General features: G+C 42.3%; 3 protein-coding genes across 3 annotated transcripts; 1 reads left to right on the top strand and 2 right to left on the bottom strand.

The window, feature by feature from the left end:
- Nucleotides 1-23,793: 23,793 nt before the first annotated feature.
- On the top strand, nt 23,794-40,987 carry LOC145349751 (histamine N-methyltransferase-like). The gene is made up of 6 exons (XM_080198285.1): nt 23,794-23,967; nt 29,374-29,430; nt 31,564-31,671; nt 34,467-34,597; nt 36,961-37,054; nt 40,358-40,987. The coding sequence occupies exons 1-6, from the start codon at nt 23,832-23,834 to the stop codon at nt 40,696-40,698; spliced, it is 867 nt and encodes a 288-aa protein (XP_080054411.1). The 5' UTR covers nt 23,794-23,831; the 3' UTR covers nt 40,699-40,987.
- A 5,370-nt stretch (nt 40,988-46,357) lies between these two features.
- Nucleotides 46,358-63,632, bottom strand: LOC145349750 (histamine N-methyltransferase-like). Its single transcript, XM_080198283.1, has 6 exons — nt 63,496-63,632; nt 57,655-57,710; nt 54,864-54,971; nt 51,064-51,194; nt 48,769-48,862; nt 46,358-46,698 (listed from the first exon to the last, which is right to left on the bottom strand). The coding sequence occupies exons 1-6, from the start codon at nt 63,630-63,632 to the stop codon at nt 46,358-46,360; spliced, it is 867 nt and encodes a 288-aa protein (XP_080054409.1).
- Nucleotides 63,633-213,536: 149,904 nt separating this feature from the next.
- Nucleotides 213,537-982,817, bottom strand: thsd7ba (thrombospondin, type I, domain containing 7Ba). The gene is made up of 28 exons (XM_080198282.1): nt 982,778-982,817; nt 963,135-963,309; nt 736,054-736,855; nt 718,032-718,280; nt 697,314-697,483; nt 655,824-655,979; nt 647,936-648,139; nt 577,921-578,112; nt 570,619-570,853; nt 565,731-565,846; nt 551,113-551,245; nt 547,870-547,973; nt 464,677-464,871; nt 453,875-454,129; nt 445,386-445,564; nt 340,407-340,540; nt 336,348-336,501; nt 323,041-323,182; nt 310,925-311,040; nt 306,041-306,158; nt 292,245-292,390; nt 262,101-262,272; nt 255,501-255,674; nt 243,076-243,171; nt 240,302-240,384; nt 231,647-231,839; nt 216,578-216,665; nt 213,537-214,981 (listed from the first exon to the last, which is right to left on the bottom strand). The coding sequence occupies exons 2-28, from the start codon at nt 963,274-963,276 to the stop codon at nt 214,900-214,902; spliced, it is 4,830 nt and encodes a 1,609-aa protein (XP_080054408.1). The 5' UTR covers nt 963,277-963,309; nt 982,778-982,817; the 3' UTR covers nt 213,537-214,899.
- Nucleotides 982,818-1,129,322: the final 146,505 nt, after the last annotated feature.

The raw sequence follows: 1,129,322 nt of genomic DNA, 5'->3' as shown, positions 1-1,129,322 counted from the left end.
AAAATTTATTTAAATAATACTTTTTCCCAAAGGATCAGTTGATGTTCTACATAAAATCATTTTTTGTGCTGTACGGATGCCTGTGTGATAAAATAGCAATCAGTTTCTCCTAAACATTAGAAAAATCATGAAATGCTACATGAGAGTGAGCGTGAAAGACAAGGCAGAGAGTTTGCAGAGCTCTGCAGAAAACAATTAATTAGCAAACTAATTAAGAACATGGTGTTATGTCCAAATGATAATTAAATGCAGGATATAAATGATGGCGTTCACTGCTGAATGCTTTTTCATGTGGACAGTAATGACTTATTCATTGACTTCATTTGAATTTGTAATGATTCCAGAGGAGAAATTAAATTTGGATCAGGGGTTGAGAAATCATCGCACAAGCTTTTTTTTGGAAAGAAGCAGTTTAATTCAGAAGAATTCAAAGATGTAGCAAAAGAATTTCTTTCACTTCAGGAAAGGAAAATTGCATATCTGCACATCAATCCCAGAACCTCACAGTAAAATTGAGCAGAAACGACCATTTTCAAGGAAGGAAAATGATTTTGTCCTGATGTCCCCCTTTTCTTAACCACTTATCAAAATTTACAATATGGTGCCTTCAATGTATTCATTTTACTTCCTTATATTAAAATAAATAATATGATTTTGAGTTAATCAAAACAAAAATCAATGATAATGCCATTTGATGATATTATATTGGAAATACCATTGCTTGCAATTGAGAGAAATTTGATTATAAATGTATCAGTAAATTACAATGAAAAATGTACAATTTAAAAAAAGAAATGAAATCCTAGGCGTTTTAATGCTACTTATTTATCCCTATTAAAGCTGTGATGTAATGAACTAATGGAAAGAAGCATTGAAGAGTGTTCTGTTTTTTTCATTCAGGTGAAATAGACTTTGAAATACTTGGCAAAATTCAGTCTAAACATCCAAGCCTTTCAATTCATAATGAGGTGCTGGAACCTAATCTTGTGCAAATCGCCAAATACAAAGGTACTCTTTCATAGACTTAACTTTTTAGTAAGGGCCATGTGTTCCCAATTGATAATAGTGTTTATGTGTGAGTGTGTACAGTTCTGGTCACCCTATTATAGAAAGGATATTATTAAACTAGAAAGAGCGCAGAAAAGATTTACTAGGATGCTACCGGGGCTTGATGGTTTTGATTTATAAGGAGAGGCTGGATAGACTGGGGCTTTTTTTCCTGGAGATTAGAAGGCTTAGGGGTGATCTTATAGAGGTCTATAGAATAATGAGGAGCAGAGATAAGGCAGATAACCAACATCATTTCCCAAAGGTAGGGGAATCTAAAAATAGAGGGCAATGGTTTAAGGCGAGAAGGGAGAGATACAGAAGGGTTTAGAGAGGCAATTTTTTCATTCAGAGTGTGGTGAGCGTCTGGAACAAACTGCCATATGTACAAGTAAAGGTGGATACAATTTTATCTTTTAAAAAGCATTTAGACAGTTACGTGGGTAAGATGAGTACAGAGAGATATGGGCCAAACAGAGGAAATTGAGATTAGCTTTGTGGTAAAAACTGGGTGGCATGGACAAGTTGGGCTGAAGGGCCTGTTTCCATGCTGTCAACCTTTATGACTCTATGATAGCGAATCTTTGATCTGTTTCTAGTGTGGTTGTGGTGTCATTCTCCTCTTGATCATAGAGCCTGTAATTTGAACTATCCACTGTAAAGATGGTAAAAATAAGTTAATTGTTTATGACTTACTATTTTCAATGATTATGTTATTATCCATGCTCAAAAATGTTAATGACCTTCAACAAAATACTTTATTGGATAAATCTTGACTTTTACCAATGTGAGATGATGGCCCCAATTCTCCGACTTCATCTGCGACTGAAATTATCCAGTCCCACTTTTGGCTTAGTGCCAAATTCTCCATTCTGGCTAGCAGTGGTAGCGGGTGTGTAAGACCGGAGAATTTTGGCAAATGTATAAATATTTGCAGAGAAAAAGAAAGAGAAACAGATAGGGAGAGCACAATGTTGTTGGACGAGGAACATTGACACTCTGAATGCAAAATAAAGATTTGATTTGATTTATTATTGTCACATGTATTAGTATACAGTGAAAAGTATCGTTTCTTGCATTCTATCCAGACAAAGATACCATTCATAGAGAAGGAGAGGAGAAGGTGCAGAATGTAGTGTTATATTCATAGCTAGGGTATAGAGTAAGGTCAACTTAATACGAGGTAGGGTCATTCAAAAGTTGGATGGCAGCAGGAAAGAAGCAGTTCTTCAGTCAGTTGGTACGCGGCCTCAAACTTTACCCGACAGAAGAAAGTGGAAGAGAATATGTCTGAGGTGCGTGGGGCCTTAGAGTAATAAAAATCGGTTCAATCCCTACCTTGGCAGAATGCTGCCTGGTTTGAAGGGTAGGTCATACAAGGAAAGGTTGAGGGAGCTGGGACTTCTCTCTTTAGAGCGGAGGAGGATGAGAGGCAACTTAATAGAGGTTTATAAGATGATGAGGGGGATAGACAGGGTGGACGTGCAGAGACTATTTCCTCATGTGGATGTAGCTGTTATTAGGGGGCATATCTATAAGGTTCATGATGGGAGATATAGGAAGAATGTCTGAGGTAGATTCTTTACTCAGAGTGGTTGGGGTGTGGAATGCACTGCCTACTGTGATAGTGGAGTCAGACTCTTTAGGAAGTTTCAAGCTGTTATTGGATAGGCACATGGAGCACACCAGAATGATGGGGAGTGGGATAGCATGATCTTGGGTTTGGACATAGCTCGGCACAACATTGAGGGCCGAAGGGTCTGTACTGTGCTGTAATGTTCTATGTTCTAACTGTGATGAGAATGATATCCATGTTTTTGGATTCTCCTCTCTTCTCAAGTTAAGTATTCATAATAGCCTGTGATGAAATTGTTATCTGCCAATGCAGTTGGACTGTTATATCTGAAATATTTGACAATATCATATTTCACTCAACTCTATCAGGGTTTAAGGGAAAATGAAATCTATATGGGTGTGAATTGTAAACTCCTCCAAAGAGCTGTTGGATGTATAATGGTTGAAATAACTTCCTTCTACGCTGTTTGATTCTCTGGGAAGTATCATACAATCTCTCTGGTGGGTTTACTGGTGGGGGTGGAGGGGTGAGCCAAGCCTGTCACATTCTTGTCCTCTCCCACTACAATTAAATGGGGGAAGGTGAGCTATCCAGTGACCGACTTGTCATTGAGTCTATTGAGGTCCTTAAGTGGCCATGTGGAACCTTATACTGTGGCCATGGCTACTCCACTTATGATGGATGGAGGCCAACTAGAAGTACGAAGGAGCTTGGCACCTTCAGCTCTGTGGACTGGTGTTGCTGAAGGAGAGTTCCTCCAGTCCAGGGTCTCCAGACATAATATAGGCAACCTCCATCCCACCTCACCCTCCACCCCCTCCACCAGCAGCCCCCCCCACCCCCCGCCACCTTCCTCCAACCAGGTCACCTCTCAATTCAATCTCCTTCAAACCCTGCACTCACAATAACCCTCACCCCTTGCACTGGAGCAGTGTTGAAAATCACCAGCAAGATCCTCAACTTCGCTGTCAATCTGTGATTGTTGGCATGATGTAGGGTTACCTGCAGTCCCAGTAGTGCCCACCGCTCTCAGTGACACTATTGGGACCGCCGGCCATTTTCTTTTTGGCATTTCTCTAAATCAGAACTTCCTCCCAAGAAAGCGAACCAATCCAAAGAAATACCATGTATTGCTGAAAAAAAGGACATAAAATAACAGGATTGGGGTACTTTCTACTTGATTTCAGGCCCTACAAACAACTGCATTTCCTCGGTCCAATGCTGGCCCAATCTCCTCCGGCAGCACGTTCCAGGCATTCACCACCATCTATGTGAAAAGCTTGCCCCTTCCACCTCTTTTAAACTTTCCCCAAACCTATGCCCCTGAATAACTGACCCTTTGACTCTGGGAAAAAGACTATCTAATCTATCCAAGCCTCTCATAATCTTGTAAACTTCTATCAGGTCCCTTTCATCCTCCCAGGCTCCAGTGAAAACAAGCCAAGTTTGTTCAACCTTTCTTCATAGTCCATATCCTCCAAACCAGGCAACATTCTGGCAAATCTCTTCTGCACCCTTTCCAATGCATCAACATAGTGTGTTGACCAGAATTGTACACAATGCTCCAAATGCGGCCTAACCAAAGTTACACAGCTGCAACATGATTTTCTAATTTCTATACTCAACATCCTGACAGTTGAAGGCCAGCATGCCAAACATCTTCTTGGCTATCTTGTCCACCTGAGTTGCCACTTAAGGGGACTGTGGACCTGCAAGCCCATATCCCTCTATATGCTAATATTTCTAAGGGCTGTACTGTATACTTTCTGTACACTTTCTTTCTACAGTAGATCTTGGGTTCTGTTGAATTTGAAAGGAAAGTATCATAGCTGGCCCCTTTAAAGGGCAGGGCAGTTACCAAGAGGATCATTTGACTTGGTCACCCAATGGGGAAGGAGTTTGGGGGTCTTGGTACAGACCGCAGACTTTTATAGCCAGAGTAGATCCTGGAGATGGAATTGCTAGCATCGCTAAGTACTCTGTATATTTATCTGCTTGTATATAAATCACTACCGTTCATTATAGACTAACTAGTGTTCATCAATCCTTCCAATTATTACATTGGTAATGAGGTAAATCACAGTAACTCAGTTTGCAGTGAGGAATTCAAAGAGAATGTTTTTGCAAAACCGCAGACTGAATCAGGTCAAAGCCTGAAAAAGTTTGGGAAGCCAGAAGCCTTCTATGTAACTACTGACAAATTACAACTGGGTATTGTATGTGGAATGGTTGGGGTATTTTTTTCATGGGTAATTGATTAGAGAGGGAGTATTAAAGGAAAGCCATTTCACTTACTGCATGCGTGACCCAGATGTGTAACATGATCTGAAATTTAATACCCATGAATGCTCCTGACTTAAGGCATTTGCAGAGCTCATTGAGCTAGCAAAAGGGCATTACCTACCTAATGCCCTGGTATAATTTAACTCAAGGGGGAAGGCTCCATGGAAGCCCATTGCACTTTCTTAGCAAAACAGAATGCAGGGCATTGCTATTTCGGATCTGCTTAAAAGAAATGTTAAGAGATCAGTTTGTATGCGGTGTAAGTAATACAGCTACACAGCGGAGACTGTTGGCCGAGTGTGAGTTAACTCAGGCCATCCCAATGTTATTTTTTGGAATGTAGTCTATATTATAATGTAGGAAACTTATTTGTTATTACCTTCCATTGTGCAAAGCTTGCATTTAGTGACATTATATTCCAAAGGAACATTTCAGAATAAATTGTTTTAATTACTGTTGATAAACAATTAAAGCCCATGATGTCATTTTGCCCTATTACCAACAACAGTACTTTTTTTATGCTAATACTGATTAGATGAGAGAACACCAACCAGAACACCAAGAAAACTCCCTGTTCTCCTTCCTAATGTGTCATGAAGTCTTTTAAGCATTCACCAGAAACTGCAGATTGGCCCTTGGTCTCAATCCAACAGGGTTCCTTTTCTACTTTACTGGGGGCCTCCACCTTTACATGCTTTCAATATCTTTGAACCTGCTTTTGATGGACATTTCGTGTTGGATTGTGATAATATTAACTTGTACTTGTTTGTGCACTGGAAATGGTGGCAGAAGTAGAGAGTACTGAGAAGGATGCCCAGGAGTTACAAAGTGAGCAAAGTATCACCGTGCACCAATTAGGGCAGGAGTAGTAGTGGTGCAAGAAGTCAGGGCTTAGGATCAAGCTCAAGCAATGAGCTGAAAGCAGAAGCGAGAAGGATCACTAAATACCGAAGATGTTTTTGATGTGGGGGAAGCCACTCCCGAGAAGTGTGTAGATTTAGAGGGGCAGAAGACTGCGGGGGCAGGGGGAGGGAATGGCCATTTAAGGTGCACATGTAAAAGCAAACAGGACCAGCCAATTGCAAGCGGAGTAAATAATCCAGCCCCAGTGCATAGTATGGAGGATTGTCCAGTGAAGAAAGAAAGGTAATGTCATTAAACAATGTGAAAGAGGGCAAGGTAGCCACCATCACAGTAGCATTGTTCGTGAACGGCTGGCCACTGAAGATGGAGGGAGATATGGGAGTATCAGCTATTGTTGTGAGTCAACAGACCTACTGATATCTCAAAGGAGTTCAAGCCCCTGAAGCTAATGGACACTGCAGGAAGACCAGCCACCAATTATACAAAAGCCATAAAGTTAGTGGGAACAGTTGCAACCCCTATAAGTTATATATAATCATTCATTAAATGAAACCACAGAAAGCAAGAGGCCTAATACGGGGTCCAGCAGAACATCAGTGGAATCAGCCATTGAGGCACAAAAAAAACAATCAACCATTAATTTTTGCTATCTGCAGTTGAGCTAATATTCTTGGTTTTGAGTCATATTTCAATTGATTTTTAACTTTCAGTTAAATATTTCACATTTTAAAAGAAACTAAACCAATGCATTAAAAATAGCCTTCCAAGGAACACCTCAATTTTGTGGATTGAAAAGGAACCAAAGAGAAAATGATGTTGAAGCTAATTCCAAAGAATAATTTCAAATTGAATGGGCCCTTAAAAACTAAAATACTGCTTACCTGAAACTCTCAAGCTGTCAAACGACGACAGAGAATGAACGGATGGAATAAACAGACACATCGGCCAGAACTCTACAACCTCAGCTGGCATGGAATCGGAGCACCCGAGTGAGGCTGTCAAATCCCATCCATCGGGTGTGATTTTACAGGTCCATTAGCCACAGGCATAAATCCCATCATTCCGCAACATATTGTGAAATGCCAAAAAGTGGGATTTTCACTGGTGAGATTGCCAATCATGATCTTTCCGGGCATCTCTTCCCAGACCCCTCTTCCCGGGCCCTTCTTCCTGGGCCCCTCTTCCTGTGCCTCTCCTCCCAAGTCTCTCTTCCCGGGCCCCTCTTCCCAAGCTCCTCTTGCTGTGCCTCTCTTCCCGGACTCCTCTTCCCAGGCCTTTCCCAATGCCGCAATCAGGTTGATGCCTAGGAAGGCTGAAAACCTAATTTCAATGCGTTGTGATGTCATTAACAAGATTCAGACCTCATTGAATCTTCCTGTCCACCAGGGTGATGCCACTTGGATACAAATTATTACTGGCTTTGAAAAATAGGAATGAGGTGGCAGGACATCTGAAAAGGGGGGGAAGGAGAAAAGAACACCGCTGGGTGTCAGGAGCTATCTCCGGGATGGGGGTTGCAGCTGGTTTGTATTCATTATCTCTCCAGGATAGGGAGGTCAAGTGGTGTTGGGAGGATCTGAAGGTGGCTGGCTAGAACACCAAACAGTCTCTCTCTCTCTTTATCCCTCGTAATAGAGGCGGGTATAATTTTGTTTTTTAAAAAGCGTTTAAACAGTTACATTGGTAAAATGGATATGGAGGGTCAAGTTGGCCGAAGGGCCTGTTCCCATGCTGTAAACCTCTATGACACCATGACTCTAATTTAACACCAACAAAACTGGAGCATGGCTAGATAATTCTTAAGACATTTGTAGATGAGGGTAATTGGTTATTGACTGAATGATTGAAATCAAATCAAGGATCAATCGCTATAGCATGCAAGCTTTCATTGAAAGTAATTCTCCCATTTTCCTCTCTTAAGTACTAAGGCTGGTGAATGAATCGAAGAAGTTCAACCTTCAGTTCTGTTGGTGCAGTTTTCCTGAATTGGATTCTTTGACAGGAATTTTACTGCCCTGCCCGCCACAGGAATTGGCACAGGAGAGAGGCAGACGAGAAGAAGGTCCGGTGACCTCAGGCAGGATTTTACGGTTTTGGGATGAGTAAGGCTGTAAAATCCTGCCCTTTGCATCAGGAAACCCAATAGACATGGCCCATTTTCATTCCCTTCAGTGAAAAACTCTGTGATATCCATGTCAGAGGAAAGTTTATAAATCCAACACTTCATCCTCATTTCATCAAGTGCCTCATGGACATCATGAAAAAGACGGTTGTCCAGAAACTGAGATATAACATTCTCCCAAAATGAATAAAATCCACTGTCATCTGTTAATAATTTTTGAATTATGTTGGCCAAAAAACACCTACTTAATCAAAGAGCTGATAGCATAGATGTTTTTCTGCTAGTTCTTTGCATGTGATTTAGTGGACCTGTTAGCCGTGGGCGCAAATTCTCTCATGGAAGCTAAATATCGCGAGAGGCCAAAAACAGTATTTGTGCCAGCAAGATTTCAGAATGTGAGCTTCCCAGGCCTCCCCAGTGATGTGGTCAGGTTGATGCCCAGGAAGGGTGCGAGACCTGATTAGCATGAATTTAAAGCAATTAGCATCTTCTTAGTGGGTTTAATGTTACAACTTCAGCCCTCATTGGAACTTCCCACTGTAAGTGACACTTCTTGGAAAATTCTGCCCTTTGTTTATGGACAGAATTTTCCCATCCTGTCCGCCACAGGAATCATAGTAGGTGGGACACAGATCATGCAAAGCTTTGACAAAGGGTTGTCTGGACTCGAAACGCCAGCTCCTTTCTCTCCTTACAGATGCTGCCAGACCTGCTGAGATTTTCTAACGTTTTCTCTTTTGGGACCATGCAAAAGTCCATTAACTTTGGGTGGGATTTTCTAGTCTTGGAGCCACTGTAGCTGGAAAATTGCATATATACACTGTAGTATTTATAGTATATATAAATACTTAATAGTATTTTACAACTGTACTTTGGTGTAACATATGAATGGCATGCTACCCACAGAGTGTCAATGCATATAAATCTTCAATAGTTCGAATACATTAGGAAAGCATTCACCAAGTGGTGTGTTCTTTGAATAACATTCACTTTGATTTGTTGAATTAATTAGGAAGACACAGCTGTCTTGGTTTCTCCAACCTCAAATATTGGAGAATCATTGAAAGTTTGAGCAGAAAAAAACACATCATTCAATCTATCACCTGCCCCCGCATCCCCCCACCCTCATATCTGATTCCATTCCTGCTCATCCTGTGTATTTTAACATTTACATTATTTAAACATTTAATTTCCTGTCGAAAGTAAACATAATTCTCCATCAGCAATGTCTTGTTCAGAGAACTGCACATTTTATTAAAAGATATTTTTGCCAGCCTTTTTTTCATTATTTTTAATATGTGGCTTCTTATTATCACCTCATTATTGGAAACATTCTATTAGTAGTTATTCTACCAGAAACTTGAAGATGACTTTATTCCAAATTCTAAACCCTCACCTCCATCAACCTGCCAAAGAAGTTATCCCACCAGTGGGAGGTGGTTTGCTGTTTACTGATAGCAGGATTCTCTGGTCTTGCCACTATTAATGGGAATTCCCACTGATGTCACCCAGTGCTGGTGAAAGTCCTATGGGCTGGGGTGTGCTGGCAGTGGGACCAGAGAATCCTGCCAGCGTCAACAGTCTGAGAATCTTGGCCAAAATTTTAGTTTGTTCAAAGGCAGTCACTGTCAACTCACCATGTTTCAGACAAGACTGTAATGAAGCCAGAGCTGAGTGACCCCGGTGGCAGCCAAACTGAGGGTCAGTAAGCAGGGTATTCCTAAGCAAACGCTGCTTGATTGGTCTGTTGATGACCCCTTCCATCATTTTACTTACAATTGAGAGTAGAACGATGGGGCGGTAATTGGCCAGGTTGGATTTGCCTTGCTTTTTGTGTACAGAACATACCTGAGCAATATATTCCATTTCCTGATAGATGGCAGTGTTGTAGCTTGGCTAGGGGCAAAGCAAGTTCTGGAGTGCAATGCTTCAGCACTATTGCTGGAATATAGACAGGGCCCATAATCTTTGCAGTATCCAGAGCCTTCAGATATTTCTGGATATCATGTGGAATTAACTGAATTGACTGAAGACTGGCATCTGTGATGCTAGGGACCTCCAGAGAAAGTTGAGTTGGCTCTACTTTGATATTTAGGTTTAAAAAAGAAGAAATAAAAAATTTGCTGTTCGTATTGCTTTATTTGTGTTGCATTTTCTTAGTGGTATACAAAAGGACAACAAGTGGCTGTCTTCAGTAATAATATTGCTGTATGACTCTCCCATGTTATTGGAGGTTGAAGTTACAGTCTGAAAAATAAAGTTCACACACTGATGTGATTGGACTGTTTGTATAATAATGCAGAATGTAATTATAATATACAGGGTACTGGGCTTATAGCAAATGTACATGATTTGATGGGTCTCATGATCAGTGAGCGAATCTAAATTCAGTATTTTGCACCTATTTAATGCACAGGTACTAGGTGTAAACTTTATGGTAGTTGTGATGGTCATAACGTTCTACATACAAGATTGTTTTTAACAATTACTGTCAAATATCATTTGCCAATGAACAAATTCCATGTTATTTTGTGTCATAGAAACAATCTAACAAGAACATGTATCCTTTTGATATCCACTTTAAAAATCCTTCTAAGCTATTGGTGTCCTGCCTGCTGCCTGGAAACTCCTGCCCGAGGTCAACAAACCTTTTGCTGGACAGTACAAATTATCTGTCCCGCCCACAACAATCTCCACAGCGGACAGGACCAGGAGATTTAGGCCAATGCAATTTTAGTTAAAGCTCCAGTACTCAACACATGCATTTAATTTATATTTAAAGTGTATTTATTACTGTCACAAGTAGGATTACATTAACACTGCAATGAAGTTACTGTGAAAATCCCCAAACTGCCACATTCCAGTGCCTGTTTGGTACACTGAGGGAAAATTTAGCATGGCCAGTGTTTGGTACACTGAGGGAAAATTTAGCATGGCCAGTGCACCTAACCAACATGTCTTTCGGACTGTGGGGGGAAACCAGAGCATTCGGAGGAAATCCACGCAGACGCGAGAGAGAACATGCAGACTCCGCACAGGCAGTAGACAGGCTGGGAATTGAACCCGGGACCCTGGCGTTGTGAGGCAGTAGTGCTAACTGCTGTACCACTATAATCTAATCAAGAATTATTTTCTAAGTTTGTGAGTAACTTAGAGTGAATCAAAGCCAAATTGTTTGATCTTAACACCACAAATCAAAAGCAAGAATCATTAAGAAAACTTCAAATGAAGTTAGTTGGTTAATGACTGATTGATAGAAATCAGATCAATATTCAACAATTATGGCATGAAAATTATTGTTGAAAATAATTCTCCCATTTTCCTCTCTGGAGCATCGAGGTTGGTGAACGTGTCGAAGAAATTCATCCTTCAAATCCGTTTGGCAGTTTTCCGGAAATGCCATATTTGTGTGAGAAATTTTCCCCATTTGGTGTTCCCCATTTTCATTCTCTTCAATGAAACACTCTGTGATATCCAAGTCAGAGACAAGTTTATAAATCTGATACTTCAGCCTCATTTCATTAAGCGTCTTGTGGACATCAGGCAAAATACAATTGTTTGGAAGCTGATGCATAACCTTTCCCCAAAGTGAATGAAGTCCACTGTCATCTGTTAATGATAATATGTGAACCATATTTATCAAAAAAACTTAATGATAATGTAGATTTCCTCTGTAAATTATTTCTTTATCATTTGATAGTATTTTACGAATTGCTTTTTTTTGGAAAAATTTGTGTTGATTAGGTTACTTGGACATACTAAGTTGCCTCTTAGTATCAGGGTGATTAGCAAGGTAAAAGAGTGGGGTTAAGGGGATATGGCCTGGATAGGATTGTTGACGGTGCAGACCTGATTGGCCAAATGGCCTCCTACGCCATAGTGATGAGTAAAAGTCAATCCGGATGCCTAGGTGATATTTTAAAGAGGTATCACTTTTATCAGAGGATATTTGGCAAACTGCAGTATGGGTGGAAAGGAGAATCTGAGGATATCATTATTATTACATTCAAATCACAAAATAATAAGGATAAAAGAGTCTCTGATCACAGTGGTTAACACTGCTGCCTCATAGCTCCAGGGATCCAGGTACAATACCCAGCTTGGGTCAGTGTCTGTGTGGAGTCTGCACATTCTCCCTGTGACTGTGTGGGTTTCCTCCAGGTGCTCTGGTTTCCTCCCACAAACTTGAAGACATGATAGTTGGGTGCATTGGCCATGCTAACTTCTCCCTTAGTGTACCTGAACAGGCAGCAGAGTGTGGCAACTAGGGGATTTTCACAATAACTTCATTGCAGTGTTAATGTAAGTTTACTTGTGATACTAATAAATAAACTTTAAATTAACTTTATTACCATCTGTGAAAAAATTGTAAAGTTGTTGCTGAGATCTAAAGGGTGATTGAACCAGATATTCTCATTCAGAGTGTTGAAGAGCCAAAGAGCTGGTTCACAATTCTGGCATGGAGTCACTTCTAAAACTGGAGTGGAAGCGCTGGTCAACCAGGCGTGTTGGCAAATACGAACTGGATTTTGAAATGCAGGTGGCTAAGTGAATGTTTTGCTATAAGAATTTGAAGCCTATTTCTGAAGTGGCGGAATTTAGACAGTCTCATATGATAAACATTTGGAGTGGATTCTGAGGAAAATTCTGCAAATATTGATTTTGGGGGGGCTGATGAGCCTATTGTAGCTTCAGTTGTATTGTGGCATCCGTAGTAGCCTTAAACCTGTGTGTGAGTGTTAAGCTAAAGGAGGAATAGACCAGGAAATAATACTTTTCTCTGCATCCCAATACACATGACAATAATAAATCAAATCAAAAATCCAATAGTATGGGAGGTGGCAGCTGTGTGAAATACTCATAGAATGGGACACCAGAGCTTGAGAAAAGGAAGAGAAGTCATTGGTCACACAGGTTTCATGTGTGTTATTGTTATTGAGGAGATCATCCCCATGATAGACACAAATGTGAAGAATTCATTTGTTTCAGATGCAATAGGAAATGCCACATACAAGCCAGATGCAGAATCAAATAGACTGCGCCTAGCTTCCAAAAAAAAATGATTCCAGCAAATAGGGTTGAGGAAGATCTGAAAGAAAAGTCCAAAGTTCATAAGCTCAACAAACTTAAATGAAATGTCTCCTATTGAAATATGGTTAGCAACGTCCATTAGGGGCCCGACGACAACCGTGGTAGAAGAGCAAACATACAGGTATTTACAGGAAGGGTTACAACCCTTGAAGTTTAGTAGCACAATGGTCAAGTTAGCAACCTATATGCGGCAGGCACTGAAGTTAAATGGGCACGACAGTAACACTAGTGTCTTACCAGCACCAGTCTGCTCGGCTAACCCTGATGGTAGTGAAAGGACAAAGGCCTAGTTTCATGGGGTGAGACTGGCTGAAGCAAGTCAAGTTGAATTGGCTGGAACTATTCAACTTCACAGATGGAGATTTCCAGGAATTCGTGTGCAAGTATTGAGAAGTCTTTCGGATAGAGCTAGTGTGCACTCAAGGAAGCAAGGCCAAAATTTTTGTTGACTCTGGGTCAACACCAAGACTCTTTTTGCCCAACATTAAAAAGTTGAGGTTGAATTGAAATGCTTGGAAAATCTGGGGATAATTAAACCTGCACAATTCTCTAAACAGCATGCACCAAAGTCCCAGTATTATAATCAGATTTCACAGTGAGCAATTGAGGCGATTGCAAGTTGACCATGAACAGGGCTACCCAAATATCATAGAGTCTCTACAGTACAGAAGAAGGCCATGCAGCTCATCAAGTCTTACCGATCAGGCTCCTACTCCCACAATTCCATGCATTTACCCTAACTGGTCCCCCTGACATTAAGGGACAGTTTAACATAGCCAATCAACCTAACCCGCACATCTTTGGACTGTGGGAGGAAACCAGAGCACCTGGAGGAAACACACACAGACACAGGGAGAATATGCAAACTCCACACAGACAGTGATCTGAGGCCGGATTTGAATCTGGGACCCCAGCGCTATAAGGCAGCAGTGCTAGCCACTTTACCATCATGCCACCCTTGGTTAGCACTAGGAAAGAAGGATAGAATACCTTTATGCAAAATTGGGCTTTGGATTTTTCTTTCAGGTCTTCGTCAAGCCTATTTGCTGGAATCATTTTTTTTGGAAGCTAAGCGCAGTCTATTTGATTCTGCAATTGGCTTGTATGTGGCATTTCCTATTGCATCTGAAACAAATGACCTCTTCACATTTGCATCTATTTGTCTCAAGTACACAAAATTGGTCTTAAGCCATGCATAGCAATAGTTTGAGCTGGAGGTAGATTCGAGGAAATGTGTCACCATTAATGCATACAAGGGCTTATTTCAATATATAAGGATACTTCTCGATATTTCATCTCCTTGCGCTATCTTAAAGAAATACTATGGAAAGCCATTTAAAAGGAATCGCAAGAATCTCAAGTTGTGTACCTGAATGATGTCTTATTAATGGGGGTGTCACTTGAAGAACATAGGGCCAATTTGTAGGAAGCCCTAAGGAAATTTAAATAAGCAGCTATTCGCCTGGAAGTGTAGTTTTCAGACAAATGAGGTTGTGTCTTTAGGATTCAGAATCGATGCAAAATGCTTGCATCCACTAGAAGACAAGGTAATGGTGATGAAAGGGGGTACCTGCATTGAGGAATGTAACTGAGTTAAAATCCTTTTTAGAGATGGTTAACTATTGTAGGCACGTTTTGCCAAACTTGTCTACAATATTGGTATATTTGCATCAACTTTTGAAGAAGCATTAATGCTGGAAATGGAAAGATTCTCAGAGACAAGCCTTTGACTGGGTGAAACAGGCTCTATAATGAACCTTACTCATTCATATTGACTCAGGCAAATATCAGTGATGTGTGATACATCTCCATATGGTGTCAGGGCTGTACTTTTCCAAAAGATGGAAGATGGCATGAAGCAGCCTGCCACCTTTGCTTCCAGGACCTTGTTGGATGCCAAAAGGAAATATTCACAGGCTGAAAAAGAGAGTTTGGCAGTCATGTGTGCCATCAGAGAATTCCACCAATATGTGTATGGCTACCTTTGCATCATCATCTTGGACCATAAGCCAAGGACTGTTCTGCAAAGATAAATCAGTCCCACTGTTCAAATCCACCAGAGAAAAGATGGGCCTTTTATTGGCTGCAGATCGGGTATGTAGATCTCTAAGGCCAATGCTCTAATCTCACTTCTACTTGCACATACTGTATCTTCGCTTCCCATTCCACAAGAGATGGCCCTTGCTTTGAATTTTCTGGACACTGCCCATTTTGTCAACTCACATCATGGCATGGACTGAGAGACACCAAGTTTTACTGAAAGCTAAAAGAATGGTCTTGACTGGCTGGCACTTTGATAAATCCGAGAAAATCAGGCCCTACTTGCAGTGAATGGATGAAATCAGCTGTGAAGATGGGGTGCCTTTGTGGGGGAGCCGAGTGATATTCCTGCCCCCAGGGTGATAAGCACAGCACACATCCTGGACAGACCAAGATAAAGACATTGGTCAGGAACTTAGTCAGTGCTAGTAGAACCCAATATTTCCCAAACAGAATCTTGTCTAGTCAGTGGAAGCAGAGGAAGAAGGCATCAACACTGGCTCAACTTCAGAATCTGTCAATCTTCCAACCACTTTCATAGACTCTGACACTTCAAATTGGAGAAACCAGTCATGAGTTTGAGATCTTCATAAGTATCCCAAACTCCCCAGTCAGACTGACATAAATTTTACCAAGTTGCCCCTTTTCTGGAAATTCAATTTTGACTGTACATAGTTGTGTATCAGAGGTTTCATTAATTGATAAAATTGATACTGCTTAACAACTATTAAGTGCAGTGGCCTCATAAGAAACATTTCCTGATGCAATGTGGTACTGGAGCCCAGAAATGATCTGGCAGCCAAGTTCCTCACTCCAGATTAAAAATTCCACCAGTCAAATGTTCAGTCTCATTTGTGCTCTTCTGAGAGGACTCAGAAAACATGAGAATTTTAGCATGTATGTGCACCCGACTGATCACTCGTACATCCATCAAGACTAAAGCATATTGTCTTGCCAAGCCTGGAGGCTGAAGCTGCCTGCAGCCAGACTGGCTTAATGCCTTGCAGCCTGAAGCATATAGAACCTGCGGCATGAAAATTCAGCACTGGTGGTTTTGAAGTTTCTTGGTAATTGACACCTTTGACTGTGTTGTTTTACAGTTAACCTCAGTAACAATTAGGAATGTTATTATTCCTTAGCTTCAATAGTGATTTGTTGTAGCATTGCCAGGATCAATCATTATGCCTAAATTGTGGATTTATTACTGCATTAATTGAAAAATTGCTTTGCAATTTCACAATAGTTATATATTAACCTCAGATAGTCGTCTATGGAAGCTTTTAGTACAGTTGTGAATTGTTTGCTTGTAATTTGTAGCATTACACAAGGCGATGATGGATTGATTGCTATTTTAATTTACAACTCTGATTATAATTTGTTAGAATGTGATTTGCTAATGGACTATTGAGATTCAGACCACAAGTAAGGGAAGATAGCAACCTTGTATTTATGTGCCTCTGTTCGTGCTGTAAAATGTGTCATGAATGCTAAGCTCAACAATGCCTCATTTAACTGAAGGTGAAAACAGAATGTTCTGAAAGGGGAGATAGAACAAAGAACAAAAACAGCCCGGGAAACAGGCCCTTCGGCCCAACGAGCCCGTGCCGCCATTTTAACATTACCAGTCCCCCCTCCTCCACCCATGACCCTTATCTACCGTTTTATGGCCATCCACATTGAGGGAAACTTATTTAGGGACAATTTATTACTGCCAATCAGCCTAATAGCACATCTTTGGGGTGTAGGAGGAAACCGGAGCACCCGGAGAAAACCCACGCAAACACGGGGAGAATGCGCAAACTCCCACAGACACTGGCCCAAATCCATGTGTCTGCACAGCAAACAGTGATAGTCACTGAGCTGTTGTGTTGCCCAGCATCTGGTCCAGTTTAAGCACACACTAACGACATGAAGCACTAGACCAATCTCGAACACTCAAGAGCAGCCCAAGTACGACCCATCGCATGCATGCCCCTCGTTGGACAACAAGGCAGACCGACTTAAAACCTGTGAATTAAAAGAGAAAAAACATTATTATCATACCATATCCTTTTACATTACCAGGGACGTCCCAATGCTAACGAACCTTATTTAAAACAATCTCCTATATCCTCCCATCTCCAACCCACTCATGTGTCTGTCTAAGTTACTCTTAAACAACTCCAGCGTGCTTGCCTCCACCACCTTACTTGGCAGAGCATTCCATACCCCCACTACCCTCTGTGTGAAAAACCTCCCTCTAATATCTGTGTTATACCTCTCCCCCCTCACCTTAAGCCCATGGCCCCTCGTACTGTGTGTCTCTAACATAGGAAATAGCTTACCTCTAATGATAATGAAGGCAAAGTAAGTGCCAACATTTGGAGGGATGCTCATGTGACCTAGTTGCTACTGGGGGAGAGGATCCCAAAAGGAAACTCATTGAATTGCCGGATATCAATTTAATGCCTGTATCACATGGAAAAAAAAAGGGCAGCTGCTGTTTAAGATGTAAAGGCAGAGGCAACTTCTTCTGGGGAAGAGGGGAACTCTTTTTGTGCTAAATATCAAGCATGATATAGAATTTGGTTTCTGTTCAGAAGAAAAAGAATGGAACAACTGAGGCTCATGACAATTTAAAGAATCGAGAGTCACCAGCATGTGCCTCCCTGAGGATAATTGAATCTGGAAAACTTAAACCATGAGTGAAACATGTGACATTACTGTACCACGAACATTTTTTTAAAAAATCATGTTCTTTGCAGTTATAAGCAGACCTTTTCAGTTTTCTTTTCTCATTGCTGCCAGGTCGTCTGCTAGAAGTCTTTTCATTGCTACTTCAATGTCTTAACTGGTGCTTTGTTTATTTTTACTATAAGCCTCATTTACTTTCTGGGATTAGTTTTTGATCCTGCATTGTTAGGAGGAAGACTGATTGGCAGATCAGGTGTTTTGGAAAAATTTTGCCCTTCCTAGTGAATTTGAAGTTTCATTTTCTATTTGGCTGCTGGCTTCAATTTCATCTAGAAGAGGGTGACCATCAGACTGGAAAGCAGTATTTTTTCCTCTCTCTGGTTTTGGAAATTCTGCTGTTGGCTGGAAGTAAGATTCCTGGCCTTCCTAGGGTACAAAAGCTGCTGTTGGTGGTTTTGCTTTGGTAGAGTCTCTCTCCCTGGTGCTTGGGAATCTGTTCTGACTCCAAGCTTGTCTATATGTGCATCAAGACAGCTGCAGCATTCAACCCAGGTTCAATTCCCAGCTTTGGTCGATGTGTGTGTAGAGTTGTACATCCTCCTCATGTCTGCGTGGGTTTCCTTTGGGTGCTTTGGTTTCCACCCACAGTCCAAAGGGGTGCAGGTTAGGTGGATTAGCGATGCTAAATTTCCTCTCAGTGTCAGGGGGACTAGCTAGGGTAAATGCATGGGGTTATGGGGATAGGGCCTGAGTGGGATTGTGGGCAGTGCAGACTCAATGGGTCGAATGGTCTCCTTCTGCATTGTAGGATTCTATGAGCCTATTAAGTATCTTTCAAACACATTTTTAAAAATTGACCAAACTAAAAATGAGTGCTGTCTCCACTCACTGCAGATAGAGAAGAAAAGATTGTGTAACTAAATAGGCATAAACACTTACCAATCACTGGGGCAAGTAAGGGGAGTTAGCACTGCTTCAATACTTCTCTTTGAGGGAGCTCAGTGCAGGCACAAAAAAACCCAATTGGAGCTTTAAAATTTCCATGCCAGGAACTTTGTATCGTTCCAGTGGTCATGTGCAACATAAAATCGCCATATACCAGGATTCTGTCCGGACATTAATGGCCGTTGTATATTTTTGCTCAGAAAGTTGTTTCCTTTTCATACCTCAGTTTTCCGTTTTGCAATTCATGTCTAATATTTTTCCAAGCCACATTTTTCAAAATTTTGCTCATTGGCCCTTGAGAGAGAAAAAGTTAAAAGGCAGTCCTTCCCCACAATTGAGGCAGTTCTAACTTCCCTTACTTACCCCAATGATTGGTAAGTGTTTACGCCTATTTAGTTACATATTATTTTCCGCTCTATCTGCAGTGAAAGGCGGCAACATTTTTAGTTTGGTCATTTTTTTAAAATGTGTTTTAAAAGATATTTAATAGAATCATAGAATCCTACAGTGCAGAAGGAAACCATTCGGCCTATTGAGTCTCCAACGCCCACAATTCCACCCAGGCCCTATCCCCATAACCCGTTGCATTTACCCTAGCTAGTCCCCCTGACACTGAGAGGAAATTTAGCATGGCCAATCCACCTAACCTGCATCCCTTTGGACTGTGGGTGGAAACCAGAGCACCCAAAGGAATCCCATGCAGATATGGAGAGAATGTGCAAACTCCACACAGACAGCGACCCAAGCCGGGAATTGAACCTGAGTCCCTGGCACTGTGAGGCAGCAGTGCTAACCGCTGTGCTACCATACTGCCCATTGCCACCGTGCCACCTTGTTTAAAATGTACGTAATGTGCATATATTTTAAATATGTATTTTTTTAACGATACATAATATTATATAAATATGTAATACAAATTACATATTTATATCATATAAATATGTAATTTTTAATTTTTTTAAGCTTTGTCCTTACATATTGTTAATTCCATTAAAAAGTGCTATCATGCATAACAAAGTGCATTTGGAGTGTCTGTAATAAGTTTAAGCCAAAGCCATTTGGATTTTGCAGTGTATTTTAAACAGCATTGCTTATCTCAATTTTAAGAGTCTCCCTGATGCAATGTTGATCCTTAGAAATCTCATCAGATATAGGGTCAAAGGAGTTCTGCATTTACAATGGAAAATATGGAACTCGGTCATTTCAAATGCTTTAGAAAAGCATCTCCTTAAGATGACATATGGAACTTCTTGTGAGCTGATGTGAACTATCTGTCTGATAAGTGTTGCAGAATCCAGTGGAGATTGAAAATCTGGAGTCATGATTCACCACAGCTACACATCACACTTCTAGCTTGTCTTCTTAAAATCATTGACATTCTTCTGAGGCTTTGACATAGGTCGAATGCCTATAAGAGAAGAGTAAGGCTACATGTAAAATGTGCTATTAATATGTCCAAACATTCCCCTTTCTCTTCCCCTCCCCCTCCTTTTCCTCCCCTCCTTTCCCCTCTCCTCCTTCTCCTCCCCCTCCTTCCCCTTACCCTCCTTCCCTTCTCCTCCTTTCACCCTTCCTTCATTCTTCCTTCACCTTCTTGTTTACAGAAAGATAGCAGAGCCGTTGTGTTAAAGTGAAAAAATGTGCTTGTAGATAATTTGGAAAGATGATGTCATTTAGCAAAATGTCAAGTTGCAGTTGCTAAAAATGTTTAACTAAACGTTAAAATGGTATCAAACTTTTGTATTTATAACATTATTTTTGTTAATAAATGTTTTCTGTTAAACTTTACAAAATTCTACAAATTTACAATTAAATTTACAGAGTACTTAAACATGTAATCACTATAAATGAATAACAGAAGTGAAGTAAGCAAAGCGGAAGAATACTAATGATAAAGACATGATGGTTTAGATTTTCTATGGCCCAAAATGTGAATTCTTCTTTGCTCAACCCCAAGCAATAAGGTATCTAAATCATGGCCTGAGAAGCTCTGACCTCTCTTATTCCCATTACGTTTTCAATTTCCATATTCTATATTAAACATACAAATTCTTTTAAGCATGCCACGCCTAAATTTAGATAATAAAATTATGCAGATTTAATTAGTAGTTTCATAGATTTGAAACAAATAACAAAACCTATGCCCAGTTATACATATTATTTAATACTCATCTTCAGTCATAAAAATAAGAGTAAAAATTATATTTAAAATGAGCCAATAATAATAAGATTAACTGCTCAAAAGAAATAGCAACAAAAATGATGAAAAACGTCAACATATGTTAATAATAACAGGGAATCCTTATGATTTCTCTGCCTTTATTTTAAAACTGCTGTTTCAATGGGTCTTCCCAACCTGGTCCAAAGGGGGCTTGGCTAGAGTCCTCCTGCGTCGCACTGAGGTCAGTGGGGATTGTCCCGTCGAAGGCTGAATGCAACTTTCTCCCACTGGGAATTAGATCGCGATTTTTAAATGCAGGTAAGTGCAAAAGAAATATTCCTGTTTTTGGCAGCCCATGGCTTTCTGTTGCTACTAGGCAAGTTATGGGCCAATATCGAAGCAATGTATCGATAAAGTTTTTTTAAAACAGCCGATCATTAGCAATTCAGGGTGTGTCTGTCTCAACCACAGGTTCACGGCTCTCACGCATTCAGGATTTCAATCGTGATTTTTTGAATGCAGGGAAGTGCCAAAAGAAATTCTCCCATTTTGGCAGCCCATGATTTTTTGTTGCTAGGTGCACACTATGGGCACGTCAAAGCAATATAATGATAAAGCTTTTATAAAACAGAATCATAGAACCCTACAGTGCAGAAAGAGACCTTTCAGCCCATCGAGTTTGCACCGACCACAATCCCACCTAGGCCCTATCCCCACATTCCTACATATTTTCCCCACTAATCCCACCATCTTAGGACACTAAGGGGCAATTTTAGCATGGCCAATCAACCTAACCCGCACATCTCTGGACTGTGGGAGGAAACCAGGGCACCTGGAGGAAACCCATGCAGACACGAGGAGAATGTGCAAACTCCACACAGACAGTGACCCAAGCCGAGAACTGATCCCAGGTCCCTGGAGCTGTGAAGCAGCAGTGCTAACCACTATGCTACCGTGCCACCCCACAATAAATTAAATTGTTCTTTAGAATTTGAGAAAGTGATAATGTGTGTATCTGGTTCACTCCCAGGTTCAGGGTTCTCACTCATTCACCTTACCCACTGTGTACTTGGCTTTGAGTGTATGTTGGTGCGTGTGTGATGATAGTAGTGGTTGCTGTATATATTATACATATATAATATATATATAGTTCTTTTTGCAGTTACAAGGAATGTTTTAAAATTCATTCTTTTCTATGGGAAGTCGGTATGTCTGGGGGGAATACAACCCGGATGTTGGGAGAGCAGGATATTTGTTGATTTTAGTCATGTAGTGTTTACTTAGGAGAGAGTTAATGGATTTTTGTTCATAGATGAATATTTCTCTTGGGGCTTTTAATTAGGCTGATTCACAAGGTTGTATGATAATGTGGTTACTAGGAGGGGCTAGGATTGTAGCAGAGAAAAACATCTTTCAGTTCCAGCTGGGGTTATTTTAAAGGCAGAAATCTGCAAGCTGCTCTGAAACTCGAAACCTCTCTCAAGGCTGACTGCATCTGTTAAGGCAAGTACGTTTATGGTTGCTAACTGTATTTAAGGTGCTTTTTAAGTCTGTATAAAGAATATTGTTCAATTGGAACTGAATCAGTAAAGTTTGAAATCAAAGTTTTTTTTTAACTATTTGTTCAACTGTTAAGGGCTAAGCTGCTTCATTTTGTTAAAGCTATACATGAACTGTGTGAATAAATAAAGTTTGTTTTATTGTTTAAAAAAAAACCCTAATTTGCCAGTGGAATTATTCCTGGAGTGAAGAATCCTATCCTCACAATAATGCCAAGATAGAAAAATTGTTGGGGTCAAGTCTGGCTTCCAATGTAATTCGGGATTGTGGTCCAGGGCCCTAACATGTATGGGTGAAAAAGAACCCTCAGACTATGAGTGAGCCAAGCTCACACACTCTCCTTTATCTCACATGTTATCACAAATTCTCCTTGCTCACTCCTCTCTCTCTCACAGGTACAGACAGCAGAAAGACACACACTTCCCGCACTCACTCACACATTCACTCTAACTCACACACTCTATCTGCACAGATAATCTCCTCTATCACATACATATGCTTTCGCTCTCTACCTATCTCTCTCCCACACACACAGACAAAAATGCTTGTTCTCTCTCACACAAGACGTGATTATCCTGCCCGTAGTCAATGCACCTTTAGCTGGACAATCCAAATTTACTGAGCAGTCTGTGATGATTCAATGGTGGGCAGAATTGGAAAGCCCCACCCATAAACTCCATTTTCTCACATGCACACTCACTCACTCATTCACTCACTCACTCACATACAAACACGTAGGCCAAAATTGTACCCTCCCGCCCACCACAGGAACTGAAATGGATCGGGGCGGACCATGGAAAGGTCTGTTGACATCAGGAAGGGATTTTAAAGTTTCAGGATGAGGGAGGCTGTAAAACCTCACCCATAGTCTCCTTGCATACACACACAAACATTCACTCTCTCTCACACGTATTAGTCACTATTCTGCTTTCCCATGCCCTCCATTCCCCACCCAATTTCTTCAGCCTCCATTACTTTCAGTTTTGGGCCCCACCTACATCCTGGGCCCTGTTCCTATTCTGGACCCCGCTCCCACTCTGGGCACTCCTCCGCTCTGGGCCTGACCCCAATGTGGACAATGAGGCATGGAATCAATCAGGGATGACCTTATTCATCACTGGGTGGAAATCCTGGAACTCCATCCCTCAGCATTGTGGGGGTACCTACACCACAGGGACGGCAGCTCACTATCAATTCAGGCATTTTGGGATGGGCAATAAATGCTGATCTAGCCAGCGACACACATATCCCCTAGATTAATGCTTCAAAAAATACAGGAGATGGTGAATGAAGACTATAATTGAGTAGAGATGACTCTCTGTAATGTTAATGTTTTCTAGCCGCAGAGAGTGCCAGAGTATTTCAAAGATTTACAGTCCAGGCAAAGGCAAAGTCCACAGCTGTTGTTTTCAAACAAAGCCTCAGAGTAAATTGAGCTTTCACTTCCTCTGAACATCGGGGTGCCTGAAATGGGGACATCTATGAAAGCTCTCTACTCAGACATTGGTCTCTGTATTAAGTCATTTAAGCTGTTTTTGGAATGTTCTACTGAGCATCAGTGCATGAAAAAATTCATTGATGAGAACCTGCCAGACATCGTCTCCAGGTGAGGAATGTTTTGGTTCAGCTTCAACATGAAAAGACTCTGAGCTACGTAACCTCTTACTTATGCAGTAGAAAGCTTTGTTTAGTAACTGAGAAACAGTTTTCTTCTATTTTCATGTGGTATGCCATTGATGGTAACATTCTTTCCTGAATTCGAACATGACAATTTAAAATTTCAACGTTGCTGTGTCCGTTCCTAGGCTCTACCCGGCCTCGTAAGCACTCAAATATATCCATGGTGCTACCTTCTCCTGGCATTTTTAGCTATCGACTCCTTAATTTCAAACTTTATTCAGTGTCCCCTCTCTTTCCTCACAGAATGCAAGACAAGACCTCAGCTAACAATGCCACAGTTTTCCTTTCCCTGGAGTGTTTTCTCTCTTGAGCAGTAGTTTTTCTTTAAGATGCCAAATCCTTTTTTCGTTTCTGTGAGCCTCCTTTCCTGCAGCCTGTTTTGCTTCACCAGCTACGTAATCTCTGCAGCTAGAAAGTCCACCCACTTTATTGAATAGTATTTGATTTGATTTGATTTATTATTGCTACATGTATTAGCACACAGTAAAAAGTATTGCTTCTTGCACGCGATACAAACAGAGTATAACATTCACAGAGAAGGAAAGGAGAGAGTGCAGAATATAGTGTTACAGTCATAGCAAGGGTGTACAGAAAGGTCAACTTAATGCAGTAGGGATGGCAGCAGGGAAGAAGCTGCTCTGGAGTTGGTTGGTACGTGACCTCAGACTTTTGTATCTTTTTCCTGACGGAAGAAGGTACAAGTGAGAATGTCCGGGGTGCGTGGGGTCCTTAATTATGTGGCTGCCTTTCCAAGGCAGTGGGAAGTGTAGACAGAATCAATGAATGGGAGGCTGGTCTGTGTGATGGATTGGGCTAAATTCATTACCTTTTGAGTAGGCTGGAGGCACACCAAGCTGTGATACAACCAGAAAGAATGCTTTCTATGACGCATCTGTAAAAGTTGGTGAGAGTCGTAGCTGACATACCAAATTTCCTTAGGCTTCTGAGAAAGTAGAGGCATTGGTGAGCTTTCTTAACTAGTGTTGGCATTGGGGTATCAGGACAGGTTGCTGATGATCTGGACACCTAAAAACTTGAAGCTCCCAACGCTTCCTACTTTGGGGGTATGCTCTCCTCTATGCTTCCTGAAGTCAATGACAATCTCCTTCATTTTGTTGACAAAAGGGAGAGATTGTTGTCACCGTACCAGTTCACCAGATTCTCTATCTCATTCCTGTGCTCTGCGTCATCATTGTTCGAGATTCGACCCACTACAGTGGTGTCGTCAGCAAGCTTGAAAATTGAGTTGGAGGGGCATTTGGCCACACAGTCATAGGTGTATAAGAAGTATAGTAGGGGGCTGAGAACACAGCCTTGTGGGGCACCAGTGTTGAGGATGATAATGGAGGAGGTGTTGTTACTTATGCTTACTGATTGTGGTCTGTGAGTGAGAAAATTCAGGATCCAGTCACAGAGGAAGGAGCCGAGGCACAAGCCACGGAGTTTGGAGATCAGTTTTGTAGGAATAATGGTGTTGAAGGCTGAGCTGTGCTCAATAAATAGGAATCTGGCATAGGTGTCCTTATTACCTAGGTTGAGTGCAGGGCCAGGAAATGGCATTGGTGTGGACTTGTTGTGGCGGAGGCAAACTGTAGTGGAGCCCGGTAGTCTGGGAGGCTGGAATTGATTTGTGCCATGATGAGCCTTTCGAAGCACTTCATAATGATGAATGTCAGAGCCACCAGACAATAGTCATTAAGGCACCTTTTCATAGGTATCGGGATGATAGCTATCTTCTTGAAGCGGATAGAGAGCTCAGATTGTTTTAAAGAGAGGTTGAAGATGTCTTGAATACTCCCACCAGCTGAGCCGTGCATGATCCGAGTGCACATCTGGGTACCCTATCAGGGCCAGTTGCTTTCCGTGGGTTGACCTTCGAGGAAGCTTCTCTGACATCTGCAATAGTGACTTCGGACATAGATTCATCCGAGGTTTATAGGGTGGAGGGCATGCCCTCGCTGACCTCTCTTGCTCAAAACGGACGTAGAATGCACTGAAGTCATCAGGGAGAGGTGCGTTCATCTTGTAGCCTGTTATGTCTTGCAGGCCTTGCCATAGTCAGTGGGAGTCTGTGTGGCTAATCTGGGACTCTAGCTTGGTCTGGCACTGTCTTTTAGCATCTTTGATGGATCTCAGATCATATCTGGTTTTCTTGAATAGGTCAGCAATGCCTGAGATGAATGCCTTAAACCTAGACTTCAGCAAGAAATGGATATCCCTGTTCATCCATGGCTTCCAGTTGGGAAACATGCAAATTTTCTTCTTTGGCACACTGTCTTCTACTCATTTACTAATGAAGTCAGTTACTGTAGTTGGGTACTCGTTCAGGCTGGTCATAGAGTTTTTAAATACTGACCAGTCCGCTGACTCCAAGCAGTCCCATAGGAGATCATCCGATTCCTTAGACCAACATTGCATGACTTTTTTGATGGATTTTCTCATTTCAGTTTTTGCTTGCAAGCCAGGAGCCAGAGCATAGCCTTGTGGTCTGATTTGCCAATGTGTGGGTGGGCAATAGAGCAGTAGACATGTTTGATATTTGTGTAGCAGTGGTCTAGGATGTTTGGGCCTCTGGTGGAGCAGGAGACTTATGGATGGTAACTTCGTAATCTGCTCTTGAGCTTGACCTGATTGAAGTACCTGACCACGATGAACAAGGCCTTGGGATATAGAACAAAAGAACAAAGATCAATACAGTACAGGAAATAGGCCCTTCGGCCCTCCAAGCCTGCGCTGCTCATTGGTCCAACTATTCCCTTTCTCTGTATCCCTCCATTCCCAGTCTGCTCATGTGACTATCCAGATAAGTCTTAAACGATCCCAGCGTGTCCGCCTCCACCACCCTGCCTGGCAGTGCATTCCAGGCCCCCACCACCGTCTGTGTAAAATACGTCCCTCTGATATTTGAGTTAAACCTCGCCCCCCTCATGTTGAACCTGTGACCCCTCGTGTTTGTCACCTCCGACTTGGGAAAAAGCTTCCCACTGTTCACCCTATCCATGCCCCTCATAATTTTATACACCTCTATTAGGTCTCCCCTCATCCTCCGTCTTTCCAGAGAGAACCCCAGTTTACCAAGCCTCTCCTCATAGCTAAGACCCACCATACTAGGCAACATCCTGGTAAACCTCCTCTGCACTCTCTTCAAAGCCTTTACATCCTTCTGGTAGTGTGGCAACCTGAACAGAACGCCGTACTCCAAATATGGCCTAACTAACGTTCTATACAGCTATAACATCAGATGCCAATTTTTATACTCTGTACCCTGTCCTGTAAAGGCAAGCATGCCATAAGCCTTCTTTACCACCTTCTCCACCTGTGCTGCCACCTTCAAGGATCTGTGCACTTGCACACCCAGGTCCCTCTGTGCGTCTATACTTTTGATGGTTCTGCCATTTACTGTATAACTCCCCCCTACATTAGTCCTACCAAAATGCATCACTTTGCATTTATTTGGATTAAATTCCATCTGCCATTTCCCCGCCCAATTTTCCAGCCTATCTATATCCTGCTGTATTCTCCAACAATGTTCATCGCTATCAGCAAGTCCAGCCATCCTCGTGTCATCCGCAAACTTACTGATCACACCAGTTACACCTTCTTCCAGATCATTTACATATATCACAAATAGCAGAGGTCCCAGTACAGAGCCCTGCGGAACACCACTGATCACAGACCTCCAGCCGGAAAAAGACCCTTCCACTGCTACCCTCTGTCTTTCGTGGCCAAGCCAGTTCTCTACCCGCCTAGCCACCTCTCCTTTTATCCCATGAGATTTAACCTTTTGCACCAACCTGCCATGAGGGACTTTGTCAAACACTACTAAAATCCATATAGACGACATCCATGGCTCTACCCTCATCAACCGTTTTTGTCACCTCCTCAAAATACTCTACCAAATTTGTGAGGCTTGACCTCCCTCTTACAAAACCATGCTGTCTATCACTAATGAGATTATTCTGTCCTAAATGTGCATATACCCTATCTCTAAGAATCCTCTCCAACAATTTCCCTACCATGGACGTCAAGCTCACTGGCTTATAGTTACCCTGGTTATTCTTGCTATCCTCCTTAAAAATGGTACCACATTCGCTACCCTCCAATCCTCAGGGACCTCACCTGTGTCCAATGAAGAGACAAAGGTCTCTGTCAGAGGCCCAGCAATTTCATCTCTTGTCTCCCTGAGCAGTCTAGGATAGATGCCATCAGGCCCTGGGGATTTGTCAGTTTTAATGTTCCCTAAAAAACCTAACACTTCCTCCCTTGTAATGGAGATTTTCTCTAACGGGTCAACACTTCCCTCCGAGACACTCCCAGTCAAGACGTCCCTCTCCTTTGTGAATACTGATGCAAAATATTCATTTAGGATCCAGGCTACTTCGTCTCTAGGCTATTTGTAGTGGTATACATTTCATCTAGCATAATCTGCACATCTGCATGGGGTGGGATGTAAACTGCTGTCAGGCTAACAGAGGTGATCTCCTGTGGAAGGTAGTAGGGGTGGCATTTTAGTGTCAGGTATTCTATATCCACGGTGCAGAAACCTGGCAGTGTTGCTAGGCACTATGAGGTGTTGACTGGAAAGCAGATCCCATCTTCTTAGCCTTGCCTGAGCCGCTGTATGATCCATTTGATGGATTAAGAAGCCCTCTCATTGTAGGTTACATTCCAGTGAAGCAGGAAGTGAGCTATGTCTCAATGAAACATAGAAACCCCACAGTACAGAAATCCCAGTTGGGATTAAGGTGGATGCTAAAATATCGTAACCTTTAACAAAAAATTGTGTATTTTCTTATCATAATGAAGAATTTTGACATTCGATGAATAAAATCAATCTTTCAGGATTAGTGAAGCTGATAAGCTGTTAAATGAGGGATAATTTTCCCAAACATTTGTTTGTGATATTAAAAGCGCGGGAGTGTGTGTTTTCAGCAGTCAGTTCACTGATTTCTAATTGGTTGCATTCTGCATAGACCTCACAGTGCAGCATCAATAGACACATAGAATCACTGACAACAACCTCTGGATTTCCATTTTAACTGTATATGTCGACTTCAGAAGTTGCTGTCAGTGTCATAGGAGTAATGATGAAATGCTGACAGTTTCACCATCATTGCTATTGTAAACTTCAGGTTATTTTCTTCTTCAATATTAATTAAAATGGTTCGAATGATTTGACAACTTTTGCTTTGCAGGTTTACAAGTGAACTGCTAGCCTTTTGCATTTTAAAATTAAGATGTTCACTGCCATTGTTCAGAGAAGCTGTTTGTTACAAAAGTCATTTCAGATTTTTTTGGGTCCTCCAAAAATATAACTAGATTTTCTTTGCTGCATTGGTAAGAATGGAGTTCCCTGTCTAAATGTCCTGGGGGTAGGAAGTGGTTCAGGTAAGTCCTGCAAAGTCCACTGTTCTGTATCTAATGATGTATCTATTTTATTCATGATACACATATTTTATCGTCCTGCAGAGGATTTTTAATCAAATATCGATTTACCATGACATGCAAAGTAATTAAAGTTGATGGATCCCCTATAGTTATTTATTAGAAATCACAACAATAATGAACACTGGATTGCTTTAAAGGGCAAAAACTCCAATACCAGGCAGTTCTAAAGTTTATTTACTAGTGTCACAAGTAAGCTTACATTAACGCTGCAATGAATTTACTGTGAAAATCCCCTAGTTGCCACACTCTGGCACCTGTTTGGGTACACAGAGAGAATTTAGCATGGCCAATGCACCTAACCAGCATGTCCTTTGGGCTGTGGGCAGAAATCAGGAACCTGGAGGAAATCCATGCAGACACAGGGAGAATGTGCAGACTCCTCACAGACAGGGACCCAAACTAGAAATTGAACCCAGGTCCCTAGCACTGTGAGGCTGCAATGGCTCAGTACTAAGGCAGATAATTGTCTAATGGTCATGCAATTGCAGATGTTCTCAGAAATGGCCGTGGCAATATTGCCTACCCTGTTCTTTCTGGCCAGTGGGAAGGGGCAGCCCTGTGGTCATGAAATTCTGCCCTGGTTACCCATTGTATAAAATTGTTACAAGAGAATGAGCAGAAAACTACAAATGGGCAGAGAATAAAGATTGCACTGCGAAAATCTAGCATTACCCACCCATGATTTTCAGAGTTGAATCAAATGTTTGATGATGACCGCCACTGTATCAAAAGCATGACTGACCAATGGTAATCCTAGTTGTGAGATATAGGCATGTCTCTTTGGAGTTGCATAATTATCAAGCTGTTTGTTGAGGAGAGCCTGGAATTGAGTCAACCATTTGTAGACTTAATATTGTCACTTTCCAGGTACCATTGACAGAATGGAATCATCACAATTGTCATTTCAACTCCTTCATGTATTAACTTTGAATATTTTATTCTAAATAACTGATGCGCTATATTGTTTTATGAATTTGTGAATTCAAACAAAACAAGATTACATTTCCTTGTAAATCATGTTTAGTATTATTAATTCAGTTGACATTTCAAACTTAACAGACTCATTTTTATGCTTTATTTTGAAGCTTGTGTGATATAGTATTAACCTGTCCTCTCTTAAATGTTTGAAATGAAATAAAATATTATTTGAGGCTGAGTGCAAAAGGCAAGACGTAGAGAATGCACAGCATTACTGAAATCAAGTAATTAGCTGATTCATTGAAACATGGAAATAGATAATTAAAAGCTGGATGTAAATGATTAACTTACTGCTGAATGCTTTCTCATATAAATGGCAGATGAACTGTACCTCAATAGCACTAACTTGTTCATTTGCTCCAAATTCCATTTAGAATGATTCCAGAAGACAAATAACATTTGGATAAGGTTTTAGAAATTGTTATTAAATGTTTCTCTGGAGAAATTCAGATCATAAGTCATCAATGTCAAATTCAAGAAATAAAGACAAAATTATGTTTGACTGCTCCAAAGGAACATTGCATATTTGTCCATCAGTTCCCATTCCCAAGAACCTCGCTGCAAATTTGAGAAAGACTAACCTGTTCAAGTAAGCTAAAGGATTTTGTTCTGATGTCAAATCACACTGAATTCTCCGGTCGCGCTTGTCCGAAAACTGGAAATTCCTGCCCGGCAGTCAATGGGATTTCACATTGTCCGTACCCGCTTGCTAAAATTCCAGTGGTGGGGGGATGGGAGAATTCGAGCCAATATAAGTTACAAAATCAAACCATTTTGCCCAACTACTCCATGCTGGTGTTTATGCTCCACTCAAGCGACCTCCAATCTTTCCTCACCTAAATCCAATATGAAAGCATTCTATTCCTTTTTCCCTCGTATCCATATCCTGCCTCACCTGCTGTTGGGAAAATAGCATTATTTGCAGTTCGGTGGAAAATGATTTGAATGATAAAGGAAAATTGAAATGGAAAGTAAGAAATTTGAAAGAAAAAATGAAATTGAGCAGTTTTAATGAAGCTTGCTTATTTCAATTGAAGGATTGCTGTCATCAGTTAATGGAAAGAAGCGTTCTGAAGTGTTCTGTTTTGCATTCAGGTGAAATAGACTTTGAGATTCTTGGCAGAATTCAATCCAAACACCCAGGCGTTTCAATTCATAATGAGGTGGTGGAACCAAATCTTCACCAAATCTCCAAATACAAAGGTATTGTTTTAAACCTAAATGTTCACATGCACCGCTTGTTTTCTGGTGGAAGTGACATCTTTGACCTGTTTCTGGTCATGATCATATGTGGGTAATGATATTTTCATTGATCCTAAAGCCAGGTAATAAGGGCTGGTAACCATTTTCAGCAAAAATAAGTTTATCATTTATGAATCATTATCTTCTACAATTCTATTCATGATCTTAAGTGAGATATTGTTGGTTTGGATGAGGTTTTTACTCAATGGTCTGTGACTGTGACTCAATAGCAAAGAAACAGAAGTAAAAAGAGATGGGGAGAACACAATGTTATGTGAGGAACATTAAAACTCTTAAACTGAAAATGAAGGATCAAAATCGGTTCAATACCTGTTTCTGAGCTGAATCTTGGTTAGAAGTAGAGACTGTAATGTCTACCTCAAGAAGAGAAGGGACGTTGCAATGGAAAATCATGTCCAAGTAATCGCCAACATTTCTAGACTTGTGTAGGATGTAGAAAAACCCTTCTGCACATCCATGGCTTAACTACTTTACTGCATACTGACTTATAATGACCTACAAAGACAAATTAGTAGAGTATTTTTGTTCAGTCATGGGGCATGGGGATTGCTGGCTAGGCTAGCAATTATTGCCCATCCCTATTTGCCCTTGAGAAGGTAGTGGTGAGGTGCCCTCTTGAAATAGTAGTGTAATGGAATACTTTCCAAATGTCTGAATGAGCACAGTTCCACCAATATTCAAGAGTCATAGACTCATAGACATTTACAACATGGAAACAGGCCTTTTGGCCCAACTTGCCCATGCCACCTTTTTTTCTAACCCCTTTATTTAAAGAAGCTCAACACCATTCAGGACAATGCAACAATTTTGATTGACTTCCCATTCATCACATTAAACTTGCTCTGTCTCCATACCTGAAGGACAGTAGTTGTACTATGCACCGTATACATGATGTACTGCAGAAACTTGCCAAGCCTTCTTCAACAACACCTTCCTAACCCATAGTCTCTACTACCTAAAAGGAACATGAGAGGGAACATCACCGTTTGCAAGCTTCCCTCCGAAGCACACTCCATCCTGATTTAGAAACACATTGCTGTTCCTTCACAGTCACTGGATCAAAATCCTGGAATTCCGTTTGTAACCGTGCAGTAGGAGTAGACATGCAGTTGTTCAGAAAGGTACCTTGGCACCATTTCATCAAAGGCATGTTGGAAACAAATGCTGGCTTGGCCAATGACGGTAAAATCCCATAAAAGAATAATGAATAATCACTGGTGATACACTGGTTTATTTAAAATCTATTCATGAAATTAATGATGATTTCCAGCACTTGCTGCTTAATTTATTTGTTGATGATGTGTAGTATTTGAGAAAGAAATCAATGATTTTCAATACAAGTGTAATGGAAACACATTGCTTGAATAAATGCCAATTTCTCGAGGCTAAACCTAATATACCAATGTCCTCACTTACACCCAGTAGGTAAAGAAATGTCTGTCTAAAAACAAGTTCCACAAAACTGCAGATAATGAAATAGCAAAAACAGTGGGGACAATCTTCCCAGAATTTGGCAAAGTGTAGGGATCTCACTGAAAACTGGCACATTTCTCTCTGCAAAAACAGGCCAGCTTTCTCACCTGATCTTTTGACACTGTCAAAAAACACATGTAGATGTGTTTCCCGCCTTCCTAGTGAGGGTCAGGGACTAATGATGCTAGTAAAGCCTGGCTGCACTGAGATCAGGCTGCCATATTTAAGGGGTGTCCAGATCATAGGAAACAATAACATCTCCTCCACCCTGGAAGTCTCAACGCTCCCCTTCCCATGATCAGAACCTGTGATCAGAATCGGCCCTCTCCCTCCTCTCACCTATCCTGCGGATCAAAGCCAGCACAGCCTCCCCCCAACCCTGTCCCACAGTCAAAGCCAGCATCTCTCCCCCATATGCCCTCCCCACACCACACAACCCCACACTATCAGAGCCAGTACCTCTCCCCCCGCCAATCCGCGGTCAGAACTGGCACCTCTCCCACCCCCCACATCTGCACCCCACCCTTGTCCGTGTTCAGATGCGACACCTCTCACCCCACCAATACCCTACCCTCTTCCATGTTCAGAGCCAGCACCTCTCCCCACTGCAATCAGAGCCAGCACTTCCCCTCCACCCACCCCACTCCCAAACAGCCATTGCTGGCATCACTGACTCCCATGTCCTCTCCCCACCTACCACCACAAATAAATTAACCCCTACCCCAATGAAGCTCTGCCCAGGGTCTTCCCCTGGCACTGCCTCTTGTCACAGGTTGGCATCATTGGGTTGGCAGTGCCAGGTTGGTACTACCATGGTGGTATTTTGCCCACCTTTGCCAGAAAGTAGTGCCAGAGGCCATTTCCAGGGCACTGCCTAGCCATGTCCCTCTCCCCTGGGGTCTATATTTAAACCCCTGGGGGATTCTTAGGACAGATTTATATCTGGGTGAACCTCACCAACAGAACGTCACATCAATGAAGTTTGAAAACATGGCAGGGGGCGCTGTTTAATGAAATAAACATTTACTCAAATGTGTTGAGTGTTTTGGGCATGAACATGATTATGATGCTGGTGAGGGGCAGCGAAAATCGGAAACCACAATTTCACCGGGGAGATTTGTGATTTCCAGGTTTCGCCAGAACTTGGGCTCCTGCCATCATTCCTGCAGACGGCAAGAGTGGGCTTGAAATCCCACCTGCAGTGTCTCCAATCCCTCAATGAACAACATTCTCTTTCTCCTTTAATTCTGCCTATTCTGTAGGGCTTGTGAAAGAAAAGGGTGAGGATCTCAACATCTCGTTCACTTGGAACCAAATGAGTTCGGAAGAATTTAAAAAGCAAAACAAGGAGAGAAAGGAAAGCAAAAAGTTTGATTTCATTCACATGATTCAGGTAACTGCAGTGAACTTTACAACCAGTGGATCAGGGAGCTATCCAATCTATCAGTCAGGGCTGAATGTGAACCCAATTCTAGCCAAATTGAATCATAGAATCATAGAACCCCTACAGAGCAAAAGGAGACCATTCAGCCCATTGAGTCTGCACCGACAACAATCCCATCTAGGCCCTATCCCCATTACCCCACATATTTACCTCACCATTCCAACCTACGCATCCCAGAACACTAAGGGGCAATGTAGCATGGCCAACACACCTAACCCTCACATCTGTGGAACAGTGTGTCATTCAGACAGGGATCTTCTGGAAGATAGGAACATAGAAACGTAGAAGATAGGAGCAGGAGGAAGCCAATTGGCCTTTCAAGTCTACTCTGCCATTCATTACGATCATGGCTGATCATCCAACTCAATACCTTATCCTGTTTTTTCCCCACAACTTTTGATCCCATTTGCCCCAAGTGCTATATCCAGCAGCCTCTTCAATGTTTTGGCATCAACTACTTCCTGTGATAATGAATTCCATAGTTTTCCATTCTTTGGGTGAAGGGATATCTTATCTCTGTCCTAAATGGTCTACCCTGAATCCTCAGACTGTGACCCCTGGTTCTGGACTCCCCCACCATTGGGAACATCCTCACTGCATTTACCCTATCTAGCCCTGTTAAAACTTTATAAGTCTCTGTAAGATTCTGCCTAAGACGACCCTCCCACAATGGGTTCCCCGGTGGTGTGTGACCAGCAGGAGATGCGAATGGCCATTCACACTCCACATGGGGGGTTGGAGCCGGTGGGGGATGGAAAGTAATGTGGTCGGAGACCTTCCATTAAATCTCCAGTTCTTAAAAACAGCTACAGCTATTTTCCTCAGGCCTCACTGGGGCTGGCCTGCGGGGTATGCTGCTGTCTCAGCCACCACATGGAAGAGACGGTGAGAAGGCAAGAATTGCTGGAACATCCCATCTTATTCCTTAAATAATTTCTATGAACAATGAGGTAAACGTTCAGTTCTGCTGTGACCACATGCAGTCATGGTGGTTTCAATGCCCATTCAAAGTAATGATATCACATTGTTCTTGGCCATTCTGGCCAATATACTCATTATATAAGATTCAGGAAAGGTCAATCCAGGACTCAGATTTTGGCAGAAGTGAGAAAGTCTGCAGAAGCTCAAAACAATCCCTCTGGATATTCTTGTTTCCATTTTGGTGAGTGCAGCAGAAGTATCTTTACTGCAGTAGTGTGCCTGCCCTGCAGATTAGTATTGATCCAATTACCATCACTGTAATTTGCGATGGGGACTGGGTCATTGCACTCTGATTTAAGGTCTTCACCATTACACTTTCAGCAGTGTAGAATCTCGCCAGGAAATTTAGTGTCCGAATATTGTCCCAGTAATTCCCATCTTGACAGCAGGCTGGACTATGGGATTATTGTGACCTTTCTCCAGTGAAAGGGAAAAAGACCTGAAAGGAAACCTTGGAGAAGGAAGTGACAAAACCTTCAACCTTTTAAAGAAATTTGGGACTGTGTGAAGACTCTTCTGTGATTCAGTGCCTTGGATTTAAAATCTGGTTCCAAAGCCTATAAGAGAACACGGCTTCTCAGTGCTGAAGTCTCAGAAGGGTATTTTTGAGTCATTCCCACAGTATGCAAAACTCATCTAGATGTAGATGTTTGGGAGAAGAACAAACATTTTCACATTTTCCATGAGAGGGAAGAGATTACACTGGAGAAAGCAGAGTGCAGTTTTGGCAACAATGATTCCTGCTCTGCCCAAGACTGCAAGAAACTACAAAAGGCCATGAATGTAGCCCAATCCATCTCGCAAACCAGCTTCCCATCCATTGACTCTGTCTTTACCTCCCGCCGTCCCGGCAAAGCAGCCAACATAATAAGGACGCCACTCACCCTGGACATTCTCTCTTCTACCTTCTTCTGTCAGGAAAAGATACAAAAGTCTGAGGACATGTACCAACCGACTCAAGAACAGCTTCTTCCCTGATGCCATCATACTTTTGAATGGACCTTCCTTGCATTAAGTTGATCTTTCTGTACATCCTAGCTATGACTGTAACATTACATTCTGCATTCTCATGTTTCCGTCTCTATGAACAGTATGCTTTGTCTGTATAGCGCACAAGAAACAATATTTTTCATTGTATCATAATACCCGTGATAATAATAAATCAAATCAAATCGAAATCAATCAGTCATCTGCAAGGGTTTCTACTTGGTCCCAAGCAGAATTTCAAAGCCATTGACTTTAGGCAATGTGAGGGACCTTTCGCAATTAAATTTGAGATTATCAATGTAGATTATGTGAGAATATGTTTATATTTCTGTTTTTTTGTCTAGATGTTGTATTTTGTGGACAGTATTCATGATACCATCAAGTACTTCCATAGCCTTCTGGAAACTAATGGCAAACTATTAATAATCCATACTTCAGGCATGTGATTGTCCAGTCTTTCTGACAACTGAGCACTCGCAAACCTCTGTACAAACTGAAATTCCACAATAAACGTGAAAAACAAATTTATTAAATTTATCTTCCTCCTAACATTTTGTTCTGTACAGCCTGTTATATACATAAAAGGCTTGCCACTTTTGGAGCAACTCATGGAATAAAGTAAATTGTTATATTGGGTGAAATCTTACCAAAAAAATGGCAGAGTGAAAGCCGAGTGTTTCCTACTGATGGCATCAACATGTTTACAGGCACTATGCTCATTAGCTATAGTTTTTATGCCCACGAGTTTAATGCCGCTCCAGCAGCCATCATACCATCACACAACCCTCACCCATCCCACAATGATTCAATTGCTGCAACCATTAGGGAGCTCCATATAAGTGACTCCCGACACTTGCTCCACAATGATTGCAGGCAGTAGCAGATAGAAGGCATTATCATGTTTTTCAGAGGGAGCCCTTGCCAGGATGCTGGGTGGAATGGAACAGAGGCGGGACAAACTCTATCCCCGCTCCAGGAGACGACCTTCCAGCTGGGTCACCACCACCTGCCCCCCACCTGGGATGCAGTGGCAGCCCTGGTAAGTGCAAGCGCACTCCAGAAGAGGATGGGGCAGCAGTTGGAAGAAGATGAATGATCTCCTTCACTCGGCCAGGGTAAGTGAACCACCCCCTCTAGTCTCCCACTAGACCCCCTCGTACACGTCTCGCATCCCCAACCCTTTCTCTCACTCAGCCACCTTGGCTTCTGCTAATATCAGGTGCCAGGTTCCCGGCTCACTCCCACAATCACCGTGTCCCCTCTATATAATCTGTAATGCATTGACACCATCTCCCTTCTCTTGCAGGTCAGCCAGTGGGACAGACAGCCCATCCTCATGCCCCCTGGACCCACCAGACTCCAGTAGTTCAGAGGGTAACTTCACTGACTCCACCATTGCAGAAGTGTCACGGCTGTCACCCACACCCAGCGCCTGTGCAGATACTCCACTGGCTTCAATAATCAGTCAGGTTTCTGGGTCACTCACCAGTGAGCACCTCACAACTGAAAGTTCACAGCAGGCAGAGGCAGAGACATCCCAGCAAATGGCACTTGGAGGGATGGGCCTCGTGCTGACGGTGTGCCCCTGGGTCTGGTCATTCCACAGCTGCTGGAGCTCCAAAGGTGAGTATTAGGAAGGAATGACAGCAGCCCTCCTCAGCCTGCAAGACTGACTGGAGGAATCCTATCGCCTTTTATCCAAGGAGATGGTGCCATCACTGCAGCGCACTGAGGCCAACACTGTGAGATTGGCATCCACAGAGACCTTGACGCAGGACGTGCACTCCATGGCTGGAGATGTCCTCACCATGGTGCAGGGCTTCGACTACATGGTGCAAGCATGGGTGGGAATCCATGAGTGTCATCACTATAGGAGGGCGGGGGTCCTGGATCCAATTCCAGCTGCCCCTCCGTCCCGTGGAAGAAGACAGGTGCCACTAGAAACCCTGTCCTGTCCGATGCCAGCTGAGCACACTGTGGAGGGGCTGGCTGCCTGAATGCTCACCTCCAAAACCCCCCTCAGAGGTCTACGCACTAGGTTCACGCTTACGTAGTCCTCTTGTAAATGGAACTGGCGTGATGTCACTTTGGTACCTGCTGAATATCTGGTGAGGGAGCAAGTCCTGGGGTGAGTGTTCGCTAATGACTTGCTAACTTATTAAAATTAGCTTTCTGAGGTCCCACAGCGTGTTTCATGCCATTCCAACAGCAAAGGGCCTGTAAGACCAGAAATCGGAATCTCGCCAGCACGAGTCACGCTCTCTGGATTTTGAGTAGGTGCTGCCACTCCCGCGGATGGAGAGTGTGGACTCCAAATCACCCCTTTGGAATTCATTCACTAGAACTGAGAAACAGGGTCCTGACCAAAATCTCCAATCTTATGATACAGTAACTCATGTTAGAATGTTTCCAACATTGAGGAGCAAGAAAGGGGCCATGTAATAAAGGAAATAACAGAACAATTAAAGTCTAAGAAACATATCTGCATGTAGTGAGGGGTGTTCTGCACAAACTGTGGCTGAAGCAGAATTGATGGGTACTTTCGACAAGGAATTAAATGCTTAAAAACTGCAAATGTTGACAGGCAAAGGAAATGAGTTGGAATGGAATTAGATCTGGTGTTGTCTCTGCTGTAAACCTTTATGATTCTCCAATATTTGAGATTAGAGAAGCCAATTTAAAAAATCAAAATGCCAACAACAAATGCTTCGCAAACACTTTCCTGTTATATTCCAACCGTTAAAGAAATATATGCACTCACATTTTAGGGGTAAGATGCAATGTATGTGTTATGTTAGATTATACCCCACCTGGACCCTTTTGTTTTCATTTAATTTAATTTTTAACTGTTCTCTACCTTTTACTTCTTTATTATCTTTCTTTATTTTTCTTCCCCCCCACTCTTCCCCTTTTTATCCACACATTCCTTACCTTTTCTCCTCCTTTGTCTCCCTTTTCCCCCTTTTTCTCCATTTTATCTCTCTCCCATCCATCTTCCCCCCCCCCCACATCTTCATCTGTCACAGCTACCCTCTGTTTTCAGCTTCTCTGTTGTTTGGCCATTCACACCTCCTATTCTCTCTGTGGACTGCCATTCGTGGCCCTTCCTCTTGTTTCTGTGGCTATGACTCATCTTTCATTCCTTCATCTTGTAGTATAAGTATCTTCTATTTTCTATGCCTTTTAGCTTTGGTAAAGGGTCATTTGGGCTCGAAACATCCAAAGAACAAAAACAGCCCGGGAAACAGGCCCTTCGGCCCAACAAGCCCACGCCACCATTTTAACATTACGAGTCCCCCCTCCACCCATGACCCTTATCTATGCTTATGGCATTCCACGTTGAGGGAAAACTAATTTATGGACACTTTATTACCTCCAATCAGCCTAATAGCACATCTTTGGGGCGTGGGAGGAAACCGGAGCACCCGAAGGAAACCCACGCAAACATGGGGAGAATGCGCAAACTCCCACAGACACTGGCCCAAATCCATGTGTCTGCACAGCAAACAGTGATAGTCATCCAGATGACCTTTGACATCTTTTTGCTCTGGATGCTGCCAGACCTACTGAGATTTTCCAGCATTTTCTCTTTTGGATACTAGATTATCATCTTCTTCAAACAAAAATTGGAAAATGCTATCATGACATAAATAACTTCCAAAGGGAATCTACACTATCAGAATTTCCATGAAATATGTATTTTTTTTACAAACATTGTTCAAATATTATTATTATTAACAGATGACAGTGGATTTCATCCACTTTGGAAAAACGTGATATCTCGATTTTCGAACGATCATCTTTTACCTGATGTCCGCATGGTGCTTGATGAAATGAAGATGAAGTATCGGATTTATAAACTTGCCTCCGACTTGAATGTCACAGAGTGTTTCACTGAAGGGAATGAAAATGGGGAGCGTATGTTGGATTTCATCACACAAGTCGCGCACTTCCGGAAAACTGCTCCGGCAGATCTAACAGCTGAACTTCTTCGATACATTCGCCAGCCTCAGTGCTCCAGAGAGGAAAATGGGAGAATTATTTTCATTAATAATTTGCATGCAATAGTGATTGAATATTGATTTGATTTCAATTCGTCAGCCATCAACCAACCAGCTTCCCGTAAAAATTTCTTAATGATTTGATGCGCTCGCTTCAGATGTGTTCGTTTGAAGATCAAACAATTATGCATTGAAGCTTTGCACTAAATTGTTCTTAGGCGCATAAAATATTTCTCCATAAGATTACAAATAGATATTAATGTGTTAAATATAGAAGCTTTAAAAATATATTCTTGTAAATGAATTACTTTGCTGAATCTTACACATGATCCTTCGGAACTATATTTTATCCTTGTGTCAATGGTATAATTTCCTTTTAGACAGCTTATTTTGATTAATCTCAGAATCGATTGTAAGGTTTTTTTTTCAGGAAAATGAATTTAGTTGCTCTCTTTTTACTTCTGGAATCTTTACTTCATTACCAGTTTGACTTGAAGATAAAGGTAAATAAATTTACTCAGTGAAACGGGGAGGCGATGGCCTAGTGGTATTACCGCAACACCATTAATCCAGAGCTCGGGTTCGAATCCCACCATGGTAGGTGGTGGAAGTTGAATTCAATATAAAAGTATCTGAAATTATGCATCTACCAATGACCATGAAACTATTGCCGATTGTCGGGAAAACCCGTCCGGTTCACTAATCCCCTTTAGGGAAGGAAATCTGCCATCTTTACCTACATATGACTCCAGAGCCTCAGCAACGTAGTTGACTCTTAACTGCCCTCGGCAATTAGGAATGGACAATAAATGCTGGCCAGTCAGCAACATCTATTTCCCAAGACTGAATTTTTAAAAATCTTCTGATATAAGGATCAAGAATTGAAGTATACAGTTCAGTAGATAAGGTTGTGTATTTGCATTCTTTTGTATGACAGTAGAGAATATTTCTGTGGGCTGCCAGAATTAACCCATCTTGATAAATATTAGTTCTTTTGTTTGGACATTCTCGTATAACATGTCAGACCTCACCAAACTCCAGTCGGTTTTGAAGCATTTCAGAAATCGATTGGAACTGTATTACTCATTAGTTTGGCCTATCTTTGTATACTTGCTGGGAGTTCACAAGGCAAGGAGTATTCTTTTACTGGTTAGAAAGTCAAATTTCTATTCGTAAATCTGAAACATCGTTTTATATATATATATATCACAATGAGGCGTCCATATGAGAAAAATTTTGGAAGACTAATGCAAGTTTTGTAAGTATATGTTGGTTTTCTTGTTCAGGCATGCTCATGTACAGTAGGTAAGACACCAAGAGCTTTGAAGAATTTTTAAAGCAGAGAACAAAAGGACAAACTTCCAGCTGTGTGACAACCAGACCCAGGGGCACACTGTCAGCAAGACACTCAGCAGATTCTTGGGCTTTGACATCCTTCCAAATGCCAGTTCCCAGGGATGTCCCCACTTCCACTTGCTGTGTATCTTCAAGCTGCGAAATGCTCACCAGTGAGTTACCAGAAGCCTGTCCGCATGGTGAACCCACCAAGCTGTGAGTATCTGCACTGGTGCCAGGAACAGGTGATACCTCTTCAATGGTGGGGTCGGAGAAGTCCCTCTTGGAACAGCTGGAGTCTGGTGGATCCATGGGACACGAGGTTAGTCTGTCCTGTTCCACTGGTTGGTCTGCAAGAAAAGGGAGATGGCATCAGTCCATTACAGGGAATATGGAGGGAACACTGATTACTCATTTGAGATGTGTGGAATGACAGCATTTGCACTGAAGATTCTCAAATCTCTCTGCTGCCCCTACTTTACCAGCAGTGCAGGCGAGCCCTTCTTCCTCCCTAACCAGCTTGAGGCCTCACTCCTCAAAGTGTGTGAGCGTTCTCAGCTTTGGCATGACTCCACATGGCTGTGCCTGCTGATGCCTGTTGTGTTCCAGTTTGTTCTACACTGGTATAGAGAGGAAGAGTATAGGTGGGAGTTTTGATATTTAAGCTGGTGATGAGGTATGGAAGGAGCGGGGCTCGATGGGGAGTTGGAGTGTGAAGAGTATAGCAGCCACTGGGGGAACATAATGATGATGGGAAGGAGGGGGCAACCTGGTGCTGGCAAAGACATGGTGGTTGAGTGAGAGAAAGAGTTGGGAGCATGAGGAGTATGCAAAGGGATCCAGTGGGAGACTGGGGGTCTTTCCTTTCCTGGATGAGAAAAGAAGATCATTCATCTTCTTCTGACACTGCTGCCCCATCCTCTTCTGGAGTGTGTTTGCAGTGACCAAGGCTGCCACTTGTTATGGTTCAGGTCAAAAATTCCAAAGTGTTTTATGGAGCGTGTCTGGATCATAAGGTTTGTACCTTAAATTTGGCTACAATAAGTATGATACGTTTCATTTCAGGTACGTTTCAAATGACTCACTAGGGAGCTTTCATAAAACAAAGTCGTCGGGACGGGATGGGATAGATAAGTCGCCGGGACCGGATGGGATATACCCCACGTTACTGTGGGAGGTGAGGGAAGAGATTGCAGAGCCTCTGGCGATGATCTATGCATCATTGATGGAGGTGGGAGAGGTTCCAGAGGATTGGAGGATTGCAGATGTGGTTCCTATATTCAAGAAAGGGAATAGAGATAGCCCAGGAAATTATCGACCGCTGAGTCTAACCTCAATGGTTGGTAAGTTGATGGAAAAGATCCTGAGAGACAGGATTTATGAACATTTAGAGAAGTATAGTATGATCAAACGTAGTCAGCATGGCTTTGTTAAAGGCAAATCGTATCTTACGAGCCTGGGTGAGTTTTTTGAAAATGTGGCTAAACACATTGACGAAGGAAGAGCGGTGGATGTGGTTTATATGGACTACAGCAAGGCATTCGATTAGGGCTCCCATGCACGGCTTATTGAGAGAGTGAGGGGACATGGGATCCAATGGGACGTTGCTTTGTGGATCCAGAACTGGCTTGCCCACAGAAGGCAGAGAGTGGTTGTAGATGTGTCTTTTTCTGCATGGAGGTCAGTCACCAGTGGAGTGCCCCAGGGATCTGTTCTGGGACCCTTGCTATTTGTGATTTTTATAAATGACCTGGATGAGGAAGTGGAGGGATGGGTTAGTAAGTTTGCTGAAGATACGTAGGTCAGAGGTGTTGTGGATAGTTTGGAGGGATGTCAGAAGTTGCAGCGTGACATAGACAGGATACAAGACTGGGCGGAGAAGTGGCAGATGGACTTCAACCCGCATAAATGTGTGGTGGTATATTTTGGCAGGTCAAATGGGATGAAGGAATATAATATTAAGGGGAAGACACTTAGCAGTGTGGAAGATCAGAAGGATCTTGGGGTCCGGGTTCATAGGACTCTCATGCTGGAATCAAAGGGGCTCTGATGAAGGGTCACCCAGGTTCGAAACATTAGCTCTATTCTCTCTCCACAGATGCTATCAGACCTGCTGAGATTTTTCAGCATTTTCTGTTCTTGTTTCAGATTCCAGTGTCTGCGGCACTTTGCTTTTATACACTGCCCTGGCCAGCCCCAGCGACATTTCCTTCATTTCCAATTGTAGTACTAACCATCAGCAGCAACTTCCTTTCATTCATTCCTGCTGTTTAAGAGGGACAGACTGCCATTGGAGCTTGAGGCGAGCAGAAAAACATGCTCATCTCACACAGTTAATGCCTCAGGTTAGTCTGTGATCAATGGGTAGCACCCATTACAGTTGGGTGACTCCTCCAAACAGACCAATAAGAGACAGCATGAAGTTTGCATGCTCCATGCCTCAGTGGGACCAGGTGCTGGTGAATTGTGTTTGGTACCCAAATACATCTACAGAACAATGTTCAGCTCTTAATTTTTAACTAAGAAGAAATAAGAAACTTGGCAGCCATATTACTTTATTTAAGTTGCATTTTGGCCATGTTATACAACAGTGCAGCAGCTTGCAATCTTCTGTCAATAATACTACTGCTGCATTATCCCAAGTTATTCAGACCAATGATGGAATTTCAGCCTTAAAAGTAAAGTTCACACTGTAGTGTATTTGAACATGAGTGCAATCCTGCTGCATCAAATTATGATCCTGGCTATAGGACTTACGATGTGGAGATGCTGGCGTTGGACTGGGGTAAACACATTAAGAAGTCTGACAACACCAGGTTTAAGCCCAACCAATTTATTTGATAGTAAGCTTATGAGTTTACTATCAAATAAATCAGTTGGACTTAAACCTGTTGTTGTCAGACTTCTTCTATATTGGACTTACACCAATTCTTTCTGTTTGAGGGTTCGCACAATGGCTGGAATTCTACCCACCCACCATGGGAATTGGAGTGGGTGAGGGGCTTACAATGGGAAGATCTGTTGCCCTTGGATGGGACTTTATGGTTTTGGGACAAGCGAGGCCGTAAAATCCTACCCAATGAGTGTGTTTAAATCAAGTATTTTGGGGATATTTTATTGTAATAGTTGTTAGTGCAGACTTTGCAAAAGTTATAACTGTTGTGACATCCTGCAAAGAAAACTGTTTTAATCCAATTCCTCTCAAACATCAGTCGCTGACAAACACAACTGAGGCATAAGACAGTTTAATTGCTTGTAGCACAAATCATAATTTAGCAAGTAGAATTGTCCCTGTACTATTTACTTTTAAAAGTTCTTCAAATCTATAAAAATATAGGGTATATATTCCTGCCCCGTCACCGGAATCATTGCAGGCGGGATGGGCAATTTGACAGACCATTTAAAGATCCATTGACCTCAAGCTGAGTTTTCCAGCCTTGGGATGGGTGTGACTGGAAAATCCTACCCACCATTTTAAACATCCACTGCTCTTCTGAAATGTTTAAAATGGCTCTGGCACATTAAGATTTATTATTGTTTCTTCCAATCTTAAAGTTACAAAGCAAATGAGTAAAGTGAACCAGGAAGATCCGAATCCATCTTCTTGCTTGCTCCAGAAAACCAAATTCATGATTGGATTTTTAGGGTTAAACAATAGAAAGTCACATTTCTAACCAGCAAAAATATTCCCTATCTAGCTTCTGAACTGATGCACACAAATAGGCTAGAATAATGCATATTATAGTCTGAACTCATTCATGCAGGTTTTTCAAAGCTTGAAGTTTGGTCAGTTTTGATACCAAAACATTGGTATCAATAAACAAATGTTTATCAAGTAGAATTGAAGTATACAAATCATTTATGATGCAACAAAAATATTTTCTAGGTATACATCAGACCTTATATAAAAAAGCACAACAGTTAGTACATGATAATGTATATTTCAGTTCATGATCCATGTATCACAAATATTACTGAATCAATTAGCCTTTATCTAAAAATGCAACTGATAATGAGATAAAGGGGCAGAAATAGAATGAGAATAAATGATACATTCTGCAGCAATTAAAGAACTCCGATACCACATCTTACATTAATTAACTAAAATGAGGTTACCATAATGAGCTTACCGCGTCAATACAACGGAAAATGTAGAACAAAACGATCATTTGTAAGATTTATCAAAATGATTCAGTTACAAGATGATATTTTAAAAGCTCTGACACTTAAACAGGAATTTTAATTTTAATTTTCATGAATTATTGTTTATAACACTGAGAGCCATACAATTCAAAGCACAATCTAATAATTACTTGATCTTAACAAACATGGAGCATTAATATATAAATACTTAGAAAATTCTCAGTGCATTTATTTGGATACTGACTACTGAACAGAAATCCAATTAATAGTCAATCACTATGAAATATAAATTATTGTTGAAAAGAACTTTCCCATTTTGCTCTCTTGAGCACTGAGGTTGACGTAGATAATGAAGAACTTCCTCCTTCAGGTCTGCTGGGGCAGTTTTCCTAAAATCAACTACATGCGTAAGGAAATCCAACAGACGTTCCCCATTTTCATTTCCTTCGATGAAACACTCAGTGATAACCAAGTCAGAGGATAACTCATAGATCTGATACTTTATTCTTATTTCATCAAGTGCTTTGTGGACATCCAGGAAAAGATAACTGCTAAGAAACCGGGATCCATATTTTTTCCAAAGTGAATGGTATCCACCATCATCTGGTAATAGTAATATTTGAAATTTATTTGCAAGAATGCATCTATCCAATCGATATACTGATATTATAGGATTACTGAGGTGGTCATAGTATCAAGAGGTTTAAGTTAGCAATGGAAAAAGAGATGTGACAATCCAGGGTAAAAATGACTAGTTGCTGTAACGCAACCTTCCATGGAATGAGAATGGATTAGGCACAGGTAAATTAAAATCAGAGATTGGCAAGATTGGAACAATGAGCTGCTTTGAATATTTCTCATCAGTATTTACTGTTGAGATCAGCATGGATATTAGGGAACTTGGGGAAATAAATAGTGATGTCTTGAGGAGTGCACCTATTACAGAGAAGGAGGTGTTGGTAGTCTTCAAGTGCATCAAGGTAGATAAATCCCCAGAACCTGATTAAGTGTATCCCAGGACATTGTGGGAAGCTAGGGAGGAAATTGCAAGTCTCCTAGCTGAGATATTTGAATCATTGATAGTCATAGGTGAGGTGCCTGAAGATTGGAAAGTGGCAAATGTTGTGCCTTGTTTAAAAAGGGCTGCAGGGAAAAGCCTGGGAACTACAGGCCAATGAGCCTCACATATGTGGTGGGTAAATTGTTGGAAGGTATTTTGAGAGACAGGATCTACAGACATTTAGAGAAGGACTGATTATGGACAGTCAGCATGGCTTTGTGAGTGGAAAATCATGTCTCACAAATTTGATTGAGTTTTTTGAAGGGGTAACAAAGAAGGTAGATGAGGGCAGTGCAGTTGATGTTGTCTACATGGACTTTAGCAATGCCTTTGACAAGGTATTGCATAGTAGGTTGTTGCATAAGGTTATATCTCACGGGATCCAGGTTGAGGTATCTAAATGTGTATAAAATTAACTTCTTGAAAGAAGCCAGAGGGTGGTTGTAGAGAGTTGTTTTTCAAACTGGAGGCCTGTGACCAGTAGTGTGCCTCAGGGATCAGTGCTAGGTCCACTGTTATTTGTTATTTATATTAATAATTTGGGTGAGAATACAGGAGACATGGTTTGTAAGTTTGTAGATGACACCAAGATTGGTGGCATAATGGACGGTGAAGAAAGTTCTCTCCAATTGTAATGGGATCTTGATCAACTGGGCTGGTGGGCTGACGAATGGCAGATGGAGTTTAATTTAGAAAACTGAGAGGTGATGCATTTTGGTAGATTGAACCAGGGCAGGACTTACTCAGTTAATGGTAGGGTGTTGGGGAAAGTTACAGGACAAAGAGATCTAGGGTACATGTTCATAGCTCCTTGAAAGTGGAATCACGTGGACAGAGTGGTGAAGAAGGCATTCGGCATGCTTGGTTTCATCTGTCAAGAACATTGAATTCAGGAGTTGGAATGTCTTGTTGAAGTTGTTAAAGACATTGGTAAGGCCACACTTGGAATACTGTGTGCAATTCTGTTCACCCTATTATAGAAAGGATATTATTAAAGTAGAAAGAGTGCAGAAAAGGTTTACTAGGATGCTACCGGGACTTGGTGGTTTGAGTTATAAGGGGAGGCAGGATGGACTGGGACTTTTTTCTCTGGAGCATAGGAGGCTGAGGGGGTGATCTTATAGAGGTCTATAAAATAATGAGGGGCACAGATCAGCTAGATAGTCAGTTCCTTTTCCCAAAGGTAGTGGAGTCTAAAACTAGAGGGCATAGGTTTAAGGCGAGAGGGGAGAGATACAGAAGTGTCCAGAGGGGCAAATTTTCACACAGATGGTGGTGAGTGTCTGGAACAAGCTGCCAGAAATAATAGTAGAGGCAGGTACAATTTTGTCTTTTAAAAAGCATTTAGATATTTACATGGGTACGATGAGTATAGAGGGATGTGGGCCAAATGCGGGCAATTGGGATTAGCTTCAGGGTTTTTAAAAAAAAGCCAGAATAGACAAGTTGGGCCGAAGGGCCTGTTTCCATGGACAAGTTGGGCCAAAGGGCCTGTTCCATAGTTTGGATATGGTCAAACTACGTTCCCAGCAGGGGAAAACATTAATTTGCATGTTCACACATCAGAAGGACTGGACGTGTTCACGCATCAGAAACACTGGCCAATCACCTACCTGCTGTCTGTATTATTAGAAACTTGCCATTAGTTTGCAGAAGGCTGTGGAAGTACGTGATGGTATCATGCAAACTTTCTACATAATACAACATCTAGAGAAGAAAATACAATGTCAGAAATGCTAATATACTTTTATTTAACCTATATTCTTCTCTCAAAATTAATTGCAGTGCATCCCTCATTGCGTTTAACAACCCTGGCATTGAAATTTCATTCAGACAACAGTGGAATTATGCATGCATCCAATTGGAAGGTTTGAAGGTGGTGTAAACTTTCTCCTGCCTGGATTAAACACAGTTTATCACTTTCTAGTCGCATGGAAATGTGAGTTAATGCAGTTAACGTAAGAAAATGAAGCAAATATTTAAGAAATTATATTACATGAGAATTAGCACAAATAAACCAGGCTGATAGTAACAGTGGCCCAGTGAAATCACTTTTATTTGCAGACTCAGAGTTTTGTGTGACTTTTTGGAACCAAATAATGCTTGTCTAAATTCAAGTTACAGTCCCATGTGGTTAACAAGCACATAACTAAACAGCATCAATTGATCTATGAGCATGGACAGTGGACAGTGAACAGTGACAACTTATTAACTGTTGGGTGGGGTGATCACAGCCCATGCTGCTCCTGTCCCATTTCCCACAAAAGGTAATTTCCAGTATGAGTCGCTGGATTGTTACCAGGAAGAGAAAATCTTTCTTCTATATCCCAAGTCTGCTAAAGCCAATTGTCATGACTCTCATTCCAGCTGAAATACACTAACCCAGCCTCAAAAGAACAAAGAAAATTACAGCACAGGAACAGGCCCTTCAGCCCTCCAAGCCTGCACCGACAATTGTCCACAAAGAAAATTATTGGGAGCGACTCTCCCAGACTGCTGCGCTGCTCTAGCAGCATAACAAGCCGGCAGACTCAAACAGAGGCCGTTTAGTGGGCTCCCCACTGGACATCACAGCCTCCACCCGTCTCCAGCTGCCATTGGCAAACCGGAATTACCTGCTCTGTACTAGAAACTGGCACAGAGCTGTAGAAATTATTAAAATGAGAATTTGCAAGTCGTCAGTGGGCTAGAGACTGAAGTATCCGGGCCCGTGGGCCTCTTGCCCACCTCCCGCAAAATCAGCACTTTTATGCAAAATCAGCACTTTGAATTTTTTGGGGAGAATCCCATCAATTGTCTCCTTTTTTGATGGAAAAAAAGAAGACACTCCCCAAATATATCTCACAAGCAGCATCAAACACAGGACAGTTTGCTCTGGGTTGGGTTTGAAATGAACTCCCAGGTGTGTGCCGAACAGACTGTTCCCAAAAGATTTGTTACCCTAAAAATTGCACCTTTTGAAACTTTCTCAATTTAATTTGTTTCCTTCTCCTAATCTGCTTTTCATTGACACTTTTAATTATGCAACTGGAGAAGACGACCATTCAGGACTCTTCTATGGCCTTGTTCATCCCGGCAACTGGAAAACCCTACTCAAAGTCAATGAACCATTCCATGGTTCATCCCTTGCACGCTTCAGTTCTCATGGTGGGCGGAATGAAAAAATTCTGATCGTTATGTCTGTTTTGGCTCTTTGAGAGCACCAACAGTTTCACACTTGAGGAACTTCTGATAATAATTTCACGTTCCGTTGCCCCTGAAACTCTGGTACAGCTAACTAGAATATAATAGTGAAATCCTCGGGTACAGGAGTCAAACTGGACAGGTTACATTTGAGAAGAGCATTGCTTTCTTCAGAGGGTATTTGGTGAATCCAATGTGGGGAGGGAGAAGAGTTATAGCCATTGTTTTCATCCTTGTTACATCACATAACAGCCCAAAGCTTGGATGAAAGGGAGCCCTTTAACCCATTTCAGATCATCCTTTCACATTTCCCATCCCAATGCATCTGCCCATCAATATCAACCTCCTGCTCCACTTAGTTTCTAATCTGAATGATTGTCAAATAGGAAACTTGTAGGGAATTTCTGTAATGGAAGGAAAACTGAGTGCCATGTCCAAGTGGTCGCTGGAACAACCTGGTAGATATTCATGGGCATTACCTGTCAATAAATTACCCACATATCCATTGATACCAGATGTGTCAAGGGCAGGCAGATCACCTTACCAAAGAATAATGACTAAAAGGATATTAATCCTAATGACTATGATTCATACAGTCATCAGTATATTGAACACAAAGCGACAGTTAGATGTTTGGCTGGAATTGGGTTTGCATATAGCCCTGCCTGATGGATTCAATATCTACCATTTATGCTGCTTGTAAATTTATCTTCAGCTGCTGTTACCTCAACCATGTGAATGAAATCAAACTTCTTGCTTTTGTTTCTTTCCTTGTTTTGTCTTTCATATTCATCTGAGCTCATCTGATTCCGATGGAATGAGATGTTTTGGTGCAAACACTTTTCTTCCACAAGTGCTGGAACACAGAATTAGAAAAAATCCACTTTTTAACAAATTGATATGTGAAGCATTATCTATTTTGCTATACCATTATTTAGTTCCTAGGAGCAGACATATAGGCCCAGATTTTAAACCCTGGTTTGGCTTTACTGAGTTGGGAGATTTCCCAGCTTGGCAATCCCAATCTTTAAAAATGTTCATCCTCAGGTTGAATTTTTGATCTGGTTTTGTGGAGCTGAGGAGGGTGGTGGGGCGGTTTGGAGATGGAGGATGGGGGTGTTCAGGCAGACTGACCACCCCCCACACCCCCACTGCCCCCAATGAGTCTAAGTGGGCAATCGGGCAATCCTAGAACGAATGCACATGTGCTGGGTGCAGAGGTGGGCTGGGCACAAGGCCTGACTCTGTACTCCAGCACAGCATTTAAAGAAGTTAAAAATAGTAATAAAACAAAAGATCTCTCCAACCCTCATCACTAACCTTCCTTCACCACTCTACATACTCCCTATGCACATCCATATCAACAAATGCCAAACCATGCACCCTCCCACGTCCCCATAGCCCCATGCCATCCCATGCCTCTCTACCTGCCCCATTACCTCAATACCTAATGCTAATTTATGCCAACCCTCTATTAACCCCAATTTCCCCTATATCACTGTGCAAATTCAGTGCACCTGCACCCACCCTGTTGACCCATCATCCCTCAGCTCTGTGCCAACTCATTCCAACCCATGCTCCAACTGATCACTACTTGCCATCACCTCCTCCATGCCAACTCACCTGGTATCTTTGGATAGTCCCATAAGAACATAAGAAATAGGAGCAGGAGTAGGCCATCTAGCCCTTCGAGCCTGCGCCGCCATTCAATAAGATCCTGGCTGATCTGTCGCTGCTCAGTTCCACTTTCCCGCCCTCTCCCCATAACCCTTAATCCCCTCTCTTATCAAAAACCCATCAACCCGCGTCTTAAAAATATTTAGCGAGGCAGCCTCCACCACTTCAACGGGCAGAGAATTCCAGAGATTCACCAAACTTTGAGTGAAGAAGTTCCTCCTCAACTCCGTTCTAAACCGCCCCCCTTTTATCTTGAGGCTGTGCCCCCTAGTCCTACTGTCTTTTTTGAGCGGGAAGAGTCTCTCCACCTCTATCCTATCCATCCCATTCATCATCTTATACGTCTCAATGAGATCTCCCCTCATTCTTCTAAACTCTAACGAGTACAAGCCCAGTTTATTCAGCCTCTCCTCATAGCTCAACCCCCTCAACTCCGGTATCAGCCTAGTAAACCTCCTCTGCACTCCCTCCAAGGCCAAAATATCTTTGCGCAGGTGCGGCGCCCAAAACTGCACACAGTACTCCAGCTGCCCTTGAAAGTTTTGATGTTTCTTGTACAACTTTGACAATTTTATAGCTGGACAGCTCTGTTAAATTTCCTGAACAACTGGGCAGTTCTTTGACAACTTGACAGATCAATGACTTTGTACATAAAATGTGCATAATCATGGTCCTTATTAATAATTCAAAAGGGCAATTTATGTCTCTGAAAGGTGTCCAGGCACCCCATTCAATAACAGTCCCTACCACCCCAATGTGCACCCTAACTATCCAAATGAATCTACCAAGTTCAGATTCGCACTTACCTGCTCTAATCTGTACACCCCTGATTCCACATTCCTGTTCTTCCAAAGTCTCACTTTAGTGGAAACAGCCAGCAATTTAAATGGCCAGGTGATTTTGAGAATCACACAGGTACAAACCCAAGTCCGACTCCAGTCCTGCCCCCGTGAAGACTGGAAATGCTGGGTTTGGGGTGGGACCTAGAATTTCCTGTCACAGCAAAAGTCTGGGCCAATTTCAGTAACCTCACTTTTAGGAGCAACATGAGAATGTTAATTTTAGACTCAGGAAAATAGCACAGGATTAAGCGCTGAAGTAATTTGTTTACACTTCAACATATCACACATAGCGTTGAAACTCATTAATTATTTTGTCAAATTAATAGATGGGTAACAGGGTGGGTCCAGAGGCACTAAGTCTCCATGGTAATATGGAAGAAATTGGGGTTAATAGAGGGGAACTAAGTTGGCATGGGGTATTGTCAAGCAAAACAGATCAAAGATGATTTCACAGCTCAAAAAAATCCATCTATCAGCATTGCCAGTTGACCCCAAATCTCATAGAAAGTGCTGGAATCCATCAGCAATGACATAAATTGATCCTAAATAAAGCAAGTGACTAAATCAGGCAGACATTTGGTAAATGGGTTTTCCACCAGAGATTCCTCTACCAGTTGTATTTTTTGAGCTCAGTTGAAAATCATCACTATTTTCTTAAATACCTATTCTCAATTTCTACCTACTGTGCTGACTCCTTGAGAGAACCATACAATTAGTCTTACTCCTGAGTTGGAATGCTTCCAATTTCTATTGTGCTCCATGACTTCAAATACAGAAACACAAATACATCAGTTGTCACACAACTGAAAAACAGCTCACATTAACTCATATTACACATGTGTACTCAGTCGATCCAAACACTAATGTTCTGCATGATTATATGGCTCTTATTACTGAGTGCAGGAAGCACATCTACACAAAATAGAATGCAATGAATTGATCAAAATATTTATACCAATTCTACCTCTTGATCACTACATTTGACATACTAATAGCAAATTACAAATCTCAAAAACATGCAGAACAGATTTCAGATAACATAACACCTACATCTTCAATCTCTCCCAATGAATCTGAATGTATAGAGAGTCTGCTCACAGGGACTACCTGACCATCTGCCAGGAAACTTTGGAAATTGCTCAGACATGTCCTCCCCTTATGAAATTCCTTCTCTCCTCCAGGAAAACACTGCATTCTTCACCTCTGGCCAGGGTTCAGCTCAGAAACAGGGACTGAATTTATTTTGTCCCTTTCTAGTCACGCCAGCAAGATTTTCCCATACTCCCGCTGCAGCAAATGGAGATTTGGCTTGCTGCCAATTTTTCCAGTTTCGCTGCAGCGGGAGTGTGGCATGAACAGGCAGTAAAATTGTGTCCTCTATAAGTTCGGAATTTTAATGCTTGTCTCCGAACAACATTGTGTCCTCCCTATCTGTTTCTTTCCAATGATTTATATACAGGCTCTGTGAACACAAATTCTTATCCATATTTTACTTAAGATAATGAACATTTTTGAACACAGATGACAACATAATCAGAGGACATAATAATAAATGATTGTTATTGTAGTAAATCCTCAGAGGTAGAATTCCCTTCACCAAAATCCCTTTATTTACAATTCTGACAACAGCGTACAGAGTGCTTTCAGTTAGCCATCTACACGATGAGTCCCAGGGGGACTGTCACTCCTGGTTAAGTACAAAACAAGAGGATCCCTGATTGGCCCATCAATTTGGCCCCTAATCAGGGACTTATTTTGAGGGGCCCTTAATCAGGGAGTTAATATTCTAACAGGCTGATCCCAATTGCCTGATTAAAGTTGTTACGGTTATCTTTGCTGAACACGGTTACCATCCATCTTTACGTCAGTTAATAGTAATAAAGTTTCTATGATCAATTAGAAAGGTTGTGATGTGTTCACAACCAGAAAAAGATCAATGATGATTTAATACCTCAAACAAAACTGCTGTTCTTCACCTGAAAATACTTATTTCATTAAAAAAATACCTTTGTACTTGGAGATATGTTCAGGATTAGGCTCAATCACCTCATTGTGAATTAAAAGGCCTGGATGTTTGGACTGGATTTTGCCAAGAATTTCAATGTCGATTTTACCTGAATGGGAAAACAGAACACTGAGTATGCAGGAAGATAAATGCTTTGAAATAAGCCAACACATTTTAGATAGAATAATAATCATTTGGGATTTCAACAACCTTAATATAAATTGGACAGAGGAATTAAGTAAAGTGATAAGGGAATAAATTTCCTATAATGTGTACAGGGCTCCTCTCTAAGCCTGAATATAAAAAAGTCCAACTAGGGCAGGTTTATTAAAGAATCTAGTAACAGTGAATTACCCAAGCAGATAAGAGAAGTAAAATTAGGGAACATCTAGGCAATATCTAGTAACAGTGAATTACCCAAGCAGATAAGAGAAGTAAAATTAGGGAACATCTAGGCAAGATCTAGTAACAGTGAATTACCCAAGCAGATAAGAGAAGTAAAATTAGGGAACATCTAAGCAATATTGATTATAAAGTAATATGCTATAAGAAGATAATAGAGAAGGATATAAATGTGACAAAACAAGATTAACAGATTGGGGAAAAACTCATTTTGAGGGGCCAAGGAGCAAACTTAGAAACACAAAATGATCAACTTTATTGGCAAAATACGATGTAGAACAATATTTTTGAATATCCTGTAAATGTTTCCCAGGGTGCAGGAAAATATCTTCCGTTAAAAGGAAGAACTAACTAAATATCAGTGAAGCTCTATGGAATGAATAAATGCATAAAGGAACAATTGTGTGTTGGGAAAGTATCATTTACTAAGTACACAGAGATCAGAAATGTGCTTGAGTTCCATACCCTTATCCTCATTCTCTCAGATGAAGATGGGATGTGAAGTATTCATACAACACTCTATGTCCTCTGGCCCCACCCACAAATTGTCCTTTGGTCCCTAATGTGCCCCACTTCTCCCTAGTTATTTTCTTCCCATTGATATTCTTAGACTATCTTAGAATTTTCCTTACATTTACCAGCCAGAACTTTCTTATATTCCTTTTTTTCTCTCCTATTTGCTTTCTTAAGCTTCACCCTGCATTTCCTGTATTCCATTAATGCCTCCACTGATTTGCTCCCTATGCTAAAAGCTACTCTTTTGCTTCTCATCATATACTGAATATCTTTAGTCATCCATGGTTCTCTGGGCTTGTTACTCCTTCCTAACAGCCTAGAGGGAATATGTTGTGCCTGCACCCTCCCCATTTCCTTTTTGAATACCCTCCATTGCTCTTCTATAGATTCCCCCACAATAACTCTTCCCAGTCTACTTTGGCCAGATCTTGCCTCATTTTACCAAAATTCGCTCTCCCCCAATCCAAACAAAATAGAAGCCTGTGATCTCAGTAGGGCTATTAAAGGTTGGACAAAATATTAGCACAGGTAATAATCGAGAGATGGCAGATATATTAGATAATGTTCTGCTTCACTATTTACCAGACAGACACTGAGCGAAGAACTATGTAAAATAAAAAAGGGAAAGTGCTGAATGATGTGGGTAGGGAGCAGAGATAAAATGAAATCCCCAAATTCTGTCTGTTTTGTCTGTAATCACAGTAAGAAGTCTCACAACACCAGGTTAAAGTCCAACAGGTTTATTTGATAGCACAAGCCACAAGCTTTTGGAGCACTGCTCCTTCATCATGTGAGTGGGAGTTGTGTTCACAAATGAGGCATATAAAGACACAAAGTCAATTTCCAAGATAATGGTTGGAATGCAGGTAATCAAGCCTTAAAGGTAAAGACAATGTGAGTGAAGAGAGGATTAAGCCAGGACAATTAGTGAGATTTTGCAAGTCCAGGCAAGTCAGGGGGGGTTACAGATAGTGTGACATGAATCCAAGATCCCAGTTGACTCACATTCCAACCATTCCCTTGTAAATTATCTTGCCCCGATCTGTCAGTCTCCCCATTTGCTGGCTAGCTCAATCGCTGGCCAGCTTGGGACCCCCACAGTGCTGCCTCTCCAGCACCCCCTCACCATGCCCCAATCATGGCCCCCACAGCAATTCCCGGGCCAGCTCCCTTACCCCTGTCCTGAAGTGCCCCAAGGCATAGCCCAACCAGCTCAACCCAGCAGACACCCTCCCTCTGACCTCCCCCCCCACCAGGTCAGACCCACCCAGAGACAGCCCCATTCCCCTCCCCCAGCGGACCATCTCCCCCCAGCCCGCCCCAATTGCTGTCCTCCTTCCATCCCAGACCGATTCAGTCTCCAGAATGGCAGTGGGACCCCACCCACCCTCACTGATTACCCTAGGCTCCGCCCACAATAGGCCCCACTCATTTGGCACTGCCCGATGCCCAGAAGGGTGGGGTGAAAGATTTCGATAATAAACTGATATACATAATTAAAACAAGTTACTTAACCGCCTTACCGCCAGTTTCCAGCGTGGTCTGACCGGCAACTGTTTGCCAGCTCTGGGAGATGCGCATGCGTTCCTGGCGTATCCCACCCTGACCCACCTGAAAAGTTGCGGGTCACAATGGGAGAATCGCAGCCCCAGTGTACAAGGATCCATCAACACACAGTAAATCTTTTAACTTAGTGTGTTGTAGTAAACATACATTTGATTAAATACCCCGTGTTGGACTCAATACTCATTATCTTGGTATGTTGTAGTAAGTATACATCTGATTAAATGCTGTGCGTTGTATGATAAATTACATCTCTAATGAATTAAAATATTTATCATTAGATACAGAACAATGGACCCGACAGGACCCACCTGAACCACTTCCTACCCCCAGGACATTGAGACTGGAGCTTCCTTTCTTCCCAATGCTGCAAAATAAAAAAAAAAGTTTTATTTTGAACTGACCTGAACCAACCTACAGTGACATTTATAACAAATGTTTTCACGAATTACAGTTCTGAAGATCTTAATTTTAACATGCAAAAACCTAGTGATTCTTCTAAACTTCCGCAAAGCAACAGTTGTCAAATCATTTGAACCATTTAAATTCATAATCAAGAAGCAAAATTATCACACTTCTCTGCAGTAACAAAGGCAAAACATATAGCATTTGTTGCAATCACACCTCTGAAGCTGATAGAACTTTTGAAGTTTAATATTTAAATACAGAAACCTGGAAGTTCCAATCAGTAATTCCAAGCTTGTCCAGAGTATTGGCCATTGTGATCGCTCCAGTTTGCAGTCAATTAGAAATCATTGAACTCATGGGAAATTTCCCTCCTGAATTTTTAACGTTGCAGACAAATTCTTTAAAATGTTCATCTTTATGAATGAGATTTAATTCAATTTTTAATGCCGTACTAGCTTTACAATTACTGCTCAACAGCCTGACTGACCCTGAAAGTTTAATTTTATATTTGGTGCAGGTCAAGTTTATCAATTTTCTTAGAACCATAGAATCCTATAATGCAGAAGGAGGCCATTTGGTCCATTGAGTTTGCACCGAACACAATCCCCCCCAGGCCCTATCCCTGTAACCCCATGCATTTACCCTAGCTAGTTCCCCTGACACTAAGGGACAGTTTAGCATGGCCAATCCACCCAACCCTCACATCTTTGGACCGTGAGAAGAAACCAGAGCACCTGGAGGAAACCCACTGCAGACGCAGGGAAAATGTGCAAACTCCAAACAGACAGTGACTCTGGCTGGGAATTAAACCTGGGTCCCTGTCACTAAGAGGCAGCAGTGCTAACCACTGTGCTGCCCCAGATTATTAAGAAATTCTACGTATTTTAGCTTTCACATTAACCCTGCCCCAATCATTTACTGTGCTATTTGTAAAATACAAAAGTTAAAGGACTCCATTGTTATTTCCTGATTTCCTGGAAAACTCAGAGCAGCTTATAGTCATCAGTTCACCAAAACACAGATTCTTTACTGCAGGATGTGCTTTCAGCTAACTGGTAAAAGTTTCAAAAGAAAAACATGGAGAGAAACTTTTTTTAGTTATGCTTCTAACACTGCAGCCAAAAAGAAACTCGAAACAACTGTTGTCATCTGACCAACCTTTTTCTCCTCCCACCCCAATGACATTACCTAAAGCTTTTCAAAAAAACCTTTTCTTAAAAGGGCACTAACGTCGCACCTCCCCTGTTAGAAAGAAAATAAACCATCAACATCCACAGGTGGTTTCATTTTTCAAACCCTTTTTAGTTTCACATTACTAGTACTCTATAATAAATATACATACATTTTATAAAATCAAAACATGCAAACATAACAGCAAAAGAGTCCATTTCCATTCTTGTCTTCCGCCATCAAACACTCCTTTTTTTATCACATTCGTGAAAAAGCATCGGCAGTCACATTTTCTGCCACGTGTATAATTTTTAGATTAAATGGCTGCAATAATAGACTCCATTGAAGCAGTCTGGCATTTTTAATCTTTAGTTTTTCCAGAAAGGTCAACGGATTATGATCGGTATACACAATTGTCTCAGACGAATTACTGGCAACATAGATGTTAAAATGTTATAAAGCTAGCACCAAACTCAAGGCCTTTTTTTCAATCATTGAATATTTCTTCTGGTGATCATTCAATTTTTTGACAAAATACCCACTAGACCACTCTATTCCTTTGTCATCATCTTGCAAGGGCACAGCACCTACATCCACATCACTCGCATTGATAATCACCTTGAATGATTTTGTGTAATTTAGTGTAACTAACACTGCAGCAGTGGTTAACACAGCCTTCAGGCCAGCAAATGCCTGTTGACACTCTGCCGACCACTGAAATTTCCTATCCTTCTTTAGCAAGTCAGTCAGTGGAGTAATCTTGCTGCTAAAATTCAGCACAAATTTATGGTAAAAACCACGCAGGCTCAGAAATCTGAGTATTTCCCTTCTTGGGAATTCCCCAATGACTTTTGTTTTCACATCCTGTGGTGCTGTCTATCCATGTCCAATTGTGTGGCCGGGGAATGTGACTTGGCCTTTTCCAAACTCACCAAGACCTCCTGAAGTCAATCAAATTATTCCACCAGATGCTTCAAATGTTCTTTCCACATCTGACTAAAAATCACCAGATCATCTGTGCACACCACACAATTGGGTAGTCCTGGAATGACTGTGTTGGTTAATCATCGATATGTGGCTGGGACATTTTTCATGCTAAATGGCATAACCTCAAAACTGCTATAAATCATTTGGTGTCATGAAATCTGAAATCTCCTTTGCCCTTTCAGATAAAGGTACCTGCCAGTAACCTTTGAGTAAATTCAGTTTGGAGATAAAAGTGAATTGTTCCGCCTCCTCAATGCAATCCTCCAGTCGTGGAACAGGATAAGAGTCTGATTTTGTAACTGCATTAACTTTCCTATAGTCTACACACAATCGTTGGATACCGTCTGGTTTCAGTACCATCACTATGTGGAATGCCACTTGCTGCAACTCGCTTCAATTATGTCAGTTTTATGTATACTTTCGATTTTCTTTTGAACCTGTGCCAATTTTAGAGGGTTAAGTCTATAAGGATGTTGTTTAATTGGAACAGCATTTCCCACATCTACATCATGTATAACCATTCTAGTACTTCCCAATTTATTCCCGCACACTTGTCCATGTGATTATTAATAACTTTTTCAGGTCACTTCGATTTTCCTCTGGAAGGTAACTCAGTAATCTATCCTAATTTTTAATAATGTCCTCGTTACCTAATTTAATTTGAGGAATATCAAATTCAGAGTCCTCTGGATTTGGTTCTTCCCTGAGTTATAACCATTAAAATCTCCTCCTTCTGCTCTCCTTCCCTATCAAAATATCTTTTAAGCACATTCACATGACACATTTTGTGAGTTTTCCTTCTATCTGGCATTCATATCAAATAATTCACCTCACTCAATTTCCTTTCAATTTGATAAGGCCTACTAAACCTTGCTTTTAAAGGTTCACCTATCACTGGTAGCAGTACTAAGGCTTTATCCCCAGTAGCAAAAACTACGAATTTTTGATATCTTATCTGCTTCCTGTTTCATCACATGCTATGCTACTTTTAAATGTTGTCTAGCCAATTCATCTGCTCTATTCAACTTTTCCTAAAATTTATACACAGTCTAATAATATAGTCCCAGAATACTGACTCACTAATTTCTCCTTAATCAATTTATGTGACCAAAAATCAATTGAAATGGACTGAATTTGGTTGACTCATTAGATGCATCTCTAATTGCAGTGAGTACAAATGGAATTCCTTTATCCCAATCTTCTGGATAATCTTGACAATAAGACCTCAACGTTGTCTTCAAACTTTGTTGCCACCACTCTAATGCTCCTTGTGATTCTGGATGGTGCACATTTGATTTAAATTGCTTTATTCCTAAGTTATCCATAACCTTGAACAAATTTGATGTTAAATTTGATCCTTGATCTGATTGCATTTCTGTGGGTAGTCCATATCTAGTAAAAAATGGAAGTAACTCCTCTACAATCCTTTTAGCTGTAATATTGCATAACGGAATGACATCTGAGAACCTAGTAGACACATTCATTACAGTCAAAAAATACTGATTCCCACTTTTTGTTTTAGGGAGGGGTCCAATGCAATCAATTAAGACCCTTGTGAATGGTTCCTCAAATGTTGGAAAGGGTATTTTGGGTGCTGATTTTATCACTGCTTGATGTTTCCCATTACTTGACATGTTTGACATGACTGACAAAACTTAACTATATGCAGTCCAGACCAATAAAAATGTTCTTTGGTTCCACATTACCCGTATTGTATAACCATTCTAGTACTTCCTAATTTATTCCCACTCACTTGTCCATGTGATTATTAATAACTTTTTCAGGTCACTTTGATTTTCTTCTGGAAGGTAACTCAGTAATCTGTCCTAATTTTAATTAATGTCCTTGTTACCCAATTTAGTTTGAGGAATATCAAGTTCAGAGCCCTCTGGATTTGGTGCTTCCCTGGGTTATAACCACTAAAAATTTTTATTGTATTTTGTAACTTGAGTTTTCCTTACTCCCAAATGACCTCCTATTGGTACCTCATGTGCTACTCACAACAATTCCTTTCTATACTCTACTGGCAATACCACTTGATGAACTTCTGCCCACTTTTCATCTGTCTAAGTATGTAAAAGTCTCCATTTCCTCATTAAGGCATCATTTTGAAAGTAATAACACTCTGGTATACACTCAAATTCCTCTTCTGTGTATGCTTTCTGATACAACTGTTTTATTTCTAGATTTATCTGTTGTAACTCTGCCAACTTTTCCAAACTAAAAATATCCACCTCATTCTCCACCTGTTCCTCTTTGCAAATATCTGAGCAAAATCGCTTCTGATAATTAAACTTCAACTTTCTTATCTTCATTCTTTAATTCCTCCTCTTGTCTTAACCTGTGACTGTGTGACCTTGTTATTACTCAATCAGGAAGAATCACGGGATATGCATCCTTCAACAACTCAGTTGTTTGATTTTCCACCAGCTTTTCAATCACAGTAGTCATGACTCCCACCTGCAATTCAGCTATATCAGTACCCACAATAAACTAATCCTGGACAAAATAATTTCTGAATTACTCCTAATACCACTTCACCACTCTTCACTGGTCTCTCCAACCTCACCTCATATAATGGAAGACTACTCTTCTCACTCTGAATTCCACATATTACCACCTTTTCTGGCAATACTCCTCCCAAACTACATAATGCTGCATATTTTACCATCAAAGATTGCTCCTGTATCTCTTAAAATCTTATCTTCTTTATCTTCTCCTCCTGGTATACATGAAAAAACTCTACTGACACAAGTAAATTCCTTCAAGAGATCTGACATCTTCTTATCAGTCAAGTCTTGATCAGTCTTTTGCTTCAATTGGGCTTTCCTTTACCACTTTAACAAACCCCACTGGCTTCTGCTGTTTTACCACATCAGTCTGCCCAATGCTTTTCTTAAACTACCAAGACTGTGAGTTTACATGGCCTAATTTATTACAGTGAAAACATCTGAGGGTTTTCATTTCTCTTCCACCCTCCTTTTTAACCTGAGATATACCATCTTTATTATCTCCCACAAGATGTCTTTTACATTTACTACTCGAGTGTTTCCCTTTTCCCATTTCTATCCCTCACACACTGAAACTGATGACAGAAACCAAACTTTGATTTATGGACTAATTCATTATCATCTGCCTTTCCTGCTGAGTGCCAAAATCCTCCATTCCCTCTGGCAGCGGGACAGGAGCAGAGGAGATTGTAGAATCCTATTGTTTAGAGTTTAACAGGACAATTGTATCTGTGCCAAACATCAAGTACCTATGGATTCAAATCCAATTTTCCAACACAATTTTCCAAGTCTTTCGCATTGTTTGTTATGTGATCTCTCCCTGTCTGCAATTTTGTACGGTTAATATTTGCCTTTGGAATAGGCATAGCCTTTATGAATCTTTCAATTTATAAACCAATCTTCTAACTCCCAAACAAGAATGTAATTGACTATTGCAAGCCAATGTGCAAATAAAAGCAGAACATTTATCTGTAACCAACATAAACTTTAAAATAGCTTTGTGCTGAATAAGTACAGAACTATATGGCACTAAACCCTTTTTAGATTCCTCATTTCAAAACAGGATCTGCAACATACCTGGCTATTACATCTGGCAGAATCTCGTCAATGAACTTTCCCATGCATTGATGTTCAGTGGAGCGTTCCAAAAACAGCTCAAATGACTTAAGATACCGATGAAAATCTAAGGGGAGGGGTTTCATCGATGACTCCATCTCTAGTTCTTGAAGTAAAGAAAAGGTAACAGTTCAGTTCACTTTGAGTTTTGAAATATATAAAAGAAAACTGGATATGGATGCTGCCTTGACCTGACTGAAGTTCAGTCATAACATTCTGAAACATTTCAAATATTGACTCTCACATTTATGCTCTGCTCAATTATCCTCTTCCTGTATTTGTTTTACTGTCAAGTCATCGTGCCCTGTCTCCACAAAGTTCATTACTCCCTGATCCTCCAATAATATTTCCCTCTGTAAAAACGCCCCGATTCATAATCATCACCATCCCGTTAAACTTGGTATTTCACATTGTTCTGTTGCTCCCACTGGATCAATCACAGATAAGGGTGCTCTGGGAACTGAGAAGGGGTACAAGGCAGGAAGAAGTGATGGGAGTCTCGTGCATTGAACAGCCCAAAGTTACTGTAATCGATAGGAGTTGTTTTTGGCAGATGCGCTCACAAACATTCACCTGTTGCGTGGAGCACTTGAACCTTTCCTGGAACTGCTGTTCGGCAACAGCACCACATTATGTTCATTGTGGTCGGCGCAACTTGTGGGCCGAAGGGCCTGTTTGTGCTGTAGTGTTCTATGTTCTAACTCCAAAGTCATTTGCTCTCATTCCTGGTGTTTTTCTGGTTCTGTGCAAGAATCACACTGCTTGGAGTGTACTAGAGCCCCAAAGAATGCAAAAAGAAGATAGAAGACCAACTATGTGGACAAATTGCCATGAAGTTTCAAGACAAAAAGACAAAAATGGTGATAGATTCTAACTCAGTTACAACAATCTAAAAAGCATGCTAAACTCAGAAATGTATACTGCATTCAAGAGAATGTTGGTCTATATCTGATATCAAGAACAAGAAAAGAAGAGGAGGCTTTGGATTTAGTTTCAGGAAAAGACACTGGGCAAATGCAAAGGATATTGATGGGAGATTATTTGGGTGGTGGTGATCATGAGCTGTAGGGCACCCCTAGGCCAGGATTGCAATGGGGGGGGCAGAGGGAAGCAAATGTGGGGAACATTTGGTAGAGGAGCAAAAGGATCTTGGAATACAAATGATTCAATCGCTAAATGTTGCATAGCAGGTTAGCAAAACCATAAAAAAATTAAGTTTTATTTCTAAAGGAATAGAACTGAAGAGTATGGAAGTTATAATAAAATGTCACCTGACCTTTATTAGACGACACTTAACAGCTTGCAGTTCTGGTAACCATATTATAGAAGGGATATACAGGCAGTGAATAGGGAACAGAGGAGATTTTCACAGATGATACATGTATGCATAGCCATAAGAGAAATGATTGACAGGCTAAGTCTCTTTTCTCTTGGAAAAAAGTAATCGGAGGGGTGACCTAATAGAGATCTTATTATGAAAGGCTTTCACTGAGTGGACACAGAAATAATTGCCATGATTCTCCTAAAAGTGCTGAATTGGCAGGAAACCTGATCTAAGTCCCTACTGTTTTCTCAGTTAGTATCCTTAAGTAAGTCCTCAGTAAGTCCCTTAGTATCCAGGGATGCGTAGGTTAGAGGGATTCGTGAGTATAATATGTAGGGATATGGGGATAGGGCCCGGGTGAGATTATGTTTGGTGCAGACTCGATGGGCCGAAGGGCCTCTTTCTGCACTGTAGGGTTCTATGGTTCAGCTGAATCTCTGCATTCTGTGCACTGCAGAGGTGCCAGTTGTGAATATCATTAAAATCCTGCGGAGGTGGGGCCTATTCACACCTGAGTTTGACAGTTCTGGAACTCTGCATGCACAGTGGTCCCGATCTGTCAGTCTCCCCGTTTGCTGGCCAGCGATTGAGCTAGCCAGCCTGGGACCCACACAGTGCTGTCCCTCCAACCCCACTTCCCCACGGTTCGATCGCAGCCCCCATAGAAATTCCAGGTCCAATTCTGAACCTTCCGTCCCAGAGCATCCCGATGCACAGCCCAACCCCCAGCAATGGTAATCCCCCAACCCCCTCACTCCAGCAGATCCCACCCCCTCCCGCACTGATCCCTCTCAGGGTCAGATCCTGCTGAGAGACACAGGCCCTCCTAGCAGACCACCCACCCAGCCCGCCCCAATCACTGCCCTCCCTCCATCCCACACCAATCCTGTCTGCAGAGTGACAGTGTGTGACCCCCCACTCTCACCGATTGCCCCTAGAATGTGCCCACAATAGGATCCGCCCCCTTGGCACCGCCCAGTGGGTAGTGCCAAAGTGCCCCCTGGGCATGGGTGCTTTGACTGTTGGGCAGTGCCAGGGGGCACAGGCTGGCACTGCTAGGGGGCCCATGCCCTGGGGCACCACCCCCCTGCCACCTGAGGATCCCGATTGTCCCCCTTCATTCTGGTGGGGTCACCCGCCCGTTCCCTGAATGTGGTGAGCTAGTGTAAACCCCGCTGGAATGAAATACTCCTGGTGGGATGGGAGATTCAATCGGGACCTGAAAGTTCCCGATAATGAACTGATAAGCATGTTTAAAATACATTTTTAAAAGATTCAAATGACTTACCTGCCTTCCCACCATTATCAGCATAGTCTGACAGACGACTCTTCTCCAGCCCTGGGAGATGCGCATGCATTCCCAGCGCAAGAGCAAATCCCGGGACAAGGCCGGCGATGAGCATCTCCCACCAGAAAAGTTGTGGGCTGCGATGGGAGAATCACGGCCAATATTTCCTCTTGTGGGGAAGAGCAGACAAGAGGCCATCAATATCAAAATCCAACAAGGAATTCAGCAGCAACTTCTTTACCCAAGAAGTGGTGAGGATGTGGAATTCCCAATCACAGGGAGTGGTTGATGCTCACAGTAAACATACATTTAAGCAGAAGCTTGTCAGGCATTTCAGAAAAAAGGGGATAGATGGTTATGGTGGGAAATTTGGATGAGGAAAGATGGGAGCAAGCTCAAGTGGAGAACAAATGACAGCATGGGTTGTTAGGGCAGAACGGCCTGTGTCTGTGATGTATATTCTATGAAATTTAATGTCCTTCTCTACAATGTTGCTAAATTGTATAGAATAGGCATCAGAACAACATCCTTTGGCCTGTTTGAACAGGCTGCTCCGGTCTTCTCAAATTTGCGATGAGCTTGTGAACTGATGGGCAGATATGCAATATCTCTTCCTTGCCATCAATTATGATTCAATCATTAAAATAAGCAAAATAATGCAGTTGTTGTAATCTGAAACAAGAACAGAGAGCACCCAGGAAAAACTCACAAGGCCACCCCATGTCAGGGGGGGAGCCCGTGGGCGGGGGTACGCTTCCAGCGGGACCAGAGAATCCCGCCAGAATAAACAGCCAGAGAATTCTGTTTCTCTCCAGTCGATGCCAGCAGACCTGCTGAGGTTTTCCCACATCTTCTACTCATAATTCAATCATTATTCTTTGATTGTGCCATTGTTTATTTGCAGTTGACTCTTATCCAGATGGTGCTGTTGAGGTACAATTTGTCTGTTGTTTATGTTCAAAAATAAGGGAAAAGGTTTAGAAGTGCTAGTGGCAGCCCATTGAGAGAATAAAAGGTGTGAATGGTCAAATGGCAGAAAAGAAAAATGAAGAAAGACCATAAAGAAATAAAAGGTAGAGAACAGTTAGAGATTAAATAAAATGAAAACAAAGGGGTCGAAGTGGGTTGCAGATAATCACCAGAAGTTGTTGAATTCGATGTTGAGGCTGAAAGGCTGTATGGGAATGACTTCAGCTTATATCCATTATGTTGCATACATAGTTCTTTTTGTAGTCACAGTGATGCTACAAGTGCTTGTTACTGACCTGAACAAAAGCTACCCACAATGACCTAGCAACCTCTGCATAGTGGATTCCCCCTTTCCTGATGTCAGTTTGAATCTGGCACCAAATTAAGGGGACCTTCAACTGTGCTAGCCGGAAAATGAGTTTTAAAAATTTGTATCAACTTGATTTGATTAGATTTATTATTGTCTCATGTATTAACATACAGTAAAAAGTATTGTTTCTTTTGAGTGCTATACTGACAAAGACTACCATTCATAGAGAAGGAAACGCGAGAGTGCAGAACGTACCCCCAGTTCCTTCAGTTTGTGTTGAGCTTCACTGGAACACTGCAGCAGGCCAAGGACAGACGAGTGGGCATGGGAGCAGCATTGTGTGTTAAAATGGCAAGCATCCAGAGGTCAGGGTCCTGATTGTGCACAGACTGAAGGTGCTCAGCAAAACGATCACCCAGTCTATGTTTGGTCTCTCCGATATAGAAGAGACCACATTTGGAGTAGCGAATGCAATAGTCTTTCTTTATTTATCTTTCCCCCTACGTTATCCCCCTTTGCTTCTCTTTCCTCTCCTTTTTCTCAATTTTGTCTTTCTCCCACCCATCTCCTCCCTCCCCCCCACATTTTCATCTGTCACAGCTTACCCTCTGATTTCAGCTTCTCTGCCGTTTGGCCATTCACACCTTCTACTACATTTTTAACATCGTACTACATTTATAATTACTGCTGAATTTCATTGCAGTATTGATGGAAGCCTACTTGTGACTGATAAGTAAACTTGAAACTTTAAACCTGATTGACTCTGAAGGTTTAATTTTGCACTTGGTGAATGGATTATGTTAAGAAATTCTACATATTGTTTAACTATGTTAACATTTTCACTTTGGCATTAATGCCTTAGTTCCCTCAATAATTTACTTCACTATCTGGAAAATCAAAAGGTTAAGGATTTTAGTTGTTCTTCTTTCCTGATTTTCCCTTTGCAGGAGTACAACTATGTGACTGGCTTTGGGACACAACTGCTGAATAGTTGAAGGTCCCCTTAACTTGGTGCCAGATTCAAATTGGCATCAGGAAAGGGGGAATCCACTATACAGAGATTGCTAGGTCATTGTGGGTAGCTTTTGTTCAGGTCAGTAACAAGCACTTGTAGCATCACTGTGACTACAAAAAGAACATAATGATATAAGCTGAAGTCATTCCCACTCAATGACAAACTTGCTTGACCTCATGTTTTGCTAACAGTTTGGACTAGACACTTCAGGCTAAGGTCTAGAGTGAACTTTTCCCAGCTAGCCCCTCTCTCTACACCTACATGTTGCTGGCTTTTCCCTCTACCTCCTCATTGTGTTACAGCAGTCACCAAAACACCATTGTGGTGTTTGCCAGGAGTCTTTGGTCAAAATGTTATTGTCCTCACACCCAGATATCTTTGTGGAAAGTTTAATTTCAGTTCCAACAACCCATGCAAAAGTATTAAAACAGCATACTGTCAGTCAAAATGAGCAAAGCAGTGACATCAGCTAAAAGCAAAGGGCCCGATTTTACCATTTTCATTCTAAGTGCTGAATTTGATCTGCCTTGTAAACCTGTTTTTAGGTGCTCCCATAAGCACTTAGCCTGAAAAAAAAAATCACAGGTCTAAATTATGCTGTGGGCAGGGCTTATTACACCCGAAATGCTGCAGCTCTGATCAGAGCTTTCAACTGCGCTTGAGTAGTGAAAAAAAATATCTGAAAAGCTCGCCCCTGTCACATCGCTTCCGGGCCACAAGAAGTGGATAAAGCGGCGCGGGAGCAATGGCCCCCACAGATGTCGCCCCACCCCCACAACATAACCGTCACCCTTATCCACCACTTCCCCTCCACTGATCACCCGCAGAATGTCAACGGTCCCCGCCCCCCCACCACCCCCACCCCCACCACCCCCCACCCCCATCCCCACCACCCCCACCCCCACCACCACCCCCACCCCCACCACCCCCACCCCCACCCCCACCCCCACCACCCCCCACCCCCATCCCCACCACCCCCACCCCCACCACCACCCCCACCCCCACCACCCCCACCCCCGCCACCACCCCCACCCCCACCCCCGCCACCACCCCCACCCCCACCCCCACCACCACCCCCACCCCCACCCCCACCACCGAATGATCGGGTCTCCCTCCTCCCTCCCTCCCCATCAGAGAACAATCTGATCCGCCTTCCCATCTCCCAACCCCACCAGAGAATGATCTGGCCTGCCTCCCTCCCCTCCTCCCCCACCACCGATCTGTGTCAGAGAGCTACTTGAAGCTCTGAACTTACCTTTTCAGAAGCTGGAGCCACAGAGGACACAGGTTTAAGGTGCTGGGGAGTAAGTATGGAGGAGATGTCAGGGGTAAGTTTTTCACTCAGAGAGTGGTGGGTGTGTGGAATGGGCTGCCAGCAACGGTGATGTAGGCAGATTCAATAGGGTCTTTTAAGAGACTTCTAGATAAGTACATGGAACTTAGTAAGATAGAGGGTTATAGGTAAGCCTAGTAATCCCTAAGGTAGGGACATGTTCGGCATAACTTTATGGGCCGATGGGCCTGTATTGTGCTGTGGTTTTTCTATGTTTCTATGTTAAGCCAAGACTGTCTTCATAGGATCCCAACTGTGCAGGAGGAGGCCATTTGGTTCATCGAGTCTACACTGAGCACAATCCCACCCAGGCTCTATTCCCATAATCCCTCACATTTACCCTGCTAATCCCCCTGACACTAGCATTAATTTAGCATGGTCAATCAACCTAACCTGTATATCTTTGGACTGTGGAAGGAAACTGGAGCACTCTGAGGAAACACACACGGATGAGGGGAGAGTGTGCAAACTCCACACAGACAGTGACCCGAGCCTGGAATTGAACCCAGATCCCTGGTGCTGCGAGGCAGCAGTGCTAACCACTGTGCCACCATGCAACCTCTTCTCATAACATACAAAATCTTAATGCCTCAAAAAAAAGCAGGTGTTCACTCAATGCCCCAACCAACATCATCAATGATTTGCATTGAGTTTCTCCTCCTCACCAATTTGTCTTCACTGGATTTACCAGGTTAGATTCTTGTCCAGAATTTTCTGCTGACACAATGTGTATGTTTTCAGCTCAGTGTGGGAGGTTCAAAGACACACGTAAACGTGGAAAGCGAGCAAATACTGTGCAAATGCATCATTATGACTCAAAAAGTACATAAACCTCAGCAGTGACCTTAATGGCAAGTTAATAACATGGAAATAAAAATGTTACACAAGGTTTGTAACTTAAAATATGAATAACATTCTCATTAATAACTCATCTCCAAAATCTGTGGTTCCTCCCTCTGTGACTGGTGGCACTGTAGCACTGCTGCTTCACAACTCCAGGGTCCTGGGTTCAATTCCCGGCTCGGGTCACTGTCTGTGTGGAGTTTGCACATTCTCCTCATGTCTGTGTGGGTTTCCTCTGGGTGCTCCGGTTTCCTCCCACAGTCCAAAGATGTGCGGGTCAGGTTGATTGGCTATGCTAAAAGAATTGCCCCTTTATATCCAGGGATGTGGAGTTAGAGGGATTAGTGGGCATAATATGTAGGGATACGAAGGTAGGGCCCTGGGTGGGGTTGTGTTCGGTGCAGACTCGATGGGCCGAAGGGCCTCTTTCTGCACTGTAGAGTTCTATGATTCTATGACTGAATCCTAGACTTCCTAATGTACAGACCACAATCAGTAAGGATGGATAACGACACCTCCTGCACAATTATCCTCAACAGTGGTGCCCTGCAAGGCTAAGCTCTCTGCACCTTCCTATATGCCTTTTTCACCTATGACAATGTGGCCAAATTCCATTCCAACTCCATTTTTTAGTTTGTTGATGACACGCTGTAGTGGGTAGGATCTCAAAAATGACAAGACAGAGTGCAGGGATGGAAGAATCTGGTGAACTGGTGCAATGACAGTAATCTCTACCTCAATGTGAGTAAAACAATGGAAATAGTCATCAACTTCAGGAGACCTAGTGAAGGCCATGCCTCTGTCTACATCAATGGTGATGAACTGGAAATGGTCATGAGCTTTCAGTGTTCAAATCACCAACAATCTGTATTGGTCCCGCCACATCAATGCTCTGATTAAGAAAATCCGCCAACGCCTCTAAGTTTTTCAGGAGGTTAAGAAAATTTGGCATGCCCGCTATATCTCTCAACAGTTTTTACAGATGCATCATAGAAAGCACCCTTTCCAGATGTATCACAGTTGGGTTTGGCTCCTGCTCTGACCAAGACTGCAAAAAACTATAAAGGATCATGAACAAAAAAAGCAGTCTCCCATCCATTGATTCCATCTCTACTCCCTGCTGTCTCAGAAAAGCATTATCAAGGACCCCACACGCCCTGGACATTTTCTCTTCCACCTTCTTTTGTCAGGAGAAAGTTACAAAAGTCTGAGAACATTTACCATACAACTCAAGAACAGCCTCTTCCCTGCTGCCATCAGACTTTTGAATGGACCTACATCATATTAAACTGATCTTTCTTTACACCCTATCTGCAACCCAATACATGTGACAATAATAAATTAAATCAAAACATTCTTTCATGATGATCAAGTTCAGAAAGGCAGATGAACTAAGGGCATGGATGGATACATGGGACTGGGTTATTGTAGCTATTATGAAATTTGGTTAAGTGGGGACAGGACTGGCAGCTTAATATTCCATGGTACAGATGCTATAGGAAAGATAGAACAGGAGGTTAGAGAGGAGGGGGATTTACATTTTTGATTAGGGAAAATATCACAGCAATACTGATAGGGGAGATATCTGAGGGTTTGCCCATTGAGTCTATATAGGTAGAACTGAAAAATAAGAAGGGGGAAATCACTTTGATAGGGTTGTACTATAGGCCCCTAATAGTCAGCAGGAAATTGAGGAGCAAATATGTAAGGAGATTACAGATAAAGAACAAAAAACAAACAACAAAGAAAATTATAGCACAGGAACAGGCTGTTCTGTCCTCCAAGCCTGCACCAACCGTGCTGCCCGACTGAACTAAAACCCCCTACCCTTCCAGGGACCAAATCCCTCTATTCCTATCCTATTCATGTATTTGTCAAGGCGCCCCTTATAAGTCACTATTCTATCCGCTTCCACTACTTCCCCCGGAAATGAGTACCAGGCACCCACTACTCTCTGTGTAAAATATCTGCCTTGTACATTTTCTTTAAACCTTGCCCCTCACACCTTAAATATGTGCCCCCTAGTAATTGACTCTTCCACCCTAGGAAAAAGCTTTTCTGACTATACACTCTGTCCGTGCCTGTCATCATCTTGCAGACTTCTATCAGGTCGCCCCTCAACCCCTGTCGTTCCAGTGAGAACAAACCAAGTTTCTCCAACCTTTCCTCATAGCTAATGCCCTCCATACCAGGCAACATCTTTTCTGTACCCTCGCCAAAGCCTCCACATCCTTCTGGTAGTGTGGTGACCAGAATTGAACACTATATCCCAAGTGCAGCCCAACTAATGTCCTATAAAGCTGCAGCATGACTTGCCAATTTTTAAACACAATGCTCCAGCCGATGAAGGCAAGCATGCCGTACGCCTTCTTAACTACCTTCTCCACCTGCATTGTCACTTTCAGTGACCTGTATACCTGTACACCCAGATCACAAGAAAAAATAACTCCAAGAAAAATAGGGTGGTAATAGTAGGGGATGTTAACTTTCCCAACATTGACTGGGACAGCCATAGTATTAGAGGGTTGGATGGAGAGAAATTTGTTGAATGTATTCAGGAGGAATTTCTCATTCAAATGTGGATGGCCTGACTAGAGAGGGGGCAAAACTTGACCCCCTCTTGGGAAATAATGAAGGGCAAGTGATAGAGCATTAGTGAGGGATCACTTTGGGACCAGTGGCCATAATTCCATTAGTTTTAAGATAGCCATGGAGAATGATAGGTCTGGCCCAAAGTTTAAAACTCTAAATTGGGACAAGGCCAATTTCGATAGTATCAGACAGGAAGTTTCAAAAGTTAATTGGGGGAGTCGGTTGGCAGGCAAAGGCAGGTTAAGTGGGAGGCTTTCAAAAGTGTGTTAACCAATGTTAAGGGTAAGCATATTCCTCTCAGAGTGAAGGGCAAGGCTAGTAGAAGTAGGGAACCCCGGAATTCTCGAAACAGTTGCAGCTTTCTGGCACATTGTGTAAACTAAGAATGGACAGATTAGAACATTTTAAACTTGCATCCCCTGCATCAACAGGAGATAAAGGTTTATTACCTCTCTCTCTACCCCAAAAATGGTCTCTGTTCAAAGGGTGGTGTGGGAGAGGGAAATCCAACATTGGCCCTCTACTAAGCCGTAGCCTCTCTTACACTGAGAAAGCTAAAGTTCTGTTCTGCCCAGCAACCTTAAACTGGGCCCACTTGTTCTCTCAAATTGCCTCCCTGATAGGCCTTGTAAATCAGTGAGCATTGCCATGCCATCTTTCCCACTGATCTTCTTTGGTGCTATTGTTCTACGGAAAATGGTTAACCTCTGCTTGACACCAGATACACACTCTGATGCCTTGAAAAAATGTCACAGCTCTCAGTTCTGCTGCCACTGGAAACTGGTAAATAATGTGTGCTCTGCAAATTGATTCATTCTCTCAAAATAGTAATTCTGTTCCACAATGGTTTCCACTCTCCCTTCTTAAAATAAATATTTAATGGGAGTATTTTGATGGTTTGTTTTGTTCAATGAAATAAAATAATGTCAATTTTATGCAATTACATTGATTAAAATACAAGATAGAAATGTGGTTGTTCTAAAATTAATATGAATTTTCTCCTCAATGCTTGCTTCACAAGGGTAATGGCAGTAAACTATTAAATGCTCCCAAATTATTAGCCAGCAGTCTGATAATATTATGTTTCTGTCACTATGTGTTTTTATCACATGTTGGTAATTTACCTGTGTGACAAAGGGGTTAAAGTTTCTAAATACTATTGTTGCCAGAAATGTGAGGTGAATCTGAAAATTGAATTCCTCCTTCCCAACTCCCCTCATCCCTTGAAGTTTCACATTCAGGTCAGTAAATTTTCAAACATGGAGCGGAATTCTCTCATTTTGAGGCTAAGTGTCAATGTCAGCAGGAATACAGGAGTGTTTCCCATTGGCATCAGTGGCATCTGTCAGGTGGGATTCAGAGTCCCAGGCTAGCCACACAGATCCCCGCCAACTATGGCAAGGACTGCAAGACAAAACAGACTACAAGATGAAGGCATGTAGAATTGCCAGCTCCAAATCACCCCTTCCCAAGGAGCTCAATGCATTCTATGCTCGTCTTGAGCAAGAGGTCAGCAAGAGCATACCCTCGACCCTGGAAGCCCTGGATGAACCTGCCTTCTCCCCATAACCCTGCAACCCATTGCCAATTAAAAATATGTCTAACTCCTCCTTAAATTTACTCACTATCCCAGCAACCACTGCACTTTGGGGTAGTGAATTCCACAGATTCACATCCCTTCGGGAGACGCATTTTCTCTCAACTCTGTTTTAAGTTTCCTACCCATTATCTTAAGAGTATGACCACTCCACACCCACTTTATCCATACCTTTAATCATCTTGTATACCTCAATTTGATCTTGTCTCATTCTTCTAAATTCCAGACAGTATAGGCCCAAACTTTTCAATCTCTCTTCATAAGACAAACCCTTCATCTCTGGAATCAATCTAGTGAACCTCCTCTGAACTGCCTGCAATGCCACTACATTGTTCCTCAAATAAGGGGACCCAAAACTGTGCACCAATACTCCAGGTGGGGCCTCACATCCCTTCAGGAGAAGCATTTTCACTCAACTCTGTTTTAAGTTTCCTACCCATTATCTTAAGAGTATGACCGCTCCACACCTACTTTATCCATACCTTTAATCATCTTGTATACCTCAATTTGATCTTGTCTCATTCTTCCAAATTCCAGACAGTATAGGCCTAAACTTTTCAATCTCTCTTCATAAGACAAACCCTTCACCTCTGGAATCAATCCAGTGAACCTCTTCTGAACTGCCAGCTATACCACTACATTTTTCCTCAAATAAGGGGACCCAAAACTGTGCACCAATACTCCAGGTGGGCCCTGTATAGTTGCAAGAATACTTTCTTACCTTTATATTCTATTCCTTTAGCTATAAATGCCAACATTCCAGTCGCTTTCTTTAGTACCTGCATGCTAGTTTTCTGTGAGTCATGAATGAGGACACCCAGATCGCTCTGCACTCAAACTTCCCAAAGTCTCTTCCCATTTAGATGATAAGCCGCCATCCCATTTTTCTGACCAAATTGCGCGACCTCATGCTTGTCCACATTAAACTCCACTTGCCACATTTTGGCCCACTCTCCTAACCTATCCATATCTATTTGTAAGTTTCTTATTTCCTCACTGCAACTTACTGTTCTGCCTAATTTTAGGTTATCTGTAAATTTGGCTATAGAGCCTGCTATCCCTGTATCCAATTATTAGTATAGATTACGAATAGCTGGTGCCCAAGGACTGAACCCTGTGGCACCCCACCAATTACTTCTTAACACCCAAAAAATAATTATCCCGACTCTGTCTTCTGTCCAGAAAGAAGTCTCACAACACCAGCATCTCTACATTCTGCCCCATAGCTAGTCACGGGTCCAAGCTAATAAATTACCCCTAATCTCACATGATCTAACCTTGTGAATTAACCTTTTGTGCGGCACCTGATCAAACACCTTCTGGAAGTCCAGATATGCTACACCTACAGGATCCCCATTATCCACTTTGCTTGTTATGTATATGTAACCAAACAGGCGCCGGGGTACGGCGACTAGGGGATTTTCACAGTAACCTCATTGCAGTGTTAATGTACGTCTATTTGTGACACAAATAAATAAACGTGAAAAAAATGTTGTGTTGTTAGTATTGGCCTGGTAGTATCTTAAGGGGCACATTTATGAATCCGTCACTTTATAAATCAATCTTTTCACTGCAGAACAAGAGTTGTTCCAAACTATTGCAATCCAATGTGTAAAGAGAAACACATTTATCAATAATTAAACACAGTAAATTAAATATAGGTTTCCATTGAATAAGTGAGAGGTGATATAGCTCTTATTTTTCTTTCAGACTCATCAGTTTTAAACAGGACTCTAGACACACCGCACCTGGCAATTACATTTGGCAGCATCTCGCAAATGAACTTTATTACACACTCATGTTCATTGCAGCATTCAAAGGTGACGTTGAGTGATTTACAATACAGAGCAAAATCTGAGAGGGATTTCCTAGATGATTCCATCTCTGGTTCTCGGAGTTAAGAAAAAAGTAAAAGTTCAGTTCAGTTCACTGAATTTTATTTAGTTGTATATTAAACAAAATATGAACTTTGCCTTGAGCGGACCAGACTGTAACCATGAATAAAAAACCAGCAAAGATGCAAACCTTTGGAATGTTTCAGAAACTTAAAGGTTCATTTACAGGATGTGGGCATCTGTCAACACTTATTACCCAATCCTTTTTTCTCATTAATAATCATTGCCGGTGGAAATGGGAGGGGGTCTTTTAGTTCCGGGTTCAGCCTTCACTCAAAAGAAATCACAGCCCCATTGGGATTATTGTCCCCTCCTGTGCTATAAATGTTCTGTTTCTACAGAGACAGGAGCTCTCTGTCATCCACTGTACAGAAGCCTCCAGCACCGTGTCCATCAATATAGTCACCCTCTATCTGTCCTGATCTTTCCTTGTGTCCAACACTGGAAGATCAGCAGTACCTCCCTCTAGACAATGATACTCCTTTTAAAGGGATAGATTGCCACAGTGGAAACACTGACTAATTTCATATACAGTCAGTGACCCAGATGAGCCCCCAGTTCACCCAGCAGCGTCAATCTAGCTTGCCTACATGTTCCAATCCAGAACATGAGGAGCGAGCATAACATTCCACTGCTCCCTATCTCACTGGGACTGGCCACTGATGAATCACAACAATTCACACCTCCAACAGAGTGACAGACTGATTTTTAGCCCTTCACGCTTAAAAAGGATGAGATTTGGCATTTATATTATTTTACTGGCAAGCAGTAATAGCAATGGGGGGATTTTTCTTGATTCTGAGGGCAGTAACCAGTGGAGTGCCACAGGGATCTGCGCTGGCACTGCGTCTTTTCGCAATATATGTGGATGATTTGGAGGAAGAAACAGAGTGTACAGTGGCCAAATTTGTGAATGATACAATAGTGGGGGCGGGATGTGGGGAGGGTGGGGGGCAGAATGGCAAATTGTAAGAAGGATGTAAATATTTCACAGAGAGATGTTGACACACTATGTGAGTGGCAGAAAACTGGCAAATGGAATTCAATGTGCAAAAGTATTTGGCCACAGTACACTATCACCAGAAACACAGCTGGGTTTTCTCACCAGATCTTCAGGGGCTGTGTTTGTTGCTATTATTCTGGTGGGTGGGGCCTGATACAGCTGGCAAGGTCGGCTCCTCAGACATCAAAGTGCAAAATCTGCAAAAAAAAACACTCCCTTCCAACCCCCCCCATCTCCATGTGGGACCACCTCTTACAAGGTTCAGGATGTTCACACCCCTCCCCCCTAAGCCATGGATGTATGGAGAGGCAATATTCCCCTCCCCCCCCCCAACCCTCCTGTACTGCCCTCAGCATGCACCACACTTCCCCCACTACATATAAGGGAACATCCCTCTTCTCAATGGAGCAGGACAGCCTCCCTGGCAGTGCACATCACGGTGCCCCAGAATTTCCTCAGCACTGGTGGGGCGCTAGGGGGCAATGCCCAGTTTTGGCCCTCAATTCATGGGGCCCCCAGGCACCTCCGCACTCCCCTGTTGTGGTCACCTTGACTAGCTTTCATTATCGAAAATTAATAGTGAATCAACATGGTGCCATGGAGAGAGCATTCCTTAGGGTCAGACATATAACAATTTTCAAATTCATTTAAATTCAGGCAAATCAGGTTCTCACTCCTTCTGGGATTAAAATAACCCCTTCATGTCAACTCTCTTTTTCCTATTAGACAATTTTCTACCTGTATGGATGGGGGCGATTTTGCTGCCACCTTCACCGTCAGATAGAGTGACAGCATGACTGCAAAACCACACAGGAATCGGGAAACAAGATTCTCACTGGCAAGATCTCATTTCCTGATTTTCCCCACACCTCACCAGTGATATAGCAAGGTTTGCCTCCAGAAAGGGCTAGAACCTGATTTAAATACTTTTAAATGAATTTACGTATCATTAAAGGACCTATCAGCGAGGTTCACAACACCTATAAGAAGGTGGGAAGCAGTCAAGGGAATCCCGTCACTAAAACCCCAGCAGGAGGGGATCATGCTTGGACACAGCCAGTCTGTGCCAACATGTACTAAGGAGTAGTGCTAGGGTGACCCAATTGGGGGTGGGATTCCCATTATGCATGTAAGAGGGGGAGAGTATTAAGACCTTTGAAAGGGGAAGGGGGCTCGTTAGTGAAGGAGTGTGGGGCAGTGAATTGGGGGAAGCTGGCATTGAGTGGGGGTCACGTGCAGTGAAAGGCCAGAGCACTCTTTAAAGCTCACACCCCAATGTCTGCGAGGCTAACTTTGCTGGTTCTATCAGGCCCCACCCCACCTGACTGATGGCATAAACTATATCCCTAATTTTTATTTGTCAGACTAATAAAGTTCTGGTCTGGAAACATGGTAGTGTATCTGAAGAGGTACATACAAATTTTTCAGTAACAGCCTGATACTCTGACAAATTATGGAAAAATTCCACCTAAATGCTACCAAGAGCTTTCATTTTTAATAATAACCTTTGATGTGGCACCTTATCAAATGTCTTTTGGAAATCTAAGTGCAGTACTTTATCAGTTCCCCTTTATCCACAGCGCATGTGACTCCTTCAAAGAACTCCAATAAATTGGTTAAATATGACTTCCTTTCACAAAACCATATTGACTCTGCCTGATTGCCTTGAATATTTCCAAATGTCCAGCTGCAATGAGTAGAACTTTCCAAAAATATGACTGTGCGATTTTGGGTGAGAATGCAGGCGCGAATCTGATAAAAATTTTGCCACTCTTAGTAATTTTTTTGGGAGGGGTAAGTTTTGCACTAATTTTGAGAGGGACAGACTGAAACATACAAGCCAGTCTGGCTTCACAGAAATTGGACGCTATTTTTAAAGAGTTTATCAATCTCAAAGCAAAATTGAAGACACCTCTCCCTCTCTCCACAGGCATCAGGAGGGACCCTCCCTCATTGAAGGCATGTTTCCCTACATAGTTTGAAACATATAAACATTGAAACATATTGAAACATATCTGAAACATATTGAAACTTATTGAAACATATAAGATGATTAGAGGTTTAGACAGGGTAGATAGTGATAGCCTTTTTCCTAGGATGGAGAAAGCTAGCACGAGGGGGCACGGCTTTAAATTAAGGGGGGGTAGTTATAGGACTGATGTCAGGGGTAGGTTCTTTACCCAGAGGGTGGTGAGGGACTGGAATGCCCTGCCAGCTGCAGTTGTATATGCGCCTAGTTTGGGGGCGTTTAAGAGATCTGTGGATAGGTTTATGGACGAAATGGGATTGGTTTAGATTAGTGGGTTAGTGTTGTTTTTTTTTTAAAAGCTGGTCGGCGCAACATCGTGGGCCGAAGGGCCTGTTCTGCGCTGTAATGTTCTATGTTCTATGTTCTAGTTTGAGTATACTTAGCTGATAATGGCATCAGAGCATGGCCATTTGTTACAAGCTGTCCCCAACATTCCTTCGAATCCTTTCTTTTACTCTCATTCTATGCTATTAAAACTGCACTCTAACTCTTATAAACTCTTTAACAATGCTCTACTTCAATCTCTTATATTAAGTTGATCTTTCTTCACACCCTAGCTATAACTGTAACATTGCATTCTGTACCGTCTCCTTTGCTTCTATTTACACGGTATGCTTTGTCTGTATAGCACACAAGAAATAATACTTCTCACTGTATTTTTGTGACAATAACAAATCGAATTAAATCAAATAAGGGGTAAACCTTTTAGGACTCAGGCGAGGAGAAATTTCTTCCCCCAGAGAGTGGTGAACCTGTGGAATTCATCACAAGACATAGTTGAGGCCAAAACATTATGGGATTTCAAGAAGAAATTAGATGTAGCTTTTGGGGCTAAAGGGATCAAGGAGGAAGGTGGGATCAGGATATTGAATTTGATGATCAGCCATGATCATAATGAATAGTGGAACTGGCTTGAAGGGCTGAATGGCCTACTTCTGTTTATATTTTCTATATATGTTTCATGTCCCCTTCATGCTCCAGTCCCTTCATCACCACACTTCATGACCCCCTTCCCTATAAGAGGATATAGCCTAGTGGTATTATCCCTGGACTATTAATTCAGAAACTCAGCTAATGTTCCAGGGATCCAGGTTCGAATCCCACCACAGCTAATGGTGAAATTTGAACTCAATAAAAACAAACCTGAAATTAAGAATCTACTGATGACTATGAAACCATTATTGATTGTTGGAAAAACCCATCTGGTTCATCAATTTCCTTTACTGAAGGAAATCTGCTACCTTACCTGGTTAGGCCCCTTACCTGCTCAGACCTACATATGACTCCAGAGCCACAACAATGTGGTTGACTCTCAACTGCCCTCCAAGGGCAACTGGCAATGGGCAATAAATGCTGGCCAGCCAGGACCATCCATGTCCCATGAATGAATAAAAAAACACACTTCACACTTTTCATGCCCCTGCCCCCCACCCCCACTTGTGAACCCCTTTATGACCCCCCTCAGGCCCCACCCTCCTGGCACTGCCAGCATGCACCCTCACTAAGTAGGAACCAGATTACATCCGGGGGTAGTATCTGGGAGAATCGCAACAGGCTTTTGTACCAGCGCTAAAAATTGTAGACCCTTCCCCGTGATTCTCCAAACTCACACTAACCCATTGTGATTTGCGCCAGGTGTGACGTGGCCATAACATCACGGTCAAATTCTTATATAATGGTTTCTAACATTTTCTTTATGGCAGATGTTAAGCTACAGTTTCATATTTTCTGTCTCGCTCCCTTTTTGAATAGTAAGAAGCCTCACAACACCAGGTTAAAGTCCAACAGGTTCATTTGGTAGCACAAACTTTCAGAGAGCTGCTGCTTCATCAGGTGAGCCTTTTTTTGAATAACGTTTGCAATTTTCCAATCTAATGCCACCTTCCTCGAATCTAGGGAATTTTTGAAAATTAGAATCAATGTGTCAACTATCTCACCAGCCACTTCTTTTACAACTCCAGGATAAAGTCCATTAGGACCCAAAGATTAGTCAGCCCGCAGCTCCAATAATTTGCTCTCTTCCACTTCCCTGCTGATTGTAACTTTCTTCAATTCCTCCCTGTTCCTATTTATGATCTTTGCATTATTTTGCAATTTGGTTGTGCTACAAATATTGAGATTCTATGCTGCTGGGATCAGTACCTTTTCATCTTCATTTTCAAAACACAAAGATGAATAATGAAGCAGGCCCAAAGGGCTGAATGGCCTGATCCTGCTTCTATTTTGCATTTTTCTAAGTTCTGGGACTATTAATTATGGAAAGTTCTATCAGGCAGGTGACTGAATGTATAAGGATCGCACCAGAATTTCTCCCATCTATTGACCATTTTTCACATGAGACCCAGGCAACTGAGCTAGGCAGAAAGACCCAGGCAAAAAGACTGCTTCTTCACCCTCCTCTGTTTTTTTTTCACCACCTCAGTCTGAGTGCTACAGCCTTGATCATGTTTAACATGGTTAGAGGTACGGTAAGAAGTCTCACAACACCGGGGTTAAAGTCCGACAGGTTTATTTGGCATCATGAGCTTTCAGAACATTGCTCCTTCATGCAGGGTGACATGAAGCCAAGGTCCCGGTTGAGGCCATCCTCATGTGTGTGGAACTTGGCCCATGATGACAGCCATAACTGGGGTCTTGAGTTCATGTCATACTACATGTAATCTTACCTTTTGGCCTAGGCTTGTAAAATCCTACTAACTGTCCTGGTTTGAGACAATTCACACCTCTTTAACCTATGACTATTCCTCCCTCCACTCACACTGTCTGTACCTGTAAAGACTTGATCACATGAAAAGACTCAGATTACAATCATTACCTTGCAATTATATCTTTGTCTATATATGCTGCATTTGTGAAATCTACTGCTCCACTCACCTGATGAAGGAGCAGTGCTCCGAAAGCTCGTGATTGCAAATAAACCTGTTAGACTTTAACCTGGTGTTGTGAGACTTCTAACTGTGCTCACCCGAGTCCAACTCTGGCATCTCCACATCATAATTAGAGGTAGATTAAAGTTTACATGTATTTCTCCCCCCAACAATATGACTCTGGCCTCAGGAACTCCCCACAATTAGAGGAGAGGTTCATTTCTTTCATCTGGGATAGATCTTAACTCAAATCCCAGTTGTGTTTCTAACAAAGAATAAGTTGTCCAAAGGAAATTGGTGGTTCAAATCAATTCTTGATGTTTTATTTCCACTTTTTTTTTGTCCAATTGCTGAATTAATCCCAGCTTTAATCTGCCTTCTCTTGACACCCAGAGTTATAAAACCAAACAGCTGAGAAAATGACAATTCGAGTCCATCTCCATTGCACCAACACTTTGAAAGAGCCATCCAATTGGTCTCATCCTCAATCTTTCTCCAAGCTGCAATTTATTTTTCTCTTTTAAGTGTTTATCCAATTCCCTTTTGAAAGCTACTATTGAATCTGCTACCGACATCCTTTCAGGCACTAAGTCGTAACAGCTCACTGCATAAAAAATAGAATCTCCTTCCACATGGGTTTGTGGGTGGCAGTCCTCAACACATGTGCTCAAGACGTGCTGGATGGTGTATTGGCTGTGCTATATTCTCCCTCGGTGTACTGAACAGGCGCTGGAGTGTGACGATCAAGGGATTTTTTGCAGTAATTCCCTTGCAGTATCAATGTAAGCCGACTTGTGATAAATAAACTTAAACTGCTCAGGCATGAGACTGCCTCGCTGTTCCCCTTCTCATTTCCAGGAAGACAATACCACCACTCGACTGAGCTCAGACAAAAGGATTGAAAGTATTTTAACAGTTCATTTTAAATACGCAGTATTAATGCTCTTCACACAACGTAATTGCAGTCTCAACCTGAACCATTTTGAGCACAGATGGCAACTTAATCAAAGATGATAATAATTCATAAGCTAACAATTAGCCTTTTCAAAAATGTTTCTACCCTACCTAACCTATTTTAGTACAAACCGTTGGTTTAATGATCAAAATATAGCTATACCTCACCTACACATGTTCGCTACTATAAACAGATCAAAGATCATCAAACAAACCTGAAAACACATGATGCATATTAATGTTTACGTTTAGATAAATCTTTGTATTTGGAAATCTGCACAAGACTACATTCTGTCAGCTCATTATCAATTGAAAGACCCAGATGTTTGGATTGAATTTTGCCAAATATTTCTTTTTCACTGGAGTGGAAAAACCGAACACTTGTGAATGCTTTTTCCCAATGAGTTCATCACAAAACAGCTTTAACAGGAATAAGTAAACAGCATTAAAACTGCTAGGATTTCACTTGTTTTTATTTGTTTACCTTGGAGTTTTCCTTTATTTTTCAAATCAATTTTCATTGAACTGCAGGTAATTATATTTTTAATAAAAGCAATACCTCCTAATCGTATTTTCATTGAATTTTGAAATTAGCACACTGGTCTCTTATTTGTTTTACTGCAGGGAAATAAAAAGAACATAATTGGAGCAACGCAATTCACTGCTCCAGTACAAGACTGGCATCTACCCAATGAAGTGGAAAATTGCCCAGTTGTGTCCTGTCCACAGAAAAGAACAAGCCAATCCACCGACACATCTGTCCCAATCGTCAGCAAAGTGAGGGAAAATGTGCTACCTAGTGGCACCTAATCAGCAACAATCTACTCACCAAAGCTCAGGTTGGGTCCAGTCAGGACCACCTGACTCCAGACACATTACAATGGTTTTGAGCGCTGGTGAAAGGTCATCAAACACTGGGGTTGGATTTTTAAATACCTCTCAGATCGTCTTCAATTTTCAAAGTGCTGGTGGGGTATGTGGGGAACCTGATCCCCTCTAACTAATGGCCTATGTTCCTTTGGGAATGTGTGAACAGGTCAGAGAGGCTGCTCCTGCAATTTTTAATGATGATTTCAGTGAACATGAACAGTCTGGAATAGGTTAGTGCACAGCTGAGAGGTTCATTCCGGATGATGTCTTTAGTGCTTAAAATGATTGGATCTTTGGCTATCCTGCAGCAAAACAGGCACATTATCTCGGTATAGCCCAGATACCCTGCATTTCATTCATTTCTGCTGTTGGTCCTCTGAGGAGCTGCCTGCTCTTGTCAGCTAGACAGCAGCAGGCACAATCATGGTTGCAACCTGTCTCTGCTGCTGGTAAGAAGTCTTACAACACCAGGTTAAAGTCCAACAGGTTTATTTGGTAGCAAATGCCACTAGTTTTCGGAGTGCTTGCTGCCCCTTCATCATATGAGTGGGAGACCTTTTCACAAACAGGACATTTAAAGGCGCAAATTCAATTTACAGAATAATGATTGAAATACGACTTTACAGCTAATCAAGTCTGAAAGGTACAGACAATGTAAGTAGAGAGAACATTAAGCACAGGTTAAAAAGATGTGTACTGTTTCCAGACAGGAAAGTTAGTGAGATTTTGCAAGTCCAGGCAAGTCATGGGGGTTACAGATAGTGTGACATGAACCCAAGATCCCGGTTAAGGCCGTCCTCATGTGTGCGGAACTTGGCTATCAGTCTTTGCTCAGCAACTCTATGCTGTCGTGCGTCGTGAAGGCCGCCTTGGAGAACGCTTACTCGAAGATCAGAGGCCGAATGCCCATGACCGCTGAAATGTTCCCCAACAGGAAGAGAACAGTCTTGCCTAGTGACTGTCAAGCTGTGTTCATTCATCAGTTGTCGTAGCGTCTGCATGGTCTCCCCAGTGTACCATCCCCCGGGACATTCTTACCTGCAGCGTATAAGGTAGACAACGTTTGCTACCAAATAAACTTGTTGGACTTTAACCTGGTGTTGTAAGGCTTCTTACTGTGCTTACCTCAGTCCAACGCCGGCATCTCTACATCATGACTACCATCTGCTGCTGGTGACAGGCAGGCAGTTCCCATTCCTGGAGATGCTTGGCAACACTAATTGGTGCTGAGCTTGTCTTCTTGCCAATCAACCTTTTACATTTAATATATATAATTGCACGAATTACCTGGCAATTATCAGGCAGGGGACGGGACTAGCCCATTGCACTTGGGGGTGCGCTGATGCCTGCGATCATGGTTTGCCGAAGCTAAGGTAGAGCAAAGGATCAGGGTAGCCAATGAGGTAAAACCAAAGATTTACCTGATGCAGTTTTTCAGAGAAATCTCAGCCTCTCGGTTCAGATGAAGTGTTGGATCAAGCCCGGGAAGTGGGTGCAATGCTTCATCCTGTCAGCTTGGATCTTGTTTGATCGAGCCAAAGATGGAATGCAATGTCTTGTTAGCCTGGAACTGGTTTGTTTCTCATTTGGGGGCCATGGTTGGACTTTATTTGAATTGGCTTTTTTGATAAGAATTAAAATATCAAAAGGTACCAAAATAAAAGAAGAAATAGTGCACCTGAAGCATGGGAGTCAGGATCTGAAATTTATCTAAGTGTCAAGGTTGTCTTTGAAAATCTGAAACTCTAACTTTGTTTCCTTTTCCACAGGTGGTGCCTGACATGCTGAGTATTTCCCACATTTTATGTTTATATTTATGATTTCCAATATCTGCAGCATTTTGCTATTGTGTTACTATAATTGGCTTCAGACTTTATTACAATCTTGGTCCAAAGTTGAATTCCAGGGGTGGACTGAGGGTGATTTGCCCTTGACATCAGGACAACATAAAGGATTCCTAGAAAATTGAACTCAAAAAAAATTGTGGGGAATAGATGTTTGGGGGAGGGGGGGAGGGGTTGCGGATGCAGAAATTCTCCAGTGGCTTGAGTCATACCAAGCAAAAATGAAAATAGAACATAGAACATAGAACATAGAACATTACAGCGCAGAACAGGCCCTTCGGCCCACGATGTTGCGCCGACCAGTTACAAAACAATGACCCACTAACCTAAACCAATCCCTTCTCGTCCATAAACCTATCCACGGATCTCTTAAACGCCCCCAAACTAGGCACATTTACAACTGCAGCAGGCAGGGCATTCCAATCCTTCACCACCCCCTGGGTAAAGAACCTACCCCTGACATCCGTCCTATAACTACCACCCCTTAATTTAAAGCCATGCCCCCTCGTGCTAGATTTCTCCATCAGAGGAAAAAAGCTATTACTATCCACCCTATCTAAACCTCTAATCATCTTATATGTTTCAATAAGATCCCCTCTTAGCCGCCTTCTTTCCAGCGAAAACAACCCCAAATCCCTCAGCCTCTCCTCATAGGACCTCCCCTCCATACCAGGCAACATCCTGGTAAACCTCCTCTGCACCCTCTCCAAAGCCTCCACATCCTTCCTGTAATGTGGGGACCAGAACTGCACACAGTACTCCAAGTGCGGCCGCACCAGAGTTGTATACAGTTGCAACATGATGCTGCGACTCCTAAATTCAATCCCCCTACCAATAAACGCCAAGACACCGTATGCCTTCTTAACAACCTTATCTACTTGACTCCCAACTTTCAGGGATCTATGTACACATACACCTAGATCCCTCTGCTCATCCACACTATTCAAAGTCCTCCCGTTAGCCCTATACTCGACACATCTGTTATTCCTACCAAAGTGAATTACCTCACACTTCTCCGCATTAAACTCCATCCGCCACCTCTCGGCCCAGCTCTGCAACCTGTCTAAGTCTTCCTGCAAACTATGACACCCTTCATCACTATCTACCACACCTCCGACTTTGGTGTCATCAGCAAACTTACTAATCCACCCAACTATACCCTCATCCAGATCATTAATAAAAATTACAAACAGCAGTAGCCCCAAAACAGATCCCTGAGGCACACCACTCGTAACCGAACTCCATGATGAATATTTACCATCAACCACCACCCTCTGTCTCCTATCCGCTAGCCAATTCCTGATCCAATTCCCTAGATCACCCCCAATCCCATACATCTGCATTTTCTGCAGAAGCCTACCATGGTGAACCTTATCAAACGCCTTACTAAAATCCATATACACCACGTCCACTGCCTTACCCCCATCCACCTCTTTGGTCACTTTCTCAAAAAACTCAATAAGGTTAGTAAGGCACGACCTACCCGCCACAAAACCATGCTGACTATCTCCAATCAATTCTTTACTCTCCAAATAACTATAAATCCTATCCCGAATAATTTTTTCTAAAACCTTGCCCACAACAGAAGTGAGACTCACCGGTCTATAATTCCCGGGGAAGTCTCTGTTCCCCTTCTTAAACAATGGGACAACATTCGCTAACCTCCAATCTTCCGGTGCTATACCAGAGGCCAACGACGACCTGAAGATCAGAGCCAGAGGCTCTGCAATCACTTCTCTTGCCTCCCAGAGAATCCTGGGGTAAATCCCATCCGGACCAGGGGACTTATCTATTTTCAGACCCTCCAGAATATCTAGCACATCCTCCTTATCAACTGCAACACTGTCAATTCTACTCCCCTGCAATCCAGTGTCCTCCTCAGCTATATCCATGTCCCCTTGCGTGAACACCGAAGAGAAAATGCTTGTGTTTATTGAAGACAAGTTATCTCAGCCCCAGATATCATTGGTGGAGCTCGTTATGGAAGTATCTTAGGTCCAACCATCTTCAATTGCCTCACCACTGACTTATTTTCTATTATATATTGAGATGTATGTGTGCACATTGATGATTGCACAGTGTTTGGTTCCATTCACAATATTTCAGGCAATTGCTGTGCCTGCATGCTGCAAGACCCGAACAACATTAAGGCTCCATTTTTTCTACCATCAGCTTCCTGGTGGGAAGTCAGAAACACTCGAACCATTGCCTTGCCTCATCATTTTGTGAGCCCTACAACTTAGATAATAAGACATAAGAGCAGTATTGAGCTATTTGGTCCATAAAGTCTGCTCCACCATTCAATCATGGCTGATATGATCCTCATCCCCATTTTTCTGCCTACTCATCCTAACCCTTGAACCCTTTATTGATCAAGAACCTATTTATTTCTGTCTTAAAGGCATTCAATGACCTGGCCTCCACAGCCCTCCATGGCAATGAGTCCCACAGATTCACTACCCTATGGCTGAAGAAATTCCTCCTCATCTCAGTTTTAAAAGAGTGTCCCTTCACTCTGAGTTCTAGTCTCTCCCACTAATGGAAACATCCTCTCCATATCTAGACCTCCCAGTATTCTGTAAGTTTCAATTAGATTTGCCCTCATCTTTCTAAATTCCATCATGTATGGACTTAGACCCCTCAACTACTCCTCATATGATAAACTTTGTTGATAGCTGGTAAATTCCAGCCTAAGGTATACCAACTTAGCCTTGGGACCACCTGCACCCAATCCATATGGGCATTGATCCCACCACTAAACTTGTAGGATTCATTTTTCTTGCACATCCCACGCAGACACTTATTGGGAGCTGAACACCTATTGTGAAGTCCCAATACAGTTAGAATTTTCAGTTACCCCTTAGGCTACCAATAAAAGGCAACTTGTTGAAAAAAAAATGACTTTTAAAAAAAAGTAGCTTGGAAGATCAGAACTGTTTTCCTTCAAACTTCTTCTGCTCACCATTTCATGTTTGCATATTTTCTGTGCTTGATTCAAATTTGTACCAGAATTTTCTCTGGTGTTCCCGCCCATGTTTTACTTTATTCTGGGCAGCTCATTGTCAAAAGTTCAAGAAAACATGTACATGCCCTGAAAGCTAGCAATCACTGATTCACGACAGTGGCAAATCAGCAATAACCCTAAAAACAAGTCAAATGACTTGTAAAATGAATAGTAGCACAAAAATTGTAATTTAAGTTGTAGATAACATTAGTACTTGCAGGGGGAAAGTCCACTAATAGCCTAAAGGGTAAAATGTCAATTTTCAAGGCAGAAATGGTGTATTTCTAATTCTAGTTAGGGTGCTCTTAGAGATTTTACATGAGAATTTCATTATTTTGGTTAATTTTATGCACATTGTATGCCCTTAACCTTAAGGAAAATGAAAAAATGCAAAGTATTAATTGGACTGTCAAGTTTGATAAGACCAGCTGTTCCCCAACAGTTGTCTCAGCAATCGCTCACCCACATTGAACTTTCTGTTCCTATTAACTCCAGAATTTCATTTGGGGAAAACACTGGAGCATGAGTCAAAAATGAGTTGGGATTCACATGCTGTGAAAGATCTAGGGACCAGGAATAGCAAAAGGAAATATGTTTTAATGGTAGCATTTTCAATAAAGTGGAGAAGCAGGGTATCATCTGAGCAAAGTTTTAGTTAAGAGATGTTAAACTTGTAGAAGACGTTAATTAGGCAACAATTAAAATATCACATTCAGTATTTCATTACAGAGAGGATTAAAAATCTATATCAATTGTAAGAGCTTTCAAAAACACCTGTGTAAGATGAGCTTGCACCAGTTTTCAGAATTTCCTAGCATTAATAAGAATTGAGAAGTGATTAAGGTATCCACTCTGCTCACCCAACATAAGGGGGGAAATCATTGAGCACTCCCTCCATCAGGGCCTCCCTGACACTGGGAAAACTGATTTCCTGCTTTGTGCAGCATCAACCCATTGGGATCCCCCCCTCCCAATCAAAATGCCCACTTGTTCTTTACAATTATCTGATTTACAAGCTGATTAAGCTCCACTGAGAAAAATAAACTCCCCAGCTAGTCATGCAGAAGAGTAAATGACTTTTGGGTGCTAGGTTTCCCTCTTCCCTATTATAGTTATGCACCCATCTCTGGTGTTTTTGGTAACTACAATATCTAAGGATTTTGTTTTTACTCTCTAATGGGATGTGGGCATGACAGGCAAGGGACTTACTGCCCATCCCTAATTGACCTTGAAGGCAGTGGTGAGCTACCTTCTTGAACTGCTGCAATCCAGTCGCCCGATACAGAGAGGTCTGGAGCAAACGTCACTGGCAGCCACTCTGCTGCTGCTGCTGGGAAGCTGGAAACATTGAGTTGTGTCCTGCAAATTGATTCATTAATTAGAAATAGCAACCATTTACTGAAATGGATTTCTATGCAACCTTCATCAAATAAACAGAAAGCATAATTCTTTTAATAGAACTAGATTGTTTTTTTTTGTTCATTGTAAAAATGGGTTAATGCAATGGAAGGGTATGAATTGAATAAAAGGAAGAAATTGTAAATGGCTGCTATAGAAACTAAATTAATATCTTCCTCTTTCATCATTGCTTCACAAGTTTAATGACAGTAAAGCATTAAATACTCATAAAATATTAGCTAGCCAACCGCCTGCTTTTTATCACACATTGGTCATTTATTTTGTGAAATGAGGGATAAGACTTCTAAATATTAATGGAGATAAAAATGTATGAAGCAAAACTGAAAATTGAACCACTGATTCCCCATTATCCTCATCCCTATCCCCTGAGTTTCCACACTCAAGTTAATTTCCAAGCCTTCTATTTTTTGCTAACAGGCAATCCTAAGATTTCTGATTTTATTTCTGGCTGATTTAGGGAAAACTAATGAGGGAAAACTAATCACTTGACAAAGGGGCTAACCCCAAAAGCTTGTGAGTTTACTATCAAATAAATCGGTTACTTAAACCTGGTGTTGTCAGACTTCTCACTGTGTTAACCCTGATGATAGCAGGGCAGGTAGAAAATGACAATTAAAAATGAATACAGAACTCTTTAGTAATATATTTGAGACTGGAGAAATTTTTGACTGACAACAGAGTTAAGGGACCAGGTAGAAAAGTGGAATCAAGTTCACATTCAGATCAACCATGATCTATTGAATGGCAAAGCAGGCTGAAGGGACTGAATAGCCTACTCCTGCTCCTGTTTTGTATGTGCTTATGTTCTTGTGAATACTATGAATGCTGGGGATCTAAAATGAAAACAGAAATACTCATCAGATTAGGCAGCAATTCTGCAGCAAGAAACAGATTTAGCTTTTCAGGTTATTTACTTTAGTAAAAAATATACTTTCCTTTATTGGCTGAGGTTAGAGTTTACAACCAGGATAATTATGCCAGAACTGTACAAAAAGACGAGTTAGATTACAGCTAGTGTAAATGACACCACATTCTAGGAAGTATATGATCACACTCAAGAAGGTACATGTAGGATTTGTGAAGATGTTGCCAGGAATGGATAACTTTAGCTATGAGGATAAATTGGATAAGATGGGGCTGTTTACTTTGAAGCAGAAGACATTGAGGGAGATTTAATTGAGGTCTTAATGTTCTTAATCTACTAGCACCTTGCAATCTCATGAATAAAATCACAATTAAATCTTTGAATATAATATCAGTTGGATAACAATTTGGAAAACAATGAACAATTTAGTTTCCAGCAAACTTCAATGATAAGTTCTACTTACTTGGTGATTTCAATATAAAGAATATAAAGGCTGACCTCATGGTGCCTACTAACCCTGGGTAAGTAAACTGAATGTATGAAAACCCTTCAGAAAACAGAAATTGTGAATCAGCGTCGAGTGTCTCTTACCCACAAGATGGTTTATTCCTTTTGCTAATCAAAAATTTCTCCCAATACCAGATCATGAGTAGCCAAACATTGTGAAATAGCTCTTAATTGGATCACAGTATATGTAGGTGCCATGTAATATACAATTCTTTATACTGAACGTCTCTTATTCTCAAGGTGTGCGATACATTCCTCTGTATTATCTTAGTGATCAGATGGTGGAGTTAAAACAACTGTGATCCAAATAGTTTCAAGCCATTAAATGTCCCCTACTTTTTTGGAAGAAATATTGAGAGTTCTCAATTTCACCGAGTCCTGTGCATTTTTCTAGTGAACAGGTTATGAAGAGAAGCGAGACTTTCACCTGAGAACTATCCTGATTCCATGTGAAAGGCTAGATCAATGAAACAACTGGACTTCTGCCAAGATCAAAGGAAGCTGTTAATCGGATGTGAGGATTGTAATTAAACCATGCCCAATTGTAACAATGCAGGCAGCGCACAAACTCTTGTTAACTGTAAATTTAAATGATATTGGCATGTCGGTCAGGGCTAAGCATGTTGCCGAGTGGCTACATGCAGTAACAAGGAGCCCAAGTTTGTGTCATCCCAACACCATTTCAAGCCAATTTGAACTACTTAAAGTCAGCTTGTGTCTCTTAAAGGCAAATTGCATTTTGGTTTTAGCAGGTGCTGAGATGGCTTAAAGAAGAAATTAAGATCAGGAAAATTATTGAAAAAAATAATGCAACAGGACGGACACCATGCCCCAGGTACTGAAAGTCTTAAGGACTTGGTGCAGAAGAAGGACAGGAAGGAAAGCCCACTTCCCTATAGGAACCAGGAAGTACATTAGACAGGAATTACGAAGGCAGTAGGAACAGATTCCTGTCACAGTAAATATCAGCAGTCTAGTTCTGGCAACCACAGGTGGCATGGTGGCACAGTGATTAGTAATGATATATGTATATAATGGATGTTGGGGTTTGAAGTGCATACTGCCCCTTTAAGAGTGCTAGTCAGGTGACCCCTGGTGGATTAGCTCCTCCCAATGTGGCACCCGATTGTGCAGTGTTAGATCTGACTGTGGAACAGTGCACACCAGCAATAAAGAGCTCCACAAGTTACCAAGCCTACTTCGTAGTTCTTCAGGCACTGTGGTTGGGATTTTCTGGCCTCACTTGCTCTGAAACCGGAAAATTCCGCCTGAGGTCAATGAACCTTTCCATGGAACGTCATCACCTGTTCTGATTCCTGTGGTGGGCAGGACAGTAAAATCTGGTCCCATAAGCCTGTAGATGCATACATAACAGATAGCACTGCTGTCTCAGTGCCAGGGACCCAGGTTTGATTCCAGCCTTGGGTGACTGTCATTGTGGAGTTTGCATATTTTCCCCATGTCTGCATTGGGTTTCCTCCAGATTCCTCCCACAGTCTCAAGATTGCAGGCTAGGTTTATTGGCCATGCTAAATTGTCACTTAGTGTCTCAAGATGTATAGATAGGGGGATTAGCAGGGTAACTATGTGGAGTTATGGGTATAGGGCAGGGGTGGGCCTGGGTAAGATGTTCCATAGGAGAGTCACTGCAGACTCCATGGGAATGATCTTCTTCTGCACTGTAGAGATTCTATGATTCCACGACCTGGATTCAGCACCACATGAAATTCAAAAATCTCTCACAAGGGATTAAGGGTTGCATCTTCACATATCCATATTCTTACAAATTAATCACTATACTCACATAGTCCTCCATCCTCTATCCCCCTCTTCAAAGACCTTCCGCAGTATTTACCACAGTATTTACCAAGCATAATTCACAACCAACAGTCATCTACTTAATTTCACACACACACACTCAGTTGCAAGCCCCACCTTTGCATTTGACATCTCAGTTGCACACACTATCAGCTATTGACCCATGACAAGCATAATGCCCATATATTGCATTGACATACTTCCCACTCTCTTGTGGAACAAGCTGTCTCATTATTGGAGGGTCATTTTCCTTTGAATGGAAAAAGAAAAAGAGTTAAATACATTTCAGTCTCACCTTATTGCCAGAAAGAAGCAAGTGGAACAAACACACAGTTTAATGCTGGTGGCCAGCCTTTTCCTGCGATGAATTCAGGGAAACACTGTAATTGAACTGAGTCCCAATCCCTCAGCATTCAGCTTGTGTGGAATCATGCTCAGCACATCATGCAGATCCATGCCAGTTATCCTGGCAGTAGCCATGATGCCTTCATCCTGACACAGTCCACTGCAGCCCCAGCCTTAGACCCACTATAACACTTCAGAGGGGGGATACTGGGTGACAAGGGGATTCAGCTGACCACTTGGCTCATGCTAATGCCAGGTACAAGTGGACAGCACTCATATAATGAAAGCCATATTGCCACAAAAAATGAGACTGAGAAATTCATTGTGTTACTTGTAACAATCTGGTTAGGGATCAGTAATTGTTTGTTTAAAGTAGACAAAATTTGAAATCCAAGTTAATTGTCCTTCTTTTACAATTACTGTAGCTAAGTAAGCTCCTCTGCAGTTTTAAGGCTCTTTTCTTTCTAACTGTTAACCCCTTAACATTAACATGTTAGTGCTTTAGTTGCATTTATCCCATTTCCCATTGTTAAACCTTAATCTTTCCAGAACTAAACATGACCTTTAGAATATCAACATGAACCATGAAATGGATGTTTGTTATAACAAATGAACAATGCTTGCACTTCTGACTGCTCTGGAGGAGTCCTGCAGCTCTCAGCATGCCAGGGTTTACTGTGGACATCACCATTACCATTAGGTTCTTATTTTATTCATTCATGGGACATGGGCATTGCTGGCTGGCCAGCAATTATTGCTCACCCCTAGTTGCCCAAGGGTAGTTATGAGTCAACCACATTGCTGTGGTTCTGCAGTCACATGTAGGCCAGACCAGGTAAGGATTTCCTTTCCTAAAGGACATGAGTGAACCAGATGGGTTTTTCCATCAATGACTTCATGGTCATGCCGGAGTTGAGGGGGTTGAGCTATGAGGAGAGGCTGAATAAACTAGGCTTGTACTCGTTAGAGTTTAGAAGAATGAGGGGAGATCTCATTGAGACATATAAGATGATGAATGGGATGGATAGGATAGAGGTGGAGAGACTCTTCCCGCTCAGAAAGGACAGTAGGACTAGGGGGCACAGCCTCAAGATAAAGGGGGGGCGGTTTAGAACAGAGTTGAGGAAGAACTTCTTCACTCAAAGGGTGGTGAATCTCTGGAATTCTCTGCCCGTTGAAGTGGTGGAGGCTACCTCCCTAAATATTTTTAAGACGCGGGTTGATGGGTTTTTGATAAGAGAGGGGATTAAGGGTTATGGGGAGAGGGTGGGAATGTGGAACTGAGCCACGACAGATCAGCCATGATCTTATTGAATGGTGGGGCAGGCTCGAAGGGCTGGATGGCCTACTCCTGCTCCTATTTCTTATGTTCTTATGTCATCAGTAAATTCTTAATTCCAGATATTTTTTATTGAATTCAAATTCCACCATCTGCAGGGCCAGATTTGAACCAACGTCCCCAGGATAATAGCTGGGCTTCTGGATTAATAGTCTAGCAATAATAGCACTAGACCATTGCTCCCCGCTATACAGCAACCAGTTACGGGATTTTCTTTGCATTCATTGCTACCATGCCGCCATTGGGCAGCATAGTTAGCACTGCTGCTTCACAGCTCCTGGATTCGAGTCCGGCCTCGGGTCACTGTCTGTGTGGAGTTTGCACATTCTCCTTGTGTCTGCGTGGTTTCCTCAGGTGCTCCGGTTTCTTCCCACAGTCCAAAGATATGCGGGTTAGGTTGATTGGCCATGCTAAAATTGCACCTCAGTGTCCTGAGATGCATAGGTTAGAGAGATTAGCGGGTAAAGTATATAGGGATATGGGGGTAGGGCCTGGGTGGGATTGTGGTCGGTGCAGACTTGATGGGCCAAATGGCCTCTTTCTGCATTGTAGGGTTTCTATGGTTTGCTCTGTTAACCTAGAGTTAGAAAGTAAATACAGTTTTAAGTATTAATTCAGTAGTGAAACACTTAGTGAATTCATGAGGACTTAAAATGCAGAATATAAATGCAAGTTCTTTGTTTGAGTGCTGACAGCATTTTGTTATCAGCAGCGACAAGGAGGTGAGCCTTCTCTGGCTGGACTTTAATCTTTCAACTTTGAAACAATTCAGCACTGTTGGTAGTTAGAATAAATTGACTTTCACATGCATGCCCTCCCAATTAACCTCATCAGACAGAGCTCCCTAATGATCAGTGGACTCAAGTCTCCTAATGATCATACCTGCAGCATCATGTAAGACTGTGAAATGTCAGGGAAAACTAATTAGAGAAACAATGCATTTGTATTTCCTAATATTGCAGTATGAAAAGGTGAACAACTTCTAATAATGTAATAATTGGAAAAATGTAAATTAAAAGTTCTTGTTAACATTTTTCAAGTTCTGAATGTTAGTTAATCTCCATAAGATCTTTAGAGATGGGAGCAAATGTATGCCATTCAGGCCTTCGAGCCTGCACCACCATTTCATGTCCTCAACCACAGGGAAGCAATGACCTAGTGGCATTATTGCTGGACTATTAATCCAGAAATAGTTAATGTTCTGGGGACCCGGGGTCAAGTCCTGCCATGGCGGATGGTAGAATTTGAATTCAATAAAAAATATTGGAATTAAGAATATCTTGATGATCATGAAACCATTGCCGGTTGTTGGAAAAACCCATCTGGTTCACTAATGTCCTTTAGGGAAGGAAATCAGTCTCCTTATCTGGACTGGCCTACATGTGACTCTTGAGCCGTAGCAATGTGGTTGACTCTCAACTACCCTCTGAAGTAGCCTAGAAAGTCACTCAGTTCAAAGGTACCTAGGCACAGGCAATAAATGTTAGCCAGCCACTGATGCCCATGCCCCACAAATGAATTTAAAAAAAAAATCCACTTTCTTGCATGCCCCCTAAAATCTGGAACAATTCATAAGAACATAAGAAATAGGAGCAGGAGTAGGCCATCTAGCCCTTCGAGCCTGCCCCGCCATTCAATAATATCATGGCTGATCTGAAGTGGCTCAGTTCCACTTTCCCGCTTTCTCCCCATAACCCTTAATTCCCTTGCCTACCAAAAACCTATCTACCCGTGTCTTAAATATATTTAGCGAGGTAGCCTCCACCACTTCAACGGGCAGAGAATTCCAGAGATTCACCACCCTTTGAGTGAAGAAGTTCCTCCTCAACTCCGTTCTAAACTGCCCCCCGCTCTTATCTTGAGGCTGTGCCCTCTAGTCCTGCTGTCCTTTCTGAGCGGGAAGAATCTCTCTACCTCTACCCTATCCATCCCCTTCATTATCTTACACGTCTCTATAAGATCCCCCCTCATCCTTCTAAATGCCAATGAGTACAAACCCAGTCTATTCAGCCTCTCTTCATAGTTCAACCCCCTCATCTCCGGTATCAGCCTAGTGAACCTCCTCTGCACTCCTTCCAAGGCCAAAATATCCTTGCACAACTGCGGCAAGCAAAACTGCACACAGTACTCCAGCTGCGGCCTCATCAGTGCCCTGTACAGTTGCAGCAAGACCTCCCTGCTTTTATATTCTATCCCCCTCGCTATAAAGGCCAACATCCCATTTGCCTTCCTGATCACCTGCCGCACCTGCAGACTGGGTTTTAGCGACTCATGCACAAGGACCCCCAGGTTCCTTTGCACCGTAGCATGCTGCAGCTTTTCGCCCTTTAAATAGTAATCCCTCCTACTATTATTCCTGCCAAAGTGGATAACCTCACACTTGCTCCATCTGCCATGTCCTCGCCCACTCGCTCAGCCTATCTAGATCCCTCTGCAGACTTTCCACACCCTCCACACAATTTACTTTTCCATTTATCTTTGTGTCATCAGCAAATTTCGACACCCTACACTCAGCCCCCTCCTCCAGATCATCTATATAAATGGTAAATAGTTGAGGCCCCAGCACCGATCCCTGCGGCACTCCACTAGTCACCAACCGCCAATCAGAATAGCACCCACTGATACCAACTCTCTGCCTCCTATTAGACAACTAATCCTCTATCCACGCTAACACCTTACCCCCAACTCCACGCCCCCTAACCTTCTGAAGCAACTTTTTGTGCGGCACCTTATCAAACGCCTTCTGAAAATCGAGAAACACCACATCCACCAGTTCCCCTCTGTCTACCGCAGAGTCTTGAAAGAGTCTCGGTTCAATGTTTGATCTGAAGGAAATTCCTTTTGAGATTGCCACAATCCATCAGTTTTACACTTTCATATTAGTTCAGGCCATTTGCTTAAGCTCTAAGTATGAAATCTGAATTGAGTTGCTGACCCAAAGGCAACTGTGCAAGTAAATAAGTTGATATTGATATCAGTTGAGTGAGTTGATATCGGTGTTACTGAGATAGGTAAAGGGTGGAAATTGTTGAAAACAAAATATAAAAAGCTGATCGATTTGGACTCCAAATTTAGCTTCAGAAATCAATGTTATGGAGTTCTGTTGACACACGTAGGAAATATGCTTAACGAATACACATTAGAGAAACAGTGTAAGGAAGAATCAGCACAAATGATCCTTGCAAAAAAGCGTACATGAAGGAGCTTTGCCAAAACAAAGCAGCTTGCAGCTATTACATCCTGTCAGCCTAGTAATAAAACAACTGGGGGTGGTGAATTTTCAGGGTTTGTTTTCAGTAGGTTCAAATCCTAATATGGCCGCAAACTCTCACAAGAGGGCTGTCACAGGAGTGCAACAGGGAGATCTCAGATAGAAATCCTGCTCACCTCCGCTGGCAATGCAATCAAGTTCACACCCAGCATGAACCTGAGATTGATTACATTTTAATATAATCAAATGGCTTAACTTTATTGTTTCCGGCAGCGTTGAATGCTACCCCTGCAACTGGTGCGATATCATGCCAGCTGGAGTCACTACTGATCTCTTGCTGAGATGACCACACTAGGGATATGAAGAACAGTATCAACCCCAGGTAGTCAGGGCCATGGCTGAGCAGTGTCCTGACATTGTCACTGGCACCCTGGCAGTGCCAACCTGCCAATGCTAGGTTTCACTGCCAGCAGTTTGGACCTGGCTGGCCAAAGGCCTCAAGGGAGCCCCATTGTGGGAGAACCCATTAGGTGGGGGGGGACAATGGGAGTGGGGTCCAGTGCCAGTTATTAAGGGCGGGGGCAGGAAATGATGCCGGTGAACAATGGGAGGAGGGGGCGGGGAGAGAGGGCAACATTTGTTGCCCATTCCTAAATGCCCAAGAGAAGACGGGGTGGGGCACTTCTTAAATACAACAGAGTCGCTTGCTCGGCCATTTCAGAGGGAGGTTTAGAGTCATTCACATTTTCGTTGGTCTGGAGTCTGTAGGGCAGACCGGATGAGGATAGCAGATTTCCTTCCCTAATGGGTATTAGTGAACCAGATGAGTTTTTGCGACAACTGATTTTCATTGTCACAGTCATCATTACTGAGACCAATTCTATATTCCAGATTCAGTAATAGAATTTAAATTCCAACAACTGTCATGGTGGGATTTGAACCCATCTCTCCAGACCATTAATCTGGGCCTCTGAATTATTAGTCGAGTGATCACCCCTACCCTCTCCCCCTACTAATAGTTAATATCTTGAGATGTTATTACTTAAAAGTAAAATACAACAGCTTTGCTAGAGTAAATAAGAGATTCATATCTGATCATTTCAGAGCAATATTATATTATTTTCAGTATTTGTGAGAATCCTTTCATAATATTTGTGAATAAGTTCACATTTGTCACCTGATGTCAATCTGCATGGCAAACTCAACGGTCATAATGGAAAACTTTATGCAGATAACATAATCTACGTTATTTTTAGAGAATATTAATTCAAGGAGTGAGATTTGAAGGAAACGGAATAGCAATTAAAAGTGGTTGTATTTATTTTAATGATAGTAACGTATCAGTTTATTTTTTCTAGTGTTTCTCTTCCTCAGGTTGCCTGTGTCAGGCCATGACTGAAAATTGCTTGAGTAGAAACTGTAACTGTATCCCTGCTGAATATGCTTTTAACTGTCTCACTGGAACATCAACATGCATGATGTACCTTCACTCATAGAAACTAGAGGCAGGTGTGGGCCATTCAGCCCTTTAAGCCTGCTCCACCATTCATTTTGATCATGGCTGATCATCGAATTCAATATCCTAAACCCCACCCCGCCCTCCCCGCTTCCCTCCTTATCCCTTGATCCCTTTCAGCACCAAGAATGATATCTAATTTCTTCTTGAAATCAGACATTGTTTTGACTTCAACTACTTTCTGTGGTAATGAATTTCACACATTCATCATTCTTGGAGTGAAGAAATTTCTTCTCACTTCAGTCCTAAAAGCTTTACCTCTTATCCTCAAATGATGACCCCAAGTTCTGGACTCCCTCACCATCAGGAACATACTTTCTGAATTTATCCTGTCTAATCCTGTTAGAAATTTATAACTTACTATGAAATCCCCCTCACTTTTCTGAACTTGAACAAATATAATCCTAACCAACTTAAGTCTCTCCTCATATGACAGACCTGCCATCCCAGCCTGATAAACCTTTGCTGCACACCCTCTATAGCAAGGTCATCCTTCCTTAGAGAAGGACATCAAACTTCACACAATACTCCAGTGTGCTCTCAAAAAATGCCCTATACATTTGTAGCAAAACATCCCTATACCTATATTCAAATTCTCTTGCAATGAAGGCCAACATATCATTTGCCTTCCTTACTGCCTGCTGTACCTGTGCACTTACTTTCAGCGACTGATTCACAAGGTCTCACTGAGTATCCACCTCTCTCAATTTACACCCATTCAAGTAATGATCTGTCTTCCCATTATTGCTACCAAAGTGTATAACCTCACATTTATCCATGTTATACTGCATCTGCCATGCATATGCCCACTTAGTCTGACAAATCACACTGAAGCATCTCTGTATCCACCTCACAGCTCACCCTCCCACCCAACTTTGCATCATCTGCAAATTTGGAGATAATGCATTTCACTTTCATATCATTAATATATAATGTGATGTGTTATGTGATACCTTGTCGAAAGCCTTCTGATAGTCTATATAAATCACAGCCACAGGTTCTCCTCAGGCAACTCTGCTAGTTACATCCTCAAAAAATTTCAATAGGTTCATCAAGCATTGATTTCTCTTTTGAAAATCCATGTTGACTTTGTCTGATTATTCCAGTGTCTTTCAAATGCTGAGTTATGAAATCCTTGATAATAGACTCTAGCAATTTCCCCAGTACTGACATTTGACTCACTGGTCCATAATTCCCTGTTTTCTCTCTACCTCCCTTTTTGAACAGAGGGTTTACATTAGCTATCCTCTAATCTTTAGGAACCAGTCCAGAGTCCAAAGAGTTTTGGAAAATAACCACCAATGGATCTTCCTTAAGTACTCTGGGATAAAGATTATCAGGACCTAGAGATTTATCCACCTTCAATCCCATCAATTTCCCAAAACCATTTCCCTACTAATGCTGATTTCCTTCAACTCCTCACAAACTTTTTTCTCTCAGAACTTCTGGTTTATTATTCTGCCTTTCTTTGTGAAGACTGAAGCAAAGTACAAATTTAATTCCTCGGCCATTTCTTTATTCCTCATTATGAATTCTCCTGTTTTTGGCTGTAAGGGGCCTTCATTCATTTTGTCAATTTTTTTTTCTCTTTACATACCCATAGAAACGTTTACAGTCAGTTTTGATGTTCCCTGCTAATTTGCTTTCATACTCTATTTTTCCCTTCTTAATCAATCCCTTGATCCTCTTTTGCAATATTTTAAACTGCTTCCAATCCTCAGGCCTATTTGCTCTTCTTGCCAATTTCTATGCTTCTTCCTTGAATCTGATACTCTCTCTAATTTCCCTCGTAAGCCATGGTCTGGCCACAATTCCCTTCCCACTCTTGTGCCAAACAGGAATAAGTAACTTTTGGATTTCACCTGTTTACTCAGCATCCTCCCTTCAACCCTTCCATCATTCCACTCAACGAATGCCTCATTTGTCCTGCTCCGTTCTACTTATATTTCTTTTGGATAACTTAGCTGCGCTTGAGAATTCAGCGTACACATACAGTAAAGTCCAGCCATCTGCAGGGAATCCTGTGAATTTGTGAATGGGGATCATGCCTTTGAACAGGACTCACTGAGATAGGTTCCAGCCATGCGCAGGTAGCATTAATTTGGGTAATATTGTGGTGCAGGATTTATATGCAATAGACTGGAAAACCTCTAAGCAATACTTTGGTGAAGATTTCAGGATGAATAGGGTAATAATTTTGATGAAAAATATATTGGTAAATGATATTTTTAGTTGGAGGGAAAGCTGGGGACTCAAAGGATTTAAGTATTATTTCATCGCAAGTGTCACTACAGATGACAATTAGATATTTTGCCCAGAGTATCAAATAAATAGTCTGACCTCCGCCTTTCTGCAAATCATTGAAAGCATGAACAAGGGAGGCACCGCTGATGAGACTTTACTTTTGATTTATTATTGTCACATGTATTGGGATACAGTGGAAGGTATTGTTTCTTGTGCATTATACAGTCAGAACATACTGTTTATAGAGTACATGGGGGAGAAGGAAAAGAGAGGATGCAGAATACAGTTTTGCAGTTAGAGGTTTTACAAGAGTTAGAATTCAGTTTTAAAAGCACAGATCAGGAGTAAAAGATGAAATTAGAGGGTGTACAGGGAACAGTTCACAAGAAGTCGCCTCGCTTCAGCACCATCTTTTTTCTGGAATTTGTGAGTGGAAATCCACACTTTTTCGATATAAGGTGGATCATATTAATATATAACATGTGTTTCCCATTCTCTCTTGCCTGACGTTACTTCTTGGTAATTCCCCATAGTCCTGTATTACAGTTAGAGTTAAGGCAAAATTACCGAAGGATTTCCAATAAGGTTAATTCAAGGGAGTTCCTGTACATCTTAGCGATGTAAAACATGCTGGGTGGGATTTTTCTGGCTGTGCTCGCCCTAAGACTGGAAAATCCCGCCTGAGGTCAACGGACCTTAGCATGGTCCCTGCCCCCCCGGCCCCTCCCCCACCCCTCCCCCCGACCACCCCACCTCTTGGGCTACGACTCCCATGGCAGATGAGTCAGGAAAAATCCCCCCACCACCTTTATCTGTGGATTGTTGCTCCAACAGGCAGATTCAAATGCAGTTCAGGCATTTATGCGAAATTATACATGCAAACTATTTCCATATTTGAAATTATTTGTTCTTTTAATTACAGTAACTTCAGACGTGACACAGTGTATTGATCCGTTAACAGTGAAACAATGTATTTTTCAGATTCCTTACCACAGCTTCTGATCCCATCCAAGTTCAAAATTGTCTGAGGAAATAGCATTTTAATTATTAATGCCACTTTTAGAAAAAAAACTGAAAATTGCTTTTTTTTAAAAGCTGATATATTTTTAGATTTCTGAATTAGATTTTAGCAAATCAACCATTACATTTCGCAATTTCATATCTACTCTGTTTCTGACTGGTTGTTGACTTGCAACTAAATATCCGAGATATTTTTCCATATTATTGCATTCCATCCTATAGGATTACTGGGTCCACATGAGCACACACTATTTATATACACTGCTGAGCTCTTTCAAATATCTCATTGCAACGGTGAGCCCCTTTGAATATCTGCCAATGGCTATAGGAATATATAATGGACAACTCACAGGTTTTATGATCTGAGCATTGTTGTTGTATAATAGAGGTGACAAGACAAAGGAAAACATAGTCATTAAAAAGTAGGAACAAGGGGAGTTATGGTCTTGATCAGTAATAGAGTGCTAGAAAAAAATGATAATTGGGACATCATAGAATCCTACAGTGTAAAAGGAGGCTATTCAGCCCATCAAGCCTGCAGTGTCCACAATCCTACCCAGGGCCTATCCCCATAACCCCATGTATTTACCCCAGCTGCCCCCCTCCCCCCCAACACTAAGAGGCAAGCTAGCATGGCCAATCCACCTAGCCCACACATCTTTGGATATCGATCTAAGATAAGTGGCAGAAGGTTTAGAGGAGACAGGAGGAAGAATTTTTTTACAAGGAGGCTGGTGCTGTCTAGAATTCGCTGCCCGAGTTGTTAGTTGGCGCTGCACCTTAGGTGTTGTAAGCCAGAGGGCTATGGGTAAGGTGCAGGAAGGTGGTATTAAAAATGACATGTGGGAGTCCTTGTGCTGGCATGGACAATATGGGCCAAATGGCCTTCTGTGCTGTAACATTTCTATGGTTCTAAATTGCTTTTACCTAATCAACACCAAAGAACCAAGGAATGCAAACTAAAGATAAATAATGTGAAGTTGTCATGGATAATGCCACCTCCAGTGAAGCTACAGCACTCTGGTGCTACTTCTGGCTACTCATAGCAGCCGCCAGTAACTTCCGACATGGCCTGTGGGTAAAGCATGGTCAAAACAGTGTATATGTGGATGTCTCCAATGAGCTGGAAACATGTGAGTTTCCTGACATCACACTCATTAACTGGCAGACAGTACATCAGCATCCCTAATTTGGGCAATGAATTTGAACATCATTCATCAAAGAACAGACCTTCTGCAACAAAATGAGACCTGTGGACCAGTGCCAACTAAAGGGCCACTCAAGTTGTAGATGAGGGATTTTTTTTGAGTAACATTTGCTCAGGCAGGATTGGTGAAAGCACTGTGATGGATGTTTGGAAGTGCCTTTTGCCAATTTCTGAATGTGTTTTAAAGCTGCAGTCAAAATGGAGGGACAGAGGTAAGGCTTACTGTTATACAGCAATGAGAATTCTGGACATGTGATATCCAATAAAACATTCACTGAATCAGCTCCACTGTCACACTTAGCTTCAGTACTCTATAGTTTGTACTGCTCAGTCAGCTGCCTATTGGTTCTCTGATGAAGCAATTATTAATCTAATGAAATTAAAAGTGAGGAAAGATAATTTTCCTAATTTCATTTATTGTGAGAAAGGTTTTTTTGTATCAGGCTTCATAAGTTCATAAGATATAGGAGCAGAATTAGGCCATTCGGCCCAAAGAATCCACTCCACCATTTGATCATGTCTGATATGCTTCTCATCCCCATTTTCCTGCCTTCTGCCCGTAACCCTTCAACCCATTACCAATTAAAAATCTGTCTAATTCCTCCTTAAATTTACTCACTGTCTCAGCATCCATTGCAATTTAGGGTGGCAAATTCCACAGATTCACAACCCTGTTTTAAATTTACTACCCCTTATCTTAAGACTATGATCTCACATCCCAGAATGCACCACAGGGAGAAGCATCCGCTCTACATCTACTTTATCCATACCCTTGATCATCTTATGTATCTCAATTTGATCTCCCCTCATTCTTCTAAATTCCAGAGAGTGTAAGCCTAAACTGTTCAATCTCTCTTCATACTCCTCATCTCTGGAATTAGTCTAGTGAACCTGCTCTGATCTGTTTCCAGTGCCACTACATCTTTCCTCAAATAAGGAGACCAAAACTGTGTCAGAAATATCATATGATCTGTCACTGCATAAAAGGAATGGAGTCAGGCCGAGATGAAGTTGACTTAAATTGACCTTCTTTCTTTTGATTCTCTGCCCATTTTCACATTAGAGTATGTGGAATATTCCAAACTGGCAACTTAAGAATGAGTTCAATGTTCTCGTTGGCTACTAAGTAATATTTTGTCAATGTTTGTGTTAGTTTGTTTGTTACAATAAAAATCTTAAACTATGAATTCCCATCATGCGATCCTTTCAGTCAATCATTTGGAAATTCATATCCCTTTTCAAAAGTCATTGGTTTCCACTGAGATCGAAAGAGTTTGATGTTAAATTTTGTCTAATGATGCTCTTGTGACTTGCCTCGGCATTTTCTTTATTAAACTAAAAGTGCTATTTAAAGAAAAGGTTTTTTTTGTTCTCATTAACCAGTTTCTGGCAACTTTTAACAAAATGTTTTTGTCACATACTGATCACCAAGTGTCCACTTGTAGTTTTATATGATTTTATTTCAGATGCCGCAACTTATTCTTACAAACAGCAGAATGACATTAAATAAGAATAAGTAATAAGGCGGAATGGTGACTTATCACTTCATTAAATGCTTACAATTCATTTAGCAATACAGCTGATCCTCTGAACTTCTTGCCTCAATGAGGATACTAGACTAATTTGTTAATTATTTATTGGTATAGCTTTCAGGGTCATGTAAGCTAACTAACAAACAAGGAAAAACTGAGCAACTAATACAAAAATCGTATGTATAAGATTGTTATGTTTTGGGACTGGCTCTTTCAATTGAAGCAAAATGGAGAAGTGAGGCCTATTCTACCTGACAACAAGTGTGGAGAGGCAGTGGCATATTGACTGGTAATCCAGCAACCCAGGGCAGCCGTCTAGTGACCCAGGTTCGAATCCCACTGTGGCAGATGAATTCAATGAAAGTGTGGAATTAAAAGTGTAATGATAACCATGATACAATTATCAATTGCTGTAAACACATCTGGCATGTTCTTTAGGGAAGTAAATTTGCCATCCTTAATTGATCTGGTCAAATATGACTCTAGATCCACAGCAATATCCTGTCACTCAGCTAAAGAACAATTAGGGATGGGCAATAAATGCTGGCTCAGCTAGCAACACCCACATGTGTGAAGAGAGAAACAGAGTTAATGGTTCGAGTCATTACTCGAAATGTTAACTGCTAAGTTATTCTGGCATTTTCTGTTTTTATGTTTATTTGGTTCATAGGCAGAATAGAATCCACAGAATCCCTACATTGCAGAAGAAGTCCATGTAGCCCAACGAGTCTGCACCAACTCTTCAGAAGAGCATCTTACCCAGGCCCACCCCACCCCATTCCCCCCACCTCCCCAGTGCTATCCTACTTCCTTTTTCCCTGTCCTGCAGCCACCTCTCTGTAATAGTATTTAGGTTATATCTGTTTAACCTCCATTTATGCCATCAATTCATCTACCTCTGATTAACATTTTCTTTATTGTTATCTTGCTCACTTGCCTTCTACTTTTTATTTAATCGCCCTCAAATGATCCCTTGCCTCCCTATTTACTTTGAAGCCTCTTAATGCGATTCAGACCCGCAATTTTTTTTTCAGGCTGAGTGCATATGGAGGCAACTGAGAGCAGATTTCCAGATTGGATCTGAATTGTGCCTAGATTCAGCACTTAGAATCAAAATGGTAAAATTGGGCCCTCCATGTCTAGTTATACTCAGTAATGAGCTGCTGTCTTTGTATTTCAAACTTTATGCACTTAGCAGAACTATCTGTATTTATACTGGCTAAAGATCTGTGGTCAGCACTGCTGGTTAGAGAAACCAATTCAAACTATTACCTAATTAACTAACTGTGGTTGCTTCTCCAGTAGAGTCCTTGTTTAACCCTAAGATTGAAAAAAACTCTTAACTTTGACAGTAAATTGGAATCAAATGCTAAATATAAACTGGGCTAGACTTTAGAGAGATATTTACCCTTAACATTTCCTCACTCATCAGATATCCAGACTCACTTTGTATCTAGCAGCACTCCTTGATGAGCTATTGCCTTTGTAGATGGGTGTGAGGGATTCAGATGGTTGTATTAGCTTTTTTTTTCCTTTATTCTTTCATGGGATCTGAGCATCACTGGCAAGATCAGCATTTGTTGTCCATCCCTAAATGCCCTTGAATTGTGTGGTTTGTCAGTTTGGGTGTTCTTATGTAAGTGGGAGTTCTGTTCACAAACAGGGCACATAAAGACACAAACTCAATTGACAAAATAAAGACTGTAAAGACTCACATTCCAACCATTATTTTGTAAATTGAGTTTGTGTCTTTATATGCCCTGCTTGTGAACAGAACTCCCATTTACCTGATGAAGGAGCCACACTCCGAAAGCTAGTGGCTTTTGCTACTAAATAAACCTGCTGGATTTTAACCTGGTGTTGTGAGACTTCTTGCTGTGTTTACCCCAGTCCAATGCCGGCATCTCCACATCTTGAATTTTCCAGTCAGCATGCAGCCCTTCTCACTTTCATGCCTCTCATTCCACTTCTGATAGGAATCCATAATACAGTCCTTGATATTTGCAGGTGAATTCAGAAACGGGGGGAATGGAGGCAGCCTCCCAGCAGTACACAAGTGGAAGGAAGGGCAATGCTGCATCTCTCCAGGTGCTACTCATGTACCATTGCTAGAGAGTCTTCAAACAGACCTCCAGCCTTGGGGCCTGTCCAATATCTTTAATTGGACGGTGACCACACTGGCCACCAATTGGTCGCACCTATGATAATCTCATATCAGATATCCGATGCTGATATACTACAGGATAGAAATCTGGAGCTTACCCAAAGTCAGGAATCCCACCCCCAGTCGCACCCCCAAAACAAAAATCCATACAATAGACATTTTGGATTTAGAATTTTCCATTCCAAATGCTCAGGCTTAACTAGATTGGGGTCAAAGCAAAGAGGATGATGCACTGTGTAAAGAAAATATCACCAAATCTTGCAATGACCTGGAATGTTTCTTTCTGATCACTAATGGGGATTGATACTGAGCTAATGAAAGCAATGTAACTATGTAAAAAGGATAATTGGAAGGGATTCAAGAGGACAAGATTAATTTTCATTATGAGCGTGTATCTTTGCTTAGCTTAATTAATATGTTTGCCTAGCCACAATTAATTGGATTCAGAATGTGTCTTAGATTTGCTACAATTAGTTAGCTATGCTATCACTTATGCATATCCTTGTTCATACTATGTACTTTTGTTTCATTACAATTAATTGGTCATACTGTCACTTTCATATATCTTTGTTTCACAATAATTTATTGGTGATATGCAAGAACTGTAGCTATCAAAGAAAAAACTGGTATGTAAGTGCCATCTGCGAAAGTCTGTACAAGGCAGAAGCTGGTAAGCAGAGAGGATGGAGGGAGGAAGAGATGGTGTAGGGGGAGGAAAACTCTAAGTAGGTTTGAGAGGACTTTAAACAATTAGACACTGACAGACTACCACCATTAAATTAAATGGCTTTTAAAACAAGAAAGTAGTTTACGCACATTTGAAATGCAGTAAGAGATTCAAACAAGAGATTATGATTTTAAAACACATATGATGATATTTTGAATGTAGTAATACATTTTTAAGAATCATTGCTCATTTTAACCAAAGGCAGTTTGCTGCGAAGCATCATGATAAAGTGCATCAGGACGGAGTCATATTCTAAAGAATGTTAAAGGCCTGAGAATATGCCAGCTTTATCAGAACAGTTTCTCATGGTTAGACGATTTGGAACACTTAATCAAATTTCATAAATAGGGTTTATTCACTGTCCAGGTAAGATGGATGCATGCCCAGATGTGGAGTCATGTGTTAATGTGGTTTGTCAGTGACCTGTAGAGGAACTCATGGGAACATTTATTTGAACTTTGGGCTAGTCTGAGGTTACTAGGCAACACAGGAAGTGGGGTCAGCCAGGACAGGAGTTCTTTTCCAGATTCCATGGATGAATAAAATGCCATTATGCCAGCAGGTAAGGTGCAATTGGCTAACGTATATGACAGGTGTTATTAATGACTATTGTAAACTGAAGATGATTGATTCTAAGTTAATGGAAGGAGGGAGAACTCGATAAGAAAAGCGTACAATTGATCTATCTTTGAATGTATACATGAGAATTCATTGGAGAGGTCAGGTTGCTTCATGTCTGGAAAGGCCTAGAATTCTTTGGTGACTTCTCCTAGCAGCCACTGGTCAAATAAAGTTATGTCTTTTAACTGGAACACTGGCTTTTGTGAGTCTTGTGGTCTGAATTTTTGCTGTTACCCGGCCACCTTGAAAACCCCATCAATAGATGGCTAGGAGGGGACCTGAAGTTTTGGTGGAGAGCGTTGGTTGATCATAATGTGGGAACCTGGATATTGTGGGATGACAGACAAATACGGCTGGTTAACAATGACAGATGAGATGAGTGATGATGACTGAAGGATCTGCCTCCCTTTCATTTATTCATTTATTTTATTTACTTACTAGTGTCACAAGTATTAGTATTTATTAGTGTCACATTAACACTGCAATGAAGTTACTGTGAAAATCCCCTAGTCGTCACACTCTGGCTTTTGTTCAGATACACAGAGGGAGATTTTAGCATGGCTATTGCACCTAACCAGTACATTTTTCAGACTGTGAGGGGAAACTGCAGCACCCAGAAGAAACCCACACAGACACAGGGGGAAAGTGCAAACTCCATACAGACAGTGACCCAAGCAAGGATTCAAACCTGAGTCCCTGATGCGGTGAGGCAGCAGTGCTAACCACTGTGCCACCATGCTGTCTCCTGGCTCATCAGCAATGCTGGAAAAGTATTACCTGCTTCCTCTTGTAGCTGCACTTTGTATTACCCATATTAAAGGCAGCCAGCATCCCTCAAATTTTGGTTCCTGATTGGCCCTCCTGCCTCCTCAGCAGGTTTGCTGTTCCTCATTGGATGATGATCATGCAGAAGGGAAATTAAGTGTCTGCCTCCCAGCAGATCATGTTCGAACTCCCACTGCTGCAATGAACAGGAGCCGCAAAAATGGCTCTGGCAGCATTGAAAGATTCAGCTTTATGGCAATGGGATAACTGTTAGAACCCACTGTATATTGTCCAAGTCTTTTATGATATGAACAACCTAACCTTTACAAAACCATTTTACTTTGCTAGTTTTACAACTTTCTAAATCTATGACTACTTTCAATCCCATTCATATTTATTTAGCCTTCAGTTAGTTACTGTGGCTGAATCCAAATAGCTTTTAAGTATATTGATAATTATTTTAATGTATTATTTGACTCATACACATTCATGAAGCAATAGAATTACGTATTTGCAAATGACATCTCTCAATTAATGAACAGGATGAAAAGGATTAATATAGTTGCTGGCAAACTAATGATCAGGGTTCAGTTATGAGTAGACCTATCTCATTAATTGAAAAGCCTAGATATTTGGGCCATATCACGCCAATTCTGAGTTTTCATGTTTGAGTTCTACATGGAGAAATTGGGTCACAATGCTCAACAAAACTCAAGTGAGTGACTTTGCCGCCCTATTGCGGAAACACTTCTGTCTTGAGTGTGCAGTTACTTCACTGTCTTCGAGTCAATTTTCTGTTTTGCTCAGAGAGCTAGTGATAAATTTAGTGGGAGGCAAAACTGCACCAGAAGTTTCATTTTATCCATAGGAGACTTAATTTATTGTTTTTAAACTGTATTTTTTACTGTTGACACATTTATCCCAGTCCCAGTGATAGATAAGGCCTTAGAATGCTTTCCCAGTCAAGCTGCTGATAGGCATGCAGCTACTACTACAATGTGATGGATAGCATATTTCATAGCAATACCAGAGTGCTGAGCTCAATCTTTTTATGAATTCTTTCAAACCATTTTTCTCTTTTCTGACTGCTACTAATGCTATTGGCTGATGTGCAAAATGGTACCTGCCAGACTTACAACTCTGACACATCTGCTATCCTTGAACAGTCTGCTTATGTTATTACTGCATGCAGTCACAATTGTGCACTTGTTTAACTTGGCAATGAAGTTAATATACAAGTTTGTGCATAATAAATTTAGTTTCTAATTTTAGCACTTTGACACATTTTTCAAAATGGCGTTTTTCTCAGTTAAAATGAAATAATATTTTGGGCGGAAGTGTCATAATGATGAGAATACCGGAGAGATTTGCACTGGTCTGTCAGGCGCTGTCCAGGCCACAATCTTATTGTCCCACACTTAGTCACCTTTTAGGAGAGTGGTGAGTTTCACACTAGTCCTGGGAGAAGCAAGGCCTAAACTCATCAGTGACCCAGGCTGCAAAACACTCAGGCACCATTTTGAAAGGATGTCCTGATCTCAAAGTGCACTGGGAGACCCCCTCTCTCCCCCTAAGGACATTGGGACCCCCCCTCCCACATGGCAACATGTTTCGTCCCCACCTTCTCCCCCCGAACCCACCCTCAACATGGTTTGCCAGCATTGGGACATCAGGACCCTCTCAATGGGTCCCTGTTCATGACCTACGACATAACCCCAAAATGCCACCTCATGCTCCACACCTGCACAATACCCCTGCATAACTTCTCTGCATAGCCCCATCCCATATTAAACCCTCTGCTTAGCCCCCTTGTAACTTAATTGAAACTTGATTACCTGTAAAGACTCGCATTCCAGCCATTATTTTGTAAATTGAGTTTGTGTCTTTGTATGCCCTGTTTGTGAACAGAACTCCCACTTGCCTAATGAAGAGGCAGCGCTCAGAAAGCTAGTGGCTTGTGCTACCAAATAAACCTGTTGGACATTAACCTAGTGTTGTGAGACTTCTTTCTGCGTTTACCCAGTCGAATGCTGGCATCTCCACACCATAGCTCCCTTATCACATCCTATCCCAGCGTAGCTGTGAAGAATTACAAACATACGGGCGGGATTTTCTGGTTGCACTCACCCCAAAGCCGGAATATCCCACCCAAAGTCAATGGACCTTTTCACAATCCTCCCCCTGCCTGCTATGATTCCTGGGCGAACGGGGTGGGAAAATTCTCCCCATTAAATCAGAACCTTTTACAATGTACAAAGCACACCATGTAGTTGACTTTTTATAATGTGCATGATTATGTTTTCTTTCAACTGCATCATTTTATTGCTGGCATATTGAGATCAATTCCTGATTCCTCAGTGACTGGCCTCAACCATGTTGCTGTAAGAAATCACTAATCAGAGGCACAGTGTTGCTCTCGGAGGGAAGAGATGGAGAAGAGAGAAAGTTGTTCAACGTATATCCTACAGGGGATTTCAGACTGGAAAGAGGTTCCCTTCACTGTACTTGACTGAGGACCAGAGTGACAGAAGAGCAAAACTTAATTCTTAATTAATAAACCTTGTGAAGTAATTAATTTAACAGCAGTGGAAATTTGAAAACAAAAAGACCACAAAGCCTGGACAGGACTTTTCACTCTCCTGTGGCATGTTTCATAGAGGCAGCCCGTCATTAACCAGGAGATGGATCTTCTGCCGGGATTTCCCATTCTATTACACCAGCCAGAACAGTCGGAAAATTCCAGCCCCTATCTTTCTGTGCTATTTATGTTTATGTAACATCCCTGCAGCATTTATAAATTAGCATGGACAGCAACTTTTTTTTCTGATTGTGGCTATTCAAGCAGTTATGCATTACTCATCTTAAGAGCTTATTAACTATTTGATTTGTATGAGTTTTATAGTTTGAATGCATAGAATTTTCAAACAAATCTCATAGTTTTTAGATATTGCGTGCAGTTAATAAGATACTTCTAAAAAAAATTCATGCAGGTCCACAATTAAACGTTCATTAAACAAGTGTACAAGCAACATCTTATAAATATTTTAATTTTACCTCACTGTATTAAAATATTGATTGTATTATGGATTTATTCAACTGTAATTTTATTGTTTATCAATTTACCCTGTGTAATTATATTGGATTAGTTTAATTATTTATTGCTAATAGCAGAATATGAATCATTCTTATTAGGTCTCGTATTCCAATCTATATTTGTATTAAGTGTTTCACTTGTATTCATAAATAATTCCTTCATTTAATTATCCTATTTAAGCTTTCTCCTTTGCAATGGGTATAATAGTATTATAAATCTCAGGTATTTTTCATTTAAACTTTAGAATTGTACAGTGCAGAAGGCCATTCGAGACTGAACCAACAACAATCCCATCCAGGCCCTATCTCTGTAAACCCACATATTTACCCCACTCATCCCCTGACTCCAAGGGGCAATTTGGCATGACCAATCAACCTAACATGCACACCTTTGGACTGTGAGAGGTAACTGGAGTACTTGGAGGAAACCCACGCAGAAACAGGGAGAATGCACAAATTCAACAGAGTCGCCCGGGGCCCGAATTGAACATGGGACAGCAGCGCTAACCACTGTGGCACCACGCCGCCCTTCATTTTTTTATTGATCAGTAGAATGATGATGAAAATTATGCAAACATTAATTGTAATGAGGGTTTTTGAAGCAATAGCTTTTCTGACTTGAGTCTGATTGTTGCTTGTAGATTCAGATTTTAACATTGTATTTTGCAAAAGGACTGACTGTTTACTTTGCTTAATTTATCAAATAGTACAAAGTTAAACTCCTTGCATGCAACATACCAGTGCAGAGATGAGAAAGTGTTCATCATACTTCAAGGTGTAATTGCGCTCTATGCCTGGGACATTTGCATTTTGATTGCTTGAGATGTGTTATTCATGAAGAAAGCAAATTCTGAGGATAAACTAAAGCTAAGAATGTTGATGTGTCATACAACACGTAGCTACAATTCAGTTGTGCAGGCAAAATGTTTCAGAATTGGGTTGTAAAGGCAGTTTTGGAAACTGAGTAAATGTTTAAGAGAGGCTGCAAAGTTTAACAAGTTCAGCCGGTTATGTGCAATTGTTTAATTGTATCCCTTAATCATAACAGTTACATTTCCAAAGACCAATGCCAAGGTTACATTGACACAAGTAGCAGCAGAGGACAGAGGAGAAAATAATTGTTAAAATGCAGATTTGAAATCAGCGTCAAGGGTTTTTCAGAGGCAAATATAAACATGCCACAGTGAATTGAGACAACCACATCTACGAGAGGCAATTCAAATGACTTGGCTGTACAAGATCAGGGAGTAAGAATGTGAGTGTTTAGGGTATCAGCAATTTGCTGACGTGGAATTAAACACACCCAAGGCTGCTATCATATCAGCTACTCATGAATAGAATTTGCAACTTTGCCTCTGGGGTGGTTAAATGGCAGAGCAGTTCTATAATGGATGACTGATTCACTCTGCCATGTTACTCCCCAGGTGATAAAGTTGAAAATTGGACCAGAATCTCAGCTTAAATTCATCGTTCTGACTTTACAACAAAGTTGGACACTCAGCATAACTTTATTCCATCAAAAGTGAAGTCCAGGTGATCTGAGTTATCGTAACCTGGACTCTTTGGATCCAGAATCTGGATTCTTTGGACCCAGAAGTATACTCCTGCAGTTTGTTCATACTATACAAGGACATTTTAGTATGAAGAGGCTGCTAATTTTGTGGATTAAGAAATGTTAACTTCTAATTGTGTTTCTATTTGATGACCATAGCAAGAAAAAGTGGAGTGAAAGCTTGCATCAAAAGAGACTTTTGTAAAAAGCTGGACTGGATTTCAGAATGCAAATTGCCAATGGAAAGTTTTATTAGGAGGGCTGATTTTAAAGCATATTATGGGAGTGGAGTTTGGAACTCTCACGTGACACTACTCGAGAGGGATTCTGAGGAGAAATTCAGGAACACTAACCTGGTTCAGAGCCGAGTGAGTTTTGACCACAGCCAATCTGTGTGCTTAAAGGAACTTTATGTTCATGAAATCATTGTAGCTTGAAGTATATTTTATAACCCATGTTAATCTTAAAATTTATGTGTATTTGTTAAACTTGGGAGGGGGGAGTAAGAACAGATTGTGTAAAAATTCAATGTTTCATGTTTAATATATCTTTTCTCACTGTTGTAACTAATTAGCGGCCCTGTCCCTCTGTTTTATAAAAAAAAGTAAAAGACTTTTGAGCCAGGGTTTCATTCTGGGATCTTCCAGTTATGACATCAACTGGGATTGTGACACTGACAATGCCATCTTCACTCTGCTCTGAGGCTGCAGCAGATGACAGGTGTCTGTGTACAAGTTTCTCATAAAATAGAGCTATCACACACACTGGGTTTGAGGTAGGGAGATGACCTTGAGTGTCTCCTTTTAAAAGTCTTCTTCAAGTTGCTTGTCCTCCTTTGTATTGCCTCCGCTAAAGCTTCCTGTCATGCTGCAGGTCATGAAGAACTACAGTAGCTATGCCTTGGTGTGCTTTCTGTTCTTTTTAAATTGGACTAGTTCCTTCAATGCTCACAACACGCAGTTTCATTACCTTTAAAATGAGGAGTTCCAAATTAAATTCCCTTTACATCATCATTGTGTGAACAGAAGGTGTGAAAAAATAACTTTCCAGATTCTACAATGATGACAAGTTCAAAACATCTGCACAAAGTACCTTCCCAAACAACAAAAAAAATGAGGACATAATGCGCACCAATTAGCCAAAGTTTGGAGAGTAAATCACAGGAGAGTACCTTGTGCCAAAATGAATAAAGCTCTCACTGTGCAGTTCGTTCTCAGTGTGCAGAAAAAAAGGAAAGTATTTCAGTTGCTCAGAAGCTATTTCACAGTCAACAGTGGAGTCAGAAAGCTGTTTATTGTTTAATTAGCAACTTAAATTAAATCCAAGTTTTAATATCAGTTAAAAGTTAATTGTGCAATTATAACTTTTGAGACCAGAATCTGACAGAGGCATGATCTTCCACCAGTTGATTACTTATTCGCATTTTATTCTCCACTCATAATAAATTACACTGTTTAAGATTCAGTAATATGTCTTGGTTTAGTTTCAAATGATCAATTTTAAATTTAAGATACTTTAATGTTGTATAATGTAACAATTAAACTATTAATTGATCCACATGATTGCCTAAGTTGCAACAGTGAATAAACATCAGAAGCAATCCATCAACTGTGAAACACTTTGGAACCTCTGAAGATGTGAAAGACATTATATGTACAAATTCCTTTACCCCTTCTTTAGACTCATCTATTAACACAATTCATCCACTGTAATTTATTGCTAGCCACTGCCATCAGGGCTTCTCTGAAGAATGCCATTCAGGACAGTATAAATATCCAGCATTCACTCAAACTTACCAACGTGTTTAATCATAGAATCCCTAATGTGCAGAAGAGGCCAATCGGCCCATTGAGTGTGCACCAACTCTCCAAAAGGACACCCTACCTAGGCCTGATTTCCCCCCAAGTCCCCTAATCCCGTGATCATGGGGTTAGGGTAATTATGGCCAATCCACCTAACCTGCAATTCTTTGGACTGGGAGGAAGCTGGAGCGCTTGGAGGAAATCGACGCATAAAACGGGGAGAATGTGCATACAAATGTTTACTCAAAGCTGGAATCGAACCCCAGTTCTGGGTGCTGTGACGTAGCAGTGCTGACCACTGTGCCACTATTCCTGCCCCAAACTTGTTTAACTTGAAAACAATTTTTTTTTATTATTATTTGTGATGTTGAATATTTGAAATAAGGATAGAAACATTTTGCAGAGATTTAGGCCTGGAGTTTCATTCTCAAGTCGGATAGCTCAAGTTGGGAAGTTTCCTGATTTACCTGTCTCGAGCAAAAGTTCCCCAAATGGTGGGATCATCTTTCCCAGAAGGGATGTATCATTCAGATTGGAGGCTGCTGCTATGGACACAGATTGAAAGTGGCCACAGGGACTGCCCACTGCCAAGTTGGGCTGTTCAAACAACCTGCTTCGGTTCTCTGGGACGTTGTCTTGGTTGTTTTCTTAAACATTCAACTTGCACACCATCTCCCATGCCCATGGTGGCACAGTGGTTAGCACTGCTGCCTCACAGCTCCAGGAACTTTGGTTTGATTCCTGGCTTGGGTCACTGTCTATGCAGAGTCTGCCTGTTCTCCCTACGTCTGCGTGGTTTTCTCCCACAGTCTGAAAGACGTGTTGGTTAGGTGCATTGACCCTAACAGGCACTGGAATGTGGCGACTAGGGGAATTTCACAGTAACTTCATTTCAATGTTAATATAAGTCTTACTTGTGACAAATAAATAATATTATGACCTGTAACACCCCGCATTGAATTCCTTTTGGTTCCTTACAGCCCCTATGTCAAATTAGGGCCAATTTATGCTAGTTCATTACTTTCCTCCCAATTTATGCCCTTGGCCCCTTATAGCCCCTAGTGCAACTTGTTGACATTTCATGCTAAGTCACGAGAAGGATACAGATTAATGGAGAACCGAATAATATTTTAAGTCTATGTACGATGTTATTTTGAATTATATTGAGTGAGGTGATCAGTGGGTGAGGAATGTCAGAGATAGTCATCTATTGATATGGTCCCCTATTTTGTGATCAAAGTAGACTAAATAAAGTAAACTGAAGGGTGTCATACTCCTCCCTGACTGACCTGTGAACATGTCAGGAATGCGTGGGACCATCCGTCTCATTAATATTTGTTTCTGTTGCTTCTTGCTAAGATAAAAGAACATTTCGATTTCTCCCTTGCCCATTTGTTAATGTCATGTTTCCATGATTGATATCTTGAGTACATCGTCTCAAAACCTCATTTATTTGATACTAAATCAGTCCCCTCAGCCTCTCTTCCCACCCTCAGGACTTCAGTGCCAACCTTGCACTGCCCAATATCTAACTGCATGGTTTATAAATATCCAGCCATTAAATGACAAGTTGCATATTTTACAAGATTTAACTTTCTCTTTTTTAACCACAATGTTTACAAACAGTTGAGCTGCATCCAAGGATGAAGGGAAAGAAAAGCAAACAAGGCTCTTTTGTAGAGAGTAAGTAATCCATATCTGTCAATTAAACTACTTCAAAGGGTGCAGACACCAGATGCTAACCTTCCACTTTAAAAGGGAACTGCCAGTGGAAGTGACCATCAAAGCACATCAAAGGGGTTTCACAACAGCTGTGGGATGTAAGAGAAAGCAAGGAATTCCCCTGGGAACTCCTGACAGGTCATTTCTATTAGAGCATTTCAAAAAGGGCTGTTAACATCTGAACTAATTCCTGTGGTGGAATGGAGAGCTGCAGTGATTTTGAAGGCTTCAGGTACCCAACGGACATGGATGCCAAAGCGACCAGGACACTTCAAAGGTTTCAGAGGACGGGAAATAATAAATATCTTACTCCAGAATGGTGTCAGAATTCACTATCCTAAAACTGAACACTACCTCCTCAGAGCAATTTGGACAAGTGCAGTCACCTGACCCCCATTCCGGGGAAGAGTCTTGAGGTCATGCCCTTTTCCCTACCCTGAGCCCACCGAACACCAAGATCCCTGGGGGTCCTCTATAGTTTGGCAGCAACAGAGATGGCCACATGGATGCACTACTTAACTCCTTGCCTCCCCTCAGAATACAACACACCAAGTCAGTGTTTATCAGGACCTGCACCAAAGCCTGGTGGGCTGCTGAATTGGGATTCCAGCCTACTAATTCAATATCTATGAGGGGTTTTGAATATTTATTGAGTCCCCACCTGCACTAAGTGGGAAAAAGATCAAGGTCAGCGGGCTGGGTTTGCTGGCTGCCAGGAATTCTGTTTTATACCCAACATCCTTTTCAATGGGCCACCAGGATTCCTGCAAGGGGCTAGCAATGTGTTTTCAGTGGACATAACTTGGAAGCAAGGCATTGGAGGACATTGATTCCACTGTTTGCTCCCAATACAGCTGACCAGTATTAACTTAGCGCAATACCATACCATAAAAGGCAAATTTGTATATCAGTACACTACTGAACTTATTTGTTTTCAAATTAGTACATTGTAACCCTCCAGGTCAGAATGCTTGGGACCAAGTTATTTCTGGAGTTTAGAACTTTCAGGATTATAGAATGTTATTAGAATGTCTGACCACAGTGTGTGAACTAGAAAATACTAGATATAAATAATGTATCTGTATTTAGATATCAATATTTAAGCATGAAACTTGAAATATGAAACTATGATAAGGCATTATAAACCAGTAATAAAACATATTTTACTCAAGTAAATATTGCGTGTTCCATGCGCTAAAGTGATGCCATAACCTTGAGGGAACTAATGATTCCATACACTGCTTTATTTCACCAAAACTTGGAAAGAGCAGAGAAGAACATGGGCTGATCACCAAGCACAAGAGTGACTAATTCTGGTTCCTGTGTTTCATTGACTGAGCTAGATGATAGGATTGAACTTAATGCTGTGAATAGAAATGTAGGAATTGTAAGCAAAAGTAGGCAAATTCAGCCCTTCAAGCCTGCTCTGCCATTCAATCAGATCCTGGCTGATCTCTTCCTGGTCTCAAAATCACCTCCCTACCTGTTCCCCCTATCCTCTTAATTTTTTTTATTAGAAATATTTCTATCTGCTTCTTGAAACCACTCAAAGATTCAGACTCCCCTGTGCAATGGGGCAGTGAATTCCACAAATATGTCAGCAGAAAAAATAACAGCAGGAGTAGACCCTTCAAGCCAGCTCCACCATTCATTAAGATCATGGCTGATCATCCAGCTTAGTAGCCTGTTCCCGCTTTCTCCCCATATGCTTTGACCCCCTTTAGCCCCAAGAGCTATATCTAATTCCTTCTTAAGAACGTACAATATTTTGGCCTCAACAGCTTTCTGTGGTAGAGAATTCTAATGGACTCATCCCTCCCTGGGTGAAGAAATTTCTTCTTATCTCAAATGGTTTACCCCATTACTCAAATTTTCACCTCTGAATTTGGACTTCCCCGCCTTAAGGAACATCCTTCCTGCTTCTGCCCTGTCTAGCCCTGTTAGAATTTTATAGTTTTCTACGAGATCCCCCCACCTTATTCTTCTGATCTCCAGTGCCTATTATCGTGACCAACTTAATCGCTGCTCATACATCAGTCCTGCCATCCCAGATATCAATCTGGTAAACCTTTGGTGTACTCCCTCTATAGCAAGAGCTTCCTTCTTTGGATAATGACACCAAAACAGCACACAATACTCCAAGTGTGGCCTCACCAAGACACTGACTGCAGTAAGACATCTCTGCTCCTCTCACTATGAAGGCCAAAATAGCATTTGCCTTCTTCACCGTCGCCCGCATGACAGGTGGTGATACTATCCAGTATTCCAACAATGAGTACCAAATCTAATGGCTCTGCAGAGGGGTAAGGTGAACAATTGTCCAAAAGAAGCATAATTCTGCAGTTTGCAGCAAACCCAATCCTATAATAATGTGCACGAGCCTCGGGGACAAAATGATTATGGAACCAGTTACTCATGATGACCTGGGTGACACATACACATTTGGTGGCTTCATGAAGACATTGGGCCATAACTTCCACTCAGTGCAGAAAGTCATATTCCACTGGAATTACAAGAGTTTAAAGCATACTTACCCACTCTGGAAAACTTTGTTACAATTTCTGCTGGCTTGAGCTGCTTGATGCCTCAGTGAAAGAGTGCCTGAAGGCTAAAGCACAGTGCAACTCCAGCAAATGTGGTGTGACCATGTCCCCTTTCCTACTCCTAGAGTGTGAGGAGTGTCCTGTCCTGGGCTCGGTCTGGGAGATCAAAATATTTGCGATGAAGTTAGAAGTGATTTTATTCTTTCTAACTTTTTCAGAGTAACAATTGGTGTAAAACTAGCAAAACCATTAAAAATTAACAACTTAAATCATATGGGTGGGATTTTACAACTTCCCTCATTCTGAAACTGTAAAATCCCACCCAAGGCTAACGGACCTTTCCATGGTCCACCCCTGGCCTGCTCTTATCCCTGTGGTGGATGAGCCAATAAAATTCCAGCCTGTGTGTCAGATGGCTCCCAGCACAGTGCAACTGTCCAGCGGAAGTTTACATTTCTGGACAATAGCCATGTAAAAGCTTAGTTGGGAACTTCCAAGAGGAATTCCCCAGGCATCTTTGGGGTACTCACAAATCCGACTCTGGGGAACCAGGAAGTTACGGTTTCATCCCTTTAAAACTACAAGGCTGAGCATATCAACCAATAACCAAGAGTTTGCATTTAGGTGTTCCAGCAGCATTTGTGTTTGCGAGCACAAAGAGGGCCTTTCTTCTGACTCACCAACGTCTCCGCAGCAGCAGCGAACACCTCAGAATCCACCCGTCTCATCCACGTGGCATATCTGTTGAAAGTTGATTTCCTCATCCTTCATGAGCTTCACAAATCCAGTATCATGACATTCATCAGTCTCTCTCTTTCTGCAAAAATTTGTTCAGTAGGAGCCATGAAATGGTGAATCCCACGCCTATGTTTTACAACCAGCCTTGAGAGTTCACACACACAGAGCTAATTCTCAAATCAGCGTGAAATTGTTTGGCCTTTTCATAAGCATTGTCCCTGAGATTGGAACCCTCCTGCTACAACATTGTTGGAACCGTTGATGCAAGACATTATCATGATCAGCAGACTGAGAACTATGCAGCTTTCTACACTAACTAATTCCTTTAATGGTGTCACTTCCTGAATAGAATCTAAACAATTTTTCACTTTGCTCCTTTCATGTCATAAATTGTGGAGACAGCCACACTAAATGCCTCACACAATTTTTTCGCTGAAGCACCCACCTTTACGACTTTCACTTTTTCCGATAATGTGATTATGCTTCCCTGCATTATTCTCAGATGCCAAATGTGAGGGTTTTGAAAAAGAAACAAAATTTGACTCTGGGAACGCTTGCATCTACTAAAACTGCAAATGGTCCGAGAATAGGCAATGGCAGGTGATGGGAGGATGCTGTTACTGGGCAGCACTGAAAAACACAGCGCGTAGTGGCAAATCCATTTAGTTCTGTGGTTCCAAGTGAGCCCAAACCTTCTTTTGAACAGCCGAGTCTGTGAATTGTTTGCGTCTGTTCGAAAGCTTTCCAGACAGTTGGTGTTTTCCAACCAAAGATTTCCGTGCTGGAGAGGTTACAGTGTACTAGGGCTCATTAAAATTCATTCTATGTTATAAAGCTGGTAATTTGTTGCCAGTCATATGTGAAATTAGTACAAGTGATTTCTGAGAATTCCTAAACAGATTTTCAGCGGTGAGACACACTCCGGTGATTTCTTCCCCTTCTCTCTTTGAAGCAAATCTTCCAGTGTCCTTAAATTGCTGCAGGTTCCTTCTCTTCGACAAGCTTTCCCCAGCATTTTGCCTGGTATTTACCAGAGGAAACAATCATTTTCCTCTGCAGATCTCAGTAACTGCTATTCTCTCTCTCTCCAGAGCTTTTGCAAACAAACGGCCTGACAGTTTAGGGGGGCATGTAGTAGCAGGAGAATCGCATGTGAGCCAATTCACAGGATTCACGCGTGCGTTCCCACCGTGTATGCATTTCTGGGCGCTAGATATCCAGACCATGCTGGAAAATGGCGGGAACAGCAGGTAAGTGACTTAAATCTATTTTTAATCTTATTTTAATGTGATTAACCAGCCCGGGACTGAAGCATCTCCCATCTCGTCCGTACAATTTCAAACCAGCAGGGTTCAGACTAGCACCCCACTTTCTGGGAAGTAGCAGGAGATCCTGCTGGAGTGAAGGGGGCAATTGGGACTCCCCAGGGGATTGGGCGATGGAGTTTGGTGCCACCTAGGCATGAACACCTTGACAGTGCCAGCCTGTGCTCCCGTCACTGCCCAAGGGGCAAAGTGCCCATGCCCAGAAGGCAACATGGTACTGCCCATTGGGCATCAGGCAATGCCAAGGGGGTGGGGTAGAGTCCGTGCCACTCTGCACGGGGATCAGTCAGAGGCTAATGATCAGGGCGGACCCAGGGCATGTGGTCTGCCAGGGGTTCTGCCTCCCATGAGGGGGCGGGGGAGTCTGCCAGTGTATGGGGGGGTGACTGTAGGGGGATCATCAATGCTGGGGGACAGCTGGAGATAGGGGTGCTTCAGGATGGGGGTGTCAGGACTGGTCCAGGAATGCTTGCTTTGGGGGGGGGCAGTGATCATGCTGTGAACGGGCTGGGGGCAGCACTGCGAGGGTCTTGGGCTGGCCAGGCATCAAGCTGGCCACCAAATGGTAGGATGACAGATAGGGGCCCCTGGAACTGTGTCTGAGTAGGCCCCGCCACCCCAAGCTTTTACTGATATTCACAATTGTGGCCTTTGCATTGCCCAAAGTGTGGGGGATTCGAGTGTGAACTCCCACTGAAAATACAATCATGATTTATATCAGATTTCCCCCATATTCAGCACTTAGAACTTTTTTTGGAACATCACCCCCTGGAAGTCCACACGAGGCAAAAACAGCTTCTTCTCTCATTTATTCATGAGTGAAGATGGCATCTGTTTTTTAAAGTTTATTTATCATTGTCAGAAATAGACACATTAACACTGCAATGAAGTTACTGTGAAAATCACCCAGTCATCACACTCGGGCACCCAGAGGGAGAATTTAACATGGCCAATGCATGTAACCAGCATGTCTTTCAGACTATGGGTGGAAACTGGACAACACAGAGGAAACCTACGCAGACATGGGGAGAACATGCAGACTCTGCACAGACAGTGACCCAAGCCAGGAATCAAACCCAGGTCCCTGGTGCTGTGAAGCAGCAGTGCTAACCACTGTGCCACCATCATGCGTGCTTCACACTACTTAAGTAAACCTAAACTTACTCTGATCTGCAGAACTGAGTCGATGTCTCTGTGAATGGAGATTGCCCTTGTAACCCGACCACTTCAACCTCATATTGGCCATTTCTACCTGACGCTGGGTCAGCCCCCACCCTCCCCAGCTGAAATGCCCACCAGGGCGGGCAGGATTATGACATCGGGCAAATTCAGATCTTCTAAACTCAGCCCGCATGATGAAAATCGGACGTTTTGGATCATTACAGCAGGAAATGGATGCTGTCCTTCTCGAAGAAAATGTTCCTCTTAAACCTTGACCAGCGCTGATTACTTACACAATCAAAAAGGCTGCAGGGCTAGAGTGAAATGTTGTGGGTAAGACTAATGGATACACAGCCAGAGATAGTGAAATGTGTTGCAAATTCCAATTTAACAATTAGTTACAAGTCTTTTGTTGCTAGAGATTAAAAACTTGACATCATTCTTCCTGAATGGTGTTTTAGAATAGGTAGAATATTTTTTAAAAACTCGTCCACCAAGATAGAGAAAGACCTGTGGACAGATGGGCATAAATTATTGAAGGTGACAAAGATAACTGAGAAATGTCTATCTAAGGCACATCCACCTGAGCATAGTTCCATCAACACTGAAGAAGCTTGAAACCAAGGAGAACAAAGCAGCCTGCTTGATGAGCAGCCCATGCACCACAATAAATATTTGCTCCCTCCATCACTAATACATGATGACAGCAATTTCTATCATTTACATGATTCAGTGCAGCAACTCACCAAGGCTCCTTTGACAGCACCTTCCAAACGCGTGACCTCTTTTACCTAGAAGGGCAAAGGCAAGAGACGCATAGGGACACCATCACCTGCAAGTTCCCTTCCAAGTCACACACCGTCCTGACTTGGAAGTACCCTGCCGTTCCTTCACTGTCACTGGGTCAAAATCCTGGAACTCCCTTTCTAATAGCACTGTGGGTGTTCCTACAGCATAGAGACTACAGCGGTTCAAGAAGGCAGCATACCACCACCTTCTCAAGGGCAATTAGGGATGGGCAATAAATGCTAGTCTACCTAGCAACATTCCCATGAATGAATATCCTAGACTTTATAAATACAACCACAACTAGTGTACAAAAATAGGGAAGTTAGGGTGAACGTTTGTAAAATAGTATTTCAGCTTCAACTGGAATTTTGTATCCAATTCTGAGAACCACACTTTTGGTAGGAATGTGAAGTCTTTAAGGAGGGCGCAGCAAAGATTTAGAGGAATGATTCCAGGGAGTCAAGACTTACAGAAGTTGGGTTGTCTTCCTTGGAGAAGAGAAAGCTGAGAGGAGATTTGATAGTTGTTTAAAATTATGACAGATGTAGTTAGGGTTGATGAAGACATAGAGTTCCCATTGTTGGAAGGACAAAGGATATCAGACACAGATCTAAGGTGAATGGGAAAAGAACGAATGGCAACATTAGGGAAAGCTATTTTTGTGTAGTAAGCGGTTGGAATTTGGAATTCACTGCCTGAGAGTGCTGCGGAGATGGATTCAATCATGGCTTTGAAAGGGAATTGGATAATCACGTGAAGTAAAAATATTGCAGGGCTACAGGGGAAGTGGGGTTAGCTGAGTTACTGTTGCAGAGAGTCAGCGTGCACAGAACGTTCTGCAATCTCATGGTTCATACATAGAAACTCTACAGTGCAGAAAGAGGCCATTTGGTTCATCAAATCAGCACCGACCACAATCCCACCCAGGCTCTACCCCCCATATCCCTACATATTTACCCGCTAATCCCTCTAACCTACCCATCGCAGGACAGTAAGGGGCAATTTTAGCTCCGCCAATCAGCCTAATGCGCACATCTTTGGATGGTGGGAGGAAACTGGATCATCCGGAGAAAACCCACGCAGACATGAGGAGAATGTGCAAAGTCCACATAGGCAGTGACCCAAGCCAGGAATCAAACCCAGGTCTCTGGAGCTGTGAAGCAGCAGTGCTGACCACTGAGCTATCATGCCATTCACAACCGCTATGCTAAGGTGCTGCCCATACATGTAAATAGTGGCTTTGCATATAGCAGTGTCTGAACTCTGGGCCCAAGATTTACTTACCACTTCTACATTACTGTGGGAGTCAAGAGCTTGTCTCAATTAGGGACTGTATATTGGTTTTAAAGTACTCATTTCTGTTTGTAATGCTTAGGTTTTATGTTTTATTACTTGATTGCACAATTGCCATCGTAGTGATTTAACAGCCTCAGAACACTTTTTAGCAATGACCTTCAGGATTCCATAGAGACTCTTCTTCCGAAACTTACTTCACCGCATGCCATCACTTCTCTCACCTTTATTTTTCTCTTTATTCAAGCATCTGCTTAATCTTCCCCTGACTCCATGGCTACTCCCCATTTTACTCCCTGCACAACCAGCATGTATCAATAAATTAAATGACCCATAGTAATTTGAAAAAAAGCAATTTAGGTATCTAATTGGAACAAGGTTTTTTTTATATCTTCAACATCCAGGAAGTTTCAGAAACAATGTGTGGGGGAGTAACATCTTCATTAGATCCACGAAGATGAGATGAGAGTTGACAGAGTTCTGCATAGATAAATGTGGTGATGGCACTGGCAGTTTCCATTTGTGCCCATTTCATTTTGAAAATTGATCTGCCATCAGCTGAATGTATTACAAGCGCTGCATTGAAATTCACGGTTTTACCCCAAAATGAAGAGGCTGTGTTTTGTGTACTGATTATGAATTGTGCAATCTTAAAACACAAAATCATTGAAGTGAATACACTCAATAGTCATTCCTACTGGAATCAACAGTGGGCAGAAGATGTCAATTTCCTTCCAGTAACAATTGATTCACCTTCTGAGATACTAAAGTAGAACATGTCTTGAAGTTAATTTAAAGCGATCGCTTTCTTTTACACTCTATCCATCAACTAGTACCACTAGTTGTCATTGTAGACATTTTAAACTTAAATTTTCGACGTTAAAAATGTGTTGTTGAAGATAGTTTGAACAAATAAACGGGCAATGACCTTATTCCATTTAGAGCAGCCAAATAACTATAGCTGGCGGCATGGTAGCACACGGGTTAGCACTGCTACCTCACCATGTCAGGGACCTGGGTTCAATTCCTGGTTGGGTCACTGTCTGTGCAGAGTCTGCATACTCTCCCTGTGTCTGTGTAGGTTTCCTCTGGGTGCTCCAGTTTTCTTGCATTGTCCAAAAGTTGAGCTAGTTAGGTGTATTGGCCATGCTAAAATTTTCCCTCCGTACTTGAACAGGCACCAGAGTGTGGTAACCAGGGGATTTTCACAATAACTTCATTGCGGTGATAAAACCTACATGTGACATTAATAAATAAACTTAAACTTATATGATACAGTGAGGCTCAAAAGTGAATAACTGTCATATTAATTGAACAACATGTTCATTTTTCCTGTTGCATATTAAAACCTTGAATTAATATGATCAGGACCCAAACTCAAAGAGATTTTCAGGTTGCAAATGATGCATAAGCTAAATTTATTCAAACAATTTTTGAAGACATTTCCAAGAAGGAAGGCTGAGTGGGATGATGCTAAAGATGCATTTGCAGATTTAAACCCTGGTGTATGGTAAGCACTGTCTGCACCAGGTCTGCTTCATTTGCTGATGAATGCTGGCTAACACACAGCACAATACATGACTGCCTTCTCATGACTGATTCATAGAACAGCATCATGACTGAAGACCATAGCGGAGCTCACAGGCTGGTTATCTGTCCTGACAGCCGGGTGCAGGCGTGGATGTCGATTGAAAGCAAAAATGGCAAAGGTGGACGTGAAAGATTAATTCCACGCATCAGGCGTTTCCACATGGAAGTTTTATGCAATTATTTTCAAAAAGTTACTGTCCTTTATCAAGACGTCTAAGATTTTGGGAAACCATTTACAGGCACTGGTCATAGAATCCCTACAGTACAGAAAGAGGTCATTAGGCCCATCAAGTCTGCACTGACCACAATCCCACCCAGGTCCTACCCCCACATCCCTCCATATTTACCCACTAATCCCTCTAACCTACACATCTCAGGACGCTAAGGGGTAATTTTAGCATGGCCAATTAACCTAATCCACACAGCTTTGGACTGTGGGAGGAAACCGGAGTATCCGGATGAAACCCACACAGACATGAGGAGAATGTGCAAACTCCACACAGACAGCTACCCAAGCCAGGAAACGAATCCAGGGCCCCGGAGCTGTGAAGCAGCAGTGCTAACCACTGTGCGACTGTGCCACCCGAAGTGGGGCATGATCATTCTGCTGGCCAGCTCGGCAACTCCAATTTCACTCATGGCTGCAAAATTGGATGAAAAAAATGGATCAAAGCACCAAGTCCCTGTTTTATTGTGTGCAAAGTTTTGAAAATTTAGAATGGATTGATAATGCTTGACAAATGTCGATCATAATCTTTTCATGCAGCACTCCAGATATGCAAAAGATTAAAAAGAACAATGAAATGATATCCAAAATTGAAGGAGATTGCAAACTGTTGTCCTGGTACAAAATTATTCCCTGCACTAGAAGCTAAATATTAAACCAAATCTACACATGAAGCATTTAACAATTATCATTGCTAAAGGTTGTGACATTGATTTCCTTTCTGTTAGCAGCTTAATGGTGAATCAGGAATGCTGCCATCAATGTAATCCACTGCTAACATTTCTCTGCAGGATGGGTTTAACACTGATGGGAGAGGAGGATGTAGGTTGATTAGGAAGAGCTAGCTTGGATTTCTAAAGGGCAAATCATGTTTAACTAACTTGCTGGAGTTTTTTGAAGCAGTAACAGAAAGGTGTGATAAGGGTAATTCTTTTAGTCTGGTGTATAAAGACTTTCAAACAACATCTGATGCAGTGCCGCTCAGCACACTTGTGAGAAAAGTTGTAGCTCATGGAATAAAAGGAATATTAGTGACACGGCTACAAAATCAGCTGAATAACAGCAAGCAGGGAGTAATGGTTAATGGATATTTTTCAGGTTGGAGGAAAGTTTCTGGTGAAGTTCACCAGGGGTCAGTATTGGGACCCTAACTTTTCCTAATATATATTAATGATCTAGATCTTGGTGTGCAGGGGACAATTTCAAAGATTGCAGATGACATGAAATTTGGAAGCATTGTGAACTGTGAGGAGGACTTTGTAGATCTTCGAAAGGACATAGACACGTTGGTGGAATGGGCAGACAGGTGACAGATGAAGTTCAATGTGGAGAATTGTGAGGTAATGCATCTTAGTTGGAAGAACATGGATAAACAATATAAAATAAGGCATACAATACTTAAAGGGTGATCATTGAAGGTGACAGGACAGGTGGAAAGAGCAGTTAATAAAGCATGTAGTATTCTAGGTTTTACCAGTAGAGGCATAAAGTGCACAAGCAAGGAGTTTATGCTGAACTTATATAGACACCAGTTAGATCTCAGCTGGAATATTGTGTGCAGTTGTGGGTGCCACATTATGGGAAAGGTCTGAATACATTGGAGAAAGCGCGGAAGAGGTTCACAAGAATGGTTCCAGAAATAAGGAACTTCAGTTATGAGGAAAGATTGGATAGGTTGGGACTGTTCTCCTTTGAGTAAGGAAGGCTTCTAATGAGCTCACAAAGATATAAATTAGTTGTTGTTGGCTCCTTCCTCTGTCCTTGGGGAAAGGGAAGCGGGCAGAAATGGAGATGAGATTTCTGGCTGTGTGGTTTGATGGCCATTTTCTATTCAATCCCAATTCTGGTTCTGTCCATTCTTATCTGGGAAAATCTTGCCCTATGAATTCAAATGCCCGATTTATCACACTAAATTCACCACAGAAGGTCCAAATTAACTCAAAGGACAACCCAGGCCAGTGTATCAGTTTAATATGGTATTCTCAATCCAAGCACTACCTAAACAAATACACATTGGGGAAGATTTACTCAGAATATAATGCTGTTGTAAATATTTTCCTGAAGATTTCCTTGTACTGATATCTCTATTAAAATCATTAAAGATTCCAAAATAACTCTTTTACAAAAGATATTAACCAGAGAAAATCTTCATGGACTCAGTCATATTGTTACCATCTATACCAACTGAAGTTCTGAAGAAGAGTCATACTGGACTCAAGGGGGTGAATTTTACTGTGTCACCTGCCAGGGGAAATCAGAGTGGGCGAAGGGTGGACAATGGAAAAATCCATTTACCTCGAGTGAGATTTTCCAGTTTAGGAGAGAGCGTAGCCAGAAATTCCTTCCCAAGTTCTTAACTCTGTTTTTCGCTCCATGGCGGGATTTTGCTATTTTTACCACCCAGCAAGATAAGTGCGTTCAGTCGAACTTATTATCATTTTAAATTCTCAACTAAAATAGGTACTAAGAGCTTAAGTCAGTTGTGCTAATTGTGGATGTGATCATAAAGTTAAATTTCTCTCTCCCAGGAGTATTTAGAGTAAACAAATGTATCTCGGAATAAAACATTTAGGCCGGAATTCTGTGGCCGTTCATGCCGGCTGGATTCTCTGGTCCTGCCGGCAGTGCACGCTGCCCATCGATTTCCCACTGGTGTGAGGTGATTCCATTGGGAATTCCCACTGGGCAACACATGGCTGGAAGGCCGGTGAATTTTGCCAAGACTTTACAGGTATTTGAGTGCAAAAATCTCTCTCTTGGGGAGTGTCTCCCAAAATATAGAATTTACTATTCGAGAATCCTAGAAGGGTTAGAGTTCTTGAAGTTTACAACGTGAGTCTATAACTTGTTATAAATTAATGGCTTTTTAATTATATTTCATTATCAGCTTAAATCTTAGATTACATTCTAATATTGTTTTGAACATTCCAGAATATAAATGCAAGTTAAACACAAAGTAGAAATGTACTTAAAAATAAATGAATGGTTCAAATGCACTTAGAAAGTAAAGGTAGAATATTCAAACAAATAATAAATCGTTTTTTATACCCCCAATCGAAAGTATAGCTTTCTAATATTTTTGTCTCAGCTTAAAGAGAAATCATATTAAGTATCAATTTTTTGACGATCATGGAAGGTTGACTGATATTTACATATGTTTCTAATTTAAAGAAAATCTGTTGCCTTCAGAATAAACTGACATTGCCTGTCACAGTGTTAAATCCATTTGCTTTAATTTTTCTTAAAGAGCAAAACAAAAACAGTTTTTTCTGAAATACAGCTGAAATGTTATTGCTTGTTTGCCTTTGTAGAAAATGCTTGTTCAAGTTTTTTGTGGATGCATATGTATGTGCAATTAATGTTGTTTCTCTCTGCTTTTTTGCAAAGGCCTTTTAAACTTTTTTTTTAGCTGAGCTGATGTTTTATTTGTTTCACTGACTGAGTTGAATGGGTTAAGTCCTTAACATCCACATATGCTGCCACACTGCTGAGGTTTTCCAGCATTTTCAGTTTTTATTATAGCCTGCCCTTATTTTAACGTTTTACCAGTATACTGGGATGGGTTTAAAGAAAATATTTAATAAGACATCCTCTGTCTAAAACAACTAGGAGTATAATCTAAGTTGCAAACAATTTACAAGGTTTTGCATTTTCTGCCTACGTTTGGATCAACCTGATTACTTTGTCCAGCCTATCAATTAATCTGATCTATTATGGAAATGATTAAGGAAAAATAATGGATAAAGAGAGGAAAGAGCAGAAAGGCGAATGGAGGAAAGACTGGAATGGATGGAAGAGGAATATTGAGAAGGGAATGAAAGAAGGTTCATATTTGTAAGAACATAAAGGATATTTACTCCAATAAACATTTCCTGGATAGTCTAGCAAGGAATAATGTTTCTTTGCATCCTTGTCATCCCTTTAGTATCCTAACTATTGAATTTGTAACTTTCCTGAAAGAAATTCCTGTTGAACCATCATTTTTTAGGGCTATATCAGCAAGAACTTGCACCCTTATGGGACAGACTATGAAGTAGAAAGAAATTGAAGAGGCAAATCATATCCTGTTGCGCTCACGTATCAAGAGGACAAATGTAATTCAGTGGCTGATTATTGGAAAGAGCAAGAAACCATGCTTTTTCCATTGACTTGGGCCTAATTTGCCCTAAATTCGATACAAAACAAATGGTAACTTCAACAATATTTTCCAAATAGCTGCCAGAAATCAATGATCATGCCAGTCCAGATACAGCAGCATTGCAACAATTAAGCATAACTGCACAGCACATTGACATCTCGCCATGAAAAATATGAACCTTATTTTTTCAGCTGAAATACACCATCATTGATACCGCAGATACCATCTTGGATTGATGGAAAGGGATAGCAAATTGAATTTTATATATCATTGATAATGGAAGGGAATCTTTACGAACATTTCCATAGCTAGCTTACATTGTAAATCAGTCAACAATAAAACTTAATGCTGATTGATAGCAGAGTTCATACAAATATGAACAGGATCAAAGGATTAAACAAAACATTGCTGTTATTTTATTGTTTGATGTGGAGATGCCAGTGTTGGACTGGGCTGGGCACAGTAAGAAATCTCACAACACCAGGTTAAAGTCCAACAGGTTTATTTGGTATAACGAGCTTTCGGAGTGCTGCTCCTTCATCAGATGAGCGGCTCACCAGCTCATAAACCTGATAAACCTGTTGGACTTTAACCTGGTGTTGTGAGGTTTTATTGTTTGGCACAGTATTTTGTATGCACTTGCATGTTAACTCCAGAACTAAAGCTGCAAACTGCCAACGGCATTAAATCTTCATGAATTTTAGTAAATTCTGACAAAAAAATCATTGACCTGAAACAGAGATTTGAATTTTACCCCAAGAATCGTACTTTGTATGATCTGGTCAATTGCTCTTTCATGTACTCTGCACTTTGAGTGGCAGTTAGGCATTTATTACCAGCAGATATCTTTTAATATGGCTATGGTTCCTTCAGTTCAAATAAACTGCATTTTGTTGGCATCATGAGATGCTCAGCTTATTTTTGCCAGGGTAACTAACATGTATTTCATTATAGCCCTTTTATTTTCACAATATTTTGAATGCTGAGCATTCTTGATATCACAACAGGTTTAGGTGCACAGTATGACAGAGTAAGAGAGCCACCCAGTGGAAATAAGTAAATGTTCAGTTCATGGCACTCCTGGTTTTGGCATTTTAGTACCAAATTATATCAGTGCTGCGTGCACACACCTACGATGGAGTTTGCACTGGACACAATTCTGGTGAGAACAAGCTAGGCTGTATACACTGACTGTATGTAAAATGGGCTGTTAGAAGCACCAGACAACATGCAAGTCTGATTTGATGTCACTGCTGTTCCAGTTAATATCCTCCCTTAAAGGTACAATATACAAAACTGGATGCACACTCAGCAGCAAGAAGGATGCCACACCAATGTATTTAAAGGATGCATCAATGACTTTAACATTAGTTTCTGATTTATGTCTCCTGGTTCTGATTGAGATTGTTGAAGGGGTGTGAGTTTCCTTGTGTTGTTTAAAGTTGGTGAGTCGACAGGGTGTGGTGTCACATGTGGTGAAGGTCTTGGCTTTGGCTTTTCACTTAGTTTCTCCCAGTCACGGGTGCTGCAGTTATCGTTCTCCTTGGTTCTGCAGCAGGACAGGGAGAACGAGCAGCAGTAGTGCAGAGTATAGAATCATAGGATGCACAAGAGGCTCTTCAGCCCATTGAATCCGCACGTACAAGAAACACCCGAACTTCCACCCAATCCCACTTACCAGCACTTGGTCCATAGCCCTTAATGTTATGACATGCCTAGTGTTCATCCAGACACTTTTTAAAGAATGTGAAGTAACCCATCTCCACCACTTTCCCAGGCAGTGCACTCCAGACCACCACCACTCTCTGGGTAAAAACATTTTTCCTCACATCCCCCATAAACCTCCTGCCCCTCACCTTGAACCTATGTCACCTCATGATTGACCCTCCAACTAAGGGAAACAGCTGCTCTCTATCCACTCTGTCCATGCCCCTCATAATTTTGTACACTTCAATCAAGTCACCCCTCAGTCTTCTCTGCGCCAATAAAACAACTCAAGTCTATCCAAACAAGACAAGTTGTTTTCAAGGGGAGGAGAAGGATGGGGAGAAGGGCATTTAGCAAAAGGTCTTAGCCATCCTGAGTCTTTCAATTTTCTGACCTTATGTTAGCCAGAAACAGAGTGTGACATTTTGTTTTAATTCATTCGTGGGACATGGGTGTCACTGGCTGGCCAGTATTTATTGCCCAACCCTAGTTGTCCTTAGAGGGCAGTTGAGAGTCAACCACATTGTTGTGGATCTGGAGTCACATGTAGGCCAGACCAGGTAAGGATAGCGGATTTTCTTCTTTAAAGGATATTAGTGAGCCAGATGAATTTTTCTGATAATCGATAATGGTTTCATGGTCATTAGTAGATTCGAAATTCCAGATATTTTTTATTGAATTCAAATTCCGCCATCTGCCGTGGTGGGATTTGAACTCGGGTCCCCGGAACATTAGCTGAGTTTCTGGATTAATAGTCGCCTAGTGATAATACTACTAGGCCATCGCCTCCCCACAGGTTTCTGGCTTATGAAGGAGGTGTTCACTGAGATCTGCCCTCTTTCAGGGAAACTGCCAGCATGAGAACTGGGCAATGATGGTGCTGCCTGTGGCTGTAAAGCTGATTATTTCTTTGAATTCCTGAATGTCAGGATGCTTTCACATTAGAGCAGGCAACACCTGTAAAACCTCTGTCTGCTGTCCACTGATGTTCTTCATGTGCCAGAAGAGGGGAGTACATTACAGTTTCCCTGTTCAGAGAGAAGCAGTCAGGTGAGACTGCTTCCCCCTGGTGGAGAGTGCCTTTAACTGCACATGTGGCTTTGTTTCTGTATGTACAGATGTACCGTAACTGCAAAGGGAGGGTTCTATAGGGTCCACCAGGGACGACACAGTGTTAACACTGCTACCTCTACAGCACCAGGAACCCCGGCTTGGGTCACTGTCTGCACAGAGTCTGCACGTTCTCTCCTCGTCTGCATGGGTTTTCTCCGGGTGCTCCGGTTTCCTCCCACAGTCCGCAAGGTATGCTGGTTAGATATACTGGTCATACTAAATTCTCCTTCAGTGTACCTGAACAGGTGCCAGAGTGTGGGGGCATTAAATGCACCACATCAAATCACAGCTGGACAACTAAGTCACTCTGCTAACCACCTGGCTCATCACCCCAGTGAACAGTTCAACAAAATGTATGCAGCACTCATATGGTGAGGGCCATGTTGCCCGATGAATCACCACTGAGCAGAACATTGAGATTCTGAAGCAGTATTTCCACTGATGATATTGCTCTGAGGGAGACCAGCAGGAATCATCAAAGCATGTGGTACAGTTTGCCATGGTTTGCTGTACCTGTCAAACATAGAAACATTGAAAATAAAGTAGGAGTAGGCCATTTGGCCCTCTCAGCCTGCTCCACCATTCATTTTGGTCATGGCTGATCATCAAAAATCAATATTGTGACCCTGCCTTTTCCCGACATCTGGACTATTTGGCTGACAAGTTGTGCTTCATGGTATCACCACCAGGGCCAAGCCTTGTTGTAGGACAGATGGCTGGATTGCCATGATACCTTGCATTTCCCTTTTGAAGATTAATACCTTCAACCATTATGGCATAAACCAGACCCTGCCGAAAGGTTAACTTATTTGAATGGCAACAAGCCGAGATTGTATCGCCACAATCTGAGCTTTCACTACAGTGTTCAGCTATTAGGTAACTTCTGCTTATTCTGCAATGAAAGTTGAGGCATCAGCCATCGGATTCTGCATCATGTTTGGGTCTGGGTGTTCACATGGAGTTGGCCATCACTTCAGGCTACGAAAAGAATCATTTCAGGCTATGAAAAGGATGCAATCTAAGATCTGGGCAAAGCTCGGTGCTAAGTTAGTGATGGACTCCGCCATGTTCCTTGACAGTGATGGTCTTTCAGGCATCCCTGCACCAGTTGATGGACTGGTGTACAGCATTCCTCTGGACACCAGCCCGTCAACTTCCTTGTTTGATTCCTCTGCAACAGAATTCTATTGCGACCCCATATTCTGGTGAACTGTTACCTACACAACCATTTCCCCCAGCTGACTGCAGGATATTATGATCAGTGATTCATCACATGCTGATTCCATGCTTCCCTCTGGACAATATTAAATCTGAGCAGGTGGCCGCAAGTGTTAGATTGAATGATAGTGTTTCATCATTATCACCGTCCAATTCCTCTTACACTTTACCTCTTGGATTGGTGTCTAGCCAGGTAGCAGTTCTTGGCTATCTGATAGTAGGAGAAATGCACAAAGGTAGGGTTATGGTGAAGAAATGTGGGGAGTGGGGGTGTGGTTAGAGGTGCATGCTGAGAACATCTGCAACTTTTAAATCAAAAAAGATAATTGGATGAGGGAAGAGTGGCATATCAGGCCTTTATCTGGGCTGCAGGGCTCCCGGGATTGCAGGGGTGGGGAGCAGTTTCAGGCTGCCTGCATGAGCAGGGGCCTGACAGCTCTCTCTTTTCTGTCAGACCCCTGCTACTGCTAATGCGCATCAAAGGCCTGCACATGTGCACTACCTCCCACTGCAGGTATGTTAAGCCCCGCCCACAGTGCTCTGCAGCCAGCAACAGGCTCACTCAAAATTTTGCAAGCAGAGGGCATATGGGGGGACCTGAAAACACACCCAAAAGATGGATCTGAAACTCTCCCAGTTTCAAGTCCAACCAGCACTTAGATTAAAAGTGGTAAAATCACCCCTAGAGACCGATGTATAAGCGAGGTGACAATGAAGAGAGTATTAATTACAGCTTGGGGGAGAGGTCTGTAAGGCAGGGCATGTGAAGGTGTGCTATTGGAAGCTGAAAGCTAAGCCAGCCATTTTTGTAGGGATGTCCGATGTTTTCCTCTATTCCAGCCTAGTTAAAGCAGAAGAAATGAAAACTTAGGGTTGGACTGCCCTGAAAACTCTGTTCACATCTTGCCCAGCTGTGTTATTTTCTACCTTCAAAGCTAAAAGCAAGTATTACTAGGGATTAATTGTCATGCCTATGGCACAGTGGCACAGTAGTTAACACTGCTGCCTCATAGCTCCAGGGACCTCAGTTCAATTCTGGCCTCCACACTGCCTGTGTGCAATTTGCACATTCTCCCCATGTTTGCATGGGTTTCTTCCAAGTGCTCCAGTTTCCTCCCACAATTCAAAGATGTGCAAGTTAGGTTGATTGGTATGGTAAGTTGCCCCTTAGTGTCAGGGGAGCGAGCAGGATAAATCAAGGTCAAGGGGATAGGGTGTGGGTGAGATTGTAGTCAGTGCAAACTCGATGGGCCAAATTTCCTCTGTCTGCACTGTAGGGATTCTATGGACTATGAGTAAAGAACCAGTTTCAGTTCTTAAGATGTAGCAGAAATGTGGAACTCTCCCACCCATATTCTGAGGTCCATTTAAAACCTTAATACTGAGATGAATAGATTATTGTTAGGCAAGGATAAGGGTTATGGAAGCAAGGTGGGTAAATGGCACCAAGTCAAAGACTTGATCCAATTGAATGTGAAACAGCCACAAGGGCCTGATTGGCCTACTTCTGTTCCCAAAATTATGTTAATAACTGTTGTAAAAAATCCGATCTGCAAACCAACTGAACTGTCTAAACTATTGAAAACACCAGCAATCAGATGGTTTAAAATTGCAATTTCAGTTTTAAGTAATGTGACACAAATATTCCACGTCATAAAATTACAATATTTTGAAGTTTATAGACCTGCAGGTCTAAACTTGAAAATAAATGGTCATACTTTGAACTTGCGGATTTACCATCCAATCTAACCTTAACACTTTATTTCCTATGATTTATGAGAATCATGAAACAAAATCCATTGACAAATGAGATTTACATCGCAAAACCCTTATTAAGTTCCCCTTTCATGCTGACTGAGCCATTTCATTTTCATTTACACAAACTGGTAAATGAAAAATAGATGCTCTGGTAATTTGGAAAAATGTGACAGCAAATAAATAGTAGCTCTCTGAATCAAAATGCTTGTGCAATCAACTGGAAACAATTGTCTTTGTGAAGATGACACTTCAATTTTGTGCATAATACAAGTATCTTGGAGTGGAATTATGAGTTTTTCTATTTGCTGTCCCCTGCAGATAGAGCCAAAATCAGGGGTAAAACTCGGAAACAAAACCAAAGAGCCACCTCAGTACCCTGACTTGAATTTTCCTTCTTCTTTTCTGCCACGACATTCCTGTAGCAATTCTCCTTCCATCTAATGTTATTTTCATGGACATGTGACCTGATTGTCCAATGAGGAATGAGCATGGGGATCTTGGGACAAAGCATGGGCTTTTGCAGCCTCGAGCAGATCCTGGAACTGGAAGAAAGAAAATTGTGAAAGGACTTTGCTTATATACATGTGTGTGTAAATTAACGGTTATAATTCATGGTACTAACCAGTAGTCACCAATCCTTGCAATTACGACACTGGCGATGAGTAAAATCACAATGATTCCATTTGCAGCGAGAAGTTCAAAGGGAACATTGTTGCAAATGCGCAGAGTGAGCCAGACCGATCCCAGCCAGGAAAAGAGGGAAAATAAGCACGCCTCTCTTTAGGAAGTTAGAAACCTTCAACACTGTCACAGATAACTGGGCACGTATCTGGGACATTTGAAATATATTTTCTGGGCAAATGGAACAGAATTCCAGAAGCTCATCACATTTAATGGTGTTAAAAATATCTGAACTATATCATACCAGCTCTCCTCAAATGGATTGGCTGAATGCACAATTCAGATTTGCAAGACTGGTATGAAGAAGCAATGATCTGCGTCACTTGAAACTAAAACTCATAGGCGATAGTTTCAGCTTGTAAAACCATCCCACATACCACAACTGGAATAGCTCCAGCTGAGCTGCTGATGGGTCAATACTTGTGAACCAGATTGAGCTTTGAGGTGGAGATGCCAGCGTTGGAATGGGGTGGGTACACTAAGAAGTCTCACAACACCAGGTTAAAGCCCAACAGGTTTATTTGGAATTAAAAGTTTTCGGAGCACTGCTTCTTCATCAGGTTAAGCCCGATAGTTCCAAATTTGGCAGGGAGACTGGAGACAAGGCAGAGTTGCCAGAAAAGGATCCATGATTCATCAAAAGTAAAAAAAGCTTTTGAGATCGATGATTCGGTCTTTGTGAAGAATTTTGGAAGTGGACTAAATTGGGTGGAAGGAATTGTCGTGGCCAGGATGGGGCCATTGTCCTATGAAGTGAAAATGCAGGACAAGTTCGTGAAGAAACACATGGATCATTTGAGGAGATGGGAAACATCCCAATAGCCTATAGCCCTGATCCAATTGTGACAGCAAGTAGTGTTGTTCTTTGTCCAAGGGATGAAGTGGCTGCTCAGCCAGTGAGTGGCAGGCTAAAGTGAAATTTAGGGAATAGTGGGAGGGAGGCACTGATTCCAGAAGACAGTCCAAGTACAACTGAAACATCCTCTACGGTTAAACCACAACGAGCTGACTTACATCACTCCAGAGAAAGAGGAAGTCCCCTGACAAACTAAGTTTCTGACAAACTGTCTTAAAACTGTTCATTATTGCTAATGTTTTGCAATTTGTTATTTATGCATTGTACAATAAGGACTTAAAGGGGGAGGGATGTAACAGTTGGCTCCTTTAAGGAATCTACATCGGAAGGGTCATTTGACCCAAAGGGGAACTAGCGTGAGGATCTTGGGACAGAGTGCAGGATTTTGCAACCAAAATGGATCTTAGAGCTGTGAGTGAGAACATTGTGCAAGTACTCTAAGTATAGGTATGTGTCCATAAATAAACCATTATAATTTGTTATACCAACTGGTGGTCACCAATGTTTGCAATTACCTTAGCAACCAATCTTTTCCAGCAAGGAAATGGTGGCTAATTCATTAGCATACTTCTGGATTCAGTGATGATGTTACATCTCATGTCTCTGCTTCCACTGCAGCACACGTCTTTTGCGCCAGAATGCTCAGTGTTTGAGTGTAAACTCAGCTTGAAGTCATGCAAGATCAGCTTGCTCCCAACAGTGTCCTCCAACACATCACTAGGATTGCTGTAGCACGACGTTGGAGGATTGGAGGCAACTGCATGGGACATGAATCTGTCTTCCTTCTCAGGAAGATTGCATTGTCCCTCTCATCCCTGCCTCTCTGCCAATATCCTTGCTGTTGCCTGTCACTAGGCCAGCCCACACTGGTCATGCCGAGATGCTGCAATCCAAAGCCAGGCCTTCTAGGGCCATAGCTGCTGGAGGGCACCCTTTAACCAGCCTGGCTGGCAGCCATTAGATTAGTACCACAAAGGAGCATTAGCACATGGAAGATACACAGCAAGAGAATGTACAAGACCGAGTATTTGACTTTTCAATACTGGATGATTTGATTTATAAATTTGGTTTGGAATTAATATTTTGTGTTGCCTTTTATTTCCTCATTATGGTGAAGCAGACATTATGACAGTCAATGACAGATGTGGAAAGGTTGATGATTGAGTAATTTAGTTTGCATTTACTGACGTTACATTCAGTTGAGTTCTTTACTGACAGCCTTGGACAAAGAGGGGCTGTCTAGATTGCCTCCTCTCTTCCTCTTGCTTCACTTTATACTCTTCCTCATGCACCTCATCATGTCCCTGCTCCTGAATTGCTTGCTGCGCAGCTGGTGATGAGGGCTATTCCTTCATTGACAACACATGCTGGAGAGGGGATGCAGCACGCAGCAGACAATAGTGAAACCTGACACCAGCACTCCAGACAGTGAACATATTGGGCAGAATTCTACCTGTTTGCCCGCCTGTTGACGGGCAGAGCGAGCGGGTAAAATCCCGCGAGAGCTGAGGAATCAGGATTATGCCCAATCTCTTGGTCCTTACACTTTTACGAGAGCCAGATTTCTGGTGAGAGGCTGATCTGGTCAGAAATGGGCAAGAGGATGATTAAATTATTCAAACTTGTTAAAATCTTAATTTACGTGTGTTTAGTGAGCCTGGCGCTCAATCCTCTGGGTGTCAATGGAAGAGGCTCCCTCTGGCGAGGAAAACACCTGCTCTCCGGTGGAGCCAGAGGCCATTAAAGCTCCCTGGGAAGGTCAAGGGGAAAGGGGGGGTGTCTCTTGGACAGTGCCAGCCTGTCACTGCCACCCTAGCACTTTGGCACTGCCAGCCTGGCACTTGGGTAGTGCCCACTTAGCACCTTGGGCAGTGCCAGGGTGGGGTGTATGGGGGTGGGGCTAAGGGACGAGGGCCTGACAGGGCAGGGCCTGAAGGTGGAGTGGGGTAGCCCAGTGCCACCCTGCAGGCAATTGGATTGGGAAGAGGGGGACCTGCTGCAACTCTGCAATGCAATTGAATTGGAGAGTTGGCGAGGGCAGCCTGGGAAACATCTTGGGTGGTATGGGGCTTACAAGCGGCTCTGGGCCCCCGTGATTATGTGTGTTTGTGGGGGGGTGGCTGTGTTGAGGCTGCCTGCAGCAACAGGGGCCTGACAACTCTCTCTCTGTCTGTCAGATCCCTGCTGTTGAAATTGTGCATGTGCAGCAACAGTAGTTTGCACATGCGCATTAGGTCCCTCTACATTTGCTATTGCGTATGTGAAGACACTGAGGTCTCCAAATGCGTAATAGTTCCCTCTGCAGGCTAGTTGGCAAATTAAGCCCACCCCACTGCCTACAGCAGCTAGAAACTGTTCAGGCCATATTTCCTATGACTAGGTGCATAAGATTGGACATGAAATCTCGCCCAAAAAACAGATCAAGAACTCTCCCATTTTTACACTAGCTAGACATTCAGGATCAATCTTGTAAAATTTCACCCATTGTTTCAGCACGCTTATGGTTTGTTCATATTTCTGAGTGGTGGAATTGCTGTGTATAAATTGCGCACTGGAGTTCTGAATCCTGTGTCAGAGCCCTTGGCGCCCTTTGCTTTGGCATGGTAGCAATGCAGCTAATGCAGCAGACTACCATAGAATTGAAGCATGCTGACTGCTGCCCAGATACTGGACATTGACCTGCATGACTCTCTGCCTATGATCACATACCAGCTGGACTTTGAATAAGTGGAATCCATTCTGGTTTCAGTATTGACATTTGGTGTCCTCAAAGCCCTGTGCATGCAGTCGATGCACCTTGCACACTGGGGTAATCTTCAGTTCTAGTGAAGTGAGGTTCCCAAATCGCCTGCTTCTCTCTGGTGAAAGAGAATAGGATGGAATTCACTCCGTCCCTTATGTGACAGCAAACAGTGGCAAGTATCTACCTCCAGCCTGGAAGGAGTGAGGTGCAGAGAAGTTCATGGTCACAGTCACCCTTACAACCACCAGCAATGTGCTCCTGGCTCCCAGGTTGTGGCTGTGACAGATTTAAGTGTCTTGCTGCTCCTCCAGGCTCATCACATTAAAAGTTAACTTACTTTTTGGACTGGATCCACACCAGAAAAATCTTACACAGCCTAGTTCCTCAGAGGGGTCTAAAGTCAAAGCACTGACCCCTAATTAACATCCAGTGGTTTGGACAACACTCAGAGCACCTGAACATCACCTCAGGTCAATATAAAATTGGATTTATTTTTAAATGTCCTTTGGACAGATGGTGAAATTGATCATTTTGATGCTGTTTTCCATTTGGAAATGGGCATAGTAAAGACTAATTTCTTTTGAAGCTGGAAAATGAGATGCCATGATTTAATCTGTGCTTTTGACATGTCCAATTTTCTCACTCCATTGTCTCTACTAAAGATAAATGGTAATTCTATTGCACCCAAAGGGATGAATTTAAATTCTTCTGCATTCAAACTGACCTCCAGGTTTAGGTGAATTGAGTTTGTAGATTTTAAGATGTCCAGCTTTGGCTGATATATTATAAAACACCACTTTCAGACCACTCACTTAAGCATACTAAAACCACTGATCACTGTCAGAATAAATAATTAATCATGATCCAATATCTGCACTTTATGGAAACAACTTCAAACTATGCCAAATTTTAACAGCTTCTCAAGTTGAATCTCAGAAAGACAGAAAGCTAAACTTAGCTGAGTGTCTTACCAAATGGCCAAATGACATACAGAATTTATGTTCTTATGAGGTCAACCTATCTGATTTGCCACATTGCTATACCGTTGACAGATAACCATCTTTTATCACAAGTGTTCCCGACTTTTAAACTTTAATGAACAATTGGTAAGTTAACTCTCTCACTGCTGAATTTATGCTTTCTCAAAAAGCTTTTACATAGAAACATAGAAAATAGGAGCAGGAGTAGACCATTCGGCCCATCATGCCTGCTCCACCACTCATTATGATCATGGTTAATCTTTCAATTCAGGAATCTGTTCCCACTTTCCCCCCATATCCCTTGACCTCTTTAGCCCCAGGAGTTATATTTAACCCCTTCTTGAAAACATGCAATGCTTTGGCCTCACTTGCTTTCTCTGTTCACGAATTCCACATGTTCACCACTCTATGGGAGAAGAAATTTCTCCACATCTTCATCCTGAATGGTTTACCCTGTATCCTCAGACTGTGACTCCTGGTTCTGGACTCCCCCAACATCTGGAGCATCCTTCCTGCATCTAGTCATGTTAGAATTTTATAGGTTTCTATGAGGTTCCTCTCATTCTTCTAAACTCTAGTGAATATAATCCTAAGCGACTCAATCTCTCCTTATAAGTCAGCCCTGCCATCCCAGGAATCAGTCTCGTAAACGTTTGCTGCATTCCCTCAAGAGCAAGAATTCCTCAGCTAAGGAGACCAAAACTATGTACAATATTCCAGGTATGGTCTCCCCAAGGCCCTATATAATTGCAGCAAGACATCCCTGCCACTGAACTCGAATCTTCTTGCTATGAAGGGCAAGTACCATTTGCCTTCTTTACCATTTGTTGCACCTGCATGCTTAATTTCAGATTTAATAGATTTGTCATTGCATAATTCTCTAAATATATCAAAGAATCCACTCATCATCTATCAAATGTTGAGGTGAATTTTCCAGACCCCTTGGGGATGGGCTGGGAGGTGATTGGGGTCAGAATATCGGGATAGAATCCTAGCAGTGTCACTCTGTTGTTGGATGGCCCCAATGAAGTTCAGCATAGTGCTGGAACACAGCAGGAAGGTCATTAATCAAATACATCTGAGAGCAATTTTACAGCGGTATTTGAGTTATGTAATGGCATATGAAAGCCATGGTGTTTCAAAGTGTCATTTGGTAATGCAACAAACAAGTAGGAGGTCAATGATGGCTCAAGTGATACATTTGCAAGAGTAACAAGAACAGTTTCAATTTAAACTGGATGAAAATGTGGCATCATGGATTAATGAGCATTGGCAAAATGGTCATATTATCACCTGCGGAGCTTTCAGGGAAGTGAAGAAAGATGATAGCCCAGAATTCAAGTTGAGTCCTGGCTATTGTTTGAGATTCATGAAAAGGCACAATTTAGTACTCTGCTACAAAATGAAAATTTCTCAGTTTCTGCCACCTGAACTCAATGGGTAGACTTTTAAAGATGGCGAGCGATTGGTGCTCGCCATCCCAAGAATTGGCACTAAACTCACAGCTGTCTCAATTCCCTAAGCCGCACTGCCATTGAATTTGAGCATTGATTGGGTGGAACTGGTTCTCAAACTTTCAAGATGGCAGGGGAACGAGGCGACTTCTTGCAAGCTGTCCCCAGAAGATCCTCTAATTCTATCTTTTAGTCTTGTTCTATGCTTTTAAAACTGTACTCTTTTAAACTACCTTCTGTACGCCTCTCTTTTCCTTCTCCCCTATGTACTCTATGAATGGTATGCTTTGTTTGTATAGCACGCAAGAAATAATACTTTTCACTGTATATCCCAATACACATGACAATACTAAATCAAATCTGATCAAATCAAATCTAATACTTCTGCCTGCCCTTAGAAAGAAGATTGGCCAACAGCTCTTTAACCACATCAGGCACAGTGCTGCAATGGTACTGTCTGGGATTAAGTCCTGGGGGTCCTTGGAGTCCGGAGATGGCAGATAGTGGACACAATTGCAGTGTTGGATGTAGTCTGGAAAGAGGGAGTGGGGTCCCAGAGCTCCAACAACCTGGGGGGTGGAGGACACCTCAACTCTGAGGAGGCCTACAGTGTAAGGCACCCCCATGCCCTCGCCCTTTCTGCCCAGGGTGGGGAAAAGTGAAAATGTGTAAATGCCCCTTTCCCATCCTCTCTGCACCCACCCCTAGCAGCCTAAATATTGAGGCTGGACAGGGTAAGGCCCTTAAGTGGCCATCAAGTGGTTGGGCCATCAGTCATGGTTGGCGGCAGGCTGGTTCCACGGGGAACCCTGTCTATTAAATTTTATTCTTCAGAACTCACCTCAGGGAGAGCATTAGATGTAAAGTCACCAAATTCCAACATTTTGTCTTTCAGCATCGAGGAGAAGGCAAAGCAATTGACCTGCACAGGAAAGATGGATGAAAAACCAATGAACTGTGACATGCCAGCAAGCAGAACCATTACTGAAATTGGTAAAAAAAACACCCTTGGAAAGACAACTGACCAAGACACAGTTCACAGTGATTTCATCAGACAGATCTATACTGTTCACCTCAATCCCTCCATTTGGAAGCAATTTTGGCATTCCAACCAGTTTCACAAATTTCTTTTTGTGTTGATTAATGATTATTTCATGTTTATGTTAATATTGGCTTTTATTTCCCAATGTGAAATGCATTCTTACAATTTTTAAATGTACATTATACAATATAATCCTTAAAAAATTGCAAGAACACATTCGTCAATCGACATTTTATATCTGAAAATGGCGGCACAGTGGCACAGTGGTTAGTACTGCTGCTTCACAGCACCAGGAACCCAGGTTTGATTCCGGGCTTGGATCACTGTCTGTGTGGAGTTTACATGTTCTCTCCGTGTCTGTGTGGGTTTCCTCTGGGTACTCCAGTTTTCTCCCACATTCTGAAAGACGTGCTAGTTAGGCGCATTGACCCGAATAGCCACTGGACTGTGGCAATTAGGGGAATTTCACAGTAACCTCATTGCAGTGTTAATGTAAGCCTTACTTGTGACTTTACTTTATCTGGAGAGACATGTGTTTAAAAGTTCAGAAAGTTTAATTATTTATTAGTCACAAGTAGGTTAATACTGCAATGAAGTTACTGTGAAAATCCCACACTCCGGCACTTGTTTGGGTACACTGAGGGAGAATTTAGCACGGCCAATCCACCTAACCAGCATGTCTTTACAGACTGTGGGAAGAAACTGGAGCACCCAGTGGAAACATACGCAGACATGGGGCGAACATGCAGATTCCACACAGACAGTGATTCAAGCTGGGAATCAAACCTGGGTCCCTGGCGCTGTGAGACTATGCTATCATGCCATGTTCTCTTCTGGGCTTTTATCCATGAAAATCACAAAGAGAAAGCTATTATTCATATCATATATGTTATATGTGTGATTTTCATAAATGATGAATGTGCTCCTTAAACATGTTTATCACAATTACTGAGGAAAACTTTCACCTTTCTGTTTACAGAAAGGTGCGCAATAAAATGTATAAAAATTATTTTCAGTTTTCTCTAGTGGTAATCCAAGTGTTAAACTGAAGGTGGCAGTAGAGATTCATGCTCTTAGAGGTTTGATGTGGAATTTTGCAAGATTAGAAAATAATTACAAGTGAGGTAAACTTTTCAGCCCTGGGCTCATCACGCAGAAAAATCCTGAGACCACCCCTCCCTCCATTGTGGCGCAAATTGTATTTTAAATGATTCTAGTGTTTTTGCCACAAATTAAATCAATGACTTCATTGCTAATGAGACAAAGTGCTACAAAAGCTTAATGGTTTCAAAACAAATAAATCCCAGGATAGATGATACTTATCCCAGAGTGCTGAGAGACAAAGGAGAAAATCTGGAAAGGCACTGATAAAAGTTTATTAGGGAGTCACTGAACACTCATGAGGTGCCAGTAAGTTGCCAAACAAGATAATGTGTGCCCACGTAATGAAAAAAAGAGATTTACAGAACAGACAATGAAACTTCATCTTACCTTCATCCTTATAGATTAATGGAATTAATTATCAGGAGCCAACTTCTGAATCATCTGTAGGATAACATATTTAAACATTTTGGTGATAGTGGGGAACCGAGGAACTTCAACAATCAGTAAAGGAATAGAATGGGAGAAATGGACGGAGATAAAAGCCAACAAATCCCCTGGAACTAAACAGTTACATTCTAGGTTTATTTTTAAAAAATGGCTGCAGAGATAGAGGATGCATTGATTTCCATCTTCCAGAATTGCTTAGGTCCTTAAACCTGTGGGTGAAAATCTGTTCAACTCAGTCCTAAATGCCAAGCCCTTATTCTGAGACAGTGGTCTCTGGTGCTTTGTACTTGGTTCTTTGTTCTTTGCTTGACTCACTTTCTGGGGAAACACGTTCCAAGAAATAATTTTTTATATTTCATGGAATCATCTCTAAGCACTAGGAAACAAAGGCCTAATCTACAAAATTGCTCCTCTTGGAGCAATCTCCATATCCCAGGAATCCATCCAGTCAACCTTTGTTGTGCTTCCTCTAAGGCAAATAAATCCTTCCTTAAGAGATCAAAAAGCTGTAAAAGATTCTCCAGATGTGGTCACACAATGGTGTCATATAATTGCAGTCAGTCTTCTGTATTTTTATACTCCAATCATGTTTGTCACAAAGACTAATATACTATTTGCTGTCTAAAATGCATGCTGTAACTGCTTACTAACTCGTTTGTGTACATGCTGGCCTTCATAGCGAGGGGGATTGAATATAAAAGTAGGGAGGTCTTGCTGCAGCTGTATAGGGCACTGGTGAGGCTGCAGCTGGAGTACTGTGTGCAGTTTTGGTCGCCGCACTTACGCAAGGATATTTTGGCCTTGGAGGGAGTGCAGAGGAGGTTTACTAGGCTGATGCCGGAGTTGAGGGGGTTGAGCTATGAGGAGAGGCTGAATAAACTAGGCTTGTACTCGTTAGAGTTTAGAAGAATGAGGGGAGATCTCATTGAGACATATAAGATGATGAATGGGATGGATAGGATAAAGGTGGAGAGACTCTTCCCGCTCAGAAAGGACAGTAGGACTAGGGGGCACAGCCTCAAGATAAAGGTGGGGCGGTTTAGAACGGAGTTGAGGAGGAACTTCTTCACTCAAAGGGTGGTGAATCTCTGGAAATCTCTGCCCGTTGAGGTGGTGGAGGCTGCCTCGCTAAATATTTTTAAGACGCGGGTTGATGGGTTTTTGATAAGCGAGGGGATTAAGGGTTATGGGGAGAGGGCGGGAAAGTGGAACTGAGCCACGACAGATCAGTTATGATCTTATTGAATGGCGGGGCAGGCTCGAAGAGCTAGATGGCCTACTCCTGCTCCTATTTCTTATGTTCTTAGGTTTCTCTGAATATCAACATTTCCCAATCTCCTATCGTTTACAAACTATTCTGCTTTTCTGTTTTCCTACCAAAGTGGTAATTTCACACATTATCGCCAAAAGATTCCAACCTCACCCACAGCTGGGATTCTCCAGTGCCAGCGCAATGAATGGGGCTTTGACTGAGTGCTAAATTCTCTATTCTCGCTGACAGCGGGGTAGGTACGGATGAGATCGGAGAGTCCCATCCTAAATTCCATTGATTATGCACTTGCCCATTCAATTGATCTATCTTCATCTCTCCAGAGTTGTTTTGCATCCTCCACACATCTTACTCTCCCACCTAGTTTTGTATGTATAGCAAATTTTGATATGCAACACTTGAACTTCTAATCTAAAGGTGTGGGGATGCCGGCATTGGACTAGGGTAAACACAGTAAGAGGTCTCGCAACACCAGGTTAAAGTCCAACCTGTTTATTTGGTCACACAAGCCACCAGCTTTCAGAGCACTGCTCCCTCAGAAACTTGATGTCAGTGTCGACATGCGTAATCTTCTTGGAGATCGTCTCCACTTGGAGCTGGCAGTTTGCAGTGTCGAAGATAGCCATGATGTGGAGATGCCAATGTTGGACTGAGGTAAACACAACCATTATTTTGTAAATTGAGTTTGTGTCTTTATATGCCCTGTTTGCGAACTGAAATCCCACTCAACTGACGAAGGAGCAGTACTCCGAAAGCTAGTGGCTTGTGCTGCCAAATAAACATGTTGGACATGTTTTGGGTGTGAAAACTTGGTAAAGTTAGGCGTGAGGCGAGTAGCGCAATCTGTGCGTGACTCCACGCCCATTCCCCAAGGGGCTAAAATGGCCATGATCGGCACCGCGCCCGAAATGGGCCCAATGTCAATTTAAATGCATTTGCATGCATCAGATGGACCTTTGCTGGGGGGAGCCGAAAGGGAGGGAGGTGGATCAATCATTCTCTGGTGGGCCAGACTGTTTTCTGGTTGGCGGTAGTGGGAGATCTGCTGCCACTCTGCTTGCGATCAGTGGGGGAGAAGTGGGGCAGGGGGCTGCAGTTGGTCTGGGCAGTGGGGGGGGTGGCGGTGGAGGTGGATGGGTAAGGGGACAGTTATGTTGTGGGGTGGGGCAATGTCTGTGGGAGCATTGCTCCTGAGCTGCTTTATGTGGCCCGGGAACGATGTGGCAGGGGAGCATTTTTCTATTTCTTTTTACTGCACATACATAGTCAAAAGCTCCGATCGGAGCTGTAGCATTTCAGGCACGATAAGCCACACCCACGGGCTTCTGCAGCACGATTCATAATCACTGCTTTTTTTTTCAGGCTGAGTGCGTATAGGGGCACCTGAGAACTGAGTTTATACGTTCGACCTGGATCACTCCCAGATTCAGCACTTAGGGCCTGATTTTACCATTTTCGTTCTAAGTGCTGAATTTGGACATAATTCAGATCCGACTTGGAAATCTGCTTTCAGACGCCCCCATATGCACTTAGCCTGAGAAAAAAATCGCGAGTCTGAATCGCACTGTAGGCAAGACTTAGCACATTCAGAATGATCGGAGCTTTGAACTGCAGTTGTGCATTTAGAAAAAAAATTGAAAAAGCGTGCCCAAGTCACATCGCTCCTGGGCTGCAAAAGCAAATAAAGCAGCCTGGGAGAGAAAACTAGGAGCCCGCGCAGACTTCACCCCTACCCCCACAGACATCACTGTCCCCCTTATCCATTCCCCCCCCGCCGGTTACCCACCCGATCATGACCACCTGCATCCTTCACCGATCGCCCGCACAGTGGCAGTGGCAGTGGCAGTGGCAGTGGACCCCCATGCCCCCCACCTACCACCCCCCCCACCCTCCCACCTACCACCCCCCCCACACCCCCACCCCCCCCACCTACCACCCCCTACCCCCCCCACCCCCCCACTCCCACCCCCCCACCCCCCCCACTCCCACCCCCCCACCCACCACCCCCACCCCCCACCCACCACCCCCCACCACACCCCCCACCCCCACCCCCCACCACACCCCCCACCCCCCCACCACCCCCCACCCCCCCCCACCCCCACCACCCCCCACCCCCCACCGTCCCCCCCACCCCCACCCCCCACCACACCCCCCACCCCCCCACCCCCACCACCCCCCCACCCCCACCCCCCACCACACCCCCCACACCCCCACCACCCCCCCACCACACCCCCCCCACCCCCACCACCCCCCCCATCCCCCCACCCCCCCACCCACCACCCCCCACCGTCCCCCCCACCCCCCCACCCCCACCACCCCCCACCCCCCACCGTCCCCCCCACCCCCACCACCCCCCACCCCCCACCGTCCCCCCCACCCCCACCCCCCACCGTCCCCCCCCCACCCCCCCCCCCACCGTCCCCCCCACCCCCACCCCCCACCACACCCCCCACCCCCCACCCCCACCCCCCCCCACCCCCCCCACCCCCACCCCCCCACCACACCCCCCACCCCCCCCACCACACCCCCCACCCCCCCACCCACCACCCCCCACCTCCCCCCCCACCCCCACCCCCCACCTCCCCCCCCACCCACCACCCCCCCCACCCCCCACCCCCCACCTTCCCCCCCACCCCCACCCCCCACCACACCCCCCACCCCCCCACCCCCCACCCCCCACCACACCCCCCACCCCCCCACCCCCACCCCCCACTTTCCCCCCCACCCCACCCCCCACCCCCCCACCCCCACCACCCCCCACCCCCCCACCTTCCCCCCCACCCCCACCCCCCACCACACCCCCCACCCCCCCACCCCCACCACCCCCCCACCACACCCCCCACCCCCCCACCCCCACCCCCCACCACACCCCCCACCCCCCCACCCCCACCACACCCCCCACCCCCACCACCACCCCCCCACCCCCACCACCCCCCCCACCCCCCCACTCCCACCCCCACCACACCCCCCCCACCCACCACCCCCCACCCTCAACACCCCCCCACCCCCAACACCCCCCCACCCCCCCACCCCCCCACCACCCCCCCACCACCCCCCCACCTCCCCACCACCCCCCCACCCCCCCATCCCCCCCACACCCCCCATTCCCCCCACCTCCCACCCCCCACCCCCACCCACCACCCCCCACTCCCACCCCCTCCACCACCCCCCCCCCAGCCAGTCAGCGATCAGGACTCCCCTCTTTCCCCACCAGTGACACATCTTACCTGCCTCCTCACTCCCCTTCAGAGAAAGTTCTGGCCTTACTCCCCTCCCCGAGAGAATGACTGGCCTCAGTCCCCTCACCGCCCCTCTCCAGAGAACGATCTGGCCTCCCTCCTCCCTCTCCCTCCAGAGAATGATCTGGCCTCACTCCCCTTGTCCACCCAAGAACAATCTGGCCCCATTCCCCTGCCCCCGCTCCCGAAAATGATCTGGTCTCACTCCCCTCCCCACCCCCCGAGAAAATGATCTGGCCTCACTCCATCCTCCACCAGAGAATGATCTGACCTCCCCCAGCGACCCCCCCCTTCCCCGCACAATGATCTGGCCTCATTCCCCCCCCTCCCAGAGAACAATCTGGCCTCACTACCATCCCTGCCCCCCCCACCCCTCCCAGCGAATTATCTGGCCTGCCTCACACTTGATATGAACATAGAGTGAAAATTGGGAATTGGGGGTTTGAGGGGTGAGAGTTATTGAGTGGGGTGGGTGTTCAAACAGCAAGGATTTGGGAAAAACAAAACATCTAAAACACCTCTGCTGGTGTGATCATGCATGATGGCACAATGGTTAGCACTGCTGTCTCACAGTGCCAGGAACCCATGTCTTGGGTCACTGTCTGCGCAGAGTCTGCACATTCTCCCTGCGTCCATGTGGGTTTCTTCCAGGTGTTTCAGTCTATTGCCACAGTCCAAAAGACACACTGCTTAGGTGTATTGGCCATGCTAAAATTGTCCCTCAGTGTGGGCATTTTCACAGTAATTTCATTGCAGTGTTAATGTAAGCCCACTTAGAATAAATAACCATTAAAAACATTGGATTGGACCAACCCCCCAAAAAAATCATGCATGTCTAAAGGTGCCTCACAGCCGTCCCTAGGATGGTCAAACCTGAATCTCCACTCAACTATCACCATTGCTGCCTCAGAGCTCAAAACCCACATTGCTTATCCTGTGGCCACACTGGGGACCATGAACTACAGTTGTGCCAGAACCCTTAAGGTCTTTCCAGAATATTTCAATGGATTATTTTCCAGACATCCTGAAGTTTACGCTAGACAGTCATTCCCATTATTTTATATGAATGATTGTGAATTGGATGGATCTGTAAATGTTAGTTTCTGTTTTGTGGAAGGTTTTCATTACACGGGCAACACATCAGCCTGTTTATGATCTACTGGCACCTCATGAGTGTTCAGTGACTCCCTCATAAACATTATCTGTACCTTACACATTTCTGCCTAGGTCACTTTCAGCACTCTGGAATAAATGCCATCTATCTCTAGGAGTTATTTGTTTTCAACCTATTAATTTTGTGTAGCACTTCATCTCATTTGTAATTAAGTCATTGATTTTACTTGTGTTGTTTGAATACTTGTAGGATGTAGCTACTCAGAATATTTATTACTTCATGCTGAGCATTAGTTTCAAGGAGGAAGCTGTCGGTTATGTGTACTTTCAAATGTACAGAGGACATGGGCGTTGAAGGAAGAATAACTTTATTCACTTTAGGAACTATGCAAAGTAAGGTTAGTTGGATATTTTATGATAGAAAGTAGATTGCTAAATCCAGCTCTTGATTGGGTTGCAAGCTAAGAGCTCACCAAACAGGTCTTTGTAGATTTTACCAGCACACCTATATTGCAGCAGGTTCCCTCTACAAGTGGCCACTTCAAAATTGTTATAGTATCATTTGAAAAGATAAGCCAACAACTCATAAATAACCTGCCTGCATGCTGCAAATTGAATTTTCCCAAAATTAAGTTGCAGTCTGAATACTTTCATCCCTTCTTGATTTTTTGATTTGATTTGATTTATTATTGTCACATGTATTAGTCTACACTGAAAAGTATTGTTTCTTGTGTGCTTTGCAGTCAAAGCATACTGTACCTAGCGAAGGAAGGGAGAGGGTACAAAATGTAGTGTTACAGTCATAGCTAGGGTGTAGAGAAAGATCAACTGAATATAAGGTAGATCCATTCAAAAGGGAAGAAGCTGTTCTTGAGATGGTTGATACGTGACTTCAGACTTTTGTCACTCTTTCCCAATGGAAGAAGGTGGAAGAAAGTATGTCCGGGATGCGTGGGATCTTTGATTATGCTGGCTATTTTCCTAAGGCAACAGGAAATGTAGACAGTGTTAATGGATGGGAGACTGGTTTGTATGATGGACTGGGCTTCGTTTGTGGTATGGCCCCTTTAAGTGGGTGTCCCCTCAGGGCCTCCTGGTTGACCAGACTTTATGGAGTGTTGAGATGAGAGGCTGAGATAATTGAGTGTGAGGGCATGTGTCAGGTTCCGGAAAGACCAACAGTTGGAGCTAGGGAGGAATAGTATAGTCACACAGTTATTCTGTCAGACCCTATGTGTATATATGATTATATGTTGCTTTAGCAATAAAGCCTTTGTGTTCTGAAGCCTCATTGAGTTGCGCTTGATTTATGACAGCACCTTGCTAACATGTCAACACTACTTTGTTCTTTCTGAATCAAGTGGACGCAGCAGACCCCAAATAGAGAGTCTCCTAATTTTAGCTCCCTCAGTTAATGTGACAAGGCCATGCTTACCTTTCTGCTGTATGAAAATATAAAATATGCCGTTCAATGTGAATTAAGATACATTCTTTAAACTTGGAGTTAAAACTATCTTATATCTATGATGCAGAATTTTATTCCGTATCATGTTTCTGATTGTTTACCAGGATTATTTTAATTGTTTAATGTAGTAATATTTTTTATAGTAGTGATATGAAAATATCAGGAAATTAGAATATTATCTGCTGGGTATACATTTTAAAAACTGTGGGAAAATGTAAGCTGGTTAAGGCTTAACTAACAAAGTTTACGTATGTTAATGAAACTCATGACTTTGATATGTTGATTAGCTTAGCAATGTTGCAGAGAGGTGTTTGGCAAGCAGATAACAATGGGTAAGAGAACATGAAGGGATTTGAATAAGGTGTTAAAGTACGAAGGAAGAGACAAGGAGCGTTGAGAAGGTCATTAAGTTAGTGTGTTTTCACTCTGAAAGCTAGATTCAAGAAATAAAGGTAATTAGGTTTGACTTCTGAAGTAGTTAGTTCAGACAAAGGAAGATCGAAGTGGAAAATGTATACAAGGAAATGATTAAACCTATGGAGAGAAGCTGTTATTTACATCTCAAATAGCAGCAGAAATTGCAGTTTAATTCCCAGCAAGCAGTGGCTGTGAAGAAAATCTGTCTTGAAAAGTAAGCTGTTTTGTTCTACCTCAGAAGCTACCGCAAAGGAGTATAACTGCCTGGTGCAGTAACTAATACTGAATTGTTACAGCTTTTAAAGTCTACAAGATATTGTGGAACATTCAGGGAGAGTTAGCTCTGAACATAGTGAACTGTGTAAAGTTAGTGACACTGTATATATCAATTGTCTTTTTTTAACTGGAAAAGCAAGAGTTTATTGTACAAGGAAAATAAATGTCATTCACTCACATCCAGCCTCAAAAAGTAAACAGGGAAACAAGTCTAATCTCTTAGTTAAGTGTACTTCTAGTTTATTTTATTGTTTTCCATTTTATTGCTTAATAAGCATTTGATTTATTTAAAATCATCACAAACCTTCGAGGACATCATTCTCTGGATTTCAAACACTTTTGTTACGTTTTACCAAACTGCAAAAATACAGTTGAGGGAACTTGTTTCATGTTTCCCTTCAAGGGTTTAGAACAACATGGCATTTACAAAGAAAGTGCTTGTTTTGTTGCTTAGAACTGACAGTGAGCTGCAAGATCTCATTAATCAGGTTAGCATCCCAAAGCCATGGTCCAATTAAAATACTGGCAAAGAGAGTTCCTTAAAGTCTGAGTTTTGCATCCCTTTGTTATCAATGTGAAACTGAATGCAGAAATAAGGATGAACAGATAATAGCTAAGGAATAGTGTAATAAAGGAATGAAATAAATATATTCACTTGATATATTCACAATAAGCAATAGATGTAGTGTTTGGACAACATTTGGAGTACAATGCACAATCTGGTCTCCATATTATGTAATGGGGACCCCATTAGTCCAATCCAATGCTGGTAACTCCACATCATATGTAAAGGAGAAAGTGGCACTGGCAAAAGTGTCAAAAAGATTCCAGAGGATCACGAGCGTTCTAGTTTCCTCCCATAGTCCAAAGAGGTGTGGGTTAGGTGGATTGTGCACGCTAAATTGCCCTTTGATGTCAGGGAGACTAGCGAGAGTAAATGTTTAGGGTTATGGGGATAGGGCCTCAGTAGGATTATACTCGGTGCAGACCTGAAGGGCTGAATGGCCTCCTGACTGTAGGGATTCTATGATTTTATGATTCTATGTACCAGAACTGAGAGGGCATACTCATCCTTATTAGGAAAAGCAAAACTGACTAGGCTTCTTTTCCCTGAAAAAGAGAAAGCTAAGTAGGGACCTGAGAGGTTTTTTACGTTTATGAAAGAATGAGGTAGGATAGTCATCGAGAGCACGTTTTCACCTATAGGGGAAAGCAAAACTAGGATAATGACCAAAATGCATCTTGTATTTATAATATATCTTTAATGCAGTAAGCCTAAGGCTCTTGACATCTTTGAATATTAAAGAAGTGTCAAACGATCATGCCCCAGCCTGACAGAGGAGATGCCAAAGAAAGACAACCTAAACTGATGCCATTGTGAATTATTTCACAGAGCTCAAACAAGGAGAAGAATGTAAAAGAGTGGAGAAGGACTTTACATCCTTCCTTAGCTATAGCGACCTAGGATTTGGACGAGAGAGTCTGCTTTTCAATGAAATAGCTATTAGAGCATCATGTTTTCTTCAATTATTAGAAAGAGTTGGCCAAGTCATACTCTGTAATGTTAGATAAGAATGTGAAGAATCCACCCGTCATATCTATATAGAAACACATGACCATTTAAAGGGAATTGATGTTCAAGATGAAACGAATAAAACTCCAGTTTATCGGCAGTGGAACAAACATAGTCAGAGTCAAAGGCGTTTCTTGTGAATGCTTAGCATGTTGTTACAATGGTGTTGGGTTTCTAGCAACCTTATTCCAGCCATGTTCCTGCCACTGAGCACTCTCAGTAAGAAGTCTCACAACACCAGGTTACAGTCCAACAAGTTTATTTGGTAGCAAAAGCCACTAGCTTTCAGAGCACTCATTGCTCCTTCATCAGGTGAGTGGGATTTCAATTCACAAGTGTTTGAAGTGGAGAGGATCTCCAAAAAGATCATGCATATCGACACAGACATCAAATTTCTACATGTGAACTGAAATCCCACTCACCTGACAAAGGAGCAGCAAGCGCTCTGAAAGCTAATGGCTTTTGCTACCAAATAAACACTTTGGACTTTAATCTGGTGTTGTAAGACTTCTTACTGTGTTTACCCCAGTCCACCGCTGGTATCTCCACATCATGACTGAGCACTCTGTCAGCATGTCTAATGATATGCATTGGAGCAGACCTCTGGGCTGCAGTGGAAGCGTGAAAGAACTGAATAATCCTTTCACCCACCTCCAGCATGTTGAAAAAAGATAAACAACGTGTTATATTTTAATTCTGATACTATTTTCAAGACATAAGCAGCCCCACTATCCCACACCATGGTATAATACATAAAACACCACAAAAATCTAATCAAAAGCATTATAAACAAAAGCGATGGTGGAATCTCAATTGAATCGACCCACATCTAGAAGGGAGAGTAACTGCGGGTGAGGAACTCATTTGCAATTGGAGGACACTTGAATTAAACAATAGCATTAGCAACCCACTTCTAGCTTTCCCAGTCAATCAGAGATGGAGGGGAGGATGATATGCTGACTCTGTCAACAGAAGGGTTTGGTGGTGAGGCAGGGGTCAGAATGGTTGAATTGTAAGTTGATCCCTATAGCTTTAGCAACTAGAAAAAGGGAAAGTGACCAGAGAAGGTTCACCTAGGACTCTGCCTTCAGCTTCTGAGCCTTTCTTTGGAACTTTATTGCTGGGGATTTCTCTCTGTGTGTTTACTTTTTAAGTTTTTCTTCAGTTCAGAATGCTTCTTTGATTTTTCCTTTGTTTTTTCCCAGATTTTAATTTTCTTCTGGTAGTCAATGCAAGGCTTTAAAATAAAAACAAAAGTGTTGGATAAACTCAGCAGATCTGACAGCATCAATGGAGAAAAAGGAATAGACTTAAAGTTTCAAGCTCATATCAGAAATGTGATGGATTTTATCTACATAAGAGGGGGTGGAGCAGGTAGAACCAGATAGAAGTTTGGTGATGGGTATGAGCTTGGTGAGATTGCACAAAGATATTTAGGGCACAAGACAAAGAAAATGTTAATGGCAGTATTAAGTGCATGAATCAATAAACCTGGTTAGCATCAGAAACTGTTTTGCTTTTATTTATGCAAGGTTTTAAGTTGTGCCAGTCGCTGTCACCAAGATGCAAAGTGTTGGATATGGTGTGGTAAGCCTGATGAAGGTATTTGTAGACTTAGGTCGTTCAACAGTAATTATTTATTAACTACTATAAATTATGTACATAAGTACAGTGAAGGTCCAAGCTAGGAACTTTATATATACTGGTCTGTCTAACATGACATTGACCCCTACGTGTGGATAATGTCTCTACATTATTTTGTGAGCAATATTGCATTCAGTCTCACATGAACCTTTTATGCGTCAGACACTTGAACACCAAGGCCTTGTTGTAGGATCTGAGGGATGAAAGCAAGGGCAAAAGGAAAACAGAGAAGTTTCAACAGCCAAGCAAGCATGACTTGAAGTTGTCTAGGAAGCAGCAGTAGGTCCTTCAAATCTGGAGACAGCGCAGGAGGATTAAAAACCTTAAGAGGACAGGAAAGGTAATTGGTGTAACATTTTCAAATACAAACGGCCACATTGTGACATTCCCAGTGTTCTTCTGCAAAGTACACATAAGAATAAAACACCTCATGGCCTAACAAATCATCCACTCTCTCTCTCTAAGCATCCATCTGAACAGCCATCTCTCACACTCATCCATATCCTACTTCCCTCTCATACCCACGCCTAACAGTCTTTCTTCACAAATGTTTCCCTTTTCTTGTCTCCACACAATCAATTTCTGAAGACAATGCATAGATTTTCCAGAATGATCCCATGAATGTTGGACTAGATAAGTTGGGAATCTGTTCCCCCACCCCAAACAGAGAATGTTATGGAGTGATTCAGAGTTCTGAGAGGTTCTAACACACTAAATAAGAAGAAACTTTTTTCATTGATCTGTAGATCATTAACCAAAGGATATAGATATCAAGAACCAGACGGCAGATAACAGGAATTTCTTTAAACAGTGAAATGTTATGATTTGGAATGCACTTCTCATTCACTGGTAACTTTTTAAAGGATGGTGGCATGGTGGCACAATGATAAGCACTGCTGCCTCACGGCACCAGGAACCCCAGTTTGATTCTCAGCTTCGGTCACTGTCTGTGTGGAGTCCACACATTCTCCCCATGTCTGTGTGGGTTTCATCTGGGTGCTCCAGTTTCCTTCCACTGTCTAAAAGGCGTGATGGTTAAGGTGCATTGGCCATAATAAATTCTCACTGAGTGTACCTGAATAGGGACCTGAGTGCGACGACTCAGGGAGTTTCACAGTAACCTCATTGCAGTGTTAATGTAAGTCTACTTGTGTCACTAATAAATAAGTAAACTTAATTGGAAAGAAATATTTCAGGATCCTAGAGAAAGAACATAGAAGTGGAACAAATTGAATAGCGTTGGCACAATTACAACGGGCCAATTAATTTCCTTCTGTACTGTTAGATGGTATGAGTTCAAGAATCATCCTGACTGACATACTGATGCCAATGGTTTAAATATTCACTTTAGTATGTCCTATTAGATTGCAGCTAAATGATAGAAAAGCACACTTTCTACAACAAAATATAGACAGTGAGGAACTAAGAAAAATTATTCAATCACCTGGATTAATTTATATTAGTAAATAATGAGAACCATAGGCAATTGATAGCACAAAATACACTTTCAAGCATGTATGTGCTTCTATACCCTTACCATCAGTTTTTATACCCATATAACAACCTTACTTACCCTTAAAGCACTCTCTAGGTTTTCACATACAGCAGAGGTATCACATGGGGGTGAATTTTTCCATTCTGCCAGCCATAGGAATTGTAGCGGGTGAGGGGCGGACCATGGAAAGGTCTGTTGACCTCAGGCAGGATTTTTGGGTTTCTGGACGAGTGCGGCTGGAAAATCTCGTCCATGGAGACTCTGATTGACAGCATCAAAAATTGTGTTAAATCGTGATTATACCATTCGTTGATCAGATTACATTCAATTAGAACACTTTATTCCCACACAGGCAATTGTATGAAAATTCCAGAGAAATTACAGAGTATTTTAGATACATTCTCTTGCACTTACATGAAAGATATCATGGGCCGAAAATGATACAAAGACTGAAAAAGGGAAGAGAGTTTGCATTTACTGAGTACATTATCACATTTAATCCAAAATAAATGGGTTAGAGCAAACCTGTAACACAGTAAGTATATGTCCATGAGTAATGTAAAACATAATTTTTAGGACTTAAATATTTTGAACCTGATTACATGCTATAATTAAATGTTAAGCTATCCCCTTATTTCTTAATGATGTGCAAACCAGTGCAGAACAAACGATTGCATTAGGAAAAGGTGTTTAATTTTTTGAATCTGCCCTCACCACAAGCAAGGCAGCGAGCGGAACATATAATCTTTCCCTGCCACCATCATGAACTGGGGAGTGCCCCTACCCTCAATATATTAATGACTCTGACAGGCGAAGGAATGCAAACAGGGGTGGGCGAAAGGTCTGCCTTACCACAGACCTGCTGCCATTGTGGTGAAGAGGAAATTAGGGACAAATGCATTCAAGTAATTTATGCATCAGCCAGAACCAAAATAAATGGTCCCAGATGACCTGCTGTCTTTCCTAACGTTTACAGTTAAGGAAATGGGCCATGGATAAATGTGGACACTCTGATAGTGAAATTGATGACAACTACACATTCACTTAACCTAAAGGTGTATCCTATTTCTGATGAGAAAGATAACCACAAAGCATTGTATAATAAGATCCATTTGATTAACTTCTCCTTTCAATTTCCTGCACAGTTCCATTGGGACCACATCATGCAACTTCATGGTTTAATGGTGCAATACATTTCCAACCGTGTATTTCCCTTTAAAGTATTTTTTTAAAGAAATAGAGCCATGATTGTGAACCATATTTACACCCTTTGCAACAACTTTTATTGCAACTTACGAGTCTAGCATTCCACAATTAACATAAGAGCATAAGAACATAAGAAATAGGAGCAGGAGTAGGCCAACTAGCCCTTCGAGCCTGCCCCGCCATTCAATAAGATCATGGCTGATCTGTCGTGGCTCAGTTCCACATTCCCGCCCTCTCCCCATAACCCTTAATCCCCTCTCTTATCAAAAACCCATCAACCCGCGTCTTAAAAATATTTAGCGAGGTAGCCTCCACCACTTCAACGGGCAGAGAATTCCCGAGATTCACCACCCTTTGAGTGAAGAAGTTCCTCCTCAACTCCGTTCTAAACCGCCCCCCCTTTATCTTGAGGCTGTGCCCCCTAGTCCTATTATCCTTTCTGAGTGGAAAGAGTCTCTCCACCTCTATCCTATCCATCCCATTCATCATCTTATACGTCTCAATGAGATCTCCCCTCATTCTTCTAAACTCTAACGAGTACAAGCCTAGTTTATTCAGCCTCTCCTCATAGCTCAACCCCCTCAACTCCGGCATCAGCCTAGTAAACCTCCTCTGCACTCCCTCCAAGGCCAAAATATCCTTGCGTAAGTACGGCGCCCAAAACTGCACACAGTACTCCAGCTGCGGCCTCACCAATGCCCTATACAGCCGCAGCAAGACCTCTCTACTTTTATATTCAATCCCCCTCGCTATGAAGGCCAGCATCCCATTCGCCTTCCTGATCACCTGCTGTACCTGCAAGCTGGGTTTTTGCGACTCATGCACATGGACCCCAAGGTCCCTCTGCACCGTTGCCTGCTGCAGTTTTTAGCCACGTAAGTGATAATCCTTCCTACCATTATTCCTACCAAAGTGGACCACCTCACACTTGCCAACATTAAATTCCATTTGCCATTTCCTGGCCCATTCGCCCAGCCTATCTAGATCCTTCTGTAGACTCTCCACACCCTCCGCACATTTTATTAGGGTAGTTAATGTTGTGAGCTGAAAATACATCTTTCTTTACTGTATGAAATTCCTAAATGTAAAGGCTCAAAACACTAACTGAAATCCTTCAGCACGATAATTTCTATTGCAGCAATTTTAAGTCTGGTCTCTAAGATTAGACAGGAGAGCAGTTAAAATTGCTGTATAGTACACACTGCTCCATTTTCACGAGCTATCATTTTAACAGCATAACTTCTGTGGATTGGGAAAAATTGCTTCCAGAGGGAGATGTGGGCCTCAGTGATGCGTGCAAGTCAGGGTCCTATGAAATACTTATGACCTTGGTGCCATTCTAATTCAACATCTTAGAACTATCCCTTTGTTTCATTTGGACATTACTGGACAAAAATGAAACAGTTCTCTTGACCACCTACCTAACATTTTCCCCTCAAGCAATGCCACCAAAACAGATTATTCGCACATGCATCGCATTTTTGTGAACAATATCACTGCCATGTTTGTCTGTATAACAAGGGTGACTGACACAGCGAAACAATTCACTGTTCTATAGACAAGGGTCACAGGCAATGTGCACCTTGCATCCTGAGTGCCAAATTCTCTGTTTTGTGCTGCACAGCAAAATATCGACTTCAAGAAAAAAATAAATGATTCTTGTAAAAGAAAACAGACTTTGTGGTTGGCAAAAATCATTGACTGCGCATGGCAGAGAATTATAGAAACTGTAACTGCATGACTGTGGATCAAAGAGCAGTGTGCTCCAGCTTTAACATCAACATTGGAACCGAAGTAATTGGGTGAAAATAAACCAGACATTGAAGGTATATCAAATTTTACATGTAAATTATTATGACCCCCACAGAAACTGTTAACTTTTAAAAGAAGTAAATCCCACAAAGCCAATGGAAAGAAATCCAAATTATAAGATCTCACTTTTTAAAACTTTTACTGTATCAAACCAAGTAGAATTAACATTATTCAAACATTAACAGGCAAAGGAAATTTCAAATAAATTTCACTTTAACTAGTTGATACAACAGAGATATACCTCACATAGTTACAAGCGCTTGTACTATTTCTTGCACAAAAGTGGGACTTGACCTTCATTTTATAGAACTTCTTACTTTTCATCCATTTACTTTGGCTCTTGAGTCACATTCACCAGCAAGCATATTCCATCCAGAGTCCTGGACACTATTACCACCAACAAGGCACACATCTATGACCCCTCACACACAGATCACAGGAACCTTGGTTGGCACAAAAACCCAAGAAACTTCTTTCTCTGACCTTTTTAAACAGTCTGGCAACACTCAAACAGCAGCAATGGGTCTTGTCCAAAATTTCTTGTCTATCCAGTCTTTGGTGTGTTGTTCTTTCCACCAATATAACACAGTGTCTGCTTTATTCTTGTCCTGCTTCAACACCAGGATCTGTCCAAAGCCTGCCAACTATTCCATTTGGAAACAACCTTGATTGTTTTATCTCACTTGAATGATGAGTGTTTTCTGAGCTGCTAAACAGAAAACATAGGCTGATGTAACCCCATTAACAATTAGCTTCCTACTTACCCTTTGCTTCTTTGCTGTTCCCTGCGAGGCAATCTTTAAGTTACATGGACATTTCTTGGAACTTAATGGCATCAAAATCAGAAAACCAATTAAGCCTCTTTCGGAAAACACCTGAGCTCACTTTGGTCTTGATGGATATAGCGCTGAAGAAAATATAGACATCTCAGTGCATGAATCATTACAAAATATAAGTACATCCTTGGAGTTTTTTTAAAATCATTTTTGGAGTTAGGCTATTATGAGCAAGCCTAGCATTTAAGTTTTTTAAGATTACATTTATTTATTAGTGTCACAAGTAGTCTTACATTAACACTGCAATGAAGTTACTGTGAAAATTCCCTAGTTACCACACCGTGGTGCCTATTTGGAGACACTGAGGGAGAATTTAGCATGGCCAATTTACCTTACCAGAATGTCTTTCAAACTGTGGGAGGAAACCAGAGTATCTGGAGGAAACCCATGCAGAAATGGGGAAAATGTGCAAACTCCATACAGAAAGTCACCCAAGCTGGCAATCATACTTGGGTCCCTGGCGCTGTGAGGCAGCAGTGTTAATCATTGTGCCACCCATATTATCTACCCTTAAGCTCCCTTGAGAAGGTGATGGTGAGATTTCTTCTTGAACCATTGAGTTCAAAACATTTTCCAATTTTCTACGATGCTTAGCTAAAATCCTTTGATGGCATAGAACATTAAAATAGTGCATTTCATTATTTCATTATTGCTTAATGCAAAAACCATCTGCAACATTTGATATTGTGGCAGCAAAAGCAGGTGATGCCAGAGATGCAGCCCAACTCATCATCTGTGTATCAATAGATAACTTCATCCCAAGTATCAACCCACAACATTCTCCATTCCCTGGAAAACTGCTGCTCCATCCCAAATTACCAGCCTCTGCTTTCCATAAGTTGGCGATGAAGTAGGCTCAGGCTGTGACTGGGGTCTGTTGGTGATGGGGGATGGATGGGTTTGGAACTTAATGTCAAGCATTCAGATAAGGTTAACGGGAAACATGTAGATGAGAAGTGGATAGACTCCAGGAATTAGATCCTTAAGGGACTCCAGAGATCATGGTATGGGGACTGGAAAGGATATAATTCAAAGCAATTTTTTGTTTAAGATTGAATGGATCCAAGTGTGGGCAGTCCAGCTTATAACACAAGAGGGACAAAACGCTGATTACCATGTTAATGACTGCAGACATGCAGGAAATCATAGAATCACAGAAGCATAAAACACAAGCAGCCCTTAGGCCCATCCACACCAACACATTAGGAACTACCTGAACTCCCACCTAATCCCATCTGCCAGCACTTGGCCCATAGCCCTGAATGTTACGATGTGCCAAATACACATCCAGGTACTTTTTAAAGGATGAGGCAACTCGTCTCTACCACTCTCCCAGGCAGCGCATTCCTGACCGTCATCGCCCTCTGGGTAAAAAGTTTTTCCTCACATTCTCCCCCTAAACCGCTACCCCTTACCTTGAACCAATGTCTGCTTGTGATTGACCCTTCAACTAAGGAGAACAGGTGCTTCTTATCCACTTTGTCCATGTCTCTCATAGTCTTGTACACTTCGATCAGGCCACCCCTCAGTCTTCTCTGCTCCAATGAAAACAAGCCAAGCCTATCCAACCTCTCTTCATAACTTAAATGTTCCATCCCAGGCAGCATCCTGGTGAATCTCCTCTACACCCCCTCCAGCACAGTCACATCCTTCCAATAACAGAGTGACCAGAACTGCACACTGTACTCTAGTTGTGGCCTCACCAAAGATCAATACAACTCCAACATGACTTCCCTGCTTTTGAAATCTATGTTTTGATTGATAAAGGCAAGTGTCCCATTTGTCTTTTTCACTGTCCTTCTAAAATGCCCTTCCATTTTCAGAGATCTGTGGACAAACGCGCCAAGGTCTCTTTGTTCCATAGAACTTCCTAGTTTCCTACAATTCATTGAATACTTTATTGTCAAATTACTCCTTCCAAAGTGTATCACCTCACACTTTACAAGGTTAAATTCCATCTGCCACTTATCTTCCCATTTGACCATTCCATCTATGTCTTGTAAACCAAGACACTCCCCCTCATTGTTAACCACATGTCCAATCTTTGTGTCATCCACAAACTTACTAATCCTGCCCCCCACATAGTCAGCACTGTGCTTTATATAAATAACAAATAATAGGAGGCCCAACACAGATCCTTATGGTACGCCACTGGACACTGGCTTCCAGTCACTAAAACTGCCTTCTGTCATCACCCTCTGTCTCCTACAACTGAGCCAATTTTGAATCCACTTTATCAAATTACCCTGTATCCCATGTGAAATTACCTTCTTTGTGGGACCTTGTCAAAGACTTTGCTGAAATCCATATGAACTACATTAACTGCATTACCCTCTTCTACACACCTGATCCCTTCCTCAAAAACTTCAATCAAATTTGTTAGGCAAGACTTCCCTGCTGATTATCCCTGATCAAGCTTTGCCTCTCCAACTGGAGATAGATGCTCTGCTTCAGAAGCTTCCCTAATAGTATTCTGACCACCGATGTGAGACTCACTGGTCTCTAGTAGTCCCCTGGTTTATCTCTACAACCCTTCTTAAATAGCAGAACCATATTAGCTGTTCTTCAGTGGCTGGAGAGAAATTGAAAATTTGGGTCAGAGCCCCTGCAACCTCCTCCCTTGCCTCCCACAACAGCCAAGGGCACAATTCATCTGAAATGCACCATGATCACATGAGACATTGTCTGGTAACTTTGTCTCAGGTATCTAAGTGTTGCAAGACCAAAGCTGATGGGCGATTCTCAAACAAAGAACTGTGGGAAAAGTAGACAGGAATTTCAGAGTGACAACACATTCAAGGGTGTTGAAAGATAAAGCAAACTAACAGGTGGGACCGAAATTTGCAAAGACAGAGCGGTCAACAGTGATTATTTTTTAAGGAGGACATTGGTGATGGTTATTCTGTAAGGGAGGGAGTCAGTACCTGAAAAAGTGAACTACTTGCAATCTCAGTGAGCACATAGGCTAGAACGGGAAGTTAACTGGTCAACATTGTTGTGAGAATCAGATCTAATATAGGTTTGCTAACTGTGATTAAATGTATTGCTGAAGGTTACATCACATTACTTACCCTTACACTCCAGCATTTGTCGGCCAACGCATCCTTCCTTGTGGTATGCTGCTTTCCCATGCTAATTGGAAAGCAAAAAGCCTCATTGCCCAATTTAGTGATGCTTGATTGTTAGTCAAACAACCTTTTTTCCCCCATTATTTAATATTCTCATATTTCGGAACAAAAAAACATTCAAAGAAAATTTTAATGTCCTGATGGTTTTTCTCCAGGTCTATGCACAGCTATATGCTAGAGATTGATCTTCTACCTCTGGACATTCCAAGTCATTCTCTGGACATTAACTCTAATGAACGCAGCAGGAGTTGGATCTCAGGGGTGAGATGAGTTTAGAGAGAGCTTTAGCAAGGGGGAGGGATTTGGGGAGTGTTGGCAGTGGGTGATGTATGGGTTTGGAGAGATCTTACAGAAATTAGAGAACATTACAGGATCAAGTCAAGGGCAGGGGAAAGCATTGATCTGGTGAGCAGCTAAATGAATGGTCCCTTTTCCGAAAGGTTCTGAGATATGGGACCATGTATCATTGGAGCTCTTTAATATCTGATCATAACTTCTGTTATTAATTTGTGTGCCTTGATTGTGAGCTCCACTATGTGATTCTAACCTGTGAAGCTTGGTGGCTAAGCCCAGCTCTATCTTTATTTGGCATCCATACATGCAGATTTTGCAGCAGGCATTACCGGAGCAATCAATGGATTTATTCCCCTCTGTAGTCAGTAGTGTTGAATCTTAATTGATTACAAAACTACTTCCCAGATGATATTAGGAGACGTTAAGATTTGACTCGACTCATGAATTCTGATGCATTATTCAGAAAATTCAATAAAGATATCAAAAATATGCATCACTTGGACAAAGATACGAAAACAATTTATTAGCCAACACAGGCAATGTGAAGAAAACATTGCTTCAGTTTAAAATGGGTGAACCCTGACCATGACAAGATTCTGAGTAATGAAAAGTGTGGTCTGCACTGGAACCCACAAGAGGAAACATTTCTCTTGGCTTCTGTCCAAACTTAACCAAACTAACGGAATTTAGACATGAAAGGAACAGAGATCATGCCCAGCCCTTCCGATTTTATAGCTTTGTCACTTTATTGGATATCTGATAACAGGCATTTGACATCTCGTTGAACCCAGCTGTAAATTGTACACCATTTCAATTGGAACCACTTGGGAACCTACAATACTATAATCATTTCGCTTGCATTTGTTTGTATAGAATCCACCTCTTTGTCACACTGGAAAATCAAATCTAAGATCTTTTGGTCAAATTCTTTTGCCAGAGTGCATTCAGAGGTGAGCAGGAAACCCTTTTGCAGATATTGGGTCAGTCATTTGGATTATTAAATAATCAACTGAGTTTTAACAGCAAGCATATAGGTTGCCACAAACCGTGGGAAGGCAAGAGGACACAAGGAACTATTGAAGACAGCATCAAATTCAACAATTTCACACCATGAAATTTTTCCCTCAAGTACCCACTTTTATCTTATTCTCATGTTCTTGCTTTCAGACAGCGCTGACCTTTATTTTATCATTAATACATCCTGCTATTTTCCTTTCAGACAGTGTTGACCTTAATTTTGCTATTAACATCTGTTTTGGACTGGTGCTTTGTACCTTTAATACCATCATTAGCATTTCCTTTGCCTGGTATACTGTGACATATTTGTCATTTTATCTCCTCTGCCTTCTAACTTGACTTTTCCTTTCGTTCTGCCTTTATCAAGAATATAAAACCCATCATATCACTATCTCTCCTCAGCTCGAAAGTGATCATTTTTGACTCATCTTTGGGCCTCTTCGCCCCACGCTCCACTGCAGCGAAGATGGAGATTTTGGTGCCCAGTCAAATTCCCTTTCACTGCAGCGGGATGGGAAAATCCAGCTGGCATGAACGGTTGGAACATCTTGGCCAAAATGTTAATACAATTTCTCTCCCCACATATATTGATTAACTGGCTGAGCTTTTTTCTGTATTTTCCCTTTTCATTTCAGAGATCACTATATTTGACCAAGTTAATTACATATATCCATAGAGGCACAGGGAAAGATCCTGAGCCTTCACTCTCCATCCGCAGGATCAGTGGCAGAGGCTCGAGATCCGGCAAAACCCGGAAATTGCGAATCTTATTGGTGAGACCATGATTTCCGACACCCCTCAGCGGTGTTGTAGTCAGGTCTATGCCCATACTGATATATATCCATTCAAATAAATTTGAATATTATTGAACACACCCTGCCAGACCACCACCCCCCTCCCCACACACACACACACACACACGCCACTTGCTCGATCTTCTCCCTTCACTAAATCTTTCAAACCTCTTTGGTGTGATGACACGTCAGTGAGATTTATAACAGTTTCATCCAGACGTGAACCTGTCATGGGAAACCCCCAGGGGGCGCAAAGGTGAGTATTGCACCCAAGGGAAAAAGACATGGCCCCTCAAAATGATGGCATGAATCAGGCCCCCTTGTGACAAAGTGCTGAGGGATCTGGGGAGAAAACCTACCTATTTCTCTGAAGAGTGACACACCAGTTTTCACAGAATCATAGAACAGAATAATAGAATCTCTACAGTGCAGGAGGAGGCCATTTGGCCCATCAAGCCCACACCGGCAATAATCCCACCCAGGCCCGATCCCTGTAACCCCACATATCAACCTCACTAATTCCCCTGAAACTAAAGGGTTATTTTATCATGGCCAATCCACCTAACACACACATCTTTGAGGTGTGGGAGGAAACCGGAGCACCCAGAGCAAAATACAAGCAGACACAGGGAGAATGTGCAATCTACACACAGACAGTAATCTGAGGGTGGAATTGAATCCAGGTCCCTGGTGCTGTGAGCCAGAGCCTGACATTTTTTCATTTTTTGGTAAAATTCCACCCACAAATCTTTGCAGCATGAAAAGAGGCTATTTGGCCCATTGTGTCTGCTCTGGCCATTAGGCATCTATCAATTCTAATCTAAATTTCCTGCACTTTGGTTCGTAGCCTTGTATGCAATGGTTTTTCAAGTGCTCATCTAAGTTCTTCTTAAATGATAGCACATAGAACATAGAACACTACAGCACAAACAGGCCCTTTGGCCCACAAGTTGCGCCAATAATATCCATACCTACCAGGCCTATCTATAACTCTCAATCCCATTAAATCCCATATACTCATCAGATGTGAGCATTCCCATCTCTACCGCCCATTCTGACAGTGAATTCCAGATTCTCACCACTCTTTGTGTGAAGAAGTTTTCCCTCAAATCCCCTCTACATCTCCAACCCCTTATCCTAAATCTATGCCCCCATTGACCCCCGTCTGTTAAGGGGAGATATTCCTTATCTATTATTCCCTATATTATTATATTATACTATATTATTCCCTATCTGTGTTCCTCATAATTTTGAACACAATCCAGTTTGACACAGAAGAAGTCAGTCAGTCAGGGAGGAATTTCTGGAATTCTACACTATAGGGGGTTCTTGACTGAACACATGTAGCAATCAAGCTGCCCTCAGGTTAACCCAGATCACTCATCAATCAATCATCAATCAAAGGGATTCCACTTCCTCAATAAGGAAAAATAAAAGCAAAATACTTCAAATACCGGAATCTGAAACTCTTCCTCAATGTTCAGTTCGTTTGTGACCACCAGACACATCTCTTTAAGAAATCCTGACGTCGGCTATGATTCCCGCAACATTCACATTTCCCATAGGTTTGCGCACTCCACACAGAGTGAGTAGGTGTCTCCATGGAAACAATGGTTGTCCCCTGAGGACATGGTTGATAATACGCATGGAGAGCCCAGCCACTGATACAGAGGAAAGGAACAACCACATGGCCACCAAGCAAGATCATTGAAGCAAAACACTGCACTGCTGAAAATATGTTACAGGTGCCTGGGCAGATCTGGGGACTTCCTTCAACATGCCCCAGTAATTGAGTCTGGTGAACAATAGCAGCCTGCTGGTTCGTGCATAATATTGCATTTCATAGAAGTGAAGCTGCAGGAAAAGGAAGATGCAGACCAATAGACACCATTTTCCAACAAGGAGGAATATGTAGAGGAGGAGAAGGAGGAGCCTTTGATGACCTTATCCAGGTATCCTGCAGATAAACTGAATGCCTAAAGCCGTATGGTCAAACAATGCTAAACACTCCACACATCCCTTCTACAGCACAAAACATTTCCACAGTCGTAAAGTCTTCCATCACATTTGCACACCTGTCTCATTCTCTACTCTGATCAAACCATTCTTTTGAAGGGTAAAGTCTATGTATATTCCAGTATACTACAATAGAGATGGCAGGACAATAGAGAGATTCAAAGGAAGTGCTTGGATTGTGTGCAGTTCAATGAACAGGACGACATTGATATTGGATTAATATCCAACTAAATCTATGTGCAATTAAGGACAGAAACCTCATGTGCTCCCTCGACAGGTTCAATAGTGGGTGCAGGTGGGGGGGATGCACTGGGAGGTTAAAAAATTGGTCTCACGCCAGCATGAAATGACAATGGGATCTTCTACTACTGCCATGGTGGGTCATAACTCCAAGCAGAGGCTGGCATGAAAACAATATGCATCTATTAATAGGATACAGATGAAGGCCCAACCCTCCCTGTCCTCGCCATGTTTGATTGTCCATGCCATCAATGGGAAATCATGTCAGTCTAGAACACATCTGAACCAACATAGCATGCACACATTGGGACTTAACTGCAAAAGGCCTGTGACAGCATCTGGAGTTTAGCATGGAGGCCATCAGTGACAGTGAACACTGGAAGGTGCAGCAGTAGACAGGCAAAGAATCTATCAGGTGAATCTTCCAGCTTCAGTGTGTTGCTGGAGGTTCATCTACTTTCTTCAATGGTGTGTCCATGATGTCTGAATGCCTTTCAAAAATGGCACCTGCATTTGATGGTGGAATGCAAGCCATCTGGCACATCTGTTGCATGAGATGTCAGGAAACGTCTTGCTGTATTATTAATGAGGCCAGTGTTAGGAAACCAAAGAGAGTTTTAAGGGATTTATATTTATATTGGTAAACATTAGAGATAAGGTATAGTGTACATAAGAACATAAGAATATAAGAAATAGGAGCAGGAGTAGGCCATCTAGCCCTTCGAGCCTGCCCCGCCATTCAATAAGATCATGGCTGATCCAAAAGTGGTTCAGTTCCACTTACCGCCTGCTCCCCATAACCCTTAATTCCCTTATTGATCAGAAATCTATCTACCTGTGACTTGAACATACTCAATGAGATAGCTTCCACCGTTTCAATGGGCAGAGAATTCCAGAGATTCACTACCCTCTGAGAGAAGAAGTTCCTCCTCAACTCTGTTCTAATCTGTAGGTGGATTTAATTTAATGTTTCTGCGCCTGGAAATGCCCAATAGATTCATGTCAGATAACAGTAGTTGTATGTGCAAGGGTTGGTTAAGTTCAAACTGATAAAGAGAGCTATGGGGTAAAGAATAAACATAGTTGTTCAGCAAGTAGCAGCTTGTAAGAACAAAATGCTTTCCTTTGTTCTTAAGTTTTAGCTGGAAGCTAGAGCAGTTGGTGACAAACAGCTAGATTGGGAACATCTCTCTCAGCTTTATTAGAAGAAAAGCCATACATTGGAGTGATGGTTAAGAAAGTACATGCCAGAAATCTAAAGGACGACCACTTAAGGAAACTAAAGAAACAAAGAGGTGTTTCCAGGGAGCCTTAAGTTAAAGGAACAAAGAGGAACTGGGAGGAGAACAAAGTACTGTTCATTTCAAATCACAGAAGTGAAAAAGAGCTGGCTAGTGAGAAGTCAAAAAGATATGAGTGGTTGTAAGATTTGTGGTATTTTAGTCCAGTTTGTGAGATGTTAATTGAAGATGTTATGACGCAATCGATGGCTGGATCTCAGAATTTGTGTTGGTAAAGCAGCCAAGACAAAGAAATCCTAAAAGAGGTAGTGTAAAACCTGGAGTGGAGTTACTGATAGAAGTGGAGTAGAAGCTCTGTTCAAAAGTGTCCTTTGGAAAATGTGAAGTAGATTTTGGAATGCATTCTGCTAAGTGAATGCATTACGATGAGAGAAGGCTTTAAAGCGTGTTTTGGGAATGGAATGTGGAAACTCTTGCCTGACAATCATCTGGGGGATTCTGAGGAGACAGCTAAAGGCACAAACTTGTGGTCAGAGAGAAGTGGGCATTTGACTATTGTCATCTTGCGTGCGTCAAAGGGACTTTCCATGTTAATAAGAACAATGTGGTTTCAAATGTACTTTGTTATCCATGTTAATTTTCAAACTTGTGTGTATTTGTTAAGCGAAGGAGGGAATAAAGGAATATTGAATAATAATCCAACTTTTCATGTTCATCTTTTTTTCTTGTTAAATTAATTGGCAGTTCTGTGACTCTGTCCCTTCATATGTGATGAATAAAAGTAAAAGCCTATCTCTTTTGAGACAGGACTCCATTCTGGGATCTTCCTGTCCAGTTATGACATAAACTAGGATTGTAACACTGGGGTTGTAAGATACTATGAAAATTCCCATTGATCTCCAAAGTGGGAAACACTACCCATTCCCATTTCCACAAGGAGGCTTAGCCCTGGATGGGAAATTTCCATCCAAAACATTATTCCTCTTCCACTTCCTCCTACTCCTATGTGGTGCTATCTCTGTAAATTCAGCAGAGTTGGTAGCCGGTTGTTTAATCTCCTGCTCAATAAGAGGAGATGCCAGAGCTCAGGAGAAGTCTTCCAGCTTTTGGAGCTCATGAGGTTTCCGCCAAAGACTGTCCCCAGCTGCAAATCACTGTAAGAAACAGCATGTGAGTTTCTGTCTGATGGGATGAACAGTGGGAGTATCTTGATCTACTGGGACTCAATGGTTTGAGTTATAAGGAGAGACTGGATAGACTGGGACTTTTTTCTCTGGAGTATAGGAGACTTAGGGGTGATCTATAGAGGTCTATAAAATACCAAGGGCTGTAGATTAATTAGTAGATAGTCAACATGTTTTTCCAAAAGTAGGGGAGTCTAAAAATGGAGGGTATAGATTTAAAGTAAGAGAGGAGAGATGCAAAACTGTTCAGAGGGCAATTTTTTTCACACAGAGGGTGGAACATGCTAGCAGAGGTAGTAGTAGAGGCGGGTACAATTTTGACTTTTAAAAAGCATTTAGATAGTTACTTGGGTAAGGTGGGTAAAGAGGGATATGAGCCAAATGCGAGGCAACTGGGACTAGCTTAGTAGTTTAAAAAAAAGGGTGGCATGGACAAGTGGGGTCGAAGGGCCTGTTTCCATGCTGTACACATTTATGACTTTAAAAAATCATAAAAGAGAACAAATAGTAGAATTGGATTTTCAGAAGGCTTTTAGAAAGGTCTCACACAGGAGGTTAGTAAACAAAGTTTGAATTCCGGGGATTGGGGAAAATAGAAGAACAAAGAAAATTACAGCGCAGGAACAGGCCCTTCGGCCCTCGAAGCCTGCACTCTCCATGCTGCCCATCTGAACTAAAACTCCTACCCTTTCAGGGACCATATCCCTCTACTCCCTTCCTATTCATGTATTTGTCAAGACACGCCTTAAAAGTCACTATCGTATCTGCTTCCACTACCACCCCCTGTAGCAAGTTTCAGGCACCCACCACTCTCAAAAACTTGATTTGGATTTGGGGACCAAATGTAATATTTTCAAATTTGCTAATGACATAAAGATTAATGGATTTGTGAGTTGTGAGGAGGATGCAAAGGGGTTTCAAGAAGATATAGACAGACTGTGAGAATGGGCAAAAACATGGCAGATGGAATATAAATAATACAGTAGAAAAATGCAAAGTCACTGGTAGAGCAATTCCAAAGGGCTACTGGTGGTTCCGTATTCTTATAGCTAGGCTGCCACATGATAAGATGCGCTCTGAGTTCTGCTCAGCTGGTTGCAGATGCTGAGCTTGAAGGGTCAGTCACAAAGAGAATTATGGAACAGCGATAAGAAATGTGTGTGGTTCTGTCAGCATTTCCAGAGGCACAGCGTATCGGTGAACAGAGATTGGAGGAGTTTGCCTCTAACTTGAGCATCTTGGTATGGCAGGCATTTGTGTTGATCTTCACCTCCATGTAAAGAGCAGGCAGTCACTTGTAGGAAAAACTAGATGTTGCAGGCAACTGAGCATTTTCTGTCTCAGAACAATGGCCTGTTCCCTCAATCTGTCCCTTAAATAGGAGGAGAGAGGTCTCCCCCTCATCATTCAATGCCTCACTGAAGTGCTGCAAAGTCCTTGAAGGCTAAATGGGAAGTTGACATGAACCATGACTGGGAAGATGAAGAAAGAAAACTTCGAGAGAGGAGGTGGGTGAAAGCATGGCAACCAATGGCAGGGCACAGGTAGGGAAATGTACAAAAGCTAGAGTAGAGAAACAGAGGTGCAAATGGTGGAGAAAGTTCAAGAGATATAAAGAAATGAGACCATAGAGGAATTTAAAATTTAGGGGCACTGAGTTTAAAAACTGACAAGTCATGTTGCAGATTCATGGAACCTTAGTTAGGCCACACTTGGATTATAGTGTTCAATACTGATCACCACACTACCAGAAGGATGTAGAGGCTTTGGAGATGGGACAGAAAAGATTTACCAGGATGTTGCCCCATGTCCCATGGATGAATAAAAAAAAGCAGGGACTTAACATCATCAGAGGTAGCCCCAAGATTCAAGACTAAAAGGAAAAAGGCCCTTGTGTGGAATACGAGGATATTGTTTGAAACCATATTTTACTGATATCTTGGGACAGTGGGAGGGGATCCTGGGATTCTGAGGACGTTGAGTAGGCAGTATCTAAGGACACTTAAGCATAACATTAGATCTTGGGTCACTGATAGATGCCAACCTGGGGTTGATCAGATAAGAGGGTCTGAGAGCTTTTCTACAGAGGTTCTGAGGTCTTAAATGCTGAGGGAGGGTTACTGAATCATCGCAGGATCACATACACTACAGGAGCACATTTATATAGAGAAGTAATTTGTTAGGTGAATACACCACAAGATGTGAGGCTACATATAGTTCATTAAAAAAATGCATATAGATGAAGAACAAGATTAGGGTGGCACAGTACACAGTTATTAGCACTGCTGACTCACAGCACCAGGGTCCCAGTTTTGAATCTTTGTTTGGATTATGTGTGGAGTTTGCACATTCTCCCCATGTCTACATGGGTTTCCACTGGGTGGGCTCCAGTTTCCTCCCAAAGATGTGCAGGTTAGGTGGGTGGTTTGGCTCATGAGTAAAGCTCATTTACTTTTATAGGATGCCTCAGTGACAAAATAAAAAGACTCAATGAGATGCAATTTTCTGCAGTTATAGTTATTTAGAAGTAATTGACTGAGCATAAGTCCTAGATTGTTATCATTGTGGGACAGCACGGTGGCACAATAGTTAGCACTGCTGCCTCACAACTCCAGGGACCCGGGTTCGATTCCCCGCTCAGGTCACTGTCTATGTGGAGTTTGCGCATCCTCCCTGTGTTTGTATGGGTTTCCTCCAGGTGCTCTGGTTTCCTCCCATAGTCCAAAGATGTGTGGGTTAGGTTGATTGGACATGCTAAATTAATCCTTAGTGTCCCGGGGTGTGATAGGTTAGAAGGATTAGCAGGATAGTTAAGCAGGGATAGGACCTGGGTGGGATTGGTGTCGGTGCAGACTCGATGGGCCGAATGGCCTCCTTCTGCACTGTAGGGGTTGTCTGATTCTAAACCAGCACAAACAAATGTTTACTTATTATAAAGAAAACTACAGCAAACTAACACCTATCATTACAGTTAGAAGCAGAACAGGCACATATGACTTTGTTGAGATATTCAGCTACCTGTTGGATAAGGACAACATTATAGCAGAGGGATTATTATCCCTTTCATTATTAAAGCCATTAAAGACAGCTAGGCACAAGAAACAATTTCATTTCTTTTAACTACATAGCCTTTCTTGGAATTGTAATCCAACAAATATCAGTTTCTATAATGCAGTCAGATTCCATTGCTCATAAAAATTCAATTGTTCCAGCTAACATTACTGTTACTATTATGTTTTGATAGTTTAGTGTTCTCAAGTGAATATGCACTCATGTGGATATTCTGAAAACAAAATTCTGTACTGCGGCTAATTCTTAGATAACTGTTTCAAAATAAAGAAAAAATTAATGTTGGCACAATATCAAATATAAAAATAATCTCTAGTCTACAGATCTGGGAAAAGGGGCTCAAATACGTAGAGCTTTAGTGAAGCTAAAGTGAGCATAAAGCACATATTACCTGAGCTGGCAATCTTAATCTGACGAGACACGCTTAACAACACATCAGCAGCTTTAGCCACAAAGGGAAAAGTGGACTCCTGCTAGATAAGGCTCCAATATTTACGCTCCATTGGCTTTAAGTGGACATTCAAGATCAGCTGTCATCTCCAAGGTCCTTAAGGGATAGACTTCCTGCAGCCATGGTCTGTTAGGATCTGTAAAAAAAGTCTAGGAAAGCTTGTTTTACCCCACCCAGCATAAAATAGAATTATTTATGTCAATGGATGTGATCATTAAGTTAATTAAATGGGAATAACCAATGGGAAAACAGGGCGAGTTAAGATTTTCAGCATTTACAGATTTGAGGCAGCACGATAGCACAGTGGTTAGCATTGCTGTTTCACAGCTCCAGGGACCTGGGTTCGATTCCCGTCTCAGGTCACTCTCTGTATGGAGTTTGCACATTCTCCTCGTATCTGCGTGGGTTTCCTCCGGGTGGTCCGGTTTCCTCCCACAGTCCAAAGATGTGCGCGTTAGGTTGATTGGCCATGCTAAAATTGTCGCTTAGTGGCCTGGGATGCGTAGGTTAGAGGGATTACCAGGTAAATATGTAGGGATATGGGGGTAGGGCCTGTGTGGTATTGTGGTCAGTGCAGACTGGCTGCGCCGAAGGGCCTCTTTCTGCACTGTAGGGTTTCTATGATTTCTAGGTTATGAATTGCAACTATGATGTTTAAAAACATTGCTGATACTTTGTTGTGAAACAGTTCTGGCTTCTTGATGGAAAGGAGGAAGTGTTCAAGGGACTAGATGCTGCCTAAAGCAAAGTTCCTGCAAGTAACTAAATTATGAAGGGACTGTTATTAAGTTCGCAGAAAGATATATAAAGAGACAGGTAGTATTGAGGAAGCAGGGTGGCTGCGGAAGGACTTGGACAGGTTAGGAGAATGGGCAAAGAAGTGGCAGATGGAATACAATGTGGGAAAGTGTGAGGTTATGCACTTTGGAAAAAGGAATGGAGGAGTAGAATATTTTCTAAATGAGAAAATGCTTAGGAAATCAGAAACACAAAGGGACTTGGGAGTCATTATTGAAGATTCTCTTTAGGTTAACATGCTGATTCAGTCAGCAGTTAGGAAGGCAAATGCAATGTTAGCATTCATATCGAAAGGGCTAGAATACAAGAGCAGGGATGTACTTCTGAGGCTGTATAAGACTCTGGTCGGACCACAATTGGAGTATTGTGAGCAGGTTTGGATGCCACATCGAGTGAAGGATGTGTTGGCCTTGATAAGGGTCCAGAGAAGATTCATAAGAATAATCCTGGAATGAAGAGCTTGTTGTATGATGAATGGTTGAGGACTCTGCGTCTGTATTCATTGGAGTTTAGAAGGATGAGGGGGGATGTTATTGAAACTTACAGGATACTGCAAGGCTTGGATAATGTGGATGTGGAGAGGATGTTTCCATTAGTAGGAAGAACTAGAACCAGAGGGCACAACCTCAGGCCAAAGGGACGTTCCTTTAAAACAACAATGAGGAATAATTTCTTCAGCCAGACAGTAGTGAATCTGTGGAACTTTGCCACAGAAGGCTGTGGAGGCCAGTCTTTGAGTATCTTTAAGAAAGTGATAGATAGCTCTTGATTAATGAGGGGGCCAGAGGTTAGGAGAATGGGGACAAGAAAAATATCAGTCATGATTGAATGACGGAGCAGACTCGATAGGCCGAGTGGCCTACTTCTGCTCCTGTGTGTTATGGTCTTATAGTTTTATGGTTTTATGATACAGAGGTGATGACACAAGCCGAATTGATCTTTTTCGTGATCCTGGCCAGTGACAATATGCTCTGATTAGCTTGAAAAATAAGAACCAAAAATATTTTGCCAACCCTAAAGCCACCCCACAAATCATATGAACTCCATTCTATAAAAATATGTCGGAGGCTGCCGCATGGCTGGACAGGAAATTTGTTTTAAAATGACTTTCAGAAACAAGGAACTGGGATTACTAAATTATATTCCAGTACCTAAGGAATGTAGAAAACTATTTATTTTATCAACATCCCACATACTTTTGTTAACTGGTTTTCCACTGCAATTATCTTGATTGCTTTGAATTTGGTTTTTGAAAGTGCTGGTAAGACATGTTATTAAACATAAAGCATCGCAACAAGTTTTGAACGTATGAAGGGAATAATTATAGTTGGCAATGTTTCACTCATTTCAAGGGAGGGTATATTTATATACTCCAATAATTAACCTCTGGTATCGAAATGTTTCCCTTTTAGTGAAAGCTTACCAAGTTGCCCTGTTCTGTATGTCTCTGTATCACAGAATCTGACATTAATAGGGTTCTGTGCAACTGATGCACAAGGACACCGAGGTCCCACTGAGTACCCACTTTTCTCAACTTACACCCATTCAAAAGATAATCTGCCTTCCTATTACCTCCACCAAAGTGAATAACCTCACATTTACCTACATGATACTGCACCTGCCGTGCTAATGCCCACTCACACAGTCTGTCCAAATCATGCTGAAGCATCTCTGCATCCTCTTCACAGTTCACTCTCCCATGCAACTTTGTATCATCTGTAAATTTGGACATAATACATTTAGTTCCCTCTTCCAAATCGTTAATACATAGTATGAACAGTTGCGGTCATAGCACAGATCCCTGTGGAACTCCACTAGTCACTGAGTGTCGATCAGAAAAAGATCCATCTATGCCAACTCTTTGCTTCCTATCTGCTAACCAGCTTTCCATCCATCTCAAGATTTGACCTGCAATACCACGTGCTTTAAAATTTTACAAATTTATCTGTTATGTGAGATTGTGTTGAAAGCCCTCTGAAAGTCTAAATAAAGCACATCCACTGGTTCTCCTCAGTCAACTCTGCTAGTTACATCCTCAAAGAATTCCAATAGATTCGTCAAGCATAATTTCCCCTTCGTAAATCCACGCTGACTTTGTCTGATTATACCACTGCCTTTCAAATGCTGAGTTATGAAATCCTTGATAATAGACTCTAGCAGCTTCCCCAGTACTGATGTTAGGCTCACTGATCTATAGTTTCCTGTTTTCTCTCTACCTCCCTTTTTGAATAGTAGGTTTACATTGCGAGAGAGACATACCGGAATCAAGCTGACAATTAGAGGAATCAAATCTGATCTTGGGCTTAATCTGATGCTTGACTTGGCTAAAAGGCTGAGAAGTGATGGTTTCACCCCTGTCACTTTATTACTCCCAATTTCATGTGCTCCAATTTTGTTTACTCACCTTCTATGTGGGACTTCATTGAAACACATTTGAAAATCCAAATACTTTGCTTCCCTTATTTATCTTGCAAGTTACTCCTAGGGATTCTCAAAAATTTCCAACAAGTTGTCTGATTTCCAGCACCTTTGCTAACCATAACACCACAGTTCTATAAAGGAAGCCTCATTTTACTTAAGATGCTGCATGGAAGAATGATAACAGCATGGTATTAAGCTAATGAAAACAAAATACTATGGATGCTAGAGATCTGAAAATAAGAACAGAATGTATTGGCAGAACCCCTTGACTTGGTAGCATCTGTGGAGAGAAAAATGGAGTTAACACTTCGAGTCCAAATGACTCTTCAAACAATTCTTTCTCTTCTGATGTTGGCATTGTTTCTTTGTAACACCAAATGTATAATAAGTATTAGAGTATATAAGTGCTGGAAAGGGCGATTAGAATAGATAGGTTCTTGATAACCAGTGCAGACATGATGGGCCGAAGGCCCTCTTTCTACGCTGTAAAGCTCTATGACTCTATAATAAGTAGCAAAAGTTAAATGCACAATCTTTAAACTGCCAGTTATGATGGTTGACATTTTAACATGAGGATTGCACGTTAAGGATTTTTCTTATGCTTTCCTGAGAAACATTAATGTACTTTGCGAAAGGAATATTAATTAATAATTAAATAGATGACTCCTTTGAACCCTTGTCCTTCATGTATAAACACAGCAAGAAGCACATTAATGCTAATTTTATTTAAACACATTTCAGCAAAGTATGATGTACAAGCAACATTTTTTTCTAATCAAATTTCAATTTTGTCTTGACTTAGGATGCTGCTGTAACATGCTCATCTTAATTCCCACTACAATGTGTGCAGCTTGCAAATTTATTCTCCCTATTCTGACCGTTATTCAGCCAAATAAATCAATGACAATGACAGTTTGCAATATTACCTGGATGTGAGATTAAAAAACAGCAATATTATATGAATCAGATTTTTTTTTAATGAAGTGAATGCAACGCTCATTAAATTGAGGGAATTTCCCACCTTAAGGAATGTTAGACACTTCTGAGTAAAATAAAGCAATCCAGTACTTTAAGGAGGCAATAAATGCTCAAAGTGAGAATGGACCAGGGAATCTGCATTCTCTGTTTTTGCACTATCTCTTTTTAGCACATAGGATTGCAGAATTGCTAAATTTACACTCTAGTATTAAAGTCTGAATGTTCCATTCAGGTTGAGAATTGATTTTCAAACATGATCAGACAAAAAAAATTTCTTCCTTTGGTTTCTTGGGTCAGCCTTCCAATGGAGGATCCTAAAGAATTGGCTCAGTACAAGAAATCTTGGAGAGAGCAGTGGACAGAATCCACATAGAAAACAAATCCGCTTCTGATGGCACTAGAGTTTAAATGTCCCAAAACTGCCGTGAAATGCCACATGGGGATGGTGAGTGTAAAAGAGGGTGGGGTGGGTAAGGCGAGTAAGGAGGTAGGGTGAGTAAAATAGGTGGGTAAGTGTAGCTGGTGGATACAGTGGCAGGGAAATACCTGGGCAAGGTGGTAAGTGGGTAGTGTGACAGAAGGGTGAGTATGCAGGTGGTTCAAAGGTAGGTGGGTCAGATTGGGAAGGGTTTGGGGCTGCACAGTGGCACAGTGATTAGCACTGCTGCCTCATAGCGCCAGGGACCCAGGTTCAATTCCTGGCTCAAGTTACCATCTGTTTGGAATTTGCATGTTCTTCCATGTCTGCATGGGTTTCCTCCAGGTGCTCTGGTTTCCTCCCACAGTCCAAGGTAGTTGGATTGGCCATGCCAAATTGACCCTTAGTGTCAGGGGGATTGGCAGGGTAAATACATGGAATACTGGATAGGGCCTGGGTGGGATTGTTGTTGGTGAAGGCTTGATGGGCTGAATAGCTCCTTCTGCACTGTAGGGATTCTATGATTCTATTCTATGATTCCATGCTTGTTAGGTTGAGGTCTACTGAGGTCTGACTCTAGGACTCTCTTAGCTATACATGCAAACGGCCTATTGCATTTTTCTTGTCTCCATCAATAACAAGGTAGTTGGTGAACCGCCTGCTTAATGTGAATTATCTTCTATCCATGGAGCAGATCCAGAGAACTGGACCTATTGTTCTATTTTTAAATAATATGGGCTTATTTATTTCTATAGATAATTTCTAGCTGTCAAATAAATTTGATTTTAAACTTTTTAGATGATTATTTATCTTGCTAATATGCAAGGATTACTTCATCTGGATTCCTGAATCTATTTTTGCAATGCTACTTTTTTAGCTCAACTTCTTCCCTATTACTGTTGACTGAAATTTAAGAAGGGTGTGTACAGATGCACACCCGCAAACTTCATTCATGAATACAAAAAGGATTTCTCAGTACGAATTATTGGTCAGCCTCATGGCTGCAGCTTGCTCCCTACATATCTTCTGTTAACAGGAATCCACCCCTGGTGTGATTCTCTACACTGAGTCTCAATGGTCCGCACATCAGTTGACTCTTAATCTGCTGTGTTGCCTTTAAAGGGATAATCAACACAAACATTAAGACATATTTCATAAAATCAACAGTGGTTAAGACTTGTGTAACATGTCGTTTGTGTTGAAAGTGTTTGCAATGTAGTCATAATGCACTAATAGCGTGACTGCAAGGGGTTGAAAAATTGAATTCTTGACAACGTCAAGTCATGATAATTCTATTGATAATCATTATAGCATTATAGCAATATCTTATAGCTGACAAAGATGATCCAGTTAACAACTCTCTGATAGAATCATAGAATCCCTACAGCGCAGAAATATTTGACCCATGGGGTCTGCACTGACAACAATCCCATCCAGGCCCTATCCTTGTAATCCCACATAATCCTTCTGACGCTAAGGGGCAATACCACCCAGACTTGTTCACAAGTATTTATCCCGTTAATCCCCCTAACCTCCACATCTTGGGACATTAAGGGCCAATTTAGCATGGCCAATCTACCTAGCCTGCACATCTTTGGACTGTGGGAGGAAATCCCAGCACCTGTATGGAACCCATACAGACACAGGGAAAATGCATAAAGTTCACACAGACAGTTACCCAAGGCCAGAATTGAATCCAGGTCCCTGATGCTGTGAGGTAACACAGTGCTAACCACTGTGTTACCGTGCCATCCTATCCATTATACCACCAGGCCGTCCCAAGCTTTTGTATCCAAAGACTATAAATCAAGCTTGTGTATTAGCTTTTAACTATTTCAAACTGCACTAGTATCCCTATAGCAAAATAAAACTTAACACTCCAGCTGTACTGTGATTGAGGCCTTACTTAATGTTCTGATACTGTTATCAATGTTTATCAGGAATGTGCAGACCTACAAAAGGAACAATGTTTACATTTTGATGCTGAATGATGACCTATATTTCTCAAATGGTAAAGGTGATTCCCATGGGAGATATTTAGTATTTAATCCAGTGCTTTCATGGTCACCTCCCAGCTTTCACCTTTCACAAACATCACATCACCCAAATTGTTACTGCCCACAACCTGTCCAGCACAAGGTTTCACTTGCCCATCATATCTCCTCACTCTTTATTCCCCAGTACCTGAAATTTAAAATTCTCCCCCTCATGTTCAAATTCTTTTATGGTCTCCCCCTGACCCATGTAACATGAGTGTACTTTTTAGAGATGTTTTTTTTTTAAAATCATGTTCTCTGTAGCTCCCAGCTCTCATTGCTGCCAAGTTGTCTTCTGGCATCTTTTTATTGCTACTTAAGAGGTTTGTTTATTTTTACTTTGGGATATTTTATGACTCTACATTGTTAAGAAGAAAACTGGTTGTCAGGTCAGTTGACAGGAGCTGTTTCGTTTTCTGTTTTAGTTTTAGTTTTAGAAGGGACATTAAGCTGGACAGAAGTTTCTCTCTCTCTCTCTCTCTCTTATGCTCTCCCCCTGGTTTTGGAGATTCTGTCGGTTAGCTGAAACCAGGGTTTATTGCCTTCCTAGAGAGAAGAATCTGCTTTTGGTGGTTTGCCTAGAGGCTCTCTGGTGTTCTGGGAAACTGTTCTGATTTTAAACTGTTCTGAGTCTATCAGGAGAGCTGCAGAATTCATCCAAAGGACTCAATTTCAATATCATGTGAGATGTGTTGACCCTGTTTAAGGACAAAGAAAAAAGAACAGTACAGATAGGAATAGGCTCTTTGTCCACCCCAACCCTGCACCAATCACATTTACCTATCCAGAACCAGCTCTTATATCGCTGAATCCCCTGTTTGTTCATATGTCTTTCAAGATAAATCTTAAGTGTGACTAACATAACTGCCTCAACCACCTCACCTGGTGGTGCATTTTAGGCTCTCATTGTAAAATAAAACCTCCCCACACATCTTTCCCGCCTTATCTTGAACTTGTGCCTCCTTGTAATTGTCATTTCTGCCCTGGGAAAAAGCTTTTAATTGTTCACCCTATATATAACTCTCATAATTTTATAAACTTTAATGGGGTGTTTATAGGATTGTTTTTGATTGGAACATCTTAGATATATTTATTGAGGGTATAGATTATTGTGTTATTTGTTTTTGTTTGTAATTGATAAAAGTTCTTGCTAATTTTCTTACTATACATGTTAACTATATTCTTAACTAAACTTAGAGTGTCATAGAAGTTTACAGTGTGGAAATAGGCCTTTGGCCCAACTTGTCCATGCCACCATTTTTTAACCACTAAGCTAGTCCTAATTGTTCATGTTTGGTCCATATCCCTCTATATCCATCTTAACTATGTAACTGTCTAAATGTTTTTTAAAAGACAAAATTGTACCCATCTCTACCACTATCTCTGGCAGCTTGATCTGGATACTCACCACTCTGTGTGAAAAAATTGCCCCTCTGGACCCTTTTGTATCTCTTCCCTCTCACCTTAAACCTATGACCTTTAGTTTTAACTCCCCTACCTTTGGGAAAAGATATTGACTACTGAGCTGATCAATGTCCTTCATTATTTTATAAAACTCGACAAGATCACCCCTAAGTCTCCTATGCACCAGGGAAAAAAGTCCCAGTCTATCCAGCCTCTCATTATAACTCAAGTCACCAAGTCCAGGTAGCATCCCAGTAAATCCTTTCTGCACTTTTTCTAGTTTAAACTTTTATCAAATCTTGTTTGAGAAAAGCTCCCTAATGGTCATTTGAATCATACCTGAGGTGAAGCAGGCTTATGCTAGCCAAATTCAAGGTGCAAAACTTATGATCCAGGTGAGCTCCATAGAACACTTTGGAGTTTCTGATCTGCACCACTCTATAATATCTACCAGTCGTTTATGACCCTTTATAATATGAATGTCATTGGCCAAACTTTTGTTTTCATTCTCTGTTTCAGTATCTATCCACATCTAGAAAGTGTAGCCAATATCAAAATGGCAAGTAGGCAATAACACTTTGTTTTTCTAGCTCCCATCAATGAAAGCTGTTCACAATATAAACAAAGTGTTTTGTCATTAGGAATGATACTTACATAATTGGTAAATAATTTACAAATGAAGTTCAACGTGGATACCATAGGCAATACATTTAAGTAGGGAGCATGGGGGGGTCACTTCTTACTTGACTGAGATGAGTCTAGGTGGCATAAACGAACAAAGAGTACAAATATACCAATCATTAAAGGTTGTGCCACAGATTAGCAAAGCTATTAAAAAGAAAACCAAAGCATTAGGTCTTTTTCCTGGAACGATAGAATTGAAAAGTAGAAATGTTATACATAAGACAGATTTGAACCCTAGTTAGGTCTCATTGGCTTTAACTGATCAGCCTGAATAGATGCAGCAGCAACTCACACAAAAGGCAATGCCAGTACATTACCTCCGAGCAGTAGACCAATGAATATGCAAGCAGTTTACTGAAGACATTTCTATGTTTGATACAATGATAAGTACTCTTCAGAAATACTTTGCATCAAAGAAAACTTTGATTATTGAATGACATATGTTCTATCAGAGTACCAGGGAGACAATCATGATCAGATACCCTCAACTTGTGAAGACACCCAATGATTCCCTGTAGGAGATGATTGTCTAGTGATATTATCACCAGACTATTAATCCAGACATTTGTCACATACACATTATTTCTGCCTTATCTTCCTCTAACTGTCACCATCCAGGGAGCCCTGCATTTAGTTATTCTGCTTTTCCGTCTCATGGGAATGTGCCTTCACTGCACCCAATCCATCCAATTTTAAAGACAGTCATTGCTCTGTTACAGTTTTGCTTGTTAATTTTTGGTTCCAATTTACCTGAAGTTTATCCACTGTTGATCAATCATTTTTGATTTAATTTGATTTGATTTGATTTATCATTGTCACATGGACTCATAGAGGTTTACAGCATGGAAACAGGCCCTTTGCCCAACTTGTCCATACCGCCTTTTTTTTAAATCATGAAGCTAGTCCCAATTGCCTGCATTTGTCCCCTATCCCTCTACACCCATCTTACCCATGTAACTGTCTAACTGCTTTTTAAAAGACAAAATTGTACCCACCTGTACTACTACCTCTGGCAGCTTGTTACTGACACTCACCACCCCCTATGTGAAACAATTACCCCTCCAGACACTTTTGTATCTCTCCCCGCTCACCTTATATCTATGCCCTCTAGTTTTAGCCTCCACTACTTTTGGGAAAAAATATTGACTATCTAGCTGATCGACACCCCTCATTATTTTATAGACTTCTATAAGATTATTCCTCAGCCTTCTACGCTCCAAAGAAAAAAAATCCCCTGTTTATCTAGTCTCTCTTTATAACTCAAACTATCAAGTCCCAGTAGCATCCTAGTAAATCTTTTCTACACTCTTTCTACTTTAATAATATCGTTTCTATATAGGATGACCTATTATACTGTACACAATATTCCCAAGTCTGGCCTTATTAATGTCTTGTACAACTTCAACAAGATGTCCCAACTCCTGTATTCAACATTCTGACCAATGAAACTAAACGTGCTGAATGCCTTCTTCACTATTCTGTCCACCTGTGACTACACTTTCAAGGAGCTATGGATCTCTTTGTCCTATAACTCTTCCCTACGCCTACCATTAACTGAGTAAGTTCTGCCTTGGTTCAATCTATCAAAATGCATCACCTCACACTTATCTAAATTAAACTCCAACTGCCATTCGTCAGCCCACTGGGACAATTGAGCAAGATCCCGCTGCAATCGTATTTAATCTTCTTCATTGTCCACTGTGGTATCAATCTTGGTGTCATCTGCAAACTTTCTAACCATACCTCCTATATTCTCATCCAAATCATTAATATAAATGACAAATAACTGTGGACCCAGCACAAAACCTTGAGGCACACCGCTGGTCGCAGGTCTCCAGTTTGAAAAACAATCCTCTACAACCACCCTCTGGCTTCTGTCATCAAACCAATTTTGTATCCATTTAGCTACCTTACCCTGGATCCGTGAGATTTAACTTTATGCAACAACCTACCATGCAGTATCTTGTCAAAGGCCTGGCTAAAGTCCATGCAGACAAAATCAACTGCACTGCCCTCAACTATCTTCTTGGGTACCCCTTCAAAAAGCTCAATCAAATTTGTGAGACATGATTTTCCACTCACAAAGCCATGCTGACTGTCCCTAATCAGTCCTTGTGTCTCTAAATACATAAGAACATAAGAAATAGGAGCAGGAGTAGGCCATCTACCCTTTAAGCCTGCCCCTACATTCAATAAGATCATGGCTGATCTGAAGTGGATCAGTTCCACTTTCCCGCCTGCTCCCCATAACCCTTAATTCGCTTATCGATCAGAAATCCATCTACCTGTGACTTAAACATATTCAACGAGGTAGCCTCCACCACTTCAATGGGCAGAGAATTCCAGAGATTCACCACCCTCTGAGAGAAGAAGTTCCTCCTCAATTCTGTTCGAAACTGCACCCCCCCCCCCTTTATTTTGAGGCTGTACCCTCTAGTTCTGGTTTCCTTTCTAAGTAGAAAGAATCTCTCTACCTCTACCCTATCTCACCCCTTCATTATCTTGTAAGTCTCTATAAGATCCCCCCTCTAGACTCTAACGAGTACAGGCCCAGTCTACTCAATCTCTCCTCATAAGCTAACCCCCTCATCTCCAGTATCAGCCTAGTGACTCTGTACTCTCTCCAAGGTCAATATATCCTTTTTCAAATGCAGGGACCAAAACTGCACACAGTACTCCAGTTGTGGCCTCACCAGTGCCCTGTAAAGTTGCAACAAGACCTTCCTACTTTTATATTCTATCCCCCTCGCAATAAAGGCCAACATTCCATTCGCCTTCTTGATCACCTGCCGCATCTGCAGACTGGGTTTTTGCGATTCGTGTACAAGGACCCCCAGGTCCCTCTGCACAGTAGCATGGTGCAACTTTTCACCCTTTAAATAATATTCCATCCTATTGCTATTTCTACCAAAGTGGATAACCTCACATTTGCTAATGTATTACTCCATCTGCCAGATCCTCACCCACTCATTCAGCCTATCCAAATCTCTCTGCAGACTTTCCGCGTGCTCCACGCAATTCACTTTTCCACTCATCTTTGTGTCATCAGCAAATTTTGTTATCCTACACTCAGCCCCTCCTCCAGATCATCTATGTAATTGGTAAACAGTTGAGGCCCCAGCACTGATCCCTGCGGCACGTCACTAGTCACCAACTGCCAACCAGAAAAGCACCCATTTATTCCATCTCTCTGCTTTCTGTTAGATAGCCAGTCCTCAATCCACCTTACCCCCAACTCTGTGTACCCTAACCTTCTGCAGCAACTTTTTGTGAGGCACCTTTTCAATCGCCTTCTGGAAATCTAAAAACACCACATCCACCGGTTCCTGTCTGTCTACCACACTAGTCACATCTTCATAAAAATCCAGTAAATTTGTCAAACATGACTTCCCCTTCATGAATCCATGCTGCGTCTGCTTGATTGAACCACTCTTTTCTAGGTCCTCCTATTCTTTAATGATGGATTCTAGCATTTTCCCAATTATGGACATTAAGATAACCGGCCTGTTGTTACCTGTAGACCCTGTGTCTCAAAATACTTTCCAACAACCTAACCACCACAGATGTGAGGTTCACTGGCCTGTAGTTCCCAAGCTTTTCCCTGCAGCTCTTTTTAAATAAAGGCACAACATTTGCCACGCTCCAATCTTCAGGCACCTCACCTGTGACTATCAATGATCCAAATATCTCTGCTAGAGGATACATTAGTATACAGTGCAAAGTATTGTTCCTTGCACACCACACAGACAGAGCATACCTTTCATAAAGAAGGAAGCAAGAGTGCAAAGTGTAGTGTTACAGTCATAACTAGGCTGCAGAAAAAGTTTAGGTCCATTCAAAAGTCAGATGGCAGCAGGGAAGAAGCTGTTCTTATGTTGGTTGGTACGTGACCTCAGACTTTTATCTCTTTTCCCCAACAGACGAAGGTGGAAGAGAGAAGGTCTGGGGTTTTTATTTCTGGCTTGCTCCTTCTCCTTTTCCATAGCTAACCTAAACCTATAAGACTATGATCAGTATCCCCTAGATGTTCACTGACTGCAATTGGTTCCATTGGACCCACGTCAATCCCCGGAAACAGATCTAGCTGTGCTCATTGGGCCAGGAAAACTGTCCTGAATGACTCATAAACTTATCCTTCTCTCTGTCCTTTACATTATGGGCAGGAATTTCTGGTCGTGCTCACCCCAAGGCCAGAAAATTCCACCTGAGGTCAATGGACCTTTGCATGTTGCGCATTCCTCCTGTTCCGATTCTAGTGGTGGATAGAATGGGAAAATTCCACCCTATTCCTATCACAGTCAGTATCAGATAATATAACTGCTTCACTCCTGCAACTTGCTCGAATTTCCTTGCAAGTCCATTGCTCCATATCTTTCCCACGAAATGGTGACCAGTAGAATACGTCCAGTTTTGTAATGGTCACTGTGTTGTTTCTTAGCTTTAACTAAATAGACTCTGTTCTGGACTCTGCTAAGACATCTTCACTCTAAAGTACTGCAGTATTCTCAGCATTGTAACTGAATTTACATCCAGAACTACAGAAACGCTTAATTATTCTCCTAGCTATAGAACCCATGTCATCATTGAATTCTTTATCTGCCTCCTGCTCCACTGTACAGCTGAGTCACATGTGATGCCATGGACTTCACTCTGCCGGCATGGTGGCACACGGGGACCCAGGTTCAATTCCAGCCTTGGGTGACTGTGTGGACTATCACGTTCTCCCTGTGTCTGTGTGGGTTTCCTTCAGGTGCTCCAGGTTTCTTTCCACAGTCCAAAGAAGTTCAGGTTAGGTGGATTGCCCATGCTAAATTGCCCCTTAGTATCCAAAGTTGTTTAGGTTAGGTGGATTAGCCATGGTGAAATGTGTAGCATTACAGGGATGGGGTGTGGAGATGGACCTGGGTAAAATGCTATGTCAGAGAGTGGTTGCAGACTCGATAGGCCGAATGGCCTCTTCTGCATTTTAGGGATTCTATGATTCAATGAATCATCATTCTCACCGGTATGTAAAATGAATACTAGTCCGAAAATGAGATATACTGAGGGGACTATTATACTACCTGCCTTTTGGCTCCTTATTGGTCACTTATTCTCTCTCAGCTTGAACCCCTTAAGCTGTGGGGTGACCACGTGCTATCCAAAGACTCTCAAACTCATTGATGTGACTCAGTTTCTGCTCAAGCTGAAAACCCTGGAGCTCAAGTTCCTGTGGCTAATAACATTTCCTATACATGCAGGGCATGAAAAATGTCCTAGGTTCTTACATGGAACAGGACGCACACTGTATGGGTCCATGCTGCCTTGCCATGCCTCAATTTATTAAATGATTGAACTTACTACTTAAATAAATAAGAACTTACTGCTGCATATCTATCAGCTATTTCTCTGCGCTAACATCATTTTATCTTAAAGGTAAGTTAACTGACATATTTTTACTTACCTCTTATCTATAGACCTAAAGTTTTAATTTTCTGAAAAATCAGAGCCCTTTAGAATGACCATCACCGTTATTTCATTTAAACTTTCCCCTACTTGGGACTGCACAGTTCCGCAGTGGTTAACACTGCTGCCTCACAGCACCAGGGACCCAGGTTTAAATTTGGCCTTGGGTCACTGTCTGTGTGGAGTTTGCACATTCTCCCCGTGTCTATACGGGTTTCCTCCCACAGTCCAAAAGACCTGTTGGTTAGGAACATTGTCCATGCTAAATTGCCCCTTAGTGTCAGGGGGACTAGCAAGCTAAATATGTGGAATTACGGGAGTAGGGCTTGGGTGGAATTGTTGTTGGAGCAGGGTTGATGGGCTGAATGGTCTCCTTTTGCACTGTAAGGGTTCTATGATTCAATGATTCTACTCTATGATTCTACATATGATTAATTGATTGAGCACTAATTGAATTGTAAAATTTGTTTCAGCTTTTAATATTTATGGTAATTAATGAATCAATCTTACCTTACCTTATAGTTGATACATATAGATTAAGTTAAAAGCTAACCAGGAAACTCACACCTTGTAACTCCTTGTCTTGTGACATCACTTCACAATAGCCACCCACCTCCGACTGAGCTCCCACTCTTTAAAACTTCGTAAAGTTTGTTGACTTACTTAACTTATTATCTACATTGATGAGTGCAAATGCAGATGGAGGCATGTAAATACTGCAAAGTTATTGCCTTATTGATTGCATCTAATTTAAATATCTGCACCCAAAGTATTCCAAGGCACCGTAATGATTTCTAAAATATTTGCAACATTTTAGAAATGGAACAAACAGAATAAAATTTAGCAGCAATTTCATTTTAACTTCCAGATGCACAAATTATGTCTGTAGAAAACAAATTCCTTTTCACAACATAAAACATATTGAATGTGTGCTCAGAGGGACAATGTTAGTGTTAATTGAGATAGGCACACATCCTGTTCATGATCATTACAAAGTTGAAACCATTAAACAAAGGAAATGTTTTGCTTTCCCTAGGGATGTTCAATTAAGGAATTGGTATTGTGTGAATATTTTGATATATCAAATTAAAAGAACATTTCTTTTCTGTGGGAATACAACGCTAAAGTTTCACTTGAAATTATACCCATTCCTGTGCCCATTCTACTGAAGTTAAAGTATGGTCAAAATTTTCTGCCATTCTCATTAGCAAGTGACTGGTCATAAAATGGTCATTAATGGCTGGCATGCTTTGAATGTAATTGAATGTTCAATGTGTTAAAGTGAAGTGCAGTAAAAGTGGGGGGGAAGAAGTCCCTCAAAATAGAAAGATGTAGACCAACTTGGCTATCCAGTTATGTACCAGTCTGGATTCATTTAACTGGGAAGAGCGATGTGTGACCAGGTACTGTGGGTCATCTGAATGTTAGCATGGTGGCTCTTTCTGCTGACATCACATTTGGGGTTCTGATAGAATGCCTTTGGTGCATTTTGCATTCCTTCGATTATTTACTGTCCTCTTGGGAAGCCAGCTCTCCTGTAAAAACAACACGTCAACCCTGATAACTTCCTTACTGCTACAGGAAAGAGCATAGTTACTTGCTGAATGCAGACCCCCACTATTTTTTGATTAGTCAAAGAACAAAGAACAAAGAACAACCCAGCACGGGAAACAGGCCCTTCGGCCCAACGAGCCCGTGCCGCCGCATCACCCTACACCTATTCTACCCTGCATGTCTACGAATGGAACCCCTAACTTAGCCAGATTCAGGGGAGAATAGTGTCAATTTGGTAAAACCAATCAGCCTAAGAGCACATCTTTGGGGTGTGGGAGGAAACCGGAGCGCCCGGAGGAAACCCACGCAACCACAGGGAGAATGCACAAACTCCCACAGACACAGACCCAAATCCATGTATCTGCACAGCTAGCAGTGCTAGTCACCGAGCTGTTGCGGCGCCCGTCTACCGGTCCAGGATCAAGCACACACACCGACACGAAGTACTAGGCCACTCCTGGAACTTCCAAGAGCAGCCCACGCACGACCCACCGTGTGCATGCCCCTCGTTTGACACGAGGTGGACCTCCACCTGCGGAATAAAAAGACAAAAACGTTAATCTTACAAGCCTGCTTTTCCGGTGTCTCCCGAGGTTCTAACCTTATTTAATAGCCCCTACCATAACCCTCCATCCTCGTTTCACTCATGTGTCTATCTAACTGAACCTTAAATGAGTCCAACGTTCCTGCCTCCACCACCCTACTCGGTAGCGCGTTCCATACCCCCACAACTCTCTGTGTAAAGAACCTTCCTCTCATATCCAAATTATACCTCTCCCCCCTCACCCTTAAATCATGACCTCTCGTGTTTGTACCCAGTCTAGGGAGCAGTCTCTCACTATTAACTCTATCTATTCCCTTCAGTATCTTATATACCTCTATCATGTCCCCCCTCAATCTCCGTCTTTCCAAGGAGAAAAGTCCCAGTTTCTCCAACCTTTCCTCGTAACCCAGCCCCTCCATGCCAGGCAACATCCTGGTAAACCTCCTCTGCACCCTTTCCAGAGACTCCACGTCCTTCCGGTAGTAAGGTGACCAGAACTGGACGCAGTACTCCAAATGCGGTCTAACCAACGTTCTGTACAACTGAAGCATTAGACGGCAGCTTTTATACTCTATACCCCTTCCTATAAAGGCTAACATTCCATACGCCTTCCTAACAACCTTCTCCACTTGTGACGCAACCTTCATGGATTTGTGAACCTGCACTCCCAGGTCCCTCTGTATGTCTATACTCCTAATCTGTCTACCTTTTATCACATAGCTCCTCTCTGCATTATTCCTTCCAAAATGCATCACCTCGCATTTGTCAGGATTAAATTCCATCTGCCACCTATCTGCCCAATGCACCAACCTATCTATATCCTGTTGTATCACCTGACAATCCAGTTCAGTACCCGCCAACCCTGCCATCTTGGTGTCATCAGCAAACTTGCTGATCACACCACCTACGCTCTCTTCCAAGTCATTTATGTATACTACAAAGAGGAGAGGTCCCAGTACTGAGCCCTGCGGCACACCACTGGTCACTGGCCTCCAGCCCGACAAGGTCCCCTCCACAACTACCCTCTGTCTCCTATTACCCAGCCAGTTCTCAATCCACCTAGCTACCTGGCCTCGTATTCCATGCGCCTTAACCTTTTCTACCAGCCTACCATGAGGGACTTTGTCAAACGCCTTACTGAAATCCATATAGATGACATCAACGGCTCTCCCATCGTCAACCGTTTTTGTCACCTCCTCAAAGAATTCCACCAGATTCGTAAGGCAAGACCTCCCTCTAACAAAGCCATGTTGCGTATCCCTAATCAGATCGCAACGCTCCAAATGCTCATACATCCTACCCCTAAGTATTTTTTCCATTAATTTCCCTACCACCGATGTCAAACTCACCGGTCTATAATTTCCAGGGTTATCCCTACTACCTTTTTTGAACAGCGGTACCACATTTGCTACCCTCCAGTCTTCTGGGACCTCACCTGTGTCCAAAGAAGAGACAAAGATTTGCGCCAGAGGCCCAGCAATTTCATCTTTCACCTCCCTAAGCAGCCTGGGATAAATACCATCAGGCCCCGGAGCTTTATCTGTCCTTACGCTACCTAAAAGCCCTAGCACTTCCTCCCTCGTAATAGATATTTCCTGCAACTGATCCTCAGCTCCCTCCAAGAGACTGCACGATTCCGAACCCCTCTCCTTCGTGAATACCGATGCAAAGTATTCATTCAGGAGAATGAATAGTCCTGTACATGTCTCCGGTGGAGATTGTAGATGTAGAAAGCTATTGTAGCCAATATTTCGACAGTCAAGGTTTTGCTTTAAGTCATCGTACAGCAAACCTCAAACTCATCCAGTGACCCCCTTTGCAAAGAGCAGCTGCCATACTATCAGTTCCTCAGAAATCTCCTCGAATATTAGTTGAGGCCTATAAATTCACTGGGCTGGGTACTTGCATTGTGATCTCCATTGGTGATGCATCGCTCTCTGGGCTTCCTGTCACTGTCCTGCTTCTCCTCTTCCACCAGCAGAGTTGCAGCTAACAAAAGAATATTGTTCTTATTTGTGAAAGGACTGGAAACTGAATACTGGTGTATGCAGGATAAAAATGCTTTCAACATTTCCTGAAGCAGCTGATTTGCACTTGCTTCAGATAACTAGGGATTCCTGTGCATTCTGATTGTAATTTAAAGAGAAAATCTGAATATTTGTCATTTTAGGCTATTTATGTACAGAGCTCTGCAGTTTGGAGGACAGACATTATTATTAGCTGAGATGCAGTTGATCGAAAGGATTGACCAATGCTCCTAGAAGACCAAAACGGCGATCTTACCAAAAGGATTCTACTTGACAAGCAAGCGTGAAAATGAAAGAGAGTCACACCAATTGTTTTGGGTAAGCTCCTAGACACTATATTATGGCATTTGGAATAAAAGATCATCGCAAATGTGATTCTCGCCAATGGAAGGGGGGAATATCTTATTCATGCCAGGAAGCTGGCTGCAGACTGCTGGGGACACTATTGTGCATGTGCCCTGATCTCCCAGTGCACTGTGTACACACATGCACAGTGTATTTTGAGGTCTGTCACTCTATCCCACCCCCACAGACATTGGTTCCCCCCTCCCCTCCACACCAATTGACCAGCATGATGAGCCAGTAAGATAGAACCATGCCACCACCCCCCCCAAGAATTTGGATGTATTATGTTTACTCACATAAATCACTTACCCCAATTTTTTATGATCTGCTGGGCCACAAATTTGCCTTGTGTCCTGATTACTGAGCTGGATTCTATGGGATGCTATATTGCCTGCCTTCCCAATGAAAGAGTAGTTCAGATGCCTGACCAATAAAATACCTTATAGTCAAGGAGGAATGGTGGGGGGTGGGGCTAAATTGGCTGAGAGTGAGACATTTTTGCGCCATCTAGGGAGGAAGTTTTGCCTTAGGGATTTGCCAGCGAATCAGATTGGCCAACAGCTCTGTAGACTCAGCAGCACCAGGTTTGAGTGGTGGCCATTACTGGGACTACAACCAACCCCTGAGCAAAATGAGGTAAGAGAGTCTGAGATATTGTTGGGACCATGTTTGGAGAACCCAATGACGGGGGTGGTGATGTTGGTGGTGCAGCTGGGTTTGTGAAACTAGTGGGGAGGATTAAAAGGGGGTACCACTTTTGGAAGGGTTGCCTCCGATAGACACACTGAACACTCAAAGTAGATAGCTCCCCTTCTGTACATCAATTCGCACAGCAAAACTGATAGGATACCCACCTGTCATTGGTCTTCCCTTGCCATGGGGAAAAGAGCGACAGACATGGTATAATGCATCTAAGTGGCCATTAATTGCCTAAGTAAGGGCCTCAATAGGCCCAAGAGTGGACTTAACATCTAACATCACTATCTCCCACCAGAAAAAGGAAGACAGGTGGGGGACAGATAGGAAGTGACAGGCAAGCTATGCACTATATTTTGTTCGCCCCCACCAGCTTCAAAACTGTCAGGGGTCAAAGTGTAAAATCCAATCCATAACTTTCATAAATGCAAATGGCAGTCCAGATCTTTGTACTTTATGCAAGTAGTGAAAAAGTTATGCCAATTCTTTAATCTTTCATTGCATGTATTTTGTACCCAAGTTTCAAAAAGGAAAGTCTTGTGTTACAATGGAAAAGTGCAATGGGAGACGTAACAGCTGTGAACAAGCTGTTCTAAGCGCAAATGTTATTTATTACAGATCATTAAGTTTTTCAAGTTTAATGTCTCACATTGGTCATTGATATACACTTATCAAACAAAAGATGCAAAGCATTCTTATTGGCATCTCATGTGTTGCCTCAATCAAGTCTCGTATAAGCTACACCTTTGAAATTATTGTCAACAGTATTCCCACTCAACCACTTAATGAGCTCACATCGCGTTCTTCTCCGCTATTTTGCCAGATGTTAACTCACTTACTTTCATTCATATAGCAGAGAAGAACTTGGTATAAACTTAAGTACTCAGAAGATTAACATCAGAAATTTCTGTCCTCATTTAATTGAAAACCTTGAGGGTAGAGTGCACCCACTGGTACATCACTGTGAACTTTTGATTTTACACACTTTCCAACTCTATGATCCCATGGAGCGTAGTTATGAATTCAATGTCGTTAAATGTGAACAAGTTAAAGGTTAGGTTGGATAGAGCTTGGGAGACAGCAGTGGAGGGCATCTAGAAGTTGGATCTGGTGGCTTTTTATTTAATTGACAGTAGTCTATACAATTATCACCAGCATTGATTGCCTGTAAAAAGATGACTTCCATCTCATTATATTGGGTTTCAACTTGATGAATGAGCACATTTGTCAAAAAACTTGTCAATGATGGGAGATAATATATCTTTAGTACAAGGAAGACTACAAGAGTTTGTAGAAGAAGATTTGTGGATATAAGAAACAAAAAAAATGGGATTGAAGATAGAAACTATCATCAGGGCCTGGAGGTTGTTCTATCTCCAAGTCTTTAAATAAATAATGAGAAATGGCAGAAGTTACTTATAATTCTCCAAAACTCTCCAGATTCAGATATTGAGCCTTTAGATTGGAAAATTTCAAATATCACTGCATTATTTATGAGAGCAAGGTGGGAGATTAAGGGGGGATTTTACAGCATAGCTCAAGCGAGACCAGAAATTCCCATCCGTGGTCAAGAGATATCTCTGATTCCATGACAAGCAGGGTGGTAGAATTCCCGCAATAGGTATCAACAAGCCTGAGCAGTGTAACATCAATTGTGGGGAGGTGACAAAAAGTTATCATCAGACATGGGGTGACTGAGCATTTGAATAAATATGAACCGATCAAAACTTTCAGCAGCAATTTGTGAAGGATGGTCAGTCTGAATCCATCTGGTTGGAATTTTTTGAAGTAGTCACTAGTATGCTGAGAGGGGAATGTAGATGGATATTGTCCATATGAACCTCCAGCAAGTATTTGATGAAATTCTGTGCAAGAACTTATCAGCGAAAGTGAAAGTACACGGGTCGAGATTTTCCGCTCCCAATCTCCTTGGGCAGGTTTGGTGATGGAAAATCGCACAAGAGGCCCAATTTGGATTTTATGTCAGTGGGAAGCCTCATCACAATTGTAACTGCCTCCCACCAGCAACATAACGGGACTCCCAATGCTCAACATGGGGAACCCCATTATAGTAAATTTGCATGTCATTATCAGGCCACTTTTTCAAGTGTACTTTCTGTTCATTACCATTTACAGATGCCCAGGGACCTTGAGTGGACTTCTGTATGGCTGCTGAGTCACCTGAAGCTCATTTTGACATAGTAACCTCCATGGGGCACCTCGGGCTTATAAAAGAGCAAGCAACTGCGCATATCTTCAAGCAGTTTGCAGGATTCTCACTGAGACAAGGGGTGGGTTTTCTTGGCTGTGCTTGCCCCAAAACCAAAAAACCCTGCTTAAGATCAACAGACCTTTACACGGTCCCGTGACAGACGGGATGGGAAAATCTCACCCAAGCTGTCTAAACTAGGGACTGTCAGTTAGAATATTTAATTCAATCTTAAATCATGTGTAGAAAGCAAAATAAAGGGAAAGAAAGATGGGATTAAGAGATAGGGTTAAAAGAGACAAAACATTTCTAAAAACTGCAACAATACTTAAATTGTTAAGGAATAGGGCTCCAATACCAGTGAGATTGTTAGGTAGCAATTAAGCGTTACCACAAAGTTAAAATTACAATTCATCTTGAAGCAACAAATGCTATCTTTTTCTGGTGAGCTTTGTGGATATGTAAAAGGGAAGTGCAGCAATTTCAAACTATTTTAGTTTCAATGCCAAATTTATGGGTAAGTTATCAGAGTAGTTAGTGAAACTTGAGGAGTAGGGCAGATTAGACAAGGTGTTTCTAATCCCAACGTTAGACTGAATGAGTGGATATTGGAGGTTGTTATCTGATTTACTCCATAAATGTGATAAACACTGACAGCTTGCTGTTTAATATTACTATAGAATCTGCCCCTGTGAATTGTGAAATGTTCCCCATATATCTAACTCCCCAGTTTTCCCTTGGGAGCTTCCAGAAAACCAGCGTGCACAGTTGAAATTGAATTGATATTCAAAAAGGTAAATAACAACACCTAAATGAATATGCCGTGAAATGCTATTGCCATGTAACAGTTAAACAGCTGAGGTCCGTTATTCGGTTGTAGGGAATAGAAACCAGTGCATAAAATTGATGATATGGCGATGCCGGCAGTGGACTGGGATGGGCATGGTATGAGGTCTCACAACACCAGGTTAAAGTCCAATAGGTCACTCACCTGATGAAGAAGCGATGCTCCGAAAGATCGTGATTCCAAATAAACCTGTTGGACTTTAACCCAGTGTTGTGAGACTTCTTAGCATAAAATTGGTGATCATTCAGCCCTTTTCTAAATCCCTCAGCCACCAGCCACACTAAAAACAAAATGAATATTTTTTAAGGCAGCGATGGATAGATTCTTGGTAAGCAAAGGGGTGATAGGTTATCAAGGGTGACAGAAAGTACAATACTCAGATTATAAAGTGTGAGATTGAAATAGTTTCATGAACATTAAAGCATTTGGTTATTTTGTATTTTTCCTATACTGAAATTAGCAGGTCTTTCCAAATTGAAAATGTAAATCAATCAAAACTTCCCATTTCTTCTCTCTAGCTGTCTGATTGGGTAAGAATTGGATTGAAATACAAGTAATTGTAGGGACCAGAATAAATATGATTTGAGGTTACTATCAGACTCGCCATGATCTTATTAAATGGTGGGACAGACTTGAGGGGCTGAAAGGACTATTCCTGCTTCTTGTCCGTATGCTTGCATTTGTTTTTTACACTATATATGTGAGAATGGGCATGGTGATTGCAATAAATGGTTAATATGTGCTTGTTGCTTCCAATGCAGACAGTATCCAAACTTCATGATGCTCATCGTAATGTGCAGCCAGTAATAGGTGTGCACTTATGCTGTGGAGGGAATGGTCGCTGTCGATAGTGGTTGAGGCAGGGGGTGATGGCGAGGGAAAGGTGTGCTTCATGGTGGCATCATGTGTTGCTGATGGTATTGGCAGAGGATGATACTTTGAATGCGGAGGCATGAGGGGGTGAAAAGTGAGAGCAAGAGGGACCCTGTCATGGTCCTGGGGGAGAGGGGAAGGGTAGGTTAGATTTTCGGGAGATGGTCGGACGTAGTTGAGTGCCCTGTCAGCCACAGTGGAGGGGAAACCTTGGCTGAGGAAAAAGGCAGACACGTCCAAAGCTGTGGTGCATCCCAATCAATGACTCACATCATTGAAAATTCCTTCCCCCACCCCTCCTCCCATTACACAACACCACCCCCCTTCCCGCTCCACCCCAACAAACTTCAGCAGAATGCTCAGAGAGCTCCATTGGTGATTGCAGAAGCTATTCCTTGGCATGGTGATTACTGCAATACATGCTAACATTCGTGATTAACTGAATATGATTGCACACCTAGTTGAGAGGGTAGAATCCTTTCCTGCTGTGCTACATCTCAGAGTGGTACTCTCAAAAGATTGTGCATGTGCAATGACTAGCGCCCCGCACCATGGGGAAGACTATAATCCTCACAAATCTGGGTGCTCACGCAACCTGATTCTCTCTGACACAGCTTGTGTTGTTCTTGCCATGCTTTAACACTGAAGATATGCAGAAGGTGGTGACTTTCAGCAAAAACCTCCTTGGTGAAGTGGATGTTCAGATAGGACACTTTCTCCAAGCAGTCTGGGCTCCAGGCAGTCTATGCCTTCTCTCTATCTTCCTCCCTCTTCCAACAGCTTGGCTTGGTTTGTGTTACCTTTGTTCATACCTTCTTTAATGTTGCAGACAAAGGAGATGCCGACTACCGCACCCATGTCTGGCAAGTGGTTTATGCAAACTTTTTGAAGTCAGGACTAAGTTCTTCAGCATGTGCCACATCACTGCCTGCAAATGGACTACAGTGGTTCAAGAATGCAACTCATCACCACCTTCTTAAGGGCAATTAGTGATGGTCAATGAATGTTGGCTTAACCAGCAATGCACACATCCCATGAATGAATTAAAAAAACGTCAGCAAGTTTAAGCAATTCTGAAAACCATCAAATAATATGACAATTGAAAGAAGTGCCAGTTAAAAAAAAATCACCAATCAACCTGAAAGCAATTAACGATCATTTTAATTAAGATTAGAGGGTTATCCTTCCTGCAGGTGAACATGTGTTCAGCTGTGCAGGAGTGTTAATTCAAGAATTGTGCTCTTCAATGACACTGAGAAATCAGTGTGAAACATCAACTCATATCATGATTTATCTACTTGGCACACATCTGGTAAAAAACCCATGTTTGTGCCCTCATCACAATCTCATTCTGTATGGTTTGCCTTGAACATAGCACATAGAACATAGAACAGTACAGCACAGTATAAGCCCTTCGGCGCTCGATGTTAGGCCGAGCTATGTCCGAACTCAAGTTCAAGGGCCCTCCGTTGGTGATCGGCAGCCATGGGTCCCTAGACAGTGGAGGGGGGTGCAAACAACGGGAAATCCCATTGGGAGCAGCAGACTGTTAGATCCCACTGCTGACCAACGGTGTCATGATGTGGATGTGCCGGCGTTGGACTGGGGTAAACACAGTAAAAAGTCTGACAACACCAGGTTTTAGTCCAACTGATTTATCTGATAGTAAACGCACAAGCTTTCGACGTTTCCCTCTTCGTCACCTGACGAAGAGGGAAATCTTGAAAGCTTGTGCGTTTACTATCAAATAAATCGGTTGGACTAAAACCTGGTGTTGTCAGACTTTTTACTGTGTGGACCAACGGTGTGCCATGTCTGCATGAAACACATCATTAGGAGACATGAAAAGTCCCACTCGAAGTCTGCACCCTATCCTTTTCATTTTCCCCAATGTACTCTATGAACAGTACGTTTTGTCTGCGTAGCACACAAGAAACAACACTTTTAATCTTAATATATGTGACAATAATGAATCAAATCAAATCAATCAAAATTTCACCCATAACACTGAGAAAATAATGCCAGGGGAGCTGAATTTTTCTCCTGTGTCATGTACTTACAGGAATAGATGCACTTTTTTTAAAAAAGAGCATGCTTCAATCACAAAAGCTGGAATTTATTTTTTTACTCTGTAATAGCGTAGAGTCCTATTGTGCCAGTCATAATGTAATTCAAGTGCTGGATCACTGTTTAGTAGTAAATAGTATCTGGAAGCAATGGAGACCAAAGGAGCCAGGAAGATATTAGGCTATTTTTCCTTCATTGTCACTTCATTTCAAAATAAGATCCAAGAGTTTGATGCCTCCTACTTAAACAGGGACAGAGTAATTTTTCAAAGAAGATAATCATCTAAAAGCACATCCGCAGCATAGAAAAATTTATATGGAGGGTTAATCTTGAACCTACAGAGCGAGGGATTATTTATTTAGTAGCTCCCTGATGTAAAGCAATCCTCAGCAATAAATATGAGTGAAATCTTTGATCCCAATTTATTCTCACACTTTAAATTCTAATAATTAACAGGCACAAGGGGTTCAGGGAACGTAACCCAAGTGACTCTTACTGGGCTGTGGGTTAAATTAAATTGCCTCAAGTCCTGAAATCCTGCATGTGCCACAATAAAGGGAAGGAAACAAATCCATTTATATAGCCTCCTTCATGACTTCAGCACTTCCATAAACAATTAAGTATCTTTAGTGTTATTGCTGTTGTAATGTTCTGCCATATATCAAATTCCATGCTCAGTAATTCGAATCAGTGGTTTGGTAATTGTTATAGTGAGCTGAATAATACGGCAGTCTTGCACTTGGAAGTCATCGACATTCTGACTTCAGGTCCTAGAGTTGGTGTATGCCCGATAATATGGTAAATGCCACCAATCAGTGGCAAGGTTGGGTTTCAGACCGTCACCACATGGGCTGCAGTGGTTGAAGAAACCAGCTCATCACCAGCTTTTCATTTGGGATAGATAATGAATGTCGGCCTAACCAACAACTCCCACATCCTGCAGACAACCCCACTAAGGTTATTTGAAGGCTGAGGCATCCAACTTGCATGTGAAGTTCTTTTGACTTATTTACGCTGTGGCAAAGTTAATGGAAGTCCTGAGACTCATTTTGAGATGAGCTGCCTACTTTTGAAGAGGATCTGGTGACTCAGTTCTGCACAAGGAACAAGGGACAGCAGTTATCTCTGGATTGGCAACATGACTGCAGAATGGAACAGAGGTGGCAGAGAGGTGAAGATTTGTGAAGAGGTTAGAGGAGGAAGGCTCTTCACAGAAGACCCTATCAATGACATTTTTTCTCTTCATTCTACCTAATCCAGGAAGTCCCTGAGCTTACTCAGGTTCAACAGGAGATGATTACAAAACTGTGTCACAGTTCTTTGTGCAGAGTGGTCCCTTCGCTGCTTGCACGCCAATCAATTCTCATGCTCCGACCAACCTTTGACCCCATCCAACCCAGCTTGATCCTGAATTGGATGTAGATATTCTCATGGATATTTATGAAATCCTACAACCTGAACAAAGATCTTTAAAATGGCTGAAACTGTTTTCTGGCAGTATCACGGGAAACTCACACTTCCCTATCTCTGAAAAGACACCAGCTGCTGTCTGCATAGACCAAATTCAGAGAACTACACAAAGACTAACTGCATTTCCTCACCCAAGTTGACCACCAGAGTCTAATCTTCTGCTCGGACAAAGAAACCCGCAACCTGCATTTCAATTCTTAATGATTGGAATATTTGACCATTTCTGAGGGATGCCCATCTCTTGTCAAAGACAATGTGAAAATGTGGGAGCCATGTAATGTGAACCCCTAATTGGTAGAATCAGTCACATTGCCTTACTGTTGTACAAACTCAGTCTACCATTTTACCATCTACAAGCAGCCTCACACAAAAGGGGTTCTGCACAGATTGAGTACCTGGTCCTTCTACACTGTTAGGAAGGTTAAGAGGTGAATTAATTGAGGCATACAAGATGATCAGAGGATTAGATAGGGTGGACAGTGAGAGCCTGTTTCCTTGGATGTTGATGGCTATCACGAGGGGACATAGCTTTAAATTGAGGGGTAATAATTATAGGATGGATGTCAGAGGTAGGTTCTTTACTCAGAGGATAGTAAGGGAGTGGAATGCCCTGCCTGCAGCAGTAGTGGACTTGCCAACTTTAAGGGCATTCAAATGGTCATTGGATAGGCATATGGATAATATTGGAATAGTTTAGGTTTGAGGGTCATTAGATTGGTTCCACTGGACGGTGCAACATCGAGGGCTGAAGGGCCTGTACTGCGCTGTAATGTTCTATGTTCCTACAGGAACTTCATGCCATCACCGACCTATAAGACTGCTTCATCTCTGCATGCCTATTCCATTACATGAAGTCAGTTCCACTGGAAATGTGAAATATACAGCATTGATTGTGAGCCTGCCAAACTTTGTGGAACAATACCTAATTGGACTTTGATTCTAGCATCTGGAAAGCACACAAAATCTCATTTATTTCCTCTGCGGTCTCTGCACTGTGAATGTTTCATTCCTCTTTTATTGCATGGGTGACAAGGAAGCAAAGATGTAACCCTTCTTTTGCACTTGAGTGTGTGCAAATAAGTTAACCCTTTGAGTTCATTTTGTCTCAAGTTGCTGTGGAATTACGACTAGAAATTGGATCACATTAAAACTGAGGGGTTGGGAAATATGCCAACACTTATAAAAGGGGGAAGCAAATCAATAGAGCTTTCTGATTGTGGGCATTGACAGGACAAATTAGTGCTGTTTCATTTAAGCCCTCTCATGTCCGTAACAGTAGGAAGAATATAAAAGCAGAATATATCTTACAACAATTGTATAGGGCCTTCATGAGACCACATATGGAATACTCCATAAAGTTTAAGTATTCACTGTTAAGGAAGGATGTACTTCCTTTGGGGACAGTATAGTGAAGGTTCACAAAATTGTTTCCTCAGGTGAGAGGCTGAATAAGGCTCAACTTCTCTGGAATTCAGAAGAATGACTGGTGACCTCATTAAAACATAAAGAGAGTGAAGGAGTTTTTCAGGGTAGATGCTGAAAGGTTGTTTCCCTTGGCTGGGGATGCAAAAACAAAGGGGGAGATTATTTAGGACTGAGGTGAGGAGAAACCTTTTCATCAAAAAGTTACAAATTTTTGAAATTCTCTACCTCAGCCAGTTGTGGATTTTCTATCATTGATTATATTCAAGATTGAGATAAACAGATTGTTGGTCTCTTAGGGAATGATAGGACATGGTTCATATATTCTTAGGACGATAAGTGATATTTTGCTTTTGACACAGTCACATCGTGTGTTATTGATTACTTTTTAAGAGTTGTTTCTAATGTGACAGAGCCTGAAATCTGCTTTGAGGAATTCATGATGTGGGGATGCCTTTGCTTTTAACCTGTGACCAGGAGCAAAGTCAGCAATTCCGAAATGGGATCAGCGTTCCCGCCTCTGGGCAACCTTAACAGAGGCGGGTGAACAGTGGCAGTGACTACCTGCACAGCAGCGGTGGGTAGCCACTTAGGTCAATTAAGTGCCTCAGGATGGGGACAGTGTGGACTGGGCTAGGATCTTCCTGGCATTGGACCGGGCTCCTGTTGAGATTGGAACACGGCATCACCATGGAGGCAGCCTCTGAGTCACAGGCTACTAGACGGGACTGGGGGAAGGACAGTAAGAAGTCTTACAACACCAGGTTAAAGTCCAATAGTTTATTTGGTAGCACAAGCCACAAGCTTTCCAAGAGCTGCTCTTTCATCAGATGAGTTGGAGTTCTATTCACAAACAGGGCATATAAAAACACAAACTCAATTTACAAAATAATGATTGGAATGCAAGTCTTTACAGGTAATCAAGTCTTAAAGGTACAGACAATGTGAGCGGAGAGAGCGTTAAGCACAGGGTAAAGAGATGTGTATTGTCTCCAGCCAGGACAGTTAGCGAGATTTTGTAAGCCCAGGCAAGTCGTGGGGGTTACAGACAGTGTGACCTGAACGCAAGGTCCTGGTTGAAGCCATTCTCATGTGTGTGGAACTTGGCTATCAGTCTCCGCTCAGTGATTCTGCACCGACCTCCTCAGAAGACAAACATGGGACCCGACGGACAGGGTACCCTTCGTCATCCAGTATTTTTTCAGAGTGGAGAAGCTACAACACCTTCTCCAGAGTCTTCAACCTGTCATCAATGAAGACAAACATCTCACCAAGGTCATCCCCACACCCCCACTTCTTGCCTTCAAACAACTGCACAACCTCAAACAGACCATTGTCTGCAGCAAACTACCCAGCCTTCAGGAGAACAGTGACCACAACACCACACGACCATGCCACAGCAACCTCTGCAAGACATGCCAGATCATCGAGATGGATGCTATCATCTCATGCGAGAACTCCATCCATCAGGTACACGGTACATACTCTTGCAACTTGGCCAACGTTGTCTACCTGATGTACTGCAGGAAAGGATGTCCCGAGGCATGGTACACTGGGGAGACCATGCAGACGTAACAACAACAGATGAATGGACACTGCTCGACAATCACCAGGCAAGACTTTTCCCTTCCTGTTGGGGAACACTTCAGCAGTCACGGGCATTCAGCCTCTGATTTTTGGGTAAGTGTTCTCCAAGATGGCCTTCACGACACACGCAACGCAGTCGCTGAGCAGAGACTGATAGCCAAGTTCCACACACGAGGACAGCCTCAACCGGGATCTTGGGTTCATGTTACACTATCTGTAACCACTATGACTTCCCTGGATTTGCAAAATCTCACTAACCGTCCTACACATCTCTTTAACCTGTGCTTAACCCTCTCTCCACTCACATTATCTGTACCTTTGAGACTTGATTACCTGTAAAGACTCACATTCCAACCATTATTTTGTAAATTGAGTGTGTCTTTTTATGCCCTGATGGTGAACAGAACTCCCACTCACCTGATGAAGGAGCACTGCTCCGAAATGTTGTGGCTTGTGTTACCAAATCAACCTGTTGGACTTTAACCTGGTGTTGTGAGACTTCTTATTGAGGAATTCAGACATAGAGATCCAGGAAAGAGGGTCATAGGATTGGAAAGTTACAAAACATTTGGACAGGAAAGGAGGCTGGGGAGGTGTGGCCCTTTGCCATGATCGTGAAGTCTAAGGTTAGTTTTTTTGAATTCCTTAATCAAACAGAGGTGTCAAACACACTTGTCCTTTGTGAGATTGAGGTCAGAGAATTTCTCCTGGAAGACCTTGAACAGTTATGGCCTTTTGCTAGGAGCTCTTCTCTGCCCCCTTCTGAACCACCATTGAACAGCTTGTCTTCCTCTGTGCCACCTTTGTTCATACTTCCCATCATGATGCAGGCCAAGGAAGATGGAAACTATATCATCCATGACTGTGGGAGCAAGTAGTCTGAGCAGAACCTTTGAAGTGAAAAGCAGGACCTTTCCCAGATGCCATACCATAGATTTTACCAACTTAACATAACAGGACAATCCAGCAACCACTTCCACAACATCAGCAACATCCAGGAGAAATAAATCAGCAACTAATGTGACAGTGATGGATAATCTCCTTAAATAGCATTGGTGGGAGGTCCTTCCCACTACTGAATATGCATTCAGATATATATGGTTAAAACTAGTCAATATCTGGAGGGTTGTCCTCCAAAATGGCACAACTGGGAATAAAATCAATGTTATGCTCTGATAGATGTCATAATCTGCTTACTCTGCAAACTATTGTCATGCATTGCTAGCATTGGTATTACTGATTAACCCGAAATGGAGTCTGGTTCGGCTTATGCCACAGGCATGCAATCACATTCCAAGTGGGGTGGGATACTCCCAAAAAAATTCTAAGTACTGAATCCCCTTTTTCAGCAGGATTTTCAAAATTAACGTTCCACATCCTGGCAGACAGACACCCCTCCAACTCCAATGGCCAGCTCCGACTGCTGCCCCCCCCCGTCACCCAGCCTGACTGTAGTGTGGCACTGGACTTCCAAACCCCCGATCTCCCCCTGAGACTCTGTCCCCCCTATCGGTCCGATGCCACCTCTAGCCCACACCCTTGGCACTGCCCCATGCTCAGTGGGCAGTTCCAAGTTGCCCCCTCTGTATTGCCACTTTGCCCCTTTTGCAGTGCCAGGGGGCCAGACTGGCACTGCCAAGCTGGCAATGCCCAGGGGGCACTTCCCCTTGCTCCCAGCCGCCTGAGAGGCCTCCATGGCCTTCCTTCACTCTAACAGGGTCAGGCCAGCAGCTTCCTACAAATGGGGAACTATTGTAAACCCTGATGGAGTGGAACATTCCTGGTGGGGGCAGAGACTATAGTGGGTCTTCAATCCCAAGTCCGCTAATGGGATGCTAATGGTCTTCTCCATAATTTATTCAGCTGTGCGCCGATTTCTGGCATGGAGCTGACAGCGTTGGAAATGCAGCAGCTGGAGACTTGTTAAAGGAATGCAGGGGGCTGGGAGAAACAACCCTATGGCTTCCGAACACAAACCACCCCCAAAGCACTGGGAACAGGGGATAGAATAGGGAACTGAATATGTAATCCAAATGTTTAAATGGAAAGACAACAAAGTGTAAAGCTTTCAGAGACTTCTCAAACCTTTGTAAGGGTCTTTAACTCTGAAAACAATTAGGAAACCTGCGCTGAAACAGTCAAAAATCTTTAAGAAACAGGATCAAGGCAACTTAAAACTTCACATGCTGGTTTTACATAGTGCAAAGGCTTCATATGAACTCCCATATTTTTCAATCAGCCAACCAAATGCCCATTACTGATTAACCTAGTGGAGGAGCCAAAATGGGATTCCTCTTGAGTTTAATTGACTTCCAAATGGCAAAAACATGTCAAAATGGAGCTTTGAGAGAGATTTATCAATGCAGTCAGAGGATCCTTGAGAAGCATTGATAGATGAAAGATAACCAAGAACAAGAAGCAGCAACTTTAGAATCTACAAGGGAGTTGGTCTTACTTTCACCTTGATGCTTAAATCAATACTTTAAAAGGGTATTTACTGATGATATCTTTAAGTTGTATAAACTATTTTAACACTTTTTTTGTGTTTGTTAAATAAAGGTAACTGATTAGTTAATGTGCAGAAGTGTGATTTTCTTTTGTACTCTGTCAGCTTCATGCATCATTCGAAAATTGTATTCCCACATCCCCTTAAAAATTTCAATAAACTCTCTCTCTTTCCCAACTCCTTATTATGGTAAACAATCCACACTCTGTCTGCATAAAGAACTATTTCATAACTTCTCCCCATCCCTTCATAACACACTTAAATTGATAAACTGGCTCCCAGAGGAAATAGAACTTTCCTGTTTATCCTAATACAGAATCACAGATTCATTTTGCCCTATCGAGTCTGCACTGGCTCCCTGAAAGAGCATTTTGCCTACACCCCTGTCTTATTCCTATAACCTTGCACATTATTGCCTTTAAGGTGGAAATCCTTTTGAATACCTCAGTCGAACATGCCTCCACGACTCTCTCCAGAAATTAATTCCAGACTCCAACCACCTTCTGTGTGAAAAATGTTCGCCTCACATCACTTCTACTCCTTTTGCCCATTATTTTGAATCTGTGCTCTCTAGTTCTTGAGAGGAAACAGTTCCTCAGTGTGTACCCTGTCTATACACCTCAAAGGTATCTTGAATACCTTTATCAAGTCTCCTCTTAGCCTTCTTCTCCCCAAGGAAAACCGTCCTAAACTCTCCAATCCACCCTCATAACCACAGTTAATTATCTTTGAAATGATTCTTTTGAATCTTCTGTGTACTCTCTCCAGTGTATTCACATTCAAACTCAGGCATGGCACCCAGAATCAGATACAGTACTGCAGATGAGGCATTTATCAAATGTATTTTTATTATTACATATTAAAGCACTTCATGATTTAAACCCCTCCCCCCCCAACCCACCCCCTTCAATATCCTCTCATCTATGTTTGCTCCGAGTTTGAACTTGTGATGACAATTTCTCATCCCTGGTATTATTCTAGCGAATTTTATGATTTAGAGTTCCTTTCTATAAAGGGTACACAAATTGAGTCTTAGCATACTGCGATTTAACTGTTACCGAGGACAAATTTATTAGAAGATGTCAGCATTTTGTGATAAAATTAATGTTGAGGTTTGCTCTGCTTACATTTGTTTAAGTGTGAATTGGCCACAGCTTCCATTAATGACACATGCACTGTTAACTGTGTAAATCAAGAAGTTACGACCTTAGATACCCTGCTCCTCCAGAAGTGGAATCTCCAAGAAGTAGTATCTCTCCAAGTGACTCACCACTAAATGACATGACATAGCTCCATTTTCTTGATATATGTACACACTAAACTTAGTCAAAACCGTTTTGAGTTTGTAAGTGCCCATTTAATGGCATGGCAATATCCCCTCTGACAATGCAAGCTCAGTTTATTAAGTGTGGAGTCTCATTCCTTTGGATTTCAATTACCATTGAAGGTTTAGTAAATTAAATATTTTCTTTTTAATTTTTATTTCCTATTTTATTTCCCTTAATCCCATTTTTATTTCCCTGTCTATTTCACATATTGTACCTTATTTGACATTGAATTAATATTCAAATCGATGCTGGTTTAGGTTTTGTAGTGCTTATTAAAAATCTTCAATCTGATTGGTAAGGAGATAACTTATTGCCCTGATCCAACAGGTTCAAGATTCTCTTTAGATGGCACTGTACCTTTTGAATGGTTGACTGGCAGGAACTTCCAATGTGAAAACTCATTAAATGCCTATGGGAAAATGCAAGTGAGAATGCAGTTACATATAAAACATGGTCCATATCTTTGCTGTTGCACTTTGTGTTTTCATTTATTAAACCCCAAATCCCATTGACATTTCTTCCTCCTTCCCAGATCAAGAAACAATCATAGGTCTCATCTGGAATCTGAGTAATAACAAAGGTCACCGACGAGGCAAGTTTTCTTACTTGTACCAGAGTCTGGATGTAACCCAACTTGGTATGGCTCCTGCTCTTCTAAGAGCATAAGAAACTACAAAGGGCTGCGAGCATAGCCCAGTCCATCATGCAAACCAGCCTTCCATACACTGACTCCATCTACACTTCCCGCGGTCTTGGAAAAACAGCCAGCATAATCAAGGACCTCACGCATCCTGAACATGGGGCTTGGGTCTCTTCCAAAATCTTCTTTCTGGAAAAAGATACAAAAGTCTGAGGTCATGAACTAACCAACTCAAGAGCATCTTCTATCCTGGTGCCATCAGACTTTTGAATGGACTTACTTTATATTAAGTTGATCTTTCTCTATACCCTAACTATGACTGTAACATTATATTCTGCACCCTCTCCTTTCCTTCTCCCTATGTACTCTATGAACTGTATGTTTTGTCTGTATTGTGAGCAAGAAACAATGCTTTTCACTGTATCCCAATACATGAGACAATAATAAATCAAAAGTCTGCAAATAGAATTATTTGTGATCTGATTGTGTTAAAAACAGGAAGGAAATTAACTGAGTGACAAAAATTAATTCTCCCACATTTCATCATCACTGGCAAAACATTACCAAAATGCAAATTTGGTCTGACAGGTTATTTAATGAACTGATTACCACATTAGAATACATCCTGCTACACATAACAAGGTATGGACCTTGGCAATTTAAGGTATGTGGTTGGGAAAGAAAAGCTTTAAGAAACGAGTCAAAGAATGCTGATAAATTTTGTAAACAAACAATGCTGGGACATACAACAAGAAATCCAATGGGCTTTTTAGTGTTACCTAGCGCCCACATTGAATTCAGTTTAAATGATTAATTTCACAAACGATGTGCATTTTCATAGGAGCTCACCTAGGACATTTATAGCAGTAAAAACAAATTTTATGCACTAGCATTTCCCAAATTTGCCACTATTATTATGAACTAAATAAGTTGAAGAGCTCTTAACTCAGGTCAACAACTTTCAGCTGATATACCAATGAGGCAAACCAGAAGTTGAATGTGGCGTGAAGCTCCCTCTTCCCAATTCAATACAGCCCAGTCGCAAATTTAGTAGCAGACTTGTTAATGGGTTGGTGAAGTACTTTCTAGTTTCCTGCATCAGCAATTTTGAAGTCATTCAGAGGGATATTGGTCAACTTAGTATCAATTAATAGAGAATGAAACGTAATTTTATGCTGTGGGACATTGGCAATCAGGAGGTTGACCGTACCAAAACTGTGTTTTATTTTTGCTCTTGTTTTTTGCTCAGGGTAATTTTATTAACAAAGAACCTTCTAAGGACATCTTTACATGTGGCACAGTAGCACAGTGGTTAAGCACTGCTGCCTTACAGTTCAAGGGACCTGGGTTCAATTCTTGGCTTGGGTCAATGTCTGTGTGGAGTTTGTATGTTCTCCCTGTATCTGCATGGGTTTCCTCTGGGTGGTCTGTTTTCCTCCCAGTCCAAAAGATGTGCTGGTTAAGTGCATTGAACTGAACAGGTGCCGAAGTGTGGCGACTAGGAGATTTTCACAGTAACTTCATTTCAGTGTTAATGTAAGCTTTACTTGTGACTATTAAATAAACTTTACTTGCATTAACAGGGAGCTTCGAAACAAACACTTCAGCCTCTCTGGTCTAAAACAATTCTGACTTTCCGTTTTCTCTAAATTCTGAGGTTCAGTTCTCTGAATTTGAAATTCCAAGGATCAGAAACTCAAAATATCCAGACTGACCACTGAAAAAGCATTCAGCATCCCATTAACGGAATGCCTAATGTAGTGCACAACAAGAGAAAACAAGCATCCAGCATCTAAGCACCTGCTTTCTGGTTTATTTTCAAGAAAATACATTGAATTGGTTCCCACCTGGAGCACTAAATACATTCCAAAATAACAAACACACTTTACCAGCTGCGATAACTGCTCTCTTGAGGCTCACGAATGAAGATCATTAAAAGCTATATTAATATTTGTGATTTGAACCGCACAACTACCGTAATAATAAAATAATTGTTTCCCAGGCAGGTGGCCAAATTCATTAAGCCAAATTTAAAGGAACCTATCTTTTGAGCTCAAACTATACTGAAACCACCATTGAAGTATCAACCTCCAGTGAGGGATTGTTTAATTTTATCATAAAACTTTTACAGGGAAAATTTTAAAAAATCATTATTTTACTGGATCTTGTCACTTTAAATGCACCAAGTGGATCAGAAAACAATGATGGAAAATCCGGAAAATATGCTAATTAAATGTTTAATCACTCAATGAGCTATTTCATTTGGTGTAGAGCCAGCACATTATTTACACTTGGTCATGTCTTACGCTTCATAAGAATTAGAAATGGAACTGGAGCCATAAATGCACGAACCATTTATTATTCTCTATTGAAAAAAAACATCTTCACTTGCCGAGGATTCTTACTATTCTATCAGGAGCACTTTAATTTCTAATTAAATGTTGGGTCTTATCTCATTTGAGAAAAAGATTCATTACAAAATACTCATTAAAGCTCCACAACATAACACTTTGCATCTCTTCTCTGATAAGACTAATACATTTCTCTTTCAGAGGAAGTCACTTGAGGAGACCAAGCTTTATGGAATATTAAAATCCTTGATACTGTACATAATCGGTTTGTGTTTGTTCATTAAATGCAGGAAATCACGGTGCACTAATATAGTGCAGAGTATTCCACAGAATGTTCAATAGTTCCTTTCTGATCCAAATACTTGTTAGGCAAAAAGCCACGTTTGCCTTCAGAAATGCTTTCACAGCTAACAGATTGTAAATGCAACATGATTCCGTTCGGGTTGTCTTCAGAACTGTGTGGTGGAAATTGTACGCAATCTTTTCTCCCATTTGTAAATGTGAAAATTGAACACTAGATGCTGTTTAACCAGTCTTGGTACTCATTTCATATGCTTAACATCTCAACGAATGAATGAGATTCTAATAGCCATTTTCAGTTGCGTTTGATTTCTCGACTTTCAAGTTTCTATATAAGAGCACATTTGGATCTTCTGAAAATTGTTTCTCTCCTCAGAAATAGAGTAGTTCATGAGACATTTCTCAAAGCAGCTTTTGAGGTTTGCCTTCATAGCTCGTGCTTGTGACACTGAAGTAAGGTTAAGGCTTCTGTCATCCCATGAATGTGAACAGAACAAAGGAAGAGTCTTTTCTCCTGAACTCATTACATGTCCATATCTCCATCATAGGCTAAAGTCAGAGGCTTTTGCTGGGGAGCTGGACGTGTCTGCTGCTTTGGTTTCTTGCTGCAAAAGGTAAGCAATAATAATAATGACTAACCCCGCACAACCTTCACTACTGCTGGTAAATAGAAACACATCTCAAACAGAACACAGATCCACCTACACAATTCATCAATCCTGTCTCAAAGAAACAAATAGTAGCTATCCGTTGCCTACATTTCTGATGGATGATACAAATAGTAAATAGAAACCAACATCTCTATCATGCAATGTTCAGCCAGTAATTTGAGTTGTACCATAAAGAGTTCAGCCAGTCTGCACACGTACACAAGATTGGACTTATAATAAGCAATCTGTTTTTTTTTACTTTATTGAACAATATTATGGGAGTGTCAAATTTCTCCTAACAGTGAAACAGTTTGATATTAAGCTTAAAAAAATTCAAACAAGCCATTTTTAAACTTGGCACTGCACTGGAATTACAGTAGCATCACAGACCGCCCTCTAACTCCAGGACAGCTAACTGGTGGGAGTGCATCCTGGAGGTATCAAGTGAAGTCGAGGCCTTTTTATTATCCAGGCCTCATTTAAACAGAGCTGGTGAATGATGTGCCCTTAAACAGACCTCCTAAAACAGCTCATCAGTGCAGTACTGGGCAACATGTAAGGTCGGTGTTTCAGGGTTCAGGATGGTTTGAGGAACATTGTAGAGAAGATGCATGGGACAGGACTAGCTTTGTCAGAGCACTCACGCTCTTCTTGTGACCAAAAACAACGATTTGTTTTACTTACTTTGGAGAACCTGAAAGCTTCTACTGAATGGAACCCACATTAGATTATACTGTTAATTTTTGGCATTTATCTCTGCAATAAGATCTCAATTAGCGTAAGTTCTTGAGGCTTCTACCTAGTTAGGATAGCCAAGGGCCAGAAAAATAATGAGAAATGAATTGCCTTGATTTCAATTCCTGCACTGTCTGGTTTCAGAAGGGTAGAAAGAGTTTAAATGCCCACCCATGTTGGAAATTTCCATATATATTGCCATGCAAATGGAAGGATTCCATAATGGGAGTACACAGGATTTATAAACTGCAACCCTTGTTTTGAAGGGTACTGCATAAGTGATCAATTCATGATTACATTTTCATTTTGGAATTAGGATAACATAGGGTGTATCACAGGCAGATTTGGATTGACAAAGTTATCAAAGCTCTCTGATACTATTCAACAGTTTGATGCATCTATCTGGTATGCCAAATAAATCAAGATCTCATGGAGTTAATAAACAACTGATTTTATATTTTACGGAGCAAACTATCAATCCCATTGATTCTGATCTAACTAATAAGAAATCTCATTCTGTGGCCACCATTTTAAAACAAAGGTACGGTTTGTCTTATTGTAAAACAGCATAGAAATGATTTATTTGCCTCAACTTACTGTATCTGCTTTACAGAGTATATTACCTTTCAAGATTTCCAAAAATAAATCTTGAAACTAGAAAGAACATTGTTGTCAATTAGTTGAAATGTTATTCCAATCATATAATACACCCTAGGCACTAAAATAATGATACAGTCGTGAAAATCATAATATACATTAATCATTAGAAGTAGAAATAACATTGAAAATATAAATTGCTTGGTCTACTAAACTTACCAGACCAGATATGACAGGAGAGTAACAAAGATAATGAGGACTACTATGGCAGCAGACACTCCATACACCCAGACCTTTGGTTTACCATCTGTCAAAGAAATGTCAAAAAAAAACAAAGGGTTCGATTTAAATAGATTTAACATTTAAGAATGAAGGTAGTTTTTGTACCAATCTGCAGAGAATATAACATTTTGGAGTTGATTGGCTTACTAAAAGATAATTGCAAGTGAGCGAATGCCCCACCATTCAGTGTTCTTCATGCTTTCTGCAAATAATATTATGCCCAAGAGTCGGAGACAATGAAGCATGTGCCAGATGGAACAGCTGTGAAGGAAGTTCATAGCTCACTGAGAATCAATGAGAAAAAAATAATTTTAAATGGTAACTTGACCAAAATCCTGCAACTTTCCATTCTTCTTAACGATTTGAGAAGTGGTATTTCCTTATAGTTACAGGGCAAATAATTCCTTCCATTCCAGGAATGAAAGCAAGTGAATTTTGAAAGTGAAATGGCTGGTGTAGTGAGCCAGAACACTGTCATTTTAGCTCAGAGACCAAGTTTGAATGCGGACAAGACAAGTAGAATAAAAACATTTCATCTGTGCTGACTGAGTTGTTTTTTTCCAGTGTGAAATGAGTGGTTATATCTCGTTTATTCTAAGTGTAGGGTCTGAACATTGAACTGTTCATTACACTGACAATCTCACACAGATATCAAGGTGGTGAAAGAACTGGAAAAATACGCACTGAAGAATTCTGAGCTTTGGGTAAATTTTACTACATTGGTACAACACTGGCATTTCCTCTCAAGATGTTATACTGGCTTTGAATAGTCAGTCTTAAGCAGTTTGATACATGATGAATACGACCAGCACGAACAGCAAGGGCATCACAGTAGTAGCGCTATCAACATTCAGTTTCCCTCCCATGTTACACATCATCTTGATGAGAATATATTGCCTCACCTTCATCATAGGTGCGTCAGTACTCGAGAATTCCCTAACCCCTATCAAAACTGCCCGCCATTGACTGGACATAATCCTTTCAGACTACAACATGCTATAATAAGATAACATTTTCACAAGCCTTATTCAAGCTTGCATTGATACCCGCAGTGCTGTGCTATGTATTTGTGGAAGATTCTTCCCCACCAACAATCATGCAATATGACCAAGGGATTTCTGACCATCAGAATTTCAGTGGTAGAATCATCAATTGTTACATTATTGTTAGGTTAGCAACCATTCCACAGACTCCAATGAATCAGCTTCACTTTGATTGATATCTGTGCTCTACTGAGCAATGCATAGAGTAACACTGGCATTAAAATATACATGGACCCGTTGTTGCACTTTTTATTTCATTGGCTCCAAAAGTCAACTAAACACTATTAAACACTGGTGAAGTCCTAGTCTCCTTGTTTCTGAATGTTTCTGGATGTTGAACACATTGGGCCCAATTTTACCATCAAGTTGCACCCGTTTTTGGGCTCAAAAACTTGGTAAAGTCGGGCATGAGGTGGGTAGTGCGATCCGCACCCACCTCTGTGCGAGTTTCCCGTTTACTAAGGCCCAAAAATGGCCGCAACTGAGCCCATACCCTAAATTGGCCCAACAGCCATTTAAATGCATTTGCATGCATTTAAACTGACTTAATGGGCTGCATGCCCAACCTTGCTGGCACTTCACCCTTCCCACTGCATTCACCCATCCAGAATTGGTACGAAACAGATATACTCGACAAAATTCCAATTTGGGTGGTCCAGCTAGTGAGGAGGTAAGTGCCGAGTGTCCGATGGCTCTCTGCTTGAGATTGGAGAGGTGGTGAGGTCGGGACAGGTGGGGGTGGGGGGTGGTGGGCAGGGCGGTAAGATGGGTCTGATGGCTTTCTGCTTGAGATCAGTGAGGATGAAGGGGGAATCCGCTTCCACTCTGTCTGTGATCAATGAAGCAGAAGAGGAGAGGAGCTCGCTCGCGATCAGTCTTAGTGGCTGGGGATAAGGGGGTCAGTAATGTAATGGGAGTGGGGCAATGTCGGTGGGGGCCGGGGGAAGCATTATCCGGCCCGGGTGCGATGTTGTAGAGGAATATCATTTATTTTCTGAGCATGCACAGTTGATGGCACTGATCAGAGCTGCAGGATTTCAGGTGCATTAAATCCTGCCCACAGGCTTCAGAATTGCTGATATTTTTTTCAGGCAGAGTGCTTAAGGGGCACCTGAGAACAGGCCTAAATGTCGGATCTGAAACACTCCCAGTTTCAAGTCCACCCAGCATTTAGAGTCAAAATGGTAAAATAGGGCCCATTCAGTTCACTTTATCACCCACCACCCAGCAATTCCCCCATCATCCCCATCACATACAACACACTCCCTACACGTTCCACTTCTGACTTTTGCCTTATTTTATCTCAACTGATTATGTTTTGAATGATTTTTGATCCTTGAAATACAATTAAACAGTAGTTATGAAGTCAAATTTCAAAACCATTCCCAACTTATGTGAATATAAAATTTTAGCCTTGCACAACACATTCGTTTAAAGTTTATTCATTAGTGTCAGAAGTGGGCTTACATTAACACTACAGTGAAGGTACTGTGAAAATCCTCTCATCACCATGCTCCAATGCCTCTTCACGTACACTGAGTGGGAATTTACCAAGGCCAGTGCAGCTAACCATTAGTTTGTCAGAATGGGGCAGAGGGAGTTTTGTTTTTATATTCAGACCAAGCCAGATTGAATATCAAAGTGCTTGAAGCCTTGTCACTGTACACAAAATATGCTCAAGTAAAATACTTGCCTTGCCTCAATTAACATAAATTTTCACTGACACCCACCTTCGAAGAGAACAACTGATATGACATTTGGCAGAAAGCAAATGGTAATGTGTAGACATGGGAAGATTGGAAAAGTTTGATCTGCTCCTCTGAAGGCATTGTGTGTAATTGTGAATATGACAGAGATTGACCCATCTGTCTAACTGCTTGCTGTGGAAAAACATCCTGTCAAATGTTACTACCATGTTCTTCAGGAGGAAACCGGAGCACTCGGCGGAAACCTACACATGCAGACTCCACACAGACAGTGGGCCAAGCCGGGAATCGAACCTGGATCCCTGGCACTGAGCTACCCCACTACCGTAAATAATGAATATTATTTTTCCAAGCACTTTCATTTCACGCACCCAAATTAAGCCTCTTGTTTAAGCCTAAACAACCAAGGCTCTGCAGAGCATTAAGTTACGCTATTGCTGAACTACCTGGAACATTTCCTTCATATTGTTTAAATCTAGTCTACTTCAAGTCTCGCAAGTTGATTGGTGCAACAAGATTCATACAAATTTTAGTGACAGGAAATACTGCTCAATTGTAGGAAATTGTCAATGAGCGTGAGTCATTAATTTTATACAATCTTCAGCCAATTCTGTTAGCATTATGGATTAGAAATAATTAAAGGCTGCAGAGTCTATTATGCAACAAATTTATACAAGGACAACCTATGGAAGCTCTGTATGACTCATCTTACTGCAAAGCATCTCTGATCTGTAATAAAACCAAGTGCCACCTCCACAAAAGAAAAGCAATATAACAAACAACATTACCTATAAGCAACATCATCTAGGCATTGTAATATGAGTCAGAACCCAGTGACCCAACAGCAGCTCTGTTCCTTTCTGTGTTTTGAATGCATACTGGAACATCTATTGAAGTTCAAGGATATAAAGTGCCTGGAAAAACTGATCAGTGACGTAAAATATCAGCAGATGATGGGTTGCTTGTTTAAAATGGAGATGAGGGGAATTTCTTCTCTCAGAATGTCACGAGTCTTTGGGACTCTCTTCATTGAAAGGTAGTGGCAGCAGAATCTTTGAATATTTTAAGGCAGGGGTGGATGGATTTTTGGTAAACAAGGGAATGATGTGTTATGAGGGCAGGTGGATGTAGATTTGGGGTTACCATCAGGTCACCCATAACCTTATTAAATGTCACAACAGGCTTCAGGGGCTGGTTGGCCTGCTCCTGCTCTTATATTCATGTGTTCTTCTGATAACTAAAATATTGTATGACACATATTAGTTCGAATTAAAGGTTGTGTACACTCATATTGGATATTTAGTGCCGTGAACTGCAAAGTTTGAACGTATTGTATATTTATAATGTATTATGTATTATGTTTATAATATAGAATTAAGTAATTAATTTAAAATGAAGGCAATACCCCTGGTGCTCTTCATGTTGCTGCTAATTCTAATAAACACATATAATTGAAAAATAATTCTGGTTAGAAGAATAGTACATAAAATAGCAAGGAAATGGCTAGAAAAAATGGATGTCAGATTCTCTGGAAGAATATTGCAATAATATTTGACAGGATGTCTTTCCACACCAAGCAGTTAGATGGGTGGATCAATCTCAGTCATATTCACAAATGCACGCAATGCTTTCAGAACAACAGGGCAAACTTTTCCAATCTCCCCGAGTCTATGCATTATCACTTGCTTTCTGCCAAATGTCACATCAGTTGTTCTGTTTCCGCCCTCCAAGGTGGACATCAGTGAAAATTTATGTTAATTGAGGCAAGGCATATTTTCTACTTGAGCATTTTTTGTGTACAGTATCAAGGCTTCAAGCACTTTGATAATCAATCTGGCTTGTCTGAATATAAAAACAAAACTCACTCCGCCCCATTCTGACAAACCAATTTAGCTCAATTCAGGAAAAAAACACTCCCCAACTGCACCAATATAGATAATTTGTGCACCCCCTATCCATCATTTAAGCTTCTCTGAGTGAGGTTGCTGTCTCAATTCTATCTTTTCAATCAAATTATAGCAAAATTCTTATGCTGGATTTAAATTGAGTTGCAACAGTGTTACCCCTGACCAATTTATTTTATCTATGGTTCGACAGCAACATCCCATCACTCTTGATAACATTCACATCCATGCGCAAGGTTGGCAGGGACTGTGCAGTAGAGTATTTTCCAATAGGAGTCAATGTCTTGCCACAGATGTAGTTATGTTGACACTATTTTAATTACATGTGATCATTTTTCTAATGTAACCTATGTACAAATACACAGTACATGTAAATTCTCTTCATTAATAGAGATCAATAAAATTTCAGGCCCCAGCTTGAAAATGACCCATGCAACTTCTCTGTTTCCTGTTAGGTTGGCTAATCATCTACCCATGCTAATATATTATCCCAACAATATGATCTTTCATGTGGCATCTTATCAAATTACCTATGGGAGTCCAGATACACTTCATCTACTGGTTCCCCTTTATCCATCCTTCTTGTTACATTCTCAAAGAACACAAATATATTTGTCAAACAAAATTTCCCTTTAACGAAACTATGTTGACCCTGTTTGATTATATGAGGTTGTAAATTATCAGCTTATTGGGAGAGCACAATTGGTGGGACTGGAAGTGGATGAGAGTTCTACTCCCAGCTTCAATTGGCACCTGGGAGCGATTACTCATTAGCTGGCCAATTAACAATGGGCTAGCATGAAACCTGTGCTGATAGGCTCAGCGTAGCCAGAGTGGAGTGTGGGTAGGGGTGTGGGAATGATGGCAGGTACCCAAATGTGTGTGGCAGGGGTCAGGGATTTAAACTGAGTTGCTCAAAGACTTGCATGTTGCAGGATCTGTGGAAGAGATTTTGTCAACCTTAAAGGGATAATGATGACTGTGGTCAGAATTGTGGGCAGGAAAATGAGCCTAGGATATGGAAATATCTTCAGCACTCAAAAGCTAATCATCCCCCCCACTTCACAGAGCCAGCGGTTTCCACTGGAGGCTCTCAGTAGTTGACAGGAAATCCTTACTGTCACAAGACAGCTAAAGAGCTTCCACATCTTCCACAAGAAAGCTTGGTCACAGGTGACATTTCTAGTCAGTGGCCATGGGTGGTCTGAAGGAGCCGGACACAGTGTAGGAAGAAGGTCAATGACCTTCTCCACTCTGCGAGGGTGAGCATTGAGATATCATCTAACCTTGATTAAATGTTAATGTTTTTGCTTGTACTTGATAAGGCTCTCAGGTATAAAGCTTGAGCTTCCTGTGCCCTTAAAGGCTGCAAGAGAGTAGACAGGATGGCAGACATATATGGAAGGGCACAGCAATGTGCTTGGGCTTGGTGGAGTAAGCACATTGAAAAATTAGAAAGTCCAGAAGGAATATAACAAAGTGGAGGTGGGAGCTTAAAATTGAGGTGTAGGTTTGTGCACTACTGTTCACTTAGTGAAGCATTCTGGTCATTGACATTATGTTCGGGCATGGAGTGGGAAAATTCATGAACTCACTGTTGTCCTTACAAGATAAAAGGAGCCACAATGCCCAAGAATGAGGGTGAACTAGCGCTAGAGTCCTGAATCAGGCCATGTTACCTTCGTAAAAAGTTTCACAACACCAGGTTAACGTCCGACAGGTTTATTTGGTAGCAAAAGCCAATAGCTTTCGGAGCGCTGCTCCTTCGTCAGGTAAGTGGGAATTCTGTTCACAAACAGGGCATATAAAGGCATAAACTCAATTTACAAAATAATGGTTGGAATGTGAGTCTTTACAGGTAACACGTCGTAAAGGTGCAGACAATGTGAGTGGAGAGACCGTTAAGCACAGGTTAAAGAGATGCGTATTATCTCCAGACAAGACAGTTAGTGAGATTTTGTAAGCCCAGGCAAGTTGTGGCAGTTATAGATAGAGCAGACCATCAATCTCTGCTCAGCTGAGTAGAGATTAGCCAAGAGATAGCCAAATTCCGCACACATGAGGATGGGCTCTGCCAGGATCTTGGGTTCATGTCACACTATCTGTAACCCCCACGACTTGCCTGGGCTTGCAACATCTCACTAACTGTCTTGGTCTGGAGACAACACGCATCTCTTTAACCTGCGCTTAACCCTCTCTCCACTCATATTGTCTGTACCTTTAAGACTTGATTACCTGTAAAGGCTCGCACTCCAACCATTATTTTGTAATTTGAGTTTGTGTCTTTATATGCCCTGTTTGTGAACAGAACTTCCACTTATCTGATGAAGGAGCAGCGCTCTGAAAGCTAATGGCTTTTGCTACCAAATAAACTTGTTGGATCTTAACCTGGTATTGTGAGACTTTTAACTGTGTTTACCCTAGTCCAAAACCTCCACATCATGTTAACTTCAACAGAGAAGCAGATCCAGGAGATGGCACTTGAGTGTGGAGCAAGATCCATTGGCTGGAAAGAGGCTGGGGTTTAAGAGGAAAGTATGACTCAATGGACAGGGAAGATACTCCGAGGAGGGCATGAGAAATGTGGGGCAGTGGGTGTTAGACTCCAGATAAAAATCCACTCATCCTATCGTTGCCTATTCGGAAGTGGTTGCTGACCCAGATTTCCAATTTGAGAAGCATGCATCCTCCAGACCACAAAATGACCCAGAAGACCCTCCCTTGATACTGAAGGATGATATTAAACCAGATTTACCAGTGTCACATCCTCTTTCTCCTGCCCTAGGGGAGATGTGGCTTCAGTTGCACCTCTCCTCTACAGGCATTCTTGGATGTCTGATTGATGTCATTAGCCACCTTTTGAAAGGCCATTCTTTGTCCCCCATCAGCCAATCATCCAAGCATCCAGGAGCTAGGAGCAACTTTGACACCTGGAAGTGACATAAAATGTATGCAATATGGTAACTCCCAGGATATCTGGCACAAACTTTGTGATGGTGCTCATACTACCTTAACTTTCAGTGACTGGGACCCCTTTCGATTCATTCCCACGTACCTTGATGGGTACATCTGTGGCTCTATTAATCCTTGGAAAATCTGCTATAGCTGTGAAACTTTTTGCCTCACTCCACCTGGCTGTCCTTATCTGTCTTACAGTGGATAAAGGCATTTACCTTTCAGAACAGTACTTCTATCCAATGTTTGATACAACTGTATGCTGTAGATTGTGACACTCAGCAAAGATCATCCCCAAACCCCTAGAATGACCCTGAGGCATAAAAATTAAGAACAACTGTGACCAACTGCAGTGCCACGGGCATTGGATAGTCACTTAAATAGTTTGAGGCTGCATCGGGCCATATCATATTAAGGTCAGTGTCTCCCTTGAGAGTGGAGTCTTCATTGGCACTGGACCTCTGTCATTTCAAGTTGGCTGGTTGTCAGCCTGTGCCCTCTTCCAGAGGTTTTAGTGACTTCTCCTGACTCTTCTCCAATGTAACTCCTGCTGGCCATTGACTCCTTCAGATTGTGCCTCTTGGTCCTGAGGGCAGACTCTATTATGCCGCCTGTGAGCAACCAGCCGCCTCTTCCTTCTTGTCCTCTGCTCCTCATCTGAGGAGGTCCTGCCAGCAGAGTAAACAATGTCCATCTCAAATCTTCTGCTTGCCAATTGTGAAGGGGTCTGTCTGCAGAAAGCCTCTATAATGTTTTCAGCCTCCGGAAGTAATGTCAATGGCCAGAATGCTACACTAAATGAACAGTAATACATAGCCTTGCACCTCAATTTGAAACTCCTACATCCTCACTATTGTATTCCTTCTGGACCTTCTAACCTGCCCTGCATCCAGAAAATAAATAAAATTTGAATCCTGCCTGTACGTGTGACATGTGCTGAGCAAAAAAGCGCATTGACCTCTCAAAATTCAGATCAATTGGACCTTTAATGGTCTTGATTGGTCCTCTCATAGGTGGCAGGTGCGCTTCTGACATTCGTGCACACCCCGCCAGCCTTAATATCGTGAGGCAGCGCAGTGATGTCAGAAAACTTTATAAGACCCTTTATAAGCTGCAACTTTATAAGACCCTTGTCAGGTCTCATTTGGAATACTGTGCGCAGTTCTGGTCGCCTCACTATAGGAAAGACGTAGAAGCTATTGAAAGGGTACAGAGGAGATTTACAAGGATGTTGCCTGGACTGGGAGGCATGCCTTATGAAGTTAGGTTGAGGGAGCTGGGTCTCTTTTCCCTGGAGAGACGAAGGTTGAGAGGCGACCTGATAGAAGTTTATAAAATGTTGAGAGGAATAGATAGGGTGGATTCTCAGAGGCTATTTCCCCGGGTTGAAATGGTCACTACGAGAGGACACAGATTTAAGGTGCGGGGAGGAAAGTACAGAAGTGATGTTAGGGGTAAGTTTTTCACTCAGAGGGTGGTGAGTGAATGGAATCGGCTGCCGTCAGTGGTGGTGGAGGCGAACACGCTGGGGTCTTTTAAAAGACTTCTGGATGAGTATATGGGGTTTTATGGGATTGGGGGTTATAGATGGGTCTATAGATTGGTAGGTGTTGATGTGATCGGCGCAACTCGTGGGCCGAAGGGCCTGTTTGTGCTGTAGTGTTCTATGTTCTAAAACCCTCGCAACCTCATGACACGTCATTTAGTGCTGAGTTGGGCATGGGCCATCAGAGACTCAGGCCTATGATTTTCTGAATGTCATTATTTCCTTAATAATGGATTCCAGCATTCAGCCAGTGACAGATGTTACGTTACCACATCCTTTGGGTATAGTTTTTATTTTAAGTACAAGTTATACATTTAAATCCTTCTTAAACACCAGGGGAGATGTTCCCTTGTTGGACCTTGGTAAGTAATTTATATCCCCTGTAAAAGCAAATCCCCCTGAGAATAACAATGTAGTGGGACCGTACCATTTTGCTTTTCTGTGTGGCTTTATCAACATGGCAAAGCAGTGCTGAAGTTATATTACCCAATGAGGCAGAAACTCAGCAACACACTTTATTAACAAACATGAGAAAAGCCAATCAATAATCACAAGTTGCTTTCCCTTGTTGCCAACAAAATGGCTCAGCAGTATTTGAAAATTTACGATTGCAGAGATATTTATCACTTTTTTATTTTTGAAGTATTAGACAACAACCTTCCTCACTAAATTGTACAGAAATGCACACAAGATATCACTGCTGCCCTTCCTAATATTTCTTTCAATGTCTTTGCTAAGAAAAGTAATAGGCATCATCTTGCTGGAAAACCTATATGTATGTATCGCACAAATCAGCATGATGATGGCAGCAACCCCACTACTCCAGTAAAGAACTGGAGTTCAGATTAAACTGAATTGTAGTCCAAGTTGTTTCCTTGGGTAAATTACAATGAAAAATTGATGTTGCTGAATCCTGGACATGAGTACTTTATTTTCCCACAATCTCTTCGAAAAGGTGTCTTCAGCTGGCACCATAGCACAGTAATTCAGGGGCTAACATATGAGCAGCACACGCTGTGCAACAATGCTTAAAGAGTATGTTCAGGATTTAGAAGTTCAAACATTATGGTTTTAATGAAGAACCCATTAACTGTCAGAAAGAAAAATGCCTGCTGTCAGCACCTTCAATGGACGATCGCACAGTATCTATATTTTGTCAGATTACCTCTGCTGCATACAAACATTTCAGTAAAAAATTAAACTGCAGACATCAAAATACCGTATACAAATGTTTCTAGTGTAAAATATCCCAAAACAGAGGTATACTTAGCATCGTGGTTAATACATTCATGTTGTAGTTTTTATCTATTAGTTCATTTAGATCTAAATACTAACAATTTATATCACTTTAGAGACTAAAGAACTGATTTTCTAAACGCTTTTGGACACCACCAGTCATTGATGACTTCCATGCGCTTGGAAGACACAATGAATTTGTGACCATGAATCAGAAATTTAAGCTTAAGGAGTGGGATTTCATGGCCTTGCTCAACCTGAGACTAAAAAATCCCACTAAGGTCAACATGCCTTTCCACTGTCCGCTCCTTGCCCACTCCAATATCCATGGCGGTTGGGGCGGTAGAATTCTGATGGAGAGCTCTGTCATAGAACATGCCCATTGGGTTTTCAATATAGGTGCTATTTTATAAACTTAACGTACCTTTTTGAACCAATTCTCTTTTCACAACATTTTGTGGGAGAAAACAAGTTCAATCATGTTTAGAGTTAAAGCTTAAATGAATGCTGAGGGATTTAATTTCACAGATTATTTTCTTGGGCAGGTTGCAATTGGAACGCAGCATATCAGAGCTGTTACAGACGTGGAAGAGATGGTAAGATGGTTCCTCCTTTCCCCACCTCTCATCTGACTGAAGACAGGTGCGCTTTGAAAAAAAAGTCTGAACGAACAACAGGTTTTCTCATAAGTTTTAAAAAGGAAGGGTAAGTGTTTATTACTCAACATCTAAAATGCTGTCACAATTGCAGCCACTTACACACCTGGACAGAAACACATACATTCAAAAAAAGGATGGTGATTACAAAAGATGTAGCCTGCAGTAAAGTATATTTACTAGTCATAAGTAAGCCTTACATTAACACTGCAATGAAGTTACTGTGAAATTCCCCTAGTCGCCACAGCCTGTTCGGGTCAATGCACCTAACCAGCCCGTCTTTCAGAACGTGGGAGGACAGCCACGCAGACACAGGAAAAATGTGCAAACTCCACACAGACAGTGGCCCAAGCCAGGAACTGAACCTGTGTCCCTAGTGCTGTGAAGCAGCAGTGCTAACCACTGTGCTATCGTGCCACACCACTTAGGTCTTTAAAAAGTTAATTCATTCACTTTCACACCTGCTTCTTCCAAGAAGATGTTTTCAGCGCTGCAGGTCTGTGATTACTTTTTGCTGCACTGAAGGAAGATTGGTGACTGATGAAGATTTGCTGCATGCAGTAACATGTTTCTCTTGCTTCACTCTGGTGGAGGATAGTCTAACCTCTGCAATGAAAATTGGTTTGGTTCTTCAAATAGACAGGTAAATGCTAACCCAAATTCTCTGCCTGCTGATGGATCTTCGACCGTGTTCCTTTGTTTGTCTGGATCTCATTCTCTCTCTGTCTGTCTCTCTCCCTATATCCTTGTGTTCTAAACAGGTGTCCTTAGTAAGAAACCTGGAATGAAACATCTTCCTCTTGCCAGTGACAGGTTTTGTGTTGAGTGGGAAATTCAGAGAGAGGCCAAAAATCAGTTTTCCACTGGAGGGAAATTAGTTTTGAATTTTCTCCATACCACTTTCATGGCAGGCTTCAAAAATTAACATATTTTATCACAGGAAGAGTTTGGACTTTTAAACCAGAAAGCACCTAAATAGGAGCTGTTGAAACAGTAATCTTAAGCATTTTGAAACAGTGTACTTTTAAATTTGAATACTCTGGTCTCTGGCAAACACAGCTTAGTTCACCATTTGGCAGGACAAAACTTGAGTATTGCTGAAGAAAGGTATTTTGTTGAAGTTTTTTACCTCGCACTCATTAGGACAGTCACAAGAATACAGCAACCTTATACTGCATGAGAAAAGTGTGCTGATTGGTCGGCAATTGGACTCTGACTAATAGAGGTATTGACATGGAGGATGCACCAGTTGATGGTGACTGACAGTTAGCTGCCAAGCATTGTTTGACATTTCAACCAGGCAGCCTGATTAGAATCATAGAATCTACAGTGCATAAGGAGGCCATTCGGCCCATCACGCTTGCGCCGACAATAATCCCACCCAGAGCTTATCCCGCAACCCCTCTGAGACCCCTGACAAAATGGAGAAATTTATCATGGCCAACTAACTTAAACTGCACATCTTTGGAGTGTGGGAAGAAGCCAGAGCATCCGAAGGAAACCCATGCAGACAGGAGAGAATGTGCAAACTTCACACAGACAGTGACCCGAGGCTGGAATCGAACCCAGGTCCCTGGAGCTGTGAGGCAGCAGTGCTAACCACTGTGCCACTGAGACGCCCACCAGTGTGCCACTCTGATTGGTCGAGGCATTTCCCTGTGGAATGAACCTGCGAATGGCTATCATTTATTCTGTTTAGCTGAAATAGTTCTTTCTGTCTGCAAAGAGTGGAGCTATGTGTGTTAATATATGTAACTTCCAGTACTCGCAAATATGTCAGACTGATCATCTTAAATTAGTTGTCAGCATAATTTTTAGCATGCTGAGGATTATGTTCTTACGTTCTTATTATTTAGTACAAGTGGCGCAATCACAGAATCACATCTAATGTTAAGATACCATGTTTTGCATTGCGCAAATACGGTCTGCTTGGGGATGCTCTGTATTTTGCCCACTGTGAACAGTGGAAGAGACATACTGTTTGCTATGATCCTCAGTCTTTAGGACATATGGCCTAGCATCACACTGGCACTGAAATCTGTACACCACATTATGACAAAAAGCTTTGACAAAATGTCTTCTTTCAGCAAAATGCAGCTAACTTTGATAAGCCCTCTGCAGTGCTGCAGCCACCTACAAGACCATACAGGACATTCAGGGACTGTGCTTTTCAGTACACAACAGGCACACAGGATCAGCAGCCATTTTTCCTTATACCTGCGTTGCACGTGCTGTTCAGGCATAAAACCCAGGGAGCAGAACAATGACAAAAGCCCTGCTGAGACAATCAAAGAACAAAGAACAGTTCAGCACAGGAACAGGTCCAGCGACCCTCCAAACCCACCCCAATCATGCTGCCTGCCTAAACTAAAACTGTACGCAATCACGTATCCTTCCATACCCATCTTATTCATGTATTCATCTAGTTGTCCTTTAAATGCCGCTATTGTACCTGCTCCCACCACCACTTCCCTGGGTACCGCATGCCAGACATTCACCACCCTCTGTGTAAAAAACTTGCCTTGTGCACCTCCTCTAAACATTTCCCCCCCCGCACCTTAAACCTGTGTCCCCTAGTACTTGACTTTTCTACTCTAGTAAAAAGTATCTGATTATGCACTCTGTCCATGCCACTCATAATCTTGTAAACGTCTATCAGGTCACCCCTCAACCTCTGTCGTTCCAGTGAGACCAAACTGAGTTTATCCAACTTCTCCTCATAGCCTAATACCCTCCAGACCAGGAATCATGGGTGGGCTGTGCGGAATTCTGGGATTTCCCAGGAATGCCCCCAGAGAAATATCCATAACATAGCTGTGAGGAATTACAGGAGTAGGCAGATGGAGCTCCTCCCCCGTAATGTAACACCACTATTTTTCTCCAGTGATTTAGAAACTGCAAATCCAGTTTTCACCCCGAATTGTGGTCTTCAAATAGACTCACACCCTTGTTTCACTTCCTTGGAACTTAAGATTTGTTCCTAAAAATACCTTTGCTCAAATGCTAAGTTTAGATGATTTGTTAGCTAATACTTTACAAAGGAAGGAAATTAACATTAGGAGAGACAGATTGAATACTGTAGGTTGCTTCAGTTGGAGGTGGGCTGCTTTGTGCCATCAAACTCAATAAGTAGCTTCTCTGAAACAATTTGCCCAATTATACTGTCAACTCTCATGCTTTAAACAATAATTGCTCATTTAAAGTATGAGAAGAATGTAAATAAATAAAGTTGCTGGAAAACATTTCTGTCCCATTTTAGAAGTATAAAAAATTGCACACATGCTATATGGCTGATGATGGTGGCTTGTCAATGCAGCGGAAGGTTTGGTTTTTGATATCCGCTCCCTTTAGAATATAAATCTGCAGAATAGACTTCTCAAAGAAGCTGAACATTTCAAAGAAGTAACAACAGAGAACTAGGTTGTTGAGCAAAACCAGTCATGATGATGACTGGAACTTTCTGGTCATTTACACCAATGAGATCTTCCTGTCCCATCGACAGTGCACCCCCTCCGGGTTTTTCCCAGGAGCAAGGGGTGAATCCAATGGGAAATTCCACCGACAGCACCAGGACCAGAAGCTCCGCTGCCGCCAGCCAATGGTGGACTGCCTCCTGTTACCGCGAAACACACATTGGGTTTTATGATAAATCCCACCAGGTTTTTATATTCCACCTCCAGCATTCCCATTATTCTCCCTTTCTCCAACCACCTACTTATGCCTGAATTCTCCGCTCCTTTGCGCCCTGCCATCGCTGCCAGCGGGATGGGAGAATTTGGCACTTAGCCAAATCTCCATTCACTGCAGAGCCTCCGGAGAATCCCAACTGCGGGCGAGATTGGAGAATGCGGTCCTTAATCAATCCAGAAATGCAGACAACCCTCAATCACCAACTCCAGTTAATACACATAGCAGCTTCACAACATGTCCCCTCCCGCTTATTTTGAATATAATTCTTACCAGGATCAAAAGGATCAATGGACCAGCCTTTAAAAAACGCCTGGAATTTTGAGTTGCTCAGTTTGTTCCTCCCCACACTAGTCTTAACGTCAGCTTTCTTTTCCTCTTGTCCAGGAATTTTAGTGCAGTAGTCAAGGAATCCATAAGGAGTCATTACTTCTACGTAACCTTTCTCGCAGCCGCACACTCCTCCCTGAGGATTGATTACAATACAGTCAGTTATTAAATAGGACAAGGTAATGGATTCCTAATCAACTGGGAGTGTATAGACCTCCTACCATAGTCATTAGTAAAGCAATACAAAAGATGATTTAACTCCCCCATATCTTTTCAATAGCAATAGCAGTTTAATCTGTGGTCTCTTTTCGATCATTCAGCTTTTGCTGTGCTTAACACCCAAGTTATTCCATTATTTCAATTAAGCAAAATGAGTAACAAAAGAAATTAGGAATTTTAAGCTAAATAATTCACCGAGTTGTCAGATAATTGGATCAAGCTATTTGGAATTCAGAATAAGGAATGGAACGGATAATGAATTGTTTTAAGAATGGAGCTTTGCTACAATATCATGAAGCTCTCAAAACAAGCCAGTCGGATGTTTCTGATAAATGAGTGAGTAACGAATTAGTCATCCATGACGGTGTAATTTAAAACTTTGTAACTCTTCTCCAGCTTTACTATCAAAAAAGAAGCCGCTTTATCTTTGAACGCTTTTATAAACACATTTTAGAAATCTGCAAAGTTCCTGGACTTGATTAACGTCACAGAAAGAGATTATTATCAAAAATTCATTTTACAGGATGTGAGCCACATGAAGGCCAGGTAAGGGTGGGTTTTTACGAATACCGACAATGGTTTTGTGGTCACCGTTAGACTTTCAATTCCAAATTTTATTGAATTCTAATTTCACCATTTGCTGTGATGGTGGAATTTGAACCCAAGTCCTCAGATCTTGCTCTGGGGCACTGGTTTATCCAATGAGAATGCCACTGTGCCACTGCCTCCTGCAGTAGCATAATAAGAAATATTGCTGACCAAGGTGACAATGGAAATAGAAATATAGATTGATATCAAACCGAGTGGAGTGAGTCCAGGTTTGTGCCAGAAACAATGCTTGGAAGTGCCCAATATTTCAATGTTTATCATCCTGTGTATTCATGTGCCTGCTCTCCTGTGACTGACATTGAGAGAAACAGGAATTCCTTGAGGAATTCGGGAAGTTGAACGGGAAGTTGAGATGGAAAGTCAAGGGCTTTGCTCCGTTAATCTTTGCAAAAGGAGAAGTCAAAACACTCGCACCAAATCGCAAAATGCATTTTTATTTTTAAAGAAAAGTCAATTGCAAAACCCTACAGAGTTGACAATGTTACAGCAGTGACTGTTTACAAAAATGGAAGTGCCATTAGGCCAATGCCATGAAGTGTAAGCGGATGAGGGAACTCAAGACTTGACAGCAAATTCTTGTCAGCTGCTGCAATGTCAAGTCAGGTCAAATAATAAAGTTAACTTTGAAGTGCATTCAAAAGAGAAAATGAAACGTAAAATAAAAAATGAAAATATTTGAAAATCTGTTCTACTGACCTAATGCTTAATTCTTATGGATTCTCATTTAATTTGGGATGTCCATGGCATTATAGAGGATCTACACCAGTTAAAGAGGATAAAAGATTAAGGAGCATGGGGTGGCACAGTGGTTAGCACTGCTGCCTCACAGCAGTCAGGGACCAGAGTTTGATTCATGGCTTGGATCACTGACGGTGCAGTCTGCACATTCTCCCCCTGTCTGTGTGGGATTCCTCCAGGTACTCTGGTTTCTTCCCACTGTCTGAAGGACGTGGGTGGGATTCTCCCCAGAAAAATTCTAAATGTCAGACTTGTGTAAAAACAAATTGAATCTCCCACTCTGCGTGCATTGCAGAGTGCACTGGTATGAATCTCGTGAAAAATCAGTGGACAGGACCTATTCCCGCTGGAGAAAACGGCAGCATAGCGCTAAGTGGGCCATGCATGTGCAGTAGCTGCACACTATTGGCCTCCTGATCGCTGATCAACTCCATGACCCTCGTATCCCCTATCACTGCCCCACCCTCGATGGCTGGCTCCACAGCCTTGGCCCCCTCCCACAGGCCCGCCTCGATCTCTGCAACCCCCCTTGCTCCGCTAACCATGATCACCTGAGGCAACAGTTACTGGACACCCAAAGCATCTCTGGAAGTGTGACAAAACCCAAGATACAATTAGGAGCAAAAATGGTTTATTTCGAAGGTGTTATGAGAAAGGAATGGAAGCGTGCATTATTTTATGTGCACATCAAGTGCCGTGGTACAATCCAATGATGGCAAAATCTGAAGCAAAATGTAGAACATGAAGTGCATGTTAAAAGTAATGGGTCTGAATTTTAGCTCCAATGTCAGGAGTGCAGAGTTGGGACAATGACCCATATTCACATCGATTGTGTTGTGGAGCATGACCACTGTGCTTAATGGGGCATATGGCAAACAAACCTGCAACTCATGACTGGGCAGCCAGGAAGCACTGTGAGCCATCAACAGCAACAGAATTGTTTACATCCACACTCTGTAACCTCATGGCACGGCACAGTCTGTGCTTTACCATTCCCACCATGCCTGAATTGATGAGGAGTGCAAGAAATAATGCCAGGAGCAGAAACCAAGCACACCAAAATATGGACTGTTAAAGTGCAACCAACTGATCAGGCCTAAGTTCTGCAGTCTTGCCACATTCAGTGGCGAATGGCAGTGGACAATTAAACAACAAACTGGAAGAAAAGGCTCCAAAATATCACCATTGTCAACAATGAGGGAGTCCAGCAAAACAAAATGTTGAAGCATTTGCAGCCATCTTAAGTCAGAAGCATCAAGTGGATGATCCAACTTGGCCTCCTCAAGAGGTCCCAGCATCAGAGATACTAGACTTCATGAAATTTGATTCACTCCACGTTATCAAGAAAGGGCTGACGGCACTGGATACTGCAAAGTCTGTGGGCCATGACAATATTCCAGCAATAGTACTAAAGATTTACGCTCCATATACAGACACAATGTCTCATGATAATGGCAAAACTGGAATCTAATCAGCAATACCCAGGTATATCTTGTCCACAAAAAGCAGGACAAGGCTAACCCAGACAACTACTGCCCAATCAAACTACTCACAATCATCAACAAATTGATGGAAAGTGTCACCAACAGTGCTCTTAGGCGACACTTACTCAGCAATAACCTGTTCACTGATGCTCAGTTTGGGTTCTGTTAGGATCACTCAGCTCCTGGCCTCATTACCGTCTTGGTTCAAACATGGACAGAAGAGCTGAACTCCAGAGGGAGGTGAGGGCCACATGGTTAAGTTGGATTCTATGGAATATCAAGGCAGGAAGCTGAGTCAATCTAGTGTGAGCGCATGTACCCAGGGTCAGGAAGGATTGGCAATTAGAGCCAGGGTAGAATAGTGTATAGTTGCATAGTTATTCTGCCTGACTCTATTTGTATATAAAGTTAATCCCTACATTAGAATCAAAGCCCTTTTGTTCTGAAGCCTCATTGAGCAGCACGGTAGCACAGTGGTTAGCACTACTGCTTCACAGCTCCTGGCTTGGGTCACTATCTGTGTGGAGTTTGCACATTCTCCTCGTGTCTGCATCGGTTTCCTCCCACGGTCCAAAGATGTGCAGGTTAGGTTGTTTGGCCATGCTAAAACTGCCCCTGACTGTCCTGAGATGCGTAGGTTTGAGGGATTAGTGGGTAAAATATGTAGGGATATGGGGGTAGGGCCTGGGTGGGATTGTGGTCGGTACTGACTCAATGGGATGAATGGCCTCTTCCTCAGTGTAGGGATTCTATGAACCTATGAGTTGCCCTTGATTTATTACATCCAGAGAACTAAGTTAATACTCTGGGGGACATCAGAATTGAAATCCCAATCATGGCAACTGGTGGAATTTACAATAAATTCAATAGAATTTGGAATTGAAAGCTAGTCTCAGCAATGGTGACCATGAAATTTGCACTGATTATCATTAAAAAGCCAAGTGGTTTACTAATGATAATGAGGGAAGGAATCTGCCACTCCTACCCAGCCTGACCTACATGTGACTTCAGATGCACAGCAATGTGGTTGACTCTGAAACATCCTACGAAATGGCCTAGCAAGCCATTCAGTTCAAGGGCCATTATGGATGGGAAACAAATACTGGTTTTGCCAGCGACACCCACATCCCGTGAAAGAATGAAGAATGTTGAGCCTATCAAAGCATTAGATTAGATTCCAGTTTTGCCATTATCCTGGGACATTGCATCTGTATATGGAGCGTAAGTCTTTAGTACTATTGCTGGAATATTGTCAAGGCCCATAGACTTTGCAGTATCCAGTGCCGTCAGCCCTTTCATGATATCATGTGGAGTGAATCAAATTTCATGAAGTCTAGTATCTGTGATGCTGAGACCTCTCGAGGAGGCCAAGTTGGATCATCCACTGATGCTTCTTAGAAATGCATATGCTTTCAAACAGGGAAGATATTTTTCTGTGGTAGTTTCTCAGTGTTCATTTGCTGAGGGGTACAACTGACATTGCACATCAAAATTAACAACAAACCAACTTCGTAGCTCAGAGATGTTAAGCTCGGGTTCTCTTTCCTAAACCGAATCCAAATCCTTGCTGTAAAATGATGACCAGACTAAGATGTCACCTCATTTATGAACATATCAGACTTATCAACTTCCTCAGGATTTGCCCACTCACAAACATACATATGTACAAACTGCCTGCTTCACCAGTCAAGTCAATCACCGTCATAATCTCAATTCCACATTCCTGATTGCCACTGATAGCCTTTCACCTTCTTGCTAATCAAACATACTGCAATTTAAAAAAAATTCAGGGTTCAGCATAAAAACTAAGTAGAAAGGGTAGAGAGCTTCATGTTTTTAGGTGTCCAGATCACCAACAACCACTCCTGGAACCCTCCCCCCAAATTGCGGACACAATAGTTAAGAAAGCACATCAACGTCTCTAATTTCTCAGGAGACTAAGGAAATTTGGCATGTCCGTTACGACTCTCACCAACCTACACAGGTGCACCGTAGAAAGCATTCTTTCTGTTTGAATCACAGCTTGATATGACTCCTGCTCTGTCCAAGACCGCAAGAAACTACAAAGGGCCATGAATGATGCCCAGTCTATCACTCAAACCAGCCTCCCACCCATTGACACTCCCTACGCCTCCTGCTGCCTCAGCAAAGCAGCCAGCATAATTAAGGACCCCGCACAACCTAGACATACACGCCTCCACCTTCTTCTGTCAGGAAAAAGATAAAAAGGTCTGAGATCACGTACCAATCGACTGAAAAACAGCTTCTTCCCTGCTGCTATCAGACTTTTGAATGGACCTACCTCGCATTAAGTTGATCTTTCTCTGCTATGACTGTAGCATTACATTCTCTCTCCTTTCCTTCCCTATGTATGGTATGCTTTGTCTATATAGCACACAATAAACAATACTTTTCATTGTATCCTAATACGTGTGACAATAATAAATCAAATCAAATCGAATCAAAAAACACCATGTAAAAATGAAAGCTGAAAAGATATTGCAACAAAAAGAAGGTTTTGACAGCAGTTAAAAGGTAAGTCATTGCATGTTGATTTTATTATCACCAGGGGGCAGTAAATACCTGTTTACTGTGAAAACACTCATCACAGTTATGGGCACATTGCTTTGTTTGTTGCTGGAATGTAGGTGTCGCTGGAGATGCCAGACACTTATTGTCAGCTGCTCTTCAGAAACTAGTGGTGTGTTTCTTTTTATCCTGAATTTGCTGGAATTCATTATTTAAAATCGTGATTTACAGAAAAACTAAAATGTTGACCGAATTGCTCGTATAAATTGTCTCTCATTATACCTTATAAATAATATAAATCGCTACAACTGTTTGGATTGTAATGTTTCTTTTAGCACTGTTGAGGACATGACTTTTCACTCAACTAGTCTCTCTTGACTCTCAGCTGGTGTAGTAGTCACGAGGTTTTTTTTTAAGTCCTGTATAAAATTGCACACTCTTCATAAAACATAGAAACTTTTGCACCTCTTCAAATCTCTCTCCACAATACCAACGCTATTCTCAGAGGGTCTGATGCAGGCCATCCGCTGCTCTTTTGTAACTGATGGCGTAAACTCTATTGAATGTTTCTCCATCGTAAACCAACCGGCACTTCCCTCTTTTGTGTACAAGTATGTAAACAATCAAACCAGTCATGAAAAATGCTGAGATACTGGGTTGACTTAACTTCTCCTGATGAATTAACCAACTGCTGCAAAGCAAAAACGATTTTGCACACAGACCTTGAAATCACGCTCTATGTCATTAAGTATGCAATGCATTAATATGAAATTCCTTTGTCTATTGATTAGGTGTCAACCTCCGCTCAGCTCCAATACCCTTCTATGTCTGAAAATTGTGGATTCAACTTCCTGTGCAGAGACATTTTTTTATTCATTTGTGAGTGACACTGCTGGCCAACATTTGTTGCCCATCCCTAGTTTATATTTCCAGGTCAGGATGGTGAGTGGCTTGGAGGGGAACTTGCAAGTGGTGGTGTTCCCATGTACCTGCTGCCCTTGTCCTTCTAGATGGAAGTGGTCGTGGGTTTGGGAGCTGCTGTCTAAGGGTCTTTGGTGAATTGCTGCAGTGCATCTTGGAGATAGTACACACTGCAGCTACTGAGTGTCAATGTTGGAAGGAGTGGATGTTTGTGGACGTGGTGCCAATCGAGTAGGCTGCTTTGTTCTGTATGGTGTCAAGCTTCTTAAGCACATAACCAAGGTTGACAATTCCATGCAGCACTGAGGGTGGACTACATTAAAGGTGTCACCTTTAGTGTGAGTCTTAAGTCATCAACGCCTTATTTATCCTCTCTGGCAGACCTCAAACATTATGGGGCAAATTTTCCCTTTCCACCCACCATGGGAATCGTGGTGGGTGGGAGGCGGACCATGGAAAGGTCCGTTGACCTCGGGTAGGATTTTCCAGTTCAGGGTGAGCGTGACCAGAAAATCCCACCTTATATTTTGAAGAAGAGTAATGAGTTCTTCTATTGCTCTGAGCAGTATTTACTTAGCAGATTATCCAGCTGTTTAGCATTTTGCTACTTACATTTCAGTTTATAAGTTATCCCACATCAGTGTCTACACTTCAGGAAGTATTTCATCAGCTGTACAGGCATTTGGAATGTCTTAATGTTGTGGAAGGCACTACGTAAATTTAAGTTCTTTCTTCATTATGAATGGACTGGAATTGAAGCAGTGTAAAAGAAAACTGCTTCTGTTCCATCTCTGCATTAGTGCTAAATATTCCAACCATCAGCAAAACATGAAAAAGAACAACATTTGTGAGTTTCTAAAATTTATATATCTGAAGATAATTAATGTTTATCAACGCCAAGTAAATCTCAACTGCCCTATTGTATTAGATCTATAAAGAATGTAGGATATCATAGAATCCCTACTGTGCTGAAAGAGGCCATTCAGCCCATCTAGTCTACACTGACCACAATCCCATCCAGTCCCTATCCCTTTAATCCCACTAATCCCTGCTAGTCTGCCTGACACTTAAAGGGCAATTTAACATAGTCAATCCACTGAACCCACAGATCTTTGGACCGTAGGAGGAAACCTGAGCACTCGAGGGAAACCCATGCAGACACAGTGAAAATGTGCAGACTCCACACAGACAGTTAGCCAAGCCAGTGATTGAACCTGGGTCCCTGACGGTGTGAGGCAGTAATGCTAACCATCGTGCCACCATGCCACTCCACAAAGGTTAACATTTTGATGTAAATCCCGCTGAAACATTTGCAATCACATTTGGCAGATTCTACTTGATTTGAGCCTCCCACTCAAAAGATGACAGTCAGAATCTTTTTCCCTGGAGTTGAAATATCTAATACTGGGGGGCATGCACCGAAGGTGAGAGGGGGAAGTTCAAAAGGAGATGTGAGGAGCAAGGCTTTTTACACAGAGAGTGGTAGGCGCTCTGCGCTGCCAGGGGTGGTGGTGGAGGCAGATATGATAGTGCGTTTAAGGGACTTGTAGATAAGCAAATGAATGTGCAAGGAATAGAGGGATATGGACCAAGGGCAGGCAGAAGGGTGCCATGGGTGTCACGTACAGCACAACATTGTGGGTCGAAGGGCCTGTTCATGTGCTGTATTATTCTATGTTCTATGGTTTATGAGTGTAAACCACTCTTTACAGTCTAATATACTATGAGAATTAGGGACCAGCATAATTTCCAACACATCCTATAGCTTTCTCAGTTCAAGACTTCATGACTTGAGGCGCTTGACAATTACAGTATAAATCCAGAATGGTGGAATGATTTGCTGGTCAAATTTCTTACTTTTACTATTTTACGGCACTAAATCATGGAACAACCTCACTGTCGTTGTGTGATAGATCAATTGTTTTATAAGCAGATCTACTGAACTTTTACAGAAGGCCATTAAGATCAGTGCTCCCACGTTCATACTACAACTGGAACATAACAGCAGGGAGCAGCCAGGATGTACGTGCTCTGAGTCAATAAACTATTGAATGGTAAAAATTTACAATGGACAGGGATTTTGCTCCTCATTGCTTACCTGCGTACAGAAGGAGTATGGTTTAGTGCAGGATGGATGGCAGCGTCTGGAAGCAGTTGGCTGACTCAGAGAAGAGCAACCTCCTGAATTTAACAAAGGCATTAAAGATTCATCGGGTTCAATAACACAGGAGATGGGAAATATGTTAAATATGTATACTTTTCTATTACAATGTTTGTTAATGCTGCTAAAACCATGCTGAAGTGGTGAAATATAGGAGAATAACTATGACACAGAGATTTGAACTATGAATCTAATTACTGCACATTCAACAAATACTAACTTTTCAATATTAATGTGTTCTGATTAATGATGCCATGTTCCACGCGGTATGTATTTTACAATGTTTTGTCAGAAGGGATCAAGGACAAATGAAGCAAAAATATTCATGATAGCCCTGCCCGTCATTGAGAAATCTTAAGTTTTCAAAGTGAAAATTAACTTTACAAATGTACAGTTTTTGGGTCTTTCTGGCTCCTCAACCTTTCCAAGCTGAATAATGAGCTAGATTAAAGGCCGTTATTATGACTACATGTATCTTGTTTCCTATTGTTTTCCAGTGGACGGGGCTAGCAAGAACATTTTCAACCTTCTACTCATTACAAACTCACATTTCTGCAGCATTCTGTATGGGCTGAAATAATCACAGTGCTTGGGTGACCAATGGAGAATCAATGAAGGAACATCGAGTGTGAGAGGGAAGGGTGAGGAAGCCAGGATGGGGCAAAAAAAAGAACAGTTTGTTGGATACAGTCCGTATGACTCTGAAAACATGGGCAAGGTGCTAAGGAAGGGAGCAGCAATAGCGGGGTATCGTGCAGTTAAATGATGTTAGAGGGCCAGAGGATGTTTACAGGGAGGACGTCTGCGCAAGGTCAAAAGTACAGGCAGAGTGAGAGCATGAAAACAGTTACAAGAATATTAGAATGGATTACTCAGTTCACAGGAAACTTCTTCAGCTTGATCAGGACAAGAGTGACAGAGATGAGGGTCTGAGTGCAGGTCAGGCCATGAATGTTTGGCACTGAGGGTGAACTGCAGTTTACAAATAATAGGGACAATGATGTTAGGAAACACCGAGTGCAAGTTGATAGAGTTTCAGCAATGGAGTGAGGAGGCAGTTGGATTCAAGGTGGGCAATGTTACATTTTGGTTTCAGATTAAAGTAAAGCTATTTATTAGTCACAAGTAAGGCTTACATTAACACTGCAATGAAGTTACTGTGAAATTCCCCTAACTGCCACACTCCGGCACCTATTCGGTTCAATGCGCCTAACCAGCACATCTTTCAGGCTGTGGGAGGAAACCGCAGCACCTGGAGGACACCCACGCAGACACAGGGGAGAAAATGCAAACTCCACACAGACACTGACCCAAGCTGAGAATTGAACCCAGGTCCCTAGCGCTGTGAGGCAGCAGTGCTAACCACTGTGTCACCGTGCTGCCCATCCACCAGGCCGTCCATTATGGTGATAGGAAGCTGAGCTTGGAATGAATGGCGAGGTTCTACACCTCTGGACTGTGTCTGAGTTAGACTCAAAGTCAGAGGCACATAAGCATTCACAAGGTCTATGAAGAAGATTGAATCAGTTTTGGAAGCACTGTGATAAAGAGGCATTAACCTCCCCCAGAGCTGGATTTTCTTATGTGATTCAGGATCCAGGAATTCTGAGTCCAAACTGGCTAGCAACCATCTTCCATGAGGTGGTCTCTAATTAGCCACCTCCAAGTTTGCTCTTGACACTGCAGGCTGACAGCTTTGCAGCCTCAGTAGCCCCACCAGGGGAGATGAATTCTGCTGAGGCAGGTAGGAGACTGAAGGATTGAATGGTCAACAAAATAAACTATGACCTTAGTAACATCGGCAAGAGGTTACATGCAAATGTTGATGAGGCAGGAGTAGGGTTTAGCATTCTGGAATACACCAGAGGTATGGACAAAGAAAGAGCAAAGTGTGGCAATAAATAATTTAAGTTCTGGAGATTTGAAATCATGAAGGCGGCTTTCATCCCAGAAGAATGGTTCTAATGTGAGAATATCCAGTTCAGGTCAAAGATTTGTAGAAGGTGTCACAGAATCCTTACAATGTAGGAGGCCATTTAGCCATCGAGTCTGCACTGACTCTCCGATACAGCATCTTACCCAGGCCCTATCCCCGTAACCGCACATATTTACCGCACTAATTCCACTAACTTACACATCTTGAGACACTAAGGACAATTCAACACGACCAATCCATCTAACCAACACATCCTTGGACAAAGGTACTGAACCAGTTCCAGACCAGGCCGCTGAGCCAGGTCAGAGTGTCAAGATCTTCCCAACAAAACAATTTGAGTGAGTGGAGATGGTAGTCTTCAAGGGTTTGTCTGAGAGTCAAGGAATTCCAGAGGCAAAAGGAGATGATTAAGACATTAGGGGTTCCTCAGGGAGTTATGAGAAATTGAATAAAGAGATGATCGGGGAGAATTTATTCAGATTCAATGCTATGGGAAGATCAAAGAGTTAAGCTCGGGGGTGGGGGGGGGGGGAGGAGGGATGAAGCAGGAGAATTTGCCATGGCATCAAAAATCATTTCAGAAAATTCTATGATGGTGACATAAAGACAAAAAGAGAATAAGTCAGTTTGATGCAATAGCCTCAACACAAAGGCAAGGGAATGCAGTGATAAAAATCAACAAGACTTTGAATCAAATATCAACAGAACTATTGCCCTGATTATTCTATCAATCTCTGACAATTCAGTGTATAATGAAGAGTTAAATACTGTTTACCTGTCACATTCACACCATCTGAACGGACACACCATACAGTTCGCTCATTGCCATTCCAGGGACTTGACCTCCACTCATACTCATGACAACTTCCTTCTGGAAACAAAACATTCAAATTGCTCTTTGCAGGAAGAATATTCAGCTTGCTTTTAGTTCATGAATTTGGAATTAGATCGCCAAAATAAAAATAAAATGGCAAGACGTCAGGCTCGCAACCAATTTGAAGCATTATACTGCACAGGAACTGAATGAAATATATCGGGATACAAGCATGGAGTCACAGGAAAACGTCAGCATTAAAAGCGGCATGAAAATGTACTGCCTGCTGTAAACCCCTTGGGCTGCAGCATACATATGACCTATACATGCTGTGGCTGAAACTGAAAACAATATTTCACATCATCTTTTTATTTGACATCATACTATGTAAAGGAGAAATTACTCCTGCGGTCCATATGTTGAGGCTTTGAACAAACTTGAAAGTTGTGCAGAAATTGCCTCTTGTGAGACATTAAGTACGAAAGAGAAAAAGTGAAAATGAATGTGACAGAGTGTCAGATTAAGCGATCAAAGAATCTAAATTATGGAACCAGAAAAAGGTCATATGACCCATCAAGCCTTCTTTTGCAGATCTTGTACAATCTACCCCATCATAGATTCTAATCAATCCATTTGATACCTGGAAGAGAAATACCCGCATTAAAAAACCTTCTGATCCTCGAAGGGAATAAAACGTGGCCGAAATAGTCATCCATCACCACATCTCCATTATTTCACTTCAGAAAAGCAGACAGACATAAAACATAATAATCCAAAACCGCACCCCCCCCCACCCCATTACACCTAGTGTCATTTTTATTCTCCGCATATTCCAATCAGTGCAGAGTTTCAGCACTGCGCTCCCCTGACAATTTGCCATGCCTCTGATCTTCATTCTCTTCAATGGTTCCAAAAGAACCGAACTTGATATTCATGTAGGTATGAAACAAGTTAATTTAAAAATGCAAATGACATGGCATCAGTAATTTGGCGTTGGAATTTTAAAATCATCTTGAATGTAGAAGGAAAAAAATTCATATGCAGTTAACAGAAATGGGGATGTCATTACTGACCTTATGTTCCTTAGCAGTCATCTTTATTAGTAACTTTAATTATTTTCAGTCTAGGTCAGAAGCTGATAAGCTTCAAATTTAGTTCTGCAGAGGTGAAGGGCAAAGTCTTTCAAATTGAACTAGATTAAAGTAACTTTCAATTACACATGTATCTTTCAGAGTGATCTGTCTCTGAATAGATATTGCAAATTGCGCATTAAGGTTATTTTAGCAGTGCAGAGCTACTCACTGCCAGCAACAGAGACCAATTTTCAATCTTATCTCTTTTTAACAGTGATGCACAACATATGGCCTATGCGCTGAATCCAGGCAGCAAGACATTGTGAATGAGTCATTTAGATGCTCATAAATTTGTGAAATACTGAACTGTCCAATTACACTGACCCAGGTGGACCGATTTCAAATGCAGTTTCCTTCTTGCCTTTTCCTCCCCCTCTCTGTTTGTTTTCTTGCTCATTTGACTTTCTCTCCATGTTGTCTTTTTTCCTCTCCTCTGCCACCTGCTCTCGGTATAAGCAGAAGGAAATTGCTCCAGCAATGTCCCAATGGTAGGAGTACACACTCACACTGCATTGTAAAGTGGGATGCTGTATCCAATTGCCTGCCCTGTCCAGAAGAACACTGTTGCCAATTTCCTTTCAGACTATCCACTTGAATTTCACCAAAACTCCTTAGCAATCATCAAAAATTGAATCTTCCGATAAACCTGCCTTATTTGTATTTAAACCTGAATCAGATAGTTAAACAAGACTGAAAATCAGAAGTGTGGTTGTTCTTGCATGGTCAACTTGTTTAAATTTCACTTTGGGACATACACAGCCTGTCTGCTTAAGAAGATCCAGTGTGCTTGTGCAGTGAGACAGAATGTGCAAATCATCTAATCTCTTCATCGATGGGCTAGAGAGATGAAAGCCAATGGAACAATTTAACTGCTAACCTTACCAGTGAAGGAACTGGAGGTAATTATTCATCTGGTCTCAGTGCGTATGGTTGTGTAATGAACAAATCCAGGTTTTGTGTTTCTGAATACTTTCACTGGAATATGTGTTAAAACTGGAACCTTATGCAGTATAGCATTTTATAAAGTACTTTCAATGAATACTGGGATGAGCAGAAATTTAAGAAAGGTTAACTCGGTTCCCCAGCTACCAGCTCCATTGTTCTCCCTGGCAACAGACTAAACCAGACTCTTTGTAACCTTGTGACTCTGACCTCAGCTTCCAACCACGTGTACGCCCGTCACAAAGATGTCTATTTTCTCCTCTGTAACAATGCCCTGCTTTACACTTCCTCAGCTCATCTGCTGTTGAAATCTTCATTCATACTTTTGTTATCACGAGGCATAACTACTCCAATGTTCTCCTGATTGCTCTCTCATATTCTACCTTTGAGATTATCCACAACTGTGCTATCCCTGAGCTAACTCACACCAAGTCCCATTCATCTATCCCCCTGTGTTCACTGATCTATGTTGTCTCCTAATAAAGCAGCATCTTGATTTTAAGTTCCTCATCCTTTTCAAACCCCCTCCATGGCTTTGCCCCTCCCTACCTTTATAAACTTCTCCAATCCCACAATCCACTCAGTATCAATGCTCCATTAATTCTGGCCTCTTATACATCCTGATTTTAAATAGTGCATTATGAATGGCCAGGCCTGTAGTTTCCTGGGTTCTAACCCCCAGCATTCCCTTTCCACACCTCTCTATATCACTAACCTTCATTCAGGCACACATTACACTGACCCCCCTCATTAGACTTATGATCACCTGACTTAAAAAACTCTTACTGTGATTCAGTGACATATTCTATTTGATAATGCCCCTGTAAAGCACTTCTGAATATGTTATTATATTAGTAGTTTGATATGAATATAAGTTGTTTGTGTTAGGGGGTTAAAAGTCTGAAAAATATCCATTCCATGTTCTGAGAAGTTAATAAAGAGTAGGAAAGGCCAAAAGAAGATACACTTTAGGTTTGAGATGGGATTGGACAGGATTTCTTTAATAAGATGAGTTTGATTCCTGTGAGAGTTTGATTACAGTGATAATTCAATGTTATACCATCAGCACCTTTTAAAAAATTAGGTGCAAAGGGTCAAACGCAGAGAACCCTTGTGATGTTCATGAACTTTGACTCTGTCATAAATCTTCAGTGTTAGGCAAATCAAAATATGAGAATACTGAAGAAAGCGAGAAACAAGTGACAACCTGTAAAGGCTGAGGAATATACTTCTTACACAGGGGAATTCACAAATTACCAAAACTATTCGACAAGTATGAGATAAATTCAGGAGGCTGGTTGGTCCTGAGTAGCGCTGTCATAGAAAGAGCCACTCAAGAGGCAGATAGAGTCATAGAGTCATGGAGGTTTACAGCATGGAAACAGGCCCTTTGGCTCAACTTGTCCATGCTGCCCTTTTTATTAAACGCCTAAGCTAATACCAATTGCCCGCATTTGGCCCATATCCCGCTATGCCCATCATATCCATGTAACTAGCTAAATGTTTTTTAAAAGACAAAATTGTACCTACCTCTACTACTACCTTTGGCAGCTTGTTCCAGACACTCAACACCCTCTGTGTGAAAAAACTGCCCCTCTGGACACTTTTGTATCTCTCTCCTCTCACCTTTAACCTATGCCCTCTAGTTTGAGACTCCCCGACCTTTGGGAAAAGATATTGACTATCTAACTGCGCTGTGCTCCTCATTATTTTTAAGATCTCTATAAGATAATCCTTCAGCCTCCTAGGCTCCAGAGAAAAAAGTTCCAATCTATCCAGCCTCTCCTTATAACTCAATCCATCAAGTCCCATTGAATCCTAATAAATCTTTTCTGCACTCTTTCTAGTTTAATAATCCTTTCTATAATAGGGTGACCAGAATTGAACACAATATTCCAAGTGTGGCCTTACCAATGTTTTGTACAACTTCAACAAGACGTTCTAACTCTTGTGTTCAATGTTCTGACTGATGAAACCAAATATGCCGAATGCCTTCTTCACCACTCTGTCCACCTGTGTCTCCACTTTCAAGGAGCTACGAACACGTACCCCTAGACTTTTTTGTTCTGTAACTCTCCCCACCGTCCTACCATTAACTGAGTAAGTCCTGCCCTGGTTCGATCTACCAAAAGGCATCACCTCGCATTTGTCTAAATTAAACACCATCTGCCATTTGTCAGCCCCTTGGCATAATTGATCAAGATCCCGTTGTAATTGGAGATAACTTTCTTCACTGTCCACTATGCTGCCAATCTTAGTGTCATCTGCAAACTTACTAACCATGCCTCCTATATTCTCATCCAAATTATTAATATAAATGACAAATTACAGTGGACCCAGCACTGATCCCTGAGGCACACCGCTGGTCACAGGCCTCAAGTTTGAAGAACAACTTTTTTCAAAAACAAGATGAACTACAAGAATAGGTAAGTGGTGGCATGGGGCGATTTCCTAGTGAAAAATGTAGGTGTCCTCTTCTGCAGTTGGCACCAGGTGCCAGTGTAAGGAAAATCACAAAAAAAGTGGAAGAGCTTCTGGAAAAGGGGGGAAGAGCAGAGGAAACCTGTAGTCCAAGAGGCTGACACAAGTGGCTGTGAGGTCATCCAGGCAGAGTTCAAAACTTGCAACGGGAGTTTAAGAAATTAGATCTATAAAAAAACACAGAATTGTTACAGCACAGGGAGAGACTACAACTGCACTGACTTTCTGAAGGAGTGATTCATCTTGAACAACTGCCACCACACTACTCCTTGACCACCCCTTCCCAACACCCTCCCCCTTCACCCTGCAGTCATGCATGTTCATCCCTTTCAGATAATATTCCAATTTCTTCATGACTGCCTCAATTGACCCTGCCTCCCCCACACTCTCCGGCACTGCATTACAGATTCTAACCACTCGCTGTGTGAAAACATGTTTCCTCATGGCACCTTTGCTTCTTTTGCCAATTACCTTAAATGTGCTCTCTTGTTCTCCACTCTTCCACCAATGGGAGCAGTTTCTCCCTATCTACTCTGTCCAGACATCTCATGGTATTGAATACTTTCATCAAATCTGCTCTCAATCAAACAACGACAAAGGGATTGATAAGGAAGGGAGAACTAGAGTATGGGAGAAAACTAGCTAGTAATATAAAGATGGTTAGTAAGAGTTTCTATAGATATTTAAATAAGAAAAGATTGAACAAAGTAAGCATTGGCCCGATAGGAAGTGTGTCTTGAGATTGATAATGGAAAGCAGAAATTTGGCAGATTAATTAAAAAGGTATTTTACATCTGTCTTTACAGACTGAAGGCTACAGGCAAGTCTAGGTGGGGGAAGGCATATGCTGGGGCCAGCTCTGTTCTAGAGATGGGAGGGCACCTGAACTGTGTGCTTGCGATCTCTGCCAGTAAAGCTCTGGGACTGGCTGCTCCCAGGTCAGGAAGGGCAATGGGTTAAGAGAAATAATGATGGTGCAACAACTTGACTCTCCCTATCAGCCCTCACAGAATCCTGAATGAAATTGGGATGGAGCCAGTGGAGCAGGTTATCTTACTTATCGCAGCGCTGAAGGAGCACAGACTCCAACAACAAAGTACGGCAGCTCCGAGGAGGGACCTTGCGGAACAAGACCAGGGTTCCACAGGGCAGGATCAGGGACTAGAGGCTGCAGGGAGCACGAAGACAGTGGAGAAACCAAGGGTCTACTGGATTCATGTGTTCTTCCAGAAGCTGTCTGACACCATGTGTTGACAAAAAAACCATCTAAGGAGATGGTGCAGCACCTATGCCATTCCACTGGGTACTTGGTGCCATGTGGCAGCAGACCATACTCGCTCCCTGTGGCTGTCAAGGTCATAGCAACCTGAACTGCTTCACCACAGGCTCCTTCCAAAGCTTCAACGGGAACCCCTGTGGTACCTCTCACAGGCACCTATCCATAAGTGTGTCCACCCATGAAGTGACAGATGTGCTGTATGCACGCACTCTAGCCAACATGCACTTTGACCTGGACCAGGCCAGACAGGACAAGAGGACACATAGTTGCCACAGGTGCAGGTGGTGATAGACTGCCATTCCCTGTAACCCATGGCACCAAGGTGTCACCTTCATCAACCGTAAGGTGTTCTTCTCTTTCAACGTCCAGCTGGTATGCAACCATCAGATGCAGGTATTGCACATATGTGCCAATTTTCCAGGCTGCGTGCATTATACACATCCATGGCTAGCTGTGAATCCCTCGGATTTTCATGGGACACCCCAGGCTACAGGGATGGCTCCTTGGGAACAAGGGATATCCCCTCATGGCGTGGCTGATGACGTGGGTATGCCGGCGTTGGACTGGCGTAAACACAGTAAAAAGTCTGACAACACCAGGTTTTAGTCCAACCTATTTATTTCATAATATACTCACAAGCTTTTGGGGTTAGCCCCTTCGTCAGGTGAATGAAGAGTTCTGGCCTCAGACAGAGCATATAAAGCACAGACAGTTTAGAGATTACTGATTAGAATCTCTAAACTGTCTGTGCTTTATATGCTCTGTCTGAGGCCAGAACTCTCCATTCACCTGACGAAGGGGCTAACCCTGAAAGCTTGTGAGTATATTATGAAATAAATAGGTTGGACTAAAACCTGGTGTTGTCAGACTTTTTACTGTGGCTGATGACGCCAGAGCAGAGGCCGCGGACCGCTGCGGACACCTAGTACAATGAGGTTAATAACGCTGCCTGATTTGCCATTGAGCAATGCATCGGCCTAATAAAGAAGAAGTTCCACTGCTTTGACACGTCTGGTGGGGCCATACAATACAGCCCCGACATTGTTGTAGTCTCTGCTGTGGCATCCACAAACTGGCTCTGCAACTGGTTGAGGAGCTTCCTGAAGACGACCTTAAGGAGAGGCATGTGTCCTTGGATGAGGAGGATGTGCCTGTGGGTGAAGGCGAGGCGGGGATAAGGGTGCATATGGTCAGGAGGGTTGGATACACCCTCTTTCAGCGGTGGATAGAGGAGAGCCGGTGGATGTGGTCTTTCTTGATTTTCAGAAGGCTTTTGACAAGGTACCTCACAAGAGGTTATTGCAGAAGGTCAAGGGACATGGAGTTGGGGGTAAGGTGTTAGCGTGGATAGAGGATTGGTTGTCAAATAGGAGGCAGAGAGTGGGGGTCAATGGGTGCTATTCGGATTGGCGGATAGTGACTAGTGGAGTGCCCCAGGGGTCGGTGCTGGGGCCTCAGCTATTTACCATTTATATAGATGATCTGGAGGAGGGAACCGAGTGTATGGTGTCGAAATTTGCTGATGACACCAAGATTGGTGGAACGGCAAATTGTGCGGAGGGTGTGGAGAGTCTACAGAAGGATCTAGATAGGCTGGGCGAATGGGCCAGGAACTGGCAAATGGAATTTAATGTTGGCAAGCGCGAGGTGGTCCACTTTGGTAGGAATAATGGTAGGAAGGATTATGACTTACGTGGCGAAAAACTGCAGCAGGCAACGGTGCAGAGGGACCTTGGGGTCCTTGTGCATGAGTCGCAAAAACCCAGCTTGCAGGTGCAGCAGGTGGTCAGGAAGGCTAATGGGATGCTGGCCTTCATAGCGAGGGGGATTGAATATAAAAATAGGGAGGTCTTGCTGCGGCTGTATAGGGCATTGGTGAGGCTGCAGCTGGAGTACTGTGTGCAGTTTTGGGTGCCGTACTTACGCAAGGATATTTTGGCCTTGGAGGGAGTGCAGAGGAGGTTTACTAGGCTGATGCCGGAGTTGAGGGGGTTAAGCTATGAGGAGAGGCTGAATAAACTAGGCTTGTACTCGTTAGAGTTTAGAAGGACGAGGGGAGATCTCATTGAGACGTATAAGATGATGAATGGGATGGATAGGATAGAGGTGAAGAGACTCTTCCCGCTCAGAAAGGACAGTAGGACTAGGGGGCACAGCCTCAAGATAAAGGGCGGGGGGGGGGGGGGGGGGGTGCGGTTTAGAACGGAGTTGAGGAGGAACTTCTTCACTCAAAGGGTGGTGAATCTCTGGAATTCTCTGCCCGTTGAAATGGTGGAGGCTGCCTCGCTAAATATTTTAAAGACGCGGGTTGATGGGTTTTTGATAAGAGAGGGGATTAAGGGTTATGGGGAGAGGGCGGGAATGTGGAACTGAGCCACGACAGATCAGCCATGATCTTATTGAATGGCGGGGCAGGCTCGAAGGGCTAGATGGCCTACTCCTGCTCCTATTTCTTATGTTCTTTGCCTCCTACTTCATGGATGATGGCTTTTTCACTGGCCTACGGGGTGAACTCCCTCACACCGCCACCCTCCCAGGACGTTGTGACTCCTCTACGACCAGGGTATGAAGGTAGCCAATCTTTCATTCCTCAGGGTGTTGGGGCTGAGGAATCCCTGAGTGCCTGCTGCTCCGTTAATACAGGAGGGTGACGGTTCATAGTGAGAAGTGATCTGTGTGCTCCTCAATTACTGCCTATGTCTGACTCCTGTCAGTCTGCTGCCTGACTGACTCCCCGCTTCATGTCTGAATGAGATTCTGCACTACATTCCTCTGTTCTTATGATTTAGAGGGTGATATAGGGATAAGGGTTTAGAGATTCTGACTCCTATTACTACAAATGAAACATCTGCTCTGAGGCCTAACTTCTGGTGGGCATGAGGCCCAGTGAAGACAGCTGTGTTATGATGGGAAGATTCTGAAGCATTAAAGTGGTGAGCAAAATAATATTCAATATAGTGACATATCCAAATGTTCCTCAATTACTAGTGCCTAACTTCACCCATGCCCATACTGTGCACCTACAATTCCTTAATCTTCTGTATCCTCTCGCAATTCCAGGTGTGTCCCCGGGATGCACATCCCCGAGATGGAGGTGGCCTGCTGCCTTTCATGTCCTGTTGCCTGAACTGCCCTCGTCGAGCGTCCTCTGGAGAGATGAGGGCTGGAGAGCCCTGGCCTATATTCGGATGTCATTGGTGTCGTTGTGCCACCCTGTTCAGCCTGCTGCGCCTGAGTTGTGCCAGTGTTTGGAAGGGTGGGGAGAGGGGATCTAGATTGGCTGGTCACTCACAGGGTCTCCTGGGTGCAAGGCCCCAGGCTGTGCCCCAGCTGATCCTCCTCCCTCTGGGCGTTCATGGCCATCCACAGAATAGAGGGTCAGTTGGGGTGAGATCCAGAAGCCTCATCATCATCTGGCACTGCCAGTCCTGGCAGCCACCAGAGCCTACATCATGCAGGTGAAGCTGTCAGCCATGGTCCTCAGGGACTAAACCATACTTCCACCTTTCTGTCTGCCAGTTCCATAACCCTTGCCTCCCCTGTCTTTTATAAATTTACCTAAATCTGCCTTGAATAAATCCAGTGCTTTCTTGGGAAGAAAGTTCCACCAACTACATATGCTCTCAGATTAAAGTTCTGATATCTGCCCGAAAAGGGAGTCATCTTATTCCGAAACTGGGACCCCTGGTTCTAGTTTCAAACTCTCTCAACCATTTCACAGCTTAGCTTCAGAACCAGAGTGCAGGAGCAATGTACTAATCAATGTGCTAGAATTTCTAGCAAACAGCAAACATCTTCAAAGGGCAGGTGCAGTTTCTCTTCATCAGATCATGATCCTCAAAGACTTACAATTACTGGTAATTCATACCACCTACAGCAACCTTCTTGCCATGCTGCATTTGAATATATTTGTTTTGGAATCATATTTCTTGTTATATTAGCTGGCAGCAGCACTTTTGCTGATTCTTAACACATTATTGAATACAAGCACCCACACTTACAATGGCAGTGAACCACATAGAACTTTTTGCATCCCCTAGTGTTGACCACAAGAATTAAACAATGAAATGTGCACTGACACCCTTACAGCCTGATCTGATGTGCTACAACATCCATTCTTGATAAGCTCCGAGTGTTAAAACACGAGCTTGACATTGCCCGCACTAGCAGCACCATCACAAAGTTTGCAGAAAGCGAGTAGGTGACACATTGAACTTGAAAAGAATAACATGCCTTATAGACTGTTAATTTACCTTTCTTGTAATGATAAATTTGGAAAGTACCCGCTCTGGCTTATTGTTGAGTGGAATTTCCCTGCACCGTCAATGACCCTTTACAGGCACTTGCCTGATGTTTTTCTTATGCTAAATTTGTTTTGGTGGGGCATAGTGAATTTTTGGAGCAGCAGCATGAAGATAGGCTCAATCGAGTGCATAAAATACTGCACACCGTTCTCCAAGGTCCCTTTTTGCAGTTAACCGTACGCTTGTTTTGTATCTCTCAGCACAATGGCACAATGGTTAGCCCTGCTGTCTCACAGCTCCAGGGACCTGGGTTCGATTCCCGGCTTGGTCACTGTCTGTGTGGAGTTTGCATGCTCTCCTCTGTGTCTTCGTGGGTTTGCTCTGGTTTCCTCCCACACTCCAAAAGTATGTGGTTTAGGTTGATTGGCATGTTAAATTGCCCCTCAGTGTCCTGGGATGCATAGGTTAGAGGGATTAACAGCGTAAATATGTGGGGTGGTGGGAATAGGGCCTGGGTGGAATTGTTGTCAGTGCAAACTCAATGGTTTGCAGGGTTTCTATGATCTCGCTGTAACAAATCTTCCATGGTTATAATATAGCTTTCCGGCTTTTATATGCCTAACTGCATTGTTGTGATTTCCTATTGCTCCCCTTCTGATATCTGGCAGGTTAATGCAGTAATTCATGTGAATGTGCAGCCATTAAATGTCTACAACCCTCACACTGTCCTTGTCCAAACAGCTACATCTTTATAAGAGCCACTTAGCTGGCAATATTAATGACTGATAACTCATCACTTTCTATGTATAAAAATGGCACGGTTGCTCAAACTCATTTGTTCACTTCTTGGTTCTACTCATACTATGCCTGCAAGTTTAACACTGATCTCAATCACATTCTCGGAATATACAGTAAATATTATTGATGATTAACGTTCCGCAAAATATTACATTAAATGGTCAAAAGTAGGGAAATAAGATAGGTAATATAAAAGATAGAACAATCATTTCGTTAAATTCAGCTGGTCTGGTGAAATATGTGGCCCTTGGTGTGCCTGGCATCTTCACAGTAGCCGCAAACAAGGGAAGACCCAAAAAAAAGATCGGAATTGGTATCGGAAATAAACAATAACCCCCTTGCTATAAACTCTTAGCCTCATTTTGAAATGCTATTCATTGTGGGATGGAAGAAACAAAGCAAGAATTTTAGATAACACATCATCTATCTGAATGCACAGCATTCTAAAAATCAGACACTAATTGTTGCAGAGAGTTTTCCATTCCCAATTAGGATCAGCCAACTGAACCCAGTTTTAGCAGTAAGGAAATGATTTAAACAGCTTTACATCAAAGCTCACGTCTCTTGACTTTCACTATCCAAGATTATTTTAGTGGTTTCTTTATCAAAGCTGGCTATCTGAAAACCAGAGGTGTCCAGAAACTGTCATACATCAATGTTAATTTAATAAAGGGCGGGCACAGTGGTTAGCATGCTGCTTCACAGCTCTGGGGAGCCGGCGTTGGGTGACTGTGTGGAATTTACACATTTTCCCCTTGTCTGCGTGGGTTTCCTCTGGGTGCTCTCATTTCCATCCAAACTCCAAAGGTGTGCACATTAGGTGGATCGGCCATGCTAAATTAACCTTTAGTATCCCAAGATCTGTAGACGAGATGGACTAGGCCATGGGAAATGTGTGGGGTTACAGGAGTAGGGTTGGGGGGGGGGGGGAGGAGGAGGAGGAGGAGGAGAGAGTGTGCCTTGGTAAGTTACTCTGTCAGAGAGCCAGTACAGACTCATTGGGCTGAATAGCCTCTTCTGCACTGCAGGAATTCTCTGATTCTATGATGAATATAGTAACAGAGGGACAGTTTGGCTAGGTGCTACTGTACAGTGGCACGGGTATGCTCCAGACTTGTTACTGGCTTCAAGCGTCAGTCTTTTCCCACCTGACCCTTGACGTCACATGGAAAGATACACAGATGATTTCACGTGTCTCTTAATTCCGTTCAGGTTCCCTGAAATACAGTGAGATCTGAAATCTGGCACAGAATTGATTCCGAGGTTGCCGGTTTTGAGAAACGACCCTGACTTTATCGATATGGCTGTCTGAGAATCGTAAGATGGTGCCCGAGACCATCAGAGAATGCCGATTTCAGGGTGGCCATGTCAGTAAAATCAGGGCCACTGTACCTGTACTACGTCCGATTAAAAAAAAAGCTGAATTAATACATTGATTATTTTACAATTTAATCAATGGCAAATTCGCCAATTGCATTTCTAATAATAGCCCCTTTGATTTGTTCTTACCTGTGCAAGCTCTCTCCTCCCATATTTGCTCAGGGCAGTTCTCCTGGTTTTCTAGTGCCTGAACAATCACAGCTCTGGAACGGGTTTGGCGGCCGGAGGTTTCGAACCTTTTTCCATCTAGGCAGATCAACTGGCACGCACTCCATGCTGACCACTCAGTTAGGTGACAGTCACCTGATGGTTGCAATTGAGATATTTCATAACCAGAATGCCTGGATCCAAAGTGTACAGCGATGATTCATGCACTGAATTAGACATTTGCATCTTCGCAGCAATATTAACTGAACGTGGCAATTAAACACTCTATGATCTCAGTGAAACAAGGCAGCCATTCGCTCAACAGTGTATACGATTGATGAAGTGCTAAACATTCTCTGGAGAAAAATAACTTGTGGAGTTTATGGCTTAAGTGATTCTTTTGTGTAATATAGTTAAAATGGAGCAAAACTATCTGCAAGAAAGGATGACAAAAGTAAAACTTGGATTTATTTAATGCTCTTGAAGACATTCCAATGCACGTCAACATCGAAGTGCATTCATTGTGATAATTCATGAAATGTGACAGTCGACATACTGACAGCAAGGTCCCACAAACTGCAATGTATACCCCAAACAATCAGATTCTTTCAGTGACGTTGGTAGGGGGATAAAAATTAAGAAGGACACAAGGGACAACTCTTATTTGATTCTTCTAAATAGGATCATGGCGTCATTCATATCCAACTGATAGGAAAGAGAGTTTGCCTTCTGATCTGAATGGCACCACCTCTGATGTTGCAGTGCTCAGTGTATGAAATGCCAGCCCATATTTTGCACTTGATAAAGTGTAGATGAGTTCACAAATGCACAGAATTCATTTTGGTTACAACTGCAATCATTGGAGATGACCAATTAGTTGGATACCCGACTGTACCGGTTTACTGCTAATAGCAAATACATTTACCCTGCATAGTGGAGGGGGCAAGATTAGCTAGATAACACAGATCTGGAACTGTGTCAACACATAGTGGCAGATCTATTCTCTCTTTCCTGTGAGGAAATACTATTCCATTCCCCAACAATGATAATTAATACTAACTTATATATTCAATAGATAAATTTCAAAAAAGTTCCAAATGATTACCCAACAGAGGTTAGACCTGAACCACTGAGCCACTAGTGAGCCAGGTTGAAACAAAGTGCTAGCATGAAAATCGACCTGAAACATTGGTCTGGATTTTCATCCTTGAGGCAGATAGTGGGAGTTGGGAAAATTCCCGGTTTGGCCTGTCCTCTTGGGAGAAACTTCCCACAAAAGTGGCATTCTCATTTCTTTTGTGGGGGGTAGCTGGACTGGAATTGGGTCAACCAACCAGGGAGGCAGCCACCAGGGCTGTGGGATGCCAAGGCAGACTGTTTAAAAGGTTCAACTCAGTGCTGTAATTATTTGACCCGGTTAAATAAGAAAAAACAGAAAGGCCCTCTACCCCTTACCCCTCACTCCCTTTCAGAACTCACTCCCCATGCCATGACACCTCATGGCCCTCCCATGTCCCCATGCTAAATTTGGCCTGTGCCTATTTATGTGGCCTGCTGCCAAGCTCATCTTGCCACATCTTAGTCACTTATGGCCATGGTTCAGTAGCAGAATGTTCTCCTCTTTTCCATTATCCTTATCAATATTTACAGAAGTAATTATCATGAAAATCCTGCCTCCTCCCACTTCTGCTTCCAGACATTTCAAGCGACTGCAGCTAGACACACAACAAATCAATCGGAAGCAAGGCAAACCAACCACAGAATCAAAGCCAAAGCACACAGCAACCTGAGACCACAGGGAAAACACAAACAGGTCAGACACAGAACAAATCCTGCAGAAAGACAGGCGCATAATTTCAGCACAATTTCAGAAGTCAGTGGAGGATAAAATTAGACAGTCCCTGAAACGGATGCAGGGATCAGGCTGCACTAATAACCTGCACCCATCGAGTGAAGGCACCATGGCAACTTCATGCTGCCTGTTCATTATGACTTCTGCATGCAGTCAGTATCAACTGCACTGTACACAACAGCAGAGTACCCCCAAAATCGTAACTTCCTTGCACCACTTCAGACTTCAGGTTAGCCTGCACCTCTTCCAGCATTGTAGGTGGGGCAAGTTATGCAGGAAGTGAACTTCCAAATGCAGTGGGAGCAGATCACCATGCACAGCATCACAAGTCAAACACCAAGGTCCTGGAAGCAGCTTGCACGAGGGTCAATAATCTCACACATCAAAGTCAAGTCAGTGAGTTTCAATTTCTGTCAATCAAGACTCAGACCTGACATCCTTAATCGTTATCTCACCTTCACGCTCTTGGCTCCACCACAAGAGTCACACCCTTTCACAGCTTTCACATTCTGACAGTGAGTCAACCGTTACAGCTGCATTAGCCAAATGATGCTAACCGTATTTAGAAGGCTGAAGCAGTACTGATAGGTACTGAAGATGAAGGCATCCTCATACATAATCCTTTTTTTCATATTTCACCCATCCCTCAGGTGGGATGTCTCTTCTCAGTTGCAAGCTGTAGACAGTGTAAGCATGTACCTCCTATTTTCCTTCCTCTTACCATAACCTTACTCTTGGACCTGGACCAGGCGAGCCAGGATATGAGGGTTAAGGGCTTTGTCCAGCATGCCCCAGATGCAGGGTGTCATTGACTGCACCCACATGGTTCTGCAAGCGCCATGGTGGCATGCAGCGCTATTCATGAACTGCAAGGTATACCAGTCTCCCAATGTCCAGATTGTGACCACACAAAGTGTATCATGCAGGTATGCACCCATTTCCTGGGGTGGGGAGCATCCACGTCAGTTACATCTTGAGGCACCCAGCTGTCTTCCAAGGAGAGTGGCTGCTGAAAGGATGGCTCCTCAGGGCCAAGGGGTTCCCATTCAGAAGGTGGTTGATGATGCTAGTGCAGAGGCTACACACACCTCACTATAATCAGGCTCATTCATCAACGTGCATTCTGGTCAAGCAGGTGATTGGATGGCTGAAGAAGTAAATTTTGTAAATAACCTGAGGTTCCTCCTTCTCCATATGGGCCTGCGTGGGGCGAAGGACTAGGGGTGCCTTCATAACATCTCATTCTGGAGACATTCATGGCAAGGGAGTGAAGAGCTCTCCAGCCACAGAGTCTGACATCAAATCAATAATGTGGTGCCAGTGAATCGTCCCCATGCAGGTGCCCACATTCATGAGCAGGGCACTAAAGCCATTGGCAGAGTGCTGCAAGAGGATGATGATGACGTGCGCTGAGGACAGAGCAGTGCTCCTCTCATCCTCAGCGAACAACCTGACTCCTGATGTGACAGACAGCTGAATATATCCTGGCAAAGAACGGGCTTATTATGGGATTCAGAGATGCTGGATAGCTTATCACAGTCACCACTGCCTCCCCTCTCCCCTCCCCAAGGCCAAGGATCCTGGTGTTTTTCTCCACGTTACATCTGAGATGGGCAGCCACAGGTTTGGTGGGTGGGGAGAGAGGTGTTGGAAATGTGTGATGTGGCTGGGAGTGAAGTCACACCATGGAGGTATCAAGAGTGTGTGAAGAGGTGCAGTGGGAGACATGAGGAGGCAGACTGACCCTGGCTACACAAAGAAGGCCATTCATCTTCTTGCAGCACTGTTGTTCCGTTGCCTTCTGCAGCGAGTTGGCACTCGCTATGGCAGCTACTGTCTCCCAGCCAAGGTTGGTCACCATGGTGCTTGGATGTCTGCAGGAAAGCAGGTAAATGACACTCCACTTCCAGGAGTCTGGTTAGGGCTCCCTCGGAAAATCTTGGTATTGGCTTCCTGGCAGCTATCCCCGTGAGTGGATATGGAACAAGTGCTGGTGAAGCGTTCAAAAAGAGGAACCCACTTATTGCAGAGATTAAGTTTTTCCAGGGTGAGTGAATCAGAGGCAAGCTGCCATGGGCACAACATGAATGACATGAGAAAAAGAATTATCCAGAGAGATTCAATATTTGGTAAGATTTCTCGTTGTTTGCACCAGTGGAATTGTCACTGGTTCTCTCCCCGGAACCAACACTTCGAAAAAATATCATAAGATTCCTCCCAGTATCTTTAAACTGCTGCAGGTGTCTAAGGACCATGGCAGTACTGAGAGCTCCTTTAAAAATTGTGAATGCATCAAATAACAGACTGTCACAAACATCTGGCACACCAACAAGTCCACTTTAATGAGCCTTTCCAGGCACAATGAAGGAATTAATGCACAAAAGGTTCCAGCACAATTCGAGTAATCTATTCACAACCAAAGACAGAAATTGTTGTAAAACCTCAGTAGATCTGACAGCATTTGAGGGGAGAAAATACAGCCAATGTTTTGAGTCCAGATGACCCTTCATTTAGTGCTCTATTGTTCCCTTTGTGTTCAGGAAGAAAGGCCAGACCAATAAAATTGGCCCCTGAAACTTTAACCCTGAGGGGGAAGCAGTCTGAAGCTGATGAATGCAGAACTCTTTGTTGGACGAAATGGCAGCTTCAGCCTGCAAAAATAAGCTGTTATCTTGCTGGAAGACACTTTGCAGTTACTGGTGTCAAACTGGCCGCCGCAGTTAAATGGAGCATGTTGTTTGCATCCCACACCCGCTGAAATGTCAGAGAAGATGGCCCCATTAACTACAAATACACTTTCATTGAAAAGTCTGAATTTTGAACACAAGTCGGATCAGCTTCTTTATCAACTCGGGCCCAAGCTGGTTTTTCAAAGTTGGGACATTGGGGATGATGGGGTATGCCTTTATCTTCACACTGCGCGCCCCCCACCCTCCGCTCCCCTCCCCGCCCGCACTCCAAACCCCCCAGGTAGGTTGTCTGGCATTTTCATATTCCAGCTCATTTTCATTCCAGAAGAATCAATGGACTGAAAATTAGATAGGTTCTGTCAAGGGAAAGCAATCTGCTCCAGCAGATTACAGCCTAGGTGGTAGGGAATGGACCCCCTGTTACTCTGTACCTTGATTTTAACACTGATAAGGTAGCTTCAGCAAACAAAACCATAAAAGAGTGTAACAGCAACATCAAACCAAAACTTTCACTTTTTCTTTTTTGAGAAACTAGTTTTCAAAACAATGATTCTGCATAAGCTCCTTTATAAGGAAATGTGAACTAAAACAGAAACACATTTTGAGGACTGATGAATTATAGGAATTATAAGCAGTGGCTGACAAGTGAGAAACTGTCAGAGTTTTTAACTGAGAAGGACTCTGATTAAGGGGTACTTTCCAAACCATGAACTGCCAGACTTAACCTTTTGAACCACCCTTGAAGGACCTCTTTATGATCTAAGACATCTTCTAAAAATCCCATCCTACAGTTGGCTGCACAGCTGCTGAAAGGGGACTTTCTATCTTTAGTAAATTGGTTCTATGTGAGAAACCTTTCGACAGATCTTTATTAACACTCCTCCGCAGTTGGTCAACATTAGCAGTCAGTCACCCCCAGAACTTACTGATGATTACAAGGTTCTACAAGAACTAAATAAATACAGGTGGCATCTTGCAGTGTAATATCACATTGGTGAAAGCGTCAGCTATAACAATATTTCAAAGAAACAAACCAGCAAGGTGCACACTGCCTCAAATGATTAGTTGATGAATTTTAATGAAATTTGATGAAAGAACATTGACCTGAAATGTTAAATGTTTCTCATTCCACAATTGCTTCCTGGCCTGATGATATTATTTCCCCAATATTTGCCACATCTATTTCAGCTTTTCAGAATGCAAAGACTCATAGAATCCTACAGTGCAGAAGGAGGCCTTTCGGCTCATTGAGTCTGTACTAACCACAGGCCCTATCCCCATAACCCCATGCATTTACCCTAGGTAGTCCCCCCTGACACTATGGGACAGTTAAGCATAGCCAATCCACCTGACTCGCACATCTTTGGACTGTGGGAAGAAACTAGAGCACCCAGAGGAAACCCACGCCGACATGGGGAAAATGTGCAAACTCCACACAGACAGCCACCCAGGCTGGGGGTCAAACCCAGGTCTCTAGCGCTGTGAGGCAGCAATATTAACCACTGTGCCACCACACTGTCCCATTTGCTTTTGTTTTAATTTTAATAATTTTATGGTTTTAAAAACAATGGAAACTTCTTCAGTGAATAAACTAACATTTGATATCCTAATTATTAGTACTGTGTCTGCAGTATCAGTATTGGTTTGGCATCTGCTCTAGCTTCCCCCTCATAAACATTAAAGATATGATATAAACTAACTAAATAATACCAGAAACAGCATGTAACATTAAAGAGAGATATTGCTGTTCACAGCAGCTTATTAAGGAATAATTATACAATAACGTTGATGTGAACAATGAGTAACAAATTGCAAATATTGAAACTAATGTCACAAAATTCCCATGATCTTTTTTGTTTTATGACACATTAAAATTGTCATGAGTAGAAGCAAAGCATTATAATAATGTTTTTAAAGATGCTTAATTTAGTTTGTCATGATTTTCATGTCCTATTTCAATAAATTACCAATATGATAATCGTAAGTGCTCTATTAATTGATCAGTTCATACACATGCAAGACAGCCATATGACACTTTACCTGGACAAGGCACTGAACAACGGACTTTTATTTCCAACTCACTATTGGTTTTCCCAACTGGTCGATTACTACACATTTCACTCTCCACCATCTTTGCTGAATCAGAGAGTTTCCCATCATGAACGACGCATGACAGATTACGCACTTTAAAACCATCACCGCACTGTGCACCCTGCAAAACAAAGTAATTGCTGATAATGGTCTTTCTGCGGCATTAATTAAATGACTATTATAACTAAGATCTGGACCAAATCTAAACCAAGCTAGGCGGCACAACAGCACAGTGGTCAGAGTGTGGCATCTAGGGGATTTTCACAGTGACTTCATCGCTGTGTTAATTTAAGCCTACTTGTGACACTAATAAATAAATTTTAAACAAATTCATAATTGAGAAATTTGAATGTGAAAATGGCGCTACCTGGATTTTCTCACTTTGGGAAGATTTTGGGCAGGATTTTCCGTTCACACTCGCCCCCATACTGGAAAATCCCATCAGAGGTCAATGGATCTTTGCATGGTCCGCACTGCCACCCCCTCCCCCCGCAACAATTCCTGCGGTGGGCGGGATGGGAAAATTCCGCCATTTACCTTTTAAAAAAATCTTATTTTCATTATTTCATCTCTGCTTCCCTATCCTCATGCAGGATAGTGGAAAAGCAGTTCAATGAACAAAATCCAAGTCACAAAGCTAAGTTCTGAAGCAAATTTAAACCTTATGCCTCCTGGCAATTACATGCTAATCAATTGTGCTCAACAGCAATCTGGGAATGAAACAATGGGAGTCATGAAGAAAAATCAATATACATGAGGCAGATTTTAATTTCTTATTCTGAAATACACTTATCTGAAGGCAAAAATGTGGTGGAGAACTTTCCAATGGCATGTTAAAATGCAATGACAATCCATATACATTCTTTACCTTACCTTCCTGACAGTCTTATTTGCAGCCACAAATCTTCTGTTAACATATTATGAAAAACATGTTGTTGGGTTGAAAATGTAATTATTCTTTATCTTAATAGTACCTCAAACAAAGTAACTCAAATGACAATCTGTCGTCAGATAATACATTCTACGTATTTATTGGGGGAGTATTAAATCCGAATTGAAATACATAAAAATGTTCCTCTATTCTCTTCTGTGAACAGACTGGCACAATTGCAGTTAATAATATATTTGTATGTACATATGTTGAAATCTATGTCAAATTATGTAAAATTCAGTACATAGTGATACAATGGTTGCTATCAGTGTTAAATACATTAAATTGAAGAACTAACTTGAAAACAAAATTGCTTTATCATCCAACCCCATCTATTTTCCATGCAAATATAATCTTATGATAGATTTTCTGCAATAAAATATTTCACCTGAAATGCTGGCGTGCTGGCAATAAATTAGTTCTGTATCTCACTTTTACCTTTCACACTGATATAGCATTTCAATGTATAGATTGGGGAACTAGAACAGGCAAATCTCAAATAATATAGAGCAAAAAATAAATTTGCAGCAGAACACCATGTTCAGCCCTGCACTATTGCAGTGGTCCTAAATCATAGCTATACTTTTCCACCATACTTAACAATTAATTTCTGCAATTTATGTCTCCACCACAAAGCTTTCTGATCTGTGTTTCTCTCACATATTTCTTTGCCTCACTTGCTCGTAAAGACATTCGGACACATTCATTGTCGAAATAAACTCGAAAGGTCAAATGGCGTACTCCTGCTCTTATCTTGTATGGTTTCTGTCACTCTTTGTAAAGACTGAAGTATCAACAAATTGTACAAAAACAGTGCCCAACTAGCTTTAGACTGAAGATATTGTTGTCAGTAACTTGCACCAAAAGTTCTACTGTTCTGCACCAAATATGAAGTGTTCTTTGTAATTTTAGCTATCAAGGTGATTTTGGAATTAACAGCCTTATCAGTGAAAAGGCAAGAGCAAAAAATTCCAATTGATTCTTCAAACATTATTTCCCTTCTGTAAATTCATGTTGACTTTGTGCAAATTCATACAAAAGGTCACGCAAAATAGAAAATTTGATAACTAACTAGTTAATTGGCATCTGGCTGAGGGAGAAATGCCAAGTAGGATAATAGAACTCCCGATCCTTTCCTCACCTGCTGCCATGTGAGTTATTAAGTCCACCATAAATGGCTAAGGTAGTGGACGTCAGTTTAATGTCTTATTCAAGAGACCTTTACCAAGGTAACGCTCTTCAGTACTGCACTTGAGTGCCCGCTTCAATGGTATGCTCACATCCTGGAATAGGCCTTGAACCCAAACCAACTGATTCACAAGAGAATATTAAACTGAGCCATGTTTAAACCCAAATGTAATCTAACATTCAATCCCAATATAAGACTTGGAGACTAATCTGGTTATCAAAGTTCTTTGGAGTGAAATAAACATTTTTTTATGGGCTCTGAAGTGTCTTTATACCATTTCGGTATGTATTATGTCTCTGATGAACAATAAGATGAAAGGGAGAAGTAAAACTGCAAAAATATAAACGCATCCATTCATCACATGACACTGAATTTACAGACAGCCCTCTATGTTGACAACAACGCCATTACTATGTACGCGCCTATCAATTTGAAAGTGAATTTCACTTTGTGGCCTCCATTGGTGTGTTTGAACAAGTTAATATGTACTTGACATACTCATAATTTAAAATTGGTCTCACATGATAAAGTTTGAGAAAAGTGGGGCTGGTACTAAAACATATGGGTGGCTCTGTGGCACAGTGTCTATCACTGCTGCCTCGCAGTGCCAGGGAACAAGGTTTGATTTCAGCCTCGCTGACTGTGTGAAGTTTACACATTCTCCCCATGTATGCATGGGTTTCCTCTGGGTGCTCCGGATTCCTCCCACGGTCCAAAGATGCGGGGGTTAGGTTGGGTTAGTTTAATAATGACCATGCTAAATTTCCCTTTAATGTCAGGGGGACTAGCAAGGTGAATGCGTGAGGTTACAGGGATGGGGCCTTGGTGGGCTTGTTGACAGTGCAGATTTGATGGCTGAATGGTCTCCTTCTATGCTGTAGAACTTATATGAATTCTATTCTACGAGTCTATGTAAACATGAATTTTTTTTTAATTCACCTCTCCTGTCTGCAATACCTGGGGCCAAGTAATTTCTTGATTTTAGACTTTTCTAGATTACAATAAGATGTTACAATGTCTAACCACAAGTGTATGAACCAGAAGATGTCACATATATAAATATTCACCTGATAAACAAAACAGTGATAAAGCAATCAAAACGTGGTTTTTCGCTCTCAAAATACCACACTAAAATGATGCTGATGATATTGAGGGAATGCTTGGGTCTGGTCGAAAATTTACAGATAAGTAGTGTTTCCGAACAATTGATTTTCGATCTGGAGAGGCTACAGTGTATTATGATTCAGGTTAGTTTAATACAATATTTTTATAACATAATGGGAATCAATAGCCCCTCTTCACAGAACAAGATGAAGACATGGAAGAAATTCTAATCTAGGGCTGACAGTGTTGAAAGATGTACATCTGATAAAATTATTGGAAATAGATGACTGAAGAAATTCTCAAAGGCCCGAGCCACTTCAGTTGCTCAGTGGTAAATCTAGAACGTATGCAGGATACCTTCCATCTACAGGCTGGCACAGATTTGAACAACTTGTCATCATTTGGAATAATATTCTCCCAGGACTGAAAGTCTACGAATTTTTCAACTGCCGTACTTTATAAGAAAATAGTGGGTATTTGCAGAAAGAATTCACCCTTTAAAATGTTGCCCCCGAAACAAATAGAAAAATCTGCTACAAAAAAAATCAGGTCAGAAGAGTATGCCATATCTACAGACTGGCTCCGCCCACTGCGTGGATCATCCAGACCCGCCAACAGTCAATGGAAAGTCAACAGACTTTTGGCTGGGTCACCAAATCTCCCACAGCAGTTCACACCACAACAAGTCCAGAAAATCCCGGGCACAGTTTGCTGATTTCGCTGACATTTTGTTGTCATTCCGCAGATCATTCCTTTTCTCTCGCCAATAGAAATAGCGCCAATTCATTGTTTCATCCGAGGATAGACTGACCATGTTTTGGATCTGAATGTGTCAGTTGTGGCTCGGTCAGTCACAATGCCGCCTCTGTGACAACTGAGCCACAGATGACGCGAATCAGTAAGACTTAAGTGCACAAAGGTGTTATAGGTGTTTTTCAAATTTAAATTTCACTTGTAAATATTTCACATTACACCAGATTTACATTTTTCATGGGCACAGCAGCATTATACATTGAGGCTAGCTTAGCCCAAGAGCTGACTAATGTACTGACACATCTCATGGCTGGCATGCAATGATGATTACAGAGAACTCAGGGACATTTCTTTATTAAGGAAGAAACGATGCCATGTTTTTGTATTCATTCTTTATTGAATGTTCATGTTAGTGTCCGGTGTTATAATTGCTATTCTGTGGAACAAGATTGAACTTGTAGACTCAGCTGACCTTCTCTTCCATGCATTGTAAATGTCACTTTCTGGGGAATAATTGAAATGCTGCAGATGAATTCAAAGCCTGTAAGGACTCTGCAAGGTTACAGTCTGAGATGGACTCACATGTGGGCAGTCCTAACCCCATTAGGCCCTCATTTTCTTAACTTGACTGACTGTCCATCCTTTCCCCCACCACATCCTGAAGACCAGACCCTTCCTTCCTCTGCTCTGCCATGCCCCATTCCACACCCACTCCCACCCCCTTCAGCACTACTCACCCCTGCCACTCACAAGCCTCCATACAAACTGCCAGTCTCCTGCAATCCCCCCATACTGCAGAGTTCAACAAGAAAAACCACTGACCTCGGACACAACCAGCTGTTGCATGCAATCTTTAAAAGAATGAGAACTGAGTGCCACAAGATTCTCATGCAACTATCTTGAAAGATAGGGCATAATTTTAAATATTTCAATGCTAATAAGTATTTATGGCATGTAAATTGTCACTGGACTCGTAATCCAGAGACACAGAGCAAGATTTGGGATTGGGATTCAAATCCCGCCATAGGATAAAATAAAAAAATTTAATTTAAGAGTCTAACGATGGCTATGGAATCATTGTCAATTGTTGTAAAAACCCATCTGGTTCACTAATGTCCTTTCGGGAAGGAAATCTACCATCCTTACCTGGTCTGGCCTACATGTGACTTCAGAGCTACAGACTCAAATTCCCTTTGAAACCCCCTTTACAATTGCGGATGGGCAATAAATGCTGGCCAAACCAGCAACGCTCATATCCCGTATAAATGAATATTAAAAAAATGTGCTACAAGTGGGAAATTGCCACAGTGAGACATGAGGTCCAACGTGCCCTAAACGCACCGCTGATTTAATGGGCAGGATTTACCACGCAACTCCCCACGTTTTACATTGGCGGGAGACGGCCGACCATTGGTTGCTGGCAGGATCTTCTAGTCCCGCCATTGCCAGCAAGATTTCCCACTGACTGCAGCCTTCTCCGCTGGGAAACCTGCGGTGGGGGTGCGCTATTGGTGGGACCAAAAGATCCTGCCAGCAAAAATGGCTGGGAAGTTCCAGTCAATGTCTGCATCGCAGCCCATCATTGGGAAATCAAAATTTTATCTGCTACATAAATCAGTCACCACCCCCCCCCCTCCATACCATGTTCCAGCTCTCGCAGGCTGCATAACATTACATCCTCCTCCAGATATTTAATGACAAACAATGGCAGTGCGCCCCATATGTCTTCATAAATTGAGGATTACATTTCATCCAAGTACCAGCTTGATGACAGGTGTGTGCCAGGTAGCTGATTACTCTCCCATTGAGGAATTTCCTGAGACTGTGGTCTCCCTTGGAGCTGCTAGTTGAATCTTAAAAATGGACCAGTTGCAGCATGTGCCACTGCTGCAGCTGGGTGAGCTCTCCGGCTTCTGTGCAAATATCAACAGGAGAGGCACAAGGGTCCAGCTGTGCTGGGAAAGTGAGAAACAGCAATACCATAGGAACCTGAGACCATTCAACCCAAAAAACTCTTTCTGCCATTCCGTGAGCTCACGGCTGATTCGTGGCCTTCGCTTCATGCCACTGAATACTGTTAGTTAACAAAAACCTACTATTCTCAAATTTAAAATCCACAATTGATCTAGAACGTAAGAACTAAGAGCAAGAGTAGGCCATCTGGCCCCACAAGCCTGCTCTGCCATTCAGTAAGACCATGGCGGATCTTTTCTTGCCTTAGCTCCACATATCTGCCTGCTCACCATAACCCTTGATTCTTTTACTATTCAAAAATCTTTCTATCCTTGCCTTAAAAATATTCAATGAGGTAGCCTCAACTGCTTCACTGGAATAAAGCACATATTCTAGCTCTACGTCCTGGCTACGAGCACTGCCTTACCATAATATCTGACAGTCAGTCATGGTAAGTGCAATATATGCTTACTCTATGAAAGTCAGAGAATCATAAATTACAATTTCACAAATAAAGTAATAGGCATTGTTAGCAATGAGATTCTATTTATTCCAGTACAAATAACTCCTGCTACAGACTGTAAAGGCAAAAAGATAAGGTCTCTAACTGCCTGTATTTTATCCCCAAACCTTCAAAGGTTCCAGTACGCTTTGAAACATCTGACGCACACAAAGCTTTAATTTCACACTTACCAGTAACTTGTACACATTTTAACATAGCCTAAAGCAGTGGAAAACATCAGAAACTATTCCCAGAAATGATTAACATTGCTGTAGGAATTAATTAATAGATGGCAAATCAACATTGCTGCAATGCAAGGTACTTGTGGATTGGAAACAGCCTCTCTCCAGAGTAATTGCTCACTACATTCCAACAAAGAACTAAAATTAATTAGTTTTTTTTAGAAAGCAGACACCAATTAGCACTCACAGAATGTTATGTAATGTTTTAAATGCACCTGGTACAGTCCCTGGTGAAATCTGTCACAGTTCCAATCTTCAATCCAAGTGATTCTATTTTCTCAAACAGAAATTCAGAGACTAATGAACAGTTCCTCTGTTTTCTATTATTTTTTTCAGCAGCCCTGTTGGACTAGGTCCATCATTTTATTTTTAAATGAGATCAGTTTTCTGGAACAAGTATCAAATTTATGACAATGAATCAAAGCTCTATTTAGCCTTCTTCCATTCAGAAAGGCAAAAACCTTTTTTCTTTCCTTACTCTCTTGCCATTTCACAATGCAGCCAATATTTCAAAATATTTTGAACAGAAAACAAAACAAGGATCAGCTTAAAGGTGGCATTTCACCCAGGAGGAGTGATAGCAGGAACCTGGAAAGACTGAAAACCTGAAAGGAAAGCAGAAATGGTGAGAATGTACTGGAGCATGAGCAGCATTTGGTAGGTTAAGGGTTGCTATCCATCTCAACACATTTCCTGCAATCCCATGTACTTTAACTTCACTTAGTGTTCTGCTATACGAAACCTTGCTGAAAGCCTTCAGAAACCACATCTACTGGTTCTCCATGGTCAACTCTGCTAGATGCATCATCAAAAAATTCCAATAGATTTGTCAAGCATGATTTCCCTTTTGTAAATCCATGCTGACTTTGCCTGATTATACCACTAACTTCCAAATGCTGAATTATAAAATCCTTGATGATGGACTCCAGCAATTCCCCCGGTATTGACATCAGGCTCACTGGTCCATAGTTCCCTGTTTTCTCTCTACAGCCCTTTTTGAATAGTGGAATTACATTAGCTATCCTCCAATCTGTAGGATCTAGTCCAGAGTCCAAAGAATTTTGGAAAATAAGCACCAATGGATCTATTATTTCCAGGGCCACTTCCTTAAGTACCCTGGGATGCAGATTATCAGGACCTAGACATTTACCATCTTCAATCCCATCAATTTCCCAAAACTATTTATCTGCTAATGCTGATTTCCTTCCGCTCCTCACTAAAACATGTTTCTTTCAGCACTTCTGGCACATTATTCATGTCTTCCTTTGTAAAGACTGAAGCAAAGTATGAATTTAATTCCTTGGCCATTTCTTTGTACCCCATTATGAATTCTCCTGTTCCTGACTGTAAGGGGCCTACATTCATTTTTGTCAATCTTTTTCTCTTTACATACCTATAGGAAATTTTACAGTCAGTTTTCATGTTCCCCACTAGCTTACTTTCATACTCTATTTTTCCCTTCTTAATAAATCCCTTAGTCCTCTTTTGCTGAATTTCAACCTGCTCCCAATCCTCAGGCTTATTGCTTTCTCTTGCCAGCTTGTACGCTTCTTCCTTGAATCTAATGCTATCTCTAATTTCCCTTGTAAGCCATAGATTGGCCACAATTCCTTTACCACTCTTGTGCCAAAGAATAATAAACAACTTCTGGAGTTCACCTATTTGTTCTTTAAATGCTTGCCATTGCCTGTTCACAGTCTTTCCTTTCAGTAATGTTCCCTAGTCCATCATGGTGAATTCATGCCTCATACCATCGTAGTTACCTTTATTGAGATTTAGGACCCTGGACACAGAATTAACTACATCACTATCCAACAACAAAGAATGGATTTTTTTTTTAGCTTTGATTTGTAGCTATTATTTTAACAAGTCTGTGATCAATTTTAAAAGTACTGACTGAAAGTTGCTAATATACTGGCATGTGATAAGTGCCAGTTTGCATGACTTCAAAGGGACTTGTAAGATAAAGCTTATTTTAAAAAATACATGGATATTAATAGATGCTTTTGAAAAACTTAAAATATCACTTTTTTAAATTACTCAGAAACAAACTACTGATGAAACCAGTAACTGGTTCTGTTTGTTTTTTTTAAGCAATTTTCATTTATTTAAAATTAGGCTGCTGACAGATGGTGGACTAGACCCTGAATAATAGAACCTTATTTTCTGACATAACCCTATTTTCAGTTGTATTAATAAAACAGTTGCAGGTTGCTGCACTTAGGTACATCACGAGATGCCTAAAAACATTCCAATCTAAAACACTGGTTGTGCTGGTTTATTGAAGATTTTGAATTTGACTATGTACAAATTAGTTTTAGCAGGAACTTGCGCAAACAAAATTACTCTCCAAAACTCACCCGATTTATTGCACCCAAAGCAGGAATTCTTGGCTAGTCAATATAGCTCCAAACAAAGTGGGTGGGGTTCTCTGACCGTGCTCGTCTGAAAACCAGAACCCCCTACTCGAATTCAATGAATCTTTACATAGCCCACTTTCACCTCCCCACCCCCTCCGTCCACTAGATTTCCAGTCAGGATGGGAGAATTCCAGCCTGAACATTTCACCTGTTTTAACCATATGTTCCACAGGTGAATGAGGCAAATTAAAGGAGCCACAATGGGGATGGCACTATTGGACTCCACGGGTGGAATTTTCCCGTCCCGCTTGCCACGGGAATCATAGCCAATGGGACACAGACTATGCAGAAGTCAATTAACCTTGGGTAGGATTTTCTGGCCTTGGGGGCGAGTGCAGCTGGAGTATCCTGCCCCGCAAGTTTGATTTCATGTTTTGCATCACACAATAGTTTAAATTTTATCAAAACAGAATTTTTTTTACTAAATATATTAATTTCAAAAGAAAATCCCTGTAGGGAGAAATCGCCATCTTGGTGTGCGGGCAATCAATGCCATTACTTACATAGAATCATAAAATCCCTTAGGAGGCCATTTGGCCCATCAAGTCTGCACTGACCACAATTCCACTCAGGCCTTATCTCCATAATCCCACACATTTACCCTGCTTGCCCCTTGACACTAAGGGACAATTTAGCATGGCCAATCCACCTAAACTGCTCATGACTTATGTCATCTCCAGCTTTGCTTTCTCCGAGGATCCCTTAGAAACCCCAACTTGTCTAACTTGCTGCCCTTCTCTTAGTCCTCGTGAAGCTACAGTCCACATCAACCCACATTCTCACATGCCCACATTCTCCACTTTGATTCTTTGCACATGAATCGGATAGGAATAAAGGGATATGGTCTCCAAAAGGGTAGGGGGTTTTAGTTCAGTCAGGCAGCATGGTTGGTGCAGGCTGGAGGGCCAGAAGGCCTATTGCTGTGCTGTAATTTTCTTTGTTCTTTATTCTTTAACCTCCTTGCTTCGAACATACTGAACCCAAAATCCTTATCCTTATTTACAGAGGAACATCAATAATCTGTATTGACATAGTGCCTTTAAGGTAATGAAGCATCCCAAGGTGCTTCATGGGAGCATTGCTACATGGTATGTGACACAAGGCGACATTGGAAGAATTAGCTAAGTTAACCAAAAGTTTTTCCAAAGAGGTGGTTTAAATGAGGAAAATGGGTACAGAGGCAGAAAGGTGTAGAAAGCATTTTCCAGAGTTTGGGGCTTACTAATAGAAAATGTAGTCACAAACAATGAAGGAATCAAAATTGAGGCTGTATGGCAGGCCGAATTAGAGGAGTACACAAATCTCAGAGGGTTGTAGGGGTGGAGGAGATAATAGAGATAATGAGGGGCAAAGTCATGAAGGGATTTGAAAACAAGGGTGAGAACTTTAAAATCAAGGCTTTGCTTGACTGGGAGCCACTATAGATCAGTCAGCACAGGGGTGATAGGTGAATAGAACTTGCTGCAAGTTAGGGCACAAGCAGCAGAGTTTTAGTGGAGCAGGACTCAGTCATTTAACCCCTCAAGCTGATTCTTCCATTCCAATATAAGACCATGACTCACCTCCATCTCAACTCAATGCACTTTACATACCTTCGCATTAAAGACTGAGATTGATTAAATTTTGTTAAATAAGGATAGGAAGGGATATAGAACTAAAGAGGGAAAATGGAGATAAAGTACAGATTAGCCATGATTTAAATGAATCACAGCATAATCTTGAGGGATTGAATAGCTTACTTCTGAAAGCATGTTTCCTTTTATCGCTCTGCTTGGCATCTATGTGAAGTTTTTTGGGATATTTACTGTGGTAAAGATGTTATACATGTACAATTTGTTATCTGATAACCCAACTATTCTATGAAATTCCTTAAGGGCACACATGTATAGATGTGGACTCTCAAACAACACTTGTATACACAGTTGCAGAAAGATGTCTGGAAGAAGCCAGTAGCCTAGAAGTTAATTGTCACTGTCACCTTGACTGCTACCAGAAAAGCAGTGGCTACTGCAGATTGAGTACTAAACTCTGCAATTTACAGCATAGGTCGATGAGAACTTATCTACTGAGCCTTATTCTCCTCAGGCACTGCATTTCAATGAGACAGATAATTTGTTCTCAGCCAGAATGGGTATTGCTTCTTCTACCATTCTCTAGTTGCTGCTGTCAATGTTATTAATGGTCCTCCAACAAACAATTCTGCAATCAGAGTACAGGCTGCTCCTGACAGCAGGCAATATTTATACCTGCTTCAAACAGACCTTAATACCTTCTGGTTTAGTGAGGAAAATGTTAACTGTGTTCATTCGTGGAAAATTGAAACCAAATTGTATCTTCCTCAGAATCATGGCAAAATGCAAAATGGCATGATGGCATCGACTGACAGCTGATTATCGGTGGCAATTACACAATGTCTCGGATGACACAATGATGTTTATCATGCCATAGAGTCAAAGAGTCATTATGGCACATAAGGAAGCCATTCAACCCATCAAACCCATGCCAGCTCTCTGTAAAGCAATCCAATCTGTTCCATTTCTCTCATCAGAACAGACCGGAGTAGGCAATTCAACACATCAAACCTGTTCTGCTATTTAATGATGTGGAGATGCTGGTGTTGGACTGGAGTGGCACAGTAAGAAGTCTCACAACACCAGTTGAAAGTCCAGCAGGTTTATTTAGAATCACAAGCTTTCGGAGAGCTACTCCATCAGGTAGATCCACTCATCTCTCCTCATAGTTTAACCCCTGAAGTCTTGGTGTCATTCTTGTACATCTCTATTGTACTCCCTCCAAGGCCAATATATCCTTCCTAAGGTGTCGTGTCCAGATCTACTCTCAGTACACCGAGTGGGGTCTAACCAGCGTTTTGTATAAGTGCAGCATAACTTCTGCATTGGCATTCCATTATGTTCTTGATTACTTTCTGTACCTTAGACTGGCATTTTAAAGATTAATGCACCGGAACCTCCAAGTCTCTTTGGACATCTACTGTATTTAACTTCATGCCATCTGGAAATCAGAGGATCTATCCCCATAGCTCTGAAAGTTTATTTCTGTCATGTAATTTCCTTTTAAAATAATTCATCATCTCTGCTCCACCACCCTTATTAGCAGTTAGTTCCAGGACAGTACCACTCGTGTAAAAAAAAATGCACATTTCTCTGCATCTCATGCCAAAACCCTAAATCTGTGTACCCTCGTCCTTGTCACATCAGCTAATAGGAAAAGCTGTTCTTAGTCTATCTTACTAAACCTATCATAATGTTGTACACCTCAATCAAATCTCTCCTGAGTCTTCTTTACATAAGAACATAAGAAATAGGAGCAGGAGTAGGCCATCTAGCCCTTCGAGCCTGCCCCACCATTCAATAAGATCATGGCTGATCTGTCGTGGCTCAGTTCCACATTCCCACCCTCTCCCCATAACCCTTAATCCCCTCTCTTATCAAAAACCCATCAACCCGCGTCTTAAAAATATTTAGCGAGGCAGCCTCCACCACTTCAACGGGCAGAGAATTCCAGAGATTCACCACCCTTTGAGTGAAGAAGTTCCTCCTCAACTCCGTTCTAAACCGCCCCACCTTTATCTTGAGGCTGTGCCCCCTAGTCCTACTGTCCTTTCTGAGCGGGAAGAGTCTCTCCACCTCTATCCTATCCATCCCATTCATCATCTTATATGTCTCAATGAGATCTCCCCAAAGGGAACAACATCAACTTTTCCAGCCTAACTTTGTAGCTAAATCCCTTGTCCCAGGAACCTCTGTGGTAAATCTTTACTGCACCTTCTCAAGAACCCACACATCCTTTCTAAAGCGTGGTGACCAGAACTGGTCATAATACTCCAGCTGTGGTCTAAACAAAGCATCATAGAGGTTCAGCATAACTTCCTTGCTTTTGTATACAATACCTCTATTTATAAAGCCCACAATCTCATATGCTTTGCCAATGATTCTCTCAATATTTCCTGTCACATTCAAAGATCATTTCCCCAATGTTCCACTGTTCTGCATGCGCTTAAGCATTGTGTTATTTAATCTACATGAATAGCAGAAGGACTAGATGGGACAAAAGGAAAATCTTTTTTAAGACGAGATTAGTGAGTGTCTGGAATTTGCTATCCAAGTTGGTGGTGGAGAAAGAAACGCTAAACTCTTTTAAAAAGTACCTGGATATGCACCTTAAGTGCTGTAAGCTACAAGACTATGTGCTGGGTGCAGGAAGATGGGAATAGAAAGGGCACCTGGGTTTCTTTGTGTCAGCATGAAAAAGATGGGCTGTATCATTGCTACGGTTCCATGGTTCTATTGCCTTGCCTTACCCCTCAGCCAAAATGCATCAACTCACACTTCCCTGCATTGAGTTCTATATGCCACTTTTCTGCCCAGTCTACCAACACACCCATGTCTTTTTTCAATTGATTGGTATCATGTTTCTCTCAGCCATACCCCAGAGCTTGGTATCATCGGCAAATGTTGAAATGTTACTTTGTTTCTGATATCCACATCATCTATAAATGTCAAAAAGGAGTGGTTCTGGCAGTGAACCTCAGGGAACCCCTCTGTCCACCATCCTCCAGCCTGAAAAACAATCACAACTTGCTTTCTTTCCGAAGACATTTTTATTTTACCCAACCTGAGCTTTTACTCTCTTGTGTTAACCAGCTGATTATGCGATACTTTGTGAGCTGGTTCATAGGCCTAGTGCAATGATTGGATAATCACAAAATAAGGCCACCCAATCTTTCCCAAGGCAGCAAATACCACAGGGAATTGAATGCAATATCTATTAAAGCTGGATACCCTGTAAATTAATAAGTATTGTATATTGAATTTAGTTTGACATTTTCCTTATATTTAAAGGGAAGTACGAGTGATTGTTCTGATGGAATTGGGACTTCAATGGAAAGAGAAAAATGGAGGTGCTGGTTTCCTGAATAGCTCAACACTTTAGTGAGCTTGTTAAAATTACTCTGAGACTTGTGTTCTGTCCCACTAGCTCTATCTCCTGAGACTCTTTTTTTTGGTTTCTTTATTGCTTGTGCCCAGTGAATCTGATGCTCATATGTGTACAGTTCCAGGAGCAAAAATTGGATTGATCAGAAGTGGAAATTGTGGCTTATCCAGTCACTGTCCAGTTGTACTTAGACCAACATTAACGCTCTAATTGTGATCAGGTATCTGAACAAAATTCCATTTGGATGCAGAGAGCTTTTTGGTACATGAATGGTAACACTTTGCTGTTTTTTAGAAGAAATCCAATTTTCCTCTGCATTCCTGACCCTGCTTCACTTTCCTCTGACCTTTTGGCAGGTTGGAAATGCCCAATGTTAATGCACACCCACCTCCACTAAGATCGGGTTCCCCGATTTAAATGGGAGATAAAATCATATTTCCTCCTGCACACCATCTTCATCTGATGCTGTAGGGTTTTGGAAGTTAACTGAAAACACACCAGACTTGAGAGTTCATGAAGAAAATAGAAAGATTGTTGTGGAATCAGGAACGTTCAGAAAGTAAGTGCAAAATGTTTCACACTTTCAAATATATTATTTGGTGCTGTATTGTAACGTAGATGTATTTTAATGCAGTTATTCAAAATAGGGATGTGTCCTGCAAAGGTAAGTTAACCCTTACATTGACCTGCATTGTGTAATAGTTCACATGCATTACAGTTATTTCCAATGAGAAAGCACAATAATGCAGTGGAAAATGTTACAAAATATCCTGTCAACCTGTGCTATCATCTTTTAAACTGTGATTTAAATAGAGCGACAGCTCTGGTTGATAATAAAAAATGCTTCAGAGACTTGAAAAACATTTAAACACTTGCTCCTGTCCATTGATTGACACACACTTAGCTTTAAAATTGACATAAACACTTCTATTCTTCCCATCACAGAGATTACTCTATTCCTTGAAGAGCTGTGGTCATTATGAATGTTTGGTTGAGTTTCAAATACTAATGAGTTTCATCTGAGAAAAAGTGACAGCATTAAGAGGTTTTAATAACTGATTGCTTTGATGGATTCCTGGTTTGTTGATGAACACTAATAGTATCACAAATATTACAAGCTTTTTTTCACATTGGCAAAGTACATTTCTTCCTTAGTATCATGGATAGTGTATTTGACGGAGGCATTTATTCAATGGTGTTAAGTTTACATTTTTCCCCATGGAATGTAAAATATTTTTCATCAATATTGCATGGAAGCTGAGGATACTGTACATAATGCAAAGTGGCTTTGGTGTGTAGATGGACATGCATAGAGGGGGATTAGGTGGCAGGAGTGTGAGTAAATGGAATGTGATAATAAGGGGTGAGGTTTAGGGGGTCTTTAAACAATGTTAGGAGTCATGCTATTGTCACTGAGAACCAAGTTGAACTTCTCACTGGCCTGCCTTGCTACCCACACTCTTTCCATACTGGTTTATAGCTCACTAATTGCACCGTGAACCCAAACTCTGCAGAAGGAACAAAAGTCTTGGACAAAATTGCACATCCATAGGATGTGCAGTTTGTGAGTCACAAAGTAGTTCAACTCGACAAAATATACCTCCCAAGAGGAAAATCCAGCCTCATGGATTGAACTATATTTGCCTCTACTCATGAAGCCACCAGAACAACTTTACAAAAGATAGACCTGATCTCTCTTTAGCAGATTAGTTGGTTGGGGAGATTTTTAGGGTTAAGGTTGGTAGTTTAGACTTGTCAGAAATTCCACAACATATATCCTCAGAAACGATTATTTTACTTGGAGCATATTAACAGTGAATTCTGCTGAAATATCAATGTGGGTAAATCTAATAGGGCTTTATAGGGCGAGGAATTGAATACAATATAAGGAACTGAGTTAAAGAAATAGTAATATTTTAAAGCATCACACTAACTTCATAGAATCATAGAATCTATGGCAATGGAGACAGGCCCTCCGGCCCAAACTAATCCACGCCAACCATCTAAACTAATTTGCCTGCATTTGGCCTATATCTTTTTTAACCCTTCCTATCCATGTATCTGGCTAAATGCCTTCTAAATGTTGTCAATGTTTCTGCCTCAACTACTTCCTCCGGCAGCTCATTCCACATAAGTACTACCCTCAGGTTGCCATTAATTGTTTCCCCTCTTAGCTTAAACCTATGCCCTCAAGTTCTCGATTCTCCAACCCTAGGAAAAAGACTGAGTGCATTCTCCTTACCCATGTCTTTCATGATCTTATACATGTCTATAAGATCAACCCTATGTCTCCTATGCTCCAAAGAACAAAGTCCTAGCCTGTCGAATCTCTCCCAATGACGCAGTCTCTGAGTCTTGGCAACATCCTTGTAAGTCTCTTCTGCACTCCCTTCCGTTTAATAATATATTTCCTGTAGCAAGGCGGCCTAAACTGAACACAATACTCCCGGTGCTGCCTCATCAATGTCCTGGACAACTGCAACATAACTTTCCAACTTCTATACTCAATGCCCTGACTGTTGAAGGACAGCATGCCAAAAGCCTTCTCCACTGCCCTATTTACCTGTGACTCCACCTTTAGAGAACCATGCACCTGAACTCCAAGGTCCCTCTGTTCCATGGTACTTCCTAAGGTCTTACCATTCACCGGGAAAGTCCGACCTTGATTTGACTTTCTGAAATGCAAAACCTCACACTTATCCGTATTGAAGTCCATTTGCTATTTCTCGGCCCACCTTCCCAGCCGATTAAGATCTTAAAAGAGTCATAGAAGTCATAGAGGCCCAACTTGTCCATGCCACCCCATTTTTAACCCCTAAGCTAGCCCCAATGGCCCCGCTGCAATTTTTGATAACCTTCCTCACTGTCTACAATACCAACTATTTCAGCGTCATCTGCAAACTTACTGATCCTGCCTTGTACATTCTCATCCAAATCACTGAAATAGATAACAAACAACAATGGGCCCAGCACTGACCTCTGAGGCACACCACAAGTCACAGGCCTCAGGTCCGACAAATATCCTTCCACCATTACCCTTTGCTTCCTACCATCAAGCGAACTGTATATCCAATTTGAGAGCTCTTCCAGGATTTCATGTGATTCAACCTTCCAGAGCAGTCTATCATGTGGGCCTTTATCGAAGGCCTTACTGAAGTCCATATAGATTACATCTACCGCCCTACCCCATCAATCTTCCTGGTCACTTCATCAAAGAACTCTAACGAATTTGTAAGGCATGATCTGCCATGCACAAAGCTGTGCTGACATCTCCTAATCACACTCTGTCTTTTCAAATGCCTGTATGTCTTATCCATTAGAATCTTCTCTGGTAACTTACGCTCCACTGATATTAGGCATACCGGCCTATAATTCCCAGTTTTTGATTTGCAGCCACTCTTAAATAATGGCACAATTGGACTTGACATTAAAACTGTACGAAAAGTATAATACATTTAATTCTTTGTGAACTACAGTTGCCTAAAAATATTTGTTTATGCTCATCATGTGTCAACATCCCACAACACGATCTCAAATATTAAATCAAGCCAGCACTGTCATATTTCATGAAATACAGGATCATTTAAACTAATAAATGAAATAGACAACATGACAGAGAAAGAACATACTCTTCTGCCATTTCTAGCCAATTATACAGGGGAATTTTTACATGGATGAACTTGAATTTGCCTCCATCCAGCCTCATGGTGAACCTTTCTCCAAAACATTAATTGACAGCTCACACAAACAGGTTGTGAAGATAGCCAGCATTGATAGCTGTGCATCAACTATCTGAAAGTGCATGATAAAACTGGATGAAAAACATCCCATTCTCAGAATGTACAACACGTACCAATACTCAGTAAATTTTGTAAAACCCCATTTCTGAAATCTTTCCAAAAACAGATAACCACAACCCTGACACCTCCCACGTAAGTACCACAAAGAAGCACTATCTACAGAGAAGTACACATGCCCACAGAAAACACGAACTGGCACTTAATGTTCTGACAAAAACTTACCCATTTCTTTAAGGCAAATAAGGTGATTATCAAACGACATGATCAGGATTTCATGTTAACTGCTTGGAAGTGCACAATGCATGTCAATTAATATTTTTATTCACTCACAGGGATGTGGGCATCACTGATACGGCCAGCAATTATTGTCCCTCACCAATCGCTCTTGAGAATGTGAGCTGCCTTCTTGCATACAACTGAATGGCTTGTTAAACCATTTCATAGGACAGCCAAGAGTCAACTAGAGTCAAGTCTGGAATCACAAGTAGACCATACTGTGTAAAGACATAAGACTTCTTTCCCTACAGGGCATTAGTCACTGTTTTCTACAGCAGTACGATAGTATAATCATCAAACTATATTGACGCTTGCTATTGTTTCAGATTCTATTTAATTTTTGGTTAGGCCAGGACACATGGCCCTTACATTCCAGCTTGAGATGCAAAGGACTGGTGCCTTGTTCATTGAGTTTGTCTAGCCTCTTGCATAGCTGACCCTCTAAATGTCAAGCATCATTAAAGCAAGCAGGTTGTGGCGGGTCAGCATTTAAATGGCCACACATAAACAGCTTTAGGTGATTGGTAGTTTCAGCTACTTCCAAACCAACCATGACATAAGGTGCCCAAGGGACATCTGAGATCATCAACTAGAGTTCATTAACAGCCAACGTACCAATCCAACATTATAGGGCTCTGGGGCCATGTGGCCATAGAGTCATAGGGCCCTATTTACCATTTTGATTCTAAGTGCTGGGCGGACTTGAAACTGGGACTGTTTCAGATCCGATATTTAGACCCGTTCTCAGGCACCCCCATACGCACTCTGCCTGAAAAAGTATCAGCAATTCGAATCGCGCTGCACATGCGTGGGCAGGGCTTGACGCGCCCAAAATCCTGCAGCTCCGATCAGTGCCTCCAACTGCACATGCGCACAAAAGAAATGATAGAACGCTGCTCCCCTGCCACATCCCTCGCAGGCTGGATATTGCCTCCCCCTGCCTTCCACAGACACTGCCCCACCCCCACAACGTTACTGACCCTCCCTTAGCCCTCACCCCTTCCATCACCCAGATTGATTGCGAGCCCCTTTCCCCCTCCCCCCCCACCCCCCCCCCCCACCAACCTCAGGCAGAGTGGCAATGGACCCTACCTTCCGCCTCACTGATCACACAGTGGTAGTGGACCCCCTTCCCCTTCAATGATCTCAGGCAGAGTGGCAGCAGACCGCCCCCCCCCCCCCGCCACCCCTTTCCCCTTCACTGACCATAGGCAGAGTGGCAGCAGACCTCCTCTTTCCCCCCCCACCCATCAATCTCAAGCAGAAAGTCATTGGAACCTTCCCCCTGACGACAATCCTTGTAACCACACTCTGGCTTTTGTCATCAAGCCAATTTTGTATCTATTTAGCTATCTCACCCTAGAAAATGTAAGATTTAACCTTATACAACAACCTATCATGCGGTACCTTGTCAAAGGCTTTGCTAAAGTCCACGTAGACAATGTCAACTGCGATGCCCTCATCTACCTTCTTGGTCATCCCTTCAAAATACTCAGTCAAATTCATGAGACATAATTTTCCACTCACAAAGCCACACTAACTGTCCCTAATTAGTCCTTGCCTCTCTCAATGTTTGTAGATCCTGTCTTTCAGTTTACCTTCTAACAACTTACCCACCACAGATGTGAGGCTCACCAGCCTTTTGTTCCTTCTTAAACAAAGGCATAACATTTGCCACCCTCCAATCTTCAGGCACCTCACCTCTGGCTGTCGATAATTCAAACATTCCTGCAAGGGACCCGCAATTTCCTCCCTAGTCTCCCACAACGTCCTGGGATACACTTCATCAGGTCCTGGGGATTTATCTATCTTGATGTGCTTTAAGACTTCTAGTACCTTCTGCTCTGTAATATGTGCACATCATCACTACTTATTTCTTCAAATTCCCTAACATCTGTGCCTTTCTTGAGAGTAAATGCTGATGAGAAATATTCATTTAGGATTTCAGTGTCTTCATCTTCACTTGTAGCCATCACAGAACTCAGTGGTGTGTGGCAAGATCAGAATTCAGCCAAGGAAACAACCCCACTCCAAGAAGAAAACTGTCCTCCAGTGAATACTTGCCATACCACTGACCCAGAAAGGCCCCAGGAGTTCCTCAATCAGTCTTTGTCGGACAGCAATGCCCAAGGCCAAGGGGCAGTGATATCAACTGCGCAACATCATCTATAACTCTGCAGTCACCGTGTATGATAGAAGAGTTTTGGGAATGCTAATTAGTCTTGGGTTTTTGGACTGAAATGAAGCCAGTTACTGCAACCAAGAGGATTTCCCTCCTGAGCTACAAGCAAGTCTTCAGCAAACAGAATTTAGATGTTTTCAGAGCTGCCAGAATCAGCAGACTAATCAGCACTGTGCTAATCAATACTGATCCAAAATCTGCAACAACATACAATCTGCTGTTGAATCCAGGGGTGCTAGAGGAACATATGAAGGAATCAAGGAAGCAACAGGCATTGCAGCAACCATATCAACTGCCTTGAAAACAAAGACAGGAATGATCCTCACTGAACCTAACAAACAGAAGAAAAGGTGTGTGGTGTACTAGCTCACACTCTATACAATGGAGAACATTGTCACTGAGAAGCTATCAGCACCACTCACCACATTAATGACATGGAGGAAATGGGCAGCCTGCCCATCATAGTAAAACTCAACAAATAACTGACTGTCCTGTCAATGGAAAAACCCAAGGAATTGATGGTGTTCAACCTGAAATTAAAAGATAGAAAACCAGCCATGCAGCATCTCTAAGAACTTTTGTGTCTCTTCTAGGACATGTTTGTGCCTCTAGACATGTTTGATGTAAATATTGTCAATTTGTATAAAAACAAAGGGGCTGAGACAATTACAGAGACACCTCCTTGTTAAGAATTACAGGGAAGGTCTTTGCTTGTGCTATTTGGAGAAATTGCTGACCCTGACGTTATGTATCTACATTAAGACTCAGTGTGGCAAAATAGCTGGCGCACTGATGGTTGACATGATTTCCACACACAGACAATTCTTCTTAGACCTCATCATGGCCTTTGACCTTATCTGTGGAGGCATACTTCTTAAACTGTTGTAAAAAATAGGATGCCCGCCTGGTCTCCTGGGTTTAATTTCTTCTTTCCACAAGAACGTGCACAGTTTCGTCTTTTGCAAATGTGCATCATTGGAGGCTTTCAACTTCAGCAGCGGGAAAGCTGGGCTGTGACCTGGTGCCAACTGTCTTTGGAACATTTATCTCCGTGCAGCTATTTCATGCTTTCTATCTGTTTTCCAGAACTGACAGCAAGCTGTTCAACTTGGCAGTACTGCATGCCAAGAACAAAGTGCATAATGTCCCAGTCTATGAGTTGCTGTTTCCTCATGACGCAATGCTGGCATCCCATACTGAATCTCACTTGCAACAGCTTGTGGATCAGTTCTCCCAGGCCTGCAAGGGGTTTGGCCTGACAATTAGCATCAAGTAAACCAAAGTTAAAGAAAGGCCAGGACATGGAGACTCCATCTCCCATCAATATTGACAGTCTCAGTCTGGAGGTTGTTGACAGCTTCACAAACCTTCACAAACAATTACCAGCAATGTGTCCCTCGATGCCGAAATCAGCTTCAGGATTGCCAAGGCCGCAGTTGTCATGTAAAGTTAAGAAGTCAAGTGTGGACCAGCAATAAACTAACCAGAAACATAAAACTCCCTATGTAGCAGGCTTGTATTCCTATCACTCCTCTTTACAATAGTGAAGCGGGGAACTTACACAATCCAAGAAAAGTGGCTTCCACCCCTGCTGCCTCAGTTGATACTGGGCATTTTCTGGCAAGGCGGTGCCCATTGTGGAACTGGACCAGCATGCAGGGATTCCAAACAGGCTTTCCCCTTGAGTCAGTGATGACTCCATTGACCTGGTCGTGTGAGCCGAGTTGATGATGGCTGCATCCTCAAAAACAAGAACTATAATGAGGTTTCTATCAGCACAAGAGGCTTGTGCTCTTGTGGTTAGCGCTACTGCCTCACAGTACCAAGGACCCAGGTTCAATTCTGGCCTCAGGTGATTGTCTGTGTGGAGTTTGCACGTTCTCCCTCTGTATGGGGTTCCTCCGGGTGCTCTGGTTTCCTCCCACAGTCTAAAGATGATGTGGAGATACCAGCATTGGATTGGGGTGGACACAATAAGAAGTCTCATAACACCAGGTTGTCCAACGGGTTTATTCTTTCTTAGGTGGGGAGATCAAAACTATGCACAATACTCCAAGTACGGACTCAGCTAGGTGAGTGACTCACCTGATGAAGGAACAGAGCTCCGAAAGCTCATGATTCCACATAAACCTGTTGGACTTTAACCTAGTGTTGTGAGACTTCTTATTGAGTCCAAAGATGTGCAGATTAGGTTGATAGGCCATGCTAAATGGATCCTTAATGTCAAAGGGATTAGCAGTGTAAATATGTGCGGTAACGTGGGACATGGGGACAGGGCCTGGGTGGGATTGTTGATGGTGCAGACTCAATGGGCTGAATGGCCTCCTTCTGTACTGTAGTGACTCTATTTCTATGATTCAATAGGTTGCCCACCTCGGTGATACAAGGATATCTACAAGCAAGATTTCATACTGACCGGGACTGGAATCAACGCATGGGAAGGCCTTATTGCTGGCCAGAGTACCTGGAGAGAAGCAGTCAGGAAGAATGCGGAAAAAGCAGAGGATAAAAGGTCTGAGCAAATGGCAGAAAGAAGAGTTCAGGGGACGGAAAAACATTTGTCGACCTTGGGCTGACACTATTCACTCGTGCTGGCTCAATCTGCCACACAGCCACAACAGGCAATGTTCATTACAAAAGTGACATAGACCCTGGGCACAATCCTTTGCCTCCAGACTCAGATGGCTGCCTGAACTTCTAGGGAGATGGGGAGGGAGCAGATGAGTTCTGGATGGGAAATCCAGAGACTTAACTGCCAGTCATCTTTCAAGCTTGTCCTGCAGTTTTCAGTCCAGCAGAGAATTTTACCCATAATCTGTGTGAAGACTTCTTCTAACCATGCTTTGAATTCTTTTTGTGATCATCCCAAATTGATGGCTTCTGGTTATGACTTTTCTTGCTGGGCACAATTTCAAGATAGCCTCCCATTTCTGTACCAAATGCTCACACTTGAGGCTTGATTATGTGCTGAGTGTGGGCTCCCTGCATCCTAGTGCGAAGGCCACGAGTGGGCCCACTTTAATTTTTTGGGCAATGGAGCTTTAATTAGTATGAAGCAGGATTCTGTCCCTTTCTAGAAAAAAAGAGCTGGCGAACAATTGGAGGTGGCCAGCTCTGTATATCAGCAGGCCCAGAAAGAGCAGTAGCCACCACTACTACTGCAGGTAAGGCATGGAGATGGCATTGAACCAAGATATTCAGGTGCATTTGGAATCTTGCTGGGGCCAGGCTGATTGGCCTTGTTGAGGGTGATGGGAGAATGATGGAAAGGGCGGGGAGGGGAGGGTGGATGTGGGGTGGTAAAACTGTGGGGAGTGACCTCTGATTGGCACCGGAGAGCCAATTAAAGGCAGGCCCCTCCCACCTCTTCCAGCATCTTCCAATTCTGCTGGTTAAAATAGGATAAGGCCCTTTAATTGGGCATTAATTGCCCACTTAAGTAGCTCACTGGGCCATGGGTGGGTGACCAGTTGCCTCCCCCAATGCTTGGTAAGGGGGGTGGGTCAGGAACACCACCATGGTATGGCATACTAATTTACAGGCCCACCCAACTGCTTCCCCAACTATGGGTGATGCATAAAATTCAGCAATTAATGTGCAAGCTTCAACAGTAAACTATACAACTGCTGCAACCAAGTATGGAGTGGGAATCAAGTTTAGCACCTGTCTAATCTCTTCAGTTTTGACAGACCATAAAGCCATTGACGTACCCCACACATTTCAGAACTCATTTCCAAAGTATGTTAGTTTTTCAAAAATGAAATCCTACAAAGGTAACTTCATGTTCCATCTACCTGAGTGTTTTATACATTGGAGCTGGAGATAATGAATGATTTTTTTAATGCAGAGTAAAACCTGGTCAAGTTCCACATCCTGGAATCCTCTTCTGTAAGTTCTGAGAGTTATTTCCCCAGTTTGAAGAGTTTACCAATATCTGTACTTCCAATTTGCGGCCAACAATCTAATGCTTGAAAACTCGCTGCTCCTTCCAGGAGCTATCTCCAATCTCAGTCCAATATACAACAACAAGTGTTGCTGAGAAAAGTCTATTGGTGCATCAGGACTTGGAACTTGATGGCTGTAATAAGTTGTAGTGCTCCATGTCATAAACTCCATATGATTATCAACCAAAATGTCTTTAATAATATTGCTGTTAAACCAGAAGAGTGCTTACCAAAAGGCTAAAACTCAAAGCTGGATAAGGATATCTTATTGATTTCCTAGTCAAATAAAATTATGTTGATTCTAAAAAACCAATTGAGGAACTCTGGGTTTGCTATTCAAATTCATTAATATATATGTTTGGGCAGAAACTCAAATTAGAAAATTTTTTGTTACATCTCATGCCCACCTGCATCATAGATTCTGTGGATCAAAGTCAAATTCAAGTTATAATGTGCGGAAAATATTTTGCGCTAATACATTGGATTAATTCAAAAATAACTTTGGAAGTTTACAAAACAGTAGGAGGTTCTTTCCTGGGCCTGATATTTATAGCTGGAGTGTGCAAGAAGGTGGGGCGGGACCAGATGTGGGTGGAAAACCCAGTCCTGGTCAGATCACATTCTTTACGCAATATTACACTGGATGGCCAATTAATGCCGACCCAGTGTGAAACATGACTGCCATCTGGATTTCCAATGTGGGCAGGGGTGGGAATGCATTGAGCACCAGGTCCAATGGAGACTCAGTGGGTGTTTAAAAACTGCAGAGGCAGCTCCCTGAAGGCTATCAGGAGTTTTAGAGGTGGCTGAGGGTATGGTTTAGAAGCAATCCAATAATTGTCCTGATATTTTGTCAATGCCTCAGCACTTGGTGCTCATAGAAAACAGAGGGCAGGTTGGATGGGTATTCTGCTCCCTGTTTCCCTGAAGATCGCCTGGGAGTTCCAGTGGAGGGGGTCACCTACTCTCTCTGCTATGCACCCATGCATCAATGGTGAGCAGGTAGATCCAGATGTACCTCACACTGGTGGCTGAGCTGCCTGTCGTCTCTATGGATGCTCAGGATGAGGGCACCAGCTCTCTTGCCCCACTGCTAGTGACTGCTGTATCTGATGCTGCTGCAATGAATGCACGGTGCCCAATACGATGTTAGATGCACCCCCTCAGATGGCGCCTGCTCAGGCCAAAGGACAGCTCCCAAGAACATCATAGCCACAAGGACAGCCAGCTCAGCAGCTGTTTTCAGTGCCGCTGCTGCCAGCAAGAGAGGGAAGTTGGGGGGTGGGGTGGAGGGGTGGGTACCTGCCAACTTCAACATTGATCCTGCATGCATGTACAATGGTGTCGGGAAGCATGCCTATCATCATTTGACTATTTCACAATTTTACACTGGGTTGGGTCAAGCATACACTTGACCTCTGAACTTAAAATCCAGGCCCTGGGGTATTCTAAAATGCCTCATCTTTTTCCCAGTGGTTATTTTATCTTCCATGTTGAAATGTAGGGATCTCTTCTTGGCAAAATATTTAACATTCCAACAATCCTGTAAATGAAGAAAGCGCTCCCACTTTATATTCTCTCTTAATGACTCCTTAAATAAAGGAAATAATTTTATCCCATTCATTCTACAGAAATCTTCATTGTTTCAAATATTTCATTTTAATTCTTCCTTTAACTTTCTCTTCTCCAGTGGAAATGATGCAACCGTCTTAAGTCTTGTAACTATGTCTCCGATTCTAGAGTTTCCAGCCAGGGAAAAATTCCTCCCTGCATCTAGTCTGTCCAAACCTGTTATACATTTCAATCAGATCCACTCTCACCCTTCTAAACTCTAGTGAATAGTTGAACTAATTTCTCCTTATAGGACAGTCCTGCCAACTCCAGTATCAGCCTAGTGAACCTCCATTTTACTCCTTTTATGGAAAGTGTATTTTTTTTAAGGTAGGGAGACCAAAACTACATACAATACTCCAAGTGTGGACTCAGCAAAGCCTTGTATAATTGTAATAAAACATCCCTACTTCTGAACTCAAGTCCTGCTGTAACTAAGGCTTTCTTAATTGCTTGCTGCATAGGGAGCTGAGAGGAATTTAGGAAGGAAAAGGAACTGTACCACTGTAACCCAGACATCTGCAGCCACAAGGACCTAACTCACACTAAGTTGATCTTTCTCTACACCCTAGCTATGATTGTAACACTATGTTCTGCACTCTTTCCTTTCCTTCTCTATGAATAGTAGGTATGTTCTGTCTGTATTGCATGCAAGAAACAATACTTTTCACTATATACTAATACATGTGACAATAATAAATCAAATCAAATCACATGATGACCTGCAGGGTTAGTCTCAGGTTAGGCAAGTGATAGAAGGCTGCAGAGAGGCTTGTTAGCAGGGACTTACATGGAGAAGTGGGTACTCTATAGTCAGGGTATCCCAGTGGAAGTGTCATCAAAGAGTGCATCTCTACTGAGGACCCATCACAGATCTCTGTGCCATAATGGTGGATGAACCATGTACTATAGCACAGGTAGTCATCCAATAGCAATGTTGATAAATGTCACCAAGGCTCTTAATTTCTAGTCCTCTGATTCATTCCAGGAACCCAGGGGAGACATGTGTAGCATCTTCCAATGATTGAGCACATTAGCCAAGATCTTCTTTCCTTAGGCCTTTACTATTCGTGCTTTTGGTCTTGGGGCCTGTTCTCACCTATGGTGAGGTAATGGTGTAGTGGTATTGTCACTAGACTAGTAATCCAAAGACTCTGGAGATGTGGGTTCAAATCCCATCACAGCAAATGGTAAAATTTGAATTCAATATGAAACCACTGATGATTACTGGGGCCTTGCATCCACGTCCTCAGTGCTTGATTCTGAGCAACGACGTCCATGGCTATCTGCTTCTATTGTCATCTGGAAGGCATCCTGAGAATAGAACACATCTCATGCTCTCCAATTTTGGGGAGGCAAAGTGGTCTAGTGGTATTATAAGTCGACTATTAACCCAGAAACTCAGTTGATGTTTAGAGGACCTGGATTCGAATCACACCACTGTAGATGGTGAAATTTGAATTCAATAAAAATATCTGGAATTAAGAAATATTGTTGATTGTCAGAAAAACCCGTCTGGTTCATTAATGTCCTTTAGGAAAGGAAATCTGCCACCCTTACCTGGTCTGGCCTATATTGACTCTAGAGCCACAGCAATGTAGTTGACTCTCAAATTCTCTCTGAAGTTGGGGACAGGCAAACAAATGCTGGCCCAACCAGCAATGCTCATATCCCATGTAAATGAATGTTAAAAAATGCCCCATGAAACAGCCTAGGAAAAGAATTTGAGATGAGCAATAAATGCTGACTCAACCAGAAATGCCCACATCATGAGGACCATCTGATGAGGACCATCAGAGGATACAGCAGATACAGATCAGTTGGAGACTTGGGCAGAGAGATGACAGATAGAGTTTAAGCCAGACAAGTGTGAGGTAATACATTTTGGAAGGCCTAATACAGATAGGAAATATACAGTAAATGGCAGAACCTTTTAGAGTATTGGCAGGCAGAGGGATCTGAGTATACAGGTACACAGATCACTGAAAGTGGCAAGGTAGTCAAGAAGGCATATGACATGCTTGCCTTCATTGGCCAGGGTATTGAGTTCAAAAATTGGCAAGTCATTTGCAACTTTATAGAACCTTAGTTAGGCCACACTTCGAATATTGTGTTCAATTCTGGTCACCACACTACCAGAAGAATGTGGAAGCTTTGGAGAGGGCACAGAAATGATTTACCAGGATGTTGCCTGGTATAGAGGGCAATAGCTATGAGGAGAGGTTGGAGAAACTTGATCTGTTCTCACTGGGATGACGGAGGTTGAGGGGTGACCTAATAGAAGTCCAGAAGATTATGAGGGGGATGGACAGAGTGGACAGTCAGAAGCTTTCTCCCAAGGTAGAAGAGTCAATTACTAGGGGGCATAGGTTTAAGGTGCAGAAGGCAAGGTTTAAAGGAGATGTACAAGGCAAGTTTTTTACACAGAGGGTGGTGGGAGTCTGGAACTCGCTGTCGGGGGAGGTAGTGGAAGCAGATACGATAGTGACTTTTAAGGGACATCTTGACAAATCCTTAAATAGGATGGGAATAGAGGGATATGGTTCCCCAGAAGAGTAGGGGGTTTTAGTTCAGTCGGGCAGCATGGTCAGTGCAGGTTTGGAGGGCCGAAGGGCTTGTTCCTGTGCTGTCATTTTCTTTGTTCTTTGTCCAAGTAAGAATTTTTTTTAAAAATCATATAATGCCCTGACCATTATTTCTATTACACCATGCAACTATTTACAAGGCCCAGAATGCCATAATAAGTTTTGTGACCTTATCGAACTGTGCTTGCAGTGAATCACACTAATTTTAAAAACAAATTAAGGAAATGTGGGTTTCCTGTTCTAATTAGTGAAAATACATATTCCAGCAGAAGCTCAAATTAAAAATGATTTAAACGGCACAAATAGCAAATTGTAGGAGGATTGCAAATTTGCAGCCCAAGTTTTTTTTTAATCTCCATTCTGACATCAAGAACCAAGGGTGTATATCATCAGCGCTCCAGCACATTGAGCCTTATCAATGCTTTCAAAATGTATTATTTTTCAACAGTTCTCTGACAATTGTTCCATCGACTTCAATAGTGCATCTATATCTCCATTTCCATCATTACACGTAAAATCTGATGCAAAGGAGTTAATCATGGGTTTGGGCTTGTTAACTATGAGTGGTTTAACCTTGTACCTTCATTATGCCACCATACTCCACATTTGAATGCCCTCCTTTATCCATCAAATTTACTTATTGATTTCAGTTCAAGGTCAAATCTTTATTTGTGAAAGAAAATGGTTTCATCTCCAAGGTTACTTAAGTGACATCCAGTGACATTGGACCATGCAAGAGAAATGTGATGCACTTTTGAAGCAATCCATTTTTGGAAAGAATCTGAGAAGACATAACTGGAAAGTACAGACTGATATTTTGGATGCCTCATTTAAATTGAACCCCCTGTCAGTCCAGGCATGGAGTGGACTTCAGCTTATACCACCTCACCAGAGGAAAACATCAGGTGGTGTGGGGTTCTGCAAGGGAAGCTGTCACTTCAGCTAAATCAATAAAAGAAAGGACATCATGCATTGTTCCTTTAAATGTAAGTCTCCTTCCTAGTTAAGAAAGCCCACCAATGCCTCTACTTTCTCAGGAGAGTTAGGAAATTTGACATGTTCGCTACGACACTCACCAAAGTTTACAGATGTACCATAGAAAGCGTTCTTTCTAGTTGTATCACAGCTTGGTATGGCTCCTGATCTATCCAAGACAGCAAGAAACTACAAAGGGTCATGCACAAAGCCCAGTCCATCACTCAAATGAGCCTCCCATCCATTGACTCTGTCTACACTTCTTGCTGCCTCGGAAAAGCAGCCAGCATAACGAAGGATCCCACGCATCCCAGACATACTCTCTTCTACCTTCTTCCAGCAGGAAAAAGATGCAAAACTGACTCAAGAACAGCTTCTTCCCTGTTGCCATCAGACTTCTGAATGGACCTAGTTCACATTAAGTTGATCTCTCTGCACTCTAGCTATGACTGTAACATTACTTTCTGTACTCCTCTCCTTCCCTATGTATGGTATGTTTGGTCTGTATAGTGCACAAGAAACAATACTTTTCACTGCATCCCAATATATGTGACAATAATAAATCAAATTAAATCTTGTCAGCAACAATCTTGTCTTCAAAGACTGCAATCATATGACCCTGCACAAAGTGATTTTGCAAACTCAAGACAAAACATAGTTATAATCTTACCTCCACTTTGCATGCAGACCATTCACCAAAAACCCAGCTATAACATGGTTTAATAAGGCAAGGTCGGTATTGAGATAGTTGGGAGGAGCAAGGTCTTCCCTCTCCATGGGCCTTTTGCAGCACATGCCTAGTGCGCTTCATTTGGCCTAAAAAAAGTAAATGAATGATTTTCATACCAAAATTGTAATGGGAATGCAGCATATTTTCAAATTTCGTTTGACACTGAAAATACTTAATATAAACTACAGCAAGATTTCAACATTGTTGGTATTTTCAAAACATACATGCTAAGACAGAAAAAATTCAAAAATTAGCAGTTAGTGCTCATGCTAAAAGCAAAACATTTAAAGTTTATTTCTCACAAGTAAAGCTTACATTTACGCTGCAATGAAGTTACTGTGAAATTCCCCTAGTCGCCAACTACAGTGCCTGTTCGGGTCAATGCTCCTAACCATCATGTCTTTCGGACAGTGGGAGGAAACCAGAGTACCCGGAGGAAACCCATGCAGACACGGGGAGAACATTCAACTCCACACAGACAGTGACCCAAGCTGGGAATCGAACCCCGGTCCCTGGTGCTGTGAGGCAGCAGTGCTAACCACTGCGCCACCCTATTTTGTTCACAATGGGTGGGAATTGTGGCCAATGTCTGCCATCTGAGACTGACAGCAACTTTAGAACACGATAGAAGTCTAAAATGTGCTGTTAATAAGTCTGTGCCCCTCCAAAGAGTAAGCTGTAGAAGATCTCACAGACTGGAATCTCCATTGCAATCATGATTTGATGAGATCTTCCAATCCTTATATTCCTGAATTCCCGGAAAAAGTTACATTTTGTTGAATGAGGTGTAACTGAGGTTTACATAGAAACATAGAACTTAGCAGCATGAGTAGTCCATTCTGACCTTTGAGCTTGCTCCACCATTTGAGTTAATCGTGACTGATCTGACCGTCACCTCAATTCCACTTTTCTGTCTGCCACCCAGAACCTTGATTCCCTTGCCCATCGAAAATATATCAAACACAATCTTGAATAAAACCAATGGCTTAGCCGCTAGTGCTTTCTGGGCAAGATTAACAACCCTCTGAGAGGAAAGACAATCCACTCATCTCCATCTTAAATGGGAACCTTCTTATTTTTATACTGTGTCCCCTAATTCTAGTCTCTACCATAAAAGGAAAGATTTTCCTGACATTCAACCTTTAGAGTCCACTTTGCTTGTTATACATTTCAATAAGATCACCCCTCATTCTTCAAAACTTCAATTTAGGGCTAGCCTGTTTGACACGTCAGCATAGAATAACAACTTTATCCCATGAATTAATCAAATGAACCTTCTTGTAACTGATTCAAATGCAATTGTATTCTTTTTTAAATAAGGAGATGAAAACTGCACAGGCTACTCCAAATGGTTCTGTACACCTGCAGTAATATTTCCCTCATTTTATATTCCATTCTTAAACACTTGCTTTATGTCCATACTAACATTTTTGCGATTCATCTGCTAGGACATCCAAATCCGTTTGTACCTCAGAGTTCTGCAATATTTTTCTGTTTAAGTAGTCTACTGCTTTTATATTTCTTCCTGTCTAAGTGGACAAGTTCACATTTTCCTACATTAAACTCCATCTATCAATTTTTTGCCCACTTACTTAATCTTTCAGTACCCTTTCACAGACTCCTTCTGTCCTCTTCATGACTTTCCTTTCTCAATCTTTGAGTCTTCAAAAAATTTAGTAACTATACATTCAGTTCCTTCATGCAAGTCATTGATATAAATTGGAACTATTTGAGGCCCCAGCACTCTTTCCTGCAGCTCTCCACTAGTTACATCTTGCCTACTCAAAAATAATCCATTTATGTCTCATTTATGTTTTCTGTTAGCTACCCAATCCTTTATCCGTGCCAATTTGTTACTTCCTACATTGTGAGCTCATATTTTGAATAGTAGCTTTTGGGGTGGCACCTTACCAAATGCCTTTTGGAAATCCAGGTAAACCACATCTACAGGTTCCTCTTTATCCACCTGGATTGTTCCTTCCTCAAAGAATGCTAATAAATTAGTAAAACATGATTTTTTTTCACAAAACTATGTTGACTCCACCGATTGCATTATGATTTCCTAAGTATCTTACTATAATCTCCTTAGTAATGGATTCTAGCAATTTCACCATGACAGATGTTAGGCTACAGCTTCCTGCTTTCTGCCTTACGTAATAAAGATTTAACAACATGTAAACTTCTTAATTGCTGCTAAACATCCTCACTGGACCAAAAAAGCTAGTTTTATAATTGTGGAAAGTCAAATTTGTCCACATTGATTACAAACTTCAGATATTCTTTCCTTTCTTAAAAAGAAATGATGCAGCATTTTAAAGTATCTCAGCCATCGGATTACCATTTATATTCATGGTGGGTGGAAGTGCTCATTAAATTGCTTCACTAAACAACTAGGTAGAACACAGTTTCACAAGTTTGTGAAAATATTGTGCAAACCACATTAAATTGAAGCTGACGGTTTATAAATTCCATGGAAAGACCAGCCATGTAAACACTATTGTTGTGCGAACAGTCAGAAAAGTCCATGTGGTGTAGATACTCACACAGTGCTGTTAGACTGGGAGTTCCAAGATTTTGACCCCATGACAGTGGAGGGAGGGTGATATATTTCCAAATCAGTATGGTGCGTGTCTTGGAAGGGAACTTTGAGGTTTTCATGCATCTGCTGCCCTTGCCCTCCGAAGTGGTAGACCTCTTGGGTTTGGAAGATCCTGTTGAGGGACCCTTGATGAGTTGCTGCTGTGCACCTTACAGATGGCACACACTGCTTGGGTGGTGAAGGGAGTGGATATTGAAGGTGGATGGGGAATCAATCAAGCAGGCAGCTTTGCTTTGGATGACATTGAGCTTCTTGAGTGCTGTTGGAGCTGCAGTCATCCAGGCAGGTGGAGAGTACTGAATCACATCCATGCCTTTTTAAAGGGCACCCGAATCTAATAGCACTAAAATTAAACAACAAGATCCCCACATGAACACAGAGAACCCTCCCCACACACAGGCAGGGATTCCCCCACCCACACCCCACACTCACACTGGGAACCCCCAAAACCAACCACAGGAATTCAGATTCCAGCACCCTCCGCATTTTGCTATTATCTTAGTGAATACCGAACTGATAAAGGTAGGATGCATTCAAGATCTAAGCTGAGTGGCTGTGTTACTTCATTTCACATTAAAATAGTGAGGGGTTTGATGGAGCAAGAGGCTACCATCAGTAACAGGCACTGGTGGATTGATCAAGGCCAAGGAGTTTGGCCAACCTGTCTTCAAATCTTTGGGGAGAAGCATGCACACATTGTGGGACATATCAGGGGAATAACAGGCTATTTGGAAACAGGAACTCATACCAGTGATGGATGCAAAAACTGAGAACACATATTTAAAGGCTAAAAACTTTTTGAAATTGTTGCAAAAAGGTTTGGAAGTCAATATAGGGGACTTAAAATAAAACAATCTTGTTTTTCTTTAAATCAATCATATTCCAACCATAGTTTTTTGTAAATTGAGGCTGTTAATTTTCTATTTTTGCCAATTTGAACAGAAAAGTGGAGAGCAAAAAATCACAGGATGCTAGAAGTTGGTGCAGGGAAACAATATTTGGAACTTAATGCCCCACCCACAAGGTAAGTTTGGAAGCAGAGGGCCATGATGTGGAGATGCCAGCGTTGGACTGGGGTGGGCCCAGTAAGAAGTCTCACAACACCAGGTTAAAGTCCAACAGGTTTATTTGGTACCACGAACTTTTGGAGCGCTGCTCTTTCATCAAGCGAGTGACCTGTTGGACTTTAACTTGGTGTTGTGAGACTTCTTACTGGAAGCAGAGGGGGCATTGAATCGGGCAGGGTGCTGCCACGTGCAGTGCCTGCCATCTTAACTCTGGGGAAGGAAGGCTCAAGCAGGGCCAACTAAGGACCTCGTCCTGCCGCCATTGTTAACTGACCAGCAGTGGATGAGACAGTTGCCACATACAAAACACAATGAACAAACACTGCTTGTTGTGAGTTTTCGATGTGTTTGTGAGGAGTGCAGGAGTTTCATAGATTTCCTGCACTGCAGAAGGACCGGAGGCCATTTGACCCATCAAGTCTGCACCGGTTACAATCCCACCCAGGTCCTATCCCTCTAACCCCATGTATTTACCCTGCTAATGCCCCTGGCACTAAGGGTCAATTTATCATGGTCAATTAACCAAACCCACACATCTTTGGACTGTGGGAGGAAACCGGAGCACACAGAGGAAATCCACGCAGACAAGTACAGACTCCACACAGACAGTGGCCTAAGCTAGGATTCAAACCCGGGTCCCTGGCACAGTGAGGCAGCAGTGCTAACCACTGTGTCACCGTGCCATTGCCAGGGTGCTGTTAGTGTTCCATCAGTCATTAGTATTCAGTACCTGATTCAGGAATCCAGGATTGGGTGGTTCGGAGGGGGCACTGTAGGACGCACCGAAAGCCATCTCTGTCTTTGGTTCCGACCTCTTGACCCGGCCTCTGACCCCCGACCCATGCACCTCCTCTACCACACCCACCCCATCCTATCCTCACTCACCCGTCCACCTACCGCCTGGGTCCCATGATAATCCTTGGCCTCTTCCTGGGTGCACTGCCAGCAGTTGCCCCATTCCCACTGGCACTCCCAGCAATGGGTAGCTGAGTGGCTGGGCATCTCTCAGGTGGTAGAATTTCTACCTCCAGAGTCCTTGATCCTGGGGAAAGCCTGTTGCTGATTACTTAAGTGCCTCAGAGGCACCTAACATCAGTGGGCCTTCCCTAAGAAGACCACGTGGGACTCTCCAGTCTCATTCCACCTGGATGGATTGCATGTCTGAAAACCAGTGGGATAGTTTTTAAACTGGGCTGACCACAAATTTCAATCTTTTCCTTTCTGGGGATAAATAGGGAAATCATAGCCATTGCAGCAAGCAGAAAAATCAGAAGGTCTTTAGTAAATAAGGTTCTATTGAAAGCATTTGGGATTTGAATTTGGTTCTGGAAGTCAAATATAATCAATTTAATGACTGCACACTAAAGAGGAAGAAGGACACTCTGTGGGGCAGAATATGAGCTGTTGATAGCAACCATAGTGATGCTCAATTCCAAACCTAAGCACTTCTGGAGCTCTTTAAAAAAATATTGTCAGATATTTTGTATTACAAACACACCAAGTATTTGATGTGGTCATCCACCCAACAAGATTTATCAATGGAGATGTATTCTTTTATTACTTAGCTCCAGGCTAAAATTGAAAATCAGACAGTAAGGTCGCAGCTGACAAACCACTTAAACTAAAATGTTGAAATAGGAAATCAGGCACAGCCTAGAATCTAAAGTACGCTTTCATTGCACATCCCTAAAACTCCACACAATGTATTCCCTGAATTATTCATGTCATATCCATAGGTGGTCAAACAGTTGGAGAGTTAGGACTAAACATAAAAGGAAGCCAGTGACACAGAGAAGAGATTTACTGAAATCGGAAATGAACTTAATTAATTCTTGAGTTATAGAGGTAAAGGTCATTAGAAGGCATTCAATACAAAAGTAGCCACTCAACACCCAGCAGGTGGTTTTTTTTTGGATTATGATGCTATTAGAAAAATAACTTGAATGGAACAGATTGAAATTTAACTACTTGCCGTTACAAAGATATGCTTTGCCAGTAAAAGGATAGTTTATTTTGATTAGAAAGCGCTTCCCACCACCAGCTCCTCCATATTTGTCATATCCATAAGTGAGGAGTGACTATTGAAGGAAAATGCTTCACTGGAAAGCTTACAGTGGGCTATTTGCTTAATCAGCAACTCTCAAAAGTGGGACTTTCACCCACATGGGGCAGAAATCTCGCCCTGAGCCAGTAAGTCTCTGCAGGGCAACCCAGTGAAGTGGAGGAAGGCTAACCTCCAATGTTTCAGCCGGGGATGTCTGGCCCACATGTTCGTATAGAATTCCAGCCTTTAAGACAGGAATGGGCATACATCCATCATTCCTTTTCTGATCAGGGAGATGTAAACATATTGTACATAGGAGTCTGATCATGGTATGTGGCTTTGCAGCCCAATGCTAACTTGACCACAGAGTTTTTCACATTCTGAATGTAATTGGGACATGACCATGCTTGGCACATCATTCAGGTGAATGCCTAGTATGCTGGCAGCAGCCATGATGTCTTTATTCTGCACTATTCCCTCAGTATTTGAGCCACCACATCAAAGCTGAGAGTTTATAGGACTGAGTTGTGGGGAACTTTCTCACCCAAAGGGCTGTGAATCTGTGGAATTTCCTGCCCAGTGAAGCAGCTGAGGCTACCTTTTTGAATGTATTTAAGGCAAGGATAGATAGATTTTTGAATAGTAAAGGAATCAAGGGTTACGGTGAGCAGGTGGATAAGTGGAGCTCAGTCCACAAAAATATCAGTCATGTTCATATTGAATGGTGGAGCAGGCTTGAAGGGCCAGATGGCCTAGTCCTGCTCCTAGTTCTTATGCTCTTCTGTGCCTGATGGGTGACAAGGACTATCCACTGACCACCTGGCTCATTACTCCTGCGTATGATCCAACCACATCACGCTGGAAATTAGAGCTATGCTGCTGCGTAGAATGTCTCCAGGCTGAAGTCACACAGCAGCACAGCTACCTGGACCATGGTGAAAAGACCATGGCGCTTGCCAGAATGAGTTTTACAATATGCCTTGGTCTGCTGTCTCCAACTTAACTTCACAATCGTGAGGGCACAGCTCTTGCTAGCAAAGATACAACCGAAAATACAAAGATGGGGAGGGGGTAGGATAAGGAAGGACAGAGGAGTCAACTAACAAATTCCCCTACTGGTTGGATTATCCTTGTTTGGCTTATCTGCTTATGGTGCTTTTAAACACCACCCCAAATCCCTGATCACTAGCAGTCATGTACCGTCCCTTCCCTGCCATTGATAATTACATTATCTTCTTGACCATAATGCTGAAATGAAAGCCAATGACAAAACAACCGTTCCAAACCAAGTTTATCAAAGAGACCAACCAATGTTCCATACAAAAACCAACTAATCATCCTTATGCATTATCTAAACGCCTGTCTTGCAGTTAGCTTTATGTGTTCCTCCGCTCCCACATGGTGTTATCGCACTGGCTGTATCATGTTTCCTAGAAGTGCAGGAGACTGCAGATTACCTTGTAGGATCCCCAGAAGCAGCTCTGACACTCGAAGGCCAGGGTTTAGATTGTATAGCTTGCAGATGGCAGCTGTCTGAGCTGATTGGCTGAGAGGATACACAAAGGTATGCCAGAGTGGCAGTGATGGGAGAATAAATACCATCATCCTGAAAAGGCAAGGTTTTGCACCACATAGCCATGGAGATTCTCCCAGTTAGTGCCTTAGCCATCCTAATTATATGTTTGAGCAATGGTCTCTGACAGCTGTGATGCTAACATTGTTAGTCTGCAGGAAAGCAAGTTGGGATTTTGTGACTTGAATGTGAGCGCACACTGCAGCACTGAGATGTTGGGTGGCTGCTGTTTGTGTTACAATGCAAGCTGAGACACTGGTCATTAGATGCTCGATCATAGTTGAGGCTGAAACTTATTTCATGGAGTTAGTTCTAGTTTCATCCTGGGTGGACTCTGAATAAAGCCCTGTGTCAAATTGGTGCCAGACTCCTCCATGTCCCTTGACAGTGATCTTAGATTTTTTGGCAGGTTTCCCAAATCAGTAGAAATTTCAATCTGCATGTCTATCAGCCTTTTTCTGTACACCACCCCAAATAAATCCGCATCTGAGTTCTGTGGAACAGAACTCACGTATAGCCTCAACCCCCAGGAAACTAGAACCTGTGTGACCCTGTCCCTCTGCCTTGGCTGTCAGACACTCATATACTCATATCCAGTGAATCATCACCTGTAGCTATGGCCTCTAAACTATTGTCTAAAGGACGTGCAGGTCAGTGTCTGAGGAGGTGGCAGCCAGCGTCATATTGAGTGGCAGTGTTTCTTCACTGCCAACATCCTGCTTCTCTTGGCATTCCCACTCCTGCACCACTATCTGCCCAGTTGGCAGTTATTGGGCATTTGGAAGTTTGAAGTTTATTTATTCACAGTCTGTGAAAATCTCCTAGTAGCCACACTCTGACGCCTGTTCTGGTACACTCAGGGAGAATTTAGCATGGCCAATGCACCTAACCAACACGTATTTCAGACCGTGGGAGGAAACTGGAGCACCCGGAGGAAACCCACACAGACATAGGGAGAATGTGCAAATGCTACACAGACAGTGACCTAAGCCAGGAATCAAACTTGGGTCCCTGGCACTGTGAGGCAGCAGTGCTAACCACTCTACCATCATGGATTCAGGCAGAAAGATAGGGTTGTAGCGAGGGGACAGGAGAACAAATGAGCTGCATGCTTATAGTATGCAGCTTGTAATTCAGGAGAGATTAAGAGACGATGGGGAGGTAAAAGTGAGAAGGTGGATTAGTCAGGGACAAACTGGCACACTTTAGAGTTTCAGTCCCTCTCCTGGCCATGGCCTCAGTTGTGACCGAACTAATGATTGCCAACACTTCCCTTTCATAAGGGTAGGCTTTGCTTGTGCCTACACTTAGGTATTGCTACCTGTTGCTGTGTGCCATCTTATCCTGGAAGTGTGTCAGTGAATGTGGTGTAACGCCTTTGGGTGATGTGCCTGTTATAGTTCAATAGCTAGCAATGTGCTCAAGCTGTGAGATGTGGGTGTGAAGATTGCAGCAGGTGTGTGGGTGAGGCAAAGCTCTGAATGTGAAGTATGGGTCATGCCCATTATAGAATGTTGGTAGATGAACAAAACAAGGATAGTGAATAGGGTAATGTGTGAGGCTAATCGTTCATTTGTAAGGATATGGCATTTGAAGACATATTCACTGACCATGACCACAGATGTGAGGTCATTCAACTTCTTCCTGCACTGCAGCCAGGTCCTCAGGACTAGACTATGTGCATTGATGGAAATGGCTACCTGCTCTCACTGCCTTCTGAGTGTCTGTCCCCTGTGCATAAAGATCCTTTCTCTCCTTGTTCACTTCTTGAGCCCAAGCCACCACCGCTATGCCCAAGAACATGGAGCCCTCTATCTGTTGTGTTATTTTCATTCTTCTTCTTGCTTAGACCATTCAGTCATTGTTGTCTAGATCAGTGTTAGCTCTTCACTTGGAGTTATCTACTCTTACCCAATTTCCCACCTTCTTTTCTGCACCCTTGTATATTCTTTATTAAATATCTATTCAACTTCATTCAGAATAGTTTGATCTCTGAATCTGTAGCCACATGTATAAAGCACGAGGTAGCACAGTGGCACCGTGGTTAACACTGCTGACCCACTGCACCAGAAACCCAGTTTCAATTCTGGGTAACTGTTTGTATGGAGTTTGCATATTCTTCCCAGGGGCAGGGATCCAGGTTCAATTCTGGCCTTGGGTAACTGTCTGTATGGAGTTTGCACTTTCTCCCCAGGGCCAGGGATTTGGGTTCAATTCTGTCCTTGGATCATTATCTGTGCAGCGTCTGCCTGTTAGGATGCGTAGGATACTCTGTTAGAGAGTCGGTACAGACTCGATGGGTCAAATGGCCTCCTTCTGCACTGTCGGGATTCTATGACCGAATGGCCTATGGTGTGAAAAAAACATTGCAAATTCCCTTTTTCTTGTTCTAATGACAATCCTAAGTCGACAGCTCTGTTATCAATTCGCCAATCAGCAGAAACAATCATTCTCTGTATTTACTATCATAATTTAGTAATTTTTTATGAGTTTCCATGTTCATCTTCTCTGTTCCAGTGAAGAAAATACTCATTTTTTAGGCTTTACTTCATAACTGTCACTTTTCACTCACAGTTAATGCGATTTAAAATATGTAAACTTCAACTTTGAAAAGGAAGTTGATTTGTCAGAAGATGGTTAAGCATTCCTAGGGGCTTTCGTTTCACCACTTTCAAATTTAGGCTTCAGGGGTGTGTGGGGGGTTGGAGTTAGGGTTAGGGTTGGGGGGGGTGGGTGATTATCTGCAGTGAGCTTTGACCACATATTCACCTTAATGATGACGCATATTGAAACTGAAACTACAATTACAAAATATTATTGTTGAGCGTTCCTATAAAAAGCAAAAAGACAGCAGTCACCCAAGAAGATGCTGACCTCAGTGTGAGCTTAATATTTTGTTATTTTGTACATATTTAATACATATTGTATATACAAATGTGTACATTTCACACATATATTTCCTTTCACATTCTAGATGTTACACTTCCTATATCTGATCTGATACACACCATGATTAATGCCACACAGGTTAAATACACAGATCTTCATTTTTGAGCAAATATTGAAGGAGAAAGCCAATGCAGGAACTCATCCAAAACCATTTCTTAATGTATCTCTTTCTTATACGCGCTTAAGAACATGGTAGAAATAGCTCCTTGGCAGGCCTTAAACTGGTGTCAGGTTGTTAGGTGTCTAATTGCAGGAAACAAGTGCCTGTTTTTAGCCCCCTCTGGATTTCTGGATGTGGTGGAGCTAATTAGGAGTTGGGTCTGCTCTGTTCCAGACTCTTCAGTGGTTGTCGTGACTCAAAACGTGGTTGGTACCAAGAGGTTTGCTTTTAATGCACATACTGTCATCAGATGGTTCAAAAAATGCAGGATTTCCAATTGAATGGACACAGAGGATGATTTGTTGTTGAGGGATGACTCTGTACATGAAATCACCAAATGTGCTGCAGGGAGGGATCGTTACAAAGATGCCACAGTTAAAGTGGCTCAGAATGAATTCAATCAAAATTATTTGTGTTGGATGCTGAAGGAAACAAATTTGACAGTTTTGTTTTAATCATTTTGATCTGGTTAAAGGTATCCTTGTAGAATTAATTCATTTAATAAATCATGTCACATTGAGTTAATCAGAATTCTGTTCTTTTCATAATTCACAATGGTGACCGCCTACACCAACGCTGTTTGTTCATATTTTATATGTGGCAAATGAGTCAACACTGTTTTTGGAAAGATTTTTCAAGACTTCAAAGGTTGTTTTATATCTTGCGATCTATGGAAATTTACAAGCTGTCGTGCTCACAGTCAAGGCAAGAATTTACTGCCCATTTCTAATTTCCTTCCTAAGGAAATTTAAGGTGCACCTTAATCTGAAACTGCTGCATATATACCGTGTGGTGAAGGTACATATGGAGGACATTCCAGAATTTTAAACCAGGTCACAATGGCATGTGATTGGTGTGTGATAATTGCGTTTCCATTTATTTGAAGCCTTGTCCTTTTAGGGATGAAGTTTGTGTGTTTGCACAGAGCCTCCAGATAAGTTGCGGTGAGTTGCTGCAATGTATCTTGTGGATAGGATGAACCACAGCCATGGTATACTGGTTGCACAATAGATAGATGGTTAGGCTAATATAGGAAGTGCCAGTTAAGCAGGTCACGGTGTCCTGGATTATGGTGAGGGTCTGGTTTTTTGTTACCTATCCGGGCAAGGAACGAGAATTCACACTTTTAGCTTGTTTCTTGCAGGTGGTAGACTTTGGCAAGTCGGGACATAAACCTGCCATCAACAATTATCCAGCCTCTGACTGGCTCTTGTAACCACTATTAATTGCTTTAGTAACTTCTCATTCCACCTTCAAAGACCTGTGCACAAACAGCTCCAAGGTCACTCTCTCCTTGCACACCTTTTAAAATTGAATAATTTAATTGGTATTTCTCATTCTTCCTAACAAAACACATCACCTTACATTTTTCTGCATTGAATTTTGACAACTTTGTATCCAGCCATTCCATCAGCCTGTCCATGCTTTCTTAAAATCTATTACTATCTTCCTCACTGCTAAATTATGCTTCCAAGTTTTGTGTTGGCTACAAATTTCAAAATTGTGTCTGATACCTCCAAGTTCAAGTCAATAATGTATATCAAACAAGGTGTGGTCCAATCTGGGGAACACCACTGTATTATCTTCCTCTCTGATTGGTCAAGATATTGTCCCTATGATAGATAGCATGGTACTATATTCTTTTCAGCAGTGCATGGTACTATATTGCCCCATGGCTTTCCCTTTTTACTAATACGCCTCTTAGTGGCACTTTAAGTAACTGTTGAAAAGTTCTTATATGCAACATCAATTGTACTGCCATCATCCACCATCATCGAAAGTATCAAATTAGTGAATGAAGCATAATTTTCCCCTAATAAACCTGAGCTGGCTCTCCCCATGAATTCATGTTTGTCCATGTGGCTGTTAATGTTTCTCATACCTTGCCAATCTCCAGGTATTTAGTTGCCAGGTTTATCCTTTCCCTTCACAGTGTAAAACATTTTAATTCCCATGCTGGGCCCTGTTGTCACTAACAGCGAAATACCCAGAGCTCATGGTGCCCCTGTTAGTTGCGTAGTTCCACCATTCATGACTGGATTGACAGACTTGCAGAGTTTACCTGACACATTCTGTTTATGCAATGTTGCCTTCCTTCTCTACTTATGATGTGAATAGTCCAGTGTTGTAGCTTCACAATAGATACTTCTGGGTGTTTGATACACACAGTGATGGTAACAGCTTTCTGTGCTAGCATGAAATGGGCGAGTGACTTCAGTGGGAACAAATATTGAGAAAGATGTAACATCTACTGCTGACTTGCTAACACCTATTTATACCATTGCACAAAGTCAAAGTTACAGTCAGTTGCTCTGTATATCCATAGGAACAAATATGCTATATCTAGAATCCTCCAGTCTTGTGCGCCTCACTACTGTGCCAGCAAGAATGGGGAATTTGATATTCAGCCAACTCTCCATTTGCAGCAGCGGGATCAGAAAATACCAGCTGAGGGCGAGGTCGGAGAATTCTGCCCTGTATTTTTTATGAATTTATTTATGTAAACTTTGGGATGTCACCAACCAATGGGAAATGTTCTTATTCAGGTCACTTCATGTTATAATTTTAGTTGTGTTCTCAATTCTGGCAACAACTGTGTATTTGCATTATCTAACGGCAGAGGAAACAATGGAGAAACTAGGTGATGCAAATGAAATGATTAATCAGCACTAAATTGATCATCTAAAAAGAATATTGATTACTGATCTATAATGCAGACATCTTTTCCCTCCACAATCTATGTGATCCATCTAAAGGTTTCTGAATTTACAATATGTTCGGTGCTGAATAATTCAGATATGCAAAATTCAAATGCCAAGTCGAATATTAAATGCGAGCTGGCACAGACGTGCTCCGCATTTAGAATGATTTTCAAGCTAAATTCCACATTTAAACTTTTAATATTGCAGTGAATAATTAAACATATGTGACATGATATGATAGAATGTTTATTATGGTTGAATATAGAATATTACTTGTGGTCAGAAGAACACAGGCAATGATGAACTTGTTTGCTCTCCTTCTTACCGTCATACATAATTCTTTTTGGAAACATCTGTTCATGTGTGTCATACCTACTGTATAGGTTTTTCCCCACAATTCAGCAACAACAACAACAAAATCATTTAAAAGTACTTAAGATACCAATAACTGAATTGAGGTGACAATCAAACATGTTCCCTAAGCTGCTCTTCTTAAATTTAAGCAATTACTATGTAATTAGTCCACTGGAATGACCATTGCAACATCTGTTGTTAGGGTAAACTCAGTAAATGTTTCTTGCACTGTCTTACACAGAAGGTGAGTTGACGCCTGCATTTAGGTGGTCATAAGTTTTCACGTACCTTCAAGTCCACAAGTGTGGGAACATTCCGACCAAGAAGACCACTCCGATAGCTGGCAATTTACGGGGCATTCCACAAAGCAGTACATAGATAAATGCCAGGGAGACTCCAGTTTCATCTTAGAAAAGGAAAACAAAGAAATGCAACAGCAGACAGCCCAGTCAATATTGTCAATTTGTTGTGATCTTTAACAATAACGTGCATTTATAGAGCAGCACTGACACAGTGAAATCTATCAACGCATTTCACAGGAACACTTCAAACAAAATTTGGCATTGAACCATAAAAGGAGACTTTAAGATAAGTAACCAAAAGCTTTGGCATAAAATAGGATTAAAGATGCCTCTTAACAGAGCCACTTCATCAACCCATCTCATATAAATCAGTAACTTTTGAATTCTGCTGTTGGTTTCTGGTTCTTATTCTGTAGGGAGGTTTGCACAAGGAAGGTACATTGTGGGAGGTGAGGGGTGCAAAGGTATTCTGAAAACTTCCACTGAATAAATAAAAAGTGGGTAGAATTATTGGTAGGGTATGCATAATCCATAAGCACAGATTTAATCATTTTTCCACAGGCTCTTAAATATTTATATGTATGCTATGGAATCTTAACACTGCAGCCATCCTATGGAATGTTGAAATATGCTCCATTACAGCACCCACTCACTGAATCACCCTCATTGTTATATCATGTTGTGTTATAATTTGACTAAAATGATAAATGTGATGGCTACTTGTTATTAAACATGGTCAAAGCACTTTTCCATTGATAATGAAAATCTAGCCTTATCTTTATCAGTTCATGACTGGATCACTGAAGCCACAGTTACATTGGCATACAGATTAAACTACCTAAACTATCTGGGTTCAATATAAATGTTAAACCAGGAGCTGCAGAAAATTATATTTCACTTTTAAAACTCACCCTTCGATATGGAGTAGCCTTGATTCTCTCGTGGCATTCCACTGATTTTAGCTTTATTTATGCAGTATGTTTTGCTGGTGCATGCTTCACTGTTTAATTGCAGACTCTGTGCAGTTATTTTGACACATTGGGAACCTGTCATCCAACAATGATATGATCCGCACGGTCTTACATAAAGTTAGCATTAAAATACTTGGCCACTATAGGTTGAGACAACTGAACTATAAACCACCACTGGAAAGATGAAACTATAAAATGCCATTATCTGGAATTAAGCAATGATCAAAAAAGTTATTCAGAGGCACAAACTTTAAAATTGTTTTGACCAATAGCATCAAAATGTGAAATCTGAAACAAAAACAGAAAAATGTTGGAAAGTTTCAGCAGCATCTGTAAAGAAAGAGGAGAGCCAATGTCTGCATTCTGTTTAAATTTTAAAGGAAGTCATGTCATTCCTGTATGGTTTGACCGTAGAGGCAAGGCACAATAATACGCTGCCAGCAGAGATATACATTTAACAGAGAAGTGGGTCAGGGAATGGGAAGGGGGAATTTTCCGTTCCCACTTTTAGAGTGCTGGGAATGGCTGAGTGGGCACAAGATAGCACAGGAGTCCAAAAAAGGTTTTTACGCCCACAGGATTTCCTCAATTGAATGTGCCCCCCCCCCCGCGACTACAAATCACATAATCCCCCAAACAACAAACAACACATATCTAAGCCTAACCTACCCCCCCCCCCATCCCTGCCCCCACCCCAACTCTGTCTGTTATGAAGCTCCCATAATTAACTGGACCTGAACTCTGGGACTTTGAATCTGGTGACTGCTAACAGTCCCAGCTCAGACCGTTGCAGCCACTGGCAAAACAGAGGGAAACAAAGAAATGCGACAGCGGACGCTGATCAGATTGGTCAGCATTTCTCTGAGGCGGACCTTCCAAATGAGGGATGGAAGTCCTGTCTCCAGCCAATTAATGCTCCTTGAAGTGTTAACTTAACTGTGGGGCTCCCATGATCAACAAAGATATGTGCCTCACCAACTCTACAGGTGGCAGGGTGGGAAATCATGCCATCCAAAGCATCTTGCCCTTGGCATAGAAGTTATAAATGACATTAAAAGCTCAGTTCCCCAACTCAGAACCAGCTGGAAAATGTTTAGCAGTTGAATGAAATCTGAAACAGAAAACACAGCTCAGAAAGAACGACCTGCTTTTATTCAGTGCCACAAGATGTCCCAAGGTATGTTCCAGCCAATGAAGTACTTTTGAAGTATGGTCACTGTTGTGATACAGGAAATGAAGCAGACAATTGGTGCACTGCATGCTCCCACAAACAACAATGTGATAATGATGAGATAATTCATTTTTTATGATCTTGATTAAGGGATAACATTGGGGCAGGGAAACAGGGTTAACTCCCTTACTCTTCCTAGTAACACCATGGGATCTTTCACAAGGGCAAAATGGAGGTTTGGTTTAACATCTTATCTGGAGTGGGACTTCAAGACACATTTAAAGACAAGTGTGCTTCTAACTGAGCCACAGCTGACACTGAAAGACTTTCCTCCACCAACCATAAGTGTAAGAGACAACTCCCGCTACAGAAACAGTCAATATACCCAGGGATCAAGCACCAAGACAATTGGAATACTTGATTAGCGTGGAGATAAAAATATGAGAACATTGAATGTGGAGTGAATACTAGTAAAGATCTTACCTGATGTTCCTTACATAGAAATTAATTGAAGTGAAATTGGGTGGTTTCTTTTTACAAGTTTGCACCCAGACTAACATGGTTTTACAATATTCACTGTGCCAGCAATTTATTTAACTGGAGACACAGCCAAGAATATCATCCAACTCATAGATTCATAGAATCCATACAGTGGAGAAAGAGACCATTTGGCCCATCGAAGCTTCACCAAAATCAATCCATCTAGGCCTTATCCCTGTAACCCCATGTATTTATCCTGCTCATCTCCCTGACAATAAGAACATAAGAACATAAGAACATAAGAAATAGGAGCAGGAGTAGGCCATCTAGCCCTTCGAGCCTGCCCCGCCATTCAATAAGATCATGGCTGATCTGTCGTGGCTCAGTTCCACTTTCCCGCCCTCTCCCCATAACCCTTAATCCCCTCTCTTATCAAGAACCCATCAACCCGCTTCTTAAAAATATTTAGCGAGGCAGCCTCCACCACTTCAACGGGCAGAGAATTCCAGAGATTCACCACCCTTTGAGTGAAGAAGTTCCTCCTCAACTCCGTTCTAAACCGCCTCCCCTTTATCTTGAGGCTGTGCCCCCTAGTCCTACTGTCTTTTTTGAGCGGGAAGAGTCTCTCCACCTCTATCCTATCCATCCCATTCATCATCTTATACGTCTCAATGAGATCCCCCCTCATTCTTCTAAACTCTAACGAGTACAAGCCCAGTTTATTCAGCCTCTCCTCATAGCTCAACCCCCTCAACTCCGGTATCAGCCTAGTAAACATCCTCTGCACTCCCTCCAAGGCCAAAATATCTTTGCGCAGGTGCAGCGCCCAAAACTGCACACAGTACTCCAGCTGCGGCCTCACCAATGCCCTATACAGCTGCAGCAAGACCTCCCTACTTTTATATTCAATCCCCCTCGCTATGAAGGCCAGCATCCCATTCGCCTTCCTGACCACCTGCTGCACCTGCAAGCTGGGTTTTTGCGACTCATGCACAAGGACCCCGAGGTCCCTCTGCACCGTCGCCTGCTGCAGTTTTTCGCCACGTAAGTAATAGTCCTTCCTACCATTCTTCCTACCAAAGTGGACCACCTCACACTTGCCAACATTAAATTCCATTTGCCATTTCCTGGCCCATTCGCCCAGCCTATCTAGATCCTTCTGCAGACTCTCCACACCCTCCGCACAATTTGCCTTTCCCCCAATCTTGGTGTCATATATATTTATCATGGCTAATCCATCTAACGTGCACATCTTTGGACCATGGGAGGTAACCAGACCATCCGGCGGAAACCCACACAGACACAGAGAGAACGTGCAGACTCCGCACTTTCCCATAGGTAATGAAAATCTAGCCTTGTCTTTATCAGTTAATGACTGGATCAGTAAAGCCACAGTTAGAGTGGCATACAGATTAAACTAGGTAAAGTTTGGGTTCAACATAAATGTTAAACTAGGAGCTGCAAAAAATTGTATTTCACTTTTAAAACTCAGCCTCCGATAGGGAGTAGCTTTTATTCTCTTGTGGCATTCCACTGATTTTAGCTTTATTTATGCAGTATATTTTGCTGGTGCATGCTTCACTGTTTAATTGCTGACTCTGTGCAATTATTTTTACACATTGGGAACCTGTCATCCAACAAAGATATGATCCGCACGGTCTTACATAAAATAAAAGTAACCTACTTGGTCACCACAGATTGAGACAATAAAACTATAAAACACTACTGGAAACATGAAACTATAAAGTGCCATTGTTTGGAAGCCAGAGTTGATTCCAGGTGACTGGTGCTGTGAGGCAGCAGTGCCAACCACTGTGCCATTGTGCTGCCCCATAACTGTGTTATTAAAGTGTAGAAAGAGCGAACTGAACTGATGTGAGAGGCACCACTGGCAAATTGTTTGAAGAGTCTTTCAACGATGATTTCATTGCTCATAATGTTGCTATATGCATTATTTTGGTGTGTACGGGGTTTAACAGTAGAAGGGATTAGTTAGATGAGGTTGTGTTGGTAAGTGTAAAAAAAATTGAACTGGTAAATCATGTCATGCATTAAGTGGGACGGTAGTTTCTTGTTAACAACTTTTACTGTTTGATGCTGATGTGATTGCTTTTGATTCACAAAGAGAAAGGAGGATGAAGATTATTCATAATGTCGCAGGTATTACACATTTAACAGCCCTTTTCAATAACATCTCTAAATCAACCAGATGCAGCCATGAAACCACAGTCTACATTTGAGATCTCACCTTTTCACAGAGCTTGACATCAACTGACTTCCCATTACTTTGCACACAATCCAGCAAGCGGAACTTCAGCCCTTCTCCACAGACTGCATTCTCACTCAGCTGGCAAGAGCTCCATTCTGAGAAACACAAAACCACATCCATGAAAGGTCAACCAGTTGACTGTGGTCTGCATCTGTACCTGTTACAGTTATCATCCTAGAGAATATTATCAACTCAAACATGATCAGTTGCTTTTAATTACCAACAGGTCGACTCAGAAAAGAACAATACACCACATCGGAGAAAAAAATTGCCCTCACACCTTTTGAATATGTACGCGCATTGTATCAAACGGTTCTGCAGAGCAGTGTTAGTGTCTAACTGGCACCTTTCACCTCTCCATCAAACTGGTGATTTGAAAATTTAACACAATGACATGTGGGTCAATGATGATATGATGATATTCAACTCTGCATAGCTATTTATTAAGACTATACATTTCCTTACTGGAAAGAATATTGATGGATGTGAAGCTTACATATACTTACAAAACTACATTTCAAAGGAGTTTGATAGCTGAGGTGTTGCATAACAATACAGAAAGGGATAAGTATCATTGAATTGAAGTGCCTGAACTCTACAATTCGAAATGACTGAAATCAATAGCTCTCACCAAAATAAATGGTTCCAGCGAAAATGTCTACTTCAATTCATTTAGATTTTTGAGCAAATAAAATAGAAAATTTGTAGTATGGACTTGCAGAAACTCTGAGAGCTACAGAGTTAAAAGGCAAATATTTTAGGCAAAAGGTGATGATGTGTGGAACAGTCTGGTGCAGAAACAATGGCATGTGAAAAAATACTGAAGGATTTGATTTGATTTATTATCATATTCATTAACATACAGTGAAAAGTATTGTTTCTTGAGTGCTATGCAAAGCATGCCATTCATAGAGAAGGAAATGAGTGCAGAATGTAGTATTACAGTCATAGATAGGGTGCAGAGAAAGATCAACTTAATGCAAAGTAAGTCCATTCAAAAATCTGACAGCAGCAGGGAAGAAGCTGTTCTTGAGTTGGTTGGTACGTGACCTCAGACTTTTGTATCTTTTTCCCAACGGAAGAAGGTAGAAGAGAGAATGGCCAGGGTGTGCGGGGTTCTTAATTATGCTGGCTGCTTTGCCGAGGCAGCAGGAAGTGTAGACAGAGTCAATGGATGAGAGGCTGGTTTGCGTGATGGATTAGGCTACATTCACAACCTTTTGCAGTTCCTTGTGGTCTTGGGTAGAGCAGGAGCCATACCAAACTATGATACAACCAAAAATAATGCTTTCTATGGTGCATCTATAAACATTGATGAGAGTCATAGCTGACATGCCAAATTTCCTTAATCTTCTGAGAAAGTAGAGGCATTAGTGGGCTTTCTTAACTATAGTGTCAGCATGGGGAGGCCAGGACAGGTTGTTAGTGACCTGGGCACCTAAACTTGAAACTCCTGCTAATGTAGAAAGGATACTCTCCTTTACACTTCCTGAAGTCAATGACAATCTCCTTCGTTTTGTTGATATTGAGGGAGAGATTATTAATGCCGCACCAGTTCAGTAGATTCTCTATCTCGTTCCTGTACTCTATCTTGTCTTTGTTTGAGATCCGATCCACTACAGTGGTGTCATCAGCAAACTTGAATATCAAATTGGAGGGGAATTTGGCCAGTCATAGGTATATAAGGAGTATAGTAGGGGCTGAGAAGACAGCCTTGTGTGGCAATGGTGTTGAGGATGATCGTGGAGGAGATGTTGTTGCCTATCCTTACTGATTGTGGTCTGTGAATTAGGAAGTTCAGGATCCAGTCACAGGGGGAGGAGCCAAGGCCCAGGCCACAGCGTTTGAAGATGAGTTTCATGGGAATAATAGTATTGAAGGCTGAACTGTAGTCAATAAATAGGAGTGTGGCATAGGTGTCCTTGTTATCTAGTTGTTCCAGAGTTGACTGCAGGGCCAGGGAAATGCTGTCTGCTGTGGACCTGTTGAGGTGATAGGCAAACTGTAGTGGATCCAGGTAGTCCAGGAGGCTGGAACTGATTTGTGCCATGACTAGCTTTTCGAAGCATTTCATAATGATGGATGTCAGAGCCACTGGCCAAAAATCATTAAGGCACGCTGAAGGAGAACTAGGTTCTCCAGTTTCTGGATAATTGAGAGATACTGGGCTCAGTTTTATGACGCATCTTGGTCCTCTCACCATCAACTATGGGCGGTATGGTGGCCCAATGGTTAGTACTGCCGCCTCACAGTGTCAGGAGCCCGGGTTAAGTTCCAGCCTTGGTTACTTGGTGTGGAGTTTGCATGGCCTCCACATGTCTACATCGGTTTCCTCTGGGTGCTCCAGTTTCCTCCGGGTGCTCCAGTTTCCTCCCATAATCCAAAGAGGAGCAGGTTAGGTGGATTGGCCATGCTAAATTGTCCCTTAGTGTCAGGGGGACTAGCAGGGTAATTACATGGGATTAAGGCATCGGCCTAAGTGCGATTGTGGTCGGTGCAGACTTGGTGGGCCAAATGGCCTCCTTCCGCACCGTAGGGATTCTATGAACTAACAACCCTCCGAACCCTCAGCTGAAATGTGGAGAGAGAAGTCCACCATGATCCTGATGGCTGCTCTGAACAATTTAATGCTGGGGGCAACATAAATTTTATTAAGGTGGGACTTCTGCTCCTTTCTCAGGAGGAAGTCCCACCTTACAGAGCTGCAGTCCAAATGGATGGGCTTTAATTCTATTGCCCTACAGTATCAATGGGAGCATTAGGCACTGCTGAAACTACAGGCAGTCCTGACAGACCAAGAAGGTCTGGGGTCAGGGGTGTCATCAAGAGGCTGAGGGGCCAGTTTCAAAAGACCAGGAGTGAGAGGATAAGTTTTGAGGGGGTGCCACCTACAAAGTGACAAGGAGGTCCCCCAGCCTTGGCTGACTCCAGCCCACACAGCTAAAACTACCAGGCTTTCTGCATGGAATGGGCCCACCCTCACTGCCAGCAGAATATCACCAGGGGATGGGTCAGGACCTTGAGTGGCCACTTAAGGACTTAAATTTGCCCAAGTGTAGGCAAGTTGATGCCTCTCTCATCCCCATAACATTTCAGGCAGTTTGGGGACAAGCAATTTGATTTGATTTATTATTGTCACATGTATTAGTATACAGTGAAAAGTATTATTTCTTGCACATTATATAGACAAAGCATACCATTCATACAGAAAGAAATACGAGAATGCAGAATGTAGTCATAGCTAGGGTGTAGAGAAAGATCAACTTAATGCAAGGTAGGTCCATTCAAGAGTCTGATGGTAACAGAGAAGAAACTGTTCTTGAGTCAATTGGTACGTGACCTCAGGATTTGTATCTTTTTTCCGACAGAAGAAAGTGGAAGAGAGAATGTCTGGGGTGCGTGGAGTCTTTAATTATGCTGGCTGCTTTGCCGAGGCAGCTGGAAATGTAAACCAAGTCAATGGATGGGAGGCTGGGTGGTTTGCATGATGGATTGATCTACATTCAGGATCTTTTGTAGTTCCTTGTGGTCTACGGCAGAGTAGGAGCCATACCAAGCTGTGAGACAACAAAGAAGAATGCTTCCTATGCTGCATCTGGAAAAGCTGACGTGCCAAATTTAGTTTTCTGAGAAAGTAGAGGCATTGATGGGCTTTCTTAACCATAGTGTTGACATGGGGGGACCAGGCAGGTTGTTGGTGATCTGGACACCTAAAAACTTGAAGCTTTCCCTATTTCCACTTCATCCCCATTGATGTAGACGGTGGCATATTCTCCTCTAGCTTTCTAAATCGATGACAATCTCTCTTGTTTTACTGGTATTGAGGGAGAGATTATTGTTGCCACACCAGATTCTCTATCTCTTTTTTGTACACAGGAAGGCAGGAGTTAGGAAGACCATCTGCTGAATTTTATCTAACCCCCCACCACCACTTTTAAACCCACCAGCAATGAAGCAGAAAATTCAGCCTAATGTTTTCCAAGATGAGCTGCAGAATCTTTACTGATCCTGTATTTTTTCATCTTCTGCTTGCACGCTCACTGATCATGGCAACACAGTGTAGTATGTAGGGATAAAGCATAGGCCTGAAGTTTTAGGACGGCGGGGGTTGTGCATATCCCCACTGACTCCAACAGGCCTGCTGCCATTTTACACTTTCAAATAGAAACATAGAAACTAGAAGCAGGAGCAGGCCATTTGGTCCTTCAAGCCTGCTCCAACTGTTTATTTTGATCATGGCTGATCCTCAAATTCAATATCCTGATTCCTCCCTTCTTCCCATATCCTTCGATCCCTTTAGCCCCAACAGCTATACTTAATTTCTTCTTAAAATCACGCAACAGTTTTGCCTTAGCTACTTCTTGTCATGCCATTTTAAAAGTCCTTTCACCTCCTAGCCTGTCATCAGAGGTTTGGTAAGATCCAGACCATTAACTCTAGGCCTCCCTCTCCAAAGGGATATTGCCTAGTCTGCTGAGTATTTCCAATATTTTCTGTTTGCTGATTTTCAGTGTCCTTCCTTCTCTAACTTTGACACTGATTTCAGGCTTATGCTTAAACAAACCAAACCTCTAAGCACTAACTCATAAGATGATGATTATTTTGTGGACTGAGGGCTCATTTTGTAAGAGAACAGAAAAACTTCTAGCCTGTGTTGAAGAGAAAGATTGAAATTGCTGCTTAGCTTGCCAGTTACGAAATACTTCTGCAGCTCTTCACAATCACTACTTTCTGCATTGCCACAGTGTTTGGTAGTATGGAACTGTTTGTGACTCGATTCTTGCTCATATACTTCAAACTCTTCTGATGTAAACTGTGGACCAACATCATAATATCAACACAAATGCTTCTGGAAACCCATAATTTCAAACCAAGTTTTCAAAGCCTAAGTAGTTTTGTCTCTTGTGGTATTGGTATTGACTCAACATTTATCCACTTGCTGTAGCTATCGACCAAAGCAAAGCATTCTTCCTCTTCCACTCAAAAGTAATTGACATGTTCTCATTCCCACTGTTTCAATGTTTTTTTACCATGGAATAAATGGAACCTTGGTGGGTTCATTTCTCACTCTGAGACAGGTTCCCAACTTTTCAACAACTCATAATCTCCCCACAGTGCAGAAGGGGGCCATTTGGCCCATCAAGTCAGTGCCAACCACAATCCCACCCAGGCCTATTCCCGTAACCGCACATATTTACCCCACTAGTTCCCCTGACACAGAGTCATTTTAGCATGACCAATCAACATCTTTGGACTGTGGGCAGAAACCAGAGCACCCAGAGGAAACCCATACAGTCATGGGGAGAATGTGCAAACTCCATATAGATAGAGATCTGAGGCTGGAATCAAACCCAGGTCCCTGGCTCTGTGATGCAGCAGTGCTAACCGCCGTGCTATCATCCCTTAGGACAACAAAAATAACTTCTTGCTACTGTTTTCATCACACAACCCCTGTGCGTATAGGAGCCACGGTGGCACAGTGGTTAGCATTTCTGCTTCACAGCACCATGATTTGAGCCTATCCGGGGATGGCTCTTTCTCATAAGAACTCATAACTCATAACAATTATAAGCAAGAGTAGGCAATTTGATCCCTTGAGATTACTCTGCCATTTAATATGAACATGACTGACCTTATCTCGGCCTCAAGTTCATTTTCTTGCCTATTCACCATAGTCCTTCAAACCTTACTAATTAAAAATCTGTCCGCTCCTTCCTTAAATTTGCTCAAAGTCTCGGTATCCAGTACACCTCTGGGGTAGCGAATTCCACACGCTCACAACCCTTTGAAAGAAGTTATTGAGAGAAGCTTGTGTGGAGATTGCACGTCATCTGCATATGTTTTCTCTGGGTACCCCGGTTTCCTCCCACAATCCAAAGATGTTCAAGTTAAGTGGTTTGGTCATGCTAAATTGCCCCTTCATGTCCTAAGGTGTGTAGGTTAGGTTCATTAGCTATGGTAAATGTGCAGGGTTATAGGGAAAGTGTGGAAGGGAGAGTCTGGGTGGGATGCTCTTTTGGAGAGTCAGTATAGACACAATGGGCTGAATGGCCTCTTTCTGCATTGTAGGGATTCTATGGTTCTATACTTCTCATAGAACATTGAACATTACAGCACAGTACAGGCCCTTCGGCCCTCGATGTTGCGCCGACCAGTGGAACAAATCTAATGACCCTCTAACCTAAACTAATCCAATGTTATTCATATGCCTATCCACTGACCAATTGAACGCCCTTAAAGTTGGCAAGTCCACAACTGCTGCAGGCAGGGCATTCCACGCCCTTACTACCCTCTGAGTAAAGAACCTACCTCTGACAGCCATCCTATAATTATCACCCCTCAATTTAAAGCTATGTCCCCTCATGTTAGCCATCACCATCCGAGGAAAAAGGCTCTCACTGTCACTTCTCTTAATGAAGTCTGTCTCCAAACAATAGCAGAATAATGGCTCAAACTTCATTAGTGATGATCTACATTCAGTTCATTCCGGTGATCTTTCATCCAGCCATTCATGACATAATTAAACACTTTGCTGAGCACCACATCCTTGCCACTGGGCTGGAATTTCCAGCCCTTCCCACCAGTAGGATCCTGCGGTCGTCAATGGGTTTTTGGCTGGCTCACTGCATCTGTTGCAGCAGGACCTTCACACCAGGCCTAAAAATCCCACCCAGTTTCTTCACTAATTTCTCTGGCAGACACTGGTATGCCATTTCTTGATGTAAAATAACTCCATAAGTAATTCAGTGTCTGGAAATGAATCAGTCTTCACAGGAAATCTTGAAAGAACATCTCATCTGGATGGCAGCCAGCATACAATATTTAACATCGTACTGATCGACTGTCAACATCAACATCTATTTCTGAAGCTGTGCTGAATCAAGAGATGGTACTCCCTTCTTTGAATTACAATCATAAAGTTGTGGTGCTCAATTAATAAAGTGAACTTCCTATCGTACAATTATTTGTGGAACTTAGTGACATCATACATGATAATTGCTACTTCTTTCTCAATTTGTGAGTAATTTTGTTCTGATTTTGTTAACATTTGTGAAGCTTGTGTTGCAGACCTCTCCATACCACCTGAGATAACACTGTTTGTGGGGCATCACATGTCAAAACCAATTGTTTCTCAGTATCACTCTACATCAAAACAGCATCGCTAACGACTACTCTCTTCACTTCTTGAAACGCTTTCTGACACTCCACAAACCACTCCCAATTTATTCTATCTCTGTCCAGGATGAACTTAGAATGATACACAAAAACCCCTATTAGATGTTTTCAGTTTTACTTTGTTATCTGGTTTCTTTGCTTTCAAGATATCATCTCCTGAGTTGGATAGGCACTATCACCATCTCTTTGGTGACCCAGGTATGTTACCCTTGACACCATGAAGCAGCACTTGTATTCTTTAGTTTTGATGCTATACTCATGAATTGGATCTAGGACTTACAATGTGCTTTTTTTCTATCTTACTGCTAATTTAAATGTCATTTAAAAAGCATTGCACTGCATTCATCCCAATTAATACCTGATGCATGACACTCACTCTTGTCAGTTAACTACAATTACAAATATGCATTTGGCAAATCTATCTTAAAGAATCCTTCACTCTCAAGAATTGGGTAAGTAACGTTCTCGATCACGTTATTTATCAATTATTTAGAACCTCCACAAATCCAAACAGACCCATCTGCTTTTAGAACTACCATAATTGATGCAACTCATTCACTGCACTTCACCTGTTTACTTGGCCCTGTTCTTATAACCAATTCAGCTCTTTACAAACTGCCTTTAATTGCATTAGGTATAGGCTTAGCCTTAACAATTGATGGTTGTACCTGTTTTGACTTTGCCTTGTGATACCTAATTTTCTCATTTGGTTCACCCTTGCTCCAAAACCAAACGGTGCTCCCTTTGCATGCCCTTGAGGTCAGATATATTCATATCTCTACTGTAAATAACCCATCCCAGTTAATCGGTATTCTTGTAAGCCAATTCCTTTCCATCAGGGTGACTTTGTTTCTTCCTGCTACTACCAAGAATAAGTCATAGGATCCATCATCATATTTCACCCTAATGTTGACTTCACCTAACCCTGGAATACTGTTATTGGAATAACTAGTCTGTTTCACATCAGTTTTGTGTAAAGAAGTGTAACTTAGTGACTTCTTATATTCTCGCCCTGAGTTTGCAGACTCTGTTGCAGCTGTATCAATGATGAAAGTAATTTGTGAATCTCCAACTTTCGTTTCTGTTGTGCAGTCAGGAATTTTATCTTCAGCCCTATTATTCTCATGTGCTGTTTTTCTTGCTCTTTGATGGAGTAGGACTCATGATCTTCCTTCTTCCTCACAGTGCTGGGGCCTGGGTTCAATTTCTGGATTGGGTCACTGTCTTTGTGGAGTTTGCGCTTTCTCCTCATGAATGTGTTTCCTCCGGGTGCTCCGGTTTCCTCCCACAGTCCAAAGAAGTGCTGGTTATGTGCATTGGTCATGCTTAATTCTCCCTCAGTGTACTTGAATAGGCACCAAAGTGTGGCAACAAGGGGATTTTCACAGTAACTTCATTGCAGTGTTAATGTAAGCCTACTTGTGGCACTAATAAAAGAAATGAATGGATAATATTAACATCTGCTTCTACATCCATTATATGTACATTTAAACATTTCTAGACTCCAGAATGTTTGTAGGTTTACCACAATCTTGACCTAATGCATGACTGCAACTTGGTGTGACCTGAATCTTTACGGTTTCCTCTACTCTCCTGTATACTATCCGAATACGAGCAACTTTCCCACAGGCACAGCACTTTGACTGGAAATAGGGAAATTTAAATGGTTGTGGCTACCATGGCAACGGTAGCATCTACATTCCGCACTGTGAACATGGCTGTCATAGTCTGCAATTCACTGAAACCCTGTGGACCTCTCCTAACATCTCAAAAAAAAGAAATCTTTCTTACCATCTGCAACTTTGCTCTTGCTGCTATCTCCATGGCCTTGGCCTCACTGTGGGTTTCCTTCATGATGTGAGATGCCGGCGTTGGACTGGGGTAAACACAGTAAGAAGTCTCACAACACCAGGTTAAAGTCCAACAGGATTATATGGTAGCAAAAGCCGCAGGTTTATTTCATAGCTTTTGCTATCAAATAAACTTGTTGGGTTTTAACCTGTGTCATGAGACTTCTTACTGGGATTCCTTCATGTCAGCTTAATGCCATTGCTCAAAAACTTGACTTGAATTTTATTGTTCTTCAAATCTCTGGGTGGCATGATGGCACAGTGGTTAGCACTGCTGCCTCACAGTTTTAGGGACCTGGGTTCAATTCCAGCTTAGGTTAGTTTGCATGTTCTCCCCATGTCTGCATGGGTTTCTTCTGGGCGCTCTGGTTTCCTCCACAGTTTGAAAGACATGCTGGTTAGGTGCACTGACCTGAACATGTGCCAGAATGTGGTGATCTGTGGAATTTCATTGCAGTGTTAATGTAAGCCTTACTTTTGACTAATAAATGAACTTTAACTTAACTCTAAATGTCTACAAGCTTGCCTTCGAAATTCATCCCATAACCACAGTGATGAGAAAATTTCTTTAATTCAAGAGTGTAATCTGCACAAGTGTCTTATGGTGATTGTCCCTTTAAGGAGCAATCTGCAGAGTACTGGTCACATGACCCAGGAACCAATCAGGGAACAAGGTGGAGGTTCACCCTGATAAGCCTGGGTTTTCAGTACTGAGAGTCACCTCAGGAGTGGATTGTAGGCATGAGGGTCCAAACCTCTGTATAATTTTAAGCTGTAAATAAATAGGTTGTGTTTTCCTTGTCTGGTTATGACCAAAATGCCCTTCTTTGGATGGACAGATCCAGTTATCTCCTCCGCAGAGGAGTGAACGGGACACAATTCACGGAGCACAATGAGTATTACTCCCAAGTAAACAAAATGAGGGAGGACGTGAAGCACAAGGCAAACCTGAGCATAAGTGGAGCCCAAACTTGTAATCCGATTTTCAGTCCCGCAGCCTCAAGTGCTCCCAACTCCAAATCGTTCACTGAGCTTGTGGAATTGGTGGTCACATTTCCCGCCTAAACCTCCAGGGATTCAAGTTGAATCCAAGGGGTAGATTCTCAGGCAAAATGGTTGTGACTTATATCACTAAATAGAAACATATACTGCAGTTTGCTGATTTTGGAGCCATCTCAAATGATATGTTACAGAACAGATTAGTATATGGGGTGAATAATGAGATGATTTAATGAAGATTACTCACAGAGGTAGATATAAATTTTGAGTGAGAAATGGCGCAGGCAATGGCAAGTGCTGAAAAAAGGTGCACAAGAGTTACAGAGTGCACAATATGGTGCCATTCAGCAGTTAGGGTCAGTAGTCAGCACTCGTGACAAAACCATAGAAGTAGCCATGAGGTGGGAAATAAGTTTATCCACAAATAAAACAGGAAACAGATGGAACTGAACTGCCTGTGCCTGAAAAGGCACCTGTCAGTGTAGTTTCAGCTGACAGCAATCCTGTTGGAGCGTCCCAGACAGAGGAGTTAGGCCACTCCACAAGGATTCGGAAACTCCCTGAAAGACTCAATTTATAATTGACTGAATTCATGTACTAAACATTTCATTATCTTGAACTGTATCAATTGAGTACTGACACTTGTATAAAAAGGTTAGGAGGGAGGGATGTGGTGATTGTTCCTTTAAGGATAATCTGCAGAGCCTGACCTTGAGTGTGAATCAGGGAGCAGAGTGGAGGATCATCCTGGTAAGCTTGAGTTTTTGTATTGTGAGCCATTTCAGGAGCTGTTTACATCCATGAGGCTGCAAGCCTCTGTGTAGTTTTAACCTTTAAATAAATTAATTGTGTTTTCCCTAAACTGGTTGAGAATCTTTACATCTCCCTTGGCAACTTCTTCCTTTGACTGAATGCAACACTCAGGGAAACTCAGTTTGCTTTCAGCCAAAGATATAACCTTTATTCGGAATTATACCAATCCTTTTCGCTAAGGTGGAATTCGCAATTGCCTCCAAATTTGCCTTCAGTGCTATTTTTGATTATGTACTGCTCAAAGTTCCTCCAAGTTAACATTAGGCATTCCAAAAAGTGTGTCACAGTATTCTTCAATCCTTCATTTCTCAAATGGAATGTTAAAAAAAATCCATTCCACCTATTGTGCATGGCACTGAGATAATCTCACAATGTAGATTCACTATAAGCAGCTACTAACTTCATTTACACTTCCCCAGCAAAGGGGGCAGTAGAGAGGCAGCTATAACATACTGAGATAAAAGCAAAATACTGTAGATGCTGGAATCTGAAACAAAAAAAAGAAAATTCTGGAAAATCTCAGCACATCTGACAGCATCTGCTGAGATAAATAGAGCCAACGTTTCAAGTCTGGATGATTTCCTCACACAGATTTTCCCATGGGAGAACCTAGACTTCATCCAGGATCCCAGATCTATCACTGTTTTTTTGCACCTTGGCTTATACCTCAGTATAAACACGCGCAATCCACTCAATGTCCTCACGAGATGGATTTCTGTTTGCCGAGTGTGTTCTCTCTTTCGTTTGAACATACCTACAGCTTTAGGTATGGTGTTACAGCGATGTTTTTTTCAAAGCATTAAAATCACAGGCAAACGCAGCAATGGTTTTGACTGAATTGAACATGCACCAGTATGAATTGTTTTTGAAAGGTGAGAAAACTTAAGATTGCAAGCAAAGGGGCCAATGTACCGAAATACAAATTCAGAATGTGCTTGAGGCAATTCCGTGTTGACAAGAAACTTTAAGACTATTAACTCCAGCACACAGTTTACAATCTAGCTTTTCACTGGTATGGTCTCATTTTGGAAGAACAGGTCATTAAGATTACCCTTCCTATAATGTTTTGTTGCACAATCAAAATGGTCAGATCCTAGCCTGGAAAATGAAATGACAACATAATGCTAACTGCTCAATTCGCCAGCTCCCACTCTCATCTGAAATGAATCAATGAAAATCGAAAACAAAAAAGATGTTTGTTTTCAGAGGTGATCTTAAATGATATTCACCTTCTGCCATTTTGGAATAGCCAATTACCTGTTAGGTTGTAGTGATAGTGAAAGCAGTTTTTGTTCAGAGTGCAGGGCTCCACCTCAGAGGCTTCTGGGCAGGTTTTCCCATCGGCTGCTAGACGTAGAGGATATCGCGTTCGAATACGAATGTTCAAAATGTTACACTCCTATATAAAATTTCCAAATGCAAAAATGTGAATAGCAATATTGGCACAAAATGTAATATAAAGTCAGAATACTGTAGATGCTGGAAATAGGGAAAAAACAAAATTGCGTTGTATGTTACTTAAAATTTTAATGTATTGCCTTGCACAGATATTAGCTAAAATACTTTAACTCAAGTCTTAACTCTGCAAGAATGAAATAGTTTTTAAAAATTTCCTTTGTGCTGCAGTTGCTAATGCACTCAAAAGCTTGTGTTACTTTCTTGACACCTCAGGAAGTGGTTCTTAGTCACTCATTTTCCCAATTGGTTGTTGTGGCACCACACCCAGTTATTACTAATGCACAAAGGAAATGGTTTGAACCACATGCCATGTCTTCTGTTCATTTGACACAAAGTGGTGCTGCTGTACAATACTTTGCCTTAAAGGATGCGCAAACTTGGGGCCCTGCTGTCATTTTTCTTTCAAAAACCATTATAAATAAATCATTGAACAGAGTCAAAAGTATCCTCGTATGAAAACCTATTGACATATTTTGCTTTCTGCTACTCTATCTCGCTGTTATATGGACAAAATTCTTTCCAATATCTTTGAGTGAGCTTTGCAGAAGAAGAATGGACTTGGAGATGTTGGCCATGACCCTCCATTAAAAACCAAAGTGCTGCCACCAGTGGGAAACCGGAGTGTTTCCTGTTGGCGCTGGCAGCATTTGCCAGGTGGGATTCAACCATCTTTTGTTGCTATTCTGACATATGAGGTTGAAGAAGACCCGCTATGGGAAAAAAAAATCAGCCAAAGTCTTCAGGACAAAGAATAAGCCTCCTTAAAATCTATTAAAGTTAGAACCAACAGCTGCTGATGCATGCGATCAAAGAGAAAGCCTGTTTAAAAAGAACTGTGGTTAGAAAAGAGGAATCACTTCAGATTTAATCAACCTTGAAGGGAAATAAAATCAAACAAATCTATTGCCTGCTTTGAAATAGTTGGGAACTGTCAGTCAAGAGGCTACTTAAAGATACTAGAGCAAGAAATTGAATGTGAACAAAGCATTTAGGCTTTTCAGCATGACCAGAGACTTGAAAATGGCAGTGTTAAGAAAATGGAACCAAGTTGAACAGAGGTGTAGAAGTAGAAGAATGTGATGGCTAATGAGGTGTGAAATGATTGTATCAGCAGTGCAGGCCTTTATCTCCTCTGGGGCGGTGAGACAAAAAGCTTTTAGCAGCTAAGTGCACCATCTGTTCCTAATGTAAGCAATCCCATTTACTTCCCTCTTTGATGTGGTTTGGGCTGGAGTCAAACAGCCTCTTAAAACTCAATTGAGTGGAAGGTAAGTATAAAACCAACTCCCCATGGAACAAGTAAAACGGACATCTCCTGTCAATCAAAACAGTTCAGACAGGCCAGCAGAAGCTGTAGCTCATGCAAGCTTGAAAGAGGGATCTCTTTGAAACTGAATGTTCCTGTCAATCAAAGAATCTTCAAAGTGGCTGTAACTTATGAGAGAAAGCAAGAGGTCTTGAGTGAAACTAACATATCCTGTCAGTCAGGCTGCTGTAAAGGGGTTTGGTCATACTAGGGCTTGGGAGAAAGCAAGGGAATCCCCCCAGTGAAACTGATATCTGTTGTCAATCACAGTACTTCAAAGGGGTTGGCCATGCTTGGGGCTTCTGACATTAACCAAGGGCAATCCCTTCTGTAAAATGCAGTGCTGCTGTGATCTTGAAGAATATTATGTGTTTAGGGGTATGGATATTCATGGAACCTAGCCACTTCAGGATGCAGTCAGCAATAAACATTTTTAACAAAGTTGCATGAAATCACCATGCTAAGAGTGATGTCCACATTTCCCAGCACAAGGGGAACATAAGAACATAAGAAATAGGAGCAGGAGTAGGCCATCTAGCCCTTCGAGCCTGCCCCGCCATTCAGTAAGATCATGGCTGATCTGTCGTGGCTCAGTTCCACATTCCCGCCCTCTCCCCATAACCCTTAATCCCCTCGCTTATCAAAAACCCATCAACCCGCGTCTTAAAAATATTTAGTGAGGCAGCCTCCACCACTTCAACGGGCAGAGAATTCCAGAGATTCACTGCCCTTTGAGTGAAGAAGTTCCTCCTCAACTCCGTTCTAAACTGTCCCCCTTTTATCTTGAGGCTGTGCCCCCTAGTCCTACTGTCCTTTCTGAGCGGGAAGAGTCTCTCCACCTCTATCCTATCCATCCCATTCATCACCTTATATGTCTCAATGAGATCTCCCCTCATTCTTCTAAACTCTAATGAGTACAAGCCTAGTTTATTCAGCCTCTCCTCATAGCTCAACCCCCTCAACTCCAGTATCAGCCTAGTAAACCTCCTCTGCATTCCCTCCAAGGCCAAAATATCCTTGCGTAAGTGCGGCGACCAAAACTGCACACAGTACTCTAGCTGCGGCCTCACCAATGCCCTATACAGCTGCAGCAAGACCTCCCTACTTTTATATTCTATCCCCCTCGCTACAAAGGCCAGCATCCCATTAGCCTTCCCGACCACCTGCTGCACCTGCAGGCTGGGTTTTTGCGACTCATGCACAAGGACCCCGAGGTCCCTCTGCACCGTCGCCTGCTGCAGTTTTTCGCCACGTAAGTAATAGTCCTTCCTACCATTATTCCTATCGAAGTGGACCACCTCGCACTTGCCAACATTAAATTCCATCTGCCAGTTCCTGGCCCATTCGCCCAGCCTATCTAGATCCTTCTGCAGACTCTCCACACCCTCCGCGCAATTTGCCGTTCCACCAATCTTGGTGTCATCAGCAAATTTCGACACCATACACTTGGTTCCCTCCTCCAGATCATCTATATAAATGGTAAATAGCTGAGGCCCCAGCACCGACCCCTGGGGCACTCCACTAGTCACCAACCGCCAATCCAAATAGCACCCATTGACCCCCATTCTCTGCCTCCTATTTGACAACCAATCCTCTATCCACGCTAACACCCTACCCCCAACTCCATGCCCCCTTACCTTCTGCAATAACCTCTTGTGAGGTACCTTGTCAAACGCCTTCTGAAAATCAAGAAAGACAACATCCACCGACTCTCCTCTATCCACCACCCTAGACACATCCTCATGGAACTCCAATAAATTTGTCAAGCACGACTTTCCCTTAACAAAACCGTGCTGCGTCTGCTCTATCAAGCAATTCCCCTCAAGATGCCTCGCTATTTCCTCCTTGATGACGGATTCTAACATTTTACCTACAACAGACGTTAAACTAACCGGCTATAATTCCCTGCCTTTTGCCTGCCACCCTTCTTAAACAACGGCATAACATTAGCTGTTTTCCAATCTTCCGGCACTTCCCCGGAATCCAGCAACGTTTGGAAAATAACCACCAAGGCATCCACTATCACCTCCGCCATTTCTTTCAGAACCCTCGGATGCATTCCATCCGGTCCTGGGGACTTGTCCACAATCAGTCCCTCCAGTCTGTCGCGCACCGCCTCTCTAGTAACAATAATGTCATTGAGACCCTCCAGTCCTACCACCTTTCCATTGCTAACACCCAGAAAATTATTCACGTCCTCCTCCATGAAGACCGAAACAAAAAAGTTATTCAAGACCTCAAGCATTTCCCCATCCCCTACCACTAAGTCCCCCTTCTCATCCTCTAAGGGTCCAACGTTCACCCTAGCCAGCCTCTTCCTTTTTATATATTTATAAAAAGTCTAGCTATGAGACCCCTATCCCAGGAAGAGTCCAGAGATCAAGCTGTTCTCCCCAAGCCCGGGCCCACACATCCCTCTGGCATCTTCTGGACAGCCTGCACTGGGGCGGGGAGGATGGTTGCATACCAGAGTAATTACATGGAAGTGATTATTCATGCATATTCATTGGGTTGCTGCCACGCTCTGGGTGAGAAATTAATCAGGGCCTGCGGAGTGGGGTAGATGATTTTGCAAAGTGTTTAATACCCAATGAGAATCCCGTTAAGGCCCTCACACTCAATTCAATGGCCATCAGGAATCACATTTGCACCAGCAGCTCCAGAGATTCGCCGCCATTAAGAGATAACTACTTAGTTTAATTCCTGTTAATGTTGCATTCTAAATGAGATCAAAATGAAAGAATGACATTTTATAGAATCGGTGCTTCATTCAGTTCTGAACTTTCAGCCAAGAGTCTGGACGATTTTGAGTGGGGCAGGGAGGGGAGAAGGCGCTTGGACAGTGCTGGCCCACAGTGTGTCAGATTTGGAGATTACTGAAGAGATTTTTTGCTATCATTGTTGTGGATGTGTTGTTAAACAAGGACTTAAGCTTAAACCAGCAGGGAATGAGAACTCATCAGGGCAGACTGGGGATTGGTGCTGTGAGCAATAAATCACGGAGGAAGGTTCACTTTAAAAACAGAACTTATGTTGAATTTGTAAACTCTTTTGTGAATTGTTTCAATTTTTGGTGAAGTTTAGGATACTTTACTACATTAAGGATGCAATCTAAATGCATGCCATTGTTACTTTTCATTGGCACCGTTGGTCTTTTAAAATTATGCACTTGTGGCTCGTCACTGGTTAATTAAATATTGAAATATTTATTTCAACATTAGGAACAGAGCGTAATAAGTCCAATAATATAGATCCATCCAATCGAAAGCACCAGAAGCTATTTGGAAGTGTCTCTGTTAACAACCAAGACGTGCTATGTCTATGTACCCTACATTCTTTCTACGTTCAATTATTTATTTGCTTCGGCATCCATTCCAGGCCCAAGCTCAGTTATTTTCCTTGGCCCCTCTTATGCTTCTCTAGCCCATTTATCTTTCATTCTCATTCCATTTATCACCACTCAATTGTGCCTCTTTTAATTTCTGGGTACTTACTCCACTCAAATATAAATCCATTATTACTCCACTTCATTCCTATTTTCCTCTCGCTGTTCTCACTTTGAATCCTCTTTGCATAAACATATAGTTATTTTCTGGTCATCTTTTGAAATATTCTGAGGCACTCATTGAAGCACTTTCCATTTACTTCCTGCAGGCTGCAACTTCTTCCTCCCCTCTCTGACCTCTCCACCCAGTCATCCCCTTGCCAATCGCCTTCCCATTCTGTTCACCCCACTTAACTTGCTCTATTGGACCCGACCAGTGGACCAATCAATGATCCTCCACACACCTCACTTCAGATTGTCATTCTGGACCCATACTGTGGGTATTTGAATTGAAACGGTGACTCTGTCTGAAACCCATCTTTCTTGTTCCTTGCCAAAGCCAATACTTGTGATTATCTGACCTCGCAAAATTGTCACTGTGGTGCTACAATCCTAGAGTCACAACTTGTTTTCTCTTCTATTCCGTTAGTATTTTGTCTCCTTTTAAGCACCTCACCATCTCCCACTTTTCTCAGATTTCTTTGAAATATTCCTTTCCAAACCAACTTCACAATCTAAGACTGATCTAAATGGTAGGGAAAGCCTTTCCTCTATTCATTCCTAAATTTTGCATCAAACATTCTTAGTAATTGAAGTATCCCAGTTCCTTTGAATTCACTTTGAATTTTGTCTATATCTCACCCTCAATATAAATTCTCTAACCCATGTTCATAGCCTTGTCACCTTCCAGGAACTGGATTCATAATGAGTCCATCACAGATCTCTTCCCTCTTTCCCGCATCACCCATATCTCCCAATTCTTTTTGAATCCTATTTTGTCCAGAGTCCATCCCTGAAACATAGGTATATCAAACTCCCAAACGGCACTATTGTTCATATTTAAGATAAACTTTGAGATGGACATATGCAAGATAAAGACCAAAATAACAAACAACAAAAAAAAAGTCTCTCCTTAAAGGAAGATAAATGATCCTGTCGAAAATGCACTGGAAATCATTCCTGACAAACAAAGAAATAAAACAGCAGTGGGAAACATTTAAAATCATGGATCAATAAGAGTCCAGGAAAAATGTACCCCACTAAAAGATAAGAAGAAGCTAGCCATTAAATTCAACGAAACTAAAGCAAAAAACATGCACTAAGTACATAAGCAACTAGGGAGAGAATGACAAAGAAGGAAAAAGGAGAAAAATAAAGAAAAATTAGGAAGACAATGGGAAACAATGAAACTGAGTTAACAGGAAATATAAAAATGAAATTAAAGAACTACTCTAAAAACACATAAAACCGAAAGAAAAATCACAACACGACTACAAAGTGATATCCATGGTAAACCTACAGGTAAAGATCGCAAAACGTCAGAAATGACTTTACCTCGATATTTTCTGGGTGACAAACATGGCAGACATGAAGACATTAGAAAAAGAGGACAAAACATATATGAAGACATTTAAGATAGAATGGAGAAAGACAATTGATAAACAAATTAGATAAAATAAAACCCCTTCTCCACGTGTATTGCCAAAAAAAAATCAAGGAAGCAACAGAACATATGTTTAAAAGTAATTATAAAACAGAATAGAACCAGTGGACTGCTAATATGATTTCTATAAATAACATGGAATATCGAACAAAACCAGGGAACTAGAGAAAAATCAGCTAATAAGAGTGGTAAAAAATAAATAGAATTCTTACTCAATGTAGTTATAAAGGCATCTAGAAACTGCAAGTCTGATAAAGGGGAGTCAGCATGGATTCCAGAATAGAAGACCCTGTATAACCATCCTTGTTGAATCCTTTGAAGAAGTCCCATAAAGAGTGGGTAAAGGTAATGCAATATTTGGAGAAGTGTGATAACATAAGGAAGACATTAATACACTTGAAGCATGGGCTTGGAATTAGTTATATGTCAGTATAGTATTATATTTTAGTAATATATTTTGCTCAGAAGAATAATGGAAGCCACGTAATTCTTGAAAAATATATTTCTGAATGAGATCAATGAACAGAGGAGTCAGAGTGCAGATACACAATTAGCAATAGTAGCAACTCATGTTAACAAGGCCATACAAAAGCAAATAAATCAATGGGGTTCATTTCTGGATGGAGTTATTTGAAAACTAGAAAGGTTACATTCAATTAGTATCAAACATTTATTAGCCCACATTTGGAGTACTGTGAACATTTTTCTTTGTCATATTATGAAAAGTATATTGATGCATTGGAGAAGGTGCAAAAAAATTACAAGAGCAACGGCAGAACTAAGGGATCACTTAGGGAAGATTGAACAAGAAGGTGTTCTTCATTCTAGCAAAGACAGAGGGGTGACCTTGAGATCTTTAAGATTACAAAAGGGTTTGATAGCGTAGACACAGAGAAGATGTTTCTATATTCATGCTAGATCAGAAGTAGGGGTCCTAAATGTACAATAGTCACTTATAAATCCAATAACAAATTCAGGAAAACTTATTTACCTACAGAGTGATTAGAATGTAGTAGTCATTGAGGCAAATAGCATAGACAAATTCAAGGTGAAGCTAGATAAGGTTATGAGGGACAAAGGAGCACAAGGACATATAGGTGGGAGTAGGGGGGTGGAAAAAGGTAGCACATAAATAAACATTATTCTATATGTTGGTTAAAGACTTGGGGTTGGGCGTATAGCATAAGGGTGTTCTGCAAAACAGTGGTTAACATGGGATATTGAGAGATCTGTGTCAGTAGACAGGAGGCAAAAATGAAATGGAGAAACACGAGTGGAAGTCAGCATGATGTTACCTCCTGGACTAGGCTATATTTTGTATTTATGTCTATAATTATGCGTTACCAATAAACACTTGCGATGTTCAACCTTCAAGTCTCTGAACCTCATTGTGAGGTTTACTGAACAAATCCCTCCAAAATTCTCTACTTCTCTAACTGTGGCCTTTGGTGCATCCATCTCCCTTCACTGTACCTTTGGATTCCTGAGCCCTTTAAGATCCCATGTAAAACCCACCTCTCTGATCATTTATTCAGTTATCTATCTATTAACTTCGAAGACTTGGGCCGAAACTCTATCACCTCATCCACCCCGGAATCATGGCAAGAGAGGTTCCCAGAATGGAAACCTCTGTTGGCCTCGGGCAGGATTTTATAACGTCAACCGAGCGAGGCCGTAAAATCCCACCCCATTGGTGTCTTTTCTCGTCTTATGTCCCAAAGAAGCACCTTAGGTCATTTTTTTTCTATGTTCAAGATACCAGGTAGATAGTTGCAAGTTGATTTTATGAACTTGAACTGCCTTCTTTAAATGTCACACTTTTAATTTTAATTGTTTTCTGTTACAATCCTGTTCTGTATCAATCTAAACACCATGATTCCGAGTGGCATCTTAATTTGGTCACTTTGTGGGAAATTGTTCCATATTTTGCAAGGAAATAAAAGTACAGCTCCAGGAGACTATTTGGGAAGTTTCTTTTTCTAGATGTTGCTATGTTGAAAGCAAGACAGTACATCATTAACTATGTGATAAGGATTGAATGAATGACATGCTCTTATCAAAAGTTGTTAAATGTGCTAGGTAGTTATTTTTGCCTTTGACCTGAGTACACTTTAATTAGAATTAACAACTGAAAAGTAATTTCCTTAAAATTTCAAATGATAGCTCTTTGATATTAACAAGGCTGCGAAGCAGCAGTGCAATCTGTTGGTGCATCAGACTTTGAACTGTGTCTGCTGCAACACGGAAGTAGAAGTGACTGCTCCTTCTGACTAAGGTTAACTCATTAAGGCAGATGGGGCTCCATAATTAAGCACAGCAATCAACAGTTACCTAAAGCAATCTGTTACTCTCTGGGAAGGTGCAAATGGCAAACAGCCCGTAATTAAAAAGACAATGGAATTCAACGGTATTTAAAACTACTCCAGTCAGCTGCTCACATTATATTTACATATTGGTATTTAGTCGCTTCCAGCTACGATTTGCAGAACTGCAGAGGGAATCTGAACTTATCATAATAAGACGCTTAAGCGGCGACTTGCCTTAGAAACCATTAAAAAGCTACAGCAGCTCGTGGTTACCCACTAATTACTTTTTTCTCCTGTTTAGGAAGGAGCTAAAATGTCAAGCTCAGAATAAATAACATTGTTTTAAATGAATTGCATTCTTGCAATATAGAGGCTTAGATTATTTTGGGGGACTCACAAAGCAGATTTCAGCAATTTCACCTCAGTTTTCCAGTCCAATTGCAACACCAAATCTTAAAAGTGAACACAGCGGTGTAATGTTGCTACTGTAATGGTTTCATATGTTATGTTCTTATGTTATGTTCTTATATTCAGCTTAAATAACTTAAAATGAATGACAAAGAAAGGAGAAGGTTCCATCAAATGCCGCTATCTCCAGTTCTCACTTAAAAGGAACATTTAATCACCAATGATGTGGCAAGATTTTTTTTAAAATTTACTCATCGTTGGCAAAGTCAGAACTTATTGCTCATCCCCAACTGCCCTTGAGAAAGCAAATTTAAATTTCTAAAGTGAAGGAGTGAACCTCCTGGCCATTCGTGCTGGCAGGATCTTTCAGTTCCACTGACAGTACACACCCACCATGGGATTCATGGAGGCAAGGGGTGCATTCAGCAGAAAACCTCATCGATAATGGCGGGACCAGAAGTCCTGTCGCTGGACAATGGTGTGCTGTCTCACACTACCACGAAACACGCGACAGGTTGCCCTAAATCCTGCCCATAGTTAGAGCACATTTTGTGCAACTAGATTTTTGTCGTTTAATTAGTTGATTAATATTTTTCAATGATATAACTTCATCTGAGATGGGAACCTGATGGCAGATTCATATTGGACTAATTCAGAGCAGGGAATGGGTACAGAAAATTTGCAAGTGACTGAAGAAGCAATGGTTAAAAGGTGTACAGCGAAGGAATTTGGCAGCGTCAAAATGTATCTATTTGAATACAAAGAGTGCAGCAAACAAAGCCAAAGAGCTGAGGACACAGACAGACACATGGCAGCTTGATACAATTGCTATTTTTGAAACTTGGCTTAAAGAGAATAAAAGCAGCACTCAATATTTCTGGACACATTCAGACAGGACAGCTAACATCCCCAGAATGTTAGCTGAGTTTCTGCATTAATAATCTATTGAATAATGGTGGGGGTGCAGAAGGGTCTAAAAATGATGGTGCTGCAGAAGGGTCAGGTGGACTCAAAATGTTAATTATGTTCATCTCTCCACAGGGGAGGTGGTGGCCTAGTGGTATTATCACTAGATTGTTAATGCAGAAACTTAGCTAATGTTCTGGGGACCTAGGTATGAATGCCGCCATGGCAGATGGTGGAATTTGAATTCAATAAAAAATACCTGGAATTAAGAATCTACTGATAACTATGAAACCACTGTTGATTGTTGGAAAAAAAACATCCGGTTCACTAATATCTTTTAGGAAAGGAAATCTGCCATCTTTACCTGGTTTGGCCTCTACATGATTCCAGAGCCATAGCATGTGGTACACTCTCAACTGCCCAATGAACAAGGGCAACTAGGGATTGGCAATAAATGCTAGCCAGCCAACGATGCCCATGTCCCACAAGTGAATGAGAAAAAAGATGCTGCCTGAGAAGCTGAGCTTATCCAGCCTTTCCTGTTTTTATTTCAGCTTTCCAGCATCTGCAGTATTTTGCAGGGTATTATTAGTTAAATAATTAATTACAGCTATGAGGAAGGATGAGTCATTGAATGAAACCATAAGGGTTGAGCTCAGGAATAAAAGAGTCGATGATGATATTAGAATATTCTATAGATCCGCAAAAAGTGAGCTTTGATTTGATTTATTATTGTCACATGTATTGTTTCTTGTGTGTTATGCAGACAAAGCATACCATATATAGAGAAAGAAAGGAGAGAGTGCAGAATGTAATATTATGGTCATATCTAGGGTGTAGAGAAAGATCAACTTAATGTGAGGTAGATCTTTTCAGAAGTGGGAAATGTAAGAAAAACTTGTAGGTAAATTTCCAGGTGTAAAACCAATAAATAGGGCAATAGAGCAAGAGTAGTTGAGCACTTCAACTAGCCTAATATCAACAGGGATACACACAATGTGAAAGCCACAGAGGGCACAAAACATTTGAACTGTGTTCTAGAGATGTTTCTTAGCCAGCCCGTAAAACTGCCAATGAGAGATCTACTCTTTGGAAATGAAGCTAGGCAAATGGATGTAGTAACAGTGGATGACCATTTAGTAGATAGTGACCATATATCAATTAGATTTAGCATCATTACGGAAAATGATTAAGATTTTTAAAACTTTATTCATAGGACGTGGGCATCACTGGTTGGACCAGCATTTATTGCTCATCCCTAATTGCCCTTGAGAAGGTGGTGGTGAGCTGCCTTCTTGAATTGTACTCAACCACAAAGCCCAGCATATTCCCAACTCTACCTTAACATCAAGCCAAGGCATCAACACTGATTCAATGAAAAGTACAGCAAGGCATACCAAGAGCAGCACCAGGTATATCTAAAAATGAGATGTCAGCCTGAGTGAATTACAACACAAGACTACTTGCATTCCAAATAGCATAAGAACTTAGAATCCCTACAGTGCAGAAAGAGGTCATTCAGCCCATCGAGCCTGCACTGACCACAATCCCACCCAGGTCCTACCCCCATATCCCTACATAATTACCCACTAATCCCTCTAACCTATACATCTCAGAACACTAGGGGCAATTTTAGCATGGCCAATCAACCTAACCCATACATTTTTGGACTGTGGGAGGAAACCCATGCAGACATGAGGAGAATATGCATAGTTGATAGTGAAAAGGATATCTGTCAACTCCAGAGTGATATTAATGGTTTGGTGGGGTAGATGGAATTCAATCCAGGCAGGTGTGAGCCTTTGGAGACAGCAAACATAGCAAGGGAATACTCAAAAATGGTTACTATTCGGAAGTATAGAGTTAGTGAAAGACCTTGGAGTGCATGTCCACAGGCCCTTGAATATAGCAGAACAGGTGAATAAGGTAGTAAAGAAAGAAAATGGGATGCTTTGCTTTATTGGATGAAGTATTGAAAACAAAAGCAGGGATGTAATGATGGAACTGTGTAAAACACTGGTTAAGCCACAGCTGGAATTTTGTATACAGTTCTGCTCACCACATTATAGGAAGGGCACATCGGATCTGGAGAAACTACAGAGGAAATTTCGAAGAATGGTGCCAGGGCTTGAAAATTACAGCTATGAGGAAAGATTAGATATGCTGGGGTTGTTTTCCTTAGAACGTCGGAGGCCGAAGGGTGACCTGATTGAGGTGCACAAAATTATGTGGGGCCTAGTTAAAGTCAACTGGGGTGCCCTGATTCCCTTCGCAGACAGGTCAATTACCGGGGGGGCATAGATTTAAAGTTTATTTATTCATGTCACAAGTAGGCTTACATTAACACTGCAGTGAAGTTACTGTGAAAATCCCCTACTCATCACACTCCAGCACCGCTTCATTTTAACATGGCCAATGCATCTAACTGGCACGTATTCCAGACTGTGAGAGGAAACCCACACAGACAAGGGGAGAATGTGCAGATTCCACACAGAGAGTGACTCAAGCCAGAATCCAACCCGGGTCCCTGGCACTGTGAGGCAGCAATGCCACCAAGCCACTCAGGATGATTGGAAAATCTTCTTCACTCAAAGGGTGCTGGTTGTCTGGAATTCACTGCCTCATTTGCTGATGGAGGCAAAAACACACAATTTAATCAATAGGTACCTGGATCTGCATCTAAAGTGCTGTAACCTATAAGGCTCTGGGCCAGATGCTGGAAGGTGGGATTAGATTTTATTTTAATTTTTCTTTCTTAGCCTCTTTCTGTGCTGTAACTTTTCTATGTTGCAATGGTACACCCAATTTGGATTTATCACATTAACAGCAGCATCCAACAATTGGACAAGAAAAGAAATGCTGTTTCAGGGATTCTATAGTAAAACAATTCATCAGGTTGACTGCTATCCAGTTATTTTGCTTTAGGTATGATCTGGTGTCTATGCTGTATATCCTGAGGTGATGGCTTATTCAGGTGCAAATTGTTCAGCTGGACTATACACAGTATTTGCACACAATATATTTACAATTAATTTGACAGCATCTATTTCAGCTAGTGGCACCATGATCAAATGTTCCTTACACTGAAAATCTGACTGACTTCAATTTTGGGAACACATTCTAAGTATATGAACGACAGTCATGTGATTATTATTTCTAAATTTATCAAATGCATTCTAAACAAATACCCACTTCTGGACAAATACTCCAGTGGCCCCAGTCGGACATCACACAGTCATTTGGACAGGGGAGGGAACACTGGCGGGCTCCAACTGGCATCTCATCATAATCACACAATGCATCATCCACATTTTCTCCAGGCCCATCAGCTGTGTTATTCACACATCTAGGGAGACAAAAAAACAAGCATCTATTATTGTGAAAAGTAACCGAGCTTTCCGACCAGCATGAGATATGTGAAATGGAGCAGACTCCTGTTGCTGGGGCGCCGTCGGATGTTTTACCATTTCTATATTGCAGTCGTTTCTCATCCGTCACCTTAAAGATGAATAGCTCACACAGCAATTGGAGCTTTGCAGCTCTGACTTCCAAAATGGAAAAGGACCGCAGGAGTCCGTAACTCATCAGGATCGCTGGTGAGACACAAAGCCATCATCTGAGTTGAAGTGCACTGCGCCCTGCAAACAGCTTTGGAGTTTGGCATTGCTGCGGAAATGGCCCAGCTGCCACTGGAGAAGTATCATCATGATCTACAACAACAGGATCCTCAACTGTCTGCTGTCAGGAGCAGCAGAGCACAGCTTGTCAATTGTCTCTTCTGTATAACGTAGTTGAGCTTTGACAGAAGTGCCCTAGTTTCTTCCTCTCTCTGCTACCACCGTCAAATGAAGGAGCATTACATTAACCTACTATCTATCCTGCAACATAACAATATTTCAACTGGTTTTGCCCTGCAATACTGCACCAATGATCATCACCTGATTGAAGAAGTCAGAACCAACATTCAATAGATGCTTGGCTTTATAATTCTAATATTTCATAACATCAATAAATGCAGCTCAGAAAAACTGGTTACAGAATAACTAAAACTGATCCATTGCTTTTGATACCTACTCAAAACGACCATACTTGGTTAGCTTCAGAGAAAGAGAGAAAGGATGAAAGACAGGTCAAATAACTCAGCCAATTTACAACAGTACCAGGGAATTACCAAGGCTAAACACTGGCATCAAGTTTGGATAATGGGCACGAAAGAAGCAATAAGAAAGCTGGATATGGAGCAGGGAGTCAGTGCAATGGAATCAGCATCAGATTATGTCAGTGCAGAAGCAGATTCTGAAGGAGAGGGGACTCTCGGAGGTAGAATTACAATGAAACATACAATGCTGCAGCTCGGGGTCATAGTTTGGGAGCCCCAGTCAGAGCATGGGAGCTCCAAATTTGCGTAGTTTTCGGGGAGCAATGGGGTCATTCGACCAGAGGTCATGGCAGAGAGCGAGAGCAGGGGGGCGGCAATCAGACTGGCAAGGGCGAGGGGGAGGCCAGAAATCGAGGGTGAGAGCAGAGGACAGGGCAGGCCAGATAAAGCTAGCAGTAGCAACCAGGCAGCAAACCAGAAGCATATGTAGACGTCGAGGCTTGAGGTCCAGCCACCCAAGTGAGAAGTGAGCAGTCCAGAGGTGTAGCCCCAGCTCCAAACACAAACACAGCATCAAACGCTGAATGGGCAGGACTACTCAAAGCAGGGGCTGTTGCTCATTAACACCACCTTGTGTTCCTGTGAGTTTGGGTTTGGAAGTGGAGGGTACATTTCCCTTGCATTGATCAGAAAAATGGTTTCATTAGATCAATCTGTGCAGTCACCATTCAGTTGAATCGTACACCATACATGCCCCCTTCCACCATCTCCCCAATTTGAATCAGCTAACAAACTGTTTATTAAACAGCACACAAAATAAAATCTGACTTAAAAAAAGCCTAAAATTGGGAAATATCATATTGGAAATCAATTCGTCCAATAGTTGGGCTAACAATAATAACCAGGAGATGATGAATAATCATCCTGGTATCTCACAACCCTCAGCTTTATAAATATTACATCATTACAAAGAATATTCAACATTATTTTACATTTGTGTAGTATGATATTTTCTTCAAACACATTATTAGCCAATTGGAGTGGCTGTGGATTTCTTTAATGTAAGCGATTATAGACAGATATTTCTCCATTACAGAAATATGCCACTGGACATGTCCTGGCTGAATTTACAATGCATTAAACTAATGGTGAGAGTGGCTCTGATTGTTGTACAGGACAATGGAGCTGCCCGGTCCCACCACCAAGGTCATTCATCAAACATTCACCTTTCTCCACATGGGTATTGTTGAAAGATTTGTCTACATATAACCTCTCCACGTCTCTTTGTTTCTGCCCCAGTCTTTCAAATTGGACCTTTTTTTAAGATAAAAATCTTACATTATTTCCATTTTCTGAACCACACAAGGCTATTGGCCTCCAAGATCTAAAAGTGTGAGGACACAGATTTTTTCTTGCGATCCTATCACATTAATTGATGCATTTTCATGTGAAACTACGAAGGCATGATGGCATAGTGGTGCCTTACAGCTCCAGGGATCTGGGTTCAGTTCCCGGCTTGAATCATTGTCTGTGCAGATTCTGCATGTTCTCCCCGTGTCTGTGTGGGTTTCCTCCAGATGGTCTGGTTTCCTCCCACAGTCTGAAAGACATGCTGGTTAAGTGCATTAGCCACGCTAAATTCTCCCTCAGTGTACCCAAACAGGTGACAGAGTGTGGCACCTATGGGATTTTCACAGTGACACCATTGCAGAGTTAATGTAAGCCTACTTGTGACTAATAACTAAACTTCACAAACTGAGAGAAATTTTGGGATATTGATTGTAGAGTGCAGCAGCCAAAGGGACCATCAGAGCTATAAATAAATCAGGCAATGTTACTGGGTTGTAGTGGTGAGTTGTTTGAAAAGGCACTGCTTTCAGCATGAGGAGTGTATATCTGGATAGGTGCGACTGGAAAGGATAATTTTGTCGTTAAAAGTCTGACCTGACTACATTTTGAAAACCAAGCTTTGCTTTGAAAATTCATTTACTCCAAAGCAACCAGAGGCCGGGGCTGAGAATGAGGGTGGGGGCTGAGCAACCCGACCGGTGAGGGTGAAAGCAGAGATCAGGCCAGATAGCCAATCCCAATCGCTGGCCTCCCTCCCTCTGTCACTCAGCCCAAAGTTCAGAGTGGCAGCAAGACCCCCTACCCCTACTGTTCGCCCATATGGCCCTGCCCCCATTGGAAGCTGTCCCTAACAGGCCCTGCCCCCCTTGCACTGCCCAATGCTTGGTGGACTGTGCCAAGGTGCCCCCTGGACATTGGCACTTCACCCTTTGGGCACTGCTATGGAGCTCAGGCTAGCATTGGCAAGTTACTAATGTGCAGAAGGCACCCTCCCCCCACCAGTGCCCGACCCTCTGGGGGGCCCTAATTGCACCCCCGTCACTCCAGCGGGGTCAGGCCACAGCTTCCCAAAAGTGAGGTGCTACTGTAAACTCCACTGGAGTGAAACACTCCTGGTGGCAGGAGAGGTGAGAGACTCACAGATTGGAGACAGACCCGGCCTGTTAATTACATATAAATTTCAATTTCCATAAATCATGTGGCATTGTGCCAATTTCCGTCAAATCTGGGAGTCGTGCTTGGGGTTGGACGCCCAGCGGGGTACGGGCAGATCGGGCGCTGCCCTAAATTTCCCAGCTCGCTGTGCTAAAAAGCTCAGTGTTGCAGGATGGGTGAATCACCCGCAAAATCTTTGAAAGTAAGATGAAAATAAGATCCTTTGATATACATACTACCTTTTTGGAATGTTGAAACTTCTGTACATGAGAAGATAAAATGTATTTATTCAATACACTATTTAAAAGGAATGGACACACAGCATGTGCTTGTAACCAGAATTTGAATAATGCATGTTATTACACTAGTTCACAGACCCAAGATGATATTTGAATCAAAAAGGATCAAAGCTGCTTAGGATGGAATACTCTCACATCTCTTATTATTGAAACTCACTCACTTATTACTTCAAGAACCTGATTAAACAAAGCCACAACAAATAATTTGAATGCAGTAGAAAGACAGAGACCCTTTTTGTACCTTCAAACATGCTGTTTATTCTAACAAAACAAGAACCAGAATACTGTATTGGGAGTTCAAATCAAAAGAGCACTTAAAATTCTTCAATTTAGGTTTCCTCCACTCACCTCACTTTTCGAGTCTGTACACCTTCACCACAACTGCGTGTTGATTCTCTGTTGTTGATTCTGCAAACAGACCAAGGTTCAGCTATCCAGCTGTACTGACTGCAATCTCTGTAACAGGGAATTCTGTCATATACCTGAGAATCAAATCAACAAAAATAACTCAATTACAATCTTCTGAATTGTGGTGCAGGTATACATGGAGGTGATTATATGTATATCAAATTCAAAATTTAATGTTCCACCACGCTGTTACCATGGAAAATAATATTATTGTATAAGAATAAATATTTATTTATTGTTATTATTTCATTAGCTCTACAAAGTCATTAATGCATTGCAAGGTAACAGTTTCTGCAATTAGTATCCATAATGATTGTAGTGTTAGGCAGACGCAACGTGGTGTTGTAAATTAATGCACATTAGACACAAAATGTAGATAACACTGTGCTTCTTAAAGATATTATACATTTCTATTGTCTAATCCTGAGATTTAATAAAGTAGTTACAGAAGCCCTGGGTGGAATTTACTGTTGCCCCACTCCCTGGAGGTTGATTTGGAGACAGAGAAAAGGTGCAGGGTGGATATTCTGCTGCCTTCCCACTTTCCTCTGATCAAGTCTGGGCAAGGAAGACTCAAGGATGGCCCTCCCATCCAGAGACCAATTGAGGCCCTTACGAGAGCAACTTAAGGTCTTCATCCTGCTGCCGCTAGTCTTCAACAAGTGGCAGGCAGGGACAGGAATGCCCTGACCAGTGGACCTGGACTCTCACAGAATTGCCCTCTCTGGCCCGGTCTTGGTGCCCAATAAAGGCACTAACGGGAATGGAAGAACCCAGACATCCCTCTGACCTTCAATTCAATTGCTCTCTCCTGCAGGTGCCCTGCACCCAACCCCCTGAACACCCTATCACTGCCCTTGTCAGGGGCTACCAGTCTGGACCCACAGAATCTGCTCACTCAATTTTCCTGGGCCTCCAGTGTCAACCCCTGGGGTAGGCCATACTGCAGTACCAGCAGCGGCCACCACTGTTGGCGCTGCTGCCAATATTGGAGTGATGCTGGGGAGAAAATCCTCTTGCAAGCCTCAGGAAGCCCAACAAATGCTCAATTAAAGCTAAATCCCATCATATGTCTTGAAATGGCCATGGTGATGTTGCCGTTTTTGCTCCAGCTGATGGATGGGACCCCAAACACAACCACCAAACTTCGTTAACGTTAATGTTCCTGAGGTACAGCTTGACCATCATCAAACCTACCAACAGAACAGGCTCAAACAGGCTTGAAATATTGTTTGTAGAAAGAGAATATGAAGATTGTAACATAATATGAGGAATCAGAATATTATCTATTATATCTGGAATTAAGGATCTACTGATGACCATGAAACTTGTCAATTGTTGGATAAACCCTTCTGGTTCAATAATGTTCTTTAGGGAAGGAAATCTGCCATCCTTGCCTGGTTTGGCCTACATGTGACTCTAGAGCCACAGCAATGTGGTTGACTCTCAATTGCCCTTGAACAACTAGGAATGGCCAGCCAGCAATGCCCACGTCCCAAAGGTGAATAAGAAAAAATGTACAGGGGCCGATTCTCCCATCTCCTAATGGGATGGGGCCTCATGGGGCAGTCGGTAGGGGCAGGAGGTCCCACTGCCACTCTGCAGACAGGCTCTGTGGGGGAAGGAGGGAGACGAGTGATTGGGATGGGGTAGGCGTGGGGTCAGTCTTTGCGGGGGGGGGGGGGGGGGGGCGGAGGGAAGAATCGGGGGGAAGAATCGGGGGGAGGGAACTGAAGATTGGGACAGACTGGGGGAGTGGGGGTGGGGGGGAGTGTGGGGGTTGGGTCTGGCCTGGGAATAGTTGAAACTTGTGTACATGAGAAGATAAAATGTATTTATTCAAGACACTATTTAAAAGGAATGGACACACAGCATGTGCTTGTAACCAGAATTTGAATAATGCATGTTATTACCCAAGATGATATTGAATCAAAAAGGATCAAAGCTGCTTAGGATGGAATACTCTCACATCTCTTATTATTGAAACTCACTCACTTATTACTTCAAGAACCTGATTAAACAAAACATAGTTGGGGGGCTAGCAATTGGGCCCGGCAATGTTGGGGGGGGGGGCAGTCGGACAGTAGGCATTGTGGGATCATGGGGCTGGCCAGCAGTCCAGCTGGCTAACAATTGGAAGGCTGGCAGTGCGGGGCTACTGCGCATGTGCCAACTCGGCGCTGAAGATCAGCACACGCACAGTTGCCCACTCAGCGCTATGCTGCCTGTCTTTCCCGCGAGAACAGGCCCCGCCCATTGATTTCTAAAGATATTCATGCTCATGACCTCTGCGGCGTACAGAGATTCTTCTCTGAACTCCCATTGAAAAAAATCAATGTGAATTACCCCAATTTTCATGTCAACTCGACACTTCAAATGTTTTTGGGAGAATTCTGGCCACAGTCTTTAACATTTGTACATTAATTTTCTTTCCTACATATGAAGTTATAAATGATTTTTAAGTACATCAGATCCACGGCAGACCAGTCAATCTAAATCCTAAAATGACTTCTGCATGACCAGCTGCTCCACTATTCAAACTTATGAACGTATAACCAGCTCACAGAATGAAAAGGGAAAGAGTTTGGTTGAAGAAATAATATTTGCCATGGCACTAGAAAAGCTCCTTGGTTTTTATTGATATATTGCCATGGGATCGAGAATGCCCAACCAAACAAGTAGAACAGATGGATCGTGCAAATGTTTCAGATGCCAGCCAAAGGACAGCACCTCTGAAAATCAGATGCTCCCACAATACTAAACTATCATATGTGGCTTATGTGCTCAGCAGCTGTTAGAAGCATTGAGTCATCCTGACACTGAAATGCAGAGCATTTTTCATTTATTAGAAGTAGAACTTAACTGCGCTTTCCATTTGAATTCACAGTTCAAATTAAAATAATGGCCAAGAGGCTGCCTGGCGGTGCAGGACACTGGTACATTGATGCATTGTACCATATAATTGAATGACACCCAGCCTCCTATCCTAAAAGGAAAAGTCAAAGGACAGTTCAAAGTATCACAGATTGCCAGCATGCTAGAAAGCAGCAGCACTCTTATTCTGGTAACAAGTCAATGCTGAAGCACTATTAGATACATAAAGAGCCAAATAACCGAAACCATCAGTCGAAGCTAGCTATATCTGGATAGCTCAAAGTCACAGAATTAGATTTTCACCATCAATGCAGGAAGCTCAAACTGGGACATTCTTCGACTCAATAGGTCCACCTCCCATCTCCAAATAAATAGAACATAGAACATAGAACATTACAGCGCAGAACAGGCCCTTCGGCCCACGATGTTGCGCCGACCAGTTACAAAAACAATGACCCACTAGCCTATACCAATCCCTTTTCGTCCATAAACCTATCCAGAGATCTCTTAAACGCCCCCAAACTAGACGCATTTACAACTGCAGCAGGCAGGGCATTCCAATCCCTCACCACCCGCTGGGTAAAGAACCTACCCCTGACATCCGTCCTGTAGCTACCCCCCCTTAATTTAAAGCCATGCCCCCTCGTGCTAGCTTTCTCCATCCGAGGAAAAAGGCTATCACTATCCACCCTATCTAAACCTCTAATCATCTTATATGTTTCAATAAGATCCCCTCTTAGCCGCCTTCTTTCCAACGAAAACAACCCTAAATCCCTCAGTCTCTCCTCATAGGACCTCCCCACCATACCAGGCAACATCCTAGTAAACCTCCTCTGCACCCTCTCCAACGCCTCCACATCCTTCTTGTAATGCGGGGACCAGAACTGCACACAGTACTCCAAGTGCGGCCGCACTAGAGTAGTGTACAGTTGCAACATTACACTGCGACTCCTAAATTCAATCCCCCTACCAATAAACGCCAAGACACCGTACGCCTTCTTGACAACCTTATCTACTTGATTCCCAACCTTCAGGGATCTATGTACACACACACCTAGATCCCTCTGTTCATCCACACTATTCAAAGTCCTCCCGTTAGCCCTATACTCGACACATCTGTTGCTCCTACCAAAGTGAATTACCTCACACTTCTCCGCATTAAATTCCATCCGCCACCTCTCGGCCCAGCTCTGCAACCTATCTAAGTCTCCCTGCAGACTATGACACCCTTCCTCACAATCTACCACACCTCCAACTTTGGTGTCATCAGCAAATTTACTAATCCACCCAACTATACCCTCATCCAGATCATTAATAAAAATTACAAACAACAGTGGCCCCAAAACAGATCCCTGAGGCACACCACTCGTAACTGCACTCCATGATGAATATTTACCATCCACCACCACCCTCTGTCTCCTATCTGATAGCCAATTCCTGATCCAACTTCCTAGATTACCCACAATCCCATACATCTGCATTTTCTGCAGAAGCCTACCATGGTGAACCTTATCGAACGCCTTACTAAAATCCATGTATACCACGTCAACTGCCTTACCCCCATCCACCTCTTTGGTCACCTTCTCAAAAAACTCAATAAGGTTAGTAAGGCACGACCTACCCGCTACAAAACCATGCTGACTATTTCTAATCAATTCATTACATTCCAAATAACTATAAATCCTATCCCTAATAATTTTTTCTAAAACCTTGCCCACAACAGAAGTAAGACTCACCGGTCTATAATTCCCGGCAAAGTCTCTGTTCCCCTTCTTAAACAATGGGACAACATTCGCTATCCTCCAATCCTCCGGGACTACACCAGAGACCAATGACGACCTGAAGATCTGAGCCAGAGGCTCTGCAATCACCTCTCTAGCCTCCCAGAGAATCCTAGGGTAGATCCCATCCGGACCAGGGGACTTATCTATTTTCAGCCCCTCAAGAATTTCCAGCACATCCTCTTTATCAACCGTAATACTGTCTATTTTACACCCCTGCAACCCAATGTCCTCCTCAGCTATATTCATGTCCCCCTGCGTGAACACCGAAGAGAAATATTGGTTCAATACTTCTCCAATCTCCTCCGGTTCCACACACAACTTCCCCCTGCTGTCTGTAACTGGCCCTAATCTTGCCCTGACCAACCTTCTGTTCTTGACATACCTATAGAACGCCTTAGGATTCTCCTTAATCCTATCAGCCAAAGTCTTCTCATGTCCTCTTTTAGCCCTTCTCAACTCACTCTTCAACTCCCTCCTAGCCAATCTAAAGCTTTCTAGTGCACTATCTGAGCCCTCCAATCTCATCCGAACATAAGCCTCCTTTTTCTTTTTAACCATCGACTCAACTCTTTTAATGGCCTCTAAATGCACTATTTTCACTCTGAGGAGGTTGGGGTAGGATCGAGTTGGGCCCACCGACCCCCAGAAGTAGTTTGGATATGGCCAAGGAAGTGGCGGAGTGTCGAGGTCAGATGGTTAGAATGCCAGTTGCAGTTCTCTGGGACCTTGTTCCAGTTGTATTGAAGGCTGTTAAGCCCTTTAATCCTCACCCATCCATACCCCAGCCACTCCACAAGCACCTCCATACCTCATTTAGAGAAATGGGTGCCTAGCTATCTGTTTCTGTTGATACAGTTCACAGATGGTCTTATTATGTGAGTTTGGTTGATCTCCAAGACTTACTAATGGATTTGCTCAGAAGGAGTCTATTTTCACAGGTAGAAATGGAAGCCAGGACTTTCCACACCCATTTCCGTGGCGAGTTTGGTGATGCAAGCAGAAAATATCACAAGAATTGCGAAGCCATATTATATCTGGTAAGCAGACCTCTTCAGGGGAGCTCAGCTGAATGCACAACACAGCAGGGAGAGGGTTGTGCCTGGGCACTACCCAAGGACCTGCCTGGACACTGTCCCTGGCACTTTCTGGACACTTCCCTTGCACTGCCCCGCAGACCGTGTATAGTCCCCTCCACTGAGGGGATATGAACACATGTCCTCGAGAGGCTGGCCCAACTCCACGAAAACTGCAGAGTGGTATGAGATGCCTATCCTGTAATGGAGCCAGCCAGGTCAAGACTCAGCCCGCACTTTTACCCCATGCAAAAACTACCTGCACTGAGAATATGGGCAGGAATCCTGGAATCAGCTCCAACCCATCATTTATAGAGGCATCTGGAGATGGCCCAACTCTGTGAAAATCCAGTCCATATTTAACTGCAGCATGCCCGAACAGGGCAGAGCTGATGGACCTAGTCATCATTATCCTTTCTCGAAACTCTTTCATTTGCAAGTAAGCATTAAATGCACAAAATGTGGCTCTGCTATGTCTAGTGTGCACAGTGGCCAAATGACTTCAATTATTGAATGGATTGTGCAGGGAAGATTTCAACACCAAAATAATTTGAAAAGCAAGCCTTTCTCAATATCATAAACTTTGAAGTATGCTGTAGTTATATAAATTCTAGTCTGCAGGATTTAGTACCAGACGTGACACAGGATTATGGTGACAAATGTGCATTGTGAAAGGAACTTGTGTGCAGCACTTGGTACTGAATGAATAAATCTGAATCAATTGAAAAAGGGTGTTTATCTTTCCTGTAAAAAATGTTTCCTCAAAATGATGGTAAAAATGGAAAACACTTCAATAAAATTAACTTCAAGTTGGTTGGCTGTTTCTTTTCATCTGGTTAGATACTCCATTCAGAACAAATCATGGACCACTTTATTAACAGCAGCAATGAATACTCTGCAGATTATTAGTCTTGATTGCAAGTAAAAGGTCATTAGATAACTGTATGGGGGGAAAATACCTGATTGGTCAATAACAGACATCTTTACAGGAAAGAAATTATCACATTTAAATTCTGGTAATAATGAAGCTCTGTCAGTGGAATGAGTGCAGAATTAATTGTAGCGCTTAACAATTCACTGTCCTTTTGATTACCTGCTCATCACACTGTCAGAGACACACCGGTTATTACAAGAACTTGATCGTACTGTAGGCTTCAATGAACATTTTCCAGATCGCATTAAAACTGTGCACTGATCGGAATGCAGATTACACACTGCTGCCACATGAGATTAATCGCAAGGTATCAGCAACTATCAATCCCCCCCAAACACCAAAAAAAATGAAAAGTATAATTTGAAGGAAAATCACAGAAACATTGGCCTCAATGGGGGTGGGGGGGTGATTCTCCCATTCAGCTGTGTTAATTTTTTTTAGTGATGGGAGATTTCAGTGGGGCTGGATTAGCCCGGCCCTGAGCACATCTCCCAGCATCAGATTTCAGATGCCATCAGCTCCGCGCCTGAATTATTTAAATAATTTAATACAATTAGCAAGCCCGGGACTGTAATCTCTGGGCCCACTAGCCTATATGCCCATCAGGAGTGTTCCACTCCAGTGGGGTTTAGAGTAGCTCCCCACTTTCGGAAAGGGGGAGTAATCGGGGCCCCCAGAAGGTCGGGTGCCCGGAGGGGGTGCCCCCTTAGCATTGGCGCCTTGGCAGTACCAGTCTGATTCCCTGGCACAGCTCAAGGAACACCTTGGCACAAGGCAGAACTGACAAAGAGGTGGGGTATAGGGGGCAAGACCTGATGGGGTGGGGCCTGATGGGGCAATCGATGAGAATAAGGGGGTCCTGTGGGGAAGGGAGGCCAGTGATCGGGATGGGGAGGTCAGCCAGCTGGGGCATTTGGGGCCTCCGGGGAGGGAGGAGTGCGAAGATTGAGGCAGGCCGTGGGGGAGGTTTCAAGGCTGGCCCAGGAACATGCAGGAGTGCCAAAGATCAGGTCGTGGGGTGGGGTTAGTTGACCAGCATTGCAGAGACCATGGGCTGGCTAGCGATTGAGCAGACCAGCAAATCAGGAGGCCAGTGTTTGTATAAGTCAGGTTCCTTGCACAGTAATTGATCTTTTGAGAGAGTGAGATGGACTCACTTCAGTGTAACAGCAGATCATTACAAGTACATTTCTTACATCAAAGAAAAAGGGCTCACATGGCAACAGATAAATAAAATTAAGCATAAGTTTCAGAAGATAAGGGTGCTTTTCCTTTTGCTTTTTTAAGGTAATCAGCATCTTCTGTCTGTAGCAAGGTTCAGTGATGATAGTCATTGCAAGATGTCCATCTCAAATTCTGGAGGAAAGGCCATCTAGTCTTGGAGCCAACAACATGAGGGCCTTAGCAGAAATATAAGGTGGCACATTCAGCAGAACAGCGGGAGTCTCAGAGCAGCACCTTGTTCTGCTTGTCTGGCCAAGATAATATGGATTCCAGAGGCAAAGGATTATTGTTTCCACATTTTTAGGTTGATATTGGAATGATAATCAATTTCTTGGATTCCTTCTTAAACAGTCTCACATGTGATCCCATGATGGCATGGATGCCTGCTTTTTCACAAGCATAAGCAACACTGTTGGCAATGTCGGGCAGGTACCATTGAGTGCAGAAATCTTGACTGATATGTCCGTAGAGTGATATCAGAATGAAAGATGACAAGCAGGACTAATGCCATCTAACCCATCAGAGTTTAACATGGGAGTGATAAAAGCTTAGACACTTGGCAGAAATAGGTTCTGGCCAATTTTCAGTCTTCCACTCTGAGAACACCAGCCTTCCATCCTCAGATACCATGGGGGGAATTTTCCCGTTCCGCCTGCCACGGGAATCGGAGCGGGCGAAGGGCAGACCATGCAAAATGTCCATTGACCTTGGGTGGGATTTTCTGGTTTCAGGGCACATGTAGCTGGAAAACCCCACCTTGTACATGGGTGAGGTGTATGCTAGGGTGTGTTTGTGTGTGTATTTGTGTGTTCACTGTTAATTTACGGTCATCGACTCCCTTAAACAAACACGCAGTGCACCACGAATGCACAGAGACAACAATGCGTGCCATTTACAAGATGCACTGCGCCAATTCCTCAAACAGCCTTTGATAACATTTTCCAAACATATGGGGTGGGCTTTTATGGCCTCACTCATCCCAAAACTGTAAAATCCTGCCTGGGGTCAATGGACCTTCCCACTGTCCGCACCTCCCCTGCTCCGATTCCCGGGCAAGGTGATAAAATTCTGGCCATGCCATCTGCCAGCTAGAAGACCAAGTGCAGCAGCTGTGTGGATACGCCATCAGCTGCAGGTTTGCCTTCCAAGTCACTCACCATCCTGACTTGGAACTATGTCGCCATTTCTTCACTGTTGCTGGATCAAATTGCTGGAACTCCCTAACAGCAGTGTGGGTGCATCTACATCACATGGACTGTCGCAATTCAAGGAGACAATCGCCACCACCTTCTCAAGGTCAATTACAGATGTGCAATAAACACCGGCCTTGCCAGTTGACACTTGCATCCCAGAGAACAAATAGAAAAGCCATGAGTCTGAGGATTAAATGTTATTTGGGTACTATAAATTCAATTAACGTGTCAGTAAATCATTTGCTTTAGTAGACTGGACTAAAAAGATCAGTTTCATCAGTTTTGCAGGGAGGGAAAATCCAATTAATTTTAATCAGACTAGACACTCCCAATCATGATGTGCATTTGGTGTGTCTGAAGTCACACTCCAACCTCATCTCACTTTCCAGCCACAACAAAAGCTCTAAGGTTGATTCTCTTCCAATATCCATTATACAGTAAGTGATTATCAATGTGTGCTGCTTCCAAAGAGGTACTTTGAAATTTATATTAGAAAACTGCGAATAGTAAATCTCACATTTACCATCAGGTCAGCGACAGATGCTGGATCATGTTTGTAATGTTCAATAATAAATCATGTTTCTCAGAATAGGAAGATCATTCATTATGTATGTTAAATTCTATCAATGAAACCAAAAAAAAAAGCTCCATGGCAAGTATGAATTTAGTCTTTTGGCATCAATCCTGGTTCAGTTATAATTTATACCCTGGGTAACATGACGAGTGAGCAATATGAAAATATGCAGTCCTACTTATGCTGTTGGTTAACTTAATTGGTGTCCACTGGCAACATGCATTTACTATGAGTTGAATTGATATCATCATTTCTTAGACAAACAATAAGACAATTAAGTGTGAAAATTATAAACCTTCAGAAAATGACTCCCCTGTCGTCAATATTACAATTGATGATAATTTTTATCACATTCCCAGAACCTTAAGCATCAGTAGCATGCTCCACCCTCAGTTACGCCCCTGGATGAAATGTTTAGTAAGAAGTCTGACAACACCAAGTTTAAGTCCAACCGATTTATTTGATAGTAAACTCACAAATAAATCGATTGGACTTAAACCTGGTGTTGTCAGACTTCTTACTGTGTTTACCCCAGTCCAACGCCGGCATCTCCACATCATAAAATGTTTAGGACAGCGTTTCCCAAGATGGGTTCCCCATAGAACCCTATGGTTCGGTGCCACCCATCTAGGGGCTCTGCAGCAGCTCTGGCCATTTTGAAAAAAATGTTATCCATCCAGCTTGTCAAATCAGAGGCAATTTTCACATTGGCTTTAGATAGGCACGCTAGTCAGCCTATCAACCAACAGCCAAAGTACTAAGCCGATCTCTCTGACTGGATGAGCTGTAGATACCAACAAAGTAAATTTAAATTCACAGTCAAAGATGAAGCAAAGGTGACCAGACAGCAGAGAAAGATAGTTTGCATTTAAGGGTCAGGAGAAGCCAGGACAGGGTCCAGAGAGGCTAGGGCAGGTGATCTTGGAGAATATGACAGAATGAGTAGGAGAGGCAAGGGGTAGGAGAGGCTGTGGGGTGAAAGAGGCTGCAAAAGGCCATGGGGCAAGAGAACTTTAGGGCAGATGGGCCAGGAGAGATTGGGTTGGACATGATGCGAGAGGCTGGGGCAGGGGAAGCAGGGAAGGGAATCACGATCAGAGGGACGGACAGAGAGGTGTGAAGGCATGTGTATGTGTGTATGTATTTGTGTGTGTGTGTGTGTGTGTGTGTGTGTGTGTGAGAGAGAGAAAAAGAGAGGTGTGAGAGTGTGCATATATGAGAGGGAAATGTAGAAGTGTGAATGTGTGCCTGAGAGATGTAATGGCGTGAATGTATTTGTGTGTGTGACAGAAGTGTTTGTATGTATGAGATGTGTAAGTGTATGTGGGGCTGTGAATTAGTGAGAGGGAGAGAGATGTATGTGTTTGTATATACGTGTGTGTGTGAGAGAATGGGAAAGATGCAGGAGTGTAAGTGTGCACATGAAAGAGAGAGATGTAATGTGTGTGTTTTTCTGATATGAGAATCCAGCTCCCCAGCAGAACTTCCAATATTAAATAAATTGGTAAGCAAAAGATCAGCATCACTCCTCCCATTAAAAATGACAAAAGGAAGGCAATCTTAAGTACATGTTGAATAAGAAAACATTTTAATTATAATAAATGTTTACATTTAAGAAATAGGAAAGACTTTTATACATTTGTTTTTGTACGTTTGTACTATTGTGCAATGGCAATTTTTTTATGGTTTAACTCTTCAACATAATAAGAACATTTCTTAGGATTTCCATTAGCACTCTTGGGAAGTCAAAAGGGTTCGATGGCTGGTAAAGTTTGGGAAACCCTGGTTTAGGACATAATATCAGCGGCATCAATATGTTGTACTTTTCACTGCTCAGAGAACAAGTACTCACTTTGTCAACTCTTTTAAAGAAGTATCAAGAATTGATAATTTGCATCAGAGTAATCAAAGGTGAGAATTGCACTGAATTGCATGTGTTTTCATGATGATCTGATCACACAGGTATTTCACTCACGTGTCCTGTGTTAACAATGCTAAGATTTAAAGTGCCATAATTGAAAAAGACAGACCCAGGTTCACATTCAAACTCAAACTCAAAAGATTGTAATCTCAGTGAATGCAACATGACAAGTTTTCCATACTATTATTCTTCTCGACAAATTTCAGTTGACAGTGTAAGCTTAACTTCAAAAGATTTTAACTGAAATAAGACTTAAACATTCAAGCTACTATCTCAATGATTTTATAATATCGGGAAGTGCCATGGTTATATAACTATGGAAAACACAACCTCATACTGAGGGGAACCTAATTGTCATTCTAATGTACAAACTTCTGGTGCTATTCACAGCATTGCCTATGTTATTTAAATAGCTTATATTTTCCACCTGTTGCCTATAAAGGGGTGAAACTCGTAACAATTTGACTTGAGCGAGCGCAATAACACGTCTGAATGCCCACAAGAAGTCATCCCGTTTATCACCCTACTCTCTTCACTCTTTGTTCTTTAGCTTTTGTTCATTTATCACCAATTATAGACTAACGTGGAGGACTATTCACTGCTCCTCAAGAGAGGTTACTTCACATCTTTCCAACATGGTAAGTAGTTGTCTTCCAGAAGTTCATTAAAGAGTGTTAAATTTGCAGGCAGATCTTGACTTAAATACAATTTGTCTTAGTAGTGAGTCATGGAACTTGTATGGCTCAAATTAAAACTATCAATTTAAATATCTCAATGGTTCAATTTACCAATGAGAATTATGCTTCTCATTCAAGGTGAAAGTAAATGGAAACTTCCAGCTAATGGGACTAAACATAAAATGGAGATCATTCCTTTTTATCATGCCCTATTTGCAGAAAATGAATGCTGTTGCCTCTATGATGGTGTTTTTAATGTTCAAGTGGTAGTTTTGGAAAATGCTTAAGCTTTCTTAATATAGTAAAAACATGCATTATGCATCAGAGAGTTCCAGTTTGATTTGGCTATAACACCAGCCCAATACCAAGAAATTCAAAAGCGGGATGGCACAGTGGTTAGCACAGTTGTCTCACAGTGCCAGGAATGAGATTCAATTTTGGCCTTGCATGACTGTATGTGTGGAGTTTGTACGTTCTCCCAGTGTCTGCATGTGTTTCCTCAGGATGTTCTAATTTCCTCCCATAGTCTGAAAATAGGTGAATTGGCCAAGCTAAATTGACCAAAGATGTGTAGGTTAGGTGGATTAGCCATGGTAGACTGAAGGGGAGGGCCTGAGTGGGATGTTCTTTCAGAGTTGATGCCAGATGGCCTCTTTCTGCACTGTAGGGATTCAGTGGATTCTAATTACTATCAAAACTAATTTTCCACCTATATAGAATTGGGAAGCTGTATCGTACATGCAGGGAGCATTGAACCACCTTGTAAAAATTGAACATTTAAACTTATTGCTGCCCTATAATAAAACCTAAAATATTTCAACACATCTTCATGTTAGGCAGGAAATGGAAATCAAATAGATCTTCATTGGTTCCAGCTCCATACAACAACCACAATAAAGTTGAAACGGCAAGACCTTAAAACAATTCTGAAACACTGAGCTATCAAAGTAAATATACAACCATGAAATCCCATTGAAATAATTGATCACCAGTCATAAGGCATTTTCACCAACGATAATCAGGAATTTGTAGAAGGATATTTTCTAAAGTTAAATAATTTCTATAATGTGAACACAATAGATTGCCATCATTTTGGCCAAATTGATAGGAGTATAATGTTAATTGAAAAAAGCTTGTGAACCAAGGGTAACATGAAAACTAAGTGTTAATCCCTAATCCCAATCCAATTTACTTAAATTCACTAACAACATGATAGGGAGAGTAAATAAACAGGATTCAGGATTAAGTAAGTATGATTAAGCTAGCAATTAAATTTGGTGCTGATGGCTTTATTACATTTACACTACAAGTACTACATTAGTTTTGAAGTGGTTCTGAGCTTCATATTGACGCTAAACTTGTGTGATGTGAAACAGATGTTCCCGTTCAAATTGGCAGTGTGAGTCTTCCGACTCTAAGTTTCATCGCTTGTCACTCAGTGTTTGATTCCCAATTAAGACTCTTGGGATTGACAGCCTAGGCAGATCTGAGGTCTTTCTTGACTGCATTGATTCAGCTGCAGCTACAGGCTACCTTTTCCCACCACAATGCTGACCGTACTGCTGAATCTATTGTTCAAAGTTTCAGCAGTTTGCGAGATGGTGTCTCCATCTTGAGACATTCCCTCTCTCTCTCGCCTAAAAAGTCAGTATGCTGCTTCTTCAGTTCTGATGGGCACAAGAGCTTTGTGAACATGTCTGCCATATTGGTGAGCCCATCCTCTGGCCAACAATTGGCCAGTTCAGGGAAAATTACTGCTAGGTGACTGTATGCTTCCCACACAGTGCAGGGTTCTGACCACCACCACCACCCCCCCACACACAGTGTCTCAACTCAAAGGGCAAAACCCTGCTCCGTATGTACGAATTCTAAATTGCTCAGATCCATTTTAAGAGCCACAGCTTCCTCTAGCTGGGCAATAGGAAGGCCAACACCATCGTCATTGACCCTTGCACAAATGCTGTTCCCTTGTCACCACTTCTATCCCACTCCCCAGCTGTAGCTACAAGAGCAGGTTAGAGGTTAATAATCATGTGGCGAGTAACATACCTCCTGACTCTCCAAAGATTGTCCACCACCTGCAAGGCACAAGTCAGGAGTGTGATGGAATACTCCCCACTTGCCTGGATGAGTACAGCTCTAGCAACACTCAAGAAATTTGACACCATCCAGGACAAAGCAGCCTTTTAACTGGCACCTTTTTTTTTAACAAACATTCACTCCCTCCACCACCAACAAACACTTGGCAGCCATGTGTATACCATCTATAAGGTGCGCTGCAGGAGTTCACCAAGGCTCCTTGGACAGCAACTTCCAAACCACGACCACTACCATCTAGGAAACAAGTAGCAGGTAGTGGGAAAACCACCACCTGGAGGTTCCCCTCCAAGCCATTCACCATCCTGATTTGGATATACATCATCGCTCCTTCATTGTCGTTAGGTCAAAATTCTGGAACTCCCTCCCTAACACTGTGGATGTGCGTACATCACGTGGAGTACAACGGTTCAAGAAGGCAGCTCACCACCGACTTCTCCATGGCAATAAAGTATGGTCAATAAACACTGGCCTAGCCTGCGACTGCTACATCCCTTGAATTTTTTTTTAATTTCTGGGGCTTGCCTGCCTCACCCCGGTAACATTAAAGGGAAAATTTACTTTGTCTGCTCTTACCCTGCACTGATTGCCTCTCTGACTACTCTGCTCTCATTGTTCTCCGGAGCAGTGTACCTGGTGGCTGTGGTGAGTGTTTGATTTTCTTTCGGAAGCTCTTGACTGTATTTCTGGTTCACGGGGTTTTTTTGATTACTTTTCATTTCTGTAGCGGAAGTTAGGCGAGGGGCTAGTCGGGAAGGGAGAGCGGGGGGTATAAAAAGAAGGCAATAATAGACAGCGGGCAGCGGAGTGAGTTGGGACCAGACTGAGAGCTATAAGGGCTTTGGCTCGCTGGGCTTAGGCAAGGTGAGGTACTAGTTCCATTTTTCCTGTGTCCCATTTCGGTATACATAATTCCAAGGGTGGTCAGGTACATGGCAAGGTCTATGGGGAGATGCTTCAGCTGTGTTAGGTGCCATATGTGGGAGTTCCTGGAGGCATCACGTCTCCCGAAGGCCCACATCTGCGTCAAATGTTTAGAGCTGCAGCGTTTGAGGGCTCGGGTCAGGCAATTAGAGCTGTGTTTAGAAGATGCATTTCTGGTCAGGGAAAACGAGGAGATAATGGCTATGAACCATGGACAAGTGGAGGTCCCAGGGCCTGGGGGCAGGACGGGTGGGTAACTGTTAGGAAGCAGAAGAAGAATAGTCCTGGTCCAAAGACTACCCCAGTGGCCCCCCAAAAGGCATCAACAGGGGTACAAAAGGTATGTCAGGAGGACCAGAATGCCTCAGAGGGAAGGAAGGGGGCTGGCAATGGTGGTGGGGGATGGGAGGGTTAAAGGAATAGATAGGCAGTTCTGTGGGCAAAAGCGTGACTCCAGGATGGTAGTCTGCCTCCCTGGAGCAGGGGTACAGGACGTATCAGAGAGGATAGAGGGAATTTTGAAGGGTGAAGGGAACCAGGCTGAAGTAATTATACACATAGGCGAGAAGGACGTAGGAAGGCAGAGCAGGGGAGATGTACGTAGGCAATTCAGGGAGTTGGGGGCCAAGCTAAAGAGCAGGGCCTCCAGGGTGGCATTCTCTGGACTCCTGCCTAGTAACAGCAGGGCTAGGAATAATGAGATCATGCAGCTGAATGCATGGCTGAGGGATTGGTGCAAGGTAGAGGGCTTTACATTTGTCGATCACTGGGAAGTATTTGTGAGAGAAGGGCACCAGTACAGGAGGGATGGGGAACATTTGAATGGGAGGGGGACAAATATCTCAGCTGGGAGGTTAGCTGGAGTGTTTCGGCAGGGTTTAAACTAATTGGGGGGGGTGGGGGGGTGGGGGGGGATGAGACTGGTAGTTTATTAGGCACTGGGATTGGGAGCGAGATGGGTGACAGGGTAGGTTTGGTTGAAAAGGAAAATTATCAGGGGAAAGGAGGATCCGAGTGGGCCTGGAGGGTTGGATTGCGTCTGTTTTAATGCGAGGAGTGTAACGGGCAAAATGGATGAGCTTAGGGCCTTGATGTTCGTGAGGAATTTAGATGTGGTGGCAGTGACGGAGACGTGGTTAAAGGAAGGGCAGGACTGGCAGCTGAATATTCCTGGGTATAAGTGTTTTAGGTGTGACAGAGGATGGTTGAAGAGAGGTGGTAGGGTGGCGTTGTTAGTAAAGGAGCACATCACAGCAGTGCAGAGGGAGGATAATATGGAGGAGTTAGGGATTCAGTCGCTGTGGGTGGAGTTGAGGAATAGGAAGGGAGCGATTACTATGCTAGGGGTATACTATAGGCCACCCAACAGCCCAAGGGCAGTGGAAGAAGGCATTTGTAAAGACATTTTAGATAGGTGCAGAAAGAGTAGGGTTGTTGTAGTGGGTGACTTTAATCTTCCTGGAGTGGATTGGAAGGTGCCTAGAGCTGGGGGTTCGGAATTTGTAAAATGTGTGCTGGAAGGGTCCTTGGAGCAATACGTAACTAGCCCGACTAGGGAGGGGGCTATACTGGATTTAGTTTTGGGTAATGAGCTGGGTCAGGTGGTTGAGGTTGCAGTAGGCAAACATGTGGCTAACAGTGACCACAAGTCTGTCTACTTTAGGATAAAAATGGAAAAGGATGAGTGCTGTCCGAAGGGGAGGGTGCTGAACTGGGGGAAGGCGAGCTATAGCTGGATTAGGAAGGAGCTGAAGGACACTGATTGGGAGAGGTTGTTAGCAGGTAAGCCCACGGTTGGCAAGTGGGAGGCTTTCAAGGGCAAACTGAAAAGGTTGCAGGGAAGACATGTGCGGGTAAAGAGGAAGGATGGGAAAGGCAGGATTAGAGAGCCGTGGATTACACGGGGTATTGAGGACTTGGTCAGGAAGAAGAGAGAGGCATATGTTAGGTCTAAGCAACTGGGAATGGAGAGAGCACTGGAGGAATATAGAGAGAGCAGGAGGGAGCTCAAAAGGGGAGTTAGAAGGGTGAAAAAGGGGCATGAAATTGCTTTGGCTGATAGGATTAAGGAAAATCCAAAGGCATTTTACTCTTATATTAGGAACAAGAGGGTGGTTAGAGGGAAAATAGGTCATCTTAGGGACAAAGGAGGGGAACTATGCATTGAGTCTGAGGGAATGGGGGAGATCCTGAATGAATTCTTTGCGTCGGTATTCACGAAGGAGAGGGGCTTGGTGTCTTGTAATGTCTTGGAGGGAGCTGTAGACCAGTTGAAGGAAATATCCATTATGAGGGAGGAAGTTTTAGGGTTTTTAGGTAGCATAAAAACTGATAAGGCTCCGGGGCCTGATGGCATTTATCACAGGCTGCTTAGGGAGGTGAAAGATGAAATTGCTGGGCCTCTGACACAAATCTTTGTCTCTTCTTTGGACACAGGTGAGGTCCCAGAGGACTGGAGGATAGCTAATGTGGTACCGCTGTTTAAAAAGGGCAGTAGGGATAACCCTGGTAATTATAGGCCAGTGAGTTTGACATCAGTGGTAGGAAAGTTGTTGGAAAAAATTCTTAGGGATAGGATGTATAAGCATTTGGAGCGTTGCGATCTGATTAGGGATACGCAGCATGGCTTTGTTCAGGGGAGGTCTTGCCTTACAAATCTGGTAGAATTTTTTGAGGAGGTGACAAAAACGGATGACGATGGACGAGCCGTTGATGTCATCTACATGAATTTCAGTAAGGCGTTTGCCAAAGTCCCTCACGGTAGGCTGGTAGAAAAGCTTAAGGCTCATGGGATACAGGGACAGGTATCTAGATGGACTGGAAACTGGCTAGGCAACAGGAGACAGGGAGTAGTAGTGGAAGGGTCCTTTTCTAGCTGGAGGTCTGTCACCAGTGGTGTGCCGCAGGGCTCAGTACTGGGACCTCTTCTATTTGTAATATATATAAATGGCTTGGAAGAGGGCATACGTGGTGTGATCAGCAAGTTTGCAGACGACACCAAGATGGCAGGATTGGCGGATAGCGAGGAGGATTGTCAGGTGACACAGCAGGATATAGATAGGCTGGTATATTGGGCAGATAGATGGCAGATGGAATTTAATCCTGATAAATGCGAGGTGATGTATTTTGGAAGGAATAATGCAGGGAGGAGTTACATGATAAAGGGTAGACTAATTAAAAGTATAGAAATGCAGAGGGACCTGGGAGTGCAAGTGCACAAGTCTCTGAAGGTGGCAACCCAGGTGGAGAAGGTTGCAAAGAAAGCTTACGTAATGTGAGTCTTTATAGGAAGGGGTATAGAGTATAAGAGCTGGCGTCTAATGCTACAGTTGTACAGAATGTTGGTTAGACCGCATTTGGAGTACTGCGTCCAGTTCTGGTCACCTTACTACCGGAAGGACGTGGAGACCCTGGAGAGAGTGCAGAGGAGGTTTACCAGGATGCTGCCTGGTATGGAAGGACTGGGTTATGAGGAAAGATTGGGTAAACTGGGGCTCTTTTCCTTAGAAAGACAGAGATTAAGGGGGGATCTGATAGAGGTGTATAAAATAATGAAGGGTATAGATAGAGTCAACAGTGGCAGGCTTTTTCCTAGATTGGAGACAAATATCACGAGGGGTCACGAGCTAAGGGTGAGGGGGGAGAAGTATAATTTGGATACTAGAGGGAGGTTTTTCACACAGAGGGTCATGGGGGTATGGAATGCACTACCAAGTAAGGTGGTGGAGGCAGGCACGCTGGACTTGTTTAAGGTTTACTTAGATAGGCACATGAGTGAAACAGGGATGGAGGGTTATAGGAGACGGTTTTAAAAAGGGTCAGAGCCTCGGGACGTTACTGGAAATCTAATGCTACGTGTGTTGATGTATTGTCTCTTTTACTCCGCAGGTGTGTCGGTCCACCTTGTTGCCTAACAAGGGGCAGGCACACAGTGGGTCACGCGTGGGCTGCTCTTGGATGTTTCGAGAGTGGCCTAGTACTTTGCGTCGTTGTGTGCACTTAAAACTGGACCAGCAGACGGGCACCACAACAGCTCAGTGACTATCACTGCTAGCTGTGCAGATACATGGATTTGGGCCTGTGTCTGTGGGAGTTTGCACATTCTCCCTGTGGTTGCGTGGGTTTCCTCCGGGTGCTCCGGTTTCCTCCCACACCCCAAAGCTGTGCTCTTAGGCTGATTGGTGTACCAAATTGTCCCTAAATTATTCTCCCCTGAATCTGGTTTCCAATGGGGGTACCATACGCATACACACGGGTCAAAGTAGGTGTAGGAAAATGCTTTGTTAAGATGGCAGCGTGGGCTCGTTGGGCTGAAGGGCCTGTTTCCCGTGCTGTGTTGTTCTTTGTCTCTGTTCTTTGATAAAGCTGGGCCAGCAACTCTGGGAGATGAACTATTGTCTTCAATTAGATGACAATCCTGATGGCAACCTCGTAATTGGCCACCACCGGCAAAATGCTGCTCCGGCTTCCACCGCTCACCGTATCGAGTTTTGCTGCCACTTTTAGTCCTGGTAGTGGACCTCTTCTTTGCCAAATTCAGTCCATGTTGCATAATATAGAGTGCATCTGGGATACCCCTGAATCTGAATCTTTAATTGCTACTCAGATTGATATACCAGAGATGTTGCTAATTTTTGTTTGTTGGCTTCAACACTTATTAAGAAAATAGAGAGACATGAACCAACAACATCATTAAGAAAATTATAATAGCATCCATAGATTGTAAATTATATTAGTGACAATGGTGTGCATCAGAAGTTCTTCACTCACAAGTTGGGGAATATTGAAGTATGAAGAAGTTAACATTTTTATATATGATTGCAAATTGTGCCAAAGGGAGAACCTGTATCCCAGGCTGTGGCTTTGTTGAGTACTTGGTCATTCAGGATTTGATATTTGTGTCACAAAGAAATACACAGGTAGTAGGAATGGCCCAAAGCAAACTCTGAAGTATATTTCAGACTACTTTTTTTTAAATGGCTATTTCTGGCCGTAATCAGAAAAAAATCTCATTTTGCAAAGAAAATGCATTTGCAGATTTATCTTGATTTAAGCTACGGTTTCCGTTCCTGCAGGCAGAGTCTAAATAAGGTTAGTTTTGAGGAGGTTTGCCTAAAGATATCTCTAACTTGTCAGAAACGTAATTATCTCCTGTGACTCTCAGCAAATATTGTATTCAAGGTACTTCAAATTTCTGTTAGCATATGATATCTTCTGTAAAAATAAAATTGTTGGATTTGAAGATACACTGTTTGTTGAGCAAGGAAAAAATCAGCAAGCAGGGGAGTTAGTAGATCGATAGAAAGATGAGAATCAGTTAGATCCTGCTTGGCCTTTATAAAAAGAGGTATTACCTATAGAATACATATCACCAACCGAGGCATTTGGAGAAATCCACATTAGCAGAGCACGACAAGCAAGGGAAGAAAAATTAAATATTCATTAATTTAGGTAAGTTTAGTCTACAGTATATTTAAATAAAGACCGTTTCAAAATCCTGTCGTATTATAGGACAGATATCCAAAAATTAATAGTGGGGATGTTTATTTAATAAAAGCTGTACAACAATAAAGATTCACATTCATGTTCCGGGCACCCGGGTTCAAATCCCTCCACAGCAGGTGGTGGAATTTGAATTAAAAAGAAATCTGAAATTAAGAATCTACTGATGTCCATGAAACCATTATCAATTGTTGAAAAAACCCATCTAGTTCACTAAGGTCCTTTCGAGAAGGAAATCTGCTGTCCTGTGGGTGACACAGTGGCACAGTGGTTAGCACTGCTACCTTACAGCGCCAGGGACCTGAGTTCGATTCCCGGCTTGTCTGTGTGGAGTTTGTACATTCTCCTCGTGTCTGTGTGGGTTTCCTCCAAGTTTTCTGGTTTCCTCCCACAGTTCAAAGATGTGCAGGTTAAGTGCATTGGCTGTGCTAAATTGCCCCTTGGTATCAGGGGACTAGGTAGAGTGAAGTGCGGGGTTATGGGGATAGGACTCAGGTGGGCACCCTGTGCAGACTCGCTGGGCCGAATGACCTCCTTCTGCAGTATAGGATTCTATGATTTTATGATTTACCTCATCTGGCTTACATGAGACTCCAGAGCCACAGCAATGTTGTGATTCTCAACTGCCCTCCAAGGGCAACTAGGGATGGACAATAAATGCTGGCCAGCCAGCGACGCCCATGTCCCAGGAATGAATAAAAGAAACATTCATACAGTACTTTGACATAGTAAAATGTCCCAACACGCCTTTTTGAAGGACTATACAATAAAATTAGACACAGAGCAGAGATGTTGGCCAAAGTGTGGTTTAAAAAAATGCTTAAAGGAGTATCTTGAAGGAATACCTTAAAGGAAGAAAGAGGTATTGAGTATTGGGAAGGATTAGAGAGGGATTTCTGGAGATTATGCTTAGGAAACTGAAGGCATGGCCAACAATGGGGGAGCAATTATAATTGGGAAAGCTCCAGGGGATAGTATTAGAGAAACACAGATAGCTCAGAGGACCATGGTGCTGCAGGAGATTACAGAAGTAGAGAAGGGGCTGATGCTATGGAAAGATTTGAAAACAAGGATGAAGATTTTAAAATCAAGTCAGTACTTGACTGGGACCCAATGTAAACCAGCGACCATTAGGATGATAGGTGATTGTGGATTCTGTCCATTAAGATGCACAGCGGATATGATCTTCACTGTGGCATAATCCCAAGTAAAATGCAAGGAACAGCAACAAATTCTGTTCAAGTCATTCTCTTAACTCACAAAGGCCTTCGACTCAACAATCTGGAGGGCTTTACTGCCCACAAAAATTTGTTGCCATTCTCCACCTGCTGCACACACAACCCATGATCTTTAGCAATGGATTTGCCTCAGATCCAATGTGAATTCAAACTGGGGTCGAGCAAAGCTGTGTCAATGCATCAACACTCTTTTACATCTTCTTTCCACAACACTCCACTGCACCTCCATGGTGGAGTGGAGCAATGCTACAGGACAAGCGTGGCAAACTATTCAAACTACAGCACCTCCAGTCCAGAACCATGATCACCCCAACCTCTGTCATCAAGCTGCAGTAAAAAGTCTGACAACACCAGGTTTTAGTCCAACCTATTTATTTGATAATAAATAGGTTGGACTAAAACCTGGTGTTGTCAGACTTTTTACTGTGTTTACGCCAGTCCAACGCCGGCATACCCACATCATCAAGCTGCAGTACATTGACAATGCTTGTGTATGTGCACACTCAGAGGCCGAGCTCTAAATTAGCAGCAACACATTTCTAGAGGCGTATGAAACAATGGGCCTTAGGCTAAGCATCTGGAAGACAAAGATCTCCAGCTAGCTTATTCGCACCGCACCACACTGCCCACCCGATAATCATGGTCCACTACAATCTATTGCATAGCATGGATTATTTTTCATGCCTTGGAAACTTCCCGTCAGTGAGGCCAGAATTCGATAATGAAACACAGTATCACCTTCAGTGTGCCAGTGCGGACTTCAGCCGAATGGAGAGAAGTGTTTGATGACAAAGACCTCAAACCCAGCACTGAGCTCATGGTTTACAGGGCTGTAGTGCTGCCTGCCCTCCTGTATGCATCAGTGACATGGACAGAGTGCAGCAGATATCTTAAATCCATCGAGAAGTATCACAAGTGATGTCACAAAACACTACAAATTCAATGGTAAGGTCGGTCAGTATCAGTGTGCTTTCTCAGACCAACATCCCCAGTATCAACGCGCTGGTTATGGTTAATCAGCTATGCTAGGTCAGCTGCATGACTCCCAAAGCAAGCTCTCTACTCCGAGCTTCATCATAGCAAGAGGTTATCAGGAGAGCAGAGGAAAGGTTTCAGAGACGTCCTCAAAGGCTCCCTAAAAAATGCAACATCACTATCAATATGAGGGAATCTCTTGCTTAAGACTGTCCAAACTGGAGAAGAAGCATCTGCGAAGGTGCCAACCATTTCAAGTGTCCTTGCAGACCAGATGGAGGCCAAGTGCAAATAGTGGAAGAAGCTGAGCATTCCACCCACTCACTCCTCGTGACCCATAACCCTAGAGTGGAAGAAAGTCATCCTCAGTCTCAAGGGACTGCCTACAATGAAGGAGAAGGATAGGCGAGTGGGGCTTGGTGCGACTAAGGACACATGCCCAAGAGATTGCAAGGGCTCACATTTAACAGAGTGTAGAATGTGGGAGACCAGCCAGGAGTGTGTTGGAATGTCCTGTCTAGAGGTAGCACAGATATGAACAAGCATCCCTGCAGCAGATGACCTGAGGGCAGGGTGAAGTAAGGCAGTGTTGTGAAAAAATGGGCATGAATATGAAGTCAGAATTTAACCTTGGGATCAAATATTATAGCAAGTTTGTGAATAGTCTGCATTAGTTGCTACGGTTGTCAAGAGGAGAGATGGAATCAGTAGCAAGGGAAGAGAGTTTGAGGAATTTTTCCACAATATTGGAGAACATTTCATCCAATATTCAGTGCCAGATTGTTTGGCAACACTGGAGAAGACGGGAGAGGTAGTGCTGAGGTAGGGATGGATATCATCAATTTATATGTGAAAACGAATGCTGTGTTTCTAGATGTTGTCGCCAAGGGAAGCACGTAAATAAGAAATAGGAGGGGGCAAAAGATAGACCCTTTTAAGGACACCAGAGGTAAAGGTGCAGGCGCAAGAAAATTAGTAATTGCAAGTGATCTTTTGGCTATGATGAGAAAGTTACGAATAGAATGAGGTCAGAGCAGTTCCAACCAGCTGGATTACAATGGAGAGGCATTGGATGTTAGGGAACTTGGGGAAATAAATATTGATGTCTTGAGGAATGTACTAGTACAGAAAAGGAGGTACTGGAAGTCTTGAAGCACATCAAGGTAGGTAAAAGGTAGATAAATCTGCAGGACCTGATGAGATAAATCCCAGGACATTGTGAGAGGCTAGGGAGGAAATTGCAAGTGCCCTAGCCGAGATATTTGAAATATCGATAGTCACGGGTGAGATGCCTGAAGATTGGCAAGTGGCAAATGTTGTGCCTTTGTTTAAAAAGGGCGGCAGGAAAAAGCATGGGAACTACAGGCCAGTGGGCCTCACATCTGTGATGGGTCAATTGTTGGAAGGTATTTTGAAAGACAGGATCTATAGGCATTTAGAGATGCAAGGACTGATTAGGGATAGTCAACAATGCTTTGCGAGTGAAAAATCATGTCTCACAAATTTAATTGAGTTTTTTGAACGGGTAACCAAGAAGGTAGGTGAGGGCAGTGTAGTTGATGTTGTCTACATGGACTTCAGCAAGGCCTCTGACAAGGTACCACATGATAGGTTGTTCCATAAAATTAAATCTCATGGGATCCAGAGTGAGGTATCTAAATGGATACAAAATTGGGTTCTTGACAGAAGCCAGGGGGTGGCTATAGAGAGTTGTTTTTCAAACTGGAGGCCTGTGACCAGCGGTGTGCCTCAGGGATCAGTGCTGGGCCCACTGTTATTTGTCGTTTACATTAATGATTTGGATGAGAATATAGAGGGCATGGTTAGTAAGTTTGTAGATGACACCAAGATTGATGGCATGGTGGACAGTGAGGAAGGTTACCTCCAATTGCAGCGGGATCTTGATCAATTGGGCCAGTGGGCTGACAAATAGCAGATGGGGTTTAACTTAGACAAATGCGACGTAATGCATTTTGGTAGATTGAACAAGGGCAAGACTTACTCAGTTAATGGTAGGGCACTGGGGAGAGTTACAGAACAAAGAGATCTAGGAGTACATGTTCACAGCTCTTTGAAAGTGGAGTCGCAGGTGTACAGAGTGGTGAAGAAGGCATTCGGCATGCTTGGTTTCATTGGTCAGAACATTGAATACAGGAGTTGGAATGTCTTGTTGAAGTTGTACAAGACATTGGTAAGGCTACACTGTGTGCAATTCTGGTCATCCTATTATAGCAAGGATATTACATAGAACATTACAGCGCAGTACAGGCCCTTCGGCCCTCGATGTTGCGCCGACCAGTGGAACCAATCTAATGACCCTCTAACCTAAACTATTCCAATGTTATCCATATGCCTATCCACTGACCATTTGTATGCCCTTAAAGTTGGCAAGTCCACAACTGTTGCGGGCAGGGCATTCCACGACCTTACCACCCTCTGAGTAAAGAGCCTACCTCTGACATCCAATTATTTAACTAGAAAGAGTGCAGAAAAGATTTATTAGGGTGCTACCGGAACTTGATGGATTGAGTTATAAGGAGAGGCTGAATAGACTGGGACTTTTTGTCTCTGGAGCGCAGGAGGCTGAGGGGTGACCTTATAGAGGTCTATAAAATAATGAGGGACATAGACAAGGTAGATAGTCAATATCTTTTCCCAAAGGTAGGGGGGTCTAAAACTAGACGGCATAGTTTTAAGGTGAGAGGGGAGAGATATAAAAGTGTCCAGAGGAGCAATTCTTTCACACAGGGGGTGGAGAGTGTCTGAAACTAGCTGCCAGAGATAGTAGTAGAGGCGGGTACAATTTTATCTTTTAAAAAGCATTTAGATAGTTACTTGGGTACGATGGATATAAAGGGATATGGGCCAAATGCAGGCAATTGGGATTAGCTTAGGGGTTTTTCTAAAAAAAAAGGGTGGCATGGACAAGTTGGGCCAAAGGCCCTGTTTCCATGCTGTAAACCTCTATGACTCTATTACATAAATATATCTAAGGCCGCAGACAGGTCGGGACGGGTAAGGAGGGAAAGTTTAGCATTATCATAGTTATAGAGGCCCTGTGTCTTTCTCTTTTAAATAGTTCTTTAATTTTCATCAAGCAGAAGCAATGCTTTCTGCCTCCACTGACATCTGTGCATTCCATGCTCCAACAACTCTCTGCATAAAGAAATTTATGTCAGCCTTTCTTTCCAAGCTGTTCAGCACAAGTGTACCTACACCTCTTCATTGGTAATAAAGTGCATTGGGATGTCATGAAGTTATGAAAGGTCTTTATTCAAGTTATTATTTTCGTCTTTCTTACTGATGTTTATAAATTGATGACCCTTGGTTCTGCAAACAAAGGAAATACATTTTCTTTATTGACCCTAAAGAAACAGCCATTAAATCTCCTCCTGCCTTCCCTTGCTCCAATCGAACTAATCTTAAGATCTAACATTTCTCCTCATAACTAAACTTTCTAGTAAAAATCTCATTGAAACTTTACCATACAACCTCATGACTTTAATGCTCTTTCAATGGTGAAAGAACAAAATTGCGCATAGCACTTCAATAATGGTTTTAACAATCTCTTGTACAAAATTATTATTGCTATTTTATCCCTGTCTTTCCAGTCCTTATTGCTAAAACTTTAAATGCTGTAGCCCTTTTTAATGATCTTATACCTGCACAATGAATGATGCATTCAATTCCCGAGGGCTCTCTATTCTTTAGCACACTTCAACATCTCTGCATTATGTATTATTTGCTCACCCAAATTATGTTATATCACCACAATAAGTTGTCACTCATCTGCCCATTCTGCCAGGTCAAGCTTTCTTGAATTCTTTTAGTGTCCTCCTGGCTGTTTATTAAATATTTTAATTTTCAATTAATTCATCGCGCCACAGCTCATCTTGCTGTGCAACTGCAATGCTTTAAACCACTGAAACTGTTACATTTATGCATTTGTAATAACCTTACCGAGGCCAGTCTTCTACCACCAATCACCCAATTTAGCAGCTACAGAGTGAAGATCAGTCTCAAGTCTTTCAATTGCTGGCCTTCGGAACCCCACTGTTCCTTCTCTACTGGGTGAGCCTCCACTCACCATGTTCTACGAGAAAGGTCTGTCCCTCATGGAAACATTAATAAAGAACAATCCCCCGTGGAAACATTGAAGCAATAGCTTATTGGGTGCAGGATGTCTTCCCACATAATGCTCCGTTGGTATCTCACAAAGCCAAATATCTGTCTTTAGTTTTTATCTTTAACTCCGGTCAGAGATCCATTTTTATTTCACAGAAAAGATCTAAACTTCTACCATCAGCAAAGATGTACATAAATTCCTCCAGCTGCCACGATGTTACAACTAAACTGGAACATAAGTCAAGCAGCCACATTCATATTTACTTAAAACAACTGAAAAATCTTGACTTTGGGAATAGCTTGTAATGATGGGCATCGATAAATAGCTTTTGTTCAGTATTGATAACGTTTTTCTAAGTTCCATAAAACAATGCTGTCAAAGGAACAAGACAGATTCAAGGATGCTAGTCGTTCAAGGTACAGCACTATTAGACACCTAAATGTCTGAATAAAAGAAAGTCTGTCTAAAGGGAGCTAGGGTGAATCGAGTCATGAAAAGCGAGTACTTTCTTCAACAAATCATAGAATCCCATAGTGCAGAAAGAGGCCATTTGGCCCATCGAGTCTGCATCAACTCTCCGAAAAAGCATCCCACTCAGGCTAACTCCTTCATCTTATCCCTGTAACCCCGTGCATTTACAATGGCTAATCCTCCTAACCAATATGCATTCTGGACACTAAGGGGCAATTCAGCATGACCAATCCATCTAACCCGCACATCTTTGGAGTGTGGGAGGAAACCCATGTAGACACGGGAAGAATGTGCAAACTCCACACAGTCACCCAAGGCTAGAATCGAACCCGGGCCCCTGGCGTGTGAGGGAGTGCTGAGAACCACTGTGTCACCATGCTGCCTGTTACCAGCAGTACTTATGTTATCGTGCTTCGGCCCTGATACAGTCTGAAACAGTGTACTTATCACTCCAGCTCCTGACTCACCCTGAACACTATGTGCATAATCTTGATGTACTGCTTGGCTCTGGGTAGAAGTTCAGTAATTGAGTCTACACTGCCCTAGCATGAGTATCCCTAAGCGTTGCTAGTACCGGTGACACAAACTGCCCTCAGCTCAGGCTCAGCTGCTGCATTAACTAAGATGGCCACAGACTCTGTGGTCAATCGCAAAGTCCATTCCAGGCACTAAGATCTTTCTAATGAACTCCCCCACACTCTCCAAAACAGCATGGAAGCTCAAGTAGTCCAAAGCATCAAGATTTCTGGCCCAAGCAGTGTTTTTTACTTGTAAAACCTGCATTCCTAAAGTTTGCATCTTGTCCTCACCAAGAAGCGTGGACTGTAAGCTGGCTCTCCTCTGAGCTGCTTCCTGAGTTATCCTTCCAACTTATGGCAAGTGCTCCTGCTCACCTGCATTCGGTGATACCTCTGTTGTAAGATTCCACGTCTGAGCTTTCTCCTTCTCGGCTCCTGGTCATGTATTTCTTTCTCACATCAGTTTGTGGGCGGGACTGTTTCTCCATACATTAACACTTTCAAGCCTGAACAGCCTTATTCTATAACATTGACGTATCCCTCTACTTCCAAAACCACTATCCACCTCCAAAAGGCATGCTAATGTCTGTACTGCTTCTTAGAAATATAAGGGTGAGCAAAAATGTATTTTTGGGAGGCTTCTCCCCCTCAGCTTGTGCTGCAGTATCTATCTAAGGGTCTTAAAAAAAAGAGGATCAGCACTAAGTAGCAAAGATAAGCAGTAACAGGTGAGTGGAATTGTACTACAAAGCTGCCATGCTGAGTGTGTGAGTGAATGTCAAGGTGAAGGAGAAAAAGAAAACAAGATAGCTAAACATCCTGCTATCCTTGGACTCCAGTTTTGGCCACTTTGCATGTTACATTCCCTCCCTTTGCCAACATTGTTTTCACTAGTACCTGGGTATATACAGAGGCATCTGATCTGCTTTGATTCCCACACTCTCTTAACTACAAGATGCAATGCAGCAATTCACCAAAGATCCCTATACAGCACCTTCCAAACCCATGACCACTTTCATCCTGAAGGACAAGGGCAGCGGATACAAGGGAACACTACCAGTTGCAAGTTCCCCTCCAAGTTACTCACCATCCACACTTGGAAATATATCGACATTCCTTCACAGTCACTGGGTCAAAATCCTGGAATTCCCTCCCTAATGGCATTGTGGGTCAACCCACAGAACAAGGAGTGCAGCGATTCAAGAAGGCAGCTCACCATCATCTTCTCGATGGCAACTAGGACTAGGCAATAAATGCTGGCCAGCCAGTGATGCCCACGTCCCATAAATGAAAAGAAAACGCTCTCCTGCTGCTTGCCAGCTACACTTGCAAGAGTGGGACCCTGTTGAGCTACTTCAGATATCTTCAAAATGCCTTAACATACTATTCATACAAGAGAAAAAAATGATAAATGTAGCCCAGAGAAAAAAGTTGAGGGAGTAATGGCAGATGTTAAGAATGAGTACAAGCAAAAGAGACAGTAAAAAATACAGAATACTTAGAGGGAAGAATTATGTTGTGATTGGAGGCATGGAAATTGTGGAAAGAAAAGATTGTTAGTGCTGATGCTAAAATAGGATGGTGCAGAGCTGTGAAGAGAGTATCAAAAGTAGAGGAAGGATATTATCTTGGCAGTCCTGGTCAGGTAATTTGTGTTTTTTTCACCTGTACAGCAGCTTGGTCCTGGGAACAAAGGGCCTGATTTTTCTTTACTAATGACAGCGGGACTGTCCAGCGTTAGTTCTCATTTCATTAGTGAGAGACCCAGCAGCTCAGGGGTGCACACATTGTCATGTAGAAATTTTCATGTTACAGTAGGCTGTGCTCGCTCATTCTTAAGCTTGTCAACGTTAGGATTAAAATGAGAGTAATGTGTAGGGTGAAAACTTAGGCTAATTGCCCAGTTTCACAGCAGAACAGCCTCTTGACAAGTTCTGTGGGTGTGATGCCTGTCCACTGCATCATGTGACATGTCCTGTTTTGCACTGCAGGGCCATACTAAGGCACACACTATGAGGTGACTCCTCCAAGATTGCAAGTTAAATTCTTATTCCAGCATTGCATTCGTATAGTAATTCCAACTCATCAGCATCTTTGTCAACCCACCAGATTCATACCCTCCCAATCAGTGAGCTGTCTCGGCAGAGCACCACTATTACTGGCAGCGTGCCAACAGTATTTAAACACAGTCTGGCAACTAAGCTTGGCACAGGCCCACTGCTGACTAGACTTGGGCCAAGTGCCAAGTCTACCTCAGCCAAGACAGGAGTCAAAACCTCTGCCGCTGGTGTTATAGTGGTCCCAACATTGAGTGACCTCTGAGAGTTTATATTGCTTAAATCCAAGATACAATTATTAACCAGCACCGTCCAATCATTTGTTCAATCTCTCAATCTCTGCCCAGCATTAATACTAACCCCATAGTTTCATATCTGCTTCCCACATAATTGTATTATGCAAAACAGAATACTAGCTAACAAAACTTGATTTTGTGTGCTACATTTATAATATTCACATTCTCAATAACCTACAGTGAAGACTTCAATAATAGAAGTAGCTTTTCTCTTGGAATAAGCAGTTTAGTTGCAACCGGTGTTAACCTTCAATACACTGAATGGCTTGTGTGCACTTAATTAGCTGATACATCTATAATTTTATCTGCAATATAATATAAATAATTCCATTCCCTTCCAAATATGCTCTGCCTGCAGGCAGGTGCTCGGCTCTTCGCTGATCTTTCTCCTAAACAATTCACTTGGTAGTTCTGTGTTGTCAATGGTGGTTTACCATTGCCTTTTTGCTCTCCGCAGCAGGGCAACAAGCCAGGCCCCAAGTCAACATCAGCCAGAATAGCAATTGGATCCACACTGCTGGTATTATTCTGAACCACATGCTAGATACCTAGCCAGCTAAGCTAACCAGCCCCCGAACGAACATAATAGCAAACATAAAAGACAACTTCATTGTTACATCACAACTGTGTCACTTTGTGGTATGAATTATTTTTCACCCTTGGAGTGCTCCAGATTTTAACTCCCCTGCAAATCCTTCAGCGACTGCTTTGTTTCATAGAGTCCTTACAGTGCAGAAGGAGGCCATTCGGCCCATTGAGCCTGCACCAAAACAATCCCACCCAAACCCTATCTTCATAACCTCATGTATTTACTCTACTAATTCCCTGACACTAAGGGGCAATTTAGCATGGCCTAACCTGCACATCTTTGGACTGAGAGAAGAAACCAAAGCACCCAGAGGAAACCCATGTAGACATGGGGAGAATGTGCAGACTCCACACAGACCATCACCTGAGGCTGGATTTGAACCCGGGTATTTAGCGCTGTGAAGCAGCAGTGCTAACCATTACGCCATCCTGCCTTGATGCAGAGTATTTCAGATAAGAAAAAATAATCTGGGACTAATTGTATTGTAACAGATTTGATTCTAGTTTGGACAAAATAAACACAAGCAAGTTTTCTTTAAAGAGCTGTTGAAAATCACAGAATTTGTGCTTTTAAATGCCTAATTGTCCAATGCACAGTGTTCTCAGAGATTCTTGTCTCATTAGGTCAAAGTGCAGTGACATCTAGAAGTAAGTCAAGTGCAACATTTCCAAAGACACTCTGACAGTCAACCAGTGGAGGGAATGTAGTACATTGTACACTCTACCTGATGTGGCTAAAATGAATAGTTTTCAGCGGAATAACATTCTGCCTTCTTATCTCCTAAACATAAAGATAGGCATTCTGGTTGTGCTAACTCTTGTGATAAAACCTCATAAGCTGGATAAAGGACAGAAAATACACAATTCTGGTTAATTAATGTTTCTAGGACTTAAGGAATATAAACTCTCAGAAGTCAGCATTGGCACTATTATTCTACTGAATGTAAACATACTTGTGGATTGACTGGATCTGATTACAGGTAACATTTGTCAGCTTTTGCAAACAACACAAAAGTCGAAGTATGGTTAGCAGTGAACTCACTTGCTGAGATTTTCCAGCATTTTCTGATTTTGTTTCAGATTCCAGCATCCCCAATATTTTGCTTTCACCTTAGCGTTTTACCTCACTGCCACTTCTCTTCCAGGAATGCCTTCCCTGAAGAGGAACTGCTCTTCTCTCCGACAGAATTTAAATCTCTGCTGATCCTCTTTGCTCTTAGCTCTGACGAAGGGTCATCTAGATGCAAAATGTTGGCTCTATTCTCTCCTCACAGATGCTGTCAGACCTGCTGAGATTTTCCAGCCTTTTCTGTTCTTGTGCCACTTGTCAACTTTGTTGTTCTGCTACCCCTCCCAGCTTCCAATAGCCTCTTTAAAGTCTCTTTGATCACCTTAAAGCATTCTCTCATCCCTGTTCGATGCCTGGTAATTTTCACCTTTGTGAAGCATTGGTATGCAACATTACGTTAAAAAGATGACGAAATTGAAGTTGTTGTTTCAAATGAGCATAGTTATGATGCTTCAGAGGCTGCTGCCGTAGATGATGAATTGCCATGCTTTAGGGCACTTCTCCGAATCTATCTCTTCCTAACTCAAAATTCATTTTCTTCATACCTATCTGCGAAGCACCTTGAGACGCTATTCATCAAAGACACTGTATATAACCAAGTTAAGGTGATACATTCCTTACAAGCACAGTCGTCAGGATACCAAGTGACTTCATAAACTATAACTGCCAATGTTCACACATAAAAGATCTAAAGGTAAAACAGTCTCCTAAACTTTCTTTTCAAACATATTGTTTTTCGTAGAATGATCTCAAACCACACTTGGACATACATCAGTATTTATAACAGCTTCAGAAAATGCAGAACCTAATAAAAAAAATAAGCTTTTTTTAGTATTAACTTACAGGATGTGAGCGTCATTGGGAAAGCCAACATTTATTGCTTATTCAAATTTGTCTCTGACAGGATGGTGGTGAACTTTGAACCACTGCAGCCCACATGATGCAAGTGCTGTTTATAGAATCCTGAAATAGGTAAAAGACAGAAGGAGGCCATTTGGCCCATCATGTGCAAGCTAGTTCTCTGGTTCATGATCCCCCAGCAGTGAGACCAGTTTCTCTCTATCCACTCTAAAAGATTTTGAATACTTCTAACAAATCTTAAACTGATCTCTGAGGCGAACCATGCCAGCCAGGTTTTCCAATTCATTATTCTCACAAATGTTTCCTGCACCTTCCCTAAAGCTTTCACATTCATTTTTGTAAATTGTGCTGCCCACAATTGGTCTCCTTACTCCAGATGAGGCACAGCCAAAGTTTTAAAAAGGTGAATCATAATTTCTGTGCTTTTGCATTCTATGCAGCAGATTTAACCATCCCAATATTGGGGGTGGGGGGAGCAAAGCCACCTTGGGTGGGGTGGAAGAGGCACGGTGACCCGATTCCAGAATTCCTGACAACATTCCCTTCCTCTGCTGTTTTCAAGCTGCTATGAGGAGCAATGTCAGTGGAGTAAAGATGAGGAGGTGTTAGCTCAGGGAAGCTAGAGTGCAGTTGTCTGCTCCGTGAGGCTGGGAAGCTTTAGAAGAGGAAAGCCCATGAGCAGTGGTTATCTGCTAGAAAGTGGGGGGGGGGGGGTTTGAACTGCAGTTGTTAACAGCAGTGCGGCCGATCACCTGGACTGTGCCAATGTTTAGACACTAGAATGTAACCTGGTCAACGCAGTAGGAGGTCAGCTCAGCTGGACAAGAAGACCAAAAAGGCTGGATGTCAGAGCAGATTTGAGAGAGATCAGGAAGAGTGTGCCTTTTGGTGAGGGGTGTACCCATGGAACTCAGGTGAATTAGAACTGTTGTGGGTTAGGGATCAGATGAGCTCTTCAAAGGAATGGAGCTGAAATTCTCCTTCAAGACGATAACATTATCTAGGACTTTTTTTGTGACTCACAGTGATCACTGACATCTGAATGGGTTGCAGAGAAAATTTGTGGGACCTGTCTTAGTTGCATCTGCCATTGGTTTGCAGTTTCTGGTAGACCATAGTTGACCCGTAAATTCAAGTTTGCATCATATTGCTCCTGGATGTCAGAGTATAGATAATGTGGACTGACAGGCCCTTCAGCCCTCCAAGCCTATGCTGATGATGATTCCTTAACTAACCAAAATAAAATCCTTCTGTCCTTACTCAGTCCATATCCCTCTATTCCTTCCCTATTCATGTACCCATCAAGGTGCCTCTTAAATGTTGCTAATGTGCCTGCCTCCACCATCTCCTCTGGCAACACATTCCAGGCACCCACCACTCTCTGCATGTAAAACTTTCCCCACCCATCAGCCTTAAACTTTCCCTCTTTCACCTTGAACCTGTGCCCCCGTGTAATTGATACTTTCAACTCCAATTGTCCATTGCATCATATGCATTTATTTCACATCCTCATTTTGACAATGGCAAAATTCTTCTTTACTTGTGGAAATTGATTGAAGTGAGTTATGCATGGTTAAATATATATTTGGAATATACCAAGTTCCAGTAGACAGTCAAGCGATAAATCTCCTTAGCACTCTGCTGTAAGCATCATCGTATGCTAATGATTTGAATATACTAACATGGGGCTTTTACAAAAATGAAATAAAATTAAAGTTAATTAAATAAATGTCATAAAATATACCATAGACAGAATCATTCCTGAAATAAAAACATCAAGTAAGTTTGAAAGTTGCATTAGTGTTAGATCTGAAGAAGTCATTCAGACTCAAAATGTTCACTCGATTTCTCTCTCCCATTTTGAATAGGATAGAATAGAATCCCTGCAGAAGGAGGCCATTTGCCCCACTGAGCCTGTATTGACAACCACCCCCTCCCTTGGCCCTACCTCTGTAATCCCATGCATTTATCCTCCTAATCCCCTGACACTAAGACCAGATTTCTACTGGCATGCCCGTCTCGATTGTCAGAGAATGACATTCTCCGTCAGCTTCAGATTGCACGAACCTCAGATGGATGTGCCGGTAAAATTCCACCTGAAGGGTCAATTTACCACGGCCTATCCACCTAGCCTCCACATCTTTGGAGTATGGGAGGGAACCAGAGCACCAGGATGAAAACCACACACACACACACGGAGAATGTGTAAACTCCTCACAAGGCCAGAATTGAATCCGGCTCCCTGCTCCTATGAGGCAGCAGTGCTAATCACTGTGCCACCGTACCACCCGGTTTTTCCTGCAGTTTCTGTTTGTATTATGAAAGTTGCAAGCTACCTTCAAGCTGCACGTGACTGTGATTATTTAAGGGTATAATTCAATTTGATCCTGAAGGATTTCTTTGTATTTGACAGGATGAACACAAATAATTTGTAAAAAAAAAGTATAGTAAATGCTCGGCAGGTCTGGCTACAGACCTTGGGAGGGCCCCTGATTAGGAAAGTAGAGCCATGCGGAAGGTGCGTCCCTTGATTCCGGGCCCTCAGGGAGGCCTGTGCAACATGACTTTAAGAGGCCAGGGAACAAAGACTGAATGGTTCATAATTGTATCTGTTTCGTGATCAGCATATTAGAAAGCTCTGCTGACTGCTGCTTTTCACTACAATATATTTTCAATACCTAATATGCAACATAGTTTTATCATGTTACAATGGCCACAGGGGATCATAAATACATCTTCCCATGTGCCTTGTAGAATATGAGCTCACCTATTAGGAGAGTGGAGGCTCATCCAATAGGGAAAGAGCAGCAGCAGGTTTAAAACCAGCTCGCTCCAGTCAGGCTATCAGTCAATAGACTTGGGGCTGACCTGTACACTGTAGCTGCTGTACAGCAATCTGAATACGCTGCAAATAAATATCGATTGGCAATGGAGGACTGCCTCGGGAAGATTATTACAATCAATTGTTCAATATCACAAAACACTAATAAAAAGCAGCAAGATAGAGTGGAATCATAGATAAGTAGGCAAACAACAAGTTGGATGTCAATGGAAAAGACTCTTGAGAATCATGTATAGTGTAAAACAGGTTGCTGATTTACTATCAATCCATTACTCATTCCTGTCCTGGCAATTTCACCCCACAAAGCCCGCTCGCATTTGCAGCAAAATAAATACAACTCTAGTCATGATTCCACCCTTTGTTCACAAGATTTTATGGATGACAAAGGCCATCTAACCCAGTTCATCTCATCCATCCCAGAGAGACACGCGAACATACATATTAGCAGCAGGGGTAGACCATTCGGTATCTCGAGCTTGTCCTGCTGTTTGATATCATTGCCTACATTACACCAGTGAATTCAACTCAAAAAGTACTTAATTGGCTGTGAAGCGATTTAAGACATTGTGAAAGGTGCTGCATAAATGCAGGTTCTGATTTTCTTTCATTACATTTACATGCAGTAGGCAGAGTGAATGGTGAAATTCAAGGTCCAATGCTGATTGTCTCAGGATAATTCATCACAGAGCAATCAAGAGAAGTGCTTGGAAATGAAATCTCTACCTATACAAAATAATTCAACTCTGAAGGTAGTCTCCACTCAACATTGCTCTCTAACATCCTACAAATACCATTCCAACACCCCCCATCCACCAACTCCCATAAATCTCCATAGCTTCCTGTAGCTGCTTTCTAATCTCACTCCACCTCCCCTCCTAAACTTCCCCTAAACCCTCAGCTAACATCCCCCCCTCACATCTCTTCAACCTCTTCCAACCAACCACCCAGCTAACACCTCCCCCTACAACTTCTCTCCAACTTCCCTCCAACCCCTTTCCTTCTCCAACTGGTTCATTTTAATCCAAAGCTACCATTACTGTTTGCTTGCAATGATTCACCTCATGGAGTAGGGGCTGCAGTTTCACATATTATGCCTTCTGGAGAAGGACGGCACAATAGCTTTTGCTTCGTGTACTCTGATTAGTGCTGAATCGAGCAACACTCAGTTGGAGAAAGAAGCATTGAGTATAATTTTTGGGATATGTATATTTTATCATTATCTATGTGGTCATCATTTCACATTATTTACAAACCCTAACACATAACACATAAAGATGTACCATCGTTAGCTGCTAGCCAATTACAAAAATGGTGACTGATCTTAGCTTCACACTCCTATGATATAAAGTATCACCAGAGTGTCATGCTAATGCTGGTACAGTGTCACACTTACTTTTACCTAATGAGCAAATGGCCACCAATTAGTTTTGCTAATGTTCTTTATTTTCCATTAGTTAGATCATTTGCCTCCGGATTTTTCCTGGTTTGTCTGAGCTTATGTATTCTTACTCATAACTGATGCACAAAGAGTCTAGAAGCTGTTATGAGATCTACTTCAACTGAACAAACTAGTGAAAAACTTGACAACATTTTTGCAAGATTTGGTAAACTGGAACAGATCGTTAGTGATAATCATTCATAGTTTACTTCCCAAGAGTTTAAGGATTATGTCAAAGTATTAAGCAAAGTACAGCACAGGAACAGGCCCTTCGGCCCTCTGAGTCTGTGCCAATAATGATGCCCTAACTAAACTAAAAAAAAACCTTCTGCCCTTACTCGATCTGTATCACTCTACTCCCTCCCCATTCATGTACCCATCAAGATGCCTTTTAAATGTTGCTAATGTGCCTGCTTTCACAACTCCTCTGGCAGCACATTCCAGGCACTCAGCACTCTCTGTGAAAAATTTCCCCAGCACATCTCCCTTAAACTTTCCCCCAAAGCAAATTGCATTCAGCATATAAAATCCATACTTTATCATCCATCAACCAATGGATTAGCTGAAAGATTTTTACAATCCTTGAAACATCCTTTAAAAGCTTCAAAAGAGCGAAGTCCATTATCGCATTGTGTGAATAGCTTTTTGGCAGCTTATAGAAATGCCACTCACTACTACCCAAAGTTTGCCTGCATTATTACTCTGAAAGAGAAAATTGAGAATTACTTTTGATTTTTTATTACCACCAGAAACTGCAGACACAAAGCATCAGCAAAAATTTCAAGTTTCTAGATGAGACGTGAGGGCAAAACAACGCTCATTTCAACAAGGAAATCGAGTGTTAAACTGTAATTATGCCATGAATGAGAAATGGACACCAGCCACATTTTTTAACTAATACAGTTCCAATTTCTTGCATGGTTCAAACTGCAGATGAACTAGTTTGGCGATGCAAGAGTAACCAATTGTTGTCATCTCAAAGTAATTTCTCAGAATCAACTCCAGAAGTACTAACTTCTTTAGACCGTAGTGTTGCAAATACTACTATGGAAGACGAAGTTGACTGTGGTAAAAGCAAATTACTGCTGAAGCTGGAATCTGAAACAAAAATAGTAAATGCTGGAAAATCTCAGCAGGCCATGTCAGCATCTGTGGAGAGAGATTAGAGCCAACGTTGAGACTGGATGACTCTTCGACAGAGCTGAAAATGAGCCTAATGATTGTTCGTAGCAAAGGAGGGTGGTGCAGAATTAATTCCAAGAGAAAGAGTGTCTACTGAGGTTCCAAATTGTACTTCTAGCATCAAAGACAGCTAAATTCCAATGAGGAATTGTGACCTCATCAAAAAATTGTGACCCTGTGACCTCATCAAATGATTCAAGCAAGTTAAACATGACTTGCCCTTAACAAATCCATGCTGACTTGCCTTAATTAACCCGCATTTGCCTCAGTGACTATTAATTGTGTCTCTAATTATTGCTCCTAGATGCTTCTCCACCACTGAGGATAAATCTCCTGGCCTGTAGGTACTGGGCTTATCGTTACACTCTTTTTTGAACCAGGGTATGGCATTCGTAGCTCTCCAGTCCTCTGGCGCCAGACTAAAGAAGCCTGGAAAAATTATGGCCAGTGTCTCTGCAATTTCCAATCTCAGTGTTCCTAGATAAATTCTGGTGTCTCATCAACTCTAAGTATAAACAGCCTCTCTAATACCTCCTCCTTATCAATTTTAAAATTTTCTTGTGCTTGAATTAGCTCCTTTTTCTCAATGGTTAGGCAGTATCTTATTCTTTGGTAAAGATTGATACAAAGTATTCATTTAAGACCTCATCCATGGCCTCTGCCTCCACGTATAAAATTCCCTTTTAGATCCCTGATCAGCTCCACTCACCCCCTTACTATTTATATGACTGTAATGGATTTTGGGATTTCCTTTTATGTTACCTGCCAGTTTCTTTTCATGCTCTCTTTGCTTTTCTTATTTGCTTTGTCATTTCCCCTCTGGTTCTCAATTGTATTATCCACCTGACATCTGTCATAAGCAAACTTCTTCTGCTTTATCATAATCTCTATCACTTCTGTCATCCAAAGAGCTCTGAATTTGTTTGCCCTACTTTTCCTTTCAGGGAGTATACTTTGATTGTATCTGTACAATTCCACAAATTAGACATGCTGCCTGAGATCACAGGAACCAATGTGCGTAACTTGATTTGATTTATTTATTGTTGTCACATATATTGGTACACAGTGAAAAAGATTGTTTCTTGCGTGCTATACAGATAAAACATGCTGTTCATAGAGTACATGGGGAGAAGGAAAGCAGAGATTGCAGAATGCAGTGTTGCAGTTACAGTTAAGGTGTAGAGAAAGATCAACTTAATCTAAGATAGGTCCATTCAAAAGTCTGATGGCAGCAGGGAAGAAGGTGTTCTCGAGTCAGTTGGTACATGACCTCATGAATGTGAACATTCTGTGAATGTTTCTGTATTTTTAGATATTAATGCTTTTGAGCCATTTCGGAATACAAGAAAACAAACAAGCACTTAAAATTCCTGCAATTGTTAAAATTTTCAGAAAAATATAGCTAACACTCAGCTTTTTTACCCCCATTTGTTAAGTTATAGTAACTTCACCTTGAAGATTGCTATCTAACATTCCAATCTTATTTTGTATTCATTCATTTCTGATGTTATGGACACCATTTGCATTTTTAAAAGATATTTAGTTATAATACATGCCCAGTATCTTCCATTTGTTTAAAGTTTCAAGTACCTTTGATGGATGATATTGGAAGTACATCTAATTAGATTCAGCCAGCAGTTTGATGACAGCAGTTTTGTTCACTGTTGAATTTAAATTAAAAATCAATTTTCTCTTCTTAAAATGTGCAAGATGTGGGCGTTGCTGACAAGGCCTGTATTTAGTGCTGTTGTCCTTGAATTGTTGGGGATCGGGGCATATTCTTGGCATACAGGAGGTTCACAATGCTGACAGTCGAGTGTGCTAGGATTTTAACGGTGGTTTGGGGGGGAGCATTGCCAATGGGGAAACCCCAAATGAAGGAGATTGTTATTGACTTTAGGCAGCGTAAAAGGAGAACACGCCCCCGTCTACATCAATAGGGCCAAAGTAGAAAGGGTCGAGAGCTTCAAGTTTTTAGACGTCCAGATCACCAACAACCTGCCCTAGTCCCCCCATGCCGACACTATAATTAAGAAAGCTCACCAATGCCTCTCCTTTCTCAGAAGACGAAGGAAATTTGGCATGTCAGCTACGACTCTCACCAACTTTTGCAGATGCATCATAGAAAGCATTGTTTCTAGCTGTATCACAGGTTGATATAGTTCTTGTTCTGCCCTAGACCGCAAGAAACTACAAAAGGTCATGAATGTAGCCCAATCCATTATGCAAACCAGCCTCCCATCCATTGACTCTGTCTACATTTCCTACTGCCTCGGCAAAGCAACCAACATAATTATGAACCCCATGCATCCCAGGCATTCTCTCTTTCACCTTTTTCCATTGGGAAAAAGATACAAAGTCTGAGGTTGCATACCAACCGACTCTAGAACAGCTTCTTTCCTGCTGCTGTCTGGCTTTTGATTGGACTTATCTTGCATTAAGTTGATCTTTCTCTACACCCAAGCTATGACTGTAACACTACATTCTGCATTCTCTCATTTTCTTCTCAATGCACAGTATGTTTTGTCTGTATAGCTCACAAGAAATAATACTTTTCACTGTATACTAATACATGTGACAATAATAAATCAAATCAAAACCCCAGCTGTGGTCGTTGGGTGCCTGGCTCAGAGATCCCTTCCCTTGATCCCACAGGGAGATCACTAGGGTTTACTAGGAGGTCTCTCCAAGTGGTGAAGTAACACCACACCACCCTACCATCCTTCCCACCATTGCCCCATCCTCCCTGCTGCCCAACCCCCCCTGCCTCCCACCATCATGCTATTGGCAAAATGTCATCAAGTGGCAGCATTAGGTCCCAATTGGCCATTTAACTGCAGAATTGTCCTCTTGATGGAAGCATCATTCTCCACCTTCCCCATTAATGGCAGGATGCCATGACGACAGGAAGGTGACTGGCACATCAGCCAACCGCTCTCCCTCCTGAATTTTCTCCCCATCCCCCAGCCCACTCTTCACGGCTTCGTAAAATTCAGCCCACAATTTCTGTGTCATTGTGATGAATTCTATCTGGATTCACTCATGTTTTAAGAGTTTATTTTTAAACATCTGCTAACTGTTCCAAGGTACTTTACTTTGAACGCAGGTTTGCCGTTGTGTAATACACGCCTGGGTAATACACTCAGGGGAGAGGCACACTTTGAGCTATTTTTGAAATTCTTTTTATGCAGAGCCCCCGTGATTGACAGTTTTAGGTTTCTGGTAGAATACCCGGCATGCCCTGTGGCTCTGATTTGCTGATAAACGGTTGCTAAAGGTAATTTGTTTAATGAAAAGTTTGTATCTTCCTTTACCCGGAGTTTGAATGGATGTCAGTGATGGATCGAAACATCCCACAGAGCTTCCACTTGTGGCTGAGATAATGAAATGAAGCACAGAGAGAGTATTAATCAGTTACCCTATCAATACATCCTCCTTTAAAAATCATTGCTCTTCCCTTCAGGGTACCAGCAGAAGACTGAGAGCTTTGTGCGGCACAGTTTCTCTTTAGAAAGCCAGAAAATGTGCACTTTGTGGCCTGTGTTTTGCACTTCTGTATTTTTCCAGTCCGTGACGTTCTGATCATTCACTTTAATGAACAGAGGAGAACAGGCTGGCTACTGGAGAAGCAGAAGGTCCCAGTCTTTGCATTCACTGAGGAAAAGCAGCAATTAAAATAATGCCTCATGTTATGATAGTTTCCCTTAACAATAATCATTCAAGCCTGAAAGTGGCAGGAAACCTTTCTGTAGCTGTCACATTTATCTCCAAATGTGACTGTCAAGACAATAAATCATGTCATCGGCAGGATCCCCTACAATAATAATTACCAGCCCTAAGTGGCAACGGCAGGAATAATTCATAACAGTGCTGGTGAACGAATCGCCATTAAGTTCAACTGGGAGCCTCATTCAATTCTTATTGGCTCTGGTGAGGCTAAGGGCGGAGTGACCCAAATCACCCAGCAATTTGCAGAGGATCAGAACTTTAGTGTATTTCTTTTATTCCATGAATTACTGGGTTTTTTAAACAAATCATGCCATGCACTGCCGACGCATTAACCTAACGGTGCGTCAGCCCACTCATTTCTAGCCCAATGCTGCTACTGACAAAAGCTAATTACTGCGAATGCTGGGATCTGAAACAAAAACAGAAAATGCTGGAAAATCTCAGCAGGTCTGACAGCATCTGTGGAGAGAGAATAGAACCCATGTTTCGAATCTGGGTGACCTTTCATCAGAGCTGCTAATGACAATGACTTCTGCACTCCACAATTTTCGATACCAGAAGAAATATAAGCAAACTGCTGTCTATTTTTGGATCAGTAAGAAATCAATTCAACTTGGGTGTACAGTTTGCTTAGCATTCCAGTGAATCACCTTTGACGTTCCATGAATAATCGTTTGCAGGCAGGTAAACGATGATGTGTCTTGCTAGTGACCTTAGCAAGTTGCTCATCCACTAACAGGGCTTCCTTCAGTCGTAGACCAAATACAGGAAAAGGAAGCAAATTACTTTAATTCTACATTTTAGGACAAGTATCGCTCTGCAGCGTATGTTTCAAGGTAGTATTACATGAAGGTTAGGGCTAGGCGCTATTAAGAGACACAACTTCAACTTCAGACCTGCAGTCCTGTTGTTGAAAGCCTTCAGGTTCTTACAAACCTTTCTGTTGAAATTTAAGCCCAGGTTTAAATATCATTTCTATGTAAGGCAGTGAAAAACGAAGAACTGTTGACACTAGAATGATGGACTAAAACTGAAGTATCTCCTGACATGTTCTATATGGCAGCAATTGGATTGGGAAAGAAAATCCTAATCTTTCAGACATCAGCACAGCCAAAACCCAAGTGAGGTGACATTCATGCTCAGCTAGCCGTCCATCTTACTGCCAAAAATAAAATTGCAGGAAGAGAACTGTTATTAACTCTATTTTCTTCTCTTACAGTTCTGACATTTGGGTTTTGTGTCCACGTCAAAGGTTGGCTTCTAAGAAAATGTTGGCATCCACCATAGAAAACACCAACCAACTCTGATTTAAAACATTTAGTTGGGTACCAATGCAAATTGATAGATTGCAAAGATGGGCGTTGGAGCTCTGATTCAAAACTACATGATAACGATGTTAATACTGGGGCTAAAAGGATCGAGGGATATGGGGGGGTAAGGTGAGATCAGGATACTGAATTTGATGATCAGCCATGATCAAAATGAATGGTGGTGGAGGCTCGAAAGGCCAAATGGCCTACTCCCGCTTCTACGTTAATATTAAGCTAATTTGGAAACTGCACATAACCAGATTTACAATCTAGAGCTAAGTCTGATTTTGTGTCTGCAAATTAGACCAGTAGGAGCAGGGCAAGCAGGAAGTCCTCAAGATATTGCAAATGCCATTTTAACTATCAGACTTCTTTTCCTTGATTTCTCACATCAGGAGAACATGCAATCAACCAGGTGATGCTTGCAATTTCAGGGAGACCAGATAGGCTTGTGGGCAGACCTATTCAAAGCAAGGATGCATGCTTTAAAGCAAAGTTGTTGCTGTAGTGGCTAGCTTTGGTCCCTAAGGATGATGTTCTTCTCCTTCCATTTTCCGGCTGCACTCATCATAAGACTGGAAAATCCCGTCCAAGGTCAATAGACCTTTGCATGGTCAAATGCATGGGAATTGTAGCGGACGGGTGTGGAAAATTCCACCCTTTGTGTTTCCCCTTCCAACTAAGCAACTATCAACAATAGCATTCATTAAATCACATAAAGCTCACTGTGGTGATAAGGTAAGTCAGGTGAGAAAGAAATGGTTTGCAATCTGAAAATTGTCCTGTTGGCCCAAAGAGCACAAGTAACATAGAAACGTTTGGTACATTTGAATTACTCTATTTCTTCTTAGTTAGCTCTATTTAGCTTCCTCAGCTCCACATCCCTCGATACCGTAAGCTAATCAAATCCATTGGTCTCAGTCTTACGTCCACTTAACTCTCTAAAGTGTTCATATCATTCTTCTCCACATCCTCAGTGAAGTAAACATATCCTTCCCAAAATGCAGACTCATATTTTTGGGGGAATCAGAATAACTCCTTATCTTACCAAAATTGATTCAGAAGCCAGGAATCCAGAAGTTCCGTCCCCGGATCAGACACAAACCATTTTTACCAGGGGGTGAGGGGGTCACTGTGCCAGGCCACATTTCTCATAAGTGAATTTTGCAAAAACAGTGACATATTTAAAGTGCAGCTCACTGCAAACAGAAACAATTTCAGAACCCAACTCGTGTCAATTACAACTTCCTGCAAAAGCTGGGGGAAATTCAGTGGAAAGGTCAGGAAAGGATAAAAAGTTTCAAGAAATGCCATACAAGTTCAACCATTCCAAACACAGAGAGTTGGAGTGTGGAGTCTGTGGCCTTGAAAGAGCCAATCTCTAATCTGCCCTCTGACTCAAGCATCCATGTGGGAGGAAGGAGAATGTGCCAGATAAGCGGGTCAGTGCCAGAAGTGCCAAAGAAATGTTTCAAAATGCAGATGGCACCTTCACACATTTGAGCCACACAGGCAGCTGACTGGGAGCAACATGCAACCAAAGGGAGGGCACAAAGCCAGGAGTTGGAGGTGGAGCACCATGGACCAGGCAGGATGAAGACAGCAAGCTTTTACCTCAAGGTTCAGGTATACTGACTGCAGAGGATGGGTTTTTGATAAGAGAGGGGATTAAGGGTTATGGGGAGAAAGCGGGAAAGTGGAACTGAGCAGCGACAGATCAGCCATGATCTTATTGAATGGCGGGGCAGGCTCGAAGGGCTAGATGGCCTACTCCTGCTCCTATTTCTTATGTTCTTATGTTCTTATGTCATATCGGGATACGACAGGAAACTGGTGAGGAAGGCAGTTCTGATTAACCCTGGAATTGATTACTGAGATATGTGCCATAGCAGAACAAGATCTGGAACAGCCGTCAGCACATCCATAGGCCATGCCAATGGTATTTAAGGTCACAGTAGCTCTTTCCAGGGGTCAGCCACAGACTCTGCCTCATTTCACAAACAGCTGCCCACAGGTGCAGTAAGGCAACCACCGATGCCCTCTTTATGTAGGTAGGGGTGCACATAAGCTTCCCAATGGATGTGGTGTTACAGACACATAGGACACGGCACGGTAGCATGGTGATTAGCACTGCTGCTTCACAGCTCCAGGGACCTGGGTTCAATTCCCAGCTTGGGTCACTGTGTGGAGTTTGCACATTCTCCTCGTGTCTGTGTGGGTTTCCTCCGGGTGCTCCCGTTTCCTTCCACAGTCCAAAGATGTGCGGGTTAGGTTAATTGGCCATGTTAAAAATTGCCCTTGGTGTCCTGAGACGTGTAGGTTAGACGGATTAGTGGGTAAATGTGTAGGGATATGGGGGTAGGGCCTGGGTGGGATTGTGGTCAGTGCAGACTCAATGGGCCAAAGGGTCTCTTTCTGTAATGTAGAGTTTCTATGATTTCTATTCTATGACAATGGGGTTTTCAGAAATAGCAGGTTTCTCTCATACCCAGAGAGCTATCAACTTCATCCAAATTGTCATAAGGACAGCAAGTTATCGACAGGAGACCTTCATAAACAGGAAATCCTTCCAGTCCCTGAATGCGCAGGTAATGTGTGACCACATCAGTGCATGGTAACCTGGTAATCAGGGATGCCCAGTTTGGGTTTCGCTGAGCTCACTCAGCTCCTGATCTCATTACAGCCTTCGTTCAAACATGGGTGAAAGAGCTGAATTCCAGAGGTGAGGTGAGAGTGATGGCCCTTGACATCAAGGACATATCTGACTGAGTGTGGCATCAAGGATCCCTAGCAAAACCAGAATCAATAGGTATCGGGGGCAAACACTCCCTGGTACATAGGAAGATGGTTGTGATTGTGGAGGGTCAGTCATCTCAGCTCCAGGGCACCTCTGTAGGTGTCCCAGGCCCAACAATCTTCAGCTGCTTCATCAATGACCTTCCCTCTGTCATAAGGTCAAAAGTGGGGATGTTTGTCAATGATTGCACAATGTTCAGCACCATTCATTACTCCTCAGGTATTGCAGCAGTCCATGTTGAAATGCAACAAGATCTGGACAATATCCAGATTTGGGCCGACAAGTGGAAAGTAGCATTTGTGGCACACAAATAGCCAGGCAATGCCTATCACCAGTAAGAGACACTCTAACCACTGCCCCTTGACATTCAATGGTGTTACCATCACTGAATCCCCCACTGTCAGCACCCTTGGGGTTACCATTGACCAGAAACTCAACTGGACTCATCAAATACACAGAGTGGCTACAAGAGCAGGTCAGAGTCTAGGAATACTGCAGTGAGTAACTCACTCCCGACTTTCCAAATACTGTCCACCATTTACAAGGGACAAGTCAGGAGTATGATGGAATACTCCCCACTTGCCTGGATGGATGCAGGTCCAACAACACTCAAAAAGCTTGACACCATCCAGGACAAAGCAGCCTGCTTGACTGACATCACATCTACAAACATCCACTCCCTCCACCACTGATGCTCAGTAGCAGCAGTGTGTACTATCTACAGCTATCCACAGGGAATAGAGGGATACAAACGGATGGTCTAGTTAGGAATACATGATCAGTGCAGGCTTGGAGGGCCGAAGGGCCTGTTCCTGTGTTTATTGTTCTTTGTACAAGATGCACTGCAGCAATTCACCTTTAACATGGTAGCCACACTTCGGGGAAACATCCATCATTTACAAAACAGTAAACCAACAACATTAGTGCCATCAGCATGACTAAAATCACAATTGTCATAACTCTTGATCTCAACATAGTTCAAAATACACCTTATGAAGACCTTCATAATCAGGATTGTGCATAAATATGTTAGAAGCTGTGAACGAGCAAGAGAAAACACCACTTTATGCGTAGTCAAACCATGCCCATCATGCCCAAAGGACCAGTAGGAAGTATGGCATTAGAGCCATGGTCTTCAGATATGGTTGTATGTGCTAACAGTGACCACAGATCACGCAGGTGATGGCACATGTGTGTTTACCGCTCTTTCTACTGCCTTCCACATCATCCATCATCATCAGTTTCCAATGACAGCAATGAGGTCAAACACCTCAGCTCTCTATTAAACCACAGTCTCTGATACCTAGAAGACAAAGTCCTCAATTGTAGTGGAGAAACTACACATGGAGGCTTCCCTGTAGCACACATGGCATTTTCACTTGTGAGAAATCCATTTAAATCATTGTGTAACACTCATGTGCATCTGACTGCCTTCGACACAGTTGAACTGCACCAGATAAACTGAATTCAATCATTGTGTCTCATCAGTGATTCACCCATAAAGGCAATCATGATGAACAAGAAATACTGCAAGGAACACCTCAATCCACAACCTTTGCTTTGCGACTACCTTATCTGACTGTCTAGAGCAGGCAACAACCTTCCACTGCCTAACATGCATTGGGCACACTCTTACTGTAGAGAGATGGACATCAGCATGTAATCCTCAGTGCCAATGGTAACAGCCTCATTTGTTCATTAACCATTGTCAGTGAGGGTATTAAGAGTACAAATACGCATGACAGTATTTTTGGCAATAATAAGGTATGGAGACGGGGCTGATCCGTGAAGGGAGTGGGGTGGGGTGGAGGTGTGCCCCACTCAAGGGGGTCTGCCAAACTGGGGATGAGGATCGATCATGGTGGTGCAGAGGTGGATCACCCTTTAGCCTTCTCCTCAGAAATGCAGAGACCTAACCTTTCTATCCTTCCCTAATATTTATAACCTGTTATTTGAGATATAATCCTTATAAATCTTTGCCTCCTCCGCAGTGCCTCAGATTGTACACAATACTCCAGTTGTGGCCTAATCACGGTTTGATACAAGTTAAGCATAACTTCTCAATTTTTCAATTCTATCCCTGAAGAAATAAACACTGCGCTTATTTACTTTTACAGCCTGATAAACTTTTAATGTTTTATCTATTTGTACTCCCAGCTCTCAAAACTCCTCCATCACATTTTGATTCCTGCTTTCCAAATAATACATGACTTCCGATCTTTTCTTACCAAAATGCACAACTTTAAATTTATCTGTGTTCAAATTCAGTTGCCAATTATGACTGGGATTTTCTCAATTCTCATGAAAATGGCAATAACTCCTGTCGATTTTTTTTAGTGTGATGTTCAGAATGAATCTCCCACACTCTGAGCACTGCAGAGAGCCCTAGCGAGATTCACTGAAAATTACAGGGCAGGCTCTATTTCCAACTAAGAGGCCAGCAGCATAGCACTGAGGGGGCCACTGAGTATGCGCTGGTCTGTCAGCGCCAAGATTGGCGCATGCGCAGAAGCCCCACACTGTTGGCCTACCGATCGCTGTCCAGCCCAGCAACCCCCCCCCACTGTGGCCCCTCTTCCAGGACCTTCTTTGGTCAGCTCCAATGCCAGCAACCTCCCTCTCCCCAACTAGCCCGACCTTCCCCAACCAGCCCCGATCTCCCCAAAACCCGATCCACTATTGACATTGAAATGCCGATTTCCACATTATATTCAACTTTGCACTGATTTCCGGCACGGAGCTGATTACTCTGGAAATCTTCAGCTGGAATGGCTGCGGAAACCATGGCACCCAGTGGAATGCTCGCGAAACAGCCTTTGTTGATGTCTCCCAGCTGAAAAAATTGCCCCCTATATGTCTATGCTTTCATCCTCCTCATATTGACATCTCAACCACAAACTTAGAAAATGTGTTTTCTGATTGAAATGTCTAATTTATTAACATAAATTGTGAACAATAATGGTCCCGCACTGATTCTAACACAGGTCACTGGCTTTGGGGCATTGGGGCCTCCCAACTGGTCCTCCTGCTGAACCTGGTTCCTCCTGCAAAGCCCCACTCAGATACCCTGTCGTAGACCCCACTCAAGCTCCATCTCATTGGCACGGCCCTTGTACACTGGCAAGGGTGTCTGGTGAGCACTGCCAGATTGGCACTTCAAAGTCCTGATAGAGACGAGATGTCTCCAGTTGTTTTATAAGAAAGAGTGCAGAAAAGATTTATTAGGATGCTACTGGGACTTAATCGATTGAGTCATAAGGAGAGGCTGGAAAGACTGGGACCTTTTTATCTCTGGAGCGGAGGAGGCTGAGGGGCGATCTTATAGAGGTCTATAAAATAATGAGGGGCACAGATCAGCTAGATAGTTAATATCTTTTCCCAAAGGTAGGGGAGTCTAAAAGTAGAGGGCATCGGTTTAAGGTGAGAGGGGAGAGATACGAAAGCGTCCAGGGGACAATTTTTTCACACAGATGGCGGTGAGTGTATGGAACAAGCTGCCAGAGGTAGTAGTAGAGGTGGGTATAATCTTGTCTTTTAAAATGCATTTAGATAGTTACATGGGTACGGTGGGTATATATAGAGAGAAATGGACCAAATGTGGGCTGTTGGGATTAGCTTAAAGGTTTTAAAAAGAAAGGATAACATGGACAAGTCAGGCCGAAGGGCCTGTTTCCATACCGTAAATCTCTATGATTCTATGACTTTAAGAAGTTTAAATTATTCATGTGGATACCAAATCAAAGAAAGGTTTGGAAGCAGTGGGTAAACAAGAGGAAATCATAAAGTATCCATTTACTTTTCAGATCAAAGGACTAGTACTTAATTTAAATCTCTATTTGCAACTCCGCAGGGGTATCACAGTGATGTGTGATTACGCTTCAGTGAGGTAATCTCTTGTTTTGGCTTTTTTCTGGCTGTGAGAAGGCAATTGTAAAATTAAAGTTTATTTATTAGTCACAAGTAAGTCTTATATTAACACTGCAACAAAGTTTCTGTGAAATTCCCCTGGTCGCCACACTCCAGCACTTGTTCGGATCAGTGCACCTAACCAGCACGTTTTTCAGAATGTGGGAGGAAACCCACACAGACACAGAGAGAACATGCAAAGTCCACACAGACCATGACCCAAGCTAGTATTCAAACCCAGTCTCTGGCGCTGTAAGGCAGCAGTTCTACACACTGTGCCATTGTGCCACGCGAGCAGCCAGAACAAAGAGCATCGAAGCCAAGAGGAACTTGGGGTTTGGGGGGGGGTTCATCCCTGAGTTGCAGTCATTAAGCACAAATTGTGAGGGGAGCTTGCTCAGAATGAAAACTCCAAATTCATTAGAAAACTTAAAATTGTAAGCTCTGCTTGGTAAAGCTCACAGAAGAGAATCAGCAGTGGATCTTGCAGAGAGCATGAACTCTGGGAGTCTAAGCGCCAGACCGGGAAATTGAGGAAAATCAAACTGATGTGGCACAACTTGGACTGGTCCCAGTGAAAGTGAAATCACCCTCAAGATCCTGGAAAGTATTGGGAGACTCCTGGGGAGGAATTAAAATGGAATGGAAAGTGATCTGTTAAGATTTTCAAATTTAAATAATGAAGGTCTTATTTTGTTTAAAACATGAAACTTTGCGGTGTAGTTCTTTCAATTAATAACTCAGAGTTCAAGTTTCTTTCTTTTAATAACTAACGATCTCCCTTGAGATCATAAGATAGAATCTAACTCCAAAATGAATTTCATTTAGCATCTTTAGCCGTACAAATAATATTCCAACTTAAGCTGAAGTAGAAAAACATGCCCAATTTGGAGGAAGTCTAAGATGGAAATAATAACTATAAGGCCGTCACTAATTAATTCAATAAGGATTTTCGGGCAAACCCCTTTACCCAGAGTTGTAAGAATGTGGCACTCATTACCACAAGAAGTAGATAAAGTAAATAGATGTATTTCAAAGGAAGCTAAAAAAGTACATGAGTTAGAAAGGAATAGAAGGTTATCGTAATAGAGTTGGATGAAGAGGGGTGGCTAATGTGGTGCAGGAATGCCAGTATAGATGATTTGGGCTGAACAGTTTCTTGGTGCCATAAACTTGATATAAGCTTTAAAATAATTATTGTAAAGTTTGTTAATTAGTCACAAGTAAGGTTTACATTAACACTGCAATTAAGTTACTGTGAAATTTCCCTAGTTGCCACAATCCAGCGACTGTTCAGGTCAATGTACCTAACCAGCACGCCTTTCAGAATGTGGGAGCAAACCAGAGCACCCAGAGGAAACCCACACAGACACCGAGAGAATGTACAAACTCCACTCAGACAGCGACCCAAGCCAGGAATTGAACCCAGGTCCCTGACACTCTGAAGCAGCAGGGCTAACCACTGTGCTGACAGGAAACAATACATTCAGATATTTGAGTTTACCATGCAATCAACTTTTGTTTATCTACTCAGTGTCATAATTTTCAATTACAATTAGCATGAAATTGTTCAAACTCCATAAATATTTCAGTTTTGCATTGATCACTAAATTACAGCAGCGTCCTGAAGAATGCTTAATCAGCCGTGTGAAGGATGGAATTTTATTACCTCGATGCAGTGGTTAAAGGCACAATGCCATGACAACAACTCAAACTGAACAAGTTCAGATTTGATCTGACCTAACATCTTACAACATTCTGGCAAGAGGACTACGTTCCCGAGGTAGCCACTTCACTAGCCAAGCTGTTTCAGTGCAGATACAACACTGGCATCTACTCAACAATGTGGAAAATTGCCCAAGTATGTCCTGTCCACAAAAGGCAGGACAAATCTAATTTTTTCCCCATCCACCTCCTCATCATCATCAGCAAAGTCATGGAAGGTGGTGATGACATTGATATCAAGCAGCGCTTAAATAATGATGCTTAGTTTGGGTTCCGCCAGGGTCACTCAATTCTTTGCCTCATTACAGCCTTAGTCAAACATGGACAGAAGAACTGAACTCATGAGAAGAGGTGAAAATGACTACCTTTGACATCAATGCAAATGGATGCCAAATGGACATCAAGAGACCTTGGTAAAATTGAAGTCAATGGGGAATCAAGGTAAAACCCTTGTTGCAGTTATACCTACCACAAAGAATGATGGTTGTGATTCTGATTGTTGGAGTCCAGTCAGCTGAGTCCAGGGCATTGCTGCAGGATCTCCTCAGGATGATGTCCTAGGCTCAATTATCTCTAGCTACTTCAATGACCTCTCTTCCATTATATAGTCAGAGGTCGGGATGTTCACTGGTGATTGCTCAATGTTCAGTACCATTCGCAACTTCTCAGAAACTGAGTCTGGGTCTATCTGCAGCAAGGCCTGGACAATGTTCAGCCTCAGGCTGATCAGTGTTAAGGAACATTCATGCCACACAATGGCATGATGGTAATCTCCAACAAGAGACGATCTAACCATTGTCCCTTGACATTCAATAGCATTGCCATCGCTGAATCTCCCACTACCAACATCCTTCCTGTTGCCATTGACCAGAAACTGAACTGGGCCAGCTATATAAATACTGTGACTACAGGAGCAAGTTAATCGTACAATTCTGACTTGGAAATATTTTGCTGAATTGTGGAATCAAACTCCCTTCTCAAGCTGCACTGTGGGTGCAGCTGCACCTGATGGACTGCAGCAGTTGAAGAAAGCGCTATCACCTTCTCAAGGGCAATTAGGGATGGGAAATTGAAGCTGAGAATTCTGCTTAATTCTAAATACCCAACATGAGGATAATTAGCAGTTAATGTTTTAATATTTGGTTTGAGAATAATACAAAATACTGAGATGACATATTAATATCTCTAAGAAATAAATTTATAACATGCCAGTAAAATGAAAGATGTTTTATTCATTTAATGAGAATTAATGTAATTAATGTTAGTTAGTTGAATCTATGTAATTGATGATAAGAGAAAGCTTATACAAGTTTTTTGAGTTGAAAAATATATCATTTTAATTCTAGTGTTACCACTAAAGACTGAAGAAACTTCAATATCGTACTCATGAAATATACCGGCACAAATTATGCAACAATGTAAATTACCTATTGTATATCCAGGCTGGGGGATAATGCCAAAAGATAAGGAGCCTTCATTCAGTATTAGAGCCAGTTTAAACTGGTTAGAGAAATGCTGAATCATAAGAAGCAATATTTGGGAGAGAAGTTCCGTAAAACGGATAGACGAAAAGATCAATATTTGATGGTGTCAAACTATAATTGATTATGAATTAAATTGTTTTTAATTAAGTGCTGGGCTATATAACCTGATAACAAAAACTATAACTATTCTGCTTTTTAGTATGAAATCAGAGATCTTTTGAGAGTGCCTCAAAGCTAATTTGCTGTGCAGGTGAAATCAGAGATCTTCCTTTTAGCCAGAATAAATTTGCCTTGTCTTAATTGTATGTTTGTGTGAATATTTTTAATTTGTAATGTTTTTGACGCTAACATTTCAATGTTTTAATAAAAACTAATTTAATTGAAGAATTTCATTGAACTGAATAAGCTTTTTTGCCTTTGTGAAATGAAATGTTTAATGAAAACATTTACCATTTAAATTAATCAGGCCACCTAGAAGAATCTCCAACAACAGAAATAAATGCTGGCCTTGATAGCGGTGCCCACATCACAATAGAATTTCTAAAACTGCATAAGATATGATGCATTAAATCATGTTTAGCCGTTTGTGATTCTATATTCTTTCCCTGGTTTGAAGCAAGAGGTTCCTTTTCTCTACACAATAGAAAGTGATTACTTGCAATAAGATCAGTTTTCAAAACTACTGGCTATTGAATCCTTGTACTGATCATCCCGGTCGCATAGATCATCACAGAAATTCAATGTCTCCAGTGCTGAGATATTTTCAAAAGGAGTGTGGTCAGAGAATTCATTTCGTAGCAGTGAGCCTGTATGGCCCATGCTATCTTACAGCTTAGTTCAATGCTCAGAGTTCAGGACTACTGAATTTATTTGCTGGTGTGGCAATCTGAAACAAATTAATTCTTTTCACAGCTTTGACCTGATCACTAAAAATTATGGTGAAGAAAATTAAATTGCAATGTTTTTCTGACATTGATGTGGTGCTGAACTGCTCTTTCCACTTAACTGATACACAGTGACAAATTACTATCCATCTTTGGTTAACTGAGAAACAAATCAGTCTGTCAGTTTGTGAATAACATCTAAGTATGGGGCAGCACGGTGACACAGTGGTTAGTCCAGGGGCCTGGGTTCAATTCCAGGCTTGGGTCATTGAATGTATGGAGTTTGCATGTTCCCCCCATGTCTGTGTGGGTTTCCTCCAGGTGCTCTGGTTTCCTCCCATGCTCTAAGGATGTGCAAGTTAGGTTGATTGACCTTGCTAAATTGCCCCTTAGTATCCTGGGATGTGTAGGTTAGAGGGATTAGCAGGGTAAATATGTGGGGTTACAGGGACAGGCTGGGTGGAACCTGATGGGCCGAATGGCCTCCTACTGCACTGTAGGATTTCTGTTTGTCCCCACAACTTCAGCTCTTTATTCATTGTTCCACCATTGTGCTGCATTGACTCCTTATTATAACCTACTGCATTTCCCTTCCCCATAAACCAAATGTTTTAATAGCACCCAAGGCAGGAAAGCCCATTTCAATTTATAGTACTTAAGAATTTTAGTTTGATAATCACAACTGATCTAAACGGAGCAAAACAAGTGGTACAGACTTTGATTGCAAAAGACTTCAACAAGAATGGAAAAAAAGCTGCCCGAATTAGCATCATCAGCATCGCCACTACCTGACAAAGCTCACACCAGACCAAGAACGAACAATGTGCGCATTTAGCAGTTTCTAAAAAAAATTATTGTCTTGACAATTTATTTGCTTTTTGAACAAATTTGTTTCCCACCTGGCACATACACACTATTATGAAAGTGCAATAGCCACCACAGAATCAATAGAGAATCCCCTCATTTTGTGCATCACACTTGTGACTTTTAATACTCTTTTCTCAGTAGTACCAAAAGTCCTGGTGAACTACTCATGGTCCAGAGCATTTGGCATCAATGGATATAATGAGAGAGCACTGTGATGTGAATTAGCAAGGGTGAGTGTACATCCCACTCTGAGGCCGGTACATATTTTGTGCCTATAATGTCAAAACATCCCCAGTCACCTCAAGGCAGCCACGAATGTCCCCGCTCCAGTACTGCCTCCAACCCCTGTAGCACCCTCCTCCCCCACCAATCAGCCTCACCCCAGTGTGGACTCATTTTCCAGAAACGGCCACCACAAGTTCCCCAACCCAGACACAAATTGCACCCCATACCAAGCCATATATCCTGCTTTCAATCACCCTTATGTCCTCACAGGAGAAGAACACACATAACTGCCATGAAAAGAAGGAGACACGTTGGGGTTTCCCAGAGCTGTGAATGTTCACAGTGTATGAGCAGCGTGGCCTGGAGTTGGGTGGCGGGGGGATGGGGGGGGGGTGCATTGAACGGTCAACCGGCAGCCAGTTTGGTGTCCGGCGTGGAAGTGAGCATCAGCTGAACCCTATTCCTAGATTTTCTTTGAAGTAAGTTCCATGCTGCGCGCGCTGCTTTCCCTCCCTTCCCCTAATATGTGCTCATTTTTACAATATTTGACCCTGATGCACCAAGGCCATCTGGTGTCGGTGCCTCTCCCACCCCCTTCTGCTCCTGAAGATACCCCCTACCCTCCTGGACATCATGGATTGCACCTCGGAGAAGGCCCTTGATAGATTCATGTCACTGCTTGCACCTATGCCAGCACCACCCCCCTCCCCCTCCCCAATCTCTTACTTCAGACCAGTACCCCGACTTGTGGATGCTGGCAACATTATTCCACCTGTGGTGCCATGTGTTACCTGATTAAGTTGTCTGCCATTGGCATCGTGAACACAGCCAGCATGCAGGTTAGTGTGCAGGTGTAGGTATTGTGTTCCATTGAGCCATTGCCATGAGTGCAGCGACAGCATTCCCTTCCAGGCATGTGCTGCAGGGCAGGGACAGACTCTTAATTGTCACAAGATGGGTTCCCATTCACTGCAGAGTAGATGCAGTGTGAGTGTCTATGTTAACCGGAGCACCCCTGCTTGGAGCACCAGCAACCTGAACTGATGAGCCCTCAAGCAGCACATAGTGCACTCCCCTCACCCACCCCCGCCTTGCTAAAATCCCAGCACTCAGTACAGTCCCTCAGCACACCCCACACCCAGAAAAATGGAACAGTCCAATGGATACAGACAGCAGCATCATCAGCACTTACTAAAGGGCCCCACCCCAAATGAACAACCCAGCTGCTGCAGACAGCATAATAACCAGCACTCAGTAAAGGACAACACCCCACCCCACTAACACTACATGGAACATCCTTGGGCTTGGAGACAGCACTCTCCAGGAAGTGTACTACAACAAGCTGAAAGTTTGCAGGTTCTTACTTCAACCTCCCCTATACTCTGAGGGCTGCAACCCTATAAGACTTGCATTCCTACTCCTGTCCAACACTGCCATGTAAACTCCCGACTTTTATACAGCAGTTGTAAACCCCACCAGCATGAAGTCACGTTGGGGGTGGGGGGGCTGCTAGTGGGGGTAGAGACTCTAGTTGCATACCCACTAGTAACATGCTAAGGTATGTAAATGGATGGTAATCCCTGTTAGGCTGATTTTCAACATGGTTTCGTCCATGGCAAAAAACTTAGACTGGGAGACCTGCGGAGGCCCAGACGTCCAGCGCAAATCGGCCACTGCTCGACTCTCCCAGCCTGCTGCGCTGAAAAACTAGCACAGCAGGTAGGAAGAGTCGTATGCCCATATCTGTACATGAATGGTAATGTTGGTCGCCTGTAGAAATACTCGGAAGCTTTTGTTTATGTGCCTCATAAGTAACAATACAGACACACAACTAACAAATGTAACAATCAAACCGTTTAAAGATCTTGATATTGTCTCTTTTACAAGTGCCCTCAGAAGTTCTGTAATCTTTTCCAATTCAAACTGAAATGCATGGCAAGAGAAGGCTGGAACAAGATGTTAAGCTGATTGACTTCACATGTAGTACTTAACCATACAGAGTAATCATCAAAGCAATTTCTACACAGTTAGCTCAACGTCATCTCCCCTTGAAAACAAGTTCTGTCTCTTTGTTGAAAGATTAAATTTAACATTTGCTCTATTTCCTTTATAACCACGAAGTAATTCAGAGTCCATATTGTTTAATACTAGATATTGGTGTTCAGATCTATTGTTTGTTCTTCTACTAATTTATCTGGAAGCCTTGGAAATAATTCTTCACTCTTGTCTGTATATACTGGGGCAAGATATTCATTTGGCAACTCTGTTGTTTCCTTATCTACTACAAAAAGGCAAATTTTTCATTTGCCCCATTCAATCCCAAATGATCCTATTTGTCATGATGTGTTTTACAATTGCTGGCATTGACAAATGTCCATGCTTGCACCAGGAACACCCAAACTCCTAGAAATGTACCTTAAGCACTCAGCGTTAATGAGAAAGTCCACACAGAATCAGCACATCACCTGTGCTGTCTCTACATTGTGTCATTCTTTGAAACTCTAGCCCTCTTTGCAGAAGCTTAAACATAAAGTTAACTATCACTCGTGGATGGCACAGTAGCCAGCATCCTGGTTCAATTCCTGGCTTGGATCACTGTCCATATGGAGTTTGCATGTTCTCCCCATGTCTGTGTGGGCTTCCTCTGGATTCTCTGGTTTCCTCCTACCTTTTGGAAGACGTGCTGGTTAGATGCATTGATCTGAATAGATGCCGGATTGTGGCGACTGGAGGAATTTCACCGTAACTTCATTGCCGTGTTAATGTAAGCCTTACTTGTGAGTAATAAATAAACTTTAAGTTTTAACTTGCTGAATCAGTGTATTCTGCTGTTCATCTACAGAAGAACAATTGCAACTCCAATTCCTCTATGAAGGATCCATTGCCCATTAATAACATAAAAAATTTCACACATACAGTTTGTCATGTACACATAACGGAGAAAGGAGGCATTTTATGACTAATTTTCTTTGGGAGCCACAAGTAAATCAGTTTAGTGTGGACTAGATTACAGTTTATAAAGGAGATTCGATGCCCAGTGAGGAGTTCAAAGTGAATTCTGGCAGAAGCAAAGGCTTTCATTAGAATTTCAAATGCAAGTAAAATGGTCAATCTTCTGGAGCTAGAAGTAGACAGAGTTGGAGTAGTGTTTGAAGCTCAGCTCACATTTGATAATAGAGCAATGAGGCATTGCATCGAGCTTGAACTGGTCGGCAGGGGAATGAGGTGGGGCCAGTAAAAGGGGGCCAAATTCTGGCAGACTAACCTGTTGAATGTTGGTAATCTCTAGGTGAGGAATTGAAAGGGTTCAAGTTAGAGTTATATACAAGATGAAATAAAGGGCACAAAAGTTAAACCAATTACAGGAAATGTGCTGATAACATTAGGACAAGTAGGAGTGGATGCATCAGAGGACAATGTGACAAAAGGAGAAATCGGGATTAACACATTTTAGTCACTGGTTATTACTTTCCAGCCATTCCCACTGGCAGGATCTTCCAGAAAATTTTGTTGGCAATGGCAGGACCAGAAAAATCTCACTGCTAACCAACAGTGGGCCTCCTCCGCTGCCATAAGGGGCACGGGAAATTCTACCATTGCCTTTAGACTTGTCTCTTTGACATTTTTACACATGGTTTTAATACTGTTGTCCTATTCGCTGCTAGCCTTTGTTTCCTCTGCCTTCCACTTTTGCTTTCTACTTTTCTGTCTTTCATTTCTATCTTTGGTGCCCTTGAGAAGGTGGTGAGCTGTGTTTTAGAATCACTGCTGTCGTTGTGGTGTACCTACACCAAGAGTGCTGTTGAGGAACGATTTCCAGGTTTTAGCAACGGTGACATATTTCCAAGTCAGGTTGCTGAATCAACCAATTAATATCTTCCTGTAATCTTCAGCTTTCTTCCTCATTATCAACCACACAACTAATAACTGCAAATTTCTAAATCATTTCCTCTATATTTAAGTCTACTTCATTGAAAGGGACTTCATATTGAGCCTTGTGGTACTCTACCAGAATCAATGAAAACAAGATGTTGATTGTGACCCTTTGCTTCCTGCTACTGAGCCGAGTATTCTTGTTGAGTCCCATTGATGTCTGGTCATCCATCACACTGACTTCAAAATTTTCTTTACAAAATGCTCTTTACAGCTTCACCCATCCTTTTTTTTTGTAATTCATCTAGTCCTATAGCGCTGCCTGAACCGTCTTCTCTTCTGGTATCGATCTACTGTACATCAGCCTCCCGACTCAATTTACCAGTGGTGGTAGAGCTGTCAAGCTTCAAAGCTCTAGAACCTGTAGAATCCCCACAGTGCAGGGATTCAGAGACCATTTGGCCCATTGAGCATGTGCCGACAACAATTCCATCCAGGCCCTATCCCTGTAACCCCACGTTACCCCTGACACTAAGGATCAACTTAGCAGGGCCAATCAACCTGACCCACAAATCTTTGGGTTATGGGAGGAAACCTGAGGTCAGAATTGAACACGGGTCCTTGGGGCTGTGAGGCAGCAGTAAGAACATAAGAAGTAGGAGCAGGAGTAGGCCAACTAGCCCTTCGAGCCTGCCCCGCCATTCAATAAGATCATGGCTGATCTGTCGCTGCTCAGTTCCACTTTCCCGCCCTCTCCCCATAACCCTTAATCCCCTCTCTTACCAAAAACCCATCAACCCGCGTCTTAAAAATATTTAGCGAGGCAGCCTCCACCACTTCAATGGGCAGAGAATTCCAGAGATTCACCACCCTTTGAGTGAAGAAGTTCCTCCTCAACTCTGTTCTAAACCGTCCCCCCTTTATCTTGAGGCTGTGCCCCCTAGTCCTACTATCCTTTCTGAGCGGGAAGAGTCTCTCCACCTCTATCCTATCCATCCCATTCATCATCTTATACATGTCAATGAGATCTCCCCTCATTCTTCTAAACTCTAACGAGTACAAGCCTAATTTATTCAGCCTCTCCTCATAGCTCAACCCCCTCAACTCCGGTATCAGCCTAGTACAAAGAACAAAGAACAAAGAACAACCCAGCACGGGAAACAGGCCCTTCGGCCCAACGAGCCCGCGCCGCCGCATCACCCTACACCTATTCTACCCTGCATGTCTACGAATGGAACCCTACTCAGTCAGATTCAGGGAAGAAAGTGTCAATTTGGTAAAAACCGATTAGCCTAAGAGCACATCTTTGGGGTGTGGGAGGAAACCGGAGCGCCCGGAGGAAACCCACGCAACCACAGGGAGAATGCGCAAACTCCCACAGACACAGGCCCAAATCCATGCGTCTGCACAGCCAGCAGTGCTAGTCACTGAGCTGTTGCGGCGCCCGTCTACCGGTCCAGGATCAAGCACACACACCGACATGAAGTACTAGGCCACTCCTGGACTTCCAAGAGCAGCCCACGCACGACCCGCCGTGTGCATGCCCCTCGCTTGACACGAGGTGGACCTCCACCTGTGGAATAAAGACAAAAATATTAATCTTACAGCCTGCCCTTCCGGTGTCTCCCGAGGTTTAACCCTATTTAATAGCCCCTACCATATCCCTCCATTCTCGTTTCACTCATGTGCCTATCTAACTGCATCTTAAACGAGTCCAACGTCCCTGCCTCCACCACCCTACTCGGTAGCGCGTTCCAGACCCCCACAACTCTCTGCGTAAAGAACCTTCTTCTCACCTCCAAATTATACCTCTCCCCCCTCACCCTTAAATGATGACCTCTCGTGTTCGTACCCAGTCTAGGGAGCAGTCTCTCACTATTAACTCTATCTATTCCCTTCAGTATCTTATATACTTCTATCATGTCCCCTCTCAATCTCCGTCTTTCCAGGGAGAATAGCCCCAGTTTCTTCAATCTCTCCTCGTAACCCAGTCCCCCCATGCCAGGCAACATCCTGGTAAACCTCCTCTGCACCCTTTCCAGAGACTCCACGTCCTTCCGGTAGTAAGGTGACCAGAACTGGACGCAGTACTCCAAATGCGGTCTAACCAACGTTCTGTACAACTGAAGCATTAGACGGCAGCTTTTGTACTCTATGCCCCTTCCTATAAAGGCTAACATCCCATAAGCCTTCCTAACAACCTTCTCCACTTGTGACGCAACCTTCATGGATTTGTGAACCTGCACTCCCAGGTCCCTCTGTATGTCTATACTCCTAATCAGCCTACCTTTTATCACATAGCTCCTCTCTGCATTATTCCGTCCAAAATGCATCACCTCGCATTTGTCAGGATTAAATGCCATCTGCCACCTATCTGCCCACTACACCAACCTATCTATATCCTGTTGTATCACCTGACAATCCAGTTCCGTACCCGCCAACCCTGCCATCTTGGTGTCATCAGCAAACTTGCTGATCACACCACCTACGCCCTCTTCCAAGTCATTTATGTAGACTACAAAGAGGAGAGGTCCCAGTACTGAGCCCTGCGGCACACCACTGGTCACTGGCCTCCAGCCCGACAAGGTCCCCTCCACAACTACCCTCTGTCTCCTATTTCCCAGTAAACCTCCTCTGCACTCCCTCCAAGGCCAAAATATCCTTGCGTAAGTACGGCGCCCAAAACTGCACACAGTACTCCAGCTGCGGCCTCACCAATGCCCTATACAGCCGCAGCAAGACCTCCCTACTTTTATATTCAATCCCCCTCGCGATGAAGGCCAGCATCCCATTCGCCTTCCTGACCACCTGCTGCACCTGCAAGCTGGGTTTTTGCGACTCATGCACAAGGACCCCGAGGTCCCTCTGCACCGTCGCCTGCTGCAGTTTTTCTCCATGTAAGTAATAATCCTCCCTACCATTATTCCTACCAAAGTGGACCACCTCGCACTTGCCAACGTTAAATTCCATTTGCCATTTCCTGGCCCATTCACCCAGCCTATCTAGATCCTTCTGTAGACTCTCCCCACCCTCCGCACAATTTGCCTTTCCACCAATTTTGGTGTCATCAGCAAATTTCGACACGCTACACTCGGTTCCCTCTACTAACCACTGTGCTGCCCATAACCCTACCTTACCTAACCAAACTCTCAGATCTGCTGAACATTGCTCCATTTTCAAAATCCTTCTCAAAACATACCTCTGAGACATCACCCTTGCCTTCAAACATTTTTCTTGATTCCACGCCTCTCAGTCCCTACACTCCTGATCTGGCTTGGCCCTTCACTGCTATCCAAGGAATCTATTTTAAAAAATCAATTAGTCATTCTTTTCTTCTGTGTCTGTTTAAATGTTAGAGAGTAATCATTGCCAAATAATATAATCTAAAATGTATCTCCAGGAGGTACTTTCACTCAATAATTAATTATTCATTTTCATTGGCAAATTATTAGTTGCATGGGGAAAATACAATGCTCTAACAACTCTTCCCGGATTTTCATTAATTTAAAAAATTATAATTTATAAACTGTGGGCCTTATATTCCATATATGCTAATATGGATAATAATACAAGATACGCTAATAGGGATAATATTAAATTACAATGATTTGATCTAAATTGCCTGAAGTGTGAGATAAACTTCAAGCTCAAAACTGAAAAAATCATGAGCCCTGTTGCTTTGGGCACAGCATTGAACAGTACTAATTAAGCATAATTTGCATATGCATATTTTAGTTTTGTTTTTGAACTGTGAGGTTATTGTATGCTTATCAATCTTAAACCTTTGAAAGCAATCACCATTTTTCCTTTTATTAGGCAAGCATCACCCAAAGTCATTTTAACTGCATAGTTATTGTCCACAGACTACAACAACTTGTGTCGATACAGCACCTGTAATGGAAAAAAAAATCCCAAGGCGCTTCACTAGAGTTTAAAAAGACGAGTGTGATACCATGTCGCAAAAGGAGATATTAGATCAGAAGATACTCTTTTGGAGAGTCAGTGCAGAATCGATGGACCAAATGGCCTCCTTCTGCACTTTAGGAATTCTATAGTTCCAAGAGGGGGATATAGGATGTAAGAAGGATTTATATAGGGTATCAGCGTCTTCAATGGTTTCAATCACATTGCTGGCCTTGGCCTCAGCAATGACTGCTCCATTGATGACAAATAAAGAATTGAAGATCTATTCACTGATCTGGGCCATGTGTGTGAGATTATTGAACTACTTGGGGCCTTGCAGCCACATCCTCGGAGCAATGACCTCCACGTTTAACTGCTCTTATTGTCATCTGAAAGTTTGTCTGAAAGGCTTCTTGAGAATAAAACACATCCTGTGTTCTGCAATTTAGGGAGGTGATGGCCTAGCGGTATTATCACTCGACTATTAATCTAGAAACTCAGCTAATGTTCTGGGGACCTGGGTTCGAATCCTGCCATGGTAGCTGGTGGAATTGCAATTCAATAAAAAAAACTGAAATTAAAAATCCACTGATGACAATGAAACCATTCTCCAACGTCAGAAAAACCCATCTGGTTCACTGATGTCCTTTAGGGATGGAAATCTTCCATCCTTACCTGGTCTGGCCTAGTTGTAACTCCAAAGCCACAGCAATGTGGTTGACTCTCTACTGCCCTCGGGCAATAGGGATGGGCAATAAATGCTGACCAACCAGTGACACACATGTCCCTTGAATGATTAAAAAAATTCCTCAATCAATGTCCACAGTGCAGCACTGGAGAATCTTGATGTTACTGTCTCTCCCATGGTGTGCCACTCTTGTGTCTTTCCCAGGTCAAAATCAGTTTTATGTTGACTTCCAGGCCCAATGCCCCTCTATCTTATGAGGTGCAGGTCAGCTTCACGGTGTGCAGGATGGATTTAATAGGTGCTAGCCTCTCTCAGTTCTTGATCTCTACTGCAACCATTCAACCATGTGATTAAAGCTGGCTCCATTTTACAAATGTGGAAATGAGTAGGCAGCCATGACCTTGATGTGCAGCCATCATTGGCAGCAATAAGTACAGGTAAATAATGCTTTCTTTTTTGGGGGGTTTTCATTACTGTTCAGAGGCGTTTTAGTTCATCTGATGAAGTTGCATGGTACTGAACGTAAACTGCTCACAGGCAGCAGCTCCTGTAGATGCCAGTGACTGAAATGAGACAGCAGTGACTGTTAGGAAGTGGGAAGCAGGAACAGTACAAATCTGTGGCAACTTTGACAACTTATACTCAGACAGCAAATTGCGAATGGCAAAAGTTACACTTTATTAAAAGGCTGCAAACAACCTTTGCCCTCATCAATATTCTTTGGGCCCAATTTTACCAATCGTAGCCTAAGGGCCGGATCCGGGCGTAAAACGGATCCGAGCCCGGAATCCTCGTTCCAGTGTGCCCATATGCTTCTTGTCGGCTCCGATCCGGTCTGCGCTGTGGGCGGGGCTTAGCGCTGCCAGAACGATCGGAACTCTGAACTGCGCACGTGCAGTTAGAAAAAAAAACTGAAACAGTGCACCCGGGCGCAAAAGACAAACATAGCAGAGAGCGAGGTGGGGGGGGGGGGTGGAATGAGCCACGATCGGACACTCTGGGAGACAGGCCCCCCGGATTGGACCCCTCCTGGGAGGCAGGCCCCCACTGGCACCTCTCCCCCGCGCCCCCCCCCCCCCCCCCCCCCCCACAGCATTCAGACCCCCCTGGGAGGCAGGCCCCCCTCAGCAGAGCACACCCCCAAACTACTTTAATTGCTGCTCTCCCTCCACCATCCTTCTGAACTGCACTCGATGTGGAGGTGCTGGCTTTGGACTGGGGTAAACACAGTAAGAAGTCTCACAACACCAGGTTAAAGTCCTGCTGGTGGAGGATGGACTTGGGAGAATCTCCCCTACCCCTCCAACCAGAGATCCATTGGAGCCCACCCCCTCCTCCAGCAGACGCAAGTGGAAGGGCAGGAAGGTGCTGCAGGCTGTCCACTGAGTGTAGTAAGAAGTCTCACAACACCAGGTTAAACTCCAACAGGACTTCAACCTGGTGTTGTGAGACTTCTTGCTGTGTTCACCCCAGTCCAACGCTGGCATCTCCACATCAACAAGTGCAGGTCAGAAGGATGGTGGAGGGACAGCAGCGCTCAAGGTAGGTTGGGGGTGTGCTCTGCCAAGGGGGCTGCCCCCCGGAAGGGTCTGATAGCAGGGGGCCACCTCACAGTGGTGGTGGGGGGGGGGGGGGGGGGGTGGTGCGGGTCTGCGAAGGGTGTTCGAGGAGGATGGGCTTCGGAGGTTCCCCTGCAGAATAGGAATCTACATCAGATTTTTATTCTGCAGGTTAATAACAGCGCGGATCCGGTACGGATCCGAAGATGGTAAAGTGAGATTTGGTGGTAGAGTTGGGTGCGTGGTTCATTAAGTCAATTTAAATGCATGGTAATGGGCCCTTTAAGTAACATAATACTATTCATATCTGTCCAAGGAGGTTGAAATATCTTGCTGTTTTCTTTCTAGTAACAAATGCCGCACTAACTAGCGTGTCCCTGTTTACTGCCTGTCCCAAAAAAACACTTCTATTCATGTTGACCAGGATCTTCATCAGATTTCCACAGAATCCAGAAACTTCTACCACCCAGCGTTGGGTGGCATTTTCACCAGAATCTTCCAAACCTAGCCGTCCCAGAAATGTGGAACACAGCATTCCTTACAGATCTTCATTAGATCATAGTGGAGTGAGGGGAAAACAAGTCTTTTTATGGCACTAATTGCTGTTTGGTAAGTTTACATGTCCAGTCTGAATGTGAGGGAATGCATGGGCGAGGGAGCGCATGGGGAGTCAGGAAGATTTAGTTGTTAGGGACAGTACAATTAGTTGGCTGATTGAGGGGGGGGGAGGGTGGTAGTCAGGTATTTGGAGGGGATGGTCAGTGACAGCGTGAGGATTGCTGGATAGTCTGGGGTAGTCAGCAGTTGAGAGGGTTGTCAGGGGGTCAGGAGTGTTGTTGGAGGGTCGTGAGAGTGATCGGGCAATTGGAGGTGATTCATGAGGTTTGGGAGTACAATTAGTGGTGGGGAAGTGGGGTGAAATCAAGGGGCAGACTCGGGGCCAGTTGTGTAGTCACTCAGGAGTTGACTAAATTTTAATATGGCCCACATTTTCTGAGTGCCTACTCAGGTAAGTACATCGGATCTTGATTTTCAGAAGGCGTTTGACAAGGTACCTCACAAGAGGTTATTGCAGAAGGTAAGGGGCATGGAGTTGGGGGTAGGGTGTTAGCGTGGATAGGGGATTGGCTGTCAAATAGGAGGCAGAGAGTGGGGGTCAATGGGTGCTATTCGGATTGGCGGTTGGTGACTAGTGGAGTGCCCCAGGGGTCGGAGCTGGGGCCTCAGCTATTTACCATTTATATAGATGATCTGGAGGAGGGAACCGAGCATATGGTGTCGAAATTTGCTGATGACACCAAGATTGGTGGAACAGCAAATTGCGCGGAGGGTGTGGAGAGTCTGCAGAAGGATCTAGAAGGGCTGGGCGAATGGGCCAGGAACTGGCAAATGAAATTTAATGTTGGCAAGTGCGAGGTGGTCCACTTTGGTAGGAAGAATGGTAGGAAGGACTATTACTTATGTGGCGAAAAACTGCAGCAGGCGACGGTGCAGAGGGATCTCAGGGTCCTTGTGCATGAGTCGCAAAAACCCAGCTTGCAGGTGCAGCAGGTGGTCAGGAAGGCTAATGGGATGCTGGCCTTCATAGCGAGGGGGATTGAATATAAAAGTAGGGAGGTCTTGCTGCAGCTGTATAGGGCACTGGTGAGGCCGCAGCTGGAGTACTGTGTGCAGTTTTGGTCGCCACACTTACGCAAGGATATTTTGGCCTTGGAGGGAGTGCAGAGGAGGTTTACTAGGCTGATGCCGGAGTTGAGGGGGTTGAGCTATGAGGAGAGGCTGAATAAACTAGGCTTGTACTCGTTAGAGTTTAGAAGATTGAGGGGAGATCTCATTGAGACATATAAGATGATGAATGGGATGGATAGGATAGAGGTGGAGAGACTCTTCCCGCTCACAAAGGACAGTAGGACTAGGGGGCACAGCCTCAAGATAAAGGGGGGGAGCGGTTTAGAATGGAGTTGAGGAGGAACTTCTTCACTCAAAGGGTGGCGAATCTCTGGAATTCTCTGCCCATTGAGGTGGTGAAGGCTGCCTCGCTAAATATTTTTAAGACGCGGGTTTTTGATAAGCGAGGGGATTAAGGGTTATGGGGAGAGGGCGGGAATGTGGAACTGAGCCACGACAGATCAGCCATGATCTTATTGAATGGCGGGGCAGGCTCGAAGGGCTAGATGGCCTACTCCTGCTCCTATTTCTTATGTTCTTGTGTTCTTATCTGTTCTAAAGGTAGCGTCTCTAGCTCAGCATTAGAGACATTCACACAGTAACAAGGAATAGACAAACTGTCCACTGAAAGTTAAAAGAGTCCACTGAGATCCAAATGTTGGGACTTCCACAGGGTCGTGACATGAATCTCACTCACACATCTGATCTCGAGAATGGAAGAGTTGACTGGTTAGTATAATTGTCTCAAAAACAAGGTCCACAGGATATCTTAGTCCTTTTCTCACAATCGCATCTGTCATTGATTTTATGATTTAATGCACAGTTAAATATTTACAGTGAAATGGATGAACTGTAACCAGCGTGTAAAATGTATAAAAAAGTATAATCTATCTGTGTTAGTCACCCTGTCTCCACCTCTTGGGCTGATAGTGGAAAGAAACTAAGGAAATGATGGAACTTGAAGTCCAACTGAGAAAACGCTTCACCTACTCAGTATGCGCCAAGATCAGTTTGTTCAAGAATTATTGCAAAATATATTTTTATGTTCCTATTATTAAAAACTGCATGTTTAGCATTACAGACAGAAACAACTTCCACTGAAAATCTTCAATCCCTGACTGGTTCATAGTTTATTTTTCACTGACCCCCACAAACTGTCAACACATATTCACTTTTGTATTTCATTTCTTCTAACTGAGATGATGTGCCTGACTTCATGCTGTGTCTGCACCCTCCCTGACAATTAAATCATGTCCCACTTGTTGCTCAATTTTCTGCAAACCATTCCTTTTTCCTGCCCATTTGGTACATTACCTCTATCCAGTGATCGAAGTAAAAATGCCAGAGGTCTTTGCCTAATCCTCTTGAGTTGCTAATGACTTTGGATGCATTCACCCAAAATGAAACACTATCGGCGCAATTTTAGCAACTGTTCACGCCACGCTTCTGTTGCAGCGAGGTCGGAGAATTCGGCACCCAACCAAATCTCCGTTTGCTGCAGCAGGACCAGAAAATCTCGGCAGCATCAACAGAGGAAGATTCTAGCCTACAGCTCCTGAAAACTGGCAAGTTGATCACAATGTGTGATTAACCGACACATATCACATGTATGACAGGCATCATGTCAACTTGGTCTTTTTTTAAAATGTATTCTTTCATGGGATGTGGGCATTGTTGGCAAGGCTAACATTTGTTGCCAAACCCCTATTCCTCCCTGCCTGCTTGGTTAAACTATTTCAGAATCCGTGTGATTGATTGGCTGCGTCCCTGACCTGGGCAGACCAATATCATGAATGGCATTGTTGGTAGCATTCCATCTCATGGGACAATGGTTTGCACACTGGTGATCAACTTTGGATTATACATCATTTTGTGTGACTGAGGAGGCTCACTCAAGAGATGGTAGTCTCTGCAGTACTTGCTGCAGAGGAGGACAGTGGGCTGAGGTGATGTAGAATTCGCTGGCCTCTCTTTTCACTAGTCTTTCTCCACGGCCAGCTGGGTTTTCTCTTTCCATCAGTGGCAAGCAACAGTTAGAGCTTATTTGTGCCTCAAAGTGGAGGTGCACTGTGATTGGGGCTAGTGTTGGGAGTCACACAAGGACTGAATTTGCTTTGTGAAACATTGGCAAAACACAGGAAAAATGTAGATTTCAAAGCTTTTAGTTGTTGCACTGGAGACCGTGATGGATGGGGTGGGTGGTAAAAGAAAGGTCCCATGTACTGAGGGGAGCCACGAGGTCCCTGAAACATATGTTGAGAAGGCAGTGACAAAGCTAGTCATGGGAGTCAATGTCAGGCATCAAGCCCAAGCACCTGGATGCTGTGCAGCAAGAGTTTAATGACCTCGGTGTCCACAGATAGCAAGACCTGGACAACAGACAACCTTGAGCTGATTAGTGGCAAATGACATTCATGTCACCCAAGTTCCAGGCAATGACAATCTTCAACAAGAGAGGGTATAATCATCTCCCCTTGAACTTCAATGGCATTACAATCACTGAATCCCCCACTATTAATATTCCCATTGACCAGAAATTGAACTGGACTAGCTATATAAATATTGTGGGTACAAGAACAAGCTAGAAATTCTAGCATGAGTAACTTATCTCCTGTCTACCATCTACAAGGTGCAAGTAAGGAATGTGATGGAATACTCTCCACTTGCCTGGATGAGTGCAGCTCATTCAACACTCAAGAAGCTCGACACCACCCAGGACAAAGCAGCCCACTTGATCGGTATCATTCGCCACGTCAATCTTTCAATCCCTCCACCACCAGTGCACTATGACTGTAACGTATATTTGCTGCATAATGCACCTCAGCAACTTACCAATTAACTCCTTCGATAGTACCTTCCAAACCTATGATCTCCACCATCAAAAAAGACAAAAGCAGTAGACACATGGAAACATCACCATCTGCAAATTTCACTCCAAGCCAAATACCATCCTGACTTGAAACTAGTTACTTCCATATTGCTGCGTGAAAATCCTGAAACTCCTTCCCTAACACCACATGGACTGCAGCAATTCATGGAGATAAAGCATCATCACCTTTTCAAGGGCAATTAGAGATGGACAATAAATGCTTATCAGTAACACACACCCAGCTGCAAATTTTAAAAATAAACATAGAGGTCAGTGAAGCTATTTTTAAATGCCATGTCATGTTTATTTCCTTATTAGTTTCACACACTGAGTAATTCACCACACCCCCATCACACACTTCAACATCCTCTATCAATCCGGAATCATGGTGAACATTCACAGCTTTCAGCTCATCCTCACAAACTTAGCACTGCTGCAAGTCTCACACAAGACTAACACTAATACAAGGGGGCATATGCTTAAGGTGAGAGGGGAAAGTTCAAAGGAGATGTGAGGAACAGGCTTTTTTTTTTACACAGAGTGGTAGTTAGGGTTAATAGGGGGTTTTACTGGGGTGGTGCAGTGCCAGGGACCCAGGTTTGATTTCCAACTTGGGTCACATTCTCCCCGTGTCTGCGTAAGCTTCCTCCAGGTGCACCGGTTTCCTCCCACAGTCTGAAAGATGTGCGGCCATGTTAAATTGCCCCTTAGCGTCAGGGGATTAGCAAAGTAAGCACGTGGTTGTGGGGATAGGGGCTGTGTGGGTTCATGGTTGGTGTAGACTCCATGAGCCTAGTGGCCTCCTTCTCCAGTGTAGAGATTCTATGATTCTCATGTGCAAGGAATAAAGGGATGTGGACCAAGAGCAGGCAGAAGGGATTAGTTAAATTTGGCGACATGTTCGACACAACATTGTGGGCTGAAAAGCCTGTTCCTGTGCTGTACTGTTTAACGTTCTAACAACTCAACTTGCACACACTGTTAGCTGTTCAACCCTGACAGCCAAGGCGTCCTAATAGATTACAATACATTCATTTGCACACTTTCCTTTCTCTTTGAGGACATGTGGCGCAAAACTAGGGGCAACAGGAGCTAAAATGTCGTGATCCCCGTGGATAAGTTAATGCTGGCCATTGTAACTTTAATGTTCATTCTGCATCGTCAATGTTACATTTACATGCTTTCGTGTGCTGTGCATACATTAAGAAATAACAACGTTTGATGAAAGAAATCTACCTTCACGCGAACTGGCTGCCTTTTTCTTGCAGCGTGGAACCTTACATGGAGGCTGGTTATTGAATTAGGAGGACAAGATTATGTTCTGCATGCAAATAATCACACCTTCTAGCATGCACTTCAAACCAGCTGGGGAGAGAAGGAATAGATCTGTCAATTTCTGGTTGCTGTTAGCAACAATTAGTCATTTGGCAATGGCAGTCGGAGCAGTGTAGAATACAAAACATGATTCAATTTAAATGCTTAATTTCAAAGGCTCTATTTTTGTGAATTTCCAAACCGTAGCTGGAATTTATTGACCCAGTGGCACACTGCTCACACTTAAGCTTCTGCAAGAAATGCAAGCGATAACCTAGCTGAAGCCATGAGCCCACCTCTAGCTAATAAAACAAAGGGTACTAAAAAAAACTGTTGATTCTCTCGGTATTTCTTTGAAGGTATTAAAATTATTAAGTACGTGGGGTCGCACGCTGATTAAGAGCCCTTTCATCACTCGTACCTGCTTTAAATTGTAGCTTCATCGCACTAAATCGATGCCGCCTCTCAGATTACTTTTAAGACAACGATACGCAAATAGGATCGGGTCATTTCAATGCAGTAGACACAAGGGCACAGAAGAACCTAGCACAGATGAATTTCATTCATGAGGTAGGGTAGACAATTAAAATGTTGACGCTGCAACAGTCCGAGACTTTTGCCATCTGTATGTGATGGAATTCATGATATTAGCACTTCCCGAGAACAGTTTAATCGGCCTGCAAAGGCGTCTGCGGGTAGAGTGTTCTGGCCCCGCCCGCCAGCGGGGTCGAAGTCAGTGGATTTTTGGCTGGATCCATGTGTCAGAACCGCGGTGCCGGGGCCAGAAAATCCCGGTTCGCATTGCTGATGAGCTTAATTCATAAACAATTTAGCTAAAAGTAATTATGTTTAGAGTTTTCATACTGCACGTTGCTAAGGCAGTACACAGCGCCACTGAGGTGAAAGGAACAACATCTGGGATTGCAGAAATACGGGTTTAGCAGTACAGATCCCTCTGGTTAAATGGTGAGGGTCAATAGGAGCACTGGGCCTAAGAACTCTTCAGCAGAAACCCAGTTAGCCACAAAGAGTAAGAGGCAGCTCACGTGCTACAGTGCGATTAAATATCAGACCACTGAGAGGGACAAATGCAACCCTAAACTGAATGAGGCAGGAGGTAACCAGTGGGAAGGTGATTGATAATCTGGAAAGAAATGATAGCCAGGTCATTGAGCTCTAGCCAGGGCAGCGGGTGGAGGGAATCGGTAGCCAGGTTGAAAAATTGGTAATTCGATCAGAGGTTTGGCCATCGCGACAATTTAATGGGAGGTTGGGGGACAATCTGCCTTATTAGTTGCAGGCTGTCCCTGTAAGTTTTTTGCTCCATGCTGCCGGTTAATGGCAACAACACCCATATGTTTTATGGTGAACTATATTTCTCAGCATGTTACTCGCGAGGAGCTCTGTCTGTATTCAATCATATGATGTGATCACATGTAGATACCACAGGACATGCTAGAAAGCCAGTCAATTGGATCCCATTTAAGGCAGAGATGAGAATGTTTTTCTCTCAGGATGTCATTAGTCTGTGGTATTCTCTTCATCGGAGAGCAGTGAAGACTGGGTCTCTCAATATTTTTAAGGCTGAGTTAAACAATCCTTGATTGATAAGGATGTCAAAGGTTAAAGGGGGATAGAGAGGAAAGTAGAGTTAAGGCCACAATCATGCCAGCATGATCTTATCAAATGGGGGAACAGTGTTGAGGGGCCAAATGGCCTATCCCTGCTGCTAAGTTGTATGTTTGTATGTAAGCAGCTTCAAAAGGAACTACACCACAACAGGAAAAATGAAAAACCAATCCTGGATTTGCACACATCTTGAGAAAATGGATGTTTAAAAAGGTCAACTTCCAACTCGTTGATGGCCCTGTTGGGTTGCTGTAATCCAGTTTCTAATGATCACAAGTTCAGAATGTAAAACATCTCTTAACATAGTGGATTCTCTCCAGGAGGCCATAAGAAAACAACATGTCCCAAAGGCATGATAAATGACTTTCCTAAATCAAATTAGATATATTTGGCGGGATTTTACGACATCACTCTTCCCAAAACCGTGAACTCCTGCCGGAGGCAACAGACCTTCCCATGCTGTGTCCCTCACTTGCTCCGAATCCCATGGTAGCAGGATGGTAAAATTCTGGCCAGAATGGCAGCCTTAGTTTTTGCAGGAACAGCAGAGTAATTTCCAGCTCAGTCATCCAGATACACAAATAACAAAAGGCATCATCCAGTTAGGAGCCTGCCTCGGGAATCATGGTCCAATTAAGGATGGCTAGTGGGAATAACATTGGGATTGCAAGGAAGCACATAGAATTTAGGAGGCCAGTAACAGGCTTCCCATTGGCTGCAGAGAGATATTTGCTGTGGAGATTGGGAGGAGCTACTTTTGAAGAAAACAGCAAGAGACAGGGACAGTCTATAGATCTATCGTATTGTACAGAAACTGCCAGCAATTTCCTTAACAATTCCACTATCACTAATATCAGGCTCATTATCATAAATCTCTGCCTTGGGTTAACCTCAGGCTTGTGTTTTCCTCCTTCATAGCATTGAGTGCATATTATCAATGACCCCCAACGGTGCACTCAGCCCTTCTAAGTTTCCTTGTTCCAGTAGCTTCATATGATCAATCTGCCATGAGCAAATAATCATTGCAAAATTTCTCTTAATTATCTCCTTAAATATTTTAGTTGCCTTTCCATTGATGTCAGATGGTTTCCAACAAGACTCCTAATTGGTTTCCAAGAAGTATGGAAGGAGGGAAGAAGATTCAAAATTCTGGCCTCGCAACATTTTTTCTCCACTTTTCCCACTCTTCCCACCCCCAACAACAGCCTGGGAAAATTCCCCCATTGCCTAACCAGTGCTGAGTAAACTTCAATCTGTAGCAACCAATGCTTTACCTAATCTGGGAGTGTTTGATATGGGGAAGGAAAACAAAGATGTAGCGAGCAGCCCAACTGTAAAGAGGACAATTCATATTATTCTGCACAAAAAAAAAAGAAATTTGGAGATTAATTCACACCAAGCACTGTTGGTCTGATGTAAAACAGAGTTGCCCAGTGAAGAATTACTATAATTTCCTCTTAAAAACAAGCTAACTTACCAAATAAAAGCAAAAGTTGTAAGATTTAGGGGTTTCTAATTTTTAAAAATCTCTCAGGTCCGATTTTTAAATTTCTAACAATAGGGTCCGGAGTTGTGCTTAACCTACAAGGCGTGAATAACTAAATATTTATGAATTGGAGAAAAAGTATTAAACATGAAGCAGCAGAAATAACTTAGAAGATTCTCATCTCTCAAGATGCCAGTGGCTCTTCGTGTTGTCAGCACAGAAATGATGTTGAATCGTGTCCAGAAGAGTCATTCCCCAGAAGCCATGGTGTTACTATGCCAATGCAGATTACAATTTTTCAATTTTTATCCCTCAATCTCTCATTATTCTGCACTTTCTTTTTTGGAGGTGGTCCACATTCAGTCCTCCATTAAGATGCAAATTACTTTGTATCACCCCACCTTTGCAACCCCTACGGCTTGGGTTGTAATCTGAGACAGAGCTCCATTTCTTACTTCCTCAGACTTCAGAAGTTTACATTCCAAAACAAATGCAAAATTTTCTTTCAGATACAGAGAAGCCATAAATAAAGTCACATTCTTTATTTATCAACATATTTTAACCCAAGCTCCACATTCAAGCTATTATAATCAATATCTTAAGACTGCTTCCTATCATTATGTCAGATAATAGATGTTTCCTCTGATACAGATCAATTAAAGCAATGCATGGTTTGTTTAAACAAAAGGTATCATCTTAAGTTCCAGCTGCTTTTAACCATTTCTTCAAACTGATTATAAAAATATACCCAATTGTTTTGTGGTCATTATGACAACATACAGCTGCTTCAACTCACAACTCATGGCCCCTGCCATCTGGAATTTTCCCTAAAACTCTCTTCTTTCAAAATCCTCACGGGTCAGCATAGTAGCATGGTGATTAGCGCTGCTTCTTTACAGCGCCAGAGACCCAGGTTCAATTCCTGGCTTGGATCACTGTCTGTGCGGAGTTTGCATGTTCTTGCCTTGTTTGCGTGGGTTTCCTCCAGGTGCTCCGGTTTCCTCCCACATTCTGAAAGACATTCTGGTTAAGTGCATTGACCCAAACGGGCGCTGGACTGTGGCGACTGGAAGAATTTCACAGTATCTTCACTGCAGTGTTAATGTAAGCCTTACATGTGACTAATAAATAAACTTTAACAAAGGAACTCTTGTCAGAAAAGAATAAAACAATTTGAGTTCTTCACAAACAACTGTTTTCTTGTTCTCCAATAACCTTGACTGATAATTGTATAACATAAATTCTAACTCATCCTTTTTTAAAAGTGATTCAGGAATAAATTCCAAATGTGTTACAGATTCTAAAAATCAGTAGAATTAGCAAAACCATACAAGCTGCAGTTGTCGTCACAGGAATCTTGGCCATGGGCATTTGCATTGGAAAGCTTTCCAATATTTTTGTTTTGAAAATCTGATCTGTATTTGTGATATGCAGCACATATATTTTCATGGGACACAGCTCACCATGACAGTTGCGTCAGCCAATTCCAACACAGTCATTACTTTATCTACTCTGCACTGAACATATCTAAACCGCAGGTATATATAAATTAGGCTTTAAATCAGCAGGACAGTGCACACAATGAAGAGAAAGACTTGATCTGTGCGATGCCAAGTCGGGATGAGTGTGTCTTTCACACAGCAAGATACACAGCGGGGCCTAGCATCAAATGTAAAAACTGTCTTTGCAACTGTAAACACTAAAAGAATTCTGTGTCCCTCAACTTTGCCAACAATATTCAAATACATTTCAGGCAGAAGAACAATTGGCATTCCTCAAGATAGCCCGCAACAGTAACTTGATCTCGAATGACAAATCATACAAGCTGTAACATGTGTCCATTTTTTCACAATGCAAGATGGTGATTAACAAAATAATTTCTGGAAACATTTGAAATGAAACCTGATGAGAAACCAGCATTGTTTCAATAATTAACTTGTGTTCATTGAGAATTAACTCTTTTTGTTGCTTTCTTGGAGAACAAAGGAAAAAACTCTACAATGATTGGAGTCATATCTAATACAAAATAAGATATTTGTGGTGATTGGAGGTCAGCCGTCTGTGTCCCAGGACATCTCTGCAGGAGTTCCTCAGGGTAGTGTCCTGGGCCCAATTATCTTATGCTGCTTCATCAATGATCTTCCTTCCATCATAAAATCAGAACTGGGGATACCCGTTGATGATCGCACCATGTTCAGTATCATTCACATCACTGAGATACTGAAGCAGTCCATATCCAAATGCAGCAAGACCTGGACAATATCCAGGCTTAGGCTGACAATGGCAAGAAACATTCATGCCACACAAGTGCTAGGCAATGACCATTTTAAACAAAAGAAAATCTTAACTTTCACCCCTTGGTATTCAATGGCTTGACCATAACTAACAAGAACTACTTTTTCTTATATTTTCACTCGTCTTCCTGGCAGGCCAATCAGGCTGTTAGGGTGGGCAACTAACCTGAGCAAGCAGCATGAAATGGGCACAGTGATTGGACACTCTGTTTTACAGTGTTATGTTTATTTTAATTTTGCATTGACCTGGAAAACATTGCCAAGATTTTTAACTTCAAATCAATTCAAACCAACAGGCAGGCTAAAAATGAGCTTCCAGAAAGAGTGTGTCCTAGCACTCTGTGAACTGCAGTGGGAAAAGATTGGGTGCAATGACAAATTGGCTGCCAACTTACTGAGGTATTTTCGGTGTTGCTGGCATAGACCAATCATACTACCAAGTTACCACCAACAATTCTCCTGTTCCACCAGAGGCCCAAACATCTTGGACCACTGCTACGCAAATATCAAACATGTCTACCGCGCTATTGCCCACCCACACTTTGGCAAATCAGACCACAAGGCTGTACTCCTGGCTTACAAGCAAAAACTGAAGGGGGAGAATCCATCGAAGAAAGTTGTGCAATGTCGGTCTGAGGAATCGGATGGTCGCCTACAGAACTGCTTGGAGTCAGTGGACTGATCAGTGTTTAAAAACTCTGCAACCAGCCTGAATGAGTACTCCACTACAGTAACTGACTTCATTAGTAAGTGTGTAGAAGACTGTGTGTCAAAGAAGCAAATCCATGTGTTCCCTAACCGGAAACCACGGATGAACTCATTGCTGAAGTCCAGGCCTGAGGCGTTCAAGTCAGGCGATGCTGACCTATATGAAAAAGCGAGATATAAGAACATAAGAACATAAGAAATAGGAGCAGGAGTAGGCCATCTGGCCCTTCGAGCCTGCCCCGCCATTCAATAAGATCATGGCTGATCTGTCGCTGCTCAGTTCCACTTTCCCGCCCTCTCCCCATAACCCTTAATCCCCTCTCTTATCAAAAACCCATCAACCCGCTTCTTAAAAATATTTAGCAAGGCAGCCTCCACCACTTCAACGGGCAGAGAATTCCAGAGATTCACCACCCTTTGAGTGAAGAAGTTCCTCCTCAACTCCATTCTAAACCACCCCCCCTTTATCTTGAGGCTGTGCCCCCTAGTCCTACTGTCTTTTTTGAGCGGGAAGAGTCTCTCCACCTCTATCCTATCCATCCCATTCATCATCTTATACGTCTCAATGAGATCTCCCCTCATTCTTCTAAACTCTAACGAGTACAAGCCTAGTTTATTCAGCCTCTCCTCATAGCTCAACCCCCTCAACTCCGGTATCAGCCTAGTAAACCTCCTCTGCACTCCCTCCAAGGCCAAAATATCTTTGCGCAGGTGCGGCGCCCAAAACTGCACACAGTACTCCAGCTGCGGCCTCACCAATGCCCTATACAGCTGCAGCAAGACCTCCCTACTTTTATATTCAATCCCCCTCGCTATGAAGGCCAGCATCCCATTCGCCTTCCTGACCACCTGAGATATGAACTAAGGAGATCCATCAAAGATGCCAAAAGACAATATCCGGACCAAGATAGAGTCCAAGGCTAGCCACGCCTATCTCCCCTGACTATGGCAAGGTCTGCAAGACATAACAGGCTACAAGATGAAGGCATGTAAAATTATTCATAGGACATGGCCGTCGCTGGCTGGCCAGCATTTATTTTTCATCCCTAGTTGCCCTTGAGAAGGTGATGGTGAACTGCCTTCTTAAATCACTGCAGTCCACATGCTGTGGGTTGACCTACAATGCCATTAAAGAGAGAATTCCAGGATTTTGACCCAGTGACTGTGAAGGAACGTGATATATTTCCAAGTTAGGCCACTGAGTGGCTTGGAGGGAAACTTGCAGTTAATGGTGTTCCCATGTATCTGCTGCACTTGTCCTTCTAGATAGAAGTGGTCATGGGTTTGGAAGGTGATGTCTAAGGATCTTTGATGAATTGCTGCAGTGTATCTTGTCAGCCAAGCCCAGATATTGTCCAGATCTTGTTGCATTTGAACATGGGCTGCTTCCGGATCTGAGGAGTTGCGAATGGTGCTGAACATTGTGCAGTCATCAGCGAACGTCCCCACTTGTGACCTTATGACAGGGGAAAGGTCATTGATGAAGCGGCTGAAGATTGTTGGGCCTGGGTCCCTACCCTGAGGGACTCCTGCAGAGATGTCCCGGAGCTGAGCTGACTGACCCTACACAACCACAAGATCTTCCTATATATCAAGTATGACTCCAACTAGCTGTGTACATCCCAGCATTGGTGGTCCACTCCTCCCACTTATTATTTATCCGATACTTTTGCTATACCACTAAAGACTTAACTTACAGGCATTGTGCCCCTGCCATTTGGAATTCTCCCTAAATCTGTCTTCTCTTACTTCCTTCAAAAACCTTGTTAATTTTATATCATGCTTCGGTCCAGAAATCACTTAATCTCCTTGACCAACATAAAATCCTCTTCCATTACGCTTTCAAACATTCTTTAAACTGAGGCGTGTAAAATAATTTGATGTTCATTGTCCAAAAGTTTTTAGATTTTGATAAGGTATGTCTTCCTTTGTGTCAAATAGCTTGAACAAAGAGCTTTATTTTCCTCAGAAGACAACACTTAATGTACGCTTAGTTTCAAACAATAATTACTTACAGCTGCCTGAATGTAAATGAGTTGCTCTTAATAGATATCTAAATAACAATTAGAAGCACAGGTGCTGAAATACATCAGTTGGAAGATGGGAAGAACAAATAATACCAAACAAAATTAAATAGTAATTTATTATCTTAATTATAAATTAAACTGAATAGGAAGAATAATTTGTATCGTATTTAACAACAGATCAACGTCCAGACTTAATACATGAAGTATTATTTTGTGGTCATCAAGATGAGAAAAAAATGATCAAATGTCTTATAATACAATTTCCGCTCTTGGCCAATGTCTACTATAAGCCCACTGACACTGAAAACTACAATAATTGCACTTCCATATTAGGACAATATTCCATTTTCCCTGTGTGGTGCATCTGTTCTGACAATATGAGCTGCCATACCAATGCTTCCACTTTGTTTCCCTTTCTCTTCAACCGAGGATTCCCCTCCACAGTTACTGATAGGTCCTCAATTGTGTAAGTTCCATTTCCCACAGGCAGCTCTCACAAAACCTCCCATTTCTTACAATCCACCAGCCTCCACATTTACAGGATCATCCTCTGCCATTTCCACTACCTTCAATGGGATGCCATCAGGAAGCACCTTCCTTCTCCTCCCTTCCAGTGTTCCAAAAGAAGCCATTCCCTCCCCGACAATCACATCCATTCTTCAATCACCCTCAACATACTTTCCCCTTCCCATGGCAACTACCCTGAACGTGCAGGAGATGCAATACTTCTTCTTGTCCCTCCCTTACCATTCTCTAGGTTTCCAAACAATCCTTTGAGGTAAAAGGTTTTCTTACACCACTTTCAATTTAACATTCTATAGGGGCGGCACGGTGGCACTGTGGTTAGCACTGCTGCCTCACAGTGCCTGGTGACCCAAGTTCAATTCCTGGCTCGGGTCACTGTCTGTGGAGTTTGCACGTTATTTCCGTGTCTGCATGGGTTTCCTCCCACTGTCCAAAAATGTGTGGGTTAGGTGGGCTGGCCATGCTAAATTGTCCCTTAGTGTCAGGGGGACTAGCTAGGGTAAATGCATGAGATAGGGCCTGGTGGGATTGCGGTCAGTGCAAACTTGATGGGCTGAATGTCCTCCTTCTGCACTGTACGATTCTATGTGTGATTCCCTCCATTTTTAAATTCCCTCCATTTAAATCACTTTATTGAAGACCTCCATTCTGTTTGCAAGTGTGGCCCTAAACATTTGGCCATCTGCCATTTGTTTTCCCTTCCCCATCACCCCTCTGACCGCCCTGTTCTCAGTCTCCTACACAATTCCAATGAAGCTCGAGGAAATCTTTCAATGAGGTGTTTAACAACTTAATGAACCCAAGATTGTATTCAACAATTTCAGATCTTAACCTGTGACCATATTTTTATTCTGGCTGGCAGGTTTTGGTGATCATTCTGCTATTCCTATTTATACCTCATCTTGACCATTTGTTTTTGTTCTTTACCATTCCTGTTAGCTTTGAACCATCTTCTTTTTAATCACTGAATCTGCTTTCCACCATAGAATCACAACAAGGAGGTTATTTAGCCCATTGAATCTGCACCAACCACAATCCCATCCAGGGCCCTCTTCTCATAACTTTACATATTTACCCTGCTAATCCCCTGACACTAGGGACAATTTCGCATGGCCAATCAACGTAACCCACACATCTTTAGACTGTGGGAGAAAACTGGAGCACCTGGAGGAACAGTAGCACTGTGGTTAGTGTGTTAGTAGCACTGTGGATGGAATGCATCCGAGGGTTCTGAAAGAAATGGCGGAGGTGATAGTGGATGCCTTGGTGGTTATTTTCCAAACGTCGCTGGATTCCGGGGAAGTGCAGGATGATTGGAAAACGGCTAATGTTACGCCGTTGTTTAAGAAGGGTGCCAGGCAAAAGGCGGGGAATTATAGGCCGGTTAGTTTAACGTCTGTGGTAGGTAAAATGTTAGAATCTGTCATTAAGGAGGAAATTGCGAGGCATCTTGAAGGGAATTGCTTGATAGAGCAGACGCAGCACGGTTTCATTAAAGGGAAGTCGTGTCTGACAAATTTACTGGAGTTCTATGAGGATGTGTCTAGGGCGGTGGATAGAGGAGAGCCGGTGGATGTGGTCTTTCTAGATTTTCAGAAGGCGTTTGACAAAGTGCCTCACAAGAGGTTATTGCAGAAGGTCGAGGGACATGGAGTTGGGGGTAGGGTGTTAGCGTGGATAGAGGATTGGTTGTCAAATAGGAGGCAGAGAGTGGGGGTCAACGGGTGCTATTCGGATTGGCGGATGGTGACTAGTGGAGTGCCCCAGGGGTCGGTGCTGGGGCCTCAGCTTTTTACCATTTATATAGATGATCTGGAGGAGGGAACCGAGTGTAGAAAGTCGAAATTTGCTGATGACACCAAGATTGGAGGAACGGCAAATTGTGCGGAGGGTGTGGAGAGTCTGCAGAAGGATCTAGATAGGCTGGGCGAGTGGGCCAGGAAATGGCAAATGGAATTTAATGTTGGCAAGTGTGAGGTGGTCCACTTTGGTAGGAAGAATGGTAGGAAGGACTATTACTTATGTGGCGAAAAACTGCAGCAGGCGACGGTGCAGAGGGACCTCGGGGTCCTTGTGCATGAGTCGCAAAAACCCAGCTTGCAGGTGCAGCAGGTGGTCAGGAAGGCGAATGGGATGCTGGCCTTCATAGCGAAGGGGATTGAATATAAAAGTAGGGAGGTCTTGCTGCAGCTGTATAGGGCATTGGTGAGGCCGCAACTGGAGTACTGTGTGCATTTTTGGGCGCCGCACCTGCGCAAAGATATTTTGGCCTTGGAGGGAGTGCAGAGGAGGTTTACTAGGCTGATACCGGAGTTGAGGGGGTTGAGCTATGAGGAGAGGCTGAATAAACTGGGCTTGTACTCATTAGAGTTTAGAAGAATGAGAGGAGATCTCATTGAGACGTATAAGATGATGAATGGGATGGATAGGATAGAAGTGGAAAGACTCTTCCCGCTCAAAAAAGACAATAGGACTAGGGGGCACAGCCTCAAGATAAAAGGGGGGCGGTTTAGAACAGAGTTGAGGAGGAACTTCTTCACTCAAAGGGTGGTGAATCTCTGGAATTCTCTGCCCGTTGAAGTGGTGGAGGCTGCCTCGCTAAATATTTTTAAGACGCGGGTTGATGGGTTTTTGATAAGAGAGGGGATTAAGGGTTATGGGGAGAGGGCGGGAAAGTGGAACTGAGCAGCGACAGGTCAGCCATGATCTTATTGAATGGCGGGGCAGGCTCGAAGGGCTGGATGGCCTATTCCTGCTCCTATTTCTTATGTTCTTATGTTCTTATGTTAGCACTACTGCTTCACAGCTCCAGGGTCCTGGATTCAATTCCCAGCTCGGGTCACTGTCTGTGTGGAGTTTGCACGTTCTCCTCGTGTCTGCATGGGTTTCCGCCGGGTACTCTGGTTTCCTCCCACAGTCCAAAGATGTGCGGGTTAAGTTAGTTGGCCATGCTAAGAAATTGCCCCTTAGCGTCCAGGGATGCGTAGGTTAGAGGGATTAGTGGTTATAATATGTAGGGATATGGGGGTGGGTCCTGGGTGGGATGGTGTTTGGTGCAGACTTGATGGGCCGAAGGGCCTGTTTCTATACTGTAGGGTTCTATGAATCTATGAAACTCAAGCTGTCACGAGGAGAACATGTGAACTCCACACAGGCAGTGACCCATGGCTGGAGTTGAACCTGGGTCCCCGGCGCTGTGAGGCAGCAGTGCTAACCATTGTGCCACCATCCTTCTGTTCTTCCCCACTCTTCTGTTTCTGTGTCCCTTTTACTTGCTTAAAACCAGTTATATCTCCCAATGTTTTCCAGTTTTGCTATGGGGTCATTTACATACAATCCCTGCCACGGATGCTGCCTGATTTGTTGAGTGTTTCCAGCATTTTTGGGTTTTATTACAAGGTAAGAAACATGATTGACCAATATATGCAATGTCCCTCAGCATACTTGTCAGCAAATTAGACTTAGCATTTATCATGGCAGGACAAACATTAATGAGCCAACATCCTGAAGGTGTGAGCAGTGCCAGGTTATGTGGGAGAACCAGTCCAGTGGTATAATTAGTCATTTATTGATTGGAGAATTACTGACATGAATGATTGAACAAGGGAAATGATGCATCATCTGATGTTGGAAAGAAACAAGTCTCCAGCTCAAAGGGGGAATCAGTAGCATGCTTTCCAACATTGAGCTGGATAATTTACCATACCTTCTGAGTTGAATTATTTGTAAAAGATAAATGAAAAAAAATCACAGTGAAGAAATCACAGTAAACAGAACCAACAATTCTGACCCCAATTTGAATTCTACAAATGAATGGATCTTGGGTGTGTTAAAGTCTCAGACTATGTGCCAACATCGGCTATATCATAAACCCTGGTGATGTTTCAATGGATAAAAATAGTGTATTGCATGTTAGACAGGGAGGCAATAGCCTAGTGGTATTATTGCTGGACTATTAATCCAGAAACTCAGCTAATGTTCTGGGGACCTGGATTTGAATCCTGCCATGGCAGATGGTGAAATTTGAATGTAAAAAAAATCTGTACATGTGACTTGAAAGCCACAGCTATATAGTTAACTCTCAACTGCCCTCAGGCAACTAGGGATGGGCAATAAATGCTAGCCAACCTGTGACACTGTGACACCCATGTTATACGGGGGAGGGGAGGGGGGTGGTGGTGGTGGTGGGGGGGTTACAGATACTGCTGGACCACCTAACATGTATCATTATTTCAGATAAAGAGAAAGGAATTTGACTTATTAATCCAACGTTACCACAGTGATAATGAAACAATTGGTTCAAAAAAGAATCCTTATTGTGTAGTCTTATTGGGTGGAATTTCAAAAATTCAGTCCCTGCTGAAACAATGGGAGCATTAGTGGATCAGGAACTCATTAGACTCTTCAGCAGGCTTTGCAATGGCTTGTTAGCTTAGGCACACAATTGGCATCTCACTTACACACTCCCTACTCTATCAAACAGAATGGGCAGAATCAGATCTGTCAAAGGAAATATTTCCAATTAAATAGAGCCTAGAAGGAGAAAGAACAGGTCAACAGGACATGGAGTTCTGACACTGCAGCAGCCACCTAAATAGAGAGGAGACCTGGAAATACCACACCTCAAGAGGATCCATGACTCAGGAGGGTGGTCAAGATGAGTGGCATAACACTTTCAGGTGTCAATCCCCACACGTCACAACTGCACTCAATCATCTCTCTGAACTGCCAACTAAATCTCATCCTTTTGTCCCTCCATACCTGTAACTCACAGTTGCCTGCCACAAGTGCTGTCCTTCCACTCTCTCCATCCAAACCATTGTCAGATGGGCAACCACCAGGGGGCTTCAGTAGCCTCAGAACCCACCCAGTGTGGCCCATCACATCTGGTTTCCGTTTGTGGCAACCAGTAGTGATTCACGCCAGGTTCTTGCTGGGCACAAAGGTTGGAAAATACCAGGAGCAGGGAAAATCTGGCCTTGAAAGGACATATTTGAATGCTTATTCAAATTGATTGAACCAGATTATATGTGGGAGTAATGCATTCTGCGCCAAGCATAACACGGCTGGAAAATCGTGGCCTATACCTTGAACAGAGAGTGCTGAAAAATGCAGTGAATATCTAACCAATTAGTAACAGATTATTTAAATAATCACTGCATTATGAATGAGGCACAAGAACATCAGAGTTTGATAGACAAGGAAAATATGTCAAATTATTAATATGTGCTCTGGCTTTGATAAATGTCACCACTGCTAGATGTTTCACTGATTGAAGTCTTCTCACATTCTGATGGCTCCTTTGAGGGTACCATCCACCCTTCAACACCTGTGCTTGCTAATGTCTAAATAAATTCAGAATCACTAACCAAGGTGGGTTGCTAATTCACACATCTGCTCTGATGATTGTTCAAATATAAATGAGATTGATACTCGGAAGTTCCAAGCATGTTAATTATTACCAACAGATTTCACACAAACAGATGGATCTCACTCCTTTCGATTTCCTGGCTTCTAACCCAAGATTATTCAATAGCAGTGATGACTGGTAGCCCAAGTGCAGGTGACACTTTCATGTAAATGAAAAGTACCAGGAATAATCCTTTCCGGCAAATGTCTGTATTCCATTGCTTTTTGATTTCTCGATGATTTACTTGATATCAAAATGGCCACCTACCAGAAAAACCAGCCATGGTGTGCTATGGAGTATAATATCCAAACTCAAGTGATTGCTTCTGCTTTTGTAACCAACCAAGTTACAAGAAGTGACCAGTGCTGTTCAAACAAGAGGGATGGTACCAGTAAGAATAATGAGTCGCCCATATAGTATCCAGAAAAGCTGAAGCGAGCAGAAACTAATAAATGCTTTTGGATTCAAGAACTATATTCCAATCAGACTAAGGAGGTAATAAGATAGAAAACAGGAATTCTGATTGTTCACTGGCATTCTCAAAAAGGCAATGGGGGCTACCCAATTTTCCAAGTGCAGTGTTCATGATTTACTACCTGCCTGCGCCAATTCTATTGGGGGCAGACAACATGCTAAATTTTACACTCCCATCTCTTTACCACGATTGTCAAGTGGGGCCAAGCATGTGCTTCATTGCTGGATTCTTCTTTGCACTGATAGCTGCCTCTGTTTAGCATAGTGCTGGTAGTCTAAATGCAACCAAGCCGCAGTTCTTAGGAAGTAGTCTGTCCTTCTTAAGCAGCAGCTGAATTGAACAATATTGCTCAAATTTAGACTTGGAAAATTGAACACGAGGCAGAGAGAAAGTCCCAGGGTGACAGATACAGCACCACAGGCATTATTTGTGTAGGTCAGCAGAAGGAAGGTTGAAATAGTTCCTTGGGGGTGTTTGTCATGGAGCTCTTAAGGACCACCCTCAGTTGGGAGTGAGAGGAATTGTCCAGGGAGGTCACCTCCTTGAGTCTGTACCAGAGGTACCTGGCAGCAAGTTTAATGATCTCAAACAGATGGTCAAGGTCAGTCATTATACCTTCACATGATATCTCCTATCTATCACACCACAAACCTCTTACCCTGCACTACACATCCATCACTCACCCAGCGGCACAGTCTCTGGCACTCAGGATTTGTGCTTAACATCCAGATGCTCCATGTTAAACTGAGACTGGCCTATCCCGCTAGCCTTCATGCACCTCTCACTCCATTCATATATCTTCAGCTATTCAACTATGGCATATGCACCACCCAAACACAGTCATAAACATTTTTTCCCCTTTCTTGCAAGAAAGGTGGCACACAGCGAAATGGAGCAGAGCGGAGGCATTGTGGGATCAAGGCCCTTGCATCTCTTTAGCCCTTCAGGAGATGGAACTCAGCAGCATGGGGCCAACAGCAACACAGCTCATGACATCCAGTGTCACTGGGAACATTGAGGATAATAGAATTTTCCTGCTCTTTGCCCCTTCTCAACTCCAAGCACATCCTCATCCTGCTCCCTGGCATGACAGGGAAACTGTTCAAGATGTGACTGTTGACTTCTTGTTCTACATCTCACCCCTCCTTCCTGCACCCTACCCTTTCCTTTTAGATGTCCAGAATTGCCACCTTCCCAGTTAGATCAGCCCAGAGAGGAAGAGAGAAGGCATAATCCCGGGAAGGATATCTATTTCTTGATTTGGCCCTCACAGCACTACATTTACCTTGGGAGGCTAATATAGTGTTAACATCAGCACGTGTCACGTCATCTGAACATGACTAGGCTGCAGGTCCGGCCTAAGGTAAAGGTCAGCTCATCTGTCAGCTGACTGCCGAGCAAGATCAAAGATGATTTCTGCTGCAGAGAAGAGGGCACAAGAGAATCTCTGGAGCAGCAACCAAGAGAATGCTGATGTGTATGTACAGCAAGATCTAGACGTAAAATCCCTACAGATCAGAAGCAGGCCATTCAGCCCTTCAAGTCTACACTGACTAATTTTACATAGAGCCTATCCCTCCACATCTTTACCCCACTGCACCCCCTAGCCTGCAAATCTTGGGACACTAAGAGACAATTTAACATACCCAATCAATCTACCCCCACATCTTTGGACTGTGGGAGGAAACAAGAACACCTGGAGGAAACCCACGCAGACATGGGGAGAATGTGCTAACTTCACACAGACAGGCATCCAGAGCCAGAATTGTATCCAGGTCCCTGGTGCTGTGAGGTATAGGGCCAGACATGATGGGCACCAAACAGCTTTATGTCATTGTCAAGGAGAAATGCAGCTCTAAAATAACAGACAGTATCACACAGATCTTGTCCTCTCCACTGTCTACTCCATCTAGTATGCAGCCACTGCTATTGCCATACCTGTTGCAACCTTTGTGTGGGCAGGTTACCTAGTATTAATTCATTCTGAAGCCAATTAGTGAAGTAGTGAACCAGGCATCAATCTTTTGCTTAATACTAAACTTATTTACAGCTGCATCATTAAAATGTCGACCTTCACTCGAACCAACGTCTAATGTCCCAGAATTTTGTTCTATTTGATTAATCAATTTAATAAGTATGAAATAATTAACTAATTAAAAGCCCCTTAATGGGGCACTAACAAAACCCAAAACTTTCAAAGGAAACTTATCAAATTAATTTTAAATAAAGCTCCCGGGGCTAATGTTGCTCCAAGCTCCGGGGTGCCCATCAGCTATGGACACTGTCTGCTTCCTCTCCAGGGAGATCCGGGCACACACTTAGCCACAAAAGGGAGGCAAACAGACAGGGAGAACAACCTCCTCAACCACCTGCTTCCTGGACCTCTTTTTAGACGCTCTTCTTAAAAGCAATAAATTAATTACAAAAACAAATTAATTGAAAGTGCCTTAAAGTGGCATTGAAACAAAAAAATACAACTTTCAAATTAATCAATAAATTTTAATCAATATTATTTTCAGAAATGATGATGCACTCTAGCCAGAGACTCGGGTTCAGTTCCAGCCTGGGTGACAGTGTGGAGTTTGCATGTTTCTCCCCATGTCTGCATGGGTTTCCCCAGGTGCTCCGGTTTCCTCCCACAGGCCAAAAATGTGCGGGTTAGGTGGATTGACTGTACTAAATTGCCCCTTACTGCCAGAGAGATTAGCAGGATAAGTATATGAGTTGACGGGGATAGGGTGGGACTGTGTATGGTGCAGGCATGATGGGCCAGACGGCACAGGAGGGATTCTATGATTGTGAAAGCTGTGCCCAGACAGGTACTGGGGACCTACACCAGCAGATTAAAACACTTCGGACTGAGCGGACTCTTAACAATCTCGACTACCAACAAAAATAAATAAATGAACAAATGAACTAAGCAGCACATTGACAGTCTCTTAAAGAGGCACCACAACAAAGACAAAGGCTGAGATCCTCCTGTCCTGCCACTATTTCGGGCCTCCAAGGATTGTATACGATACTTAATAGAAGGTAGAAGTTAGACCAGTACAGATCATATAACATATGACAGCTTATGGAGAGAATCCATTTACAGGTCACGTGGCTCTGTGACAATAGACCATATCATTGAAGAAGCAAATGTAGCAATTAAAACACTTAAGCAGCGTAAAACTTGGTGTGTTTTCCTAATTACTGCAGAATCATAATTTTATTGTGGATGAGCACTCACTTTATTATGTCTCATTATAATTCCATGTTCACAATATGATTAATTGCTTTTTTACTAAGTACTTGATGGTTTCACTTTCATGTTTTCCTAATTAGTTAATTGTAATGCTTTTCTTCCATTACAACAAATAAATGCTAACATTACAATTAGGACAGAAGCAACAATGTTCTTATATTTTTGGCAATGTCAGTAAGTAAAAGGAAAACCTCTGAGCTTGTCTAAAAAAAAGACAAGGCTGTTATCAGTTCTACTAAAAATGCCCTTCCTGTACGGCGCTGTATATTATCCAACAAGTAGAAATGTGGAACTAAGCATAAAAGGGATTCACCTTGGGTTAATTAAAATTGCAGCGTTTCTTCTGATGGAGAACTCATGGGATTCTGTTATTTTTATACAGTAAAAGTACAAACTTGAAGCATGTATGATCTCAAAGGATTATATCAAAAACATGTTGTTAATGCATTCACAAAATTTTGATTAGGGAGTGAGGGAGAGTAGTTTTGAGTACCCTTCGTTGGAACAAGAATTGGCAAGGGAAAATCTGTAGCTGAAGAGTGTGGCTATTTAAATATTTGAAAATTTCTAAACAACTAAAAGGCTATAGGGAAAACAGACTAGTCCAGGAGTAAGCGGAGATCTTTTGATAGCAGGCATGGACACAGTGGGGTAAAATGGCCTCCCCCTGTGTTATAAAATTATGATTCTAACCATGACATGATGTAACATTGTGTATTAGCATCCATCTGGAGTGGCATGGTGGCACAGTGGTTAGCACTGCTGCCTCACAATGTCAGGGGCCCAGGATCGATTTCTAGTTCGGGTCACTGTGTGGAGTTTGCACATTCTCCCCGTGTCTGCACGGGTTTCCCCCAGGTGCTCCAGTTTCCTCCCATAGTCCAAAGATGTGCAAGTTGGGTGAATTGGCCGTGCTAAATTCTCCCTCAGTGTACCCGAACAAACGCTTGAGTGTGGCGACTAGGGGATTTTCACAGTACCTTCATTGCAGTGTGAATGTAAGTCTACTTGTGACTAATAAATAAACTTCAAAAAAATAAGCTGATGATGCTGGATACAGATCGGGCAGACCACAGGCCACATTCAAATCTCACAAAAGCAAGTAGTGAAATTCAACTCACGATGGGAGGGGGATTTTCAGTGTGGTGCTAGCGACAAATTCCCCCAAGACCACAGAAATAAGAATCTCATCGGCAAGATCTCCTTCTCGGATTTCCCCATTCCTTGTCAGTGGCATAATGACGCAAATCTTTGTCTCTTCTTTGGACACAGATGAGGTCCCAGAGGACTGGAGGTTAGCTAATGTGGTACCGTTGTTTAAAAAGGGTAGGGGGGATAACCCTAGTAACTATAGGCCGGTGAGTTTGACGTCAGTGGTAGGCAAGTTGATGGAGAGGATTCTTAGGGAGAGGATGTATGAGCACCTAGAGCGTTGCGATCTGATTAGGGATACGCAGCATGGCTTTGTTAAGGGGAAGTCTTGCCTTACAAATCTGGTAGAATTTTTTGAGGAGATGACAAAAATGGTCGACGAAGGACGAGCCGTTGATGTCATCATGTGGATTTCAGTAAGGCATTTGACAAAGTCCCTCATGGTAGGTTGGTAGAAAAGATTAAGGCTCATGGGATACAAGGCCAGGTATCTAGATGGGTGGAGAACTGGCTTGCTAAACTGAGACAGAGAGTCGTAGTGGAGGGGTCCTTTTCTAGCTGGAGGTCTGTCACTAGTGGTATGCCGCAGGGCTCAGTCCTGGGTCCTCTTCTCTTTGTAATATATACAAATGACTTGGAAGAGGGAGTAAGTGGTGTGATCAGCAAATTTGCTGATGACACTAAGATGGCTGGATTGGCGGACAGCGAGGAGCAGTGTCTGGCAATACAACGGGATATAGATAGGCTGGTATATTGGGCAGATATATGACAAATGGAATTTAATCCTGATAAATGTGAGGTGATGCATTTTGGCAGGAATAATGTAGGGGGGAGTTATATGATAAAGGGTAAGCCTATAAAGAGTATAGAAATGTAGCGGGACCTCGGGGTGCAAGTGCACTAGTCTTTGAAGGTGGCAGTACAAGTGGAGAAGGCTGTGAAGAAAGCTTATGGTATGTTAGCCTTTATAGGAAGGGGTATAGAGTATAAGAGCTGGAGTCTGATGTTGCAGTTGTATCGAACGTTGGTTAGGCTGCATTTGGAGTACTGCGTCCAATTCTGGACGCCTTACTACCGGAAGGACGTGGAGACTTTGGAGAGAGTGCAGAGGAGGTTTACCAGGATGTTGCCTGGTATGGAAAGACTGGGTTATGAGGAAAGATTGAGCAAATTGGGGCTGTTTTCCCTTGAAAGACGGCGACTGAGGGGGGATCTAATAGAGGTATATAAGATTATGAAGGGTATAGATAGAGTAAACAGAGGTAAGCTATTTCCTATGTTAGGGACGCACAGTACGAGGGGCCACGGGCTTAGGGTGATGGGGGAGAGGTATAACACGGATATTAGAGGGAGGTTTTTCACACAGAGGGTAGTGGGGGTATGGAATGCTCTGCCAAGCAAGGTGGTGGAGGCAGGCACGCTGGAGTTGTTTAAGAGTTACTTAGACAGGCACGTGAGTGGGTTGGAGATGGGAGGATATAGGAGACTGTTTTAAATAAGGTTCATTAGCATTGGGACGTCCCTGGTAATGTTTAAGGATGAGGAAAGATACTAATGTTTTTCTCTTTTAATCCACAGGTTTAAAGTCGGTGTGTCTTGTTGTCCAACGAGGGGCATACACTCGATGGGTCGTACTTGGGCTGCTCTTCGATGTTCCAGAGCAGCCTAGTGCTTCATATCGTTAGTGTGCGCTTAAACTGGACCAGACGTTGGGCAACACAACAGCTCAGCGACTATCACTGTTTGCTGTGCAAACACATGGATTTGGGCCAGGGTCTGTGGGAGTTTGCGCATTCTCCCCGTGTTTGCGTGGGTTTTCTCTGGGTGCTCCGGTTTCCTCCCACACCCCAAAGATGTGCTATTAGGCTGATTGGCAGTAATAAATTGTCCCTAAATTAGTTTCCCTCAATGTGAAATGCCATAATCATAGATAAGGGTCATGGGTGGAGGGGGACTGGTAATGTCAAAATGGCAGCGTGGGCTTGTTGGGCCGAAGGGCCTGTTTCCCGGGCTGTTTTTGTTCTTTTTTGTTCTTTGTAATGTGGTTCCAATCCATTCTGATTGGACACCTCTTTTAAATACATTCAAATATATTTAATATGCTCCCCCCGGGTCAGGAAATCCTACATCATGTCACATCGGTGATGTTTACAACAGCTTCTGCAATACATAAAGCTGTTGAAGGGAACCTGCTGGGGGCAAAAAGATCAGTACAGCCCTCGAGGGGATAAGGGACATGCCAAGCCCTCTGGCACCCTAACAATCAACTTATCTGAAGGCCCCTGGCTCCCTCCTTGGGTTGAAACAACAGCTGCAGTGAGTGAGCTTAAAGTGACCTGTCATCCTCTGGCATTAGCACTGATGGATTCCAGCAAGTGGCTGCAGCATAAAGTGCAAGACAAAAGTGTTGCACTAAGGTTTCTATGACAACTGACACCTTAGCTGTGTTACCCTTGTGTTTGAAAGTTGCTTCAATCACCTCAGACATAAGGCAGCCTTATTCCATGCAGCCTTTCAATTCGAGGAGTTCCCAAGTTTGCCTTTGGAGTTCCAGTAACTGAGGCACAACTGAGTCCAAAGGCTTATTGTCTGCACAGGCCTCAGCAGATTCCTAGTCTCCAGGAGTCCTCCAAGTGCTGGCACCCTGGGACATCCCTGTATAGCAGCCTGCTGTGGATTGGGAAGCGTGATATGGCACCTGATTGTGACCCGAGGCTGCTCTAAAACATACACTGAGGTGTATGTCTCTGCTCACGTGGGGTGTGGGTGAACGCTGTGACGGGTCTTCAGTTTCTGGATCTGTGAATTATTATTGTGCACTGCTTTCAAGGCTGGGGTCAAGGATCTGGCTGGTGGACTTCCTGGGCTACTTCCCAGATGTGCCTATGACAAAAAGGAAATGTCAGTAATGCATGACAAGTGTCTTTTGAAACAGGAGACATGACCCAGAGCATTGCTGTCTGATGGATAATGCGGTGCTGGATCCTCATTTGGTTTATTACTGCTGACCTCACCATCAGCACACAGAAGCGGTCAACATCCTCCATGAGCAGCTGGATGGCTCTGCACTCAAAGTCCGTGAGGACTTTCAGCTCCGTCTGCCCATCTGGGATCTCTCCCTCTTGTGTGCCAGCTTCTCCTGCATGTAAGCAGGTGGACAGAGTGTAAGCAGGATGCATGTTGGGGCAGATGATATGTACCCGAGCATGTGTGGATGGTGAGTGGGATCAGGGAGGTGATGAGGACATGAACCTCAGGGCGAATGAAGATGTGTGTCTGGATGAGCACTTGGCACATCAAAACATTCAGAGCTATGGCTCAAGTGCTCGCAGATGGGATTAGGTGGGAGTTTCTAATGTATCAGTGAGGATTTGATGAGTCAAAGGGCCTCTTCCACACTGCATGATTCTATGAGAGAGTGTGACGGTGTTGCTTGAGCTGGCAGTGAGTAAGATCGCTACGCATGTTCAAAGGATTTGTGAGTGTGTGAGTTGAGAGTGACGAGAAGAGTGACTTACCCTGGTGGAGCAGAGAAGATCATTCATCCTCTTGCGGAACTGGATATCTGTCCTCTTCTGCAGGGTGTTGGCACTCATGACCACTCCCACTGCCTCCCATGCTGGTTTTGTCACCGTGCTGCTGGGCTTTCGCCCTGAGCTTGGGTAGATTATCTCATGCTGGGCCTCTACAGCTTCAAGAGTTCTCTCCAGAGAGGTTCGGTGAAATTTAGGGAAGATTTTCTGGCAACCATCACTTCCTGGCAACCTGCAAAGTGTGGCTGGTAAGTGCTCGGGCTGCCTTTAAATGTAGTGGCATATGGTGCCCTGATAAAGCTGCCCTGCTAGCAAAACGGTGTGGAACCCATGGCTGAAATCTTCTGGCTATACTATACATCAGGAAAAGCTGCCAGTGCTGCTGACGGCCTCAACACCGCCTTTCCCGCCCACCATTGGCCTTTGCCAATTTCCAGGAGAATCTCACCTAGTAAATTTGCCAATGCACTAATATCCCTCTGGAATGAGAATCCACCAGCTTTGCCTGATTCAACTAACAAGTGACTCCAGTTGCAGACTATGTCATTACCCATACCCATGGAGAATAAATATTGTGACCCAAGCTTCAAGACAAATGAAAAATATTAAATACTAGGGAGTCAAAAGGGTGGACCCAGGCCTTGGCAAATGAATATTTCATTCTTGATGTGGAGAAATCGTTGTTAGACTGGGGTAGACACAGTAAGAAGTCTCACAATCTCTCCACTCGCATTTTCTGTACCTGTAAAGACTTGATTACCTGTTAAGACTTGCATTCCAACCACCATCTTGTAATTGAGTTTGTGTCTATATACGCCCTGTTTGTGAGCCCAGCTTCCACTCAACTGATGAAGGAGCAGCACTCTGAAAGCTTGTGCTACCAAATAAACCTGTTGGACTTTAACCTGTGAGACTTCTATTTCATTCTTGACAGAGAGTTTGAGCCATTGGAGAATGATCTCAGCTTGGTTTAAACGGAAAGAGCTTGATTAAACGTCTAAGTGGTAACAGAATCAATAACGAACGTCAGTGTGCCTCATGTTGGAAGTGTTAAATGAGGTGCTTTTTTGGGTCATAATTTTAGCTTCGTACTCAAGTTGCTTTAGCTATTCCTGAAAAAATTCTCCCAATTTCAGATCAGTTTGCTCACCCCAGTAATTTGCTAAGTGGGCAACATCAATCATTGCACTAACGCACAGTATTTAGAAAAAAAGCTTAGAATTAATAAAAGTTAGTGGCATTTACAGCAACCTTAAAGACAAAGGACTGAATTTTACAGAGAACTGCAGTCCATCACTCCCATCTAGCTAAAATGTCAGAGTGCAGGGGGAATGGGGGGGGTCATCCAGTAGAATGATGTCTGCTCCTCTGTTATTTAACTCACATTTGTCAATTAATTACTTCCATCTCTCAGGAATAGGAACAGATAGTCCCATCTCAGAGCACAGCTGGACAATCACAGTGGGGTAGTAGGGAACCTACTGGCTGGTGTGGCGGGAGGATTACACCATGTAGAAACATCTCGATGAATCCAGGGAGCCTGTTAAGGAGAGAAACACTGCTACCATTTGCCATCAGTCCACACAGGGAAACCTGGTGGGCTGACCACTTGGCGTAGGCCTCTCCAATGGCAGTGGAGGGATGATGCCCTTTGTAACATTTAAGAGATGGATACATGAATAGGCAGGGAATAGAGGGGTATGAGCCGCGTTGAGGCAAAAGTCTTTAGTTCGGGAAGGTGTCAGGTGTCAGCACAGGCTTGGTGGGCCGATCGACCTGTTCCTGTGCTGTACTGTTCGTTGTTTTTAAGTGGAACTTAATTGCCGATTTAAAGGCCTTACTTTTATCAATGGCAGGTGGGCCATCTGATGGTCCCTCTTTCCCCTACCATTGGTATAATTTCAGCAGCAGTCAAGTAGGTGGGTAGGCAGTGGGCAGGCCTGCCTTCTAACCTGCCAGCAGGGGGAGGGGGGAAGCATTAAATCTAGCTCGATGTGTCAGCTGTCGATGACTCTACTAATGATCTGCTTCAGAAAATAATTTAAAACTAAGCTATCTGCTTGGCAAACATGAAGAGGTTGATGTTCTATAATCCCGGCAGCTTCAATAACTTAATAACTCCGAGCCGAAACAAACTATATTTTACAAATTACTTTGCTTATTGTAGCAGGTTGACACATTAGACTAATGTATTAGTATCAGCGCATCCATTATAAAGTCATTAGTGGAACAGGCCAATTCCCGCCAACCAATCATAAAGCAATGCACAACATGACACCATCATCTATTTAACCCAAGGAATAATTTCTAATCTCCACTCTCCATTCCCTGTAAAGTTCACATATTCCTGGCAGAAAGTATTCCAAATGCAAAAAATAAATCTTCCTCCTGTCACATTTCTCAGAACAATTTCAACGGCTGTGACATTCACTTCCAAACATCTGCTGTCGGGACCATGACAGCAGTGGTTGCTTACAGGGAGGCAACAAGCAAAGACAAATCACTACCCAGAAAATGCATTCAAAATACCTTTTAACATTATTAATACATTTTTTTTAAATTACCGTTGGATATTCACTGACAGACCATTTAAAAAAAACACAGCTTTTATTACATGAGATTTATGATAAACAGTAATTTAAAAGAAATCATTTTACCAGCTGTAGCAGATCAGTAAGAAACACTGCCCAAGAGGTAATCAAAATTGGCAAAGGGTGATTCCCTTATCCACTATGATGCCCTTCTTTCAGTTGAATAATTCATCATTTCCTGCAGTGATTGTTTCCCTCAAAATCCTTCGCAGCATAATTATTGCTGCAAATATCCAGTTCATCGTTCATGTTAATGTTTTAGAGGCAATTCAGTGCAGTTAGTGATTTGTGAAAACGTTGGAATTGCGCCAGTGAGTCGAGGCAGGAGGGCAGTGAGTCCTATTGGAATGTGTCGTCGGAGAAAGAGGTGAGCAGTCTTTGAAACAGTCTGAGTCGGGTCAGCTTTTGAGGGAATTCAGGGGGTGGATCTTCAACAATGAGGAGTTTAAATCCCTTCTGGGGGAGACAAGAGTTTTACTGAGATTTTGTGACTCATAGTGGTCACTGATGTCAGGGTGGGTTGATTGCAGCTGCCATTTAATGTGCACTGTGGTCTGTTCAATCCCTGCTTGCACATAACTTACATTTGCCCCCTGTCAATTCTGAATGAAAGAGTATAAGATATTTAAGGCAAGATTTTATAACTTCGTTCAAACAAGACCAGAAATTCCCACCCGAAATCAACGGAGATTTCTGTGGTCTGGACTTGTCCCGCTCCAATTCTGTGGTGGGTGAGGTGGTAGCTTTGCGGCGATAATGTAAATTGTTTTACAGTTCAGGCTTTGTACCGTAATGTTTATTTTGTTTGTCTTTTTGTGGAATCATGTGGTTTTATTTTCCATCTGTGTAACTGGGATGTCAACTTTATCTACTTATAACAAACAGTTACAAGTCCATAACTGGGTTAAAACATTATTTTACAGCATTCTGTTCTATTGAAGGTTTATTTTCAATCTGTCAGAAATAATAGAACATTATCTTTATTAAAGCTCTGTAACTAATTCTTACATTTTGATCTCAGTGAAATCTGATTGTAGTAATGCACACTGACTGATCAGCTAACTGGTTGATTAATATGGATTGCAAATGGGAGAAATCTATAGCATCAGTGCAAAGAAATTGGGTTAAAGACCGATTTGGCAAAACACTGAGACCAACTGCCACAATTTATTTGACAAAATAGTACTGTAACACACTGCTAAAGGGAAAAAAAGCATTCTTTGTTACTGGCAATACTCATGAAAAGAGCTTATTTAATTTATCCTTGCATGTTATTCCAGTTGGTCACTTTTGATGACCAACTTCTGGTCATCCACATAACCTTTTGGTCACATACATATAGGGAGGAAGTTGAAGTGGCATAGTAGTGCTGTCATTGGACTAGTAATCCAGAGACCCAGGTTCAAATCCCACCATGATAAATGATCAAATTTTAAATCAATAAAACTAAAACCCTGGAATTAAATGTCTAACGATGACCATGAAACCATTGTCAATCTTTATAAAAACCCATCTTGTCCACTGATGGCCTTTAGGGAAGGAAATCTACCATCCTTACCTGGTCTGGCCTACCTATGATCCAGATCCATAGCAATGTGGTTGATTCTTAAATGCCCTCAGGGATGCGCAATACATGCTGGCCCAGCCAGCAACACTAATGGAATTTTTTAAAAAATTACATGACTAATAAAATCAGGCTTGAAATTTTGCAGAATGGTATGGGAAGAACATTTCTAAAATTGTTGCCAGACTATGGATAAGATTGGCAAAGCACATTTATTATCCATCCTTAGTTGCCCAGAGAAGGTGGTGATGGGCTTTCTCCTGAAACTATTACAGTTCTTGTAGCTATTGTGCTCCAGTATCCGTGTTATCAAGGAACTGAAGGATTCTGACTTAATGACCATGAATTTCCAAAGCAGAATGCTGTGTACCGTGGAGAGGGTGATGTTTCCACAATTGCTCTCTTGACCTGCTGGCTTACCTTAGCACACTAATGACGATGTGAAGACATCAATCAGATAAATTGCTCTGATCTGGAAATGAAAAGTTTTTACAGTGTTGTTTCAGCTGTACCCATCCAGGCAAGTTATTACTGTTTTTAAAATTCTTTAACAGGATGCAGGCACCACATGCAGGACTAACATTTGTTGCCTATCTCTAACTGCCCTTGAACTGAGCATTACATCACTTTAGAGGGCAGTTAACTGTCAACCATATTGCTGTGGGCCTGGAATTGTTTGTGGCCCAGACCAGATAAGGATTTCCTTCCTTAAAGGACATAAGTGAACCAGATAGGTTTTTACAACAATCAACAATGGTTTCAAGGTCACTATCACGGAGACTAGCTTCTCAATTTCAGATTGTTAATTTCATTCAAAATTCCAGCTGCCATGATGGGATTTGAACTCTTATCCCCAGAACATTAACCTGGGCCTCTGGATTACTCATCCAGTGACACTAGGTCACCATCTCCTCAAGATATGTCATCAGACATTTGGCTTTGAAGGTCAGGAGCTAAACCACATGTTGCAGTGTCTTCAAATGTTTCAATTCTTCCTCCACACTGCCCAAGAAGGTCAAAATGATCATTTTAATTTTATTGCCTCATTGGCGAATGCCCCAAGCAACAAAATTATCAATCCACAAGGGACAGGACAAAGTTTGGATTGAGTAAAACATGCAGAAAAAATCCCAATAAATACAATTCTGTCAAGTTAAAGTAGTTACAATATCTCTTTAAATCCAGAAGTGTCCATCAACAGCCAATTACTGATAATGAACACTTCACACTGTACTGAATTCTTAGCATAAGCTGGTCAGAGACAGTGATGGGGGAAAATTGGGTGTCTAATGTGACAGCAACATTTAAACTGCATGTATTTGCATATGATGACAGTATTTGAGCAGCTGTTCTCAGGCATTGATCGCACTCTAAGAGGAAAATGTTTATGGGTGTTGTTAAGAAGTGTGAATTTGATACAGTGCTTCACCAACCTATTTTTCTTTTCCAGCTACCTCGAATCTATCTGAAAGAAAATCATAAAATGGAGGGGCAAATTCTAGGCTGAAATCATATATTTTTGAACTAATTGAAGAGTGTAAAATTCTCAAAGAGCTGGACAAACTGGATGCAGTAATGTTGTTTCCTCTGGTTAGAGGGTCTAGCAGAAGGGGGTCACAGTCTCAGGATACAGGGTAGACCATTTAGGACTGAGATGGGAAGAAACATCTTCACTCAGCGGGTGGTGAACCTATGGATTTCTCTACTACAGAAGGCTGTGGAAGCCAAATCACTGAATATATTTGAGAAGAAAATGTGCAATGCTACTGGCCCAGACAAACTGGCTGACTTTGATAGTAATCAAGGGAATGTTCTTCCCACTGGTTACTTGATATTGAACCATAAGAGGGAGATAGACATAATAAAAAAAAACATAAAGAGAGATATGGGGAACAGGTGGGGAGGTGGATTTGAGCCCAGGAGAGCTCAGCCATGATCTGATCGAATAGCGGAGCTGGTTCAAAGGACTGAATTTGCCTACTTCTGCTCCTAATTCTTGTGTTCCTATCTTCATAACGGTAGATGTTTGGAGGGAAAGTAGTGATCTAATATAAAGCAGCAATTGTATTACACTTCATAAAAAAGGAATATTAAACCAATTCACCTTCAGTGTCTTAAATATGCAATCATTATGTTATCACTTATTTATTATGCTTCAAAGTGGATATCATTGGTTACATTTAACATGGCAAACCTAAATATGTAATGAAAGGCTGGAATGTGTTTGAAAGCCTGAAGCTTAAATTAACTTTCCATCAGAAATACAGATCAAGACAAATATGATAGAGTTGCTGGAATGCACAGTTTTAACAAGGCATAAAAAGCAATGAAATATGTCCATATACAAGATGACAGTGATGTCTGTCTGTATACTTTCTACTCCTGCTTTCAACTGATCCTGTCAACTCAACCTGCCACACTTAAAGGATGCCCTGAATCCTGTAGGCATTAAGAAGACAATGTAGCTTTGAAAGTCATTTAATCCTTGAAAAATATTGAGGTGGCTGTCCAAGTAACTTCATATTATATGTTACTTTAAAGAAATTAGTGATTAATATACATACTCTTAACCTGTACTATATCTACATTCAAGCTTTCAACTTTCTTACAACTGCCTGGAGAAGTCCAGTAAATCAAAGGGCAAACATTGCTCCTTTATACTTTTGGTAGGTTAACCCAACATTCTTGATATCACAGGATGTAACAGAAATATGTTTTGATATTCATTCAACTGATGTAGGAGTTGCTGACTGAGGCAGCATTTATTGCCCATTCTAATTTTTCTTGAGAAAAATGTGACTTCTTGAACCATTGCAGTTTATGTTGTGTGGGTACACCCACAGTGCTGTTAGGGAGGGAGTTCCAGGATTTTGACCCAGTGACTGTGAAGGAATGTTGATATATTTTCAAGTAAGAATGGTATGTGACTTGGCGGGGGCAGGGGAGTTGTTTTCCAGGTAAAGTTTATTTATTAGTCACAAGTAAGCTTACATTATAACTGTAATGAAGTTACTATGAAAATCCCCCAGTCACCACACTCCGGTGCCTGTTTGGGTGCGCTGAGGTGGTGGTGTTCCTATGTACCTGTTGCCCATGTTCTTCTAGATCATAGCGGGCTTGGAAGTTGCTGCCTAAAGAGCCTTGGTGTGTTCCTGCAGTGCATTTTGTAGATATCACTGCGCATTAGTGGTGGAGGAAGTGAATGTTGCAGATGGGGGTGCTAATCAAGCAGGCTGCTTTGTCAGGCTTCTTGAGTGTTACCATAAGACTGTAAGGTGTGGAAGCAGAAGTCTTGATTGCCTCCCTTCACTCCAGCGGGGTCGGCCGCTAGTTCCCCAAAATTAAGGAGCTGGAGTGAAACACTCTGGCAGGGTGGGAGAGGCTAGCAGGCCTGGTGAACTCAGGCCGCTAATAGCACTAAATGATATTTAAATTATCATTTAAATGCTAGCTTCCCCCCCCCCCCGATTCCGTCATGGAGCAGACCGCGCAGGAAATCTGGCGCTGGGAGTCGCTAGTGGGACGTAAACCCTTGCAGGAATCTCCCAAATCACCCAGTGCGCGATTCTCCTGGCCCGCTATGCTAGATAATCAGCACAGTGGGATGGGAAAATCGCCCCCTATAAGTTATAAGTCGAGAAGTGTTGAGTGGATGATCTATCTCGGCCTCTTCCAGAGGTGCGCCATCACAGTGAATTTGATTCACTCCACCTGATATTAAGAAATGGCTGAAATGGCACTGGATGCTGCAAAGGCCATGGAGCCTAACAATATTCTGGCAATTGTACTGAAGACGTGCCATAAAACTTCGATGCCTCTAGCCAGCTGCTCCAGTACAGCTATAATACTGGCATCTATCTGGCAGTATGTCCTGTACATAATGCAGGACAAATCCAGTCAGGCCATGCACTGCCCTATCATTCTACTGTTGATCTTCAATAAAGTGATAGAAGAGATCAATGCTATCAGTAGCACTTGCTGATAAACTGTCAACTCATGCTCAGCTTGGGTTCGGCCAGGGTCACTAACTCCTAACCTCATATCAGCCTTGGTTCAAACATGGGCAAAGGAGCTGGACTCCATTGTTGAGGTATGGATGACTGCTCCTGACATCAAGGCAGCATTTGATCAAATGCGACATCAAGGTGTAGGAGTCAATGGAAATTAGGAGTAAAATTCTCCACTAGTTGGAGTCATTCCAAGTGCAAAGGAATACGGTTGTGGTTGTTGGAGATCAATCATCTCCGCTCTAGGATTCTGCTGCAGGAGTTCCTTGACCCAACCATCTTCAGCTGTTTCATCAATGATCTTTGTTCCATCAGAAGTTCTGAAGTGGGGTGCGTTAATGGATGACTACACAATATTCAGTACCATTTGCAACTCCTCAGGAAGTGAAGTTGTCCATGTCCAAAAGCAGCAAGGCCTGGACAATATCTAGGCTTGGACTGACAAGGAACATATATGTCATTCAAGTAATGACTATCTCCAAAAAGACAGAATGTAACAGTCACCCCTTGACATTCAGTAGCATCACCATTTCTGAATCCCCCACAATCAACATTCTAGGGTGATCATTGACCACATGCTGAATGGACTGGTTATATAATGACTGGGTACAACAGCAGGTCAGAGGCTAGGAATCCCGCAACGAGTAACTCACCTCTTCATTCTCCCAAAGTGTGTCGATCATCAACAAGCCACAAGTCAGGAGTGTGATGGAATGTTCTCCACTTGTCTGAAGGAGTGAAACTCCAACAGTGGGTAAGCTAGGAAAGTGAAATTGAGGATTATCATATCAGATCCATTATGATCCCGTTGAATGGTGGAACAGAGTAGATGGGCTGAATGGCTTACTTCTGCTTTCACATCTTACAGTTTTATGGTAACACTCAAGAAGCCTGACACTATCCAGACAAAGCAGCCTGCTTGATTGGCACCCCATCTGCAACATTCACTTACTCCACCACCAATGCGCAGTGACACCTACAAAATGCACTGCAGGAACTCACCAAAGCTCTTTAGACAGCAACTTCCAAGCCCGCTATGATCTAGAAAAACATGGGCAACAGGTACATAGGAACACCACCACTCAGTGTACTCAAACAGGCACCGGAGTGTGGTGATAGGGGATTTTCACAGTAATTTCATTGCAGTTTTAATGGAAGCTTACTTGTGACTAATAAATAAACTTTACCTGGAAAATAACTCCTCCCCTGCCCCCGCCAAGTCACATACCATTCTTACTTGAAAATATATCACCATTCCTTCACTGTCACTGGGTCAAAATCCTGGATGGCAGGGTGGTTGTTCCCCTGGGCATGGGTACCCTGGCAGTGCCAGACTGGACCCCCAGCACTGACCAAGGGGCAAAGTGCCTATGCCCAGGGGGAACTAGGCATAGGACAATATCAAGGGGGCAGGGCCTGATGGGGCAGGCTTAGGGGGTGATCGGTGGAGGTGGCAGATCCCATTGCCACTCTGCATTGGGATTGATGGGGACAAGAGTGGGACCAGCCCAGAGGTTCTGAGCTGGCCAGCAAACATGGGGCTGACAGTTTGCAGCAGCTGCACATGCACAGAGGTCTGCTGTTTTCAGCCTCCTGGGTGGGAATGAGCCCCACACCCTGAAATCTAATGATATTCACACTGGTAGTTTCTGCATTGCACAGAGTGTGGGAGATTCTAGTGTGAAGTCCCACTGTAAAAACGAGCGTGAATTACTCCAGTTTTCCTACAAATTCAACACATACAATTTTTTTGGGAGAGTTCCGTCATAATCTTTATCATATTCTGGATCATCAGATCAGTGCTCAGAAGAGAGGTTTAAACTGTTTAAATGTTAATTTAATTTTGGGTATCAAGTATTTTTAGTAAATATTGGTAATAAACTTGATTACAATAGGACTTGTTGGCTTTGCACTATTGTTTTAACATGCTTAATTTACAGAGTAGAATGGAGAGATCATTTTTCCATCTTTGCTCCTGATAAAGTGTGTACATTAACATAGGAAGGTCAATAATATCCTTTCTTTCACTATTCTTCACCAATTATGGGTGACCATCTCAAATGTGCAGTATAAGACCTTTCCTCCTCGGCTATGATGCAGAGTATCTCTGGGGCGATCCGTGATTATCCTGGACACGTTTTCCTCCCTAAAACTCCACAGCAATCATCAATCTATGTGATCATGCTAAATAAAGATGTAATAATAGCTACAAACAAGTTCAGATCGCTCATTCACAAATCGCATGCTTCTTGCTGGAATAACCCACCTAAGTTATCTCAAAATAACATAGTCATGTACTTATTACCACACTGGTATTGTAGACTGAGGTTGAAATTCTCCCATCCTCCCCGCTGTGGGAAATGCAGTGGGCAAGACAGAAAACTCAGTGGGCCATTTAAAGGTCCATTGAGCCTGGGTGGGAATTTCCGGTCTTGGGGCAAATGTGGCAGGAAAATCCCACCCTACGTCTCAACAATAAACTGTTGTACTTGCTTCTAAGCCTATTCTTAGCAAAAGCTTACAGACTCTGCTTTCCTCAGTCAACTTCCCACAGCCAAGATCTGTGATTAATTTTATTGGATTCAGTTAAGCACTTAGTGAAGTGACTGACCCTCATTCAAGACATAAAAGTGATGGAAGGCTGTTTCAATGCAATATACACTTCTACAGAAGGACTGCTTTTTTTTTATTGGCTAAATAGTTAAATGGATAGAAAGAGAAGGCAATAGAATTAAAAGGATGGACTCAAGAAATAAGCCAACATAAATGGAAGTGAACAGCTAACTAATAAAGGTGAAATCAAAGCATTCTGTACTTATTAATGACTGCATTGTTTCAGGGATGGCTTTGGAGGAATCAAATGTAAGTAATTATATTAAAATATGCAAATTAGGTACTTTGAAAAATGTAATAGTTCAAGCACATTAGAAAAGACATTTTTGCTCCTTGTGCAATTAAAGTACCTGCCAATAATACACCAATTCTCAATTCTGCACTGAATAATTCATTATAGGTTACTCGGTACGCCTCACCTGATTCTTCACATCTAGTTTAAGGCACGGCCGACCACCATTATAAGACTTCTCCCGCAGCCACTTGGATCTGGTCTGCATCCCACTCCCACAGGATTTGCTGCATTCTGACCAGTTTGACCAGTCACTTAGCTTGCAGTCAGATGGACATGGCAAACTGCAAATCTCTTCAAGGTACCCTAATGTGAATGATTAGAAGAAACATATAATTTAGTGATTTAATACTTTGCTGCGAGAAATTCTTTGACACATTCACTTCGAATGTCTCTCATTTTCAGATGGAAACATGAATTTTCTGAACTGTTACGGATGATTAGTGTTATTCAAAATTATAGTTACGCAATACATTAATTTGTTTTGCAAGTGATTTGGATATAGTCAAATAAATTAGGCCAGAGCATAAGCAATGTACATCTATATTGATACTGAAAACTAAATAAGCTACTCATTTGACAGGTTGCAAATAAAATATAACATTAAGAAGTTAGACTGAAAAATCAGCTCATAATTTTTAATTTTTCTGAGCATGTTTTAATATTAGGCTTGTTGATGAAATAGACATTGGAAACAACCTAAGGATGATAGATCAGAGGGTTAAATTATGTGGATTATTTGCATAAGATTAGGTTTGTATTTCGAAGATTACTGCTGGGATTTTACCGCCCTGCCCGCCCATTAAGGGAATTGGAGTGGGAGAGGGGCAGACAATGAGAAGGTCCATTGACATTGGGAGAGATAGTTATGGTTTTAGGACAAGCGATACCATAAAATGCTGCATTATCGAGGCGTTTAAGATGATCAAAGGAGTTACTAGAGTAAACAGACAGAAATGTCTTCTTGTGGGTGAGGCCAGGACAAAGAAATGTAACTTTAAAAGTTTGAGCTAAATTATTTGAGGTCATTATTGGAAAACACGTTTTACGCTAAGAGCAGTGAAAATTCTCTCTCTCGTAAAGTTATTGAGGCTTGGGCCAATTGAAAATTTTAAAACCTGAGAGAGATTGATTTTTGTTAGGAAAAGGTATTAAAGGATATAGAAACAAGGCAAATAGATGGCGATAGGTACAAATCAGCCATGATCAAACTGAATAGCTGAAAAAAATGATGAGCTGATTGACCTCCTCATGTTCCTAAGTCCCTAAGCTCAAAAGTAAATTCCAGTAACTAGTCTGAATGGCGCCACTTGGATCATTTGGTTTCTTTTACTCATTTTCTGAAATAATGAGAAGTAAATCCTTATTTCACACAGTCACTGGCTAATTATCCAGCAATGGAATAGTGTTTCATAGTAAAGCCTATGATACTGATACAGCCATGAAGAAGCATACGCAATAATTGTCCAGTTCAGGTTGGTGAGCAAATTGCTTTTGAACTTGGATTGCAAGCTCGCCCCCAAGTCATTTCTACTCTTATAAAGCTGTCATTCACACGATCATGTCTAGGGTTGCTCTATAATAAAGCAATCCAAAGTGACCCACCGTCTCACTCTGCTATTATAGCTATATGGACGCACCCCAGACATACTCTCTTCCACCTTCTTCCGTCGAGAAAAAGATACAAAAGTCTGAAGTCATGTACCAACCAACTCAAAAACAGCTTCTTCCCTGCTACCATCAAGGACCTACCTTGCATTAAGTTGATCTTTCTCTACATCCTAGCTATAACTGTGACATTCTGCACTCTCTCCTTTCCTTCTCTGTGTATGCTATGCTTTGTCTTTTTTGTGCACAAGAAACAATACTTCTCACTGTGTACTAATATATGTGACAATAATAAATCAACTTCATACAAATTCAAATTTGTGGCTTTCTCTACTTAAAATATCTATCCAGTTTTGTCTTAAAAGATACAGGAGTCTCTACTTCAGCTAGTTCTTCAGGCAAGCCACTTCATTCTCCAACAATACTTCATGTAAAGAGGTTTGCCCTCACCACTCTCTTCAGTCTCTTAAAGGAAATGTAATTAATGATCTGTGTCACTGAATCACCTGCAGAAACAATGTTGAATCATCAGTGAAATCCCTCAGCATAGCCTGGGGAGAAGGTAACACATGAACAGCTGAATGTGGTGAAACTGAGGGTTTTTCCTGAGGAGCTCATGCCGCAATGTTCTGTAAATCTTTTCACACACAGTAGCTGTTTAATTACCCAGCAATGGAATAGTGTTTGATAGCAATGCCCAGAATACTGATATAGTGATAATTCAGAAAATGTGCTAACTTCCAAATTTGGGTTGCACCCACTCACCAAAACAACCATCACTGGCATCCTATATAGGTGTCACTTGAGGCAAACTATACCTTTTCTTCCTCCTTGACCTCCCTGCAGCCTTTGATCAAAATATCCTTCCCCGACCGTCCAGCTCATTGGGACTGACCTCACCTAATTCCATTCCTGACCATCTTATCGTAGCCAGAGAATCACCTTAAATGGCTTTTTCCATTCCTGTGCCGTTTTCTCTGGTCTTCCCACAAGGATCTAACGTCGGACCCCTCCTATATCCCATTTGCATGCTATCTGTTGGCGACATTATTGCAAACCACAACCATCAGTTATCGGATGTACTATGATGACTCTTACCTCCACCTCACCATATGTCCCTCAACCCCTCCACTGTTTCTAAATTGTGATACTGCTTATCCAAAGTATGGAATGAGCAGAAATTTCCTGCAATTAAATGTTAGAAAGATTGAAGCAATTGACTTCAGTCTCCGCCACAAATTCTGTTCCCGTGCCATTGGTTCCTCTCCCTAGCAAGCCTGAGACTGAACCAGTTTGTTCACACCCTCAAAATCATACTTGGTCCCAAGATGAGCTTTCAACTACCTCCCAATGCCATAACTAAGACAACATATTCCCACCTCTTTATTCCTTCCTCAGCTCCCCTGCCTCATCCCTGTCTTTGTTACCTCCAGCCCTAACCATTACACTGCACTCTTGGCTGGCCTCCCACATTCTATTGTCTATAGACTTGATGTCATCCAAACTGAACAAATATATTCACCTCACCCCTGTGCTCACTGGCCTACACTGATTGCCAGATAAACAAAGCCACATTCTTGTATTTAAATCACTCAGTGGCCCCACCCCTCTCTAACTCTATAATCTCTCCAGCCCCACAAACCTAATCTTCTAATTCTGGTCTATTGAAAATCTTATATTGTAAGCATCATCACTGGCTGTGCCTCCAGCTGCCTCGGCCCTAAGTTCTAAAATCCCTCCCTAAATCTCTCCGCTGCTCTTTCCTCCTGTAAGAGGTTTCTTAAAGATTTGGTCAACTGACCTAATATCTCATGATGTGACTTGGCATTGTGTTTCTATGACATGAAAGCCAACACCCTCAGTTTGGCGAACTTACCAAAAGAATTCTAAGTGCCAAATGAGCATGAAAACAGGAGAGGTTTGCCCCTTTTTTCCAGCGACTTAAAAATGGAATCTTACCTTTGTCAAAAAAATCGAGCCAAACTTTCCATCAGCAGAGGGAGTGAGCGGGTCCAAATCACCCAAAAGCTGGCAGATAGCAGCAGAAGGTGCCATTGCACATGTGTTGGTCTCTATGCTCTGTGAGCACAGAGATCTGGCAGTGCCTCCCCCAGCTATAAACTTCACTACATTCTGCACTCTCTCCTTTCCTTCTCCAAGTACAGTATGCTTTGTGTGTATAGCATGCAAGAAACAATACTTCTCACTATATACTAATACATGTAACAATAATAAATCAAATCAAAATATAGCTGGCCTCTATGACCGATCACCCACCTCATTACCACAGGGCTCCACAGATGAGTTACCCCTGCTCCCCCACCCCCATCCAGACTGAATGCCAACCCCCAGCTCAGACCAATCACGGCCAAAACTCCACTTCCCTCTGCCCAGATCAATTTTTGGGAGCAAGGCTGATTTAGCCAGATATCTGGTGCCAGTAAGATTGCGAGAAGTGAGAAATCGGGGTGAACCCACTTTCACAGCACGCTCGTGATCTTGATGGCTTATGCTGCCCATTAGCTGGCAAGACAAGAGAGTAAGATCATCCCCTCTATATTTAAATCTTTATTCTTACTGCCATTTTTTTAAACTGGACTTTCTTTAACAAAGAGAACTTAGATGGCTGCGACAAGTCACCTGATCACAGGGTTGACTCTCTGAGAGCTATCCCCAGCAGAGTCAAAAACAACATAATTATTACTTCACACTTCATTGTACAAACCCCAAGTGATCAACAAAAGCAGAGAAGTGCAGGAAATCTGTTTCCCTCTTCTTGAACTATCAAAAAAGACAAATATCAAAACTTGTTACTGGAAGAGATGTTAATAACCAAATCACCTCTCCCTGAAGGAGGAAGAATGGAATCCTGGCCAGAAACCCATAAACTAATTGTTAAGCTGCAATTAACTGGAATAAGCCGTCGTCAGATGACTCAAGCCTCTGGCATTTTGGATAGTTTTAACACTGTAGCTTTGGGCCTCACAGTCAAACTTCCATTTTAACATCAACTGGACAGAACTCCAGTTACTTCCTCTGAACTCCGTGAAGTCTGCTTGATTTTTCAAGCCTCTGATCAACACCTGCCAAGCAGTCTAAACCTTGAAAGCCCATCATGCTGCAGCAGTGTTCATTTCAAGGATTTTCATATTATTTAATCAATCTCAAACTCATTAACTGAGCCGCATCAAGAAGGAATCATACCCTCGACTCTGATTTTGAGTTTTGGAACTCACATGAACTAATTTTTTTTGTAGTCTTTATATCGTAAAACCCCTTTCCGCTTTCCCAGTTTTACTGTACATGTGTATGTGCGCAAGGAATGGGAAGTGGTGATCACTCCTTTCTTCCAGGTTTTGAATGCGTAAAATAAACTAACCCTCCGCGTTAATCCTAAATTGAGTTTGCTGTGGGATTATTAGTAAAATTTAGATGACAAAAACCAAGGGATTGGAAAGCATACCATCTCTTATTCTTTTAGAAACAAATTCAAAAAACCTTCTACTTACGGATACCAGGTGGTGAGAGGAAATCAGTGCAGGCCTTTCTCCTGTCTGTTCCTGCCTAGCCAGAGAAAGTGGCTGAGGCACTAGCGACACTCAAAAAGCATTTGGATAAGTACATGGATAGAAAAGGTTGAGAGGGGTACAGGTCAAATGCAGGTAATTGGGACTAGCTGGGAGGGCACCATGGTCAGCATGGAGCAGTTGGGCCAAGGGCCTGCTTCTGTGCTATATGGCTCTATGACTATAACATTATGTTATATTTTGTTTCATAAAGTCTGAGTGAAGTGCCTTGGGATGCTTTATTACTGTTAAAGGCATTATATCAATACAAATTCTTGTTGTTTTGTTGTTGACGGTACTATTAATAACATCATCTACCATAATTGATCATTAGGAGGAAGTTAAGAAGGCAGTGATTAGCTGTGTCATATCTATCCCTTATTTTCATAGATAGGCTACACCTGGCAATATTCCATATTATTGTATTGGTGCAAGATACAGCTGTACATAACATGATAGCTAGCTTTACTGTGATGCTCTTTTACTGATCTTACCAACAAATACGTATTTTTTAAAAAGACGCATATGAAGTTAAAACACCATTGTAACACAAAAGGGAGTCATTTGGCCCATCCAGTTCGCCGCAGAGCAAGCCCATCTGTCCCAATCTAACCCCGTAGCTTGGCAAGGTTATTTCCCTCAAGCACCAGCCAATTTCCTTCGGAAATATGCTTACAAGACTTGAGTGTCATTTTGTTAAAATGTTATGACAAATCAGACAATAGTTAGAAATTAAGGTACCTATCTGCAAGTAGCTCACATTCACGTGCATCACATCATTCAACATCTTGATTTTGGCTCTAAACTTTGAAAGAGAAAGCTGTCTGTAAATTAGGTTCAAGTCCATACTTCGGGCAGGATTCTCTGGTCTCCTAGCTACATATTTCATGACAGTGGGAGGCCATGTGCCATTCATTGGCTGCAGGATCCTCTGATCCCACCACTGTCAAGAAGATTTCCCATTTTAACCACCCCGCGCCACCAGGAAACCCGAGAGGGGACCAGAGAACCTCGCTGCCAGCAAAGTGTCGGAGAATCCTGCCCTTCATCTGTTTTTATAAGATGATTATAAATGAGGAAAATGACCTGGAATGTTTTACAGAATTACGTCCTCACAATCATACTATTAATATGAGATGATATCGGAACCCAAAATAATCATTTTTTCATTCCTCTATTACACCAAGAGCCTTTCAAAATACTTTAGCTCTATGATGTTAAGGAGCCTATGATATTCACCATATAATTCCCAACTTTGTAATGTATTCAAAATCATTATACATGAAATGACAAGTTACCCTGAAATCACTTAGGTTTCTGCCAAAATTGATTAACAAGCATAATACAGTTACAAAACACAAAATTGGATACACATCAGCATACTACTAACTTTGGTTTTGGTACAATTAAGATTTATGTGCAATAGCAGTGATATTAAATTCTGGATTCTGCTGCTCACATCTTAACCCTCTTTAATTTCTGTTCAGCCACCACCAGTGTTCAGTGACATACATTGATTTCAATTCGACAACATCTCAAACTTAGATTTTAAAATCCCTCCCTAACCTTCTTCCTTCTCCATCTCGTTAACCTCCTCCAGTCCTACCACCCTTCTAGATTTCCGTGCTCTTCCAAAGGTGACCTTTCCTGCAGTTCCAATTTCCATCAAACCATCACTGAACACTGGGCCTTGAGCTGTCGAGACCCTCACTTCTGAGATTTTCTTCCTAAGCCTTTCCATCTGACCACCGTTCTTTCCTCCCTTAAAACATTCCTTAAACCCTACCTTCTTCAACCAGGCTTTTGTCACCTGACCTACTATCTCCTTGGATGGTTTGGTGTCCACCTTTATCTTGTAATGTTCCTGTGAAGCACCTTGTGACTTTTTTACTGTCCTAAAGAGTTCTCCAGCTGTTCATGCCAGCAGGATTCTCCAGTCCCACCAGCAGTGCTTCCCCACTAGTGGGTTTCCCACCATTGTGGGGCAACATCAAATGGGAATTCCCATTGACAGTGATGGGACCAGAGAATCCCGCCGCTAGCAAACAATGTGCCATCTCTCACCAGCAGGAAACCCGCTGCTGGGAGGCCGGAGGATCTCGCCCATTATCTATCTGCACGTTATTGTAGATGCACTTATATTTTGGCATCAACTGTGTTAACATATTGGAGACCATTGCTCAATAAAATCTTTCACAAGTTGCAAAAATAGTAAGTATAGCAGAGTAGCAACAGTGCACAGTTTCTGGTGACAGGAATTGGTTTTTACCTTTACTTGGATTTAAACCATTCAGGACACATTTAGACAGAGCTATGAAACCATCTTCGAAAAATAAAAGTGCAGGCCATGACAAAACCAATTTAAAAACATTCTCATCATTTGCATCTTAGAGCTGTTGGAACTTTTTTTTCAATCGTTTCAATGATAACCAGGAGTTGAGTCAGTTCCCTCTGAACATTGAATCAGTTGGAAATCCTTGAACTTGGAACATATTCTATGATCCCTTGATCAAAGCTTGACCAGTTTGCAAAGAATGAATGTACAATTGCTACTTGAAGGTGTGCACTTCCTCAAAATTTGTATTTCTGAAGTTCTTAATTGTCAATCAGTTTTAATTGTTGTTGCATAATTTGTGAAATGTAACACATTTATATATTATACATCACTATATATAAAATAAATATACATATATGTAGTGTATTGTCATCCAATATTAGGTTATCCAATTTGAACAGTTTGCGCAAACTGTTCTTGATCTCCCTTAGGAAAGTGCTTTGTTAATACAAAATTATTTCAGGAAGAGGATGAAGCTTTGATTATCACACTGTTCTTTCATCTACAGGACCAGGGTTTGAAACAAGCTCAGATACAACATCAAATGTGACACACTGTAAATAAATGCAAGCATATAACACAAAACTACTCATAATTCAACAGAATTGTGCACAGGATTGGAAATCTCAGAGACCAAAAGGATGCTCAGCATGTGAAGTGGAAAGGAAATTACACTAGTTCAATAGAAAGGAAAATCCTCTGAAGTTTGAGTATAAGCAGATTACAGAGGAAAGACCGGGGAGAGGGACCAACTCTTACAAGAGAGCTGGTAAGGACTTCATGGGCTAAATCGCATCCTTCTGTGCTTTAACACTTCCATGATATTGCTAGCATAGAACTGGATGTATTTTACTCTTGACCATTTTATAGATAACCTGGAAGTAGTTATAATTTAGAGATAACTTGGAAATATTTGCTTTTGTTACTGTGACCCAAGTGGAAAAACGTGTTCCATTCTTTCGCACTTAAAGCCCTTTCCGAGCTGGACACAGAACAACTAAACTTTCCCTTTCAAAAAAATTTAAATGACAATATTTACCAATATCTGACCTTTAAACAAAATATTTATGTGTCATTGGAATTAGGAATGTAACAAATGGAACATACCAGAATTGCTGCAAAGCCAAGGATTCACCAACTTCTTCTTTTGATCATAGCAGGCTATGGCTTGATAATGCAAACCCTGCCCACAGTCCTTGACATCTCCTTGAAACTTCATCCCAAGCTGCAGAGTCACCTTGTTTTCAGGGAGAATACAATCTGACCAATTCCCTAGCGGTTGACTGATATATTTGTCACATGGGCAAGCCTTAGTCTCAATGAGTACTTCCTTGTGGCACTTCTCTTTCTTCTTGCTTTTTCCTAATTCAGCAGAAAAAAAACTTCACATTAAACCATAATTCTTCGATTTTTGACGCAATCTGATAATCATTCAGAACTTCTTGTACAAAATATTAAAGTGATAACATGTATTCCTAGTATTCATTCATTACCAGAATATATAGAATAATGATAAATTCTGAAGATGTTAGGCATGATGTTGCAAGCGTATTAAAATTTCAAGCTAATAAATTTAAATTAAAATAAGTAAAACTAAATTCTTATTCCCCTTTCGTACTGTGTTTACCAAAAATATTTGGAAATGGGGTTCTGATGGTATCACAGCTTGTTATGGCTCCTACTCTGCCAAGACCACAAAAAACCACAAAGGTTCGTGAACGAAGCCCAGTCCATCACACAAACCAGCCTCCCATCCATTGACTCTGTCTACACTTCCCGCTGCCTCAGAAAAGCAGCCAGCGTAATCAAGAACCTTCGTGCACCCCGGACATTATCTCTTCCACCTTCTTCCATCGGGTAAAGGATGCAAGAATCTGAGGACACGTACCAACTGACTAAAGAGCAGTTTCTTCCCCCCTGCCATCAGACTTTTGAATGGGCCTACCTTGTATTAAGTTGATCTTTCTCAACACCCTATGACTATAACACTACATTCTGTACACTCTTTTTTCTTCCCTATGAACAGTATGCTTTGTCTGTATAGCATGCAAGAAACAATACTTTTCACTGATTATTAATACATCTGACAATAATAAATCAAATTTAAAAAATCAAGTTTCTATATGTCAAAGCTTGAAAGCAAAGTATATTCTCACCCCAGTTAAAACAAATGTTACTGCAATTATAATTAAAATGCACAGAGGCCAAAGCTTTGATATTAATTTCCCATTCACCGATTATAATAAGCAATTGTTATAATAATTACCCTATCTCTGTTTTCTGGCTACTGCCTAATCCCTTTTAATTGGGAACAAGAACAAAGGGTGGAATTTTATCTGGTAAAGGAGGACGGGCTCTGGCTCATTCAGAATGTTAAAATCCCAAAAGTGACAGCGTGTGAGTAACTCAGCAGCTGAAACTCTATCACTGGCCCGTCCGATTCTGGGTTGGGCGACGTTCCCAGAATGGAAATCGCTGTTGGCCTCAGACGGGATTTTACGATCTCACCCGAGCAAGGCCACAAAATCCCAACTACCCTGTTCCCACCTCCATACACATTTAACAGGGACACATTTGAAAGCAAGCAGGACAATATCATGAAAGCAAATTGCGGATGCTGGAATCTGAAACAAAGACAGGAAATGCTGTAAAATCTCAGCAGCTCTGGCAACACCTGTGGAGAGAGAATACAACCAATGGTTTGAGTTTTAATGGTCATCCAGACTCGAAAATTAGCTCAATTCTCTCTCCACAAGAAGATATCAGGTCTGACATTTAAATAGCTCCTTCGTAGCAATTTAATCTGCTATTCTAGATAGAAGTCAATATATACATTTCCTCAGCTACATAGATCTCACCTTGATGTATAAAGTAAGAACCGAAAGCAAAGTCATTGATCAGTGAGGGTAGAATTTAGAGTGATCAGGGAACAGTGCACATGGTAAAGTACATTCTCAAGCCAGGAATTTGGTGCAGGAAGGAAGTCAGTGCAGAGGCGGGAGAAGGTACTGCTTTTTATCCTTTCTGTTTTACCCCCGGTAACTGGTGAATATTTTTGGCTTGTTCCTAAGCAAGGAGACTTGTAACTTTACTAAATTAAAACTAGCTAACTAATCACATAAATAAGGTTAGAACAAGCAGGCAAATGATGTGCTGCGACTGCAACATGTGGGAGTGCGTGCAATGCATTGTAGTTCCGAGCAACCATATCTGCACTATATATTCATAGTTCAAGCAGATTCAGCCCAGAGTTGCAGAATTAGAGTCAGAGTGAACAACACACTGCAGGCTTCAGAGAGGGGGGAGTTACTTAGATACATTGTTCCAGGAGGCAGTCACACCCTGGATTCTAAATTGGTCTGCAGAATCAGAGAGAAAAATCATGGGCCCTGGTGCTTTCCCTGTGCCTGGGCCTCATTGCTGCTGTCAAATCTCCCTCCTCCCTCCCCAGGCACACTGATGAAGCCCTTACTCACCTTGCTGAGGATAAATCAGTGTCACTATAAGTGAAGCTCCAGTTCCCTGGCAGTGGTTGGTGCTTCAGATGTGGACAATAGCACTTCCGGCCTGGCAGAAGATTGAGTGACATGACAGCTCCTCTGGACCTACAGGTCTTTCGTTACCAGCAAGGACCCCCTTTTGTTCTTTAATTTTCTGTTTCTTCTCCCTGGCTTTCCAGAAGATGTTATCACAAACCATACAGTGTCGCTGAATTACTTATGTACAGTGGCCAGCAGAACAGCCAGAACTACTGACCCAGCTTCTCCAATCACAGGTCCCATTTCTCCTACCTTGCCACTCTCCCAACCATACATTCTGGGAGTGATTTTATTTAAAAAATTCCAATTGCGAAACAAGCATGAAAAGGGGAGAGAATTGTGCACTTTTTTTGAGTGAGTTAAAAATTGAATCCTACCTCACTCGGTAAAATAAAAATGCAAGACCTGTTTTCCACCAGTAAGGGGAAGGTGCTGGGCCTAAGCTCACCAAAAGCCAGTAGCTTGCAGCAGAAGGCGTCATTGTGCATGCTCGGATCCCTTTGTTCCGTGCTGTCATTGGCCTTCACAGCCAATTCCAAATCCCCCCACACCTGCCATAGGAACCGAACATCCAACCCTGCCCCCCATATGGACCGATTGATCGCCCACACACCCCATCCCCCTGCACCGATCACATCTCGCCCCCCACTTCATGGACCAATCGATTGTCCATATTTCTCCCCACCCCTGGATAGACCAGCCAACAGCACACCACTCCCCCAAACCTGACTGCCGGTGGCGGGAGGTGGGGGGGGGGATGCTGGGCAGAGTCCCGATTGCACCAATTCTTTTTGAATAGTAAAATGGGAATGGGTGTGAAAACAAGCATCATTCCCACTAGTCACATCATGCTCCATTTTACGACTTTTTCCTGCCACAAAACAGGCACAATGAGGTCATAAAACTCCTCCCAATATACTTGCTACCTCTGTGGGTGAGAAGAAGGACTGCAAGCTGGACAGGAAAACTAAACACATCACAACGGGTGCAGGAAATCATTCAAGTGAGGAAGTGAAAACGAATAAAGATTTTTATTGAATTCAAATTCTACCATCTGCCGTGTGGGATTTGAAACCAGATCCCCAGTTGAGCTTTTGGATTAATGGTCTAGCCATAATACCACTAGGGCATTGCCACCTCATCATTCCTTTCTCTCTAACCTTTTCAAATCTCCTGCTCACGAATGCTCAGTTTGGCTTCCACCAGTGTCACTCAGCTTCTGACCTCATTACAGTGTTCGTTCAAACATGGACAAAAGAGCTGAATGCCAGGGGTGAGGGGAGAGTAGTCGATTTTGACATCAAGGCTGTGTTCAACTGAGTGTGGAATCAAAGAGCCCTAGCAAAGCTGGAATCAATGGATATCAGGGGTCAAACTCTCCGCTGGTTGGAGTCGTACCTGGCACATAGGGAGATGGTTGTGGTTGTGGAGAGTTAGTCATCTCAGCTCCAGGACATTTCTGCAAGAGTCCCTCAGGGTAGTGTCCTAGACCCAACTACTTTCAGCTGCTTCATCAACGACCTTCTCTCTGTAGTAAGGTCAGAAGTGGGGTGTTTGCCGATGATTGTACAATGTTCAGCACTATTTGTGACTCCCCAGATACTGAAGCAGTTCATGTTTCAAATGCAACAAGATCTGGACAATATCCAGGCTCGGGCTGACAAGTGGCAAGTAACATTCAGCCACACAAATCCAAACAATGACCATCACTAACAAGAGATAATCTATTCACTGCCCCTTTACATTAAGTGGTGTTATCATCACTGAATCCGCACTGTCAACATCCTTGGGGTAATTATTGACTAGAAACTAAATTGGACACGCCACATAAACACAATGGCTACAAGAACAGATTAGAGGCTGGAAACGTTCACCTCCTGACTCCCCAGAACCTATCCACCATCTACAAGGCCCAAGTCAGGAGTTTGATGGAATATTCCCCACTTGCCTGGATGGGTGCAGTTCCAACAACACTCAAGAAGCTTGACACCGTCTAGGACAAAGCAACCTGCTTGATTGGCACTACATCTACAAACATCCACTCCCTCAGTAGCAGCAGTGTGTACTATCTATAAGATGTACTGCAGAAATTCACCAAATATCCTTAGACAGACTTTTGAAACCCACAACCGCTTCCTTCTAAAAGGATAAGGGCAGCAGGTAAATGGGAACACCACCACCTGCAAATTCCCCTCCAAGCCACTCACTATCTAGACTTGGGAATATATTGCCATTCCTTCATAGTCTTTGGTTCAAAAGCCTGGTATTCTTTCCCTAAAGGCATTGTGAGTCAACCCAAAGCACGTGGACTGCAGCATTTCAATTAGCAGCTCACCACCATCTTCTCAAGGGCACCTAGGAATGGGCAATAAATGCCAGGGACACCCATGTCCCACAAATGAATAAACCAAAAAGTGAAAGAGGTGAGAGAGTGATGGCTTCCCATTGAGTGTTGCAGGACATTCATCTTGCCAGACCTTATCATGCCTTTTAACCTATTTTGCGGCACTGGCCCAATTCCTGGGCACAACACTCCTTTTACTTACTTTACTTGCTACCATGCCTGCTTGCTATAGCTAGCTGACTTTCTCCTCCTGTCCTCATAAAAAGGACCTTCTCTTCTTACTCTCCTACTGTATCCAATATGATTGCTTTGGCAACCAGGAGTCAAAATACTGTGGTTCAACGGAAGTGTCTTGAGAAAGCCCATTAATGAATAAGACTGGTTTCTAACTGTGTGATGGTCCCATTATTTCAGCTGGGGTTATGTTGATAAAATTCCTTCCAGAAACCAAGGCAGTCAATGACATTTGAATCAGGAAATTGAGTCAACCTTTAGCCAGGTTCAAAAGAAGATTGCAAGAGGTTAGCTAGTAGTTATTTTGGTTCAGTCACCCAAGATATCCTACTGATACAGAGAGGTGTGGATATGATTATGCAAAGACAGTGTTCGAACGAAGTGAACTCAACCATGACTGTTGCTTTGTATTAACTTCACTCACTGCTTGGAAGAGCAACTTAAAAATCATATCATGTTTCACCTCAGCAAGTGTTTTTTTTTCTGATTGTCTTCAAGGAGATTGAAGCCGCAGACATGCAGAGAACATAGGCATTCAGTTCAGATGTTGGGGGCTACTACTGCACCCCATAAATTACACTATCAATCTAGTTAGATATTTTGATAGTAAAGCACACTCCTAAAAATAAGATGATCATGTCGCTTACTGGACTGACTAGCACAAGACCATATCTAAAGCAGGTCCTTTAGCGAATAAAATTGATGTTACTCAAGTGAGGCTTGGTAATTCTGTTAGGAGGAAATGGAAGAAACAGCCATTCTCATAAACCAAACATTTTCCCCTCTCTTCAGAGAGAAACTAACAACACTCACTGTTATTTCTATCCAAATTAAACAATAACTTCCAACTACCGCACCTTGATTGGAACTTCAGAAGCTATTGTCCAAAATATCCTGCCCTTCTGAACACTGCGATGAAAATGGAGTTTTGACTCACCATTCAAATGTATTAACAGCATGAGTTTGCTGGGCCTATGTCATGGAAATGGAGTAAATTTTGGAATTGTTTATTCCAGCCTATACACTTTTAAAGATGTGGGGAGTATTGATGACTGACAATCAATCTCTCTGCCACTGAAAACCAATTTCTAAAAATTTGAGGTCTCCTTCCTTAAGTTTTAAATTATTGTTGGAGTTTAAAAAAAACAGAAGGTTTCTTTTATTACTTCTTTATTCACTTTTGTCCATTATATATCACCCATCTTTCTTTCCTGCTCTTTATCTTGTATAATGGATCTGATTTTGACATTGAATTCAATATACTAACTGCCAGTTCCTGATTCAGTCTCTGTGCTACTCATCAACAATATTTCAATCTGACTGGCCGTGAAGATGCACAGTTGCTTGCCTTGTTGACACAGGTAACAGCTGTCCCACAGAAGGTGCTGTGCCTTTTGGCTGGTTGACTGTTAGCAACTAGCCATGCAGAAGCCAATAGAAACTTTATGGGTAAGTGCACTTCATCACATGGGATAACTAGTCCAACATTACATGCCTGTTCAACTCCCACACTCAATATTCATTTTAAACAACTATATAATTCACTCTTAAAAAATATTATGGGGTCTCCTTCAATTGCTGTTTTTGGCGAAGAATTCTGTACTCTGATCACATTCTGGGTAAACAAATTATTTCTATCCACCCCTTTCAGTCTTTTCGTGATTTTATTTTTGCCCACTTCCAACAGTTTCACCAACAATGGAAACAATCTACTTCACCATAGCCTTAATATTGCCCTCAAGTTATACCTCAAGCCTCTCAGCTCCAATAAAAAGGCACAAACTCTCAAGTCTGTCTTTCATCCATTGAGCTTACTAATAAATTTATACTGCAGATTTTCCATTACATTTCTATACTTTCTATTATCTGATGCCAATAATACTACAAACATGGCAAAGCCGGGGTCTTCTACTGGTTCAACGTTATCTCATAGATTTTGATTTCTACTGAAGCAGTTCATGTTTCAAATGCACTACACACAAAATCAAGGACTTCATTAATCTTGTTTATTGCTTTATCTGTGTGCACTGCTACCTTTGAATAGTGGTGCATCTACACACTGAAGCTCCTATACTCTTCTGTTCCAAATAAATCTTTACCCCATAAGGTTGATTTTCTTTCCCCCAAAAATATATTTCTTGCTCCCAAATTATAGTGCTTCATTTTTCTTCTACTTTGAACTGCATCAGCCCAACCAGTCTGTCTCTCCTACCAGCTGATTTATGTCCTCCAGCATTCTCTCACAATCCTCAACATTCAATTAATTTGCTCTTTTTTTTGCCAGAATATTAGCCCTATCCTCAGTTGTTTCAGAAATAGGTTTAATGCCCTGACCTCAGTCAAACTTTTTCATAACACTCTCCAGTTGTAAATTAACTTCTGCATAAAGGAATACTTCCTGATCTTACTCCAAAGTTTCTTCTCCCAATCCTAAGCCTGTGTTGTTTTTCCTCGGTGTTTTTGAAAATATAGTTTTGGTTTTTCTTTCTCTATCCTGTCAAGTATCTTAAATATTCTGTGTGAAAATCCCCTGCAAGATATGTCTTTGAAGTTGAAAAACCTCAGGGGGCGATCTTACTGGATCGACCTGCTGGATGATCAGCGTGTGGAGCTGATAAGATCAGCTGAGTGGCGAAAAATTGGGTTTGCGCCTGGTTTCTCACCTCTTGCAATGTTACTGGCACTGAAATGCCAGTGAAATCTACTTTATGCCCATAAAGGACACAATGGTGCCTCTGGAGCTCAGCAGCCAGCTTCCCAGAAAGAGTAGGCTCCAATAGGCAGTATGCAAAAGTCCAGATACAATTTGACCAGGACACTGAAACTCCCACAACACTGATGATTTAAACTCAGCCAATTTGGCAATATAATCCACCATCTTGTTTGCTATAATAACTGATCATCATAGAATCATTGAATCCCTACTGTACAGACAGAGGCCATTCAGCCCATCGAGTCTGTACCGACCACAATCCCACCCAGGCCCTATTCCTATAACCCCACTCATTTACCCTGCCAATCCTCCTGATGCTAGAGTTAATTTATCGTGGCCAATTAACCTAACCCGCACATCTTTGGACTGTGGGAGGAAGTCGGAACACCCGGAGGAAATCCACGCAGACACAGGGAGAATGTGCTAACTCCACACAGACAGTGGCCTGAGGCTGGAATTGAACCTGGGACCCTGGTGCTGTGATGGAGCATTGCTAACCACTGTGCCACCGTGCCGCCATTTTCATGATAAAGAATCGCTAATATTTCAGCTTCTCCCATTACTACTGCTTTCCTAACCATGATGTCCATATGGGGCTGAATTTTTAGCCCAGTGGACAGCTATTGTGTATTGGTGGAATGAAAGTTCCTCCCTTGTGTGACTGCTTTCCCCACCTTGTGTTTCTTTTCTTCTGTGGTCTTGTTGGCCTCCTGGCTCACAGAATTTTGTATGCAACACACCACTACCACAAAACCACGGGGACCCAATTTTCAAAAATGTAAATGCTTTAACATTTTTCAGATGGAATGTGTCGATGACAAGGAATGTCTGCAACTGAAGTTTGCAACCCAATATGCATGTTCAAGTAATAAGTAATTGCCAGTTTTGGTGTGCACGATATCATAACTGAATCGAAACTTATCCAGTCACACATCGTCAACTGTGAGATTAGAGGTTTCCAGGAACATAGGAAATAGGAACAGGACAAAGCCAATAAGCCCATCTAGCCTGCCCCGCTATTCAAGCAGATCATAGCTGATCATCTCCTGGTAATGCTATTTTTTAAAGTTTAAAGTTTATTTATTAGTGTTACAAGTACACTTACATTAACACTGCAATGAAGTTACTGTGAAAATCCCCTAGTTACCACACTTTGGCACCTGTTCGGGTACACTGAGGGAGAATTTAACCAATGCACCAGACCAGCACGTCTTTTGCACTGTGGGAGGAAACCGGGGCATCTGGAGGAAACCCACGCAGATACGGGGAGAACGTGCAGACTCCCCACAGACAGTGACCCAAGCCAGGAATCAAACCCAGGTCCCTGGCACTGTGAGGCAGTAGTGCGAACCACTGTGCCACATTGTTAGCACTATTCCCAGTTCCTTTGATGTCATTGGTATCCAGAAATCTAGCAATTTCTGTTTGAAACATGCCCCGCAATGACTGAGCTTATACAGTGCTCTAGGGTAGCAAATTCCAAAGATTCACCACCCTCTGAATCAAGAAATTCTTTCCCATTTAAGTCTTATGGTCTGCCCCTTCTTCTGAGATCGTCCCCTGATTTCACACTCACTAGAGGAAATAATCAACCACATCTATCCTGTCATACCCTTTAAGAATCTAATAATTTTCGAAGAGATTAACTCTCTTTCTTCGAAGCTCTAGAGAACACAGGCTCATTTCCCTTAATTTCTCTTCTGAAAATGAACCCACCATCCCAGGAATTAGCCTGGTGAACCACCATTGCACTCCAGTTATGGAAAACACACCCTTCCTTAAAGAGACCAAAACTGTACACAATATGCCAAACATGATCTCAACAAAGCTTTGTAGTATTGCTGCAAGGCTTCTTTATTTCTGTACTCAAATACCAGGAGAATTCAAGCAGCCACCCCCGCCCCCCTCCCAATTATAACTGCTGTATAATACTTTGACTAAGAGACTAACTGAGCCAACTGACTGGGCTGGAATGTGTGAGTCAGTCTAATATATGCAAAGCAACAAAATAATTAATCCACTTAACAAAAATATCTATTTTAGATACTATATAGATCTATTTTAGTCCACTTCAAGCACCCTATAAGATCCATGTTCTGTTCTACAGGCCACATCTAAATGGCATCCAACACTTAAAAAATGTGCATTTTTAAAATAAACTTCCATTATCCTCAGTGTCAAGTAATTGTGTTTGACAATTTTCATAATACCTATGATCCTAATGACCTTATAAGTGCTATTTTCTCAAAGCTGACAGTAAATTACAGGCTTGGGAAAATTCAAAAATGAGCTCTGATCTACTGAGTGTGTCTTTACGCAGTAATGTCACAGGCCCAGTTAATGACTCAAAATCTGACCATTCACCATAGCTTAAGCAGATCCTTACTTGAGAAAGGCTTTATTCAAAAAGTTTAGATAACAGTTTTCATAAATAATAGAGAAGATTCACTAGGTTGATTCTGGAGTTGAGAGGGTTGGCTTATGAGGAGAGACTGAGTAGACTGGGGCAATATTCATTGGAATTCAGAAGAATGAGGAGAGATCTTATAGAAACATATAAGATTATGAAGGGAATAGATAAGATAGAAGCAGGGAAGTTGTTTCCACTGATGGGTGAAACTAGAACTAGGGGGCATAGCCTCAAAATAAGGGAAGCAGATTTAGGACTGAGTTGAGGAGGAAATTCTTCACCCAAAGGGTTGTGAATCTGTGGAATTCCCTGCCCAGAAAAGCAGTTGAGGCTACCTTAATGAATGATTTTAAGGCAAAGATCGATAAATTTTTGAATAGTAAAGGAATTAAGAGTTATGGTGAGCAGATGGGTAAGTGGAGCTGAGTCGACAAAAGATCAGCCATGATCTTATTGAATGGCGGAGCAGGCTTGAGGGGCCAGATGGCCTACTCCTGCTCCTAGTTCTTATGTTCTTATAACTGAGCTTCCAAAAAATATGTTGAGTAAGAAAATAATCTTTCCAATTTAATTACAAGAACTGGGGAAAATGCATTCAGTTATTATCATTAATGCAGCAATTGACAATAATATGTTAAGCGTTTTGCAATTTTAAATGTTAATACTTGCCTATGAGGGATCTTCTCCGACTATGTGTCGATCCACAACGTGAGAGACAGGGGGCAAACTTGGACCAGCTTGACAACGTGCAATCGTCACGGCAGGGGATGCGACATTTCTGCACAAGTGCAGGCATTGGGCTTGCCCACTTCAAGCAGCCAATAAGATCCACATTCTGGTCATTACCTGTTCTACAGGTCACACCTAAAAACAAAGGTAGGACATTAAAAGTACTTTCATGACATTTCTTTAAAAATTACCTCCTACTTAAATATCATTTTGTATTGGGCAGTGAATATCTAGAAAGTGTTGGAAATTATGATGTTTGTAGCAAGTCAATTCATTAAAAGTTAACATCGGCTTATCATCTGGCCATCTGGTTAGTCTGTTCCGTCAGCGATACTTCCCAGTGTATCCGACCAGGCGGTGGAGTGTAGCAACTTGAGGATTTTCACAGTAACTTCATTGCAGCGTTAATGTAAGCCTTACTTGTGACACTAATAAATAAACTTCAAAGAAGTCCAGCCCTGATTTTCAAACTGTCAGATTTTGATATTAAAATGAGCTTTTTCTCTATTCACATTGTTGAATATCCAACTTGAAAATTGTATAAAGAAAATGGACTTATATTCCTTAACAGAACCCTCAGCTCAACACACAACACTTAACATTTGTTTCATATTGATCTTCTCCACCATAATAAGCAACATTTGTATCATTCTTTTTCTGTATTGATTAACTGATCCTGTTAGGAGGTCACGAACAATAAACAGTTGTACAATCACCCGGACTTGAACGATGATTCTCACCAAAGATGACTCTTAATGTTTGTACCTATGTCCCACCAGGTTTATATGTTTTTGATTCTTGTCCTTGCTGCCCAAGTGTGCTGCTGTACCTGAGAACAATGCTTCCTTGATTGCTCAATGGACACTTTAAACTTTGTTACGTGCTTGGCAAGGTTGGTTTGTCACAATTTAATAACATGTTGAAACAGGCTGTTTCTAATCATGCCATTTATGAGCACTTAGACAGTGAAACAGGAGGTTTGATGGTCTGCACAGCCCCCTCTTACTCCAATGTGTTATGTCCTGAAAATTTAACAATTACATGTGGCAATCTGTGATGATCTGATACTTGAAAAAAATAATAATTTTTAGAAAATTATTTTAGGAAGGAGTGAGGTGGAATTAGCTAGGAAACACTCAAAAGGGGCAAATGTCCACAAGTTTTACTCTTCCCAGAAGGTAAGCAACTTAGTGAAATGGAATACCAAAGGAAGGTACTGAAGACAAATTCCTTCCAGTCCTGCAAAACAGTGTCAGGTGGATTTTTGAAAAGCAATATGACACTACAATTTGGAAACTTGGTCAAAATTATTCCACTTTAAGTTCTGGGAACTTTTGGAATTTGCCTTACTTTTCATCGGGACGTATGAGATAAATGTGTATGTGGCTACAATACTTTTCCCACCCAGAAGACATGGGCACAAATAAGGAAAAACCAGGCTTTAATTTTTCTAACGTTATTTGGTATTGGGAGGATGGTATTCCCCAATCATTGATCCATTGGCTGATCCATTGTTTTAATTAACTGCTTGCAGTGTTCCCATGATGTCCACATCAGTAACTATTAATTACTGTTAACTTGCTTTTCACAGTCTTCTTCTAGAGCACAGCAAGATTTCAAACAGTTTGGATGTTAAACAGAAATACTCCAATAAATGATTTCTTTCTGACATGAGTGAAATTCTATTTATATGTGACTTTCTCATTTCAGGCATTAATCTTTCTTTAACCTGATTGAATTTTTCTGTGCAACCATTTATTTGCGTTGATCATGTGTTCAAAAACCTTGTGAATTTTTAATGTACATTGAATTATTTATTTCACATGTGTCTGGGATTTTAAACGATACACGCATATATCTGTTTTCTAAATCTGTTGTTCCTTCCTATATTTGCATTATAGTTTTGCAAGGAAAATTTTCAGTTTTTAAAATATCAGATAATGCCAGTTCAATATAATAACTTGTCATGATGCTCCTTAGGGTAAAACAGAGCTGCTGCCATTATTTGAGGGTAGAACCATTCCATCATATAAAATGCAATCCATTATTCTTTTACTGAAGTATATGCACATGCCCCTTTAAGGCTTTTTACTGAATCAATAAACATTGACATAGTTTAGTCAAAGAAAGTGCAGCAATCCTAACCTTCTGATGTTGGGTTATGGCAGATTTCCTCTGTCAGTGACGAATTAGGCTTTTGTTTCATCCAATTCTCTTCCCTGTCCTAGTGGTGCACTAAATTAGACTTTCATCAGTTTGCATAGCTAGTTATGCCTGGAACAGATCAATAGTCTGTCGACAGGCTTATAGCTTGAGGGGTGCCACTTGGTATCAAGTATGGCTGATCAGGAGTATCTCCCACTCTTACCACTAGCCACTGGCATGTTGGAAGAATTTGACTGCATTATGAAGGCACTTCCCTTGGTTATCAAGTCCTGGGGTGGGACACGAACGCAGAGCCTCCAGCTCAAAGGCAGGGCTGATATCCACTGCGCCACCAGATCTCCATTTGTTTCATGATAATTTGTTTCAAGTCTGACATTGAAATTTTGGCATTTTGTACTCACATATACAAATGCATTTCTTCTATGACTTTGTAGCTGGGGAATCAAGACCAAGAGTGGTCTACAAGTGTAGTCTAAAAGTAAAGAGGAGTTAAAGAGTAGGGGGATATTGGAATAGGACACACAAATGTGATCCATTACCTATTTTAAAATAATACATTCAATATAGCAAGGTACCAAAAAAGTTAATTAGACATAAACTTCCTGTTTTTCATAAAAGGAGTTCCAGTTTCCAACTTGTCACTTTATAATCAAACTCCTGCCAATGGTAACAACATAGCTGCATGGATGGTGACCACTGATGGCCTTTCGTTTGGGTCATTCTCTCTCTAAAAGATCGAGTGGCCAATTGCTTCCAGTTTTCTTTATCTCTACCACTGGCCATTTATTCATAACCTTAACCTTAAGCAACCAACTATATGAAGAGAGGGCTCAGTTATGCTGGTAACTCTTCCTGGTGCACATCTGAGATCAAGAATTTGTGGTGAAAGAGTATAGACATAAACACAATTGCTATACAACAGTACACTGTTGCATCAACACGAAATGCAAGATCCATAAAACAGTACAAATTTAGGAACAGCATCTTAAACCTTAAGACAAATATTGTTACATTTATGCTACTGTTTATATTCATTAATGGGCCTCTACTTAATGTGAGAAAAACTAGTGTTTTTATCATACAAGCACTTTTGTTTGTACACTCATTTCAATGTTATCTGTCGACAAAACGTCCTTCTACACAGGACAAGGAGATGATGACTAATGCAAGAACCAATATGAATGCTAAATATAAACATTCATCAGAGGAGCCAACCGTAAAATGTTCAGATTGTAAATAACACCTTAAAAAATCTATATTGTTTTGCATCCCTGTGCATCAATCATACATCGTCTGTGTATCACTGGCACCTATTGGCTCAAATATTGTATCCATAAGACTGAAGCAAATCACACCTGGATACGAAACGTATCAATCAGCAAGCAACATGTTCGAAAATATTTAAAAAGGATAAAGAATACCAGTGATTTTCTTGTTATAATGGGTGGAATTTTACGGGTTTGCCTGCCCGTTAATTGGGCGGAGCAAGCCAGTAAAATCCCGCGAGAACCAAGAAATCAGGATCACTCCCAATTTCTCGGCTCTTGTGATTTTACAAGACCTGGGTTTCTGGCACAGTCGTCCTCTCACCGAAAATGGGCGAGAGGCTGATTAATTTATTCAAATTTATGGAAATGTTGATTTCCATCTGTTTAGCTAGCCCAGCACTCCATCGTATGGGGCTCACTTGCCTTTATGGCCCTGCCTCTCTGGCTAGAAACTAACTTGCCCAAAATTTCAGAGACGGAGATTGGGCTTGAAAGCTCACCCAAAAACTGAATCTGGAACTCTCCCATTTTCAGACTAGCTGGACACTGAGAAAAAAAATCATAAAATTCCACCATATGTGTTCAGATCTTGATAACTACAAGAGGAAGATCTGACGGTTTACAAACACTTTAAAATCTACACCCAAACTTCCCTGTAACCAATTTCAGGGTATCGTCAATAAACTTTGGGGTCCTCCAAGAATAGGTCAACAAAGTCTTAGTAGCAGAATAATACACCATGTGACAACTAAGCATTAAAAGAACAGCATATTTTCCAACGTACTGAGAGGGAAGTGAGAGATATTCTGGCAGTAAAACATCATTAGCTTCACTGTTGTGAAGATGTTAACAGTTGTATAAAGTACACATACTGAAAGAAATGGAGAAATATAAGCTTTCCATATAAATGGAAGATTAAAATATTCCACTATGGTTATTTAAAGTTTATTTATTAGTCACAAGTTACATTAACACTGCAATGAAGTTACAATGAAACTCCCCTAGTTGCCAGTCCATTGCCTGTTCAGGTCAATCCACCTAACTGGCACATCTTTCAGAATGTGGGAGGAAACAGAAGCACCCGAAGGAAACCCACGCAGACAACATGCAAACTCCACGCAGACAGTGACCTAAGCTGGGAATCGAGCCCGGGTCCCTGGCGCTGTGAAGGAGCAGTGCAAACCACTGTGCTACTGTGCCGCACGGAATTACTGATTAATTTACAGATTAGTGCAAGAGCGAACAGAGGAAAAGAGCAAAAATTTGAAAATTTAGTTGATGTAAAGTTGCTGCCTCGTGTGCCTTGAAGGTTCTCACTGTATTAGGTGAAAGAAGCTACTGGTAATAAAATGGCATGTAATTGCAAGGCAAATAATTTATTATTTAACTAAAGGCTAAAAATGCTAATCAAAAATGATAAAGTATTACCCTTGCATTAATCATTGCCAAAAGGGCAGAATTTCCATGATCAATTAGTCAGGAAATGTTAATTATAATCAAAGTGTCAAATAAAGATTTGCAACATTTGCTTCGCATTGTTTCAAGTTGTCTTGAAACACAGCAACAAATTTAATCCAATTACTTCAACAGATCAGTAAATGACCTCAGGACCACATTCTCAGACCTTACGAATAATTATTCTCCTCTCCCTGTGCCCAACTATCCAACACTAGCACTATGAATATGTATAAATAGAATTTTCAGTACAGGTCATCAATAACTCCCAAAGTGAAAGAACTAATATTTCAATCCCAAACAATGATATATTTTTCATGTAGTCACACATTTGAATCATGAAAATATCATGCAAATACTCTCTTCAGTGTAAGCGCTGATCATCTTGGTTCTGTATGTCCCAGATAAAAATGCACCATACCTATTTCATGGTAACAGTGAAACCCACCATTGTTACAAATATGTTGTCCAGAAGTTTGTTCTGTTTTAGGACTCTCTTTAATTAAAGGTAAAATGGAGGAATTAATGGGGTTTATGTAACCTGTTCTAAATTCTACTCAACAACAAGTTTAGTGGCTTGGTTTTTAAAGGTGGGGTGGGGGGGGGGGCATGGGTGTGTGGACAGGTTGTCTGGGAAGAAGGTGTGAAATGAGTATTGCTGAAAAAAGAGACATGTCAAAGCTTTTCATCCTGCACTCATCAGAATACTTCAAAAGAACACCAGTATTGAGGGAAAACAACTATTTAAAATGTACCCCAGAATCCCTACAGTACAGAAAGAGGCCATTTGGCCCATCGAGGCTGCACTGACAAGAATGCCATCCAGGCAGTATTCCCGTAACCACACGTATTTACCCTGCTAATCTCCCTGACATTAAGGGGAATTTAGCATGGCCAAACAACCTAATCCACACATCTTTGGAGTATGGGAAGAAACTGGAGCATCGGGAGGAAACCTCCATAGACACGGGGAGAAAGAGTGCATGTAGGGGTGGAATTGTTCCAAGATTTGTAAGAGTGAGAGTTTCCGACTGAAAACAGGTGTGTAGCTCTCTGATGACTCAGATGAGTTTTTTATCCAGATTCTCTGGCGCTCAGTGCACAGAGAATCTGGGGAAAGGCTTGTGCTCTCACTTTGGCAGGGCAGGGCTTGATAGAGCTGGCAAGGCTAGCGCCACAGAGATCATGACTCTATCTTTAAAAGGTGCTCCAATCTACATTCCCCACACCCCACAAACATGGAGGTGACCCCCACCAACAAGCATCATGTGGGCGGCACGGTAGCACAGTGGTTAGCACTGCTGCTTCACAGCTCCAGGGACCAGGGTTCGAGTCCCGGCTCGGGTCACTGTCTGTGTGGAGTTTGCACATTCTCCTTGTGTCCGTGTGTGTTTCCTCCAGGTGCTCCGGTTTCCTCCCACAGTTCAAAGATGTGTGGGTTAGGTTGGTTGGCCATGCTTAAAAAAAAATGCCCTTTAGTGTCCTGAGATGCGTAGGCTGGAGGGATTAGTGAGTGAAATATGTAGGGATATGGGGGTAGAGCCTAGGTGGGATTGTGGTCGGTGCAGACTCGATTAGCCAAATGACCTCTTTCTGCACTGTAATGTTCTGTGATTCTATGACTCCCCACCAACAAGCACTGTGGGCCCCGCTGACCACAAGCATAGAGGCACTCACAGCCCTACCCAAAGCACTAGAGCAATCTCCCTCCCACAAGCATTGGAGTGTGTCTCTCCCATACCACAATTAAGGGGCAGCCCCCTCCCCCTTAATGGGGCTCTCCAGAGGGCCTGCCCTTGGCACCACCACCATGGTTGTGCCCAGTATGTACATCACCACATAGAGGCTATCCTTACTTGTTTAAAACCAGTCGTGATCCATGCCAGCAAGACATCATGCCAGATGGGTGGGAAGGTACATTGAGGATGGAACTAATACAATTATAGTATATGCTAATATATTATAATCAGGCTCATGCCCTCCCTGGGAGTGAACCTGATTGTACCATTGGAGGGGAAAGGAAGATCCCACACTGAAATCTTGCCAGCCGATGAAACCCATGCAGACATAGGGAGAATAGACAAACTCAACACAAGTACTCCATGGAGTATTAATTGGCTGGAGGTGGGACTTCTATACCTCACCCGGACAATAATTGACCACTTAACTCGATCAGGTCAAGGGCAGACAGGTTGCCGGAGGCCTCACCTGCCCCACACCATACTGTGGACAGTTTGGAGGCAGGCACGAGGGCGGTGAGAACTCTACCTGGGAAATTTTACAGTTTCCTCCAGCCTGCAAACCTGCCAGTGAGGGACCATAGAATTTTGTCCCATGTTTCGATGAGTTTTAGCTGAAATTCTGTAAACTTTTAAATTAGTAGCAAAGTTTGATTGTGATAAAATGTAAAAGTCATAACCCCTCCAACTGTTAAAAAAGCATCTTCATGAAACAATAGCATCTATACTCATTATGGATAAATCCTCAAAATCTCACAGATAAAATAAGGAGCTATAGGCCACATCTCGGTAGGACTGAGATTATTTTACATTTTTCGTTTGGTAGAACGTGCTTTTGGTCATCAAAAAGAAATGTACAGTCCAGATGGTGCATTAGCACAGAACTTGTTGTTCTCAGTGTGATTTAAGGTATGAATGATCATATCCTCCAGTGCCTCACACATCTCCTCTTCTAACTCCAATGCAAAGAGCTAAAACGTATTATCTAACTGCCAACACTTTGTGGTTTCTGTGATTTACACTCCCATTATGTTTCCTTCACTAAACACAAGGGACAGCACTTTTAATATGGCCAGCATGATTCTTTACTGTGACTTCTCCAATACAGTCCTTATAGGTACATTTATCAGATTCCTCAGAATCCATAATAATTCATCATTGGCAGATCCCATGAGTACAATTAGAGCATGGGGCAAAAGGTGGCAAGCTCTACAAAGTGAAAAAAAGGATGAAGAAATCTGGACACGCGAAGGAGAATTTTCAGGAATTTTCTTCTTTCACCTGTTTGAATTATAAGAATAAGAAAGGACTTAAAGGTGGCAATAAGTGTATATATCTAACTTTATGACAATACAGATAAAACATAGGAATAATGTTTCTAGGCCTGCCCACCACAGAGGGTGGAGGTGGACAATTTGACGGACCATTAAAAGGTCTGTTGACAATGGCAGGACTGGAATGTCTTTCCCATATTTTCATACTAAGGGTGGCACGGTGGCACAGTAGTGGGGGTAGCACATCGGCACAGTGGTTAGCACTACTGCCTCACAGCACCATGGACCCAGATTTGATTCACGGCTTGGATCACTGTTTGTGTGGATTTTACATGTTTTCCCGGTGTCTGTGGGGGTTTCCTGTGGGTGCTCTGGTTTCCTCCCACAGTCTAAAGATGTGCAGGTTAGGTTGATTGGCCACGATAAATTGTCCCTTAGTGTCAGGGGATTAGCAGAGCATGGAGTTATTGGGATAGAGCCTGGGATTGTGGTTGGTGCAGACTCAATGGAAAAAATGGCCTGTTTCTGTACTGTTGGGATTCAATGATCCTTACGACCAAACCTTTCCCTCACTCAGTCCCGACCCTGGGAGTTCACTCAATCTCCATTCCCAATTTCTTTCCAACCTGTGCACATTTTAGCAGCAGTACACAGAATTTCCTCGCAAGATCTGACTCACAAAATATGGAGGATGCTGAAGATCTAAAATAAAAATGAAAGTTCCAGAAAAAATCCAGCTGAATCTATGAAGAAAGTTAACAGTTCAAAGCCAATGTCACTCAGAGGGAAGTGGGAACTCACTGCCTGAAACAGTGGTTGAGTTAGACACTCATATAATATTTAAGAAATGTTTAGATATTTATTTGTGCTGCCATAACCTCCAGGGCAAATGGGCCAAGAGTTAGAAAATGGGATTAATGTAGTCAGATATTTGTTGACCGGCGTGCACACGATGGGCAGAATGGCCACCCTCTGTGCTGCAAACATCTTTGAGTCTATGAAAAAGACTCATCTTCAGAACACATCAACATGACCTGCCCAGCTGGGCATATTGCTGGGTACCTTAGGAATACAAAGGGATAAGATGCACATTTAGGAACACACATGATAATCATACAGGTGATTGTTAGGACACATGTTGAAAAAATGAGGACACAGAGGGAGTGGAAAAATGAAGTGTGACAATCCAAGTAACAGCAGAGCGGAACATAAGCAGGAAGAGCTAGAGTGGGAAAGGACAAAACAATAGTTGCAGAGAAGGAGGGTTCTGCAATTACGTTGTACTTGTAAGTTATATCTTAAAGCACTTCACATACATTTTAGTTCTTTCTGAAATCTAGTACTGTTGTAAGCAAGCATAGTTGCAATTCCAGATTAGTCGAAGAACATACACAACAATGCTGAAACCAAAACAGCTTATCTTGATATTGATGGCATTGGCAGAGTGAGGAATGTTGGCAAGACACATTGGAAAAACTCCATCTGAATACTGCCAGGGAATCTTGAACATCCATTTGAACTATCAAATCAAATTTGTACTTCCTATGAACCTTGCACATAGATGATAAAGTGTGAATAAGGAACTCTTTATAACATACTAATAAATTTGCTGTAAATGATTACAGGGAGTCCAGCAATCGTCTGGTCCCAATAATAAATGGGTACAAAACATTCACAATTTATAAACCACTTATCAGGTTCATTAAGAATTAAAGCCAAAATTATAATGTATTTTGAGCACACTATCCTATTCAAAAGAAGTCGCAAAACCCCTTGAGATTCCCTAAAATGAAGCATTCAAACCAACACAGTTGTGTGGATTTTATGCTGAGGCAATGCAAAATCAACTCCATTGTATCTACACCTACAATGGACAACACTTCTAACTAAATAGCATGCTCTCCGCAACAAAAACAGAAAATGCTGTAAAATCTCAGCAGCTCTGACAGCATCTGTGGGGAGAGAATAGAGCCAACGTTTCGAGTCTAGAAGACCCCTTGTCAGAGCTAAGGCAAGGAGAATCAGCAGAGATTTATACTATGGGGGCGGTGGTGCGGGCAAGGGTTGTGGCTATGGAATGGGACAAAGGGAATTGGAAACAAGTTCAATGGGGTAGGAACAGGCTGACATGATGGGCCTACCAGGGAAGTCCAGTTTGTGGGTTTTGGGAGGGAGGTAGGGGCTTGCTGTCCAGGGTTGGGAGACTGGAGGTTATTCTGCACTGGATCAAGGACTCAGACCAAGGGCAATACCATGAAAATCAGAATATTACATGTAACACTCTAATTACAATACACCATAACCTGTGACCTGTCATAGGCAATTCAGAAGAGATTGACTAATATGTGTATATAAGGACTGAGATGGCCAGAATTCAATAGATTATTGAATCATAAAGCATAGAAGGAGGCCACTCGGCCAATTGTGAGTCTGTTGGCTCTTTGAAAGAGTTATCCAAATGGTCTCAGTTCCTGCTCTTCCCACAGGATGGTAAAATTGGAGGAGCACAGAGATCTTGGTGGGTTGGATGGCTGGAGAAGAATATGGAGATAGAAAGAGGTTAGACCATGGAATGGTTTGAAAACGGGCGGCACGGTGACATTGGCACAGTGATAGGTACTGCTGCCTCATATTGCCAAGAACCCGGATTTGATTCTGGCCTTGGATGACTGTGTCTGGAGTTAACATGATCTTCCCACATCAGCGTGGGTTTCTGCCAGTGCTCCAGTTTCCTGCCACACTCTAAAGATGGGCAGAGTAGATGGATTGGCCATGCTAAATTGCCCCTTAATGTTTATAGAAGTGTAAATTAGTGAGATTAGCCATGATAAATGCATTAGGGTTAGGGTTAGGGCCGATTGTGGAAATAGGTCAAGAAGGGGTGGGCTTGGATAAGATGTTCTTTCTGAGAGTTGGTGCAGACTTGTTGGGCCAAGTGGCCTCCTTCTACACTGTGGGGTTTTTTGATTCAAGATGCAAATGGTAAAAATGGACCAGAACCAATGCATGTCAGCAAATGCTATGGGGAAGAGTAAATTGGACGTGATGCAGAGCTTTGAATGAGTTCAGGTGTATGAATGGTGTTACAATGGGAGACAGGTAAGTGAAGCATTGGAATAGTCAAGTCTTTCACCTGACACACTACAGTACAATGTATACATGGCACATTGAGGTGAACATATTTATTCTGTGTCTGGTACTGAAAGAAATAAAATTGCATTCCACATTTATAAACCAATCAATAAATTGACATTTTGCAAATTATGAGACTGGTTGAATCTGAGGATACAGCCTGGGAACCACAAGTGAGTTGAAGAAATTATGCAAATTGTAAGAACAATTTTAGCTAATATGTACAGATAGAACATAAAACCTATATACAAACAATTGTCTCCAAATAGCTGAGGACAACATTGAAAGACATTAGGCATTTCGGATTGCAAGCACTCATTACAAAATGCATAACCGCTAGTGGCACCTTTGAAAAATAGCATGAATTGGCTATCATGAACTGTTTCAATGTCATGAATATAGCGTTATCACTTAATTACTTCTGTATTACATTTACTTCAATAATACAATTGCAACTTAAATAGATCAAATTATGGATCCAAAAAAAAAGGTTTTGGTGCTAAAAAAATGTTGGGCCCAATTTTACCTCTGTGAAAGTGGATGGTCAAAACTCTTGTCTGTCCCGGAATCACCTTGTCCGTCCCGGAATCAGGATGGGTGAGGTTCCCAGAATGGAAATCTCCATTGGCCTCAGGCGTCGTTTTACGACCTCACCCAAGCGAGGCTGTAAAATCCTGCCCAATGTGTTTTGATTGAGTTAAAATCCCTCCCATTTAATCTATGTTTTGAAGAAGATCTGATGTTTAATATTTAACCTAGAAAAGAGAAGATTAGAGACTATCCAAATAGACAACTTTAATATTTTGAAAGGATTTATGAGTTAGACATAAAGAAGATGCTTCCTCTTGGTGTTAAGAGCAAAACTAACGGCTATGATCATGTGATTGTCACAGATAAATGTAATATGGTGCAACAAGCTCTGACATAGAAGCACTACGTACTGAAAATTTGTAATTTCTTTAAATGCCTGTGGAAGTTGTAATTGTTTTAAAGAACATTTGAAAAGGACTTAAGAACTTGTATCAATCGTAAAAGATCAATTATAACATTCTTGGATAATAAATAATACTGTGACCTTATGACCCTTAGCCTAGAAGCAGAACCAAATAGGAAAGAAGATACATAAAAACTGTTTGGTTTGACATTAAGAAGACAGAAAAAAGAAGGAACTGCTTTGATAAACAAGGAAAGCCTCAGCAGAGGGGAGAAGAGACACAGTTACAAGGAGTTGTGTATGTGTAATACAGTTAAACAATAAGAAATCCCACAATACCAGGTTAAAGTCCAACAGGTTTATTTGGAATCATGGGCTTTTGGAGCGCTGCTCCTTTCTCAGGTGAGACCTTCCTTACCTGAGGAAGGAACAGCGCTCGGAAAGCTCATGATTCCAAATAAATCCGTTGGACTTTAACCTGGTGTTGTGAGACTTCTTATTGTGCCCATCCCAGTTCAACGCTGGCATCTCTACATCATGGCTACAATTAAACAAAGCAGACTTTATGAATTGAACAATTCTACAGCTATGTTTCTGTTTGATGGCAGCTAACCGGACCATTTAACGAGCTTTATTAAATGAGTCAAATAAAGGAGTCTCTGGGGAATCTCTGCTAACATATCTGGCAGAAACCTAACAAAGGAGCTTCAGCAGAAGAATATTGTTGGTGTGAAGACTGTCTCCAAGGTAAGTGGGTAGAGTGCCTGCCAGTACAGCTGATTCAAACACCAAATGCAATGAGTGAGAAAAGTGAGAAATTCTACGCTTCAAAGACCAAGGTGGAAAGACTTGATATTGCGCATATTTGTGCAAGGAGTGAAATGAATGCTTGTAATCTCATGAGATAGTCTTCATTGCGTCTGCTTTTCCATGCATAGTTTAGAGTTGGTAGCAAATAAAATGCTAGTTAATTCATATTTAATTTACATGGATTCTGATTTGTCTTAAAGTAAAAGCTATAAAAAGTAGCATCTTGCTGATAAATTCTTCATTTCAGGATGATTCAATAAATTTGGCTATTTTAGTTCATAGCTCACCCACGGAGATCATAACAATGGAATTCAAGAGAAGAGTGGCAAGACAGTAAAACTTACTACTACAAGTTGCAGTGATGAATATAGATGTGTTTATCTAGTTTTCCCTGAAATGCACGAGGGGTAAATGGAATGGAAGGATATTCTGATATAGATAGATGACGAGAGGTAGGAAGAGATTCCTGTGAAGCACAAATACTGGCACATAGGTCACTGAGACTGACTGACCCGTTTCTGCATTGCAAAATCAATGTAATACATATCAGTAAAAGGTCATGTATTATTACATCTTTGATAAATAAAGGAAAGGAAAAACTACAAATGGGCCATGAGTGTCCAACTGAACAAAGAAGCAGAAACTATTCACAGATACACAATATAACTCTGTGTGTTGACGACCAGAAAGTCAGGTATGGATGCAGAAAACACTACTGAGGTGAAGCAATCATTTTCAAAGTCTCCCTTTGATCTTTCTGCTCCGTTTAATTTATAATGTTGCCCCACAGCATTTGTACTCACTGCGAACAACAGTGTAGGTAGCTTTCTCTGGTGGCAGCAATTATTTTCGAACTATGCAACAAACTCTGTATACTTTCAACCTTTAGGCAGAGTCTGCTGAAAATGCAATTATTATAGCCCAGCATCAAGATTCATGAATAATTGAAGAAAATCCTTGAAGTTAATATTTCCATTGCAAATAAAGATACAACAATTGAATGCATTGCAGCTCATTTTCAATTTTACTTTAGGGAGTCATCGGACTATTTTCAATGAGAATTTTGTGTCCTCGTTTGCAATGTTCATTTTCGGGAGCATTTTCACATATAAATTCTTTATTGATTTTCTTTGTTTTGTGAGACATGAATTATATGCTCATAAAGATAAGGTATGTCAGTGACGGTCAAAGGATTTTTTTCTTTTTACAGTGTGTGAATTCCCAAGTATTGCATGGTTGAGATGTAGACTCAAGTTTCACTTTGAGCCAGCCTTAATGTCAATATAGCACCACATATTTATGACTTACTTGGTGGATGAAGGGTTAAACCATTTTTAAACTGCAATTTGTTGCCACACAAGAATCCTAGCCAGCCAGCTTAAAGGGAAATTGAGGCCGGCATTCTCCTCAAAAAAATTTGCGTGAAAGCTGGAGGAATTCACATTGTTTCCTTTCAGTGGGAGTTCAGAGAAGAATCTCCCACACTCTGCGCATCACAGAGGCCACCAGTGTAAATATCGTTAAAAACTAGGGAGTGGGGCGTATCCCTGCTGGAGCAGCTGAAATCAGCGCGCTGAGTGCGCTACTGCGCCTGCACCAATCTGTCAGCACTAAGATCAGTGCATGTGCTGTGGCCCCCCACTGACAGACTCCTAATTGCTGGTCAGTCTCATTCCTTTGCTGTATCCTCATAACCCTGCAAGTTTAACATTCTCAATTTCCCATCCAGTTTCCTTTTGAAATTATTGATTGCTTCCACTTCCTACACCTTCATGGGCAGCAAGTTTCAGATCATTTACACTTGCTACGTCAAAAAGTTTTTCCTCACATCCCCCATGCAATCTTTTGCTCAAAACTTTGCATTCGTGTTTCTTAGACCATGAAGCATCAATTAATTCAGAACAACTTTTCCCTGTCCACCTTATCTGAACCTTTCATCATCATGTACACCTCTATCAAATCTCTCCTCAATCTCCTTTACTCCAAGGAGAAGAAATCCAACCTCCCCTACTTAACTTTACAGTTAAGATCTCTCATCCTTGGGACCATTCTGGTAAATCTCCTCTGCACCCTCTCAAGGACCCTCATTCACATTCTTCCATAGGTGTGGTGACCAAAACAGGACACAATACTTTAGCTGTTGTCTAAACAGAGCTTTATAAAGGTTCAATATATCTTCCCTGGTTTTGTACTCACTAACTCTATTTATGAAGGCCAAAATCCCATTAAGATTCAATTTAACAGATTGTTTCTTTCATTTTGAAACATCCCTATTCCTATTCTCACATCCTCCCACTATGAAGGCCAATGTAACATTTGCCTTCCTTACTGTCTGCTGTACCTGCAAGTTTATTTTCAACGACTGATGCACGAGGAAACCAAGGTGTCACTCTGTCTATATTTCCCACTGCCTCGGCAAAGCAGCCAGCATAATTAAGGACCCTACGGACCCCGACATTCTCTCTTCCACCTTCTTCTGTCGGGAAAAAGATACAAAATCTGAGGTCACGTACCAACCGTCTCAAGAACAGCTTCTCCCCTGCTGTTGTCAGGCTTTTGAGTGGACCTACCTTGCATTAAGTTGATCTTTCTCTACACCCCAGCTATGACTATAACACTACATTCTGCATGCTCTCATTTCCTTCTCTATGTGTGCTATGTTTTGTCTGTATAGCGCACAAGAAACAATACTTTTCACTGTATGTTAATGCATGTGACAATAATGAATCAAATCAAATCAAATGTTACTTGACACTTGTCAGCTCAACCTGGATATTATCCAGGTCTTCTGCATTTGGACATGGATTGCTTCAGTAGCTGAGGAGTTGTGAATGGTGTTGCACATTGTGCAGTCATCAGCAAACATTCGCATCTCTGACCTTCTGATGGAAGGAAGATCATTGATGAAGCAGCTGAAGATGGTTGGGACTAGGATACTACCCTGAGGAACTCCTGCACTGATGTCCTGAAACTGAGATGACTGATCTCCAACCACTACAACTTTGTGACCAGTACGACTCCAAACAGCAAAGAGTTTTCCCCCAAGTCCCATTGACTCCAGTTTTGCTGGGGCTCCTTAATGCCATACTCGGTCAAATGCTGCCTTGGTGTCAAGGGCAGTCAATCTCATTTGACCTCTGGAGTTCAGCTCTTTTGTCCATGTTTGAACCAAAGCTGTATTGAGGTCAGGAGCTGAGTGACTCTGGCAGAACACAAACTGAGTGACCATGAGCAGGTTATTGCTGACTAAGTGCCACATGATAGTACTGTTGAGGACTCACCTCTTTCACGACTTCATTGGCTGTGATAATTGACTGTGTTGGATTTGTCCTGTTTCTTGTGAATTGGCAATTTGCCACAGTGCCAGGTAGATGCCAGCATTGTAGCTATACTGGAACAAATTGGCTGGTGGTGTAGCAATTGCTGGAGCACAAGATTTCGGAACATTGTCAGGGCCTGTGGCCTTTTCGGTATCAAGTGCCTTCAGCCATTTCTTGATATCATGTAGAGCGAATTGAGTTGGCTAAAGACTGGCATCTGTAACACTGGGAACCTTTGGAGGAGGCCGATTTAGATCATCCACTCTGCACTTCTGGCTGGAGATTGTTGCAAATGTTTCAGCCTGGTCTTTTGCACCGACGTTCTGGGGTCCCCCACCATTGAGGATGGGGATATTTATGGAGCCTCCTCCTCCAGCATGTTGCTTAATTGTCCACCAACATTACTCATGGCTGGATGTGGCAGGACGACAGAGCTTAGATCTGATCCATTGGTTGTGGAGTCGTTTAGCTCTGTCTATCACTTGCTACTTATGCTGATTGGCAGATAAGCCGTCGTGTGTTGTAGCTTCACCAGGTTGACACCTCATTTTTAGGAATGTCTGGTGTAGTTCATGCCATGACCTCCTGAATTCTTCATTGAACCAGCATTGATTCCATGGCTTGGTGGCAATGATGGAGCCACAGGCACATCTTTTCCACAGAAGTGCAGAAGGGATTGGGATACGTTACTGTTTTTATTTGTCGCAGCCTGGAAGATTCAAGTAGAATAAAAATGAAGTGCTACTGTGACCTTTCCTGTTATTGCAATGCAGTTCAGGCTGGGCTGCGAGAGCTCCCAGATCTCTGTGATGACTGTATTGGTGAAAAGCAGCCTCCTCAGGCACTAGCTCTGGATGATGTGAATATAGGAGTTGTGCAATACAAAAACCTTAGTGAATAGAGATTCTTGCTGAAGGCCCTCATCAGACTCAGGTCCCTGTGGTCACTCTCGTCTACAACAGCCACTGCTCTGCCTGACACCCACAGCAGGTCAAAGGGAAGCCCCTGGCAAATTACTCATAACCAAGAATTTCCTTTCTATCAAATCCTATACAATCTGATGTGTATCTTATCAAACTGCCCAATAAGTTAGAATAGAACAACGCTCACTCTTTGTGGATTAGATCCTAAAAATGTAAAGTTTTGTCAAAATGCTACAAAGACTTTCATGTGTCTCAAAAGCCCCCTTCAAATACAGTGTGACCAGTCAATGTCCATCAGAGTGTAAAGGGTGAAACCTGAGATGGTGCTCAAAGTCATCAGCAATTATCTCTTTTACTCTTGCTAATGATTAATTGAGATTGTTAATCAGAGGGCTACCTGTCAAAATGCCATGCAGCCTCTTTAATGAGCATCAGCGGGCAATTTAATTTACAGTCTACCCCGCTTCAATGCCTTTACTGAGATGGCATCTGGAACTAAACATGGGTGAAACTGTTATCTCATCTTCAGATTCCATCTTCGCCACCTCAGATTGCTCTTTAGCATCTAAAATATCTGAGCAAAACAACCCTCAGTGAGTGTGAAAACAGCGATGTTATTTTACAATGATCACTAATATTCTTTGCAAAAAGAATCTGTCGTCTCACCGAGCTGAAAGAGCAGAAACATCTCCAGCCCTACACCGTATAGTTGGATCTTTATGTCCTCAGGACAATCTGGCCTTTATGGGCAATAAATACCTATCGTAAAAGTATTGTCCATGTTCCAAAAATACAGTTCAGTTTATATTTTTTAGTTGTTAATTGTTTAATTTTTCATAACTGGCAGCATCATGGCATTAGAAGCACTAAGCCCAGGGAGTTCTCAATAAAGCCACCGAAATATAGAACATGTACAGAACAGAAGACCAAAATAGTTGCAAAGACTGAAAAAGAACTGTTCATCCAAACCTACTTTCCAATTCTTGACCTCTATTGCTATACGTTATAGCAATTCAAGAGCATTTGTACGTTTTTTTTCATTTGCAATGATGGTTTTTGTCTCTACCAACTTTTCAGGCAGTGAATTGCAGATCCCCACCATCATACCCAGATTCCCTCTAATCCTTCTACAAATTACTTTAACTGGCATGGTGGTACAGTAATCAGCACTTCTACCTCATAGTGCCAGGGGCCCAGATTTGATTCCCAGCTTGGATCACTGTCTGTGTGGGGTCTGCATGTTCTCCACATGTCTGCATGGGTTTCCTCCAGGTGCTCCAGTTTCCTCCCACAGTCTGAAAGGTGTGCTGGTTAGATGCATTGGCCATGCTAAAAAAATTCTCCCTCAGTGTACCTGAACAGGTGCCGGAGTGTGGCGACTAGAGGATTTTCACAGCAACTTTACTGCAGTGAAAGCCTACTGTGACACTAATAAATAAACTTTAACAACTTTAAACTTTAAAAACTTGACCTTTAAAACTTTAAACTTCAAGATGTTCAGGTTAGATGGATTAGCCATACTAAATTGCCCCTTTTGTGTCCCAAGATGTGCAGGTTAGGAGGATTAGCTGGATAAATACATAGGGTTACAGGTAAGATGTTCTGTCAGAGAGTCAGTGCACATTTGATGGGCCAAATGGCATCCTTCTACACTGTAGGTATTCTATGATTCTACTTTAAATCAAAGACCCTAGGTTATTGATTTCTCTCCTGTGAAGGGTAGGTTCTCCCTCTGCACTTTAGCTGGGCTCCTCATGATTTTAAACACCTCAATTAAATGTCTCCTCAGCCTCCATTGTTCCAAAGTAAACAGCACCAGCCTAATCTTTCTCATAGCTACAATTCTCAACATCCTCATTAAACTCCCATGGATCCTCTTGAAATCACATCCCTCTTTTAATGCAGTGACCAGAATTACACTTTATCACCGGCATTACTAAAGTTTATGTGGTTCCAGCACAACCTTCCTGTGCTTATATTCCAGGCTTTGAGTAATGAAGGAAAGCTTGTATGCCTTCTGAACCATCTTATCTACCTGCTACCTTCAGAGATTTGCTCAGCTAACCAGTCCATTGATCTCTTCCTGCAATCCACAACTTTCTTCCTCATGATCAATCACATGAATAATTTTTGTAACATCTACACACTTCTGAATCATGTCTCCTACATGTTAGTCAAACTCATTTCTATATACCAAGAATGAGGAAGCTAGTACTGCCCGCTGCAGTCAAAGGTATTCGTGCAACATTTGAGCCTTTGTAAAATATTCCTGATCCCCAACAACATAGTTGTTTGCGCAAATTTTTCACGCGTTGTTCACAATAGTTTTGTTGATGTTCCAAATATAAATCTAAATATTTCAGTGATTTGACATAGAACGCACGTTGGCAATTATTTCGCCAATGGCAACAGTCACACAGATTAAAAACATGTAATTTCGTAGCTTCAGCTACCTCATCAACTATTCCTTATTAAATGCAATTAACGCTGCATTGCACATTGACAAACAACTGTATTTTTCTCCAAGTTAGAATAGCAAATTAGCAGCTAACACCATGGCTACATGATCCTCTGAAACAGCAAGCAGTTAATGTCTTATTTGGACTTTTTTTATATGAAAGGTACATTAATTCAATTAAATTATAGAAATTTGTAATGCCAATTTAGAATCAAAGGTAAGACTAATAGGGCTGCATGCCTAACAAGTAGAAACGTAGCAAGCAAAATAAGAAGGCCAGTGAAACAAAGACAAACAAAGTAGGCTTCGAATGCAGAATAATGTCCAAAAGACAAAATTAAAGGCATTCTACCTAAATGCATGCAGCATTCACAAATTGAAATAAATGGGTATGATCTAATTGCCATTATGGAAACCTGGTTACAGGGTAACCAAGACTGGGAACTGAATATTCAATGATATTCGACATTTATGAAGGACAAGCGAAAAGGAAAATAAAGTAGTGTTGCACCAATAATAAAAGATGGGATTGATACATCTGCCGTTAATATTAACTAAAAGGTAATGTCACTATACAGATGAAAATATTTACCTTGTTTGAGTTTAAAATAAATCCCCTGGTAAAAAGACTCACTTTCTCAGCGTGTTGTTTTAAACAGTAGTTTACTTTGTTCTTAGACAGACCCGCAAGATTAGAATGACTTGCTTCCACTCTGGTCTGATGGGTTCTGAGATAGCTTATAAGTCTTATCTACAATCTGCAGACTCTGCCATTTATGGCGCAGCTAGTGCTTACAGGGTTGTTTGGATGATTATTCGCCCCCTCTGATTATTTGACTTTGCCTTTGTATGTTCCCAAGGAAGCCTCTTATTGTTGCCTTCTGGTGCCTTTCCAAATGAGCTTGCTCCATTTCTGTCTGTCACAAGTCAGGATCTCCCATGAGTCGATGTGTATGCTTGACATCTACGCATTTTCAGACATGCTTTGAAGACAATCCTAAAGCATTTCTGCTATCATCCTGAGAGTTTCCTGCCGCAACCAAGTTCTGAGTCAAACAGTTGCTCTAAGAGTCTGGTATCAGGCATATGAGCAACATGATCAGCAGAGATAGTTTTGAGTAATTAGTGCTTTGATGCTGGGCAAGTTGGCTTGGGAGAGGACACTACTGTTAAACTACCTTCTTCATTACCTGTTTTGGAGGATTTTGTAAAATTGAAGCTTCTTTACCTTGAGATGCCTGCTATAGAATTATACAAACCCTGCAGTGCAGAAGGAGGCCATTCAACCCATCAAGTTTGCACAGTCTCTCTAACAGAATATCTTACCCAGGCCCTCTGCTCTGCCCTATCCCCATAACCCCACACATTCACCATGGCTAATCCACCTAACCACCATGGCTAATCCATCTAACCCACATGTCTTAGGACACTAAGGTGTCATTTAACATGGGCAATCCACCTAACCTGCACATCTTTGGACTGTGGAGGAAACTGGAGCAACTGAAGAAAATCCAGGCAGACTCAGGGAGAACGTGCAAACTCCACACAGTCAACCAAGGCCAGAAATGAACCCAAGTCCCTGTGAGGCAGTAGTGCTAACCACTGCGTTACCATCCGGTTCTAGGTCGTCCGACCTTCCAATGAATGTAGGAGCATGGGGAAGACTGCAACCTGGTAAACCACAACCTTAGTCCTGGGTTTGAGATCCTGGTTCTTGGTCAGCTGACACATTGGAATTGATGATGAATTTCATCATCTACGTATGTCTCCACCAAGAGGAGGTACCCAAGATATAGAATATGGTCTATGTTTTTCAAGATCAATTGGGAGGATGTGCTTTGCTGTGGAAGTTGGATACAAGAGGACCTTAGTTTTTGCATGTTTTCTCATAGCTTCTGAGAAGGAGTCAACAGTGACCTGGAGCTCAGTTTCTGAGTGAGTCCACACACAATCATCATCTGCACACTGAAGCTATATGACTGAGGTTGGAGTGGTTCAGGTTTTGGATTGAAAGTGGCATATGTCAAACAGCTTCTTGTTTGCCCTGTGAATTATCCCCAAGCCTGTGGGTAATTTTCTAGAGATGAAGTGCAATATTGTAGCTAGGAAAATACAGAGGAGAATTGATTCCACCTTTTTTGACCACAGTTTTCACTGAGATAGGGTTTGTAGTGTTTTGATTGGTGAGGAACATGGCTTGCATATCATCGTGGAGTAGGCAGTGAATGGTGACATTATCTCTGATGGCAGCCATATTTGAGAAAGATACTCCAAACGTCTTTGAGGTTGACAGCGTCATAGGATTTTGTGAGATTGAGAAATGTTGTGTGCAGCAGTTGGTGCAGTTCCTTGCACTTTTCTTCACTTGTTATATGGTGAAGATTGTCGCTGGGAATTCTGGTCCCAGCTGCCATGGGACTGGAAATTCCAACTCAAAGTCAATGGAACTTTGATTGGTACATCAAACTTTCCATCCTGCCCATCTTATGGTCCTACCACAGGAAAGGCCATAAAATTCCTGCCTCACAATGGGCAGATACTGCACTGTGACTCTGGAAGGAACTCTTTGGCTACTGGGGGAGGTGGTGGATCCATGCAATGATCTTCCTTGTGGCAAATGGCAGGAAGACACTCTGTAGTTATTGCAACTGGATATGTCCCCCATCTTGAATATAACCACGATCACATCATCCATGAAATCTTCAGCTGTGTGCATCTCTTCCCAGATGAGGGATGTAATATCTTATAGCTTGACAGAATTATATCTCCACTGTGATTGAAAATTTTGGCAGGGATTCTATCTGCTCCAGAGAATTTGTTTCTGTTCAGCTGTCAAACAGCTTTTTAAACTTTGCTCCTGACTAAGGTGGCCCCAAGACCAAGCTGGATGGGTTATTGAGGAATGTGGCTGGGGACAATCCAGTCAAAGACATAGGCTTGGATGTTTCTTAGGCAGCATAGTTTAGGAGCACTTTAAAAATGATGGAGTGGGGTCCTGATTCTGTGATTCCTAACCTCATTCCCGAAGTTTCAAATTTTAAAAGGGTGGGTGGGGTTGGTTTGGCTCACGAGTTCTCAACTTACACTTCTGACCTGGCCAGTATTGCCCTAGTATTCTACAATTTTCAAAGAGTTAGGCCAGATTTTCAAAAGCCCATTGTTCACTGATCCTCAGAGATGTTGTGAGACTGAAATCTTGGGGCCCGCTAACCTCTCCTCCAGCCAAGACTGTTTCACTCCATTGAGGTCCCCCTGGAGATTGGGACATGGTAAGAGGGATGCCCCTTGGGCATTGCCAGCTTGGCAATACCAGCCAGGCCCCCTGGGCACTACCCAAGGGACAAAGTGGCAATCCTCAGGGAGCACCTTGTCACTGCCCACTGGGCCTGGGGCAGTGCGAAGGGAGTGGGGCCAGATTGGGGATGGATGGCATCTCTGGAGGTGATTGGTGGGGGTGGGGGGTCTGCATCCAGCTAGGTAACAGAGGGAGTGAGGGCAGCGTTTGGGGCCGCTGGTGGGTGGGGGTGGAGATCGAGACTGAAGGAAGCTGGGGGAGATGGAAAGATCGACATGGGCCAGGGAGGCGGGGAGGGGGATGGCGAGGCTAGCTCAGACATATAGGGGGGACCCTCAGACCCTTTGGGGGGGGGGGGTGGGGGGGGGGTGTCAGAGGGTCAGTGATATGGGCTTCCTGGGCTGACCAGCAATCGAGCTGGTCAGCAATTGGGAGGCAGCAGGTCGGGGCAATTGCATAGGTGCAAACTGTGGCATTGACAGATTGCACATGCGCAGTGGTCCGCTCAGCGCTATGCTGCCAGCCTCTCCAGTGGGAATATCCTCCACTCACAGGTTTTTCACATTAATCAGGCTAGTGCACTCTGCAGTGCTTGGTATGTGGGAGATTCATTTTGAAAATCCTACTGAAATAAACAGCGAGATTTACTCCAGTTGTGGTGCAAACACTGAGACTAGACTATTGTCTGTTCCAGTTCTGTACATTCTGATGTTTTCTACTAATAATGCAACTATTACACTCAGATTTAGAAAGTTATTGAACTTTTATCTGCCTGTCTTGGTTTAGGATATGGATATGAGGAAGAGGTTGTGGGCTCAGTTCACCCTCCTCATTGATCGATTATTTAATCTAGGCTTGAATTTCAGCATAATACTTAGTCACTATTGTACAAGTAAGGCATTAAACTGAGGAGTGATTTGTCTTCTTAAATGGATATATAAAGATCCATGCACAGGGAGGTTCTCCTTGGTCACATTTGTACTTCAACCAACACTTAATGGATTACCAGGCTGATTCCAGGGATAGCAAGACTGATGTATGAGGAGAGACTGACTAAGTTGGGATTGTTTTCGTTGGAGTTCAGACGAATGAGGGGAGATCTCATCAAGACTTATAAAATTCAAACAGGACTAGACGGGGTAGATGCAGGGAAGATTTCCCAATTGTGGGTGTGTCCAGAACCAGGGATCATAGCCTGAGGATTCAGGTAGGCCATTTAGGATGGAGATGAGGAGACATTTCTTCATCCAAAGAGCGGTGAGCCTGTGGAATTCATTACCACGGGAAGTAGCTGATGCCAAAATATTTTATGTATTCAAGAGGTAGCTAGATATAGCACTTGGGGTGAATGGGATCAAAGGTTATGGGAAGAAAGCACCATTAGGCTATTGAGTTGGAGGATCAGCCATGATTGTGATGAATGGTGGAGCAAGCTCGAAGGGCCGAATGGCCGCCTCCTGCTCCTATCTTCTTGTTTCTCTGTTTCTATTAATCTGTTATTTGGGAGAATTTCTTTTGTACAAATTGGCTCCTGCATTTCGCTCTAAATAAATGTTCCCTTTACGTAAATGCAAGCATCTTTTTTTTTAAATAGCACTTGAACTATTCGGTATTGATCTCAAACAATTGCCTCCCAAAAAGTTGAATAAAGTATTTTGAGGAGAATTGTGCTTGGTCTTTACAGAATGCATGACTTAAAAACCACTACTCTGCAAGCAATGAAATAACAGTAATGCAAAATTACTTTGGTTTATAAAGTCACTAAACGCCACAGGACTTGCTTATTATAATTGCTGCAAATTACTTAATTACTGAATATGTGCCTCAGGGCATGCCAATTTATTTCTACTAGAGATTCACTGACAGTTCCATTTTGCGAACACTCAGATCCATATTCTTAATAATTATGCCCGCTTGTAAAAAAAAACTGTTTTTCTGCTTTACCTCCAGAAATAGCATGCATTTTCTCAAAGGAATGGCTTAAACCCCATGATCAATAAAGAAGCAAAGGATTAACGCATAATGTCATGATGAATTTTTCATGTTATTCACTGCAGGTAAATAACAATGAATTTAGTGTCTTTTTTTATGTGTAATACGGGCAGACATAATGTAGTAGATTTAATTATTTATGGAAAATGATGGAAGTCATTTTTTGTTCATGTTTGGAACAGTAATGAAGTCTGGAGTGGAGTTGTCTTGCCAGAACCTAAACTGCCCATCAGCTAACAGGTTACTGCTGATTAAGTACCACTTGACAGCATGACTGATGACTCTTTCAATCACTTTACTGATGATTGTAAATAGGATGGTGTAGCAATAATTGGATATATTGGATTTGTTCTTTTTTTTGTGGAAAGGGCATATTTGGGCAATTTTCCATATTATTGAGTCGATTGTCAGTCTTATAACTGTACTGAAACAGCTCTGCAAAAAGTGTGTCTAGTTCTGAATCTCAACACTTCAATACTACATTCAGGTTGTTGTTGAGGCATGTTTTGGAGCCATATTGGAAATTATTTTGTGAATTTTCACATGTCCCAAGGAATCATAAACTATGTGAACCAAACTTAATTATTTTTTCTGTATCTAAAAATGAACTTTACTGAACCAAAGGATGGCTGCCACAGGTCACCTAATGTCTAAGTGACGACTGAGGCATTATATGAATTGCACTGGAGACATGCTCTGACATGTTGCTCATGGAATCTCACACTTGGGGCTGTCAGGATCCATTTCAAAAAGGAACTATTGATAAAAAAACAGATGTTTTTGCATCTTTGTAAGTTCACCCTTCTAGATGAGTCTAAGGGTCTACCAAGACAATAGTGACCTGAAATAAGGCCACCAATATGGATGTTGAATCTTTCAGAAGCTAATGATAGGGACATTATAAGCTTTAAGATAAAAGCCAGATCCAGACACCAGATAAATGTCCATTTGTGAAATCATTGTGGAGGAAGAAGATCACATAACTCGTAAATGTCATTTTGAAATCTCTATAAACGACTGAAAACTTGACAGCAGGACTCTGGGCTGACTAAGCAGCCGACAAGAAGCCCTCCTTGAAGCCTGTTACTCTAGAAGCCACAGGCCACATCCTTCTTCCACTGGTTAACAGGTACGTAATCCTGTGTTATTGGCACCTCAATTTTAAATAGCCCTGCTGCCCTCTCTTATATGCTGCTTGACAGACTTCAGCTGGTTTATTGGTAATGATTGACTGAAAGATATGCATGAGGTTACAGATGGTGGTGGAATACAGTTCTTCAGCTAATTGCCCTGTTTTGAGCTGCTAGATCAGTTCTGAATTTAGCCCATGTGGCCGGGTGCTGTGGTACACAGAATGATGGAATGTGCCCTCATTGTGAATTTATAAATGATAATGATTAGGAATAGAAGGATTGAACTGGTTATTATGTGGTTGAAGAAATGCTGGGGTGAGGGGATATATATTACAGCGGCGCAGGGATCTACTCAAGTCGTATAGATTTGGCACTTAATATTCCTGGCAACAAGGTATTCAGGAAAGATATGGAAGGAAACAGGTAGTGGCTATATTAAACAAATAAAGCATTCTAGTACTGTAAAGGGATAATCTTATTAAGGAGGCACAATCTGTTTGGTTAGTATCCAGGAACCCAAAGAAGAGCTCTTATTTTACTGAATACATTCTATACACCTCCAAAAAGTGGAAAAGAGAAAAAGGAACAAATTTGCAGGCAGATTACGGAGAGATCCATTGCTACTGGAAAGATGAAGGCTGATGGGCGACCTGATAGAGGTCTATAAAGTTATGAGGTACATAGATAGGGTGGATAGTCAGAGGCTTTTTCCCAGGTGGCAAGGTCAACTGCAAGTGGGTACAGGTCAAAAGTGAGTACAGGTCAAAAGTGAGAGGGAGAAAGTTTAGGGGTGATATGCGGTGAAGTGTTTCACATAGCGCGTGGTGTGGGGGCCTGGAACACACTGACAGTGGAAACATAGAATCATAGAAATCCTACAGCGTAGAAAGAGGCACTTGGCCCATTGAGTCTGCACCGACCACAATCCCACCCAGGCTCTCCCCCCATATCCTTATATATTTACCCGCTAATCTCTCTCACCTAAGCACCTAAGGGGCAATTTTAGCATGACCAATCAACCTAATCTGCACATCTTTGGACTGCAGGAGGAAACCAGAGCACCCAGAAGAAAACCACGCAGACACGAGGAGAACGTGCCAACTCCACACAGACAGTGACCCAAGCTGGGAATCGAACCCAGGTCCCTGGAGCTGTGAAGCAGCAGTGCTGACCACTGTGTTACCATGTCGCCCACTAAAAACTCACAGAAATGGGCACATTAGCAACATTCAAGGCATATCTTGTTAGACATCTAAATGGGAGGTAAACAGAGGGATAGAAATTGCATATCAGTGCAGGCTTGGTGGGTTGAAGGGTCTGTTCCTGTGCTGTTTTGTTCTTTGTACAGATATGGAGGGAGTTTCAGTTATCTTAACAGATTAAGATATCAACACAGAAGTGACAGCAAATGTCTTGACCACGATCTTTCAAAGATTCTTGAAGGTGGAAGTTGTACTCGAGGACTGAGGGTATGCCAGTGTAACATCTCTGTTGTGAAATGGTGAAGCACTTACCTATGGATCTCTATTAAACAAGCTATAATGTTGGATGAAATTAAAATACAGATAAAAATAAAAATATGGCTAATAACTAGTGTTAGTGCGTGAGAGGCAAGTTACATCTCACAAGAAGAAGAGTTCACTGAGTAAATGATAAAGGATAGGAAGTGTAGCAGGAATTATATCCATGAATTTACAAACCAGTAAGGTCAATCACATGCCATGGAAGAGGACACTACATGGCTACAAAGTTGGTTAAAGAATGTTTCTAGGCTGGAGAGATGTCAATGGGAGTTTCGTTTGAAACGTATTTGAGGACCATTTATTTTTTCGCTTTCAATACCAGAAATGCAATATTAAAATTTGCAGATGGTATAAAAATGGGAAGTCAGTTAACTGTGAAGCACCTCTGGTGGGCATAAACAGCTGATTATCTTGTAGGTTGTCAAATGAAATGTGAGATAACACATTTTGGGCCTGTATTTGTAAAAGATATATTTAAGAAGAGGATGAAATAATGTGACTGATCCTGTTCACCACATTAAAATGATGGAGCTTGTGCTTATTACAGTGAGCTCAAGTCAAGTTGAAACTTTGTAACAGCAGATGTAAATATTCCCATAGGTAAAAATTCCAAAGTGTCATCCGAAAGCAAAAGTTTGAAGCTTCTGTTAAATTAAATCCAGTTCATTAATTAACATGTAAAGTAACATCACTCTTACTTTAACAATGCAAAAAATGTGCTGAAATTCAGAGAAGATAGCTCTATACATTTTAGAACACTTCATGAAGCTATCAGCACCTAGAGTTGCAATTATCTTATGCTGATTTTGCACGTTCTTTGTTGTATATTTTTCTCATAATTTACTATTTTTTATTCACCATTTTTCTGTCATATGCCAAATTTAGTGACACAACTTTAAGGCAAGATGTCAATTTCTCTGCAATCTACATGGAGGGTTTCAGATTCCTGGGGCATTGGGACTGGTTCTGGGGAGATGTGACCTGTACAAACTGGACAGGTTTCACCTGGGCAGGACTGGGACTGATGTCCTTGGGTGGTTACTTGATAGAGTGATTAGGGAGAGTTTAACCTCATATGGCAGGGGGAGGGAACCTATTAAAGGATTCAGAGCAAAGTCAAAACAAGAGGAAATGACAGCAAGGAGAATAAGAATGGTGCTTGGCTGAGAAATCAAGGGCCAGAATCAGGTAAGAGCACAGGAAAACATAGGAATGGGATAAGAAATATTAAAAGGCTTCACTTTAAATATTTGTACTTGAATGCTCAATGCATTCAAAACAAAATGGATGAATTAGTTCAGTTGATAGATGTAAAGGGTTATGATATTGTTGGCATTACAGATTCATGGTTCCAAGGTGACCAAGGATGGGAACTAAACATTAAGGGCTATTCTGTGTTTAGGAAGGACAGACAGAAAAGAAAAGGTAATGGAGTTTCATTGTTGATTAAAGAAGATATTGATACGATATTGAGAAAAAATATTAACACAGACAATATGGAATTTTAATGGGTTGAATTCAGAAACAACAAGGGGCGAAAAAACATTTTTGGGAGTGGTATATAAACCACAAACTATAGTGGTAATGTTGGGAATAACATTAGGCAAGGAATTCCAGACGTATGTGTTAAAGGAACATCTGTTATTATTTGCAACTTTAAACTGCATATAGATTAGGGGAGTTAAATTAGTCACAGTACAACAGAGGAGGAATTTCTGGAGTGTATATGAGATGGTTTTCTGGACTACTACATTGAGGAATCAACAAGGGAACAGGCCATCTTGGAGTGGGTATTGTGCAATGAGATAGGATTAGTTGGCAATATAGTTGTGAGAGAACCCTCGGGGATGAATGACCACAATATAACAGAATCAACGATGTCACAATCCACCTCTGTCAAGGTGGATTGTGACATCGTTGATTCTGAGATCAGGGTCCTGAATCTCAATACGATGGTAATGATAACTATGGTAACTATGGTGCTATGAGACATGAATTGGCCATGATGGACTGGGAAACATTACTGAAAGAAAGAACAGTAAGCAGGCATTGGCAGGCATTCAAGGAATAGATGAACTTTACAGGTTGTTTATTCTTTTCTGGCGCAAGAGTGGAAAGGGAATTGTGGCCAAACCAATAGCTTACAAGGAAAATTAGAGATAGTAATCAATTCAAAGAAACACACAAATTGGCAAGAAAAAGCAATAGACTTGAGGACAGTTTAAGATTCAACAAAGGAGGACCAAAGTATTGATTAAGAAGGGCAAAATAGAGTATGAAAGTAAACTGGTGGGGAACACAAAAATTGACTTTAAAAGTTTCTACAGCCATGTAAAGAGAAAAAGATTGACAAAAAAGAATGTAGGCCCCATACAGTTAAAATGGGAGCATTCATAACAGGGAACACGAAATTCATACTTTGCTTCTGTCTTCACAAAGGAAGGCATGAATAATGTAGCAGAAGTTCTGAGAGAAAAAAATTTTAGTGAGGATCTGAAGGAAATCAGCATGAGTAGAAAAATATTTTTGGGGAAATTGATGAGACTGAAGGTGGATAAATCCCCAGGACCTGATAATCTTCATCCCAGAGTACTTAAGGAAGTGGGCCCAGAAATAGTAGATCCATTGGTGATCATTTTCCAAAATTCTTTGGACTCTGGACTGGTTCCTACAGATTGGAGGGTAGGTAATGTCACCCACTGTTCAAAAAGGGAGGTAGAGAGAAAACAGGGAACTATAGACCAGTGAGCCTAATATCGTCAATACTGGGGAAGTTGCCGGAGTCCATTATCGAGAATAGCTCGGCATTTGGAAAACAAGTCAGCATGGATTTACAAAGGGGAAACCATACTTGATGAATCTATTTGAATTCTTTGAGGATGTAATGAGTAGAGTTGACTAAGGAAAACTAGTGATTGTGGCTTATTTAGACTTTCAGAGGCTTTTGACAAGGTCTCACGTAACAGATTACTATATAAAGTTAAAGCGCATGGGATTGTGGATAGTGCCTTGAGATGGACATTCTCAACACCAGTGTCCCACCACGCTGTGTTCTCAACCCACTACTATACTCCTTATACACCTATGACTGGCTCCAACTCGATCTTCAAGTTTGCTGACGACACCACCATAGTGAGTCAGATCTCAAACAATGACGAGACAGTAGAAAGAGCCGAGAACTTCAGGTTTTTAGATGTCCTGTCCTGGTCCCTCTATGCTGGCACTATAGTTAAGAACACCCATCAATGCCTCTGCTTTCTCAAAAGACTAAGGAAATTTGGCACGTCAACTACAACTCTCACCAACTTCTATAGATGCACCATAGAAAGCATTCTTTCTGATTGTATCACAGCTTGGTATATGGCTCCTGCTCTGCCCGAGACTGCAAGAAACTACAAAAAGTTGTGAATGTAGCCCAATCCATCATGCAAACCAGCCTCTCATCCATTGACTCTGTCTACACTTCCCGCTGCCTCAATAAAGCAACCAGCATAATTAAGGACCCCATGTACCCTGGTCATTCTCTTTTCCACCTTCTTCCATCAGAAAGAAGATACAAAAGTCTAACGTCACATACTGACCGACACAAGAACAGCTTCTTCCCTGTTGCCATCAGATTTTTGAATGGACCAATCTTGCATTAAGTTGACCTTTCTCCACACCCTAGCTATAACTGTAACATTGCATTCTTGTTTCCTTCTTTATGAACGGTATGCTTTGTCGGTATAGCGCGCAAGAAACATTACTTTTCACTGCATGCCAATACATGTGACAATAATAAATCAAATCAAATCAATCAACAATAGGGGTTTCACAATAACTGATGTAGGAGCAGAAGCCGCAGGCCGTATTAAGTCACTTCTGAACAGACTAGATTGTGACTAGTTTGTGGGCTTGCTTCCTAAATCTGGTTAGCAGATAGGGAGCAAAGAGTTGGCATAAATGGGTCTTTATTCTATTGGCAGGCAGTGGCTAGTAGAGTGCTGCAGGGATCTGTGATAGGACTCCAACTGTTCACATTATATATTATTGATTTGGAAGAGGTAACTAAATGTATTATCTGCAAATTTGCAGATCATACAAAATTGGGTGGGAGGGTGAGCTATAAGGAGGATGCAGAGATGTTTCAGTTTGATTTGGATAGACTGAGCATGTGAGCATTTGCATGCCAGATACAGTATAATGTGAATAAATGTGAGGTTATCCACTTTGGTAGCCATAATAGGAAGGCAGGTTATTATTTGAATGAATGTAAATTGAGAGAGGTGGATACTCAGTGAGACCTTGGTGTCCTCGTGCATCAGTTGCTGAAAATAAGCACCCAGGTACAGCAGGCAGTAAAGAAGGCCAATGGTATGTTGGCCTTCTTAGCGAGAGATTTTGAAGATAGGGATACAGATGTTTTACTGCAATTGTACAGGGCATTGGTGAGGTCACATCTGGAATATTGTGTGCAGTTTTGGTGTCCTTATCTGAGGCAGGATGTCCTTGCTTTAGAGTGAGTACAGTGAAGGTTTACCAGGCTGATTCTTGGGATGGCAAGTCTGTTTCATGAGGAGAGACCAAGTCAGTTAGGATTATATTAATTGGAGTTTAGAAGAGTGAGAGGGATTCTCATGGAAACTTATAAAATTTTAACAGGGTTAGACAGGGTAGATTCAGAAATCAAATTCAAAGCGCCATATTCTTACAGAAATATAAAACTAAATAATTATTTTCTTTGATTCTTTCCAATGGTGGGGGAGTCCAGAACTAGGAGTCATAGTTTGAGGATAAGGGGTAAACCTTTTAGAACTGAGGTGAGAAGTTTATTCACCCAGAGGATGGTGAACGTATGGAATTCACTACCAGAGAATGTGGTTGAGCCCAAAACAATGTCTGATTTCAAGAAGAAATCAGATATAGCTTTAGGGGCTAAAGGGATCGAAGGATATGGGGGGATAGGGAGATCCGGATATTGAATTTGATGATCAACAATGATCAAGATGATGGCACAACAGGCTTGAAGAGACAGCAGGTCTACTCCTGCTTCTATTTTCTATGTTCCTATGTTTAAACTGTCTCTGTAATCACTTGACCCAATATTTGGATTGGGTTTTGCATCTTTGTCAGCTGAAATAAATAGGGCCTTTTAAGATACTTCTCTTTACGGAGACATGATGCAAGCATTCAGTGAACAGACAATGTGAAATGAAAACTGTCAACATTCTGATACTGGTATTTGCTTTTTTAAAATTTCCTTCAATCGCAGTTGCGCACCATTATAGATGTACAAATTAAATCCAGTCACAGTATCTTCAACTGGTGGAAAGTAGATATCTTTGGAAATGTTTCTCATTGATACTCTGTCTTTTGTCATTTTCTATTTTTTGGCAACAGTGATTGTGCTGTGCTATGACAGAATTTATAGAAATGGAACTCGCAATGATTTCACTCTTGGGGCTTAAATTCTGTCCCAAGGTGCCTCTCCATATTCAGACAGAATACAGAATACAGAATGCTTTGAATACTGTTTTTTACTGCACATCTCTTCTCCATGTGGATCCAGGCATTATTAAATATCAATCAATTGTAAAGTGATTTATGAACCAAGTTGGGATCATCATTCATTCAATTGCACCAAAACAGGCAAACATTAAAAAAACAAAAAGCTTGGATGAATATCAGAGAAAAATCCAGAAAGACATGCAAAAATAATTTGAAAGGGATTTGTTTATGGGTCACAGTCAACCCAATTACCATATCTGCATTGTTGTAATTTTTGCCATCAATATTCCTGATGATTGAGAAGGGAATTTTATCAATATTATTCATCTAATATTCAATCTACCCTGGTACTGTCCATGCTAAATCAGAGAACATGGGAATTTTTTTCACCTGTACCTGCTGTTGATTGGGTGCTGCTTTTCGCTCTCTCTGACACCCCTTTTTTGCTCTCTTTTTCCCTTCCCCTCTGCTTCTCCAGCCTTAATCGCTTTTACTCCACTCTCTGCTCTCTTCTGTCTTATTCATCTTTTGATTTTAGTAGGAGGTGATGGATGATATTATAGGAAAAGGAACAACAGACTATTTTTATGGTAGGGTTTACAGGGAAAGTATGGCACTCAGGTGCTCTTTTCCAATTCCCTTCCCAATCATTCATGCTTTTGCAGTCCATGTACATCCACCATGTTTCTTTCCCTTCACTTTCTCAATCTCTCCACTTGCTACCACATGTTCATTCCTATTGCCACTCCTACCTCTGAGAATCATAGAATCACTACAATGCAGAATGAGGCCATTCGGCCCATCAAGTCTGTATCGAGCACAATCCCACCCAGGCCCTATCTCCTTAACCCCATCTATTTACCCTGCTAGTCCCCCTAATACTAATGGGAAACATAGCATGGGCAATCAACCTAACCTGCACATTTTAGAGTGTGGGAGGAAACCAGAGCACCCAGAGGAAACATTCACTTCCTCTTCCTCTTTGGACTATTCGCTCAAATTTTATATAACATCATTGGCCTTATTTGTCTTTCATCCAGACCCACTGTCCCCCCACCCTCACATTTGTATCCCTGATTTAAAAAACATTCACAATAGGAGGATACAATTTTTTGGAATGGCTTCATGCTTCAAAGACAGGATGAACAAGCAGGAGGTGCGTAAGGAGGTGCAGGAGGTGGTCAGGAAGGTGAATGGGATGCTGGCCTTCATAGCGAGGGGGATTGAATATAAAAGTAGGGAGGTCTTGCTGCGGCTGTATAGGGCATTGGTGAGGCCGCAGCTGGAGTACTGTGTGCAGTTTTGGGCGCCGTACTTACGCAAGGATATTTTGGCCTTGGAGGGAGTGCAGAGGAGGTTTACTAGGCTGATACCGGAGTTGAGGGGGTTGAGCTATGAGGAGAGGCTGAATAAATTAAGCTTGTACTCGTTAGAGTTTAGAAGAATGAGGGGAGATCTCATTGAGACATATAAGATGATGAATGGGATGGATAGGATAGAGGTGGAGAGACTCTTCCCACTCAGAAAGGACAGTAGGACTAGGGGGCACAGCCTCAAGATAAAGGGGGGACGGTTTAGAACGGAGTTGAGGAGGAACTTCTTCACTCAAAGGGTGGTGAATCTCTGGAATTCTCTGCCCGTTGAGGTGGTGAAGGCTGACTCGCTAAATATTTTTAAGACGAGGATTGATGGGTTTTTGATAAGCGAGGGGATTAAGGGTTATGGGGAGAGGGCGGGAATGTGGAACTGAGCCACGACAGATCAGCCATGATCTTATTGAATGGCGGGGCAGGCTCGAAGGGCTAGATGGCCTACTCCTGCTCCTATTTCTTATGTTCTTATGTTCTTATGTAATGGTTGAAAGAATAAATGAGCATTCTCAATTCATTTTCAATGGCTAACAAAGAAAGGGAATTTGCATCTTTCATAATTGTTATGCAATACATTGATCAGAATCTTCAAGGGAAATGGAGATTGACCAAAACTCATATTTCTCTTTCTGATGCTGATTAGCGTTACACTTCTAACATTTTCTGTTTTTAATCTTATTTCTGACATTCATAATTCCCTTTGTACTTTCTCTGGGATACCTGAACCTCATGGCCTGGGACTAAATTCTGAATAAGTTACCTGTAATTTTACTCATTGAAAAGTACCCTTGTAAATTGAAAAGTCTCTTTGCACTCAGCTTATTTTTCACAGATTCTGGAAAGGTCTGCAAAACATGGGGAGGCAGCATGATGGCACAATGGTTAGCACTGCAGCTTCATAGCTCCAGGGACCTGGGTTCAATTCCCTGCTTGGGTCACTGTCTGTGTGGAATTTGCACGTTCTCCTGTGTCTGTGTGTGTTTCCCCTTGGTGCTCTGGTTTCCTCCCATAGTCCAAAAATATATGGGTTAGATGCATTGACCATGCTAAATTGCCCCTTAGTGTCCAGGGATGCATAGGTTAAAGGGGTTAGCGGGATACATGTATTTGGTGTTATGAGGATAAGGCCTAAGTGGGATTGTTAGCAGTGCAGATTTGATGAGCAAAATGGCCTCCTTCTGCACTGGAGGAATTCTATGATTCTATGAACAGCACAATTAGCAGAAACCCCAAAGGATTATTAATTTACTCTGAGGATGTGACCAATTTTGTGATGGGTGTCTTTGACAGCAATGTCTTTTATAAATATCGCAGAAACTTGATTTTCTCTGAATGTGATTCATACTTAAAATTCTGCAACTTGTTTCCAATGGTTATGCCAATTTCAAGTGATAATGTCAAAAAAAAATAATAATGCAAAACAGATAATCTAATGGGTGGGATTTTCTGGCCGCACTCATCCCAAAACCAGAAAATCCTGCCCAAGGTCAACAACCTTCACCCACTATGATTTCCGTGGTGGGTGGAATGGGAAATATCCCCCCAATGTTTGTAATTGAGTTTCTGCTATACAATGCATGCTCCAGAATGGATAGGAATGAAATATTTGATTTACATATATTTGAATCAGTTGCTATTAATCCTAGTATCTCTCTTGTGCTCAATACTTCTAAACATGGGCTGGAATTCTCTGGCCACTCATGCCCCACCACCACTGCCAGCGAGGATGGAGAATTTGGCGCTCAGCCAAATCTCTGTTCACTGCAGTGGAACCAGAGAATCTCACTGACGTGAACAGCCCATAAGACGTCTTCCAACATCAGATTAAAGTCTAACACATTTATTTGGAATCGCGAGGTGGGGGTTACATGTAGTGTGACATGAACTCAAGATCCCCTCTTTGATTCCAAATAAATCTGTTGGACTTAAACCTGTAAGACTTCTTACTGTGCACACCCCAGTCCAACACCGCCATCTCCATAAGGTGAATGGCCAGAGAATCCTGCCCATGATGTAGGAAAAATATAAAAGCAATGTGAAAAAGTTTAACATAGGTTCAATAAGATATCATCAGATTAAAATATGGAGAATCCAGAGTAGTTTGGTCACTCTTATAGGAGCTAAGATGATCGAGGGGTGTCCTGCTCGAGGTCTTTATGGTTATGAGGGCTGAATGTGAAGGATAAATACTGATCTACTGATTGGAAAACTGGTAATAAGACGGCAAAATATTTAAAATAATCACGAAGAGAATAGCAGGGGAATTTACAAAATAATTCATCAAAGGATGGTAAGAATAGGGAGCTTTCGGGACACAGATCACGTTGAAGCGCAGTTTGCAAACTGTAATTAATTAGCTGCTTGTCAAAAAAAATCAAAGGTTATGGCAGGCTGCAAGACCATAAGATTAAACAAGCAAGCTGATATGGACAAAAACTCTATAATGGAACTGATGGACCAAGCTGAGATATAAATGTTTGATTATGTTCAAGGTGTTATGCAAATACATGTTATAATAGATAAATTGAGAAGAAGGGAGTGCAGGGGAAATTTAGCAAGGCTCATTGGACACAATTTGGATTTGAAGATAACAGATGTAATTATCATAGTTTAAAAAGGTCAAAAGCAACATCATGAAAATTACACATCTGTTAGTGGACATTTATGATGATTAGCTATTACAAAGGAACAACTGAAGAGCATCTACAAGAGTAAATGCAATAAATCCAAGTCAACCTGTGTTGATAAAACCTGATACCTCACATCTGAAAATATTGGAATTCTATGAGGAGATGGTCCCTTTATACGCACACCTATACGCACATATGTAATATATACACAAGACAATTTACAACTGTCAGCTGTCTGCTTCTCACTGGAAAAACAGTTAAAAACTGAGATTGAGGTGAATGGAGAAGCAGATGGCTTTTCATGTGTACAAATTATGATGCTGTATTGTTGTAGGATTTCGATTGCAACTTTGAATTGCAAAGGGTCTGAGCTTGCATGTTAGCGCTTCCCCTGGGTTAGCGAGATGGTTAGTGGTCAAAGCATTTTACAAAATTGTTATTGCATTTCCTCATCTGGGCCCAGCTCTTCCTGGCTCCACTAATATAATACTGCTTGCTGCAGGCCTAAACCTGACCACCTCCACCCATCTCCACCTCCCCCATTCCCCCCTCCACCCCACATCCCTGTCCCCATCCCATTCATCTCCCCCAACTCTGCACCTCTGTCCAGACCCAACTGATGAATTGTCGTTTGTTGGCTACAAGACATGAACCTGAAAATGGGTAGGATCTCTGGCAGGGAGCAGTCGGCACCATTCAGAAATGAAAATCTAGATTGGCAGAGGAAGTGATAAGAATTTGTCCAGGAGAGAAAGGTCCTGTTATCAGTTGATCACACATGACATTTTGCTGACATTGCAGAAGCAGTCAGAGCTTCTGGACCCTTCTTCTCAATTTATTTATGATAACATATATTTGCAAAACACCTTGAACATAATCAAACATTTATATCTCAGCTCGGTCCATCAGTTCCATGATGGAGCTTTTATCCATATCAGCTTACTTGTTTAATCCTATGCTCTTGCAGCCTGCCATAACCTTTGATTTTTTTTTTTGACAAGCAGCTAATTAATTACAGTTTGCAAACTGCGCTTCAACATGATCTGTGTCCAGTAAACGAAAGGCATATTCTGAGAGGAACTTTATGAAGATACAACTGCAGACACAATATCAGTGTTGGAGAAGTTCCAAAGTGTGATGAGGCAATGGTTTGCAGTCAATCTCAATGAGCAGATGATTGTTTAGCTAAATGGGAAAGGGCTTTGATCAATCAGTGTAAAATTAATGTATGGAATAGAAGTATAAGGTTGTCTGGAGGCTGGAGAAGAAGCCATCCAGGCTCAGGGATTCTGAAGAAGGGATGCTATGAAACATCGGTGAAGGAAGTTTCTCCTTCCACAACAAGATCATGGAAAACGGATAGAGCACGATAATCGTAACCGGATTATGGTGACTAAGATTATGGTGCATCAAGAATTGTTGCCAAGAAAGACTAGTTACTGGGCCCCAAGGGGTCTTGGGCGAATAATTGGCCCATTTGGATCCCAGGAGACATCAATGATTCAATTCGCCAATGGCCTCACAAAAGAAGGGAAAGAACTATCCTGGGTTGGTTACGTGTGGGTGAAGAAACCTGAGGCTGTTAGAACTGCAAGGAGTTTTCATTGCACATCTTCCAGCAGCAAGCTCCGTGTGGCTCTTCGAGGCTTGATAAGGGTATGGTCAGGACAATTGTTGTTTCAGTGCTGCCATTGCTAGCCACCTACAGTGAATAAATAACCTAACTGTCTGATGGGAATTGTACTGAGTTACAATCATAGTCATCTTGGAGCCTGGGTGTTTGTTATATTGCACCAAATTGGCACTGCCACTACTGCGATCATGTTGTAGAATGTGCTAAACTAGGATTCCAGCAAGGAAGAGCCGTGTTCATATCAGGGTAATTACTTAAAACCTAGTTTATTTACATAATTTACAGAATGCATGCAGCGAATTAAGAGAAGGCACATCCTCCCCTCAGGGTTACATGTGTTCTGCTTATAGCACCTAGCACATCACTGCCTGAGTCAGTGCCACATCATCTTGTACCCTGTAGACTGGCATAGCCATTCTGTTAACCCTTTACAATGAGTTAAAACCACTCCAGAGATATGAGCAAAAAAATCTGTGAGACACACCAGAGGAGTGTTAAAGGATAGCTGCACTATCAAAGGTGCTTATTGGGATTTTCCCAGTCCTCATGCTGGGTTTTCCCAAGGCAGATGCAAAGAGCCATTACCTAGCGATGGGATCTTACAGTCCCACCAAAGTCTATGGACATCTGCCCCTGCCACCAGGATACCTGCCGCGAGGTGTTGATTTCAACTGGAAGATCCCAAAGGTGGGAGAGGTTGAAAATCCCACCCACTGTCTTTATGATGAGATTTCTTTTTCATTCATTCATTGGACATGAGCGTCACTGGCAGGCGAGCAATTATTGTCCAACCCTAATTGCCCAAGGGAGGTTGAGAGTCAATCATGTTGCTGTGGCTCTGGAGTCACATGTAGACCAAACCAGGTAAGGATGGCAATTTCCTTCCCTAAAGGGCATTAGTGAACCAGATGGGTTTTTCCAACAACTAACAATGCTTTCCTGGTTATCTTTAGGCTTTTAATTCCAGGATTTTCTTGAATTCAAATTTCACCATCAGCCATGGTGGGATTCAAACTGGGGTCCCCAGAACAGTACCCTGGGTCTCTGGATTACTAGTCCGGCAATAATATCACAACACCATTGCCTCCCCTCAAATTCTAAACTGAACCCTGTCTGCTCTCTCGGGTGAATGTAAAAGATCCTATGGCACTATTTGAAAGAAGGGAAGGTGAGTTATCCCAATACCCTGGTTAATAGGTTTTCTTCAATCAACATCACTAAAAGCAGGTTAGTTAGTTATTGTCACTTCACTCTTTGCTGTGTACAGATTGTCTGTCTTGTTTCCTACATTACAACAGTGACTAGACTTCAAAAATACATTATTGGATGTAAAGCACTTAAGGACATTCTGAGGCCACGAGGCATGATATTAATACATGAATTTCTTTTATTTTTGATTTGTTTATATTTCTGGGTTGAGGTGATTCTCACCTTGAGTGTAAAGGAACAATTCTGAGATAGTAATTTTCACTTCTCAAGGGCTGAACATTGTATGCCTGTGGGGATAAGGATCATAGAAATTGTTTTTCCCTACCTTTGCGTTAGCATAGTCAGTAATTGTAGATTCGCCCCGTCCCGTCGGTTTGCTACGGTCTGTCACACTGTTGCAATTAGTCATTTTTTTCACGCGAGAGTTATTGAAATTTTACTCAGTGATATATTGTACATTTCCAGTGATAAAAAGTCGTGCATTTTCAATAAAAAAGACTCTGCAGCCCTTGCTATCAGAATGCAATCAACTCTCCATAATAAAATGAATATGAATCAATTGATTTCCATCTTGCTTATCTTCAGTGTTGTGTGGAAATTATTGCTCCCACAACTTAAGCTTTCCTCAGCTTCTCTGGTTTTCAATCATACTGTCTGATCCAGTTATCTCTACCAGTTTCTCCTACACAATAAGCTTCCTGTGTGAGGATGTTTAATGAATAACATTGAAGAATGGCTTTGCGTGCTAGCTCTAAACAAAATATTGATGGCTCTTTTCTTCAGGATCTCTTTAAAAATGGTGTCAATAGTAACTGATCCTGTAAATATCCCATTTCGCACAATCTTCATAATACAATCAGCAGTGGAAAATATTCAACTAGTTACTCACTTAGCTGATTTATCTGCATAAAATAATTCCTGGAGTACGCTTAGGATAGGTCAGTGGCAATTTTGCCCAAGTCCATTTGATGAAGTTCTATTGAAGAAGATTACAGCATTTAGAATTCAAGGAGAATTAGCTGGCTGGATTGAAAGCTTGGTGATAGAAAGCAAAAGGTGACACTCAGTTCCTCAGTCTGAGGAAAAATGGCATGCAGTCACTAAAAGACTTGGTTCCTTGCTGATCACAGCATTCATTATCAGTGAAGTGCTTCTGGTATAGTTAAATGTACCGATTGATACCACTTAAAGCAATCTAGGCAGAAAGTGGATGAGCTCAGGAAGAATAACTGGATTTCAGAATGAGTATATTTGGTGGCACGGTGTCACAGTGGTTAGCACTGCTGCCTCACTGCGCCAGGGACCGGGTGCAATTCCTGGCTTGGGTCACTATCTGTGCAAAGTTCGCATGTTCTTCCCATGTCTGTGTGAGTTTCCTTTGGGTGCTCCGCTTCCTCCCACAGTCTCCCTCAGTGTACCCGAACAGGTGCCGGAGTGTGGCGACTAAGGGATTTTCACAGTAATTTCATCGCGGTATTAATGTAAGGCTACTTGTGACAAGAATAAACAAATTTTAAATTTTAAAAATAATAGGGCAATTCTCCCAAAAAAATTCCAACTGCTGAATTCACATGAAAATCGCAGTAACTCTTGTCAATTCTTTTTGCATGATTTTCAGAATGTATCTTCCACACTCCGAGGACTGCAGAGTGCCCTAGTGAGATTCACACTGAAAATCAGTGGGGGGAGCCTATTCCCACTGGAGAATCCAGCAGCATAGTGCTGAGTGGGCCACTGTGCAGGTGCTGATCTGTCAGTGCTGAGATTAACGCACGCGCACTGCTGGTGCCCGATTGCTGGCCAAGCCCGCAACCCTGCATCGCTACCCCTCCGACTTATCCCAACCCCCGACCGCTGGTCTCCCAGACCTCTCCGGGCCAGCCTCGATGTCCCCACCCCGACCAGCCCCAATCTCCTCGGCCCAGCCACCACCCCCCAAGCCGCCCTGACCCTCTCCCGCCCAGATGGCCAGCCCTGATCACCCCCTTTTCTCCCTCTGCCACTGATCCCAATGCGTAGTGGCATTAGGACACCCTCGCACCACTGACCGCACCCTAACAGGCCCTGTCACCTCTGACCCCCGTTCCCTTGACACTTCCTGATGTCTAGTAGGCAGTGCCAGGGTATGAGACTGGCACTGCCCGGGGTGCACCTCCTGGGGGGGACCTCCATAACTTTGGTTCCCCCCAGCGGGGTCGGGCCACTTGTTCCCTATTAGTGGGGAGCAGTTGTAAACCCCACTGGAGGGTGCCACTGCTGGGTGGGGGGGTGGGGGGGGGGCGGGGGGAGACACTAGCAGGCCTGGAGACATTAGTCCCGGGCCCGTTAATGCCATTGAAATTAGAATTTAAATATTTAAATCAGTTCTGCACTGATTTCCAGCAGAGATTCCAAAAAACCTGGAGCCACAGATGCACAGACACCACGATGCCCAGCGGGGAGCACACTAAACAGCTTCCGCTGATGTCTCCCAGCCCACTGCTGGGAGAATCGTTCTCAATATAGATTGGCAATCTCAGAAGAGACTGCTGGTCTAAAATACTGAGGGGGAAACTTTCTGGCCACGCCATGCCGAGCACAGATCACGCCATTCCCAGATAATAGTGTGTGGATCTAAAAACGTGCCCGGTGCCAAATGGTTTGCAACCATCCTAGTCCCTTTCTACTGGCGCAAACTAGATCACGCACTTATTTGGGCACAAGGCATAATTAGCTTAGCCCATTCCATGCCAGATTCTCCCAGCTCCTCGGATCTTCCTACGCCCGGGTGCAGTGTAAGACCAGCAAAAATCATTAGTGGTCTCCACTGGTGGGGATAAGGCGTGAAGGCCACACCGGGGGCCTTGAAGGCCATTGAAGCCCCTGGGTAGTCAGGGACATGGCTGGGCAGTGCCCATTTGGCAGTGCTCACCTGACACCCTGGCCATGCCAGCCTAACAACCTGGCAGTGCCAGCCTAGCATCCCTACCAGTGTACCAGGGCTGTGCCAAGAGGGTGGGGCCTGAGTGACCATGAGGCTGGTTGAGGGTGAGCAGGCATTATGTGGGGGGCGGGAGAGGCGCCATGAAGATGAAGGGTCATGAAGGAGTAGGAAGTGAAGGGGGGGGGTCATGAATTGGGGCCATGTCAGGGGTCATAAAGAAAGATCCATTAGTGCCTCTATGCCAGCAATTCGTATCAGGGAGGGAATGGGGAAGCATGCCACCAAAGAGGGGAGCATATTTTGATGTCTGTGGGAGGAGGAAGGGGGTCATGCAGTGCACTATGAGATCAGGGTGCCCTTTCGAAATGGCTCCCAATTGCTTTGCAGCCAGGCTCACGGCCTTGTTTAGTCCCCACCCCTCCCAGAACCGGTGCACAACTTATCACTCTCCCAAAAAACAACTAAGTGTGCGACAATTGTGGTCCACTCCACAGTGAACAAACCATGTGGTTTGGGTATGTTTTCTTGCTGTTGTGACACAGAGGCCAGAATTCTCCAGCTGTTCACACCCTGCTGCCACTGCAAGCGAGTATGGAGAATTTGGCGCTCAGCCAAATCTCTGTTCACTACAGTGGGACCAAGGAATCCTGCAGACGTGAACGACCAGAAAATTCCAGCCTTGCTTTTTGCATTAATATGAATTTTGCATTCCTACAGACAAGAATCATAGAATCATAGAAATCCTACAGTGCAGAAGGAGACCATTCAGCCCATCGTGTCTGCATCAACCATATTCCCACCCAGGCCTATTCCCATAACCCTACATATTTACCCTGCTAATCCCCTGACATTAAGGGGCAATTTAGCATGGCCAATCAACTTAATCCACACATCTTTTGGAGTGCGGAAGGAAACAGGAGTGCCCGAAGGAAACCCATGCAGACAGGGAAATATTTGGAAACTCCACACAGAATGTTTAATTACCACTAAAAACTGAACTTAGGGCAAATTTATAGTAGGAATTTGTGCCCACTGAGAATGAAGCTAGCAATCACAAGTCATTTAGTATGATCTTTATGTCCATTGCGTTAAAACAATAATTTGTTGTTGCTGTATCCGAGTTATAGCTACCTCTAGGTTGCTAGTAGAGGGGAGGGAGACCGTAATTCTCAATAGTGTCAGTACAAAGCCTATTCTTCAAAAATTTAACAATGTTCAGATACTAAATCCGGCTGCATCAGACTTTGCTTACTGCATTGCTGAATGAAAAGATGGCGATATGGATTTTACGATCATTATTGGAGGCAGTCACAGTAAGTCTCATAACATTCTGAAATGTCAGAAAATGATCAATTGGTTACAGACTGCATCTGGAAAAATTCAGATCACACATTTTCACTTATCAGGATGCAGGAGGTAAAAAGAAAGGCAGTCTGATCTCTTTAAGCTTGTTCCCTCCAAGCAACTTCTTAGCTTCTTTGTACTTCAGGCAAAGAATCAGAAATCAAGCTCTACAGCCTTTCATCAACCTGCCAGCAAAGTGAGTAATCTTTATTTCCTCCTAATTATCTGAGATTTTTAATAAGAATAATTGAGCTTTTTTTATGACTACACTAGTCAGTAATAACAGATAACAAAAGCAATGTTCGTTCCACAGCTTTACCACAGTTTACTGCATTTCTCGTCACTTTCTCCACATATTCTACTCTCATATTAGGAGTTTTGTACAGCAAGGTCGTGCCTGCAGGGAAATATAGTGATATTACTCACAGGCCGAGCAGTCTGACAGATGACAACACAGAACACACGATACAGGAAGAGCAGGGCCTAACATTACAATGTCGATAATGCAGTTGATTGCTCATAACCTAGAAATTCTAAATCTAAAATTCTCCTCTATTCTCTCATCTTCCAATCTATATTCACCGAATGGTTCTGCTCAGCTGGAACACCAGCGTGGGTGTGGCATGGCGGGGCTTCCACCCAGTGAGGGGAGCAGCCTTTGGCTCTACCAGTTCCAATAATAAATACATTGGTCAGGGTCTTTGCCTCCATGGAGGAGTCTGCCAAGGATTGACCAGCGAACAGCCAATAATATTTGGGCAGATACCTTATGCACCCAATGTTACTTTTGGTGGAAAACACTGGAAGAGGAAGGGGCTCACATGCAGACAACATCCCAAAGCAGTTCCTGATGCACTCCACCATTTCAATCCATGTTTTTTGATATCTCTTTTTAAGTTGCCCTTTCTCTTTTGCTGCAAAATTACAACCATCATCATCACTTGGCCCATCAAGTACGGGAATATTTCGGAGTGCTTCACAATGACCAGATGGGGATGGGGTAAATTTTGCAAGACGACCAAAATCATAGTTAAAGAAATAGGCTTTTAAGAAGCTATTGATTTTGCAGGTAGCCGACAGGATTAACAGCGAGATATCGGAACAAGGGCAAGTGGTTTGCTTGCATAAGACTTAATTCCCACACTTATCTCTCACCCACAGACACAGATTAGATGCAGTATTCAGCATTGTGGCAAGTGCTTGAAATAAATGAGCAAAAGGTGGCATGTACAATTGCAATGTCACATTAATCAAATTCTTGAAGTTCCTTAGCACCAAGAACAATCTACCCTTCTCGCCCGGTAAAGACATCAATGTAACAAGCTTGCAACCATTAAAACATATGTGAAATAAAGATAATATAGAAGAGATCTGTAGCACAACATCTTCGTAATAAAGCAATTTGTATCACAATTTAGAGCATTTAATCATGTTACATACAGGACATCATTGGCTAGGCCAGCGTTTATTGTCCAACCTTAACTTGTCTTGAGAACATAGAACATAGAACATAGAACATTACAGCACAGAACAGGCCCTTCGGCCCACAATGTTGCGCCGACCAGTTAAAAAAAACAACAACAATGACCCACTAACCTAAACCAATCCCTTTTCGTCCATAAACCTATCCACAGACCTCTTAAACGCCCCCAAACTAGGCGCATTTACAACTGCAGCAGGCAGGGCATTCCAATCCCTCACCACCCTCTGGGTAAAGAACCTACCCCTGACATCTGTCCTATAACTACCCCCCCTTAGTTTAAAGCCATGCCCCCTCGTGCTAGATTTTTCCATCAGAGGAAAAAGGCTATCACTATCCACCCTATCTAAACCTCTAATCGTCTTATATGTTTCAATAAGATCCCCTCTTAGCCGCCTTCTTTCCAGCGAAAACAACCCCAAATCCCTCAGCCTCTCCTCATAGGATCTCCCCTCCATACCAGGCAACATCCTGGTAAACCTCCTCTGCACCCTCTCCAAAGCCTCCACATCCTTCCTGTAATGTGGGGACCAGAACTGCACACAGTACTCCAAGTGCGGCCGCACCAGAGTTGTGTACAGTTGCAACATAACGCTACGACTCCTAAATTCAATCCCCCTACCAATAAACGCCAAGACACTGTATGCCTTCTTAACAACCTTATCTACTTGATTCCCAACTTTCAGGGATCTATGTACACATACACCTAGATCCCTCTGCTCCTCCACACTATTCAAAGTCTTCCCGTTAGCCCTATACTCAACACATCTGTTATTCCTACCAAAGTGAATTACCTCACATTTCTCTGCATTAAACTCCATCCGCCACCTCTCGGCCCAGCTCTGCAACCTGTCTAAGTCTTCCTGCAAACTATGACACCCTTCCTCACTATCTACCACACCTCCGACTTTGGTGTCATCAGCAAATTTACTGATCCACCCAACTATACCCTCATCCAGATCATTAATAAAAATCACAAACAGCAGTGGCCCCAACACAGATCCCTGAGGCACACCACTTGTAACCGAACTCCATGATGAATATTTACCGTCAACCACTACCCTCTGTCTCCTATCCGCTAGCCAATTCCTAATCCAGTTCCCTAGATCACCCCCAATCCCATACATCTGCATTTTGTGCAGAAGCCTACCATGGTGAACCTTATCAAACGCCTTACTAAAATCCATATACACCACGTCCACTGCCTTACCCCCATCCACCTCTTTGGTCACTTTCTCAAAAAACTCAATAAGGTTAGTAAGGCACGACCTACCCGCCACAAAACCATGCTGACTATCTCCAATCAACTCATTACTCTCCAAATAACTATAAATCCTATCCCTAATAATTTTTTCCAAAACCTTGCCCACAACAGAAGTGAGACTCACCGGTCTATAATTCCCGGGGAAGTCTCTGTTCCCCTTCTTAAACAATGGGACAACATTCGCTAACCTCCAATCATCTGGTACTATACCAGAGGCCAACGACGACCTGAAGATCAGAGCCAGAGGCTCTGCAATCACTTCTCTTGCCTCCCAGAGAATCCTGGGGTAAATCCCATCCGGACCAGGGGACTTATCTATTTTCAGACCCTCCAGAGAAGGTGCTGGTGAGCTGCCTTCTTGAGCTGCTGCAGTCCATGTGGTGTAGATAGCCCCACAGTGTTTTTAGGGAGGGAGTTCCTAGATTTTAACCCAGTGATGGAATAGTGATATATTTCCAAGTCAGGATGATGAGTGACTTGGAGGGAACTTGCAGTGGCGGTGTTCCACATGTATCTGCTGTTTTTGCCCTTCTTGGTGATAGAGGTCGTTTGGAAGGTACTTTTTAAGGATCCTTGGTAAATTGTTGCAAAGCAGCATATAAATGGTAAACATTGCTGTCACTGTGTGCTTCTGGTGGAGGAAGTAAACGTCGAAGATGGTGGATAGGGTTCCAATCATGCTGGATTTTTTGCTCTGCATGCTATCAAGCTTCTTGAGTCTTTTTGGAACTGCACCCATCTAGGCAAGTGGAGAGTATACCATCACACCCCTGATTTGAGCTTTGTAGATATTGGATAGGCTTTGTGGAGTCAAGAGGTACTTACTCATCACAGAATTCCCAGCCTCTGACCTGCTGATGTAGCCAGGGAGTTTATATGGCCGGTCTAATTCAGTTTCTGGTCAACTGTCCCCCCAGGATGTTGATAGTGAGAGGTTCAGCATGGTAATTGTCATTGAATGTCAAAGACATATGGTTCAATTTTCTCTTGTTGGAGATGGTCATTGCCTGGCGCTTGTGTGGCATGAATGTTACTCGCCACTTATCAGCCGAAGCCTGAATATCACCCAGATCTTGTTTCATATCGACACAGACTGCTTCAGTATCAGAGGAGTCATAACTGATCCTGAATATTGTATAAGCATCAGTGAACATTCCCACTTCTGACCTTACGGTGGATGATTGTGGTTAAGACGGTTCAACCTAGGGTACTAACCCAGACAACTGCAGCCTTGCTCTGTGAATTAAATGACTGACCTCCAACAGCCACAACCATCTTCCTTTCTGCTTGATATGACTCCAACCAGTGGAGACCTTCCTTCTGATTTCCGTTGACTTCAATTTTGCTGGGGCTCCTTGATGCTACACTCAGTGAAATGCTGTCTCGATGTCAAGGGAAGTCAGTCTCACCTCACCTCTTGAAAGTTCAGTTCTTTTGTCCATGTTTGCATAGACCAAGACAGACGACGTGGTGGCACAGTGGTTTGCACTGCTGCCTCAGAGCGTCAGGAGCTCAGGTTCAATTCCGGTCTTGATTCACTGTCTGTGTGGAGTTTGCATGTTCACCCTGTGTCTGTGTGGATTTTCTCTGGATGGTCTAACTTCCTCCCATAATCCAATGATGTGAAGGTAGGTGAATTGGCCATGCTAAATTGCCCTTACTGTCCAAAGATGTATAGTTTAGATGAGTTAATGTGGGATTACTAGAGTAGGACGGAGGGTGGGCTTGGTTAAGATGTTCTTTTGGAGAGTCGATGCAGACTTGATGGGCCAAACGGCGTCCTTTTGCATTGAAGGAATTCTATGGATAAACTTCTATTATTCCATGAAAGACTGTAATAAGCTGATTGGCTCCACAGAACGCAAAAGGACAATCAGTGAGTAGGTTATTGCTGAGTAAGGGTCAGGTTGGATTTGTCCTGCTTTTTGTGGATAGGACATCCCTGGGCAATTTTCCACAGTCAGTGTTGTAGCTATACTGGAATCACTTGGCTAGGGGCAGAGCCACTTCTGGAGCACAAGTACTATTGCTGGAATGTTGTCAAGGCTCACAGCTTTGGTGTCTTCAGCCATTTATTGATGCTATGGTGGAATGAATTGAATTGGATGAAAGCTGGGATCTGAATGCTAGGAATTTTAAGAGGAAGGCCAAGATGGGTTATCCATTCGGCACTTCTGGCCAAAGATGGTTTCAAGTACTTCATCATCGTCTTTTACACTGATGTGCTGGGCTCCCCCATCTTTAAAGATGGGAGGTATTTGAGGAGCCCCTTCCTCCAGTAAGTTGTTTAATTGTCTACCACCATTCATGATGGGATGTGGCAGGACTGCAAAACTAACACCTGATCTATCTGTTGTGGGATTACTTAGTGGTGTCTATCACATGCTGCTTAAATTGCTCGGCATGCAAGTCATCCTGTGTTGTAGCTTCACCAATTTGACACTTCATTTTAAAGAATGCCTGGAGTTGCCCCTGGCATGCCATCCTGCAACCTACATTGAACCAGGGAAGATCTCCTGACTTGATGGTAATGGAAAAATGGGATATGCTGGGCCACGAGATTACAGATTATGATGGAATACAAATCAGCTGCTGCTGATGGCCCACAGCGCCTCATGGACAGTTACTAGATTTGTCTGAAATCTATCCCAAAATGCAGTTGTGCTGTCACACAACACAATGGAGGGTACCCTCATTGTGAAGGTGGGATTTTGTTTATACCAGGACTGTGGCAGTGGTCATTCTTACCAATGCTGTCATGGATAGATTCACTGCAACAGGTAGGTTGGTGAGTAGATTCCCTCTTGTTGATTCCCTCACCATGTGAAGCAGACCCAGTATGTAGCTACATCCTTCAGGACTCAGTCAGCTTGGTCAATAGTGGTGACACTGAGCAACTCTTGGTGCTGGACATGGAAGAAGCGCTTGGAATGACAGGATCACAGGATATTCTCTGGGTGGAAGACTTCAATATCCATCACCATCAAGTGGCATTAAACTTGGAGGAGTACTGATTCATCAGCTGAGGCAGTGGTGGGGGAAGGGGGAGGGGGCAGGCTGTGGTAACCAACAGGGGGTTCATTTTCCCATGACGGATCTGATGCCGTGTTAATGGGGTCCAGAATCAATGTTGAGAACTCCCAGGGCAACTCCATCTAACTGTATACCACTGTGTTGCCACCTCTGATGACTGCGTCCTGCCGGTGGGTCAAATGTGGTGTTTGAGACATTGTAAAGTTTGACTGAGTGAGTGTGACTATGTCTGACTATTGCCTGCTTAGTCTGTGCAAAAGCTCTTTCAGTTTTAGCACAAACCTCCAGATGTTAATAAGAAGGACTTTGCAAGTCTGACAAGGCTGAGTGTGTTGTCGTCATTTCCAGTGCCTTAGTCGATACTGGCTGATCTGTTCATTTTCATTCCTTTCTCTGCATGGCTTGCTAGGCATCGAAGAGTCAACCACATTGCTGTGGATTTGGAGTCACATGAAGGCAGATCAGGTAAGAACAGCAGATTTCCTCCCTGAAGGCCATTAGTGAAACAGATGAGTTTTTACAGCAATGGTTTCATGGACAAAGACTATGGCTGGAATTTTATTGGCCTGCTCACCACGGGATCGAAGCGGATGAGGGACAGAACATGAAAAGGTACGTTGACCTCAGGAGGGATTTTAAGGTTTTCGGAACAAGTGAGGCCGTAAAATCCCGCCATATCTTTCAATTACAGATTTATTACTTACGGACATATATACAAATCCACAAATTGGGAAGAGGAGGCCACTCAGCCCCTCAAGCCTCTTCCACCATTCAATAAGATCAATAAGATCCTAGCTAATCCTGATTGTAACCACCTGCCTATCCCCAAAAATCTTTCACCCCCTTCTTCATCAAGACTCTATTTTCTTGTGATTTTAAAACATTATAAGACTCTGCTTCCACGCCTTTTAAGGAAGGGAGATCCAATGATTCACAACCGTTTGAGAGAAAATATTTCTCCTCACCTCTGTCTTAAATGGTGGGCCGCTTAATTAATAACAGTGACTCCCTCCTTCTGGATTCTCCGAAAAGAAGAATCATTATCTCCACATCAACCTTATCAAGACCCTTCAGGGTCCTAGGTAAAAGCAAATTACTGTGGATGCTAGAATCTGAAACCAAAAGAGAAAATGCTGGAAAATCTCAGCAGGTCTGGCAGCATCTGTAAGTAGAAAAAAAGAGCTGATGTTTTGAGTCCAGATCACCCTTTGTTAAAGCTGGATCCCCACAGGATCTTATAAGTTTCAAACAATATAAACTCCAGCAGTTACAAGTGTGACCTATCCGATCTTTCTTCATAAGGCAACCCCACCCATTCTTGGTATTAGTTTAATAAATGCTTTCTGAACTGCTTCTAAAGTATTTGCATCTTTCCTTAAAGAAGGAGATCAATATTGTACACAGTACTCCAGATGTAGTCTCACCAGTGTCCTGTACAACAGAAGCATAGTCTCCTTACTTTGGTATTCAATCCCCTCACAATAAATGATATTCTATTAATTTTTCTAATAATTTGCTGCACCTGTATACTAACCTTTTGTGAATCATACACTAGGACACCAAGATCCGTCTGAATTTTAGAGCTTTGCAATCTCTCACTACTTAAATAATATGCTTCATTTTTATTCTTCATGCCAAAATGGACAGTTTGATACTTGCCTAAATTCAACTCATTTTCCAGATCTTTGTCTGTTCATTTAGCCTATCGAGATCTCTTCATAGCTGTCTTATGACCTCTTCACAACTTACTTTCCTATCTATCTTTTTGTCTTTAACAACCATACTTTTGTTTCCTTCATCCAAATCTTTTATATAAATTGGTAAACATGATGTGGCGATGCCAGCGTTGGACTGGGACGAGCACAGTAAGAAGTCTCACAACACCAGATTAAAGCCCAACAGATTTTTTTGGAATCACGAGCTTTCAGAGCACTGCTCCTTCCTCAGGTGAGCTGCATCTCTGCATCAGAGTGGAGCTTGTGAACTTTAACCCCAGTAACCACTGGGGCATTTCTTAATTTCCCTGTTTCACTGATGTACTCGGATAAATTGGTAAAGGTTGAGGCCCCAGCACTGATTGCTGTGGTACCGTACTCGTCACACCCCTGCAAACTGGAAAAAGGCCCATTTGAGGCTATACCCCCGTCCTGTTAACTAGCCAATCTTCTATCCATGCCATCCCTTAGATAAGTTTAATATACCACTTGTGGCACTGAATCAAATGCCCCCTGGAAAACTAAGTGCAGTACATCCACTGGTTCTCCTTTATCCACAGCACAGTGAATTCTGTCGGGCTGCTGAAAATGGCCATGTCAGGGCTGTCCATGGCTTTCAGGCTCGTGCACAGAGTCGTGGACTTGGCCTCAGCCATTAAACTCAACACCTGAAGTTTGGGTTGTGCTGAAAGTTAAGACAATCTAGCGATATATGCTGCAGTTCTGCGCCATGGTGGAGCTTGTGAACTTTAAACCTAGTAACCACTAGGGCATTTCCTAATTTCCCACTGTCAGTGCAATGCTTGGATACATTTACCTTTCAATGACTCATAGCAGCAGTTTATTTTCTTTTCCATTATTTGTGATCATCAATTAAATTTTATAGGCTGCATCAAATTGTGCGTGAAAGAAAGAAATGCAAGAATTACAAAATGGACTGTTTGCAATCAAATTTTATTTTAAAAATAGTTAATTAAACAGAGAGTGTGAAGAAAGTGAAATGCTCATTAGACTTCCAATTATATCTGAAAGGACTCATTCCATGACGTCGCATTAATCTATTCCTCACTGTACGAGACTTTGTAGCATATATTCAGCTACAATTAGTACCTCCAGCAATACGTTTTTGTCAATGCTTTCAACATCTTTATTGTGAATTTGAGAACATCCAAATGCACTTTTTTAAAATCATTCATGGACATGGGCATTGCTGTTGGCCAGCATTTATTGCCCATCCCTAGTTGCCCTTGAGAAGGTGGTGATGAGCTGCCTTCTTGAATCGCTGCAGTTCATGTGCTGTAGGTTGATCCACAATGTCATTAGGGAGGGAATTCCAGGATTTTGACCCAGCTACCACAAAGAAACAATGATATATTTCCAAATCAGGATGGTGAGTGGCTTGGAGGGGAACTTGCAGGTGGTGGTGTTCCCATATATCTGCTGCCCTTGTTCTTCTAGATGGAAATGGTCGTGGGTTTGGAAGGTGCTGTCGAAGGATTTTTAACGAATTACTGCAGCATACCTTGTAGACAGAACACACAGCTGCTACTGAGCATCAGTGGTGGAGGGAGTGGATGTTTGTGGATGTGGTGCCAATCAAGCAGGCTGCTTTGTCCTGGATAGTGTCAAGCTTCTTGAGTGTTTTTGGAGCTGCAACCACCCAGGCAAGTGAGGAGTGTTCCATCACACGCCTGACTTGTGCCTTGCAGATGGTGGATAGTCTTTGGGGAGCCAAGAGACTAATTACTCGCCACAGTATTCCTAGCCTCTGACTTGCACTTGTAGCCAGTGTTTATCTGGCAAGTTTCTGGTTCATGGTAATTCCAAGAATGTTGACAGTGGGGTATTCAGTGATGGTAACAGTAGTTAGAGTGTATTTTTAATGGTGATAGTCATTGCCTGGCATTTGTGTGGCACAGATAATACCTGCTGCTTGTTAGTCCAAACCTGGATATTGTCCAGATCTTGTTGCATCATGGATTGCTTCAGTATCTGAGGAGTCACGCATGGTGCTGAGCATTGCACAATCATCAGCAAACATCCCCACTTCAGACCTTATGATGATGGGAAGGTCATTGATGAAGCAGCTGAAGATTGTTGGGCCTAGGTCACTACCTTGAAGGACTCCAGCAGAGATGTCCTGGACCTGAGATGACTGACCTTCCACAATCACAACCATCTTCCTATGTATCAGGAATGACTCCAACCAGAGGAGAATTTGCCTCCTGATACCCACTGGTTCCTGTTTTACTCAGGCTCCTTGATGCCACACTCGGTCGAATGTGACCTTGATGTCAAGGGCTCTCACCTCACCTCAGGAACTCAGCTCTTTCGTCCATGTTTGAAGAAGGCTGTAATAAAGTCAAGAACCCAGTGGCTCCAGTCAGACCTGAAGTGGCCTTCACTGAGCAGGTTATTGCTGAGCAGGTGCTGCTTGATCGCGCTGTTGATGACCCATCACTTTACTAATGATCAAGAGTAGACTGGGCGGTAATTGGCCGAGTTGGATTTACCCTGCTTTTTATGTATAGGTCACATTTGGGCAATGTTTCACATTGCCGTGTAGATGCCAGCGTTGTAATTATACTGGGACAGCTTGGTTAGGGGAAGTTTCTTTCTATGTTGATTTGTGACAAACGTTGATGCTCAAATTGAGGAACAGCAAGCAAGTTAATTGAACACGTTCTCAATGTGCTTCCCCGTTGTGGTGTTTTCACTAACTCCATGGGAAGAGTATAGACTGCTGGATGTCACATCAGTTTTCTGGCACCTTCCAACCCCGCCGCCATTTTTTAGGAGCTGGAATACAGCATCTGGTGGGTCGCCAATTGAGGCGTTAAAGGCTTATTGTCAGAAGCTGACTAGAATTTTTTGAGAAGTCTGCAGATACCCCAAGGCATCCAGGACTAGGCCATCAACCTGAAGGCAAGTGCGGAGGCCCTCCCTGTCTGTTTGATCACTGCTGTGGCCACAGGATACCCTGTGGTGGAATTCTCAGCTTCTAAGAACATTTTTTAATTTTAGATGTTGCTGGAAGGCATTTCAAAATGGAGGCATTCTCTCTCTCTCATCTCTCTCACTCACACATCAGAATTTCCAGCTGTTTTCTAAACTGGTGCAGCTCCCTTTGGACCTTTGAGAATTTGCCCCTACCCTGAATTAGACAGCGAGCCCACTAATTGGCCAATTTACAGGAAAATACTGCCAGGTGACTGTTCCCTAAACACTGTGGGTTCGGGATGTACTGGGGCAGAATTGCAGATGAACGGAATTCTATCTTTCCCACACATCGTCTTTAAACCTGCATCCAAACAGTGAAACATTTCAATGGGTATTCTCTGTAATTAACAGCAAATGACACAACTTGCCTCAAATCTTACGACACTGTCAGCAAGGATTACCCATGTCTATAAGGGTGCATTAACGGTGCCTGCCTTGAACCCCAAGATACAATACTGAAACTTGCTCCTCTAGGGTGAACCAGTAGTGCTTTACGAGAGTCCTAAAGAGAAGTAGTTATTTATTCTACAGCTCCTGAGGTAGCCAAAATACATTATAACCAAGTTAATCTAACCCCTCTGAAATCAATTACTTGAGTGAAGCAGTTTTGCGAAAGCCTTTCAAAGATCTCAGTGGAATACATGCCAGATCTTAGCTGGCAAGAATTACTATGAAAGCTTTTCAGGGCATACTGAACAGAAACTCCCAACATTGCTCAAATCTCCCCTAGACATACCCTTTTGATGTGGGGTGGGAGGTTGGGTGAGGTGGGAACGGGTGGAGATGGGAAGAGAAGACAAACTCATTTCTCATCTGTCTGAATGGAAGGTCCTGTGCAGAGCAGGATCCCGTAGACAACCAGGTTATTCTCCAAGCTCTTGCCCTTTTGGAGGCTCTGCCTGTTCCCTGCCCTGGTTTTGTATTAGAATTTGAGGTTCACAGTTTTTTTTTATATAAAACACATAAATACTGGTAACCAAGATTGTGGACTAGCAACTGTGTACAAAATCCAGCCTGAAACACAGTAGCAGCCATCAGTAGATTTACTCAAGTGTAACATGGATAGAAATGAACTGTGGCAGCAAGTGATACTCCAGGTAATGTGGGAGCTTTAATACGGTAGGCCACAAAAGGAGGGGAATGTGGATTCAATCACCCACACCATTAATTCTCCAAGTTCAGTTCCACTGTATCAAACATAAGCCAAGCATTATCTCTCGAGGAATTGGAAAGGAAAATAATTAGATAGAGAATAATGCCTGGACGACTCTTGTTTACAGTGAGACTGGTAGAGATGTGGAGCAGGGTCATTTCCTGACTGAAGGAAATGCACATGTTATGGTCAACTATATAGACTAGGAAGAAATTTTGGGCTAGACTATTTCTGGCCACAAGAGGCAATGGGTGAGGCTTAACTCGCCAGACAGCCAGCAGCTCAGATTGGAGCTACAAACAGTGCATGCGCCAACAAAGCTCAAAAACAGCAAAACTCCTGGCAAAACTCTCCAGGGACAGATACAGCTTCCCCCTTTACCCCACGGACATTGGATCCCCTCCCAACATTAAAAACTTTACACGAAAAAAGAGACTACAATTATATTTTACATACCCATCTATACCAAAATAATTTTGGGGGTAAAATAGCCAAAACAATCCTGGTTAAAAGTTTGTTGATCTTTCCTTTAAAATGTGTTTGTGTGTTCTAAGTTGTCACTTGTCTTCAGTCACCTAACCAAACCTCTTAACAAGGTCAATTAATTGAAAAAAATTGAATTAGAATTGTTGGACATGACTTACCTTTCACAATTCCATGTTGATTCTCTCTAATCAAGTTAAACTTCTCTAAGTGTTCAGTCACTTATTTCTTAATAATAAATTCCTACAAGAACAGTTGTTAGAGTAACAAGTCCATTGTTTCCTGCTTTTTGCTCTCATCTTTCTGAAATACTGGACTTAGGTTTGCATTTCCCCCCACAAATGGGCATATCCTGAATTAACAGAACTTCCGAAGATTATGACTCGAGTATCTGCATTTTCCTTACCTATCACTTTTAAAACGTTGAGGAGAAAACAATTATATCATTGAGATTTGTCAGTATTTGGTGCCATTTTTTCCAATGCCGTTTTCTTGCTTATGTTATCTCCACTGATTTCCAATCTTTGATAATTTCCCCGGAATGTTAGATATATCTTCCTCCATCATGAACACTGACACAAAGTAATTGTTCCACAAGCCAGCCATTCTCTTACTTTCATGAAAAACGTTCCTGCATCTATCTTTATGATGTGAAGATGCTGGCGTTGGACTGGAGTGGGCACAGTGCGAAGTCTCACAACACAACAGGTTTATTTGGTAGCGCAATCTTTCAGAGCATTGCTCCTTCAACAGCTGTGAGACACTGCCAAGCAGGCAATAAAAAACCCCACTCACTTGATGAAGGAGCAATGCTTCAAGAGCTTGTGCTACCAAATAAGCATGTCGGACCTGGTGTTTGAGACTTCTTACTGCATCTGTTTTTAAACAGCTCACATTACTCTTTTCTTTTCATTGTGTCAACTTTGTGTTATCCTTCACAAGTTCCATTTTGTACTCCTTTTCACAGCTCCAACTATATTTTTATCTTCCTTTGATGTCATATATATCTACAAAACAAAGAACAAAGAACAATACACTGTAGGAAACAGGCCCTTTGGCCCTCCAAGCCTGCACCGCTCATTGGTCCAACTAGACCATTTTTCTGTATCCCTCCATTTCCAGTCTGCTCATGTGACTATCCAAAAAAGTTTTAAACGATCCCAGCATGTCCGCCTCCACCGCTCTGCTTGGCAATACATTCCAGGCCCCCACCACCCTCTGTGTAAAATACGTCCCTCTGATATCTGAATTAAACCTCATCCCCCTCACCGTGAACCTGTGACTCCTCATGTTTGTCACCTCCGACCTGGGAAAATGCTTCCCACTTTCACCCTATCCATACCCTTCATAATTTTATACACTCCATTCCGCTCATAACTTTATACACTTTGCCAGTTCCTTGGATCCACACAATTATTTGTACTTTTGTACACTCTTTTATCTGAATATCTCTCCCCGCTTTTGTCAACCATGGCTGTTTTACTTGGTCAGTATACCTTTTGTTCCTTTTGGACCAAAAGGTGCAAATACTTTGAGATACAGGTAGAGAATGCTAACAGTCTTTCATGATATTTACTGAAAAGGATTGACAATGGCAAAACAAAAATAAGCCATCATTGTACTCTACTGCTGCCTAAAGAAGGGAAATAGCGCTGCGATTCTCCCAAAAAGTTTTAAATTTCAAATTCACAGGAAAACTAGTGTAAATCACATTGTTTTTTTCAGTGTGACTTCAGACAAGAATTTCCCACACTCTGTGCAATGCAGACATCACAATTAGGAATATCATTAAAAGTTCAGGGGTGGGACTTATTTACGCTGAAGGTTGACAGTTCTAGGCCTCTGAGCATGCGCCGCGACACCTATCTCTCAGCCTGAGGTTTTCTGGCCAGCTTGATCACTGGTCAGCCTGGGATCCTTGCAGTGTTACCCCTCCACCAGCTCATAGCCCAACTGTGGTCCCCCATCCATTCGTGGGCCAGCCCTGAACCCTCCCCCTGCCCCAGACCGCCCAATCTCCAGCCACCACTCCTCCTTGAGCAGTGACGATCCCCCCACCTCCCCCAACAGAACACCCTCTCAACTGGCAGAGACATCCAGCTGACCACCCCACCCAGCCCACCCTAATCGCTGGCCTCCCTCCTAGCCCATCAATCGCAATGGCAGAGTGGCAGTGGGACCCAAACACCCATCGATCATCCCCTAGGCCCCACCTCCAGCAGACCCCATTCCCTAGGCCCCGCCCCTTTGGTGCTACCTGCTGGGTATGGGCACCTTGCCCCTTGCACAGTGCCAGAGGCACAGGTTGGCACTGCCAGGGTGCTAACGCCCAGGGAGCACCACTACCCCACCACCCAACACTCTGTGGGACCCCAATTGCCCTTCACTCCAGCGGGGTCATCCCACTAATTCCCTAAAAATGGGGAGCTAATCTGAAGGGGTGAGAGATGCTTGTGAGCCTGGAGAATTCAGCCCTAGGCCCGCTAAACAGATTTCATTTACATTAACAGTAGATTTAAACCACTTACATGGTGTTGCTGCTGGTTTCCAGCGCAGCTCAAATGGCGCCAGATATCTGGCGCTGGGAGATGCACGCACAGCAGGAACACATGCGTAAATCCCACAGATCAGCGAACACATGATTCTCCCGGCCCACTGCGCTAGAAAGTTAGTGCAGCAGAATGGGTGAATCACTCCCAGCAAGTCTAACCTAAAAATGAAATCAAGTGTTTTGATTCATATCAATCATGTGTAGATTCTGTGTATAAAGCAGAATAATATTGAAAAAGCAACACATTGTGTTACAACCAGATGAAAAGGGGTGAACTGGCTCTCCTCTATTCGGCCTCCTGAGTTGGTCACTGGAAAGGTTTAAGTTTCTTTTTCATGAGGAGATGCCTTTTCCACATCAAATGTATTTAACTATTTAAGTTATCGGCAATAAGTAGCCAATCAAGCATCGTCTGAGATAAAGAGAGAAGAATTTTTTAACTTTAAGCAAGAAAAATAATAAAAACACAACATCAAACATCTGACCCTCATACAGTCACTCACACCTACACACATGCACATAGGTCTTGGAAAAAATGGAGTTAGAGCCCAATAAAAAATGGGAATAAATATAGTGTCAAATATCCTTTGCGTGTCCTTGAGGTGTAAATGTTAAACTAATGTAGGTTAATTTGTTTCTTGGATGCCATCAGATGTGGAAAATATCACAATTATGATAAGATTTCAGTTTGCTGGCAGGTTTCTGGGAGAGTTAGCTTCTGAGGCACAACTCTTCTGCCCACTGGAGTATCATTGCGACTTTCTTTCCTCTTTTGAGGGGTACTGTGTCTCTGACTCCTCTTCCCGCACTCCTGTGCAGTGATTTTCACCCTGTATCTGACTCAGCATTGGCTGAAGACTGATATGATGTTATGCTGCATCCTTAGAAATCTTTTCTTCTCCTGATGTCAGCTGTTTGGGCACCCTGGCAATCTCCATGGCCATCTATTCTAAGGGGTGGATGCATTTCAGCAGGCTGATCCACCCAGTCAATTTTTAAGGCCTTCTGCTCCTTATGATTGCAATAAGAATATGAATTGAAGTTAGCCGATATATAGCACATGGAGAGCTATGTGCCTCGCCGTGCTTGTCATGCTTGGCTTGTGCACACCGACAGAGCTACTTACACATACAGGCCTCAGTGTTGAGGCAGAGGTATCGCCAGGTCTCGCACCTTAACTGCAGCATGTAGGTATGTCTCTTCCCTCGGAGCTGTGTAAATGAGCCAAGCAACTCACCTTGCTGGAACACAGAAGCTCATTGAATCTTTTCCTGCACTGAATACTTGAGCTCTGATGGCCTCCTGCTGTGCTCACCACAGTTTAAATCCAGGCCTTTGTGGTTACTACCAGGGCCATTGAGAGCAGCCAGCAGATTTCCTCTTCTGGAGTTCTTCCACCAAGATGTAAACATCCTTGTCAGAAAAGCAGAGGGCTGCTGAACCCATCCTTTATCATGTGTATCCTCTATGTGACAGTCAATGAAGAAAAATGCGAGGTTTAAAAGTTCGTGAGACATTCAGATTGCAATGTTCTCATTGACTTTTGTGTGCTTATATGTACTGATGTTTTCTCGTATTATTAATGATTACTGATACGGGATGGTGGTGAAACTGTCTGAGCAAATGCTTGGTGTTACGTATGTTGTGGCTGTGGCTCCAAGATAGCGTTCTGACCACTAACAGCATTACGGGTTTCCTTCCTCTTAGTTAACTCTTGTTATGCTATTACTGTGTATAGTTGAAGCTCAAGGACCAAAGGTGTGGCCACATCCTGATGGGTGGGTAGCAGAGGGCAAGTGGGTGGAATTCGATTTGATATTATTTATTATTGTCACATGTATTAGTATACAGTGAAAAGTGTTGTTTCTTACGCGCTATACAGACAAAGCATATCACGCATACAGAAGGAAAGGAGAGAGTGCAGAATGTAGTGTTATATTCATAACTAGGGTGTAGAGAAAGATCAACTTAATGTGAGGTAGGTCTATTCAAAAGTCTGATGGCAGCAGGGAAAAAGATGCTCTAGATACGTGCCCTCAGACTTTTGTATCTTTTTCCTGATGGAGGAAGAAGGTGTCCGGTGTGCGTGGGGTCCTTAATTATGCTGGCTGCTATCCTGCTGCAGACAGTGTCAATGGATGGGAGGTTGGTTTGAGTGATGGACTGGGCGACATTCACAACCCTTTGTAGTCACTTGTGCCCTTGGACAGAGCAGGAGCTGTGATACGACCAGAAAGGATGCTCTGTCAAATTTCCTTAGTCTTCTGAGAAAGTAGAGACATTGATGGGCTTTCTTAATTACAGTGGCAGCATGGGGTGGGGGGTGGACCAGGACAGGGTGCTGGTGATCTCGGCACCTAAAAACTTGAAGCTTTCGACCATTTCTATTTTGTCCCCTTTGATGTAGACAGGAGCATGTTCTCCTTTACACTTCTTGATGTCGATGACAATCTCCTTCATTTTGTTGACATTGAGGGATAGATTATTGTTGCCGCACCAGTTCACTAGATTCACTGTCTCATTCCTGTACTCCGTCTTGTCAGTGTTTGAGATCCGACCCACTACAGTGGTCATCAGCAAACTTGAAAATCAAGTTGGAGGGGAATTTGGCCACATCATATAAGGAGTATAGTAGGGGGCTGAGGATATAGCCTTCTGGGATACCAGTGTTGAGGATGATCATGGAGGAAATGCTGTTGCCTATCCTCACTGACTTGTGGTCTGTGAGTTTGGAAGTTCAGGATCCAGTCGCAGAGGGAAGAGCCCAGACCACAGAGTTTGGAGATGAGTTTTGTGGGAATAATGGTGTTGAAGGCTGAGCTGTAGTCAATAAATAGGAGTCTGACATTGGTGTCTTTTGTTATCTAGGTGTTCCAGGGTTGAGTGCAGGGCCAGGGTGATGGTGTCTGCCGTGGACTTGTTGTGGCAGTAGGCAAACTATCATGGATCCAGGCAGTCTGGGAGGCTGTAATTGATTTGTGCCATTATTTACCTTTTGAAGCACTTCATAATGATGGATGTCAGAGCCTTCAGATGGTAGTCATTAAGGCACGCTGCTTGGTTTTTCTTTGGTATCAGGATGATGACCGTATTCTAGAAGCAGATCGTGACCTCATATTGATGTGAAGAGAGGTTGAAGATGTCTGCAAATACCCCCGCCAGCTGGACAATGCAGGACTGGAGTGCTCATCTTTAACCATGATCATGGAATAATGATCATGAAATTGTTCACCATCCATCCGCCCACTGAGACAGGGCAGCTAATTACATGACTGCATGATATCTGAACCAGGTAGTGAGTACGAAATAATACCATCTCCGTGACTGTGTCATATGAATCCACTCCATGCGTTAGGTGGAGTACACTTTGATTAGGTAGCAACAATGACAATTCTTTTCACTACCTTCATATGATAAATGTAACTTTAAAAAAATGCAGCTTGCTACAGAATTGAACTGTTCAAGTCCCTATTTACCCCTCAAAGGGCATATTCGTCAATTATAGGATGCATTCTGACAACTGCTACATTACTCAGGCTATAAATGCCTAAACATTTAGTTGAATACTATAGCCAGCCATCATCATACCAGTGGCTCTAAGTCCTTCAATTTAATAGTCTGCAGCTTGAGTCCATCCCCCCAAATTCTAAAGCAAGGTTTTGCACTATATCAGATTCACGAAAGTGACTCAGGCCAAGGAACTCCATCTCTACGTGTTGGTGCCGTGCACGTCAGAAAAACTGTACAGCCCTAGTAAGCAGTCTGCAAACCGTGGAATTTACTGGTCCAAGAAGAAGCATTGTGTAATTAATTAACAAATTAATGGAGGGAAGTTCACATAAACTTGAAGTGATCTTTAGTTGTCTGTGTGCCATGAATCAACTATGGTCTATTAGCTATGAATATATAACTGTCTACAGCAAGAGCAGTAGACTATCTCATTAAGGTTATTGGTCTTTGTATAGTAACCACAATATTCTTTGACTAAAAGGTGAAGAGGAATAAACCACAATCAACTTCCAGTGTAACTAAATAGTACAACATTACTAGTCACCTAAAAGAAGCAGAATCAATATTCTGACTTTGAACTTCAAAGATTGGCAGTTACAAGACATAATACAGTATCATTTCCTTTCAGTCCCCTACCAGACAAGTCACATGGAAGCAATGTCACTGAAAAGATTGCTCATGCTTGACATGTTCTGATTATTTAGTCTCTTTCTCATAAGCTGACATCAATATTGACCCATAACGGCTGCTGGGAGGATCACTTTAGTTATAGAATGTTATACAGTTCAAGCTGCTGTCAAATTATCCTGTGGCTCCATTATTGTTGTGGGACTGAGATGTCTATTTCTTGAACTTTGTTTTGATTTAAGATTTTATGCTGAGATGAGGAACATCTCCAGACTGCTTCAGCTGCATCATTTTAACTGACAGCGAACAACTACTCACATTCCAGGCTGAGGGTGTTCCATTTTCTATTTGGCAATACATTTAGCCAGTATGACATTCCTCCCAAAAGCACCTTTATGAAATTGTCTGCAATTATCTCAATTTCTCCCAATTCAAACCACTTTAAGTGCAATTATAAATAACTTATTAAAATTCACGTTAACAATTTGTCACAGCTTTACTGGGAAAGGGGTGAACGGGGACTAGTGGGAGGGCAAAAGAAGCACATGTAGGATGTGTGAGGAAGCAAAGAGTGGAGATGAATAGGTGTTTTTCTGGTTGGTGATCAGTAATTATTGGTATGTCTCAGGGATCAGTGTTGGCACAATAATTGTTTACACTTTACATAGATGATTTGGAGTTGGGGATCAAGTGTACTATGCCAAAGTTCACAGATGACATTAAAATGAGTGGGAGAGCAAAGTATGCAGAAGACACTGAAAGTCTGCAGAGGGATATAGATAATTTAAATGAGTGGGCAAGGGTCTGACAGGTGGAGTGCAATGTTGGCAAATGTGAGGTTATCCATTTTGGCAGGGATGACAGCAAAATGGACTATTTATTTAAATGGTAAAAATTGCAGCATGCTGCTGTACAGAGGGAACTAGGTGTCCTTGTGCACGAATCGAAAAAAGTTGGTTTGCAAGTGCAGCAAGTAATTAAGAAGACAAATGGAACTTTGTCCTTCGTTGTGAGAGGGATGGAGTTCAAAAACAGGGAGGTTATGCTGCAACTGTATAAAGTGCTGGTGAGGCTGAAGAACTGTGTACCGTTTTGGTCTCCTTTCTTGAGAAAGGATATAATAACACTGGAGGGGGTGCAGAGAAGATTCACTAGGTTGATTCTGGAGTTGAGAGGGTTGGCTTATGAGGAGAGATTGAGTAGACTGGGACTATACTCACTGAAATTTGGAAGAATGAGGAGGAAATCTTATAGAAACATATAAAATTATGAAGTGAATAGATAAGGTTGAAGTAGAGGGGTTGTTTCCATTGACAGATGAAACTGGAACGAGTGGGGACATAGCCTCAAAATAAGGGGGAGCAGATTTAGGACTGAGTTGAAGAACTTCTTCATCCAAAGGGTTGTGAATCTGTGGAATTCCCTGCCCAGTGAAGCAGTTGAGGTGACCTCAATGAATATTTTTAAGGCAAAGAAAGATAGATTTTTGAACAGTAAAGGAATTAAGCGTTATGATGACCGAGTGTGTAAGTGAAGCTGAATCCAGGAAAAGATCAGCCATGATCTTATTGAATGGCGGGGCCAGCTCGTGGAGCCAGATGGCCTATTCCTCCTCCTAGTTCTTATGTCCTTAAGTGAGAAGGCAGAGGAAAGGACAGTGTGCGTTCTGCTTGTGAAATCACAGGAAAGTATAAAGCCTCCACATTCAGTGGTTGCATCAATAATAAGAACAGAAACATATCCAATATCGGTCCTCATCCTCTTGAGCTTCAATCTGACAAAGTGCAAAAAGGCAAACTTGTACATTTTTACAGGATGTGGGCATTGCTGGCTGGGTCAGCATTTATTGCCCATCCCTAACAGCCCTCCATTTCAGAGGGCATTTGTGAATCAACCGCATTGCTGTGAGTCTGGAGTCATATGTCGGCCAGGCCAGGAAACAGGAAGCAGGTTTCCTTCCCTAAAGGACATCAGTGAACAACAATCGACAATATTCTCATGGTCGTCATTAGACTTCTAACTCCAGATGTTTATTGAATTCAAATTTCATTATATACTGTGATGGGCTTCAAACCCAAGTCCCCGGAGCATTACCCTGGGACTCTGGATTGCTAGTCCAGTGATAATTCAACTGTGCCACTGTCTCCCCAGATGATGAAAAGGGCAACTGGGAAGGCAAGGAAAAGGAGAGACACGACTGGGTCTAGAAGGAACTGGTGCCTAACAGGGTGTTGGGTTGATAACAAAAGCAATGACAATCGGGGCAACAAAGAATGGTGCCGGACAGGCCACATGGAAAGTAGCGGTGGTGATTAGGGCATGGAGAGGTGGCAACTGCAAACAAGGGAAAGGTAGCACTAACAATCTGGGCTTGGGGAGGTATTAGCTATGAAAAGGGCAAGAGGTCATGACAATAGCTGTAGGACTGGGGGGTTTGGGGGGGTAACTTAGTGGCTAGCAATTTGGTGAGGGCAACAGTGGCTGACTATCGTCTGCAACCCCTAAATGTGAAGAGGAACTCTCTGACTTGATAGGGTCGTAAAGAGTGCTTTTGGTACATTAGCCTTTATGAATCAGAGTACCGAGTATAAAAGTTGGAGTGTTATGGTCAGGTTATATAAGGCATTGGTGAGGCTGAATTTAAAGTATTATGTACAGTTTTGGTCACCTAGTTACAGGAAGGATGTAAATAAGGTTGAAAGAGTGCAGAGAAGATTCACGAGGATGTTGCCGGGACTTGAGAAGCTGAGTTACAGGGAGAGATTGAATAGGTTAGGAATTTATTCGACGGAGCTTAGAAGAATGAGGGGAAATTTGATGGAGGTGTATAAGATCTTGATGGGTATAGATAGAATGAATGCAAGCAGGCTTTTTCCATTGAGGCTAGGGGAGAAAAAAACCAGAGGACATGGGTGAAAGGAGAAAAGTTTAAAAGGGAATATTGGGGCGGGGGGGTGCTTCTTCACACAGAGAGTGGTGGCAGTGTGGAATGAGCTGCCGGATAAAGTGGTAAATGCGGGGTCACTTTTAACGTTTAAGAGAAACTTGGACGGGTTCATGGATGAGAGGGGTGTGGAGGGATATGGTTCAAGTGCAGGTCAGTGGGATCAGGCAAAGAATGGTTCAGCATAGACAAGAAGGGCCAAAAGGCCTGTTTCTGAGCTGTAATTTTCTATGGTTTCTATGGCTCCACATTCAGGTAAGCATTGTTTAAAACCTCACATGGGAACAGGTAATCCATCTGCAGCAGGGACCTGTTTATCCCGCTGTTAAACCAAGTGTAAAAAAACTGCAGAAGATGTACAGCATCAATGGTCCACAGAATTGTGGTTCTACCAATTTGCCGTCAGTTCAAGTGTTTCTTTCCACACAAGATAAATATGTGGAGCAGATCCTGTGAGGTTTCACTCTTTTTTTAATCAGTCACTGTATTACACAGTCAAACTTGGCAAAAGATTGGTGTCAACTTGAAATGAGAAGAGAAATACAAGGAAATCGATCTCCAGAGAATGATATCTAGGTTTGAAAAAATAACTCTGCATAATTCTCTGGAACCCCATGCTTCCTGATACCTCATCTAATTAAATGTAAACAAACTGCACCTGGATTAAGTGACTACAACTATTTAGAAACACCACTGTGATTGCTTGTGGGCATCAGGGGAATTATCCCCAGTTGTTTGCACTTTGCTGTTAATTTTGCAGTAAATTATATTTGCATTGCAGATTAATCAGGAGCAAAATGCATCAAGAATTCTCAAAGGGTCACTGTATATTGCAATCTGATCTGTTGCAAATCAATCTGCTTAAATTACACATAAGTACTCTCTCGATAGCAGGGAAACTTTAGGTGGTGACTGACTGGGTCACACAGACCAAGAAGGTCCGAGCTTTCATCCCCTGTCAGTGTGAACTGAGTCTAGTTTGACCATGGGTGGAAGGTGTGTAGGATCTGTTTATTCCCCAGAATGCAGGCAGCACTTGTACTTTGAATAACTTTTATTGAGCAGAATTTTAAAACTAACATATTACAGGAAGCAAAAAAAAGGATTACTTGAGAGAGAAAGGTAGAGAGAGAAATAGAGATACCAATGAAAGCCAGTATTGTGCAGGTCAAATAACTCAAAACATACTCTGGATTAAAATGCCTAAAAGCACAGATCTGTGACTACAATCTAAGCTAATACTTATCTGTGTTCTTGAAGTTGTTCGTACAAGCTATGTCTAACTTTCGTTAACAATTTGCAGCTGTGACCATGAAGGCGTTGTTTGTAAAAAAGTCATTTCTGCTAACATTGACTGCATTCTTTGAGAATACAATTTCTTAACTAATTCCAATATGCCAGTTGAGTTTTAAAATGTGGCCAAGTTAGCTTCAAAACTTAGCACAGTTAGTTACATAGGCAGAAATATCTTAAAATGAAGTATTTTGCATAAATGAAGTAAACCATTACAAAGGATCCCACAGGGTGCTATAATTTCCCTCTGTGCCAATGAGTTTGGGGAGGGTGTGGACAGAGGATGGGATTGGGACAACTGATCTTCCCAGGCCTTAACTTATCTCCAACAACACGAAAAATGCAGGTGACTTCTGCCACTGTTAGTGGGGAGGGGAACTTTTTGGAATTTATACTAAAATTGCTGCTATTCAGTTAAATTTGGCTCACCAGGGGTTGATTTCACAAGCTAGCAATGCTAGGAAATTTGGGGTTGATTCAAGAGAGCTTTTGCACAGTATTAACAAAATATGATCAATTGGTGATATCCGAGGAGCCTAGGATTTTGGGCCTCAGATCTTGAAGATGGTATTACCTTCGCAGAATCCTACAGTAAATGTTCCAAACTCGAGGTACATTGGATTACATAGGATTGGAGGATGGGCCTTGGAGTCTGTGATCTGAGTTTGGCGGGGATGTGGCAGAAAAATTATAGGCCTCAGGGATGTCAGGTGTGCTGTTAAGAGGGGGATCGCAGGGTCTGGGTGTCCCCTGGAGGTCAATGATCACAGGATAACAAGATGATTATTATAAATACTTAGGTTTTTCACTTTTGCAATGTTCAGTGTTCATGAATCTGGAGCTAATCAACACTAGTGCTGGATATAAGGCTTTGGTCAAACCCCATTTGGAATATTGTGAGCAGTTTTGGGCCCCATATCTAAGGAAGGATGTGCTGGCCGTGGAAAGGAGGTTCACAAGAATGATCCCTGGATGAAGAGCTTGTCATATGAGGAACGGTTGAGGACCCTGGAACCGTTGGAATTTAGAAGGATGAGAGGGGCTTTTATTGAAACTTAGAGGATACTGCGAGGCCTGGATAGAGTGGACATGGAGAGGATGTTTCCACTAGTAGGAAAAACTAGAACCAGACGGCACAACCTCAGGTTAAAGGGACAGTCCTTTAAAACAGAGATGAGGAATTTCTTCAGCCAGAGAGTGGTGAATCTGTAGAACTCTTTGCCGCAGAAGGCTGTAGCATCTCTAAAGCTGTATGTGTTGTGTAATTAAAGTTAGTGCAAAGGTATTTTGACTGAAATGGCTCAATTCACTTTGAGCTCAAGTGCAGCTAGTTGCAGGAGAGTCTGGTTCTTGCATCAGAATTACCAAATACAACAGAAAGGCCAAGTTGAGGGACCTGCTAAGTTGAAATAAGGACAGCAGATATAACTTCATAACCTTTAAGCTGCTGCCACAATGTTAGCAGTTAGGAGGAAGGGAAAGAAGCTAACAGCTCAGAGCAAGAATTGAAACTGTGGCAAGGGAAGACTAGCCAAAGGCAGGAGCTGCCTGATCTGCTGGTGTTTTGTATGATGTTCTTTAAAAAGTTATAGCTGTCAGCCCTATTATCTCTTTTCAAAGAGCTAAAAGCAATTTGAGCTTCTGTATTCTCTTCCTTGATAATGTGGTATATTTTACACATTTTAATCAATGTATTTTCTGTAAAAATGTGCTGTCTTAAGTTTATTAATCATGTACCTAAACACAGATGTACCATTTTTGATGTGATTTGAGATATCGTCATGTATTATTTATTATCCAGTGAAAAGTATTGTTTCTTGCACACTGTACAAAGCATGCTGTACATAGAGAAGGAAAGGAGAGAGTGTTGAACGGAGTGTTACAGCCATAGCTAGGGTGTAGAGAAAGATCAACTTAATGCAAGGTAAATCCATTCAAAGGTCTGATGGCAGCAGGGAAGAAGCTGTTCTTGAGTCAGTTGGTGCATGTCCTCAGACTTTTGGTAGAATAGAGTATGTCCGGGGTGCATGGGGTCCTTGATTATGCTGGCTGCTTTTCCAAAGCAGCGGGAAGTGTAGACAGCAGAGATATTTGGTGCATTTGTTTTTGGATTTGAACTGATTTAAGCAAAGCAAATGTTTCTGATTGTATGATCCCCAGGAGCATTATATAACATTCAGCACTTTCTGAGCTCATGACCCATTACAGGATTCAATAGTTCTCAGTTGTACGAGAGTGTGAATATGATTGTCAGGTGTGTTTGTTTCAATTTAGAATTTTGCACCCACAAATGAGAGATTGGGGGAGGACACGTGGGGTGAAACATTCCAAACACTCAAAGCATGTTTCCCGGCACTAGGGAGGACTCGATATTGACAGCCAGTGGGACTTTGCGTGGCTCACTTATCCAGGGAATCCAACACAAGCAGTCTTCTTCAGCAGGACCTGAAGAGCCCACTGTCACACAGGGCCAAAAAAATCTTCATAAGACAGCGTGCATTACGTTTGGAATTAAAGGTACTGGTGTGATCCTATTTTGACTAAAGTTTATTTGTGCAACTGTCAAAGGCATGGAGTTTTTAAAAAATTTAGTCAACCACTTAAATAGATGATTTTCTGTCCTTGTTTTCAGAGGGCGGGAATGGCATTGGGGGCGGAGAATCGAGCGAGAGACCCTAAACAATTTTCACACCAGCAGGATTTCCACTCTCGAATGTCCCTGCTCCTTTCCCGTGATGTAACGGGATTCCCGCCATAAAATAACAGGAACCCTATTTGAGTTCATTTAAATCAAATAAATCCCTACAGTGCAGAAGGAGTCCATTCAGCCCATGGGGTCTGCACCAACCAAAATCTCAACAAGGCCCTATTCCCCTAATCCTACATATTTACCCTGCTAATCTCCCTGACACTAGGGTCAATTTAGCATGGCCAATCAACCTAACCTGCACATTTCTGGAGTGTGGGAGGAAACCCACACAGACACAGGGAGATTGTGCAAACTCCACACAGACAGTGACCCAAGGCCGGAATTGAATCCGGGTCCCTGATGCTGTGAGGCAGCAGTGCTAACCACTGTGCCACCATGCTGCCCATGTAATATACTTAACAGGCCTCCCCGCTGAAATTGCCTTCTAGAGAAGCTCATTGTTTTCAAACTTGAACATATAAAGGACAGGAAGGAAGTGGGAGTTGCCGTTCAGGAGCTGTTCTTGGCTGATCATGGTGCAGCCCCCTGAGGTCAAACTACCAACCCCTGCCCTCGCTCCTACCTGCTCCTTTCCCTAAATGCAGCCCTCCCCCCTCTGAACATCTACCTAATCTATCCAAACTCTCCTGGCCCAATATCCCAGAATTAACTGTTCCCTGAATCCATGAGCCCTTATTGTTTTTTCCTTATGCAGTTTCTGTAGCGGCCAAAGATGCTTTCCTGGCATAAGTAATACTGATGGTACTGTTAGCCAATCCAACTAGCTAGCAACTCGAGAGGGTAGGGCATCCATACCCCAATGAGGCGCAGAAGTTCCAGTTGGCCGGGTTAGTCCACCCAGGGTTGGGGGTGGGGGGTGGAATGGGAGAGCGTGCTGTCCCACCCCCATATTATTCCACCCAATGAGTTATCTTGTCTATATGCTAACCAACAGATGCCAGAGCCAATTAATCCAATGCATCTATCCAAGATTTAAAGGATCTATCTCAATCATTGAACTGCTGTGAACTGCCGTAGAGCCATAAATAATGTTTATAAGCTAACGAACTTTGAAACTGCTGCATCTGGATGTGTCTCCACCTTCCATATAAACGTTAATCTTGATGAACTGTTTCGTTAGAGCGAAGTCTAATGTTGGGATAAACCAGAATCTTCCCAAAATATTTTTATACGTTAAGAAACTAGTCATGAACTGAGGATGTGAGATTGTTGCAATAAGTATGAAGGTCAAATCAAAAGGAGGAGGGCATTGTGGCAATCATCCTCGGGTGGGATTTTTGTAGTTTTCAAAGGAGCTTTGAGCTTTGCAATGGCAGCGTGGAACTTCTCAGAAAAGAAGTTCAATAAAGATGACCTAAAATGAGGTGAATAAAGTAAAGAAATTTAAAACAAGAAGAAGTAACACCTCAAGGTTTAACAGCAGGAGTGCAGCTCAGAGGTAATGAGAGCAATATTGGTAAGTATGATACTGACTTAGAGGGAGTTCGGTCACCAGTGTTTGTAAGCTTATTGATGTTGCAATAATATCAATGAGAAGAGCTGTGAGCCACTCCCCGCAACCCCCCCACCCCTCACCCCAGGCATATTCAGCCCAAAGCTCAGAGTTGGGATATAAGTGGAAAGATGCAGGTTTGAACCTGGGTCCCTAGTGCTGTGAAGCAGCAGTGCTAATCACTGTACCATGTGCCACCTTATTAACCCACAGCAGGCAGGGAGACCTGTGGGGAGCATGACAAGCAAAGCCAATGTCCCACTGCAGGTTCCTTGTTCAACAATATTGTGTGCCTTGTTGACCGCCCTTCTCAATTCCATCCCATCCCACCTCAAAACCCCCTTCCTGCCATCACTAACCTGCAGCATGGATCCTTCTTCAAACCTAGGCCTTGGATGGGTAGCATACTTACAGCAGTCACCACTTACCTGGTGGCGCAGCTAAGTACAGAAGAGTTGCTGGCCTCTGATTGGCCAGCAGGAAGGACTTACATCCTGGGGTCCTTGATTCCAAAGGATCACCCACTGCTGACCTTTAGATGCCAGAGTGACACAAGATGCAGTAAGGCTACCCAAAAACAAGTGAAGTGGCCAAACAACTGGCCCTCCAGCTGGGGACGGAGAGACCTCCACTAAATTCCACACAGTAAGGTTGATTTTATGTCCAGAATAACTGTTTGGGTTTTGGGCCGACAAACTTTGGAAAACTCCAACATTAGCACCCTTGAAAATGTTACAAATATTTTGCTCAGCCATGGCAGCTAACATTGTATTCAGTCAATATTTTACAGTTTTTAGAAAGGCACCTAAAGACAAAAACAAAGGGAAAGATAAGCACGTGGCTATTTTAATAATCGTATCTGTTCTCTATTACCAAAAAACATAAGACCATAAGATATAGGAGCAGAATTAGGCCACTCAGCCCATCGAGTCTACTCTGCCATTCAATCATTCCCATTCTCCTGCCTTTTCCCCGTCACCCCTAATCCCCTTTTTAATCAAGAACCTATCTACCTCTGACTTAAAGACACCCAATGACCTAGCCTCCACAGCCTTCTGTGGCACAGATTCAGCACTCTCTGGCTGAAGAAATTCCTCCTCATTTCTGTTTTAAAAGATCATCCCTTTAGTTTGAGGTTGTGCCCTCTGGTTCTAGTTTTTCCCACTAGTGGAAATACCCTCTCCATGTCCACTCTATCCAGGCCTCACAGTATCCTGTAAGTTTCAATAAGATCCCCCCCATCCTTCTAAACTCCAATGAGTTTAGTTTACTATGTTTAAGTTAAGATACTTAAAGGTATTAGTACAGACAATTAAGTCAATAACAACTGTCAAGCTATTGATAATAGCTTGACAATTAAGCTACAAAATTGTCAAAAACAGGCATTTATTGTGGCCATGGTGAAATAAATTATATGGAGATCTTTAACTGCAGACATGAGACTCTCTGATCGATAGATACATATATGTAAACTCTCCTCTGGTTGGAGTCATATTTGAAACATGAGAAGATGGTTGTAGTTGTGGAGGATTGGTCATCTCAGCTCCAGGACAATTCTGCATGAGTCTCTCAGCGCAGTGTCCGAGGCCTAACCATTTTCAGCTGCTTTATCAATGACCTTCCCTCCATCATAACATCAGAAGTGGGATGTGCACCAATGATTGCACAATGTTCAGCACTATTCGCGGCTCCTCAGATACTAAAATAAACCATGTTCACATCCAGAAAGACATGGACAATGACCAGGCTTGGGCTAACAAGTGGCAAGTAACATTCACGCCACACAAAGGCCAGGCAATGACCTTCACCAATAAGAGACACTCTCACCACCACCCCTTGGCATTCAATGGTGTTACCATTCCTAAATCCCCCACTGTCAACATCCCTGGGGTTACCTTTGAAAAGAAACTCAACTGGACTCATCAAATAAACACAGTTGCTACAAGAACAGGTCAGAGGCTGGGAATATTCACCTCCTGCCTCCCCAGAGCCTATCCACCTTCTCAAGGCACCAGTCAGGAGTGTGATGGAATACTCCTCACTTGCCTGGATGGGTGCAGGTCCAACAACACTCAAGAAGTTCGACACCATTCAGGAAAAAGCAGCCTCCTTGATTGGCAACACATCCACAAACAGCCACTCCCTCAGTAGCAGAGGTGTGTACTACCTACAAGATACATTGCAGCAATTCACCAAAGATCCTTAGGTAACACCTTCCATCTAGAAGGACAAGGGCAGCAGTTACATGGGAACACCTGCAAGTTTCCCTCCAAGCCACTCACTATTCTGACTTGGAAATATATCACCATTCCTTTGCAGTCACTGGGTCAAAATCCTGGAATGCCCTCCCTCATGGCATTGTGAGTTAACCCACAGCATATGGACTGCAGCGATTCAAGAAGGCAGCTCATCAGCATTTTCTCAAGGGCAACTAAGGATGGGCAATAAATGCTGGCTAGCCAGCAACACCCATGTCCCACGAATGAAAAAAAACTTTGGATTATTTAAATTTCTTGAAAGTTTAATGATTTGAAGTGGATTAAGAAATTAATATTCAGTGTAACTGATGTATTTAAAATTATCGTGTGTGTCCAAGAGAGTGAATGCTGCTGTTAAAAATTTGGACATTTGGGGTTTATATGCCAATTTATTTTCCAGTGTATTCCTATCTTTCTTCAGCTCTGAAAAATAGTCTTCCGTGCTCCAAATAACAGCTCTCTTCCCCTCGCCACATCTGCAGCATTTGACCAGCATTTTCTGTTTTTATTTCAGATCTCTGGCACTCACAGTATTTTGCTTTCATGATTATGCTTGTTTAATCACATTAGTTGCACTGGAATATAATGACTGTCAGTGGCAACAAGCTTTGATCTTGTGACTGGCTGTGGTCATGCAAAAAGTGACTAGGAGAAAAGATCTGACGGTCCATTTCTATCTCTATGGCAACAAACAAACTGGAGACAGCTTGTAATTGGACTGTACCAAAGGCTTAATAAAATTAGGATTTTGGGCTCCTCTTAAATAGATGTTAAATGCTTTTACAAAATCGATTTTAACCTGAAATTCAAGCTCTGGAAAAAACTACATGAACTAAAACGACATGAGGGAACTAAAACTCAATGTTGAGAATCCTTCTAAAGTTATTTGTGAAGTTGTTACGGGTTTCTGCTCTTTAAATAGACGTTCAGTTTTAAAAATGGAAGAAACAGCAAATTTTAAAAGGATAAAGACTTTCAAGAAAAGTAAGAGCGTTGGGCTCTTTTACATTTGGGAAAAAAAGGTATTTTATGTTCACTTGAAGTCATAGAATCACTACGGTGTAGAAGGAGACCCATCAAGTCTGCACTGACAACAATCCCACCCAAGCCCAGTCCCAGTCTCCCCATGTATTTACCTTTCTAGTGCCCCAGACGCGAAGGACCAATTTAGCCAATCAACCTAACCCACACATCTTTGGAGTGTGGCAGGAAATTGGAGCACCCAGAGGAAACCCACACAGACACAGGGAGAACGTGCAAACTCCACACAGTCACCCAAAGCCGGAATTTGAACCCAGGTCCCTGTGATGCAGCAGTGCTAGCCACTGTGCCACTGTGCTGTCCAAAACTCCAAGACGTTTACAAGTTGTTGCTGACAAATGGACAGAAAGGAAAAAAATAATTTGCGCCAATATTCAAAACCGCAAGACATTTCAAATGCTCTACAGCCGTTCAAGTAGCTTTGAAGTGTACTCGCTGTTGTAACATAGGAAACACTGCAGCCAATTTGCACAGCAAGCTCACACAATAACAATGTGATAATATCGGGACATCTGTTTCTTTTTAAACTGGAGTTGGTTATGGGTAAATATTGGCAAGGACACCAGGGATAACTTCCCTGCACTGTGAAATAATGTATTGGGATCTTTTACATTCATCTGATAAAGCCTCAGTTTAGGATCTCATTTATCCTCAAACATTCAGCGCTCCTTGTACCCCGCCAGGGTGTCATCTCAATGCTATGCTCAATCCTCTGGAGTGGGACTGGAATCCACAATTTTCTGATTCAGAGGACAGAGTGTACCAACTTCAGAGGAGAGAATGAACCATGGCTGACATGTCAAAGGGTGTTTGGGTCTGTCTGATTTTTAAAGCAAAGGAATTGACTCTTTTTACCAGTAGCTACAATTTTTACTGTTCCATGGGCCTGAACTTCCTCAGAGTGGTGATCGATGTAGGATTGCTACTTGGATCCCAGTTTCTTCAATACTGTCTCGTCCCAATTCCGACTCAGGCTGGGGAAGATCAGAGTAATGCAATGCGCTCTTGTGGCCTCCCAGGGTCAAAGGGTAGCACTGATGAAGATAAGGAAGCCATGCCCCATTGTTTACAGCCCCTGCTGTTGTAAAACAGGTAAGATTCAAGATTCAGTGAAGTTTAAAGATCCTTGATAGGCCAGGGAGGAGGTAATTAGGTAGGAGTTGGCGAGTTGGGTGGGGGGGGGGGGGTTGTGGTCAAGCCTCATGGTAAATGGGGGGGCTGGGGGGGGGTGGGGTTGAGCCTCGGGTGGGGGAGGTCAAGCTTCAAGAGGATGTTTGGGGAGGGGAGGAGTGAAGTCTCAGGGGGATGGGGGATTGAGATATGCATCCGATGCCTAATATCATAGTATCATAATTAGGGTGGCACAGTGATTAGCACTGCTGCCTTACAGTATCAGGGACCTGGGTCCAGCTTAGGTCACTGTCTGTGTGGAGTTTGCACATTCTCCTTGTGTCTGCGTGGATTTCCTCCAAGGGCTCTGATTTGATTTGATTTGATTTGACTTATTATTGTCACATGTTTAACATACAGTGAAAAGTATTGTTTCTTGTGCGCTATACAGACAAAACATACCGTTCATAGAGAAAGAAACTAGAAAGTGCAGAATGTAGTATTACAGTCATAGCTAGGGTGTAGAGAAAGATCAATTTAATGCAAGGTAAGTCCACTCAAAAGTCTGATGGCAGCAGGGAAGAAGCTGTTGTTAAATCGATTGGCGTGTGACCTCAGACTTTTGTATGTTTTTCCTGATGGAAGATGTTGGAAGGGAGAATGTCCCGGGTACGTGGGGTCCTTAATTATGCTGGCTGCTTTGCCAAGGCAGCAGGAAGTGTAGACAGAGTCAATGGATGGGAGGCTCATTTGCATGATGGATTGGGCTACATTTATGACCTTTTGCAGTTTCCTCCCGCAGTTCAAAGATGTGCAGGTTATATGGATTGGCTGTGCTAAATTGCCCCTTAGTGTTAGGGGGACTAGCTTGGGTAAATGCATGGGGTCATATAGATAGGGCCTGGGTGGGATTATGGTCGATGCAGACTTAGTGGGTCAAATGGCCTCCTTTTGCACTGTATGATTCTATGAATCCACCTCAGGTGAGTGATGGTGGGAGGGGTGACACAGGATGGGGCTGTGGGCAGAAATGGTTATATGGCATAGGAGGCAAGGACAAAAGGGTAGCTCCTTCCTTCCCCCTTCCTGTTGCTAGGTTCTAAAATCTGACACAAAGGCCACAAGGCACCTCATATAGGTCTACTTGTCATGTTCTTTGCATGGCGGGCACTCCATCTGCCATTGGGTTAATACAACTGCTGGCAGTATGCATTAATTGTGCTTGTTAGGATCTCAATAAGTGGCATGGTGGTAAGGCTATCCACAGCCCTTTCCACCATGCACTTGATTGGAGTGGAGGCAAGAGGCAATTGGGTCCCCATTTGCTTCCCCCATGCCTGATTAAATAGCCCTCTGCTACTAAATGCATTCCCCCAGGGAGAACATTAAATTGCACCCTTCCGGGGGCGGGTGAGGCTCGGAGAATAGCAATCTCCATTAGCCTCGGGCGGGATCATACAAACCTTGTACGGACGTGCCGGTAAAACTCTGCCCTTTGTCTTTCGGGGTTTAGTTTTAACCCATTCAGGGTCATTTGTTTATCATCTGAGACATAGTGCCTGAGGGGTGTGGGAGGAGATTTGGTTGTTAATTGTAAAAGCAATTATCAACATTTCTGTCTCAACTGTACAATCGACAAGGCCAGACATTGAAATTGATAAGTTGCCGTTCAAGTTCTGCGAGGAAAATTGACCAGAAGCTTAGGAGATCAGAAAGGGATTCAGTCTAAGTTGCTGCTTCTCAATGCTGTGTTCAATTTTCTGGGGAAAATTGAAATAAAACCGAATATTTCCTGTCAGTCCAACAACAATGCTGTATTTTAGATAATTTTGAAATTATAAAATCGTCTCAAACATGTAGTGGGTAATTTTAGGAAATAAAAGGATGTCAAGACCTTCTTTTTAAGATCCATTAATAACTTAGATCAAGTTGTGAATGTTCAATCTATGTTTTAAAGGTTACTGATAATATTGTAATGGACAGTCAAGTTCCTCCATGAATAAGATTAAGTAGAAATATACTTAGATGTGTAGAATTTGTTGAGAAGAAGTGATTGAGGATATAAGACAGGAATAAGTAAATTATGACACCAAATTGGTGAGTTGGACTCAATGCAAAGTGATTAGAGAAAGGTGTGTGAGTGCTTCTGTGCATAACATAAATCACCTGGACACTTCAGCAGAAGATATCAATCTGCTTTTAACCAAAAGAGAAAATGCTGGAAAATCTCCGCAGGTCTGCAAGCATCTGTAAGGAGATTAAAGAGCTGAGGTTTCAAATCCAGATGACCCTTTGTCAAAGCTCCCCTTTGCAATAGCAAATCAATTTGCTATTAACCTGCTACTAATGTTAATTTGAGTGAAAGTCAGTAAAATGTAGGTGAGAATTGTTAATTGATAGCTTTCTCTTGGAAATATTTCTGTCCTTACCAACTTTGAACAATAAAGAAAACTGCCTTTGACCACCTGGGCACTGCCCAAAACATCAGGAGGTTAAGAAAGATGTTGAGACAACCCCATCCTTCGATAAGATGACCTGAAAATCCCAAGAATGGTACGTGTCTGACATGGCATGTGTGCATGCGCATGGAAATGCATGATGAAGATGCTGGAGCTGCTGGCTGCATGTTGAGAATATTTTATTGATATTGCACTTTGCAAGCACCTGGACATTCTGCTATGCAAAATATTCAGTACAATAGTAAGTTCTTTTTCAATATGTCCTGCCCAGTAATGGTATCACTTCCCTAACTTTCAAGATCTGGACTTCAGTCAGCACAGAGCTTTTGAAATTGACTTTCAAAAGTAGACAATGCCACAAAGATAGCTGCAAAGAGTCAGGTGATTTGCGCAAAGAAGTGTCTCAAGTCTCTGGAAAACGTGGAGTGCACTCTAGGGCTGGAATTTTCCAACTCTTTATGTCAGCATTCCAGTCATGACAATGTGAATGAAGATTTCAATGGTTTGCCAGCCCTGCTATGGGGAAATCTGCAGCCGGGTTCTGGAAAATTCCAGCCTAGCTTTCTGCCTGATGTCTTTATATGCCTGCACCATGATATGTAATATTAAGCATGTACTTAGACTAGAAGAACAAATATCTTAAGATAGGCATATCATTCTACTAAGATGTGAACCTTGATATGGCCATTGCCAGGTAATTGAGGGTTGTTGAAAATTAAGACTGAGAAGTAATAACAGAAACCATTTACTTGGCTTAGTTCTATACTTGAAACAAACTAATATTGAATGGCTGCAAGGCATAATGCTGACATTAAAAATGAGACATTATTCTTGGAAATTATGCATGGTGGAAGATAATTTTCTCATAGATAAGGATCCATGAATGAAGATTAGCGTACTCCTGTGAATATATAGGATATTTCCTATACTCAAGCCAAGAATTGAGCAAAGTGCTTTTACAAGATCCCATTTTAGAATAAAGCTTCCATTTTCGAATTTTCTATATTTACTGTGTAGTTTAATTACAGGCAGCTGAACACTGAAACCTTGTCATCTAAAGTCTGTCCTTTGAATATTTCACGTAAAGGATATTCATTAATTCTTCTTATGTTTTATAAAGTGATTTCGGGGAAGTACGGGAGATTTGATACTGTGTGTGTTACCTCACATGTTTGGCACAGTGCACAGTGATTAGCACTGCTGCCTCACAAAGCCAGGGATGTGGGTTTAATTCCGGCCTCAGGTGACTGTGCAGAGTCTGCATGTTCTCCCCGTGTCTGTTTGAGATTCCTCCGGCTGCTCCGGTTTCCTCCCACAGTCCAAAGATGTGCAGGTTAGGCTGAATAGCTATGCTAAATTGACCCTAGTGTCAGTGGGATTAATGGGGTAAATACAAGGGGTTGCGGGGTAGGGCTTGGGTGGGATTGTTGTTGGTACAGGCTCGATGGGCTGAACAGCCTCCTGTACTGTAAGGATTCTATGATTCTATGATCTCAGAGGTAATGAAAGAGATAACTGTTAGGCTGCGGTTCATAGAATCCCTACAGTGCAGAAGGAAGCCATTCAGCCCATCGAGTCTGCACCAATCACAATGTCACCCAGGTCCTGTAACCCCACATATTTACTCTGCCAATCTCCATGACACTACCATGGCCAATCAATCTGATATGCACATCTTTAGACTGTGGGAGGAAATGGAGAATCCAGAGAAAACCCACGAAGATATGAGGAGAACGTGCAAACTCCAAACAGACAGTGACATGAGACTGGAATTGAAGCCGAGTCTCTGGCATTGTGAGGCAGCAGCACTAATCACCATGCCACCCAATGCCACAAAGTAAGAGACCAGGTTTGATGGGATAATTTACAGGGAAACAATGATAGGGCCTGGGTTGGTGTCAGCACAGGCTTGATGGGTTGAATGACTTTCTTCAGCACTGTATGGATTCTATGAAACCAGGACAAGGGTGCATTAAATGCATGTAAGGGAGCTGTAAATCCTAGATGTGCATTGGGGCAAAAGTAAACTGTGTTTCCATAAAGCCATTCAAGGTTGATCACCTTGAATCCCTGTAGATGTGAACACATTGTATGTTTGTAACTTACTCAGCTAAAAATGTAGCCCTTGTATTTTAATTTATTTATCTGTTGCATTGTACATTCTATTTTAAAAATAATAAACATCTAGGGACAAGACTCCATCCAGAGCAAATTTAATATAAGAGCACTTACAGTTAAAGAGGAAAAACAAGAATAATCTTCCATTATTTTGCTCTGAATGACATTACAGGCAAATGATTCAGTGCTTTGTTTCAATGAGATTTAAACCTTTGTGTCATTTGTCATCAATTAGAAGTCTATCAAGCTCTTTTTCAATGGCCAAAGCAACAATTTGGACATACATATCTCTAACAAAGAGGCTAAAGCTTTAACTAAACTTCCCACAGTAATTCACGGAGGTATTCAGATAAAAATGGTCACTGAGACAATGAGGATATCAGGAGGGATGAGCAAAAGTTGATCAAAAAGATGGGTATACAGGAGGGCCTTAAAGAAGAAGAGGGTAACAGAAAAGGGTGAGGGTTTTATGGAGGGAATTGCAGAGCGTCCCATTCAAATAACCGAAAATATGCTCATCAAGTGTGGGGGAAAGGGAATGAGGCTTGTACAAGAAATCAAAGCCATAACAATGGAGCGTTCTGGGGTGTTGGATATTATGGGGTTGGAGTGGATTACAGAAATAAAGAGCAGCAAGGATGTTAAGAGGAATAGGAGCCATTGTCAGTCAGCAAGGTAAAGGGATGAGATAGGGATGGCAGGGCTTCTGATGAGCAGAAATTTCTGGAGGGTGAAGAATGGGAAGCTGACCAAGGGATCATTGAAATAGTTAAGTCTACTTATGAAAAATGCATGAATGAGGGTTTCTGTGACAGATACTCTCAAGCAAGGATAGAGGTAGGTAATGTTATAGAGGTTGAAGTAGGCAGTATTTATGACTGCACGTATACAGATGATATCAGGGACAAGTGAACAGTGTTTGTGTTGGGGGTTGAAGATAGTGGCTCTTGGTGTTGTTGAAGGGATCTATTTAGGTGAGGCACAGGAGGGGACCAAACATTGACCTTGTGGCAAGAGCAGAGTGAATGCAAGGAAGGTCAGTCACAAAATATGTCATTTGTGACTTTGGTGAGGGCTATTTCAGTGTTGCAGTGGTGACAGAAACCTGAACTGAAAGACTCAGACATGTGCTCACAGAAAAGATGGGAATAGATTTAGTTGAGAGCATTAGATGGCAGTTTGCAAGGACAGAGGCTCAGAAGCAAGGTACCCGTAATAACAGCAAATGTAACAGTGGGAGGGCAGTGTCTGTGGAAAGGGAGGTACTTAACATGTAGCTCAGAGGGAAGAAGGTCGGTGAAATAAAAATACTGAAGGCAAGGAGACATGAGATGAAGGATTAATCAAATAAGAGGATGTGGCGGGAGGTGGAAACCTCCATGATAAATTTGAGATGGATCTCGGAATAGAGAGTTTTAAAAGAGGGATGAAAAGGATTGAATTAAGTTAGGGCCAAGCAGGTTAAGGAATTATCGCAGGAATAGCAAGAGAGATCATAGAATATTTTATGATAATGGCCACATTGTCACTCTGGAGGTTTGGTGAGGCAGATGGATGGGCATGAATTCTTTTTGGGAGGATATCCATGAACCATGATTTTTATCAATGCCTGAATGTTAATGACATGATCCACGATAAAGTTAAGGGATTGCATGTACATTGTTCACAACAAGCAGACACTCTGGGTGATAAAGCTATTAACAGTAGTGCTTATTGATCCAGAAAAAGAATCCAAGAAGACATTGGTGGATGAGTTGAATGAGGTAAGAAAATGGTTAGTAAGATTTTCCCCCAGTGGCTGTGTTGAGTGAGAAGATTGGTGACAGAAGAAGATGGAGCAGTTAATGTTGTTGCTTATAAAGAAGAAACAGTAAGTATTCTTAAGGTCCCTTTGGGGAAGAGGCTAATGAAGTAAAGGACAGTTCTAGGCTAATTGAAAGGGTATTTAAATCTGAGATGACAGCAGGGTTTGGTGATGAGCTGCGGTAGAGGTTGGATGCAGTAAAATTCCCGCTGGAGCTGAAACTCAATGTGGCGCATTAGGTAACAGAGAAGAGTGGAGATAAGAGAGAAAAGCCCAAGAAAGATTTAAAAAGAGAAGATTAGAAGAGTTATAAAGCGCATAAATTGACCCAACACATCCATGAGACAAAAGAAATTCTCCCCTCCCATGGGTCCAATTCTGAAATAGAAACAGAAATGCAGATGGAAACAAAGGGAAAATGGGTTACATGAAGATACATGACATTGTATTAGATAGATCAAAAGTTATTGAACTCAATTTACTCGGTATCTTAATGTGACAATAACATGATACAAGATCTAATCAATTCAGGTCACAAACACAAACTTTACTGGATCAATAATCTCACCAAATACTAAAGCACTTGATAAGCAAGGTTCATTATAATATAGCAGAATTCCTTTCATTACTTCAGTGACATATGTCATGCAATCATTCTAAAGGCATAACTGTCTTAAGAAGTCGGCATGTTTACCTTACAGCAAAAGGGGAGAAGTCTACGAACAAGATAGAATCTGAAATCAAACAATGTTGCATTTTCAAAGTACAAGCGAAAAAGGAAATAAAAAGCAGGAGTGCTGTAATGTCAGATAAGTGATTGTAACAACATGCCTTGAACAGAATGGTTCCTCAAAGTAAGCACAAAGAATTCACTCTGGCTCATTATAGCAGCAACTTACTCCATTACTATACAAGGCTGAGACATTTCTGCATGGATATTCCTGTTTCTGAGTCAACTGCTTTGTGATTGGATTTGGAAGATTAATAAGAACATTTGAAATTCATATTATTTTGTGAAAATCTCTCCGGTAGCTGCTGGGAAAACATGAGGAATCACAAAAGAATCTTACCTCTGGATTGCAAACCAGAACCACAGGCCTCAGTTGCTCCAATCGTTCCCTGTCTGACATAATCAGGTGCCAAAATGCAGTGATGCCACTTGTGTATCTTCCACCTGAAATGAATTGAACAAAGAAAATGGAGATCATTCCTTTTATACTAACACAGAAGTTATTCTTCAGATCCACACAACTTAAGATGTTTTTCTTTAAACTTCATTCAGGAGCTCTGGCTCACATGCTGAAGATAAAGGCACCTCAGTTGAGGAAATTATTTTTTTCATGCAGAGGCAAGGAGAACTATATAATCATATAGTGCAGAAGAGACCCTTCGGCCTATTGGATCTGCACTAGCAGAAACACCTGTCCTCCCACCTAATCCCATTTATCGGCATTTGGCCCATATCCTTGAATATTATGACGTGCCTTATTCCCTGTAACATTATGAAATCAGTTTGGAATAAACTTCAATATTATCTATGCCATGAGTTGGTAATCATAAGTTGACACATGTTTCATTGAGAAATCTCTGACTATTCTTTGAAGAAGTGGCAAACTCATTCAATCATTGTGCACCCTGACTTTGTGTACTTCAAGTTTCAGAAGGATTTTTGTAGAAAAGATTAAGCTTTTGGATCTTCACACTCAGAGCAAAATTTGTAGCTTCTTCTTCAATTCTCTGCCATGATCTCCAGCACAAGTAGCACAAAGAAGCAACTCCACCCCAGCCAAAACAGGGATCAAGCCCTAGGCTGTTGATACCAGTCTGTTTCACACCAGCTATCTAGCCAACTGAGCCAACCAATCCCCTCTATGGAATCCTAGTTGTTCTGGCAACATGGACTTACACATACAGGTTTGCACACAGTTCAGCACAAAGCATGGCTTTTCAGGTACTGATGCAGTCCATGTCCATATGCAGCAAGACTTGGACAACATTCAGGCTTGGCCTGTCAAATGGCAAGTAATGTTCATGCCACACAAATGCCAAGCAATGACCATCTCCAGCCAAGAGAGAATCCAACCATTTCCCTTTGGTATTCAATGGCATTACCATCAGCGAATCATGTAGTATCAACATCCTGGGGTTACCGTTGAAAAGAAACTGAATTGGACCAGTTATATAAATACTATCGTTATAAAAGCAGGTAAGAGGCTGGTAATTCTGAAGTGAGTAACTCATCTCCTGACTCAAATTCTGTCCACCATCTACAAGTCATAAGTCAGGAGTGTGATGGAATACTCTCCACTTGCCTGGATAAGTGCAATTGCAGCAACACTCAAAAATCTTGACACCATCCTAAAGCATGTTTATAGATGTATGGAGTATGTATTGCCCCTTTAAACAAGTGGGTCAGATGACCCAGAGAAACTAGTTCCACCAGGGTGGTCTTGGGGAGCCAGTCTTAGATTGACTGTGCAACTGTTAAGATATTAAATAAACTGTTTGTTGTTTTAATTATACTGACATACCTAATGGTCTTTTTACAGTTTATAATCAGACTCAAACATATTAGAAATATTTCTGAAGTGTAGTCACTGGCTGGAATTCTCTAGTCCCATTGCAGTGAATGGAGATTTGGCTAAGCGCCAAATTCTCCGTTCTGACTGGCAATGAGGGCAGGGCATACGACATCAGGCAATTCTGGCCACTGTCCTAATACATCTGATGCAACAGCCAATTTACACACAGCACATCCCACAAATAGAATTAGCTGATCTATTGCCACTCACCTGATGAAGAAGCAGCACTCTGAAAGCTCGTGATACCAAATAAACCTATTGGACTTTAACCTGGTGTTGTGAGATCTCTTATTGTGCCCACCCCAGTCCAATGCTGGCATCTCCACATCACAAATACGATTGTGAGCTTTGGCTTACACTGACCAATAGTCAAATGCAAGCACCATTTGTATCTGTTTATATTCTTTTTGTGTATTCATGCAGTCAGGATTATTCAGCAAAATACTCTCATTTTTAAAAACAGATATATTTGCAAAGTTATGTGCAGTACTTTAACAAAATGTAAGATTTTGCAGTTTTTTGTTATGATAATTAATAGGCAGGCTTGCCTGATATCACAGCACAGCATGTGGGGTGACACAGAGGTTAGAACTGCTGCCTCACATCTCCAGTTCAATTCTGGCCGTGGGTGGCGATTTGTGTGGAGTTTGCACATTCTCCCCGTGTTTGTGTGGGTTTCTTCCAGGTGTTCCCGTGTCCTCCAAAGATATGCAAGTTAGGTGGTTTGGCCAAGCTAAATTGTCCCCTTATGTCCCTGGATGGATTGGCCCTTATAAATATGTGGGGTTACGGTGATGGGGCAGAGGGGAGGATTGGTTAAGATTCTCTGTCAGACAGTCAGTGCAGATGCAATGTCTGGAATTTTACCGCCCCGCCCGCTGCAGGAATTAGAGCGGGCGGGGGGTGGACAATGGAAAGATCCGTTGAACTCATGTGGGATTTTATGGTTTCAGGATGAATGAGGCCATAAAATCCCACCCAATAGATCAAATGGCCTCTTCAGTTCTGTAGAGATTCTATGATTCTACGAATTGTGAATGTTCAATTTTCACCAATGGGACAATTTACATTTTTAATTTATGCCTGACATATGTGTTATTTATTTTTAAGTTTTTAAGTTTATTTATTAGTGTCATAAGTAGGCTTACATTAACAGTGCAATGAAGTTACTGTGAAAATCCTCCAGTTGCCACATTCTAGTGCCTGTTCAGGTACACTAAGTGAGAATTTAATGTAGCCAATGCACCTAACCAGCACATCTTTCGGACTGTGAGAGGAAACCAGAGCGCCCAGAGGAAACCCACACAGACACAGGGAGAATGTGCAGATCCCACACAGACTGTGACCCAAGTCAGGAATTGAACCCAGATCCCTGGTGCAGTGAGGCAGCAACGCTAACCACTGTGCCATCGTGCCACCATTTTGTACAAATATTTTAGTGTTTTTGTTAAAATCTACACAAGAATATTGTCACAATTTATCACTTCCATGCAGCAACATTTGGAATACGTATCACCAAATAATGACATTAAGTGGCATAATATTTTTCATACTGAGATTTGTGAATGGAGTACATTGAAATATCAGTAAACCATGAGAAGATTTTACTAAATAATCCATCTTAAGGTTGGCATTTTTAAAAAATTCTATGACTTTTAAATCCATAGTTAATGCGAATCTGCTGGAGAGAAGAAACATTTCAATCCACTTCTTGTGTTGAAATATTTTTACCTGTAGTCTGGGCAAGGAGGATGTGCTTCACATTCTCTCTCTTCATACAGAGTATCTGGGCACTCCTGTCCTCCATTGTCAGGCTTTCGGATAATAATTCTGTAGCGAGACTGTTTGGCGAAAGAAGAATTACCTGAAGAAAATCAAAGCAATGGAACAATAGTCAGGGAATTTGTTAACACTTTAGATAGACACTAAAGTAGGAAAACAATGGTGCAATTCATAAGTGTGTCACCATTCAGTTAATCTTTCTCTCAAATCCCTCAGCCATCATCACCTCCCACACCGGCGCGCGCACACACAAACACACACACACACGCGTGATGATATTCTCTAGAAAAATGGTATATTGGCAATCTTATCCTTGATGTCTCTCCATTCTTCTTTCTTTTAAAACCTGATCAAGAATCCTTTGTCATTTGAGTTTACGAATTTTCTGTTGAGAAGAAGGCATTTTGCCTCCCTCTGACAGACTGGCTGAGATTGAGCCCATCACTGGGAAAACATAAGAATATAAGAACATAAGAAATAGGAGCAGGAGTAGGCCATCTAGCCCCTCAAGCCTGCCCCGCCATTCAATAAGATCATGGCTGATCTTAAGTGGCTCAGTTCCACTTTCCCGCTTTCTCCCCATAACCCTTAATTCCCTTGCCTACCAAAAACCTATCTACCCACGTCTTAAATATATTTAGCGAGGTAGCCTCCACCACTTCAACAGGCAGAGAATTCCAGAGATTCACCACCCTTTGAGTGAAGAAGTTCCTCCTCAACTCTGTTCTAAACTGCGCCCCCCCCCTTATCTTGAGGCTGTGCCCTCTAGTCCTGCTGTCCCTTCTGAGTGGGAAGAACCTCTCCACCTCTACCCTATCCATCCCCTTCATCATCTTATATGTCCCAATAAGATCCCCCCTCATCCTTCTAAACTAGAAGTACAAATCATAGCCAACCAATCTGTTACACAGAACCCTTGATTCACAGTAGTGCTGCATTACACCATTGGTACGTGTCACTCAGGAGATTTTTATAAAAACCAGTACAAAGGAAAAGGATGCAAAAGTCTGAGGTCACGTATCAATTGACTCAAGAACAGCTTCTTCCCTGCTACCATCAGGCTTTTGAATGGACCTACCTTACAATAAGTTCATCTTTCTCTACACCCTAGCTATGACTATAACTCTATATTTTGCACCCTCTCTTCTTTCTGTCCTATGTACTTGATGAATGGTATGCTTGGTCTGTTTAGTGCACAAGAAACAATACTTTTCACTGTATTCCAATATATGTGACAATAATAAAGCAAATCAAATAAAGTATTACAACTCAGAAGATGAGTAAAAGGTTATGTTATATCTGCCTAAAATTTCTAAACTTTACCAGGAATGCTTACGAAAATACATAGATGAAAAAGCAATACTACTCCTGACTTTGATGCCAGAACATGTCAAATTATAATAGTTAAAGATTTGACTTCACTCATCCAGCTGAAATCGCAAAATTAGATTTGTTTCTGTAATGGATACAGTTCACTGTGCACTTTTAAATACTGCATGGTTGAGTTAACAAAACTCAAGGACAATGTCACCAAGAACTTCAAAGACTGGTCAACAGATTCTCTGTGCAAACAATCAGTCAGATTTTAATTAACAGGACTGTGTTACAGTTATTGGAGCATAACAGCTTTTTTAGCCCTATAATTGTAAAACAATCTTCTTGATGATAGCTGTAGGAGTTTATTCATTAAATTTGAATTCATTTTGCTTGGTTTCTTTCTAAAGGGTGATCTGCATGATTAACTTTTCTCAGATTTAATGTAATTCTTGAAGCGTTTACAAACTTATAATGTTCTTGAATGCAAATTGTGATTGAACATAACGTCCACACCTTTTCAACCAGAGATACATTTTAAGGGGTTGTGTGTAATAATTCTTCTAGCCAAGGAAACACGCATATTTTCACTTGTTAAATACTTGTTAATCACATGCAAGCATATGAATTAGCAGCAGGTGTAGGCCATTCGGCCCCTCAAGTTCAATCTGCTATTCAATAATATCAGGGCTGATCTGATTGTCACCTTAACCTCACATTCCTGCCTATCCCCAATGACCTTTCATCCCCTTGTTAATCAATAATCTATCCAGCTCTACCTAAAAAATATTCAAAGACCGTGTCTACTTTTGAGGAAGATTTCTGGAGACTCTATTCTATTGCATGTCTCATGGCTTATGACCCTCACATATCTTATTGCAATAGGACACCCAGATCCCTCTGCACTTCAGAGCTCCACAATTTCTCACCATTTAAAGTAGCGTGTTTCTTTTTTTCATTCTTCTTGCCGGAATGGACAATTTCACATTTGCTCACATGATACTCCATTTGCCAGATTTGTGCCCACTCACTTTGCCACTTAATCACAGGTTGTAATGAATGAATGGTGTGTCGATATTCAGGTCTTCCCTGAGCTTTAACCAAAACAAGTTAATATTGGGGGGCCCGGTGCATTTAAAAGATATTCAGTGTTGTCCATATAGCACATCCTTTTCCTATATTTGTTCACTGAAAGAATATGGGCTCTGTGGCCAGTCTATCTTCTCTTCAGCTGTCACCTATCGTCTGTGTCACATTCAGCTGGAGTTAAGCTTCTCCTTGACACCATCCATACCCCATAACAACCAGAGTAAATATTTTTTGCCAAAAAAGAAGACTGATACAGATAAGCTGAGGCTGAAAGATGACAAGAGAGAATGAAAAAAAGGAAATAAAGATAGAGGGCAGTGATTTTCCATGCCTTCTGCAACCATGTTTCGTGGAACTGCCATTGGTCAGCGGTAGGACATTCTGATTGCCAACAGGGACGACTGTAAAATTTTAGCCAGAGAGTGAGAACCAACAGACAACTGAAAAATCAAAAGTAAAGGACAAAGAAAGAATAAGAAAGTAGGATATGGAGAAGAAAAGAGGAAAAAAGGAAGGGAAAAGTGAGAAACAGAAAGCTGGGAAAGGAGGGAAAAGAATAGCAACACAAAATAGCATGTAAAATAGTGAGCATCAGTTGTACTGTTCAGACTGCCAGTAATGCTCAGAAGGTACACTAGTGATCTAATAGTTAGCTTTCTTTGTCCTTTTTACAATTTCCATTGGCAATAGGCTTCTCTCAACTACAATGTGTTGGCACCGCTTTGTCAGAAGGCAATGATAGAAAATGGGACAAGAAGCAATAATAGGTAAGGGGATTGCAATGAGTAATGAATGTGCTGGTTCTTTTGATGGAAGTCTCACAATACTGGATTAAAGTTCAACGTATTTATTTGATAGTATAAAGCTTTCAGAGCGCTGCTCCTTCATCAGGTGAGCACTCATTTGATTAAGGGGTATTGCTTCTGAAAGCTTGCACTACCAAATAAACCTGTTGGACTTTAATCTGGTGTTGTGAGACTTCTTACTGTGCCTAACCCAGTCCAATGTCAGCATCTCCACATCACATGTTCTTCTGATGCAGGAGGATGCAATCTTTGTGTTACTTGCCTATTTAAATAATTGTAGTGTGTAGCCAGCGCTAAATGCACTGTTAATACCTGCACATCAGAGCCAAGCTCACAAAATCATGAGATGCCAACGAGAGTTCAAAATAATCTGCACTTTTCTAACAGGGGGTTACATTTTGGCTGTAGCAAGAGCTGGAAGTTACTATAATACTGAGTCCAACCTGGAAATGCAAAACGGATTTGCATCTCCAAGATTTGCTGGGGGTGATTCTCCCAGCACGCTGTCTTGCCGGGGGCTCAAGCGGACATCATGTAGTGCGCTCCCCAATGGGCGCCATAGCCTCAGCAAGTCTCTGGCCTCCATACTTCCGACACCATCATTCCGTTACAGAAAGCTGAATAAATTATTCAAATTACCATTTTAATATAATTACCGGGCTCAGGACTGAAGCCTCCAGACTTGCTAGCCACACTTGTGGGGAGCTGGTGGCTCGACCCAGCTGGAGTAAAGGGGGGGATCATGGTACTGCCCCAAGGAGATTGGAGATAAGGGAGGGGGATGTGACCCCTGGGCATTGCAATCTTGGCAGTACCAGCCTGGTCCCATGGCACAGACGAAGTGCCAAAGTGGCAATACTCTGGAGGCACCTTGGCTCACTGAGCCGCAGGCAGGAGGATTGCTTCAGAAAACCTTGGGTGGATGTGGCCTCCTTTTTCAAAAAATTCTCCCATGACATTTGAGCGTCACCCTGATCTCTTGAGTTCAGCTCTTTTGCCAATGTTGGAATGAAGGCTATAATAAAGTCATTGCAGGACTCTTGCCAGGACTAAGTGAGCAGCAGCATTTAGTGCCCATCCCTAACTGCCATTGAAAAGGCAGTGGTGATTCACTTTCTTAAGCCACTCTGTAATCCCTGTGGGGTTGGGGGGTTGCGGTGGTGGACGTACACCCACTATGCTATTGGAAAGGGAATTCCAGGATTTTTGTCTCAGGGACAGTGAAAGAAAAGTGATATATTTCCAAGTCAGGATGGTGACTGACTTGTAGGGGGACTTCCAGGTGACGGTGCTCCCTTGCATCTGATGCCCTTGTCCTTCTAGGTGATTGTAGGTTTGAAAGGTGTTGTTAAAGGAGGTTGGGAAATTGCTGCAGTGTGCCTCATCAATGGTACATACGATGCCATTGTGCATTAGTGTTGGAGGGTATTGATGTTAAAGCTGGTGAATAGGATACAGAGCAAATGGACTGCTTTGTTCTGAATGGTGTTGAGCTTCTTGAGTGTTCCTGGACTTATACTCATCCAAGCAAATGGAAGGTATCCCATCACATTCCTGGCTTGTGCCTTGTAAATGGTGGACAGCCTTTAGGGAGTCAGGAGATAAGTTACTCCCTGCCGAATTCTCAGTCTCTGACCTGCCCGTGGAGCCACAGTAGTTATCTAGCCAGTCCAGTTAAATATCTGATCAATGCTAACCCCCAGGATGATGATGGTTTGAGATTCAAAGATAGTAATTTCTTTAAATTGCCTGGCATTTGTGGAATGAATTGTCACTTATTGACCCAAACCAGAATGCTGCCCAGGTCTTGCTGCATATGGACATAGATTGTTTCAGTATCTCAGCAGTTGCGAATGGTGCTGAATATTCTGCAATCATCAGCAAACATTCCCATTTCTGACCTCATAAAAAAAGGAAAGGTATTGATGAGGCAACTGAAGGTAGTTGGGCAGAGGACACTATTTACAGAAACTTCTGGGATGATGTTCTAGTGCTGAGATGATTGACCTCCAATACCAACAATCATTTCCTTTGCGCCAAATATGATTACAATCAGTGGAGAGTTCTCCCACTGATTCCTTTTCTAGATATCCTTGATGCCACACTTGGTCAAATGTTTTCCTGCTGTCAAGGCAGTCATTCTGACCTCTTGAGTTCAGCTCTTTTGCCAATGTTTGAATGAAGACATTAATTGCAGGAGCCTTGCCAGGAGCTTTGCTCTGCCCTCCTCATTACCCCTCTTACAGCAGCTTGTATTGTTCTCTGTCATTTCTGCTTATTCACCCTGTCATGGTGTCATCCAAGGAGGATACTGCATCTGGGGGGGTGGGGGGGGGGGGGGGGGGGGTCAATTGATTTGTGTAGAGTCCCTGAAGTCAAGATGCCATATTTCAATACCCGTCACATCACCCCCTGCAGACCTCAGCATATTATTTAAGCAACTCTGGTAATCCTCAAATACTTCTACAATTGCAGTAAGAGCCAGAAGAAATCAATCAGCTATGAATCTGAAAGTAGATCCCTTTAAATAACGCTGTTGGGGGGAGGGGTGTTCTTCCTGCTGCTGCTGAACGTGTGTCCTGCTGCACTAAACTACATCATTAAGCTGCAAAATTTGCAGTGCTGGCATCAAATCAGCATTGAATTGATTGAGGTTACAGGATTGAATTGATTGATGCTTGCTTTGCATATTTCTAATGTAAAGAAAATCCAAGCGCCCAAATTATGTGATGTCCCCCTAAATTTTAAAAGAAAAACACAGTTTATAAGGATAGGATCTTCCCAACACCACACCTGAAATTCCCATTACTTTAGCTAGATTTTTGATTACATGCGAGAGAAGGTGAATACTAATAGGCAGATGAGAGTCGAATTCTTCAGGGACTGTTCAATGTGCCTGTCTGATGTTATTGATGATATATACACCAATTTAACATGGAGAGTTATCATGATGATTTGACACGTACATGTGGAAACGTAATCTTTTATTTCACCGGCTGCTCAGACATATATTGAACTTCTTTAAAAGGACTCTTAAAACAAACAAGGACACTGAGATAAAATGGCTGCCACTGGTCTCCTGGCACAAATGATGTGACAAGTTCATCAGTTTCTGGAAGTTTCCAATGTGGATTACAAATGCAATATGTGACAAACCTCCTACGGAATTTCAAGAATTATATCAAACGATGAACTGGCTCTCATTATTTGCTTTTCTACAAACCACATTTTATGTGGAATCAGAAAGTCTATTCGGACAATGGCTCTACAGAAAGTGTTAATATTTTTTTCCAAGCTCATCATGGGGAAGAATGATCCATTCAGAAGTGATAGCATGGACATTAAAGAAACTAATTACCTAGGCCTTAATACAAGAGCCAAGTTCTGTCTAGGCTGGAGGTAATCAATTACCTCCAGTGAAATAGCCATCATTGAGTAAGGGGCTATGTTACTGTCACTAGAGAGGTAGTGCTTGATCGACTAGCGGGACTGATGGTGGACAAGTCCCCAGGACCGGATGGAATGCATCCCAGGGTTCCAAAGGAAATGGCAGAGGTGATAGTGGATGCCTTAGTGATCATTTACCAAACTTCGCTAGATTCCGGGGAAGTGCCGGAAGATTGGAAAACGGCTAACATTACGCTGCTGTTTAAAAAAGGTAGCAGGCAAAAGGCAGGGAATTATAGGCTGGTTAGTTTAACATCTGTTGTTGGAAAAATGCTTGAATCCATCATCAAAGAAGAAATAGTGAGGCATCTAGAGAAGAATTGTTTGATAGAGCAGATGCAGCACGGATTCGTTAAGGGGAAGTCATGTTTGACGAATTTATTGGAATTCTGTGAGGATGTGACTAGTGCAGTAGACAGAGGGATGTGGTCTTTCTCCATTTTCAAAAGGCATTTGATAAGGTACCGCACAAAACGTTGCTTCAGAAGGTTAGGGGACATGGAATTGGGGGTAAGGTGTTAGCGTGGATAGAGGATTGGTTGTCTAATAGGAGGCAGAGAGTTGGTATCAATGGGTGCTATTCTGATTGGCGGTTGGTAACCAGTGGAGTGCCGCAGGGATCGGTGCTGGGGCCTCAGCTATTTACCATTTATATAGATAATCTGGAGGAGGGGGCTGAGTGTAGGGTGACGAAATTAGCTGATGACACAAAGATGAGTGGAAAAGCAAATTGTGCGGAGGGTGTGGAAAGTCTGCAGAGGGATCTAGATGGGCTGAGTGAGTGGGCAAGGACCTGGCAGATGGAGTACAATGTTAGAAGTGTGAGGTTATCCACTTTGGCAGGAATAATAGTAGGAGGGATTACTATTTAAAGGGCGATAAACTGCAGCATGCTACAGCGCAGAGGGACCTGGGGGTTCTTGTGCATGAGTCGCAAAAATCCAGTCTGCAGGTGCAACAGGTGATCAAGAAGGCAAGTGGAATGCTGGCCTTTGTCGTGAGGGGGATAGAATATAAAAGCAGGGAGGTCTTGCTGCAACTGTACAGGGCACTGGTGAGGCCGCAGCTGGAGTACTGTGTGCAGTTTTGGGTCGCCGCACTTGCGCAAGGATATTTTGGCCTTGGAGGGAGTTCAGAGGAGGTTCACTAGGCTGATACCGGAGATGAGAGGGTTAGACTGGGTCTGTACTCGTTGGAGTTTAGAAGGATGAGGGGGGATCTTATAGAGACGTATAAGATAATGAAAGGGATGGATAGGGTGGAGGTAGAGAGATTCTTCCCGCTCAGAAAGGACAGCAGGACTAGAGGGCACAGCCTCAAGATAAGGTGGGGGGGGGGCGGGGGGTGCAGTTTAGAACGGAGTTGAGGAGGAACTTCTTCACTCAAAGGGTGGCGAATCTCTGGAATTCTCTGCCCGTTGAAGTGGTGGAGGCTACCTCGCTAAATTTCTTTAAGACACGGGTAGATAGGTTTTTGGTAGACAAGGGAATTAAGGGTTATGGGGAGAAAGCGGGAAAGTGGAACTGAGCCACTTCAGATCAGCCATGATCTTATTGAATGGCAGGGCAGGCTCAAAGGGCTAGATGGCCTACTCCTGCTCCTACTTCTTATGTTCTTATGTGACCAGGATCACCATTAATGAAATTTATTTTATTAAACATTCTCGTTGCTAAAAGGACTATGAAGAAGTGGACTAAAAATGGGGCAGTAGCACCATCTCTGTCCCTGCTGATCTCAAATTTGGAACCCTATCTCTCTTACAGTGTTGAAAAGGTCACAGAGATAAAGAGCTTCAATCAGAAGGAACTCGGTCTGCGCTTTTAACATGAGGGTGCAGTGGGGGAGGGGGAGAGCAGACAGAGAAGTTTAATGGGCACTACAAAATCTCAGTAAGAAGTCTCACAACACTAGGTTAAAGCCTAACAGGTTTATTTCATAGCACGAGCTTTTGGAGCGCTGCTCCTTCATCAGAGTCAACTTACCTCATCGGAAACATCGCTCTGAAGCTCTTGCTACCAAATAAATCTGTTGGGCTTTACCCTGATGTTGTGAGACTTCTTACTGGGCCCACCCCAGTTCAACACGGACATCACCACTTCAGAATTCCAGGGGAAAATTCAGGACCACCATTACAATAACTACCTCTGGGCATGAACAACAGCAATGGAATCATAAACAATAAGCAGTCTATTATCTTTTGCCTTTTCTCATTGAAGCTTCATTTGACCAATGATTAATCACGAGTGTAAATGCACACGTGTGTGTGTGTGTGTGTGTGTGTGTGTGTGTGTGTGTGTGTGTTTGTGTGTCTGAGAGAGTGAGAGAGTTGCAAAGGCCAAGACATGGGTTTATCTTTGTAAATATGTTTATATCTTTATCAGGATAGATTTATAGGACAATAAACCCCTTTGTGTTTAAACTCAAGGAATCCTGTCAGACTCAGGACAGGATTAGGGCATTGGTGAGGCCGCAGCTGGAGTACTGTGTGCAGTTTTGGGCGCCGCACCTGCGCAAAGATATTTTGACCTTGGAGGGAGTGCAGAGGAGGTTTACTAGGCTGATACCGGAGTTGAGGGGGTTGAGCTATGAGGAGAGGCAGAATAAACTGGGCTTGTACTCGTTAGAGTTTAGAAGAATGAGGGGAGATCTCATTGAGACGTAAAAGATGATGAATGGGATGGATAGGATAGAGGTGGAAAGACTCTTCCCGCTCAAAAAAGACAGTAGGACTAGGGGGCACAGCCTCAAGATAAAAGGGGGGCGGTTTAGAACGGAGTTGAGGAGGAACTTCTTCACTCAAAGGGTGGTGAATCTCTGGAATTCTCTGCCCGTTGAAGTGGTGGAGGCTGCCTCGCTAAATATTTTTAAGACGCGGGTTGATGGGTTTTTGATAGGAGAGGGGATTAAGGGTTATGGGGAGAGGGCAGGAAAGTGGAACTGAGCAGCGACAGATCAGCCATGATCTTATTGAATGGCGGGGCAGGCTCGAAGGGCTGGATGGCCTACTCCTGCTCCTATTTCTTATGTTCTTATGTTCTGATGATTATCTGGCCTTTCTCACCAGTGGGATCTTCTGATCCTGCTAAAGGTGACAATCGGTGGTAGATTTCCCTGCTATGGGATAGGTGAGTCACTCAAAACCTCATGGATGAGTCCTTTACAATCAGCAAATAAATAGTTAAGTTCAGACATCGAGTGAATACCTTCATCCTTCTAAATTACAAAAAACCTTGTTACAATCAATAGAGTGAGAAAGAAATGCCAAGCCCTCTCATCCATTCTCGCTGGTCCTAACCGAGTTTATGTAGCTATTTTTATAGATGTTCAACATGAAAAGGCCCATCAATTACTTTCTTCCCCATTTTTAAAGTCATTTTTCAAACATAGTACCTGCTTGAAAAATGTGCAGTAAAAGGGAAAATTACTGATTGATGTCCATATGTATGAAATTCAGTTATTTTCACCTGGAAATGTCACTGCTCCAGAATACTTCCATCATGTAAACCTACAATTAAAAGGTATCAACTGCAACAGAGTAGGTGCTGCAATATAGCAATGTCACTTAAACCCTCCTTTTGTATTTATTCTTTGGAATTTGGCTGTCACTGACATGGAGGTATTTAGTGCCCTTATTTTCCTTGAGAAGGTGATGGTTCTCATTCCACTTGATCTTCTACGCTAGATACTCCCATAAAGTTCTTAGGTAGGGTGTCAAAGGTTTTTGATGAGCAACAACGATGGAGCAACAATGTATACCCAGTCAGGATGGTTGTTGACTTATGGATGATAATGTTCATTAGTCGTTGCCTTTGTCTTTCTCAGAAATGAAGGTTGAGGACAGGAGAACTACCTCTAACAAACCATGACGATTTGCTGCAGTTCATCCTGTAAATAGGATACATTGTAGCCATGATATAAACATAAGAAATAAGAGGAGTAGGTCATTTGACTCTCAAGCTTGCAAAACACAAAACATAGTATGCAGGTAATAAGGAAAGCAAATAGAATGTTGGCATACACAGCTAAAGGAGTAGCATAGAAAAGTAAGTAAGTGTTGCTGTAATTATACAAGGCATTGGTGAGACCACACCTGGGCACAATTTTTGCCCCTTATTTGAAGAAGGATGTAGAGACATTAGAATTAGTTCAGAGGAGGTTCATTATATTGATTCCAGAGATGAAAGGTTTGTCTTATGAAGAAAGATTAAGCAGTTTAAGCCTATACTCTCTCGAGTTTAGAAGAATGAAAGGAGATTGAGGTATACAAGGTGATAAAAGATAGAGGCAATGTCGATATAGAGTAGATGCTTCTTCTTGTGGGTCAATCTAGACCAGGACGTCATATCTTTAGAATAAGGCATAGTAGATTTAAAACAGATGAGGAGAAACTACTTCTCTCAAAAGGTCATGAATCTGTGGAATTCACTACCCCAGAGTGCAGTGGATACCACAACATTGAGTAAATTTAAGGAGCAGATAGACAGATTTTCAGTAAAAATGGGTTGAAGAGTTATGGAGAATGGGCTGGAAAGTGGATTTGAGGCTGAGACAAGATCAGCCAGGATTGTATTGAATGATGGAGCAGGCTCAAAGGACTGAATGGTCCGCTCCTGCTCCAAGTTCTTATGTTTACTGGCACTGATTCTGTTGGTTTGGTCATTGTTCTTACGTTGGGCCAGAAATCAGAGAAAAATCTGCAAATATATATTGGTATTATGACACAGGAAATAGAAGCAGGTGGAGACTATACAGCCCCATGAGTCTCCTTTGTCATTCAACAAGATCATGGTTGATCTTTACCCCAGCGGCAGTTTCTTGTCCACTCCCTCATATCAGTCAATTCTCTGAGAGATGAAAATTTAGTCCATCTCAGCACAAAATACGTTCATGATGGAACATCCACAGCCCTCAAGTGTAGAGAATTTAACCCCACTTACTCAGTAGAACATTTGGTGTCCATTTTGTATTACTGTAGAAGCAGCAGTGGCCACTGCTCCCAGACTAAAGTACTGCCAAACCTCTGATAGATTGACAACTCAGGACAGCCGTCAATCTCTTAAAGAGACAGAGGTCCTGCTGCCAGACAATTAATTGCCTGAGCACTGAAAAATGAGTCTAGACGAGGCAGCGATCCACAGATGGCTGGCCATCTGTTTCTGCTGAAGCAATTCTCTATCTATGCTCATTATGAAAACCCATCTTATAGCCAAGACTGACAAATGTGTTCGCTCAGCAGGAGTTCTGTTTTGTCTGAAGTGGATTTTTAACTTTGCTTGTTTGACATTTTTATGTGGTTATAATAAGTTGCTTTATGATCTCTTTTGTTAATGTTTCAATGTTTATTTAGATGGGATTAAGAAGTGTGAAGTTATTAAAACCTCTAATACAGAAGCTTCATCTTTCCTGTCTGACTTACACTTTTCTAGGTTTGTTGGAACAGCAGTTTGTTTCAGAAAGGATTTATGATTTGGCATTTTCTGTATGTGGCTCATTAGCACTGTACATAATGCATATTGGCTGAGTGTGTATAGAGAGGTCTTGGACAGGGCATGGAGGCCATGGAAGTGACATGGAAGGCATGAGTTGGGGTGGGCATATGAGGGGGCATGGTGGAATAGGCCAGAGATGAGAGGTGAGGGCCAGAAGGCCTAAAAGCTTCTTAAGTAACTGATTGCATTAGAGGGCCTTCTCACCAGCCCACTTCGGTACTCACTCACCACCTGTGCTCTGCTTCCAAAGGTGGCAGACACAATGCTATTCCATACCCATCTCTATCAGAATGGAAAACGGGTGATTCAGGGCAATTTTTACAAGGCAAATCCAGCAAGTTGGGACATTTCCTAATTTTAACTATCTGCTAAAATCCAGCCCAAATTCTCTGAGCCCAGTGACATAACCACTCTGCTATACCAGTTTTGAATTATACCGTACTTTGCTTTGGCAGTAATATGTGAAACCTACTTCAGTGGCTTTTGCATTTCAAACTCACATTGCCTGCAAGAAAATTTACATTGGGCTCAACAGGATCTCTTGATAGTGTGGACTTAAATTCACAGTCAGAATACATACTTTGAGTCCTTTGAGGAGGTGTTACAGAATTGCAGTGTGATTTATTTCTCCGGACCCACGTTGATCGATACTTTGAACAAAAGCTCTTGAGGCAATGTAAATTCCACACAGCTGCATTGAAAATGAATGGAATGACTCCAGTTCATTCCACACAAAGTGAGCTGAAATATTTCTCTGAACGTGTTGATATTACTGTACTCAGGGATATCCAGGGAATATCTGTCCCCAGTTTAATAGAGGTTTATTTCAATAGAAAATGTGGAAATATTAGTGCAGTGGGAAATCGGTATTTCTCTGTGCTGTGTTCAGTTATGAGAAGGTTTCTGTTATAATTATAATCTGATCTGCAAACTTTCAAGACCCTTACATTAGAAAACCCAAAATGTATTGAAGGATCGTTTTTACAGCACTGTAAAGAAGCATGTTAACTGAGCTTGTCAATAACACAACCTTTGATTCAGTAAATTACAGATCCTACATAACAGAAAATGGCAGATGGCATTGTCCATCAATTTATGTGGGTTCCAGTAAATTCATACACCTGCTCATGTTCTTGTCTATTACTTTTATGTAAACATTGGAGACAGTGAACTGCAACTTGGCAAACAAGTAGCTTCTAGGTGACATATTAAAACAAGATTTTGAAAACACAGGTTAAAAGATAGGATTCATTATAGCTGATAATTTCTATCATAGAGTGCAAATTGAGATATATTCTGCAAAGTTTAATGTTCACTATATTACTCAGCACTATGTCTTCCCAGAATGTAATTTCAGGGAGTTGTAGAGGTTTACAGCAAGTAAACAGGCCATTCAACCCAACTTATCCATGCCGCCCAGATTTTTTTTAACCACTAAGCAAGTTGCAATTGCCCACATTTGGCCCATATCCCTCTATACCCATCTTATCCATGTAACTGTCTGACTGCTTTTTAAAAGACAAAATTGTACCCGCCTCTATTACTGCCTCTAGCAGCTCATTCCAGACACTCACCACCCTCTGTGTGAAAAATTGCCCCTCTGGACCCTTTTGTGTCTCTCTCATCTCACCTTAAATCCAAGGCCTCTAGTTTTAGACTCCCCTATCTTTGGGAAAAGATGTTGAATGTCAACTGATCTATGCCCCTTATTTTATAGACCTCGATAAGATCACCCAAGCCTCCTACTTTCCAGGTAAAAAAGCCCTAGTCCATCCAGCCTCTACTTATAACTCAAACCATCAAGTCCTGGTAGCATCCTAGTACTCTTTCTAGTTTAATAATATCCCTTCTATAATAGGGTGACCAGAACAGTACACAGTATTCCAAGTGTGGCCTTACTAAACATGCTGAATGCCTTCTTCACCACCCTGTCCACCTGTGACTCCACTTTCAAGGAACAATGGACCTGTACTCCTAGAACTCTCCCCAACACCTTAGTACTAACTGAGTAGGTCCTGCCCCGATTTGATCTGCCATGACGTATCGCCTCATATTTGTCTAAATTAAACTCCATCTGTCATTCATTGGCCCACTGGCCCAATTGATCAAGATCCGCTGCAATCCAGTCTGTAGTTTCCAGGCTTTTCCCTACAGCCATTAAACAAAGACACAACATTTGCCACCCTCCAATCTTCAGGCACTTCACTTGTGGCTGCCGATGATTCAAATTTCTCTGCTAGGGGACCTGCAATTTCCTCCCTAATCTCCCACAACGTCCTGGGATACATATCCTGGGAGATAAGCAACTTTTGGGAGGAGCACATTCTTTCCCCAAAAAATCCCCAAATTCTTTTGTTCCATGAGTTTAATAGGTTTGTTGTATTATTTATTGCCACAAAGGATAACTTCTCAAAACAATTACCTTGCTGACACATGGTAGGGCAAAATGTCCATTCACTGAAAGGGGTGACAATGCAGTCCTTTTTACAAGGCAGTAGACACGGACGAACAGTTTCAGGTCTAGTACTTTCAGGGCACCTAGACATGTTGGGAAAGAAGCAAACATCAAGAGTTGCCACGACAAAAAACAGGTAGCACAGAAGCAGCAAGCTTCTAACCATCAATTTTAAAGGTTTTTTTTAGCAAGGCTAATTTTCTGGTCAGTCAGATTTGCAGGTTTTCAGAATGTGTTGCTTCCAAGATGTTGTTTGCTGATACAAATTAACATTGCAAGTTAAGCATAAAATATTCCAGGCACACACTCACAATCATTGCCAGAGAATTGTGTGAAATTGTTGTAGAATAACAATGTAACTATGTTTTGTTACTGCTCAAAGGTGTTTACCTATCAGTTTTGTTGCTCAGCAGGTGAAGCAGGATTACTTTTGGAGAACAAACCATTTTTTGCTTGCGGCAGCATCAGTGAAGATTCAAAGCATTTTATTTGAATATTTTGCTCATAAAGATCGAGGGGGCAATTCTCCCAAGAAAATTCTAAGTATCAAATTTGCACAAAGACTGAAGTAAATCCCACTAAATGAATCTTCCACACTCAGTGCACTGCAGAGTGCACTAGCCTGAACCAGTCCAAAATCCTGGGGGGTGGGGAGGGGGCGCATCCTATTCCTGCTGGAGAGGCCGGCAACATAGCACCGAGAACGGAGCATGTGCAGTGGCCCCTGTCTGCCGGCCTCCCGATTGCTGGCCAGCTCAATCACTGGCTAGTCCCATAAGCCCCACATCACCAGTCCATCTCCTCCCACAGCCAGATCAGTGGCCCCCCCTTCCGAACATGCCCAGGCCAGAATCGACCACACCCCTCACAACCCCACCTCACAACCCCGATCTCCCCACCAACCTACTGGCAGCCTTGATCTGCCCCTCCCCCTGCAGTCCTGACCTTTCCCCATGCAGCCTTGACTCCTCCAATAGGTTAACCCACCGCCCCCCCCCCCCCCCACCTCGATGGCCAACCTCGATTGTTGGCCTCTGTCCCAAAGTGCAGAGTGGCAGCAGAACACTCCCATCTCCACAGATTGCCCCAGAGGTTCTGCCCCATTAGACCCCACCCCCATTAGGCCCTTCCGCCTTGGAACTACCTGATGCCCGATGGCCAGTATCATGATGCCCCTTGGACATTGGCACTTTTCCCCTTGGGCAGTGCTGAGGGGTCAGGCTGACATTGCTATAGTAGCAATGCCCAGGGTGCACCCACACCCGGTTCCCATCCCTGGGGAGGGGGGAATACTCAATTGTCCCCCTTTCACTCCAGTGGGATTGGACTCAAAGCTCCCCGCATGTGAGGAGCTATACTAAACCTCACTAGAATTAACTATCCTGGTGGTGGGAGCAGTAGAGGATAGTAGGCCCAGAGATTTCCATCCCAAACTGCTAATGGCATTTAAATTTTATTAAAATGAGGGCCTGCATTTATTACGTAGCTCTGCACCAGAAATCAAGCTGCTAGAGACGTGTGGAGACTGTGGTGCCCAGCAGTAAACTCGCGAAACAGCCTCCGCTAGAGCTCTTGGTGCTGATTTTATAGCTAGGAGAATCACCCTCCCCCAGGTTAGAGATTGGATGGACAAGGACCTTTCACCACCTTGATCCAAATTATTGTCCATACCAATCCACAGCAAGTCTGTCCAGCTGAATGTACAGTGCTTTTCTAAGGCATGGTGGCACAGTGGTTAGTTAACATTGCTGCCTCACAGCATCAGGGATTCAGGTTCGATTCCTGGCTTGGTGATTGTCTGTGCAGAGTCTGCATGTTCTCCCCATGTCTGTATGGGTCTCCTCAGGTACTCTGGTTTCCTCGCACAGTCCATGGCGCCTAGCCATGTGTTGGTTCGGTGCACTGGCCATGCTAAATTCTCCCTCAGTGTGCCCGAACAGGCGCCGGAGTATGGTGACTAGTAACTGCATTGCAGTGTTTGTGTAATCCTATTGTGACAGTAATAATTAAATTATAAAACTTTAAACTTTAAAGGTAGGTGGAATGTCACCTTTGAGTTAAAGAAAACACTAAACTCCATTGTAGCACCTTTACCACAATCCTAATTTAGATTAGTTGGAACTTTTGTTGCTACAGTGTGACACATCAACCCAGTGAACCATTAAGAAATTCTGAGAAAATGGTTCCAATACAAATATATAACAATTCAATGAAACTCATTCCCGACATCCATTCTCAACCTGATCGATGGAACAATACTCAATTTTTCTTCAATCTTAATTTAGTTCTATTATTCTCCAACAGAAGTTTATTCTCATTGTAGCTCTTTCACTTAAATGTTCTCATTCAGAAGTCAGACTTAAGCTAGCTTTTTCATTTATTGACATCAATTATTTTAAATAAATACAATTGAACCAAAGGTCTTGACAACAATCAGCTCTATTTCCAAGCAATAATATCTTCTCTTTATTAGGAAGGAATGACAGGGGTCTGAAAGTCGAACGCCAGTACTTCATTAGCTTTGTGCATTGTAATTATTATTCCTTACGTCTGCAAATGGAAAACTCATCAGCGTGATTAAAAGATTGGCTATGACAATTTAATGTGTTGTCCATTAGTGCTGATGTGTCATTATTAGCTTGTCATTGTACTGATCTTTGTTTCTTCTCTTTAAATGTTAAATAAGCTGCTTCTGTTTTATGTGTCACAGAAGTAAAAGTTTTATGGGCAAACTTAAAATTGCACTTATCTTTCCTTGACATGGAAAGTGAATTTTACCTGCTTAATTAATTGGTAAATAACACTGAATTTATTCAATCAGTTCCTATTAGCTTGATTCAAATGTGCACTTAAATAGCACTGCTAATTTCTACAGAAGTAAAATGCTGCGCAGATGCTGGAAATCTGAAATATAAATAGAAAATTCGGGAACCACTCAGCAGATCCGTTAGCATCTCTGGAGAGCCGAAGTTTGCATTTCTTATTGATGGCCTTTGACCAGGCACAGGAAAGAGAGTTAAGAGATGTAAGCAAATACAGAGTCAGCAATAGGTGTAAGGGGAGGCAGGAGTAATGCCTGTAACAGAGTACAGGGAGGGAGGCATTAAGTCACAAAAAGGATAATGCTGCAAGGCAAAACGAGATGGCAATGGGAGCAAGTAAAGAAACAAAAGATTGATCGTGAGGAGATGTAAATGGTAATAGCAGATTCATTACTAACAACTGCTGTCCAAAAAAAGTAGTAGTGGTTGCGATCTGAAATTGTTGAACTCAGTGTTGAGTCCGATAGATCTAATGAAAAGATGAGTTGGTGTTCTTCTTCCTAACGTTGGCCTTAATTGGATAGCCATAAAAGAATGCACTTGGCATTTCTATAAGAAACCTGTCATGCTGATGGTATGTTTGAGTATCTATGGCAGGTGAGCAGCATCTCTTCTGGAAGGACACCAGAAGGCATTGAAGAGCAGTCGAATAGAGAGAAGTATATAAGCAGGGACTGCTTTTCAGTAAGTAGCAATTAACAGTGACAGAGAAAAATAGCAGAGGTCAAAAGGAAAGAATAAATGAGACAAGAGAGCATGCTATCAGTTCTCAGTATAGCTTTTCTCTAATCCATTTTTTTTTTAGAAAGCAATAATGTTTTTCTTTTTCTCCCATACTTCACATTGTCCAATGCTACACACTTCTTGATCAGAAAGGTAAACAAATAATCTGTTACGTCTCTGTAAATACTATTTCTGACAGGGCATAAAGATAGCACAGATTCCCTCATTTGAATGATTTTCTTTTCATCTCCATGCTGAAGATTTTCATTTTCATACTTCCAACCATGTTCTCAACCAACCTGAGAAACTTATGAATGAAGACTCCAAGCTGCAAACTCATCTTTTTTTTTCCAAAAGAATTGTCTTCATTTATTATATTAATAATGCTCCCATTTATTTAATATGCAGAAGTGCCTTAAAGTAGACTTTTCGTGTCATTTCTGTGCACATTTTATACAAACCAATTCAACATGACAAAGGCCTATGCCAAATCTATTTTTTTTGGGATGGCAGCTGCCTGAAGTAAATGCAGGCCTTATTTCAATATTGAACTGATCTGGGTTCCTAAATTTATTTAGAAGTTGTACATTGCAAGCTCTGTCTAGTCCTTTAGCATCTTTGGCTGCCAACCATTGATTTTTAAAGGAACCAACAGAAGCCACATGAAAATTGGCTAAATTTTCTATTTCATTGTGGAATCAGAAGAGAATGCATGAAATTTGTTAAACCCCAACAGACAAGCTGTGTCTGAGTATGTGAATTATGATGATGGAGTCCAAGGAACAATTTATTTCAGTCTAGAGGCCTTTCAATTCTGCTGTAAAGTATGGGATATTCTGGCCACACTCGCCTCAAAACTAGAAAATCCTGACCGAGACCAACAGAGCTTTGTGTGATTCTACCACTCACAACCCTCTCCTCTCTCCCACCACCCCCCCCACCCCCAACCCACTACAATTCCTGTGGTGTGCAGGCGGGACAGGAAAATTCCAGACGTGGTGTTTGGAATGGTAGACTGTGAAAAAGAGTGGAACAAACCAGGTTAGTACAGAAGCGTTACACAAGATCAAGCTTGGTGTTTTGTCTTATGTAAGACAGGAAGAAGATGAGTAAGAGCAATGAAAACAATGTAGGGAAGCAGCAACAAACTTCACAAGACAACACACTCAACAAGTTACACATTACCATACTGTACAGAGCAAATCTAAACAACTGATAAGAGCAATCGAGAATTATTTTCTTTGCTATTAGTAGTTTAAATTCTGAAATTAGTGGTCTAAATTCTTACTCTGAAAAGAGATTTCTCATACCTTTTGGGAGTGACATATCCAGCTTTGCTTTTCATGCATTGGATCTGTCGAGTCTGCATGCCCACGGAACAGGTAGCCTCACCATTCCAACTGACTGTAGCATTGAGGGGCATCACTAACGTATCTTCAGTACAAGGACCCCAAGGTGATGGATCCCAATAGAAGACTGTGCAACCATGCTCATTGCAAGATCGCCATTCTTGCAGTGCTCTACTGCTAGGACATGGCTTTCCACCTAGGACATAAAGTAATCCTTAACTGCCAGAATATGACATGTAACATTTCATAGGGTATCATTGTTTTTTCTAGTTCCAAGAACACAAAATTTATAAACATTTATTGTACTTGCAGTCTTGCTGCTCTATTAGTAAATGATAGCTACCTTGTTTTCTCACTTCCTTTTATACATAACTACATAAAGACCACATTTTCTAGAATCAATATGAAATAAAGATGTAATCCATTCACTAGTATACATTTATGTCCACTTTTGATGACTTGCAAGTCCGTATGAAAAAGCGGCCATTGTGCAATTTTAGACAACTCGGCAAATTACAGGCATGCATTTAAATAACCTATCAGATTGGATATGTATCTTTGGAAAAAAAATCAACAATTAGCTGTAGATATATTTAAATATCCCACACCAAATTGTGTTTAATTAAGGTGCAAATGTAATTTCAGTTCAGTAGCCCAATAAGTTGTGAATGTGTAGAATGATAACTCTTTAACAGGTCTATAATAGCCTATTAACAAGATTGTATACGTATGGTTCAATTGTTCATTAACAAAATGCAAGTATTTATTTGGTCGACCAATAGTGCAACAAAAATAATCCATTCACAAATTACAGCTTGTCCTATAAATGGCCTGCACATGTCCCAGATTTAAGAGAAACAAATTCATATCATTAACGGGGAAGGTTTTCCCTTCTCCTGTTGATAATTTTTATTATGCATGCATTATATCTATTTTTAGTTAACAGCAGTGAAAATATGATTGATACAAAACATACAAAGATATGATATAGTTCTCTGTAAAAGCTGCACTGCTGATATTACAATTCATATATTGCGATATGAAATTGGCAGGGTTACTCAGTGCAACATATGATGGAAACTGGTGCTAAAGCAGCTATCACAAGGCAATGGCTGCAAGGTGGTCAGTTTCGTTTTAAAAAATAGTGCATACTATTGAACAGCAGTATTTTAATGAACAGAGAGAGTTCAAGCACATTTGAGAAGAGAAAAAAGTATTTTTTTCTGGCCATTTAACAATAATATCCCTGAGCTGAGAAAATCTGATGCAGGTGCCCAAAGTGAAAGTTTCATTTTCAAATAAAGACAGACATTCCTTATCTTGAAAATCAGCAAAAAAAATGAAATTCTTTGTAATTTATTTGACCCTATACTGTTTGTAAATGATGATTTTTTTTTCACACACCAGTGAAGTAATTCATGTAAACAATTTTAAATAGCACTATCCTTAGTAGGTATGATTTAGATTCAGAAATGACTCTGGAATTCTTCCCTGCTGCCATTAGATTTTTGAATGCTTCTACCTTATATTAAGCTATGACTGTAACATTACATTCTGCACCCTCTCCTTTCCTTCTCCCCTATATACTCCATAAAGTCTGCTTTTTCTGTATAGCACATAAGAAACAATACTTTTTACTGTACACCAATACATGTGACAATAATAAATCAAATTAAGAAATTCATTGCTGCTCCAAGATAGGAAAAGCTTCATCTTAGCTATCACTGCCTTTCACTTTGATAAATAACCAAATACGAAAAAACGTTTAAAAAGCTATAGTGTTACTGCAATGAACTCTTGCTAGCTGTTTTAGAAAACATCATATTGTGCTAAGCAGCCTGCTAGGATAGCATGATAACACCATTCTCACACGCATGAGACTGATCAGATTAGTGTGCCTCGCTGTAAGAAAACCACTCATGCAGTCAGAACAATTGTTCTCTGACAAGAATATGTGGGACCAAGTGGGAAAGCAGCAGCTGGTAGTTTGTCTTTGAGAAAAAAAAGCAACATCTTTGTGGGTGATGGATGATACATGATGGTTAGTGCCAACAGAACCATCACATTATTTTCACAGTGGCAAAGGGAAAATATAACCATGCAAAGTGACAGCGCAACAGAATGTTAAATCGGGATAGTTCAAATGCAGTAAGGAGTCTGCACGTGTGAAAGGTTACGTGCTTGCGTTTCAGATTTTTTCACATGTTCAAAGCCTACAAAAATGCACAGGTCACAGCTTTCTGTTCACAACCTACAGTTAAGGAGGCAATTCTGATTACTGCAAAAAGTATCCCCATTAAAAGTAGCCCACCAACATAAACAACTACATTTGTCCTTGTCCATAATTGACTTTCATCAGGTAGGTATTATCTTGTTCCAGTAAAGACTGGATGATTTTTCTCTGTCCCAAGCTAAGAGTCCAGACACTCCTATTACACACAAGGATACAAATTAGGAGCACGAATAAGCCATTCAGCTCCTCAAGCCTGCTTGCCATTCAACAAAGTCATGGCTGATGCAATTGTGGCCTCAGCTCCATTTTCCTCCCTATACATTTGACTCCCTTTATCAATCAAGAATCTATCTAATTCAGCCTTAAATTATTGAGTGACTCAGCCTCCAGAGCTATCTGGGGAAGAGAGATTCACAACCTTCAGAGAAACATATTCGCCCAATCTCCACCTAAGTTGAGTGGTCCCTTATTATTAAACTGTGTCCCCTAGTTCCAGTCTCTCCCACAAGGGAGAAACATCTTTTGAGGATTCACATTGTCAAGACCCCTCAGAATCTTATACATTTCAATCCTCTCAACTGGTTACAGGCCTAATCTGTTCAACCTTACCTCATAAGATAACCCCTTATTCCAGGAATCAGCTGAATCAACCTTCTCTGAACTGCTTCCAATGCAATTATGTCCTTTCTTAAATAAGGAGACCAAAACTGTGCCAAAGTTAATTGTTTGTCCATATCCCCAACCTAAGATCAACTAATGCCACAGTTTGGAGATAAATCATGGAGTCCTTGTTGTCAGTCCAGCTCAGCAACTAATCATCTTAACCATTGCTGGAGGTCCAGTTGAATTTTGTTACTTCTTTCATTTATCATTATGCAATTTGAATCTTAGGCTGAAATGAATTTTCTTCCTTGTGTGAATTATTTTTCTCAGCCATAAAAGATTTTATTTCCAAACGCAATACATGCATATTATTTCCAGACATTCATTTATGCTGAATTATTGTACAGGATTCCTCAGCCAAGCACAACAAGCTTAAATCCAAAATCCTCTATTGTGTGGGCTGAATTCACAAGACTGGATATTCATTATAATTCAGTCTGTCGTTTTCCAGTAACATATTAACACCTTTTCCTGTATTATAGCTCCTTCCTGTCCTGTGACATAATTGTACCCTGTTTTATTTAAATCATATAACCCTTATCCAATCAGGGGACACCAGAACTACTGTTGTCTTCAAAGGACTGACACTACAGATAATTGCAAACAATGGCAGGCTTCAGAGCCTTACCAGATGTTACAGTATTGTAATTACTTGCAAGTACAAAAATAGTCTAACCACCATATCAACCAACAGCTGAGGTAGAAAGAGCTATGAGCTGTGACAGAATTGCAGGTTCACATGATGTTTGTTCTGATGGTTTATAATTTTAGCTGAGGCCCTTGATTGCAATTTGTTCCAACCCAACTGTTCTCTTTAATTTGTGGTTATAAGGTTCAGGGACAGAGGCTAATGACAAAATGGAAACACTGAATAAAACAGAACTAAAGCAAAATAGTAGCCAAAACCATCCTCCGGTCCATCAATAAAAACAGCCTTCAGTTCAGAATTTTCAAACAAAATACAAGGGGAAATGATCAATTATATAGTGATACATTGATAATGGGAGAATTTTCCTATTCTGCCTACTATGGGAATCGTAGTGGGCGAGTGGTGGACCATGGAAAGGTCTATTGACCTCATGCAGGATTTTCCAGTTTTGGGGCAAATGCAACAGGAAAATCCCAAATATGTCTATGGTAACAGGTGATCAATGATAAATACTAATACATGTAACATATATGAATATAGGGAACTTAAATCGTATGGAATGCTCAGATTTTAGCTTACTGCTGCAATTTAAGGCTTGTGTTTTCTTCCATGATTAATATTCACTTCCCTGCCTTTGGGGACACTTGTAAATTCTCCTGAGGAATGGTATAGCAATTTAATGAGTGTGTCCAGTTCTCAACAGCACAATTTAGAAAAGGGTGCAGAAAACATTGTAAAAATAGTTCCAGGATTAGAAACTTCAATACATAGATAGATTAGGAAGATTGGGACTGTTTATTTTGGGGAAGAGAAGATTGAGTAGGGATTTGATTGAGGTGTATAAAATCATGAATGTCTGGACAGAGGAAATGGAAATGAATAGTTTCCATTGGTGATAGAATTGATAACAAGAAGGTACAGATTTAAAGTATTTGGCAAAAGAAGCAATAGTAACATGCTGAAAAACCTTTTCATGCAACAAATAGTAGGCATCTCGAATTCATTCTGTGGTAGAGGCAGGTTCAATCAAGGCATTTAGGAGAGAAATGAACTATTATCTGAAATGGAAGATTGTGTAGGACTACAGAGAGAAAGCCCAGAATTGCTCCTTCAGGGAACCAATGCAACATGAAGAGCCAAATGGCCTTAATCTAGGCTGTGGCCACTCTCTAATTCTGTGACTTGTCGCATATTGGTTTTCCATATCTGAATGGTTCATTGTTAAATGCAGTAATGCTCACTGTTACATACGGATAACCATAATTTGAATGTTGTGGGTATCAGACTTCAACTGGCAAAAGTTATCACAGAGATAGCTTACATCAGTCAATGTTATTCATTATTAAGAAAGTACTGTATTCAGGCATTTCAAATTTAAATAAACTCCCAAAATTAAAAATCCAGTCCATATATAATACAGAAATTGATGGAAGATTCTGGACTAGGTTTTTCTGTCCATATGCAGGCGGGAATGGAGTCAGCTAAGCAGAAATCTTGAAATTTTTCACTCATTTCCTGACCCCACGTTCGTTTTGTGTGTCCTTTTTGATGGTTGTATCCCTGCATGTATCTCTCCAGAGGCCACTATTGTCACCCTATGGCAACTTTAAATTCCTCCCCTCCCCTATCATGTTCATATGCAGGTGTGGATTTTGTACACCCTAAAACAAAGCCTCACTGAAGGAAACATGCTAAGGGATCAGAAACATTCTGATTATTAAGTGTTAAATCTTTTGACAACTTTAAATGTCAAAATTAGATGCTGAATTGTAATATGAATGTGTTTTAACTGCAGTGATTCATCATAGGATTCTGTCCTGAAAATTTAAGTTGACCATTACATTGACAAGTATTGTTCATGTTGAAATGTATTACAACAATTTTCTCATTGGAGAAAGTGACATAATGCCTTCAGAACTATAGGAAATACACTGCAAAAACATTTGCCATGTTTTAGACTGTGATTTGAACATCAGGAAATTTTCACCTTTCTGAAAATTCATCCTTCTGTTAAACATTTAAAAAAAATCTAGCACCTGCCCCACTCCATTAATTGACAGGTAATCTGAAATGGGAGTGAAACACAATCTGCAACTTCAAAAAGGGCATTTTTTCAGTTTCAATTGACTGCAATGTTTTGTGTTCTTAGGGTTTGTTTTATAACTGAGTGAGTTATGAAAGCCTAACTGAGTTTCAAAAGCTCAAAATCACATCTCATCAGGAAGTCATAATCACCTTTTGATGGATAGATAATCCTTTAATAACCTCTTAAAACTTTCTTTAACATTATAGGTGTGTATGTGTTTGTTTTTAGAACAGGTTGACCACTTGTGTTGATTCATAATTTTTGAAAGGCTTTTATGAATGAGATTTATTTTCACGATGTAGTGTCTTTGAAGGACAGCTGCATTAACATAGAACATAGAACACTACAGCACAAACAGGCCCTTCGGCCCACAAGTTGCGCCAATCACATCCATACCTACCAAGCCATAGAACTATCTGTAACTCCCAATCCCATTAAATCCCATATACTCATCCAGAAGTCTTTTAAAAGACCCCAGTGATTTCGCCTCTACTACCACTAACGGCAGCTGATTCCACTCACTCACCACCCTCTGAGTGAAAAACTTACCCCTAACATCTCCTCTGTACTTGCTTCCCAGCACCTTAAACCTGTGTCCTCTCGTAGCAACCATTTCAGCCCTGGGAAATAGCCTCCGAGAATCCACCCTATCCATTCCTCTCAACATTTTATAAACCTCTATCAGGTCACCTCTCAACCTTCGTCTCTCCAGGGAGAAGAGACCTAGCTCCCTCAACCTATCTTCATAAGGCATGCCTCCCAATCCAGGCAACATCCTTGTAAATCTCCTCTTCACCCTCTCAACAGCCTCCACATCCTTCCTGTAGTGAGGCAACCAGAATTGCACACAGTACTCCACGTGGGGTCTGACAAGGGTCTTATAAAGTTGAATTCTTTAAATGCACTTTTCAAAGACATCTTGACTATAGTGGATATTAGGTATGGAGGGTATATGGGGAAATTCAGGGATCATTTGGGTGTGAGGGGGCAAGGGTTAACATGGGGAATATGAGGGCCATGGGGAGAGGGCATGGGTTGGTATGAGCAATATGAGGAAATAGAGATAGGGAATGGGGGTGTATGGGGGATAAGGGCTGAGGTTAGGGGCATAAAACAATGTTGGAAGCTGCACTGCTATCCCCAAGAACTGAGGCCGAACCAACCAACCCACCTTGCCATCTATATTCCTGTGGCTCCCACATCATGAACCTATCCCACCTACATCTCTCAGAGACAAATATTTAGAAGCAATGGGACTTGGGACGAGTTCAGGTTTTGGATGTCGCTAAAAGCTCCAACTCGTGTTTCCTCAATCCAATATAAAAATCCAGGCCATGAATCTGTCAAAATTCTTTTAATGATACGTGGAGCTTATTGAAACAGTACAATCTACAGGGGAATGTCTCCTATTTAAAACTCCCTGCAAATTCTTCATAGATAGAACTGTCATCATTGACTGCTGTTTTATTGGCCACTATTAATAACTTTTAAGGTAATATCACAAGTTGTGATGTTACTACTCTCCATAGATGGGAGATAATAAACCTTTAATATCACAAATGCAACATGATTCAATTCATACTGAAAGGCACTCTTGGAAGGTTGCTAATGTTCAAACAGAGACATTCTTACCTTCTCCAGCTAATGCTATAATGGATCTTGTTCTGCTTTGCCTGCCCTCTGCATTTCTGCTGGAACATGAACGTGAGCAAGCTGACCACTCAGACCATTCACTGAGAACACAGTCAGTGGGACAGAGCACCTCGCACATCCCATGACTAGGAAGATTGGACTGTCCACACAACTCATCTAATGTTATCTCCCCTGCAAAACACAAAGGAGGAAAATCAGTATTTTCACATCATCCTGCTCAGCTTTCTTATTTTGGTTAATGTGGTGCAGAAATATAGGAACAGGAAATTGCCATTCTGCCCCTCAAGTTTAGCCATTTAGCCATTCTCTTCCCATCATGGCTGTTCTGTACTGACCCACCTTCATTTCACATCCCTTAATGCTTTTACCCAACAAAAATCTATCATTAAAACCACTACTGATCCAGCACTGACAGCCTTTTTGGATGAAATTTGTACATTTCCTCTCCCTTGAATGTGAAACAGTGCTTCAAATTCCACTTCCATTTGTTGTAGCTATAATTTTAGCACTATGCGATCCTATCCTGGATTTACCCATTGCAGGACATAATTGATCTCTATCAACCTTATTCGACCCTTAATTATTTTAAATACCTTGATTAGATTATCATTCAATGTTCTAAACGTAAGGGTTTATTTTTGCAACTTGTCCTTATAGCTCAGTCTGGTATCATTCTATTGAAATCATGCCAGTATATCTTTCCTGAGGTTTGGTACCAATATTGAATGTAATTGTCCAGTTAGAAGTTGCCCAACAAAAGTACCAGTTCCTACTTAAAATAATATGCAGATATACAAGGATAGTAATCAACCTATCAAATGTTTAATAATATTGACCAGCAGAAAAAATATGACTGCTTTACCACCAAGGCCAGAATTTCACACTCCGCACCTAGCAGGTTTCTGGGGCAGTGGGAAGTATCAAATTTCATAGGCGGGATTCCCTCTGGGAATCTAGCTGTCCCAACCCTGATGTGATTTTATGGTGGGGTGGACAGGGAACAGGACAGGAAGCCAGCTCATAACCCTATTAAGACCTTTATAATTGCCGCCTAAGGTCCTTCCTCCCCTCAGTCTCCATTTTCAGGTTGCTAAGCCCCTGACAGAGGGTGGGAAACTGAAAAAGCTTTCACCCTCAATCTTGAGAAAAGGGGCAACTTAATCTGATGGCCCGTTCAGATCGGGGGTGCCCTCCTGTCAGGGATTTGGGAGCTCCGGCTTTCTCTCCCTATCTACAGTCATGGAGATCACCCTTCCCAACCAGGGCATTCACCCTACCTTGTCAGGTCTATAGTTTAATTTCCAACACCAGCCAGCTTCAAAAAGAATTCACACCCAGTTTTAGAAAGGACAAAAATGCTGCCAGTCTAATACCTCATCTCACAAATAACAAGACGACTGGTGAGTTAATCTGTTTTTGAGAGAGCAAATGTTGGTGAGGACACTTTGAAGTATTTTGATTTGATTTGATTTATTATTGTCACATGGATTAACATGAGAAGTATTATTTCTTGTGTGCTATACAGACAAAGCATACCTTTCATTGAGAGGGAAACGAGAGTGTGCAGAATGTAGTGTCACAGTCATAGCTAGGCTGTAGAGAAAGATCAACTTAATGCAAGGTAAGTCCATTCAAAAATCTGACAGCAGCAGGGAAGAAGCTGTTCTTGACTTGGTTGGTACATGACCTCAGACTTTTGTATCTTTTTCCCAACAGAAGAAGGTGGAAGAGAGAATGTCTGGGTTGCATAGGGTCCTTAATTATGCTGGCTGCTTTGCCGAAGCAGCAGGAAGAGTAGACAGACTCAATGGATGGGAGGCTGGTTTGTGTGATGGACTGGGCTACATTCACAACCTTTTGTAGTTCTTTGCGGTCTTGGGCCATACCAACCTGTGACACAACCAGAAAGAATGCTTTCTGAGGTGCATCTGTAGAAGTTGGTGAGAGTCGTAGCTGTCATGCCAAATTTCCTTAGTCTTCTGATAAAGCAGAGGCATTGGTGGACTTCCTTAACTATAGTATTGGCATGGGGAGACCAGGACAGTTTGGTTGGTGATCTGGACACCTAAAAACTGAGGCAGCAGGAAGTGTAGACAGAGTCAATGGATGGGAGGCTGGTTCACGTGATGGATCGGGCTACATTCACGACCTTTTGTAGATCCTTGCTGTCTTGGGCAAAACAGGAGCCATACCAAGCTGTGATACAACCCGAAAGAATGCTTTCTATGGTGCATCTGTAAAAGCTGGTGAGAGTGTAGCTGACATGCCAAATTTCCTTAGTCTTCTGAGAAAGTAAAGGTGTTGGTGGGCTTTCTTAACCATAGCGTCGGCATGTGGGAGACGAAGACATGTACTCCATGCTCCTGTCTATATCAATGGGGATGAAGTAGAAAGGGTCAAGAGCTTCAAGTTTTTGGGTGTCCAGATCACTAACAATCTGTCCTGGGGAATTTAGGCCACACAGTCATAGGTATATAAGGAGCATAGTAGGGAGCTGAGAACACAGCCTTGTGGGACACTGCTGTTGAGGATGATCATGGAAGAGATGTTGTTGCCTATCCTTACTGATTATGGTCTGTGAGTTAGGAAGTTCAGGATCCAGTTGCAGAGGGAGATGCTGAGGCCCAGCCCATGGAGTTTGGAGGTGAGAATAATGATGTTGAAGGCTGAGCTGTAGTTAATAAATAGGAGTCTGACATTGGTGTCCTTGTTATCTAGGTGTTCCAGGGTTGAATGCAGGGCATCTGCTGTGGATCTGTTGCAGTGATAGGTAAACTGTAGTGGATCTAGGTATTCCAGGAGACTGGAATTAATTTATGCCATGGCTAGCCATTCAAAGAACTTCATAATGATGGATGTCAGAGCCACCAGCCAATAGTCATTAAGACACGCTACTTGGTTTTTCGTGGGTACCGGGATGATGGGCATCTTTTTGAAGTAGATAGGGACCTCAGATTGTTGTAAAGATAGGTTGAAGATGTCTGCAAATACTCCCACACAGAATCTGAGTTCTTGTCCGAGTACCCCATCCGGGCCAGTCACTTTCCATGAGCTTACCTTCAAGAAAGCTGCTCTGACATCTGCAATGATGACCCCAGATACAGGTTCCTCCAGGGCTTCTAGGGTGGAGGGCATGCTCTCGCTGGCCTGTTGCTCAAAACCTGTCGTAGAATGCATTGACCTCATCAGGGAGGGGTGTATTGGAGTTGGCGATTTTACATGCCTTCAACCTGTAGCCTGTTATGTCTTGCAGACCTTGCCATAGTCAGCAGGGGTCTGTAATGTCTACTATTTTGAGAAGCATCTTGATATATTTAACATTCACATGAACCGTTTAGATGTGCCCTCAGTTCAACATCTCATTTGAAAAACAGCACTTTTGTCAATACAACAATCCCACTGTGCTGTCCTCGAATATGAACCTTGTTGAGGCACTGGCGTTCTGATGTGGAGTTTGAACTCACAAGCTTTTGATCTAATGGCAAGAGTCGTATCAACTGAGCCAAGCTAGTGCACCAGTGTGAGCTCAATATTTTACAGAAACATCGGAAAGAAGGTACATTGTGTTCTAATCACTTATGTCAATAGAAAGCAAACATATTGTAAATTTTGCTATTGACAATTTGTTATATCAGTTACTGTAGGCAATCTTATTCCTGAGGTCCTTGCTGCTTTTTGTCCCATTGATTTCATAAAATTGGTATATGAACAAATGGATCACCTGCTGGCAGGATTCCAGCCTGGACACCAAGGAAAATCACTGGCGAGCTTCGTGATGGTGCATTTAATCAATCAAGGGAGTTTGGTGGGTGGAAACACTGCCAAATTCACCACCCTCCCCACCTCCACCCCCCAACCCCAGCCTGAGTAAAACTTTCAACACTGGTATTAACCCAACTGCAGGGCGGGGGAGCTCCCCATGTAGTGAACATGACAAGCTAACCCTGTCACGATTACTTGTGGGCTTTCAAATCTGGGAAGGTCTGGTGTTTAAAGGCACTCAGTCCCTGGACGGACACAGCATTGGGAAGGCGGCCTGCTAAAAGTTACCAATGCCTTTGCTGCCAATCCTCTCCTCCCAATCCTCTTCCATCACTCACTTGTGCCTGGGCACTCCCCCTCCAAATCCAAGGGCCTAAATTCTACTGCTGCGCCCATCAAGGGAATCAGAACAGACAAGGAGCAGACAATGGGAAGGTCCATTGACCTCAGGTGGGATTTTCCAGTCTCGGGTCCAGCAAGGCCAAAAAAACCCGCCCAAGGCCTCAGGTGGGTGCAATACCAGCAGCATCCACCATCTCCCAGTGGTGCTGTTGAGTGCAAATGGGCTGCTATCCTCTGATTGGTCAACAGCTCTTGTCCTGTAGGACCTCCATGCCCACAGACTTTGATGATGGGGAGATGCCAGCGTTGGACTGGGGTAAACACAACACAACACCAGGTTAAAGTCCAACCGGTTTATTTGGTTGTAAATGCCACTAGCTTTGTTATGACCCGAAGTCAGCACGCAGACCCAGGTCCGTGCTGAGAGGCTGAAGTTGGATTTCATGAGCAACAATAGCCCCCCCATTTCCCCATTCGGAGGCCCCTCCCTCCCAACAAGCTGAAACGCAACATGGCCGCCAGAAAATAACCCCCACTTCAGCAGCACGGAGCCATTTGAAAGCAGAGACTTACTTCCTCGCTCACCCTCACTTCTTCAGTGCCTGAAACAGCTGCAACGAATGAGGTGGATAAGGCAGGTGAGCTGGGATGATTGGGAGCGGAGCTCTCTAATTACATTGTGACAAATGCAAAAATACACAAATTGACATTTCGCCCATTTTTGGGCAGGGCCCCAATCATGTCGATTTTTTGCGGTAAAATGGGAATGGGCATGAAAACGGGCATCATTCCCACTAGTTACATCACTCCCAATTTTATGACTTGTTCCCTCGCAAAACAGGTGCAATGCGATCGTAAAATTCCATCCAGTGGGTTGAAGGACCGCTTTCTGTGTTGTATGACTCTATAGAGTCTTTAACTCTGTGGTTTTACCAGTTATGACCTTATCTGCTGGTATGCACTTAAATTTGTATTCGCTGTCCCTTTCTGTAACACTCTGTTTTTAACCAAATCACTACCCTGCACCAATACCCTTATTATCCTTTAATTCACTACATTTCCCTTCACATGGTCCCTTCCTCCTCAGTATTTAGTTTAAAGTTCTCTCAACCACCAGTTATACGACTTGTCAAACTCTGTTCCCAGCACAGTTGAAATGTACCCTATGGTACAGCTCCCATTTTCCCCAGTAATGGTTCCAATGCCCATGAATCAAATCACATTCTTTCCACACCAGTCTTTGATCCATGCATTGCTCTCGCTAATCTTATTTACCCTATGCCAATTTGTTTGTGGTTCAGATAATATTCTAGAGATGATTACCTTTGAGGTTCTGCTTTTTAAGTTGACCTCCAGTTGCTCATAATCCCAAAACAGAACCTCTTACAATCCTATCATTGTCTTGGTGCTAATGTGGACCACAACAACTCGATTCCTGCCCCCCACCTCCCAATGCAAGTTCCCCTTCAGCCCCAAGCAGATGTCGCGAACCCTGGCATTGGCAGCTAACACAGCTATCTGAACTTGAGCTGCAGAGAATTGTGTCAATTCCCCTATCTATACAGTTCTCTACTATCACTACATTCCAATTGACTCCCCCCACTTAAATGGTTTCCTGTATCAGGGTACCATGGTCAGTTCACCTGTCCACCTTGCAGCCTCTGCTTTCACTATTTTCATAGAAACCCTACAGTGCAGAAGGAGGCCATTCGGCCCATCAAGTCTGCACCAAAACAATCCCACCCAGGCCCTACCCCGCTTAGGTACCCTGCATATCATTCTAACCTATCACATCCCAGAACACTAAGGGTTAATTTAGCATGTCCAATCAACCGAATGTGCGCATGTTTGGACTGTGGGAGGGAGCCAGGGTACCCAGAGCAAACACACGCAAACACAGGGAGAATGTGCAAACTCCACACAGGCAGGGACCAAATTGGGAATCGAACCCAGGTCCCTGGAGCTGTGAAGCAGCAGTGCAACCCGCTGTACCACCATGCCACCAATGCTGCAAAAACCTCAGATCTATCGGACAATTGCAAGGACCATGCTCCTCCACTTGTACTTTCTCAATGTCTTTGTCTGTCTTTCTTACAGTCACATCCCCCTATCCCTGATCACTGACCAAAAGACCAAATCAGAAAACCCTAACCAAAGCTGTGTGGCCATCTGTGTGGAGCTTGAACACTCTCCCCGTGTCTGCGTGAGTTTCATCTGGCTGCTCTGGTTTCCTCCCACAGTCCAAAGTTGTGTGGTTTAGGTGTATTACCCATGCTAAATTGCTCCCAAGTGTCCAAGATATGTAGGTTAAGTGATTAGCCATGGTAAATGTGGGGTTGCAGGGATGGAAGGGAGGAAGGGGGGCGGTGGCTGGGCTGGGTAAGATGATCTCTCAGGGAGTCAATGGAGACTCGATGGGCCAAGTGGCCTTTTTTTGCACTGCAAAGAGTCTATGGTTCTATGTTTACCCTGGATCACACTGACGTCCAACAATTCCTGCATTTTATAGTTGCAACACATCACCAGTCCTGTCACCTTTTTCTTAAAATTCATATTTTCTTAATGAACTTGTAATTCATTACAATTGTAATTCATTTGCTGAAAATATTTAAGTCACGGGTAGATAGGTTTCTGATAGACAGGGGAATTAAGGGTTATGGGGAGAAAGCAGGAAAGTGGAGCTGATCCACTTCAGATCAACCAATGATCTTATTGAATGGCGGAGCAGGCTCGAAGGGCTAGATGGCCTACTCCTGCTCCTATTTCTTATGTTCTTATGTAATTCATAAACCCACCACTCCCAATGACCTTTACGAATGCTAGTGAATTTTACTACTACTAATGAAACATTACAATTACTCAGAAATTACAGAGTTTCAAAAGATAAATGAGTGAAATACTTATCTCTTGATTTACCTTGTTTCCCTCCTTCCTTCACTTCCCAAATACCCATGTTCACACTCTGTGACTACTGCATTCAGTCATATATTGGTGATATAGTGCTTACAATCAGATAGCATTTAATTTGTTTTTGATTATATTTATCTTGATGCTACATTGTTGAATATAAATCCAACCATTTTGTATGTTTTTGCCAATAGTATCCAAGATCCTTTCCCTGAGGCACTCTGTCTGTGATCTCCACTGGGGTCTATAGCTTTCTGACCACTGAACTTTGGAATGCAAGAGTGATGAGTGGCCCACTTACCCATTGTAGGACCAGACTGTGTGCTACAAAGTAGTGGTTTACAGTTGCTCAAGAATTCCTGCCAGTATGAAAACTCCTATCTAAAGTGCTGTAATTTACTCTCTGGGAGGAAAGTGTCTATTAGCTCCATTAACTGAGTTGAAAGTTGGCAATGACAGATCCCATCAAGTTCCATTGTTCCTGGCAACAGACAGTCTCCAGGTAATTTCCTTCTGCATCAACAACTTGTGGCGGGAATAAAGGGTGAATGATAGAGTGAATAAGATATAGCCAAACTTGCTGGAAACAATTGATCTTTTTTAGAGTCCTTCATTTAATATTTTTCACACAAAATATTTCTGTGGGGGCGAAGTGTTGAAAATGATGTGTATATTAATTAAGATGTTTGGAATTAAGGCTGGTTTAGAACATGCAAAGTCACTTGTGGCTTTATTTCATTCCCAAACAATGGTTCCTGATAGCAGTACCTCTTTATAATTTAACAGCCATCTATTTAACTTCCACAGCAGCATGAATCTACTCTTAGCATTTGCTCAGACGTGTGTTTTTTTTCCAAGAAGCGTACTTCTAACCCTTAGAGGAGGAGGTGAGTTTTTCCAAGTAGAATTATTTTAATGCTTGCATTAATCTTTTCCAACAAATGCCTATGGGAAAATCCAGAGTGTTATATTAAGCAAGTCAGTCACTGGGGAGTGAGAGAAAAGCCTGATGTGATTCTTACTGATTTCCCTTCACGCCAAGTGGACCCTGCCTCTCTCTCCCTATCAGCATAGCTAAAATCAGAAACTTGCCACGTTAGGAACCATGGACAGACCACATCTTACCAGCTGTGACACTGTACCACACAGACCAAGTCAAAAGACTGCCCAATGTGTGGATGAAACAGGAACAAAAGGAGAGACAGAGCAGATAATTTTCCACACAGGGGACATAAAACAAAATCTAATTCAAAGCTCAAATAAATATGCATATTTTGCAGCACACAAGCAACATTGAAGAACTTAAAATACCAAATGGCAAGAGGTGAGAGTGGAATGTTTTTAGAACTAAAGGAAAGATTATTCATCGAGAGATCAGACAAACTGCTGTAGCTTGAAGCAGGTCAAAAAAATTACTGATGTTAAAAATGCTTTACGATAAAAAAATGAAGTGAGAATGTACATTTTCCAATTAGGCTGGGAATGGCAAGCCCATCTGAATACATAATCAATGGGTCAGTGATGATTGCTGCGCAGAATGAAAGGTTTGAACTTGTGCTCCTGATGAGCAAAGGCACCAAGTGTGTCAGATGCGGCTAGATGTTGTCCCAGATAGAACATGTGAAAACTTTTTCCCATTGGGATTATAGTGCCCTAAAAGGCAAAACCCTGGAAGGCAAAACCCCAGAAGGCAAAACCCCGGAAGGTTACACTTACAATGGACTTCATGTTCATTGGAAAGGAGGTTGTTTGTTGCTGTTTTGTTGAGAATTTATTAAGAATGAGCTATTCAAGTGGTCTTTCTAGTAGGGTTAACTTTCCTGTATCCTCTGCAATCACAGCAAATCCTTGATATGATGGCTTCTAATCTACATTTGCAGCAGCAGCATCACACTCGGCCAAGATTGCAAAATAGCACACGAATATGTTGTATAGGACATCCAGACACTATAGTTAGGGACGCCCACCAATGCCTCCAGTTTCTCAGAAGACTAAGGAAATTTGGCATGTCAGCTAACTTTTACAGATGCACCATAGAAAGCATTCTTTCTGGTTGTATCACAGCTTGATATGTCTCCTGCTCTGACCAAGACCACAAGAAACTACAAAGAGTTGTGAATGAAGCCCAGTCCATCACACAAACCATCCATTTACTCAGTCTAGACTTCACGCTGACTCGGAAAAGCAGCCAGCATAATTAAGTACCCCACACACCCTGGACATTCTCTGTTCCACCTTCTTCTGTCGGGAAAAAGGTGCAAAAGTCCGAGGTCACGTTTCAACCGACTCAAGAACAGCTTCTTCTCTGCTGCCATCAGACTTTTGAATGGACCTATCTCACACTAAGTTGATTTATGACTGTAACACTACATTCTGCACTCCTTTCCTTCCCTGTGAATGGTATGCTTTGTCTGTATTACTTACAAGAAACAATACTTTTCAATGTTTACTAATACATATGACAATAATTAGTCAAATCAAATCAGAGAAATAAGCAAATCTAAGTATAGAACTTCTGTCTATGCTTGTAAGTCTAAATTCTGTCAACCATGTAGTTTAAAATGTTTTAGAAATTTAGAAATTTCACCATGCAGGAGGAGGCCATTCGACCCATCACTGACCACAATCCCACCCAAGCCCTTTCCCCATAACCTCACATATTTACCCTGCTAATCCCTGACACATGAAGGTCAATTTAACATGGTCAATCAACCTAACCTGCATATCTTTGGACTGAGGGGGGAAACCGGAGCACCCAGAGGAAACCCACTTAGACATGGGGAGAATGTGCAAACTCCACACAGACAGTGACCCAAGCCAGGAATTGAACCCTGGTCCCTGGTACTGTAAGGCAGCAGGGCTAACCCCTGTGCCACTGTGTCAAATGTTCTTTGAACAGGATCTGGGCCAGAATTCTACAATGTTGTATGCCCTGCTGCTGCTTTCAGTGAGAACAGAAAATCTGGCACAGCCAAATCTCCATTCACTGAAGTGGGACTGGATAATCTTAACCATGGGCAAGATCAGAGATTTCCAGCTCTGGTTTCTAAGTAAAGGTCATCCTTGCAATCAGCTTTTCTTAGAGTCTACTTGTAAGTAGGTTTAGAAGGCTCTGTTTAAGAATGCTTGGTGAATCTTGGCTTAGCTTTGAGGGGAAGGGGGAATCAGGGTCTTGAATTCGATGATCAGCCATGACCAAAATGAATGGCAAAGCAAGTTCAAAGGGCCAAAAGGCCTATTCCTGCTTCTAGTATCTATGTTTGTTTCCTCCAGTGCATCTCGTAGATGGTATACACTGCTGCCACTGTGTGTCAGTGGTAGGGGGAATTGTTTGTGGATGAGATGCCAATCAAGCAGGCTGCTTTGTCCTGGATAGTGTCAAGCTTCTTAAACGTTGTTGGAGCTGTACTCATATAGGCAAGTGAAGAATATTGCATTACACTCCTGACTTGTGAATTGTAGATTGTGGACAAGATCTGGGGAGTCAGGAGGTGATTCACTGCCACAGTATTCCTCGTCTCTGACCTGCTGTGGTAGCCACAGTATTTATGTGGCCAGTCCAGTTCTGTTTCTGGTCAGTGGTAACCCCCAGGATGTTAACAATGGGGGATTCAGTGATGGTAATGCCATTGAATGTCAATGGGCAATGATTAGATCCTTTTTTATTGGAGACGGTCATTGTCTGGCACTTGTGTGGTGCGATGCAAATGATTCTGCTATCGTCTTTTATGCCTCTTCTAAACCCATGTTTTGCTTCTTTAATTGTGCCATTAGCTTTCTTTTTTGCTTGCACCCTTATTCCTTTTGCCAATTAATTCTCGTCTTCCACCTGATCACAGACCTTCCCTGTTGCTCATTCCCCCTTCCTCATTTCCGTTCTTGTTTAGAACTTGTTACATCTCTAATTTTTCCAGACCTGATGAAATTTAATTGACCTGAAATAGTGGGGGGAATTTTACGCAGAGGTAGTAGCCCAGTCCCAACACAAAAGTTGGGAGCAAGGCCGCCTCTGCTTGCCAGGTCACTCTAAGGTTAATTGATAGCTGTCATGCCATTAATTGGTTCATAGAATTCCTGTAGTGCAGTAGGAGGCCTTTCAGCCCATCGAGTCTGCACCAACCACAATTCCACTCTGGCCCTACTCCTGTAATCCCTCATATTTACCCTGCTTATCCCCCGACACTAGGTTTAATTTATCATCCCCATCAATCTAACCTGCACATCTTTGGACTGTGGGAGGAAACCGGAGCACCCGGAGGAAACCCACATAGACACGGGGAGAATGCACAAACTCCACACTGACAGTGACCTGAGGTCGGAATTGAACCAGCGTTGCTGGCACTGTGAGGCAGCAGTGCTAACCACTGTGCTGCCATGCCACCCCATATAAGATTATTCTTATATAAGTCTTACTCAGATAAGACTTCTGCCCTCATCTGGGAGGATATCTGGCCTCCAAAAGCTATTGGTTAATCAGATAGCCGGCAGCTCTCCTGTACCAGCAAAACAATTGGGAGCTTTGGCCACTTCTGGGTCTGTAGACACTTCTCAATGATAAGCAGCCATGTTGCTGGACATCCAGATAAGCCCAGAGTTTCACTGGCGCCAGGCTGGCAGTCCCTGGCAAAGGGGTAGAGGCATAAATTCCATCCGGTGAGGACATCTCTTTCTCACAAATGCTGGCTGATCTGCTAAGCATTTCCAGCACTTTCTATTTCAGCTGATTCAGAAACTGGGGAGAAGAATCATTCATCATTTCAGTATCTGATGCCTTTATTCATTCCAGACAACAGACTTCAATTGGATTTCAGCCAGGTCTTGATTAAAACACAGAACACTTTTAATGATAATCAAGGCTCACGCTGAAGTGTCTTAAGTGTTTGAGTAAGATTGTTCTGTTTGCTGTTCTGCTGCAGGGTTTAAAATCCCTTACAAGATTCTAATTAAATAATGCAAATTGATTACAAATTTTGAGGACTGTTGCTTTTAAAAGGACAATGGGGTGCATGTCAACACCAAATAAATGAGATGGTATTTAACCCTCAGTCATTAATCATTTTTATTCTTATAAAACAAACAGAAATAGATTTTTTTGTTATCCAGGAGCTCCTCATAAAACAGATTACTTCGTTTCATTTTTGGTCATTAAATTGATTGGTTAGGTTAACATAGAATGGTGAGATAAATTGGCTGAATGGCCTCCTTCATCTCCATTTATCTTTGCACACAATCAATAAGTGTTCTGTAATTGAAACTTAATTATAAAATTACAAGCCGTGAAGTACATTTACATGATTTCTTATTCCCTTTCCCCATAAGAAATGTGTTCTCTTCGCTCAACGTTCAGAACAATATGACTGGCTTGGAATTCCACTCCTTTAGTCCACAAAGAGGAACACTTGAGTTATACAGCGAAGGAAGTGGTTCTATTTTCTCTTTCACCAGATGATCTCGCTAAAGTTGACTGTCTTCATATACTCAAGGCACACCGAGTGCAAATATCAGTTGAGACTGACATTAGAAAAGGCTCTCATTACTTTTAACAACCACAACCTGCGGCACAGTGGCACAATGGTTGGCACTACTGCTGCACAGCACCAGGGTTCGATTCCCAGCTTGGGTCACTGTCAATATGGAGTTTGCACATTCTCCCCATTTCTGTGTGGGTTTCCTCCATGTACTCCATCTTCCTCCCACATCCAAAGATGTGTGGGTTAGGTGGATTGGCCATGCTAAATTGCCCCTTAGTGTTAGGGGGACTAGCTAGGATAAATTCATGGGGTTATGGGGATAGGGCCACGTAAGATTGTGATTGGTGCAGAGTCAATGGGCTGAAACACCTCCTTCAGCACTGTGGGATTGTATGATATATCATACCTTTTAACATAGAGAGTGAGATGTAGAAACTGAGCAGTTGTAAACTTTGGAGAAGAGACCAACAATCAGCCATGAAAGCTGGGTTAGGACACTTTGAGAAGGGGAGAAAGAAGTAGGAGGATGCAGGAGCTCTGGGAGTTCCAAAGAGCAGGGATCGCATTGCACTAAATTCTGCTTTTTACAACAGCAAAGATAGACCAGAGGCAGTGCACTGAAGAGCACACACGTTTGAATATCGGGCTTTAGAGCTGGAGTGAGAACTATGCCTGGAACAGAAGTTTCAAAACTAGCAGTCATTGCGTTACTCCACATCAAACTAATCTTCTCATCACAATCAATCCCAAGAAGCCTACTCAATGAGTATTGCTGGATCTCATTTTCTACAGATGGATTATTGCATGTCAAATGAAATTAACTTAATCTAACACATTGGATAATCCTGATGAAGTGAGGGTTACAATGCTAGAGACCTGGGTTTGATTCCAGCCTTGGGTGACCGAACATGTGGAGTTTACATGTTCTCAACCTGTCGATGTGGGTTTCCTCCGGTTTCTTCCCACAGTCCAAAGATTTACAGGTTAAGTGGATTGGCAGTATTAAATTGCTTCTTAACGTCCCAAGTTAGGTTAGGGAGTTATTGGGGTAGATGCATGGAGTTAGGGGAAAGGGCACAGTCGGGTGGGCCTTGATAAGATGCTCTGTCGGTGAGTCAGTGCAGATTCTACAGGCTGAATGGCCTCCTTCTGCACTATAGGGATTCTATGCTTCTGTGATTCAATGAACTAGCTGTCCAGTCCACATATGGGTCTTGCAATATTATCAAACTATTCCAACTACAAACAGACACAGGAATAATTAATGCAATCTGTACAAGGGTGTATATTTTCTTTATCTGCAAAGTTTGTTGCATCACTACAAAGGGGAAAACGTGAACTTGTCTACTTTGGCAGGAGGAATGGAAAAGCAGAATATGATTTTTAAATGGAGAGAGGCTGCAGGATGCTGCAGTACAGAAGGATCTGGGTGTCACTGTACATGATTTATAAGAAGTTAGCCTACAGATGGAGAAAGCAATTAGAAAGACAAATGGGATGTCATTCAGCATTTATTGCAAAGGGAATGGAGTATAAAAGTAAGGAAGTCCTGCTACAACCGTACAGGACCTTAGTGAAACCAGACCTGGAGCAATATGTGCAGTTTTGTTCATCTTCCTTAGAAGGGATATGCTTACATTCAAAGCAGTTCAGAGAAGGTTAACTAGGTGAATTCCAAGAATAAAAAGGTAGTCTTATGAGGAAAGGTTGAACAGGTTAATTGGCCTATACTCATTAAAGTTTACAAGAATGAGATGTGATATTAATGAAACATATAAGAGTTTTATGGGGCTTGACAGGATGGATGGTGAGAGGCTGTTTCCCACTTGAGTAATCTAGAATATGAGGGCACATTTTAATTATAAGGGGTCTTTCATTTAAGACAGGGATAGCAAGTAATTTATTTTCTAAAAGGGTCATTCATTTTCGGAATCCTCCTCTCCAAGGAGCGATGAAGGCTGCATCGTTGAATATATTCAAGGCTGAGTTCCATAGATTTTTGATCTACAAGGGAGTCAAAGATTATCAAGTGCTGGTAGGAAAATGGTATTAAGGTACCAACAAAATAGGTTTTGAATGGTGCAACAAACAAGCTGGGCTGAATGGCCTGCACCTATTTGTAATGCTCTTACCAAAGTTGAGAGGGTTGGCTTATAAGGAGACACTGAGTAGACTGGGACTATACTCATTGGAATTCAGAAAATGGGAAGATCTTATAGAAAGAGATAAGATAGAAGCAGGGTGGTTGTTTCCACTGATGGGTAAAACTAGAACTAAGAGGCATGGCCTCAAAATAAAGGGGAGCAGATTTAGGACTGAGTTGAGGAGGAACTTCTTCACCCAAAGGGTTGTGAACCTGCGGAATTCCCTGCTCAATGAAGCAGCTTTGGGCTACCTCTTTGAATATTTTTAAGGTAAAGAAAGAAAGATTTTTGAACAGTAAAGGAATTAAGGGTTACGGTGAGTGGATGGGTAAGGGGAGCTGAGCCCACGAAAAGATCAGCCATAATCTTATTGAATGGCTGAGCAGACTCGAGAGGCCGGATGGCCTATTCCTGCTTCTAGTTCTCATGTCCTTATGTTCGTATATTAAGATCCTAATTGAACTGTTGGAAAACATCTTTATTCTATTCTAGGATTCTATCAAACATATTACTAATTACAGACCCATTCAAATCAACAATATAACTAATAGTAAAAATAATAATCAATATATTGGGAGACAAATTGTTTGTCAATGTCCCCTTATCAATCAGAACTGATTTTCAGATGTCACTGTGCTAGAATAGTATACCAGTCACTTGGTGGGGAAGCTCCATGTGGTGATGTTCCCAGATATTTACTGCTCCTGTCCTTCAGATGGTAGTGGTTGTGGGTCTGGAGGGTGCTGCCTAAGAAACCTTGGTGAGTTCCTTGTAGATAGTATACACTGCTGTCATTGTTTGTTAATGGTGAAGAGATTGAATATTTGTGGAATGGGTAGCAATCAAGCACACGCTTTGTCCTGGATGATGTTGAGCTTCCTGACTATTGTTGATTTGATTTGAATTATTATTGTCACATGTATTGGTATATGGTGAAAAGTATTGTCTCTTGTGAGCTATGCCATTCATAGAGTACAATGGGGAGATGGAAAGGAGATGGTGTAGAATGTAGTGTTACAGTCACAGCTAGAGTGTACAGAAAGATCAACTTAAATATAAGGTAGGTCCATTCAAAAGTCTGATTGCAACAGGGAAGAAGCTGTTCTTGAGTCAGTTGGTACATGATCTCAGGTTTTTGTATCTTCTACCCAATGGAAGAAGGTGGGAGAGAGTATGTCCAGGATGTGTGGGTTCCTTGATTATGCTCACTGCTTTTCCGAGGCAGCAGAAAGTGTAACTGAGTTGATGAATGGGAGGCTAGAGGCTGAGCTACGTTCATAACCTTTTGTAGTTTCTTGTGGTCTTAGTCGGAGCAGGAGCCATACCAAGCTGTGTTACATCCGGAAAGGATGCTTTCTGTGGTACATCTGTAAAAATTGGTGAGAGTAGTATTGGACATACTGAATTTCCATAGCCTCCTGAGAAAGTAGAGGCATTGGTGGCTTTCTTAACTATAGCAATGATGTGGAGGGACCAGGACAGATTGTTGGTATCTGGATGTTGGAGCTGCACTCACCCAGGCAAGTGGAGAATATTCCATCACACTGCTGACTTACGCTTTGTAGATAATGGCAGACATTGGGGAGTCAGAAGGTGAGTAATTCGACACAGGATTCCTAGTCATTGACCAACTCTGATAGCCAGAGCACTCATATGAATGGTCCTGTTCAGTTCCTGGTCAATGGTAACCCCAGGATTCAGTGATAGTAATGCCATTGAATGTCAAGGGACGATGGTTAGATACTCTCTTATTGGAGATGGTAATTGCCTGGCAATTCCGTGGCACCAGTGTTGTCTGTTATTTGTCAGCCCAAGCGTGGACATTATCCCGATCTTGCTGCATTGGGACATGGACTGCTTCAGTATCTGAGGAGTCGTGAATGATACTGAACGTTGTGCTATAATCAGCAACTGTGCTATAACCAGTAACTGTGGTCCAAGCACTGATCCTTGCAGTACCCTACTGGTAATAGCCGGCCATTCTGAGAATGAGCCGTTTATTCCTACTCTCTGTTTTTAGCCTATTAATTAATGCTGAATCCATGCAGTATATTACCCCTATTCCATATGCAATAATTCTGTTTAATAACCTCCTGTGTGGAACTTATTGAATCCTGGAATATAATCCGCAGAATCCCTACAGTGCAGAATGAGGCCATTCAGCCCATCGAGCCTGCACCGTCAACAATCTCACCCAGGGCCTATTCCATAACCCATGTATTTAACCTGCTAGTCCCCTGACACTAAGGGACAATTTAACATGGCCATTAACCTAACCTGCACATCTTTGGACTGTGGGATGAAACTGGAGCACTCAGTTTCATCCCACACTCCACACAGACAGTGACCTGAGACTGGAATTGAACCCAGGTCCCTAGCGCTATGAGGCAGCAGTTCTAACCACTGCGCTGCCCTTGAAGACTTCTGAAAATCAAAAAATGCCACATCTACTGTTCCCCACTTATCTATTTTGCTCGTAATATCCTCTCAAAACTCCAACAAGTTTATCAAACATGATTTCCCTTTCATAAATCCATGTTGACTCTGCCCAATCATATTATTATTTTCTAAGTGCTCAATTACCGCATCCTTTATAAAATATTCTAACATTTTCACTACTACTGATGTCAAACTAATAGATCTGTGTTTCTGCATTTTCTCTTTCCCTCCCATCTTAAATAGTTGGGTTACATTTGTTACTTTCCAGTCAGCAGGAACTATTCTAGAATCTATAGAACTTTTAAGGATAACCACCAATGCATTTGTTACATCTATAGCCACCTCCTTTAATACTCTGGGATATAACTCATCTGGTCCACAAGATTTAAGAATCTTTAATCTAATTTTTTGAGCACCACTTCTTTACTTGTACTGATCTCTTTCAGTTCCTCATTTTCACAAATTTCTCGATTCGTAATATTTCTGGGAGGTTTTAGTATTTTACTCTCTGAGGACAGACAGAAAGTATTTGTTTATTTTCCCTACTATTTCCTAACTGTAAATTCTCCTCTTGATCTGTAATGAATGACATTTGTCCCTGCTAATTTTCACACACCTAAGTGTTTACAGTCTGCCTTTATGTTTCTCTCTTGCTTGCATTCATATTGTCTTTTTCCTTTCTTTATCAGCTTTGCGATCTTCCTTTGCTGGGTTCTGAATTGCTGGGTTCAGAACTCCCAGCCACCTGACGAAGGGACAGACTGTCCCGAAAGCTTGTGGCTTTTGCTACAAATAAACCTGTTTGGACTTTAAACTGGTGTTGTGGGATTTCTTTCTGAATTGCTCCCAATCCTTAGGTTTATCATCTGTCTCTGGCAACCTTATGAGCCACTGCCTTTGATCTAATCCAATGTTTTACTTTTTTTGTTAGCCACGGTTGATTCACTTTCCCTGTTGGGTATTTGTGTCTTAGGGGAATGTATATTTGTTGTAGATCATGTAATACCTTTTTAACTACTACCCATTGCCTGTCCACCATCAAAGGCAATCATCAGTCTACCCGTCTATCAGCCTCTAGGGAAACTAGTGATGGGCAATAAAATGACATCTTTGCCAAAATGCTGACATTTCAAAAATAAATTTAAAACATTTTATGATGTCTACAATATTGATAGTATATTTTTCATAAACACTGTAAGAAGTTGTAATACGTGTGTATCTTAAATGTACTCTTAATCAAAATTGTTGGTTGAGACTTACAAGGCCATCCAACCCAGGAAATCGATCAGTCTAAGTAAAGAATACCATCAGCTGTAATAGCTGCAGGGTGGGTTTTTTTCCCTGACAGATAAAGACAGTCACGGATAATCTTCACGTGTAAAAAGTCAGAAAAGGGTTGAAACCAGATATAAAAAAAAGTTTCTGCTTTATTTTGATGTCAAGATGAAGGTTCATATATACAAAAGTCCCCGGGATATCGCATCTTGAGAATGCATGATAAAACATTGTTATGTTTTAAGTAACACTTATTTGCTTGGTAGCGATGGTGCTTATGCTGCTTTTAATTTTCTGAACAGCGTTTGCAAGAAGTCAGAAAGGAGTCCGCATATTCTCCCATGGGTTTCTTCTAGTGCTCCAGTTTCCTTCCACAGTCTGAAAAACGTGCTGAATAGGTGCATTGGCCAAGCTAAATTCTCACTCAGTGTATCCGAGTAGGCGCTAGAGTGTGGTGACCAGGGGATTTTCACAGTAACTTCATTGCAGTGTTAACGTAAGCCTACTTGTGACACTAATAAATAAACTTTAAACTTTGAAAGAGGGTTGAAATGTATTTTGTCAGAAAAAACAGCTACTGATAAAGATCTTGAAATCATAACATCAAAAAACAGTCAAGACAGATAGAAATTGTAAAGAGGGTTTTGAACATACAGATGGTGTTAGAGGAGTGAATAAATTAATCATAGTTTGCTGCCAATTTCAGTTCATGGTTGACATGATAGAACAATATGATCTTCTCAGTGAACCATCCTGCCTGCTTTAGAAGAGAGGGTGGAAAAGTTGTTGCAAGAAGGCGATCCAGTGCTCAAACCCGCAGCCAGGTCAGCTGCTAGAAGTGCAATTGGCAGAGAGGTTGACCGGATGATTGGACGTATACATACTTACTGTAACATGTGTGCAACCGACTGCAATGGGTGTGTTTTAACAAGAATTGTATTGGGTGTCTTACATTAACATCTTTACTAAATTTGAACAATGTTTAATTTCAGCTTTGAGTGTTGTCTCATTATTTTTTGTAATCTTCATGTCTAAACCAATGTGTCAGGCATAGAAAGTTACGTCTTACAATCCTAGCAGTTTGTGAACAAAACATGTCACCTCTGAAACATAACATGAGAGGAAGAGAGATTAAAACAGATCACAGCTCCTTGTTAATAACATTTTTTTTAGTATCAAGCAAAGCCAATAGCTAAGTTCAAATTATAGGCTTAGAACATTTTAAGATACACAATATCTGAAAATTAATGAGTAATCTTTGAAAAGTTGTTTCTTAATTATACTGCAGAGCCCTTTGTACGTATCATAAAACAGAATATGCCAGAAGTCATGCTCACAAGACAAACTCTGCTGCAACTTACTAAGTGCCATTACTGAACTTTTAATGCTAACACATCAGTTTCTGATGGTGATGCTTACAGTGCAAATCAAGCATTTTTCATGCTTGGTTTGTAGGAACACCATTGATTCTGCTGAATTGCTAGGTCTCCTCGAGGAACACCTCTGCCAATACATCTTTATTGATAGGGTATACTTAACAGAATAACATGATATATCTAGTGTGATACACATTTGTAGTACTAACAAGTAACATTGTGTTCTCTTTTGTATAGAAAAATCAGCTCTGGCTGATTCCTAATTCGAAGGAGCCTGGGCAATATTTGGGCTTTTGGGTCAACTTCAGGGTCAAAGAATTCCTGACCTCAACTCCAGGGTTAAATAGGGGTTCTGACCCCAAACTATGTAAAAGTGACTTTGTCTGAATTGACTAATTAGTGACCATGGGGCGACTTTCCGTTTCAGCTGAAGATGGTGGGCAGAATCTGGAAGGCTCTCTATCATGGAAGGAGTTGCAGTCTACCTTATCAGGTAAAGGAAAGAGGGAAGCCTCCATTTTGAGGTACCCACTCAGTAACTTTAACAAAGTTGACATTTAAAAATGGTCACAATTGCTAAGTCCCCATTGTGGAGGGAAAACCCTCTGCCACTGGGAGACTATCTCCAGGCAGCTGTTGAGCTCTTGTTGCTGCAGAGGGGTCTTCAGGTGGACTGGAAAATTCTAGTCAACCTCTGTTACTTAACTTAATTAGCCTTTAAATTAACTCAACCAGCTCTCTGCGGCTCTCAGTGAGCATCAGTTGTGTCACTGAATTACCTTTCAGCAAAATGGCTTAGGCAGGATGGTGCCAATAAACCCTTACTCCATCTGACAGCATGAAATTATGAGCCCGCCAACCTCCATTCTTGGCCCCACAATGGGGTGAAGGTTCTGCCTCATATTACAGCAGTCTGTGTACTGCATTTTGTCCATGAAAAAGTTACCTTCAAGGTAGAAATACCTTCCATTAAGACCTGGACTCTGTAAATATTTGCCTCAGGATCATTTTTAAATCAGGAACAGTGTTTATACGCTCCCAGTTGATAGATGAGCAGCCATAATGGAAAGTAAAGAACATCAGGATATGATATTACTGCAAGGGGTCAATGATAAATTCTTCTACATGTGATTGATCTTCTTGAGTGCTGTTGGAGTGGCACTCATCCAGGAAAGTGGAGCATAATGTATCATAATCCTGACTTGTGCTTTGCAGATGATGAACAGGCTTTGGGGAGTTAGGAGATGAGTTACTGGCCAAAGAATTTCCAGCCTCCGAACTACTCTTATAACCATTGTATTTAGAAAGCAGGTCCAATTAACTTCCAGTGTTTGGTGGCCGCCCAGGATGTCGATGTTGCAGAATCTGACCTTTGTAATGCCATTGACTATTGAAGAGAGATGATTGGATTTACTCTTGTCAGAGATGATCATTATCAGAAATTGTGCTGCAATCCTCATGACTGATAACTTTTAAAGAAAAGGAATCCTCACAATGCCAACAGAAAGAAAATTAATTGATCAGATTTTTTTTTAGAACTTTTGCTGTAACAAATCAATTAAAATCAACTTCATTCAGACACTAACTAATGGACAAAGGATATTTCAAATAATAAAAAGGTCAATTTCACTTTAAATAGCTAATACAACAAACCTCATGTAGTTACAAACACTTAAAACAATGCCCACATAAATGTGGCACCATGTACAATTTCACAGTCTTTCCAACTTGGCCTCCACTATGCAGGATAACTCACTTTCAAGTCAACTATTTTCCCCTTGAGTCACATTGAGTCACAGCCATATTGTATCAGACATTGTTAACATTGAAAACGTAGAGGTCTACCAACCCTCGCTCACTCGGATCACGGCGGTCCCAATGACACAAAATCCCCAGAGACTCCTTTTTCCCATCCCTTTAAACATTCTGCCTGGCTCTGACAGAACTGAGACAGCAGTAGTGAGCCTTGCCCAATTCACATTCTCCTGATCTCCCTGCATTCAGCTTTCTGTCAGTTCTACCTGTATATTGTACAAGTAACATAATTTCTGCTCTATTCCAAGACCTGCTTCAACACCAGGATCTGTTCTGAATCAACAACCAAAAAAAAGATGCATTTGTAGAAAGCTTTGCTCGTTGGCTCTCACATGACCTCTGTGTGTTCTGAATGACCTACCATCAGACAAGCTGGAACTTGACACTTGTAATTAGCTTTCTATTTATCTTTTTGCTTCATAACTTTTCATTCCAATTACACTTTCAGGACACATAGGTATTTCTGGAACAAAGGTAATATAACAGAAAACCAATCATTCCTCTTTCACTTAGGTATTAAAGTGGACATTCCACAAAAATGCAGGTTTTTCCAAAGCCTACACGAATGTTATTTGCTACTTATCAGACCAAACCTGAGTGTTGGCCAGAAACAGAATTTAGTGGCGCCATGGGCAGAGGTTTGGGAACATATAGGAGCATATGAAATAGGAGCAGAAATAGACAAACTGAGCCCTTCAAGTCTGCTCTGCCATTCAATCAGCTCATGGCTGATCTCTCCCTAATCTCAAATCCGCCTCCCCACCTTTTCCCCATATCTCTTTTTTTAATTAGAAATATATCTATTGCCTTCTTGAAACCATTCAATGATTTAGTCTCCACTGTGCTTTGGGGCAGCGAGTTCCATGAATTCACCATCCTTTGCGAGAAATAGTTCCTCCTTATCTCAGTTTTAAATCTACCAACTGGGAGGTAGGGAGAAGGCTTTTCTCAGCAGTGGAAATGTCGAGGACAGTGATCCCACCCAGACGCCAATTAAGTGGCACTCAAAGGCCTCTTCTTGCTGCTGTTGGCATTTTAAGAGCAATGAATTGCAAAGGATCTATAACCTGGTGGCTTCCTCATGAGCTCCGGGTGGGAGTCCTCCTGATCATTCACCCTATGGAAGACAGAGGAGCCCACACTCCACCAGCAATGGCTATCTGCACAAAGCTGCCCTTTGCCCTGACATATGACTCTAACTCCACTTACATTGGTTCTCGGGTGCTGAACATCATGTCACCCCAGGCAGGGTGCAGTGTTGGGACTGAGGAATTGTTACTTTTCCAAGCGGCCATAGGCACTTGGAGCTAGAATCTCCACCTTTAAAAGACTGGAAGCCCAAGACCAGGCAGTTTCTTGGTGTCCTGATCTGATTCTGCAGCCACCTTCTTCCTAGGAATGTCCAAAGCAGAGGTTGCAGCTGGTTTTCCGGCTGACCATCAGGCTCAACGCCACAAGTCTTGCTGCGTACACACGTGAACGGGTCCATTATCTGTGGAGTTGTGAATGGAACTGAACATTGTGTAATCACTAACAAGCATTCCCACTTCCGACCTTATAATGGAAAAAAGGTCATTGATGAAGCAGTTGAGATGATTGGGCCAAGAACAAGAAGCTAAGGAACTCGTGTAGTAATATCCTGGGGCGGAGATCATTGGGCTCCAACAATCAAAAGCATCCTCCTTTGTACTAGAGCTGATCCCAAACACTGGAGAGTATTCCCTCTGATTTCCACTGATTTTAATTTTGCTAGGGCTCTTTCACCCTACTCTGGTGCTTCAATGTCACAGGCAGTCCATCTCTTGTGTCGTGTTTGAACCGAGGTTATAATGAGGCCTGGAGATAAGTGTTTCTGTAGGCAAAAAAGCAGAACTTGAACAATGGTGAATCAGTTAGCAGTGAGTAAGTACCACTTGATAGCACTGTCACCAACACATGACATGACTTTGCTGACTGAGAGTCAGCTGATGAGTGGTAATTGGGGTGGATTTGTTATGATTTTTATGGACTGGTTATACCTGGACAGGCTTGCATGTTATCAAGTTAATGCTAGTGTTGTAGCTGCACTGGCTGGTGGCATGGCTAGTTCTCAAGCAAAAGTCTTCAGCACAACAGCTGAAATGTTGTCAAGGGCCCACAGTCTTTGTTGCATTCAGTGCCTTCAGCTGTTTCTTGAAATCATATGGAAATAATCAAATTGGTTGAATCTGGGATGCCAGGGGACCTCTGCAGGCCATGCTGGACCATCCACTCAGCACTGCTGGCTGAAGATAGCTACAAATGTTTCTGCCTTGTCTTTAGTATTCACAAGCTGTGCTCCACCATCATTGAGATGGGGATGTTCATCAAGCATCTCCATCCTGTAAGGTGTTTAATTGTCCATCACCATTCCTGATTAGAATTGGTATGACTGCAGGGCTTTGATCTAACCCATTGGTTGTGAAGTTGCTTTTGTTTATAGCATGCTGCTTTTGATGTTTAGCATGCATGCTTTCCCATGCTGAAGCTTCATCCATTTGGCTCCTCAATTTTAGATACACCACTTCGCGCCTAAAAAGAAGGTCCTTTTTACCATTTGTTGCTTTTCCCCATTTAACCATTGAATGCTAACAATGAGGAGGTGAGCTCTTAACCTGAAGCATTCACATTCATTCACAAATCGCCTTCTGAGCTACTTCCTTATTGTAGTGAGTAGAATTATTTGCTCTCCAGTTGTTTTACTAGAGAGAGCCTTCCCACCACAAATGAATATTCGTGTGTGTGTGTGTGTGTGTGTGTGTGTGTGTGTGTGTGTGTGTGTGTGTGTGTGTGTGTGTGTGTGTGCGCGCGCCAACACATTTGCGACAAGACTTTATTTTAGCAGATCAGCCAAAACTTTGTGAAGATAGGAACTGGATGTGTAAAGTGAAATCTTCACAGCATTAAAACAAAATCCATTACGATGTTCGGAAAGCAGTTTGATTCATAAAAAAATGTATATTCATGTAGAACTATTGAAGGGGCATAATAATAAACTGTCCTACAACACGCTTTCAAGAAAGATCTAGTGGGAGATGTCGACAAAACTTCATATTTGGAAAAAATGTTGATTTGCTTTTTCAAATGAAAAACAAAACATTTAATGTGCAAACTGTGACAGGCATAGATTTCTGTCAGAAATCAAATCAACTTGATAACAAATCCATCTTGATATCTATTTCTAGGATTACGATGGTTGCATGAATTTAGCTCACTGCAAGCTTGGGTTCTGTCAGTTGGGGGAACTCTTCATTCACCATGTGAGCCTACATATATTACAGGATTCATTCTGTTCTTTTGTTAACAATGACCTGAGCTGTCCCAATTGTTTATTGAATCTCTTCAAGTATATAACAGCATATTATCACCGTGAAGGCCATAGAAACTTAGACCAGGATTCTCAGATCTTGTTCGCCCTACCAACGCTGCTAGCACCAATGGAGAATTTAGCGCTCAGCCAAAACTCCATTCACTGCAGTGGGACTGGAGAATCCCAGCTGCGGGCATGGTTGGAAAATTCCAGCCATGCTTATTCTTTGGCTGGGATAGCAGATTCAGTCTTGTCCAAAGCCAGCCATTGCATTCCTGGACTGTAGATTGGAATACCAATTCTAATTGCCTTGAGTTTAAGTAACCATGTTTCTGCCATGCTGTTACAATTACATAGATAGCAATCACTCAAAGGCCTGTGTAAACACATTGTGAGTTAACGGTTAGCGGCACAGTAGCACAGTGGTTAGCACTGCTGCTTCACAACTCCAGGGACCTGTATTCAATTCCCGGCTTGGGTCACTGACTGTATGGAGTTTGCACATTCTCCTCATGTCTGCGTGGGTTTCCTCCGGGTGCTCCCGTTTCCTCCCACAGTCCAAAGATGTGAGAGTTAGGTCGATTGGCCATGCTAAAAATTGCCCCTTAGTGTCCTGAAATGTATAGGTTAGAGGGATTAGTGGATAAATATGTCGGCATATGGGGTCGGGCGTGGGTGGGATTGTGGCCGGTGCAGACTTGATGGGCCAAATGGCCTCTTTCTGCACCATAGGATTTCTATCATTCTATGAATTTATTGAGGGGAGGGGGTTTTCTGCTTCTATTATTGGGGAGAAGGTGGCATGTGACGGGCAGTATCACGATGGGGATGAACAATCAAATGGAAGCCCCGGCAGGATTTCCCTTTATGACTATCTCCAACCCATGCCAACGATGTAACATGCCAATGTTATATGTCAGGATCCCCATTGGAATATATTTAAACATAATTAGCAGCCTTTGTGACTGATTCTATCCCCACTTTCAATTATCCATTCCCGTCAGCGTGCCCTCTACGACATGTAGCTGGTGAGCAGAACCCAAGCACAGAGGGGGAGGGACAGTCATACCAGGATAATATCCTGGCACTTCCAGGCCCTGTCTTCAACATTGCCCTCAGGAGCCAATTCCATGAGGAAATGATAGGGTCTGTTCTATGGGAGGGAAAGGGAGGAAGGGTTACATGGATAGTGGTTCCATGCATGTGGGGTGGCACTAGGAGAGAGTATTATTCCACGGGAGGGTCGATTTATTTCCATGATTGGAGAGGGAGGTGAACTCTGTAGTGGGGAATGAGATTTTTGTGTGTTCTGGGGGTGGGGGCTAGGAGTTTCTATTTTTTAAAATCAGGGAACCCTTTGTAAACTGCACCCTGATCTTTTACAAACCTAAGTTGCTCGTGAGGTGGCCTCAATCAGAGCCCACCCCACCAGCAGGGAATGATGGGGTTAGGGATGTCCCTAACCTTATTTTAGAGTGAAATGGCTAAAAATCTGGCAGAGGAAGCCATCCTTGGAACCGACAGCTTCCACACCATTTTTCACACTGCCACAACACTGCAAAGCAATCAGAAAATTCTGCCCTTCAACTAGGCATATGGGAACATTTATACAGTGGTAAGAAGCTTGAAGACATTAACTGTAGAACTGTGCATGTGTGTGTGTCTGTATGTGTGTGTGTGTATGTATGTGTATGTGCGCGTGTATGTGTGTGTATGTATATGTGTGTATGTGCGCGTGTGTGTGTGTGCTATGTTTCAAAGCAAAAGTGAAACTTAGACCAGTCACTTCCCTTCTAGTGATGTTCTGCTGCTATCCCTTAAAGGAATATTACAGCAGTTATCATATGGTGCAGTGGGATGGGATTATCCCACAGTTGATTAATAGCTCATTGGAATAAGAAAACATAAATAAAAGTAATGCATAGGTTTGACCCCCAAAAAAATGTGATCAAAGAGAGATAGCAGTGTCAGTAATTTTGAAATGATAGGAATGTAGCATGAAGTTAAAGTGAAAAGAACACAGAAAAACATCCTGTCTATTGGAGTCTGACTAGAATCAAATAAGAAAAACAATTGGCTGCTACAATGGAGTAATCCTTAATGTTCTGGGTGAATGAATTACATTGGTCGTGATTGCTTTCTCATCCATGGCTATCTTGTAGCTATTATTTTCAGTCTATTTACTGTTACAATAACAGTTAAGAAATACATCTCGTAAAGATCTGGCCAAATAAAAGTCATACCAATGTGGTTGATGCTCATTGTAATGTAAAAAAAAACAGCCAATGACCAGACTGTGGTGTAGGAGCGTGAAGACACAAGAAGTAATCAATACTTCTTGAGAACAAATGGCTATTATACAAAATGATATATGTGGCTATGAAATACTGGAAAGTTCAAGCTGTAAAACAGGAGCGATCGAGCAAACAAAGGCTTCAGTATCAAAGGAAAAGCAACAAGATGTGAGAATTGACTTCATGGTAAAGCTTATCAAAAACAACATACTGATTGCAAATGAATCCACACAGAGTTAATGGTGGAAGGCAGAATGTATGTGTAAATTCAAAATTATACACAACTTTTCAAAACAGAATAACCCTGTAAACATTATAAACATTTCTCTGTGGGATTCAGGAATATCATCTACTAAAAAAAAGTTATAATTTACATCAAAATGGTTGGGATTGAACACTATTTTACTTCATAACTAGTTAGCTTTTGAATTAAAAAGTAGAGAAAATCTAGTTATATTTTATTGACATTCAAAGAACAACCATGCTGCCTCTTCCGCCTTCACAGATACTGGCCTTCCTCAATTAACAGGGACATTTCGCTCAAATAATATTGGTACTGTTTCCCCTCTGCATTCATAGTGCACTCTCCTCTCTCCTCAGTTGATACCTCTAATTTCTTCCTTCAGTTCACATAACTACCTATCAACACATCCTCTCCCTTCAGCAATGCTAGTATCTTTCACCCTGTCCCAACACTGTCACTTCCTTAGTTCCACCAGTATTCTTTCTGCTCTTTCCTACATGCCTCTCCCACTCCTATTGTCTGCAGTTAAAGAATAAAGAAAATGTAATCATTGTAGAGGACTTTAATCTTCATATTGACTGAGACAATAAAATTGTCAAGGGTGTTCTAAAAGATGCATTTGTAGAATGTTTTCAGGGCAGTTTCTTGCAGCTATGCATTGTGGAACTGATTATCGACAAACCATCTTAGGTTTAGTATTGTGTGAGAAGCAGGGTTATTTAATATTGTCATAGTAAAACGTCCACTTGAAAATAGTGACCATAGTACAATTGAATTCCATGCTAAGTTTGATCATGACCTACTCCAAACACAACCAAAAATCTTAACAAAGCCAATTATCTAAGTATGAGGGGTGAACTGGATCAGGTTAAATGGTAAAAGGATCAAAATGTGTGGAGGTAACTGAACAGTGGGAAACATTAAAGGAACAATTCAAAATCTTCAATAAAAATACATCCCATTGAAGAACACAAACTACAAGAAAGACACATCCATGCCTCATTCAGGAACTTAACGATAAATTAAAGAAGATACTGCAGAATTCTGAGGTGTACAAGGGCCTAGGTTTTTAGTACGAGTCTGAAAATGTTAATGTGTACAGCAAGTAAATAAGAAGGCTAATGGTATGTTGTCCTTTATTATAAGAGGAATTGAACATAGAAATAAGGATGTTATGCTACACGGGGTATTGGTGAGACCACATTTCAGCAATGTTGTGCAATTTTATCTCCTTATTTAAGGGAGGATTAAATGTATTGGAGGTCCTTCAGAGGAGGTTTAATAGATTGATATCTGGAATGAGCGACTTGCGTTATGGGGAAAGGTTAGACAGACTGAGCTTGTTTCCACTGGAGTTTAGAAGAGTCAAGGGGTCTATACTGGAGTTTATAAGATCCTGAATGGTCTAGACAAGGTGGAAGTGGAAAGAATGGGTGCAATCTTCCAGCTCTTCAGGCTGACGGGATCTTCAGGTCCCTCTGATGGTGCACCACCACCGCATATTTCCCAGCAGTGGAGGGTGGAATCAATGGGCAATCCCGTTGACGGCAGTGGAACCAGATGATCCTGTCGCTGGCCAAAGGCGCATTGCCTCCTGCCATTGAGAAAAACATCACGGAGAAGCCGGAGAGTCCAAAACTAGGGACTGTTTTAAAATGAGGCATTTCCCATTTGGGGCAGAGATAAGGATATTTTCTTCTCTCAGAGGGTTTTTTGACTTTGGAACTCTGCCTCAGAACACAGTGAAGGCGGGGTCATTGAATATTTTTAAGGTGGGGGTAGATAAATTATTGTTCGGCAAGGGAATCAAAGGTCATCTGGGGTATCAGGAATATAGAGATGAAACACCAACAGATTGACCCCAGTCTTATCAAAATACAGAAAAGGCCTGAGGGGCCAAATGACTACTTCTGCTTATATGTTGCATATTTCTGTGGATGTTCATAAGCTTATGCTTTTAAGTCTGGAGATTGGGAATCTTTTAGAAACTAGCAGAGCACCACCAAAAATTTAATAAAAAAGAAACAAAATAGGCCACAAGTAAGACAATCATAAATATGAAAGCAGTTTGCAGGAGCTTTTGAAAGTATATAAAAAGGAAGAGAGTAGCTAAAGTAAACGTTGACCCCTTAGAATTAGACACAGAGGAAATTTTCTTGGGGAACATGCAACTGGCATGAAACAAATATTTTGTGTCTTACTTCAGAAGGAAAGATATAAGTTTCATACCAGAAATTGACAGCAACATGGGCCTAAAAGGAGTAAAGAAATGAAAGAAATTAATATCACCAGAGAAAAGATATTGAAGGAATTAAGGGAATAAAATCTAACAAATCCTGAGACCTGATGGCTTACATCTTAGCTTCTACAAGAGATAGTTGCAGAGATAGTGGATGTTTGAATATGATTTCCCAAAATTCCCCTGATTCGGGAGTGGGCCCCATTAGATTGGACATTAGAAACCATAAAGAAGAAGGGAGAGAGAAAACAGCGAACAACGGACCAGTTAGCCAGACATCAATTGTTGGGAAATTGCTGCAATCTATTTTACATAGAACATTACAGTGCAGTACAGGCCCTTTGGCCCTCGATGTTGCGCTGACCTGTGAAACCAATCTAAAGCCCATCTAACCTACACTATTCCTATATCATCCAGAAGTATATCCAATGACCATTTAAATGCCATTAATGTAGGCAAGTCCATTACTGTTGCAGGCATATTAAGGAAGTCTTAACAATGCACTTAGAAAAGCACAGTATGATTAGAGCAAGTCAACGTAGTTTTACTTAAGGGAAGCGCTGTTGGACAAATTTATTAAAGTTCTTTGAGAATGTAATTTGTAGGACAGATGAAGGGGAACTGCTAGATGTAGAAGTAGATTTGGATTTCTAAAAGGCATTCAATAAGGTGTCATACAAAAGGATAAGAAACAAGATACGGTGTTGGGGGTAGTATTTTAGTATGTATAGGGGATTAGTTAATGGGTTGAAAGTAGAAAGTGGGTGTAAATGGGCTTTTTCAAATTGGCAGGCAGTGAATAATGGAGTACTACTAGGATCAAAACTGGGGCCACAGCTATTCATAATCTAAATTAATGACTCGGATGAAGATACATAAAATAATGTATCAAAGCTTGCTGATGATACGAAACTGTGTGAGAAGGTAAGCTGTGGAGAGGACACTGAGAGGCAGCAAAGATATATTGGCCAGGATTTTCTGGCCCTTCCATGGCAGGCTCCCACATAGTGGATGCAGCAAGCCATTCAAACATCCACTGACTTTGGCAGGATCCTACCAGAAGGAGATATTGGAAAATTCCTGCCATATGCACATTCAAGGAGCAACTGTTTATTCCTGCCTGGCACAAAAGCAAAATAGGTAAGAGGGCCAATCCATGGTTTAGAAAGGAAATTAGAGATAATATCCAATCTTAAGAAGCAGCATACGGATTGGCCAAGAAAATTAATAGGTCTGAGAATGGGGAGCTGTTTAGAATTCAACAAAGGAAAACCAGGGGATTGATTAAAAAGGGGAAAATACAGTACGGAAGTGAGCTTGCAGGAAACAAAGACCGACACTAAGAGTGAAGAGAAAGAGCTTGGTGAAGACAAATGTAGATCCCTCACAGACAGAAATGGGGGACTGTATAATGGGGCAAAGAAATGGCTGAGCAATTGAATACATGCTTTGGTTCAGTCTTCAAAAAAGAGGACACAAATCAGGTACCAGAAGTATTGGAGAATGCAAGATTTAGTGAGAGGGAAGAATTGAGGGAGATCAATATTAGTAGAGAAATGGTGCTGGGAAAATTGATGGAATTGAAGGCAGATAAATCCCCAGGGTCTGATTACCTACATCCCAGAGCACTTAAGGAAATGGCCCTAGGAATAGTGGATGCATTAGTAGTCATCTTCCAGGATTCTATAGACTCTGGAACAGTCCCTGCAGATTGGAGGGCAGCTAATGTCACTCCAATATTCAAAAAGGGAGGTAGAGAGAAAACAGTGAATTATGGACCAGTAAGCTTAACATCAGTGGTGGGGAAATTCTCAAATCCATTATTAAGGACCTTATAGTGGAGCATTTAGAAAGCAGTGGCAGGATCAGACAGAGTCAGCATGGATTTATGAAGGGGAAATCATGTTTGACAAATCTGTTGGAATTCTTTGACAATGTAACTAGTAGAGTTGACAAGGGGGAACCAGTAGATGTGGTACAGTTGGACTCTCAGAACGCATTTGACAAAGTCCCACGCAAGAGATTATCGTGCAAGATCACAGCTCATGGGATTGAGGAAGTATATTGAGGTGGATAGAAAACTGGTTGGCAGAGAGGAAACAAAGAATAGAAATTAATGAGTGTTTTTCAAATTGGCAGGCACTAGCTAGTGGGGTGCCACAGGGATCAGTTCTGAGACCCCAGCTATTCACATATATATTAATGATTTGGATGAGGGAATGAAATGTAACATCTCAAAGTTTGCAGATGATACCAAGTTGGGTGGGAGGGTGAACTGTGACGTGGATGCAGAAATCCTTCAGAATGATCTGGACAGATTGGGTGAGGAGGTAAATCAATGACAGATGGAGTATAATTTGGATAAACGTGAGGTTATTCACTTTGGAAGCAAAAACAAGGTGGCAGATTACTTCCTGAATAGCTGTAAATTGGGAGAGGGGAATGTGCAGTAGGACTTGGGTATCCTTGTGCACCAGCCACTGAAGGTAAGCATGCAAAGTGCAGCAGGTGTTAAAGAAGGCAAATGACATGTTGGTCTTCATTACGAAAAGTTTTGAGTACAGAAGCAGGGATGTGTTGTTGCAATTATACAGGGACTTGGTGAGGCCACACCTAGAGTATTATGTGCAATTTTGGTCTCCTTTTCTGAGGAAGGATATTCTTGATCTCAAGGGAGTGTAGTGAAGGCTTATCAGGCTAATTCTAGGGATAATGAATCTGATGTATGAGGAGTGATTGACTAGATTAGGATTATTTTCACTGGAGTTCAGATGAATGAGGGAGGAATCTCATAGAGACTTATAAAATTTTAACAGGACTAGACAAGGTAATTCAGTGAGGATATTCCCAATGGTAGGGGAGTCCAGAACCAGGGGTTACTGTCTAAGGATTCAGGGTAGACCATTTAAGACAGAGGTGAGTAGACATTTCTTCACCCAAAGAGTGATGAGCCTGTGGAATTCATTACCACAGGAAGTAATTGATGCCAAAATATTGAATGTGTTCAAAAGGTTGCTGGATATAGCATTTGGGGTGAATGGGATCAAAGGTTATGGGGAGAAAATAAGATTAGGCTATTGAGTTGGATGATCAGCCATGATTGTAATAAATGGTGGAGCAGGCTCGAAAGGCCAAATGGCCTCCTCCTGCTCCTATCTTCTATGTTTTCTATGTAAGTGAATAGGCAACAAGATAACAAATTGAGTATTATGTATGGAAGTATGAAGTCTTTCACTTTGGTTGTAAGAATAGAAAAGTAGAATATTATTTAAAAGGTATTCAATTTGTAAATATTGATGTTCAAAGAGATTAGAGTGTGCTTGTACAAGGAATGCAGAAAGTTAACACACAAGAACAGCAATAGTCTACACTTCCCACTGCCTCAGCAAAGCAGCCAGCATAATTAAGGACCCCACGCACCCAGAACATTCTCTGTTCCATCGAGAAAAAGGTACAAAAGTCTGAGGTCACGCACCAACCGACTCAAGGACAGCTTTGTCCCTGCTGCTGTCAGACTTTTGAATGTACCTGCCTCACATTAAGTTGATTTTTCTCTACACCCTACCTATGACTATAAGTGTTTCATTTCCTTTTCCATGAACAGTATGCCTTGTCTCTATAGCGCGCAAAAAACAATACTTTTCACCGTATGTTAATACATGTGACAATAATAAATCAAATCAAATAAAAAAATTGGCGTTTATTGAATTGTGATTAAGTGTATGAATGAAAAAGTTTTTTTTTGCATAGGGTTTTGGTGAGATTGCATCGGGAATAATGTTGCAATTTTAGACTTCATATTTAAGAAATGATACACTTGCATTGAAGACACTACAGCGAAAGTTCACCAAATTGGTCCCTGGAATGAGGGAGTTGTGTTACCATGAGATGAATAGTCTCTGGATAAAGGGCTGATGATCATGCAGGATTGGGATGTGGAGAAATTATTTCACTCGAAGAACTCTAACTCAAAGGGTTGTAGTTGCTCCATCATTGAATATATTTAAAGCTGAGATGGACAGATTTTTGACCCCTCAGGGATTCAAGGGACCTGGGGAGTGGGCAGGTTGATGGAGTTGAAGGCCAAGATCAGCCATGATCGTATTGAACGGTAGGGCAGTCTCAATGGGCCTAGTGCTCTACTCCTGCTCTTATTTCTTGTGCTCCTGCAAGACTATCACTCCCCTGTTAATTCCAGGCAAAGGCAGGGAAAATTAACCGTTTTTATCCCAAAGTCACATTTCTATATTTGGCTTTTCTGTCTCCTTCCCACACAGTTTAGCTTGGTAAATTTGGAAAACCCTGTTGTTATTGAAAATATAACTGTACTGGCTTCTGAAATTGCTTCTGACAGTTCAAAAATATTTCACACTTAATGCCTGAGGAATAAAAATGCTAATAAAGAGAAAATCTCAAGCTTTCACAGTTAATCTTTGTTCTCTGAGTTGAAAGTGCTTCTAAAATGCTACAAGGAAATTATTTTCAGCATATATTTCCATAAATTACATAAAATATATATAGCTGAGATCACATTAGAGTTTCTAATTCATTTAATCGCTTGCACTTTCATAAAACAGCCTTTCATACAATATGAGTCGGGTTTTCACGAGTTGGGTGTGCAGAGTTGGGAATTTTTGGTGAACACAAATTGGCAGGAAGTGTTCCAGATATTATTGGCAGCATGGTGTCACAGTAGTTAGCACTGCTGCTTCACAGCGCTAGGGATTTGGGTTCGATTCCTGGCTTGGGCACCGTCTGTGTGGAGTCTGCATGTTCTCCCTGTGTCTGTGTGGGTTTCCTCCAGGTGTTCCAGTTTCCTCCCACAGTCCAAAGATGTGAGGGTTAGGTGGATTGGCCAGGCAAAATTGCCCCTTAGTGTCAGGAGACTATAAGGATAAATGCATGGGGTTATGGGGCTAGGGCCTGGGTGCGATTGCGTTTGGTGCAAGACCGAATGGTCTCCTTCTGCACTGTAGGATTCTCTAATTTTCTTTTTTATGGGGGAGGATGGGTGTCAACCTGAGTCAGTCCATCACCCCCAGAAGGAATTCAGAGGGAGTCATAAAGGCTGCCAGGGTGGAAGTCAGCTATAGGTGCCCTAGACTTTTAAGGAAAAGAATAAAATGAAAAACAACTCCCTGGCCTTTGCCCCTTCCATCACCCACATATATCTATGCCCCACCCATGCCACCTCACGCCCCCCAGCCACTCTGCATGACTCGTGAGATCTTCCATATCAACTTATGCCCTTCTAGCCAACCCCATAGCCTTTCATACCAACCTAGGCCCTACTGCTGATGTCACATGACCCTCCATGCCCTCCATGTAAACCTATCCCCATTATCCACCCTATGGCCCTTTACAATGCGTTTGCCAACTTAGTGCCAACACATGCTCCCCACCCACCACCCTTTGCCCTAGCAGCATCCGTGCCAATTTATCCAGCATCCAGATGGGCAGATACCAAAAGCCATGCTGAGGTGAATGAAAATAAAGTTCAAAAGCCCAGATCTTCCAGTCTCTATGTTTTCAGAGACTGGATACAGTCTGGTAGATGCGGCACAAAGGCACAGTGGTTAGCACTGCTGCCTCACAGTGCCAGGGGCCTGGTTCAAGTCTGGCCTCAGGTCACTGTGCGGACTCTGCATGTTCTCCCCGTATCTTTGTGGGTTTCCTCCGGGTACTTTGATTTACTCCCACACTCCAAAGATGTGCAGATTAGGATGATTGGTTATGCTAAATTGCCCCTTAGTGTTAGGAGGACTAGCAGGGTAAATATGTGGGGCTAAGGGGATAGGGCCTGGGTGAGATTGTGGTCACTGCAGACTTGATGGGCCAAATGGCCTCCTTCTGCGCTGTAGGGATTCTATGTTTGGAGGTTCCAATACACTGAGTCACTGAAGCAGAATGACAATCCAACCATGAAGGATACTCATGGGAAGATTCAGCCAGTGTTTATCGCAGACTGTGGAACAAAAACATTCTCATGCTTAAAAAATTATTTAAATTCCTTCAACTGCTTGTTCCTTTATAAAGGCAAACATTTCATTCAAGTACTTATGAAAATGCACATTTTGTATTCATAGTCCCACATCAAAGAATTTATCACCACTTGGAGCTGTCAATCAAACTGTGAACTGACAGACATCTCACTCTGATAGTGATAGGTTATGGAATCAGTCATGCAGCATAGACAGGAGGTGTAGTAAATTGGCAGCTGGATAGGATTAGAAACAAAGAATCCCGACAGTGGAGAAAAAGAACATCTGACCCATCAAGTCTGCACCAACTCTTCAAAACAGCATTCTATCCAGGCCCACCCCTCTGCTCTATCCCCGTAACCCTGGACATTTACCTAGCCTACTCATCTCTTGACACCAAGGGGCAATTTACAGAGTTTTGTTAACAGACACAGAGTGAAAATGCAAGAAATGATTTTTTTAAAAATAAAAAATAACTGTCTGGAGTTTAAGGGACAAGAGATTTAAAAGCCTTGAAGGTTTGACAATACATGCAGTTTTTGGCTTTACAATATGTGAGTTTTGCTGAATGGCACTTATATTGTTTATAAATTGACACTCCATTTTGATTTACAATGTTGGTTTTGACTATATGATATCACACCAGCGTGTTTAAATGTGTGCGTTAACATTTTGCACTGCCCATTTGTATGACTCGACAGGTTGACCCATCTTTATTAGGTCGGAAACAAGTGCTTTATATTGTTAATTTTTTTTGGCACAACCTTTGCAATTTTCATGCACTGATATGCTTATGTTGTATTTACTAAGTGCTCAGGCTCAAAGACGTTCAAGGTTAAACAGGCAATTGACAGTGACTAATGGCTTCATTCTAAGCCCCACACTAACCAAGGAATTTAGGTTAGGTGTGCAGGCATCAACCGTCGCCTCAGTGACCTGACAACTCTTACCAAGTTCAGAGTTTATAACACTGCCAGGCAACCCATAAGTGATTTCTAGCCTTGGTTCAGGAACTAACCCATTGTTCCTATCAGAAAATCAGTTCTAACTTACGAAATTTTGGCTTGCAACCCGGTTTGCAGGTACCTCTACTTTCTCAGACGACTAAGGAAATTTGGCATGTTAGCTACGACTCTCGCCAACCTTTACAGGACCATAGAAAGTAGCCTTTCCAATTGTATCACAGTTTGGTAAGGCTCCTGCTCTGCCCAACTCCACAATGAACTACAAAACATCATGAATATAGCCCAACCCATCACACAAACCAGCCTCCCATCCATTGACTCTGTCTACACTTCCCATTGCCTCGGCAAAGCAGCCAGCATAAGCAAGGACCGCACGGACCCCCCACATTCTCTATTCCATCTTCTTTCATCGGGAAAAAGATACAAAAGTCTGAGGTCACATACCAACCCACTCAAGAGCAGCTTCTTCCCTGCTGCTGTCAGACTTTTGAATGGACTTACCTTGCATTAAGTTGATCTTTCTCTACACCCTAACTATCACAGTAACACTACATTCTTCACTCTTTCGTTTCCTTCTCTACGAATGCTATGCTTTGTCTATAGAGCGTGCAAGAAATGATAATTTTCACTGCCTGCTAATACATGTGACGATAATAAATCAAATCAAATCAAAATCAATTGTATTGTAGGTCCAAGGACTGCTGGCACCACAGAGCTTATCCACTTTTTATACACACTCATATCTACTCCAACCAATTCCAAAGAGCTTCTTACATCCCCAAAGGAATACCTGAATCTATCCAGAAACAGTTCTTGGATCATCCAAAACGGTATTCTGCCTCTCCAAATAACTCGGGCAGCATTAGGACCTTTTTCTCAAACTACAAACTGCCCATATTTCACACCCCGGCAAAAATGGTGCATGCTGGGTTCAGGGGCGGGACCTCTGGAATCAGGACTCTGGCGCCATTTTGGCCAAGCCAGGGACCCTTTCTGTCCTCACCAACATTGAAGCTGATATTCCTTTTGATTTGCTAAAAGGACAAAATGAGGATAATTTATTTCAAAAATCCACAGTAGGAAGCAAAGTAGCATGTTGCAACCTTTCTCCAAATTTTCATACTTCATTGTTATTCTGCTTTGAAATGTGTGGCTCCCCACGTTACAGTGGAGTACGTTGAATAAATCCTTAAACTGCACCTTGCAGCTCCACTCATCCAAAATAGATTATATTTTTTCCCTCTAAAGGTATTGAGATATGTTTATCAATACCCTAGAATATTTTCCAGAATGCAAAACAGGCATTTTTTAATTAACTTATTCAAGCTACTTCTCCCTTCTGCACAGGAAGAATAACAATTTGTCCAGAGCAGAAGCTTGTACTTCTGCCACTGATAAAACTGATTTCCCATTTCAGATTTGTCTAGCGGGAAATAAAATCTACTTAAATGTCATTAATCTCACTGAATGGCTTTTATCGAGCTAAATAGAGAATGACATCCTCTCTGGATGTGACTTCCATTCTGCAATTCAAAATCAGTTCAGGAACTTATTATTAGTTGGAGTTCATATGTACAATAACTTGCATTTAACACTTTTAAGATAGGAAATTATCCCAAGGTGCTCCATAGAGCAAACCAGAAGACAAGCATGAAAAAATCTTTACTGAAGTGATGAATTTTAAATTGGTGTTAAAGAAGAAGAAAGGGTGAAGAGCTGAGGGACTTTGATAATAGACTTCAGACTGTGATGGCTGAAGACATGACTATCAATTATGTGCTAAAAAGGGATATACAGGAAGCTAGGGTCATGGGGAGGGCAGCAAGGATTGTCAGAGTTAGTAAGATGAGGAGATTTGATTTGATTTATTATTGTCACAGATATTGTTTCTTGCGCGCTATACAGACAAAACAAACCATTAATTGAGAACGTAGGGGAGAAGGAAATGAGAGGACACAGAATGTAGTGTTACAGTCGCAGCTAGGGTATAGAGAAAGATCAGCTTAATGCAAGGTAAGTCCATTCAAAAGTCTGATGGCAGCAGGGAAGAAGCTGTTTTTGAGTCGGTTGGTATGTGACCTCAGACCTTTGTATCTTTTTCCACTACAGAAGAAGGTGGAAGAGAGTATGTCGGGTCCTTGATTATGCTGGCTGCTTTTCTGAGGCAGCAGGAAGTGTAGACAAAGTCAATGAATAGGAGGTTGGTTTGCATGATGGACAGGGCTACAGTCACACCCCTTTCCAGTTTCCTGTGGTCTTGGATAGAGTAGGAGCCATACCAAGCTGTGATACAACCAGAAAGAATGCTTTCTACGGTGCATCTGTAAAAGTTGGTGAGAGTCATAGCAGACATGCCAAATTTCCTTAGCTCTAAAGACAATATCAGTAGTTTTAAATTTGATGTGCTGACTGATTAGGAGGTGAATGTTAGTCAGTACAAGGTGGAAGAATTGGCGAGGTACATTTTAGTGAAGGTTAGGATATGGAATTATGGATGAATTAAATTTCATGGAACTTTCAGGATGAAAGATAGAAGGTTCAGCAAGGAGAGTACTGGCATTGTCAAAACTGTAGGTGACTAAGGCCATGCTCTATGTGTTCAGTGAAGAGGGGCTGTGATAAAACCGGAGTAGACACTGTTATGGAGAGTAAAATTCCACAGTCTTTGTGATGAAGAAGCTGTGTGGTAAGGAAATCAACTTGGGTGGTACAAAACAAGATGATGATGAACAGTCAGGCTCAGTCTGTGACAGTAACAAAGTCAATGATGAGGCAGCAGAATGGGTATTGAGAATACCCCACTGAAAACATGTCCAACAGAGAGCCAGAGTATTGAGAATACAAACATGATGATTTCAGTCTTCCCAATGCTGATTTGTAGATAGTGTCTATTCTGAACAATATGCGTTGTTTGCATTGATACAAAGAAGATCATAGGATCGTCTGAAAGAGGTATTTATATAGAACAACAAGATGGATTATAATTTTAGTCTAACACAAAGTGGGTGATGAGGCTGTGAAATGGATTAATGATTGAAGCAGAGTTCATGACTTGCAATCTCTGGCTCTCTGTTGGACAAGTTTTCAGTGGGGGTGGGGAGAGCACACGTAAAATATATTGGGTGGCTTGTCACTCACTCCCAACCTGGTTCACATAATACCGATGGGGTGAAGGGGAGGGGAGGTGGTAAAGCGTTCGCGAAGCTGCACACCCTTAAAGCTATTGAAGTCCTTAAGTGGTCAATTATTGCCCAATTAAGGCCTCAATCCACTCTGCCAACATATACGCTGGCCAATGAAGGGCAGACTAAAGTGGGCAAGCAACTTTTTCATAAGCAAAATACCTCAGATGCTGAAATCTGAAACAAAAAACCAATAACGCTAGAAAAGCTCAGCAGATTAGGCAGCATCTGTGGAGACAGAATAGAGGTTGGAGAGAAGAGCAATGCTCCTTAGTCCGAGAGAAGACCAATACTTCTATTCTTTTCCACAGATGTTGCCAGACCTGTTGAGATTTTCCAGCAGGCAACTTTTTCACAAGCTTTATTGAAAGGATGGGAAGGAAAGAGATTCTGTGTGTTCCTCTATATTCTTATCCCACTTCCCCCTGCCCCCCCTCACCCCGGCCTTTTTGTACCTTCCTGCCTGACCTTAAAAAAAAACTTTATCTCTCTCCCATCCTTCCGAGGCTCCCAAATCCCTCCCTATCCAGAACTTCAGACTTATCCGAGTTCCTGGTATCCATTTCATCCCAAGCAGCACCCACAGCCACTCCACTCAGTTTTGATGCTGTTAAATCAGATTGGCTGGTAGGCCTGAAAGGTGGGACTTCCTCCCACTGAGAAGTGGAAAGCTAACACCAGGCTCACTAAGGCCATTCAGAGTGCATTGTGGTTGTGGGGTGGCCTTAATCATTTAAAGTTGGTTGATTTCAGTCCAACATTTCTCTCTGGAGGTCAAACACTACTCCCCAAGACGCCCTATAAAATTCAGCCCCTTGCCAACACTTAGGAATAAGTTCAATAGGAACTGATAGAAATGGAAATAAAGGGATGTGAATATAAGAATTGGACTATGGCTCACATGGAGGGTAAACAACAGCACTGACTTATTGGGCCGAACTTCTAAATGTAACTTCTTTTCAATGCGTTATATGTTGACTTGTTTTCCCTTTTGCAACAAGTCAACACATGACAAAATATTTCACTCAAATCTCACAGCTGTACACACTTTCTACCCAGAAACCTCACGGCCTAGTGTAAAAAAATTATTTTTCTTTAATATCAGTTTATGGGTGGAATTTTATGGTCTCACTCAAATGAGATTGGAAATTCCTGCCTAAGCTCAATGAACTTTTCTATTGTCTGCCCCTCACCCATTCCAAATCCATGGCAGGTGATTTGGTAGAATTCCAGCATTTTTTTTTTGTTTTTATTCCAACTCAATCCAATCAAGTCCAATTCAGAGTCACAACAAGTTGAGACATTCCCAATCCAAGCTGACAAGACAGGGCTCTCACCTCCTGTCTAGGGCTTGATCTACGTGATCCAAGCTGATTGGAGTAGGCATAGCTCCTCCCCCAAGGCTTGATCTTATTTGCATCTGAGCCAAAAGGCGGAGATGCCGCTTTTAAAAATTGCTTCAGTGAAGCTGAAATGTAACGTAATGACTTCAACCAAGCACAGCATGGCAATACTACACTTGATCTTAGCCAAAAGGCCGAAAAGCGATGAATTTCCAGCATTTATGTTTGAAGCCAACAATGCAATAATTACAAAGGTGATTCAATATATAGAATGTCAGCTTAGCTCAGTGACAACACTCTCACCTTTGAGTCACGTAAATTCAATTCCCTTCCAAGATATCTGGATACACGATCTGGGCTGTATGAATGTAATGTTGTAATGTCAGGGATACAAGTTTAAAAGCAAGATCTTGAATGTCTTAGCTTTTGACACTAATCGATAAAAAAGCCAGCAAGTTCATCAGTGCAAGTTAACTAGTCATTATCTCATTTGCTGTTAGCAGGACCACACCTCCAATTAATTAATTGATTGATTGTGAAGCAGTGTTGTACATCCCGAGGATAAGAAAGGAACTACATAAATGAGCTTCTTCTTTCAAATTAAACTGCTACTTGTCAAGAGTGCAAGTTCAGCTCTCCCCCTCCAGTTTGTCTGTGACACAAATTGCCCAGATCGCTATATGCCACTTTGTTCATGGCTCCAATTGCCGACATTTGAAATCTAAATTGGCAATTTGCTACAACAGGATGCCTGCAGTGACCACGCACATGCTACATTGATATGTGGCCAAACTATTACATTGGACACAAAGCTGTTTTCCCTTAAAACAGCCAAAGGTAACTGCAAAAGGAAATGGATGAGCAGGCCAAGGTAGTGGAGGAGTGTGGCTATTAGGCATAGGGAAGGGGTAATGAATGAAAGTTAAGGAATAGATCATTAGGTTAACAATATGGCCAAATACAGATTGGTTATAGAGGACACTGAAGGTGGTACAATCAGTGGAGCAAATCTTTGGGGCTAATTGGCAATGATGATAGCATTAGTGCTCAGGAGGTGGTAGCACAGTGGTTAGCACTGCTACCTCACAGAGCCAGGGACCTGGGTTCGATTCCTGGCTTGGGTCACTATCTGTATGGAGGCTCCATGTCTGCGTGGGTTTCCTTCAGCTGCTCTGAAAGATGGAGTGTGGTTAAATGCGTTTGCATTGCTAAATTTTCCTCAGTCTATCTGAATAGGTGCCAGAGTGTGGCGATGAAGAGATTTTCACAGTGACGTCATTGCAGTGTTAATGTAAGCATACTTGTGACACTAATAAATAAACTTTAAACAATGACACAGGGCCCCATTTTACTATTTTGATTCTAAGTGCTGGGTGGACTTGAAACTGGGAGTGTTTCAGATTTGACTTTTAGACCCATTCTCAGGCACCCCCACATAAGCACTCTGCTTGCAAAAATATCAGTGATTCCAAATCATGCTGCATAAGCCTATGAGCGGGACTTAACACGCCCGAAACACTGCAGCTCCGATCGGCACCTCCAACTGCGCTCGCGCAGTAAAAACATGATTGAACGCAGCTCCCCTGCCATATCCTTCCCAGGCTGGATAATGCCTCCCCCTGGCCCCCACAGACATTGCCCTATTCCACAACATTACTGATCCCTTATTCTCCCCCGCCCCCCACACCCCTGCCACTCAGACCAATCACGAGCCCCCTTTACTGATCACAGACAGAATGGCAATGGACCTCCCTTTTCTCCATTAATCTCAAGCTGAGTGGCAGCGGACTCCCCCCTAGTGATCACAGACAGAGTGGCAACGGACACCCTTTCACCTACCCCACCAATCTCAAGCAGATTGGCAGCAGACCCCCCTTTTACCCCCTCCACCAATCCCAAGTAGAGAGCTGTTGGATGCTCGGCACTTACCTCCTCACTAATTGGAATGCCCAAACCGGACTTACGTGGAGCATATGTTTCACGCCAATTCCGGATGGGCAAACGTGGTGGTAAATGGGGAAGTGTTGGTAAGGTTTGGCATGTAACCCATTAAGCCAATTCAAATGCATGCAAATGCATTTAAACAGCCGTCGCGCCTGTTTCGGGGGCGGTCCCGATCGCGGCCATTTTTGGGCCTTGGTAAAGGGGAACCGGCTCTGAGGCGGGCGCGGATCGTGCTACTCACCTCACGCCCGACTTTACTAAGTTTTCACGCCCGAAAGCGGGTGCAACGCAATGGTAAAATCGGGCCCACAATGTGGCATGTCACAAGGTCACACCACCATGGGTCCAGCTTACAAACTGTGGCAGAAAATCAGCAAGAGGTAAAAGACAACAACAAACAAAGCAGCCAAACATTAAACAGCAGAAATCAGAGCAAGGAGACGAGAAATAGGAAGAAAATAAAAATAAATGACAAATAAGAAGGGCAATGCTATGCAGACCAAAAGCAAACAAAAGAAACAAAATTCCTAGAGTAATTTAATCTCTTACACAAGAAAATTGAACATGGAATTCAATACAATATGACATGAATGCATAATAGGCCGCAGAGGCAGAATAGGCCGCATGCTTCCCCCCATTGTGAGAACACAAAACGATAAACAAATAAATATGTTAATTGAGAGAAACAAGAAATACTGCAGGCAACCACATAACAGCATAAAGATTCAAAGATAACCACAAAAGAACTTAGCAACGCCACGGAGAACATGAAGATAACACAGACAGATAAGGCAGAGCGTACTGTGCAAGTTAGTATGGATGTTTTGGAAAATCTACTAGTTATATATTTATTTTGCACTGCCTTACGCAGAGTATGCACTCAGGCAGGTATGATTCAAGCAGCCATTATGCCACAGTCAACACTGATTCACACTTGAATAACAAACTGGCCTAGTGGGGGCCAATTGTTTCAGAAGCAGCTGTACTTAAAAAAAATTAAAACATAAAATTTGACAGGCCTCAGGCTGGAATTGGCCACAACACAATTGCTTCAATCCTCTTCCATTTACTTAAAATTGAAATATCCGATCCACATTCTTTCGCTACTCTACGCATCAGAAAGGTGTGGGTTTCTTTGCGTCTAACATTGCCACAATAACAATTGAACATTGTACAGTACGTGTTCATGATTTCAGTATGGCAATCTCTATTTGGGCTGTCATTTTGAACGCGTGATGTCACTAATGGCAGGAAATCCTAGGAGTGGCAAAGAACCAAGATAATCCGAAGGAAAATCTACTCTTTGCTATACTTAAATTGCTGGAAGTATGGGAGTCACAATATGATTTTAAAATAACCATGCATTGTTCTCCTGTAGTGGAGTCTAATCCTTCTATTGAAAATAGTTCCCTAATGCTAAATGGAATATTAACTGGCATGGTATCTCACTGAAAACCATTCAATTTTGTTCAGTTACAAACACTCAATTTGTAGACAGTAATAAAACAAATCTTCCCTTCATTTGCAAGTATCTTTAACACAGTCCTCTCTCCCCATACAGAGCAGGTTGAATTATCTTTTCATTATGGTTATGCAAGTTTCACACTTATTACCACTACAGCAATGCATTCGTATCATGCCTTTTCTGCTGAAACACATCTCACAATGCTCAATAAAAGTACAATAATCTGAGTAAATCAAGTAGATGTTAAGAAGGATGACCAATAACTTGGTCAAAGAGGAGGCTTTAAAAAGGGTCTCAAAGGGGAAGAAAGAGGTGGAGAAGCAGGGGTTTATGGGCTGAATTTGAGAATGTTCAATCTAGTCTATTGAATGTTCTGGGCATCATGGTGAAAGGGAGGCATACGTGGAAAGATTTCTCCTCATTTCCCCTCTAGTTTGTATAACACCACACACAAAATTGTTTGACTCAAAATAAATTGAAGGGAAAATTGAATTATTTCCAGCAGCCACTTGAACTTCAAGAATGTGATACTTTTTGAACATATATTCCATCAGCTGATCTTCCTTAACCCTATCTGTTTTCCCCTGCTGTTGCAAAATATCTTCTCACCTTTTCTACATAGCTTTGCCTCATGTGAACTGTTTTCATTTTTTGCACTGAGAGAGAATTTTAATAGATATACAGTTTTGCTAAGAATGTTTCTTCTTTAAAATAAACTTATTAGTGTCACAAGTAGGCTCACATCAACACTGCAATGAAGTTACTGTGAGAATCCCTTGGTTGCCACACTTCTGTCTGGGCACACTGAGGGAGAATTTAGCACAGCCAATGTACCTAACCAGCACATCTTTTGGACTGTGGGAGAAAACCGAAGCACTCAGAGAAAACCCACGCAGGCATGGGGAGAATGTGCAGACTCCACACAGTGACCCAAGCCACGAATCAAACCTGGGTCCCAGGTGCTGTGAGGCACCAGTGCTAACCATTGTGCCACCATGCCACCTTGGAAATATAGTAGTACAGCACATATAAAAAGATGAGAAATGGATGTCAACCATTTGTGTTGATAAGGTCAGGGAGTGTTGTAGGATATAATCTTGCTTCTTTTAATACTAATTATCTTGAAGAAATATTTTGTTTACCTTCCTTCCACCTGCACAAAATAAAACAATTTGCAGCAGCAGCTGCTGGTGCAAGAGTTCTAGTGTACACATTGCTATTGCATCAGGAAGTTTCAAGCTTGGGAACTATACCATGGAAGTAAGTAAACAGCATGCTCCCAGGCCTTTACTTCCTCATTCAATTCTCTCACATTTACTTCATAATACATGGAAGTAACATAATAATAGCTGCCAGAAAAATACAGTGCACAAAAAGTCAGCAATTCCTCACTCTAATAGCCCGAGAGACAACAGCCTACAGACTTGTCCTCACGAATGCCCAGCAGGTTGATAATTCAAATGAAAATCTAATGAGATGAGATGAGCCCAGGTCCATAATCACTTCTTAAACTGATGTGCTTCATTTTAATGGAATGTTCTGCACTTACTAAATCTTATTAAAATAGATAACTACTGTGGCTGCCGTGAAACATCCCTATTTATGAAATCTTGGATCACATGCTTTTTTACAGGTACGTTAACTTACCATTTTGTTTTCTGGAACGCCTATGTCTCTCTGCTCCTCTATGTCTTTAAAGTATTGCTGCTTTCATGTGCGGTTCGATATACCCCCTGCACAACTTCAGTGCGGGTATGTCCAAAGGACCATAAAATGACTTGAACTCAATTATATGGGGCACAAGCCTAAACTACCAGAACGCACAGAGCTTTACAAATGGCAGAACCTCCATTGCCTCTCTTGAAATAGTCCCCATTTAAAGTGGTGGGAAATCTTTCAACATTGTCCCTATCCTATGTCCGTGGATTCACAAAGACTGAAATAAAGTGGGAGTCTGATGCAATGAACGAGAAAAATAAGGGTCTCCATTTTCTGCACAGTTACTGTGATTCCTTTTCAAAGGAGAGCCTAAACCTGAAGCAGAGACAAACACCCATTAGTCCTAGATGCTCTTCTGCCAGATTTAGAAGAGAGGATATAAGTCACTGGAGGATATAAGTAGGAATGATCTTGATGCAAGTGCCAGGATCATGGTCTGAGGAATTCTGAGGCTCTAGCCTCCCAAAAATTTACCTTCAATTTTAAATTACATCTATCTGTCCGACCCAATAACTTACCTGTGTCTTTTTGAAGATATTGACTGTCCTTTAGAACTGAAAGTCTTACTCAATGGTAGTGTCATAAGTGAGATTCTTTGGGGTTCAAATCCAACTGATATAAGCCCATAATCTAGGCTGCCATTTTAGTGCAGTATTTAAAACCATCCAGCCCACCATGGAAACCAAATCAGGCGAGGGGCAGACCATGGAAAGGTTCGTTGACCTCAGACAGGATTTTCCAGTTTCGGGGCGAGCATGGTTGTAAAATCCTGCCCATCATCTTCCATTGTTATAGATAGTGAAGTTTCAGTTTGAGAAGTTAAATTCTGGATCATTTTTCTCGGTTTTGCTCAATGCTCAGTGAATATTGGTCTGAAAGAGGGGCGAATGAACTGCTGGATATCAAAATTTGTTTCCCCAGGAAACATTGCAGCCAAAGCAAAGATTGCCAAGAACCTTAAGAAATAATTTGTTTGGCAGCATGGTAGCACAGTGATTCGCACTGTTTCTTCACAGTGCCAGGGACCTGGGTTCAATTTCTGGCTTGAGTCACTGTCTGTGTGGAGTTTGCATGTTGTCTGCATGTGTTTCCTCCGGGTGCTCTGATTTCCTCCCTTAGTCTGTTAGATGTGCTGGTTAAGTACATTGACCCAAACAGGTGCTTGAGTGTTGCAACTAAGGGAATTTCACATTCACTTCATTGCAGTGAACGTAAGCCTTACTTGTGACTAATAATTTAACTTTAACTAGTGACCCTGTATTGAGCAATAACTCTAAAGGCATGTCATTTGATCAATTTTGTTCTCAATTTCAAGAGTTCCACAACTCAGAACTGTTGAAATACCTCTTCATGTAGCCTCAATCTATCTTTTTGAAGTGAAATTTTCTTCACTTATATCAAAATCAAACATAAAATTATGAATATAGAGACAGAGATACACAGACAGACAGACAGACAAAGATGGGGTGGCACAGTGGCACAATGGTTAGCACTGCCACCCGACAATGCCAGGGACCTGGGTTCGATTCCTGGTTTGGGTCACTATCTGTGCGGAATCTGCACTTTTTTCCAAGTGTCTGCATGGGTTTCCTTCGGGTGCTCTGGTTTCCTCCCACAGTCTGAAAGATGTACTGGTTACCTGCATTGGCCATGCTAAATTCTCTCTCACTGTACCCAAACAGGTGATAGGGAGTGGCAATTAAGGGATTTTCACAATAACTTCATTGCAGTGAAGCCTATTTGTGACACCAATAAATAATCATAAATCCTAAAAATTGGCAGTGGAAGTCTCCATAATCAAACTGAGATTTCACAATTGGACACAAGCATTAAACAGGCTCATCCTGCTCACTGAAACAGGCTTTTTGATGTTGAGATTCATTCAGCATTATAATTGTACTCTACTAATTATGTCATTTTCTGTCTTTAGCATAAATTATGTTAGTCAAAATAAAATCATTTTAGAACAAGGTGAATGCACATGAGGCATGAATCTATGATGAAGAGCCATCATCAATAAAAGAGTTGTGACCCCCTGGCCTACACGTCACAGACAGAATTTTTCCAACTTGCCCACAGCGGGTTTTGGTGGCAGGCAGGTATGGTTAATCTGGCGACAGCCTAAAAGTCTCCAAAAAGAAGACCTTCAGTGTACAAGTACGGTGCAATTCTCCCAATGGCAAGTTAATGGCAAATCACTCTTCCCACAGGCAGGGGGTGCAAACCACCATTTGCAATTTATGATTGCTCATTAAAACAGATGCCCATCAGCATTCAATCAGGCTTTCTGATTGTGGGTCACATTAACAGGAAATCACATTGGCATCAAACTCAATTGACAAAAGCTGGCATGCAGTTTGGTTCCTGCCTTCCATCTCCATGCTGATCTGGTGTTCATGGACAACACTGTGCTGCTGGACACATGGACCTTCCTGTGTCACCATTTTGGATCGGCACTGCATCCAGGGTTGGGGAGGACAGAAGTCTCCTTCCTTCTAGTACCACGCCCAAGTGTCCATTTGGACAGAACTGTGAGGTGGGACTCATTCAGGCTCCACAACAAAGGCCTGGAGTTTGATCTGGGGTGGAGTGTGAGGAGAGGATGGGAGCTCTGGTGGCCTGATAAAGACAAGGGGGTAGGTGGTGGTAATGTGGAAGGAAGGCTGTGCAAGGAGGGGTGAAGGAGAACGAGGGATCACAGTGGCAGGCAGGGGGGCAAGGAGGTGGCTGAAAGAGGTGAACACTGGAAGGCAGAGGGAAGACTTGAGGGGAGAAAAGCTGGATTCTGACAAGGTTGTATGAAAAGCTCATAGACAAGGGGATCAAAGAGATAGCATATCACTTACTGGAAGGGGATGGTTGTAAACTCCAGATGTGGTAGGTTGAGGTCCAAGTGGGGCATGGGTGCTTGGGGAGAAACTGGTTGAACTGAAGAACTGACTCTTCTTAAGGCTGCTAGCCTTTTTCCTCTGGGTTGCTGACATCCTGTACGGTCTGCTGAAGGTAGATGGGCTGGAGAGAGTGACATGAGTGTGCTGGACTGATGTGTAAATATGGCGCCGGAACCTTCAAACCTGCTGACGTCTGGTGGACCAATCAGCTGCTGGCGCACCAGGAGAGTGGGAGGGGAACTCGCCTGTGCATGGTTAATGAGTCCCAAACACAGGATCTGGCACAGAAATCCGGAATTCTGGCCAGTGGGACAGGCGCTGCCGGAGTCACCCGCAACCGCACTTAACCTCAAAATGGGAGAATTCCGTTAAAACACTTCAACATTACTTATAGATTGTTAAGCACATTTAGAAGCCCTGAGGATGCGAATGGTGCTAAATGCAAGTCCCTTCTTTCTTCACAGTTAACCATGCTGCTGAGTTTTGCGTCTCTTGTAAATATAGATACTGCCTTTCCTCTGTCCAAATTCAGATTATCTGAGTATACTGAAAGTATACTGACCCTGAGAGTACACCAGTTATAGTCCACCATACTCAAAATAACATTTAACAACTAGGAAAGCCAAAATAAACCATTTTAAACAACTTCTGTGGAAAAAAAACACGATAGAAGGTGACTTAGTAGAGGTCGAAAGTTTGAGAAAAGGTCATTGAAAGGGGAAAAGGGAAGTGAAAGTAGGTGAAAGAGGAGACAAAGTGGCCGCAGAATGACATCAACCAGGGGAGTTAACAAAGGCAGCAGGGGAAGAGAAAACAATGATTTCAACAAACTTGTTGAATGACCCATTCTAAGACTAAAAATCCACAAAGGGGAACTGAATCCTGCAGCAGACACTAGCTGCCGCATGCATGCTGTTATTTTTTTTAATTTTGAAGATAGCTTAAAATTGACCCAAATGAGTTCAGCATTACAATTATTCAATTCAAGACTCTTGTTCAATTTTACTTGCAAACAATGTAACTACTGATTCCAAGGAAATGTACCATCAAATTAACTCTGTTTCTCTCCTGAAAATTGTCCTGCTCAGACCTGCTCCTGCAATTCTCTCCATTACATTGATGACTGTATAGATGCCATTTCGTGCTCTCATCTGGACCAGGGCAAATTTATCAATTTTGCTCCCAATTTCCACCTGTCTCTCACCTTCACATGGTCCATCTCTAACACTTTCTTTCCCTTCCTTGACCACTCTGTCTCCATTTCTGGTGATAAACTGACCACCAATATTCATTACAAACCTACCAACTCCCACAGTTACCTTGACAACAGCCTTCCACATCCTGCTTCATTTAAGGTTTCCATCCCATTCTCCCAGTTTCTCGGCCTATGCTGCATCTGTTCTGATGATGTCCCCTTTGAAAATGGTACTCTGACATGTTTGCCTTCTTCACTAACTGATGGTCCCTCCTGTGGCTAACAGGACGGTCAACCATGTTCGACCTATTTCCAGCACCTCTGCCCTATCCGTTCCCTCCCTCCTAGAACCATGATATGGTCCCTCTCGTCCCCACTTTTCACTGCACTAGCCTCTGCATGAAAAGGATCATCTTCTATCATTTCTGTCAGCTCCACTATGATGCCACTACGAAATACCTCTTCCCCTCACCTTCCCATCAGCATTCCACAGGGATCGATCCCTTCATGAGACCCTGGTCCACTCCTCCATCATGCCCAGCTCCCCACTCCCTTCCCATCACACCTTCCCATGCAATTGCCATTCAGGACTCCAAACACTTGTTTCGGGTTCCTTCAATTTGGTTTACCACTTTGAATGGTAATTGCAAGGGAAGGTGCAATGGCAAGGGGGTAGGGAGCTGGAGGAGTGGACCAGGGTCTCCTTCAATTTGGTTTACTGTACTCCGTGCTCCCAATACCATACCCTCTTCATAGAGGAGACTAAACGCAGACCGCGCTTTGAGGAACACGTTGCTCAGTTTGCAAGCATGACGTAAACCTTCCTGTATAGTGCCAAATTCCCCTTCAATTTGATTTTCAAGTTTTCTCACAACACCACCATAGTGGGTCGGGTCTCAAACAATGATCAGACAGAGTACAGGAATGAGATACAAGAATAAGATAGAGAATCTGGTGAACCGATGCGGCAACAATAATCTCTCCCTCAATGTCAACAAAACAAAGGAGATTGTCATCGACTTCAGGAAGTGTAAAGGAGAACATGCTCTTGTCTACATCAACAGGACAAGGTGGAAAGGGTCGAGAGTTTCAGGTTTTTAGGTGTCCAGATTATCAACAACCTGTCCTGGTCCCCTCTGCCGTCACTATAGTTAAGAAAGCCCACCAACGCCTCTACTTCCTCAGAAGACTAAGGAAATTTGGCATGGTAGCTACAACTCTCTCCAACTTTTACAGATGCACCATAGAAAACATTCTTTCTGGTTGCATCACAGCTTGGTATGGCTCTTGCTCTGCCCAATCCATCACACAAACCAGCCTCCCATCCATTGACTTTGTCTACAATTCCCACTGCCTCAGCAAAGCAGCCAGCATAATTAAGGATTTCACACACCCCGGACATTCTCTCTTCCACCTTCTTCCGTTGGGAAAAAGATACAAAAGTCTGAGCCACGTACAACCAACTCAAGAACACCTTCTTCCCTGCTGCTGTCAGACTTTTGAACAGTCCTACCTTGTATTAAGTTGATCTTTCCTACACCTGAGCTATGACTGTGACACTACATTCTGCGCTCTCTAGTTTCCTTCTCTATGAACAGTATGCTTTGTGTAGCGTGCAAGAAACAATACTTTTCACTGTATGTTAATACATGTGACAATAATAAATCAAAATCAAATCAAAATTAACTCAACATCTTGCTCCCACACTGGGGAATCCTTGGCCTGCTGCAAAGTTCCAGTGAAGTCAGGAGCAGCATCCCATCTTCCGATTGGGCACTTTACAGTCCTCAGGACTCAACACTGAGTTCAGCAACTTTAGATTGTGATCTTTCTCCACCACCTTAAACACTCCTCTCTTCTTTTCTTTTTTAATATTCCATACATGTATTGCCTCAGTGCAAAACACCCTCTCCCTCTTATCCCAGGTCATCTGTCCTCTGTTCTTAAAGTTGCTTTTTCTTGTTGCAGTCTTTTTTCTCAAACACTTTCTCCTTCCTTTCAGTTCTGATGAAGAATCCATGACTCGAAGCGTTAACCCTGTTTCCCTCCTGATAGATGCTGGCAGGCCTGCTGAGTTTTTCCAGACTCCTCTGTTCATGTGTTAAATTGATGGGTTGGCTGTAAACTTCCTCAGAGTGGCAATCAGTGTCAGATTGCCACTCCATGCGCAATTACTTCAATAATTTTTTTCCCCAATCCTATCGTACCTGACCTTCCGACTAAGGCCAGGTGAGATTCATGCATCCCCGGGGCCCAGTGTCAAAGACCAGCGTTTGTGAATTGAAGAACACACCCCTTTTTTAGCTGCTGGGGGAAGGTGGTTGGGAGGAAGGGGTAAGGGAGGGCCTCGGGTTGGATCCGGTCAGGCCCGGAGGTGAGAGTCGTAGCAGCCTCCTGAGAAAGTAGAGGCATTGATGGGCTTTCTTAACTATAGCATCAATGTGGAGACAGGTTGCGGGTGATATGGACACCTAGAAGTTTGAAGTTCTCGACCAATTCCATTTCATCCCCGCTGGTGTTATACTAATAACATCAAGGGATATGGGGATAGTGGGGAAAAATGGCGTAGAAGTAGATGATCAGCCTTGATCTGTTGGAATTGACGGAGTGGTCTCTAGAGAAGGAAGACTTGTTCCAATTCTCCGAACTTCCAATAGTGATTATTTCATTTTGGGAGCATCGGTTTTATGTACCGGACCTGTTTCTGGTATGAAACTGGTAAAGTATACAAGATTGTGGAAAGTTGCACTACATTTAATTTGCATTTAAAATTCTCTGATTTTTTTTAATACTGTTTATTATGGGAGAATTACACCAAGCAAACCAAGATGAACAAAACAGAAACCTTGTGCTTGTTTGAAGCTGATGGTTTCATAAGAAATGATATGCTGAATTATGTTTAACCCCTTTCTTCTGTTTTATCCAGGTTGATGTATGTTTGTTCTGCCTGGTATAAACTGCTTCACTTTACTGTATTCTTTTACTGTATCTACCAAGTCAACTGCTTGACTTCTCCATGCCGTTTTTCACAATAGCAACTTATTGTGTTGTGGCGCTTTCTAAGCAAGGTTGCCTTGTGTTGGTGCATTGATATTAATAAATGATAAGCACAGCAAACAGTATATGCCTGCAGCAAGAGTAAAATCATGTTCTAAAGAGTCCAAATGTGGCAAGGAAAAAGAAAAGTACAGATTTTAATGGGAATAATATCAGAAAGAATCCTGTGCACCTTTAGGAGTAAGTCAAATGCAGATAAATCCTGGAATTGAATAGGGGTGAACGTTACATGATTTTCATGTGGAGTGGCACGAAGGAGACAAGGATAAAAACAATAGCAATGAATCCATGGTAGTTACATAATTGCAGATCAGAAAGGGAATGAGTTAGAATGGAGCTGTACAGGAAATCAAATTTCATTGCTTTACCCTCAAACAGAAAATAATTTTGTTAACCATCATGTTTTTTATGTGAAAGAGATGTAGGGCAGAGAGCTATTCAGTAGAAATTTTAATTGCGCTTATTTGCTTTCTAATATATTCGATGGTTCTCAAGTGAATATATTTAAAAATGTATTTTACATCCTGACATTTAAGCTGCAGGCATTTAAGCTCGATGCTGTACTTAAAAAAAATACGTATTTTCCAACTGTGCTGTAAGGCACCCCCTGCTGTAACTGAAGCAATGTTTTAAGTGCTAATTTTTCACATTGTCACACGCGCGAACTTACTCACTGGGTATCTTCAAAGCCCCAGTGGTGGGGCCAATAAAAATGAAAATGTCAGTATTTTTCTAAACTTCTCAGAAATTATATTTAATATTAATCTGATTTTTTATATTTATTCAGTTACCAAACTGCCACAGATCTCTCACCTTCATGGAAAAAAAACCTATTTAGTATTCATCGCGATGCCAATTGCATGATTTGTTCTATTCCTGTGAGTATCAAACCTTTTCTCCCATTTGCAAAACTAACCTCCTGTTTTCCACTTTCATAGATAGGAAATACGTTTATGCTGGATGCCTGGGCTGAATTACATACCGAGAAATGTCTAAGCCAGATAAAGAATATAAAGATTTTCTGATATGATTGGGAAATGTTAATGTGCATCCTTACCTGGTCCGGGCTACATGTGACTCCAGAGCCACAGCAATGTGGTTGCATCTCAACTTCCCTAAAAGGGCAACCTGGGATGGGTAATAAATGCTGGCCAGCCAGTTATGCCCATGGCCCACAAATGAATAAAAAAAAACAAAGAATGTAACCACCCTGCTAAAGTGACCAATCCACCTTGTACAACACAAATATCCCCTTGCTTTCATTTTCACACACAGCAACAGGACTTAATGTGGGTGGCACAGTGGTTAGCACTGCTGCTTCACAGCGCCAGGGACCCAGATTCGATTCCCGGCTTGGGTCACTGTATGTGCAGAGTCTGCACGTTCTTCCCGGGTCCTGGTGGGTTTCTTCTGAATGCTCCAGTTTCCTCCCACAGTCCATAAGACGTGCTGGTTAGGTGCGTTGGCCATGCTAAATCCTCCCTCAGTGTACCTGAACAGGTGCCAGTGTGTGGTGACTAGGGGATTTTCTCAGTGCAGTGTTTATGTATTAGTACATAATACATAAATTTTAAACTTTAACAGAAACAATGTAGCTCCTGGAATGAATCAGTTCTTGAAGACAGAAATTTTCAAGATTTGGTTAAAAATTATGGGAACCACCTGCAAGCTTGATTTTGCAACCAAAATTCAACAAATGAGGCATTTGTTGTTTACTGCTCCTGTTATTTCAGTGCAATGGGCCTGTGCAAGGTAAGATCTACACATGCACATACCAGTACAAGCCATACTGAGAACCAACGCTGGAAGACTCCGTCCAAACCAGGTCAGACAGATGGAGTGTCAATTCTACAGTTATAAACTGGGTGTTGCCAGCTGTTCTTCCTTGTGAACTGAACAGTTCAGCAGATACAGCAAATTGTACTAACGAGACCAGGGAGTTAAATTAGTGTGAAGCAACTCATGGTGAAGAATAGATGGTGATTCTGACGAGTCACTGTATCTGGTTGCAGAGAAGAAACCCACAAGTAGCACTTCTTTGCTGTCCGCTTGTTTTGTTAGAATTCACCTCTTTGGAGCTTGGGCTGTCCACTGATGTGTCGCAGGTAACACAGTTGACATATGAAAATGACATTTTAAATTTCCCATGTGAGTTAAGTATTGAAACACCATGGCCGCGATTCTCCCATCACAACCCACAATTTTTCTGGCGGGTCGGAGTGGGAGATGCGTGTTGCTGGCCTTGTTCTGGGATTTGCACATGCGCAACAAATGCATGCGCATCTCCCAGAGGCAGTGAACATTCGTCGGTCAGACCACGCTGGAAACCAACAGGAAGGCAGGTAAGTCATTTAAATCTATTTTTAATACGTTTTAAATGCCTTTTAAATGCAATTATCAGAACTTACCAGTCCTGGTTGAATCTCTCACCCTGCCAGGAATACTTCTTTCCTGCAGGGTTTAGAGTAGCTCCCCACATTCAGGGAACTAGCAGAAGACCCCACTGGAATGAAGGGGGGGGTCAATCAGGGCCCCCCAGGGTGTTGGGCAGTGGGCAGGTGCTGCCCCCTGGGCACTGGTACCTGATATGGAGATGCTGGCGTTGGACTGGGGTAAACACAATAAGAAGTCTCACAACACCAGGTTAAAGTCCATAGTACGATCAAATAAACGGGTTGAACTTCATCCTGGTGTTGAGACTTCTTACCGTGGATACCCTGGCAGTGCCAGCTTGTACCTCATTGCACTGTCCAAGGGGCAAAGTACCCATGCCCATGGGGCATATTGGCACTGCCCATCAGGCATCAGGCAGTGCCAAGGAGGTGGGACCTACTGTGGGCAGAGCCTAGGGACAATCGGTGAGGGTGGGTGGTCCCGTTACCACTCTGTATTGGGATCAGTCTGGGATGGAGGGACTGCATGACTGAGGCGGGCTGAGGGGATGCTCTGCTGGGGCGGGGGGTAGGGGGGTGGGGGTGGTGTCTGACTCCAGCGGGTGTCAGCAGGGGAGGATCTGCTGGGGTGAAGGTGGTCAGGGGATCACCACTGCTGGGGGGTACAGAGTGGGTTGGACATCAGGGTCTTCTGGGGCGGGGGCAGGGGATTCAGGGCTGGCCCGGGAATTGTTGCGGGGGCTGCGATTAGCCCATTGGGGGTACTGGAAGGGCTGCACTGTGATGGTCCCGGGCTGGCCAGCGATCGAGCTGACTAGCAAATGGGGAGATTGACAGATCGGGACCACTGCGGATGCGCAGATTGCCAAAACTGTCAGACTCCGGCACGAATAGTCCCCACCCCACTGGGTTTTTAAGGAGATCCTCGATCGGGACCTCTGCAGTGCACAGAGTGCAGAGATTCGGGTGAGAAGTTGAACTGATAAAACAGCTGGGATCTAGTACAGTTTTCCTGCCAACTCAGCGCTTTTGGGAAAATCGTGGCATACATTTCCAAACGTTGTTGGTGATGGATGGTGAGAACAATAGTGAAAAAGGCCTAAACATAGAAAATAATAATCCAACATCCTATTTTCTCAAAGGGTAACACCTTGCACAAAAAATGCAAACCTTCAGTCATAAAAATTCAATTGGTCATATATGAAAATTGGCTGGATGCTTTGTTCTTGCTTGATTCAGTGGCCAGCTGGTACTAGCCATTGCCCTTCTGGCATCAGTTCTTGGCGTGCTCCTCCATGTGTCTACTGACATTCATTGCAATGCCTGGCGCTCATCACAGCTCACTGTGATACCCTGCAACCCAGTAAGGGCTGCTCCATCAACATCCATTGCCAATATTGATCGGTCTGCCCAACTGACGTCCGCCCTACTTAACTCCCTGGTTTTATTGCATAATCTTTGCTGCTACAACCTCCAAGATCTTCTCCTCCTCTCTATCTGTCCTATCCATATCTGCTCAGTCCTGCTGTTTCTACAATCTTCCATACCCTCTGCCACTTCAAACCTTATTTACCTGCAAAATCTCCAATGTCACTTGATCAAGTGCTTAAGCCTGTTTTTTGCTGCAACATTTTGAACTCCTCAAATTTGAAGAATAGATAGACGCTGTTTATTGGAAAGTATTTATTTATTTATTAATGTCACAAGTAGGCTTACCTTAACACTGCAACGAAGTTACTGTGAAAATGCCCTCCGGTGCCTTTTTGGGTACACTGAGGGAGAAGGTAGCTTGGCCAATGCACCTAAACTACAAGTCTATCAGCCTGTGGGAGGAAACTGGAGTGCCCAATGGAAACCTATGCAGACATGGGGAGAACATGCAAATGCCACACAGACAGTGACCCAAACAGGGAATCAAACCTGAGTCTCTGGCACTGTGAGGCAGCAATGCTAACCACTGTACCACCACGCCACCCTATCATAGGTTTATTATTCTGATCAAATGAGCAACAGCGACAGGCATTTATTTGAAACTTTTAACACAGAGAAATATCCCAAGGTGCTTAACAAAAGTGTTCAACAATATAGAAACAAATGTCCACACCAGGTAGGTTCTGAGGAGCATCTTGAATGAAAAGAGTAAGTTACAGAGGTAGAAAAGTTTGTGGAGGGAATTGCAGAGTTTATGGAATAGGTAGCTGAAAGCACAACCATCAATGGTACAGCAATTCTAATCAAAGTAAAATTTGATACCAAGCCAAAAAAGGCATTATTCAGGCAGATGGAAAAAAAATCATTAAAGAGATAGGTTGTAAGGAGCTTCTTAAAACAGAAAAGAGCAATGAGAGGTTTAAGGAGTGAATCTGAGATCTTAGGGCTGAGACAATTAAAGGTACAGCAAGCAGGAGGCTCGAATTAGGTGAGGCAAGAGGCCAGAATAGGAAGAGCACAGAGATCTCGATGGCCCTTGTGCTGAAAGATATAGGGACAGAGATAGGGGCTGGAATTCTCCCAAGAAAACTCAGTGTTGAATTTGTGGGAAAACTCAAGTAATTCATGCTGCTTTTTTCCAGTGGAAGTTCACATTAGAATCTCCCACACTCTGTGCAATGCAGAGACCACCAGAGTCAAAATTATTATAAATCAGTGGGTGGGGCTTATTCCCACTGGAGATGCTAAAACCAGTGGGTCTCTGTATATGCACAGTGGCCCCCACACTCTCAATTTCCCCTTTGCTGGCCAGCTTGATCGATGGCCAGCCTGGAACCCCCACAGTGCTGTCCTCCTTACAGTCCAATAGCGGCCCTCTCAACTATTCCTAACTATTCCCGGGCCCAGTGTCACAAGTAGGCTAACATTAACACTTCAATGAAGTTACTGTGAAAGTTCTCTAGCCACCACACTCTGGTGCCTATTCGGGTACAGAGGGAGAATTCAGCATGGTCAATGCACTTAACCAGCACACCTTTCAGACTGTAAGAGGAAACTGGAGTATCCGGAGGAAACCCATGCAGACACAAGGAGAACATGCAGATTTTGCACAGTGACCCAAGCCAGGAATCAAACCCAGGTCCCTGGCGCTGTGAGGCAACTGTGCTAACTATTGTGCCACTGTGCCACCCATTGACCAGAAAAGAGCTTGGAACCTTATTAATTATGCACAAGCATGTTTCCCTCTGAAGCTGCCTGTGGGTTGGCAGTTGATTCATCCACCCATCATCAGCTGGCAAGTGTGATAATCCCAGCACCATATTTAAACACAAGCCTAGCACACTCATATTGCTCTCTCCAGGCCACCTGTCTTCATCAGGTTGTACAAGAAGTCTGTTCCTCTATTCAACCACCTCCCTCTGAGCCCATCACCTGCGAGATACCCATGCCCCACTTGGACCTCTACCCACTGCATGGTCCATCTTCTGTCTATTTTACCTCTGTCTTCCATTGTTCAGTTTCTTCATTCAATTCCTAGCCCCTCTGCCTGCCAGAGTGAGCCCGCACCCTCACCTACCCCTATCCCCGCGTACCCCCCTCCATCATTCTTGCAGAGCCCTACTTCCACATTACTCCCCTTGTCTTTGCAATTGCATCTCAGTGAGGTGGTGTGGAGCACATCAGCAGCAGCGCAGTATTACGACAGAAAGATTTTGTTGCACTCACCTCAAAGCCTCTTGTGAATTGAGAACCATCGCATGCACACCACTCTTCAACAATCAGGCTTTTAGCCCACCTAACGTTCATTAAAACAGCTGCCCAATCCATCACATCAGACATTCCAAGGCAGCTGTTTTAATGAACATTCATGAGATGCAAACGAATACAAATGGCATTCATGCCAACAGACAGTCATTGACAGAATTACATGATTATATGCCAGCAGGGGCCGGGATGGCAATTGAGGGGTGTAGTCGGGCGGGGTTGGAGGAGGTTTGTTGGGGTGTCAGTAGGGTGGGGAGGGTCTGTAGTATTCCCCTCCCAGTAGTTAAAAGTGGGGCTAGTAATCCAGTTCCATTTTTGGTCAATGGAGTTGATGCTGACCATTGTGCAGTCGTCAGCAAATGTGTGACCTTATGATGGAAGGAAGATCATTCGTGAAGCTGCTGAAGATGGTTGGGTCTAAGATACTACCCTAAGGAAACTGCAGTGATATCCTAGAGCTGAGAAAATTGGCTTCCAACTACCATGCCCATCAATTTAAATTGATGTCCATCTAATTTTACATTAGCCCACCTAAGTGAGGCATGCCTTTTCCTTCTCCTGTCTGAATGTACTATCCTGTATCCAAGGTAGCAATCAATACAGAACACCACCAGCAGCCATAAGAATAGTTTTAGGGAATATCATGATACATCTCAACCACTTCATGAAACCATCACTGAATTCAAATACCCATGCATACATTCATAGGTCATGCACACACATTAGAAGATGATGTATCATGTATGCTTGCAAGTGACAGTCGTATTTTAAGTAATGATTAACATTAAACCATTATAATTTGGCTAGCCATAAAAATAGGAACTGTAAGTCAACCAGAAGAATAGCTGATATCATTTGGGTGAACAATTTGTTTTGTTTCCACATTGAGTATTCAACCGTTCTAGATGTTTCTGAGTATCCTGAGCAAACAATATTTGTATTTCCTCAGCACCCACCTGCCCTGCCCGTTGTACGATCAGCTTGACATGTGGCAACATCTGAACTTCTTCCGGGGCAGTAGACCTGACACGTTAGCACCCCCTCACTTCCTGCCAGCGGGCAGTGCCAGGAAAGGGTGACTTCCAAGGGGAGGTTCATTGGGGGGGAAAGAGTGCCTGGGTCTCCTTGGGGAGGGTGGACTCTGGGAGGGGGAGGATGTCTGTGTAGTGGAGGGACCCAACCAATGGGAAACGATGGCATAGTGGCATTATCGCTTGACTATTAATCCAGAGACTTAGCTACTATTCTGGGGACCTGGATTCGAATTGCTATGGCAGATGATGGAATTTGAATTCAATTTTTAAAAATCTGCAATTAAGAATCTACTGATGACCATAAAACCATTGTCAATTGTCAGAAAAACCCATCTGGTTCACAAATGTCCTTTAGCAAAAGAAATCTGCTGCCCTTACTTGGTCTGGTTTACATGTGACTCCAGAGCCACAGCAACTGGTTGACTCTCAACTGCCCTCCAAGGGCAACTAGGGATGGACAATAAATGCTGACCAGCCAGCAACGCCCATGTCCTAAGAATGATTTTTTTTAAAGTACAGTAACAGAGCGATGGCCTTAAAAAAGGTTAATTCACAGATGTTAGGAGTACCCGAATCTCTTGAAGGCCAAGTTGCCGGCAAGGCAGGATCATTCATAGCACACCTCCCGCCCCTTACCACCAGCGCAACATCATGGGATCTGCCTCCAGGATTTAATTTGGACCAAGTGTCAGAAATATGACGGGAAAAGCCTGCAGTGGCGCTACTGATCTACACACTACTTTTCCCACCTGAGTTAACACTTAGTCAAAGCAATGGAAAACTCCGCCCTAAGTCTTTGTTGCTGTCACAGGGAAAAAAAATGGCAGTAATATTACAATAATTACAGTCCTGCTGGCAGCTGAGCACAATTAGCAGAGAAAAGAATGATTCGGACGTTCTGAAGCATCACTACCTCAACACAGACTTCAATATTCCCAGCTGTTATTTGTAGGCGTAATATTTAATGGCGCTATATATTTCAATTCAATTTATAACACTTAAATATTTGAAACTTAGAGAATTGAATTCGCGTGGACAACATATGATATTTTAAATATTGAAAATTCTGCGGCATCTCTAGTGATGTGTGTCCAGGAAAAGATTCTCTTATGCTTTATTATGTATGTAAAATGGATTGTCATTTGATTTGATGCTGAAGACACGTTAAAAGCAAGATGATATGTAAGATGTCATTGCTGGCTGAGGTCTGAATCGTGCAGCGCCTACGTATTGGTTGACATTTATAAAGAATCTGCAACTGCCTGTACATTATTTATGGCTCAGCAGTAGAAATTTCCTGAGGGGGGAGGGGGGGTGGTGGGTCTGGGTAGTGTGGGGCGGGGGGTTGAGGGAAATAGCATCTGACAATGGAATGGTGACAATAGGCCGCAACAAGTCGAAACAACATCAAGAGACATCTTTCCAACTGCAGGTACCAAATCGTTTTGACAGATGGTTCTGCAGGTGCCTCTATAATTATATCTTGGCATTCCACACAACTCTAATTATGATGGTTAGTTAAAAGGTCACTGACTGCTATGGTCAACATTTAATTGGATTTACTTGTTTGCCGCTACTGATTCTGAAAATGAGGCGAAAGCCGAAGTCGGTCTCTCAAAAGACAAGCACAGAGTCATATTTTATTCCTCTTGATAAGACGTGACAAAAGCTATAGTTACAGACAGGAGCTGTACTTTTTTTAAACAGATGTTCTTGGCACAGTTGTGCAGTGCTTTTTGGCATATTTTTCAAGATAATGTGAATTCTTTTTACCTGCAACACCTAGGCAAAAAGTCATGGCTAATAATTCAGGCTGGCACCAACTCTGAAGTGATCAGAATTAATAGAATGCTTGTGATGTGACAAATCTGGTAACTTCACCACAAATTTCTGTACTCCTGCTTTACTTCTTTCGATATCAAGACAGCTATACATATTCTGCCAACAGATATAGGAGAAGGACTAGCATATTTACTGATAATTAAGATTCCCTAACCTCACTGTTACTGATTATTTCAGTTACTCCCAGGAAAACAAGAAAGGCACACTGATAACACAAAGTTAAAGTCTGTTTTAATGTCTGTTTCTAATGCAAATGTTAGGAGCCCAAAATTCCAAGTTTCATTCTGACTGTGAAAGTACAGTTTCAAGAAACTGTTGATCACCTGTGGAACCCACTGTTCCACTTCAAGCTGAGTATGATTTATCCACAATTAAAATATGTAGTAAAGTTAAACCTCACATTGAATCTGTGATGGAGTCTTAAGAAGCAAAAATCGCAAAGCTTTTGCCCTTAAAAGTGATTACGTGAAGATGCTGGCGTTGGACCTGGGTGGGCACAGTAGGAAGTCTCACAACACCAGGTTAAAGTCCAACAGGTTTATTTGGTATCTCGAGCTTTTGGAGCACTGCCCCTTCATCAGGTGAGTGATCAGGACTCACCTGATGAAGGAGCAGCGCTCCGAAAGCTCATGATACCAAATAAACTTGGCGCACTTTAACCTGGTGTTGTGAGGCTTTTTACTGTGCTCTGAAGTGATGCTGCTGCTGGATACAGTAGATTGCAAGACAGCTGCACTGTTCAACAAACCAAACACCCTGATATTCATTTACATTCGCTCTTTATACTACCATTAATGTCAGCTGTGCCAAAACTAATATGGAAGCAGCTTTTCTACATCCTACGATTCTGGTATAGTAAGGCTTCCAACATTTCCAAGTAGACATGCAAAGTGCCTTTACGGCTGCAGATTATAACTGGAGATTGTGTCATACTTACATTTTAATTTGTATCTTGGAATATCCTTTGGAGTAGTATTTAATACAGGCATTGGGAATTAGGCACATTAGCGAGACAGCCAGAGAGAGCCCGGCATCAGCACATTTTGGAAGGCTCTGATTAGCACTTAGTTGGAGAGCGGCAGACATTATTGAGGGGCTGCATTTCTGCCCCTCAAGATCTTCCAGCCAATTCGAAGCTCAGTTATGCATTGCTCAGGAGTGCCCTCAAGAGTGGTGCCAGCCATGTATCCACCAGAAGCCTAGGATCATGAGGGGACAGAGAAGGTTTTGTGGTGCATTGGTAGCCTCCCTACTTCTGGATTCAGGTCCTACGCCAAGGTGCTAGTTGGCCACAGAAGGAGTATTGATGACCCATTCAATGAATGATAAAGAGCCTGGGAACCTTCAACCATCTCCCCATTATTTCCCAAAGGGAATAAAGTAAGAGTGTGAAGATGTACTTAAAATAGTTGAGAGATCTGGGCCACAGGTGAGTGAGTGATGGGGGGACCATCTACCCCTATATCTGTTGGTGGACGCAGCAATGGCAGGGAGCTGGCTCTCAGTGGGTCCCCCTACTTCCCAATATTATGTTTCCAAATCATACAATGAGTGCCTTTGAATGGGGCACCCCTCCCACCCCAGGAGGATCACAAACAGTGGAATTTCTAAGTGACAAGCCTTTGCCCACCCACCACTGGTGTTCAAAACCAGTGGGACGTGGTCTTTAAGTCTGCATTCATTTCCTACTTCACTTAATGGGAAAACAAACCAAGGGCCTTTGCGCCCCAGACGCACGTGGAGCTTGTCCACACCCTACTAAATAAGCCCCCCTCGCCTGCAAACTCTCCTCTGTGGAGGGAATTATATTCCACCCTTGGTTACATGGCTTAGGAATTTCATGCTTCTTTTACCATTCAGGGTCGGGTTTGAAAAGTATATAAACACTGTGAGAGTTAGCGATAATTTTGAATGTAACAGAGGAGAAAATATTAATACTTAGTCACTTGTAATTATTAATAACTGTACTTAGAAATTAATGTACCAAAAATCCAAAACCCACAGATAACATGTGTTATCCTTAGTACATGCAGTCTCAGATGGGAAATTAATGAAATGCTTCAATGGCTAATCTAATTACTTTTAGCAGCATAAATATAAAAAAAATCAGTTATTCGCATGACATGCAGAGACTTTGTAAACGAAAAGTGATAAGAAGCAAGTTAGCACTATCTGGTACGCTTACAATAATTTCACTCTGCTATAGCGTGTAGAAGAAATTATTCATTTTGTCATATAAGAAATGGGTGATTGGTTCTCAGCTACTTTAAAAAGGTTAGGAGTGGGATTTTACACTCCTGTTTTCGGGGGCAGCTTGGCAGCGGGAGTGGAAAATCCCAATCCGCAATTTACGCCAGCAGGATTTCCTGTAGTGATTGCCCCTGCCCATGAGGTGTTCCCCCCCAACCCCCCACCTACAAGGGAATGGGAATCCTTACTTTCAATGCCAGGATCCCCATGAGAATATCTTGAAATGTAATTAACAGGTGGGAAATTCTGCACCCCCCCCCCTCCCCCCCGCCCCCCAACTCCCCCCTGCCATTAGATTGTCCATTCAGTGTCAGGACACGTTGAAATGAATCAGAATAGGTCTCCCACAGCATGCACCTAGCAAACAAAACCCACCAGAGGAGCTCAGGTGAGTGCTTGGCTCAGGGGAGAAAGGGTCACTCCTGGGCACAGGCCCAAGGCATTCCCTAGCACTGCCAGCAGCAGTGCCAGGGGGAGGTTTTCGTGGTGGGTGGGGGTGTGGGGTGCAGTGGGGGATTTGGTTGCGTGGTAGGTTATTCAGTGGAGTGGGAATGTTGTGTCCATGGTGTTCCATAGGGAGGAGAGGGGGAGCACTTTACAGGTGGGGATGGGGTTCCATGGAAGGACAAAAACAGTTTTCAAATCACTTACGAAGGTGATGGTGTTGTTCTAAAATAATGCATTGAGTGCAAGCAATGTACCACGCTGTACAAACAGGGTTCCCTGGAAATGAGCTATGGTGTCACTGAGCATTCATTCTGAAATATTATTTAGAGTATTCCATTAAATCCAATGTACCAAACCTGACAGCTCACTCACATTTGGAAAATTCTCATGTGGCACAACAGAGACGTGCTGAAGTTTCTCAACCTCCCACATGTATATTTTGTGGCAGTAAATTCTGAGCACTGCTCGAGCCTTCAAGTCACTGGCCTGTCATTTTAATCGTGGGCTTTCACTGCTGCTATGGATTCCGGGACCGTTATGGGTGTTTGCTGCTTTCTCATATGTTCTTCCCAGAAAATCACACACCCAGGCAACAGTGAGTGAGAAAATTAAAAAGATGCAGGGATTCAGGATAATGCAATACATTAATGCCACTTGCTGTCCCTGTGGCAAATGAGTTGGAACTTTTAACTGTGTTTATGTCACGGCAATATTTCAGGTATACCTCATAACGTTTGAGAGGCCTGTAATGCAGATTGTTGAGTTAAACGCTAGCCTGAGATAGTGATCATTGGCCAGAACTTTAAGTCCAAGGTGCGGGTTCGCGCCTGACCCAGAATCTCGTGAAATCACGCGTGAAGATGCTGGCATGTGTTCTGACATCATCGGGCTTGTGCATGACATTACGGTCAGCTTCCAGATCCCAGGCAGGGAATGAAACCCATTAATAAGCTAATTGTCGATAACCTTATGTGGCCTGTCCACTTTTATGGATGGCAGAAGGGCCAATTGGCCCAGGTGGCCTCCACCTTTTCGCGACAAACTCCATTCAGAGCAGAATAAAATATCCGGAGTTAAGTAAAATAAGACGTTTGAGCAATGGGGTGCCATGTGATCTGTTGTCAGGTGCTTGAATTTGCATTATTGACACAATTTGCAGCATTTTATTGAAATCATTTCATTTTTAAAGTACTGCAGCTCTGCAGCAGCTGTCAGCCTTCAGGGAGCACCAACCCGGATCCGCACCCCTCTTGGTGCTCACTGTCTTCCTGCCCTTTCCGGCAGCACTGAGCCTTTCTCACCGCGCTTTCCACACTGGTTACCAGTTAATTAGATAAACAGTGTGAAATCACAATCAGGGGGCCACTGCGGCTGATTGCGGGATCCCCATGAGAATACCTTTAAATGTAATTAACAGGCCAGAAATTCTGCCCCCCACATTGCCACGCCATTAGATTGTCCATTCATGGCAGTGTCAGGACATGTTGAAGTCAAGCAGGACAGGTCTCTCACAGCATGCACCCAGTGAGCAGAAACCACGAGAGGAGCTCAGGTGAGTGCTTGTCTCAGAAGAGGAAAGGGTCGTTCCTGGGCACAGGCCCCAGGCATTTCCCTAGCACTGCCAGGGCAGTGCCAGTGTCAGTGCCAGAGGAAGTTTTCATGGTTGGGAGGGTGGTGTTGGTTGCATGGCAGGGTGTTCAGTGAGGAGGGGATGTTGGATGTGTGCAGATCATGCGTAGGTGATGGCATAGTGGTGTTGTCACTGGACTAATAATCCAGAGAACCAAAGTAATGATCTAGGGACCTGTGTTCAAATGCCACCCACAACAGATCATGAAATTTGAATTCAAAGGAATCTGGAATTAAGAGTCTAATGATGGGCATAAAACCATTGTTGATTGTCGCCAGAACCCATCTGGTTCACTAATGCTCTTTAGGGAAGAAAATCTGTCACCATTACCTGGGGTCTGTTCTACACATGACACCAAAGCCACAGCAATGTGGTTGACTCTTAACTGCCCCCAGGGCTGGACAAGAAATGTTAGGTTAAAGTGCAACTTGAGTTGGACTTTAACCTGGTGTTGTGAGACTTCTGACTGTGTTTACCCCAGTTCAACACTGGCATTGCCACATCAAGAAATGTTGGCCCAAAGAGCTACACTCACATCCCATGAACGAGTGAAAAAAGGTATAGATGATAAGTGCAAGATTCAGGCCATTAAAACCTGAAGAAAGTAACTGGGCTCCATGTTCATGAGCAAAACAAAAATCTGTAGTTGAATAGTTAAAATGCACTCAAGGAGAAGCCATTAATCACAGGAGGGAGAAATGAATTTAAGAATGTGCTGATGAGGTTTAATGAAGTAAATTGGAGGAGGTTCATGTGGAGAATAAAAGCCAACACAGACCAGTTAGTTCAAATGGCCTATTCCTGTGCTGTAAATTCAATCTATCTTGCTGTTGGCACTATATCACTGTCGTAGATTTTACTAATATCCTGTGGGTAACTCATGACCACTCAATCCCAACTCCCACATTTCCAAACCCTGGTAATTTAGCACGCCATTAAAAAACATCACAAAGAAGAGATTGCAACGGCTTGAGAATAAACCTTCCCCAGCAGCAACATTTTGGCTATGTTCCAGAATGTTCCTTCAAGAAAAATAGATACCGTTTTTTAAAAAAATATTTGTGTTTGCAGCGTATTTCTTAGGACACAAACACTAGACAAAACAACTTCTGACTGCAATTCTCAGCTTCTCCTAAATGTCTTCTGACTCAAGTTTATGTGTAATCAACAGTCAAAGAAAGCAACTTTGGATGAATCAGTTCTGATAGCTTCCAATCCTCTCCTCCAACTGATCAATTGTTTGATGCTGCAATCCTTCAATACCAGTGTAAAGAAAGCTGTTTTTTCTAGCAATACATTAACAAGCTGGCTCATGGATTTGGATGCTTCCTTCTTGAGGCATCAATAGTTGGCACTGTCCTGCATCTATTTCCAAGTAGATCCAATCTGATCTGTAGATCTGCCTGCTACCTTTGTCAATGTGGTGCACAGTTTGTCATGTGGGGAGATGTTTTGAAGTGCTAAGGGGGGCAAACTTCCTTACATCTACTACATGCGCCTGTACATGAACTTTATCAGTAACAGACAAAGAATTGGTGGGGGCTGCACTGCTTCACCACTAGCAACATGAACTCCATCTTTTTTCAAAGTTTTAAAGTTTATTCATTACTAACACAAGTAGGCTTACATTAACACTGCTATGAAATTATTGTGAAAATCCCCTAACTGTTACATTCTGGCCTCCGTTCAGGTACACTGTGGGAGAATTTAGCATAGTCAGTGCACCTAACCTGCATATCTTTCAAAAGTCGGAGGAAACCGGAGTATTTGCAAACATGGGGAGAACATACAAACTCCTCACAGACAATGTGCCAAGCTGGGGATCGAACCCAGGTTCCCTGGAACTGTGAGGCAGCAGTGCCAACCACATTTAATTGAGATTTAATTTTGCCTTATTTTTTGTCTGCTACTTCAATTCCCTTTATGCAATCCTTGACAATGACAGGAAAAAGATTAAAGTGGTCATTTTAAGGGCTGGATGCTTTGAATTTCATGGGCCTCCTTTTTTAAAGCCCCCAACACAACCTATACAGAGAATATATTGAAAAGATTTAAACAATATGACTCCTTGGTTCAATCAAGTTGAATGGAAGCAGACAACAACATGGAAATATTGACCATTTCTACCCACCATGACTGAGAGTTTAAATCTCCTAAAAACATTGGGTGAGCTAGGAAGTTAAAGTTAATCTCTTGTTTGCCAAATGCTTCCCCTGTAACCACTTAAAAGGCAGAGCTCAAATTCAAGGTTGCTTTGGATCATGGCTTAATTGAGTTAAGATTTAATTTATTTATTAGTGTCACAAGTAGGCTTACATTAACATTGCAGTGAAGTTACTGTGAAATTCCCTTAGTTGTCACACTTTGGCACTTGTTCAGGCACATGGAGGAGGAATTTAGCATGGTCAATGTAATAAGTAACAAGCACATCTTTCAGACTGTGGGAGGAAACTGGAGCACTCGGAGGAAACTCATGCTGACACAGGAAGAGAGTGCAGGCTCTGCACAGTCAGTGACCCAAGCGGAGAATCAAACCTGGTCCTTGGCGCTGTGAGGCAGCAGTGCTCACCACAGTGCCACCCCAACTGAATAGAATTGATGCAGATACTTTTTCACTAACATTGGGCAGGAAATTTAAGGCTTGCGCCTAACCAAAGTAACAAATCATGGATTGACTTGTCTGTTATGTAGAGACAATAATTTTTAAAAACAAATTCAAGCGTCCAGTTAATAGTTAAAGAGACGACACGACAAGATTTCACATTTTTCACTGTTTCACAGATGTTTACTGTAATAAACAGACTAAAAGAAGTATAGACTAAACACAATTACTTTTTGCAACTTAGACTGCATAGAACACAACTAAGAAACCTCAATGTCAGGTATGCATTGCCACCTTTTAAGCAGACATTAATTTCTTTCAGAACCATTCCAAAATGATTCGTGGTTCCCGATGTTTATATCTGATTGTTTCCTTTCCCAGCTTGGAAATTTAATAATCTCATGAACCTCATAATTAAAACACCATATTTTCAAACATGTTATGTAAGGAGATCTTTTTTACATTTGTGGGCTGATAAGTTGGAAATTGCACAGACAGCGAGAGAGATAATCTGATAAAATACATATTGACAGAAAACATTAAAAACAAGATTTAGCAAAAAACTTTGAAGGAAAAAGGAAAGTGAAATTTGAATTTATGGACTGTAGGAATCAAACCGAGACTGAATAATTGACCAAAAATGGAAAGTTAACAGATGCATCAAATAAGAGCCTAAAAACTTACAACATTTTCAATCTGAGCTGACTCAGAACTCTACTAACCTTGGTTATTCTTGCACAGAATTGTTTGATTGTAGGTACCTCGGCCACATGTTTGATTATTTTCTGCCACACAGAGGCTCCTTTCAAGCAGATGCCAATGATAGCAGACTGGTTCTTCACAATGAATGGATTCGATAAGATGCGGACATCTTCCAGCGTTGCCAGTTAGCTCCTTAATTACATGGCGTCTTCTCATTTTAAAACCTACAATGGAACGGACAGTATTTCAGTGAATCATGCACACAATATTTAGAATAACACATGGAAATAAACTATCTTTACCCAAACTGGTTCTGCAATGCAACAGATTAGATTACATGGTTTAGCAACACTCTTATGGCAAAAAGTGAAAAAATGATGACAGCATAATCTTCTCAAATTATGGCAAAATGCATACATTTATTTTGCCATCAGTTACATATATCACAAACAACAACTAAAGACATAATAAACCAATGGAGGTAGTGACAGCAACAAATAATGATTGATTAATGAGTTAGTGTCAAATATTTACACATGAAAACAGATGATACAAGAGCTGCAAAACCTACAAATTGTAGCTGCAATAATGGTGGCCAGGCAGCTGCAAATCCTTGTCCATTGGTGCAGCAATAAACATTCTTCTGGCTAATTTACAGAAGCGTCAATATCTCCACATTTTGGATCATCTGTACACTTTAGCAACAAGTAAGCACATTACACAAATGTGCCACAAACAGAATTATTCAATGCCATTTTATGGAGATAAAATAAGGCAAAGAAAGCAATATGACAAACGAGCAGTATAACTGGGTAAACATCCTTTTAAGAAAAGCATTAAGGGTTGATTATTTGGTTGAGAAAGAATTCAGTAGAACGTTGCATTTTGAATTAAAAGCATAACATCTGTCACATTTGGGACTCTGGTCCATAATTTGTTTTCACTGCAGCTGGTAAGTCTGCATCTCCTGAATGTCAAGGTTGGGTGAACGGCTCTAATGATCTTTAATATGGAATCAAAGAAGTAGTGAAAGAGTATCAAGGACTTTAAATGCAGAGGGAGTATTATCATTAAGAGGAGGGAGGGAGCACAATGATGAACTGCAATTAAAGAGCCAGGTAAAAGTAAACAGACCAACAGTTTCCCTAGCCTAAGATAAAAGCAAATTACTGCGGATGCTGACAAAAACTGATGACGGGTCATCCAGACTCAAAACGCTGGCTCCATTCTCCCTCCACAGATGCTGTCAGACCTGCAGAGAATTTCCAGCTTTTTCTGTTCTCATTTCAGTTTCCCTAGCCTCTCTTGTTGCATTGCATTGTGGTGCACCTTCTTACTTCTTTCTAATCTTTGTCTCATTCTTCCTTATCTGATGAAGCCCCTTCTTATGACTGTCCATTCTCCAATTCAGTTGTTTTTGCATTGTCAGGTTGTGCAGAAGGCTACAAAGTACAATGACATGGCCTATTTTGTTGTGAGGAGCACCCAGAACAATCAAACACCTAAACCCCGACCTCAAGATGTCAGTGATGTTCTCCACAATATTCCTGATGAGCTTTGGCACTGACTGTATCAGTATGTTTTATACATGGTAGAATTATTGAGGGGTGTCATCAGATATGTAGTGGCAGGGGAAGTGGAGCTGGGGGTGTCTAGTCTCCCTTGTCTTCTAGTGGCCATTCTTTGATGTTCCTGGATTGGGGAAAAAGCGGAGGAGGGGAATGGATGTTCCAGATAAAGGTGTCATGACAATCATCAACAGACAAACACTTGCATTATTCTTATACGGTGAACATACACTAGTTGTACATTGATAGAGTGGAGGAAGTCTTTACTATTCAGAAAAGCCCAGGCTTGTCTTAAGATGTTCTGAAAGCTTTTATTCTGTTCCATATCCCTGATTTCTTTCATTCTGGCTGTGTGTATTGGAAAGATAGAGTACTGTCTTTCTCTGCATCATGGGTGACTACTCAGATGCAGCTAGTTCCTGCAGATTGGGTAATGTAGATGATTTCACCTTCAACATCCTGAAAGAACCCCAGCTAAATATTTTAAGAGTGATTATTACATTTGCAGCCAATGGCGAAGCACAGGCCAATGAGCCAGCAGAATGTAAGTCTTGCCTAGATCAGCAATCAGCTCCTGAAGCAGAGTTCCTGGGAGATCTCCAGGAAATTAACCCTTAACCTAGAGACCCTGTTGTCTGGGTAAGGCTTTCTACAAACAGCTCTCCTCACCTGCTGTTTTCTAACAGGCCGATGTGCTGCTCACCTTGATAGCTGTGATTGTTGCTGATGTTCTTTTTCTCCCAGTTGGCCATCTGTCCAAAGAATTAATATGAACATAGCACCCGTGGTGAGCAGTAAGTGCTCAGTCAGGATAAAAGAAAAAAAATAGAAAGAAGCAAACTTCACACTCCGAACTACCTTGGAAATCTGTGAGTCACACAGCACACAGGTTCTACTGCTCTGAGTACATGCAGGTAAATGACACTTTAAATACTTCTCTTTATCATGTCACTAGGTTTCTATGACCAACTAGATTTCTATAATTACAGCAGAGCAGGGTGCCTGTCTGCACAATTAAAATAAACACTCAATTGCCCTCTGACATGGCCAAGCAAGCACTCAGCTATGAAAAAGTTGTAAAAGAATAAACCCAGACTGACCGCTCACTCGAAGGCTCGCTCTGTTACTGGGTTAAAATCCTGAACCTCTAACTGCATTGTAAATTAAAGTTTATTTATTAGTCACAAGTAAGGCTTACGTGAACACTGCAATGAAGTTACTGTGAAATTCCCCTAGTCGCCACATTCCAGCACCTGTTCAGGTCAATGCACCTAACTGCACATCTTTCAAACTGTGGGAGGAAACTAAAACATCTGGAGGAAACACACGCAGACATGGGGAGAACATGCAAACTCCACACAGACAGTGACACAAGTCAGGAATTGAACCCAGCCCCCTAGCACTGCGAAGCAGCAGTTATTGTGCTGCTCCAGTCATTTGCATTGCAGTGCCTCACCATCAACTTCTCAAGAGCTGTTAGAGATGGAAAATAAATGTTGGCCTCGCCAGCAATGCTCACAACCCACAACTGAATAAAGGAAAAGAAAGATCCCAATGGCTTAACTGAATCTCAGTCTCCATTTTTCCATCAAATTCCTACCGTTCATTTTGTCTTTTTCATTTAACTTCTTTCAACTTTTGGAATTTGACCCTTCACCTTGGGTTTATGATATGTCATAAAAATGTATTGTACATTCAGGTGCATAAATAAGCTGTTCTCCTTAAAAAAATGTCAATATTTAATTCTCCCAAATGTACAGAGTTCACTATGGAGTTCTGAATTTGGAAAGTGACGTGTATTGTTGAATTCAGCTGTCACTTTTAGTAAAGGTGTTGATATGACAACTTGACAGCTGCTGTTTCATCTGAACTTGCACTAAGGAAAATCACAGCATAAAAACAGACTGCACTGATACACCGGTGTAACTTCCATTCACTCTGCAACTCCTACTGTCTGCCTCCAATGGTCTGAAGAGCCACAGCTACTGCCTTTCAATTAAAGCCAGCAGTTCATGAGGACCCTTATAAGTTGGTACTTCTATCCATTCATTCTGGGTTCATCGCCTGTTCGCAGCTCAGGTTGCGTGAACAATTTGGCGAGGGTTTACTTCAATGAGCACAATGATAATAAGTTCAAATTCATGTAGGGCCTAAAAGTATCCATTATTCATGGCATCTGGTATTAAATAACCTGCAAATAAAATGATGAGAACCTCCATGCTGAACTTGAACCTGCAAGCCATGCGCAACACGTTTTAAAGATTTAACTGCTCCTTCTGATCCAGTATCATTAGAATAGCATTCGATTTATTTAATCAATTTTTTCTACGCCACACAAAAATGCATAACCCTCATCAGATACAATCTAAAACAATTGCTGAATACACCACAAGTCAGGAGACGAAAGGGATGGGACACAGTAGGGCTTGTTTCACTCAAATATTGTAAAAGTCTCATTATTTCAAAATTTTCAGAGTGTAAGTGACTAAAATTATATTACCATCACCAATTGCGAGCAGAACACTTTGTGGCTTACACGTACACAGCAGTCAACTTATAAATTTCCACTAACTGCTAGTACTTTTACTGTCCTTTACGTCGCTCTGGCAAGGTGATTCCTTTAAGGTTCAGAAATAAATTTCCTTCTTTCATCCCTCTACTTAGTTCACATGTGGTCATCAAATTTTGTAGTTTCAGTGGAGTTTTTGTAACTAGTCTCTCACCATTCAATAGGCCAGTGCTCCATTAATACTTCTCCATAAACGGCCATTTGGCGATGAAGAATAGCAGTCCTAACCTCTCGTAAAACATGGCCAATTAGACTAGTTTAATAGTAAGAATTGGGCAGCATGGACAAGTTGGGCTGTAAACCTCTATGTCTCTATTGCCGGAATTTTATCACCTCACCTGCCCCTGGAATCAGAGAGTGCAAGGCTCACAGAACAGAATTCTCCGTTGGCATCAGGCACAATTTTACGAGCCTCACCTGAGTGAGGTCATAAAATTCTGTGATTGTTGCTGATGTTCTCTTTCTCCCAGTTGGCCATGACATGGCCACTGCTTGAGCCTTGTCTAATGACTGGAATGAGACAAACTACGCATGGGCCACACACGCCAAATTACGTGCTGCTTTCCAAGACACAAAGGGTTGAAGCATCAACCACTGTACCAATATGTCATTATATCAATTTAATGTAAAAAATAACTGAGAAAGGTTAGCAATTGTGGGCACTAGACTTTAGTAACTCTTCCATGATTAAAACTAAACCAACACTTAACATGCATGATAAAGTTAACACTAACAACAACAGGGAAAATAATGAGGAATACGGAAAATGCAATCGGGGGTGAAAAGGGAATTTAGGAGAGTTAAAAGTGTATCAGAAAAAAGGTAAGCATATAATTTTTTAAATTAATTTGCCAGATGAGAGCATTGCTGGCAAGGCCAGTATTTATTGTCCGAACCTAATTGATTTTGAAAAAGTGATGGTGAGCTGGAAACATTAAGAGCTTTATGGAAGTATAAAAGGTAAAAGATTACTTAAAGATTGGACGGATGATTCAAAGATCAGAAAAAATTTACAGCACAGAACAGGTCAGTGTTTATGCATTACAGAACAGGTCAGTGTTTATGCATTACATAAACATCCCCTCAGCCTGTTCCATTGACCTTTACCTGTAAGCCTACATGTGACAAATAAATAAACCTTAAATAAATAAACTTCATTCCCTTTCTCTTTTAAAGTTTACCTATTTTGTCACAAGTAGGCTCATAGTAACACTGCAATGAAGTTACTCTGAAAACCTCTAATCGACACACTCAGGCACCTGTCGGTTACACTGAGGAAAAATGCACTTAACCAGTACATCTTTTGGACTATGGGGAGAAACCAGAGCACCTGGAGGAAACCCACACAGACATGGGGAGAACATGCAGACTCTGCACAGAGAGTGACTCAAGCCGGGAATTGCACCCGGGTCTTTGGCGCCATGAGGCAACAATGCTAACCACTGTGCCACCGTGTTACCCCCCAATCCTTCCTTTTATCTATCTTTCTTTTTCAATACCTTTTGGTCCTCAAAAACATTTTTCAAATCAGGTTTGGTACAAGTTAAAAGATCTCCTATTTCTGTCTCTGAAATATGAGGAGGCATTTGTTTTAGCACAGCATGTCCTGATATATCATTCTTGGCAGCTGTCTGAGATTGACAATCTGCTTACAACCAACTGAATTCTGGGCAGTTTTGTGCTGCACTTTGAGGCCTATAATTACAATAGTTCTGTTTAAGCCCACGTCCCATAAGATCCTTAAACTTGATTGAGAGAGAAGACTGCATCTGACTGGAATAGATTTCAAAGGTGCAAGACCAATGATGCAATGTACCTCTCAACTTTGAAATAAACCGCTAAAGATTCATGAGCACATTGAATTTTTGCAAATCGAGCCAACATTTCAAAATAATTTGAATTGCAGTTCCTGAATTCAGTCCACACAGTTGGCACCCATTCGTTTATCGAAGCAGGACCAGAACAAATCCCCGGAATTCAATTAAATTTTAGTTTCATTCTCTAAGTGTCGCTTTGGTCTGCTAGTTGCTGATAATTATTGTGAAATTGCAAAAATTCCTTTTGAATTATAACTGGTTAAATGTGCACATCATTCATAGAACATGACAGGTGTTAATGGAATAACTGAGATAGAAATGCAACGCTACTAAAGAGGGGATGAAAATCACTTTTTTAAAAGAATCAGTCAGATAATTATAGATAAATCTTCAATTTTGGAGTGAATTTTCACATCCTGCTCACCAAAGGAATTGTAATGGACAAGGGGCAGACCATGCAAAGGTCCACTGACCTCGGGTGGGAATTTCCAGCCTTGAGGCGAGTGTGGCTGGAAAATCCCACCCTGGAGTGAAGTTTGTAAATCATAAAATTTGAAGAAATTTTCTCTTTTCTCTTTAGAGTGGAGTAGGATGAGGGGCAACTTAATCAAGGTTTATAAGATGATGAGGGGGATACATAGATAGAGTGGACGTTCAGAGACTATTTCTTCGGGTGGATATAGCTATTACTAGGGGGCATAACTATAAGGGCCATAGTGGGAGATATAGGAGAGATGTCTAAGGTAGGTTCTTTACTGAAAGAGTGGTTGGGGTGTGGAATGGACTGCCTGCTGTGACACTGGAGTCTTTCAAGCGGTTATAGGATAGGCACATGGAGCACACCAAAATGATAGGGAGTGGGATAGCTTGATCTTGGTTTCAGACCAAGCTCAGCACAACATCGAGGGCCAAAGGGCCTATAATGTGCTGTGCTATGTTCTATAAAAATGTTGGTAATTAATAAGCCACTTCAAATACTTCTATCGATTTATTACATCTCATAATCTTATGAGCACAGCAGCACTTCATCTTGGCCAGAGGGAGTTAATTTCCAGATGTTCATAACATGGAACTTAACATACACATAAATTTTAAATGTTAGGCAGAGTTCTTCCATCGGAGAGTAAGTCCCATGGCAGGGGTTGGGGTGGGGTTGAGGGGGAGAGGGTGTGTGGGAACAAGTGTGTCCCACTGTGAAACCACACCATATCTTCTGGCCCCAACCTTATTACGTATGCATCTGGGGGTTTAGCGCTATATTCTGGGCTTGATTGCATGCATCTCAGAACTTAGATTCCACTGGACTCTGTTTGATTGGATTATTTGCTCCTTCACTGGACATTTTCCTGTCTCATCCTGACCTGCACTGGCCTGTGCTGTGTTGCAGTCACATCATGGGCTGCTTTGTCTACCTTGTTGCTCGACACAGCCAGTTCCATATTTGCTCACCTCAAAACGCACAAACTGCAACGGTAACCATCCTAACGGTCATGCTGACAACAGGTAGGCTTGGATCTCAATTCGTCAATTGCAGGTTTGTTTTTAAAAGTTAAAAAACACTGAAGTAGTGTTTTGTGTGCTTTTCTGACATTTCTTTGGAGTTTGCATTGTGTGAGCTGTGGCTAGGTGTGGTCAGGAGGGCAATTTTGTCATTTGCAGGTGGGACCTGACATCATTTGGGGCAGGGCTTGATGTCATTGGGGGTGGAGCGCCATGTCACAGAGGGCATTGTGATGTCATGGGGGGAGGTCCTGGCACAGAGGCAGAGCGTGGGACCCCTAAAAGTGCAAGTCCGCCTGTTCCTCCCACCAAATTCTCCCCCTGCCAACAGGGATATGTGAAAATTCTACCCTATGGGTAAGATTTTTAAATATTAAATATAAAAATGCTTCATCATTTAAAATGTAGGGGCATGTACACAGAAACAATTTAAAATGAAAATAAGTAATTAAACCTTTATGCCTTTGAGTATCCTGGCAGTTTTCGGGGATGCAAGGCCTCCAAGCAGACCAGGCCGAAACCAGACAGTCAGTAGGACAGGCAACGGTGCAAAGCTGTGAAGTAATTGGTATTGGTTCTGTGCAAAGGCTGTGGTCCACTGGTCTGGAGGCTGCAAAAAAGCAAAACCGGTTATTACTTCCCTTATTCAACAGTGTGAAGCATATTTGTCTTATCAATGCATTAATGCACTAAATTTGAAAACAAAAACAAAAGCAAGTAAACGTGACAGCATCAGAAAAACATTTGTAACATGAACCATAAGCCCATTGCCCAAGGGGAGGCAATGGCCTAGTAGCATTATCGCCAGACCAGTAATTCAGAAATTCAAATAGTGTTCAGGGGATTTGGTTCGAATCCTGCCATAGCAGATGATGGAATTTGAATTAACTAAAAATAAATCTGGAATTTAAAATCTATTGATTGATTGTTGGGAAAAATCCATATGGTTCACCAATGTCCTTTAGGGAAGAAAATCTGCCATCCTTACCTGGTCTGGCCTACATGTGACTCCAGAGCCACAACAATGTGGTTGATTGTCAACTGCCCTCAGGCAACTAGGGATTGTTGCTGCGCCTGCCGTTCAGTCTGGTTTAACTCTTATACGGCAGACAAAGAATTGCGAGTAGACTTCTTGTTAAACAATAATATTTATTCACACACAATTATCAATCACCCACCCAATCAATAATAAGTTATTTTACAGAATACTAAAGTTCAAGTCCAATACTAGTCCTTGACTTAACTTTGCTTGACTGGCAAATACCCAGGCAGATATTGGCCTTTATCTGCCTGTTGGTCTCCATAGCCCTCTGTGTGGTCTGGTCTGATACTCTGGCTCTGGTTTTCCTTCCTTCTTGGGTGTGGTGGCCCTCCTCATGCTGGTCGTTGCCGGTGGTGGTCACTGTTGTTGTCGTTCATTTGTTGGGAAAGAGAAAGAGAGATTCTTCTGTGGTGCAGCACCCATTATACCTCATTGGTTTCCTGCCGTTTTTAGCCATTACCAATCAATCGATCAGGACTTGATCGCTCTGATCGATAAGAGTCTAATCAAGTGCTGCACGCTGATCTTTGCATGTGTTTCCAATGGCCATGCCTGGAGGTGCTGGAGGCATGTAGGTCACATATCTCCCTCCCAAATAAGTGTCTGGTAAACAACCCAGTTTGACCAGAAAGTGTATTCCAGCTCCTGCAGCTGCAGCCTGTTTATCTCTGTCCAATTTATTTTGAGGCCACAGCCTGTCTGTTTCAGTGCTTGTCCAATTATTCCAGTGTGTTCGTGCAAACCACTATCTTAGGTGGCCCGTTTGGCCACGGAATGGGCCATCAAAGCTGGCCAGCCAGCAATGCTCATGTCCCACGAATGAATAGAAAAGCGTCATGGCCAAAGCAATTGAAGGAAAGGAAAGAATAATTTTTAATTCCCCGTCCCTTCCAATTTTCTCTTCTGTTAAATGTACTGATTTAAAGTGGATCCTGGCTGTACAGAGGCAAGAAATTTTATGGTATCTCAACCAATTAACCATTTGTTGCTGTATGGCCAGATGGCAAAACATCAATTTTAAATGGTGTATAGTGATAACACTATGTCAGCCAATCAGGTGGAGGTGTGGCAAACTTATAACAATCCAAGTCACAAGAAAGTAAACCAAATCTGTTTGTGCAGCCAACAGAACTCATGCCCAAAACTACAGCAACTGATAAAGATTGCAGTAAGTGGGATGTGGTTATAAAAAATAAATGTTATGTTTAAGTAAATCCCAGTCACTTGCAGCAGTTTGGTTTCCAGGCATGACTGAAAGGGTCTTGGCCAACAATAGCAGTGTCACTATACGTTCCAATTTAAATTCTCCCATCCTTGCACAGATCAGGTTGGAAAACGTGTTCTGGGTGGGGGACGGGGGGGAGGAATGAGTGGAGAAGATATTGGAACCGTGACTTTACACACTTGTTTCATCCCCAGTCTGACAGGACTGCACTGTTAAATCGCCAGCAGCATGGATACCCCAAGCTGAGGACTTCTTTAAGTATGCAGATCAGCCAGTGATGATACCATAGAGGCCGGATCTGATACCTTAATCCAAGAATTGACTGACAGAGCAGTGGCAGCTTCTCTGCCAGAAGAAATTTGGCAGGAACTTCAGCAGCAGAAGTTGATTAGCTCACTAATTCCCTTTTTGATGTTCATTTTTGTTTCCTTCCATTTTGAGGGGGAAGTTAGCAAATGGCAGTCTAATGAGTTGTTCCCTGGGATGGAGCATTTCAGCAATGAATAGGAGTTGGGTAGGTTGGGGTTGTTTCCCTTAGAGCTGAGGAGGAGACTTTATTGAGGTGTGGCATATTATGAGGGACACAGATAGGGTAGATAAAAATAAACTTTTCCCCTTGGCATGGATTTAAGTTTAGGGGCAGGAGGTTTAGAGGAGATGCGAGGAAAAACATTTTCACCCAGAGGATGGTGGGAATGTGGAACTCAATGCCTGAAAAGGCAGTAGAGGCAGGAACCCTCACGACATTTAAGTAAAATTTAGATGAGCACTTGAAAGGTCAAATAGTGTAAAGGCTATGGACCAAGTGCTGGAAAATGGGATTAGAATAAATAGGTGTTTGATGGCCAGCATTGACACGATGGGTTGAAGGGCCTCTTTTTGAGCAGGAAATCTCAATGACTCTATGAGTGAATGGTTCCTGTCAACTTACACGTCAAATATTTGCTTTGTATTTGTGTAATTTGTATATTGTGTATTAAATGGTGTTCAGTCCCCTTCCCACTGAATTTTCATCTCCACAGAAATTGTGGATTAAAACAAGAGAACAGTTACAGCTAATAAAATGCCTGATGAACACAGAGAACACAGAGCGGGACACTGTGCATCGCCGATCTGTCAGCGCGGAGATCAGTGCATGCGCAGTGGTTCCACACTGCTAGCCCCCCAATCACCTGCCCCACAACGCAGCATTGCTATCCCTACAACACCCACACACCCCAATCGCTGCCTGCCTTTTTTAATCAAGCTTTTGGTCATTTAACTGAATAGTTCCTCATGTAAATGTCAGGTCAGGATCTTCCGCTCCTCATCCCCACAGCTGCTTTTACATCGGCACTGGCGGTTCACTATTGGCTGCTCGTAGGATCTTCCAGTCCCACCAAAGTCAATGGCCACTTGCATTGGCCACGCTGCCAGGCTACTTCCAATCGGTGGGGCTGGTCACCTTCAATGGGACCAGAAGATACTGCCATACTGCCAGAAAATCCCACCATATGTTCAATAGCACTTCTGTAAAGCATCTTGACACATTTAATGGCACTATATAAAAAAGTATTAATCCAGAATTCAAAGAACAATGGGAAAAACACAATTTTTAATGGGGTCATTTATAATTCTGAGCTAATTTAAGTATCTCCTTGAGAAAAAGAAATGCGGAGGGTGACTTTACTGCAAACTTGCACTTCTGCATTCAGCCAGTCTATAGGGGTTTCACATAGGCCACTGGCATTCACATAAATAGGGCCCTGTAACAATGAAGCAATTAATGAGTTAGCAAAAATTATAATGCACATCAGCAGCCAGGGTACAGATAGAGATTGAGTCTGAAAATAAAAAATGTTTCATTAAATATTCACATTCATCATATTAGCATAACCTGAAATAAAATTGACATAGATATGAGCATTCCTGCGACTCGGTGATTTATAACATTGATCACGAATGCTTGGTTTACTACAAGCTGGTGCTATGTAAGTACAAATTGTTGTTGAAGATGCAAGTTTAATCTAAATCAAATGTTTTATAAATGTTCTCAAAATATCTATCATCCATTACTACTCACCATTGCATTTCCAGATCTGTAGAAAACAATAAGTATTGGGGTAATCAAAGAAAATGATTATTTATTTTTATATTTTAGTAAGAATATGGTGCTTTGCATTTAGTACATTTTAATAACTCATACAAGTAGAGTTAACTTTTCTTCCATTCCCTAAGTCAGAGCTGAAGCGATGGTAATGTTAAGCTCATTTTCGGTCACAGACACAATATAGCATTTCCAGCATTCCAACTGTCCCATTTCTGGCAATATCTGTAGGAATACTCCTCAAACGCAGAGGCCTGGAATTTCATCCTCAAAGCAGGGATCATGAATTGGCCCATTTCCAATGTTGCGATCCCATTTCCTGCCAGGCAGTGCCCACTCTTGCCACCTTCATGGTGGGGTAGTGTGTACAGGCTGGAGTTGGCACCAAGGCTTCCCAATGCAGATCAAGAGGCAAGATCTGAGATAGGACCGGAGAGGGCAAATGCGAAGGCGGGCTGGCCTGTTCACTGGGATAATGGCCCAATCTGCAAATGAGTTTCAGGAGGCCCTAACCCCTCCACCCTCACCAAAACCATACTGATTCCTATTTCCCCTCCTAAGTCTCCATGTATTCACAGAAACAATAGAAACTCTACAGTGCAGAGGGAGGCCATTCAGCCCATTCAGTCTGCACTGACTCTCCAAAAAAGCATATTACCCAATCTTCCCCTACCCCACACATTCATAGAAACAAACTAGAAGCAAGCGTAGGCCATTCGGCCCTTCGAGCCTTCTTGCCATTCATCTTGATCATGGCTGATCATCGAATTTAATATCCTGATCCTCCCCTTCTCCCCATATCCCTTGATCCCTTTAGCCCCAAGAGCTATCTCTAATTTCTTCTTGAAATCAGACATTATTTTGGTCTCAACTATGTTCTGTGCTAGTGAATTCCACACATTCATCAATTCCTGGGTAAAGACATTTCTCCTCACCTCAATTCTAAAAGGTTTACCCCCTTATCCTCAAACTATAACCCCTAGTTCTGGATCTCCCATTATTGGGAACAATCAAAGAAAATAATTCTTTATTTTTATATTTCTGTAAGCATATGGTGCTTTGACTTTGATTCCTGAATCTACCCTGTCTAACCCTGTTAGAATTTCATAAATTTCTATGAGACCCTCTCTCGCTCTTCTAAACTCCAATGAATATAATCTTAACCGGCTTAATCTTTCCTCATGTGACAGACCTGCCATCCCAGGAATCAGCCTGGTAAACTTTCATAGTACTCCTTTCTTTGCAAGGACATCCTTCCTCAGATAAGGACAACAAAACTGCATGCAATACTGCAGGTGTGGTCTCACCAACACCCTATATAATTGCAGCAATACATCTCTATTCTGGTACTCAAATCCTCTCGCTATGAAGGCCAACATACCATTTGCCTTCTTTACTGCCTGCCTGCTGTATCTGCATGCTTACTTTCAGTGACTGATGTATGAGGACTCCAATGTCTCATTGAGTACCCACCTCTCTTGATTTACACCCATTCAAGTAATAATCTGTCTTTCAATTATTGCTACCAAAATGGATGGCGTGATCTGAATATGCTCAGCCAGTCTAAATCACGCTGAAGCATCTCTGCATCCTCCTCACAGCTCACCATCCCACCCAACTTTATATCATTTGCAAATTTGGAGATAATACATTCAGTTCCCTCTTTCAAATCATTAACGTATAATGTGAACAGTTGGTCCTAGCACAAATCCCTACAGAATCCCACTAGTCACTTTCTGCCAATCAGAAAAAGACCCATTTATGGCAACACTTGGCTTCCTATCTGCTAATCAGCTTCCCATCCATCTCAATTTGCACTCCCATGTGCTTTAACTTTACATGGCAGTCTGTTACGTGAAACCTTGTTGAAAGCATTCACCACGGCTCATCCACACAACCTACATATCCTTAGAACCCAAGGGGCAATTTAACATGGCCAATTTCACCCACACATCTTTGAACTGTGGGAAGAAACTGGAGAACCAGGAAAGAAATCCATGCAAACACAAGAGAACATGCAAACTCCACATAGGCAATCAGCTAAGGTGGGCAACAAACTTGGGTCCTTGGCATTGTGAGGCAGCAGTGCTAACCACTGCACCACCATGCCATTCCTCCACACTTCCATTCCTCCTCTATACTGCCCCACCAATCCAATATTCATTATGTGCAGAACTCATGATCTCGATAATAACATCAGGAAGTTTCCGAGATGTTCATTAAACTGTTAAAAATAAACAAATATCCATTATAGCTCATTAAAACAAAGCCCACAACCCCCTAAATGGCTAAAATTCCTGCTAAATTTAATCAATTTGTGTGGGTTGGAGCTCAGCCAAGCATTTATAATGGAATACCAAAGCACAGCTGCATTAACAAGTTTCCTAGAGCTGAATACATTAAAACAGCGAAGCGTGGTTGCTCCAATGCTTCAAACGGCTTAACTGACTGGACTGTCAATCAAAGAAGAGAATAAATCTTAGCAGGAATGTGGCACGTTGAAACATTATTCTCTACTCTCTTGAATGCAGCAGAACATTTTATCCACTGAATAAAGCACTCAAATACATCTGAGCACTTTCACAATGCTGGTCAATTTAATTGTCACTTATCTTTGCTAAATAAAGCTCTAACATTAATCACTGTATTATAAACCTATTCAAAATGTCGCAAAGTATTACATTATGATATATGAAGTTGTCAAAACCTTTTGAACTTGCGTGTTCAGGAGGTTCCAAACCCTGACTAGGTCTCCTCCATGTTTCATGATACCTAGCATATTTTCTAACAAAATGGGTCCAACCACATGGTGAGGCTGCCAGCTGACCGTAGGCTTACGGAATGTTTCCTATTTGGATAGTCTTTGCCCAGAAAATGTCCCCCACCCCCACCCACTGACTCCCCAGCAGCAAGGGTTGCCTTGCTTGTCAACCCCTGTTCATTCAATTGCTGACCCAGCCATACATGGAGGCCTGCCTGGCTGACCCCGGTCAAGCCTTTCAGACCTCCATCACAGGCCCTCTTTGGAGTACGGCTGCTGTCCCAGCAGTGGTCACTGCTCCTGGTGGCCCTGTAGGGGCAGATGGGCTAACAGCATTTTAATGAGCTGAGAGCTGTGACACAGATGGCAGCAGAAGCCACAAACTCAGATAATGAATTGCCTGACAATCATCCAGTACAGTCTCAGCTTCTCGGGCCAGGTGGGCCAGTTTAGCCCTGACCTTTCAGCTGTTGGGTGAGGTCACAACCTGCACATAAAATTCTGACCTTGTTTCTATTTTCAGTATCTTACAGGATGTTACTTACTCCTTGATGTCTGTCAGAAACATATTATTATACTTTTGTTATTTCGGATTTATCAATTGGAACTAAATGGTACTTCGTGCTGCTAAACCAAATTGCATTTTGAAAACATCAGCATCATAAATTGCCCAGTGCATTGGGCTGTGCACTGAAAAAACACTTAGCTTGTCTTGTAATTCAATCTGTAACTTGGGAGCTGGAAGCTACATCTTCTTCCAGTCTGTAACGTTTCATTAGCTGCAAACAGACAAGACTCGTTACATTTCATTATGTACTTACAATTAGCAAAGCCAATGATCTAGTGTGTTGCTATCCAACGGAAATCGCTAACAAGCCGCAGGACTGACTGCAGTCGTATTGCTTTAGCCACGTGCTTGGATTTTAGCAGAGGACAACTTGCAAGCAATAAGGTGAATGTCCTTCGCATGTGTATCGGGTGTCCCCACTGTGATTCAGGCATCATGTCCAGATTCTCAATTAACAAGGTTACTGGGGTAAGGCAGGAATGTGGAATTGAAATGACAATCTGATCAGTCACGATCTTATTGAATGAGGAAGCAGACTCGAGGGGCCAAGTGGCCTACTCCTATTCCTAATTCATGTGCTCATATGTAAAAGATTTGATTTATTATCACTCTATTAACATATAGTGAAAAGTATTGTTTCTTGCGCGCTATACAGAAAAAGCATACCCGTTCATAGAGAAGGAAAGGAGAGAGTGCAAAATGTAGTGTTACAGTCATAGTTAGGGTGTAGAGAAAGGTCAACTTAATGCAGGGTAAGTCCATTCAAAAGTCTGACAGCAGCAGGGAAGAAGTTGTTCTTGAGTTGGTTGGCACGTGACCTCAGACTTTGTATCTTTTCCCAATGGAAGAAAATGGAAGAGAGAATGTCCGGAATGCATGGGGCACTTAATTATGCTGGCTGCTTTGCCGAGGTAGCAGGAAGTGTAGACAGAATCAATGGATAGGAGCTGGTTTGCGTGATGGATTAGACTTCATTCATGACCTTTTGTAGTTCCATGCGGCCTTTGGCAAAGCAAGAGTCAAACCAAGCTGTGATACAACTACAAAGAATGCTTTCTATGGTGCATCTGTAAAAGTTGGTGAGTGTCATAGCTGACATGCCAAATTTCCTTAGTCTTCTGAGAAGGTTGAGGCATTGGTGGGCTTTCTTAACTATAGTGTCGGTATGAGGGGGGAGTCAGGAAAGGTTGTTGGTGATCTGGACATCTGAAAACCTGAAGCTCTTGACCCTTTCTCCTTCGTCCCCATTGATGTAGACAAGGTCATGTTCTCCTTTACGTTTCCTGAAGTCAATAACAATCTCTTTCATTTTATTGACATCGAGGGAGAGATTATTGTTGCCGCACCAGTTCACCAGATTTTCTATCCCATTATTATACTCAGTCTCATCATTGTTTGAGATCCGACCCATTACGGTGGCATAGTCAGCAAACTTGAAAATCGTATTGGAGGGGAATTTGGCCGCACAATCATAGATGTATAAGGAGTATAGTAGGGGGCTGAGAACACAGCTTTGTGGGGCACCGGTGTTGAGGATGATCATCAAGGAGGTGTTGTTACCTATCCTTACTGATTGTGGTCTGTGAATTTGGAAGTTCAGGATCCAGTTGCAGAGGAAGGTGCCAAGATCCAGGCCATGGTGTTTGGAGATGAGTTTTGTGGAAATAATGGTGTTGAAGTTTGAGCTGTGTTCAATAAATAGGAGTCTGCCATATGTGTCCTTGTTATCTAGGTATTCTAGGGTTGAGTGCAGCACCAAGGACTTGCTGTGGACCTGTTGCAACAGTAGACGAACTGTGGTGGATCCAGGTACTCTGGGAGGCTGGATTGATTTGTGCCATGACTATAAATGATGAATGTCAGAGCCACTGGCCAATAGTCATTAAGGCACGCTGCTTGGTTTTTCTTAGGTACTGGGATGATGGTCATCTTCTTGACGCAGATAGGGGCCTCAGATTGTTTTGAAGAGATGTTGAAGTTGTCTGTGAATACCCCCATCAGCTGATCCATGCAGGATCTGAGTGTTCGTCCAGATAACCCATCTGGGCCAGTCGCTTTCCATGAGTTGACCTTCAAAAAAGCTGCTCTGAAATCTGCAATGGTGATTCCCCAGATACAAGCTCATCCAGAGCTTTCTGGGTGGAGGGCAGGCTCTCGCTGGCCTGTTGCTCAAAATGGGCATAGAATGCATTGAGCTCATCAGGGAGAATGCATTGGAGCCAACAATTTTACATGCTTTCATCTTGTAGCTTGCTATATCTTGCAGACCTTGCCATAGTTAGCGGGGGAGGAGGGGTGGTGTCAGTATGGCTAGCCTGGAACTCTAACTTGGTCTGGTACTGTCTAAAAGAAAATGACTCACCAAAATTTCTCTAGTCACATTACAAAATTCTGCTATTATTTTCAGAATGTAAAGTACCACTGTGAATGCTGCAATGTTACTTCTTGCCCCACTGTTAGCTTACAAACAGTTAAAATACTTATTTTACTTACATCTACTAATAGCTCACAGAAGTGACTTAAAAGCGAACATCCAATTCAATTCTCAGGCTAATTGCTCTGTAAACTTTTGATACATGTTACATTGCATCACAGTTTGAACTTCAATGTTGGAATTCCAAACGGTGAGTCCAAGTCACAAAACAATTGTCAAGCAGCTAGCTCAAAAGCAACAAATATTTGCTGCGGCTGTTTATAGTAACTCCAGTCCCATTTAGGAGTAACTACCCAAATATCGACTCAAGACCTGTTCCAAATGTTGCAGTGATTGCAATTATGTAACTTTGAATTTCTCCACACTAAAAAGAACAGGCTAATTGATTTTGATAGGTTCCATGGAGAAGTGTGCACAGTCATGTGATTTTGGTGCTTTGGTAATGTTTATTTATTAATTTGTGGGACAAGGGCGTCGCTGGCTGGCCAGCATTTATTGCCCATCACTACTTTCCCAAGGCCAGTTGAGAGTCAGTCACATTGCTGTGTGGCTCTGGAGTCACATGTAAGACAGATCAGGTAAGGACAGCAGATTTCCTTCCCTGAAGGATATTAGTGAACCAGGTGGGTTTTTCTGACAATCGACAATAGTTTCATGGTCATCAGTAGATTCTTAATTCCAGATATTTTTTACTAAATTCAAATTCCACTATCTGCTGGGGCAGGATTCAAACCAGAGTCCCTCAGAACATTAGTTGAGGTTCTGGATTAATAGTCTAGATAATACCGCTAAGCCACCATGTCCCCATAAATGAGCACAGTCACATGATTTTGGTGATAAGAAGGAAGACTAGAAAGGAAATATAAGTACCTTATGTAGATAAATTAATATATAATACTCACTAAAGTTATAATTTCTGACAAACAACTGCAGATTATTCCTTAATAAATGACAGAATCATTAATCCTCTTGTTAATCCACTTAATGACAAGAAATTCACCGGCAGCTGCTATCAGGATAGAAGTAATTTAAATATAACAAATAGGCATTAAAATGAAAAAGAGCTGATTAAATACAACAACACTCATTGTAGATTGATCAGGCCGCAGGTAGCTGGCAGACAGAAATTAGACATGCCATTTCTGTAATAAATATTTCAGCATAGAACAGGAATGAATTAGTCACATTTTCTTCTTCGCCTCCTTCCCTTTCGTACTTGTTTCAATCTGATTAGGGACCAGGAAGTTTTTGTTTCAAATAGATAACTTTGAAATCCCAATTACCCACCAGAAGAATAAGGCCACAAGAATTTGTGGTTTTAAATGAATAAACTTTACTATACAAAACAAAAATATTCAATATGCTTTAACATTCAGAATTAACGAGATAAGTATGAATTAGCAGGCACACTGTGGTCAAACAAAATGGCCTGTACATTAAATGAAAAACAAAACTAAGATAGGTCCCATGGATTTCTCAACACATGCAGACATCAGTGACCACTGCTAGTCACAAAATCTCATTAAACTCTTATCCCCCTCACAAAGGATTTCAGCAAAACCGGAGTCAATAGGATTCAAGGGGAAACTCTGTTAGTTGTACTCATACCTAGCATAAAAGAAGATGGAGAAGCAATGGCCTAGTGATACTATCACTGGGCCATTAATCCAGAAACTCAGCTAATGTTCTGGGGACCTGTCATGGCTGCTGTGAATTTGAATTCAATAAAAAAAATCTGGAATTGAGAGTCTACTAATGACCATGAAACCAGTGTCGGTTGTTGGAAAAACCTACCTGGTTCATTAATGTTCTTTAGGGGAAAGAAATCTGCCGTCCTTACCTGGTCTGGCCCACATATGATTCCAGAGCCACAACAATGCGGTTGACACAACTGCCCTCCAAGGGATGGGGAATAATTGCTGGCCAACCAACGATGCCCATATCCTACGAATGAATGGAGATCGGTCATCTCAGCTCCAGGACATCATTGCAGGAATTCCTCTATGGAGTGTCCTGTGCCCAATCCTCTTCAACTGCTTCATCGATGACTTTCATTCCATTTTAAGGCTAGAAGTGGGGATGTTTGCTGAGGATTGCAGAATGTTCAGTACCATTCGCGACTCCTCAGATACTGAAGCAGTCCATGGCCATTGCAACATGACTGGGACAATATCCAGGCTAGGGCTGATAAGTGGCAAGTAAAATTCAAATCACACAACTGCCAGGCAATTAATATTTCCAACTAACCATCTCTCCTTGAAATTCAATGACATTACCATCACAGGATTCCTCACTATTAACACAATGGGAGCTTTTCATTCACCAGAAACTCAACTGGATTAGCCAAATAAACACAGTGATGGCAAGGGTAGGTCAGAGGCTAGAAATACTGTGAAAAGTAATTAACTTCCTAACTCCCCAAAGGCTGTCCACTGTCTACAGGGCACAAGTTAGGAATTCTCTCCCCTTTCATGGATGAGTATTGTTCCAACAACACTCAAAAAGCATCATCCAGGACAAAGCAGTCCAAAGCAGCACAGTAGCAGGGCAGCACGGTAGCACAGTGGTTAGCACTGCTGCTTCACAGCTGCAGGATCCTGGGTTCGATTCCCAGCTCAGGTCACTGTCTGTGTGGAGTTTGCACGTTCTCCTCGTGTCTGAGTGGGTTTCCTCCGGGTACTCCGGTTTCCTCCCACAGTCCAAAGATGTGCGGGTTAGGTTGATTGGCCATGCTAAGAAATTGCCCCTTAGTATCCAGGGATGCGTAGGTTAGAGGGATTAGCAGATGTAGTATGTGGGGATATGGGAGTAGGGCCTGAGTGGGATTGTGTTCAGTGCAGACTCAGTGGGCCGAAGGGCCTCTTTCTGCACTGTAGGGTTCTATGATTTGGTTCTATGATTTGAAGGAGTGCCACTCCTTCCACCACAGTGGCAACTATGTGCACCATCTACAAGAGGCACAGTAGAAACCCACCAAGGCTCCTTAGATAGCAACTTCTAAACCCATTACCACCACCACCTAGAAAGACATGATACTTGAGTACCCAGAAACAATGAAAGAATGGCAATATAGTTCCAAGTAAGGATGGTGAGTTGCTTGAAGGGGAACATACAAATAATGGTGTACTCAAGTATGAGTTATAAATGGTTCTCAAAATTTCTCTGAGTCTTAATTGTTCCCAGCATGAAACCAAATACCCTCCACCAGCTTCTCAGCTCCCCAGGACTTCTCCTGAGCCCTAACTGCACCTAACAGCTCCCAGAGCTCCTCTGTCAGCTCAAATGCTGTTTTAGAATCTTGGCCCTGATTTTACCAGCATGCCCTGGGGTGGGCGACGCTTGCAGAATGGCATTCTCCATTGGTCTCAGTGTGATCTTATGAGCCTTGGATGGGTGGGCTGGTAAAATTCCAGCCCTTATGTTTCAACTGTAATGGCTACAAGCTGCCTTAATTGAATTCATTTCATTTTCTACAGTTGAACTTACTCTTCCTAAAGTTAATCATTACCTCTAAAATATTAACATCAACCATGAACTAGATATTCATCACAAACTGAATTAACCAATGTCCCAAATTATGTTTAATCATTTTATAAATGCACTGTATTAGATAAAGAATAAAATAAAAAGCTATTACATTTGGAGCAAAGTAGAAATAAAAACTTGAATGAAGTATACACCCATGGTACAAGTCTCAGGCTATTTATTTATCAACTAAACAGGTTTGCATCCTTAGTTTCTGTGAATCCAGAGCAGAGAAGTGTCTTTAGATTGACCTCCCCCCTAACCATGGCAGGTTTTCCCATGGCAGAGACTGCTTGCCACAGGCTGCTTGCGGGATCTTCTGGTCCTGCTGAAGTTGCTGACGATTTACAATCCTTGTCCATGCCGCTATCGGGGAACCCGTGGCAGGGGTCGATCTGGGGGGAGCGAGACAATCCTGCTGGTGAGAAGTGCTGAAGAATTCTGCCCTGTTTCTCTCCCAGAGTGGTAAACACTGGCTGACTGGGGAATTTGAAAATTCGGACAACTGCAATGAAGTTGAAGCTGCTCCTCTATGTTCAGCTTTTAAGACAAGCGATGTAGATAACAATTGTAAAATGTATATAATATATGTCATTCAAAATCTCAGAGCGATCGCCAGGATATGATTAAAATTATCTGTCTATCATCACCAGTAAGTAGTTCTCCCCTTGTCAACGTGGGTTTCCTCTGGGTGCTCTGGTTTCAACCCACACAGCTTTGGACTGTGGGAGAAGTTAATTGGCCATGTTAAATTGTTCCTTTGCGTCAGGAGATTAGCAGGGTAAACATGTGGGGTTATGGGAATAGTACCTGCCTGGGACCATGGTCGGTGCAGACTCAAAGGGCCGAATGGCCTCCTTCTGCACTGTAGTGATTCTATTACGAGGGTACTGTGAATAAGGAATCAGGAATAATGTGGTGAATTAAAAAAATTAAAAAAGCAAATCTCAAAAAAAGAAAAGAATTAAATGAATTTAATTGTGATGTAGTAACTAATAATATCTCAGTAGGGAAAGAAAATGAGCATTTAAGAAACAAAATAATGTTCAGTTAGATATCCAGGCTAAATAAATATATTTTTCAGATTGTTTAAGCAAATCAACACAACTCCTTTCCACAGCAATTTTTCTGCCCCGTGACATTGTCTGTCTCAGCCCCCGTCTGAGCTCATCTCATACTTACACCTTCACTACCTTGAGACCCAATTATTTCACTGCTGCACTCTTATCTTCCACTGTCCATTCATCCATAACTCTGCTGCTGACATCCTAACCTGCAGTAAATCCCAGTTGCCATCACCTTTAATTTCCTAGTCCAGCAAAACTTTGATTTTAAAATTCTCATTTGCGTATGTGGATCCCCCCATCGCCTTGTCCCTCTCTTCCTCTATAACTTCCTCCAGCGCTGCTAGTAGCCTTTGTTCCTCCAAAACAAACTGCCATTTGTGATTCCCCATTCCCTTCTCCCCACCATCAGCAGCCAGACCATCCTCTGTAAAGGCCCAAAGTTCAGATTCCCTTGGCAATCCTCTCTGCCTCCCCAATTTACTTTCCCCCTTAAACCTCAACTTTTTGACAAAATGTTTAGTCACCCAGCGTGCATGGTAGTGCAAGTTTGTGCTTGGGGTGTGTGCGTGGTGTGTGCGTGTGCGGGGGGGACTGCTGTGTACATGCCTGTGTGCAGTGGGTGTCTGTGGGGATGTTGGTGTGCGCAGTGTGTTTCTGTGTATGTGTATGTGTGTACGAGGGGTGTGTGAGAAGGTGCAGCATGTGTGTGTGCATGTGCGGGGGAATGTGTATGTCTATGTGCCAGGCCAGTGTGTGTGTGTGCGTGTGGGCGTGCGTGTTTGAGGAGGGTGTATGTGTTGGTGTATGTAGGTGTATGTGCAGGGGATGTGTTTGTTTGCGATGTGTGTGTGTGTGTGTGTGTGTGTGTGTGCGTGCGCGTGTGTGTGTGTGCGCGCGCGCGCACACGCGCAGGGTGTTTGTGCAGGGGTGTGTGTGTCTGTCTGTGCAGGGGTGTGTGTGTGTCTGTCTGCGCAGGGGTGCATGTGTGTCTGTCTGCGCAGGAGAGCGTGTGTGTGTGCATGCACGCACATGTGTGTCTGTGTGCGAGGGGTATGTGTGTGCAGGGGGTGTTTGTGTGTATGCGTGTGTGTGTCTGTGTGTGTGTGCAGGGGGCTATGTGTGTGCACGCGGGGAGCTGTGTGTGTGTGTGGGGAATATGGAGTGTGCAGTGGGTGTGTGCGTGTGGGAAATGTGTGAGAGTGTGGTGGTGTGTCCGTGTGCAGGATGCATATGCGGCGAATGTGAGAGTGTGCAGGGTGTGCATACGTGCGGGGAGTGTGTAAGCGTGCAGGGTGTGTGTGTGTGTGTGTGTGTGTGTGTGTGTGTGTGTGTGTGTGTGTGTGTGTGTGTGTGTGTGTGTGTGTGTGTGTGTGTGTGCGCGCGCGCACGGGGTTGTATTTGTGTGCGGGGAATGTGAGAGTGTGCCAGGCCTGTGTGTGCAAGCTGCAAATGTCAGAAACACCTGCGATTTCAACATCAAATCTCACAGCGCAGAAGAGCAGTTAGCCCATGGTGTCTGTGTCAGCTTCTCAAACAGGTACTCAATTAATCCCATTCATTCCCTATAGCTTTGGATTTTTATCCTCTTCAACTAATTTATCTAATTCTCTTTGCGAGTTACTATCGAATCTGCTTCCACTACCCTTTCAAGCAGTGCATTCCAAATCATAACAATTTACTTCAATCTCTAAAATCCTCTTCTCACAGAGTATGCAAAATTTTATTCATGATTTTTCAAAATCAAACCAATCAAGAAAAGCTGCCAGTTACAGCTATATCTACTACTGCAATTTTCCCAACTACAAAAATATAATCAAGTCTATCATCCCACCTATTTTCTTTATTTAAATTTCGACAAAACAACACTTTACAAACGTGTGCCGCCAGTAGAGTACCTCATTCACCAGTAACACACATCAGAAACTCTGGCACATGCTGCCCTTGATTTCCCAAATATTAAAATGAAGTAGAGAGAAAATCATTAGTGACGGCAGGCAAAATTTCCAATATGCCATGCAGCCAAATGATGCTCCTGCCAACATTGCAGACTCGTAAAATGACTCCTTATCTCGATAATTGCTCTTTGAAGAAAGTATATTATTCCAATTGAAAATCTAATACCAGGGGTAGCAGTGAATGTGGATCTGCAGTCCATCCTCATCATCCTCTCATTATAATAACGTACTGAGGCCCATAAATTCTTTCGAAAGGGACCAAGGCAATTATTTAAAAAAAGTAAAAGATTAAAAGGATGGAAGCAAGCAGGAGAATTGAGGTTATAATGGTTGGATGACGTGAAGAAAAATATTAGCGTAGACTTCCCAACTCTTTCAATGTTCATTTTTTTCATGCATTTAATACCATTTGTTAAAAAACATTATTAATTTATAAAAGATTAAGGGCAGAAAATACCACATTTTAGGCCCTTTCTAGGCAAAGAATCAGTAAGGAAAATAAGGGGACAAGAGGAATGCCCCAGCCTTTCCAACTACGTCTCAGTAAGCTATAGGCAAAGAAGGTTGAAAATGAACTTACCTTCCCAAAGGCCAATTGAGACCTCAAAGTGGCCAATTCAGGGACACCTAATGGTCTTATCCCACCACGACTGCGAGAGGAAGATTTTCATGTCTGGTTCTCTCACTAATTTTTACAGATGCAATATAGAAAGCATCCTTTCCTGATATATCACAGTTTGGGATGGCTCCTGCTCTGACCAAGACCCTAAGAAACTACACAGGATTGTGAATATAGTCCAGTCCATCACGCAAACGAGCTTCCCGTCCATTGACTCTGTCTACACCTAGAGTCATAGAGGTTTACAGCCCTTTTTTTTTTAAAAGCCCCCAAGCTAATCCCAATTGCCCACACTTGGCCCATATCCTTCTATACACATGTTACCCAAATAACTATCTAAATGCTTTTTAAAAGATAAAATTGTACCTGCCTCTACTACTACCCCTGGCAGCTTGTTCCAGACACTCAACACACTCTGTGTGAAGAAATTGCCCCTCTGGACACTTTTGTATCTCTCCCCTCTCACCTTAAACCTATGCCCTCTAGTTTTAGACTCCCCTATCTTTGGGAAAAGGTATTGACTATCTAGCTGATCTGTTCCCCTCATTATATTATAATCTCTATAAGATGACCCCTCAGCCTCCTACACTCCAGAGAAAAAAAGTCCCAATCTATCCAGCCTCTCCTTATAACTCAAACCATCAAGTCTTGTTACATTTTAGTAAATCTTTTCTGCACTCTTTCTAGTTTACTAATATCCTTTCTATAATAGGGTGACCAGAACTGCACACAGTATTCCAAGTGTGGCCTTACCAATGTCTTATACAACTTCAACAAGACGTCCCAACTCCTGTATTCAATGTTCTGACCAATGAAACCAAGCATGCCGAATGCCTTCTTCACCACTCTGTCCACCTGTGACTCCATTTCAAGGAGCTATGAACATGTACCCTTAGATCTCTTTGTTCTGTAACTCTCCCTGATGCCTTAACTGAGTAAGTCCTGCCCTGGTTCAATCTATCAAAATGCATCACCTTGCATTTGTCTAAATTAAACTCCATCTGCCATTCATCAGCCCACTAGCCCAATTGATCAAGATTCTTGGAGATAACTTTCTTCACTGTCCACTATGCCACCAATCTTGGTGTCATCTGCAAACTTATTAATCATGCCTCCTATATTCTCATCCAAATCATTGATATAAATGACAAATAACAGTGGACCTAGCACTGATCCCTGAGACACACTGCTGGTCACAGGCCTCCAGTTTGAAAAACAACCTTCTACAACCATGCTCTGGCTTCTGTCAAGAAGCCAATTTTGTATCCATTTAGATACCTCACCCTGGATCCTGTGAGATTTAACCTTATGCAACAACTTACCATGTGATACCTTGTCAAAGGCCTTGCTAAAGTTCATGTAGCAACATCAACCTGCCCTCATCTACCTTTTTGATTACTCCTTCAAAAAATTCAATCAAATTTGTGAGACATGATTTTCCACTCACAAAGCTGACTCCCTAAGCCATCTTTGTGTCTCTAAATGCCTGTAGATCCTGTCTCTCAAAATACCTTCCAACAACTTACCCACACAACTGTGAGGCTCACCAGCCTGTAGTTTCCAGGTTTTTCCCTACAGCCCTTTTTAAACAAAGGCACAACATTTGCCACTTTCCAATCTTCAGGCACCTCACCCGTGACAATCGATGATTCAATTATCTCAGCTAAGGGACCTGCAATTTCCTCCCTAGCCTCCCACAGTGGGTTGGGATACACTTCATCAGATCCCGGGGATTTCTCTACTTGATGCATTTTAAGACTTCCAACACCTCCTTCTCTGTAATATGAACACTCCTCAAGACATCACTGTTTATTTCCCCAAGTTCCCTAACATCCATGCTTTTTGCAAATAGTAAATTCTGTCACCTCAGGAAATCAGTCAGCATAATTAAGGACCCCACACACTCCTTACGTTCTCGTTTCCATCTTCTTCTGCAGGAAAAAAGATACAAACATCTGAGATCGCATACCAACTGACTCAAGAACAGCTTCTACCCTGCTGCCTTCAGACTTTTGAATGGACATACCTTCCATTAAGTTGATCTTTCTCTGCACCCTATCTATCACTGTAACACTATATTCCATCTCCCCACGTAGTCTATAAGCGATAGCTGCTTTGTATAGTGTGCAAGAAACAATACTTTTCATTATACGCTGTTGATACATGTGACAGTAATAAATCAAATCAAATCAAATACATGTGATGGAGGGAAATTAGGGCATGAGGTGAGGCTGCCCAGTAAATGCTGGAGGCCTCCCTACAAACCTGTTTGGTGGGGGGAGGGGGGAAACGCTCCTGCACTAGTGCCCTGTGGCTCTTGCAGGCATACTCCCTCCACTCAGCTCTACTGCCAGCTCTGCCCATTGATTGACCCGCCTGTCCTTCATAATGACCACCCCCGACTCACAGGGACCTTGCATGCCACTGGCAAGCCTCACAATACCTAAATTCTGGATCTTCCCCTAGCTTATGCTGGCCCAGCCTGGGAGCAATGCCATTAGTGGTCAGACTGGGACTGAAGAGCTACTAGTCCTCTGATTGGCCATCAGCTCCCAGAGCCACTATCTTGGGATGGAAATCCCAATGGCTGCCCGACAGCCATTGAGTCACATAGAGGCTTCGGAGAATAGCTGCGCAGCTTCCCCAGCTAGGGGACAGGAGTACCATCATAGGAATTATATTCAATCCAATATTACATCAGTGGCCAGGGATTCATACAAATTCACAATTACTGCTTTGCTTTTGCATGCAATGCTTTGTTTACCATGCTTCAGGATACAGAGGCAAGAAGACCTTTTGTTTTTCTTCAACCTTAACAATTTTCATGTCTTCAATTATCAGTCCATGTGTCTGTCGAACAAACTGCCTGTGTTCCTGGACTCTATTTTAAAATCATACCATATAATATGCATTTCAATTCTCTAATCTTGCTCCTGTACTTATTATTTCAGATTTTTCTACATTGACTAACATCTTTCACCTACCTGCTAACACGCACCTTGTGCAGTTTTTCCTCACCACTGTTTGTCATTATCTCCACTTTGGTATCATGAGCAAGTTTGATATTGGTTGGCCCTAACTCCAGATCACGTGTAAAAGGAATGTGCAGTTCATCATGAGTGTAGTCTGGTAAAATGCATGGATTTAATAATATCAGATTTCTTTTGTTTAAAGTGGTATGTTGCCTTCTATAAATCTTTGTTTAAGTCGTGTTGTCCAATGCATTAGTTACATAGAAACATAGAAGATAAGATCAGGCTTTTGGAGCCTGCTCTGTTATTCATCGCAATCATGGACGATGTCCAACTCAATAGGCTAATCCTGCTTTCTCCCCATAACCTTTGGTCCCATTCATCCCGAGTGCTATATCTAGCCACCTCTTGAATACATGCCACATGTGGTCAATTGGGAGTCCAAACTAAACAGTAACAGAAACCTTTTCAGCAGATTACCTCAATACTCGTTTTCCATTGTGAAATCCCCATGTACTTTAACACTTTTATGCATTTTTGATAAAATTATAAGACACAAAATAGAAACTGCAAGCGTGTTTTGACTTGTGTTTCTGCTTTACTTCCTTAGTTATTGCCTAGTGGTTATCTACTAAAGTGATACGTAACAAAAATGCCAGCTTGCAATCGCCATGAAAATATTAGCAGTCCTGTATGGAGCAGGTAGCTTGCACTGTAATTAACTTAAAATAACCAATTCAGGCATCTAAGCTTAGCCAAGCAATAACAGGTAGCTCCAGAGGGTGACATGTTCACACTTTATTTCTCCATTCCTGCGGTTGTTCAATATATTTAACAACCAGATATAATTTCAATAGTTAATCAACACATCACTAATTATTTTTAACAGTAGCTGTTTTGATATACACTTAGTGGGGAAAAGCAGACTCGATCTTAACTACCCCTCTTGATTTCCTAAGTAGCACGTGCTGGCAGTGGAGGACAGATACATTGCTGAAATTTTCCAGCCCTTCCTGCCAACGGGATCTTCCAGTCCCACTGATGGCGAGGCACTTCGGCGCACAGCCCAATGACAGCAGGGCACTCAAAACCCCATAGCTATTGGCAAGACTGGAAGATCAAATCACCGGCCAATGGAAGGCTTCCTCCACCACCGGCCAATACGAGTGGGAGAAGGGGAAAATCCCACCCACTGTGTAAGCAGGTCCATAAGGTCCCTGAGAAGAAGTTTTTGGCATACTGGACCATACACCTGGGGTCCACCTACTTTCCTCTGCCTTAGATCTCAGGAACTTATCACCCCTTTCCTATACTTTCCTCACCTTTTGCTGTTCTGTGTCCATTTATACCTCCTCTATATACATATTATCTTTCTTGCTGTCCCTCTATACCACCTACTTTACCTTTTGCCATCATCACATATGTCATAAAACCACAGAATGATAACAGTAATGAAGGAGGCCATTCGAGCCCTCATGTCTCTGCTGCTATTTAGTCGAACTGGACTCCACTCTTTCTTCACAGACCTTTCCTTTTGTTCTGTCCTGTCTCCACCTTTACCCTGGCTCTGTACTTGCATTAACAACCACCAATCTCTTCATATTTTCCAGTTCTGATGAAAGGTCATTGACCTGAAACATTGGGGTACATCTTCCAATCCCACGCACTGTGGGAGTTGGCGCAGGTGGGAATACTTTGCTTATGTTGCAATTTCTTATCCTGTGTTACAGCATCTACTGGTGCAATCACATATTAAGCTAAAGTGGTGCCACATTCATCGCAGCAGGTAGCAGAAGAATGCAAGTGACCCAATGGTTTTTCTGTACCGCAATGTTGCATTTCAAAGCCAACTGCTTTACTGCATCCACTACTGGTAACAAAGAAGGTATCTTCGCCTGTGATATTTAAGCAAACCTAATTAAATAGATTTCCCAAGCGTTCATTTTTTAGATGCAATTCATATTTCTTTTTGTTTATATCCACATTATCCATTATGCCTGAAGCATCACTTCCTCAATCTTCCTTACCACAAAAAAGATTTAAATAATTCCATCAATTCTTCCTCATAACTTAGTGCACTGAATCCTGGAACAGCCCTGTCAGTGCTTGCTGAAGCCTCTCTAATAAATCAAAGTCACATTTCTACATGAGGCAGAGAATTACAAATTATAGCTCAGTGTACTTTTTAAATTCCAGTTAGAATTGTTTATGGAGATCTGTCATCCATTACCACTGTTTTTGATGTGTGATTACAGTATGGGTTGCTCCTGTGCAATGTTTAAAGGGATGTTGTCAAGGTGGGAAAGCTTTGTCTTCCTCTTTCTCCGAAGGGACTTAAAAATGAGTTATGTGAAGTGTTGCCTTCTAAAACGTCGGTTTCACGCAGAATTAAAAAGTCAGGGGGCTGCAACAACTATCAATTAATGGGCCAGACACAACTGGTTTGTGGAATATTGCTTCTGAAGGACAACTTTCAACAGAGGCAATGAGAGTCAATCGCCACATCCAATGACCATTCAGCCAGAATAGTACCTGTCTGTTTTAATAGAAGCAGATTTTTTCTATAGACACAAACTCAAAGTGATGGGGGTCGGTAGATTTTATAAACAGTCTTTCTGGTGAATCAGGTAAATGGCAGGGGTAGAGGTGCAGGATTGGACGTGGAGCTGGAAGACAAGATGCACAAGACTCGTTTTTGTTGTTAGAAGTTTGTCAAAAAAAGAAAAGCAATTCCTCAAGTTAGTCAGCCCACGAAAAGGCCAGGGCATATGGGTGAGTTTTTTGGCTTTTTTTAAAGGAGAAAGGTAAAGTAGCTCAAACTTGTGCTCACAGCATTTCCTCAATGGAGAGAATATTGGATACAATCTGAACATGGGTGCAGGGATCACAATGCATAATTATAAGTCGTGCCTGTTCATTCTCATGCAGACTGATGCAAACTGTGTACAGCCTGCTCATTTACATGATGCAGTTTGAATCCCTACAGTGCAGAAGGAGGCCATTTGGCCCATTGAGTCTGCACCAATCACAAATCTATCCAGGCTTTATTTCCACTTACTTACCCTGCTAATCCCCCTGACGCAAAGGGGCAATTTAGCATGGCCAATGCACCCAATCTTTGGAATGTGGGAGGAAACCGGACCACCCACAGGAAACCCACGGAGAGACAGGAGAACGTGCAAACTCCTCACAGACAGTGACCCAAGCCAGGAATTGAACCTGCGGCCCTGGCGCTGTACGGCAGCAGTGCTAACCACTGTGCCACCCAGTTAGTTTGCAATCCGCACGAACTGTGCTGCTCAGTGGCTGCATGCCTCAGTGAGGGGTACAACATCTTGAGTGGCTAGTGCAAGTTCAAAGCAGCAGGTGATACTTAAAATAAGTCTGCAAGTGGGAGGGTGCGCTCTGGCTGCAGAAGTTACTGGAATTTATCGCAGACGTGACTCAGTCAGGGAAAGACACAGGAAAATGGCACAAGATGGCAGGTAGTGGCTCTAATGTTCTTCACAAAGCATTCAAAGCCTCGATGTAAGAAGTGGGTAGGAAAAGAGGCTCTCTACCCATATCCATAGGAAAAGAGGTTCTCTATCCACATTTTCTATTACCAGACCCTCTGGACAACTCTAAGGCACAATGGGAGGTGATAGCCATGCAAGTCAATGCTAAGGCTGCAGTCCCGAGTACTTGGATGCAACGCCAAATGACCTCTGATGAGTGGCCAAGGTTAATGAATGCATCTTAAAATGCTGCACTACGCTAATTGCACAATTAACTTCACACACTGCTCAATGTATCACATCTCTGTCACTCACCTACCAACAATATCCATCAATCATGATTCATAACACAAATTCATAACTTCATTTCATCCTCATACACTTATTGCTGAAAGCTGCATAGCTACATCACACAGCTTGCACACACTGCCAGCCATTCAACCACAGCAACCACACCACCCACACATCCTTCCATCTCTATTATAGGACAGGAAGGCACGCAACTAAAGGCACCGGTCTCTCATAGGCAGGCAATAGGCTTCGCTCAACAGCACATCCTCACTCCTATGGATGAGACATTACTTGCTACCAGTGGATTGACCACAACTGAGGCAGTGACAAACAACGGCATTGATAGGATTGAAGATGGCAGTATAATCCTATCCAATCCTTCTTCTCACATCCCACAGCCCATTTATCACACTATTTCTTCTGATATCTGTAAATGGTGTAAATGGTGGCAGTGTCAACCTCTTGCTTTCTCCCATTCCCTCACTGCAACCCTGTCCTTCTGTCTTTCTGCAGGCAGTGGTGCAGGAGCATGTAGTGCGAAAGGAAGCCAAGGCCGATAATAACAAAATGCCACCACTCGATCTCACGCTTGTGGCCGCCAGTTCAGATACTGATGCAGTGCTTCATTAAAAAGGTAGCACAGATGTGGGGCCTCCACTTAGTGCCAAACTTTTATGGGCAACCCCATCTCAACCATTCCTGGAGTGACCAATTCTGGAAGCCCCAGTTGCATTTGACAAGCACCAGGCAATTTAATGCCCAGAATGGGAGCTTCCTTCCCTTTAAGGGATAAGGTCCCACCCCCAAAGGCTGTCAGGCATTCGGCAGCTCTTTCATCCTAGCAGTGCTATCAAGAGCAGTGGCCATTCCTGGGATAGCAACCAGACAGCCACAGCATCACTGGAGGCGGCTCTGGAATCCAAATAAATATGCTGGGCATGCCAGGTCATTTAGGTGGGAGGGGGTTGGGGGTCTTACTAATGGAGTAGCCATTACTACCAATCAGACGGGCTCGTATGCCCCTGAGCTGATGAGATTGAATGAATGACTCCAGAAAGCCTAATCCACTTTAGGCAAAGTATAACATACTAACAGCAGCTGGGTAGTGTTGGACATCCCTTCCACCCCCTGGCTCCACCATCCCGCCTAAGAATTCACTCTTGTTACCCTGCCTCACAGCACACTCCCTGAAGCTTCCAGAAAATCCCAGCCAGTGAGTCCAATGGCTAGAGGAAAGGATCGCCAGCAGCTCGGAGTTCTGTGAGGACTTCAATGGGAATGACGGACAGAAAAAGGATGTTAGGCACGCAGAATGAAATGCCTGATACATTGTCAGGTCATTGTTAAGGGGATTTCACAGTAACTTGACATTGCAGTGTTAATCTAAGCCTTACTTGTGACTAATAAATAAACTTTAAGGTCAGCCACAAAGAAACCCAGCACCAAGACGATTTTGTGCAGAGCTTGAATTTTATCTCTTCCAGTGTGGAAATGATGACCAACTGCACAAAAATTCTTACAGATTCGATTTTGCCACAACTGATGCCAATGTCACAGTGTCCATTGCAAAACCAGCAGGAAACACCCGCACCATCTGAGTGCTCTGGTGCTCAGATAGAAGTCATTCCAATTCCGCTCATAGCCATATAAGGTCAGACAGCTGCTATAAGTGTGGCAGACACTGGTGCTTAAAAGGGCTTACAGAGTCTCAAAGCAGCAGCATGACAATGCATCCTTCAAAACCACCCAGGGGACTGGCAGTAACTCAGCACTAACCTTCTGCCCACCATCATGGTTTCCACCACTGCCATTCAACCAGCTGTCTGTCTGTCCAGAAGCTGCCCATGTCATAATGTTGCTAGCACAGAGCTGCTCAAGTTAACCCTGATGTGGGTATGCCGGCGTTGGACTGGCGTAAACACAGTAAAAAGTCTGACAACACCAGGTTTTAGTCCAACCTATTTATTTGATAATATACTCACAAGCTTTCGAGGAGACTGTCTGTGCTTTATATGCTCTGTCTGAGGCCAGAACTCTCCATTCACCTGACGAAGAGGCAGTCCCCTCGAAAGCTTGTGAGTATATTATCAAATAAATAGGTTGGACTAAAACCTGGTGTTGTCAGACTTTTTACCGAGTTAACCCTGCCAGACCATCTGCTGTCTCCCCCACTGAACATCAGCTCTGTCGCCATGCTGGAGTCACTGGGATAGCGCTGCACAGGTGCACTAAGCTAGGCAAAGGCACATAGACGATAGGCATTGAAAGAATGCACAAAGGGTGATTAGTTGACTTTTCTGTGAAAAATTGAATGGTTTGTTTGATGATTTTAAATTTGGAATGGTTGATCTGCAGTGGCTATAGTTTTGGCAGTAATGACCCAGAGATTGGATAATAACATAGATAAGATGTGTGGGACTATTGGTAAATGATTTGATTTATTATTGTCAGATATATTAGTATACAGTGAGAAGTATTGTTTCTTGCGTGCTATACAGACAAAACATACCATACATAGAGAAGGAAAAGAGGGGGGGCAGAATGTTTAGTTGTAGCTCGGATTTAGAGAAAGATCAACCTAACGTGAGATGGGCCCATTCTGATGGCAGTCGAGAAGAAGCTGTTTGAGTCAGTTGGTACGTGACCTCAGACTTTTGTATCTTTTTCCTGTTGGAGAAGGTGGAAGAGAAAATGGGGAATTGGGGCTGAGTTTTTTGGTACCACATTCGGACAAAGCAATCCGGGAAAGCCTGACCAGAAAGGCTATATATTATTTCCTTCCTCCTGTTCAATATTCACCGTACAACTGATGACCAGGGTTGTGCCCTCACAATGGTGACATTGTACAGGATGCAGCAGGCCATGGTGAAATCTGACACATGCTCTGATGAGGAGTTCAAGGCTCCTCCAGAATAATCCAGGCAGTGGAAAACATTGCTTAAAAATTCCAGTTGCCTATTCGATAACATTTTATGGGGCAGCACAGCTCACAATACATGTATCTGTCCACACGAGGCAGCTGGTAAGCAGATATTCCCCCATCATTCAGTAACCATCCTATGACATGATTTGTGGCTCAAATAGCCATGATGTGAAGATATTGACGTTGGACTGGGGTGAACACAGTAAGTAGTCTCACAACACTAGGTTAAAGTCCAAGAGGTTTATTTGGTAGCACAAGATTTCAGAGGGCTGTTCATCATCCTCACCTGATGAAGGAACAGCAGTCCAAAAGCTCATGCTACCAAATAAACCTATTGGACTTCAACCTGGTGTTGTGAGACTATTTACTGTGGCTCAAATACTGATGGTATCATGAATGACACCAAACAAAGGCATCTTAATGGTTGCCAAGACACTGAACCTTCACCTACACGATGTACTGTGCACGGTCACTGATGACTGTCTGCAGATTCAGGAAGGGAAATACATTGCGGTTCTGGTATAACTCTGCATTTTGGTGCAGCCTTGGCAAAGCATTACAGAATACATGTGTGCACTCAATGATAGCCTGCACCATTTGGAAGCTTGCTAGCCAGGCAATGCCACATATGCATGCTTTATCTACCTCTCTCTGGTCAGAGAGAATGAAATATATTCCATACCCCTGGCACACAGAAGAGCCGCTTAAAGGCATCCTCCCATCATCTCTGGCATTTACCACGGCCGGAAGGACTGTACCAAATGTCTTGACTTCCAGGTGACCTAGCGGTCTAGTGGTGGGGTTAGGGGGTAAGTGGCTCCCTTTTAGGCACCCTATGTCAAATAGAGCCCCCACCCCAAGGTCTTGCCAACCTGACCCTGTCTCTATTATACAGACACCCACGTTGCATGTGAAAATTCCTTCTGGAAGTTAAATCTAGAGACTATTTTTATTTATAGATATTTCACATAGGACTGGCAGAAAAGTGAACTGTGGTGAACAGCTTGGCACTTTCTATTTTAGTTTTAGATCCGTGATTTTATTCATCTCTACTTTTCATACTATTTTATTTTCACACTCCATCATTTTAATTATGTTAAATGTCTTGTATCTTTTCATTCCTGTTTCCAACCTAATTAGTTGCAGATTCTTTCATCTTTTCAGATAGATCATTGTCTTCCACGATAGTGTACATGTAATTTAAGCCATTTACTTACTCGTTGCGATAGGTGTAGATTCTCTGCTCTCCACTCCCCATTTCACCACTATGTCAAAATTACCTGTTCATCTTTGCATTTTCATTCTGATGAAGGGTTACACACATCCAGTAACATAACTTGTCTTTTATTTTGACAGGTTCTTTCTTACCCATCATGTATTTGCTTAACCATATATGGTTCATACCTTTTTTTGTTACATTATTTAAAGCTAAATAAATTTCATGGGTTGCCTTTTGAATCATTTAATAGACTTAAGACATACAACTGGTGTTGTGTAAATTCCAATGGACAGTTTACTTCGATCAGGGTTAATTGTTGGGCTGCTTTACAATGGGAATGTTTTTCATATATAGCATATTAAGTTTATTTATTAGTGTTACAAGTAGGCTTACATTAACATTGCAATGAAGTTACTGTGAAAATCCCCAAGTCACCACAGTCCGCCGCCTGTTCATGTACACTGAGGGAGAATTTAGCACGGCCAATGCACCTAACCAGCACAGCTTTTGGATTGTGGGAGGAAACTGGAGCACCCAGAGGAAACCCACACAGAAGCGGGGAGAATATGCAAACTCCACACAGACAGTGACCCAAGCCATGAATTGAACCCGTGTCCCTGGTGCTGTGAGGTGACAGTGCTAGCCCCTGTGCCACCAGGCATCTGCTCTACCTGCTCAATGGCCTCAGCACCAGCCTGGCCCATACTCACTGTTGAGCTTTATTTTAATATTCACGACAAGCTGACAACATTAACCCTGCTCCTTAATGCCTGCTACCCATTGGGAAATCCAGTTGGATTACCGTTATATGAAGGCAGCTAGCACCTGGTGGATCTGAGAAGATGATTTCCCACAATATGCAGAGTAAACAACTGTGCAGAGGCATAAAGAATTCCTCAGAGTGAATTAGGCAAATTTCTCAGGAATGGCAAGAGGATTTTAATGGCTACATTACACCACAGAGATGGGGGAAACGTGACAATGTCACTCGACTAGTAATTCAGAGATCTAGTTCAAATCCAATTGACAGAATTTAAATTCAAATTGTTAACATTTGCAAAGTTAGTTTCACTAATAGAGCTCACGAAACTATTTCAATTGTTGTAAAAAACCTAATGGGTTCAGTAATGATCAGCTGGCAGGAGTATTTGCAGACATCTTCAACCTCTCTTCATAACAATCTGAGGTCCCTATCTGCTTCAAGAAGACGACCAGCATCCCAGTACCCAAGAAAAACCAAGCAGCTTGCTGTAGAGTCAGAGGTTTACAGCATGGAAATAGGCCCTTCGGCCCAACTTGTCCATGCCACCTTTTCTTTAAAACCCCAAGACTAATCCCAATTGCCCGCATTTGGCTCATATCCCTCTATACTGATCTTACCCACGTAACTGTCTAAATGCTTTTTAAAAGACAAAATTGTACCCGCCTCTACTACTACCTCTGCAACAATAATCTTTCCCTCAATGTCAACAAAACGAAGGAGATTGTCATCGATTTCAGGAAGCACAAAGGAGAACATGCCCCTGTCTACATCAATGGGGACAAAGTAGAAAGGGTCAAGAGCTTCAAGTTTTTAGGTGTCCAGATCTCCAACAATCTGTCCTGGTCTCCCCATGCTGACACTATAGTCAAAAAAGCCCACTAATGCCTCAACATTCTCAGAAGACTAAAGAAATTTGGTATGCCAGCTACAACTCTCACCAATTTTTACAGATGCACCATAGAAACCATTCTTTCTGGTGTAAGACAACTTGGTATGGCTCCTGCCCTGCCCAAGACCGCAAGGAACTACAAAAGGTCATGAATGTAGCCCAGGCTCCCATCCCGCAAACCAGCCTCCCATCCATTGACACTTCCCGCTGCCTCAGCAAAGCAGCCAGCATAACTAAGGACCCCATGCACCATGGACATTGTCTCTTCCATCTTCTTCCAACAGGTAAAAAATACACAAGTCTGAGGTCACGTACCAACCAACTCGAGAACAACTTCTGCCCTACTGCTGTCAGACTTTTGAATGGACTTAACCTTGCATTAACTTGATCTTTCTCTACACCGTAGCTATGACTGTAACACTGCATACTGCACTCTCTTGTTACCTTCTCTATGAAGGGTATGTTTTGTCTGTATAGCGCGCAATGTATAAGATGATGAAGGGGATGGATAGGGTAGAGGTGGAGAGGTTCTTCCTGCTCAGAAGGGACAGCAGGACAAGAGGGCACAGCCTCAAGATAAGGGGGGGGGGGCAGTTTAGAACGGAGTTGAGGAGGAACTTCTTCACTCAAAGGATGGTGAATCTCTGGAATTCTCCGCCCGTTGAAGTGGTGGAGGCTGCCTCGCTAAGTATATTTAAGACGCGGGTAGATAGGTTTTTGGTAGGCAAGGGGATTAAGGGTTATGGGGAGAAAGCGGGAAAGTGGAACTGAGCCACTTCAGATCAGCCATGATCTTATTGAATGGCGGGGCAGGCTCGAGGGGCTAGATGGCCTACTCCTGCTCCTATTTCTTATGTTCTTATGTTCTTGTGCAAGAAACAATACTTTTCACTGTATATTAAATATGTGACAATAATAAATCAAATCAAATTAAATAATGCTCTTTAGGGAGGTAAATCTGCTGGTTTACATTTAACATGTTACCTTGGCTGGCTTTGATGTGACTCCAAATTTACAATAATGTGGTTGATTCTGAACTACTCTCTGAAATGGACACTCAGTTCAAAGGCAATTAGAGATAGGCAACAAATACTGGCCTTGCCATTATATTCCCATCCCGTGAAAAAAACAGATTTTTTAAAATAGTCATCACTCTGATAAATTATGCTACAATTCCATTTATGTCATCTGCATTTGGCACATACAACTGTATTGGGTACAAGGTGGCACAGTGGCACATTGGTTAGCAGTGCTGCCTCACAGCAGCAGGGACCCATGTTCAATTCCTGGCTTGGGTCACTGCATGGAGTTTGCACATTTTCTCCGTGTCTGTGTGGATATCCTCCAGGTGCTCCGGTTTCCATCCACAGTCTGAAAGAAGTGCTGGTTAGGTACATTGACCCAAACAGGCACCAAGTGTAGCAACTGGGGAATTTCACAATAGCTTCATTGCAGTGTTAATATAAGCCTTGCTTGTGACTAGTAAATAAACAAACTTTATGGAAATGTCAAATGAGACACACAGGTAATCCTAGATAAGAGAAGATAGTATGGATGGAAGTTTCCATTTGTGAGACTAAATGTATTCACAGGCAGTTTTGGCAATGCCAACACCACTAAGTGGAATTGCAGGACATTGTGCTCAGTTGCTCATTAAATTATGCACAGATGAGTATTGTGCTGAGTCACCTGGTGTGCCAGGAGCTAATTCATCCATCTGCCGTCAGCTGGCAGGTTTGAAGATCCGGGTGCCATATTGAAATGCCTGTCCAACTCAGACTGCTCCCTCTCACCAGCCCATCTGTCTTCAGGATACTTGCAGTGATGTCTTCAGTAATAAGAAGAAAACTGAAAACCTCAAGAGGAAGATAACACTGCACTTCACCCACCAGACCCTAATCAGAGTGTGCAGGCAAATCCTATACCCCAGGGATGGCTCCAGGAAGCACACCAACCTCAAGTCTCCAGCCTCGGAGTCTTTGACCTGACCGAACAGGTCAGCATGACTGGCAATCGCACCTGAAACACCATCCAGAGTATGATCATTCGCTCTGTCAGGGCAAGCTCCCTCCAACATCAAAATCTAAACCTAACATCAAGCACTCAAACAGCTACTTTTATTTTATTCATTTGTGGTACTTGGATGTTGCTGGCTGGCCAGCATTGATTGCCCATCTCTAGTTGCCCTTTGAGGGCAATTGAGGATCAACCACATTGCAGTGGCTCTGAAATTACATGTAGATTAGGCCAGGAAAGGACAGCAGATTTCCTTCCCTAAAGGGCATTAATAAACCAGATGGGGTTTTCTGGCAATGGTTTCATGGTCATCACTAGATTCTTAATTCCAATTTTTTTAATATATTGAATTCAAATTCTACCTTCTGTCATGACAGGATCCAAATTCAACTTCCCAGAACATTAGCTGAGTTTCTGGATTAATAGTCTATTGATAATACCAGTAGGCCATCACTTCCTCCTCTTCATAGACCTCACATAACTTTAGTGAGAGATACACATCAACACACTTTCTCTGATGGAACCTTTCACATCATCACAATCCCATCTATATCACTCCATCTTTTGGCCCTCCTGGGGAGAACTCACCACATATAGGAGACATGCACCCTACCCTACCTCTGCTCCATCCCTCCTCATCTCACGCTTTTCTTTCAGGCGCACTATAGGTGTAAAAGATCACAGACCAGGGGATGGATGACCAAGGTCATTTCCCTCATTGAGTTCAAGGAAGCTGCAGCCTCCGGGTTGGGAGAACAGGGATCGTTCCTGGGGGCAAGGGGAGATCGGCCTCTCCCAGTAACCTAGCGTGGATCACAGCTCTATCACTTTATCAGATCCTGACGATCACAGTGAGTCACATGCAGTCAAATATAGCTCATGCACATCACAAACCCAATTGTCTATTTTCTGGTCACCAGCACTTCAAGGCCCACAAGGCAGTCAAACAGCAGTCCAAGCCCCCTGACCACATCCGAGGATGAATTTCTGGAAGATGAGTCACTGTGCTCACTGGCACTCTCCACCAGCACAGAGACACACACACATCAGTGGGGCAGAACATTAGATTAGAATCAGGCTCATTTCCTGGAGAGCAGCTCACTGCCATGTCCCCACAGCAGTCGGATGCAGGGACAGCCCAGAAATCCGGCACTTGGAGGGCGGCTGGAGACCAGCCATCTGTTCAGTCTCAGTCAGATGATGAGCTCCTGGAAGTGGCAGCCAGCTCTCTGCTGGAGATCCAATGACAGGTGGTGGAAGGTCTGGCAAAGATTCAACAGTCAATCAGCAGACAAGAGCGTATGCTGAAGGAGTCCATCTGTGTTCTGTCTAAAATCATGGCTCCGACATGTGGGACTTTGCTTCAGCAGATCTTGCCAGGCTTTAACTCAGCCCTGCACTCCATTGCTACACACCATGGTGAGCACCATCAAGATCTGATGACATAGGACAAGTCACTTTGACCTCCCTCCAGGTTAGCGGGGGGAAGTGTGCAAGGATGTGGGCTGTGGAGCCAAGGATTCAGTCTTGCAGGGAGGAAGAGTGTGTGAGGGTCAGGTTGCATTTTGGAGGCAGTGATGGGGTTTGGATGTGTCTTTGGGGAGGGAGAATTTCTGAGTTTGTGAGGAGAGAGTGGGTGGATGAAGAGCAGAGTGAGTATTACCTGAAATCCAGAATCACAGCTTCAGAGATAAACGATGATTCCAATTTTTGCAGATCTTGGATTGAAGCCGATAAAAACGCGGGATTAGCTGTGCAAATTCCTACTTTTTCAGATACACCATTAAAATCAAGGTCAGTTTCTTTAGCAACATGACACTATCAATCTGCAATCAAAAATCGAAGTCGAGGGAAGAGGATGAAACTGGGCAAAAAGACATTTCATCATTTTATTTTTAAAAGCTCAAAGTACTGATTAATGCCCATTCATCCACATTTTGTGGCTCCTACTTGTATGTTCTATGGGCTGAGGATGGGTGGGAAGAGCATAAGGTTGTGGGGGAGAAAGGACAGAAATGAACGTGAGCACATGCCTCCACTAACCGTAAATCCGCCTCTGTCCACAAGGTCTTTTAACACAATAAACAAGTTTATGTCGAATCAATTCACAGTGACTTTATCTAAATAGCAAACATCATATTTGTTTCTTAATTCTAGTACATGCTTTGAAAATATGTTCCATCTCTATTCATTTGCTAAACCCCCATTGGTGCTGAGCTGCCACCGTTTAAAATCTACCAAATAATCTAAAGACGGGCAAGTTAATTGAGTTTGATTCTAGGAAAAGCAGCTTCTGGGAATCTGGTAATGATTTTAATTCAGCCTGGAAGGAAGAGAGGGGGATAAACCTGCTAACTACAGGCAGTCTGAGGAAAATCTTTACAGACAGCAATCCAGGACCAAATTTATTGGCATTTTAGAAAGTACGGACTAATAAATGTAAGTCAGCATGGATTTTTTAAAAGCAAATCGTGCCTGACTAACTTAATTGGGTTCTTTGATGAAGTAGCAGGGAAAGGTGAGGAGGGCAGTGCGGTTGATGTGCACATGGACATTCAAAAGGCCTTTCACAAAGTAAGCAAAATGAAAACACATGGGGTTAGTAGGGGTAGTGGAGCGTGGAGACAAAGCTGCCTAAGCACAAGAAGCAAAGAGCAATAGTGAACGGTTACTTTTCAGTCTGAAGTCACACTTACAATCATGTTCCCTCTAGGGTTGGTGTAAGGACTTCTGCTCATTTAAATACATATTGATGATTGGACATGGGTATACTGGGCATAATTTGGGAGTTTACAGATGACATTAAATGTATAAACATAGCGAACAATGAAGAGGGTAATAACAGATTTCAGGAAGGACAATGTGTGTGGAAGGAGCACTGATCACAGGTAATCAGTGATCAGTGCTCCTTCCACACACATTGTCGGCCACTTTAGGACTTGAACAGCAGATTAGGTGTAAAGATTCGCATTCTAATCAGTAATCTCTAAACTGTCTGTGCTTTATATGCTCTGTCCGAGGCCAGATCTCTCCATTCACCTGACGAAGAGGGAGACCCCTCGAAAGCTTGTGAGTTTACTATCAAATAAATCGGTTGGACTAAAACCTGGTGTTGTCAGACTTTTTACTGTGTCCACACACAGATACAGGGAATCCATCCCTTCCCAAAAGCAGCGCTCCTTAAGCAGTGTCAGCCTAGCACCCTGGCACTGCTCACTGGGCACCATGGCACTGTCCACAGGGCAACAGGCAGTATCAGGAAGAAATGGTACCAGTTTGGTGGGAAAAAAATGGGAAAGGCCACAGATAATAAATAATGGAGATGAGGAACAAATAGACCTGGTGATGAATGTACACTTATCTCTGTAGATGCAGAAGAAGTTGAGAAGGCCATTGAATAGAAACCTACAGGGCCCTTAGTTTCATCAATAGACGTATAGAACACAAAAGCTAGAATGTTATGCCAGATCTTTGTCAAACAATTAGGCCCCAGCTGGACTATAATATTCAGTTCTGCATACCATACTTTAGGAGGGTTGACAAGTCTTCAGGGTGGGTGCAGATTTGATTTACTAGAATATCCAAGGACTAACGGTTCAGCTAAGTGCAGCGACTGGAGAAGCTGCAATGTTTGCTTTAGAAGGTTAAGAGGCTATTTTAGAAGTGTTTAAAGTCATCAACCATTTTGATAGGTCAAATAAGCAAAAACTGTTAACAGTGGCACAAAGATTAGTAACCAGAGGGCACTATTCCTTTTTTTTGTGGAATGTAAGCATGGCTAAATCCAGCATTTATCACCCACCACCAATTGCCCTCAGGAATTAGTGGTGGTGAGCTGCTTTCCTGAAACACTGCAGTTCATGTCATAGAGGTTTACAGGTGGAAACAGGCTCTTCAGCCCAACTTGTCCAGGTACACCCAGAGTGCTGTTTGGGAAGGAGTCTCAGATTTATGATCCAGCAATATCAAACGAAATTCCATCATTCTTCTGCTTTGTGCCTTCTGAATAGCGGACAGACTTTAGGCAGTTAAGAGGTGAGTTACTCGCCACAGAATTCCCAGCCTCTGACTTGCTCGTCTAACCACAGTATTTGTATTGCTATTCCAATTAAGTTTCTTGTCAGCATTGATTCCAAGGATGTTGGCAGGATTCAATGATGATAATGCTTTAAATTTCATTGGGAAATAGCTAGTATTTCTCTTGTTGGAGATGGTCATTGCCTGGCACTTGCGTGAATGTTACTTACAACTGATCAGCACAGGCCTGAATGTTGGCCAGGTACCACTGAATGCCGGAATGAACTCCTTTGTAATCTGCAGAGTTGCAAATGGAATTATGCATTGCGCCATAATCAATCAACATCCCCACTTCAGACCTTATGATGGAGTGAAGATAATAGATGAAGCATACACCCAGCCAGGCAGGACCTCACCACAACTTCTGGGGTTAGCCTTTTTGTATGGCACCAGCGAATTCTCATGTCAAAACCCTTTGCCACTGTGAGCATGCCATTCTGTGAGTGGGAATTGTTTGATTATGATTTAAAAAAGATGGTTGTGGTTGTCAGAGATAAATTATCTTAATCCCAGGATATTACTTTAGGAATTCCTCAGGATCTGAGACCTGACTTTCCAAAGCTGTTCCCATCTGATTGGCACCCAAACAAGAAAACCTACAACAGTAGATTTATAATTAGATAATGCAGTGTCCTTTTCAGTAGTTTCCTCAGAACAAATTTAAATAATAGCACCAAAATCCTTTTTCTGCCAAATGAATGATAGAGGCAGTTAAGGGTCAACTTGACGAATGCATGAATGGATGAGAATGGAAGGAATACGGACTCCATAAGTGCATGCAGTTTCAATTTAGGCAGACATCATGATCGGCACAGGTTTGGAGGGCCGAAAGACCTGTTCCTGTGTTGTACTGTTCTTTGAAGAGGTTGAAGGTAAACTAAATGTATCCTACCTTAGCGTTGCTCTTAGGTGGATCAATGCCTATATGTTAGGACCAATACGTGACCTCCCTCACAAAGGCCACAAGGATATCTGTTGTAGGCAATGTAACCGTGTTATTGTCATGGGGGATGTTGGAAATTAATGAAGTGAGTAGGTCAATGGACTGTTATGGGGTCTAATCTACCTATGCTTGTTCTTGGTTTTTCACCTTCCGCGCTGATACCAGCACTGAATTACTGGCGTAATCAGCTTTGTGCCTGGGAAGGGAACAAAACTTCCTTTAATAATAATGAGCTAATTTTAATATGTTCAGTGAGCCTGGGATGCAATCGTCCAGGTTCACTTGCCTTAACAGCCTCACTGGCAAAAATTACATATAGTCCCCAACAACATGAGCCTCTATGTAAAAAAAACTTGCCTCGCACATCTCTTTTAAACCTTGCCCCTCGCAACTTAACCCTATGCCTCTTGAATTGACTGTTCCATCCTAGGAAAAAGCTTCTGACTATCCACTCTGTCCATGCCCCTCATAATCTTGTAGACTTCTATCAGGTCACCCCTCAACCTCCATCATTCCAGTGAGGACAAAGCAAGTTTCTCTAATTTCTTCTCATAGCTAATGCCCTCCATACCAGGCAACATCCCAGTAAATCTTTTCTGTACTCTCTCCTATTGCTGGGGTGGTGATTGATAGGGGCTATTGCACAGGGGCAGCAGTCCAGGGGGCACAGTGAGCAGGGTAATGATCATCCAGGGATGGGGTAAACAGAGGCAGCGATCAACAGGATGGGTTTGAAAGGTTGAAAGACGGTGGCAATCAGCTGGTTGGGTGGGAGTGGGGACGGGGGGTGAATGGGAGCAGCAATTGACTGGGGAGCTGAATGGGGAGGGGGGGGCACAATCAGGAGGGGTGATCGGGGAGGGGGGTGGTTGGAGGGGGTTGGGGGGAGGCAATGTCAGGCAAGTGCAGGAGTGTCAATGCACTCTATACATATGCATTGGGAGATCAGGCACATGTGCAATAGCGCCTGCTAGCAATTAGCAACCAGCTTCCTGGTGTGAATAGACTCCACCCATTCCCCCACTCTCCCACAATCAGACTTTGCCTCTTTTTTTCCTAAGTGCCATAAGATAGCACCAGAGAGTTTGTCCAAAAAAAGGGTGAGATTCTCTCTCGTTTTCACAATAATTCAGCACTTAGAATTGTTTTAAATTGCTGCTCTTGTCTCTATTTTGCCAGTTGCACAAAATTTGAAATGGCTGCCACTTGAAGTCTGTGCTGAATTGTTACAGGAGCTGAAATGACTTGAAGCAGACAGTGTCATTGGGCAAATCAACTCATTGTCATGGATATCAAACCCAATCACTGCATAATGCAAAAATAGCAAACGTCGACAATGGGCAGAATTTCTACAACCTCCACCGCTTCCCGACCCCTGCCTTGCATCCCACATCCCCCCCCCCCCCCCCCCACCCCCCCACCCCACCACCTCTGCAGCATGTTTTGTGGTGATGGGAGGTGGTGGACTGCTCACTGACCACAGGATCTTATGGTACCACCGTTGTCAACAGGGTTTCCCTTTGAATGCGCTCCTTGCCATAGGGAAACCCATGGAAGGGGTGCACCGTTAGAGAGACTGTAAGATTCCACTGGCACAAATGGCAGCAAGATCTCAGTGTATGCGTGACCTTGAACAAAGTAATCATTCGAGACAATTATCCACTTCCCACAATTTAAACCTATCAATATCATTTCATGGCGCCACAATGTCCACCAAGCTCTACGTGCGGCAAAGCTATCATTCAATACCACTAGAGCAGTGAAGTCTCCATATTACAGTTTTTTTCTCATGAAGGTGCTGCAGAATGCTCAATGGACTAAGTTCAACACCTAGCACATTCCAGCAAATTGTTTCTTGAACCTTGTCAGAGATTTGCTTAGCCTACTTGGTGACAATGTTATCCATAGAAGGGATAAAGCAGAACATGATCAGCAGTATTCACTTGACTTGCTGAAGACAGTGTGATGCTCAGCAAGAATAAATGCACACTCATGGCACCTGGGATTAACTTTTCAGGGTCAGAGTGACAGCAGCTGGAGTAAAGCCAACACACGACAACATCTGAGCCATTAATGTGCTCCTGACCTCATCTAATGTGAAAGACTTGTCATCTTTCCTCAGTACTAACAACATGTCACAAATTCATTCCAAAGTGTGTGGAGATTGTAGAGTCCCTTTGAAAGTTATTTCACAAAGATACTCAATGGGAATGGAACAGTAAACACTGTTTGACATGTTAAAGGTGAAGATGGCATTTCTGCCAGTCCTTGCACATTTCAAGCAACATGTGGAAATATATATCACAACGAGTATATTAGAAGATGCGATTAGAGTTCAATTCAGCACATTGAAGGAAGCAAACGATGAATTGCTTACACACTGTCAGAAACTGAAGGTAAATACCCTACTGGAGAGCAAGAAGCACTAATCTCATCTGTGTTTGTGAACATTACCACATGTATCTCTGTGATAGAAAGTTCATTCTCCACACCAATCACCAAGTAATGGCTACATTGTTAGCCACATCAGGTTCTGGTCATCAACTTCTACACATCTGCAGATGGTCACATCTTATTCATCAGTACAACTTCAAGGTCAAGCATCTCACAGGCTCACACAACCAAGTTGCTGACCTGCTTAACTATATTACTATTGCAGAAAGCATCAGTGTTAACAAAGTGACCCGAGGTATTGAAAATCATGAATGTGATGATTTCACACATGAATGTGGTGGTATCACATGTGAATATGGTGATTTCACATGTGAATGTGGTGATTTCACATATGAATGGTGAGTTCACATATGACTATGAATCTTGTTACACAAGAGAAATTGAATGCAGAATCAGCAACAGACAGCGTGGTGAAGAAAATAAGCCAGTACCTAAAAATTGAGTAGCCTCACAAAAGAAGAGGAGAAACTTGGAACGTGACAATACTAATTCGAGTGAACATTATCTATCAAGACATCTGGATTATTTTAAAAGACAATCCAACTTCATCAAGTCAGGTAAATCCAATATATTTAAGACAAATGTTCTCGGATAAAAATTTTCATGGATATTTCCCAATGGTGCCCATGTGAACCAGTCATCCTTACTGAAGTAATTATTCTGCAGCTTTTACCATTTATTGTGCCTTTGAATTTCAGGTTGCCAGTAGGGGCTGTAACTTCTAAGCTCCAGGGCAGTGTAACTGGGGGGGTCCCCCAAAGATGTGCTGGGAAGCTGCCCCAGGAAGTTCCCAGTAAGATTTGCATAGTTAACATCTGATGGGCAATTGTCCTGCACTGGGAACCATCTGAAAATGTGATCTAAATCACAAACTTCAGATGGTTCTGATTGTGTTGTGTCAACAGTATCAATAGTTGCCCAGAAAAAGTTGAAACAGTTAAAACCACGTCTAATTTCTGGGTAACAACTGTACTGAGACACACCAATACCTCTAAGTCCCCAGAGGCATCCCTCGATCCCCTAACTGCCAGCTTGCATGGGACCTCACGCCCCATGAGACTCCTCAATCCATTAGCCAACAACTCACAGGGACTCCCCACCCCCACCAATCTCCCCCACCTCCTAACCACCTTCTCATTAGACTGCCCCTGATCCAGCAGACTCACCTTCTCCAACAGGGTTACCCATCCCCACAGGACTCCATCCTCCACACCCTGAAGGTGACTACTCCCCTCATAGCCCAACTTAAAAGGCCCACTCTGACCACTACTGTCCCATGAAGGGAAAATGCTGCATCACATCAACATATTACATTGGAGACTTGCAGCTTAATTTTTCAAAACTGAGGAGTGTTTCTTTAAGAAGTTGGTACTTATCAATCACAATCCATTCAGTTGTATGTAGCACCCTCAGGGGCTTTACAGTTTAGTTTTAGTTGGATTACTTCTGAAGCTTTTCCATAAGAACAGATATAGTGCTAAGTTAGGAGGCCTCAGTGAAGGTGATTTTTCATATGATAGTTGCAAACTCCAAAATAGTGAACAATAAAGTCACGCAGCCAAGCAAAGAAGCAGATAAATTATACCCAAGATGAAAAGACAGAAACAAACATACAGTTGACAGATTAGTCAATGGATGGGGATGGAGATGAAGATGGATATGGTACCTTTGCTTCTCTACATGTGAAAATGAGAATTATTGCTGATCTGGCATTTTTTATGGAATACGTTGGCGTGATGGACGGAGGAATACATCAGCAGCACAGAAACTGTGCTTTAACTAGTGAAACCAACATTTCAAAGATTCACAAGCACAGGCCCATATTTTAAGGAAGCCAGTGACATCCCAGAAGCAATGCGACAAATATGATTCCAATATCTTCCTTCATTCAGAACACAATGAATTCACCAATTTCAATTTCTCTTGTTTTACTTTGTAAAATTAATTATAAATAAATGTAAATTGTTTTCCTGGGGTTACCTGACAGAGAATATTACTGTATTTCGAAATCTACAAGTATTTTACAATACTCAAAGGAGTAACAGCTGGCAGATCACATTCTCTTTTTGTAGCACAACATTATAGCGACATACATTACTTGCAAATCTCAGCATTACCAGTCATTGTTCAATGATATCCTTTCTTGTAAGACTTCTTACATTGTTTAATTGTACATGTGGTGATATCCTTTTCTTTAGTGATTAAAATGAAACAAACTGGAACAAATTAAACCAATATATTTCTGGAAGTCAACTGCTGGAGCATGTGAATAAATATTAAAGATTTTAGCTTTTGGAAAGATGATGTTTGACACTTTCAAGTGTCAAGGTATCCTACACACATAAAATAAATTAGGAATCTCACTCTAAGCCAGTGCCGACATCCAATCTGTGCAAACATGGGAAATTGATGAGCAGAAAAAGGCCAGCTAGTTCATTAAACCTGCCCCATACCAGAGCATCATGATCAAACATCCCTAGCTTCCCACGCACTGACACAACACCCCAGATTTATCATCTCCCTGGAGAGGTACATAGGTGCATATGCGATACTTTGAAGTCAAGCCATTTATTCCTACCAAAAGGGAATTATCAGATATATATGAAGGATTACAATACCTTCTTTTAATTTCTGCTGGTTAACTTCCTCTCTTTTCTGTGCACAGTAAACATCTCGTGTTTGTATGCCGCCTCCACACAAGGCTGATTGATTGCTTCTGCGCCGGTCCTGCTGACTGAGTAGAGGAGTCACCTGGCACTCATTCCAGTCTGTGGTTTTCCATATATACCTAAAGGAAAATTAAAGCGGCATATGGTTTCCTTTCCTTCTATGTGTGGATCTCTATACATGAGAAATTTCAATAGAAAAAAAATCAAAACTTAAATTTACGCTCATCAATTAATGCATTCTAACAGTTCAACATTCGGATGTGCTAGACTCAGAATTTATCAGTTTCCCCGTCTTCGCTCATAGCCTGGATAATAAGAATAATCTGTCTACATATGTGAAAAAGAAAGTTATAAAATAACCATGTTTAAAATTTAAATGATAGCCGAAAGTTTAAAAAGTTCAAGATCTTGGTGTAGTTCCTGAATTAGAACATATTTCCATCATTAGTATTCATTTGCATATTTTATTTTGCAGATATTGTGAACTGAGATGTGTACTTACATTTTATATCTTAAATTATGAACGATTGGAGACACATCAGAATCACTTACTGGAAATGTTTAAACATTTTGAAGGGGCATTTGTTGTCAGGGGGCTAAGACCTTAAACTCCATGTTTTTATTTTATATTTCCTCATGGCTAATTTCTAAAATTTAAGAAACTATTTTTAAATTGGCCAAGACTATGTCTGTCTGTGGCAATTGAACAATAAGAACTAATATGTCAGTTTCACAGAAACAGTCACCTCGTCATCTCTGAAAGAACCTAACGCCCAGCGGGCTGCAGAGGCCAAATTTGAAGGGAACTATATAAATGTCATTTACATTTCGTAAGCCACGTCTGACCCACCAGAGACAATTCATCTCCAATGACAAGTAACCCCACAACTTCTTCTTAATAATTGGAGCACTAACAATCTCAGGGATCCAGAAAAAGTGATACAATGTCTCCGACAGAGTCAAAGTGGACAAGTAGGAGTCATGTGACATGACCCTCTCCAGCTGGTGGAACCAGCAACATTGTATTGGTGCTGCAAATGTCAGTCTACCATTTCTACCATCTGCAAGCAAGAAAGAAAGGTGGTTCTGTCCAGGCTTGAATGCCTGACTCCATTTACACTGTTACTGCTGGAACCTTTATGCCATTGCTGACAAAACTGATTCATCTTTACATGTCTCTCTCATTGTGGAAGTCATCTCTCCTGGACTTAGTCTTTGCTTTAGAACTCTGGACTCTCATGAAACAATAATGCTTTTCTCTGTGATCTTTGCCCTGTAAATCCCTCTTTCTCTATACTTTCTTCACTGTATAAGTGTACAGGGGACTAAATAGCAACACCCCCTCCTACGTTTTAAGTTTGCACAGATAAAGTAATTCTTTGAATTTATCCCATCTCCAGTTTGCTGCCGAGTTGTTAACAGAAAATTGGATCACACCAAAACTGAGGGTTGGGAATGACACCACCACTTATAAAGGGGGAAAGCAAATCAAAAGTCCTCTTCTGTTTATGGATGGGTGGTAAGAGGAGGAATCAAGGCTGTCTAAATTAAATCCCCTCCTGTCTACAACAATGTTCAAATCGGTTCAATATAGACAATGGAGAAAGTAGTCATCGAACGATAAGATGATGATGGATTTAAGCCAATACAGCTGTCGGTATGTTTATATTATTCATTTGGGCAAGTTGGGGAAAGTAAATATTTACATTTCCTAAACATTCAGCCTCAAAGGAAAGAATTAGACAGTTTCCTTTGAGAAGGATGCTTGGAGCTAACGGTGACTTGCTTTCCTATGAAGAAGATTGCAGCTCCCAGATATGAGAAGTACAGAATGGAATGGAAGAGGGAATACATCTTATGTTTATCTCCCTAACCTGTCAAAAGATATACATGAGAAAACTAAGCAAGCAAATGGAGCATAGCACTCCAACAATTTTTGCATGCAAACTTTTGTAACAATTGCTGCACACTGAACATTGTGTAAAATGTCTTAGGAACAGGAGTAGACTATTTTGGCCCTTTGAGCCTGTCTATCACAAAATAAAATCATTGATCTGTGCTTTAACTGCATTTGTCAGTCTTTGGGACATATCTGTTTGTACAGTTACCTCACAAAAAATTAGCAAATTTAGACTTAAAAATGTCAATTGATATTGCATCCATCACCTTTTGAGGGAGCGAGTTCCAGATTGTCACAAGCCCTTTGTGTGAAAATGTGCTCTCTGTGGCCCAGTGTCCAAAACTGAGCAATGTACTCCAGATGCAATCTGAAGTATCATTTAACCTCATGGAAGATGGAATTCAAAAGTGAGAAAGGACAACATTCCATTCACCTTTTTGCTTTTTTTTGGACATCTGCAATAGATTTCATGGATGTACAAACTTGAACGGCTAAATCCTTTGGATCCTCCACAGCTCCTGGTTTCTTACCTAAGAAAAATATGTCCTTCCCAAGTGGGTTACTTCTCACGTCTCCGTACTGAAATCCACCTATTTCCTCACTTAGTTGCTTTGTAACTTCCATTTCTCATTCCCACAACTTGCTGCCTCTCCTGAATTAGTGTCTTCTGCAAACATGGATATACTATTCCGTATTCTTGCATCCATGACATTAACATATTTATGGTGAAAAGCTAAAACAATCGTCCCTTCAGCACCAGGCACCATGGGGGTGGGATTGTCTGGGGTCTGCCAGCCACATGTTTGTTGGCAGTGGGAGGTAGTGTGCCATTTGCTGGCAGTGGGATTCTCTGGTCCTGCCACTGTCAATGGGATTTCCCATTTAAGTCACCCCATGCTGTCAGGAAACCTATGGGCGATGATGTGCTGCCGGAGGGACAAAGCAATCCCATTGTCATAAATGGCTGGAGCATTCCAGCTCACATATTAAACCTATCATGCTTCTCACCTTGAAGCTGCTTCTCTGTTCACATTCCACACTGATAAAACAAATACGAAGTACTAATTTAATAAATCTCCAATGCTCTTATTGCCCCATTATAGACATCCAACTGACCCACTTTCCCTTTACCTTCCCCTTTCTCTTAATATATTCCTGAAGCATTTATTGTGAGTTACGTAAAAAAAACTTCCACATCCACATCATTCCCCCTCTTATGCATCTGCCTACCATATTATTTAAACTGTTTCGTTTGTTGGCATTTTGCTGATGTAATGATAGTGAAACTGTTGATGTTAACTTCATTACAACTGTGAAACTGGCAGCAACTTCTGATATCCACACTGAAATTGTCACCGCTCCTCCACAGTGAGCTGTTTTGAAGTCCTCAGCATCTTAGGAATTGCAGATTATTACTTGAATGGGTGTAAATTGAAAGAACTGGGTACTCAATGAAATCTTGGAGTCCTTGTGCATCAGTTGCTGAAAGTAAGCACGCAGGCAGTAAAGAAGGCAAATGGCATGTTGTCAAGAAGATGAGTATATGGACAGGAATATTTTGCTACAATTGTATATGGCATTGCTGAGGCCCGACCTGGAGTATTGTGTGCAGTTTTTGTGTCCTTGTCTGAGGAAGGATGTCCTGCTGTAGAGGGAGTACAGCGAAGATTTACCAGGCTGATTCCTAGGATGGCAGGTCTGTCATATGAGGAGAGACCAAGTTTGTTAGGATTTTATTCACTGGAGTTTCGAAGAGTGAGAGAGGATTTCACAGAGACTTATAAAATTCTAACAGGGTTAGACAGGCTAAATTCAGAAAGAATGTTCTCAATGGTGGGGCAGTCCAGAAGTAGAGGTCATAGTTTGAGGATAAGGGGTAAATGTTTTGGAACTGAGGTGAGGAGAAATTTCTTCACCCAGTTGTGGTGAATGTGTAGAATTCACTACCACAGAATGTAGTTGAGGCCAAAATATTATCTGATTGCAAGAAGGAATTAGATATAGCCCTTGGGGCTAAACACATCAAGGGATGTGGGGGGAACAGGGGATCAGGATATTGAATTCGATGATCACCCAGGATCAAAATGAATGGTGAAGCAGGCTTGAAGAGCCAAATGGCCTACTCCTGCTTCTAGTTTCTATGTTACTTAATTTTACATTGACTTAACATTTTTATTCAATTGGGTTGAAATGGTATGGCCATTCACATCAGTGGGACTTTCCCATCCCACTGCAGTAAATGGAGATTTGACTGGGTGCCAAATTTTCCAACTTTGTTGCAGTGGGCGCATGGTGTGAGCGACTGTTAAATTGGGCTCTAGGTCCTGACACAAAAGTCTGTGAAGATACAACTTATTGGATGAGGTGAAATAGGGTTTTTAATGGCATCCTAAGTCATAATGACTGCCAAACAATGGCACTGACACTGATAACCTCATTTTGTATTTGTGCAATGTGATCCAATATGATGAAAAAGGGTTTCTAAAATAAAGAAACATCTTTTTATAAAGCTTGTTTAAGATATACCAGCTTCTATTTAAACCCAGTGTGAGTGTCTCAATCTTTATTTTGCTTTCTTTAAAATGTTTGGAAGAATAATCAGTGCATTTTACTTCCTGGTTTACCATCTGTGGGAATTCTTCAAAGCTTCCATAGCTAAGGCTGGCACTAAATTAACCGCAGGAAAGGTGGAATCCAGGCATATATATTTCCCTGTATTGTGCAAACATACGTCAGGCATTTTCCACTGAATGTTGTAGATAAAATGGTATCACCAATGGCTAGACAGTGTCTCTTGAACAACATACAGGACAATGGAGTTTTCCGAGCTTTCTTCCAATGCCACCATTATAGATGGGCTGGTTCTTTTATCACAGTTGCTATATTTGGGAACTTTTGTACACATTGGATGCCATACCTGCCTTTAAAACCACTCTAGTGATTTTTCAAAGTAATATATCGCATTTAACACCCTTTGGAATATTCTGATGAAATTACCTTCATACCTCCTCTAGATAGTCAATATATTTCTAAATATTAACCATTCCAGCTCAGAAGGAAATTTGAAATGCACGGCCAAATTACACAGTTACTTCAGAAAGCATTCCTCTTGATTTAACAGGATTAGGTCCAAGTATTTTATGTCATTGATGATTAGCGCAGCACGGTGGTACAGTGGTTAGCACTGCTGCTTCACAATACCAGGGATCTGGGTTCAATTCTGGCCTTGGGTCATTAGTCTGTTTGGAGTTTGCATGTTCTCTTCATGTCTGCAAGTGTTTCTTCCATGTGCTCTGGTTTCCTCCCACATTCCAAAGAGGTGCAGGTTAGGTGGATTGACCAACTATATCGGCCCTTAATAATGAGCAAAGAACAAAGAACAACCCAGCATGGGAAACAGGCCCTTCGGCCCAACGAGCCTGCGCAGCCATTTCAACAAAGCATTTTCCTACACCTACCCTGCTCCGTGTGTATGTGAATGGTACCCCTAATGTAGCCAGATTCAGGGGAGAATAGTGTCGGGTCAATTTGGTACACCAATCAGCCTAAGAGCACATCTTTGGGGTGTGGGAGGAAACCAGAGCACCCGGAGGAAACCCACGCAACCACAGGGAGAATGCGCAAACTCCCACAGACACAGGCCCAAATCCATGTAGCTGCACAGCTAGCAGTGATAGTCACTGAGCTGTTGTGGTGCCCGTCTGCTGGTCCAGGATGTGTAGATTAGGAGGATCAGTGGGGTAAATGTGTGAGGTTACAGAGTAGGGCCTGGGTAAGATGTGCTGTCAGAGAGTCAGTGCAGACTGGATGGGCCAAATGGCCCCCTTCTGCACTGTAGGTGTCCTATGATTCCTTGCTTAAAGAGTCTCAACAAAGAGTATTGAGATTTGTTTCATTAACGTATAACTGTGGCATGGATTCTAAATGATAATAATGATGATATATGAGAGAATGGGAAGGTGCTCCACAGTTTGCTTTACCCATGAAGTTATGTTAATTTGTCTTAAGTAAATACCATACCTAATTCTGCTGATTTCCTTGGTATTAAGTCCCGCCAACCAATGTTGTAATCTGGCACTTTTATAGCTTGTTGTAGTTAATCATAATCATGGGACGGGACAGTGGCAGGCACTGCTGCCTCACAATGCCAGGGACCTGGATTCAATTCTGGCTTTGGGTCACTGTCTCCTTCTGCACTGTAGGGATTCTATTATTCTACTCTATGATTCTAAGATAATGAGTGAGGCTCCAAAAGGCACACACACAGTTATCTCCGAGTCAACCTACGCAGCCACGTTTGACATTTAGTCGTGAAACTTTAATCATCCAGATTCTGAGGCAAAATCCAACACTGAACATGTCTCTATTATTTGGAGAAATTAATAGTTTAACTACCAGCAAGCAATGTTCGAACAAGATATTTTCAATTAGTAATCCAATAACTATCCCACCAACCATCCAGCTAAACAAAATAGCAATAAGAAGTAAGGAAATAAAGATATGCATTTATTTAGTAACTTCCACAATCATCAAATGTTAGAGCGCTTTATAGCCAATGAAGTAGTTGTGAAGTGCAGTCACTGCTGTACGGTGTGTAGCAGCTAATGTGTGCGCAGCAAACACCCACTAACAGCTTGGTGACAATGACCAGATAATCTGTTGATTGAGGGATAAATAATGGCCAGGACACAAGGGATAACACTTCTGTTTCACTCAAACTAGTGAAATGGGATCTTTTATGAGCTGCTGAAGAGGAAAATGGACCCGTAACTTAATATCGCATCCATAACGTGGTGCCCCAAACAGTGCAGAACTCCCTCAGTACTGCACTGGAGTGCCAGCCTTGACTTTTGATGCTCAAACCTGGAGTGAGACTTAAATCATGAACCTTTGACTCGGAGGAAAGAGTGAAATCAACTCAGTCATGGATGACATGGCTTTGGAGAACAAAATAAAATTGCCATTTTTGTATTAACAGTTGCATTATTACAGAAACAAAATGGGCCTCATGGTACAAACATTAAAGAAATATTTCTCAGGCACGGAGTCCCATACATTGCAAACATTTTTCTTTAGCCGCAGGCCAACTCTGCATTCCATGTGCTTCTATATACAATGTCTACATATCATTAATGAGTGCGGATATGGAACGGAGAACCATCACTTAGCTAAAAATTATGGGAATATAAATTGCTGCTCGTATAACTAACACTGAGTAGAAAGGGATTGTGCAAAGAAGTAGTAGATAGTCTCCACAATAAATCCAGTGTGGTGCAGTGATTCTTAAGAAATCCTGTCTTGTGTTAAGAATATAAATGTTGCCCTTAGTTGACATCAGACTCTCTGGTTACAGAAATTACTGTGAATTTTTATGGAAACACTATCTGGCACTTGACATTTAAGAATAAATTTTATTGGTTTCTTTAATTCTGTTTGGAAACATATTTCAGCCATGTAACACAGCCAATATTGCTTTTAGAATGAAGTGAAATGTATCTCATGTAGAAAAAACATACTGCATAGATCTTAACTCCAAGCAAATGTAAAATAGGCAGTAGCACTATTGTTCATTTTGCCTCTCTTATCGATTGATTTTAATTAAAGTAAACATTGGGAGAGAGTTATAAATGCCACTAACTCTCCATGATCCATTTTAGACAACTGAGCAAAGTCAGGATCTATCTGATTATCCTTTACAGCACAGCAAATAGAAATGAAAAATTAACTCGAAAGCAATCAACTTAATATAATCTCCAAAACATTTGATCGAGATGTACATTGGTAATGCCCAGCTGAGAAGGATCTTGGGCTGACACGCAACTTATCTTATTCATAAAAAATGTGCTCTTTGTGGTGAGTCTTAATTTATTCCAAGATCTATTGACCTTAAAAATATTTTACAATTCATCATTATATCCAAAGTTCACATCCCAGTATCTCAATTGACATTTAAACTCCTCATTCACACAACATCCCTGATGATGCATTTTGAGCACTTGTGCTGTTTAGGCAATGGGAGGGAATGACTAATTGGTCAGGGTGTAAATTATTTCAAACCACCGCTTCCTGTAATATTAAAAAGCGTATTATAGCAACTTTACAGTCAATGGGCTGAGAGTTCCTAGTTCACTGTTCCTTTCATCACTCGGACCCGAATTGGGGTCTGATCAGATTAAAACCGAAGAGTCCAAATTTATTAGCTGTGAAAGGGGAAAAAAGGATTCATAGTTCTAAAGCAGCTTTGATGACTTCAAGATGTCCGAAAGTGCTTTGGAACTAATTAAACACTTTCGAACAGGAACCTGAGGACATCAAACACACTGTATAGAATTTTGTACTCTGTGTGAAGCGTACTGGCAGAGGCAAGACAACCAGTGTGTGGCTCTCTAACAGCACAGCCCACTTTTCTCTCCAGATTTTCTAGCACTCTATGTACAGAAAATCTGCATGTGTGATTTTTGTACCCCCACCCCACAGGCACCGGGACTTTGTGCCCATGGATAGGCAGACCCCTCCCTTACAAACATCGGGTACTCCCCCTGACTCCACACACAGATGTGGATGTGCTGGCATTGGACTGGGGTAAACACAGTAAAAAGCCTGACAACACCAGGTTTTAGTCCAACCGATTTATTTGATAGTAAACTCAAGCTTTTGAGGGGTCTCCCTCTTCGTCAGGTGAATGGAGAGTTCTAGCCTCGGACAGAGCATATATAGCACAGACAGTTTAGAGATTACTGATTAGAATGCGAATCTTTACACCTAACCTGCTGTTCAAGTCCTAAAGTGGCCGACAATGTGTGTGGAAGGAGCACTGATCACAGGTAATCAGTGATCAGTGCTCCTTCCACACACATTGTCGGCCACTTTAGGACTTGAACAGCAGATTAGGTGTAAAGATTCGCATTCTAATCAGTAATCTCTAAACTGTCTGTGCTTTATATGCTCTGTCCGAGGCCAGATCTCTCCATTCACCTGACGAAGAGGGAGACCCCTCGAAAGCTTGTGAGTTTACTATCAAATAAATCGGTTGGACTAAAACCTGGTGTTGTCAGACTTTTTACTGTGTCCACACACAGATACAGGGAATCCATCCCTTCCCAAAAGCAGCATTCCTTAAGCAGTGTCAGCCTAGCACCCTGGCACTGCTCACTGGGCACCATGGCACTGTCCACAGGGCAACAGGCAGTATCAAGGGAGTGGGGCCTGAGGAAGCAGGGCCTAAGGAGAGGAGGCCATGATGTGGGCAGGGCCTAAGGGGAGGTGGGGGGAGCTACACACTTTCCAACCAGTGATCAGCTGGGGTGCAGGGTTCGGGCTGTGATTAACCAGGCTGGTTATGGGGTTTCTGAATGATAGGAAGGGGTGCCTGACAGACCTGCACATATGTAATTGCACCTTCCAGTGTGAGCAGCCGATTTTCTGGCAAGCTTAGGCCCTGCCCCTTCCCCTTGCTGGCAGGAAACAGATTGTGCATTATTTGTTGCACAAAGTAGTATACAATTGCATTTTCAAACTCAGCCAAAAAACGGATCTGAAACTTTCTGATTTTCGCCCTTTTTCAGTGCTTAGAATATTTTTGGTAAGATCGCCCCCCTCCCCCTGTACTTCTTCTGACCTGGGACCTAACCAGAAAATTTTGCTTGTGGATTTTTTCTATAACAATCATTTGGTGGTAAAGTGTGCAAATTATTTTGTAATATGACTGGTATGATTTTGAGGAAGACAGGAGAGCTCTTCCCAAGGTTCTGGCTATTATTTATGTCTCAACTATAACCACTAGAGCTGATGCTCCGGTTATTAACACATTAGAAGAAATTTTCCAGGCCTTCCTGTCGGCAGGATCCCTCCCACCCCACCACATGGCTGATTTATGTTTTGCAAGATCAGGGGAATTCTGTGGGGGAACGTATGGCAGGGAAGCATTTTAAGCATGTTTAAACTTATTGAAATGTGTTTAACTGAGGTTCCCACCCAAACGTCGTTTCGTCATAATAAGCAGGCAATGGGGAAAATCTGAGAATGAGATCTTGCTGTCAAGATTTCAAATTCAGCAGCCTCGCAGGATTTCCCACCAGCGTGGCCATTTTCGCCCATGGAAAATGTCAAAAGAAAATCCTGGCCACAGTGTCAATACAACTTATTTCATCCTTTCTTAAAAAAGAAAGCTTTGAATTTGCATTGGATACTTCACGATCTTAGAACACGGCAAAGCGCTTGACAGTCAGCACATCTGAAGAATAGTCTCAGTTGTGGTAGCAAACTTGGCAGCAAATGTGTGCACAGCAGAATTCTACAAACAACAAAGGGCTGCCCATTCGTATTTCAAATTCACTTCCAAACTGATTGTTAGCGGAAAAAATCCACAAGTGAAATTGTTTGTGGTTAGTTTCCAAGTCAGAAGAAGTGAGTACATTATCAGCAACTTGAGGTATGTCCAGAATAACTGAAGTACCGTAGTCATTTAAACATGAGATTCCTTAGAACACATTGGGCGGGATTTTACAACCTTGCTCATCCCGAAACCATAAAATCCCACCCGAGATCAGCAGACCTTTCCATGGTCCACCTGTCACTCACTCCGATTCCTGTGGTGGGCGGGATGATAAAATTCCGGCATTTATTCAGCCCAGAAAGACAGAGACATAGCCATGCCTGCATGAAGGCAGCTCTTAAAATGAATTCAATTGCTGAATATTGTAACAGAATCTATCTTGCAGCTAAAATAAAACAATTCCTGACTTGGAATAACTCTATTTCCCGAGTAAGCAGAAAAATAGAGTGGAGCAGGAAAAAGAGATTAGTTCCAAAGGTGTGGAGGTTAGGCGGATTGGCCATGGTAAAATGCACGGGGTTACAGGGTTGGAGCAGAAGGAAGGGCCTGGGTGGGATGCTCTACCAGAGAGTCAGTATAGACTCAATGGGCCCAATGGCCTCTTTCTGTACTGTGGGCCCCCTATGATTCTTAATTTTGAGACAGTCTGCAAAGTTAGTTTGATCACTTCATATTTTGTAGAAATTTGCATTAACAATACAACAGAAATATCTGCAATCTGACTCATCCTCAAGCACACACTGATCTCTTTTGAGAGCATTAACATATGTATGTGAATCATTCAGAATGACTGTAGTGTAAGTTACTCCTTTATTAATGTTGGTCGCTGTGACTGACAAGCTAGATAACTGGAAATGACAATTCACACGAACTTTGCTGACAAATGATCATATTTGGAAGCTTTTCGCAATTGGGTAGGGCCTGGGTGGGATTGTGGTTGGTGCAGATTTATGGGCCGAAGGTCCTGTTTCTGCACTGTAGGGTTCTATGGTTGTAATTAACTCAATTTTGATTCAGACTACTTGGCGTGGGTTGCTATCACCATTTGGGACTCTGCTGTGCACTCACAGGCTTTTGTGGGCTTACATTAACACCGCAATGAAGTTACTGTGAAGATCCCCTAATCATCACACTCCAGTGTTTGGAGACACTGCAGGAGAATTTAGCATGGTCGATGCATCTAACTAGCACATCGTTCAGACTATGGGAGGAAACTGGAACACCCAAAGGAAACCCACACAGACATGGGGAGAATGTGCAGAGTCTGCACAGACAGTGACCTAAACCAGGAATCAAACCTGGATCCCTGGCACTCAAGGCAGCAGTACAAACCACTGTGCCACCACACTGTCTTAGTATTTGTGAATTATATTACTAATATTGCAGATGGAATTTACTGAGTGTACTGTTCGACATTGTTGCTCAAAGGGTTCTAGTCAAAAATATACCTGTTTACTCTCTGTGTATTCAGACTGTTCATCTGGCTTGCTTATTTTGAGCATTAATAGTTGGGAAATTTTTAGATAGGCATGGACAAATTGCAAATTATCACCACAAATCTGCAGCGATTTTATTACCAGCATTGGTCACGCAGTATGGGGGTCATTGCAAATCAACTAAAAGAAGGAGCCTTGTGGTTTATGTCTATCATGGTAATACGCATGAGTAGACAAAGAGGGAAGAAAATGAATATAACCTGCCCTTGCCAGCTGCACACTATAAAAAGTATTGGATATGAATGTGATTTCCTGGCAGTGATTTCATCCCAGGATTCAGAAAATTATCTAAGCTTCCTTCTGGTGCTTTTGTGTAACATCTGAATCCTTCAGTGAATAGGATGCCCACTAATCATTTCCAGATATCAATTACTGTCTCCATTTATTTTTCTGGAGCCAGTCATCAGAAATGGCAATCATTCTTTCACTGATGTATCATCACAACATTGAAGTAGCATCACAAAATCTGGAAGAACTTGCTTAGCATTGTTGCTTATATATTTATTGTATATTATTGAAACTGGTTTAAACATGTCCTCAATATAACAGATCAATACTTCTCACTTTGTTCCTTTTGAAAATTATGTTCCATGTGTTACAGTCTTATAGAATGGCCTACTTCATTCTGAAAATGACTTGAGAAGCCAATAAAAATATTTTTGTGTTGAATTCCACTGAAGTATTTTAGCCCTCATATTGCCACCTTGCATCTTATAGACTTCTTTGTTCTATCAAAGGAAACTGAAGGAAAGGGGAAAGGAGCCACACAAAGATTAATAGCCCTGTCCATGAACGATCATAGACCTCTTTTCATGCTGTGTCTCTGTTCAATAAGAAGTCATTTCACTGGAGGTTTACTGTGCATCGATCTATTTATTGGTAGAGTTCATGTGCAGTTAACTTTTGCATTGGATCATCTCCCTACAACGATAAAGTGGAAAAGATTCAGCAATTTCTTTTCCCCAAGTAGTTAATTTAACTGGGCTGATAGGTTTTTTTACAGCCTGCTTCAAGCAATATTCGACCTGTCAATAATTTGTGGATTATGCTATTAATATTAGGGATCTATTGCTTATGTACTGAGTGTAGCTCAAAAGACTTTGAACAAAAAGTGTACTTTTATACTTCAAAACAACATCACCACATATGCAGACTGTTCATCTGACTTGTTTTTTAAAGGAAATAATAGTTGGTAAATGTTTAGGCATTTGTAAATTAACTTAATTACTAACAAATCCCAATGGTTATTTCAGTACAGCCTTAAGCTTCTATTAAGGGGACTTGGATTTAAATTCCAATCTTGGTCTATCTAATATTTAGCAGAACATTTTCCGGTTTGTGCTGCTAGTTTAGAATCTTGCCCACCTCCAGCACTTAATGGACATTTAGATTTGCTCTTCTCAGTTTTCTGACCATTCATACTAATCACCAGTAGTGTATGCCTACCGGGAGCAAGCCTGTTACTCCTTTCAATTAGATTATAGCTAACGTGGATCTCATCTCCATTTACTTACCTTGGTTTCATATCCCTCGTTAACTGGCCTAACAAAGGTTTCTAATATCCACTTCCAAGAGCAACATGGACTCATTGTCATCCATCAACTCAGCTTCACTCAATGGCTGGGTTTCAGCACAATGATAAGAAAATGAAACCATTAGTGCTACTATTTATATTGTACACTATGCTAAAGAACTATAAAGGTCTGGCCATGCGTTACATGGCATTAATTCAATTGAACCATTCTGCTGACATCCCCAAATTGCTCAAGCTTCATTGTCAATGTGCTTGTTTAAATGACTGCCTTGAGCACAATGAGGTAATGCTTTGCTAACTGTCTATGAGATTCTGTATTGATAACTGTGGCGTATTTCTCTAATCTACAGTATATTATTTCTGTGTAACTCTGTTTTGTGTATTTTTCACATAATTATCTTATGTGAACTATACCCTTAGTAGCATGCATATTCTATTATGGACCTTTTTAAAACAGACTTGTGATGGGCAAATTGTTCTGAAGCATGCCCGCCCATGTAACTTTAAAACTAAGAACCTATTTTATTTTTTGTTTAAGTCCCAATATAGGTGGCTGCTCTTTACATTAAAGCTTTAAAAATGGAAACGTGTACAAAGCAGTGACCTTTTCATACAAGCACTACACTTCTTAATTCACCTCTCACAAATGGTACTTAATGAGCAAAGACTTGACAGCAAATTAGTTCAAAGTTGTGCTTTAAATTCTCTGGGAAGCCACACACTCCTAGAATGAGCAGGGCATCACAAAGGAACGGTGAGTTTGAGGTGCTGGACACTGGTTTGAAAGCTTACTATCACTAACGAATTGAAAGCCATCTCACTCTCCAGAGTCAATATTCTCCAGCTAGTACCTTAATGCGGCCACCCAACTTTTAAAGGTGGACTAATCTGGAATGGACTTACACTAGTTCTCTCCCAAGTTACCATCAGTGCCTGCTTAATGAGATTCTGATTGAAGGTACATTTCTGTGAAGCAGGGTAGTAGCATGTCAGTTTTCCTAAGTGTTACAAACATGTAATTATAATAGTGCAGGTTTTAATGACAACTAGATTAAACGTACATTTCTGATTGCAGACCTTCATATTGACTTTAAAAACCAAATGGAAAAATGAACAAACAACATAGCCCCTGTGTTTGTTCATGCCTTGTCAGACTTGCATCTCCACAGCTGACTATGAAGAGCCATTAAAATGCAAAGACTGTCTCATGGATGCTCACTAAAATTTGAAAAGGTGTGACAAAGAAGAGGCAGGATGGGACTTTACTTTTTTTGCCTAGTGAAACAACAATTCCTTGAAAATTAACATACATGTTCTTGTGTTTTTTGAATTCTATAAATGAAGCTATAACAAGCCATCTTGAGTAGCAAAGTGCAGAATCCCCAGGAAGAACTCTGAGAGACAACATCAGAAAGGGTACTTTGGCCAAGAAAGTACAAAGAGGAAGGTACTAAGAAATCAAATGCTGTTCAGGCAAAAGGGTGAAATAAGCAATCTGGAAGTGCTGTAACCACAAAATTAGTGAGGAATAAGAAACCTTTCTCTCAAAAATCTGCTGACCTTTGGAGACCACCTGAAAAGAGAAACCCCCCACCCCAAATATCCAACTACAGAAGCTATCACATCTGAGGAACAAAACTCTTCAATTTTCACCCATCACTCCAGACAACAAACAATTTACATGCAAGTTATGGGCCTGCAGCACGTTACTAAAGAACTAAACTGAATTTAATTTTTACTGGTATCTTTTATTCTTATCTGCATGTAACTTTTGTATATATTTAGTTCATAACTTATCACTTTCACTTGACTAACTTTCAGCAGCGATTTCATAATTACCATTTATATAGATGATCTGGAGGAGGGAACCGAGTGTAGGGTGTCGAAATTTGCGGATGACACCAAGATTGGGGGAACGGCAAATTGTGCGGAGGGTGTGGAGAGTCTGCAGAAGGATCTAGATAGGCTGGGCGAATGGGCCAGGAAATGGCAAATGGAATTTAATGTTGGTAAGTGTGAGGTGGTCCACTTTGGAAGGAAGAATGGTAGGAAGGACTATTACTTACGTGGCGAAAAACTGCAGCAGGCGACGGTGCAGAGGGACCTCGGGGTCCTTGTGCATGAGTCGCAAAAACCCAGCTTGCAGGTGCAGCAGGTGGTCAGGAAGGCGAATGGGATGCTGGCCTTCATAGCGAAGGGGATTGAATATAAAAGTAGGGAGGTCTTGCTGCAGCTGTATAGGGCATTGGTGAGGCCACAGCTGGAGTACTGTGTGCAGTTTTGGGCGCCGCACCTGCGCAAAGATATTTTGGCCTTGGAGGGAGTGCAGAGGAGGTTTACTAGGCTGATACCGGAGTTGAGGGGGTTGAGCTATGAGGAGAGGCTGAATGAACTAGGCTTGTACTCGTTGGAGTTTAGAAGAATGAGGGGAGATCTCATTGAGACGTATGAGATGATGAATGGGATGGATAGGATAGAGGTGGAGAGACTCTTCCCGCTCAAAAAAGACAGTAGGACTAGGGGGCACAGCCTCAAGATAAAGGGGGGCGGTTTAGAACGGAGTTGAGGAGGAACTTCTTCACTCAAAGGGTGGTGAATCTCTGGAATTCTCTACCCGTTGAAGTGGTGGAGGCTGCCTCGCTAAATATTTTCAAGAAGCGGGTTGATGGGTTTTTGATAAGAGAGGGGATTAAGGGTTATGGGGAGAGGGCCGGAAAGTGGAACTGAGCCACGACAGATCAGCCATGATCTTATTGAATGGCGGGCAGGCTCGAAGGGCCAGATGGCCTACTCCTGCTCCTATTTCTTATGTTCTTAATCATGTTTAAGAATAAAAGCTTTAATGCTGGGGTTATTTTTAAGTTGAATTATTCACAAATTTTAAAAAGGGGTCTTACACACACACATTATTTGTTCATGGGCCATTTTGAGGAATCACTTTTTTAACGTGGTCATGACATAAGTTCAACATTAGGCTAATATTTAGTATGGGAGCTATGAACCAGCTAACCACACGCAGTAGGGTCATCAACTTCGATATACAGATGAAAACAAAAGCTGAGATTCAAATTTTAGGCTTTTTAGTTGAAAAATTAATGCACTGTCATAACTGCTAAAAAAACACTATTCTTCTAAATAGCACTTCCAAGTTTTTTTAAAAAATCACATGAATTCCTTCCTTTCTACAGCTCTAATTGTTTTGATCATCAGTTTATGATATTTTTGTTCCTATTTCCATATTGGATTTAAGTATTAACCTCAATACTGTTAATAAGCAAATATTCAATAGTTGGGGCAGAAAATCTAAAATCTTTGCAGGAAAGACATGTGCCGGTCAAGAGGAAGGATGGGAAGGGTGGGATTAGAGAGCCGTGGGTAACTAGGGATATTGAGGACCTGGTCAGGAGGAAGAGGGAGGCGTACATTAGATCTAGGCATTTGGGGACAGAGATAGCGTTAGAAGAATACAGAGAATGTAGGAGAGAACTTAAAAGGGGCATCAGAAAGGCAAAAAGGGGCCACGAAATGGCTTTGGCGGGTAGGATTAAGGGAAATCCTAAGGCATTTTACTCCTATGTTAGAAACAAAAGGATGATTAGAGGGAAGATTGATCCTCTCAGGGACAGAGGAGGGGAACTATGCTTGGAGCCTGGGGGAATGGGGGAGATCTTGAATGAACACTTTGCGTCGGTATTCACGCAGGAGAGGGGCCTGATGTCTGGTGCTGTGCTTGAGGAGTTTGAGGATCCGTTGAGGGAAATAGTCATCACGAGGGAAGAGGTGTTGGGACTTTTAGACAGTATAAAGACAGATAAATCTCCGGGGCCTGATGGCATCTATCCCAGGCTGCTAAGGGAGGTGAGGGATGAAATTGCTGGGCCTCTGACGCAAATCTTTGTCTCTTCTTTGGACACAGGTGAGGTCCCAGAGGATTGGCGGATTGCAAATGTAGTACCGTTGTTTAAAAAGGGTCAGAGGGATAACCCAGGGAATTATAGGCCGGTGAGCTTGACTTCAGTTATAGGCAAGCTAATGGAGAGGATCCTCAAGGATAGGATGTATGAACATCTGGAGCGCTGCAATCTGATCAGGGATACGCAGCATGGCTTCGTTACAGGGAGGTCGTGCCTTACGAATCTAGTGGAATTTTTTGAAGAGGTGACAAAAACGGTTGACGAAGGACAAGCCGTTGATGTCGTCTATATGGATTTCAGTAAGGCGTTTGACAAGGTCCCTCATGGTAGGCTGATAGAAAAGGTGAAGGCTCATGGGATACAAGGGCAGGTATGTAGATGGGTGGAGAACTGGCTTGGGAGGAGGAGACAGCGGGTAGTGGTGGAAGGTTCCTTTTCCAATTGGAGGTCTGTCACCAGTGGTGTGCCGCAGGGCTCGGTACTAGGACCTCTTCTATTTGTGGTATATATTAATGACTTGGAAGAGGGGGTAGGTGGTGTGATCAGCAAATTTGCTGATGACACTAAGATGGTTGGATTGGCGGGTACTGAGGAGCAGTGCCTGGCAATGCAACAGGACATAGACAGGCTGGTAGATTGGGCAGATAGATGGCAAATGGAATTTAATCCGGAGAAATGCGAGGTGATGCACTTTGGCCGGAATAATGTGGAGGGGAGTTATACGATAAAAGGTAGAACTATCCGGAGTATAGATACGCAGAGAGACCTGGGGTGCAAGTGCACAAGTCCCTGAAGGTGTCGGTGCAGGTGCAGAATGTGATGAGGAAAGCGTATGGTATGTTAGCCTTCATAGGAAGGGGTATAGAATATAAGTGTAGGAGTCTGATGTTGCAGTTGTATAGAACGTTGGTTAGGCCTCACTTGGAGTACTGCGTCCAGTTCTGGTCGCCGTACTACCGGAAGGATGTAGAGATCCTGGAGAGAGTGCAGAGGAGATTTACCAGGATGCTGCCTGGTATGGAAGGGCTGTCTTACGAGGAAAGATTGAACGAACTTGGGCTGTTTTCCCTTGAGAGACGTCGGCTGAGGGGGGATCTAATAGAGGTTTATAAGATTATGAAGGGGATAGATAGAGTAAATGGTGGTAAGCTTTTTCCGCTATTAGAAATGGATAGAACGAGGGGTCACGGGCTTAGGGTGAGGGGGGCTAGGTATAAGACAAATATTAGAGGGCAGTTTTTCACGCAAAGGGTAGTGGGGGTGTGGAATGCACTGCCGAGTAAGGTGGTGGAAGCAGGCACGCTAGGGTTGTTTAAGAGTCACTTAGACAGCCACATGAGCGATCTACATATAGGGGGATATAGCAGGCCTTACTAAACATTGTAGGCTTGGGATTACGTTTTTGCCTCAGGGATGTTACAGTCTTTGTCTGTTTAATAATGAATTTTTTGTCTCCACAGGCATTTAAGTCCACCTTGTTGACCAGCAAGGGGCATGCATGCGGCAGGTTGTAGTGGGCTGCTCTTGGACGTTGCTTCGGGAGTTGCCTATTGCTTCATGTCGTTAGTGTGTTTAAACTGGACCATCTCGAGGGCAACATGACAGCTCAGAGACTAGCTCTGTTGCTGTGCGGACACATGGATTTGGGCCTGTGTCTGTGGGAGTTTGCACGTTTTCCCCGTGGTTGCGTGGGTTTCCTCCGGGTGCTCCGGTTTCCTCCCACATCCCAAAGATGTGCTTTTAGGCTGATTGATTGGGTAACAAATTGTCCCTATATTGGACCTCCCTGATCCTCGCACATTAGGCATAGACTAAAATCATGAATAGGTCACTGAGACAATGGGACGGCGGCGCGGGCTCGTTGGGCCGAAGGGCCTGTTTCCCGTGCTGTGTTGTTCTTTGTTCTTTGTTTTAAAAGATCATTGCAATAGACAGTGAACAAAGAACAGTACAGCACAGGAACAGGCTCTTCGGCCCTCCAAGTCTGTGCCGATCATGACATCTGCCTAAAGTAAAAGCATATGCACTTACGGAGCCGATATCCTTTCATTCTCATCCTATTCATACATTCATCTAGTTGCCCATAAATGCCGCTATTGTACCTGCTCCCACCACCTCCCAAGCAGCATGTTCCAGACATTCACCACATTCTGTGTAAAAAAACTTGCCTCGCACATCTCCTCTAAACTTTTACCCATGCACCTTAAACCTATGTCCTGTAGTACTTGACTTTTCTACCCTAAGAAGGAGCATCTGACTATCACTCTGTCCATATTACACATAATCATGTAAACCTTAGTCAAACTAATTAAAGCCATGATGAAATTAATCAGTTGTAAGTTTACTTCAACTTAGTTTTCATTTGAACACATTCTTTCACCGATCTTCCTAATCAATTATACTTGTTTAAGCTCAACGAAACAGCTGAATAGCCTGTTCAATCTTGAGCTGTGCTTCAAATTCTCTACCTACTCATTACGAAAGCATAGTGTTCACTTCCTTAATATCTGGTTCCAGCCCATGCCACTGGAAATCCTATCAATGTATATCATTCTCTATTTCTCCCATACACTACTTTCTGCATCTCAAGTTCCACAGTACGTATTCTCTACCTTTTCCAAAATAGCAAAATCCACAGACTACCCCACACTGAGTACCTCTTTACTCAGGTAGATCCTTGCCCCCAATTGTTTTGATTTTGAGGTGTTCATAAACAAGTGCCCTCAACTCATACTGCTTCTTGAACATCTTTCAGTTTGATATACCAGCTCATATCCTATTCTTCCAACCACGGTCTACTGAATATTTTCACCTCCCTTCACCCAACTATTTACTGAAAGACTTCAATGTTCATTGCACTCTGGAATTCTCATCTTAAGTTCAGCAACTTGCAACATTTCTCAACACATTCAAATCAACTTTCACAGTTCTCTACCACAACGCAACACGATGACACAGGTTAGGGACCAGGGATTGATACCCAACTTGGATCACTGTCAGTGCAGAGTCTGTACATTCTCCCCATGTCTGCGTGGGTTTCATTTGGGTGCTCCAGTTTCCTTCCACAGTCCAAAAGATGTGCATTGGCCATGCTAAATTCTCCCTCAGTATACCCAAGCAGGTACCGGAGTGTGGCGACTAGGGGACTTTCACGGTAACTTCATTGCAGTGTTAATATAAGCTGACTTGTGACATTAATAAATAAACTTGAAAAACTAAACTAAATGCCTAATTACCTCTTGAAATCTCTTAACACCTGCCAAAAGTCTAAATTTCCATTCCACCTCAGATCTTGAAATATTTTGCAATATTGACACCATTGTCTAAATTCAAGGTGTTTCTGCTTTGCAAAACTTTCTTTAGAAAATGTACAAGAATGAAAGAATGATTAGCAAACACATTGCTTGTGAGTACAAACTATTAATATAGTATGTTTTTAAAACTTTAATATCATTTTTGAAAGCCATAAAGTTGCAGGTCAAACGTACCTCGGACAAGGTGGTAATCCTTCCCCTCCGATATTACAAGTTTCTTTTTCCTTGAGATTAGGACAATCTTTGCCTCCACCTATAGCTACACGCTTTATAAATCGAACCCTGCTTCTGTAGCCTGGAGAATAGTCAGATGATTGACAGGTTTTGGTGCATGGACTCCATCCAGACCATTCAGAAAATTCACAGTCACTGGGCATAACGCATGACTGAAAGATCGCAGGGGTGTCACCATGAATACACAGGCTAGAAACAAGAAACAGAGTGTAGGTCAGTATTAGAAAACATCTAAATGACTGCAAGTATATTCATGAAGCAGCAATCCTTAATAAACAAATGAAAAGCTGCTTATAATTGTGTATGTATCAGATCATTGTGCACACTATTCTGGAAGGCTTAATGAGCCCTACTAATACAACGAGCCCTATTTTACCATTTTGATTCTAAGTGCTGGACAGACTTGAAACTGGGAGTGTTTCTGATTCAACTTATAGACACATTCTGAGGCACCACCATATGCACTCTGCCTGCAAAGATATCAGCAAGTCTGATATTTGCTGCAAAAGCCTCTGGACAGGGCTTAACACACCCAAAACCCTGCAGCTCCAATCGGCACCTCCAACTGCGCATGCACAGAGAAAGAAGGTAGAATGCTGCTCCCCCGCCACATCCCTCCCGTGTCCATATTGCCTCCCCCGGCTCCCACAGACTTTGCTCCACCCCCACAACGTTACTGCCCCCTTTATCCTCCCAATCCCCATCACCCAGAACAATCGCAGGCCCCTCACCCCCTTCCCCCCCCCGCCCCTCACTGATCTCAGGCAGAGTGGCAGCGAACCCCCCCTTCCACCCCCACTGTTTTCAGGCAGAATGGCAGTAAAATCCCCTTCCTCCCCACTGATCTCCGATAGAGTGGCAGTGGACCCCCTTGCATCCCGACTTTTCTCAGGCAGAGTGGCAGCTGACCTCCCCTTCACCCCCACTGATCTCAGTCAGAGTGGCAGTGGCAGCGGACCCCTCTTTCCCTCCACTGATCTCAGCAGATCCCCTTCCCCCCGCAACGATCTCAGACAAAGTGGCAACGGACCCAACTTCCCTGCTCCGTGCCCCTACCCCCGCCCCCCCAATGATCTCAGACAGAGAGCCATCGGATGCTTGGCAATTATCGCCTCACTAACTGGAGTGCCTGAATTGGACTTCTATGGAACATGTCTGTTTTGCATGTATTCCGGATGGGCGAACATAGTGGTAAAGGGGGAAGTGCCGGTAAGGTTGGACATGCAGTACATTAAGTTAATTGATACATCAGACGCATTTAAATGGCCACCACACCCGTTTTGGGCATGGTCCCAATCGTGGCCATTTTTGGACCATGATAAAGTGGGAACCGGCATAGAGACAGGCACAGATCATGTTACTCGCCACACGCCTGACTTTACCAAGTTTCCGCGCCCAAAAATAGATGCAACACGATGGTAGAATTGGCCCCAACATTTCCATTTCAGTCATCCCACTTTTTAATTGGAAACTTTGATTGATCTTTTTTGAATAAAGTGTTGCTGATGTGCGAATGGAAAAAGTTGAACCTGATGGTTGGCAAATACACGAAAAAGAATATTGAAGATCTCACTGTAAAACAAATGCTGGCTACACTCAGGAACTACACCAACTATTGTAGAGATTTTACCAAAAGTCAGTTAACTCCACAATCATTAACTCCATGTTCCTGTCATTTCATTAACATACATTTAGAAGTTGCAGAACTACAGCAGTGTTACATTAATAACCTTAATAGCCTAAAAGAATTGTGGCAATGAATTACATAATTGTACGAAGAAAAACAATGGACCACTACCTCCACAATTTTAGTGTGCCACTGATAGGAGAAAACATAGAAACATAGAAGATAGGAGCCGGAGGAGGCCATTCAGTCCTTCGAGCCTGCCCCACCATTCATTACGATCACGACTGATCATCCAACTCAGTAGCTTAATCCTGCTTTCTCTCCATAACCTTTGATCCCATTCACCCCAAGTGATATATCCAGCTGCCTCTTGAATACATTCAATGTTTTAGCATCAACTACTTTCTGTGATAATGAATTCCACAGGTTCACCACTCTTTGGGTGAAGAAATGTCTTCTCAACTCTGTTCTAAATGGTCTACCCCGAATCCTCAGACTGTGATCCCTGGTTCTGGACTCCCCCAACATCGGGAGCATCTGTCCTGCATCTACCCGGTTTAGTTATGTTAGAGTTTTATAAGTCTCTATAAAAACGTGGCAAGAAGAAAGAATAATACCCATTGTCAGGGCGGCACGGTAGCACAGTGGTTAGCACTGCTGCTTCACAGCTCCAAGGACCTGGCTTCGATTCCCGGCTCGGGTCACTGTCTGTGTGGAGTTTGCACATTCTCCTCGTGTCTGCATGGGTTTCCTCCAGGTGCTCTGGTTTCCTCCCACAGTCCAAAGATGTGCGGGTTAGGTTGATTGGCCATGCTAAAATTGCCCCTTAGTGCCCTGGGATGTGTAAGTTAGAGGGATTAGCAGGTAAATGTGTAGGGATATGGGGATAGGGCCTGGGTGGGATTGTGGTCAGTGCAGACTCGATGGGCCTGTTTCTGCACTGTAGGGTTCTATATTCTATGACATGCTTTAAAATATACAAACTACTGAATATAACTGCTAATTATTGCTGAGTAGCAGTTTGAAACTTGAAATCCTAATTCACAAACCAAAGTACAATAAAAATGGCAGCATAAGTGATGTGTTGCAGTTGTGGCATATGGGTGCTGGTGGACATCGCTGTGATTCACAGCAACCAGATCTGCAGTAAGTGTCCGCAACTGGAGGAATTTCAATTCAGAGTTGATGAGCTGGAGTCCAAGCTTCAGACAATGATGCATTAGGGAGGAATATTTTGTTCTGTGTTGCAGGAGGCAGACACACCCTATAGATTAGGTAAATCAGATATAAGCTGTGGTCAGGAGACAGAGGATATGACTGTGACTGAGGCAAGTATGGGGATCCAGTAAGTAGCAAAGAACATAAGAACATAAGAAATAGGAGCAGGAGTAGGCCATCCAGCCCTTCGAGCCTGCCCCGCCATTCAATAAGATCATGGCTGATCTGTCGCTGCTCAGTTCCACTTTCCCGCCCTCTCCCCATAACCCTTAATCCCCTCTCCTATCAAAAACCCATCAACCCGCGTCTTAAAATATTTAGCGAGGCAGTAAGGAGGAATAACAACAACACCTGCGCTTAAGTTGCAAGATTCTTGCAACTTGTGTGGATGAGAGCAGGGACTGCAGGGAGGATAAGCAAGCTGACCAAAGCACAATGGTTGGGGATCATTCTAATGGGCTTAATAAAAAAGAAATATAGTAATAGTAAGGGACAGTATAGTTGGAGGAATACATATTGTTCTCTGCAATCAAGAGCATGAGTCACAAAGGCTATGTTGCCTGCACAGTGCTAAGATTAAGGACATCTCCTCAGTGCTGAAGAGAAATTGGAGTGGAAGAAGATCGATCCAGATGTTGTGATCCACATGGGCATCAACAGAGGTAGAACTAAGGAAACTGTATTGCTAACATAGTAAGAACAGCAAGGGAATAAATAAAAAAATCAGAGTCACAAAGGTAAAAATCTTTGGATTAGTCCCTTAGCAATGAGCAAATGAGCACAGGGTGAATAAGATCAGAGAGTTGAGAGATTATTGTGGGACAAATGTGTTTCAATTCATGGGGAACAGGCACCTGTACAAGAGGAAGAGAAAGCTGTACCATTGGGACAGTCTTAACTTGAACCATAAGATCGTGGTGAATCAAATAACTAGGCTGTGGAGAGGACTTTAAACTAAATGAAGGCAAGGTTCACGTGAGCAGAGATTTAGAAAGTTAATGAGAAATGACAGGGTAAAATTTCAGAGCAGCGATATGGCTAACGACAACCAGAATGTGACAGGAAGGAACAAAGCGGACAAACATTAACAGTGTACCAGGAAACAGGGCCAGGGTAGAGAGAAATGGTTAAAATATCAGAGTTAAAGGCTCTTTATCTGAATGGATTCATAACATAGGGGAATATGGGCTAAATGCAGGCAACTTGAATTAGCTTAGGGGTTTAAAAAAAAGGTAGCATGGACAAGTTGGGCCAAAGGGCCTGTTTCGATGCTGTAAACCTCTATGACTTTATGACTCTATATCACAATGAACTGATAACACAAATTGAAATAACCAGGCTCTTTTAGAAATGCTGTTACAAGCTGCAGGCATTGCTGGCAAGGCCATCATTTATTGCCCATCCATAATTGCCCTGAAATAGCTTGCTAGAAGGAGTTAAGGGTCAACCACATTGTTGGTTGCCCAGATCCAATAGAGGTGGCAAATATTCCTTCTCTGCAATCAATGATAATTTCAGGACATCATTACTGAGACTAGCTTTTGACTTAGATTTGTTTTCATTCTCAACTTTTATTAATTAACTGAACTCCATTATTTCAAATTTCACCAGCTGTCATGCTGGGTTTCAAATCTGTGTCCCCAGAGTATTAGCATGGACCTCCAGATGACTAGTCCAGTTACATTACCATTACGCCATTATCCCCCCATAAATACAATGACCAAAGATGTGGTGGCAAATTGACCAAGGCTTGGAAGGATATCTGACATTATGGAAGGATACAAAGAAAGCAAAAGGAGTGGGTAGATCTGCTGATAAAATATTAGATTAGTAAATTAGTAGAAATAATAGGCTTGGCAGATCAAGATGTGCAATCAGTTAAGGTGGAAATAATAAAGGGAAGAATTCTCTGATGGAAGTATTTTGTAGACCCCCTAACAGTAGCTAACTAAAGGGTTGAATATACATCGAGAAATAATGGAGGTTTGTAAGAAAGGAACTACAATAATCCTATGAAACGTTAACCTTCATATAGATTAGAAGAATCAAATTGACAAAGGTAGCCTTGAAGATCACTTCATAGAGTATTTTCAGGGCAGTCTCACAGAAAAATATATTCTGAAACCAACCAGAGGGCAGGTTATTTTAGACCTAGTAACAAAATGAGATTAATTAATGATCTTATAGTAAAGGATCCTTTCAGCATGAAAGACCATAACAGAATTTCACATTCAGTTTGTAGGTGAGAAATCTGGGCCTGAAACAGGTGTCTTAAACTTAAATAAAGGTAATTACAAAGATATGAAGATGCACTTGATTACACTTAACTGGGAAAACAAGTTTAAAAATAGAATGGTAGAAAACCAGCAAATATTTAAAGATCTTTCATACCTCTCAAAGATTTATTTCTTTGAGGAAAAAAGACTCTACAAGAGGGATGGACTATCCATGGCTAACTTAGGAAGTTAAGGATGATTTCAGATTGAAAGAAAAGGTGCACAATGTTGTGAAGATTGGGCATGGACCAGAATTAGGAACATTTTGAAAACAAGCAAAAAATGCATGGAGAGAAATTAGATTAAGTGAGTAAACTAGCAAGTGTAAAACTAAACACTAAGAGCACTTTTGAGCATATAAAAGGAAAAGAATACCTAAAGTTAATGTGTGTCCCTTAGAGAATGAGGCAGGGGAATTAATATTGGAAAACATGGAAATGGCAGAGACTTTGAGCAAGTATTTTAGATCTGGTTTCACAATAGAAGACTCAAAAAATATATCAAGAGTAGTAGAAAATCAAAGAAAAAAGGTAGGGAGGGATTTAAAACAATTATGATAATTAGAGAAAAAGCATAAGGAAAACTAATTGGATGAAAGGCTGACAAATCCCCTGAAACTGATGGTCAACATCCTTGTGTCTCAAAAGAAGTGGCTGCAGGAATATTTAAATCCAATGCGACCATTCTTTCACAATTTGGATTCCAAAGAAGAGTCATATTAGACTCATATTAACACTGTTTCTCTCTCCACAGATGTTGTCAGAGCTGTTGAGGTTTTCCAGCATTTTCTGTTTTTATTGAGTAGATGCAGTGTACTTGGATTTCCAAAAGCCATTTGATAAGGTGCATATAAAAGTTATGATGTAAAATGACATAAAATGTTAGGGGTAATATTACATGGAGAGAGAATTAGGTAACACAGGAGTCATGACAACAAATTGTAATGAATGGGGTATCACAGGTATCAGTATTGGGACTTCAACAACTTGCAATCTATATCCATGGTTTCAATGGGGAACCAAGTGTACTGCAGTCAACTTTGCAGATGATACAAAATTAACTAGAAAAGAATGTTGTGAGAAGGACAGATAGAGTAGACAACTGGGCAAAAAAATTATCAGATGGAGTATCATGTTGAAAAATGTGATGCTGTCCATTTTGGTAGGAAAAATAAGAAAGCAGAATATTATTTAAATGTATAGACACTGCAGAATGCTGTGGTGTAGTGCGATCTGGGTATCCTATGACATGAATCACAAAAGATCAGCATGCAGGTAATGCGGGCGGCACAGTGGTTGGCACTGCTGCCTCACAGCTCCAGGGACACGGGTTCAATTCCCAGCTTAGGTCACAGTGGAATAAATTCAAGGCTGTATTGGACAGATTTTTGATCGACAAGGGAGTCAAATGTTATGGACAGTGGATGGGTGGCAGGCAGGAAAGTGGAGTTAAGACTATAATCAGATCGATCATGACCTTACTGAATAGTGAATAGCAAGCTCAAGTGGCCAAAGGATTTACTCCTTATGATCTTAAGGTCTATTTCTTTTCTGATGAGAGGTCATTAATCTGAAGTGTTAACTATCTTCCTGTCCACTGATGCTGATGAGTAACTCCAGCACTTTTTGTTTATTTATGCTTTTGTTGGTGACTGCAGACGTCAGCCAGGGTGATATACATAAGAAGTTAAATGTAGCTCATTAGATAACACTCCCACTTTTAAATCAGAAGATTAAAGTTCAGCCTCTCTTCCAGGGACATCAATACAAAATCTACGTTAACACTTCAGTGCAGCATTGACAGAGTGCTGCATTGTCAGAAGTGCTTTCTTTTGGATAAGATGTTAAACCCAGCTCCCATGGTACTATTGATAAACAGCCGAAATGTCAATTTCCCTTGGTATCCCCAGTCAATATAGGTCCCAAAATCAAAAGTCCTTCCTTAGCTGTTAGGTTCTTTAGAACGTCCTGAGGTTATGACAGGTAATATATAAATGCAAGCCTTTTTCTCTTTATGATCACCTTGGACGAGGCATAGCCAGTCAGACACAAATCATCTGTTTAATCTCAATTAATGGCCACAACTGACCAGTAAAAATGAAATAAAAGTGCTGTGGACCCAATGTAGCAGACAGTCCAAATAAAGTATAAATCATTTCAAGGGCTAATAGACTGTTGCTCCTCAATGAAGGACCATGCCTTTTCATTCTCAACAGGTTATGTGGCCATCCACTCTCCCATGATGTCAAAATGTCATTGACAGCTGTAATGTTTGCAAAAGTATTTGGCATGTGACTGATAGAGTCGTCAATTTAGCACAATATAGAATGGCCTTAATTAGTTCCATGTTGGACAGTATTGGCGGTAGGGCTGATACTAACAACACGTTTCTGAATCATTTGTGGGGTTTTTCTGAACTATTTTGGAGCTATTGCTGAAGAATATCAACAACACAAGGGCAGGAGCAGGTTTTCCAGATGCTGCAGAGGTAGCTCAGCAAAACTGTAAGCTTCCATTCTCTCCTTTGAGGAGCAGTTAATTAACTCCTGAAATAGCTTATAATTATTCGCAATCACTGCCACACTCAGCATGGGTATGTAGTGTCCCACCATCCTGGAATTACAGGGTATACAAATATTCTTATAACCAGTTCCAGGCCTTCATGACTTATATTTTTCTAATCTTTTGGGATCAGTCAGAACTCCCAGGATTAATGTTCAAAGATTGCGGTCTCCTGAGCTTGGAAAATATTTCAGGAAAATTAGCAAAGACACAGGAGGCAAATATGATAAACGATGCATTGATAAGCATCTTGGCTTCCAGCTGAATTAAATTATCTAAAACAATCACATTTAAATAGGTTTATTGCAAATGATATTTCATGGGAGAGAGATTTAGATCGCATCCATGCTTCTTGCTACTGAGGGTATCTTTGCTGCTGACTTTCTATACTTCAAGATATCTTCACACTTCATTTAAGGGGTGTCCATTCACACAAATGAAATTAACCAGATCATTTGGATGCTATTTTACCACCATGCAAATATATCCATTCTAGAATGTAAACTAATTAGCTTTCATTGTTTTGTGCAACAGATGGTGGCACAGTAGTTAGCCTCACAGCACCAGGGACGTAGGTTCAATTCCAGCCATGGTTGACTGTGTGGAATTTGTAATTCTCCCTGCGTCTGTGTGGGTTTCTTCTGGGTGCTCCAGTTTCCTCCCACGGTCCAAACATGTGCAGGTTAGGTGGATTGGCCATGCTAAATTGCCCGGTAATGTCCCAAGATGTGTAGAATAGTGAGGTAAATATGCGGGGGGTTACAGGGATAGGCCCTAGGTGAGGTGTTCTGAAGAAAGTCGGTGCAGCTGTGATGGGCTGAATGGTCTCCTTCTATAATACATCTGGAACAGATGTGCATGCCGAGAGAATTAGCGCTTAAGCGGGGATGTGTATTTTCTGTGATAAATGCTCAGTTTAACAGCATTTTAGTGGATCATAAAAATGTCATATAGCATTTCTCCACTTCTTGTGCAGACATTTCAATTATGTTGCTACTGATATGTGAAATTTTTCAAAGCCAATTACATTTGTATGAGAGAATGGCCAGGTAATGGCAACCCTGCAAAGAGAATCAATGGCAATCTGGGGAACAACAGTGCCAGCATTCAGAAGGGTTATGTAACTACAGAGGGTACCAATAGATTCTGAAAAGACAATAATATTCTTGGAGAGAATAACTGCAACAGGCTTACAGAGGGCAGGTTACAAGAGCACGGTAATGATATTCCAAGTAAAGGGAATATACTGAGTGCTGCTGCTGCCTGACTAAATTAGGATTAGCTTCCAATTTCAGTGCAAATATGTACGTAAAGAATTTTGCACAACATATAAAATGTTAAAACACTAATGGTAAACTGAATAGCTTCGCTCAGTTGGGCTACAGTGCCACAATGAACAGATGTTTTTAAAAATTGCTGCAATAGTCACTGAAATTAAGAGTTGAAATTCTAAACAATAGTTTTCTTGAGAAAAGAAAAATACTGTGGTTGCTGGAAGCTGAAACAAGAAAATGCTGGAAAATCTCAGCCCATCTGACAGCATCTTTGTAGAGAGAGAATAGATGTGGAGATGCCGGCTGGGGTAAACACAGAAAGCAGTCTCACAACACCAGGTTAAAGTCCAACAGGTTTATTTGTAGCACACACCACTAGCTTTCGGAACTGGCAGTTCCTTCGTCAAGTAGGTGGGAGTTCTGGACGTCCAGTTCGAAAGCTAGTGGTGTTTGCTACAAATAAACCTGTTGGACTTTAACTTGGTGTTGAGAGACTTCTTACTGAGAGAGAATAGAGCCAATGTTTCGAATCTGGATGACCTTTCATCAGAGCTGGCTTCGGACGAAATGCAATTCAGCTTTGATGAGGAGACAGCCATCCAGACCTGAAAAGTTGCCTCTCTTCTCTCCCCACAGATGCTGTCAGACCTGCTGAGATTTTCCAGCATTTCTGTTATGGAATGGTTTTCTTGAACTTATTGCAATATAAAGGGTTAACCAGGATGGATGTGGTCATCTCAGCTCAGATATGTTTCTTGCCTGTTTTATTGCTCTGGCCTTGGCTTCCATGGGATGTAATCTTTGTGCACCTCCATGATACCCCAGATAGGCTACCTCAGTGGCTTGAAAAGTACATTTCTTCTTCTTGAGGTGAACTCCAGCCTCTTGAAATCTCCTCCTCTAAGTTAGCTAGTGCTTGGCTTCTGTTCATGCAGTTACCAAAACATCATCATGGCAGTCAAAGCAATAGGCTTTCCTTTGTTCTCTTGGAAATAGCACATGCTGACTACACACTGAAGGGCAGGCACGCATACTGGAACAAATCTTTGTATGTGTTTATTATATAATTTCAGGAAGTGTTGTCTAATTCAAGTTGCTGGCATGTGTGACTCATATCCATTGTTGTATAAGATTAACTTCCCACTATCTTTGCATATAGATCCCCAATCTTCAGAATTGGATATTTATTTGACTTGGAACCAGACTAACTGTTAATTTGTAGTCTCCACAGATATGGACAGTCTTGTCAGGCTTTATCATGGGGACTATTGATGCTGCCTACTCTGCAAATTGAATTAACTGGATGAAATCCAGTTCTTCCAAACTTTTCAATTCCATGTCCACTTTTCTGACAAGGCATATAAAAAAGCCATGGGTTGTCTCTGAATCTACATCGATCGTCATCTGGAGACTCTTTATTTTACCTTACTTGTCACAAAAGATGTTCTCATCGTTCTTTGTTAATTCAGACAGTCCCCCTTCCATAATTGGAATATTGCCATCGAGTTTAACTTGATTACCTTGAACCAATCATGGCCAAAACACTTGGCACTAGTCCTGACGCTATTATTACTGGGAACTGAGTGGACTGCTGCCAATAGCTCCATATTGATGTCTTCTCCTGTGTAAGTTGATAGTTTGGCTGCAGTACCTCTCAAAATCAACGGTTGGACTCCTTTTAAATATTAAAATGTATGTTCTTTCATCACCATGGCAGAAGATCCCGCATCAATTTCCATCTTCAAGGATCTGCCATTTGCCAAAAGCATCCCACAGTGATGGAGACTCCCTTGCCCACTTTCGCATTGAACAATGAGTGAATAGTTAAATCCTTAGCACTGGGCTCTTCCATATCATGCACCTTTGATGTATTACTAACTCTGTTACTGGGCCGACTAGACTTATTTTTATATCGGGCCTTGAATGACTTTTCCTGTGGTAGAAAAAGCTTTCAGCCTCTTTATAGAAAGAGGCTTCAGGTGAGTGATTATTTCTGCACCAGTCACACTCTTCTTTAATCCCAGGCAATTGATTTGCTCTTTTAAATGTTCCCACTCTGAGGATGCATTTACTTCTCATTTTAAAATTATTTTCATTTTTGGGACTGCTGCTGGATTGTAGCTTCCTGCCCTAATTGGTGAAGTGTGCCATTTTGCTACATCTGAAGCTCCATTGCACCCTTCTCAGCACTATCCATCACCAGCATCACCTTAAGCGCCTTCTTAAAATTTATATTTGCCTCTGCTAATAGTTTCTGTTGACTGGCCTCATTATTAACCCCGCAGACTAAACAGTCCCACAGCATATCGTTGAGTGCCACACTGCTCTAAGATTTGTCCTAACTTGGTAACATAAGGTTCCTCAGTTTCTCTCTTGTTTGAGTTAAACTTGAATTGCTGCAATATTACCGATAGCTTTGTGTGACAGCGTGTTTTCATCAGTTCAACTATCTTAGTGAATGACTTGGAGTTGGACATGCTTGGGGATGTGAGGCTGCAAATTAAGTTGTAGGCCTGGGTCTCGCACGTTCTCAGAAAGATTGCCTTTTCTTCACCCCTCCTCCTCTATTTCATTGGCCTGAAAAATGTAAACCAGACATGGTGTACATTCCGCCATAGAGTCCGAATAAGGGTATATCTGCAAACACTCTTCTCATTCTCAACTTGAACTGGACTTCAATGTGACGAACAGAACTAGAGGGCACAGCCTCAAAATAAGCCGGGGGTGGGGGGGGATGCAGCGGGTGCAGTTTAGAACGGAGTTGAGGAAGAACTTCTTCACGCAAAGGGTGGTGAATCTCTGGAATTCTTTGCCCACTGAAGTGGTGGAGGCTACCTTGCTAAATATATTTAAGCCACGGGTAGATAGGTTTCTGATAGACAGGGGAATTAAGGGTTATGGGGAGAAAGCGGGAAAGTGGAACTGACCCACTTCAGATCAGCCATGATCTTATTGAATGGCAGGGCAGGTCGAAGGGCTAGATGGCCTACTCCTGCTCCTATTTCTTATGTTCTTATGTTTTATACTCATGATTTTGGGAGCATTTTTTTTTTCTTTTATCCTTATCGCTAATGTGATAATTCCAGTTCACCTGTTAGGTAAATAACAACTGCAATATTACTATAATACAGAAGCTTGCAACCACTTGGCTGCCAGTCAGCTCCCAAGAAGGTTCTGGAACAGAAACCTGTTCCCCTCATCAGAGTGATCCCCTACCCTGCTCCCCAATTTGTTCCCCAAGTCACGTAATCTTCACTCTGCACATTGATCCTTAAAGAGACAAACACCACAACAGTCACATAAACAGTTGAAGAGATAGTTCCATATTGTTGTTAAAAAGAAGTTAGTGTACTTCGGGGAGGTGTAGTATAAAGGAATAGATAAGCTAATCTATGAGGCACATGATGATTTAGAACTGGCATCATGTAGTTTTGTGCCAGGAACTGTAGCAGCAGACGGGGAGCCCAGAGGGGCAATGTACAATCCCCGTAATTCACTGGGTGGGATTTTCTGTTCAGCCCGCCATATGTTTCATATCAGTGGAGGCAGCCTGTCATTGACTGGCAGTAAGCTATTCTATTCCCACCATTGTCAATGGGGTTTTCCATTGAATGTACCCCTTGCCAGTGGGAAACCCGGAGCAGGGGTGTGCCATCAGCAGGACGGGAAGATCCCAGCAGCTAGAAGACTCCAGCCACTATTTTGAAAAGTTTTTTGAGTTTTTTGAAAAGGTGACCAAAGAGGTGGATAAGGGTAAGGCAGTTGACGTGGTGTATATGGATTTTAGTAAAGCGTTTGATAAGGTTTCCCATGGTAGGCTATTGCAGAAAATGCAGATGCATGGGATTGAGGATGATTTAACAGCTTGGATCAGGAATTGGCTAGCTGATAGAAGACAGAGGGTGGTGGTTGATGGGAAATATTCAACCTGGAGTTCAGTTACAAGTGGTGTACCTCAAGGATCTGTTTTGGGGCCATTGCTGTTTGTCATTTTTATAAATGACCTAGATGAGGGTGTAGAAGGATGGGTTAGTAAATTTGCTGACGACACCAAAGTCGGAGGAGTTGTAGACAGCGAGGATGGATGTTACAGTTTGCAGAGGGACATAGATAAGCTGCAGAGCTGGGCCGCAAGGTGGCAAATGGAGTTTAATGTGGAAAAGTGTGAGGTGATTCACTTTGGTAAGAATAACAGGAGTACAGAATATAGGGCTAATGGAATAACTCTTAGTAGTGTTGACGAGCAGAGAGATCTCGGTGTACATGTGCATAGCTCCCTGAAAGTTGGCACCCCGATTGATAAGGTTGTTAAGGCGGCGTACGGTGTGTTAGCTTTTATTTGTAGAGGGACTGAATTTCAGAGCCGTGAGGTCATGTTGCAACTGTACAAAACTCTGGTGCGGCTGCACTTGGATTATTACGTACTGTTCTGGTCGCCGCATTATAAGAAAAATGTGGAGGCATTGGAAAGGGTGCAGAGGAGGTTTACCAGGATGTTGCCTGGTATGGTGGGAAGGTCTTATGAGGAGAGGCTGAGGGACTTGAGGTTATTTTCATTAGAGAGAAGAAAGTTACAAGGTGACCTAATTGAGGCATACAGGATGATCAGAGGGTTAGATAGGGTGAACAGTGACAGCCTTTTTCCTCAGATGGTGATGGCTAACACGAGGGGACATAGCTTTAAATTAAGGGGTGGTAGTTATAGGACGGATGTCAGAGGTAGGTTCTTTACTGAGAGGGTAGTAAGGGCGTGGAATGCCCTGCCTGCAGCAGTTGTGGACTCGCCAACTTTAAGGGCATTCAAATGGTCAGTGGATAGGCATATGGATAACTTGAGAATAGTTTAGTTTAGAGGGTCATTAGATTGGTTCCACTGGTCGGCGCAACATCGAGGGCTGAAGGGCCTGTACCGCTCTGTAATGTTCTATGTACATACTGTAAATAGTGCAAATAGCTTTTGTGTTTTTTTTCTTGCTAGAATCCTGGATCAGCACATTCTACAACACTTCTTATTCAATAGTAAGTGTTATTCTTTTTCATAATGTCCGCTCCAACTTACATATTTACACAGTTCTGAGCACACTGTCACTCAACAAACAAGAATTAACTTATAATTGACTTGAGGCTGTTCCACAGAAGAATATCTCCAATTGAGTTATTTACAGCAATTAGACCTTGTAACTTTCAGGATCATTGCTTTAGTTTTGCAGCAGAATTTTACATAGTATAATGCTCTTGTCATAGTACGCTCCGATTTAGCCTAAGCAATGACATGGGAGATACAGAATATTTATTCTAGGTGTCAAGTTTGTAGGGCTTGAGAGAGAACTTGTTAATTCAATCACAAATATGTGGCTGAAGTAATTAGCGACAAAATGATTTAATTGTGTTAAATTTTCCAAGAAATTAAATTATGTGATATTCTTGCATTAAACAAGTAGCTATGCAAGTTGTTTTTTATTCATTCTTTCACAGGATGAGGGCATTGCTGGCTACGCCAGCATTTATTACCCATTTCTAATTGCCCTTGGAAAGGTAATGGTGAGTCCCCTTCTTGAACTGCTATCATCCTTGTGGCGTAGATACAACCACAATGCTGAGAGAGTGAGTTCCAAAATTTTAACCCAATCACAGTGAGGGAACAGTGATGGATTTCCAAGTCAGAATGGTGTGTGGCTTGGAGGGAACTTGCAAGTCATGATGTTCCCATCCAAATGCTGTTATTAACTTTCCAGTTGGTAGAGGTCACAGATTTTGAAGGTACTGTTGAAGGGGCCTTGATGAGTTTTTGCAGTACATCTTGTAGATGGTACACTGCTACTACTATGGCCAGAATTTTACTGCTCGGAATTGGGTTGGGTGAGGCTCGCAGAACTGAAATCTTCATTGGCCTCAGGCAGGATTTTACAATCTCACCTGAGCCAGGTTGTAAAATCCCACCTTCTCTGTCAGTGTAGGAGGGCATGAATGTTGAAGCTGGAGTGCCAATCAAATGGGTTGTCTTATACTGGATGGTGTAGATCTTTTTGGATGTTTTTGGAGCTGTATTCGTCCAGAGAAGGGGAGAGTATTTCATCACACTTCTGTCTTGTAGAATGTGGATGGGCTTTAAGGAGCCAGAAGGAGAGTTACTCACAACAAAATTTCCCCACCCCTGACCTATTCTTGTAGTCAAGGCATTTACCTGGTCCAGATAGTTTCTGAGCAATTGTAACCCCAAGGATATTGACAGTAGGGTATACAGAGCATTGACTCTCAAGGAGAAATTGTTAAGATTCTCATTTGTTGGAGATGGTCATTGTCTGACACTAGCTTGTGGCCCAGAACATAACACTGAGGAACTCCTGCAGCAATGTCCTGGAATTAAGATGACTGATCTTCATCAACCACAACCATCTTTCTTTGCGCTAGGTATGACTCTTTGGCAGCATGCTGAGTCAAATGCTGCCCTGATACCAAGGCATCAATTTCACATCAGTCCTTTTGTCCATGTTTGGACCACGGCTATAGTGAGGTCAGAACCCAAACTGAGCACTTTGATGACACCTTCTATCATTTTGTTGATGGGGTGGTAATGGGTTGTGTTCAATCTGTCCTTCTTTTTGTAAACAGGGCAAACCTAGGCAATTTCCCACATTGCTGGGTAGGTACCAGTGTTGTAGTTGTACTAGAACATCTTGGCTAGGTACATTCAAGTTTGGAGCACAAGTCTTCAGTATGTTTGCCAGACTGTTGTCAGCACTCATAACCTTTGCAGCATTTAGTGCCTTTAGTCATTTCTTCATATCACATGGGGTGAATTGAACTGGCAGAAGTTATTAAACCAAGCATCTCAGTGTATGAACACCACAAGAGTGTTAGTGTGGATTGGATTTTGCTGGGAAATATTGAAGTCCCAACACAGAAGCAAAAGCAGGGAGCAATCCCCCCATAGCTGGTGGTGGGACCCAATGCCAGTGATAGCCAGTTAAGAAAATGTGCTCTGGACACTGTTCAATTAAGGACAATGGCCCTCACAATTAGAAAGCCAGAGACTCAGCAACTCAGTAGCATCACATCTAGCAGTGGCCATAGATGAGACTGCAATTCCAGAGAAAGAATTCTTCAATAGTGTGACACCCTCGAAGATGGGTGAGCTCGGATGAGGGGCTAGGCAGGCAGGGAGATTGGAGGTGAGGGTGGGAAGACAGAGGGCATTGGCCATTAAATATCAGCAATGTATTGCTGTGAGGTTGAGTACTGTTGTGGAAACATAGAAGCTAGAAGCAGGAGTAGGCCATCCAGCCCTTCGAACCTGCTCATTTTAATCATGGCTGATCATCCAATTCAATATTCTGATCCCCCTTTCCTTCCATATCCCTTGATCCCTTTAGTCCGAAGAGTTATATCTAATTTCTTCTTGAAATCAGACAAGGTTTTGATCTGAACTACTTTCTGTGCTAGTGAATTCAACACATTCACCACCCTCTGGGTGAAGAAATTTCTCCTCACCTCAATTCTAAAAGATTTACCCCTTATCCTCAAACTATGACCCCTAGCTCTGGACACTCCACCATCAGGAATATTCTATCTGAATCAACCCTGCCTAACCCTGTTAGAATTTTATAAGTTTCTATGAGATCCCCTTTCAATATTCTAAACAAAAAGAATATAATCCTAACCAATTTAGTCTCTCCTCATATGAGGGATTTGTCATTCCAGGAATCAGCCTGGAAAAACCTTCACTGTACTCCTTCTATAGCAAGGACATTCTTCCTTAGATAAGGACACCAAAACTTCAAACAAAACCTGCTGGCCTCACTAATGCCCTGTACAATTGCAGCAAAACATCTCCATCCAAATGCTTAAATCCTCTCATGATGAAAGCCAACATGCTACTTGCCTTCTTTACTGCCTGCTGCACCTACGCGCTTACTGTCATCATGGGTTCTTCTCCATGGGCCACAGAATGCCCATAAAGAAGGGTCACCCATGACCCCACCACCCACAGCCCCTGCCTCATTAACAACCCATCAACTGGAAGGCATTGGGAAGGCACCAAGGTTCACCCAAATGTTTCCAAACACAGTTATGGGGTCTCCCGAGGCATGCAAAATGCTACAGAGATGGGACGTGGTACTTTATTGTCTTCTTCAGTGACTCAACTGGCATCCAGGTTGGCACCTAAGCTGCCAAATTTCCCACCATTGGCAATACTGTATGTCAGTGGGAAGGCATTGTGCTCCATTCCTGACATCTTCCCTACCATTTTGCCAGTCCTCCCACCAGCTAGCCCATTCCCAAGGAAACCTGATGATCCAGCACTGCATTCCCTGTGCACAAATAGAAAATTCAGCACATCTTTTAAAACAAATTATAATATCTTTCCATGCTTCTGCTTTTGATTTTCAAAATAATGAAACGTTTCCTCTCTACTTTTATGATTGCTTTTGTAAAACCCCATTAAAGTCCACTTAGTTTTTCAACTTTTACCCTTGTGCGGAGCTGTAAAATTCCATATATTTGGCACATTAAGAACATAAGAACATAAGAAATAGGAGCAGGAGTAGGCCATCTAGCCCTTCGAGCCTGCCCCGCCATTCAATAAGATCATGGCTGATCTGTTGTAGCTCAGTTCCACTTTCCCGCCCTCTCCCCATAACCCTTAATCCCCTCTCTTATCAAGAACCCATCAACCCGCTTCTTAAAAATATTTAGCGAGGCAGCCTCCACCACTTCAACGGGCAGAGAATTCCAGAGATTCACCACCCTTTGAGTGAAGAAGTTCCTCCTCAACTCCGTTCTAAACCGCCTCCCCTTTATCTTGAGGCTGTGCCCCCTAGTCCTACTGTCTTTTTTGAGCGGGAAGAGTCTCTCTACCTCTATCCTATCCATCCCATTCATCATCTTATACGTCTCAATGAGATCTCCCCTCATTCTTCTAAACTTTCTGGATGGATATAATCCACTGTACACCACTTTTACTAATGTTTGTGAAGAGAAAAATACACAAAACAATGACATTACCTTAGCATGGCATTCTTTCCATCACTTCTCGTACAATGGACATGTCTTGTTTGATATCCGATCTCTACATCCCAGGGCTTGGAGTGCTGGTGGACTGGATGTTTCACGTGATTCTTTTCTGATGATTGCAAACTAAAGTTCAGCACTGCTTTGCCATTTTGCCAGGTTTGTCTTTGGTGCGGCAGTCTGCATTCACTCCAGGGACCCACTTTTAAACTGTACTGAAAATCATCCTCCCCAACCAAACAGGAGACCTGGATATCACAGCCCCTGGTGTCCGTGAGAGATGGGCAGGTCTTACCCCCATACAAGGGTGGTGACAATACTGAACGAATACGATGTTGTAATCCTTTTCCACATCCCTTGCTGCAGGTTGACCAGGCTGAGAACTCCGACACGACACAGTCCTGTGGGCAGGGGATGAGGCAGGCCTGGTCCGAGGCAGGCTTAGGTGTAAAGAATTCACAAATCTCATCTAGCACCAGCGATCTGTTGGATTTTCGTACGCAGTGTACTCTCCTGTGCTGCAGTCCCTGCTGTGCAGTGACACAATTGGAGGTCCTTGGTTTGACTTTCTTTGAAGTAACGCGAAGGGCACAATCTCCCCATCTAGAGAACTCCCATTCAAAAAGTTCCTGGTGCCAGTCACACACCTTGAAACAGTCCCTCTGAATTTCTGGTCTCTCCTCATACTTACAGTGGGAATGATGTGTCGTCCAGCCTTCAACGTGAACACACCACACCGTTCTACTCTGCACTCCATTTGGACCACAGTCTTCTCCAATACATCGACCCCACTGACCTAAAACAGAAAACAAGTTGAGTAATTCTTCATCTTAAAAGAAAGCACACATTCAGTATGAACAGAAAAGGTAGGCATAAGTGTGGTAATGTATAGCAAGCATAATTCGCCCGCGTGCAAGCTGCATTCAGATGTCATGAATATTAAAATAGCCAAGTAGATTATAGACCAAGGACAGCCTGGAACAAACATTAAGAGCTGAGGTTTGTTAGCATTTGGAAAAAGAACACTTGACTGCCGGTCTTGAAAGGGCTGGAAAGATAAACACGTTCTAAATGATATTTTTACATTGCTTAAATCATTGAAATATAGAAATCACGTTAGTAAAATGACTATTATTCCTTCTCCTCGTTCACAGGGACACACAATTCTCAGATGTAAAGTTGAAGAAAAGATGAAGATGTTAGAGCTCCAGACTGTTCCCATCACCAAAAGGACTCAAACCTGCGATATCCGACACACAATCTGGACATTGAGGGAATGGAAGCCCTTTCTATTAATGTACATACCCAACGCCCCTGCTGGCACCTTTCTAGCTACCTGAGTGCAGTCAATGGCCCACTGGACATGGCGGAATCCTGCAATTGCAGTGAAGTTTCTGGCTCACTCAGCCTGGCTGGGCTCACCAGTCTGGTAGCAAATGAAGGTACTGACTTTCCAGAATAGAAAGTCAGTGACCAGCTGGATGTAACTGCGGCCAGCTGATTGGGAGACAAGACATAGATCTCCTGCTGATTCCTGGAAAGGACTGAAGACATCAAAACTCAGAGCAATTGTAATCTTGAGAGCCATTGGGCACCTTCACAGGTGATCGCTGAACCAACTATCTCAACCATTAGAAACCACTAGTCTCCCTGGAGCAATGTAGGCTTTTTCAGCACTAAACCTCAGGTATGGCCAGCTAGCATGAACACTACCAGTAAACTCTGCCTGCTGGATAAAGGTGCCTTCCCCAGACCCTTCTGCCTTGCACTTCCTGCTGTCCCTGCAGCCTTTCTGCTGGCGCCTCTCGTTCCACAAGTCCCAATTTGGGATGCTGCCTGTGGGCAACTGGCCTCTCCCTGCCTTTGAAGAGGTGTGTCCAGCAAAGTACACAGTCTCCACTTTTGTGCTGATGGTTTCACAGGTTTCTGCATTGAAGGGGCTTATTGGCAGAAAGCCTCTGTAAATGCTAAGAAATCTGAGAATTCTCCAGGACAACAAAAAAAACTGCTTGAAACTCTCTGTGAACCAGCTCCAAACTGCTCAGGGTCAAACACGTAATTTCTCAGGTCTGTAACTGTTCTGCGGGCCTTTTATCCTGTCCTGGATACAGGATGCATTGAAAACATGAAGGCCGCCTAGGCAAGTGCTCTGTGAGTGAATGAAGAAATGCTTGGACCACATAAAACCAGAGTCAACTGCCCTTTGAAATACTTTAACTGTCAGTGGTTGTGCTTTTGACCTCCACATGTGCCTGCTGACTGAAATATCGGTGATAACATTGTGACACCCTCCTGATATCTTCACGCCCTTTTTTTGTGATGGATTATGTCTACCGCATGCCTGAACAGCGTGTGCAAAATTCTGGCCAATGAGTTGCAGAAAATATGAAAGTTGCAGAATGATGACTGATGAAATTTAGTGCAAATACACGTTCCAGGCTGGAAAATAGGTAACATCCTCACTCCAATAATATCCAAAGATGATGCTGTAAAAGAGTCAGGAGTCTCAATCATAAATAAATGCAACCAATGCACAGCATCAATCAATAAATACTCAGGGCTACAAAAGCAAAGTACAAGAGGGGATCATTGTCATATATTAAAGGGTATATTTGCTTTAAGAGCTGATTACATGATTCAGTGGTGATATCATTAGGGTCTTGCCACAGGCTGATGCTTTACTTTCAGTTTGTACTCCGTGCAGCGCAGAGAGCGTCTCTTTCAATAAAAGATGTTGTGCATTAGTTTAAATCTACATGTGCAAACCATGTTCCCTTCTTTCTGTTAAAACCCACAACCCCTAACATAGTTAGGACTTTACAAAAACAATCAACAGTTATTAAATGATCTGCTCTGTGCCCAGTTCTAGTTACCAATGGATCATACAGAATCCAATTCTAAATCTTAAGCATTTCCCCATGTGATTTTTCTTTTTACGACAAGCCCTTTCCCCACCTCTCCACCCTGCCACTCCCATCTCCCTGAAAGCAGTATGCTCTATGTTCCATGCTATAAGTATATATCAGGTGAACAGCTGCTCTGATCATTGGAGGCTGCATCACAAATGCATGAACAACAGTAGAGTGGTTGAAATACAACTCCATCCAATCTCACTGAATATTCTGAACATTAATCAAATAAAGCTGGGAATTTGTAGGAGTGAAACATGCAGAGTTATTCTGGAAATCCAACCTTGTCACTAGTGTTCTTCAGGGAAGGGAACCTCCTACTTCACACATAATTCCTCCAAGACATGGCTAAATCTTAATTCTGTGCAAAGCATTCTACCTCATCACTCCCTACACAGGGCAACAGAAGATTGCCTTGCCAATGACAGCCACACCCCGAGAGGGAGTAAGACTGGCATCTACAGTTCTCACACATATGGAGAAATTATTCCCCCACTGCCTTCATGTGTTTATTTCAAAGCAATCCAGCGATTATTATTCTTTCAGTGGCAGAGCCCGTGTACCATTTGATTTCTTTTTTGAATTCTGAGGACAATTCAAAACAAAAGCAGAATGATTTACATTTCTAAGTCACTTTTTCAAACATAATGATCAATTATTCTTCCCTTCAAATATTTTTGAAATGCCACATTCAGGATGGACAATAGGAATCAATTTTTAATTACAAAGACACAGAACACACATTTGTCTGTTAGTTCATGTTTATTTTAGTTTGCTTCTGATTCCTGTTAAATTAAAGTTATTGAAGATGAAATCACGTTGGCAATTTCTTCTCTTAGGGCTCATTCAGTAAGTTTGATCATTTTGGTTTTACAATTTCCCCAGGCGGGATTGGAACATGACGGGTGGCAATCTGAATATGTATCGTAATTCCAGAAAGGAAGCAGATCAGAGGAGAAAATGAAAAGTTAATTTATTAGTCATAAATAAGGCTTATATTAACATTGCAATGAAGTTACAGTGAAATTTCCCTAGTCGCCACATTACAACGCCTGTTCAGGTTAATGCACCTAACCAGCCCATCATTCAAACTGGGAGGAAACCAGAGCACCTGGAGGAAACCCAGGCAGACACGGGGAGAACTCTACACAGACAATGACCCAAGTCGGGAGTTGAACTGGATCCCTGGTACTATAAAGCAGCAGTGCGAACCACTGTGCCACCGTGCCTTCCTTTAATCAACTTTAATCAATGAGAAGAACATATTGTAATCTAATTAGAGTCAATCATTTTTCCAGTTAACTCCTCAAATTATAGTTATAATTTATTAGTGCATTTTTCAATTGAATAGTTTGAGAAAAAAAAAGACATCTTGGATTTTAACTGATTCCCATATTTTCTATTTATATGACATGTCCTGGAACAGATGGCAGTTGATTGAAGCCAATTTGTAAACTGAAAATTGCCAGGAGTGGCACTGCCTCTGACTTTGTCACATGAAGTGCCAACTCTGTGCCTCTCCAACTACACAGCCAAGATCAAGAAGTCATATCATCATCATAGAATCCCTAAGGCGTAGAGGGAAGTCATTCAGCCCATTGAGCCTGGACCGACAACAATCCCACCCAGGCCTTATCCCCGTAAATCCTCTGCATTTACCCTGCTAATAATGCTGACACGTAGGGTGGAACTTCCAATCGCACTCACCCAGAAGCCTGAAAATTCCATCCAAGGTCAACGGAACTTTGCAAGGTCCATGTCCTGCCAGCTACGATACCCGTGATGGGCAGGACAGGAAAATTTCGCCCTTAGGGTCAATTTAATATGGTCAATCAATCTAACCTTCACATCTTTGAAACCAGACTACCCAGAGGGGACCCACACAGACATGGGGAGAGCATGTAAACTCTACACATTCACCCAAGGCAGGAATTGAACCACATTCTTGGTGCTATGAGGCAGCAGTGCTAACCACTGTGCCACCATGCCACCCAAATCCTGGCAGGGAAAGTTTAGCAATCACAAGTAAAATAGATTCTCCACAATCAAGACTGTTTAAAGTTTCATCTCCATATTGTTGTATCAAAAGAAAGCAACTGAACCCAGCACAAGAAAGTAAACTGTAGCCATACAACCAGGGGACATTTCCTTCATTTCACCAGCTCTTCATTACAATGCAAGTCTGATACTGGAACTGGGAAGCGTTTGCCACCTGTCAGTTTGAACAATGCAATCCTACCTTCAAAATCACAGCTTTATAAGTCACCAGATATCAATCTTACAGAAAAAACAACAGCTTTATGATGATATCACTTCACAGCCATCTGCAGGTTATGAAAAATTTACTAATTCTTTTTATGTTTTGAAGTCAAGTTCTATTCCCCACTTGTCAACAGTCCCTCCTTTTCTGAAGAATGCCATCATTGTAAAATTTATCCTGTATTGATTCAAATGTAAGAGACATCCACTGATGTACTTCAGTGGTAAGCTCTTTTTCACTGTCATCTTTATTGTCTGAAAACGTGGTCATAGCAAATTATATCTGTCAGTATAAACTAAATGACAACATATTCTCCTGTACACAATCATTGCTGAGCTGGAGGGGAGAGAAAAGGATGCCCTTGGAGGGCAGCAGCCCGTGAATGAACTTGAGATGTGGAGATAGATAAGTACTCTGTATTCTTGCTCAATAAGTTGGGGGCACTGAATGAATTTTATCAAGGGACATTAAATATGGGGAATATTATTAACACAATAGATAGACCGTGCATGGCATGTCTCAAAAACGTATTAACAGCTGAATAGTCTATGTTTGTTAATTTTTTATATTTTTGTTTTCAATAGCAATACTAACTTGTATTTATATGACATCTAACTATGTAAAAGTCTCCAATTGTTTTACAAAGCTGCAGTCAGGCAAAAATGGGCAACACAGTGGCTGCCTCACAGTGCCAGGGACTCAGGTTCAATTCCTAGCTTGGGTCACTGTCTGTGTGGAGTTTGCAAGTTATCCCTTTGTCTGTGTGGGTTCCCTTCGGGTGCTCTGGTTTCTTCCCACAGTCCAAAAGACGTGCTGGTTAGGTACACTGACCTGAATAGGCACCAGAGTGTGATGACTTGGGTAATTTCATTGCAGTGTTAACGAAAGCCTTACTTGCGATTAATAAATCAACTTTAAATGAATCCCAGGCCAAGAAAGACGAGCATGGATGGCTAAATCTTTGTCCAAAGAGATGGACGTTAAGAACGGTTTTAAAGTAGGAGAGGGAGGCAGAAGGGCAGAAAGTTTTCAAAGAAGAACTTCTCAGATTAAAGCATTTAACTAAAGAAGTTGAGGATGATATTTGATTAAAAGCTTTTAAAAAGAATCATAAGCCTGAGGACTGGGAGGATTTTTAAAAATTTGTAAAGGTTGACTTAGAAATTAATAAAGGGTGAAAGTAAAATATAAAATAAATAAACAAGGAATGTATAAACAGGTTGTAGGAACTTTTAGAAGCATGTAAAAAGGAATAGCCTAACAAAAGTACATGTGACTCCTTTAACAATGGAAGTAGGAGAAATTGTAATGGGAAATAAGGAATTGACAGAGACGTGGAGGAGTAGTGAGGAGGATGGGGGTGTTCTCTGGCCTCCCCGCTGCATGATTCTCACAGTGGGAGGTGATGCACCATTCACTGGCGATGGGATCTTGTGGTCCTGCTACTGTCAATGGGATTTCCCCTTGACGGCACTCCACACCACTCGGTAACACCTAGCGAGGGTGCGCCATTGTGAACAGCCAGAAAATTCTGGCCATTAAGTAACTCTTTCATGCCTGCCATCAGAGTGGAAGTTGAAGAATATACAGAAAATAATTGGAAACCAAGCCTCCAAAGAGACGGTAACATAGAGTAATTAATATTCAGAAAATGGACTGGAGAAACAGGTGGGTCTAAAATCTCCTCGATCTGATGGCCTGTATCTTGGGATTCTAAAAGAGAAGCTTGCAGAGATCATGGCCAACATTTTCCAGCCTTTCCAGCCAGAGGGATCATCCAGCCCTGCCAAAGACAAGTACCTGACACGGACTCCCCGGCAGCAGAGGATGTGAACAATGGGAAAACACAGGAGCCACTCTGGCACCATGTTGGCATAGTTTACAATAGGTAGTTAAAACCAGGATTCAGTCAAGGGGATCCTACTGGTGATGCCAAGGTAAGGAAAACTCCTGAGGAGGAGCGGGACATGCCTGGGTAATGCCCTGACACTGCTCCCTGGCTCAGGTTGACACTGACCTCTGGCACAGACTAGCAATGATCAGATTTTTGAATGATCCTATCATATTTTAAGCTGATCTTTCTCTTCACCCTACCTGGACTTGCAACACTAAATTCTGCACCCTATCCTTTCCTTTTGCCCCTATGTACTTCACAAGTGATATGTTTTGCCTGTATAGAACATAGAACATAGAAAACTACAGCACAAACAGGCCCTTCGGCCCACAAGTTGTGCTGATCATATCCCTACCTACTAGGCCTGCCTATAACCCTCAATCCCATTAAATCCCATGTACTCATCCAGAAGACTCTTAAAAGACGCCAACAAGTTTGCCTCCACCACCACCAACTGCAGCCAATTCCACTCACCCACCACCCTCTCAGTGAAAAACTTACCCCTGACATCTCCTCTGTACCTAGTCCCCAGCACCTTAAACCTGTGTCCTCTCGTAGCGACCATTTCAGCCCTGGGAAATAGTCTCTGAAAATCCACCTGATCTACACCTCTCAACATCTTATAAACCTCTATCAGGTCACCTCTCATCCTTCGTCTCTCCAGGGAGAAAAGACTGAGCTCCCTCAACCTATCCTCATAAAGCATGCCACCCAATTCCAGACAACATCCTTGTATGGCGTGCAAGAAATAATATTTTCCACTGTATCCTAGTACATGTGACAATAAAGCAAAGCAAATCAAATCAATGCCACCAACTTGGCAGTGCCAACCTGTGCCATTGGACAGTACCAGGAAGGGCCCTCTGGGGATCCCTATTGAGAAGAATTCCCCTGATTTGGTGGAGTGGGGGAGGACCAATGCCTGTGAAAGAGGTGGGGGGGGTGGGGGGGGGGGGGGTGGAGTAACTTGCGTATGAAAGGGGAGGGATGATGCCTGTGAAAAGGGGAGAGAGGCTTGCCTATGAACAGGGGAATTAACTTGGGGCGAAGCAGGGAACGACTTGTCTTTGTAGGGGGCAGGGACTGCCTGTGAAGGTGGAGGGAGGGGAACTTGACTGCGGAGGGAGGAGTGAGGAAAGGCCTTGCTACTTGTGGGGGAGGTCCACCATGTCTGTGGGGGTAGTGTATGGGGTGAGTTTATTTCAGCGCTGATTGGGGCACCCTTTAAAGAGAGAGCCCCAGTCTCCGTTGAGCCAGCCTTGCCAGCTCTATCGGGCCCAGTCCCACCAGAGTGAACCACACCCCAGACTTTGCTAGCTCAGAGTAGTCTGAAAACTCGGCTGTGCACCTGGAGAGATACACATTAGCGTTTGGTCAGAGCCTGACAATCTGGGCAGAATTTTCCAATGCGTTTTCAAAGTGTCAGTCACGGCAAGGAAACCAGTGAGAATCCTGCCGTCACAATGGCAGGAAAACTCACCAAATGTTGAGCCTCTTTAATTATTTTTTCTCCACACGATACATGCTGCATTTGAAGCAGTGTCTCTGACTCAATCGCCCCGGGAAAACTTAATCTCTGCAATCAGTGGGGCGTTCCTTTTAAACGCCTCTCCAGCACTTGTCCCAAGTCCAGTAAGGGGGAATGGCTGCCAGAAAGACAGCACCACGTTTCACGGAGGAAGCCCTCAAACTCCAGAACGGTGCCGAGCGGAGGCATAGCATCCTGTACCTGCAATTGGCCAGCCACCCACCCAGCAAGCAAGGCCACTGACCCTGCCTGGGAGGCTGTGGCCAGGATAGTGAGTGCCAGCTCACGCCGTAAGAGGACAGGGCTAGAAGAAGATAAATAACCTTCTCCATGCAGCCTGGGTAAGCCTGTCCCCACCTGACTCCCACTGCACCCACCCCTTTTCACACACCCGTCACACCTCCATGCTGACCTCACTCACAGCCACCTCACGGGGTCCCGATACTCGTCATGCCACCCTCACCCCATCTTAATTCCCCCCCTCCCCCCAACGCCAGTAAATAACCTGCTCTTTACATCCCCACTTCCACTCATCGCCAGACTTCCTCACCATCTCACCTGGCAGGACTCGCTTCCATCCATCTCCCCATCTCCCTCTTGAGTCATGCCCAAGCTGAGAATTCTAACGCCTTTTCAGGAGGGAGACCTGGGGCTGGCTGGTGAGGAGCAGGGGCGCGCTTGTGCAGAGGGTGAGGTGGGGCAAGACACGAAAGTGAGAACCCTCAAAGCATGCAGTCATGCTGCAAGCCACATGTCAGTCAATTTTCTCCCATCAATCTGCCCCTGTGATGCACTAATGGCATCCCCCTTTCCTTGCAATCAGCCAACCTGTCCAGGCCATCCACGCGTCCACAGACCCGAGCAGCTCCAAGGGAGACATCTCAGAAACGAGCACTGAAGAGGCTTCACAGCTGTCACCCGCACCCTCTACTACCGCAAATATTCACCCCTCTATGGTATTGAGGAGTAGGCAGGCTTCTGGGTCATTCACTGGGTGGCACTTGGAGGAAAGCCACGCTGACACAGGGTGAACATGCAAGAACCACACAGTCACCCAAGGCCAGAATCGGATCTAGGTCCCCGGTGCTGTGCTGACCATTGTTATCTTGGGTGCAAGGTTGCAATGCTCTCATTCTGAAACAATGGTTACTTAAATTTGATTGTCTCTGATAACAGATATTGAAACGTACTACACATTAATTTACTTGGCAGTTCCTTCAGCGAGACACCATGCTTCCTCACGGAGCTGGTCCCTCTCCACTATCAGAAGCAAGCCCAAGGCTTAAGTTTCAATGTTAGTTCCCTTTACATTTTTCAACACCCTTCCGGTCGGATTCCTATCTTCACCCATCCATAAACCTAAGCTCATTCAAAACTTTGCTACCTGTATCCTAACTTGCCTCTCTCTCTTTTCTCATTAAGATGTTCCTTAAATTCTACAGGGGAAATTAGCCCGTCTCACCCACCACAGGAATTGTAGTCATAGTGTCATAGAAATTTACAGCATGGAAATAGGCCCTTCAGCCCAACTTGTCCATGCCGCCCTTTTTTTAAAAACCCCTAAGCTCATCCCAATCGCCTGCATTTGGCCCAATAGTGGGTGAGGGGTGAACCATGCAATAGTCCATTGACCTCCAGTGGGACTTTCCAGTTTTGGGGCGAGCATGGTCGGAAAATCCCACCCTTCGATTTGATTTATTATTGTCACATGTATTAACATACAGTGAAAAGTATTGTTTTTTGCACGCTATACAGACAAAGCATACATTCATAGAGAAGGAAGCAAGAGTATGCAGAATGTAGTGTTACAGTCATAGCTAGGGTGGCGAGAAAGTTCAACTTAATGCAAGGTAAATCCATTCAAAAATCTGACAGCAGCAGGGAAGAAGCTGTGCTTGAGTCAGTTGGTACGTGACCTCAGACCTTTGTATCTATTTCCCAAAGGAAAAAGGTGGAAGACAGAATATGTGGGGTCCTTAATTATGCTGGCTGCTTTGCCGAGGCAGTGGGAAGTGTAGACAGAGTCAATGGGTGGGAGGCTGGTCTGCATGATGGACTGGGCTACATTCACAACCTTTTGTAGAGCCTTGCCGTCTTGAGCAGAGTAGGAGCCATACCAAGCTGTGATACAACCAGAGAGAATGCTTTCTATGAAGCATCTGTAAAAGTTGGTGATAGTCATGGCTGACATGACAAATTTCCTTGGTCTTCTGAGAAAGTAGAGGCATTGGTGGGTTTTCTTAACTGTAGTGATGGTATGGGGGGACCAGGACAGGTTGTTGGTGATCTGGACACTTAAAAATTTGAAGCTCTCGACCCTTTCCACTTTGTCTCCTTTGATGTAGATAGAGACATGTTCTCCTTTACGCTTCCTGAAATCGATGACAATCTCGTTCGTTTTGTTGACATTGAGGGAGAGATTATTGTTGCTCAACCAGTTCACCAGATTCTCTATCTCATTCCTTGACCTTTGACCAAGCTTTTGGGTAACCGCCTAACATTGCATTCTGAGACTCAAGCCGGAATTTTACCACCCCACCACCACAGAAATTGGAGTGGGCTTGTGGGGGGGTGGGGGGGGGGGTGGATAATAGAAAGTTCCGTTGACCTCGGGTGGGATTTCGGAAAGAGCGAGGCTGTAAAATCACACCCGAGGCGTCAATATTTGTTGGTAATGCTGTTGCGAATTGCCTTAGGATATTTCTCCGCCTTTAAGATGTTATATAAATGAAGGTTGTAGTTGTACACACATGTCTACAGTTGGTTTGTCACAAATTAATTTTTTTTTCCTTGAAATAATTTGGTCTTAGTTCCTGGAGTAACTGCCAGGTGGCACCACACTCAATGATGCTAAAGGTACGAATATTGTTTATGATTTTGAGATTTCTGGACTGATGCGAAGAATCACCTTTGTCTTTATTTTTAGCTATGAGCCAACTGTTGAAGCCTGACAGAAAATATTTTGTTAATTGCTGGATAAATACAACTATACATTAATTTAAAAATTCATCACTTAATTAGGTGGTCATATGAAGTTTGTTATTTACTATTTTATGCCCTTCAGTTGGATATTGTGAGGAATTACAGAAAATGCCATATTTTAATAGATCACAAACTCTCAATGCAAACCCAAAGAAGAAAACAAGCCAGGAGTTCCTCCCTCATGGTAACAACATTTAGAGTTTGATTAGTAGAAAATCGAATTACATTTATCAAATTGCACTAAAACTCATTTATAAAATATAATTTATTTATAATTACTATTCCTCACACGAGAAAACGCATTTGTATTCGGTCAACAAATGAACTTGTGCATAATATAATTAAAATGAGGTTGTTTTCTGTACTGAACATCTGATTGCCAGCCAAACAACACGCTGGGATGACAAATGGATTTCTTGAAAATGAATAGCTAGTTTTTTTTTTCCACCATTCTGTAGACTGTAGTCTGAAAGAAACCAATACAAAAGAAAACCCACTTCACAAATATGATTTAGACCCTTATTAGTTTTTTTCTGATGACTTGGAATCTAATAAAGCTCTCCCATTAAATAGCAAGGATACATTTCCTGAGTTTGGCGTTAAGTGGCAAAATTGGAAAGTTCTTCTGAGTTGTTAAGGTCAAACAAAATACCCTAAGCATCAGTTGAATGCACATTGCTTTAATAATACATTATTTTTCATATTAAGGTAAATCAAATTGCTTTTGTTACCTCCAAAAAAAAATTTTCTTGCAACACGCTAAGTTATATCACACATTCATTTGTAACCTGTCCTCTGAGGCTCACATTTATGCAAGGCATCAATAAAGGTGGAATAGGAGCAGAAATAGGCCATTTGGTCCTTTGAGCCTCGCTCCACCATTCAATACAATCATGTCTGATCTAATAGAATCATAGAATCCTGACAGTACAGAAGGAGGCCACTCTGCCCATCGAGGCTGCACCGACAACAATCTTACCCAGGCCTAACCGATAACCCTACATATTTACCCTGTTAATTCTACTGACACTGAGGGAGAATATTGCATGGCCAACCCACTTAACCTGCATATCTTTGGAGTGTGGGAGATAAACAAAGGATCTGAAGAAAACCCACGCAGACGCAGAATGTGCAGACTCCACACAGACAGTCACCCAAGGCTAGAATCAAACCCAGGTCTCTGACGATGTTGGACAGCCAATCCAGCTGGCCAGCAATCAGGAGGCCAGCAGACAGGGGCCACTACGCATGTGCCAATCTTGGCGTTGACAGATTGGCACTTGCTAAGTAGCGTATTCAGCACTATGCTGCCCACCTCCCAGTCAGGAAAAGGCCCGCCCACTGAATTTCAGCATGATTCATGCTGAGGTACTTTGCAGTGCACAGAATGTCGGAAATTCTTTTTGAAAAAACTTGATTTACTCAAGTTTTCATGCAAATTCAACACTTAGAATACTTTTGGGACAATCCCGGACAGCATCTTTACTTTTTATATTTAATCTCTCTCAGCCTTCTTAATTACCTGCTGTACTAACAAGAGTAATTTTTTGTGACTCATGCAACAGAGCATCTAGTTCCCTCTGCACCTCAGAATTCTGCAACGATTGTCCATATAAATAACACAGTGCCACCTTCTTCAGTCAGGAAAAAGATACAAAAGATCATGTACCAACGGACTCAAGAACAGCTCGTGCCCTGCTGCCATCTGACTTCTGAATGCAATGAATTAAGTTCTCTTCCTTAACACCCTAGCAATGACTGTAACAATGCATTCCACACTCTCACCGTTCCTTTTTTATGAACGATATGCTTTGTCTGTATACTGTGCAAGAAGAAATACTTTTCACTGTATACTAATACATGGGACAATAATAAATCAAATAAAGAAAATTACTTGGATATCTTGGTGAAGCTAATCACCAATTTACACATATATTTATGTAGGCAGTCCAACACACAGTCTGTGGTGTAAGTGAAAATTATTTTTCACACAGGACACTATATTTTACAAGGTTCATTTGGTGATTAATATGAATGCATGCACGCACGGCTGAGAAAAGTGAGAATCGATATCCAAAACTATAATGGAGAGGAGAGGCAGAAGCAGTGAGGATCTGGACAACGTTACATCTATGTGGGTTTATTTACATTGTGGAAGAAACAAATGTCAGTAATTACCCAAGCATGTGCATCATGGACTGGATCTCAGTGGTAAAAACATCACAGAAGGTACCGATCACTTTACATTACACCATGAGGTAAATTGTTACTTTATTTGTCCATGGGATGTGAGCACAACTGGCAAAATCAACATGATTGCCCATCCCTAACTGCCAATGAGAGGAGGATCATGAACCATTTTCCTCACAATTGAATGTCTTGCTCAGCCAATTCCGAGGCAATTAAGGTTCAGCTACTTTGGTATATAGGTCACATATAGGACAGACCAAATAAGATCAGCAGATTTCTCTCCATAAAAGACATTAGTGAACCAAGTGGGTTTTTACATCAAACTGTTCACCATTACTGATGCACTGTAATCTCTCCTGCGCAGGGATCTAAAAGCAGGAAACACCAACTGTCTGGAATTTCTTTTGTGCAGGCCCACCGGAATCACAGATTTGCCAGTCATGGACTGCCGCAAATGGCAAAATAGTCCATGTGATGGCATTTGTGGTTATTCTCATGGTCCTGCTCCTACTGAAGATAAGAGGAACAGCTTTTGGCAGTTTCAGTGGGAAGATAGCAGGAGAGAGGATCAATGACAGAGGAAGAAAGGCCAGTTAACCAAAGGTAGGGGAATCTAAAACTAGAGGGCATAGGTTTAAGGTGAGAAGGGAGAGACAGAAAAGTGTCCAGAGAGGCAATTTTTTGACACAGAGAGTGGTGAGTGGCTGGAACAAGCTGCCAGAGGTAGAAGTAGAGGTGGATACAATTTTGTCTTTTAAAAAACATTCAGACAGTTACATGAATAAGATAGGTATAGAGGGATATGGACCAAATGCAGGCAATTGGGACTAACTTCGGAGTTTAAAAAAAGGGGGTGGCATTGACAAATTGGGCTGAAGGACCTGTTTCCATGTTGTAAACCTCTATGACCCTATAGCTAGGTGGAAATTAGAATTAAAATTAAAGCTTTTCACGCTGGTAGTACGTTATTCCCTTTTCTATAATTTTGAATGTTTGGCAAGTAATCATTACCCTACTTTTCCCAGCCTGGGCCTATTGGAAGTGCTCATTCTAGGTCACCTGGAACTATCTATTCTCTCGATGCCATCCGCAGTTTTTAATATGTTATGTTAGAAAAGTGGAAGATGCATCATTCCAGTAAATAAAACAATCTTTGTGCTTCATAATGTCCTGTCACTGTTTTACGTCTCAGATAAGTATTTATATCTGGTTCACACATGTTTGGTCAAACACGCTAACATTATTCTACAATCCCGGAAGTTCTGAAATCCAGAAATGCTTTGATTCCAAACATTCTGGAGAGGAGCGGTTACAGTGTATTGACTTTTTAAATGCTAGATTTATTTCATTAACTGAATTTAAATTTCTCAGCTGTCATGGTCAGATTTGAACTCACGTTGCATTAATTCAGGCCTTTGGATTACTTGTCCAGTAACATAACCCCTGTATACTGGTATATGAAGTTATATGCCATGGCTTCCAATCCTGCAAAGCCAAAGCAGTAAAACTATCTTCCGAAGATTTCTAGTCAATTTGAATTGTTGAGGGGAGAGAAATGTTTGAACGCAATGGGTGGGATTTTCCATCTGCACTTGCCCTAAAAGAACCCCCGCCCGCTACAATTCCTGTGGCGTGCAGGAAGGGAAAATTCCACCCAATGAGTTGCTCTGATTGGAAAAGCTAACACAGGCAGATTCGGTAATCGTTTTCAGTGGGAAAGTGTATATATTCGAAAAGGAAACCAATGCTGGGCTATGGGGAAAGATAAGTGGAGTGGGACAAATTGAGAGACTCTTCCAAAGAGCTAGCACAGGAGCTATGGGCTGAATGGCCTCCTTCAAAGCTGTATCATTCCACAGTAGCCCTGATAGATACATTGCTTGCATCCCAGCAAGCAAAGATAAAAGGGCATAGATGAATAAAGCCAAGAGTCTTTTTCCACAATCATACTACCCTAGAGCATATCAATGTAAGATCAGAGGAACAAGTCCAACACAATTTATATTTCTAAGTCTTAGTCTTATTCGTGGTAAAGCATATCCATGCAATGCTTTATAGTTGTACAGTGTGTAGTTGTGCAGCATGTTGGGTTTACTTTTTGCAAACTATGCAAAGCTTTGGTCTACCAACACTTTTGAATCACAGATTGAAGCCATTGTTCTCTCAGTGTGCAAGAACGAGGTAAAAAATAAGTCTATAAAAGTTCTTTATTCTCACATTAAATGTCAACACCTCTGGTATTTATGATTCTTTTTAATGAAAGTTTTATTTTGCCTTTCTTAAGATAACTAGTCAGAAAATAGTCTGGTGGACTGACAGTGAAACTGTCAGCATTAATTATCATTACAGGCAGCAATTTCAGCAGTATGCATGTGCACAGATAAATATGGAAATCCAGAGGTTACCGTCAGCAGTTCCATGTTTGTCCATAGGGTTCACTGTCAAAGTGTCCCAGACTGACAGTGAGCATAAATTGCTAAGTTAATGACCATTTGAGCCTTTACTGCATTAACCTCACTGTAAAAACTCTTTTAATTGCTGCACCTTATTGAGTGAGGTGGCATTGGGAGTTGATTCTCTGTGCCCCCTTCCCCACTTGCCCAGATAAGTCAGAGTTGAGTAAAACACCTGGTGGGCTTCCTGGCAGGAAGTCACACCCCTGAGAGCTGTCAGTTCTCTGCTCCTAACAGTGCCACCGGGAACGTTGTGCTGGAACTGCATCTATAACCCAGTAGTGAAAAGTTGGAGTCAAAGATGAGTGGATCAGTTCCAGCTGAGCCAGGATTGAAGACACCAGTAGGGGCGCCTGTGTAGACAGGCCTGAAAAGGTGGTGGGGTGTTGGGGAGGTGAAGAGAAGACTTATAGGAGAACTACACTATGCCCCGAGGGGCCGTTAAGAAGGCAGCCACCCATGCCCATCACCATCCTATACCATGAAATCTGCCAGGCTAGAGATCTTAGCATGGGTCTCTTGCACTATTCATTAAATCCCAGCGATAGGAGGAATGATACTTAAGAGGTATTCTCCGCCACTGATAAAATAATGGGGGCTGCAGGGTGGATGATGATAATTCAGCTTCATTCATAGTTTCAAATCACTTGCTGTGAAGTCTTTAATTAAATTTTATCTCCTGGTCGGCTGCTTGTGGGAATACTTCAGTGTGATTGGCTACTTACTGTATCACAGCCACTGGATGTCTGAAGATCCCCTTGACTTGGTGCCAGATTCAAACTGACACAGGGAAATGTGACATATGTGCCACAGAAAGAATGATAGATTTTTATGGGCAGCTTTCTCTGAGTTCAGTGACAAGTGCCATTGCTTCAATGCTAACCGTCAAATCCAAGTCAATCCGCTGAAAATAGCAGGAGTGTGAGGCTAACTGATCTTGGAGAGCCTTGTTACCTTACACCGTGACCAGATTTTTTGATGCAATAGTTGTTTATTAATACATGCTGGAGTGTTAGCTTGACTGGGAATAGAGGAGCAATACAGAATTATTTTAAATTGGCCATTGTCTTTGAAACTAATGAACTTTGATGAGATAAACATTTATGTCCATTTTAAGATAGTTAGTTACATATTAGTCAATCTAGAATTTAAATGAAATATGTAAAATTATGCCCATACAATTATGATCAGCTCTTGTACTTTACAGCAGTGATGGCAGGTGCACCATCTAAAATTAAATCGAAAGTGACACTTCAATGGTGACACTATCGGTGAAGTACTTGCTTGGCTTCTGTCACTGACTCTTTGCAAATTAAATCTGCAAGAGCAGAAAAGACATTCATAAATCCACTATATTGCAAAGATGAGCCTTAAGTGTTCTTCCTGCAATGCAAGACTCTTTATTCCCTCCTCCCCCTCAAAAATCGTCCTCCTGACATCGTCAATGAGTCATCAATCAAGAGGGCATGAAGAACAAGTTAAAGGTGTGAACCTTGGCTCTTGAGTTCAAAGGACATGAAATCAAGCCCCAACTCACCATTTGAGAAGATAACGAAGCTGCAGTGTAGTTTTGAGGCAGTGCTGCACTGTTGGGGGTACCATCTCAGATGGGCATAAAAGATCATATTTCTCCTTTCAAAGAAGACCATGGGATTGCACCACTGGACTAACATTTATCACTCAACCAAACGTAACAAAGCAAGTTCTAGTTATTTATCTCATTGTTACTTGTGAGATCTTGCTGCATGTAAATTGGCTACTTCATTTCCAGCCCATTACAATAGGGTCTAACTAATTGACTGAGTAGCAATTTGAGACAACTTGAGTTCATTAAAGACACCATTATGACATTTGTTTCTTATAATGAGCTCTGAATTCCCCATGCCCAAATGCATGTTTGCGTGTTTAGCAATTTCAATTAACTCCTGAACATGACATGTACGATGAATATCAATAGAATTTTACATGGTGTTATCTTTCATGTTTTAATCAAATACTTTCAGAACAATGAGTGAGTGAGATCCTTCTTATTTATTAGGTAATGTACCTGACAATCATGCTTAAGGGCATAACTCTATCATTAATGTAGAAGATATCAACTTATTATTCCACTAGCCAGAATATCATCACAGGCATGCCAGTGCATATCAATCAAGGATGACTATTGCAAGATTTACAATCAGTGCCTTAACTTATAGAAAGAAAATCACAGGTCATAAAAGTAAAGCAAGCTTAATTTCAATGTGTCTAGATAAAATGGGCTGAATTATTTTTGAACATCTAAGATTCCTCGCCATTGGCATTAAAAGCAGGGCTTAACCCCATGCCAATGGGAAGAAGGGCACTGGCAGCATTTTGCTAGCAGAAGCCAATTAAGAGTTTGCTGCCAAAACCACCAGTCAGATGAAGACAGTGCCCACCCTCCCCCCTCCACTCCCAACAAAAACCAAACAACAGGTTGGTTGCTTAGCAACCGTGGAACGATCACCATTAGGAGGTGGTCATTGCTGAGGCTGAAGGACAAAACAGATAGCACCTCCCAAAGCAAAAAGTGGATTTTGTCTCTAAGTTTGCCTGCGACAGGTAGCTAGGCCCGGTGATCAGTCAGGGATGCCTTCCACCAGGCACGCGCTGGCAGGAGTAGTAGCCATGGATTCAGGGAGGTGCCCTTCCTGCACCATGGAGTGACCATAGAGGAGTCACAAGCTACCCCGCTGCCCCCTCATTCCTAACACCCTCCTCCCCCTCTCACCCAACCCACAGAAACTTATCTAGCCATCTCCATGGCAGCAGTCCCTGCTAATGTTGGTAAAACGGAAGCAGAAGCTTTTTGTTTACTCATTCATGGGTCATGGGCGTCACTGACTGGCCAGCATTTGCTGCCCATCCATTGTTGTCCTTGAGAAGGTGGTGGTGAGCTACCTTCTTGACAACTGAGTGGCTTGATAGGCCATTTCAGAGGGCGGTTTAGGGTCAATCACATTGCTGTGGTTCCAGAATCACATGTAGGCCAGATCAAGTAAGGACAACCAAAGGAAAGGACACTTGTGAGCCAGATGGGGTTTAAGAACATAAGAACATAAGAAATAGGAGCAGGAGTAGGCCATCCAGCCCTTGGAGCCTGCCCCGCCATTCAATAAGATCATGGCTGATCTGTCGTGGCTCAGTTCCACTTTCCCGCCCTCTCCCCATAACCCTTAATCCCCTCTCTTATCAAAAACCCATCAACCCGCGTCTTAAAAATATTTAGCGAGGCAGCCTCCACCACTTCAACGGGCAGAGAATTCCAGAGATTCACCACCCTTTGAGTGAAGAAGTTCCTCCTCAACTCCGTTCTAAACCGCCCCCCCTTTATCTTGAGGCTGTGCCCCCTAGTCCTACTGTCTTTTTTGAGTGGGAAGAGTCTCTCCACCTCTATCCTATCCATCCCATTCATCATCTTATATGTCTCAATGAGATCTCCTCTCATTCTTCTAAACTCTAACGAGTACAAGCATGGTCATCAGTAGATTCTTAATTCCAGGTTTTTTTTTAATTGAATTCTAATGCCATTATCTGCCATGGCAGGATTCGAACCCTGGTCCCCAGATGGTGTTTAATTGGGCATTTCATCGTTGCAATGTGATCCAGTTTCTCGGCCCACCATATCAGGAAAACACATCATATGACCCTGTGGATCAACAGATCTTTTATTAAAGTACATGTCTCTTTTAACTTTTGTACTTCTTTTCTTCAAATGCCAAATAGCAGAGAGTCCAGGAAAAATTTAGTAACTTTTTAGTAAAATTTAGATGAAAGCGGGGAGGATTTAACAGCTGTTGAGGAAATTTAGCTGGAATAATTGGGGAGACAGAAAAACCACAAATAGTGGATGTATTCTGACCAGCTATACACTTGAGTTTCATATTTCTAGAGTGTGGAGACAAATGCCAGAAATTAAATCAAGAGTTCTGGATACTCAATAAAGCCTCTCTCTTGAATAATATTCATTGTTGCAGATTTTGTCTGGCTTCCAACTATCACATTATAATGGTTTGCTTTATGTACAGAAAGTCTATTTGATAGCCATTGAATAGTGCAATGGATGAGAAAAGGCTGAGCTGTGCCCTTGAATCTAGCCTAAACTGATACAATGATATCTTTGCCTTTCTACTTTCTGCAAGGTTCCTGTATTAATTTTGTTTGCGACACACAATCCAGCACACAAAAAGGCTCCAAAATCACAACCAGTATGCACTGAACTCGTAGCTTTAGAAACTGTGATGAAAAATTTCAAAACTCATTGTATTTGATGTAGGAAGTTACAAAGTCCACTGCTGACAGCAACAAGACTGAACACCCTGCAAACCCTGCATTCCACGGAAACTAAAAGATAGGAACGTCACTTGGCTGTCGTTTGTCATGAGCAGATAATCCCAGATAGACAACTGCAAAAGTTAAAAGGAGAGATTCTTGGTCCCTCAACCTCAACATTAAAAAAGTAAGTGCCCAAGATCACAAGAAACTATAAAAAGGTTGTGAATTTAGCCCAATCCATTGCACAAACCAGCCTCTCATCCACTAATTCTATCTACACTTCCTGATGCCTCAGAAAAGCAACCAGCATAATTAAGGACCCCACGCACCTCGGACCTTCTGTCTTCCACCCTCTTCGGTCAGGAAAAGGTACAAAAGTCTGAGGTCACATACCAACCAACTCAAGAACAGCTTCTCCCCATCAGACTTTTGAATGGATCTACCTTGTATTAAGTTGATCTTTTTCTAAACCCTAGCTATAACTGTAACATACATTCTGCACTCTCATTTTCTTCTCTATGAATGGTATGCTTTGTCTGTATAGTGTACAAGAAACAATACTTTTCACTGTATGCTAATATATATGACATTAATAAATTAAATCAAATCAAATAGACCTGCCAAAACTGTTGTTATGAATGAACAATAAACTATGATAACTCTACACCAGCGAAAAAGCCAGGAGGAAAGGAAAAGACTAGGCCAAATTTACCCTTAAAGACATTCACAGCATAGAAATACAGATACAGATCAGTGAACTTTGTTGGTATATGTAGCATTTCATCTTTTGATTGCATACTATTATGATAGCTTCATCAACTTCATTGTAATACTAATATGGCAGGACACTGGGGCATTTCAAATTGTACTATCAAAACTACTTAGTGTTCAGTTGCAAAACTTTTGTGCAAAGCTTGGAAGTCATTGCCAGGGTTTTAATGAGAGTTTTTCTTTCCAGTCTATTAGATTATGTCTGACTTTTTACATTTGGGCAAAAAACTATTGATAACATTTTCAGCAGAATATAAACTGACTTTAAAAAGACAAAACTTCAGCAAATATGCCATAGTGAGGCTTTTTAATAAGGAACCTTGAAGCTGGGAGTCATTAAAATTAAGGGCATCATTACCTACTCTATTTTTCAATTCATTATCAGCATTGGCAGATTTTTTTCCCATATTTTTGTAACATTACATGAGACCATTTTATCGCAGTAATGAGAGCATTATGTTGTGTGGACAACAAGATCCCCATTTACTCCATTTAGCAGTCTTGTCTAATTTAGCTCCAAAACATCTGGGCATTACTCTACTTGGGCACCACAATCATGTCAAAGTGCATTTATCTCTGAACAGTACAAAAGAAATACCACTAATGAAAATCATGTGTGCTGTTATTAATTGCTTTTGTTGTTAGACTCTTACAGAAAGAATGCATAAAGACACGCTCACACCACAAACAACCCACAAAGAGCTAACTGATCATTGCAACAGCACTTTGTACACTTGATGTATCACACAAGCAAACATGGAAATGTATAAAATTCTAATAGGATTAGACAAGAGTGGATTCAGAAAGAATGTTCCCGATGGTGGAGTAGTCCAGAAATAGGGAGTCATGGCTTGAGGATAATCATAGTGCAGAAGGAGGCCATTTGGCCATCAAGTCTGCACCGACCACAATCCCATCCAGGCCCTCTCCCCATAACCTCATACATTTACCTTAGCCCGCCCCCTGACACCAAGGGGCAACTTAGCATGGCCAATCCACCTAACCTGCACACCTATGGACTGTGGGAGGAAACAGGAGCACATGGAGGAAACCCACAGGTAGAGACAGAGGGAGAACATGCAAACTCTACACAGACAGTGACCCAAGCCGGGAATCGAATGCGGGTCCCCGGCACTGTGAGGCAGCAGTACTGACCACTGTGCCACCACGCTGCCCCTGTAAGGGGTAAACCTTTTAGGATTGAGGCGAGAAGAAATTTCTTCACCCAGAGAGTGGTGGATCTGTAGAATTCATTACATCATAAAGTAGTTGAGGCCAAAACATTGTGTGATTTAAAGAAGAAATTAGGTATAGTTCTTGGAGATAAAGGGATCAAGAGATGTGGGGGTGGGGGCAGGTGGGGAGGTGCAGGAAGGTGGGATCAGGATATTGAATTTGATGATCAGCCATGATCAAAATGAATTGTGGAGCAGATGCTAAGGGCCTAATGGCGTCTGTCTCTCTGTTTCTATGAATGGATTGTGTCAGTTACCATAAAATGCGAAATATATGTAGTAAAGGATGAAAGTTGCAGCTCTTCCATTACATACTTAGATAATCCAAATTAAATTTTTATACGTTGGTAAATTGTACCATTTCCCTGAAACTTATCAAAAATATAACTTAAGCTAACCAAACTTTTAATGAAGCTGAATATTATTCTGCAATATATAAATACCTTAAATTATTAAAGAAAACACATTCACTATGTGAAAAGCACTTTCAACCAGTAGTATCCCTACTTGATTGGCCATATTTTGCCAATTCTTCCCATAGCTTCCTCTCACTCTTATGACATGCAATTAATTCCACCCACTCATCTACCCGGATCGCCATTCTGCTGACCACATGTTATTTAGTGACAGGAAAGGTCTAAATTTTTTCTGAGCCATGAATGGGGGTTGGGGGGGGGTGCAGGATTCATCTGCTTGTGCCAATTCCATCAGAAGAGGGAATGACTCAAATTTGGTGTTATCACCTTACTTGCATGATTGTCGCAATAGGACTACATATCCGCTGCACTGGTGACTGCCTCTGCGTTCAGCAAGAGGTTGAACAGTGTTCTGCTGATAGCAAGAGCTGCAGACAACTTTCTGTTCTTAAAAGCAGTCTATCCCACTTGAAGAGAAACTGTAATAAATGGTATGAGGCTGGTGCTGAAAACCATTACTATAATTCTACAATAGAAAAATGAAACACCGGTGCAAAGAGGGGATCTGTGGTCACTGATGCAGCTGGAGGCCTTAGTGATAAAGGTGGACTGAAGGAGAGACTTGAGAAGAACCCACAGAAATGGTTGGGAGTAGGTGCACAGGGAGGTCAATTCCCAATGTCTCAACCTGAGGTCATAGCAGCAGGGCACAAGAAGCCTATTGAACTCACATTGGTGGTCAAGGTAGGCGAATGCATCTACATGTGACATGTCCTACCAGCTAGCATATCAACCTCTCATGCTGTTCTAGTCACCACACCTCCAATAACTCATCCAGGAGCAGTCCCTCACAGTCATGCATCATATATAACATTCTGAATGGCAACATCACAGTTACAAAGTTACCCAATGCTGCCAAATTAACACTCACTACTCACTGCCATTATGTATCTCCAGTTATTTAGTGATGGTAGGCAAATCACCCATGTGATCATACTGTGCCTTTAAGAAATCTACGTTAATCGTGTTTCCCTGTAGGACTTTGTTGGCATTATATTGTCTACAGCCGGTGTCCTTGAATTGTTATTGAAACAATATAATGGACATCATACAAATTTTAATCTGAACTAATGCAGTGCTCTGGGGTGTTAATGGTCCTTTGGGGTTTGGTGAGTGGAGTATGATTTGAGGAGAATTGACAGGTCAGGTGATAATCCTGGGGAAAGCTCTTTTAGAGCATTCTAATTTTTAGTTTCATTTCTCAATTGCTGTAAGAAGCTGGTGGAAGAAGGCAGTGTCTCTGCCTCTGTCTCACTCTCCACAAGCTTTCTGAAAGTTTTAATACTGGGGAGCCTCAGAGATTTGATCCAATATTCAAAATTCACCGCAGGTGTTAAAAATCTGAAGATCTACCATCACGTAACTTGCTTTTTGTGCCAAGTCCAGAATAGGGTGTATGTCTGTGGGATGGTATTTGACTTGGAACAACAGAGGTAGCTAACTGTTCGGAGTTATACAGTGTCATTTTTAAATCGTGTAATTGGTAAAAGTTCCACTAATTCTGTTGTTAAATTTTACTGTGTTCTTAAATTACCCTTTGTTTGATAAAAAGCTTCCTAGTGGGTTACTTGAATCATACCTGGAATGAAACACCTAATGCTCACCCATGACAAAAATCAAATGTAAAACTTAGAGTCTTGGCTAACTTCAGAAAACACCTTGGAGCTTCTGGCCTGGCTCTTAACACCCAACACCCAAATCTGGCATCCTTCCCTCCCTCTTGAAGGATGATGGAAGGAAATGGAGCAGACCCAGTGAGGAACAAGGACATCTGCCCCTCCTAACCACTACAGAGGAGATATTTCTCCACATCATGGCGCAACAAAACCAATGTCCAATGTCACTAAAAACATGGGTATGTTTCTGCCTCATACCCCTTTGACAAAAGGAAGGCCAATGAACTAGTGAAACTGGGGACAACAGAGAGTAACCCAGGGGATCCATTTCAGTCAGAGATAATAACAGTGATGATCCAAGAAAGGGAGCCAACAAAAGGGATTCACTTGTCCCCAGATCCAAAGGAGGTACAGGTCAAGGACACATAGTATTACAGTAGGTTTTAAAGGCCAAACAGGAAGCGACTTTGATTGTTGAGTACACAGGCCAAGACCAAAGAAGGGTTTGTTTTAATCCCAATTGGGAAAGTTTTGTACCATAGGGTGCATTATGAAGTAGTCCCAGTCATTCTGAACTTCACTGATGTAGGACTGCTGGATTAGTGCCCAATAAACTTAAAAGAAAATGAACCATACCCTACTGAAAGAACAGGGATGGATCAAACAAGAGGATCCAAAATTGCAGAAGGTCTATGGGAACTGGATAAGAAATGAGTGAACTAAATCAATTAAAAGGACGGGATGACAGAAATAAAATTCAATTACTGATGGATTGTGAATTATTAATACTAATACACCAGCAGTTAATCTATGCCTATGTATTTGCAATTTGCTAGTATCTACTTAAACTGTTCATCAAATTAGATCAGGTTCAGCAAAGAGTGAAGGATATCCTGCAGGGAACAAATTAAAAAGAGTTGGGCTGAAGAGAACGGGGCCGTGAGCATTCTCTTGCAAGGTATTGTTCCTGCAGTAAAACAGCATAAATACCGTTACTAAGACAATTAAGGAAGATCATAATGTCTTAGATGAAACAGCACAACATTGTGCACGTGTAGTGTATATGTCATGGTTATCTGAACAAACCAAGGGTGAATTGCAAACGTTTACAAAGGGAAAGGATCCTGTAAGATGGTCAGAGTACCATGCGATTTAGCATATGTTGTAACACAAGGTTTGTTTATTTCACTGGCAAAGGAAAGGGTAACTCCAAGAAACAAACTATTTACAGAGAATATTCACTGCTGATGCTCCAGATTTTGGGGCCTCAGTTCCTCAAAGCAGCCACTCACCAGACTTGCTCAAGTTTGTTCCACTGTCCAGCTCCTGACTGCAGTGCTGTTCTCTCAGTATCTCTCTCATAGAACATAGAACAGTACAGCACAAGAATAGGTCCTACGGCTCATGATGTTGTGCCGAACATGACACCAAATTAATCTAATTCCTTCTGCCTGCCCTTGTTCCATACCTTGCATGGTCATGTGCTTATCTAAAAGCCTTTTAAATGCCCCTATCCTGAGGCTTTTCAGTCTCAAGGGTGATACCATTTTGTTTGCAATTCCTTTCCTGGCTCCTTAGCCCTCCCACCCACCACCGCACCCCCCCACCCACCCCAACTCCCATCAGGAGGTTTCAAGCTGCCCTCATCTCCTGCCATACTGTCACTCATAATTCCTGGCTTTTACCTGGCTGATTGCCTGTCCCATGGCATCTGGCACCACCCCTCAAATTGCCAAAGACACTGTTCCCTGCTGGAAGGGAGAAGAGTTCCCCTGCTCAGTGCACTCCCCAACATAGCAACCTGCTGCCAGAAGCTCCTCTCCATTAGGTTGCTGACAAAAAACTAATAATTAAAATTTAACTTTCATATGAGAAAATAACACCCAACTTTATTAGATGCGCATCCTTTAGGGGATTAAAGTGGAAAAGCCTACGAATAGGTATGGAAAAGTTAAGGGGTTTCTGGAAGTTTACGTCAAGTTGAATTGCTTACTGTAGCAAAAAGCTGAGACCTTGAGACTGTGTGAAAATGCTTGTGTGAGAATAGAATGTCAACATCTCTACAAGAAAAGAAACTAGGGGTATAAAAGCAATAAGATACAGGAACACTTACAAACGACTATGCTTACATAAATATGTAAGGTTAGCAACAAACACATCACCTATTCCTAGTACATCAAGGAAAATGGCTGAAGATGACAAGGGTGAGGGAGGGGTTAATTGGTTAACAACCAGGACAATAGATGCCCTCACTCAGTCTTTGTGAAGCAGAGAAAACTCTCCAGGGATAGGATAAGGAAAGAGAACAAGAGCCTTGAAGGCTAAAAAAACCTAAGCTGCAAGAGAAACCTTTTGTGCCCTCTACCATCCAGATCTTGACATGGATAATACAATGCGTGTTAAACAGTGAATCATCGTTTATGAACATGGTTTATTCAAGAATTCAACAAACTTGACACAATTTTATCTCAATAAAGTTGACTTGCAACAAAGTTTTGTCGCCAAGTCTGTTTCCGCCTTAAAGGAGTGTAAGAGTGTATGAACATTTGGAGGTCTTAGTTCAAATGAGAGTAATCTGACTGCTTGCCAGTTGCAAAGGTTATTTGATGTTCACCCAACCGATCTAACTATACTCTCTCTGATCTGATCCTCTTGGGCTTATTTGTGCAAGTCAGTCAGGAAAACCCGCTTTTTATCAAAACATGAATTTTAAAGTTATTTGATGGAAACCTCTAATTAAACTTTTTTTAAAAAAAAGAGACTTAAGCAGCATTCCATTGAGCTTGCAGGCAAAGGTGGCTACACAGTTTGCATCACTGCATGCTCCACATTCCAACATCATTGAAATGAACATAAGAACATATGAAATAAGAGCAGGAGTAGGCCATCCAGCCCTTCGTGCCTGCCCCGCCATTCAATAAGATCATGGCTGATCTGTCGTGTCTCAGTTCCACATTCCCGCCCTCTCCCCATAACCCTTAATCCCCTCTCTTATCAAAAACCTATCAACCCGCGTCTTAAAAATATTTAGCGAGGCAGCCTCCACCACTTCAACGGGCAGAGAATTCCAGAGATTCACCACCCTTTGAGTGAAGAAGTTCCTCCTCAACTCCGTTCTAAACTGCCCCCCCTTTATCTTGAGGCTGTGCCCCCTAGTCCTACTGTCCTTTCTGAGCGGGAAGAGCCTCTCCACCTCTATCCTATCCATCCCATTCATCATCTTATATGTCTCAATGCGATCTCCCCTCATTCTTCTAAACTCTAACGAGTACAAGCCTAGTTTATTCAGCCTCTCCTCATAGCTCAACCCCCTCAACTCCGGTATCAGCCTAGTAAACCTCCTCTGCACTCCCTCCAAGGCCAAAATATCCTTGCGTAAGTACGGCAACCAAAGCTGCACACAGTACTCCAGCTGCGTAAGTACAGCGACCAAAACTGCACACAGTACTCCAGCTGCGGCCTCGCCAATGCCCTATACAGCCGCAGCAAGACCTCCCTACTTTTATATTCAATCCCCCTCGCTATGAAGGCCAGCATCCCATTCGCCTTCCTGACGACCTGCTGCACCTGCAGACTGGGTTTTTGCGACTCATGCACAAGGACCCCGAGGTCCCTCTGCACCGTCGCCTGCTGCAGTTTTTCACCCCGTAAGTAATAGTCCTTCCTACCATTATTCCTACCAAAGTGGACCACCTCGCACTTGCCAACATTAAATTCCATTTGCCATTTCCTGGCCCATTCAATCTTCCTGCAAATACCACCAAAGATAATTACCTCAGGTGAATGTGAATAAACAGCCTCTGGTGATTGTGTGTATGTGCACATTCTCCCTCTGTCTGCATTAGTTTCCTCCCACAGTCCAAAGATGTGCAGGTTATGTGGATTGGCCATGGTAAATTGCCCAATAATGTCCCAAGATGTTAGTTTAGATGGATTAACTATGGTAAATGTGTTGGGAGGGAGAGAGAGCCTGGATAAAATAATCTGTCAGAGAGTCCATTCAGCATTCAGACTTGATGAGCTGAATGGCCTCCTTCTGCATTGGACTGATTCTATGATTCTATGAACCATATCTCCTATCCTGCTTCGCACGCTCATCTGCATATTCAACTGGCTGGAGACAAGCCATTTGACATAACTACTTGAGAATGGGACGTTGGTGGAGAAGAAGATTCCCAAACATGAACAAATCAAGCGACAATTGGAATACACTAACCATACACTGAGGATATGAACCAACCAAATAAAGGACAGCTCCTTCCCTGCTGCCATTAGACTTTTGAATGGACCTACCTTGCATTAAGTTCATCTTCCTCTACACCCTAGCTTTGACTGTAACACTACATTCTGCACTCTTTCCTTTCTTTCTCTATGAATGGTATGCCTTGTCTATATAGCACATAAGAAGCAATACTTTTCACTGTATCCCATTACATGTGACACAAAAAAAATCAAATCAAATCAAATTAAATGCCTGTCTTTATATGCCTAAGCAGTTGGAGAGGAAAGGCATTGCCCGGGCATGTCCCCCCCCCCCCGGGAGAGGGCCACTGGTGTGTTCCTTTCAACTTTATGAAGTTTCTTATCTTCATAAAGCTGTGGTGAACTCACGTAAGCAACGTTTGCATATTCAGTGAGCTTGGGAATATCTTAACCAAGCAACAGCCCATTGTGTACCCAACAAACCACCTCTCCCCACCCCCAGTCAATCCACACCCAGAAGAGGATTGTGTACGAGTTCTTTCAAAAACTGTGACTTTGACAAAGGGTTATCTAGACTCAAAATGTTAGCTCTTTCCGCTCCTTACAGATGCTGCCAGACCTGCTGAGATTCTCCAGCATTTTCCCTTTTGCTTTCAAAAACTGTATTCTATAAGTAAACCTCCAAAAAAGTACAGGAGTACTCAAGAAGGAAGCCAGAAGTTTTGTGTGGTCATGTGGCCCCTTTAAGGTTTCCTGAGGATCATGCGATTGGGCCAGACCCTATGGGGTGTCGAAGCAGGAAGCTGAGCCAATGGTGAGAAAGGGTGCGTATCACGGGTAGGGGAGGATACTCAGTGGAGCCAGGGAGGAGTGTCGCACAGTCACATAGTTTTTTTATTCTGATCTTTTTATTGTAAAATACTTGCTTATCGTTGGCAATAAATCCTTTCTTACTTTGACCCATACCGAGTTGCCTTCAATTTATTACATTGTATCTCAGTAGGCAGTATTCCAGAAAGAAGGCAGAAGATAGATGTTCAGGCAAAGAGTTCCAGTGAAGCAGGCAGGAAGATCTGTCAGAGATCAATCCTAAGTGACCCATGGACATCTTTGATTGATCATTTGAGGGGTCACCATCAGATTTACTTGAATCTGTTTCGTTTAAAATTCTCAATAAAGGTTTTGTATTTAGTCGATCGGGTCAATTGTAATTCCAAACTTAAAGAGAAAAATCTACATCAGGTGACAGATTTCCATTCCTAAAGGGCATAAGAAAACCAGTTGGTGTTTTACAACAGCCCAGTAGATTCATTGGTCACCATTACTGCATTTACTCACCTTTTTATTCCAGATTTATTGAATTTAAATTCCCCACTGGCTGTGGTGGCCTATTTGAACTCTAGTTTCCAAATCTTGAATTCAAATCATCCTACCACACCCCTAGTTGCCCAGGACATCCTCACCATTGACTTAAGCACACACACCTTGCTGCCAGCAATCATGTTTATTTCCAAGTGCAGTACTTGTTTGATTACATGGAGAAACTAACCAAATGATTATCAGGATTCAGCCCTGCTGAGAATCAGTAATGTAAATTGCTAGTTCCATTTAGTCTGCCCTCTCCCACTCAAGTGATATGTCGGTGTTCCAGCGCCGGAGTTCAGTAAAACAAAGAGAACTAAAACTGGAGCATTATCTTTCTCCTTACCTTTGAGTACTAACCTTTGGAAATGTTATGCATTCTGTCTCCTTTGTTTTATCTATTCAATGTTAATCATTAATTAATTCTCTCAACTCACTGATGGGATGAACAGACAATGTGACAACAGCTTAAGTAATTGTGCGTGACCAATTTTAGTTTTATGAAAGAAGAGAAATCCTATATATATATCAACAAGTCAATCCAAGCAAGATCCAATTATAAAGTCTCTAGGGACTGGAATGCATGATTTGAAGTGCAAACAAAATTTGACCAGTTAATCCCATATTATTGTGATATTTGATTTTGTAAACCAGTACAAGCGAGCAAAAGAAAAATCCCCAATTATTTAAATTTTAAAACCTTGATTTCTTAAACCACCTCAGTTTCTGAATGCTCAGTGCATCCTCATTTCTTGCTAGGCGTTTTATTTAAGTATGATATTGATTTCCAAACCATGCCACCACATTCAGCTCAGTCTCTGTATCAGTGAGTGATGGATCTAAAAAGGAACAGCCAGGGTAATGGACCTGAAGGTGAACTGATCACATCCCTCAGCATTTCGTATGCTGTCCTGAGGAAATGATTCGAGATGAGCAGGTGCTTATACGTGGAGTGAGCTCAGCACTGACACTGTGAAAACAACAGCAGCCCCAAAATACCACAAAATTGGCTCACAATTCTATAAAGGCAAAACATCATTTTTAAAAAGTTACATATTTTTATCTGAAAGGTCATGGGAAATAGAATACTTGTAAATATATCCCCAGTCAAAGTCAGAGTAAGGAATACAGCTCATTTCAATCAAGCCTTTCGTTTCAGGACGAGATTCACAACTACATCCAGCACCATAACTTGAAAGAATGAGCATTATGGATTTTATTTGTAATCACTGTAGTGTCTACCAACAGTTCGAACAATAAAATAGGCATCAGTCTAGGATCAGTGATAATATTCTTGCCTCAGTCAGAAAGTCATATGCCCAATGAAATCTTAAGTAAAAGCAGGAAGTAGAAAAACTCAGCAGATCAAGCAGCACCTGTGGAGAGAGGAACAGAGTTAGCTGTCCCAGTCTGTACGCTCTTATCGGAGTCATATGTTCAAGCCTCACTTCAGGGACTTGGGAATGTGATAGGCTGATACTTCACTATTGAGGCAGTGCTGTTACTCTCTAATATACTTGTCTCACATAAGACATTAAACCTAGACCTGCAAGTCCTCTTCTGTGGCATTATTTGAAGAAGAGCAGGGGAGTTCTTCTGCTGCCCTGACCAGCATTTATCCCTCAGTTGATACCATTAGAAGTAGACTATCTGGTCACTACTGTTTGTTATGGGACTCAGTAAATTGATCACTAACAGTGCAACAGATTAAACTTCAAAAATATTTTACAGATTGCAGCCAACTACAGAACAAACAATTGCTGTCAGGAAAGATCCCCTGGTCTGCCCATAATTGTGCATCACACTATTCACACTCACTTTCTCACCCAAAAAACGATGCAAATTCCTGAGGGAAGCAATGAAAATAAAACAGATAAAAACTTAAGCTAATTTTACATAGGATTTACAACACAGAAACAGGCCATTCAGCCCAACCAACAGTTGTCCATACTTGACTTTGAGCCAAACTTAGAAAGAAAATCTAGAAACTCTATGGTGTCATGGTGCTACAGAGCTTAGCACTGCTGCCTCACAGTGTCAAGGACCCAGGTTCAATTCCAGTCTTGGGTCACTGTCTGTGTGGAGTTTACACATTTTCCCTGCGTCTGTGTGGGTTTCCTCCAGATGCTCTGGTTTCCTCCCACACTCCAAAGATGTGTGGGTTAGGTTGATAGGTCATGTTAAATTTCCCTTTTGTGTCAGGGGATAAATATGTGGGGTCACAGGAATAGGGCCTGAGTGGGATTGTTCTCAGTGCAAGTTTGATGGACCAAATGGCCTCCTTCTGCACTGTAGGGATTTTATGATTCTAAGTTACTTTACAATTCCTAGCACAACTGGAGCTAGCTCAGTGAATCATTCTGGCCTTGATAATTCCTTTCATTACCTGCCTTTCCTAAGATGTGACCTCTGCTCCCACCAAACACATCCAGTTCTCACTTGAGAGAATTCAACGAATGAATGGTCGCTGCACAAGTTGGCAGTCTGTAGCAGAGGTCAACTATTTTCTAGGTAAGAGTCACCTCTTGACATATAGGCTGATACTTTACGATCTCGCTTGGGTGAGGCTCGTAAAATCCTGCCCAAGGCGAATGGAGAATTCTGTTCTGTGAGCCATGTCCACCCAGATTCTTGAGGGGGGGGAGGTGATGATGTGGTGGTAAAATTCTCCCCATAAGCGACTCCTGTCCTTGTACAACTTAGAATTGGAACTCACTAACTTACCTAACTGAAACCAGACTCAAAAGCAATCCATTTCTTTCATCATTTCTCAAACGTCAATCAGATCACTTCAAAGACTATGGCCATAATGTTATGACTGTTCAAGCTAGCGGGATTTTCCCATCCCACTGCAGTGAACAGAGATTTGGCTGGACACCAAATTCTCCAGCCTCGCTGCAGCGGAAGAGTGGCATAAACAGCCGGTAAGATCACGCCCTGTGCTTCTCTAACATGTAGAGTCTCTGCACTACAGCCTCTCTTGAAGCCAAAATGTTTTAAACTATCCCGTGGACCTTTTCTGCACGCTTGGTCTAAATTTTCCTCAGAATGTCACAATCCTTTCATCAAGCTTGCTGAATATCTCCAGCAGTTTCTGTTTTTATTTCGGATTTCCAGCATCTATTGCTATTGAATGGGGGGGCTTCATGCTGCTTTCTAACTAAAAGCAGTTAGCATTCAAATTCTAGTTAAACCAAAGCCTTACTTGCATTTGAACTTCTGCAGTCCTTTGGACAAGAGCAACATTTCATAGAATCATGGAATCCTCCATTGCAAAAAGAGACCATTTGGCCCATCAATTCTGCATCAACCACAATCCCACCCAGGCCCCATCTCCACAATGCCACGCATTTACCTTAGCTTGTCCCCATGACACTAAGGGGCAATTTAGCACGGCCAATCCACCTAACCCACACATCTTTGGAGTGTGGGAGGAAACCGGAACACCCGGAGGAAACCCACACAGGCATGGGGAGAACGTGCAAACTCCGCACAGAAAGTCACCCAAGCCAGGAATTGAACCCGGTCCCTGGCGCTGTGAGGTAGCAGTACTACCCACGATGGCACCAGGCCGCCCCTGCTAAAGAGCATATCAGAAATGGGAGGAAAAGCTGTTAGTTATATCATCCTTTCAATCAGCATACAGCATCCAATGAAATTTTAAATGTGCTCTCTAGTATAATATGGGGATATTGTGGGATTGAGCATAGTACGGCCCAGACAATGATATAAGAGAATACATGCCCAGTAATTAGGGGTCAGTATGAGATTGGGCACACAGCCACACATGGAGACAGTCCTATTTTGTACCCTGTACTGTTGGAAATAGTCCTGGTAGTTAACATAGACTTACTGTTAACTTGCTTAAAATTATACAGTCTGCAAACCTACTGAGATGTATCCAAACAATCCTGGGAGGATTTCCTGATCCTACCAAAAATGTATGTATTCTGACAAATGTGAGCAGTTATCTCAAAAATCCATCATGAACATAAACTACGTAATCTTCAGATCTGCAAATTGCCATGGTCAGCTAAATGTCAGTATGGAGGGCTACTTAAAGATTATTTATGTTATGGGGAACTTCAAAGCTAAATTTCCAAAAAAGAGCAGTCACCTACAAAGGATAGGTGGTAACTACAAATGTTAGAGGGTATTTTAGTCCTCTCAAAACTGGTGTGCTTGGTTTGAGTTGGATGTTAAATGGTTACAATTCTGAAACAGGAATCCAACTCACCCACTCCTGGTTTTAATGTGGGCAGGACAAATTTTCATGCAATCACTCCACTTTTAAAAGACATTTCAACATCTTACTGACACTGCACACTTTCATTTTGACAGTGATATCTTTAACATCAGCTGGGTGGATTTTCCTGGCCTGAGGGAACCCAGCAGGTAAAAGGAGGCAAAAAGGGTTGGATCCACAAGGCTTTTACAGAACACTTGTGGGCTCAGGTAGGAGTTATTCTGATCGGTCCAACTAGCTTACCAGGAAATAGTATCCTCTGACTGAACCCCCTGATTGCATCCCAGGACCATTTGCTGGCTGTAGATGGAAAATCTTCAGAATTTTTTTCAGCTACTGCATATATTCTTGGGTTTTCCATTCCTAACTCCACTTCTTGCAGTTAAGATTGGGACTCATGTTGGCTTTGACTCTGGCAATAATTAAAGAATGCAACTTTTTGTTTTCACAGGTGTAATCATTTTAGAATTGTAGAATCATAGAATTCTACAGTGCAGAAGGAGGCCATTCAGCCCATTGAGCCTGCACCGACCACAATCTCACCCAGGCTCCATCCCCTTAACTCGAGGCATTTACCCTAGCTAATCTCTCTGGCACTAAGGGCCAATTTAGCATGGCCAGTCCACCAAACTCACACATCTTTGGACTGTGGGAGGAAACCAAAGCACCCGGAGGAAACCAATGCAGATACAGAGAGAACGTACAGACTCCGCACAGACAGTGACCCGAGGCTGGGAATCAAACCCATGTCCCTGGCAGTGTGAGGCAGCAGTGCTAACCACTGTGCCACTCACACCCTTTTACATAAGGTTTTGATTGGAGATGATCTGAGAGCTAGCTTATGATTTTAAAATGCTTGTCCATGTTTGTTTTCTCCGTCATCACAGCCAACTGATGCTGTTTGAGTGGATATGCAACATTCCAACTGGTGTCCCAACATTCCATACAGGAGCAACAATAAAGCTGGATCATAACTTTCCTCCAAACGTTCTGTCTCAGTCGTATAACATCACTGCAATCTAATGCCATATGGAATAGCTCGAAAAAAATCGAACAAAATGCGCTATTATATCTCAAGGGCATCCACGTATTATGAACAGAATCTCAATGAAGCTTTTCAAAAAGACTTTTGTAGCTTTAACAATTCTGTGCTTACAAGATGAAAGCCTGTAGCACAATGCTGTCAATAGCTCTGATAAAGAATTGCCAAGACAAAGAACAAAGTATTATCATTTTGAAAACCTCACTAGTTGCCGCCAATTATAGCACACAAGCAAACTACAAAGGAAACTACAGCACAATTTATTTTTCCCTTTTGTATCAAAATATGAAGTTATGGAATGGCTCGTGATAGTTTTTCATTTCCACTCCAGTCTCCCTGGTGGGTAAAGATTGAAAACAGTGGGGGAAAAAAAAACGTATACGATGTAACAAGATAATTTTGGGCAGTCCATATACTCAGTAGGCAATCGGCATTTCCTAACAAATCTATTTCAGTTTCTGGTAGCTGAAACATAAGGCAAATGTTCAAAACATGTGTCGTGCAGATTAACGCCATGAGCTGATCCCTGGTATAAAAGGATTGAACTATGAAAAAAAAACCCGGAGTTCACTAGTTTTTAAAGGAAGACCTGAAAAGAGTAGAAAACATATTGAAAGACAGTGATCAATCTGGAGTACAACTCCAAGAAATACAATGGAGCCAAATAAAAGGGAATTGGGTAAAACTGGTGAAAGGACTAATGTCAGCAAAACGTACTTAATGCAATGAGTGATCAACACTTAGAATATTGTGAAGGAATCTCAGATTAATTGATGATGTAGTAATATAAATACATCTTACACAACATTATACTTCGTGATAATAATTGAGAGGCAATTTTTACCAGCCACCCTTTACTGTTGCATACAGTACCCTGCATGAATTATCACCCTATAGTTAACTGGATAAATCAACAGATATTTGTTACTGAGCAATTCTAAACATACTGCACCATATAATTGATATCAGCCATGGGATCACCTTCCACATGATCAAAGTAAAGGAGAAACTGATTATCAAATGTGTCAGACTGCCAGAATTTGTTTACTAACCAACTCTGCTGGATTTTAGAAATGAAAGGCCAATTATTCTGTTTTGTCAGGTTTTAAAAACTGAGACAAAGACAGACGAGGTTGCTGCAAATCAAGCAATGACAACCGGCATCAATCCAAGAGCAATATAAACAGCACTAAAACATGTGAAACATTGGCAGCTGGACTGCATGAAATACCAGCAGATGAACCGAGTTGCCTAGATGAATACGGGGTCCAGGTCCTAAGCAAACTATTCATAAGAACATAAGTAGTAGGAGCAGGAGTAGGCCATCTAGCTCTTCGAGCCTGCCCCGCCATTCAATAAGATCATGGCTGATCTGAAGTGGATCAGTTCCACTTTCCCGCTTTCTCCCCATAATCCTTAATTCCCCTGTCTATCAGAAATCTATCTACCCATGACTTAAATATCTTCAACGAGGTAGCCTCCACCACTTCAATGGGCAGAAAGTTCCAGAGATTCACCACCCTTTGAGTGAAGAAGGTCCTCCTCAAATCCGTTTTAAACTGTCCCCCCCCTCTTATTTTGAGGCTGTGCGCTCTAGTTCTGTTTCCCTTTGTAAGCGGAAAGAATCTCTCTACCTCTACCCTATCAAGCCCCTTCATTATCTTGTACGTCTCTATAAGATCCCCCCTCAGCCTTCTAAACTCTAACGAGTACAGGCCCAGTCTATTTAATCTCTCCTCATAAGCCAACCCCCTCATCTCCGGTATCAGCTTGGTGAACCTTCTCTGTACTCCCTCCAAGGCCAATATATCCTTTCGTAAATAAGGGGACAAAAACTGCACACAATACTCCAGTTGTGGCCTTACCAGTGCCTTGTACAGTTGCAGCAAGACCTCCCTGCTTTTATATTCTATCCCCCTCGCTGTAAAGGCCAACATTCTATTCGCCTTCTTGATCACCTGCTGTGCCTGCAGACTGGGTTTTTGCGACTCATGCACAAGGACCCCCAGGTCCCTGTGCACTGTAGCATGCTGCAGCTTTTCACCCTTTAAATAATAATCTCTCCTCCTATTATTTCTACCAAAGTGGATAACCTCACATTTGCTAACGTTATACTCCATCTGCCAGGTCCTGGCCCACTCACTCAGCCTATCCTGATATCCAGCCCATTCAGTTATGTTATGATAAGAGAATAAATCCCAAGGCAATGAGGCAAAGCATTTTGGTGCCAATATTAAAGGAAAGGAAAACATTCAAATTTAAACTTCAACCTCATACCTTCAAGTTATGGTAGGGAGTTAGGGAACAGAAACTAAGAATAATAGTGGAAATCCATGAAAATCAGTTCAGATTCATCGCTCATGAGGAGACCATTGATGCCACTTTTGTTTTGAGACAAAAGAGGGAGGAATAATTGGAAGGACAATGTAACATGACGATAGTTCACATTGATTGGAAAAGGCTTAAGACCAGGTGTCTAGGTAGGAATCTGGAGATGTGCGAGAATTCATTCAATCTATGAGAAGTACATGTAATTATTACTGGACATTTACAAAGAGTGCCAAACAAGAGTAGGGGGCAGCGAAGAATGGAGAAACATGGACAACATCAAAATGGAAGGAACAAAGACTGGGTACTCGTGAACTGTGGGTGCTAAGGTGGATATGTAGAGTCATAAGAAAGGATAAAACCAGGAGCTGGCACATCAGGGGGTCAATGAAGATTGTGTGTTAGGGAAGAAAATAGCTGAGAAGAGATTGAACAGTTATGGTCACTTGTTGGGGAGAGGGGTAATGATGTGAGGCAAATCATGGACCCATGATTACCTGCAACGAGGAGAGAAAAGCCTACGACTAGAGGGAAAGACGTGGTGGCAAGATTTTTAAAAGCAATAAGATTTGAAAAGGGATGGGTGATGAGGAGATTCATTTGTGGAATATGGGCGCCACTGGCTGGTCAGCATTTATTACCCATCCCTAGCTGCCCTTGAAGGGCAGTTGAGAGTCAATTACATTGTTGTGGCATCAAGAGTCACATGTCGGCTAAACCAAGTAAGAGTGGCAGATTTCCTTCCCTAAAGGACATTAGTGAACCAGATGTGTTTTTCTGACAGTCGACAATGGTTTCATGGTCATCAATAGATTCTTAATTCCAGATACTTTGTAAATGAATTCAAATTCCACCATCTGCTGTGGCAGGATTTGAACCTGGGACTCCACAATGTTAGCTGAGTTTCTAGATGAATAATCTCGCAGTAATACCACTAGGCTATCACCTTCCAATAAGTTGAAGGAGAAGGGTGATCAACAGAGCATCATGGCAACTCAATCAAGGTAAAACCTGAAGACTCCAAAAAAAGAAGCTACACTTGATAAAACCAATTTGCAGTAAGGCACCTTGATATATCATAACACATGCCCCAAAATGCTTTGGATAAAAGAAACTGCATTGAAATTCAGACACCGTTGTTACTTTAGCATAGTCACCAACCCTCTAGGATTGCCCTGGAGACTCCAGAAATTAATGGGTTTGCTTAGGACACAGCTTCTAGAATCCCAAGAGAAAAATCTAAGAAACACTACAAGAGTGTGTTCTCTTTAAACAATTTTGTTCATTAGTTATAAAGATATTAGAAATGGGGATTTAAAATATTGGCAATCAATAATTATCCAATTGAGTAATGAGTCACCCCCAGAGAATGATCTGGCCTCACTCACCATGCCCCGACAATGATCTAGCCTCACTCCCCCCCCCACCCACAGAGAATGATCTGGCCTCACTCACCCCCCTTCCCCAACAACAATCTAGCCTCACCCCCCCACCCCCCAAGAATGATCTGGCCTCACTCACCCTCTCCCCCCCCCCCCAGGGCAACGATCTAGCCTCACTCTCCCCCCACCTCCAGTGAATGACCTGGCCTCGATCACCGCCCCTTCCCAGACATCGATCTGGCCTCACTCCCCTCCCTCAACCAGAGAATGATCTGACCCACCTTCCTCCTCTCCCCACCACTGATCTCAGTCAGAGGGCCATTGGAAACACTGACCGCGCCTCTTCAGCAGCTGGAGCACCCGATTCAGACTTTTATTTAGCAGGTTCATTATGGCGCGGTTCTGGATTGGCAAACATGGTGGTAAAGGGGGAAATGCTGATAGTGTTGGGCAGGCCGTTCATTAATTCAATTTAAATGCATGCGTTTTGGATGTGAAGCGGATTGCTGCCATTCCCGGGTTTCGGTAAAGTGGCAATCTGCGCAGATACGGGTACGGATCGCGATAATGGCCTCTCAGCCAATTTTACCATGTTTCTGCGCCCAAAAATGGACACGACGCAATGGTAAAATAGGGCCCATCAGGTAAACAGCTCCCAGTGTTCAAGTTACACGCCTACCTCGCGATTCTTTATGTACCCTTAGTCCATAGGAGCGTACAGAACATATGCATTGCATTTCTGGTGACAATGTAACCGTTCTGACAGTTTCCGAGGATCTGTTCTGATACGTGCTCCTCAAGAACAGGCCAGCGGCTAGTCCATGTTCTGATAATCATTTAGTTTTGGGCATTTTCTTCAGGATGGATTCCTCCTTCTTCTATTCACGCTCTAACTTTTCACTAACACTGTATTCCCTCATGCAGCGCATTTACTTGATGAGTTAGCAAATGTTACAACTTTTCGCCTCAAACCAGCTTCATACATCATTCGTTCTGTCGGAAGACCCATTTTTCTTTGTCGCTCTCACAGACCACACAGGGTCTGCTCTCCGTGGGTGTACCTTAATCACTCCGTTTCCCCAACACGTATCGCCTGCTTGATCCCTTGCACTCAGGTATAAGACACCAGTAAGTAAACTGAGGTGAAAGATTGAGGGGGTGATTCTTCCAAAAAAAATTTCTAAGTGTCGAATTCACGTGAAAACTGGAGCAAATCGCACTGGCTTTTTTTCAGTGAGAGTTTAGAGAAGAATCTCCCACATTCTGTGCACTGCTGAGTGCACCAGCTTGAATCACACACAAAAAAAAAATCAAGGGGCAGGGCATATTCCCGCTGGAGAGGCCCACAGCATAGCACTGAGCGGGCCACTGCGCATGCACTGCTCTGTCAGCGCCAAGGTTGGTGAATGCACAGTGGCCCCTGTCTGCAGGCCTCCTGATCGTTGGCCAGCATTGCGATCCCTGCATCGCTGACCCTCACACCCTCCCCCTCGAAGCCCAATTGCTCGCCTCCCGAATACATCCAGGTCCAGCATCGAACCCCCCGCCACAGCCTGAATCCCCCGCCCCCATCTCCCAATCCCACCCAAACCCCCCCACATCACCAGCAATCCCGACCCCCATCCCATAGTGCCACCTGCACCAACCCCTGTAGCCCCAACACCCCACCCCGAAGCAGGCTGCACCCTCCCATCCCAATGGCAGCCTGATAGAGTCATAGAGTCATAGAGGTTTACAGCATGGAAAAAGCCCCTTCGGCCCAACTTGTCCATGCCACCCTTTTTTTTTAAACCCCTAAACTACTCCCAATTGCCCACATTTGGCCCATATCCCTCCACATCCTCATACCCATGTAACTATCTGAATGCTTTTTAGAAGATAAAATTGTACCTGCCTCTACTACTACCTCTGGCAGCTAGTTCCAGACACTCGACCCTCTAAGTGAAAAAAAATTGCTCCGCTGGACACTTCTTTATCTCTCCCCTCTTACCTTAAACCTATGCCCTCTAGTTTTAGACTCCCCTACCTTTGGGAAAAGATATTTACTATCTACCTTGTCTATGACCCTCATTATTTTATAGACTTCTATAAGGTCACCCCTCTGCCTCCTACGCTCCAGAGGAAAAATGTCTCAGTCTATTCAGCCTTTCCTTATAACTCAAACCATCAAATCCCAGTAGCATCTTGTAAATCTTTTCTGCACTCTTTCTAGTTTAATAATATCCTTTCTAGAAAAGGGTGACCAGAATTGCACACAGTATTCCAAGTGTTGCTGGCCTCCCTCCTTCTATCACAGGTCCCAGTGCAGAGTAGGACCCACCGACCCAACTGATTGTCCCCAGGGCCCCACCTCATTAGGCCCTGCCCTTTCAGGAGCTGTCCCATTAGGCCCGGCCCCCTTGTCAGTACCCTGTGCTGGCTGGGCATTTGCATTTTGCCCCTTGGGCAGCGCCAGGGGACCCAGGCTGGTACTGCCAAGGTGCTCAATGCCCAACAGACACACCCCCACCGTCCCTATAGAAGGCCCCAGTTGCACCAACATCACTCCAACAGGGTTGGGCCACTAGTTCCCCGAAAGTGTGGAGCTACAGTAATCCCCGCTGGAGTGAAACGGAGACGTGGGGGAAGGGGAGAGAGAGAGAGAGATGCTAGCACACCCAGAAACTTCAATCCCCGGCTTGCTAATCATATTTAAATTGTACTTAAATAATTCCTTGAATACCAAAAGCAGCTCTGTGCCTATTTCCGGCACTGGGAGAAGCACTCTGGGCCTGACGCCCAGTTTAGATCACATTAATCTGGCGCTGCTGAAATCTCCCGGCCTGCTGCGCTAAAAAAAATCCAGCACAGCGGGATGGGAGAATCGCCCCCTGAGACTGTGAATACTGCATGTTATGGCTGAAAAGGGAAGCTTAAGTTATACATCAAGTGTATGCAAAAATGTGATGACCAGAATTTTCCCATCCCCCTGTTATGGGAATGAATCTTAACAGGCAGGAGGCGTGGGGATAGAACATGCAAAGATCCGTTGACCTCGGGTGGAATTTTCCAGTTTTGGGCCGAGCTCAGCCGCTAAATCCCACCCCATATTTGGGGCTAGAAAAATGGATGCATCTTATACTCTGGGGTGACTTATTTGCAGCAATCTATGGTAAAGCAATAAGCTAGCTGACAACTTTGCAGGCTTGTGATTGTGTTGGTTGCGAGTAGAATGGCAAAGACATCCAAAAGGAAGACAAATGAGGCTCACTTTAACTAAGATTAACTCCTACTGATTTGGGAACCTGAACTTCAAGTGCATATAAGTTCCCAGGCCCATAAATATGCATCTATACAACCACTAGAACATCTTATGATTGACAGTGACATTAGCCATCTGCACATGCCAAGGTTTCGTGCTTGCAAGCACTGTATCCCATTCCATTCTGGTGTATCATCAATACATACTGAGATTTAAAAACCTGCAAGAAAGATACATAGGCCAAAAGAAAGGATCATACAAGTTAAAAGCACAGAAGGTGACTATTGAATGGGCCAAATCTTTCCAAGGTCCTTGTTCAAATGATCCAAAACCAATTCCATTCCCCTGCTCTTCTATCGTAACCCTATTCCTCCTACTTCAACCTTCCTTAAACTGATGCAATGGTCCCTTCTTCAAAAAAGCCATAAGTATTTTTGAAGATTAGTTCAATCAATCAAATTATTAAACGTAAGCACTATAGCCTTTCTACCTCTGTGCTTAGGGACCTGTCAGTGATAAAAGAATGTCTCGGATTTCATCATGCAGTATAGTGAAACCAAAATCATTATAGTTTCCATCTCAAGTGAAATATCTGCATAACTTTTATTTAAATCAGAGCCAAGATGGTTTAGTTTTAATGCAAATTCAAAGAATACAAGTTTCTATCTCGCATTTTAAAATGTCACGTTCATCCAATGCAAAGGCGATTGCAGAGGACTACACGAGAGGAGTGCCATTGTTTGTGGTAACCAGGTACCGAGACCCATGCAAACAAGTTAAAAAACCATAGAAATTAAGCATTCGCACAAATGATATTTTTGCACAAAGTGTTAGTGTGCCAATGAAAATGGTTCTATTAACAACTCAATACAGCCCAGAGTATGCAGGACAACAACATGCAAATACATATTTAGACTAGGGATACAGGAAATGTGTTTCATTATCCCAAAGCAGCCCACATGTCTCAAGATCATTTTCCAAAAATCCTCAAATCCTTCAAATTCAAAAAGTAGGCTTACAGAGTCCATTTGTAATATAACATGGTGTCTCGTATCACCATGGTTACAATGAAGCACAGAAGCTCTTAATCCCAACATTTTAGAACTGCAAAGTAAAAATATCCCTAGTTTAGTATTTCACAGCTTCAGACAGTCAGTCTCCTGTCTGGGTGGTTCTCCTGGAATCTATATAGGTCACTGATTTCCTCTTTGAATTGCTGATTTTAACTCTGTCCTGTCAGGAGAAGAACATTTGAAAATTCAAATGCTGGAATTTTCCATGTTTGCATGGGGAATGTGGCTCCCAAAAAAAGCAGTAGCTTTATGTCCAAATGTATTATGCTTTTTTTTAGAAAGGGGGGTGGTGGAGGAAGGTAATGTTAGGCAAGGCCACTAGAAGTCAGAAGACTGTTGGAGGACAGCCCACAGACTGCAAAAGAGTTTCCATTGAGAACCACACTCTGCCTGCTGCACTCGCAGCAGCGAACAGACAGAGCTGCCAGATATGTGCAGGTATGGAGGCGTCTGTCCACAGCATGACCACTGCCATGTCTTACTTCGGAGACCACATCGTTCATTAGCTGGAGACGGTGATGATTGCCCCGCAGTGGATGCCTGCTGTCAGCATGCAGACCATCAACACTGGCGCCATGAGCTCACTGCAGCAGTGAGCCAGTGACGGGTTGTCAGTACCCCCTGGACACCTCCCCAGGCACATCTCAAATCACCAGGAAGCATGTTACACCAAGAGGCTAGGGGAGATGCAGCCTGACACACTTTGGAGTTCTTCCCAAGGCACTCAGTGCTGTGAAGAGTTCCTCAGCCCCTCTGCCAGTGAACCAAGTTCCTCCAGGAGTTACAGCTGGCCCTCCAGTATCAAGAGCTGCCACCTCACACTTTCCACAGTCATTAAAAGCGACAAGACAGATGTTCGGGTGCACCTTGTTGCCGAGAGTCATACAGCACAGAAACAGGCCCTTTAACCCACCATGTCTATGCCAACCATCAAACAGCAATCTATACTAATCCCATTTACCAGCACTTGGTCCAAAGCCTACTATGCCTTGGCGATTTAAGTGATCGTCCAAATGCTTCTTACATGTTGTGAGAGTACCTGCCTCCACCATCCTCTCAGGCAGTGAGTTCCACATTTCCACCATCCTCTGGGTGAAAACAAATTTCCTCAGATTCCCTTTAAACCACTTACTCCTCACCTTAAGCTGATGCCGTCTGGTCTTAGACACCTCTAAAAAGTCTGACAACACCAGGTTTTAGTCCAACCTATTTATTTGATAATATTCTCACTAGCTTTCGAGGAGGCCATGGGGAAAAGATTCTTATGACCCTCCCTATCGATGCCTCTTATAATATTGTTCATCTCTGTCAGTTCCCTCCTCAGCCTCCTCTGCTATAGGGAAAACAAACCCAGTTTATCCAGTCTCTCATCATAGCTGAAACTTTCCATCCCAGACAGCATCCTGGCGAATATCCCCTGCAACCTCTCCAATGCAATCACATCCTTCCGATAGTGCAAGGCTAGAATGGCACAAAATCATTCATCTGTGACCCAACTAATGTTTTATAAAGTTTTAACAAGACCTCGCTGCTCCTATATTCTATCCCCTGGCTAATGATTGCAAGCCTTCTTCACCACACTACCTACCTATGCTGTGACCTTTAGGGATCTATGGACTTGTACACCAAGATCCCTTTATTCCTCAATATTCCTGAGGAACCTATCATTCATGGTGTATATTCTACACTTATTAGACCTCTCAAAATGTTTCACCTCACACGTATTAGGATTAATCCGCCATTACTCTCCCCAATTTACCAGCTGATCACTATCAGTCTGTAGCCCAAGGCTATCCTCCTCCCCATCAACAACATCACCAATTTTCGTGTCAACTGCAAACTCATTAATTATACATTAACAACTTGGATGTGAAAGTATGTCACAAACAGCAAAGGTCCCACTACTGATCACTTAGAAATGTTCAAGAAGTTCACACAGTATCTAAACACCAATGCTAACTTAATGATGTTAAGGAAGGATTGTTATTGAAACATTAAAATGTTATGCTTTATTCTGCTGGTGCTACTTCATATGAGGGCCTCATGATATTTCCCACCAAAAATGTATTTAAGTGTTCCACATCATTGTATTTAAATGTGTTTAAATATGTCGCATTGCTCGCAGATCAAGATGCGGTCCTCTGTGTGATGACAGGGGAAGAACAATGTGAGTGCTTTATTGTAACAAAATATACCATGCATGGAAACAATTCTGTCTGTATGTCACTTCATGGTGACCAGGTAGTTGGATAAGGTGGCCTCTTAACTCCCACATTCAACTTCCATGAGTTCAGACATCGGCAGAAGGCCATTGCTGTGAATCCCTGTCCGTTTAATTCTCTCCTTCCCCACCCACCTCATCAGATGAGGCTTCTGCCTCCTCTTCTTGATCTTGTCACCCTTCTGTATGGTGATGTTACACATCGCACAGCACACAAGAGCTATCTGTGACACCGTGACTGAGTCAAACTGGAAAGCATCTCCAGAACAATTGAGGCAGCGGAAGCTCATCTTCAGCTGCCGGATGGTTTGTTTCATGATGTTTCATGTTGTGCTGTGACTGGCATTAAAGCTTTCTTCTGCCTTGCTGAGTGTGACGACTGGGGGATTTTCGCATTAACTTTATTGCGGTGTTAATGTAAACCCACTTGTGACACTAATAAATAAACTTTAAACTTAAATTCACATCTGTCAGCTCAGCAACAATGATGGAGTCAAATTAATTGGTCCTGAATTACTCTAACCACTTAATTTTACTCGTCTTCCTTGTCTTGTTCCATGAACATGCACAGTGGGCCATGAAAGGTATTTTAGTCAGTTCTGTTCTAGCAACATGTCTACACCATGGCTGTTTTCTTTCTTGATACTCCTGCATAACTATTGTTTCTTGATGAAGGCAGTTTCTTATTATGTCATTCTTAATTATTTGCATCCTTGATGCTCCCAACATTCCTCTCAACAAACTCACTCATATCTTTTACCCATCAATGTTTCTCATGTTCCAGCACTCAGATCAGTATTATGATACAAGGATAACAATCGCTCCATAAACTCCTGCCTTCATTTTTAAGCATTATACCTTTAGGTTTCCATATCCTGCTTAATCTTATAAAAGCCAATTTTAAACAATCACAGTTTTGCTGATACAATTGACCTTATATCAACATCTGAAAAAGATCTGCACTGATAAGGTGTGCATGGAGTAGAACATTTGGAAAGCAATCTCAAGTCATGTCATTTTGGAAGACAGTAGCAAGATTTCCGTATTGCAGTTGGGGTGGAAGTAATTGAACATAAGAAATAGGATAGGCGTAGGCCATACAGCCCCTCGAACCTGTTCTGTCGGTCAATAAGGTCATGGCTGATGTTCCACACGTTTCTTCACCTTTTCCATACCCATTAATGCTTTCAATACCCCCAAATACTGAGCAACTGAACATGACCAAAAGCTTCACAATCCTCTAAGTGAACAAATGTCTGTTCTTCTCAGTTCTAAGTACCCAATCCCTTACCTTAAATTTAAACTATGATCCCTCTATTCTTAGACTTTCCAGTCAATCAGCATCTACCTTGTCAAGCATTCTGAGAATTTTATATATTTTAAACAATCATCTCTCACTCTACTAAACTCCAGAGAATATGGACCAATTCCACTCAATCTGTCTCATAAGATAGTCATCTCCTTCCAAGAATCAATCTAATGAATTCATTACATGTCAGTTCTTCCTCTGTGGTTTTACAAAGGTGACCAATTGCTTCTCTAGTGAAGAACAGCCTGTGAAGCTCCTTGGAATTAGTTTCCTGCGCACTCTTGGGTGAAAGGGGAGGGAGTGTATGTAGGGGGTGGGTGGGGGAAAAGGAGAGTTGCAGTGAATTTGATCCCATCACTGACCATGTTGCTCATGCACTGTGACCCCTGTGGCCTGTCCTCTTCATCCACACAAAACAGGAGCATCCCCAGTTAAAAGATCATTCCGATTTTGTGACACTGACAGGCCTCTGGATAACAAAACTGAAAATTTCAGTTACAGAATGAAAGAGGAAAGATCAATTCCAGACTGCAGGATGAAGCTCCATGACTTTTGTGGTCCTTTAATAATACTGGGAATCACAAAACAACCACAAATCATATCAATTCCAAGTGGCGATGGGTCCACCTGTTTGATTATTCAACAGTCTCAATGGCTGTGGTGAAGAAACTGGAGTAAGAATCCAGAAAGGATCTATTTTAAACTATACTCTCTAATGGTGAAACTGACATTGCAAAACTTGTTGTTTTCAATAATGCCAGAAGTGATGTTGAAATTTATAATGGTAAGGATATTAGATAATATAGTGTTACAAAGTTTATTTTTCATAGGCTACATATTGTCATGGTGCTGTGCCTTTAAGAAATATATTTTAATCATGTCTCTCAGCACAAGGTTTTTTTTTCAAGCAGACCTGGCCTTTTCTTTTGACACTGGGCTGTCTGGTATTTTTTATGGTTGTTGTAGCAAGATAATTGAAGCAATGTTTATTTTTAATTTGACCTAATGAAGTGTCCTAGAGTTTTATGAGCTTCTTTTGAATTGTTGAGGGAAGGGTGATTGACAGTTCAGGTGGTACCTTGGGACTGTTTTCTTTTTTCAATAAAAATTCAAGAGTTAGTTTCAGTTTGTCAGAAGCAGTTTGGAGTGCAGGCTAGATGCAGTGTATTTGTCTGTCTCCCTGGTATTGGAAATTCTGATGTCTGCTGGCTAACTTGAAGTTAGGGACAAGTCTGTCTCTTGAGGTGTGCTGAAAGTTCCTGAGCCTGAGTGTTTCAGTTCCATATCCAAAGCATTAAATTCGCAGCAGGTATTGCAAAGCTGCAAGATCCAGAATCATGTGAGCATACTCACTTTCTGTGCTAAGCCTAGAATGGGGTTTCTGTTTATAGTGATGCTTTGTTGGAGCAGTATGTTTAGCTGTTAATGTTTATACAATATCATGGTTGGGTTTTTTTGTTTGTAATTGCTAAGAGGTATTGCTAATTGTCTTTTATATATTAACAATATTCTTAAATAAGTTTTGTTTGAAAAAAACTCCCTAGTGGGTTACTTGAATCATACCTGGAGTGAAATATCTTATGTTTACCCATGTCAAATTCAAAAGCAAAATTTATAGTCTGGGCCAACTTCTTAAAAATCTTGGAGTTTCTGACCTGGATTATAACAACTTGCTGCAATCTGCTTTACAATTAGATGGGTTAATTTGAGTCCTGTGTATGCAGTGCAGAGGTCAAGCTTTACTGTTCTCCTTGCAATACAGTGAGGACAGTTATTGAATGGACATCATAAATAACCTGTTCTAATGTAGTTATTCATAGATTCTTGGGCGGTCTGCCAGTGCAGTAGAGCACCCCTACCACTGGACCAGAAGCTCTGGGTTAGAGGTCAATGCTAGGACTTATTGGCCATGAAAGGAGTGTTCAATGTGGTTCAACGGGCTGATGATCAGCTTGGGAATCCTTCCCACCACTATCCCCCAAAGTCTAAAAAACAGCGCAGTGTGAAGATGTGTTTTTAAAAAAATGCACTGTGCCATGCTACAGCTTAAAGGTTTTGTTATTATCCACTGATGATTTTAGTTAGTTTCTTAGTAACCCCTTCTTTTGACATTGGGAAGGCAAGTGGTCTAGTTTGCCCATCAGATGTTGAATGTTTTTGGAAGCCCTGTCATTTTGGTTTCAGTGAGTGCATAGACTGTGATCTCAATGCAGTTTAAAAGCTATCAGGCAGGGTGATGGGCTATAGGCTGACTGGCATTTCTGAAGTTTCAGAAAGGGTGACTTCTATTTTCATCTCTCATTTTAAAATTCATCTGACCATTTTAAGCTTGGTTTGTTTTGTGCATGGCATGATCTTTTTGTAGAACGTGATTTAGTGCCATCCTATTAGGAATAGGGGAATATTGCAAAATGACATACAATAAACAAGTAACTGCAGTAATCAGGAAACTGCACTAAAAAAGAATCAAGAATCAAAATTTTCTCAGCAAGCCAGGGAAATTACATGTTATCAAAGCTGGCTTCATCTTTCCAAATTTCTAAATCCAATACTGGCACAAATTGCACCTTCCCCAACACTATACCCCTGCCTCATCAATACAGCTAATAAAATATGAGGATCAGCTACAGCTAACATCATAACAATCTCATGACCCACGGTAACATTTCTTTCCAAATGTCACAAACATTTCAGATTTTAAACTGAAAAGTGGAATACGATCTCAGACCCTCAACTGAAGTGAAATCCAATGTAATAAAATGGGGTTTAATTTAAAAAGGTACATTGCTGAGAAAAGGGATATTTTTCCTAAGATTTTCAAGTTGCATTTATTAGGACAGTTCTCAAGACTACCAATGAAAGGGAAGAAACAGATTTATATTGAATGAGAAGAGAGTGCTGAACTGGTTAGTAAGTGGAATCTGATTGGCAGAAGCATTGCTAAGGAGACTGCGCCAGTTCATAACGATTGATAGCTAACTGCCAAGCATTGTTTGAAATTCAGACCAAGTAGCTTGACCCTAATTGGTCATGGCATTGCTTTGAAGATGGTTGCCAGTTGTGTGTTGAACTGAAACAGATGCAATGTATGCACCTGTTCTTTCTGTCTGCAAATAATAGGATCCTGTGTACTAATAAATGTAGCTTCCGTATATGCAAATGTGGCGTCAGCACATCTTTCAGTGGGAGGAAACTGGGGCACCCGGAGGAAACCCACGTAGACACAGGGAGAATGTGCAGACTCCGCACAGGCAGTGACCCAAGCTGAGAATCAATCCTGGGTCCCTGCTGCTGTGAGACAACAGTGCTAACCACAATGTCACCATGCCACCCACAATTATCAGTTGATTGATTCTGCCTCCATCGCACTCTGGGGCAGTGAATTCCACAGATTCACAGCATTCTGAGAGATGTAGTTTCCCCTCATCTCAATTGAACCTACTTCACTCACTCTATATCTATGACCCCTTGTTCTAGACTGTCTCTGAACATGAGAGGAAACCTGAGCATCCAGAAGAAATCTGCACAGACATGGGGAGAACATGCAAACTCCATGCAGCCATCCAAGCCCAGAACTGAACCCGGGTCCCTGGTGCTGTGAGGCAGCAGGGCTAACTATTGGGTCATTGTGCTAGGCTATATTTCTACTTTAATGATTCCCACCCTGAGGAACATACCTCTGACAGCATTTGTCATGTCTTGAAGGTACACGTATGATGGCATGGTGGGCAGACTTCAATGGTGTCTCAGAAATGGTTTGGGGAACAAGAGAGGCTGAGCTTGGAGTTTTGTGAATGGGTAGTTCGATGAAAGGTGGTGATTTTATTTTCCTTCATGTTACGTATCTTTCTCGTCCTTTAGGACTGGTTTGTACTCTTACTTGGAAAAAGGGGCCCAATGGCAGCTCAGCAGTAGCCTGAGTGCCACACAATCTGATGACCTGGGCTTTCCAAAACAGCCAAGATGCAGCTGTCTCTGTCGTTCCAACCATTTTCAGCACGTCTGCGAGCCAAACAAAGGGTTTCATAAAATGCCATCTTTGTCATTGAAATACTTAGCTTGCTGTACCAGTAATGAGTGGGGTGCTAGGGAGATCATTCATTTCACTGAGATTCAGATATCTGTTACCCTTCTTTGTGGGTTGCCAAGTGAAGCATAGGTACCTCAGCACAAGAAAGAGTCACCCACCAATTATTTGCAACTCCTTCCTCACTCTGCAACTGCTCCCTTCATACTGCTAGCTTTGGTTTTTCCAGAGAGATTGTATAAGAAATAAAAAAAAACCATCAGGTCAAAAATCAAGTGCTTTGCAAATTTTTTTAATGAAAATATTCATGAAAAATGCATCACAGAAGTTTGTAGCCATGGTTGATTTTATACACTAATCAAATGTTCCCTCGCACTAACATGACAACTTTGAAGTGACATTTCTGGAGCAGCACAACTCTCCTAAATATGACAACACTGCTTTAATATACCTCACCAATATTTTGGCATGTTCCACTAACTCTGCTATGTATACTTCAAAATAAGAACGTCAAAATGAGAACATCAGTGAGATTTGCAGGATTGTGAAATACTCTATCGAATTGTCTGGAGACAAGCATTGTGTTTGTTGTATCTGGGGAAATTTATCAACGTTAAGTCGAGGGATATAATCTGAAGGAGTAATTTGCTGGAATCTGCTTGAGGGTTATCACTAGAATTTCAACATATAATGATGAGAGCTGCAGCCTAAGTGGAACTATTAACAATCTGTATCTATAGAGTGTTCTTAACACAGAAAAAATTCCCATGGCATTACAGAGGCAAAATCAGAGTGGGAAAATTTGCCTAACACAATCAGTAGAGTGCCATAAAAGTAATCAGTGATTATGATCAATGTGGATTGATTTTACCTTTCCCAAGTTGCATTGTCAATTAATGCACACGATCATCATTTGTACCCTCCTTCATGTCAGTGTTGAGTTTACTGTCAATGTACGGTTAATCACAATTACCTTTTTAAGGGAATTGCTGGTTAAATATGTAACAATGACAGTCCCATTGACTGCCCCGAGCTCATCCAAAACCTTAACATCTGCATCCTAACTCATATCAAGTTCTGTGCAGTCATCTCTCCATACTTATTGATCTACACTGTTTCTGGACTGGCAACACCTCAATCTTAATATTCTTATCCTTGGTTGCAAATCCTTCAATGGTCATCTCTGTAGCCTCCTGCAGCCCCACCCTCTTGAGATCTCTGCACTCCTCCCACTCTGGCCTTGAGTGCCATTTCTATTAACCGCACCACCATGAGCTGTGCCTTCAACTGTCCAGCCCTAAACTCTAGAGCTCTCCTCCCTAAACCTCAGCACCATTTTTCATCTCTCTGCTCTTTTAGGATGCTCCTTAAATTTCTCCTTGACCAGGCTTTTGAACATCTATCATGAAAAGGTCCTGTGATACTTGTGTCAAATTTTGTTTGAAAACATTTTTCTGAAGCTGCTTGGGCTGTTTATTAATTAAGGATACTACATGTATTCTTGTTGTTTCACTGGAGACCTAACATCTAGCATTTTATATATTATGTATGCTTAAAACAGGATAACTTATTTTAGACATTTTATATTCAGTTCATGATAACATCAAGCATTATTCACACTGACTATCTTTTTTATTTTCTTTGTTTATCTGATAATGGTTTCAGACAGGCAGAGAGCTCAGGTGCTGGGTTCCTCACCTCCCAGCCTGAATGATACAGGGTAGAGCATCAGTGCTCCTGTCACTCCAATTCAACATGTCTCAACGATCATGGAACTGGATTGACACTAAATGTGGGGAGGTCCATGACCCTGAAAATCTCTTGTCTGCCAGGCACAGAAAAATAGCATTGTGCTAAACAGCAGCATAAGAAGAAATAAAAAGACAGCAAGCATTAAGATGCAAAATGTTATAATTCTCTGGTTGCTCTTCATCAATCTTATATAACTTACTGGCGGGATTTTCTGGAAGTTCCTGTTGGCGGGATCATCCGTTTCTGTTGATGGTGACCCTCCACCATGGGTTTTCCAGAGGCGCAGTATGTAAATAAGATTGCTAATGACAGGACTGGAGGACCCCGCAGGGACAGACAACCCCTCCCATTGGTACAAGTGTGAAGTTTATACTGTTGTTATGTTTTTGGACTTTGTATTTTGATACAAAAGATTATCATTTTTTGGGACTGTACCTTTCTAAATGGAGGTTAAAGTGATGCAGTCATGTAACTGATATTGGCATCTTTCTGATGGTAAACCTTGGTGGTTCAGTCACCAAAAAGAGGATCGCATTGTGTTATTGAGATGGAGGTGCCATTCGTTAACACCTGAGGACAATAACAGTTATTTCTAGATCCACAATGGGAAGTCCCTAAGTCTCCTAAAATCCAGAAAGGTGCTATTGATTCAAGTCATAAATAGTCGTGATGGAGTCTATCCCTTTTTTCTGACATGAAAAGCAGTGGTAAATAGTGTTACGATTCAGGTCAGAAACTCCTAAGTGTTTTATGGAGCCCACCTGGATCATAAATTTTGCATCTTGAATTTCACTAGAGTACGCATGATAGGTTTCTCTTCAGGTCTGACTCAAACGACCATTAGGGGGATACTATCAAACAAAGTTTATGAAAGAATATAGTTAATATGTATAGTAAGAAAATTGGCAAGAACTTTTATCAATTACAAGCAGAAACAAAACAACTACAATAATGCATAACCTTTAACAAATATATCTAAAATGTTCCAATCAAACAAAACCCTTGCCATAGACAACACAGCAAACACTAAAGCTCGCGTGATACTGGAATTGAATCCTTCAGTTGGAAAATTGAAAGCCCTGAGTTGCAGTAGTTCTTTTGACATACCCAGAATAGTTTGAAGTCAGAACAGCTTATCAGAACTCCACGTAGACTCAAATCAAGCCATCAACAGCAGATTCTCCACTTTAGGATGGCAAGAAACCTTGTTTCCAGCTAATAGCAGAATTTCCAAAGCCAGGGCGAGAGAGAGAGTGACACTTCTTTTCAGCTTGATGCCCCTTCTAAAAATTACTACTCAAACCTGCAGCTCCAAACTGAAAATTAAATCGCTCCTGTCATCTGACCTGCAATCATTCTTCCTCCTGACAATGCAGAGTCACAAACATCCCAGTAAAAATAAACAAATCCCCACTTAAGCAGCAATGAGAGAATATCTCCAGACAAGCCAACAACAAGTGACATTAGCTGAGGCTGAGAGAGCATGATTTAAAAAATATCTCTCACAGTACACTAACTTCACAATCGAGATATCTGATTAGTTCTGTGTCCAACTTAAAATGTTTATGCGTTTCCCATTGCCATAGAGAAACGAATAGAGGAAGCTATTTTGAGATCAGGTTGCAGGCTTCCCCAGAAATACCACAGAGAGAAGGATTTTCAGTTTTGATCTTGGGTGATCTGCAGCCAACTGTAAGAAGGCAGCAAAAGCTCCATGTTGGTGAGACTGGCAGCTTAAATAAAGAAAATGCTAATTTTATCATTGAACACATGGGATGAAACCTTGCCAAAAAATTGCAGAATGTTGGTTTTGGCAAGAAAAACAGCATGATTCTCTCCAAAGAGATGTGTTGTTCCTCTCTCCAGATCTTACCACGTTGTCACAGAAAAAGAGAGCATATATCACACTGTCAAGTAGAGTGACAGGGCCTCAACACACCAGCAAAACCTGGCTGTGCTGAGATTGGGCCACCATGTTTAAAAAGCACCCTGATCAGAACAGACAATGACCTCCCTCCCTCCACCTACCACCAAAGTCTGAGGTCTTAGAGGCAGCACTCCCCACCAATCCCACTCCCCCTTCCCTGTTTGGAGCCAGTGCCCACCCTTCCCCTATTGAAGCCACTCAACCTCCCCTTCCCCCAATATCTCCAGCATCAGACCGTCCCCCTCCAGCAAGCAATCAGTGCCAGCTAATCCCCCTTTACCCCAAACATTAGACCACTTCACCCAACCCCAAACCTACACAGTCAGTTCCAGCAACCCCTCCCTCCACCGAACATCAGACCCCATCCCCCTTAACCCCCACCAGCACAATCAATGCCTGCACCTACCCATTCCCTTCAAACAACCATCGCTGAAATTTCCAGCTCTGACACCCACTCCCACTCACCACCACAAGTAAACAAACCTTCCTCCCCCACTGGAGTCTGCCTTTGGCACTGCCTGGTACAGGTTGGTGCTGCCAGATGGGCACTGCCAATGTGACATGGTATCAATCAGCAGTGCCAAGCTGTACCAAGGGGTATTGCTAGGTCACTGTCTGGCCAATTTACTGCTGCCCAAAAGCATAATGATCCCCTAGGGGGATACCCCCAACAAGTTCACAACTGTGTGAACCTGTTGTGGACCACAACGGCATATGGCGGAGGGTCACTATCTGGCAGGGGAGGGCTTTAATAATGTTTAAATCTATTAAAATGAATGTGAATCAGGTCCATACCTGTTATGGGCATAAACCTAATTATGTCACTTCTGCTATTTTGCAAGAACTCAAAGTGTTTGAAACTCTAATTAATAATCGATTCAGTTATCAAGAATTAATGATGTATCACATGCAAGAAACCAGAGTGAAATAATAACTTCCATTTACGGTTGCTATTTTTAAGAGAGGGGTGGTGAAAATCAGAAGTCGCAATCTCACCAGTGAGATCCATGACTTCTGGGTTTTGCTGAATCCTGAGTCCCCATTACCGATCCTGCGAAGGGCTAAAGTGAGTTCAAGCTCGCCCTTGTGAACTAAGGATGAGAGCTTATGGTCAGTTCAACAACCAAGCTCATGAGGAGCTAAAGCAAGCATTTGAGGGTTTGCTTAACTGAAGCTGCAGGGGGGAGTCTTCAGGAAAACTCTCTCTGTTGAAGACAGTATGGGGAAAGAAAATAGCAGAAATCAAACCCTTGGGAATTGCAAAATAAGCTGTATTGATTCCAGGAGAAGTCAGTTTCTACTTAAGAGAACAAGCAGCATAACAAAATTGGTGTCTTCAGTTGCCAGTAAAGTAGAAAGAGATGAATTTTGTTAGGTTGTTTGAAATTTATGTTGCTTGTGAAAACAAAATGGTTAATTTATAGTGTTTTATCTTTGTCAGTGATACAGTAAAAGTTCTTTAAAAACGTAAAATATTGACATGTCATTCTTTCAGCTAATGACTAGCAGTTCAAATTTCTCTTTAATCTTATATTAGTCTCTTTAGAGATCATAACGTTGTATTAAAAGTGTGAATTATTTTCCCTAAATGCACCTTTCAGTATTTACTATATATGAGTTTGCTACTCCTTTTAATAATGACCAACTGTTACTGTAATGCAAATTCACTTCTATCCCAATTATTTTGCATGATGCTGATGATTTAAACTCACAATTCTGTTGACATTTCTAATCTGTGCAAGTGAACATAAATAGTTTAAGAATATGAGTGGAGCAATGTTCCAAGCCAACAAAGAAATCTACTCATTGGTCATCGATAGATTAAAACGTTATCCTTTATAATCTGTCAAATTTTGCAATAACTCAATGTGTATGAAACTCTAATTAAAAGATCGATTCAGTTATCAAGCATTAATAATGTATCACATGCAAGAAACCAGAGTGAAATAATAACTTGCATTTGCAAAAGGGAAATCAATATTTTTCCTTATTGCCTGTTTTACCTACTGATTTTCTTTAAATTATTTGCATATTTTCCAAGACCGGTTGCTATTTTTAAGTATTAATACTTCTGTCATTCCTTCCACAGCCTTTCTTACATTTGTCATTTGTTTAATTAAATCCTTCCTTCTTTTGTCAACATCTAGCCGGATTTGTTTAAATCTCAGCAATTAATACCCATCATCCACAGCCCACCTGCATGCTGTTCATTGGTGACATACGCACCTCTGATCAGAATGCTGTGGATTCAAGTCACACTCCAGCTTTTCAGTGCATAAAATCTGGGTTTCAATGTAGTACTGAAAGCAGGTGATACTGGTAGAGGTGCCATCTTGTAGATGAGTCTTTATACCAAGGTCATGTTTGCTTTCTCAGTTGGGCGTAAAATATCACATAGTTTAAGTTTATTTATAATTGTCACAAGTAGGCTTACATTAACACTGCAGTGAAGTTACTGTGAAAATCCACAAGTCACCACACTCTGGTGCCTATTTGGGTACAATGAGGGATAGCTAATGCACCTAACCAGCAAATCTTTCAGACTGTGGGAGGAAACCAGAGCATCTGGAGGAAACCCACGCAGACACAGGGAGAATTTGCGAACTCCACAAAGACAGTAACCCAAGCCAAGAATTGAACTGGGGTCCATGGTGCTGTGAGGCGGTAATTATGCTGCAATAATTTATTCTGGATATTTTAACTAACCAATGAGCCACCATGCCGCCCAGGGCACTCTTATTAAGAAGAGCAAGGGAGCGGTCCCATCTCTTGCCCAATATTTATCCGTCAATCAACATTAGAAAAACAGATTAACTTGTCACTATTACATTGGTATTGTGGGAGCTTGCCCCATACAGCTTGGCTGCCTCATTACAACAGGGGCTGCACTTCAAAAAACCTTTGTTAGCTGTAATATGTTTTAGGGAATCCAAAGATCTTAGAAGGCACAATGTAAATGCAGGCCTTTTCAGCTTCAGTTTCATTGTTGAATTATCCATCTTAGATGAGTTCCCACTGGGGTGGCCAGCTGTGATTAAATGTATCCATAACTTTACCCACGCTCCAGCTATTAGTTGGCCAACACATTCATCCTTGTGTCACACTGCCTTCCCAAAAAGGAAAAAAGGCTCATTCGCCAAATGGATGATGCTTGACTGTCAGACCCCCATCCCCTCTCCAATTTCCAATCATTTTTATTCTGGTGAAGAGAATTGTTCAAGGAAAATGACAAAAGTACAAGTTGTAATGCCTTTTTCTTGTGATTGGTCTCAATTCCTGAAGACACCAGGCCAGTCCTGGAGGGTTGACAATGCTAAGCATATTGCAGTAACTTGACGTTCATCATTGCAGAAAAAAAATTATCTTTCTCTTATTGCTGTAAATCTTTGCATATCTTAGCATTTAGCCATGAGGAATTGGATAAGCAATACATTCAGTCAGTCCCTTAAGCATGAACATGCATTACTCCCAAAATATAAATCATGAACATGTAATTGTAAAGAGTCATAAATCATGACTAGTTGCAAACAAGACTATTACAACAGATCACAGAGCCAAGGCTAACCTGACTGTTTATTATACTGGATGCAATTGCTGGAGACTGTTTTACACTTTACATTTGAATTAGTACAATTATGCTGCAACAACTTATTTTAGGTATTTTAACTACATAATAGCCTAATCAGATAGTCAGCCTTCCAAAATGTTTGATCTTTCTTTTTGTTCCATGGAAAGGATTTTGAAGAAAGATACTTGAATCGTAGAATCCCAACAGTGCAGGAGGCGGCCATTTGGCCCAGGAAGTCTGCACCCAATCTTTGACAGAGCATCCTACCCAAGCCCTATCCCAGTAACCTCACGTAGCTACTCCACTAACCCCCACCCCCCCAACCCATAAATCCTGCAACACTAAGGGCCAATCTACCTAACATGCATGGGTGGGATTTTACAGCCTCAGACGCTCTGAAACCATAAAATTCTGCCCAAGGTCAATGGGCCTTTCCATGGTCCACCACATGCCCACTCCAATTCCTGTGGCAGGCAGGGTGGTAAAATTCTGGCCCACATCTTTGGACAATGGGAGGAAACTGGAGCACCCGAAGGAAACTGGAGTTTTGATTTTCAGACACAGGGAAAATGTGCAAACTCCAACAGACAGCCACGCTTTAAAAGTTGCATTTAAATTTAAGTGAATTACAAAAGAGTTTTAAAGAAAAAACACCGAAAATGGATAAGCAAAGCTTCAAAATGGTTTCCCAAGGACTGTAAATACCAAGTAATTTGTTTGCCTGTCTTTGGTCATCCACAAACATGTTGCATTGGGGTGGATCCTAATTCCAGATCAACACACCAGCTTTGAACATTGAGATAAAAGGAGACACTCATTGAAAGGTACCAAAATGGAATTTGCAAAGTGAATATCTTTGCTCAGTAAGCTGGAATGCAGAAGGAGTATTAAGTGAAAAGAAAGACGATCTACAGAAATGCAGAAGCAGAGCATGTTCATTATTTTCTGTTATTATATGAACACAAGACATGTTGATTGAACTGTATGAGTCCCATCATAACAGTTGTTCCGTATGTTTATTTGCTATGAAATAAGGCAAAGTAATGATTTGCATCAGGTTCATTTTACCTAATGTTTTCTCATCTTTGGAAAGAATACAGGAGCTATACAAGAAACACACATATTTCCAGTTCAGAGCACAAGAAGATCTGAAGATCATTTTGTGTATTACACTTCTGGATTATGTTACCATATCATTAGATACTGGGCAAATCCATGCATATACATATCCATATGCACATAATCCATATGCATATAATCATGCAAATCCATAAATATACAGACAATAAACAGGAATTGCACTGCAATAGTATTGTATCCAAGAGAATGTCTAATTAAAGTTTACATTTTTAGTTTATTTATTAGTGTCACAAGTAGGGCCACATTAACACTGCAATGAAGTTATTGTGAAATTCTCACACTCTGATGCCTGTTCAGGTACACAGAGAGAATTTAGCATGACTAATGCACCTAATTGGCACATCTTTCGAACTGAGGGAGGAAACCAGAGCACCCAGAGGAAACCCACGCAGACATGGGGAGAACGTGCACATTCTACACACACCTGACAAAGGTGTTTCCGAAAGCTTGTGGGATTACTATCAATAAACTGGTTGGACTTTAACCTGGTGTTGAGAGACTTTTTTTTTTTTACAGACTCTGCACAGACAATGACCCCAGTTGCGAATCAAACCCGGGTCCCTGGTGCTGTGAGGCAGCGGTGCTAACCATTGTGTCACCGTGCTGCCCCAAACTATTGTACTTATCAAATCAATAGTTACCTTAAGAACTCAATAGTCACAAGCATTTGCCATGTGTAGGTACTCGAGTTTGAGGATTTGTTATACTATTACTCCATATTAGCTCCAATTTAAAATTTATACTTTCTGTGTTGGCATGCTGATTGTAGAATACATCAGTGACTTCCATCTTTTTCCCAAAAATATCTATGAAATCGAATCTATGCTCCTGACTTGTCATTACAATCCTGCTGGGATTACTATTCATTCTAGGCACCACTGCTAAGGCTGCACAATAATTAATTGGCACGGTCATGAAATCATCATTGTAATGACAATGCTAAAATTTGGGTGCCAGGATTATTGTACACCTTTCCCTTCTAAATCCCACTGCCATTTTCATATTAACAAGGTTTTTGTCTGTCCACATTGCTTCAGTGCATCAACATCTGGGCAAAACGCCAGGCAGGTGATCTGATCCCTCAAAGTCATATTTGAACCAACTGGATGGAAACATCTGATATTAGCACCGCATTGACTTCAGTAGCATATGAAAAAAAGGCTCCCCCATGAGAGGAAGGGCATTACTTTGCTTTACACTGATCCACCAAGTCAACCTGATCTTTAATTCAGATTCTACAGCAAAACAGAGAAGCTGTAAAGCTAAAGCCAAAAATTCTAATATACTCGCACAAATGTATCCATTTGTGCATGAGGAGAATTAAATTTGACCAGACAGTAAGTGAATCTGTCAATTTCCATGTCTGTACTCGCTCTTTCCATGACCCAGAATTTGTTGCAATGGGCCTCTCACAACGTGCCCGATTTGTTCAGTATATACTTATCCTTCAGCTCAGATTTATTTGTTGGAGTTGCAAATTGGTAACAATAAGGTCAACAAGACATCTGGGATTAGCAAATGATGAGACCAACAGTCAATCACTTTAACCAGTGAGATTTAAAGACAGGTAAAGAAATGGAGGAAAGGACGAAATATGGTGAATTAGAATCAAATTAGAGACATGAGAATGAAAGTTTAGAACAAGAGAGGGAACAAAACAGAAAGCAAGAAAATAATTCCAACGAATGTCTAAAATCTTCAAAACCTCCAAGAAAAGTTTACTACCTGTAAGAATGAGACTCCACAGTTACTATTGTTCTCTTTCTGTGCTGAATAGGTTGACTATAGTGAAAGAATGGAAATCTCATAATCAGAAGACTTCTTGCATGATTAGGAGCCAGCTCTACAGTAAGTTCATTTCATTTTAGTAGCACAAATGCAATAATTCCCTAATTCTCTAGGGAAGTTGATGGTAAGTTCATTTTTTAAGGATGAAATTGATTTATGACTATTTCCTAAGTTGCACGCCAATATGGGTGTTTGCATTAAAGTTGGGTCATTTTCCCACCAAGTTCTGAATTAAGGTGTTCAGCTCTTAATTTGATAATACTTAAATTAGTGTGAGGCAAATGAAAACAAAATGGATCAAAAAGCCACAGATCTAAATGGAATGAAATAAACAGATGAAGGTCAAAAAGAAGGTAGAAGATGGCTAAGCAAAAAAATATTATGATTGAAGAAAAGTTACCGGAGGAACAGAAACTGTTTTTAAAGAACAGATGCCTGTCTATTAAATAGGCTTTATTGGCAAGATATACTGTAAAAGGGCAGGGTTAATGTGGTTTGCACGTCTGTTTGTACAATAATTTTGAACTGAAGGCTGGATGATTAATAACTCTGTCCCACAAAAATGTGGTGGCAGCCAAAGTTGCTACACTCACAGATGACCATCGATTCAAATGGAAAAGCTGGCTAGTGGTGATTTAACTGAGAATCACACACATCAGATGAGGGGCAAGATTAAGAATGTGAACCTCAGCCAGATACAGGAGCTCAACACAAACTGGAGGAACATCATCTCATCTTCTGGCCAGGCACTTTACAGCTTTCCGGCCTCGACATGAATTCAACAACTTCAGATTATTGGCTCTACCCCATCTCAACCCCTTGATTTTCATTGTTTTTTACTGTCCTCCACCTTTTATTTCTTTATTGTCTTTCTTCATTTTTCTTCCCCCCCCAACTCTTTCCTCCTACTTTACCCTCTTTTCTTACCTTTTCTCCCCCTTTGCTTCCCCCTTTTCTAAATTTTGCCTCTCTTCCACGCATTCCTCCTCTCCCCCCCCAACTCCCACGCACATCTTCATCTGTCGCAGCTTACCCTTTGATTTTAACTTCTCTGCTGTTTGGCCATTCACACCCTTTATTCTCTCTGTGGACTGCCATTAGCAGTCTTTTCTCCTCGTTTCTATGGCTATGAATCATCTTTCATTCCCTCACGCTTTAGTATAAATGTCTCCCACTTTCTCTGCCTTTTAGCTTTGACAATGAGTCATTAGGACTTTGAAATGTAAGCTCTTTTCTTCCTTACAGATGCTGCCAGACCTGCTGACATTTTCCAGCATTTTCTCTTTTGGTTTCAGATTCCAGTATCCGCAGTCATTTGCTTTAATAAAGGAGATGAACCATGCTGTTGGAGATATTCTGGATCACAAACCGACTGGCCAGTTGAAAGAAGGCCAATCCATCACTCAAACCAGCCTCCCATCCATTGACTCTGTCTACACTTCCCGCTGCCTCGGAAAAGCAGCCAGCATAATTTAAGACCCTATATACCCTGGGACATTGTCTCTTCCACCTTCATCCATTGGGAAAAAGATACAAAAATCTGAGATCACGTACTAACCGACTCAAGAGCAGTTTCTTCCCTGCTGCCTTCAGATTTTCGAATAGACCTACCTCACATTAAGTTGATCTTTCTCTATACCCTAGCTATAACTTTAACATTACATTCTGTAGTGTCTCCTTTCCTTTTCTATGGATGGTATGCTTTGTCTGAATAGCAAGCGAGAAACAATACTTTTCACTGTACAGTAATACATGTGCTGATAATAAATCAAATCAAATCTGCCAATTAAGCTAAACTGACTGCCAGATGCTTGGTGAATATGTGTACACAAAATTGTGCTCAAACATCTAACTTTAAAAAAAAAGTATTCATTAAACCCTGTTGCTACTCATCTAAACTCTGGTTGCCTCTGATAATATACTCCCACAAAAATGGTGCATGAGTTGTTAACTTTCCAACCTGTAGTTCAAAATTATTACGGTCAGAGGCTTTCAAACAGCATTAACCCTGCCCTCTTGGTGTATATCCTGCCAATTCAGAGGTCTTACAGCCTATTGAACAGACAGACTTTATTCTTTAAGAACAGTGTCTATTCTTCTAGTAGCTTTTCTTCAATCATTTTGTTTTATTGCTGAGCTACTGAGGTGGGTAACTCGAGTCAGAAAATGCCCTGACTTGTTTGGTGGCAGGCCCTTTTCACAATCTTCACTAGAGGGATCCCCCAACCGTGGGAGCAAAGTGTGGTTAGAAGACCGACCTCTGTTCTTTCGGAATTTGTCCCAGTTGTACTTTAAGGTTGTTAGGGCATCTAGTTCTCAACCTTCACATGCCACCACCCGCCAAAAACTCCCCACGCCTTCTCCATGCCCTCCATATCAATATACACCCACACACACACTCCCCAGACCCCTCCTCCCTCCATGCCAACTCATGGCTCATTCACCCAGCATTTATCATGTGCAGAAACAAGTGAGCCAGATAATAACAATAACATGTGTGGTACTGCTCAGAAAATTTTTAAAAATCCATTCACAAGCATTTCTTTGAAAAAAAAATCTGCTATTCTTAAGAGGTTTCAAACACCTCCCACCTCTTACTCTTTAGCAAATAAACATTAAGATATTGACAAAAGAGATCACAGAAAAACAACTAGTTGTAACCACTTAAATACGTCAATCAAGTAAAGTCAACAGCTGCAAAAACATAAAGCTCCTGTTGACACAATTATGTTACAAATCTGGGCTCTCAACTCAGCATATATAACGAGCACAACTTCTTCCAGTTTAACTGCGAGTATAAGTTGGCATTCAATTTATTGTGTTTTTTTTGAAATAGCTGCGTTATTGAATACATTCAAGGCTGATTTAGACTGATTTTGCTTGATTAGGAAATCAAGCATTATGGGGGACAGAAAATAAAGTGGTGATAAGGCCAGAACAGATCAGTCCTGATCTTACTGAGTGATGGAGCAAGTTTGATGAGCTGAAATACCTCTTCCTATTTCTTATGATTTTATAAAGCCAAGCATCAGCTTCAAGAATGTTTGGTTATAGTTCGAAACTTTCAGAACACTTGTACAAGGCCATTTAGAAACGTGATAGGTACAGCGTTTTCAAAAGCACACATTTAATCCACAGGCCCATTTTACAAAATAGTGGGGTTCCTGAGGTCACTGGAGAAATTTGATGTACACGTTCCAGTCATCAGAATGTGTTGTATAAAAATTAAAACCTTAACCGATGCAAGTGATTTTACAAAAGTATGAAGAAGGTCACATAAAGGTTGCCAAGAAGTGTTAGAATTATCAAGCTTCCTCCTAATGTGTTATGGAATCAGTTACACCGTATGTGGTAAACAATCACAGTGTGGCACTGGGCTTCCTGCGTCGGGTCACTGAAAGGACATTTGTTAAATTGCATGCATGTCAGAAGACAGTTCTCACCTCAGCGCTTAGCTATGTGGTTTTCCCTAACAAGTAGCTACATCTCGAATTTTAGTATAAATAAATTAATCTATAAAAAATATTTTATGCAAATATTAAGTCTTTGCATCAGTTAAGATTTTAATTTTTCTACAACACATTGTGAAGATAAAGTTTACAGTGTATTCATTAGTTTCGTAAGTAGGTTACATTAACACTGTGTTGAAGTTACTATGAAAATCCCTGAGATGCTACACTCTGGAACGTGTTCGAGTATGCTGAGGAAGTATTTAACTTGGCTAATGCACCTAACCAGCATGTCTTTTGGACTGTGGGAGGAAACCCACGCAGACACAGGGAGAACAAGCAGACTCCACATCAACAGTGACCTAAGCCAGGAGTTGAACACGGGTCCCTTCTGCTGTGAGGCAGAAGCACTAATCACTGTGCTGCCCTATGTGTTTGTCATGTCACAGAGTGCTGTAAGGTTGGTATATGGGGCTTTCGAATGAATTAGAGGCACTGCTCTCTATCTCACTTGACATTAAACACACTATTGCCATGGCCTGTGTCTGCTTATTCATCAAGAGAGGTCCTGCTTATTTTGCAGCTACCCTCGATACTTAGAAGCTGTTCCAGCTATCCATCGATTTGTAGTTTCACTCCAATTTTAAAGAATCACTAACTGTACAGTTAACCACACCAATTTACTCATATGTACATCTACAAAGACATACTTAGCAGGTAAACTCCTAATTAGAAGTAAGAATCCCACACAAAATCAACACGTTTGATTGCTCAAATATTTTCTAAGTGTACCATCTGGTAGCAGCATTTGCCACACAACAAGACAATGTGTTACTTCAAACTAGTTTCTGCTAGAAGTGTTGAGAAAACAATCCATCTCAGCATTCCTGAGATGCCCACCCTCATTGATGCCAGTTTTCAGCAAATTTGATTCACCACATCATTTCAGGAGCAGTTAGAGGCATTGGATACCACAAAGGCTATGGGTGGGATGTTTCAACTGTTCCTGACAGCAGGATCTTCTGATCCCACCGACAGTGGCTCCCATGTATGGGTTCCCTAGCAGCGGAGGGTTTAAACAACGGGAAACTCTGTTGACAGTAGTGTAACTGGAAGGTGACAGGTCACCTCCTCTGCCACAAAATGTGCTTTGGGGAAGTGGGGTGTGGATGCAGAATGTCCCATCATATAGGTCCCTTCATCATCCCAGCTGTGGTACTGAAGATCTATGCTCCAGAACTAGCAGTGCCCTTAGCCAAGCTCTTCCAGCACAACTATAACATTGGCATCTTAGGGCAGTGATCGGCAGCCTAGGCTAGTGAGTGGCCCTCCTTCATCTCAGTGGGTTGCAAGACCGAAATTGGGAATGCTCACTAACCATGACCCCATAAATAAGATTAAATACATTTAATACACACTGAATATCCCATAGTAAGTTATAGAAATGTTTAATCATTCATATATTAGTAGAACTGTCATCAATTTCCACAGGAAAAAGCAGAAGAAATATTTAGACTTTGAAGAGACACAGAGGGCTCTTGCAGTCAATGTTGTGTGCAATCAGCATGCATCTCACTTCACTTCTCCTTGCATTACATTTGCATCACCTCACTCATGCCAGTAGGGAAAAAAACAATGCGGACAGGAATCAGGTGAATGTGGCAATCCTGCATGTGGGAAACGGTCAACAAAATGTCAAATGCGCTGCACTCAGACCCCTGCTGAGCCACATGAGCCCACCATTGATCTATGGCATGTCCTGCCTACAAAAAACAGGACAAATCCAATCTGGCCAATTAGCGCCCCATCAGTCTGCTCTCAATGGAAGGTGTCACCAATAATATAATAATGCAGCACTTATTCAGCAATGACCAGCTCACCCGAAACTCAGTTAACGTCAGAGCTACTCAGCTGCAGCCTCATTACAGCCTAGGTTTAAACAAAAAAGAATGAAAGCTAGAGGTAAGGTAAGATTTATTGTGTTTGACATCAAAGCAGCAATTGTTTGATTGTGGCATTGAGACAACACTGAAGTAAATAGGAATCAGGCACTTAACTGTTTGAAGTCATACCTAGCACAAAGGAAGACAGTTGTGGTTATTAGAGGTTGGTAATTTCAGCTAGGACATTGCTGCAGGAATTCCTCAGGATCATGTTTTAGTCCCAACTTTATCACTGACTTTCCCTTCCACATACTGCAAAGTGTTTAGCACCATTTGCAACTCATCATTACTGAAGCAATTCATGCCTGCCCACAGTGAGAAGTTTAGGCTTGGGTTGGCAAGTGTCATGTGAAATTCACAGTATCCAGTGCCAGTCAATGACCATCTCCAACCAGAAAGAATCCAACCATCTCTTCTTGATATTGATCAGCGTTAACATTCATGGAATTACCACTGGCCAGGAACTTAAAAGGACCAGCCATATAAATACAGTAGTTATAAGAGGGGGTCAGAGGCTGGGTGTTCCATGCTAAGTAACTCACTTCCTAACTCGCCAGCCTGTCCACTGAAAGTCAGGAGTCCGACGAATACTTGCCATGTTCCTGGAATAGCACAGCTCAAACAATATACAAGGAACACAATATTATCCATGGCAAAATAGCCCCATCCACCAACTGGCACATTGATCCCCCCATCAACAGTATACAGTGACACACAGTATGTGTCCCGCCTTCAAGAGCCACTGTGGCAACTTGCCAAGGCTTATTCAACAGCACCTTCTAAACCCATGGTCTCTATCATCAGAAAGATGTTACAAATAACTGATTAATTTGAAATCCCCTTTTATCTTTTTCTCGCTGCCTGATGTACTTGGACATTTTAGTTCCAACATTGGATGTGAAGCGTTAATAAATATCACAGGAACTTACTTTGAAGAAGTGTGACAGCTATGTTAATGGCTATCTCTCACAAGTGAGGATGATTATCTTCCGTGAGTCTGAATTGAAGATGGCTAATGAGGCCAATTCAAGATCTGCAAACTGTAAGGCACATAGGACATTTGCTGTCATATGGGATGTCTGGTCATGTGTGAGAAGCTCATGTCATGGCATGTTCTTTTCACACCTTTCATTTTTCCTCTTCATTTTGTCATCACTGTATCTCAAAATGCTGGGATCCTTCCCGCAGACTCTGCTGCTGCCATTTGATTTGATCCGAGGTGATGATCTCCAAGGAGTTGATGTCAACCTTGCATTTCTTCATGTCAGCTTTCAACACATCCTTGAATTGCTTTTCTGTCCTTCTCTGGTGCATCTGCCCTGACTGAGCTGGGAGAAGACCTGCTTTGGAGACTTGTTATTTGACAATGGAACTATATAACAGCTAGCAATATCGTGGTCTACCGAACTCCACAATACCATTTGCATACCTTCCCTTCCTAACAACACTGCAGGTGCACCTACAGGAGCACATGGGCTGCAGTGGTTCAAAGTGGAAGTTCACTGCTACCTTCTCAAGAGCAATTAGGAATGGGCAATAAATGTTGGGCTAGCCAATGATGCCACTATTTTATGAATGAATAAAACCAAATTAGGCTAACATACGAGGGATATTAGAAGTAAGAAAAGGAGCTTACAGATTAAGAACTCAAAATGCTGCACTTTGGGAAGAGAAGGGTTAACTCTTTTGCAGTTGGTAGATGAAATGAGGGCAGGACTTACTCAGTTAATGGTACGGTATTGGGGAGAGTTACAGAACAAAGATCTAGGAATGCATGTTCCTAGCTCCTTGAACGTGGAGTCACAGGTGGACAGAGTGGTGAAGGCGGCATTCAGCATGTTTGGTTTCATTGGTCAGGACACTGAATGCAGGAGTTGGGATGTTTTGTTGAAGTTGTACAAGACGTTGGTAAGGCCACACTTGGAATACTGTGTACAGTTCTGATCACCCTATTATAGAAAGGATATTATTAAACTAGAAAGAGTGTAGAAAAGATTTACTAGAATGCTACTGGGACTTGAGTTATAAGGAGAGGCTGGATCGACTGGGACTTACTTCTCTCAGATGTAGAAGGCTGAAGATTGATCTTATAGAGATCTATAAAATAATGAGAGGCACAGATCAGCTAGATAGTCAATATCTTTTCCCAAAGGTAGGGGTGTCTAAAACTAGAGGGAATAGATTTAAGGTGAGAGGGGAGAGGGGTAGGGGAAAGTGTCCAGAGGGGCAGTTTTTTTTTCCCCCACACAGAGGGTGGTGAGTGTCTGGAACAAGCTGCCAGAGATAGTAGTAGAGGTGGGTACAATTTTGTCTTTTGAAAAACATTTAGACAGTTACATGGATAAGATAGGTACAGAAGGATATGGGCCAAATGCAGGCAATTAGGATTAGTTTAGGGTTTTAAAAAAAGGTGGCATGGATAAATTGGGCCAAAGGGCCTGTTTCCATGCTGTAAACTTCTATGACTCTGTGTAGGGGGCCTGAATCTGAGACATCAGATGTGACAAAGTTCAATCTTCTCAAAAATACGTTAGATTGCTGTGAAACAAGGTGCTAGCAGAGAATGAGGCCATCCTGAAAATAGGAAATGTTTGCAAATGACTGCAGAAGAAGGGGAAAATATATTGTCTAGAAATTGCGTCAAAATTGTATCTGATTGTGGCTAGAAGGTTTAGGCGGCAGAAAAAAGAAGTAAGCTCCCAGCATGAGTTGTTGAACCAAGAAATTTGTTTGAAATATTACCTTTAACTGAACCATTACATAAGAACAAGGAGATAAAAATATAGGAGCAGGAGAAGACCATGTAGCCTGTCAAAACTGCTCAACCATTCACTATGCTCACGAATGATATTAGGCTTCAATTCTATTTTCTCACCCATTCCTTATTTCCCCTTGATTCCCCAATAGACCAGATATTTGTCTCTTCAACCTTAAATATATTCGGTGATAGAGTATCTACATCCCTCTGGAATGGAGAATGCCAAAGGTTCATAGCATTGACTGAAGATATTTCTCCTCATCTCAGTCCTAAATGATCATTCCCTTATCCTGAGACTGCACTCCCCTTGTTCTGGATTCCCCAACAAGGAGAATCTGTTAAGCCCTTTCCCAATCTTGCATGTTTCAATGAGATTGCCTCTCATTCTTTTGAAATTGAGAATATAAACTCAATTTATTCAGTTTCTCTTAATAACACAACCCTTTCATCCCAGGGATGAATCTAGTGAATCTTGGCTGTACTGCCTACAATGCCAGCATAGCCTTCCTTAAATATGGAAAGCAAATTTTCTAGCAGTGCTCTAAAGCAATCTTAAAGCCCCACATAATCATAGCACACCTTCTTTATTCTGGTATTTCAATCTTCTTACAGTAAAGGCCAAACATGTCAAATGATCTCTTAATCACTTACTGTACCTGCATGCAGACATTTTGTCTCCTTATACAACGTCACCCAAGTTTCTCTGAACATCAACATTTAGAATTTTCAAACCTTTTGTTAAATTCTGCTTTTCCATTCCTATGATCAAATGAATAACCACCGAGTTCCCACATTATAGTCCACCTGTCAATCTGTTGCCCACTCATTTAACCTTTCTGTATCTCTTTGCAGGCTCTTGGTATCCTTCTCACAGATTGCATTCCTACCTAACTTTGTATCATCAATAGACTTGGATACATTGATCTCTGCCTCTTAGTTTAAATTATAAATATAGATTGTAAATAGCTGAGGCTCCAGCACTGATCCTTATGGCATTCCACTAGCCACAGCCTGCCCATTTATTCTGGCTCTCTGCTTCTTGTACTTAAAGCAATTCTTAATTGCTGCTAAAATATCACCCCCAACTCCATTTTCTTGTGTATTAATATTTTGCATGGATCTTTATCAAATGCCATTTGGAAATCCAAGTATATTAAATTTACTGGTATCCTTTTATTTACCCTACTACTTACATCCTGACATAGAACATAGAACACTACAGCACAAACAGGCCCTTCGGTCCACAAGTTGTGCCAATCACATCAATACCTACCAATCCATAGACTATCTATAACCCCCAGTCCCATTAAATCCCATATACTCATCCAGAAGTCTTTTAAAAGACCCCAGCGAGTTCGCCTCCATCACCACTGACGGCAGCCAATTCCATTCACTCACCACCCTCTGAGTGAAAAACTTACCCCTAACATCACCTCTGTACTTGCTTCCCTGCACCTTAAATCTGTATCCTCTCGTAGCGACCATTTCAACCCGGGGAAATAGCCTCTGAGAATCCACCCTATCTATTCCTCTCAACATTTTATAAACCTCTATCAGGTAGCCTCTCAATCTTCGTATTCTCCAGGGAGAAGAGTCCCAGCTCCCTCAACGTATCTTCATAAGGCATGCCTCCCAATCCAGGCAACATCCTTGTAAATCTCCTCTGCACCCTTTCAATAGCTTCTACGTCCTTCCTATAGTGAGGCGACCAGAACTGCGCACGGTACTCCAAGTGGGGCCTGACAAGGGACTTATAAATTTGCAGCATTACCTCCCGACTCCTAAACTCAATCCCTCGATTAATGAAGGCCAGTACACCATACGCCTTCTTGACCACATCCTCCACCTGCGAGGCCGATTTAAGAGTCCTGTGGACCCGGACCCCAAGATCCTTCTGCTCTTCAACACTGCTAAGACTCCTGCCCTTGATAGTGTATTCGTTCATCCCATTGGTCCTGCCAAAATGGACCACTACACATTTATCCGCATTGAAGTCCATCTGCCACTTCTCCGCCCAGTCTTGCATCCTATTTATGTCCTGCTGCAACTTCTGACATCCTTCCAGACCATCCACAACACCACCGACCTTCGTGTCATCGGCGAACTTACTAACCCATCCCTCCACTTCCTCATCTAGGTCATTTATGAAAATGACAAACAGCAAGGGTCCTAGAACAGATCCCTGGGGCACTCCACTGGTGACTGACCTTCATGCAGAAAAAGACCCATCCACAACCACTCTCTGCCTTCTGCAGGCAAGCCAGTTCTGGATCCACAAGGCCAAAGCCCCCTGGATCCCATGCCCTCTCACCTTCTCAAGAAGTCTTGCATGGGGGACCTTATCAAACGCCTTGCTGAAGTCCATGTGCACCACATCCACTGCTCTTCCTTCGTCAATATGTTCAGTCACATTTTCGAAGAACTCAACTAGGCTCGTAAGGCACAACCTGCCCTTGACAAAACCATGCTGATTATTTCTGATCATGCTAAACCTCTCCAAATGCTCATAAATCTTGTCCCTCAGAAGCCTCTCCATCAGCTTACCAACCACTGAGGTCAGACTCACCGGTCGGTAATTTCCTGGGCTATCTCTGTTCCCTTTCTTGAAAATAGGAACCACATCCGCAATCCTCCAATCCTCCGGAACCTCTCCCGTCTCCATCGACGACGCAAAGATCATTGCCAGGGGCTCTGCAATCACCTCCCTCACCTCCCACAGTAACCTGGGGTACATCCCATCTGGTCCCGGCGACTTATCTATCTTGATAGAATTCAAAAGTTCTAACACATCCTCTTCCTTAATATCCACATACTCAATCTTTTCCATCTGCTGCAAACCTGTAGCAAAATCTCCCAGATCAGTTTCCACCGTGAATACTGAGGCAAAGTACTCATTAAGCACCTCTGCCATTTCTTTTGGTTCCACACAGACCTTTCCCCCTTCACCTTTTATAGGTCCTATCCCTTCTCTTCTCATCCTTTTACTTTTCACATATTTATAGAAGGCCTTGGGATTCTCCTTAATCTTACCCAAGGCCTTCTCATGTCCCCTCCTGGCTCTCCTAATTTCCCTTTTAAGCTCCTTTCTACAATCCTTATACTCCTTTAGATCCTTAACATCTCCTAGCTCCCTGAACCTTTTGTACACCTTCCTTTTCCTCCTGACTAGGTTCACCACAGCCTTTATGCACCACGGTTCCCGCGACCTACCAAAACCTCCTTGTCTCATCAGAACGTTGTCCTGCAGAGCTCCAGACAAACATTCCTTGAATATCCGCCGCCTTCCTTCTGTACTTTTCCCCAAGAATGCCTCCTTCCAGTTTATTTGTCCAATTAACTTCCTGATGTCTTCATATTTCCCCTTACTCCAGACAAAGACCTTCCTAGCCTGCCTGATTCTATCTCGTTCCAATGCAATTGTGAAGGAGATAGAATTATGATCACCATTCCCAAGATGCTCTCCTACCAAGAGATCCGTCACCTGTCCTGGTTCATTCACCAGTACCAGGTCAAGTACTGACCATCATCTTCTCAAGGGCAATTAGGGCTGGACAATAATTGCTGGCTTTACCAGCAATGATGTGGGTATGCCGGCGTTGGTCTGGCGTAAACACAGTAAAAAGTCTGACAACACCAGGTTTTAGTCCAACCGATTTATTTGATAGTAAACGCACAAGCTTTCGGGGTTAGTCCCTTCGTCAGGTGAATGGAGAGTTCTGGCCTCAGACAGAGCATATAAAGCACAGACTGTTTAGAGATTACTGATTAGAATGCGAATCCTTACACCTAACCTGCTGTTCAAGACCTGAAGTGGCTGACAATGTGAGTGGAAGGAGCACTGATCACAGGTTACAGAGATGTGTATTGTCTCCAGACAGTACAGTAAGTGAGGTTTTGCAAACCCAGGCAAGTCACGGGGGTTACAGATAGTGTGACATGAACCCAAGATCCCTGTTGAGACCGTCCTCATGTGTGCGGAACTTGGCTATCAGTCTCTGTTCAGCGACTCTGCGCTGTCGTGTGTCGTGAAGGCCGCCTTGGAGAACGCTTACCCGAAGGTCAGAGGCTGAATGCCCGTGACCACTGAAGTGTTCGCCAACAGGAAGGGAACAGTCTTGCCTGGTGATTGTCGAGCGATGTTCATTCATCCGTTGTCGTAGCGTCTGCATGGTCTCCCCAATGTACCATGCTTCGGGACGTCCTTTCTTGCAACGTATCAGGTAGACAATGTTGGCCGAGTTGCAAGAGTATTTACCATGTACCTGGTGGATGGAATTCTCACGTGTGATGATGGTATCCATGTCGATGATCCGGCATGTCTTGCAGAGGTTGCTGTGGCAGGGTTGTGTGGTATTGTGGTCACTGTTCTCCTGAAGGCTGGGTAGTTTGCTGCGAACAATGGTCTGTTTGAGGTTGTGTGGTTGTCTGAAGGCAAGAAGTGGGGGTGTGGGGATAGCCCTGGCGAGATGTTCGTCTTCATCAATGATATGTTGAAGACTCCGGAGGAGATGTCGTAGCTTCTCCGTTCCGGGGAAGTACTGGACAACGAAGGGTACTCTGTCCACTGTGTCCCGTGTTTGCCTTCTGAGGAAAAACCGCACCGATCTCCTCAGAGTCTCCTCATAGCCAAGTTCCGCACACATGAGGACGGTCTCAACAGGGATCTTGGGTTCATGTCGCACTATCTGTAACCCCCGTGACTTGCCTGGGTTTGCAAAACCTCACTTACTGTACTGTCTGGAGACAATACACATCTCTGTAACCTGTGATCAGTTCTCCTTCCACTCACATTGTCAGCCACTTCAGGTCTTGAACAGCAGGTTAGGTGTAAGGATTCGCATTCTAATCAGTAATCTCTAAACTGTCTGTGCTTTATATGCTCTGTCTGAGGCCAGAACTCTCCATTCACCTGACGAAGGGACTAACCCCGAAAGCTTGTGCGTTTACTATCAAATAAATCGGTTGGACTAAAACCTGGTGTTGTCAGACTTTTTACTGTGTTTACCAGCAATGCCCACATCAGGTAAAGAATAAATTAACAAAATATTCTGATATAGTTGTAAAACAAGATTTCTTTTTCATAAAATTGTCTTGTTCTACTTGCACCAAGCTTTTCTCAGTCTATTGTTAATAAGAGAATCCAGTATTTTCCAGATGGCTGGTGTTAGGCTAACTAACTTGTAGTTCCCTGCTTTTTTCTCTTTTCCCTCCTTTTTTGAATAACAATGTGACATTTACTGACTTCCAATCTTCTGGGATCATTCAAGAATTGAATGAAATTTGGAAAATCATAGTCAGTGCATCCATTATCACTGCAACTATCTCTTTTAGAAGCCTTAGTATGTTGGCTATCAAGTAGAATCGTAAAATACTTCAGTGCAGAAAGGAGGCCCTTCAGCCTATTGAGTCTACACCAACTATTACCCTGTATCCCTGCTAACCTAAGTGGCAATCTAGTATGGCCAATCAATCTAACATGCACAATGTTTGGACTGCAGGAGGAAACAGGAGCACCCGGAAGAAACCCATGCAGACATGGGAAGAATGTGCAAACTCCACACGGACAATCACCCCCAAGGCCAGAGTTGAACCCAGGTCTCTGGTGCTATGAGGCTGTCTGGAGACCTGTTGGGATTTTTGCACCTCGGGTTTTCCAGTTCTCTTCCTTTGATATTAATTTCCCTAATTTCCTCTCTTATTGCAGTCTCTATTTCTGATTCGCAACTTGTATCTTGTACATTTATTTTTTTGTCCACTGTTCTGCTAAGGGAAGATTCTGCAAACTGCCTTTCAGCAGTTTCAAACAAGGAAATATTTTACTCCCCATGTTTCTCCCCTTACAATGCAGTTCACTTTAGATAGACCATATCCGCCCATACAATGGAGTTGGAAATGATAAGATGTTGTGGTAAATTTATACATCCTGCACATTTCCGATAATGTTACTCATCTGAGTCCACAATTTCCATCTAGGTTAGATGCAGTCCACCTCACTCCCAATGACACAGCTTCATTATCAGAATTTTGACCTTTGGCCAGTATTTTTGTTGGTTTACAACAAAGATGTTTTGCACTTTTCAACATGTTTGAACTTTATGGTAAAAACAATTGCCAGCGTATAACCCCATATTAATTTAGAATGTCTGAAGCTGATCATTTAGAATCCTTTATCTCTTCTTTTATCAACGCCTACGGACAATTTAATGTCAGCAACTGTCAGTGAAGCTAAGCTGACAATACTGAAAATGTCAGTTTCCTTCACGTTTTTCCTTAAGTTCAAAGTGGCACATATATATAGACCACTTCTGTAAGCAAACAATCTCAAAGTGCTTCATATATTTTTTTCCTTTTTTCTTTATTGGGATTTAGGCATCGCTTTAAGGTCACAATTTGTTGCAGATTCCTTAATGTCCTCAAACTGAGTAGCATTTTAGGAGTTAGTCGCATTGCTGTGGCTCTGGATTCACATATAGGCCAGACTGGGTAAGGACATTAGCAAACCTGATGGGAATTTAAAACAATAAACAATAGTTTTCCTGTCATCATTTCAGATTTTTATTGATTTCAAGTTCCACCATCTGCCATAGTGGAATTCTAACCTGGGTTCCCAGAACAGTGTCCGAGACTTCTGGGTCCAGTGACAATACCACCACACCACCATTGGAATATATATTATCTGCTATATTAAGATATTTTGATAGTAATCTTAATATTTAAAAATATTTCGTTAACTTGGTCATCTTTACATACAAATTCATAGCTGATCTTTTGTCTTTTTTTCCACAGGATGGATGTGGGTGCTGATGGTTAGGCCAGCATTTATTGCCCATCCATAATTGCCCTTAAGAAGGGAGTGCTGGGCTGCCTTCATGAACTGCTATAAGTACAGCCATAATGCTGTTAGGGAGGGAGTTCCATGACTTTGACCCAGTGATGGTAAAGGAGTAGCAATATGGCTCCAAGTCAGAGTAGTGTGTGTCTTGAAGGGAGACTTGCAGATGGTGTTGTTCTCATGCTTGTGCTGCTTGCCATAGAGATAGTTAGAAGAGATCTATATGGAGATAGTTAGATCTCTTCACAGTAGTTTATTGTGAAATTAGCTTCATCAGTAAGAATTGATAAGCTGTTTAATAAGAGGACATACATAATTACTAATGGTGGAAAACACATGAACCATCTGACACTTTTGGCATCAATTTGTGGGAGAATGGATTCCATGTAAAATTATCAATAATTTATTTAGGTGCATGTTTGTCAATAATTATCAATAATTTAATTAGATGTATAATTATCAATAATTGAGTTAGTTATAATCACCAATAATCATCAATAATTGAATTAGGTGTGGATATTTCCCAACTGACATTACATGCTGGATTTTTGCAAATTCAGAAAGACTAGCTCCACAGAATTGGGTGCAGAAATCCCGACCCAATGTCTGGCAGTCCAATTTTTGTTGGTACATAAGAACATAAGAAATAGGAACAGGAGTAGGCCATCTAGCCCTTCGAGCCTGCCCCGCCATTCAATAAGATCATGGCTGATCTGTCGCTGCTCAGTTCCACTTTCCCGCCCTCTCCCCATAACCCTTAATCCCCTCGCTTATCAAAAACCCATCAACCCGCTTCTTAAAAATATTTAGCGAGGCAGCCTCCACCACTTCAACGGGCAGAGAATTCCAGAGATTCACCACCCTTTGAGTGAAGAAGTTCCTCCTCAACTCCGTTCTAAACCGCCTCCCCTTTATCTTGAGGCTGTGCCCTCTAGTCCTACTGTCTTTTTTGAGCGGGAAGAGTCTCTCCACCTCTATCCTATCCATCCGATTCATCATCTTATACGTCTCAATGAGATCTCCCCTCATTCTTCTAAACTCTAACGAGTACAAGCCTAGTTTATTCAGCCTCTCCTCATAGCTCAATCCCCTCAACTCCGGTATCAGCCTAGTAAACCTCCTCTGCACTCCCTCCAAGGCCAAAATATCCTTGCGCAGGTGCGGCGCCCAAAACTGCACACACTACTCCAGCTGCGGCCTCACCAATGCCCTATACAGCTGCAGCAAGACCTCCCTACTTTTATATTCAATCCCCCTCGCTATGAAGGCCAGCATCCCATTCATCTTCCTGACCACCTGCTGCACCTGCAAGCTGGGTTTTTGCGACTCATGCACAAGGACCCCGAGGTCCCTCTGCACCGTCGCCTGCTGCAGTTTTTCGCCAGTTTTTGGTAGGGGACAGAGGTTGGACATGATTCACACGGCAAGTCTTTTGAACTTGATGCTAAGTTCACAAAGACCTCTTTATGGATGTACAATGGCTTAACCAACAGTGTGGAAGCCATGAACACTGCTGAAGTTTGGATAAGGCCTGTGTAACTGTCACAATCTGAAGGATTTTCAATCTCCTGCTTCTTAAATGTAAAATAGTGCAACTGTAACTGAGAGTTAAAATCGTATAATTCAGGTTGCTTTCTAAACATGGCAAATCCAGCGAGTTGGGAATTTCATGAACTGAGCTAGCAGCAAAAATCAGGAGCTATATGATCAATATACATCCACCCATATTTTGGGTAACAAGATAGGAGAACACCAACAATTCATTAAAGTCTTACATTCGCAAATAATCAATATATTTTATGAAAAATTTATTTTTACAATGCCGCTGTTGAGTGTATTCTGCCTCGATGGCAGTGCTGTAATACAAAGGAAGCAGCTCCAGCACCTCAAGCTGCTCATTTTAAATAGGTTATTTCTTGTTGCATTACTGGGGCCAAAATGCTGCCAATACAAATACAAATGAGTACCTTCAATGGTGTTAAATATAAATGCTATGAAGTAGCTGTTTGATAATACTGTCACAAGCAAAATAAACAGCAAGGAGGACATAGAATTGTGTTGCTGGAACTGAGAAGGGAACCTGGAGTTTGCTTTATATTGTAAGGCTGTCAACACAGAAATGACTTGACTGATGTTCCCTGTAACAACCTGGATGGAGTCACTGCCAAAGAAGTTAAGCCCTCTCGTGACTTTGACTGCCACAGGTCTTTGTTAGAGATCTTGACTCTTTTTCAATGACCCTGAAGAACTGAACTTGTTGTTCTAGACCGGTTACATCTGAATATCATTAAGGCAGACTGTATTCAGAGAGTACACTGGAAGAAACTTCTAACTTGCCCACTGATTGTATTCAAAATTCAGTTAATCACACTTTCTAATAATTATTTTTTTCTAAAAATCAATTTTTTAAAATTCATTTTAAGGGATTTGGGCATCTCTGGCTAAGTGAGCATTTATCTCCCACCCCTAACTGCCCTTGAGCAGAGTGGCTTGCTGGGCTATTTTACAGGACATTTCATAGTCAACACATTGCTGTGGGTCCGGAGCCACACGTAGGCCAGATCGAGTAAGGGCAGCAGATTTCCCTCCCTGAAGGACATCAGTGAGCCCGATGGGCTTTTACTACAATCAACAATGATTTCATGGTCATCATTGGACTTTTAATTCCAAAATTTTAGTGAATTCAAACCAAACAACAGTTTGTTTTTAGAAAGTGCTTTTAGCCTGTCCTGAACTTGCAAGGTGCTGATGGCAGGAAGGATGAGCCACACAGGATTGCACAAAGCAAACACAAGGAGTGGGAAAGTGAAGGAAATTGTTAATTTAATCATCTTCAAAGTAAACCAATTCTGGTTTCTTTTTGTTAATGATGTGCTGCAATGCTGGCAAGGCCACTGTTTATTGCTGTGAAACCCATGAGTTCACTTTCCTGCTTAAAAAATGTTTTCTCTTTCCAAAAATGTGTCCAATTTACTTGAAACTCCTTCCTAAATGGCTGCCTAATTATCCGTTCTTTTTTGCCTTCTGCCCATATTATTCTGCAAGGTCAGACTTGCTTATCTGCAGATAGCCATTATGTGGTGCACCAGAGTGAACTGGTTGGCTCACTCTACAATTCTCTTCCCCCTTTTTCTCTGTTGAGTAAAGCTTCAATATAAGGCACAAAGTCTACTCTCAGGCTACATTGACGCTACAACTTCACTAGTGGTGCGAAATAAACCATGATGTGTTATAGTATCTATGAAATGAGTAATTGAAACGTTATGCTCAATCATCAACTCTTTTTCAATTCCTCTTCTGAAATGCCAAAAACACATGTGCTGTAACGTCTTAAAGAAGAACACATTTTTAAAAAAAGTGTCTTCCACATCCTAATCATTCTTCAAACTGCCCTCAAACTGCAACATCTTCAAATCTGGCCACAGCTCAGAACTAACCTGAAAGCATTTATATCTGATTTGCATTAGTTGTTTAGATAAAAATTAAGCCATTTATAATGTGCTTTAATAGAATGACAGAAAGAGATGGTACCAGGAGATAAGAGGGAAATAAGAGATCTTACAAAATACACTAAATACAGAAAATAAATTAGGGGCCTGGAAAGACAGAATGCTGGACTCAAACCCATGGTAAAAAGCTTCTCCCCCTTTCACTCTGAGAAGTAAATATAATAATTGTCATAACATAAAATGGCCGATTTGTTAGCTTGTAAAATAGCAATAATAGCGAATGTAAGGTGGGTGCCATATCTCCCACAAACTACTTATATACATACACACACACACACACACACACACACACACACACACACACACACACATAACCCTCCCTCATGAGAAGGTAAACTTGAAAGACTTTGGGCTGAATTTTTCTGTCCCACCCACCAAGGGAATTGTAATGGACGGGACACAGACCGTGCAAAGGTCCATTGATCTCGGGCAGGATTTTCGAGTCTTGGGACAGGCGTGTTGGGAAAATCCCATCCTTTATATTAGCAAATGTTTGCGAGTTTTTACATCCAATATACTTTGATTTTAAATTGTATGTTTTTTGATGATTTTGAACAAAGTTATTAATTCACATTATAATTGATAAATACATAAATCATATTTTTCAAATATAATTAATAAAAGTATGGCAGTTACAATGGAAATATCACAGAATACTTCTGAAAAGATACAGTTCCACATTAGAAATAAGGAATCCCTTGGCTATTATCCTGCTCCGTGTGTTTTTCTAACATGTTAATAAACTTTTTAGCATATCATAGAATCATAGACTCCCTACAGTGCAGATGGAGGCCATTCAGCCCATTGAGTCTGCATTGATCACAATCCCATCCAGACCTTATTCCCATAACACCACATATTTACCCTGTTAATCCCTCTGACACCAGGGTCAATTTATCATGGCCAATCAACCTGACCTACACATCTTTGGATTGTGGGAGGAATTGGAGCACCCAGAGGAAACCCACAAGAATGTGCAAACTCCACACAGCGATCAAGCAGCAATCATCAATGTCTTAATTATGGTTTTTTTTTAGAAAACCAACAATCATACCTTCCTTAAACAAATCAACTCAAACATATTGGAGCAACGGATTTGTTTATTATCTGTGAAACAGCGTGAAAATCTCCGTCAGAGCTCCTAGTCTCCTGATCTAATTGTAAAAAGCAGTTCTTCACGACATTGACTTTTCATTAATGATATTGTTACCTAGCCTGCCTCGGGCCCATTTTCTGCAAGCATAGTAACATTAGAAAGCCTGTTTAATAATCACAGGCATGCGTTCAACATTCTATCACTCTGCAGTATAATGTCTTGAGTCTTGAGCAACAATCAGAAAGTTTACCTGAGAAAATGGTTCTAAATGATATACCAGTAGAGTGTCAGCTTTTATACTGATTTTAAGTGGATGTCACATCAAATAGTTCCATCTTAGGCTTTCCTAATCTCCCTGCCTGTCAGAATAAATGTTTTGTTTTAAATTGTATGTGTTGCTTTATAGCATTTAACACTTTAGGTGCAGATTTCCAATGCACTTTTCAAAAGCCAAGCACAGTCTAAAAATTGATGGAAGTATTATAACTTCATTGCTATTTTACAAAATAACAAATATCGTCTACCTCATAGCTAGTTATACAGTTATTTTATATTGATGAAAGACAGCAAATGATCTGCAATACATTTCTCCTAAACTCTTGCAACAACTGAGAAGGGACTGACCAATGAGGAATTAGAAGGGTTTAGGATAACCTGGGACTAAAAAAAACAAATAGATCAGAATAAGTAAATATAGTATAGTAAAAGTACAAAGTACCTGGAGCTACAAAGGTACTGTTTTCTTAGAAACACATATAACCAACGTTAGAGAGTCTAAACATGTATTTTTGAAAACACGTTATATCATAAAAACATATACCTTGGCCAAATACACACTGTTATAAGCATGATGGGTTACAGCAAGGTGAGAAGAACCACGTTTCTTGGAAACAGTACAGTTACTGAGAAAAGCAAAGGAACCCTTTTATCAGTGTAGGCCCCAGACAGCATAAAATATTCCAAACAGGAGAACAAATAGAGCAATATAACTTCCTGATAAAGAGTTGCTAGGTGACGGGGAAAGAACTTCAAAATTAAAGTTAAAATTTATTTATTGGTCACAAGTAAGGCTTACATTAACACTGCAATGAAGTTACTGTGAAATTCCTCTAGTTGCTACATTCCAGCACCTTTTTGAGTCAATGCATCTAACCAGCAGCATTCCCATGTCATCAGAAAGTAAAGTGTTATTGGTCAAGGTAAATGATCTATACTAATAATGATTGGCTCCTGTCCAGCAGGATGAGCAGAGAGGGCGGGTAAATGATTTTTGAATTTTTGAGAAGGGACTGGCCAATATAGATGGCCTGGTGCTAGAGGGGTTTAGGGTGACCTGAGACTAAAAAGATCAATAGATTGGAATAGATAAATTTAGAGTGAGTATTTTATAGTAAAAGTACAAAGTACCTGAAATTACAAAGGTACTGTTTGTTTAGAAATACATATAACCAATGTTAGAGAATTTAAACATATATTTTTGAAAACACATTATATTATGAAAACATACACCTTGGCCAAATACACACTGCTACAATCATGATGGGATTTAGCTAGATGAGGACAACCATATTGCTTGAAAACAATACAGCTACTGAGAGAAGCAAAGGAACCCTTTTATCTGTCTAGGTCCCAGAGAGTACAAACTATTGCAGACAGGAGAATGAATATAACTTTTCAATAAAGAGTCGCTAGGAGAGGGGGAAAGAATTTTATTGATGTATTCCCATGTCATCAGAAAGTAGAGTGTAATTGGTCAAGTTAAATGATCTAAACTAATAATGATTGGCTCCTGTCTAGCAGGATGAGCAGAGGAAGTGAATATGAAAATTGTACAATTGTAATACTGATCACAATGCAATTTAGAATAGCTTGGGCGATCTCAAAATATTCTCCTGCATGCATGGACCAGGCCTGGACAATAAAGTACATGTTCAACTAGAATTACTATCTCCGTGAGTCCTTTGTTCTTGGTCCCCCAAAAAGCTCCTATGCGAGGTAAAGAAAGGGCTCTTGTACCCTTGACTAGCCAATTTAATGTAACATTTTCTAATATCCACATATAGTGGAATTGTTTTAATGTTAACTGAGTTGCTCGGGATTACATCAACACGTGGTTGGAATTTTCAGTTCACAAAGTATGAATGAAGAAAAACAGGAGTTTGCAATCTTATAATGATTTTCACAGCCCCAGGACAATTTCTTGTCTAATCCAAAAGACGATTGTTATTTTAACCTTTGCCTGTTAGATTAAATACTCAATAAAATGAAAATGATACAGAGAGAAAGGGAACCATAGGAATGTGACTGTCCTCCAAACATTTCCCACATTTGGGTTGGGGAGTCTGTTAAATTGAAATCTAACTCCAATTCGAAAGGCTAGTTTGTCAGCCTTCAGAAGACAAGTGATCTCCATACTATGCTGCTGAGGAATAAAGTACACAATTAGGCTGCAATTTTACTGGCCTGCCCACCACAGGAATGGGAGCAGGTGAGGGGGCAGAGCATGGAAAGGTCTGTTGACCTTAAGCAGGATTTTATGGGTTTCAGGACAAGTGAGACTGTAAAATCCCACACTTAAAGTCTGACTAGGTGAATTCAGGTCAAGTCATTGTGGCATAGCCATAAACTGGAAACAGGCCATCAAATCCTCCAAGAATTTTATTCATCTCAATGTGATCATCTCTCATTCTTCTAAAACTGCATTGAATATTGGCCCACTCCAGTCAAATTCACGGGAAGAAATTAAGGTCGGCTAGAATGGACAATTGGCCTTACCATCTGATTTCCCACTGTTTCTCGAACATATACCACCTGAGTTGAGTCTGTTTAGAAGAGAAAAATCCAGTTCTTGTACTTTTGGAGTTTTGAGCCACACGGGGGATAAAACATCACGTCCGGCTGTTACAGCACTGTCACAGATATTAGTATTTGCGCTCTGAAGTAGATGAATTCGTAGTACTAGCAGCTGAAGCAGTTTCAGAAATGGTCTCAGTGTAAGCAGTTTGCAATAAAGGTGCGAAATTAACTGGTGCTTATCTGGCAACAGATGGCCAGGCCAACTTCACCGTAGGCGATGCTACATTTCCATGTATGCTGACTATCAAAGAAGAAGAGGAAAAAAAAACAGCAAGTAAAGGATTTAAAAACTAGGTCAGACATGAAGTGGAAAATTTGAGCCAAACCCAGGTATTTACAAATGAATGAAAATGTTCCAATCCCTTTCACTTTGCGCTCATTGGCCTCAACTCTCCACTGAGGTACTAACACCTAGAAGTTCTTGCATGCAACATGTTTGGAAACCCTTTTAAGATGTGCTGAAAACCACTGTCAAATGTCACGAACAGCTTTTTTTTGCATTTAGACTCATCACAGTTTGACAGTTTTTTCTACGGCAAAAAGGTCATTCAGCCCAATGGTTAATGTTGGTCTTCATCCTTCATCCTCTCTCTTGTTTCCAGCCTACCCTCCTATCCCTCCATGGTCCTCTCTTTTTTAGCAAACATTTCCTTTATTGAGTCAAATGCTTTTACTTAAACCACAGCACAAACTCCATAGTTTTATAAATCTCGGTCAGGTATCCTCCTTGTCTTTCCTCTCCCAAAGAGACCTAGTCAACTCAATCTTTCCTGGTAGATGCATTCCTCAATTTCAGTGACATTACTAACAGATTTTTTTTCTGTACTTTTCCCAGTGGTTTTATAGACTAGAACTGTACACATTGCTCCATAGGCAGAACGTTACAGTTCCCCCACTGGTTTACAGTCAAGGAAGCCTATAAAATTCCCAGGATGGCCTTCCCACTGCCTTCTTACCCAACCTCAACGTGTCTACAATGTTACATGGGACAGGCGAGGCTTAGGGGCAGCCACACTCATTCCTAACAAAGGACATTAAGTTGCTAATAATTGGACACCGAAGGGCTATTTCCCAGTGGGTCTCAGTTCTGAGGTGCTGGTAAGGTGAGTTCCAGGACAGGGAAGGGGAAGTTGTGGGGGGGTGGGGGAGGGGAGGATGGGGGAAGAGATGGGAGTTGGTGGGGGAAGGGGGGGTGTCAGGGAAACCTGTTAGTTCATTCTGCTTGTGTCTCCGGTGGGAAGGTGGGGATAGGTGCCTCTTTCAAAGCTGATCTTTTCACCTCACTTCCCCAAGCTCTGTCCACTCTGGTGCTTGCTCCTTCTCCGGCCTCTATATTAAGATTCCTTACCCCTCTCTCCATTTAGTCCTCTGGGTCTAACTTCCCTAATCCCTGTGAGACTCTCCAAACTTAACTATTTTTGGACTCTCATTGTATCCATGGACACGCTGGTAGTCCCAGTCCTTGCCATTGATTTCATTGATGGTGCTGGGCCAACTAGGTTGCCTGCAGGAATTCTGCCCTCACTCAAGTAGAAGCCCCGCCTTCAGCTAATTAATGTTCCTTTGCACCAGCACCAACGCACCCCTCTCCAGTGAGCTCATGCCCATTCCATGCACATTTTGAGTAAGAGGTCAGCTGGAGCACACCTTCTGCTCCAGAAGCCTCAGCCGAACTGGTATCCGAACTCACCATCACCGATATCAGATCAGCCTTCTCAAAAGTGAACCCACAGAAAGAGACTGGCCCAGATGAGGTACCCAGATGATACTTGAGGACCAACTGATGGGGATATTCGCAGACATCTTTAACTTCTCTTTACACCAATCTTTGGTTCCTATCTGTTTCAAGAAGATGGCCATCATCCCTGTACCAAAGAAATGCCAGACAGCATGCTTTAATGATTATCACCCAGTGGCTCTGACATCCATTATTATGAAGTACTTCAAAAGGTTGGTCATAACACAAATCAATTCAGGCCTCCCAGATTGCCTGAATCCACTACAGTTTGCCTATTGCCGCAGCAGTTCCATAGCAGGTGCCATCTCCCTGGCCCTACGCTCAACCCTGGAACATCTGGATGACAAAGACAGTTATGTCAGGCTCCTATTCATAGACTACAGCTGAGCCTTCATCACCATTAGTCCTACAAAACGCATCTTCAAACTCTGTGACTTAGGGCTCTGTTCCTCCCTCTCCAACTGGATCCTCGACTTCCTAACCCATAATCAGTAAGGCTAAGCAACAACACCTCCTCCATGATCATCCTCAACTCCAGTGCCCCATAGGCTGTGTCCTCAGTCCCTTACTATACGCCTTATACACCTATTCCTCTCCAACCCGATTTTCAAGTTTGCTTATGACACCACCACAGTAGTTCAGATCTCAAACTTGGAGCTGGAGTTCAGGAAAAGAGTCGAGAATCTGGTGAACTGGTCCGACAACAATAATCTCTCTCTCAATGTCAACAAAATGAAAGAGATAGTCATTGGCTCCAGGAAGCATAGTGGAGAATATGCCCCTATCTACATCAGTGGGGATGAAGTGGAAATGGTTACTAACTTCAAGATTTTTAGTGTTCAGATCATTTGCGACCTGCCCGCGTCCCTCCACGTCACCACTGTAGTTAAGAAAGTCTGCGAACACCTCTACTTTCTCAGAAGACTAAGGAAATTTTGCACATCTGTTATGACGCCCACCAACATTTGCAAAATGCACCAGAGAAAACATTCTTTTTGGTTGTGTCACAGCATGGCATGGCTCCTGCTCTGTCCAGTCCAAGGCTGCAAGAAACTACAAAGGGTGGTGAATGAAGCCCAGTCCATCATGCAAATCAACCTCTCACCCATTGACTCTGCCTACCCTTCCCATTGCTTCAGAAAAGCAGCCAACAAAATCAAGGACCCTATGCATCCTGGACATACTTTCTTCTGTCAGGAGAAAGGTACAGAAGTCTGAGGTCACGTACCAACCGACTCACGGGCAGCTTCTTCCCTGCTGCCATCAGATTTTTGAATGGACTTACCTCGCATTAAGTTAATCTTTCCTTTCCTTCACTCCTATGTACTCTATGAACAGTATGTTTTGTCTGTATAGCATGCAAAAAACAATACTTTTCACTGCATACCAATACGTGACAATAATAAATCAAACCAAATCAAATTCTGCTGTGACACGTCTTCTGGCAACTCTTGGGATGGCAATGCACTTGTGTAATTTAAACAATGTGCTGCATATTAAATTTAACATGACCATCTTGCTTTTGTATTTGATAAAAAAGTTGTTTGGAATTTATTTCTCAAAGATTTAAATTTTTAATAGCATAATCACTTTCTAAATTCAAGGGGGCGGCAGGAAACACTAAGATTACAGTGCAGTTGCCTCTATCCACAGCTGGAGAAAGCAGATTTCTTACTCATTTTACACGTGTAGCCACGTCTGTGATACATGGATGTGCAAATTACAAGCCACGCCTTTGTTCACCCTTGTGAAAACGGTGGATGCCAGGTTTGGGAGCACCTTCCAGAATCAGGGCTCTGGCGCCACATTGAATAAGGCCCACTCATTCCTGCAAAAAGTTGGGCCAATGCTTGTGATTTTGTCAGTCAATTTTTGCAGCAACATGACCTTTAACCCTGGACAACATAATTCCAAGCACAGTGTAGGGAACAATTCCCAATTGCAACCAAAGCGAAAATTCTACCCCGAGATCTGTATTTGTACATGATTTATTTTTCCTAAGGATTGATTGAAGTTGCTCCAAAAGGCCAGGTTTGCCCAATGGAAGTATTCACCATTGTTAGACTGCCAGATTAGCACACTTAATTGTCAATGCTGGGAGCATCATTATTTTCTGTCATTTTTCTCTGAAAAGGACTGCAGATGTTAGAACAAACAGTGTAAAACCAGAGCAGGCCCTTCAGCCCACAATGTTATGCTGAACATGGAGCCAAATTTAACAAGTCCCTTCTGCTTGCTCTATTCCTTGCATATTCATGTGCTTATCTTAAAGCCCCTTAAATGCCTCTGTTGCACTTGACTGCATCACTACCCCAGCAGCATGTTCCAGCCATCTGCCACTCTTATGTAAAAACCTTACTCTTCACATCTCCTTCAAATTTTTCCCCTTAAGTGCAAGTTGCTTTATTTCAGATGAGCTTTGTCCAGGGATTTTGTATTTTGAGAGTCCTAAATGACTTAGATGGACATATATTCAACATCCATCAACTGAACTATTAGAAACCTTGAGCACCAAGGTCCCATGTAACTAATATAATTTTGGACACTTGTCTGGTGCAAGCACGAATACAACTGAAAGCACATACAAATTAAACTTTCAGCTCAATCTCGACAATTTTTATGAATGACTTGTAATATGCACAAAAGCAGGTTTTTCTTTTGCTTTGGTGGCCATGTTAGAGGTAAGAAGTAAATACACAAATATTTGTTTTGAAAAGCGAAAACAGCTTTGAAAACTGTGAAGAGTGAGGGAACGCAATGATTTGGCAAATGATTGATCTGGAAGATGATCCATTGCACATCAAACTTCTGCCAGTTCATTTGTCAGCAACAAAGACAACAAACAAAACTATCAATCAGGTGATTCTTGAGTCAGTGGCTCACTTAATTTATTTTTATGACTCCCAATATTTTATCACATCATATCATACATCAACATCACACCTCCTCATGTTCCTATGTTCCACAATTATCTAGATTTTCTGTTTGAGTTAAACCCTGAGCGGAGGTGAGCTGATGTGTAATGCTGTGCTCTTGCAATCTATTTTCTGGGATTAGGTTCATTTAAATAATTGGAGTGGCCTTCAGTTATTAGGATACGGCTGACTCTGAGAAACAGCAGAATCATCTGTGCACACTGGCAGCACAAGCAGCAACCTTTGCAACAGCCTCTCCAATGCTTAAATGTGTGGCAAGACTGGGTCACTTTCATCTCCTAGTGAAGCAAAGAAAGCCTTCCACCTGCAAAAAACAAAAAACCTAGGTTCAAGAGTTCACACCTCACACACTTACATCAAGTATGACAGCCTTAGCTCAGTGCTCGTGCCCTCATCGCAGAATCAGAACAATGTGGGTTCAAGGCTCACTCCACAGATTTGAATATATAAACCAGGTTGACATATCAATGTGCGATTCAGTGAGTGCAAGGGAGTTCCTTGGCAAATATTTATAATAACAATAAACATCACTAAAACTAACTGTCCAGTCACTTTTCTCGTGGCTTTTTATGGGAGTTTGTCATACAGAATAATCTTTTATCATGTTTTCCTATAAAACAATTATGACTACACTTCAGATTTTTTTTGGACTGTGAAGCCCTTTAGGCAGCACTGAGGTGCTTTGTAGATGCAACACTTTTTTTTTTGCAGAAGTTCGATATGGCTTTTCATTGAAATCTCCAAGTTGTGTGCATACACACTGATGTTGTTCTGAGAAATAGATTCTAGGAGATGGAGAAAAAGGGAGCAATGTGAATTGGCACATACATAGAGATGTCTGTCGACCTAACAGGCAGGATCTTACCATGCTGGTCAATCGGCATGGTGAGCCGATAAGATGGAGAAGAGGTGAAAAATCGGTTTTGCACCTGGTTTCTCACCTCTTGTGACCTTGCTGGCCCTGTTTTGCTGGTGAAATCACCCTTGCACTCAGGACGGGTGTGAGGCTGATTTCAGTATTAATAACACTGGGTGGCGTGGTGGTACATGGTTAGCACTGCTGCCTCACAGTGATAGGAACTCAGGTTCAATTCCCAGCTTGGGACACTGTGTGAAGATTGCATATTCTCCCCATGTCTGCATGGGTTTCCTCTGGATCTTCCAGTTTCCTCCCACAGTCCAAAAGATATGGAGGTTAGGTGAATTGGCCATGCTAAATTGCCCCTTAATGTCAGGAGGACTGACTAGGGTGAATGCATGGCGTTACGAGGTAGATCCTGGGTGGGGTTGTGGTCAGTGCAGACTCAATGGGCTGAATGGTCTCCTTCTGCACGGTAGGATTCTACGATTCTATGACTTGTTCTACATTCACTAACAAGCCCCGGATGAAATTGTCCAGGATCACTTACCTTAGCCCTTTCACAGGCGAAGGTCCTCACCAGCAAGGATCATTGATGATCCACAGCAACAGGAATCAGTCGTGTTAGCCTCGCTGGAGCCCCCTGGCTGGTTGGGTCAGGGCCTGGCAGTGCCCAGGGAGCAGTATCAGTCTGGCACCCTAGCACTGTCACCCTGGCACCACCCACCTGACACCTTGGCATCCTGGCAGTGACAAGAGGGGTAGGGCCTGAGGGGGCAGAGATTGAAGGGCAGGGCCTGGGGGCAGGGTGAATGACAGATCTCTCAGTACACTATATACACTGTATACTGGGAGATTGGGGCGCCCACACAATGGCGCCCCCTCAAGCTCAGCAGCCAGCTTCACAGGCAAGCTGCACATGTCCCTTCCGTAAGTCAAGCGTGCAATGAATCACACAGTCTTTAAGACCTTAGAATATATTTCTAAACATCTCTAAAATAATCAAGGCCCTGATTCACAATTTAAAACATCAACATTGTCCACAATAATGGATGAATTGACTTAGTTATAGCGATGGTCAGCTGTGATCCTGAGAATGGCGTATATCTCACAACAATCACAGAAACAGTTCTAATTACGCAGAGATTTGTATCCAACGAGAATGGCAGAGCGGAGTTCCTCAAAATGAAGATTATCTAGCAACTTGTAGGGAAGTGAGCATTTACTCACATTGCAGCATGTGGTCAATTTCAGCTGGACTTTATATGAGAAGATGGAATCTTTTTAGGATCTTGTATGTGTCAATACATTCACCCCTCATTTTTCTAAATTCCAATGGATTCAGGCCCAACCTTTCCTCATAAGATAACCCCTTCATCCCAACAAACCATTTAGCTAACCTTCTCTGAACTTCTTTGAATGCAATTATATCCTTTCTTAAATATTGAGGGCAAACTCTACACAATACTCTACATGTGGTCTCACCAATGCCTTGCACAACTGTAGAAAATCTTCTCTACTTTTATATTCCATTCCCCTTGCAATAAACAGTGTTCGCCTTCCTTTTTTGATTGTACATTGTTGAGGCACAAGCTCTGATCCCTGTAGCACTCGATGAGTTGCAGCTCGCCAACCCAAAAATGACTCATGTAGTCATATTCTGTTTACTATTAGCTCTTATAGTCCTGATATTTTAAAAGATGAACAAGCCGCAACAGCATATGCTACCTGGAGGAGGACGCCCCAGCATCAGACATCAGAATGTGCTGCCTCTTCACAATGTCCCGGTCACAATAAGACCCTACAGGTTGTAGGAAAACTGACACGATCCTCAATGGGGTTAGTGATTTTAAACCTCCAATCTGGCAAGCTCCTCAAAGAGGAGTACCAATGCAGTTACGCACAATGTGTTACGCAACGGTGAAACAGAAATATCCACTTAGGACAAGGCAACAGATGAAAAACCACTGCTGTGAGTGCACTCAGAAATGACTCATTCCCTGTTGTACACTCCCCAAAATGGCACTGACAGTTTTAAGTTAAGGATCCTGACCTGCATTTATCCCAACCCTAATATGGAGATGGAGACCTAAGCATGGTGAGGTCAAGTACTTGACTGCCTGATAGAGATGTCTCCTGTTATGCACAACCGGTGCACCATCAAACCCAAACCTGGCCCTTACAAAGTCCAGCATGATCCGACAACATGAAGCCTTCAGGGGTACATATCATAGCTTGTAAGGAGCACTGGTCTGCTTTATCACATACTCACTCCTATCTCATTGCTCTCATCCACATTTTATGAATTGGCAAAGGGTTTCCATGTTTTGCTGAGCTCAGTAAGTTGACACTGGGAATGTCAGAAACCTGTTTGCCTGAGTGCAGTGTGCATTCACTCTGAGTATCGGCAAATATTTGATTTAATTTGATTTATTATTGTCACATGTATTAACATACAATTAAAAGTATTGTTTCTCGTGTGCTATACAGATAAAACATACCCTTCATAGAGAAAGAAATGAGAGAGTGCAAACTGTAGTGTTACAGTTCATAGCTAGGGTGTAGAGAAAGATCAATTTAATGCAAGTCCATTCAAAAGTCTGACAGCAGCAGGGAAGAAGCTGTTCTTCAGTCAGCTGACCTCAGACCTTTGTATCTATTACCCAAAGGAAGAAGGTGGAAGAGAGAATGCCCAGGGTAAGTGGGGTCTTTAATTACACTGGCTGCTTTGCCAAGGCAGCAGGAAGTGTAGACAGAGTCAATGGATGGGAGACTGGTTTGTGTGATGGATTGGGCTACATTCACAACCTTTTGTAGTTCCTTGTGGTCTTGGGCAAAGCAGGAGCCATACCAAGCTGTGATACAACCAGAAAGAATGCTTACTATGGTGCATCTGTAAAAGTTGGTGAGAGTCGTTGCTGACATGCCAAATTTCCTCAGTCTTTTGAGAAACGAGAGGCATAACCCTGCCAAGAGACATCAGAAGAATAGAGTTGGATGGTATATAAGTCCTCTCCAGGCATGAGCACATCTCTCCTTAAACACCATGCCTTCACCTTTGAAGACGCAAATGAGATCATACAAAAGAGAAGAATGCACAAGATGGGACTCTATCAGACATGGGGGTTCATTAATAAAAACATAAGAAATAGGAGCAGGAGTAGGCCACCTAGCCCTTCGAGCCTGCCCCCCCATTCAATAAGATCATGGCTGATCTGAAGTGGATCAGTTCCACTTTCCCGCTTTCTCCCCATAATCCTTAATTCCCTTGTCTATCAAGAACCTATCTACCCGTGGCTTAAATATATTTAGCGAGGTAGCCTCCACCACTTCAACAGGCAGAGAATTCCAGAGATTCACCACCCTTTGAGTGAAGAAGTTCCTCCTCAACTCCGATCTAAACTGCAGCCCCCCCTTATCGTGAGGCTGTGCCCTCCAGTCCTGCTGTCCTTTCTAAGCGAGAAGAATCTCTCTACCTCTACCCTATCCATCCCCTTCATTATCTTATACGTCTCTATAAGATCCCACCCATCCTTCTAAACTCCAACGAGTACAAACCCAGTCTATTTAGTCTCTCTTCATAATCCAATCCCCTCATCTCCGGTATCAGCCTAGTGAACCTCCTCTGCACTCCCTCCAAGGCCAAAATATCCTTGCGCAAGTGCGGCGACCAAAACTGCACACAGTACTCCAGCTGCGGCCTCATCAGTGCCCAGTACAGTTGCAGCAAGACCTCCCTGCTTTTATATTGTATCCCCCTCGCCATAAAGGCCAGCATCCCATTCACTGCCTTGATCACCTGCTGCACCTGCAGACTGGGCTTTTGCGACTCATGCACAAGGACCCCCAGGTCCCTCTGCACCGTAGCACGCTTTAGCTTTTCACCCTTTAAATAGTAATCCCTCCTACTATTATTCCTGCCAAAGTGGATAACCTCACACTTTCTAACATTATACTCCATCTGCCAGGACCTCGCCCACTCGCTCAGCCTATCCAGATCCCTCTGCAGTCTTTCCACACCCTCCACACAATTTGTTTTACCACTCATCTTCATGTCATCAGCAAATTTCGTCACCCTACACTCAGCCCCCTCCTCCACATCATCTATATAAATGGTAAATAGCTGAGCCCCAGCACCGATCCCTGCGGCACTCCACTAGTCACCAACCGCCAATCAGAATATCACCAACTCCACAAGCATACTTAGCAAATGCCACAACTGGATGCAAGAATCAAACACTCCACATTTAATGCTTGTAACACAGCCACAAAAGAAGCAGGTACAGCAAAGAGGAGTGTGCTTCCTGGAAAATCCCAGCCGAAAGTCTATGAATTAGATACATTACTATAATTTTGTTATCACTGCAGGTTTACCGACACTATAAAACATGAACAACTGAATGGGCTTGTTGTCAAACCATTATTCCTGGAGTATTCAGGATTTAACAATTGTTTTGAGAACTGCACAAAACGCGAGGAAAGAAGGAATGAAAACATCAAATGCTGTATTTGCAACATTAATGCCATTGATAGCAGTAACTTTGTAGAGCTGTTACCAGTAGCGCAGAGTACCATCCTGAGAGGTGCTTATCTTTTTCTTAAGCAGCCCGTAAGAGTCAAGGATGATTTGCTTCCAGACTAAAAATGAGGTCTCAGATGACTAGAGAGTCTACAGTCTATGTCACAGGTGGGAAAGATGGTGGAAGGAGGAGCGGGTGGCTGGCTGGCTTCAACGTGCTCTCAGCGATGAAACTCAGGGCATTCAGCTCCCTCTCAGATGCTTTTCCTCCACTTGAAGCAGTCTTGGGCCAGGGATTCTGAGATGTTGGTGGAGATGTTGCACTTTTCAAGGAGACTCTGGGGCGTTTTCTCTGCTGTCCTGGTGCTCGCTTGTTGTGTCAAAGCTCTGAGTAGAGCACTGGTTTCAGGAGTCTCACGTCAGACAGACAGGCGATGTGGCCCACCCAGCAGAGCTGATGGGGAGTGGTCAACACTTCAATGTTGGGGACGTCAGCCTGATCGAGAACACTTGATGTTGGTGTGCCTATCCTGCCAACAGATTTGCAGCATCTTGCGGAGGCAGCGTTAATGGTACTTGTCCTGGTTTTGAGGTGCCCGCTAGACATAGTCCATGACTCTGAGCCATATAGGAAGGTGGGTATCACTACTGCTGTGTGGAGCATGAGCATGATGTTGGGTCTGAGATCTTGATCTTCAAACAGTCTCTTTCTCAGGGGACTGAAGGCTGCACTGTCACACTGAAGGCTGTTTTGACAATAGGCTCCCGAGGTACAGAAAGTGGTCCATGTTGTCCAAGGCCTCGTAGCAGATTTTGCTAACTGGAAGCAGAGAGGGGGTGAGGTGGGAGGGGTGGGGAGGTGGGAAATGCTCTGCGTTGGGGCAAGTTGATAGAGAGGGGGGAGGGGCTTATACCATATAATTGGCAGCATTTATAGCTGAATAGCTGCACCAGTTGTTTGACAGCAGGTGAGTTGAACAATCAGCCTCCCCATCCAAGCTAACTGCATGTCCCCTGCACCAAATGTCTGCAATAACCTGCAAAGCCAGACAGCAAAGGTTTTTGATCACATTTTACGTGAAGGCATTATCATTTCAGTTTCCTTGTTACTCAATGATCTGACCAACAAGCCACAACAGACATAGGGTAACAACAGAATCTTGTGGCAATATCTTGCATCTGCACCTTACCTCAAAAGGAATGCTGAAATGTCATGTTTTGTTACAAAATTAGTACAAAATACCCCTAATGACTGCTTGCAGTCTGGTGAAGATTTTGAGTATGCTTAATAAATGCTTAGGTGGAATAGCTGATCTGAAAACTGCAGAGATAATTTTTCATACAGCTCGTGATCACATAAAATGATGCATTGCTTTTCATGTATTTTGAACATATTATGATATTATAGCAAATATGAGGCTACAGCAAAATAGAAGTATGGGAATGGTGTGAATAAATCATTAAAGAAATCTAAATGATTGATATGGCAACCAACTCTCAAGAGTGTGTCGTACCCCTAAACGTATTATCAGCTATCATTTACTTTAGATTTAGACTATGTTGTGAATGTCGAGTACAGCAGCATGAGAAATGCCAGGGCAGAGAAAGAAACTGTTCCAGTGACATACTCCTTAGCCATTTTAGAAAGAGAATGCCACAGAATTCCTCCACTGAGGCTGATATCCAAATGTACATATTTTGATCTAAAACAACATATTTTATTGCTGTTTGTCATGCACCACAAGTAAAGGGAAAATTTAACCCCTTGTGGGTCCACTGGGACATTACAGTGTAGAAATTGGCAGGCCAATGCACTGGAACATGTGGGCCGGAGGCACATCCGATATTGGACTGTGGGCCTCCTTTACATGAGGCCAGATGCTTCAGATACCTGGTGAGCACTACTAGGCACTTCATAGTGAAGCTGATCTCAATTTTTAGACCATTGCAATGGTAGGGGTTATCCTCAAACTAGTTACCGGCAGGGATTGTAAGCAAGCTGGAGAGAAGGTAGAACCAAGAGGGCAGAGAAAGCAAATGGGCAGAAGGGAGCAGTGAAGATCGAGGGGAGCAGAGTAAAGAGGGTGAGGAAAAAAAATTGGGCAGCATCAGGGAAACTGCCGGCAACAGTCTTCAGCAACAGCAATGGACCTGGTGGGAGCAGCCTGGCTCCTTCTATAGCTTTTTGGTAATGGCCTCCAGTGGTCTCCCTTTAAAGACCACGAGTTAGACCACGTTGGCCTAAGGGACAATTTAGCATGGCCAATACACTTAACCTGCACATCTTTGGACTGTTGGAGGATACCAGAACACCAGAGGCAACCTACACAAACATGGGAAGAAAGTGCAAACTCCACACTTACAGCTACCCTAGGCTGGAATTGAACCCGGGTCCCTGACGCTGTGAGTTAGCAGTGTTAATCACTGCGCCACTGGTCATATTCACCCTAGAAAATAGGCTGGTGGGGGCGGGGGGGGGGAGGGTGGTGCTACACAGGAATTGCCCAGGACATTCAAACTTCCAATGGGCAATCACCATCCGACAATCCAATTTAAATGGGAGATTTAAATTGGAGAGTTCCGAGTCTCTTACCAGAATAGTGACCCCAGGGAAAAGTAGAAGAATTGAGTGGTGGGGGATACTCCAAAGTACCCCCCCACCACTCTGCTACCTCATGATACCCCACTGGCCACCTGACTACCCTCCCAACTATCTATTCCAAAATACCTCTCACCACCCATGCACATCTAATCCCCAACATACCTCCAATATCCCAACCATTTTCTGAAGCCCCCAACTACATTCCATGCCCCAAATACTTTCTTACCCCCAGTTATCCTCTTGACAGGCTGACTACTGCTCCATCCCCACCCCACACATATGCTCCCACCTTTTCCGACTACATCCCTGACCCTCACACCTATGACTTCCCCTTACACCCCTGATTATCATGCCCCCCACCCCCTCCCTTCCAACATCCTGACATGCTTATGTCCAACAGACTCAGCCCCCTGATCCCCCAACTGATACCTGACCTCTCCTACCACTCCTTCTGACCATTTGACATCCTCCCCACTGACCACCCAACATTCCCTATTGACCGTCTGGCCTCCCACACCATTGACCATCCAAGCTTCCCTGGACAACCAACACCCCATCCACTGACCACCCAAAGCAGTCCAACTGATCACGTGGCCCCTTCAATGATCACCCCTCCCCTTACCACTAAGACCCCATCACAGACCACTTAACCCTCCCCCCACTAATCATCACACCACATCCTACCACTAACCCCCCCATCCTAACCTCGAGTGTAGGCAAGTAGGAGTGCAGTTGCAATCTAATGCCAGTGCCTGTAACCCCTCAAAGGTCTGGCCCATGGAATAAGAGGGACGGCAGCATGATGGAATTGGCTGAGTGACAGAAGAGTAATGGTTAATGGATGAATTTTTGGGCTAGAGGAAGATTTGTGGTGGAGCTCTCCAGCGGCCTGTTCAGGGACTTTTGCTTTTCTTGAGATCTGTTAATGAATAGACCTTTATGTAGAGGACAGAATTTCAAAATCTGCAGCTGGTATGGAATTTTTAATAATTGTAAATTGTAAGGGGGATACATAGACTTTCAAAAGGACATGGACAAGTTGGTGGAGTGGGCAGGCAGGTGGCAGATGAAGTTCAATGCAGAGAAATGTGGAATGATTCATTTTGGTGGAAAGAACTTGGAGAAACAACGGATGGAATTTTCCCAAAAAAATGATTAAGGGTGGGATTTTTTTGGGCTCGCTCATCCCTAAACAGTAAAATCCTACCCGAGATCAACAGACTTTTCCATGGTCGGGCCCTCGTCCACTCTGATTCCCGTGATGGGTGGGGCAGTAAAATTCCGGATTAAGTGTCATAACAGGGAGAAACCAGAGTGATCCACAAGTGGAGACCAGTCGTGATTCGCACTGGGCTTGTGCCCCGCCTGAGAGTTGGAAGATCCCGGGAGTTGGGAAAATCCGGCTTCAAACAGGCTAAGCATATTTAAATGTAATTTTAAGTATGCTTATTGTCCTCAAGCTCTTTGTGGGTGAGTTCTGGTTTGCACTAGTAAAAAGGGACAGGGATGTTTGCAAGCCATTCGGCGCCAGGCATGAAACTCATTTTTAGGCCTGCACACAATTTTCCTGGATTGGTGCAATCTGCACAGCAAGACCAGAAAATCACCCCCAATATAAATAAAGGGTACAGCCCGAAAGAAGATGGAGGAGCAGAAGAATCTGGGTGTGTTTGCGTAAAAGGTATTAAAAGGTAGCAGATATGTTGAGAATGTGGATAAAAAAGCAAAGTGTATCCTGGGATTTATCAGTTAGGGCATTGGTAACAGGAGCAGGGAGGTAATGTTAAACATGAAGTGAACAGTAGTTCTGGGGAACGCCCTGTAATATAAACAGAGCCTGGTTTTAAGGCTGATAAAATTGGATATCCTAAATTAAAGAATTAGGCATATTAAAATCAAATACAGTCAAACCTTGGGCAAGTCAATTGTACAATATACAAACATGTCTGGGTTTGATTCATCCAAAGGTCGTTGCACTCTACTGATACTTAGCAGGGGATTATCGCACCCTATTGAAATGCACCGGCCTACTGTTAAAAGCCCAGATCGGGCCAGACTTTATGCACCGAGAGTTCCTGCAGTTGGGTTAATCTGATAACAGGTTACATGTAAGCAACAGCATGGAGATGGACACCTGGGGATGGACCCTGGTGACACGTCAGGCAGACATCAAGAAACCCACTGGGTATTGGAACCCCCTTCTGGGACCTCATTGGCCAGAAGCCAGAGAAGTTTCTGGAAAGGCAAGCAGGCAGGGGATAAAGGGACACATTTTCAGAAACCAGCAGCGAAGACTTGATGAAGGAGGCGACCCTTGACCATTCGGAAGACTGACCAGAGAAAGGAAGGAAGGAAGGAAGGAGCTGCCATCGAGACTTATCTTCGTGACGACAGACCAGGGGGACTCAGCGAATCGAGCCTGTTTTAACCAAACCATCTTTGCGGCTAGTAGACTTAAAACAAGAGAATACCCCAGATTCATGTGGGTAATTTAAGGGTTAGTAGTGTTATTGTTAATAAACTTGTTGAATCTTTATTTGTGTTGGTCCTTTGTCCATCTTGCAAATAAGGGCACTGGGGTAAAACCTTGGAGTAAGCAAACTGGTCAAAAGTGTCTGAGAATTAACAGGTACAACAGCCCTTTAGGAAGGACGGGAAGGCATTGGAAAGAATGCAGCAAAGATATACAAGAATGGTTCCTGGAATGAGGAACTTCCAACTGAAACCCAAGATCTTGTTAAAATTCATTGACAATCATTTAGATTTATTCCTAAAATAAGTCAGCAGTGAATTTTTGATAATGGTTTGTAGCATTGGTGATGGGTGAGTGCTCTGATGCCACATTAATGCAGCCTGAGTAACGTTGCGTGATCTACAAGCTCATAAATTGTGATTCCAATGCCACAGAAAAGTGGCAGAATATGTCTTCTGTGCAAAATTACTGTATCATTTTGCGTAGTGAATTATAGAAGGTGAGACCATCAACTGCACATAATGTGATAAGTGAAATCCACCACACACAACTGAGCATGTCTTACATTTTACAGCTAACATACAGATTATTAAATCTGATATAAACTCTGTGGCACACTACATCAAACAGCATGCCTTGTGTGGAATAACATGTTACTAAGCGCTAGAACATTTTACGCAGACGAGAGGTAAAAACATCAGGACAAATCAGAAGCTGTTGCTCTGAATGGAGGCTTTTCTCTTGGATTTTGTTCCATTTTGCTTGATTTTCCTCTTCCAATTCTATTCAGCTTCTCTCACCCCCACACCCTCCAGAATTTCACCCAGTTGCCGTGTTCAATGTTTCTCTCGAGTCTCTTTCATTAACAACGTAAGGTGGCAAGAAAGACATCACTTAAGCCGTTTAATTATCTCCTGTTTCCTTCTAAGCATAAGATGGGCTATTCTGCTTCCCCCCCTTATGTGTGTGTTTTCTCCCATTAATTCCCTTTGATTTGTAGCCTTTCATAGAATCAGAGTGTGGAATTTTAACAGAAGTAATCTACATGCAGCCGGGAGGCCAGCCAGTTATTATTGATGATTGAAGCAGGCTTTGCCTGGGCTTTTAACGTAGCTGCAGCATTTCTATGAGATGCCCGCACCCACCCACTCTTCTAAACTCCAGTAAGTATAATCTTCAATCTCCGCATACGACAGTCCCGCCACCCCAGGAATCAGTCTGGCCCGTCCCAGAAATCAGTTTCATACTTGCTATGCTTTTGATATGAATAGGTTGCCGGATGATTGTTACCAAAAGAGAAGCTTGTTTTGAAAAATTAGCATTATTTTAATAAGTGCTGTCACTGTGGCAGTAAGGCTTACACTAACACTGCAATAAAGTCACTGTGAAATTCCCCTAGTTGTCACAGTCCGGTGTCTGTTCAGATAATGCACCTAACCAGCAGGTCTTTCAGATTGTGGGAGGAAGCCAGAGCACCCAGAGGAAACCCATGCAGACACGGGGAGAATGCGCAAACTCCACACAGAGAGATGAAAATTCATTTTTGCAGCTACGGTTTTGAGCTGGCAAATCTCTCTTACCTTGAAAATGACAGAGCACAAAACAACAGCCTGACAACTGCCATTGGAAAATTATGTGTTCTCCATGGAAGATTAAACTCCAAGTGGTCTCAATTCTGTGTGAGGCAAACAATATTTTTATTGGAGAAACACTTATTCAAAAAGACAAAGGTTGTGTTTTGAGTCGATCTGACGTCCCAAAGAATCAAAATATTGTTTTAGCATTCCACTGAGGGAGAAAGTTATTTCTATTTACAAATTATTACAGTTCAGCCATGAAATATGATTATCGCATTTTCATTTCTATTAAAGGTCTTCTGTATTTTAAAAATGTGAAAAATGAAATTAGGCAGCGTGTACATTTATCTAATTACATTAGTCGGAGCTCCCTGCATGGAAGTTATTTATATCCTATTTTTAAAAACACAATACTGAAACTGATTAGAAATTGGCATGGTGATAATTAAAGAAAGAGCTCTGCAGCAAGATTATTCACTAATCCAAACCTTATTTAACTCAATGTAATGTGCCCAGGATAGCATTAACCAGTATTTCCAATCAACTGCTGATCTTATTGTTTTGTGTTTTACTAAGTAACATGGCAAGTAACATTCGCTCCACACAAGTGTCAGGCAATGACCATCTCCCCTTTACATTCAGTGGTATTACCATTGTTGGATTCCCCACTATCAACATCCTGGGGGTTTCAATTGACCACCCATAGAAATATTATAGTTACAAGAGCAGATCAGAGACTAGGAATTCTGCAGACAGTAACGCACATTCTGACTCCCCAAAACTTGTCCATCATTGACAAGACACAAGTCTAGAGTGCAGTGGAATAATTTCCCTTTGTCTGGACAAGTGCAGTTCAATCAGAACAGTAACACTGAAGAAGCTTGACACCATCCAGAACAAAGCAGTAAACATTCACCCTCTCCACTACCAAAGCCCAGTGGCAACAGTATGCATCATCTACAAGGTGCACTGTAGGAACTCACCAGTGTTCCTTTGACAGCGCCTTCCAAACCCACAACCTCTACAACAAGGGCAAGATAATCAGATGCATGGGAACACCACAACTTGCAGGTTCCCCTCCAAATTAGGTGCCATCCTGACTTGAAAGTATAAAGCTGTTCCTTCACTGTCACTGGGTCAAAATCCTGAACTCCCTTCCTAAAAACACTGTGGGTGTTCCTTCACCACATGGACTGCAGCAGCTCTAGAAGGCAGCTCACCCATCACCAGCTCCTCCAGGACAGTTATGGTGGGCAATAAATACTGGCTTAGCCAGCAACGCTCACATCCTATGGTGAATGCAAAAAAAAAATTAATCACAATAACAAAATATCAAACTATTGAGTAAGAGCACCAAGCTGCATTGCTTTTGTAAATTGTAATTTGCATCTCTATTAAATAGCATTAGTGGAATTTCCATTGGAGCAAAGTGAAAGCAATGAAGGCCCCCGCAGAGGGTCCGGCACTGGGAGAGTGGTGCCACCTGGCCAGAGCCAGCTTGGCTCCCTTGCACTGTCCAAGGTGCAAAGTGCCAACGTCCAGGGGGAATATTAGCACTGCCCACCACGTTTACAGCAGTGCCAAGGGGACAGGGCCTAATTAGGAGGGTGATCAGCGAGGGTGGGTGCCCTGCTGTCACTCCGCATTTGGGCTGTGTCTCAGAGGGAGGAGGCCAGTGATTGGGGCTATCCATCAGGGTGGGGTCAGTGTGCTGGGGGGAATCAGGGATGCTGTGGGGGCGGGGTTGGGTCTGCAGGGTTGGGTGTCATGGCTGCCAATGCAGGAGAGTAGAATTGGTGGTGGATTGGGAAAACAAAGCTGCGGGGAGGGAAACCTTGAGGCAGGCTGGGAGCGTGGGGAGTTGAGGCTGGACAAGGCTTTTTTGGGGGGTGGGGGGGGCAGCGATCGGGCGGTGGGGGATGGATGGGCTGGCAATGCAGGGCTTGTGGGGCTGGCTAGCGATTGAGCTGACCAACCATTCGGGAGGCCAGCAGACAGGGGCCACTGCACACCTGCCAATCAGCGCATGCACAGGGGCCCACTCAGCACTATGCTGCTGGTCTCTTCAGTAGGAATAGGCTCCACACACTGAATGCCAGTCTGAATTATGCCAGGGCACTGTGCAGTGCACAGAGTGTGGGAGATTCATTTTGGAACTCTCGCTGAAAGAACCATCTTGATTTACTTCAGTTTTTAGGCAAATCCAACACTTTCACCCCCATGTTTTAACTTTTAATGAATCATCTCTTTCCGACAATCCACGTATATTTCTCACCTTCAGTTTGCTTTTTTGTACATTGCTTAAATCAAACCTACAATTCCTGTTCCTCACTCCCTGGATTGGGTTCTTAGGTCAGAATTTTACCACCTCGCCTGTCCCAGAATCAGGGCAGGCGGGGCTCGCAGAACGCCATTGTCTGTTGGCCTTGGGCAGCCGAGGCGGCAAAATTCCAGCATTCATCCCTCAGTCAAGGTTCTGCAATCAGATTGGTTAAAGACCCTTGCTGTTCCTTCCTCTGCTAAGATACCCTTTGTAGAGGGCACCACACTGGAATAGGCACCTGATGACAGTAACTCTCTGCTCCAAAGCTCTAGGTAGGTGTCTGCCAGCAAGATGAACAGCAAATGCCATCCCTGTGCAAAAATCCAGGCTCGTGGATTTATGAAAGGTTCGACACAAGCCAATCCAAAGGTATAATCTACGTTTTGTGCCCAGAATGCAGTCTGCATCAAGAATAATTTCTTTCAGGGCAAGTATCAACTCAAGGTGTCAGCCAAGATCTGGCCACTAGCACCAACTGGACCTGATCAGCATCAGAACAATCTGCTCAGTGTGCTCCATACCTGCAGCTACCACGGTGCAGATTGTGACATTAGCCACTCTACTTAGCAGCAGAGTTGAAAGTGCAACTACAAACACAATGACCCACCATGCATCAACATCCCCGATGTAAAAAATGATGCCAAATGCTGGCAGTTTTCACACTGGCGCTCGAGCAATCCCTGCCTGAAATGTCAATGGTCATATTGATGGAGTTTGGAAGTCACTGAGTTCAATCATTTGTGTCACAGCAGCAGCAGCAACACTTGGTAGAGGTGGAACCCACAATAAAGACTGGATTGAGACCCAGCCAGCAGAGGTGACATCTGTCATTGAAGTAAAAAGCAAAGCCAGCCTCTTGTGCCACATAAATCCAACAGCTGGAGCACCGCATGACTTGAAAATAGCCAAGACATTATGAAAAGGACAGGAAGACATTGCTCAAATAAACGCAGGATAAATCCAAGTAAATAAATCCAAACTGCCTGTGCCAGTGAAAATCAACGTGCTGTATGTATATTGAGATCAAGAGGACCTGAGTTTTCGCTCACAGTTCAGCAGATGGTGAAGTACTCATCAACAGAAACAAAAAGATAGCTTGCTGAGTTGAACATTACTGTAAGCTGTACTCCTGTGAGATGCACAGCTCCCAGTTTGTGTTTGACGTTCTCCCATAGGCTTCTGTAGTGATTGAGTTAGATGCAGGACCCTCATTACTTGAGCTAAAACTAGCCATTGATTACTTAACAAGAGAAATGGCACCCAGTGAGAATGGATTTCCACCCAAATTGGTAAGAAATGGAAAACCCATCTATTGCTAGATCTTCCTGACCATCTCCTTCTCCATTAGAAGGCAGGATCCATCCTACATTGGCTGTCCACCAAAACTCCTGAGTCTCATCCGCTCCTTTCATGGCAACATGCATTGCATATAGGGTGGCATGGTGACAGTGGTTAGTACTGCTACCTCACGCCGCCAGTGACATGGCTGTAATTCAGGCCTGGGGTGACTGTCTGTGTGGAGTTTGCACATTCTCCTCGTGGTTTTGCTGGATGTTTTGGTTTCCTCCCACAGTCCAAAAGGTGTGCAGGCTTGGTGGATTGGCCATGCCAAATTGTCCCTTAGTTCCCAGAGATGTGTAGGTTAGGTGAATTAGCCATGGTAAACGCACAGGGGAATGGGTATAGGGTGGGGGTGGGATGGGCCTGGATAAGATGCAGTGAGTCAGTACAGACCCAATGGGCTATATGGCCTCCTTTTGCACTATACACGTTCTATGATTCTGTGCACTGTACTGTACAGTTTTACAGCTCCACTTCTGATAGTTTTAGGGTGAAGAATGCAGAGAAACAGGACTTCCCCAGTCCCTCTACTTTTTTTGGCATTTTATTCCATCTTCACAGCAGACACGGAAGAACTTTACCTGCAGAGTAGGTTAGACGACAACCCTGTCATGTGTTCAGATTGAAAGTGGGGACAAGAATACAAGATGTCTTGATCAGAGAACACCTCAATGCTGATGATTAAATCATCAAGTCATTTATAGCACAGAAGGCCATTCAGCTAATTGAGTCTATACTGGCTTCCCAAGGAGCATGCCAGACAATTCCATTCCCCCACTTGATCCCTGTAGCCCTGCAATCTTGTTTTTTTTCCCAAGTGCTCCTCCAATTTCCTTTTAAAATCATCGATTATTTCTATTTCAACATCCTGGTGTGGCAGATCATTACCACTCACTGCGTAAAAAGAACTTTTCTTCATGCTCCCCAGTATCTCCTGCCAAAAATCTGACATCTGTATCTATTGGGTACCATGCCACTTGCCCACAGAGGAGCAAAGGCAGCTCCGCTGGCTAAAGCACATTCTATGGATGGAAGACCAATGCGTTCCCAAGGTTATGCTGTATGGGGAGGTAGCTGGACACAGAACACCAAAAACTCTGCTTCAAGGATGCTTGCACATGTGACATGTAGGCCTGACACATCTATTTTCACAAATGGGAGACCCACACTAACAGCAGAGGGAAATAGCAACAATACATAGGGGCCGGCATGCACTACTATTTAGCGGCACAATAACACGGTGGTTAGCACTGCTGCCTCACAGGGCAGGGCCCCAGGTTCGATTCCCAGCTTGGGTGACTGTCTGTGCAGTGTCTGCATATGTTGCCGGCGTGGATTTCCTCTGGGTCTTCAGTTTGCTCCCACAGTTTGAAAGACGTGCTGGTTAGGTGCATTGGACATGCTAAATTCTCCTTCAGTGTACCTGAACAGACACCGGAGTACGACAACCAGGGGATTTTCACAATAACTGCATCGCAATGTTAATGTAAGCCTAATTGTGACACTAATAAATAAACTTTAATGGCTACAGTAGTTTGATAGCAGTCCCAATGCTGAAAATCGGCTCATCAGGAGGATGATGACAAATCCAATTACCACATACTGCATTAATTGAGTTAGGGTGTGACACACAGAGCAAGTTAATCTAGAGACTCACACTTGATGTTGCATTGCCAATATGTGGGTGCCCGTACAAAGATAAAAAAGGAAAATTCATCAATCCAAGAGATAGAGAAAGAAGAGTTCACCGTAAATATCCAAACAGACACAACCAATAGTATGTCGGGAAAATATCTGGATGTGTGGATTGAACACACTTAAAAATCCACCAATAACTATAGAATACAGTAACAAGATTGAGAGACGGAGAAAAAGAGCTTCATTTTTCCTAAGAATTCTGCTTGGCAACATTAAAATAAGGCCTTGTCTGCCTTCTAATGTGGATGTAAAGATCCCAAAAACTCTGCTTCAAGGATGCTTGCAAGTGTGACCTGTAGGCCTGACACATCCATTTTCACACGTGGGAGACTCTCTAACAGCAGAGGGAAATGGTGACATTACATAAGGGCCAGCATGCACCACCATTTGGCAGCATGGTGGCACGATTGTGAAGAAGGGCATGGACGTTCTCCCCCAGGTCCTGGTCAATATTTATCCCTCATCCTGGTCATTATGTTTCTGTTTATGGGACCTTGACTGTTGTATCCCCCACATTACAACTAGAATATACATCAAATGTGCTTCATCAATTGTACAGCACTTTAAGAACTCTAAGGTGATCAAAGGTGATCTATAAAATGAAAAAGTCTTTCTTTTTCCTAATTAATGAAATGTGGAAATAACATTCCAAAGGAAAATATTTAGAAAGGATTTATAGAAAGAAATATGTAGAAACGCTATCCAGGGTAGAACACTTGAATTCCAGCCATTGGTCTGTAACAATTTGATAAATTAAATAAAATAATTTAATTTACACAAATTAATGCAGTTTTGTATAATTTATCAATTGTGAAAAGCAATTCTTTGTTTCGGTTTGGTTTTTCAATTTTCCCATTTTTCAACCACCTTAAGCAGGGTCTTCTAAATTAAATTCACTGGGATCCCACATCCTTAATTCAGAACAAACTAATCAGAATTATCCACAATGTAATTGCATTTTATCCTTCAGTACATTGCAGAGTTTGTTTGCCTTTGCTGAATTGACATCCATAATCAAGGCTCATGATTATAACTATAACCTTCAGCTCAGTTGACTGGACAGCTGCTTAGTGCATTAGCCATGCATTGGCACTTGAATACACCAATAGGCTTGGGTTCAATTCCCATACCAGCAGAGGTTATTCATAAAGACCCACCTTCTCAACCTTGCTGCTTACCTGAGATGTGGTGATCCGCACACTGCCAGTCAGCTCTCTCCCTCAAAGGGGGAAGTAGCCTTTGGTCATTAAGGCAACTTTACTTTAATCTTTGCCAACCATCACTGAAGTCAGGAGTTCCCAAAGTGGAGTCTTCCGGGGGTCCACACCAGGGCAGGCACATGGGTAAAATTTGAAAAATGCAGCAGAGTTGATTGGATGAGCGGGCACAGAGAAGTGACAGGAAGAGTGGACCTCGGAACAAAATGCAGAGTGAACGCTGGATTTTAGATTATCCACTCCTAAAGTGGATGCTACTTTCAGGAGTTAATATTAAGGGGCTGTGGGAGGGTGGCTTAGCCAGGGGTTAACGTGAGGAGGTCACGTAGCTGGTGAATTAATTTGTGACCGTGATTCTTCCTAATTCCTAATATATGCACAGATATAGCTAGAAAAGACTTGTTTACATTTGGTTTCTATGTCTGCATCTATTTCACAACAAAAAGGACGTCAACATTGAGTGTGCTTGGGATTCCCTGATGCATTTGGGAGATCAGTGGGGGTTCCACAGTTTGAAATGTTTGTGAACATCTGACCTAAGTTATTATCCTACACATTGAGATCAATGTTGCGGTGCTGAGCAAATCTCTTCCCATTCTAGAATGGGTTCCCTTTATTTACGTTCCATTATTAGCAATGAAACAACAAATAAATTATGCATTTTCAGTAATTACAACACTAATTCAACGAATACGTTTATAATTACATGATATTTTATTTTATTCAGCCTAATTTATATGTAATCATATGCAAATAGCTGGAGCCCTTAGCTTTTAATTACAGTGCATGTTATTTGTCATGAAATGTGTTAATAACATTATGAATTAAGTTGTGAGAATTGACAGACAAAAGGAAATAAGAACAAAACTATAGTATTTGTAACTTGCAGAATTCGACTTAATTGGCATACACAGGTGATATTTAATCCCATTTGTTAGATACAGGATGACAGAAACCTAGGAGCAGCTGACATGGAGTGATTCAATTGAATGATTTAGGGTTTTGCCAAACTGAGAAAAAGCAGTGTTTTTTCTGTATCCTAGCCAACATTTATCCCATAAGCAACAGCAAAAACAGATGATCTTGTCATTAATTGCTTCGCCTTTTGTGGAATTAAATCCGATAGGTTTTTCCCCTTGGCTTATTTTTAGGATCCTTGTACCAATGGCATTTTGTCCCTCATATTTTCCCCTAAACTCTGTAATTTATTTTTACCCTTTTGAAGGATATGTCCAATTCCCTTTTTAAAGTGATTACTGAATCCATTCTGTCAGCCTTTTGGGCAATGCATTCCAAATCATATCACCTCACTGCATAAAAATACAAGTTCTCATCTTCCCTCTCGTTCTTTTGACAATTATCTTAAATCCGTGCCCTTTGAATACCAACCCCCTACCAGTTTCTCCTCATAGTTTTTAATAACCTCATTAAATTTCCCCTTCACATTCTCTGCGCCAAAGAGAATACTCCCAGGTTTTCAAGGTCCTCCACATAAAGTGTATCATCCCTGGTAGCATTCTGGTCAATCTTTTCTAAGCCCCAGCCTGAATTTGTGCTTCTAATTTATTTGTTTGATTTCTTATGCTCGTGAGCAAGTGGAACTGCATTCAGAACTGCATGGAGGACATGTCCTGTCTACATCAAAGGTGATAAAGTGGAGATGGTCAAGAGCTTTGAGTTTCTCGATGTTCAGATCACCAACAATCTGTTCTGGCCCCTCCACGCCAATACTATAGTTAAGAAAGCCCACAAATGCCTCTTTCTCAGAAGGCTAAGGAAATACAGTATGTCCACAACGGCTGTCACCAATTTTTACAGATGCACCATAGAAAGCATCCTTTCCGGATGCATTACAGCTTGGAATGGCTCAAAGAAGGGCTAGATGGCCTACTCCTGCTCCTATTTCTTATGTTATGTTAGATCACAAGAAACTACAAAGAGTTGTGAACATAGCCCAGTCCATCACGCAAACCAGCTTCCCATCCATTTACTCCATCTACACTTCCGCTGCCTTGGGAAAGAAGCCAGCATAATCAAGGACCCCACGCACCCAAGACATATTCTCCTCCACTTTCTTCCATCGGGTAAAAGATACAAAAGTCTGAGGACGTGTGCCAACCGACTCAAGAGAAACTTCTTCCCTGCTGCTTTCAGGCTTTTGAATGGACCTATCTTACATTAAGCTGATCTCTCTCCTCACCCTACCGGTAACTGCAACATTACATTCTGCACCCTATCCTTTCCTTCTCCCTTATGTGCTGGACGAACAGTATGTTTTGTCTGTACAGCAGGCAAGGAACAATACTTTTCGCTGAGTCCCAATACATGTGACAATAATGAATCAATTCAATTTAAAAAAAAATCACAATCCATTCTCACTATGCTTCTGCCTCAAGTTGTTTGCAGCCCAATCATTTGGACATCAGCTTTACATAACTGGGTCAAGAGTTTAACAATATCAATCTCCAGATGAATTGACAGCAGAGATTAGGTTCATACTTGCACCACCTCACCACCTAAAAAAAAGTCATTCAATTATTCCAACTTGACATATAGCTGCCATATGACATAATTGCATTTAGCAAAAGGAAATGTATTACCCAGGTCAGAATTTGCAACATTGTCAGTTAAAAGCTAATTGATCAGTAGCTTTCTCTCAGGTTTAGCATGGACTGGGTCAAGACAACTTGATTTTTTTTGTGCGCGCGATTGGTCACAGCCCTGCCTCACCAATTAAAACAGCTTCAGAGAATGTTCTAATGGGTAAGAAAGCAGAAGAAATCCAGAGACAGTATGCAGATGCAATGGGACCAATTTGTAACTCACAGCCAAGGGAGATGGCAATCCGACTCTGCGATTTCAATGAGCAGATTGTAACCCTGAGCCTTATCTGAATGTCAATCAGCTACTTGGGTGGTCCTGGTAGAAAATAAGAACCGCCAGCAGTTGAGAGAGCAAGAAAAAAAAAATCAAGGTTCCGGAGTATTGTAAGCACCAAAGTCCCAATATTATCATGGGAGCTGAGTTATTTTTAAGAGCAAGAAGGCTCAACTGTAGCAAAACTAACACCATTAAAATGGCAGTAAATTAAGCTGCCCAGTTATAACTGCTGTCCTGTTTCACTGTTTAAAAAACCTTAAACCGCCTCAACGAAATATTATAAAGATACAGTTACAATCAAGTCTGGAGGGCTGAATAAATTCCTTTGCCCAGTCCTGAGGTCAGCTATAATGGAGTTGAATCTTTTGAAAAATGTGTTTTTGTTTCAGTTAAATATGTGCCCGACTGTATGTAAGGCTGTATGAAGAAATAAGCCAGGCAGATCTGGAGATAGCAAGTATGAAGTTGCTTTTTATTGTTAAAAACTCACTCAGATAAAAGTGCAAGACTTATTAAAAAGTTAGAACCACATCTCAAATTTCACACATACACACAAGCATGCAAAACGGAACAAGTTTAAGGATGAAGGGGATGGAATTGATAAGAATTAAAGTCCATAAATAAATTTTAAAAATATGCATTCCACTGTTGCTTTGGTGGTCTTGACATCTGTCTGGCTAATGTAAGTTAATTACTTTTTCTGGAAAGAGTCTCTTTTAAATTGTAATTTGGCTTTTCCTAAAGTTGATGTTGTCACTTGAAGTACTCTGACTGAAATTTTCTATTTCTGTGATATATTCTAAACGTAACAGAGATAAGGTTCTAAACATGAGAATAACAGGGAGCGCGACAATGTCACTGGGCCACTCTGCAGACTTCTTCTGGTTGTTACAGCTCACAATGGAGGATGATCCATATTGACGAAGGAGCTTTGATCAAGGTGCCTTTGAAACAGATCCTTAGCACTTGACTACTTTTGCATAATGTATTTCATAAGTCCTTCTTTTGTTCCTGGTAGCTTCTGGGATTAGAATCTAGTGGCCGATTGTCCTCATGTTTTGTAGAGTTCAAACATGTGAAGCCCATCAGGGGAACTTCCTAAACATGACTTTTGGTAAATCCACGTCCAGAAGTTTCCAGACTTGGCCAATTTGTAGAGCAAGTGTAATCTGAAGCCATTCTAAAACATAGGGGGGTAAAATGTCTGATCCCATCTGCCACGAGAATCGTATGAAGATCCGTTGACCTTGGGCATGAATTTCGAGCCTCGCGACTGGAAAATCCCAGCCCGTGTCTTTGCAATTCTGCCTGCATTTTTTTCCCTTTTTAAAAACAATCCAAGGCATTACACCAGCCAATGAAACAAATAATTAATAGTCACATTGCACATGGTACATCATCACAACAATATATAATTAATTCAATGCTTCCAACTTCCAATTCAATCCTTATATTGCCTTTTGGCTAAGAGGGCCAACAATCCAGTATTTAAACCAGATAGTTATCAACTCAATTATAAAGATGTTAATTGATTTAACGATTAAAATGCACGAACTGTCGTGGGTATTATTTCAGTTCAGTAGTGAAAGTCACTCCCATGGTGATCTGAGCATTTTGTTTTCTTGGTAGTTCATTTACGCCATCTTATTATCTACATGCAGGATAGCACGACCCAAGGAGTAGAACAAAAGCACCCTGCATGATTTGTACTTGATATTCATATCTTTTGTAAGCATACTTCTTTGATGACTTTGAAGGCGAACTGATGAAGCATTCTTTGAAATGAAACCTGATAGAAATTGATAAGCTGCTTTATTTCACAGTAGGATGAACATACAGAAATGACTATTACAATTTGGATTACTTAATTCTCCTTGCATTCGCAGTCCGACTTCTCCACAAGACCAGTTTCAAAACCTTACTAACTGCCCTCCAGCAACTTTGGAAGGGTTTCCTGACTTCACCGAAATCTTCCAGTCCCATCGCTGTCAATGGAAATTTGGCTGGCTCGTTGCACCCACCACAGTGGAATCAACAGTGTCGGGGAAGGAAAATCCCCACCTTTGCTCCTGAGCTCTATCCATTACTGTGTTCAGTCAGAAAGAGGAAAGCGAGTCATACCTCTAAGTTTAAGTTGATTGATTAGTGTCACAAGTGGGCTTACATTAACATTGCAAAGAAGTTACTGTGAAAACCCCCTAGTTGCCACACTCCGGTGCCTGTTTGGGTAGACTGAGGGAGAATTTAGCATGGCCAATGCATCTAACCAGCACGTCTTTCAGACAGTGGAAGGAAACCTGAGCAGCCAGTGGGAGCCCATGCAGACGCCGCACAGACCATCACCCAAGCCGGGAATCGAACCCAGGTCTCTGCCAATGTGAGCAGTGCTAACCACTGTGCTGAATTTGCAACATTCCCAGGACAGAGTCTGTTCAAGGCAATGAGTGGGAAGAATTTATTACTGAGACAAGCAATCAAATTGCATATTATTTATGGGCTTATGAGGAAATAACTTCAAAAATAGCTGATTAACATCTTTACTTAACATAATATACGCTACAATTAAAATCCATGGTAAAGTGTCAGAAACCACAGCTGTCAATGGAAAGCTTACCAATTTATCTTCATATAGAGAGAGAGAGATGCTACGAATTCTTTGTAGAAGAAGAGTTCATATAAATATACAAGTGGGATATTTTTAATGTGAATTAATATGCAATACTTGCCCAATCAAAAAGATTCATAATTCAAGCCACAGATCCAGATGACATACTTAGTTTAAAGAGGATTCTTTGTTCATTAGGATTACAGAAATTAAATGAGTGACTCAAAGCAGCGCAGCTTTTCTTCAAGAGATAGGTAGATGGATCCAAAGGGTTAATGTTTGTCCCCTACACTTGACTGGTATTTTCCAAGATACCTCTGAAGTAATTTTGATCATGGGCAGCACGATGGCACAATGGTTAGCACAGCTGTGTCACAGCTCCAGGAACCTGGATTCAACTCCTGCCTTGGGTCACTGTCTGCAGAGTTTGCACGCTCTCCCTCATGTCTGCGTGTGTTTCTTCCAGGTGTTCTAGCTTTTTCCCCCACAGTCCAAAGATGTGCAGGTTAGGTGCATTGGCCATGCTAAATTGTCCATTAGACTCCTGGGATGTGTAGGTTAGAGGGATTAGCAGGGTAAATGTGTGGGATTATGGGGATAGGGCCTGGGTGAGATTGTTGTCAGTGCAGACTCGATGGGACAAATGGCCTCCTTCTGCACAGTAAGATTTCTATGATCAAAGGACCAAATCAAACATTGCATACATAACACCTGAGGCTAGAGAAGGTTGCAGTGTAAGGTAGAAAAGGCAAAGCTGTTACATGGGAGACCAAGTGACTTCCAACTTCAACTCCACAAAGTCACCTTTCCTCCTTTGCACTCCTCCTTCAATTTGTCCACCATTGCCGGGCCTGTTTTCAGCCACCTTAGCCACTACGCTCTGTATCTGTATGCAGTTCTAATTGCCATATCATCGGAAGGATGTGATTGCACTGGAGGTGCTGCAGAGAAGATTCACCAGGATGCTGTCCGGGATGGAACATTTAAGTTATGAAGACAGGTTGAGTAGGCTTGGATTGTTTTCATTCGAACAGAGAAGATTGAGGGGGTGGACTGATTGAGGTGTGCAAGATTATGAGAGACATGAACAGAGTAAACAAGGAGCAATTGTTCCCCTTTGTTGAAGGGTCAGTCATGGGGGAACATAGATTAAAGTTGAGGGGCAGGAGGTTTAGGGGAGATGTGAGCAAAAGCATTTTTACCCAGAGGATGGTGACGGTCTGGAATGGGCTGCCTGGGAGGGTGGCATAGACAAGTTGCCTCACTTTCTTTAAGAAGTATCTGGTTGAGCACTTGGCACTTCATAACATTCAGGGCTATGGGCCAAGTGCTGGCAGATGGGATTAGGTGGGTATTCAGGTGTTTCTAAGTGCCGGTGTGGATTCGATGGGTCGAAGGGCCTCTTCTGTGTGTATGATTCTATGATTCGACGATCTACCTCTCTAACTCTTTGTTTCTCCACACCTTTGGTTCCTCTTTTTTTCTAATACCTTCAGCAGGTAGTTGTAGTAGTAGTAATATTTAAGAGTTCGCTACAGTAGAACATAGTTACCTGTGAAGTGTCAAGATTTTAATCCAGGTGTGTAGTCATTCATCCCTTCACACAAGACTGGAGTGCATCCGCATGCTACACCCAAATACTCAAAACATCAGTTTGTTAAGCAGAAAGTTGCCCACAGCCATCAAGGTGGAATATGCATTGGTGCTCTCAGCTAAATGGTGCCATCTTAGCCATCTTGAAATGATCTAAAACACTGTAGAGGCTGAGGTCCTGGAGGGCATTAGCGAAGGGGAGTTTGGTGACTACATAGCCCCAAGGTAAATGTTTGATTTAATCACCTGCTTGAACTGTAAATTCAGTCAGGAACAGCAGCTAACTATACTCAGCAGGAATATAGGGCTTTGGGTTTTATTGTGCACAGAACTACTTGTGTAGTTATCCTGTGGCAAACTCCTCTTTGTTCAGGAGTCTCCCAAGACAATTTCACTCTTAAAAGAAACAAGCTGGAACTCTTAATCGGCAGTGGGCAAACCACTGTGGACCTTGCAAGTATCAGTTCACATGAATTCGCTTTGTGAAATCTGAAAGAGGGAATCAGAGGAAATCAGCTTGTAAGGCACCCAGTACAAGTGTAGAGGAGCAAGTGGCAGCATACAAGCAGCTAGACATAGGGAGGTCTAAGGTCAGATGCATATCTTCTATAGGACGTACAGAAACATAGCCTGCGGGGGCTGTATGCAAAATTGAATTTACTAAAGAACAGATTCTAGGATGATTAAGGCAACCGGACATATCAACATTCCTTCCATCACTCCCTGCATGCCAATGGGCAGAAAGGCCTTTACAACCAGTGCCATCAAGATCAGTTTCAGCTCTTGGGCTTGCATTTTCAACCCTCGTGATTCAGTAGGCCCTATTCATTGGAAAGGTCAAAAGTAAACACTCCATTGGTGCTCTCTGGGCAGCTATATTCACCACAGCAGCACAGATGCTGCATCAAAAGCCTTGATGCAGTGGTCACCACCTTTTTTTTTAGGAGCTATATGCAGATGCATGATTGGGAGAGCAGCATGGATGCAGGACTTGGCGCATTGATATTACTAGTGAGGGCAGCCTTCTCATTTAGAGATGCAATTGCTGCTACCCTTCCAAGTTTAATTCCATGTCATCTTGTAAGGTTTATGGTTGCTAGTGCATTTTGCAGACACTTCAGTGAAGAGTTTCAAACATTTCTCTGATGTGACACAAGGATGGAATAAGTATCATGAGTCAACTACACATCAAATAAATGTGATGCTCATGAAGGGAGGCAACACTGAGTGGGAGCATGGCTCATCCTGGCTATAGGATGGTAAATGCTGCTTGTGCGCAATGCTTTTAAATGACTACACAATTCTCAAATATATTTACACAGGTGCATTATAGTTACAGGACCCTGACCTCCTGGTTGCTTGCCATTTTAAACACACGATCCAGCTCCCATGCCCACATGACTGTCCTTGGCCTGCTGCAATTGCAGTAAGAAGTCTGACAACAGCAGATTTTAGTCCAACCGATTTATTTGATAGTAAATGCACAAGCTTTCGAGGTTTCCCTCTTCGTCAGGTGACGAAGAGGGAAACCTTGAAAGCTTGTGCGTTTACTATCAAATAAATCGGTTAGACTAAAATCTGCTGTTGTCAGACTTCTTACTGTGTTTACCCCAGTCCAACGCCGGCACATCCACATCATGACTGCTGCAATTGTCCAGTGAAGCTTAACAAAAACTGGATGAACAGCATCTCCTCTTCCAGCTAGGCACGTTACAACCTTCCTGTCTCAACATCGAACTCAACAACTTCAGATGATTACCCTACCCTACCTCAACCACTTTGTTTTCATTTTATTTTTTTTAAACTGTTCTCTACCTCCGCCACCAGCCCCCCCCACCCCACCCCAATATCTATATATCACAGCTCACCCTCTGAATTCAGTTTCTCTGCTGTTTGGCCATTCACACCCAGTATTCTCTCTATGGACTGCCATTAGCAGCCCTTTCCCCTTGTTTTGTGGCAATGACTCATCTTTCATTCGCTTACCCTACAGTATAAATATCTCCCACTTTCTACGTCATTTAGCCTTGACAAAACGGACTTGAAACGTCAGCTCTTTTTTCTCCTTACAGTTGCTGCCGGACCCGCTGAGATTTTCTCTTTTGGTGTTATATTTGCAGTGATTGATCACCTGTGGCACAGATGTGATTGCAAAGTTTCTTTATTTTTTAATACAACGGATACATCTTAATCAAAAACAGAAAATGCTGAAAAATATCAACGGGTCTGACAGCATCTGTGGAGAGAGAATAGAGCCAACTTCTTAAGTCTCAGTGCATAATTAATGAGCTTGCAAGCATAAACTTGGCTATGAATGCCCGCCACGCCATCCAGGGTGAAATGTGCCATGAGAACCACCCGCCTCCACACTGCGGGTGTGATCCTGAGCCCATTCCTGCTATCCGTGGGAACGTTGCTGGGGCTCAAGTTCCAGAAGTCGTAGGTCTCATTGGCTAGATTGTGTTCTTGAATCGTCCCTGCCCCTCACCAGCATGTGAGCCTGATCTAGGATGATTTAAATATATTTCCATATTGTGATTTACGCTGATTTAAATGTATTTCCATATTGTTACATGCCCCCTCACCAGATATTGTCCTTCCACCCCCACCCCCGTATTTTCAAACCACACCGATATGACGTTGCATTGGCGAGGTTTACAACAGGTTCACCTAATTGTGAACTTGTCGTGGGAATCCTTTCGGGGCATAAAGGGGAGTATAGCCTCTGGGGGGGAGATAGGAATGGACAGGCAGTGGCTTGGCATTGCACCTTCACACAGTTTGGCATTGATGGATTGGCATCGTGCCCATGCTGACCTGGCAGTGCCAACTTTTGCCAAGAGACAGGCCTCAGTGGGAATCTCATGGATTGGGGAGGGGGCAGATTCATGTGTATGTAGTAATGGGCCGGAGCAGACAATGGGGAGCAAGAGATGCCAGTGATGGTTGTTTTGGGAGTGGACGGGGGTGCTGGCTCTGACTGGGGGATGGGGGATGTGTGGAGAGTGGAGAAATGGCTGATGATTCGGGGAGGGGTTGCGGTCGGAGTGAATGCTGACTTTGATTGGGGTGGGGTGGGTATAGGACGTGGAGGGGTGCTGCTGACACCTCCATGATGAGCTGAGTGGAGAGGATCACTGCTGTTCTGATCAGAGCACCCTTCAAGCATGGCACCCCGATCTCAGTGCAGCAAGGTTTTGCGGGCCCTGTCTGCCTGTGTGACGATGTTCAACGTATTCCCTTGAATTCTTTTGGACAGCATGTCACAAAATCTGGAGAGAAAATTGATTGGCTTCTCTGGAAAGGAACATGCCTGTTTCCTCGCGGGAAACAATACTGTTCTTTAATAAGATTGCCCCTTAATCCCCAAAATGGAAAATTCCACCCATTAACTTGCAAAATATCATGAAAAATGTTATAAACTGTTAAAACTTTCAGTCTGTTAAATGTAATAGGATACTGTTCCCAAAGGCTGGAAAAAATAGGTAGAGATAGACAAATAGATAATAAACAGTTACATTTAGAAAAGGCAACTAGTTTCATTTGTTTTGAAAAACCATCTTGAAAAACATTGGTAATCTTAAACTTCAAAATTTGCTTTTGATTTTCGAACAAGATCTTAGTATTTTTCTCCACTAGAGCAATTTTCAATCTTTTATACTCTTGTCTCCATTCAAAAAGTCAGGAGTAAAACTACCAGAGAGGAACATTAACTTCTGCCAACAACTAGATACAAGGCCATCCATAAGAGATTAAAAGCTCAAGCCTTTGCAAAAGGAAGTATTTTGAAGACAGTAAATAGCGAAGCATGAAATGCAGGTCCTAACACTGCAGCCGGTTAATCAATGTAATCTGCCCAGAGACTTGGTCTTAGAAAAGACAATTTCAGGAGACACCAATTGAAAAATGCAGTTTCATCCCACTTTCAAAAACAGAATACTTATTTTGGCATTTCTTTCTACCGTGCGAAATGAAATCCCTTGTAACAACTAAGCATGAGAGAGATAAACATCCAGATAGTAAGCGTGAGAGAGACAGAGCGACAGACGGAGACAGGGAGGAGAAGAGTGTGAGGAGGATGGAATTTTAAATAAAAATGACCCTCACCCATTTCCAACCCACTCGCTAAGGGAAAGGCAAAATACTACGGATGCTGGTAACCGAAACAAAAACAGAGAACCCTCTGAAGGATAACCCTGACTCAAAACTTTGGCTCCATTCTCTCTCCACACACGCTATCAGACTGGCTGAGTTTTTCCAGCATTTTCCGTTTTTGTTCCAACCCATCCACTTTTGGTTTCAATGGAGATGGGTCAGAGGAAGCTGGTGACTAACCTACTCCACGGAGGTGGGTCAGTCAGAAAAATCTTAAGGCAGGTTGCAAGCCTCCATTTTAACCAGTCTATTTTTAATGTTAACCCACACAGAATTGCATCACGTAAAAGGAGACAAGAAGGGCCCAATGTATGTGTGAAGCTCAGTCACCGCACTGCAGGTGGAGCCAGGAGGAGGAGTTTTTCCTGTTGCGTTTCTATGTCCACCTTGCACAATCTCACATTAGCACTGATAAACTATAGTTAGGTTTGGTTTATTTGAAGGTATAGTACAAGATGGCTCAGCTGACAGATTTAATCTGTGATTCAGCAAGCATTACTCACATGCTGCTTTACATCCTAGTTACTTGTTCACTTTCATATTCCTTAAAGTGATACCACACCATTTCCCTTTGACTCAACAAGAAAACCTCTTTATAAATTCTACAATCATAATATGCTATTCCTCCCAACCTCAGCCCCCATTCCACATTCTCAACCAGTTCCCCACAGTAATTCGCTGACTGGCCCCCAATAACGCCTACTCTTTTCATGGACCTGAATAAGCATCAGGGCAGAGTAAGTGGAGTAGAATGAACGAATCTGGGTTTGTAAGTTTATTTATTCCTGTCACAAGTAGGCTTACATTGACAGTGCAATGAAGTTACTGTGAAAATCTCCTAGTTGTCATACTCAGGTACACTGAGGGAGGATTTAGCATGGCCAATGCATGTAACCAGCGCATTTTTCAGACCGTGGGAGGAAATCGGAGCACCCGGAGACACAGGGAGAATGTGCAGTGACCCAAGCCAGGAATTGAACCTGGGTCCCCGGCACCATAAGGCAGCACTGCTAACTACTGTGCCACCGTGCTGTCTGAACTCCCAATGTGGGAATGATTTCAACCAATCCCTGTTGGAAAAGTGACTGAATTGGATCAGTACTCCACTCCACTCCCTACCTGATTCTGCTTTCTGCACACTTCAATAGAAGGAATATTGGGTAGGGTATAAAACCATCTAATGATCTCCACTTTTAGCAAGATGAGGTAATTTAAAACTCCATGAGTGAATGAGCGAATGAGTGCCGTAGGATGGGTGGAGAGAGAGAGAGGGTGGCATCGAAGGAAAGGGGCGGGGGGGAAGAATTTGAAGAATATTGTTTCAACTTCAAGACAGTTATTCAAAATAAGAACTCAACCAGTAAAAAATAAAAAAATACCAACCACTGCATCCAGTTCAGCACTCACCCAAATTGTTTTTGGAACCTGCACAAATCTGTTTTCTATGCATTGAACTTAACTCATGGTAGCATGGTAACAAACTCAAACAGAAACCTGTGCATTTTCTATTTGCTTTATTCATTGTGTAACGTCACAATTGTTTACAAAAATAAACATCTCTAAATGTGAAATCTTCCTGCAATGACATATATGACTAAAGTATTTGTTTCCAAGCGGGAACATCAATGTTTCACTGAAATACTACTTTCCAAGTTGGGCTACAACGCATCAGGTTAATGACCAGTGCTTAGATTATGATTGGTGAAAAAACAAGATTTTCTAATAATTCCTAATGTTTTTCAGAAAAAAAGGCAATGAATGAATAATCCCTGTATTTTGCCCTTCGATGATGAAAAGGATATTTCTTGCATGCTGTTCTTTTGTAGAACCAGAATGTTTATGTTTAAGTAAAACTGGCATGATTTACAAAAAATGCCTCTGTAGTTACTTTCACAAACTGAAGCTTTACATTTTCTTTGAGGTTCATTTTGCCTTATGATGATGGAACCAGAAAAAAATGAATAGAAAGTAATTACTTCCATCCTTTCAGTTTTCAATACCAAAATAGAAAGGCAGAATGCTCTTCTTTACTGGAAGTAGTATATAGATTATTGAATTATAGGATGTCTTTATATGTGGCCACTTATTTCAGTCACAATGATTTGACCTGTTCAGACGATGGTAGTAACTTAATGAGAATTGAGTTTGTTAAAGGATGTTTGTTGTTCTATACTGTCCATCTTTGTAGAGAACTGTTGCTGTGCGTTAGTGCCAGTTCCATCCAATACAAAATCAGTTTCAGCTGGAGGTACTTCAATGTATAAATGAGAAATGATACAAATTATAATATGTACAATGTCCAAGAGAAACATCAAGCTTAATAATTGAAAATGTCAAAGAACCTTCATTACCTGTGGCAAAGTGACTAATAGAGTCCATTATTTATTTCTTGCAGTGAGATACAATTATAAAGAAATTATTTTTGGTGATGCTTATTTCCAAATTCACTGGGGTGAGTTTTGCCGTTCCGCCTGCGAGGGGAACCGGGGGTTGGGGGGGACCATAGAAAAAAGTCTGTTGACCTCGGGCAGGAATTTCTGGTTTCGGGCCAGAAAATCCCACCCACTGAGTTTAATTTAGCAATTGTCATGAATGATGTTATTTATAGGGTGTTTATGTATTGAAATATAGATTTAATTCAACTAAAATTGAAAATTCCAGAAGTACAATTCTTCTTGGAGATATGTCTGCTGCCATGAAACTTCTGAATGGACCAACCATATGTTAAGTTGATCTTTCTCTACATCCTAGCTATGACCATAACACTATATTCTGCATCCTCTCCTTTTCTTTTCCCCTCCATACTCTATGAGCAGAATGTTTTATCTGTATAATGCACAAGAAATAATACTTTTCACTGTATCCCAACACATGTGACAATAATAAATCAAATCAAATGTGATCTCGTTGTCATGGATACAGAACATTGAATAGAAACCCACTAAGATGGGGTGACCATTCTAAAATCTTTTCACAGTATTTCATATGGAAGGAGCTACTACTGTGGGAAAACATTTTCCTTTAACTTACTGAGATTGTAACACAATTTATCTTTCAATTGATATTTTTTGGGCTGCTGGTGCAATGTTATAAGTGATATATACTGTTCTACTGCATACAGGAGGAGCTGGGCATGGAAGAGGAGGAGAAAAAGGTCAGTGAAGTGTCAGGGGATATCATCACTTGGTAGAACACCTAGATCTCCCAGGTTCTGTCTTTAAAAGATTGATGTTTGTTCAGACACATGGAATGATCCATCAGGAATGTGTACAATGGGCAGACTAGTCAACTATCACCCATGATTCATTGTTTTCATAGATTTTCATAGAATCACAGTGCAGGAGGTGGCCATCTGGCCCATCAAGTCTGTACCAAACCACAATCCCACCCAGGCCCTATACCATAACCTCTGCTTGTCCCCCTCAAACTAAGGGACAATTTAGCATGACCACTCAACCTAATCCACATCTCTTTGGACAGTGGGAGGAAACTGGAGAAAACCCACACAGACACAGGGAGAACATGCAAACTCCACACAGACAATCACCCAAGGCCAGAATCAAACCCAGGTCCCTGGCGCTGTGAGGCAGCTGTGCTAACCATTGTGCCACCATGCCACCCGCTTGTTTGTTTTATTTTCCTACTAAGTACTCATTATGCAAATCCAAGGTTGTTATGCAGATATGTCAGGAATGCATAGAACTGCAAGTGTGTCCTCTGTCGCTCTCCCACATTCCTACATGTGTCAAAAAGGAAACAGGACCACACTGGTCAACCGATAGCACAAGATATTCAGACTGCAACAGGTCTGACTCAAGACTAAGCTGCCATGAGACAAAGTTCAAAGTTCATCTCTATGCACAGTGGTGAGCCACCTGACACACGCCTGTTCATTTTCTTGGCACCTTGCAGGAGCACAGTTTGTTCATGTCGCACATTGGCATGCAGGCAGGCAACATTTTTATATTGATTTCAGTAAGGTTGTGAGGTGGCTTTCATGATGTGGGATGAATAGGAGCTGTTCAGTCAAAGGGCACAGCTAAGGGTTATTAGATAATGACATCTTTATGGCATTATGTAGGTAGTCATTTTACACAGCAGCTAGATGCCATAATCAAAAGAGGTCTCTGCTATCAAACTGGCATAAATGTGTCTTGCAGCCTGCAAAGGCTGCCACCTGCCATCACTTCAGACTCCTGCTGTTTGTCTAGCTGAGCCTTCTGCTAAACCAGGACATTCTACCTTTAGGACTTTATAATGAGAGCTATTTGTAAGGCATTTTTTTTTTTACAACTTGCAGCGAGCAACCATAATCCAAAAGATCCTGGCCAGTCAACATCATTAAGCACACTCAGACACCTGACATGGCTCTCATTAGAGTGATGCTCAGCTTCTGTCATTGCAGAATGTGTAGGTGTCATTAACCATGACTGCAGAAGATAGCCTTGACCACCCAAGAGTAATGCAGAGATTTGCCTTTCTCAGTGGTGGCCATGGCAGGGTTCTTTAAAAAATTAAACCAATGTGGCAACTGCCACGAAAGCAAACAGTCAGCTGCATTATGAGATATAGCTGGGCACACACAAGTTGGACATGGATAATAGAATCCTTCCACATGAGCATTTGTGGGCAGATTGTACAATACACGGCATCTCACTTCATAATTGTATTCAGTAATAACTTAGATGATGGGATATGAAGCCACATATCCAAATATGCAAATGATGCAAAGATAAATTGCATTGTAAGCCACAGTGGATGGAAGTTTGTAATTACAAAGTGATATTAATAGATTAAGGCGAAATTGTGGCAAGTGGAATTTCATTGTCTAACTTCAGTTGGACTCAAAGAATAAATGGTGAAATACCAGAAACAGGGGCTTTGGAAGTCCAGATACACAAATCATTCGGATCTCATGAAAAGGCATAAATAATAATCAGAAAACAGTAATGGGATGTCGGTCTTACTGATTGGAGTACTGCAAGTCACTCTTGGCACCACACTACAGGAAAGACACATTAGTTTTGAAGGGAATGGACAGCATCCAGCCAGAAGAAGCAGCATGAATGCCGCCCTCAGAACAAGAGGGCAGCAAGTTGTTGGTCAGTACAGTGAAATTATTTCTGCAGAGGCAGCCATTGCAGACAGGAAGTGACTCAACGAACTACAAGGTGCCAATTAGTAGGACCCCCTCTTCCAAGAGAAGTGATCTCCTTATGCAACAGAGTCACCTGCCCATGTTAAAATGTCAGCAAGAGCTGGAAGAGGCACACTAATCAGGAGAGCGATGGAATACTTTCCATTGCCTGGATGAGTGCAACACTTCTGCGAATATAAACCATTATCCCAGTTGCCATTGTGACATCCAAGTGTAATAAAAATTCTTTCATGGATTGACATTCTGATGATCCTCTGTATCCCTCATGGTCATCTGCTCCATTTAACAATAATTCTACTTTCAGCTTCTTGCTTCAATAGTAATTATTTGACATTTCACTATTTTGAAATGCATCTGCTACCTTTTAGGAAAGTTAACAAAAACTTACTCAGTGTACAAAAGGTTTATGGTCTTCATTGCTATTACTTCTCATTCAACTTTAAGAGATACAAATTTAAAAATAGGAGCATAATGTATATGTATATTACAAAGAATAACTTTGATACTTTGAGACTCATTAAGTAGAGACAAAGCTATCAACATTGCACTGTTAAAATCACTTACCATGTAAAAGATAGCGTAATATTGCTAGAGTATCAAATTCAGCTAGCTGCTTATTTACATACAATGTATTAAAGAATGTATTTCATCAATTTGCAAAGAAAATTACATTTTTTGAAGTATTTATTATGTTTGGTTTGGTTAACTGTACCAACATCTTCAGAACTAAAGCTCGACACCCCAACAGAAAATTCTGGAAACACTTAGCAGATGGGCAGCTTCTGTGGAGAAAGAAATGATTAATGTTTCACCTTGATGGCATTTTATCAGAACTGTCGTTCCGCATTTTCTGTTTTTATTTCAGATTTCCAGCATCCGTAGTAATTTGCTTTGTAAAACTTGGAAACTCTGGTTTACACAAATAACTGAGGTAAATTGTGGATCAGAGTGTTTCTGCTTATTGCACTTGTATGGTCACGATTATTTGAAATACGCAAATTGCTGATGTTCATATTTTGCATATTTTAAGTATTCAGCACAAGTTCCCTCAGCATGGCAGGCTGCCTAGTATTCCAGTTTTATGGATTATGCTGATTTCAGGGGTTGCAAACATTATTTAAACATCAGCATTCTTACACATAAGAGTGGAAAGCTTAAAGTTGGACAATTCTCAGAAAATGAAGTCTTTTCACTCACCTGCTGCCAGAGTTTAGATGTTGCATAAATAATCAAACTACAAGAAGGGCTTGACATTTCCATTATTAGCATATTTGGACAACTTGAGGGTAGGGCAGAGAGGGGTGGCAGGGGTGAGCTGCTTGGTTACTTGAAGGCCTGCTGGGAAATTATGCCAAATCGGCCTTCGGCATTTATTGGAATTCAGTGTCCTCCTGATTACAAATTGCTTCCTGCCCATGTTTCAGGTAAAATGGTGGCCAACAAGTGAGAATCTGTCTCAATATCTCTTGGATCTTATGACTATTTTGGTGCTCTCACAGGTACTTCCTCTTTATCAGTGCTTGTGGTGTGCCGCCTCCTTCCGTGGTTTAGCATCATTTGCAAAATAGTGTAGGATGTAACACGTAAATGACAACCTTATTGACCTTTTGGTGCAAGATACACCACCCCCACCCCCCCCACACCACTGATTTAGAGCCATTTAAACACTGAAGGAAGATGCCAGTGGTGTGCTCAAGAATGATCCTGGTAGCCATTTGGCCTCATTGTATGTATATGCAGTCTGCTTATTTTGCAGATCCCACAAGGATACAAGCAGCTAGAGTCAAACATGTAAACCTTGGTCACCACGCTGCTTTCCTTCCACTCTGTCTGCAGCAGTGATCATCTCAACATGAAAGCATAGTGTTGGCTGTCTGAGAAACAGGCATTGACTGGCTCCATGTAAGCGTGTTGAGCACAGAGCAGATTTAGTGGATAATAGTTCTTTCTGTTCTTGTAGGCCATTGCATTGTGCCTGGAGGTCTAGATACTCACATGGGAAACATCAGTGGCCCCTGTACGCTGAGAATTCAGCCATACAATGAAATTGCACAGCTTCAATCATGCACAGTAGTAAACCAAATGAAAGTGTTAAACTCTTTGAATGATGCATTTGCCATTTATTTAATGCCTCTGAGGTAGCCAAGTGACTGAAAACGCAGATTCTAACCTGGAAGAAAATGCAGCACAGAAGTTAGGGTCTTATTTAACTTTCGACCATTGTAGGTAGTGAAATTCAGAGTAGTACTGCTCTGTTGAACCTGGACGCCAGGGGACAATTCTCATTCATGGCTGCCAGGAAGCTGTGTTTAGTCCTGTGGATACAGTACATGGCAGGTTTGCAGATGCAGCTGTTCACCTCGCATGCCATCCGATAGGTCCAGTCTTTGATCCTCTGTATCTTACCCTATCATAGAATCAGAGTGCCTACAGTGCAGTAGGAGGCCATTCAGCCCATCGAGCCTGCAACAACAACAATCCCATCCAACCCCTATCCCCGTAACCCCACGTATTTACCCTACTAATCCCCCTGATGGTAAGAGGCAATTTCAACAGTCTGGCGGCACGGTAGCACAGTGGTGAGCACTGCTGCCTCACAGCACCAGGGACGCAGGTTCAACTCCTGCCTCGGGTCACTGTCTGTGTGGAGTTTGCACTTTCTCCCTGTTCCTGCTTGGATTTCTTGAGTGCTCTGGTTTCTTCCCACAGTCCCAAAGGTGTACAAGTTAGATTGATTGGCCACGCTAAATTGACCCTAGTGTCAGGGTGATTAGCAGGGTAAATGTATGGGGTTACGGGAATAGGGTGGGATTGTGGTTGGTACAGGCTCGATGAGCTGAATGGCCTCCTTCTGTACTGTAGGGATTCTATGAATTTATCATGGCCAACCAATTGAATCTAGGAAGTATGGTTAAAAAATTAACACAGCAACAAAAATAAATGAAGAGTGCATTTTGGAGTCCATTTTAATGGTGTGTGACTAGACAAAGCAGCAACTGAATTCCCAACTTCACTTCATTAAAATTTTGGGCAGGAATAGGCCACTGTTTGAAACTACTGCTTTACACCTCAACTAAATACAGGATGTGGATATGGAGTGAACACAAAAATGGCAAAACGCCAAATGTGTTGGAAAAAAGCAACATTCAGAACACAAGCTAAATCATAGGGTTTTTTTGTTAGGTTGTAATGAAATGTCACAAACAAATTTGACCCTTGAATACTAACTTACCAAAATGAGTAATATCATCACATTGGTCTCATTACGAACCACATAGGAAACTAAGATTTGTTTATTTCCTTGATTTGCATGCAAAATGAGAAGGAACCAACCAGTTTGCTGAAAATAGCTTCAAATTACTCCTGCACATTTGTTTTTTTTTGGTTCAATGAGATCTTAAGGAGCCTAAATGATGGAGCAGTTATTAATGTTGGGCTCAAACAAAAATGTTAGAAATTACAGTCCGACAAAGCTGGAAATGTATTATAAATAATAACCATTACTTTTCTTTTGTTAGACAGCAGCCAAACATGTCATATGTTACATATTGTATATAACGTACAACACTTTCACACAATGGCTTAGGAACCCCAGTTTTCTCACCTTATTTTCAAAACTTTACAGTCCTTCCTTACAAGTTGGATATCTGAAAAATGAAATACTGGGATAAAAAAAAAGAGTTCCATAGAAAGACCACGTTCTGAAAGACGTGCTGATTAGATGCATTGACCCAAACAGGTACCGGACTGTGGCGACTGTTACTGTGAAATTCCCAATAACTTAATTGCAGTATTAATGTAAGCCTGTGACTAATAAATAAACTTTAACCTTAGCTTTAACTCTCATTATCAAGAACACACATTATAGCTCATATGAAGCTTTTTCCCTGAACACGGAACACTGAATTAGAAAATTGGTGAAAGTATATTTTGTTCAAAATATCTCAGTGGAATCAGAGTTGGAGGAAAAGTCAATCTATTAAATATTAATGGTTTGGGCATATGTGCATTTTGTGCACATCTCAATTATTGCCAAACTTCAGTCATCACCTTTCAGCCTTAACACTCAAATTGTTTCAAAACAGTATATCTTCTGATTCATGATGAGAAACACAGTGAGACAATACTTGGTTAATAATAAAAATGTTTAAGATATCCCATTCTCTTAATCATATAACTGAATATTTTAAATTGTTCAAATTAATTCACAATTCTAAGCTGACACTTCTGAGTGATAATAAAGTTACAAAGGTAAAGTTTATTTTTTAGTCACAAGTAAGGCTTACATTAACATTGCAATTAAGTTACCGTGAAATTCCCCTAGTCATCACAGTCCAGTGCCTGTTTGGGTCAATGCACCTAACCAGTAGGTCTTTCAGAATGTGGGAGGAAAACCATGCAGACATGGGGAGAACGTGCAAACTCCATACAGACAGTGACCCAAGCCAGGAATTGAACCAGGTCACTGGCGCTGTGAAGTAGCAGCGCTGACCACTGTGCTACTGTGTTGAACAATATTCCATTGTTTAGCTCAATGAATAGTTGATTGCACATTCAAATTGACTAAAACTTTAGACATAAACTAACCAAATTGTTTTGTGCATGCAAAACAATTCTGTTATGTCCTCAAAGGGGCGCCATGGTGGCACAGTGCTTAGCACTGCTGCCTCACTGCGCCAGGGACCTGGGTTCAATTACAACCTTGGGTGACTATATGTGTGAAGTTTGTACACTCTTCTCATGTCTGCTTGGGTTTCCTCCCACAGTCCAAAGATGTGTCGGTCAGGTGGATTGGCCATTATAAATTGCCCCTCAGTATTGGGGGATTGGCAGGGTAAATACATTGGATTACAGAGATAGGGCTCGGATGGGATTGTTGTCAGTGCAGCCTTGATGGGCCAAATTGTCTCCTTCTGCATGATATGGATTTTATGATTCTATGATTCAAATTCACCAACAGATAGTACTTACTAAAGAGTTCATTGCAGTTACGTGTTGCTGAGCTGTTCAGGGAGGTAAGTTGAATGCTCAGCAATAACCTTGAACTCAATTTTTGGTGATTAAAAAGAAAATAGAATATATTCAACCCTTTTTCAAAGTGTGCTGAACCTGAACAAGGTTCTGTTAGTTAGATGGCTAGTGTGCAGTTCAGAATAGCACATGTTTGACACCCCTTCCTGTTCAAGTTGACTTGGCCTGTCTCTCAGTGTGGAGTCAACAGAAACCACCATTGCCAAAACAAACTGCCAAGAAAAACAGCTCAAGGTGAAGCATCGGCCGATGATGAACCAAAGACCTGTCTTTGGACGCAGCACACAGGATACATTACGGGCGTGATCGTACCAGCCATTCATGCCACATTTCCACTTCAGCGAGATTGGAGAATCTGGTGCCCAGCCAAATCTCCATTCGCTGCAGCAGGAGGGAAAATCCCGCCAGCATGAATGGCCATAACATTCCGGCCTACATCATGGAGGCTGGAAGATATCAGAAGAACGTTTTTGTCAGCATTTTAAAATTAAGTAAACGACACTTTCAAAAGAATCAAGTTCAACTACAGTCTATGCATTGCACTCAGACAATTTCAGAAAAAAAAAAAGCATGATATATTTTCAAAATTTCATGGCCAGAAGTGGATGCTATTGTCAGGGCAGCATCCCAAGTTTCCTTTAGACCAAGTGGACTGCTCGGCCACCTTAGAGAATTGGTGTGCAACTGAAGTTAAATAAAGGCCACAAATGATAAGGATGGCCATGTTCCTTCCTAAAAGGGCATTGGGATTAGAGGATTTTTGAATCAGTGTCAGAAATATTGCAATTTCAAGTTAAGTCGATTGCGTGTGATAACTGCACTTAGTTTTTTTCATTTCAATAACATGACAGTGACACTCAATCATCTGACTCAAGATAGCAAAGTCCGGATGCAGTGAAGTGTTCATGTGAAAATCGTATTCTTATAATACAATTGTTCCTCTCACTAGAAATAATTCTACTGAGTGCTCAAAGAATTGCTGATTAATTATTGCTCATCTTTTATGTAATTAGCTTTGGGAATACTTCCACAGTAATCTGATCCTATAGCCTCTGTATTAATCTTAGTGGGTTCCGAGCAGGGGGAATTACATGACATAAGCAGACCCTAGAAATAGAGTCAGTTGGGGTAGTGGGGGGGGTGGGGAATGAGCTTACTAAAAGATTCTAAGTGCCAAACGAGCGTGAAAACGGAGCGATCATTTTTTGGAGGGGGCGAGTCAAGAATGGAACCTTACATCACTCAGTGAAAAAAATCATGCAAAATCTGTTTACTAGCAACAGGGGAAGGGGCGGAGCCTAAGCTCACCTGAAAGCAGGCATATTGCAGCAGAGGGCACAATTGCATGTGCTCGAGTACCTGCTTGTTCTTGCAGTTACCACCACAGGAGAGATTTACTCTCAGCCCCAATAGATAATCCATTAGTTCACTTGTCTTCAGTGTTTTAATGCAGCAAGACTGAGAAACTCTCAATACGCCTTCTGTAATGTCAAGGGAGGAGCCAGAGGCAGTACTTACTTCTTGGAGGCGTTACTTACTTCCAGAACCACTGGTATTACATGGCTGCCAGGCCTACTTGATAGCACTTCTTCCTCTCTGAAGCTACAGAAGTCTCTCTGACATGGCAGTCTGTGTAAGTGCTGCCCTTCCAAAAGTCAAGGAAGCTGAGCATTTGTTGGTCTGCCTTGCTTTGTGATCATGCCTCCTGTAAACTCTGCTGCTCTCCTCTCTCCTGTACAACTGCTGATCTCACCGCAATAACTTACCATTGTCATAGATGGTTGTTGCCTTCCTCTTCTGATGTATTGTCAAAAATATCTCAGTTCCCTCCTCTCCTGATGAAGCTTTCTTGATGGCCTGTGAACTTGTACACGGCAAGAACTCTGGTAACTCTTTGCCTGGGGGAAACTGGCAAATCCGCTTTCAAAAAACGAAACTTTTATTGAGTTCGGGCCTTTGGGAAATGCATTGGAAACTTTCACTGGTGAGTATTCAGAACCCCAGGAAACTTGAGCTGCAGGTGTTAAGTATGAAGGAAAGTGAATTCATGCCAACAGACTCTCACTTGCATGCAACTAAATGTCTGCCCTAATGATTGCAGTGACTCTGAGGAATAGGTTATAGTCACATTTCACTATTCCCCAAATGTAACTACACACTTGACCACAATCCATCCATTTTTGTCTCTAAGTCCCCCCTATGAAAGGCAAAAGCAAGGCAAGGTCAGGCCTTTGTCAAGTAATAGTAGTGCATCATTGAAAAACTATCAGTAATACCGTAGAAATATTTACTATATGGAATCAGTTGTTCAAACAATGTTTTTGCAATAAACAACAATCTCACCCTGCCTACTTTAATAAAAGAGAAAAATTCCAGAAATAAATGGTCATTACTGGAAACACTGGTGAGTGCACTGCAGTCATCCAATTACCATCTGCAGAGAAAAATATAGTTATCTCTAGAGTTGTTTCGGGTGTTGTCAATGGAAGGGGGACAGTGTGGTTATAGGTGTGAGTGACAACGTACACAGTAATCCTCACTGCACTGAATAAGCCCTGTTCTGTTGTGATCAAACTGAAGTAGCATGACACTCTAAATGGGGCTGCCACAAAACAGCTGGCATTGGGCCAAAGTTAAACATGGACTGCAGAGTTAATCCCTCCTAAATCCATGCTTAATAGATGAATACTGTTAAGGGATGCTACATTGAAAATTCAAAATCACTTTAGTCTATATCTATTGTTCTACCCTTGCTAATTGAGCAATTATAGCAATTCTCCCTTTTATTGTGCATACAATATTTTGAAAACTAGAGAAAATGAAAAACAATAACCTAATATTTTAAACAAAACTTCTATTTAAAAGCATTTGCCATTAAAGTGTTCCTTATTGCCAAGTAAAGTTGCTTTAGGTCATGGAAGATGGTTTTGCTCCTACCCAAATCCTACAATCTCCCCTCAACATTGTGTCAACAATAATGTTATATGTGTAACCCAAAATTATCACCAATATTGGCAGATGCACACTTAATGCATTCATTCATACGACCTACTTCTTCCCGTCATCTGAGCCGGAGTATCACTGCATTTAAAATAATAGGGATTAGCATCTACATTTAAATAGAATGCAGAAAATGGACATCTGAACATAGCTCTGTTAATGTTAATTTCTTTAAATGGTCGGGAACTGGCTTCACATGAAAATAGGAGTGCTCTGTTGCTTTGAATCAGGAATTCTAAACTTGAACTTATCAGCAAATTCAGTTTAGACTGAATGAGCAACGGTTCTCTGGTTATCTCTTCCACCAGGGGGATTACAGCAGATCCCAGCTCAAAGCTGCAGTAGGTGATGCACGGCAGCCCACAGATATTGCTAGTCTATGAGCACTCCTGGGACTTGCTGCAATGATATTGTAGGTTTGTAGCAAAGTCTGCTATTGTTGCTGAACCTTACTGGGCAACTATGCATGGAAATGTATCACTTAAGTAGATCGGTTTAGCTCAGAAAAATTCTGACAAGGTCAAGATAACCGCAGCAGAGAACCTTTCTTTAAAATCTTCTCGATCCAAAGCTTCGTACTATTGTATCAGTCACTTCAGATAATGGATTCAGTGGCATACATATTCAGATCCACATGAATGAATCTAAATATATGCTTCGTTTGCCTGCTCCACACAAAATGATGCGGAGAAGAAATATTCCAAAATCCAGAAGAAAAAGCACTTAGGAGATTTATGAGCCTCAAAATAGTAATGTAAATTGGATAAACTCTACTGAAAAGGCAGTGCATAACTGAACTCAAAGGCCAGAGGATCACCAACAATTGGTTTGTTGGCCTCAACTAGATGATCAGGCTTAGCTGACAGCACCTGCTACATCTTCATAGGCAACTTCCCGAAGAGAAAAATCAATTTCCAGCCCCCCATCTCAGTAGCAGAGGCCTTTATGTAAGTTCATAGAGCTACAGTTAGAGTCAGAGGAAACATTGCCACTCCTCTTGGTTCCACAGAACAGATTCTTTAAAAAACAACGGGTGGAATTCTTCAGTTTTGAGATTAAGTGCCATGGCAGTGGTGGGAATATGGAGTGCTTCTCACTGCAGTGGCACCCCCAACACACTGCTGTGATGTTCCCAGGGTTCAGGACAGCTTCTATCCTAATCTCCCAAGGCAGCCTCAGACATCGTGCTGGTGAGAGCAGACATCTGCACGCCACGTAGTTCCAAATGTGTTTCACGCCAGCATCGCAGAGAATTAGACATAGAGGGTTTGAGTCCTCATCCACGTCAGATTTGCAAAATGCACATAAGGTTCATGCCAGCGTCCGGTGAGTCCTTCAACACGCCATGGCGGGCACCAGTGAGAGTTCCACTGTAACTTCATACCAATGTGAAACCAATTTGTGGGCCTCCCACCATATTTTTCCCCCAGGCCCATCATTCAACCTGGTGGGGAAACACACCAGCGAGAAACACATTTGGAACTACGTGGCGTTCAGATGTTGGCTCTCAGCAGCACAATGTCTGAGGCTGCCCTGGACCCTGGGAACATCATAGCAGTGGGTTGGGGGTGGGGTGTGGGAAGTAGGTCCCAGGTATATTTCACCCAGAACAGGAACTGAACCTGCACTGTTGGCATTATCCAGAAACACACAATAGCTAAACAGCCAACTGCTAACTAGTGACCAACTTAAGAAAATTAAGTGTAGCAGACTGGACCCAGACCATTCCACTGCTAATATGGTTGTTTAATGTTTATTTCACATGTCCCTGAAAATGTGTTATGTTATACCAATTTCTACTTTGTCTGTATTTATAGATTGCCAAACATTATGCAATTTGTTAACAGGAAATGTGAAAAGTTCAATTAAATTAAATATTAAAATACCAGTTACTTCACCACCAGAGGTCCTTGCACTGTTTAGATTCAAACTTTGTGTGTTTTATATTTCTATTGAAAGAAGTTAGGGCTATTTCTCAATGGGCCCTAAAATTCTGTAATTCTTTCCCTAAAGCTTTCCATTACTGGTCCAATATTCTCTGGAGTTTACAGGAATGAGAGACAATGTGATTGAAATATAAAAGAAAGGGGGTTTGATAGTGTAGATGCTGAGAAATTGGTTCCTCTGGTTGGAGAGTCTAACATACAGGGACATAATTTCAGGATAAGGAACTGATCACTTAGGGCTGAGATGAGGAGAAATTTCTTCACTCAGAAGGTTGTGAATCGTTGTGAATTGTAACTCGGAGGTTTATAGTTACTCCATCACTGAATATATTTAAGGCTGGGATAGACAGATATAGGAGTTCCCGGGGAGGGGGGAGGGGTGCGGAGGTGGAGAGTGGGTAGAGTTGAAGGCCAAAATCAGCCATGATCAGTTTGAATGGTGGCGCAGACATGACAGGTCATATGATAAAGTCCTGCTCCTACATCTTGTGTTCTTGTGCATTTCCTTCTGGATGTGACATTAAACTAAGGCCCAATGCCCTCTCAGGTGGATGAAGATGATCTTATGCCACCTTCTTGAAGAAAGCAAGGAGGTTATCTCTAGTATCCAGACCAACATTCATCCCTCAACCAACAGCACAAGAAAAGGTCATCAAGTCATTATCGTTGTGCTCCATGTGGATCGTTTGTAAGAGACTGGCTGTCGTGTTTTCTTCATTTTTATGCGTCCTCACCATTAAATAAGACTTGCAATTATATCCTGCCTTTGATGATCACAGATCATCCCAAAGCACTTTATAGACAATTGAGTATATTTTGTAATGCAGGAAAAATGCCAACCAATTTATGCACAGCAAGCTCCCGCAAACAACATGATAATCACCAAATAATCAGTTCTTGTGGTGTTGATCAAGGGATTAAAAACCAGTTTGAGATAACTTCCTTCCTTTTCTTTGGAATTATGCTGTTGAAGGCCTATTAAAAGGAGGCTGATGGGAAAATTCCACTCAGCCTCCGGGTTATAGCCTGAAAGTGGCCTTCCCACAGCTATGGGTTGTGGTTTGGATCAACACTATAGACAGGCTTAGAGGCCTGGCCTGCCTGGGTACAGCATCAGCCGAAGGTGGACTCTCTTGAGAAATCACCATTCCATCCATCCCAGTGCCCCAAACCTGCAACACACACTTCCTCCCAATACTGGTCTGGCCACACAGACCAGTTTTTAAATTTGAATCGTAGAATCCCCACAGTACAGAAGGAGGCCAGTTGGCCCATCGAGCCTGTACCAGCCACAATTCCTATTCCCGTAACCCTTATTTATCCCTCTGACACTAGTGTCAATTTGGTATGGCCAAGCAACCTAACCAGCACACCCTTGGAGTGTGGGAGGAAACTGAAGCATCCAGAGGAAACCCATGCAGACACAGGCAGAAGGTGTAGACTTCACACAGACAGTGACCCAAGGCTGGAATTGAACCTGGGTCCACCGAACCACTGTGCCACCATGCCAGAGAAGGCACCTCCATTTTGAAATCCCCTCTCCCTCACTTACCTGCTGCTGGAAGCTCCTACTGTTCCTCTTCCTTAATAGGATGGTGCGCACATTCTCCAGCCACTAACTGGCCAACTTGGAGAAAATCACAGGTGGGTGGCTCTTTTCCACGCAGTGCAGGCTTCTGATTGCTATTTTAGTTCAATGATGGGGTTCACAGGATTTCTTGCACAAGAGGCAAGAGCGCTACCAGGTGAGAGACAGCTGTCGCCTTAAAAATATTTGATTGTCTTTGAAGCGTTTTGGTCATGAAATATACTAAATATATTTTCCATTGGAGTCATTTGAAAAGGAAAGCAGGTGCAGTGTGAAACAGACTGCCAATTAGCCATCAGCCTGTTCAGTGCCATCGCCATTGACCAGATTCACCTCTTTTTATTTTGTGTCACTTTGTGCCAGCAAAACTGAAGCCAGAAGGAAACTGCTTTGGGATCTCCAACTATCGAAATGCAATCCAATTTTGCAACGATTTTACATTTCAAAGATGTTCAAATCGGCTTTGATGGATCTCTGCATCATTATGACATCAGGATACTTTGTCTTTTTCACCCCAGTGAAAGAAGACATTGACCAATCCAGGACAGGCATTTTCATAGAATCCCTACTGTATAGAAGGAAGACATTTGGCCCATTGAGCCTGTAAATCCTGCCCAGGCCCTATTCCCGTAACCCTCATTTACCCTGCTAATCCCCCAACATTAGGGTCAATTTAGCACTGCCAGTCAACCTAATCTGCACATCTTTGGACCGTGGGAAGAAACTGAAGCAAACCTACGCTGACATGGGGAGAAAGTGCAAACTCTACAGAAACAGTTACCTGAGGCTGGAATTGAACCTGCATCCCTGGCTCTGTGAGGCAGCAGTGCTAACCACTGTACCATCGTGCTGCCCCACTTTCATCCAAAATTCATATCTTGAACTCTCAGTGGGGAAATCTTTTGGCGATACAGTTTTTCCCACTGTTTTCTGCTTGAAATATAATTACTGCCTGCTCAGGAGAAAACGATATCCTTGATCAGATAACCCTGACTCAAGCATAAAACGTCTCAGGAAATTAGTTATGCATCTTCGCTTTATGAGATGTGCAATCAACTGTAAACCCAACAGCGAAACCTGCAATGTCAACAATTGACGTTTTAAATTTGTTTCCTTCCAACGTCCTCGGTAACTAATGGCTGGATTTCAGTGACTTCAGGGAGGCATAATGAAAACTGTCTGTCTGCTCTCTCCTGCCCTCACCATCTCAGCTCCTCCAATACAGCATCAGATAGCCTTTTCACGGCTAACCGGCAGGAAGGTGGCCAATTAGTGGCACCAAGAGAGGTGGGGGGATTAAGTCTCTAACAGGCTCAATTGCTTGTTTCTTCACAAATTCAAAATGGTGGGCAGACTTCGCGGCCCCTTCCCACTTCTGTAATTTCGGAAACTGGTGTGTTGACTTTGTATTGCTGACCTAACTTAATCACGGCTTATTTTACATTCATGTAGGCAGGGTGAGGGGAGGCAGCCAGCCAGATTAGCTACCAATTAGTAAAATCCAGCCCTAAGTTATAGTTTGTGCAACTGACCTCCTGACAGGTGGAGCTGCCCTCAGCACTTTTGAAAGGTTCGAATTTAAAAATATCAACCGCTGCTGGATCAAGGAGGCCCCGCAGCCCCACACTTCTGGCCAGGTAGGCATGCGTGGAAGGGACAGGGGTAACACCCAAGTAATCCTGGAACACTGCACCCCCACCCCCAACCTTGAATTACCTCGAGCACTGCTGTGCTCCCTCCAATCAGTGGTCCCAGGTCATTATCAGTTGTTGCGTGCAAAAGTTCTTTCTCAGAAAAATGCCAAATCTCTTGCCAAAACCTTTAATCTGTGATGCCTTGTCATTGTACCATTAGTTAATAAGGATTTATTTTCCTAGTCTATCTTACTCAAGGACGTCTTGACAAATACATGAATAGAATGGAAATAGAGGAATATAGTTCCCGGAAGCGTAGGGGGTTTTAGTTCAATCAGACAGCATGGTCAGTGCAGGCTTAGAGGGCTGAAGGGCCTGTTCATGTACTGTAATTTTCTTTGTTCAAATGTCATGTTATCCTATCTGGATCTCCCCGGAACTCCTTTACTCTAAGGACAATTATAACTTCTCCAGCCCTAACCTTGTGGCTAAATTTCTTCATTCCTGGAAGAATTCTGATAAATCTCACCTCACCCTCTCAAGGATTTTCACATCCTTCCTAAGATGTGCAAACCAGAACTGGTTACAACACCCTAGCTGCTGCCTAAGCAGGGCTTTGTGAAGGTTCAACTGTCCCTGCAGTTGTAATGTGGAGATGCCGGCGTTGGACTGGGGTAAACACAGTAAGAAGTCTCACAGCACTAGGTTAAAGTCCAACAAGTTTATTTGATTGTAAACCCACAGCTTGTTGGTTTACTATCAAATAAACTTGTTTGACTTTAACCTGCAGTTGTACTCAGTGCTTCTATTGATTAAACCAAAGATCCAATATGCTTTGCTAACTGCCTACTTCAACATGCCTCGCTGCTTTCAAAGATGTTTTAGCACACAGCTCGCCTGATTAAAAAGTTTGAGCTTAGCGTGGGACAAAATTTTAAAATGAAACACAGCCATAGGATTTAAGAAAATAAGAACATTAGTCAAAGAAACAGTTGAACAAAATAGACAAAATTATTTAATTCAACATTGACAAAATGGCATCTGCACTGGTGAATATTTATCATATTCAACTATTCCTGCATTCATTTGCATTTTTCTAGTGGGTAAAAATCTGCGCCAGTGTATATTTTTCATCATCTCATTGCCTTTTAACCTCCCATTGTGATTCAAGTACACAAGGAGACAGATATTAGAATAGATAACAAGTCTAATTCAAGCAATAACCTATGCTGTGCTGCAAAAAGAGAAAATAGTGGTACTCTTCAATCTTCAAATGAAGTTATCTTCCCCATTGCATAAATGAGGTGATCAATCCAAGCAGCAAATGACCAGGATTGCAATCTATTTGAAGGTGAATTGCAGACAATGAGAAGCAAATGTTTAATATAACCCAGAATGCAATACCACTTAGTCAGTATAATCTTTCTGGCAATTACAGGTAAAGGGCTAAATTAAAATTATGTTTCCAAGATGCATTTGAGAAATTAGATTAACAGCAGTGGCCAAACACCACTTTGAGCTTTGATTTATTTCAAACACTTGTTGGCAGCTGCCTTGAATATTTCTTTAAGAAACCATTTATGCTAGAATCCAAAATTATCTCAGTTTCCCATTTCAGAAATGCACAGGTTTGCATTGCAATTGACACAAAATGGAGAAACTTGTGCATGTATTTTTGGCCCGTTGGGTGTGTGTCCTTGGCAGGAACAGAAGCGGGCGTGAAGCGAGTTCTCGTCCACGGTGGGCCCGAGTGCAATTTCACATTGGATGGCCAATTAATGGTTATCTGGAATGAAATGTGCTCCGTGCAAGGCTGAGCACTGTTGGGAAGAGAGCAGGGAAGCGGGCAGGTGCCAAGAACTGGGAGCGTGCCGGCTGGCATTTGTATTCTGCTCCCTCTGAGGGACAGCCGCTGTAGAGCTGTCTGAGGGACTGAAGACCCATGGAAAATAATTGACAATGGAGTGCCTATGGAAAGGCAGCACATTCAGACACAAACCTCAGTCTCCAGACAACTTCTTAGATTTTATTTCTGCCCTGACAGATCATCCCACCCTGAATCTAGGTTGAAGGTAAAAGACAAAGACGGTCTGGTCAATCAGTCACCCACCAACCATAAAAACAGGCATGCCCCATAAAACTGCATTGCATTGGCTCTTTAATGACTAAATTCCTTCCTTGATTTTCAGTGGGCACACTTCCATCTCTATGTGCACACACCTAGAGGAATATCCCTCGAGTGCACAATGAGATTGGGATGCATGCCCAATGTCTTCCCGCACGATTTCACATTCTTCCAGGTTGGGCACACACCTCACCCAAGCAACATAAAATTCTGGCCATTAGAATTAAAAATTGCATTACAAGCCACTGTAATATTTTTCTCTTTCTTTACATTTGTTCACTTTCAGATCGTAAACTCTCAAATCACAATGCAGGCACAGTGTGAAGTGAAACCAAAACCTTCATACATGCAACGACCTTAGTTTAACATGAATCTCACTGAAGTTTTAATCCTTTATTTTATATAGAAACACACATTTAAACTCAACTATAATCTACACCTTGTTTCTAATATCCAAAAGTACAGATGACTTAAAACTACCTCTGTTTTCTGATACCTGCAAGTACATAAGCCCAAGCCCAAAATTAACTACAAAACACTCACTTCTAAACTAAAACATAAGGATGTATCATGGTTTGTAAGGTAAGTTGTCATGTAGAGAGCTGAGAATTCATCTTGTAATTGCAACTTGAAATAAGGCTATCTAGCCTTGCTATCAGATCATCTTTAAATAGCTGTTGTTCTTTAATATTTCTTATTGCATGGTTCTCGATATTAATAGGCAATAGGACAGGTGCCAGTAAGAGGCCCATGCCATCACAACAGGCCGTGAAGGACATCCTTTTTGACAATCCAATGTTCATTTTAATTGCACTTTTAAAGGCACAAAATAAGTGGAAATGATTGCTATTGAGCAAATCAGAATGTGCAACCAAAGTGATTCTGTCTACTTAAGCCAATCATTAAATTTTGACAGACAGACTCAAGATGTGATATGTACTGGGGCAAGACGTTTAATTAAACAGATGATTGACCGGCTATAACATTGCTTCAGTGCAAAGTTGATAGGGTGTTGTATTATTAAAACATACCCATCCTTCAAATCAAACGATGAATTATAGTCTATTCTGCCTATTCCAGTGGTTCATGCGGACAGTAAAAGATCCCCTGCCGCTATTTAAAGAAAATAGGGAACTCAGAAAACGCGAGTATAAGAAAGTTTTGATTGAGGAAACAACACTCCACATATTCGACATGTCCATCCAGCGCAAGAGTATGATTTATCTTTCGTAGTCACTCCCACTCAATTGATTCCTTACTTTAATGTATTTAATATTCCTTATTCAATCTCCACTGGGGAAAAAAAAATCAAGCAATTCTCTGAATACCTGTGTAATCCTTACCTTTCAAGACATAACCACAAGCCTTTCCACCTGACAACCAGCCTCTCAATCTCGCCTGCTGCTAGCCGAGAGAAAGAAAACTACAGATCAGAACCTGGCATTAAATTTGACAGGAACTCTGTGTTGTCACACTTCCCGCTAAGACTTCTCCTGAGGCCCCCTTCATCCCTAGAAATAGAGGTCTGAAAATCAGCAACAAACAATCTAGCTAAATTCAAGGTAAATCTCCCACTACTAAGCACCATCAATACTGCCCTCAATCTTCCCACAACTTTTCTCTACCTCACACGTGACACTCTAAGACCTGTCAGAACAAGAGGGCCAAATTTGTGATGAATCTGGAGCCATTTCTAGAAATGCATTGTTTGTTTTGAACTAGGGCGGCGCGGTGACACAGTGGTTAACACTGCTGCCTCACAGCGCCAGGGACCCAGGTTGAATTCCAGCCTTGGGTCACTGTCTGTGTGAAGTCTGCATGTTTTCCCCGTGTCTGTGTGGGTTTCTTCCGGGTGCTCCGGTTTCCTCCCATAGTCCAAAAGATGTTCAGGCTAGGTTGATTGGCTATGCTCAAGCGACCCTAGTGTTAGGGGGATGAGTAGGGCAAATGAGGGTTACAAGAATAGGGCCCGAGTGGGATTGCAGTTGGTACAGACTGGATGGGCCAAATGGCCTCCTTCTGCACTGTATGAATTCTATTCTAGGGCTGCTCCAAACACATTTTACATTAGGATCTTGCACTTCTGACACTGAAAAAATATCTTATACATGTGTTATTATGTGTCTCCATTATGATTTTTAGACAACATTTTAAAATGATTTTCTTTTAACATCATAATATCTTAGCTCCTATCTTCACCACATAGAAATAACCCTTAATTAACTCCAGATTTTTTTTTAATTGAATTCAAATTCCACCATCTGCCATGGCAGGATTTGAACCCAGTTCCCAGAACATCAGTTGAATTTCTGGACTAATAGCCAAACGATACAAGCAGGAAAGGCGAAAGATACTTGTCCAGTGATTGATCTGAATGGCCCTGCAGCAAACAATAATGAACCAGTAGCAAACTTTGGTAAGAGAGTAGTACCAATTCCCTACAATAAATATATTTGGCATGCATTGACTCAATGGACAGTAATCTAGCAATTCAGGGGACAAATGAGGACCAAAGGAAACAGTGTGCACTGTAAAATTGCACACATCGTCACTCTACCACCAGTGCCTGCAGAAATTAGTCACAAGGGTATTGATCTTGTGCCTCACTTGGAAATGGCTGGACGAATGAATTTCAGCTGTACTTTTCCACATATTTATAGCCTGATACATTTCCCACATGATTCAATCGAGCTGACCCATAAACAGTCGAGGCTGGCTGGGTGAAGGAAACAATTCTCAATTGATGTAGACAAAAAGAAAAATCGGCCAGCATTTTGCATAGGGTTTTCAAGCAGCGAATAGTCAGTGTTTTCCCTTGGAAGCCGAGGAGTCAACATATGGACAGAGTTGTGCAGAATTCCTGGAATCGTGGTGTGCCACACCTTCCCCTACACCCTCCTAACCCACTACCCCAAGCCAGCAATCAATAAATCCAGTCAATGTGTTGAGAGTTCACCTTTTCCATTCTCACGTCACTCACAAAAACTTCATAAAAAGTTGCATCTTGTCTAATCAGGTGTAATTGGCTTTCAGCCATGGCTGAGTATTGACAATTACTAAACAACAGTTTTGGCATTGAAAAAAGTAGTTGATACATGTGTTATTAAATGTATGATTTTTAAACAACATTTTAAAATGATTTCCTTTTACTGTCATAGTATCTTAGTTCCCATCTTCTCACATACAAACAATCCAGTTAATACTTGATTCCAATTTTTCTTTCCTTTAATTGAATTCAAATTCCACCATCTGCTATAGCAGATTTGAACCTGGTTCCCAGGGCATTAATCAAGTTTCTGGACTAATAGCTGATAGATAATATCACTAGGCCATCACCACCCTTGTAGGTAAATGAGGAAACATTTTCTTGCCCAGATGATAGTAGGGGACCTGTAACTCATTGTCTGAAAGGGTGGTCGAGGGTGAAACTCCCACTGTATTTGGGAAGGACGTGGGTGTTTACTTGAAGAACCACATCCTGCTGGGCTACTGACGAAGTGCAGAAAAGTGTAATTACTCTGGGTAGCTCTTTATTAGCCAGCACAGACATAATGGAATGAATAACCTCCTTCTGTGTCGCGGAATGTTTATGATTTCTATGATTCTTATGTTCAACCATCTGAAAAAACTGAAACGAGAGAATCCGTCAAAGAAAGGTCATTCAATGTTGCTCTGGGGCATTGGATGATCTCCTACGGGGCTGCTTAGAGTCAGTAGACTACAGTAATTGACTTCATTAGTAAGTGTGTGCCAAAGAAGCAAACCCACATGCTTCCCAACCGGAAACCACGGATAAACAAGGATATCGACTGCATGCCAAAGTCCAGGTCTGAGGCATTCAAGTCATGCAGCCCTAACCTGTACAAGAAAGACAGATATCATCAGAGATCCATCAAAGATGCCAAAAGACAGTACCAGACCAAGTTAGATTTCCAGGCGAGCCACACAAATTTTGCCAATTATGGCAAGGTCTGCAAGATAAAACAGGCTACAAGATGAAGACAGGTAAAATTGCCAGCTCCAATGCACCCCTCCCTGATGAGCACAACGCGGTCTATGCCTGTTTTGAGCAAGAGGTCAGCGAGAGCATGCCCTTCACCCCCGACGAACCTGTATCCGAGGTCAGCATTGCCAACGCCAGAGTAGCCTTCTCAAAAATCAACCCAAGATCATCCATCATTATGAAGTGCTTCAAAAGGGTTAATCATGGCACAAATCAATTCCTGCCTCCCAGAGTGCCTGGACCCACTACAGTTCGCCTACCACCACAGCAGGTCCACAGCACACACCATCTCCCTGGCTCTGCACTCAACGCTGGAACACCTAGATAACAAAGACACCTATGTCAGGCTCCTATTCATAGACTGCAGCTTCACCGTCAACACCATTATTCCTACAAAACTCTTCCAAACTTTGTGGTCTGGGGCTCAGCTCTTCCCTCTGCAACTGGATCCTAGGCTCCCTAACGCACAGAGAACCATCAGTAAGGATAAGCAACAACATCTCCTCCATGATCATCCTCAACATCGATGCTCCACAAAGCTATGTCCTCAGCTCCTTATTATACTCCTTATACATCTTTAACCATGTGGCCAAATTCCCCTCCAACTCGATTTTCAAGTTTGCTGATGACACCACCATTATGGGTTGATCTCAAACAATGACAAGACAGTACAGAAAGGGGATAGAGAATCTGGTGAACTAGTGTGATGACAATAATCTCTCCCTCAATGTCAACAAAACGAAGGAGATAGTCATCAACTTCAGGATGCATAGTGGACAGCATGTCCCTGTCTACATCAATGGGGATAAAGTAGAAATGGTCAAGAGCTTCAAGTTTTTGGATGTCCAGATCACGACCAACAACATCTCCATGCAGATACTGTAGCTAAGAAAAGCCAACGAAGCCTCTCCTTCCTTAGGAGACTAAGGAAATTTGGCATTTCTGCTACAACTCTCACCAACTTCTACAGATGTACCACAGAAAGCATTCTTTCTGGTTGTATCACACTTGGTATGGCTCCTGCTCTTTCCGCAAGAAACTACAAAAGGTCATGAATGAAGCCCAGCCCATCATTGAAACCATCCTCCCATCCATTGGCACTATCTACACTTCCCAGAGCTTGAAAAAACAGTCAGTATAATCAAGGATCCCACTCACCCTGAACATACTCACTTCCACGTTCTTCCATTGGGAAAAAGATACACAAGTCCAAGATAATGTACTAACCAACTCAAAAACAGCTTCTCCCCCGTTGCCATCAGGCTTGTGTATGGACCTACCTTGCATTAAGTTGATCTTTCTCGACACACGAGCTACGACTATAACACTGCGTTCTGCACGCTCTCGTTTTCTTCTCTATGTACAGTACGCTTTGTCTGTATAGTGCGCAAGAAACAATATTTTTCACTGTATACTAATTAATACATGTGGCAATAATGAATATATCAAATCAGGTCATCTTTCTCCCAATTTCTGCTGTACTTATCAAGAGTTATGACTGTTAATACACTGAATGACAATTAAATCGATTCAACTTATTTTCAAATTTTTCTCACATCTTCACTGTGTCAAGAATTATTACCAGGATTTAAATCCACAAATGTAAATTCTCCCATTCAGGGATGACTACTATCAATAGTTGCCATAATCCTTTATTCTCCTTTCACAACTGGTTAAATGCATTCCAGTTGATGTTTCTCCATTAGTGGTTTAAAAAAAAAACAGACGTTAGGGGCAGCAAGGTGGTTAGCACTGCTGCCTCACAGCGCCAGAGACACAGATTCAATTCTGGCCTTGGGTCACTGTGTGGGTTTCCTCCAGGTGTTCTGGTTTCCTCCCACAGTCCAAAGATTGTGGGATATTGATTGGCCAGGCTAAATTACCACCTAGTGTTAGCAGGGTAAATACGTGGGGTGGTGGAGATACGACCTGGGTGGGATTGTTGTCAGTGCAGGCTTGATGGGCCAAATGGCCTCCTTCTGGACTGTAGAGAATCTATTGTTCTATTCTATGATTTTGATGTTGATTAATTAATCCCTACCCTTAAATCCATCCATACATCTATTGCTCTGTCATCCTAAGGTTGAATCCCCTTTGAAAGTATCTCCAGCTATCTTTGGTGACATCAACAGTGTCCAAATGGGCCAACAAGGCACCAACGGTTATTTCCCTGCAAAGCAAAAATTGCAAAATTTCCCTTCCTGGCTAACCTAACCACCAAGCAGAAAATAAAAATAATCAGAGCCAGCTAATAGAATGAGTGAAAAGTGCAAGATAATACTTATACAGGTCTTTATTTGGCAAGAAGGATGCCAAGTAGAGGAATAAAAGCAAAAAGGTAGTTATAACAAAAAAGTCTCAGGTAAAGATTAGGATGGCTGAGGCAAAAATAATCAAGTTTAAAAGAAATTTAAGTGCACGAATTTCAACGTATGGAGTGTGAAATATAATCTAAGAGAATGAGAAGCAATTGTTCTACAGTAAGACCGAGATTTATGAGCAGCAAGCTGGTTGCAAACTGAATAAAAATGGAAAAAAAAAGTCAAGATGCAACCCTTAGGATGGATAAAAAAAAGACAAACTATAAGGCAGGTGACGACATTGGTTGAAGAGGGAACATGCACTGTGTCGAGGGATATAGGCATGAAAGGCTACAGGCAGCATCTGAGAGTGGGATCTTCCACAACCCCCCATGGTGTGTTTTCCAGCAGTGGAGGCAGCTTGCCATTGGACACTGGTGGGATTTTCCAGTCCCGCCAATGTCTATGATGCTTTGTGTGGCTCACCTCTACTGTTGCCAGAAAACTTGACAAGGGTGGGGGTGGGGAGAGGGTTGCCTTCAGCAGGACCAGAAGAGCCAGACAGAAAATCCCACCCAGCATGTCTGGAACTTAAATAATGGCTTGTGACAGCAGAGAAATGAAAAACGCCTAGTGTTCTGTAGGTTTAAATTATCCACGTACTGATTATGACTGAGGAAGTTAGAAAATGGAGAAAGGATATAGAGTTCTAACATCTGTATGGCACACCTTTCTTAAATGTTAGTAGGCTTGGACAGCAGAAGCAGAATCTGATTATCAATAATGAACTAAAGCAAGGAGATTAACTAGATGTTTGCGCTTCTCTCTGTGCCTGCATGGGTTTCCTCTTGGTGCTCTGGTTTCTTTCCACAGTTTGAAAAATGTGCTGGTTATGTGGATTGGACATGCTAAACTCCCCCTCAGTGTACCCAAACAGTTGCCTCAGTATGCAGCAACTAGGGGATTTTCACAGTAACTTCATTGCAGTGTTAATGTAGGCCGATTTGTGATTTCTAAATAATAAATGAGGGTGAGCATTTTGAAAGTAAAGATTACAAATAAGGTTTAGGGTCCAACTAGAAAGAAAAATATAAATACAAGAACTCGAACGAGTACAGAATATATGTTAGAAAGCTGAGAAGCAAGTTGCAAGACGCAAAAAAAATTAGCACACCAAACTGTACAGCAAGGAGGAAGCATAAGAGAAAGCTTCATAAAAAACATCAAACGATGTTTTAAAGACAGAAATGAAAGCTGAACTGTTAAAAAGCAAACCCATAGCACTGACAATTTGTGGCAGATGATCAAGAATGGCAAAGGGATTCAATAAACATTGTGCATCTTTGTGCAGCATTCAAAGGGAATGTTTGTGACATAACTACCACAAGTGTATGAAATAATCCACAATTCAGTTATCATTGTATTCAAAACAATTATAAAAGATTACTATGGTCCACTGTTAATAGAAGTGGCATTGTAGGGAAACTGTGATTTTAGAAAACAAAACTCGTGATGATGCAAAATTGATGTGCAATGGAAATCTACAAGTTTGTGCCAAAATTTCTGGAAAGATTATTGATACATGGAAATTATTGCAGTCAAGGAATGTAGTTGCAATGCAGGCTGGTGCTGAATAAATCAATCTACATGCACAGTTGGTAGTGAAATTAGAACCACAGAAACCCAACAGTGCAGAAGGGGGCCATTCACCCAAAGCATCTGCGCCAACTCTCCAAAAGAGGATCCTACCCCACCTACACGATCCCTGGATCTACCATGGCTAATCCACACGTTTGAACTGTGGGAGGAAACCGGAGCACCCAGATGAAATGCACACAGACATGGAAAAATGCGCAGTCATCCAAGGCCAGAATTGAACCCAGCTCCCTGGCACTGTGAAGCAGCAATGCTAACCACATACCACTTGCCGCCCACCAATCTTTAGTCATAAAGTATAGCTTAATGAGAATAAGACAGGCAACAGAGTATAAAATGGAAAAGTGCAAAGACATTGGGCTGAATTTTCCCATAATTTGTCAGAGTGCCAGGCACTACCTGAAAACTGACATATGTCTCTGAAAACATTGTTGAGACCACAGTCAGAATTATCCAACCTTATCTGTGATTCTCCGGTCTCGCTGCAGCGAATGGAGTTTTGGCTGAATGCCATATTCTCAGTTCTCATCGACAGCAATGGCAGAGCATACAAGATCAAAGAATCCCAGCCCTAAACCTCTGACACACTCTGTTCCCCCCTCCCAGCAAACCATAACCCAAGGACACAATGGCACTGCCCCCAGTACATGTTGGCGCTACCAGGTTTGTCACAGCAGTGAAATGTGAATATTAAGCAGGGGCTCACCTGGTGGGGGCTCATTAATTATATTAAAATATATTTAAATGTATTACAATGAGTTTGTTGCTCTTTGTGGGTGGGAACGTGGTTACATCATCAGTAAGGGGCAGGAAAAACCTGGAAACGCGATCTCGCCAGCGAGTCTCTCGCGGAATTTTGAGCCCATGTCGCAGTTTGTGCTTGCAGTGGATGGGGGCACAAAATTGCCCCATTGTATTATGTACAGGCTAGTTTTATGCCTGTCACCGGTTTGTTGTATGTACCACAATCAATAATTCCAGAAGAAAGCAAGGGAAGTGTGAACAATATAATCAGATTCAGCTACCACAACGGATAAGGATAAAACTAGCATGTATTGATTTTTTCGATCATTACATACTAATATTAGCCACTGAATAAAACACCATCTGAACTAATTACGGAAAATTAAACAGATGGAGCTCTAAACCACGTCAAAAAATTGCATAGCTTTCCTGATAGCTTTATGATTGAAATGGAATACAAAAAGTAGAGTAATAATGTTCTTCAGAATTAATTTATGTTCTCAGATTTATCGGCTGATTTATTGTTCTACAACATATCAAAGCAATGGTTTGAAACTTGCCCACGTCACATTATTACAAACTCAACAAGATCATTTTAAAACCCTCTATTCAATAATAAGCAACTTAGCTCTTATACCACTGTTCCACGCTAAAAACTGTAACCATTAGAGAATGCAAAATATTTCTTTGCTCACTAAAAACCATCTTAGTAGCTCTACACTGTTTACACTGAATAGGAAAAGCTTTCATGATAAGATTTTTCTAGTCCATGTGAGTACATTAAATAGTCTCTACCTATCCATCATCCTTCCATCTATGAAAAATGATAGACCCACGACAAAGAATCAATTTCAGATGGGGTGTTTTCATATGGTGTACCTTCATGTGAAGCTGCTATGCGTCATTGTGGGCTGTTGTGTTTAGCATTTGCATTTGTTGCCAAGTCACTGGCCACTCTAGAGCATACCAATGCACAGGAGGTGTCACCACTTTCCTCTGTTATCAACTAGTAACTCCCAGCTGCGATAATTGATGTTTATGGCCTTCATGTCATATTTGTAATTATCCTGGAAGTAGAGTTTCAGACATACCACAGAACGTCTGGCTCTGGCTACCTATGATGTGTAGATGCCAGCGTTGGACTTGAATAAACACAGTAAGAAGTCTCACAACACCAGAGTTAAGTCCAACAGGTTTATTTGGTAGCACAAGCCACTAGTTTTCAGAGCACTGCCCCTTCATCAGGTGAATGGGAGTTCTGTTCACAAACAGGGCACATAAAGACACAAATTCAATTTACAAAATAATGTAATTTTGTAAATTGAGTTTGTGTCTTTATGTGCCCTGTTTGTCAACAGAACTCCCATTCACCTGATGAAGGGGCAGTGCTCCGAAAACTAGTGGCTTGTGCTACCAAATAAACCTGTTGGACTTTAACTCTGGTGTTGAGAGACTTCTGGCCACCTAACCAGTCTTTGGGTCTTCAGCCATTTTCCATCCTGTTGATGTGCCTGAGCAATTGAAGCTGCCTCTGTTTGATGGGTTCTAACAAATCTGGGAGTTTTGCCTTTGAGAGGACTGCCATATTTGTGATTTTGACCTACCAGAACATACCCATAATGTACAGCAGAGAGCAAAACTATAAACTGTTGAGCATCCTTTCTTGATAGCTGTAGGTTGCCCTGTTTCAGGTTCTGAAACCACAGGCCATATAAACTATCAGCTTGATCCTAAAGGTCACCCTGATATTATTCCATGTGCGATTCTTGTGTTGGCCAAAGAGAGTAATCGCTTTCCCTATGGATGCATCAAGTTCAAATCAAGGGATGGGCCATCCATCACCATCAACCCAGGGTAGCAGAATTTGCCGGCCACTTTCTAGCTATCAATTGTAATCCCTCTCCCTGCCAACTGCCTAGCAGTAAACCAAACTGTTGGGAACCTTGGTCCCCTTGGTTTCTGACCACATACTTATGCCATCAGAAGGACCACCTATTTTACTCCATAACACCCATAATACCTGTGCTTTAGCTCACCTTCAGCTGAAACCCTTATCCTCTAGACTCAACTGTTCCAATACACACCCACATTCTACCCTCCGTAACCTTGAGGTAATTCTGCTGAGCATGTACTCACTCGAATCAGAACCCATTTGTCCATCACTCCCTGTGCTCACTCACCTATATTGCTTATTTGTCATGCAAAACCTCAATTTTAAAATTTCCATCCCAGTTTTCAAGTCTCCCCAAGATTTGAATTCACCCTATCTCCTTTAGCCCTACAACTTTCCAAGATACCTGCACTCATCTTACGCTGTCCTCTTGAGAATCCCCAATTTCAATTGTTCCATTGGCTGTCATGCCTTCAGTTACAGAGGCCCTAAGCTCTAAAATTCCCATCTTAAACTTCTCTATCTCTTTCATCTTTTAAGGAGTTCCTTAAAATTTCCCCCTTTGACCAGCCTATTGGTCACCTGTCCTCTCAGAAGGTAAAAAAAACAGTAAAACTCGGAAATGACTTGTACTGACCAGAACTGGAGTCACATTTTAAGGTATACAAGGCCAGTTTGGACCAGTACCAGTCACTTATTTGCTTTGATAAGAGTTTGACTTGCAAGCTGTTTTATTGCAACATAATGCACTTCAAATTTTAAAATAAAAAGTAAAGCTTACAGTAACACTGCAATGAAGTTACAGTGAAATTCCCCTCGTCACCGGAGCCTGTTCATGTCAATGCACCCAACCAGCATATCTTTCAGAACATGGGAAGAAACTAGAGCACCCAGAGGGAAAATCACGCAGACACGAGGAGAACATGCAGACTCCACACAGTGACCCAAGCCGAGAATGGGGGCAGAGCCTCTGGGAGGGAGATCAGTGAGGGTGGGGAAACCCTGCTGCCATGCTGTATTTGGAATTGCTGACAGAAGGAGGGAAGGGCTGATCGGGGTTAGCCAGAGCAGTCAGAACTGCTGGGGTGGAGGAGAGACTGAGGCAGGTCGAGGGGGGTGGGATATGGTCAGGGCTGGCCCAGACACGACCGGGAGGCCAACAATCAGGTGGGGGGGGGGGGGGGGGGGGGTTGCACAGTCAGTGGCTAGGGGTCACGGGTCTGGCCAGCAAATCGGGAGGTTGGCAGTGCAGGGCTACTGCACATGCACCAATCTCAGTGCTGACAGATCAGCACGTGCGCGGTTGCCCGCTCAACGCTATGCTGCCAGCCTTTCCAGCGGGAATAGGCCCCATCTACTGATTTTCAGCGTGAATCACACTAAGGCTCTCTGTGATGTACAGAGTGTGGGAGATTCATACTGAAAATCTTGCTAAAAAACAGCGGGATATACTCCAGTATTTACACAAATTTGAAATTTAGAATATTTTTGGGAGAATCCAACTCAAATGTACCGAACTGACAAAGAGATAAAGACATTTTAATGTGTAGTAAACAGAGGTAACATGTTTTAACAAACTTTAACAGCAAAAAAAAGCTATTCTAGAGACTGTTAAATCCTGTGATTGGGAGAACTAAAGCTCTCTACGAAAGAATGAACAAGATGGATTGAAAAAGCCCTCATCTACACATGTGATTGTGATCTCAGAAAATTGCAATTGTATATGCATTAAATAAGGCTCAAAGTATTTTTCACCATTTGTTACAGATCAGTCCCAGCACTAACAGTCTCACATTCTCCAGAAAATGAATAAACACCAAGTGGCACTTTAAAACTGTAAGGCATAAAGTGGTGACAAATGGCAATCATGTGTAAAAGCTCTGAGAACGCATTATCACTAGTTTCCACTTGATATAGTTTTAGAATGTTAAGTAACTCTTGGGTTTCCCAGTCAAACAATATCATATCAGGCCCCCATCATTGCTTTGCATCACATTTCTCAGTGTAGTTATGTATCATATGAAAGAAAGTGGTGTGCTTTTTACAGAACATGACATCAATAAATTGCATGCTTTTATAAATAATATTCTTGCTTGAAGTTCAGATTTTCAAGTACAGGAAAATATAGGGGGCCTTTTTTTGACAACTTTTTAAACTATTTTAAGACTGCAAGAAACTATAAAGGGTTGTGAACATAGTCCAGTCCATCACACAAACCAACCTCCCATCCATTGACTCAGTCTACGTTTCCTGTTCCTCGGAAAAGTCCAAAGTCCAAAAACGCGCAGGTCAGGTTGATTGGCCATGCTAAATTGACCCTTAGGTGTCAGGGGGATTAGCAGGGTAAATACATGGGTTTATGAGGATAGGGACTGGGTGGGATTGTGGACGGTACCGACTCGATGGGCAGAATGACCTTCTGCACCGTAGGGATTCTATGATTTATGAAAAGTAGCCAGCATAATCAAGGATCCCACCCACCCCAGACATATTCTCTTCCACTTTTTTCCATCGGGAAGAAGATACAAAAGTCTGCAATCATGCACCAACCGACTCAAGAACAGCTTCTTAATGAACCTATCTTATACTAAGTTGATCATTCTCTACTCCCTAGTTATGACTGTAACATTACATTCTGCACCCTCTCCTTTCCTTCTCTCCTGTGTACTCTACAAACTGTATGATCTGTCTGTACAGCGCAAGAAACAATACACTGTATCCCAAAACATGTGACAATAATAAGTCAAATCAAATCTTTCTAATTTTGAATTGACACGCAAGTGACAATTTGATCCAATTGGTCACATTGTCATCAAAAGGTTATGTACTTAAGTCCTATTGTGGGCTTAAGCATACAAACTGTGCTTACACTTGAGTGCACTACTGAAAGAATGCCGCAATCTCAGTGCGATCATCTTTCAGATGCTGGACTACCTGCATCAAGAGTAGATGTGAACATTTCTGTGCCATTATTAGAAGAGGACCAAGGAATTCTCCTGGTCTATAAAGTAAGAGTCTAAATGAGGTAGAGGAGCAAGTACACTAAAGGTAATGAGGCAGCTAACTAAAGAGTAGAAAGAAAACAAGCAGTGTGGCTCATTTCTAGAGAAATGTAATTGAAAAGCAGTGAAGTTGTATCTAGAAATTTGGTTAGGCCACACCAAATACTGAGCTGGTTTCCATATTATAAAGAAGATACTGAGGAACTGGGAAGATGCAATAAAAATTCACAGGGACGATATTAAAACTCACCAAACCCAAATAGAAACTCAGAACAGGTCACTTGGCACGTCATTTGGCCTGTCATAACATTCAAGGCTATGTGTCAAGTGCTGGTGAATGGGATGAGGTGGGAGGTCAGGTGTTTCACACGTGATGGCACAAACTCAATGAACTGAAGAGCCTCTACTGTAATGTATGTTTATATGATTCTATGAACATTTGAACATGCTGGAGCACTTTTCTCTAAAAAGACTGAGCAATGATCTGATAGAAACTTTTAGGAATATGAAATGATCCGATAGCATAGCTGCTATTGTTGGGAAAGACCAATGAACAAAGTGAAGGTACAGTACAGGAACAGGCCCTTCGGCCCTCCAAGCCTGTGCCAATCATAATGCCCTAACTAAACTTAAAAAAATAACTTTGTCCTTACTTGGATGATATCCCTCTATTCCCTCCTGATTTATATACCCACCCAGGTACCTCATAAATGTTGCTCATGTGCCTGCTTCCACCAAATCCTCTGGCAGTGCATCCCAGGCACCCACCACAATCTGCATGAAAAACTTTGCTCGCACGTCTCTCAAACTTTTCCCCTCTCACCTTGAACCTGAAGTGATTGACACTTACATCCTTGGAAAAAGCCTCTGAATATTTAGCCTGTCTATGCCTCTCATAATTTGTACAGCTCTAGCCAATCTCCGCTCAGCCTCAGTCTTTCCAGTGAAAACAATCCTAGTTTATTCAACCTCTCCTCAGAGAGATCAGGTAACATCCTGGTGAACATTTTTTGCATTCTCTCCAAAGTTTCCATATCCTACTGGTAGTGTGGTGATCAGAATTGCATGCAATATCCCAAATGCAGCCTAACCAAGGTTTTATATAACTGCAACATGATTTCCCAATTCTTGTACTTAATGTACTGGCTGATGAAGGCAAGCATGCCTTATATCTTCTTAATTACCTTGGACACCTACGTTGCTTTTATGTTTGGACCTACACGCCCAAATCCCTCTGTATGTTAATATTCCTAAGGGTTCTGTCATTTACAGTATAATTCACACTTAAATTTGATCCTCCAAAATGCATCATCTTGCATTTGCCCAGATTAAACACCATCTGCCATTTCTGTGCCCAAGTCTCCAATCTTTCTATATCCTGTTGTATCCTCTGACAATCCCCAGCACTATGAGCAACTTCCCCAGTCTTTGTGTCATCCACAAATGTACTAATCAGACCACTCACATTTTCTTCCAGATCATTTATATAAACTACAGACAACAGAGGTCCCAGCACTGATCCCTGTGGAACATCACTAGCTACTGATCTCCATTCTGAAAAATACCCTTCTACTGCTACTCTCTGTCTTCTATAACCAAGATGTGGAGTTGCCGGTGTTGGACTGAGATAGGCACAGAAAGTAGTCTCACAACACCAAGTTAAAGTCCAACTGGTTTATTTGGTAGCGCAAGCTTTCGGAGCATTGCCCCTTCATCAGGTGAGTGAAAAGTTCAGTTCACAAACAGGGCATATATGTACACACAAACTCAATTATAGGATAATGATTGGAATGTGAGTCTTAACAGGAATCAATTCTTTACAGATGCAGACAATGTCAGTGGAATGAGGGTTAAGCACAGGTTAAAGAGGTGTGAATTGTCTCCAGCCTTGCCTCCAGACTTTAACTTCGTGTTGTAAGGCTACTTGCTGTTCTATAATCAAGCCAGTTCTGTATCCATCTAGCCAGCCTACCCCAAATCTCATGCGATTTTAGTTTTTGTACCAATCTGCCTAGTGGGACCTTGTCAAACACATACTAAAGTCCGAATAATCTACATCCACAGCCATTCCCTCATTGAGATTTTTGAAGAGTCGACAAGAAAATTTAATCAAGTTGGGAGCCATGACCTTCACCATACAAATCTATGATGCCTTTCAGCAACTAGTCTATTTTCTTCCAAATATACATATATCCTGTCCCTCAGTATGTTCTCCAAAAGCTTCCCCACCACTGATGGCCTAAAATGTCCTAGATTATCCTTGTTTCCCTTCTTAAACAAGGGAACAACATTAGCTATTCTCCGGTTCTCTGGAACTTCACTTGTGGTCAAAAAAAATCTGTTAAGGCCCTACTTATTTCTTCCCTTTCCTTCCGCAGTAATCTGGGATAGATCCAATCCAACCCTGGGGACTTGTCCACTAATGCAGGTAGGATACTCAACAGTTCCTCCTTTGATATATTGACATTCTCTAGAGCGCTCACACACCTATCCCTGATTTCAACATCCGTCATGTCCTTCTCCTTGGTGAGTACCGATACAAAGCACTCATTGAGGATATCGTCCACTTCCTGTGGCTCCATGCATAACTTCCCTCCATTGTCCTTGATTGGACCTACTCTTTCTCTTACTACCCTTTTGCTCCTAATATATGCATAAAAAGCCTTGGGATTTTCCTTGACCATGTTTGGAAAGACATTTCATGGCCCTTTTTAGCTCTCCTAATTCCACATTAAAGTTCCTTCCTACTTTCACTATACTCCTCAAGGGCTTTGCTAGTTTTTAGATGCCTAGACCTATTGTATGCTTCTCTTCTCCTTTTGACTAAACTTACAATTTTCCTCGTCATCCATGGTTACCAAACCCTGCCATTCCTATCCTTCATTTTTGCAGGGACATGTCTGCTCTGCACTTCAATCACTTTTAAACACCTCTTACATGCCAAACATAGATTTGCCCTCAAATAGTCACTCCCAATCCACATTCCCCAGTTCCTGTCTAATTTGGATGTATTTGGCCTTGTTCAATTAAACACCCTTGCCCGAGAGCCACTCACGTCCTCATCCATGACTACCAGAAATATTATGGAATTATGGTCGCTAAGCCCAAAATCCTCCCCCACTGAAACATCAATCACCTGACCTGGCTCTCTTCCAATACCAAGTCCAGTATGGACCCCTGACTGGTTGGATCATCAGCATACTGTATCAAAAGCCCTCCTGGACACATCTAACAAGTTGCTCTCCATCCAAGCCCCTGGCTGTAAGGATTTCCCAGTCAATTTTGGAGGAAGTTAAAGTCACGCGCCACAGCTACCCTGCTTTTTCAGTGTCATAGAACATAGAACACTACAGTACAAACAGGTCCTTCAGCCCACAAGTTGAGTCAGTCACATCTATACCTACCAAGCCATAGAACTATCTGTAACTTCCAATGTCATTAGATCCCATATACTCATCCAGAAGTCTTTTAAAAGACCCCAGTGAGTTCGCCTCTACCACCACCGATGGCAGCTGATTCCACTCACTCACCACCCTCTGACTGAAAAACTTAACCCTAACATCTCCTCTGTACTTGCTTCCCAGCACCTTAAACCTGCCTCCTCTCGTAGCGACCATTTCAGCCCTGGGAAATAGCCTCCAAGAACCCACCCTATCTATTCCTCTCAACATTTTATAAACCTCTATCAGGTTGCCTCTCAACCTTCGCCTCTCCAGGGAGAAAAGACCTAGCTCCCTCAACCTATCTTCAGAAGGCATGCCTCCCAATCCAGGCAACATCCTTGTAAAACTCCTCTGCACCCTTTCAATAGCTTCCACGTCCTTCCTGTAGTGAGGTGACCAGAACTGCGCACAGTACTCTAAGTGGGGTCTGACAAGGGTCCTATAAAGTTGCAGTATTACCTCCCGACTCCTAAACTCAATCCCTCGATTAATGAAGGCCAGTACACCATACGCCTTCTTGACCACATCCTCCACCTGTGAGGCTGATTTAAGAGACCTAAGGACCCAGACCCCAAGATCCTTCTGCTCTTCAACCCAGCTAAGACTCCTACCCTTGATATTGTACTCCTGCATCCTGTTGATCCTGCCAAAATGGACCACTACACATTTATCCATGTTGAAGTCCATCTGCTAATACTCTGCCCAGTCTTGCATCCTATCTATGTCACGCTGCAACTTCTGACATCCCTCCAGACTATCCACACCAGCACCAACCTTCGTATCATCGGCGAACTTACTAACCCATCCCTCCACTTCCTCATCCAGGCCATTTATGAAAATGACAAACAGCAAGGGTCCTAGAACAGATCCCTGAGGCACTCCACTGGTGACCGACCTCCATGCAGAAAAAAACCCATCCACAACCCCTCTCTGCCTTCTTCAGGCAAGCCAAATCTGGATCCACAAGGCAACAGCCCCTTGGATCCCACGCCCTCTCACCTTCTCAAGAAGTCTTGTGTGGGGGACCTTATCAAACGCCTTGCTGAAGTCCATGTAAACCACGTCCACCGCTCTTCCTTCGTCAATGTGTTCAGTCACATTTTCAAAGAACTCAACTAGGCTCGTAAGGCACGACCTGCCCTTGACAAAGCCGTGCTGACTATCCCTGATCATTTTAAACTTCTCTAAATGCTCATAAATCTTGTCCGTCAGAATCCTCCCAATCAATTTACCAACCACTGAGGTCAGACTCACCGGTTAGTAAATTCCCAGGCTTTCCCTGTTCCCTTTCTTGAAAATAGGAACCACATCTGCAATCCTCCAAACGTCCGGAACCTCTCTCGTCTCCATCGACGATGCAAAGATCATCACCAGGGGCTTTGCAATCACTTCCCTCACCTCCCACAGTAACCTGGGGTACATCCCATCCAGTCCCGGTGACTTATCTATTTTGATAGAAATTAGAAGTTCTAACACATCTTAATATCCACATACTCAATCTTTTCAGTCTGCCGCAAACCTGTAGTACAACCTCCCAGGTCACTTTCCACCGTGAATACCGAGGCAAAGTACTCATTAAGCACCTCTGCCATTTCTTCCGGTTCCACACAGACCTTTCCCCCTTCACCTTCTATAGGTCCTATCCCTTTTTTCCCCTCATCCTTTTACTCTTCACATATTTGTAGAAGGCCTTGGGATTCTCCTTAATTTTACCCGCCAAGGCCTCCTCACGTCCCCTTCTGGCTCTCCTAATTTCCTTTTAAAGCTCCTTTCGACAAGCCTTATACTCCTCTAGATCCTTACCATCTCTTAGCTCTCTGAACCTTTTATACGCCTTTCTTTTCTTCCTGACCAGTTTCACCACAACCTTCGTGCACCACAGCTCCCGCGACCTACCAAAACTTCCTTGTCTCATCAGAACGCTGTCGTGCAGAGCTCCAGTCAAACATTCCTGGAAAATCCGCCACCTTCCTTCAGTACTTTTCCCCAAGAACACCTCCTTCCAGTTTACTCGTCCAATTGTCTGCCTGATGTCATTATATTTCCCCTTACTCCAGACTAACACCTTCCTAGCCTGCCTGATCCTATCTCTTTCCACAATTGTGTAGCATCTGACTACACAATTGCTCCTCTGTCTCCTGAACGCTGTTGGGAGGTGTACAGTACACTCCCATTATTGTGAATTCATCCTTCTTATTCCTGAGCTCCACCCATAATGCCTCATTACAAAATCCCTCCACTGTGTCCTCCCTCAACACAGCTATGATATGCTCCCTAATCAGCAATGCAACTCCTCCACCCCTTTTGTTTCTCTTTCTATCCCATCCAAAACAACGATATCCCGAAATGTTAAGCTGCCAGTCCTGTCCCTCCTTTAACCATGTCTTCATAATTGCAATAACATCATAATTCCATGCAGTAATCCAGGCTCTCAGTCCATCTGTCTTGCCTGCTATATTTCCTCCATTGAAGCAAACACACTCCAGACCTCCAATCCTGCCGAGCCCCTTGGCTACCCTTAGCCTTCTCTTACTCCAACCAACTCAATAACAGCTTCTTCCCTGCTGCCATCAGTCTTTTGAATGGACCTAACTCACATTAAGTTGATCTTTCTCTATACCTACCTATGACTATAACACTATATTCTGCACTCTCTCCTTCCCTTTTCAACGAACAGTATGCTTTGTCTATATAGCATGCAGAAACAATGCCTTTCACTATATACCAATACACGTTACAATAATAAATCAAATCGCTCTGCACTGTGTTTATCTCCTTCTCACTTTTTCTCCAGTCTGTATGCTTACTGACCTGCTGTTCCAGTTCCCACCCCGCTACATTAGTTTAAACCCTCCAAACAGCACTAGCAAACCTCCAAAACCAGTGGCTATAATATATGATTAACACGGCATTAATATCAATATTAGTATATAATTAATATATGTAATAGAGAATTCAAGGGATACTCCTTCACCCACAGAATGATTAAGTTTAAGTTCATTTATTAGTGTCACAACTAGGCTTCTTTTAACACTTCAATTCAGTTACTGTGAAAATCCGCTAGTTGCCACACTCCGGTGCCTGTTAGGGTACACTGGGGGAGAATTTAGTATGGACAATGCACCTAACCAATATGTCTTTTGGACTGCAGGAGGAAATCGGAGCACCCAAAAGGAAACCCACACAGACACAGGGAGAATACGCAGACTCTGTACAGACAGTGATCCAAGATGGGAATTGAATCTGGGTGCTTGCCACTGTGCCTCCCCTTTATTAAAAGTTTTTTTTTTAGGATGTAGGACTCACTACTACATAGAATAATTAAGGTGGATAGCATTGATGCACTTTAAGAAAAGCGGATAGCCATAGGAGAGAAGAATGAAAAGAGGTTTATGCTGATAGGGTTGAATGAAGTGGCTTGGGAGGAAGCTCGAGTGGAGCATTTTGACTGAGTGACCTGTTCTGTGCTATGCATTCCATGCAACATTTATCCCCTAAACAACCACCTGCAAGAACTTTTCTTACCAATCAATCATTCACTTATTGCTTTTGATTTAATCAATTGGCAGAAGGGTCTAGATAGGCTGGGCGAATGGGCCAGGAAATGGCAAATGGAATTTAATGTTGGCAAGTGTGAGGTGGTCCACTTTGGTAGGAATAATGGTAGGAAGGACTATTACTTACGTGGAGAAAAACTGCAGCAGGCGATGGTGCAGAGGGACCTCGGGGTCCTTGTGCATGAGTCGCAAAAAACCCAGCCTGCAGGTGCAGCAGGTGGTCGGGAAGGCTAATGGGATGCTGGCCTTCATAGCGAGGGGGATTGAATATAAAAGTAGGGAGGTCTTGCTGCAGCTGTATAGGGCATTGGTGAGGCTGCAGCTGGAGTACTGTGTGCAGTTTTGGTCGCCGCACTTACGCATGGATATTTTGGCCTTGGAGGGAGTGCAGAGGAGGTTTATTAAGCTGATACCGGAGTTGAGGGGGTTGAGCGATGAGGAGAGGCTGAATAAACTAGGCTTGTACTCGTTAGAGTTTAGAAGAATGAGGGGAGATCTCATTGAGACGTATAAGATGATGAATGGGATGGATAGGATAGAGGTGGAGAGACTCTTCCCGCTCAGAAAGGACAGTAGGACTAAGGGGCACAGCCTCAAGATAAAGGGGGGGGGGGTGGTTTAGAACGGAGTTGAGGAGTTCTTCACTCAAAGGGTGGTGAATCTCTGGAATTCTCTGCCCGTTGAGGTGGTGGAGGCTACCTCGCTAAATATTTTTAAGACGCGGGTTGATGGGTTTTTCATAAGCGAGGGGATTAAGGGTTATGGGGAGAGGGCGGGAATGTGGAACTGAGCCACGACAGATCAGCCATGATCTTATTGAATGGCGGGGCAGGCTCGAAGGGCTAGATGGCCTACTCCTGCTCCTATTTCTTATGTTCTTATGTTCTTATCAAGCATTTTGGGATCTCCTGAGGATATGATGAGGTGCTATATTAATCCAAGTTCTTTCCTTCCTACTTTTTCTTTGAGGCCAGCTTTCTAGTCAGTCCTGAAATTGCACAGAGTGTGTTGTATAAATGCTTGATGCTTTAACCCAAAGCTCTGCTTCCAATGTTATAGTTGAAGAATTAATGTGTGTAAAATAAAAAGCCTTTGCGAAAATAATTGGAAGTTATTTCAGATGAATGTGTTAAGGGGCTAGAATCACAACGTAATTTCAGAGCTATCACTCTCAGAAGAGACTTGAGCCACATTTTTGACTATTAATCTATCCTGACTATTTCATTCTTGTGATTTACTACTGCCTTTACAAATCAATAATGTTATCAATCTGATACTCTTTAGTTTCAGAGAGGTGATTGCAAGCAAATGTTTCATGTAACAGATGAACAAAAAACACAAGGTAATATTTCTCCTAACCATATTTTTCCTCTGTAGTAGCATTAACCGTGTGTTTAACTCAAGTCGAAAAGTCATCAACCTGAAATTTGGAACATAATTTTAACTGTGATTCATTTTGGTAGGACAAATTTGAATGCGGATTACAGGGTCAATGGCAGGGTTCTGAGGAACGTGGAGGAACAGAGAGACCTTGGTGTTCATACCCACAGATCAAAGCCGTGAAGGCGGCCTTTAGTGTGTTAGCGTTTATTAACAGGGCTTTAGAGTTTAAGAGCCGCGGGGTTATGCTGCAACTGTACAGGACCTTGGTGAGACCACAGTTGGAATATTGTGTGCAGTTCTGGTCACCTCACTATAAGAAAGATGTGGAAGCATTGGAGAGAGTGTAGAGGAGATTTACCAGGATGCTGCCTGGTTTGGAGGGTAGGTATTATGAGGAAAGGCTGAGGAAGTTGGGGCTTTTCTCTTTAGAATGAAGGAGGATGAGAGGCAACTTATTAGAGGTTTATAAAATGATGAGAGGGAGAGTTGAGTGGAGGTTCAGAGACTACTTCCTCGGGTGGATGTAGCTGTTACTAGGAGGCATAACTATAAGGTTCATGGTGGGAGATATAGGAGGAATGTCAGAGGTAGGTTCTTTACTCAGAGTAGTTGGGGTATGGGGTGGACTGCCTGCTATGATGGTGAAGTCAGACACTTTAGGAACTTTCAAGAAGTTACTGGATAGGCATATGGAGCATACCAGAATGATAGAGAGTGGGATAGCTCGGAAAAGCTCTGCACAACATCGAGGGCCGAAGGGCCTGTACTGTGCTGTACGGTTCCACGTTAACTGTGGAATCAAGTGGATGCAGATAATTAAATCTCCTAAAAATGTGTGTAATTTGTGACCCCATTGTTATCCCTCCCATTTCTGAATGTCACTGTTTCACCAAATGTTCTGGCTTCGATAACCAGTGCACCTATCCCCGAGCTATCAGCAACTCATTAGGGTCAACTAGGCGACTGCCTCTTCAGCAAAACTGACGGCCTGAGAAGGCTTTGAACAGTGAAACTGAAGAACTCCATGTATCGCCAAGCTGCCGCTCACAGCATTCTTTCTCAGCACATGCTTTCACCGCTTGGCACCTTATGGAAGGCATTTCACCTGTTTTACATTTCACTCCGTTTGAACTTCACTTTTCTCCAGTCGGCCTTCAGCGTGGGATCACCCTGTGCAGTTCCACCTCCCACATGTGAGGAGGAACAAGAGGAACAGCACCAAAAATACCAGGAGCAAGAGTGGTGCCAGTTACAGCTCTAGCTGGCTTCTCCACGGTCACATACTGCTTCACAAGACAGAAAGAACAGACTCAGAAACCCATTTTCAAAGAAGCAAAACCCCCCCAATACAGGGCCTACAAGCAGAAAGGATCATCTTTTCTGACCTGTCTGAGCACCAAGTTTGGGTTTTTATGACACTTCTCTGCTGATATCTGCAGCCTTCAGGAACAAGAACCCCTTTGTAGTAGACCAGACATTGCTTGTGACCATCAATCATTTCTGTGAAGTTGCTGGGTTTTATGGAAAAGACAACCAAGGACGAACAACTTAACATGGTTTCCTTAGAGTCTCCTAGCAGCTCTTACATACTGAGTGTGTGGTCATACGGGGAAGAACCCTTGCCCGACTAACTTGTCACTTTCTATGTACAGGTCATCATAATATACACATGAACACACAATCGACAATTAGTTTCCATTGAAGTCACTGAAACAGGCATTTGTGCATTTTACACCATTGCACAAAGATCTAGCACAGTCTGCTGTTTCACCTCCAGTCTGTAATAACCACAGCAGGACTCCAGGCTGACCAACAGCCTGCATCAAGTCTAAGCCTCCTCGAAGCATATTTCACTGAATATTCTGGTAATTATCTGCCAAGCAGACCAAGACTCTGTGTACTATATCACATCTTGCTACATCATCATGAACTTCAAAGGAGTTCTGCAACACTGAGATGCTCTGATAGAGAGTCAGTGCAGACCTGATGGGCCAAATGACTTCCTTCTGCACTGTAGGGATTCTAACTCCTCTGTGATAGGAATCTTCACTGAACTCTGACATTTCAGACTCTGGCAGTCAGTTTAATTGATATCCATTTCTATGGTCCTTTTCTTTTGAGTCATTCATAGCTGAAAAAATCTCATCTTTTCTATCCTCTTATTGTATGCTTGGGTGTGTGTATGAAGTTAAGACCATCCCCCAGGTTTGAATGTATGAATAAACTATAATTCTGATTTAACCTTTAAAAATTGACATCACAAATAGGGGGTTTGAGGAAACAGCACAGCCTATTTCAAACTGTTATGGGCAGACAGCAAGAGAATGGACGAGTTCAGTTTCACCATTCTCCCCTGTCCGCAACATAGGTATGAGATACTTGCCACCTGTGAACATGAGAACAAGGACTTGTGTGGACAGGCAAATTGACTATAAGAACATAAGAAATAGGAGCAGGAGTAGGCCATCTGGCCCTTCGAGCCTGCCCCACCATTCAATAAGATCATGGCTGATCTGTCGTGGCTCAGTTCCACATTCCCGCCCTCTCCCCATAACCCTTAATCCCCTCTCTTATCAAAAACCCATCAACCCGCATCTTAAAAATATTTAGCGAGGTAGCCTCCACCACTTCAACAGGCAGAGAATTCCAGAGATTCACCACCCTTTGAGTGAAGAAGTTCTTCCTCAACTCCGTTCTAAACCGCCCCCCCTTTATCTTGAGGCTGTGTCCTCTAGTCCTACTGTCCTTTGAGCGGGAAGAGTCTCTCCACCTCTATTCTATCCATCCCATTCATCATCTCATACGTCTCAATGAGATCTCCCCTCATTCTTCTAAACTCTAACGAGTACAAGCCTAGTTTATTCAGCCTCTCCTCATAGCTCAACCCCCTCAACTCCGGCATCAGCCTAGTAAACCTCCTCTGCACTCTCTCCAAGGCCAAAATATCCTTGCGTAAGTACGGCGCCCAAAACTGCACACAGTACTCCAGCTGCGGCCTCACCAATGCCCTATACAGCTGCAGCAAGACCTCCCTACTTTTATATTCAATCCCCCTCACGATGAAGGCCAGCATCCCATTCGCCTTCCTGACCACCTGCTGCACCTGCAAGCTGGGTTTTTGCGACTCATGCACAAGGACCCCGAGGTCCCTCTGCACCGCCGCCTGCTGCAGTTTTTCTCCACGTAAGTAATAATCCTTCCTACCATTATTCCTACCAAAGTGGACCACCTCGCACTTGCCAACATTAAATTCCATTTGCCAGTTCCTGGCCCATTCGCCCAGCCTATCTAGCTCCTTCTGCAGACTCTCCACACCCTCCGCACAATTTGCCTTTCCACCAATCTTGGTGTCATCAGCAAATTTCAACACCATACACTCGGTTCCCTCCTCCAGATCATCTATATAAATGGTAAATACCTGAGGCCCCAGCACCGACCCCTGAGGCACTCCACTAGTCACCAACCGCCAATCCGAATAGCACCCATTGACCCCCACTCTCTGCCTCCTATTTGACAACCAATCCTCTATCCACGCTAACACCCTACCCCCAACTCCATGTCCCCTGACCATCTGCAATAACCTCTTGTGAGGTACCTTGTCAAACGCCTTCTGAAAATCAAGAAAGACTACATCCACCGGCTCTCCTCTATCCACCGCCCTAGACACATCCTCATAGAACTCCAGTAAATTTGTCAGACACGACTTCCCCTTAACGAAACCGTGCTGCGTCTGCTCTATCAAGCAATTCCCCCCAAGATGCCTCGCTATTTCCTCCTTGATGATGGATTCTAACATTTTACCTACAACAGACATTAAACTAACCGGCCTATAATTCCCCGCCTTTTGCCTGGCACCCTTCTTAAACAACAGCGTAACATTAGCCGCTTTCCAATCTTCCGGCACTTCCCCGGAATCCAGCGACGTCTGGAAAATAACCACCAAGGCATCCACTATCACCTCCGCCATTTCTTTCAGAACCCTCGGATGCATTCCATCCGGTCCTGGGGACTTGTCCACAATCAGCCTCTCCTGTCTGTCGAGTACCACCTCTCTAGTAACAGTAATGTCATTGAGACCCTCCAGTCCTACCACCGTTCCATCTCTAACACCCGGCAAATTATTCACGTCCTCCTCCGTGAAGACCGAAACAAAAAAGTTATTCAAGACCTCAGCCATTTCCCCATCCCCTACCACAAAGTCCCCCTTCTCACCCTCTAAGGGTCCTTCAGGAAGCCATTCAAGTGAGGGAAGTGAAGAGACATGTAGTAGTAATAGGAGCTAGAACAGTTAGAGGAATAGAAACTGTCCTCACTAGTGATGATCAGGAATTTGGAAAGTTGTGTTGGCTGCTGGGTGCCAGGGTTAAAGATATCTCCTTATGGCTTTAGACAAACTTTGAGTGAGGTTGAAGGGTGGATGGGGTTTCAGTTGGTGTAGTCTGCATAAAGAATCAATGATATAGGTAGAGATTCCACTGAGAGACTTGAAGAGTTAAAGGTCTGAAGCCAAATGCATAACTTTAAGATTAATAATCCCCAGGTTGTTATCTGGGCCACATTCAAATTGGCACAGGGATAAAACGAGTAGAAACTAAACTGTTTAGCTGAAAGAATGGTTTGGGAGGCTGGCCTCCCAGCTGTGTATGCCTTGGTAGTGGAAGATGGCATGCTGTTTGGTGGCAGAGGGATTCTCTGGTCCCCGCTGCCTTGAATGGGATTTCGTTCCATTGATGTTAGCCCATACCACCACAAAACCCATTCAAGGGGGTGCACTGCCAGGGGCACCAGCAAGGGGGTGCGCTGCCAGGGGCACCAGCAAATCCTACCAGCTTGAATGGCCGGAGAATTTCCCCCAGAGTTTTTGCTTCATGTGCCACTTTGTCCCACAAACAAGAGGCAGGGGCATTGGTCAATATCGTTCAATCTGTTTGGTTTACGTGGAATTGTCGAATAGCTGAAAATATGTACAAATTGTAACATTTAATTGAAGCTATCAACAGTGCTAAGTTTGTGGGGCCAAGCGATTTCAGCATGGAGGTCTAATTGATAGACTGTTGGCGGATGAGTGAGGCTGTAGTGAATGAATCAATGGCTGAGCTTAGCAGTGTATGACATTGAAGAAATTCTTACAGGCCTTGATACTCAAGTGAAGTCATTGAACTCACTGTACCGCATCCAAGTTATCAGGACTTGTGAATCCTGGCATTGACTTCCAGGGCTTTCTATTTTAATTGCCTTCTGACCTGGAGGGATTTCTTCCCTCCTGCAGCTACAAGACATCCCCCTCCACCTCCTCCGCCAAGACCTCCAGTACAGTGCCTGAAAAACCTGGAGTCCATGCTCTCCCCACTTGCATCATTCTTCATTCTTTCCCAAGTTAGATTCTCTTGAACCCTAACTTCCAGCACCTACTCCAGCCACAGCACATCTCGCCATTAGGAGTCGCAAGCCACTCAATATTGGCAACCTGCTAATGAACCTAGCCAATGAACAACCCTATTAAGCATCTGCTAGATGAAGAACTCATTCAAATGAACAGACAGGGCAAAGTTGGCGTGCTTTCTGCTTTGCAATCAATAGTCGTACATTGCAATCACCTTGCTCATTTCCAGGGGCTATCCAATTTAGCCCCTATGGACTTTCTAATGACAATTGATAAAGTATCACACAATAAGCCTGCTGGCAAATTTGAAACCCATGGGATTGAATGGGGAGAAGGGGGGAGGAGGCAGCAATGGCTCTGTGGATACAAAACTTTCTAAGATGCAAACAGCGGAAAGTAGTGATGATGGTTGTTTTAGCTTCTAGTGGGAAGAACACAATGTCATTCCCAAGGGCTATGCTCTCTTTATTATATATTGAAGACTTGGGCTCGAGTATTCAGGGCATCATTTCAAAATTTGCAGATGACACAAAATTTGAAAACGCAGCCAAAAGGATAAAACAGACTTCTGGAGATGAATTTTATGGCATGTTTTTGGCTGAGGGGCAGGACACAAAATATGATGGATGGCTCATCCACCACCTTCCTGCCCACGCCCAACTTGTTCTCCATAATTGTGGTTGGGTGAATTCCATCTCAACCATACAATCAGGTCAGCAGTGGAAGGCGGACAAGGGTGGGCAGGCTGCATTTTCAACAACTCTCATGAAAAAGCAGAAAGAGAGGGAGGGTACATCCTTTGGAGTGAGGGGATGGGTAACCTTTCTGCCCCTTCACAAGATGTTACCCATTCTTTGTGCGACTGATCAAAATACAACACCTCCAACCTCACCACCTTAAGGTGCCAGATCATACTCTGCCTGAAAGCCCAGGATTGATCAGAGTCCAGAAGCCATGTTGTCTTCTTCATATGACTGCCTTTAGTCCCAGCAGGGCCCTCTATGGAGTTTTGGCATTGCTGGGACTGCAACAGATGCTGGCCAAAGTGACCAGTAACTCTCCGAGGTGGGACTTACTTCCTCAGGGATGGCAGCCCCAAGCTGAGTTTCATCAGGCCGCCTGCAGCATATTATCACTGCGGGATGGCCTTTTATAAAGTCTATCATTTCACCACCAACTTTTAAATTCATCCCAGGAATTTATCAACCAGGCAGATGCATGACAGGTGCCATTTAATACAGAGAAGTGTGTGGTGGTGCATTTAGGGAGGCAAGATAAAATAAATATGATTTTAAAGGAGCACGTGAACAGAGAAACATACGCAAATCCTTGAAGGAGCAGGATAAGTTGAGAAAAGAGTTAAAAATCTTTGGCTTTAGACAGAGAGGAATAGGGAATAAAAGCAAAGAAGTTATTCAAAACCTTTATCAATCATTCGTAGGGCACCAGATGGAGTAATGTATATAACTCTAGGCGTGACAGGTCAGGGAAGATGTGAGGCCTTGGAGTGGGTGCAGAATAAATCAAATTATATCAGGATTGACGTTCCTCAGTTATGTGAAAATGTGGAAAAACTGAGGTTATTCTCTTTACAACAGATGTTAAGTGGAAACAAAATAGGTGTTCAAAATCTTAAGGAGTTTTGATAATAAGAAAATGTTTCTAGTGTCTGAAGCAGAAGTATCTCGATGACACATATTTAAGGCAATTATCAAAAGAACCAGAGTCGTGCTGAGGGGACATTATTTTTTCAAAGTAAATAATAATGAACTGAATAATAATCTGCAATTCACTGCCAGAATGGCTAAATGCAGATTCATTCATAATTTTCAATGGGGAATTGGATGAACACTTGAAGGGGGAAAAATGACAGGTCTGTGGGGGAAGGCAGGTAAATGGATATTTTAAAGAGACCACACAGTAATGACGGAACAAATGATCTCCTTCTGTCCTGTATCATTTCAGGATAGACAATGTCTGTCTGTCTGCGTGATAAATATATATATTAAAGCATTGTTAAGTTGTGATTTCTATTAACAAGAGGTTATCTTGCATCATATAATCACAAGATCATTATTCCATAGGAATGGGAAATTAATTTACTATAAAATAGTTGCAAGATTATTTGGCAATTACATAAGGCAATGTTTGTTTGCATTATCAATAAAACTGGCCGTCAATTCTTTAACTTTTTCTTGTTTCTATATTCTACTTGTGACAATAATAAATAAACAATGGAAACAGTGGAAATTGATGGGTGATGAGCTTTGGTGGCTCAGCGGCATTTATTATTCACCTGTAATTGCCCTTGAAGAGCTAATGATGAGCCATCTTCTTAAACCATTATACCCACAGTGTTGATATGATGTGGAGATGCCAGAGTTGGACTTGGGTGGGCACAGTAAGGAGTCTTACACCACCAAGTTAAAGTCCAATAGGTTTACTTGGTAGCAGAAGCTTTCAGAGCACTGCTCCTGTCTGTCCCATCACTCACCTGAAGGAGCAATGCCCCGAAAGCTCATGCTACCAAATAAACCTGTTGGACTTTAACTGGTGTTGTGAGACTTTTTACAGTACTAATAGGGAGGGAGTGCAAGGATGTTGATCCAGAGACAGTACAGGAATGCTGATACATTTCCAAGTCAGAATGGTGTGTGGTCTGGGAGGAACTTGCAGATGGTGATATTCCCATGTATCTGCTGCTTCTGTACTTCTAGATAGTAGTGGTCATGCATGTGGAAGGTGCTGTCTATTTGGTGAGTTCCTGCTGTGTGTCTTGTAAATGGTATACGTGGCTGGCATTGTTCATCATTGGTGGAGAGAAGGAATGCTTTTTGTGGAATCAAGCGGGCTGTTTCACCTCAATGGTTTGAGCTTCTTGAGTGCTGTTGAATTGCACTCATCCAGGTAAGTGGAGAGTATTCCATCACACTCCTGACTTGTGCCTTGTAGATGGAGAACAGACCTTGGGAAGTCAGGAGGTGAGTTACACACCACAGGTCTCTTAACATTTGACCTGTTCTTGTAGTCAGAGTATTTCTCTGATTAGTCCAGTCCAGTTCTATTTCTGGTCAATGGCAATCTTCAGATTATTGATAGTGGAAGATTCAGCAATGGTAATGCCATTGAATGTCAAGGGGCAATGCTTAGATTTATCTGGTTGGAAATCATCATTGCCTGGCACGAGTGACACAGGTGTTATTTACCATTTGTCAACCCAAACCTGAGTCTGGGTCTTACTGAATTTTGACATGGATTGCTTCCGTATCTATGGAGTTGTGAATGGTGTTGAACTTTGTGCAATCATCAGTGAATATCCCCCACCTCTGACCTTATGACGAAAAGGAAGATATTGATGAAGCGACTGAAGATGGTTGGGCCAAGAACTCTACCCTGAGCTTCTGCAGTGATGTCCTGGAACTGAGATGATTGACCTCCAATCATCTCCTTTGTGGCAGGTATAACTCCAACCAGCAAAGAGCTTTCCCCTGATTCCCAATGACTCATTTTGTTTGTGCTCCTTGAAGTCACACTTGGTCAAATGTTGCCTTGATGTCAATAGCTGTCACTCTCACCACATCTCTGGAGTTCAGCTCTTTTATCCACGTTTGAACCAAGGTGGTAATGAGGGTTAGGAGCTGAGTGACCCTGGCAGAACCCAAACGAAGTGTCAGTGAGCACATTATGGCTAAGCAAGTGCTGATTGATGCCACTGTTGCTGCCCCCTTACATTGTTTTACTAATGATCAAAAGTAGATTGATAGGGTGGTAATTGGCCAGGTTTGATTTGTCCTGCTTTGTGTATACAGGACCTCCCTGGGCAGCTTTCCACATTGACGGGTAGATGCCAGTGTTGTAGCTATACCGGAACAGCTTGGACAAAGATATGGCAAGTTCGAGAACACAAGTCTACAGTACTATTGCTGGAATGTTATAGAGTCATATAGTACAGAAGAGGCCCATCGAATCTGCACCACCAAAAGGCCCATTGCTTTTAAAGTATCCTGTGCCTCCAGCCATTTCATGATATCACATGGAGTGAATCAAATTGACTGGAGAGTGACATCTATGATGCTGGGGACCTCAAGAAGAGGCCAAGATAGATCATCCGCTCAGAACATCTGGCTCAAGATTGTTGCGAATGATTCAGCCTTGTCTTTTGCAATAATGTGCTGGGCTGCTCCATTGAGGATGGGATATTTGTGGAGCCTCCTTCTCCAGTTAGTTGTTTAATTGGCTAACACTATTCACTACTGAATGTGGCAAGAGTGCAGTGCGTAGATCTGGTCTATTGATTGTGTGATCATGATCAGCTCTGTCTCTTGCATGCTACTTACACTGTTTGGCAGCGTCATATGTCACTGTATGTGAAATGTATGCCAGGATTCTCTGGCTTCCCCATGGCAGCACACTATTGGCTAGCAGTGGGATCTTCTAGTCCCATTGCTGACAATGGGATGTACCATTGGTTCCATCCCTAGCCATTAAGAAACCTGTAGTGGAAGTGCTCCATTGGCAAGACCAGAAGATCCCACTAGCATGAAGAACTGGAAAATTGTGCCCTAAGGATTTGGTATGTTATTTTCTTATGGTTACCAAAAGGTCCAACGCTTGAAGGATTTATAAAGCTAAGCTTCAAAATCATTGCTTCAATAATTATCCTGTTTGCTGGCAGGCAAAAATATAGCAATAACTTGCATTTACTTTTGCCAGAAAGCAATAAGGCTTTAGCTAATTTGCCCTCCCTTACACAATGCAACAATATATAGTCAAAATGGATAATACACTGCCTAACAATAAACAATAGATTGCAATAGTATTTCTTCCATATTATGCATCAGCTTCTATGCACTAATTCAAAATGTACTGAAACTGGAAATCTACAATTAGTTTAATGAATGTAATTTCTAGAGATGCTGGACATTTATTTTCCAGAATAGTCTGAAGTAACTGTCAGGTTTAAGGTTGCATGAAGCTGTTTTTTTCCCCGTGGTTGCTGTTAATAAACTGGACTAGGAGCTCCTGGGAGAGCTGAAGATTGGATTACTGACCATATAACTCTCAAGTGTTATCCTGTCAAAAAGCCCTTTGTCACCTAGTGTTGCATTTAGGTGAACATTTTTGATCATTGTGATCAAAGTGTGGATTGATGTTGACTTTTGATTGGAGCTGACAGCATGATCTCCACAGGAAACACATTTACAAGATTGCTGCCACACTTTGGCTATCGTCACGAGTCTCCCTCAGTTTCACAAAAACATCACAATGCATTTTACTTCCCTCCATGAGATTCTCAAGTGTTGCTATCCAATAATTGGATGCATGCAAGTGGTGAAAACAGAAGATGCTGGAAATCCGAGCCATCCGTCAGAATCTGAGCAGAATGTGTGTTTTTTTTGCGTTAACACTCCAGCATTTTCTTCTTTCATGTCTGTAGGGTTCAACTGAGAGAAGAAAAATCAACTCTGATTCAGATTTCTTTTTCTCCCCCATAACCTAAGGTTATTATTTAATGATGTTCTTCAAATTGCAGTTTGGAGGTAACCAGAATTTCCATACTTGTCGCTTTCCTGACTTTAGGGCGGGAAAGAGAAAGTACTTTTTTGACAAGCAACATTATCCATCATACCACAAGAAGTCTGTTCTTTCCATGGGCCACGTACAAATTTGCTCTGCTGTGCTGCCTTAGGGAATGTTTACATATTTTTTGCCTGATCTTCAAAGGTAATTGAATGAAACCCCAGAATATCTGTCTTCACACTTTCATTGTTCAAATCTGACCATTTGATTTCCAGATGTCATTCATATTCCATCAATGTTATTCCCATTCATAACCCTGGCCACAACAATCCCATCCAGGATTTGTTACACAGGGTCAAAAGAAATCCCATCATTAACATGCCCATGGCAGGTACTCGAAGTGTTGAAGGTCCATCATGGGCACCTACCACTCTAATAAGAGGGGACAGTTTGGAAAAGGAAGGCTGACTAATGTGGGTTAGAGGCAGAAATGGTATCAGCTCCTCTGAAAAGGCTGCACATCCCACAGACATGTCTATACGAAATCGCTTAGAAATTATTTGACAATCATGCAGACAAATCACTGGGGATCCAGATCAAAATCTCCATCAATTCTACATACCGACTCCCTATAAACATTCTGATAAATAAATGCTACAAGACTAAAATCAATAATTATCCTGCTTTCCAGCATCTGAACTGCATTCCTGCCAGACATACTGACTCCCTATAGAAAAAAAACTGAGCCTTAAAACATTGTATAGAAACATAAAACATAGAAATAGCACAGTATCATCACAATTGTGCCAACAACCTAAAATCAAAAGTATTTTAGATGTCATCCTATTGCTAGATGTACCTACTGAAAACTGCTATTTAATATACTTTAAATATACAGGTTGAGTATCTTTCATCCAAAACCTTGGGACCGATTGTGTTTCAGATAATTTGGTTTTCTGATACTATATAAAGGCCTTAGCCTAATTACATTACAAAAGCCAAAGCCCAGGCTGGCCAAAGTCTAGAGTAAATAAAATAGCTGGAAAAGGAAGAGGTATTATTGAATAATAAATACTAGGTACCCATAATAAGTTCCCACCCATGATGCAATCTGCAATCCTGCTTGTAGGGGAATGTTCACAAAGTAAACAGTACACAAACAATTAAATTTATTGCGCTAAAGATCGATGGAGTTTAAAATATGTGCAGCTCTTGGACATGTTCAGTATTTCAGCGTTAAGGACAAAGGATATTCGAACACTGGACTCACTGCTCACAACGCAGTCTCTCCTACATTGGGAAAGACCAAAGGTAGATTGGGTGACCATTCTCTGACCTCCCATCAGCAGGTTTCTCGGCAACAAAAGGTGGTGCATTATTTGCTAGCAGTGGAATCTTTTGGTCTTGCCGCTGTCAGTGGGATTTTCCATTGAAGACACTCCATACCTTCAAGAAACAAGCAACGGGGGTGCACTGCCTGTGGAACCAGGGCATTTGTCATTAGCAAATGGCCGGAGACTTCCAGCCCTTGGGTGGGATTCTCCAAAAGTAATTCTAAGCATCGAATTCACGTAAAAACGGGAGTAAATTCTGTTGGCTTTTTCAGTGGAGTTTTCAAAATGTATCTCCCACATTCTGTCCACTGCATTGAGTGTCATTAAACATCAGTGGGTAGAGCCTATTCCCATTGGAAAGGCGGCAGCATAGCACTGAGTGGGTCATGTGTCACGATCAAGTTAGTTAGCCAGGTCCTGCCAGACTGGGTCTGCAGTAGAAGGTAAGAGAACCAAGAAGGAAAAATCTACTTGATGTCATCCTCACCACTCCACCAGTCACAGATGCACCTGACCAGCACAGTTTTGAACATTGGAGAGAAGCTGCTATGAACAGAACTAAGTGATCTCACGACCAATGGATCAGTCAAAGCTGTGCAGCCTGGTCACATCCGACCATGGAACTTGATGGGCAGTTAAACTAACAAGGACTTTGTGGAGACAAAATTATGTCTTCAAATGGAGGAAACGCCCTCTTGTTTTGTGGAGCAAGGGGGCACCATGCTAAATGATATAGCTTCAGAACAGATCTGGTAACTCAAAACGTGGCATCCATGAGGTTGTATGAGCAATCAGCAGCAGAATTGTATTCCACAGCAATCTGTAACCCCAGACATTGTACACTCCACCATTACCATCAAGTCAGGAGATCAATGAGGGGAATAGAAGAACACGTTAGGAGCAGCACGAGGCATACCTAAAATGAAGTGATACTGCTTAAGATCTCATGCATGCTAAAAACAGAGCAAGGTGATCCCACAACCAATGCACCAGATCAAAGTTCTGCAGTTCTGCTGCATCCAGTCATGATTGATGGTGAGCAATTAAACAATTAACAGGAGAAGACGACTCCACAAATATCTCAATTCTCCACGATAGGGTAGCCTTGCACATCAGTGCAAAAGACAATGCTGAGATTATTTGCAGCCATCTTCAGCCATTAGTACCAACTGGACAATCCATGTCAGCCTCCTCCTTCCAGCTCCAGCAGTCCACAGGCCAATCTCCAGCCAATTCACTATAGGCTTTCAAGAAGTACAGGAGAGGCTCCGGACTCTGACAATAAATCGACAGTAGTACTGAAAAGCTATGGTCCAGAACTAGTTCTGCCTTTACTTAGTCATAGAGGTTTACAGCATGGAAACAGGCACCTTGGCCCAACTTATCCATGCCGCTCCTTTTTTTAAAGCCCTAAGATAATCCCAATTGCCCGCAGATATCCCTCTATACCCATTTTACCCATGTAACTGTCTAAATGATTTTTAAAGGACAAAATTATACCCACCTCTATTACTACCCCTGGCAGCTTGTTCCAGACACTCACCGCCCTCTGTGTACTGTTCCAGAATAGCCTCCAGCTCAGAAGTGGGGATGTTCAGTTTTCATAGTGTTTACTAACATTCAGAACTCTTACTGAACCAGCTTGTCCCCGCATGCAGACAGATGTCGACAACTTTCAGGCTTGTGTTGATAAATGGTAAGCAACATCTGCGCCACACAAATGTCAGGCAATGACCATTTCCAAGAGGAGAGATTTTAATCACCTCATTTTGACTTCCAATTGCATTACTATTGCTGAATTCCACACTATCAACATCCTGTGGGTCATGACTGACACAAAACATAACTGATTCAGCCATTGAAATACTATGATGACAGAAAGAGAACAGAGTAAGTCACCTCTTGATTGTCCCTGAAAGCTTGTCCATCTACAAGGTACCGGTCAAGTGTGTTGGAACATTTTTCACTTGCCTACCAGGAATGAGAGTCCAACAACACTCAAGAAGCTCGACCCCATCCAGGACAAAACAGTCCACTTCATTTACCATCCTAAACATTGACTTCCTCTGCCATTGGCACAACAGATAGAATTCCCTGGCAGAGACTGTCCTGTTGATCAGGATAGTGGGATGCTGCACTGGATTCCACACTTAGAAGCTCATTAATTATGCATAAACAAGTTCCCCTCCTACAATCCTGGAGAGCCAGCAGCTAATTCATCTGCCCAGCCTCCACTGACAGGTTTGAAAGTTCCAGCATCATTTTCAGATCTCTCGCTCCAGCCCACCTGTCATCACCAGGCTATGCAGGATGTTAGCAACACTCATGAATACCCACTTTTGAATTACTGGATCTGTTCAAAATCTATTCCATTTAGTACAATGGTAGTGCCACACAACATGATGGAAGATCCTCAAAGTGATGATGGGACTTTGTCACCATAAAGAAACTCCTAGCAATACAAAAAAGTTTAGATTTAAAATTTACATCTTGTAAAATTAGACTTCGCATATCAGATGTACAAGTTTCAAGTATCATTTCAAACATTATACAAGGTCAAAGGTTTCCCAATGCAAGTAGATTGGTGAAAATGAAGTCTAGTAGGCTTTTCCCTCTTGTTGGCTCCCATAGCACCTGTTGCAGACCCAGTCTAGCAGCTACATCCTCTAGAACTCAGCCAGCTTGGCGGGGTTACAGAGCCAAACTTAGTGATGAACATTGAAAGCTCCCACCCAGAGTACATTTGGTGCCCTGTCCATCTCAGTTCTTTTTGCAAGTGCTATTCAACATGGTTGAGCTCTGATTCATCGGCTAAGGTGATGGTGGTGCTGGGAGGCACAGTAGGTGGTGATCTGGAGGGGTTGAGGAATCAAATGTTGCAGATTCCCAATGGGAATCATTCTAAACATTTAAAATGATAAATCATTTCAGGAAAAAAGATAAACCATGAAAAAACTCCACCAAAATAAAAATGAAATCTTAAATTTGTGACACCAATATGTAAAGTTTGTATTTCCTTACCTTTTCTGTTTAATTTCCTAAAACATTTCTTTCAGCTGGTTTCTTTTTGCTGTGCCATAACTATTGCTGAGTTAGCCTACCAAATAGAACTTGCATGCAAGCTCTCTTTCCAACATCTCCACCCCTACCACATCACCCCACATTCCCTGCTACCCGTCGCTGAAGAGTTTACAATTCCTGTGTATTCACAGGATAAATATCTTCAAACATAGTACAATGCTGAAGGTTGCATTGACAGTAACCAGCCATCACTATGTACTCTCTAAACTTTAAAGTGAAAGGAATAGGCACCTGCCCAAGGTAACACAAATTATTGTGACTTCAATGTAAATGAATGCATTCCAAGTTAGAAAGAATCAATGTCTAGTGCAGTTCAGTGGGAAGTCCTCATGTCTGAGTTGGCAGTTCTGGTCTTAGTCCAGAGACTTGGTCACTCAGAAATCCATACTGACAGTCCAATGCAGTATTGAAGGAATGCTGCACGCCGAGAGAGGTGCTGTGTTCCAGGTGAGACATTCAAGTGAGACCTATCTACACTCTCGAGTGGACATAAAAGATTTGATTGCACTGTTGTGAAGAATAGCAGAGACATTATTCCCAGTGTCCTGGCCAATTTGTGTTTCTCAATCAATGATGTGAAGAAACGTGGGGAGGGATTTTCCACCAGCGGGATCCTCTGATCCCACCGAAGGTGGTTCCCAAAGAGTGGATTCCTTGGCAGGGATGGGCAAGCCACGCAAAACACTGTAGCCAGTGATGAGCCCCCTCTGCCATTGAAGACATGCCGTGAGTGTACGGGGGGCTGGAAAATCTTATTATCCCATCGCCATTGTGGGAATCTGCTGGGTGCAAATTGACTGCATAGTTCCTTCATTACAACAGTGGCTACACCTCAGCCGACTCATTGTAAAGCACTGTGGGGCATTGTAAGGTTGTAAAAACCATTATATAAAAAAGTGTCTGTTATCTTCTTTTTGTTAATTGCTCTTTGAGCCTTTAGTCGGCAATAGAGTCAAGCAGAAGTACATACAACTAGACGGAAAATAAGTATTTAGTTTATTAGGTGTTTGCTAAAGTGCCGCATAATGGACTAATGAAAAGGTCAGATAATGCAGAATCAGGAGAACAAGTGGCAGAATGGATTGCCAGCTGGCTTCAAGAGAGAAAGCAAAGAATGGAAAACCAGGGCAGTAATTCTGAGTGGCAAAGAGTGGGAACTGATGTTCCTCAAGGATCAGCGCTGGGACCACTGCTGTCCTTAATTTACATTAATGATTTGGTCATTGGAGGCAAATCACAATTTCTAAATTTGCAGATTAGATGAAATTGGTGGATAGTCAATACTGAGGAGGACTGCAACAAATTGCAGGAGGACAATATAAACGTGCAGAATGGAACAATTATGAACAAATGAAGTTCAACAAAGATAAATGTCAGATGGTACTTCTTGATAGCAAGATTGGGAGGGATGGCACTTATGAGTGGTAAGGTGCAAGTATAGGTGGAATAGAGGAACAAAGGGGCCTTGAAGTACAAATACACTAATTACTAAATATTTACTAAAGGTTAGCAAAGCTGTATTTAAAAAACTAGGTTTGTTATTAGAGATATAGAAAAGAAAGGACATAATGCCATTGTGGGGGAGATAGTGGAGTCACCGGATTAGTAAACCACAAGACTAGGCTTGTGCTTCAGGGAAATCAGTTCAAAACCCACTGTGGCAACTGGTAGAATTTAAACTCAATTAATAAATTATAGAATCGTAGAATTTCTACAATGCAGAAGATCATTCGGCTCATCAAGCCTGCACCAAAAACAATCCCACCCAGGTCCTATCTCCATAATCTCACATGTTTACCCTACTAATCCTCCTGACACTAAGGGGCAATTTATCATGGCCAATCAACCTAACCTGCATATCTTTGCACTGTGGGAGGAAACCCACACAGACACAGAGAGAATGTTCAAATTCCACAGAGTCACCCAAGGCCGGAATTAAACCTGGGTCCCGGGTGCTATGAAACAGTAGTGCTAACCCAAAATGAAAATCTTGAATTGAAAACTAGCCTCAGTAATGACGGTCATGACCGCTATCAATGAATGTTGTGAAAACCCACTGATGTGCTTTAGGGAAGGAAATCTATGTCCTTACCTGGTCTGACCTACATGTAACTCCAGACTCACTGTAACATTATTAAATCTTAACTGCCCTTTGAAATGGCCTTGTAAGCCATTCAGTTCAAGGGCATTTAGGGTGAGCAACAAATAATTAGTAGGACAGTAGGAGGGAAACTTGCTGATGCATAATTATGAGCTTCCAAGTATGGAATCCATTGCAACATCCCACTATTCTGATCAACAGGATCAAGAGTTGACTTACTCTGATCTCTTCCTGTCATTGTATTATTTCAATGGCTGATTCAGTTTAGTTTTGTGTCAGTCATGACCCAAAGGTATTGATAGTGTGGAATTCAGCAATAGTAATGCAGTTGAAGGTCAAAGTGAGGTGAGTAGAATCACAGTGGCACCGGCAAATCATGAAAGTATTCTTTAAACACTTGAATCAGACCTTGCTAGACCATACTTAACGCACAGCATACAGTTCTGGCTGCCATTTTATGAAAAGGATATCAAAAGGCTGGAGACGGTGCAGAGTAAATTTACAAGGATGATACCAAAAACGTGTGGGTGGGTTAACAGGTTGGGTCTCCTTCCTCTAGGAAAAAAGACGATTAAGGGGTCACTGAGAAGAGATATTTAAAATTATAAAAGGTTTTAGTGGAGTGGAGAAGAGGAAACGGCCAGGATTTTACGCTCCTGTTCTCAGCAAGTCAGGCAGCATTGCCTTGGGATAGTTGCATGGGGGGGATAGAGAGGTGGAGTATTTTGTGTAAGGGGTGGGGAAGAAGTGTTCGGAGGGAGCTACTATAGTATCAGGGTGCCCCGAAAAAAAGGTGCCCAATCTGTTAAAACCTTAACGTCACATTGTGGGATCTGCTCCTTCATTTTTTTTTTAAGTCTATCAGCCAAACAATACAGCAGAGAAAGCTACCATAAGGAGCCAGCGGCTTCCATGCTGTTTTTCCTGCCCTGCATCACTCCACCCAGTGTTTCCTTTTGTGGAGAAAAGGCATTACTAGAAGCCTCCCATATGGGGTAATGGTGAGAATGCACTACCGCCTGAATGGCCTACTCAGTGCTGTAAATCCTGTGGAATCCCAGGTTATCTTTCACACAGTTTACAATATTAATTATACCTCAATGAAAATTAGTTGATATCAGAGCCAGAATTCTTCGACCGTTCACGCCGGCGGGATTCTCCAGTCCCGCCGCCTGCAGGTTTCCCGTCGGCGTGGGACGATGTCAAGGGGAATTCCCATTGACAGCAGTAAGACCAGAGAATCCTGCTACTAACAAACAACGAGCAACCTCCCACCAACGGGCAGCACGCACTGGGAGGCTGGAAAATCTCACTCCAGGCCTTGAAGTGATTGTTTATTTGCATGTAATAAATTACATAATGGAAAGAAAGGCAGTCTTTTCAGTATTTGACTTAAACAACGGTGTGTTTTCTGAGGCTAACATTAAAACGGTGCTTTTGGAAAGCTACATTTGAAACAATATTAAATTTATTAAAATATAATTTATTTATTAAATATTAATTTATTAAATATATCGATTCTGCAAATAAGCATGTATTTAAATATCCACATCTTACTTCAAAATGTTTTTCTGTATTCCCCTACCTTTAAATTATGTAATTTATACATCATGTTGAATGATATTATGCACCACATGGTAACTAAACTAAGCCAAGACTTCCCAGGGATTAAGTGGATTTGGAGGTATTTGGTATGCAGTTCGAGGAACAGGCACTTGCTGAGAAAATGCGATGGTCACTTGAAAGTGTTATTTAATTGTAAATGAATACTGGAATGATGTCACCTTGACAGCTTTGAAGACAATGTACCCTTGGGAGTTTACGCATTTCAGATTAATTGTATGAAGAAGAGAATGTCTTCTCCTGTCAATATAATTATTGAAATTATTTCTAAACATGAAAGAATATAACATTCAGTGCATCTGGAAAGGAACATAGAGCATAGAACATTACAGCGCAGAACAGGCCCTTCGGCCCACGATGTTGCGCCGACCAGTTACAAAACAATGACCCACTAACCTAAACCAATCCCTTTTCGTCCATAAACCTATCCACGGATCTCTTAAACGCCCCCAAACTAGGCGCATTTACAACTGCAGCAGGCAGGGCATTCCAATCCCTCACCACCCTCTGGGTAAAGAACCTACCCCTGACATCCGTACTATAACTACCCCCCCTTAATTTAAAGCCATGCCCCCTCGTGCTAGATTTCTCCATCAGAGGAAAAAGGCTATCACTATCCACCCTATCTAAACCTCTAATCATCTTATATGCTTCAATAAGATCCCCTCTTAGCCACCTTCTTTCCAACGAAAACAACCCCAAATCCCTCAGCCTCTCCTCATAGGACCTCCCCTCCATACCAGGCAACATCCTGGTAAACCTCCTCTGCACCCTCTCCAAAGCCTCCACATCCTTCCTGTAATGTGGGGACCAGAACTGCACACAGTACTCCAAGTGCGGCCGCACCAGAGTTGTGTACAGTTGCAACATAACGCTGCGACTCCTAAATTCAATCCCCCTACCAATAAACGCCAAGACACCGTATGCCTTCTTAACAACCTTATCTACTTGACTCCCAACTTTCAGGGATCTATGTACACATACACCTAGATCCCTCTGCTCATCCACACTATTCAAAGTCCTCCCGTTAGCCCTATACTCGACACATCTGTTATTCCTACCAAAGTGAATTACCTCACACTTCTCCGCATTAAACTCCATCCGCCACCTCTCGGCCCAGCTCTGCAACCTGTCTAAGTCTTCCTGCAAACTATGACACCCTTCCTCACTATCTACCACACCTCCGACTTGGGTGGATTAGTAAATTTGCTGATGACACCAAACTATACCCTCATCCAAATCATTAATAAAAATTACAAACAGCAGTGGCCCCAAAACAGATCCCTGAGGCACACCACTCGTAACCGAACTCCATGATGAATATTTACCATCAACCACCACCCTCTGTCTCCTATCCGCTAGCCAATTCCTGATCCAATTCCCTAGATCACCCCCAATCCCATACATCTGCATTTTCTGCAGAAGCCTACCATGGTGAACCTTATCAAACGCCTTACTAAAATCCATATACACCACGTCCACTGCCTTACCCCTATCCACCTCTTTGGTCACTTTCTCAAAAAACTCAATAAGGTTAGTAAGGCACGACCTACCCGCCACAAAACCATGCTGACTATCTCCAATCAATTCATTACTCTCCAAATAACTATAAATCCTATCCCTAATAATTTTTTCTAAAACCTTGCCCACAACAGAAGTGAGACTCACCGGTCTATAATTCCCGGGGAAGTCTCTGTTCCCCTTCTTAAACAATGGGACAACATTCGCTAACCTCCAATCTTCCGGTACTATACCAGAGGCCAACGACGACCTGAAGATCAGAGCCAGAGGCTCTGCAATCACTTCTCTTGCCTCCCAGAGAATCCTGGGGTAAATCCCATCCGGACCAGGGGACTTATCTATTTTCAGACCCTCCAGAATATCCAGCACATCCTCCTTATCAACTGTAACACTGTCAATTCTACTCCCCTGCAACCCAGCGTCCTCCTCAGCTATATCCATGTCTCCCTGCGTGAACACCAAAGCGAAATATTGGTTCAATGCCTCTCCAATCTCCTCCGGTTCCACACATAACTTCCCTCTGCTGTCTATAACTGGCCCTAATCTTGCCCTAACCAACCTTCTGTTCTTGACATACCTATAGAACGCCTTAGGATTCTCCTTAACCCTATCAGCCAAAGTCTTCTCATGTCCTCTTTTAGCCCTTCTTAGCTCACTCTTCAACTCCCTCCTAGCCAATCTAAAGTTTTCTAGTGCACTACCTGAGCCCACACGTCTCATCCGAACATAAGCCTCCTTTTTCCTTTTAACCAACGAAACTACTTTTTTGGTGCACCACGGTTCCTTAGCCCTACCAATTCCTCCTTGCCTGACAGGGACATACCTATCACGGACTCGCAGTAGCTGCTCCTTGAAAAAACTCCACATTTCGGACGTTCCCAGTCCCTGTAATCTCCTAGTCCAACCTATGCTTCCTAATTCTCTCCTAATAGCCTCATAATTACCCTTCCCCCAGCTAAAACCACTGGCCCGAGGTTCATGCCTATCCCTTTCCATCACTAAGGTGAACGTAACCGAATTGTGGTCACTATCACCAAAATGCACACCAACTTCCAAGTCTAGCACCTGGTCTGGCTCATTTCCCAGCACCAAATCCAATATAGCCTCACCTCTAGTTGGCCTATCTACATACTGAGTCAAAAAACCTTCCTGCACGCTTTGCACAAAAACTGACCCCTCTAACGAGCTAGAGCTATAACAATTCCAATCAATATTAGTAAAGTTAAAATCCCCCATAACAATTACCCTATTACTTTCACTCCTAACCAGGATCGTCTCTGCAATCCTTTCCTCAACCTCTCTAGAACTTTTAGGAGGTCTATAAAAGACTCCCAACAGGGTGACCTCTCCACTCCTATTTCTAATCTCCGCCCATACTACCTCAACAGACAAGTCCTCATCAAACTTCCTCTCTGACACTGTGATACAGTCCCTGGCCATTAATGCTACCCCTCCCGCACTTCTACCTCCTTCTCTACTCCGACTAAAACATTTGAACCCCGGGACCTGCAGCAACCATTCCTGCCCCTGCTCTATCCATGTCTCTGAAATGGCCACAACATCGAAGTCCCAGGTACTGATCCACGCTGCAAGTTCATCCACTTTATTGCGAATACTCCTCGCATTAAAGTATACGCATTTCAAACCCTGCTCCACCCCACCCCTGCGATGCTGTGCATTGCAGTCCCCATCTACGCCCCCCTCACTTTCAACCCCTCTACTCAGGATCCCACCCCCCCTCCGAATCAGTTTAAACCTCCCTGCATAGCCTTAGCAAATTTACCCCCCAGGATATTGGTCCCCCTCTGATTCAGGTGTAGACCATCCCTCTTATAGAGGTCCCACCTTCCCCAGAATGAGCCCCAATTGCTCAAGTACCTGAACCCCTCCCTCCTGCACCAACCCCTCAGCCACGAGTTCAAACTTTCCCTCTCTCTATTCCTCTCTAAACTATCCCGTGGCACAGGCAAGAGTCCGGAGATAACCACTCTATCAGACTTGGCCTTTAGTTTCCACCCCAACTCCATAAACCTCTGCTTAATATCCCCTTCCCTTAACCTCCCTATGTCATGTGTCCCCACATGAACTATAACTTGGGGTTGATCTCCCTCTCCCCTAAGAGTCCTGAATACCCTTTCTGATACATCCCGGACCCCAGCCCCTGGTAGGCAACACACCAGCCCTGAGTCCCTACCTTTACTTCCAACTCTCCTATCTGTCCCCTTAACTGTGGAGTCCCCAATCACTAGGCCCAATCATTTACAGCCCCTAACCACCTGAGCTTTCACACTAGGCTCACCCCCAGAGACCAGCTATCCCCAGTTGATTCCTCCTCAACTGTAGCCTCCAGGGCCGAAAACCTATTTTGGAGGGGAACAGCCCCAGGGGATTGTCCCCCCGATTGCTTCTTTCCCCTCTCCCTAGCAGTGACCCAAGACTCATTTCTAGGAGTGACTATCTCCTTATAACTCCTATCAATTTCCACCTCCGCCTCCCGAATTATGCGGAGTTCCTCTAATTCCACCTCCAGCTCCTTTACACGCTCCTCCAGAAGCTGCAATCTAACACACTTCCTACAAGTAAAATCACCTGAAACACTACTAGTTTCCCTCACCACATACATCCCACAGGAGATGCAGCTTACTGCCTGAACTGCCATCCCTGAAGCAATTACCAGCAGAAAAATAAAAATTAAATTAAAAAAAACTTCCCCCACACTTATAATTAGGTTAGAGGAGGTGGGAGGGTGGGATTCTCTACCAGTGTAAGAGGGCACAAAATTCTGATTGGTAGAGCTCATTCTCTACCAAGGATATTTGGGGTGGGATTCTCCCAAAAAAATTCTAAGTGTCGAATTGGCATAAAAACTGAAGTAAATCACGTTGGTTTTTTCAACGGGATTTTCAAAATCAATCTCCCACAATCTGTGCACTGCAGAGTGTACAAGTGAGAATCTCATTAAATTTCAGCAGGCGGGGCCTATTCCCACTGGAGAGGCCAGCAGCATAGCACTGAGCGGGTCACTGTGTATGCACCAATCTGTCAGTGCCAAGAACGGTGTCCAAACAGTCGCCTCACACTGCCTGCCTCCCGATTGCTGGCCAGCCCCACAACTCTCCCCTATTCATTGCCGCTGCAACCACCCCGCTGCCAGCACCTGATTGCAGGCCTCCTGGATGCATCCGGGCCAGCCTTAATCCCTCTGCCCCCCACTCCCTCAGCAACAACCCCCTCTTCCACCACAGCACCGACCTGACACAACTCCAATTTCTGGTGTGGAGCTGATAGCACTGGAAATCTGGTGGCTGGAGACTCTTGGAGGCTTTGGCACCCAGTGGGGAGCCCACTAAACGGCATCCGTTTGAGTCTCTGGGTCCACTGTGTCGCTAAAATAGATATAGAGATGCCGGCGTTGGACTGGGGTAAACACAGTAAGTAGTCTCACAACACCAGGTTAGAGTCCAACCAGTTTATTTGATAGTAATCTCTCAAGTTTTTGGAAACGGTGTCTCTTTGTCAGGTTTGTGGAAGGTTCTGATCAGAGAAGGGCATATAAAGTCATACACAGTTTACCGAATACTGATTAGAATGTGAGTCTTTACAGCTAACCTGCTATTCAAGTCTTAAAGATGCAGACGTGACTGGATATAGCATTAGCATAGGTTAAGGAAATGTGTATTGTCTCCAGACAGGACAGTAAGTAGATTTTACAAGCCCAAGCAAGTCATGGGGCTTACAGATAGCGCGACATGAACCCAAGATCCCGGTTGAGGTCGTCCTCATGTGTGCGGAACTTGGCTATTAGTCTCTGATCAGCGACTCTGCGCCGTCGTGTGTCGTGAAGGCCACCTTGGAGAACACTTACCCAAAGATCAGAGACCGAAAGCCTGTGACCACTGAAGTGTTCGTCAACAGGATGGGAACAGCCTTGCCTGGTGATTGTCGAGCGATGTTCATTCATCTGTTGTCGTAGCGTCTGCATGGTCTCCCCAATGTACTATGCTTCGGGACATCCTTCCCTGCAGCGTATTAGGGAGACAACATCGGCCTAGTTGCAAGTGTATGTGCAGTGTACCTGGTGGATGGTGTTCTCACATGAGATGATGTCATCCGTGTCAATGATCCAGCATGTCTTGCAGAGGTTGCTGTGGCAGGGTTGTGTGATACTGTGGTCACTGTTCTCCTGAAGGCTGGGTAGTTTGCTGCAAAAAGCACAGTGGACTTTGAGAATTGCCCCCAGGTGCCCAAAATGTTCACCACAGTATTTGCCCATACTTTTGTGGTGAATTGAGCTGCATGCCATGCTCATCGGGGCATTAGCACAGACACATTGAATGGTGCCAGAAGTACGCAAAGCAGGCAAACCATTATTCAACTCTGTATCGATGCCGATGACACCTATTTGGAGTTCAGCTATCCAGGTAATTCCCTCTCCTCAACTTGTACACCTAAATATACATTCAGAAGCAGGAGCAAACTATACCAGTGCTATTAAAAGGCATCATTGAGTGTTCACAAATTATATGTTTAATTCTTCAATCCCACATATCTTTGGTGCTTGCTATGTCTATTTAACTCTAGAGGCAGTGGAGTAACAGGTGGCTCAAAGAATTTTGAGACTTCTACACAAACCAGTCTCGACTAAACATGGGGAGATTTGGAATACAGCATGATTTAGAGAATGGACAGAAGCCAAGCAGAGTAAACAAGTTGTTGGAAGAGGATTTAGAGGGAGAAAAGAGTTCAGCTGATGCTGAACCCCGGGAGATCATCATACAGTTATCCGGCCTGAGAGTCAGTAAGAACATTACATGCAATGTCTGTGCATCAATCAATGTTGTGTTCACTGAATCAGTGATTTGTGAAGGTGCAGGTGGTTATTTGGTCATTGGTGCCTGCACGGGCTCTCCAAACTAAAATTATAACTTACTGCCATACCTCTGCCTTTCCACCATATCCCTGCATATTGGAACCTGCAACCTGCTTCAATAATAGTCAGCACACTTCCTCTCAGGGGGTCAGTGCATGCTGGTGCACCTGCCCCTTCAAACCAACTCCTGCTGTCACCGGTTATGTACCATCTTCTCCCACAGTAGAGGAAGGGAAATATGTCAGTGAGTATTGTGCAATGTGTTTGGTTGATATGGAGATTGTAATTGAATATCTGGCAGTGTGTTCAAGCTGTGAGATATCTGTGTGAGCTTTGCACAGTGTGAAGTGTGAGGGCACAGCGTTACATATGGATATCAAGTACAAGTTGTGACTGTTATAAATTGGTGTTAGATAAATGATTGGTCCATGGTGAATTCAACAGTGTCAGGGGCAAATGATGAAGTTGGTAGAACACAATAGTCGAAGATATTTTCACTGACCCGGTACAAGTTTGCTTTATGAATTCACATTGCAACCAGGCCCACAGAGCTTGATACTGGCATTGACCTCTGTAACTATTTGTTCCAACTGGACATCATGCAGGTACCATCGGACATCACTCTTCTTTCACATCTCCTCCACCACAACCTCCAGTGCAGCACCTGAAAACATTGGAGACCACTCTTTTGAATACTGCACCATTCCTCTGTCTTTCTCATGTCAGATTCAGTTCACAAAGGACTCCCAGCGCACGTGCCCACCACAATGCACCTCCCCTTTAAGAAGTGCAGAGCAGCTTTAACTGAAACTTAGCCTGTCATGATATTGACCCCTTACTGAAGTCACCCAACAGCATGGTTAGTGCTGGCTGGATGCTGTAATCATGTAAAACAGCAGGCAGCATTAAGTTTGCATGATGCCTGCATCGCAGTGAACAATGTATTAAATCGCACATCTCAACCACCCACCCAGAGTCAACAGCTATTTTTTTTCCCAAATAAATGATTCTTTTTCCCCAAATAAAAAGTAAATCATTCACATTCCCAAATTAGAAGCTTTGAATCCTTGTGAGAATGAAAGAATAATTTAGATTTATCTGAAGCAAATGATTGCCAATGTACCAATTAGTGGAGATATTGGTGGAGCTCCCTCACGCAACATGAAAGAAAAAGAGAAACAATTCCTCAGTAGCTGAATGTACAACTTCAGTGGATATCTGTTATCTTTTGTAGCCTTGAGGAAATATATTTATCGTCTTCCCAGATTGCCACTGTCCTTCAGAATTACTTGAGATGACATCTTACAAAACCACCGACTCCAATTGCTTGAATGCTTTTAATTGAACCTCACAAACTGAATTACTGATAAACATTGATCTGAGGGGGAAATTGAAAGAATTCCTGATTTGATTAAAAAAAAATCTATCCAATTCCCTTCTCCATGTCAGGTCCCCTTCGTACAACAATGCGCCTTGTTCCACTGTTAGTGACAGATGTCAGGGAGAAAGCCCTCAACAGAACTGGCTATTTGATCTCTACAATTTCCTCTCTATAAACATGCTGACAGAACAGGAAATGTAAAATGCATTTCCTCTGGAAAGGGCAGAGCCTTTTATTTATTATTCATTAGTGGGGCATGAGTGTCACTGGCTGACCAGCATTTATTGCCCATCCTAATTGTCAAAGGGCAGTTGAGAGTCAACCACATTGCAAGCCAGATCAGGTAAGGATGGCAGGTTTCCTTCCCTAAAGGACATTAGTAAACCAGATGGGTTTTTCCCGACAATTGGCAATGGTTTCATGGTCATCAGTTGATTCTTAATTCCATTTTTTTTTTATTTAATTCAAATTCCACCATCTGCCACGGTGAGATTTGAACCCCAGTCCTCAGAACAGTAACTGAGTTTTTGGCTTAATAGTCTGACAACAATACCACTAGGCCATCACCTCCCCAATAGCTATCTGTAACTAAGCTAGCACATCCACATGAAAGTCAAAAATACCAGCGTCAAACAAGCAGCTCAGGTGGAAATCTGTATAGAAACAGTTGAATTGAAAGCTGTACTCAAACTTCATTAGCATAAAAGTTTTATTCATTCCTGAGACATGAGAGCTGCTAACAAGGCCAGCATCGGTTACCCTTCTTGAATTACCCTTAAGGTAGTGGTGATCCACCTTCTTGAACTATTGCAGTCCATCCGGTGTATAGATACAGCCACAGTGCTATTTGGAAGGGACTTGCAGGGTTTTGACCTAGCAACAGTGAAGGAATGAAAGTAGTTCCAAATCGGTGTGATGAGTGAGAGTTAGAGAGGAACTTGCATTCCCAAATGTCTGCTGTCATTGTCCTGCTAGATGGGAGTGGTAATAGGTTTGGAATGTTGAGGAAACTTTGGTGAGCTGTTGCAGTGCACCTTGTATAGCAACCACTGTGCACTGGTGGTGGAGGGAGTGAATGTTTAGGGTGCTAAAAGTGATGTCGATCAAGTGGACCGCTTCATCCTTGATGGTGTTGAGCTTCTTCAATATTGTTGGAGCTGCACTCATCCAGGCAAGTGAAAAATATGTCCATCACACTTCTGACTTGTGTCAGATAAAGGCAGGCTTTGGGAAGTCAGGAGAAAATAAACTGGCTAGTCCAGTTCATTTTCTGATCAATGTAACCCTCAGGATGCTGACAATGGGGGCTCAATGATGGTAATGCTATTGAACATCAAGGAGCTAGTATTAGATTCTCTGTTGTTGAAAATGGTCATTGTTCGGCGCAAGTATAAATTTTGTGTAAATGTGAATGTTGTAATGTACATTAAGTGTAGTAATATTAAGGACAATGGGCATACTATAAAGAATATTCTTAGCTGATTTATATATTAAGTCTACATTTTCAAGTATGATGATCTGCTTGCTTAAATAATAATTCTAGACAGCCTCATCTCTGGGCTAGGGATTATATATTTAATACTCAACAGATCCATCCAAGAGCAAATAAGAATGTATTTGCATGTTTTAGCCCAGTTTTGACTAAAATAAAAACCAACCTTACTGGAATGATTGGTAGTATAAAGCCTGTTTATCACAGGGGGATGGCCCGGTGGTATTATCGCTAGATGATTGATCCAGGGACTTAGCTGATGTGCTGGGGACCCGGGTTCGAACCCCACCATGGCAGATGGTGGAATTTGAATTCAATATAAAAAATCTGGAATTAAGAATCTACTGATAGCCATAAAACCACTGCCAATTGTTGGAAAACCCCATCTGGATCACTAATGTCCTTTAGGGAAGGAAATCTGTCATCCTTAACTGATCTGGCCTACATGTGACTCCAAAGCCACAGCAATGTGTTTGACTCTCAACTGCCCTTGGGTAACTATGGATTGGCAATAAATCTTGGCCAGCCAGTGATGCCCAAGTTCCATGAACAAATAAAAAAATCGGTTGGTCACAAGTTTAAGAATGTGATTTTTGCAGATGCACCATAATGATAGATGACCTCCAGTCAACCCTAATCAATGTATGACAAGCAAGTACAAATTTGTAACAACAGGCTGCCAAAGATTTGGATTGTGTTGGTGATTCTGGACTTCTTATAAAGTTAACAACAACTCGCCTTTATAAAAAGGCCGACAACACAGTAAAATGGCCCCTTTCCAAGGCTTTGCATATTTAAATCCCAATACTGCCATGAGTCAAATTCCCTGACAGCAGGACATAATCAGGGAACTGAATTGACACAACGCCCTGTGATTCTCCCAGCAGCACCCTCCCCACCTGTCAGGGGCGGCAAAAAATCTGCCTGTAATCTCTGTTGTAATATCATAAATGTCATGTACCATATCCACCATGTCATGAAAGAGCGAGGTAAACTTTACTAAGATTTGATGCCAAGTTGGGGCAAGACACAATTATAACACGTGAACATTTTAAAATTGTGTGGAACATTAAAAGGATATTCGGCCCATCAAGCTCAGATTTTTCGCGGAGAATATACAACCTTCACATGACAAACTGTACTAATGGCTTCAGTCTCTCGATGAAACATTCCGTTACATATTAGAATACCATCTGTTGTTGCAATGAACGCACGGTATTATTGAATTTGTATCACAATCCCATGCCGACTTAATCAATTTGACTTGCAAATTTTAAAAATCCAGAATTCCTTCTAGAATAGGAAAGTCAATGGAAAGCCTTTGTAGATGTACTGCTAATGAATACCTCTCTAAATTCCTAGCATCGCAGTCACAGCAGTTGCTGTGTAGAAAACAAGTAAAGCATCTGCCAGCGCAGAACTGATCCCCTCCCCGGCAGGAGAAGTAATTTTATTTTCACTAATAATTCTAGAGGTTACATCCACCGTGCAACTTATATTACAGTCAGACACGTTAGTCTTGCTATTAAGTTGTGCTTTATTGACAATCTTTGACCATCAGGATTTTGTTTTTCAATAGAAATCTATCAAGGGCAAATGATGGAAAGCAATATAATTCCAAACAATATAATTTAATATAATTAAAACGTCTAATTTGCAATAACAACAGCTTGTATTTATATAGCACCTTTAATGCAATAAGGCTTCATATGGCGCTTCACAGGAGTATTTCAAAACAAACTTTGATGCTGAGCCACATAAAGAGGCAGAAGGTGGATGATTCATAGCTTGGTCAAAAGAATTTCCTAAAGCAAAAAAGACAAGTAAAGAGATAGAGTTTTAGAAGGCTTAGAGACTTAATAGATGAAAGCATGGTCACCAGTGGTGTGATGATTAAAATCAAGGACTCATTCTCAAAAGGCCAGAGTTAGAGCAGTATAGTTACCTTAGAGTTTGTGGAGTTGGAAGAGATTACAGAGACAGAGAGGAGGAAGACCAAGGAGGGATTCGAATACCAGAACGCAAATATTGAAATCAAGGTGTTACTTAGCCAGTAGTCAATGTAACACAGGGGTGATGGTTGAACTAGACATGGTATGACACAGGAGAAAGTTTTAGTAACCTCACTTGCCAAGGGTAGAACATGGAAGGCCAGCCGGGAGTACAAGTTAGAAAGACATGGTTGAGCGTTTCAGATGCAGGTGAGCTGAGGTGGGGATGTTGTTCCATTACACTTCTATTGTGCCTTCCAGATGCTGGACAGGTTTTGGGGAGTCAGGAGGTGAGTTACTCATTGCAGGATTCCTAGTCTCTGACCAGCTCTTGTACCTATAGTATTTATATGCTTGATCCAGTTCAGTTCCTGGTCAATGGTAAACCCCCAGGATGTTGATAGTGGAGGATTCAGTGATGGTAATGCCACTGAATATCAAAGGGGAATGGTTAGATTCTCCCTTGTTGGCCTGCACTTGTGTGGCGCAGATGTTACTTGCCACTTGTCAACCTAAGCCTGGATATTGTCCAGGTCTTGTATTTGGACACAGACTCATATAAACCATTTATTTACTGTTTGGGGAGGAAAATCTGATTCAAGGGATTTAAAGTGGTGCTCCAGGAAACATTACACAGATTTAGGAGACAATGCCACTTTCAAAGAATTTGAAGAGGAAAGGTAGGTTAGAGATGGAAAGGTAGTTCACAAGAATAGAGTGGTGAGGACTGGTTTATTGAGGAGAGGTTGAGGATACAAAATTGAAAGGGAAAATATAGTACCCAAGGAGAGGGAACCATTTAACACAGGAGAAAGGAGGCTAAGTTAGCTAGACAGTAATTTTGTGAGGATTGGCCTGAGGGAGCAAAAGGTGGATCTCAGAAGCTGAGTGCATGAAAGGGGATAGGAAGAAACCAGAGAATGACATGAGTTCTGGCTTAGGAAAGGGAGAAGCCTTAGATGTTGTTTGACTTGGTGGGCTAAGAGAAGGGAATAAAGTAACAGAATGGCCTCAATGTTACTGTCAAAAACGTCCAGATGCTCATACTTGTTGTTGCAGGAGGAGACACAACACTGGGGACAGTGGAGGTGCAAAGAGATTTGGTGGGTCCAGGTACACAAGTCATCAAGATGTCATAAATAGGTACAGAAAATAATTAAAAAGGCTAATGGAATGTTAAGAGAAATAATATGTGAGGGAGTAGATCCCATTGCTTAGCCATACAAAGCCTCAGTAAGGCCACATCTGGAGTACTGCTTGCAGATCTAGGCACCAGAACTTAGGAAGGTATACTGGTGTGGCAGGATGTACAGAATAGATGAACTGGAATGATAGCTAAATTACGAGAAGAAATTATAAATGCAATGTATTCCCTGGAATTTGGGAGGATAAGGGTTGATTTAGTTGACATTTATGATATTATGGACCACATCAAGTTTGCCATACCCTATGGGCCGAAGATTATTGGCAGCACCCAAAAGCAGTAGGCAACTCCATTTCAGCAGGATCCAAGACAGCATATCCATAAAGGACAGGCCCTCCTGACTTAGCCAGGTTTCACTAGGCAATCTCTCAAGACAACTTCCCTCCCTATTTGGGGCAAAATGCCCACAAGGGTGGGAAGTGGCCCTTAATTGGCACTTAAGTGGCTCAATTAGCCACTAGCTGGGCTTTCAAACCACTATCATTCCAATTGCTGACAAAATATCATATGGCAATAGGAAGATGTTGGGCTCACTTCCCTACATCGTTCCACGCCAATTTGTCAGCCCTGCCACCTCCTAGCTGACCACCAGAGAATCCAGAAAATCTAACCTTATTTCCACTCGTTAGGGACGTAACAAGGTTGATCTCGAATTAATATGGAAGATGGTCAGAGATCATTTCTGACAATGTTCTGCCATTTTCCATGTCACCCAAAAACAATTCAATGCAAAAGAATCTTAGCTTCAATCCAACTTAAACTGGAAATGAACAGGATATTACTTCACTTGGATGACAATGTGGTCTTACTTAACTTAAAACACGATCAGACATTAACCTCGCTATGCGCACAAAATTAGGACAGCCACAGATCTGGGGCTAAATTGAGCGTCAAAGCAGAAAAGTACAAACGGAAAAGCTCAAGTATTGCTGAAAAAAATAGATGTGCTATCAAAGCTTTTCACCTTGCACTCATCAGGACAGCTACGAGATAACCTGAACGGTTTAGCCTGTATTCCTCACCACAAATGTTGCCCATGTATTTTCAGCATTTTCTGTTCTTTGAGATTTCCAGAATTTTGTTTTCAATCTATGTTCTAGGGATTTGTGTGTAAAAAAAAAAAGAGGGGGGCGTTTTCTAGAAATGAAACTTGTTTTTATAAATTCTGTAGGAGAAATCCATTTGCTTAGCACTGCTGTGCAGGTCGCAGGAGTAAAGGCCCCTGTGCTGCCTGCTCCCTGTCTAAATTCTTCCTGCTAAATGTGCAACCACAGCCAGCCAATACCATAATGCATCATACCATGCTACATGTTGAGTGGAGGCAGTGAGTGGTGCAGTGGTATTGTCACTGGGCTAATAATTCAAAGACCCAAGGTAATGCTCTGGGGACCCAAGTTCAAATCCAATCATGGCAGCTGGTGAAATTTGAATTCAATAGAACTCTGGAATTAAAAGTTTAATGACGGCCATTGTCAACTGTCGTAGAAACACACTAATGTCCTTTAGGGGAGGAAATCTATTGTTCTTACTCCGTCTGGCCTACATATGACTCCAGACACACAGCAACGTGGCTCCAGATCCACAGTAATGGATGTCTTAAATGCACTCAGGGACGGGCAATAAATGTTGGCTTAGCCATTCAAAAAAATGAATCACATGAACATAGATTTTAGAATTGTTCCAAATTTCACATATATTATGCTTCTGTTTTAAAGGCATTAATGGGCTCCTGGAAGTCTTTAGTAGAATAGATATGTAGGGTATATGCTCATATTACTTGTGCTAAAACACTTGCATTATTAATAAATGCTGGTCACTTTTAAACCTCAGCTGCTGTCACGCTTCCAGAATGGAAACCAAATCTGTCTGGTGACAGCGCAATCTGTGCTGCAAGGCTGTCTGACGAAAACTAAACTGGGTGGACAGAACAGCAGTCACTTACAAGCTCTGCGCTTCATGCCTCGAGGATCTGGCAGCAGAGACATGAACAGATGCAGCTTTCTGGCAGGGGGACCCCCTGCTAAGACAGACTGGTTCTTTCACCTTTTAAAAAAAATACTTCTTTTTCCTGATTTATCTTAATCTTTATTAACTAAAAAATTAGCTACAACAAAGCACAGCTACACGGAACATCTGTTCAAATTTAAAAATCAGAAATTTCAGATGGTGCAATCTACACAGAAAAACTACTCAGAGCTTGCGTGAAATAAATTACAGCCGCACAAACATTGGCTCAACCCTATATTTGGTACAGAATACACTTTATTCTTTAGAATCGCATTTGGGAATAGTTTTGCATCTTTTCGGATGGTTGCGGCTGCATAGCTGGATCATTTTACTTGGTGTAAAATCATTTTGATTTACAACAGGTCTAAGGCCATCACCAGGTTGTTGGCTTGATAACAAGCTTTCAAAAACTGTTGTATCTCACACAGCCCATCTATAACCTTTTAAAAAGTTACCCAGGTAGTTCACTGACCTAATGGATGTCCAGATAAGGTAGCACAGGTTATAGACAGGCTGTGTGTTCAATCCTTACTAAAAATCTCCAAGCTCATTTGCCACATGCAACAAATTTATTCCAGCTCAAATGAAAATTACTCCTGACTCATTGGTTGCTGTTCAAATTTGTTCACCGCAATTTGGTCATGTGTGAATTATTTCTGAAAAGGTTGCTGAAACTACAATTTCCAAAATAAAAATATCCAATTAAGTTAAAGTTTTCAACGTAAATATTAAAAGAACTATATGAAGACACTATTCCTAATCCCTTTTATGTACCAGGGTGCTTAGGATAAGGACACCTGTTCCAGCTGTGATTATAATTCCAAGAGTCCAAAGATGTGCGGGATAGGTGGATTGGCCATGCTACATTGTCCCTTAGTGTCATGGGCACTAGCTGGGGTAAATGCATGGGATCATGGGGCCTGGGCGGGACAGTGGTCGGTGCAGGCTTGATGGGCTGAATGGCCCTGTAGGATTCTATGATCCTACTCAAGAGTTTCAACCAAGGTGCACTGCATTGAGAAACAAAAACTCAAAGGACAGCCCATCTGTAAATTGCTCCAGAAGTTAGGGATAGTTTAGATTAAAAGAGGAGGAGGTTTATAATGTTGCAAAGGACAATAACAAGTCTGAGAATTGGGAGTCACTTAAAAACCAAAGTGCCAACAATAATTTGATTGAAAAAAAAGGAAAATTATATAAGATTAAATTGATCAGAGATATAAAAACAAATTGTAAGAGATCTTATAAGCATATCACAACACTCAAGAAGCATGACACATCAATGACAAAGCAGCTAGTTTGATTGGCACCCTTTCCACAAATATTCACTCCCTCCACCACCGATGAACAGTGGTAACCGTGTGTACCAGCTATTGTAGGCGCTCAAGGCTCCTTTCAAAGCATCTTCCAAATTCACCACCTCTACCATCTGGAAGGACACGGCCAGCAGTCACATTGGAACACCACCATCTGCCTAGTCACTAACCAACCTGATTTGAAAATATATTGCTGTTCCTTTCTTGTTTCAAAATCCTGGTACCCCACCCCCAACAGCACTTTAGGTGCACCTACGTCACATGGACTGCACCAGATCAAAAAGGGAGCTCATCACTATCTCAAGGGCAATTAGGGATGGACAACAGCCTAGCCAGCGATACCCACATCCTGTAAAATAACTTGAAAAAGAGAGCAGCTGAAGTATGTTCTGGTACCTGAAAAGCAGATGCAAGAGAAATTACCATGGGGAAAGGAGGAAATGGCAGGGGAATTCAGCAAATATTTTTGGAATGATCTTACTTTCTCATCGTGCTGGTCGATGGGTGGGGCTAGTAAGATCACAGGAGAGGGAAAGAAATTAGGTTCATGCCCGATTACCAGGCCAGGATTTCCAGCAAGATCAGCCTTGTGCCCGGGAAGGGCATCATGCTGATCTCACTATTTAAACCCATTTCAATGTGGATTTAGATATTATTAGTGAGCCCAGGATGCAACTGTCTGGGCTCACTCGCCTTTACGGCCTCACCGGTGAAGATCCTCATTGGTGAGAATTACGTATGGTCCCCATCAGTAGAACCAGAGGCCATGGAGGACCCCAGAAGAGGTCAGAAAAGGAGGGGGCAGTGCCTACTGGGTAGTGACAGCCTGGCACACTGGCAGTGCCCTCGAGGCACTAATGGAAGGGGTGAGGCCTGGCTGGGCCTAAAGAGAGGTGGGAAAATGAAGCTGCACACTCTGCAACTGGAATTGGATGGTGGTGGGGGGGGTGGGGGGGCGGGGGTACGCGAGGGGGGTGAAGCTGTGCACTGTGCAACTGACAATCAACCGGGGGGGGGGGGGGGAGGGAGGACGGGTGGTTGGTAGGAAGGCATCAATCAAACAGGCTGGGAGGAGGGTGGGGAGAGGCAGCGTGATTGGTCAGGTCGGGCTCAGTCAGGCGCCGATCGGCCAGGTGTGAATGGGCAAGGAAAAATTAGAATGGAAGCAGTTATGAGCCGTTCCACCCAGCTATTTGACTATGGACAGGCATTGGAGGTTGGTGTGGTCAACTATGAGGAGGATGAAGAAGAAGAAAAGTTTACTTTGTCACGGTTGATCATCCTAAAACTGAAATCCCGCACGAGTTTAACAGACCTTTCGATGGATCTCCTCTTGCCCTCTCCAATTCCTGTGGTAGGCAGGATGGTAAAACTTTGCCAAAGTTTTGGGCCAGATATAAATAGATCTTAGAAGTGACAAAAACCTTCAAAGACTTTGGAGAGGAAAGGACAGTAGTTTTAAAGGATGGAGTGTCAAGGGTGGTTTTCAGAAGAGAAGGGGTACACAAGCTTAATTTAAAGAATTATAGAATCCCTACAGTGCAGAAGGAGGCCCATTGAGCCTGCGCCAACAGCAATCCCACTTACACCCTATCCCCAGAACCCTGAGTATTTACCCTGCTAATTTCCCTGGCACTGCAGGACAATTTATCATGGCCAATCAACTTTACTTGCACATCTTTGGACTGTGGAAGGAAATCGGAGCACCTGGAGGAAACCCACATAGACACTGAGAGAACATGCAAACTCCGCACAGACAGTTACCCGAGGCTGGAACTGAACCAAGATCTCTGGCACCATGAGGCAGCAGTGCTAACCACTCTGCCACCGTGCCACCCGAAAAAGAGGGACAAAACCTGGAGGGGGCCATTTATAACATCACCTAACAGGGGAACCAGAACCTTGCTTAAAAATCATAAAACCTATCATCAACGTCATGGAAGATTGTAAACTTCAGACTTTTACTGTGAAAATGCATATTCGCTGAAAAATGGTTTGCTGTTTGCACTGTGCACCAAGTTTTTGATTTGATTTGATTTATTATTGTCACATGTATTAACATACAGTGAAAAGTATTGTTTCTTGCATTATATACGGCACATAGAGAAGGAAAGGAGAGAGTGCAGAATGTGGTGTCACACTCATAGCTAGGATGCAGAGAAAGATCAACTTAGTGCAAGGTAAGTCCATTCAAAAGTCTGACAGCAGCAGGGAAGGAGCTGTTCTTGAGTCAGTTGGTACGTGACCTCAGATTTCTGTATCTTTTTCCCGATAGGTGGAAGAGAGAATGTCCAGCATGCATGGAGTCCTTAATTACACTGGCTGCTTTGCTGAGGCAGTGGGAAATGTAGGCAGAGTAAATGGATGGGAGGCTGGTCTGCATAATGGTTTGGGCTACATTCACAACCTTTTGTAGTTCCTTGCACTCTTGGGCAGAGCAGGAGCCATATCAAGCTGTGATACAACCAGAAAGAATGCTTTCTATGGTGCATCTGTAAAAGTTGGAGAGAGTCATAGCTGAATGTCAAATTTCCTTAGTCTCCTGAAAAAGTAGAGATATTGGTGTTAAACTAGGGACCACTTGAAAGCCTTTACTACATTACTTTGGTTTTGATGTGTCTACATATTGGCAAGCAATTAAACTACTTCTATGTCTTTACTTTGTTTGCAGGAAGCTCTTCTTATTCAACAACTTCTTTGGTCAAATCATTTGCTAAGACAAATACTGAATTCTCAGAGTTTTATCGTTTTTACAAACAAAAATTTAAGAGGATAAGTATTCAATAAAAATAGCTCAGAATATTAGTTGTTTTCTCTCCATGTGGCAAATTCCAGGGACACATATGTCAAAACTCTTGGAAAAATTAAAATTGCATTGAGGGTCATGAAGTTTGGTATCTACACCAAGTTTGTGTAGCAGGATCTCAGCAGCTGGTGGCAATGGCGGGAGACAGCACCAAGCAGTGGAATTGCTCAATTCCTGTGAGCCCCTCGCTGCAGAGAGCAGTCTCTTTGATCAGCTGAGGAGCAGAGCCAGAGACCACGAGAGGAGGGAGAAAGCAGATAGGGCAAACCCAGAACTTGTGAGTAGCAGTGCGGCAGGAGCCTAGGGCAGCTTGAAGCTGCTGAGGATGGCTGAAGAGCTAGGAAGGGGAATTGGGTCCTAGACAGACTGATGGACAGCACCCTTGAGACTGAGAGACGTCATGGAGAAAGAGGGGAGTGGGAGAATCCTGATCACATCTTGTGAGTGCTGCACAGAGTAGCAGAGGTCCCATTTAGGACAGAAATCTGGAGCATCAGCAGTGAATACTCTCTGTAAAAGAATAATTTCTCAGAGTTAAGCTTTCCCTTGACAGTACATACAATTTTGATAGTGGAATAAAACACACTTTTTTTTTAACCTTCATGCTATCCACGTGCTTAAAAAACACTATGTTCTTGCAGTTGACAGGGTCCCACAGCACAGACATCAGTTTATACAGCAGTACGTAGAACCTGCCTAGCCAGGTTGGAGCAGATGATGGAAGAGTTGAGACTGAATGTCCACAGGGAGGATGAAGCTGCTCCAGTATCATTGGAGGCTCAGGCATCAGCAGAGGAAACCAAACCCATTCCCTTGACTGTGAAAAAAGAATGTGGTGCCTCAGTCAGATAGTCTAATAGCCAATGGATAAGAAGCTGGACAGATGTGGGGGAAAGGCTAGGAACCCCAATGAGTCAGCAGGAATAAACTGGGATTGAGGATGTGCATCCAGAGATCTTAATGAGAATGAGCAAGTGGCATTCATAATGCAATATCTGAGTGGAAAGACCTGCAAGGAAATATTAGGAAGTAGTACAGATGTTCAAAGAGATCCACAGCAGATCTTCAAGGTACCGGTATGGATTAGCGGAGATTCCAGTCGCCTGCTGGAATGACTACAGAAATGTTAATGTGTACAAACAAGCTGAGGGATTAAACCTGGTCTCCATGTCCCTGGAGCTGATGAAGTTATTCAACCATATCATCCTCCTTATTCTTTCCGTCAAATTGATGAGGGACACACAGCCGAAGGACCAGTGAGCTGAAGCAGCGGGGGTTTGGAACCATCTGGACAGAATTGTGGAGGCTTACTAGTAACATCCTGCTCTGCACGGGACCACATCATCCAGATCATGGGAAAGGAGGGATTTCTATAACCAGGAAAGCGGCCACTGTCAGAAAGATGACCATCTACGTAGATGGGGATGTAGTTCTCAAGCTGAGGATGCAGACAGAGCAGAGTGCTGTCCTTGCTGCCCTATCTCCATGGTATGCCTTATAGCCAACCCTGTCCAACAGAGATTCCAAAGAAGTGCTGGAATTGTAATGGGGCTGGACACTTTAAAGAAGACTGCCCTCAACAATCACAGGCACTGGGAGTCAGGCATAGAGACTCCACCCAGTGCATCAGTCTTCCCTTCCCAACCAACATTAACGTATTTGAACTCCCATCAAGAGCAGGTGGGGGATGGGGTTCTTTTGAGGAGAGGCTCAGTCTTAAGCAGAGCAACTGGGACCTGTCCTATGGCGGGTGTGAGATTTTGTATAGTGGAGGGGTTACTTACCAATTCTTCCAGGAACATCTCGCTGAAGGGTGAGAGTTGATCAACATCTCTTCCTTCTTCCAATACTCCATTTTGCAAGGGCCAAATATCCCGCGTTATGGCTACATCAAGTTCTCCCCACTTGTCCTCAATCATACTTTTCATTATCTGGGGATTCTGGTAGTTTGTGAATCAATGGAAGATGCCCCCATGAAAGAAATGACATTAAGAATATCTGTGGTGTTGGTATGAAACGTGTTAAGACATATCTGGGTGTCCTTGGAATGTGTGTGTGGTGATCAGTAGGAGCAGGAGCTTTCTAATTCAGCAGAGATTGGGCACTCAAGGTTTATCAGCTTGCATGGGACTTTAGAACTATTCAAATAGCAGGGAATCAAGTCATTCTTTTGCACATCTGCACTATGTGTCCTAAAGGCTCATGTCAGCCATCCCCAGCTGGCTGACATCAGGCCTTGCTAGAGCCCACAATCTGTATGGAATGGAATTACTTCTTGGTGCAACATGGTGTATGGGCGACACAATGACACAATGGTTAGCACTGCTGCCTCACAGCACCAAGATTCCAGGTTCAATTCCTGGCTTGGATCACTGTCTGTGCGGAGTCTGCACTTTCTCACGTCTACATAGGTTTCCTCCAGGTGCTCTAGTTCCCCACTTGGGGAAAGACGTCCAAAAGACGTGCTGGTTAAGTGCATTGGCCATACTAAATTCTCTCTCAGTGTACCTGAATAGGCACTGAAGTATGGCTATTAGGTGATTTTCACAGTAACTTCATTGCAGTGTTAATGAAAGCCTACTTGTGACTCTAATAAACAAACTTTAAACTTTCAACTCCTCACCACTGTGGGAGAATAAAGTAGGGTAAACATGCAGATCGCATGTACATGGGATTTAATAGGATTGAGGGTTATAGGTAAGCCTAGTAGGTAAAGATCAGCGCAACTTGTGGGCCAAAGGTCCTGTTTGTGCTGTCGTTTTTCTATGGTTCTAACACCAATTTCAGCATCAAAGATGTTTCCCTCCAACCAAGAGCACCCTTGGGTGTCCACACACACACACACACACACACACACACACACACGTCATGGAGAGTGGATCAACTCAGGAAGACATTTCTAACCTCATTTCAAAGATGGACATCAGCAAGCAAGAGGATCCAAAGCTGATAGCTCACTTCTACTCTCACCAACTATGGCACAACTTTTGGTAAGGATAATGATGATGGCACAGATAGATGGACCCCACATGTGAAGAATTCTTTTGCGCTCTTGAGCGTAAGCTCACCTTATCATCCTGTCCTTAGCTTCCTAGATTTCCATTTCCCTATCATACTGGAAATTTGATCTGATGAGTCACAGGATTGTAGATAACTGTCCATTAAAGATTCCTCATTGCCAGACCTTACCCTATTGCTGGGAAGAAGTCAGAGAGTACCTGCAGAAGTCTCCAGAATGAGGTGTCAGCCGAGAGTTATCGTGTCTATATGCCTCCCCCATAATTCTTATGGGGAAGAAAGATGGAAAATAAAGGATCCGTGTGGCTTCCCAGGTAACCAACACAGAGGATGCTTACCCCGTACCGAGGACTGAAGAATTATTATAAATTCTCAAAAGGTGCAAAGTATTTCTGCAATCTCGATTTGGCCCATAGTTATAATCAGTAAACCATCACTGCAGAAGACATCAAAAAGATAACATTCCAAACAGGCACTGGAAGACTCTATAGCTGGAATTTTACAGCCACACTCGCCCCAATTCTGCAGGGGTGGGGGCAAAGCTCGGAGAATGTCATTCTCTGTTGGCCTCAGGTGCGTTCGTACGAAACATAGGCAGATGGGCCAGTAAAATTCCACCCTATGAGTATACAAGAATATCATTTGAGTTTTATAATGCCCTAATCACCTTCATGCCTATGATGTATAATGCTTTTGGTGAAAGTTCTTCCTTGCATAGCTGGACGATACCCTTGCTTTCAATCTGACATTCAAAGGGATCCTTGAAAGACAAGACAGTGTCTTAGCTTCCTTGTCAACAAGTCTAACTTTTCCAGACAAAAGTATGGTACCTTGAGCACATCACCCAGAAAAGCACCATCCCAGATGATGAGAAAATCCAAGTGGCACAGTGAGGGCACGGTGCAAGTTTTTTTTGTTCTGGCTGGATACTACAGGAGGTTTGTGCAGGACTACGCACAGTTGGTGGCCCCTCTCCACAACTTGCCGAGCAAATCAGAGAGTGACAACAGGCACAGGAGAGGGAAAGGATACACGAGGCATAAGGTTCATAAGGTTCAATAGGTAGATGAACGTCAGTCTGTGAAGAATCCTTTTGCACTCCCAAGCATAATCTCACCTCATCCTCTGCTCTTGGATACCCAGATTTCTATTTCCCTTTCATACTGGAATCTGTCACCAGTTTCCTTGACCTTAGAGCAGTGTTTTCACAGCTGGTTGTCATTTATGCTCAAGTCAGTACTCTCTGAAAATAGTTTTTTTTTTGGTGTTATGTTTTCCCTTGACAGTTTATGTATTTTGATGCCGGTAAATTAAAGGAATCATGTTTTTTTAACCTTCATGCAGCAAACGTGCTCAAAACGCAAGTTACAGTCTCACCAAAAGACATCCTAGGGAAAGTAGTCCCTAATATGCCAGGTGCCCCAAAATTGAAAACCATTTTTTACAAAATGGCTTACCATTTTGGGGGCAGACAGTGGTGCAATGGTTAGCACTGCTGCCTCAACATCAGGGACCCATAGATTCTAGTTTCAGGTACTGTCTGTGCGGAGTCTGCATGTTCCTCCCGTGTCTGCGTGGGTTTCATAGAACATAGAACATACATAGAACATAGAACATAGAACATTACAGCGCAGAACAGGCCCTTCGGCCCACGATGTTGCGCCGACCAGTTACAAAAACAATGACCCACTAGCTTATACCAATCCCTTTTCGTCCATAAACCTATCCAGAGATCTCTTAAACGCCCCCAAACTAGACGCATTTACAACTGCAGCAGGCAGGGCATTCCAATCCCTCACCACCCGCTGGGTAAAGAACCTACCCCTGACATCCGTCCTGTAGCTACCCCCCCTTAATTTAAAGCCATGCCCCCTCGTGCTAGCTTTCTCCATCCGAGGAAAAAGGCTATCACTATCCACCCTATCTAAACCTCTAATCATCTTATATGTTTCAATAAGATCCCCTCTTAGCCGCCTTCTTTCCAACGAAAACAACCCTAAATCCCTCAGTCTCTCCTCATAGGACCTCCCCATCATACCAGGCAACATCCTAGTAAACCTCCTCTGCACCCTCTCCAACGCCTCCACATCCTTCTTGTAATGCGGGGACCAGAACTGCACACAGTACTCCAAGTGCGGCCGCACTAGAGTAGTGTACAGTTGCAACATTACACTGCGACTCCTAAATTCAATCCCCCTACCAATAAACGCCAAGACACCGTACGCCTTCTTAACAACCTTATCTACTTGATTCCCAACTTTCAGGGATCTATGTACACACACACCTAGATCCCTCTGTTCATCCACACTATTCAAAGTCCTCCCGTTAGCCCTATACTCGACACATCTGTTGCTCCTACCAAAGTGAATTACCTCACACTTCTCCGCATTAAATTCCATCCGCCACCTCTCGGCCCAGCTCTGCAACCTATCTAAGTCTCCCTGCAGACTATGACACCCTTCCTCACAATCTACCACACCTCCAATTTTGGTGTCATCAGCAAATTTACTAATCCACCCAACTATACCCTCATCCAGATCATTAATAAAAATTACAAACAACAGTGGCCCCAAAACAGATCCCTGAGGCACACCACTTGTAACTGTACTCCATGATGAATATTTACCATCCACCACCACCCTCTGTCTCCTATCTGATAGCCAATTCCTGATCCAACTTCCTAGATTACCCACAATCCCATACATCTGCATTTTCTGCAGAAGCCTACCATGGTGAACCTTATCGAACGCCTTACTAAAATCCATGTATACCACGTCAACTGCCTTGCCCCCATCCACCTCTTTGGTCACCTTCTCAAAAAACTCAATAAGGTTAGTAAGGCACGACCTACCCGCTACAAAACCATGCTGACTATTTCTAATCAATTCATTACACTCCAAATAACTATAAATCCTATCCCTAATAATTTTTTCTAAAACCTTGCCCACAACAGAAGTAAGACTCACCGGTCTATAATTCCCGGCAAAGTCTCTGTTCCCCTTCTTAAACAATGGGACAACATTCGCTATCCTCCAATCCTCCGGGACTACACCAGAGACCAATGACGACCTGAAGATCTGAGCCAGAGGCTCTGCAATCACCTCTCTAGCCTCCCAGAGAATCCTAGGGTAGATCCCATCCGGACCTGGGGACTTATCTATTTTCAGCCCCTCAAGAATTTCCAGCACATCCCCTTTATCAACCGTAATACTGTCTATTTTACACCCCTGCAACCCAATGTCCTCCTCAGCTATATTCATGTCCCCCTGCGTGAACACCGAAGAGAAATATTGGTTCAATACTTCTCCAATCTCCTCCGGTTCCACACACAACTTCCCCCTGCTGTCTGTAACTGGCCCTAATCTTGCCCTGACCAACCTTCTGTTCTTGACATACCTATAGAACGCCTTAGGATTCTCCTTAATCCTATCAGCCAAAGTCTTCTCATGTCCTCTTTTAGCCCTTCTCAACTCAGTCTTCAACTCCCTCCTAGCCAATCTAAAGCTTTCTAGTGCACTATCTGAGCCCTCCAATCTCATCCGAACATAAGCCTCCTTTTTCTTTTTAACCATCGACTCAACTCTTTTAGTGCACCACGGTTCCCTAGATCTACCAAATCCACCATGCCTGACAGGGACATACCTATCAAGGACTCGCAGTAGCTGCTCCTTGAAAAAACTCCACATTTCAGACGTTCCCAGTCCCTGTAATCCCCTAATCCAATCCATGCTTCCTAATTCACTCCTGATAGCCTCATAATCGCCCTTACCCCAGCTAAAATTGCTGACCCGAGGTTCATGCCTATCTCTTCCCATCACTAAGGTGAACGTAACCGAATTGTGGTCACTATCACCAAAATGCACACCAACTTCCAAGTCTAGCACCTGGTCTGGCTCATTTCCCAGCACCAAATCCAATATAGCCTCACCTCTAGTTGGCCTGTCTACATACTGAGACAAAAAACCTTCCTGCACGCTTTGTACAAACACTGACCCCTCTAGCGAGCTAGAACTATAGCAACTCCAATCAATATTCGTAAAGTTAAAGTCCCCCATAACAATTACCCTATTACTTTCACTCCTAACCAGGATTGTCTCCGCAATCCTTTCCTCAACCTCTCTAGAACTTTTAGGAGGTCTATAAAAGACTCCCAACAGGGTGACCTCTCCTCTCCTATTTCTAATCTCCGCCCATACTACCTCAACTGACAAGTCCTCATCAAACTTTCTCTCCGACACTGTGATACAGTCCTTGACTAGCAATGCTACCCCACCCCCCCTTCTACCTTCTTCTCTACTCCGACTAAAGCATTTGTACCCCGGAACCTGCAACATCCATTCCTGACCCTGCTCTATCCATGTCTCAGAAATGGCCACAACATCAAAGTCCCAGGTACTGATCCACGCTTCAAGTTCATCCACTTTATTGCGAATACTCCTCGCATTAAAGTACACGCATTTCAAACCCTGCTCCGCCCCACCCCCACTATGCCCACTATGCCCCACTATTTCCTTCAGGTGTTCCAGTTTTCTCCCACAGTCCAAAGAATGTGCGGGTTAGGTTGATTGGCCATGCTAAACTGACCCTAGTGTAAGGAGGATTAGCAGAATAAATGGAGATTAGGGGAATAGGGCCTGGGTAGGATTGTGGTCGACACAGACTCAATGGGCCAAATGGCCTTCTCTGTACTGGGGATTCTATTCTATGGTATTTTAAGCTTAGAACTATCCATATTTCACATTTGCCTGGCTTCATTATAGCTAATCTTCCAATATTTTAGTGCAGTTGTAGATCTCCTATGTCTTTGCTGAAGTTAAGATGGAGAACTGATCTCTTGTGGTGATATATTACTTTCTCTCCATTTCTCCTCTCCTGAGCGATGGCTTAGTGTGTGGCATTCTCTCCTCTGAAGGTTGGGGGTTCAAGGTCCATTCCAAAACACACAAAAAAATCAAGTCTTATACTCCAGTACAGTACAGCTGCACAGCCAGAGACGCCACCTTTCAGATGACAGGTTAAGTGGAGGCTTCTTCTGTCTACCTTCAATGGAGGTGAGCATGAAAAAAATCAGATGGCATGATTTCAAAGAAGATCATCAAATATACTGGCCAATATTTATCCCTCAGCCTGTTTTTGTAATGTTGACTATCTAGGCATCATCTCACTGTTTGTGGGAGTTTGCTGTGCACAAATTGGCTGCCACATTTCCTACATTACACCAGCGACTACACTTTGAAAGTACTTCAACGGCTACGAAGTACTATTGGGCATCAAATAGTCATGAAAGGCTCTTGTGTAACTGTAAGCCCTCTAATTCTGTTTGTCTCTCCTCCTCCTCTTGTTTTCATAGAATCCCTACACTGCAGAAGGTGGTCATTTGGCCCATTGAGTTTGCACTGACCACAATCCCACCCAGGCCCTAGCCCCATAACTAGTCCCCCTGACACTAACGGACAATTGAGCATGGACAATGAACCTGACCCACACATCTTTGAAGTGCTTTTGTCCACTTCTTTCTCTTCCTCCATTTTCTCCTTTTGGCCTGGGTTGAGTGATATGGAACAGTGTAGCATTACCTGGAAAAGCGCAGAGCAGATTATATTTTTCCTTGAGGCTATAGAGGAAGTGCAGTTTGGAGCCTTCAGTGGCTCCTTCCCCAATTGCCTATTCTATCCCATCATGTCCACTATCCTTTCATCCCCACTTTCCTCAGAAACCTAGCACCGCCCCACTTTCTTCTTTAAGCTCTATTCACTCTGACCACTATCTCCACATCTTCCCAAATGAACTATCCCCTCAAACCTGTATCACTTCCTTCTCAGTCCAGTGTCAATGCTTAATGCCCTTATTCTCACTCACTTCACCTAAGACGAGTGAGGAGAGGGCTCACGTTAGGTTCCTGAACTATTTTTGATCTAATCAAAACAAAAGTTACTGAAGCCTGACGATCCAGAGGAAGGCAGCAATAAATTAGTTGAAAATTATTTCAGGCGATGATGAAATAGCAACACATAGAAGTTTATATGTCCGGGGTTACATTCGATGCAAAAATAGGGCATGATTTCTTCATTGATTTATACAGAAAATTCTTACTGATATCAAATACCTTGCATGAATTCAAAACAGATTTGGTAATCCAGATGTTCAAGAGTTTTTGTAAGGAAATAAAGGTAGAACATGGTCATAAATATACCTTTGTTAATGCATGCTACACTGGAATCCATACCAGGCACTTAATGGATGCATAGTAAATGTGTATTTTACTACACAAGCAGATGTAATAGCTTGTGTTTTATTGATATTACAGCTAGAATGCTATGTTGCGAAAAATTAATTGTACAAATATGATATTTCCAGCAAAGTCAAGATTGCTTCACGCACTCAAGTATTACATGGAGAACAAGTGCTCTCACAGCAAAAGAAACCATAAAATATTCTGATTTATCCCTTACAATGATCAATCTCTTATCATTAACATTGCTGATGTGCAATGGCATCTGGTATTTATCTGGCTTTGTAAGCCACTTCATGCATGTGGCCCCTTTATTCTCAAAAGTCATTTATTTTTTTACAAATGGAGCTACATTCACCCAAAATAGTTTACATCTGCAGGGAAGCAAAAATAAAAACTACTTCTGTAAATGCATGCTGCACTGGTCGTTAATCAGTTACAGAGACTAAGCTGTAGCATTGCAAAAAGATCAAGAGCTGGATTTCATGTTTTTTGGCAAGGTGATGGATGTGGAACAGAAACTGAATGGTCTACTTGCTCCAGCCACCACCTGCGTTCATCTAATCAAGCGTGGATAGCCAAGTAGCCGAGGCGGCACAGTGGTTAGCACCGTTGCCTCACAGCACCATGGACCCAGGTTTGATTCCTGCTTGGGTCACTGTCTGTGTGGAGTGTACACTTTCTCCCCACATCTGCATGGGTTTCCTCCGGGTGCTCCGGTTTCCTCCCACAGTCTGAAAGACGTGCTGGTTAGGTGCTATAGTCATGCTAAATTCTCCCTCATGTACCTGAACAGGCGCCGGATTGTGGCAACATGGGGATTTTCAGTGACTCCATTGCAGTGTTAATGTAAGTCTACTTGTGACTGTAGAATCCTACAGTGTGGAAGGAGGACATTCGGCCCATCAAGTCTGCACCGACCACAATCCCGTCTAGGCCCTATCCCTGTAATCCCTCATATTTACCCTGCTAATCCGCTTTACACCAGGGTTAATTTAGCATGGCCAATCAGCCTAACCCACACATCTTTGGACTGTAAGAGGAAACTGAAGCGACTGGAGGAAACCCATGCAGACACAGGGAGAACGTGCAAACTTCACACAGACAGTGACCCAAGGCTGGATTTGAACCCAGGTCCCTGGTGCTGTGAGGCAGCAGTGCTAGCCACTGTGCCGCCCCTAGTGGACTAATAAATAAACTTTAAGTAGCAGCCATCCGGCTAGTAAAAGGCCAATTTGGGGTGGAAAATGAGGGTGGGGGTGGGGGCTCTCCACCCAGTTGGAACAGTAGGTAGGGACATCATGCAGATGAGAGCTTGTGCTATGAACAGGAAGTCAATCATGACTAAAATTTTAAAGGCGCCCTATCTGAAAGCCTCTTTATTTTTATGTGAAGCTTCAAAAGAGTTCGGGAAGTACACAGATGTTGCCGCCTTCACCCACAGAATCTGTTGTCACATTCAGCTATTGTGCAAGCAAAAGGCCTTTTGTTCCATCCCTCTGCAACTTCATCATGGCTGCCATACTTCCCAATCTTTCTCATAGTTGATACCCAAAAGCTACAAAGGGCAATGAAAAATATCAGCCAATGGGGTCATTAATTAGTAATATCAAAATAGTGGATGGGCTGCCAATTGGTTTGCCCACTTGCCTTTTGTCACATTACCAACCTGACACCATCATCCCCTATTTTACCATTGCAACTGGTGGGAGGAGGGGTACAGTGGGGGCAAACGGTTCCTCAATTTACAGACTTAAAATCCAGCCCCTAATCCTCTTCATGCAATGCAGGCAACAGAAGCCACTTAACGTGAATGGTGCACAGAGATTAACTTGAGTGCACTGATCATTTTCTTTAGAGCAAATAAGAAGAATCAATGAGCACAGAACTTCCTGAAGAGTTCATCCCAGAGACTGGAGGAGTGAGAGGAACAGATATTGGAAAGTACAGAACATCCCAATTCGTCCATTGTGGGTGACCTAGCCCCATCTGAAAATCCCAAGAACAAGACGCTTAGGCATATTGATGCAAGGGCAGATTGAAACATTGAAATTAGAAGCTGGAGTAGGCCATTTGGCCCTTCAAGCCTGCTCTGTCATTCATTTTGATCATGGCTGTTAAAGATGTTGCTGCATCACCATGCCACAACGTCAACAAGCCAAGACTTTGGTCCACAGCTTAAAAAACTTCTCAGTTGCCACCTATCACTAGTTTCAGCAGTGCAATTGATTACTCATGCATTCTAGCAAGTGGACATTAAATGACCCCCACCCCACTCAATGCCCTTTGCAATACCGGCGCAATGGTCCTCATAGTCCAGTTCTATTTATTTATCTGGATGGCTGTTGAAGTAGCTATAATTCAGTGCCGAGGTTAACAATCTATTTAGTGGTATCTGTTGATGCAGGGCAAATGGTTGTGATGCCACCAGGAATTAAGCCTCATTTTCCACTTGTGGAATAAGAGGCCACATCTTCCTATGCCCGTCCTTAAGCAGCTGAGCATTTAGATTTTCTGTGGGAAGTTGAAAGCTGGGGTTTTATCACTTGAGCCAGTTGCTGTGGTCCAATATTCCTAAGGGTATCAATGAGGGAAATACTCCAGTTGAAATATTTCCCCAAAGCACACAGAATTAGTAAATTCCTTCTCATTTGCAGGTGCGTGTGTTGTAGGAGCACCCTGAAAGTGGGGGAATTTCCTTACAAAGCCGGAAAGGGAGGGGAAACATTGCCAGATCTCCAGCCCAAATTCCAGCCTCCCCGTAGATGAAAAAGATCACTGGCACCAGCCCTGCAATTTTGGGATGAATACCACTATATCAATTTGCACTTCTTTCATGTACCACACCAATGAAAGCCAAGCTTTAAATAATGTTTTTTTGTTGGAGGCTATGATGATAGAATTATTAGAATATCTCCAATTATCACATGCAGGATAATTCCAGAACCACCATCTGTCTACCTTTCAGATATTCCACATAATTTTCTCTTTAAAATATTAATCTTCCATAGCATTAAGATTTTGCTACAATTGTGAGAATTTGTCTTCTGCAATTCATTAATTTATCAGCAACATCTGATGTCCAGACTGGATACGCAACAGATTGACTGTCATTTCGCCCCCAACCTTACGACCTTTCCATCAATGTCTTCAGGGGTTCTATGCTATAATGAGCCAATAATTTAGTTTCATATTTCAACATCATCATATCCTCAGCATCTGTTCACTATTCCATTCACTACATTGCATCAATAGACTCCTAATCTGATTTGGGCATGTGTGTCTTAATAATTAAATCATCTTGAGTGCTTTGCAAGCTGGTTCATCTTTTCCCGAATTAATCGGGAAAGGATAAATCAAAAAAAAAAACTAATAAAATGGAACTATATAGATACATACTACCTTTATGATTTTTTTTTTAAACAGCACAATCTGTTTTCTACGATAAACATTGATAAGTATATCAAAACAAAAGTTTGGCAGCACAGGATTTCTAGTTGTCCCAACTTACCGTTGTGCGCAGTGCTGACAAATTTGCAAACATCTTGAGAGTTTCTTCATCTCAGAAACTAATTTCTAAAAACTACTGCCATATCCTGCTACTGCCAGGAGTTGGAACATTCTCAATACTGAACCTACCAATGTTGTGCACATATTCACACGGGGCTTTCATCTTCCTGAAAATAGCTGCACTAAGGTCTTCTGCAGATTTACAAAAATAATTTAGCACGTCATTTTCAAAATCTATTAGGGTAGCAATTCTTCCCCACAAACATTGCTCTCAGAGGTGGTTACAGCTTGGTTAATCACTACAAACTAAAACAGTCTCTAATGAGGCGTTAAAACAGACTTGAAATGGGAATCAGACAGCTGGCATCGTAATCAGATTATTCTAAGAGAAAGAACTTTCCTTTTTGTCAATCCTTTTGTAGCCAAAACAGTTCACAACCGAGGAATCACTTTTTGAACTGGAGTTACTGTTTCAATATGGTGATTTTAGACTTGGAATTAGAATTATGTGCTTATTAATGGAAAACAACATCCAATAACAACTTAGATTTACATAGCACTTTCAACAAAATAAAATATCCTAAAGACCACATGCAGATTTAATTGTATAATTATTACCATTGTCACCAATGGCTGCATATTTCCTTCTAAACTATTGTAAATTTGATGAGACACATTTTGGATTTTTCACTGTGTTGAAGTTATAATTTCATCCACATTTTCTTAAAGTTCAGTGACCAAGACTGAAGAAATTGCATATCTTGTTTACAAAGCAACAATGACATTTAAAAAGGGGCTCTAGATAACATTGACCATAAAAGCTGGATTGCCTCCTATTCTTCATAATTAGTCCTAATCTATCATTCACTAAAATGGACATTTTGTTATCAATTCATCAAAAGACATTGGGCGAGATTTTCCAGCTTCCCAGTACGTGTTTCCCACTGGTAGGAAGTGGTGCATTGTTTGCTCGCAGTGGGACACTCTGGTCCTACCACTGTCAATGGGAATTTCCATTGACGCCACCTCACGCTGGTGGGAAGCCAGCAGACGGGGGTGTGCTGCAGAATCTGACCATTGACTAGAAAGTTCCTCAACGCTTCTCCTAATCAACTGTCATTTTTTTTTATTAAATCAGACCAACGAAAGCTTGCTGATACATGGGCAGAGCTACCCAATGATCAAGAACAGGCAGTCGGGAGAAAACCACAGGGAAAATTCTTGGCATGGATTTGAAACAAACTACTTTTATGGCATCTTCCTGCGCTGGTTATTAAGACTGGATGGTTCATCCAGCTCTCCAGTGAGATTTCGGTTCACATCATTTCGTGATTAAGTTTTATATACTGCAAGCTAATATTAAGATTGGAAAGGAATTGACCGAATAATGACATTTTTACCACAAGTGAAAAAGCCAGAGAAAAGGTATCATAAATTTAAAATCAGGGCCAGGCCATTCAGGAGAGAAGTTAAGAAACACTTCTTCTCAAATTCTGAAGGTATCCACCACCAAAAGAAGTAGATTCTTGCTTATTAGCAATTTTAAGTTGGAGAATAATAGAAGTTTCCAGGCAAACGTGACTGAAAGGAATTAAGATACAGATTCTTCATGATTGTATATATTCAAGGAGCCAAATGGTCTACTCCTGTTCCTAAATATGTTGACAATATTTAATATTAGCTTTTCACAACTCTTTTCGCCCTCCCTCTGCCTGTGTTGTCAGATTGTCTGGCATCCAGTATTAGATGAGCCACAATTTCACCCAAACATTGGGCAGGCCAAAGCCAACTTTGCCACTACAAACTCCACTTCCGTGGCACCGATCTCATCCCCATCTCTATTCCAGGACAGCCAGAATCTTCTCAACCTGTGCAGTGAGCACTGAGCATCCCACCTCGCATACTTTCATCACAACTACTGCTTACGTCCATCTCCACGTCGTTGTGCTGCTGCCGCTCCCTTCTGCCTTTGAAGGCCATTTGTCACCTCCAGGCTCAACAATTCTAACACTGCCTCGGCCAGCTTACCATTCTATACCCTTTATGAACTTCAGCTTATCCAAACTACAGCTGCCTGTTGCCTTTTCACGTTTCTCAGAGACATGAGCAGGAATTTTACTGGCAGGTGCCCCGGAATTGGGATGGGTGAGTCTCGCAGAACGGCATTCTCTATTGGCCTCGGGTGGAATCTTATGAGCCTCAGTGAGCGAGGCGGTAAGATTTCGGCAATGGAGTTAAAATTGCAGCCTGATCCCAATGATGAACCTGATCTGTATTTTAAAATAAGGATCCTCTGCCTTCCAATGGATGTCCCTTTCCTCTGTTCTAAAAGACACGTTAATTAAGGACAGGATAAAGTTGCACTGTGGTTATCTGAACTGCCCAGACACCCAGTTTGCACGAGGTGGTTCAGGTTAAAATGACTAGTTGTTGCTTCTGATTGACTTATAGGAAAAGGAATGCCCAAGTCAATACTCTATAGTTTTATGAACCTGACCTACCTGGGAGACTCTATTGATACACCAGTCTAAATGTCATTCATTCTGGGTTTGATGCAATTCCAATTGCAAAATATTCTGTTTGCTTTGAAGATTCTGATTGCCTATAAAAGGCAAAGAAATGTGCCAATATTGATTCATCTAGATATTATTGCCACTCTGTGTCACTGCAAAGCCATTTCCACTTTGCCCTGATGCAAAAGCGACTGTGTAACACTGATGTCAAGAATCAAGCTGAATTGGGAACACAGCAGTACCCCCTGGGAGCACAGTCTCCAGCCTGTGCTCTCAAAACATTTTAAATTCCCTGCTTGGGGATTGGAGCTCTGCACATTACGCATGTAAGCTGTATAAATCAACTCTCGACAGTTGCAAATTGATTCTGCAGCTACTAAACGAGCAAAAAGCACAGTACAAAGGCAGCCCAACACAACAGTGTGGAGAAACACTTGTAGAATACAAAAAAAATTAGTAAATTTTCAGCAGATCTAAGCATAGGTTATGAGATTGTAGGACAGTCAATTGATATTCAGAATGAATGTAACTTAGTCCATATCTCAAATGTGTAGAATGGAATGGCACACACTGAATGATCCAGGATGATATGGAGGCAGACAGGCAAGCAGGCGCAAGAGGCAGCCATCAACAATGATATATATCCCTTTACATGAACAAACCCAAGCTCTGAAAGGGCTTTATGAAACTGAAAAATTAGAGGAAGAAGCGCGAATGTTTCTTTCTGTACCAGACACGTATGGATAATTCAGAACACCTCATTATCCTTTCCTGTTTTCATTGCAAAGCTTTGAAGAAGCTTCTAAAGAAAAAGGATTGATGTAACATAAAATGTTACCTACCCCTATGTGTCGGCATGAATCTAAAAATATGATTGCAACACAAGAAGGAACTCGTTCCATCAGAATGCAAAGAATTCCTTGTGTTTTGCGCTAAATGATAATTAGGTACAAAGAACAAAGAAAATTCCAGCATAAGAAGCCCTTCGGTCCTCTAAGCCTGCACCGACCATGCTGCCCGACTGAAGGTGGTAAAATATAGCCAAAACCTTCTACGCTTAAAGACTGAAATTCTGTGGGCCTGGACCCACCAACAAGCAGTTGCTAGATTGTGTGGAACCCCCTTTGAGGCAGAATTCAGTTATATCAATTCCAAATGTCTTTTTAAGCCTCACAATTATGAATTAAATGGGCCAAGTACATAGCACCCCAGCTCAGAAATGGAAAGGCACATTATGAAGTCATGGAAATAAGTACATACAGCTAAATTTATGCTATTTTGTGCCCTAGCAATGCCAAACAAAAAGATCTCTGAACATCCCTGGCATCTACTGATGCCATTGGTCTGGAGGTATTTTGACATTGAAAGGGCTAAGTTACCAAAAGCAGGGATCTATTTACTTTCTGTCACAATCTATTTACTTTCCGGTCTCAAGATTTCTGCAGTAAGAATAAATGTGATTGGCATGTTGGCACAGTGGTTAGCATTGCTGCCTCACAGCGCCAGGACCCAGGTTCAATTCCCGGCTTGGGTCACCGTCTGTGCGGAGTCTGCATGTTCTCCACGCACTCCAGTTTCCTCCCACACTCCAAATAATGCACCAGTTAGGTTCATTGGCCATGCTAAATTCTCCCTCAGCGCACCTGAACAGGCAGAGTGTGGCCACGAGGGGATTTTCACAGTAACTTCATAATGTAAGCCTAGGTGTGGCAGTGATAAGTAAACTTAAAAAAAAACTTTAAGATATTTTCTAGAAAGATTTGAGGCCAGCAATGTGGGGGGATGAGCGTACTAACAAGGGTTCTGCAGTTAATTTCCTCCCTTTTTCCTCAGCTGGAGTGGATACCCTAGTGGCATCCTAAATGCCACGGATACCAAACTGCCAGTCATAAATAAACCTGAGCCCGGAATTTGCAATGGGTCAAGACTGAACTCTTGAAGCGGATCTAACTTTCACTCTGCCTCAAATCCTGTTACAAGAAGCCCCTCCAATCATAATTTAAATCTACTTGCATTTGATGTGGAAGCATTTGTTGCAGTGTTTCAGACAAACTGCTCACCTGATTATTAAAATGTTCCTGTGATGTTACATTACTGTGTTTAGTGTTTGGGCAGCATAGAGGCACAGTGGTCAGCACTGCTGCTTCACAGCATCAGCAACACAGGTTCAATTCCGGCCTCGGGTCACTGTCCGTGTGGACTTTGCACATTCTCCCCGTGTTTGCGTGCGTTTCCTCCGAGTGCTCCAGTTTCCTTCCACAGTCCAAAGATGCACGAGTTGGATTGATTGGCCATGATAAATTGACCCTAGTGTCAGGGGATTAGCAGGGTAACTATGTGGAGTTACCGGGATTGTGGTCAATGCAGGTGCGATGGGCCAAATGGCCTCCTTCTGCACTATAGGGATTCTATAATTCTACGAAAGAAAGCAGTCCATTGTAAATGCTTGGTATCTGTATTTTTTTTGCACACGCCTGCTCTGGCTACCCGATTTTCGCTTCTGATTAACTGGTTGGTAAGGGTGTTAATTGAGGCCACTCAAAATTCAGATCAAGCATACCAGGTTTTTTTTAAATTTCTGTCTCAGTTTTCTAACTTTAAAGCGGAAAGCTGGTGTGTAGCTATGCATTTCGTTCAGTTCAAATGAAGCAGTAAAGGTTCAGTGGCAAAAAGCCTACTCTGTTTTTAAACACTTCTCTTTTATCACTGCCACAGTTTGCAGTGGTATCAAAGTGAAATCAGCCTTGCTTGCCCAGCAGCCAACCTGGGTGCTTTTAAGCCATGTTATATGAAACCACCATAGAGTTTACATTAGCACAAAAGCAACCCAATTAAGCATGTACTCAACTCCCAATTTGTTTCTTGCACAATGTCAAAGTCTTTTTTTTAATCCATTCTTCGGTACTCACCTGGTAAATTTTAGTGTGCCGTTAATAGTGTTGGGTAGCAATTCATTGTGGGATTTACTTTGTATTCCAAGAGCTTAGTTCCTAGTGGAGTAACAGCTAGAATCAGTTTAGAAAGTCGAGCTTAAATGTTCAAGTCAATTACTGCTGTCAAATGCTCCAGTTGCAGCCGAACAGCCTTCAAATTTGAAATAAAAGTTATTCTAGAGGACCCTGGTAAGCACAGTCTGACGAAAACGCAACAGATCTAGATGTCAAAATATAAGATGTTGTGCAGGTGACAATTATCATATTCTAACATCATACTCTCAATTCAGCACCACAAATATTTACGGCAAAAACAACATATATTAGCATCGCTGCTGCAAGCAGAACACTTGGAACTGTTCGTGTAGACATCAGTGAATATAAAATGTTTATGTGCTGATGTCCAAGGGGGGTGAAAACTCACAAACCCTCAATCTAAGCTTACACTATCTACCAATGACCTCTTGCAGCGACCCCACCGATTTGTTCAAGATATAAGTCATTCAATGTAAATAATGCCAGCAGGCAAAACCATCACAAGAGGTCTAACTCATGCATCTTTTTAGAGGGGAGAGGCCTCTAAAAGAGGTGCAAATTGCATGGTCCATGTTCCCCATCTACCCGCTACTCAGTGCCATTACACACACCCAACACCCCCCCCCACCCCCCACAACCACCCCATCACCACCACCACTCCACCCTGCCACTAAAGATTAAGAAAATATGCATCGATGTAGGGAGCTGAAATCTTCAGGTTCCATGCCTGCAACCCATCCCACCCCAGGTAGTCTCCACATCAGCCGATCGGCAGGCCAACCCACCTGCATTTACTCCAAGCACTGCCCTACCATATTCCATCAGGTCAGGGATTAGGAACTACCTTGTCTTGGAATCCACCCATCTCCCCACTGTGGCAACGCTTCAAACAAGGCTCTATAGAGATTAGTAGAGAAGGCCAGATCTGAAAATATCCGAATTCCTATTTCCAAATTCCTGCCAAACTTACAGCAGAGAGAAGGACAGTGGATGTACAGCCTCAAGCACTCTCTGAATAAAGCATCACATAACTAACTGCCTGACTATGTTAGTGCCAGATTTGGATTGATCAAGTTTTGTAACATGAAAGTAAACTTCTGATGGAAATGTCACAGATGGCTCCAAGTTTCCATTAAATTTATTCAAAATTGATGTTTCCAACAGGTTTAAATGCATCTAAAAAAAAATTTCAATTTTGGGCCAAATGGATGATATATTCTTAGGTGTTGAGAGCTGAGAAAATGAAGTTACAGCAACTACGGCAGACAGCTCTATCAGCAAGAGTAGAAAGTGCTTATGTGAAGACCAGGCCTGGGTGAAGACAACGGTTGCTTTTTCAGAGAAGTGACTAATCTAACTTTGCATCCGTTTCTTAAAATTGTGATCATGTTAAAATAAAACAATTGATTCTAGTTCGATCGTGCAGCACTTGAGCCATGTGACTTCTACAAATGTTATTCCAATTATCTTATAATGGTTGTGCCCTCTGTAAAATCAGCATTATTGCAAGTGGTTGCTCCAAGAACTACGAGGTCACCAAGAGCAAGGGAGAAAGGGTAAAACACGGAGAGGAACTTTAGAAAACTGAGGCGTGGGGAAAAGGGGAGACTGAAGAACACCCCTTGCATTTCAGTGGCCACTCCACCTTAGAGACCCCAAAAGGCATGAGGAACTCACCCAGGATATAATAAGGAATGCCACCAGGAAGCATCAGAGTAGAACATCAAGGCAGCACTCTGTCAGTATCTGATTTAGATTTTAGACAATTCCAAGCAGTTTTCACAGAAAATCCATACGAGGACAGTTGCTATCCAGACCAAAACAGCCCAATGTCTAATCGACACACAGCAGCCTGTTGTTCTCTTACCTCTGTAATAACATTGCTTCAGCAAGCGTTGGTTATACAGACCCAGTTGAGTTGATCCTGAAAGTCAGACTGAGCAATTACTTGCACTTGCAGGAGATTACAGTCCAGGTGGTGGGCAGGAGCATAAAATTTCAGAGACCACATTGAGAGTGTTGCCCTACGCAGTCCTGCTCCAGACCACTTTACCAGGGATAGCAACAGCAACAGATCAGTTACTCACCAATCAGACATGGATGCCCAATTTAGGCAATTAAGAGGTCACATTCCAGCATTCATCTAGCATTTTGCCAGGGGCAGTGCAGCCCCTGCCTCATGGAGTGGCCTCCAGATGTTCAGAGAAGGCTTCTCAGCAGTTTCCCAGGGTATATCACATGGCCTAAGGAAGGGGTCCCCAATAGAAAATGGCCACTGCCACTGGAGGGGTTTCATATCCAATCATCAGGGCTTGACTGTCTATTCATGGAAGAAAAAACAATATTCTAACTCCCCTGCCCTCTCATTCCCCTTGGAGCCCCAACAGGAGCCATCTCTCTGTGGCACTGCCAAGGCTTCAGAGCTGCCAAGGTTGGGCTGACAGTGTAGACAGCTAACCTGCACCATCCTTAATTTGTTAGCAGGCCCAGCAACAGTCAATTAAGAAGCAAGCCGTGGTCCCACTGCCCGTCCATGCAAGTTCAACACCTGCTTTTAGACCCAAAGTTAGTAAAGCCTTGGCCAGCAATTCTAAAAACTGCCCAATTTTGAATTCCCCAACAACCAGCCCCCACTCTATCCATTACTCCATACTCCTGGCTCTCTGTGGGTGACATCATGAAGTGGGGGTGTACATCTAGGGGTGCCCAATTTAAATCTCTGATCTCCCAAACCAGAGAGATCAAAGGGAGGAATCCTCCATTCTAGAAAATTTTCATTCATTCCATGAGGATAGGAAACCTCAGCATGTATGGGCTGTCTCCTGTTCAGAATTGACTGATCCTTAAATTAGAGGCTGCTCAGAATCATAGAATTGTTACAATACAGAAGGAGGCCATTCAGTCCATCACATCTGTACCAGCCACAATCCCACTCAGGACCTATCTCCATTACTCCATGAATTTACCCAAGCTAGTCCTCCTTACACTAAGGATCAATTTAGCATGGCCAATCCACCTAACTTGCACATCTTTGGACTGGGGGTGGTGGGGAGGGAGAGAGAACTGGAGCACACGGAGGAAACCCATGCAGACATGGGGAGAATGTACAATCTACACAGACAGTGACCCAAGCCGGGAATTGAACCCAGCATGGTGACATAGCAGTGCTAACCACTTTGCCACTGTGCCACCCAACTTTGATCAACGCTAGAGACTCTGTGGTGATTTTCAGCCCACATTCATAGTCAGAGGGAATGCAACACAGGCTGAAAATATGGAGAGAATCGGGAATCGCGATTCCATGATTTCCACTATCCCTTGCTGGTGACGTCATGAGGTTCACATCCTCAAAGGATTATTTTTTGTTCTGCTCTGTAGAGCCAGACATTGCTGGCGTGTTTAGGCCCCAGCCCTTCCCCCCCTCTAAATGATGGTGTGAAACATGCCTCCCACCCCCTGCTTTTTTGAAAAGTGTCGTAAAATCTGGAGAGAAAACCTGCCTGGAGATAAACATGCTGATTTTCAGTCAGATCCTGACACTTGCCATTTTTGGTAAGATTCTGCCCTTTAACCCAGTCCACTAATGAGTCTCATATATTGCTTGCATCATTGAAATTTCAAACTAGACTAATTAAACACAAAGACCTTTTTTCCAGATGCAGCAAAACTAAAAATATGCTAAACATATTCAGAAAACTAGGCTGATTCAGTGGTTTGAGCATCTGAGGCAAATACTAAAAGTCAGTCGCATACATTACTTTTGCTATTGTCACAGTACTCTGCTGGTCTGAGACCACATCACAAAGCTCCAATCTTAGTTGTTCAGAGATCTTAATAATAATGCTGGCTTTCTCATAGCATTCAAAGTCCAGAATGTGTAATAAAATATCATCAACAGTGAGTTCAACAACCTGAACTCATGAACTGACTGGAGAAACAGAAATCTGTGAAAGAATTTTTGATACCTGGGAACATTTATACACACTTAATGTGTTGACATTCAAAGGCAAAAAAAATACTTTAGAAAACTTCTCTTCATAATTAATTACAACTATTAATCACAGCAAGAGGAAAGCACTTGCATTTGTACATTTCAAGACTTCAGCATTTGCCCAGGCACACTGCAGCACAATGTTGTCTCTGCTGTAATGTAGGAAATCATCAGGTTGTGGATAGCAAAGTCCTTCATACAGGAATGAAATAAATCATCTGTTTCTTTTTCTAATCAGAGTATTTGGGCATCACTGGTTGACCAGCATTTACTGCCCATCCCTAATAGCCCTTGAACTGGGTAGCATTTAAGAATCAACCACCTAATTGTGGATCTGGAGTCATATGTAGGCCAGACAAGGTAAGGATGGCAGATTACCTTCTCTAAAGGACATTGGTGAACTAGATGGGGTTTTTCCTGACAATCAACAATGGTTTCATAGTCATCATTAGATTCTTCATTCAAGATTTTTATTGCACTCAAATTTCACTGTGGTGGGATTTGAACCAGGCCCTGAGAGCTTTCCCCTGCATCTCTGGATTACTTGTCCTACATCATCACTGTGCCACTGCCTCCCCATTTTGCTTATGGTTTTGGGATAAATATTAGCCAGGGCACTGGAAAAACAACTCCACTCTTTCTTTTGGAAATTGTACATCTACCGGAGAGGACCGAGGGTTTAATATCTGACTGGGTGGCACCCCTTCTGTTCCATACTGAGGTGCCTTCCAGATTATGTGCCACAATCTCTGTAATCGGGCTTGAATGCACCAAATGTCTAATACAGAGACAAGAATGCTACCAATGACCAAAGGCTAACAACAGGAACAAAACACATTAGAGCAATTTCTCAGGATGACTTTCCCAGCTACACCTTTATTGCAGGGCAGATAATGCACCTTGTTAGCCTCAATACTGTCTGGGTATGAATGTTCCTAGGCATTTAGATTTCTTTAGCTAATTTCAGCTTCTCAAAAGGAGTTCATTACTAACTACCGTTCCAACCCACCTGCAACCACTCCACCCCCTACCCAACCTTTGCCCAACTCTCCCCAACTGAGATTGTTCCTTTATTGGAACTCAGGGAATATATTTGCATGTTTCTGGTGTGTTGGAACTTCCCAGCATTCACCTACTCCTTCAAAATTATCAATGCTTCACAAATCTCTTCCTTGTCTTTTTAAAATACCCTGGGATATAGTCCATTTGTCTTGGAGAATGTATTGATTTTCAGTCCTTTAAATGGGGAACTTCTGCTTAGCCAACAAAATCCCAGAGCTTGCAGGACATATGATTGATGTTAGATCTTATGCTTGGGTTTTTTCCCAGGTATAAACCGCGAAGAAATAACCACTTACAGCATTAATTATCTCCTGTCTATCCTTCCATTCAACTTGAGCTTCTGAACTATCTTTTTCTTATTATAGGATTTGACTTAATTTATTTACATGTGTACAATTTGTGAACTAAACAAAATTCTTACATCTAGTATACAAAGTGTTGGGGCATGTTTGTCAAAACATTGAACACAAAAGTAGAGAGGTAGCAACATCTTGCATAGAACCTAGGTTAAATGACACATGGGAGTGCAGTATGAATACCTATATTGCAAAACTGCTATTAAAGCACCAGAGAAAGTACAGAAATGATATACAAAATGTTACCATCATTAAGGGAATGGCATATAAAGGAAATGTCAGAACTCTTTTCTAGAAAAGAGAAGGCTAACAGGAGACTTGACAGAGGTATTTAAAATTCTGAAAGTGTTCAACAAAGTGGATGTGAACAGAACATTTTCCACTAATAGGCTGGTCCAGAACACGGCAGCACAAATAAAAAAAAAAGTTGCTAACTGATCCGATAAAGAATTTAGGAGAGATTTCTTTAGAGGGCGGCAGAAATGTGAAATTCACTGCCACTTGTGATTGATATTAATAGCATTGATACATTGAAGTGTGGGCTTAATGTCTACCTAAGGGAGAAGCGAATTGAGGGGTACAAGGGCAAATGGGAAGAGGTTACTGGAGTGTGAAGGAACATGCCTGGCTTATAAACACCAGCAGAAACCAGTTGGGACGGACAGCTAGTTTCTGTGCAATTCTTTCTGTACAATCATCCTGTCCAGATTTCTTGTCATTTGCGTGCTGGTGTAGCCATTTCTAGTGCTCCTTTGTAAATATACTCTATGAAAAAATGACATTTTTGGTTCAGTTCACTTTAACGGGCCATCTTTTTGAGTCCCGATGGCTAGAGGTAGGCTGCGAAGATGCAATTACTGCTTTCCTATCTGAGCTTTGAAAACAAAGATTTTTGCTTTTTAAGTCTCTTGGATCCATGTGTAATAAAAAGCAATTCCATCTTTGAGGAATGTGGAAAAATAAATACTTGTTTGCACTGTAAATACCTAGGAAAAAAAAGTGCTGGGTAGTCTTTTTAATCGGTAGCTGAATGAAGCTTCAGAAGACTACTGAGAATCTGATTCTTCTTTCTTAGTGCTAAGATCAGAATCTCTTTGAGCATATGCCCTTTCAAGTAAAATTAATCAATCAATCTCTTTATCACATCAGCAGCATCTGAAGCTGAAATCATTATCAGACTGCTAAGAACAAAATGAAAGTGCCGATCACAGAGGGAGTCAGGTTTTAAAATTTGCACAAGCAAAGTTTCATTACTTTCTAATTTCAGCAACAATTCTGTGCAACCAGACACCTGGCTCTGGACTGCTTTGAAAGTGGAATGAGTTCTTTGAGAGGCATGTCGCTTCACTTTGATGCTGCAGATGAGGAACAAGCCAGAATATTAACAATACACAGGAATGGCAGAGAATTGCGCTGTATCTATCAAGGTTTATAAGCCCTGCATTGTCACATTTGTCCATGAAATGCAATGTTGTCATCAAAGCCTATTATGTCCGATATTGTGGAAATGGACACACTTTGCTGTAATTCTCCGCATGAGAGAGAATGACTGTAATAAAGAAAGGAGTGTTCCCTCAGAAATATTTCACTGCATACAATGAAATGATAATGTGAAAAAATGGGAATACAAAAGACTCTCTCGTTTCCAATAAACTTTAGATGTTAAATTCACTTGAGTAATAAGAAATCCTACTGACCCACTCCTATTAATAATAGGACATGCTTTCACAATACATCTTCAAACTCTACTAGCCTTAATACACACTCATTAATGCATAACCCTCAACCAATTAAATTTCTGCAGAACATCCATGACATTTTATATTTATTGAATTATTCCATAACTAATCTTTTTCTTCTATCTATTCAATTATATTGATTATTTCATGAAACTACTTTGAAAAGCGTATTATGACACAGTAATATACAGGTTTCTCTGTAACTTAATGAATCCCCGACATTGTTAGCTGGGCTGAGAGCAGTTTGTCTATTAGTCAACTTGGAAAGTAATTGAATATTAAATGACATATTTAGATCAATTAAAATCCCTCAGTAGATTATGGAATAGAAAGGAAAGTCATTTCTTTCAAAAAATTAGTGCTCATGATTGTGATCAGTTTTTAGCAGATTTCTCTTACCACAATATAATTAAATTGTTAAAAGTAGCATAGATCCAACCAAGACTAATTTCTTTTTCCCCAGTGGAGAAAGCATCTATTTTATGCAGACAATTAACAAACTAACAAATTCAGAGGGACACATTTTTCAAAAGTATACATTCAATGTGCAATTCTCAATTAAACTGTTTTTATATACACCTTTCGGCTTATGTACTATGAAGGGACTGAGGGCATTGTGGCTAAGTTTGCAGATGATACAAAGGTAGGTAGAGGGATGGGTTGCATTGAGAAGGCGGGGAGGCTGCAGAAGGATTAGGACAAGGTTAGCAGAATGGGCAATGAACTGGCAGATGGAATACAACTTGGGATAGTGTGGGGTTATGCAGTTTGGGTAGGAAGAATAGAGACATAGGCAATTTTCTAAATGGGGAGAGAATTCAGAAATCGCAAGCATAAGGGGAGTCCTAGGTCAGGATTCTCTCAAGTTAACTTGCAGATTGAGTTGGCAGTAACAGAGCTAAATGCAATGTTAACATCCATTTTGAGAGGACTAGAATACAGAAGCAGGGGAGTACTGCTGAGGCCTTATATGACACTGGTCAGACCACATTTGAAATACTCTGAGCAATTTTGGGCCTGTATCTAAAGAAAGATTTGCCAACCTTGGTGAGGGTCCAGAGAAAGTTCATGAGAATGATCCTGGGAATTAAAAGCTTGACAAATGAGGAGCATTTGAGGACTCTGGGTCTGTACTTGATGGGATTTAGAAGGATAAGGAGGGATTTCATTGAAATTTACAGAATACTGAAAGGCTTGGATACAGTGGGCTTGAAGATGATAAGCGGGATTTTATGACATTGCTCAGACGAGGCTGGTAAAATCCTACCCGAGGCCAATGGAGAATTCCATTCTGCAAGCCTTGTCTGCCCTGGTTCTGGGCAGGTGAGGCAATAAAATTCCAGCTGATGTTTCCATTAGTAGGAGAGACTGGGAGGGCACAGCCTCAGAGTAAAGGGACCCGAGATGAGGAGGTATTTCTTCAGCCAGAGGGTGGTGAATCTATGGAATTCATTGCTACAGAAGGCTGTGGAGGCTAAGTCATTTAATGTATCTAATAAGACGGAGATAGATCGGTTCTTGATTGTAAGGGGATCAAAGGTTACAATACAAATGCAGGAGAATGGGATCGAGAAACATATCAACCATGATCGAGTGGCAGAGCAGACTCAATGGCCAAATTGCCTAATTCTGCTCCTATATCTCATTACCTTATGGTACAACACTGGAAAACATTGCAGTTTTGCATTTCATTTCCGTAACTATAATCATTTATTATTCTCTCTTTGCCTCTCCAGCCGTTCTTGCCTTTTTTGGATTAGGCTTCCCAATGGTTTCCCCTCACCATTGCAATTTCAGACTTTCCAAGGTTTTCTTTGGTTGTTTCTTTCACTTCATATTTTAATTAATCTGGTTAGGGTCACACACCTTTAACCTGCGTTTATAAACCCTTGGTATATAATTATTCTGTTTTTAAATGTGACCCATTAACCTGCAACTGAGATTCTAACCCACTATCCCCATCCATTGTTGTTCAATTTGCTTTAAAATTTCTCTCACTGGCTCTCAAATGGACCTAATTGCGAAACCTCAATCTCATTCAATCCTAAATGAAGTCTTATGGTAATGTGCCATCCATCACCAAAACTGTCCCCAAAATGCTGCCTTTACCTTACTTTGAATCCCAGAATGTGATCTGTAGCCTAACAATTCTGGCATCCACTGCAAGCCCCACTTCTATCTGTTGTACCATTCACGGCAGAATCTTCAGGTGTCTCAGACCTATTCCAGGACCCCTTCCTCCTGCCTTTAAAAGTTTTCCAAAAGCATCCTGTCTTTCTCCAATACCTTGTCCTTGGCGTTCCTCATTCTCCTCAAACTGTTCTCTTTGAAATCGAATTATATCTCTTCCAAAATACATGGCATTTGAATTTCTGAAAAAGCTCTCTTGCTTGGCCACTGGGATTGTTCTCTCTGGGGCTACATAATAGAAGTTTGTAAAATTGAGGGGTATAGATAGGGTGAACAATTGGAAGCTTTTTCCCAGGGCAGAAATGACAATTACAAGGGGGCACAAGTTCAAGGTTCAGTGGAGATGTGTAGGGGAAGTTTTTTTTTTACACAGAGAATGGTGGGGGCCTGGAATGCACTGCCAAGTGAGGTGGTTGAGTCAGACACATCAGCAACATTTATCTGGATAAACATATGAACAGTGAATTGGAGGGATGAAGGCCTAGATAAGAGAATATGATTGGCACAGGCTTGGAGGGCCGAAAAGCCTGTTCCTGTGCTGTACTATCCTTTGAATCTAACACTAAAAAAAATTGAATCTAACCTTTGGGCATTTTCTACATTTAAGCTACTGTAGAAATGAGAGATTATCAGTAACATTGACAAGGAGGACTTGGGCAATAACAAGGAATAATTTATACAGTTTAAAGAGTATAAAGTCAGAGAATGAATATTATGAAACAGCTGCATGGGATGTATACGTAAATCACAGGCACCTTAGTCGTACAGCCCCTGGGGCAATAGCCTTGCACACTCACCATGAAATCCCAGCATAGACTGTTGCGTTCACCAAGAATATCAGACTTATGAATAGTGTGTTGGAGGTCATCCCTTAGCAATTAACATATGGAACACCTAATTTTCTGGTTAATAAACTGATTACAAGTGATAAAAGCCTGATTTGAGACCATCAAGGTCTTATTCATTGATGTACTTGCTCTGATAAATTTGTGGGAAAAAATTGCATTAATAAGTGCACATCTAAATGTGATGTAAAAATATGAAGTTATTATTATGAAGCAGTTGATTTTATTTCTGTGACAACATCACATAAAAGAAATAGCTTGCATGCACCATAATCTCTGAAGTGTACATAAACTAAGTTAATCACAATGATATTAAGTTAGCCCATTACACAGATGGAGATGTGCAATGGGCTGTTAACTTTGGTTATTTTGGAAATTTACCTGTTCTCCAAATGTACTGTACTTCTTTAGGTACCTCATTGTTAGCTTGCGTTTGTAGAAAAATGAAGATCCAAAGCATCACGGATTTTCTCAAACTCTGCCACATCCATCCCACCAGGCCAAATGCATCTCTCAGTCTCATAGTCCAGAGAATTTTGTCTTAACACTTCAGTTTCTAGAGACAAAACAACGGGCTTAAATTATTCACACAGTCACCTTGGTTTTCCAGCACATTAATAGTAATTTTAGTTTTAAAAAAGTCAAGACAAAACACATGATTGCTCATCTTAGAAGTTCCAGTTCCTTTTCTAAAACAGATCCCACTTCTCTACCCACGTACAAAAGAGAACATACAGAATGATCAAATTGATGGAATTATGAGGAATCATTTTGTAAATTGGGTGTGTGACATGATGTCAGCTTTTAGGGTCATAAAGGGTTTAGAAGCCGGAAAATCTAGACCATGACTAGTTATTTCATTTTGTCCTGAACCGGTAGTAGTAGTAGAGATGGCCTACAATTTGAACAGAGGAAAATTCAAATCTATTTGCAGAAGTGAGTGGTCAAACTCTGGAACAGAGTCCCATGGGAGATGGTGGAAGCCATTACTATTTACTTATTTTAACATAAATTATGCACCTCTTTCAGAAAGCAATACTGCAGATACAGTGCATTAACAATTTGAAATAGGAAATGTGGTAATGTTGCAAGCTGGAGAGTAGCAGCAATTTTGGACCTATGCAACAAAAATTGTGCTGCTGTTCACACTGGTGGGATCTTACAGTCCTGTTGATGGTGCTCCCCCCGGCATGGGTTTCCCAGTGGTGAGGGGTGCATTCAACAAGAAACCCCATTGACAACTGCGGGACCATAAGATTCCATCACCAGTGAGCAGTGCGCCACCTCCCACCACTGTAAAATATGCCACGGAGAGGGAGAAAAATCCCGCCCATGATTCTCAAAACTTTCCACCATGGACATGGCAGCAAGATGGCAGAGTGGTTAGCACTGCTGATTCACGACTCCAAGGATCTGAGTTCAATTCTAGCCATGGGTGACTGTCTCTGTGCAGTTTGCACATTCTCCCCATGTCTGTATGGGTTTCCTCTGGGTGCTCTTTCCGCCCGCAGTGCAAAAATGTGCAGGTTAGATGGATTGTCCATGGTAAATTGGCTCTCAGTATCGAAAGATGTGTAGACTAGGTGGATTAGCCATGGGAAATGTGTGGTATAACAAGGATAGGGCCTGTCAAGGAGTTGATGCAGACTCAATGGGCTGAATGGCCTCTTCTGCACTCTAGGGATTCTACGATTAACTAAGTAGTATGCCTGGTTCTGTCATTAATACTGTGTCAAAATCTAAGAGATTCAGTTTTAGCAAAGAATTTACCTGTATTAGTTATGCTTTTCCTTTCAGATATAAATGGATCTGCTGCATATTTCTCAGATTGTGTTTTTATATATTTACAAGTTCAGTAGGATGCATGCTGAAATCTTCCTGGTGTTCATGCTGGCGGGATCTTACTATCCCACCAATGACGGACCCTCCCTACGGCTTTCCTAGCACTGAGGGCTGCATTCAATGGGAAATCCAGTTGACAACGGTGGAGCCATAAGATCTTGCCATCACTGAGCAGCGAACCACCACCACGAAACACACCGGACAGGGAGGAGAATCCTGCCTTTAAATTATTTTTCACTATGGAATAGAAGAAACCAAAAACGTGCATTGAAAAAGAACGTGGCCTTTAAATTCTCATGCATGGCGCCGAGTCGAGCTTGGTTGCACTGGAAGCTTAAGAGTGGAGGGGAATTACATAGTACGCTGAAAGGTAAAAATGATGCAAATGCTGCTTAATTTGTACCAATAACTCGAAATACAGGAAACGCTTACAAAATGAACATGCCTCACTAAGAATTAGAGAATTATGAATAGTATAGACACCCTGTAAAAGCTAATATTGGGCCAGATTTTCCAACCACACCCACAGCTAGGATTCTCCCATCCTGCTACAGTGAAGAGAGATTTGGCCGAGCGCCAAATTCTCCATCCTCGCTGGCAGGGGACGCAAAAGGCAGTAGAATTCTGGCCCATGTTTTTTATCAACTCCTTCAGGAAAACAATAGGGACAGTAAACATTCGGCACAGAACTGGATGCAAAACTAAAAGTGTAATGTACACAGAAACAATTAGATGCCTCTCTGCAATCATTTCTGCACTACTGGATTATGAAAAAGTCATTGGCAGAAAACAATCAACTGGAATTGAAAAAATAAGAAGTTGTGGCGATCAATACATATTTTAGAATCTTGCCCTTTCGCCTCTGGGGGACAAAGGAGATAAATTGTAATGCTCTCCTTTGAGAGATTTATAAAGCAAATCAGATGTTATTGTAGGGTGTTTTGTAGACAGAGCGAACTTGATGAAGTAAAATGTCTTCTCATGCTCCGGATTTCACTGTGTTTTAAGGGAAAACTATGATGAGCAGATTTATCTTCTTATTTGAGTCAATTGCATCAAACATGCATTGGATAAAAAGAAAACTGTGAATACTGCAAATCTAACATTTCCAGCAATTTATGTTTCAATTTCAAAGTATGGTGTTCAACTTCTGAAAGAGAAACATATTGGCTGGGATTGGGATTCTCCGTTCTGGCTGTTGTGAATGGAGATTTGGCAGGGCGCCAAGCTTTCCGTTCTCGCTGGTGGTGGGGCGAACGAGATCAGAGAATGCCGGCCATTATCAATGGTTTTCTTTCACATGCTGATCAACTTACCAGCACTTTGTTTTTCCTTAATCACCATGAGGAATAAAATGGTGTCTAAGTTTAAGATGTTCATCAAATACAAGTATCTGTTATTCTTGTTCCCACGATGAGAACTGAAGAGATACCCAACTTTATTGTTCATTTGTATTTGATCAGCGTGGGCTCAGTGGTAGCAATCACAAGTCTGAGACTAAAACTGTCACTTGAGAACCACTCTACAAAGATTTGAGATAATAATCTAGGCTGGCATTTCAAACGGGGTATTGCCTGTCAGATGAGACATTAAACTAAGAGCCTGATTCTCCACCAAACAAGAATCTAATTATTTATTTAATTCCCACTGATGGCAGCTTGCTGTGCACAATTAAACTCTCAGATAACCTGGAGATGTATCTCCTGTAAGATACATGCATATTATTTTAATCAAACGCCGTGATAAAAGGCTCAAAGCTATTCAACCCAGGAGAAGTGATGAAATACAGAATGCTGTCTGCTGTATGCAGGTACACAGTAAACTGAGCAAACCTTTCCGGCATGCTTCATAAGACTTTTCAACTAAAGACTGCAGACTGCTTTTCCCACAGATAAGCAAAGCCATTGAACTGTGATGAAAAACACTTTCAGGCCATGGTATTTGTGGCCAAGAGGCCCAATGGTCATAAAATAGAGCTGAAACAACTTCAAAGTTAAGTTTATGTTTAGAAACTTGGAGAAACTTCATGTTTTATGAGAAATAAAACATCACCTTCCTGACTCCAGAGGCCAATTGTGGCTCTTAAGTGGCCATTTAAGACCCTCATCCCATCAGCAGTGGGCAGCGCTACATCATATGAACAACCAGCAGGTAGACTTCTGAGGGGGAGCCTTGTACATAGGTACCCTGTGCCCAGTAATGACCCACTAGTGGTGAAGGTCATACTGGCACAAATGATGCCCAGTTTTTTTAAACTAACCCCACTAGCTAGGTCTTCTCACTAACCCCATCTAAGTTGCCTTCACCTAACTTAATTACAGGGTTCCAGCAAAAATCTTCAGCTCAGGCCAACTGCAGTGCCAGCAGTGGCCTGTGCTTCCAGTGGTGCTACCAGTACTGGCACGCTGCTGGCCTCTGATTAGAAGGCAGCACTCTATCTGGGTGATCCCAGAAGAGTGGCCAGATAATGATCTGAAGACATCTGCAGCAATGAGAGTGATGGAAAATTACTGAAGGAAGTTTAAAACAGATGAACACTGTCGAGTCAGAGCTTAACTTCATTGTTTGAACTGAGAATTAGATGCCACCTTCGACAATTGTAGCTAACAGAGGATTTGGATAAGACAGTGTAACTCTGTCAGTGGAACTTCTCAACTTGGAATGAATATAGAGACTGCAACAGCACTTTGAAGACGGATGTTGGAGATAGAATGGTAATTTGCAAGGAAAAAGAAATATAAGACATTTTCCTTGAGGAAAGGGTGATGATGATTGCAATGGGACCTGATGACTGAGAGCCAATTAGAATGTCAACTCGAATGGGGGCTGAGAAGGGAATTTGGAGAGGCAGCAGCAGATTGGTGTGAAGGTCCAGGAGAGAAGGTGCTGGTCTCATCAGAAAGACAAGCTCAGAGGAGGCATGAGAGGTCTTAGACATGAATTAGGGTCTCTCAGGGAGACATTGGGTAATGTTTGTCTTACATTAGAAATACTGGAGAAGTAATTAAGTCAATAGTTACAAACCTTCATGACAAGGAACTCCCAAAGCTCCTTGCACTTGGTGCCAGTAGTGAAAATTGGACAGGGGCAAGCAGTGGAAAAAATAGGCCACGGGTTACCTGTACTTTCCAAGATGTTTCTGGAAGAGTGATCATTTTTTGCTTGACGTGGCCCAGGCAAAACCAGTGAACGATGGCTACCCTTAAGCCTGGAACTTTGTACTTGAAGATTAAAGCTGTAGAGGTGAGAAATTATAAGACAGGGAGGATAAGCAACTAAAGGAGTCGAGCTAGCTGGACAGCAGACACTAAACTCCTTACAACCAAACATGGATAAAAGGAGCACATTTCCATTAACATAACTTCCAAATGACACTTTCCAGCACTTGTGATTTCAAACCCTGAGAAGATCAGAGCAGGTACGAATAATTGTTGTCCTTCTTGAAATAATTTAGTGAGCGGGTAGGTTTTTATTACAATTTAGCTGCTTTCATATTTATATTTCACATTTTAGCCTCATGGAATTTGAAAACGTGACCTAAAAAGATTGCTGGTTCAATGTCAAGGCTATTAGACTGTGTGGCAATGTAATCCATGTTAAATTAGTTTTGGCAAAGAAACCATTTGTTATCAGATTGAAATTCTCCTCTTACTGCCCTTGTTCCTTGCAATCATGTTCACTTTTTGTCACCAGTTCACCTTACACCAAAAGGGGACCTTTCCATCGAGTACCGAGTGATTCTGAACAATGTAGAAGAATGCTTCAATATGTCTCTGTCAGAAGCATAATTAGAATGGAACTTTGTTTTATTGAAGAGATAAGACATGACCAGTACAACCTTCAACTCTTTAACTATAGTCACAAATAATTCTGTCTCAGCTAACGGTAACATCCAGCAGAATCCCTGGTTAGTGATATTACTCTCCATTTGACACATTGTACATACCAACCAAAATCTTCTCACCCCCTATTAAACCATGAGAAGTCATAGGCAATGCTCCCTCTAATTTTTCTTTATTGTGCGTTGTGTGGTTACGCCCTGTGCAGGTTTCAGTAGTTTGTATGCTTACACAGCTTAGGGATGTTGTAGTGAATGATTTTAGAGAAAGAGTGAGTGCCATTTAAGTGAGTACTCAGTTAAGTGGGTGCCTGTTTAAAATATGGCAACAGGAAGACTCTGAGAAAGAAACACTATGTCATTCACTCCCACATGAACCAGCAGAGAGGCACTGCCACCACGTGTGTGTAATGAGAGACTCAGGCACATCATAGATTACCACAATGGGTCCTTGTGATCAGCAGCCACATCAGGTTAAAAAAGAACACCTCCAGTGCCACCTTGCTGGAGGGCATGTTTGCTGCCAGTCCTGCTACAGCGGAGTCAAATGAAAAGGAGACAAACTTCAGAAGAAGGCACATGCGTCCAAGGATGTTGCACTGGTGTTGTCTTATCTCTTCAACAAAGCATAGTTCCATTCTAAACAAACTCCTTACTTGGAGATATATATTGCTGAGTATTCTCATAGTGTTCAGAATCACTCGGTACTCAATGGAAAGGTCCCCTTTGGTGCGAGGTGATAAAAAAAGTGAACATGATTGCAAGGAACAAGGGCACTAAGGGGAGAATTTCAATCTGATATTAGGTGGCTTGTTTGCCAAAAATCCTTTAACATGGATGATATTGCCACACAGTGTAGTATCCATAACATTGAACCAACAATCCAACAGGTCACGTGTACAAAATCCACAAGGATAAAGCGTGAAATATGACCTTGAAAACAGCTGGATTGGAATAAGAACTCAATTGTTTATGTATTCTTTCAAAGAAAGGCGGTGGCTGCCCGTAAACGATCTGGTCTACTTGAGCTATGAAATGACAACCACTAGAAAGTGCTATCTAAAAAAAGTTAAAGTTTATTTGTTAGTGTCACAAGTAGGCTGACATTAACACTGCAATGAAGTTACTGTGAAAATCCCCCAATCGCCACACTCAGGTGGCTGTGCATGGTGCAATGGATTGCATGTCTATGAGTTTACAATCAGGTTAGGGAATGAGGAAATCTGCCTCCAGCTTGGAATGTGGCTTGACCCAGAGTCTGGTACCCATCCTCTCGAGAATAGAGAGGATGGTCAATTCCATTTAGCAACCAACATCATTCAGCATCTTCCACTGCAGTCATAGCAGGAAAGATCAAACAGTTTCTACCGATTTAGCGGCATCTTCAATGGTGTGGCAAAGTGTTACAGTGAAAGCTCAGGCAGTTGCCATGCTAGCTTTGGACATCGGGCTGGAACGGGCTTGCAGAGTGCCTCGGCTGCCTTGGATCTGTCCTTGAGCAGCTGCCTTGAGGTTGTGGTGCCTGAACCATGGAGCAGGGGCCTATATCTTCAGATCTCAGCATTCATGCTCCTGCCCCATTGCCCACTCAAGCAATGGTATGTGAGGAGTGGGAAGCATTTAGAATGTCAGCTGGTACAGGGGTCCTGGAAGGGAATTAGATAGGAAATGGTAATATGATGGCCAAGCTAGCCAACCTGTTATCGCTCATACTGAAATGGTAGAGCCCGAGGCAGAGGCAGCGAGCTCACAATCTCTACACTGGCATATCAGAGGGACATCAGAAAGGCCCTTTTTAGCTCTAGATAAGAGAATAATAATATTAATGAGGTCATTAAATGCAGCATTGGACATTAAAATGGCATGCAGCCTCTTGAATGGACGTTCGGAACCAATTTAATTGGTAATCAGCCTCAAGGCAACCATTCCTTCCATATGGTTAAAAACATTTACACGATGAAGGGGGAAGTTTTTCCAGATTGGAGGAGGTGAATTTGAAGCGTGAAATTGGAAAATTGATTTTAAAAAAATCCCTTCCAGGTATGTGACTCAATGTATTTCCAACTCCTTCCATCTCTCCCAGGATGGAGAGAGCAAGAACCCTTTGGCTGAGGCAGGAAAGTGACTTAAGTCATTAAAGGAAGTGATTAAAAAGGAATTTTCTATATGGATCCTACTTTCCCAAACAGGACAGGAGTTTCACACTGAGGGTGGAATTTTCCTGACCTGCCCACCACAGGAATCGTAGCAGGTACAGGAAAGGGGAACGTGCAAATGTCCATTACCGAGTGCGGCCAGAATATCCTGCCTGTGTCTCTGATTAACAACAGCGTAGGGCAAGGGACTGCCTCAGTGAAACTGAGGAGCTATGAAGGCCTTGAGTAGTTACAGTGAAGAGTTACAGGCATGGCCAAGTGAGAGGCAGTTTAGCAAAGCACTCCTTCTGTCTGAGAGCCACACCATTGCATGACCGGTGAGTGGCCAATCGCCTACAACGTGCATCTCACTTCTTCTCACCTGCACTCCTCTGCTCCAGTCCTACTCTGAAGGCTGGTAGCAATGTATACAACTCCACCAAGTACCTCTGTTTATGCTTTAGGTTAAAGGGCTTACTACTGCAACAGTCCCAGAAGGGATAGCTCCGGCTGCCTTCCCTGCAGATAGATGCCTCTCCACAGTAAGGCAGAGATGGCCATGGAGATACAGCTGGAAGGAGGGGAGTCTCTCCAACAGAGGATCCAGAGGCATAAGACCAGATATCCGGGTGTGTGTGAGCACCAGTGAGTCAGGAGGCTTAGGCTTTCGTGGCTGTATTTGGCTGCTGGCATTATACCGTACAGTGGAAGACCACCTTCCCTGTGCAACAGGCATTGCCAATGACAGAGTGCCTGTCTCTAAACAGCCACCCACTCTGGCCTTCCACAATCCCACTTTCCTGATTTTAACCAAGTTGTGCACTTCCTTCCTGCAAGGAGAGAAAGCAGGGAGGTGAGAGTGGCCATAATAAGAACATAAGAAATAGGAGCAGGAGTAGGCCAACTAACCCTTCGAGCCTGCCCCGCCATTCAATAAGATCATGGCTGATCTGTCGTGGCTCAGTTCCACATTCCCGCCCTCTCCCCATACCCCTTAATCCCCTCTCTCATCAAAAACCCATCAACCCGCATCTTAAAAATATTTAGCGAGGCAGCCTCCACCACTTCAACAGGCAGAGAATTCCAGAGATTCACCACCCTTTGAGTGAAGAAGTTCCTCCTCAACTCTGTTCTAAACCGCTCCCCCCCTTTATCTTGAGGCTATGCCCCCTAGTCCTACTATCCTTTCTGAGCGGGAAGAGTCTCTCCACCTCTATCCTATCCATCCCATTCATCATCTTATACGTCTCAATGAGATCTCCCCTCATTCTTCTAAACTCTAACGAATACAAGCCTAATCTATTCAGCCTCTCCTCATAGCTCAACCCCCTCAACTCCGGTATCAGCCTAGTAAACCTCCTCTGCACTCCCTCCAAGGCTAAAATATCCTTGCGTAAGTACGGCGCCCAAAACTGCACACAGTACTCCAGCTGCGGCCTCACCAACGCCCTATACAGCCGCAGCAAGACCTCCCTACTTTTATATTCAATCCCCCTCGCTATGAAGGCCAGCATCCCATTCGCCTTCCTGACCACCTACTGCACCTGCAAGCTGGGTTTTTGCGACTCATGCACAAGGACCCCGAGGTCCCTCTGCACCGTCGCCTGCTGCAGTTTTTCTCCACGTAAGTAATAATCCTTCCTACCATTATTCCTACCAAAGTGGACCACCTCGCACTTGCCAACATTAAATTCCATTTGCCATTTCCTGGCCCATTCGCCCAGCCTATCTAGCTCCTTCTGTAGACTCTCCCCACCCTCCGCACAATTTGCCTTTCCACCAATTTTGGTGTCATCAGCAAATTTCGACACCCTGCACTCGGTTCCCTCCTCCAGATCATCTATATAAATGGTAAAAAGCTGAGGCCCCAGCACCGACCCCTGGGGTACTCCACTAGTCACCATCCGCCAATCCGAATAGCACCCATTGACCCCCACTCTCTGCCTCCTATTTGACAACCAGTCCTCTATCCACGCTAACACCCTACCCCCAACTCCATGCCCCCTGACCTTCTGTAATAACCTCTTGTGAGGTACCTTGTCAAACGCCTTCTGAAAATCCAGAAAGACCACATCCACCGGCTCTCCTCTATCCACCGCCCTAGACACATCCTCATAGAACTCAAGTAAATTTGTCAGACACGACTTCCCTTTAAGGAAACCGTGCTGCGTCTGCTCTATCAAGCAGTTCCCCTCAAGATGCCTCGCTATTTCCTCCTTGATGACGGATTCTAACATTTTACCTACAACAGACGTTAAACTAACCGGCCTATAATTCCCTGCCTTTTGCCTGGCACCCTTCTTAAACAACGGCGTAACATTAGCCATTTTCCAATCTTCGGCACTTCCCTGGAATCCAGCGACGTCTGGAAAATAACGGCTTGGGTTCAGAGGAATAAATGTGCATGGCGGCTTTTTAAAAATTTCTTCCATGGGATGTGAACATCATTATGAAGGGAAAGATTTGTTGCCCATCACTAATTACCCTCGAACAAATGGTGATGAATTGCTTTCTTGAACCATTGCCGTCCACCTTGTGTAGGTTTCCCATAGTGCTGTCACAGTGGCAGTTCTCGTATTTTGACGATGGTGAAGGAGTGGCAATGTAGTTCCAGGTCTGAATGGTGTGTAGTTTGGAGGGGAATTTGACAGTGATGCTGATCCCATGTGTCTGCTTTAATTGTCCTTCCAGCTGGTAGAAACCATGAGTTTGGAAGGTCCTGTCAAAGGAGCTTTGGCAAGTTGGTGCAGCGGATCACTGCTGACAGGCACTGTTTGACAGTGGTGAAGGGAGTCAATGTTTAAGATGGTGGATGGGGTGCCAAGCTGCTTTGTGATGGATGGTGCCTGGTTTCTTGAATGTTGTTGAAGCAGCACTCATCAGGAAAGTGGAGAGTATTCCGTTAAACCCCTGACTTACGGCTTGTCAATAGTAGACAAGCTCTGGGGAGTCAGGAGGCGAGTTACTTACACCAGAATTTGCAGCTTCTAACCTGCTCCTGCAGACATGATGCTGATAGTGGAGGATTCAACAATCATAATGCTCAGAGGCATTACCTGCAATAGGAAGAAAATGAGTGAGTATTGGCTGCTCAGTGGGGATTTGGGATGCATTTAGAATGAGGGATACATGGATTCCATAATGTTTTGCATGATGATACTGTGCCTTTAAGAAATGTACTCAGGTCATGTTTCTTGTTAGAGTATGCTTAAACTTCATCTCCGTTTTATAATGTGTCACTTTGTCTGGACAACAAGCAGCTCCATTATTGAGAATGCAGGATAATGACTGATTTTTAGCTCATGGAGTGCTTGTCTAAACAGTTAATGCATTTGTGTTTACTTAGGCTTCCTTGCAGTTTCAGAGTAAGGTTTTGGTTAGGCTGATTGACAGAGACAGTAACATGTTAATAGAGTCATAGGCGTTTACACAATGGAAACAGGCCCTTCAGTCCAACTTGTCCACGCTGCCCGCTTTTTTAAACTTTAAGCTAATCCCAGTTGCCCGCATTTGGCCCATATCCCTCGATACCCATCTTACCCATATAACTGTTTAACTGTTTTTTTTAGAAGACAAAATTGTACCCACTTCTATTACTACATCTGGCAGCTTGTTCCAGACACTCACCACCCCCGTGTGAAAAATTGCCCCTTTGGGCACTTTTGTATCTTTCACCTCTCACCTTAAACAAATGCTCTCTCATTCGAGACTCCTTACCTTTGGAAAAAGATATTGACTGTCTAGCTGAGCTATGCCCCTCATTATTTTATAGACTTCTAAGATCACTCCTCAATCTTCTACCTGCCAGAGAAAAAGTCCCAGTCTATCCAGCCTCTCCTCATAACTCAAACCATCAAGTCCCAGTAGCATCCCAGTAAATCTTTTCTGTACTTTTTCTACTTTAAAAATATCCTTTCTACAAAAGGGTGACCAAAACTTTACACAGTATTCCAAGTGTGGCCTTATCAATGTCTTGTACAACTTTAACAAGATGTCCTAACTCCTGTATTCAAAGTTCTGACCAATGAAACCAAGCGTGCCGAATGCCTTCTTCACCATTCTGTCCACCTGTAACTCCACTTTCAAAGAGCTATGAACATGTACCCCTAGATGTCTTTGTTCTGTAGCTCTCCCCAATGTCCTACCATTAACTGAATAAGTCCTGCCCTGGTTTGATCGACCAAAATGCACCACCTTGATTTATCTAAATTAAACTCCATCTAAAATTTGTCAGCCCACTGGCCAAGTTGATCAAAATCCCATTGTAATCAGAGATAACTTTCTTCACTGTCCACTATGCCACCAATCTTGGTGTCATCTGTAAACTTACTAATCATGCCTCCTATATTCTTATCCAAATCGTTAATATAAATGACAAATAACAGTGAATCCAGCACTGATCCCTGAGGCACACTACTGATCACAGGACTCCAGTTTGAAAAACAATCTTCTACAACCACCCACTGGCTTCTGTCAAAAAGCCAATTTTGTATCCATTTAGATACCTCACCCTGGATCCCGTGAGATTTAACCTTATGCAACAACCTACCATGCAGTACCTTGTCAGAGGCCTTACTAAAGTCCATATAGACAACATCAACTGCATTGCCCTCACCTACCTTCTTGTTTACCTCCTCAAAAAACTCAGTCAAATTTGAGAGGTGTGATTTTCCACTCAAAGCCACACTGACTGTCCCTAATCACTCCTTGCGAATTTAATTGCCTGTACATCCTGTATCTCAAAATACTTTCCAACAACTTACCCACCATAGATGTGAGGCTCATTGGCCTGTAACTCCCAGGCTTTTCCCTGCAACACTTTTTAGCAAAGGTGCAACATTTGCCACCCTCCAATCTTCAGGCACCTCACCCTTGACTATCGATGATTCAAATATTTCAGCTAGGGGACCCGCAATTTCCTCCCCAGCCTCCCACAATGTCCTGGGATACACTTCATCAGGTCCTGGGGATTTATCTACCTCAATGTGCTTTAAGACTTCCAGCACCTCTTTCTTTGTAATATGTACACTCCTCAACATATCACTAATAGGCAAAGTTAAGTTTGCAGGAGAGACAGAGGGGGAGATTTTCCCCAAAGTGTTGAATTGGTGGGAAAACTGTTCGAGACCCTGACTGTCTTCTCAGTTCAACTTCACACTTGAATTTCCGCACTCTGTGCAATGCAGAAGTCACAATTGATACGGCAATGATCATCACCAATAAGAGACACTAACAACCACCCCTTGATATCCAATGGTGTTGCCATCGCTTTATCCCCCACTGTCAACATCCTTGGGGTTACCATTGACCAGAAACTCAACTGGACTTGCCACATCAACACAGGAGCTAGGAATACTGTGGTGAGTAACTCAACTCCTGACTATCCAAAGCCTATTTACCATTTACAAGGCACAAGGTCAGGAATGTGATGGAATACTCCCCATTTGCCTAGATGGGTGCAGCTCCAACAACACTCCAGAAGCTTGACACTATCCAGGATGAAGCAGCCTGCTTGTTGGCACCACATCTACAAACATCCACTACCTCCCCCACTGATGCTCAGTAGCAGCAGTGTGCACTACCTCCAAGATACACTGCAGCAATTCACCAAAGACACTTTGACAGCGCCTTCCAAACCCACAACCACTTCTATCTAGAAGGACAAGGGCAGCAGATAAATAGGAACACCACCACCTGCAAGTTCCTCTCCAAGCCACTCACTGTCCTAAATTTAAAAAATTATATTGCCATTCCTTCGCAGTTGCTGGATCAAAATCCTGGAATTCCTTCCCTAATGGCATTGTGGGTTAACCCACAGCACGTAAACTGCAGCAATTCAAGAAGGCAGCTCACCACCACCTTCTGAAGGCAATTAGGATTAGGCAATAAATGCTGGCCAGCCAGAGACATCCATGTCCCACAAATGAATAAAAAGAATCCTAATAGCTGACCTGACGCATGCTGTGTGAGAGAAAGCTCTGCAAGTCAGATTATGGAGCTTGGCACTTGACAGTGTCACGTCACTCATTTGTAATTCCACTCCAAGTAACTGAATCCTCCTGGTTCACTTTTTCTAACTTCAAATAGTCATAATGCTGCTGCTCACTTGCTCAGCCACTTCCAAACATGTCAGCTTAATTATAGAAAGTGTTCTCTGCTTCCTGTCCTTGGCTGAGTTCATCTCACCGCAGCCCGTCACCACTCTCTGCTCCTCCCAGTACAAGTGCATTTCTGCACCATTCCTGCACGTGCAAACTCCAAATGTTGGTGAGTTTCTTCAAAATGTGCTACAGCTCCTTTAAATAGATGCTCCTCCTCTGTTAAAATGGCTGTGTCATCCTACCCACCTTGTCCAATTGGGCAGGCTCTTAACTGGTTTGCTCTTGGAAATAGCAGGCCCATTGTTGCGACAATCAATTAGGTATACAACCCAAAAATGCTCCTGATGTTCCAAAAGTCTAATGCTATAGGTATATAGGCAACTTCTTTCATGAAAGGCAGGCTAACTGAAAGTCAAGATCCCAAGGAGACATTTTGGCGTCAAAACTGCTAGCACTATTTAGGAGACATTGCACCTGCCCCATCCTCTCTCCTCCACTCAATGTCATCATACAAAATAGAACCAAGACATATCAAATGAGAGAATTAAAATATAATGGGATGTATTAGAAATCTGTCTGATCACTCTAGGACAGGTAATTTAACTAGAAGCATGCTGCTGACTGATTTTGAAGAGTGTTTTTATTTCTATAAGAGGAATATTTCTTGAATTGGAACTAATTGAGAAAGGTTAGCAGTATGACTTGTATCTTATGTTAAGCATTGTGGAAATTTGACATGTCAGCTACAACTCTCACCAACTTTTACAGATGCACCATAGAAAGCATTCTTTCTGATTATATTACAGCTTGGTATAGCTCCTGCTCTGCCCAAGGTGGCAAGAAACTACAAAAGGTCATGAATGTAGCCCAATCTATCACACAAACCAGCCTCACATCTTTTGACTCTGCCTACACTTTCCACTGCCTTGGCAAAGCACCAGCATAATTAAGGATCCGATGCATCCCGGACATTCTCTCTTCCACATTCTTCCATCAGGAAAATGATACAAGAGACTGAGGTCATGTACCAACCAACTCAAGAATAGCTTCTCCTCTGCTGCCATCAGACTTTTGAATGGTCCTTCCTTGCATTAAGTTGATCTTTCTCTACACCCCAGCTAAGGTTGTGACATTATATTCTGCACTGTCTCATTTCCTTCTCTATGAACGGTTTGCTTTGTCTGTATAGTGTGCGAGAAATAATACTTTTCACTGTATGCTAATACATGACAATAATAAATCAAATCAAATTCAAATATTAAACATTAAGCTGATTCATTTGTTATAATTAAATTCCATTGTTAAATACAGTTTGTTTTGATAAAAGCTTCTAGCATGTCAATAGAATTATACTTGGAGTGAAATACCATATCCTCACGCAAATGTAGAATGACTTGTATTCTGTTTTCCTACACCTTAAACCTGTAGAAGAAGAGATTTATTTCTGAGACTATGGTGATTTCTTACCAACAATTTCCTTTAGCTGCCAGTCAACACCAATCACAACTTAAAATATGTTTTATTTAATTGAGCAGGAATGTGAGCTTTGTTTGAGTTCCCAGAGTAATTACACTCTGATAAAGGTGCTTACAACACTTATAGAAGGTATAATAGTGGTATTTTTATTCCTGTCTCTCAATTTCTCCTTATCCATCACCTTGACATATTAATTTCAGTTGTTGTGCTGCTAAAAAAAACAAATATATGCACAGAATGTCATCACACACAAAATATGCTGGGTAACTCTTCAAGAAAAATGTTAAACTGCAGGATAAAACAGGATTGAGTTTTTAAAATGATCACAAAATGTATAAATGCAAAAGCAGAACTTCAAAGAAAAACTCTACCACCAAACCATTAAATTGGTCTAGTTGGTGTAGTCTGGAGGAATATTTTGCAAAATTGTTGTTGCAAACTAACATCTTAATAGCATGGGACACTTACTTCAATGCTCCAGTAATAATGCAGAACAGATTCCTCATGACAAAATATTTCACTCATAGGTGAAAAGAAAGCCTATGTGCCTCACTGCATATGAATATGTTGGTTACGTGATGATAGTCATGCAATTGATAAAATGTTTAAGGGGAATGTTTAAAATTTAGCTTTATTCTATGGGCAGATAGTATGTCTGGTAAACATTTAGCTCAGAGGTGTTGTAAAAAAAAAGGGTAATTACTAAATTCAGCTACAAATTTGCTACTTTGGTAGAGCTAATGGACTTCTGCTAACAAAAGTTTCTTTAGGAAGTTGATTGACAGGGTCATGTGATCATATGGTTAATAGCAGAGCTGAGTCAGTAGCACAGGGAAGATGATTTTACAGTTGAAGTTACAGTTCCAGCTGGGAATTGTTTGAAGGCAGAGATTTCTGCAAGCTAACCCAAAACTCATTTTCTCACAGAAAGCTTCAAGACTGCCTCCATTCATTATAGCAAGCATGATCATAGTTGTGGACGATATTTAAAGTGGCATTTGAGTCTGTAAGAGAAATATTGCTTATTTGGAACTGAAACAGTGATAAGTTAAAAATTAAAGTTGGTTCCTTTTCATTTTTAATATTATTCAACAGTTAGTTGTTAAGCTGCTTCATTTGTTAGAATTATATTTAAACTCTGTATTTAAATAAAGTTTTTATTACTAAAAATGATCCCTCTTCTGTCAATGGAATTACCCCTGGAGTGAAGAATCCTACCCTCACATTTGTGCCAAAATAGAAAAATTACTGGGGTCTAGTGTGATGTCCTAATGTATCTTGGAGCTCTGGTCCAGTACCCTAGCTGTTAAAGTTCAAATTTGCGCTGGAGTTCAAGGATTTTAAAAGGTTACCCATGTATTATTCCACAAGGAATAAACTGACATAAAAAAGTAAGAAACATGTAGCCTTTAACATGGGGGCAATGGTAAATAAATTGAACAATAAATCGACTTGGGAAAACATATTGAATCTTCTTTACAGATTCTCTTATTGCATGCTGCTTTTCATAATACCTTCTCCTCCAGTTAGCCAGATTGGATGTATAAGCTTTTCTCTAACAGTCATTGTTGTTGCTTCATAAATGTGCTAGCAAGAAGGGAATAATCGAAGCATAGTGAGTTTGATGTCAAGCTTTCCTCTCCCTGACATACAACGTTTTGTTCCCATAAGACATTCCCTTGAATATCAGGGCAAAGAACTGACATTAATCCAATCTGAAATAGTCAGGTCACTGACAAGTGACTTGCCCGCACCCATTTGTGGTGACAAGCAATTTCAGGACTTGTCTTTCTCCCAGACTAAAAACTCCATGGCTTAAGTTTCCACATTATTCAAGTGCTCCAGATTTTCAGTATCTTTTTGTGTCAGGTTACAATAAAATAGCTTAATGACATTAGATTGCAGATTTTTTTAAAAACAGATGTTTCTATCTCAAGCGTTTATTTTACATTTGCCACAAGACACGATAAATTCCCAAAATCTAATAGAAATTATTACTCCATATAAGTATACAATAAAGATCAGCAAATATTCATACAAATGGTTCCAATTATCAATCACTGCAGCTGGCATCTGCTCTCGTACACAGAAAGTAAGGATACCAGAAAGAGTGGGGATCTCGAGAAAACAGGGTAAAACCATGAGCGCATGGCCCCATGGTGCAGACCCTCCTGCAGAGGATGAGAGACCGAGCTACACAGTATTTTGGTTACCATACAACCAACTGCAGCCAAACTCAGCAAGCCAGGATCTCCAAGCAATAAAAGATTAACTCAGAAAAAAGAGAACATCCAGATACTGCCATCTGTACAAGATGTGACGTGGCAGGATATATGCTCATGTTCAGGAAACCCTACTGACAAGAAGAATCATCAACAGGATATCTCAGGGAGATATACAATCCTCCTCCTCCTGACAAGATAAGGGAAAGTCTCTAGGATTAACTAGAACAGATCTGTGACTCTATCAATACCCAACCTAACTGAATTAAAAAAAGTTCCAAGGCAATAGGAACTTTGCCAGACTTCCAGCATACGCTTTCCCAGGAAAGATACCAGGAACACAAATATATAAACCTTACAAGGATAGGGGTACTGCCCCATGCTCCCATAAGAGCTCAAACGAATAGAATTTTACAGAGATTTCCAAAGCACTTGGAGGAGGCAACCTTTTCCTCCACACTGCCTAATCTCCGATTTGGAGAGAGACTTGGCTTCTTCACAGATTGTCTCATTGCATGCTGCTTTTCATAATACCTTCTCCTCCAGTTATCATTGGTGACATCACTGGTCCGCAGCAGATTTGAAGACAGGTCTTGCAGCCTGCAGGACATTGAATCCCCAGGAGAACCAAGTCTCAAGATGGACAGATGTCTAGAAGCCTCCCAAAGGGGATGTCCTGGGGGAGGGCAACCTACTCCTACATCAAACATAACTTCCTCCTGACCCAGATTTAAAAAGCCATAACCTACTCACAGCCACTACTGCCCTAACCTGCTCAATGGCACACTAGAATGAGGACCAAAGAATATTCACAGCACTCTTATACATTGAGCAAAGCAAACTATTCCTCTCACTAGATATCCAGAGGTGTCTATTAGATCCTGCTATCAACACAGTTCGACCCACTTCCCCATACCAGAAAAACACGAATAACTGGATCATATGCTCACCATACATTTCATAAGCCAAGTCATCAAGTAACCACAGCCATTACGCACAGCCAAATGAGAATAGAAGGCCAACCTAACATGGCTATACATTCAAGGATTAATCAACTCGGCCTGGATGTGCACCAGATCAAAATTCCCCCAATCCAACAACATCAAAGACACCAATGACAAAAACCAAGAATCTAACCTTTTCCAGTACACATGATCTGTCTGTACTTGCTCAGGAAACAAGCAAGGATTTTGAAATCCCAGCACAATCAAAAGAAAAACATGACCCAGTCATTCTAATGGGGGATTCTCCTCACCCACAGTGAGGACTTCTACAGCCATATCAACCATCTCTATACCAAATCACCTATCCACCAGCCTATTGTAGCACTACTCATCCCATATAAAAAAATAAAGTGAAAGGTACTAAAAATTAGACTCCATAGATTAACAGAGAAGTTAGTGCCAGCAAGAACCTTTCAGTATTCTCCAAGCCCCCACGCCCCCACATAATCTGGTTCATGCCCAGCAATGAAGTAAACCAGACTAGGATATTTAAATATTCATTTAAATATGCAGGGTACACTGGGAGTCATAGTGCCTGACTCCAGCAATTCACTGACCCTTGGGCAGGAACCTGGTGCAAATCACTACTGGTCTCCACAAGCGGAGGTATGTTATGACGGTCATGCCAGGAGGCTCAGAGACTATTGAAACCCGAAGGTGGTTAGGGAAATGACTGGGTAGTGCCTTGGCACTGACACCAGCAGTGCCAACCTGGCCATGCCTGTGCCAGGGCCAAAGGGTTGCAGACTTGGAGGACCTTTTGCGAAATCATAGGCGGGTGCTGTTAGCAGTGAATGGGGGTGTGGAAATCTGTGATTTCCAGAACACTTGGAGGAGGCAACCTTTTCCTCCATACTGCCTGATCTCCAATTCAAAGAGAGACGCCAGGGGGCGGGAGGAGGGGGTGGAGGTGACTTTCTAGAGCTGTCTGGAGATCAGCGCAATCTTTTAACAAAAAAAAAAAGCGCCCTCACCTCAAAAGAGCCAGCTATGCTGGGATATTTTGGCCCCAACTCCAAAAACAAGTCTAAGTGTTGCTGCACTCAGTGAGAATCTTTCCAGGCTAGAATTCTCCAACATTGCTGGCAGCAATGGCAGGCAAACAAGTTCACAGAATTCCTCTCCTCAGTGAGGTGAATTGCAAACTCATTCACTACAAATGACCTACCAGGAATCTCACTGGCTTTCACACTGGGAACAAAATTTAGGGCAGGAATTCACCGGCTGATCACATCCCATCACTGCCAGAGAATTCGGTGCTTAGCCAAATCTTTGTTCACTGCAGTGGGACTGGAAAATCCCAGTTGCAAGCAAGGTCAGAGAATGTGACCCAAGAAACGTTTTGGGAGAATTCCATCCTACATATTTTACAATGTTAGCTTTGAATTAGAAAGAGAGAGTCTTACCCAAATCACTTGGTAGATTTTCATCACCTGAAATTGCCCCAAGATGTATGGATGTCAGTCTTTTCCAACTTCTGATGACTGAAGTGATCCACAGTATAAAAATGGCCTTCTTCAACTTCTCCTAAGTACATTGTCTAATCCTTGATCCATTGGGACTTCTTTTTGATAGTTCGCCTCTAGAAAGATGAGTCTTTAAATAATCTTTACCAGCAATACACTTCTTGCGGATAATCTTGGATCAGGAGACTGTCAGAATATCGATAAGAAACCAAACTGGGCTGTGAAGAAAAAAAATTCAAAATAAATAAAACCTTCATTTAAGAAGCTAAGATAACTTTTTTTGGTGTAGAACCAAATTAATTATAAATGGTATCTTTTGTACTTCAATCAAAGTGGTTATTTTCATGTCATTAACGCTCATTTAAATAGTAAAATAAATTAAAGAAACTTCTGTTGATAAATTGAGTTGTATTGTACAATGTCAACATCATGGTTGATAATGAAATCTGCAAGTGGACATTTTCACCATCTTTGAAAGTGCATAAATAAATATAACCAAAGTAAAAGTTTATTTATCAGTGTCACAAGTGGCTTATATTAACACTGCAATGAAGTTACTGTGAGAATCCCCTTAGTCGCCACACTGACACCGGTTCCAGTACACTGAGGGAGAATTTAGCGTGGCCAGTGCACCTAACTAGTACATCTTTTGGACTGTGGGAGGAAACTGGAGCACCCAGAGGAAACCCATGCAGACACGGGAAGAGCATGCAGACTCTGCACAGACAGTGACCCAAGCTGGGAATCGAATCTGGGTCCCTGGTGCTGTGAGGCAGCAGTGCTAACCACTGTGCCACCCTAATTTAATTTGAAAGCAATGTAGAGGACTAAAATGCAAAGCAAATGTGAACATTTGTTATTAATATGGCTTTAAATAAGGGATATCTATGTCCAGCATGAAATGAAAGCTAGAAACCCCATCCTTCGTCAACCATATTTGTTATTTTATTCAATTGCATATTTCACATAGAAATTAATGAATCAAGAATGGAATACAGATAAAATATTAAACACAGAACTTGTGGTACGCAACTCAGTTCCAAATGCCAACATTAATTTAGACTTTGAACTCACTTGCTAGTTTTCTATATAGTTTATTTGTTTCCGAAAAATGAATACTGTTCAGGATGGCTCCATGTTAGTTTTGTTGGCTATGATTATTTTTGTCTGTGGTGGTTGCGTGTAGTTTATCTGTGAACAACTGTTAAGACATGAATTAAAACTGATTATCAAACCTCTTCTGGCATTGATTACAGTGAGTGGAAAGATGTTCTGTTTTATAAATGTGACGGGGAAATTAATATAGGAGGCAATTGGCGCAGGTACGTTATATACAAGGCAAAATAAAATGGTTACATGGTTCACACTTCTAATTTTGTCACAATTTTGAGTCCATTTTAAAGCTAACATTTACAAGTGCATCTAAGCACAAATAATAGAAGTCCATTTGTAGATGTTTTTGATGTAAATATGTAAATATTGGACCCATTGAATGAAATCGTTCAGAATAGTCTTTGAAAAATATTATAGCCGTAATATTTTCTCACTAATTGAAATTGGTAATGTACAAAATAGGCGAAAAATTATTTAAAGGACAATAATAAAAGTATATTTTTCACAATAAGGTTACATTTATCCATTGAACTTCTTCAGCAGCTTTTCAGTGTGCTAACTTTACTGACAGATTTCCTACATTACAGTGACTACATGTCAAAAGTACCTTATGGACTATATGGGACAGACTAAGGCCATGAAAGATGTTAGATATATGCAAGTCAATCTATACAGGTCCATCATTAAATAGGTATACTTCCTGGAGCCAAAAGTTAGCAGCAGTCTTGAAGAGCTATTTTGCACATCATCAATTTTGGTTGGTAGTAGAAAAGTGATGGCTGCAATTTGATCCTCATGTCTTCTGTATATACCACCTTCTGATACTCTCACACATGAAAATAAAAAGTACAATAACATCACAAACAGGACCTAGAATCATAGAACCCCTATGATGCAGGAAGAGGCCATTCAGCCTATCGAGCTTGTACCAACAATACCACCCAAGCCCTAATCCCATTAACCTGCTGATCTCCCTGACACCAAGGGGCAATTTTGCATGACTAATCCACCTAACCCACACACCTTTAACTGTGGGTGGGAACTGGAGCACCCAAAGGAAATCCACGTACACCACAGGGAGTACGTGCAAACTGCACACAGCCAGTTTCCCGAGGCCAGAATTGAACTCGGTCCCTTGCGCTGTAAGGCAACAGTGCTAACCACTGTGCCAACATGCCATCCTCTCTCATGGAGTCATGCTGTACCTGCTCTTATAGAATCCTTTGTGATCAGACCTCCTTCTCCAGAAATGTGCAATTGGCCACTACAAAAACAATAATGGAAGCAAAAAAAAAAAGCCCAGTTAAAAGTTTGAATAATCTACACTTCCCTTGGAAACACAGAGAAAATCTTTCTTTTTAAATAGGAAAACATTATATATATTAGGACAACACCACTTGATGCCTGGATAGTATATCATCATCATTTGCACTAATGTGGAAGATGTGGTCAATTATCTCATTGCTGTTTGTCTGACCTTGTGTACATTAAAATAGGGATGACACATCAAAAAATTCTTAATTGGCTGTCAAGCATGTTGGGATACCCGGAGATTCTAACCAGTGATATAGAAATGCCTTTTGCCTTTTTTTTTCATTCCACCATGAAGAAAAAGAGACAAACACTGGAGGCAAATAGTATTCCACAACTTAAAGCACAGACCATCAACCACATTAATAACACTAAGCATGAGTTCAACCGCTTCGTAATGTAGTTTCCATAAATTCTATACTTCTGAAACAAGCAACTTAAATAGAATGTTATTCATGAATGTATTTAATTTGGTTTAAAATACAGACATCTTTTTTGTGTCAAACAGCTAAGGTACACCACCAAGAATGCCAGATGCATTCAAATTTCTGGGCAGGTTTGAGCTATCAAGACATGGGCTGAATTTGTCTTGCAATGCAGGTAAAGAATCATAGAACCCTACAGTACTCAAGAAGGCCATTCGACCCATCGAGTCTGCACCAACCAGAGTCCCACCCAGGCCCTATCCTCATAACCCCATGCATTTACCCTAGCTAGTCCCTCTAACACTAAGGGGCAATCCACCTAGCACACACATCTTTAGACTGTGGGAGGAAACCGGAGCAAACCCACGCAGACACAGGGAGAACGTGCAAACTCCACACAGACTGGCCATCAAACCTGAATCTCTGGTGCCGTGAGGCAGCAGTGTAACCAATGTGCCACCATGCCGCATATCCGCCTCACTTCAAAAGACCATGTCACGCTCAATTTTCAATCCAGTGTGGTTGGTGCATGAATCAGTTGGGCCTATTGCCTCCAGACGTATTTCAGAAACATGCATAGGGGTAGTTGAGTGGGCTGGTTAGAATGCCAATCTCAAGACTTCAGCTCAGTTTGAGCTTTTGAAACTCAGTCAGACATTCATAAGGGGCTCAGATCTAATAACAGCCCTTGATAATTGTAAATAATGATGGTTATTGAAACTACAAGGATGGATGGTAATGTTTTTAAGTTGTACCAGATGACCTATCAATCAGTGCATTCCAGCAGCAAATGCTTTATACTCTACTGACAGCTTCCACCTATTTCTTTTTAAAGAGCTCAGGATTTAAATATCTTCAGATCCGACACCTGCACAGACACTTCAAGCGATCTCTCCATAAATTTATGACTCCCACACTGTGGGCTCAGGCCCTTAGAACAGCGAAAAGAGAATCTGTTTAAACTCAGCACTGATGAATAGGTGAGAAATTGGCCCAGAAGATTTGTGTTGATGCCTGTGTGATTCACATCCTAAACCTTTACCCATGTCAAAAAAGGTTGTTTCGCCCAGAAATTGGGGCAGTGACACCTGCAACATAGAATTACCAGAGAACAGCTAGACACCAAGGACTAAATTAAGAGAAGCGATTATACAAAATGTAGTTTAATCCAAGTTTAAAGATGTTAAGGGGAACAGACAAGATAGATAGATAAAAACTACTCTAGCTGTTTAGAGAGTCCAGAACAAGAGAGCATTGGCATGAATTTTTGACTTTCAGGACTGTTATACTTTTGTACACAAAAGGTACCAGAAATTTGAAAAAGTGATGCTAACTAAATTAGCAAATTTAAAATTGGGGTTGATAGGTTTTTGTTAGTCCAAAGAGATGAAAGGATATGGATCAAGGGTGGATATACGCAATGGAATTTGATCACCTCACCTGCCACACAATCAGAGCAGGCGAGGGGCAAATAAGGGTAATGGCCGTTGACCTCAGGGGGGAATTTCTGGTATCGCTCGAGCAAGGCTGTAAAATCCCACCCATGGAGTTGGATTGTAGAGCACTCATGATCATATTGATTGGGGGAACAGGTGTGAAGGGTTAAATACTTCCCTATAGGCTGGAATTTTAGACCTTGCCAAGGGTGTGAACAAAGATGAATAGACGAGAAATTCTGCGCCACCAGCATGCGTGCCGGTTTCCTGAATTTACTCAGAGGCAGTGTGGGGGGTTCAGGCAGCAGTGTTACCTGTCCATGAGTGGCTGGTCACAAACTGACCCACTTATAGACCAATTAAGCCCTGGTCACAAAGGCACACTATGATCTTCCAGTCAGCTCCAGGTACCCAGAGGAGACAGAAACAGTACAAATGCCTGGTGCCAGCCTGCCAGCAGCAAACCAGGTCACCAGTACACCAAGCAGTCTGAAGGCCCTCCCTCCACCCCACCTGGTTCAGTAGCAACCGCAGGAACATAGTGAAGGAGCTCTCACCCACTGTCAGTAATGGCTCAAGTGCAACAGGCATTTCTTATTTAAGGTGTGAAACAGTTGGGGGGGGGGGGGGGGGGGGGGGGGGTCTTCATGTTACTGTGCCCCCTCCTTCACTTAACTCTAAGAATTTAAAATCTTAGCCTCTGACCTGACAATCAATCAATCCATCCATTTTGTTCTTGAAGAATAGAAAATTAGTTCCAAGTACATTTAACCAAACTGGTACTTCAAAAAAAATTCTATACAAGGTTAAACTCAAAGAAGAAATAGAGAACAGCTGGTGTTGATCAAACTTAATTACAGAATTTTCTTTCACATCTTTTCAATCCATTGTTGGCACATGGTCCATCATAATCCATAAGCATATTGAAAACTAAGTGTGATCTAATCATGCTTTTCCCAATTAAAACCAACAATAAATACATAAAACCCTTGTGTTTTGACATAAAATGCCTAGGCCAGGATATTACAGCCCGTCCCACTTGTTGGGATATTACAGTCTCATGAAGTAAATGGCAATTTAAATGACTTGCTACATTCAGCAGCAGGAGACATGCGGTGATGGGTTGGTGAAATCTTGGCCCTGGCGATAATGATATTGGCTATATAAATTGATACCGTCCTATCATAACTTCCTCCAGGCCTACATTAATTTAAACATGCTGCTTTCCTCCAGTACTGACCTCTTAGAGTCATAGGAATGTTAGTGTTGAAAGAGGCCATTCTGCCCATCATGTCTGTACCAGCCAAAAAGAAACTAGCCGTTCATTTTAAATCTCACTTCACAGCCTTGCAGGTTACAGCACTTCAGATGTAGATCCAGGTAGCTTTTAAATGAGTTAAGCATTTCAGCCTCAATCACCAACTTAGGCAGTGAATTCCAGATGCTCCCCACCCTCTGGGTGAGAATGGTTTTCTTCATGCCCCCTTAATTCTTCTACCAATCACTTTAAACCTATGCTCCTTGATAATTGACCCCTCAGCGAGGGGAAGCAAGTCTTTCCTGTCTACCCTGTCCAGGGCCCTCATTATTTTGTACACCTGAATTTGATCACCCCTTAGCCTCCTCTGTTCCAAAGGAAAAAAATCCCTAACCTACCAATCTTTCTTCATAGCTATAATTTTCAAGCCCTGGCAACATTCTTGTAATCCCTGCACTTCCTCCAGTGCAATCATGTCCATCCTGCAATATGGTAACCAGAACCGTAAACAAAATTCCAGTTGTGGCCTAACTAGCGTTTTATACAGTACCAGCATTACATTCCTGCTTTTGTATTGGACACCTCACCTAATAAAGGAAAGCGCTCCATTTGATTTCTCAACCACATTTTCTACGTGTCCTGCCAGCTTCAAGGACCTGTGGAAATGGGCTCCAAGATCTCTCGCTTCTTCAACTTTTTCCCACCTCTTTGTCGGCCCTCTCCAAATACCTTGCCTCATCTTTCCCTGTATCCCATGACCAGTCTGCCAAGTGGAACTTGTCAAACGACTCACTGAAATCCATGTAGACAATATCTACTGTACTACCTTGTTCAATGCTCCTGTTGCTTCCTTACTTCCTCAGTAAAATTCTGTCAGGTTGGTAAGACACAATCTTCCACTAAGAAAAATCATGCTGGCTATTCTTGATCAGTCTGTGCTGAAGTGACAATTTATCCTCTCAGAATTGTTTCCAGTAATTTGCCCATCAATGAAGTCAGATTAACAGGCCAATAGTTTTCTGGCCTGTCCCTTGCACTCTTTTTAAATAATGGTAGAATGTTCACAGACCCCCCGGTTCTTTGGTACCTCACCTGTGAGGATGGGAAAATAATCCATTCTTTCCTACCTGGCTTCCTTCAGGATCCTGCGAAACAATCCATCTGGCTCTGGTGAGTTATTATGTTTCTTGATTTCTTTTCTTAATTGCAAGTAATCCCTTATTATAAAAAGGATGTGTTTTTTTCCTAATTCTCAGCTACTTGATAAGCCTCCCTCACAGTTGTTTCTCACTAATCAATGAACCTATGTTTCTCTTGTGCTGTTAGGTCAAAATGTTGCTGACGACCTGACTTGATGCCCTCCACTCACACTCCCCTTCAGGTGCTGCTGACTACCTTTCCCATGGTTCTCCACTTACACGTTCCTCTCCTTGTGCATTTCCCACTCCCTTCATTCCACTATTGGTGATTGTGCCTTCAGCTATCTAGGCCCCAGGCTGTGGAATTCCCTCCCTAAACCTTTGATTTACTCCGCCCTGAGGGTTCTCTTTAAAGCCCATCTTTGGCTGAACATTTTAATCATCTGTCCGAACAGCTTTTGCCTTGGTTTGAATTTAGAGTTAATGCTAGACTCCACCCACGTTTCAAGCTTCACCAGGGTTCAAGAAGTTGCACATTACATCCACCTCCTTGTCCATGCACCCGATCAACAACAAGCAGGCATTTTCCTTAATAGCAAGTGATTTCACTTATTGATTTCCAGTTTGTTTTTGAGCAGGCAATGCAGCATACAGGCCTATATTCTGCCTGGTTTCCTGGCAACAGTCATGATACATACATCCCCTGCTAGTCCACTAAAACAGGCTGTTGGGTCACAGGTCGGTTACTGGGAGAAAAAGCATATCCCCAACAGAAATGGTTCATGACTTTGGCCAGCTAAAACAAGGAGCTGGCCTACAAAAAAGCCATGCACCATCAAAAGTATATTTGAGCAGAATTTCAATATGCTTGTAATGCTTCTGCTGCATATGCCATACAGGGAATGTTCCGCAATACACACCTAGCCTGTAGTCTGCTCATACTCTACACATTCTACTTCTGCAGTCTTCGACCCTTAGATACTTTCACCTAAAATGCAATTCCTTCATTCCCTAATCTATCCAGACCCTAATGTGTTTGGTCTGTTTGTACCTTGTTATGTTAACCCCTGAACACACTCCCAACCTCAAAGTGCATTGGTTTACTAGTGAACTTAGATAAGTTTGTCTCCATTTCCAACTGGTGTCCCAAAAGACTATCGCAGATCACTCTCTCAAGTGCTTTCTAAGTGTATAATGCAGAGCAACGGCAACTGCGCGGGTTCAATTCCCATACCAGCTGAAGCCATTCATGGCCTCCTCAACCTTGCCCCTTACCTGAGGTGTGGTGACACCAGTTTAAGATGAGAGGGACAAGATTTAAAAAGGATCTGAGCAGCTTTTTCACACAGAGGGTAGTGTGTAAATGGAATGAGCTGCCAGAGGAGGTGGTAGACGTAGGTATATTTACAACATTTAAAATACATTTGAACTGGTATACGGATGGGAAAGATTTAGAGGGATATGGGCCAAACATGGGCAAATGGGACTCGTTCTGTTTGGAAACCTGGTCAGCACGGAAGAGATGGGCAGAGGGGCCAGTTTCCATGCTGTATATCTCAATGGCTCTATGGGCCCGATTTTATCATTTTGATTCCAAGTGCTGAATCTGGGTGCGATTCAGATCCGACTTGGAAAACTGCTCTCAGGTGCCCCCATACGCACTCAGCCTGAAAAAAAATCGTGGGTCTGAATCACACTGTGGGCATGGCTTATCGCACCCGAAACACTACTGCTCCAATCAGAGCTTTGAACGGTGCAAAGTGAAAAAAGCTGAAAAATGCACCTGCCACATCACTCCCAGGCCATAAAAGAAAAATGGATAAAGCGGCCTGGGGGCAAAGAAAAACAGGAGTTATGGCCGCCATGTCCGTCGCCGCACCCCCACAACATAACTGTCCCCCTTATCCACCCAGCCCCTCCCCTCCCCCAGTACCCAGACCGATTGGAATCCTCTGCCTCCTCCCCCCCACCGATTGGCAGCAGATCCCCCCCGCCGCCTGCCCGCACCAGAGATCCATCTGGCCCTCCTCCCTCACTAGAGAATGATCTGGCCTCCATCCCATCCCACTACCTTCCCCTCACCAGAGAATGATGTGCCCCGCCACCCCCCCCCCCACATCGATCTGGATCAGAGAGCTGTTGAAAGGTCTGAATTTACCTCTTCAGAAGCTGGAGTGCCCAAAACAGACCGTTGGCAAGCATATCTGTTTCGCGCAAAATCTGGATAGGCGAATGCAGTGGTAATGGGCAAAATGCTGGTAAAGTTGGGTGGGCAGCCCAATTTAAATACAGATAAATGCATTTAAATCGCCGTTGCACACGTTTTGGGAATGGTTCAGATTGCGGCTATTTTCAAGCCTTGGTAAGATGGGTATCTGCACGGACGTGGGCACGGATCACGTTAATCACTTCATGCCTGAAAACAGGTGCGACGCAATGGTAAAATCAAGCCCTATGGTCCTCAGGTTAAATCACCATCAGTCAACTCTCCCTCTAATAGGGGAGAGAAGTCTATGGTCATCTGAGACTGTGACAACTTTACCTTTTCCAATACTCCAAGGCATCAAACTATACAGTGTTCAGTTTGTTCACCAGTTCTTCCCTAATGGCCCTGCACAAGCTTGGATACTGATGTTTTGTGGCATTCCCATTATTATTCAGACTGGTGTGAATCTGTAAAGAATGGCCTCACGTAAGTCACAAAATCCATACGAGTAGAATAACATTCCCCAATTAAAAATTACAAAGCAAGCATGAACTGGGTGTGATGTGTTTCTATGGATTTGTCTTTTGATTCAAAATAAATTTTCATTATAGAGGAGGTGAGCAAGATGGTCAGAATATTTTGTAACAATCTATCTCATCAACATCCATTGTAATTGGTTTCCCATCAATTTTACAGTGCGTTCATTAGCTGACAGACTAATTACATATTGAGCCAATGTAATAAAAATGTAAGTGAATTACAAAGGTCACCATCTACATCGCAAAGCCAATTTAAATGCTTTGATTCCATTTTTCTGAAGGAGGAAAATGCAGGTGTGTGCCCCTCTATTCAGTGTACCCTCTGACTTCTGTTTGCGGTGCCTTGTTGCAATAACCAGTCCCCTTAGGGTTCACCCATAGTTGCACATGTGTGCATCTTAAATGGAACATTACTTGCTCTTCGCTCCCTGTGCGGCACGTTCTCAATTCCTGCGTAGCCGTGCACCTGTGCTGCTAAGAGAACATGGTGCTTCTATTTCCCCCAGATTTTCAAAGGCCACTGATCACATGTTTGCCAAATTGGGCGACTTTGTTTCAGATTCTGTGTCTGAGCTGACCAGTAAAAAAGTGCAAAGGCTTGCCTATTGGGTAGTTTCTTCTACGCTTTGTAAGATCGTGCCCAGCCTTCATTCAGCACCTTTCCAGATACCTCTCCATTTCCTGATGAACACCTCACAGTAACTAGAAAAAAAGCTCTGCCTGAACTCTTGCTGTATATGTGCAGAAGCTCACAGGACTTCAACGTCTCAATGACAGATATTCACTAATGTTATTCAGTTCATAGCACCAGGGATAAACTCAACAAGTTTGAGATAAAATGCCTCTCCAGTTTTCCTTCACCGTTAGTTATATTTAACTCTATTTTAAAATGCACATGTATATTTATGTGGTAGTCTCCAGAGCCTGGAATATTTGGTTCCAGTTGCACAGCACAAATAGGTATGTGTAACACTTCTCCAGAGAATTAAGCAGTTCATTCTTTCAATTGCTGACTAAATCTTCATTTATTCTTCAAGCTGCCCAAAAGTGTTAGTTAATCTCTTTAGGATCAAGTACATTGGCACCAGAATTTATAGATTACCATATGTGCCAGTCTTCTCTTGTCTTTTACATCTACGTCCTCCATGTTTCTTAGGGCAGAGAAGTTAGATTATCTCACATCTCTACTACCAAATCCAATGGCAAATCAAAAGTTCAGTCTGCAAGGTGTACAATCCAGATTTTGTTTCTCAAGACATTATTTCACAGAATGTAGGTGTCACTGACAAGGCCCACATTTATTATCCAACTTTCATTGCCGTGAGAAGATATTGGTTAGCCTCCTTCTTGAATGATTACTATTAGCTTAATACAACTTTGTAGCTTGCTAGGGAAGATTCAGGGACAATAAGGAGTCAGCCACATTAGTGGGACTTGTGGTATGGAAAGGGGGAGGCATAGGCTGAAATTTTACCACCGGCCCACCACTGGAATCAGAGCGTGAGAAGAGTGAACAATGGAAATGTCCACTGAACTTGGGCAGGATTTTACGGTTTTGGGATGAGCGAGACTGTAAAATCCTGTCCATATTCTCCCTTTGGATTTGATGAACTTTAAACAATAAAACACTGGAAAAACTAAGAGACTAAAATCTTGTGTTCCACTGATATCCTGTTACAAGTCGAATGGGAGCAGAGAAACCTTCAGGGAGAGACAAACAGCTGTTTCCAACTTATTCCTTATGGCTCTGCCAGGGTTATAGCAGAAAGCTAGTGAACTCCCTGTGGATTCTTATCCCTGCAATATTATTTGGATGTGTTTCTTCACTATTCACAACTTACATTATCTGTTTATTAAAGCTCTGCCTGGTACACTCTGGGCATTGTAATTTCGTGCAAGCTGACTGAAGAGCAAAAGCAGTTTTGGCAGCATACTGAATGAGAAAATAGAAACAGAAGACTGTACAGGAACTAATTGAATGATTTGATTAAATGGCTTGAAGGGACTACTTCGGGAATAGTTAACTAAGTGCGAGGAAAAAAATCTCATTCATTTGTTTGATTTTCTGCCTACCTTTGTGTTATTTCTTTCTCAGTCAGATTTTTGATTGGTCGCAACAGGTAAGTGGCTTTCTCAACCAATCCTGAGTTTTGAGGAGTGCTAGGGCACGACCACTAAAACCTGATTCTTCTGAGGTCCCGTCTTTGGGTGGCCGCCTTTGAAAGGTGAGATGTGTGCCAGATGCAAAACTTATAATTATCTTGAGAATTGGTACTGAATTGCATTGTGGAATAGTGGCACTTTAGTTCATATTCACAGCATCCCGACAGTGCAGAAAGAGGCTGTTCGATCCAACGAGCCTGTACCAACAACAAATCCCACCTAGTCCCTAACTCCATAATCCCATGTACTTACCCTAACTGGTTTTCCTGAAGCTTAGAGGCAATTTAGCATAGCTAATCAACCAAACCCGCACATCTTTGGACTGTGGGAGGAAACCAGAGCACCCGGAGGAAATCCACACACACACACACACACACACACACGCGAGGCAGCAGTGCTAACCACTGTACATATTGCACTTCATACTTTGCGAAGCAATATGTCCATCATTTATTGAATCTTACAACATTTTGTTTTGGCAAAACCCTGATGCCTATTTGCATTCAAAACTTTACTGGAAACATGGTGAAGTCGAACACACGACGCATATTCTTGTGGATGGAAATAACATGCCAGTGAGGAATTATACTAATTTGCTGTTCATGATTTATGAACACTGGGAATTAACACAGGATACATCCCAGCCTGTGCGTTTAATTAAACTGCAACATATTAAAATTAAGTGGATGAAAATTGCAGAAATCAGAAACAAGGGAAATGAGTTTGATGCACTTTTAATAACCAAAAGCTAATCTGAAGAGGTTACACAGAAATAGATTCTGGAGATACATCTCTGCTTTTAATCTGCATGTCAAAGCTGTAAATACTGGAAGGTGTTTGGGGAAAATTAGATTTTTTTTAAGCCTGTTCATACCAACTTGAATTTGTTACTTCAGTCAAACTTATTTTTACTCCAGGATTTATTTTCATTGAAAGAATATAATGGCAGACTAATAGAAGGATACAGTTGTATGGTGGTTTACCCTATTGAAGTCATAATCCAGTGGTCTGGAGTAATAATCCAGAGGCTGCAAATACAAATTCTGCTTGGTTGGCACCACTTCCAAAACATTGACTCCCTCCACCACTGAAGCTTAGTAACAGCCATGTGTACTATGTACGAGATGCACTGCAGCAATTCATCAAAGATCCTTAGACAGCACCTGCCAAATCCACGATGACTTCCATATCTAGAAGGATAAAGGCAGCAGATACATGGGAACACCACCAAGCTCCTCTCCAAGCCACTCACCTTCCTGACTTGATGTGGAGATGCCGACATTAGATCGAGGTGGGCATAGTAAGAAGTCTCAACACCAGGTTAAAGTCCAATGGGCTTATTTGGAATCACAAGTTTCAGAGTGCTGCACCTTCCTCAGGTGAGTGAAGAGTTGGGTTCACAAACACGGCATATATAGACGGAGGCATAATTGCAAGATTCCTGGCTTGGAAATGAATCGCTGTTCCTTTGCAGGGTCAAAATCCTGGAATTCCCTCCATAACAGCATTGTGGGTCAATCCACAGCACATGGACTGCAATGATTCAAGAAAGCAGTTCACCATCACCTTCTCAAAGGCAACTAGGGATGGACAATAAATGCTGGCCGCCAGCAACACCCATGCCCCACGAATAAATGCATAAAATTCCATTGTAGCAGATTGTGAACTTTAATTACATTTCACCATAAAAATATAAATTATTAGTAAAAAGAACTGCTCAATTGTGAAAGAAATTCAATTGATTTGTTATCTTCAGTGATCCTCACTCGCTCTGCTTTCTGACATAACTCTAGTTACACACCAGTGTGATCTAACTCCCCTCTTAAGCCACTCTGGTGCATCAAATTGAAACTCGGGTTGTACAATAAATGTCTGATTTGCAGCAAGGTTCCCATACTGGAGAATGAATAAAACAGAGAATCTTTTCTTTTAAAGCACATAAATTCATGCATTGAAAAATAGTCAGGTTTGTTACCAAAGATATCAAAGCATATCTAATCTTAGATATTCAGTACAGAGAGAGGAGAGAAAGTCTAATAGTGAGTCCCACATTGCTGTCTAACACAATCTCTTGGCAAATAGATATTAGTGGCAGACGTTTGGAGAGAGTGCCATCTGAAATCCATCTTGATTAGAGAATAGTCCCAAATACAGGGGGAGAGAAAGTAATTTAAAGTTAATGGAGAAGCACTGACACACTTCGGCTCATATTTCCAAGGAAGGCCAAAGGACCTACGGCGGAGATCGGTAGTGGGTGCCACTCAAGTTGATACAACCGTCAGCAATTGTGTGCTGGCCAATTAACTAACTGTTGGCAAGCAGGAGACTAGAAGCTGACCCAGCCTGTGACAGAAGTGGGCAGTAAGTTGACAGTCACAGTCTCAGGTGATACTGCTGGGGGTGCTGGTCCCGTATTTAAATGGCTTCCCTCAATATGGTGGTTGCTCTTTGAGGCCACTCAACTGTCTGCAGCCCCATTATTCAGAGAACTATTGCTGACTGGAGCAGGCATACTGAAGGCCTGAGGAGGAATGCAGTTGTAGACTTGTCAGAAAGAAAATCCCAGGTAATCTCACGATTCAGGGATGGCTCCGTGCAGGTTACTCTGGAAAGGCAGGCTCTTACCCATGAACAGGAGAGAGAGACTTTCCCAGGCAACTAAAGAAAGCCTGCAAGAGGTACTGCGGTAACTTGGTCAACAGGCGCTCCTCTATCAGTGTTGACTATAGCAAGATTGCTCTAAAATGGCCACATGCAGGGAACATTTGTCTGCCCTCATCATAGGCAGCTAGGCTATCATCTGCTTTGACATTGTATCTGTCTGTGTCAGCCATTTCGTTTTCATTTTGGGATCCATCATGATGTAAGCAGATGGTTATCAGCTTGCTCCATTTCCCCTTTGTTTGAGGCGATGTTGTGCTCTGCAATATCCTCCACTGTTCATTGCCTGTCCCCTCTGCAGCACTGGATTAGTCAGTGCACAGCAGACCACTGATCTCTGAGGCCCATGTTAAGGCGTATTACAAAGTGCCACTAGACTAATCCAGGCACCTGAACTGTATCTTCAAGATGCCTGTTCCCTGGTCGCCCAAATTGACCAATGACAGATGTTGTATCCCTCCTCTTTAGGTACCTCGCAGGCGTAGGTAGTCATTTTTCTTGTGGGAAATGTTCTATCCCAGAGTCCAACTTTAAAAAGGTGCACAGGAGCACAGAAAAGCTTAGAAACCTGGGAGTGCCTGAGTATGTAGGCATTATGACTACATAAGCACACACTTGTGGGACCCATTGATGGTGGTAACAAACCAGGTGCACATCAATAATAAAAGGGAACTGGTTGGTCTGTGGGAGCCTTAATGGCAACATGGATGCATTCAATCACATCTTGCACCTGGGAAAATATAGTGGGATGAAATTTTATGGGTCTCCCAGGTTGACCGTCTGAATCAATACGATACTGTGTGTATTAACTGTTCCCTCCTGAAAAAGGCATCAATCGTATCATGATGCAATGCTGTGCTTATCATTGGAAGACACCATACATATTTAATCGGGTCTCTGGGATGAACTAGAGGTGTAAAAATTAAGAGCCTTGGTGACCTACACCAACATTGGCATCAGGTGGTCACCAATATTATTGGGGCTCAGCTTATCTGCTATTATGCACAGTCTTTGAGGCGTTAAAGTTCTGACAATTGAAGGTAGCTTACCCTCTATATGTAGGCTCTCACTGTAGGGCAACTTCTTTTGCATGCAGGGGGGTTATCACATTGCAACTTGCGCCCTCCCCCCACCCCTAGGCTACATCTCCAGTTGACGATGAGGTTTCTGCCTGAAGACACACTGCCTCATCCAATGGGGTGCTCAGTGAGACCAGAGTTGACCCTTCCTCTCTTCTTTCATATCCTGTGCAACTCCGTAAAACTCAAACAAGCTCAATTAACAGTTTGTCAGATTGCGTTCTCAAATCATCTCACCATGACTTCCACCCCTTGCAAAATCCAGAGCTAGCATGATTCTCCACAAGCCTGCTCCCCGATCCTTTCCTCAAATAACTAAGAAAATTCTGTCCTTTGTTAATATACATTCAATTTGTACTCTCTGTATATATTTAAGTGGTTGCAGGTTGCTTTAAGAGTGAATTACATGATTTGATGGCGATGTCATTAAGGTGTTGCAAAGGAAGCAGTTTTATTTTCAGTTTGTACTCTGAGCAGACAGCATCTCTTCCAATAAATCTGTTGACATTATTTTGAACTGACATGAGCAAACCATGTTTTTTTTCCCTTTTCTTGTAAAACCCACAACCACTGACATAGTTAGGACGTTACATCACCATAGTCAGATATTTAAAAATGTCCTCCCATTGATAGGTAAATGAATCAAACAAAGAAAGATTGGCTATGTTTAAATCACTAACATCTTTTGGATCCACAGCATAATTCAATCCATGGTTTTGCATAAACTGGCCTCTCATTTAGGGAGTGCATATGGTTGATCAGTCAGTGAAGTTGAAAAGTTGCACAGAAGTATCCAGGGGTACTTTTGAGATTGAGTTGAATGTCATAGAACAGAAGGAGCTTTGATCTGCACCTGACCTGTGCGATGATAATGATAAATAAATATTAACGGTAGGAATTTACCCATTTCACTTCCAGATAAAAAATAGACTTCCATCTGCTCTCAAAGTGCAGGAAATTACTAATTATTCTACAGACTTTTTCATTTTCTTTGTTGGCGAACTATTTGACATCACAGGTATTGGACCTATAGCCAGTAAACAACGCTGAATAATTCAATATTTTCCCATTCTGTTCCTTGTCATTATCAAATACTTGCATATTTGCATACAGTACAATAGAATTGTTTACATCCAACTGAGCTGGCTGAATTGGTGTCACTTAACTGAGAGAAAGAGCTTCCAAAAGGGCAGCAAGGTGGCACAGTGGTTAGCACAGCTGCTTTACAGCACCAGGCACTTGGGTTCAATTCCAGCCTCGGATGATTGTGTAAGTTAGGTGGATTGGCCATGCTAAATTGCCCTTTAGTGTCACAAGATGTGTAGATTAGTGGGGATAGGTCCTGGGTAAGATGCTCACTCAGAGTGCAGACTTGCTGGGCTGAGTGGCCTCCTTTTGCATGGTGGGAATTTTATGATTCAATGCTGCAGCACACTCACCCGGTTCTGTGGGACAAGTGGTCCTGTTGGACTTTCCAAGGTGCAGGGAAGTTCCCTAATTTGTGCATCGATGGTGTGCAGCCCCTCGCTAGCAGGAGCTAACCTAGAACATCCAAAGTAAACTGGATTCCCCTTCATCTTGGAAAGATATTGTAGTTGGTCCCCTTTCATAAAGAGATTTCTCTGAATATTCATGGAAAATAAATTGCCTGCCCATATCCATGAGGAACTACAACCCCAGCATGGACCTGCAAGTGACTGCCAGTGATTAGTGACTGATCTGACCAGCCTGCCAGACGCTGGATACATCTGCAAGTCTAGAATGTAGGAAGTCTGAGCATGCACAATTACCAGCCGACAAGAATTTACCAGTGGGGGGGCCTGGCTATACAGATACACACCAGTAACTTCCATTAAAATTGCAACCTTTTCTACAGATTCTAACATGGGGATTCTACCATTGAAATTCTAGGCTCCTTGCCAGTTTCTCCAAGAGAATGGCAATTTTACATGGTGCTTTCAATTATTGCTCTTTTCATGGAATAATAATGGCATGTTTTCTGTAATTTATCAAGTGTGCATTCACATTTAATATCAGAATATTAACATTACTATTGCAGTTTGAAGTGTCACCACTTCAGAGGATCTTTTAACTTTTGGAAGCATTCCTATTCTTGTCAAACAGACTGAATGTGCTCATTGTGCTGAATTAATAACGTAATAGCTGGTTAGAATGTGTTTTATAGATTTAGAATAAACAAAGTACCAATGGTATGAATTATTGCTGCAGAATTATGCATACTCTAGGATTATAATGTACTATCCAGATCAGATGTAATGATCTCTTTATACTATAATGACATCTTTCCTTGCTTAGGGTTAATATCGACTACTACTGCTGTGAAGGCAAGATGTTTTGTTTGCGTTTGTTTTAGCTCCTGCCATGTTTTTACTAGTTGAGACTGCAGACATTGAGGCAGCTTCATGCTCCAAGAAGGCAGTGAAGTGTTTTGTATTTCTTTTAAAATCAAATCAAGTATACTCTGCTCAAAATTATTCACTACAAGATACATATTACAAGGCATGGCATTGCTTTTGATATTTTCTTCAATGGAAAACTTTTGCTGGTAAATGGGAATAATCCTCCAAATATATTCAGATTGTTTTTTTTAAAAACTGTCAGAAGGTGCAAATCCATTGGACAGAAATCAGCTTTGGTATCGGTCACTAGGAACAGCCAGCAGCATTTGCAGCCAATACAAAATGCCACAGTAAGTCTCAATTAGGGAACGTTCAGTAATAGAAACATATTTTGTATATCAGCACACAAATATTTGTAAATAATAAATGCATGAGTCCATATTAAAGGGGCAAAACACAGTTCCCAAAGTGCCAGACTGTCAACGTGGCTAGTTATATTATCCGATTCAAAAAGCAAATACCGTGTATGTTTTCTATACGAGGCAAATTGTGACATTATAAACAAAACAAATCAAATAACCAACCAGTCATTTGTAATTAGCTTTTTCTGATCATCCACTACAACTTCAGTGGAAGGTTGATGGAACCACAGAAGTAACAACATTATTATTATTACTTGTGACATTTCTCTCGGTTTTGCACTGACCTTTTGTTGAGGTTGGCGTGCACAATTGGAAATCTCCAAAGAAATTAGACCTCAAAATGTCCTTTGTTTGGCCTTATATCTTAATCCAGGTGTTATTTTAAGAAGTGAAAGAACAATATGGCATGGCATGGCATATCATAAAACAATTACAAATGTGCATGTCACTTTTGATTTGGAATTTTTTAAAAATACATAGGATTAATGAAAGAATGCCCGTTGGTCTGAGGAGTTTATCAGGCTTGGTGTAATTGCAAATCAAGGGGAAATCCTATTGTGTTGCTGGGGCGGCAGTGATTGTTGTGGTCTCTTTGAATCTCCTGAAAAGGTAGTTTACCTCAAGAGAACTCAGAAAAATGTTTGAAATTGGGCGTAAACTGGGAAGCTTAAATATTCCATGTGGTTTCCACATATCAAAGAAGTTTTGAAAGTACTTTGTTAACAAGGGGAGGTTTTAACTTATCCATATAAGGCCACATTTAAAATGTGCTGTGGGGTTGAGAGGAGGGGAGAGAAAATGTATCCTCTTTTGCCAAGCTGGTGGCGTTCTTATAGTTTGAGGCAGTTAGCCTGGGAGAAGGCTAACTGCCTCAAACTATAAGAATAAAGCAATCTGGGGCTTCCCAAAGCCAGAGGCATCAGGAACCAGGAGTGTTCCTGATTTGGAGTCACTGGAAAGAATTGCATGTGGGGTGAACTCTTGGGATGAAGTGTCAAAACTGTCAGCTAGGGAACCTAGTGGAAAAGATCAGCAGCGAAATTATCAGAGAAAGAGCTATGGAAGTGCCGTTCTGGGAAAGTAAGGAGAATTGGATTGAATTCCTGTGAGCTATGACACACAGGTTTGGCTCCAGGAGAAGAGAAATGACTTCTCCCAAAAGCATAATATAAAAAAAAGTCCAAATTAAAACTGGAACAAGGGAGTACTGTTTGGAATTTTGGTGTAAAGTATAAGTGAGCAGGGAAACATGTTATGTTAATAGTGCTCCATCCTGTTGTTGTGTGTGATAAAATAAATCCTTTAAGGCATGAAATCTTTTAATGTGATCTTTTCAATTATGAACTGGGATTTCAGATTTCTTTTTAAAAGCTACCAGTCTCTAATGAGATCATAACAAGCAAAGTATTAAACTGTTTATGTCAAAATCCATATATTTTTATATCGCTTGCGCATGTTGCTTCATGGGCAAACTACTGCTGCAAGTAAAATCTTGACTGTATCTGAAAAAGTAATGATCTCATTAGCAAAAGAGGTGGAATTCTCCCACGGCCCCGCCAGTGGGTTGAATGGTGGGTGGGGAGAATTGGCAGGAAGCCCAATCAGTTTTCACAGTGGCTGGAATTACCCATGGTAGTTTTTGCTGGTGCTGCCATGATAGATTGGAAAACCCTCTGGAGGCCGGCGTGAAACTGATTTGAATCCCACTAATGAGATGAGGGCGTAAGCTTGATGACCTATGCCCAATTCTCCACAATGCCAGTGGGCAAACATAGCAGTGAAAAGCATATCTGAAATAATGCGGCATGCAGGTGTCGGGTCTCTCCAAAATAATGTCTGTGGCTAGCTCTGGAGTTTGAGAGTCCTGGACCCCAGAGTAGAGGAAGCTTCTGCATCTGGGACAGATGTCCCAGACAGATGCAGTGTCTGGGATGAGATCTGTCTTTAGGCTGAAGAATGTTCCAAGAGATCTATTTTCTTCCTAAGGAGATCCACCTTCTTCCTTCAATGGTGGATTAGTGATGTTGTACCATTTCAGTATGGCATCCATATACAGCGTGAGATGGTGTGCCATTAGGTTTGTCCCATCACTGAATATGGTGCAAAACATCCAGTTGCTTAATTAAACAAGTCAGAGCCACAAGATGCAGTGTACTTTCCTGCCGGCCTCTGCAATCCACGTTCCTACCCCCACAACAGATTTAGTCCCAAACTTTATAAGTCATATGAGGATTTCTAAAAATGCTGATTTTTTTTCCCAAAATTATATAATTTATAACATTAATGTTTTCCTCCATAGAGTTTGACATGGGAAGAGAACGAAAGAAATACATTTGGAAAGTACTGAAATAAAAATGTTCTTCATCTACTTTAACCTTTTTATGCGCTCGTACAAAGTTGTCAATAATGGTCTTATAATGCATAAATGTTCGACCAAAGGGACTATAATTTTTTTTTCAAATTACGCACATTGGCCCAGATTTTGCCACCAACTCAAAGACACGGTTGGCAAAGATTTAGAGATCTCTGTAATGTGATTTCGCGGGTGTCAATTTAAATCTTGCACCAAGGCAAAGGGATGCTTTGACGTGTAGCAGCAGTAATGGCATCAAGTAGGTAAGAGCCCAATTACCTTGAAGTATTCACACAGGAAGCTAAAAGCACTTAACATCCTCAAATTTCAATTTAACATTTTAGATAATGATGTAAACAATTAGGGCTGGGTTAAGATAGAAGCTAAAATAAAAATGAAGGGGATTTTTTTTGAGTATTTACTGTTGATTCTTTTCTGATGGAGAAATTATGCAATCCAAGAAAATAAAATTTGCTTCTCGAGGCCAGTAAAAGGAAGTTTAGCAGTAATTCTAGAGTTAGTGTGCTATTAAAAACTCAGTTACACATCATTCAACAAGATGTAGCTTTTTCCAGGATTTTTACAACAAGACTAACAGCATAGAAATAGAACTATTTGTCATTCAAGATAGTAAAGGAGATTGCCATCTGTAGGAGCCCCTACAATATACACAATAGAGAAGTTTGAAATCATTGACTTCAAGATCTGGATTTGCACATTATTCTGTGCCAATGAATAAGGGCAATTGCTAATCGTGTATTTCACACATCATATTGTATGGCCCAAATATTCAGAGAGACAGAAGTTGTCTTGACCAGTGAGCTTGTGCACGCTAGTGGAGAGAGACTGCAGCATACATGAGATTCAGCCAGAGTGAGGGCATCAGAAAATTGGAGGTGAGCAAGTGTTTCTCATTTTTCTCTCTAAAATTCAGTAGTCTAATTTCAAGGTCAATAAGCAACTAACCCAGTTAGCTAAGTGGCAGTTATCTATCAATCAACTGAAACCTGATTGGGGCCTCAATAGGTGGAACACTTAGGAATTTTAAACTTGTGTGTGAGTCATCTCAGCTGTATATAAGGCAGCGGATTTAGCAAGTGCATGACCAATGGTCTTACACAGGGCCAGTCAGCCAGAGTGAGATTTCAGCCAGAGTGAGGGTATCGGGAAGTTGGAACTGAGTAGGAATTCAGTGCTGAGGGGACGGGTGCTCATCTTTGGGAGGAGCAGAGAAGCAGACCTGCGAGGGAGACTCGAGGGTAAATGAGAAAGAAAGAAATTGAACAGTGCTGTCGCCAGCAGATAAGTGATGGGAAATAGTTTTCTTTTCTTTTTGCTCTTGTTTTCTTTTGGCCTTGTCGTTGTTGTAACTTAGTTTAAGGGTTAAGTCATGGCAAGAGATCCCAGATCAATCATGCTCCTCTTATGAGATATGGGAACTCAGGGACTCTTCTGGTGTCCCTGGCTCCTTCATGTGCAAGAAGTGTGTCCAACTCCAGCTGGACTGCTTGATGGTAATGCAAACGAGACTCCAAGATGGTACGTTACCTCCCTGGTGCAAGGGCCAAGATGTCTTGGAGCAGCTGCAGGGCATTCTGGAGGGGGAGGTTGAACAGCCAGCTGTCATGGGACATATAGGCACCAATGATATAGGTAAAAAACAGGATGAGGTCCTACAAGCTGAGTTTAGGTAGTTAGCAGTTAAACTAAAAACTAGGAACGTCTTCGGTAATAATGTCAGGATTGCTACCAGTGCCACATTCTAGTTAGGGTAGGAATGTCAGGATAGCTAAGATGACTATGTGGCTTGAGAGATGGTACAAGAGGGAGGGATTCAAATTCCTGGGACATTGGAACAGGGTCTGGGGGAGGTGAGATCAGTACAAAATCAGATGATCTGCACCTGGGCAGGACTGGAACCAATTCTTAAGGGGAATGTTTGCTAGAGCTGTTGGGGAGGGTTTAAACTAATATGGCGGGGGGGGTGGGGGGAACCAATGAAGGAATCCAGAGGGAAGTAAAGTGGGGACTACCTTCAGGGTAGTGTCCTAAGCTCAACAATCTTCAGTTGCTTCACCAATGACCCTCCCTCCGTCAGAAGATCAGAAGTCGGGGTTTGCTAATGATTACATAATGTTCAGCACCATTCACAATTCGTCAGATACTGAAGAAGTCCATGTTCAAATGCAACAAGATCTGGACAATACCCAGGCTTGGGCTGACAAGTGGCAAGTAACATTCGTGTCACACAAATGTCAGGCAATGACCATCACCAATTAAAGAAACACTAACCACCACCCTTTGACATTCAATGGTGTAGCTATCACTGAATACCCCACTGTCAATATCCTTGGGGTTATCATTGAGCAGAAACTCAACTGGACTCATCACATAAACACAGGTGACTACAAGAGCAGGTCCGAGGCTAGGAATACTGCAGCGAGTAATTCACCTCCTGACTCCCCAATGCCTATCCACTATCTACAAGGCACAAGTAGGTGTGTGATGGAATGCTCCCCACTTGCCTGGATGGGTGGAGCTCCAGCAACACTCAAGAAGCTTGACACCAGCCAGGACAAAGCAGCCCTCTTTGATTGGCACAACATCTCTCCACTACCGATGCTCAGTAGCAGCAGTGTGTACTATCCACTAGATGCAGTGCAGCAAATCTCCAGACATCTTAGATAGCACCTTCTGAACCCACGACCACTTCCATCGAGAAGGAAGAGGGCAGCAGATAAATGGGAACAGCATTACCTGCAAGTTACCCTCCAAGCCACTACCCAAGCCAACTTGGAAATTTATTGCCGTTCCTTCGTAGTTGCTGGGTCAAGATCCTGGAATTCCCTCCTTTATGGCATTGTGGATCAACCCTCAAACATGGAACGTAGCGATTCAGGAAGGCAGCTCACCACCACCTTCTCATGGGCAATAAATGCTGGCCAGCCAGCAACGCCCATGTCCCAGGAATGAATGAAAAAAAGAAACAAAAAGGCAGCAAGGGAAAAAGTGAAAGACAGAGAATCCAAAAAGATAAAAATCAATAAGGGCCACAATACATCCAATTCCAAGAGGGCAAAAAAAGCCTGAAGTCTTTGTGTCGAAATGAGAGGAGCATTTATAAGGTCAGCGAATTAACTGCACAGACAGTCATTAAAGAATATGATGTAATTGGGATCATGGAGACCTGACCCCAGGGTGATCAGGGATGGAAACTCAATATCCAGGGGTATTCAATATTCAGGAAAGATAGATGGAAAGAAGAGGGGTGAGAGAGTGTTGCTGCTTAAAGAGGAGATAAATGCAATAGTAAAGAAGGACATAAACCTGGACAATGTGGAATCTGTGGTAGGTGGAGCTGCGGAACATAAAAGGACAAAAACACCAGTGGCTCTTGTGTACAGACCACCAAACAATAGCAGTGAGGTTGTGGATGACATCAAGCAGATGCATACAGTAAGGGTACAGCAGTTATCATGGGTGACTTCAATCTACGTATTGATTGGGCTCACCAAACTGGTAGGAATGCGATGGAGGAGGATTGCTTAGAACATATATGGGATGGTTTTCTCAACCAATGTGTCAAGGAACCAACTGGAGAGCAGGCCTAGATTGGGTGTTGTGTAATGAGTGGATTAATTAGCAACATTGTGGTGCAAGATCCTTTGGGAAAGAGAGTGACCATAGTATGGTAAAATTCTTCTTTAAGATGGAGAGTAACACGGCTAAGTCTGAAGCTAGGGTCATGAACTTGAGGAAAGCTAACTTTGATGGTATGAGACGTGCATTTGCTTGGGTAAGCTGGCAAAGGATAATTAAGGGATTGATAATGGATAAGCAATGACAAACATTTAAAGAACACAGATGAACTTCAACAACCATACATTCCTATCTGGCATAAGAGTAAAATGGGGAAGGTGGCTCATCCAAGGCTAACAAGAGAAATCAGGGAAAGTGTTAAAGCCAAAGAGGAGGCATATAAGTTGGCCAGAAAATGCAGTTATCCATTTTGGTGGCAAAAATAGCCAGGGAGGTTATTATCTAAATTGTGGAAGTTTAGGAAAGGGGAAATGCAACGGGTGTCATAGTGGAACAGTCGCTGAAGGTTGGCATGCAGGTACAGTGAGGAAAGCTAATAGCATGCTGGCCTTCATAGCAAGAGGAATTGAGAACAGGAGTAAAGGTGCTTTTCTGCAGTGGTGAGATCACACCTTGAGGATTGTGTGCAGTTTTGATCTCCTAGTCTGAGGAAAGACATTCTTGCTATTGTCACTGGTCCTGTTCATTTTATGTAACACTTTTTAAAAACTTGAAGAGTATTCTATTTTAAATGAGTTGAGGATCATTAACAAAGTCAGCCTTGCTATGCATTCTTAGGTGCCCTTGAGAAGGTGGTGGAGAACCACTTTCTTCAACTGTTGCAATTTGTGTAATGAAGGTGCGCCCATTGGACATAGTGTTCCAAGATTTTGATCCAGGAGATCCCGGAAAGTGAAAAAACAGTGAGATAGTTCCAAGTCAGGACCGTGCACAATTTGAAACCATATGCCAAGAAAGCTCGAGTTGACTGTCCAAGGTGCATGTCTGGTGTGGGAATCCAAGTGATCATTCCTCCTAGCCTGTGTGGAACATTTTGATATAGGCTGGATGAAGGAATTAGCACATAGTTATTTTTCGTGGCCTGGTCGAGATACTCAGATTGAAGAAAAAGTGGAACAGTGTCAATCCTGTGCACAAATAAGAAATACACCACTATTCATAGAATCATAGAATCCCTACAGTGCAGAAAGAGGCCATTCAGCCCATTGTGTCTGTACCGACCACAATCCCACCCATACCCTATCCCCATAACCCCATGTACTTACCGTAGCTGGTGCCCCTGATACTAAGGGGTGATTTAGTGTGGCAATCCACCTAACCGGTACATCTTTGGCATGTGGGAGGAAACTGAAGCACCCGGAGAAAACCCACGCAGATACAGGGAGAATGTGCAAACTCCACACAGACAATGATCCAGGCCAGGAATCAAACCCAAGTTCCTGGTGTTGTGAGGCAGCAGTACTAACCACCATACCACCCCCTTTAGTTTTCTCCTTTACATCCTTGGGAGTGGCCTAAAATGCTATGCCAATGACTGCATGTAGATTTTGCTGGTCCCTTTGAGGGTTACGTGTTGTTAGTCATATTTAGCACACGTTCGAAGTAGCCAGAAGTTGTTATCAAGAGAACAAACAATTGAAGATGACATTTTAGCAAGATTTGGTGAACTGGAACAGATTGTTAGTGATAGTAGTTCACAGCTTACTTCAAGGGTTTGAGTATTATCTCAGTAAATGACATTCAGCATATAAAATCCAGACCTTATCAATCATCAGCCAATGGGCTTGCCAAAAGAGTCATACAATCCTTGAAACATTCTTTGAAAGCTTCAAACAGCAATGTTCAATATCATGTCATGCAAATAGCTTTTTGGCATCTTATTGAAACACTACACATGCAGCTACCCAAAGTTCGCTTGCATTACTACACTTAAAGAGAAAGTTGAGAGCTACATTTGATTTGTTATTACCTCCAGAAACTCCAAAGATAGTAAAGCGAAAACAAAGAAAGTATCAAGGGCAAAACAACACTTATTTCAACATGGAGATCGAGTGTTAACACACAATTATGACACAAGTGAGAAATCGCTATTGCCTCGTTTTAGCAAAAAACAGATCTGAATTCTTACGCTGTTCAGATTGAAGATGAACTAATTTGGTTATTCCATGCTGACCAATTGTTGTCACTTCGAAATGAGTAACTACTTTAGTCCCTAGTGTTGTGAATACTGTTATGAATGACTTAGTTGAATCTGAATCTGAGTTGCCTGTTAGCTATTATACCATGTGAGAATGACACAGAATTATTAGTTCCAAATCACACTTCCTGAGTCAAGAATTGCCAAATTCCAGAATGTCATGCACAACCAAAGCAGAATAAATGTCCTCCTGATCAACTTTCTTACTAACTGTGCATATGATTACTGGTGCTTAGTACTACTGACCCTGAGCATAACATGGTAGTAATTTGTTGTGCACAAAAGTGAAAAGGGGCAGACAGGCTAAAAGTTCATGATTGCTTTAAGAGCCAGTCACATGATTTGGTAATATACCATTAGGGTGTTGTTTTACTTTCAGTTTGTACTCTGCATAGAATATCTCCTTTAATAAATGAGGTGTTCTTAGCTTGAATCTACAAGGGATATTTTCCATCCCGCCCACCACGGGAATCATAGCAGGGTGGGGTTGGGGGCTTGGTACCATGCAAAGATCCATTGACCATTCTAGTTTTGGGGTGAGAAAATCCCACCCGATGGCTGGTATTTTATGACCTTGCTCGGGTGAACATAACATAAGAAATAGGAACAGGAGTAGGCCATCTAGCCCTTCGAGCCTGCCCCACCATTCAATAAGATCATGGCTGATCTGAAGTGGCTCCGTTCCACTTTCCCGCCTTCTCCCCATAACCCTTAATTCCCTTGCCTACCAAAAACCTATCTACCCGTGTCTTAAATATATTTAGCGAGGTAGCCTCCACCACTTCAACGGGCAGAGAATTCCAGAGATTCACCACCCTTTGAGTGAAGAAGTTCCTCCTCAACTCTGTTCTAAACTTCTCCCCCTCCCCCTTATCTTGAGGCTGTACCCTCTAGTCCTGCTATCCTTTGAGCGGGAAGAATCTCTCTACCTCTACCCTATCCATCCCCTTCATTATCTTATACATCTCTATAAGATCCCTCCTCATCCTTCTAAACTCCAACGAGTACCAACCCAGTCAATTCAGCCTCTCTTCATAGTTCAACCCCCCCATCTCCAGTATCAGCCTAGTGAACCTCCTCTGCACTCCCTCCAAGGCCAAAATATCCTTGCGCAAGTGCAGCAACCAAAACTGCACACAGTACTCCAGCTGCAGCCTCACCAGTGCCCTGTACAGTTGCAGCAAGACCTCCCTGCTTTTATATTCTATCCCCCTCGCTATAAAGGCCAGCATCCCATTTGCCTTCCTGATCACCTGCTGCACCTGCAGACTGGGTTTTTGCGACTCATGCACAAGGACCCCCAGGTCCCTCTGCACCGTAGCATGCTGCAGCTTTTCACCCTTTAAATAGTAATCCCTCCTACTATTATTCCTACCAAAGTGGATAACCTCACACTTGCTAACGTTGTACTCCATCTGTCAGGTCCTTGCCCACTCGCTTAGCCTATCTAGATCCCTCTGCAGACTTTTCACACCCTCAGCACAATTTGCTTTTCCACTTATCTTTGTGTCATCAGCAAATTTCGGCACCCTACACTCAGCCCCCTCCTCCAGATCATCTATATAAATGGTAAATAGTTGAGGCCCCAGCACCGATCCCTGGGGCACTCCACTAGTCACCAACCGCCAATCAGAATAGCACCCATTGATAACAACTCTCTGCCTCCTATTAGACAACCAATCCTCTATCCACGCTAACACCTTACCCCCAACTCCATGCCCCCTAACCTTCTGAAGCAACCTATTATGCGACACCTTATCAAACACCTTCTGAAAAATCGAGAAACACCACATCCACCGGTTCCCCTCTGTCTACTGCACTAGTCACATTCTCATAGAATTCCAATAAATTCGTCAGACACAACTTCCCCTTAACGAATCCATGCTGCGTCTGCTCTATCAAACAATTCTTCAAGGTGCCTTGCTATTTCTTCTTTGATGACGGATTCAAGCATTTTTCCCTACAACAGACGTTAAACTAACCGGCCTACAATTACCTGCCTTTTGCCTGCTACCCTTTTTAAACAGCAGCGTAACATTAGCCGTTTTCCAATCTTCCAGCACTTCCCCAGAATCCAGCGAGGTTTGGAAAATAATCACTAAGGCATCTACTATCACCTCTGCCATTTCCTTCAGAACCCTGGGATGCATTCCATCCGGCCCTGGGGACTTGTCCACCATCAGTCCCGCTAGTCGATCAAGCACTACCTCTCTAGTGACAGTGATCACATTCAGGCCCTCAACTCCTACCATCCTTCTATCTTTAATACCCGGCAAACTATTCGTGTCCTCCTCCATGAAGACCGAGGCAAAAAACTTATTTAAGGCCTCAGCCATTTCCTCACCCCCACCAAATCCCCCCTCTCATCCTCTAAGGGTCCAACATTCACCCTAGCCAGCCTCCTCCTCTTTATATATTTGTAAGAACTCTTACTATCCCTTTTTATATTTAGTGCTAGTTTAGCTTCACAGTCTATCCTTCCTTTCTTTATCATCTTCTTCGTCAATCTTCGTTGATTTTTAAACCTCTCCCAATCTTCTACTCACCCACTACTTTTAGCCACTCTAAACGCATCAGCTTTTAATTTAATACTTTCCTTTATTTCCTTCGATAACCACAGCTGATTATCCCTTCTCCTACGATCCTTCTTTACCATTGCAATAAATTTCTGCTGAGCACCGAAAAAGATCTCCTTAAAGATCCTCCACTGTTCCTCAGCAGTCCTACCGACCAATCTGCACCCCAAATCTACATTTGCCAATTCCTCTCTCATCCTATCGTACTCCCCTCTGTTCAAACAGAGGACACAGGTCCAGGACCCTACTTTCTTATCCTCCATCTGCATCAAAAACTCAACCATACAACGATCGCTCTTCCCAAGAGGATCCCTCACAACAAGGTCCCTAATCCTACCTGCCTCGTTACATAACACCAGATCTAAGATAGCTCACTCCCTTGTCGGTTCCATCACACACTGTTCAAGGAAACTATCCCAGCAGCATTCCAAGAACTCTTCCTCAAACCCATCGCGTCCGACATGGGTCAACCAATCAATATGTAGATTGAAATCCCCCATAATTATCACCATTCCATTCCTGCACGCATTATTTATTTGCGTGTTTATAGCCCGCCCCACCTCCAAATTATTATTTGGGGGCCTATAGACCACAACCACCAGCATCTTCCTCCCCTCGTAAAATCTCGTTCGAGGCCAAAGAACTCTGTTCTGTGAGCCATGGCAGTAAGGTTCCAGCCTGTGTGTGGGAAGGACATTTTTTCTTTTTGCTTAAAATCCATAACGCCTAACATAGTTAGAACATTGCGTGAGCATCGGCTATTTCTGCCTCTTTGGCAATGTCATAATTCCACACCACTTGTTTGGTGGATAGCTATTTTATGTAATTTGTGTTCATTTTGTTAACTTTGTTCTAATCTGTTAATGGCATGAAGGATGATTATTTAAACTTGGACAAACTAACAGATCATGGAATGCAATCACTCCACTTTATAGTGAGAAATTAACTCTTTGTACCTGAAGAATTTACTCTAACAGTATCAACACATATTTGATGTTAAAGTCACCCTTTACAGGTTCACGAAGGTTCATAAAAAAAACGTACATCAAGCTATTTTTCTTTTCGAACACTTAATATCCTTAAAAGGAAAAAATGGTTTTGGTGTTGTACAGAACATTTCACAAGCTCAGGATTTCCCTCTGTGCTCTACAGCTAAAGAAAGTACTTTTGAAGTATCATGCTGTTATAGGCAGGAGGTCTAATCAGATGTGATTATAAAATACAAACTCACGGTCGCATGAACAGTTCTTTCTCAGAGCATACTCACCTCATTCTAATGATCTGAATTACAGTACTAGACTTTCAAACACAAATTTCTTTTACTTCAGGTCAAATAGTGATGAAATTCAGACTAGTAGAAAACAGATGCTCCATTTAAAATATTTCTCAGTCAGTAATTTACTTTATCTCATTTGCAGTGTGCAAAATAATTAGCTGGATGATGGAATAACAACCATCTTTTAATGAGAAGTATATATGTCAGCAAAAACTTTGGCTTTTATCATCATACCAGGGTATTTACTAGGTTAGAAAATCTCTCATCATGAATACAAGTGAACTCATCTGACCTGAGCTGTAGGAATTCCTGTTTTCGCAAACAAAGGTAGGGAAAGCATATCCTTTATCAGCATTAATCAAATCAAGGAAACAGGCATTTTTCATATGCAGTTGAGAGCATTAGATTTTGTGAGCAACATTAATGAGCCTCTAACAAGCTTCAAGCAACATTTTTGCAGAATTTAATAATGTAGCTTCATAGTGGTACAAATGGAGAAAAGGATTAAGGGCAGGATTTTATGGCCTTGCTTGTCCCAAAACCATAAAATCCCACCCAAGGTCCACAGGCCTTTCCATGGTCTGCCTCTCACCTGCTCTAATTCCCATGGTGAGCGGGACAGTAAAATCCCAGCCTAAAGCTCAAATGAGAACATGGATACCTTCACATTGTCAGCATGACTTGCTGGGGTTCCCCTTCAGATGGTCTGGTTGAGCTGACCTGCCACGCCACCAATCCCCACCTGATCCAACTCCCATCTCCAGATCCCCACCTGGAGGCTCTGGATAGCTGGAAGCAGTTATGATGCACGTGGGTTTTCAATTGGAGTCCAAAATCTTCTGACCTTCCACTGTGACCCATCCCCTTTCTCCATAACCACTGACCCTCTTAGTGTGACCTTCAACCTCCACACTGTCACCTTACAACCCTCCCCATTACTTTCCATCACCAACAGTTGAATGCCCACATCCCTTCCTTCCCAAATACTCACCCCCTCATGACAATACCAAGGTGTTTCAACAGGTGTGAAGGGCAAAGACTCAGCAGACATAGTAGATTTCTTGCATATGGCTCACAGGGGCCCTGGTAAAATGTGCCTGCCTCCCTACATGTTCATTACTCAGAGACATAGACCCAGACTGAATACACCTGAAGAGTGGGGGGGTGGGGGGGCAAGGGTAGATACGCATAGATTTAATGACTAGGAATCAAACTACATCAGACATACCACTCCCCCCCCCCCCCCAACAACCCCCCTCATCCTGGCAACTTTCAGAAGCTGGTTTTACTTCCATGTCTCCTCCAACAACCCTCAGTATCCCTTCACCCGTCAAAGGGCATTCATCCTCGGGCTCCTATTGCTGCCTTGAACATAAGAACAAAAACTAAGAGTCATCTGGCCCCTTGAGCCGGCTCTGCCATTCAATAAGATCATGGCTGATCTTTTTGCGGACTCAGCTCCACCTACCCACCTGCTCACCATAACCCTTAATTCCTTTACTGCTCAAAAATGTATCTACCCTTGCCTTAAAAACATTCAATGAAGAAGCCTCAACTGTTTTACTGGGCAGGGAATTCCAGATTCCCAACCCTTTGAGTTGAGGAGGAACTTCTTCATGCAGTCTTAAATCTGCTCCCCCTTATTTTGAGGCTATGCCCCCTGGTTCCAGTTTCACCCGCCAGTGGAAACAACTTCCCTGCTTCTATCTTATTTATCCCCTTCATAATTTTATATGTTTCTATAAGACCTTCTTCTCATTCTTCTAAATTCCAATGAGTATAGTCCAGTTTACTTAATCTCTCCTCATAAACCACCCTCTTAACTCCTGAATCGACCTGGTGAATCTCTTTTGCACCCCCTCTAGTGCCGGTACATCCTTTCTCAAGTAAGGAGACCAAAACTGTACATATCATTCCAGGTGTGGCCTCACCAGCACCTTATACATCTGCAACGTAACCTCACTGTTTTTAAACTCCACCCCTTTAGCAATGAAGGGCAAAATTCCATTTGCTTTCTTAATTACCTGCTGCATCTGCAAACCAACTTTTTGCAATTCATGCACAAGGACACCCAGGTCCCTCTGGACAGCAGCATGCTGCAATTTTTTTACTGCTTAAATAACAGTCCATTTTACTGTTATTCCTACCAAAATGGATAACCTCACATTTACCAACATTGTACTTCATCTGCCAGACCTTGCCCACTCATTTCAACCATCTATATCCCTTTGCAGACTTTCAGCATCTTCTGCACACTTTGCTCTGACACTCATCTTAGTGTCATCTGCAAACTTTGACACACTACACTTAGTCCCCAACTCCAAATCATCTATGTAAATTGTAAACAATTGCAGTCCCAACACTGATCTGTGAGGCAGACCACTGGTCACTGATCGCCAGCCAAAAAAAACATCTATTTATTGCCACTCTGCTTTGTTTGTTAACCAATCCTCTTTCTATGCTAATACATTACCCATAACACCATGCACCTTTATCTTATGCAGCAGCCTTTGTGTGGCACCTTGTTGAATGCATTCTGGAAATCCAGGTACACTACATCCATGGTTCCCCATTGTGCTCATAACGTCATCAAAAGAATTCCAGCAAATTAGTTAAACGTGACCTGCCTTTCATGAATCCATGCAGTATCTGCCTAATGGGAAAATTTCTACCCAGCTGCCTCACTATTTCTTCCTTGATGATAGAGTCAAGCATTTTTCCCACTACAGAAGTTAAGCTAACTGGCTTATAGTTACACATCTTTAGTCTACTTCCCTTTTTAAACAGTGGTGTCACACTTGGTGTTTTCCAATCTGCGGGAACCACCCCAGAGTCCAACAAATTTTGGTAAATTACCACGAACAAATTTGTTATTTCCCCCACCAGCTTGTTTAGTATCCTGGGATGCATTCCATCAGGGCCAGGATATTTGTCTACCTTTTGCCCTATTAGCTTGCCCAACACTACCTCTTCAGTGATTAAGATCATTTTTAGGTTCCCACCTGCTGTAGCCTTCTTGTCATTAATTTTTGGCATATATATCCACTGTAAAAATTGACACAAAAACCTGTTCAACGTCTTGGCCATTTTGTCATTTCCATTATTAAATCCCCCTTCCCATCGTCTAAAGAACCAATGATTACCTTAGCCACTCTTTTTCATTTTATATATTTATGGAAACTTTTGCTTTCTGTTTTTACATTTTGAGCTAGTTTACTCTCTTAATCTATATTACTTTTTTGAATAGTTTCTGTGACTTTGTTGACTTTTAAAGATTTCCCAGTTCTCTAGTTTCCCACTAATCTTTGTCACTTTGTATGCATTTTCTTTCAATATGATGCCCTCCTTTATTTCCTTAGATATCCATGGCTATCTTTCCTTTTCTCTACTGTCCATTTCACTGGTATATACTTTTGCTGAGCTTTGTGAAAAATCGCTTTAAAAGTTCTCCACTGTTCCTCAATTGTCTCACCATACAGATTTTTCTCCCAATCTACATAGCCAATTCTTCCCTCAACCTATTGTAGTCTCCTTTGTTTAACCACAAGACACAGACTGGATTTTCACCTTCTCGCCCTCCATCTACATTTTAAATTCAACTGTGATCATTCCTTGCATGAGGATCCCTAACTGTGAGATCATTAATTATTCCCATCTTATTACTTTGGAACAGATCTAGGATAGCTTGCTCCCTTGTAGGTTCCATTACATACTGTTCAAGGAAACTATCACAGATACCGTCTACATCACAAACTCCTCCTCCTGGGGCGGCACAGTAGTTAGCATAGCTTCTTCACAGCGCCAGGGACCCAGGTTCAATTCTCGGCTTGGGTCATGTCTGTGTGGAGTTTGCCTCGTCTGTGTGGGTTTTCTCCGGGTGCTCTGGTTTCTTCCAAGGTTCTGAAACACATGCTGGTTAGGTGAATTGACCTGAGCAGGCACCGGACTGTGGTGCCTAGGAGAATTTCACATTAACTCCATTGCAGTGTTCTTTAGTTTACTTCCCAGTGTCTGATAATCCCCACATAGATCCTCTTTCCTAGTCTTACCTATGTTATTTGTCCCAACTTGAACCACAACTGGATCCTTCCCCTCCCACTCTAATATCCTTTCAAGCCAGTCAGAGATGTCTCACATCCTGACACCAGGCAGGCAACATATCATGTGGGACTCATGATCTGGCTTACAAAGAATGCTATCTATTTCCCTAATTATAGAATCCCTTACATCTACCACTGTCATTTTGCTCCCCCCTCTTGAATGGCCTCCTGTAGCACGGTGCGGTGGTCGGCTAGCTCATCCTCCGACAGCCCTTTTCCTCATCCACAAAGGGGAACAAGTACCTCATACCTAATGGACAAGGTCAAGAGCTGAGGCTCCTCTGCTCCCGAATTCAGGATCCCTTTACCTGCTTCACTTGCAGTCACTGACCACTGCCCAAATTAGAAGTACATAATCTGATGGGTGTGACCACCTCCTGAAACAAAGTGACCAGGTAACTCTCCCCACCCGGATGTGCTGCATGTCTAAAGCCTCGTCAATTCTGAGTTGAACTTCTTCGAGCAAGCGACAGTGCATGTGATCACTGAAGCTTGTAATGGGATCTGCCAGCTCCCACATCATACAGCTACAGCAGTTCACCTGCCAGCCACCTCTACTTAGTTAATTCATTTATTAATTAGTTGTGCAGTTTTTTTGGAATTTAGCACAGACGAATTTAACCTTCACCATCTCTTCCTATTAACAATTCAATCAGCATTTGGGGAAATATCTGCAGCACCAAAGATCCATGTCCCGCAAACTCTCATAGCGCAAAGGTCCACCGGATAGATGCTCCATTCTCTCCTATATGTGGTGTTCCAGTCCACTGGAAGAGGAAGGCCTCCACCTTCCAATCTCCGCAAGCCAGAGTGAGGGTATGGAGAATTTGGAGCCGAGCGGGCAACTATTAGTAAATGTTAGTAATGTTTCTCTTTTTTCTCTTTAAATTCAGTAGTCTGGTTGAAAGGTCAATAAGCAACTAACGCAGTTAGCTAAAGTGGCAGTTGTCTGTCAATCAACTGAAAGCTGATTAGGGTCTCAATATGCGTGAACACTTAGGAATTTTAAACTGGTGGGCGAGTCATCTCAGCTCACCTCAGCTGTATATAAGGCAGCAGCTTTAGCAAGCGCATGACCAGCGAGCTCGCAGAAGCCAGTGGGAGAAAGACAGCAACCTGAGTGAGATTCAGCCCGAGTGAGGGTATCGGGAATTTGGAACTGAGTGAGGATTCAGCGCTGAAAGGAAAGAGGTGCTGAGGGGAAAGTGGTGCTCATGTTTGGGAAGAGCAGGAGGTGGACCTGCAAGGGAAACTCGAGGGCAAGTTAGAGACAGAAAAAAAATTGAAGAATACACTGTCACAGCCAGCAGGTAAGTGATTGGCTGTTGACTGGTAACTAGTTTTTCCTTTTCTCTCTTGTTTTGTCGTGGCATTGTAGCTGTTGCAAGTTAATTTGGATGTCAAGTCATGGCAGGAGATCCCAGAACTGTGCTATGCTCCTCGTGTGATGTGGGAATTCAGGGACACTTCCAATGTCCCTTGTTCCTTCACATGCAAGAAGTGTGTCCAATTCCAGTCCTGTTAGACCACTTGACGATTCTGGAGCTGCGGATAGATTCACTTTGGAAGTCGTGGATATCACATTGCGAGTTGGTCACACCGCAGATAAAAATTACTGAGGGAGATAGGGAATGGGTGACCACCAGAGAGACGATGAGTAGGAAGGCAGTGCCGGGGACCCCTGTGGTCATCTCCCTCCAAAACAGATATACTGCATGGGATACTATTGGGGGAGATGGTTCACCAGGAGAAGGTGGCAGCATCCAGGTTCGTGGCACTGTGGCTGGCTCTGCTGCACAGGAGGGCATGAAAAAAAAGTGGCAGAGCCATAGTAATGAGACTCATTGTAAGAGGAATAGACAGGCATTTCTGCTGCCCAAACAAGACTTCAGGATGGTATGTTGCCTCCCTGGTGCAAGGGTCAAGGATGTCTCGGAGTGGCTGCTCTGGAGCAGGAGGGTAAACAGCCAGCTGTCGTGGTGCATATAGGCACCAACAATTTAGGTCAAAAATAGGATGACATTATAGAACATAGCACATAACAGCGCAGAACAGGCCCTTCAGCCCACGATGTTGCACCGACTAATTAAAAAGCGATGACCCTCTAACCTAAACCAATCCCTTTCCATCCATAAACCTATCCACGGATCTCTTAAACACCCCCAAACTAGGCGCATTTACAACTGCAGCAGGCAGGGCATTCCAATCCCTCACCACCCTCTGGGTAAAGAACCTACCCCTGACATCCATCCTAGAACTACCACTCCTTAATTTAAAGCTATGCCCCCTCGTGCTAGCTTTCTCCATCCGAGGAAAAAGGCTATCACTGTCCACCCTATCTAAACCTCTAATCATCTTATATGTTTCAATAAGATCCCCTCTTAGCCGCCTTCTTTCTAACGAAAACAACCTCAAATCCCTCAGTCTCTCCTCATAGGACCTCCCCTCCATACCAGGCAACATCCTGGTAAACCACCTCTGCACCCTCTCCAATGCCTCCACATCCTTCCTATAACGTGGGGACCAGAACTGCACACAATATTCCAAGTGCGGCCGCACCAGAGTTTTGTACAGTTGCAACATGACGCTGCGGCTCCTAAATTCAATCCCCCTACCAATAAACGCCAAGACACCGTATGCCTTCCTAACAACCTTATCTACTTGATTCCCAACTTTCAGGGATCTATGTACACATACACCTAGATCCCTCTGTTCATCAACACTATTCAGAGTCCTACCATTAGCCCTATACTCTACACATCTGTTATTCCTGCCAAAGTGAATTACCTCACACTTTTATACAAGCTGAATTTAGAGAGTTAGGAGTTAGACTAAAAAGTAGGACCTCAAAATGTTGTAATCTCAGGATTACCACCAGTGCCAAGTGCTAGTCAGAGTAGGAATGTCAGGAAAGCTAAGATAAATATGTGACTTGAGAGATGGTGCAAGAGGGAGGGATTCAAATTCCTGGGACATTGGAACTGGTTCTGGGGGAGGTGAGACCAGTATAAATCAGAAGGGCTGCACCTGGGCAGGACTGAAATCAATGCCCTTGCCGGGGGCGGGGGCAGGGGCGGGGAGTGTTTGCTAGGACCGTTGGGGAGGGTTTAAACTCATGTGGCAGGGGAGGGAACCGAAGCAGGAAGTCAGAAGACAGTAAAGTGCAGACAGAAACAAAGGTCAGTAAGGGGAAAAGTGAAAGACAAAATTGAAAAAGTGCCACAGCCCAGAGTATAGACACTGTGGCGAATTCAATGAATGGGTCCATTAAGGCTAAGAGAAATAAGACACGGAGAGAGTGTACTAAACATGACTGGACAGATGGTTTGAGAATGCAGGGCAGAGAGCAAGGGAAGTCTGGATTAAACTGCATTTATTTCAATGCAAGCAGCCTGAAGGGCAAGGCAGATAACCTCAGGGCATAGATATGTACATGGGACTGGGATATTATACCAATTATGAAACATGACTAAGGGAAGGATAGGACTGGTGGCTCAATATTCCAGGGTACAGATGCTGTAGGAAAGATAGAACAGGAGGTAAGGGAAGAGGCAGAGTTGTGTTTTTGATTCAGGAGAACATCACGGCAGTACAGAGGGAAGACATCCAAGGGTTCGCCCACTGAGTCTATGAGTGGAACTGAGAAATAAGAAGGGGGAAATCACTTTGATAAGATTATACTGCAGGCCTCCAAAGAATCAGTGGGAAATTGAGGAGCAAATATGTAAGCATAGCTCCAAGAAAAATAGGGTGTAATTGTAGGGGACTTTAACTTTCCCAACATTGACTGGGACAGCAATAGTATTAGGGGCTTGGATGGAGAGAAATTTGTTGTGTGTATTCAGGATGAATTTCTCATTCAATTTGTAGGTGGCCCAACTAGAGAGGGGGCAAAACTTGACCTCCTCTTGCAAAATAAGGCAGGGCAGGTGACAGAAGTGTTAGTGAGGGATCACTTTGGGATCAGTGACCATAATCCCATTAGCTTTAAAATAGCTATGGAGCATTATAGGTCCAGCCCAAAAGTTAAAATTCTAAATTGTGGTAAGGCCAATTTTGATGGTATTAGACAGGAACATTCAGAAGTTGACTGAGGGAGTCTGTTGACAGGCAAAGGCAGTAAGAAGTCTCACAACACCAGGTTAAAGTCCAACAGGTTTATTTGATAGCAAAAGTTACTAGCTTTCAGAGCACTAACTGCCCTTTTGTCAGGCGAGTGACCTGACAAAACGCAGTCCAACGCTGGCATCTCCACATCATGAGAGGCAAAGGGACATCTGGTTGTGAGAGGCTTTCAAAAATATGTCAACCAGGCTTCAGGGTAAGGCTGGTAGAAGTAGGGAACCCTGAATGACTTTATAACCCTGAATATTGAGGTCCTGGTCAAAAAGGAGGAGGAGGCATATAGCATGTATATGCAGCTGGGGTCAAGTGGATCCCCTGAAGAGTATAGAGACTGTTGGAGTAGAGTTAAGAGAGAAATCAAGAGGGCAAAAAGGGGACATGAAATTGCTTTGGCAGATAAGGCCAAGGAAAATCCAAAGAGCTTCTACAAATACATAAAGGGCTAAAGCATAACCAGGAACAGAATAGGGCCTCTTAAGGATCAACAAGATCATCTATTTAACAGTGAAAAAAAATTACTGCAGCCAACAGTTCTTTTGAATTTTAGCAATCTTAATTCATCTGACATCCCCATTTCCTTAATTTCCCTAAAAAATTAACAGTTTGCTGACCATATTTAATTTCATTCCCTGATAATCCATTATAGATTACTAACTGGATCATATTACTGATTTCTTTATTGACGCTAGTAATCTGTACTCAACCTGGAATGTCCTCCACATTTTCTTGTGCTTGCAAATTCTTCCACCTTCCACTCTAAAGCCATAACTCTTTCCTTTAGCTTTTTGATCAAAAAATTTCACATCTTTTCACCTTTCTGTTATACATGGCTTTCTCTGAATACATTGTGCGTGTTTAGGCTGCACAATGATAGCATCATAGCTCTGGACAAGAATATCAAGTCTAAAAAGGGTTTTGGGGTTATTGTGTTGCTAAAAATCAATAAATTTATACTTTTTTAAAAAAATGTATCACTGCAGAGAGCAGTCATTAACCCCGACCAAGATCTGCACCCCCAGAAAAAGCCCAATGACCACAATCCAAAATCATAAAACACAGCCTTTGAATGATGATCATGAACATTGCACTAGCTCTACAAAGACTGCAATCTCCACTCTGCTTGACTTTTATGGCAGGGACTTGTAAGGACCCCTGCAATTCTGCAAATGCATCCAGAAACGTGAAGTGCGGTTGAAGATCCAACCCCTGGCAAAAGAAGAAATTTTGTTCAATTACTTCAGTCAAGATCAGTGAGTGTTGAGGCTGAGGCTGAGGCTATCAGGGAGGTAGCTCCAAAGAAGTCACACGGAAAGGCAAACCACAGGAATAATAGGGTTTATTGAAGAATTGTACTCCTCACACTCCATCCCTCAAGTGGCTGTAGGGGCAGTTTCCCAGGCAGGTCACTCCATACCCCGGGTCACCTGAACCATCCTATTAAAGGGGCGATGCCCCACATACACAACAGCAAATAATGGAAGTAAGGTTACTGGTTTAAAAAAATGGTGATGCCAAAGATCAGCTAGTTAAGATGGTAGAGAACATGGCCTGAAATTACACAAGGAAATATTGGAAGACCCGATTGATACGGGCCCCATGGCCGAGAGTGCATGTCATAGCTGAAGAGGGTTTCTCCAGTGAACAATGCAAGCCCTCCCTGTGGATCAGAACATGGCAATTCTGAAAGACCCCAAAGACTGGATTGCCATCTCTGGTAAAGGTAACAGAACATAATGGTTCAGAACTTAAAAACCTCGTCCAGAAACCCTGGGTATAATTGCCCAGACTGACAAGTGGAATCCAGTTCAAATACACAAGGGATTAAATGCTAGCTAAAAGAGCAGGTGTGCATGTGCACACGTGTGCGTGTGCTGAGAAAAGCAGCTGGAAGTTTGTCACAGTAACTGTGTCACCCCTACAAAATAGCCATCTTTTGCAAGAACGTCTAAAACTCTCCCTGGCCAGCAGAAAGACCACAGTTTGGAAAGAAATTGAAATCTCAGTATCAAACCTCAGCATTGAACATCTGAACCAAAGAATCAACTATTCGTCAACAGAAATCAACTACTGGGACCAACTTCTATTAGCCACAGGTATCATCTATCCCTTGCAACTCAAGGACTGTTCTTTATAACTTTTATATTTACTTATTATTGGATTTAATTCTTCATCTGTTTAGTAGTTACTAAACTTACTCTATCCAAACTCAAGAAAGCCTGGCAAAATTGACACCCTTTTAAATGCAACAATTGGATCTAGAAAACATATCAAAGGGAACCGAGTGTATGGTGTCGAAATTTGCTGATGACACCAAGATTGGTGGAACGGCAAATTGCACGGAGGGTGTGGAGAGTCTGCAGAAGGATCTAGATAGGCTGGGCGAATGGGCCAGGAAATGGCAAATGGAATTTAATGTTGGCAAGTGCGAGGTGGTCCACTTTGGTAGGAAGAATGGTAGGAAGGACTATTACTTACGTGGCGAAAAACTGCAGCAGGCGACGGTGCAGAGGGACCTTGGGGTCCTTGTGCATGAGTCGCAAAAACCCAGCTTGCAGGTGCAGCAGGTGGTCAGGAAGGCGAATGGGATGCTGGCCTTCATAGCGAGGGGGATTGAATATAAAAGTAGGGAGGTCTTGCTGCAGCTGTATAGGGCATTGGAGCTGGAGCTGGAGTACTGTGCGCAGTTTTGGTTGCCGCACTTACGCAAGGATATTTTGGCCTTGGAGGGAGTGCAGAGGAGGTTTACTAGGCTGATACCAGAGTTGAGGGGGTTGAGCTATGAGGAGAGGCTGAATAAACTAGGCTTGTACTCGTTAGAGTTTAGAAGAATGAGGGGAGATCTCATTGAGACGTATAAGATGATGAATGGGATGGATAGAATAGAGGTGGAGAGGCTCTTCCCGCTCAGAAAGTACAGTAGGACTAGGGGGCACAGCCTCAAGATAAAGGGGGGGCGGTTTAGAACAGAGTTGAGGAGGAACTTCTTCACTCAAAGGAGGGTGAATCTCTGGAATTCTCTGCCTGTTGAAGTGGTGGAGGCTGCGTCGCTAAATATTTTTAAGACGCGGGTTGATGGGTTTTTGATAAGCGAGGGGATTAAGGGTTATGGGGAGAGGGCGGGAATGTGGAACTGAGCCATGACAGATCAGCCATGATCTTATTGAATGGCGGGGCAGGCTCGAAGGGCTAGATGGCCTACTCCTGCTCCTATTTCTTATGTTCTTATGAAAGTGAATCTTGTTAGATTAAACCTTTGTTGCTACCAAAGGGTGGGTTGAATAAAGAGATGAAGCCAATCATCCCTCCTCATCCAGGTTTGTGCAATTTGTGACAGTGAAAATAGAGGAGTCTCATCCCGACCAACAACATTTGGAGAAAAATCACCCCTGGGGCTGGTCATAACAAACCTTGCAATATTAAACAGAATTTTAACACCCGAGGGATGCTAAAAAGAAAAGAGCAGCGCTCAGTAAAAACTCAAATGGAGGAATTAAACATGGAAGAAAACATTTAAAAGTGAGAGGGCACAAAATATAAAAATTACTGTAGGCACACACGAGTGTTTAGTCAAAAGGGAGAATTCACAGCATTGAGTGAGCACCTGAGAGAAATTAACAGGGACTCACAGAGAAGTATACTTGAAATAATTAATATGGAAGCTTTGAAGATGTATGAATCACAGGCTGTTTGTAAATGAGAATATACCCGAAAAAAATAAATTTAGTTTATTGAAAAAGATAAAAAGGGTTATGTCTGAAAGAATGGTTCAAGAAGTACAGGTAGAAAAAAAAAATGTGTGTTTATGTAATAGCTTTTATGACATAAGGGTGCCCAGCATACTTTGTCACTAATTAAGCACTGTTGATGCATCGCCACTTCTGTAGTGCAAGAAATGCAACAGCCAACTTGTGCAAAGCAAATTCCCACAAACAGCAATGTGATAATGACCAGGTAACGCTGCTTTAGTGATGGTGCTTGATGGATAAATATTGGACAAAATGCAAGGGATAACTCTGTTCTTCTTTGAATAGTGCCATAGGATCTTTCACATCTATCCGAGATTTAATTTCACTGTCAAAAGAAAGATGGCACCTTCAGTGATGTAGCACCTTCAGTATTGCATTGACTTCAATAGAAAAATCCAGCAATGTAAAATAAATGGCTGATCTGATCCCATTTGTTTCCCACTAGACAGGTTAGGTGCAAGTTAACCCCACTGTTTCAGTACTAAAACAATAAAGAAGTGCAAGGAAAGAGGAGTAAACCATATAAGTAGCAAATGGGTTGACAACAAAGTAGCATGGATACTAAATATTCTGAATAATTACAGTCGACTATTCATAAGGGAAGGCAATAAACTTTTCCAGACGGTGATAACTTGAAATGACTTTATGGGACTGACGTTCCAGACAGGCCAAGAGAGCTCAAAACCATGATGCTTCCAGGAATAGGTAGTGCTTACCCCAGAATACTAAGTGAAACTTGAGAGGAGATTTGCAAACAATTGATCACAAAAGCATCAGGAGATACAAGCAAGATGCCAAGAGATTGGACGTCTTGGCTTATTTCCATTTGTTAAAAATGCAACAAAATAGCCCCAGGAAATTACTGTCATACTAGTCTAACTTTAATGATATAATTAAAAATGGGATTTAATTATGAGGAACAAATGAGTTTTATCTGTGCAACAACATACTAAATAAAAATCTGCATAAATAAAAAAAGAAAAGAGATCCTGTCTGACAAAACACCTTATCTTTGAGGATATTACATCACAAGTCCACAATATTCTTCCAAAAGACATTTGATAAAGTTTTACATGAAAGCTTTCAGGATTTAGGGGAAATTTCTTCGATAAGAAATTGGTGGAAGGATAAAAAATAACAGGTACTCATTCGAAGAACTATGCCAGGATGGTGAGTGTGATTTAGCAATATGTATCATGTGTTAGGACCATGATTGTTGCTAATTTACATCAATGCAAAAACTCACAGGAATGCTGGAGTAATATGTACGTCATGGGCTGGATTCCTGCAGAGTCAGGAGTCGTAATCCTGAACTCCATTGGGGGAAAGAGACACTCTCAGACTCTCCATAATTTATATGATGGTGAGGCAGCTTTTCAAGATCTTATGGTTCACAGTCAGTGTCATAAACTATAGTCAAGGTCAAAAAGATCTTACCATGAGCCCTTGCCAACTTATATACCCTCCACCATGACCATCCCCATCATGGCCCTTCATCACTTCTGTTATCACCTAATCCCACCCCCAGCACCATCAGGAACAATTTTCTTCGGAGGCAAACTGGTCCAGCCAGGAATTTCCCAACTCTTGCTGCCTGCCTTCAGGCTGAAAATCCAGCTTGACATATTGAGACATTTAGATTGGCAGGCTTAGTTTAATGCAGACAAATACTAAAGCACTACATGTAGGAAGAATGAATGAAATTGAATGACTATTGAAATAGTCACAGCTAAAGATAAACAATATCTGGGGCCGGAATCTTACCACCATTAGATTTCCCCACCTAAAGTAAACAGAGGTTTGGCTGACTGCCAAATCCTCCAACCTCGCTGCAGTGGGAGCGTGGCATGAATGGGCCCTAGGTGTTAGAGTTTACACTACACGTGCATCCACTGCTCTTCCACAAGTGTATAAAATAATCAGTGGTGTGGAAGAAAGGTCAGTTGAAAAAAAAAACTTCAGATTGAAATGTGTAAGGAAGACAAGAGAACAATGGTAAATTTAGGGATGATATCAAGTAGTTAGGCAAAAAGACATTAATCATTTGGAAACCACCATATATTGCAATGGAGGAATATTAACATTTTTTGGTTGTGAACTAATGGGCTGAAAAACTTCATGCTTATCTTGTAATTTAGTAATAATTAACACTGCTGTATTCCCTTTTTACTCAATCATAAACAATATTAATTAATTTGCTCCATTTAATTTGGCTCATGGTTTGCACGGTATTGGCATGAAGAGGATAAAAACTTGGGATAAGATGGATCTTTTATAATGAAACATTCACGATGTTCGAGTACAACAGGAGTCAGTGCATGAACTGAGACCAGAAGACTAGCAAAGAGCTATATATCGATCCCCCTTAACCAGCATTGTCATCTAAATGGAAAAGGTGGTTTATAAACTAGATAGAGAAGAAGATAGTCCTGTATTGCTGGGTGTTTTTTTTAAATTTCGGAATAAACCCTGACAAACTAACTGGGGCTGACAAAATCATTGTTTGACTAAAGCATAGAATCACTACAGTGCAGAAAGAGGTCATTTGGCTCATTAAGTCTGCATCGACCACAATCCCACCCAGGCCCTATTCCTCTAACCCCACATATTCACCTTGTTAATCCCTCTGACACCAGGGGCAATTTAGTATGGCCAATCAACCTAGCCTGTACATCTTTGGACTGTGGAAGGAAACCAAAGCATCCAGAGGAAACCCATGTAGACACAGGGAGAATGTGCAAACTCTACCCAGACAGTGACCCGAGGTTGAAATTAAACCCAGGTCCCTAGCACTATGGCATGGCAGTGCTAACCACTGTACCGCCGTGCTACCCCAAAGTTAAAATTTATTTATTAGTGCCACACGTTGGCTTACGTTAACATTACAATGAAGTTACTATGAAAATTTTCTAGTTGCCACACTCCAGTGCCTGTTTGGATACATTGAGTAGAATTTAGCCATGGCCGATGCACCTAACTAGCACATCTTTTGGACTGTGGGAGGAAACCAAAGCACCCAGAGAAAATCCACGCAGACAACACAGACAGTGATCCAAGCCGCAAATCAAACCTGGGTCCCTGATACTATAAGGCAGCAGTGCTAATGACTGTGCCACCGTTTAGCCATAACATTTGGATAAATATCGCATCCAGATGTTCCTCAAAAATGTTGTTAACACCTTGGGTATAAGCAGGCAGGAATAAATAATTTTAAAAAGGTCCATTTCAGAATGGAATCAGGAAATGTCAGAAACAAAATGAGGTCAACTAAAGTGATTCAAGTATTTTTATGACATTGCAAGCCTTATTTTCATTGATGGTGGTGTCATTGCTAGTTGTTGGGGGCAGCGGGGGAGGGGGGGTGGGGGGTTTGGTTTGCATCTTCCATAACCCACAATAAACAATTCATTCTTTGGATGCGACGGTCATTCCTGGTGTTTATTATTCACCCCTGGTTGAATAAGTATTTTGGTTTTGAAACAACTGACTGCCCTACAAAGCTACCTCGGGAGGGCAGTTCATAGTCAGTTATGTTGGTGTGGAACTGAGGTCAATTTCAGGAAGAACAAAGTTTCACCATAACACTTTAATGCCATCAGCATCTCCTCTTAAAATCAATTGAAAATTCTCAAACTGCTACTGAATTATAAGGGGTCATTTTCTTGATATGTGGCACAGAATTGACAACCCGTTTTACAGTTCTTCAAAAGGAGGTGCAAATGTCAATTTACTATTACTGGTTTTAGACAATCATACAGTCAAAATTATTCCCATATTCTCTGCATTATTAGTCCAAGTTTAATGTAACCCCTTACACTACTGTACCAAGTGGAACACTCAAGGGAAAAGTCGAACATGTTTGTCCGAGTATGAAATCAGAACATTTCCAGTGAAAATGGTACATTCATGAGTATCATATGTTGAAAGATGTTGCACTATGATACAAATTTAGGATGTGAGTATTTTTTTTTGCGGGCAAGTTATTCCCATATGCCTGTTTAGATTTGAACATATTTTTGGCAAAATTGTACAGTGCACAAATAATGAAATTGCCCTGAATATCTGATTTCTGATCATCTAAAAAGTTGACAACAAGCAGCTGATCCAAGTTGATCTGCCACAGAACCAAGATAAACTGCAGAGCAATTAACTAGTCTCCTGGACAGGGTTAAATCCACACTTGATAAAAAAAAAATGTACTTTCACCAGATTATGGAAATGGAAGATGTTAGATTTGGAACCGTTACGTGAGAGCTTCGACAAAAATTAACATTTGCAGCTGCAATGTTACATAAATCATCATGCAGTACAGATATCAAATAACTGTACATATTTCATCTGGCTCATCCATTGATCCCTGTCATACCGACCTTCCCTGCTGTCATGGCCATTACAGTTCAATCAACAGTAGAATCCTATAGAGCATCTGTTGCACCAACTAGCAATAATTCAGTAATGACGGCCCACGGGAAGAATAAAGTGGATTCAGCCCATCAGGTCCTTGCCCCACAGGAATTAAAATATCCTCAGTTTACAGATGAGTCTATGACCTGAAGAAATTAGAAGTTATTTCAGACACATGAGACGTTTAGCCACAACACCTAATAAACAGTAATTATCAGTCTGAAACTTATTTAAGCCAGCCATAATGCACTATATGGAAGAAAATACTGCTTAATGAGCCTCATCCTGCACCACTTTAACAATACTTATCCCCAGAGTTTTAAGCAAATGGTATTGTAATAAGGCTTAAGTGTTATGACAGCAGAAGGAGAGAAGGAAATCAATACTTTGTTACTCCAAAGTAAGGAAAATGTTTCTTGTGAGATATGAAGCCCTCAAATGGTCAAAAAGGAAGAGAAACTGCAGTTTTCCAATGAAAAGATACCAATCGTATCAGTACACTACTTACAGCAATATCCATACAGGACCATCTTTAGTCTACCGCTTTCCTGGAAAGATGGATTAGGCACAGCACAATCAGAAGTCAGAAAAAAAAAAGGCATTTTAAATGTCATTAGTTCTCAAGCAAACAGAGAACAGAAACTGCAAACAAAAGTGAGCAATTGAGCTTCATGTTGCTCTCAAATTGTAAGCATTCCCCCAATGGGTTTGCATTTTATTAGCTTGGCCTCTAATTGGATGTCTACGTTTCGCTATTCTGTTCTGACCTGAATATCATTAAACATGTATTTACTCAGGCAACCTGCGAGTATTGTCAATCTGGATATTCTGAATACTAAACCAATAGCTCCCCTTCAGATTGCTTTTAGTTGCACTCCAAGATCCATTTGACAATTTGAGATTTCATTCATATAATCTGAAAGATTGTAGATAATATTGTACACTAACTAAATATGCACACACCTATATATAGGGATCAGTTGGCCACGTTTAGCTATTTTTCTTTCTGGAACAGATGAGCTACCTCAGACACTCTGCTGCTAATAGGTAACAGTGTGAAGGCAGAGCTGTTATTTGACCAGCTCCGACTGCATAATTCAATAGGCAGGAAATCAGCTGCAGTGCAGAGGAGTTTGTATGCATCTCCAGCACCAAAGCATGATTGTAGGCAGCAGTTTCCAATCTCATCACCTTTTCAATGTTTTAGGAAAATATCCATGAACAAAAGAGGAAGGTCACATTACAGTAACATTGCGGAAACACCCCGATTCCACCAAAGAGGGCAGAACATGACGAACTTGAGAATCTTTAGCTGATGCAACATTCTTAAGAAATGTACAGGGCACATTAAAGGTCTTCCCCCACAGTGTTATATCAATATTGTGATTATAATCTGTTGGGAAAGATTTGCTATCGTTAACTCCTTACAGAATGTTCTATGGTATTATATTGGATCATGGTCTGTAGCATTATTACTTTTGGCTGAATTATACAAAATTTGAATATGCAATCAAGGTTGAAAACATTATACAGTATACAAAGCTAAGAAAACTGAGCCCCGACAGAGCCAATAACTTAATTTTGCTGCTGGTAAGTATTGTCAGAAGGCACACATTGAAAGGTTGACCAACATAAAAGTTATTGTATAGAGCTAGTGTCAAGCAAATGCTGGGTAGTTGTTGAATTTCCTTGTGTAATGATTTGCAAGAAAGGAGGAGGAACTCCTGCACGTTGACAAGTAATATTTCCAATGCTTCTGTAAAAACCGTATGTCTTCCTATTGTTTGTTTTGAAATGTTAGATGGGGATTTTGGTAACATATGGGCAGCATGATGGCAGTGGTTAGCACTGCAGTTTCACAGTACCAGGGACCCAGGTTCAATTCCCAGCTTGGGTCATTGTCTGTGTTGTGTTTGCATGTTCTCCCCGTGTCTGCATGGGTTTCCTCCGGGTGCTCCAGTTTCCTCCCACACTCTGAAAGACACACTGGTTAGGTGCATTGACCTGAACAGGTGCCAGAGTGTAGCGACTTGGGGAATTTCACAGTAACTTCATTGCAGTGTTAATGTAAGCCTTACTTGTGACTAACAAATAAACTTTACTTTAATGTTACATTGCATATGGAGAAAGTTGAAAAAAGACAAAGCAAATCAAGACAGATCCCTTGATTGCTTCAAAGTTTATTTCCTGCTTTATGTAATTGGATTTTGTGCCACAGTATGAGGGTGAAATTGATCTCGGGTAACAGCAAGCTTGTTCACTCTTGTGTCAACTTCAACGGAAGTCTCAGATCAATTTCAGCCGCATGATTCTTTTTTGGGGTGGGGGGGTGGACAGTTTTGACAGGGGTGACTTTGTCACAAGTTAATATAGCAATATATTTCCTGACTTGTGGACATTATGGTAGCTCTCAATATTTTTTGTACTTTTAAATGAACTGTAAAAGTGTTTCACTTTTACCATTCATCACCCCTTAAAATATAAGAACTTTGCACAACCAACTTAATCTAAACACTATTTCCAAGCTGTACTTGGGAAGGTAGCAAATATTAATTGGTACCAATGTTGAACCTGATGTCGAAAAATCCACAATTGACATATGGAGAGGAATGATCCTCTATATGGCTGCTACAATTGTCGGCGGTTCATCCCAGATTTTACATAACATGCTGGCTCAGTTAACACTGAGGTTTCCTTTCAGAACCTTATTTACATGCAGTAAAGACAAACTGGAGACACTTCAAACAACATATTACTGAATTGTCAATAGTGGTGCTTTCGCATTGTTGATGCAATTTCAAAACTGGCCCATTACTTATTGGAAATTATAGAACAGACGAAAACTTGCTTTACTGTATCAGAACAGCCATTTGCTCCATACCTTGCAAAATAACATACTTGCACCAGGTGGATGAAGAGTTATCGGGCTATGTTGAATTTATTCAGAAACCTGACAATGATAATACAGAAGATCTCTGAGCAGTTAATTTTTGGAAACTCGCTTTACAAACAGGTGACTCCTTCCTGTTTGCAATTTAAAAAACAGCCTTAATTTAACCTTTTGTCCCCGCCAGGAATGATTGTCAACTACCAGAAGTCTCCGTGATCTTTTCACTTAGACTGCCTGCAAAGCAATTTACTCCCAAGTTTTTGCTAAAAGTGTTGCTGTTCGTCACAAGCATTGATATTAATTTGTAATAGTGTAATCAAAGTGAAATGAATGTTAATCATGTTCTCTCGTCCAGGCAGCCCTTCCTCACTGTCTTGAAATCATTTGTGAGCAAAACAATTAAACAGATCCTTTTCAAGTGCTGTAACATATAATGTGTTTTGACCCAGATAATATGAAAATGTTGATTTCCAACATTACATATTTTGTGTCTCCTGATAATTAATCTCAGAAACAACCTATTTACAAGACTGGGAATGTTCCTCAAAGCATTCAGTGATCCAGAAGTAATACAATGGACAGCAGCTGATGAGCTGGAAAAGCTGTTTAACCTAATCATACATATGCACAAAAGTAAACCACTAAGAATTATTTCACCAGCATTACATATGACATTGTTTGTTAAAGGGGAAAAAATGCTGTTTCTTCTCCAGCACAGCATGCGTGCTTGTGTATGCTTGAAAACGTACTCTGTTTCACACTGGCAGCTCGTCGAATTCATCACTTTTTCAGTGGACATGTTGAAAAGGTCTTAATCAGAAAGACTTCTGTTGCCTCTTAGTGGTAGTACTTGCAGACTATACATAAAAACACTGGATAAAATTCAGTGTGGAGTGGATGGGGGAGGGGTCATTCCTAGCAAATGTCTCGCAACTAGAGATGTAATAATTAATTCACCTGTGTAATCCAAGGATTCACTAATTTAATTATGGGGAAAAAAGTGAATATTCGGTCAGCCACACTAGGACTCTTGCATAAAAACTGTAATTGTCTTCCATCAGAGGATTTATCTCTGTTTTCAGTGAAGAGAAATACCCAAACATGTTACGTTCAAAAAAAATACAAGTCTTCCTAAAGGTAGCTCCCCACTCAGCTATCTTAACAGTCCCAGAGCACTCTTGTTTAGATCAGACACGGGGAATTTTACTGTCGTCCATGCAACAGAAGAAATCACTAAAAGTGGATTTTTTTTTTATTATGAACTGATCCACGTATTATATTCCCTTTTGATCTGTTAGGATACTCTCAATAAGACAACCAGCCATGAACTCAGGTTTTGCAGCCAACAGAAAAAAAAAAATTATAAACAACAAAAAAAGGAAGTCTTTGATATAAATATTTGTAATCTAAAATGTCACTGCACTCATTACAGCATGCTTAAATTAAAAAACACATCAGCCCATCAGAATAGACACACTATGAAAACAGTTTATTAGTTGCAGCGCTCCAAAAGATGCATTTGAACTTAGAATAAACACTTCAACACACACAATTCTCTCTTAGGAAAATAAGCCCAGCGATGAAGCATTATTGACATTGATTCTGCAAAATAAAAATCACGCAAGTACAGAAAATAACATCACTCACCAGGATGAAAGACCTGAATCGTATTTGAACTGCTTACCAGCGCTGAAAAGCTGCGTGTGTGATACTACCACCCATTTTATATACAATACTAGCACTGTGCTCTAGAGGTGGAATTGCACTGTCTATGAACAGCTGCTACACAATGCAACCCCATTGGCTGAATCTGATGATCGACGCAAGCCCTGGGAATAAAGTCTTTCCTCAAACCTTAACTAATTACTTCCAATTGTGACACAAATGTACCAATCTGTCACTTCGTTTCTCAAAGGAGCTGTAGTTTCTCGCACCCTTTGGAGTGCAAGGCTGCATTCTAAAATTAGTCTTTCCGTACTCCGTTCCGTACCAGGCTAGCTGTGGTGTTTTTTGCAGGCACATGACTGAATAAAAGCAATGCTTCTGTAATCGAAAGCAGCAGCTGCTGGACAGTCCTATTAAATCTGGCAAAGTTTCTTTCTACCTTTCTCTTCGTTATGATGTTTACACCAGTTAGCAAGAACAATTTAGTGCAAATCAGTTTTTTTTTATATATTTCCTAAATTAACTCTTCAACAACAATTGTGACCCCTTAAATCCATTAAAATATTAATGCAAGTATTTGCTTGACACGTGTTTTGCTTCTTGGTGTAATTCATTTTATCTATTAATCACCCTAGTGTATTTAAAAAGTTGATTTGAGCTTTTTGATGTCCATTTGCTACTATGCTGCATCCAGACTCTTCCGCTGTGAAGAACATCATTGTGACGAGGTTCCTCAACACATTTTTGTAATTATTATAGTTGAATACTATTTTCAAATCATTGTGACCTTTCCAAAATTATTACAAAATTATGACATTACATAATCATTCCAATAGTGGCTTTGCAAGCACTTCATTGGCTGCAAAGCTCAATGAGATATCTAGTGGCCATGAAGAGCATTATTTAAAAGGTAAATCTATGACGAAATAGTAATGAAAATGAAAAATTCTTACATAAAAGAACAGCACTTTTTGTCCAAATGAGTGAAATTAAAACATAAGTGAGCTTTCAGGGTGAAGGATCTAATATCGAGTTTCTTTGAAATGCTGAACTTTCATTAATCTAACATGTAGAAAAGAACAAATCTCTGACTATTAATGTGCTAAAAATCCATCTTGCTCCAAAATAGCAGGAAAATAATTGTTGCACAGTGAATGATAAACGGTAAACAGCTGCTAATTTTTGTTATCATTCTTACTTGAATTGTGCTGTACATTGCGGCATGATTTTTTAGTTCCGCCCACTCTGGGACCAGAAATTTTTACCCCGAGGTCAACAGACCTTTCACTTGTGGATTCCTGTGACAGCCGGGACTGGAAGATTTAGACCAATGTCTTTGGAGGCAACTTACCAAAAACATTCTAAGTCTTTCTAAGAGTGTGAACACAGTAGAAAATCACATTCATTTTTTAGGCAAGCTTCAGGATGCAATTGTACAGCACTTAATGCAAAAAACAATGCAAAATGTGATTCATGCCTGTAGACGGAGTGGATAGAATCTATTCTTGCCATGAAGCTGGCTGCTGAATGTGAAGGGTGCTATTGCGCATGCGACTTGATCCTTTGGTGTTCTATGTATGAGTATACACAAAATAATGAGATCTGTCACTTCCCCCACCCCCACAAATACCAACTCCCCCACACCCCTTGGCTTCGCAACTGATCAGTGGCCTTCCCCTGATCAGTGGCCTCCCTGGCTAATGACCTCCCCAATATCCTCCCTGGCCAATCACTGCCCTGATACCCCCCCCAGCTGACTGCACCCCAATACCACGCCTTCCCCCGCTGATCACTACCACAGCCAATCCCCAATGCAAAGTATCCCCTCCCTCCCTGTTGCCTCACCCCATCATGGCCCCACCCTCTGGCGCTGCTGGTGTCTGGTGAGCACTGAGTGCCAGGCTGGCACTCCCAGCATCCCAGACTGGCAGTGCCAGACTGGCACTGCACAAGAGGAACAGCACACCCCTTCCCCAGACCACCCAGGTGCCATAATGGCCTCAAGTCCCAGCAGCGAGGCCATCACAACGGGTCCCTGTTGCCTCCTGGGTGCGAGGCTGATCATGCTGGCAATCCAGGGCCAGTAGGATTGCGAGAGGTGAGAAACTGGGCGCGGATCTGAATTTTTTCTTCTCTCATGATCTTACAGTCTCACCGTGGCCATCAGCAAGTGTGATGAGCCAATAAGATCACCCCCTTTGTGTTTTTTTAATGGTGTGTGACTTCAAATAATGGAAAAGTTGATTCTCCACTCAACTTGCCACGTGTTTCATGGCAATGGAGACAGCCCACCAATTGGCTGGCAGTGGGATTTACTGGTCCCACCATGGATGGACCTCTCCCATCCCTCCACCAGGAAAGCCATGGTGGGGTGCATCATTGGTGGGACTGGCCACTGGTGTGAACAGCCAGAAAGTTCTGACCAACGTCAGAGGACTTTGCCTGCAGTTTCCTCGTGAATGGCGTCAAGTGCACATCCGCGCCCAAAAATCTGGCATTACGGCTGGTATTCTAATGCTCGAAGTGCTAAAGAGACAGACTGCTAGCCTCCAGTATGTGCCAAAAGTTTAACAAATTGGTTTAAAATTTATGCTGTTGGATCTGAAAGCGCCCATAAGGACTAATGTTCTTGGTCCTGGGAGAGGTGGTTTAATTTATTCTCCAAATACCCCAGCCCCATCCCCCATCCTTTTCCCCAGCAGAGATGAATGAATGCGCCATTATATATCGCTTTGTATTAGTACACTTGGTGGAGAAAGAAGCAAAATTGATGAGTGATAGGGTAAGAAGACAGAGATTTAAAATTTATCCATACCTCCCTCCCCCAAAAAAAGCAACTGTACAGCTGGCAGAGTGGATTTGAGGGCTTAAGTCACAAGGAGTGGCTGAACTTCTGCAGATTCTGCAACGTATTGGTGAGGCAACCATTGAACCAGCTACCTTAAGACAATCAGTAAGGTTCACAGATAGGCACCATTTATTTGTGAAAGCCAAGTGCTGGAATTGATCCCCCTGGCCCTAAGCTCCATGGTAGGAACAAACAGTTGGAGTGACTCCTATCGTGGAACAGGGCAGGCTGCTACACACAATTCTGCACTCCCTAACTTATTAATTATCCAAGCATCATGATTCACTTCGAGTTTTGTGATGGCTGGGAAAAAAGTTGACTGCTCTGCTATCATGTCCAGCCACCATATTTAAAAGGCACCCAGAAAGTCCTTCATTAACTATGGCAGGACCCTGGGAGAAGGAACAAGCTGTGGCTCAATAATGTGCACTCTTGGAGTATCTCCTCAAGGCTTGCAGGAAAGGTGAAGCATCCTCTTTCCCAGGGGTGGCCACACCAGCTTGGGAGGAGGTCAATTCCACTGCCATTGAGACTCTCTATAGAGAGACTTTTGTCACAATGGGATGATTAACCACACAAACCGTCAAGTAGGTCCACTCCCCCTAGAAGATGGAGTTTGCAGTTGTGCCACTCATCTGCATGCCCATTGTATGCATCCCCATCCATCCTTCCCTCCCTTCCTCCTTCCTTAACTCTGACTGGAGCAGATGAAAAATGGTTTAGAGTGAACTGCAGATCTACATCTTTGAGATCTCATTGCAATGAGAACAGTCTTGGCCAGACTTGCTGATGAGTGGTAAGTCACTCAGAGCGAGGATTTCAAAAGCAAAAAGCTCTCGTACAGACTCCACGTGATTATTTGGGTTTCCCTTTAGTTGTCCCGTTGTGCTGACCCTCAACTGCACCCACTTAAGACCCTCCCCTCGATCCTTTGCAGTTGGACATCGAGGGTATTGCCTTGGCCTGGAGCTGCCTCTGTCTCAGACAGGTGCGTTTGTGTCTCAACCACCTTTAACCCTCCACCTAGCAAATCCATCACCATCGTGCATCCAGCTTTGATTGTACAGTAAATGCTGTAAAATCCTCCCTCGCTGGATACGCTCCACCTTTGTGCAGTCGAGTAACGGAACGGGGCTTTCTTGCTCATTGGGGGTGGAGGGGAAGATTTGATGGGGTCACGTGATTCCATTCTGTTTAAATGATCAAGCACAAGATATCAAAATGGGTTCCAAACGTTAACAGGAAAGGTGGCCCATCATTAACCCTCCATGAACATCCAGAGAGGAAAATCTTCCGCAACCCACCATAACTTCCCCTCCTGCCCTCCACGAATCCTATTGATGGCATGAGTTGATGATCACGCCCAAGATTGCAGTTACCCTCAATATATTTGCAACTGGCTTTTCCCAGGTTGTCCAAACCACTCATTCTCATAGTTGCACAACTCTGGCCATAAATTCAACTCTGAAGAGGGTGGAATATCATAGATAACCATAGAATGGTTACAGCACAAAAGGAGGACATTTGGCCCATCCTGTCAATGTCACTTCTCTGCAAGGGTTAGTACAACTCCCATCTCCTTTCTCCATAGCCCTGCAAATTCTTCCTCTTCAGGTACTCCTCCAATTTCTCTCTGAAAGTCATGATTGAATGTGCCTCCAACACTAACTTAGGTGGTGCATTCCAGATCCTAATTATTCACTGCATAAGTTGATCCTCATGTTACCATTTATTCTTTTGCCAGTCAGCTTAAATCAGTGTCCTCAGCCTTTGACACAAAAGGCCAGAGCCCCCTATTTTCAAAAGGCCCCTCTTAAAAACAAATGCAGCAGATGCTTAACTTACAAACTGAAGTGTGTGTTTGTGTGCGTGCAATTTTGCAGTGCCCTTCATCAGTACCTTCCAACAGTTAGAGAACTTACTTATGCTGTTCTAACAACCCTTCCAGTACACATCAGCATGCAGACTCTGACATGGTATCCAATTTCACTGAAAGTTAGGACTACAGAAGTGAAAATAGAATTTATTTTGCCAACAATAGTAAATTTCAGCACTCTTCAAACTTCAACTATACCTATTACTTCTCTATTTAAATTTGCATACTTTGATAGCTCTTTCCTGTGGCTTTAATTTTCCTATGGCCCCTCAGGGTCCAGTATTGCCCATCCTTGTTTTTTGTCAGTTGTACACACCAACAGTTCTCACATGCACCTAATGTACTCTAAAGAGATCCTAGAGGATGTTGGGGCATTCAGTCCTTGGGTCCCAGGAGGTGCAATCCAGTGCTTAGTACTCATTGCTCGCAGACAGGGGAGGAAGACTTGCTCTTATTCATTTTTGTCATGCTAATGTACAGAAAGCTACAAGCAAAAAAATAGGATAATGTGACAACCTATAAATGGAACAAAGCAAATGTACAAGAGAACTGTGAAATAAATTAATTATAATTAGATTACAAAATGTAATCAATGTTAATTTAAGCAATCAATAAAATTGACTTGTCATTGCGAGCAGCAGAGAAGGGTATGACAAGGTATTGTATGGATTTGCTTTGGTCATGTTTGGCAAAACACCTGGGTATTTTTCGCAATAAAACTACAAATACTGAGATGCACTTTGCTTTTAGATAATTAGCTGGGCAACTGACATGATGCCCTGTCTAAAAAAATAGATAATAACCCAAATTTCATTCAATATGATGTTTTCTCATTGCTGTATAAGAACAAACTGGAGTGTTACCTACAAGCCCAAAATATACAATTATCAACACCATCATTTCAAAATTGTAGATTAACAAAATAATTGCCCACACTTGACATTGCATTGAATATAACTAAAAAGTTAATGCTATTGTAGACACTTCACTGCTAAATATTTCACTCTGACAAAGGGGTTTAGAATATTTAAGGTTAACTATGAATTTATTTGAATAATAATATTGTAAAGATGCACTTTTCCCAGTCTTCATTAATGGCCAATAAAAGGTATTTACTTATAAGAAAACAGCAGCTGTAGCTAGCTCCTAAAATGTCTCCCTGCCTAGGAGTCTTTCTCACTATGGGGGTGATTGCACATTCTGAGTCCCAATTGGTCACATAGGCCATGTGACCCTTACTTTGCTGAGTTGTCCTTAAAGGGACAATCACTACAAAAATGGAGTAACATTTTTGCAATCTCTTCCACAATAAACTTCATTGCAACATTATCCTCTATGTTCCCTACCAGTACTATCCATGAACTTAAATTGATGAATAGAACTCCTCCAGCTGCCCCCTCAGCTAGAGTCCTGATCCAATTGTCTTTTTCTCTCATCTCCAATCATGTACTCTTCCAACTTCATCTTGTTCATACAATACATGCTGGCTGACATTGTAAATGGTTCCCTCTCCTTTTCCAAACATTGTCATCATAATCTCTTCAAAATATATCCTCATCACCTCTGCTCTTAGAAAGTATTATTTCGCGTGGCACTCAATGCAATTGTGCTATTAAGTTGCTTATCCAATAGGTTGTCTTGGACAAATACAATCTCCTCCAGTGAAACAAAATAGAATTCAATTCAATCTATCGTCACCATGCCCATCACCCCAGAAGTTATCAAGGATCTGGTGTGCATCCATGATAGATGGTTGAACCCAATTATCTGTTAGATTGTGAAAGTAGATGGCACAGTTATGCTACTTGACTATGTGGCATAAGAATGCCTCTGATGTTGAGAAGCTCATCCTAAGTTTGTGGAGTTGCTCCCTGAGTGAGAGTGGGAAATTGTCTTGCATGTTTTGTAAGAAGGTTTATTACTTAAACATCTCCAGCATCTCAATTTCTGTTGCTGAACATAAAGAGACATCTCAAAGTCCAGGGAGAAGATTCCTCCACCACCACAAGGTCATCTGGTGGTACCAACAGGACTGAGGTCTGAGATGTTGCAGTCCAGCAATTGCATCTCCTTGAGGGTGAAGAAAATAAGCTGGAAGATTCCCATTCTGTTATGATCTCTCTCTCTCTCCTTGTAGACAGTTTCAGATCTGCAATGCCATTTTAAGGGATGCCCCTGTTGCACCTCAACTGTGCCCTGTCCCTTTAAAAGTTTGGAACCAGTACTTCTGCATTCTGACTTTCCTGCCTGGCGGTTCTTCCCTTCAGAATATCAGCTCTGCAAGGCTTTTACATAGAGCCAACCATGTCAATCCAGTGACTTGTGAATCAGTCTCCTGGAAATCCAAAGGGCTCCCACATTGAATCAAAGAGGCCACCTCACAGTGCCAGGTTCAATTCTGGCTTGGGTGACTACCTGTGTGGAGTTTGCACATTTTATCCATGTCTGCATGGGTTTCCTCCCACATTCCAAAGATATGTGAGTTAAGCGGATTGGCTATGCTAAGTTGCACCTTAATGTCAGGAGGAATAGCAGGATAATGGGGTAGGGCACGGGTGGGATTGTTTCTTCCTCCCTTTCATCCCACCATTGGTTGATATGCTGACAAGCTTCTGGACTCCGCCATCTAGAATTCTGTACTTACACCTGATCTTTCTTGCTGCCTTTAATATTCCCTCAGCATTGTACTGAAGAGTCAACCTGATATATTTGATCTTTGGGCCTCGAAACTATAACCTCCTAGTCCAGTTGTAAGATTACAGCACTGAACTTGTGTCATCTACACTAAGGCTCCCAGCGCCTCAGAAGCAAGCAAAATTAGTTATCTTGGCAATATCTGCTGGAATAAAATCCTTATGGTTATGGATATCCTTTATTGTTTATGGTTAAATCCATTCCCACTATTTCATCACTGCACTTCATCGGATTCAAATCCATTTTAGCCAAGGCATCAGGCTATTGATTTATCAACAATGAACCATATGGGGTGAATTTTCCCATTCCACTCGCTACAGGAATCGGGCAGGATTTTCCAGTATCGGGGTGAGTCTGGGCAGAAAGTCCCACCTATATAAGTTTGATTTTCTAAAAGTGGAGCTACAGAATTAGTAGGAGACCATTTGGGCTCATCATGCCTGTACCATTTCTTTGACATTGTGAATACGTAAGAGTGCATTATGGTGGTTAAGTGGCTGGTATCTAGTTTACATAACATGCATAACCTGAGATTATGTCTAAGCAAAATCTGACAATTGAATTTAATTACCGTAAATTCATTTCCTAGCATCACGGAGTCCCATCTATAATTAATACCTTGGTGACTAAGTAAGGAACCCACAGTTAATTAACAGCTCATTCCTTCTGGCCTGGACTGTGTCTGCCCTGGAAATAATAACCAGATGAGCAAAGGAAAGAGATTCTAACTTAAGAACATAAGAAATAGGAGCAGGAGTAGGCCGTCTAGCCCTTCGAGCCTGCCCTGCCATTCAATAAGATCATGGCTGATCTGAAGTGGCTCAGTTCCACTTTCCCGCCTTCTCCCCATAACCCTTAATCCCCTTGCCTACCAAAAACCTATCTACCCGCGTCTTAAATATATTTAGCGAGGCAGCCTCTACCACTTCAACGGGCAGAGAATTCCAGAGATTCACCACCCTTTGAGTGAAGAAGTTCCTCCTCAACTCCGTTCTAAACTGACCCCCCTTATCTAGAGGCTGTGCCCCCTAGTCCTGACTTATGGGGTGAGATTTTACGGCCTCGCTCAACCCAAGACCAGAAGTCCCACCCGAGATCAGTGGATCGTCATATTATCCACCTCTCACCTGCTCTGATACCTGTGGCAGGCGGGGCGGTGGAATCCTGGTGACATTGTTGGCTTGAGATGCACATGAGGAATTGCTAGGGATCAGAAGGTAAACTGATTAAAAAATAGGCCAAAATGCTTGTTTTCCTCAAGCCTGATGTTGTTAAGTGACATATATAGCTCTATGTTGTACAAATTTCCAGAAACATCCATGAATTATAATCCATTATGCTGATATGTTTACACTGGATTTAATCAGATCCATACCATTTATGGGCTATATGCTGGCTCTCAGAAGAATAAAATGTCTAAAATTCAGAAATTGCTGCAATAGCAGCAGCAATTGTTCTTCAGAAACTACCAAGACAGACAGAAATAAATAACTAGCCATGCTCAGTATTCCTGCTGCGTTCACCATTCTACAGCTACATCAACAGTATCTGTTTCTTAGTTCAGCTGCAGACTTGAGCTTTATTGAACAATTAGGTAAGTAGAAAATTTCTGATGAGAATGATATTCTAATCATCAATGACTGCCTGTTCCACTGGAACAAAGTATCCTTCTGAAATAAGTGATACAGATTTAAAAGTGTTTGAGAAGGTGGAATACATGGTGAAAGACCATAAAACAAAAAGGAGCAGAATTAGGAGGAGACTCAGCCCATCGAGTCTGCTCCACCATTCAATCATGGCTGATATTTTTCCTCATTGCCATGCTCCTGCCTTTTCCCCTTAACCCTGATCCCCTTATTAATCAAGGACCTATCTCTGTCTTAAAGACACTCAATGAAAGAATCCTAAACTTTAGATGCAATGTTCTTGGTCGAATGTATTGCAAAATAGAAAGAAGGAACAGAATCATAATCCATGTAATCTTTCCTCTGAAATTAATTCAGTTCCCTAACACATTCAAGTTCAGTTACCATGTGTAATTACCACTTACAATTTATTCAAGAATAATTAAACAAATCAGCAAGGGACATTAAAAGCAAAAGATGATATTGAGCTGTGTACACACCAAGAAGGTAGAGGGTTTGAGCCCAGTCTACACAGCATCAGTTGATCATAGTTATGGCAACAAAAGGACAATCTAATTGGCCATAATACTGCTAGACTAGGAAGGAACGTATGTTGAAGCTTACAGACCTCATCATTATTCAGTGATTCATAGCGGAAAGTGCACATATGACTGTCAGTTAAGAGCGTGATGGTCCACTGGTATTCAATATCAAGGTTCACCCAAAACATGTGCCACATTACCAGAAGTAGCTGATATCCATGGAATTGTATCTAATAAATATTTGCACTTTCTAGGGAGGAAAAAATTGAAACAAAAGACAAAGGATGTTCCAAATCATATGGTTAAAGCCAATTCTGCTTTCAGATTCCCATTCTGTCTGACACAAAGCAAAGCTGAAGAATTCTACTTCAAAACGAATGGATTCTGGGACCTGAAATCATTGAGATCCGTATCTTATATATACAGTGTCTGCGAGATCTAAATTGATGTACGGTTTAAAATACTGAGACAAACTCTAATTTTCTAAAACATTTTTTAACATTCAAGAGATATTTAAACATGTCTCTGCTATCTCTCATATTGCTTCTGAAATTCTTAAGGCTTGATTCTGAAACCTGCCTTTTGGTACACACAATTGGAAACTATACATTATGGGTAATATTAATAGCCAACTGACAGCCATGTGGAAGGAATAATCGTTCAACCTTCTTAGAACTGAAATAAGCTACAGAGGCACGTAGCACATATACTTTTAATTTATTCTAAGTGTTGTGAGGGCAAGTGAGGGCCGTGGTCCAGCCTCCCACTGTTAATTGAGGCATACCCATCTGGGGGCCTTATTCCATCATCACTGGTATTAACTTAGTCGCGGTTGGGTGAGGAGCCATGTGCGGAGCATGGCAAGCAAACCTATGCAGGATCACTCACGGGCTCCCAAGGTGGAGGGAGGGGCTTCCCTCATTCACTGGCGCTCAATGCCCGATTGAGGAACTCCACATCAGGAAGGCAGTGTCTTTTGAGAGCAAACCCCCTGCCCTTGCTGTTCACCCTCTTCATCCCCTCCCCCACGATCCCATCTCCCATCAACCCTCATCTATGACCTGGGATCCAGTGACAATACCAGGCCTCATTAAGTGCTTTGACAACTCCTGCATGTGTCTTACTATCAATACAAACAGGAGAGACAGTACAGCTCAGATAAGTGAACTTATTCACCACTGACAGTTCCCATAATGGACTGGAGCCTTTTGTTTGAGATAGAACTTTCCTGCAGCAGGCTCGTTCGTTACTTCAGTTTTCTTCATACTAATTTTAAGGCTGAGGTTTTCACGTACTTTGGAGAACAAGTCCATGCTGCATTGTGCATCCTGCCCTGAAATCGGCATAGTCATTGCCGAACAGGAAATCACAAAATCCTTGGAGACTTTGCTCTTTTCCTGCGGTCACCACAGATTTGGCAACTTCCTTTCCATGTGATATCTGATTTTGATGGCAGGATCACCACCATGGAAGACATTGGAGAGCAACCTGTAAACTAATAGAGAAGACAGTAAACCTTTCCAGGTCTCTGCTAATACCATTCCATGGTTGGCTTCTGGAAGGCATACAACCTAATGGCAGGAACCCTTGGTACTGAACCAAAATAAGGGCCCAGAATTTTGGGTTGGAATCACAGTTAGGCCATCAGTGGGTAAAACTGACAATAGTTTCTGGCAAGAAAAGAGGAAGTGCTGGAAAAACTGGCATAATAATTTGTGATGAGAGAAACAGAGTTAAGCACCAGAATATTACTGCCCTGCCTGCCACAGAAGTGGAGCAGATGAGGGGCAGACAAATGTCCGTTGATGGTAGGTGGGATTTTCTGGTCTCAGGTCAAGTGAGGCCATAAAATCCCTTTGTTTCAAGCCCAGAGCTCTGAAGAGGAGTTATATGGACTTGAAACCTTAACTGTCTTTCTCTCTCCACAGATACTGCCCGACCAGGGTTTTTCCAACATTTTGTTTCTTTTAAAAAACTTCATATTCCCACATCCAGCATTTTGCTATTATTTTAGTAACTTCTCGCATCCATCTGTGCGCAGTTAAATGCGGAAATCTAGTCGCTGCTGTTAAAGAAATCCTGCTTCTACATATGAAATGCTGGCACAGTGCTTACAGATGGAAGCACTTGGCATTAAATGATTTATCCACTATTCTCACCATAAACACATAAAAAAGCTCAACCTCATTCCATTCAGAGTATCTGAATATTTAGTAACGCACTAAAGTCATAATTAGTGATGAATAACCTCTCTGGTTCTGAAAATAAACAATTCTACAAATGTGGAGCCTCAGAAAATATGTAAAGGTTGGCCATTTTGATTTTTTTAAAAAAGCTGAATTTATATTGTTTTGTGTTCTGTTATTTAAGGTTCTCCCTTAATCCCACATGTATGCCCCAGGCTTTATTTATTTAGTTCATTTTCTGTACAATTTCAAAGTTATATTCCTTGCTTTTTACTTCATGCTTTACTTTCAGTGAGAATTCAGGGTCAGTCATCACAGCACAGAAGAAAGATACTTGATCTATTAATTGCCAGAATTCTTTGGATTTTAATTCCCCAAATGCCATCTTGGGATTTAAACTCATAGCTCCAGGCGATTAGCCCAGGTCTCTGGATTACTAGTCCAGTAACATAACCAATATCCTATCATCCCTAAAAACTTCTTCTCCAAATTGTCCAATCTGATTTGTTGATCAGCATCCCTACGGCCTGCTTGGTTCATGAACACCACAAAGCCACTGTAGAAGATATTCAAGTCAAAACTGATACTGGAGTACCATCTTCATCTGCTTCATCAATGACCTTCCATACATCATAAAGTCAGAAATGAGGATTTTCACTGATGGTTATACAATATTCAGCACTATTCATGACTCTTCTGATACTAAAGCAGTCTGTGTCCATATACTGCAAGACCTGGACAACATTCAGGCCTGGGGTGATAAGTGCCAGGCAATAACTGCCTGCAGCAAAAGAGAATCTGATCATCTTCCCTGGACATTCAACGGCATTACCATCAAATGCCACACTATCAACATCCTGGAAATTACCACTGACCAGAAACTGAACTGGGTCAGCCATATAAATACCATGACTACAAGAACAAGAATGTCTAGGAATTCAGCAACAAGTAACTCATATCCTGACTCCCCAATTTCTGTCTCTAATTCCACAAGGCACAAATCAGGAGAGTGATAGAACATTCTTTAGTTGTCTGGAGGAGTCCATCTCCAATAACACTCAAGACATTTAATACTACCCCTGACAAAGAAACACTTAATTGGCACATCACTGAGAATCTTAAACATTCACTCCTTCCACCACTGAGGCGCAGTAGCAGCAGTGTGCACTGCCTTCAAGATGCACTGCAGGAACTCAGCGTCTCCATCAACACCACCTTCCAAACCCATGACTTCTACCACCTGGAAAGATAAGGCCAGCGGGTGCATGGGACTACTATCACCTGCAAGTTTCCCCCAAATCAGACATTATCTTGACTTGGAAATATATTCCTTCCTTCACTGTTGTTGGGTCAAAATTGTCAAACACCCTTCCTCACAGCACTGTGTGTACACCTACACCACATGGACTGCAGCGGTTCAAGAAAGTCGTTCACCAATAGCTTTAAGACAATTAAGGATGGGCAATAAATATTTGCCTGGCCAGCAATGCCCACCAACTTTGAAAGAATAAATGTTTAAAAAAGGTGAAAGTTTTGCTCCAATGACCTTCTAACATATTGTTGGATGCTATTTCAAGTCAAAGGTGAGCATTGTTCCTTCATCATTGTGACAGTGCTGTTGCTGCAGGGGTAGCCATTGTTGCCAGGGTCACCTCCATGGGCCAAAGAGTGCCCAACATGCAGGTCACCAAGCACTCAAAATGCCAGCAGATGCAGGAAGAGGCCATTTAAGTGATTCATTGGGCTCTGGAAATGAAGACCATCTGCCACCCTTCCCGCCATTGGCAAGATGACATGTTTGCAGGAAGACGACAGGTGCTCTATGTACCACTTTTCTATGCCATCTTGCCAGCTTCCTTCCTCTCATCCCACGCCAAAGGGCTGTTAAAACTGACCCATGTTTCTGGTTGCTATCCTTCCATAAAAACTGGTTCAAACACAGGGCTATTAATCTGAAATGTTATTGGCAAACCTGTACAGTATTTCCAGCATTTTCTGTTTTCAATTTCAAATCTAGCCTGGCAGACTGCTGATTATAAGGGTTTTGTGAAACGTATTTAGACTTAAAGTACAGCATTAGTTATCTTATATTCTTTATTTGTTGAGAATGTTTTTAAAGCGTAAAGTATTAAAATAAATCACTTTATTAAACCTATTTTGACAATGCCTTTGATTTCAGGAATCCATTTTGCTGCATAGCTGTATTCTACCTCACAAAATTCCTACTATTCAAAATCTGGGAAACCCAGCGGAAGTGCATTACTGCCACCGATTTTAAATCACGGGCCCAAGTTTTGAGTCCCGGATCAGGTGCACAGAGGCAGGAGAATTCCAGGTTCTGCAAATCCAGTCTTTAATAATAGCTGACCGAATTTTTGACCCAGGGTGGGCAGGTTGGATTGGAAGTCAGACCTTTCACCCCAACAACAAGTGTGGAGGCACCAGTTGTGAAGGGGAGCTGGGCAGAAGGTCTGCCTCTATCCTCTGGCACCATGTTGAACTAAATTTTTGAAGAATAAAACAAAAGGTAGCCCTCCAAGCCTCACCCTCCCTCATCCTAACTCCCCTTGCCCCAGTCACGCCAACATATAATACTGCATGCCCCTGCCCAGCCTCCATGGCCTTTCATTCTCCCCAAGCTGACCCATATCCTTCCATCAAATCCCATGGTCCTTCATGTCCTTGAGCCCATGCTCCCTACCCACTCCCCATCACCCCTCATACCACCTTTGGATCCTAACATACATATGGCTTTCTAACCCCCTATCAATTTAATGCCAAATCATGCCAACCTATGCTTCATTCACTACAATTTGCCTTTACCCCTGCCGTGCTAACTCACATAGCAAAATTCTTTTGATCGCATTGGCAGCTCTGTGACAGCTTGACAGTTCTTTGACAGCTTGCCAGTTCCATAATGGTTAATGCACTTTTTACATGGAATCATGTTTACTTTTAATGATCCCAAAAGGTGTTTTATCTCTCCCAGTGTCCTGGGACCAGATCCAAAGGGATACTTTAGCTCTCCAAATGGGTACCCTGCCTATCCAAATGAATATGAGTGAGATGATTATATTGTGGTATTTTCAATGGACCAGTAATCCAGAGACCAGGGTAAGACTCTGCAGATCCAAATGGTAACATTTGAATTCAGTGAAAACCTGGAATTAAAAATATCATGATCATGAGACCATTGCCGATTGTAGTAAAACCTGATCTAACGAAGGAAATCTGTCATCCTTATCTGGTCTCCCCTACATACGACTACATATGCCCTCTGTAATGGCTTAGCAAGCTACTTAGTTCAAAGCCTGTTAGCAGTAAATGCTGGCCCAACCAGTGATGCCCACATCCCATGAATAAAAAGAAAGTTCAGATGTCCTACCTACTACCTGGGCTATAGTGCATGCATAAAGCATGGGCTGACTTCACTCTCAAGCCCTTCAAATGGAACATACCATTATTTGGAGGCAGGACTTAGGACTTCCAGCCTTTGGCAAGGCAGAGAGCTAAGAACCTGGGCCATCATTTGGCAGGAAGTAAAGAGACTGAGTTGAATTCAATTAGGGAACAGATTGAAATGTTTGGCCTTTACAATCAGCATAGTTTGAAACCAAACATCCTTGAACTGCTTCAATCTGGGTTGAATTCACAAACTAGCAAAGTCATGTTTTTTTTCAGCTTTCATAGCATCATAGAATCCCGACAGTACAGGAGGCGGCCATTCGGCCCATCAAGTCTGTACTGACCACAATCCCAGGCCCTATTTCCGTAACCCGACACATTTACCCTGCTAATCCCCCTGACATTAGGGTCAATTTTAGCATGAGCAATCAACCTAACCTGCACATCTTTGGACTGTGGGAGGAAAACCGGGGACATGGGCAGAAAGTGCAAACTCCACACACAGTAAGTAGTCTCACAACACCAGGTTAAAATCCAACAAACATGTTTATTTGGTAGCATGAGTCTCATCTGACGAAGGGGCAGTGCTCCAAAAGCTCATGCTACCAAATAAACCTGTTGGGCTTTAACCTGGTGTTGTGAGACTACTTATCGTGCCCACCCCAGTCCAACACCAGCAACTCCATATCAAATCTCCGCACAGACAGTTATCCAAGGCGAGAATCAAACCTGGGTCCCTGGTGCTGTGAGGCAGCAGTGCTAACCACTGTGCCACCATGTTGCCTACAGCATAATATTTTTAAAATTGCACTTTTGACGTCAAGCATGTTTCACGTGTGTACAATAACTGATGCCGGGGAACTTGTTATGAAGAGCGGACAATGTAACAGAGAACATTGTATTTTATGAATAAGGAGCTTTTAATGTTATACCCAAATTGATTGCCAATCCAGCAGAAAACAGACATTAATATAATCACAGGTACCCCTTGTGTGAAAAAGATGAAGCATGCACAGGGAGGATATAGTTGTTTACTTGTAGATAAATGGTTCCTCCCCTCACAGTTGGACAGGACAGATAGTTACCAAAGACAATTGTTGGTTACTAAAGAAGCATGCATCAAATTATCATTGTTAATGGCAGCCAAGGGAACAACTGCACCAACCCAACAGCCTGAAAATTTAGCACTGTCAATAAAATCAATGAGTTCCACTGTTTCAGCATTATAAGTGGAAACTGGGGAAGAAAATCATCTTGCTGCAAAGGGCTGAAGAGGGACTTCTGTGATTTCAAGCTTTTCCATTCATTAGACTCAAGCAGGAGTAACGTTTTTCAGACACCAGGATGCACACACATTAACTATTTAACAGACCCAATGACTAGATAAATTGTTGCGCGTCAGATGTGGCAATTGTGGAAAACAGAGAAGTCAGGAACATAAGATAATTTGCATTGGGCTCAGTAGATCCACGTGTGGTGTGTATATCTTAAGCATCGGAATGTATTAATTTGGAATTGATAACACAAAAATGATATGACTTGATATTTGCAGAATTACAGCTAGATATTCCAGAACCATAAAGTATTTGGTTAATGTCTTGTATTTAAGATGCTGCCTTTGTGGTATGTAGATCTTCCAATTGGTTATCATGAGTACGCATCTACAGTCTGCCTCTTTCATTTCAATGTTCCAGTTTCAGAACTTTATGAAAAGCCTACTCGGAAGTACATTCTGTGGGATTGGCAATCAGGAGTAATAATGCTGCCTCACAGCACCAGGGACTGAGTTAAATCTGGCCTGCGGTGACTATGTGGAGTTTGCATACTTCCAGGGCCTAATAATCTTCATCCCAGAGTATTTAAGGAAGTGGGCTTAGAAATATCCTTTGGTGGTCATTTTCCAAAACTCTTTAGAATTTGGAATGTTTCATACTGATTGTAAGGTAGCTAATGTAAGCCCACTATTCAAAAAAGGGAGGTAGAGTTAGAAATCAAGGAGCTTTATACCAGTGATATCAGTAATAAAGGAAATTGCTAGAATCCATTAGCAAGGATTTCATAGTACAGCATTTGGAAAACAGTGGTATAATCAGACAAAGTCAGCATGGATTTACGAAGTGGGAATGATACTTGACAAATCTTCTGGAACTTTTTGAGGATGTAATTAGTAGAGTTGACCAGGGAGAATCATTGGGTGTAGTTTATTTAGACTTTCAGAAGGCTTTTGACAAGATCTCACATAACAGATTACTATGTAAAGTTAAAGAGCATGGGATTCTAAGTGACATCCTGAGATAGATAGAAAGCTTTTAGCAGACAGGAAGCAAAGAGTTGGAATAAATGGGTCTTTTTTTGATTGGCAGGAAGTGAATAATGGGAAACCACTGTGACCTGTGCTGGGATCCAACTATCTACATTATACATTAATGATTTTTATGAGGAAACTAAATGTATTATCTCCAAATTTGCAGATAATACAAAGTTGGGTGGGATGATGAACTGCAAGGAGGACGCAAAGATGCTTCAGCATGATTGGGATAGGCTGAGTGAGTGGGCATATGCAGCATTATGTGGATATATGTGAGGTTTATCCACTTCACTAGCAAAAATTGAAAAGCAAGTTATGATTTGAATAGATGTGAATTGAGAGAGGTCGATACTCAGTGAGACCTTGTTGTCCTTGTGCATCAGCCGTTGTTTCACTGCAGTTGTATAGGGCATTGGTAAGGAGTATTGTGTGCAGTATTGATGTCCTTTTCTGAGGGAGGATGTTCTTGCTATAGAGGGAGTGCAACAATGGTTTACCAGACTGATTCCTGGAATGGCAGGAACTCACATGAGAACAGATTAAGTTGGTTAGGAATATATTCATTGGAGTTAAGAAGTACGAGAGCAGACCTCAGAATTTTATAAAATTCTAACAGGATTTGACAGGGTAGATTCAGAAAGAATGTTCCCACTAGTGGGGGAATCCAGAACTAAGAATTATTGTTTGAAGAAAAGGGGTAATCCTTTTAGAACTGAGTGAGGAGAAATTCCTTCACCCAGAGAATAATGATCTGTGGAATTCACTGCCACAGAAAGTAGCTGATGCCAGAATGTTGAATGATTTTGAGAAGGAATTAGAGATGGCTCTTGGGAATAAGAGGATCAAGGGAAATGGAGAGAAGGTGGGATCAAGATATTGAATTTGATGAACAGCCATGATCAAAATGAATGGCGGAGCAGGCTTGAAAGGCCAAATGGCCTACTCTTGCTTTTATTTTCTATGTTTCAAAAAAAAATAACTAGCAATGTTTGCCTGTTTCCTGCCATCATGAATAATGCCTCCAGAAAATCTGACCAGTTGCAATTTTGGCAGTTAGGGGGCTGGACGAATAACTGTTTATTTTGCTCAAGCCATTGCCTCATTTCTGAGCACAAGTAGAGGATGTTAAGACGACAAAAATTAACCCCAATATGTTTTGGAAGAAAGATTGAATTGAGAGTTATGGTGAGAAAAAAAGTTGTTTGGGTGGGTGGGTGGGTGGGTGGGGGGGGGGGGGGGGGGGGGGGGAGGAGGAGGTGGGGTGGTATGGTCTGGCCATTGGAAATACAAAAGACTTATTGGTTCTAATAGCCTTTCCTTGTTCTTAAAATTGCTCGTTTTGTTATATACACAAGTGTCACTGAGTGCAGGGTTATCAGATGTAAGTGATACTTTATCAGATATCTGTTGCCACAATTATATGTTAAAGTTGACCTTTCTTTAAAAGTGTATCTTTCAGCAAGAGAAGACATTGGTGCACTGGCAATGTTACTAGACCAATGATCCAGAGGCCTAGTTTAACGGTTTACGGGTTCAAAACCCACCAGGGGTTACTGATGGAATTTAAATTCGCTTCATGAATCTAGAATCTAGTATTGGTACTAAGGACCATAAAACCATTGTCATAAATTGACATAAATGAACATATTTGCTTCAATGTCCTTTTATGGAAGGAAATTATGGAATTTAATCCTGACAAATGCAAGGTGATGCATTTTGGAAGGAATAATGTAGAGAGGAGCTATGTGATTAAAGGTAGACAAATTAGGAGTATAGAAACACAGAGGGACCTGGGAGTGCAGGTTCACAAATCCATGAAGGTTGCAACACAAGTGGAGAATGTTGTCAGGAAGGCTTATGGAATGCTAGCCTTTATAGGAAGGGGTATAGAGATTAAAAGCTGCCATCTAATGCTTCAGTTGTATAGAACGTTGGTTAGACCGCATTTGGAGTACTGCGTCCAGTTCTGGTCACCTTACTACCGGAAGGACGTGGAGGCTCTGGAAAGGGTGCAGAGGAGGTTTACCAGGATGTTGCCTGGCATGGAGGGGCTGGGTTACGAGGAAAGGTTGGAGAAACTGGGACTGTTCTCCTTGGAAAGACGGAGATTGAGGGGGGGACATGATAGAGGTATATAAGATACTGAAGGGAATAGACAGAGTCAATAGTGAGAGACTGCTCCCTAGATTGGTTACAAATACAAGAGGACATGATTTAAGGGTGAGGGGGGAGAGGTATAATTTGGATATGAGAGGAAGGTTCTTTACGCAGAGAGTTGTGGGGGTATGGAACGCGCTACCGAGTAGGGTGGTGGAGGCGGGAACGTTGGACTCGTTTAAGGTTCAGTTAGATAGACACATGAGTGAAACGAGGATGGAGGGTTATGGTAGGGGTTATTAAATAAGGGTTAGAACCTCGGGAGACACCGGAAAGGCAGGCTTGTGATTAACGTTTTTGTCTTTTATTCCGCAGGTGTTGGTCCACCTCGTTGGCAAACAAGGGGCATGCACACGGTGGGTCGTGCGTGGGCTACTCTTGGAGGTTCCGGGAGTGGCCTAGTACTTCGTGTCGGTGTGTGTGCTTGATCCTGGACCGGTAGACGGGCGCCGCAACAGCTCGGTGACTAGCACTGCTAGCTGTGCAGATACATGGATTTGGGCCTGTGCCTGTGGGAGTTTGTGCATTCTCCCTGTGGTTGCGTGGGTTTCCTCCGGGCGCTCCGGTTTCCTCCCACACCCCAAAGATGTGCTCTTAGGCTGATTGGTTTTACCAAATTGACACTATTCTCCCCGAATCTGGCTAAGTTAGGGGTTCTATTCATAGACACGCAGGGTAGAATAGGTGTAGGGTGATGCGGCGGCGCGGGCTTGTTGGGCCGAAGGGCCTGTTTCCCGTGCTGGGTTGTTCTTTGTTCTTTGAAATCAGTCATTCTTACTTGTCTGGTTGACATGTGTCTCCAGACCCACAACAATATTGTTCACTCTTTACTGCCCTCAGAAATGGCCAAGAAAGCCAATGAGTTCAAGGGCAATTAAGAATGGGCAACAAATCATAGAATCATAAAGTCATTACAGTGCAGAAGAGGTCATTCAACCCCTTGAATCTGCATCAACTTTCTGACAGTGTATCTTACACAGACCCTTTCCCCTGCCCTATTCCCATAAACCCAAACATTTTCCATGGCTAATCCATCTGACCTACACATCATGGAACACTAAGGAGCAATTTATCATGACCAATCCACCTCACCTGCACATCTTCAGACTGTGAGAGGAAACCAGAGCACCCGGAGGAAATCCACACACAGGCAGTAATCCAAGGTCTGAATTGAATCTGGGTCCTGGTGTTGTGAGGCAGTGGTGCTAACCACTGTGCCACAATGTTGCCCTTGCCAGTGACACCCACATCCCATGAAAGAATGAAGGGAAAAAAAGATGAAGTCTATGAAATAATGCACTACCATATGGTTGGTTTTTATGTAAGCTTGGCTGAGAGCCCAGACATCTACATGAATAACAGAACACCTGCTCCCCAAAGGGACCACTATTTACATAAAGAACTTTTGGTTTCAAGTACTTGAGAGGATTTTTTTTTAAAGGAAAGGTTAACACTTGGTTGAAACTTCTATTCGCTTTCAGTCCAGAACTATTCTCAGAGGAGAAATTTACAGATGAAGGGCATTTTTTCAAAATCCCACTTTACATGTTCATTGATTCCAAATGAATTCAGGTGGGTCAATAGGCACAGAAGTGCCAGAGCTTAGCTGAGGAGGCATGAGGGAACATAACATGGGGTGAAAGGGCAGTGCCTGGCATGGGGGCATGAGGCAATCATTTTGTACTTAAAAGGTCCCCTCATATACAAATCAGTTCACAATTCCTCGAACAGGTAGCGAACTATGAGTCTTTAAAAACCTGGCCGGGAGATGCATTTGTTCTCAATGGAGTTGCCCAGGACAGGAGTTTCAGACATGGACTTCTGCCAGGAAGCAGCCCACACCCCTTAAAAGGCACTCCCAAGAATTAAAAAGCTCAGGAATGGGGAGAGAAATCCTGGAATTGGAATCCACCTGCCATTTAAAGGGCCACCGAGTCAATGGTGAAAATCTAGGGTGTTATGTTGAGAGCCACATTATCAACAGGATACTTTATATGTTCATCTTTTTATTAATGAAGGAACCAATGATAAGGAGCCACATTATATATATTGAGGTTTGAATACTCAGGACAATCACTCTCATCAAAAATATTTGGCAATCCTCAAATATTTCCTTTTACCTTAACCTATAATTAAAATTGTTTGGAGTTGAGGTCTATGATGCAAATACATGAAACCAAGACAGTGGAAATACATTGATGAAAACAATAATTGAGAAGGAAAGAAGAAAAATGAAGTCCAAAGATGTGCGAGTTAGGTTGATTGGCCATGATAAATTGCCCCTTAGTGTCAGGGAATTAGCAGGATAAATGCATGAGGTTACAGGGATAGGCCCTGGTGGGATTGTTGTTGGTACAGGCTTGGCGGATCAAATGGCCTCCTTCTACACATACTCTTCCATTACTATAGAGTTAATTGGTTCCATGTAGGGTATTGTGGGTTACTGAATACAGAAATTCCATAGCTTAGCATAAGGGCTATAAGCACTAGGTGGAGTGTCATAGCTTAGAAGGGATTATAAGTGTGTGGAGGAGCATAGCTTCGCACAGGAAGTATGAAGGGCTGTCAAGGGGTGGGTGGGAACACAAGGTGGCATGGATAAGTCATGGGTGGTGAAAGATGAGAGCAAAACAGCCTGTTTTTATTTCAAGTGGGACAAAGTACTTCCTGGATCTGTTGGCTTAACACTAGCCCATACCTGCTACACAGCAGTGAAGATTTCACCTTTGTGGGCAACCTCTCCCAAAGTGCACCAAGCAGAGAATTTTCCTGCTACTCACCTGGGCAATGAATATCCAGCCCATTAATTTAATTCCAAATGCTTCCCAACCTGCTCAGCACTTCCAGCATTTCCTGTCCCAATTTCAGTATTTATCTTATTTTGCTCTTGTCTGAGATTATTTTTTCTTTTGTCAGATTTAGATGTAAACTCTCAAAATGGCAATCGACTGTTCTCTATTAAAGTCCAATTTCATAATGCTCACATTTGTTTCTATATAAATCATTTGATGTAAAGCATATGTTTGAAAGGTGCTTTATATTACAAGCAACAGTTCCACAGTCACCTAGCAAAAATGAGATAGCATAGGCACTAAGTGTTGAATAATTAAATTTACAGAATGCTCAATCCTCATGGAAGACAATGTCCTTTCTTTATCTTGGCAGTAAATATAGTTAATGTGCTGAAGCTGCAATGCACCACCAACATAGCATCCATTTGAAAGTGACATGAATTATCTCAGCATTTGGGACTACAGCTGAGACACACTGGTGTGCATTAACACTAAACAGAATGAAGCAACTTCATTCTGAAGGTGGTGACTGAGCTATTCAAATACATTTTAGGGAAAACTCAAAGTTATCTCGATGGTCTGGATTATTTCCAATAGAAATAGGAACTATTTTCCACTCCAATCCAAATATTCTGCCTTTTGAAACTTGCCACAAAATAAGCCTGTGAATGCCTATTATACTTCATACTGTTATCAGACTCCAAAATGAAATAGAAGACTTAATCATATTAACTTTGAACACCCTCTTTAGTGGCCTACTATACGTCAATAAAAACACATCAGATTTGAATATAGCTGTATATTACTTGAACATAACCAAAAGTACTTTCCATCATACATTATAACAAATGACAAAGTTCAAGTAGCAAGAGATTCATCATAGAAGTACTATAGGAAGCTTCCCAACAACTCTGAATTTGTAAACCTGTAGAATAAATGAAACTCAGTGCATTCTTTAATGATAAGGACTGCATGCTAATTATTCAGCTTTTAACCACATGTTTGTAGTAAAGTAATGTTACGTCAATCTTCATACATCCATGTTTATCTTGCTTAGAATCAAGCATCCAGAGAAAGCTTTAGCACAGAAGGCCATTCAGTTCGCTGTGCCTGTACTGGTTCCATATTAGAGCGAGCTGCTCAAATCCCATTAGGTTATATGAAGTTGCAGTCCACATATTGTTATGAATAGTTTCTGATGGGTTGGTGGCATTTACCTTAAATAAGATAATAGCACAAAACACTATATATTTCCTTTGTCTTTCCACTTATGTTGAGGATATCTCCATGGAATATATGCAATTAAAATATCCCAATGCAAATTCCAGTCTAGCAACTAATCCTGCCAAATAAATAAAATTATATGGCTCACAGGTTTGTGCTTTGAATATAAACCGATCATAAGTAGAGTTCAGATTTTCCAAGATCTGGTTCATCTATTATAAAAGGGTAAAAACAGAAATCTAAGACCGTACAACCATCTAAATTGAATACTTACTTCATATATGCATGCAGTACTACAGAACAAGCCTCTGGCTTCCTTCAGTCTACAATGTGTTTACAATGTGGAATTACCACTCAATAGCCTCACTAGGGAAGCAAGTCTCATAACAATCAATACTGAAGATGCCAGTCTGAAAGCATTGACCTATCCTGCCTGCAGGAAATGCAACATTAAATATTCTACTATGAACATCACATAAGGTCGAATGGCAATACACCCATTAATGATGTCATGTGGAAGGAATCAAAAGGTTTTGGGATGCTTTGCTAATTCAGCCTTCATTTTCTACATCCCCATCAGACTTTAGGAGGTGTCAGTTTGCAAAAACAGCTTGTCTCTGCTCTTCAGCTGCACCTGGCATATCAAACTACAGTGCCGAAGTCAGCAATGACAACCGGGGCTGAATGGACACTAATTATCTCGTATACTTTGCTTTCTATTTAGCATAGGAATAGCATATATTGCAGCTTTGGTAATACATTCTATGCTGCTAAACATGTTAACCCATCCCCTCCCCCCCCCCACCCCCCCCCGCAACTTGGAATACCCAGAACACAAAAGACTGTGTTGTCAGCAGACAGAGAAGCTTTAAACAAACAAGAACAAGGCGAATATTTGAGTTTCTGCAAGCATCAACTTTGGTTTCACACAGCACAAACTGAGGCATTCACAAAGCCAAAGCTCTGATAGTGATCGTGCTAGCCGCTCTCCTCCTCAAACCACCAGGGAACACAAACACAATCACAATTTCCAATACATCCCAAGGAAAAATAGAAATAGATTCACTACTATAAAACAGAGACCCTGTTAGTGAGAGAGCAAAACAAACCTTCACAACAAAATCCACTGGGGAAACATGGGGGGGAAAAGAGGGTAAAATTTGACAGCTCCAAAAATAGGCACAGGAATCCCAAAACGTGGTTAACCCACGCCTGTTCCTCGCCATGCACATTTTGTGCTACTTGCTCATTTAAATGGCTGCAGCATACAGCCCAGTGTTAAACACAGTGCAGAGTGGCTGTACATCTCACAAGCTCATGGTCATGCAAATCTGGCACCACTTAAACCCAAACTGCGGGTCTCCAAGGGGAAGGGCATTCTGGCTGCCGCTAGTGCTAGGAGTGGCTGGGCATGACAGTCTGACCCACAAGGATAGACAAATGGCACAGCAGGGCAGAGGTAGAGCTGCTTGGCACAGCACTGGAGGTCTTGGCACAGCAGGAGAGAGGGGACTTCTAGACGGGGCTGAGAGTCTGTCCCAAGCCCCAAGAAGGCAATGGGAGCAGATTGCAAGCAGTGTAGAACCAACTACCAGAATGCAGTTCCTCAAAAAGTTTAAATGACCTCATACAAGTGGCTAAAGTCTGTGAATTCACCTTCAAATTCCATATCCTTAGAACTGAGGCATTAGCATTAGGCACTGCCTACTTACCACCATCCCTTTGACTCACCTACTAACAATCAATCATGGCTCATACCTAACGTTCAAAGCTGCATCTCACCCTACACAGTTAGCACTGCTGCAAGCCTTAATTCAATTTCAAACAGCTTCCACATGTCGCCAGATATTCAACAAAGACAAGCATATCAGATAAATAGATTTATTGACAATTGCTGACATACTTCCCACTCATATGCAGGGCAAGGTAATGCATAACCAGGGTTGAGGGGCTTTCAAAGCTGCTCATCCTTACCCCAGGGAGGAAACAATGTTTTCCATCATTGCATTGAACATGACTGAGGATACAGCCAGTGCTGGAGCTGAAACCATTGAAGATCGTAACCCTAATCCTCTTTCACCTTCTACTTGTCCCACCCCCCACACTCATCCCACAATCACTTTCTGATGTGTTGTGTTACGTTTACAGGCGGCACAGTGGATAGCACTGCTACCTCACAACACCAAGGACCCAGGTTTAATTCCAGCCTTGGACGACTGTCTGTGTGGAGTTTGCGCGTTTTCCTTGTGTTTCCTCCAGGTGCTCCGGTTTCCTCCCACAATCCAAAGATATGCGGGTTGGGTGGACTGGCCATGGTAAATTGCCCTATAGTGTCAGGGGAATAGCAGGGTACATACGTGGGGTTAAGCAGATAGGTCCTGGGTGAGATAGTGGTTGGTGCAGACCTGATAGGCTGAATGGCCTCCTGCTGTTCTGTGATTCTATGAAGGGAATCTGCCAGAAAATAGCAAATCGACAGCTGCGGAGAAGATGCAATGAGGACTTGCACAGTGCTGCATGCTATTACACTGCACCACACCACAGCAGTTACATGGTGTAGACCTGTGGCTTCCCATGCAATACATTCCCTATCTCAGTCAGTAAAGCCACAAAAATGCATGACTTGTAAACAATCCATTATCCTACAAGGAAGGTGGTGAGACCTGCTGTGATTCTTCTAGGCCACGCAGTGGGGAATATGTATTGGTAGAACCTCATGTGTGGGTCACTCTGATTTCCCATCTTGGCTCAGGAATGGTGAATTCTCAAACAGGAAGGAAAAAAAAACAATGAGCTGAGGCAAAAATGACAGGCTAATGCATCTTTACTGGAAGCTTTGATGGCTGTTCTGTGCATCACTGTTTATTTTCAAATGGGTTTGTTCCTTAAGTTTCTTTACAAGCAACATTTTTCTTTGCTTATATGGTTTTTCCTCTTCCAGATTGTTATGGTTTGTTTTGACAACACTGGTAATCAATACAAAGCAGAAAAATAATGATGATGATTGAAATAAAGAAAATCCTGGACCGACTGACTTTTCTATAACAGCTGCCATTTGCTTTATATCATGGAAACCCTACCTACAATGCAGAAGGAGGCCATTCAGCCCATCAAGTCTGCAACGTCAACAATCCTATCTAGGCCCTATCCCCATAACCCCACATATTTACGCCGCTGAACCCTCTAATCTATGCATCCTGGGACATTAAAGGGGCAATTTAACATGGCCACTGCACCTAACCTGCAAATCTTTGGACTAATGCTATCCATATTATCAGGATGTGTTCTATGTCTTAGCTGCATGGATATTTTTCATAAGTTACTATGTCTTCTAATGATTCTCTGCCTATCTTGTTTAGTGTTTATAGTGTTTTCATTTTGCTATGTTTTTCTTTGACTTTTTTGCCTTGTCTTCTCTTATTTTGCATTAATTCACTGGAAAGACGGAGGCTGAGGGGAGACCTGATAGAGGTCTACAAAATTATGAGGGGAACAAACAGGGTGGATAGTCAGAGGCTTTTCCAAGGATGGAAGTGTCAATTACAAGTGGGTACAGGTTCAAGGTGAGAGAGGGAAAGTTTAAAGAAGCTGTGCAGAGAAAGTTTTTCACGCAGAAAGTAGTGGGTGCCTGGAACACGCTGCCAAAGGTGGTGATGGAAGCATGCACATGAGCAACATTTAAGAGGCATCTGGATGGGTACATGAGTAAGGAGGGAATTGAGGTATACAGACTTAGTAAGGGCAGAAGAGTTTGTTTTAGTTTAGTTAGGGCATTGTAATTGGTACAGGCTTGGAGAACTATGAGGTCTGTTCCCATGCTGTACTTTTCTTTGTTCTTTCTTCATTTTTTGAGAGGGTGTATGTGGTATTACCCAAGATGATCCCAACTGTTCCACCTATGATTAAGTCTTTGCGTTGTTATGCAAAAGATTTTGAGTTGTACTTTTAATTGAAAGTTATCCATAGGGCTAAATGCTGTGGTATAATTCTTGGCTTCTCATGCCGAACGTTTGTGTTGTATGTAATGAGGTCAGTTGAATTTATGTATTGCTGATGCCAGATTTAAGTTGACTTTCAGGTTGTGACCTGAAGGCCTTACATTTTCCCCATGAAATCAAACCATTACTCTTCACTTACAATTTCCTTTATCCCTTGTTGGTGCCAGGTTGACGGGAGTAAAGTAGCCCGCTCATTTTGTGGCCCTCACTAATTATAGAAAATAAAAAGTAAGAGCAGGAGTAGGCCATTCAGCCCTTTGAGCCTGCTCTACCACTCATTTTGATCATGGTTGATTATCAAATGTAATATCCTATCCCACACATTTACCTCACTTATTCCCCTCCACATTTCTGGACACTAAAGGAGTAATTTAGCATGGGTAATCCACCTAATCTTCACATCTTGGACTGTGAGAGAAATGACACGGAGATGCTGGCATTGGACTGGGGTATACACAGTAAGAACTCTCAACACCAGATTAAAGTCCAAAAGGTTTATTTGTAGCAAACGTCACTAGTTTACGGAACTGGCTGTTCCTTCGTCAGGTGGGTGGGAGTTCTGAACACAAACAGGGCATATAAAGGCACAAACTCAATTTACATGAGTAATGATTGGAACGTTAACACGTTAAAGAAGCCATCCCCTACGAACAGACCCTCTGTATACACTCAGATGCTCAGATGAGAAGGATCGCAACAGACACCTCCAGACTCTGAAAGGTGCCCTCATAAGAACAGGATATGATGCTTGACTCATCGACAGTTCTGACGCACCACAGCCAAAAATCACACCAACCTCCTCAGAAGACAAACACGGGACACAGTGAACAGAGTACCCTTCATTGTCCAGTACTTCCCCGGAGTGGAGATGCTACGACATCTTCTCCGGAGCCTTCAATAGGTCATTGATGAAGACAAACATCACGCCAAGGCCATCCCCACACCCCCACTTCTTGCCTTCAAACAACCGCACAACCTCAAACAGACCATTGTCCACAGCAAACAACCCAGCCTTCAGGAGAACAATGACCACAACACCACACAACCCTGCCACAGCAACCCCTGCAAGAGTGCTGGATCATCAACAAGGATGCCATCATTTCACATGAGAACATCATTCAACAGGTACATACTCTCGCAACTCAGCCAACGTTGTCTACCTGATTCGCTGCAGGAAAGGATGTCCCAAGGCATGGTACAATGGGGAGACCATGCAGAAGCTACGACAACAGATGAATGAACACTGCTCGACAATCACCAGGCGAGACTGTTCTCTTCCTGTTGGGGAACACTTCAGCGGTCACGGGCATTCAGCCTCTGATCTTCGGGTAAGCATTCTCCAAGGTAGCCTTCATGACACACAACAGCGCAGAGTCACTGAGCAAAGACTGATAGCCAAGTTCCGCACACAGGAGGATGGCCTCAACTGGGATCTTGGGTTCATGTCACACTATCTGTAACCCCCACTACTTGCCTGGACTTGCAAAATCTCACTAAGTTTCCTGTCTGGAAACAGTACACATCTTTTTAACCTGTGCTTAATGCTCTCTCCACTCACATTGTCTGTACCTTTAAGGCTTGATTAGCTGTTAAAGACTCTCATTATTCATGTAAATTGGGTTTGTGTCCTTATATGCCCTGTTTGTGATCAGAACTCCCACCCACCTGACGAAGGAACAGCCAGTTCCAAAAACTAGTGGTGTTTGCTACCAAATAAACCTGTTGGATTTTAACCTGGTGTTGAGAGTCTTCTTACTGTGGGAGAAAACCAGAGCACCTGCAGGAAAACAATGCAGACAAGGGGAGAATGTGCAAACTCCATATGGACAGTCACCCAAGACCAGAATTGAACCCAGTGCCTAGTGCTGTATGGCAGCAGTGCTAACCACTGTGCCATCTTCGGTGGTTAATGTTCACTGAGCAATTTAAGTATGGGTGCCAGACTTGTTAAGCTTTCTCCAGCTTCTATTTTGATTGTGGAATATTACCTTCCTGGAAAATAAGCAGGTGGCCACAAATTGAGCAAAGGGGAGTTTGTAGCATGCTACGGGCTAGAGCAAAAGTGGAAAAATGTGGGTGGTGGGCAGGTAAAAGGAGCAGACTTCCAGGAGAGATGGTAGGTGAAAAATGCATGTGGTAGACAGGAGAATCAGGTCACTGCAAATGAAAGATATAGGGGCCAACTAAAGGGAAAGATGAAAGGAGGCCAAGACAAGGTGTACTGAAAAGAATGGTTATTAGTGGTGGAAGAGCAACAACATCTTACTTGAGACTCAGAATTTTTGCAACTGTCATATTACAAGGAGAATTACAGGCAAGTGCTCAGATTAGCAGAGAGAATCTAATTAGAGTGTCATTCACTGGCATTACAGAGAATATATGCAGGTAATGAGCAACAACTACTGTGGGCATCTTGCTATGTAACTGTCAGGAGGAATGCCTACACAGAACTTTTTCAATGTCATGTGAAACCCACATTTCTATTTCAATAACTGGTGGATTGCTAGAGGTACAGGGTTATTTTACAGCCTCACTCATCCCGAAACTATAAAATCCCGCCCGAGGTCAACGGACTTTCCCATTGTCCATCCTGCATCCTCTCCAATTCCCATGGTGGCCAGGGTGGTAAAATTCCGGTGACAATATTTAAACTTCGCATAAAACTTGGGCAATTCTTAGCAAGTGCAAGGCTGTGCCACGATTAATAAATCGCAACATTTTGCTGGTAGTGATACTGATTGCCCTTTTCAGTGTGGCTGATTAGCAAGCTGGCCCTTCACACTGCCACAGAATGCTTCTGTGATCTTCCCACAGAATCCCTACAGTGCAAAAGGAGACCATTTGGCCCATTAAGTCTGCACTGACCCTCTGAAAGAGCACTCTACCCCTACCCGATCCCCATGCAGTCCAAAGATGTGCGGGTTAGGTTGATTGGTCATGCTAAAAAGATTGCCCCCGAGTGTCCTGAGATGCATAGGTTAGAGGGATTAATGGGTAAAATATAAGTAGGGATATGGGGGTAGGGTCTGGGTGGGAATGTGGTCGGTACAGACTCGATGGGTCAAATGACCCCATTCTTCACTGTAGGGTTTCTATGATTTCTACGATAACACCACACATTGATCATGGCCAATCCAGCTAATTTGCACATATTTGGATTGCGGGAGGAAACCCGGAGCATCTGGAGGAAGCCCAGACAGACACAGGGAGAATGTTCAAACTCTGCATTGACAGTCACCCGAGGCTGGAATCAAACCCGGGTCCCTGGTGCTGTGAAGCAGCAGTGCTAACCACTGCACCATCCTTGTCCAAAATTCAAGAAACATGCAAATAGATTCCTCAATTTTAGAACCAGCAAGTCTGATGCCCATTATTTTAAATAAAGAAAATCAGATAGCACAGCAGGCTTTCTCTGAGTTCACAAGGATGAGTAGATTTTGCAGAAGACTCATATTTGTGAGCTTTTATTTCTGTTATCCCAAAATAAAAATGAGAAGTTTAATTTTAATCAACAAGTGTCTGTGTATAAAGTATTTAGAAACTTGCTGTTCCATTTCCTAAACCAACAAAATGTCATTTTTGGATATGGGCAATTTGTAGACTTCTCATTATGAAATCGAGAATAAAATGGTGACATCCCATAACCTCTGGACTCCCCCGTATCATATTTGGAGGGATCCAGAAAAGATGGGCTGGGGAATCCCTCTTGGAATTTCCCCAGGTAAGGATTTGCACCACAATTGTTCAGAAGCGTTAACTTCCCCAGGGGACCATCCGACAAAGCAACTGAAATCAATCACCGGATCATTCCGCTACTCTTATGCTAATAGTTACTTTGAAAAAGTTAGAAGAAATAAAACCACTTAACTTCAGTGTCACCATTTTAACACCTCACACTCCCAACCCCACAGGGAATTCACCCACCCCCACCTGAGCACGTTCTGCCCCGCCCTGCCCCATGGGATTCCCCACCCCTGAATGGCCAACTGCATGGGATTCTCCACCCCATTCCTGGAACCACTTGTTTCCCAACCCAACCCAAACTCTTCTGATCTGATATCTACTCTGACCCAACTCCTCCAACCCACCCATTGTCTGACTCCCCCCCGCCCATTGATGTATGGCACCCCGAGCCCGACCCCATGTCAGAACCACCCCCCCAACCCATGCTATGTCCTATATGTATATATACACCTTGATATCCAACTCCCCAAATCCAACTCTGATGTCCGATCCCCCAATCCCCTCCAACGTCTGACCCCCAACTTCTGATATCTGACCTCCCCCAATTCCCTCCAACATCCAGTTCCCCAACCCCTTCTGATGTGTAACCCCTTCACTTCCCTCCAATGTCCAACTCCCCCAATCCCCTGATGTTAGCCTTCCCACTCCCTCAATGTCCACCCCCTCGCTCTCCTTTGATGTCCAACCCCACTGTGATTGAACCATAGAACTCTACAGTGCAGAAAGAGGCCCTTCGGCCCATCGAGTCTGCACCAAAAACAATCCCACCCAGGTCCTATCCCATGTCCCAACATATTTTACCCACTAATCCCTCTAACCTACGCATCCCTAGACAGTGAGGGGCAATTTCTTAGCATGGCCAATCAACCTAACCCACACATCTTTGGACTGTGGGAGGAAACCGGAGTACCCGGAGGAAACCCACGCAGACACGAGGAGAATGTGCAAACTCCACACAGACAGTGCCCTGAGCCGCGAATTGAACCCAGGACCCTGGAGCTGTGAAGCAGCAGTGCTAACGTGCCGCCCTCCGACCCCCTCCGATATCCAACCCCTTCCAATGTCTGACCCAACCCTGGTCCAAAACCACCACCTGCCCCCCTCACATCTCAACCACTTACGTTTGACACTTACCTTCTCCTTAGTCTGTTGTTTTCACTGGGACTAAACTGACCTAAACTACAGCAGCTTGTCCTGTTAGAAAAGGGTGTGTCCTCCTTCATTCTGATTCTTTTAGACTTTGGAAAGGGGTTGCTGTGAGCCCTGAGCTGCCTGGATCTTGACCAGCCTGAGTCAGGAAAGAGGGGCAAAAGAGGCACAGTATAATTTTGATGCGGGTAGGTGGGTTCAGAGTGGCACTGATTGCTACTCTGAAGTATTTATGGCCAAACTTGTAGAGCTTGTATTAATTTCAGTAACTCAGTTCTGTGATTAGTGTTTACATTTTCCTAGAAAATATGTACTTTAGCTGTGCGCGGGAAATTCTTCAAGCTCATTCGCAGAAAATAAATTCTGTGCCGACTTTCCAGCAAACAAATCTTACGAGAAGCTGTATTTGACACTTAATAGCTAATTAACAAACATCTATGGGCCTTGAGTCAACTAATTATAGTATTTGAGAACTATTCGTGGAACATTATCATCAATCAAGAACAAATGCCGCAAAAGACAACTTAAAAATATGTTTTAAAGACTAAAATGCAGAGGCCACCATCTGAAAATTCATACAATTGTAATAACGATCTCTGCTGTCTGTGAGTACACACTTACTGTTGTTATAAATACACTTGAGGATTGCTCATAAGTTGTATGATAAGGAGAGGGGCATTGTACCGTGTAATGGCCAATGGATTATTGGACTGTTAAGGTTTAGCTGTAAGTAACTGATCCAGAATGCATAAAGCCACAAGTTTCAGCTGGTGCAAGGAAACATATTTTATTGTCAATAAGAACAAAGAACAAAGAAAATTACAGCACAGGAACAGGCCCTACCACCCTCCAATCGTGTGCCAATCATGATGCCCTAACTAAACTAAAAAAAACCTTCTGACCTCTATTTTCATATTCAAGTACCCATCCAGATACCTCTTAAATGTTGCTAATATGCCTGCTTCCATCACCTCCTCTGTCAGCACATTCCAGGCACCTACCACTGTGAAAAACTTCCCCCCGCACATCCCCCTTAAACTTTCCCTCTCTCACCTTAAACCTATGCCCCACTGTAATTGACACTTCCACCCTTGGAAAAAGGCTCTATGCATCCTGTCTATGTCTCTCGTAATTTTGTAGCCCTCTATCAGGTCTCCCCCCTAACTTTCGTCTTTCCAATGAAAAAAATCCTAGTTTATTCAACCTTTCCTCATTGTCAACACACTCAAGACTAGGTAATATCCTGGTGAACCTTCTTTGCATTTCCCAAATCTTCCACATCCTTCTGGTAGCTTGTTGACCAGAATTCGTCCAATACTCTAAATGTGGCCTAACCAAGGGTTTATATAGCTACATAAGAAATTGGAGCAGGGGTAGGCCATCTAGCCCCTCGAGCCTGCTCCGCCACTCAGTAAGATCATAACTAATCTGACAGTGGTTCAGTTCCATTTATCCGCCTGCTCCCCATAACCCTTAATTCCCTTATTGGTTAAAAATCTGTGACTTAAGCACGTTTAACAAGGTAGCCTCTACTACTTCTTCAATGGGCAGAGAATTCCAAAGTTCACTACCCTCTGGGAAAAGAAGTTCCTCCTCAACTCTGTTCTAAATTGACTCCCCAGGATTTTGAGGCTGTGCCCTCTAGTTCTTGTTTCCATTCTAAGTGGAAATAACCTCACTGCTTCTACGCTATCCAGCCCCTTCATTATCTTATATGTCTCTAAGATCTCCCCTCAACTTTCTAAACTCCAATGAGTACAGGCCCAGTCTATTCAATCTCTCCTCATAAGCTAACCCCCTCATCTCCAGAATCAACTTGGTGAGCCTTCTCTGTACCACCTCTAAAGCTAAACAGATCCTTTCTTAAATAAGGAGGCCAAAATTGTACACAATACTCTAGGTGTAGCCTCACCAGTACCTTATACAATTGCAGCAAGACCTCCCTGCTTTTATATTCCATCCCTCTCGTTATAAAGGCCAACATTCCATTCACCTTCTTGATTACCTGCTGCACCTGCAAACTGAGTTTTTGTGATTCATGCACAAGGTCCCCCAGGTCCCTCTGCACAGTAGCAAGTTGTAATTTTTCACCGTTTAAATAATAGTCCATTTTGCTATTATTCCTCGCAAAGTGGACAAGTTCACACTTACCGACGTTACATTCCATCTGCCAGATCCTTGCCCACTTGCTTAGCCTATCCAGATCTCTCTGCAGACTTTGTGTTCTCCACACAATTGGCTTTCCCACTCATCTTTGTGTCATTCGCAAACTTTGTTACCTTACACTCGGCTCCCCCCTCCAGATAGTCTATGTATATGGTAAACAGTTGAGGCCTGAGCACCTATCCCTGCGGCACACCACTAGTCATTGATTGCCAACCGGAAAAGCACCCATTTATTCCAACTCTCTGCATTCTATTAGATAGCCAATCCTCAATCCATGCTAAACACTTTACCCCCAATTCCATGTACCTTTATCTTATGCAGCAACCTTTTGTGAGGCACCTTATCGAATACCTTCTGGAAATCTAAATACACCACATCCACCGGTTCCCCTCTGTCAACCGCACTTGTTACATCTTCATAAAATTCCAGTAAATTTGCCAAACATGACTTTCTCTTCATAAATCCATGCTGCGTCTGCTTGATTGAAACATTCTTTTCCAGATGTCCTGTTTCTTCCTTAATTCCAGCATTTTCCCAACTATGGATGTTAAGTTAACTGGCCTGTAGTTATCTGCCTATTGTCTACCTCTTTTTTCAAACAGTGGCATTACATTAGCTGTTTTTCAATCAGCTGGCACCTTCCCAGAGTCCAGCAAATTTTGATAAATTACAACTAATGCATTTGCTATTACTTTTGCTGTTTCTTTTAGTACCCTGGGATGCATTCTATCCAGACCAGGGGACTTGTCTACCTTTAGTCCCATTAGGCTACCTAGCACTACTTCTTTAGTAATAGCAATCATTTTAAGTTCCTCATTCCCTACAGTCCCAAGACTGTCAATTATCGGTACGCTATTTGTGTCCTCCACTGTGAAGACTGACACAAAAAAAAGCTTGTTTAAGGCCTCAGCCATTTCCTCGTTTCCCATTAATAAATCTCTCTTCTCATCTTCTAAGGGACCAACATTTACTTTAGCCACTCTTTTCCGTTTTATATATTTGTAGAAACTTTTACCATCAGTTTTTATATTTTGTGCTAGTTTACTTTCATAATCTATCTTTCTTTATTGCTTAATATTTCTTTGTTTTTTTTAAAGCTTTCCCAATTTTCTAGTTCCCCACTAATTTTGGCCACTCTATGCGTTGGTTTTTAATTTGATGCTATCCTTTATTTCTTTAGTTACCCATGGCTGGTTATCCTTTTCTTACATTCCTTCTTTTTCACTGGAATATATTTTTGCTGAGTACTGAGAAAAATCTCAGTAAAAATCCTCCACTGTTCCTCAACTGTCCCACCAATTAGTCTGTGTTCCCAGTCTACATTAGCCAACTCCGTCCTTATCCTATTGTACTCCCCCTTGTTCAAGCAGAGGACACTAGTTTGGGACCCTACATTCTCACCCTCCATCTACTAGAAATTCAACCATATTGTGATCACTCATTCCAAGCAGCAACATGATTTCCTAATTCTTGTACTTAATTCCCCAGGCAATGAAGGCAAACATGCCATATGCTTTCATAATCACCTTGGCCACCTGTGTTGTCACTTTTAGAGAACTGTGGACCTGCATGCTCAGATCCCTCGGTTTGATGTTCCTAAGGGTTCTGCCATTCACAGTATAATTTGGAGCAATTTAATCCTCCAAAATGCATCACCTCACATTTGTCCGGATTAAACTCCCATCTGCTATTTCTGTGCCCAAGTCTCCCATCTATTTATATCCTGTTATATCCTCTGACAATCCACAGCACTGAGTGTAACTCCACCAATCTTCATACCATCTGCAAACTTACTAATCAGGCCACCCATCTTTTCCTCCAGATCATTTGTATATATACACTACCTCAGGGGTCAGTGCTGCGACCTCTGTTTGAACACCACTAGCTATAGATCCCCATTCTAAAAATACCCTTCCACCACTGCTCTGTCTTCTATAACCAAGATGTGGAGATGCCAACATTGGACTGGGGTAAGCACTGTAAGAAGTCTCACAACACCAGGTTAAAGTCCAAAAGTTTATTTGGCAGCACAAGCCATAAGCTTTCAGAGTGCTGCTCCCTCATCAGGGAAGTGAAAGTTCTGTTCACAAATAGGGCATATAAAGACACAAACACAATTTACAAAATAATGGTTGGAATGCAAGTCTTTACAGGTAATCAAGTCCTAAATGTACAATGTGAGCAGAGAGAGGGTTAAGTCTAGGTTCTGTAGACCTGTGACTTCTGGGTAAACGTTCTCAAGGCAGCCTTCACAACACACTGCAGAGTTGCTGAGCAAAGACTGATAGCCAAGTTCCGCACACATGAAGACGGCCTCAACCTGGATCTTGGGATCATGTCACTATCTGTAGACCCCACAACTTGCCTGGGCTTGCAAAATCTCACTAACCATCCTGGCTGGAGATAATACACATCTCTTTAACCTGTGCTTAACTGTCTCTCCACTCACTCTGTACCTTTAAGACTTGATTACCTGTAAAGACTCGCATTCCAACCATTGTTTTGTAAATTGAGTTTGTGTCTTTATATGCCCTATTTGTGAACACAATTCCCACTCACCTGATGAAGGAGCAGCACTCCGAACGTTTGTGGCTTATGCTACCAAATAAACCTGTTGGACTTTAATCTAATATTGTGAGACTCCTTACGGTTCTATAACCAAGCCAGTTCTGTATCCATCTAGCCAGGAAGCTAGAGCTCAGAGAGGTCCTGGGGAGCTGAGATGCTAGCAGGTGGTCATTGGTTCCATGCCAGGCCACTAGGCCTCAGGGAAGCTCTGTGAGCCATTCATAGCTGGTTGTAGCCAGTAGGTTAGAATTCAAAGAAACCCAGGAGGAGTGCCAACTTAGCAAAGCCAATAGCTATAAATGAGTACATAATTAGAGATGTAAGTACAGTTTTGTAAATCCCACAAAACTGCATTCTTGGAACAACTCACTGGTGGAGGAGGCTCCACAAATATCATCCTGTCCTCACTGATAGAAGAACACAGCACATCAGTGCAAAAGATAATGCTGAAGCATTCATTGCAATCTTCAGCCAGAAGTGCTGAGTGGATGATCCATCTTGGCCTCCTCCAGTGGTCCTCAGCATCTCAGATGCCAGTCTTCAGCCAATTTGATTCACTCTACATAATATCAAGAAATTGTTGGAGACACTGAATGCTGCAAAGACAATGGGCCCTGGTAACATTCCAGCAATAGTCCTGAAGACTTGTGCTCCAGAACTTGCTTCTTCCTTAGCCAAGCTCTTCCAGCACAGTAACAACACAGGAATTGACCCGACAATGTGGAAAATTGCCCTGGTATGTTCTGTGCACAAAAAGAAGGACAATCCAACCTGGTCAATTTCCGCCCAATCAATTCTGGATCATCAGTAAAGTGATGGAAGAGGTATTTAACAGTGCTATCAAGCAGCACCTGCTCAGTGGCATCCAGTTTGGGTTTCACCAGAGTCACTCAACTCCTGACCTCATTATAACTTTGGTTCAAACATGGATGAAGGAGCTGAATTTCAGAGGTGAGATGAGAGTGACTGCCCTTGACATCAAGGCCACATTCAATCAAGTGTGGCATCAAGGAACTTCAGCAAAACTGGAATCAATGGGTATCAGGGGCAAAGTTTCTGCTAGTTGGAGTCATACCTGGTACATAGGAAGATGGTCATGGTTGTGGAGGGTCAGTCATCTCAGCTCAGGGCATCTCTGCAGGAGTCCCTCAGTGTAGTGTCCTAGGCCCAACCACCTTTAGCTGCTGCATCAATGACCTTCCCTCCGTCATAAGGTCAGAAGTGGAGATGTTCACCGACGATTGTACAATGATCAACACCATTCGGAACTCCTCAGATACTGAAGCAGTTCATGTTCAAACGCAACAAGATCTGGACAATAGCCAGGCTCGGACTGACAAGGAGCAAGTAAAACTCATGCCAAATAAATGCCAGGGAATGACCATCACCAATAAAAGACACTCTACCTACCACTCCTCAATGATCACTGAATCCCCCACTGTCAACAGCCTTGGGGTTACCGTTGACCAGAAACTCAACTGGACTGCCACATTAGTGAAGTGATGGAAGGCACAATGAGTACAAGAGCATGTCAGAGGCTAGAAATACTGCGGCAAGTAAGTCACCTCCTGACTCTCCAAAGCCTTTCCACCATCTACAAGGCATAAGTCAGAAGTGTGATGGAATACTCCCCACTTGCCTAGATGGGTGTAGTTCCGACAACATTCAAGAAGCTTGACACCATTCAGGACAAAGCAACCCACTTGATTGGTATCACATCTACAAACATCCATTCCCTCCGCTACCAACACTCAGTAACAGCAGCGTGTACTATCTACATGATGCACTGCAGCAATTCACCAAAGATCCCTAGGCAGCACCTTCCAAACCCATGACTGCTCCCATCTAGAAGGACAAGGGCAGCAGATACATGGGAACACCACCACCTGCAAGTTCCCCTCAAAGCCACTCATCAAGCCACTGACTTGGGAAATATGTTGCCGTTCCTTTGCAGTCACCGGGTCAAAATCGTGAAATTCCGTCAACCACGTGGGTCAACCATGGCATATGGACTGCAGCGATTCAATATGTCGGCTCACTCCCACCTTTGCAAGGACAGCTAGGGATGGGCAATAAATGCAGCCAACCACTGATGTCCATGTCTCACGAATGAATAAAAAAAAGAGATTGAACCATCATGAGGTGAACAATTGTTGAGGCAATTCGAGTCAGAGTGACTTTTGAGGTGTTAGATCTTCAAAACTGAGCAGTGGAAATTCCTCGTGAGGGAGGTGGAGTTTGCACAAGATTTGATGACTTGCAGCAGACACTAATATCTACTTAAAGTAAAGGAATTTGATCAGTTCTGGGAAAAGGAAACATTTGAGAGACTGTCAAACAACAGAGGATAGAGAGATCAATTAGAGAGAATATATTTATGAAAATATTAAAGCCCTGTGTGAGAGAGTGCCTGCTTGAATCTCAAGAAGGCAGCCTAGTAGCTGGTCAGATCTCCCAGAAGACAATGTGAACAAGGCCAGGCTTGGAGGACCAATTGCTGCCATATTCAAGAGGACACCCCGAGAGCAATAGGACATTGTATAGTAAAGCTACTAGAATACTATAGATTCAATTGTTAAGGACTATACCATCAGAAAAGGGAAGGTAAGGTTTGAGTGTAGTTTAACCCGAGATCATTTGGAACGGTATTGAAGCATCAACCCTGCCATGACACTATCCATTTCCTATCAATTTAGACTGAGTCAATGAAGTTAGATAATAAACTAACGGATGAAGGGAAAGCCATCTGACATGTTACTTTTCAAGAACATGAAAACTTTGATTTAATCAATGGAAGATATGCCATGACATGTACTTAATTTGGAAACACAGCATGGACACATTTCTTGATGTTTATTGCACTCCTCCCTTCCGCTCATTGAGATATTGATGCCTTACTAGCATATAGATCCAAAGATGTCAAGCATTACTCAGCGCCTTCCGCTGGTGCTAATAGCTAATCAGATTTTGCTGACAGCTCTCAAGGGTGGGACTTCCTCCCACTGAGGGATATTGACATGCTTTTCTGTGTTATCTTAAGGTATAAAATAAATAACTAAGTGTTTAGTCTGATTTTGAGGTAATAAAAAACCTGGCACTTTTCTTCAACGTCCATTCTGACTTTTTTTGAACGCGAGAAAAGCTGAATGCCTTTGTAAAGACAGCCAATGAACCAAGAATTCTGTGAAATCTTCCTTCATTTTACAACTTGACCTAATATAATGACGATTGTGAAAGAAATAATTGCAACTACCTACAAAGTCAAAGAATAACAATGAAGAAAATGGAACATAGTAATCAACAGCAAAAGACTAAGACGTTCTTGAAGTTGCAATTATATTCCAACATGGAAGACAAAGTGAATCGATCCCACGTTCACTCGGGGCCCAGAACCTGGTGCAGACCCCCAGAGATTCATCTGATTGTAGCATCACGATGGCATGACTTCTATCCCTCAGTGGAAGGAAGTCCCACCCTTGAGAGATGTCAGCAAAATCTGATTAGCTATCAGCACCAGCATTCGCACCAGTGATGGAATTTAATAGTGGATCACCCTGAGACTGCAAGCAGGCCCGGGATGAAGAGCACAATGGATCCCAGAGGATGCGGACTCAGAATCTGAGAATTTCGTATGGGATGGGATGGGATTACGCACCCAACAGGGTGGAGTTGTGTGTGTTGGAGAATATCCCATGCCTGGTTGTATAAAAAACACTGACACTAGGGAGCTTGGGAAGACACTACTTATTGCTCGCTTATTTTTCTACCCTACCAAACATGCAGTGCTGGCTCATTCTCTTCTTTTCACACAAATCTGAGTATCATTAACTAATCAATATCCAAAAACTCTTCACCCGAGTACCTTAAGCTATTTGCTATTTAGCATTCGTCAACATTGGATACTAATCATGAAAAGGTGTGGGGGAGGCAGGTTTTGGACGCCAGGCAGGGAGGCTAAAAGGTTCGCAATGTGCACAGGACATCCCTACCACCTCCCCCCCACCCCCAATGAAGTAAATCCCTTTCATTCTCGCTCCCATTCTCTCCCACCTGCTCACACCAGTCATATTTCGGAATGAGCAGCTTAATATCTGGGTCAGTTAGCTCGTTAAACAATCTCAATTGCTCCTTATTTATTTTTTGAAAATGGCGACGATCTTCCAATTTTGATGCGTGCCTGCCCACCATATTATGGAAAGCCAACATGTTGATGTCAGGCTCATGACCAAGGTCATTAAGCCACATTTTATCAATGCATGGAATGGCTAGCAGACCTGATTCACAAAGCTAAAATCCCAGCCATGGTGTCACAAGGCTTGCAACACAAAATGGTTTACTTTGCTTTATTCTTTGAAATCACTTCAAGAGCAGCACATATACATTTTTAAAATTTTAACAACTATTTTTAACTCATACCAATAAATAATGACCTTTGCAGCTTGAGCCACAGAAGATCCTGTTTACTCAGTTATGTCAGAAGTCATCAGATGGTGAGATAGACATCACTCTTGGCAAAGCAGGAATTGTTAAAATTAGATAAGTGTCCACACTAAGAGATTATTGACAGCGATTATCTGATGATGATCACAGAAATATGCTGATTCAGCGTGAAACATGTTGTTAAAGACACCGAGCCCAACTCTGCTGTCACAGCATGTCTAAGGGAATCAAGGAATACAAGTTAACGGTGGACAAGTGTTGTTGGGGGTGAAGATCAGCCTCTATCTTATTGAATCGCAGAACTGCCTTGAAGGGCTGCAGGGCCTAGTTCAGCTCTTATTTCTTGCATTCTTTTCAAACACAGGTATTGCCAAACTGCTGTACGCACACTCCTGGGGTAGGCAAGGCACCTTTGGGGTACAGATAGGGAATCAGTCGAATTTTATTTCCTAATTATTTACTATATTTATTTATTGCATTTTAATAAAAGGCTACTCAGGCAAAGCTTTAAAACTCTGGGAAATTGTTATATAAAGTAGACAATTTACTTCAAGACATACCAACGAGAACACTGATACACAGAGACAATGACAGTGTCCTCACCTCCAATCATTGTGCACACTCCAGCATGGTTGCAGTTGCCCAGCAACTGTCCAGTCTAACGGAGCTCAGAAATAAATTGGGTTTTTTCCCTCTATTGTATATGTCACTGTATAACTATATCTTCTAAGATGTAACAGTGACAAATGGGCAGATAGCTAATGACAGGTAATCAAAGTATCCTCAGCACCTACGTGTAGCAAACAATTTATGACTGGAAATAACAGCTGAACATTTTGTGACCATGCTTGAACAACCTTTGCCATTACAAAAATGAGAGTACAATTAAGGCAGTCTTTGCGCGGCCACTTTTGTGGCCAGGTGTCCCTGGAGAGGGAGCATGCGGTGTCTGCGGGCACAGTTGACACCTTCCGCATCCATTGGCACAAGCAGGGGCTGGGGTGCATTATTGACCCTAATAATCACATACTAATTTGATGTTTTCAAGTTTCCTTCGTACTTGGATTTTGTTTGGGCTGTTCCCCCTCCTTTTGGGGAGCTGCCCCTTTTAATTTGTCCTGATTTAACTTGAGTTTGTTTATTTGGTTTGACGTCAAAAGAGGCCAACACCTGTGAGTAAAACACTTTCAGAGCTTGCTCACTGGAGACACCCATTTTTCTGCCAAACTGTCAGCTTCCAGCCAGAAGGAAGGGGGAAGGAGGAGAGCCATTGCCTGCCGCTCAAGCACCAGAACGTGCTCTCTCCCTGGCGGGAGACAGGGAGCGGCACAGAGAGGGTTTTATCCTTTTGTTTCTCCATCCGCAGGAGGGAGGACAGCACTACTTTACAACCAATTCCACAGGTATGAGTTGTTGGGGTAATGCCCTTGTCATCATCTAAGGCTGGTGCTTTATGTGTATTATGCACACTTCATACAATGCCTGGGCTACAAAAAGTTAAAAATATTAAACCTGTATGGAGGTGGAGATATGCTGGGACTCAGAGTTTGGGAAGGAGATATGAGTCAGTAAAGTTTGAAAATCTCAGTTCTAACAGCAGCTGCTGTGAGCTCGACATGTCCTTGCATTGCATGTTTTTTTCAGTATTCTACGTGGCAAGTTGCTGAAAGTGAAGCTGATTCTGCATTTCCTTTGCTATGACATTAAGTCTTCAGCTAAAGTTATGTTTGAGTTCTGCGAAAATCGCAATTGTAAGTGAAACAACTTTAAATGAATCACTCTGCTCCCTTAGGGATCAATGTTAAAGTGGGCTTTGTTTTTTTTTCTGGGCAAACCCATGTATATGTTAAAATTCTTTGCTGTACATATACAGCACTGTGTATTCCTAGCTGGAATAATTTGAAAATTTAAAACAAAAATCACTGACTGTAATAGAATATTGCACAAATTCAAAGTAAGAGTAATACCAAAATCGCCCAAATAAACCCTGACACCAGTTTGTGATCTTCCAAATAAACCCTGAATAATATAGCTGGAGTTTTATCCACAGCACACCAGAAAGTCAGTTCAATATTTTGCTTGCTTTCCTTTGCCACGCAATTTCGGACTCTCCTTTCCCACTGTGCCTCACTCCATGGCGTTCCCAGGGGGTGGGCTGTGGATTTAGCCGGTGGCATGAGAGTTAAGAAAAATTGAGCTGGGGGTGGGGTGGTAACCACTGTTTGAACTGATGGAAAGGGAGCTCAGATTGAACCAGATGTGGGGGGAAGAGGGTTGTCGATTGAGCCAGGAATTTACTAACATTTCATCACCAAGTTGGCAGCTTACCCATCTCAGCCTTGGCATCTGAGTGGCAGTGACTGTTCCATCTGGGTCAGGCTCCCTGCCCTGCGAGCCGGCTCCCAGGTCTAGAGCATCATTCTTTTCCCATAGCCTGGGCTTCTTTTTTCATCAGAACAAAAAAGGTCACAACCAGAAATGTTCTCTATCCACAGATGCTGTCAGGCCCGCTAAATATTTCCAGATTTTCATTATCTGCCATAACTTGGAGAAAATCATTAGGGAGTGAAAATTCCAAATCCCTATCCCAAAATCAAATCAGGAATATTCCCATTCTTTAACTTTTTATATCCCACAGAATACAAAGTTTATATAATCTCTCTTTGGTGCCCTGATTATATTTTAGTGATTTTTGAGCTACTCGCTTTTCAAAGCCAGTACCCAGAACTGCACGCAGCACTCCAGATGTGGTCTACACTGGTGTAATGATGCATGCTCACACACTTCTTCAGAAGCTCAAAGGATATTTATTAATAAGAAAAATCCGTGCACAGGCCAACAACCCCCTGGAGCTGTCTGCCAGCTGCCCCAGTCCCTACGTCTTCAACATGTCTTCTCAGACTGCCTTCTGCCGAAGAGAAAACTCCATCTCTTGGAGTGATGGAGGATCCCCTGCCATACTGTAGGGGATATGCAATATATATCCCCTGATAGATGACAAAGCATACTGTACATAGAAAAGGAAAGGAGAGAATGCAGAATGTAGTTTTACATTCATAGCTTAACATGAGGTAGGTCCATTCAAAAGTCTGATGGCAGCGGGAAGAAACACCTTTTGAGTAAGTTGGTATATGTCCTCAGACTTTTGTATCTTTTTCCCGGCGGAGGAAGGTGGAAGAGAGAATGTCCAGGGTTATGGGGTCCTTGATTATGCTGGCTGCTTTTCCGAGGCAACAGGAAGTATAGACAGAGTCAATGGATGGGAGACTGGTTTGCATGATGAACTGGGATTTGTTCACAATCCTTTGTAGTCTCTTGCAGCCTTGGATAGAACAGGAACCATACAAAGCTGTGATATAACCAGAAAGAATGCTTTCGATGGTGCATCTGTTGATGAGAGTCATAGCAGACATGCCAAATTTCCTTAGCCTCGGGAAAATTTATATTCCCATCTACACCAGTAGCATGTCAGCAGTCTTTGTGTCATCAGAAAACATATGAGCATGCACATGTGCGTGCATGCGTGTGTGCTTTGACTCATCACTAAGTCTGGCGTTCAAGATAAATTGCATTTATTTCCATATAAGATAATGTTATTTTAAGTATGCTTCTCGAACAGACATCATCAATAAAGCCACAGATCTGTCACAAAATGATTTGAAATTCTGAATCTTGGGGCAATGGAAAAAAAAAGTTACTAACTATATAACAACTGCTTTAAAATTGGACAAGTAGTATTCATTTACTAAATATATATTACATTGTATTTTTGAATGTGAAAGTACTATCATTTTTATCACTCTTCAACTCAATGTTTTCAGATATATAAATTTCATCGAATAAATTAATGTCCAATAAGTGTATAAAGTTAGTATATTGGGCATGACCTTACCATCTGTTCACGCCACACTCCCATTGCAACAATGACAGAGAATTTGGTGACAAGCCAAGGCTCCGTTCACTGTAGCAGGATGGGAAAATCTCACTGGTGTGAACAGTCGGAAAATTCTGGCCATGAAGAGGAGTTGTCATTTTATTCAAGTTGTAGGCCCACTTTTGCAGATGTTGGATATACTGTACATAGAGTTCAATGCAAGAACAATTTTTTTTAAATCTTTACACCAGAAGGGTTTGCTGAAATGTACAGCAGAATGGAATCAATAAATGGAACAGTTCAACTAATAGACATTTCCCAAATATCCAATGCGTGATAAGCTGGATTCGGCCCAATGCATTCATGTGCACTTGGGCTCAAGGGCTAAGCTTTAGCAGCTGAATGGATGAGAGCTCTGTTCAGAAGACAGAAGAGATAAAGGAAAGAGGATAAGACTTGTGCGTTTTACAATCATTCTTCTCTCCCAAAAGGCTTTACCAGAAACTGCAGACAAACTCCCTTGGGCGGCACGGTAGCACAGTGGTTAGTGCTGCTGCTTCACAGCTCCAGGGACCTGGGTTTGATTCCCGGCTTGGATCAGTGTGTGGAATTCGTACATTCTCCTCATGTCTGCATGGTTTCCTCCCACAGTCCAAAGTTGTACAGGTTAGGTTGATTGGCCATGCTAAAATTGCCCCTTAGTGTTCTGAGATGAGTAGGTTAGAGAGATTAGTGGGTAAATATGTCATGATGTCAGGGTAGGGCCTGGGTGGGATTGTGGTCAGTACAGACTCGATGGGCCAGATAGCCTCTTCCCGCGCTGTAGGGTTTCTATGATTCCTCCAACATCTATGATCAGAACTATTAAAAAGATTATTCTATTTAATTAGGCACCTCCTAACATTAGATTTTCAATCATCATAATTACTATCCTAAGAGAAAGCACTTACTGGTAGGCTTGGGCTCCTTTGAAGAGGCAGGGAAGCAAACTAATTACTGCTTTGAAAAGCTTCCGTTTGTTTCCACAATGGTGTTCCACTTTGACTAAATCTCAGGAGGTTTTGATTCCCGTTGGGTAACAATATTTCAGATACTTTCATTACATTTCGTAGCCATTTTAAATCATTACAAATCATATCAGTATGGCACACCTTACAACATCCTAGAACATTTGTCATTATATAAAACAAAGCTATACAACAGAAAAGCCTTCCTAATATTCCATTATGAATTCTTCAGTTATTGCAGTTCAGGAATAGCTTACACAGATCAGCAATTGATTTAATTCCATTTTAAAACTTTCAAGTACCAAGTCTTGAATTGTAGGAATGTAGAAGGTTACATAATATTACACAAAACATAGAGCATTAAAAACAGGCATGGGGATTGTGATAGAGGATTAACCCAGTGCCTATTGTTTCCAATGTAGGCCACATGCCAATGCTGTGCTGCCTGCTAATTGATAGGATTGCAGCCTGTAGCCAACACTAAGGGCCCGAATTTACCATCAAGTTGTGCCCGTTTTCAGACACAAAGTTGGTAAAGTCGGGTGTGAGGTGAGTAGTGCGATCCGCACCCACCTCCACGCCAGTTCCCCCTTTAGCAAGATTCGAAAGTGGCCGCAATCGGGACAGTGCCCAAAACGGGCATGACAGGTATTTAAATGAACTTGCATGTATTTAAATTGACTTAACGGGTTGCACACACAACCTTTACTGGATTTGCTCATCCAGGTTCGGCGCGAAACAGACATGCGGCACAAAAGTCCGATTCCAGCACTGCGGTTAGTGAGGAGTTAAGCGCTGAGCATCTGACGGCTCTTTGCTCAAGATCGGTGGGGTGGGGAGGGTGGCGGGCCACTGCCATTCTGACTGAGATCAATGAGGGGAAAGGAGGGATCTGCTGCCATTCTGCTGGAGATCGGTGTTGGGAGAAGTCTGCTCTGCCTGAGATCGGTGTGGTGGGGGGCAGGGTCTGCTGCCATTCTGCCCGAGATCAGTGAGGGAAGAGGGAGATCAGCTGCCACTCTGCCTGTGATCAGTGAGGAGAAAGGAGGGATCTGCTGCTACTCTGCTTGAGATCAGTGTTGGGGGGAGTCTGCTGCCACTCTGCCTGAGATCAGTGAGGGGGAAGGGCGGTCTGCTGCCAATCTGCCCGAGATTGGGGGGGGTGGTGGGGGAAGAGAACTGCGATTGGTCTGGGTGGCAGAGGGGGTGGGGGGGGGGGGACCAAGGGGGTCAGTAATGTTGTGGGGGTGCGGCAATGTCTGTGGGGGCCAAAGAGAGGTATCATCCAGCCCGAGGGGGATGTGGCATGCTGCGCATGCACAGTTGGAGGCATCTAAAATCGGAGCTGCAGGGTTTTGAGTTGAGTTAAGCCGTACCCAGAGGCATCTACAGCACGATTCAGAAATCGCTGATATTTTTGCAGGCAGTGCGTATGGTAGCCCCTGAGAATGGGCCTAAAAAAAAACCAGATCTCCCAGTTTCAAGTACACCCAGCACTTACAATCAAAACGGTAAAATAGGGTTCTAAATGTGCTGCTGAGTAGCTACATACCGTGGCACAGGATGCAAAATTGTGAGAGGCTAGCACGAGTCAAGGCCAGGTTATATAGCAGGTGCATACTGGTAAAACGAGATGTATTGTGGCTCTAGCAAGTTCTGGAAATCATTGTGGAACTCATTCTGATGCAAAAGCATGTAATAATGACAAAACATAGAAGAGAAGGGGGCTCCGAGATTTTTTGCACTGGGTGACAGTGGCACAGTGATTAGCACCGTTGCCTCACTGCACCAGGGACCCACCTTTGATTCTAGCCTTGGGTGACTGCCAGTGTGGAGTTTGCACGTCCCCCCCACATCCACATGGGTTTCCTTCAGGTGCTCAGGTTTCTTCCCACAGTCCAAAGATGTTCAGATTAAGTGGATTGGCCAAGGTAAATTGCCTGTTAGTGTCCCAAAATGTATAGGTTAGGGGTAAATATGTTGCGTCATGAGAATATGGCCCAGGTAAGTTGCTCTGTTGGAGAGTCAGTGCAACTCAATGGGCCAAATGGCCACCTTCTGCGCTTTAGGGATTCTATGTTTCTATGACTGACGTCTTGATTCAGGACGTGGAAAAGAGGAGAGATATGTCTGAGGTGCAGAGTGGGGTGGCCGGGTGCAGGAGACCCACCAGACCTACTTTCAGAAGGCAACGAGATCAGTTAGCTGTGGCAGTCAATGCCAGAAGAGAAAGTCCCCTGGATACGATGTTCAAGGAGCTTGCAGGGGTGGTCAAGGACAATGAAAATTCCAATGCCTTGTCCCAAGAATTACACCACCAGCCTCAGAAACAGTTCAATGCACAACGCCCCAATAACACAACTACCAATAATCTCTTACCAATCACAGTTTAGATCTAACATTCAAAGGCTTCAGCTCCCCCTCACTGTGAGGAGCCTCACAATCCACATCTCACAGCTTGCACAAACTTCCAGCTATTTAACTTCTGTAAGTATACCACCCAAGTAGATTGTACCATGCTCACTGAAACATTCACCCCTCTCTTGCAGGACGTAGTGATGCACAACTGGAGATAGCGGAATGTAACCAATGGGTTCAGGTATGGCTACATATTCGTAACCTCATGGAGGAGATCTGTAATTATTGGAGCTGCCATTACTCAGACTCTAGCTAACATGGAGCTGGAATTATAAAAGCATGATGCTATCCTCATCTTTATCCCACTTTCCTAATCTCACAATCTCTTTTGATCAGAAGGAACACAGGAACAGGATTAGGTCATTTAGCCCCTTGAGCCCGTTCTGCTATTCAGTGAGATCAAGACTAATCTGTCACCTAACTCCACATAACCATCTTTGCCCCATAATCCTGAGGCTGCAATCACTAAATTTTTGCAGTTTAATATTTTTGCATTTTATTTCTGCTTTGCTCTTGATTTTAAGAGGACCCCATATTAAGCCTCTATTCAATTTTTAGAAAATACTTTCTAGACCTTGATTTGAAGCCACGTGTGATCGTGCTTTGATTGATCAATAGTATTCAGTAGTGATATTATTAACTGTGAAGTTGTTTCTTTTCCCCAAGAACTCCTTGGCTTGTTTCATATTGGTTAATGCAGGCCATGTTTGTAGCTATTGTCCTGAATTTTTAGGATGGAAGGAATCACCACTGACTGACAGGCCCACTGTGCCATTCTACCCTCACTTGACCAACAGCTCTCCAGCCCCTCCAGACATCACACTGTGGTGGCCAGAAGAGGTATTGCAATGCCAAGCCTGAACCTAAGTCCTGAGACTGCACCTCAGATGTCCTGAGGGTGGGAGGGTAGGGAATGTCCTGGGAGGTCAGGAAGGGGGCAACCTCAGTGTTGGGGGTAGGCTGGATGGGAGCAAATGAGCACTGGAGCTCCCACATCCTTTAGGGGAGGGCACCCAAATCTGAAGGGGTCTTCAGATTGAGGCAGCTCCCAAGGGTCTTCAGATTCAGCACCGCCCCCCACTGCCCCCACCCACCGAGACCGAGGATGAAGACTTATTCCATTTGGCATCCTGATCCAACCATCTGACTGAGGTTGGGTGAGAAAAGTTATGTAAGCGCCTTAATAGGGGCATGGATGGGTTTCCTGTCCAAGGCCCTGCTCACCCCACTGTAGAACTGATTTTGGGTCAGGGTAGGCAAGATTCCAGTAAGAATACCATTCATGCAATTTTACACTCCCCCACCCCCCACTTTAGAACCTGCCAGGGGAGTGTAGAATGATGGCCATTGTTTTGTCTAAACTGCTGTTTTTTTTCCCTTTTCTGGCTAGATTTGCAAAAAAATAAAATTTGTTTTCTATTGCTTAATAGTAGCCAGTTCTTACTATGATCAATGATCCTTGAATGATAAGCCAAGACAATGGATAAACTTGCACATGGGTATTTAAATATGGCGTAGAATCAGAAGATGGAGTTTGATTGATGAACAACAACATAGCTTGATTGATTGATGGCAGTTGGGAAACACCATCAAAAAGATGCGTAACAGCCCGAGTCTTGGAAGCCCCGTAGTGCCTGTGGGAAGAATTTGATTAGTACTCATTGTTTTGAGGAAGTCTGGATGGAGGACTTAGATTGAGCCAGTAATTGGAATTAAAGGATCATTAATTGCAGTTTCGATGCTGGATTTTAAGTGGATTAATCAGCTAATGAAAACTATGATGAAAGAGACATCTATGGAGTAATTGAAGAGTCCACCCCTTTGCATGGTTGTTCCGAACTTGATAAATGTATGTACCAAAGGGAACCGTCTTGAACAGACCAATATGGGGTTGCAACTTGTGCTACAATAAAGTTGTCCATACATGTATATAAAAACATATATAAGAAACTTTTTTCGTAGAACCTTTTTAATAAAGTTATTTTTTTTACCATTTTTTCATAAAAATGTCACACATTATTTGGTATTGAATTACTCATTCCTGATGTGCAGAGTACAATTCCCAGCCTAAGTGAGACTCCGCAAGGGATTCTCACACCCTACACATTTCTGGCAATCGAGCCAGGAGTTCAAAGAAGAACTGAATGAGACTGTGAAGAACTATCTTAGGAGTAAGTTATCCCTGAAAGAAGAATGGGTTCAGCTCACTGAGAAGTCGAACAATCTAGTCTTTGAGGCAGAACACTGGCTGAAGAAATTCACACAAAGCAATCCAGTGTTCGCACTATGGGAGAAATACATGAGATTAGGGAGCCAACTAATTGCAATAGAAGTGAGGTGCAGTGATCAGGAGCAAGAGTTCAATGAGTACAAAACTAAACTGAATAAAAAAGAAGCTAAGGGAATGAAAAAAGCTAAATTGGTACAGAAAGGAAAAGAATTGGCACAATTCTCTCCAGAAAAGAAAGGGGCTAAATCTGAGATACAGTGAGGTCTCTGCAGTGGGAAGGATGTGGAACTGAAGAAAAATAATAATTGTCCCTTGACCAAGCCAAAGTCCAGATTTAAGAACCAATAATGAAGGTAACCATTGCTATGAATAAAAGGGGAGCTCATGGAAGGACCAGTTGGAGGCCCCAAAATCTATATAAACAGGATGCATTATTCAAACAATTGATGCAATGCACCAGAAGCATGTTACCAGGAAACAACCAGAGCAATCCTCTCCATCCACAAATCCCAGCACCCTGTCTAAAAACACAAGCAGGACTCTTATTGAGAGCAAGCATTTAGCATGCTCAGTTTCATTGGTCAGAACATTGAATACAGGAGTTGGAATGACTTGTTGAAGTTGTGCAAGACATTGGTAAGGCCACACTTGGAGTACCGTGCACAATTCTGGTCATCCTATTATAAAAAGGATGTTATTAAACTAGAAAGTGCAGAAAAGATTTACTAGGATGCTACCGGGACTTGATGGATCGAGTTATAAGGAGAGGCTGGGTAGACTGGGACTTTTTTCTCTGGAGCGGAGGTGGCTTTAGGGGTGATCTTATAGAGGTCTATAAAATAATGAGGGGCACAGATCAGCTAGATAGTCATTATCTTTTCCCAAAGGTAGGGAATCTAAAACTACAGGGCATAGGTTTAAAAGGTGAGAGGGGAAAGAAACAAAAAAAAAGTGTCCAGACAGTGGTGACTGTCTGGAACAAGCTGCCAGAGGTCGTAATAGTGTTGGATACAGTTTTGTCTTTTTAAAAGCATTTAGATAGTTAGATAGGTACAATTGGTATAAAGGGATATGGACCCAATGCGGGCAATTGGGACTAGCTTAGGAGTTTTAAAAAAAAAGGGCAGCATGGATAAGTTGGGCCAAAGGACCTGCTTCCATACTGTAAACCTCCATGACTCGAGACTCTATGACTCTAATAGAAGATCCGGGAGATGATCACCCACGACCGGAAATCGCTTGGGAATGGCTACAGCATGTTGGGTAGTGACCTCGGATGAGAAAGGATGTGGAGGATATGTGTCAGCAATATTTGACCTGTGCTGCTAATAATCCTGACCCACAAAAGAGGAAGTCACTAATGGGACACACACGGAGAATTGGGCATTCACAGCTGGGGATCTAAATTGATTTTATTGGTCTTTTCCCCTATACCATATGTTATTCCTTACTCCTCCTTCCCCCCTCCCCCAATCAACATTGATCTGTGGCAACAGCAAGGGTCAAGGCTGGTGCAGGTGCCAGCAGCCCCAGAAGTCCAGTTCTGGCATGCAGAGGACTCAATGCAAACTCTTGAATGGAGAACTACAGCACAAGGTGATGGGTGTGCACAGTGAACTAGTTTGTGAATTGGCAGGTCTGTCAGAAACCCCACATGCAATATCATGCAGCAGAGAGGAGTCTAGCAGCAACTTGTAGAGAGCTTTTTTGTTTGCACAGAAGTAGGAGGCCATTCATTCCAGCATGGAAATGATGCCCAACTCATTAGCAAAGTTATGGACCTAACCATTATGCAATACCTTATAGCTGATGTCTTAGCAAGACAAGCAGAAGTCACACAATCAAGGACCCACACACCCTGGGCATACTCTTCTTCCATTGGGAAAAAGATACAAACTTCTGAGATCACCTACTAACCAGCTCAAGAACAGCTTCCCTGCTGCCAGTCTTTTGAATGGACCTACTTCAAATTAAGCTGAACTTTTTCTACATCCGAGCTATAACTATAACATTACATTCTGTACCCTCTCCTTTCGGTACATTTTGTCTGTATAGCATGCAAGAAACAATACTTTTCATTGTATACTAATTAATACACATGACAATAATAAATCAAATCAAAATGTCTCAGTGCTGCAATGGAAACTCAGACTTCAACCACGTGAGGTCATGCAAACTTAGAATGCTGTCCTGCAAATACAGATTACTGCCATTCAAGCCCAGATTGCTGCTACCATGGCTGTGGATACCAGTGTTCAAAAGGAGCTTGTCAGACTGTCACAGTGGTCCAGTGACCAGTTCAGAAACAGATTACTATGATTGCTCAGGCAACACCCCAGTGGAAATAGTAGTGGCAGTAGCTCCACAGAGCACACACCAGCTGCCCTCCCTCAGAGTATCTGCATTCATCTTCTCACAACTGTCACTTTGTCAGTGACCCTGCTATTGCCTGTTAGCCGGCCAACCCGACTCCTGCCACTCAGGATGTTGCACTGCAACATCAGGTTTTCTATACCCAAAATATTTTAGAAGTGCTTTGGGTCTACAATCTTATATACCCAAATGATATAATCTTACATCCAAAAGGTTATTCTTCAAGACCAGCACCTCCACTGAAAGTTATCAGTCTTCTGCCAGCCATGCTGCAACCACTGGGTTAGTATCACGAATGAAGTTACTGGGAAAATCCCATGGTCACCACACTCCAGCGCTTGTTCAAGTACACTGAAGGAGAACTTAGCACGGCCAAAGCACCTAACCAGCACATCTTTGGAGTGTGGGAGGAAACCCATGCAGACATGGGGAGAACATGCAAACTCCACACAGACAGTGACCCAAGTCAGGAATCAAACCCCAGGTCCCTGGCACTGTGAGGCAGCAGTGCTTACCATTGTGCCAATGTGCCACACAAGGGTGATTAGTTGATCTTAGTGTGCAGGATGGTATGCCTGGGTGTGTATTTGGCTTGGAACATTTATTTTGTGTTGGCTAGTATTCTTGTGGGTGTTACAGATACGAATTTTGTGCAGATGTTAGAAAGGTTGTAAATTGCTGCATTAAAGTAATTCAAAGAGATAGTTAACAAAATAAAGCTTCACCAATTCACATGAGTCTCCAGTCAGTCTTAAAAAGTAATAAATGTTAAACTGCAGTGGGCTGGTTCTTAATGATGCATTTTTCACTGAACTATTGCTTGATAACCCAGAATCCCCTCTACATAGGCCGTCAATTTAAAGAATCACAGACAGCCATTAACCACTGCAATTTTTACAAAAAACGCTTTTTTTTTCAAGGTTCAATCTTCATCCAAGCAGTTTCCAGAAACGACTGTACTTTTGGAGATTGCTGAACAACATTTTTATTTTAAAAAGATTGCATTCTGTCCCCCAGGGTTTCAGTCTCCGAGCAGATAATCTGGCTTTCAAATTAATAGCTCTTGGCAATAGAATATTCATTTAATCCTTCAATCCAGCGGTCACCGAATCCGAAGCTTGGGAGATGATGAGTTAATTAGCAGTGGCCCTGAAACTGAACAGGGCAATCCCAATGTGTGATTAAAATTATTAAAACCGTGCCTGTTGCTTCCAGTGTAGAAAGCTTGCAAACTTCATGCTGCCTACTAACTTAAATATTTGTACCTGGTACTCAGCACCAAAGCACACTTTTACATGGCTATATATTTGTACACTGGATTCATAAGCCATGTCACCTAATAGCATTTCTACCCAGTAACCACCCAACGGTTTATCATGGTGTCTCAAATTCAGGTGGCAGAAAAGTTACTAGGCATTGGCCTGCATGTTATACTTGTTACGATCCACTTAGGGACCAGCAACATTTTGTTTGAAGCAGACAACGTTTGAAATTCCAGCAAGCTGCTGGGAAAATAACGACATAACATTCCAAGGTTTTAAGTAGATACAATACACTTCACAGATAAAGCCGGAAAAGTAAAATAATCTGCAGTATCTATCTTTCACTCTAACATTCAGAATTGGCACGAAGTAAATATAAATTGGCAGGCAGCCTATGGGCAGCAAATCACACTGCACATTACATGGCTGATGCAGCCAAGCCGGATCCCATGGATTTCTCGCCAACCCGGATCCCATGAATTTCTCGCCAACCCGTCCATACATCAGTGAACATTGAGTTAAAAAAAAAACTCATTGATATTTTGTTCCCTTCATGAGAGATTTCAACTTTCACCTTTTAAGATCTAGCTTTTGAACCCCCTCAAAAGCCACCCCAATTTGGACTGCATCAACAACTGTTCACCTAATAGTTCAATACCTTCTCCTCAGACTGGGTTCCTCATGATTCCCAACGTTTCACTGCCGCCTCTAATTACTGGCATATTTGCGAATCTTTCTCAGACTGCTAGCTTCACTAAGCTTTGGTCCCACATTCGTCCAAATTCCAATCTTGTAGCTGAAACAAGCTATATAAATAGCTCCCAGAGTTTCTTTGAGCCCTGACTTTCTCCAGCATGGAACCAATGATCTTCTCAGCTCCCCAGAACCTCCCCTTAGCTCTAACACACTGAGCGGCTCCCAGAGTTTCTCCAAAGCTGGAAAGACCAAAGGTTCAAACTCCAACTGACAGCCTCTCTCCCAAAACTCTCACCCAGTTTAAACCAGAAAACCCTTTTAAGTTCCACCATCTTCATGATGACAGTCTTTTGCAGCTCAGTAGATGACTTGAAACTAATTAAGCTCCAACTCCTAAAACAAAACAGCTGTCTGGACTACAGATTTTTTAATGCAGTCATTTAACCCATGGTTTTGACTGCACTAAAAAATAAGGATTTATTTCAAATAATCAGATCATGAGCAACAAAAATTATTGCAACAGCCCTCATAAAAGTCACAAATGATATAATCTGTGACGATTCCTCCGAATCTGCCTTGACATGCCTGCAACCTTTGACACCATCACCACCAATCTTTTTTTGAGGGAAACTGCCCTCACCTGATTGCAGCCATCTTTATTCAGTTGAAGCTAGAGAATTCTCTAGATTAGTTTTTCTTAGCCCCACCTCAAATTTTCTAAAAATCTATCTTGGCCCTTCCTTTTTCTCATATACATCCCCCAAGCAACATTATCCATATGTATGCAGTTAACACCTAGCTCGATCTCACTTCCACCGGTTCTTTGACACCCTTACTGCTACTGTGTTGTTAGCCTGCTTGCCAGGCATCCAGTACTGGATGAGACAATTTTTTTTTTTGAAGTGAACATTGACAAGAGTGAAACCATTGCCCTCAGCACCCTCTCCACAAGCTTTCTTTGTACCTGACTTCTTCCATGTCTTTCCCTGACCACTATCTCAGCCTGAGCCAAGCTAGTCACAACCTCAGTGTCCTATTTTATCCTGAGCTGAACTTTCAACACAATACCCTCTCCATAAAGGACCAGCCACTTCCACTTCTATGATTGCCCACCTCTACCCTTACCTTAATCTTCCTGACACCTTCCTCCATGCTTGCATTACCTTTAGACTTTACTATTCCAATGTCTTCCTGGCTGCAATCCCATATCCCACTCTCCATAAATTTGAGTTCATTCAAAACAGTGCTGCCATATCCTAACCAGCACCAAATCCCCCCTGTGTTTGCTGACCTACATTGGCACCCAGTCCAGCCACGTCTGAGATGTACAATTTTGATCATTGCATTTAAATACCTTCATGGCTTCACAATTTCCCACCTTTGTAATCCAAGAATCCAAAACTATCCATCATAAATAAAAAAGAATTGCTACTAAACCTGTTAAGGAAATAGAGAGATTTATTGTACTACGAGAGTGATTAGAAAATGGAATTTGCTATCTTAAGAAATGGCTGAGGCAATGAAAAATATTGGGAATACTTAGTGCTTACGGAAACATCAGTGAAGAGAGATACAGAGTTAACATTTCAGCTCAATGGCCTTTCATCAGAGCTGGAAAAAGAATGCTTTATTTGTTGCTCACATGTGATCTCCTGGCCTATAATTTAATTCATCATGTTGCTCTCATGCTGAGGTCTCTGTCCTTGCTCTGCTGCACTGTTCCAGTGAAACCCAATGTAAGCTTGAGAAACAGAACCTAATCTTTTAGTTAGATACTTTACAGCCTTCTGAACTCAGAGGTTACCGGTCTCAGGCCATAAACTCTAATCCCTCAATTTTGTTTCCTTTTCTTTGCACGTTTCAGTTTGTGTGTCTCATTTTTGCTTTCAGACAACAGCACTTGGCACATATTTTGTTTCTATTCTTGCCCCATCAGCATCCCTTTGTTTCTGTAAGATATTTAATCTCTCCTGTCTTCCATCTAATCACAGATCTTCCTTTTGGCCTCGACCCACACTCCTCTTTATCAATTCCTGTGATCTCTCTAACCTTTCCCAGTTCTGCTGAAAGGTTAGCGACCTGAAACATTTACTCTGTTTTGACTTCCACAGATGTCAGCTGACCTGCTGAGTATTACCAATATTTTCTGTTTCTAATTCAGATTTCCAGCATCCACAGTGTTCTGCTATTCAATAAGAGGCAAATGGCTTAGTTGCTGTCAAAAGGAAACTAAAGAAATGTGACAAGTAAAAAAGGAAAGGAAAGCTATGTCGATAGGAGTAGATTGAACGCAAAGAGCCTCATATGGAGTATGAATGCCAGCACAGACTAGCTGTCCCACATGCAGGTTTCTGCAGTGTATTGTACAGCTTACAGAATTCTATCTTTTTAACTTGGTGTTTATTCATTGCCCAATCCTTCACTCTATCATAGGCAAGTGTGGATGTACGTAGAACAGAAAGACCATAATGTCAGCCAGTGTTGCAATGCTGATTTGATGCCATTTTGGAGTTCCAGCTAATGTCTTCTCTTATCCTTGCACAGCTGAATATGCACTTAGCAGCAGGAAATCCAACCCAGCCAGCTATCACCTCATCAGTCTACTCTCGATCAGTAAAGTGCTATCAAATGGCACTTACTCAGCAGTAACCTGCTCGCTGACAAGCAGTTTGGGCTCCACCAGGGTCATTCAGCTCCTGACTTCATTACAGATTTGTTTCAAACATAGACAGAAGTCCTGAAACTGAGTGGTGAGGTGAGGCATCAATTGACCAAGTATGGCATCAAGGACCTCTAGCAAAACAGGAGCCAATAGAATCAGGGGGAAAACCTCCACTGGTTGTAGTCATACCTGACACAAAGGAAGGTGGGTTGTGGTTGTTGGAGGTTAATCATCTCAGTTCAAGGACACCCCACAGGAGTCCCAGAGGGCAGTGTCCTAAGCCCAACCACCTTCAGCTGTTTCATCAATGATCTCCCTTCCATTATACAATCAGAAGTGGGAACGTTTGCTCATAACTGCACAAAGTTCAGCACTAATCATGGCTCCTCAGAGACTGAAGCAGTTCACGTCCAAATGCCACTAGACCAGAACAATATCCAGGCTTGGGCTGACAAGTTGTGTGGCATTATACATATATAAACAAAATATCTCACGGGAGATAATGCTGCAACTTTATAAGACCCTTGTCAGACCCCACTTGGAGTACTGTGCGCAGTTCTGATCGTCTCACTACAAGAAGGATGTGGAAGCTATTGAAAAGGGTGCAGAGGAGATTTACAAGGATGTTGCCTGGATTGGGTGGCATGCCTTATGAGGATAGGTTGAGGGAGCTAGGTCTTTTCTCCCTGGAGAGACGAAGGCTGAGAGGCAACCTGATAGAGGTTTATAAGATGTTGAGAGGTATAGGTAGGGTGGATTCTCAGAGGCTATTTCCCAGGGCTGAAATGGTCGCTATGAGAGGACACAGATTTAAGGTGCTGGAGAGTAGGTACAAAGGAGATGTCAGGGGCAAGTTTTTCCACTCAGAGGGTGGTGGGTGAGTGGAATCAGCTGCTGTCAGTGGTGGTGGAGGCGAACTCATTGGGGTCTTTTAAGAGACTTCTGGATGAGGACACGAGACGTACTGGGATTGAGGGTTATAGATAGGCCTGGTAGATAGGGATATGATCGGCGCAACTTGTGGGCCAAAAGGGCCTGTTTGTGCTGTAGTGTTCTATGGCTACAAGAACAGATCAGAGGCTAGAAATCCTGCGCTGCCTAATTCACCTCCTGACTCCCCAAAGCCTGTCCACCATCTACAACACACAAGTCAAAAGTGTAATGGAATACTGTCCACTTGCCTTGATAAGTACAGCTCCAAAAACACTCAAAATCTTGACACCATCCAGACAAATCAACCTGATTGATTGCTAACCATCCTGAAACATTCAATCCTTCAATGAACAAGGGTGTACCATCTACAAGATACATTGTAGGAGTTCACCAAGACTCCTTAGGTGGCACCTTCCAAACCCATGGCCACTACCATCCAAAAAGACAAGGGCAACAGATACCTGTGAACACTACCTACTTGGAAGTTCTCTCCAAGTCACTGATCATCCTGACTTGGAAATACATCACCGTTCCTTCACTGTCACTCAATCAAATCCTGCAACTCCCTCCGTAACAGCACTGTCGGTGTACCTATTTCTCAGGGACTTCAATGGTTCAAGAAGGCAGTTCAACACCACCTTGGGATCCCTGCATCCTGTAAGTGAATTGTAACAAAATAACCCCACTTATTTAACAGGTCATCAACTACTTACACATTAGGGACATATGAAATAGGAGCAGGAGAATGAGCTGGCAAGCCTGTTCCATCATTCAGTATGATCATAGCTTATCTTGGATTTCAAATCCACTATCCTACCTGCTCCCCATATATTTAATTACATCACATCCATAATCCTCTGAGATAGGGAATTCCAAATTTTCATAATACTTTAAGTCAAGAGATTTTTCCTCATCTCAGTCCTAAATAATTGTCTGCCTATCCTGAAATTTGTTTTTAGATTCCCCAACTGTGCAAAACTTCTCAGTAGCTACCAAGTCAAGCTCCTTCATAATCTTGAATGTTTCAATGAGATCAGTTCCTATTCTTGTAAACCAAAAACAATACAGACCCCAATTACTCTTCTGCTCATCATAAGCAAACCCTCTCACCCAGGGATCTATCCAGCTGATCTTTGTGGTATTGCCTCCAGTGCGAGTATGGGTATGATATGTGTGCACCAACCAAAGGTAGGTCCTTGGCTCATTGTTGGCTGATGCTTCATCCTGAGCCATTTACTTGATAGCTTTTTATCAGTGGTGGTTTACCCTTGTCTTTTATTCAGGGGCAGAGCATGGAGGCAGGTCTCAAATCTATTTCAGCTAGAACAGAAATCGAACCATGTGCTAGCCATCCAGCCGACTGAGCTAACTCCACATTATATTCCATTAGCTACCATGTTGCTTCACCATTTAAGCTGTCTGTGTCACTTTGTATCCTCCTCAAAGCTGCATTCTCATCTCATTTTATATTGTCAGCAAATATAGATACGTTGCTCTCTGTCTCTTCATCTCAGTCATAAATATGGATTGCAAATAGCTGATGACCCAGCAGCAATCCTTGTAGCACTTTCTTGCTGAGTTTTTGAATGAATGTAGTTTTGTTGAACTGTTTCTTTTAAACATTCCCAGTATTTATTTACCACCATAATTTCCAATCTATTTACCCAATCACCCTTAGCTAGCTCTCTCAACATAGCAATATAATTTTCTTTAACTTTAAAATGCTTGTTCCTGATTGAGGTGTATTGTTTTCAAATATAATGTGGACTTCAATAGTATTGTGATCACTATTTCCCAGTATTCATTTACTATGATGTTGGTAATTAACCCTGTCTAATTGCATATTACTAAATTTAAAACACCTTTATCCCTTCTTGGCTCCACAACATACTGATCAAGGAGCCTGTTACAAAAGCATCCTACAAACCCATCTTCCCATCCGCTTTGCTGAATTGATTCATCTAGATTATATGAAGATTAAAATCCTCCAGAAATATTGCATTTCTTTGTTATAAGCCCCAATAATTTCTTGTTTAATGCTTTGTCTAATTGTGTAATTGTCATTGTAAGGATTTTAAACTACTCCCCACCAGTGTTTTCTGATCATTACTATTCCTAATCCTAATCCAAACTGATTCTACTTCCCAATTTTCTGAGCCAAGATCTTTTCTCATCCTTTATTAACAGGGCTATGCCTCCTTTTCAAAACACTGTGTACCCTGGACTATTTATTATCCAACTTCGGTTACCCTAAACCATACCTATGATGATTGGATCTAAATCATTTATCTTTATCTGTGCCGTCACTTCATCCATGCTACGCTGGATGCGCCACACATTCAGACAAAGTGACTTCAATTCTGCTTTAATACTATTAAGGGACCTTAATGGAATTTTCACAGCAAGATCTCTGGACCAATTGATGAATGTATAGGATGAAGCTCAGAATTCCAGCACTGAGAAAAGTGTGTCTGAGGATATTGGGGGAGATGAGCGATCAGTGAGTGCCCCTTCTCCCTCATGAAGTAACTTTTGCTTTCGTTTCACAGTCTGTTGGAGAAACAAGAACAAAAGGCATCCCTTATTTTTTATTTTAAAAGAAAAGAAATGCTGGCGCAAGCTGACAATGTCACAAAAAATATGCATTATTTACATCATCCAAGTACATTTGCTACAGAAAAACTTTTAAATGACAGCAGCAGTCTGACTCAGATTGTAGCATTCATTTGAGTCATGCGGCTGTGGATTCAATTTTTATTCCAAGAAATTATATGAACATTGCATCTTCAGGGAGCTAAAACATTATCATTGAGAGTGCAATGGGATCTTGATCATTTGGGCCAGTGGACTGACAAATGGCAGATGGAGTTTAATTTAGACAAATGCGAGATGATGCATTTCAGCAGACTGAACCAGGGCAGGACTTATTCAGTTATGGTAGGGCATTGAGGAGAGTTACAGGACAAAAGTGATCTAGGGGTACATGTTTATAGTTCCTTGAAAGTGGAGTTAGGTGGACAGAGTGGGTGAAAAAGGCATTTGGCATGCTTGGTTTCATTGATCAGAACATTGAATACAGGAGCTGAGACCTCTTGAAGTTTTTCAAGTATTTGGTAAGGCCACATTTGGAACACTGTGCAGTTCTGGTCACCCTAATTATAGAAAGGATATTATTAAACTAGAAGGAGTGCAGAAAAAAATTACTAGGATGCTACTAGGACTTGATGGATTGAGTTATAAGGAGAAGCTGGATAGACTGGGACTTTTTTCTCTAGAGCGTAGGAGGCTGAGGGATGATCTTATCGAGGTCTAAAAAGGGAATGAGGGGCACAGGTCAGCTAGATAGTCAATATCCTTTCCCAAAAGCAGGGAAGTCTAAAACTAGGAGGGCACAGGTTTAAGGTGCAAAGGGGAGAGATACAAAAGTGTTCAGAGGGGCAGTTTTTTCACACAGGGGGTGGAGATTGTCCGGAACAAGCTGCCAGAAGCAGATACAATTTTGTCTTTTTTAAAAGTATTTAGATAGTTACATTGGATAAGATAGCTATAGAGGGATATGGGCCAAATGCGGGCAATTGGGATTAGCTTGGGGATCTTAAAGAGGGCAGCATAGACAAATTGGGCCAAAGGACATGTTTCCATGCTGTAAATTTTTATGACTCCATTTTAGATTTTCAGTTTTTTAAATCTCCCTCCAGAAACAAACACTGCTATTTTTGAAAGTTAAACTCCCTCCATGGCTCCAGGTCAAAACATGGGCAAGGAACCCTCCTGATGATTACCCTGTTGTTCTCTTTTTTAACTAATTGAATGAGTACTGCTCCATGATGAGCACTACTTGGGGGAAGTATTGGAGGTATTAAGATAGCCTACTCCCTGGGCAGAGAATTTTAATATCCATTATCAATGGATATTGAACATTAATCAGGATAAGCAAGGCTGTAAAATCCCACCCAGTAAGTTTCTTTCTCGATATATTTTTAAAAACTTACTGTTAGTATTGCAAGTGATTTTTTTTCTATTCCTTCTTGTATTGAATACCAACTAATAGCAACTTTTTTTTTTTAACACTGGTGTTAAAAACCCCTTGTTAATGTAGAGATAGGAGAAACAAAGCAAATTGATCCCAGTTTCATTCCTAAATCTGTGATTAGTTGGACAATTCCAGCCAGGGTTTCAGCTCTGGCTCACGATTTGATGCATCATCAAATGTTGAAAATAATTTGAACCCACACAAGATCATTCTCTCACATTTAATGCTCAGTTTCTGAAATGTAATTTATTTAAGTTAGTGTATGAAAAGAGCAGAGACTAACCAAATTATTTGCAGGTGAAAAGAAGAAGAAGTAATACTTAAATTCCAAATTTCCTAAATTATAAATGTCTTAAAGTATTTGAGGGAAAGTGTCTTCTGTCAACAATAACAAGTGGCCCAGGTTTTGTGTCTGTAATGATGACAAAACTGTGAATGTTTATGGTCATTACTCTGAGAAACTGGCAGAAACCTCAGTCCCCACACGCACAGCTAAACATCAACATCCAGAAGCTGCTGTTCACGATTCCCTGATCCACGGCATTAATGTCCCTACTGATGGCAATCTTTAGAAATCAGTGAACCAATTACAACTTTTCTTTACACTGTTGTTAAAAACCCCAAAAGGGTACATATACCATGTTAATGAGGTGTTATTGGGGTTTAATGATGTACTCAATCATGAATACTGCTGAAAAACAATTCTGGGAAAAATACTTTTATATTTATGGAATGTCTTTTTTTTTTAAAAACCAAATTGCATTTTTTTTAATAAATAAAATGCAGTTTGTTGATGAGGTTTCCACTCCAAAATGTGTATGTGTTTAATTTGCTCTGTGAAACAAAAAAAATTAAAGATCATGTGCGCATTTTACTTCTTGTTTTGCCGTCCTGGAGAATTCTTCAGTGGGATTGGCTGCTTACTCCGCTGCTGGATTCCTGCAGATCCCCTTGACTTGGTGGCAGATAAGGTTAACATTTGGAAAAGGGTAAATCCAAGCCACAGAGATCACCAGATCTTTGTGGGTAACTTTCTTCAAGATCATCAGTGAACTCCGTCACTTCACTACAGATCACGAAATCCAAGTCATTAGCCGGAATTTTATCACCCCACCTGCCACAGGAATCGAAGCGGGCAAGGAGCAGACGATGGAAAAGTCTGTTGCCCTCAGGCGGGTTTTTAAGGTTTCAGGATGACCGAGGCCGTAAAATCCCACCCAGTATGTTTATCTTTCTCAATATAATTTTCAAAAACTTGCTGTTAGTATTGCAAGTGATTTTTTTTCTAGTCCTTTTGCGTCTCTCATTAACTTTCTTTGCATTGATTTTTATAACTCAGTCTGCTGGATTGTCATTTTTCCTCGCCTTTGTAGGTTTTATTTTTAAACTTGATACTTTTTTTTAAATTCATTCATTAAGTGTGCAATGATGCTGTGCCTTCTAAAGTTATGTACTGATATTATATTGGAGTAAATATTTATTTTCTGGCATATTGTTATGCATATAACATTGCAACATCACGTACATTTAACCCAGATGTTAATATGGGACAGAATAACATTGTCAAAGTTATAATTCTCCATAATCAAAAACAACTCAGGTCAGAAATATAAAGATACTTTAATCTGGATCCATTCACTTAATCAGTATGTTGCATATACAGGTGCACTAGTATTACATAAAATACACAGCAACAAATCCACATAAACAAATTGCCTGAGTGACTAAATTTTAATTTTAAAATCTTTGGTTTGATTTTCCCAAAATACCTTTCTTCCGTGAAAGACTGAAGCACGTGTTCCACAAAATACCGAGTGCAAACTACCAAATGGTAAAGCAAATTTTAAAAATAATAAATTTGCGAATATAACTAAACAGCTAGAATTAATGGTGCAAGGGCTAATAGTCACCATTCTCTGGTTTCTGATATTGCGTGAGTCATAGCCTGATGTAATGGGATATCCTGTTCCTGGTCAAAACAAGAATGATGGTAATTTTGATACATTATAAGTTGCTGTTACGTCCATAAAACCAACCAGCATTGTTTAAAATTGCATATTAGTTGTATCAAATGCAAAAGCACTGATGGCTATTTATACCTCAAACAAAGACTGGCGTGCTGCATTTTCTCACCCTGCCATGGCTAGGTTGATGGAAGTGGATTTAAACTATTCTTGACTTTGCTCCAGATAGTCTTGGATTTTAATTGGGAAATTAGACCTATCTGAAATGGACTAAAATAGTCAGACAATTGAGAATACAGGGACAGGACTTGCATTTAGTCGACATTTGGCATTTCCTGAATCCTCAAGGGAGGGATTACATATTCTACTCCACTCTTCATGCACACTACATCAGGTTCATATTCAACTATTAACTGTAGAATAAGTAATATTGTTACTCCTAACCATGAGGCTCTCTCTTCATTTATGTTCTCAGAAACAGGCTGAATTTCAGCTTTCAGAACTGATCTCAAATCATAGAAAAAGTAAACTTCACTCAGATTAAAAAAAAAATCTCACTATGTCCACCTGAGTCTAACAAAAAAAGGCATTCATTAGAAAGTAAATCATTATTTGTGTTCCATGAACAAAACAGACACTATAATTGAAAGATTTTGCCTGAGGGAAACTAAATGGAATTGCGAAATGGAAAACTCTATTGTCATTTCTGGAACATGAATCTGCATCCAATCCAGTTTGATAAGCTCAGCCCTTTCTCTTTAGGATCCCATGTGACAGATGTTTGAACGGTCTCAATTGGGATGTTAGTGCCCCTTTAAGAAATGGCTTTTTTAAAATCATGCTCACAGCTTGGGTGGTGATGTAATTGGTGGGAGGAGAAAAACAATTGTATGCCAGTCAGGTGACAAGGGTTGTTTTTAGTTACGTTTTGGCTGCAGTGTTAGAAGCATAGCTGAAAGAAGTCTGTACCAGTTAGCTGAAAGCACAGCTTGTTTGCCATCCTGCAGCAAAGGGTTTATGTTTTGGTGTTCTGATGACTACAAGCTGCTCTGAGTTTTCAAGATCATTTGAAACCAGCATTCAACTCAGGGAACTGGATTCCAGTGTCATGAGCTTTAGCCTGTGCAGTGATAAAGGGTTTTGTTTGTTGGATTTTGATTTTAATTGGACCCCATTAGAGATAATCATAAAGTTATGTATCATAGTGGGTTTTTTTTGTTTCTTGTTTGTAATTGATTGAAGTTCTTACTAATTTTCTTACTATACATGTTAACTATATTCTTAAGTAAACTTTGTTTGATAATAGCTCCCTGGTGAGTCACTTGAATTATATCTAAAGTGGAACATCTCATGCTTATAGAATTAATAGAACTCTACAGTGCAGAGAGAGGCTGCACCGACCACAATCCCAGGCCCTACCCCCATATCCCTACAATATTTTACTCGTTAATACCTCTAACCTATGCATCTCAGGACACTAAGGGGCAATTTTAGCATGGCCAATGTAACCTGCACATCTTTGGACTGTGGGAGGAAACCCATGCAGACACAGGAAGAATGTGCAAACTCCACACAGACAGCAACCTGAGCCAGGAATCGAACCCGGGTCCCTGGAGCTGCGAAGCATCAGTGCTAACCACTGCCACCAAGTTAATTATAGCCAAAGTCAGAATTAAAAAACTATGCTTCCAGCAGACTGCCTAAAACATTGAGGTTTCAAATTGGAAGAAACCCCACCGGTCTAGCCATGAGGCCCCCAACTTTTACTGGGCAGTATGAATACTTAGCACAGTAAAATCCCGGCAATAGCAGCAGGCAGCCCTTAAGTGGCCAGTAAAGTACCTATGGGAACAGGCGGGGGCCAGTGGGAGTGAATATTGTACCACCGACTTGGGACCCAATCTTACACCTCCTCCCCATTGCAACCTCTCCAAGTGACATCCTATGCTCAGAAGGCTGTAAACCTCCACCAATAATGGGGAAGAAATTGGTTTTCCTATGCCTTTGTGGAAAATGTGCTTAGAATTATTCAGTCATATGTTGAAGATCAATTCCATCTCATTGATTACAAAAGTTTTTTTATTTATTAGTATCACAAGTTTACAGTAACACTGCAATGGAATTACTCCAACTCGATGTTCAAGTTTGCCGATGACACCACTGTTCTGGGTCAGATCTCAAACAATGATGAGACAGAGTACAGGAAAGAGATAGAGAATCTGGTGAGACGATAATAATCTCTTCCCCAATGACAACAAAACAAAGGAGATAGTCATCGACTTCAGGAAGTTGAGTGGGGAACATGCCTCTGTCTAAATCAATGGGAACGAAGTAGAAATGGTCAAGAGCTTCAAGTTTTTAGGTGTCCAGATCACCAATAATCTGACCTAGTCCTCCCATGCCAACACTAATTAGGAGAGCCCAACAACACCTCTACTTTCTCAGAAGACTAAGGAAATTTGGTATGTACACCACAGCTCTCACCAAATTTTACAGATGCACCATAGAAAGCATTCTTTCTGGTTGTATCACAGGTTGGTATGGCTCCTGCTCTGCCCAAGACCACAAGGAACTACAAAAGGGTTGTGAACAAAGCCCAGAACATCACCAAAATCAACCGCTCACCCATTGATACTGTCTACACTTCCTGCTGTCTCAGAAAAACAGCCAGCATAATTAAGGACTCCATGCATCCTGGATATATTCTCTTCCGCCTTATTCCAATTGGGAATAAGATACGAAGTCTGAGGGCACGTACCAACTGAAAAGTCTCTGCTCTGTTACCATCAGACATTTGAATGGACCTACCTCACATTAAGTTGATCTTTCTCTGCATCCTAGCAATGACTGTAAACATTACATTCTGCACTTTCTCCTTTCATTCTCTTTGAACAGTATGCTTTCTCTGTATAGCACGCAAAAAACAATACTTTTCACTGCATACTAACATGTGACAATAATAAATTAAAGCAAAGTTACTGTGAAAATCCCCTAGTCGCCACTACTATGATTTTAATATGACCTCAAATTAATCACTGAAAATGAATTTTCCTGATACTGTTCTCCTTGTGTTGTTTAGTAATGTAAACAAAGATGAACATTCTGCCAAGATTCATTTATATGATTCAAGTTCCTTCTATGCTTTTGCCCAAAGCATTCTGTGATGATCTTAATAAATCTGTCTTTCTTCTGAGAATGAGCCTTTCACATTGAACCTTGCTGAGCGATGCCATATGGAGCAATATCAAAAGGACATTTTAAATATTCACTTATATTATTGAGCTCGCCTATACTTTATTTCAATGGTTAGAATTTTAGGTCAATAAAACTGGGGGCCAAGATAACCTACCAATTTCTTTTGCTGCCAAAGTGGGAAACAACTCTTTCCTACCTTGGGCCCGATTCGTTCAAAAAAATTCTAAGTGCTGAATTGGTGAGAAAAATGGCGTAATTCGTGACTGTTTTTCCAGTGTGAGTTCAAACTCCCACACACTCTGCAATACTGAAGTCACAATCATGAATATCATTAAAAGCTTGGGGGAGGCTAACCCAATCCCCAACCGCTCACCAACAGACTTCCCCCTAGGAGGCAGACCCCACCCCCAAGCAACCCCCAACCCCCAGCCCACCCCAATTATTAGCCTCCCTCCAGCCCTGACTGATCCTATATGTAGAGTGGCAATGTGGTCACCCCATTCCCCCCCACCCCCCTGCAAGCCTCACCCACAACAGGCCCTGCCCCTGGGCAGGGCTGGGGCACAGGCTGGCATTGCCAGGGTACCCACTGCACATGCCCCAGTCTTGGCGCTGACAGATCAGCACATGCACAGTGGCCCACTCAGTGCTATGCTGCCAGCCTCTCCAGTGGGAATTGGCCCTGCCCACCAATTTTAAAGAGAGAATCCTGCTCGGTTGAAAGTCAATTGCATTTCTGTGGATCTGGAGTCAAATGTAGGCCAGACCAAGTAAGGATGGCAGATTTCCTTCCCTGAAGGACATTATTGAACGAGATGGGTTTTCTGACAATCAACAATGGTTTCATAGTCTCATCAGTAGATTCTTAATTCCAGATATCTGTAATTGAATTCAAATTCCACCATCTGCTGTGGTGGGATTTGAACTCAAGTCCCCAGAACGTTAGCTCAGTTTCTGGATTAATAGTCTAGCAATAAAGCCACTAGACCATTGCCTCCTCAACAGTGTTCAGAAGTTTCTTATCATGGTATGAATTGGGCACCATGAGCTGGATAAGACATCAATCACATTTTGGTAATCATGGTGATTATGATAATAGAAAAATCACAGGTTTGAGTCTTGTTGTGGTCAGTTAATAACAGTTGGTTCCATAGCACAGTGGTTAGAACACTGATCGCGTAAATCAAGAATCATGAGATCAATTCTCACTGAAGCCTGTGATTACAATTTACTGTGGCGCCATGATCATATAGTGGTTGGTGCTGTGGCCACAGCAACCTCCATTCAAATACGAATCATAATAGTGATTGTATTCAACATCTGCCCTGGTTGGATACCTGCTATGAAAATAGAACTAGCCATTCAATAGCCTAAAGGCTTTACTTCTAAAAGTTTGAGCTGGTCAACATAAATAGCATAACTGATGCTTTTACTACACAGTATACTTTTAAAAGTATATTTACTTCCTCCTTACGTAATAAAGATGGTTGAGAAATAAACCTTCCACTGTATTATATTGTAAAAGCTTTCTAAAAGTGAACTTGTACAACTGCAAGAGGCTCTACTCATTTACAATTCTGGCTATTTCCTCAACAAAATAGATCAACCGAAATTTTACCAGCCCACCCATCATGGGAATCGGAATGGGCAAGGAGTAGACAACGGGAAGATCCATTGATCTCGGGTGGGATTTTACAGTTACAGGACAAGCCTATCATCTTGGGACAATATAACCTGCATTTCCTAAAATCATGTAAGCCACCAAGTGTTCCACGTCATCACACGTTGTATCTTGTTGATGTTTTGTTAGTACCTCGTTATCAAAATCAAACTCATCATCAGGACCAACATTTGCTTTAACAGCTACTTTCTAGTACAGAATTTAAGCGTTGTTGAAAAATGAGACACGTTGTTGAACTGAGACAGGTGCAAGAGTACCAAATTTCAAAAGGAACTACCATTTATACTGCTTGAGAAAAGACTATTGATCGGTTGGCAAGTGAACTCTAAACGGACGAGGTGTTGCCATGGAGAATGCACCATAGAAACATAGAAAATAGGAGCAGAAGTAGATCATTCAGCCCTTCAAGCCTGCTCCACCATGTAATAAGATAATGGCTAATCCTCTAAATCAACACCATACTGCTGTGCTCTGCCCATATCCCTTGACACCATTAGAGTCTATAAATCTATTTCCTTCCTAAATATATTCAATAACTTTGGGGAGTGTTCTCCTGTCCCACCCACCATGGTAATCATAGTGGACGGAGGGGCGGACATGCAAATGACGTGCCATTGATCTCAGACAGAATTCTTTGGCTTTGGGGTAAGCATGGCTGGAGAATCCCACCCCTGGTCTCCTGTGGTAGAGTATTCCACAGGTTCACCAGCCTGTGAGTGAAAGAGTTTCTCCTCATCTCAGTTCTAAATGGCCATCCCTGTATCCAGAGACTGTAACCCCTTGTTCTAGAACCTCCAGATAGAGGAAACAACATTCCCACATCCAGTCTATCCAGCTCTGTCAAATGAGGTCCTCTCATTCTTCTAGTGAATACAGGCCTAGTCAACCAATCACTCCTCATACAACAATCCTGCCATCCCAGGAATCAGTCTGGTGAACCTTCATTGTAATCACTAGGTGGCAAGTATGCCTTTTCATAGATAAGGAGGCCAAAACTGCACAGAAGGTATAGTCTCACCAGGGGACAGTCTGTCCCAATGATTGCAAGATTAAAAGCTTTGATAATGTCTTTTTTTTTAGCTGTACTTGCATTTATAAAATGTGGAAAAATATCCCAAGGCATTTCACAGAATTACCATCAGACAAAAAACAATGCTGCACCATAGGGAGAAATACTAGGAGAAATTGTATAAGAAATGCATTTTAAGAGTCATAAAAGCTCAAATGGAAAGGGTTGGGGAGTGTTTGCAGAGTGGAGTGCCAGATGGCTAAAGACATATGCACCCATGATGAAATTAGACAGAAATGCAGGTTTCCCAGAGAACAATCAGGCTGGAAATAGTTGGGGGGGGGGGGCGGGGGGGGGGGCACCAAAATACAAAAAAGGATTTAAACAAGGGGATGGGAATTTTAATTTTTAAAAATATTTTGAGTGTCAAACTTCTCCCCTTCTAGAAACAAAATGACAAGAGTTTCTCTCTAAGACAAATGAACCAAACAACACCATAATGAGCAATTAAATTTATAAGAGGGTAGCTCACATACAATTACACCATCCTCCTGACCACTCAACTTAAATGGCGTCAGTTCCTGCCATATTATTAAATCTAAACTACTATCAGTTCTATAGATGGTTCTACAAAAAAAATTACAAAACTCTGAGACCCATGGCACTGCATTCAAAAGTAGTAGCATTCACTGCCCATCCTTAAATTTTCCTTCAGCTGAGTGGTTTGCTGGCCATTTCAGAGGGCGGTTGAGAGTCAACCACATTTTTGTGACCCTGGAGCCACACGTAGGTCAGACTAGGTAAAGGCAACAAATTTCCTTCCTGAAAGGACATGAATGAACCAGATGAATTTTAATGGCAATGAATCAAGCTTTCAGTTGCAAATTCATTAATTGAAATTAAATTCCAGCAGCTGCCATGATGGGATTTAAACCCCAACAGCACTAGCTTGGGCCTGCTGAGTTATTAATCCAGTGACATTACCACTATGCCACCATTTCCTCCTACATCAATTAATATAATTCACAACTTGCATTGATAAATCCCACTGCCGACTTTGAATATTTCTAGTTCCTAACGTAACTGTTAAGAATTCTTAACAGAACTATACACCATGCTTCCTTCTAACACCATGTAAGATTTATTACCAGTCTTATTTACCCTTGGATGCTTTTCACACTTATTCCTACATTCTTGACAATTGAGCCCTCTATAAACAATGAGCTGTTTGCAGTTAAATTTTCCTATGAACATACTACTTAGCCACTTAGGTGTTATTTTCCCTTCCACCTACCTACCTTTTATTTCAGGAATACACAAGGCTTCTCTGCCCCCAAGCATTGATTTAAAAGAAATCCATTTTACTGCTACATCAGTTATTATCCAACAGCATAATCCAGTATACAATTACTGCACAGTCCTCATTTAGAGTCCTGAAAATTAGTTACATTGATACCTGCCTGTCAGCTGTTTTATTGTCAGGCATTAAAATTGGACACAAGACAACTGCCACGTGTGAACCTTTCTCCTGCAACATATTCAAGCTAGGACTGCCTATCCTTTGGAAGGTTATTTGCTGCAACTTTTTATGCTTGCCACCTTTTAATGTCTGCATCGTTGTTTACGAGATCGTTTTCACTGCTGCCTTTTGCGAGAAGTATCATTGCTGTCACCAGCTGGCAACCTCAGTTGGCTGTTCACTGTTCAATATCTGGTTATACAATATTACCTCAAGTGTCATAAGATGGAACTCTTGTTGCGTATATCGATTGCCCTGAAGTTCTAGCGCGTGCATTCTCCTGTCTTTATGGAAAGTGTCGCATGACTATAAGCCAACAAACTGGCTTGTCCTGCACAAAATACAGAAAAGAACTGAGCACAGTTTCCACAGCAACATGCACCTTAGTTCATAAAAAGGTTAAAAAAAAAAGTTGAAATGGAATTCCACCTCTGTTCCCAATAGACGTTCACTTTTTTGGGCTGGTTAATCTTAAGCTAACTAGTCGTGTCATCCTCTGTTATAGCTATACCTATCGATATGCTAGACTGTCATCTTCTTGTCCCTCTGACTAAAAAAAAAATGTGTTTCTCTCTTATCTGAGTATATGTATAAACACATATTTTACTGGTTTAAAATAACCCCCTATTGCTCTTCCAACCACTTCAGCTGAAAACAAAAGGAATCCGCCTATGTTAGTGGCCAAAACTATTCAGGTAATAATGCAGTTGTTTGTCCTTTGCCAAGTTTCCCATAGGCAAAAAGGAAAGAGTCATTTGGTTACCCCATCTCACCTTTGAAAGTTTTTGTCGAAGCACACTTGTTCCACGATTACCAGCTTTATATTAAATCAGAAATAATATGTACATCCCTGTGAATCCCCTTAAGCTCAATTGATTTTATAGCATTAGCATAGAATAAATTAAAATAATAGAGCATACAGGTAAATACAATATTCTTGGTCATGTGCTAAGAAGTGTGATTTGACATAAAAACTTCCAAAGGTGAGATGGGGTAACCAAATGACTCTTTCCTTTTTGCCTATGGGAAACTTGGCAAAGGACAAGCAACAAACAACCGCAGAGTCTGCTGAGGCCAGGGAAACAATAAGTTATCTTACAGTGGCTTCATCTATCTGTGATATCTACAAGAGTGAACAAAATCGAGTGATGTTGATCACTTCCTGTTATTGTGTCTCATTAGCATATCACAACAGTTAGAATTAATCCTTTTACTACACCTCTCCCCAGTATACTACGGCTGGGAATTCTCCGGTCTTGCACACTCCACTGCCGCTGCCAGCAAGAACAGAGTTTGGGACCGGAAAATCCTGGCTGCAGGCAAGGCTGGAGAATCCTGGCCAAGTACCTAATTCTATTATTGATGGCTGCTCCAGCTGTGTAGAATATTGCTTCTGTGTGGCAATTAGTGCTTGTTTGTTCCATCTCAGTGCCATTTTCAGTTTAAATCAGATAGAACTGGCTCTGTGATTGCATGACTTCTGTCCATCTTGAGTAGGAATCTACTATGATCAAGGACATCTTACCTCTGTGTTCAAAGAGGTCTGTCTCAAAATGTTCCCATGGTCTTGGTGGAAAAGAAGACGACATCAAAATATGGGCAGCATGGTGGCACAGTTGTTAGCACTGCTGCCTCACAGCACCAGGAACTCAGGTTTGATTAGCAGCTCGAGTGACTGCCAGTGTGGAGTCTGCACACATTCTCCCGTGTGCGCTTCGGTTTCCTCCAGTTTTCTCCCACAGTCCAAAAAAGTGTGCAGGTTTGATGGATTGGCCATGCTAAATTGCCCTTCAGCGTCAGGGGAACTAGTAGGGTAAATGCATGGGGTTATGCGGATAGGACCTGGGTAGGATTGTGATCGGTGTATACTCAATGGGCCGAATGGCCTCCTTATGCACTGTAGGATTCTATGATTCTATAATTCAATACTTCTCCTGATGATGAAAAGCACAAGCAACACAGTTTGGATGTTGTGTTTGTTCAACTACTTGTTGATAATGAGCTTAGTCAGTGGCTTGCCTGGTTGGAAGTCTGGTAGGTCGCATGCTTTGGTGACATTTGTTGTTAACCCTTATGCTGAAGTGGAGATCAACAGTCTACAAATTTTTTCATGAGCACATCTAACAGGGAATGCTTCTTTCTCTATCACTGCATTTCACAGTCAGTGTGTGGAATGCATAGTAAGCTAGTGTTCCATCCATCTGTGTCTGAAAAAGTGCAGCACCCAGTCCTGTAGGAGATGCATCTGCAGTAATGATGGTGGACAGTTCCAGGCCAGAGTTAAAATACCAGGTAACAGCTGCATCTGTCATTTTTGTACAAGACCTCTGTTGTGATTCCTCTCAATGCCATGTATTGTCTTGTTCTAACAGCTGACATAGTGGCACATTGACAACAGTTAGGTTGAGCAAATATATTCCAGCTTGAGTTACCATACCCATGAAATTGAGATCAATCACTTTGTGAAGAGCTAAAAACTCCTTGATTATTCTTGGCTCCTGTGAATAAACTCTGACACCAGATGAATCCACCGTTTTCCCAAGGAACTTCACAGTCAGCTGTGAGAATTCCCATTTGTTGTTGAATATAAGTCCTGGAGGTGTTATAGCACAGATCGCACTCCAGCTCCATGTTCTGTCTGAGTGGATCCGTAGACCAGGACAATATTCCACGTGAAATACAACTCCATCCAGTCCTTCTGGGATACTTGACATTGTCCTCTGGAACATTTCCGATACTGATATGATGTGAAAGCGCAAGCTATTGGATCAAAACCTCCAAAAAACAGTGTGATGAATGTTGTGAGCATTTCAGAATATTCACTGAAGGGCTTTTGCCAAAAAAAAACACTTTTTACTTCTGATTCTGGAAAAATGTTGCTCTTTCTCACTTTGCTGAGCTCTCATCCACAAGATTACATAGGATGAACCTTGCATTCAATTGTTTTGTTCAGCATTGCCACATCTACGCAAATTTAGATAGGTTTTTGCACTGAGACCATCTCCGAGCATCAGCTTGTTGGCTCTGTCTCAGGTGAAATAATCCCTTTCTCCAACATACAAGGAAAATTTTCCAGGTACTTGCAGACACACTGGTCTCAGGATGTAGCATGATGCAATATGCTGTCATCAGCTTTCGTAGTCCCGCAATCCCCTGTGGAAATTCAGCTCCAAAACTTTAAGGCTGACCTTCTTGACTTTCCAGTTCTTCGACTCTGCAAATCAGATGCAAGTTGGTGCCGCCTTTCCTGATTAAGAGTGAAATGTTCTGGTTCAGGATCACATGTAAGATTTCAATTATTTTTCTTTGTATTGAAAGGTTATGTTCAGCTGTCCTATGACTGAGTTTTATATGTCCTAGTCTGTAGTTTTTTGCATGATGGATGAAGAAAACATTTCTCCAACCTCAGTTCAGCAGAGAGACTTGAAACCGCTGCACGTATCCAAATTAAAGCACATCTTGTCTCCCTCTATTAGGATATCAGCACTCCAGGAGCTTCCACTTGGTTCCTAAGTCTCTCTAAGCAAAGTCATTTCAATATCATTGATATCTTCTACTACAAGGATCTTGCCACCTTTCAAAAAGGTTTTCTTTTTGTTTACTTGATACAGATTTCTTGCTATGATATACAATCCAGAAGTGACTCTTCTTACTGCAAAAATAGTTGGAAAATTTTCATGCCGATGTATTTTCATCTCAATTATCATATTAATTACAGATGGCTGGGGCATTTGATGGAAGCTCTTCTTGCCTCCGCTGCTTTCTTTACAGTCACCTCTCTGCTTTTAAATTGAATATACCCCACTGAGTCAGTCGTTTTGGGGATATGGTTCTTCCTGTCATCCTGAATCACAATTGATTTTGCTTCCTGGTTTCAGATTTTCGGCTCAGTTGAATTGCTTTTGCTAGAGTTAAATCATCTCCCTCTCAACTGCATACAGAAAATGCTTCACTCAAGACTCAGACAATAACTCTGTCCCTGATAAGTTCATTTTTAAGCTGCCCTATTCACAGCTCTCCACATGTCTATGCAGATTGTTGATAAATTTATATAAGCATCTTCCCATTGTTTTTCAGTACGCTTATTAAATTTAGCCCGCTTGACAATGGCATCGTTTTTGCAGATTGAAGTAAGCATCAAGTACCTACTTTGATCGGCAATATTAATCTGCAATTCAATCTGCAATATCTGCAAAAATACATGCAGTGTGTCCAGGAAGTATTTTTCAACCAATTAGTGAAACCCAAGAAGAGGAGATGCAATCCTAGATCTAGGCTTGGGGCAAGTAGGACAAGTGGGTGAAATGAAAATTGGTGACCATATCAGGGGATAGTGATCATAATTCAATTAGATTTAACGTTACCATGTGTAATGACTTTAATCAGGCAATTGAGGTGGGCCTGTTAGAGTATAAACTCCCTGATTAAGGGCCAAATTGATGGGCCAGTCAGGGAGCCTCTAGCTTTGTACTTCACCATGCAAGTTCCTCTGGGACTCGTCGTGTCAACGGCTAACTGAAGGCATTCTGTATGCTGTTGTCAGACTTGTCAATCAATGGATTTTGGTGAAGGGATTCTGCCTCCAAGGACTTATTACACCATGAAAAAGGACAGAAATAAAAAGGAGTAAAAGTTTTGAACTGGGGGAGAGCAAATCTTGCAGGAATGAGAAGGCAGTTAAAAGAACACTAGCCCTTTAAGAGAAGTGGTCCATTAAGATTATTTGCCCAATTCTAGCCTGGCTTGATAACAATGTTAATCAAAACTTCCTGCTTTAGTTACAAGCTGTAAAATCTTTGTCATCTTTGATACATAGTGATGACATTTAAACAGGAAGAAAATGAATACATGAGCTGCTTCAATGTTTTTTGAAGCAGAAGTGTAATTTTCCCAAGTGTATAAAAGGCTATTAGATGAAAGGTAGTCATGTCAGTAGGCTATATGGAAGTTATTTTCACTCAGCAATATCTCATTAGTTAGTATTGAAAAAAATACCTCACATCCCTTTGGAAAGCCCTGTGATCCTTGACTGTGTAGAGAAAAATAAACATTGAGGTGGTAGCAAGAGTGAGAAAAGTCAGGTTTAAAAAGATCCAAAGAATTTCACAAAAAAAACTGTCCTGAATGGCAGGTCAGACTACAAAGAACTTAGTCCATTTAGGTTAAACAAAACTGTGCTGAATGGAGGGAGCATGTGTGTTCATTATTTTGTGTTATCATCTTAAAAAATATGTTTCATTGATTGGTTCCACTTATTTTAAACTTAACTGCTGTTAAACAGGTTCACCTGTATTAAAATAAAGCAGCTCAAAAATGTCTATCAAGCCTAGACTCACAAGTGCTTACTCATTGTACAAAATGAACAGGAAGACTTGATAAAGACACAAGTAGCTGGCAGAGGCTATGATTGTTACATTCTCAGGTTTCATGGAATTAGCTGTGAGCTAATCGCTATACAAAATATAATGACCAGGTTGCTCTCAATAGTACCCGAAGCCATTGAACAAAATTGTGTTCAACCAGACATGAAGGTACAAAAGGCTCCTTTAAAATAGAAAATCTTCCAAAATGTCAATCATCTACTTGCAAGAGACTATTGAAAAGGCTTAAAAATTAGATTATGAAATCAGACCAAATCTGAATCAAGTTAGAAAAGAATAAAAGCGTACATTTTCTCTAAGTTCATTTGTTCTAAATTATCGTTCTACAAGTATGTTTAGTTAGACACTAACATTTCAGAGAAGCAATTTATCAATTGCATCAGGCTAGTAGGTAGCATTATTCAACATTATTTGGAGTAGCATGGTGGCACAGTGGTTAGCACTGCTGCCCCTCAGTGCCAGGGACCTGGGTTTGATTCCTGATTTGGGTCACTGTCTGTGCGAGTCTACACATTATCCCCACATCTGTAGGGGTTTTCTCCAGGTGCTCTGATTTCCTCCCATAGTCCAAATGTTTAAGGTTTACTGTGGAAACACATGCTGGTTAGGTGCATTGGCCGTGCTACATTCTCCTTTAGTGTACCCGTACAGATACCAGAGTGTGGCGACTGGGGGATTTTCACAGTAACTTCATTGCAGTGTTAATGTAAACCTTCTGGTGACACTAGTTTAAACCAGTTTAACTTTGGGGGAGGGGGGGGGGGGGAGGTGGAGTTGTTGGTGGCGGCGGGGGGGATCCAAAGCAGTGGGGAGACAGAAGAAATGGTTGAGGACAGGACAGAAGTTAAAGAAAGCTCATCAAATGGTACAAGACAGATCAGGCAAAAGCAAGATAGAGAGCAAGAGAAGTCCAGATTAAACTGCATTTATTTCAATGCAAGAGGCCTGATGAGCAAGACAGGTGAACTCAGGGCATGGATGTGTACATGGGATTGGGATATTATACCAATTACTGAAACATGGCTAAGAGAAGGACAGGACTGGCAGCTTAGTGTTCCAGGGTACAGATGCTATAGGAAAGCTAGAACAGGAGTTAAGAGAGGAGGGGGAGTAGCACTTTTGATTAGGGAAAACATCATGGCAGTACTGAGAGGAGATATACCTGAGGGTTCACCCATTGAGTCTATATGTGTCAAACTGAAAAAAAGGGGAAATCACTTTGATAGGGTTGCACTATATGCCCCCAAATAGTCAGTGGCAAATTGAAGAGCAAACATGTAAGGAGATCACAGATAGATCCAAGAAAGAGTGGTAATAGTAGAGGATTTTAACTTTCCCAACATTGACTGTCCCAGTCATAGTATTAGAGAGTTAGATGGAGAGAAATTTGTTGAGTGTATTCCAGAGGAATTTCTCATTTAGTACATGGATGGCCCAACTACAGAAGGGGTAAAACTTGACCTCCTCTTGGGAAATACGGAAGGGCAGGTGACAAAAGTGTTAGTGAGGGGTCACTTTGGGACCAGTGACCCTAATTCTATTAGTTTTAAGATAGCTATGGAGAATGATAAGTCTGGCTCAAAAGTTAAAATTCCAAATTGGGGCAAGGCCAATTTTGATGGTATCAGGCAGGAACTTTCAACAGTTAATTGTGGGAATCTGTGGGAAGGCAAATGGACATCTGGTAAGCGGCATGCTTTCAAAAGTGTGTTAACCAGCATTCAGGGCAAGCACAGTCCTCTTAGAGTGAAGGGCAGGGCTGGTAGAAGTAGGGAATCTTGGCTGACTAAGGATATTGAGGCCTTGGTCAAGAAGAAGGAAGAGGAGGCAGATGACAGACATAGGCAGTTGGGATCAAGTGGATCCCTTGAAGAGTATAGAGGGCATAAGAATGGAGTTAAGAGAAAAATCAGGAGAGCGAAAAGGGAACACGAAGTTGTTTTGGCAGATAAGGCAAAGGAGAATCCAAAGAGATTCTACAAATGCATAAAGGGCAAGAGTAACTAGGGAGAGAATAGGACCTCTTAAGGATCAACAAGGTCATCTACGTGCGGATCCATAAGAGATGGGTGAGATCCTAAATGAATATTTCTCATCAGTATTCACTGTTGAGAAAAGCATGGATGTTAGGGAACTTGGGGAAATAAATAGTGATGTGGAGTGTACATACAACACAGAGAAGGAGGCGCTGGAAGTCTTAAAGCGCCCAAGATAGATAAATCCCTTGGACCTGATGAAGCGTATCCCAGGATATTGTGGGAGGCTAGGAGGGGGAAATTGCAAGTCCCCTAGCAGAGATTTTTGAATCATTGATAGCCACAGGTGAGGTGCCTGAAGATTGGAGGGTGACAAATGTTGTGCCTTTGTTTAAGAAGGGCTGCAGGAAGAAGCCCAGGCCGGTGAGCCTCACATCTGTAGTGGGTAAGTTGTTGGAAGGTATTTTGAGAGACAGGATCTACAGGCATTGAGACGCAAGGAAAGTCAGCACGGCTTGGTGAGTGGAAAATCATGTCTCATAAGTTTAGTTGAGTTTTTGAAGGGGTAACCAACAGGTAGATGAGGGCAATGCAGTTGATATTGTCTACTTGGGCTTTAGCAAAGCTTTTGACAAGGTACCACATGGTAGGTTGTTGCATGAGGTTAAATCTCACGGGATCCAGGGTGAGGTAGCCAAATGGATATAAAATTGGCTTGATGAGAGAAGACAGGTGATTGTAGAGGGTGTTTTTCCAACTGGAGGCCTGTGTCCCAGCAGCGTGCCTCAAGGTTCAGTGCTGGGTCCGCTGTTATTTGTCATTTACATTAATGATTTGGATGAGAACTTAGTAGGCATGGTTAGTAACTTTGCAGATGACACCAAGATTAGTGGCATAGTGGACAGTTATCCAGGATCGAAACGGGATCTTGTTCAATTCAGCCGGTAGGCTGACGAATGACAGATGGAGTTTGATTTAGATAAATGCAAGGTGATGCATTTTGGTAGATTGAACTGGACAGGACTTGCTCAGTTAATGGCCGAGCATTGGGGAGTTAACAAAAGAGATCTCGGGGTTCATAGCTCCTTGAAAGTGGAGTTACAGATGAACTGAGTGGCAAAGGCATTCAGCATGCTTGGTTTCATCGTCAGAACATTGAATACAGGAGTTGGGACGTCTTGTTGAAGTTGTACAAGACATTGGTAAGGCCACACTTGGAATATTGTGTCTAGTTCTGGTCATCCTATTATAGAGAGAATATTATTAAACTAGAAAGAGTGTAGAAAAGATTTACTAGGATGCTCCTGGGATTTGATGATTTGAGATATAAAGAGAGGTTGGATAGAATGGGATTCTTTTCACTGGAGCGTAGGAGGCTGAGGGATGATCCTTATAGAGGTCTATAAAATTATGAGGGGCACAGATCAGCTAGTCAATATCCTGTCCCAAATGTAAGGGAGTCTAAAACTAGAGGGCATAGGTTTAAGGTGAGAGGGGAGAGATACAAAAGGGTCCAGAGGGGAAATTTTTTCACACGGAGGGTGGTGAGTTTCTGGAACAAGCTGCCAGAGACTATCGTAGAGGCAGGTACAATTTTGTCTTTTAAAAAGCATTTAGAGTTACATGGGTATAGAGGGATATGGGCCAAACGCAGGCAATTGGGATTAGCTTAGGGGTTAAAAAAAGGGCAGCATGGACAAGTTGGGCCTGTATCCATGCTGTAAACCTTTATGACTATGACTTTAATAACCTAATCTTAAAGATGATGCCACATATAATGGATTAATGTCCTCAAAATATGTTTCATTTGATGTCACAGTTGAGGTCAAATGACAATTTGCAGAATCTTCCTTATGGTATCAATTGATCATTTTAAAATCTACTTATCAGTAACATTTGCATTTTAAATTAAGTTCTGCCGTAGCTCACTTCTACTGGGTCACATCATCAGGTCAGCCTGCTTCTGGGACACAAATTGCATTCTATGGACTTTCATTGTCTATCTTCACCAATTCCCTACCCAAAGACAAATCAAACCCAAAGTGCCAAAACCTCCGCTACAGGTAGGACAAGGGAGCATATCTCAAATCCCATCCTAACTGGAACAGGGATTGAACCAATCAGATCCACCTCATGTTGTTCAAGTTGCTGTAGCAACACACCCTTTGGCGTGCATGTGGCAGAGCTATCAATAGTGACAGCAGAGACGCCAATGTTCTTTCCATCACATGGCTGACAAGTAATCTCGCCTGCTCTTATTACCTCGCACTGGCGAATATTAGGAGGATGTAAAGATTAATACTCAACCTGTTAGGCTACGGAATGAACACACATTCCTTGGCCATTAAGTACTGGAGTGGAACTTGAACTCAGAGTTTCTGGTCACAGGGAGGGACACTACTCACTGCACCACAAGACCTGCCACTCTACATCCTATAGTTTAATAAATAAGTAACAATTTAAAGAATTTATCAATCCAATGCTTCCATAGTATCCTTCAAAGAACTAATTTGTTTCCAGAAGGAAAGATTACATGAATTTTTATGAAGTACCACCACCAAAATAGTTATCTTATTACTATTGCAAACTACTTTTGCAACAGGTAAAACAATATATAAATATGTAATGAAAAATACCAAATACCAGTCTTCCTAAAATACTCCAAAACATCCAAACTGCTGTCAAACATTCTTTCACATTTGTTATGCTGCCACTAAGATGTTAATACCCACTGCGGGAATCGGGAAATGGTTTCTACAATAGTGTTGGCTATTAAATGAGGTTTCAATAGTAAAAATGCTAAAAGTAAATCTTTTTTACGATTCAGGCAGCAGGAAATTTGCTTTTGAAAGTTCATATGAAGAGGAAAAATAAATCAATTCACTTTAGAGTGAAGCTGAAAGCAGGCACTCTCGCTTCAAATGGTATGGCCACCAGTTCCAGACACCATCTTGCCCAGTTACAGGGATTAATAAAACACCTACCATCATAAGGAGTAACCTTTATGAAGCATTGATGGTCTTTTTTGGAGTTATGTGCAAAAGTACACCTGCCAGACCTGAAAATAAAGACATCTGCAGCATTGCATGCAGAAGTCTTTTACCGTGACCATGGATACTGAAGATCTTTGGATTCTTAGAAAGTATTTATGCAGAACCCTCAGTAAATATCAACTATTTGAAGTGGGGTGTGATTAACAGTAAAACAAAATCCCTTCAGTTGTAATTTTGATGAAATTTGAATTCAATACAAGTCTGGGAATTTGAAGTCTAACGATGACTACGTGGGATTTTCGTAAAATCTCACCCCCAAGGCCAAAAGAGAATTCTGTTCTGCGAGCTTCATCGCACTGATTCCGGGACAGGCAAGGCAGTAAAATTCCAGCCAATAAAACCATTGTCGATTGTCATAAAGGAAATCTGCCATCCTGACCTAGTCTAGCCTACATATGACTCTGGATCTACGGCAATGTGCTTGATTCTGAAATGCAGGGCAGTTAGGGATGGGCAATAAATGCCTGCCCAACCAGCAATGCCCACATCCCAAAAAAACAAAATTTAAATTATTCATTGTTCTTTCTTTTTTCTTTCTCTCTTTCAGGGGTAATATCCTAAATGATGGTTCAGTGTTTTAACTCTTGTGTAACCTTTTGCTGGCCAAAGAGTATCTTGCCACCCTGCGGCATTTTCAGTATTTGTCTAAGCATCACAAAAATTAATTCAGGAAAATACTGGAATCCATTAGTTAATAACCACCATCATAATATAATAAAAATCATAATATAGGCAGAATCAACATGGTTTTATGAAAGAGAAATGACATATCTATTAGCATTAGGCAGGTGATGGACGTCCTGAGTGAGATGACATTAGAGCACTGAGTTCCAAGCTGATGAGGCCACACAGGCACAGAACACCATGACCTTTGCCCCCATAGCAGGATTGACTGTACCAATGCGGACGTCAAGACCCTGGCAGAGCAACCAACAGCATTCATAAATGGGAAAGATTTTCATTCCCTCAGTGTTCATCTAGAGTGTGACCACCATAAGCATTTTCTACAAAACTGTCGCATTTTCCTAGAAGTGATCATGACACCTTGATCCTGGGACAATTGAAGTTACTCAGGCCAATTAGAAAGACTATACTTAGATAGTTGCTGGAGGAAAAGAGCTATCTGTCAGAGAGATAGCTACCTCACCCTTCAAGAAAGGTACAGAGGATCTACAAGTGATGCCATTTTAATAGAAGGCCCACTATCAAGCAACCCACTTGACCATTAAGACATGATTCCAATGTACCTGGTTGGTGGGGAGTCCTTCCATACACTCCATCAAGGCTTTCTCACTGTAGCAGTTTGTTGCACTCTGCACAGCATGAGCCTTTAGGAAATAGATGAGGAGGAGCAGTACATGTCTTCAGAGGAGGAGGAAAGGAGGAAGACATGGTGGAATAGGGTGATCCTGTACTGCAGGATAGGAAGGAGGTTTGGGCTGCTATAATCCAGGCATGTTTCTCCTGAGGATGGAATATCCTGGATTGTACTTGGCCCAGTACTGTATCTTTCCCACAAGGAGTAAGCACATCCAAGACGCCTGCCATGCCATGACAGAGCCGTCTCCCATTTCCCCATAATGCCTGGAAGACACCTTATCACCACAGTGTCCACAACCACTCACCTCTGCATTACACTCACTTCATCACATTGATGCCACAATGCCTTCAGATTAATGGGATCACACAAATCAGGGTACAATCAATGCACCATTTCATTACATTGAGGGTTAATCACTGAACAGAAGCATCAGAAAAATCACTAAACTGCAAATTCAAACTGCAGACAAGGCATCACTACTCCTAAATGGCACCATGTTCACCCTGCAGCTGAAGAGAAGAAGGTAGACTGTTTACTCATATCTGAATGTGACTGAGATGTCTCTGACACATATCCTTGATGCTAGTCAGTGCACCACCAAAGGCTGTCCCCCACCTTCACTGATGCCAGGGATTCATGGGGGCTTACTGTTCAGATGGTGCCTCAGAGTGCGCAAGCAGACAGCTCATGATAAAGATGCCCAGTGAGGGGTTGGCCCCTTTAACATCACCCCTGCTTGCCACCACTCTTTACGGTGCATATGGATATTGGACAGTGCCAGTATTCAGTAACCCACCTTTGTCTCATCAGTGGAACTGATGATTCAATAGGTACTTGTTATGCTTGTCAATGCCATGTTCCTACATCCATTCAGCATGATGCAACCTCAAGTTTGGCTATTCTTTCAAAGATTATTTCTCACAAAAGTTCAAATCTCTATCCTTTCAACTCAAGGGAGCAAGGTGGGTGCTATAGCTAGGGGTGCAACAAGGGTGGGAGAAGCTAAAGATTTTATTTGGAATAAGGATACCTTGGCCAAAACCCTCTCATCTCACCTGCCCCGATTCCCAGAATGGAAATCTCTGTTGGCTCAGGGCAGGATTTCACAACCTTGCCCGAGCAAGGCCATAAAATCCCAGCCCATGAGTGGAAGTGGCAATACTGAACAGGTCTGTAGCTGCTACTTGAACAGCCCACTGTTTTCCCACATGCTTCTTAGCCATCCCCTTCACTTACTGTTAGAATTTTCATCTCCACAGAGTGGAAATCTCTTAACTGTGTGCATAATCATCTAAAAGTCCTTGAAATTATATATTTCTATGACTAAATCAACTTAATGTGCATTTGCATTATATTTATGCAGTTTGATACAAGGACTCATGAAAGCTTCTGAAGGCAATGGAAAAGACAATTGAGTGTGACTCAACATGGGCTGGCAATTTGCTATAGCCTGTTTTGCATGACAGACACTGTCCGATTTCTCCCTTGCACACCTTCTCCCCCACTTCCCCAACCCCATGCCCGCTTTCCAGCCAGATGTTTTCTTCATCTAGGCAAACGAGCTAACATGAGCCAAGTGGTGTCATTCAGCCTGTGAACAGTATCTCCTTTCATCATTGTAATTAGTTAGTTAACAATGCTCTAAAGTTGGACTGAAATCACAATCTCAGGATATGGACTGAATCACAGTGCCTCGGGTGCGTATCATATAACAACACTCCAGCCGCTGGCCCATTCTAAGTCCTAATTAATTGACCGTACTGTCGGCTTAAAATCACCTTGGTTTGAAGTCACTCCAGTCTTCGATTAAAAACGTTATTCACAAATCCTTCCATCAGGGTCTTGAGAACGTGCTGCTGATCCAAAGTAGTAAACATCACATATTGCTATTCTGCTATGTTTCTGTTTGTACAGCATGGGCAGATCTTTGTGAATGCCATCGGTGAGAATCTGCTTCCCAACGATAAAATGTGTAAGATACATTTAAAACATGTTTACAGCCTATTTGTTTAATGTTGTTTAAAAGGGCTTTCACAGGAACTTCTACAGGCAGCCCAATGATACCGCCTATTTAGTTAAACTTCTGTTCATTTCACATCAATCTCAACCATGCAACAGATTTTTAAAAACTTGTATATATTATCATAGAATCCTAGAATCACTACAGCACAGGAGGCGGCCATTCGGCCCATCAAGCCCACACCAGTAACAATACTGCCCAGGTCCATCCCCATAACCCCATGCATCCACCCTAATTCCCCTAAGGGTAAATTAGGATAGCCAATCAACCTAATCCACACTTCTTTGAATGTTAGGTGTTATGCGTGCAGCAATATGACAACTAGATCACTGTTAAAGGCATGATCCTTTGGGCCAAGTCATTGCAAGTCTGCTCTTCCAGAAGCATAATTCCAACTTCATTCTGGGTGTCAAAACACCACCTAATAAATGTTGTTACTGATTGAATCTGGGAGGAAATGGTGATTGTCTTGTCCATAGAACACAGCTTCAAAATAATTCCATCTCAGGTCCTTGCCTGAAAAGGGATTGCATGAAAGTGGGGATTTTACTTGACTAATAAATATATATTTCTGCCTCTTAAGTCTTTGTCTTTTTTTTTATCCCTACAGATCTTTAAAATATACATCTATTCCCTTTATTACGAAAGATGGCAGCCTATTTTCTTCTGATATGAAATATTTTTATTGAGCCATTTTATATGCATAAACAAATCGTAAACAAAGCCAGTCCATTAGTTGCAGGGGGAAAAAGAAGCAACTGCAAAGATTATACCTTCCTCTTTGCTCACATGCACTTCATTTATATGCAGTTATTGCAAAAGGATGAATCATCGCCAGAAGTTATCAGCTAAATTATTACTTCTCAATGCAAATAAAGAAAATCAAATAAAGGATAGCCAGGCCACCGTGCCTAATTAGCTCATTTTACAAAAAGCAAATGGTCTGATAAAACAATTCAACTATTGGCAATTAAAACCCACATGTTATGCCTCTTTCCTTATTGCGTTGCAAAAGGCAGTAAGATTAAATGCATTTGTCATAACAGTTGGTGTATAAAATATCGCGTACATACGTAAACCTCTTAAAATTAAAAACAAGGCAGGCAAGTAAAAACGTGAATAATGTGTTCAGTGTTCAAAATTTAAAATGATTCTACTGTGTACAAAACCATTTACCAGAAAAAGGAATTACCTTAATATGGGAGCTTATCATTAAAGACATGTTAGCAATTTATTTTTTAAATATTGAATTTCTGCCGTTCATTCCGGCCATCATCTTCAAAAATGTCTAAAGATGCGTGGATTAGGTTGATTGGCTGTGTTAAATTGCCCCTTAGTGTGGGTGGGTGGGGAGCGGTCAGCAGGGTAAATATGTGGGGATAGGGCCTAGATGGGATTGCGGTCAGTGTAGACCCAATGGGCCAAATGGCCTTCTTCTACACTGTAGAGATTCTGAGTGTATTACCGGTACTTACACGCTTGTGACATCTTGAACTAGTTTGCAACTGAAACCAAGAGCTTGCCAAAGAAGTGAAATGAAAATGTTGGAACGGGCAGGTATTAAAGAGCTGCCGGGCAGAATAAAGCAAAGTTATTTAGAGGTACATTATGCCTATGTAGCTTTTAAAAAAAAAATCAGGCTTTAAAATATTGCACTATTTCTCCATGTCATTGTATATAGTTGAATATTGAATCATCTGTTCAAATTGATGGAGGATTCATTTCAACAATGCACAGTCACGGATACATTTACATTTTTAATACTTTTGCACTTGGGCTATGTGTAAAAGGTTCCAGTTTGAAGAGAGAGCCCTCTGTATTGAGCCTCATTTTATTCACATTAATGCTAACACTGCAATAATTCACATCACTTGCACAAGTTAAATTATTATTTCCCTGATAAATGTCACTGGCTTGATTAATGTCAACATATACCTAAATTTTATATCTTAATTTATCCCAAGTAAGTTAGAACTTGATGGGGCAAAAATATGAGCATAATTAGCATAGTAGTAAGTATGCAAATTTATTACTGAATATCTGCCCAAAGATAACAGCCAATATTCAGAAAAGAGGATCATAATCGCCTTCTGAGTCCATACTTTGTTGTATTCTATATAAGTTTAAGTGGATCAAGGCAACAAAATTCAGTTTTTCTTTGTTTGGATAGTCAGCCTTACTGAGTTCCACTTAGCAACCCATTCAAGAACTGATGAAACTCAATCACATGAACCTGTCACATCCAAGCAGCATAACAGCCTTGTGCTAAGGACTGTGTAGTATTTTTTTGAAGACTTCAAGTTATTCTAACCTTCTCCATACCTCAGTCCTACAATACTAGGTTTCAGTATCATGGCCTCTTCTTGTATACATCCTGGGGTGCTTTCCCTGTGCCTCAAAAGATGCAAATTGAGCCCAATATTCAAGTAGTGCACTCTAAAGCCATCAGCTAGAAGACCCCAGATTGAACTCTGCTTGTTTAGAAATATAGCCTGCATTCTGTTTCATTTGTTGATCATTGCATTGTAATAGCAGAACATGGTTAACATTGTGCTTACTACCACCCCAACAGTTATTTTGCCCTTTCCCCTAGAAAATTCAAAACCATTAAGTACATTGGAACATAGGGATTGCTAAATGTAAAAAAGCATGTAGATCATCTTTTACCTTCCTGATACTGGTTGGCACAGTGGTTAACACTGCCGTAGGGACCCCAATTCAGTTCTGGCCTTGGCTGGCTCCTCTGTGCAGCATTTGCACGTTTTCCCATGTCTGTGTGGGTTTCCTCTGAGTACTCTAGTTTCTCCCACAGTCCAAAGATGTGCAGATTAGGTGAACTGGACATACTAAATTGCCAACAAGATGTGTGGGTTAGGTTGATTAGCCATAGTAATGCATGGAGTTAAAGGCATAGGGTGGGGATGGGGTGGGGGGGGCAGATTAACATGCTTTTTCAAGAATAAGTGCAGACTTGATGGGATGCATGGCCTCCTTCTGCACTGAAGGGATTCTATAGGTGGTGCAAGATGCAACAATAATTGACTAATTAGTGCAATGAACCTACCCATTTAGTCCACAACAGACCCAGATGCAACTTAGTTTTAGTCTTCTGGTGGGATACAAGCATCCATGGCAGGGCCAGTATTTGTTGGCCATCTCTAACTGCCCTTGAGTAGTGAGCCACAGTCCTTATTGTCTAAGTACCACCCACAGTGCTGTTAGGACCACAATTAAAGGATTTTGACCCAACAGCTGTGATAGAGAACTGATATAGTTCCAAGTCAGAGCGGTGTGTGACTTAGAGGAGAATTTGCAGATAGTTGTGTTCCTATGTTTCTATTGCCCTTCAATGATGCAAGATAAATCCATCCATGGTGGGAAGCTTTGGAAACCACAGATCCAAAGTCATCTTTATCTCTGGGCCTGCTGCACTTATCACATCATTTTTCAAATTACTTATATACTATATCCCAAAATATTACTTCCTGAAATATGTCTACCTAATTTGAATCTGAAGGAATCAACACTTGTAACTTCCACCTCCTGGAGGAATCTTTTTCATAGATTAATCAATCACTTACTGAAATAATACTTCCACAGATTAGTTTTAAACTTACCCCCTTCTGGCTCTGTCCTCTGGTTCTGCTGTTGTGGAAAAAGTGAAACAGCTTCTCAGTATGTAGCTCCATGAGGATCCTAAAAAAAGCAATGAAATTACTTCTCAACTTCTGCTTTTCCAATCTACATAAATGCTTCTTACAATTCAATCCCTCTATCTCTTCATTCGTTCTGATTCTCCTTTTCTCTATCCTCTCAATAGTTGCAATATCACTTTCAGACTGTGGCTCTGAGTTAAAGCCCCCACAAGCCCTTTCAGCAACTATTTTTGGCATTTTTTAAGGCTGTACAATAATTGCCAGTGTTTAGCATCCAAAGTATATTCAGCTCCTTTTAAAAGGTGCAAACTGCCTTAGCATCAGCTCAGTTGATAGCACGTTTGCACTGAATCCTGAGGCTCAAGTGCCATGCCAGAGCTTGAATACAAAAACCATAACTGAGGGACCACTGCACAATTGGTGGTGTTGCCTTTTGCCTGAGATATTGAACCAAGCCTCCATCTGCCTGCTCAGGTGGATGTAAAAGAGCCCAAAGTACTATATCATAGAGCAGCTATGCCCAGTATGCTTGTCAATATTTATCCTGCACTTTATATCACAAATACAGACTTTCTGGTTATTATCATGATGGTGTTTGTGGGAGTTGGCATTTTCTACAACAATGACTTCTTGATTCTAATTCATTGCGTTGAAACTGAGGTAATAAAGAGATATATTAAAAAAAAGTTTAAATAAAATAAAATTAACACCCAAATTAAAAACTAATTAAATAAAATAGAGATGGAGGATCAGGTGATGTAGTGTTCATGCATGATGTGGGAGCTAGTGGACCCTATTGTAGTTTCCAGTGAGCACATCTGTAGTAAGTGTTGGTTGCTTGAGGAACTCAGGCTCAGAGTGCGTGAGCTGGATTCTGAACTTTGGACGCTGCAACACATCAGGGAGGGGGATAGATACCTGGATACCTGGTTCCAGGAGGCAGTCACACCCTTTAGATTAAATACTTTGAATGTGTGTCTGCAAGTGGGGCAGGTGGAAGGATCCAGGAGGTAGGGTTGCAGGAGCCTCGGTTCCTGAACTTGTCCAAGAGGTTCAAGATTCTTGCTTTCTGTGTGGACGAGAATGGGTACTGTAGAGAGGATGAGCAAATTGACTGCAGCACCATGGTACAGGGAGACATTCAAGTTGGAGGAGGAAAAAGAAATGTTGTAATTGGGGATAGTATAATTAGTGGCATTGAAGCTGTTCTCTGTCACTAGGATCGAGAGTCCTGAAGGTTGTGTTGCCTGCCTGGTTCTCGGGTTCAGGATATCTTACCTGGGTTGCAGAGGAACTTTGAGTGGGAGGGTAAAGATCCTGGCATGGATAGAGGACTGGCTGACTGGCAGAATGTGGATGCGCCAGCGTTGGACTGGGGTAAACACAGTAAAAAGTCTGACAACACCAGGTTTTAGTCCTACCGATTTATTTGATAGTAAACGCACAAGCTTTCGAGGTTTCCCTCTTCGTCAGGTGAATGTCCGAGGCCAGAACTCTCCATTCACCTGACGAAGAGGGAAACCTCGAAAGCTTGTGCGTTTACTATCAAAGAAATCGGTTGGACTAAAACCTGGTGTTGTCAGACTTTTTACTGTGACTGGCAAAAGGCAGAGAGCGGGGATAAAGTGTTCTTTTTCAGGATGGCAGCCAGTGACTACTGGTGTGCCTCAGGGTTCGGTGCTGGGACCACAACTTTTCACAGTGTACATTAATGATTTGGAAGAAGGAACTGAAGGCAATGTTGCGAAGTTTGCAGATGATGCAAAGATATGTAGAGGGACAGATAGTATTGAGGAAGCAGGGGGGGCTGCAGAAGGACTTGAACAGGTTAGGAGAATGGGCAAAGAAGTGGCAGATGGAATACAATGTAGAAAAGTATGAGATTATGTACTTTGAAAGGAGGAATGGAGGCTGGGACCTGAATGTTGAATGGTATTTGACATAGTGAATGACAAGAAGTTAGCAGAAGGTGGTGAGCTATCTCTGTTAATTTAATATGGCATTAGTTCAGTCCTGAGAGAAGACCTGAGCCTGAAAGAACAACATGTAGAATCAGTTCGAGTGGAGATAAGAAATAATAAAGGGAAGAGATCATTTGCGGGGGTAGTTTATAGACTGTAAAACAAATCAAGAAAAAAATGGGATGTGTAAGAAAGATACATCACTGGTGCCTTTAATCTACGTGTTGATTGGGAAAATTGGATTGATAAAGATAGCCTTAAAATTAGTTCATAGAGAGGGTAATTTTTTGTCCCTGCTCATTACAGGCACAAATCCCATTATTGCCGGAAACCCTCTCTCTCTCTTGAGGTAAACTCGAGAGAGAGAGAGATGGCCATAATGGGATTTGCGACGGGTAGACCTCAGAGTGAAATCTTCCTTGCCCCCCACAGTGGCAACATAATCAGATTCATGCCCGACAAGATCATAAACCTAATTACCAATCATTAAAATAAATTTTTAATATATTAAAATGGCTTAAAGCAATATCTTCCAGGAGCGTCATATGTTCCCATCTGCCAGCATCATGTAACATCACTGGGAACCACTACCGGTTTCCAAAAACAGAGACCAGACATGATTACCTATGCCAGCAATCCTTGGAGAGGGGGACAGTTGATGCCAGCAATCATCGATGGGGGAGGTGAGGGGGGCGGCAGGAACTGTCCATGAGAATTGATGGGGAGGACCTGGTGTCCATGGAGATGGGGATGGTGGCCTGTCTGTTAACGTTGAGATCGGGGGGCTTTTTAAAAAAGGCACCCGATCTCTGTGGAGACCTGGTAATGTGCAATGAGAAAGAATTAATCAATAACCTCATGATAGAGGAGCCTCTAGATGATAGAGATCACAATGTGATACAATTTCAGTTTGAAATGAAAAAACGTGGGTCCATGGCTAGTGTTTTAAACCTAAATAAAGGTATATGAGAGTACGGAGGTAAAACTGGCTTAAATGAACTGAGAAACTAGATTTAAAAAGTAGCACAGCAGAGTTGCAGCGGTAAACTTTTAAGGAGATATTTAATTGCACTCTTAAAGATTTATTCCAGTGAGAAAGCCTGTTTCTTTAAGAAGAATGCATCATCTGTGGCTAAATAAGAAAGTTAAGCATATTTTAAGGGATGTGTTGTCACGAGGCTAGCATTTGTTGCCCATCCTTTTGAGAACCAATCATATTGCAGTGGGTCTGGAGTCACATATAGGCCAGACCAGGTAAAGACAGCAGATTTCCTTCCCTGAAGGACATTAGTAAACTAAATATGTGTTTACAGCAATTGACAATGGTCTCTTGGTCATTAGACTTTTAATTCCGGATTTGTCTTAAATTCAAATTTCACCATCTATAGTGGTAGGATTTGAACCTGGTCCCCAGAGTATTACCCTGGGTCTCTGGATTACTAGTCCAGTGACAATACCATTGTGCCACCATCTCCCGCTGAATTGAAAGAAACACTGTACAAATCTGCAAAGCTTAGTGTTAGGTCAGAGAATTGGACAGATTTTAAGAACCGGCAAAGAAAGATTATAAAGATAAAAAAGGGGACAGAATGCAAAGGATTAGAGAAAGGCAGCTAATCATATAGAAACTGATAGTACAAGTTTTGACAGATATTTAAATAGAAAAGCAGTAACTAAAGCTTGATGAATTGGTGATGGAAAACAAAGAAATGGCAGAGGAATTGAACATGTATTTTGTGTCTGTCTGCATGGTGCAGGACTTTGAAAACTTTCCAACGATTCTTGAAAATCAAGAAGTGATAGGGAGGGATGAACGTATTATCATCACCATCACCAGGGAAAAGGGTACAAGGAAAACTATTCAACCTAAAGGCTGACAAGTCTCCAGGACCAAATGGCTTAGGTTTGAGATTCTTAAAAGAAGTGACAGCACAGATAGCAGAAGCAAAAGCTATCTAAATGTGAGCCTTTTTTTTTATCTTTCTTAAATGGCATCAAGGATGTTTGATTTCCCAGCATCCTCTGTCATGCACAATGCTATCATTCACCCACCAACATTAGACAAGTTACCAGTTGGCAGCACGAATAGTATTAGCAGACCATGTGGGGACCAGTTTCTTCACTCAATGGCACTCTCGTGCTGATTTGGAGACCAAAGATGGGAACAGATGAATTTCTTCTCCTTGGTTTGCACTTCTGAACAGGTGAGTTACGATTGGTTGAACGGCCTTTCTTGTTCAGTTATCTTGTGGGATATCATATCATAGAATCATAAAATCGATGCAGCACAAAAGAAGGCCTTTCAGACGATTGTGCCTGTACCTGTTCTCTACAAGAGCAATTCACTGAGTGTCACTGCCCTGCTTTTTTCCCTGTACCCCTGCATTTTTTCCTTCTTCAGATAATGATCCAATTTGCTTTTGAAAACCATGATCAAATCTGCCTCTACCACTCTGTCAGGCAGTGCCAGATCCTACCCACTTGCTGCATAAAAATATTTTTTCATGTTCTCATTGCTTCTTTTGTGAATCACCTTGAATCAGTGCCCTCTGATTCACATCTCTTTCGCTGATGAGATGTTTCTTCCTATCTATTCTGTTCAGGTACCTCATTATTTTGAATACCTCAATCAAATTTCCTCTTAATCTTCTCTTCTCCAAAGAGAACAGCTCCAATTTCTCCAATCTATGTAACTGACATTCCTCCTCATGGGAACTGTTCTAGTGAATCCTTTCTGCACCCTCTCTTTTGCCTTCACATTCCTGGGTCTGAACTCAGTACTCCAGTTAAAACTGAACCAGTGTTTTATACAGGTTTATCATCACTTCCTTGCTTTTGTATTCTAGGGGTGAAATTTCCCTGTCCCCCAAAGCAGGTTTTAATGGTTGGTGCAGTGGTGAACGCGGAGGGTTGGGGAGGAGAGGGTGGGTGGGGGAACAATGCTGACTACTTTGCCCTGTTGTCTTGAATGACCTTAGCAGGAGAGCCGAGGCCTGAAGGGCTTTTGCTTACTTTAGTTGCTCTGCTGAGGGGCAGCTGTTTGCTCTGTGGTCACAGAGGCCAAAGCTGAGGGGGTCAGTGGCAAGAGGAAGGGCCAAAAACTCTCAGAAAGCCCTTCAGATCCTAGGATGGCCAACAGCCACTTCTCTTCCCTCTCAGAGTCCTAGAGAGAAAGGGGTACCTGGAGGGAAGTCCAGGTGCCCCAACCCCCTCGTGTGTGGCCATTGCAAAAGATTAGCCATGGTTACAGTGATGGTCTTTGTTCATCTCCAACAGAAACCAGGGGTTCTGCTGGACCAGGTTCTCTATGATAGCTGATCTGCCTGCTTCCCATGAAGACCTTGATGTGCGCACATGTTGGCACCATTTCATCAGACAGCAGGTGGATGGACTATTTTGCCTCATGTGCCATTCTGTTAAAGGTCTCCAACTGGTCTGACCCCTGCCTCTTGCAGCTTCTCCAGCATCTTGCATATGCCACATCCCAGTACCTTG

This window comes from Carcharhinus amblyrhynchos, chromosome 11 (assembly GCF_965287045.1).
Source record: "Carcharhinus amblyrhynchos chromosome 11, sCarAmb.v2.hapA, whole genome shotgun sequence".
NCBI classification, from domain to species: Eukaryota; Metazoa; Chordata; class Chondrichthyes; order Carcharhiniformes; family Carcharhinidae; genus Carcharhinus; species Carcharhinus amblyrhynchos.
This window is presented reverse-complemented; position numbering and strand designations above follow the sequence as displayed.

Coding starts and splice junctions, on each gene's coding strand:
- LOC145349751 (XM_080198285.1), top strand. CDS start 23,832: ATGGGGACATCTATGAAAGCTCTCTACTCAGACATTGGTCTCTGTATT. Junction 29,431..31,563: donor GGGGGTAGGAAGTGGTTCAG/GTAAGTCCTGCA, acceptor TTTTGCATTCAG/GTGAAATAGACTTTGAGATT. Junction 37,055..40,357: donor ATTAATAATCCATACTTCAG/GCATGTGATTGT, acceptor TATTATTAACAG/ATGACAGTGGATTTCATCCA.
- LOC145349750 (XM_080198283.1), bottom strand. CDS start 63,632: ATGGAGTCATCGATGAAACCCCTCCCCTTAGATTTTCATCGGTATCTT. Junction 57,711..63,495: donor CTGCCAGATGTAATAGCCAG/GTATGTTGCAGA, acceptor TTTATTTTGCAG/CATTGGGAAGAAAGGAAGCT. Junction 54,972..57,654: donor GGGGGTAGGAAGTGGTTCAG/GTGGGTCCTGTC, acceptor TTTCCCATTCAG/GTAAAATCGACATTGAAATT.
- thsd7ba (XM_080198282.1), bottom strand. CDS start 963,276: ATGAGACTGAGAGATGCATTTGGCCTGGTGGGATGGATGTGGCAGAGT. Junction 655,980..697,313: donor CCAGCAGAAATTAAAAGAAG/GTATTGTAATCC, acceptor GCTTTTTTGCAG/CCTCCAGACCAGTGGACCAC. Junction 216,666..231,646: donor CATTGATCCTTTTGATCCTG/GTAAGAATTATA, acceptor TTTCTTTGACAG/ATGGTAAACCAAAGGTCTGG.